The sequence below is a fragment of the Rhinoderma darwinii genome, chromosome 4 (assembly GCF_050947455.1).
Source record: "Rhinoderma darwinii isolate aRhiDar2 chromosome 4, aRhiDar2.hap1, whole genome shotgun sequence".
Taxonomy (NCBI): domain Eukaryota; kingdom Metazoa; phylum Chordata; class Amphibia; order Anura; family Rhinodermatidae; genus Rhinoderma; species Rhinoderma darwinii.
In genome coordinates, this window is record NC_134690.1 from 395,395,359 (window position 1) to 396,512,602 (window position 1,117,244).

Sequence of the window (1,117,244 nt, forward strand, 5' to 3'; positions counted from 1 at the left end):
GGCGGATGGTCACTGCTCCTATGTAACAAAGGTGCAGCGGGGAAAAAAGGTTTCAATTTGCACGGCAGTGTCGGGTTTGGACCACCGATGATTAACAAAGGGTTGTCTTCTCCGATGAGACACATTTTCTTCTTCATGGAACGGATGGACGTTGGCGTGTCAGGCGCGAAACATCAGAGAACCAACACCCGGCAACCATTGCTGGAAGAACACAAGCCGGTGGCGGCAGCATTATGGTCTGGGGGATTTTTTCATGGCATCGCTGGGCCACTCATCCATGTGGACGGCTCCGAACCGATTTGGGTATGAATCCATGGTTGCAGATCACGTCCCCCCCCCCCCCTACATACGGATAGTCTTCCCCGGGGCAGATGGAATCTTCCGGCAAGACAACGCGACATGTCACACGGCTAGAAACATTCGACAAAGGATGGAAGAGCACGACCAAGACTACCACGTGCTTCCCTGGCTCCCTAATTAGTCAGACTTGAACCCAACTGAGTATCTGGGGGACTCCCTCGCTGGTCTTGTTCGCTCTATGGATCTTCCCCCAGGTACCCAAATGTGGGATGCTCTGCAGTCAGCACGGCTCCAACAAAAACTACACCACAAAGTAGCCGAATATCTGGAATACAATGAGAACCGGAGGGCACGTCCAGCACGTCACCTCCTGTATGTCAGTAATCTGGAGCACACTTGTATCTATAAGGCTATGTTCAGACGCTTAACAAAAAACTGCAGAAAATACGGAGCTGTTTTCAAGGGAAATCAGCCTCTGATTTTCAGTTGTTTTTTGAGCCGGTTTTCTATTGAGTCCATGGAAAACAGCTCCAAAAACGGCTCAAGAAGTGATATGCACTTCTTTTTACGCGGACGTTTTTAAAAACGGCCACGTAAAAAACGCCCCGTGGGAAAGAAACGCTATTTTTCCCATCGAAATCAATGAGCAGATGTTTGTAGGCGTTTAGCCCCGCATTTTTAGCAGTTTTTCCGGGGCGTTTACGGCTTGAAAAACGGCTGAAAATAGCCCTAACAGGTCAGGCCTCTTACAACTAGATGGATCGGAGATGCAGGAAGGAGCACGTAGAACTCTACGCAGCTTGTTTTCATTATACAAATTGCTCTTAGGCCTCATTCACACGGCAGGGTTTCCCAGCCGGGTGCCGGCCGTTCATAAATCGGCCGGCACCCGGCTGCATTAGGAATAATAGACCCCTAATGGGGCTATTCACATGACCGATTTTTTGACGGCCGGAAAAACCAGCCGTCAAAAAATAGGACATGCTCTATCTTCGCCCGGGTACCCGGCCGCCCGGCTCCCATAGAAGTCTATGGGGCCGGGTAATACACGGCCATCACCGGGATGTGTCCCGAGTGATGGCCGGGTTTTCCGGAGCCTGCGCTCTATCTCCTCCTCCTCACAGCGCAGAGTGCATGTGAGGAGGAGGAGTTGATGCCATTCTGACAAATGGCATCGCTGTACACGGTGTGGCACCTTCGATGGCGCCGCTAGCAGCTGCAGCTGCGGCTGCTACTACTGCAGCGACGCCACTATAGCAGAGCAGGGAGGTATCTCCCCGCTCTGCTATGTGCTAGTCGCACTTTAGCTCCTTGAAGGAGCGGAATCCCCGTGTTTTCGGGGATTCCGCTCCTGGACAGAGCGCTTGATGTCTCTGTCCATATCTGGGCAGTGACATCAGGGGAAACTCCTGAAGCGGAATCCCCGAACACATGGGGATTCCCCTTCAGGAGTTGCCGCTGATGTCACTGTCCGGATCTGCCCGGCCCGGCACGGATGCAAAACTTAATGCAAACCGGCCGGGCAAAATGGCCGATTTTACCGGCCGACACCCGGGCTCGGGAACGACCCGGTCGTGTGAATCCCGCCTTATGGTTATTTTAGATTTAACCCCTTAACGACCAGGCCTATTTTGGCCTTAATGACTAAGTATTCTTTTTCATATGTCATGCCACCGATCCGGCACTGCAGCAACAGATGTGAACAGAGCCTTACCTCGAGAGGTTCGACGTGCTCATTAAACATGGACACCACTCAGTAATTGACACAACTTTTGTCTTTATTATATATGGCATTTATAATCACGGATACAGGATCGGTCTAACACACCAGAAGAAGGGCCACAAAAGCAACAGATACAGCACTTCCAGGGGCTTCTACTCAGCTTTCCACAGACCCTGAAAGGCATATATATTTGCATTGCTATGTGGACATAAGTCCCCCTCTGATCCCTCTTCTACTTCTCTGCCTGCGTTCCAGTCTTCACTGAGGTTTTAGAATTCTATTTGTGAAGTAGCGCGAGAAAAGTCATCAGCGTTAATGTTAATAAGCGTAATCATTGTAAATGAAATGTTCTTCAACTTTGTAACATACGTTATGTTTCAATTCCTCGCCGTTTCAAGATTCCTGCTTGCTGTCAGTGAATAGGAATATTCTTGACTACGTTCCAAGCCCAAAAAAACCGCACTTACAAAATATGTCTCAGAGCTGAGGGTCTGCTACAATTCTGGACAATCCTCTGAACTAAAGAGCTGGGACTGCAGGCCGCTGAACTGTATTAGTGACGGCAGAAATATAAAACTATCAGGACCGGAGAGAGATTTGTGCTGCTGGAATATTTATCGCACAGAGGGTTGTGTAGACTGGGTACAACTGTAGAAAATACTCAGCTGCGAGTAGTAGAAGGGCAAAAATGTTTCCATTCACTGATTGAAGGCAGAGATCTTGAAAATGATGAGGAAATGCAACAAAGTATATTAAAAAGTTGTTTGTTCTTTTATATTTAACCAGTTTATGGTCCTTAAAGTGATAACGCTCAATGCCTTTTATTGGGATTTTCGCAAAATCGCTGCGATTTGCGACAATGCTGGTGAAAACCGCAACGGGCCAATATATTGTAACCCCAATAATACAAAATAAATGCCATTTCTGAAAATATAAAACTGAACCCTACAAATAGGCTCAAAACGAGATCCTTCACATATAACTGAAAGGGCTTAAAGTGGAGCAGCCACTAACGCACACCGGAGGCAGCCATTTTTATGGACCATGATTCAATGCGGCAGGAACCTGTAACTCACACACAAGTCATCCCACTAGGAATTACCTGTAATGTCACCGGATCCTAAGCAAACCAATAGGACGCCTGCTTAATCAGCCCAAAGTGGCTGCCTCCCCTACGCCATGTTCCCTGGTGATTGGATATTAAACTTCTTGATAAACTTCTTCATATGATTTAAGGTCGTCTTCTGTTCCTTTTTCCCAAATGCATAGACCCAGGTAAAATAGACACAAGCTACAAGAGAGAGAGATGGGAACAGTTAAGATCTAGACAAGAATCTGTATAAAAGCAAAAACAGAAGGAACGCATAGTCACAGATGCAGCAGAGCTGGACTCCTAATTTAAAGAAAAACTCCCATTGTAATTATATATTCATGATCCCTTTAAGAACCTTATTATTTACCTGTTTAAGGGTGTTTTGTTTGTGCACCGTGATAATTTAAGGAGTTAAAATCATGCCGTAGGGTTACTTGCAGTCCTATGTAAAACTACAGAGCACACATTGCAATATCCCCATGAGATGTCAAAATGACAATCTCGGCTCTGCTACTCCAGTATTGCACCCGCTACAAAGCCCCCCAAAGAGTAATAAGAGGGGGATGAAAATAATGCGCTTTGTGGTTCTGTAGGGTGCCATGGTGTATCACATGATCCCTTTTAGCCAGAAGCTCTGAAAACGATCATGTGATGCAGCCTGACTTCTGCTTTATGAAGTCTATGTCATATGATCCTTTTCAGAGCTGCTGACTGGTTAAGAGGGCTCATGGGATACGCCATGTGACTTCACAGAACCAGGAAGTGCTTTCTTCTGTTTGCCATTTTGGAGGCTGTTTAGTGGATTTAATAAAATTGAATAATATTTGGGTATATTATTTCAATACTCCTGCCACAGTGAATCTCTCTTTAATAAAACAAAAAACAACAACATTTTGTGACGGGTGCCCTTTATGAAAACACGCCATGGGGTGACTTACCCGCTCCCTGCAACAGCCCAGCTACTAAAGCCTTTTTCTTGTAAAGTTCTGCACTCTCCTGACAGTCCTTCATGGCGTGAAGCTTTGTGAAGTGGTACGATGGCCACCAGCTCTTCCTGGGCTGCCAGGCCTCCAATACCCAAGCGTTATGATCACTGGCAAGAAAACAGAGATTTAACATTTGAACACTCATCGAAAGGGAGAGAGAAAGGGAGAGAGAAAGGGAGAGAGAAAGGGAGAGAGAGAAAGGGAGAGAAAGAGAAAGAGAGAGAAAGGGAGAGAAAGAGAAAGAGAGAGAAAGGGAGAGAAAGAGAGAGAGAGAAAGAGAGAGAGAGAGAAAGAGAGAGAGAGAAAGAGAGAGAGAGAAAGAGAGAGAGAGAAAGAAAGAGAGAGAAAGAAAGAGAGAGAAAGAAAGAGAGAGAAAGAAAGAGAGAGAAAGAAAGAGAGAGAAAGAAAGAGAGAGAAAGAAAGAGAGAGAAAGAAAGAGAGAAAGAAAGAGAGAAAGAAAGGAGAGAAAGAAAGGAGAGAAAGAGAGAGAGAGAAAGAGATAGGAAAGAAAAAGAAAGAAATCACTGGGTCCAAAGTCTGAATTCAAAATAAGGTCTCCCCATATTTACATCAATTTCCTCCCCCTTAGAATAACTATATGATAAAAGTTGTATGAAATTAGAAAAATGGCTCTTTATTTGTGTGTCCAGAAACAGCGCCACTCTTGTCCATGGCCGTGTCTGGTATTGCGACATTCACTTGCTGAGCTGTGATGCCAGACTAAGCCAGTGTACAGGAGTGGTACTGTTTTTTCTAATCTTATAAACCCTCTCACTGGTCTCCATTCTCTTCCTCACATCACGACACCAACTATGCGACATACTCTCCTGTCCTTAATCACATGGGTGCACAGGATACTGCTTTTCACAAGATAACACTTCTCCTAAAATACTCTGTGCTTTTGCAGAATTCTTCCTACAACTTTCACTTGTTGCATATGTTCATTCTCCTCCCCCATCACGATAGACTGCAGTCCTATTCTCACGGACATGATCACATGAGTAGACAGGTCACTGCATGGGACATGAACACTTGAGGCCGGGTTCCCCCACAGATTTCAGCTGATCACTGGGGTCCCAGTAACAGGAGACCCTGTGCTCAACTTGTCAGGGCACCTTTTTACCTAGAAGTTAACTATCCTGTGGATATTCAAGTGGATGGGTCACTGCCTCCTACAAAATCAAGAAACTCCTCCTCTGCTGCGGTCATCATACCGGAGATATAACTGGCTAATATAGTTTTCTCACCACAATAACTTACGGCCCTGCCCCAGTCAGCCCTGTTTTCATTAACATACATGAGAAGACAAGTCACTGCCTCCTAGAAGTTTAGCACACTCATCTCCTGAAACACTATGTGCTGCTGAAGGACTATTTGAGGCGCTCAACATTTTCCCCTTACACATGGGAATTAGCAGTGAAAGAACAGCAAGGGGTGAAACAAAAAACCACCAGGTCGGCAACCGTAAATATTTCTACATCAGAAAAAAAAACCAGCACAAAATGCCTTTAATTCCCGTTTTATTATTTTAAAAGGCCAATTATACACATTATAGAGAGGCTGTAAAAAGTAAACTGCTGTGATTTTCACAACAACAAAGGATTATGGGCCATGTGTGCCCCAAACCTTCAGAGATGAACTCATTGATCCTCATTTCATGCCTCCTGATTTATTGACAGTTTTTGGACTAAAGACAAAGAAAAAGTTTGTTTAAGAGCAAATGCACGTGACCTTGTAAAATAACGAACTAAATGCCATGAAACTCCTCTCCTCCTTTACATAAAGCTCCAACGTGGAGCAACGTTCAAGGATAGATTATGGAACTGCATACACTACAATTCCCTGTGTAAGGCCTCATTTACACGAACGTGATATACGTCCGTGCGACTCGCGTGCTTTTCACGCGGGTCGAACGGACCTATACAAGTCTATGGGGGCATGCAGACAGTCCGTGAGTTTTGCTCAGCGTGAGTGCGCTGAAAAAAAACACACGACATGTTCTAAAAGTCTGCGTTTTTCGCGCATCACGCACCCATTGAAGTCAATGGGTGCGTGAAAACCACGAAGGTCGCACGGAAGCACTTCCGTGCGAACTGCGTGATTCGCGTAAGAGCTGTCAAACTGAATGTAAACAGAAAAGCACCACGTGCTTTTCTGTTTACAAACATCCGAACGGAGTGTCTTAGAGATGAGCGAACCGAACTTCACCGGGTTCGGCCGAACTCGTTTTAACCGAACCCGGCAGGAGACAGTCACTGTCCAGGGTGCTGAAAGAGTTAAACTGGTTCAGCACCCTGGACAGTGACTTCCGATTCCAATATACGTGAACGTGTAAAAAAAAAAAAAAAAAAAGTTCGGACTTACCGATAACTCCCGGGTTCTTCCTTCAGACTGACCTCCCAGGATGACAATTCAGTCCAAGTGACAGCTCCAGCCAAGCACAGGCTGCAGCGGTCACATGGACTGCCGCGTCATCCAGGGAGGTGGGGCCAGATGTCAAGAGAGGCGCGTCACCAAGGACGCGTCACCAAGGCAACGGCCGGGAAGTTCTCGGTAAGTACGAACCTCTTTTTTTTTAAACAGGTTACTCGATATGGTGATCGGAATGCACTGTCGAGGGTGCTGAAAGAGTTACTGCCGATCAGTTAACTCTTTCAGCACCCTGGACAGTGACTGATGTCGACTAGCCTCATCTCTATGATGGCGGCTGCGCGAAAATCACGCAGCCGCGCATCATGCACGGATGACACACGGAGCTGTCAAGTGCATTTTGCGCACGTCAAACGCTGCGTTTTTTGGCGTGCGCAAAACGCACACGCTCGTGTAAATGAGGCCTTAGAGACAGATTTTGACCTTTTAGCCATGGAAGTGCTTCAGTCTTAAAGGGGTGCTCCACTTTGGACAATTGCTACTTGTTAGGGTATGTTCACACGGAGTGACCAGAAACAACTCGCGTTTTTCACGGCCGTTTTTGGAGCGGTTTTCAATGGGGTCAATGAAAAACGCCTCCAAAAACGTCTTAAGTGTCCTGCACTTCTTTTGACGAGCCGTAATTTTACGCGCCGTATTTTGACAGCGACGAGTAAAATAAAAGCTCGTGGGAACAGAACATCATAATTCCCATTGAAAGCAATGGGCAGATGTTTGTAGGCATATTAGGGGCGCTTTTTCAGGCGTAATTCGAGGCGTAAAACGCCCGAATTACGTCTAAAAACCACTGCGTGTGAACATACCCTTAGAAGGGTCCCTTGACAATAAGTTGACCACAAAGTATTTCCCTGCTGGGAACCCCAGCGATCAACAGTAATCGGTGGGGAAACTGGTCAGTAAGTGATCAATGTCCCTGCAGTGCCTCCACAGGAGAATTGAGGTATTACACAGTGCACATTCATATTAATGTGTTGTCTGTGAAATATTTATGACTAAAAACATCGGCACTCCATGGAATCTTCCAAAATATAAAAGGTTACTTTATCACTCCGAATTCTGAGTGCAAAAACATAATAATTTTGTATCAAAATGTATAGAACAAAAAAAAAACAAAAAAAAACGGACACAATCTGTGCCCAACGGAACCCATTGACTTTAATTGGTTTTGTCAGGCTTCTGCCATGGTGTCGGTCATCGTACTGGACAAAATATTGCAGCATGCTGCGCCATTTTATCCAACATTTTTGACTGGCCCTGTGACGGAGGCCCCTGATGGAGCCGCCAGCGAAAATGTGAACGAAGCCTTACGTGTTATGAGGATTTTGAGTCATATCATCAACAAAGAAGACTGTGCAACTAGACTTCCGGTCCCCCGGCAGCGCTATAAAAATCTCAGAATCAGCGCGACCGTGGATCGGAATGTATATTAGCGCATGTACTCACATACTGCAGCTCCTTTTAACCCCTTCCCGCTTTGGCCACTTTTGACCTTCCTAACAGCCCAATTTTTCAAATCTGACATGTTTCACTATATGTGGTAATAATTTCAGAATGCTTTTACCTATCCAAGCGACTCTGAGGCAGTTTTCTCGTGACATGTTGTACTTTGTATCGGGCAAATTTGCCATTATCACATTCAGTATTTAATTGTGAAAATCACAAAAATTGCAAAAAAATTGCAAAAATTAGCATTTTTCAAAATTTTCACGTATCTCTGGCTAACACGGTACTACACAATTTTTCACGTATCTGTTTGTAAGACAGACATACCACACATAATAGTCGCTAATTAACATCCCCCACACGTCTACTTTAGTTTGGCATCATTTTTTTTAACATTCTTTTATTTTTCTAGGACGTCACGAGACTTAGAACTTTAGCAGCAATTTCTCACATTGTCAAGAAAATTTCAAAATGCTATTTTTACATGGGCAGTTCAGTTGCGAAGTGGCTTTGAGGGACTTATATATTAGAAACCCCCAATAAATCAGCCCATTTTAAATACCTCACCCCTCAAAGTATTCAAAACAGCATTTAGAAAGTTTCTTAACCCTTTAGATGTTTCACAGGAATTAAAGGAAAGTAGAGGTGAAATTTACAAATGTCATTTTTTTTGCCAGAAATTCATTTTTAATAAAAAAAAAAATTGTAACAAAAGATTTTACCAGAGAAACACAACTCAATATTTATTGCCCAGAAATATCCCACGTGGCCCGTGTGTGGTAATGGACTGAAGCACTGGCATCAGAAGCACCTAGTGGATTTTGGGGCCTCCTTTTTATTAGGATATATTTTAGGCACCATGTCGGGTTTGAAGAGGTCTTGTGGGGCCAAAACAGTGGAAATCCCGCAAAAGTGACACGGTTTTGGAAACTACACACCTCAAGGAAATCATCTATGGGTATAGTGAGCATTTTGACCGCACAGGTTTTTTGCAGAAATTATTGGAAGTAGGCCGTAGGTTTAGCAAATTTTTACTCTTATTTCCACAAGGACTAAAAGGAGAAAAAGCATCGCAACATTTGTAAAGCAATTTCTCCCGAGTAAAACAATACCCCACATGTGATCATAAACGGATGTTTGGACACAAGGCAGGGCTTAGAAGAGAAGGAGCACCATTTGGCTTTTGGAGCTCAAATTTAGCAGGAATGGCTTGAAGAGGCCATTTGCAAAGCCCCTGAGGGGTGGAAACCCCTCCACAAGTGGCCCCATTTTGGAAACTACGCCCATTGAGGAATTCATCTAGGGGTGTAGTGAGCATTTTGACCCCACAGGTGTGAAGACGACGTAGATTTAGTTCAAAATTTTCTCAACAAATAAAGGAAAAAAAGAACCCCAACATTTCTAAAGCAACTTCTCTGGAGTACAGCAATACCCCATATGTGGTCATAAACTGCTGTTTAGGCACACAGTAGGGCTCAGAAGGGAAGGAGCGCCATTTGGAGTGCAGATTTCACTGGATTGGTTTCTGGTCGCTATGTCACATTTGCAAAGCCCCTGTGGGGGCAAAACAGTAGAAACCCCCAGAAGTGACGCCATTTTGGAAGCTACACCCCTCAAGGTATTCACTTAGGGGTATAGTGAGCATGTTAACCACGCAGGTGTTTTGTAGAAATTAGTGTGCACTCGATGTTAGAGTGAAAATGAGTGATATGCCAATATGTGGTGCCCAGCTTGTGCCACCTTAAGACCACTAATTATTATGCGATGTTTCCCTGTTTTAGAAACACCCTACATGTGGCCGTAATCTTTTGCCTGGACATTCGGCCAGGCTCAGGAGAGAAAGATTACCATGCGAAATTGAGGCCTAATTTGGCGATTTACAAAAGTATTGGTTCACAATTGCAGAGGCTCTGATGTGAAATAATAAACGAAACCCCTGAGAAGTGACCCCATTTTAGAAACTACACCCCTCAAGGCATTTATGAAGGGGTGTAGTGCGCAATTTCACCCCACAGGTCTTTTCCATAAAATTATTGCGCTACGGAGGGTGCAAAGTAAAAATTTACATTTTTCCCTAGATATGCCGTTTCAGTGGCAAATATGTCGTGCCCATTTTGTGCCACTGGGGGGAGACACTGCAAAAGTTGTTAAAAGGGTTCTCCCGGATATGGCGATGCCATATATGTGCAAGTAAACAGCTGTTTGGGCACACTGTAGGGCTCAGAAGGGAGGGAGCGCCTTTTGGCGCGTTTTGCTTGGAGTTTTACTGGTATTTCAGTTTATAATGTGGGGGTACATGTAAGCTGGGCAGAGTACATCAGGGGCATAGTCTGGTGGTATAATAATGGGGTAAAAGCGCAACAAATATCTATGGCTCCAATCGTCCAACAGAGGCCAAAAGAGTGTCCGCTAGGCCTCCGTCGGGCTGGTATAACTTTTTTATTTTGGAGGATGAAATAATGTAATAGACTACGCTATTCCCCACCGAGGAATCCCGTAAAAAAAAATATATACCGCGCGATATGCCTTGGGAAGCCCCTGATGTCACTGTCCATATATGAATAGGGATGTCAGGGGCTCTCGACTATGGAGTCCCCGGCCAGAGCATCGGTAGCACTGGATAATGTCGTCAGGGGTTCACCAACTCCAGAGTCCCCAGCCAGAGGGCTTCCGATGCTCTGGCTGGGCACTCCGTAGTTTAAAAGCCCTGACATCACTGTCCATATATGGACAGTGACGTCAATTGCTTCCGTCTCAGTGCTTTAAAGCTTCGCTGTGCCCGGGGAGTTCGGGTGACGTATCCTACTGTATGCGTCACTACCTTCTGTCAGAGGTATATGTCAGGACGACTCCTGACTTATACCTCCGACGGAAGCAAAATAACATGATGTAAAGCAGGCCTAAAAGTATATTAAGAAATTAATTAGCGCAATATTTAAACTCATCAAAAAATAAATAAAAAAATTATATATATTATATATATATATATATATATATATATATATATATATATATATATATATATATATATATACAGATTTACTCTAGGAAGGGATTATCACATTACAAATGATTAGTTTACCCCTCAAAAATGTGTATGCCAATGTGAACTTCGTCAACCAAATAAAAATAGTAGTCATGCCAACCATGTATGTCGATACCAAGCACTTTGTTTTTTTATGAGAGATTTTTTTGGGCTGGATCCTCCCTGGAAATGACCTGTTACACTTGGCTCCTATTCCTGAGGTATTTTAACCAGATATTTGAGAAGAAAGTCATTATACCAGGAGTTAACAATTCACAGTTCATATTCCCTGTGGTCGAAAGAGAGAGTATGACTGCAGAATCAGACTGTACAGGGGGTGTTTATAGTATGTAACCATGGAGACACAATTCTGCATAGGAGCTGAATACACAAAACGGTAGAAGATTTTTTTATTCAAGACTATTTATTAAGTTGAATATTTTTTTAATGGTTTTACTTTGCATTGCAGAAAAAAAAATTGTTGCAGAGGTGGCCCTTCCCTTTCTAGGGGTTAACTTACAAAGACAACCCCTGTTCATATGGCCAATTAGGGCAAATAGATGTCAGAGCGGGGTCCCCAACTTGGGGAAAGAAGCAAGAACGGGGAGCCGTTTTGTAAATTCTCGCAGAATCGAGCTGTCCATGTATTGCATGGACGGCCACCCAACAGAATAATCGCCATGTAATACTACATTGCCCATGCAGCAGCCAGGGGGTGAGGGGTCCTGGTAGACAGACCCGCAGCCATCATCTGATCACCGTGCAATATGTAGTCTCTGATGACAATCCCTTTAATTCACAATTTTCTTACAATCATATAAGGCCCCATGCACACGACCGTAAAAAACGGAGCCATTCACTTTCATTGAACACCGACACCTTTCCGTAGCACTACGGAAGGGTGTCCGTGACGTGGAAATGAACCGGGAATTATGGAACATGTCCGTTCTTTCGCATTTTGCGGGCCGTGCTCCCATACTTTGTATGGGAGCACGGCTCGAAAATGCGGCTGTCAGTCAGCGGCCGCCCGTGCCCGCAATCGCGGGCCGTGATTGCGGGCACGGTCGTGTGCATGGGGCCTAACTTGTGATATTTAGAATTTCTGGGATGGTCGGATTGGTGGAGTGTTTTGGTTTCTTGCTAACATACTGCACCCTGCTAGTCACAGTCCGAGGTTTTCTAATACCCATAATATCTGATACTGCTGTACCACTATCTGAACATAGCGAGAGGGCTCAATAACCACATTTTCCTTAGTGTCTCTATTGCTCTGTAAAGTTCAGGAATAAATGTGGAAATAAAAGGTAATAAAAAAAACGCCACAAAGACGCCATGAGCGACTCCAGCCTCGCAACTCTGATAATTATCACTTACTGGCGAACAGTATTCTTCAATTGCTTTCCCAAGTAACTCCAAGCTGTTACATCCTTCTTCCAACCGGAAAAATCCAAGAGGTTGAACAGGACGTGCAGTGCAAGTTTCTTATCTTCTACAGAATCTGTCAATACATCAAAAGTAGAAGTCATAATCTGACCGGAGCAGCTCTCAGTCTTATCAGATTTAGGACCTAGTTTTCACTTTATTCACCAAATGTAGAACCGTGTGATGTAGTATAGAGGAGCTGTCAGCTCTCCTGTGTGGTGTAGTATAGAGGAGCTGTCAGTTCTCCTGTGTGATGTAGTATAGAGGATCTGTCAGCTCTCCTGTGTGGTGTAGTATAGAGGATCTGTCAGTTCTCCTGTGTGGTGCAGTATAGAGGATCGGTCAGTTCTCCTGTGTGGTGTAGTATAGAGGAGCTGTCAGCGCTCCTGTGTGGTGTAGTATAGAGGAGCTGTCAGCTCTCCTGTGTGGTGTAGTATAGAGGAGCTGTCAGCTCTCCTATGTGGTGTAGTATAGAGGAGCTGTCAGCTCTCCTGTGTGGTGCAGTATAGAGGATCTGTCAGCTCTCCTGTGTGGTGTAGTATAGAGGAGCTGTCGGCTCCCCTGTGTGGTGTAGTATAGAGGATCCGTCAGCTCTCCTGTGTGGTGTAGTATAGAGGAGCCGTCAGCTCTCCTGTGTGGTGTAGTATAGAGGAGCCGTCAGCTCTCCTGTGTGGTGTAGTATAGAGGAGCCGTCAGCTCTCCTGTGTGGTGTAGTATAGAGGAGCCGTCAGCTCTCCTGTGTGGTGTAGTATAGAGGAGCCGTCAGCTCTCCTGTGTGGTGTAGTATAGAGGAGCCGTCAGCTCTCCTGTGTGGTGTAGTATAGAGGAGCCGTCAGCTCTCCTGTGTGGTGTAGTATAGAGGATCTGTCGGCTCTCCTGTGTAGTGTAGTATAGAGGATCTGTCAGCTCTCCTGTGTAGTGTAGTATAGAGGATCTGTCAGTTCTCCTGTGTGGTGTAGTATAGAGGATCTGTCAGTTCTCCTGTGTGGTGTAGTATAGAGGAGCCGTCAGCTCTCCTGTGTGGTGTAGTATAGAGGAGCTGTCAGCTCTCCTTTGTGGTGTAGTATAGAGGAGCTGTCAGCTCTCCTGTGTGGTGTTGTATAGAGGATCTGTCATCTCTCCTGTGTGATGTAGTATAGAGCAGGGGTCACAAACTCGGCCGGGTAAGTGGGCCGCATATAGAAAAAATGGGAAGTTGACGGGCCGCATTACTTTCAAATTTGATACAATACAAAATTATTGTTAATCAATTAGTTATTTGAACTACTATAACACTATATTACTATAATATTACCACTAGGTTTAAAATTTGAGATATTTCTCCACGTGCTTATTTCAACAATCCAGCTTTCCAGTTTAAGTGTTGCTAAATGCAGTCCGGCGGCTCAGTTAGCAGACATGTCAAGATTGGGCAGCCCCTTTTTAGATAGTGCCGCAGTGCCCTCTGTGGATGCTGCCGCAGTGCCCTCTGTGGATAATACAACACACCCCTAGATAAGGCCACAGTGCCCTCTGTAGATAAGGCCACAGTGCCCTCTGTAGATAAGGCCACAGTGCCCTCTGTAGATAAGGCCACAGTGCCCTCTGTAGATAAGGCCACAGTGCCCTCTGTAGATAAGGCCACAGTGCCCTCTGTAGATAAGGCCACAGTGCCCTCTGTAGATAAGGCCACAGTGCCCTCTGTAGATAAGGCCACAGTGCCCTCTGTAGATAAGGCCACAGTGCCCTCTGTAGATAAGGCCACAGTGCCCTCTGTAGATAAGGCCACAGTGCCCTCTGTAGATAAGGCCACAGTGCCCTCTGTAGATAAGGCCACAGTGCCCTCTGTAGATAAGGCCACAGTGCCCTCTGTAGATAAGGCCACAGTGCCCTCTGTAGATAAGGCCACAGTGCCCTCTGTAGATAAGGCCACAGTGCCCTCTGTAGATAAGGCCACAGTGCGCTCTGTAGATAAGGCCACAGTGCGCTCTGTAGATAAGGCCACAGTGCCCTCTGTAGATAAGGCCACAGTGCCCTCTGTAGATAAGGCCACAGTGCCCTCTGTAGATAAGGCCACAGTGCCCTCTGTAGATAAGGCCACAGTGCCCTCTGTAGATAAGGCCACAGTGCCCTCTGTAGATAAGGCCACAGTGCCCTCTGTAGATAAGGCCACAGTGCCCTCTGTAGATAAGGCCACAGTGCCCTCTGTAGATAAGGCCACAGTGCCCTCTGTAGATAAGGCCACAGTGCCCTCTGTAGATAAGGCCACAGTGCCCTCTGTAGATAAGGCCACAGTGCCCTCTGTAGATAAGGCTGCCCCAGTGCCCTCTGTAGAGGCTGCCCCAGTGCCCTCTGTAGAGGCTGCCCCAGTGCCCTCTGTAGAGGCTGCCCCAGTGCCCTCTGTAGAGGCTGCCCCAGTGCCCTCTGTAGAGGCTGCCCCAGTGCCCTCTGTAGAGGCTGCCCCAGTGCCCTCTGTAGAGGCTGCCCCAGTGCCCTCTGTAGAGGCTGCCCCAGTGCCCTCTGTAGAGGCTGCCCCAGTGCCCTCTGTAGAGGCTGCCCCAGTGCCCTCTGTAGAGGCTGCCCCAGTGCCCTCTGTAGAGGCTGCCCCAGTGCCCTCTGTAGAGGCTGCCCCAGTGCTGTCAGGGGCTTGCCCAGAGCTGGAGTCCCAGGCAGAGCGCTAGTAGGCTCTTCCTGGGACTCCAGCTGTGCTCCTGACATCACTGGGACTCCTGCTCTGGGGAAGCCCCTGACATCATTGTCGATGTATGGACAGCATGTCAGAGGCTTCCCCAGAGTCCCGGAGCAGAGCCGATAATAGCGCTCTGCCCGGGACTCCGCTCTGGGGAAGACCCTGACACACTGTCCATATATGGGCAGCGATGTCAGGGGATTCCACAGAGTCCCGGAGCAGAGCCGACACCAGCGCTCTGCTCGGGACTCCGGCTCTGGGGAAGCCCCAGACATCTCTGTTCATATATGGGCAGCGATGTCAGGGAATTCCACAGAGTCCCGGAGCAGAGCCGACACCAGCGCTCTGCTCGGGACTCCGGCTCTGGGGAAGCCCCAGACATCGCTGTTCATATATGGGCAGCGAGGTCAGGGAATTCCACAGAGTCCCGGAGCAGAGCCGACACCAGCGCTCTGCTCGGGACTCCGGCTCTGGGGAAGCCCCAGACATCGCTGTTCATATATGGGCAGCGAGGTCAGAGAATTCCACAGAGTCCCGGAGCAGAGCCGACACCAGCGCTCTGCTCGGGACTCCGGCTCTGGGGAAGCCCCAGACATCGCTGTTCATATGTGGACAGCGATGTCAGGGAATTCCAGAGTCTCGGAGCAGAGCCGATACTAGCGGCTCTGTGTCCCGCAGGCCGCAGATGACAGCCCCAGGGGCCACATGCGGCCCGCGGGCCACGTGCTTGAGACCCCTGGTATAGAGGATCTGTCAGCTCTCCTGTATGGTGTAGTATAGAGGAGCTGTCAGTTCTCCTGTGTGGTGTAGTATAGAGGATCCGTCAGCTCTCCTGTGTGGTGTAGTATAGAGGATCTGTCAGCTCTCCTGTGTGGTGTAGTATAGAGGATCTGTCAGCTCTCCTGTGTGGTGTAGTATAGAGGATCTGTCAGTTTTCCTGTGTGGTGTAGTATAGAGGAGCTGTCAGTTCTCCTGTGTGGTGTAGTATAGAGGATCTGTCAGTTTTCCTGTGTGGTGTAGTATAGAGGAGCTGTCAGCTCTCCTGTGTGGTGTAGTATAGAGGAGCTGTCAGCTCTCCTGTGTGGTGTAGTATAGAGGAGCTGTCAGCTCTCCTGTGTGGTGTAGTATAGAGGAGCTGTCAGCTCTCCTGTGTGGTGTAGTATAGAGGATCTGTCAGCTCTCCTGTGTGGTGTAGTATAGAGGAGCTGTCAGCTCTCCTTTGTGGTGTAGTATAGAGGATCTGTCAGTTCTCCTGTGTGGTGTAGTATAGAGGATCTGTCAGTTCTCCTGTGTGGTGTAGTATAGAGGAGCTGTCAGCTCTCCTATGTGGTGTAGTATAGAGGAGCTGTCAGCTCTCCTATGTGGTGTAGTATAGAGGAGCTGTCAGCTCTCCTATGTGGTGTAGTATAGAGGAGCTGTCAGCTCTCCTGTGTGGTGTAGTATAGAGGAGCTGTCAGTTCTCCTGTGTGGTGTAGTATAGAGGAGCTGTCAGCTCTCCTATGTGATGTAGTATAGAGGAGCTGTCAGTTCTCCTGTGTGGTGTAGTATAGAGGAGCTGTCAGCTCTCCTTTGTGGTGTAGTATAGAGGAGCGGTCAGCTCTCCTGTGTGGTGTTGTATAGAGGATCTGTCATCTCTCCTGTGTGATGTAGTATAGAGCAGGGGTCACAAACTCGGCCGGGTAAGTGGGCCGCATATAGAAAAAATGGGAAGTTGACGGGCCGCATTACTTTCAAATTTGATACAATACAAAATTATTGTTAATCAATTAGTTATTTGAACTACTATAACACTATATTACTATAATATTACCACTAGGTTTAAAATTTGAGATATTTCTCCACGTGCTTATTTCAACAATCCAGCTTTCCAGTTTAAGTGTTGCTAAATGCAGTCCGGCGGCTCAGTTAGCAGACATGTCAAGATTGGGCAGCCCCTTTTTAGATAGTGCCGCAGTGCCCTCTGTGGATGCTGCCGCAGTGCCCTCTGTGGATAATACAACACACCCCTAGATAAAGCCACAGTGCCCTCTGTAGATAAGGCCACAGTGCCCTCTGTAGATAAGGCCACAGTGCCCTCTGTAGATAAGGCCACAGTGCCCTCTGTAGATAAGGCCACAGTGCCCTCTGTAGATAAGGCCACAGTGCCCTCTGTAGATAAGGCCACAGTGCCCTCTGTAGATAAGGCCACAGTGCCCTCTGTAGATAAGGCCACAGTGCCCTCTGTAGATAAGGCCACAGTGCCCTCTGTAGATAAGGCCACAGTGCCCTCTGTAGATAAGGCCACAGTGCCCTCTGTAGATAAGGCCACAGTGCCCTCTGTAGAGGCTGCCCCAGTGCCCTCTGTAGAGGCTGCCCCAGTGCCCTCTGTAGAGGCTGCCCCAGTGCCCTCTGTAGAGGCTGCCCCAGTGCCCTCTGTAGAGGCTGCCCCAGTGCCCTCTGTAGAGGCTGCCCCAGTGCCCTCTGTAGAGGCTGCCCCAGTGCCCTCTGTAGAGGCTGCCCCAGTGCCCTCTGTAGAGGCTGCCCCAGTGCCCTCTGTAGAGGCTGCCCCAGTGCCCTCTGTAGAGGCTGCCCCAGTGCTGTCAGGGGCTTGCCCAGAGCTGGAGTCCCAGGCAGAGCGCTAGTAGGCTCTTCCTGGGACTCCAGCTGTGCTCCTGACATCACTGGGACTCCTGCTCTGGGGAAGCCCCTGACATCATTGTCGATGTATGGACAGCATGTCAGAGGCTTCCCCAGAGTCCCGGAGCAGAGCCGATAATAGCGCTCTGCCCGGGACTCCGCTCTGGGGAAGACCCTGACACACTGTCCATATATGGGCAGCGATGTCAGGGGATTCCACAGAGTCCCGGAGCAGAGCCGACACCAGCGCTCTGCTCGGGACTCCGGCTCTGGGGAAGCCCCAGACATCTCTGTTCATATATGGGCAGCGATGTCAGGGAATTCCACAGAGTCCCGGAGCAGAGCCGACACCAGCGCTCTGCTCGGGACTCCGGCTCTGGGGAAGCCCCAGACATCGCTGTTCATATATGGGCAGCAAGGTCAGGGAATTCCACAGAGTCCCGGAGCAGAGCCGACACCAGCGCTCTGCTCGGGACTCCGGCTCTGGGGAAGCCCCAGACATCGCTGTTCATATATGGGCAGCGAGGTCAGAGAATTCCACAGAGTCCCGGAGCAGAGCCGACACCAGCGCTCTGCTCGGGACTCCGGCTCTGGGGAAGCCCCAGACATCGCTGTTCATATGTGGACAGCGATGTCAGGGAATTCCAGAGTCTCGGAGCAGAGCCGATACTAGCGGCTCTGTGTCCCGCAGGCCGCAGATGACAGCCCCAGGGGCCACATGCGGCCCGCGGGCCACTTGCTTGAGACCCCTGGTATAGAGGATCTGTCAGCTCTCCTGTATGGTGTAGTATAGAGGAGCTGTCAGTTCTCCTGTGTGGTGTAGTATAGAGGAGCTGTCAGTTCTCCTGTGTGGTGTAGTATAGAGGAGCTGTCAGTTCTCCTGTGTGGTGTAGTATAGAGGATCTGTCAGCTCTCCTGTGTGGTGTAGTATAGAGGATCTGTCAGCTCTCCTGTGTGGTGTAGTATAGAGGATCTGTCAGCTCTCCTGTGTGGTGTAGTATAGAGGATCTGTCAGCTCTCCTTGTGGTGTAGAATAGAGGATATGTCAGCTCTCCTGTGTGGTGTAGTATAGAGGATCTGTCAGTTTTCCTGTGTGGTGTAGTATAGAGGAGCTGTCAGTTCTCCTGTGTGGTGTAGTATAGAGGATCTGTCAGTTTTCCTGTGTGGTGTAGTATAGAGGAGCTGTCAGCTCTGCTGTGTGGTGTAGTATAGAGGAGCGGTCGGCTCTCCTGTGTGGTGTAGTAAAGAGGATCTGTCAGCTCTCCTGTGTGGTGTAGTATAGAGGATCTGTCAGCTCTCCTGTGTGGTGTAGTATAGAGGAGCTGTCAGCTCTCCTGTGTGGTGTAGTATAGAGGATCTGTCAGCTCTCCTGTGTGGTGTAGTATAGAGGAGCTGTCAGTTCTCCTGTGTGGTGTAGTATAGAGGAGCTGTCAGCTCTCCTGTGTGGTGTAGTATAGAGGATCTGTCAGCTCTCCTGTGTGGTGTAGTATAGAGGATCGGTCAGTTCTCCTGTGTGGTGTAGTATAGAGGATCTGTCAGTTCTCCTGTGTGGTGTAGTATAGAGGATCTGTCAGCTCTCCTGTGTGGTGTAGTATAGAGGATCGGTCAGTTCTCCTGTGTGGTGTAGTATAGAGGATCTGTCAGTTCTCCTGTGTGGTGTAGTATAGAGGATCTGTCAGTGCTCCTGTGTGGTGTAGTATAGAGGAGCTGTCAGCTCTCCTGTGAGGTGTAGTATAGAGGATTGGTCAGTTCTCCTGTGTGGTGTAGTATAGAGGAGGGGTCAGCTCTCCTGTGTGGTGTAGTATAGAGGATCGGTCAGTTCTCCTTTGTGGTGTAGTATAGAGGAGCTGTCAGCTCTCCTGTGTGGTGTAGTATAGAGGAGCTGTCGGCTCTGCTGTGTGGTGTAGTATAGAGGATCGGTCAGTTCTCCTTTGTGGTGTAGTATAGAGGAGCTGTCAGCTCTCCTGTGAGGTGTAGTATAGAGGATTGGTCAGTTCTCCTGTGTGGTGTAGTATAGAGGAGGGGTCAGCTCTCCTGTGTGGTGTAGTATAGAGGATCGGTCAGTTCTCCTTTGTGGTGTAGTATAGAGGAGCTGTCAGCTCTCCTGTGTGGTGTAGTATAGAGGAGCTGTCGGCTCTGCTGTGTGGTGTAGTATAGAGGATCGGTCAGTTCTCCTTTGTGGTGTAGTATAGAGGAGCTGTCAGCTCTCCTGTGTGGTGTAGTATAGAGGAGCTGTCAGTTCTCCTGTGTGGTGTAGTATAGAGGAGCTGTCAGCTCTCCTGTGTGGTGTAGTATAGAGGAGCTGTCAGCTCTCCTGTGTGGTGTAGTATAGAGGAGCTGTCAGTTCTCCTGTGTGGTGTAGTATAGAGGAGCTGTCAGCTCCCCTGTGTTCTCTAGCGCGATCCTGCACGTTACTCTTAAGTGTCGGCTGTAATATACAGCCGGCACCGTATGAAGCGGGTTTACTCCGTGAGCCCGTTCCATACTTCCGCTACCCGACTTTGGCTATTTAACTTTTTTTTATTTTTACAGTGTACGGTCATATCTATATGCATGTTGACAGGCATTTGTTCGGGTAAACCTAAGGTTTGCCATAACAGCCACTAACACAAGACAGCCCTAGGGCACTTTATTAGAGGCAGCACCGTCACTACTGAACCGACAGATTCGGCAATCACCATGCTGGGCTGACGGTGACATGACAAGGGGAGCACCCTTCCTTTGTCAGGACCGCAATCTACATGGATTTGTGGTGCTTTAGGGGTTAAACAGTTCAACAAGCCTGGCTGATAATACAGGAGGGCAGCTGTCAATCATAGATACTCTCCCACGGACGTACATGTTTGTCACAATGTGGGAAGGGATTAGCACTCTCCTGAAGAATCTTCTGGTCACAAAAAGGCTCAAAAACAATACAAAATGTTTTTATTTTCAGGCTATTCATGTTATTATTTTTTTACATTGAACATGCACTGTAAGGATGGAGCCCCTGGAGACATCGCAGGGATAGACCAGTGAGCTATTTGACCATCGTCATCTCCCGGCAGCGGCAGAACGTTATCTCCCTCCACCACTAATCTCTTTCAATTAGTGCAAAGCATGGGAATTTCAAGCGTTGTCAGAGCCCTGTACCCAAAATTCTGCTTACAAATGATATTCCATTGGAAATAAAATATTCCTCAGGCAGCTGGTGTTTTCTGGTTCAAAAAGATGTAACAGCAACAAGAGATCAGACGAGTCCACAAAGAGAAGCAGATTTTTTTTGCAGACGTTGGGTAAATCCTCAAAAATCGAGTCTGGTCACAGTCTGCCACCTTGTGGCAGGATATAGCGCTACAGCCTTGAGGCATAAGTAAATCATAGGGGTTTTCCAGCCCGTAAAAATCTATGGCCTATCCTCAGGACAGGCCACCAATAGCTGATGGGTCGGGATCAGACTCCCGGGACCCCCACCGATCACCTGTTTCGAAGAGGGTGAAGCGCTCGTACGAGCGCCGTTTCCCCTTCATTTGTACTAGCTCAACGTGAATCGTCGACACGGGGGAAGCGGAGATTCACAGGTATTGCCGCATTTTATCCTATTAAAGTGAATGGGAGAAGAAGGCTGCAATACCTGTGAATCGCCGCTACATCCGTGTTGACTATTCACATTGAGCAAGTAGAAATTAAGGGGAAACGGCGCTCGTACAAGCGCTGCACCCCTTTCAAAACAGCTGATCGGCGGCGGGTCCCAGGAGTCGGACCCCGACCCATCAGCTATTGATGGCCTGTCCTGACGATAGGCCATCAGTTTTTACTGGCTGGAAAACCCCTTTAAAAAGCTAAAAGAATAAAACAGTTTTTTTCCCCCCTCACCAACAAACTATATTCTAAACTATTCTTTTTTTCTGACCGGTCCGTATTTTCTAATTTTAGGGTTTTCTGTACAGAACTACGGGGGCGGCCATCTTGCCTGAGCTGTAATAATAATAATAATAATAATAATAAGAATAAAATTGGATACTTACCAGAATTATCAAGGAGTTTGCTAAATATCAGCATGAGTTTGTGGGATGGAGTCACGTCATGCAAAACCTGAAAACAAATAAAAAATAAATAAATAAAAATCTTATATGAACAGTGAGGCTTGTTTAACCCTTTCGCTGCTGCTACAATTTCAACACTCATGACATACACAAAGAAAAGATAAATGATATTTTAAAAAAAACAACCATATTACATTCCCATACCCACATATTTTATGAACGGAGACACTTCACACGTTGTTAAAACGCTACCCGACACATTAAATTCATGGGCGCCTTCATGCGACATTGCATCAAAGCGTTACACGGTGTAAAAAACACAGAGAAATTCCGGTTTGTGGCTAATAGTTTGCCCCCAGCAGAGTCTGAGACGCACAAGACCTCCTAGATATAAAAGTATACGATGTGCGGAGTTCATACAGGTCACTAATCTCTAGATCTAAGCTCCTATATTGCTCCGATTCATTTTGGTGCTGGTGAAAATCACTGATCACTTCTCAGGGATACATAAAGTTTTTGCGCAGGAATTTCAGCGCCAAACTACAGAGATCTAGAGAGTGTAGCGCTGTAGCCTAATCCGAAATGGTAAAGCGCCGGGGAATATGCAGGTGATACATGTAGCATAATAATATCACTCACTCGGAGCACTTTTATAAGCTTCTCATCCGACGCCTGGTTCCGCTTCATGAACTCGTACAGGTACACGTGGGCATTAGGATTGGCCGGGTTCCTCACATTAGAAGCGTATGCTGTCAAGACCTTTTCCGCCTCCTGTTTCTCTCCAGAGAATTCAAGAAGCTGAAACAAGAAAAAAAAAAAAAAATGCAATTGTATGAAAATAAAGCTTAAAGGGGTTTTCCAGGTTTTTGATATTGATGATCTATCCTTAGGACAGTCTATCAATATCAGATTAGTGGGTGACCGACTCCCAGCACCTCCACTGATCAGCCGATCGAAGGAGCCGTGATCGCTGCATCGTCTTCATTGTTTATCAGGCACAGCGCCGTACATTCGGTAGTGGCTGTGCCTGGTATTGCAGCTCAGTCCCATTCACTTGAAAGGGACTGAACAGCAGTGGGCTGCAGTACCAGGCACAGCCACTACCGGATGTCTGGAGTGGTGTCTAGTAAACAATGCAGGGGGACACAGTGCTTGCTAGAGAACTGTGGCCCCCTTAAAGAGGATTTGTCACTAGTTTAGTAATGCCCGAACTCCTCGCTAATCTAATAGGCGCCGTCACACTGATAATAATAGTGAAAATTGTGTCCCAAAAAGTTTATTATTTAAAAAGTTGTGAGCTTTTTCTAAATATGCAGATGTCACCTGCCACGTTTGAACCCCTTCAGACATAAATTACAAGATTTCTCATATAACATAAGGGCCAGTTCACACAGAGTTTTTGAGCGCTGATTGAGGCGGAAATCACGTGTCCCTTCTTGCCGCGGTCTCTACCTCTAAAATTAATGCAAGGTATAAAAAACCAGTGGCCCTTGTTTGAGCGTTTTTCACTGTTATTTTTGCCTGCAGTCCTTGTATTAGCTTCAATGGCCGCGGGCATAAAACGGCACGAAGAAAACGCGGAACAATACATGCAGGTAGTTTAAGATCTGCCTCAAAATTCCTGAAAGAACTGAATAAATCAGTTTACAGTTAGCTCCCTCTAGAGGTGGCTGCAGGCAGACAGAAATGTGTAATTTAAAAGGATCTCTCATCTCGGACATTTATGGTTATATCCACAGGATATGCCATACATGTCCGATAGATGCGTGTCCCAGTTGTGGGACCCGCACCTAGCTCTAGAATGGGGACCACCTGACTACCGTACAACCTTGTCCCGCTGTTGCTGCTCTTGGGCCACTAAGTAACACGATCGCCCGGAGTACGGAAACAGCTGAGCTACGGGAGTTACGAAAACTGCGTAAAACATCGCTCAGCTGTTTCCATACTCCAGGCCACCTTGTATCTCAATAGCTGGACATCAGCGACCGCGGGAATAAGTAGGACCAGGGTCAAGAGACATATTCTAGAGATAGGTGTGGGTCCTGGAGGTAGGACCGCATCTATTGGACACATATGGCACAGCCTGTGGGTAGAACATAAATGTTGCAGATGAAAATACCACTGTGTCTATGGCTGTGTAACGAGAACATTAACAGAGAAGACCAATGTAATAACCCGTACTCTGTACTGACGTTCTGTGCTCTGACCCACAACTATGATTTTTACTGAAGGGGGATGGGGGATGGGGGGGGGTAATAAACACAATAATTATAGCTTACATCCACATAACTGAGAACGAAGGGATCCCACACTCCAGGGGACTTAATGATCTCATGAAACGTGACGGTGGCTTGTCTGTAGTAACTGTCCATAGACTGAAAAGCAGAAGTCTGACACGAATAATCCAGCTCTGGGGGAAAATACATTTATATAAATGTTTCATCATAGAACGAGACTGGCAGATGTACAAAAAAAAATAATAAGAAATACACACACATTATATGTATATATCTCACATTATGCATTGAGTTACCATTTTGAGTTATTGTGGATCCGATATCCACCCAGGACCTGTGGTTTAGGACGGCTTTATAAGCTTCGATCAGCTTTTGCAGCTTTCTCTGTTTGATGGAGTGTTGTCCATTCCTCCAGCTTTCAGCTACAGAGAGAACCCTGTAACCTTCATCAGTCTCCCCATTACACAGGTTGTGATAGACCTGCTCCAGAGAGATCTGCAATGTACACCACAGAACAGCAAGGTTATACCCAGGAACGGACACCAGGGAGGATATTAATAGTAGTTATATTCCTGTATATAGGAGCAGTATTATAGTAGTTATATTCTTGTACAGAAGGAGCAGTATTATAGTAGTTATATTCTTGTACATAGGAGCAGTATTATAGTAGTTATATTCTTGTATACAGGGAGCAGTATTATAGTAGTTATATTCTTGTATACAGGGAGCAGTATTATAGTAGTTATATTCTTGTATATAGGGAGCAGTATTATAGTAGTTATATTCTTGTATATAGGAGCAGTATTATAGTAGTTATATTCTTGTATATAGGAGCAGTATTATAGTAGTTATATTCTTGTATATAGGAGCAGTATTATAGTAGTTATATTCTTGTATATAGGAGCAGTATTATAGTAGTTATAGTCTTGTATATAGGGGGCAGTATTATAGTAGTTATAGTCTTGTATATAGGGGGCAGTATTATAGCAGTTATATTCTTGTATATAGGGGCAGTATTATAGTAGTTATATTCTTGTATATAAAGGGCAGTATTATAGTAATTATATTCTTGTATATAGGGCCAGTATTATAGTAGTTATATTCTTGTATATAGGGGCAGTATTATAGTAGTTATATTCTTGTATATAGGAGCAGTATTATAGTAGTTATATTCTTGTATATAGGGGGCAGTATTATAGTAGTTATATTCTTGTATATAGGGGGCAGTATTATAGTAGTTATATTCTTGTATATAGGGGGCAGTATTATAGTAGTTATATTCTTGTATATAGGGGGCAGTATTATAGTAGTTATATTCTTGTATATAGGGGAAGTATTATAGTAGTTATATTCTTGTATATAGGAGCAGTATTATAGTAGTTATATTCTTGTATATAGGGGCAGTATTATAGTAGTTATATTCTTGTACATAGGGGGCAGTATTATAGTAGTTATATTCTTGTATATAGGAGCAGTATTATAGTAGTTATATTCTTGTATATAGGGGCAGTATTATAGTAGTTATATTCTTGTATATAGGGGCAGTATTATAGTAGTTATATCCTTGTATATAGAGGGCAGTATTATAGTAGTTATATCCTTGTATATAAGGGGCAGTATTATAGTAGTTCTATTCTTGTATATAAGGGGCAGTATTATAGTAGTTATATTCTTGTATATAGGAGGCAGTATTATAGCAGTTATATTCTTGTATATAGGGGGTAGTATTATAGTAGTTATATTCTTGTATATAGGGGGCAGTATTATAGTAGTTCTATTCTTGTATATAGGAGCAGTATTATAGTAGTTCTATTCTTGTATATAGGAGGCAGTATTATAGTAGTTCTATTCTTGTATATAGGAGGCAGTATTATAGTAGTTCTATTCTTGTATATAGGAGGCAGTATTATAGTAGTTCTATTCTTGTATATAGGGGCAGTATTACAGTAGTTCTATTCTTGTATATAGGGGGCAGTATTATAGTAGTTATATTCTTGTATATAGGGGGCAGTATTATAGTAGTTATATTCTTGTATATAGGGGGCAGTATTATAGTAGTTATATTCTTGTATATAGGGGGCAGTATTATAGTAGTTATATCCTTGTATATAGGGGCAGTATTATAGTAGTTATATTCTTGTATATAGGAGCAGTATTATAGTAGTTCTATTCTTGTATATAAGGGGCAGTATTATAGTAGTTCTATTCTTGTATATAGGAGGCAGTATTATAGTAGTTCTATTCTTGTATATAGGGGCAGTATTATAGTAGTTATATTCTTGTATATAGGGGGCAGTATTATAGTAGTTATATTCTTGTATATAGGGGCAGTATTATAGTAGTTATATTCTTGTATGTAGGAGCAGTATTATAGTAGTTATATTCTTGTATATAGGGGGCAGTATTATAGTAGTTATATTCTTGCATATAGAGGGCAGTATTATAGTAGTTATATTCTTGTATATAGGGGGCAGTATTATAGTAGTTATATTCTTGTATATAGGGGGCAGTATTATAGTAGTTATATTCTTCTATATAGGAGGCAGTATTATAGTAGTTATATTCTTGTATATAGGGGGCAGTATTATAGTGGTTATATTCTTGTATATAGGGGGCAGTATTATAGTAGTTATATTCTTGTATATAGGGGCAGTATTATAGTAGTTATATTCTTCTATATAGGAGGCAGTATTATAGTAGTTATATTCTTGTATATAGGGGGCAGTATTATAGTGGTTATATTCTTGTATATAGGGGACAGTATTATAGTAGTTATATTCTTGTATATAGGGGGAAGTATTATAGTAGTTATATTCTTGTATATAGGAGCAGTATTATAGCAGTTATATTCTTGTATTAGGAGCAGTATTATAGTAGTTATATTCTTGTACATAGGGGGCAGTATTATAGTAGTTATATTCTTGTATATAGGAGCAGTATTATAGTAGTTATATTCTTGTACATAGGGTGAAGTATTATAGTAGTTATATTCTTGTATATAGGAGCAGTATTATAGTAGTTATATTCTTGTACATAGGGGGCAGTATTATAGTAGTTATATTCTTGTACATAGGGGGCAGTATTATAGTAGTTATATTCTTGCATATAGAGGGCAGTATTATAGTAGTTATATTCTTGCATATAGAGGGCAGTATTATAGTAGTTATATTCTTGTATATGGGGGGCAGTATTATAGTAGTTATATTCTTGTACATAGGGGGCAGTATTATAGTAGTTATATTCTTGTATATAGGAGCAGTATTATAGTAGTTATATTCTTGTATATAGGGGGCAGTATTATAGTAGTTATATTCTTGCATATAGAGGGCAGTATTATAGTAGTTATATTCTTGTATATAGGGGGCAGTATTATAGTAGTTATATTCTTGTATATAGGAGGCAGTATTATAGTAGTTATATTCTTGCATATAGAAGGCAGTATTATAGTAGTTATATTCTTGCATATAGAAGGCAGTATTATAGTAGTTATATTCTTGTATATAGGGGGCAGTATTATAGTAGTTATATTCTTGTATATTGGGGGCAGTATTATAGTAGTTATATTCTTGTATATAGAGGGCAGTATTATAGTAGTTATATTCTTGCATATAGAGGGCAGTATTATAGTAGTTATATTCTTGCATATAGAGGGCAGTATTATAGTAGTTATATTCTTGTATATAGGAGGCAGTATTATAGTAGTTATATTCTTGCATATAGAGGGCAGTATTATAGTAGTTATATTCTTGCATATAGAGGGCAGTATTATAGTAATTATATTCTTGTATATAGGGAGCAGTATTATAGTAGTTATATTCTTGCATATAGAGGGCAGTATTATAGTAGTTATATTCAACTACAGAAAAGATTTGTAGAAATGCTGTTGCCCAGATATTCAGTTTCTAACCTTCAGTCTTTTAGATTAGTTTATGCCCCTGCAGCTGCTACAATACAGTAAACTGGTGCATGTGAACATAGCAGAATACAGCATGAGAGCCCTATGCACATTAGATCAGCAAATAGGAACCTAAGCATGGCAAAGGATGGCTTTTGCATTGTAAACCATACACAGTATCAGTGCTTATACACGTGTCATAGATCACCTAAACTAATTATTAAATATACAAAAAAGTTTGAACAGGAGAAAAAAAGTGGGTCAGGTAGAAATGTATCTGCAAGAAGAAAACACGTATAACCACATGAAGTCAGGCTATTAGGAGTCTCCCACAAGGGACGTAGCCTGGGCAGTGCCAGCAGAGAGCGATGGGTGTGCGCTCATTACAAAGCCAGAAAATACAGGATCTCAGGAACGTGTATCCTGGACAAACAATATAATCTCTGAGAACATAGAAATCCAGGTACAGGCATTAATTATAAACTCAACCTGCTCCGGCAACAAAACCAACATCATACATCTACAGGATGGAAATTATTACAAATATAGGGGCAAGAAGGACAATGCTGGGCAGTAACACTTTTTTTTTTTTTCTTAAGAGGCAGCACAGATCCTCTGGGGATTAACATTGTTCTTTACACCAGACATTGTAGTCATCTGATAAGTAAGCTTTCAACAGTTTGTGGACTGTTTTCAATAGTAACTGCATAATTATGACTGCAGCTCTGGAGCATAATTCAGGCTGTAACTCAGGAACAGCACAGGATAAATAATGTAATGTATGTACACAGTGACTCCACCAGCAGAATAGTGAGTGCAGCTCTGGAGTATAATACTGGATGTAACTCAGGGTCAGTACAGGATAAGTAATGTAATGTATGTACACAGTGACTCCACCAGCAGAATAGTGAGTGCAGCTCTGGAGCATAATACAGGATGTAACTCAGGATCAGTACAGGATAAGTAATGTAATGTATGTACACAGTGACTCCACCAGCAGAATAGTGAGTGCAGCTCTGGAGTATAATACTGGATGTAACTCAGGGTCAGTACAGGATAAGTAATGTAATGTATGTACACAGTGACTCCACCAGCAGAATAGTGAGTGCAGCTCTGGAGTATAATACAGGCTGTAACTCAGGATCAGTACAGGATAAGTAATGTAATGTATGTACACAGTGACTCCACCAGCAGAATAGTGAGTGCAGCTCTGGGGTATAATACAGGATGTAACTCAGGATCAGTACAGGATAAGTAATGTCATGTATGTACACAGTGACTCCACCAGCAGAATAGTGAGTGCAGCTCTGGAGTATAATACAGGCTGTAACTGAGGATCAGTACAGGATAAGTAATGTCATGTATGTACACAGTGACTCCACCAGCAGAATAGTGAGTGCAGCTCTGGAGTATAATACAGGATGTAACTCAGGATCAGTACAGGATAAGTAATGTATGTACACAGTGACTCCACCAGAAGAATAGTGAGTGTTGTTGTAACGTATTTACAAAGTGACAAATTTTCATTTAGACTATGTATACATGAACTGTAAAATGGTATTTAAAGGTGGACACATCCTTTAAAAAAGCCTTGTGGCGAGGCATTAGTGATCGTCTCATGAATGCATTCCAATCAACGTAAATGGTAGATGACAGTTTTGTGACATTTACTCCTATTGGAGTGTGAATCACGCTGGAGAAAAACCCTCTGACAGTCGCTTTATGGTACCGGACCGTGGACGAGATTAAAGTCGCCTGTCCTTACCCGGATATGCAAACAAAGTCTTGACACTATTCCAGTTATTACAGAGAATAGGGAACTTGTATTTCTAAGACTTCCACAGACGCAGCACACTCACCGAGAGATAGTTAGTCAGCCCGATGTTCTTCATGGTTTCGTGGAATACGTTGATGTCTTTATTTGTGCTTTTGGGGTGATTTAATAGGATCTCACTTCCTAACCTCCAAATTATCTGTGAACAGAGAGAACCAATACACAGTCAATATATAGTCAACATATGAAGGGTTAATAACTATATTTCTTGCCATTTACATGGAAATGTTTCTGTATTACCCCCTTTGCGCACCATGACGTACATGCACATGGCTAGGGGCGATGAGAAATTTGTAGTGGGCTCACGGACTAATTGAAGTTACCTCCGTTTAACCACTTAGATGCCGTGGTCAATATCAACAGTACCACTCAATATCAACAGTAGTATCTAAGCTATTAGATAGAAGTAGGAGACTCCTCTGTCATCCCATCGCCATCCCCCACTTCGATGCAATCGCGTGGTGCCGATGTGTGGTCATGGCGGTCGGAGTCCGACTGGAGGCTAATACTCCTATTAAGAAGTAGACCATTAGAAGTATTACATTAGTAATACAGTAAATAATTGTATCGGCCCAGGGATCTAACAATCGCATGTTCACGTCCCCCAGTGGCACTAAAAAAAGTTTTAAAACAATTTTTTCCGCAAAATAACAGATAGTAATTTAAAAAAAAAAAACAAAAAACACAATTGGTATTGCCGCCTGCTCTATTACAATATAGCTTTATTTTTATCAAATAAAAATTTTAAAAAAAGTGATCAAAAAGTCACAGGCACCCCAAAACAGTACCGTTAAAAATTACAGCTCGTCCCTCAAAAAAACAAGAACTCACATCGCTCGATCGATGGAAAAATAAAAAAAAAGTCATGGGTCATCATGGTTATCAGCTCCTGCCAATGGAGATTTGTTCTATTGGTTGACACTGATGAAGTGCTGGCATCATAAGGTTTAAAGGGGTACTCCTTATTAATAACATTATGGCATTAGTGGTGGACTGACCTCTGGGGCCTTTAACTAGCACTTTAACCCCTTTAGTTTTAAGAATCTGTCAAAATCGTTCCCAAAAGACAGCACCCTTTATATGTAAAGTACTCACATGCCGGCATCAGCGGCTGTACTGCTATAAAGCAAGAAGCCGCCATATGATCGATCGCGCCAAAGAAACCAAGAGGGACTAAGAAGTTTACAGATAGCGCTCGCTTCTATCTGCGGGAGTTTGGGGTGACTTATTGTCACTCATCCCTATGAAGAACACTACAGTCAGCATCTCCCCTGCCTGAAATGGCTGATAACAGGGAACAACAGATTGCACTTACCTGCACAGCAAACGTAGAGAAGACTTATTGCAAATTTACGGTCACTATGAAAGTATTAATGGGGTTGTCCAGGATTAGAAAAACATGACTTTTTTTCCTTCTCTAAAACAGCGCCACACCTGTAGATGGGTTGTACGTGGTACTGCAGCTCAACACCGTTGAAGCGAACAGGTGTGGCGCTGTTTTTGGCAGAGCGGGGCAATGTTTTTTTGATCCTGTACAACCCATTTAACCCAATAATAAAATAATTTGCCAGTCACCTCTGGAGCTCTCCTCTGTCTAGTGGTGCCCCGATCCTCAAGCGTCTGGAGGTAATCGATGAGGAGTCCTGCCGCTTTCTCCCACTGATTCTTATACATGGTTTGGTGTATGAGCTGGAGACACAGATCGGAGGTCACATGGCAGCTCTTCAGCCGATTTGTGCACGCTTCCAAACACGGGAGGAAATCAAACACGTAATGAACAGGCGCATTATAAGATGGACACAGATTTTCTTATACTCTTCAAGGGGCTATCCAAGATTATAAAACAGTGTGTTTTGGGTCTCAAAGGGGTTGTATCACGAAGACAACCCCTCTCTATATGCCGTATAGAATGTATGGACGTCATAGAAGGCATGGAGGGGTGTCCCCTGCTCGGTACCCCCTCTATTAACCAGTACGTAGCCCAGTCAGAAAGAGAAGCTCCCGATCTAGTGGTCTCGAGCCGTCCATGTATTACGTGGACATCCATTCATCTGAAGGGCCACCATGTGATACCATATTCCGCCTGTAGTGGCCGCTGTATTGAAAAGGTCAACTGGCCCCGGCTTCCTCCAGCAAAATCAACTGTCTGCCGGGGCTGTCGGGAGGCGGACCCGCGGCTTCCACATAAAAGAGGTAGAATGTGGGGATAAGTTTGATAATGACCAGAAACTTAATAGATTTCATGTATTTTTTAATCATATAATGAAACTCTTAAATCAGAATTTATATTTACATCTGCCATTTAATAAGATACATAATATGCCCTACTTAAGAATCGGGGCTATGGTTTGTTACACAATTGACGGGGGGGGGGGGGGACTACAGAAAAGATCTGCGTAAGACAAAAGTCCAAATCCCCTGTATGGCTATAGAATTAAAGAAGGTGGTCTAATCAGCTCTGCACTTCTATTATGTATATTGCCCTCACTTCCCTGCAATCCGTAATCCTCTCTGCTTCTGATCAGACACCATCGTGATATTTCGATTTCTTTCTGCTTTCCCTTCCTCTGTTCTATGCTCTCAATCCCATGATGCCTCAGCGCAGCGTCACATGTGCAGTTATAGCCAGTAATATCTCTGCCTGCTTGGGAGGGCAGTGTGATTTTCTTTCATTCTGTTACATAATTAGTACGGTTGACAAAAAAAGACATGTCCATCAAGTTCAACCAAGAGATGGTAGAAAGGGAAGGGGTAAACTATAGAACTTTGTTTTACCCCTATTGATTCTATACATGGACATAGGCGCTGATATTTTCCTAAACAAAAGGATAACACTATAGAGCCAGGGAGGATCAACTGTGATCATCTCCATTATAACTGTGTGACAGGAGCCCAGCTAACCATCAACAGTAACTGCGATAGGAGATTCTGTCCCCCCTGTAGAGAACTTGTGTGGAACAGTCCATGTCATTGAATCGCACAGGAAGTTCTGGTGCCTGTATGAGTGACACACTGATCCCCATAGATTAAAGTAAACAAAGTCTCTCACCGAAGCCTGATTCAGACTATTGTTATGCAGTGGCCCCAGTGTATTTAGTGATTGAAGCAGCAAGAAAAAGAACAGGTAAGAGACGGACATATGAAATTGCTTAATGCAATATATGGTAAACTTTAGTTTTGGGTGGATTGTCCCTTTAAATTATAAAAGTATTTTTGCCTGCAGCCACCACTAGAGGGAGCTTAGAGCTTACTGCATACAGATTTATTATGAAGGTCAATGCACAAATGTATGTAGTGAGCTCCCTCTAGTGGCAACTGCAGGCAGACAGAATCACAATAGTATTTAAGGCAGCACATTCACAAGGAGATACTTTTTATAACACCAACAATCAATCAATGGCTTAATAAGAAATGTCCAAAGATCTGATGGACAATTCCTTCAGGAAAACCCTCCAAGTCATACAGGAGCTTCCTCTCTACCGGACGAGAAGCGTCACCGCCGTCTAGTGACAACTACAAGGGGAGCAGCACGCTGGACACAAGCGAATCATATCTATTATTTTCCATTTAAATAGGATTTCACCATCTACCACCCCAGCCTAATATTAGAGGCTATATACTGAGAGAGTAGCATTATGATTTACACTTAATTTTGCGCGTCCTTGGAAGATTGATCCCATAATCTTCATCCTCTTCAGTGGCAATATCAATTTCTGGATCTGGAGAAAAAATAAAAATAAACGTTATATTTATTGCATCTAAAATAGACAATAAAGCAACTTGACAAATAGTATTGTGTGTATACAGCTCCTATGCAGACCTATACTTCGCCATGGTTACAGACTACAAACAAACCCTGTGTAGTCTGTCCCCTTCTGTTTGTATTTTATCAAGAAGAGGGATAACTGGGGAATCAGACTACACTTTGTTTGTTAGTAGTCTGTTACCATGGAGACCCATGCCAGTGAATATTTCCTAAACACAATAGAGCCAGGGAGGATCAGCTGTGATCATCTCCATTATAACTGTGTGACAGGAGCCCAGCTAACCATCAGCAGTAACTGCGATAGGAGATTCTGTCCCCAGTGTAGAGAACTTGTGTGGAACAGTCCATGTCATTGAATCACACAGGAAGTTCTGGTGCCTGTATGAGTGACACACTGATCCCCATAGATTAACCCCTTCTCTCCGCAGCCATTTTTCGGATTTTCACTTTTGTTTTTACCTCCCCACCTTCCAAAAGCCATAACTGTTTTATTTTTCCATCAATATTGCCGTATGAGGGCTTGTTTTTTGCGGGACGAGTTGTAGATTTTCACAGCACCAATTTTTTGCCATATAATGTAGTGGGAAACGAGAAAAAAAAATATATGTGGGGTGGAATAGGAAAAAAAACAGCGATTCCTCAACTCTTTGGGTTGTTTTGTTTTTACGGCGTTCACTGTACGGTAAAAACGGCATGTTAACTTTATTCTGCGGGTCAATACGATTACAGCGATACCAAATTTATATCGTTTTCTTTATGTTTTACTACTTTTACAAGGAAAAAACTGATTGTTAAAAATAAAACTTTAGTTTTGTCGCCGCATTCGGAGAGCCATAACTTTTTTCTTTTTCTGTCGATTTAGCCGTGTGAGGGCTTATTTTTTGCGGGGCGAGCAGTTTATATTGGTACCATTTTGGGGTACGTGAGACTTTTGATTTCATTTTTTGTGGGAGAAGAAGGGACCAAAAACAGCAATTCTGCTGTTTTAAATTTTTTATGGCGTTTACCATGCGGACTAAATAATGATATATTGTAACAGTTCAGACTTTTACGGACGCGTCGATACCAGTTATGTTAGCTTTTTATTTTTTTTACGTTGTGCTTGAGGGAAAATGGGAAAAGGTTTTTTTTTTAGCTTTTAATTTTTTCTTAATTTGTTAAAGAAAAAAAAACTTTATTCTACTGTTTTTTACTTTTTTTTTTTTTTTTTACTTGTGCCCCGATCGTTAGATCGCTTGCACGATATACTGCCATACTAATGTATTGCAGTATATCGCGATTCTGACAGTCTCCTCAGAAGCCCTGCCGGAGGCAGAGCTTCATAGGAGTACAAAGATGGCGGACCTGGGGGACCTAGTCAGGCCCCCAGGCAGCCGTGCCAACCAACGGCACCCCTCGATCTCGCCGCGGTGGGTCGTTGGGACGTTACAAGGGGTCGCCCCCCTGTTTTTAGTAATTTAAATGCCGCGTTCGCTATTGAACGCAGCATTTAACTGGTTAAACAAGCGGGATCGCGCTCGAACGGGATCCCACTCGTTACCCGGAAGTGTAACTGTAACACACAGCCGACACACTTGCTCTATGGAGCAGTCTCAGCCCGCTCCATATTCCCCCACCTGGCATGTGCCGTATATATATATACACGGCAGATGTCGGAAAGGGGTTAAAGTAAACAAAGTCTCTCACCGAAGCCTGATTCAGACTATTGTTATGCAGTGGCCCCAGTGTATTTAGTGATTGAAGCAGCAAGAAAAAGAACAGGTAAGAGACGGACATATGAAATTGCTTAATGCAATATATGGTAAACTTTCGTATTGGGTCGATTGTCCCTTTAAATTATAATAGTCTTTCTGCCTGCAGCCACCACTAGAGGGAGCTTAGAGCTTACTGCATACAGATTTATTATGAAGTTCAATGTATAAATGTATGTAGTGAGCTCCCTCTAGTGGAAACTGCTGGAAGACCGTATCACAATAGTATTTAAGGCAGCACATTCACAGGGAGATACTTTTTAAATCACCAAAAATCAATCAATCAATGGCTTAATCAGAAATTTCCAAAGATCTGATGAACAATTCCTTCAGGAAAACCATCGAAGTCAGACAGGAGCTTCCTCCCCGCCGGACGAGAAGCGTCACCTCCGCCTAGTGACAACTACAAGGGGAGCAGCACGCTGGACACAAGCGAATATCGATTATTGGCCAGTTTAAATAGGATTTCACCATCTACCACCCCAGCCTAATATTAGAGGCTATATACTGAGAGAGTAGCATTATCATTTACAATTAGTTTTGTGCGTACTTGGAAGACTGGTCCCACAATCGTCATTCTCTTCAGTGGCCATATTAATTTCCGGATCTGGAGGAAAAAAAAATAAAAAATCAAAGTTATTTTTATTGCATCTAAAATAGACACTAAAGCAACTTGACAAATCGTATTATGTGTATACAGCTCCTATGCAGACCTATACTTCGCCATGGTTACAGACTACAAACAAGCCCTGTGTAGTCTGTCCCCTTCTGTCTGTATTTTATCAAGAAGAGGGATAACTGGGGGATCAGACTACACTTTGTTTGTTAGTAGTCTGTTACCATGGAGACCCATGCCAGTGAATAAACATACAGTTCCCTCTATGATATGATCGGGCAAATCGCTTTATGAGCGCTCTGCTAATCATTAATGGGGTCTTCCAGGATATTACTTTGATGGCCAATCTTAAGGCTAGGCCATAAATGTATGATTGGTGGGGGGGGCGGTCCGAGACCGAGAACCCAACTGATAAAAAAAGGACGAAGAGACAGCAGTACCCGGCAATGCGACATCTATATGAATGCGGTGGTGTCTGGTACCTCAGGGAAGTCCCCACAGACCATACAGTGATGGCCTATCCTAATGAAATAAAGAATTAGCATTTTGTTTTAAATTAAATTCATATTTTAAGTGTTTTCTGATTTTTTTTTAATTAACTTTTAATTAAAAAAAAGTTGCTCGTTTTTCAATGCAGCTTCTATGTGTCCTTCATACATAGAAGCTGTATCGTTCGTTATCAGCTGTTGCTGTCAGTGAAGTGTACTGACGGCTGGGCGTGGGTCCGGTGCGTGTCTCACATACAGGACCACCATAATATCCATCACATCTAAGTTCATCAACTTAAATGTCTCGATGAAACGGTGCGAGGGCTTGGTTTTTTGGGGGCGAACTGTGGTTTTTATTGGTACATGCAACTTTTTATTAATTTTTTTTTGGTGAAGCGAGGTGACCAAATCCCTGCAATGTTTTCATTGTGATTTTTTTTCCCCCCTACGGTTAAATAACGTGATATTTTAATGGCTCGGACTTTTTTAAACGCGGTGATACCAAGTAGGTTTACGTTATTGCTTACATAATTGACTTTCCAAAAAAAAATTATTTTTTTTAAAAAAAATTAAACATTAAAAGTTTTTTTTTATATGTCTTAGGCCTAATTCACACAGCCGCTATAGAAAACTATGACGCTAGGAGTCCGGCTCCCTGGAATGGAGGCCGGTCCAGGAAATACGGTCCATATATCACAGACTGAACCTCGGCGTGTGAATCCAGTTTTATGGCTCACGCGCGCTTCAGTGACTTTCTTCAGTGTGCTATCCGTTTTTTATCAGACAGCACACCGATCCATTCATTTCTATGGGTCCATGAACAGCCTTTTTTTGCGTATCCGTGAGTGCGTTCCGTTGTGGATCGGTCACGCCCATTCTAGTCTGTGGGTTAGTCAAAAAAAACTAGAGCGCACACAGAAGACAACTGTGTGCGGTCTGTTTTTTTGCGGACCGGTTGCCAGGCAATGTCAGGGCAGGCCGATTTTCCCTCCTTCCGTTTTTTATTTGCGGTCTGTGAAATGCGGAATACAGACACAAAATACGGAGAAACGGAAGGGATGTGGAATAAACACGGAACCCATACGGACACCCAGATCACTGTTTATACGGCCATAAAAAAAAAAGGGAAGTATGCGTGCATAAGATCTAAGCAAGGTCTGCAACAAATCTGCCGCACGTGAACATACCCTTAGGCCCGATGCACATGAAGGTGCTTTTGCGGCCACAATTCCCCCAAAAATCCACAGGAGAATTGCGGCCCCATTCATTCCTATGGGGCCATGCACACGACCGTGGTTTCCATGGTCCGTGCATGGCCCAGGAGTCCGGACCGCAGAAAGAACGGGCAAGTCTTATTACGGCCGTGTCCTGCGGTCCGGGCTCATTGAAAATAATGGCCGCGGCCATGTGCACAACCCGCGATTTGCGTAACGCTCGCAGCTGTCACTCCGTGGCCGGCCGACCCAGAAATCACGGCCGTGCACATGGCTACGGTTGTGTGCATGAGGCCTTAGGCTGGTTTCACACTCAGCGTTTACTCGTGTTTTGGTGGCGATTTTTCTTCTTTTTTTTTTTTATTAAATTTTAAAAAACCGCTTTAGCCATCAAAGTGATTAGTAAAATATGACACATCCAAGGTGTTTTGGTTTGTGGAGTTTTTTCAAAAAGCAGCGTCTGCTAGTTATGGCTTTTTTGTTTTCATAGGCTTCTCCGTAGCACTTCAGAAAACACAGGTAATACGTCTGCGCAAAACGTCAATATAAAAACAGCTTCCAATAATGCACGCAAAAACGCCCAAAAAACAAAACACATGACATGGATTGCATTTTAAAACACTGAAAAAAAAAATAAAAAACGTGCAGAACTTATTGCGACAGCTCCGGACCGAACAAAAGCATTTACTTCTATCATTTCTACGAGATAACGCATCAAAAACGCCACGTGTGAACAGTTGCCTATGTATTCTACATGCACAAGATAGAACACATTACTATACATAGGTAATTCAATGCATTAGAAAATAAAATAATGAAAAGTTCCCTGGTGGCAGAAAATAAAAAAAATTACGTTTAATAACCTGCGAATGAGCCCGGCGTCAGACTATACAGAGAGGATTCCTGGCAGAACAACACATAATATCTAATGTAGGAGTCTGTGTATATGCCATATACTATATATTACTGTATACCATATACGCACTTCATACAAGATCTACTCCATATCCTGACCCCAGCAGCCTATGTAATAATCACATCTCACCCATGTTGATCAACAGCTTGGAGACGACTAAGCCATGCTACTTCCGGTCTATTTCGCCATCTTGTGGTTGGTAGGAGCCAGGAAGCTGTGACCTCTCTGTGAACCTATGTTGAACTGTTACAGCGCGGATAAGAGACCTACTTCCGGTCTACTGAGTCATGCAGCAGAAAGGCATTTTGGGAATTGAAGTTTTCCTTGTCTCGTTCATAGCATTGACGTTTCCATAGATACTCATTTATATAAATGACGAATGAATGACCAATAAGATAATGGTGTATTTACATAGATATATATATATTTATGTATTCACACACACATATTTTTATATCTATATATATATATATACATATACTTACATGCATAGAAAAAAATTATAAATACATATATATACACATTATTATATATTTTTATATACACACTATGGTAAGTTACCCATAGTGACCAATCAGATCGCTGCTTACATTTTCAAAACCCCAATAGTAAAATAAAAGCTGAAGTATGATTGGTTACTATGTGAATGCCACCACTTTTTTCTTTATATATTTATTTATTTGTACTTTTACTTTGCTGTAGTTTTGTGTAACTTATTACTTCGTTATATATAATACCATTCACACATCCATTAAGAACTGTTCATTATTTCATACTGCCTTTAATGGGAATAAATGGGACTGTAGTATCAGGCGCAGCCTCCCCTGCAGGGACGAGCCGCTGCGCCAGTGTAAACAATAAAGGGAACGCACCCCTCCCTTCATTCTGCTGATTAATGGGGTCCCTGAGGGTTGGACCACCACAATTGATGGCCTATATGGATGTCATTGAGGGGGTCCGCCGCTCGGAAACCCTTTTTATCAGCAAGAAAAGAGATTCGCTCTGGCAGACTTGAGCCGTCTGTGTAATACATGGACGGCCATTCATCAGAAAAAATGGCGTGCAACATTACTTTCCACTGCAGCTGATCTGATAGGGGTTGTCTCTGATGAGACACGACCCCCCCCTCCCCCTTTTTAGGCTGGATTTACACACAGCGTCGGTTTGCGTTTTCTTGTGACTTTTTTTAATGTCTTTTTTTTTTTTGCATTTTTTTTGCGCCCGTATGTTACATTAAAGTCTATAGCGAAGTATAAAATGCACTACATACACGATTTTGTTTGTCTCGTTTTTGTGGTCAGTGGAGTATTATTACATTTAAAAAAAAAGCCTCTAAAAACGCTGTTACTTTTAAAATAAATACTGATCAGCTTTTTCACGAATTTCAAAATGCCAGAACGAGGAAGCCTTAGGCCGGATTCACACAGGTCAGATAAGCTGCGTAAAACTATGCATCGTATCCAACCTAGAATCCGCAGCACCTTCCGTCAAAAAATCCACACCATGTTGTGGTTCAGTTTTTCAGGGGGAATTTCCGCTGTGGAAAGCAGCGCTAGAAAACAACCAATAACGTTGATATCTACCCCGGGCGTGACCATGGCGACGCGTCTCTCTGATGTCCTGCAGCCCGGCCTCCTGAGTTGATGTTTCATCCCAAGTGATCGCTACAGCCTGTGAAACGTCATCCCTGGAGGCCGCGCTGGATGCAAGAGCAGAGCACACCTCACAACTTTTAAGTATCGCAAAGAGGGACAATGCCTCTAAGCCTGCCCAATCCGCACCCATACACACCCAGTTCAGCCCACACCGTATCATGCTCCGATAGTGCCTTCTACACAGTATAATGCCAAATAGCTGCCCCCACAAGGTATAATGCCCCCATAGCTGCCACCCTACAGTATAATGCCCCCATACCTGCCACCATACAGTAAAAAGCCAACACAGATGCCCCCATGCAGTATAATGGCCAAACAAATTTCCCCATACAGCATAATTACCCCATACCTCCCCCACACAGTATAATGCCCCCATAGATGCCCCATACAGTATAATGCCCACATAGCTGCCCTCATACAGTATAATGCCCCCATACAGTATGATGCCCCCTTCAGCTACCCCATACAGTATAATGTCCCTATAGATTCCCCCATACAGTATAATGCCCCCTTAGCTGCCCCCAGGGCTGCCATCAGGAATTTCTGGGCCCCATACTGCCAATGAGTCTGGGCCCCCGCCCCCCTCGTTATTAGGAGGGGGGGGGTGAAATGTAAAGGGGCGGGAGGTAGGGCACATTAAAAATAAAACTCTTTGGAGGAGCAGGGCAGAGACAGGAGGTGGGTGTCGGAGGGCAAAGGGGAGAAACTAAGTCCCAGGGCTGGGAGAACTGAAGGTAGCAGTGGTAGCCAGGGGGGAGACGCAACCTCACAGGGGCTCTGTGGAGTGACAAGGAAGAGACAAGAGACAGCGGCTCTGTGGGGGGCAAAAAGGGAAAGTGAGTGTGTGTGTATGTGTGTGTGTGTGTATGTAGAATCTGTCAGGGTGTAGGAGGGCAATATAAACAAAAATCATTGCACTGAAGCCCTATACACAGCAGAGTCACTCACCAAAATGTAGTCCCTAAGATCTCCCACCGCCACGGGCATGTCTGGATGATGCTTTTGCATTCTCTTCACACGCTGCACACACGTTATCTGTGTGTAGCGCTATCTACAGGGGGCTGTGTGTGGCGCTATCTGCAGGGGTGGGTGAGGCGCTATCTACAGGGGGGGTGTGTGGCGCTATCTACAGGGTGGGTGTGGCGCTATCTACATGGGATTGTGTGGCGCTATCTACATGGGATTGTGTGGTGCTATCTACAGGGGGCAGTGTGTGACACTATCTACAGGGGTGTGTGTGTGTGGCGCTATCTACAGGGGGTATGTTCGGCGCTGACTACAGGGGAGTGTGTGGCACTCTCTACAGGGGATTCCAGTCCAGGAGGAGACCCTGACCTCACTGTCCATATATGGACAGTGACCTCAGGGGCTACCTCTAGGAGAGGAATCCCCGACCAGAGTGTCGGCAACTCTCTGGCCGGGGATTTCGCTCCTGGATGGGTGAATGGCAGAGCAGGAAGCTGATACTTTCCTGCTCTGCCATAGTATTCAATTGTATCTGCATCCTGTGGACGCAGATACAATTGAATATGGCAGTGGCTGAGACACGTCTGGGACAGTAATTTGCCGGGACTGCCTCTTTAGATTCAGGACAGTCCCTGCAAATTCAGGACTGTTGCTAACTATGCCTCCGGTATAAGCTTTCTCCCCCTACCCAGGTATACTCTCTCCTTCCTCTACCCCTCCCCATGTATAATTTCTCCCCTCCCTTCAGATATCATCACTTTTCACCCAATTATTACCCCCCCCCCCATTGTATAATGCCTCCTCCAGTGGAGGGATGTCACGATACCAGAATTTGGACTTCGGTACCGATGCTTTGTGTAGTATTGCGATTTCGATAACAAAGCGATACTTTGCCAACAGTAATAAAAAAACAAAACAGTTCTTCCATTTCTTATGTGAGGCGCGAGGTGTGATGGTAAATTTAACCTCCATGTGCCTCACATTAATAGTAATTAACCCCATCATGTTCCTCAATTATAAAGGGTTAATGTGTAAGGTACATGATGGGGTTAATTACTATTAATGTGAGGCACATGGAGGTTCAAAATTCATAATACCTCGTGCCTCACATTAATAAGTGAAAGAAGTTTTTATTTTATTTTTTACAACGTACACATCATAAATGATGCAAAAAAATTGTTGTGCCGGTTATTACAGCCGCGCCAATACTGAATGTGTATATTTTATGTATTGAGACTTATTTTAATGTGTTTTGTAAAAAAGGTGTATGTGTATTTTTTTTAAATTTAACATTACTTTATGTTTTTACTTTCTTTTTGAAACTTTAATGTACTGGTATATATCTATATACGCATAGTACACAGGCAGTTGTTAGGACAGACCTGAGTATGCCCTAACAGGAAATATGGTAAGACAGCCCTGGGGTCCTTCATTGTGACGTGATCCAAGGGGCATCCCCCCTTCTTATTTTCCCCTGAATGCTGCAGTCAGCTTTGATCGCAGCATTCAGGGGAATAGCGGCGGAGATGAGAGGTTTCTTTGATCTCTGCCTTTATAGAGTGGGACTGCGGCTGTGTAATACAACCATTGCCCCGCCCCGCACGCGGTCAGCACGAGGTGATGCGGTTGGCGCTGCACTAATGAGCGGCGGTTCAGGCACTGAAGACAGAACATGTGGGGGTGTTTTGTAGTGCGCCCGCCATGTTCTGTTTTCAGTGCCGCCGCTCATTAGTGCAGCGCTGGCCGCATCACATAATCCTGGCGGCGCGCACATGTCAGGACTCCGGAGCAGGGCCGTGACTGTGTTACACAGCCGCAGCTCCGCTCTCATACATTCATGTATTACAATATTGAGCTGTGCGGCCGCACAGCTCAGTATCGAAATACATGAAATAACGGTATTGAACCGTTTGGGGGTGCACGGTATCGAAACCGTATCGAAGTTTTGATGCATCGTGCATCCCTACTCAAGTGCCATCCTCCCTCCATTATTATCTCCTTCCCACTCTAGCATCATTTCCCTCCTTACCCAATGCCATCTCACTGCCCCATTATCATCTCGCTGCCCCCATTATCATCTCCCTGCCCCCATTATCATCTCCCTGCCCCCATTATCATCTCCCTGCCCCCATTATCATCTCCCTGCCCCCATTATCATCTCCCTGCCCCATTATCATCTCCCTGCCCCATTATCATCTCCCTGCCCCCATTATCATCTCCCTGCCCCCATTATCATCTCCCTGCCCCCATTATCATCTCCCTGCCCCCATTATCATCTCCCTGCCCAATTATCATCTCCCTGCCCCCATTATCATCTCCCTGCCCCATTATCATCTCCCTGCCCAATTATCATCTCCCTGCCCCCATTATCATCTCCCTGCCCCCATTATCATCTATCTGCCCCCATTATCATCTCGCTGCCCCCATTATCATCTCCCTGCCCCCATTATCATCTCCCTGCCCCCATTATCATCTCCCTGCCCCCATTATCATCTCCCTGCCCCCATTATCATCTCGCTGCCCCCATTATCATCTCCCTGCCCCCATTATCATCTCCCTGCCCCCATTATCATCTCCCTGCCCCCATTATCATCTCCCTGCCCCCATTATCATCTCCCTGCCCCCATTATCATCTCCCTGCCCCATTATCATCTCCCTGCCGCCATTATCATCTCCCTGCCCCCATTATCATCTCCCTCTACCCCCTCCCCATAGAAAGCATAAATCTTCCCCACGTCTGTATTAGTTCACACTGCAGCATAGGATTGTATCACTATCAGCTCCACGACGGCTCTTTTCTCCTGTCCTGTGTAAACAGAGGGAGAAGACAGGTTTATTGTCACATGTTACACAGGACGGGAGATAAGAGCCGCAGAGCTGATACAATCCTATGCTGCAGTGTTAACATAATACAGAGGTGGGTAAGATATTTACTTTCTATGGGGGCAGGAGGAGATCTTTTCAGGAGGCTCCGGGCAGCAGCCTGACACAGACATAACTCAGTACTCACTGTGTCTGAAGAAGAAGACGACGACTGCTGCTGCTGCTGGACGTATCCTCCGAGGCTGAGCTCATAACTCCCGCTGCTGTGATGTCTCCACCCCTTGTCTCCTCCCCACACGCTGTCAGCTGTTGCGGAGGAGGAGGGGCAGGCACATGTCACTCTCCAGCGGGCCCTTACGGTTTTATTCTGATGTAATGAACGGGCCCCTGCTTCGTGATGGGACCTGTTCCTTTCACCGAAATGAAATCGTAAGAGTCACACTGCCGTGAGTATATTAATTCCAGCGGCAGAGTGCGGGCCCCTTTTTTTAAAATTTATGCCCGGGCCCCTCACTGCAGTACCCCCAGTCCCCCCCTGATGGCGGCCCTGGCTGCCCCATACAGTATAATGCCCCTTATCTGCCACCATGCACTATAATGCCCCACAGCTGCCCCATACAGTATAATGCCCATATAGTATACATTATACCTCATACAGTATAATGCCCCCATAGCTGCCCCATACAGTATAATGCCCCTTTAGCTGCCACCATACAGTATAATGCCCCCTTAGCTGCCCCATTCAGTATAATGCCCCATAGCTGCCCCCATACAGTATACTGCCGCCTTAGCTTCCCAAAAACAGTATAATGCCCCCTTAGCTGCCCCTAGTGCCAGTGCCCACATATAAAGTGCCAGTGCACACGTAGATAGTGCCACACACAGTGCCCATGAAGATAAGGGCAGAATCCCTGGCCAGAGCGTCGGCAATGCTCTGGCTGAGGATTCCACTCCAGGAGGAGCCTCTGACGTCACGGTCTCTCAGTACTTAAAGAGGCTCTGTCACCAGATTTTGCAACCCCTATCTCCTATTGCAGCAGATGCAATGTAGATTACAGTAACGTTTTTATTTTTAAAAAACGAGCATTTTTGACCAAGTTATGACAATTTTTTATTTATGCAAATGAGGCTTGCAAAAGTCCAAGTGGGCGTGTTTAAAGTAAAAGTCCAACTGGGCGTGTATTATGTGTGTGTAACATCGGGGCGTTTTTACTACTTTTACTAGCTGGGCGTTCTGACGAGAAGTATCATCCACTTCTCTACACAACGCCCAGCTTCTGGCAGTGCAGACACAGCGTGTTCTCGAGAGATCACGCTGTGACGTCACTCACTTCCTGCCCCAGGTCCTGCATCGTGTCGGACGAGCGAGGACACATCGGCACCAGAGGCTACAGTTGATTCTACAGCAGCATCAGCGTTTGCAGGTAACGCCGATGCTGCTGCAGAATCAACTGTAGCCTCTGGTGCCGATGTGTCCTCGCTCGTCCGACACGATGCAGGACCTGGGGCAGGAAGTGAGTGACGTCACAGCGTGATCTCTCGAGAACACGCTGTGTGTCTGCACTGCCAGAAGCTGGGTGTTGTGTAGAGAAGTGGATGATACTGATTCGTCAGAACGCCCAGCTAGTAAACACGCCCCGATGTCCGCACATAATACACGCCCACTTGGACTTTTACTTTAAACACGCCCAGTTGGACTTTTGCAAGCCTCATTTGCATAAATACAAAAATGGTCATAACTTGGCCAAAAATGCTCGTTTTTAAAAAATAAAAACGTTACTGTAATCTACATTGCAGCGCCGATCTGCTGCAATAGCAGATAAGCGTTGCAAAATCTGGTGACAGAGCCTCTTTAAGGTAGCGCTATGCTCGGGGAGTCCTCCGTACTAATGCTGGAGCAGGGAGCTAAAGGTTCCCTGCTTCAGCATCGGGTTGAACCGTCCCATTGGGACGGTTGGGAGGTATGTCTGAGAGTTCTGGGTAAGTATGAGATTTTTTTTTTTTCTGAGTTGCGATACTTGCGGCGTAATTGCAGCTATAAAAAGTCACATCTGTTTTTTTGCGTGATTTACCTCCCATTAAATTCAATGGGGAAAACCTGCAACAGAAAAGCAGCGATTCCGCAACATAAATTCACATGCTGAGGATTAAACAACTGCACCGCAGGTCAATTTATGAATGTTTTTTTGGCAGTATTTACAGTACAAGTGACTAAAGAAATTGCATAACTAGCAACTTTCTAATATGTTAAATCTGGAAGCGCTTCTTTTTTTTTCCGTTGAGTGCACTGAGAATAACCTACAGGGGTGAGGAGGATTTTGAGTTCCCCGGCGTGATTGCCCCACAGGCCCATGAATCTGCTGATGGAGTTTATGAGAACGGTCTGCCTGGAGGTCACTGAAACAATACAGATCTGCAGGGCAAGAATCCAGAAAGTTACATTCTCTGTCTCTTATCAGATTGTTCCAGCCACTAAAGGAAGAGATTCCAATAGTATAATTATATTAGAAAATTGCTTCCTTAAAAGGGCATTCCCAAAATCATCAATTATCACCTATGCACGGGATAGCTGATCATTTTATGATCGCTGGGACCCCCACGGATCGGGAGTACAAGGGTCCCAAACCCCCAGATCCTCCTCGCTGCTCGACCGCAGTAAGGAGGAGCTTGAATGGAGCGGCGGGAAACTTGCACGCTGCTGCTCCATTTAATATCTATGGTAATGACGGAAACAGCCGAGTACAGCACTCGGCTGTTTCCGTCATTCTCATAGACAGCGAATGGAGCGGTGGTGTCATGCTCGATCGCTGCTCCATTCAAGCTCCTCCTCACTGCGGGAAGTGCTGTGAGGTGGATCTGGGTGTTTGGGACCCATGTTCTCAGGATCGGTGGGGGTCCCAGTGATGGTACCCCAAGCGATCATAAAATTATCAATTGTCCTGTAGATAGGTGATCATTTATGATTTCAGGAATAGCCCTTTAAATATTAATCTACTCAATGAACTTAGAATAGAAAGTTTTATGACGCATTGTGATCGGAGCCCGGAGTTTACAATGGCTGCAGCTTGCAGGGGTAAAGAGAGAATCATACATGATGTCAGACCATGCGGAGTCTTCTAGTTCTACACCACATTCAGAACGCATGCAGCTCCCAAAAGTCCAAGAGCCAATAGGAGAGAACACAATGAGAACTGTCAGATGAACAACAGCCATCTACTAAACTCATAGTCCAATCATGTATGTTTATCGCAATACTGAGAAGGGGATAAGCTGCTGCCGGATACCACTGGCGCTGCTTATCATGTGTCGGGAAGGAAGGGGGAGAATATGTGGGGGGGGGGGCAAAGGATATGTAGTCTGATTCTGCAGTCACATCACTCTCTGTTGATGGGATCTGTCGACAGCCTCACGTGTTTGGTGGCCTCCCGTCTGTCAGGGAGAAAGAACATTGGGAATATTTGATTTCAACATGGCCGATCCTTTGTTCTGTGGGGGAGGATAAGCAGCTGCCAGAAGTTCTTGGCAACGACTTGTCTCACTCTCCCCATTGAAATAAACATGCATGCTCTGCCGAACCAAGCGTGGATGTTTATAGGGAGGTTGATGGAGATGCATATCGGAAGTATAGTCAGCTTGACACATGACTGCAGGATCAGACAACACAGGGTTTGTTTGTAGTCTGTTACTATGGAGACATAGGCCGGCGTAGGAGCTGTAGACAAAATTAAGAGATTTTTAATCTTTTAATAACTGTTTGCAAAATTGTAAGGTCCCATACACACGACCGTAGAATTTGTCTGTAATTACGGACCAGTTTGTTTCTATTGACCCCGGACACCTTCCTGTATATTTGCGGGCAGGTGTCGCGTTTGTTGCGGGTTTTACCTCCCCATTGAATTCAACAAATAAGCAGCGATTACCCAAATTCAATGGATATGCTGCGGATTAAAAAGCCGCCACGCATGTCAATTTCTGAGCGTTTTTTCCGCTCACTATTTACGCAGCGTGTGGATGACATTTGTTTAATTCTCATCCGCTCCGCCGTGGATTTTCCGCAGTGAAATCCATTGAGGAAAATCCGCAGTGTTTACGCTACGTGTGAACTTACACTTAGGCCTGATTGAGATGAGCGTGTCCGTTTTTCGTCCGCCAAAAACGGACCGTATTTGAAGCATTTCAGTTCCGTGTGCCACCATGTCCGTGTTGGTGCACAATTTTTTATGTATTTATTTTGTTTCTCAGCATTTTTCTAGCAACTGGTGTGTGAAACACAGATGACGTCCGTGTGCTGTCCGTGATTTTCACGCCCCCATAGACTTCAATGGGCGACGCGGTCTGCAAGAACGGACCAGAATAGGACATGCAGTGAGTTTCACACAACGGAAATACGCTGCGAGAAAACTCACGTATGTCTGAATACCCCCTTTGAATTGTATGGGTCCGTGTTCTGTGCGTATTTTTGGCGGACAGTACACGGACGTACACAACGCTCGTCTGAATAAGGCCTTATAGTTATTAGAACGCTTGCTTCTAAAGTCACATTGATGTGGTGACGGGTGCAGGCTGCAGAGTGTTGCTTCTAGTGCTACAACAAATGCCCCTCAACCTGTAATCACTACATGAAGCTCCAGCGTAGCCGGAGTCACACCTGCAGCGTCTTTCTTTTTTATCTAGGGCTGAGCGGTCTCAAAAAGGAGGAAATTATAAAGGAAAGACTCGCACTCCTCTCTTTTGTATCCACTCCTGTGTTTGGCTAAAAAAAAAACTGCATCAAAAACTGCATGTGTGAATCCAGCCTAAAACAGTACTGCAACAAGAAATGAGCTGATAGGATATGCTGGGACTTTTAGTTCTACAAGCCCTGTACTATAATAGTCATCATCATACACAAAACTCCCAGCATGCCCTGCCACTCATTAAAACCTGTAGTACTACATGTAATGGAGCTGGTAGAACATGCTGGGTGCTATAGTACTACATGTAATGGAGCTGGTAGGACATGCTGGGTGTTGTAGTACTACATGTAATGGAGCTGGTAGGACATGCTGGGTGCTATAGTACTACATGTAATGGAGCTGGTAGGACATGCTGGGTGTTGTAGTACTACAAGTAATGGAGCTGGTAGGACATGCTGGGTGTTGTAGTACTACATGTAATGGAGCTGGTAGGACATGCTGGGTGCTATAGTACTACATGTAATGGAGCTGGTAGGACATGCTGGGTGCTATAGTACTACATGTAATGGAGCTGGTAGGACATGCTGGGTGTTGTAGTACTACAAGTAATGGAGCTGGTAGGACATGCTGGGTGTTGTAGTACTACATGTAATGGAGGTGGTAGGACATGCTGGGTGTTGTAGTACTACATGTAATGGAGGTGGTAGGACATGATGGGTGTTGTATTACTACATGTAATGGAGCTGGTAGGACATGCTGGGTGTTGTAGTACTACATGTAATGGAGCTGGTAGGACATGCTGGGTGTTGTAGTACTACATGTAATGGAGCTGGTAGGACATGCTGGGTGTTGTAGTACTACATGTAATAGATCTGGTAGGACATGCTGGGTGCTATAGTACTACATGTAATGGAGCTGGTAGGACATGCTGGGTGTTGTAGTTCTACATGCAATGGAGCTGGTAGGACATGCTGGGTGTTGTAGTTCTACATGCAATGGAGCTGGTAGGACATGCTGGGTGTTGTAGTACTACATGCAATGGAGCTGGTAGGACATGCTGGGTGTTGTAGTACTACATGTAATGGAGCTGGTAGGACATGCTGGGTGTTGTAGTACTACATGTAATGAAGCTGGTAGGACATGCTGGGTGTTGTAGTACTACATGAAATGGAGCTGCTAGGACATGCTGGGTGTTATAGTTCTACACGTAATGTAACTGGTAGGACATGCTGGGTCTTGTAGTGCTACATGTAATGAAGCTGGTAGGACATGCTGGGTCTTGTAGTTCTTCCCCCTCTGCACTCTACATGAAGCTCCAGCATGCCCTGCCAATCAGCACATGGAATTGAGAATGCTGGGACTTGTAGTTCTACAACCCTGAACAATACATGAAGCTCCAGCATGCCGGCACAATAGATAAAGCATGCTGGGACTTGTAGTTCTCCATCTGCATGTCGCTCCCCGGCTCCTTCCTCTCTCCTGCAGTCTCCTCCTTCTTGCCGTGCTGTCTCCTGCTGACGTGTCTGCCTCCCTCTGCTCATGCTCTGTCCTCCTCCCCTCCATGTACAGGACACTGCTATCCTGCTGCTGACATGGCTGCAGCCAGAGGCCACATCTACCTCCTGCTCCTGCTATGGCAGCCCCTTCTCAGCAGCAGCACGGCCCAGGACAGGAGGTTCTCTGACACCAAGCGCTGTGCTGACCCGGAATGTAGCAGTGAGTAGCAGCGAATCGTTACAATGTATCTCTGTGGTGAAGGGGGGCTGGGAGGCGATCAGAGGGTCCTGGAGGGTCACATTCAACTCCCACCCCCAAAACATCCCCCTGATGACTCCGTCCTGAGACTTATGGGAGTTGTTGTGTTGCTCTTTGATGTGTTTATTACTGTAGATAACACTCCTGGCACACTTGGATAACACTTCTTGGACACTATGAACTGTTGCACTGGATGACATCACCGCAGATCACTCCAGTTATTTATCTGGGCTCTGTCATTGTTCTTGTCATTATTGGAGCGCTTCTTCCTGGAGGTGCGTTGATTATTGGGTCAACACCACCGGTAATCACATCTCATGCTGATAACCGGTGCGTCCATGGCGACAAAACCGGCCTTTGGAGGCGATAATCAGTACGGATATTCATCACGGCAATTATCGCTACTATTGGGACATTCAACAACAGATGGTTAGGAATGACACGGAGGGAACGCAAACAATCACTGAACGGATATTTTTTTTTATAATTCGTTTTTCCTATTAGTGTAGCTATGACTTTAACTTGGCTTTGTCCCATATTTGTATAATTGCGCCAAACATTGACCGTCAACCCTCAATTGTTGCCATATGTACTCATTTCCGGAACTTTCGTCCATAAAACCTAAATATACCGATAAAATGCAGCATTTCAACCACAGCAATGATAACGTACTAATATTTCCATGACCCCAGTGCTATGATGGTGACCGAGAATGTTTTTGAAGTTTTCGGGTAGCGTTGGGTTTATCAATGAAAAAACCCAATAAAATTGCCCCCCCCACTGAAAAATAATCCCGTTTGTAATAAATGTACCCATTAAATTCTCTTTTGTGCCTCCGCCACTTTGTGTTACGATTGTGATGAAAGGTTGTAGTGACCAAAGTGCCCAATTGGGACCCTCGCTGTGACATTTTGCCAATAATATTGCCATATCGGACGGCAGCACTTGACCGCCGCGGGGATGTGATGTCATAACATAGAGGAGCGGGGATGCACAAAGACAAAAATTGCAAAGTTTATTATTTTATGGGGCAACTTATGAAATTGTCTAAGTACCCCTTAAAAATGTCAGTCCTAGTCGCCAACGCCCCTGTGCGAACAACCTGCCCACCATAATGTGTGGTCCATGGTGACATGTCGTCTAATGGTTTTAAAGGGTCACATATCGGTCCAAGTCAATTGTTTTGTCACCAGGTATTGATTATGGGCACAAACGTGAATTATCGATGGTATCACCGCGGTAACGGGAAGTTTTTTTTTTTTTTTTGGTTACCATTGCTGAAAACGCACTTGGCTGGGGGGGTTCACGGTACAGTAGGGGGTGATAAGGGTCCTGCCTTGTTTACACTTGTTGGTTCTTTGTCCTTGCAAGGAGTGAAAGTGCGTTTAGCGACCGTCACAATCTCCTTGATCGGGAAGGTCACGGGATTCACGTTCTTAGGTAAATTACTATTGCACTTATAGATTGTGTACAGGGATAACTGAACTGTCAAAGTGCACGTCCAAGATAAGCGCCATTTCCCATGTAGCCGGTGTGTAGAAATGGCGGAGGTGACACAAAGCATTGATACCGTGGGGACACTTGTCAGTAAAGGGGCTTTACAGTGAAAGGTAATTGAAATGATGGGAATGATTGTCCACGTAGAAGATTTTCCTACTGTCGTTCCTAATATAATTTCCGTTCTTTGCTGCGAATGTCATTTGTCATCCGATTTAAAGGCGTTCCTTAGGGTAGGCCGTCGTTTGTTTGATCTGTGGGGGTAAAACCTCCGGGACCGCCACGATCCCACAAAAACGGCTTATCAAAGTTCTAGAGACCTCTTTAATGTTATTATCAAATAGATCTGTGGCCATCGTAACTCAGAACCAGACATTTTTACTTTTAGGGCCATGAAAGTGTGGGGGTCCGATTAATACTGTCCTCAAAAACAGTGTGGGGGTCCGATAACTACCGTCCTCAAAAACAGTGTGGGGGTCCTAGGGTCAACCGAATAGATAGCCGTGCATGGAATGAACGGGTCTACGGAAACAGCTGGGTGACCGTATTCATTAGAAGATTAAATTCTGGAAGTTGGGCAATTGTTTTTGTCAGATTTGTTTGTCCCTCTTGTCATTATTTGATATATTGGGGGAGAATTGTAAGAACTGGGCAAAGTGGAGTAGTTGCCCATAGCAACCAATTAGCTTCTGGCTCTCATTTTTCAAAGACCCTATTTTAAAATGAAAGGTGCAACCTGATTGGTTGCTACGTGGAAGCCCTATTTCGGCTCCATACAATATAGTGGCGTAATATGGCCGTGTGTACGAACCCCTACAGTGAGTATCTGATGTAAAGACCAAATAAAACATTCATGTACGTTACTTATTACTTATTTCTATTCCTTTTTATTTTTCTCCCCTCAGAATTGATGTGCAGGGGTAAAGCCACGCAAGATTTCACAGGGCCGGACTGTCGTTTTGTGAATTTTAAAAAGGATGAAATAATATATGTTTACCACAAGTTAACGGGGAGATCGACGGACCTTTGGGCAGGAAGTGTAAGTAAATATCTGTGTAATCCCGCCATAGTGCTGTTTAGGTTATTAGTGGTTTCCATAGAAACGAGGCCTAGTTTGATGATGAGCCCTGTGCTTGGTCTCCAGTGATAGAGACATGGCTGATTGATCTGATTTGCCATTCTAGAGTTTGGGAAAGCTGGATGACAAAATTTTGTGGTACTGGAGGTTAAATTGGGTGTCCTCCAGCTTTACCAGGATATAAGTGGTGCCCGTCGTGGTGGTGGTGCACCTGCAAGCATTACTATGAGGCTTTACCAAGGTTTAAGTGCAGGTGGCAAGACTTTTTTTCTTATTATTTGTGCCATTTTACACTTTCTGGGTTTTCTCCCATGATGTCTCGGGAGATCATAATGGATGTTACGATCACAATGCCACAGAAGTGACTTTATACGCCGTTGTTAGTACGTCACAACACGCAGGCATCTGTTTTAGACTGGCGTATGACACGCCAATCTTTGTAATCCTTGTGCTTCAATTCCTCACCGTTATCAAAATATTTGTTTGCTGTCAGTGAATGCGAACATTCTTGTTTACATTCACATAGCTAGTCCTGTGCTGAGCTGAGGGTCCGTTACGATTGTGTCATGTCATTGTGGCCCTAGAAAACCATTGAGCTTCGTGCCTAGAAATGTCTCTATTGGAACCAATGGCATGTCTTGTGAACCAACCCCAAAGGGTAGGTCCACCTTTGCAACCATTTTGTTATTGCTCCAATGCATCTAAAATCTTTGATAACAAAAATCTCCTACCGTTTTGTGTATACAGCTGCTTTGCAGACCTATGTGTGCCCTACTTCTTGCTAACCTACCGAATGTACGTTAAAAGTAGGAAATAGATGGAAGGGAGTATGACTGCAGGATCTGACTACACAAGGCTTCTTTGTAGTCTGTAACCATGGAGACAGATGTCTTAATAGAAGCTGTCTACTAATAATAATAATAGGAGCTCTATACATAAAACGTAGGAGATTTTTAATCTATTTCCTAAAAGCCCTATTGCACAGGCCAATGATCGGGCAAATGAGCGTTCATATGAATGCTTGTTCCAGATCATTGTCCTGTGTAATAAGGGCAACGATCTGGGTCAAATGCTCGTTCATCGGCTAATCTCTTTTATGCAGAATCAAAATTTTTTGTTGTCGGCAGCACATTTCCCTGTGTAATCAGGAAGATGCGCTGCAGACAAGACATAGAAACGAGTGCTCTTCCCTATACATAAGCAATCATTGCTCCGTGTGATAGGAGCAAACGAGCGCCGATCAACGATGATCAACGCTGTCTCATTGATCGGAGCTCGTTTACACGGCCCATGTCGGGCCGTGTAGTAGTACCTGGAGGGTATGTTCACATGCTTAATAAAAACGTCTAAAAATACGGAGCTGTTTTCAAGGTAAAACAGCTCCTGATTTTCAGCCGTTTTTTTTAAATCAAACTAGCGTTTTTTACGGCCGTTCTTGGAGCTGTTTTTCTATAGAGTCAATGAAAAACGGCTCAAGAAGTGAAATGCACGTCTTTTTACGCTCCGTTTTTTAAAATGAGGCGTTAAAAAAACGCCCCGTCGGAACAGAATGCCGTATTTCCTATTGAAATCAATGGGCAGATGTTTGTAGGCGTTCTGCTTCCGATTTCTCAGCCGTTTTTCGGGACGTTTACGGCCCGAAAAACGGCCAAAAATAAGCCGTGTGAACTTACCCTGAGTCTAGACTGGAAAAATGGACATATCCTTTAAGTAGGACAATGAATCCAAATGTAGTACACTTGTGTCTGTCACGGCAAGCAATGACATTTTTGCACCAGATTTAAAGTTGTAAAAAAATGATTGTTGTGTTTTTTTTTTTGTGTGTTTTTGTGTGTAAATGAATTCTATATAAATATACCGGGCACACCGGTCCCAATGCAGTTAGAAGTTTGTCATCGTTATATCAATACGGGCACACACAGGACAGAGTAAACGGACCGAAATGTTGGCATCTATAAAAATCGACTTTTAATTGCAATATTTGTGCCAAGATGCTTTTGTTTGCTAAGTATTTGGAGCGTCACCGCTGCCCTTTACATTGAGGTCGTGGCACAGACGTGTAAATAATTCACATGGGAAATTCTTCAGGGTGTATTGACACAGCGATAAAGCTACAGCAGAGAGAGCCGCACCAAAACGGCGTGTCAAAATAAATATATATATATATATATATAATTTTTTTTTTAAATTTATTTAAAATCATATCTTTATTCGATTTTGTGATCATACAAAAGACAAACCCCATTTCCAAACGTTTCTTGCACCCCTCAACCTAAGGCCGAATTCAGACGAACGTAGGGAAACTCTGAGGTGAAAACCGGCCATTTTACACGTCCGAGTTTCACCCATGTGGGACCCGTTTTCACGGATCCCTCATAGACTTGAGTCTATGGAGGGATCTGTGAAAACGGAACAAAATAGGACATGTTCTATTTTTCAACGGACTCTTCACACGGTCCGTTGAAACAACGGTCGTGCGAACGGCCCCATTGAATTACATGCGTCCGTGTGATGGCCGTTGTTTTAATGGCCGTCACATGGCTGTATACTACGGTCGTCTCAATTCGGCCTAAGGGACCGTTCAGATTCCAGCAGTACAAAATACATACAAAATACAGATGTAAACTCTAGTTCATATGTTCTTTGCCACGATTTTAATGCGATCGCGATTTTTACACCCCATTACCGCTCCGAGGGAATACAATCTTAGGCCTCAAGCACACGGCCGTAGTTTTTATCCGCAATCACGGATCCGTAATTGCGGATAAAATAACTGACACATTCATTTCTAGCGGCCATGGACACCTTCCCGTCTATTTACAGATTTGCATCCGGGCCGCACTTCTATACTTACTACTGTGAGCGCGGTCCGTAAATTGATAAAATGACACTCTGCGGCCGTCCGTGCAGTGTTTACTGAGCGTAAATACTGCGCAGTGGTGTGCATGGGGCCTACAACAGGCTGGTTAGGATTTATAATGGATGGTACTTCATTACTCTGAAGGTAAACAGTGGCGTTGACATTTTCTGGTATCCATCCCCGGACTGGTACTTTTTGATAACCTGCTCATTGAGGTTTTTTCTAGTGTTATTTTTTTCTATAGTGGTAGATGACTGTAGTGGCCACATGTTATAGTGTATTGAATGGAGTTTTGGGGACTGCAGTATGGACTGTGTCGTATAACGTGCTGCCCTGCGGCCTACCTGGGTCACTGCTCGATTAGGCGTCTGGTCAGAAGACAAACCGCAAAAAATAAAAACATGGCGCAGAAGGCCGCTGGACTAATACCTGGGACCGTACCCTGACAACCAGTCGTGGCACAGTATTGGGCGTGATTCATTGTTATTTTGCGCTTATAGGGATATTCCGGTCGTGGCAAGTGACAGCGTATCGCTAGGAAATGCTGTCACCTGCTGATTGATGGGGATCCAATCCTTGGGACCCCAATCGGTCACGAGATCAAAGGGGCCTTGGCCTCTTTAGTGTTTTCCCTGCACAGCGCCACATGATCTGTGTCGGACCCCTACAGATCAGCAAGTGATGGCATATCCTAGTGATGCGCTGTCACTCGCCACAGCCGCATTACCCCTGAATATCAGAAATGGATGTAGATCGCTCTATAGAGATTTTTGATGTTCACATTAAAAAGTGCAAAACTTCTATCAAATCCGATTGTGAGTGGAGGTTTCTCCTTCACTGGGAACTGTCCATATGTTGGGTCTTGATAATATGAAGGTCACTACTGATGTGTAAGGCGCTAATCATGCCACAGGTAGGGCTGGGCAATTATAGCCTAAATAAAAAAATCACGATTAATTGAACATGTGACCTTGATTACGATTATTTAGGCCACACCCCTATTTGCCTGCTGCGCCATTGAAATAATATTTATCCCCTGAGCCTTCTGTATACTACTGTATATAATATACACACTGACACTATAATGCCCCTATAACTGCCTTCACAGTATAATGCCCCTATATCTGCCCTCCACAGAACATAATGCCCCCATAGCAGCCCCCACACAGTGTATTGCCCCCATAGTGCTCCCCACACAGTATAATGCCCCCACAGCTACCCCCACACAGTATAATGCCCCCACAGCTGCCACCAATAGTGCCTTATAAAAATAATAATATACATACTCACCTAACCCCGTTTCAAAGACGAGTGGAATCGATCCCTCTTCTCCTCCGGTCTGTGCGGCTCGGCGCAGACAGGCGCGATGACGTCACTGCGTTGCGTTTGGCGATATAAAGTGAATGGTGGGGCAGGGACATTACGGTTCCCTGCTCTACCATTGGATACAGCTGTATCTGCATCCTGAAGATGCAGATACAGTTTAAACCGGGAGAAAATAATTGATGGAACCAAAATTTGCAGGACGACATTGATTAATTGCGCTAAATTATATGTATATGGCGTGGCGCGCTATTATTAGGGATATAATGTGGTGTGTGGCACGCAGAGCTGGTTTCCGGTCTGATCGCAGTATTTTTGTGAAGCTTCTCCAGAGAGGTTTATATATAGCCCTGTGTTTTTCTGCCCGTTGGCACAGTGTCGTGCATGGCAGCATTTTATACTGTAACTGTCAGATACCCATGTATGTGTTTTTCATTGATATGGACAATTCCGCCGCCATATGCCGCAGCTTCTGAAGGTCTTCAGCACGAAGGGCCCGTGTTATATTGTACATTTATAATACGGTAAAAATCCTTTTAATCCGGAATCGCTGGGACTTAATTGGTTCCAGATTATCAAATATATTCTGGATTATGAGATAGTCATAGATAACATTTGAGGAATTTGCTAATCTGCCTCCTGGTGAGGTGAACTTCCGCAGAAGCCTCTGTTCGTGTCCTGTTAGGGACATATATTCTGTGTTTACGTTTTAAGTGCGCCTGTAAACGTATCTGCTCGACGTATGTAACTGTCCGCCATTGAAAAATAAACCGTACACCCCACACGCAAAAAGTTCTACAACTTTCTAATAGACTGAGGGAGATTTAGGCCCAGTTCACACAGAGTTTTTTTGACGCGGAAACTGCGTCGGAATCAGTGGCAAAAAGCGTCCAAAACTAGAAGTTTTTTGTCCCTGGCGGTTATTAGACGCTCACGGTAATAAAAAGTGGTATGCTCTTTCTTGTCGCGGTTCCGCTTCTGACCTCCCATTAAAATCAAGGAGGGCAGAGAAAGTGTTTTTCGCCGCGGTTTTTGCCTGCGGAGCTCAATGGGCGCGGTCAAAAAACGCAGTGAAAATCGTGGGAAGAATTTGCTGGCCGGTCAAAATCTGCCTCAAAATTCCTGAAGGAAATTTGAGGCAGATTTTTCTGCCTGCAAAAAAAGTCTGTGTGAACAGCGCCTTACTGTATTAAGTGATTTGTGTACGTTTTCTGGTGGAAAAAAAGTCGCAAGTTTTGTTGTACGCCTATTTATCTATTTTTTTTAAAAGTGTGACTTCTTTCAATTTTTACGCCGCTCTCACCGCTTTACAAAAAAGTGGGTGGGGCTTAGCATGAGGGGCGGGGCCACCAGTGGCCCTCAAAATTACACTGGCGTATGACAGGCCAGTCAGTTTTTGTAAATTCCCCCCTTTGTGTTTCCATTCTTCACCATTTTCAATATATTTGCTGTCAGTGAATAAAAACATTCTTGTACATAGCTAGTCCTGCGCTCAGCTGAGGGTTTGCTACAATTGTCTCCAGTCTAGACAATGCTCTGTGAAGTAAATACATCAGCAGCAGCTGTCAGTTTGCTACAATGTATCAGTCTGGAGACCAGAACATTGTCTAGACTGGATACAAATGTATCCACTTCTCTGCTGAGAGCAGGACTGGGGTGTAAAGATTTGCAAACTCTGAATGTAAACAAGAATGTTCTCATTCACTGACAGCAAGCTAATATCTTGAAAATAGTGAGGAATTGGAACACAAAGTCTATTAGAAAGTTGTAGAACTTTTTGTTTATTCAGTGATTAGATTTATTATCCTAAAAATAAAAAAACCCCCATTAAAGCCCCTTGGACAGTTCTCCTGACGTATACGCCTATAAAGCGTGGTGTGAACAGAGCCTTATACTGGATTTAAGTGCCGGATTATCAATCTTTCTGGATTATTGGATGACAGATTAGAGGTCTGTCCTGTCTCTTTTAGTTCTATACAGCCGTCTCTTAGACCTTATTCACACCAGCGTATTTCACGTCCGTGTAATGCGCGTTAAAACAACGGATGTCGCACGGACCTACGCAATTCAATGGGGGCCATTCAGGCATTGCGGTTTCTCACGCAGCGTGAAACTCACTGCATGTCCTATTCTTGTGCGTTTTTTGCGCATCACGCACCCATTGAAGTCAATGGGTGCGTGAAAAAAAACGGACCGTACACAGATGTCATCCGTGTGCTGTCCGTGATTCACGCACCAGTGGCTAAAGAAGTGATGAGGAAAAAAGAATAAAACACCTTCAGTTTTTTTGCTGACGTAAAAAACGTGTGACATACAGATAACATACGCGTGTAAAAAAAAAAACGCAGATGCGCACCGTACACAGATGCCACAAGGCGCTGCAACGCAGGAAAAACGCTGCGTTTTTTACGCGCGCAAAACGGACACATTCGTGTGAATAAGGCCTTACGTATATATATGTTGGGGCAAAAAATAAACTAAAAATGGCCGCCATTAAAGCTCCATTGAGACGTCACTGCTTGTCCTGTCCTGTAATCAGCGATGGTGATGGTTTTGCTCTTGTGGGACTTTGCGGCCTCCATAAAAATGTTGATGTCTTTTTAATATTGAGATAAAAGGGTCACGCTGACATTCAAACTTCTACAGAATCTTTCAATTTTTAGAATTTATTTTTTGATTTCTTCTCGGCACAACAAAACAGACATAAAATATGAGGTTTTATTACAGCGTTTATTGACCCGGCGATGAGTAAATGGATTGTCTGTGAGACATGATTCATAAATCTATGAGAATGTTTTCAGATCCGGCAAATGGCAGAAATGACTCACTGAGCGATGTACTTGTGCCTATCCACCCCCCCCTCCAAAATATATGAATATCCACCCCCCCCTCAAAATATATGAATATCCACCCCCCCCTCCAAAATATATGAATATCCACCCCCCTCCAAAATATATGAATATCCACCCCCCCTCCAAAATATATTAATATCCACCCCCCCTCCAAAATATATGAATATCCACCCTCTTTAAAGCTCCTCTACCATCATCCGCCAAGTCCGCGCTCCATATAGCGGATTAAAGGTCACAAATGCGACCACATTTTTGCCTTTTTTTATTTGGGCTCCTACATTTTTAGACATGTGATTTCTTCAGCTGGAGTCCTGTATATTAATTCGGATATGGCTGCTTTTTTGTCACACGGTCATCCAAAGGTCAATCACCCCCTGCCCTCTACGCTACCTGCACACGTTGCGGAATTTGGTGCAGAAAATCCACATTAAGGGCTTGTCCACACACACAACGGAATTGCTGCCGAAAATTTCTGCAGCAATTCTGTTGAAAAACACAGATATCCCGTTGTGGCAAAAACCGCACCATTTCCTGTGGTTTTTACGGCAGATAATGGTGCGTATTTTGCTGCGTTTTTCCCAATGTTGGGGGACGGTGACGTCTCCTCTGAAAAACGCAGCAATTCAGGCCACTTTCCGCGGCAGGAATTGCCATGTTGCTGTCCAAACGCACCGCAGGTCAATTTCTGCTCGGCATTTTTACGCGGCGTGTGGATGAGTGCGTTTTTCCTGCTCATATTGCGTTTTTTTAATGTGTTTTTAGCTGCAGTTTTTACATTTTGATGCGGAAATGGGTACGTTTTTATGCTGCGGATTTTGGTCCGTTTTTTAAAAAACTAGTCCGATGCAATTTGCAAGCGGAAACGCAAGATAAGTTGACCTGCTACAGATTTTAAAATACACACTGATACAATCTGCAACGTGTAGATGAGATTTCTTGATATCTCATTTACTTTGCTGGTACTTTATTATTATGCTGCGGATTTGGCGCACGAAAATACACGCGGCAAATCCACAAGTAATTCACATCTTGTGCATTTGGCCTAAACGTGCAGATGGATGTGTCAGACCAGACAGAACGACCACCCCAATTCTAGCTTCTACGGCAGGGTCCCCTGTCAGGGCATGCGGAGACTGAACCACAGGTTGGGGATCATATTATAGGGTTACCGGGTTGTTTGTTAAAAAACAAGGAATGCTGGGAAGTGCTGCTCAATGGTGACATCAGGGACGGATACAGCAGCTTCTCCTCCTACATGGGTGTAAATGAGAATCAATATAGCTGCAACCCAGGACATAATTGCATGGATAGAAGGATACGTCATGGGATTTCGACAAAAATGTTGCAATTTTGTTATTTATCCTGTGACATAAACAAAATTAAAAAAATCTGGAAATACCCTCTAAGGCTATGTTCACACGGTGTATTTTGGGGGAGGAATATCTGCCTCAAAATTCCGTTTGGAACTTTGAGGCAGATATTCCTCTCCCTGCACGCCGATTTTCGCAGCAATTATCGCGCCGTTTTTCGCCCGCGGCCATTGAGCGCCGCGGGCATAAAACAGCGAGAAATACGCTTTCTCCTGCCTCCCATTGAAGTCAATGGAAGGTCGGAGGCGGAAGCGCCCGAAGATAGGGCATGTCGCTTCTTTTTCCCGCGAGGCAGTTTTACTGCTCGCGGGAAAAAGACGCCGACGCCTCCCATTGAAATCAATGGGAGGCGTTCTCGGGCCGTTTCTGCCGAGTTTTGCGACGCGGCTTCCGCGTCAAAAAACTCGGCAAAATACCCCGTGTGAACATAGCCTTAAGGGGATCTGTCGTCTCTCCTGACATTTCTGTTTTAGCAAATACTTGTATTCCCCATGACATACCAATTCTGGAGCATCTTTTCTTAGAACTCTATGTTTTGACGTTCCTCTGTTATTCCTCCTAGAAATTTATAACCAGTTGGGGGTATTTTCCCAAATAGACTGACTATGTCCAATCAGCGCTGACAGGGTGACACTTTGTAGGGACACGCCCCTTTGACAAGGGGAATGGTAACACCCAGTTGTTCTTTTTTTTTTTCATAAATTTTTAGGAGGAATAACAGAGGAAAGGCACTACGCAAAGTTCTAAGAAAATATGTTCCAGAATTTTTGTTTTATGGGAAATACAAATATTTACTAAAATAGACATGTCAGGAGAGGTGAGGGGTCCTCTTTAAGGCCCCAGGCACACGACTATAAAACCATTCGGTTCTATTGGCCACGGACACGTTTCCGTATCGCTACTGATGGGTGTCCGTGCCGTAGAACAGTGCGGGAATTATGGAGCATGTCCTATTTTTGGTATTTTACGGGCCGTGCTCCCATACTTTGTATGGGAAAATTACGGGCATGGCCGTGTGCATGGGGTCTTATGGGTAACTAAACATTCGACAAACTTCTGACATGTCATAGTGACATGTCAGAAGTATTTATTGGTGGGGGTCCGAGCACTGAGACCCCCACCAATCGCTAAAATTAAGCAGCAGAACGCTCAGGTGAGCAATACGTACTCCGATACACTGATTTCCGGAAAAAGCCGAACATAAACGAAGCACTCGGCTTTCACACAAGTTCTTCTGCCGCTTCATTTTAGCGATTGGTGGGTGTCTCAGTGCTCGGACACCCACCAATCAGAACTTCTGACATGTCACTATGACACGTCAGAAGTTTGTCAAACATTTAGTTACACTTTAAAGATACTTATTTATATGGTCATTTATTCAATTGCAGCACTTTAATGGCGTTGTGTTTTTGCTTTTTTTCAGGTGGGCACTTACTTTGGTTTTTTTCCAAAGGATCTTGTAGATATAAAACAAGTTTACACAACCGATGAGCTGGAGATGCCGACAGATGTAAGTTTTTGTGCATCTCTGATGATTGATTTACCCATTATACATTACAGGAGACTTGCCCATGGCAGCCAATCAGATTCCAGCTCTCTTTTTACAAAGGCTCTTTGAAATTTGGAAGCAGCTACCTGATTGGTTGTCACAAACTTAGTGATTTTAATGGTACTGATGTTCTCTAATGGTGGAAGGATTGCATATACATTGATTCTATTATTGTGAAGACGTGTTGGTATAAAAATAGCTATTTTTTTCTATTTATCAAGATGTTATATGTTAGGCTTCGTTCAGATCTGCGTCAGGACTCCGTTCACGAGTTCCGTCGGAGCTTTCCGCCAGGGGAACCCATGAACAGAATCCAAACTGACGCAAATGGAAACCATAGGTTTCCGTTTGCATCACCATTGATTTCAATGGTGACGGATCCGGTGCAAATGGTTTCCGTTTGTCACCGTTGCTTAAGGGTTCCGTCGTTTTGATGAAATGAATAGCGCAGTCAACTTCGGTATTAATTCTGTCAAAACTATAGAACCCTTACGCAACCGTGAAAAATGGAAACCATTTTGTACCGTATCCGTCACCATTGAAATCAATAGTAATGCAAACAAAAACCTATGGTTTCAGTTTGGATTCCGTTCATGGCTTCCTCTGAACGGAGCCGAGATGCTTATGTGAACGAAGCCTTAGTGGTGGATTCTGGGACTTTCTCTGTTTTAGTTTGCAAAAATATACCCAAAACAGCATACGACAAATCTTAAAGGGACACTCCGGCCAAAACAAAACTTTCCCATGTGTACTATTATGGTATTCCATGTGTCCGTCTCTCACCTGTTATTTATCTCTATATATCAGACTGGGATGGTTGCTTAGCAGCAGTGACTCCGGCTTGGTGACTACTTTCTCTACTTGAGTCTATGGAGATCTATGTGTCACCCATCACAGGCTTCAGCAGTTTCTCTACCACACTAGTATTACACAGGGGGGGGGGACAGAAACTTCTATCATCAGCTGCCACTGATACTCAGACAAATTCCTGTTACACAGGTGTAGAAGGATATAGTGCAGCCTCCCTGTCTGTATACTTATGGTTTCTCAGCGTATTTAGTAGAATATAGAGAGATTAATAATCACAGTGTCCCCCAGCATGCAGAAATGGTATGGTTTTTAGCTGGTCATGTGATTCTGTGCTGAAGCATCATGGGATTGATAGCAAAGCAGAGCCGAAAAGAAAGCTGGGGAAATCTAAGAATCAAGATGGAAGCTTTCTTTAAATCACAGACAAGGCAGAAGTTCAAAAAGTAAGTACAGTATATATAAAAGTGTAGAGCGTGGTATACAGTCAGGTGGGGTGCAGACATGGAAAGTTGTGTTTCCGCTGGAGGTGTTCTTTAATACTGTCTTAATGTAATCTAAAAATGATTATGTACAAAGTGAAAGGAACACAGCCAAAAAAACATGCACTGTTACCTAGTGCAGGACTTTAGGGGGCGGAGCATGACACAAAAAATGACAGATCACCAAAGAAAGAAGTGCCTCACATCAGAAAACGGAATAACATTTTTGTGGGTTTTTTATTGTAGGCAAAGTATTGTTTTGGTATTGAGTATCGCAATATTACACGAGGTATCGGTATCGAAGTCCAAATTCTGGTATCGTGACAACCCTAGATCCAGAATTCACAATAGACTGACCCTTCCTGTTCCGTAGAGATCACTTCTCAGCATTCATCTTATTATCATCACAGGCAGAAATACACTGACAGGGGACACCTGTATATAAATAACACCGGATCCTTTATTGACAATGGATATTGGACACCGCTCCCCTCCTACCCCTCCCTGCACAATGACCATTGCACAGGTCACAGAGCATGCCCACTACACTCTCCCATAGAAGTCAATGGATCCCCTCCTCTTCACAAGTTCCTATGGTCCATGTGGCTGCTGTAAAGCTGATCTCTAAATGCTGTAAACAGCAGCTCAGGCAAGATGGTTGTCCCCTAATCTGCTACAGAAAATAGAACAAAACCAAAATAGAACAAAAAAAATCTCCATAAAAAAAATAAAAACAGATGTAAAGGATCTGCCAGACACAGCTTCTGTGTCGACGCCCGTGGGTAATCAGTCTGCACCTGCTCCTAAGTCTGAGAGAGTGACACGATCTTCTACCAGTCAGGATGGCAGGCTTAGGAGTGGGAGAGCCTATCACAGCCTGGCCAGATGGAGCTAGCTCCCGCCCTCTGTCTATTTATACCTTCATTTCCTGCTCCTCCTTTGCCTGTGATTCTGTCTGTGTCCTGGCTCTGCTGCTGCTTGAACATTTTGTCCTCTGCTTCATTTTGACCCTGGCTTTACTGACAATTCTCCTGCTCTACGTTTGGTACCTCGTACACTCCTGGTTTGACTCGGCTCGTTCACTACTCTCCTGCTCTGTGTTTTGTACTTCCTTACACTCCTGGTTTGACTCGGCTCGTTCACTACTCTCGTTGCTCACGGTGCCGCCGTGGGCAACTGCCCCTTTTCCCTTGCTTCTGTGTCCCCTTGTCTGTTTGTCTGTCGTGCACTTATTGAGCGTAGGGACCGTCGCCCAGTTGTACGCCGTCGCCTAGGACGGGAAGGCCTAAGTCGCCGATTGTGAAATTTGTGCTAGGTCCAAGACTCCCAGGTTCCGACCAGCGGGCTTACTATGTTCTTTGCCCATTCCCCAGAGACCTTGGACCCATATCTCCATGGATTTTATCACCGATTTGCCTCCATCTCAAGGCAAGTCGGTGGTGTGGGTTGTAGTAGACCGTTTCAGTAAGATGTGACACTTTGTGCCCCTCAAGAAACTACCCAATGCTAAGATGTTAGCTACCTTCTTTGTCAAACACATCCTGCGTCTCCATGGGGTTCCTGTCAATATTGTTTCTGACAGAGGGGTACAATTTGTTTCATTGTTTTGGAGAGCCTTCTGTAAAAAGTTGAAGATTGATCTGTCCTTCTCAGCCTTCCATCCTGAAACTAATGGCCAAACTGAGAGGACTAATCAGTCTCTAGAACAATATTTAAAGTGTTTTATCTCCGACTGTCAATATGATTGGGTCTCCTTCATTCCCCTGGCCAAATTTTCCCTTAATAACCGGGTCAGTAACTCGTCAGGGGTCTCCCCCTTTTTCTGTAATTTTGGGTTTAATCCACGGTTCTCCTCCGTTTCACCTGGTAGTTCCAACAATCCCGAGGTAGATGTCGTTCATCAGGATGGGCACAGTCTGGGCCCAGGTTCAGAAGAATCTAGAGGCGTCCCAGAGCATACAAAAGACTCGGGCAGATAGACGTTCTGCTAACCCCTTGTTTGTGGTCGGGGATCTGGTGTGGCTATCTTCTAAAAATTTGCACCTTAAAGTCCCGTCCAAAAAATTTGCTCCCCGATATATAGGGCCGTACAAGGTTATTGAAGTCCTTAACCCTGTCTCCTTCCGACTGGAGTTACCCCCGTCTTTTCGAGTACACTACGTGTTTCATGCCTCCCTCCTTAAACGCTGCTCCCCGTCCTTGGTTCCCTCGAGGAAACCTCCAGTCCCTGTTCTCACCCCTGAAGGGGTAGAATTCGAGGTGGCCAAGATTGTGGACAGCAGGATGGTCCAAGGCTCCCTCCAGTACCTGGTCCATTGGAGAGGATACGGGCCTGAGGAGAGGACTTGGGTACCCGCCCGGGATGTTCACGCTGGGGTATTGCTCAGGAGGTTCCATCTTCGCTTCCCCAATAAGCCAGGTCCACCTAGAAAGGGTCCAGTGGCCCCTCTTAAAAGGGGGGGGGGTACTGTAAAGGATCTGCCAGACACAGCTTCTGTGTCGACGCCCGTGGGTAATCAGTCTGCACCTGCTCCTAAGTCTGAGAGAGTGACACGATCTTCTACCAGTCAGGCTGGGAGGCTGAGGAGTGGGAGAGCCTATCACAGCCTGGCCAGACGGAGCTAGCTCCCGCCATCTGTCTATTTATACCTTCATTTCCTGCTCCTCCTTTGCCTGTGATTCTGTCTGTGTCCTGGCTCTGCTGCTGCTTGAACATTTTGTCCTCTGCTTCATTTTGACCCTGGCTTTACTAACAATTCTCCTGCTCTACCTCGTACACTCCTGGTTTGACTCGGCTCGTTCACTACTCTCCTGCTCTGTGTTTTGTACTTCCTTACACTCCTGGTTTGACTCGGCTCGTTCACTACTCTCGTTGCTCACGGTGCTGCCGTGGGCAACTGCCCCATTTCCCTAACTTCTGTGTACCCTTGTCTGTTTGTCTGTCGTGCACTTATTGAGCGTAGGGACCGTCGCCCAGTTGTACGCCGTCGGCTAGGACGGGCCGTTGCAAGTAGGCAGGGACTGAGTGGCGGGTAGATTAGGGCTCACCTGTCTGTCTCCCTACCCCGTCATTACAACAGATCAGAAAAAAAAGATTGTTTACGATCTTGTTTTAATTATAAAAAACATATATAGATAATACATTCCCTTTAACATTCTTTGTGTCCTATTACAGACGGAGTAGCCCAGAATTTGGGATTTATTTAGATTTCAAAAAACAAAAAGCAACAAAATAGTGTAGAAGGACGGACATTCATATTAAGGCTAACCAGATCAAATCAGATTTGGCAGCGGTGTCAGTCATGACATGTAGCATTTTTGTCCTGGCCATATAAATGTACATTCTGCTCAGCTGATTTGGTCCTATAAAGGTCATGATCCCCCAGAATGGACGGTTCTGATATATATATATTTTTTTAAGTTTAACTAGTCATTTGTTTGCTGCAAACTATTTTTCTTTTGTTTCTGCGCGCGTAATTCTTGTTTTTTTCCATTTTCAGGAAACAGATTTTGTTTGTTCTGAGGATGGAAGCGATACCTTCGATAGCTACAATGTGGTTGAACTTTTAAAAAACCAAAAAAGAAGCACAACCGATAGTGAAGCATCACCAGGGGGATCACCTGCACCAGAGACGGAAACACCACCTGTGGAGGCATCGTCTACAGTTTCTGAATCGCCATCAGAAAAACAACCCGTTACAGAGGATAACGCATTAGAAGAGGATCCTAAGACAGCAGAAGGTGAACTGTCTCCATCAAAGTCTGGAGTAACCTGGAAAGAGTCTGGAAAAACATCAGAGGTGGGGAAACTACCAAATGATCCTATTGCTTCAGAACTTGGGAAACCAAATGAGGACACACCTGGTATAAAATCAGAAACCATACCGGAGGATCCAATTGCTTCAGAATCAGAAACGGTAGCTGAGGATTTGTCTCCATCCAAATATGCATCATCTGCTTTATCGTCTTTAGAATCTGGAACACCATCGGAAAAGCCATTAACTTTGGAGTCTAGAGAAGAGCCAGGGGGGGTTTTAGAATCTAGAAAACCAACAGAAGTGCCACCCTCTTTAGATTCTGGTTCAGGACCCCCTTCTGTTTCAGAATCGGCATCAGAATCAGGAGACCGACCGACTTCCGAATCCCAAGAAAAAGATGAACAACCACCTGAAAACCCAGAAGACGACTATGAGTTGAGCAAACGGGCAGGGACAGATCCAACTAAAAGTGTCATTTCCCAAAAAAATAAAAATGTACATAGCCACATTGTAAATAGTCACTCAGAAAAATCTCAGGAAGACCATGTTGCACAAGATGCATTAAACATAAAAAGCAACTCACAAGTGCCAAATGGTGAACAAGCCAAAAATGATAGCATTTCTCAGGGAGAAGCTAACGAATCCGAAGAGAAGACCAAGAACTTTGACTCCTATACCCTTATCGACCGAGAAGTCATTGAGAAATTAAAGACAGAAATTGGCGCAACAGGCGATGCTATTGTGTCTGATGATGAGGAGACTAGAAGTGTAACATTGGATGGTAAATATCTTGATGAAGACCAGGATATAGAAGATGAACCCTATGAAACAGAATTTGAAGAGGACCTTCGTGAAGAGTCCATGGAACCTCTTTTGTTATCTTTTGAAAAATCTGATGTAACGTTTTTTGATCAGGCGACTTTTGAAAATGATTCTACCTCCAACACCCCATCGGAGGCAAAAACAACACCTCCTGAAGATGAGGTGAAGGTTCCTGTAGATGTAGGTCATGCGACACCACTAAAGCAAGAAACCAACATACTGACATCGTGGGGAGACACCTTCTTTGCAATTGTCAGTGGTGGGGAACACACACGTGACGTTACTGATCCAGATGGAATAGATTCAGAAGAAGAAGAAGACGATGAAGAACTAGTTGAAGAGCTGGATGAAGACAAAAACTTATATTTACTTGGAATGGAGAAAAATACTGTGAGGCATGAAAACGCCGAGCCACTTTTTGATGAAGACCTATATATTTTAGAAGAAGAACTGGAAGAGGAAACGTTGTCTGCTGTTGAGGGTGATCAAAACTTGCAAACGGAACCAAAGCTCAATATCCCTTCTAACAGCTCATCTGAAAATGGAGTTCAGCTGTCTTCTGGTGATGAAACTCCTCTCAAAAGTGATGCTGATATAGAATCAATAAATGAAGAACTAGAAGTTGTGGATCAAGTTGGTAATGTAGATCTGGAAGGGACAAGAGTACTCCCAATTGAGGATAATATAAGTAAAGATAATGGTTCTGGGATACCATCTAAAGATAAGATTGTATCTTCACAGGAGATGACCAAGGCAGTGGAGGATCTTAAGGCAACACGCCCAGAAAGCAACAATAAAGAAACATCAGAAGTTCCGGGCCAAGTTGGTAATGTGGATCTGGAAGGAACAAGAGAATCCCCAATTGAGACACAGGAAAATTCAAGCAATAATAATGGTTTAGAAGATATCCAGCTACCTTCTGAAGATAAGAATATGTCTACGCAAGAGATGACCAAGTCAGCGGAGGCAACACACCCAGAAACCAATAATGGAGAAGCACCAGAAGATGCAAGCATGAGTCTTAAAGAAAACAAAGACACAAAAAATGACATTCTAGATCAGGCAACCCCGGACGATAATGAAGCTATGAATAAACACCAACCATTATCAGAAGAGCCCAAGCTTGAAAAACCCAAAACCCAAGAAGACCAAGTTGGAGAAATACAATCAAATAAAAGTGATCCAGAGTCATTGGATAAAGCGGACTTGAATGATTCCAAACCTACAAGTGATTCAGTCTTAGTTAAGCTCCCAAAAGAAGAGGAAGAAACAAAGCCACCAGTTCCCATACCGCAAAATAAAGAAAATGAAGGACAAAGCTCGGATATAATGAAAGATTCTGCAGGTAAGGAAGTAGTAGATGGTATACCTGTTGAAAATCCTTTTGGCCACTCCAAAAAAGAGGATGATGGTTTTACTAAACAAGAAAAAAGTACAAAAAATTCAGAGCTTCCAAGTGAGACGGACACAAAACCAGAACTGAAGTCCGATAATCCTGATGTAGGACACAAAGGAGAAGACACTAAGCAATCAGACCATGCAAACAGTACCATACAAGATGTTCTGGAGAAAAAGGATAGTTTGAAAGAGAAGACCTCATTAGAGGTGGATGAGGAAGAGACAGATGAGGAAGACGAGGATGGATTCTTAGAAGATGAAAACGCAGTAAATGCCACACGATCTGGGCAACTGAAAACCGACAGTGATAGTGACAATCTAGATGTATCTGGAGAAAATGAGATTGTCCAAGAAACCACATCCAAAAATGATGGGCCAGGACATGAAGGAGGCACATTGGCCACACGAGCTTCCAATGTAGAACATATCGAGGAGGAAAATAATACTGTAACTAAGCCAAATAAGGAGGATATAGCAGCAGCAAAAGATGGTGATGACCATCTCATAAAGAACACCGTTCAGTCAGATATTTCAAATGTTGACAAAGAAGCTCGTCACAAAGACAAGGAAACAACTAGGGAAGACATTCTGGAGAAAACCTCCGCCAATGACAAGATGGTCAATGTAGAAGACCATGAAAGAGCAACTGAGGCATTTGATGATGACGACTCCATGTCTTCAGTGAATGATACACTAGAGGAGCCATCTTATCTTGAAGGCATTACAGCCCTTTCTATAATGAGGGAGTATCTGGATGAATCCCGCATTGCACTGTTCACGAAGTATCTTGGCCTTGAGAACGTCCTGAGACTGGAAGCCATGTTTCACGACATGGACTCTGAATTAAAGCTTGCACGAAAAAACAATGTACGTCTGGATTATATCGACAAAGCTCTGGACCAGATCTTCGAAGTATCTGAAAGCAATATACTTTACTTTGTTGAGAGTGTCTTAGATTCGAGAGAGGCAAACCATGACCAGATACTTGCAGCAGAGGAGACGGTTGACGAGGAGTCCGCTTTGCTGGATGACGTCCAAGAGATCTCGTATAGTCTCAGACAGAAACATTGGACTCTAAGTGACAGCTCTGTGCTTGCTCCAGAAGCTCAGGATCCAGATGTGATGGAAAACGGAGGTGAGGAGAGTTTTCTTCTTTCGTACAAGGATTGGGGTATTTATTGATACTGCAAGAGTTTGAATGTAATATTGCAGCTTGTGGTGAACACTCGAAATTCATACCATCATGGACAATAGACTTGACTTCCATTAGTCATGTGCTTTTGGTACCCAGCATAGCCATAGGGCCCTTTCTCTACCCACATGCTTGGATATGTATACAGATGGATATATATTCGTGTCCAGTGAGTTCTTTAAAGACCTCGCTGGCAAAGAGGATGTGGGTAGGGATCCCTTTCAAAGCACAATGGTCTTCACGATGAGTCAGTAGAACTTGTTTTCTCTACTTTGAATGCCGTACGTCTTACAATTCTTTCAACAGGTGAGCTGTCCATGGTCAGACTTATGTTGGCCATGGATATAAAATGTGGCCTTGATGCAATGGGCATGCTTCATGTGTGTTTCTCCCAGAGGGTAGTAAACTAAACAATACAATGATCGCATTTAACAGTAACAACAGAGACAAATTTTTAAGCATGAACGATAAGTGTTCGGACCAAAGGAGTAGAGTTCCAGATTTTTTTTTTGTACTTGTGATGTAACGTTTATCATTAACGATCGTAAAATCGTTCAGATTGAGCGGTGATCGTTACCGACATGCATTTTATACTGACATAATAGCCTTATTATGGCCTATGGATGTCATAGAGGGGCTAACGCTCAACACAACCATGTATTATTATGTGATTTGAATGGACACTATGTAATACCACATTTCTCCAGCAGTGGCCGCTACAGGAGATATGTTGCCACTCTGGCAATCACAGCTGATCGCCAATGGGTCCTGACTTAGAAATAGGGTTGTCCAGATGGGATAACCCCTCTAACCCTTTCAATCCAACGACATAATACGTCATGACTAGAATATAAGAGCTAGAGCTTAGACCTTGGTGCCGGTGTCTACTTTCATTAAATATGATTATAGGGGTATAATATGTTTTTTATTTTTTAAAATTTTATAGTTCAGGTTTAATGTGTGTTTAGCAAAAGTGTGAATTTTTTTTTGCTGCAGCAAAAGGGTTAAATGAAAAAAAGTGTTTAGAATTTTCATTTAATTCTGAATTTAGATGTCCTAATAAATAATCTCTATCTCCAGTATTTGAAAAGCTTTCGTCCAAATATACCGCGGGTGCCCTGCAAATCTTGTGCCACTTGTATTAGTTTTTCCAGTCTGGAGGCATCTCGCTGTAGTGTCCTGTACTGTGACCATGGGCAGAAAGTCAGCCGTGTGAAGGAAACTAAGAATCCTAGTTCTGAAAATTGTTTAAATTGCATATCTGCCAACTCTCCCAAAATGTCTGGGAGGCTCCTGGAGGAGAGGGCACATGTCCCGGCCGCTAAATATTCTCGCCTTTCCCCGTTCCTGCACTCAAAACTCTGCTGCAAATTTCCTTTCGCTGGCCCTAGTCTGAGGACATTTCTGTGGCAGTGCCCGGAAGTGAAGAGGAGTGCAGGAACGGGGAATTATTTCAGGTGCTCTTGAGGGTCTCTTAGGGGGTTTGGTTTGAGGTCTGTAATAGTTTAGGGGCTCCCTTATTTACAGGGTCTGGGGTCTATATTTACCTAGGTGGTCTGGTCTGGAGTCTGTAATAGTTTAGGCGTGATGAAGGGGATCATGTGCATTATTTGGGATTTAAAGGCTGTAGGTTGGGGGCATGTCCTTTATACTTGGGCAGGGCATGAAGCAAAAAAATGTTAGCCCTGAATATAGCTTTTCTGCCCCTGACACTTCAAAATTGGGGTGGTTGCAAGAAAATCTAAAAAAGGAACAATACAGTAGGTTGTATGTAGGGAAGCAGCCGGTCTTATAGTTGTCCTATAGGTACAGTTCGATCATATGATAAAATTATATTGATTTGATGGTTTACTTTCTACAGACAAGACCATGGGAGATGTGAAAAAAGAGGTGGACACACCCGAAGCTGAACAGAGCTCAATGGAGGAACCCACCGCACCAGAACCACAAGTGGATGAGACCGTAAAACCTAGAACAAGGGAGGAACCCACTATACTGGAACCACAGGTGGAGGAGACCACAGTACAACCACAGGTGGAGGAGACCACGGTGGAACAACCGGTGGAGGAGACCACAGTGGAACAACCGGTGAAGGAGACCACTGTGGAACAACCTGTGGAGGAGACCCCAGTGGGACAACCTGTGGAGGAGATCCCAGTGGGACAACCTGTGGAGGAGATCCCCGTGGAACAAACTGTGGAGGAGATCCCAGTGGAACAAACTGTGGAGGAGATCCCAGTGGAACAAACTGTGGAGGAGATCCCAGTGGAACAAACTGTGGAGGAGATCCCAGTGGAACAAACTGTGGAGGAGATCCCAGTGGAACAACCTGTGGAGGAGATCCCAGTGGAACAACCTGTGGGGGAGATCCCAGTGGAACAAACTGTGGAGGAGATCCCAGTGGAACAACCTGTGGGGGAGATCCCAGTGGAACCACAGGTGGAGAGGACCACAGTACAACCACCAGAGCTCCACAACAAGGAACCAGAACTTGTCCCTACCACTGAAGAAGCTGTGATTTCAAGCACAACTCAACCAGATGTGAATCTATCTCAGAATGGGGAGAGACCTGGACCAGGTGAGAGACACGAGCTTTTATGCGTTTCTCCCAATACAATGTTCTTACTACCAATTATTCAGATCATATCAGGCCTGTAAGTTTTCAATTAAACAAAAATGGTTTCCTTATGTAAAATTCAGGATCATTACAAGTAATATAATAGATGAAATTTGCATATTCGACCTATTAGCCGAGGGTCGTCTCATTTAGGCCTCTTATGGGATTGTGAGAACACTTATAACTCCCAGTACCATTTTGGGTAAAGTTTTGCTAATATAATAAAAATACAACATTTTATTAATGCTTAGAGTTTTGGGTGGAGTTGTCCTTTTAAAAGCTAAATCCACATCAAAACATAATTCCTAAATATTGTTAATTTAAACTTTATTACACTATTACCCATGGCATCACATCCAAGAAGGAGGTCAACCTCTACCACCTATATAGAATTATTATACCAGCTGCTCATATATAATTATATACTGAAGATACCCAGGTAATACCAGCATGCTCCATATCACTATATACAAGAAGATGTATAACTTATACCAGCTGTACATATATAATTATATACAGAAGATACCCAGGTTATACCAGCATGCACCATATCACTATATACAGGAAGATGTATAACTTATACCAGCTGTACATATATAATTATATACAGAAGATGCCCAGGTTATACCAGCATGCTCCATATCACTATATACAAGAAGATGTATAACTTATACCAGCTGTACATATATAATTATATACAGGAGATACCCAGGTTATACCAGCATGCTCCATATCACTATATACAGGAAGATGTATAACTTATACCAGCTGTACATATATAATTATATACAGAAGATACCCAGGTTATACCAGCATGCACCATATCACTATATACAAGAAGATGTATAACTTATACCAGCTGTACATATATAATTATATACAGAAGATACCCAGGTTATACCAGCATGCTCCATATCTCTATATACAAGAAGATGTATAACTTATACCAGCTGTACATATATAATTATATACAGAAGATACCCAGGTTATACCAGCATGCACCATATCACTATATACAAGAAGATGTATAACTTATACCAGCTGTACATATATAATTATATACAGAAGATACCCAGGTTATACCAGCATGCTCCATATCACTATATACAAGAAGATGTATAACTTATACCAGCTGTACATATATAATTATATACAGAAGATACCCAGGTTATACCAGCGTGCTCCATATCACTATATACAAGAAGATGTATAACTTATACCAGCTGTACATATATAATTATATACAGAAGATACCCAGGTTATACCAGCATGCTCCATATCACTATATACAGGAAGATGTATAACTTATACCAGCTGTACATATATAATTATATACAGAAGATACCCAGGTTATACCAGCATGCACCATATCACTATATACAAGAAGATGTATAACTTATACCAGCTGTACATATATAATTATATACAGAAGACACCCAGGTTATACCAGCATGCTCCATATCTCTATATACAAGAAGATGTATAACTTATACCAGCTGTACATATATAATTATATACAGAAGATGCCCAGGTTATACCAGCATGCTCCATATCACTATATACAAGAAGATGTATAACTTATACCAGCTGTACATATATAATTATACACAGAAGATACCCAGGTTATACCAGCATGCTCCATATCACTATATACAAGAAGATGTATAACTTATACCAGCTGTACATATATAATTATATACAGGAGATACCCAGGTTATACCAGCATGCTCCATATCACTATATACAAGAAGATGTATAACTTATACCAGCTGTACATATATAATTATATACAGAAGATGCCCAGGTTATACCAGCATGCTCCATATCACTATATACAAGAAGATGTATAACTTATACCAGCTGTACATATATAATTATACACAGAAGATACCCAGGTTATACCAGCATGCTCCATATCACTATATACAGGAAGATATATAACTTATACCAGCTGTACATATATAATTATATACAGAAGATACCCAGGTTATACCAGCATGCTCCATATCACTATATACAAGAAGATGTATAACTTATACCAGCTGTATATATATAATTATATACAGAAGATACCTAGGTTATACCAGCATGCTCCATATCACTATATACAGGAAGATATATAACTTATACCAGCTGTACATATATAATTATATACAGAAGATACCCAGGTTATAGCAGCATGCTCCATATCACTATATACAAGATGTATAACTTATACCAGCTGTACATATATAATTATATACTGAAGATACCCAGGTAATACCAGCATGCTCCATATCATTATATACAAGAAGATGTGTAACTTATACCAGCTGTACATATATAATTATATACAGAAGATACCTAGGTTATACCAGCATGCTCCATATCACTATATACAGGAAGATATATAACTTATACCAGCTGTACATATATAATTATATACAGAAGATACCCAGGTTATAGCAGCATGCTCCATATCACTATATACAAGATGTATAACTTATACCAGCTGTACATATATAATTATATACAGAGGATACCCAGGTTATACCAGCACGCTCCATATCACTATATACAGGAAGATGTATAACTTATACCAGCTGTACATATATAATTATATACAGAAGATACCCAGGTTATACCAGCATGCACCATATCACTATATACAGGAAGATGTATAACTTATACCAGCTGTACATATATAATTATATACAGGAGATACCCAGGTTATACCAGCATGCTCCATATCACTATATACAGGAAGATGTATAACTTATACCAGCTGTACATATATAATTATATACAGAAGATACCCAGGTTATACCAGCATGCACCATATCACTATATACAAGAAGATGTATAACTTATACCAGCTGTACATATATAATTATATACAGAAGATACCCAGGTTATACCAGCATGCTCCATATCACTATATACAAGAAGATGTATAACTTATACCAGCTGTACATATATAATTATATACAGAAGATACCCAGGTTATACCAGCGTGCTCCATATCACTATATACAAGAAGATGTATAACTTATACCAGCTGTACATATATAATTATATACAGAAGATACCCAGGTTATACCAGCATGCTCCATATCACTATATACAGGAAGATGTATAACTTATACCAGCTGTACATATATAATTATATACAGAAGATACCCAGGTTATACCAGCATGCACCATATCACTATATACAAGAAGATGTATAACTTATACCAGCTGTACATATATAATTATATACAGAAGACACCCAGGTTATACCAGCATGCTCCATATCTCTATATACAAGAAGATGTATAACTTATACCAGCTGTACATATATAATTATATACAGAAGATGCCCAGGTTATACCAGCATGCTCCATATCACTATATACAAGAAGATGTATAACTTATACCAGCTGTACATATATAATTATACACAGAAGATACCCAGGTTATACCAGCATGCTCCATATCACTATATACAAGAAGATGTATAACTTATACCAGCTGTACATATATAATTATATACAGGAGATACCCAGGTTATACCAGCATGCTCCATATCACTATATACAAGAAGATGTATAACTTATACCAGCTGTACATATATAATTATATACAGAAGATGCCCAGGTTATACCAGCATGCTCCATATCACTATATACAAGAAGATGTATAACTTATACCAGCTGTACATATATAATTATACACAGAAGATACCCAGGTTATACCAGCATGCTCCATATCACTATATACAGGAAGATATATAACTTATACCAGCTGTACATATATAATTATATACAGAAGATACCCAGGTTATACCAGCATGCTCCATATCACTATATACAAGAAGATGTATAACTTATACCAGCTGTATATATATAATTATATACAGAAGATACCTAGGTTATACCAGCATGCTCCATATCACTATATACAGGAAGATATATAACTTATACCAGCTGTACATATATAATTATATACAGAAGATACCCAGGTTATAGCAGCATGCTCCATATCACTATATACAAGATGTATAACTTATACCAGCTGTACATATATAATTATATACTGAAGATACCCAGGTAATACCAGCATGCTCCATATCATTATATACAAGAAGATGTGTAACTTATACCAGCTGTACATATATAATTATATACAGAAGATACCTAGGTTATACCAGCATGCTCCATATCACTATATACAGGAAGATATATAACTTATACCAGCTGTACATATATAATTATATACAGAAGATACCCAGGTTATAGCAGCATGCTCCATATCACTATATACAAGATGTATAACTTATACCAGCTGTACATATATAATTATATACAGAGGATACCCAGGTTATACCAGCACGCTCCATATCACTATATACAGGAAGATGTATAACTTATACCAGCTGTACATATATAATTATATACAGAAGATACCCAGGTTATACCAGCATGCACCATATCACTATATACAGGAAGATGTATAACTTATACCAGCTGTACATATATAATTATATACAGGAGATACCCAGGTTATACCAGCATGCTCCATATCACTATATACAGGAAGATGTATAACTTATACCAGCTGTACATATATAATTATATACAGAAGATACCCAGGTTATACCAGCATGCACCATATCACTATATACAAGAAGATGTATAACTTATACCAGCTGTACATATATAATTATATACAGAAGATACCCAGGTTATACCAGCATGCTCCATATCTCTATATACAAGAAGATGTATAACTTATACCAGCAGTACATATATAATTATATACAGAAGATACCCAGGTTATACCAGCATGCACCATATCACTATATACAAGAAGATGTATAACTTATACCAGCTGTACATATATAATTATATACAGAAGATACCCAGGTTATACCAGCATGCTCCATATCACTATATACAAGAAGATGTATAACTTATACCAGCTGTACATATATAATTATATACAGAAGATACCCAGGTTATACCAGCGTGCTCCATATCACTATATACAAGAAGATGTATAACTTATACCAGCTGTACATATATAATTATATACAGAAGATACCCAGGTTATACCAGCATGCTCCATATCACTATATACAGGAAGATGTATAACTTATACCAGCTGTACATATATAATTATATACAGAAGATACCCAGGTTATACCAGCATGCACCATATCACTATATACAAGAAGATGTATAACTTATACCAGCTGTACATATATAATTATATACAGAAGACACCCAGGTTATACCAGCATGCTCCATATCTCTATATACAAGAAGATGTATAACTTATACCAGCTGTACATATATAATTATATACAGAAGATACCCAGGTTATACCAGCATGCACCATATCACTATATACAAGAAGATGTATAACTTATACCAGCTGTACATATATAATTTATATACAGAAGATGCCCAGGTTATACCAGCATGCTCCATATCACTATATACAAGAAGATGTATAACTTATACCAGCTGTACATATATAATTATATACAAATGATACCCAGGTTATACCAGCATGCTCCATATCACTATATATAGGATGTATAACTTATACCAGCTGTACATATATAATTATATATAGAAGATACCCAGGTTATACCAGCATGCTCCAAATCACTGTATACAAGAAGATGTATAACTTATACCAGCTGCACATATATAATTATATACAGAAGATGCCCAGGTTATACCAGCATGCTCCATATCACTATATACAGGAAGATGTATAACTTATACCAGCTGTACATATATAATTATATACAGAAGATACCCAGGTTATACCAGCATGCACCATATCACTATATACAAGAAGATGTATAACTTATACCAGCTGTACATATATAATTATATACAGAAGATACCCAGGTTATACCAGCATGCTCCATATCACTATATACAAGAAGATGTATAACTTATACCAGCTGTACATATATAATTATATACAGAAGATACCCAGGTTATACCAGCGTGCTCCATATCACTATATACAAGAAGATGTATAACTTATACCAGCTGTACATATATAATTATATACAGAAGATACCCAGGTTATACCAGCATGCTCCATATCACTATATACAAGAAGATGTATAACTTATACCAGCTGTACATACATAATTATATACAGAAGATACCCAGGTTATACCAGCATGATCCATATCACTAGATACAAGAAGATGTATAACTTATACCAGCTGTACATGTATAATTATATACAGAAGATACCCAGGTTATACCAGCGTGCCCCATATCACTATATACAAGAAGATGTATAACTAATAGCAGCTGTACATATATAATTATATACAGAAGATACCCGGGTTATACCAGCATGCTCCATATCACTATATACAAGAAGATGTATAACTTATACCAGCTGTACATATATAATTATATACAGAAGATACCCAGGTTATACCAGCGTGTTCCATATCACTATATACAAGAAGATGTATAACTTATACCAGCTGTACATATATAATTATATACAGGAGATACCCAGGTTATAGCAGCATGCTCCATATCACTATATACAAGAAGATGTATAACTTATACCAGCTGTACATATATAATTATATACAGAAGATACCCAGGTTATACCAGCATGCTCCATATCACTATATACAAGAAGATGTATAACTTATACCAGCTGTACATATATAATTATATACAGAAGATACCCAGATTATACCAGCATGCTCCATATCACTATATACAAGAAGATGTATAACTTATACCAGCTGTACATATATAATTATATACAGAAGATACCCAGGTTATACCAGCATGCTCCATATCACTATATACAAGTACTATTGGCTGTGTAATATACATGTACAATGTGTAACACTCTGTTTTTCTTCCTTGCAGTTACTGCTGTTGAAGAAGATATAGAGACAGGTGAACCAGAATCCGTGTCGTCTGTGTTCTCCTCAATGGTCAGCGCTCTCTTTGCTGCCAAGAGAAGTTTAGCTCCAGTTGCCAGCCTGGTAAGTCAAAAACATGCGGGTCAAGTGTTTGTCTTAGGTCTAAATTTAAAGGTCTTGTCCAGGATTAGAAAAAAAGGTCTGGTTTTTTTTTCCCCCAAAGAAACTGCGCCACTCTTGTTTGTGGGCTGGGTCTGGTATTGCAGCATAGACCAATTCAAGTAAATAATTTATCCGAGTGCCGCTTGTTTCTGGGAAAAAAAACAGCCACGTTTTTCTTATCTCATATAATCCCCTTTAATATTGATGGCTCACTGAGATGTCCATGTTGTCTAATCTGGGAGAGTCTGACTGCTGGGACCAATGCCTACAGGGCACCTTTCGTTTTATGCCAAAATGATATAAGGGCATTTCCTATCTTTGACAATTATAGTGGATAGGTCATTAATGCATCATGGATTACAGTCCCATATGTGGCACCTGCATGTATCGAGAAAACGGTGGTCCAGTAATCCCAGTTTACTGATTCTGTGCGGCCGCAGTCTCCATAGAGTTCAGTGGAGAGGTGGCCGCAGGCAGCGCTTGGCTCTTTTCCTTCATTGAACTCTATAGGGACTGCTCGGCCACAGAATCCGTAAATGGGGGTCATTGGACCTCCATAGGTGACAGTCCCAGAAATGGGACTCGCACCTTTCATTCATTTATGGCATAGCCTGTGGCATAAACGAATGGTTTCACTGTATTGGTTTGCAATGTGTAGATACCCAACCTATTAGGTGGATCATATCTTCCTAAAAGAGGGGATCCTGAGCAGGGGGACTCCTCCATCTATGATGTCATGTCCATATACCCTATGGCCTGTGACGCTCTGTAATGCACCCAAGCCTTTGTGGTGCTTATTGTATATTATGCAACTCCATATCCAAGACTAAGCATCATTGATTTAAAGGGTAATTAAACTTTTAAAAAACTTTTCACATGTCACAGTGATATGTGAGAAGTTTGGATCGGTGGAGGTACAAGCACGGAGATCCCCACCGATCGCTAAAACTAAGCAGCAGGAACGCTCGGGTGAGCGCTGTCCCTCTCGGTTTCTGATCTGCTTTCCTGGGAAAGCCAAACGAGCGGTTTACAGGCCCAAAGACTTTCTATTGAGCGCCGAAGAAAGCCGAGCAGAAACGAAACTCGACAATGCTCACCATAGCGCTTCTGCCACTTTGTTTTAGTGATTGGTGGAGTTCTCCGTGCTCGATCCCCCACCGATCAAAACTTCTGACATGTTAAAAGTTTTTAAAAGTTTAGTTACCCTTTAATGGTATCTTATTGCATATACTCGTCCTCCTCAGTGAATTATATATGTATATACACTCGTCCTCCTCAGTGAATTAGAAGATCATCAAAAAGTTCATTTATTTCAGTAATTCAATTCAAAAAGTGTCTCTCATATTCTATAGATTCACTACACAGAGAGGGATCTATTTCCAGCATTTTTTTCTTTTAATGTTGATGATTATGGGAACAGTTAAACGTTTGACAAACTTCTGAAATGTCATAGTGACATGTCAGAAGTTTGGATCTCTAGTACGAAGCAGCTGAAGCGCTCGTGTGAGCGCTCAGCCGCTTCGTGTCTGTTCGGCTTTTTCTGGAAAGCCGATGTATCGGGGTACAGGCTCATAGACTTTCTATTAAGTCCGTTCACCGATACGTTTATTTCCGGAAAAAGCTGCACTTAATGAAAACCCAAAATTTAGTATCTCAGAAAATTGTAATATTATATAAGCCCAATTTCAAAAATTATTTTTAATACCGAATTGTTGGCCTCCTGGAAAGTCTGTACAGTATCTGCCCTCAATACTTGGTCAGGGCTCCTTTTGCATGAATTACTGCATCAATGCGGCGTGGCATGGAGGTGATCAGCCTGTGGCACTGCTGAGGTGTTATTAATGCGGAGTGGCATGGAGGCGATCAGCCTGTGGCACTGCTGAGGTGTTATCAATGCGGCGTGGCATGGAGGCGATCAGCCTGTGGCACTGCTGAGGTGTTATCAATGCGTCGTGGCATGGAGGCGATCAGCCTGTGGCACAGCTGAGGTGTTATCAATGCGTCGTGGCATGGAGGCGATCAGCCTGTGGCACTGCTGAGGTGTTATCAATGCGGCGTGGCATGGAGGCGATCAGCCTGTGGCACTGCTGAGGTGTTATCAATGCAGCATGGCATGGGGGCGATCAGCCTGTGGCACTGCTGAGGTGTTATCCATGCGGCGTGGCATGAAGGCGATCAGCCTGTGGCACTGCTGAGGTGTTCTGGAAGCCCAGGTTGCTTTGATTTTGGCCTTCAGCTCATCTGCATTGTTGGGTCTGGTGTTTCTCATCTTCCTCTTGACAATACCCTATAGATTCTCTATGGGGTTTAGGTCGGGTGAGTTTGCCGGCCAATCAGGCGCCAGGTATTGGCACTTTTGGCAGTGTAGGCAGTTGCCAAGTCCTGCTGGAAAATGAAATCCGCATCTCCATAGCGGTCAGCAGAGGGAAGCATGAAGTGCCGGGAAATGTCCTGCTAGACGCTGCGCTGACTCTGGACTTGCTATAACACAGTGACCAACACCAGCAGATGACACGACCCCCAAACCATCACTGACTGTGGAAACTTCACACTGGACCACAAGCAACTTGGACTGATTCCTCTCCAGACTCTGGGACCGAGATTTCCGAATGAAATGCAAAATTAACTTTCCTCTGATAACAGGACTGTGGACACTGAGCAGCAGACCCGTCATTGTAAAGCCTTAGGAAACCTTTGCAGGTGTTTTGTGTTGATTGGCTGATTAGAGTGTCACACCAGGAGACGACAATCTGCAACTTTTACCCAATTTTCTCATTTTCTGAGACACTAAATTTTGGGTTTTCATTAACGGTTACCATAATCATCAACATTAAATTAAAAAAATGCTGGAAATAGATCCCTCTGTATGTAATGAATCTTTATAATATAGGAGAGACACTTTTTGAATTGAATTACTGAAATAAAATAACTTTTGATGATATTCTAATTTACTGAGAAGGACTAATATATGACACCGCTTCAATGAAATCCGTGGTGATTCCAGACTGCAGAAATCTCAGACCCTGCCTCTAGGTTTGCGGTGATGCCGTCTTCTGACCTATCGTCACTAAAAGTGGAATTCCCCTCGAAAAGGGAAATCAATGAAAACAAGTGTTGGAGACAGACGATGATGTTTAGTAGATTCCACTTCCAATTAAAACAGTAGAAGTGATTTCCTCTGACATTAACCACATGTGATAGTGACTGGATTATGAAATGTTCTGGACTATCAGATGGCTGCAGTAAAGTATATAACAGAGTTTAAAGAGGCTCTGTCACCAGATTTTACAACCCTTATCTGCTATTGCAGCAGATAGGCGCTGCAATGTAGATTACAGTAACGTTTTTATTTTTAAAAAACGAGCATTTTTGGCCAAGTTATGACCATTTTCGTATTTATGCAAATGAGGCTTGCAAAAGTACAACTGGGCGTGTTGAAAAGTAAAAGTCCAAGTGGGCGTGTATTATGTGCGTACATCGGGGCGTGTTTACTACTTTTACTAGCTGGGCGTTGTGTATAGAAGTATCATCCACTTCTCTTCAGAACGCCCAGCTTCTGGCAGTGCAGATCTGTGACGTCACTCACAGGTCCTGCATCGTGTTGGCCACATCGGCACCAGAGGCTACAGCTGATTCTGCAGCAGCATCAGCATTTGCAGGTAAGTAGCTACATCGACTTACCTGCAAACGCTGATGCTGCTGCAGAATCATCTGTAGCCTCTGGTGCCGATGTGTCCTCGCTCGTCTGACACGATGCAGGACCTGTGAGTGACGTCACAGCGTGATCTGCCAGAAGCTGGGCGTTCTGAAGAGAAGTGGATGATACTTCTCATCAGAACGCCCAGCTAGTAAAAGTAGTAAACACGCCCCGATGTACGCACATAATACACGCCCACTTGGACTTTTACTTTTCAACACGCCCAGTTGTACTTTTGCAAGCCTCATTTACATAACTACAAAAATGGTCATAACTTGGCCAAAAAATGCTCGTTTTTTAAAAATAAAAACGTTACTGTAATCTACATTGCAGCGCCGATCTGCTGCAATAGCAGATAGGGGTTGCAAAATCTGGTGACAGAGCCTCTTTAATTATAGGTTGTGATCCGAGTTTGTGGATTATTAAATTCTGTATTAAAGGAAGTTTCCTGTATATGATGTGTTCCCCATCAAACACTGATCTTGGAGGGGGGGGGCTCAGCTGTTGGCGGAGTTGGTCTCCCGCAAGGGGTAGCTTGGTAACGTGAGCTCCCCCTAGTGGTGGCTGTGGGCAGTCGGAAACTTATCATGTAACTCTCTGGCTGTGTGAAGGCTCCATATAAAGCAGTGCCAGTGGTGTTTTTGAGAGGGCCCCTTGCTGGTGTTATTGATTATTAGGGACACTGCTGACACCGTTTTGTCTTTAGGAGGGGAGGGGCACTCTGGTGCTGGTTATTGGGGGCACTGATGGCACTTTTCTGGGAGGCACTGCTGTTACTGTTTCTGGGGGCTCTCTGTTAGCTCAGTTTTAGGGGAACTCTGATGGCACTGTTTATGGGTGGGGGGATACTCTGCTGGTAATAGAAGCTTTTTTTTATTTTTCATATTGGAGCAGGTTGCATCTCAATTCTCCCTGAAAATGATACTTAAAGGGGTTGTAAAAACTTAGAAAAAACAGCGCCACCCTTGTCCATAGGTTTTGTCTGCTATTGCAGCTCGGCTCCACTGAAGCTAGTGGGGCTAAGCTGCACTACCACTCACAACCTGTAGACAGGAGTGACACTATTTTTGGAAGAAAGCAGCCATGTTTTTCTAATCCTGTACAAACACCTGAAAAGTTGTCGAGAATGATATTGATGGGATATATACATGCTGCTTTGTATGGGTGACATATATGTAAATGTTCCTGATTGTTTGTGTGGGTGAAATATCTGGGATATTCTGTAATCCTCAAATTATAAAATATTTGCTGCTGACAGTCACCACTAGGGGGAGCGTACTAAAGATGGATTCATTGTAGAGATCAATGGGAGCTGTATAAATCCCTATGCAGTGAGCTCCCCCTAGTGGTGACTGCCGGCAGCTAGAAATTCATCATGTAACTGTACGGCTGTGTAAAGGGGAGCAGAGGATTTGGAGCTCTGTATCAGAAAGGCAGAGCTCTGGCCCCCTATAAAGATATTCACCTATACACATCCGACAGGTACAATCCACATCCAGCAGACTCACCGGAGGCTTTTCATGTCTTTCATTACACAGTTCCCGTGGTTCTGCTCAATCAAGGCTGCTCCACCAGTATTACAGCGAGTGCTGGCCGCCATCTGTCATCTTATTTAACTAACATGAAATTAGTACATTTTTAGTTTCAGTCAACAGGAAAGTAAATCTGGATTATTAATCCTCGCATTGTCTGCAGATGGCGGGTAAACATTGGGCAGGGAGGACTCTTCATTCATAACTAGCTCCGGGCCTCAGGTTCTAGGACGACCGCAGACGTAACATTATTCATGATCCGACCGTGAGCGCCAGTCAATGAATGTCTATGGTTATGTCTGCCGTACTAAAACGACTGCTTCTGATTGGTGGAAAAGTGTTTCATTGGTTATCAGAGCCGAGTGGCGCCGCAGAGAACCTATATCACTACATGAGCGCCAATTATATTCAATAGGTGGTATTTTAAAAAATATATTTTTAAAAAAAAAATGCACCGGAGCTGTCACAAATTGCGCCCCAAAAATTTGTGGACATGTGTCATTTATTATGTGTTTTTTACGCTTAGGCCCTGTTCACATCATGTTTTTTTAGCCTAGGTTTAGTGTATACACCAGGACGTAACAGTGGCGTCCGTCACCCATAGACTAATATGGGATATGTTACACGTCTACATCTTGGACACTTTAGACCCTTTTCATGACGTAGACGTTAAATAGATATCATTATAGTCTACGGGTGACGGATGCCGCTGTTAGGCACTCGCCACCCAGACTATAATGGGATCTATTTTACGTATACGTCATGAAATGCTATTCAAAAGTCCATGATGTAAACATTTAAGTGATGCCGGTGACGTGCGCCATACAGCAACATCCATCAACTATAGATTCCATGTTAAAAACCCGTATACTGCGCGATGGTCATACCTTCTGTATGGAATAGCGTAGTCTACTCCATCCTATAAAGAAAAGGTGTATCGACGTATACCAGCCCGACGGTGTCCAAAAGAACACTCCTTTTGGCCTCCGTCGGTCTAATGGAGCCCTATGGACCCGATTAGCGTGTGTGCCTGGAGCTATACCGACACGCTAAACGTAGGGCAAAAACGTCATGTGAATGTGGCCTTACCTGGAAGGTTGTAGAAAGGCGGTGTGGCTAAGACAAACTGAAAATTGTGCCAGATTAGCTAAAGATGTGCGCCATTTTTTTTGGTTGTATTTATACGCCAGCCACGCGGTGTCTTATAAGTCCCTGTTTACACGGCAGAATTTTTGGGGCAGAACCCGCCGCGGATTTCCACTGCAAAGTTCCGCCTCCCATTCATTTCAATGGGAGTCGGACATTTCTTTTTCCCGCTAGCTGATTTTTTTTTCAGTTGACGGAAAATAGAAGCGTCCTGCACGATCTTTGGGCGAATTTCACCCGAACTTCCCATTGAAGTGAATGGGAGGAATCTTCCTGCTGACGGCAGGAATAATTAAACGGCGGATTTTGCGGCGGGATCCGCTAAGCAAAATCCGTAGTGTGAACTGACGCTTAAAAAAAAATGGGAATGCGCTTTTGAAAACGAAAATAAAAGAATAAAAAATAAAAAAAATAAAAATGGGGCAGATTTTTAACTGTTTCTACCGGTTTTCTAGTGTCAATATACTAAAAAAAAATATGCATTTTGGCTGAAGAAAGAATTTATTACCTCTATGCGCCACTTTTTCTAATAGGTTTGAATGGCAGAGAAGTGGGCGGGGCCTCAGAATCGCACTCCAGGCGACATATCAAGATTTTCCGACACTGATTAGAAGTGTCGTCGTCCGTCCTGATTATAGCGCCCGCCACAGGGAGGAGTGTGACGCAGCGCCCGTACGGTGCTCCGCCATTTGTAAATCCCCTCCAGAGGGGGAGATGTATCATCACTGGTGCAAAGGCGAAGTGGAGCCATTACCCATAGCAACCAATCAGGTTGCTGCTTTCATCTACCGCTGAAAAATGAAAGCTGGAATCTGGTTGGTTGCTATGGGTAACGGCTCCATTTTTCTTTTGCTCCAGTTTTGATAAATCTCCCACTCCGTGTCTGGCAAGTTGCGCCGAGTTTATCAAGCCAAACGTGCTGCTTTGATAACTTTGCCGCGGTTTTCACCATCGTGTCCGAGCGTTACGTATGCGCGGAGTCATGGCTATGTCATGTGACCATATGGTTGTGGCATAATTATGTTATCTGTCGTTCTGTTTATTAAAGGGGACCTCCTGTATTCTTGGAAGTCCCCTTTAATTGAAATGGGTTTCTAAAGTGGACAGACCCTTTAAGGAGTTAATAGAGTAGAAACGGTGGAGTAAGATTTCTAGGAGTAGACTGATACTGTTATTTCAATCAAATTTTACTTTTATTTTTTTCGAAATGTATTATTTATAACTTGAATACAAATAAATAAATAAATAAAAATCCTCTCGTTTACGATGTCCGGCTGTACGGAGGTGTGCAGGTGTCCTGTGCGGTCACTGGCTGCACGCCGACATAAAACTACAAGTTCCAACGTGCACTGCGGGAAACTTACGTATAAGGACGCAGCGCTGACCATAGAGCGGCCTGTACAGCTAGAGAGGCAGCTACCGTGTCTGGGCTGATAGGGGTTAATCAGCTGGACTGTTGGGCGATAACAGTCAATCTACGCGCCTACCAACTTCCGGGTTGTCGCCGACTATTGACGTCACCTCATCCGGGTTCTGCCGGGACTGTCAGTGGTGACGTGTTATTATGACAGGAGGCGAAGTTCAGAGCAGCTGAGGAAGCGGCAGGTGAGACAACAGCATGTGTGTGATATACAGAGGAGTGCGCCTCATACACCGCGCAGGGAAGACTGCATTATACACACCGCAGGGGGGACTGTGCCTTATTATACACAGCGCAAGGGAGACTGTACATTATACACAGCGCAGGGGGCTGTACATTATACACAGCGCAGGAGAGGGGACTGTACATTATACACAGCGCAGGAGGGGGGGGGGGGACTGTACATTATACACAGCGCAGGAGAGGGGACTGTACATTATACACAGCGCAGGAGGGGAGACTGTACATTATACACAGCGCAGGAGAGGAGACTGTACATTATACACAGCGCAGGAGGGGGGAGACTGTACGTTATACACAGCGCAGGAGGGGGGACTGTACATTATACACAGCGCAGGGGGGGGACTGTACATTATACACAGCGCAGGAGGGGGGAGACTGTACATTATACACAGCGCAGGAGGGGGGAGACTGTACATTATACACAGCGCAGGAGGGGGGACTGTACATTATACACAGCGCAGGAGAGGAGACTGTACATTATACACAGCGCAGGAGGGGGGGGGGACTGTACATTATACACAGCGCAGGAGAGGAGACTGTACATTATACACAGCGCAGGGGGCTGTACATTATACACAGCGCAGGAGAGGGGACTGTACATTATACACAGCGCAGGAGGGGGGGGGGGACTGTACATTATACACAGCGCAGGAGAGGAGACTGTACATTATACACAGCGCAGGAGAGGAGACTGTACATTATACACAGCGCAGGAGGGGAGACTGTACATTATACACAGCGCAGGAGAGGAGACTGTACATTATACACAGCGCAGGAGGGGAGACTGTACATTATACACAGCGCAGGAGGGGGGGGGGACTGTACATTATACACAGCGCAGGAGAGGGGACTGTACATTATACACAGCGCAGGAGAGGAGACTGTACATTATACACAGCGCAGGAGGGGGGAGACTGTACATTATACACAGCGCAGGAGAGGAGACTGTACGTTATACACAGCGCAGGAGGGGAGACTGTACATTATACACAGCGCAGGAGGGGGGAGACTGTACATTATACACAGCGCAGGAGGGGGGAGACTGTACGTTATACACAGCGCAGGAGGGGGGGGGGGACTGTACATTATACACAGCGCAGGAGAGGAGACTGTACATTATACACAGCGCAGGAGAGGAGACTGTACATTATACACAGCGCAGGGGGCTGTACATTATACACAGCGCAGGAGAGGGGACTGTACATTATACACAGCGCAGGAGGGGGGGGGGGACTGTACATTATACACAGCGCAGGAGAGGAGACTGTACATTATACACAGCGCAGGAGAGGAGACTGTACATTATACACAGCGCAGGAGGGGAGACTGTACATTATACACAGCGCAGGAGAGGAGACTGTACGTTATACACAGCGCAGGAGGGGAGACTGTACATTATACACAGCGCAGGGGGGGGACTGTACATTATACACAGCGCAGGAGGGGAGACTGTACATTATACACAGCGCAGGAGGGGGGGGGGACTGTACATTATACACAGCGCAGGAGAGGGGACTGTACATTATACACAGCGCAGGAGGGGAGACTGTACATTATACACAGCGCAGGAGAGGAGACTGTACATTATACACAGCGCAGGAGGGGGGACTGTACATTATACACAGCGCAGGAGGGGGGACTGTACATTATACACAGCGCAGGAGGGGGGACTGTACATTATACACAGCGCAGGAGAGGAGACTGTACGTTATACACAGCGCAGGAGGGGAGACTGTACGTTATACACAGCGCAGGAGGGGAGACTGTACGTTATACACAGCGCAGGAGGGGGGAGACTGTACATTATACACAGCGCAGGAGGGGGGACTGTACATTATACACAGCGCAGGAGGGGGGAGACTGTACATTATACACAGCGCAGGAGGGGGGACTGTACATTATACACAGCGCAGGAGGGGGGACTGTACATTATACACAGCGCAGGAGGGGGGACTGTACATTATACACAGCGCAGGAGGGGAGACTGTACGTTATACACAGCGCAGGAGGGGGGACTGTACATTATACACAGCGCAGGAGGGGGGACTGTACATTATACACAGCGCAGGAGAGGAGACTGTACATTATACACAGCGCAGGAGGGGAGACTGTACGTTATACACAGCGCAGGAGGGGAGACTGTACATTATACACAGTGCAGGAGGGGAGACTGTACATTATACACAGCGCAGGAGGGGGGACTGTACATTATACACAGCGCAGGAGAGGAGACTGTACGTTATACACAGCGCAGGAGAGGAGACTGTACATTATACACAGCGCAGGAGGGGAGACTGTACGTTATACACAGCGCAGGAGGGGAGACTGTACGTTATACACAGCGCAGGAGAGGAGACTGTACATTATACACAGCGCAGGAGAGGAGACTGTACATTATACACAGCGCAGGAGGGGAGACTGTACGTTATACACAGCGCAGGAGGGGAGACTGTACGTTATACACAGCGCAGGAGGGGAGACTGTACGTTATACACAGCGCAGGAGGGGAGACTGTACGTTATACACAGCGCAGGAGGGGAGACTGTACGTTATACACTGCGCAGGAGGGGGGACTGTACGTTATACACTGCGCAGGAGGGGAGACTGTACGTTATACACAGCGCAGGAGAGGAGACTGTACGTTATACACAGCGCAGGAGGGGAGACTGTACGTTATACACAGCGCAGGAGGGGAGACTGTACGTTATACACAGCGCAGGAGGGGAGACTGTACGTTATACACAGCGCAGGAGGGGAGACTGTACCTTATACACAGCGCAGGAGGGGAGACTGTACGTTATACACAGCGCAGGAGGGGAGACTGTACGTTATACACAGCGCAGGAGGGGAGACTGTACGTTATACACAGCGCAGGAGGGGAGACTGTACGTTATACACAGCGCAGGAGGGGAGACTACGTTATACACAGCGCAGGAGGGGAGACTGTACGTTATACACAGCGCAGGAGGGGAGACTGTACGTTATACACAGCGCAGGAGAGGAGACTGTACGTTATACACAGCGCAGGAGGGGAGACTGTACGTTATACACAGCGCAGGAGGGGAGACTGTACGTTATACACAGCGCAGGAGGGGAGACTGTACGTTATACACAGCGCAGGAGGGGGGACTGTACGTTATACACAGCGCAGGAGGGGAGACTGTACGTTATACACAGCGCAGGAGGGGAGACTGTACGTTATACACAGCGCAGGAGGGGAGACTGTACGTTATACACAGCGCAGGAGGGGAGACTGTACGTTATACACAGCGCAGGAGGGGAGACTGTACGTTATACACAGCGCAGGAGGGGAGACTGTACGTTATACACAGCGCAGGAGGGGAGACTGTACGTTATACACAGCGCAGGAGGGGGGACTGTACGTTATACACAGCGCAGGAGGGGAGACTGTACGTTATACACTGCGCAGGAGGGGAGACTGTACGTTATACACAGCGCAGGAGGGGGGACTGTACGTTATACACAGCGCAGGAGGGGGGACTGTACATTATACACAGCGCAGGAGGGGAGACTGTACATTATACACTGCGCAGGAGGGGAGACTGTACATTATACACTGCGCAGGAGGGGAGACTGTACATTATACACAGCGCAGGAGGGGGGACTGTACATTATACACAGCGCAGGAGGGGGGACTGTACATTATACACAGCGCAGGAGGGGGGACTGTACATTATACACAGCGCAGGAGGGGAGACTGTACGTTATACACAGCGCAGGAGGGGAGACTGTACATTATACACAGCGCAGGAGAGGAGACTGTACATTATACACAGCGCAGGAGGGGAGACTGTACGTTATACACAGCGCAGGAGGGGAGACTGTACATTATACACAGCGCAGGAGGGGAGACTGTACGTTATACACAGCGCAGGAGGGGAGACTGTACGTTATACACAGCGCAGGAGGGGAGACTACATTATACACTGCGCAGGAGGGGAGACTGTACATTATACACAGCGCAGGAGGGGAGACTGTACATTATACACAGCGCAGGAGGGGGGACTGTACATTATACACAGCGCAGGAGGGGGGACTGTACATTATACACAGCGCAGGAGGGGAGACTGTACATTATACACAGCGCAGGAGGGGAGACTGTACGTTATACACAGCGCAGGAGAGGAGACTGTACGTTATACACAGCGCAGGAGGGGGGACTGTACGTTATACACAGCGCAGGAGGGGGGACTGTACATTATACACAGCGCAGGAGGGGAGACTGTACGTTATACACAGCGCAGGAGAGGAGACTGTACGTTATACACAGCGCAGGAGAGGAGACTGTACATTATACACAGCGCAGGAGAGGAGACTGTACATTATACACAGCGCAGGAGGGGAGACTGTACATTATACACAGCGCAGGAGAGGAGACTGTACATTATACACAGCGCAGGAGGGGAGACTGTACATTATACACAGCGCAGGAGGGGAGACTGTACATTATACACGGCGCAGGAGGGGAGACTGTACATTATACACGGCGCAGGAGGGGAGACTGTACATTATACACAGCGCAGGAGGGGAGACTGTACGTTATACACAGCGCAGGAGGGGAGACTGTACGTTATACACAGCGCAGGAGGGGGGAGACTGTACATTATACACAGCGCAGACAGTATAATATAGAGGTGGTGATGGTCAGTCCTGTTTTGTATGATTGTGGGGTTATCGGGGTGCGTGTCTCGTTAGTGGGGGGGCCCCATCCCCTCCTAGTTAATAACACTACATTGGTCTCTGTGGAGACCATTACCAGGTGCCCTGAACTTATTGCTGCCCCTCCTATTATGGATGAGATGGAACAAGAAGACCCCACATCATCCTCCCTCTCCCCATCACTGGATGCTGGACAAGACCTGGGCGTCCTGGGGACCCTCCCCACATTATATCCCCTCTTGGTGACCAGAATTCTCCAGGTCAGTATATCTATTTATCAGTTTATATAGGGCAGTCCCATAATAATATAATAATATAATACACCGCACAAGGGATTATGGGGCAGACGGCGGGGTCACTGTGTTGTACTCCACGCGGTGATCCTTCCTCAGTGGGTAGAGAATAATATAATTATGTATCCGCTCTAATACATCATGGCCGCTGCACCCGAACCGTGCTGAGTACATAACGTCCTGCAGGGCTCCGTACAAATTTTTTTTTTCTTATTGATCTCTATGAAGATTTTTATCGCGGGTCACTAAAAATGTCAGATGGGCTCCAGGAGTGGCGTAAAGCTGGTCATAAGCATTCGATTTTTTTTTTTTTTATCAAAAGATATTGATTGAATATCCCAACCATCTCATGTCTGTGAGGACAGCCCCACTGTTCCCATGATGTCTGAGATGTATTTGTGGGGGAGCCCGGGAAAATAGTTGTCAGCTGAAGGATTATGTGTCCACCCGACCGCTTTAGTGTATTCTTGTAATTGGTTGTTTACAAAGCTGCATTCTGTATTAATCCTATGGACACGAGTCCTGATGTGGCGTATTACTGATCAGGCGCCGACTTGATGACAACTTTGTTGGTGGTCCTAGACTTAGAAATGCTGGCGTATGACGTTGGCACAATCGTTTGCAACCATATATGTAGCGGTATGCCCCGCGGGGGGCTTGTGACAATGCACAGACCATCGTGACTTTATTCCCCATAAGGACAATTTCTGCGACAGCCGTGGAGGGCAGGTGGTCATTACCACTGACTATTAATGTAAAGGTGTGACTGAGAAAGTGACCGGGGCAGAGCCGCGTATCTGCCTGCCGGAGCCTTGATCTGTATGTAAGTAGCGCTGACTTGCATATTAAAGGTGTCCAAAACAATATATGCCCAGAAAACCCTTTTTTAAAGGGGTTGTCCAGTCCCTAAAAATTGATGGCCTATCCTCAGGATTGGCCATCAATAGCTGATGGGTCGAGGTCCGACTCCTGGGACCCCCACTGATGAGATGTTTTGAAGGGGGTGCAGCTATCGTACGAGCGCTGCTTCCCGTTCATTTCTTCTTGCTCACTGTGAATCGTCGACACGGATGTAGTGGTGATTCGCTGGTATTGCAGCCTCTACTATTCACTTCAGTGGGGGAAGAAGGCTCCAGTACTGTGAATCGCTGCTAAATCCGTGTCTACAATTCATAGTGAGCACGAAGAAATGAAGGGGAAGCTGCGAGCGTACGAGCGCTGCGGCCCTCTCAAAACAGCTGATCGGCGGGGGTCCCGGGAGTCGGACCCCGACACATCAGCTATTGATGACCTGTCCTGAGGATAGGCCAAGAATATTTAGGGACTGGACAACCCCTTTTTAAGTCTCTTTATTTCCGTTAGTTTGGCATGTTTGATATTCCAGCACAATTCCGGATTATCGAATGTTACCGCATAATCCATTACAGATAAACGGCTGGAGCGGTTTTCTATATTGTGGAACGTGTCATCCGGTGCGATGTTTTTTTTTTTTATATATATATTTTTTTGCCACACTTTGGCTAGTTATACAGCACGTCTGCTCCTCTGACTCCTGACACGATGGTGTGGGGGGGGGGGGGGGGGGTTGACTACGTGGTTTTGTTACAATGTGCCGCCGGTGTAGCTGCGTGACTGTTGTGTGGACTTCAGTGCAGCCCATGGATCAGCCCAGAGTAAGCTAGAACTGTGTCTTCACTCTAAATCCCCTGTAATATCTAATAAGCCTCTGTAATTCGGGGGTCATGTGGATGTCAGCGGGGGTGGGGGGCTTATGACCCCCTTCTTTTAACCATTGTGAGGAGCTGCTAACGTGTCCCTTCCTCTGTATGACTGTGCGTCCATCTAATACATGAATACACAATGTAATGCTTCGTTTCTTACTTTCTGAGACTGATGTTATCAGGAATAACGTCATTATAGAACAGTGGTCTCCAAGCCGTGGCTCTGCAGCTGCTGTCAGACTACAACCCCCAGTATGGTTCACTGATCTGCTCCACCTGGCTGCGTTATGTACAGTCATTGCGCTGCCTTCACATTCAGTAGGAGGGGGAATAGTTTGGGATATAACTGGGATTCCTTGTATTAAATTTGAATGCCAAAGAGGCAGCGCTGGATATTCGAGAAGATACATGTCAATCACTGTGTGTGGGTGGAGAAGCGGGACTCACAGGCTTTCTCTCTGAGTAGGTGAGGGGAGCAGGACTCACAGGCTTTCTCTGAGTAGGTGAGGGGAGCAGGACTCTCAGGCTTTCTCTGAGTGGTTGAGGGGAGCAGGACTCTCAGGCTTTCTCTGAGTGGGTGAGGGGAGCAGGACTCTCAGGCTTTCTCTGAGTGGGTGAGGGGAGCAGGACTCTCAGGCTTTCTCTGAGTGGGTGAGGGGAGCAGGACTCTCAGGCTTTCTCTGAGTGGGTGAGGGGAGCAGGACTCTCAGGCTTTCTCTGAGTGGGTGAGGGGAGCAGGACTCTCAGGCTTTCTCTGAGTGGGTGAGGGGAGCAGGACTCTCAGGCTTTCTCTGAGTGGGTGAGGGGAGCAGGACTCTCAGGCTTTCTCTGAGTGGGTGAGGGGAGCAGGACTCTCAGGCTTTCTCTGAGTGGGTGAGGGGAGCAGGACTCACAGGCTTTCTCTGAGTAGGTGAGGGGAGCAGGACTCTCAGGCTTTCTCTGAGTGGTTGAGGGGAGCAGGACTCTCAGGCTTTCTCTGAGTGGGTGAGGGGAGCAGGACTCTCAGGCTTTCTCTGAGTGGGTGAGGGGAGCAGGACTCTCAGGCTTTCTCTGAGTGGGTGAGGGGAGCCGGACTCTCAGGCTTTCTCTGAGTGGGTGAGGGGAGCAGGACTCTCAGGCTTTCTCTGAGTCGGTGAGGGGAGCAGGACTCACAGGCTTTCTCTATGAGTTGGTGTAATCTAGGCCACAAAGAGGCACCACATTTATCATGCAGCGTGCACCACTATAATAAATTTTGGCACATTTTCTGACTGTCTATAATTTAGTGTTAGTAAATCTGCCTCGATGTGTTTTATGCTGTAATCTGTTTTCACCTGTTTTAACCCCTTAGTGTCTAAGCCTGTTTTGGCCTTCAGGACCAGCCCCATTTTTGCAAATCTGACATGTGTCACTTTATGTGGTAATAACTCCGGAATGCTTTTACCTATCCAAGCGATTCTGGGATTGTTTTCTCGTGACATGTTGTACTTTATGATACTGAAAAAATTTCGTCGTTAAATTCAATATTTATTTGTAAGAAACGCCAAGATTTAGCGAAAATTAGCAAAAATTAGCATTTTTCTAAATTTTAATGTATTTACTTGTAAAACAGATAGTAATACCACACAAAATACATACTAGTTTATATTTCCCATATGTCTACTTTATGTTTGCGTCGTTTTTTGAACATTCTTTTAATTTTCTAGGACGTTACAAGGCTTAGAACTTTAGCAGCAATTTCTCATATTTTTAAGAAAATTTCAAAAGGCTATTTTTTCAGGGACGAGTTCAGTTCTGAAATGGCTTTGAGGGCCTTATATATTAGAAAGTCCCCAGAAGTCACCCCATTTTGAAAACTGCACCCCTCAAAGTATTCAAAACAGCATTCACAAAGTGTTTTAGCCCTTTAGGCGTTTCACAGGAATTAAAGCAAAGTAGAGGTGAAATTTACAAATTTCATATTTTTCTTCAAAAATTCATTTCTAATACATTTTTTCTGTACCACAGAAGGTTTTACCCAAGAAATGCAACTCAATATTTATTGCCCAGATTCTGCAGTTTTTAGAAATACCCCACATGTGGCCCTAGCGCGGTCATGGACTGAAACACAGGCCTCAGAAGCAAAGGAGCACCTAGTGGATTTTGGGCCTCCTTTTTTTAGAATATATTTTAGGCACCATGTCAGGTTTGAGGAGGTCTTGTGCTGCCAAAACAGTGGAAACCCCCCAAAAGTGACCCCATTTTGGAAACTATACCCCTCAATGAATTTATCTATGGGTATAGTTAGCATTTTGAACCCACAGTTTTTTTGCTAAATTTATTTGAATTAGTATGTGAAGGTGAAAATCTACTTTTTTTGTGAAAAAACGTAGAAATGTTAAATTTTTACAAGGAATAAAGTAGAAAAAACACCCCAACATATGTAAAGCAATTTCTTCCGATTATAGCAATACCCCATATGTGGTAATAAACTGCTGTTTGGACCCACAGCAGGCCTCAGAAGAGAAGGAGCACCATTTGGATTTTGGATTTCTGATTTTGCTGGAATAGTTTTCAGTGCCGTGTCGCGTTTGCAATGCACTGGAGGGAAGAAAACCGTGGAAACCCCCCAATAGTGACCCCATTTTGGAAGCTACACCCCTCAGGGCATTTTTCTAGGCGTAAAGTTAGCATTTTGACCCCACAGTTGTTTTGCTGAATTCATTGGAATTAGTCTGTAAAGGTAAAAATCTACTTTTTTTTCTGAAAAAAGGTAGCCATTTTTAATTTTTACAAGGAATAAAGGAGAAAAAGCACCGCAACATTTGTAAAACAATTTCTCCCGATTACGTAAATACCCCATATGTGGTAATAAACTGCTGTTTGGACCCACACCGGGGCTTAGAAGGGAAGGAGCGCTATTTGGCTTTTGGAGCTCAAATTTAGCTGGAATAGTTTTTGGGTGTCATGTCGAATTTGCAAAGCCCCTGAGAGACCGAAACAGTGGAAGCCCCCCAAAAGTAACCCCATTTGGGAAACTACACCACTTAAGGAATCTATCTAGGGGTATAGTGAGCATTTAGGCCCCACACGTCTTTTGCAGAATTTATTAGAATTAGGCCGTGAAAATTAATATCAACATTATTTCCACTAAAATGTTGATTTTTTTCAATTTCACAAAGGATAAAGGAGAAAATGCACCCCAACATTTGTAAAGCAATTTCTCCCAAGTACGGCTATACCCCACATGTGGTCATAAAAGTTTTTTCATTCGAAAGTAATTAACCCTTTACGAACTGATTCATGTTTTGCTTTTTCGTTTTTCCTCCCCGCTTTCCGAGAGCCACTACTTTTTTATTTTTCTGTCAATAGAGCCGTGTGAGGGCATATTTTTTGCGGGACGAGCTGTCGTTTTTATTGGTACCATTTTGGGGTACATGAGATTTTGTTGATCACTTTTTATTCAATTTTTCGGCAAGCCAGGTGACCAAAAACCATCAATTCTGACAATGATTTTTATTTATTTTTGACGGCGTTTACCCTGGGCTATAAATGATTATTATACTTTATTCTGCGGGTCGGTACGATTACGGCGATACCAGATGTATATACGTTTTTTTATGTTTTGCAGCGTTTGCGCAATAAAATAACTTATTTAGAAAATAATTTATTTTCTGCGTCACCATATTCTGAGAGCCGTAACTTTTTTATTTTTCAGTCAAAAAAGCTGTGTAAGGGCTTGTTTTTTGCGGGACGGGTTGTAGTTTTTATCGGTACTATTTTGGCGTACATGCGACTTTTTGATCACTTTTTATTGTATATTTTGGGAGGGGTGGTGACCAAAAAATTGTGATTCGGGCACTGTTTTTCGTTTATTTTTTTTGCGGTGTTTACCGTGCGGGAAAAATAATATTATAGTTTTATAGTTGGGGTCGTTACGAACGCGGTGATACCAAATATGTGTACTTTTTTTTTACGTGTTCATTTTTTTTCCTATAATGAAAGACTTATTATAGGAAAAAAAGCAGTTCTTGTTTATGTCACTTATAACTTTTATTTTTACACTTTTTTTTAAAACATTTTTATCCTTTTTTTTACTTTTTTCACTTGTCCCACTAGGGGACACTTAGACTTGCAGCTCTGATCGCTGCTGGAATACATTACACTACACACGTAGTGTAATGCATTTCAACTGTCATTGTGACGTGACAGTCACACTGACAGGAAGCCTACGACGACCACCCTCGGGGTGGTCCTCATAGGCTTCTGTACATGGCAACCCGGAAGCCATTGTCTGGCGTCCGGTTGCCATGGGTACCATCGCCAGCCCCCGTGATTTCACATGGGGGCTGCCGATCGGCGCTAAAGACCTTAATTGTGGCGTTCAAAATCGAGCGCCGCAATTAAGGGGTTAACTGCCGATATCAGCGGCGACAGGCCGCTGATCGGCAACGGGGAGAGCAGGGCTGACACCCTGCACAGTTAACCGCCGCTGCGGTTAACTGTCAAAGCACTGACGTAACTGTACGTCAAGGTGCGCGAACTCACTGCTCACCTTGACGTACAGTTACGTCATGGTGCGTTAAGGGGTTAAAGTTCACATTTGTGGCGATTTGATACAAAACCTTTCACACCACATTCCCAGAGATCCAAATATTGTAAACATCAAAGATAGAAGAGCATTTAAAAAAATTCAACTCCACAACTGCTTGTAGCTCGTATGCTGCTCTCTTCCCTGCCAACCGTGGTCTCTGATCTGTGGCTCTCCAGCTTTTACAAAACTACAACTCCCAGCATGCTCTGACAGCAACAGACTGTAGTTTTGCCAAACCTGGAGAGTCCCAACTTGGGGGGGGGGGGGGGGGCATGGATGATGCTGTCTTCGTGTCTGTGTATTGGATATTAACCCTTATGTTCCCATATAACTCTGATTTATGTCGGATCTCTTGATGTTGCAGCTCGTGTCGGCTCTGCCAGAAGATTTACAGCCCGGGTCAGATTTCTACGGCATACACTGGGAGTCTGTCATCATCACCGTCTCGGTGGGACTTCTCTCTTTCTTGATTTTCTTCTGGAGAACATGTCTCTCGGTGAGTAGAGTTGTCACGATACCAGAATTTGGGCTTCGATACCGATGCTTGGAGTAGTATTACGATACTGGATACCAAAACGATACTTTGCCAACAATAAATAAACCTCAAAAATATTTGAGATACAAAGTCCTTCCGTTTTCTGATGAGAGGCACAGAATGTTATCAACTTTGAACCTCCATGTGCCTCACATTAATGGTAATTAACCCCATCATGTACCTCACATTAACCCAATGTTGCCCATTACAACTGTGAGCGAGGTAGTGATGGGATCACTTACTATAATGATTATAATGGGCACCATTGGGTTAATGTGTGCGGTACATGATGGGGTTAATCACTATTAATGTGAGGCACATGGAGGTACTAAATTCATAACACCCTGTGCCTCACATTGACTTCATCATTTCCCTCACATAATGGCAACATTGGGGTTAATGTGGGTCACATTAACCCCAATGTTCCTCAATGCCGGCTGCCTTTATTTGTAGCTTGTGCTCTGTTATAAAGCCGGCCTGGGGCCGATCTGTCACTACACCGCAGCGCGGGCGACACAGGCACGTCATCCGGAAAGTGTGCGGCTCGCCACAGTCCCCTCCCTGCCCCCTTCTCATATTCTCATTGGTGGCAGTAGAGGAAGGAAGAAGGAGCGTTCCTCCCACCCACTGTGACTCAACCGGCGCTAATGACGAGTGTGACGTCACAGAAGGATGGGGGGGGAACGCTCCTCCTTTCTCTACTGCCACCAATGATAATCTGAGTGTGAGAAAGTGGCAGGGAAAGGGTCACTGTAAGAAGAGAACATCGTGTGTGCGTTACACTGCTGCGCTATTGTTTCTGGTCAAATCACGGCCACTCAGACGGAAAGCCGACTGAACCCTTTAAAGTCAACGGGGTCTGTCGGCGGTGTCTGTTGTGCAACGGAACGGTTGCTTTTGTTTTTCCCTTGGTCTGATCCTCAGACGGAGCAGAAAAATGGAACACACCGACGCGGGTGTGAACATAGCCTTACACGTTTATGACATATCCACATGATAAGCCAAAAAAGCCTGATCGTTTCAGGGGTCACCTCTTGGGAGAATAGGGGTCCTGTGACCCACGTTTATCGATTTTTCAAATCGGCTGTGAAAACTATTGAATCTAGTGGAGAGTTGGCAGCGCTTCGCTCTTTCCTCAAAGTGCAACTAAACTTTTTAAATACTTTTGACGCGTCCAGCAAGTTTTGATCGGGTCCGAGCACTGAGAACCCCACTGATCACTACAGCGAAGTGGCAGAAACACTCGGGTCAGCGCTATGCCGCTTCGTTTCTGATGGGTTTTCCTTGGAAAGCCGAGTGAGCGGTGTACGGGGTCGATAGATCGTCTATGGGTCCGTACGCCGCGTTCTTGGCTTTTAGAGGAAGGCGATCAGGAACGAAACGGTACAGCGCTCACCGAAGCGATTCCGCCGCTTCGTTTTAGTGATTGGTGGGGGTCTCAGTGCTCGGACCCCCCACCGATCAAAACATATGACATGTCAAAAACGTTTTTAAAAGTTTAGTTATCCTTTAAAGGGATATTCCCATCATAGACATTTGACGGTATATGCCATAAATGTGTGACCCCCCCCCCCCCACCCTCCCGCAGACAGTCACGGAAACAGTGGCGCACACTTGCTCTGTTGTGGCTTAATCTTTGCCTAGATGCGGTGGATACGCAATAAATGTCTATGATCGGAAAACCCCTTTAAAGCTTTATTCAGACGAACGTATAAATCGTCCGTGCGGCGGCTGTTTTTTCTACCGGCCGTCACACGGCTGCATGTATTTCTATGGGGCTATTCACACGGCCGCTGTCTTAACGGAGCGTTGAAGACCCCTTGAAAAAATGTGACCGGTCCTATTTTGGTCCGTTTTTCATGGATCCCTCAATAGACTCAAGTCTATGACGGATCTGGTAAAATAGGTCCCGCGCGGGTGCAGATCGTCTTTCACGGCTGATTTCACACACACTCGTCTGAATAAAGCCGAACTTCCATAGACTTCAACTGAGAAAGCGGCCACTCGGAATCAGCGAGACCCCCGCCTATCAGACATTTGTGGCCTGTCCTGTGGATGGGAATAAGACGCCTGTAGACTGGGGACATTGTGTCATTTTCCTTTATTTCATAAGACTGCTTTATTACTGACAGCCGCGGTCTGCAGGGTTTCCTGCAGTCAGACACACGGAGGCTTTTATTAGCTGCCCACTAATCTTATTTGCAGTGTCCCCTTTCACTGCCCGGCCGCCTCTCAGACCCTGACCTTTGAATATTGTGATTGTAGACGCATGTAAGAGGGACATGGACTAGTAACACGTGTGATCTGTTCTCTTGCAGGTGAAGAGCAGAATGTATCAAGGTAATACATGACCTGTAGATATTCTGTGTGTTCCGTGATCTGTAGATATTCTGTGTGTGTTCCGTGACCTGTAGATATTCTGTGTGTTCCGTGATCTGTAGATATTCTGTGTGTGTTCCGTGACCTGTAGATATTCTGTGTGTGTTCCGTGACCTGTAGATATTCTGTGTGTGTTCCGTGATCTGTAGATATTCTGTGTGTGTTCCGTGATCTGTAGATATTCTGTGTGTGTTCCGTGATCTGTAGATATTCTGTGTGTGTTCCGTGATCTGTAGATATTCTGTGTGTTCCGTGATCTGTAGATATTCTGTGTGTTCCGTGATCTGTAGATATTCTGTGTGTTCCGTGATCTGTAGATATTCTGTGTGTGTTCCGTGATCTGTAGATATTCTGTGTGTTCCGTGATCTGTAGATATTCTGTGTGTGTTCCGTGATCTGTAGATATTCTGTGTGTGTTCCGTGACCTGTAGATGTTCTGTAGATATTCTGTGTGTGTTCCGTGACCTGTAGATGTTCTGTAGATATTCTGTGTGTTCCGTGATCTGTAGATATTCTGTGTGTGTTCCGTGATCTGTAGATATTCTGTGTGTGTTCCGTGATCTGTAGATATTCTGTGTGTGTTCCGTGATCTGTAGATATTCTGTGTGTGTTCCGTGATCTGTAGATATTCTGTGTGTGTTCCGTGATCTGTAGATATTCTGTGTGTGTTCCGTGATCTGTAGATATTCTGTGTGTGTTCCGTGATCTGTAGATATTCTGTGTGTGTTCCGTGATCTGTAGATATTCTGTGTGTTCCGTGATCTGTAGATATTCTGTGTGTTCCGTGATCTGTAGACATTCTGTGTGTGTTCCGTGACCTGTAGACATTCTGTGTGTGTTCCGTGACCTGTAGATATTCTGTGTGTGTTCCGTGATCTGTAGATATTCTGTGTGTGTTCCGTGATCTGTAGATATTCTGTGTGTGTTCCGTGATCTGTAGATATTCTGTGTGTGTTCCGTGATCTGTAGATATTCTGTGTGTGTTCCGTGATCTGTAGATATTCTGTGTTCCGTGATCTGTAGATATTCTGTGTGTGTTCCGTGATCTGTAGATATTCTGTGTGTGTTCCGTGACCTGTAGATATTCTGTGTGTGTTCCGTGACCTGTAGATATTCTGTGTGTGTTCCGTGACCTGTAGATATTCTGTGTGTGTTCCGTGACCTGTAGATATTCTGTGTGTGTTCCGTGACCTGTAGATATTCTGTGTGTGTTCCGTGACCTGTAGATATTCTGTGTGTGTTCCGTGACCTGTAGATATTCTGTGTGTGTTCCGTGACCTGTAGATATTCTGTGTGTGTTCCGTGACCTGTAGATATTCTGTGTGTGTTCCGTGACCTGTAGATATTCTGTGTGTGTTCCGTGACCTGTAGATATTCTGTGTGTGTTCCGTGACCTGTAGATATTCTGTGTGTGTTCCGTGACCTGTAGATATTCTGTGTGTGTTCCGTGTTCTGTAGATATTCTGTGTGTGTTCCGTGACCTGTAGATATTCTGTGTGTGTTCCGTGACCTGTAGATATTCTGTGTGTTCTGCACTTTTGACCTCGAGTCGTACAGTATTACAATGCCGCATCAGCAAAAGGACCGTACGAAACCCTGTCCCTATGACTAAGCAAATCTGAAGGCTATTTGCATTTATTTTTTTTTTTTTTAAATCTCTGATAGTTTTCTGTATTGTTTGCCGTCTGGAACAACTTCATAAGAGCTGTATACACAAAACGACAGGATATTACCCAATCAAAACTCTTTGCAAAGTCGCTCTTTTATTTTAGATACAGACTTTCTAGATCAGTAATTATTCATTATTTGCCGTAGTCGGCATTGACGGCTCTCAAACGGCCAATTGGGTGGAGGGCGCCACGTCACAGCACCTTATATGGGAATGGTCATATGTTGGTCACAGAACAGCTTCCGGGCAGCTAATCCTACACTTTTATAACTACTTAATCCGCATTTCCTTAGTATATTGTTACAATGATCCAATGAGGTCACAGCGCAGCAGATCCATCCGCACAACGCGTGCTGGCCTTAACGGCAGTCTGTATTCTTTCTAAAGAGCAGCAGATTCTGGCTGTCATTAACCCCTTAAGGTCTGAGCCATTTTTTGATTTTTGTTTTTCCCTCCCCGCTTTCCAAGAGTCATAACTACTTTTATTTTTCCGTCAATAGAGCGGCGTGAGGGCTTATATTTTGCGGGAGGAGTAGTAGTTTCGATTGGTAGCATTTAAAGTACCATATAACGTCATGGGAAACTGAAAAAAAAAAATATTTGCGGGCAGAAATGGGAAGAAAAATGCATTTCATTTTTACGGTTTTCACTTGGCGGTAACGACAAGTTAACTTTATTATGTGGCTCAATAAGATTACGATGATACCAAATTTATGTGGTTGTTTTTATGTTTTACTACTTTAAAGGGGCTCTGTCACCAGATTATAAGTGCCCTATCTTGTACATGATGTGATCGGCGCTGTAATGTAGATTACACCAGTGGTTTTTATTTAGAGAAACAATCATTTTTGACGGAGTTATGACCTATATTAGCTTTATGCTAATGAGTTTCTCAATGGACAAATGGGCGTGTTTTACTATATGACCAAGTGGGCGTTGTGGAGAGAAGTGTATGACGCTGACCAATCAGTGACCAATCAGCGTCATACACTTCTCTCCATTCATTTACACTGCCGATAGTGTTCTTACTAGATCACTATGTGCAGCCACATACACCCACATTAACGTTACTGAAGTGTCCTGACAGTGAATAGACATCACTACCAGTCAGGACGTGATGTCTATTCAGAATCCTGACACTTCGCTAACGTTTGTGTGAGATTTACAGAACTTCAAGCGTAATCTCGTGAGATTACCCTATAAATGACAGCCCAGCGTGATCTCGATATGCTGTGCTGTAAATCACACACAAACGTTAGCGAAGTATCAGGAGTCTGAATAGACATCACGTCCTGGTTGGCAGTGATGTCTATTAAGTGTCACGACACTTGAGAAACGTTATAGTGTGTGTATGTGGCTGCACATAGTGATCTAGTAAGAACACTACTGTGTAAATGAATGGAGAGAAGTGTATGACGCTGATTGGTCACTGATTGGTCAGCGTCATACACTTCTATTCACAACGCCCACTTGGTCATATAGTAAAACACGCCCAGTTGGTCATTAAGAAAGTCATTAGCATAAAGTTAATATAGGTCATAACTCCGTCAAAAATGATCGTTTTTCTAAATAAAAAACACTGCTGTGATCTACATTACAGCGCCGATCACATCATGTACAAGATAGGGCACATATAATGTGGTGACAGAGACTCTTTAAAAAAAACAAAAAACTTTTTTGTTAAAAAAAAATTATGAGCCCTAACTTTTTTATTTTTCCATAGGCTGCACTACTGAGACATTCTGATTTCTGTCCGGTGCAGTGTTGTCATGGGTACCTTTTTCGGCTTCAAATCACCATCTACATCAATATCTACATCTTGTACAGGGTCAAATATGTCTGGACATTTATGTGAATGGTGATTTGAATCCAGACCTCACCTGACAGTAAAAAAAAGTAGGGAACACTTTGTCAGAATCTCTCAGTAGTGCAGCCTCTGGCTACTGGGCCTCTAACTTCAAACGATTATATCTCGGCATAAAAGTAAGATATTAAAAAGCTGTTGTCACGTTTTAAGGGTGAGTTCACCGCGCCGCCAATGACCACCAATTTGCAAATGACAAAAACCATATGTTGGTGCGGTTTTTAGCTTTTATGTGTGATCTCACCCTAAATGTACATGAAAGGGTCCTGCAGAGTTTTCCTGTTTCATGACCACATGCAGCATTTTCTTACGTTCTCTTCCAGTGAATGAAAAGCAGCTTGCTGAGAAAATTGCGTTACTGATGAAAGAGAAAAGCGAAGCTCTGGAGAAAATCTCAGAGTTTGAAAAAAAGGTAAATTGATCAAACTGCGTGATGTGATGTTTGGTGCTTTGATATCCACTGCTGTTATTTCTCTGGTTGTTGCTCCGCAGATAAAAGAGGCCAAAGAGTCTGAGGGCATGACGCAGCAGAAGAACACGCACCTGCAGGAAGAGACTGCTGCACTCAAGGTAACCGCAGCCATTTAGATTTCTCCTAGACTGGACCCAGAACACGAAATATAAAGTGGATATCCACCTTTTCACACTATGTTGGTTTAGGGTATAACATTCTGTACTGATTCACTTTTTAGGGAGTCAGGGCTCCAATTATCTGATATGGAGTTAAATGAGAAAATTCTGGTTGCCTGCAGCCTCCACTAGAGGGAGCTGAATCCGTATTTTTTATATTGAGCTGTATGCATTTACCCACTAAGCTCCCTCTAGTGGTGCTTATAGGCAATCAGCAATGTATCATGTAACTTTATAGCAATGCAGCGTATTTGGAGCTCCGACTGCTATAAAAATATATTATAAATTAATCACCACAGAATTGTAAACATATTAGTAATACAATTTTTTTTTTTAAAAATAGGTGCTCAAGGGTGGAAATTCACTTTAAGCCTAATATCCTGGGTTTGTTCCTTCATAATACATCGGGAAATCAACAATTTTTTATTTTTATTTTTTTGTAAAAACATTACTGGGGCATTGGTGATGCTTTAGGGCAAGTTCACACCTGAGTTGGTATTTCCTTTGTTCTGCTTCTCTGACGGAGCAGAACAAAAGAAATACCAGAAGTGCCAGTTCTGTTGCACAACGGACACCATCGGAGCCTTGACTGTACCCATTGACTTTAATGGGCTACGTCAAGGTGCCCATGGTTTTACTGGAAACAATAGCGCAGCATGCTGTGCTATTTTTTTTCCGGTATTTTGGGCCAACTTTGTGATGGAAGCCCCTAACGGAGACTCCAATGCAGACTTGAATAGGTCTTTAAAGAGTTTGTCTGGTTTAGAAATCTGATTACATACTTATTAGAGTGTTTTGAGTTACTATATGGGACCTCCAGCAATTAACAGAAAAGGGAGCAGCTACAAAAAGCTCTGGATCACCCAGCATGTCTGTGCATAACGTGAACAACCCATTGATTTCAACGGGCATCTTGTAATGCTTCGCTTTCCCTCTGGTGGCGCTGCAGGGAAATGAAACACTTCCTTACAGGTTCCCCAACAGATTGCAACTGATCGCTAGGATTCCCAGCAGCAGCGCAACTTGTGACCCACTTCATTTTAAGGAACCCTTCTAACAAAAAAGAACTGTCGAAAGCTGAAAACCCATTTATTCATAGTCTTTGTGTATAGTGGGCTGTTCAGACCATAGAAAGGAGAGGTTTGTGCTGATCTTGTGGGAATCCGAAATCGGTGTTTAACTTCAGTAGATTGGTAAATGAGAAGACTGATGTAAAAACTCGTGCCTTCTTTTTTTTAACAGGTGACTATTAAGGAGATGAAGAACAGTAACAAGCAGTTAGATGCTCGAATGAGGAACTTGCTGCAAGAATCGGAATCTCAGAAAGAACAGAATAAGAGAAAACAGGAAATGGTGGGTAGTAAATGGGCTGCAAACGTTATTTCCGAGGTCAGGCTTGGCCTAGATGTAGGTAAATGATCTCCATATTTACTGCACTATTTCATGGTAAACGGTTTGGTTCCCTATGAAGTACAATCGATGTGGAGATAGTAAACCTATATCTGAAATTACTAAAGCAACTCAGGGAATCTGTCACGGTGACAACCCCATTTAACTTGGGGCATAACTAGTGTGAGACTTCTTTTTGGGGCTCCTTTAGGCAATATTAATCACTAGTGTACCCAAAAATGGTACCAAAAAAAAGTCAAACTAGTGCCACAAAAAAGGCTGATCACAAGCACCGCCAGCCTAACATTAGAAACCTTATGACCGTCGAAAAGCAGAGAAGCAAAGACAAAAAAAATGTTGGTCCTGAAAGGGGTATTCCCAACTCACACATTTATAGCATATGCACCGGACATGCCATGAAGGTGTGATGGGTGCGGGTCCCACCACCGAGACAGACACCCATGTACAGAACATTAATTCCCCTACCCCCGTCATGCCTGGTGAGGTGGCCGCTTGCTTTTCTGTTTTTTTTTTTTAACTCCCATAGAACGGAATGGAGAAAGCCGGGCGCAGGTGTTCTCCGTTCTCCACATAGGTGCGGCCTGCGCTATCACACATTTATGGGAAATCAATCATGTGGAGGCCAAAAATGGCCTGTTCTTCAAAGGGTTAATGTAATTGTCGAATAATATGTGATCAAATTATTTACAACAATTAGTCGAGAACTAAAACACTCCTTTTTTTTAAAAAAAAAAATTCTTTTTTTTTTTTCCAGATTTATGAAGGGCAGAAATCCGTAGAGATACTCAAAGAGCAGTTTGTGCAGAACTCGGCGGAACTTTCTGAGGCAAGTTCAAGTTTCCATTATTGGAAATCATTCGTTAATCCACTAGATTGATGATTTCTCACTTTGTTCAAACCACTACCAGGCAGCCGGATCTTTCCATTTAAGATCTTCTACATGCCAGAGCAGAAACCTGCTGACCAGTAGCGGCTCTCGCTCTGGCGGTCCTGGTCTGGCCATGTATTACATGGTCGGCCATTGATTTGAATGGTCACATTTCCCTTGTTTCAGCTGACTGCACATTTATCAGGGATCTTGGAAGACGGACCGACAGCAATCGGCTTATGGCCATGGTAGTTCTCCTATTAAAGTAGTTGTCTGCGATGATCAGCGGTTCTACCAAACACCAAAGTCAATGCTTTTATTTTTCCTGACTCATTTGGCCTAAAATCTTTATTCATTGTTTCAGCTGCAAATTGCTTTAAATGAAGCAAAAATGAAAGAGCAGAAGGTGCGCAGTGATCTCCGCATTATGCAGGAGGAGAATACCCGGCTGAAGGACAGGAAGCAGCAGGTACATTTGGAATGTCTCATTCATTATCTTCAGTGTCAGGATATTTGGCCTGAACAATTTTACATCTTCTTAAGAATTGAGGAATCTTTCACGTGGGTATTAATAGCTGAACTGCAGGATTTAACATCAGCAATGAAACTCGGCAGCACTAGGAAGTACCTGACCAAGTATGGATGACGGTATAGCTGACTCATAAATGGAATCTAACTTGGGGCGAAACAGGTGACGTGGTCTATGAAGCATATCTAGTAATGTACATAATACAAGGCACGTCATATAACGGGCGTTCAACATATAAATACAATAATCAAGAGGTATAAAAGGTCAAAGAAAGACGAAGAACGGGAAGAACGGGAAGATTGCAGCTCCGGTATTCTCATATACACTCACCCCAATATTCTCCTATATATCACATAGACCTCTGCGTTGGGGGCTCTGTTAGGGGCCTCCATCGCAGATCCGTCCAAAAATACTGGAAACAATAGTGCGGCGTGCTGCGATTTATTGTTTTTGGTAAAACTACAGGCACGGTTATAGTCAATGGGTTCTGTTGGCCGTCGGTGTTGTCCATGGTGCAACGGAAACGGCGCTTCCGTTTTTTCCCTTGTTCTGCTCTGATGGAGCAGAACGAGGGAATGGCGAGCGCAGGTGTGAACCGACCCTAAATGACCTCTCCCTACAATAACATTTCCTTCTTCAGCAGATCATCGGTATAATGTTTGTGTTGGCGTCCTGATTTGCAGCCTGTTATGCCATTTACACGTCCTCTAGTCAGTGAAATACATCGCGGCATCTGCAAGTTGGTTTCCTTTCAGGGCGTCTTGTGAAGCATCGTCCTCTCAAGATGAAGCGATACTTATTTACATGTTTTTGTTTTTTAGCTTCTGAAAGAAGCCGATGGATGGAGTGAGAGGCAGCGGGAACTTGATGAGCAAATCCAGCTCCAGCAGAAATCTCACAAAGATCTGGAGGAAGCGCTGGCCTACAAAGAGAATGAGATCGAGGTAAAGTGTTTTCTTTAGTTCTTTTTAGTTCTCACTTCACCAACGATCCTTCTAGTCAGGGGCAGACATACCACATGTACGACCTGTGCAGTCGCACAGGTGCCCAGTAGGTAAGGAGCTTCACACATAAATAGCGCTCTCCTATTAGAAAAATATTGTGCTGTTTTTGCTTATAGGAGCTATCAAGGAATAAAGCCGACTCCTACTTCTAAATAGTGTATTTATGAGGTCCCCCCCCCCCCCCATCCCTCTCAGCAGTCACTGACGGGCTGCAGTGTGTCTGCATGTATTTACAATTCGTTGATCACTACGGACAGGAGTGGAGGGAGCCGTTGGGGCTAATAGGAGAGCGGACCTGTCCCCATACTATGAACACAATCTGCTAACAGATCCACTGAAAAGTAGCTTCCTACTGTCTATATAAATATATAAGAAACTGAGCTAATGCCTTGAATGGCTCACAATGGATGGTGGATTGTTTGAGACAATTATGGGGGATCCTCTATGCTAAGCTATTAAGAGTAAGGGGCCCATATATTATTCTTGCATCGGGGTCTCTGGTATCTGTGTCCGCCCCTGCGGTTATATACAACCAGGGTAACCTTTGTGTGGGGTTTGTCTACTCGCTCCATGGTTGTGTGGGTGTCCTACACTCCAGCAGATGTTTTGTGGTTTATTGATATGAAATGGAGCCTACTGTGTGTGTGTGTGTGTGTGTGTCCGTGTGTGTCCGTGTGTGTGTGTGTGTGTCCGTGTCCGTCCCCTACTGGGACAGTGAATCTGATCCGTGTAAAGCGCTGGGGGATAGGTCACAGCACATTCACTTTTCAATGAACGCCAGTGCACGCCACAGGTTATTACCACTTAAAGAGACTGTTGCCAGTTTTATCATTTCCCTATCCCCTACTTAATCTAATAGGCGCTTTGATGCTGATAACTCCTGTGTAACTTGTTTTTTTTTTTTTTTAAACGTTTATTTCCAAAGTTATGTTCTTTTTTTAGACTTAGGCCCGATGCACACGAAAGTGCTTTTGCGGCCGCAATTCCCCCAAAAATCCACGGGAGAATTGCGGCCCCATTCATTCCTATGGGGCCATGCACACGACCGTGGTTTCCACAGCAGCCTGGACCGCCGAAAGAACGGACAAGCCTTATTACGGCCGTGTTCTGCGGTCCAGGCTCATAGCAAATAATGGCCGCGGTCACGTGCACATAGCTACAGTTGACTGCATGAGGCCTTATGCTAATTTTGTCTTAATGGCCAACTGGGCGGTAATTTTCTTTTTACCATGCCATGTATGGTCCGTCTTCCGTCGCTCTGGTGAAGGAACTGCGGCAGGAAGTGACATCACAGCGTGATCTTTCGATTCTAGCTGAGATCACGCTTGGCTGGACTGCAGAGAAGTGTATGGCAATGATTGGTCAGCGTCATACAGTTTTCTATACAACGCCCACATGGTAAAAGGAAAATAACTGCCCATTTGGCTATTAAGACAAAATTAGCATAAGTCTAAAAAAAGAACATAACGTTGGAAAAAATAAACTTATTTGAAAAAACAAGTTACCCGGGAGTTATCGGCATCAAAGCTCCTATTGGATTAGGTAGGAGATAGAGAGGAGATAAACTGGTGACCGGGTCTCTAAGTACATGCATTGGAAAAGAGAAATGAGCCACGCTTTGCCGTTCTGTATAGACGTGATCTAACCTGATGTCTGATGTCCGCAGGTCCTGACTAACTGCATCATGCAGCTGAAGCAGCTCGAAGAGGATTCTGGTGCAGGAGACGACGGCAGCTGGAAGCCGGCGGGAGAAGTGGAGCTGGAAAATGGAGAAGTACCAGGTGATTGATGGCTCAGTATATACAGCGTGCTATATATATCTATAGATGTTATGTCAGTGATTTGTGTGCCTGCAATAAGCTCAGCGTTCACCTGTATTTCCAGAAAAACGCAAAGAAAACATGAAGATGCAAATAAAACAAATGATGGACGTTTCAAGGGTAATGCTGTTTTTCGGCACTTTTCTTTGATTATGTTTTCTTCATTGTATTATGTTTACTGCAAACTAGATTCAACCTGTGTATTGTTTCAGAAAAGAAGTGATCACAAGGTACAGATTTGATTTTAGTTTAATTCATGACGTCTCAAACAGATAAACCCTCGTCGATGGGGGGGGGGGTCGCAACATAGTGTAATGCTCTTTACAGCAGCTCTTGCTAATAGCGGGTGTCCTAATTGGTCGACCCTTGTCTATGAGGGCCATATGCGCTTATAGGCTATATGAGAAGGTTGCTTATTTTGGATGACCTGTTTAAATTGAACCTGGCAGATCTCCCGACATTTTAGTAAATACTTGTATTCCCTATGATACAGTAGCTCTGCGTTGTGCCATTTCTCTGTTATTCCTCCGGGAAATGTATGAATACACTTTTATAAATTGGTTGTTCTCATTTTCCTTGTCAATTGTGTATATCCCTACACAGTCTGACATTATCTGCACTGACTGGATAGTGTCATATTGTGTAGAGACTCAACCCGTTGTCAGGGGGAATGGTAACACCAAATTATTTCATGAAGAATTCAAGTGTTTATTAAAACAGACATATCAGGAGAGTGGACAGCTCCTCTATACTACACCACACAGGAGAGCTGAGAAATCCTCTATACTACACCACACAGGAGAGCTGACAGCTCCTCTATACTACACCACACAGGAGAGCTGACAGCTCCTCTATACTACACCACACAGGAGAGCTGAGAAATCCTCTATACTACACCACACAGGAGAGCTGACAGCTCCTCTATACTACACCACACAGGAGAGCTGACAGATCCTCTATACTACACCACACAGGAGAGCTGACAGATCCTCTATACTACACCACACAGGAGAGCTGACAGCTCCTCTATACTACACCACACAGGAGTGCTGACAGATCCTCTATACTACACCACACAGGAGAGCTGACAGCTCCTCTGTACTACACCACACAGGAGAGCTGACAGCTCCTCTGTACTACACCACACAGGAGAGCTGACAGCTCCTCTATACTACACCACACAGGAGTGCTGACAGATCCTCTATACTACACCACACAGGAGAGCTGACAGCTCCTCTGTACTACACCACACAGGAGAGCTGACAGCTCCTCTGTACTACACCACACAGGAGAGCTGACAGCTCCTCTATACTACACCACACAGGAGTGCTGACAGATCCTCTATACTACACCACACTGGAGAACTGACAGCTCCTCTATACTACACCACACAGGAGAGCTGACAGATCCTCTATACTACACCACACAGGAGAGCTGACAGCTCCTCTATACTACACCACACAGGAGAGCTGACAGATCCTCTATACTACACCACACAGGAGAGCTGACAGATCCTCTATACTACACCACACAGGAGAGCCGACAGATCCTCTATACTACACCACACAGGAGAGCTGACAGCTCCTCTATACTACACCACACAGGAGAGCTGACAGATCCTCTATACTACACCACACAGGAGAGCTGACAGATCCTCTATACTACACCACACAGGAGAGCTGACAGCTCCTCTATACTACACCACACAGGAGAGCTGACAGCTCCTCTATACTACACCACACAGGAGAGCTGAGAAATCCTCTATACTACACCACACAGGAGAGCTGACAGCTCCTCTATACTACACCACACAGGAGAGCTGACAGCTCCTCTATACTACACCACACAGGAGAGCTGACAGCTCCTCTATACTACACCACACAGGAGAGCTGACAGCTCCTCTATACTACATCACACAGGAGAGCTGACAGATCCTCTATACTACACCACACAGGAGAGCTGACAGCTCCTCTATACTACATCACACAGGAGAGCTGACAGCTCCTCTGTACTACACCACACAGGAGAGCTGACAGATCCTCTATACTACACCACACAGGAGAGCTGACAGATCCTCTATACAACACCACACAGGAGAGCTGACAGCTCCTCTATACTACACCACACAGGAGAGCTGACAGCTCCTCTATACTACACCACACAGGAGAGCTGAGAAATCCTCTATACTACACCACACAGGAGAGCTGACAGCTCCTCTATACTACACCACACAGGAGAGCTGACAGCTCCTCTATACTACACCACACAGGAGAGCTGAGAAATCCTCTATACTACACCACACAGGAGAGCTGACAGCTCCTCTATACTACACCACACAGGAGAGCTGACAGCTCCTCTATACTACACCACACAGGAGAGCTGACAGCTCCTCTATACTACACCACACAGGAGAGCTGACAGCTCCTCTATACTACATCACACAGGAGAGCTGACAGATCATCTATACTACACCACACAGGAGAGCTGACAGCTCCTCTATACTACATCACACAGGAGAGCTGACAGCTCCTCTGTACTACACCACACAGGAGAGCTGACAGCTCCTCTATACTACACCACACAGGAGAGCTGACAGCTCCTCTATACTACACCACACAGGAGAGCTGACAGCTCCTCTATACTACACCACACAGGAGAGCTGACAGCTCCTCTATACTACACCACACAGGAGAGCTGACAGATCCTCTATACTACACCACACAGGAGAGCTGACAGCTCCTCTATACTACACCACATAGGAGAGCTGACAGCTGCTCTATACTACACCACACAGGAGAGCTGACAGCTCCTCTATACTATACCACACAGGAGAGCTGACAGCTGCTCTATACTACACCACACAGGAGAGCTGACAGCTCCTCTATACTACACCACACAGGAGAGCTGACAGCTCCTCTATACTACACCACACAGGAGAGCTGACAGCTCCTCTATACTACACCACACAGGAGAGCTGACAGATCCTCTATACTACACCACACAGGAGAACTGACAGCTCCTCTATACTACACCACACAGGAGAACTGACAGCTCCTCTATACTACACCACACAGGAGAGCTGACAGCTCCTCTATACTACACCACACAGGAGAGCTGACAGCTCCTCTATACTACACCACACAGGAGAGCTGACAGCTCCTCTATACTACACCACACAGGAGAGCTGACAGCTCCTCTATACTACACCACACAGGAGAGCTGACAGCTCCTCTATACTACACCACACAGGAGAGCTTGCAGATCCTTTATACTACACCACACAGGAGAGCTGACAGCTCCTCTATACTACACCACACAGGAGAGCTGACAGCTCCTCTATACTACACCACACAGGAGAGCTGACAGCTCCTCTATACTACACCACATAGGAGAGCGGACAGCTGCTCTATACTACACCACACAGGAGAGCTGACAGACCCTCTATACTACATCACACAGGAGAACTGACCGCTCCTCTATACAACACCACACAGGAGAGCTGACAGCTCCTCTATACTACACCACACAGGAGAGCTGACAGCTCCTCTATACTACACCACACAGGAGAACTGACAGCTCCTCTATACTACACCACACAGGAGAGCTGACAGCTCCTCTATACTACACCACACAGGAGAGCTGACAGCTCCTCTATACTACACCACACAGGAGAGCTGACAGCTCCTCTATACTACACCACACAGGAGAGCTGACAGCTCCTCTATACTACACCACACAGGAGAACTGACAGCTCCTCTATACTACACCACACAGGAGAACTGACAGCTCCTCTATACTACACCACACAGGAGAGCTGACAGCTCCTCTATACTACACCACACAGGAGAGCTGACAGCTCCTCTATACTACACCACACAGGAGAGCTGACAGCTCCTCTGTACTACACCACACAGGAGAGCTGACAGATCCTCTGTACTACACCACACAGGAGAGCTGACAGATCCTCTGTACTACACCACACAGGAGAGCTGACAGATCCTCTGTACTACACCACACAGGAGAGCTGACAGATCCTCTGTACTACACCACACAGGAGAGCTGACAGATCCTCTGTACTACACCACACAGGAGAGCTGACAGATCCTCTGTACTACACCACACAGGAGAGCTGACAGCTCCTCTGTACTACACCACACAGGAGAGCTGACATCTCCTCTGTACTACACCACACAGGAGAGCTGACAGCTCCTCTGTACTACACCACATAGGAGAGCTGACAGCTGCTCTATACTACACCACACAGGAGAGCTGACAGCTGCTCTATACTACACCACACAGGAGAGCTGACAGCTCCTCTATACTACACCACACAGGAGAGCTGACAGCTCCTCTGTACTACACCACACAGGAGAGCTGACAGCTCCTCTGTACTACACCACACAGGAGAGCTGACGGATCCTCTATACTACACCACACAGGAGAGCTGACAGATCCTCTATACTACACCACATAGGAGAGCTGACAGCTGCTCTATACTACACCACACAGGAGAGCTGACAGCTCCTCTATACTACACCACACAGGAGAGCTGACAGCTGCTCTATACTACACCACACAGGAGAGCTGACAGCTCCTCTATACTACACCACACAGGAGAGCTGACAGCTCCTCTATACTACACCACACAGGAGAGCTGACAGCTCCTCTATACTACACCACACAGGAGAGCTGACAGCTCCTCTATACTACACCACACAGGAGAGCTGACAGCTCCTCTATACTACACCACACAGGAGAGCTGACAGATCCTCTATACTACACCACACCACACAGGAGAGCTGACAGCTCCTCTATACTACACCACACAGGAGAGCTGACAGCTCCTCTATACTACACCACACAGGAGAGCTGAGAGCTCCTCTATACTACACCACATAGGAGAGCTGACAGATCCTCTATACTACACCACACAGGACACCTGACAGATCCTCTATACTACACCACACAGGAGAGCTTGCAGATCCTTTATACTACACCACACAGGAGAACTGACAGATCCTCTATACTACACCACACAGGAGAGCTGACAGCTCCTCTATACTACACCACACAGGAGAACTGACAGATCCTCTATACTACACCACACAGGAGAGCTGACAGCTCCTCTATACTACACCACACAGGAGAGGTGACATATCCTCTATACTACACCACACAGGAGAGCTGACAGATCCTCTATACTACACCACACAGGAGAGCTGACAGATCCTCTATACTACACCACACCACACAGGAGAGCTGACAGCTCCTCTATACTACACCACACAGGAGAGCTGACAGCTCCTCTATACTACACCACACAGGAGAGCTGAGAGCTCCTCTATACTACACCACATAGGAGAGCTGACAGATCCTCTATACTACACCACACAGGACACCTGACAGATCCTCTATACTACACCACACAGGAGAGCTTGCAGATCCTTTATACTACACCACACAGGAGAACTGACAGATCCTCTATACTACACCACACAGGAGAGCTGACAGCTCCTCTATACTACACCACACAGGAGAACTGACAGATCCTCTATACTACACCACACAGGAGAGCTGACAGCTCCTCTATACTACACCACACAGGAGAGCTGACAGCTCCTCTATACTACACCACACAGGAGAACTGACAGATCCTCTATGCTACACCACACAGGAGAACTGACCGATCCTCTATACTACACCACACAGGAGAGCTGACAGATCCTCTATACTACACCACACAGGAGAGCTGACAGATCCTCTTTACTACACCACACAGGAGAGCTGACCGCTCCTCTATACTACACCACACAGGAGAGCTGACAGATCCTCTATACTACACCACACAGGAGAGCTGACAGCTCCTCTATACTACACCACACAGGAGAGCTGACAGATCCTCTATACTACACCACACAGGAGAGCTGACAGATCCTCTTTACTACACCACACAGGAGAGCTGACCGCTCCTCTATACTACACCTAGTCAATGACTTAGCTGATATTTGTGTTTGATGTTTCCCTTGAATTTTTCTGTTAGGTAAAAACAACACTGTCGATCATCGAGGAAGAGAAAGATTTGTATCAGAGGAAACTTACAGATGAGGTTTCTGCACGGCATGACCTGGAAGGTACGATGGAAAAGTGAAAAACATAAATCATAATGGTAAATTAAGAACTTACTAGTGATCCAAAGAGATGCCATGTTCACAGTCTAAAGAAACCCCTAGAACCGTAGTTCCCAACTAGGCATCCCTTAAACCTGATGAGGTTCCTCAGAACACAGCAGCAAGACCTGTCACTTAACAGTAGAGATGCTTCAACGGTTTTTCTGGGAGTGTAATATTAATGGCCTATCTTTTAGTATAAGCCATCAATATCAGATCTGTCTGGGTCCGGCTCTCGGCACCTCCACCGATCAGTTGTACATTTGGTAGTGGCTGTGCCTGGGACTGTTCATAGTAGTTCAGTCTTACTCAAGTAAATGGGACTAAGCTGCAATACCAGGCGCAGACACTACCAAATGAATGGCGCTGTGCCTGGGGTAAACAATAAAGATGACATGGCGCTCATTGGTTCCTCACCGACCTCTCAACTTTTTTTGGGGTGTAAAAGAAAAAAATAACAGCAATTTCTCCACTTTTTTTGCGTCTTTACTTTACGCCGTTTACCGTGTGGTATAAATAACAACATAATAACTTTATTCAGCGGGTCGTTACGATTGCGTCAATACCAAATTTATATACTTTTCTTATGTTTTACTACTTTTACACAGCAAAAACACACTTTGTTTTCAAAATTCCGTTTTTGTTTCTCCATATTTGAGGAGCCATAACTTTTTTTTTTTATTTTTCCGCCGATGCAGCTGTATGAAGGCTTTTTTTTTTTGTGGGATGACTTGTACTTTCTATCGGTACCATTTTGGAGTACATGTGACTTTGTTTGATCACTTTTTATCACATTTTTTTGAATGTAGGATGAACAGAAAGCAGCACTTCTGGCAGTGGTTTTTATAAAAAATTTTTACAGCGTTCTCCGAGTGGTCTAAATAGCTTTATAGTTTGGGTCGTTACGGACGCGGCGATACCAAATATGTGTAACTTTTTTTTAATCAAGTATTTTGTAAGGGGGAAAAGTGGGTTTTTCTTCTTTTTTTTTTTCACTTAATTATTTCTGAATAACTTTTACTAGTCCCAGTGTCAGGGTCATGCCCTAGCAGGCATCCTCTACAGGCAGACCTGGGGGCCTTTATTAGGCCCCCGGCTGCTATAGAAGACACTGGCACCCTGAGATCCCATAGCATAGCAGGGTGCCAGTGTGGTGAGAGAGGCAGCTCCCCCCCCCCCTCCAAAACCACTTTTGAGCGCTGCATCTAAGGGGTTAAACGGGTGGATTTTGATCCGACCGCTCGAGCAGCGATTCCCCAAGTTGTCGGCTACAGGGAGTTTTAACTGCTCCCGGCGCTGTAGATTAATTCTGATGCAGCTCCGTGAAAAGGCGTATGCATCAGAATAAAGCTCATTAGTGGCCGCCGTGAAAAAGCGTATTGGCGGTCACTAACGGGTTTAAGATGGTTTAGCAAAACCGTCATCACATCTAAGCCAAAATACGGTGCAAAGCAAGAATTGTAGAATGCTTTACTCTCCTGTACACCAAATTCATCACGTTTTGTGTTGAATTTTGGAGATCTTCAACTAATTGGCGCACAGTGACCACCAGAACCAGTTGGTACTAGTAATGTTATATTTTTTGATTTGCAATAATTCCCAACAGAACATTTTTCTAGAATATTTAAAAAAAAATATATATATATTAACACTTTATTTTGTTTTTAGAAGTTCAACCTAACTACTTACCCACACTTGACATAAATGTACGTCATAATCAGGGGGGTGGGATCATGGCGTGGGCTTCTGGGCAAAAAAATAAATAAAAGCTCTAGTGCGGCTATGTCGTCGGAAAAATTCTATGGCTTTTGGAAAGCCGGAAGGAAAAAAGTAAAATGATGAAAATGAAAAATGGGTGCAGCAGCAGCAAGGGTTTAAGGCAGTACTCTGCTTTGAACAATCTCTGTTTGTTAAAAGGATTCTCAGATCATAAGCTGATCGCAGGATGTCCTGATGCTGGAACCCTTACCGATCAGCTGTAAACTGTGGATGAACCAGGCAGCAGGTGTTCAGTTTCCCTGCAGCGCCACCACAGGTGAAATGACGCATTACATAGTTCTTGTTGAAATCAGTGAACTGTCTATGTAATACGCAGCTGTACAGGTCCTTCACAGAAAAAGAAACTCTGTTTGTAGCCGCTATCCACTGGCTAATAGTTGACAGTCCTAAAGCCGGGGGATTAACTCCGAATTCCCTCAGAGTATTTTAAAATTGTTTTTCTAAACTAGCGCCCTCCAATAAGCAAGTTTAAGTTAAAAGTTTCTTCATGAAGTTTACAGCCTATCCTCAGGAAGCGATTCACAGTCTGGTTCTTCTGGATAGAATAATCTGTTCACTTGTTGGAAAATTCTCACGTGTTGCCCCAATTTTCTAGTATTGCCATAGAAAGGGTAAGGGTCACACCTCTATGTACCGTCAGCGAGATGTATTTCTGGAGCTGACGGTGTACGGCTGCAGGAAAAGGATGGCTTACTACAGCCGGTGTAGGATCATTTCCTCTTCAGCCTCCCACAACTTCTCCAGACCAAACCCTGGTGGTGCGTGGAGCATCTTTCCTCTGTTCCCATGTTAATAAGCTAGTACTGCCCTAGTCAATGAGAGGGGGAGGGGCGGGGGCTATTAACTGTTTACAGCTTTTTCCCCTGAGAAAATAACTAAAATCTAAATTTCTCTATTTCTTATCCAGAGCAAATTAAGCAACTCCAGCACAACACCAGCTCTCTGCACTCTGAGAAGACACGACTGGACAACGAATGCAAAACCCTGCGCCAGAAAGTGGAAATCCTCACTGAGCTTTATCAGCAGAAGGAGATGGCGCTGCAGAAGTAAGTACTATGATTGCGCCGCCCGTATCTCTACTAGAGACCTTCTATTATTATAATTCTAGGAACGTCCAGATTCATTTACAGCATCGGACGGGTTTCAGGGATCGTGTTTTCATCCCCCCCCCCCCACGCAAAATAACCCACAAAAGCTTTTCAACCTAATGCTTTGTCTTTTTGGCTGCGGTTTCGAAAAGTGCATAAACGTATGTGGTTCCATCTTTGTTCCATTTTTATTCTGATTTCGTATTTGATTTTCTTACACCACGGTTTCTCAAACTTTTTCTACTGGGCCCTCACCAGCCTGAAAATAGTGACGCTTGGCCCTCTCCCAAAATTAAAATGTTGCGCAATTTACCATTCACTTGTTTTCTAAACCCAGTAAAAAATAAAATAAGCACTAAGAGTCCATTATGTTTAGAGAGGAGAAAGGACTGTGTGTAAATGGCCAATTCACCTCCCTTACGGTACTTCTTTATAACCGCGACAATCCTATAACTGTGTGATACTTCAGCTCCGCCCATTACGTGAACGGAGCTGCAGTACCAGACACTGCGGCACCGACATTTGTGTCCGTAATGCAATAAAGGGCCACAGTGCTCCACAGGAGACTGCTGCACACGTGTCACATTGATCGCCGATCCTAAGGGTCGGCCATCAATTTTTCCATAATTGTCTTCAATCAATTTTCTGTAGGGCCCTTTTACTCCGCACAATTATTGGGCAAACGAGCGTTTACGAAACGCTCGTTCCCAATAATTGCCCTGCGTAAACAGGGCAATGATCAGCTGATGAACGAGCGAAGCTGATTGTATCGTTTACGCAGCCTCGCATATTATCGTTGTCAGCAGCGCATCACCTTGTGTAAATATGTGCTGCAGACATGATGGAAATGTATGGGGACGAGCGATCCTGAGATCCATAATTGATTGTTGTCTTATTTCCCTCATCCAGAAAACTGACCCAGGAGGAGTATGAGAGGCAAGAAAAGGAGCAGAAGTTATCGGTAGCGGATGAAAAAGCCATCATTGCCAGCGACGAAGTAAAAATCTACAAGTACGTTCTTCCACCTCCTCACTGGTAGAGGACGGGTTCTGTCTATTAGCTGCCCACATTATAACGTCCGTCCATGTTGCTGCATGTATGGCCCAGAAAATGAGCCCAATTATTCACCTCAGTCATGCGGAGTTTGCTGGAGATATTGGGCGCTTCAGATAAATGGGAACATTCAATATCGAACACACAGATTTATTCTACACGTGCGAGGATCTCTGAACAATTAGTAGGAAATGATGAGATATGGGCACATAATTGGTCTGATGTTGGGCCGGCCTGTATAGAAGATCTTCCCAGGGATTATTTACTGCCACATATAAGAGCAATGATATGAGATGATATTTGTATGGCAAAGGCTCCGTTCTCGTAGAATCCTATGAATCTTGTATTAGATGGAAATGTATGTTTTACTTCATGTTCCTGTCATACTTGAGCTGAACACGTTCACATTCACTCAGCTGGTGAGGGATCATGATGTGCGCTGATCTTTTATAATATATCTGCTCATATAACAGGCAGCGCATTCAAGAAATGGAAGAGGAGCTGCAAAAAACCGAGAGATCCTTTAAGAATCAGGTAACGTGATCTATACAAGTCATGAATCTCTTATTTATGGATTATCTGTCTTTATAAAGCACCGCCGTGCATAGACCGGATTACCAGATATTTTTTATTTTTTTTTGTTCCCTTATAAGATTGCAAGTCATGAAAAAAAGGCGCATGAAAACTGGGTGAGTACGAAAAAGGAGACCTTTTTAATCAACACTTATTGCTAAACACTATTTAAACCAGTTGAGGACCGCGCACCTTATTTAATGTCACATGGTTCTGGGCTTTAAACCTGCGCCATTGTAACTTTATGGCACGAGTTTAAAGCTCCTGCAATGTAGCTGGAGCAGGTCAGGTGTCCAGCGGTCAGACTCTGTTGGTTCTGTTTTTGGCTCAATGCCGCTGCTTATATCGGACCCATCGATCACTTGAAAGCCGGGTGCCCCCCCCGGGTACAACAAAGCTGCTGGGTTGTAGCAGGAAGTGATCAGCTACGTGTGTGTGCGGTCTTCATGAGATCTCCACGAAAAAACACCATCGCCATAGCCTCCGCTTTCACCTGAGATAATACATATTATATGTCAAAACAACCTAGACTAAGGGAACCCGTATCCTGCCATATGTGGGTATAGGCGTTGTACGATAATTTGTCATTGTTATGTTCACCAGCTCACGGCTCGTACGGCAGAAAGGACCCTGGCGGAAGAGAAGCGAGAGTGTGCAAATCTAAGGCAGAAGTGAGTGTTTTTACTGACAACTTTTTCTCTTCATAAAATTGGTACAAGACTAGTTTGATAGAAGCACAAAACTTGTTTTTGTTGGATTGTGATTTTATAACAAAAAATTATAATAAAAAATATGCTGAATGCTGTTTATGTTGGATGCTCTGCGGATCAGGGGGAAGGAATAATCCGATCTATGAGATATTTCTCTCTACAGTCTCTGTTACCGCTGTGTTGTTGATCAGGGGAAGAATATCAATGGTGACGACAATCCCCAACAGATCATAGGTACAGGGACCGCTAGGGACAGGATTTGGACAAGCAGCAGATCTCAGCTTTACCTCACGCAGAGTTTTTTGGCGCTGTTTTTGACGCAGAAACCGTGACGGAAACCACGCAAGAAAATGTCCGAAATTGCCTCCCATTGATTTCAATGAGAGGCGGAGGAGTTTTTTTTGCCTACGAGCATAAAAAATACAGCGACAGAGAAAGCGTTTTACGCTGTGTTTTTTGCTCGCGGCGCTCAGCGGCCCTGCCTGAAAAATTCCTGAAAGGTTTGAGACAGATTTTTCTGCCTGCAAAAGACTCTGAACTACAAAATTCAAAAGACGAGGCAGCACATCCAAAATAACAGGAATTTATTTACCCACCAATGTGACGTTTCAGTCCAACACAACACAGGGTGGAGGAAGGTCCTGTTGGACTGAAACGTCGCATTTGTGGGTAAATAAATTCCTGTTATTTTGGATGTGCTGCCTCGCCTTTTGAATTTTGCGGTCTCCATTCATGGGACCTTGGATCAGGTTCCTGTAAGGCTTGCACCCATTATACTACATTGTATTTTTCTCCGGTGCTGTGGTCATTCCTTTTTCCAGCTATCTGTGTGAACTAGGCCTTAGGCTGGATTTACACGGGACGGAAATACTGCAGACGCTCCGCGTGGAGATTACAATCCCAACTATGTGGATGAGATTTGAACAAATCTCATCCACATGCTGCTTAACATTTTCTGGATGATTTCCTAATCCTCAGCGTGCCCCTTCTGTTCTGTATGTTTCCACAGAAATCCACCACAAAATCCACATGTAACACGTGCAGATTTTGTCGTGGACACTCTGCAGAAAATCCGCAGCATTTTCATCCGGTGTGAATCCAGCCCAATTCTCAGGTTTTGAGTGGAGATATTTTTGGTTTGTGTCCTGTCCGTTCATGCTTCAATTCTGAGATTCCAGAAGACAGTCATTCTATAACCATCTTCTATAACCATGATCTCCAGTTGTTGCGAAACTATAACTCCCAGCATGCCTTGACTGCTTGTCAGGGTATGCTGGGAGTTGTAGTTTTGCAACAGCTGAAGACCAGTGCTGTATATTCAGCCTATAGTTTGTAGAGCTTTAGGAAACCTTACAATATGAAGTACTTTGGATATCTGAAGATGTAAATCTTACTGCAATTGTATCTATATTCCCGTTACAGATTCATTGAAGTAAACCAAAGGATTGTGGCTCTCCAGAGGCCGTCCATAGTCAAACCAACTCCAGGAAGACCTGAACACCAGCCCCCACCAAGGAGAGGTACGATCCGTCCCTCTGACAACTCCTTATTTTCTGTTCTGATTAAAGGGCTTTTGCTCTTTGGACTTGCTAGTAGGGTCCCATGGCAATAAGCCGATCACAAAGTGTCCTCCTGCTGGGACCCCGAACGATCAGCTGTGATCTGTGGTTAAACCTGACAGTAAGTGTTGAATTTCTCTGCAGCGCCATCACAGGGGAAACTAAGCATTACAGTGCACATTAATATCAATGTGTTGTCTTTGTAATTACAGGACAGGTCCTCCAGAGAGAGACGCTCTATGTAACCGCTCTCCACTCTGGCCAAGAGATGAGGATCCCAAACAGAGGACCCCCCTCTATTAACTCAAAATTCCTAATATGGGTGTTTTTCTAAACTGGGCAACCCCTTTTAGTTTCAAAATACATATTTTATGTGAATAAGAGCTTAGTTTTTCTAGTCCAGAGCTCCAAGTCACCCGCATAGACATAGTCACGTGATAAAATTCTGCCTGCCTTCAGCCTCCACTAGGGGGAGTTTAGGAGCCTACCCCATGCTGCTTAGTTGCATTTATTGTACAAATAAATGCAAAAGGCTCTCAAGGCGCCCCTAGTGGTGGTTGTAGGCAGCCATCATTTTATCGGCCATGTTACTACAAATAAATTCACTTGCTACTTTAATTTAATTAAAATATCTGCTCCCTTTACATTATGGGAGCGCCCCCCCCCCCTCGCTAGCTGTGGCCGCATGCAGCAGCGGCTCAGCCTGTACATGGCCCCCTCTCGTTGTATGAAGCACGGCTGTGCGAATATAATCGCAAGGTATAATTTATCACATACACTGTTATGTACCAGCATTTCACTAGTCACAATTCTTTCATATTTCACTTTTTCTCCATTTTAATTGCAGGTACCCTGAGTAGAGACGGCTCTTTTGGCCCTTCACCAGTAAGTGGGGGGGCACCTTCCCCTCCGATAATGATGGATGTGTCCGTACGATCCGCTTCAGCCAACCTTAGCCGATCAGAGGACTTGAAAGGTTAGTTCCCCACGAATACACAGAAAATATGCAGTTATGTGCAAGGCGCTGTACAATAATCTGTTGTAAAAAACAAACCTTTGTATTGATCCCGACTTGTAGTCTGTATTATATATCCGTATTCTGCTTGCTCGTATTGAAAACTGTCAACAAGCTTGTCGACAGACACACCCCTAACGGTTGAGCTCCTTTATTGCAAAGCGACTGTTGTGTCTTTTGTGTTAGATTAAGATTACAATTAACAGAATGCAAATGGCCAGAGTAAACTCTAGGCAGACACTGCACCAGAAGAGGATGCTGAGAGATTTCCAACCTGAAGCTTGCAGAATTGTGAATGCAGCTCTGGAGTATCATACAGGCTGTAACTCCGAATCGGTAGAAGTTAATTAATGTCATGTATTTACGAAGTGACCCAACTACTCATATTGAGCCGATATATGTATTTATGAACTAAAGAAGCTGTACACTTATCGGAGGGATCGTGTTTTCCGTATGAGGCGTGGGAACGAGAATCAGTCCAAATTCATTAACCCATTGAATCTCACAGCAACTGCTGATCTGGGGGGAGACATCTGACACGTCTTGGCTTTGCTGGAGTTTGTATTTTGTTTGATACTCCTTCATGACCTCACCCACAAAGCTTGTTGATCGATGATGCGGTCGTGTTGACTCTGCAGCGAACCGTCTGGCAGGAAAGAAACCGGGGGGGGGGGGGGGGGGGGGGATGTTGGCAGAACAAATATAGAACTAAACCTCTGTCCCAAATTACTTTCCTAAATTACAGTCACTCCTTCAGTTCAGTAAAGGGTCACATGTCCCAGGATCTCATGAAATAAATCATCTGTTTTTCCAGATTTAGATCTTGTGTCTGCTGCCCATTTAAAATTAAGACCACAAAGATGTCGTATCCACCCCCGACTATTACAGGGGCTGAACCGAGGTCGTATACGCTAATTGTTTATAAAAAAAAATATTATTTTATTTTGGGTGGAGATTAATAAGTTGGTATAAATATTTATAGTCCTAAACTGAATGTCCACCCTTTAATACCATGTTATATATATTTTTAATAGGTTAAATACTCACTATATCTTTATTAACAGTCGGAGCTCTGTTTTCCTGATTCACAGCCGGCTGCCTGCAATTACCACTAGGGGGAGCTAGGGAACATAATACACACTGTTTGTACAATTGGTTTTCCAGTCCCTAAAAATTGATGGCTTATTCTCAGCATTGGCCATCAGTAGCTGATGGGTCGGGGTCCGACTCCCGATACCCCCACCGATCAGCTGTTTTGAGGGGGTGCACCGCTCGTACAAGCGCTGCTTCTTCATTTCTACTGCTCACTGTGAATTGTCGACACGGATGTAGTGGTGATTCGCTGGTATTGCAGCCTTCTACTATTCACTTCAATGGGACAAGAAGGCTCCAATACTGTGAATCGCTGCTACATCTGTGGTGACGATTCACAGTGAGCAAGTACAAAAGAAGGGGGAAGCAGCGCTCGTATGAGCACTGCACACCCTTCAAAACAGCTGATCGGTGGGGCTACCGGGAGTCGATAGGCCATCAATTTTTAGGGACTGGAAAACCCCTTTAAAACCAATAACACAGTGTGCAGTAGACTACCCCTAGTGGTGACTGCAGGTAGCCAGAATTGGTGTTGTCTTTTTAAATCTGTCTATACAAAGGATTTGGATCTCTGTATCAGAAAAACTAACCTCCGACCACTACAAAGATATATTAAAAAATTAATCCGCACAGAATTTTGGACCTAAAAACAAGTGACGTTCCTCTGCCACCACTGTTGGGTCCCCCGGTGCTGAGTCCGCAATAGGGCACATTCATGCAACATTATGTGACTACGGTGTTCAATGACCAGTGTGACATTGTATCCACCGCGGTGTGTGCCGTTATTGTACGAGCGTGTCATGCAGTAGGTTTTTAACCCCTTAGTGACCACCAATACGCCTTTTCACGTGAGCCTAGTCTAAGTCCTGCACGGGTCTCCCGTGTAGGCTGGGGCCGGGGCTCTGCTGTCTGATGACAGCTGAGCTCCTGCTCCAACACCTGTGATCGAAGTTTACTTAGATCGCGGCCGTTTAACCTGTTAAATGCTGCCGTCAATAGCGACCGCGGCGTTTAACTTTGTTTACAGAGGGAGTGCGCTCCCTCTGTCACCCATCGGCGGCCCACAAATGCAATCGCGGGTCTCCGATGGGTTGTCATGACAGCCGGGGGCTTGATAAAAGCCCCCAGGTCTGCCCTGGACATATGCCTGTTAGGACTCGCCGGAGGCACGTCCTAATAGATTGCCTGTCAGATTTACACTGACAGGCAATAATGCTCTGGTATACGAAGTATACCAAAGCATTATAGCAGCGATCGGAACATCGCACAGTAAAGTCCCCAAGTGGGACTAATAAAATCAGTCATCAAAGTGAAATAAAGATTATTAATAAAAAGTACAGTAAAAAAATCCATTTTTTTTTCCATAAAAAGTGGTTTTATTTAGTAAAAAATAAATAAAAGTACACATATGTGGTATCGCCGCGACCGTAATGACTCCATTAATAAAGTTAATATGTCATTTAAACCGCAAGGTGAACACCGTAAAAAAAAAAACTATGGCGAAATTGCAATTTTTTTTCCATTACCCCCCAAAAAAGTCATAATAAAAATGAATCAATAAGTCCCATGCACCCCAAAACAGGACCAATCAAAACTACGTCTCGTCCCGCAAAAAACAAGTCGAAAAAATCACTACATTGATGGAAAAATAATAAAGTTACGGCTCTTGGAAAGCAACGATGCAAAAACAAATAATTTTAGTTCAAAAGTGTTTTTATTGTGCAAAAGTCGTAAAACATAAAAAACCTCTACATATGTGGTATCGCCGTAATCGTACCGACCCATAGAATAAAGGTCACATGTTAATTACATCGCACAGTGAACGGCGTCAATTTAAAAACGCATAGAACAATGGTGGAATTTCAGGTTTTTTTTTATAATCGCCCCCAAAAAAGTTAATAAAAAAATTATATGTACCCTAAAATGGTGCTATTAAAAAGTACAACTAATCCCGCAAAAAACAAGTCCTCATACAGCTATGTAGACGAAAAAATAAAAAAGTTATAGCTCTTTGAATGCGACTATAGAAAAACGAATAAAATAGCTTGGTCATTAGGGCCTAAAATGGGCTGGTCACTAAGGGGTTAAAGGTGTTTTTCGGTACTGTAATATGGATGGCCTATCCATTGTGGTCCTTTGTGGTGGCTACGCCTGGTACTGCAGCTCAGGCCCTACTCACTTCAATGCTCTTAGGTCAGAGGTGTAGCTGGGCTCTCCTGCACCCGGGGCAAAGATTCAGATTGGCGCCCCCCCCCCCCAACTTATTTCCCGACATGTCCTTCCCCCCGCCATGTTTTCTTTCCCTACCAATCAATGAGGTGTAATTTTTTTCACAATATTTTTTAATATAACGCGAGTATAAAAGCATTTCTACATTTTACAAGCGATATAGTTCTATAATGTAATTAACATAAAAATAAATTAGAGGCCACACACAGCCCCCTGTTAATGGCGCCACACACAGCCCGCTTCCCCCCCTTGTAGATAGCGGCACACTCCCCCCCCCCCCCCCCCCCCCTCCTTGTAGATAGTGCCACACACAGCCCCCTGTTAATGGCGCCACACACAGCCCGCTTCCCCCCCTTGTAGATGGCGGCACACTCCCCCCCCCCCCCTCCTTGTAGATAGTGCCACACACAGCCCGCTGCGCCTTTGTAAATAGCGCCACACTCTCCCCCCCCCCTTGTAAATAGCGCCACATTCCCCCTCTTTTAAATAGCGCCACACTCCCCACCCCCCTTGTACTTGGCGCCACACTGTGAACAGACCGGTGAGCGGTAGCCTACCTCTACCACTCTCCGCTCTGCCTGGTGTGACTTACCGGAGGAGCCGAGGAGGTCATTCGGCGCAGGCAGCGGCGGAGTTCCTTCTGACTAGGGTCGGTGACAGCCAGGGCCGGCCTTACCTTGGATGGCGCCCTGTGCGGGACTCTCTATTGCTGCCCCCTACACAAACCAAAACGTAACCACATATATGGACACGCTGGAACATATATACTGTACATACATAGACAGATATTTAGACATACAGGCAAATATACATACACACATCTGGAATATATACATACAGGTAAATATATAGATGTACAAACACATATACACAGACACCGGCAGATAAATACACAGACAAGGACATATACAAATACATAAAAGGCACAAATATACAAGCACAAAGACACATTCACAAACAGACCCATATATACGCACACAGGCACATATGTACACAACACAGATAATGTAGTAGTGTTACCTGCAGTCCTATGTAACACCACAGATAACATAGTGAGAACTCTCTGAGTACTGATAATGTAGTTGTGTCCCCTGCAGTCCTTTGTAACACCACAGATAAAACATTGTGCTAAATTACAATCTCAGCTCTGCTACACAGTACAGATAATGTAGTAGATGTTACCTGTGGTCCTATGTAACACCACAGATAACACAGTGATAAAACTCTGAGTACAGATAATGTAGTAGATATAAGACACACACACACACACACACACACACACACACACACACACACACACACACACTCTGTAACATATACACACACATATACACAGAGACACTCACCAGGTCTCCTTGCTGACAGGTCAGGACGGGCTGTGGGCGGAGCTTCCTCTCTGCTTCTCGGCAGAGCACAGAGTAGAGGCAGATGCAGGGAGGCTGCAGCACGGGAGTGGACCTGTCCCCTAACCTGAGTCATCTGACCTCCTGTCACTGACGTGTGGTCAGGTGACTGGACTAGTCCACTCCCTGGCCGTCACAGACCCCAGTCAGAACGCCCTAATTTCCTGGCTCTTCCTAAGCTGCTGCAGGTGTCTGACATACGGGGCGCCTATCAGCAGCGATCAGCTGCTCTTCGGCGCCCCCCCCTTCCCTTACGCCCGGGGCACATGCCCCGCCTGCCCCCCCCCCCCTAGATATGCCCCTGCTTAGGTGCAGTACCAGGCACAGCCACAACCAGATGTATGGCACTATGCCTGGGTAAACCATAGAAAGTATATGGTTCTCCTCATGCAGCTGATCGGTGGGATTGAATCGGACCCCCACCATTCAGATATTAATAGCCTTTCCTATGGGTAAGTCATCATTATTACAGTCACGGAAAACCCTTTTAATGCTACTGATATATTACGCTTTTTAACTTACATTTTATTTCTGCTCTCTGAAGGTGGAGCAGATACTTCTGGACACCGGCGCATCCACCCTGAGATATCTGGAAGAACTTCTGCACCTGGTAGGTTAACACTGCACATACATGAGAGGGGGTCGATCTGATATAGTGACATATGGCACTATTCACATTTAAAGCTTCATTAATATTGTATAATATTATATTCCAGGATTAATCTATCACAATTTTAGAAACTGTCTTTGGCGGACCTATTAAAATATGGACAACAGTGTGATGCCCTAATATGAGGGTGGGTACAATTACACCCACTAAACAGAACCCCTAAAGTGTCTAAAGGGGTCTGGAAAAAAAAGAGCATCCCGGTTCTGTGGATTTTTCGTGACTCCTTTTGGCCAATCAGCAGCTCTGAAAATCATCATGTGATGCAGTCCATGGTTCCTGTTTCTGAGCAGCTATAGTGTATGTCACACTTTTCAAAACTGCTGATTGGTTGAGACAGATCATGTGATCATTTATTGTACACAGATCCAGGAAGTCCCTGATTGACAATGTGTGGGGTATCCTTAGGCTGGGTTCACACAACCTATTTTCAGGCGTAAACGAGGCGTTTTACGCCTCGAATTACGCCTGAAAACACGGCTCCAATACGTCGGCAAACATCTGCCCAGTCATTTCAATGGGTTTGCCGACGTACTGTGCAGACGACCTGTTATTATACGCGTCGCTGTCAAACAGCCTCGTCAAAGAAGTGCAGGACACTTCTTGGGATGTAATTTGAGCCGTTTTTCATTGACTTCAATGAAGAACAGCTCCAAATTACGTCCGTAATTGACGCCTCGCAAAACGCGAGTATGATCAATTGCGTCTGAAATTCAGGAGCTGTTTTCTTCTGAAAACAGCTCCATAAAGTCAGCCGTATTTGACGTTATCGTGTGCACATACCCTTAGTGTAACTCCTAGGTTATCACACTGGTGTTACACTCTTATACACAGATAACTGCCTCTTTTCAAGTAATATATTGACGTCTTTATTGATTGGACACATGTAGCCTCTGACAACACTGCACCTGAAAAAAATAGGAACGCAAAATGTCATCAGTGATGTGCAGCCTCAGGCATTGGGCCTGTAACTTCAAACCATAATATCTCAGCATAGACGTTAGACATTCAAAAGATGGATTTCAAGAAGATAACTATAATACTGCCCCCAATATATATATAAGAATATAACTACTATAATCCTTCCCCCTATGTACAAAAATATAACTACTATAATACTGCCCCCTATATACAAGAATATAACTACTATAATACTGCCCCCTATATACAAGAATATAACTACTATAATACTTCCCCTATATACAAGAATATAACTACTATAATACTGCTTCTATATACAAGAATATAACTACTATAATACTGCTCCTATATACAAGAATATAACTACTATAATACTGCCCCCTATATACAAGAATATAACTACTATAATACTACCCCTATATACAAGATACAACTACTATAATACTGCCCCCTATATACAAGAATATAACTACTATAATACTGCCTCCTATATACAAGAATATAACTACTATAATACAGCCCCCTATATACAAGAATATAACTACTATAATACTGCCTCCTATATACAAGAATATAACTACTATAATACTGCTCCTATATACAAGAATATAACTACTATAATACTGCTCCTATATACAAGAATATAACTACTACAATACTGCCCCCTATATATGAGAATATACCTACTATAATACTGGCCTCCTATATACAAGAATATAACTACTATAATACTGCCACTATATACAAGAATATAACTACTATAATACTGCCCCCTATATACAAGAATATAACTACTATAATACTGCTCCCTATATACAAGAATATAACTACTATAATACTGCTCCTATATACAGGAATATAACTACTATAATACTGCCCCCTATATACAAGAATATAACTACTTTAATACTGCCCCCTATATACAAGAATATAACTTCTATAATACTGCCCCCTATATGCAAGAATATAACTACTATAATACTGCTCCTATGTACAAGAATATAACTACTACAATACTGCCCCCTATATATGAGAATATACCTACTATAATACTGGCCTCCTATATACAAGAATATAACTACTATAATACTGCCACTATATACAAGAATATAACTACTATAATACTGCCCCCTATATACAAGAATATAACTACTATAATACTGCTCCCTATATACAAGAATATAACTACTATAATACTGCTCCTATATACAGGAATATAACTACTATAATACTGCCACTATATACAAGAATATAACTACTATAATACTGCCCCCTATATACAAGAATATAACTACTATAATACTGCCCCTATATACAAGAATATAACTACTATAATACTGCCCCCTATATACAAGAATATAACCACTATAATAGTGCTCCTATATACAGGAATATAACTACTATAATACTGCTCCTATATACAAGAATATAACTACTACAAAACTGCCCCCTATATACAAGAATATAACTACTATAATACTGCCCCCTATATACAAGAATATAACTACTGTAATACTGCCCCCTATATACAAGAATATAACTACTATAATACTGCTCCTATATACAAGAATATAACTACTATAATACTGCTCCTATATACAAGAATATAACGACTATAATACTGCCCCTATATGCAAGAATATATCTACTATAATACTGCCCCCCTATATACAAGAATATAACTACTATAATACTGCCCCTATATACAAGAATATAACTACTATAATACTGCTCCCTATATACAAGAATATAACTACTATAATACTGCCCCCTATATACAAGAATATAACTACTACAATAATGTCTCCTATATACAGCAATATAACTACTATAATACTGCCCCCTATATACAAGAATATAACTTCTATAATACTGCTCCTATGTACAAGAATATAACTACTATAATACTGCTCCTATATACAAGAATATAACTACTATAATACTGCCCCTATATACAAGAATATAACTACTATAATACTGCCCCTATGTACAAGAATATAACTACTATAATACTGCCCCTATATACAAGACTATAACTACTATAATACTGCTCCTATATACAAGAATATAACGACTATAATACTGTCCCTATATACAAGAGTATAACTACTATAATACTGCACCCTATATACAAGAATATAACTACTATAATACTGCCTCTATATACAAGAATATAACTACTATAATACTACTCCTATATACAGGAATATAACTACTATAATACTGCCCCCTATATACAAGAATATAACTACTATAATACTGCCCCCTATATACAAGAATATAACTTCTATAATACTGCCCCCTATATGCAAGAATATAACTACTATAATACTGCTCCTATGTACAAGAATATAACTACTATAATACTGCTCCTATGTACAAGAATATAACTACTATAATACTGCCCCCTATATACAAGAATATAACTACTATAATACTGCTCCCATATACAGGAATATAACTACTATAATACTGCCCCTATATACAAGAATATAACTACTATAATACTGCTCCTATATACAAGAATATAACTACTATAATACTGCTCCCTATATTCAAGAATATAACTACTATAATACTGCCCCCTATATACAAGAAAATAACTACTACAATAATGTCTCCTATATACAGGAATATAACTACTATAATACTGCCCCCTATATACAAGAATATAACTTCTATAATACTGCTCCTATGTACAAGAATATAACTATTATAATACTGCTCCTATATACAAGAATATAACTACTATAATACTGCCCCTATATACAAGAATATAACTACTATAATACTGCTCCATATATACAAGAATATAACTACTATAATACTGCCCCTATGTACAAGAATATAACTACTATAATACTGCCCCTATGTACAAGAATATAACTACTATAATACTGCCCCTGTATACAAGAATATAACTACTATAATACTGCTCCTATATACAAGAATATAACGACTATAATACTGCCCCTATATACAAGAATATAACTACTATAATACTGCCCCCTATATACAAGAATATAACTACTATAATACTGCTCCTATATACAAGAATATAACTACTATAATACTGCCCCTATATACAAGAATATAACTACTATAATACTGCCCCCTACATACAAGAATATAACTACTATAACACTGCCCCTATATACAAGAATATAACTACTATAATAATGCCCCTATATACAAGAATATAACTACTATAATAATGTCTCCTATATACCGGAATATAACTACTATAATACTGCCCCCTATATAAAAGAATATAACGACTATAATACTGCCCCCTATATAAAGGAATATAACTACTATAATACTGCCCCCTATATAAAGGAATATAACTACTATAATACTGCTCCTATGTACAAGAATATAACTACCATAATACTGCCCCTATATACAAGAATATAACTACTATAATACTGCTCCTATATACAAGAATATAACTACTATAATACTGGCCCTATATACAAGAATATAACTACTATAATACAGCCTCCTATATACAAGAATATAACTACTATAATACTGCTCCTATATACACGAATATAACTACTATAATAATGCCCCTATATACAAGAATATAACTACTAGAATACTGCCTCCTATATACAGGAATATAACTACTATAATACTGCCCCTATATACAAGAATATAACTACTATAATACTGCCCCCTATATACAAGAATATAACTACTATAATACTGCCCCTACATACAAGAATATAACTACTATAATACTGCCTCTATATACAAGAATATAACTACTATAATACTGCCCCCTATATACAAGAATATATCTACCATAATACTGCTCCCTATATACAAGAATATAACTACTATAATACTGCCCCCTATATACAAGAATATATCTACTATAATACTGCCCTCTATATACAAGAATATAACTACTATAATACTGCCCCCTATATACAAGAATATAACTACTATAATACTGCCCCCTATATACAAGAATATAACTACTATAATACTGCCCCTATATACAATAATATAACTACTATAATACTGTCCCTATATACAAGAATATAACTACTATAATACTGCCACCTATCTACAAGAATATAACTACTATAATACTGCCCCCTATATACAAGAATATAACTACTATAATACTGCTCCTTATATACAAGAATATAACTACTATAATACTGCCCCTATATACAGGAATATAACTACTATAATACTGCCTCCTATATACAAGATTATAACTACTATAATACTGCCCCCTATATACAAGAATATAACTACTATAATACTGCTCCTATATACAAGAATATAACTACTATAATACTGCTCCCATATAAAAGAATATAACTACTGTAATACTGCTCCCTATATACAAGAATATAACTACTATAATACTGCTCCTATATACAAGAATATAACTACTATAATACTGCCCCCTATATACAAGAATATAACTACTATAATACTGCCTCTATATACAAGAATATAACTACTATAATACTGCCCCCTATATACAAGAATATAACTACTATAATACTGCTCCTATATACAGGAATATAACTACTATAATACTGCCCCTATATACAAGAATATAACTACTATAATACAGCCCCTATATACAAGAATATAACTACTATAATACTGCCCCCTATATACAAGAATATAACTACTATAATACTGTCCCTATATACAAGAATATAACTACTATAATACTGCCCCCTATATACAAGAATATAACTACTATAATACTGCCCCCTATATACAAGAATATAACTACTATAATACTGCCCCCTATATACAAGAATATAACTACTATAATACTGCCCCCTATATACAAGAATATAACTACTATAATACTGCTCCCTATGTACAAGAATATTACTACTATAATACTACCCCCTATGTACAAGAATATAACTACTATAATACTGCCCCTATATACAAGAATATAACTACTATAATACTGCCCCCTATATACAAGAATATAACTACTATAATACTGCTACCTATATACAAGAATATAACTACTATAATACTGCCCCTATGTACAAGAATATAACTACTATAATACTGCCCCCTATATACAAGAATATAACTACTATAATACTGCCCCCTATATACAAGAATATAATGAATACGGATCAGAATGGTTAGAAGAATATTCATATCTTATGAGATTTGCTTTTTACTATTCAGCAGTAAGAAATATAATAGTAAATAAGTAATAATGTTTTTTCCCCCTCCAGTGGATCTTGGTCCCTCCAATGCAGTGTTAAACAGCGGTCCCAGAACATCGTCGCCCTCTATGGGTGTGGATGGGTTGGTGAGTACTGGAGCATAGCCCCCTCCCTGTCCTCTGTATTACTTTTAATCGTGTTCCTCTTTGTATGTTTTCTTCTTTCTAAATTCATTTCTTTTTGCAAAACAAAAAGCCAACCCCATCTAATGAGTCTGCGGTGTCCAGTTTGCCCGCCAGTTCTTCCCATTCCGAGGAACTGGTTCCCGTGAGTATTTATCGGAAGTGCATGGGGTTGGTGTTCGCTCGTTGCTTCTAACCTTGCATGTGTGCGTCCCTCTGCAGGGAGGACCGAGCTTCTCTCTCCTGCAGCTGCTGTACCACACATCTCGTGGTCATTACCGGAGAGCTCAGGGCAATGTAACATTTTAACATTGTATTTGAACTTTTCTGGTTTTGACAGATCCTCTTTAACAACAACTCAATGAAAATTAAGTAATTATTTGTCACTAGTTTATTCATTTCCTAACTAATCTAATAGGCGCTGTCATGCTGATAACTACAGTGTGTTTTTTTGTTTTTTTTTAAACTTTTATTATTTGCCAAGTTATGAGCATTTTTCTAAATATGGTAATTTGGTTACACTTGCCAAATGGGAGGTGACTTTCTTTTCACTCTGGGCGATGTAATATTTTCTGTATGACACTGTCCAATCAGCATACCAGCTTCTCCTCCTTCCCTGCCCAGCAACACAGGAATCTAAGCTGTATACTACATGATCACACTGACTGTTTTCAACTGGTGATATCTCCGGTTGTTTCACAGCACATCTCCTCTTTCATATGACACCAGAACCGCTGTTCTAGGTGGTCCACAGCCGGAGATATGGCTATTTGTAGTGATCCCCCTTCCCTCCAGCCTCAGTCTCTCACACTGTGTGAAGCAGCTTCATGCGGATAGGACAGTGTCAGAGGCTGTGAGGAGGCTCCACCTCCGGAGAATCGCTGCTGTTGACGCCCTTTTGTCAAGTATAGGGTCATTTGCATATTTAAAGATATCCTTTTAAAATAATAAACTTTTTTGGACACAATTTTCACTATTCTTGTCACTGTGGCCGCGCCTATTAGATTAGCTGGGAGATGGGGAATTACTAAACTAGTGACAGATCCCCTTTTAGTATGACCATCAAAAGGCCGACAAATAAATAAACTGGCAACAGTAGATTATAGAAATTCTGCTTCTGATTTCTATCCCAGCCTGACATGGGGGATGACCTGATGCGAGGGATGTGACACGTATAGCGGCTTTGGTCGTGGCTTCTGCTTTTCCTGTGTTTCCCGTGTCTCGCTGCTTTTTCTCTCCATCTTCCGGTGATGTATTGAGGCGCGAGGTTCTGGAGTTTGGAGCTCGGTAAAACGTTGCTGGGAAGAAGAACTTGATTTTCAGATATAATTCACACACGTGTCTCCTCATCCATCATATGGGGATAAAGTTTTTGACGCCACCAGAAATTTTATCTGAAAAGTCATAAAACAGAATGATTGAGAATCTGCAGATGTGGAGTCGCACTTTCTCCTGCTCTGAATCATACAGGGGTGGAAGTGACGACCATATACCCTGATAAGACATATGGAGATAAGTGGGCGGTGCCCCGATCAGGATCGCCTCGATCAACCAGAGCAGAGACCTGCGGCTTAAGCTTTAAAGGACCACTGCTTGTCCCAGCTGCTGGATCCCCCGTGGGGAACCTGCAGTGCCACCGTCCCTTTAAACGACCGCATCCGTTGCGTATTTGTTTAGGTACCCACTGATACATTCATCAGAATTCACTGCATGTCGCCCGTGCCATGCATTACATAGATAATAACGGAGATGCCGCAGGATACTTGTGGGTTATTGCACCACGTGACAGATTCATTGGATAGAAAGGCTGAAAAACTAAATAATTGGGGGAGGGAAATCCATTCCCTTTCATTGAGGGCCGCACCGTTCTGCCTTGTGCATGTGAGGTGCCTTCTCTGCAGTGTATGGGGCGCGCTCCTCACCCTAATGTCGCCCTGATCACGAATACCTAGAAACACTGACACTGATTCTCTCTCTGCAGGTAATGCCAGTAGCCAAAGGTCCGCCATCATTTCCTGGCACTCCAGTAATGAACTCGCCCGCTGCCGCTCCCATGATGCCTCCTGCTCGATTGATTGGTCACCCACCACCCCGAGGAGCCTTCAGTCAACGATCATTACCGCAAAGTAGGACCAATGTGTTGTGTTGAGGTTACACCCCCTACCCCCCAATATGTTCTGTGGATGTGGATATCTTGTGCTACACCTTAGGCAGACGCCAGAGCACGGATGGGTCACCCTGAGCTTCGTGGAGGGGCAGCTACTTGGGACTCCCGGCTCAGAGGGTTAGGAAATAAGTCGGGAGCCCTTTTAGAGGCGACTTGTGATGGATCGCCGCATCCTATTGCAGTATTTTTTTTGTATTCACATCACTACATTCATTCTCTGCCTGGCAAAGTTGGGGTTAAGGGACTCTTCATACTCCTGATATTTGGGGGTCACAGATGGAGGTCCCCATCTATGAAACTTTTATATATCCTGTTGAAGATGTATTACCCCTTAAACATGGCTGCTTTCTACGGGTTGTGTTTGGTATTGCAGCTCGGCTCTAGTGTATGGGGCTGAGCTGCAATACCACACACAACCTGTGGACAGGCGTGGCGCTGGTTTTTAAAGTCGATTTTTTTTTTTTTTTTTTTTTTTTTTCTTTTTTTTTTTTTTTTTCTTTCTAGTCCTGGACAACTTTAATGTTGGATTCAGACTTTGCATATGACGCAGATATTTTTTTGTCTTAACCTGTTAGTGACCGCCAATACGGCTTTTCACAGGGGCCACTAACGGGCTTTATTCTGATGCATATTCCTTTTTACGGCGCTGCATCAGAATAAGTAAACAGAGCAGGGAGCCGTCAAACCTCCCTGCTCTCAGCTGCTATCAGCAGCTGAGGGCTGGGAGCGTCCCTGCTCGAACAGGTGAGATCGATATTAGTATCGCTCTCACCCGTTTAACCCGTCATATGCGACGCTTAATAGCGGCCGCCGCATCTGAGTGGTTTTGGAGAGAGGGAGGGAGCTCCCTCTCATCCCACTGACACCCGGCGATACGATCGCCGAGTGTCTGTGTCTCCGATGGCAGCCGGGGAACTAATAAAGGCCCCCAGGACTGCCTGTAATGAATGCCTGCTAGATCATGCCGGAGGCATGACCTAGCAGATGCCTGTCCGTTTTAAAGGGACAGGCAATAATACACTGCAATACAAAAGTATTGCAGTGTATTATAATAGCGATCGCAGAATCGCATATTAAAGTCCCCTAGTGGGACTAGTAAAAAAGTTTCATAAAGTTAAGAAAAAAAAATAAAAAAACCACTTTTTCCCCTTACAAACTGCTTTACTATTAAAAAAATAAAGTAAAAAAGTTACACATATTTGGTATCGCCGCGTCCGTAACGACCCCGACTATAAATCTATTACATCATTTAACCCGCACGGTGAACGCCGTAAAATTTTTAATAAACTGTGGAAAAATTGCAGTTTTCTGTGAATCCTGACTTTAAAAAAAAACCCTCATACAACTGCATCGGCGGAACAATTAAAAAAAAGTTCCGGCTCTTCAAATATGAAGGCACAAACACAAATAAGTTTGACGAAAAAAAAAAAGCGTTTTTACTGTGTAAAAGTAGTAAAACATACAAAAACTATACAAATTTGGTATCGTTGCAATCGTAACAACCCGCTGAATAAAGTTATTGTGTTATTTATATCACACGGTAAACGGCGTAGACACGAAAAAGAGTGGCAAAATTTCTGGGGTTTTTTTTCTACCCCCCCCAAAAAAAAGTTAATCAATAAATATGTACCTCAAAATGGGGCTGTTGAAAAATACAACTGGTCCCGCAAAAAACAAGACCTTATACCGCTATGTCGACGCAAAAATAAAAAGGTTATAGCTCTTGGAATGCGACGATGGAAAAAACGTAAAAAATACCTTGGTCATTAAGGTTTAAAATAGGCTGGTCATTAAGGGGTTAAGGAAACCGTACTAGGGAATGTTTATGCACAAAAACGTAGCTTTAAAACGGCAGCAAAAAGCAAAGTCTAAACCCGGCCTAATAATCACGAGATTCACACGGCTTATAAAACCTCGGACGTGAAAAACAATCCGTGCTGCGCCCCTGTGGGACGCCATGTCCTGCATCCCCCATACACTAGAGTCTATGGCGTGACCGGCCCCATTGAAGTACATAGGGACGTGGGACGGCTGCTGTTTTAACGGCCGTCACGAGGACGTAATCAATGTTCATGTGGAACATTGTTGATGAGGGAGAATGAACAGTCAGGGGGGTGGGGGCACGGAGATCTTTTTACATGGTCCATCGTTACCTTATATCCCACAAGAAAAGTCAAGATAAAGGCGGCTAAATCTGTAGCTAAGGCGATGAAGTCTTTTCAGGGCTCTGGGAAAGCTGGGTGTTGCCAACTGTGGGGCATTGATAGAAATATATAGTTTGTTTCAATTCTTCAACACTTTTGGGATCTCTGCTTGCAGTTACTAGATAACCTAGTCTTTCTTACATAGCTGAGGGTTTGTTACAATGTATCAGTCTAGACATAATACTATGTGCGACTAGAAGCTGCACAAATCTACCTCCTGCCCTGGACTATCGCCTGATGGCACCTACACTGGTACATTGTAACAAACTGCAGTTGTGTGAGCTGGAGGACTAGGTCAGGACGGTTTTCCAGCCTGTGAAGAACTACTGTTTACATTCACTGACAGGAAGTAGAGATGTTGACATTGATCAGAAATTGAAACCATATTAAGTTATTTTGTACAAGGACAGGACGACTCTACTCACGTTCTACAGGGACTGAGCGGCTGTTTAGGAAATATATTTGTTACATTTTTCTATATATTTTTTATTTCAGTGCACGGTCCCCCACCGGGTGTTAGAGACTTTCCACCAAGATCTATGATCCCACCTGGTGCAATGCCCCTACCAGATCCAAGGGGTCTCATGCGTGGACCGTTCCCACCGGGCCCTATTCATGGTCCTAGAGATTATTCAGTACCACATCCTGGAACAAGAGATTTCCCACCAGGACTTCCACCTCCTGGACTGAGAGATTTTCCTCCAGGAGCCCGGGACTTCCCACCAGGTCCACTTCCACCAGGAGCCCGGGACTTTCCACCAGGAGCCCGAGACTTCCCACCAGGTCCACTTCCACCAGGAGCCCGGGACTTCCCTCCAGGAGCCCGGGACTTCCCTCCAGGAGCCCGGGACTTCCCTCCAGGAGCCCGGGACTTCCCTCCAGGAGCCCGGGACTTCCCTCCAGGAGCCCGGGACTTCCCTCCAGGAGCCCTTCCTCATGGTTTGAGAGATTTTCCACCTGGACACCTACCACCTAGCGCCAGGGATATTCCACCAGGGCTCCCTCCTCCTGGATCTAGAGAGTTTATACGAGGAGTCCCCCCACCTGGAGCCAGGGATTTCCTACCAGGACTACCACCTGGTTCTAGAGAATTTCCGGCAGGGCATCCGCCAGGAGTCAGAGACTTCCCACCACACGGTCCTCCTCCAACAGGAGTCAGAGACTTCCCCCCAGGATCTCACCCCGGAGTCCCTGCTGGGCCCTCATTAGCGGAGCAGCGAGCTCTTCCCCCAGGACAGAGTCAACCGGCTCAGACAAATCACAAACTTTTTCAAGGTCAAAAATCTTAGAAATGAAGTCTAGACTAACAGGACACAATCTCCGGCGCAGTTCACACCCCACTGGTTTACATAAACGTCTGATATAATTTCACGTCTTCTATTTGCAATAAATATTCAATTCTCGTCAATCTTCTGAGGATTTTTTAATGGTTTAAAAATTCTGCATTAAATTTTTTTTTTATTTTTTATAACATTCTGAATCCGGATAATTCTTCACCGGTATTTCAGAATGTGCAATACAAGAATCAACGGTGGTGTTTTTTCTTAATTGAATGTCCCGTATGTAACATCGTGGAAAATAATGAATGTCTAAAATCTTTGAAAACATTTCCTGTGGAAATACATTTTATAAGAATATTATTCGGAAAGCTTTTCCGCGCTCGCTACTTCATTCTGTTATTATCCACCACTCGTCTACATGGGAGAAATCATTGTTTTTAACATCTGGCGCCAAAAAAACAGAAATGCATAAATAACGGTGTAAGATGGAAATAATAAAGATGTGAAAATAGATTTTGTGTTTTTTTTTTATTAGACTTTTTTTTTTCTTTGAACTAATTTCATTTTAGACTAAGGTTAACTTCGACTTCCTAGGGTACGTTCACACGCAAAACGGCTGTAAAATACGGAGCTGAGCCTCTGATTTTCAGCCGTTTTTCTACTGACACAATGAAAAACGGCTCAAGGAGTGACACGCACTTCTCTTTACGGGGTGTTTTTTTTTGTGCACCGTCTTTTTAAATGGCCATGTAAAAAAAAAAGCCCAATCGGAGCGAAATGCTGCCTTTCCCATTGAAATCAATGGGCAGATGTTTGGAGGCGTTCAGCTTCTGTTTTTCGGGGCGTTTACAGATGAAAATAAGCCGTGTGAACATCCCCTTAGTGATCGACAACTCTATATACAGACTTGTACAGGGGAAAGGTGAGTGGCTGTGTGGGCTGGAGAAGCAGGACTCGCAGGCTTTCTCTACGAGTGGGTGGGGGGGGGGAGCAGGACTCACAGGCTCTCTCTACGAGTGGGTGGGGGGGGGAAGCAGGACTCACAGGCTCTCTACGAGTGGGTGGGGGGAGCAGGACTCACATGCTTTCTCTACGAGTGGGTGGCGGGGGAGCAGGACTCACAGGCTCTCTCTACGAGTGGGTGGGGGGGGAAGCAGGACTCACAGGCTTTCTCTACGAGTGGGTGCGGGGGAGCAGGACTCACAGGCTCTCTCTACGAGTGGGTGGGGGGGGAAGCAGGACTCACAGGCTTTCTCTACGAGTGGGTGGGGGGGAGCAGGACTCACAGGCTCTCTACGAGTGGGTGGGGGGGGAGCAGGACTCAGGCTTTCTCTACGAGTGGGGGGGGAAGCAGGACTCACAGGCTCTCTACGAGTGGGTGGGGCGGGGGGAAGCAGGACTCACAGGCTTTCTCTACGAGTGGGTGGGTGGGGGGGAGCAGGACTCAGGCTTTCTCTACGAGTGGGTGGGGGGGGGAGCAGGACTCACAGGCTCTCTACACGAGTGGGTGGGGGGGAAGCAGGACTCACAGGCTTTCTCTACGAGTGGGTGGGGGGGGGGGGAAGCAGGACTCACAGGCTACGAACATCACTGGTTTGTAAGGTAGGCTTACCCATTAGGTTGAAGGTATGTGTTCCCCTGAGGGAGCCAGTTTGGCGAAACGCGCGTCGGGGCGCTATCACTGCAGGCTGCAGTGTGGGAACACATACCTTCAACCTAATGGGTAAGCCTACCTTACAAACCAGTGATGTTCGTATTGGATCCCTTGTGGACCTACGTGTATCTTTAAACTTCTACTTAATTTCTTTCTCTTGGCTAGTTGCATCTTCTTATGACGGTCTCCTTTTGCACTCATTTTTCACCTGGGCAGCATAGGATTCAGAACCCTATGACCCCGGACACTTGTCTTACACCTATTATATGATGCACCAAATGTGCCTGTATATTACTACATTCAGTGTAATCTTGATGGACTGTTTTATATAAGCTTTTTATATTACTTAGATTCCTTTGATATAACTATGTGCATTTGCCATGTACAACCATGCTATGGTAGAATATTATTGTAGGACACCTTCCATCTACTGGTGCCATATCCCACACTGTTCCTTTTTAGATCTCCTTGTATTTTAAATTGCAATTCTTGTGTTGTATGTCCCAATAAACTATATTTTCTCATTGTTAAAGGGATTATCCAGGTTTCTAAAATCGATGGACTATCCTTAGGATAGTCAATCAATAAAAGATCAGTGGGGGTCTGACTCTTGGCACCCCGACAATAAGTGGTTTGAATGGACCGCATCACTTGCACGAACACCGCAGCCTCTTCATTGTTTACATGGTTCTCTCTCGTTCGTTCGTACGTGCGCGCGCGCGCCGTTACATTTGTAGCCACTGTCGGGTATTTCACCGCTGATTTTTATTTTTATTTTTTAAACTAAATCTGATGACTCCGGTGTTAACATTATTTTGTTTAGGAAAAGTTGACCCTTTTTAATGGCACTTCTATATTTTGTGGCAAAAACAAAAGCAACAACTCTTCACCATGTTCAGCATCCTCCGACACCGCTGCCGAACTGCTTATTAATGGTAAAACTGCTGGTTTAAAACAAGATTAGGTTTAGAAAACCATACCCAATAGAAAACCCAAAAATGAATGTGATATCAATATCACACGGTGCCAATTCTGAAAATTATATATGTAAAACAAAAAAGAAAAACTATATCAGAAATATAACCAGGCACTCTTGGGTCATTGAAAAATTATGAAAATTTATTTTATTATTAAAACTCCAATTATTTGGAAAATATAATTGTATTCACACAAATTAAGGCCTCATGCACACAACCGTATTTTTTCCCACCCGTAAATACTGGCGTAAATACGGGTCCGGTGTCACACGTATTCCACCCGTTTTGCACCAGTATTTACGAACCCGTGCCCGTAAATATGGGTCCGGTGTCACACGTATTCCAGCACGTTTTTGGCGGCAAAATAGCACTGCACTAATCGGCAGCCCCTTCTCTCTATCAGTGCAGGATAGAGAGAAGGGACAGCCTTTTCTGTAATAAAAGTTAAAGAAATTCATACTTACCCGGCCGTTGTCTTGGTGACGCGTCCCTCTCTTCACATCCAGCCCGACATCCCTGGATGACGCGGCAGTCCATGTGACCGCTGCAGCCTGTGATTGACCTGTGATTGGCTGCAGCGGTCACATGGGCTGAAACGTCATCCAGGGGTGTCGGGCCGGATGTCGAGAGGGACGTGTCACCAAGGCAACGGGCGGGAGACCGGACTGGAGGAAGCAGGAAGTTGTCGGTAAGTATGAACGTCTTTTATTTTTATTTTTTACAGGTTTATTCTGATCGGTAGTCACTGTCCAGGGTGCTGAAACAGTTACTGCCGATCAGTTAACTCTTTCAGCTCCCTGGACAGTGACTATTTACTGACGTCGCTTAGCAACGCTGCCGTAATGACGGGTGCACACATGTAGCCACCCGTCATTACGAGAGCTCCATAGACTTCTATGGACTGTCCGTGCCGTTATTACGGCCTGAAATAGGACATGTTCTATCTTTTTCAACGGCACGGGCACCTTCCCGTGAGAAAACGGGAAGGCACCCGTCGCCAATAGAAGTCTATGAGCCCGTTATTACGGGTCGTGATTACGACCCGTAATAACGGGCGTTTTTACGGTCGTGTGCATGAGGCCTTAACATTTTTATCTCCTGGCCAGGAAAAGGTTACATACAGATACAAATGACCTCCTATACAAAATATACTACTAATAAGTAGAAAGCATTGATGTACACCTTGTTTTCCCCACAAATCGGGGTAAATAGCATAGATCCAAGAAAAATCGCTAGGTTGAATTCACACCTGCGGTTTTTCCCTGCACATACTTGTGTATTTCCTCCAAAAATGACAGCAGTTCTTGTCAAAGGAACGTGTAGTAGATTTATGAGGAAGGCCTTCCCATATATGAAAGAAGCATTCCCTTATAGAAATAAAGCTGTCATTCAGTGAGGGGCAAAATCATGTGGCCATAAAGGGTGTTTTTTTTTTTTTATTAATGGCCGCATGACTTTGCAGGTGCGGCTGGCGGCCGTTCCGTGGGGACTTGCCCTAAGGCAATAAGGTTACCAGGTTTCCGCTGCAGCATTTAGTTGAATGATCAAAGTGCGTTAGTCATTTAACGTGCTATTGTTTTTCTAGATGTCTGCATGTAACCAAATGCAGTAAGGGGTTAAAAAAAATTGTTCACACGCTGCAGCGTACCGCAGCACAACTGATCTTCTGCCCCTACTGCCTGACAACCACTTTAAAGGGACACATCAATGCCCAATCAACAGAAAGATACTTGACACTGCGCCACTCAGGTCTATGTGGCTGTGTCTGGTACTGCAGCTCTGCCCAACTCACTTGAATAGGGCTGAGGTTACTGCACAGGACACAGCCGTGTTAGATGCAGTAAAGGGACGATGTTGCTTTAGCGTGGGGTGTGAACATCACCGAATAGTACCACTATGATCCCAGTGTATCAAATAAAGGTTTGTGTAGGGGGAAAATGTCTTAGGGCAGAATTTCCCTGGACCGCTCCCAGCTGCCCCGCAAAATGCAGCAAAAAACTGGCGAACAGGTCGTGCGCCAAAATCATTAGGGGAACTAATTAAGACTGGTGTTTCAGAGACCAATCTTAATATAAAGAGCTGGCGTAAGATGCGCCAAATTCCATCGCTGGCCATCCGCGTGATAAAATCAACTTCCTCTACAAGCTGGGGTAGATTTGTGCTTGAAGTTAAATGCCAATTTCTGGCATAAATGATTACATTTGTCAGACTGCAGAAGGCCCGGCGCCCTACTACTATGCGTAGCGTGAGCGGCGCAACTTTTCTACACCGGAAAATAATTACCTCAATATGTGTTTGACACTTTACTCTTCAGTAGTTTTAAAAATTGTCAAAAAAATACAAGTGTGGCTAAAAGGAGCCATAAAATGCGCCAGATTTTTTTTAACGTCGTACACCATTATTTTGTCGCAAAATATGTCTAACATGAACAGCGTGCGCCTTGGTGATAAATGTAGCAGTTTTTGATCGCTTTATCCTGTCAAACTTTAAGACGGTATTAATATATCTCCCCCAATATTTTACGATTGTAACAATTCACGCGGGCGCTACCAATTGGATCATCTGCAACGTTGCATCTTTTTTTTTTTTTTTCACTGCAACCACATCAAAAAACACACCAAATCGCAAGTAAAAATGCAGCTTTTTTTTTTTTTTTTCATGCTGCTTTTACCGCACCTCATCGTCTGAATACAACCAGAGACCTGAGCGCCACTTTTATTTCGGATTGGTTGCTACAGGACAGTGTTGATAAATTACCACATTTATTTTCCCCCAGGTGTCTCCCTGCCTGTGGCACCTAACGCTTCCCTACACTTGTGGTGTGGAACATGCAGGATCCGTCAGCAGCATTTACTGACGGCTCTTGTGCTTTGTAACATGTGAGGAGAATCCAGTCTCTGCTTATACAGCGCAGGAGCGGTCCGATCCGTATACATGTATGTGTATGGGGGAGTCGTCGGCCAAACCAGTGCTGAGAAGTGGAGTCAACCATCAGGGATAACAAGGAGCGCTGCTCACCACAACCTCCTCACCCATCATAGAGGCCAATATAAAATGTTTCACAGGTTTGTTTTTAAGTATCACCAATAATTTAAAAAAAAATATTCTACATTTGCATATCACATAAAAACTAACAAAATAAGAATCACTTACAAATCACTTTATAAGGGGAAGGTGATCAGATACAAATTATAAATGGTTGTAAAAACAAAATTTTAAAAAAAAATTTACAAACCGGAAATTTTCATTAAGTCAATAAAATATAATTATTTTTAACTTTTTGAAGAATGTCTGAAGTCTGTAAAAAATTCAGGTTTGCTTTTTTTTTTTTTTTTTGCATGAGGCAATTATTTTAGTTATTGATGTAAATACATAATTTTAGGACAGGTTTAAGAAAAAAAAACAAAAAAAAAAAAACATTGTTAATAATCCATGCTTCTGGTCGTAGATGGCGGTAAGTTATGTACAGAAGTGAACCGGTCACTAAAGTTCTATGTGGGCGGATGGCGCTCGTCACTTATTGCTGTGGGACATAAGCCATCACGCTGCAGTGTGGGCACCAGTACAGCCTGGGTGGCACAGGCCACGAGAGACGTTTCTATAGGGAGACGTGGTAGACGTGGCAGACGGCAGAGCGGTCAGTCCTTGTGCAGCGTCTGCTGTAAGTGGAGATACAGCGGCTTCTTGGTTAGCAGCTGCAATTTCTTCCGTTTAAAGTCGGTCGGTTTCTTGTAGCTGCGGTCAAGAGGAAAAACAAAAATAGGTTATAAACCGAGCGGTCAAGTACCAATCACCATGGCTCATCCTGGTACAGTGCAACAGCGGCACCACGACTACTCTGATAAACCATGGAACTGCTTTTATGTTATTAGTATCATAGGATGCATGAATTTAGTAATTTAATGTATGTACACAGTGACTCCACCAGCAGAATAGTGAGTGCAGCTCTGGAGTCACTGTGTACATACATTACATTACTTATCCTGTACTGATCCGGAGTTATATCCTGTATTATACTCCAGAGCTGCACTCACTATTCTACTGGTAGTCACTGTGTACATACATTACATTACTTATCCTGTACTGATCCTGAGTTATATACTGTATTATACTCCAGAGCTGCACTCACTATTCTGCTGGTGGAGTCACTGTGTACATACATTACTTGACCGGAGTTACATCCTGTATTATACTCCAGAGCTGTAACTCAGGATCAGTACAGGATAAGTAATGTAATGTATGTACACAGTGACTCCAGCCGGAAGAATAGTGAGTGCAGCTCTGGAGTATAATACAGGATATAACTCAGGATCAGTACAGGATAAGTAATGTAATGTATGTACACAGTGACTCCACCAGCAGAATAGTGAGCGCAGCTCTGGAGTATAATACAGGATATAACTCAGGATCAGTACAGGATAAGTAATATAATGTATGTACACAGTGACTCACCAGCAGAATAGTAAGCGCAGCTCTGGAGTATAATACAGGATGTAATTCGGGATCGGTACAGGATAAGTAATGTATGTACACGACAACTTTTTATGTAGATTAGATCTATATATAAAAAGTGTGAAATGCTGCTGTAGGGTGGATAATCCACAGGTGACTGGGAATGACCGGGTGTCTGTGCTGCCATACAGTACCCATATATCCAGCGGACACTACAATATCAGCTCTTTGCAGTTTTCCGGCTCTGCTTACACGTCACTTCTGTGTATATACACACACAGTGAAGGAAATAAGTATTTGATCCCTTGCGGATTTTGTAAGTTTGCCCACTGTCAAAGTCATGAACAGTCTAGAATTTTTAGGCTAGGTTAATTTTACCAGTAAGAGATAGATTATATTAAAAAAAAACAACAAAAAAAACAGAAAATCACATAGTCAAAATGAATCAGTCTGACTCTAACCTCTACAACATGGGCAAGACCAAAGAGATTTCTAAGGATGTCAGGGACAAGATCATAGACCTGCACAAGGCTGGAATGGGCTACAAAACCATAAGTAAGACGCTGGGTGAGAAGGAGACAACTGTTGGTGCAATAGTAAGAAAATGGAAGACATAAAAAATGACTGTCAATCGACATCGATCTCGGGCTCCATGCAAAATCTCACCTCGTGGGGTATCCTTGATCCTGAGGAATGTGAGAGCTCAGCCGAAAACTACACGGGGGGAACTTGTTAATGATCTCAAGGCAGCTGGGACCACAGTCACCAAGAAAACCATTGGTAACACATTACGCCGTAATGGATTAAAATCCTGCAGTGCCCGCAAGGTCCCCCTGCTCAAGAAGGCACATGTACAGGCCCGTCTGAAGTTTGCAAATGAACATCTGGATGATTCTGAGAGTGATTGGGAGAAGGTGCTGTGGTCAGATGAGACTAAAATTGAGCTCTTTGGCATTAACTCAACTCGCCGTGTTTGGAGGAAGAGAAATGCTGCCTATGACCCAAAGAACACCGTCCCCACTGTCAAGCATGGAGGTGGAAACATTATGTTTTGGGGGTGTTTCTCTGCTAAGGGCACAGGACTACTTCACCGCATCAATGGGAGAATGGATGGAGCCATGTACCGTCAAATCCTGAGTGACAACCTCCTTCCCTCCACCAGGACATTAAAAATGGCTCGTGGCTGGGTCTTCCAGCACGACAATGACCCGAAACATACAGCCAAGGCAACAAAGGAGTGGCTCAAAAAGAAGCCCATTAAGGTCATGGAGTGGCCTAGCCAGTCTCCAGACCGTAATCCCATCGAAAACTTATGGAGGGAGCTGAAGATCCGAGTTGCCAAGCGACAGCCTCGAAATCTTAATGATTTACAGATGATCTGCAAAGAGGAGTGGGCCAAAATTCCATCTAACATGTGTGCAAACCTCATCATCAACTACAAAAAACGTCTGACTGCTGTGCTTGCCAACAAGGGTTTTGCCACCAAGTATTAAGTCTTGTTTGCCAAAGGGATCAAATACTTATTTCTCTGTGCACAATGCAAATAAATATATATCATTTTGACAATGTGATTTTCTGTTTTTTTTTTATATATAATCTATCTCTCACTGGTAAAATTAACCTAGCCTAAAAATTCTAGACTGTTCATGTCTTTGACAGTGGGCAAACTTACAAAATCAGCAAGGGATCAAATACTTATTTCCTTCACTGTATATAATGGGATGATGTCAGGTATCGGGGTCACTCACAGCTCTACAACTATCTGGCCTTGTTTGATTTCATCCAACTCCATGAAGGCAAAACACTTTGTGCTTGTAAAACGCTTCTTCGGCTTGTAGTGCTTGAACTCGAAAAAAATAGCTGCCCCTGGAAGCCAAAACACAAGGAGTTAATGAAATGATCACCCCAGATATTCAGACTATTAGGAGCCAATCAGAAGCGAGCTTTCCTTGATCTACTGTTAACTCTTTACTCGTAGCACTAGTTTCTGAGGTCCGTAGTGTTATGTGGGCAGCTCAGAGAACAGGAATTGCCCACTGTTCGCAGACATGTCCATTATAGCAACGTGGCGCCTCCTATAGGTGAGGACTTTCTGTGATATTTTCAATTGAAAGTCACCCAGAGCTGGTAACATGACAAAGTTGCATGAAGGCGCGTCCTTATTTTCATGATCCAACTCATTGTAGCACGAAGTTTACACGACAAGAAACCTACATAAATTAATATTCCATATGTACTTCTATTTATACACGCGCAATCTAAAATTTCTAGAGGCCAATTGTTGTAATCGTATTTGTGTATTGCTCCAATGAACCAACTATAAAAATGAAGCAGCTTTGCAAATAGTCGTGATAAAAAAAATCTTACCGTTTAGCGTATACAGCCCCAATGCAGACTTTTACGTATCCATGGTTACAACCCAGTGTGTAATCTGATCTTGCAGTCATGTCTTCCATCTTAAAGGGGTTATGTGGGGACCAAAAACTATTAGTAGTGTAGTCTCTGTGGTATGAGAGTGCACTCGCTAATATACATTCCGGTTATAGCGCTGCCGGGGGACCGGAAGTCGTGAGACCGTTTTCTTCTATGACAATACGACTCTTCGGCACGTGACCGGCCCCGCTGTACTCTATGTACTCGTTGTATTACGGTTACCGCTTGTACACAGAATACAGAAGGGGGGCCGGTCACATGATGAAGAGTCGTATCGTCATCAAAGACGACTGTGCAACTAGACTTCCGGTCCCCCGACTGCGCCATAAAAATCTATGAAAATCTCAGAATCAGCGCGATGGGGACCGGAATGTATATTAGCGAGTGTATCACATACTGCAGGAACTACACGGATAAATTTGTGGTCCCCACATAAAGCCTTTATGGCCCTTTTACACGGGCCAACGATCGTTCATAGGAAGGGTTGTTCCCGATCACTGCCCTGTGTAAACAGGGCAACGATCAGCCGATAAACGAGCGTCCATCGGCTGGTCAGCCGAAAATATCATCGTTGTTGGCAGCACATCTCCCTGTGTAGATAGAGACGTGCTGCCGACATAATAGAAATGCGCGGGGACGAGCGATCGTAGTAACAATCGCTCGTCCCCATACGTCACTGATCGTAGCTCCTTGTGAAAGCAGCAAATGAACGCCGATCACTTGTTTTTCCGCCCAGATTGGCTGGTATACAGGGACCCTTACTCATCTTCTCTGGTCTGTAGAAGAGAAGTCAGCGGGAAAGGAGGAACACATGACCGTGGGATCAGACTACACAGGCTTTTTCTGTAGTCTGTTACCATGGAGACATATAGCACTGCATAGAAGTTGTATACACAAAACGGTAGGAGATTTTTTTAATTAAGAATATGTGCGAAATTGCTTTATTTTTTTTAATTTCAGATGTGCTGGAGCAAATACCACCTCCTGATCACAGTCCGTCAGTCCCGCCCCCCCCCCCCCCCCCGCTTCTGCTCGTATAGGAGGCGCAGCTTGAGGACACACTCACCCTTTGTCAGTTTTTCAACATGTTTCTGGATTTCAATTTCAACAGTAAAATGAACGTATGTGTCCTCCTTCCTGGACGCCATGGGCGTGTCCTGAACGGGCGTCAAATCAATGCCGTTTATATCTGCAAAATCAACAAGGGAAAAATCAATTAATAAAAGTATAGAAGTAAAAGCTCGAGAAGAATCCAGCAGGTTTGTGATATTTCTAAATCACCAATTCGGCTCGTCTCATTTATTTTCCTGTTGAACTCTCCTGCGGCTGTTGACGGATCTATTATTCTTACTATCTGTATATTGTGCATGGAGCACTATATAGTGCTCCGCTGTTAATGGCCTCAGACTGCTCATTAACACCTCCCTATCCTCTGCAGATCGGCTCATTAACCTACAAAAGCCCAAAGGAAGCCTTAGAAAGTCATACAATGATCAGTCTATGTGAGTGTTTAATGAGCCGCCCCGGGCTAAACCAGCCATAATTAGATCAACAAATAAAGCTGTAAAACAATCCAATGGTATCAGCTAGCCTACTTGTTGACAGTTTCCAGGCTACAACAGAAAAATAAGCAAAATGGATAATTTACCCCTTTCTGCAGAATGACGTAAGTGACATAGCGAGCCGGGGGGAGGGGATACGGAGCGCTCCATATGCTGGGGGTGTTAGCGGTGTATTACAGCCGACACCTCGCTCCAACGGCTGGGATTAGACATTACTCCAATCTGGGCTGTTTATATGCCGTGGTCAAGAGCGTTAAAAGCAAAACTCAATACAATTCCAGTAATCAAACTAATGGGACTAATAAAAAAATAATAATAATTAAATCCATTTTATCACATTTTTTACAGTATTAAAATAAATAATAAAAAGTAAAACCTATTCCCATAAAAAAAAAAGAAAAAAAAAAAAGGGTGAATAAAAAAAAACAAAAAAAAAAAAACACACAACAAAAAACAACCAGTGGTACATACATTGGGGGCTCCCTCTAGGGGGGACATCACCTGCCAGAGCGCTCTGACTGGGGATTCCGCTCCTAGAGGGAGCTTAGGTAGCACTACCTGCAGGCGGGTTTATGTGTGGTGCTATCTATGGGGGGGTTATATTCCAGGGATCCCAAAGCCCCGGCAGACCGAAGAGTGCAGCGCTGCATCCATTAAACCACGTTCCGGGCTGCCAACGTTTATATACGCGACAACTGCACGGGGTCGGTCGTATGGCTGCCGTGAAGGGGTTAAAGAGTGACATTAATAAAAAATGCAACTGGTCCAACAAAAAGTTATAGCATTTGGAAGGTGGGGTGGGAGGGGCCGAAAATGAAAAAAAATAACCTGTCCTTAAAGGGTTAATAGAGATTCCAAAGATGCATATAAAACATCGGGCACTTGTCACGGTGTATACGGACCCGTCACCTCCAGGCCGGGACTGTACAAAAATACATCAAGAATTTCTCCAAAAAAAACAAAAACATCTCACAAAGACGGAGCGTAAATTGTATGTAATGGGCTTACAAGACGCTACCGTCTCCCACAATGCACTGCGCCAGCGGCCCGCGGTGTAAGTCTGGATACAGAGGTGTGGGGAGCAGCGAGCGCGCCAGATGACAACATCGACAGAGAATCTTCTGACAGCAGCTGTGGATCTTGGACCGGGAGAGCAGGAGTCCCAGAAAGGGGCAGCCGCAATATACAGCTCCCGGGAGGATGGAGTATATATATATAAAACCTGCATAGACTAGACACGAGATACAGCACAGGGCGGGCACTGCCATAACTGCAGTACCACAGACTTCCTGGTGGGATCTGCAGTTGGCGTATACTGTAAGGAGATCACTACAGATGTAGCAGAGCTGAATTTTTCCATTAACCAATGTGAGAACTCTGCAGGCTAAACACATCAGTGCCAAAGGACAAACTCAACCCTGCTGCACCTGTACAGGGTGTCACCACGTTGAGTGGCTGAAGTCACTGCTTATGCTATAGCCTGGGTCAGACGATTACCAATCCTTCCACTTCATGGCTTTGGTGATACTTTGATCGAGCTCTGCAGTATGACGGATTCAGTTTGACACATTGGCTCCCTTGGCTGGAAACAAATCTAAATGTCATATTTAAAAGGGATTGTTCAGGATTAGAAAACAAGGCTGCTCTTTTCCAAAAACAGCGCCACACCTGCCTGTGGGTTGTGTCTGGTATTGCGGCTCAGCTGTATTGAAGTAAATGGAACGGAGCTGCAATACCACACACAACCTGTGGACCGGTGTGGCGCTGTTTTTGGAAGAAAGCAGCCAAGTTATTCTAATCCTGGACAACAGCTTTATGAAAAATAGCTCTAAAAATTTCCATAAAAATAATGGCGGCAGCAGCTATGACTTGTGGAGAGCGGATATATATATATATATATATATGCACAATATCCCATATGTCATAGTCCCCTATATAGTCCCAGTCCGCGCAGCACTCCGCTCTCCTGTAGCTCCATCTCATTACATCCAGCTCCCATAGGTTTACATGTGAACCCCCGACACTTACCCTTCACACTGACCGTCATGTAGGGGTCAATACACTGACCAGCATCCTTCAAACCAATCTTCTCAATTCTGATGGTGAGGAGGGTCATGCCAGGCTCGGAGGGCAGTCTGGGTAGGAGAGTTCCTGGGACCAAGGGAGAATTTTTATATTTTTTTTAATATAGGAAATATAGATGAAGTGGCAGCGTATAGGGAGTTTACAGTCGTCGCTGCTCGGAGCCGACGATCAAATATCCCAGACAATTAAAGAGGAGCATCGATGGTCTGTCCGAAGAATAAGTCATCAATGTACATTCCTGAAAAACCAGTTCAAAGGCTAATTCCACCACAAGAAAAGGACCGATCTAACTAAACCCCGTGCTTTATGTACAGCACCAGATTTTTTTATTTTTTTCTACTGCAGTCACTGAGACAAGAAGTGATGTCATTTGATTGACAGATACAAACAGGATGACATCATTTTGGGGAGAGGGAAGCGCCGTAAAGTGGAACTACTGCAAACACGCCACATGGGATATTGTATCTCCAACGCCAAGTTTTGTCGCAACGTCTGAGCCAAGATAAGCTGCTGTCACACTGAAGAGCAAACAGCTGACACAGAGCAGATGGTTATCTAAAATGATCAAAGTTCTTGCTGCCTGTAATCACCACTAGGTGGAGCTCACCATGAATTTATAAAATTTCCATTAAAGGGTAACTAAACGTTCAGCAAACTTCTGATATGTCAGTGACCTGTGAAAAGTTTTGATTGGTGGGGGTCCGAGCACTGAGACACCCACCGATCGCTAAAACTAAGCCCACCAATCAAAACTTCTCACATGTCACTATGACATGTCAGAAGGTTGCTTAACGTTTAGTTACCCTTTAAACTTCAACTATGGCCGTGTGAAGGGAAGCAGGGAATTTCGGGTGTCAGAAAAAAAACAACCTCCAACCCTTATAAAAATATAAAATAAAACCAAACCAAATTTTTGACATAAAAATAAATGATGTCCACATGCGACAAGGAAGGGGCGGGTGACGGGGGGTAGAGAATTAAACAAGCAAAATAAAATAAAGCGTAACGCGAGAATATGTTCATACCTTGGATGGCTCCTGTAATGGGCAGGCACGGGGACGGGACACATGCAGATAAGGAGGCCATGCATGGGTGACAGCCGGCGCCAAGCGCAACCACAGACACGAGCGGGGCACAAACAGGGAGGGAAATACATTCATCAGAACAGGCGGCTCTCGTCCCCGTGCATGTCAGTAATACATTGTATTGTTCTACGCGGACCAACCAATGGGAGCTGCGAAACTTCTAAACAAGGCCAACCGTGGTTACACCTATAATATCCCACCCGTGAGCAGATAACAGGGGGGGGGGGTGCACTTCACAGATCACGTAAATACTTTGCTTCGCTCATTTTGTACTGGTCTTCAGTTATAACACATCTTGTACTCCAGTCACATCCAGAGCTGCATTCACAATTTTGCAAGACTACTGTTTATCTGCACACCACGGACAGTCATGTGAGTCAACAGTGCTACTACCATCAGAAGAAGAGATCGCAGATCACCTTACCAGTGGGAGTCTGACCTTTACGACTCCCTCCGATTATCTAAATGAAGCCCCCTTGGATTTTTTGGATTTCCCTTTACAGCGGCACGTTTGACCACCCGCTGTGTTGCCGTTTCCTGCACAACAAGTAGATGGTAAAGTGGCCGCGTCTCATTCATGCTGAGGATAGGTGTGGGTTCCTATCAATCAGAATGTGGTATAACCCGTCAACACAGGTAAGAAAAGAAAGCCCCTTTAATCCTAACTAAGCATCCTAGTCCCCACTATGAACTGCAACTGGTGACCAGTAAGAAACAGGATTTTAAATGCAGCTTTGGATGTGACTGGAGTATAGGACAGGATGTTACAGATTTAAACCGTGGAACATGAATGGGGTTTTCTATTTAAGATCAAAAACATAAATTAGAGGGACGGCCTCACTCAACAATCTCTTTCCATATGCAGATATTACGGCTTGGGGATGGCATAGAGGGGGGGTCTGTTTGGGAGGGGTCTAGAGAGGTGGCCCTGCAGAGGTCAGCTGATTGCGGCTCTTATATTAATCAGGAGGAGAACCGTCACCCGTTCTTACCGGGAACCCGAGCTGGGAAGGAGTCGGGTGAGCTGACCCCAGCGCCTCCGTCCTCTTCCTCCTCTTCCACTTCTAAATTCTCTTCTTCTCCTGGAGCCAAAATCCTCCTATACAAAAAATAATAATAATAATAATAATAATAATATATATATCCCAGTGGTCGTACAGCGATGGTCTAACATTTCCTGTAGGCCTCGGGTGCACTAATCTTTAGTCATTTTCTCCCAGGTTGTACCATGCACGGATAGGAATAGAGAAGTTGAGGCGTTTACATTGCTCGCTCCCAGGCTGCATGTGGGCTGACATGCGGCATGTCGGTCTCCGTATAGCAGTGCCCTCCCTTAGAGCATGACCCCAAGTAGCCACAGAGACGTCACTATGGGCAGAACACATCATGACCGTCATAGAGGAATAGATGAGAAGAGAGAGCAGGAAAGAGTCCGCGTGTGCTGGTGGGTGACCCAGTGACTACAGACCGTTCTCCAGTTACCAAAATGGCCGACCATGGCTGCAACCTCCTGTCCTTTAGAGTAAGGAGAGCAGCTGTGCAGCGCAGACAGTTACTCCAACAAGTGTAATACCGTGCAGACCCAGAGAAGAGGAAACCTGTGCACTGTATGAGTAAAGCTATACTAGCTGCGGGGGGCGGCCTAAAACCAGGACTATGAAGCAGATTCTCATGCATTTTTGCCTCTGTCACAACACTGCAGCGGGCAACACTTATGCAATTCTGTAGTAATATTTAAAAATAAGATTTCCAGTTTTGATATGCAGCTCCTATGCAGACCAATGTGTTTCCATGGTAACCGACTATAAACAAATGCTAAATCATACACTGCATTCTTCCATCTGACTCCTACGGCCATGCAGTGTCTCCCCCATTCCCTCCAGGTTTCTTCTCTCCCAGGCACCCCCCCCCCCACTCAATTCCCTAACCCCCCTCCACTACAGAGCCCTGCCCCCGTGTCACCCCCTCCCCAGAGCCTCTGACCATCTGTCTTTCCTCTGCTAAGCCGCCCCTCCTCCCCGATAATAAAGGATTCCGGATGGTGGCCTTAAAGGAGAACCATAGGAGCTGCGTACATAAAACGGTAATTTCTAATCACGACCATTCACAACGTCGCCTGTTTTAATATTTGACGTGACGTTTCCTTTCATTCTTTTGTATGGGATCATCGTCTCTATGGATGCGTCGCACGTGACGTCCGCTCCGGGGATAATAGTGATCACTTACATGTCGCAACTTAATCAGCGGAGGAGGAAAAACTAAAAACACACGGAGAATGTGATCCCCAGACAGATGTTCTGCTGTAATCCACGCTGCAGTATAAATAGGTCACCGAGGGCTCTGTATACTGGCTGTGGACGTACGGGTCTGGGGTCCTCAGGGATTATCCCGTCACTGGTTATATACCAGGGCTCAGATACCTTCTGCACTCCAGCTGCTGTGAAACTACAACTCCCAGCAAGTCCTGATCAGCTTTGGCTGGAATAATACGGTCAGTGCATGCTGGTAGTCGTAGTTTCACAACAGCTTGAGAGCCGAAGGTCGCTGAGCCCTATACACAATGCAGGTCAGCGGAGACCATGCGAAAACCTGCACGACGGGGGGCAGCGGGCCGACCGTCCGGCACAGCGCTCCACCCCCGTTATACTATACCGTCTCTTCTAGAACTCCTACCTGTACTTCTTCCTTTATACACCCACACAGAACAGTGTAACACCGGCAAGAAGCATCTTCCCAAATCTGGCACACTGTACCCGCTGCTGCAGAACATCTTTGTGAAAAGAAGGGAAAGCTTCATGGTAATGGGTGACTGACAGGAAGTTTCATCTTTTCTTCACAAAGAAGTTGTGCAGCAGATTTGTTTATGGTATGAGGTTTGGCAGCAACTGAGGCACTGAAGTGTGTAATCTACGCAGTACCTGCAGAATCTCATAACACATCTGCTGCAGAACCTCTTTGTGAAGAGGAAACCTCAGGACAGTTACTTTTACAGGTAACCATGAATGTTCTTCTGCTAGTCTGAACAGCACACTTGTTAGAACAGTCACTTGTAGCCGGAGCTGCGCTTCCTTCTGTAACTGGGGAATGAAAGTTGAAACCATAGACAGCCATTTTGGAAGCTACGGGAAGCTAAATATCGTCACTCGGTCACAGAAGCTACATGCAGGATGCAGGTATACCAGGACTCAGCCCGGATCTCTCCTCCTCACCTCTTTCCAGATCGGTAAGCCTTGTGAATACATATTAAGCCACTAGTCACACCTGTAGTTACTCTAACATAGGGCAGGAATACTGGAAATACTCCTGAAGGGCTGGAGATGCAAATCACTCCTCTTAGGGTTTCCATTCATTGCAATGGAGGACATGGCGTGGGAGAACATAACATAAAAAAATATAAGAGTGTGAGTGCTGCCAATATTTCCTGTAATGAAAATGACGACCTGGTAAGCTTGTTTATACACAGCAGCCGAACCGAACTGTACAAGCAAAGCTGTAGTGTAAAGCAAAGGGGATGGACAGAGTCAGGAGGTGGATTGGCATGTAATACGGATGCACTTATGTCTATCTTTTTTTTTTTATAAGTGCTGTGTTTCCTCATCTATATTTTCATCCACATTTTCTCCCATATCAAACGGATATCCAATATGGATCTACACATAAAGGAATAACTGATGACCCCCCCCCCTCCCCAAAACAAAAAGTACGGTCCCACATTACAGCTCATACTCAGCGATATCATGAGTCTTCCTCACTTACCTTAAAGGAACAGGCTGAACATCAAAGGGGAATTCTTTGTGAAAGGTCAGAAGGTTGTCTAGGACTGGAATGTGAGGGAACAGCAAGAGTTAATAACAAATAAATATCTGAGCGATTTTAAAAAACGGCGACAACGTAAAGGAAAAACGATAAAAACACTGCGTTAAAGGGGTCGTCTGGGCCAGATAATGACCCCTTGCAAGTTCATCTATGAGGCCAATTTGAGGTAACGGGGAGTTTCCTGGTGGCGCCGGCTAAAAGACGGGGGTCCCAAAGAACCTCTTAGTATTTACAGCATCTGGAGTGGGTGGAGCTTAATCATACTGAGGGCGGAGCTATGTCAGCACTGGTCAAAAGAAATCAGTTATGTAATCACTACAATGTAATAGGAACTCGTGTGACATCAGCAAGTGTGACACAGGAGCGGGAGAGCGGCATGAGCCCGGCGCGTGAGCGGCATGAGCCCGGCGCGTGAGCGGCATGTATCCAATGTGTGGGTGATCATCGTGCATTATTTTATTCACATATCTTTGGAAGGGGACCCAAAAACATTTCTGCACCGGGGCCCTATACTGTGTGTCCGCCCTGTGACAACCAATGCACCTTTTACTCTGCAACTGAAATTGGAAGGGGGTCCCCAGGAGCAGGGTATCTAGTTCACAGGATCGGTGGGCGCACGTTCCCGGCTCTGCTGCATCACCCCTCAGTGACGACTTGTAAACTGAACTCAGGAGAAGAAACTTACTTGGTTCTAATTTCTTGAGATCTTCCATCTTGAATCCTTCTTGAGACTGTGAGGACTGCCGGGAGGAGAGAGGAAGGTTTAGTGGATGTGATGACGTATGAGGACAGCCGCCTCCGCCAAACCCCCCGCTGCCCTCAGACAATCACCACGTAAACCTCCCGGCGCCACCTTCACCTCAGGCGTTATTCACACGCTCAGGATTTACCTGGGAAACGCTGCGATGTATTGCACAAAGAATCTGCGGCAGAAATCGGAGGCTGACACTTGAGGTAATCTGCGGCGTTTCACGCTGAATCCACGCGAATATTTAACATGCTCATTATTCTCGTGGATTTTTTTTCCCCCGCAACGCAGGCAAAAATCCACACAGATTTTTTCCGCAGAACGTATAAAATACCCGATTCAGCATTGAATGTCCGCGCATTTGGGATGGGATCTAGGAGCGGAATCAGAGCCTAATCCTCATATGGGACCAATACTAATGCTTCTATTGTTCCCTGTTATCAGCCATTTCAGGCTGGGCAGAGGCTGACGTTGTTCTTTAAAAGGATGAGTGATAGTAAGTCCAGACAAATCCCTGCCCCCATGGTCCCTACTTTATGTCACATATCTCCAGTGCGGAGACCCTCCATACGTGTGACTGATATCATCCGCTCCTCTTATAAGCTGCCGGCTTTAGGTCTAGCTCTCCTTTAGTTCGGGGTCACTATGGGATGTCCCGTTCTATGGATATAATGTTACATCAGCGATCAGTTATAATGCTAGAATAATAATATAGTCGCGGGTCCACGCCCTTCATGCTGGGACTGAGGTTACACTGGGGGCGATTCATTCAGGCCGGTTCTGTTGTGGGGGTGGCACGCTGCCAGGCATCTCACAGCTGTCAATGAATAGAGGCGGACGGCCAGGAATTTACCGCTCAGTCAATGTACACAAGACCGAGCTCCACTGATCACTGCACCCCTGCCAGCTCATGACACGTCACTATGGAGAAGTCACCGTGGCCTCACCGCTACAGAGCTCCAAATCACATGCATAGAGTTTAATAACATTTTAGCTGCCAACAGCCACCACTAGGGGGAGCTCAGTGCATGAGATTTAAACAGCGCCCCTTGAAATCAATACCAGCTGTATAAATCTATATGCGGTGAGCTCCCCCTAGTGGTGGCTGCAGGCAGCTAAAATGCTATTAAACTATGATGGGAAGCACAAATGGGGCACGGACTCTGGAAAGTTTGGGGCCCAGCTTAGCTCCGGGCTCTAAAGCTAGTATAGACTTTATACTGGGACATCAATCGGCTTCTATAACAAAAATAAAAAAGTTCTAGCTATTACTTCAAATAGCAACAGATTGTGTAGACATAACACCTACCTGCAGGGCGGCGCTGCGTAGCTCTAGGCATGTTGCAATTTTTCCAATCGTTTTCTACGAGAGGGAAAAAACCAAACACAAGACTTTAGCTATATTTGGAGAACATAATTCACTATATATGGACTAGACACTTTTATACATATATACATGCTTTCTGCGCTATATTGTACATTTGTTTTTTCTACATTACATTGCAGTATATAATCAGAACCGGACATCTCCCACAGCAAACCAGTGACGGGCTGCTGACAGATAATTGGAAAGCAGAAGTTTAAATACAGCTCTGGATGTGACTGGAGGAAGACATAACATAACTCAAGGTCAGTACAGGAGAAGTAAAGCTCTCAACATTATGAGACTTGTCAAAAGAAACAACTTTAATAGCATTCCACTGCATTCTATTGTATGGGTTCCATTATGTCATCTCCACAAGGGGGAGATAAGCGGCTGCCAGACACTATGTGGCCACTTATCACCAGGACATTGAAACGTGGACATTATCTAGAGAGGTTTTCCCACTTTCTTCTACATCCAGTTTTTGGTGACAGCATAAAGAACAATTGTAATGTCACAAATTTATTTTCACGCTCCTCAGCTCTGCTACTCCGTTTAGTCTGGTTAGGGCACGCAGTCATCTCTAACAACATTAACCCTTTATGTCCCCAATGTGGCTCACAATCTGATCTCCCTTGTACGTGTGTGTGTGTATTCTTGGCAGCGGACTGGGGTCAGTATTGGCCCTCTGTCCGGTCTGCAGCTACGCAGCCCCGTATACAGCGAGCTGCGATGCTCTGCGTGTTCGGACATCTTTCTAGCATCGCCAGCAGTGACTTTTTCAGCACTTTATACTACAGTCGTTTTTCTGTGGGATCGGAGCAGATTTTCTAGCCTTCACTCCCCACATGCATCAGTGAGCTTCGGGGGCCCATGATCCTGTCGCCAGGTCACCGGTTTTCCTTTTTTGCCAACCACTACATAATCGGGAACACCCCACAAGATCGGCCGATTTGGACACGTTCTGACCCTGTCATCTGGACATCACATTTTGTCCCTGGTCACAGTCCCTCAGGTCCTTACACTTGACCATTTTATCTGCTTCCAAAATCAACTTCAAGAACGGACTGATCACTTGCTGCCTAATCCACCAACCCCCCTTATCAGGCGCCATTGTAACCAGATCATCAATGTTATTCACTTCACCTGTCAGTGGTTTTATGTTATGGCTGAACCATGTACTCCAAGAGCTGCATTCACAATTTTGCAGACTTCATAGATTAAATATAATACAATTCTGGTTTGTTCAGGGACTGCACAAAGCTTACTCTGGTGAATTGCATTCTGGGAAATGTCCTCTTAACAAAAGGGTAATGCACAGGTAATCTGATGTAGGAAAAACTAACTGTCCACCTGCATTATAAAATCTTAGTTTATTGTTTGTCAACACGTTTGCTGACTAGTTCCAATGATGACCAGGAAAACGGAGAATGAAGCCCTGGAGCATAATACAGGCTGTAATTCAAAATCAGTAATGTAATGTATGTACACAGTGACTCCACCAGCAGAATAGTGAGTGCAGCTCTGGAGTATAATACAGGATGTAACTCAGGATCAGTACAGGATAAGTAATGTAATGTATGTACACAGTGACTCCACCAGCAGAATAGTGAGTGCAGCTCTGGAGTATAATACAGGATGTAACTCCGGATCAGTACAGGATAAGTAATGTAATGTATGTACACAGTGACTCCACCAGCAGAATAGTGAGTGCAGCTCTGGAGTATAATACAGGATGTAACTCAGGATCAGTACAAGATACAGAAATGTAATGTATGTACACAGTGACTCCACCAGCAGAATAGTGAGTGCAGCTCTGGAGTATAATACAGGATGTAACTCAGGATCAGTACAGGATAAGTAATGTAATGTATGTACACAGTGACTCCACCAGCAGAATAGTGAGTGCAGCTCTAGAGTATAATACAGGATCTAACTCAGGATCAGTACAGGATAAGTAATGTACGTACACAGTGACTCCACCAGCAGAATAGTGAGTGCAGCTCTGGAGTATAATACAGGATGTAACTCAGGATCAGTACAGGATAAGTAATGTAATGTATGTACACAGTGATTCCACCAGCAGAATAGTGAGTGCAGCTCTAGAGTATAATACAGGATGTAACTCAGGATCAGTACAGGATAAGTAATGTATGTACACAGTGACTCCACCAGCAGAATAGTGAGTGCAGCTCTGGAGTATAATACAGGATGTAACTCAGGATCAGTACAGGATAAGTAATGTAATGTATGTGCACAGTGATTCCACCAGCAGTATAGTGAGTGCAGCTCTGGAGTATAATACAGGATATAACTCAGGATCAGTACAGGATAAGTCATGTAATGTATGTACACAGTGACTCCACCAGCAGAATAGTGAGTGCAGCTCTGGAGTATAAGGGCTTATTCAGACGAACGTGAGGAGAACTCGGACGTGAAAAAGGGCCTGATCTCTGTCATGTGCAAGAAGTGTTTGGGTAAAGCAAAAGAAACCCTACAGATGAAATACAACCGGTGTGCGAACCTACAAATAAACAACTAAAAATACCAGCATCTCTAGGCAGTATCTCTTCCTAACCTGATGGCTGATAACAGTGAACAATAGATAGCAATCAACTGTATAGAAAATATAGACTATAGGCCAAACAATATCAACAAAATGTATCGGTGTTTCTTCAGTATGATTTGAACGGTCCGTGGAAAGTAAACGGTGTCATGTACCAGATGACCGGGGGGGGGGGGTGTCCTGCAAGCGACTGGAACACGGATCGGTCCTCGTACAGACATACTTTGCGTCCATGGTCATAAGTGAGCCGTCATCTCCACATTTAAAGCTGGGTGCGGCTGCTTTTCAGAGCACTGATGAATAATACCTACTGGGGGATTGCCAAGATGTGATCCACTTTCCATATACTTTCAAACCTCCAAATCCCAGAAAAGTCATAAAGGCTCCGAGCTTTTGTAGTGTTTGGAGTATTAACTTTTTACAAAAGTTCATGAGACCCGTGACCGTGTTTAGAAAGTGAGAGTGCGAGTGTTTAATAACTCCTGAACGCTGCAAATAAGAACGAAAGGACGGAGAAAAAAAAACGGCAACTTAAAGGGGTTGTCCATTTTTGGACAGACAGGGAGTAAAGGCTCTTTCTAGTCTGTCCAGCTCATCATTAGAGCGGAAATAAAAAAATATCAGTGTTAATTAGGAGTCAACGTTAAGAAAAGGGGACACTAGTATGTCCAATTACCCGTTTTCACACTGGTAAATGAGCATGCACAATAGGCCTGTTTTGTAGAGATCACTTTTCAGCGTGTGCTGTGTACAAGGCAGAGACAGCAGTCATCTCATTACCATCAGAGGCAGGATTACATAAGTAACACCTGTATATAGAGAACACAGGATCCACCATTGACAAAAGTTCAGCTCCTACTCTATGAACATGTCACAGAGCATGCCCACTACACTCTCACATATAAAAGTCAATCGAGGTGATAGATTAGATTAAGAATTCTAGTTATATCCCTTGAAATTCATATAGAAATTAAACTATACAGGAGAAACTGAGCTGGAGAAGTTGACATGAGGGATTGTGGGAAAAGGAATCTTATCACTCTTCTTACCAGAGACGTGGGCGGCGGGATGAGACGAGGATAACCGGTGATATAAATGTCACACATCCTCAGGTTTCCTATGAACGACTGCATCTTACATAGGAAACCAGAACCCCGTGTCTCGGACACACAATTCGCAGGTGTCAGTCAAGTCCTGGCCTGCTGACAAAGCATCTATCACAAGCTCTGCAAGGGCCCGACCCCCGGGGCCATCATAGCCCTTAGAGGAATTATTACTTGATGTGTCTTTCCTGTTTAAGCCTTTTCAGGGTCTGAGATAATCTTTCAAGAATGTTAAATGGTCTTCTCGTTCTATAAACTCCAAGAAGAGAACCTAAATGAGATGCACATTTTAAGCCTTGATATTAGTAATGTCTTGGCGGAGAAGATACCCCTCCCCCTCCAACATTGTTCTCTACCTAGCCTCGTATACGTGGAAGAAGATGACCATCCCCGGGAGATAAAACAGGAAATGTTTGACCCGCAGGGCAGTGAAAATCTGATTTACACCATATGAGTATAGAGGAGGAACGTCCCCCTGCAAGACTACACCGAGGGCGAAATATTACTACTTATAACAGCACAGAAATGTTATTACTGACAGGGAACTATTATAATATATTATCCTAGGGGGCAGTATTATAGTAGTTATATTCTTGTATATTGGGACAGTATTATAGTAGTTATATTCTTGTATATAGGAGCAGTATTATAGTAGTTATATTCTTGTATATAGTGGCAGTATTATAGTAGTTATATTCTTGTATATAGGAGCAGTATTATAGTAGTTATATTCTTGTATATAGGAGGCAGTATTATAGTAGTTATATTCTTGTATATAGTGGCAGTATTATAGTAGTTATATTCTTGTATATAGGAGCAGTATTATAGTAGTTATATTCTTGTATATAGGGGCAGTATTATAGTAGTTCTATTCTTGTATATAGGGGCAGTATTATAGTAGTTATATTCTTGTATATAGGAGCAGTATTATAGTAGTTATATTCTTGTACATAGGAGCAGTATTATAGTAGTTATATTCTTGTACATAGGGGCAGTATTATAGTAGTTATATTCTTGTATATAGGAGCAGTATTATAGTAGTTATATTCTTGTATATAGGAGCAGTATTATAGTAGTTATATTCTTGTATATAGGAGCAGTATTATAGTAGTTATATTCTTGTACATAGGGGGGCAGTATTATAGTAGTTATATTCTTGTATATAGGGAGCAGTATTATAGTAGTTATATTCTTGTATATAGGAGCAGTATTATAGTAGTTATATTCTTGTATATAGGAGCAGTATTATAGTAGTTATATTCTTGTATATAGGTAGCAGTATTATAGTAGTTATATTCTTGTATATAGGAGCAGTATTATAGTAGTTATATTCTTGTATATAGGGGGCAGTATTATAGTAGTTATATTCTTGTATATAGGAGCAGTATTATAGTAGTTATATTCTTGTATATAGGGGGCAGTATTATAGTAGTTATATTCTTGTATATAAGGGGCAGTATTATAGTAGTTATATTCTTGTACATAGGGGGCAGTATTATAGTAGTTATATTCTTGTATATAGGGGCAGTATTATAGTAGTTATATTCCTGTATATAGGGGCAGTATTATAGTAGTAATATTCTTGTATATAGGGAGCAGTATTATAGTAGTTATATTCTTGTATATAGGTAGCAGTATTATAGTAGTTATATTCTTGTATATAGGAGCAGTATTATAGTAGTTATATTCTTGTATATAGGGGGCAGTATTATAGTAGTTATATTCTTGTATATAAGGGGCAGTATTATAGTAGTTATATTCTTGTACATAGGGGGCAGTATTATAGTAGTTATATTCTTGTATATAGGGGCAGTATTATAGTAGTTATATTCTTGTATATAGGGGGGCAGTATTATAGTAGCTATATTCTTGTACATAGGGGGCAGTATTATAGTAGTTATATTCTTGTATATAGGGGCAGTATTATAGTAGTTATATTATTGTATATAGGGGGCAGTATTATAGTAGTTATATTCTTGTATATAGGGGCAGTATTATAGTAGTTATATTGTTGTATATAGGGGGCAGTATTATAGTAGTTATATTCTTGTATATCGGGGCAGTATTATAGTAGTTATATTCTTGTATATAGGAGCAGTATTATAGTAGTTATATTCTTGTATATAGGGGGCAGTATTATAGTAGTTATATTCCTGTATATAGGGGTAGTATTATAGTAGTTATATTCTTGTATATAGGGGCAGTATTATAGTAGTTATATTCTTGTATATAGGGGGCAGTATTATAGTAGTTATATTCTTGTATATAGGGGCAGTATTATAGTAGTTATATTCTTGTATATAGGGGCAGTATTATAGTAGTTATATTCTTGTATATAGGAGCAGTATTATAGTAGTTATATTCTTGTATATAGGAGCAGTATTATAGTAGTTATATTCTTGTATATAGGAGCAGTATTATAGTAGTTATATTCTTGTACATAGGAGCAGTATTATAGTAGTTATATTCTTGTACATAGGGGCAGTATTATAGTAGTTATATTCTTGTATATAGGAGCAGTATTATAGTAGTTATATTCTTGTATATAGGAGCAGTATTATAGTAGTTATATTCTTGTATATAGGAGCAGTATTATAGTAGTTATATTCTTGTACATAGGGGGGCAGTATTATAGTAGTTATATTCTTGTATATAGGGAGCAGTATTATAGTAGTTATATTCTTGTATATAGGAGCAGTATTATAGTAGTTATATTCTTGTATATAGGAGCAGTATTATAGTAGTTATATTCTTGTATATAGGTAGCAGTATTATAGTAGTTATATTCTTGTATATAGGAGCAGTATTATAGTAGTTATATTCTTGTATATAGGGGGCAGTATTATAGTAGTTATATTCTTGTATATAGGAGCAGTATTATAGTAGTTATATTCTTGTATATAGGGGGCAGTATTATAGTAGTTATATTCTTGTATATAAGGGGCAGTATTATAGTAGTTATATTCTTGTACATAGGGGGCAGTATTATAGTAGTTATATTCTTGTATATAGGGGCAGTATTATAGTAGTTATATTCCTGTATATAGGGGCAGTATTATAGTAGTAATATTCTTGTATATAGGGAGCAGTATTATAGTAGTTATATTCTTGTATATAGGTAGCAGTATTATAGTAGTTATATTCTTGTATATAGGAGCAGTATTATAGTAGTTATATTCTTGTATATAGGGGGCAGTATTATAGTAGTTATATTCTTGTATATAAGGGGCAGTATTATAGTAGTTATATTCTTGTACATAGGGGGCAGTATTATAGTAGTTATATTCTTGTATATAGGGGCAGTATTATAGTAGTTATATTCTTGTATATAGGGGGGCAGTATTATAGTAGCTATATTCTTGTACATAGGGGGCAGTATTATAGTAGTTATATTCTTGTATATAGGGGCAGTATTATAGTAGTTATATTATTGTATATAGGGGGCAGTATTATAGTAGTTATATTCTTGTATATAGGGGCAGTATTATAGTAGTTATATTCTTGTATATAGGGGCAGTATTATAGTAGTTATATTCTTGTATATAGGGGGCAGTATTATAGTAGTTATATTCTTGTATATAGGGGCAGTATTATAGTAGTTATATTCTTGTATATAGGAGCAGTATTATAGTAGTTATATGCTTGTATATAGGAGCAGTATTATAGTAGTTATATTCTTGTATATAGAGGCAGTATTATAGTAGTTATATTCCTGTATATAGGGGCAGTATTATAGTAGTTATATTCTTGTATATAGGAGCAGTATTATAGTAGTTATATTCTTGTATATAGGAGCAGTATTATAGTAGTTATATTCTTGTACATAGGGGGCAGTATTATAGTAGTTATATTCCTGTATATAGGGGCAGTATTATAGTAGTTATATTCTTGTATATAGGGGCAGTATTATAGTAGTTATATTCTTGTATATAGGAGCAGTATTATAGTAGTTATATGCTTGTATATAGGAGCAGTATTATAGTAGTTATATTCTTGTATATAGGGGCAGTATTATAGTAGTTCTAGTCTTGTATATAGGGAGTAGTATTATAGTAGTTATATTCTTGTATATATGGGCAGTATTATAGTAGTTATATTCTTGTATATAGGAGGCAGTATTATAGTAGTTATATTACTGTATATAGGGGTAGTATTATAGTAGTTATATTCTTGTATATAGGGGCAGTATTATAGTAGTTATATTCTTGTATATAGGGGGCGGTATTATAGTAGTTATATGCTTGTATATAGGGGCAGTATTATAGTAGATATATTCTTGTATATAAGAGCAGTATTGTAGTAGTTATATTCTTGTATATAGGGGGCGGTATTATAGTAGCTATATTCTTGTATATAGGAGCAGTATTATAGTAGTTATATTCTTGCATATTGGGGGCAGTATTATAGTAGTTATATTCTTGTATATAGGGGCAGTATTATAGTAGTTATATTCTTGTATATAGGAGGCAGTATTATAGCAGTTATATTCTTGTATATAGGAGGCAGTATTATAGTAGTTATATTCTTGTATATAGGAGGCAGTATTATAGTAGTTATATTCTTGCATATTGGGGGCAGTATTATAGTAGTTATATTCTTGTATATAGTGGCAGTATTATAGTAGTTATATTCCTGTATATAGGGGCAGTATTATAGTAGTTATATTCTTGTATATAAGGAGCAGTATTATAGTAGTTATATTCTTGTATATAGGGCCAGTATTATAGTAGTTATATTCTTGTATATAAGGAGCAGTATTATAGTAGTTATATTCTTGTATATAGGGGCAGTATTATAGTAGTTATACTCTTGTATATAGGGGCAGTATTATAGTAGTTATATTATTGTATATAGGGGGCAGTATTATAGTAGTTATATTCTTGTATATAGGGGCAGTATTATAGTAGTTATATTCTTGTATATAGGGGCAGTATTATAGTAGTTATATTCTTGTATATAGGGGGCAGTATTATAGTAGTTATATTCTTGTATATAGGGGCAGTATTATAGTAGTTATATTCTTGTATATAGGAGCAGTATTATAGTAGTTATATGCTTGTATATAGGAGCAGTATTATAGTAGTTATATTCTTGTATATAGGAGCAGTATTATAGTAGTTATATTCTTGTACATAGGGGGCAGTATTATAGTAGTTATATTCTTGTATATAGGGGCAGTATTATAGTAGTTCTAGTCTTGTATATAGGGAGTAGTATTATAGTAGTTATATTCTTGTATATATGGGCAGTATTATAGTAGTTATATTCTTGTATATAGGAGGCAGTATTATAGTAGTTATATTACTGTATATAGGGGTAGTATTATAGTAGTTATATTCTTGTATATAGGGGCAGTATTATAGTAGTTATATTCTTGTATATAGGGGGCAGTATTATAGTAGTTATATGCTTGTATATAGGGGCAGTATTATAGTAGATATATTCTTGTATATAAGAGCAGTATTGTAGTAGTTATATTCTTGTATATAGGGGGCGGTATTATAGTAGCTATATTCTTGTATATAGGAGCAGTATTATAGTAGTTATATTCTTGCATATTGGGGGCAGTATTATAGTAGTTATATTCTTGTATATAGGGGCAGTATTATAGTAGTTATATTCTTGTATATAGGAGGCAGTATTATAGCAGTTATATTCTTGTATATAGGAGGCAGTATTATAGTAGTTATATTCTTGTATATAGGAGGCAGTATTATAGTAGTTATATTCTTGCATATTGGGGGCAGTATTATAGTAGTTATATTCTTGTATATAGTGGCAGTATTATAGTAGTTATATTCCTGTATATAGGGGCAGTATTATAGTAGTTATATTCTTGTATATAAGGAGCAGTATTATAGTAGTTATATTCTTGTATATAGGGCCAGTATTATAGTAGTTATATTCTTGTATATAAGGAGCAGTATTATAGTAGTTATATTCTTGTATATAGGGGCAGTATTATAGTAGTTATACTCTTGTATATAGGGGGCAGTATTATAGTAGTTATATTCTTGTATATAGGGGGCAGTATAATAGTAGTTATATTCTTGTATATAGGGGGCAGTATTATAGTAGTTATATTCTTGTATATAGGGAGCAGTATTATATTCTTGTATATAGGAGCAGTATTATAGTAGTTATATTCTTGTATATAGGGGGCAGTATTATAGTAGTTATATTCTTGTATATAGGAGGCAGTATTATAGTAGTTATATTCTTGTATATAGGGGGCAGTATTATAGTAGTTATATTCTTGTATATAGGGGCAGTATTATAGTAGTTATATTCTTGTATATAGGGGCAGTATTATAGTAGTTATATTCTTGTATATAGGGGCAGTATTATAGTAGTTATATTCTTGTATATAGGGGGCAGTATTATAGTAGTTATATTCTTGTATATAGGGAGCAGTATTATAGTAGTTATATTCTTGTATATAGGGAGCAGTATTATAGTAGTTATATTCTTGTATATAGGGGGCAGTATTATAGTAGTTATATTCTTGTATATAGGGGGCAGTATTATAGTAGTTATATTCTTGTATATAGGGGCAGTATTATAGTAGTTATATTCTTGTATATAGGGGGCAGTATTATAGTAGTTATATTCTTGTATATAGGGGACAGTATTATATTAGTTATAATCTTGTATATAGGGGACAGTATTATAGTAGTTATATTCTTGTATATAGGGGGCAGTATTATATTAGTTATAATCTTGTATATAGGGGACAGTATTATAGTAGTTATATTCTTGTATATAGGGGACAGTATTATATTAGTTATAATCTTGTATATAGGAGGCAGTATTATAGTAGTTATATTCTTGTATATAGGGGGCAGTATTATAGTAGTTATATTCTTGTATATAGGGGGCAGTATTATAGTAGGTATATTCTTGTATATAGGGGACAGTATTATATTAGTTAAGTTATATTCTTGTATATAGGGGGCAGTATTATAGTAGTTATATTCTTGTATATAGGGGGCTGTATTATAGCAGTTATATTCTTCTATATAGGGAGCAGTATTATAGTAGTTATATTCTTGTATATAGGAGCAGTATTATAGTAGTTATATTCTTGTATATAGGGGCAGTATTATAGTAGTTATATTCTTGTATATAGGAGCAGTATTATAGTAGTTATACTCTTGTATATAGGGAGCAGTATTATAGTAGTTATATTCTTGTATATAGGAGGCAGTATTATAGTAGTTATATTCTTGTAAATAGGGGGCAGTATTATAGTAGTTATATTCTTGTATATAGGAGCAGTATTATAGTAGTTATATTCTTGTATATAGGGGCAGTATTATAGTAGTTATATTCTTGTATATAGGAGCAGTATTATAGTAGTTATACTCTTGTATATAGGGAGCAGTATTATAGTAGTTATATTCTTGTATATAGGAGGCAGTATTATAGTAGTTATATTCTTGTAAATAGGGGGCAGTATTATAGTAGTTATATTCTTGTATATAGGAGCAGTATTATAGTAGTTATATTCTTGTATATAGGGGCAGTATTATAGTAGTTATATTCTTGTATATAGGAGCAGTATTATAGTAGTTATACTCTTGTATATAGGGAGCAGTATTATAGTAGTTATATTCTTGTATATAGGAGGCAGTATTATAGTAGTTATATTCTTGTAAATAGGGGGCAGTATTATAGTACATATATCCTTCTACTTTACAATATTTTTGCTTTCTGACCCCATGTGACCACTACTATAGAGACTGTAGGACTAAGATGTAGATATTTCTGTACTTGGTAACTTGGATTTTCATGACAACACTGCAACTGACAAATCAGAACGTGAATTGTTGTCATCAGAATCTCTCAGTAGTGCAGCCACAGACTTGAGGCCTGCAACCTCAATCAATCATAATTCATTATAGAAGTAATATATTAAAGAATTATCAAAGTTTTACTTAAAAAATAGAATTTAACTATTAATTTGGGGATGGGGGGCTTGGAGTGGAATCGTCTGTTAACAATATCCATGACAGAAATAATACCACTTGCCTTATGGTCCTCTGTGAAGTCGGACGAGTTGGCCGGTGACTGCGCTTCCTTCTGTAACTGCCGAGCTAATCTGTAAAGACAGAAAGTAATTCATTATTAAATATTCAGCAAGATGGCACCCCATTCACCGCCCTAAAGGGCCACCCCCACTGAGCTCTGCACCCCAAAGAATGACTAAAAAATTACCTTTGGGCCTCATCTACCAAACCTGTCTAATAGAAAAATTGGCCTAGCTGCCCATAGCAACCAATCACAGCGCAGCTTTCATTTTCCCAGAACAGTTTAAGAAATGAAAGCTGAGCTCTGATTGGTTGCTATGGGTAACAATGCCAATTTTTCTGCTTTGGTAAATGAGGAACTATGGGGGAGATTTATCAATATCAACCCCCCATAAGGCCGACGCACGTCCGGTTGATGAATCAAGGACCTGGTGTGGTTTTCCGCCATTTTTTTAGTCAGAAAAGCTGGGAAATCTTTGTACTTGGCTAGTCTGAAGCCCCGTCCGCTTTTTTCGGTACTTTCGGAGGCATCACGGAATGGATGTCATATTTTCCATGTATTTACATCAGGAAACTGAGGTAAATTTATTGTTAAATCTGCCCCACTTCGTCGCCTTCTTCAGTCAAGTAGTTATGCAGCTCTTAGTAATAACCATCGGCAGAAAGCTGGGTGACAACCAATATGCCGGTCCATCAGGGGTTACCTCCACAATTCTGCCTCACCACCCAGCTTTCCCAGTAACATCTGTAACTATAAAGGGTTTAATACAGGATCCCCCCTCCCTCTTTTATAGCCCGCTGCAGTAATAAGATTTCACCTATTTTTGTTTGCGTATAAGACGTTTTATTATATCCTTTATATCTGTGTGCGCTGTCCCTTTAAGAGTGATTCAGCTGTGGATAGTAGCTGCATAGCAGGGAGGTAGTGTGAATACATGTACAGAGCCGGCTGCCCATCTGTGTATGGATTTCATCTCTTATTCACATCCTGTTGAAAGTCTCCACCCAAAAACAGCCAGAGAGCCTGGGTGGGAACCGGAGCAAATAATCCTGCAACTGACAGAGTCTCCAGGAAATCACTGCGCAGATAGAGTGTTACTGTGTGCAACATGCTCTTTTATATGCCGCAACACGGAGATGAGGCCGCTGCCAGCAAAACAACGGATCTAAGTCTGCCAATGCAATAGCAGCATGTTTCTGACTGTATAACTAGACGGATTTGCCATTCAGAAGTCTGGGAGAGCTGGGTGGGAGAATTTGGATAATAATTCTGGGAAAGACGGGTTACAAAATAAATAATAATAGCCATCACTTACATGAGGGGTGGGTGAACAACAAGGCAGAATTGCCATTCAGACCTCCAGGAAAGATGGGTGACTACCCTCGTGGTAGTTGTAATAGCCGCCATATTGGAAGTCACCCAGCTTTACCAGAAAGAAGACATATGCTTAACCCTTACATGGTTCTCTGGACCAGGTTTTGTTTGCCTTGTAAGATCGATTAGTAATGTCTGTCCTGTACAGGGGATACAAACATAATGAATAATGGCTACTGTACATATCCGAACAGACAAGACCAATCAATAGAGTAGTGTCCCTTTAAGAACTTTTACTTAAAGAGACAGTAGCGGTATGTATACATGTCATCTATGGTTGGAAAACCCCTTTAATTACTACACAGTCCGAGTGACTACTACAACAAGGGCGAGCGTGTCTGAGAGGCCATGACATCTACATTACAGTATCAAAGCTTCATGTCAGCGGGGAGCAGAATTACCCACAAGAAATGTAGCCGGGAGATGCACTGACACATACAGATCTGTAGAATACACAGGTCTTCACTAATATCATCCTTATGGGTTGTCCCTTCTTATATACTTTGCATTTCCACACCATTCTCAAGATCTCAGCTTGCTGTCAGTGATTTTTCTTTAGTCAGAGGCTGAATACCCTTACGGACCTAGTCCTGCTCACACAGGTGACAAGAGAGCTCTGATACACTAACGAGGCCAGCACCTGCTTCAGTTGGGCATCATCAAGACGGAATCTTAGCCTCTGGATGCGTAACGTAATAAACACTTCCATTCACTGACAGCAAGTAGACCTATGGCTTAGTAACTCTCCTCACATGTCTGTCTCTAGTAAATACTTATATTCCCCATAAAAAAACAATTAGCATCTTGCTGTTCCTCTGTTATTCCTCCTGGAAATGGATTAATAAATGTTTAACTGGGTTACCAGTTGGGGGTGTGTCCCTACATAGACTGACATTGTCCAATCAGTGTTCACAGTATGACACTACAGGGGCACGCCCCTTTTATGAGAATTACAACACCCAGTTGTCAACGTATTCATAAATTTCTAGGAGGAATAACAGAGGAACGGCACAACGTAGAGTTCTAAGAAGATATGTGCCAGAATTGTTATTTAATGGGGAACACAAGTATTTACTAAAATAAACGTATCAGATTCTCTAATGAACAGGGAACATAAAAAGGGGCAAGAGAATGACCTCCACCTGGGGGCGCTGCGGCCCATAGACTGGCAATGAGTTGTACTGTCGGTTGGACAGCTTTAGCGCGATCCTACATACGCTACACGATTAAACGCCATGCGAGGACACACAACGGTTTCTATTATTTTCTTCTGAGGCGCCGGCTGCCACAGCAAACACCCCAGGATTAATAACCGCATAAATAGAAACTCCCTAAATATCCCATAACGAGGCGGTGGAGGGGAATTTACAGCTGCGATGTCAGTACTCACAGCCGATCGATTCATAGGGCTTCCCCTGCAGTTCTAGGAGCGGGTGGATCGATTATTACTGTCTGGGAGATTCATACATTATATAAGCAATTCCCTATAAACTTCTATGGGTAGAATTAAAGGTAGGGAAGAAATGGGTGGGGTTGGAGTAACCCCATAACTGAGGGGCAGCCGTTGACCCTATATGCCCATTAAATACTGAGACTATGGGACAGGTAACCCACCAATCATACCTGTATAAATACAGAATTGGAAAGAGGGGAAATTAACTTGTACCCCAAAAGTTGGGGTTGGGGACCCAATATACACAATGGTTATTAGATACTGGGGATGTAGGACTGAACACCCCAAAATTAATGTCAGACAATTGGGGGGGGGGGGGAGTGCAGGTAGCCCAACCCCCACACCTGTGAGACAGACAACTATATACATATTGGGGGGCAAATAACCAGTGTACCTCAGAAATGACAGCATAAAGTCAGAACTGAGGGGCGGGGGATCCCACACACGTATATTAGGTATCTGGAACAGGTAACGCACCTGTATAGGAGATCATTTTGGGGGGCATGCACCCCAACAGAATACAACCAGGGGACCCCATATCTCAGGGTATATAGGACTGGAGACCCCCATGTAACCAGCAGCTGCACCTGTAGAGGGGGAGGGGGTATCCACATGTCTGCAGTCACACCTGTATACAGAGGGGGCGCCCAGCACCACTGCTCCCACTTACATCTGATATTCATCTATGGCCTCCACCAGTTGCCCCCACGAGTCGAAGTCCGTGCCCTTCTTGAAGCTTGCGTTCCATTTCTGCAGGGTCTTGGCCTGATCATTCATGGCTGGGGCAGGACACACCCAGTCCCCTAGGGACTAGCTCCGCCACCACTCAACTGTGCATCCTCCGGTAAGCTATAGACGTCCCGGGACCGGTCCCGCTGCCTGCCGCTGCTGCTGATGCTGTTGCTGCCCCTCCCCCGCGGCCAAGCCCATCACATCACATCGAGGGAATGGAAGCACAGCCGCCCATCACCAGGCCCCACCCTAACCCAAGCCTCGCTGTCATAACTAGCCCCGCCTCTTTTAACTTTTCTGACATTCTTATTGGCTAGACGAAACAACACTCCCACCAGCTATAGAACATTTCAGCACGCCGCGTCGTTACCCGGACAACTGCTTCACCTCGGTCATCTGCGCATGCTTAATTCTTCGCCGACTGGAGCATGACGTCATTGGACCGCAGAGGGGCGGTGCTTTTCGAATGATTGACAGAAAGGTGTGTGGTCTGAGAATACCGCCCACAGCTATGTAATATGCGGTGGGAGAGGTGGTGTTGCCAGTGCGCATGCGTAGAGGCAAGCCCTTTCTATGTTTACCTATGTGACAGCATTAATCATATGTCTCCTCCTCTCACAGCGGTCACCAGGTCTGCAGGGTGGAGACTTCTCATGTCACAACCAGGAAGAGAGATCCTGATTTTTATAGTTCTATATAAATGCTGAGGATATTGGGGGCCACAGACTGACAGAAGGGCCACACGGTGCTGTCCCGAGGGTGTAGAGACTCCTCAGCCTCCAGTGGTGAGTGGTTATTACTTCACGACTGCGCTTTACTTCATATAGCCACAGCAGACAAATACTTGTTGCTTGTTTTAGCTGCAGTGGAACTACAAGTCCCAGAATGCCTGTGTTCATGCCTTCCTGCATACAGCTGTCTGCAGTGGTCAGAGAATTCTGGGAGTTGTAGTTTTATGACAGACATAGAGGTGATAAGATGTCCCAGAAATTGTTAGCCTGTATGTTCGTAATCGCGATGGCGATCTAAGACCAATTTATACTGTTCCAATAAATGACTTCTAAGGAATCGGATCCCACGGCTTTGGATCAACAATGATTGTTGTTAGGAAGGGGTTAATGTAGTCACATCCTTAAAGGGGCTCTGTCACCACATTATAAGTGCCCTGTCTTGTACATGATGTGATCGGCGCTGTAATGTAGATTACAGCAGTGTTTTTTATTTAGAAAAACGATAATTTTTGACGGAGTTATGACCTATATTAGATGAATGCTAATGAGTTTCTCTATGGACAACTGGGCGTGTTTTACTGTATGACCAAGTGGGCGTTGTGGAGAGGAGTGTATGACGCTGACCAATCAGTGACCGATCAGCGTCATACACTTCTCTCCATTCATTTACACAGCACATAGTGATATAGCTATATCACTGTGTGCAGCCACATAAACACACTATAACATTACTGCAGTGTCCTGACAATGAATATACATTACCTCCAGCCAGGACGTGAAGTGTATTCAGAATCCTGACACTTCTGTAGCGTCTGGGTGATATTCACAGCAAGGCACGTGTAATCTCGTTTTAAATGACAGATTACATCGTAATCTCGCGAGCCTGCGCCTGCTGTAAATCAGAGAAGTGACAGGAGTCTGAATACACTTCACGTCCTGGCTGGAGGTAATGTATATTCATTGTCAGGACACTGCAGTAATGTTATAGTGTGTATATGTGGCTGCACATAGTGATATAGCTATATCACTATCTGCAGTGTAAATGAATGGAGAGAAGTGTATGACGCTGATTGGTCACTGATTGGTCAGCGTCATACACTCCTCTCCACAACGCCCACTTGGTCATATAGTAAAACACGCCCAGTTGTCCATTAAGAAACTCATTAGCATAAAGCTAATATAGGTCATAACTCCGTCAAAAATGATCGTTTTTCTAAATAAAAAACACTGCTGTAATCTACATTACAGCGCCGATCATATTATGTACAAGAGAGGCCACTTATAATGTGGTGACAGAGACTCTATAACATGTCGTGCGACCGTAGTGGCAAACCGCTGTCCACGAAGCCGACTTTTCATACGTACCGATGTCACCGCTGCAGGCAGGGATTGGCTGCCACGGTCACATGCCCTCCAGTGTGACACATCAGCGCCAAAGTACGGACACAAATCAATGAACGGTTCTATGGGAAACCACCGCACAAACGTCAGGGATGGGGCTACTGTGGATCAGATACATATAGACATGCTGGGAATTGTAGTTTCACCACAACTGGAGAGTCACAGAATGGAGACCCCTGTCCTGGATAATACAAGGACTGAAGACTGATCATCATCGTGTCATCTGTGTCCTCAAGACGATCTCTCTACATATTCTTCAGTTCATTGAATGCTGAAACTTCTATTGTAGCCTGATGGGAAACCAATAAAATGCTGATCTGAAGGTGGATGGTAGTGGCGGTCTGGTGCTTTGTTGGCCCATTCCTTGGTGTTAGCGCTTTGTTGGCCCGTTCCTTGGTGTTCAGGTGCTTTGTTGGCCCATTCCTTGGTGTTCAGCGCTTTATTGGCCCGTTCCTTGGTGTTCAGGTGTTTTGTTGGCCCGTTCCTTGGTGCTCAGCGCTTTGTTGGCCCGTTCCTTGGCGTTCAGGTGCTTTGTTGGCCCGTTCCTTGGCGTTCAGGTGCTTTGTTGGCCCGTTCCTTGGCGTTCAGGTGCTTTGTTGGCCCGTTCCTTGGCGTTCAGGTGTTTTGTTGGCCCGTTCCTTGGTGCTCAGCGCTTTGTTGGCCCGTTCCTTGGCGTTCAGGTGCTTTGTTGGCCCGTTCCTTGGCGTTCAGGTGCTTTGTTGGCCCGTTCCTTGGCGTTCAGGTGCTTTGTTGGCCCGTTCCTTGGCGTTCAGGTGCTTTGTTGGCCCGTTCCTTGGCGTTCAGGTGCTTTGTTGGCCCGTTCCTTGGCGTTCAGGTGCTTTGTTGGCCCGTTCCTTGGCGTTCAGGTGCTTTGTTGGCCCGTTCCTTGGCGTTCAGGTGCTTTGTTGGCCCGTTCCTTGGCGTTCAGGTGCTTTGTTGTCCCGTTCCTTGGCGTTCAGGTGCTTTGTTGGCCCGTTCCTTGGCGTTCAGGTGCTTTTTTGGCCCGTTCCTTGGCGTTCAGGTGCTTTGTTGGCCCGTTCCTTGGTGTTCAGAGCTTTGTTGGCCCGTTCCTTGGTGTTCAGCGCTTTGTTGGCCCGTTCCTTGGTGTTCAGCGCTTTGTTGGCCCGTTCCTTGGCGTTCAGCGCTTTGTTGGCCCGTTCCTTGGCGTTCAGGTGCTTTGTTGGCCCGTTTCTTGGCGTTCAGGTGCTTTGTTGGCCCGTTCCTTGGTGTTCAGGTGTTTTGTTGGCCCGTTCCTTGGCGTTCAGGTGCTTTGTTGGCCCGTTCCTTGGCGTTCAGGTGCTTTGTTGGCCCGTTCCTTGGCGTTCAGGTGCTTTGTTGGCCCGTTCCTTGGTGTTCAGGTGCTTTGTTGGCCCGTTCCTTGGCGTTCAGGTGCTTTGTTGGCCCGTTCCTTGGCGTTCAGGTGCTTTGTTGGCCCGTTCCTTGGCGTTCAGGTGCTTTGTTGGCCCGTTCCTTGGCGTTCAGAGCTTTGTTGGCCCGTTCCTTGGCGTTCAGGTGCTTTGTTGGCCCGTTCCTTGGTGTTCAGGTGCTTTGTTGGCCCGTTCCTTGGTGTTCAGAGCTTTGTTGGCCCGTTCCTTGGCGTTCAGAGCTTTGTTGGCCCGTTCCTTGGCGTTCAGAGCTTTGTTGGCCCGTTCCTTGGCGTTCAGCGCTTTTGTTGGCCCGTTCCTTGGTGTTCAGCGCTTTTGTTGGCTCGTTCCTTGGTGTTCAGCGCTTTGTTGGCCCGTTCCTTGGTGTTCAGCGCTTTGTTGGCCCGTTCCTTGGTGTTCAGGTGCAGTCGTCTGATCGGGTTTGTTTTATTATGTTTGTCACATTAGTTATTATTAGGGCTTATTTACACGAACCGTGCAGACAGTCCGTGTTTTTTGCGCAGTGTGAGTCCGTTGCGAAAAACTCACGACATGTCCTATATTTGTGCGTTGTTTGCGCATCACGCACCCATTAAAGTCAATGGGTGCGTGAAAATCACGCATGCCACACGGAAGCTCTGTGATTGTGATGATTGTGATTGTGATTCGCGCAACAGCTGTCAAACTATGAATGTAAACAGAAAAGCACCACCTGCTTTTCTGTTTACAAACATCCAAACGGAGTTTCATAATGATGGCGGCTGCGCGAAAATCACGCAGCCGCGCATCATACGCTGATGACACACGGAGCTGTTAAGTGCCTTTTGCGCACGCAAAACGCACACGCTCGTGTAAATCCGGCCTTACATTGAGTTTGTATCTATTGTAGAATTGTCGCCAATACAAAGACTACAGGCTGCCATAAACCGCACCCTACATTCTGCTCAACCTGCAGAATTGTGTGGTCTGATCAATGGTCAAATGCTGGGGGTTCTCAATCTGTGACTGTCCGGCTGTAGAACTACAGCTCCCGGCATGCGCCGTTGAGACTTGCTGGGAGTTGTTGTTACAACAGCTGGGTGAAGTGGTCTGGGGACTATCGGACCACCTCAGGCCTCCATACTCCGTAGACTCACATATCGAGCTGAATACACATGATTATAATGGGGTGATCGCTGCTACCAGCAGGGATTGATTATGTAAGGGCTCATGCACATGGTAAAGAAATGTGCATAGAGCCTTTATGGCGGCACATGTAGTACCTACGGTTGTGTATTACGGCGCAGTCCTTATTGTCCATAGCAACCAATCACAGCGCATCTTTCCTTTTTCCAAAGCAGGTTAAGAAATGAAAGCTGAGCTCTGATTGGTTGCTATAGGCAACAAGGACAGTTTTACTATTAGACATTTTTGATAAATCTGCCTATGTTAATACATCCGTAACACGGCATGCGATAGGCAATCAATATCTGATCAGTGAAGGTCCACCACTCAGCACCGCCATCAATCCAGCTGACACCGCGTCTTCTTCATTATAAGGCCATGGTCACGTTTGTGACGTCTGTTTAGCGCGTCAGGAAAGTTACCGGCGTACACGCTTCACGTGTCCGTAGGGCTCCGTTAGCCCGATGGAGGCCAAAAGAGTGTCCTTTTTTTTTTTTTTCTCTTTAAAGGGTAACTAAGCGTTCAACAAACTTAGAAGTTTTGATTGGTGGGGGTCCGAGCACTGAGACCCCCACAAATCGCTAAAACAAAGCGATGAGCCGCTTAGTTTCTGTCTGGCTTTTTACGGAAATTGATGTAGCGGTGTACAGACTCAATAGAACGTCTGAGCCCGTACACGGAAACCGGCTTTCCGGAAAAAGCCGAACAGAAGCGAAGCCGCTCAGCGCTCAAACGAGTGCTTCTGCCGCTTCATTTTAGCGATTGGTGGGGGTCTAAGTGCTCGGACCCCCACCAATCAAAACTTCTGACATGTCAAAAGTTTGAACGTTTAGTTACCCTTTAAATATATACGTATTTTTAACAAGGGGTCTATATGGGTGACGTATACCACTGTGTTGCATATGTCATAGGCTTTTCAATAACTTACATGATCTATGTACATTAAACAGATACCATTATAGTCTATGGGTGATAGATGCGTTAAATGGGTGCCTAACGATGGCATCCGTTACCCATAGACTATAATGGTATCCGTTTAACATATAAGTCATGAACCGGGTCATAAGAGTTCATCACGTATACGCTTGACATCTACCAATAAAGTCCATGGTGACCGACGCCACTGTTGGGCAATCGTCACAGCCTTTGTTTAACGTATATGTCAGACATAGACCATAAACGTGGTGTGAACAAGCCCTAGAATCGCAATAGCTCAAACAGTCCCATAGAAGTGTCACTGTTTCTGGAAGAAAACACTTATGTTTTTCTCATCCCTTCTCCCCCCCCCCCCCTTATAAAGGGTTAATGGGTCATGGCGCCCATTTCTTGAATTACTATATTTGCCAAAGTGTTTTATAACGATCCCTTATATATTGTGTCAGCTGCTAAGTGGTGGACTTGAAGACCTAGAAATGATTTGTTTCGCGTTACAACATCCGACTGAAATGTATAATTAACAAGCGATGACATCACATGTTGCAGACTGCACCTGGAGACCTACTGGGGCTCCGCATCTGACAGGTGTATTAGATGTAGTGGAGCCAGAAATGTTGTGTGTGACCTGCAGATTTTGGGTATTTTTCCTCCTACTCTGCAGATTTGTATAAATGTTCATGTCCATGCTTGCTGAGTGGGCGGCTCTACCTGGTAATGTAAAAGTTGTACTGTGCTCTCAACCAATCATGTATCTCCCCCTCCCCTCTCACAGCATGCAGAGGGAAATAAACTGCAGCTGCATCCCCCTTCTCTCCCATCTTCTATTTGTTTTACACTAGAAGGATTTTCTGGGGGGACTGAGATTTCTGAATAATTACAGAGAGTCTGTAGATAGGGAAAGTACAGGCTGCTCTCATCCACATTGTAGTCGTTGTCACAGCAGCCCCCCTCCTCATTAGTTACAATAACCTTCCCCCATCGCAGCAATACTTCAATCCCCCCATGTACCCACCTGCAGTACACTCCCGCGATGCGCCCTCTGCTGGCAGGAAGGTACATACAAACATCATTTGGTCTCTGCCAATAGAGATCGATGTAGAGATGTGCTGTTATTTGTGTGTACTCTGCCCACTCGGAGCGGTCTGAAGCACCCAGCTACCGATTTAATGACCGGAAGCAATATCCATTCGCTAGGGCCAATTTTCTAGTAGCCATGGCGACCGGTTTTGTACAGCCCTGAGTTATGGCATATCACTATGATATGCCATAAGTTTTTGACTAGTAGGTGACCGTCCACTGGGATAACCACAATCCCTGACACAAGGGGTGCCACAACATTAGGGGTGCCACCACCCACAACTCCATTCAAGTGGTGGTTCGAAATTTAAAACTCAATGGGGTGTTGCGCCAGTGGCCCCTTCGTTCTAGGGAGAGGTCTCGTTGCAAAGAATGCAATCCTGAGACATGGCGTCATGCTGCATCCCGTCACCCATCAGAAGACGCCATCCGGTCTTACAGCTGGGTAATGAAGGAGCCTTGGAGCTTTTGTTATTGTCAGAGATTGGTTTTATATATCACAGGGGAACATACAATTACATTCTATTTTTGTATATGTGTCATGTCTGATCTTCCCATTTGCATCCAGAGCTGCATTCAGAATTCTGCTGACTGACCAACTTCTATAATGTACTTAGATCTACAATCTGGGAAACGTGTGCTGATACTAAAGCATGTTCTGAGCAGATAATGAGGCAGCAGGGGAGATCAGAGATATTTTTTTTATTAAACCATATCAATGGATTATATTTAAAATAAAATAAAATGTAAATATAAATTGTCCTCATTGCAATGTAAAAACAATAGAAATGACACCAGAGAGCGATCCCCGTGTCACGGGTGTGTAGATGGCACGGATACTATTTTAGTATTTCCTCTTTAGGTTACCGCAGTGATTACATCATTAGTCCAGAATTGACCTGATTTTCAGGTTTGACTACACTGTTTCCTTTTACAACAATAACCAGATTTTTTTGATGCCCCAGAACCCCCACATACCCAACTATTTAATTAATTTTGCTCCCTTCGGCAAATGCCATTGCATTGTTACCACATTTGCCCACTTGACAACTCTTTTCCACCAACATCTTAAACCAGGGGTCTCAAACACGCAGCCCCTGAAACTGCCATCTGCAGCCCGCGGGGCACCGTAACTCCCTCGGGAGAGAGCAGTCTGAAGGAGCGCGCCGGAGCTCCTTCATGCCGTCACACAGCCCTCTGTACTGTAGATAGTGCACCCCCCAGTACATAGCACCCCACACACCTCACCCTGTTGACAGCGCTACACACTCCCTCCCTGGGGATAGCTCTATTGGGGCTCGCTCTAGGAGTGGAATCCCCAGCCAGAGCATTGCCGACTCTTTGGCCAGGGTTTCCTCTGCTGGAGGAGCCCCTGAGGTCATATATGGACAGTGATGTCAGGGGTTTCTCCAGGAGTTCCGGAGCAGAGCCTATACTAGTACTCTGCTCTGGGACTCCAACTCTGGGGTTTCCCCCGACATCTCGGTCCATATATGGACCGTGATGTCAGGAGCAGAGCTGGAGTCCCAGGCAGAGTGCTAGTAGCACTCTGCCCGGGGCTCCTGCTCTGGGGTTGCCCCTGACATCACATTCAGGATGATCCCCCGACTTCACTTTCTTCGGACAGTGACGTCAGGGGCCGCTTTAGCAGAGGAATCCCTGGCCAAGGCAATGCTCTGGCTGGGTATTCCACTCCTAGAGGGGACCCCAATGGAGCTATCTACAGAGGGCACTGTGGCATTATCTAGGGGAGTTGTGGCACTATCTACGAGGGCACTGTGGCACTATCTAAGAAGGGGCTGCCAAATCTTGACATTCCTGTGGCTGGCAATTGAGCCGCCGGACTGCATTTAGCGACATTTAAACTGGATTGTTAAAATACACGTGGAGTAAACTCACAAGTTTCCGGTAAGTTTAAACCGAACTGTATTACGATAGTAATGTAGTATTGTTATAGTATTTCAGATAACTAATTGATTAACAATAATTTTTATTATTTATAATGCGGCCCGTCAACTTCACATTTTTTCTATGTGCAGCTCATTTACCCAGCCGAGTTTGAGACCCCTGTCTTAAACCATATTCCCATCTCAGACTTTTATGCCATATCCACCGGATATGCCATAAATGTCTGATGGATGCAGGTCCCACTTTAGGGACCGGCACCTATCATGTAAAGGGGTTATCTAACCCCGTTCCGTCTTGGATTCTGCCTGCCCATGAACTGCTGGGACTACCCTCTATTAGCGGTCATATAGAGCTGCTACAAACACAGACAGGACTCAGTCCGGCCATACATTACATGGTCATGTGAACGGTCATCTTATTTCCCCTGTAGTGGCCGATGCAGAGGAGATGTGCCGCTCCGTCACCTTCCCCTTTCTATATCAGTTTATTGCTAGTGGATCTGCATTTGGAAAAATCAGGACAACCCTTTAATGTATATGTATATATATATATATATATATGTGTGTGTGTGTGGCTGGTCGTATGGCCACAATGAGGAGAACCCACCTGACCTCACTGGGGAAACCCCAGTGACATCATCACTCTGTTTTTCTAACCCAGGGTCCTAGAGAGACCCATCTAGCTACATGATCATAGTGTGAGTTTTTGTCTTATTTGCCTTCTCCTGAATCACGTGATATTCAGGGCAGAACAGATATTTCCACAGAGATAAGTGATTGACCAGAACCTTGCCAATATTTTATGTTGCCGGCTACTCATGGATATGAACAAGCCTGTATGACGTGTACAGTAATGTATTGATAAGGATAATCAGGATATACAGGTCTGTGCTTCTCAGATTACTCCAGGTACAGTCATTGTGTAATCACGTGAAGGAGACATAACGTCATACACATAGCTCTCCGTTGACCTGGGTGTATGTATCTTAAAGTGGCAGCTCCATCATTTATTCCAGGGCAGAGATCGGCTGTTATTTTTGTAATCATACATTTTAATAAGAATACAAAATAAGGAAAACTTGTCTGCATAGTAGACATGAACCTCAGATGAAGCTCTTTGGAGACACCCCTACTTTATTATGTACTTCCTTTGACTCAAAGGGGACCTACACTATACATTGATGCAGAATTTGAGACATGGAGACATATATATTTTTTTTTTTTAAATATACACCCATCACAAATCTGTATACCTCCATTGCTGGCAGATGCATGGCCTAGAAATTTCCATGGTCCAAAAATACATTGAGAAGTGCTGTCCTATAATATAGGTGGACGTAGGAGAGCACATCGTGGACAAGACGAATAGGATGCACTCTTCTACAGTCCCACCACTGCCTCCCCTCAAGCCCTGTGATTGGGCTACAGAATGAAAATCGGGACTGGATATAATAGTAGCATCTCATGTAGAATCTCTTAATCTGGTCTTCTGGCGTGAAACCTCTCTAGAAGACCACCATTTTTAGAAGAACACCTGGAATTTTTAATTCCCTTATATCCTATGTATATTGGCCTCTTTGAGGGGACCTCACCCTCTAGAAGACCATTTTCACTGGGCTTCTCCAAGAGCTTTCACTTATCATTTTGTCCAACCCAGTAGCCATGGTGACTATAAAATCTGCCCTTCTTGACTGGGTTTCTTTTTCTGCTATTAATGCATATGGCGGCTGGTTGCTTCCACCTGATATGGAATATATGGAGCTGGGAGAGGCAGAAGCGGTCACACACCACTCTTTCCGAGCATGGAAAGCACACTGACTGGTTTGTCCTGCCAGCAGAGGGCGCATTGTAGGAGTACATGGGGGAAAAGGAAGGCACTGCTGTGACTACTGGGGGGATGGTGGGCAAGGGGTAGCCCTGCTGTGATTACCTGCTCAGGAAAGGGGGAGAGGATGACCCTGTTGTGAATACTAGTCGAAGGGGAGGGGGGGTGAAGTCGAAGTATGTGAAAACTGGGTTGGGCTTGCTGTGACTACTAGGGAGGCATACCTCCCAACCGTCCCGGATTCTGGACGGTGTCCCGGATGTCAACTGTATCTGCGTTTGCAGATACAGTTGAACCCAATGCTGAAGCAGGGAACCGTCAGCTCCTTGCTTCAGCATTAGTACAGAGCGGAGGACTCCCCGGTCACAGTGCTACTTTAGGCGCTGAGCTCAGGGATTCCTTTGACACTATCCATATGGACAGTGATGTCAGTGGCTCCTCCATGAGCTGGAATCCCCTGCCAGAGTATTGCCAACACTTTGGCTGGGGATTCCTCTCCTATAGGGAAACCCTGACATCACTGTCCAAATATGGATAGTGACGTTAGGTGCTACTCCTGGAGCGTAATCTCCTGCCAGAGAGTTGACGTTGCTTCTAGAGGGTACCCCTGATGTCACTATTCATATACGGATAGTGACTTCAGTGGCTCCTCCAAGAGTGGAATCCCCGGCCTGAGTGTTGCCGATCTGGCCAGGCAGCCCCAATGGCGCTATCTACATGGGGTGTGCCACTATCTAAATGAGCACTGTGTGGCACTATCTACATGGGCACTGGAACTAGGGGCAGCTATGGGGGCATTATGCTGTATGGGGCAGCTATGGGGGCATTATGCTGTATGAGGGCAGCTATGGGGGCATTATGCTGTATGGGGGCATCTATGGGGCATTATACTATTTGGGGGCAGCTAGGGGGCATTATACTGTTTGGGGGCAGCTAGAGGGCATTATACTGTTTGGGGGCAGCTAGAGGGCATTCTACTGTGTGGAAGGCACCATGATACTGCGTGTGCTGAACCGGGTGTGTATGGGTGGTGATTATAGGCGTGACTTAAAAGGAAAAAAATATGCTCCTCTTTGCGATACTTGAAGGTTTGGAGGGGGTGGCTTCTCTGACTACTGAGGAAATGTGGAGGGGGGCCTGCTGTGACTACTGAGGAAGTGGAAAGGGCCTTCTCAACCAGGTTGTGTTGACCCAGCTCTACAGCCTTATATTGCTGGCTCTTAACTTGCTCCTAGATGTGATGTGCAGACTATAGGCTGCCATAAACTTCTGTCTGCGGCTTACTAATGGACTATGAGTGTAATGTGGATGGGGACTAATGTCTGTTTTTACGGCTCACACATCCTTACTGTGTTCTCTGTACAGACATTGCAACATGAAGCATATGCTCTGTGGCAGCTGCAAAGAGAGTACGTGAAGAAATGGAAGTGAGAGTACGACAGCCTTATACAGTCTGTAGAACGAAGAGGAAAGCGGGAAGTTGTAACATTATACAGTCTGCCATTGTCAGTGGTAATCCTGCCTATCTAGTCTCCAGCAGTACAATAGACCCCCTCTGCTGATAATGGGACGTTCCTTCCTGGTTGCGTATATTCAAAATGTTATGGTCAATTGCCTGTAATTCAGAAAGAACATTTGACAGTGATGACTTGTATAACGGGGTCCTCTGTGCCCTGCAAGAATTGTGGAATTGATCGTTTGTCTATTTAATATTTTATAATACGACCTCTGAATAATCTTTCTATAAAATCGGTGACCTTCCCAGTCCCATAATACAAGGCCCAGTGTATTGCAGCCGAGCAAGCAAAGTGGCTTTGTGCCGAATCCTGGAATAATTCATCCAGGAAAAAGAAAAGGGGAAGACTACAGTAATGAGATTGTCTGCGTGTACCCAGGACCTCAGCACCGTCATGTTTCCTGCCCACTGTAATAACTAGCGCCCCCCCCGCAGACAATGGCGTCATTCACATCTACGTAATGGAGTTTCTGATGGACTAAATGTGAGGGGGATATTACTGTCTTCTAATATACTTGAGAGATTTTAGGCCTCATTTATCAAAACTGTCTAACAGTTAAACTGTCCATGTTGCCCCTAGCAACCAATCAGAGCTTAGCTTTCATTTCTGAAAAGCATTTTAAGGAATGAAAGCTGAGCTCTGATTGGTTGCTATGGGCAACAAGGACAGATTTGATATACTTTCGATGTGTCCCTCGTGGTATTGGGTTTATTTGTCTGGGAAACTAAATGACAACAAATATGGCTGCCACAAGGGGTGTCATCCAGCTTTCTAGTCTTCATAATGACGAGCCTGCCCGGTTTTATATAGGAGCTGACTGAGGCCATATTGGCTGGCAGCCAGCTTAACGTAACGGCTTACCGTATTTGCCAGACGGGCCGATGTGGCCACAATTTCATGCCACTTTAATATGTAAGGTACCATTCATCTGATCACGTAGTCCCACATAACCAATAACCTGTTCAATTCGCATAATGTCGCTCTTTCTGCTGACACCCTAAATGTATGTTTGAGGGGCACTGAGCAGATACAGGTGCACCCTGTCACATACCATAAAACCACGCTCATGGTGCCGGCACAAAGAGTGCCCACTATGCTAATTGAACAGCTTATTGGCGCTGTGGGGCCACGTGATCAGATGTATTGCACCTTAAATATTAAAGTGGCATGAAATTGCAGCCACGTCGTTCCATCTGGACCAACAGCTGAGTGGGATGCGGCGTTCGCATTGAGGGTGTGCTATATTGCGGAACACTGAATGAGTTTAAGGGGCACTCATTAGCAGCCCCTGCCGTTCCTCCAGCCGAAAGATGCGACACATTTATTAAAGAGGCTCTGTCACCACATTAGAAGTGCCCTGTCTCCTACATAAGGAGTTCGGCGCTATAATGTAGGTGACAGTAATGCTTTTTATTTAGAAAAACAATCTATTTTTACCACTTTCAGCGATTTTTAGCTTTATGCTAATGAGTTTCTTAATGCCCAAGTGGGCGTGTTTTACTTTAGACCAAGTGGGCGTTGTACAGAGGCGTGTATGACGCTGACCAATCAGCGTCATACACTTCTCTCCATTCATTTATACAGCACTAGTGATATAGCTATATCGCTATGTGCAGCCACATAAACACACTATAACATTACTCATGTGTCCTGACAATGAATAGACATTACCTCCAGCCAGGACAGGATGTGTATTCAGAATCCTGTCACTTCTGTAGCGTCTCTGTGAGATTTACAGCAAGGCAAGTGTAATCTCGCGAGATTACGATGTAAACTGTCATTTAAAACGAGATTACGTTTGCCTTGCTGGAAATCTCACAGACAAGATTCAGAAGTATCAGGATTCTGAATAGACATCACGTCCTGGCTGGAGGTAATGTATATTCACTGTCCGGACACTGCAGTAATGTTAGTCTTTGTGTATGTGGCTGCACATAGTGATATAACTATATCGCTATCTGCAGTGTAAATGAATGGAGAGAAGTGCATGACGCTGATTGGTCAGCGTCATACACTCCTCTCCACAACGCCCACTTGGTCGAAAGTAAAAATACGCCCACTTGGGCATTAAGAAACTAATTAGCATAAAGCTAAAAATCGCTCAGTGGTAAAAAGAGATTGTTTTTCTTAATAAAAAGCACTGCTGTCACCTACATTATAGCGCCCATCTCCTTATGTAGGAGATACGGCACTTATGTGGTGACAGAGCCTCTTTAAGCGGCATCTTACTCCAACGAATGTTTATAAAGACTGGCGTATGAAACGCCAGTCGTAATAAATCTCCCCCATTGTTTACTTCCCTCAACACGAGTATCAGGGCGCCCGCACATCTCATTATGTTTCATCTGTACAAGCCGCAAGGCCAAAACCGTGGCAATTGGTGGTAAAACTGTGTGCAGTATTGCCGCATGGGTTACTACCGCCTCTTGGCCGCTACCTGTACAGGGACCCTTACCATGTGCATTGCTGAACCAACTTAAGAGTTTTTCTTCTTTCTAACACAGGAATTCTTCCTTCAGGAGACTCCTTTTTGGTAAAGGAAAAATCTTCCCAAAATGACCCACTGGTTTCATCGTAACCCACTCAAGGCCACAGCGCCAGTCTCCTTTAATTTCTATGGTGTCGCCTCCACCCCAGCAGCGTCAAAGATGTGCAGGTAAAATGTATTGATTTCTATTGCTTTTTCTCGGTTCCCTGTGGCTCTGTTATACATCCAGTGATGGGGGCCCTCAGCACAAGTCATAGTGGGGCCACTACAGGCTCCCAGTCCTGATCCACACATCATTGTGTGTTCATTCACTTAGTGCTGATTCATTTCTTAATATATCTTTATAGGGGTTAGAGTTTTTCTGATACAGAGCTCCAAATCCACAGGACATGTCATAAATGTCAGATAGATGCGGGTCCCACCTCTGGGACCTTCTCCAATCTCTAGAATGGGGCCCCCTAAACCCTGTTATACTGCTCTGTGTTCCCGCTGACGTTTGTGATTCCCGAACATGTAAGATGAAAACCACGCAGCTCGCTGAGCTACGCTCTTTCAGTAAGTCCCATAGAAGTAAATGGCAGTTACGGAAACAGCGTAGCTCGCATGCTACGCTGTTTCCGTAACTGCCATTCGCTATTATGGGAGTTACGGAAACAGCAAGCTGCACTGTTTTCTTCTTACATGGTCGGGGAACACAGAAGCAGTAGAACAGGGTTTAGGGAGCCCCGTTCTAGAGATAGGTGTGGGACCTGCATCTATCTGACATTTATGACATATCCTGTGGATATCCTCAAGAAGTATAGTTGAACAGCTGCACACGTCTCCAAAGCTTCAATCAATGATTCTTGGATTATATCCTGTGTGATGTCATAAATATCCCTGATGGGAAAACCCCTTTAAATTATAAAAATCGGACTTCCTGTAGTCACCACTAGAGGGAGCTCACTGCACACAATTTATACAGTCAACTCAAATCTGTATGCGGATTTCTGCCGCTGTTTGTCAGTTTACAGACGTGTTTTCCGCGCGCAGATTATCCACAATTAATGGGGTTAATCTGCTTGTGGCTTCTGAAGCTGTTTTCGTGGTGGAACACGCTGCGGAGACCGCATCAAGAAGTGAAATGCCACTTTTTTTTTTTCAGCGAGGCGGTTTGCTATTCTGTCTGCGGAAAATTGAAATCAATGAGAGCCTTGTTACCGACGTGCGAAAACATGTCGGAATCCGCATAAAAATTCCATTGTGTGAACAAGGCGACTTTGGGCAGGTCATTTAGATGTGTCTTCTGGTCTCAACATACGACCGAATCATGTCCCGGACACCCCAGCATGATGATCCTATATAGATACTGCACTCTGTGCAAGTACAATGTTGCCCATTACAACCAGTCAGCTTATACTGGTTTCTATAGGGGACGCCTGCACCCTTCGATCTCTGTATTGCTGGATTATATTATTTACATTTCTTTCATTTAACTTTCAAGTGATTTACGAATGTCAAGAGCGCGACTCCTGGAACTCTTCACGGACTCCACCTGTAACTCGGAGATGATGAAGAATGCCTCAGACGCTTACTTCTCCCTGCTACTGGGTGAGTGGAGTAACGGAGGGATTGTCGTTTTCTATTCCGGTTTACATTCTGTAACGCACACGAAAAAAAACAAAACATAAAAACACAAAGTGCAGACAGCCGGACGTCTTGATCTGGTAGGATTATATGTTTCCTTTCTCCCGGCATTAGGATTCATTGACTCATTGGATGGAGGAACTCAAGACAACAAGCTGCGGTACATCCAGAACTTTAAATGGACGGACACCCTACAGGGCAATGTGCCAAGGTACAGTATGATTGCGTGTGGACCCAGGCATCAGACCCGACATAGCTAGAGGATGGCACGAGGCCATGTGAGATGAGGATCAGCCTCCACCGTTATATAAGGGTTTGAATGTAGTGCTATGTATCTGGCGGAGTTCACACGGCGCAGATTTTTCCGAGGATCTCATCCATTGCAACGGGTGAAAATCTACAACAAATCCGTAAAATAATTGACACGCCACGTCATGCTCTTAAAAAGTATACCCTAAAAGTATATATACCCTCTTCAGTGAACACTGTTTTTTTTTTTTTTGTTCCAAAATTGTGAGCTGATTAATTTTGTAATATATCTCTATAGAGGTCGGAGCTTCCAATCCCTAGAGTAATCGTCATTTCAACTTTTTTTTCCATTAATCAATAGTGGGTGACGGAGAAGTGTGCTAAGTGGAGAAAGGTATTTTGGTATAACAACATATATTACAGGTATGTAATACAAAGATAGAATAATAACTTTGTAATTTATCTTATTATAGAAAAATACCTTTCGCCACTTATCAGACTCCTCCTTCCCCCTCATGCATGGATCACTCTCACTCTTAACACAGGCACTGATGAAGACGGATTATTAGCTCACTGTTACAGCTGCTGCCAATAGAAGTCTATGGAGAGAGGAGGAGGGAGCTGCTGCAGAGACCGAGATACAAAGACACGCTGCTGATTTTTTTAGCAAATCTCCTGTCTCATCCCAGTGCTGTATCCACGGTAAGGCCGGATTCACACGAGCATGTTACGTCCGTAAAGTACGGAACGTATTTCGGCCGCAAGTCCCGTCCCGGACCGAACACACTGCAGGGAGCCGGGCTCCTAGCATCATAGTTATGTACGACGCTAGGAGTCCCTGCCTCTTCGTGGAACTACTGTCCCGTACTGTAATCCTGTTTTCAGTACGGGACAGTAGTTCCACGGAGAGGCAGGGACTCCTAGCATCGTACATAACTATGATGCTAGGAGCCCGGCTCCCTGCAGTGTGTTCGGTCCGGGACTTGCGGCCGAAATACGTTACGTCCTTTACGGACCGAACATGCACGTGTGAATCCAGCCTTACACTACTGCAATATATGGAGTATATAGTCCTCCATGCAGTTGCTTCTGTGTGTGAGAATGATAGGGGAGCAGGATCTCCTCTTCTATGTGCTGTATTTGGGAGACATCATAGCAGCTAGTCTCCTCCCTGCAGAGGGGTAAACTGATGAAAAAAGCAGATACAAGTTATATAATGGTTAGAAAGAAGTGTTAATCCTCATATACGCACGCACGCACACAGCTTGTTCTGAAAAGTCACCTAAAACAAATGACTAAAATTCTGCTTGCAATCACCACTAGGGGGAGCTTACTCCATACAATTCAATGGTAGTTGTCTAAATACATCTTCTGTAAGTGCCCCCTAGTGGTAGATGCAGGCAGCCAGTTTTATCAATGAAATCTATAGCTGTGTGAAGGGGAGCAGAGGATTTGGAGCTCTGTTTTAGAAAAATGGAGCTTTGATCCCCTATAAAGATATAATCAACTAATCAGCACAGAATTAGGATCTAACAACGACCTGATCTTCATCGTTCGAGGTTTTTCACGTTATTCTCTATATCCTCAGGCTAATATTCTCAGGTCCTGCCATTGTGAACCATTGTTTTCTGTCCTCTTTGCAGCGCTCAACAAGACGCCGTTTTTGAGTTGATCTCGATGGGTTTTAACCTGGGTCTTTGGTACAGTAAATATTCTTCACGGCTGGCTGGGAAGGAAGAGTGAGTATTGACTATCCTTTATGTGATCAGAATAGATGGAACATCCGGTACTTTCATGAATTCTAAATGTGAACAGTTTTTCCAATAAAATTTACCACTAAAACGAATCCACTAATTGTCTCAAGTGTAACGATACTAAATATGTGCACGTTATCTGATGTCTGGCGCAGCCGTTACACCCCAGAGCACGTCCACCATTATTATTGATTCTTCCATTGCATCTAAAATGAAGCAACTTTGCTAATATAATTAATTAAAAATCGATTGTTTTGTGTATACAGCTCCGGTGCAGAGCTATGTGTCTCCATGCGTACAGACTACAAACAAACCCTGTGTAGTCTGATCTTGCAGTCATGTGTTAAGTTGGCCCTACACATTCGATAAATGTCAGACGAATTTAAGACATTTCTCAACTGACAATCCAGTCGTCTGTATTGGTGTAGCCCTAGTGGATTCCAGCTTACATGATCAGTTTGCCAGGAAGTGTTGCCAGAGGGATCAAGCACTGGGTAATTTACCTCTACTTTTTAAATAAACACACCTGCTCAGCTGATCTGAATGGGCATGCTTTTAGTGGAGACGGGAGAGATAGTAGTGCTTTTGGCCAATAGCCATCTCATGTGTATGGCTGACTTTACTCCCTTCAGTCTGCACCTTCTTTTTGATAATCTACTGTCCGTGTAGTAGGGGACCCGTCTATAACATCCATATACACTAATAGAGAATGGCTAGCTCCCCCGACATGTCTGTTTTAGTTATAGAATAACTATTCAGGAGCTTCTTTTCTTTGAACTCTGCATTGTAACATTCCTCTGTTATTCCTCCTGGAAATGTATCAATAAATTGACACCTGAGGGTTGTGGTAAAATTCAAAGTGCATATTTTACCGGGGAGCATTGTCTAAAGTACCTACTTTCTAGCCAAATCTGATGCACTGTCATGTCTAGCCCAGGGTCAGAGGGGGCGGTGCATGACACAGAAATCGCTGTCATGCTCCGCCTCCTCAGGCCCTGCACTAGGCATTACACAGTGTATCAGTCTTGCCCACAGTGCTCCTAGAGAAGGCTCTATAAGGTCTCACAGCTGACCTGATATCCCCCCCTATGCTGATGAGTGCTAAAAGGTAGAAACAGACCTGCCCACAGATTACCTAACACCCCCAGGTGATGATTAAAAATTTTTAAGTAATATCTTCCATGTTGCCGTGTCATTCATTACATAATATGTCTGATTGGACATTGCAGCATTACAGAAACCGAGGCCAAGGAAGTTCACAAGAGTCTTAAGATTGCGAGCGGCATTTTCAGCCATTTGAAGGTAAGGCTCTCCCTGGGTTGTGGGTTACTGATCATAAGAAAACCAACATGTCCGAACCTCCTATCCCACCCAACATCGGGGGTCACTCTAGAGGCCCCCCCCCCATACACAGCGTATCAGGGAGATCCCTCGACATTGATCTTATGTGTATGGACAGCTTTAGAGTGTGTGTTTATTTAGCCATTGCATAATGAAAAGTTCTGCAAACATTTTTGTTTCATTTCTATAATATTTTCAAGATCTCTGCTTGCTGTCTGTGAATGGGAACATTCTTGTTTTCATCCACCGCCTAAAAACTTGTATAACCTAACACTTCTCCTCGCTGAGGGCTTTGTACAGCTGTATTAGAACGGAAACACTCATTATAGTAGAAAGTTGTAGAATGTTTTTATTACACATTAATTTAATAAAACTGGAAAATTCCTTTAAATTAGAGAATCAGATGTCCCAACGTCGCTAAGAGAAAACGTGCAGCAGCCACTCAATGTCCTCCTGCTGTGTGTAGTAGTCCAAATACCCCAGAGGATGAGTACAGTAGTTTAGTATATAACACGTCCTCCTCTTACAGGCTCCATCCTGAATACTGAGGTCACTCATCATTTTATCTTTATTATTTCAGGAGAGTCACATTCCAAAACTCATCACCCCGGTGGAGAAAGGACGAGATTTAGAAAGTCGAGTGATTGATGCTTATATCATCCAGTGCCAGGCGGAGGCGCAGGAGGGTACGGTGGTCCGCAGCCCGCTTTGATGCTTTGTATATAATACTCAGTCTTAGACCTCAATGAATGGTCCCTCATCAATATCTGGAATAATGTCCCCTCCCCCCACTGTAAATGATAAGTTTATTAAGTCGCCAAGGGGTACCGCGACTATATAATAGCGGAAGGCCGAGAACGTTTATACATGTCATGAAATGTAATGTTCTGCAGCACCTGAGGTGTGTGCAATGAGGTTCTGCAGTGTGTGTTGTGATGTCCTACGGCAGCTGAGGAGTGTGCAATGAGGTTCTGCAGCATCTGCGGTGTCATGATGTGCTGCAGCATTTGAGATCATATGTTCTGCAGCAGCTCAGGTGTGTATTGTGATGTTCTGCAGCAGCTCATGTGTGTATTGTGATGTTCTGCAGCTGCTCAGGTGTGTATTGTGATGATCTGCAGCAGCTCAGGTGTGTATTGTGATGATCTGCAGCAGCTCAGGTGTGTATTGTGATGTTCTGCAGCTGCTCAGGTGTGTATTGTGATGATCTGCAGCAGCTCAGGTGTGTATTGTGGTGATCTGCAGCAGCTCAGGTGTGTATTGTGATGTTCTGCAGCAGCTCAGGTGTGTATTGTGATGTTCTGCAGCAGCTCAGGTGTGTATTGTGATGTTCTGCAGCAGCTCAGGTGTGTATTGTGATGTTCTGCAGCAGCTCAGGTGTGTATTGTGATGTTCTGCAGCAGCTCAGGTGTGTATTGTGATGATCTGCAGCAGCTCAGGTGTGTATTGTGGTGATCTGCAGCAGCTCAGGTGTGTATTGTGATGATCTGCAGCAGCTCAGATGTGTATTGTGATGTTCTGCAGCAGCTCAGGTGTGTATTGTGATGTTCTGCAGCAGCTCAGGTGTGTATTGTGATGTTCTGCAGCAGCTCAGGTGTGTATTGATCTGCAGCAGCTCAGGTGTGTATTGTGATGTTCTGCAGCAGCTGAGGTGTTTTATGAAGTCCACCGCTCTGGTGTGTATTGAGGTTGTGCAGTATCTGGGACTCAAAACCGTATAGTGCACACTGCAGCTGCTGAAGAACCTCTTTTTGAAGGATGACGGACTACATATCAGTCACTAAGTGGTTGCCACAGAACTGATCAGTGACAGACTCCTTCTGTATGAAGAGATAAGCAGTGTCTATGTAGCGCCGCTGGTCTGTTATTTTAATGTAAATGACAGAGATTGAACGTCTAGATTATTATATGTAGGTGAGAAGTGATGACGCGTCCGCTTGTTTCTCTCGTGTGCAGTGACCATCGCTCGCGCTATTGAACTGAAGCACAATCCTGGTTTGATAGCCGCCTTGGCCTACGAAACCGCAAATTACTACCAGAGAGTAGGTAAGTGTTGTACATTGTGCTCCCCGCCTCTGTGCTGTCCCAGCGTCACCCTTGTGTAAAGGTAAAAATGGCGACATCCCCACCAAGTCCTGTCTATGGGTGGCTCCAGTGACTACATCCATTCCCAGAGTGTCCACCAGGGGGCAATAGTCAACAAAACATCTCAACCTTACCAAGCAGGACAATTCACTGCCCCGCATAGTACATCACCAGTAGCGGTGCTACATCTCGCAGCCATCTCTATGGCCGTGCACTGTGGGGGTCACAGGTCAGCCCCCCCCCCCTATAATATTTTTATAACCTGTCTAATTTTTTTTTTTTATAGATCACACGCTCTCCAGCCTGGATCCAGTGTACATAGCAAAGTGGAGAAGCTACATCCAGCTGAAAATGTGTTTTTATATGGCCTACGTAAGTTCTGTCAGCAAAGTGAAGTGAAATTCCAACAGTCCGGAAATCTTACTGGTCTGGACAAAATTGTTATAAAAATCCTGCTGATCTGGCAGGGAGCTGAATACTTAAAGGATTTTTCCAGCCCTAAGACATTGATGACCTATCCCCAGGATAGTCCATCAATACCTGATCAGTGGGGGTCCGACTTCCGGAAACCCACGCTGATCAGCTGTGTTGAAGGGGCTGTGGCGCTCATACGACCGCTACTTCACCTTCATCGACGACACGCCTGTAGTGGCGGTTTACAGTATTACAGCCTCTCCCATAAACTTGAATAGAAGTCTGTAATAAAAATACTGTGAACCGCCGCTACAAGTGTTGGCGATTCACAGTACGGAGAAGGTAAGGAATGAAGGTGAAGTAGAGGTCAAATGGGCATCGTGGCCCCTTCAAAACAGCCGATCGGCGGGTGTGCCGAACGTTAGACCCCCCCACGATCAGGTATTGACTTCCTATCCTGAGGATAGGCCATCAATTTCTTAGGACTGGAAAAACCCCCTTTAAAGGGGTATTACGGTTTCAGCAAGTAAAGCTTCTTCATTGTATGACAAAGTTATACAGTTTTCAAATACACTTTATGTATATATTTCTTCATTTTCAAGATCTCTGCTAGCAGTCATTAAATAGGAACCTTTATTGATTACTTCCAGGGGATATAAATGGCGACATCCCCACCAAGTCCTGTCTATGGGTCATGTGATGGGCAAACAGATGTGCGTCTTGTTTCTGAGCTCTGATTACTGTAACGAACAATGCACCGGTGTGTCCATCACATGACCGGGTCAGATTTATATCCCCTGGAAGTAATCAATAAAGGTTCCCATTTAATGACTGCTAGCAGAGATCTTGAAAACTGTAAAACAAAAAAAAGATAGTGGAAGTATATTGAAAAACAATGAATAAGCTTTACTTGCTGAAACCGTAATACCCCTTTAAGAGTTACTGCCCTTTACCTCTCCTGAAAGGGAGGGTTTTAAGAAAAAAAAACCCATGCTTGCCATCATTCTGCGATACTCGGAGCAGTCACGTCCACCCACAGACAGAGGGGAAATTTATGAAGACTGGAGTTTCATATGCCAGATTTAATACATAGTTCGCTGGAGTAAAATGCTTAAAATTTTATCAAGAGGCAAAAATATAAAGCCATGGACGCTCACCCCGGATGTCCTCAGGCTCTCACAGCAGACCATGGCGCATACAAGGTCATGGCACAAAGCAGCGTAAGGGCCGTTTCTGCACGGCGGCCTCCTGCGAGAGCCTGAAGAGATCCAGGCGGGACAAATAATGAGGGGAGTACATCATTTTATTGTCTGATCGGGGAAGATACGGGGCCTGGCATGAGCCTCTACCTTATTACGCCACACAGAATAAAATCTGTGCCCGCTAGGAGCTGGCGTAGATTTCTGTTATTTACACCATTTTCTGGTGTAAATCTGATGGGCCGCCCCTTTCCACTAAGCCCCGCCTACTTTAAAAAAAACAAAAAAAAAACCGCTGTAAACTGTCCAAAAGTCGCAATTTTTCTCTCAAATGGAGACTTTTGGGCCTTTTTTCTCCGCATATAAATGTTAATAACTTGAACCATCGCTGCTCCCCCCTCACAGGCCTTCTGCTATCACGGTCAGACTCTACTGTCCAGCGACAAGTGCGGAGAAGCAATAAGGTCCCTGCAGGAATCTGAGAAATGTGAGTCATGGTTTGAATAGGTTACAGGTCTCTACGGGGCCCCCCAGCCCATTCTTTCTTGAATCTGGTGTTGATATCATAGACTCCACCGATATTATCTGAGACGTTAGAAAATAACTTAAAGGGGTTGTCTGGCATAAGAAAAAAGTGTCTGCTTTCTCTACCCAGAAACAGCGCCACTTTTTCCATATGGTTGCACCTGGTATTGCAGCTCTGCCCCATTCAATTGAATAATAGACACCGACCATTTTTCTCCCATCTCCGACAACCCCTTTAAGTCCGTTACATCTATCATTTTATATTCCAGATCATACAGTAAATCTGTACTTTCTTCAGCATTGAAGGAATATTTCAGTTTCAGCAAATTAATGTCTTGCTTTGTATGATGAAAAGTTACACAATTTTCCAGTATACTTTCTGTGTCAGTTCCTCAATTTCAAGATCTCTGCTTGCTGTCATTCAATAGGAACCTTCATTGGTTACTTCCAGAAGATAACAATCTGTTCTAGTCACGAGATGAACACACAGGCGCACGGCTCGTTACAAGACGGAGCTCTAATAACTGTACTGTGACAAGCCCTGCAGCTGTGTAAGCACCACATGACCAGGACAGATTGTTATCCTCTCTGAATGCAGTGTGAACACACCCTTATTGTCAGTGTTCGATATGCAAACGCCCTATGTAACCACAGGACCCCATTTACCCAGCGGATGACATGAGAATGTTCTGGTCGGGCCAGTATACGTCAGTCTAGTTTATATGGTACGGAGATATTTATGGCATATCCCCAGGTCGGACCCTCCAGAGAGAATGAGATGAGGTGGAGACCACACATGCATGCTGTTATTTCCATTGTGGGAGTTGCGAAGCACCCCCCAAATGAGACCCTCACCGGCCAGATATTTATGACAAAAATGGCTCAGATGGAGATACAACTTTTGCGTTTTATTGCAGCCCTTGGGGGCAGTCTAATCTGATGAGCCCCTCGGACCAGAAACGTTTTGGCACCCATGGTGTAGACCCTAAACAATGAAGGTTCCTATTGAATGACAGCAAGCAGAGATCTTGAAAACCTTGAGGAATTGATACAGAAAGTATATCGGAAAATTGTATAACTTTCCACGATACCATGAATAAGTTTTTTTATTTTCTGAACCGGAATACTCCTAATAAATATAAAGGATTTTATTTATTTTATATTTCTCCCCTCCTTAAAGTTTATGGCAAGGCTGAGGCTTTGTGCAAGGAATATGGTCAGACCAAAGGTCCTGGAACCACAGCGAAGCCCTCCGGACACCTCTTCTTCAGGAAGCTGGGAACTCAGGTTAAGAACACGATAGAGAAGTGTCAGCGGGAGAACGGATTCATGTAAGTCCGAGCCTTCGTAGGGGATCGATCCGAGAATCAGGAGATCTGCTGGTATTTGTGGTTGAGCTCTTGATCCGAGGATCTTCCATGTCCGGTGATGTAATCGTTCTCCATGGTTCAGTCGGTTTTCATTGTATATTTCAGCTACTTCCAGAAGGTTCCTCCGGAGGCGCCAGAATTGGAGCTGAAGGCAAGTTATGGTCTGGTGCAGCCCGTGCCCTTTGAGTTCCCAGCTATGAGCCCGCAATGGACCCCTGAGACGCAAGCCGGGTTTGACCTTACAAAGAGGCCAAAGGACGACAGTGTAAGACGCGGCTTCTTTTTCAACTCTGTTGTTTAACATTGACGACATTTTGTTTCAACTGGACAAACCGCTGTAAATTAGGGTAGATGACCTAGCTATAGGGTGTGTACACTTTTGCAACCTTTTTTAAATTATTGCTGCATTGCATCTAAGAAAAAAGAATGAAGCAACCTTGCAAATAGCCTTTATTTAAAAAAAAAAAAAAACTCCTGCTGTTTTGTGTTTACAGCTCCTATGCAGAGCTATGTGTCTCCGTGGTTACAGACTACACAACATGTGTGTAGTGTGATGCTTTAGTCACGTGTTATGCCACTTCCTCTGCCACCTCTTAGGTTAGAAAGAAGAGGGAAGGGAGTGACACAACTTTAGAATCAGACTACAGTTTGTTTATAGTCTGTAACCATGGAGACACAGGTCCGCGCAGGAGCTGTATACACAGGTTTTTAATCCAGACTATATGAAAAGTTGCTGAATTTTAGATATATTGGAGCAATAAAAACAATGGTTGCAAAAGTATACATACCCTTTATACTATTCAACCGTTTCTACAGTGCCAGACGTGGGTCCAAAATGAAAATTGCCCTATTTGACCCAGAGAGAGAGCCCACGAGCCCATCATTTGTTAGGAGAACTTCCTACTTGACACACGAATACTGAAATGATTACAATCGGGAAAGTCTTGGCTACTCTTCAGTGAGTTCCGTCAAAGGCACGGAGAGATTTCATGGGTTTTGTGCAAGTTGAATTGGCAGAGAAATGCTGGCATATGAGCCATCTCGTCGCTGAGGGGGAAGGGTACATATAAAAAATTAATCATGTGTGTTTTTTTTATAAGTTTCCCCCTGCAGGCTCCATCTGAAGTTGTTCCAGAAGGGGGGGCACTACCTGCTATGATGCTCTCCCACGCTCAGGAGCACTGCACCCGGTCTCCCAGCCCACAATTCTGTGGCTGCTTCTAATGAACCAGTAGAGGGTCCTGATCAATGTCCTGGACAAGCTTCCCATGTTTTCCTAGTCTCTATAATGTGAACAATCATCTAATCTCCTCCTGTCCCACAGGCCAAGGAGGAGAAGTGTTTAAGACATTCTATCTGAAAAGACTGAGCTGCTCCAAATCCAGCTCTGGTCTGAGACAGTCTAAGGGTATGTTCACACGAGGTCATTACGTCCGTATTTCGGCCGCAAGTACCGGACCGAACACCGTGCAGGGAGCCGGGCTCCTAGCATCATACTTATGTACGACGCTAGGAGTCCCTGCCTCGCTGCGGGACAACTGTCCCGTACTGAAAACATGATTACAGTACGGGACAGTTGTCCTGCAGCGAGGCAGGGACTCCTAGCGTCGTACATAAGTATGATGCTAGGAGCACGGCTCCCTGCAGTGTGTTCAGTCCGGGACTTGTGGCCGAAATACGTCCGTCAATTACGGACGTAATGACCTCATGTGAACATACCCTAAGGCTTCCTCCACACTAGTGTTGGTATACGTTTACCTCTCTTTGTGTCAGAGGAAGAGAGGATTGGAAAGCAACGTTTCCATTAGAATTACCATTCCGCTTTATTTTTTCCCCGGAAACAAAAGTTCTGCAGACTGCACTTTTTCTTCTGTCAAAAAAACCGGAAAGCAACTGAAACAAAAGAATTACCATTGATTTCAATGGTAATTCTAACGGAACCGTTGCTTTCCGTTTAATCTTTCGACCCTCTTCCTCTGATGGAAGAGGTAAACGTATACGAACGGCAGTGTGAACTTAGCCGAATGCTTACTAGGGGAAGATCTGTTCAGCAGGAGATTGTACACACATCTCTGGTCTCTGATCCCTCAGTAAGAAGCTCCAACACATTTCATGCCTCAGTCATCGTGGTTTTTCAGTGAGTGCAGAGTCTCTGAGCAGCGACCGTACAGTGGCCGGGTATAGGGGGAAATTCTCTAACAAAATATACGAGGGTTAATTATCTTTGCATATATTATGGATTTAAACAATAGGGACACTTTAAGGTTGGATACACCTCAGTACTGACTTTTTCATACGTTTTATTTCTTGTAAATTAATCTCCAGGCCAAACCTAAGAAAGAAGAGGAGGTGAAGCCTATGAAGGAACCCGACATAAAGCCCCAGAAGGACAGCGGCTGTCAGATCTCCTAACACCAGAGGATCCGTTGCCATCACTTAACCCTAAAATCCAGGAACCCTAATGACTCCGTCCCTGGAGAGACGCCTCAGCCGTTACACCTAGAGGTCCTAATGTCCCGGGTATAGATAAGCACCTTATCTAATATATGGGTGTTCCTCTCGTCGCCCATTGGGGGGGGGGGGGAAATAAACCTCTTATTCAGAACTTACATGTCTACGGACTTAACCCTTCTTTAACCTCATTCTGTATTTTAAACAGGACATTCTGTGTAATCACAATCCATTGTAAATGAGAGGAGACTGTGTGTATATAGTAGTTATATTACTAAACCATAGACTGGTGGATCTGTCAGATCTCCTCACATGTCTGTTTTAGTAAATCCTTTGCATTCCCCACAAAGTAATAATTTTGGACCATCTCTTTCTTAGATTTCTGCATTGTCATTCCTCTGTTACTCCTCCTGGAAATGTAGGTCACCATTTGCTTGGCAAGTGAGCGTGCCTGACACTGTCCAATCAGTGCTAATAGTGCCCAGCCCATTCACAAGTAATACATAGTAATGGCAAGTTGTCAATTTAGTCATACATTTCCAGGAGGAAGAACAGAGGAATGGCACTAAGAAAAGATTCTGCAGAATTGTTATTTTATGGCAATTTGCAACTATTTACTAAAACAGACAAGTCAGTAGAGCCCCAGCACCCCCACCAAAAAAATAATCCTTGAGTTGTCCTCTTCTGTCACGTTGTTAATTTTTGTTGTAAAATTGTATTCAGTTGATTCTTAGTGATATGCTTCAGAGAAAGGTGGGTGACAACCAACAGGGCCACCATTTCAGCTACAAAGACCCAAGGGCCGGCTAGATTTCTCAGATACCTGAAAATTTTTTTGCCTAGTGATACATCCTTCCCTCCTATATCACTGTGTGAATTGACAGATTTAAAGAGGCTCTGTCACCAGATTCTCAAATCCCTATCTCCTATTGCATGTGATCGGCGCTGCAATGTAGATAACAGTAAGGTTTTGTTTTAAAACGTTCATTTTTGGCCAAGTTATGAGCTATTTTATATATATATATGCAAATGACCTTTGAAATGGACAATTGGGCGTTTTTTTTTTTCGTTATGTCCAACTGGGCGTGTTTACGTGTATGACGCTGACCAATCAGTGACCAGTCAGCGTCATACACTCATCTCCATTCATTTACACAGCACATAATGTTCTTACTAGAACGATGAGCAGCCACATACACAAGTGTCCTGATAATGAATACACATGATCTCCAGCCTGGACGTCATGTGTACTCAGAATCCTGACACTTCTGAATCTTTTCTGTGAGATTCCCGCAAGGGAAACTAAATCTCGCGAGATTACGAGTGGCTTGCTGGAATCTCACAGAAAAGATTCAGAAGTGTCCGGATTCTGAATACACATACAAATGAACTTTTTTAAAAAAAAACGTTACTGTTATCTACATTGCAGCGCCGATCACATGCAATAAGAGAAAGGGATTAGAGAATCTGGTGACAGAGCCTCTTTAAAGGAACACTCCAGACAGAACTGGTACATTGTGTTCTGCCTAGTGCAAGGCCTGAGGGTCGGAGCGTGACACAGGAAATCTCTGCAGTGGTCTTTGCATCTTTTACTCATGTATCGCCCCCTCAGGCCCTGCTCTTAACATTTCACAGTGCACCGGTTTTGTCTGGAGTGTTCCTTTAACCCTGGATAACTGGGTGACAACCGTTGTATTAGTAGGAGCTGTAAAGGTGGCCATATCGGTTGTCACCCCCTGTCCTAGAATCAGACATTCACTACTACACAGAAGACAATTATAGGACTTATTTAAAAAAAATTAAATACATTTGGAGGGGGTGGGTCGGTGGTCCTGAAGATATCCTATTGAACCATATCTACAACCATAGAGGATGTCCTCATCCAGTGGTCTGCCACCTGTGACTGTCAGGACATGCTGGGAGTTGTAGTGTCACAACGTTGCTGGACTGATCTATACATAAAGACAATGGATGTGAAAATCGATGGTGCAGTCTCCGTTTTTATTGCTATGTAATGCCTTGTGTATATAGAGAGTATGTATGTACAGCAGTAAACCCAAGTATCCCATGTACAGTGTATATACATCACTACACATGCCGTTTAATGTCACGTGTGAGTGTATATATATATATATATATGGGCTGTTTTTACAGGAATAATGAATAGAACATCATATAAATAATAAATCTTTACTTGCAACTAATGTCATGTAATGAATGTGAGGGTAATGGGAACAATGGGTAATACTGCAACCATGCCTTATCCTCTTAGCTCTCATGCTTTATTCCCCCCCCCCTGCTGGGTCATGCAGTTATTCATTGTGAGAAACGCATAATGCAAAAGATTATCCCACAATGCAGAATGTTATAGGCTAAACGTGGTGTTTTCAATGTTAGTATTGTAAACTAATTCTAAGTTGCAGCCAGCAGAATTGTGAATGCAGCTCTGGATGTGATCATGCTGAAATTGATTATAAACTTCCACCTCGGTGGACATTGGTCTGTATTGCGTTATTTGCTGCTGTACCGTGTTAACCATGCCGTTTGGAGAAAAAAACAAACCATGATATCACCGCAACGTGTGAACACGGATTGAGGGTACATTCACATTTATCAGGGAGCACTTCACTTAAAGGAGTTGTCCGGGCACAGGCCGGTTTTTTTTATACTGATGACCAATCCACACGATAGGTCATCAGTATATGATCGATGGGGGAGTCTGACACCTGGACCCTGCTTCTGGGCACCGGATATCCATGTCCGGAAGAAGATGGTTCCCGTCACAGTATAAGAGCCGTGCTGGGTTACTGAAGATCTGCTCCTATTCAAGTCAACAGGAGCAGTGTTGCAGCATGGCCGATATACTATGAACAGAGAGATCTGCTTCCGACACTGACCACTGCATAACATCCGGTTCCCGGAAGCAGCTGATCGGTGCGGGCCCCCACCGATCATATACTGATGACCTATCCTGTGGATAGATCATCTGGTTTTTGCCCAGAGTCCAGGCAAAGCTCCAATTTAAATTTTTGCTTTGAATAATCTTTGTTACCAACCCAAAAAAATGTGGGTGCGTTAAATAATTCTTTATTATGACCTCTGCAGCCACTCGCTTTTAGTAAACAAGTGCGTCAATACCTGTGTAGGGAATAGTGTAATACACGTGTGTCTCCTCCGTATGGATGCACCTGCATAGAATAAATAGCGGACAGCACTGGAAACCACCATAGTGACAGGTGCCTGGAAGTCCTGTTTAAGCTCGGGGTCCAACAGCATTGCCTGCAAGATCGCAGTATTACAGACCAAGACCCAGTGTTTCCCTAAATCAAATAAAACTTGCAACATGTTTTACCATAAGGCAACACTGAAGTTGTGGTCAGCCCCAGCCTTAAAGGAGCATTCCCATCTTGGACGTTTATGGCGTATCCTGTAAATAACAGATAGATGCGGGTCCCACCTCTAAAAACCGGATACTTGACCTCTGTCGCAGGGCTCAGGCTAATGAGTTACGAGGGAGGTGGCCGGGTTTTCTCCTGATCAGCTGATTGCGTTTTTGCTATGAACACATAAGTGAGGAGCTCTAGAGGGAAAACGGGGAAGGCCGGCATCCTTTAGGGCGATCAACACACATTTAGCTCCTCCAGGGAGGCTGCGGCAGAACACATCTGCATGATCCCCCCTACAGAATTATTGCTTTATGAAGGAAGCAAGCCACCCATCCAGTTCATCACGGGCAGGATCTACCCCCCCCCCATCCTGTATACCTATCCTCAAAGAACAAGAAACAAGGGGGGGGGTAGATGATGTCGATTGTTGGCTGAAAGCCACAATAATGACTTATTCGTCAGGATGTGATGCAGGGCCGGACTTCCCCTGCTCCTGGACCTTCTCTCTCTAGGTCCCCACTTTCAGTTGATAGTACATTATTTCTCACCGGCAAAGAGACAAAAAAACATTATTACCGGGTACAGATTCTGGCAAGATTGAAACCTTCCTTTAAATGTACCAGGTACCTGTCAACTGATACACATTTCTCGGGGGCAAATTTGGCGCTGAAATGCTCTACGAGGGACCTAATCTTAACTAAACGGTCAAAACTGGGGTCATCTTGGGGTGGGCACTGCACAGTATCCAGCGGCGTAGGTAGTGGGGTCAGGCAGGGCATGTAATGTGAATGTATGTGTAACCAGGGCCGGCCTTTGGTTGGATGGCACCCTGTGCGGGACTCTCTATTGTCGCCCCCTACACAAACCAAAAATTAACCACATATATACTGTACATACATAGAGACAGATATTTAGACATACAGGCAAATATACATACACACATCTGGAATATATACATACAGGTAAATATATAGACGTACAGACACATACACACCGGCAGATAAATACACAGACAAGGACATATACAAATACATAAAAGGCACATATATACAAGCACAAATACACATTCACAAACAGACCCATATATACCCAGTACAGATAATGTTGTAGATTTCATGTACAGCCCTATATAACACCAGATAACACACAGTAATAACTGAGTACAGATAATGTAGTAGATGTTACCTGCAGTCCTATGTAACATATCACAGATAACACATTGATAACTCTCTGAATACAGATAATGTTGTAGATGATAACTATACCCAAAGACACATATAAAGACACACACACACACACACACACACACACACAGAGGCATATATATATATATATATATATATATATGGGGCAGCAGGGTATATAGGAGGCAGCAGGGTATAGTATAAAGGGCAGCAGGGAATATAGGGGGCAGCTAGGTATATAGGAGGCAGCACAGATATCTTTGTTTTATCTGTTCTACTTTAATATTGAACACACACTTTTACAAAGAGACATAACAACATGCAGACGGAGACACACACTAACATATACACATACAAAGACATACACATACAAACAGAGACACACACACACACACACACACACACACACACAGAGAGACATGCGCACACACACTAACATATACACACATATACACTACCGTTCAAAAGTTTAGGGTCACTTAGAAATGTCTCTATTTTTGCAAGAAAAGCACAGTTTTTTTCAATGATGATAACATTAAATTAATCAGAAATACACTCTATACATTGTTAATGTGCTAAATGACTATTCTAGCTGCAAACATCTGGTTTTTAATGCAATATCTACATAGGTGTATAGAGGCCCATTTCCAGCAACCATCACTCCAGTGTTCTAATGGTACATTGTGTTTGCTAACTGTGTTAGAAGGCTAATGGATGATTAGAAAACACTTGAAAACCCTTGTGCAATTATGTTAGCACCGCTGTAAACAGTTTTGCTATTTAGAGGAGCTATAAAACTGACCTGCCTTTGAGCTAGTTGAGAATCTGGAGCATTACATTTGTGGGTTCGATTAAACTCTCAAAATGGCTAGAAAAAGAGAGCTTTCATATGAAACTCGACAGTCTATTCTTGTTCTTAGAAATTAAGGCTATTCCATGCGAGAAATTGCCAAGAAACTGAAGATTTCCTACAACGGTGTGTACTACTCCCTTCAGAGGACAGCACACACAGGCTCTAACCAGAGTAGAAAGAGAAGTGGGAGGCCCCGCTGCACAACTGAGCAACAAGACAAGTACATTAGAGTCTCTAGTTTGAGAAATAGACGCCTCACAGGTCCTCAACTGGCAGCTTCATTAAATAGTACCCGCAAAACGCCAGTGTCAACGTCTACAGTGAAGAGGCGACTCCGGGATGCTGGCCTTCAGGGCAGAGTGGCAAAGAAAAAGCCATATCTGAGACTGGCTAATAGAATGAAAAGATTAATATGGGCAAAAGCACACATTGGACCGAGGAAGATTGGAAAAAAGTGTTATGGACAGACGAATCGAAGTTTGAGGTGTTTGGATCACACAGAAGAACATTTGTGAGATGCAGAACAACTGAAAAGATGCTGGAAGAGTGCCTGACGCCATCTGTCAAGCATAGTGGAGGTCATGTGATGGTCTGGGGTTGCTTTGGTGCTGGTAAAGTGGGAGATTTGTACAAGGCAAAAGGGATTTTGAATAAGGAAGGCTATCACTCCATTTTGCAACGCCATGCCATACCCTGTGGACAGCGCTTGATTTGAGCCAATTTCATCCTACAACAGGACAATGACCCAAAGCACACCTCCAAATGATGCAAGAACTATTTAGGGAAGAAGCCGGCAGCTGGTATTCTATCTGTAATGGAGTGGCCAGCGCAGTCACCAGATCTCAACCCCATAGAGCTGTTGTGGGAGCAGCTTGACCGTATGGTACGCAAGAAGAGCCCATCAAGCCAATCCAACTTGTGGGAGGGGCTTCTGGAAGCATGGGGTGACATTTCTCCCGATTACCTCAGCAAATTAACAGCTAGAATGCCAAAGGTCTGCAATGCTGGAATTGCTGCAAATGGAGTATTCTTTGACGAAAGCAAAGTTTGAAGGAGAAAATTATTATTTCAAATAAAAATCATTATTTCTAACCTTGTCAATGTCTTGACTATATTTTCTAGTCATTTTGCAACTCATTTGATAAATATAAGTGTGAGTTTTCATGGAAAACACAAAATTGTCTGGGTGACCCCAAACTTTTGAACGGTAGTGTATACACAGACACTCACCATCTCTCCATGCTGACAGGATCACAGGCTTCGTGCAGGACGGGCTGAGGGCGGAGCTTCCTCCTTTGCTCCTTGGCTGTTATTTACTCTGTGTGTGTAACTAAGAACAGATTAGAGGCAGAGCCCAGTGGCGCCCCCTACATGATTGGAGGGGCCAGCGCCCTGTGCACTCGCACAACCCTAAGGCCGGCCCTGTGTGTAACGTGTGTGTATTGTGTATATGTAATGTCTCCATATATGTATTTATCATATAGCAGTACTATAAATGTGTGCGAAACAGTGGTACTATTATTGGCTGTGGTAAAATTGTTAGTTTGTTAGGCCCCATGCACACGACCGTAGATTACGGAACCATTCATTTCTATGGGCCACGTACACCTTTCCGAATATTTATGAATGGGTGTCCGTGCCGTGGAAATGATCTCCAAATTATAGAACATGTCCTATTTTTGTCCACAATTGAAGCACGGACTCCCCCATAGAAGTCTATGGGGGAGTTGAAATTGTGGATGGCTACGGAGGTGCATCCCTAATTACAGAAGTGTTGCTATGTGACGGCAGGGGATTTTACAGGTTGTTTTTTGGGGCCTTGCCCTGAGGGCATCCCTGGAGAGTGTCGTGAGTGCCAAAATGTCTCTCAGCAAAAGGCAGCTTATACAAGCCATCCAGGACCGCCCAGTCATATGAGACAAAAGGCCGGAAGACTACAAGGACACATGACTTTAAGGACAGAAGATTGACACCCGTCTCAAACATGGCCCCACCTTTCCCTCCAATAAAGACTCCACTACCGTTATTGGTGTAAGGCCATAGCAGCCATATTTATTAACAAAATTCTCATAAATAACTTTACATAAAATACAATGTAAAATGACAAACAATCAACAAAACATCCTAGAAGATATTACCCTGTTCTATCTTCTCCATTTTGGGGGCAAAACGATCCTTAGAGGCAGTCTCCATTTTTTAACCCCTACTCTCCAAGTAAGGTAAAACCCCTTACCCTTAGCCGTCCACACCTGGCCTAAGGGCACCAAAGTACAACTATCCAACTATTCCTGGGGGACTCCTTCCCCCCAGAACTCCATTAATTGTATTAGACCTTCAGATGCACGGCCCATTTTCGTGCACCTTACCATAAAATTTCTGCCTTCAAGGACCCCTTCTCCCCGCCACAGACGGACCACAGTGAAACCTTACTGGAGGCCGTCCAGCCAAACCCTAAGGGCTGATTTCAAACCGTCCTACAGGCCCGAACACCACATATCTATGCCAACCGGGCTAAGGTGAACCCCATCGCTGCGCCGAAATCCCAGGGACAGTATCTCCAGTTCTTTGTGTCGCACTGCAAAACCCCCATTACGGCGGACAAAACGTAACACCTCTTTATTAATTTTTGCCCTGGCCCTGTTCAACCCCTCAACACTCCTAGCATTCCGCCACGCCTGTCTGGCCACGATATCCGACCAGATCACAATCAAATTAGGAAACGATGACCAGAACCTTAACAAGGTCTAATTTGATGAACCGCACAATCTCTCTAGAGGGGCGGATCCCCAAAACGTTACTCCCGACGTGTAGCAACAAGATATCCGGAGGCCTATCCATACCTGCATAGAACTGGACCTCCGACAACACCCTGTTCCAAAGCATACCCCGGAGCCCTAACCAGCGAACCTGCATATCTGACCTGTGAAAGCCCAATTGCCGACCATCAGGTCGAACATCGGCTCGCAGTGCACCCCAGTACACGTATGAATGGCCAACAATCCACGCCATACACGCCACCGCTCATGAAAATAGAAATAACAACATTGCAGACAAAACACCACCACAACACCCCCAGCATTTTCAAGCAAGAACACCAGCACTTATAACAACAGAGGACGGACATACCCCTTGAACCTAGCAGATTCCCAACGCCCAATCTTCAATCACTGCATCCCCCAGACCCCACCTGGATGCCTCCGTAGCTGCCCCAATCCAAAAGGAATGCGAACAGAACTCCCTAGCATCCAAACCCAGGGCCACCAAACACTTTCGGAAAACCGCAATAAACTGAAACCGAGACAATGACTTACCGTTCCCATGCATTAAGAAAGAGCCACCACCCGTCTTCCGAATATTAAAGAAACGCTCCACACACCCCACCGGGCACCATGGGGAGCCCTCCAAACGTGAAAGCACCACGCTCACCCCTTTTCCTATCTGGTCCGTTTTAGACCGCCTAATCAAACAAGAAACAATGTCACCCAGTACCGCTACGTCATTCAACAGCAAACCCCAAACCACCAAGCCACTCCGTGCAACCAACTCTGAAATCCTGAAAGCCCCAAAAAACGCCAAGGAAAACGCTGCCTGGAACAAACACACCTCATACTGTGAAGTACACACACCGCCCAAACTGACACACAACTCTCCCAATAACTCAAATGATACGGGGGCGCCTAACATCCCGCCGAGCCCCGCCTTTTCGGTAGCCCTTAAATGGAATGTGTCGCTAGAAAAATATATATATATTTTTTTAGTTAAACTGTTAGTATATAAATGATTACACATAGTTCAAATTTTTTCACAAGTCAGGAGATATTATAAATTAGATTCTAATTTATAACATTTCCATGTGCTGGTCACTAGAGGGAGCAATTCCCAAAATTGCAGCATTGGCATGTGGTAAAGCAACCTTATTGCTTTTTGCTGCAAAATTGGAGAAGACACACACGCTATAGTGTCCTAGAGGGGGTTGAATGCTCAAACCTCCTACACTGTGTGCCGCCATTTTTTGAGCAAATGCACAGTGTAGGAGGATTAGATACAGTAGTAATCACACAGTATAACACGAACATACACACACATCACATACACAACTTACCTGCTCCTGCCTCTGCTCCCTCATATAGCATATATCGTGACACCTTCCCTTTAAGCGTCTGTCGCACCAAAAAAGACTTAGACGCATCAAGTACCCCGTGCAACTTACACCAAAATGCCACCGCAGCCACTCTCTGCGACACCACTGAAAAAGATGCCCCCTCGCTAAACGACAAACCAATAAAATATAACAACAAAGTTTCCAAGGAATCATCCGCCACCAGCACACCTACTTGTCGCATCAAGCCTTCCCAACGTGACCACACCCTGGAATAAGCTGTCTAATCAGCGCCGCCGATACCCCTAGACCACGTCCCACAGCCAGGGAGGGCAGGACTTCCCATGTTGCTCCGCTCCCGGCGCCAACCTGCGAAACCTGTCCCACTGAAACCGAGAGAGAATCAGCGATATCATTAACAATACACGGAACATGAACAGCTACAAAACACACATTCAAACTGAGACAACGCAGCACTAGTTGACGCAGCAGTTTTACCACCGGGGGAGAACTGGCAGTCTGTTTGTTAATGGCCTGGACCACCCCCAAATTATCACAGCAAAAACTTACCCTCTTATTCCTCAGCTGCTCGCCCCATATCTCAGCTGCCAAAACGATAGGGAACAATTCCAACAAAGCCAAATGAGCCACCAGCCCCTCCTCCCTCCAAGAGGCCGGCCACGTCCCTGCACACCACTCTCCTTGAAAAAGTGCCCCAAATCCGTGTGCTCCCGATGCATCTCAAGATCAACATTGGACACTACCGCCTCCATCCACACAAACCTTCCACTGTAGCACCCAAGAAACTGCTGCCAGATTGCTAAATTTGCCCGCACGTCAGCCAACAAGTCAATGAAATGATGGGGTCCCGCCACCCCCGCTGGTGGCAGAACACCCTTCCCATAGGCAAAATCCTACAGGCAAAATTCAATTTACCTAACAAGGACTGAAGCGCCCGCAGCTGCACTTTTCGCATCCCCGCCATGCTAGCTATTGTATCGCGCAAATCTACCACTTTATCAACCAGCAACCTGCACTCTATCCGTACAGTATCAATTATGATTCCTAAAAACGTCACCTGAGTCGCTGGATCTTCCGTTTTCTCAGGCGCCAACGGGACACCAAACAAACCCGCTACACACTCCATGGTATGCAAGACAATTGAACAGATCCTCGAATCCGGGGGGCCCACAAACAAAAAGTAATCGAGATAATGCAACACCGACATCCAGCCCGCCTCCTGTTGCACTACCCACTCCAAAAAGGAACTGAACGCCTCAAATATGCGCACGAGATCGAACAGCCCATTGGAAGACAACAATCTACGTAAAAGGCTCCTTCTCAGCAAAAACCCAGCAATGGCAAGCTATCGGGATGTACCGGCAGCAACCTAAAAGCCGTCTCAATGTCAGTTTTTGCTAGCAAGGACCCCCTGCCAAATTTCCGAACCCACGAAACGGCGGTGTCAAAAGACGTATAAGACACAGAACATAAGCCGGGATCAATGCTATCATTCACCGACCCACCCGCAGGGTACGACAGGTGATGAATGAGGCGAAATTTGTTAGGCCACGGAGGATCGCAAAAGGGGCCTGCGATCCGACCCAGCCGAACTTCCTTCTCAATTTTTTCCAAAACTATCCCCGGTTGTTCGAACGCCGAATGCAAATTCTTATAAACCCGCCCCAAACAGTCCAAACGACAAGGGATATGAAAACCATCCGAAAACCCCGCCCGCAATATTTCTGCTGCCGTCTTATCTGGATACCTCCCGAGGAACCGCAGCATCTCTGCCACCCTCACTGGCGTCACCCCTCTTTTGTCCAGCCTCCGCGCCTTTTCCCCGCTTGAAACATTGCGACAAGCTGTGCCCTCTACCGCAACCAGAGCACTCGTGCTTGTAGCGGCATTCCGACAAGAACTTGCAGTGTCCCTCATTGAACGGCCAACAACAGCCCTTGCGCGAACCAGCCGAGGACCCCGCTGCTGAGGAACCCCCGGCTGCTCCGGGAAAGGACAAGAGCTACGGAGGTAGTCCAAGAGCTACATGCAGAGGAGTGGGAAACTGTCAAGAAAGCAGCGGGCCAAGTTATATAAGTTGACACCCTGCCCCAAACTTTTTAAATTAAACCCCCCCCAACACCATCCTCGTTTTTTTCATACTTTTAATTTTTTTTTACACAGGCAGTGACGCGAAACCGCGTTGGAATATGTGCCACGATAAATATAGGAGGGAGCTGAATGCAAAGGGGAAAAGCCGTGATGGTAGTAGGAAAAAAGAAACATCTGAGGTTCCTCAGCGATGTGATGGACATTGGGCTGTAAGTATACAATTTGTAATTTTCTTTTATTTATTTTTACATTTTTGAAGCATCGGCCTATGCTGTCGCACAGGTACATACCCCTATCCGTTACATAGGCGTAGCTAAGTGTGTCACTAGGGCTAGCTAATTTTTTTTGCAGTTGGTAGGGCATAGTGATAACATATTTTCTCTGTATTCAATCGTAGAACTCAAGATGGTCTACAGGATGAGGACTCCGATGAGAACCAGATAGTCTCAAGTTGCCGGACCCTGCCACCCAGATCCAGAGGCCGCAAGCAGGGTTGCAGACAGCAGGAGACGAGGGACCTAATCGATGCCCAGGTGCTGGCACACCTGTCCAGAAGATCAGAGGAGGCGGTGGAGGACACTTTTGGACAAGTAATGGCCATGCACTTGAAGCAGGTGTCCCGTGACCAGCTATTTCATTGTGAGTCAGCCATAGTTGCGGTCCTGCAGGTCTTCACCTCCAGTACTGCGCCAATGGAACTCTATAATGCCAAAGCTTCATCGGAGAAGGCTGGGTGGGCAAAACCCGTCCTCAAACCTGCAGACTCCACCACCACCGATGCCACCGCAGTACAAGGGTTACTACCATCCTTCTCAGCCCTTGTACTCCCAGGATAGGCTCATTTTCAGATCCCCCAGCTCCTCTTATTCAGGTGGTCAATTTTCTAATTATCCCCACTCAACACAAGGCCAGGGTGGTGACCAGCATGGACCTAGTGCTCCTGGTGCAGGATCACAGGATCTTTTTGAATTGTAATATTTAAATTTTATTTTTGGTTATTTATTTCTGAAAAACTTTTTTTATGAATTTAAAAAAAATATTTTTCTGTTATTTGTATACTACAATGTTTGTTTATATGTACGCTGTACGTGGAATGTATGGGTACAGGTTCTGTATGTATAATGTATGGGTATGTGTACTGTATGTAGAATTTATACAGACCATAAAGGTGTTTATCCATCTTGGACATTTGTCGATATGCCACAATTGTCCAAGATGGAAAAACCCAATTCAACACCACACTTTTTTATTAAGCATATAAATTTTTTATTTTATTTTAAATGTCTTCTTTTGAACTTTTTTTTAAACCTTTCCCCTCGGTTGCTTTTTTTTTTTTTTAATTTTTTCTTCCACACATCACTATACATTTGATATAATCAACATCCATGAGGTATTGGTTTGTATTTCTGAGCACAATACCTTTTACCCTTAATTTATTTTTTGGGTAAAGATGATAATTGAAAAATATATGAAACATTTTTAAATATGACAACAAAAAAAATATTGTGAAATCTAAAGAAAAATTATTTTTTTTAATTTTTAAAAATTGAAAAAGGGGAAAACAAGGATTGTGCAGAAATACTTAAGCTCGCAACCCACGTCAAGGGTCCCCATTCTCTTGCGAGTCCCTAACTAATACCTAAAACCGGGAACAACGAACTATCTAAACAAAACATAAAGTCCAGAACCAACACAGGAATGACAACAGTACATATCCAACTATCTACTGCATCCATCTGCCAAGGAACTGCCGCAGCAGAGGAACAAAGTGGTCCACATAGAATTTTGAAGTCAAAAGTCCCGCTGCTCAAGGTCTTCGATGCTAGAAGTTGGAGGAAACCGCTCCAGGTCAATGTCAAGCATAGACTCATGAATCCTGCAGAAATTATGGAGAGTGAGCATCACATTCTGTAGATCCATGTGAATAGGGCTCTGGAATAACCGCCATTTGCTGCTGAGAATTCTGAAGGCGCACTCCACATACCGTCTCGCCCAGGTGAGAAGGTAACTAAAAATATGCCTCCTTTCATCCAATCCACGCCAGGGGAATGACTGCAACACATGGGGGGAAAGTCCAAATCCTTCATCTGCACGATGACAAATGGGGCTTGAGATGCAGTAGATCCAGGCAGTCGTCTTGGTTCTGGAAGGGCGAGCTGGTTGGACTGAAACCGTTCACCCATTCTGGAAGCCCTGAAGATGCCAGAATCCGAAGAGCTCCCATAGGCCTGTATATCAACAATAACACACCGGTAGTCGCTGTTAGCCAAGGCCAACAGCACCACCGAGAAATACTGTTTGTAATTGAAATATAGGGACCCTGAGTGAGGCGGCTTCCTCACACAAATGTTTTTTTTGCCAGCCAGCGCGCCCACAGTTGGGAAACTGCTCGTTGGTAGAATCCCTCAGTAATTGGAAGCCAGTCTTGTGCCTTGGGCTATGGTATCACCGCCGCTCTCAGATGGCTTTGCAGGTCAGACGTATTATCTGAGAAATTGTGGAGAACCTCAGCAAAAACTCAAAATGCAGTGATGCAAATGAGTTTCCTGTTGCCAGGAATCTGTAAAAAAACAAAAGATAAAAAATAAATTAGTGCTAGCAGTACCAGGGTAACATTGCGGCAATAGGCACACAAATACACACACATATATGTGTGTTTGTATATATACCAGGGGCATTGCTAGGGTCTTAAAAGTTTAATGGCACAAGCCCCAAGACATGTTCGCCCCCCCACCAGATGAAATTTTATATATATATATATATATATATTGGATAAACCGTGAGGAAAGCCGAGCAGAAACAAAGCGGCACTGCGCTCACCTGAGCGCTTCTGCTGCTTCATTTTAACAATCGGTGGGGGTCTCAGAGCTCGGATCCCCACCAATCAAAACTTTTGACATATCACTATAACATGTCAAGTTTATTGAAATGATAAGGGCACTTCAAATGTAGATATCTGGTAGCTCCCAACATCACTGCCCATATATGGGCAGTGACGTCAGCAGCAGTGCTAGGATCCCCAGGTAGAGCGCTAGTAGAGGCACTGCCCAGGACTGTGCCAGGATAATCTCCTGACGCCGAGTCCCGGGCAGGGCCTCTTCTAGCGTTCTGTCTGGGGACCCTAGCACTGCTGCTGACGTCACTGTCCATATATGGGCAGGGATTCCGGCACTGGGGAAGCCCCTGCCGTCACTGCCCACCTATGTGGGCAGTGACATCAGCAGCACTGCTAGGGTCCCCATGCAGAGTGCTAGAAGAGGATCTGCCCAGGGCTCAGCACCAGGGAAACCTCCTGACGTCACTGCCCATATATGGACAGTGACGTCAGGGGCCTCCTCAGTGCCGGAATACCTGGGCATAGCGCTAGTAGAGGCTCTGCCCGGGATTCCGGACCTGGGAATCCTCCCGACGTCACTGCCCATATATGGCCAGGGACGTCAGGAGGTTTCCTTGGTGCCGAGTTCTGGGCAGAGCCTCTTTTAGCGCTCTGCCTGGGGACCCTAGTAGTGCTGCTGACGTCACTGCCCATATATGGGAAGTGACGTCAGGGGCTTCCCCAGTGCCGGAATCCCTAGGCAGAGTGCTAGCAGAAGCTCTGCCCGGGACTCCGCGCCTGGGAATTCTGACATCACTGCCCATCAGAAGGATTCCCAGGTCCGGAGTCCCGGGCAGAGCCTCTACTAGCGCTGCGCCTCGGGATTTCAGCAGTGAAGTACATTGTGAAAAACAGCTAGAAACAGCGGCAAGCAGTGACAGCTATTCTGTATCAGATGGCTGAGAATCGGGAGCTCTCCTCCCTCTCAGCCATTGTTCTTCATGGAATCGGTAGCCAGCATCTGATGTTGGCTACAGATTCCAAATGACAACGAGCAGGGACTGCAGCTGTAACAGCAACGGAGTAGCAGGAAGAGAGGGAACAAAGCTGCAGTATAGCGGGCTAACGCTTGCAGTAATGTAAATATAATATTTTGAAAAGTTTTTATTATCTTAAAAGGAACACATATGTAACAGTTTTTTATCTTTACAGGTACACTTTAAAAAAAACTCGGGAGAACCCCTTTAAATTACATTATATGTGGGGTGGGGGGCAAAGAAATGTAGTAAGTTCTAGGTGTGTGTGTGGGGGGGGGGGGGGGGGGGCACACTAAATATTTTCCCCAGGTGAAGAAGTGCATAGCTACAACTGCATTATTATAACGGAGGACCCAAAGTATTGTCTCAAAATTTGTTTGCAATGTGGTATGTAGGCCCTGATAAATGGCTTCTACAATAGCCCCATATTCAATCAAAAAACGTTGAATTTAACCATCTCCGCGGGTCCACATCTGGGGCTCGGCCTATATGGACAATTGGTTTTGAGTAAAACAATTATGGGCATACAAGTTTGTTTTGGCCACCATCAACTCAATAAAATCATCAGAAAAATTGATTTTGAAAAAGTCTCTGTCTCTGAGCCCTTCCTGTGTCAAACTTGATCCCTGAAACGCCCATAAACTTCGGAATCCGGTGCTAATAATTCTTGGGTGGATGGTCCATGTGGGGGTCACTTGTCTCAGGGACTGCTTGTGTGGTTCTCCTGTAGTAACATCTGTAGGGTTCCTACTCCTCACTGGATGAGGATGATGAATGGGGTGTCATGTCGGAGGCACGAAAGGCAGATGCCTCCTCAGCAGAAAAAGACCTGATGGACAATTGAATTATCTATTTATTGTGCTTTAACACATGTACGTTTTTTTACAAATATACAAAGTTGTACAAAAAAAGTAGCAAAAATGTAGTTTAATTTTGTATATATAGTACAAAAAGAATTAGATATGTATAAATCTATATATACAGCTGTATGAAGCTATATAAAAACTAAACAAAAACTAGAATTTTCCTAACTTCCATGAGAACTAACTCTTATGACGTTATTTTACGCTAATTTCCGAGGCTAAACCTAACTACGACATTTGACACTCACTTACCTGATGCAGAACCCGACGCTAATCCTAACTACACTGAATACCTAAACTAACAAAAAATAAATACATTTATTCAATATTTTTTCCTAAAAAAAAACAAAAACAAGTAAAATGTTTAGTGTGAATGTATGTGCATATCCGTGTAAGTATATTTGTGTAATGCGTATGGCATATATGAATGAAGGGTTTTGAGCGAGAAACTGATGCGCATATAAGTTTGTCTGGGCCGCCATCAACTCAACAAAATCATCACAGAAATAGATTTACATCTATTTCTCTGAGCCCTACATGTCAAACTTAATTCCTGAACTGCCCATAAACCCAGGAATCTGGTGCTCATAATCATGGCCGGCCTTAGCTATGTGCGACACGTGCGGTCGCACAGGGCACCGGCCGCCATGCTGTAAGGGGGGCGCCAGCGGGTACGAGCCGCACATCAGAGAGGAGAAATGTTCCTTCCTCTCCACTGCTGTGTGAAGTGAGCGCTGATTGGAGGAGCAGCAGGTGCTTCTGTCTGCTCCACCAATCGGCACAGCCTGTACTGCAGTGTCACACAGACTGAGTGCCTCCCGCAGCTCCTTCCTGCTGTGCTGCTGCCACAGTGAAGACTCCTCCACGGAGCTCCGGAGTCAGGTAAAAGCAGCAGCTTTAGCTTAATCTATGTTTATTTATGTGCTGTGTGAGGGAGGGGGAGAGGGGGCTTTATGTGATGTGTAACAGGATGTTTTTGTTTTTTGCAAAGATCGATTTTGTGGGGGAGGGGAGACTAGGTTATAGGTACTTTGTGTGTGTGTATTTTTTTACAGATCGATTTTGAAGGTGAGGGGACATTGCCCTAAATGCTATAGGAGTGTGTGTGGGGGGGGGGGGGGATTCTTTATAAATGTATTTTGTGGGGAGGGGGACTTCTGTATAGTTTATTTTGTGGTGTAGGAGCTTATTATGAATCATGGGGGAGGGGAACTTGGTGTTATGTATGGGGAGAAAGGATTCTTTAGGGTACGGCCACACGGAGAGGTCCTCACACTGTCGCAACGCGGCCAACAACCGCGCCGGCACTATGTAGGAGCGGCTGTCAAATACCTCGTCAAGGGGTATTCCGGTTACATTCGCATGCGCACTGCCTCCATTCATTCTCTATGGGAGCACCGGAGATAGCCGAGTACAGTGTTCTGCTTTTTCCGGCGCTCCCATAGAGAATGGATAGGGGGTAAGCTGTTGTAATTTGCAAAATCGTGCGGCCATAAAGGGTGCATTAATTCATGGCCGCATGATTTTGCAGATAAAGGGACGGTTTACCCGCGTTAACGCCGGTTTTGCAACAAGAAATACAGATGGTTGGCAATAATATACGTGAAATTGATAATACTTTCAAATCCAGTATCGAAGATCAGGAGTATATCAATTTTTCTGACAACCTGAACTCACAGGTTAAAAGATTGCAGACGGAATTGGAAGAAACCAAACGAAGGAAATGGAGTAGGGATGCGGATGATTACGGCAAAGGCAAGATCTACAATTGGCAGAATGTAGACACCAATGATGGGTCCAGTTATAGAGATAACAGGAGACGAAGAAAATCTACCACACAAGGGGGTCTGACGAATGTGGACTCCTCCTGTTTTTTAGGGGAAACCCGGTGACTTCCACACCAGCTGGAAGCGCACTAGAAGAGGGGGAAGACGGCACCGCTGGCGGCCTAGCACACAGGAATTACAAACCGAGGCAAATGATGAAGAGAGGAGCGATGGCGTTGAGGAAACGCTAGTGTTCATTATTTCCTCTAAGGTACTGTATGAACCTCAAAAAATGCTTTTGAATAAGGGACTCTCATTTTGTCCTTCCTCTTTGACGGACTGATTGCCGATTTATTCCGGTTCTTTAGAGCGATTAAATTGAAGTTTTGGTTTTCAGATAAAACTGCACCTGTATGTAATGTTGAATCTGAATTGAGTCTTAGACAATTGGGTCTTTCTAAAGGGATCAAATTTGTACCCCCGGTTAACATGGCGGTTATTGAGGCTTTTATTGCAGCAGTTAAAGGTGAAATTGATTTGCTCAAAACGGAGTGCATGCAAGGTGTTACGTTTAAACGTCCTAATCTAACGTTAGCTGAATCTAGAGCACTGAATGAATTAGCTAGGGATACTACCATTACTATCAAACCTGCCGATATAGGTGGAGCAGTGGTGGTAATGGATACCTCATCGTATCTTAGGGAAATCAGGAGGCAACTCGATGACACAGAGATATACAAATGTATTAATTATGACCCAAAATTTGAGATTGGGAGGGAGATTAAAAGCATTCTGGTTGAAGCCACGATTGGTGGAATTATTGATGAGAACCTGGCCGATTATTTGTACTTTGAGCAACCTAGAACTCCGGTTCTTTATACTCTCCCAAAAATACACAAGTCCCTTGTGGACCCACCTGGGCGACCTATCGTCTCAGGGACGGATTAAATTTTTTGTCATATCGCTATTTTTTTGGATAAGGTTTTGCGCTCTTATGCCACTGAGGCCACTTCCTATATAAGGCACACATCAGATTTCCTTAATAAACTGAGTGAAGTCACTATAACACCAGACAAAAATATTATATTGGTGTCATTTGACGTCACCAATCTGTATACGGTAATTGATCACACTGGGGGTATACAGGCTGTTAAAAAGTTTTTGGATGTCTCTGACTTTACACCAGAATGTTGCAATTTTCTTCTACAATTATTATCTATTATCTTGAGAAGAAACTATTTTCTCTTTGGAGATAGTTTTTATCTCCAATTACAAGGCACCGCGATGGGGTCGAATATTGCCCCCACCTATGCCAACATATACATGCGTACGTTGGAGGATTTGTTCATCTATGTGTCCCACCATTTTGAATACGTTATCAGATGGTGGCGATACATAGATGATATTTTTGTTATCTGGTCAGGTGATTGTGAGTCACTATATGAATTTTACAACAACTTAAATTCTTTTGATGATAAGGTTAAATTTACGATGGTACATTCAGACACTGACATCCAATTTTTGGATGTCTTGGTTAAACTGGATGGGGACATTTTCACCACTGAATTATATACTAAACCCACGGATTGCAATAATTTGCTCATGTTTAACAGCAATCATCCACGGAGGATGATTGAAAGTCTGCCCACGAGTCAACTAATGAGGGTTAAGAGAATCGTTAGTGACCCAGATACTGTTTATAGAACTTTGGATACTATGGTTAGACGATTTCGTACCCCCAGGTCTGCCTGGAGCGAATGCCTGCTAGATCATGCCGGAGGCCTAGCAGATGCCTGTCCGTGTTAAACGGCCAGGCAGTAATACACTGCAATACAAAAGTATTGCAGTGTATTATAAATGCGATCGCAGAATCGCATATTATAGTCCCCTAATGGGACTAGTAAAAAAGTGAAAAAAAAGTTTAAAAAAGTTAATTTTAAAAAAAACTGTGAAAAAAAATGAAAAATCCAGCTTTTCCCCATACATAATGCTTTACTATTAAAAAAACAAAATAAAGTTAAAAAGTTACACATATTTGGTATCGCCGTGTCCATAACGACCCCGACTATAAATCTATTACATTATTTAACCCGCACGGTGAACGGCGTAAAAAATGTAATAAAAAACTATGGAAAAATTGCTGTTTTCTGTGAATACTGACTTTAAAAAAATGTGATAAAAAGTGATCAAAAAGTCGCATCTACTCCAAAATGGTACCAATAAAAACTACAAGTCGTCCCGCAAAAAAAAAAGCCCTCATACAACCGCATCGGCGAAAAAATAAAAACTTTACGGCTCTTCAAATATTGACACAAAAACAAAGAATTTTGAAAAAAAAAGCGTTTTTACTGTGTAAAAGTAGTAAAACATACAAAAACTATACAAATTTGGTATCGTTGCAATCGTAAGAACCCGCTGAATAAAGTTATTGTGTTATTTATACCACACGGTAAACGGCGTAGATTTAGGACGCAAAAAAGAGGGGCGAAATTTCTGTTTTTTTTCTATTCCCCCCCAAAAAAAAGTTCATAAAAGTTAATCAATAAATAATATGTACCTAAAAATGGTGCTATTAAAAAATACAACTTGTCCCGCAAAAAACAAGACCTTATACAGCGATGTCGACGCAAAAATAAAAACATTATAGCTCTTGGAATGCGACGATTGAAAAACGTAAAAAATAGCTTCATCATTAAGGTCCAAAATAGGCTGGTCATTAAGGGGTTAATTGGATTGCTGATTGACACTAAGATTTATACACTGTATCACACACATGTTTGTTGCTTGAGAAAGGCTCCAGTGGAAGGAGCTGAAACGTTGCTGTCTATGGGACAATAAAGTACCCTCTTTTTTCACCTTTACTTGAACGGAGTGCTGCCTATTTTTTGTACCGTATACAATTGGGATCTTGGTCTGCTCTCGTTGGCTTGCACCCACACTATACCGGTGCTGCAGGATCCATTTGTTCATCTTTCTATCTATCTATCTATCTATCTATCTATCTATCTCATATCTATCTATCTATCTATCTATCTCATATCTATCTATCTATCTATCTCATATCTATCTATCTATCTATCTATCTATCTATCTATCTATCTATCTATCTATCTATCTATCTATCTATCTATCTATCTATCTATCTATCTATCTCATATCTATCTATCTATCTATCTATCTATCTCATATCTATCTATCTATCTATCTATCTATCTATCTCATATCTATCTATCTATCTCATATCTATCTATCTATCTATCTATCTATCTATCTATCTATCTATCTATCTATCTATCTATCTATCTATCTATCTATCTCTCTCATATCTATCTATCTATCTATCTATCTATCTATCTATCTATCTATCTATCTATCTATCTATCTATCTCTCTCATATCTATCTATCTCATATCTATCTATCTATCTATCTATCTATCTATCTATCTATCTATCTATCTATCTATCTATCTATCTATCTATCTATCTATCTATCTATCTATCTATCTATCTCATATCTATCTATCTCATATCTATCTCTCTCTCTCTCTCTCTCTCTCTCTCTCTCTCTCTCTATCTATCTATCTCATGTCTGTCTGTCTCATATATATTGATATATATTTGGGGTTCTCTGCACGCCAGTCTGACTCCCCCAAACATTTTACATGGGTACGTTTTTCCAGGAGTGGAAGAGATGAGTGGTTTATTTAGGTCTTAGACCTTTAATATGTTTACTGTTAGCATTTGACTCACACGTGTATATTAGGTCTTGTGCAGCATAGGTTCCCACCTTACAGAGGTCGCCTTGTCGTGGCAGGTGGGCTAACACTTTTTGATCAAAATGTGCACTAAGAACCTCCCTATTTGTAAGTAGATTTAGCTTTAGTGCATATTTATTTATATTTAGTGGTTTAGGTGGCATTCGTGTCGCAGGGTGCTGTCGCCATTTTATGTCTGCTATATTAGGTCTTAGGCTGGGTTCACACGTGGCGGAATTTCACTTGAATTCCAGCCGTTTCTCCATTGACTTCCACTTTAATTTAGCAGTGTTCGTTTAGACGATGCGTAAAATTCCGCTGCGGAGCATAGGCTGCGGAGCGGAATTTGGTGTCCGCAGCATGCTCTGTCTGTTGCGGAGCAGTGGCGGACTGGTTGCGGACTCATTGCGGAAGTTCTCCATTCACTTCAATGGAGATTCTAACTTCCGCAATGAAGTCCGCAGATGTTATGTGTGGTGCGGATTTCGTGTCTGTTGCGGTGCGTATTTCCTGCCGGAGCAGGATATGACATCATCATTCAGTATAGAAAAGGAAGACGCCATTTTCGGCTTGCAGCCTGACAGGGATTTTTTCAAAAAGAAAACTGACAACTCTGAACCCAGGCTGCAATGTCCAGATATAGACGCATGGACATGTAGGTTTCGTCCCTCATAAATCTGGTAAGTACATGTATATGTTTGTGTCATGTTGTTTCAAGAGGTCTACTATGTATGGTTTAACACTAGCAGCACCTGCAGAATGTCCATATTCTAAGGCAGATCACCATGTAACAGCTCCACCGTGATTCCAGAGTACCAAGCAAACTGCAATATGCACTGTGTTTTTTTTTTCTAGGTGCATAGTAGGCCCGAAATATGGGACACATCTATAGCTGCCTATAGCGACCGCAACGCACGTGACGAGGGATGGACGTTCGTGTGCCGCGGTCTGTACCCCGAGTGGGACGGGATGCTGGAGAGGGAGCAGGGAGTGATTGGTAAGTTTGCATTTAGTTTGTAATGCAGAGAGGTAAAAACACTGTTTGCTTAGGTTGTTTAGCATCATTAGCATGCTGCAAAATATCTGCACTAATTTTGCCTTTCCTGCCTAGCTAAACCATACCCCAACTTCTGTCATGTCACTATGGCACGTGCGCAGTTGTTGATCACATGGCCTATTGACGGCACTAAATCCTGCGTTAGACACTCCATTTAACGACATAAAGTACGTTTTGCAAGCGTGGCCAACCATATGCACATTTAAATGCATAGGCAGATGTTTGCCAGCGTATTGGCGGCGTCGCGGCATGCGGCGTAAAATAGGCCTGAAATGCCTACTTTTGGCATGGCAAGAGGTCGTGGGAACCCAGCCGTAGCCATAACCACTGGCTACTCAAGTTCTGCCCCAATGATGTGGTTGCATTGATGATATCTCCTCACAACAGGCCATAGGAAGCGATTGATCTGTATACACCTGACTTCATCCCCTATGCCCTAATTTAAAAAACATCCTTCCTTTTACAGAAAATGATGTGCGCAACAGGTGGCGGACAGTCCGCGACCGATTCAGGAAGCAGGTGTCGAAAACACCAGCAAGTGGCTCCTCTCCATCACGGGGCGCAGGGATCGCCTACTACGATGAACTTGCTTTTCTCATTCCCTGCAGGGAGCTAAGAAGGTGAGTCTCTTTGCGCACACACACCTGTGTTAAAAGGGAGCGCATGAACCACGTGATTCCAATTGAAAGGATTTCTATTTCCCTTCTTTGACGATTACAGTGGACATGTTTGGTTTGCTTTGGCCAGTGTCGTCACGAAAATGTCCCTTAACCTTACACATTATCACCTATCACTCTGCGTTGCTTATGTAACTCATTCTCTTCATGAAGAGAAAGCCTCTTTAGATTCCCCCCCAAGCTTGGTGTCAGTTCGTGTGTGTGTAGAATGTCCAAAGCCTATGTAAATGAGATTAGCGACTGACAAACAGTCCGCAAAATGTCTTCTCAATCACCAAAGTCAGTGCCTTCTTTTTTCCTTGCAGAACTCAAGGCAATATTCCACCGCGGACGCCGCGCGTGAGTGCCCGTGCCCAGGTGCAGGAGCAGTCCGTCGGAGCCTCGTCTGCAAATGTGCCTGAGGATGATGTCCCCCACGAGGCAACCCCGGCCCCAGCTGTTCCTCCTGCCCACACCTCTCCAGCCCCCCCCGGCCGAAAGGTCCCGTCGTCGGCAACGAGTGGGTGGCCGAAAGCGTGTTGCCCCTGAGGATACAAGCGACACCGTCGTGGGCCAAGCGATCAGCATGATTCGGAGGGTGGAGGCGGAGGATGAATATCAGAGCTTTGGCAATGCCATCGGTGGGCGCTGTCGCGGGATGGAATCGAGTCGCCGGGCAGCATATATGACTTGTGTGTTTGCACTGGCGGATATTTTTGAGGCCCCACAGCCCCTACCCGATGTCGCAGATCTTATTTTTCATATGCGCACCTTAACTGGCCGTAGGCCTGACCCCTCTGCCGCTGTGCCGCACGCCCCACCTCCTGCCTCTGCACCCTCATTGCAGGCCGAAACATATTTTTCGCCATGGTCACATGGACATCCATCAGGTTCCTCCTACCGTCCCTACCCCAATGTCCCAAACCCTTTGCCCACCCCATACTCTTCCGCTCTCCCACCTCTTCAGATTAATCGTCCCACCTCTGCGGCATACATGCCTTCGACCTCCTCCTCTGCCCCCTCCTCGTATCCCCCATTGAGCCCCCTTCGCTACCAGACCTTGCATTAGGTTTGGGGTTTGTTTGGTTAGCCATTGGACCAGTGAGCGTATTTATGGTCAAAGTTGTTCCCTGAATGTTCTCAGGCAGTCTAATTGAGAGTTGGAGATGTGGCATTAAAGTTAAGTTACATTTATGACTCTGCCTTGTGTCTTTGTTTTTTTTTATGTGTGGGCGCCAAAATGGGGAAGGGCATAATGGGAACATCCAACTCACGTTTCCAACATGTGTTTTCGCTAATACACACACTTAAGGGCCAATCACAATAATGTTTTTTTTAGGGCCAACGGAAGCACATCCAACAGCCAATTTGGCAATCCATAGAAGTATCATTGCCAGAATAGCCTACTGTGTGGACATGAGACGGATTACTGCTGGGTAGCCTGCACACCAGCAACCAAGGAGTATTGCTAAGGCACGGCCCCTTCCTAAGTCACGAAAATATAAGAGAACATATCTGGAACTGCTACACCACGCCTGGCCTACCCAACCGAACCTCAGGGGCAGTGACCAAGAAATATTCTGTCCCAAATATATACCTTTTTAGTTCCCGAAAAATAAGGGCGAAATTACCTTTGGTTGCTCTTACACCAACCAAAGGGTCAACCCACAGTCGGACACGGCCTCTTTATTTAATCTGCGTGAACAAAAGGAGCAGAAAATTCCTTACTATCTCATTCGCATACAAAAACATATACTTTGTCCTTGGACGTGTATAGGTGCCCAAATATTACTTACACATTGGCATTGCCAACGAAGGACAATGCTCACTATGGTGCGCAGCCCCCTATTCAAATTTTGCAGACGTCATTGAACTGGTCGCTCCTGAAGTTAAGCCATTGTCCAACACTTCGGACTAGTAGACTTCGCCAGGCAGATTCACTTCTCCTTCGGGCCATGCCCTTATACATGCCATGGGTGTGTCCAGCACGTGCTCCAAGGAAATGACCTCACAAATGAGGTCAGTGCCTAATTGGGAAGACTTGTTTTGTAAATCCGCAACGCAATCCGCAACGCAATCCGCAGCACTTTGTCAAAAACCGCACCGTAATCCGCAATGCGGATTATGTGCGGCATTGATGCGGACACTTGCGGAGAAAATCCGCCACGTGGGGCCATGCCCTTAGACTCATTGCCTGTCTGCTACTAGCATCTCACTTTATGCTTATACATCTATATGTATTTGTCTGTATGAATACCATGGCATGGTCTCTAGTGCTTAAAGGGAATGTGTTGTTAGCAAAAAATGTTTTGTTTTTTTTTGTTAAACAATTAGTGTGTGGGTGATTAAACATTGTTCTAATTTTTTTTATTTTTTTCACGAGTCAGGAAATATTACAAATTGGATTCTAATTTATAATATTTCCCATTGCTGGTCACTAGATGGAGCAATTCCCAAAATTGCAGCATTGCATGTGGTAAAGCAACCACATTGCTTTATGCTGCAAAATTTAGTAAAAATCCCTCGCTCTAGTGAGCTCTCAGAATCCCCCCTTCCTTTATCCTGGCTAGTGCCGGGAGAAACGAGGGGATTGAACGGTCTAACCTCCTACACTGTGTGTCGCTATTTTTTGAGCTAACACACAGTGTAGTAGGTTTACATACAGTAGTAAACACACACTGAAACACGAACATACATAGAAATCACTTACCTGCTCCAGTCGCCGCCGCTCCCTCCGGTCCATCCGCTCCGTCTGCTGCCGCTGCTCCATGTGCACAAGTCCGGAAGCCGCGACCGGAAGTAGTAATCTTACTGTCCGGCCGCGACTTCCGGTCCACAGGAAAATGGCGCAGGACGGCGCGCATTTCAAATTGGACTGTGTGGGAGCGGCGCATGTGCCGTTCCCACACAGACGGCGTACACCATAGTGGATGGAACGGGCCCCGTTCGCATTCCCTATGGGACTGGAGCTGCCGTATTCCATGTCTGTATGTGTCGTTAATCAACACATACAGAAATGGAAAAAAAAATGGCAGCTCCCATAGAGAAGAAAAAGTGTAAAAATAAAAAAAAGTAACACACAAACACACAAATAAATACAAACGTTTTTAATAAAACACTAACATCAAACTGATATATAAAAATTTTTTGGGGTGACACTGTTCCTTTAAAGAGGCTCTGTCACCAGATTTTGCAACCCCTATCTCCTATTGCAGCAGATCGGCGCTGCAATGTAGATTACAGTAACGTTTTTATTTTTAAAAAACGAGCATTTTTGGCCAAGTTATGACCATTTTTGTATTTATGCAAATGAGGCTTGCAAAAGTCCAAGTGGGCGTGTTTAAAGTAAAAGTCCAAGTGGGCGTGTATTATGTGTGTACATCTGGGCGTGTTTACTACTTTTACTAGCTGGGCGTTCTGACGAGAAGTATCATCCACTTCTCTTCAGAACGCCCAGCTTCTGGCAGTGCAGACACAGCCGTGTTCTCGAGAGATCACGCTGTGTCGTCACTCACAGGTCCTGCATCGTGTCAGACGAGCGAGGACACATCGGCACCAGAGGCTACAGTTGATTCTGCAGCAGCATCAGCGTTTGCAGGTAAGTAGCTACATCGACTTACCTGCAAACGCCGAATCAACTGTAGCCTCTGGTGCCGATGTGTCCTCGCTCGTCTGACACGATGCAGGACCTGGGGAAGTGACGTCACAGCGTGATCTGCCAGAAGCTGGGCGTTGTGAAGAGAAGTGGATGATACTTCTCGTCAGAACGCCCAGCTAGTAAAAGTAGTAAAAACGCCCCGATGTACGCACATAATACACGCCCACTTGGACTTTTGCAAGCCTCATTTGCATAAATACAAAAATGGTCATAACTTGGCCAAAAATGCTCGTTTTTTAAAAATAAAAACGTTACTCTTATCTACATTGCAGCGCCGATCTGCTGCAATAGCAGACAGGGGTTGCAAAATCTGGTGACAGAGCCTCTTTAATACATTTACTACTAATACATTTATCACTCATACCTTATACCCATCTCCTTGATCACCCTGTACCATCTCCTGTATATTATAGGGAGTCTCTCTAGTCGTGTTTACACTGGAATTTCACAGTGTCCTCCTGTCCTGTATTGTACCTTTTTAACGCTTTCTATGTATGTATTTACGTGTTCAATAAAGCTATTTATTTTTATTCATGGCCTTTATGCTCCTCTTCTTTCTTGTGTATATAAATTGATATATAGTTAGTACTAGGCTGGGGCTACACGACGACTTTGGGCACGACACAGGTCCCATTGGCAAAAATCGCTTTGTCCAGTAGCCTACATCGCAAGTTAATGACTGCTGCCATATTCACGGTCATTACTTGCCATGTAGGCTATGGAACATAGTGATCTTTGGCTGTGCGACCTGTGTCGTGGCCAAAGTCGTCGTGTAGCCCCAGCCTAGTACTAACTATATATCAATATATATGAGAGGGACAGACAGACATGAGATAGATAGATAGATAGATATGAGATAGATAGATATGAGATAGATAGATATGAGATAGATAGATATGAGATAGATAGATAGATAGATAGATATGAGATAGATAGATATGAGATAGATAGATAGATAGATAGATAGATAGATAGATAGATAGATAGATAGATAGATAGATAGATAGATAGGTAGATAAATAGATAGATAGATAGATAGATAGATAGATAGATAGATAGATAGATATGAGATAGATAGATAGATAGATAGATAGATAGATAGATAGATAGATATGAGATAGATAGATATGAGATAGATAGATAGATAGATAAATAGATAGATAGATAGATAGATATGAGATAGATAGATAGATACACAAAAAATGTCAACCGCACAGTCCAGGTCTCATAAAAATGAGGGTGCAAGCCCGCCAGGGATACGGACATAGTCTCCCAAGGTATATATTTTTCAAAAAACAGGCAGCACTCAAAAAGTTGTAGCAAAATTAGAAAAGGTGCTTTATTCCATCAATCCAATACAGTAACGTTTCAGCTCTTCAATAGCGGAGCCTTTTTCAAGCTAGTGAATGCACACTCAAACAGCATATATATATATATATATAGGGGAAATACAATCAAGTGGGAGGTGCTTGCATCACATGGCAATCCACCATGTGACCACACATGAGGTGAATAGTGAATGAGCAATCATAAAGAGTGAACAGCACATGCAATGTTATGAGCTGCCAGTCTGCAGGTTCCAATTCACAAGTGACACAATAAAATTCAGTGAATCTTCGTGATTGTACATAATCGGTTACAGAAATCACCTGTGAAAATAATATGAGGAAAACACTCACCATGATGTAATCGGCCATAATGTTTCAAATGCTGCCGCACTAATCGCGGCACCCCTAGTGCGCTACTGCGCATGTCCGGGAAGTAAAATGTCAGGAGTGTGCTATTACATTGCGCATGCCCGCGCATGCCCAGTCGCACCGACTACCTCAGGATCGCCATTTTTATTGTGGGAAAAGACGATATCCATCCATATCGTTAGATATTAGGACGGAGGAGAGCCCCAAAGATACAGAAGGCAAAGGTGTGGCACAAGGTATATAGTGTGAACAGCACCTTAAATGCAAGAGTCCACTAATTAAACTAAATTAGTAGTGCCACTACCTCCAATGTTCAATACATATATATAATTATAACATGTAGGAAGACAGCCTATTTTTTAATTATGGATTCGCGCAACCTAGGTTATATCTTTTTGGTAAAAGAATATATAGGAGCACCCACAGGAGCGCACTCAAGGCTCAACCATCATTTAAGGCAAAAAAGCCAATAAGCGCACGGGTATGGAAAACGCACACTAGCCACATTTGTAGTGTGAATAGGTGCCTATAAACCTCCCCACTCAATCCTGTATAGGGTATCTCATAAGCACTGATTATTCAGTCCCACACTATAAATACAGTCATGTGCAGGATAAGAGGAGTGGTACACAGACTGGCAAAGAGGTTTAAAATACTTGGTCACCATTCCCTGAGATGGTATAATTATCTCTAGCTTGAATAGTGGCTGGGATGATGAGAACTCTCGGTTGCTATGGGCGACGGACACAGTCCAATATTATGGAATCTACCGAGGGTAGTGCCTTCACTGCTTGGCTCACTGTGGATGGTTTCTTGAGAGGCTTTTACTCACGGTTTGGCGCTGGCACGATACCCTCTTGTGGAACGTATAGCAAAACGGATCTCGACTTGATAGTGCGCACGCTGGCGGAACCATTAACCCGTTAGTGACCGGCCCATCGTGTTTCTACGTCGGTCACTAACGGGCCTTATTCCGATGCCATAGACTTTTTACGTCGCGGCATCGGAATAAGTTTACAGAGCAGGGAACTGTCAGATCTCCCTGCTCTCAGCAGCTGAGGGCTGGGGGCGTCCCTGCTCTGCCGTGTGAGATCGATATTAGTATCGATCTCACCCGTTTAACCCCTCAGATGCGGTGCTCAATAGCGAGCACCGCATCTGAGTGGTTTTGGAGAGAGGGAGGGAGCTCCCTCTCTCTCCCACCGACACCCGGTGATACGATCGCCGAGTGTCTGTGTCTCTAATGGCAGCCGGGGGTCTAATAAAGGCCCCCAGGTCTGCCTGGAGCGACTGCCTGCTAGATCATGCCACAGGCATGACCTAGCAGATGCCTGTCCGTGTTAAACGGCCAGGCAGTAATACACTGCAATACAAAAGTATTGCAGTGTATTACAATAGCGATCGGAGAATCGCATATTATAGTCCCCTAGTGGGACTAGTAAAAAAGTGAAAAAAAAGTTTAATAAAGTTAATTTAAAAAAAAATGTGAAAAAAAATGAAAAACCCAGCTTTTCCCCTTACAAACTGCTTTGCTATTAAAAAAACAAAATAAAGTTAAAAAGTTAGACATATTTGGTATCGCCGCGTCCATAACGACCCCGACTATAAATCTATAACATTATTTAACCCGCACGGTGAACGCCGTAAAAAAAATAATAAAAAACTATGGAAAAATTGCTGTTTTCTGTGAATACTGACTTTAAAAAAATGTAATAAAAAGTGATCAAGAAGTCGCATCTACTCCAAAATGGTACCAATAAAAACTTCAAGTCGCCCCGCAAAAAAAAAGCCCTCATACAACCGCATCGGCGAAAAAATAAAAACGTTACGGCTCTTCAAATATGGAGACACAAAAACAAATCATTTTGAAAAAAAAGTGTTTTTACTGTGTAAAAGTAGTAAAACATACAAAAACTATACAAATTTGGTATCGTTGCAATCGTAACAACCCGCTGAATAAAGTTATTGTGTTATTTATACCACACGGTAAACGGCGTAGATTTAGGACGCAAAAAAGAGTGGCGAAATTTCAGATTTTTTTCTATTCCCCCCCAAAAAAAAGTTAATAAAAGTTAATCAATAAATTATATGTACCTAAAAATGGTGCTATTAAAAAATACAACTTGTCCCGCAAAAAACAAGACCTTATACAGATATGTCGATGCAAAAATAAGAAGGTTATAGCTCTTGGAATGCGACGATTGAAAAACGTAAAAAATAGCTTGGTCATTAAGGTCCAAAATAGGCTGGTCATTAAGGGGTTAAAGGCGTAATGCGTTGTAGAGAAGCCCTTGTACAGCGTTATCTTCTCTGGCAGATAGACCATTACCAAAAGGTGCCCTCCTGGTGCGGACTGGAACAGCTTTGGATTAGTCTTATTACTTCACGGCACCGTGGACGCGCTAAAGCTGGAAAACGGATGACGGTCCCGGCAACCGGATACTGGTGAGTTCACTGGCAGCGCCAGGCTTAGAATCTTGCTTTTAGATGGGGAACTGGACATGTGTGGCCTACTCTAGCCTGAGCTAAAGTTGGCTGAATCAACAGACAGCATGTCTGTCTGCTTCACCTCATGGCTGACCAAACATGTCTCTCTAAGGCCTCATGCACACGACCGTAGCCATGTGCACGGCCGGCAGCGGACTGTCAGCCACAAGCCGCCTGCAAATCGCGGGCAATGCACATGGCCGCGGCCATTATTTTTAATGAGCCCGGACCGTAGAAGACGGCCGTAATAAGACAGGTCCGTTGTTTCTGCGGTGCGGGCTCCCGGGCCATGCACAGACCGTAAAAACTACGGTCATGTGCATGGCCCCATAGAAATGAGTGGGACCGCAATTCTACCGTGGATTTTCGGGGGAATTGCGGCCGCAAAAGCACGTTCGTGTGCATAGGGCCTTACTCTGAACTGGTTTCTACTGGTTCTGCCCTCTGGAACTTCTAACTCCTCCCACAGAGCTAGCTGATTGGCTTCAAGTAGAAGCATGTGACCATATATTTTGCTCCTGTACAAAGTGAGAATATATTAACCCTTGCACGACATCACATTTAGGTATACATGAGATTTGCAGCAGATAAAAGGAAATGCACATGTACTATGAGTACACATGGAACTCATGGTATCCAGCAAATACACAGGGATTACATAGAGAGAACTCCTCAGCCACCCGACAACTTATATACAGCAGCTGGGAGACTGTACTGGGACACTGCATGTGTATATCTGCGTAATTGTATGAACATGTGTGTTATGTGCAAGTATATCTGTGTAATGCGTATGGCACATGTAACGTCCAATGGGGTTGTGGAACCACTGGGCTACTCCGACGTAACGGAGTAGCTGCTGGCCAAACAGTTGGGTGAGTCACTGGTAGATGAAAACATAATGGCAGCTGGACACCGTGATGGAGAGAATAGGAACCAGCAACGGATGTCGGTTCACCGAAGCCACCGATAGAGGTTTTCTTAGAAGGGTCGTGGGTAAATGGAGACGGTCTGCTAAGCCCTGGTGTATGAAGTTCCCTGCCACTCCAGAATACAGATATGCTGATACAGAATGGGATGCTTCACCCGTGAAAATAGAGACTGTAATCGAGAGTCTAGGAGAGAATTTTGTGGTTGTTTTTAGTACACCTAGGTTAGTCTCTCCTATCAACCCTAGGTGCTGGAGTTTCCCAACTTCTGAGGACACAGATGCACAAAATGACCCTTTCTCCCACAGTACATACACAGGTTAGCAGAACGTCTATGCTGCCGCTCTTAGTCCGATCGTCTGACCTGGTTAACCAGCATAGGCTCTTCAAAGGTAGTAGTAGTAAAAGGTAGCAGGGGTCTTTGAAAAGTTAGGCGCCAGTCTAGGAGACTTTTCCTCTTGGAGTGCTTCTTGAGAGCATTCCTGGAACCTCAGGTCTATGCGGGTAGCCAACAGAATTAGGGCATCCAGAGTAGAAGGGAGATCATGACCGGCCAGCTCATCCTTGATCCTACTGGCTAATCCTTGCCAGAAGGTTGCCACCAGGGCCTCATTATTCCAGGTAAGGTCTGCTGCGAGGGTATGGAATTGAATGGCATATTCTCCAACAGTCGAACTCTCTTGACATAGTGACAGAAGCGAAGCATGGCCAGGTTCCTCGAAGACAGTGCGAAGTGTCTATAAAAAAATCTGTAGATTAGAGGACGCCAGACCCTCACACTCTCAGATAGGATTCGCTCATGTCAGGGCCTTGCCAGTCAACAGGGAGACAATGAAGGCTACTTTGGTCTGATCTGCCGGAAATAGATGAGCATGTAACTTGAAATATATTTTGCATTGGTTGAGAAAAATGATAGGTTTTCACTTTTCCATCATAATGAAGTGGAAAGGAAATTCCGGCTCCGGAGCTGTGTGGAGCGAGTTAGTTGAGGAGTTGACGGAGCCAATGCTTGTGGATCTCCCGGGATAGGAACAGGAGCAACGTCCAGGCGATTTGTGAAGGTTAACAACTTAGCTGATCTTTACGTAATCGGAGGTCTCGCATATCGTCTTGCATGACTTGAACAGAGTTTGCCAGTGGGGTCCATAGTCTGAGCAAACTGTAACGTCCAATGGGGTTGTGGAACCACTGGGCTACTCCGTCGTAACGAAGTAGCTGCTGACCAGACAGATAAGATACAGTCACTGGTAGATGGTACCTTGATGGCAGCTGGACACAGTCAGACTGCAGGTAGCAGATACAGGCTGGTGCCGGATTAGTGGAAGCAGACTGGTCACGGACACAGAACTCAGGATACAGGACTGGTCATGGACAAAGGATATAGGACTCAGGACTAGTCAGACACAGGATTCAGGATACGGAACCTGAGCAGGCTAACACTGGGCTAGTAACAACATTGCTTAGGCAGTGGGAAAGTGGGCAGAGTTCCTTATATAGTCTAGGGTATGTAGGGATAGGCTGGGGGAAATATTCCTGGTGCACGCGCACTCTACGGATCCCGAAGGCAGGGAGCAGAGCGCGGCCTGTGTCCTAGACAAAATGGAGCTGGCCACATGGCTCGAGGTGCCAGCTAGTCTAGGGGCGATAAAGGAACAATTGGGGAGGGGTAGGTGTAAGATAATGGATTAAAGTTAGGCTTCGTTCTCATCTGTGTTGGGGTCCCGTTCTGATGTTCCGTCTGAGCTTCCCGTCAGAACGGGACCCTGAACAGACACAAACTGACACTTTCTATCCCCATTGATTTCAATGGTGACGGATCTGGTGCCCATGGTTTCCGTTTGTCTCTGTTGTGCACTAGACCTGTCCTTTTGACAGAAGCAATAGCGTAGTCGACTTCTGGCAAAACGACAGGTCTGGTGAACAACAGAGACGAACGGAAACCATGGGCACCAGATCCGTCACCATTGAAATCAATGGTGATGGAAACGGAAACCTCTGGTTTCCGTCTGTGTTAGATTGTGTCTGTTCAGGGTCCAGTTCTGTCGGGAAGCTCAGACGGAACATCAGAACAGAACCCCAACGCAGACGTGAATGAAGCATAAAATTGAGTAAGGAGATTAGGGTGGAGAAGTGTAGGGGTATTTAAGGCAGGTCATGTAAGATAAAGCAGGATAATTCTGTTTCTGCTTACAGGGAAAAGCAAGACCCACCTCCCCAGCCCTTATTATAAGTTTTGTTGTGATGTTCTGTGTTGTAAGGCGGGATTGCGGCACTTCACACACATGGAGTCGTTATGGGCCACGGCGAGATAACCACAAGCGAGATAACCACAAGCTACACGGCAGGGTTTCTCGCCTGTGGGGGGGCACAAGCTGGACGGCTGGTCCCCGGTTCGTACGGACTTAGACAACTACAAGGTTGGTCGCGGTTGCTCGGGGGGAGCCAGTGCAGGTGCGCATGCTGGCTCCTAGTCCTTGAGAGGGCAGGGCCAGGCGGGCCCTGGCATGACGGGAGGTGCTACAATCGGTCGGGTTCACCCAACTGAGCCGTATAATGTGTTGTAAATAAAGAATGGCTAGTGCCACAAATTGATTTGCTATAATATTGTTGTTGTGTGGTTATTTGTGTTAGATGTTTGGGGGTTTAACATGTGCACTCCTTAAAGGGAATGTGTTGCCAGCAAAACATGTTTTTTTTTTTTTAGTTAAACAATTAGTGTGTAGGTGATTAAACATTGTTCTAATTTTATTTTTTTCACGAGTCAGGAAATATTATAAATTGGATTCAATTTATAATATTTCCCAGCACTGGTCACTAGATGGAGCAATTCCCAAAATTGCAGCATTGCATGTGGTAAAGCAACCACATTGCTTTATGCTGCAAAATTGGGAAAAAATCCCTCGCTCTAGTGAGCTCTCAGAATCCCCCCTCCTTTATCCTGGCTAGTGCCGGGAGAAACGAGGGGTTTGAACGGTCTAACCTCCTACACTGTGTGTCGCCATTTTTTGAGCTAACACACAGTGTAGAAGGTTTACATACACTAGTAAACACACACTAAAAAACGTACATACACAGAAATCACCTACCTGCTCCAGTCGCCGCCGCTCCCTCGGGTCCGTCCGCTGCCGCTGCTCCATGTGCACAAGTCCGGAAGCCGCGACCGGTCACAGGAAAATGGCGCCGGACAGCGCGCATTTCAAATTGGACTGTGTGGTAGCGGCGCATACGCCGTTCCCACACACACGGCGTACACCAAAGTGTATGGAACGGGCCCCGTTCGCATTCCCTATGGGACTGGAGCTGCCGTATTCCATGTCTGTATGTGTCGTTAATCGACACATACAGAAATGGAAAAAAAAATGGCAGCCCCCATAGGGAAGAAAAAGTGTAAAAATAGAAAAAAGTAACACACAAACACACAAATAAATCTAAACGTTTTTAATAAAACACTAACATAAAACTGATATAAAAAAACAATTTTTGGTGACACTGTTCCTTTAAGCAATAAACCTAAAAAACCACACGAAATAAAGGTGTGGCAAAAGTCAGATTCTCCGAAGCCTAAAATAGTTGATAACAGGAAACAATAGAGCTGCCTAGCTAGTGCTGAATACAAATAAAGTCTAGTGGCCTTAACAATGATTCAGCGTTGTTATAGAGTTACATTACTGAGCTGTGTAAGCCGAGCCTGTGTGTACTGTATGTGTATAACACCCTTGTCCCTGGGCCAGGACTGTGATCTGATATAAAGAGAATCATGGATCTACCCTAAAACCAAACAAGTGACGGAGCCAGGACTTCGTACAAGGCAGACTGGTTGCACGCTGACAGTCCACATCCTGCAATCAAGAGCCTCCTGCTTCATGCATTTCCTGATACATCGCAGGTGAAGACCGCGGCACAATTCCCATAACATTGTCACAGAAGTCCTTCACATTCTCATCATCTGGCTCTTGACACCCAGGTAAGCAGCTAACATTGCCGGAGGAAGCCTTGGACAGCATTTAGAACGGCTCTTTGTATAGATGTTCAAATAGCACTAGTTTTCTCAGGTGCTCAGAATAGGGTCCCAACCCAGATGAAGGAATGGAAAAAATGTATTCGGCACACTCATAGAAAGGTAAAGTGAATTTTTATTTTGGATTCGTTTTATTCGTGATGCCAGTGGCTATATTTGCAACGTTTCGGTCGTTAGACCTTCATCGGGTACTGAGCCGTACTGGGGACTGATTTCACGAAGCTGGCGCTCTGTAAATAATGGACCCCCGGCAGTGAGGAGGAGAGCCATTCAATGCCTATGGGATTATTGGAAAAACCCGAGCGCTATACTCAACGGTTTCCATCATTCCGATAGACTTTAAATGCTCGACCACTGCTCGCTCCATCCAAAGTCTTCCTCACTGCAGTCAAGACTTGGGACCCCGTTCTAGTAATCGGAAGGAAGAAGTTCTGGATACTCATGATCGATGGGGACCCCCACTGATCAAATAGTTATCACCTATCCTGTGGATATGTGAAAATTGTCTATTCTGGGAATACCCATTTAATGATTACCTTTCACACAGCACTAATCTCTACTCCTCATGTAGCAAGTACATGTCAGCAGCCAATCACATGTAACTTCCTGGTTAGAGCGATCAGTCACAGATCACTTCTGCATGGAGAGATAAGTGTTGTCGCTCTTCTCTGTATAATTACAACATGATGACTTTCATAGTCCTTTGAAGAGTTATAAATGGACATCACACCAGACAAACACACACACTAAGAACTTGTTCATGTTATACAGAGAATGCCGCTGCAGCGTAATTACCACAACTGTTCCTTGTCACCTTAAACTCTGCTGTTTCCTAAAAGCTGGCTGACAACTCTCATTTCCATTACATTTCCCACTTGGGTTGTCACCCAACCTTCCTACACTTTATATAACTGCGTATTTGGGCAAATGTGCCTTTCTAGAGTTTGTGTATCTTCTAGTCCAGGATCACACACAGTTTTGATGCAGTTTTTTGAGCAAAACACTGGAGTGGACACAAAACAAACGAGATGAATCAGTCTTTTCTTTATACCTTTCTTTCCTTTTGGATCCACCTCTGGGTTTGGCTCAAAAAAACAACCAAAAACTGGCCCAAAACGGTGTGTGTGATCCTGGCCTTTAGGAAAGTTTTACGGGCAGATTTTATGACCGCTAACAAGTGTCAATCGATTAGAACACCAGGAATTCAATTGCAAAATCTTCGTAATGTATGCGAGCGAACGATCATTGTTCGTCCCCATGCAGCTTGCCGGCAGCACGTCCCCTACTTACACAAAGAATGTGCTGCCGTCAAACAATTTTTTGGGGCGGAATAAACAATGTTACTTTGACGACGTTCACTGTGCAGTAAAAATGACATGTTGACTTTATTCTGTGGGTCAATATGATTACGGCAATACCAAATTTATAGTTTTATTTTTTTTTTACTACTTTTACAAAGAAAAAACAAATTGTTGAAAAAAATTTGGCGCCATATTCGGAGAGCCACTTTTTGATCACATTTTACTCCATTTTTGTGGGATGCAAGGTGACCAAAAACAGCAATTCTGGCGATTTGAGTTTGTTTAACTAACAGCGTTCATTATGCGGGTTAAATAATGTTAAATTGGAATAGTTCGGATGCAGCGATACAAGTTATGTTTATTTTTTTACATAACTTTAGGGGAAAATGGAAACAGTTGTTTTTTTTGTACTTTCAATATTTTATTTTGTATATAATAAAAAACTTTAGTTGACCATTTTTTACTTAGTTGTATTCGTTTCCTAGGGGAATTGAACCAGCAATCATTGGATCGATTGAACAATATACAGCAATACTAATGTATTCCATTATATTGTGTTTTTTACCGGCTGCTATGAAAGGGCTTGTCCTATCCACCGGATATGTCATCAGTACATGATCTGTGGGGGTCCGACACCTGGACCCCGCTCCGGCTGCCTGCGGGCACCGGACTTCCATGCCCGAAGCAGTTGGCTCCAGTCATGGAATAGCGGCCGAGCTGCTCCTATTCAAGTGAATAGGAGCAGAGTTGCAGTTCGGCAGCACGGCCGCTATGCAATGTACGGAGCCAACTGCTTCCGGCTCCGTATATTGCATACTATGCAATGACATCCGGTGACGCAGGCAACCGGGGCAGCTGATCAGTGCGGGGTGCGTGTGTCGGACGCGCACCTATCATATACTTATGACCTATCTGGTGGATAGTTCATCAGTTGTCCGGTAGTGGACAACCCCTTTAAGCCCAGTCCTGGGACCTTCTGTAGGTTCCCAGGCTGCCATCACAACTATCTTCCCCAAGTGATTGCCCCTTTCTTCTAATGTCTCAGATGTTGCGGTCGTTATTGACTGCAGCATCTAAGTGGTTAAATGGCCAGGATCAGAGTTATCCCCACTCCTGGCCATAAGGGCTTATTCACACGAACGTGGGGAAACTCGGACGTGAAAAATTGCAGTTATTCACGTCTGAGTTTCACCCGTGACGTAACTGTTTTCACGGATCCCCATAGACTTGAGTCTATTGTGGGATCCATGAAAACGGAAGAAAATAGGACATGTTCGATTTTTCAACGGACCCTTCACACGATCCGTTGAAACAATGGCTGTGTGAACGGCCCCAATGAAATACATGCGTGGGTCTGACGGCCTTTGTTTTAACGGCCGTCACACGGACGAGTGAATAAGCCCTAACAGTGAGGTGCTGGCCATAACATACAGCCAACACCTGCTGAGTATGGAGCGGCCTCAGCACGTGACCATCCTCTATTTCTGGGGAATCTATCATTTATGCCAGTGGGATGTAGCATTTTTCAGTCGTTGTCAATGTACCTGTGTGGACCTGGCCCTTTAAAAGGACACAACCAAGTTCTGCACCCTGTGTGTCTCCACTAGGCTAAGCTTAATAACTTGTATTCTAGTCTTGTCATATTTACCAAGCAGCAGCCTAGTCCTGGGCTAATAGAATCCTGTTCCCACCCCCCGGGAGGACGGCACAGGAACTATGTGACTTGTAAATCTTGCATCTTGATTTTCTTGTTTTTCAGAAAGGTGACAGGACATGGCAGAAGGGGACACGGCAGAAGGGGACATGGCAGAAGGGGACATGGCAGAAGGGGACATGGCAGAAGGGGACACGGCAGAAGGGGACATGGCACTGGTGAGTTAGACAGACCTCTATGTTATGTTAATAACTTGTGCAGAGTGAGGGGACATGTTATAGGCACATGGGTACAACGTGCACTTGTCATAAGAATGGTAATGCCACAATAGAGACGGGAGCTGGTTATCTTGAGTTACCCTCAGTAAATCTACACAGATATTTATTAGGGAACTGCTTAAATAAAAAATCCCATATAGACATTAAACTTTCCTGTGAAGAGATACGCTGGTGGTTGTTAAAAAAAAAAAGACATGAATCTGCTGATCGGAAACCTTTGGGAATTTGGATTCGCAAAACTGTCCTCGCTATTAGGCCGAGTCCCGATTTTTGGTCCCGATTTGCAGACGGAAAATACACAGCGGAGTACAGTATCAGCCATGTAGATGAGATTTGAACAAATCTTATTTACATGATGTGGAATATTCACGCACGAAAATTAAACTGCGTATTTTAAAATCTGCAGTACGTCAATTTCTGTTGCAGATTTTTAATGCGGATTTCACCCCTTTCAATGTAGAGGTGTGAAATCTGCAGCAAAATCTACATGTTAGACACGCAGACTCATTTTCCGTCCCGCGTGGACTTAAGGCCCTCTTACACCGGCCAATTATCGGGATAACTTTGTAAATAGGGCAACGATCAGCCGATGAACAACAAGCAAACGTTCGTTCATCGGCTGATCGTATCAAATCTGCAGCAGAAAATATAGTTGTCGGCAGCACATCTCCGTGTAAACAGGAAGACGCGCTGCCGACATAATAGAAATGTACGAGGACGAGCGATCGTAGTTCAATCGTTTATCCCTGTACATAACTGATAATAGCTTATTGTGAAAGGAGCAAATGAACGCGGAGCAAACGAACGCCGATCAACGGGCTGTCTCATCGATCGGCGCTCATTGTTACAGCCAACATGGACCGGACCGGTGTAAAAGGAACCTTAGGGTGGGCTCTGTAAACGAGCGCCGGTCAACGGGACAGTTCGTTGATCAGCGCTCGTTTGCGCCTTTTACAAGGAGCAATGATTGCTTGTGCGGGGACGAGCGCATACATTTTCATCATCTCGGCAGCACGTCTCCCTATCCACACAAGGAGATGTGCATGTGCTGCTGACAATTGACATTGGCCCGTGTAATAGGGCCTTTACGCAACAAATTTCTTGCAGGAATTTCTGCCACTGAAAATCAGTTCTATTCATCTGAATGGGTTTGTTTCTGCAGCGTGTGCATAGATTTCTGAAACAAATGTCTGCAACAATTATGCCACGTGTGCCCCCATAAAATCTCAAGCAATAAGTACTTAATGATTTTATGTAATATCGCAATGCAGAAAATTATGTGTAAAAAGTTCATTTGAAATGCAACGATATAGCCCCATAACCGGTTATAGCTGCCATATTACCGCTCTGTACAACTCATGTATGTGTATACTCAATCCTGGGCAGCGGTTTTCCTACAGGTGATTATAGATTTAGATCCTAGTGTCCCCATGATAAGGTTGAACTGTCAGTAAAGTGACAGGAGGTGTTGTAATAGGGATAGAGCAGAGGAGTTACAAGCACTGATAACATTCTTACAATTCTCAACACTCGTTAGTTCTCCTTTAGTTGGTAACCGTCTATTGTAAATTGAATACTCATCCCATTGGGGGTTAATTCTGCTTATCTGATCATTAATTGTTTGTCTTGTTTGGGTGTTCAATGAGGTTTTTTTTTATCCCCGGACAGATAAGTTAAGCTGAGTTCACACATTGTATAAATACTGCGGTTTTTCCGCAATGGAATTCGTGAAACATCATCCAAGGAGGTCGGCCTGGATAATGTTAGAGGGCCGGCCTCCCGGGATGACCCTTCATCCCATGTGACCGCCGCTGCAGCAAATCAGTCTTCTGAGATGAAACGTCATCCCAAGGGGTCAGCCGGCTGGCTAGGTGCTGCAGTTTACCGCAGCGGACATTCCGGGCGAAAAACTGCTCCAGTTTGGTGCCCGGAATTCCCTGCGGCGCACAGGGCAGATACGCTGAATATCCACCATCACCCCATTCAATGTTCACTCCTCTGCTGATGTGCAGGTAATAGGGTTGGAATGTAATACACAAGAGATGGCAGCAGATCTCATACTGCCGGTTATATATCTAGGAACAATCTTGCTAATTTATGAAAACAAGTGCAAAAAAAAGAAAGATTGTGGCGCTGCCCATAGCTGCCATATGAAGGCCATGGACAACATCTGCCATCTCTTCTGCTCTAGATATCATGTAGGAGGACCAACATAATGTAACGGTTCTGAACATGTTCATCTTCTCTCCAGAAAGAAGTTGAACTTGGCGATAGTGAGAAGAGGGTTCCCAGAAAGATAATACACTTTGCAAGTGGAGAAACGATGGAGGAGTACAGTACAGAAGAGGAGAACGACGAAGAAGATCAGAGGATTGATTTTCATAATGTAGACACGGTATGAAGCTTTTTCGTATGGGGTGGAAGCCTGGTGAACATAATTAATAAAGAGGGTCCCCCATTCATAACTCTCATCTATTAGACAGAGTGGCTATAAAGAGCATCTCTCGCTCTGGAGGACCCAGGATGTTCACAATACATGGAAGCCCATTAGATGAACATTTGCTACCAGTTCCTCCAGATTATGGGTGTCCCAACATTGAGACACTCTCGGCTTATTATCAATTGACCCTTCTAACAAAAAATAATTGCGAAAGTGGAGAACCCCTTTATCCATGATAAATTTTTGCAATAGGAGATCAGCCATAAGTTTTAGCCCATACCACCATTCAGCTGGCTTGCCCACTCACTTAGTAAGTGACTTGTCCACATCCGGCACATCCCATCCTACAGATTAGATTTCGAAAGTAACTTCTTTATTGAAGATTAACACGTTTCATACCTAATATTAACTTTATGAATGAACCATCAGAAACCTCTGCAATAGTAGCTCAGCCATAAGAGCACATACCAACTTCCAGGTAGCTTGTCCACTCAGTGAGTGACGTACTCCATCCGCACACGTCCTGCGCTCCACCATTCAAAAACCACTAGAGTAAAGTTCATTTTCCGTTTCGCAGTACATGGTGACATGAAATGCTACAAATCGTCCCGCAATAAACAAGCCCTCATAAGGCTATATTGAAAGAAAAACAAAAAAGTTATTGCTTTTGGAAGGTGGGAAAAGAAAAAAATGAAAATATCAGAAAAATGGCTGCGGTGGGAAGGGGTTTACAGTGCAGATTTTATTCACTTTGACCAAAACAAGGTCACAGATTCAGCTGCGCCAGTCATTATACTATAATATCATCTTGCTCTTGAAGTCACTGTTGTGTTTGTTTACAGAAGCAGATGAGCTGGAGAACATATGTGCAGTTTTGGATTCTCCGAATAGCTACAACCGCCTTTTTTAGTAAGTTACAGCATGCTACATTTCTGGTATAAAAGTTATCATCAAGCTATGACGTTGACTGACAGGTGGCGAGTCTATGATCATAACAATTACATAAGGAAAATTATTTTATTTGTATAGATCCCATAGAAGACCAACATCCCAATTGGATTATTACTAATTGTCCTGTCTGTGGCCAGGTTAGAGCTTGTCTGGGTTACAAAACCAATTCCTAAATACTGTTAGGGAATTTTTGAGGTGCCCTTTTCAGAATCCACATCTGTTTGCCACACAGAATATCTCTCTCTGGATAACCTGGCACGTCCGGGCATTATGCACTCAGTCCACTGATTTCAATGGAAACTGTAACGCTTCATTTTCCCAGTAGTGGTCTTGTAGTACACAGCTTTTCCCAGCAGAGTACATCTGATAGCTGGGTGGTCTCAACATTGGGAGAAGATGCGATAATGCCTGTTCTATAAAATTCCATGAAAGTGTGGCTGTTTTTGGGTTTGCATTATTTTTAACATATCGATCATTTGAGAATGTATTTCTAGACTGCCTCGAATCTTCTCATTCCAGCTTGTGACTACCTCGGTGGGCAGCTGGCAACCCTGTTTGGTCTTAATGTTCCTAAATACCAGTATGCCATAGATGAATACCAAAGGGCACAGGAAGAGGTAAGAATATCAATGATTTTGGGTACAGTAACTAAGGCTGCCATTGGCCAATTTAGAGCGCAAGCCACAAAAAGGAAAAAATAGACAAAAGCAATACTTTTGATAAATGCTATTTCAATAAATAATGCACGTCGATGGAGCAGTGTGAGGGCTTGTTTGTTGCGGGGCAAGCTGTAGTTTTTATTGGTACCATTTTGAGGTACACATGGCTTTTTGATCACTTTTTATTCCATTTTTTGAGGGAAGCGAGATGACCAAAAAACAGCAGTGCTAGCATTGTGAATCTTTTTTTTTCCCTACAACATTGACCCAGTGGGTTAAATAATGTGGTATTTTACCAGTTCAAACTTTTACAGATGCGGCAATACCAATTAGTGAAACTTAGTTTTATGATTTATTTTTTAATTAAAAAAAATAAATAATAATAATTCTTCCCTAGAGGACTTTACCATGCAATGGTTAGATCACTCATGCAATAGTCTATTGCCTTTATCTAAAGGCTAACCCTTCAATATTCTTCCGGTAGCCATGACAACCAATCAGCACCTTGCGATTTTGTTGCGGGGGGGGGGGGGCGATCAGGAGCTTCCTCCCTCGGTGTAACTGCTCAGATGCTGTGGTCGATATATTAGGGTTTATTAAACAGTCGGGATCGGAGTTATCTACGATCCTGGCTGTTACCAGCTGTTTAAAACAACCAGCACCAGCCACATATAGCGCGGGCTGTTTCTGACCCTGCGCCATCATGGGTCATCTCACATCCCACGTAACTGTACGTCAGATGTTACTTAAGAGTTAAAATACTACTAGTGAATTGTGCAACTTACATTTATATATTAAGTTATTATCAGAACTACTCCCTGTGAGTGACCTGATAAAAACATTTGGGGATGATGGGGATTTCAAATTCTTCACACTTGCCCTGTGGGAAATGGCCCACCAGCATGGAGCACGTGGGGAGAGTTCTTCCCACATTATTTATATGGAGATCTGACCAAACGTTCGCTCTAAACTCAAATTCCACTTATCTCGTAGGACAGTGATGATGAAAATATCATTGAAAACGTGACGGAAATAGGAGACAAAAATTCTTCAAATGAAAGTTATCACCTACAGGTGCAGAGCATGGAATATGGAACCATTCAGGTCCCGGACAATATCCCGGAATCAGGGGATAAGTATGAAATGGACTCTGAGATCCTTCAACCAGACGCCAGATAATTGACTCGATCTTTATATTCTTGTATCACAAGCTGCTCCAATATCCTGAAAAGAATCCTGACAAAAGGAAACAAACTCCGAGAAGATTGGAGCTGGTCCCTTCATGGGTTTCTTCTGTACCAAGTCTTAAAAAAAGAGGAAAATTTGGACAGAGGAAAATTTAGACAGAGAAACCATTTCTACTGGGTAAAAATAAGGTGCCATTCAGCAGCACATGGAGTGGTATTGCTTTGTACATGAACCCTGAGCGTTTATCTACGGCCCGTGTTTTACTCTTAGGGTATGTTCACACACAGTATTTTCAGGCGTAATTCGGGCGTATTACGCCTCGAAATTACGCCTGAAAAAACGCCCTTATACGCCTACAAACATCTGCCCATTGCTTTCAATGGGAATTACGATGTTCTGTTCCCACTAGCCTTTGTTTTACGCGTCGCTGTCAAAATACAGCGCGTAAAATGACGCCTCGTCAAAAGAAGTGCAGGACACTTCTTGGGACGTTTTTGGAAGCGTTTTTCATTGACTCCAAAAACGGCCGTAAAAACGCTAGTTGTTAAAAAAACGTCTGAAAATCAGGAGCTGTTTTCGCCCGAAAACAACTCTGTATTTTCAGACGTTTTTGCTCACTGCGTGTGAACATACCCTTATACGTCTTAATTGCAGTTTTGTTTTATTTGCTTGTGTTTGATCACATATTGCTTGAGTTCACCACAGCAGGAGACGTTCAGTGGCTCTCCGCTCTGGTCGCCCCACCTAAATAGACATGACTAATTTGGATGCAGATTTTTAATGGGCATTTACATGGCACTGGAATTGTTGGGCGACTGTCCTGATAAGACAGGTAGAAGCAAGTCAGAGAATCCATTTTTGTTATTCATGCTTTATATGAGTTGTAAATTTTGAGTTTAGTTATAGTTTTATTAATTTAATAAACGTCAGGCTCAATGTTCTTAGAAACTGGTGTTCGTGTATGTTATGTAAAGTGGGCACAGTGGGTTTCGGCAGCTTCAGTATCTTTATTATGTTGCTCTATTAAAACTTTAGTCAAGATTTGCTAATCTGCTAATCCTCTAAAGGCATTTTTTTTTTTTTTTTAACTAAAACAATATTATAGCGTTTAGTGCAACTTTGTAATTGGTTTTTATTTAAAAATGTTTTTCTTTTTTGAGATACAGCTTCTATGTATGCTAGATACATAGAAGCTGTATCTCGTGCTGAAAGCCGAAGATGTGATCCATAACAGGTGTATCCTGCTGACCAGACAGATTCGGGGTTCTCGAAGCGAAAAAAGGCCAGTATTCTGCTCGACCAGTGAAACATCACTCCTATTTAAAACTTAGAAGCCTAGTATCCCCACCATAAAATTAAAGAGACAGAGAACATCAGGGGCAACCACAGAGCATAAAGGAAAATCAGAGTGAGGCTTCGTCGGGTAGCGTGAGTGACTTAAATAATAATATTTTAGTATTGATGTTAAATGGTGTGGAATAATTCTATCATAAGGCCCTGTTCAGTTATTTTTACGCTTTTTCCCGTAAAAAAATGCTCACGGGAAAAAGAAGCGCCATGCCCTATCTTGAAATCAAATGGAGACTGGAAAAAAAACGTTGCGTATAGCCGCAGCATTTTTTGGACGTATTTTATGGAAACGCTTGTGGTGCAAAACCACTTAAAAAAAACCGAGCTGATTTTTCCAGGCAGAGTTCTCTGCCTGCAAAAAACTCATGAACAGGGCCTAAGACTAACATTTATTCTACAGTTGGCTTGTTATTGGAGACTGATATAGTCAATACGCAGAAAAGTATTGCCCCACCCCCACTTAATCATTGAATTCAGGTGTTTCATTCAGTCCCAGCCACAGCTTTATAAAATCCAGCACTCGCCATGCAGTCGCATTTACAAACATTAGTGATAGAATGGGTCATTGTAAAGAGATCACAGAATTCCAGCATGGTAATGGGACGCCACCGGAGCAACAAGTCAGATTGTGAAATGTCTTCCCTCCCAGATATTCCATGATCAACTATGCTGCCAATGCCTATTCCTCCAATATTAAATTAATTTGCTCCGCTACCCCTAAACTATCTGCCGCCAATGATGACCTTGCCATCCATTTTGATGACTGCCGCCCATCATGATGACTTTGCCACTTGGAGTGACCCTGCCGACAATCATGATGACTGCCACTTGTAGCACTGCTGTAAATTTTACTGCATAGTCAACAGATCCAGCATTGTGAACATCTAGTAAGAAAATGCTAAATTAACGGATCACCAAACATGGGGGTTCCAGATCAAAATATTCCCAAACATGACTTCAAAGATTCTAGACAAGAGAAGAGAAAAGCTATCAATAAAGGATGCCATTGCTTTTGAGTTTTTTGACGATCAAATCTAAAAATGGTGAAATCCGTAAAGTGGATTGGTTGCTATATTCCTCCTCTACCGGCAACATTTTTTGCTTTATTTTTGTTTACTTTTTGGAGACCAGAAAGATAAATTTTCTACAGGCTACTGTGATTGAGAACATGGACGATTATCCTCCTCAGCAGCAGTCCTGGCCCGGCTGGAGGCGGTCTGGTCATTCTCCTGTCGCTCCGGTGAAGGAACTGCGGGAGCACGCGAGATCACGCTGTGCTGTGAATAAAGCTGGGCATGAATGGAGAGAAGTGTATGACGCTGATTGGTCAGCGTCATATACTTTTCTTTACAATGCCTACTTGCGTTTATTAGATTAGGTGGGAGATAGAGAAGTATTAAACCGGTGACAGAGCCTCTTTAATTGTGAATATGAAAAACAGAGACAATAATGGAAGTTTTGAGAAGGGTGGTTGAAACTTTAAAATTGCTTTTTTTCCTTCCTAATTTTCTGGCATCACTTGAGTATCTGTCGAAAATTTGATCCATTCCTTGCCCATTACTTAAAAACTTTTGCAAATCAGCGAAAAGGTCATATGTCCTACTTATCGTCTACGTTTATGAAGATATAATTGTGCTAATAAGTAGAAAATAACGCAATAACCGAAGAGGTAAAAAACGCAAAATATTTGAGTTCGATTATTGAGTCTGCGCGAGATTCAACCAATTCGGATCAACTAGCGCTAATTTTGAGATACGTTTCTACTGATAGAGGTTCCACAGAGCTTTATTTCTTTCCAAGTATCCGTTGGTCATAAAGGAAGGGAGATTGCCTTGGCAGTTCTGAATCAATTGAAAACTCCGAACATTGATGTCAGAAATGCACGTGGCCAGTCCTATGGAAATGCATCAAACATGTCGGGTAAATTTGAGGGCTTACAAGCTATTTTGAAAAGGGAATCCAGATTTATTGATTATTGTACGGACTTGTAGGGCACTTTTAGTAAATCAAGTTGGAAATAATACAGTCGAAAAAGCGGCTGAATTTTTCAATTTTTTTAAGTTGATGTACAATTTTTGCGGGATTAGAAATAGCATAGCCAGATATCCCATAGATATACCATAAATGTATGAGAAGATGTGTACGTCTGAGTTACGAACAGTGTAGCTCGCTGTGCTATCCTGTGGATATGCTATAAATGTATGAGATGTGAAAACACCTTTAATTATTCATATTTTATATATAATATACATGTTACATTTGGTCAGAGTAGCTCCTGGTGTCTCGGTGACCTCTAGAATAGGGTGTCCTTTTTTAAGACCCCTGGTTTAAACATGCTCACGTTTCATGGAGAGCAACCGGCCTAGCCAACACGGGGCGTAATGGGATCGTCATTTCTTTTGATCACAAAGAAAGCAAAGACGATCACAAAGAGAGCAAAGACGAACACACATTCATTACATGTCACCCACCATCTACGGGTTCAGAGCGAAGAATGATGGACATCAAATGTAAGTCACCGCTTTTAATGTTTAACTTTGTAGACTTTGTTTCTAATATCCCAAGCACTCAGGCTTCTATTTTGTGGGGCAGTTTTTAATACGTTGTACTAGCATTGTCAGGGAGGGCCCTGTGTTAGTTGCCGGCGTCGGGGGGGGGGGGGGGGGGGATCCACCATAAATAACAGCTCCATACTGCCGGCGGCCTTAATCTGGCCCTGTTGAAGGTGTAACAAAACCTTAATCTGGCCCTGTTGAAGGTGTAACGAAACCATGGTGTTAGGTGCGTGGCATTTCAAAACATCTAGTTGAAAGATTTTTATTGCCATTCCAGTTTTATGGATAACTTGAAAAAAAAAAACATAATAAAAAAACAGTGGAAGTAACAATTGTAGAACTAAAAAGAAGATTTTAAGTTATGATTGGGAAAGACTAGGAAAGTAGAATAAAAGGTTCAGACATCATCTGGCGTTCCTTTATCTTCTGTCATGATTCTTGTCACGATGACATCATCACCTATGGAGAGGAGGAGATTGACCCTCTAATAAAATGATCTCAAAACATCTTGTTGAAGTTCGGCTGGGATTAGAGGAAGTCCAAAGTAAGTGGAAATTGCTAAAATATATTATCAACGGCCATTATGTAGACATGTACTGGGAGGTCATCCTGACAAAAGAGCCGTATTCTACCGACTATAGGAATGTCTCATGCTTATATTACCAATATCAGCTGCACAGTGTGAACGAGGTTAATCTCAGGGATGCAATGTTCAAAGTTGTAAGAAGCAGAACAAGAGGAATCAGAGAGAAGCTGAACACTGCACACAGTAAGTTTTTTTTTAATTAGAACATTAAAAAATTTGGTAAAAAAAAATAATATTTGGCTCCTAAATTTTCCAGTTTAGCTGACAATGGCTTCTAGGTAATTTTTTTTATGCCTAACAAAAAAATAAAAAATAAAAATACTGCACAGGCCTTGCTAAACCTTTCCTCCCCGAGGCTGGGATCATTATGGGAAGAGCTCACCGCTTATTTATTGAGCTCTCCCAGGTGAGACCTAACACCCCAAGGCATGGACTGTCTGGATGGAGCGGGAGCCCACCGATCTCTCCCTCTACTCCAGCAGGGCCTATTCTGGGTTTTGTACTCAACCCAAATCTCAGAAAAATGCCATTCTCTGCTGTACACACCCAAGTTGCTTGAAATTCGCTTCTTTAGGCTGGGTTCACGGTTAAAATGCATTTACAGAAATATGGCGCAGACATTTTTTTTTTTAGCCCAGGAGGCATACGCGATGTTATGCTCTGATACAGACTCGAGGATGCCAGCGAGGATGAAATGCAGTTTGTGCTGACATAATCTTCATCTAGCGAGTCTAATGACCTGCCCAATACAAGTAAGGCGATATGAACGCCTGCTGACAATTATACACTCTAGGTTCTTAACTTCATCACAGCTTTGGAAATCCAAGTGGGGCCAATGGGTTTCGGAGAATTTGATCTTTGGAAATAATTATTTACCATTGATTATATAAATTCATTAGTTGAACAGACCAGTTTATATGCGGAGCAATTTCTCTTCTCGCAATCCCACGAGGAGCTATGCCAATTTTGGGATCTGTTACTATATATGGGCCTCATAAAAAAAAAACTACCATTAGGGAGTACTGCTCCTCTGATGTCCTATATAATACCTCCTTTACTGCACCATTATGAGCAGAAAAACGTTTGAGGCCATCCTCAAAGTCCTGCATTATACTGATAATACCCGCTCCCCCCCCCGCCACCACCCCATGATCCAAATTATGTCAGTTTATAAAAGTTCCGCCTGTCTTTGAACACTTTAATCTTAAATTCGCCTAAATTTATACCCCACAACAGGTTCCTGGTAAGTTTCAACGGTAGGCATCACTTTTGTCAGTGCCACCCGAACAAAAGGGCCCAGTATGGAATATAACTGTACAAGGTGTGTCAAAGTACCCCCGAGTACACACATTGTTTTACAATTTATAATGGAAAGAATTCCAAAATTACTCCCCCAGAGTGCCCCCTGATCTTGGGTGTCAACGGAAAAATTGTCTGGGAACTTGTACATCCACTACTTGGCCAGATATATCATGTCTACATAGACATCTTTTATAATAGCATTTCTCTCCAGAAGTGCCTTTTAGCAAGATCGACAGTGGCCTGTGGTACAATAAGAAAATATCAAAAGAGCCTCCCCAAAAGCCTGCTAGGTCCGGCAGTACCAAAAGGAAAGAGTAGAGCAAAAATATGCTGCTAGTCAAGACGTCCATATTTTGTGTAGCATTCATAAGGACAGCCGCATCCACGTTTCAGTTCGTGGCTCCAGCACCACAACTGCCGAGCCTGCCTGTGTACTGGATTATAACAGGTTCATGGGTGGGATGGATCTATCTGATCAGGTTATAAAGCCCCATAGTGCCATGTGGAAAAGTAAGACCTGGTATAAGAAGCTGGTAGTCCGCCCCACCCAAATGGAATTGTTAAGTCCCTTTTATTTAGCAACCCGGAAGGAGAGGGCACTTCTTCGCTGCTGAATAATCCCAGGCTAGCACTTTCCCTGGGAAACACCCCAGACTAAGAGGAAAGGAAGACCCCGGAAATGATGCGGGTGTGTTCAAAAAGAGGCATCAGAAGTGACACCATCCACCAAGACGAGGCGTGCCCCACAAAGCCAGGCCTATGCATCAATGAATGCTTTAAAATTTGCCGTACCTCCAGAGTTTTAGATTACTTTAATTATACACCCATTCATTTCACAAATTGACCTGTGGATAGGTCATCAGTTGGCCGTACCTGGACAACCCCATTAATGACCGCAAAATTATCATCTTTGAGAGCTGCCTGGATTTACTATGTGTAAACACATGAGAAAAACGGAGACATGCACTATTTGATGTAATTATGAAAAATATCAAATCTTTATTAATACAAAATATACTAGATAAAATCACATACTGAGGAGGATCCCATAAATACAGAGCTATACAAAGGCTAGACTATCAGTATCAAAGTTACATGCAAGACAGCGGTGTATTCCCCGTCAGCAAAAATTGGGTACAAGCTGAAGTTAGCCATTTATAATTTACATCCACATAAGGAGAATGGCAGTCAATGGTTTCAGTATCAAGGCAGCACACTTGCGCTGCTATAGTTTAGTGTCCGATAAGACAGACAAATATAAGCAATACGTGACATGAAGAGGTGAATTGCACCATTACTTCAAAGAACCAGATACAATTCATCCTATTGATATAGCTTACCCATATGCACTGAGATGTAACGTGAGCCCAGGTATAGCGCCCCGACACGCGTTTCGCGTTTAATCGCTTTCTCAAGGGGTACTGAAAATAATGTTCAAGTGTGTGTCTTTTAAACAACGCTAAGGATGTCATGTGATGACAGTTTGGCCAATAACCATCCTGGTCAACGGCGCGTGCGCGAGATCAAACGGGATATCACGAGACAGCCACCCTAAGTCGTCCGGGCACTAACTGCGCAAGCGCCACCAAGGAGATGGAGCATGCGCACATGGGAACGTGATATATGTACTGTTAAATCAAAAAAATTTCAGAGAGATAATAATGACCTACAACAGAATCGAATATACAGATGGCGAAAAATTAGAACACACTCTGTATCCCGCTTAAGATCTGGATCTGTATCCTCTCAAACCTCGAATGAAGAACAACTGAGAATTAGGAGACCAGGGGAAGCCACTGGAAATAACTATGAACAAACATTCCCACGTAGGAATAGGGAGAGACAGGTGGCAAAATGTAAAACTAAACCACCATATCAGCAAGGAAAAAAATCCAAGAACTCTCTGGAGGTAATTAATTTGTCCTCACATACTCTTACAGATATACAACTTGAAATCTTGAATAAGGGTTTAACTTTTTCCCCAAGTAACCAATTTGACTTCTTCACAGCAAAATTGCAAAAACGAGACAAAATGACAATCTGACGGCAGCCCAACGTGGTGTCCTAAGGGAGTCAGTCTTATGATGACGTGGTCTTTAAGGCCGCAGACAAGGGCGGGAATGTCGTGGTCTGGCCATAAACAAAATATGAAAAAGAGGCTTTTCGCCAATTGAGAGATAAAGAAACCCACAATTAATTAATGTATAATCCCATTAGTACCTTTTCAATGGAATTACATAAGATTTTAAATGTAGCACATGATCAGGGAATAATTCCTAAGAATGTCCTTCACGGCCTGATAGTTAATTACCCAAAAATTCCCACAATATACTTTCTCCCTAAAGTACATAAAAACGTATTAGATCTCCCAGGTCGCCCGATTGTGTCAGGAATAGGTGGGTTATGTGATCCAATCTGTCGATTTATCGACCACTATTTGAAACCACTTGTCGAATGCCTACCTTCTTTTGTAAAGAACACAACTGACGTGTTAACTAGAGTAGATGGGGTTAGTCTTGACCCTGACGTTATTCTAGTCACAGCAGATGTAGAAACTCTCTACACCTGTATCCGCCACAAGGATGGGATTGATGCCGGTTCGCATCTTCCTGGGGATGAGCAACTGGGACAGCCAAATCAGTAAGCCCAACGTAATGTAGGCGCAGCCGTAATGAAGGGAGCGCATGACTAGGTGTTTGGGGTTTTAGGCTACCACGTTTGAGGCTATTTTATAGAGATTAGAGGGTTAAGTGAAAGGGGCATGGGGCAAATGTATCTATATGTGGTGGGTGGAGTGTAATGTATATAAGTCCATAGGCAGCCCTCGTTCCCGCTGGACAACAGGAGAAAATAATTGTCCTGTTACTATAACTGTAAAAAAAAACAAAAAAAAAAAACAACAGCTTTACACTTACCTGTAATGGATGCGGCGATGGAGCTCACGATGGCCAGGATGAGGCGATGCAGCACGGTGCTGGCTGGCTTGATCAGCTGTTTGCCGGGGCTCTTCCTCCGGTTCCAGCGGCTGGAGTGGAGAGCGAGGGACGCAGCAGGGGCCTCCGGAGAGGCCTTCCCCAGAGGTAACGCCTCAGTTCGTCGGCGCCGAGGGAGCCTCTCCAGGGACCCTCCTCCTCCTGCTGGTCCGGAGCTGCATCCTGGCGACGGTCCGCGGAGGTCTGGGAGGAATCCCATTAGGCGGGCGAGACTGGAGGTGACAGGAGGGGGGGGGCCGCGGCGGCCATCTTCCCCCTTCCTGTCTTCAACAACAAGACCGGAAGTGGAGGCGGGACCGGATGCGCGCGCAAGACTGGATATGCGCGCGCAAGACCGGATGTGCGCGCAGGACCGGAAGTGACGGCTTTCTCCGGCGCCGATGTTCCAGGTGCCGGAGGGGCTCTGCTAAAAGACGTCCGGACACCAGGCCCGACCCGCAGGAAGAGGCGGGCGGGCTCCAGATGGGGAGCGAGATCGCCTCCTGCCGGAGCAGGGAGGCGTGCGGCGGCAGCGACCGGAAGTACCCGGGCAGCTTCTGGGAGTGACGCCGGGCCCCATCCGGACGGGGGGGGGGGGCAGCGGTCAGCTGTCCATGCAGCACCAGGAAGGAGGTTCATTTTTGACAGCCCTGCAGAAGGTCTGGGACGGCAGGGCTGTCATTCTGATTATGACACGCCCGCAGCGGGTGGCAGGACCGGGGACGGGCTGCGTTCCGCTGGGCCTAGGACGTCAGCTACTGGAAGTTCGGGGAGCTACGGGGAGAGTGGGGTGCAGGAGCACCACTCCCCAGGACCGTCAAGACCGATGCCGTGCTCATCCGGAGTGGTGGACGCGTCCGCTGGGAGGTCACCTCAGGGACGGCCGGGTGAGTCTACCACGGATGTGGTGCCAGGGATGTGTGGGGGGAATGTTGTCTATGTCACAAATGCATTTATTGTTTAGAGGGATGCAGGAATATTTTGCGAGAGTTTTGCCTGGTGTAGAGCAGTCGCCAGCGAGGGTATGGGGCGCTGCTAGCAAGGCGAGTGCTAGTGCGGCAGGGAGTGCAATTGCTAGCGAGGCGAGTTCTAGTGCAGCTGCGGCAGGGATTGCGGTTGTTAGTGAAGTGGCGCCGGTTGTGGGTGCTGTAGTGGCGGTGGAAAAAGTGGTTGATGCGGCGGCTAGTACAGCTAAGAAAGTGGGAGGATGTGCGTCTGGCTGACGCTGCAAAAGGGGAAGTATATGTGTGTTTTGAGGGCCCGCTGGGGGCGCATTTGAAGGTTGAGATTAGGGAAAAGATCTGGAAAGATGAATATGTGGAGATTTTTTCTTTATTGCCTTTGGAGAAGTTTAATTTGGACCGGTGGAAACCGGATGAAAGTAAGGAGGAGGAGCGGCGGGGTTATCGCTTGATTCCTCTGACTTTTGCGAATTGGCTGCAGGGTCAGCAGCGGGTCGGTTAGGTTCCTCAGGAAAGGGGTGTTGCTGGCAGTATAATGAGGGGCATTGCAAGTTTGGCCCAGACTGCAGATATAAGCACGAGTGCTCCGGTTGCGGAAGCGCCCATGGTTTGTCCAGATGCTTCAAGAAGCATAAGGGCAGGCAGGGAGATGCTGAGCAGAAGAGGGGCGGCGCCGGTGAGGGTGGAAAGGATGCTCCCGTTTTTAAGGGGGTATCCAAATAAGAAAGTGGCAGAGTTGTTGTTTTTAGGTTTTACAGATGGTTTTCGGATTCCTTGTACGTCGGCTCGACGTGATGGGGTAGTCCGTAATTTGTCGTCTGCTTTGGCGCGGCCTGATCTGGTTACGGATAAGCTGCTGAAGGAGGTGGCTTTGGGCCGCATGGCGGGTCCGTTTGCCTCCTCGCATGTTCCTAGTTTACGGGTTTCCCCGTTAGGTTTGGTTCCTAAAAAGGAGGTGAATAAATTCCGCCTTATTCATCACTTGTCTTATCCGGAAGGCGAGTCGGTAAATGACGGCATTGATTCGGCCTTGTGCGCGGTCAGTTACACTTCCTTTGATGTGGCGGTTGTTTGGGTTCGCAAGTACGGGAAGGGCTCACTGTTAGCGAAAACTGACATTGAGGCCGCTTTTCGTTTATTGCCGGTGCATCCGGATAGTTTTTGTTTGCTGGGATGTTATTGGCAGGAGGAATATTTTGTAGATTGTTGCCTCCCGATGGGCTGCTCCATTTTATGCGCTTATTTTGAGATGTTTAGCACGTTTTTGGAGTGGGTGGTCCGTCGGGAGGCGCAGGTGCAATCTGCCCTGCATTATCTGGATGATTTCCTGTTTATCGTGCCGCCGGGTACCTATGTGTGTGCAGGATTGCTACATACTATGGAGCGAGTGGCAAAGGATTTTGGGGTACCTCTGGCGCCTGACAAAACTGAGGGACCCACGACGGTCATTAAGTTTTTGGGGATCATGATTGATTCAGATAACATGGAGTGTCGCTTGGCTGATGATAAGTTGCTGGAGCTGAGAGAGTTGGTGGCGAGTGCGCTGCGCAGGAAGAAGATCCAGTTGCGGGACTTGCAATCCTTGTTGGGTCATTTGAATTTCGCTTGTAGGATTATGCCCATGGGGCGGGTGTTTTGCAGGCGATTGGCAAGTGCTACCGCAGGGGTTCATTCTCCCCATCATTTTATTAGGCTGTCGGCGGAGTTGAAAGCTGATTTGTTGGTGTGGGGGGAGTTTTTGCAGAGCTACAATGGGCGGTCGGTGCTCATGTATCAGCCGGTGTCTAGTGTGGATTTGGAGCTGTATACTGATGCATCAGGTGCATGTGGATTTGGGGCTTTTTTCCAGGGGCAGTGATGTGCAGGAGTTTGGCCAAATGCATGGCATGAATGCGGTTTCGTCAGAAACTTGGCTCTGCTGGAACTGTTCCCGAATGTGGTGGCTGCGGAGTTGTGGGGGGATTGTCTGCGGGACCGGAGAGTTCGTTTTGTATGTGACAATCTGGGTGTAGTTCAGGCCGTTAATGCGCAGACGGCTAATTCTCCACCAGTCGTGCGACTATTGCGACATTTAGTTTTGAGAGGTTTGATGTTGAATGCGCATTTTGTGGCAGTGCATATTCCTGGGGTGCTTAATTCTGTGGCTGATTCCCTTTCTCGTCAACAGTGGGACAGGTTTCGTCTGCTGGCGCCGGGGGCGGAGTCTCATGGCCTGCCTTGTCCAGAGCATCTGTGGAAGGTGGTGTGACAATGCCGATGTCGCTAGTGGAAAGGTCTGTTAGTGCGGTTACGTGGCAGAGGTACAGTGCGGTATGGCAGGTATGGGAGGCTTTGTTAGAAAATGCGCAGGCAGGTATTTCAGATCGGTCGGCGTGTTTGTTGTATTATATAGGAAATGCGTACAGTGAGGGGGCGTCTGCAGCAGCGGTTGCTCTGAGTTTGTCGGCCTTGGCGTTTTGGTTCAAGAAAAATGGTGAAGAGTACGTGACTAAGTCCTTTTTGGTTCGGCAGGCAATGAAGGGTTTCAGGAGGGGCTCCGCAGTTAGGGACCATAGGAAGCCGGTGTCATTTGAGATTTTGGTAGCAATTTGTGATTTATTGCGGGATGTTTGTGTTTCGGCGTTTGAAGCGCGGTTATTTACACTGGCCTTTTCTTTGGCGTTCTCTGGGGCATTCCGGATATCGGAGTTGGTGTCGGCCAGTAAGAGTGTGGCAGGGGGTTTATTGTACGCGGACGTTGAATTGGATGGCTCCTGCCTATCTTGTTTGCTTCGTAGATCAAAGACAGATCAGGAGGGGAGAGGTTTTGTGGTGCGTTTGTATGAGTTACCAGGGTCGCGGGTGTGCCCGGTTCACTGTTTTCGGGAGTTTGTTGCAGTGAGGCCTGAGGGGCCGGCATCCTTGTTGGTTCATTCAGATGGTTTGTCTTTGTCAAAATTCCAGTTTTCACAGGTGTTCAAAAAATGTATCCTGTTGTCTGGCAGAGGTGGAGCAGGTTTTAGCTCTCACTCTTTTAGAATTGGCGCAGCTACGGAAGCAGCTCGGTGGGGTTTATCCCTGGCAATGGTTAAGAAGATCGGTAGTTGGGAGTCAGACCGATATAGGTTGTATGTGCGGCCTCACTTGCTTTGAGGCGGTGGTGATAAGATGTGCTGGAGGTGGATATGGAGTTGTTACATTGCTGTCTTGTGTTGTTTTAGGTGCAGGTCCTTGCTTGATATGGATCATTGGGCACTCCTACATGCACTGGGGAGGTGTGCATGCTGATGTTCGTCCGGCTGGACGGCAGTTGGGCCTGGATCATTCAGAGGTTCAGGTCAGATGGTTGGGTCTGCGGGGCATGCTGTGGTGTAGATTGTTGCCAGAGCTCCAGTTTTATGCAGGTTTGGACAGGGCGCCAGATATTCTGGTGGTGCACCTTGGTGGCAACGATTTACGCATACGGTCGTCCAGGGATTTGGTGCGGGATGTAAAGATAGATCTATTGCGGTTGTGGTCGTCTTTTCCGGTATTGCTGATCGTCTGGTCGGATATTGTGGCTCGCAAGGTGTGGCGCCAGGCCCGTTCAGTTCATAGTCTAAATAAAGCGAGAGCGAAGGTGAACAAGGTGGTTGGCAGATTTGTGGCACGCAATGGTGGTGTTGTGGTGCGGCATAAAGAGTTGGAGAGCAGAGAGGTCGGTTTCCTTAGGGAGGATGGCGTTCATTTGAACGAGGTGGGTCTAGATATGTGGACCCTGGACATCAAGGAAGGCATGGAGAAAGCCCTGCAGTTGTGGAGGGACAATCATGTGTAAGGGGTCACACATGATTGTCGTGGCGGTAGGAGGGGTCTTTGGAGGCACGTAATGGCAAGAAGGAGAATCAACAATGGAGATTGTTGAAAGAGAACTCGGGGCGTTTAACCCTGGATAGTATTGGAGGGGCTGGGGAGTGGTTACCCAGCTGATATTGCATATATTCCTGATGGGCAGGGTCCCCAGGAAGGGAGAGAGAGGTCTTGGAGGTGGGTGGTGCCCTCGGGTCAGGTGCAGCACGGCTGTAGGGCAATAAGTCCAGACCTAACAAGGAAAGGATGGAGTTTTTTATTTAATGCCTGAAGTGCCTTCAAGGATCCTTTATCTGGAGAATGTTGGAAATAGAGCAGGATGTTTATTATGGAGTGTTTATGATGTTTTATGGTTATGCTAAGTCATGTGACCTCATATTACAACTGTTGCAATATGTCTTGACTCACATTTTTTTTGTGTTTAAAGACATATTTTACCTTCAAAAACGCGGCACTGCCATGGGGGCGGCGTGTGCGCAATCGTATGCAAACCTGTTTCTGGGCTATTGGGAGAGGCAGGTTTTCCATTGTGGTGGCGTCCACACTGTCGACTATGTGCAGTGTTGGCTGAGATATATCGACGATCTCCTGATTATTTGACAGGGGACCGAATCTGAACTAATACAATTTATGCAGCAGCTAAATATTAATGACTTTAACATCAGATTAACATACAACTATGATAAACAGAGAATAGACTTCCTAGACGTTACTATCGAGGCAGACGAAGCGAGACAATTACAAACGGATGTCTTTCGCAAGAAAACATCTGTAAATTCGTTGCTGCATGCTACAGCAGCACATATTCAATCTACGATTAGCGCTGTCCCAGTTGGTCAATTCCTTAGGATGAGGCAAATCTGCTCATCCGATGTAAAATTTGAAAGACAGTCAAGTGACTTAAAAACTAGATTTCTTGAGAGAGGCTATAGATATAAAAAATATTAAACGTGGCTATAGACGAGCCAAAGCTACAGAACGTAGAACATTATTACATCCAAGCAAATGCAAGGAAAATGGATACAACACAATCAGATTTATTTCCACGTTCAACAATCAGTGGCAGGCGATGAGGTCTGTACTAACAAGACATTGGCCCATCCTACAAACGGAACCGACCTTGGTGACAAGTTTATCCCAAACTCCTTTAATGACAGCCAGAAGAAGTAGGAACTTAAAGGACATACTTGAGAAAAGCCATTACTTGGCCAAACAACAGAATCCCTTCAAGTCAAGTGGCCGAATGTGGAGAAGTTACCCATGTGGGGAGTGTATGGCATGTGCTAACATAGTCCTCACAACCTCGTTCGAATCAGTGGGAGGTGGGAGACTATTTTAAATTAGACATTACATATCTTGCAGCACCACAGGTGTCATATTATGCCACCTGTGGTTGTGGCAAGATATACATTGGCTTAACTTCACGCCAACTACGTGTTTCTGACTCGTGAACATGTGCGAGATATTATTGTTGCAGAAGAAGTCAAAGACCTGACCCTTTTCAAAACCATACCAGAACATTTCAAACTATGGCATGGATGCGACCCGAGAGCTTTTAAAGTCCGAGGGATCGATAAAATAAATTATGGTATTAGAGGAGGAGATGTGAGGAATTTGCTTGCCCGAAGAGAGTGTAGATGGATAATAACTCTAGGTACAATGGTACCTTTTGGTCTCAATGAGAAGTTACGTTTTGCCGCTTATTTGTAGTCCCTCTCTGTCATTTTTTATCTGTTTCACTAATTTCTGTTTTTATGTTCAGTTTTATTGCACAAGTATTGTCTGAATGAAAATGAGCTAGGATGTCAAAGAAAAAAATATTCTTTGGTCAAAAACCTCATGAACATGTCACACCTCAGGGGAATTCACCCATGAGACTTATGATATTGACGAATAATATGGTGAAATGTCTTTTTTCGGCACTTTGTACATCATCTTGTATATCTTACTTTATCACTACTGTGAGCTGCTTTTTATGCTTGCCTTTATGAATGCATTAATATGCAATTAATCATTGTATGACACATGTTAATAATCAGATATGGTATAACACGTATTATTATTATTTTTCTCTTTTGAATGAAATATTTTTTACACGGTTTATTTGTGTTGTATATTTTTCACTTGAATTACTGTGTTTGTTTCTTTAACTTAAGCTACACTGTCTATTGTATAAAGTTATGACTTTCACTTTGTGTATTACAAAAGTTTGAATCTATGTCTTATTTTGGTATTCCATTATCTCTGGAGAAAACGGTTTATCCTTGTACTACCTTAGAGTTTTTGAGTATTACAGTAGATACGGTTGCTATGGAATTTAGATTACCTATTGATAAAATTCAGAAAATGTGTGCCATGTTATTGCGTATGTTATCTTTGCGTAATGTTTTATTAAAGGACATGCAGTCGCTGTTGAGTAATTTCGTTTTTGCTTCTAGGGTGATCCCCATGTGGCGTATTTTTTCCAGACATTTATATATGTCCACTAGGGGGTCTAATGTCCCCTTTTGCTCATATTAGGCTTACTAGCGTTTTGAAGGAGGATTTAACCATGTGGTTGTCTTTCCTTCAAAATTGTTATAGTCATTCTTTGCGGCAGAAAGAGTTTGTTGATTCTGAAGCGTTAGGCCGTTATACTGACACTTCTGGATCTACTGGCTTCGGTGCCGTTTGGAATGATCATTGGTGTGAAGAACCATGGAATGAAGCCTGGATCTTTCATGGTGTCACAAAAAACATAGTTTTATTGGAATTATTCCCTGTGGTGGTCGCCATTGTCATTTGGGGCCAGTTTTTTATGAATAAACATATTATTTTGAACTCTGATAATATGGGTGTAGTATTTGCTATCAATTGCTTATCCTCTAAATGTGACATGGTGGTTAAGCTCATCTAGTGTTGTTATGCTTGAAGTTTAACATTTGGTTGAAGGCGAGACATTTTAGTGGTATTCACAATGTAATAGCGGATTCTCTCTCACGTTGCCAGCTGGAAAAATTCTGTTCCTTGGTCCCCTCAGCCAACATGGAAGGAATAGTGTCCGAAGCATCTCTGGGATCTGATATGGGAGTAATTTTTGATTCCTTGCAAGGTTCGGTCTCTCATAAAACATGGGTCTGTATACGTGCATGAATGGGGCAGCTGGTGCTCCTTCTGTGATAAACATGGTTCTGATTCATATGTTTGTGAAGTGGATTTAGCCTTATCTTTTGGTCGGTCGTTTGTTCTTGAATCAGTTTTCACGGAATTATGTTTCCAGTAATTTGTCAGCGATTTCCTTTTTTCAAAAGTGGTTTAATGTTAGGCCAATTCTCTTTTTCTTTAATTCTCTTTTTCAGGTTAAGCAGGTTTGAAGGGTTATAGGAGATCTACAGTTGTTAGGAATAATAGACGTCCTATTACATTGAAATTGTTGCAGCAATTGGTCGCTTCATGTAATTCTGTTTGTTTCTCCTCATATGAAGATATTATGATGAAAGCTTTATTTTTGACAGCTTTCTTTGGAGCCTTCCGGGTTAGCGAGCTGGGGTCTATCAATAGGGCCAGCTTGGCTAGTTCATGTTTTACAGATATACAGGTGGATCATAGCTCAATCTTACTTTTTCTAAGACAATCAAAAACGGATCAGCGTGGTAAGGGGGTTCATTGGTTCGGATTAATTGTCTTACAGATGTCAGGTTTTATGCTGTTTGTAGTATTAAGCAGTTTTTAGCGGTGTTGTAGTTCGGTTTCTTTATTTTCACGTTGATGGTTTACCGGTTGGTTACTGTGTATCAGTTTAATAGCGTTTTGAAGAAATGTTTATTGTTTTTACACCTTGATGACTTTAAATTCTCTTCTCATTCTTTTAGAATTGGTGCCGCTACTGAAGCGGCGGGTTTGGGTCTTTCAGACTCAAGTCATTAAGCGGATTGGTAGATGGCACTAAGGTAGATTTAAATTATATGTCCGACCCAATTTAATGCTTTCTTGATTATTTTATAGATTCAAAGATGTTAGTGGTCTGGATTTTAGGCCATTCCTTAATATTCTGGGCCCATAGACGTGCAGTTTCCAGGACATACAGTGAGCAAATATATAGAGGAAGGGATAGTGTATAGAATATAACTTTTAATTATTTATCCATATATAATGGGATAACAATGTGTTAAGATTGTGCTATAAAACAAGTAGCATATGCAGCACTATAGTCTTCAATTTGCCAAGTGCTTTTTAAATGTCCAGATTCATATTCAGCAGGGTTACTCTGGATCAGTTAAGTAACACAATGGTTTTCTATCTGTCCCTTGAGTCTAAGATTACCCTCACTGTAACAACAGAACGGACACTCGTTCTAAAAAGAACGACCCGGTTGTTTCTGGAACCTGTCCCTATGATAGACTGTATTCTAACTCAGTTCATGCTCCTACGCGTTTCACCAGTTGTACTGGCTTCGTCAGGGAGATAGAGAGCCTCACGGCTTGACAGATAGTGTGGCAATGGCAGCGAACGCCTGTATCGACGCTCTTTTTGTATGTGCATAAGCTCCGCCCACTGTGGAGGCTCGGTCATCGGACATCCAATCCGGTGAGAGCGCTCCTGCGTCTTCACCCTCCCCTCGATACTGCGTCCTACGTTACCTACACAGTGAGTTAATAATATGATATCGTATAGGGAATTCATTCAGCCATTACCCTATATGGCTAAACAGCTTTCCTACCTTAAAGTTACGCAGATCGATTAGTTGTTGTCCCAGAATAGATAGTTCAGTGGCATAGTGAAAGACGGGAGGAGAGAGATTCGCGATCAGGGTATTAGTGGTTGTCTAGGAGATTTGGTCAGTTCCATTCATTAAAGGTTCGTACTGTCAGTAACAATATGATCATTAGGACCCTATATAAATGTGTCTACTTTAGATGTAAATCGTATATCTTATATCTCCTATAATTTATTTGCAGCATTGAGTTATAGTTATAATTAATAACCTCCAGATACAGAAATATTACTGGGCTAGGTATTGTTCCAAAGAACATCCCCCCTTATATATTGTTTAGGCAACTCTATAATTAATTCATTACTACAGAGAAAACAGAGTCTAGAGCCAGTTTATGTCAAAGAAGTATCAAAAACCTTTATTTAAATATACAATACAAAAAACACATTTAAAAAGATATGACAGGAGAAAAACTCTAAGTAAGATCACCATAGAGACACATCAGGAGAGCCAGAGCAATAAATCTCAAACCCCATTAAATGGGCTACTATGAATTTTGAGGTTAATGAAGAGTGTTCTTATTTCCTATCTATACACTTGTAGATACATAATCAGGACATAGAAAAAGTCCAAGCATAAGTGTAATAGAGGGAAAAAAGTGAGCAGGTGCCCTAAATCTTCATAAAGTAAGCCACTTGTTCTTACCCATAAGGTATTCTCTGGTGTTTCCAGTGGTCTCAGTGTGCGCCCCGACGCGCGTTTCGCAGTGTCTGCTTCCTCAAGGGGGTATAATATGTCCCTCTTCTAAGCTCCCTATATATAGTATATATCAGTGTAGTCCAAGTGTGTTGTGAATAAAGAATCTGCCGCGTCCAAGGGTTGCGTGGCGCATATCCAGCGGCGTAGCCGGAAGTGTGGCAGGCCCCACTTCCGCCCCCAGTGCCGCGGCGCACATCCGGATTCTCGACGCGTACAGAGAATTCCGGACATGCGCACCACACCGTAGGAGGATCGGGCAGGGCCAGTCCCGGCCGCGCACGCATGGAGCGCGCACCCCATTGGACAACGCAGACCAGATGTGTATAGGTGGTAAGTCAATTAAAAAAGATGAAATGTGATATCGAGTGACCTTCTTGTATTTTAGTTTACAGCGAACCACAAGAAAAAAACTTCAATTTGGCAACATTACAAACAGTAACTCAGAGGTTTTTCCATATACAGTTAGGTAATCATTTCTATACAAGATCGGTAATAATTATCGGTACCCTGGTGATACATTATTTTCCCATAAAACAATTAAGATGGCAGTTACGCCAAAATCCAATATGCATTGTGCAATGTACTTAAAATTGTGTGCAATTTATACAATCATTTAATAAGTGAACAAACATTATATAATATATTGTATGGGCACGATAATACCACAGACATATATTATTTATAAAACATAAATAAGGGGGATACCTAAATCTCCACATAAAGCATCGAGACCAACAACATAAATAAATAATTAAACAAAGTGAAAAAAAGAGAACAAAAGGAAGAGGTTGTCACTGCTAGGTGACAAACATTTACGGTCGTCTGAACAAGCCAGGCGACATGGAGTGCTCAAAAACACATATACAGAGTAAAATCACATAACTAATATCCCACATATATACTGTTCACATCTGGATCCAAAACATAAACGGTCATCACACTTAGAGGAATTTGTTTGAAATTACACGGGTGCTTCATTTGAAGTGAGCTGATATGTCACGAACCTATTAAAAAGATAGTAATTAAAAACTAGACATATAAACAATGCACACTGTTAAAAGTATAAAAATATATATTATATGCTGGTAGTGAAATGGTTACAGCGATCCTACAGAAAGGGTGCGAAGCTCAATTTTTCGTTGAGTCCGGCCGGTGCCATTGTCCCCAATTGTACGATCCATCGGCACTCCTTTTGTACAAGGACTTTCTTCACATTACCCCCCCTGATGCCACAACGTATGCGTTCAATACCGCAAATTTGTAATGATCTCGGGTTACACCCATAGAACATTTTAAAATGTCTGGGTATGGTTTTAAGTTCCATAGGATCTTCAATAGCCCCTGCTCCAATGATGTCCCGCACATGTTCTCTTGTGCGTATACGTAGTTCCCTTGATGTCAAGCCTATGTATATCTTTGAACATCCACATACGGCATAGTACACCACATGTGTAGTGCTACACGATATGTAGTCTCTAATGTCAAAGGCTTTAGTGCCATCCGCTGTTTCACATTGATTAACTCTGCTGATATTTGGGCACGCAACACAGCTACCGCATGGATAACATCCTTTTCTTTGTCCCTGAGATCCGAAAATATTTACTTTTTTAGGGATATAGTGGCTTTTGACTAAGATGTCACAGAGATTTCTGCTCCTCTTGGCCGTCATTGTTGGTTTCTCGCCAAGACAGAGAGCCAACGTTGGTTCGGACCTTAAAATGGACCAGTGTCGCCCCAGGATTGTTCGCAATTCATCCCACCTACTGTTGTAGGTGGTGATGAACCTGATGGCATTGAGTTATAGTTGTAGCATGCTATCTAGTTACTATAAAAGTCGGGTAGCATTATTGAGCACCAGATATTTACATATGTCATAGTTGCAGCATGCTTACCAATTCCCACGAAATCTGGACATTTAAAAAGCACTTGGCAAATTGAAGACTATAGTGCTGCATATGCTACTTGTTTTATAGCACAATCTGAACACACATTATCCCATTTTATACGGATAAATAATTAAAATTATATTTTATACACTATCCCTTCCTCTATATATTTGCTTGAAGTGGGAAGGTTTAACGGGAAACAGCCCGTCGTTTAGCAACTGGGAATAAACAATTAATAATACAATCAGCCACAATGGCAGGCTTCCTATCGGGGGCATTGAACACAGAGAATTGGGTCTCAGAAGCCAAGGAAGTATTCTCAGATAGAGAATACAGTCAAAGTTCACCATCTATGAGTATCAAGGGTATTTTTAAAGAATTAACTAAGGCCTATAAAGACTACATTACTTCATGGTGGGAAATTCAGTCCCTTGAAAACTACATTAGAAATAACATTGTACCAAGGGGACTACACATTACCCTATCACCTGCAGAAAGAACTAGAAGCAATAAATTAATGAGCAGATGGGAACAAGAAGCCACAGCTAGCTCCCTTAGGTTTACGAACATCTTATTAGAAGAAGAAAAAGCTTCCTGGGAGTCGAAAGTAAGCAGACTTAATGAATTGAGAGAACAAGCCCTGAAATTAAAAACCGATATACAATTTGACAAAAAGGGATCCTACAAGGAGTGATAGAGCGCTTCCAATACCAAATAAGAGAAAGAAAACACTCCCAATTCATTAAAGACTCGCAAGAATTTAAAGAAAACCGTGCATATAGCTTCCCAAAGAGTAAGTTACCAGAGGGATACTGAAACAGAACTTTCATCCTCATAAGCGAGAGATGCACTACATGGTGAAAGAGGGGGAAGAGCAAACAGGATTCCCAGAAATTACCAAAGAGGATATAATAATAGGACTGGTGGGAGGGGAAGGAATTATCAAGGAACCCAACAGGATTTTTTTATCCAGGCCCACATCAGCAGGACAATACCTACTACGAAACAGAAAGTAATGTTATGTAAAAACAGGCCTGTGATTATCAAAAATGAAATCATTAATCTATCCAAATATATACTCAATAAATCAGATATCAGTTCCGGAGAGGGGCCTGTATTTTGTCCCGACGAGCAAATGTGACTCATTCGTCTGGACAAAGGACATAGCCTTATTCTCTAGAAAACTTCACTGGTATAAGTTTTTCAAAGATAAAGAAAAAAAAATTGTCATGAATACAACCTTCAAATGGAAGATCTGGCAACGGCTAGAGATCTTTAGGATCTATTGGAGGATAATATTAGAGATAGAGCGAAGGGCCCCTTCACAAATCTCAAACCAACTAGTTAATCCCAATATCGAAATCTTAAAAAAAATTGGTTGAAAAAGACTTGAGAAAACTTGAGAATCACAAAAATGATCATATCAATCTATCAACAGTAGAGAGGCACCCTACAAGCACTGTCCAATAATAGAGAAATTACAATTAAACCATCCGATAAAGGGGGAAATGTGGTTGTGATGGACACAGACAATTATCTAGAAATGTGTAAAAAGGTACTAGATGATCTGGACACATATCATCGCTTAAGAGGAAACCCCATCAAAACTTTTAAGGGTCAACTGAAGTCGATTGTAGATAGGGCTCTACTGAGGGGGTTGACAAATAAAGCAGAATATCAATTCTTGTTCCCAGAAATGGCAAAAATGGCAACCTTTTACACTACCCCAAAGATACACAAGGGGGCTGACCCAGTGAAAGGGAGACCAATTGTCTCAGGAATTGATAGCCACAACCAAAATATAGGGGTATACATTTATCAAATCCTGAGCCCTTTAATTCTTAGTCTCCCATCCTACATTAGAGACACAACTGATCTCTTAAAATTGGAAGGCATTATAATGGAACCTAATATGATCTTTGCCTCAATAGATGTTGAAGCTTTATATAGCTCAATACAACATAATATAGGAATAGAGGCAACATCCCACTACCTAAAAACAAGAGGTAATCATCTGAATGAACAGAACTCATTTATTGTGGAACTATTGGAGTTTAATTTAACGAAAAATGTCTATGTTTGGTGGGCATTATTACCACCAATTCAGGGGCGTGGGCATTATTACCACCAACTCGGGGGCATGGCCATGGAGAGCCCCTGTGCCCCCGCATATGCTAACCTACTCCTGGGCTGGTGGGAATAGAATGTGTTTTTTTCAGAGACAAATAGCAAATGGCAAGACTCCATTAGCTTGTGGTTGAGATTCATAGATGACGTGTTCATCTTGTGGACAGGGACCCAGACCAACTTTGAACAATTTGTGTCAGAACGAAATACAAATCAGATGGGCCTGAGCTTCACTTCAGCGAGCGATCCAAATAGTCCTTCATTTCTTGATGTCAGGCTTTCAAGAGGAAATGGTGGAAAAATTTATAGTGAAGTCTATCGAAAGCCTACAGCAACGAACAGTCTTCTGTGATGGGAGAGTGCCCACCCGTATTCCCTCAAAAAAGGTATACCAAAGGGACAGTACTTCCGTCTCAGGAGAAACTGCTCAAACACTAAGGTTTTCCTAACACAAGCGGCGGGATCTGCGTGAGAGATTCCACCAAAGAGGCTATCCAGACTATACCCTTAGAGGTGCATTCTCTAATGCGATTAAGAGCAAAAGAAGTGATCTACTCTTGTCTAAATTAAAAATTTCAGACAAAAACAAGATGCGCATTATAGGGACATACGATGGGGCTCATGTGCAAGTCAGAGAGGTTCTCCAGAAGCACTGGGGGATCCTCATGGAGGACTCTGAGCTAAGGGAAGTTTTAGGTGATAGACCCCTGATTACTTACAGACGAAATAAAAGCATAAGAGATAATCTGGTACAAAGTCACTTCAAACCAGTTCCCCCTGATGACTGCTGGCTCAATAGAAGACCAATAGGGTCCTACAAATGTGGTAACTGTCGGCCTGTGATTCGGTATTAATATCTAAGACATTTACAAGTACATCTACTGGCAGAGTATATACTAACAGAGAATTCATTAATTGCCTAACAAAAGGGGGCATCTACATGGCCAAATTTCCATGCCCTATGGACTATATAGGCAAAACCAAACGCAAATTTAGGTGACGCATAAGGGACCACTATAATGACATTCTAAATAAAAGAGACATGCCCATTGGCAGACATATATGGGCCATGCACGTCAATATCTCCACACATGTATTAACCACCATTGAAATGTCTGTACTTAACAAGGGCTTGTCATTCTGTCCAACCCCTCAGGTTGATTGGCTGCATCTAGATATAGACCTATATAACTTCTTTAGAACTATAAGGTTAAAAACATGGTTCTCACATAGAGACCTACCTCAGATCATATCGGATGATACAGCTAGAATTTAATTAACCTTAAAAGAATGGGGTCTGCATAATAGAAGCAACACCCAGCCTCTGAGCAATATGAATGTGGTTGAGACATTTGTCTCCAGTGTAAAAAAAAGACATAGAAGAAATGAAAGGGGAATGGTCTAGAAATCACCATCCTGTGAAAACTAAAAATATATCATTTGAACAGTCTTGTGCCCTTAAGGGACTGATCCATAACGACGACATTGTGATCAAACCCGCCGATAAAGGGGGTGCAGTCGTCGTTATGGATCGAACCCTATATATTGGAGAGATCAGACGTCAGTTAAGTGATGAATTAGTATATGTGTGTTGAGGTAGACCCTAAGACACAGATCCTTAAACGGATGAAGATTGCCATTGACGTGATAGATAGGGATTTACACACATACCTATACCGTGCCACCCTGTGACCCCCTTTACTTTATATTCTGCCTAAAATTCATAAAAATTTAGTCACCCCCTGGTAGACCTATTGTTTCAGGGAGAGATTCCCTCCTTAGTCCAATAGCCATCTTTTTGGATAAGGTCCTGAGAATGTTTGCGACAGATTCCAAATCTTACATCAGAGATGAATCAGATTTCTTGACAAAAATCAATGAGGTTTCAGTTCCCCCGAATATAATACTTATGTCTTTCGATGTAACAAGTCTGTATACATCTATTAATCATGATAGGGGTTTGACTAGTGTTAAGAAAGCTCTTGATTCAACATCTTACTCAGACAACTGCAGGGAATTTATCATAGCCCTCTTGGATATTGTCCTAACGAATAATCATTTTGTGTTTGACGATAAATTTGATCTTCAGTTGAGAGGAACAGCCATGGGGGCCAACACGGCACCCTCATACGCCAACATTGTCATGGCAGACCTGGAAGAAAAGTTTGTCTATGTGTCCCACCACTTCTCTAAGGTACTGAGGTGGAGGCGATACATAGACGACGTGTTTGCCATTTGGACAGGTGATCTTCCATCTTTGGAGGATTTCTTTATTTTCCTTAATGATATGGACCAAGACAAAGTTTACAATGGTCCATTCTGTTGAAGCCATTCAGTTTTTGGATACCACTGTTTACATGGTAGGGGGACAAACTAAACACAGACCTATACGTTAAGTCTACAGATTGCAACAACCTCTTGTTATATGAAAGTTTTCACCCAAGAAAATGGTTGACTCGCTGCCCTTGAGTCAGCTACTTCGGGTGAAAAGAATTGTCGCAGACCCAGAGAATCTAGATTTGAGACTGAGGGATATGTCAAACAAGTTTATCAGGAGAGGTTATCCAAAGAAAATAATTAGGAGACATATGGACAGGACTGCAGTGATGAACAGAGATGCATTACTGATACCTAAAGATAGAGCTGAGAAAAGTAGCAGGATTGCCATGGTCAGTTCTTTCAGCCAATATAGTGCCAGTGTGAGGAAAATTATCCATAAACACTGGACTATATTAGGCAATTTCTACAAAAACATACCAGAATTTTCTTTACCTCCCTTGTTCTCTTATAAAAGACCAAGTAACTTGAGAGACAGAATAGTCAAGTCTGAGATACGGTCCTCTAGAATAGAGGGTCTGGGCATACAATCCAATAGGAAAGGTAGTTACCAGTGTTTGTCATGTGATAATTGTCCCCTTTTGATTAAGGGCAATAATTTTATACATCCTGCTACTTCAGAGAAATTTGACATCAGATTTATGCTAACATGTAGACATGAATATGTAATCTATGTTCTTGTATGTCCGTGTCATCTAGTTTATGTTGGCGAGACGACTACAGAATGGCGCCTAAGACTTAAAGAGGCTCTGTCACCACATTATAAGTGCCCTATCTCCTACATAAGGAGATGGGCGCTATAATGTAGGTGACAGTAATGCTTTTTATTTAAAAAAACGATCTTTTTTCACAACGTTAGGAGCGATTTTGGTTTATGCTAATGAGCTTTCTTAATGCCCAAGTGGGCGTACTTTTACTTTCGACCAAGTGGGCGTTGTACAGAGGAGTGTATGACGCTGACCAATCGGCATCATGCACTCCTCTCCATTCATTTACACTGCACTAGCGATATAGCTAGATCACTATGTCCAGCCTCATACACAAACCCTAACATTACTACAGTGTCCTGATAATGAATACACATGACCATTCAGCCTGGACGTCATGTGTACTCAGAATCCTGACACTTCTGACTCTTTTCTGTGAGATTCCGGCAAGTGAAACCAAATCTCGTTTAGCTCCGTAATCTCGCGATTTGGTTTCACTTGCCGGAATCTCACAAAGAAAGAGTCAGAAGTGTCAGGATTCTGAGTACACATGACGTCCAGGCTGGATTTCATGTGTATTCATTATCAGGACACTGTAGTAATGTTAGGGCTTGTGTATGTAGCTGCACATAGTGATATAACTATATCGCTAGTGCAGTGTAAATGAATGGAGAGGAGTGCATGATGCCGATTGGTCAGCGTCATGCACTCCTCTGTACAATGCCCACTTGGTCGAAAGTAAAAGTACGGCCACTTGAGCATTAAGAAAGCTCATTAGCATAAACCAAAATCGCTCCTAACGTTGTGAAAAAAGATCGTTTTTTTAAATAAAAAGCATTACTGTCACCTACATTACAGCGCCCATCTCCTTATGTAGGAGATAGGGCACTTATAATGTGGTGACAGAGCCTCTTTAATAACCGTAAGTCAAGCATACGTACCGGTAAGAGTGAGTTACCTGTTGCTAGACATTTTATGGAAGCAGGACACTGTTAATAGTCTTAGGTTTATGATCATAGACCATGTCCCACCATTGAAACTGGGGGGCAACAGAGAACTTCTACTAAAACAACGGGAAGTTAGATGGATTCATTGTCTGAATACATTGGTTCCACATCGTTTAAATGTGGACTATCCATTGAATGTGTTCAGAAAATAATTTTTTTAACAAAGCAACTATATGTTGGGATCTTATATAGTATCTGAAAACACTTCAGTAAGGATCATTTGCTCAAATCCCCTAGATTATGTTTAGTTGTCAGTTATTTAGTTATAGGCAGAATGTGATATATATTTATTTCATATCTTTTTAGTATATCGAGCCAAATTGGGTAATCTTCACTGTATTTACATTTATTTATCTTCTTTTCAGATTATTGTCGGAAGTTGGCTGTGCATTCAGTGGTCGAGATGAACACGACTGCTTTGAAAATATTTATAGTAACAATGAGTCATGACGGTCATTTTAACTTTATATAACCCCGTTTATGCATGTTCTCACATCATCTATATCTTGTTTGAATTTAGTTTTCCCCCCTATGTATCATGGTTATACTTGAGCATTCATTGGTCGTAAGAACCCGTTGGGTCGTCCTTCTCTGAGAACCTAAAGAGAATGCTTCTTTTTTTAAATGATAGTATACGGTTTTTGTCTCTGGTTTCAAGGTATAAACTGGAATAGTCAATCCTGTCTAACACGCTATCAGTTGCGGTAGCAATATGTTTTAGAACTCAATTTATTACAGTACAAGGGATGGATACTTTGGGATAAACGTACCTTTTCCAAGATGGTGATGAAGGTCTCAGTCTAACTAGTAAGCATGCGTGCGTGACGCGCTGTATAAGATGACCCCTTTTCCACAGTTTTTCCAATCTATCATGATTGGTTAATAGTGGAACCCGGAAATGAGGATTTGAGCATGAGCGGTGGATTCTTATGAACGCCGAGATCGTCATGAGGGTAATATTGTATTACCTTTAAACTTTAAAACCTGAACAGGTGTGTTGTTCGTAGCGACTTGGTGTGAGTGCCAGCTGTAACTCGTAATATGATGATTGCCACTTTATTGTACATGCATGTATTTTTTGTGATTATTGCGATTTATGCCTATTTTTTATTGAACTACTGTTTCACACATCTTTCACATGATTGTTTTATTAATTACAGTATTTGTATGTTGTATTACTGCATTGCACTTTAAATTTAATCATGTCGTATTATCATACATTGCCAATTTGTACACTATTTAAATGCTTGAAGCACACACATTCATAGCTTGAAAATGCCTTCAATGGGAAGGTGAAACGTTGCCTGTATGTTGGGTGAATACATTTTGGATATTTATACCACTGGAGTGATGCCTCTTCTTTTGGATTGTGCATGGATGCAATGAAATGTTGTGACTTCAGAGGGGAATACTAATATTTTTGGTTTATTTACGGAAACACGTTTCGTGTATAGTTACAATTTACTGAAATGAAAGTGAACTGAAATAAGACGAAGAAGGCACGTAGTGAAAGCAACCAAATGACATGTCAACCCAGTGATACAATATAGACCAATAAATCAATGTTGTACTGGTATTGTCTGTTCAGTTTTTACTTTTTATTCACAGGTCGACTACACAAGTGTGTAGAAGAAACCACGATAAACAGTCTTATTGCCGAAGGTTTTTTTTTTAATTTATTTAATTCCGTAATTTTTTCATGTAAGCTTTAGCCTTGAAAGTATCTAAATCAAATAATTTTTAAAGATTTTTTTTTATCAATGCCAATAAAGATTTTACAAAAAAACGCAGTTCTTCAAGTTGAGCATGCCAAGACTGTTGCTATTGACACCAAAATAACAAAATGAATATTGCCGAAAGGGTAGTAGAGGTGGTTAGTAAAAAATAATATTTGAACCAATAAGTATTCAACATACTGAGCAAATCCTATGTGACTGCCTCCGAATTGCACAGGGTGATCTAGATCACAATTAAATAAAGTAGAGCTCCAAGATCAATGTTAGTTTGTTGTTCTAACTTCATTCTCTGTCAGAGATAGAAGTAGCTGAAGACCTTACGATGACTCAAAAAAATATATACAAACTTGCAGACCATCTAATGCTAAGTGACAAAAGAGCGCCTGATTCTGTGGCGACGGTTATAGCCGCAAATTTTCGTGGAGCCTCTAGTACAATCGTCTGTCCTATCATTAAAGCGTAACTAAACGTTCAATCAACTTTTTATTTTCTAGCATGTGTAATATAAATGATTTTTTTTAATATACTTTATTAACGAATTTGGGCTCCTTTTTGTGTTATATGTGTTTTAAATGGCCACTCTGACACTTTTCTACCACATATTATTTCATGTATTTCTCCTGTTGCTAGCAGAAATCCGTACACCATTTGAATGTATCAGTGTACGAATTCTGCTGCCTATGAGTACGGGTGGGTGGTGGCCCCATCGTGACGTCAGGAAGGTCTCTCTGCCTCTATACACTACACAGTTCTCTAGCAGCAAAGCGCATGGAAGAGACTGTGTGCACTGGTCTCTGTGCCTGCATGATTCTCCCCCCTTCTCTCCGGCAAAGACTGTCAGGACACTGTAATCTGAGCTGCTAATTAGCATCAGGTAAGACTAGGACTGCTCCATCCGTCCGTCCCCCTCCGCCCCCCAATCACCCTGCCGTCCTGTCTTATCTTCCCTGCACTTGCCAGGGAAAGTGAAAAGAAAAACTCTGATTGCTTTCTTCTGGAGTGTGCAGAGATATTTCCATCTCTGTATATAATGTGTTATGTTGTGCTGTGCATAGATCAGTGCTCGCTCACAGTATTGTAGTGATCACCTCAGAGTTCACTGCCCATGAAAGATACAGACAGATCGTAACATCACACACAGCAAGACACGCCCCTAGCAAATGGCCAGAATCAGGAAGTGTGAGAAAATAGATGTGGACGGTTTCACAAGAAAAAAATCTGCAAAAAAGGTACTTTGAAGTGAAAAATATTGCTAGGAGTAATGAAGACACATAGAGGGACATAATAGCAGTTTAAATATATATTTTTTTCAAACGTTTAGCTACGCTTTAAGGGTCAGAAGGACGGGTACTTCTGGAAAACCATCCTTATGATGCTAGATGCTGCATTATAAAACCCAAAATTATGGGATGAAGTCAAGCAGGGATTCCTCATGTCCTTTTTATTCGCCTCCCTTCAGAATCAAGGAACAGTGCTCGGGACGATTGGAAAAGAATGGGGAACACCCATAGCACAGATCACTGGAAATACAGTACATGGGGAGTTGGCTTCAAATTCTGACATTGCTCAGACTGTTGTAGAACTCATTGGTTATGACCACAAGGGTACAGGCTCTGGACTTCTAGAGAATAACATAGTAATTGCAGCTGCGGAGAAATTACCAGAAATAGGATACTTAACAGTGTTAACTCACATTATTATGATAGCGTCTAAGGCTGTCTCAGCGCCAAACAAATGCGTAGAGAATGCCAGGAGGAGAATGGAAGCTCTCAAGTCCATGATTGCCATCGATTGGCCAGCACAGCCAAACCCCCAAAAATCGGGGCGGGACTCCAGCAAAGACCTATTGGCTGAAGACGACAGTGACCACATGAGGAGGGTACTCGGTCTTTAAAAGACAGAACATTTTGCCGCTCACAGCGGCTAGCAATCATGTCCACGCTATGATCACAGAATCAATACATTGCTTACACAGACCTCTGGAATGCCAGAGGGTCTAATTTATCAACTCTGCGAGCCCCTGACGAATTACTGCAGAGTAATTTATGAGTGAAGAAACGCGTAGGGCTAGTTGATTACAGATAGGCAGGGAGTGTGTTTTGCTAACACGAGAGTTGCATAGAGGAATCCACTGCAGCAGCTGCTGATGCTATATCAGTTCCTGAAACACACTGTGCTTGGTAACAGCAGCTGATTTGACAGTTAAAACCCAATGTTAGGCTTGTGACAAGGGCGTACCGGTCCCAACTTGGAACTAAAATATTAAAATATAATAGTATGAAAAGTCAAGGAAAAATATATAATTTAAAATAAAATACAAATACTAGAGTGTGATGGTATTAACCATTAAAATCGCATAACGCATCCTTGTCCTATCCGAATTTATTGCATGTGTCAATGTAAAGTGCATAAACACTAGTGAATGAATTTTATGGATACAATTTTATCACTATCATAAATTGCTAAAAAGTGGAATAAATCTCACATTAACGGTTAGGTTCTAACCAAATTAAATTCCCATTGGTATCTATCCAGTGAAACATATATATAACCCAAGGGAAAACCACGTATATTTATTATTGCACAGTGAATAATTTCAGAAGACGATGTTATCTGAAGAATCTGCGGATGATATAGCTCATAAGATCAGAGAGTATGTCCCAATTAGGAGAGTGATAGTAGATTTGACACTTGCGTGTGAGCATACAAGTAGTAATGCATCAGGACTAGCCGCTGCAATTGCACACGCCGGAACTTATCTAAAGTTGACAGGGCTTACAGGTTTCCAGATGGTCTGTGAGTTTGTGGTACAAGCTAGATCCCCCTTGATGGCAATTAATACTTGCCGAGCTCAGGTCAATTATTTCTACAAGTTAATGGCATATTATGAAAAATTAGGAGAAGATGCTCCTTATCTCAAATTCTTAGGGAACCCAGGATCCAGTAAGTTCAACCCTCAAAACTTTGAATTCCTCTATACCTACGCAGTTGGATTTGATTCTGTGGCAGTTCCTTCTATGTCAGGCTACACAATCGGAGATGTCGGGTCCCACAGCTCATATAATGCCCTAGGAGCCAAAGCTGCAGCAAACTCAGTTGGACAAAGCAATAAGGAATTTTGCAAGGATCTCGGATTAGACCCACAAATTGTCGCTGCATTTGCTTTACTACACAAGCAAATAACAACCCTCAGAACGGGTAACAGATCTGCACTACTATAAAAAGTCATTGCATTACAAAAGGGGTGATGTGGAACACACAACATAATGCCAAGAAACCCCATCCAAACGGCTGTTTGTATTGGAATTTTCTCATCAAGATTATTAACTAGTTGCTGTACGCTCAACATTTATTTTTTCGTTGTCCAAACAAGAAGACTGGTTCTTTTATTTTTTATAAAAAAACAAACAAAAAATAAGTAGAGTTCCAACGCTTCCACCAAACGCCAATTCCAAAAGACCTAATAAGAGTCAAGTTGTGGAAGAGCATTGGTCTCGTTTTGCTAAGGAATAGAATACAGTGATAGTTGATATTTTGTAAATTGTTTAAAAATCTTTTGTCTAACCATTTCTCTTTCGTCAAGATATTAGTCTATTTCAAGTTATGTTTTTTAGATTGCAATCTTTATGAGGTTGAATTGTAGAATCAAAACATCCCTTGACAATAGATGTCTTCGGTGTGCACGGGTACAATATTTTGGGGTAACTTTTGTCCAGTGGGACTTCTATGCTTGACGATGTTACACGATTTCTTTTCCCTCCACAGGTCCCTGTCTGACTGCTGGGTGTGTAGTGTGTCCATCCATGGACGCAATGAAATGTTGTGACTTCAAAGGGGAATACTAATATTTTTGGTTTATTTACGGAAACACGTTTCGTGTATAGTTACAATTTACTGAAATGAAAGTGAACTGAAATAAGACGACGAAGGCACGTAGTGAAAGCAACCAAATGACATGTCAACCCAGTGATACAATATAGACCAATAAATCAATGTTGTACTGGTATTGTCTGTTCACAGTTGTATACGAATAGTAACCTTTTCATTTGACTTTTTATTCACAGGTCCAGACTACACAAGTGTGTAGAAGAAACCACGATAAACAGTCTTATTGCCGAAGTTTTTTTTTAAATTTATTTAATTCTGTCATTTTTTTGTTTAAGCTTTAGCCTTGAAAGTATCTAAATCAAATATTTTTTAAATAATTTTTTTTAATCAAAGCCAATAAAGATTTTGATCGAAAAACCAAAAAATATTATTGATAATTGTTAGTGAGAAACAAACGGCTTTACAAGTGTGAGGAATGGCAAAGGCTGAGGGTATTTGGAGGAGGCCTATTTTTTTTTTAGACATTTAGGAAGCTTATAGTGTATGCAAATTTTTCAAATGTAATACTATGTTATGATAAAATTTTAAAAATAGTCTATTTGAAAACTGTGTTTAATTGTGCTTTTGGGAAAAACTATAGCAGTGTAGCATGTCCTATGACACCTAAATACTCGATACAACTGCTGTAGTGAGACCACATATGGATGTATCGCCTGCTACTGATATACTATAGTGAATAAAGTTGCATTGTTACACCGATGATGCTGCAACTCCGACTAATAGTCCCCCAGAAAAGTCATGTTTGCAACATCCTCATAACTGACATGGGACTCGATGTTTGTTTGCGTGACAGCAGTTGCCGTGAGATCATCTAGTAGAGCCTACATAAACTGTACAACTGGTGTATTTCAATTCTTGCCATGTCTACATGGCATTCAGTAGGTACAAAGTCACAAGCTACACGTTTTGTAGCAATAACAAAAAAATCTATGTTAATTATTGTAGGACGATATATGAAAATTATAGGGAAGTGTAAACGTCAAAGTCCTTATTCAGAAGGTGTATATATCCAAGGGGAGAAAGAAAACCTGGATCGCACATCCTACTTGATCTATTGCGGCTCAGCAAAATAAAATGTACGAACATGCGGTTCTTAGTAAACATTTTGATCACTGTATGAGCCGCTTGCCACTTCACGACGACCTCTTTTCAGTGAGTCCCTATTCTACCAAGCGTAATATCGCATGGCATCCATTGCCGCTGCAACACAGAACCTGTAGAGGGAGCAACACAGAACCTGTAGAGGGAGCAACACAGGAAACCAACAGCACCCATGCTGCCGGTCTAAGCCACCTTGGTTCTGGACCACATCCCCCCAAGGATACAGCACCACAGCAGCAACAGATTACCATACAACACCACAAAAAAATTAACAGATGGAAAAAGCTCACCTTTCCTTGTGGATCAGCTATGACCGTTTTATCCAAAACATCTTGCCGAGTGACACATATAAAATTTATGCTTGGTCAGATTTTTTTACATTTTTTTATTACTATGTTGATTTGTGCAGGATTCTTAATGAAAACTTTTACCCATGTGACTCTTAGGGTATGTGCACACGATGACTGCAAATACGTCCGTAAATTACGGAGCTGTTTTGTGAAAAACAGTCTCAGAATTTGAGGCGTGTTCTAGGCGTATTTTGGAGCGTTTTCATGTTGAGGCGTATTTTGGAGCGTTTTTTGACATGTAAATGAGTTGGTATCCAAGTAGTTTTACAGACGTATTTTCAGCTGTTTTTTGAGGCGTTAACAGGCGTAATTTGGGGCGTTAAGAGGCGTTTCAAGAACGAGCCCACTAGGGGCTGTACTTCTGACCCAGGCGTACAAAAAGCCTGGACGAAACCTGCAATTTCCCTTTTTGACATAGCACTAGTTACTGAGGCAGTTCTGCATTGGAAATGAGTTCCCACAGTACAGCAGGCCCATCCCAGCAGGAGCAGCAGGGACAACATGTGGTGCAAAGGCGCATCAAAGTGCGGCGACGCCACATCGCCGCCCTAATGCAAATCGTCCACAATGTCATTAGATGTAAAAGAATTTGTGAAGTGAATACATTTATGGAGTATGTTGTCAATTTTTGTATTTGTTGCCATGATCCTTATAATGGACATTTGGTCACACTTTGTTTGACAGGAACATGAACGTGGCCGCAGGTTGGGTGCACCCCATAAATGTTCTTCGAAATGAAAGGGGTCACATTGGCCACCTTTATCAGGAATTAAGACGGTGAGTTTTTGTTTGGATGCTTGAAGCTAACGTACCGCACTGTGTGTTGCATCAGCCTACAAATGTTGCATCACACAGTGTGTTTTAGTTTCTCCTGTGAAATGTGTAACTAATTAGCGTAAATTTGTTGACTAACAACTGTCTTGATTGCAACCTCTGGTTTTATGTGTGTAACCTCAATTGACAATGCAACGTTAAATTCAGAAGACATATTGACGTTACAAATTGGGGTTACATCGTGTTCATTTGGGGAGCATTAATGTATGTATGTTGCACATGCTATGTTAGTCCATGTGGCTTTTAATGGGCCTTTTGTAAACCTCATTTGGTCGGAAACTTTATACCTTTTGGGTCTGTGGATGACTTATAATGTGTATGCCTCTACAGGTTTCCCCCAAAATTTTATGATTTTTGTCGGATGACAATACCGCCATTTGACACTTTGGAGGAGATTCTGTCCGTCCATCTGAGGAGGCAGGATACGGTTATGCACACGGCCATTAGTCCTGTGGAGAGGCAGCTGATCACGTTGCGGTGTGTTAGGAATTCTTAAAAGTCTTTTGTAAAACATTTTGCAGTATGGTGGATGTAAATCGAATGCTAAGTCATTAATGGTTTTCCTATCTCAATGTCCAAGTTATGCTGGTGTTCCATTATGATTACTTTTTCCTAATTCTAGTTTTCTTTTCTTAACAGATTTCTTGCAACAGGGGAGAGTTATTCATTCCTGCACCTGCAATTCCGGGTTGGAAAATCAACTATTTCTGGAATTGTCAGGTTCACATGCCAGGTGATCTGGCAGTATTTGCAGCCCATCGTGATGCCCAGTCCGACTCGAGAGATTTGGTTGCAGGTGGCAGCAGGCATTCAATCTGTGGCCAATTTCCCAAATTGCATAGGCGCCGTCGACGGTAAGCACGTACGTGTGCAGCAGCCACCGTGGTCAGGATCACATTACTTCAACTACAAGAAGTATTTTTCTGTGGTCCTGATGGCGGTGGCTGATGCCTCGTACAAGTTTGTTGTTATTGACGTCGGCGCATATGGAAGCACTGGTGACTCCCGGGCGCTACTGACTTCGGATTTAGGGAAGCAAATCCTGCTAGATCAGGTAACTCTACCTCCACCCCAACCTCTTCCGGGTACCACGCATCCAGTTCCCTTCGTGATGGTATCGGACAAGGCCTTTCCACTGATGCCCAACCTGCTGCGCCCATACCCACGGAGTAGACTAGATGCCCGGAGGAGGGTCTTCAATGAGAGGCTGAGCCGGGCACGACACTTCGTGGAGCGCACCTTTGGGATCATGGTTAGTAAGTGGAGGGTATTCACCTGTGCCCTTCAGTTGGATGCCTCCACAGTTGATGGGGTCATTAAAGCTGCCTGTGTTCTCCACAACTATGTTAGGGATCACGAGCGAGGTGAAGTGGAGGTGGAGACACAGACAGCTTTCCGTGACACCCATATCAACTGGGGCTTAGGAAGACCATCCAACCGTGGCGTACAGGTGAGAGATTCCTTCACAGACTACTTCATGAGTCCCGAAGGTGCAGTGCCCCGGCAGGATTCCAGCCAGAGTGTTCAGCAGCCGATCCAAGTCGATATGTTGGTTCCAGGAGGAATTAGTGCCAAAAATGCAAAATGTACATCCTTCCCCCCTTTGTATGCACTATGTGTGATAGTTAGTTTGCCATGTCTTGTGTTGGTGTGGAAAAAAAAAATTTTTGGTTGTCACGTTGTACACTTTGACCACAAACTAAAAAGAACATTCACACCCAAAAATGTATGTGTTGTCTCAATTTTTCCTTGGACGTTACTTTGTAGTGTTTCTTCTAGGCTCCCTTTTTTGAGAACAAAACACATGTGACATGTTTCAGAGGGTATCAAGTAAATGGCAAATAACAAAGGTAACACGTTACCACAAACACCATCTCCTGTTTGAAAGGCAGGGATGTTCCGTGTCAATATGAACAAGAGTCTTCAAACAGATATTAACATAACCTCCACCCAGATAAAAGGTCTATTACATGTGGGTAAATCGGGGAGGAGAATCATAGGTTGAGGCAGGGGGAAAAGGTGGGGGTAAGTTTGCTGATAAGCAGTTGTGCTGTATTGGGAGGGTGGGTAAGGGTAGAAGGATTGGACAAAGTGGGAACCAGCAGAGGGATTGGAATGGGAGGGCGGGGAGTTTGGTGGCTCGATTTGGGTGGAGGCATTTTGCCAGGTGGGGCTGTGGGCCATATGTGGACGCCCCTGTCTACGGCCCGCTGACCTATTGAGGGTCCTCAACCGGGGGCATGTTGACAGCAAACTCGAAGACTGCAATCGCCGCTTGAAAATAGGTCATGACGTCCTGGCCTACTTCGGGTGGCAGCCGACGGCAACGAGAGGCTATGCCATAGCCAAAAAAATCAAACTTGTCATCCCCGTCGACCCTCCGGATAAAGGACATGGCGTCTGACTCGACCTTGAGTTGCCTGTCCATTGTCCGGAGGGTTCCTCAAGTTCGCTGTCGGGTGGAAGGTGGGCGGGTGCGGGGAGCCGGACATGTTGCGGTTGCCACTGGCAAAGGGGCAGCAGCAGGTGTTTCCAAGGTGTCGTCCGACACGTCAGCTGCTGTGCCCAGCCATGAAGGACCAGCGTCATCGTCTGAGGGGCCCTCCGCTTCTCCAGATAGCTGATGTGAGGTAGATGGAGTGGGTTCCCTCTCCCTCTGTTGCTGTTCCTCGTGTTCATCAGGGTGCCCTTCCATTGGAGCTGCTACGTTTCCAGCGGATCTAGGGTAAAGTAACAAAAAAATAATAATGGCTGTTGTGACCGCAACTAACATGTGTATTTGCGTGGGAACTATTTGCCAACAACAACATATCCAAAAATCGCACATATAATATGAAACACATTCCTTCAACAAACACCTAGGGGAGAAGTACCTGCTAATTCTACTTTGCGAGCATGACAACTTGCATGACACATGTAGTTGTCCAATAAATATTGGTTGCAATGGTTAGCAACCCACAATCCTCCCCTCCTTCATGACACTGGCAGGGTTGTGGTACAATGTAAACAGGGGGAACCTGAGTTTTTTGGAATCACGTCAATGCGTAGGTTACAGTGAGCATGCCATTTAGGGGGTCACATGAACATGTATGCTCTCTAAAATGTAGCAACTTATCTGGACATCTCCACACCCACCCACATTGCATATTAGGAAGAGGAAGTTCCAACGTCGCCATCATGAGGAAACCATAAAATGACAAACAACAGTTGTCTTTGGGATTAGGAAGTCCACATTCCAAAATGGTCTGGCATGATTTAACCTGGCCAAAATGACAGCAATATGTATTCTGTAAAGTTATGCGTACAAATGAGCAGCATGTGTTGTTAGTGAAGGAAATGTACCCAAACTTACTGGCGTAGTGCCCTGTTGGGCAGGAGGAACAGCAGCTGCTGATGGTAAGGACACTGCGATACTTGTGAGGGAGAGGATCCACTCCTCTCAGCCTTACGAATCTGCCTCTGGAACCGGTCCCGCACACTCTTCCACCGATTCTGAAGATCTTTTTCTGTGAAATAATAGGAAAAAAAACACTCAATACCAAAACATGATAGTATACCTTTCTGGAAGTGGAACTTGATTTGGGTGTTTGTTTTGAAACACAAATGTGCCAGAAACACCACACTGCTAAGATTCGTTTGTATGCATGTACATTTTGGTTGCACCTCATAGGTGTCCCAGACTGTCATCACTAAAACATTGTTCCGTACATACACAGCATTTGCCGATCAAACGCCACAACCTCATTAACCCCTAGGCGCACCAGGACGCAACTGTACGTCCCTGCTGCCAGTGTCTTGGCGCACAAGGACGTACAGTTACTGAGTGGGTCCCGCTGCACACTGTGGCAGTGTGCACCGGGAACCGCAGGGACAGCTGTCCCCAAGAGCTGACACTCCCCAGTCACCGGCATTGGACCCGTAAAAGCGGTCCATTGTCGGCGATCGATGTAATCGGTGGATCTGTACAGATTCACTGATTACATTTCTGCACATAAAGTATAAGAAAACGTTCCGGGACATGTAATAAGTCCCGAAACGGTTACTATAGATACTCACCCTCCCTACCCGATGCCTCATGTCACCGGCAATGGACCAATAGCAGTGGCTATTGCCGGCGATTGCATTGATAGGTGGGTCTGAACAGACCCACCTATCATAGTTCATTCTCACACGGGGGCGGATAAAGGGGCGGGTAAAACCCCCTCCCCTGACAACTAACACTTCCTAGTTACCGGCATTAGACCCGTAAAAGCGGTCCAATGTCGGCGATCGATATAATCGGTGGATCTGTACAGATTCACAGATTACATCATTTCTGCACATAAAGTTTTAAAAACTGTTTCTGGACTTGAAATTAGTCCAGAAACAGTTACTATGGGACCCCCCCCCTTGTCCCATGTGACCCCCCTCCTGTCCCATGCCCCATGTGACCCCCCCTCCTGTCCCATGCCCCATGTGACCCCCCCTCCTGTCCCATGTGACCAGCAGGGAACCAATAGAAGAGGTGATTGGTGAGTCTGTTCAGACCCACCAATCACAGTGCGTTTTTCACCCAGGGTGGGTGAAAAATACCGGACACAGACTCTGATCTCTTAGTAGGTGAAGAGAAGTTGGAGAAATCAGAGCCTGTGTCGTGTGGTGTGCCCCACACAAAGTGAAAAAAAGAATCAACCCCTAATTTCCCTCTTCCCTGTTCCTAGTGTGTGACCACAACACCTCCCAGTGTATAAGGGAGATTTTCTTTTTTTCATCCAATTTGTTAGCGTCAATCTGTAGCGCTATAGCGTTAGTGTCAATCCGTATCGTCAGTTAGCATCAATCCGTAGCGTCATTTTGGCAGTTAGTGTCAACCCGTCACTGTTAGTCGCGTCACTTGTCAGCGTCAATCGTCACTGTTAGTCACGTCACTTATCAGTTAGTGTCAATCCGTCACTGTCAGTCTCGTCACTTGTTAGTTAGTGTCAGTCAGTTAGTGTCAATCCGTCACTGTCAGTCTCGTCACTTGTCAGTTAGTCAGCGTTCGTGTCAGTTAGTAAGTGGTACTAAGTGTTATAAAAAAAACAAAACCCCAAAAAAACTATTTGTGTTTAGTTTTGTGAAAAAAACAAAAAAATCTAAAAAAAAAATCTTACCGTATATATCGGCGTACAAGACGACGTTTTAAAACCTTAAAAAAATGTCAAAAGTAGGGGGTCGTCTTATATGCCGGATATTGTCTTATACACAGGTTGTGTGTTACCTTGTGAGCCTGCAGTCCGGTACACAGGCTCCCGGGATGCACGGAATCCGCCACGGATCTGAGGGAAGCCGGTATTAGCCGCCAGGGAACATCTCTGTAAGATCCTGTAAGCCTCCGTAGATCTCTCTGGCCCGCCCTTTCCTCTCATTCCCTGCCTCTCAGATCTCGCGCGATGAAGCAGCCTATCTTCGCATGCGCGAGTTCAAAGAGACAGAGAGTCCTGGGTCCTGCCGCCGGTGGATGAGTATGGTACTACAGTATACAATGGCCATAGTGAAGCGCTCCTGCACGAAAGGGGGACGACGACATTTGGGTTTGAAGACAGCTAATAATGGAGTCGGGAAGGTTTTAGTATTGATACAGGGTATATGGAGGGGCAATGATGCGCTACTGCTATGAAGCGCTCACACATGCTTGGGGGGTGGGGTTTGCAGTGTTAAGAGGGGTATAAGGGCAGGCCAGATGGATGCACTAATGCTCCAAAGTGCTATTACAGTACCGTAGTTACAGTATAAGAAAGAGGGCTGGGCAAGCAGGGAGAGCTGACCAATCTAAACAGGATTTGTACAACAAGCACTCCAATCACTGGTATGGCACTGTACATACCGTACCATAGCTTGCAGTGATTGGCTGGTTGTTGTACAAATCCTGTTTAGATTGGTCAGCTCTCCCTGCTTGCCCAGCCCTCTTTCTTATACTGTAACTACAGTAATAGCACTGGGTACACCACATACAGTAATATTACAGTACCAGTATTTCTGTGCCTGTTCACACAGTAGCAACAGTACGGTACATACAGTACAGTATAAAAATGTCCAACAGTCAAACCCCCATCATGGCTCAACAAGCAAGAAGAAAGAAATATGAAGCCAGTTTCAAACTTAAAGTTATAAATTTTGCCAGGGAGCATAATAACTGTGCTGCTGCAAGACAGTATGGAGTAACAGAAAAGATGGTTCGGGACTGGAAAGTAAATGAAAAAGCATTAAACAATATGCCAAGGGGTAAGTGTGCATTAAGAAAAGGCACCCCACACTGGCCAGAACTCGAAAAACATGTAGCAGATATGGTGAATAAGCATCGCCAAAACGGTTATGTAGTGACACGAAATCAAATACGCCTGTTTGCACTTCAGTGGGCCAAATCTAACCCAGATCAGAGCAACAGATTTAAGGCCACTGCATCCTGGTGTACTAGATTCATGACAAGGCATAATCTGGTACTGAGGCAAAAGACGAAAATTGCCCAAAAATTACCTGCAGACCTTGATAACAAAATAAATAGTTTCCATCGATACATAATAAAACAGCGCACTAAACACAACTATCCGTTAAGTAGTATTGGAAACATGGATGAAACTCCAATGAATTTTGATATGGTTGGAAATAAAACTGTCCATCAAAAAGGTGAAAAAACAATTTTAATTAAAACAACAGGGCATGAGAAGTCCAGTTTTACAGTGGTATTAGCATGCACAGCTGATGGCGCCAAACTGAGACCAATGATCATTTTTAAAAGAAAAACAATGCCAAAACTCAAGTTCCCTCCTGGTTGTTTTGTGCATGTGAATGAAAAAGGCTGGATGGATGAAGAAGGGGTAAAGCTATGGCTTGAGAATGTGTGGAGCAGGCGACCAGGTGGACTAATTCAAAAATCTAGTCTACTAGTGTGGGATATGTTCAGGGCTCATTTAACTCCTAGCACAAAGCAGAGGCTTGCAAGATTAAACACCCATGCTGCAGTTATTCCTGCAGGATTAACATCGCTGGTACAGCCGCTGGATGTGTGCTTAAACAAGCCATTTAAGGATCGCATTCGAGAACTTTGGAATGAATGGATGGTTAGCGGCGAAAAGTCATTCACAAAAGGAGGAAACATGCGTGCTCCACAGCTGGATGTTTTGTGCCAGTTTGTCATTAAAGCCTGGAATGATATTGATGAAGAAACAGTCATCAAGTCTTTCAAGAAGTGCGGCATATCGAATTCATTAGATGGTATGGAGGACGACTACTTGTGGCAAGATGAAGAGGAAGTAGAGGAAGCTGAAAGCGCACCATCTGACACGGAATTCGATCCATACGATGACTGCCTTACGAATGTATCACAAGATGTCATTGATGTAATTATGATATCAGATGACGAACAGGAGGATTTTGAAGGCTTTTAAAGGGAAACTGTCACGCCAGCAAGACCTGTTAAAATACCGCAGCTTACAGTTATGATCACCAGGGACTTGTCCGGCACTTACTTTCTTATTTGTTTTGCAAAGTTTTAGCTTTACCGTACATGTTTGAAACAGCCTTATGTTTATAAGTGACAGTTTTGCTGCTAAATACAGTACATGTATGTCATACGCATTTGAATTAAAATTATCATGTTGAAATTAAATCTGACTTTTTTTCATTTGGGAGAGGGGTAGTCTTATATGGCGAGTATATCTTAAATTCTATATTTTAAGGGTAAAAGTTGGGGGTCGTCTTATACGCCGCCATATACGGTAGTGTTTCAGCGTAAGTTAGTGTTTTAGTGTGAAAAAAATAAATAAAATCTTTGTTATACAACGTAACGTTGTTACAGCTACGTGTGTATAAACTACATATATACACACACAAATTAATAAAATGGCTGCGAAGCGTCACACCGCTGAAGAGGCGTATGCCATGATCGCATCCGATACGGACTCAGCGAGTGGTGAGGAACCAGAGTTCTTTCTCTCGTCCTCCTCCTCTAGTGACAGCGATGAACCTCCTCGTAGTCGCAGGAGGGTTAGTGCCCAAGTTCTGCCTGACCCTAAAACTGCCGTTCTGCCTGACCCTGGTACTGCCAGCAGTGATTGGTCACCCCCAACCAATTACACACCCCAAATCCCAGAATTTACTGCTGCAGCAGGAATTAATGTGCAGACGGAAGGACTGCCTGTAATTGAATATTTCAAATTGTTCTTTACCGACAATTTGATAGAGCTTATGGTGGACCAAACAAACATCTACGCCCACCAATTTATAGCCGAACACCCAAACTCATTTTATGCCCAGCCCAATCGTTGGCAACCAACTAATTGTGCAGAAATGCAAAAATATTGGGGGTTAGTTCTCAACATGGGTCTCACTAAAAAGCCCAAAGTAAGATCCTACTGGTCTACGGACATTTTATATCATTGTCCGTTGTACCGCAATACAATGACCAGACCCCGCTTTAAGGCCCTCCAAAAATTTCTGCACTTCAGTGACAACTCCCTATCCCCCCCCCCCAGTATGACCCCAATTTCGACAGACTTTTTAAAATTAGGCCCCTCCTAAACTTTTTTTCCCGAAAGTTTCCTGAAATCTACACCCCCGACAAAGAGATTTCAGTTGATGAACCCCTGGTGCACTTTAAGGGTAGGCTGAAGTTTCGCCAATATTTGCCCAATAAGCGCGCCAGGTACGGGATCAAGGTCTACAAGCTGTGTGAGTCTGAGACCGGATACACATATGCTTTCCGGATCTATGAGGGGAAGGACAGGACAATACAGCCCCCAAATTGTCCCCCCGTCCTGTGTAACAAAACTAAAAACCCTCATTATACCCCTAGATGAATACCTAATACTATAACATATGTGTATGATCTGCACAATTTTTTAGGCCTATGCTTGTGTCTAAAAATCATCCAAGTAAAAATAAGGCCTCAAAATCCTTGTGGTGCTTCTTCACTTCCAGGCACTGCTATGTGTCCAGACAACATATTTAGACCACTTTGGGGGTATTTCTAAAGTCAGAAGAAATACCCCAATAAATATTGAGGCACTTTACTTCACTTATATGTTGTGTCTGAAAAATCTGCCAAAAAAAATGGGGCATTTGAAAAAAATGTAACATTTTATTTTGCAAGCCAGAAAAACTATGGGGGTCATAAAAGTGATCACAACCCTACATAAATTCTTTGAGGGGTGCAGTTTCCAAAATGGGGTCACTTCACTGTACTGGAGCTCTGCAAACAGAACATGACACCTGAAGACCATTCCAGCAAAATCTGTGCTACAAATTGCGCTCCTCCATTTCTGAGCCCTGCCGTGGGTCCTAACTGTAGTTTATAATCACATATGGGGCATTACCGTAATCTGAAGAAATTGCTTTACAAATGTTGTGGTGCTTTTTCTCTGTCATTCCTTGTAAAAAATAAAAAATTCTATGTTTTTTCCGAAAAAAAGTAGATTTTCATCTTCAGTCTATTTCCACTAAATTCTGCAAAAAAAACTGTGGGGTCAAAATGCTAACTATACCACTAGAAAAATTCCTAAAGCTAGTGATTTAGAATCCTTACACCACAAACACTTTAAGAACATGTACCTACTAAGGTTAGTTCGTGTTGTAAAGTGCGTAATGGTATCCGCGAGGATTGTACATGCAAGGATACGCAAGGAAGGAGCAATTGTGTGGGGTTTACACGATACTGTGCTCCAAACACACAACAAACAAATGCGCATCATTTAATATAATCACAACCAGAGTGGACATTTGTGACACACTTTAACACACCATAAAGTAGTCCCAAATATGCAGGCAAAAATCCACCTAAAATGTACATACACAGTTAACATAAGGCAATACAGGTATAGTGTTGAAATACATACAATCACCACATTGAAACACAGTGTCACGTTATTAACTGCAGCACATACGCCGTGAGTTCTGAGTGTGCAAAATGACATCTGTACATCTTGCAAACAACATGCATGCTTCCAAAGCGTTGCAAACATTGGATACATTGCATTGTGGCAGGTAAATTGGAATAACGTATAGGAATACACGCACATGTAAGGAACACATTACCTAACATTAATAAAATTGTCTAGACACACGTTTGCTCTAGTATACAGTCTGCAGCTTTACCCAAACAGTTTTAGCCCTAAAAACATGGATACTCCAAAACAAACTGCATTATTGCAGTGAACGCTTATCAGGGCATCCACATCGATGTGCATCCTGTTGTACGCTCTGGGTGGCATGTTGAACGTCCTGCTTCTTCCCTTTTTAAACACCTTGCTTCACCCCTAAACTGGCCTTTCAAAATGGCTGGTTAGGCAACACCCCTTACGCTCCAAATGTGTGCCAAACGCCTGGAAACTCTTTTTTCCAACTTCCATTGACTTCAATGGGATTTCGCTCCATTAAATATGCCTGAAGAAGTGCCCTGCACTTCTTTTTACGAGGCGTAATTTTACACGCCGTAATTGCAGAACGACGCGTAAAATTACGCCTCGTGGGAACAGTACACCGTAAAACCCATTGAAAGTAATGGACAGATGTTTGCCGACGTATTGGAGCCGTCTTTTCAGGCGTAATTCGAGGCGTAAAACGCCTCCATTACGTCTGAAAATAGGTCGTGTGAACCCAGCCTTATGGTGTAATTTCAAATGTTTGGGTATTGTTTTTAATTTAGAAAGATCATCTTCAACCTCTGCAATGATGATGCCCAGTTCATGTTCCCTAACCCTTCTGCGTAACTCGCGAGATGTTAAGCCAAGATATATCAGGTTACATGGACAGGTGGCAAAGTATATTACCCCTATAGTATTGCAGGAAACGCGATGAGTGATTTAATATTCTTTATTGTGATTAGAGTAACAAAAGATAGCGGCTGTGTCGATGTTAGAACAGACAACACATCTAGCACAGGATCTACAGCCCCATTTTGGCCCTCTTGATCCGAACAGCCTCTCGGCTTTGCCGATAGTGGCTTTGTACCAATGTATTACGCAGATTTTTTGCTCTGCGATACGTGATCGGCGGTCTATTGGGTAGATATATATGTATAGTAGGTTCACTTGTAAGTATGTCCCAGGACTTACTTAAAACCTTGGGCATTCCCTGTGATCTAGAATTAAAATGAGCAATGAACCTTAACTAAATGTCGTTCTCCTTTGATTTTGAGGATAGCAGGTCACTTCCTCTGGAGTTCTTAGTTCTTTCGTAGCCCTTCCGTATCCATCTTTCTTGATATTACCTCTCTTTGAAACGAGATCTTATTTCCAGAGTTTCAAAGAATTCCTCCATGTGCATAGTTTCAGAAATTGGCCAATGATGATACTTTGTATAAGTTTCTTGTGGTGCGATGAGTATGCATGTAATAATGAATTAACAACTGTGTCTTTTCTCTGTAGATCCTAATGAATGATCCGATCTCATCCACCTAAAAATTTATATCCGAGAAGTCAATGTTTGTCTTACTCCACTTATGTGTGAGTCTGATATTCTTCCCATTGGTGCTCAAAGACTCCATGAAAGTGGTTAATTCTTCCACCAATCCCTGTCATATCATGATGATATCATCAATGTATCTGCCCCAAAATTAGACCTTGTCAATCAATGGCAGAGGATCGGTTAGGAGGATATGTCTCTCCCACAGGCACAGGAACTGGTTGGCATATGAGGGCGCACATGTAGCTCCCATAGCTGTGCCTTGGAGCTGTAAGTAGACCGGAATACAAAAAGTGTTGAGTGGGAACAAACTGAAGTAATGTAATCACAAACTCACACATTTCGGCCTCCAAATTGGATGTGTAAAAAGAACTTTGCCGCTTCCAAGTCGTCGACATGTCTAATGTACAGTATGTATATAATTATTAGACATCACACGTTACCAGGATCATATTGGGTTCTAGTGGGATGCCATCAATTTTCTGTAATATATCAATCAAGTCCTTAATGTATGAAGGTAATGTTTCTACTATAGTGAAAAAATGTTGAGAAAATCCTCAGCACATGCAAGTTGAAAATTAAAAAAAGAGCTTTATTAGGACATACGTTTAAAAGTCCAAGATACAGGTAGGGCGTGTTACCACGAACGCGTCTCAAACAAAGTGTTCTTACTACTAGCAAGTGTTTCTACTGACGGTTGCAAAATGTGGTCAATGAACTTACATGCTAGTTCACTTAAATTGTTATTCCCGGAAATTATAGGACGACCTGGTGGTAAAGTTGCATGTTTGTGGATCTTCGGTACCTGCTCACTAAACACAGACTTGCGGAAACAGCAATCTTTTATATGGAAAATGCAGTAAAGAGGCGGCTTTTTTTTGTGCTCCTATCGTCCAAAGAAAGTTGACTCCACAGAGTTGTAATGACCAAGGCAGCAAGGAAACTGATAAGCCCAACCAATCAGTGACAAGCATGGAATCCCTTCCTCAGGTATAACCGTCTGGCGTGGAGAATGGGTCATGCAGAATAGAAGTAAATAGTGACTCTACATCTCTACTCGCAACCCATGGATCCAGACAAATTTCCTTTCTTTAGCACATCTATAGGTTCTCTAACTAAATGAATGAGACTTCTAAGAATATAGTCAATATAGGATTTTACTGCAAGTTATGCATTGTTGTCCATTAATACCATATTGCCACCCTTATCAAAAAGTTTAATGACCATTGATTTATCCTCTACTAGGTATGCTGTGACAACTCCTGAGTAACAACCTGAACAACAATACTGATATTACTATCAGTATGAGCAGTAATCAGTATTAATGAAACATATGAACAATTGCTATCAAACTACTAAATTGTTAAAAAATAAAATTGCAACAAAAATGTTTACAACTAACAGTCTATAAATAAATTCACACAACCAGTAAAATATTGTCCTCAGAAAGCTTCAAACAGCATTAAAACCATGACCTCAGGTAATATCTTAAGAAAATCAGACTCAGCAGGTTTGACAATTTTATATAGTTAATAAATTAAAGTTGTTAAAATCACTTTATTCCTAATTTCCTTTATTTGGAGATATTCTAAGTGTCTTTTTTTTCAGGAAAGTTGCTTTAATATTGATAAATAAAATTAAAATGATTACTCAAAGCCTTCTCAAGTTTCAGCACACAGTTTTGACCTTAACATTATTCATTAGTGTCCAAAACGACAACATTTCCACCCTTATCAGAAAGTTTCATGACTATTTATTTATATCTACAAGACTTACTACTGACTGCATCTCGGAGGTGAGGTTGGATAATGAGCTAAGCTGTGACATCCCATAGCCCTTTAAAAATAACTTTGTCTTGATGTCAAATATAGAATTAAAATGTCTAAATTTATGTAAATGCTCAACAGGATATATACAAATTCGAAGCGGTTAGAAGATCAGAGAATTATCAGGTGTCTTCCAACCGGCACGGGAAGAGGTTAGCATACATGAGTTCACATGGTCTTCCCATCACAGTACCCAAGGTGTTGGAAGGAATTGGAATAAAAAAGTAATTTTGGGTGAACACTAATTGAAAAATGTACCAATAAAAGTACCAATTGTGGCTAAGAGACCCACTGTGGTCAGAATGATTGAAGATGGCAGAAGATTGGTGAGGAAGATATGTCTCTCCCACAGGCCCAGGTTGGCATATGAGGGCGCACATGCAGCTCCCATAGCTGTGCCCTGGAGCTGTAAGTAGACCGGAATACAAAAAAGTTGAGTGAGAACAAATTGAAGTAATGTAATCACAAACTCACACATTTTGTCCTCCAAATTGGATGTGTAAAAAGAACTTTGCCGCTTCCAAGCCGTCTACATGTCTAATGTATGTATATAATTATTCGACATCACACGTTACCAGGATCATATTGGGTTCTAGTTGGATGCCATCAATTTTCTGTAAAATATCAATCAAGTCCTTGATGTATAAAGGTAATGTTTTTACTATAGTGAAAAAAATTTGAGAAAATCCTCAGCACGTCCAATTTGAAAATGTTAAAAAAGAGCTTTATTAGGACATACGTTTAAAAGTCCAGAAGGACACAGGTAGGGCATGTTACCGCTAACGCATTTCAAACAGTGTTCTTACTCATAGCAAGTGTTTCTTAAATGCTAGTTCACTTAAATTGTTGTTCCCTGAAATGATAGGACGACCTGGTGGTAAAGTTGCTTGTTTGTGGATCTTTGGTACCTGCTCACTAAACACAGACTTGCGGAAACAGCAACATTTTATATGGTAAATGCAGTAAAAAGGAGTTTTTTGTGTGCTCCTATCGTCCAAAGAAAGTTGACTCCAGAGTTGTAATGTGCAAGGTTGCAAGGAAACTGATAAGCCCTACCAATCAGTGACAAGCATGGAATCCCTTCCTCAGGTATAACCGTCTGGCATGGAGAATGGGTCATGCAGAATAGAAGTATATAGTGACTCCACATCTCTACTCGCAACCCATGGATCCAGACAAATTTCCTTTCTTGAGCCCATCTATAGGAGCACTAACTAAATGAATGAGACTGCTGGCAAACGTTCTGAGAATATAGTCAATATAAAATTTTACTCAAAGTTATGCATTGTTGCCTATTATAACCATATTGCCACCCTTATCAAAAAGTTTAATGGCCATTGATTTATCCTCTACTAGGTATGCTGTGACAACTCCTGAGTAACAACCTGAACAACAATATTGATATTACTATCAGTATGAGCCGTAATCAGTATTAATGAAACATATGAACAATTGCTATCAAACTACTAAATTGTTAAAAAATAAAATATTAACAAAAATGTTTACAACAGTCTATAAATAAATTCACGCAACCAGTAAAATATTGTCCTCCGATAAATAGCTTCTTTGTCAGTCTCATCCCCATATGGACTTTGTGTAGGCCAAAAAAAGTGAATTTTCTTTTTAAACATTAACCCCTTAAGGAAGCAGCCTTGTTTTGGCCTTAAGACTCAGACAGAGCCCATTTTTCAAATCTGACATATTTCAGTTTATGTGGTAATAACGTCGGAATGCTTAAACCTAGCCAAGCGATTCTGAGTTTGTTTTCTCGTGACACATTGGGCTTTATGTTAGTGGTAAAATTTGGATGATATATTCAGTGTTTATTGGTGAAAAATTGCAAAATTTAGAGAACATTTATAAAAAATAGCATTTTTCAGAATTTAAATGCATCTGCTTGTAAAACAGACGGTTATACCACCCAAAATAGTTACTAGTTCACATTTCCCATATGTCTACTTTAGATTGGCATCGTTTTTTGAACATTCTTTTATTCTTCTTGGACGTTACAAGGTTTAGAACATAAACCGCAATTTCTCATATTTTTAAGAAAATTTCAAAAGCCTTTTTTTAAGGTACCTGTTCAGCTGTATTAGAAACCCCCATAAAACACCCCATTTTAAAAACTAGACCCCTCAAAGTATTCAAAACAGCATTTAGACAGTTTTTTAGTCCTTCAGGCGTTTCACAGGAATTAAAGCAAAGTGGAGGTGAAATGTACAAATTTCATTTTTCTTGCTGAATTTCTATTTTTTTCTGTAACAGAAAGTTTTACAAGAGAAATACTACTAAGTATGTATTGTCCAGATTCTGCAGTTTTTAGAAATGTCCCACATGTGACTCTAGTGTTCTCGTGGACTAAAACACAAGCCCTAGAAGCAAAGAAGCACCTAGCGCATTTTGAGACCACTTTTTTATTAGAATATATTTTAGGCAGAATGCCAGGTTTGAAGAGGTGTTGAGGTATCAAAGCAATGGAAACCCACCAGAAGTGACCCCATTTTGGAAACTACACCCCTCAAGGAATTCATTTATGGTTATCATTTTGACGGCACAGTTTTTTCACAGCACCTATTTGAATTGGGCTGTGAAATTTTAAAAAATGAAATTTTTTCCAATAAGATGTAATTTTTTATCAAAATTTCTTATTTTCACAGGGAACAAAATACCCCATTTTGTTGTCCAATTTGTCCTTAGTGCGGCAATACCCCATTTGTGGTGATAAACTGCCGTTTAGGCCCATGGCAGGGCTCAGACGGAAAGGACCACCATTTGGCCTACTGGAGCTTTTCTGGTGCTAAGTCATGTATGCAGAAGCCCCTGAGGTACGAGTACAGTTGAAACCCCCGAGAAGTGACCACATTTTAAAAACTACACCCCTTAAGACATTCATCTAGAGGTGTAGTGAGCATTTTGACCCCACAGGTACTGTGTAAAAGATAATGCGCAGCAGATGGTGCAGAGTGAGATTTGCAATTTTCTATATATATATATGGCATGTCAGTGTCCGATATAGTGTGCCCAGCATGCGCCACCGGAGATGTACACCCCATAAGCTGTAATGTGGGTTCTCCCGGGTACGGCAATACCCTACATGTGGCTGCTATCAGCTGCCTGGGCACACGGCAGGGCTCAGAAGGGAAAGATGAGGGGGATAAGCTGTGCGGAGTGCATCAGGGTTAATTAAAAATTAAGGGATGTATGATAAATTCAAAAACAATCTTTCATACAGAGCCCTGGTTTTTCGGGACACGTGTCACATTGGTATATTGTTTCCCTCCTTATCCCCCTCTTTCAGCAGACTGCACCTCTTTTGACTTTTTCCCTTCTTGCCAGTTTGGGGAACTTCTCCTGGAAAGTGTTGCCCTGGTACGATGCATGTGGCCTCGCTTCCAGAAGTACTGGGTGCCCCCTCTTCTTGGTCCCTAAAGATTAGGTTCTTGATAACCACCTCTTGAAATTCCTGGAAAGTTCCCCTCTGGCCTGCACATCGATGTAGCACGTACGCATTGTACAATGCCATCTGTATGATGTGAACGGCCAGCTTCTTATACCACACCCTCGATTTCCGCATGGCGCTGTAGGGCTTCAGGACTTGATCTGACAAGTCCACCCCTCCCATGTACCTATTGTAGTCCAGGATGCAGTCTGGTTTGGGGGTCTCTGTACTGGTACCTCATACAGGTACATGGGTACTGGTGTGGCCATGTATTATTGTCAATACAAGGACATCTCTCTTGTACTTGACACACAATATGTTGCTGCTAGAATGTGCCCTGCTCTCACCCCTTCTTGTTTGCCCAAGCAGAGTCTTAGGGAGGCCTCTCAGATTTCTTCTAGCAGTGCCGCATGCCGCAGGACTTCTGGAAGCGAGGCACTTGAAGAGTGGGACGCTGGTATAACAATTATCCAGGTAGAGGTGGTAACCCTGGTCCAGCAGTGGGTGCACCAAATCCCACACAATTTTTGCATTAATTCTCAGTAAGGGGGGGCATTCTGGAGGCTGAATACTGCTGTCCTTCCCTTCATATATCCTAAATTTATATGTATACCCTGATGCACTCTCACAGCTTATACATCTTCACGCCATTCCTTGCCCTCTTACTCGGCAGGTACTGGCGGAATTGAAGCCTCCCTTTAAAATGTACCAGGGACTCATCAATAAAAATACAATTCTCGGGAGTGTATGCTTGGGCAAACCGGGCACTGAAATGGTCTAATAGGGGTCTCAGTTTGTACAAACGGTCAAAACTGGGGTCATCTCGGGGTGGGCACTGCTCATCAGCATAATATAGGAAGCGAAGAATTGCCTCATAACGCATCCTGGACATGGCCATACGGTACATCGGGGTGTGGTATAAGATGTCTGTGCTCCAGTAGGTCCTAATGGATGGCTTTTTCAGAATCCCCATGTTCAAATGAAGTCCCAAGAACTTGCCCAACTCTGCTGCATCTACAGGGGTCCACCTGTGTGATTGGGCATAAAATGATGTGTGGTTCTTAGTAATATACTGTTGGGCATATAAATTAGTCTGGGAGACCATAAGATCTATAAAGTCATCAGTGAAGAAGAACTTGAAAAAGTCCATTTCACTGAGCTCTGCCGTATTAAATTTTATCCCTGAGCTGCCCGTGTACTCTGGGATTTGGGGCTCATAATTGTCTGGTGTGGGGGTCCAAATGGGGTCATTTCGCTCGGGGGCTTCAACTGCAGTGGTGGTCCTGGTGCGTTTCCTAGGGGGTTCCTCTTCTTCATCACTGGATGAGGAGGTGGATAAGTAAAACAGAGTCTCACCACCCGACGACTCTGTGTCGGAGGCAAGAAATGAATATGCCTCTTCGGCACTAAATGTCCGTTGGGACATGTTTGCTTCCTTCCTTAACTTGGAACAATAGGCTGCTACCTAAACCAGCCAAAAATATTGATGTTTTTATAGAACGAGTGGGCTTCCCTGACATTAAACCTGACTAGGGCGAGGGTTCCTAACACTAAACCTAACTAGATTTTATTTGAACTTCCCTGGGACTAAATCTAACTACGGCGACTATTCCCTGACACTAAACCCAACTAGATTATTCCGAGCTTCCCGAACACTAAACCTAACTACGTTGACGGGTACCTGACACTAAACCTATCTAGATTATTCCGAGCTTCCCTGACGCTAAACTTAACTACGGTGATGGACCACTAATGCTAGATCTAACTACGGTGATGGATTACTGACGCTAAATTCCCTGACGCTATACCTAACTACGCTTTCTGACGGTTCCCTGACACTAACTAACCCTAATACTAAACTAACCAGTTAAATTGTCTAAATTAAGTTTTTTGTTTTTTTTTTACATTTTTAGATTTTTTGGGGTTTTATATGTTTTATAAAGAAAAAAAATAATCCCCAGGGACCAAGAAATTGGTCCTGAAGCCTAAGAAGTGGTCAGTGATAGGAGATCACTGACCAAAACATGGGGGGAACACAAAGAGGAAGGGTACAGGACTGGGTAGTGGATTGGGGAGGTGGGAAGCAGAAAAAAGTTGTTTTTTAACTTCTTATTTCACTTTTTCTCTTCTTTCTCACAACCGCTCTGAACGTCAGGGCGGATGTGAGGTCAGGGAGAGGAAGTGAAGCGACTGATCGCCACTATTGGACAGTTACTCACTAACTGACCAATAGTGGCGATCGTGGAGGCGGGACCATCGCGGCAGGTCCCGGCGTATTGAGCTGTGATAGCCTGCTGTCGGAAACAGCAGCTGTCACAGCTCGGGCACGCGCCGGGGGAAAATGGCGATGCATTTTCCCCGCGACGTAATAGTCCGTCGCTGAGCGCTAACGATACACTTAGCATGACGGATTATTACGCCGCTGAGCACGAAGGGGTTAAGGAAAACTTATTTATATAAATGAACTTATTACTTAGAACCTTCTCATGTATTGACAAAGCTACTGAGATGGTTTTTTTCTCCAAATATAACTAGCCTTGTACACAGTTTTATATTTATTATCCATTATTACCAAATTTCCACCCTTATCAGAGAGTTTGATGTCTATTTATTTAGATCTACAAGATTTACTACTGACTGCATCTCGGAGGTGAGGTTGGATAATGAGCTAAGCTGTGACATCTCCTCCAGTTCCTTAGTAATAACCTGAACATTAGTATCACTAACTAAGGGCATTTATTAAACATATATGTATCATTTCTACAAAACTACCAAACTGTCATAAAATCATAACCAAAACTATATACATTATCCCATAGCCCTTTAAAAATAACTTTGCCTTGATGCCAAATATAGAACTATAATGTCTAAATCTATGTATATGCCCAACAGGATATATACAAATTCTAAGCTGTTAGAAGATCAGAGAATTATGAGGTGTCTTCCAACCGGCACAGGAAGAGGTTAGCATACATGAGTTCACATGGGGTTCCCATCATAGTCCCCAAGGTGTTGGTAGGAATCGGAATAATTTTGGGTCAACACAAATTGAAAAATGTCCCAATAAAAGTACCAATTGTGGCTAAGAGACCCACTGTGGTCAGAATGATTGAAGATTGCAGAAGATTGGTGAGGAAGATATGTCTCTCCCACAGGCCCAGGTTGGTATATGAGGGCGCACATGCAGCTCCCATAGCTGTGCCCTGGAGCTGTAAGTAGACCGGAATACAAAAAAGTTGAGTGAGAACAAATTGAAGTAATGTAATCAGAAACACAAACATTTCATCCTCTAAATTGGATGTGTAAAAAGAACTTTGCCGTTCCAAGTCGTCGATATGTTTTATGTATGTATAGAATTATTCGACATCACACGTTACCAGGATCATATTGGGTTCTAGTTAGATGCCATCAATTTTCTATAAAATATTAGTCGAGTCCTTAATGTATGAAGGTAATGTTTCTACTATAGTGAAAAAATTTAGAGAAAATCCTCAGCACATTCAATTTGAAAATGTAAAAAAGAGCTTTATTAGGACATATGTTTAAAAGTCCAGAAGGACACAGGTAGGGCATGTTACCGCTAACGCGTTTCGAACAAACTGTTCTTACTCATAGCAAGTGTTTGATGACGGTCGCAAAATGTGGTCAATGAACTTACATGCTAGTTCACTTAAATTGTTGTTCCCTGAAATAATAAGACAACCTGGTGGTAAAGTTGCTTGTTTGTGGATCTTTGGTACCTGCTCACTAAACACAGATTTGCGGAAACAACAACATTTTACATGGTAAATGCAGTAAAAAGAGGCGTTATTTTTATGTGCTCCTATCGTCCAAAGAAAGTTGACTCCAGAGTTGTAATGTGCAAGGTTGCAAGGAAACTGATAAGCCCAACCAATCAGTGATAAGCCCAACCAATCAGTGACAAGCACGGAATCCCTTCCTCAGGTAGAACCGTCTGGCGTGGAGAATGGGACATGCAGAATAGAAGTATATAGTGACTCCACATCTCTACTCGCAACCCATGGCTCCAAACAAATTTCCTTCCTTGAGCACATCTATAGGTTCTCTATCTAAATGAATGAGACCGCTGACAAAAGTTCTGAGAATAGTCAATATAGGATTTTACTTAAAGTTATGCATTGTTGCCTATTATTACCATATTGCCCCCCTTATCAAAAAGTTTAATGGCCATTGATTTATCCTCTACTAGGTATGCTGTGACAACTTCTGAGTAACAACCTGAACAACAGTATTGATATTACTATCAGTATGAGCAGTAATCAGTATTAATCAACCATATGCACAATTGCTATCAAACTACTAAATTGTTAAAATATTAACAAAAACGTTTACAACAGTCTATAAATAAATTCACGCAACCAGTAAAATATTGTCCTCCGAAAGCGTCATCAAACAGCATTAAAACCATGACGTCAGGTAATATCTTAATAAATCAGACTCCGCAGGTTTGACAATTTTTTATAGGTAATAAACTAAAGTTGTTAAAATCTCATTATTCCTAATTTCCTTTATTTGGAGATAGTCTAAGTGTCTTTTTTTTTTTTGCTGGAAAGTTGCTTTAATAATGATAAATAAAATTAAAATGATCACTCAAAGACTTCTCAAGTTTCAGCACACGGTTTTGTTAGTAACATTATCCATTAGTGTCCAAAACGACAACATTTCCACCCTTGTCAGAAAGTTTCATGACTATTGATTTATCTTCTGCGAGATCTACTAGTGACTGCTTCACTGCAGTTAGATTAGTATTATCTGCGCTGTGACAACTACATTAGTTCCTGAATAACAACCTGAACTTTACTACAAAACTGCCAAATTGTCATAAAATAAAGCATCAATCAAAAACATATACACCCAACAGTCTGTAAAAATAATTCCTTCATGATGCCAAATACAGATCTAAAATGTCTATGTATCTACACAATAGGATATCCAAGCTGTCAGATTTCCTATCAGCACAGGAAGAATTTGGCAATATCTGGGAGCGCATGCGCTTCCCATTGCAGTCCCTAAGCTGTTGGATTTAGAATCAAAAAGTAATTTTGGGTGGATTCAAATTGAAAAACCTCAGAAACCAATAAATTATGGGTACACAAGCAGTTCCCTCCAAGTGACGTCTGGAACCATGTTTATGGGGAATATTAGTATATAGAAACTCCAGCGACGTTCTGACACAATATAGTAGCAGGGTCTTTGTCAGTCTCATCCCCATATGGACTTTGTGTAGGCCAAAAAAGGTGCATTTTCTTTTTAAACATTAAGGAAAACTAATTTATATAAATGAACTTATTACTTAGAACCTTCTCATGTATTGACAAGCTACTGAGATGGGTTTTTTTCTCCAAATATAACTAGCCTTGTACACAGTTTTATACTTATTATCCATTATTACCACATTACCACCCTTATCAGAGAGTTTGATGACTATTTATTTATATCTACAAGACTTACTACTGACTGCATCTTGGAGGTGAGGTTGGATAATGAGCTAAGCTTTGACATCCCATAGCCCTTTAAATATAACTTTGTCTTGATGCCAAATATAGAATTCAGATGTCTAAATCGATGTATATGCCCAACAGGATATATACAAATTCTAAGCTGTTAGAAGATCAGAGAATTATCAGGTGTCTTCCAACCGGCACAAGAAGAGGTTAGCATACATGAGTTCACACGGGCTTCCCATCACAGTACCCAAGGTGTTGGTAGGAATCGGAATAATTTTGGGTCAACACAAATTGAAAAATGTACCAATAAAAGTACCAATTGTGGCTAAGAGACCCACTGTGGTCAGAATGATTGAAGATGGCATTGGATTGGTGAGGAAGATATGTCTCTCCCACAGGCCCAGGTTGGCATATGAGGGCGCATATGCAGCTCCCATAGCTGTGCCCTGGAGCTGTAAGTAGACTGGAATACAAAAAAGTTGAGTGAGAACAAATTGAAGTAATGTAATCACAAACTCACACATTTCGTCCTCCAAATTGGGTGTGTAAAAAGAGCTTTGCCGCTTCCAAGCCGTTGACATGTCTAATGGATGCATATAATTATTCGACATCACACGTTACCAGGATCATATTGGGTTCTAGTTGGATGCCATCAATTTTCTGTAAAATACCATGTATGAAGGTAATGTATGAAGGTAATGTTTCTACTATAGTGAAAAAGTGTTGGGAAAATCCTCAGCACATGCAAGTTGAAAATGTAAAAAAAGAGCTTTATTAGGACATACGTTTAAAAGTCCAGGACATAGGTAGGGCGTGTTACCACTAACGCGTTTTGAACAAAGTGTTCTTACTAATAGCAAGTGTTTCTAGAAGAAAGGAGAAGAGATGATCCAGCGCTGTATAAAGTTTAAAAGGGAAGTTGTGTTCCCACTTTTATTGGCAAAAATGATTAAAAATAGAACAGAGACGCAGTCTCAAGACGAAGAGTAGTGCGGGTTAGTACCCGAGCTTACGCGTTTCGAACACATGCAGTGTTCTTATTCATGGTTAAAGAATGTGAAAGCCCTATGTGTCTGTCTCATTTATATGCATCGTTGTTGGCTGAAAGGAGTTAATGATTGGATGTCAGTAATTGGTGAAAATTACTGACGGAGTGGTCCCGGATAATTCGGACGTGAGTAAAGTTCGTTGTTATTATCTAATTAGTTTAAGATTGTAGTAATGAAAATTTGTCCAAAATGGAGAGAAATATGTATGGAATAAATATTTGAACTATAAATGATAATTTCCTGTTAAAGCTGATGTAATATCCGATTATATAATCCTTCACCAACGAAGCAGAAAAAGGAGACAAGAACACATAGCCATGGAGACACTTCTTAAATATACAACAGACAACTGCATTGCAAAAAACACAGAAATAGGTACAAAACAGACTATAATGCAATACTATGTTACATTCAGGTTCTTTCAGATATATATATACAATGCACAATTGAAAGGATGTGTGGTAAATTTGGTTATATGTGTAACAATCGAATGTAATGCATTGTCTGAAAAATTTAAATAGAAAGAAAAACACTTTCTAATATAAAAAGACACGAGATCGGAGACTCGCTTATCATCTGAACGACAAATAAGGAATATTATCATCATTTTAGTGCACTAAGTTATATAGCAATATATCTTTGATGTAATAATAATAACATTTGTAATACGATTAAGAAGAAAATAAACTAATTTAGTATTACAAGTCGGAGACAATTTAACGCAAGGGGTTTGTGGTGTGAATTTAGTCCTGCTTGTGAAGCAACTTTGTTTTGTCCTACATAGATATTCAGGAAAAGCTTCCGCAGAACAAGATTAAGGGTTGAAACCAGGCTAAAGAACTCTCCGTCTGTATGGTAAGTCAAACTATATTTTACTTTATTTTATGTACTAACAGCACATCTCATGATTTGATAATATTTGATAGTTTATAGGGTATTTATTTGTATATCCCTGAAAATAACTGATGACTAAACTTGATAGGTCAGGATGCATTTAGGATTAAAAAAAATATAAAGTAGATATATTATGAATTTTTATATATATATATATATATATATGTATATATATATATATATATATATATATATATGGTCATATTTCCACTTATTTTATTTAGGAGGACATAGTTTAAGTTGTTCATGTTTATTATAAAGTAGATATATTATGAACTTTTTATTTTTTTCTTATATATATATGGTCATATTCCCCTTGTTTTATTTTGGGGGAAATAGTTTTAATTGTTCATATTTGTTGTAGAGAGGAAACAGTAAATAAACTGACATTTAGTAGTGAAACATCAATTCTTTTTTAATATTTAGACCGAGTGGGAATCGAGTTTCTAGATTATAAATCCAGAATGCTTCTCTGGTTAGAAGATGTTTGAGATCTCCTCCTCTAGTTGTCCCCCTAATTTTCTCGATTGCATAGGTGCAAAAAGAGTTGACGCACCTATTGTGACAGGTAATGAAGTGTCTGGCTGCGTTAGAGATGTTTACAATGGCTGGATTCCTTATATACCCTAAATGCTCCAAAATACGAGTTTTAAATTTCCTGGTTGTGCAACCCACGTATTTTAAATTGCAGCTTGTACATTCAATAATATAAACTATGTAATCACTATTGCAGTTTATATAGGATTTGATTGGAAAATTTGTAGTTTCTGTAGAATTGGAAAATTGTTTTGTGGCTTTGGAAAAGGTACATACCTTGCATGGGTGGGTACCACACTTGAAATAACCTTTATGTAATAACCATGTTGGTTTTGGATTGTTTAATGTTAGGAGTGAGGGAGACAACATATTGCCTAGGGTTGGTGCTCTCCGTGACACCACTCTGCAGCCGTTTTCTAGAACATTTTCCAATTTAATATCCTCATAAAGAAGAGGAATGTATTTAAGAACCATGTTTTTGATGATCTCAAATTGGTTGCTAAATTGCAAGACTAGAGTGGGTATATTGGAATTCGTAATTTGAGTTTTATCTGTTTCACTATCTTTTTCAATGGACAAAAGGGAGTCCCTATTTTTGGTTCTGACGATTGTTTTAGCCCTTTCCAGTGTCCATTTTTTATATCCACGTTCTTTTAACCTTTGGCATATATTACTCTTCTTTAGTAAATCCTGTTTTTAGACTACAGTTCCTCTTGGCCCGTGTCAGCTCACCTATTGGTATTGCAGAAATGGTATGTTTAGGGTGACAGCTGGCAGCGTGCAAGATGGTATTACCGGAAATTGGTTTGTGGAAAATTTCTGAACATATTGTGTGCCCGGTTTTAGATGTTAATCTAAGGTCGAGAAAGTTAATGGAAGTAGAATCATGATTGAAAGTAAATCTGAGATTCAGATCATTATTGTTCAAGAAGGTCAGAAAGGTTGGTATGGCAGACACATCGCCCTCCCATATGAAAAGGAGGTCATCGATGTATCTGCCATACCAATGTATGGATTGTGCACAAAAATTACTGGTGGAAAATAAAATTGGCCATGGAAGGGGAGAACTTGGCCCCCATGGACACTCCTCTTTTTTGTAGATAGTAGGTTCCTGCAAAGTTTAAATAATTATGCATCATGAGGAAATTAGTCACCTCCACCAAGAAAGTTTGAAGTGTTTGGTCATATGCACTATACTTGGAAAGATGATAAATGAGAGCCTTTATGACAACTGAGTGAGGGATGAAAGTATATAGGGAAACTACATCGCAGCTAAGCCACGTGTAGTTCTTGTTCCAGATTTTGTTATGAAAAATCCTTTGTCTCTCAGATGCCCAGGTACTCTAGAAACAAGTGGCTGGAGAAATGAGTCCAGCCACTCAGATGTTCTCTCAGTCAGAGATCCTATTCCCGAGACTATGGGTCGCATGGGAGGAGGGTTGATTCCCTTATGCGTTTTGGGTAAAGCGTGCAAGATAGGGACTACTGGATATTCCACTAACAAGTAATTATACTGTTTATTTGAAAGTAAGCCCTTATCAAGGCCTTTATCTAATAAATTTTTTAATGTAGTGAGAAAATTATTTGTTGGGTTTTGGTGTAATTTAGTATATGTATCCGTATCATTTAACAATTTCATGACCTGGCTAATATACATATCCTTGTCCATAATGGTAATACTGCCTCCTTTATCCGCCATTCGTATGACGATATCTGCGTTGTCACGTAAGGATTTCACTGCTTGCTTCTCTGCCATCGTAAGATTGTGTATGCATTTGCTTTTTTTCGTCAGTTCCTTGATTTTGTGTAGCTCCCTTTCAATAACTTGTTGAAATTTGTTCATTGATTCAGTTCGGGACTGTATAGGATAATATCCCGGATTTTTTGTTTCAAACTTCGATGCTTGGTTGGAAGTGTAATTCTGATGTTGTCCAGCTAAGTTTCTACGAACGGTTGCAAAATGTGGTCTTACATGGTAGTTCACTTAAATTGTTGTTCCCTGAAATGATAGGACGACCTTGTGGTAAAGTTGCATGTTTGTGGATCTTCGGTACCTGCTCACTAAACACAGACTTACGGAAACAGCAACCTTTTATATGGTAAATGCAGTAAAGAGGGACTTTTTTTTGTGCTCCTATCGTCCAAAGAAAGTTGAATCCACTGAGTTCTAATGAACAAGGCAGCAAGGAAACTGATATGTCCTACCAATCAGTGACAAGCATGGAATCCCTTCCTCAGGTATAACCGTCTGGCGTGGAGAATGGGTCATGCAGAATAGAAGTAAATAGTGACTCTACATCTCTACTCACAACCCATGGATCTAGACAAATTTCCTTCCTTGAGCACATCTATAGGTTCTCTATCTAAATGAATGAGACCGCTGACAAAAGTTCTGAGAATATAGTCAATATAGGATTTTACTGAAAGTTATGCATTGTTGCCTATTATAACCATATTGCCCCCCTTATCAAAAAGTTTAATGGCCATTGATTTATCCTCTACTAGGTATGCTGTGACAACTCCTGAGTAACAACCTGAACAACAATATTGATATTACTATCAGTATGAGCCGTAATCAGTATTAATGAAACATATGAACAATTGCTATCAAACTACTAAATTGTTAAAAAATTAAATATTAACAAAAATGTTTACAACTAACAGTCTATAAATAAATTCACACAACCAGTAAAATATTGTCCTCAGAAAGCGTCAAACAGCATTAAAACCATGACGTCAGGTAATATCTTAATAAATCAGACTCCGCAGATTTGACAATTTGATATAGTTAATAAACTAAAGTTGTCAAAATCACTTTATTCCTAATTTCCTTTATTTGGAGATATTCTAAGTGTCTTTTTTTTGCTGGAAAGTTGCTTTAATAATGATAAATAAAATTAAAATGATTACTCAAGGCCTTCTCAAGTTTCAGCACACAGTTCTGTCAGTAACATTATCCATTAGTGTCCGGCCTTGCTTCATAGAAATCTCTTTATTTTGCCCAAAAACGCTTAGCGGAAAACCAGCGACGTTCTGACACAATATAGTAGCAGGGTCTTTGTTATTCTCATCCTCATATGGACTTTGTGTAGGCCAAAAAAGGTGCATTTTGTTTTTAAACATTAAGGAAAACTAATTTATATAAATGAACTTATTACTTAGAACCTTCTCATGTATTGACAAGCTACTTTTTTTTCTCCAAATATAACTAGCCTTGTACACAGTTTTATATTTATTATCCATTATTACCAAATTTCCACCCTTATCAGAGAGTTTGATGACTATTTATTTATATCTACAAGACTTACTACTGACTGCATCTCGGAGGTGAGGTTGGATAATGAGCTAAGCTGTGACATCCCATAGCCCTTTAAACATAACTTTGTCTTGATGCCAAATATAGAATTCAAATGTCTATCTATGTATATGCCCAACAGGATATATACAAATTCTAAGCTGTTAGAAGATCAGAGAATTATCAGGTGTCTTCCAACCGGCACAGGAAGAGGTTAGCATACATGAGTTCACACGGGCTTCACATCAGTCCCCAAGGTGTTGCTAGGAATCGGAATCAAAAAGTAATTTTGGGTCAACACAAATTGAAAAATGTACCAATTAAAGTACCAATTGTGGCTAAGAGACCCACTGTGCTACTCAACCGGTTTGACTTCTCGGTCACCTCTAAGGGCATTGTCTAGGTGGCCTCCTCAGTCTTCAGCATTTAACCCACGTACAGGGATCTGGACTTCGCAGCCGGGAGACTACCAGGTCGCTACCTCTTGAGGTAGTCCCGATGTGTGTAGCAGCCGGCCAAATGGTTTAGGAGACAACGGTGAAGTACATGCAGATACCAAGGCAATCACCAAGTACAACTGATATCTTGGGTAGTCAGACACTCGTTCACCTTCATTGGTGCAACCCCGCGATACCAGGCTGCGGTAGAGAGTGACCTCAGAGACCTATAGCAGCATTGTAATTCAGGCTGTAAGACTTTTGCGTAATGGGACGGGCCCTTAGTATGTATCTGTGTCGTTTTGGGGAGCCCATCATATAGGCAACCATGTATTTGTATGTTACCGTTCTTGGTCTACAACTGCAAACTGAGATCTTGACAGCATACCATCAAGAAATAAATCATATTAGACTGATGTTGCAAAAAATGTCGTTTGTTGTCCTCATTCGCTTTCTATTCAAGTCATTAAACAATCAACCACTCCCATCATCTTTCTTTAAATTTGCTCAGTGCTTCATCCACAATTTTGAGCAGATTCCCATCAATGAATAGGAAGTAACCAGAACTTTTTCAAGATCATTGATTCTCCATCACGTCGGCTATGACCATTTTTTCCAATGGATTTTGCCAAATGCCACATATCAAATTGATGCGCAAGGTTGCCAGTTTCTCCCTGAGGCTCAGGGGGGGGGGGGGGGGTGTTTGGGAAGGGATTTGTGTTTTCCTTTTCTTAGCTCAGAATTTTTGTAACTTTGTGATTTTTCATCATTTGAAAATGAGAAAAATAAACTAGGACAAAACCCCATGTGACGGTCAATTAGATTTCAAATCATTTTTAAAGGGCAATAAAGGACACATCTGGTGTTAACTGGTTTGTTTAACCCCTTCAGGACTGAGCCTGTTTTGGCCTTGTGGACAGAGGATTTTTTTCAAATCTGACGTGTCACTTTATGTAGTTATTGGACTGCTTTTACCTATTCAAGCGATTGAGATTGTTTTCTCATGACACATTGTACTTTATGTTAGTGAAAAAATGTGGTCGATAAATTCAGTAATCTGTATACGTGCAGCACTCAGCCGCCGTTGTATATGTGGGGCACTGAGCAGCCGTTGTATATGTGGGGCACTGAGCAGCCATTGTATATGTGGGGCACTCAGCCGCCGTTGTATATGTGGGGCACTGAGCAGCCGTTGTATATGTGGGGCACTGAGCAGCCATTGTATATGTGGGGCACTCAGCTGCGGCTGTATATGTGGGGCGCTGAGCAGCCGTTGTATATGTGGGGCGCTGAGCCGCCATAGTATATGTGGGGCGCTCAGCCGCCATTGTATATGTGGGGCACTCAGCCGCCGCTGTATATGTGGGGCACTGAGCCGCCACTGCATACGTGAAGCACTCTGCCGCCGTTGTATATGTGGGGCACTGAGCCGCCGCTGTATATGTGGGGCACTGAGCCGCCATAGTATATGTGGGGCGCTCAGCCGGCATTGTATATGTGGGGCGCTCAGCCGGCATTGTATATGTGGGGCGCTCAGCCGGCATTGTATATGTGGGGCGCTCAGCCGGCATTGTATATGTGGGGCACTCAGCCGCCGCTGTATATGAGGCACTGAGCCTCCGTTGTATATGTGCGGCACTGAGCCTCCGTTGTATATGTGCGGCACTCAGCCGCCGTTGTATATGTGGGGCACCGAGCCGCCGCTGTATATGTGCTGAGCCTCCGCTGTATATGTGCTGAGCCTCCGCTGTATATGTGCTGAGCCTCCGCTGTATATGTGCTGAGCCTCCGCTGTATATGTGCTAAGCCTCCGCTGTATGTGCTGAGCCTCCGCTGTATATGTGGGGCACTCAGCAGCCGCTGTATATGTGGGGCACTCTGCAGCCGTTGTATATGTGGGGCACTCTGCAGCCGTTGTATATGTGGGGCACTCTGCAGCCGTTGTATATGTGGGGCACTCTGCAGCCGTTGTATATGTGGGGCACTCTGCAGCCGTTGTATATGTGGGGCACTCTGCAGCCGTTGTATATGTGCGGCACTCTGCAGCCATTGTATATGTGGGGCACTCTGCAGCCGTTGTATATGTGGGGCACTCTGCAGCCGTTGTATGTGTGCGGCACTGAGCCTCCGTTGTATATGTGGGGCACTCAGCAGCCGTTGTATATGTGGGCCACTCTGCTGCCATTGTATATGTGGGGCACTCAGCAGCCGTTGTATATGTGGGGCACTCTGCAGCCGTTGTATATGTGGGGCACTCTGCAGCCGTTGTATATGTGGGGCACTCAGCCGCCGTTGTATATGTGGGGCACTCAGCCGCCGCTGTATATCTATTGTACTCTGCTATCATTGTATATGTGGGGCACTGAGCCGCCGTTGTATATGTGCTGAGCCTCCGCTCTATATGTGAAGCACTGAGCCGCCGCTGTATATGTATTGTACTCTGCTATCATTGTATATGTGAAGCACTGAGCCTCCGCTGTATATGTGAGGCACTCAGCCGCCGTTGTATATGTGGGGCACTGAGCCGCCGTTGTATATGTGGGGCACTGAGCCGCCGTTGTATATGTGGGGCACTCAGCCGCCGTTGTATATGTGGGGCACTGAGCCGCCGTTGTATATGTGGGGCACTCAGCCGCCGTTGTATATGTGGGGCACTCAGCCGCCGTTGTATATGTGGGGCACTCAGCCGCCGTTGTATATGTGGGGCACTCAGCCGCCGTTGTATATGTGGGGCACTCAGCCGCCGTTGTATATGTGGGGCACTCAGCCGCCGTTGTATATGTGGGGCACTCAGCCGCCGTTGTATATGTGGGGCACTCAGCCGCCGTTGTATATGTGGGGCACTCAGCCGCCGTTGTATATGTGGGGCACTCAGCCGCCGTTGTATATGTGGGGCACTGAGCCGCCGTTGTATATGTGGGGCACTCAGCCGCCGTTGTATATGTGGGGCACTCAGCCGCCGTTGTATATGTGGGGCACTCAGCCGCCGTTGTATATGTGGGGCACTCAGCCGCCGTTGTATATGTGGGGCACTCAGCCGCCGTTGTATATGTGGGGCACTCAGCCGCCGTTGTATATGTGGGGCACTGAGCCTCCGCTGTATATGTGGGGCACTGAGCCTCCGCTCTATATGTGCGTTGCGGCCGCTGTATACGTGGGGCACTCTGCTGCCTTTGTTTATTATGACGTATAACACGTAAATTCACTTTAATAGGAGATTTACTGAGAAAAATGAGCCAGTTTTGTGTCAGAAATTGTAAAAAGACAACGCGTGGTGCATTACATGTTATCGAGACACTGTTTTGTGCCACCAACAGTTCTGGGATCTTGAAAAACTGGCGGGGCGTAATACACACCAAATGTATCTGACGTGCGCTATTTTAAGCGTATTACGCACAGGCGCTATTTACATGTAATACTTAATTGCGCAAATTTCCCTAAACTAACACGAGGTATTACTGATGTTATAGCGCTGTACAAAGCCATTGCTGTTATTATACATGGCTGCCGAGCTCTCTCCATGTACAGGCTCAGTCATACATGACAGCGCAGCTCTCCTCACGAACCTTCCCGCCATGTACAGGATCAGTACGTAACATGGCCACACAGCTGGACTCGCATATTTTCCCGCCATAAATAACACGGCCGCACAGCTCTCCTCACATACACTGCCCTCTCCTCCATTACTCTCCTGCACTCTCCCCCATTATTATCATGTAACACGGCTGCACTGCGCTCTCCTCCATAACACACTGTCCACCCTGCGCTACAGCACAAGTCTTTCTGACTGACGAGAGAGTGGCAAAGCATGATGGGAGAGGGAGGAGTAAGACGCAGAGCATGACGGGTGACGCCAGAGAGGAGTGGTTTGAAGGTCACATGATCGGTGAGGAGGGGGAGGAGCTTATCCTCAATGTTATCCTATGGACAGATGGTAAGACGACTGACTCATGGAAACGCCAAAAGCTGATGGCGTGCAGCCACCACTAGAGGGAGCGGCATACATCGAGATTTGTACAGCCAGTGTAAGAACTTTAATGCAGTCAGCTCCCCCTAGTGGCTGCTGCAGCATACAATTTTGGACTTCATTGAAAAACATGTACAATGTCACCCACTGTCCCAAACCACAACTAATTACCCCTTCACCATACTAACCCCCCCAGAGTTACTGAGATGTTAGATATTCAACAGACCAGCCTGGGGCAAATAGGGACACTCCATTGTAGTCAACTATTGGTAAAGTATGAAATAAAGTGACGTTTCTTCGGATATCTGCATCTGGTCGGGGTCATTTATACCTAGACCACCATTGATAATACAGGATAATCACGGCAGTCTCTCAAGCAGTTACATAATTCACGGTAATATATTGGTTACACGATAAAACATGCGGTTTCCATAATGTGCAGAAACAATCCGTGTAAAGCGACAAACATAAGGATGGAGGTTTCGGTTCACCCCGACCTTACTCTCCGAGTGGCAATTTGCAAAAAGTAGTCTGTGAGATAAGCGGCGCCAGATGAAAAGGGGTTGCCCAGATGTCCAGAAGTGTAATCTGCATGATGCGTATGCGACCACACTGCCCCATGACCCCTCCACCCACCTGCTGTACGGGGTCTGGAGTTTATATAGCACGAAGGTGTCATTGTACAAAAATATAAGTGCCGATCCAAAGTTGGAAAATCTCATTTATGGTGAATTTGTATTCGGTCGCTGATACAGGTCACTGTAAGGCTGAGTTCACACGGGTGGTGCAGTTTGTCGCCCGGGAATGTGCGCTGTGGAAAACTGCAGCACTTAGCCGGCCTACTAACAGGCCGGCCTCCCGGGATGACGTTTTATCCCATGTGACCGCCGCTATGAGCCCGTACTCCGCTTCATCGGCTGTCCGGAAAAAAATGAACAGAAACTAATCGGCTGAGCGCTCACACGAGCGCTTCTGATGCTTTATTTTAGCGATTGGTGGGGGTCTCTGTGCTAGGACCTCCACCAATCAAAACTTCTGACATCTCACTATGACATGTCAGAAGTTTGTTGAACGTTTAGTTACACTTTAATTCCCAATATCTCCATTTAGGAGCGGGTATGACTTGAATTCATTTTAAAGAGGACCTGACATGTCTATTTTAGTAAATACTTGTATTCTCCATAAAATAACAATTCTGGACCATATTTTGTTAGAACTCTGCGTTGTGCCGTTCCTCTATTATTCCTCCTAGAAATGTATGAATAATTTAAAAACTGGGTGTTACAATTCCCCTTGTCAAAAGGGGCGTGACACCATCATTGTCAGTCTGTGTAGGGACACACCCCCAACTGGTGGTACCCAGTTGTTAATTTATTCATACATTTCTAGGAGGAATAACAGAGGTACGGCACAACGTTAAGTTCCAAAAAAAAGAGATGCTCCAGAATTGTTATTTCATGGGCAATGAAATTATAAACTAAAACAGACATGTCAGAAGAGGTTACAGGTCCTCATTAAGAACAGGAGTCCTCCTTTTTATTTAAAGGGATATTTCAAACAAACTCATTTATGGACTATGATATGGCGTAATGTCTGATACATTAGTTGGCGGTCCAGTGACCCCCCCGTTTTGCAGAACGTCAGCCGCCTTGAATTGCAGAAATAAACATGGGGCAGAGCTGCAGAGATGTTAAAGTACATCTCCAAAAATACCTAAAAATGCCCTAAATAACCGCATAATCATGATATTAATATGTATGGCAAGTTTCTGTGCATATGCCATAAATGCTGAAGGTTGGAATACCCCTTTAACTCTTTATTGCTATCTAACATGTACTGTCTTCTCTCACAACAAGATGGCGCTATATCTCTAAGTTCAATTCATAATAAGGTATTTATTACTATAGCCGTCCAGAGACGATAAGGTTCCCCCATAAGATGAGCGCTACGGTTTCTTCTGCAAATGAAATACTCATCAGGAAACAGATACTTTCCATGTTAGGAACGATTGTTCGCATTGTAAATCATTTGTATCATGTGAAATATTGGGGGGAATTTATCCAACGATCTGCGCCAGTTTTCCGGCATAGAAAAGTCCCAATTTGTGCAAATCTCGGGATTTCCACATGTGGATTTCTACTTTCCGAATCCTCGGCACATAAACTGAAAATACGCGTCAAATATCTGCGTGTGATTTTTTTTCACCACCTGAATTCATTGTGTGAACACACCCTTAGGGTACACTGCTGAGAAATTCTGATGACAACATGTCCCCTGTCATGTGCACCGTTGTCATGGAGAAGCCTATTAATGACAGGCAAATTGATAGGCAGCCTGGGGGACTTTCTTAGGCCCCCGGCTGCTATGGTAACCCATTGGCACAAAGTGATCGCTTCATGGGGTTCCTGATGGGCTGACAGAGAGTCCCCTCCCTCAGTCAAACTCCTAAGGTGCCACGGTCACTACGGACCGCAGCGTATAAGAAGTTAAACAGTCGGGATCAGATGTTATAGAGGGAGCTCGGCTGTCAATCACGTTCTGTTACGTCCCAGTGCGGTTAGAGGAGCGCAATTTACACGTAATAGTAAATCCTATACATCTTTCATGTCTTACGTCACTACTTTGAAGGGGTTGAACCCCTTTTTAAAAGTCAAGCCGACTGATCTTCGCAAGTCTGGCTCCTCTACCCCCCCGGCGATCAATCTGCGCCCAGTCCCCCGGCCGCTGCAAGGAATATGTAGCGTGCTGGATATTCACCTGAAGGACTGACCATGTACCGCATGAATGGGCCAGGTCCTCCAGAGCCGCTACCACTATTACAGAGCAGCTTTAGCTCATAGATGGGGCTCCCGAGCGGGGGACCCCTGTCTATGACATCCATATGCCCTGAAAGAGAATATGGACAGGGGTTTTCCTTATGGCACAACCCCTTCAAGTTTACCTAGGAGTCGAATAAATGAAGCTGACGGATTGTGACGAGCTGCAATATATCCTCATTATAAAATCCAGACGGCTTTCTTCTACCACTGTCCGCCCTGGTAATCTGCAGTGATAGGTTATCTGCATGACATACAGGACCAGTCTATATTTATAATGTTTTATACCGGAAATATTTTCGGCATATTTTTTACGCAGCGTGTGGATGATATTTGTTCATATCTCACCCACTCTGCTTCTACTGTATTGTGCTGTGGATTTTCCAAAGTTAAATCCATTGCGGAAAATCCGGCAGTGTTTACGCTACGTGTGTTCGTACCCTTAGGGTGTGTTCAGATGTTGCGGTTGAGGTCCGGTTAAAACCGTATCCGAAAACCGCATGCGTTTTTACAGTGATTTGATGCATTTTTCCTTTCGGTTGCGTTTTTTACCGCAGCCGCATCAACAATGGATCAAATCACAGTATGCGGCTTTCGCATCATCTGAATACACCCTTAGCAACTTCAACAATTAAACTTGCTCCTGCAAAAAAAGGCGTAAAGCAGAGTAACATAATAACAACGAAATGTCCACACATATTACAACACTATGTGCAATTCAGCCCTTTTGTTCCTCAATCATACACAGGAAGTCCTGTTATGTAATACATTATTTCCCTGTGACTGGTGCGTGGCTCGTTACATGGTCATTTGTTGCCCCCCCCCCCAGTGCGCGGCTCATTACAGGGTCACGCGATAGACACATAGGTGCTGTTAGAAGACACAACTCTGATACCACCTGTGTGTACATCACAAGACCAGGACAGAATTGTATCCACTGGAAGTAAACAATGAATGTTCGTACTGAATGACAACAAGCAGAGATCTTGAAAACCATGAGGAATTAATACAGAAAGTATTTTGGAAAATGTTATGGCACTTAATTATACATAAAATAAATTTACTGTTAACTGACAACCCCTTTAAAGTAAAACTCCTCTTAATATAGTAACCTCTGATCTCTGCCGTTAGCCCTTTGAATGCTGTGGTCAAATCTGATCACGGCATTCAAAGGCAAAATGGGAAGGGAACCCCTCTTTGATCGCACCACAGGGAATCCCTGTGAGGCGTTTGAGGGACATTCCTTATATGGACAGACAGCTCAGGGTCCATTGAAATACATAAATCAGGGCTGTCTGACCATATTCCCGTTGTTAGGGCATACTTAGGTATGCTATTATAACTGCCTGTGTACTATTAGTACACGGACTAATGTACTGGCTTATAGATAGATATATGCCAGTACATTAAAGTAAAAAAAAAAAAATCGAAATGAAAAATCCCAGCATGGGATTAAAAAAAAGGTAAAATTAATTTAAAAAAAAAAGTCATGTTAAATAAAAAAAATCTGACATTTTTACAATAAATAAACTTTATTAAATATAAGTCCCAAAACATAAATGAATAGACACATACAGTATTTGGTATCCTCATGACCGTAACAACCTGAAACAACAAATTTATAGTGTTATTTACGATGATCGGTGTATGCTGTAAAAAAATATAAATGAACACTGCAGCGGAACTGTTTTTTTTTTGTTTGTTTTTTAATTTCTGACAAAATAAAAACGTATATAAACTAAACGATAATGTAAATGTACAAAAAAACGACACCTACATAAAGTAGAACTCATCCTGCAAAAAACACAGTCCCATACAGCTACGTAGAACAAAAAAACAAAAAACTTTACCGCAGTAGATTTTAATTTCACTATGGATCGTGTGTTGAGCTCTTCCTCGGACAGGTCCCCCATTGCTGCCTCTCAAATATTAGCTCTCAAATCTAAACTCTTTGCCCTGCAGCTGGTGGATATTTGGCGAGTCCTTAACTCTCACGTTCGGGATTACACCTTGTATTCTCCGGTCCATGACATATATAGCAGGATAGATTTGTTCCTCATCAGCCATAACTTACTCTCTTGGTCCACGGAATCTCGGATTGGCTCTATGATTTGGGCAGACCACGCGCCTGTCTTTCTTTCACTCATCCTCCCAGACAACAACCTGTGAAAGTGGCACTGGAGAATGAAACCCTTATGTTTAAAGGAATTCGGTTTTCCAGGCTGCTATTAATCGCTCTATTTCCGAGTTCCTAGACTATCATGCTTTGGATCCTACTCCCCTCCCTGTCCAGTGGGAGGACTTAAAGGGAAGGTGTCATGAATTTTTATTTTTTTTGATCATATTGCTTTTAATGTAATATTTTAAAAAATTGTATTTAATTGTGTTCTCATGTTTCCTGACTTTTACTTCTCTATGGGGGCTGCCATTTTTTTTCATCTCTGTAAGTGTCGATTAACGACACATACAGAGATCGAATACGGCACATACAACCCCATAGAGAATGCGAACGGGAGCCGTTCCATTCTCAGTTGTGTGCGCCGTCTGTGTGGGAACGGCGCATGCGCCGCTCCCACACAGACCAAAACGAAGCTCGTTCGTAGAGCGAAATCCGGCTCCATTTTCATGTGGACCGGAAGCCGCTGCCGTACAGTAAGATGACGACGTCCGGCCATATGTTCAACGAAGGGAAGGCGCAAGGAAGAGGAGCGTAGACCAGCGGACGCGGCAGGAGCAGGTAATTTATGTTCGTGTATGATGTGTGTATTATGTTCATGTTATATTGTCTGCTGAGCCCTGTATCTAATCCTCCTACACTGTGCAGTCACTCAGAAAATGGCGGCACACAGTGTAGGAGGTTTGAATACATTCAAACCCCTCCTTCTCCTGGCACTAACCAGAAGAAGGGAGGGGGGATTGTGTGGGGACACTAGAGGAGAGTGTGTCCACCCCAAATTTGCAGCATACATCAATGAGGTTGCTTTACCACAGTGACCATGCTGCAATTTTGGGAACTGCTCCCTCTAGTGGCCAGCACATGGAAATGTTATAAATTAGAATCTAATTTATAATATTTCCTGACTTAACTGAAAAAAAAAAAAATTCCCTTTAAAGAGCGTACTGCGCGGCACTTTCATACAACAGGGACCGAGACTGAAAAACGAAAGGGCCTTTGCAATTAAGAATCTATTGTCTTGAATACAGATTCTAGAATCAAATCATAAACAGACCCAACATCCCCAGACACTGGCTGACTTAATGGAAGCTAGGAATCCCTTGAAAAACTTAATTGACCAGGCACATGCGTTTTTTCTTCGTGACCATATTCGTTGTTACTCATACGAACACTTGAATAAATGCAGTTCGAGAGCTCCTCAATTGTTTATTCCAGTGATCAAAACAGCGTATGGCGAGCTCCGACATAAACCAGAGGAACTTGCACACACCTTTAGAGACTACTACCATTCCCTATACAACCTTAAAGGCCCATTAGCAGACATGTCACCTAATGAACTCCAGCAGAAAATCTACTTATACGTTGCGAACACAGCCTTACCGGTACTAGATAAGTCTGAGACATCTCGAGGGGGGGCGTCTTTCTCGGAATCGGAAGTGCACAGGGTAATTAAGTCTTCCCCAGCTGGTAAAAGCCCGGGTCCAGTTGGATTCCCGACTTCCTTCTACAAGGCCTTTCTTCCTCAGCTTCTCTCTTTTATGCCCAGGGTTTACAACTCTGTCTCAACTATGACACCTTTCACCCCACAAACATTATGGGCAACTATTACTGTTATTCCAAAACCAGGGAAAGACCCCTCTACTGACCAAATTAGCGCTCGATCTCACTGATAAATGTAGATGTTAAACATTACTCAAAAGCTATTGCGAATAGGTTAGCCCCACTCCTTCCACGGATTATACACTCAGACCAAGCAGCTTTTGTCCTCCATAGAGATGCGCGAGACAACACTAATAAAACAATTCTATTAATGTCGTATGTCAAGAAAATGTCAATACCCACGTGTCTATTGTCCGTGGACACGGAAAAAGCTTTTCACGAGTCCATTGGATGTTTTTAAGGTCGGCCTTGCACCACATATGAGTTGGACCCACAATGTTAGAAAGGATCCTCTCTCTCGACCAGAAACCTACAACTAGAGTGAGGGCCAATGGAATACTCTCTCCACCCTTACCGATTGCGAACTGTACTAGACAGGGATGTCCCCTGTCCCCATTACTCTATTTTATCACAGTGGAGAACTTGGCGATGGCTTTCCCAACTCTCCAGATATCTCTGGGATTAGGATAGGTCGGGGTCGGGATCATCATAAATTGGATTTGTATGCAGATGACATTTTATTCTTTGTTACGAATCCTATGATCTCCTTTTCGGTGCTTATACGCGAGTTTGAGAAATTTGGTCCGGTAACTAATTTCAAAGTAAACTATTCCAAAACAGAAGCTCTAAATATCTCCCTACCTATTGATTTGCTGGATCGCCTACAATGATCCTGCTCTTTTAAATGGCAACTGAGGTGCATTAAATACTTGGGGGTACAGATTCCTGGGGATCTGGCAGATCTATATTTCCTTAACTTTCCTCCACTACTCCAACTTACCCTCAAGACCCTAAAATCAATCGATAGAGCCCAACTGTCCTGGTTTGGTAGTATTAATGCTATCAAATGGAAATTGTACCCCGCTTCCTGTTCTTATTCCATGCCAGTCCTATCCTGGTCCCAAGGGCTTTTTTTTAAAAACCTTCAGGATGCATTTAGAAAATTTGTCTGGGGCAACATGACACCACGCCTCAATCGGAGGGTACTGTTTCGTCCAAAGCTGAAAGGGGGAGCTGGACTCCCTGACCTTTCTGTATATCACCAAGCCATTATCCTCGCAAGAGCCGTGGATTTGTTCCACAATAACATCAATAAACAGTGGGTTTTGATTGAGAGGTCCATTGTCACTTTCTCGCTCAGATCCTTGCCGTGGATTCTGCCCAATCATAGACCAGCTCTCTCAACCTTCCCTGTACTTACCCAACATTTCCTCACTCTCTGGGATAGACTTTTAGTCCGAAAGGGCCTTTCGTGTAGACTTGAGCTTCTTAGCCCCCTCTTTGACAACCCAGCGTTTCCACCAGCTGTGAACAAAAAAAGCTTTTTGATCTAGCCCTCCTCTGCTGACACATGGTTATGCCAGGTGATGTGAAACAATGGTCAACTTCCTCCCTTTTCTGAGCTGCGTAGGACCTGCCCTGGGAAGACTTTTTCTTGGCTCGAGTATGCCCAATTATCTACCTTCCTGCATTCGGCCCTACCGGGAGGGTTTCATATAACCACAACTACCCATAATACTTCAATCAGCTATCCCGGCTCGAGTAATATCTACATTATATGCCCTCCTCCTGGAGGTCTAAGCAGACCAGCATCCTGCGTACATTAGTGCCTGGGAGCGAGAACTTGCATCTAGCCTGTCAACATCGGACTGGGATCTCATTTTATTCTTGTCTCATAAAATGCCTACAGCTTGCCATGCCCAGGAGAAAAATTACACAGGATGTACCTTGATGTGTCTGATGCATGTTGGCGTTGTGGTATTGCGACCGGGACGATGTTACATATTTGGTGGTCATGCCCAGTGTTGTAGATTTTTTGGACAGCTATTTTTTACATTTATGCGTTAGTCGAGAGATCTCCTATCATACCCACTCCTCAGGTAGCTCTTTTATCTCTGATCCCTGACCGTCTGCCAAGCATAAAGAAGGGTCTCCTGAGACACATCTTGACTACGGCCCGAACTGTCATCCCTAGACACTGGAAGTCCACTGAAACTCCCATGATTGGTGAATGGGTGGTCGAGATAGACCTTCTATATCGAATGAAATCTCTCATGGCAGAGGACCGGGACCACTATGATCGAGTTATGTCACTCTGGCTCACATGGTCCTCCTTCGAATCCGGTCCACACTTTGCTGAATGGCTGAGCTAAACACCAACTCCACTTTAGTCTAGTTTACGCGACCCAACTGGGGCCACACCTTCCATCTGGTAACGGGGATGACCTTTCTTCCCTTAGTCCATTCTTTCTTTCCCTTTCCATATATCTAACACTGCATGCAGTTCTCCGCTTTATTCTCTATTTTACTCCTTAATTCTACGTCTACTCTCTCAAGTCTTCTTCCCCTCCCTTTCTTTCTTTTCTCATAGATTTACGTGTAACTCACGCACGTTCTTATTACCGTGACGTTCTGGTTTAATGATGCTTGTTTCACATCTTATGAATCACATGATGTATGCCTGATTTTGTTTGGCTACTGGATGTTGGAAACGTGTATCTGTTTATTTGTACTCCCGGTATTTGTAATGCCACTGTTATTGTTTGGTATATATCTTGATATGTACATTTTGCTTGTATCTTTTGTATTTGAGAAAACTTTTACAATAAAAATCAGATTGTAACAAAAAAAAAGCTAAAAAAGAAAATATAAAAAAATTGTTTTGTCCTTAAGACCAAAATTTGCCGTGTCCTTAATGGGGTTGTCCGGGCTTGGGCCATCAATGTTAAAGGGGTTGTCTCATGAAGACAACCCCTTTAAAATAAGAAGATGATCACCGAGTGTCCAGCTTCTCCACACCCCAGCAAAACCAAGTGTGTTACCATTTTTATATGTTTTTCATCTGTCATTTTCGTGTCTCCTCCAGGTCTGCCTCTAGTGATTGCCTGTTTTTTACACTGATACACAGTTTTACAGACAGGCATAATACACTGCAATACAGAAGTATTGCAGTGTATTATAAAAGCGATCAAATGATCACATAGTAAAGTCCCCTAGTGGAACTAAAAAATAAATTAATTAATAAAGTTAATAATAAATAAAAAAAATTGAAAACCCACTTTTTCCCCTTACAAAATGCTTTATTATGAAAAAAAAATAAATACACATATTTGGTACTGCCGCATCCGTAACGACCCCAACTATAAAGCTATTACTTAACCCACGCTGCGAATACCGTAAAGAATAAACTAAAAAACACTACCAGAATTGCTGTTTGCTGTTCATCCTGCCTTCAGAAAAATTTGATAAAAGTGATCAAAAAGTCGCATGTACTCCAAAATAGTAGCAATAAAAACTACAAGTCGTCCCGAAAAAAAAAAGCGCTCATACAGCTGCATTGGTGAAGAAATAAAACAGTTATGACTCACAAAAACAATCGTTGTAATTGTAACGACCCGCTGAATAAAGTTATTACGTTACTGATACCACACGGTAAACAGAGTAAATTTAGGACGCACAAAAGAGTGGTGAAATTGCTTGTTTTTATCCATTCCCCCCCAAAAAAGTAAAGAAAAGTTAATCAATAAATTATATATACCGCAAAATGGTGCTATTAAAAAAACAGGACCTTATACAGCGGTCGACGCAAAAATAAAAAAGTTATAGCTCTTTGAATGAGACGATGGAAAAAACTTGAAAAAAATAGCTTGGTCGTTGCAACCTAAAATAGGCTGGTCACTAAGTGGTTAAGCAATGTTTTAAAAAAAAAAAAATAACATACAGATGCGGCAATCCTTATCTTGACTCTGTTAACTTGCTGCAGCGTGATAACGTATCACTTTTCTTGCCAATGCGTATCGAATGCATTAAAAGTCAAGTTAGGGGTTGTACCAGAATGTTCTAATCGCTGGGACCCCCACAAATCGTTAGAACAGGGCTCCCGAACCCTCCGTTCCTCCTCACTGCTCAACCGCAGTGAGGAGGACACTAAATAGAGCGGTGATTGCTGCTGCTCCAACTAAGTCTATGGGAATGACGGAAACTGCCTAGTACAGCACTCGGCTCTTTCAGTCATTCTCATAGTCAATGAATAGAGCGGCGGGTGCATGCTCAACTGCCACTCCATTAAAGCTCCTCACTGCGATCGGATAGTTAAGAACTTTTTATTCTGGGAATACCCCTTTAAAGATCGCTACATAAGATACTTAGAATTAATTTTGATCAAACTATATCAGCCTACTTGGAACTTCAGTGTCTTCATTCAAGTGAGTCCCTACTCTAACCTTGAAGAAGTTGTACAGGGTTAACAAAAATGGCTGTTCTCTTCCATAAACAGCACCACACCTGTCCATTGGTTGTGTCTGGTATTGCAACTCAGCTACATTGAAATGAATCGGATTGAGCTGCAATACCACACACAACCTGTGGACAGTTGTGGCACTTGTTGGAGGTATTTTGAAGAAGGCAGCCATGTCTTTATAACCTTATACAACCCCTCTGGCAACAGCCCAGCAGCACAATAGCACCACTGCTAGTGGCATAGCTAGTAGTGCCATAGCTAGTAGTGGCATAACTAGTAGAGGCATAACTAAAGAGGATACAGACGCAGCACAGCAGAAAAAAATGATCAAAAAAGTTCTCTCTGTGTGGGTTTAGGGTATGTGCACACACACTAATTACGTCCGGAATTGACGGACGTATTTCGGCCGCAAGTCCCGAACCGAACACAGTGCAGGGAGCCGGGCTCCTAGCATCATACTTATGTACGATGCTAGGAGTCCCTGCCTCGCTGCAGGACAACTATCCCGTACTGTAATCATGATTTCAGTACGGGACAGTAGTTCCACGGAGAGGCAGGGACTCCTAGCATCGTACATAAGTATGATGCTAGGAGCCCGGCTCCCTGCACTGTGTTCGGTCCACTACTTGCGGCCGAAATACGTCCGTCAATTACGGACGTAATTAGTGTGTGTGCACATACCCTTATTCTGCACACCTAGGGTAGAGGAACCCTTTATGTAGACACCTACAAGTGGGCTATACAGTTCACCTATAGTGTGTACAATGAAGTTCTTGTTCATTTTCCTAAACCGTCACTTAGCAGATTTGAGTAATGTTATTAATGGATGTGTAGACCAAATCTTTTTCCCTTCCGAGATACAATACTTCCTCATTGTCCTTCCTCCAGGCCATTGCTGATGGTTTCTGCCTAGAAATCAGGTTTGTTCTTCTTTTAAGTGAGTCCGAGATACAACAGGAATGAATAAAACAAAGGTCGACTGTCATACAACTGTGCTACACAATGGATTTGTTTTGGAAGTCTAGCTCTACATTTGTGGATCTTCATTAAATTGAGGAACTATTACAGAGCTCTGCGCCAGTGGAGATGTGGGACCTGGCACCGGGTCAACTAGAATTATTTCTAGTCCTGCAGTTCATTGCTGGTGATGTGTACTACAGGTCCTAGGACAAACCTCACTCCTTTGCTATAGAGGGTGCTGAGGTAGAAGTCACGACAGGATCATAGTGCCTGAGGGGGTCCAAAGGTTCCATTACCACATAACAAGACTCCAACTGTAAAGGATCTGCCAGGCACAACTTCTGTGGATACTCCCATAGGTAATCAGTCTGCACCTGAGTCTGTGTCTCTGAGACTGACTCCATCTTCCACCACTCAGGATGGCAGGCTTAGGAGTGGGAGAGCCTATCGCAGCCTGGCCAGACGGAGCTAGCTCCCGCCCTCTGTCTATTTATACCTGCCTTTCCTGTTCCTCCTTTGCTTGTGATTCTTCTCGTGTGGTTTCCTGGCCCAGCTACAGCTTCTTACTATTTGATCCTGCTCCATACTGACCCTGGCTTACTGACTACTCTCCTGCTCTGCGTTTGGTACCTCGTGCACTTCTGGTTTTGACTCGGCTCGTTCACCATTCTTGTTGCTCACGGTTTGCCGTGGGCAACTGCCCCTTTCCCTTTGCTTTGTGTTTCCTTGTCTGTTTGTCTCGTGCACTTACTGAGCGTAGGGACCGCCGCCAAGTTGTACCCCGTCGCCTAGGGCGGGTCGTTGCAAATAGGCAGGGACAGAGTGGCGGGTAGATTAGGGCTCACTTGTCCGTTTCCCTACCCCCGTCATTACACCAACATTATAAATAAAGCATTGTGGTTGTGGCCAGCAGGGCTCTGGTTCAGACGTGTTTCCGCTGAGCGCCGAACCCAACTTGGACTTTTTGCTTTTAAGCCTATGTTTTTTGCTAATGGATACCACCCAACTCTACACTGACAGGGACTTGCCAATGGCAACTACCTGGATAGTTTCCCAGTTAACCGAGAAAGCCTACAGGTCCCATTATAACCCTGTGCGTCGGGACGCATAAATATAGCTTAGTTTGCAGCTTTGTCTCTTCTACAGTCTATAAATGTGTCAATCTTGTTCGTGGCTTCGTTGGTCCGCTAAGTATCGTTGTACCCACTATTTCACCCTATCACAGTATTGTGCTTTTCTGATGCTTCTTTATTCTACTGTGCCGGCTTTATCTTATCTGATTTATACATGTCCCTGTATGTTGCTTTTGTTTGCTATATATTCTTATATACAGTATGTATGCCGATTGTATTTTGCTTATGGATGACATCGTGTACAGATTTTGCTAACCTTTCAAAAACCCAATAAAAATAGAATGAAATAAATAAATGGCACAGGGTTGGTGGGGGCCCTTTTACATATTTAGCAGTGGGCCCAGGAGCTTTAAGTTACCTCAAGGGGTATAAAAAAGACGAGGAGATGAATTTGATCAACCAATTCCAGCAGCCCCTTCCAACTTGATCTAAAAGGACTAACAACAGATGGATATGAACATCTTACATGCAGTGAAACCTCTTTGAGACGACCGTTGCATTGAAAAATGGTCTTCTAGAGAAGATGGCCATAGTATATGATGAACTTCTAATATGTTGCAGTAAATCTGGTCTAGATAAAGGGTGGTCTTTTGCAAAACTTTAACTGTATATATAATAAATCTAAAAAAGTTATTTTTGTTATGTTCCACATATTTGGTAGATGTTTCCCAAACGTCCACCTTCATTTAACCCCCTAAGGACCGAGCCATTTTTCATTTTTTTTGTTTTCGTTTTTCACTCCCCGCATTCCAAGAGCCATAACTTTTTATTTTTCCATTAATAGAGTGATGTGAGGGCTTATTATTTGCCGGAGGGGATGTAGTTTCTAATGGCACCATTTAAAGTACCATATAATGCACTGGGAAACTGAAAAAAAATTCTGATTCCTACATTGTTTTTTTGGTTTTCGTTTTTACGACTTTCACCGTTTGGTAAAAATGACAACTGAACTTTATTCTGCGGGTCAATACGATTACGGTGATGCAAAATTCATATAGTTTTTTATTTATATATATATATTACTACTTTTAAAAAGAAAAAACCTTTTTGTCAAAAAAAAAATAGTTTTGTTTCACCACATTCTGAGAGCCAAAACTTTTTTTTATTTTTCCGTGGATTGAACGGTGGGAGGGCTTATTTTTTGCGGGACGAGTTGTAGTTTTTATTTGTACAATTTTTTGGTACGTACAACTTTTTGATCACTTTTTATAAAAAAAAATGTTGCAAGGAAAAGTAACCAAAATAAGCGATTTTGGTGGTTTAAATTTTTTTGTTTTTTTTACTGCGTTCAACGTGCGCATTAAATAATGGTATATTGTAATAGTTCAGACTTTTACGGTCGTAGCGATACCAATTTTGTTTATTTTTTTTATTTTTTACATCCCTTTAGAGGAAAAATGGCAAAAGGGTCTTTTTTTGAACTTTTAATATTGATTAATTTTTTTCACTACTAATAACTTTATTAAACTTTTTTTTAGAAAACATTTACTAGTCCCCCTAGGAGACTTAACCAGCGATCTTTAGAACGCTGGTACAATATACTTCAATACTAAAATCGTTATTTTCACAGGCTTTTGTTAAGCTGTGCCAGAGACACGGCTTAACAGAGGCAGACAAAAGGCAGCCCTGAAGGCCTTCATTAGGCCCCCGGGCTGGCATGACAACCACTGGCGCCCCCCGATCACGGTCTGGGAGCGCCGATGAGTTGTCGGAGGGGACCGACCCCTTTCTATAACGCCTCAGATGCTACTGTGGCGATTGACAGCAGCATTTGAGGGGTTAAACGGCCAGGAACAGTGCGACCGCTGATCCCGGTCGTTAGTCTGCACTGTCAGCTGTAAAACACAGCTGACACACGCAGCGTTTGGAGGGCGCTCAGTCCGTGAGCGCCCTCCATACTTCCCTATGACACTTATCACGTGCATATACGTGATAATGCATCAAGCGGTTAAAGATGATCATAGCCATAGACCGATTATATTAGGACATCTACTAAATGACAGATCATCTTTAGGCTTTGTTTACATTTGCGTTTTTAGAAATCAGTTAGGGTGCAAGATTACAGTAGTCTTCAGCTTTGTCAAAAATAGCGGAAACCCAATGGCATACCTGACAGTCAGATCAGGTTCATACAGGCCCACCAGAGTACCAGAGGATGTTTCAGTTCAGACACAATAATGGCCTCTAAAGAATCAGCAGAAGACAACTCCATACAAGCCCAAAAAACCCAAAACAATCCGACACTGGGCCAAAGTATAAAGAAATTGTGGTTCTTGTTATGTGGGATGCGACCTTTACATAGGGGTATCGGGGCAAGTAACCTATTCTATTATTTTTTGACTGTACTTCATTTTATTTTTTTCAAAAATACATATGTCCCATCTCAGAAAAGTTCTTTAAATTCCAAACAAGTGGCGGAAAACTGGCCGGAAAAACTTTTTCAAAAGATAATCTACGAGCCTCGTAGCGAGTGCCCAGCCCTTCTTGATTTTTTTCCTGCAGAGGAGTTAATATATGCAGCTTCAGTCTAAGCCCTTGTACTGTACGTAATTCCATCTAACCCCAGGGAGATCGTGCAGCACTAAACAGACGCCATTCCTTCCCAGCCTACTTCCAGGCAAGTTCAATCCAAACTCGAAATGCCAAACTAATACAACAATGAAGTGAACTCACGTGTGCGTCTTTGACATAAGTGTAAAGTTAACTAACATCCTGCAGGTCACTAGTGCACAGTGCCCATGCTGAGAGGAATGACGGGAAGGAATGAGGTTTCCTGGGGAGGAGACTGAAACTCATTCTACAAACCTTTCGCAAGATTAAGCAAGACATGAGATGTTATGTGAAGGAGCCTGCGCCACAAGTACTGCTATGCCAGCAGCTGGGTTTATGCCAGTAGAGCGGAATCACATCTGTGCCCTGAAGTACTGGGCATAAGGTGAGTAGAGAGTGGAAACATTGCTGGGCGGGGGAGTAGGGGGTAAACGCCAAGTTCCTTTAAGGTTTCTAAAAACCAGTTTAGGGTTATGTAATCTATGCTCAAATACTTGCTGAAACAGTATGGCATGTTAACAAAGCTGGCCAAACACAGAAGGATTTAGGATCACGCTAGACATACCGTACGCTGGATACTATAACCTTGATCTAACAGTTATTCCATAAAGTTTTTCCAAAAAGTTAGATTTTTTGATAGATTTTTGCCCTGAATAAATTTGATTGTGTATCGGTAGAGCATTTCAACAGATATGTGATGCTTTGATTGATTGAAAACATTTATTTCTACCATTTCAAGTAGGCTAATTTTGCAAATTTTTGTATCCCAAAATTTTTGGAAATTTAGAAAAAAAATGTCCATCTTAAGATTCATAGAAATGTGTTTTTAATGTGACACTTGGTTTCCCTTGTATCAGGTCATTTATGTCGTGTACTCCTATTTATATTATATTGCGTTAGACCGTACTGTACAGTTACGTTTCTTTCCAATGCCTCACGCGGCAAATTTGTTGCAGAATTTTGTGTGACTGTCCCATTCATCTTAATGGGGCTTGCGGAAATAGGGTATAATAGAGCATATGGAAAATGGTTGTCATATGAACAACCCCTTTAAAAAAAAAATGTTCAACTCAAAAGTAAAAGTTCCTAGTTGGACAAAAAACAGTTAAATAAAGTTTAGTAAAGGTAACATAAAAAAAAAGTTGCCAAAGGAAAAAAAAAAGAATAAACACAATTCTTTTCACAAAAGTTTCTATTGAATAAAAGTAAAAAAATATGAATGATATATATTTCCCCAAATCATGGCAGCAATAAAGTTAACATGTTATTTATAGGGCTTGAAAAACAAAAAATAAATATAAGTTAAACGCTAAATTATATGTACTTTAAAATGGTCAACCCACATAGTTCAACTCGTCCAAAACATGTGGCACAGTAAAAACCCCAAAATTTCTGTCGGTCCTAAAAGACGAAAAATGGCTTGGTCCTTAAGGGGTTAATGCTATGTTTTTTATTCATTACTGTTATTATTGAGATACATAAAAAAAATTATACATTGCTGTGGCCTTAAGTAACCATAAATAGCGTCTAGGAAACCAGAACTACCACCCATTAGTGGCGTCGCGGTCCTGCTCATAGATAACATGTATAAACAATAAATCTCCACGGAAGTCTTGTTTATGTAGGATAGATACTCGAGTTCTGGAAAAAATTTCAGAGGCTATGAGTATGTCGGGTTTCATTCATCCAAGTCATACTCACCACTAATAAAAGAAACAAAATACATATAAGTAGGGAAAATACAAAAATATATTTTTTATTTGCTGTTCTTTATATAGTGATAACGTGTTCTGTAGCGCGGTACACAGATGGAGTCTCTCATATCAGTTATTGCCCCCTATAGGGCTTACAGTGTCATTTTCCTATCTCTCATACACATAGGAATCTAGTTGACCTAATTGTATGTTTTTGATGTTTTTGAAGTTTGAGAAAAATATATATTTCTGCCAATATTAGTCGACCTCTCAGACATTTGAGAAAACTTTTTAGATATGGATGTCATAGAGGAAGTCCCCCTAATCGAGACCCCCCCCCCTTTAGCCACAGCGGAGAGCCATTAACGAAGATCTGCAATGAATGACGGCCACTGAACAACTTGGTCGTCTATGTTTCACAGGGGTTACCATTCATTTCAATGGCCGTAATGTAATAATATAGCAGGAGAAATGTATGGCTTCCAGATTCCCCCGGAGATAGCTGATTGTTAAGGGTTTCTGGAGCGGGACCCGTGGCATTCAGCTGATTGGCAGGCCAGAGGGCCATCCATATCCCATAATGGGGCAGAAGAACAGTGGCTGTCCCACAGAAACAAGTGACTATGCATTGGTTAAAAGGGTTTCCTGAAAATACACATTGATGGCCTATCCTTAGATAAGGGCGTGACTCACGGCCCCTTCGTTCTGCTGATCCCAAGGGTCGTTCCCCCACTGAACACACATTGATGGCCTATCCTAAGTATAAACCATCAATATATAGTATTCCCTTTCAATCTCTTTAACCTTAATAGTTAAATTTCTTCCAGGATTACAAATAGCATATTATGCATCACCTTTGGGTTGAATATACGCAGGGAATTTTTTTTTCTTTTCAAGCTATGCAGGAATAAATGTAAATGGCAGGAGTTCTAAGTACCGTATGGACCCGTCACCCGGGCAGCAGGTGTTTTCCACTGTTCTAGTGCAGAGTTTCATTGAAGAGTTGCTGTTATCTCACGTTCTTAGAATTCCTATAGCTTTGCCCCTGCAGTTTATGATGAATCAGCTCTGACACAACACTGTTTACTGACATTAACTAATTTCCAAATACTTGTATTCTGGGACTCTTATTCATGTCTCCCAACTTTCATGTATGGCAAAGAGGAACAAACACGCACATTTTTTTTTTCTTAAGCCGTGCCTCTAATCCCACCCAATCTGCGCCCATACACACTCGGTTCAGCCTATACAGTATCATGCTCCCATAGAACCCCCCACAGTATAATGCCCCTATAGTTGCCCCCACACAGTATAATACCCCATAGTTCCTCCCGCACAGTATAATGGCAAATATTTTCCGCCACACAGTATAATGCCCCATGGCTGCCCCCACACAGTATAATGCCAAATAGCTGCCCCCACACACAGAGTTCCCGCAGCCGCGCACCTTCCACAGTCCGCCCGCTCTCTAAAGTTTAAAGCCTGCACACTGTCACGGGCGGCGGGCGGATGCAGTGGCGTCGCTAGCACCGGAGGGGGCTCCGGTGCTAGCAGCAGCCACATTCACTTGTATGTGCGTCCACAGGACGCACACACAAATGAATACTATAGGCTGCAGACCACGTTAAGCCTGCAGCCTATAAGGTGCTGGGAGTCGCGCAAGTCGGTGTGATGATGTCACATCATGCTTGTCTGCGCATGCGTCCTGCCGGAGAGGCAGTGTAGCGCTCCGTCTGTCGCGGGAATGGGGCAAGGTAAGTATAATCTTTTTATTTTTTAAAGAGCAGTGGGGGAGGGGGCTGTGTAGCGCTACATACAAGGGGAGGAGTGGGGCTGTGTAGTGCTATATACAAGGGGAGGAGTGGGGCTGTGTAGCGCTGTATACACAAGGGGAGGATGGGGACTGTGTAGCACTATATACAAGGGGAGAGGGGGGCTGTGTAGCACTATATACATGGGGAGGGGGTGGGTGTGTAGCACGATATACAAGGGGAGGGGGGCTGTGTAGCACGATATACAAGGGGAGAGGAGGCTGTGTAGCACTATATACAAGGGGAGAGGTGTCTGTGTGGCACTATCTACAGGGGGGCTGTGTGACACTGTCTACATGGGGGCTGTGTGGCACTATCTACAGCGGGGGCTGTGTGGCACTATCTACAGCGGTGGCTGTGTGGCACTATATACAGGGGGGCTGTGTGCCACTATATACAGGGGGAATTGCTGTGTAGCACTATATACAAGGGGGCTGTGTGGCACTATATATGAGGGGGCTGTGCGGCACTATCTACAGGGGGGGTCTGTGTGGCAGGATATACAGGGGCTGTGTGGCGCTATCTATAGGGGCAGTGGTGTAATGAGGGATTCTTGCATTGATACCTATAATTGGTGTTTATAATTGTCGTCTATTTTACTCGTGGACTTGTCAAATTAAAGTATTTAAAAAAGTAATTAAAACTAATTTAAAATAAGTTTTCTTATTCTCTTATTTAGTCACTATATTAGCGTTTATTGGGGGTATTACTGTTGATCATCAGATTGCCCACCATTGATGGAGACCTAACAGCTCCCTAACTGCCCCACTCAGGAGCTGCCAAGACCTAGAGGGAACATTGCCCACACAGTATAATGCCCCTATAGATGCACCAATACAGTATAATGCCCACACAGATGCCCCATACAGTATAATGCCCACACACATTCCCCCATAAATTAAAATGCCCCATAGCTGCCCCCTTACAGCAGAATGTCCCCATACAGCATAATGCCCCCATTGCTGCCTCCATACAGTATAATGCCCACACAGATGCCCCCATACAGTATAATGCCCACACAGATGCCACCATACAGTATAATGCCCCCATAGCTGCCCCTAAAAGTATAATGCCCACACAGATGCCCCCATACAGTATAATACCCATACAGATGCCCCATACAGTATAATTCCCTATAGTTGCCCCATTCAGTATAATGCCCCTATAGTTGGTCCATACAGTATAATGCCCCCATAGCTGCCCCCATACAGTATACTGCCCACACAGATGCCCCCATTCAGTGTAATACCCATACAGATGCTCCCATACATTATAATGCCCCCATACAGTATAATGCTTCCATAGCTGCCCCATACAGTAAAATGCCTACACTTCTGCCCCATACAGTAAAATGCCCCTACTTCTGCCCCATACAGTATAATTCCCCTATAGCTGCCCCATACAGTAAAATGCCCACACTTCTGCCCCATACAGTAAAATGCCCCTACTTCTGCCCCATACAGTATAATTCCCCTATAGCTGCCCCATACAGCATAATTCCCACTTAGCTGCCCCCATACAGTATAACGTCTCCTTAGCTGCTATCATCATGTGTAAAAATGTCAGTCAGTGTTTGGTGCCACTTTCAAATTAGTTTTTATTAACAAATTTTTTTTCGTTTTTGAGATATGTTTGCTGAAACCTGTATCCGTCAGCGGGACTGACGGGTTCAGTAACAGCAGGTCTTGCCTGTTTCTGACATGCGGGATCCACCTGTTATGTATCACATCTAAGTTCATAACATAGATGTGATAGATTATAGGTGGATACACACGCAGGACCCGCTGACACTGAACCCGTCAGTCCCGCTGACCTCATGGATTCAGGTCTTAACGTACGATACAGCTGCTCTATATACAGGATACAAAGCAGCTGCATCTGAAAAAGTACAAATATTTTTTATCAAAAATTAATTTGAAAGTTGCACCAAACACACTGATAGACAAAGGTGCACTTGTAGATTTGCCTGCTCTACTGTGAGTCCGGAAGGTCTCGTCTTTTTCCGGGAGTCTCCTGGAATATCCAGGAGAGTTGGCAAGTATATGTATACTACTCCATTCATGTAAACAAGTCCTCTGCACCCCTATTGATATGCACCTGAGATGTGGTTATAGTCTTTCCTATAGTTCTTCACAAGTCAAAGTAAATGCCCCCTGCCCCCGCATTACAATCAGGTTCGACTATCTTTATTAAGGTTATGCTCACACAGGCAAATTGCAGCTGTATTTCGGCACGTAATACGCCTTGTAATACACCTTGAATTCACGTACAATACGCCTATAAAACAGCTATTTCATTCAATGGGAAATTACGCTGTGTAGCTCAGACGAGGTGTATTTCTACACCGCTGAATTCAAACACACAGCGTAAAAATACGCCACATAAAAAGAAGTGGCATGTCAATTCCTGAGGGGTTTTTGAGGCAAATTTTTAACATTTCCAAAGGACTTAAAAAAACGTTGCAAATTTTCCTAAAAAACGCCCGGTTTATGGGGGTTGTTTCCAGACGTATTATGTGCCGAAATTTGTCTGCAACTTGCCTGTGTGAACATAACGAAGAGGGATGTAAATAAATACTCTGAAATCTAGCAAACCAATGTTATTGTAGGGGCCTTAGGAGGTTGCATGTCATGTCCTTGATGCATTTACACATGGAGTTCATATAGGGATGCTGAATTGAACTCCTTATTTCCCTAGTCCAACAGGGAAACTGACATTAACCCCTTTTACACACTAGGGCACCAGAGACGCTTACATTAACCCTCTCCCTGCCGTAGACCACCAGGGTGCTTACATTAAACCCTTCATTGCCCTAGACCACTAGGGATTTTGGCACTGAGATCTTTAATACACTACACCACGGGCCCTTTCAGTACCTAGAGCAAGAAGAAAGCTGGCATTAAGTCCTTAAAGTGTAGCTAAATGTTTGACAAACTTCTGACATGTCATAATGACATGTCAGAAGTTTGGATTGGTGGGGGTCCGACCACTGAGACCCCCACCAATCTCAAGAACGTAGCTGCTGAAGAGCTCGTGTGAGCGCACAGCCACCTCGTGCCTGTTTGGCTTTTTCCGGAAATAAATGTATCGGTGTACGGACTCAATAGAAAGTCTATGAGCCCATACTCCGATACATCGGCTTTCTGGAAAAAGCCGAACAGACACGAAGCAGCGGGCTTCAGTTGTTGCGTTCTAGCGATTGGTGGGGGTCTCAGTGCTCTCACTCCCACCAATCCAAACTTCTGACATGTCACTATGACATGCCAGAAGTTTGTCAATCGTTTAGCTACACTTTAACTACCCTAGACCACCCTAGACAACCAGGGATATTAGATGTTAAAAGGACGAGAAGCTCCTCTTAAAAATCGCACACCTTTTTTATCCAGTTGGTATTTTTTGGTAGTAATGGGGGCCGTCTAGTGCCAAGACCCCACTGATTGCCGGAACGAAGGGGCAGAAGTGCTTAGCTGAGAGCTGTGCCCCTTCGGCTGTGATCGGCTTAGTCCAGCTTATCCTGGGAGAGGTGGTTTAGCGATGTACTGGCAATAGACTTTAGATGAGCCACGTACAACACTTGACTCCCCCAGAAGAGCTGAGCAAAGCCGGTCACTGCAGAACCCATTGTAATAAATTATTATTGCAGTAGACAAAAATCCACCATAAACACTGGTTCCTTGATACCATGAAATATGTTTATACAAGGCTAAAAAAAAGTTTCGTTTAAAAGGGCATTATAGTGTTTATTGCACGTTACACGGTTAGAAGAATGGACTAGTTTTGTTACCAGTGACCGCGGCGAGTATGACGCACATGGCTAATTAATATTCCAAAAAAATTATTTGAAAGAAAAATTCTACCTTAGAAAATAGTCAATGTTTCTTGTGCTGTCTGATCATGAATGTGTCCCATCACAGATCATCTAATATAACAATGCGTCTGCATGTCCTGTCTGATACAGATGTGATCGTTTAGGTGAAAGATGTATAAGCGGCCACCAAACATCCCTACTCATGACTAAGGGAATTGCCAGGTCATTCCGACTATGAATTCTACCTACCACCCCCTCCTCCCCTTCCCCATAACCACCAACCTTTATAAAATAATAGACAGACTCGCTGAGTGACAATGGAAAAATTATGGCCACAACAGCCTCTTTATTTAAAATTACAACCATTAATGAAATAACCGTATTATAAACTTTAATTTATATATATATATATATATATATATATATATATATACACACGAAACAAATATATATATAGAGAGAGAGAGAGAGCAATAATAACTACTTCTAGGGAGGTCTATTAGGGTACCTTGTTGCGTAGTACCCAAAATTATCCCCCCAGCCGCAACGCGCCGACTCTGGAGATTATCAAATACGTTGCAGGTCCTGCATGCTTTTTAACCCCCAGTTCCCCAGGAGCTATCCCTGTGGGGAAGACCACCGTTCCGTTCCGTTACAATCCCAATCCACCAGCATGGCGTGCCATACCTCAGACGGCCCCCTTTCCAATAAGCGGTTCTTTGAAAGTGCCCTGAAAGACCTCCCTACTGCCCGCTGTCGTTACAGGAAGATGGAGAGAAACCCTCACCCAGACACCAAAATTCTGGACCTCAGGGCAGGCGGGCGGGCGGGCTGTTGCTAGTCCAGACAGAATGAGCTGCTTCTTCTTTCTCCTTAATATGAAAAGGTAACAAAACACAAACAGAGAGAGAAAAGGGGCCAGGTTCTTATCTCTTTATCCAACCCCTTCTGGCTTGCTCCCCCTCCTGCTACCCCTCCCTGACCTGACCTTTCCCTGACTTAGTGACCTAAAATTGACCTGACTTGAGCCTCTATGCGCTGCTAACCCAGTCATGCCGGGCCTGCACTAATGCTGCGCTTGTTTCGTACCCTCTCTTTTTGGGGAAAACAATAGGATTAGATGTGCTGAAATCCAACCTTTTTAAAAACCCTGTTTAACTTTTCAGGATAGTCTGCCAGGCATGTAAGACATGAGATTTTCTCAAAAGTCGCATGTGTATGGCCAGCTTTGGTCCGGTGGGACTGGTAGATCCATACAGCCTCGGGGGTTGAGACCCACAACAGACAAAATATATGTCCCTAGAAAATATTCTTTATCAAACTTCAGCAACATTTCATGATAAGGAATTGGTGGCCTCATGTGTAAAATATGGTGCTGGTTGCCCATAAAAGTAGAGTACTTGCCCATAGTAACAATGACAGCATAAAACAAGTTTTCGGGGATATTGATGACCTATCCATATCTGTAGTCACTGTGCCTGGTACTAGAGCTCAGTCCCATTCACTTAAATGGGACTGAGCTTAAGTACCAGGCACAGCAACTACCGAATCTACAGCACTGTGCCTAATAAGCACCGAAGAGGACGCAGCACTCACCGAAAATCCGCTGACCCTTCAATCAGCTGATCGGTGGGGGTACCGGGAGTAGGAAGATGGGTCGTCAATATCAAACTCCCTGACAACCCTTTTAATTTTCTTGCCTGTAGTGAACAAGATATAATCTGAATTGGTAGCCATGAGTACCAGCAGGGCCGCCATCAGGGCAGTACAGGTAGTACTGCTGTCAGGGGCCAAGAAAATAAGAGGCCTAAACTAAATATCCTAACACTAATGAACACTTTCATTCCTTGGTTGAACTTAATGGACATGTGTCTTTTTTCAACCGTACTAACTATGTAATGCTGGTAAAATGTGGATAATATCATGGTTTATGTTTCTGTAACAGTCGCTTTTTCTTCCTTTAACCACAGTAACTTCTGACTAGTGACAATGTCTGCAGCCATAGCTACGCTTACTGTGATGAAGGGCATCAGGTAAGTTTCTATTACACTTTTTTATATCTTTGTGTCGTAGAGTGTCCTACTGCTTGGACTCTTAGAGATGACTTGTAATCTGTGGGGGAACCTCGCATGTATTCAATTCCCCTGCAATGCCCCCAGAGGAAACAAGAAGCATTGCACAGTCGTTCAGAGAGAGACACTCTTTGTAGCCACTCTCCACTCCAATAAATGAGAGCCCTAAATGGGGGACACCCTTAGAATACTCCAATAGAATATTTAAAAATGGGTTTTCTAACACAGACATCCCATTTTTATAAGAAATTTAATATCACTATTGTTAACGATGACAATATAACAAGAAAACAAACATCAGAATTGAAGAATAGAAGGCCAGAGGACGACTCAACGACTGTAAATCATGGTAATTTTATTATATTATAGGGGTTGTCTCATGACAGGTTGTAATGTTCTCGTTCCTGCAATACCTGGGAAAAGAACCAGTCCGCGCGGCACAATTTACCTATAGGACCCCCTTTTTCCATGATTGCAGTTTGGGTCGAGGAACACAGCTGGCCCCAGGACTTCAGTGTCCTAAGTTAGTCCGGTGTTTGATGCCCTGGATAATGTCTAGTACACTTTGAACCAGAATACAAGGGGATAGAGGAACAATTGCTAGTGACAATGAACCATAATCGTAAATAATAATAGTAATCTAAGTCAGATTAGCTGAGGTCGGTAATGGTGATCAGACAGATAAGGAATGTAGTACCATAGTGTAGCCAGAAGGGTAGCTAGAGTAGTTGATGAAGGTCAGGCAGAACTAGAACGTAGTACAGTGGAGTAGCCAAAAGCGAGGTCAAACAACGGAGGTCAGACAGAACTAGTATGTGGTACTGTGGAGCAGCCAGAAGCGAGGTCATACAACGGAGGTCAGATAGAACTGGTATACGGTATGTGGAGTAGCCAGAAGCGAGGTCAGACAACTGAGGTCAGACAGAACTAGTATGTAATACTGTGGAGTGACCAGAAGCGAGGTCAGACAACGGAAGACAGATAGAACTGGTATACAGAGTAGCCAGAAGCGAGGTCAGACAACTGAAGTCAGGCAGAACTGGTATGTAGTACTGTGAATTAGCCAAAAGCGAGGTCAGGCAGAACGGGTATGCGATATCGTGGAGTAGCCAGGCGCGTAGCCAGAAAGACCAGGGTCAGGTAATAAATGTTTAGGCAGAACTGGTATGCGGCACCATGGAGTAGTCAGAAGCGAGGTCAGACAAGGTGTCAAGGCAGGTCCCTTCAGTTTACAGACAGCAAAAAACAAAAGTACACAAGTATCAAAATGGCAGTAAAACCAGTATAACTGGCACAAATATCCTAGCGATATGCCACAGATGTATTTTCATGGAGGCAGCACAGTTGGCCCATTGTGAGCTATTCAAGTGCCGCTGCAACTTCATTCTAGAGATCGTGGTGGTCAAGGCAGTCGGACTTCTACCAATCAGACATTGATAGCATATCTCTAGGATATGCTATCAATGTCTAAAACAGTAGTAGAAGCAACAGAATCCAATTTGATAGTCAAAAAATGTATTGTGCCCAAGTAGTGATAAAGAAGAAAAAAACAGGAGTTTCGACCCGTGGTATTGAGCTAGAAAGACCCAATCACTACTTACAGGTCAAAACGTTGCTGTTTTTCCTTCTGTGTGGCTACTTCGGCACAATAACTTTTTGACTACCGAATTGGACGCTGTTGCTTCCACTACTATTTTGGATATCGTTTTAGAGTGAAGGCCTTCCCAGTTTTTGCATACCTGCATCCTTCTATTGCTTGGGTCTGCTGCTGTCCTACCATATGGGTTGCTGTATGCAATCGATGTCTGTCATGCGATAACCCCTATAAATATAAAAGGTAAGTTCTCTTTAATTGTTTTGTCGTATTTTTACTGTAATGTTTCCCTGTAAACAGTAAGCGTCCAACTATTCATTTATAAATCTTAAAAACTATGTAAACCTTTGAAAGGGATTTTTAAAAAAAAAATAAACAGGTCAGTCAGTGTTATTGGTGCAACTTTATAATTAGTTTTTATTAAAAATAGTGTGTACTTCTGGAGATACAGCTGCTCTGTATTCTCTATGCAGAGAAGCTGTATCGTTCGCTAAATCCTGTTCCTGTCAGGTCCACGGGACTGACGGGTTCAGTGAAAGCGGGTCCTGTTCATAACTTAGATGTGATAGATTACAGATGGATCCTATGTGTCAGAGACACGCAGGACCCGCTGACACATTCAGGTCTTAGCGAATTATACATCTGTATACAGAATACAAAGCAACTGTATCTCAAAAAGTTAAAATAATTTTTAATAAAAACTAATTATAAAGTTTTACCAAACACACTGACTGACCTTTTTATAAAAAAAAAAAAAAAAGAAAATCCCTTTCAAAGATTTACATAGTCTTTAATACAAATAGGGGGAAATTGTTCAGAGACGTAGTCTACACGTGCAGGAGATTTATCTGAAAGCTCATTACTATTGTAAATATAATGGAAGTGCAGTGTAAGCAACTGGAAAGGCCAAGAAGTCCTCACCAGATGGGATACCTACTATTTGCCCCGAAAGACAATGTTCCAATTGTGTTTGAGCACGGGGTGTGTTGCTTAATAGACCGGAGAACCACAATTGTGCAATCCAGAAATATGCAAATATAATGTTAGCTATTGTACAAGTCTCAGGGGTTTATGTGACAGTGTTCTCAGAATCTTCACAACTTACAGCTCTTCATGCTCCTAATGTGTAGAGTGATATGCCTTAAAGAGGACCTGTCACGAGGTCATATAAGTTGAACTGGTTAAATGACCTGAATAGCACTGTCTACCTGATTCCAGCGCTGTTTTTCTTTTTTCATAAACCCCCCCCCCCCCCCTGTCCCAGAGATATGGCCCACTATTCTATTGGCTCCCTACTCATTAATTTGCAGAAGTTAGCCAACAGGGTGGAGCTAGCTTTCCTGCTTTTGATGCTGACCAATCAGCACGAGGCAGCTTGAGGGTAGTTCATACCCTGTTGGGGGGGGTCAAGGACAAAAAAAGAAATATATCGCTGAAATGAGGTAGACTGCGCTATTCAGGTCAGTTATCTAGTTTAACTTATATGACCTAGTGACAGGTCCTCTTTAAACATGGGCATCCACAAGATGTTTATTGAAGGTGCTGTCCCAGCCCCTTCTCTAAACAAAAAGCTGCCCTGATGATCAGCTGGTAGATACTCCACGGTACAGCTCTTTAACCTCGGCAGCTGCCGCTCCAGGGCAAATGTAGCATTACATGGAGCTCATTCAAATGAATGGGCAACCATATGACACATGACTGGGCCGAGTCAACCAGAGCGTGATACTTTTTCTTAGCGGCGCTCTGCCTGACTAATAAATGGGGACCCCTTCTCTGATATCCTTATTCCCTAATAAGACATTTTATAGATGTTGTCTTGATAAAAAAAGGTTGACCTAATGAGCTCTAAAAGCCCCGACTATACAGCCCGTTGAAATAGTAATTTGGGGTGCTGTATACTAATTGAGGGATTTCCTATCTTTGGCCAAGAGCTGCTGACAAACAGGGCTTTCCACTACACTAATTTCCCTAGGCCAGTGATTTCCAAACTTACTACCATAGGGGAACCCCTGAAAAATATTTTCACTTCTAGGGACGCCTTACTCCTATTTCTAACTAAGAAGCTTTGTACAGGCGGTGGTGGGGGGGGGGGGGCATTCTATAATTTTATATTTTGGCTGATGTTTGTTGGCCTGAACCATTTTTTACCATTCCTGCTATAAAAGTGTCAGCTCTTGCTACTGACTACTAGGTAACCCCTGATCAGGTTCCAAGGCACGCTAGGACTTGAGGAAACTGTGGTAGGGAATCACTGGCCTAGGCAACCAATACAGGTGACTAGTGAATCCATCCGGAATTCCTGTGCTCTTAAGTCTATAACCCTATGAATTCTTGTAGATAACCTTAATACCTAGTCGCTTTGTAAATCCATTGCATTACCTATTTTGTAGTGATCCTGAGTTACAGCCTGTATTATACTTCAGAGCTGCATTCCTAATTCTGATGGTCATCATAGAAAATAGACAACAAGCTTGTTGACAGACACACCCCTAACAGGTTAGCTGAACTCCTATAATGCAGAAGGACCGTTCGTATTTTAGATGGCTGTACGGTGCCTGGTTAAAGACTACTATACCCAGATAGACGTTGAACCTGCAAGAAATTTTGGGAGATTTCAGCTGTGAGGCCAGTAGAATTGTGAATACAGCTCTGGAATATAGTACAGAATGTAACTCAGATAAGTAGTGTAATGTATCTAGACAGTGACTCAACTTGTTATGTAGAATAATTCTATATGTGGACTGTAAAGGGTGTTCAAAGGTGAACATGTGCGTCTATTCTCTCTAAGAATGTTGTAGGAATGATGTATCCGATGGTTAGATGACTACTTTATTGTCAGACATCTGTCACTTACTTTAAAACATGAAGGACAATACGAACAGTGATGGTTCCCTTCTCTGGATGTTTGACAAAGTAAATTGGCAAGATTTGTAGGTAACTGGAAATTGAGACAGAGAATCTGATGACACAAAGCGGGTGGTGAAATGTTACTGACTTGTGATGAAAGGCAGGGCACATCTAAGGCATCATCAATGTCAGGACTCTGCAAACGTGCTAAAGCAACCGGATGACTGATTCTTGGCTGTATGTTGTTTTATTCCAGTGTTTTCTACAGTACATTAGGACAATGACTACTTCTTTTTCTGTCCTGTTCTGTACACGGTATTGCTTAAAGGAAATCATTACAAAGGGGCAATAAAGAGGACGAGTCATTTTTTACTTTAATACATACACTTTTTCACCCAATTCTTTTTTTATTGTTCCAAAGCATCCGAAATAAAAAATGAGACCTATGTGTCTCCATGGTTACAGACTACAAATAAAGTCTCTGTAGTCTGATCCTGCAGTCATGTGTACTCTACTCCCTCTGCATTATCCTCTTGATAACCTACAGACAGTAGAAGAGGGAGCAGGTGAAAGAACGTAATACATGACTGTAGGATCAGACTACACAGGGTTTATTTGTAGTCTGTAACTATAGAGACACCTGGCTCTGCATTAGAAATGTATGCACGAATACAATTTTGTGGTTACTGAAGCTATTAGGGTGTTAGGGTACACATATGGACTATATACAGCTAAGGATGAACCCAAAAAAAAAGTGATCGACTGAAGCACAACAAATTGATAGAAAAAAATACAAAATTTTATTAACATGAAACAATGACAAAGGTTAAAACTGGAACAGGGAATGAGTCACTCAATAAAAAGACATCAAAAGCAATCATGCACCAGATGTAGATGTAACGTAAATCTATACAAAACTGTTTGTTTGTTAGTACAGCAAAGGAGAATAGTATATATGCCTGTGCAGGCCTGTAGCTGATAGAGCCAAAAAGGGTAATGACAGAGAAAGAGATCTACATAGGATGAGATACCTGTATATAATGCCTAGGTCACCACTATGAGAGTATAGCACTGGTTTTCCACGTCTCCATCATGTCCACCGGTATGTTTCACAGCTATTACTGAGTTTTTGTTTTTTTTTCCTGCTACTGGCCTGATACTTTTCTTTTGAGCCCATGCACAGTGTTGGATGTTATCTTAAACAGTGATCCCGTAATACACACCATGGCTTGCATTAGTCTACCATACATATGCAGATAATCACTGCATTTGAGTATCTACATGTAACCAGTGCTATACTCTCATAGTGGTGACCTAGGCATTATATACAGGTATCTCATCCTATGTAGATCTCTTTCTCTGTCATTACCCTTTTTGGCTCTATCAGCTACAGGCCTGCACAGGCATATATACTATTCTCCTTTGCTGTACTAACAAACAAACAGTTTTGTATAGATTTACGTTACATCTACATCTGGTGCATGATTGCTTTTGATGTCTTTTTATTGAGTGACTCATTCCCTGTTCCAGTTTTAACCTTTGTCATTGTTTCATGTTAATAAAATTTTGTATTTTTTTCTATCAATTTGTTGTGCTTCAGTCGATCACTTTCTTTTTTGGGTTCATCAATTGTTGATCGATGCACCAAGTTTATCTTGGTCATTACCTGGGATGCAAACACAGTAGATCTCATAGTGTTCAGCAACGCTGCTTTATATTGAACATTACTCTGTGTCTGTGCCCCGTTCTGGTGGTATTGTATTGGTATATATATACAGCTAAGCTGTGGTGCAATGTATGCAAAATGTAAAACATAACTTAAGGCATATATAGACTGGCACGGCAGGTAAAACAGAGGTCAATAACATCTTCATACTTAAAGGTTTTCCACCCTCTGACAACTGATGACCTATCCACCGGATAGGTCATCAGTACATGATCTGTGGGGGTCCGACACCCGAGCCCCACACAGATAAGCTGGTCCGGTGCCTCCGTGCACCGGACGTACATGCCAGAAGCAGTTGGCTCCGGCCACGGAATAGTGGCCGAGCTGCAGTATTCAAGTGAATAGGAGCGGACCTGCAGTTCTGCAGCACAGCCGCTATGCTATGTACGGAGCCAACTGCTTTCGCTCCGTACCTAGCATTATGTGCCATAAGATCCGGTGCCCGCAGGCCACCGGAGTGGCTTATTGGTGCGGGGTCCGGGTGTCAGACCCGCACCGATGATGGACAACCCCTTTAACATTTGCATCCCCGTTCGCAGGAAACTTGTTATCCCAACCTTGATCCATCTGGGAACGCCTACAAAACATCCTGAGAACGCAGACTTTTATGCTAATACACATAAGCCTGCACACTTTGTGACCTGTTTGCGGGACAATCCTGGAAAAACAGACCGGTTGGGTGGTATGCATCTGCGGCACGTAAATTTGAGGCAGGTGAAAAGCAACTTACTTTAACCCATTAAAGAGGTATTGCCATCTTAAGCATTTATGGCATATCTACAGGGTATCACGGACATGCATCATGCATCCTATTAGGCCCTGCCTTAGGCTTACAGACATGATAGACACCCCTGCCATGGCAACCCATCGGCCCCCTCCCGATGTAAAATACTTATGTGTCGCGGTCGCTATTGACCGCAGCATCTATGGGGTTAAACGGTTGGGTTGGGAGTTTTCTCCGTTCTCTGCCTTTGCAGCAGGGTGTTCCCGTGCTATCCCTGTGCCGTACATGTAAGGCATGCGTAGAAAGGGGTTAACAGAACAAATTGGACATAAAATATAACTCCATGGACATTACCACTTATATCATAGATGCTGAAGGTTTACCACAATCCAATGAACATTGCAGTAATAAAGACGACAGGCTCGAGCCCCACTGGGGAGAGTGAGTGATGACAACTTCTGTACAGCGATGCAGAATATGTTGGCGCTATATAAGTAACAGAAATTAATAAATACATATAAATCATATTATATAAAAAGGTTCGCAACCTAATTTAAATATCACAACATTCCTGGACATATCCAGCACACATTGATATGTGTGCTGGATATGTCCGGGAATGTTGTTTTCCTTTTTTTTTTTTAAATCATATTATGTCCCCGTACCCATATATTTTCTGAAAGTAGACAACGGGCATGGTGAAAATGCCATCCAGCCCTTTACACTCATGGGTGCACTTATGCATAGTTGCCAACATTTGAAACATTTTTCCATGGACACTTTTGTTATGAAGACAGATCGGTGGGTGTGCCTTATAGGGCGTGGCTTATCGGGTGGATGCAGCTAATGGGGCGTGGCTTCACAGAATTTCTGGATACAAATAAATTAACAAAAATGTCTGCACTAGTTTGGCTGACAACTACTATGGTGGGCACTTCTTTACCTCCATATTGTCCGCTTTCTGGCAGCAAACTGTACACCGGGGAATGCAGCGGTCTATTTTACATTTTGCCCTGCCCCGATTGGCCGTTACACCGAAAGACTCGTCACTGTAGTCTGCCCTAGTAACTGTTCCCTAACCAGGGGCAAACACAGGATTTTTATAGGGAGTTTCCAAATGATACTTTTCAAACCAAGTTATTTTTGCCACGCTCTCACTGCCTTCTAGTTTGTATGCTACGACTATTGGGCTGCACATGTCCACCAGCCGTGCCCTTTATATTACAAGCTCTACTAAAGCTAAACGATATGTGCTGACCACTACTAATAGCGTAAAAAACAGCGTAGATAGTGCCACACTTAGTGTTCCTTGTAGATGGTGCCCCACACTGCCCATGTAGATAGGGCCACAGTGCCCCCAGTAGAAAGTGCCTCACACTGCTCCCTGTCGATATTACCACACACTACTTCCTGTAAATAATGCCACAGTGCGCCCTGTAGATAATGCCACACACAGCCCCCTGTAAATAGTGCCACACACTGCGCCCTGTAGATAGTGCCACAAAACCCCCTGTAAATAGTGCCATTCACAGCCCCCTGTAAATAGTGCCACACAGCCCCCATTAGCTAATAGAACACAGTCCCCTGTAGATAGTGCCACACAGACCCCTATAAATAGTGCCACACACCCTTTTTTAGATAGTGCCACACTTCCCCCTTATTCATAGTGCCACTCTTGTAGATAGTGCCACACACTCCCTCCTTTATAGATAGTGCCACACAGCCCCCCTAGTCGGTAATGCCACACTTACCCCTTGTAGATAGTGGCACACACTCTCCTCTTTGTAGATAGTGCCACACAGCTCTCCTGTAGATAGTGCCACAAAGCCACCATGTAGATCGTGCCACGCCCCCTTCAACAGATAGTGCCCAGGTGCCCCCCAAACAAATAGAAAAAACCATACTCACCTATCCCCGTTCCTAGACCTGCAGCCTATGAGGCGACGAGACAGGATCCGTAGGCTAGCGCGATCCAGTTACGTCAGCGCACCGGCATGTGCAGGGTTCCTATCCCAATTTCTTATAGGGTGCAGGCCTGACGTAGCCTGTAGTCTAGCGAATGATAGAGTAGGGAGCTGAGGACACAGATACAATTTAATATACGGGTTGCCGGGATACGTCCGGACAGTAATTTGCTGGGAATGTCTCCGTAAATTCGTGGCAGTTCCGGCAAATTCAGGACTGTTGGCAACTATGCTTATGCCTAGTAAGAAAAAAGACAACCCCAAAACGTTCCAACTATGCTGCAAGCGTCCTCCTCAGAATTCACTAAAAGAGAAAACCTGCCGTCACGCAGACAAACTCCACTTGTTACAACATAGTTATAATTGCTATTTAGTTAATAAGCGACTGAAGATTTATATTGCCTGGAAGGCTGCTGGATTCCTTTTGGACTTTTAACCTCTAACTTATATAGTACGGTTTGGTGTAGCACAAAGGATCATTGATTGTGTTTAGTGTATATATATATATATATATATATATATACACACACATAGGAGATGGTGATTTCGCTTAGCAAAACTGATGATTCATTCAATTGGTCAATAAGCCTGTCTTGTCTGAGCTGAAACTCAATAACAGTCTTGACATGAAAGACACTCAAATCTAATATACATAGGACATTGCATTAGTCACCGGTCAACCAGCAGTATTCAAGTGTCTCTATGTCTGGAAGAATTGGAGCCTATTTGCATCAATATAGAAGAGCTGGATAGAATATATTGGCACTACATTCTATCAAGAGCCCTGTCAGTCCTGCTAGGATGATAACCACTAGTGTTCTTGAAACTGTTTGTAACCTTGGTTGTGTTATGCAAGGTCAGACATACTGACAGACAGGGGCTTTAAATGAGAGGGAGGTCTTGGCTGCTGGGGCTCCCAAACTTATCTGACCTGTGGGGCCTCTGTTTATTTCAATGACTTCTGCAGTGGGAACCTGGGAACTATCAGCTGAGATTTCTATCTATCTATCTATCTATCTATCTATCTATCTATCTATCTATCTATCTATCTATCTATCATCTATCTATCTATCTATCTATCTATCTATCTATCTATCTATCTATCTATCTATCTATCTATCTATCTATCTATCTATCTATCTATCTATCTATCTATCTATCTATCTACTCTCATATCTATCTATCTATCTATCTATCTATCTATCTATCTATCTATCTATCTATCTATCTATCTATCTATCTATCTATCTATCTATCTATCTATCTATCTATCTATCTATCTATCTATCTATCTATCTATCTACTCTCATATCTATCTATCTGTCTGTCTGTCTGTCTGTCTGTCTGTCTGTCTGTCTGTCTGTCTGTCTGTCTGTCTGTCTATCTCTATTTCATATCTATCTAGGAATCAATGTATAAGTATATATGAATTTTCAAAATATGTTTATATTTTGTACATGTAAATTAATATTTTTTTGTTTGCGTGTATGTACAGTATATTTGATTTAGGGTATGTGCACACGTAGTGTTTTCAGATGTATTTTGGGGCATTTTACGCCTCGAAAAACGCCTGAAAAAACAGAAGCAGAACGCCTACAAACATCTGCACATTGATTTCAATGGGAAATATGGCGTAAAAGGACGCCGCGAAAAAGAAGTGCATGTCACTTGTTGAGCCGTTTTTCATTGATGCTATAGAAAAACAGCTCCAAAATCGGCTGTAAAAAACGCAGTGAAAAACGCGAGTGGCTTAAAAAACCTCTGAAAATCAGGAGCTGTTTTCCCTCGAAAACAGCTCCGTATTTTTAGAAGTTTTTTATTCTGTGTGTGCACATATCCTTATAGTGTATAAGAATATACTGTATATGTATGCGCTGTACATATATAGTTTGTATACATGTAAGTACAGTGAAACCTCTTTGAGACGAGCACCCAAGATTTTATTGAAAAGTGGTCTTCCAGGGGGTGGTCTTCTCAAAGAAGATGGAAAGTTTGCATTGTATATAATGGAATTGAAAATCTGCTGCAGGAAATCTGCTCTGAATAAGGGTGGTCTTCTCAGGGGGGGGGGGGTGTTTTGGAGAGGTTTCATTGTATATTTTTCAGTGCAGTTAATACTTCTGAAGAAGTGCAACTATTATCTATGTAGGAAATCTTGTTTTACAATATAATTACAGATTTATTACAATGATAAACGCAATATTTATGTACATTATTTTTCTTTATGATATATAATGTTCATCTACAATGTGATAACGATCTTTTTTCATGTGTTTAGGAACGTTGTTCTTTATCTCATGATGGTTCTTTTTGTTGGTGGCCCTTTCCTCCTGGAGACGAGTGAACACAAGTGCAGGACTATTGAGCGTATCGCCTTGTTTCAGTTTTGTGAATTGACTGAAATTCCTTGGGTACCAATGGACACTCTATATCTGGACTTGGATAGTAACTACATTTCGGAAGTGAACTCTACATCATTTCCAGCACTGCTGTACTTATTTAAGCTAAATCTGGCTGCCCAAAATACTAAAAGGTTAATAGTACATAAGGATAGTTTCAAAAATTTGCCAAACCTGATTGAACTGGATATGTCCCACAATAAAAACCTGGTACTCGATCAAGACGCCTTTGTCGGCTTATCACGGCTTGAAAATCTTGTGTTATACGACAATGGATTAAATGGCTCCTTTTTGGAAAACAATTATTTTAAGGATTTGTCCAATTTGGAATTTTTAGACCTTTCATTTAACACTATCACATATCTCAAACCCCATCCCAAATTTTATCATTTATACAGATTTAAATTGTTAACTTTAAAGGGAAATCAAATATCCAGAATTTGCGGCGGAGATTTACAAAGTTTCCAACATAAAAAAATTACAGTTATGGATATTTCAAATAATTTTTTTTTTCGCTTGAATGTCACTGATTGGGAACATTGTGGGAATCCTTTTCGAAATATTGAGTTTGATACACTAAATCTGGGGGGAAATTCATTCACTGAAGGAACCACAAAAGCATTGTGCAACGTCTTGAATGGGACCAAAATTTTCCAACTTAAACTAAGTCCTCACAACATGGGACATGACTTTAATTACTACAGATTTAAAGATCCAGATAATTCAACATTTGCCGGACTCGAGAATAGTGACCTTGGAATCCTTGACATATCACAAGGATCAATTTTTATTTTGCAGTCGTACATATTTGAAAAACTCTCTAAGCTGTTACTTCTTAATCTCGCCAAAAACACGATAAATCGCATTCAGACTAATGCTTTCCATGGCCTTCAAAGCTTGCAATTCCTCAATTTGTCCTTTAATCTGCTGGGTGAGTTATATAATGATGCTTTTGAAGGACTCCCCAATTTGAGAAAGATTTTTCTGCAAAACAATCATATTGGACCAATCCAGATGTATGCCTTTAAGAACCTTTGGAAATTGGAGTATGTAGACTTAACTAATAACGCCATTGTAAACCTTAGATTCTGCGAGGCTTTGTTATTTGTACAGTTTGTGAGTTTAAAGCAAAATAAACTGAATTCTATTAAGGTCGCCAAAGTGAAGACATCAACTATTGATTTTTCAGAAAACCAATTAGCAAATCTTGCTGATTCCTTTGAATTCCTCAAATATGCGGTGATTGAAAATATCTCCCTTCGAAGGAATCGAATAAGCGACTGTACTTACCAAATTAGTATTCCTAAAAACAATTCATTCCTTTACTTAGATCTATCCGATAACATGATTCAGCTGATTTGGGAAAACGGTAAATGTTTCGACATGTTTCGGAATCTTAGTGTTCTTCAAGAACTACGCCTGTCAAACAACCATCTTCGATTCTTTCCTTATGGAATTTTTAGTGGCTTGATGTCCTTGGAAATTCTTAATTTGTCATCCAACTTTCTCACAGATGTCGGGCGAGACATTTTACCCATCAGTCTTCACACTTTGGATATATCTAGGAACCAACTGTTTTCACCCAACCCAGATGTGTTTCTTAATCTGAAAACCATTGACATAAGACATAACCAGTACATCTGTCTCTGTCCCCTTGTCGATTTTTTAATATGGTTGAATGAAACGAATACTACTACACTGGGTGACCCATGGGACATTTACTGTGCATTTCCCGATGACTTAAGGTTTCAACCACTTAATACTATTACATTTTCTGTATGTGATGAACTTACTGTATTAGGACCACTCATGTTTGCTTTATTTGTCTTCACGTCGGTTGTCATTGTGACTTTTATGACAACGGTGATTGTATATACCCATTTCCGAGGGGTTTTCTTTGGAATCTACAAGAGGCTGATACGGTCTGTACTTGAGGAAGAGCATCAAGAGGAAAAAACTTTCAAATATGATGCTTATTTGTGTTACGCCAGAAAGGATTTCACTTGGGTTGAAAATGTCTTTATCAAAAACTTAGATTCCGAGTACGGTGACCAAAACCGCTTCACTCTATGTTTTGAGGAAAGAAATTTCATTCCAGGAGAAGATCATATTGGAAATATTCGAGACGCCATTTGGAATAGTAAGAAAACCATTTGTGTTGTGACAAAGAATTTTCTGCAGGATGGATGGTGCGTGGAGGCCTTCAATTATGCTCAAAGTCGATACTTTACGGAACTCAAAAATGTCCTTATAATGGTCGTGGTAGGGTCTCTTTCTCAGTACCAGCTGAGGAAATATAAACCCATCCGGGCATATATACAAAGGTGCGAGTACTTAACGTGGCCAGAAGACTACCAGGATGTAGAATGGTTTCTAAGCAGAATTTCCTATAAAATACTACGGGAGGAAAAAGTTGAAAACAAGAGCGTAAAAGTCAAAACTATAAGTTCCACTTTAGAATTACAACAAATGGATGTTTCTTGAGTGGTTATGATTTGACATACCTGGAAATGTTGAAACATTTTGAAGCAGACTTTCCGATCATTGAGTGACATACCTCTCTGCATGATCACATCTAGATTACCACCACCTGGACCATGCTGCCATATATGAATTATTTGCACAGTATGGCCACGGTTTAGACGAGAGGTCCATCACATGAAAACTGGAGGCATTTTCCAATGATATCACGGTTGCGTTTCTAGGAGTGAAACACTTTGCCAAATGTGAATTTGTGTATAAATTATATATCATAAAGTCTCCTCCCAGGAAAGAGGTTATTGAAGTATTATATATTCCGGGATATATATGTGTATTTTTCATTTTAGACATTTGTGGCATATCTACGAGATATGCCATAACTGTCTAATAGATGCAAGTCACCCGACCCCTGTCCCACCTGGTGAGGTGGCTGCAGGTTACCGCATCCAGGTGGAGAATGAATGGAGAACTGACCACACATGTGCGCGACTCTCTCCATTCTGTTACACAAACAGCAGAACAAGCGTGTAGGGCTGTTTCTGTTGCTCCCAAAGAAGCGGAATGGGCATCGGGTGGCCCCATTCTGAAGATAGGTGCAGATCGGGTGACCTCTTTTCTGGAGATAGGCCCTGGTCCCAGAGTTCGAATTTGCATCTATCATACAGTACATTTATGGCATATCCACAGGATATGCCATACATTTCTAAGTTGGGATTACCCCTTTATTATACCCTGTTACATGTAGCATGTAAATTATATTTATATTTAATAAAATGAATGTGGAATGTTAAGGAGAAACTGTTGCCATCTACTGGATGCCCTTATAACAGTAAGTTAGTGAGTATCGATACTACTACAGGATGGCCACCTGAACTTACATGAACAATATCATGGACCTGGTCATAGCACCATTTTCTTCCAATGAGTCGAGCGGAATATGCTCAATAACATAGCATCTGCTCTTTTACGGCCCCCGTTTCGGAATTCGGAGACTGTTCAATGGGTACAATACCACACACTAGCCTGCAGTTATTGGGAAATATGGTTATTGTGTGTAGTATGCACTGGGTTTCATTTATCAACATGGTATAAATGGCAATAATATGTCATGTACAGTAATTTAAAAGAATACTCAAAATTGATACACTGTGTTAGGCATAGTGCAGGGCGGGATGGGTGGTGCTTGACACACCTCATTAGTGTTCTTTGAATCCCTGTGTCATGCACCGCCCCCTTCAGGCCCTGCACTAGACATAGCACAGTGTGTGTATTTAGCCTGGAGTGTTTCATTAAGTGGGTTATGTGGGGCCCGAAAATTATTAGCAGTGTACTCACTGCAGTATGGGACTACTCTAGCTAATATACATTCTGGTCCCCCGTCTCGCTGATTATGAGATTTTCATCAATTTTTATTGCGCTGCCGGAGGACCAGAAGTCTAGTTGCACAGTCTTCCTTGATGACGATACGACTCTTCGTCATGTGACCGGCCCCGCTGTACTTTATGTAATCGATGTCGCAGTAGTACAGCTAGTACAATAATAGATTACAGCGGGGCCGGTCACATGACGAAGAGTCATATCATCATCAAAGAAGGATGTGCGACTAGACTTCCGGTTTCCTCGGCAGCGCTATAAAAATCTCATAATCAGTGCGACGGGAGACCGGAATATATATTAGTGAGTGTACTCACATACTGCAGTGCTAATAATTTTCGGTCCCCACATAACCCCTTTAAGTATGTTTATTTTAGATCATAAAGCTGTGACCCCGGTGTGTTATTCATAGTTTCATCAGTCTAGTTGTATCGCACTATTCCATGACGGTATTTGTTTGGTTGCTTTAGGTTACAAATTTACATCATGTTACTGAATCATCTTTTAGACACCCCATAAGGATTGATCCTGGTTACAATTGCACTCACTAATATCTCCAATGTCACTAAGCAGAAGATCAGTTCCATGTTACACCACACCTTCTATGTTCCTGTTTCAGGCTTGAAACAAGAGAAGTCATGGAGTTGATGAGACGTCTTACAAGACCTAGGTACTTGGTACTCCCGCTCTTCTGACCAGAAATACCGGTGCACCCCCATGAGGGGCCCCTAGCCACAGCCTAGACTTGGTCTTATACATGCATCAGATCTCAGCAGTTGTGTGGGGTTACAACATCCAGATTAGATCTTTGGGGGACAACTAGTGAGAACAATTGTAGCTACGAGAAAAAAACAATTTGGGAATCTGGAAGATGCAGTAATCTTAAACTGGCCATTCACTTGAGATAGCGAACGATCATTCGGCCAACAGATATTATTCTCGACTCCCTCATACACATGTACGCTTGGCTCGGCCGAGTGTGCATGTGTTTTTAACAGGGAGAAGCGAGAAAGTCTGACATTGACTTAACTATTTGCAAACTAAAGGATCGGGCATGTTGAAATTCAACATGTCCGACTCTTCCGTCCCCAGACATCTGCAGTCGGGGAAGAGTCGGTACATCGCCATACACTTTAGATGGTCGGCCAGTCCCGCCAACATTGGTTCTGTCGACATACATCTAATATGTATGGCCAGCCTTAGGCCTGTTCTGGTTTCCTATGACAAAGCACTCCATAGATCCAAAGGGTATTTAATGTGATTGTTTTTTTTTATTGTGCTATTCAATACCTCATTTTTTATCTCGCTTTTTATGTGTTGTATGTGTTAGTCAATATGTACCTGTCATGTCCCTCAAGAGAGGCAGCTATATTTACTGAACTGCAGAGTCGGAATTTATTAGGAACATGTGACATTACTAGGGGGCAATTTACTACCAGTGGTGGACAGATAAGTCTCTGCCACGGACTAAGCAACAGCTCGGTATAAATATAGTCACTGAATAGATCTAAAACTTAAAGGGCTCATCTAGTTTGGAAAAATCATTTAAAGAAATCCTATTATGGATTGAGAATGGGTGGGGTCTCTTATTTAGGAACTTCATTTATTAGCTAAAGCAGAGGGTGGCTATAAAAGAGCATATCTCTCTCTAGAGGACCCGACATGTCCATGCATTACATGGACAGGCTATTAATTTCAATGGGAACTACGTAATTCTATATTTCCCCTGTGGTGGCGCTGAAGGTGAATTGAACACTTGCTGCAGGGTTTCTCCACAGAATACAGCTGACCACTAAGAGACTGAGTAGCGGGACAACCTGTGATCAGCCTATCTTTGTAGGACTCTTCTAACAAAAAGGGATCGTCTCAAGCGGATAACTCCTTTACCTTTTATTTCAAAGGTTGAAGGGGTTGTCTTTTTTGGACAACCCCTTTTTCTTAAATGGGTTCCTTGACAAAAGGGTGATGAAAAAGTTTCTCGCATCTAGTTCCCTTAGTGATCAGCTGCAATCTGTAGGGGAAGCCATCAGCAAGTGTTGAATTTCCCTGCAGTGCCACCCCAGGTGAAATAAAGCATTACATGTTGTACACTGAGGTCCTCCAGAGAGTCACTATTTGTAGCTGCTCTCTGCTCTGGCGAATTAATGGAGGTCCTGAATGAAGGAATGAGACTGCCCTAATGGGAAATTTGATAATTAGTCTTCTAAACCTAAAAAAACCCCCTATATAACATGTTTAGGTAGTGAAAAGTGTATGTAGCTGTTCTGGGTGTATACTTGTAGGGATATGACCTGTGTAATGTAAGCAGTACAGTAATTACGCTATAGTATTTGATAAGAGTTAAGTGTTCAGCCAGGCTATGAAAAGTCTGTAACTAGTATATCCCTACAAGTTCAAGGGGATAGAAAGAAAACTAGCCCCCACCCCCCCGCCCTGTGGGCAGCATGTTGAGTCCATAGGGTGAAGTTTTAGCTATTGAGTCCATTGAGTGAATATATAACTAAGGATCAAATTAAATTCACAATATTTATCACGTCAATGATACAGAATTACGGATGTTGGTTCAGTAAATACAATGGCTGCTTCCTCTATGGACAGATAAAAATATGTACAAAATGTAAAATTTTTAAAAAAATATGTTAAAACCTATTTTATAGTATAGACCAAAGAAATCCAACTTTTTATTTTTTCAGCTGTTTAATGGCAAATAAAAGCTATTTGTAAAGAAGTTCATTTCATTTTTACTTTATGTTATACTTCTATCTGTATACTTGGAAATTGTATTCAGAGTAAGATTTCATCCATCAGATGTGTCCCCCTAGTGGCTAAATAATCGAGAAAAGTAACAAAGTTTACTTATTGTTATATGATACATTTTCTTGATTACCTGGAAAGAATTAGTCCAAAATAATGAACATGGTTTAGGTTGTATGTGCCTACCCCTTGATCCGGCCCTGATTGAAGGTGACGCGTGGACCTATGATGCCATAAAGGGCCATATTTGAGGTCCCACAATAGATAGATAGATAGATAGATAAGAAATAGATATAGTTGCTGTATCATATCCAGTTGTTTTTCTGGGCCGCCATTTGGGCATCACTGTATTAAAGCTACATACTTTACACAATCATCCCATTTATGCAAGGTAATGTTCAAACCAACTTTCCAAAAATATTCCTCTATACTGTAGATTACATTCAATTTATAATATACGCGCTCTCCGCACTTTATCTGGCAATGGGCGGATAGCGTGAAACGGCTGTAGCCTTTTCTCTATATTGTATCCAACGCGCTATCCCTTTTTTTAATGATACAAATAAAGTGAAGTGCTTTTAAGAAATTCCTGGAGAGTGTTGCAACTTTATTTTTCTCTATTTTCCCAATTATGGCACATACGCAAACAGTTAATAGAAAACCAGTAGAAAATATGTCAGAGCTCTCCCAGTGGGGTGCGTTCTAAGTTTTGGTATGAGGCCCCATGATTTCTGTGAACGCCCCTGCACATAAACGTTAGTCTCCTACAATACCTTACTTTTAACTTGTGGATTCTATAACAATTTCTGGATTTCCAATTTACAGTTAGGTCCGGAATTATTTGGACAGTGACACAAGTTTTGGCATTTTAGCTGTTTACCAAAACATATTGAATATACAGTTATATAATGTCTATGGGCTTAAAGTGCAGACTCTCAGCTTTAATTTGAGGGTGTTCACATCCTAATTTGAGGAATGGTTTAGGAATTACAGCTCTTAAATATGTAGCTGCCTCTTTTTCAAGGGACCAAAAGTAATTGGACAATTATCTCAAAAGCTATTTAATGGGCTGCATGGGCTATTCCCTCGTTAATCCATCATCAATTAAGCAGGTAAAAGGTCTGGAGTTGATTCCAGGTGTGGCATCTGCATTTGGAAGTTGTTGCTGTGAACCCACAACATGAGGTCAAAGCAGCTCTCAATGCAAGTGAAACAGACCATCGTTAGGCTGAAAAATATTAAGAAATCCATCAGAGAGAAGCACAAATGTTAGGAGTGGCCAAATCAACAGTTTGGGACATTCTTGAAAAAAAAGAGCGCACTGGTGATCTCAGGAACTCCAAAAGGCCTGGACGTTCACGGAAGACAACAGTGGTGGATGATCGCAGAATCCTTTCCATGGTGAAGAAAAACCCCTTCACAACATCTACCCAAGTGAAGAACACTGTCCTGGAAGTAGGTGGATCAGTATCTAAGTCTACCATAAAGAGAAGACTTCATGAGAGCAAATACAGAGGGTTCACCACAAGGTGCAAACCATTAATCAGCCTCAAAAATAGAAAGGTCGGAATAGACTTTGCCAAACAACATGTAAAGAAGCCGCCCAGTTCTGGAACAGATGAAACTAAGATCAACCTGTACCAGAATGATGGGAGGAAGAAAGTATGGAGAAGGCTTGGAACGGCTCATGATCCAAAGTCACCACATCCTCTGTAAAACATGGTGGAGGCCGTGTGATGGCATGGTTGAGGCAGTGTGATGGCATGGTGGGGGCAGTGTGATGGCATGGTGGTGGCAGTGTGATGGCATGGTGGGGGCAGTGTGATGGCATGGTGGAGGCAGTGTGATGGCATGGTGGGGGCAGTGTGATGGCATGGTGGGGGCAGTGTGATGGCATGGTGGGGGCAGTGTGATGGCATGGTGGAGGCAGTGTGATGGCATGGTGGAGGCAGTGTGATGGCATGCTGGGGGCAGTGTGATGGTAGTGTGATGGCATGGTGGGGGCAGTGTGATGGCATGGTGGAGGCAGTGTGATGGCATGGTGGGGGCAGTGTGATGGCATGGTGGAGGCAGTGTGATGGCATGGTGGAGGCAGTGTGATGGCATGGTGGGGGCAGTGTGATGCCATGGTGAAGGCAGTGTGATGGCATGGTGGAGGCAGTGTGATGCCATGGTGGAGGCATTGTGATGGCATGGTGGGGGCAGTGTGATGGCATGGTGGAGGCAGTGTGATGGCATGGTGGAGGCAGTGTGATGGCATGGTGGGGGCAGTGTGATGGCATGGGCATGCATGGCTGTCTGGCACTGGGTCACTAGTGTTTATTGATGATGTGACTGAAGACAGAAGCAGCCGGATGAATTCTGAAGTGTTCAGAGATTTACTTTCTGCTCAGATTCAACCACATGCAGCAGGTTGATTGGACGTCGCTTCACAGGACAGCTGGACAATGACCCAAAACATAATGCGAAAGCAACCCAGGAGTTTATAAGGCAAAGAAGTGGAATATTCTGCAATGGCCGAGTCAATCACCGGATCTCAACCCGATCGAGCTGCATTTCACTTGCTTAAAGGAACAGTGTCATCACAAATTATTTTTTTATATGTTAAAGATGTTAGTGCTTTATTAAAAAAGTTTATATTTATTTTTGTGTTTGTGTTTTACTTTTTCTTATTTTTACACTTTTTCTTCCCTATGGGGGCTGCCATTTTTTGTTCCATTTCTGTATGTGTCGATTAACGACACATACAGACATGGAATACGGCAGCCACAGTTCCATAGGGACTGCGAACGGCTCCCGTCCCATTGACTTCTGTGTACGGCGTCTGTGTGGGAACTGCGCATGCGCCGCTCCCACACAGTCCAATTCGAAATTGGCGCCGTCCGGCGCCATTTTCCTGTGGACCGGAAGTCGCGGCCGGACAGTAATATTACTACTTCCGGTCGCGGCTTCCGGATTTGTGCACTTGGACCAGCGGCAGCAGACGGAGCGGACGGGCCGGAGGGAGCCGCGGCGGCAGGAGCAGGTAAGAGATTTCAATGTATGTTCGTGTTTGTGTGTGTTTACTACTGTATGTAAACCTACTACACTGTGTGTTAGCTCAAAAAATGGCGACACACAGTGTAGGAGGTTACACCGTTCAAACCCCTCGTTTATCCCGGCACTAGCCAGGATAAAGGAGGGGGGGATGCTGAGAGCTCACTAGAGCGAGGGCTTTTTACCCAATTTTGCAATGCTGCAATTTTGGGAATAGCTCCATCTAGTGACCAGAAATGGGAAATATTATAAATTAGAATTAATTTATAATATTTCCTGACTCGTGAAAAAAATAAAAAAAATTTGAACAATGTTTAATCACCCACACACTAAACGTTTAATTTAAAAAAAAAAATACATGTTTTTCTGGCAACACATTACCTTTAAGACAAAACGACCCACAAACAAGTGAAGACGCTGCAGTAAAGGCCAGGCAAAGCATCACAAAGGAGAAAACCAGGCGTCTGGTGATGGCCATGGCTTCCAGACTTCAGGCCATCATTGTCTGCAAAGGATTCTCTACAAAGTATTAAAAAAAAACATTTTATTTATGGTAATGTTAATTTGTCCAATGACTTTTAAGCCCCTGAAATGAGGCGGCTGTGTAGAAAAATGGTGGCAATTCCTAAACGTTTCACAGGATATTTTTGTTCAACCCCTTGAATTAAACCTGAAAGTCTAAACTTCAATTGTATCTCAGATGTTTCATTTCAAATCCAATGTGGTGGCAGCAGAGCCCAAATCATGAAGATTGTGTCACTGTCCGAATAATTCTGGACCTAACTGTACATGAGGATGACAACCTAGAACAGTTTTGCAATACATTAAGAGTTAATATACCCAGGACAGACATTTGTTTTCCAAGGGAAGTCAAGTGAGCTGGAAATCAATATCCTTAGACTAGGTCATTAATATCAGAACGGTGGGAGTACGACTCTTTGCAGCTCAGTCTCTAGAAGTAAATGGGACGCGGCTGCAGTACTAGGCTTAGCCACTACCAAAAGTACGGCGCTGTCCCTGGTAAGCAATGAAGTGGCTGCAAGGCTCACCGGAGCGCCGCCGCCTCTTCAATTGGCTGATCGTGGGGGAGCCGGTAGTCATATCCCCACCTATTTAATTCTGATGACTTATCCTTAGGAAAAGGTAATTAATATCAAGCCCCTTTAATATTTCCACAACTCTAGCTTTTTCCTAAAGGGGTTGTACAGAATTAGAAAAGTCTGGCTGCTTTCTTCCAAAAATGGTGCCATACCTGTCCACAAGTTGTGTGTGGTATTGCAGCTCAGCCCCATTAAAGTGAATGAGACTGAGCTGCAATACTACACACAACCTGTGGACAGGTATGGCGCTGTTATTGGAAAAAAGCAGTCATGTTTTTCTAATCCTATACAACCCATTTAAATTAACTTGAGGAACTTCTAAGAACAATGACTACAGCACAAGCTGACATTCCCGGGAAGAGGAGGAACATCATGTAAGTTTTTGTTTAAGTTTTTTTCTCCAAGGGACCCAGTCGACGGCCACAATAGCTTCCAATAACTCTGTCTAAGAAAATACTACTCGGGAAGTTTAGCCTTAAAGTGAATCTCAACCTTTTATCATCATGTTGCTAATATCCATAATTCTGAGTTGATTCAATTATTAAAATATCTATTATACTTTTCTGATACAAAGCTCCAAATCCCCTCATAGACATAGATTCAAAAAGATAACATTCTGGCTGCCTGTAGCTACCACTAGGGGTAGCTCAAGTGCCTACTGTGTTATTATTGAGTTCAAAGTATACAGTTAGCTCCCCCTAGTGGTGACTGCTGGTAGCCAGAATGTTATCCTATAAATCTATGTTTATGCAGGGGATTTGGAGCTCAATATTAGAAAAATGGAATACAGATATATTAAAAGATCAATCAGCACAGTATTTTTAACCTATTTAGAAAAAAAAAAGAAGTATTCAAGGGTGAACATTCACTGTAGTGCAAAATATCCCTCAAACCCCAATTAGCCATTTATAATAATTCTGACCCCCCCCCCCCTTATGGGGCAAAGCGAAATTTGTCTGCCCAGCTCTGAACCCGGTGTAGCCTCTGGTTGCCTTTCCAGTAAACTGAGAATTTTTCTCCCTATTTTGCAACGTTGATTCCTGCCATATTGTTTTCATTCAGGCTGAACCAGTCCATGTCCCTTCTCACCGCCAATAATGACATTGTTATACCTTTTGCTTCAATGTGTCCTAGTCCGCTCTAAGTTATTGTCAGGGTTCAGGTTAATAGAAATAATAATAGAATGGATTTGATTTTACAGTTGTCTCCTATATCCCGATGAAGGGGTAAATGTCCACTTATTTATAGACCTTCTGGAAAGGCTCCAAAACACAATATTCTGAAAGTGTTTGAGCACGGGGTGTGTTGCTTAATAGACCGGAGAACCACAATTGTGCAATCCAGAAATCTGCAAATATAATGTCACTTAGACATCTATGTAACAAACTCGGGATCCCAGTGTTTGTACAATCAAATACGAATGGAATATCCTAACAATATACCATCAATCACTATTAGTCCGGAACCCCATCTAAGTCGTAAGATTTTTATTGACTATGTGGCGATTATATTAGAAGTCTATGTGACGGGGCCATGTCATGAAGTGAGGATGGGAATGGAGAACATGGATATACTAAGAGTTAAAATTAGAGTTAAAATGCGGAAGAAGCAGAATCACCCGCAGCGCAAAGTTATTAAAGGGGTATTCCCATTTTACAACATTATCTTGCTAGTATATACCATCAATTTATCTCAATGTCAAGCAGCAGCTGCAAAAGCAAATAGGATTTTAGGGTGTATAAAAAAAAAAGAGATTAAAAACCTGTGATTCAAATGTATGGAACATGACCTCTTTATAAATCCCTTGTAAGGCCACATCTTGAATATGGAATTCAATTTTGGGCTCCACATTGTAAAAAGGACATAGGAGAACTGGAGAGGGTTCAAAGGCGGGCGATTAGATTATTAAATGGAATGGGAGTTTTCTCTTACAATGAAATGCTAGAGAAATTGGACTTGTTCAGCTTGGAAAAAAGACGTCTTAGAGGTGATCGTATTAACATGTATAAGTATATGTGTGGTCAATACAGAGAACTAGCACATGATCTGTTCCTTCCAAGGACTCTACATAGTACCAGGAGACATTCATTGCGTGTGGAAGAAAGATGTTTTAGATATCAATATAGGAAAGGGTTCTTTACAGTTAGAGCAGTCAAACTATGCAATGTCCTACCCCAAGAGGTAGTAATGACAGATAATATGTCAGCATTTAAAGAAGGGCTAAATGTTTATTTACGGACGAATGGCATTGAGAGTTATAACTAATCTAGCAATGGATGACGTGTAATTGATTGAGAAAGGTTGGACTTGATGGACCGATGTCTTTTTTCAACCTAACTATGTAACTTTATGATCATGGTGGTCCTACCTCTGGGACTCCCACCGATCCTGAAAATAAAGGAGACTCAGCACTAAAAACCTTTCACTGTTTTTGGCCACTCTGTAGTGCAGGGAACTGCTGCCCGCCCTTTTCACTTGAATGGGGGTGGCCTGGGTGCCGCTGTGCATGGAAATACAGTGAAGGGGGTCACAATATTAAATTAGTGCTGCGACGACTCCACTCTTACGATTAGTGGGGCTTCCAAAAGTCAGACCACACGATCATATAGTGATAGCATGTCCTAGCGAATTTATAAGCAGACAATGACCTGGACACTTGTGATTATGTTGGTGAAGACAGTGTCATAGTCACTAGGTGTTCATAGACTTAGAGTACAAGAAGCAGAGCACACTCCTTCATGCAGCAGAGCTGAGTAAGTAATATAGGGATGATGTGATTCCTTTGCTCAGATCCGTAATATTTCACTAGGAATTGTTACAAGAACAATCTCCACATACGTAGTGTCTTGTAAAATATTTTCCCTAGTCTATTGCACTTTGTGTGTAACGTTACGGGCGATCCCGATCTCCACGTAATAGATAGTGTTACGCCTCTATTCAGCATGGTGTCGAGTGGTGTTATCTCAGTCCTATTTACCAAGATCAAGATGATCTTTTTTTGTCCGTCACTGGGATTACGTCTTCACAGCCAATTATTTGTTCTCAAGAGAAAAAAGTGGAACACACTGACCCTCTGTGATATCATCCCGGCATTGAATGAAGGCTTTAATTCACATACACGGATACACTGACGGCACTTCTGCTCTTACAAGACTATTTGTTTTATAATGTCAGTTGTAGACACCATATTGTATTTCATTGTCTTCCCAAATTCTGCAGAATCTCAGCAAGTCAGTCTATGGGGAAACATTTTGCAATGGGATGAATACCCAGAAATTGTATGTAGCTTGTATGTTTTCGGCATGTGTTTTACCAGCATACAATATGCATAGATGCCAGTAATACAACACATGAGCGCTGAGCCCTCTGATTGGCTGCGCTCATAAGCTTCGTGCCTGTAAACAATCACTGGGAGTGTCGCCGGAGCATCAGCGATGGATCTTCGAAGGGAAGGATAGGTGAGTTCTCCTTGTTTTGTTAATTTATCTAATTTAAACCATTAGCAAAAAATCTTCAGAACCTGGATAACCCCTTTAAGGCGTTATGCACACAACCGTAGTTTTGCAGCCGTATATTGCGGATAGTATAAAACTCATGCTTTCCTATGGACCAATGCACGCGACTGTGGATTCCATGGTCCGTGCATTGCCTGGGCTCATTCAAATGGATGCACATCTCGTGAGTGCATGGTCCGTGATTTCAGATGGCCCTCGGATGACATTCCGCGGCCCTTCCACGGACCGTAGACACAGCTACGACCGTGTAAAGGAGGCCTAAGGCTTTCCTGCTGGATTTGCGGGCAAAAGAGCCGCAATGTTTTACAGTGGCAGCAAGGTAGATTGGATTTTAACAAATCTCATCCACACACAGCGGAAACATTTGGTGGAGTAATTTACCTGCGGTGCAGCTTTTTTAAATTGCAGCATGTCAGATTATGTAGCGATGCCCCAATGCTCCCCTAGTTGTTCTCTGCTCCACAGGCTGCAGTAGTCACAGAAGACGCAATGTCATCCCAGTAGTCCGGCTGCAGAGAGACGAGCTGGGAGAGCAGGGACATGTCACTATGGGGACGCCAAGAAAGGTGAGTAAGGTCTTTTTTTATTCCCTCTGCTTTCCGTAGTTGCAAATTTGGACGAAGATCAACACCAAATGAAACACAATTTGGTGCAGACTTTTGGCAAGAATTACCTGCGGAATCAGGAACGGATTTGCTGCAGAGTTTTTCACAACATATCAGACCCATGTGAAAATATCCTAAATCTGATCTGTCATTATACTATGCCCTCCTGTTTAAGTCCATCATCGTATAAGGACAGGTCTGCGCTAATATTAGTCAAAACAGCACAAAAAATATTATGTTGTTTGGCTAATCGAGCTTAATAAAGAATACAGTGCACCCTCTCACCAGTGATTAACAAGCTGCTCTGTGTACATGAAGATACATGGCAGCCTGTCAATAAATGGTAAGAAGGTCAGAGAGACATGGGAAGAGAAAAATAGGTGCGATCCCCTCATGTATACAGCAGGCTTATAATTCCATTAGCCAAACGGCACAAATAGGGCAGGATAGCATAATGACAAGTCCTCTTTGAAGTTGACCTGGGGGGTCGTCTGTATGGTATAGTATAGAGGATTGGTCAGTTCTCCTGTGTGGTGTAGTATAGAGGAGGGGTCAGCTCTCCTGTGTGGCGTAGTATAGAGGATTGGTCAGTTCTCCTGTGTGGTGTAGAATAGAGGAGCTGTCAGCTCTCCTGTGTGGTGTAGTATAGAGGAGCTGTCAGCTCTCCTGTGTGGTGTAGTATAGAGGAGCTGTCGGCTCCCCTGTGTGGTGTAGTATAAAGGATCTGTCAGCTCTCGTGTGTGGTGTAGTATAGAGGAGCTGTCAGCTCTCCTGTGTGGTGTAGTATAGAGGAGCTGTCAGCTCTCCTGTGTGGTGTAGTATAGAGGATCTGTCTGCTCTCCTGTGTGGTGTAGTATAGAGGAGCTGTCAGCTCTCCTGTGTGGTGTAGTATAGAGGAGCTGTCAGCTCTCCTGTGTGGTGTAGTATAGAGGAGCTGTCAGCTCTCCTGTGTGGTGTAGTATAGAGGATTGGTCAGTTCTCCTGTGTGGTGTAGTATAGAGGAGGGGTCAGCTCTCCTGTGTGGCGTAGTATAGAGGATTGGTCAGTTCTCCTGTGTGGTGTAGAATAGAGGAGCTGTCAGCTCTCCTGTGTGGTGTAGTATAGAGGAGCTGTCAGCTCTCCTGTGTGGTGTAGTATAGAGGAGCTGTCGGCTCCCCTGTGTGGTGTAGTATAAAGGATCTGTCAGCTCTCGTGTGTGGTGTAGTATAGAGGAGCTGTCAGCTCTCCTGTGTGGTGTAGTATAGAGGAGCTGTCAGCTCTCCTGTGTGGTGTAGTATAGAGGATCTGTCAGTTCTCCTGTGTGGTGTAGTATAGAGGATCTGTCAGTTCTCCTGTGTGGTGTAGTATAGAGGAGCTGTCAGCTGTCCTGTGTGGTGTAGTATAGAGGAGCTGTCAGCTCTCCTGTGTGGTGTAGTATAGAGGATCTGTCAGCTCTCCTGTGTGGTGTAGTATAGAGGATCTGTCAGCTCTGCTGTGTGGTGTAGTATAGAGGATCTGTCAGCTCTCGTGTGTGGTGTAGTATAGAGGATCTGTCAGCTCTCCTGTGTGGTGTAGTATAGAGGATCTGTCAGCTCTCGTGTGTGGTGTAGTATAGAGGAGCTGTCAGCTCTCCTGTGTGGTGTAGTATAGAGGAGCTGTCAGTTCTCCTGTGTGGTGTAGTATAGAGGAGCTGTCAGTTCTCCTGTGTGGTGTAGTATAGAGGAGCTGTCAGTTCTCCTGTGTGGTGTAGTATAGAGGATCTGTCAGCTCTCCTGTGTGGTGTAGTATAGAGGAGCTGTCAGTTCTCCTGTGTGGTGTAGTATAGAGGAGCTGTTAGTTCTCCTGTGTGGTGTAGTATAGAGGATCTGTCAGCTCTCCTGTGTGGTGTAGTATAGAGGATCTGTCAGCTCTCGTGTGTGGTGTAGTATAGAGGAGCTGTTAGCTCTCCTGTGTGGTGTAGTATAGAGGATCTGTCAGTTCTCCTGTGTGGTGTAGTATAGAGGAGCTGTCGGCTCTCCTGTGTGGTGTAGTATAGAGGAGTGTCAGTTCTCTTGTGTGATGTAGTATAGAGGAGCTGTCGGCTCTCCTGTGCGGTTTAGTATAGAGGAGCTGTCGGCTCTCCTGTGTGGTGTAGTATAGAGGAGTGTCAGTTCTCCTGTGTGATTTAGTATAGAGGATGTCCGCTCTCCTGCGTGTTATAGTATAGGGGATCGGTCAGCTCTCCTGTGTGGTGTAGTATAGAGGAGCTGTTAGCTCTCCTGTGTGGTGTAGTATAGAGGAGCTGTCAGTTCTCTGTGTGGAGTAGTATAGAGGAGCTGTCAGTTCTCCTGTGTGGTGTAGTAGAGAGGATCTGTCAGTTCTCTGTGTGGTGTAGTATAGAGGAGCTGTCAGTTCTCCTGTGTAGTGTAGTATAGAGGATCTTTCAGCTATCCTGTGTGGTGTAGTATAGAGGAGCTGTCAGCTCTCATGTGTGGTGTAGTATAGAGGATCTGTCAGCTCTCCTGTGTGGTGTAGTATAGAGGATTTGTCAGCTCTCCTGTGTGGTGTGGTGTGGTGTGGTGTGGTATAGAGGAGCTGTCACTTCTCCTGTGTGGTGTAGTATAGATGAGCTGTCAGTTCTCCTGTGTTGTGTAGTATAGAGGATCTGTCAGCTCTGCTGTGTGGTGTAGTATAGAGGAGCTGTCAGTTCTCCTGTGTGGTGTATGTAGCATAGAGGATCTGTCAGCTCTCCTGTGTGGTGTAGTATAGAGGATCTGTCAGCTCTCCTGTGTGGTGTGGTGTGGTATAGAAGAGCTGTCACTTCTCCTGTGTGGTGTAGTATAGATGAGCTGTCGGTTCTCCTGTGTTGTGTAGTATAGAGGACCTGTCAGCTCTGCTGTGTGGTGTAGTATAGAGGAGCTGTCAGTTCTCCTGTGTGGTGTAGTATAGAGGATCTGTCAGTTCTCCTGTGTGGTGTAGTATAGAGGAGCTGTCAGCTCTGCTGTGTGGTGTAGTATAGAGGAGCTGTCAGTTCTCCTGTGTGGTGTAGTATAGAGGATCTGTCAGCTCTCCTGTGTGGTGTAGTATAGAGGAGCTGTCAGCTCTCCTCTGTGGTGTATGTAGCATAGAGGATCTGTCAGCTCTCCTGTGTGGTGTAGAATAGAGGATCTGTTAGCTCTCCTGTGTGGTGTAGTATAGAAGATCTGTCAGCACTCCTGTGTGGTGTAGTATAGAGAATATGTCAGCTCTCCTTTGTGGTGTAGCATAGAGGATCTGTCAGCTCTCCTGTGTGGTGTAGTATAGAGGATCTGTCAGTTCTCCTGTGTGGTGTAGTATAGAGGAGCTGTCAGCTCTCCTGTGTGGTGTAGTATAGAGGAGCTGTCAGCTCTCCTGTGTGGTGTATGTAGCATAGAGGATCTGTCAGCTCTCCTGTGTGGTGTAGTATAGAGGATCTGTCAGCTCTCCTGTGTGGTGTGGTGTGGTATAGAGGAGCTGTCACTTCTCCTGTGTGGTGTAGTATAGATGAGCTGTCGGTTCTCCTGTGTTGTGTAGTATAGAGGACCTGTCAGCTCTGCTGTGTGGTGTAGTATAGAGGAGCTGTCAGTTCTCCAGTGTGGTGTAGTATAGAGGATCTGTCAGCTCTCCTGTGTGGTGTAGTATAGAGGAGCTGTCAGCTCTCCTGTGTGGTGTATGTAGCATAGAGGATCTGTCAGCTCTCCTGTGTGGTGTAGAATAGAGGATCTGTCAGCTCTCCTGTGTGGTGTAGTATAGAAGATCTCTCAGCACTCCTGTGTGGTGTAGTATAGAGAATATGTCAGCTCTCCTTTGTGGTGTAGCATAGAGGATCTGTCAGCTCTCCTGTGTGGTGTAGTATAGAGGATCTGTCAGTAATCCTGTGTGGTGTAGTATAGAGGAGCTGTCAGCTCTCCTGTGTGGTGTAGTCATGGCCGGCCTTAGCTATGTTCGACCAGTGCGGTCGCACAGGGCGCCAGCCGCCACACGGCCAGAGGGGCGCCAGCGGGTGTGTGTATCCCCGCGCCGTTGCAACTACCAGCGGGGATACACACACTAACTGCAGTCGCACCCGGGCGCTTCTTCACTTAGTGGCTACCGCTGTAGCTGCCATAGCGGCTGATAGCGGTGACACCGGACATGAGGACGGTGGCGCCGCTAGCAGCTGCTGTGGCTGCTATAGCGGTATCGACGGCACTATAGCAGAGCAGGGCGATATCTCCCTGCTCTGCTGTCTACTAGCGCAACTGTAGCTTCCTTCAGCTACAGCGGCGCTAGTAGACAGCAGAGCAGGGAGATACCTCCCTTGTTCTGCTATAGTGCCCCCCTGTAGATATCAAACCCCCCCTTCCAGGATAGCGCCACCGTAGCTCCCTGAAGGAGCGGAATCCCCATGTGGCCGGGGATTCCGGTCCTGGAGCGCTGCTTGATGCCTCTGTCCATATATGGACAGTGACATCAGGGAAAACTCCTGAAGCGGAATTCCCGGTCACAGCATTGCAGACTCTATGATCGGGGATTCCACTCCAGGAGAAGCCAATGACGTAATGGACACAGACGTCAGAAGCTTCTCTTGGAGTGGAATCGACGGTCATAGCGTCTGCAATGCTGTGACCCCCGGGGATTCCGCTTCAGGAGTTTTCCCTGATGTCACTGTCCATATATGGACAGAGGCATCAAGCAGCGCTCCAGGACCGGAATCCCCGGCCATACGGGGATTCTGCTTCTTCAGGGAGCTACAGTGGCGCTATCTATACTGGAAGGGGGGGTTGCTATCTACAGGGGGGCACTATAGCAGAGCAGGGAGGTATCTCCCTGCTCTGCTGTCTACTAGCGCCACAGTAGCTCCCTGAAGGAGCGGAAACCCCGTGTGGCCGGGGATTCCGCTCCTGGAGCGCTGCTTGATGTTTCTGTCCATATATGGACAGTGACATCAGGGGAAACTCCTGAAGCGGAATCCCCGGTCACAGCATTGCAGACTCTATGACCGGGGATTCCACTCCAGGAGAAGCCAATGATGTCATGGACATAGACGACAGGAGCTTGTCCTGGAGTGGAATCGACGGTCATAGCATCTGCAATGCTGTGGACGGGGATTCCGCCTCAGGAGTTTTCCCTGATGTCACTGTCCATATATGGACAGAGGTATCAAGCAGCGCTCCAGGAGCGGAATCCCCGGGCACACGGGGATTCCGCTCCTTCAGGGAGCTACAGTGGCGCTATCTTTACTGGAAGGAGGGGGGTTGCTATCTACAGGGGGGCTGTGGGCTGTGTGGCACTACCTACAAAGGACAACTGTGCAGGAGCACACAAAATACCCAGCTTTCCGGGTATAAAAAAAAAAAGTGTGGAAATAAACTAAGATATAACTTTTATTGAATCTAGCTAAAAGGATTAATCCTTTACTCAGTTATAACTTAGTTCATTTCCACAGATTTATTTGATAGCTGGGAAAGCTGGGTATTTTGTGTGCTCCTGCACAGTTGTCCTTTTTTGAATGCCTATTGCCGGCCAGCTATCGGTCATTTCGTAGTCCTTGCACTACCTACAAGGGGGCTGTGGGCTGTGTGGCACTACCTACCAGGGGGCTGTGTGGCACTACCTACTAGGGGGCTGTGTGGCACTACCTACCAGGGGACTGTGGGGCACTACCAACCAGGGGGCTGTGGGCACTACCAACCAGGGGGCTGTGTGGCACTCCCTACCAGGGGGCTGTGTGGCACTCCCTACAGGGGGCTGTGTGGCACACTCTACAGGGGGCTGTGTGACTCTATCTACAAGGGGGCTTTGTGGCGCTTTCTACAAGGGGGCTGTGTGGCGCTATCTACAAGGGGGCTGTGTGGTGCTACCTACAAGGGGGCTGTCTGGCGCTACCCACAAGGGGGCTGTGTGGTGCTACCCACAATGGGCTGTGTGGCGCTACCTACAGGGGGAATCTGTGAGTGGGGGTCTGATGGTCATTTTACTGAGTGGTGGGCTGATGGTCATTTTGCTGTGAGTGGGGGGCTGATGGTCATTTTACTGTGAGTGGGGGGTTGATGGTCATTTTTCTGTGAGTGGGGGGCTGATGGTCTTCAAGTGGTTTTCACCTCTGACCGCCAATTGAAATTAATAGGAGGCAGAAGATACCTGCTGCGCTCGTTTGGAGCTTTTTTCCTGCGTCTTTTGCATTAGTTTCAACAGCTTAAGAAAAAACACAAAAAAAGGTCACCCAACGCTGTCAGTTGCTGAAGGAATTTTGAGGCAGATTTTTTATGCCTTACAAAAAATGTGTGTGAACATGCCCTACGAGTGGAGTGCTTGTTCTTAGATTTTTTCTGTCTTTCTCAAAACAATTTTTGGTAGGGGGGCCCTGAGGACATTTTGGGAAACTCTGTACTAGGGTCCCGTCATGGAGCAGCTCAGTTCGTCATGGGAACGGGGCCTAGGTGAGTACAATTTTTGTTTTTGTTTGGTGGCACTGTCTACAAGGGGGAGGTGCGGGGACTGTATGGCACGATCTACAAGGGGGAGGTGGGGGACTGTATCACACTGTCTACAAGGGGGAGGTGTGGGGGGCTGTATGGCACGATCTACAAAAAGGAGGTGGGGGATTATGGCGCTGTCTACAGGTAGGCTATATGGCAAAATCTACAGGGGGGCATTATACTGTGTGGGGGCCACTAAGCGGACATTATACTGTGTAGGGGTACTACAGGGGGCACAATACTGTGGGCACAATTAGAGGACAAAATACTGTATGCTTGAAGGGGTTGTAATATATTATATTATTAAATATTATTATTATACTGTATGGGGGCACCAAAGGGGCATTATAATTTTTTTATGGGGCATTTTTTTTTAATGATGGGGTGGGGCGCCGAAAGATCATTTCGCACAGGGCGCCATCTATCCTAGGGCCGGCACTGGGTGTAGTATAGAGGATCTGTCAGCTCTCCTGTGTAGTGTAGTATAGAGGAGCTGTCAGCTCTCATGTGTGGTGTAGTATAGAGGAGCTGTCAGCTCTCCTGTGTGGTGTAGTATAGAGGATCGGTCAGTTCTCCTGTGTGGTGTAGTATAGAGAGAGGATCTGTCAGCTCTCCTGTGTGGTGTAGTATAGAGGAGCTGTCAGGTCTCCTGTGTGGTGTAGTATAGAGGATCGGTCAGTTCTCCTGTGTGGTGTAGTATAGAGGATCTGTCAGCTCTCCTGTGTGGTGTAGTATAGAGGATCTGTCAGCTCTCCTGTGTGGTGTAGTATAGATGATCTGTCAGCTCTCCTGTGTGGTGTAGTATAGAGGATCTGTCAGCTCTCCTGTGTGGTGTAGTATAGAGGATCTGTCAGCTCTCCTGTGTGGTGTAGTATAGAAGATCTGTCAGTTCTCCTGTGTGGTGTAGTATAGAGGATCTGTCAGCTCTCCTGTGTGGTGTAGTATAGAAGATCTGTCAGTTCTCCTGTGTGGTGTAGTATGGAGGAGCTGTCAGCTCTCCTGTGTGGTGTAGTATAGAGGAGCTGTCAGCTCTCCTGTGTGGTGTAGTATAGAGGAGCTGTCAGCTCTCCTGTGTGGTGTAGTATAGAGGAGCTGTCAGCTCTCCTGTGTGGTGTAGTATAGAGGAGCTGTCAGCTCTCCTGTGTGGTGTAGTATAGAGGATCTGTCAGCTCTCCTGTGTAGTGTAGTGTAGTATAGAGGATCTGTCAGCTCTCCTGTGTGGTGTAGTATAGAGGAGCTGTCAGCTCTCCTGTGTGGTGTAGTATAGAGGAGCTGTCAGCTCTCCTGTGTGGTGTAGTATAGAGGATCTGTCAGTTCTCCTGTGTGGTGTAGTATAGAGGATCTGTCAGCTCTCCTGTGTGGTGTAGTATAGAGGAGCTGTCAGCTCTCCTGTGTGGTGTAGTATAGAGGAGCTGTCAGCTCTCCTGTGTGATGTAGTATAGAGGAGCTGTCAGTTCTCCTGTGTGGTGTAGTATAGAGGATCTGTCAGTTCTCCTGTGTGGTGTAGTATAGAGGACCGGTCAGCTCTGCTGTGTGGTGTAGTATAGAGTTGCTGTCAGCTCTCCTGTGTGGTGTAGTATGGCGGAACATCATAATATACACTTCAGATGCTGCAGAACTTTTGGGAAAAAGGGATGCGGATGTTTCATATCAATCAATGGTGGACAGAAAGCCCCTTCTTACGCTTCAAAAAAAAGTACTGCAGCAGTTGATTGTCCCTTCTATTATAAATTATACCTCATATTTCGACCTGTATACATATAATGAGAGGGCCCTCCACTAGCGTTGATCTGGAACGGCGCTACATATTACCCAACAGATGTGAGTCATGGGTATACACAGCAAGATACACTGTAAGGGTATGTTCACACGGCGGGGGTCCGTAACGGCTGAAATTACGGGGATGTTTCAGCCTGAAAACATCCCCGTAATTTCAGCCGTACCGGCATGTGCAGGCGCTTGAACGCCGCGTCAATTACGGCCGTAATTAGCGCTGCTATTCATTGGAGTCAATGAATAGCGGCTCCAATTACGGCCAAAGAAGTGACAGGTCACTTCTTTGACGCGGGCGTCTAGTTACGCGCCGTCATTTGACAGCGGCGCGTAAATATACGCCTCGTGTGAACAGACAAACGTCTGCCCGTTGCTTTCAATGGGCAGATGTTTGTCAGCGCTATTGAGGCGCTATTTTCAGACGTAATTCGGGGCCAAAACGCCCGAATTACGTCCGTAAATAGGCCGTGTGAACATACCCTTATACTTCTCTGCTTTATTCCAGTATTAGTAAATATGCCGGATTATCCAATTCATTGGTTTTCTACAAGGTTGTGACCTTGGATGCTGAACATCTTTGCGCACCCAAACTTCCTAAGGGTGTGTTCACACGGCAGCGTCCGTAACGGCTGAAATTATGGGGCTGTTTTCAGGAGAAAACAGCCCCGTCATTTCAGCCGTAACGGCATGTGCAGGCGCTTGAACGCCGCGTCCATTACAGACGTAACTGGAGCTGGTTTTCCATGGAAAACGGCTCCATTTACCTCTGAAGAAGTGACATGACACTTCTTTGGCGCGGGCGTCTATTTACGCGCCGTCTTTTGACAGCGACGCGTAAATATACGCCTCGTGTGAACAGACAAACGTCAGCCCATTGCTTTCAATGGGTAGATGATTGTCAACGCTTTCAAGCCGTAATTTCGGACGTAATTCCAGGCGTAAAACGCCCGAATTACGTCCGTAATTTGGCCGTGTGAACAAACCCTAAAAAAGTGGTAAATTCTATTCGCTACCACTAGATGTCACTAGAGTCAAGCTCCCAGCACTAGACTCCTCACTTCTTGTATACAGCACATAATAATGATAATAGATGATTGCTGTTTGTAGATCCTACAGATATTATGTCATCAATGTACCCAAATCTGTGCACTGGTGACACTGGGGCACAATAATCCCCATCTCACTACAAGTCCCCAAGCAGTCAGAGCCTTGCCCATCCCTGCCCCAGGGGTTAATGTCATTCATCTCCATATATTGTGCATTGCAGGGAGTCTGTGTGAGCTGAGCCCCAGTCCCAGTGCAGTGGGGAGGGGGTGCAGAGGAGCAGCAGGGGCACTGTGCATGTCCTCAGGCTGCAGGCTAATACAGGGATTATGTCAGTGACACAGGAAGCACTCTCTCTCCATAGCTTCCTGTGCTGGGATCAGAGGAGGAGCTGGGCGGCTGTGGTAGTTGCACACTGACTGCTGCAGACCTGGTGCAATGTATCCACACAGCTGCATGGGAAGTGGATGTGGGGGAGAAGGATGTGAGCAGACAGCAGCATGAACATACAGGACACAGCAGGTATGGAGGGCTCAGGAGCTTGTCATAACCAGGTGCCTGTGGAACCACAAGTGCCAGCAGTTGTGGCTGCACACAATCTGCCCCTGGCACAGGCTGGTACATAATTGGATCATTAAAAACTTTTTTTTTTTGTCCCAGAGTAGAGAAGAAGTTTGTTGTCACTGAGGAAGTAAGATCAGATACATTGTTGCAACATGGAATGTAAATCGTGGGGACAATTCACAAATATTATTGGTTTGTGGGATGACAATGTTTAGTTCTGCTGCTTGTAGCTCTCCAGTTGCTGTAGAACTACAACTCCCAACATTCCATGTTAGTCTTCAGCTGGGACGTGTAACTTCACAGCAGCTGGAGGGTCGCAATTCCTAAAGATTTCTTGTATCTGACAGTCAGGAGTCTGGGAGAGTGGGGGCGACAACTTTGCCGTCTGTTTTGGCTTTGAATTGTCACCCAACTTTCTCATGCTCTTTTCTGATCTGCCAATCGGTGGTATGGAGGATCTGGGTGGCAGCTGTTCTGGCGGTTGAATTGGTTGTCACTCAGCTTTCCCAGAAAAGGATATCATGTCTGGATAGGATATAAACCCCTTAACGACCAGAGTGTTTGGGATTTGGTGCACGAGGTGGTTTAGCGACGCTTTATTGGACTACCCAAAAAACTTTTGCATTATTTTTCTTTTTGACACATAGAGCTGTTTTATTTTCATAATATATATACTGTTATAGATTTTTTATATATATATGTGTGTCATTTTATTTCTTTTTTGCTTTTAGTTTTTATCAAATAATGATTCTTTAATTTTATAGTTATTTTTTAAATAAGCAGATTCAGACAAAAATAAAGTGTAGAATGTGTTTCCTATTCTGTTTCGGTATTTTTGACATATAGTAGGTATAATTGTGGCACGTGCCAACCCACCTCGCAATCTGTTTTTTATTATTTTACTTATTTTTGTGTATATATATATATATATATTTCCTAGTTGAAATCCCAGGACTACGTGTCATACGTTTACAGCGTGTGGTTAACAATTGCGCCATTTAATGATATTAGAGGGAAATGTTTATTGCTTGACACGTACATAAAATATTTTGTATTGTTTTCAAATGTACAAAAGTGTTGTAAATTTGTGATCTGTATAATCTATAATGACAATACGTTGCGGTCTGTGTAATCTATAATGACAATACGCTGCGGTCTGTGTAATCTATAATGACAATACGCTGCGGTCTGTGTAATCTATAATGACAATACGTTGCGGTCTGTGTAATCTATAATGACAATACGCTGCGGTCTGTGTAATCTATAATGACAATACGTTGCGGTCTGTGTAATCCATAATGACAATACGTTGCGGTCTGTGTAATCTATAATGACAATACGTTGCGGTCTGTGTAATCTATAATGACAATACGCTGCGGTCTGTGTAATCTATAATGACAATACGTTGCGGTCTGTGTAATCTATAATGACAATACGCTGCGGTCTGTGTAATCTATAATGACAATACGTTGCGGTCTGTGTAATCTATAATGACAATACGCTGCGGTCTGTGTAATCTATAATGACAATACGTTGCGGTCTGTGTAATCCATAATGACAATACGTTGCGGTCTGTGTAATCTATAATGACAATACGTTGCGGTCTGTGTAATCTATAATGACAATACGCTGCGGTCTGTGTAATCTATAATGACAATACGTTGCGGTCTGTGTAATCTATAATGACAATACGCTGCGGTCTGTGTAATCTATAATGACAATACGTTGCGGTCTGTGTAATCCATAATGACTATACGTTGCGGTCTGTGTAATCCATAATGACAATACGTTGCGGTCTGTGTAATCCATAATGACAATACGTTGCGGTCTGTGTAATCTATAATGACAATATGTTGCGGTCTGTGTAATCGATAATGACCATACGTTGCGGTCTGTGTAATCTATAATGACAATACGTTGCGGTCTGTGTAATCCATAATGACAATACGTTGCGGTCTGTGTAATCCATAATGACCATACGTTGCGGTCTGTGTAATCCATAATGACAATACGTTGCGGTCTGTGTAATCTATAATGACAATACGTTGCGGTCTGTGTAATCCATAATGACCATACGTTGCGGTCTGTGTAATCTATAATGACAATACGTTGCGGTCTGTGTAATCCATAATGACAATACGTTGCGGTCTGTGTAATCTATAATGACAATACGTTGCGGTCTGTGTAATCTATAATGACAATACGCTGCGGTCTGTGTAATCTATAATGACAATACGTTGCGGTCTGTGTAATCTATAATGACAATACGCTGCGGTCTGTGTAATCTATAATGACAATACGCTGCGGTCTGTGTAATCTATAATGACAATACGTTGCGGTCTGTGTAATCTATAATGACAATACGCTGCGGTCTGTGTAATCTATAATGACAATACGTTGCGGTCTGTGTAATCCATAATGACTATACGTTGCGGTCTGTGTAATCCATAATGACAATACGTTGCGGTCTGTGTAATCCATAATGACAATACGTTGCGGTCTGTGTAATCTATAATGACAATATGTTGCGGTCTGTGTAATCGATAATGACCATACGTTGCGGTCTGTGTAATCTATAATGACAATACGTTGCGGTCTGTGTAATCCATAATGACCATACGTTGCGGTCTGTGTAATCTATAATGACAATACGTTGCGGTCTGTGTAATCCATAATGACAATACATTGCGGTCTGTGTAATCCATAATGACCATACGTTGCGGTCTGTGTAATCCATAATGACCATACGTTGCGGTCTGTGTAATCTATAATGACAATACGTTGCGCTGGTTTATCAATCTCTCTATGAGGCTATGTTCACACACAAACTCAAAAACGTCTGAAAATATGGAGCTGTTTTCAAGGTCATTTTTGCAGCGTTTTTTTACGGACGTTTTTGGAGCTGTTTTCAATAGTCTATGAAATATAGCTCCAAAAACGTCCCAAGAAGTGTCCTGCACTTCTTTTTCGAGGCCGTTTTTGTACGCGGCCGTTTTTAATAAGGATATGTTCACACACAAACTCAAAAACGTCTGAAAATACAGAGCTGTTTTCAAGCGAAAATAGCTCCTGATTTTCAGACGTTTTTGTAACAACTCGCGTTTATCGTGTGAACATACACCAAGGCCCAACTTCTGAAACCTGTCTAACAGAAAGACTGGCTTTGTTGCCTATAGCAACCAATTTAGAGCTCATCTTTCACTTCTGAAAGATGGCCTGTGATTGGTAATACCTTTTTTCTCTAAGTAGTGTTTTTTTTTAATCAACTTTATTTATAAATGAACTGAAAACATTTGTAAAATGTCCTCTCCTTTTTTTTTTTTTTTTTTAATATATTGAACTTAGCGGAGTCGACTTCGCTATTGATTCCGTCGGAAAACCGGAAACCTGCCGGAATGCACGTCATAAATGCGACGTGCAGAATGCCTTAGGGCCTGTTCACATCACCGTTCGCTTTCCGTTCCGGGGTTCCGTCGGAGGTTTCCGTCGGGTGAACCCCGCAACGGAAAGTGAACGGAAAGCATTAGCGATGTTTCCGTCACCATTGAGATCAATGGTGACTGAAACGGAAGCTGTGCTTTCACTTTCACTTTCGTGATGTGAACAGGCCCTAAGGCATTCTGCACGTCGCATTTATGAACTACATTTAGGGGTTATTGTCGGCGTAAACTCTAACACTGTCCATAGGGTTCCGTTAAGCTCCGTTCACATCTGCGTCGGAGGCTCGGAAAGGTCACAAACGCCGACGGAACCTATCAAAGTCAATGGGTTCCGTCGGCAACCGGCGGTGTCCGTTGTGCAAGTAGTGAAGTAGACCATGCGGTATATGTTTTTTAACATCGGAAATTATGGGGGGACATACCACCAGTCACCGGTATATGCTAAATATATACATTGGAGAGCGCTTGGGCGGGGACTTGATGCTTTGCGCGGGGACTCGACGCTTTGGGCGGGGACTCCGGCATTGTAGAGCGCCTCACGTCACTGTCCATATATGATGTCGAGAAGCTCACACTTCAGGTAGCGCTCTGCCCGCGGGGTTCGGATGACGTAACCCTCTGTATGCCTAGATAGAGGGATACGTTGCAGTCTTCGGTCGTAGCTAGACCTCAGACAGAAGAAAAAAATGTGATTATGGCCGTGTTCACACAACGTTTGGTCCGTAAACCCCTACAGGCTGTCGAGTGTCTTTTTGGCATCCGCCAGACCGGTATATGTTATCTGTTTGTTTTTTGATGTATAGAAAGCCTGCTGGGCTCTTATATACAGTTGGCCACCATAAAAAAACGTATACTGTGCGTTTTATGGGAGCCCCTGTTTAACTTAGGGAGATTTTCGCCAAATGTAAAGTATTAATATAATGTTAACAAAGCCTAACACCGAATTCTAAAAAATAGTGATGCCAAGCAGACACACGCCGCCATCTTTGACATATGTTTTACACATTGAATGCAGTGGGATACTCTGCCGCATGTTTGTATAATAAATTAATTGTTCCATAAAATGTGCATTAGCAAAATGGAGCGCCGGATGTGCGCCATATTTTGGAAAGACGGCAATTTTAATCTTGTTCTGAGACATGTTTGACAGACGTGGAAAAAAAAGATGCATAAAAGTCGCAATATTAAATGACTTAGGACATTTGCGCCAAATTTATTATGCCCAATTTTTTATGAGCATTGTGAAGTGGCGTAAGCCTGTCTAGTATACTTGACGTATTATCTAGTGTGCGCCATCTTAATATATCTGGAGTAATTGCCCCAAATTAAACATTTCATCTTTCCCTTGTACATTGCCCGATTTATGCCAGTTATTTGGACCAAGCCATGGTCTACGTGAACGCCAGGCTGGATGGTTGGTAATACATACGATATTTACTCCATGTCGACTGACTGACTCCATGTTATATTGAGAAGAGCTGTCCAGTTTCTGCTTGTGCCGTGTTGAGCCACCAGTATTTTCTGAAATCCCACATGATCTGGACATAATTTTCGGGTACTTTAGGTTAGTTTTTTTTTTTTTTGTCCTGAGAAGTCTAGGTACGGGTTGGGGCTGCGTCGGTTCTAAACTGGAAATTATGCTGGGGCCAGTTGACTAATTATTAAAAAAATAACGGGTTTTTCAAATAAATTCTCTGTAAACCTGTCAGTAGACTGTAGGTTTCCCAAGGCCGGAGATATCCCCCCAGGAGCCAACTTTTTAGGCCGTTACCTACTGAGTTCTTACTGCCAGGCCACTAAATCTATCAGATTGGCTACCTGGTATCTAAAGTCTACAGCCCTCTGTCCATCCCTATTAATATGAAGCTGCACTAATGTAGTAAAGGGGTTTTCTGTGGTCTAAGATATGAATGTGGGATCTGTGTGGATACGACCCCTGGGACCTCCACCAAACAGAAGAACGAGGGGCCCACGGTTAAAGGCTATGTACACCTTTTTAGTAAATAATGTTTTTAGTTCTTTTGAGCACTTTTTGAATTGACTTTTATTTTTTTTTTAAATGTACGATATCGATCACATCTAAGTTAATCAACTTAGATGTGATCAATTAGATGTGATCGATATCAGGTGGATCCACTTTTGTATGTGTTTGGGTACAAAACCCCTTTAACACTTAGGCCTTATTCACACGAACGTGTATTACGTCCGTGATACGCACGTGAAAATCACGCACGTCTCACGGTCCTATGTTAGTCAATGGGGCCGTTCAGACAGTCCATGATTTTCACACAGCGTGTGTCCGCTGCGTAAAACTCACTACATGTCCTATACTTAGCCGTGTTTCTTGCATCACGCACCCATTGTAGTCAATGGGTGTGTGAAAATCGTGCACGGCACACGGAAGCACTTCCGTGTGCCGCGCGTGATTCGCGCTACAGTTGTAAAATAAATGGATGAAGACCTAAAAGCACCGCCTGCTGTTGTTTTGTAAGGCTGGGTTCACACTACCTATTTTCAGACGTAAACGAGGCGTATTATGCCTCGTTTTACGCCTGAAAATAGGGCTACAATACGTCGGCAAACATCTGCCCATTCATTTGAATGGGTTTGCCGACGTATTGTGCAGACAACCTGTCATTTACGCGTCGTCGTTTGACAGCTGTCAAACGACGACGCGTAAATTGACTGCCTCGGCAAAGAAGTGCAGGACACTTATATACATTATATGCGGGACACTTATATACATTATATGCAGGACACTTATATACATTATATGCGGGACACTTATATACATTATATGCGGGACACTTATATACATTATATGCGGGACACTTATATACATTATATGCGGGACACTTATATACATTATATGCGGGACACTTATATACATTATATGCGGGACACTTATATACATTATATGCGGGACACTTATATACATTATATGCGGGACACTTATATACATTATATGCGGGACACTTATATACATTATATGAGGGGCACTTATATACATTATATGCGGGACACTTATATACATTATATGCAGGACACTTATATACATTATATGCAGGACACTTATATACATTATATGCAGGAGACTTCTATACATTATATGCGGGACACTTATATACATTATATGAGGGGCACTTATATACATTATATGCGGGACACTTGTATACATTATATGCGGGACACTTGTATACATTATATGCGGGACACTTATATACATTATATGCGGGACACTTATATACATTATATGCGGGACACTTATATACATTATATGTGGGACACTTATATACATTATATGCGGGACACTTATATACATTATATGCGGGACACTTATATACATTATATGCGGGACACTTATATACATTATATGCGGGACACTTATATACATTATATGCGGGACACTTATATACATTATATGCGGGACACTTGTATACATTATATGCGGGACACTTGTATACATTATATGCGGGACACTTGTATACATTATATGCGGGACACTTGTATACATTATATGCGGGACACTTGTATACATTATATGCGGGACACTTATATACATTATATGCGGGACACTTATATACATTATATGCGGGACACTTATATACATTATATGCGGGACACTTATATACATTATATGCGGGACACTTATATACATTATATGCGGGACACTTATATACATTATATGCGGGACACTTGTATACATTATATGCGGGACACTTGTATACATTATATGCGGGACACTTGTATACATTATATGCGGGACACTTGTATACATTATATGCGGGACACTTATATACATTATATGCGGGACACTTATATACATTATATGCGGGACACTTATATACATTATATGCGGGACACTTGTATACATTATATGCGGGACACTTGTATACATTATATGCGGGACACTTGTATACATTATATGCGGGACACTTGTATACATTATATGCGGGACACTTGTATACATTATATGCGGGACACTTATATACATTATATGCGGGACACTTATATACATTATATGCGGGACACTTATATACATTATATGCGGGACACTTATATACATTATATGCGGGACACTTATATACATTATATGCGGGACACTTATATACATTATATGCGGGACACTTATATACATTATATGCGGGACACTTATATACATTATATGCGGGACACTTGTATACATTATATGCGGGGCACTTGTATACATTATATGCGGGACACTTGTATACATTATATGCGGGACACTTGTATACATTATATGCGGGACACTTGTATACATTATATGCGGGACACTTGTATACATTATATGCGGGACACTTATATACATTATATGCGGGACACTTGTATACATTATATGCGGGACACTTGTATACATTATATGCGGGACACTTGTATACATTATATGCGGGACACTTGTATACATTATATGCGGGACACTTGTATACATTATATGCGGGACACTTGTATACATTATATGCGGGACACTTGTATACATTATATGCGGGACACTTGTATACATTATATGCGGGACACTTGTATACATTATATGCGGGACACTTGTATACATTATATGCGGGACACTTGTATACATTATATGCGGGACACTTGTATACATTATATGCGGGACACTTGTATACATTATATGCGGGACACTTGTATACATTATATGCGGGACACTTGTATACATTATATGCGGGACACTTGTATACATTATATGCGGGACACTTATATACATTATATGCGGGACACTTATATACATTATATGCGGGACACTTATATACATTATATGCGGGACACTTATATACATTATATGCGGGACACTTATATACATTATATGCGGGACACTTATATACATTATATGCGGGACACTTCTATACATTATATGCGGGACACTTCTATACATTATATGCGGGACACTTATATACATTATATGCGGGACACTTATATACATTATATGCGGGACACTTATATACATTATATGCGGGACACTTATATACATTATATGCGGGACACTTATATACATTATATGCGGGACACTTATATACATTATATGCGGGACACTTCTATACATTATATGCGGGACACTTATATACATTATATGCAGGACACATATACATTATATGCGGGACACTTATATACATTATATGCAGGACACATATACATTATACGCGGGACACTTCTTTGCAACGTAATTTGAGCTGTTTTTCATTGAACTCAATGAAGAGCAGCTCAAGATTTACGAGCGTCTCAGACACCTCGCATAATGCGAGGAGGAGCTTTTACGGCTGAAACGAGGCAGCTGTTTTCTCCTGAAAACAGTCTGTCATTTCAGCCGTAAAAGCCAGCTAGCGTGTGAACATACCCTCATCATAAAAACAGTGTCATAAAGCATTGCATATGCGTGAAAATCACGCAGCCACACAGCACATACTGATGACACACGGAACAAAACCGCACTGTCCATGCTTGTGTGTCTGGCATTGAGCTATTCAAGTGAATGAGGCTAAACTGCACTACCAGATAAAGCCACATGGATGAGAGCGGCGCTGTGTTGGGTAAAAAAAAGGTTTTTTTTCCGGGATTTTTATATTGATGACGTATCCTTTAGGATAGGAAATCAATTTTTGATTGGTGGGGGTCCAACTCCTAGCACCGCACCTATCAGCTGAGTAAAGGGGTCGTGCAGCTGCAGAACCAGGCACAGCATCAACCGTATGTATGGTGCTTTGCATGGGTAAACAATGAATGAGACCTTCCTTCAGCTAATCGGCAGGGGTGCCGAGAGTCGGAAGCCCCACCTATTGAATATTGCTAAAGATAGACCTTCAATATTAGGCTTCGTACACACGTAGTGGACTTGCGGATTTTTGCAGCAAATCCACTATGGAAAATCTGCACCAAATTGTGTGGAATTCACTGCAGAAAAACAAGTGTCTGCAAAAAAAAAACAAAACTTGGCGCTCCCATGGCAACACTTCCATGGGTCTCTGTACACCCGGTCTCTAGCGACCATGTTTCGTCACATGGGACTACTGTAGACAATCACATGTGTTCGTCGGATCGTGGGTGTATGGAGACCGAGGGAAGCGGTGACGGAGGAGCGCCAGGGAGGTGAGTATAGTGGTTTCTTTAAACTTTCTGGATTTGCAGATTTTGCTGCGGAACCACAGGTAAAGGGTCACTCCGACTCTTCAAGGGAGTGATTCCGACACCAGGCAAATATTAGGGAATTGCCGTCTAGCAGTTTTGGGTTTAGTTAACTTCACTTTACCTACATTTTAAATTCTGCTCGTTCACTGACTAACAAATCGATGAAGTTCTTTGCCGCTATCTACAAAACTCCCATCGACACCGATACCGTTGTGTTCATAGTCCACGCCTCGTCCTCTTGATGACATCACAGAACTGGTTCTACCCTGAATTTGCAGAAAAATATTATTGCCCCCCCTCCCAGTGTTAAATATTGAACCTTGTGTTTTGCAGGAGCCCTCTCTATGTGGTGTTGGCTGAAGACTGATCTGCTCTGAGCTTCTGTGCGGACTCTCACATATCTGCGAATACGCCCCAGACATTCCTCGCAGGTACGGAATGCATTCTGTGATATGAATTACAAACACAGCGTGTGGGTGATGCGCCCATTGTCTGCAGTATTTGCTGATCCCTATTCTGCCTATGAAATGCTTCCAGTATTTTTCTGCGGAGGTCAGTCCACGCCTCATTCCAGCCTTATCGCCCCGCAATCTTTGCCTATGCTGCTTATTATCGGACAGTAATACATTAGGATCAGATGTTATATGGGAAAATCATGTAAAGAGCATTTCATGGCTAATGACCTAAATCCCTACGGCCCATATGAACCGCACAAGTAGCGAAATTTAGATTTCTGCACCAGTGGGATTTTGAAAGAAGAGAAGCAAGTAGAAATCCCAAATTATTCCAGAAGGCCGCTCTTCGATCCCAAATAAAATGTACTTTTTGTGTCTTGTCCCAATTACTTGCCTTGCGCCAGTCCCCAATCTGGAACAGGCCAATAATACTGTTCATCCTGAGCCTCCTGGTTCATTAACCTAATGCAGAACTGCTATGACACCGATAGATCCTGAGGATAGATGTAAATCTGCAAGAATAGAGATTTATTTGCCATTTAGGGTCTCTGAAAAAGTGGGTGACAACCTCTACAGGCAGTGTAAGGGTATGTTCACACAGGCTATTTTCAGCCGTTTTTTGGGCTGTAAACGTCCCGAAAAACGGCTGAAAAATCGGAAGCAGAACGCCTACAAACATCTGCCCATTGATTTCAATGGGAAATACGGCGCTTTGTTCCGACGGGGCGGTTTTTTACACCTCGTTTTCCAAAAACAGCACGTAAAAAGACGCCCGCGATAAAGAAGTGCATGTCACTTCTTGGGACGTTTTTGGAGCCGCTTTTCATTGACTATAGAAAAACAGCTTAAAAAACGGCCGTAAAAAATGCGAGTTGCTAAAAAAACGGCTGAAAATCAGACCTTTTTTTAGTAATCGTGTGAACATACCCTAGTGGTTGTCATTAGTGATTGTCACCTTTGGAAAACTCAGCTGTGTAGGAGATCAAGATAACCCAAGAACAGCTGGGGGCAAGTCAGATTTTGTCAATTGGTGATGTATGTAAAGGGGTTGTTCCGCTTTACTTTTATAACCTGTCCAATTAGAATCGAAGCATATAATAGGTTTGGGTCGTACTTTTGGGATACCCGTCGTTACAGAGAGTGTGGGGCCCTAAACTGTTTCCCCACTTTGTTTCTGCACGGAGCGTGGCTGTGCACATGCGGCCAACACTCTTTTCAGGACAGAGACCTGAAGCCCCACGTTCTCATTCTGGGGTCCCCACCTATCGTATTTTATGACCTGTCTAATTGTAGGGAGCGGGGCTGTCGTGGGTCAACCTGGTTGTTCTAGATCTGCTGATGTTCTGGTTCCCGATGTTTAGTTGTGACTAACAGACCTAGAAAGTTGCCTTTTTAGTCCTATTTGGGGTTTGGGTAATAGTATTGACTATTTTTGAAAAATGTTTTTTAAAGCCTCAGTGATCTGACATTTTTGCCATCTCCCTTTCTGGGTCCACTCATACCTTTCCACAATCCCTATATCGCTCTACAGAACTCTACTCAGTTTTGCTACGTTGGGATTATCGCTTCACAATTTTGGGGCTCAGGTTGTGGACTTGTCGGGGGGCAGTGGAGGACATGATTGGGTTAGCGACTTTCTGTGAGATGTTTGTCTGTGCTCTGCCAGCACCGTAATGGGGGTACCAATCCTTCCCTATTTTTTATTTTTTTAAAGGAAGGATCCTTTACATTACCCAGAGATGTACACATCCAGATTTTTGTGCACGTTCCTCTTCATGAGTCTCGGCTTGTGACCCCCGTATGGGACGTGGGATCATCTGGTTTCTGTCTTTCCTGCCTCTTGTACAGGATGGGTTGTGATTTCCTGATCTCATGGGAAGCAATCTAGGAGTCTGGGATTAGGGGAAGCTTGAGTTATATATATTGGATGGGGAGATAACGGGAGGAGGTCTGTCTATTCGCAGTTGTCTGTAAGTGTCGGAATGTGGAGGACTTGTCTGTAATCGGGAGAATTTACCTATTATTTCTCCATTTATTTATATATTTTTTTCAAAATGGTCACTAATACCCAATATTCTTGAATGATATATTGCAGTGGTCTCCTACCTGTGGCTTGCTCTCCAGCTGTTGTTTTAAAACGGCAGCTCCCAGCATGCCCCTACACATGCCAAGCTTGCTGGAGGGCTACATCCCCTACCCTACAGTAACTGACATAGCGCCATCTATATTTACTCATTTAGGCTCATTTACATATTCAGCTGAGCTGCAGTACCACACACAACCACATGAACAAGAGTGGCGCTGTGCAAGGTATTACAGTATTAACGCAGTCGCTGACCTTCTTTCTGCTAAACGGTGGTGGTACCAGGAGTTGTATCACCACCAATAACTGATTGAATGCCTATTCTTGGGTTTTGCCACCAATTCTATATACTGGTAAACCCCTGTAAGAGAGTTTTTCTGGGATATATCATTGGAGACAATCAATGTGTGATCTATGGGCGTCCAATTTTTTCCCCCCAGTACAGCCACTGATCTGCAAAACAAAGCACTGCCCCTTTACTTCAGTAACTAACACAGCGCCGTCCATGTGGCTGTGGCTGGTACTGCGGTTCAGCCCTATTCAAGTGAATGGGATGTGATGCATTACCGGACATAATCACATGGAGTAGAGTGGAGCTGGGTTGTGTACTACAGTAAAGAGGGCATAGACCCTTATTTCTGCAGATCGATGGCTGTCCTATGGGTATGGACTCCCACCAATAATACCTTCCTGGACTATTCTAGGAATAGACCACAAGTGTTTGAGACCATTAATGAGTAATCTGTGAGGAACCAACCCTCAGGATTCACGCTCTTCACTACAGTTATTGACATCGCACCGTCCATGCGGCTGTGTTATCTACTGCAGCATAGCCGAATTCAAGTCATTGGGTCTGAGCTGCAGTACCAATCACAGCCACAAGGACAGGAGTGGCGCTGTCTGGTAATGCAATAAAGTGGTTGTGGCCCCTTCTTTTGACTGATCGGTGATCATAGTGATGGTGCGACCAGATCACACCTTGATGGTCTCCGTTACATCTCAGAAAAAGCCCTTTTATAAGTCTTGGATACAACTCTTGACATCAGCCGATACACAAGTGACTTTGTCTCTTTAGAAACCACCAAGAGACAAATGTCTGTAAATTTTTTCCATATCTTCCGCTTTCGGCACCATGAATAGATGCTTTGGACATGGAGTTTTTAGTGTGTGCTCAATTTTTTTTGTTTCTCTAGTTTGCTGTAAGGCAAAAGGATTAAGTTACAAAAAATGGGAACTTTTTCTGCCTCCTTTGTTATGAATTCCTTGCACTGAATGGTTGTCATAATAAAAATGAAAAAAAATTGAAGTCCCTTCGATTAGATACGGTACAATGTGCGATGCTGGAACATGTTGCATTTGTGCCGAACACTGAAACGCGTCTCATGTCTGCGTCTGTCAAGTCATTGTTCTTTTGTGTCTCTGATAAGTCTAATAAATAAGCCCGCGTTGATTTTCCAGGGCCGTGATGTGCTGTATAATGGCTCTGAGGATTTGGCAGGCTCTCCGTATTACCCACTTAAATCTCTCTCCAGCAGAGCCGCACATTACTGAGAAAATGCTGTTTGGAACCGTTACAAATTTCTGTTTGTCTAACGCTAATCGTCTGCAAATGTTACAATTTGTGCCGGCAAAATAATATTCTTAACTAATTTATAAAATTGTCTCCGAGAAGTGGATGAAAGTCAAATAATTTTTTTTCTTATAGTCCTTTCTTATATATCGATTTCACCTTATAAGATGGCTGCTGTTTTTATGGGGAGCACTAACTTGGACTCTTTTAGAAGTTTTTATAGTTACTATGGCATCTAAATACGCCTTTGCCTACTTTTCATGGTGACTCTTTCGGCTAGGAGTGATGATTACGTCTCCTACTTGGTCTAGGGTTGACGTTGCAGTCCGCAATCTCTTACCTGGGGTTCTGTGATGAATAGATGTCAGTGGTTCTCCTCGCTGGGCTCCTCAGGGGCGTGAACATTGTATAATCTGCATAAAGTGGTCACATGATACTCCTCAGTATTAATATAGCCCTTGCATGACACCACTAATGATGTTGATAATTTCATACTCTTTAGGAGGACAGCCAGGTGAACTGCTAAGGACTACTTACCCATGGTTAGACTACATTTATACTTCTGTATTAAAGAGGTGGTATGAGTTAAAAAAAATAATAATGGCTGCTTCTGGAAAAACAGCGTCACACGTATCTTTGGATTGTCTCTGGTATTTAAGAGAGAGGGGCTAAGCTGCAATACCAGGGGCAGCCTTTAGACAAGAGTGGCGCTGATTCTGGAAGAAAGCCGCCATATTTTTCTAATCAACCACTATAACTTGATAAAATGGTAGGGGATTACTTTTTTTTTTCCAAGAAGCATACATTCCTCTAGTGGACTGTTAATGGGCTTGTCCGGGGTTAGTAAACCATGTCTGCCTTCTTCCAAAAACAGCGCCACACTTGTCCACAGGTTAGGTGGGGTATTGCAGCTCAGCCTCATTCACGTCAATGGAGCGAAGCTGCAAAACTAGACGCAACCCATAGACAGCTGTCACATTTTTTTAAGAGCAGCCATGTTTTTCTAATCCTGGGCCACGCCTTTAATACATTAGTATGTATGTGCAGTCTAAGTAAGATTATAGGTCTTACTTATTTACATGTTACTTATAGGCTATCCATTTTATCTCATTAGTCTTCGAAACTCCAGGAAAAGCCTTCCTTCACTACTATGGCTGCAGTGCAGACCAAGCCAGCTAAGCCATATAGGTCATCAGTGTATAATCGGGGCTTGCACCGATCAGCTGCTTTGGGCACTAGACGTCCATTGCGGAAGCAGATGGCTCCTGTCACGGAAATCAATGGGGAAAACTCGCAACAAATTAGAGCGATTACGCAAATGCAATTGACACACAGCGGATTAAAAAAATACACCGCAGGTCAGTTCTTGGGCGTTTTTTCCGCTAAGCGTTTATGCAGCGTGTGGATGAGATTTCAAATCTCCACTTTCTCCTACTATATTATGCTGCGGATTTTCCGCAATTAAATCTGTTGCGGAAAATCCTCAGTATTTACGCTACGTGTGAACTTACCCCAAAGTTGTAGCCCATCGCAGACAAACCCTTTTATAGGGGAGCCGGTGGGACGATCAACAGATCACTTCAGGACCGTCTCCCGCGATCCCTGGCTGATTTTGCCCGGGAAAGCCTCAGCTAGCCAGACGTTTCCCCTGTAGCGGCCACTTCAGGGGAAATGTAGTATTACATGGTGGCCATACGGAGCAGCTCTCCCCTCTATGATGTCCATATGCTATAATGGGGAATATCGACAAGGTTTGTCTTCATGAGACAGCCCTTTAAGGCCCATTCAGTTTAGACGCTTGGAAGTATTGTAGGTTGACAAATAAGGCCTCATGCACACGAACATGCTTTTGAGGCCGCAATTCCCCCGAACATCCACAGGAGAATTGTGGCCCCATTCATTTCTATGGGCCCATGCACACGACCGTGGTTTAAATAGTCTGTGCATGGCCCAGGAGCCTGGACTGCAGAAATAACGGACATGTCTTATTACGGCCGTGTCCTGCGGTCCAGGCTCATAGAAAATAATGGACACGGCCATGTGCACGGCCCGTGGGTTACACTCCGCGGCAGGCCAACCCGAAAATCACGGCCGTGCACATGGCTATGGTCGTGTGCATGAGGCCTAAGTAAATGTTATCTGTCTCTGGTCTTTCCCTCATTTATGTTTAAGTTTAGCGATCCTTTAAAGGGAAAAAGGCCTAAGACACGAAAGCAATGGCGAGTAGTAGACAACACGCAGATGGATTGTGTCTTTGGTTTGTTCTTCTTCCGGCAGCGGGTGAACATACTTAACCTATTATGTATGGCTTATACTTGTGAGTAAGGTCAATGTGGCATTGAAGTGAATGCTAATGAAATACACTGGACTGAATGTTGCAGAGCATTTCACTACCCCCCCCCCCCTCCTTTCCTCTTACTTGCCCATTGGGATGGTTACGGAAAAGTTGCAAGCTGTAAATAATTGAGAATAAAGTAAAAATTCCCAATAAGAGATTTCTTGGCTCACAGCTGTGTATAATTTCATGGTATTCGCTTTATGCATATGGTTTACCAGCAATTGAAGACAGCTTTTGGATCGAGGAAATGGGGGCAAGTCGCTGCCCTCACAATTGTACTACATAAATATGGGGTTCATTATGTCTGTCCATAAAGAATTCGCATCATGTGACCAATCACCTTGGCATTTCAATTTTAGTTTTGTGCATGCATAATTTGTGTATGTAGGTATGTATATATATATATGTGTGTGTGTGTGTGTATATATATATATATCTACGGCTTTATACTTGTATCTTGTAAAAGGGTGAGAGCAATCATAGAAATTTATTAAAACCAAATATAATGTTCTTCGACAACCGCAGTGCATTTCCTAGAGATGCTTTTATTCTGAAGTTACTGAATTATGAATCAGATCAAAGGCATGATGTAAGTGGGGGCGCTGTTCCATTGGTGTCTACAGAAAGTTTTTGAATTTTCCACTGGTGAAAAGCGGTACTGCAGGTTAGAAATTGTAGGAAGATTTGTCTATAATGCGTCTTCCACGCCTGAAACGGCATGAATGTCGCTTGTAAAAATCTCCTCTTTTAATGAGAAACTGCCTTGTTGTATATAAGGGGGAACATTTTTACCAGTCGGAAGTGCAAACCGCCTTGAAGGGGGAAAAAAAAGGACGTCTCTTCTTGATGTGGTTTCTGTGGCGTATTCCACTGCAAAAACTGGGTCTGGTAGCCACACGCATTTTATCCCCAATGGCATGGGGCTAATCTGCGTGAAGAAACGTGGCTTTTTTTTAATGCAAAAATTAGGCAGAAATCCAAGCATCGGCTTCCAACGGATTCTTGGCCAAATCCGCGTCCAACTTTTTTTCCCAAGTGAAATCCTTTGTCCATGGGGCACAAGTGTACTATGATTGATGTTGTTATGGTATTCAGGGCAGTGCCAGGGATCCTGGACTGTCTCACACTTAGAAAAAGTCCCCTAAACTATAGAGGTCATCTCCCCCTGATGTCATGTTTTTATAGGAGGTGATAGGTTCCCTTTTAAGAAGACGAATTTTAAAGTAATTTTATAAGATTTATCATGGGCCCTTTCAGCATAGTTGTCATAGTCCCATCATCCTAGCATTCGGAGACTAATCCTATGATGGATCTTATCACGGCTTTGTGCTCTATAACTCATCCTGCAGCGGTTTTTCCCATCCCATCCCCCCCCCCCCCCCTCTCTTATTGTGGTTCACAATTATTGCAGGGGCCATTATATGTTCTGTTCTTTTGAAATTCAGAGAATGTAGTAAAGTAGGATCGTTTGGTCGAGTCACCGGGTTTGCAGAGCGCGCTGATTTTGATGTTGGATGTCATCTTTTTCCCTTCTTGTCTTATCCTGCTCCTGAGCTACTACAGCAGAATTCTAAATGCAGCTTTGGATGTGACTGGAGTTGTAACTCAAGATCAGTATATGTCTATATTCACATCCCCTTTTTTTAATTTTATTTTTTTATTTTTTAACTATATGCTTTGGATGATTAGGCTTTAATTGACTGGACGTATGCCAAAAGAGTGTCCTAGATTCATGCCATGACCGTTACATTCTGTAAAGTCTGTCTGTCTCTGTCTGTCTCTGTCTGTCTCTGTCTGTCTCTGTCTGTCTCTGTCTCTGTCTGTCTCTGTCTGTCTCTGTCTGTCTGTCTGTCTGTCTATCGCTGTTGTATTAAATGGACCATTTATAAAGAACGACCTTCACTAAAACTGAAGGAAAAGGGTTGCGGTTGCCCATAGCAACCAACCAGAATGCTTCTTTCATTTTCAAAAGTGCCTCTGAAAGAGCTGAAATCTGATTGGCTGCTATGAGGAAGTGCTTTTCCTAGCACTGGTTTTATAGAGAGCGTCCTCTCCGCCGTGCAGCGCACTGACCTGACCTTGTTCTCTGACACTTTTCAAAGTAAAGTGTTAATAAATGAGTTGCGCTCGGTGGGGCTGTGGAGGTGCAATGACCGCAAGTATGGAGATGAAGATAGGTAAACCTCCCAACCGTCCCATATCCGGCGGGACAGTCCCGGTTTCTCACCGCTGTTCCGCCGTCCCGGGCGGTCTGCAAAATGTCCCGCTGGGCGCTGCATCAAAACAGCTAATCGCTGCTAACTGCAGCAGCGATCAGAAGAAGGCAGGAGTCTTGCGGCGGTGTTCTCACTGGTGTCGATGCCGGCCCGGGAGTGGACCAGTCCAGTCACCTGACCTGTCATCCTACCCCACCGGTCAGGTGACTGGACTGGTCCACTCCCGGGCCGTCATCGACACCAGTGAGAACGCCGCCGCAAGATTCCTGCCTTCTTCTGACGGTGAGTGACGTTAAAGCAGAGCGGAGAGTGGCAGCAGTAGGGCCGGCTACCTCTACCGCTCTCCGCTCCGGCGGCAATGTGGCACAAAGTATAAGGGGGTTGTGTTACGCTACCTACAGGGGGGCTGTGTGTGGCGCTATCTACAGGGGGCTGTGTCTGGCGCTATGTACAGGGGGGCTTTTTGCAGCTATCTACAGGGGGCTGTGTGTGGAGCTATGTACAGGGGGCTGTATCTGGCGGTATGTACAGGGGGGCTGTGTGTGGAGCTATATACAGGGGGGCTGTGTGTGGAGCTATGTACAGGGGGGCTGTGTCTGGCGGTATGTACAGGGGGGCTGTGTCTGGCGGTATGTACAGGGGGGCTGTGTCTGGTGGTATGTACAGGGGGGCTGTGTCTGGCGGTATGTACAGGGGGGCTGTGTCTGGCGCTATATACAGGGGGGCTGTGTGTGGAGCTATATACAGGGGGGCTGTGTGTGGAGCTATGTACAGGGGGGCTGTGTGTGGAGCTATGTACAGGGGGGCTGTGTGTGGAGCTATGTACAGGGGGGCTGTGTGTGGAGCTATGTACAGGGGGGCTGTGTGTGGAGCTATGTACAGGGGGGCTGTGTGTGGCGCTATGTACAGGGGGGCTGTGTGTGGCGCTATGTACAGGGGGGCTGCGTGTGGCGCTATGTACAGGGGGGCTGCGTGTGGCGCTATGTACAGGGGGGCTGCGTGTGGCGCTATGTACAGGGGGGCTGCGTGTGGCGCTATGTACAGGGGGGCTGCGTGTGGCGCTATGTACAGGGGGGCTGTGTGTGGCGCTATGTACAGGGGGGCTGCGTGTGGCGCTATGTACAGGGGGGCTGCGTGTGGCGCTATGTACAGGGGGCTGCGTGTGGCGCTATGTACAGGGGGGGCTGTGTGTGGCGCTATGTACAGGGGGGGCTGTGTGGAGCTATGTACAGGGGGGCTGTGTGTGGAGCTATGTACAGGGGGGCTGTGTGTGGAGCTATGTACAGGGGGGCTGTGTGTGGAGCTATGTACAGGGGGGGCTGTGTGTGTAGCTATGTATAGTCGGGGCTGTGTGTGGAGCTATGTACAGGGGGGGCTGTGTGTGGAGCTATGTACAGGGGGGCTGTGTCTGGCGCTATGTACAGGGGGCAGGGCCGCCATCAGGAATTTCAAGGCCCCATACAGCTACATTTTCTGGGCCCCCCTACCGTGGCACCGCCTATCAACGGTACTCCGTCCAGCACTATATCATGCTACCCAGGGCCGCCATCAGGGGGTTATTAGGGGTACTGATGTGAGGGGCCCGGCCAAACCTAATTGAAAGGGGAGCTCGGCAACTGCCGCGACTTGCCTTTGGTAGAAAAAAAACAGGCCCCTTCAATGGGGCCCGTTTTTTTCACCAAAAGAATGTCGTGAGCTGCGGGCCCTCCCTCTCGTCATGGGGGCCGCCAAACACCGATCGCGCTTACCCGCAAACTCCCGCGCGCACCTGCGACTGCCTGGAACCGCGCACCAAATTTTGAGGAAGATTTTGACCTGCCCACACTATCTTGCCGCGTTTTTTGCCCGCGGCGATTGAGGACAGCAAACAAAAAACACAGTGAAAAATGCATTTTCTGCCTCCCATTGATTTCGATGGGAGGTCAGAGGCGGAACCGTGGCAAGAAAGGACGTGCTGCTTTTTCTTTTTTCCGCGACTGGCTCCCATTGATTTCAGATGAAATCAATGGGAGGCGGTTTTGTAAGTTTTTTTGGTGCTGATTCTGACGCAGTGTCCGAGTCAATATCAAGGCCCAAAACCTCTGTGAACTGGGCCTTATTGTTAGGGCTTATTCAGACGAACGTGTAATACATCCGTGCAACGCGCGTGATTTTCACACGCCTCGCACGGACCTGTGTTACTCTATGGGGCCGTGCAGACTGTCCGTGATTTTCACGCAGCGTGTGTCCGTGTGTCCGCTGCATAAAACTCACGACATGTCCGATATTTGTGCATTGTTCGAGCATCACGCACCCGTTGAAGTCAATGGGTGGGTGAAAATCACGCCCAGCACTGCCGCAGCCGTATAAACTATGAATGAAAACAGAAAAGCACCGCGTGCTACAAACATACAAACAGAGTGTCATAATGATGGCGGCTGCGCGAAAATCACACAGCCGCGCATCATACGCTGCTGCCACACGGAGCGATTATGGACCTTTTGCATGCGCAAAATGCCACGTTTTTTGCGCGCGCAAAAAGCACACGCTCGTGTAAATCCGGCTTTAGGGTAGGAACACACTAGGCATGAACACTGCGGATTTTATGCAACACATTTTATTGTGGAAAATCCGCAACGTATTAGGGTATGTTCACACGCACTAATTACGGACGTAATTCGGGCATTTTTGCCCCGAATTACGTCCGAAAAATGCGCCTCGATAGCGTTGACAAACATCTGCCCATTGAAAGCAATGGGCTGACGTTTGTCTGTTCACACGAGGCGTATATTTACGCGCCGCTGTCAAATGACGGCGCGTAAATTGACGCCCGCGTCAAAGAAGTGACCTGTCACTTCTTTGGGCGGAATTGGAGCCGTTATTCATTGACTCCAATGAAAAGCAGCGCCAATTACGTCCATAATGGACGCGGCGTTCAAGCGCCTGCACATGCCGTTACGGCTGAAATTACGGGGATGTTTCCTCCTGAAAACATCCCCGTAATTTCAGCCGTTACGGACGCTGCCGTGTGAACATACCCTTACAGTCGCAGCAGAGCGGGTGAGATTTGAACAAATCTCATCCACACGCTGCAAAAAAAATGGACCTGCAGTGCGGCTTTTGGCTTTTTAAGCCGCAGCATGTCAATGTATTCTGTGGGATCGCCGCTCCTCTGTTGCGGTTCTGCCGCAAAAATCACAAATGAGAAAAAAAAAAAGGTACTTTTCTAAATTTATAAAAAAGTTTAGACTTGCCCCGGCCGTAGTCCTGGCGACGCGATCCTCTATTCTTAGCGCAGCTCGGCCTCCTGTCATGACATTTCATCCCATGTGACTGCTTTCGCGGGTGCGCGCGCGGGCGGTTTGCGAGTGCGGGCGTTCGCGGGTGCGCGCTCGCGAGTGCGCACACGCAGGAGTTTGCGGGTGCGCGCGATCGGTCGCGCGCGGTGTTTGACGGCCCCCATGACGAGAGGGGGGGGCCCTCAGCTCACGACATTCTTTTGGTGAAAAAAACGGGCCCCATTGCAGGGGCCTGTTTTTTTCTACCAAAGGCAAGTCGCGGCAGTTGCCGGGCCCCCCTTTCAATTAGGTTTGGCCGGGCCCCGCACATCAGTACCCCTAATACCCCCCTGATGGCGGCCCTGACAGGGGGGCTGTGTCTGGCGCTATGTACAGGGGGGGCTGTGTGTGGAGTAATCTACAGGGGGGGCTCTGGTGGATGATTTTTCCATTGACCGGTAGCAGAGTTACACTACTGGAAAAAAAAAATCCCCATCATGTAACTCTGCTACCTGTCAATTGAAAAGTCCATTTTATTTTTTCCTTATGATGACCTGTATACGTTCTTCACAACATTTATTTTATTTACCTTTCTTTTATTATCCATATTATTTTGAATCCCATTTTCTCAAAATGTTAAAACTCATAGGAATTAACAATTTAATTATTATTTGAGACTTTAACTATTTACTTCTACCTGCGAGTAGAACTGTTCACATATATTTTCTGACGTCTCAACTGTTTATTAAAGACATATTGAAACAGAAAAGTCATCCACCACAGGGTCTCCCTCTTGACTTTCATTGTTCTCAGCCCTTTGGTTTGTCCTGCAGCCGCTGCCGCCGTGATGAGCAAATGTTATACCCAAGATAGGAAAAGTAACATAAAGACGATATAACCGGATCCATAATATCTGTGATATCCAGACAGTCCAGAGATCCGCAGTGAGAATGTGCGCGCGTTATTTGCAGAAGGATCTGGCCGTGATTTGATGTGTTTATGCGGGATATTGGGCGTGGTTAGGGGCGTGGCTTAAAATGTCCCTCTTTTCCGAATTCAAAAGTTGGGAGGTATGGGTAATACGATCGTTCGTCTCCATACATTTGCACCTTGTCGGCAGCACTTCCTGTTTACACGTGGTGTTGTACTCCCGACAAGCGACCATTTTTTACGCATAAAAGATGCGATCAGCCGAGAATGGCGCTCCGAATGGCTTCTTACCTCAGTTTGCAGTGGGTTTTTTGGCCGTGTTTGTCTGTTTGTGAAACGCATTAACTGTGCGGACTCTACTGGCCCATATCCATAGACCCAAGGGGTATATTCACGTGGTGCGGTCAAATAGCGGTTTATTACCACGATTACCACAAAATCATGGTAAAATGCTGCAGTTTTACCGCAATTTAGCAAAAAATATGCTACTTTGTGGTAATTGCTGTAATAAATTGCAATTTGACCACTCTGTGTGAATATACTCTGAGGCCCCATACCCCAATTCTGACCCGTACTTAAGGGCATGGCCGACCGCGGGCAGCCGTCCACATTTACAGGCCGTGCTACCGTTCTAAAGTATGGGAGCACGGTCCATATAATAAAATAATAGGACATGTCTTATTTTTTTCTGAAAGTACTTTATACTGGAAAGGCGGAGGCCAAAAGGACACACTTTTCTGTATGCCGGAAGGTTTCTTTACGCATACGCTAAATGTAAACAAAAACATGATGTGAACAGGGCCTAAGGAAATTCGCTAATATAAGTGAATTCAAGAGGATCCCTCGGCTTTCCTGACATGTTTGTTTTAGTAAATACCTGTATTCCATATAAAATAAATGTCAAGCTAATTTTTTTTTTTTTAGAACTGTACTGTTCCTCTGATATTCCTCCTGGAACTGTATTAATGCAATGACAACTGGTGATTTGACCGTGTCAGACTGTGTAGGGATGCTCTCTACTGACAAGGGGAATGGTAACAACCAGTGGTCAATTTATTCTTACATTTCCAGGAGGAGTAACAGAGGGACGGCACAACACATTTTTAAGAAAATGCTCCAGATTTATTATTTTTTTGGGAGTTGCAAATATTTATTAAAACCGTCATGTCAGGAGTCCTCATCTCTGAGTCGTCCTTTGTTCTATCGTAATTTATTTATATTCTTGAAGGGGGGGTGTCCCATTTGAAACCTGCTGAAGCCGTGTGACTACTTGTCAACTAACAAATGTCTCCGGGAATCCACACTACAAAGGAATGTCTTGTGAGTTTGTGATCCGGGTGGATAAATATTTACCAGTGACGCAACAATGGCGGAAGAGGGAGGAATGTCATGTTTCCTTTAACCCTCCTGACACCTGTAATCGTCCCTTACAAGATGTGGATGTGAGCGCCGGCCCTCCCTGTTGTCATTTATGTCTCTTTGTATGTGTTTGGAGTAGACAGTGATAGATGGGGCTTGTGGTGTAAATGACTGTGTACATGAAACAGATGAAAAATAAAATCAGACATTTCCGTTGGTACGAAGTGTAACGGGGTCTCCAGCGTAATTATATATAATATATAGGACCAGCTTACCATTCAAGGGGTTTACAGTTTTATGCAAATTATGTTTAAAAACTGTATAATGTAAAGTTCTGCAACTTTCTAATATACATTGTGTTTTAATTCTTCACCATTTTCAAGATCTCTGTTTGCTGTCAAGGAATGGGAACATTTTGTATTACTCTCCGAGTCTGAAGAACTGTACAGATCTGACACTTCTCACAGGGTTTGTTACAATTGTATCCAGTTTAGACAATCCTCTGTGAGCTAAAATTGCTGGACTCGAGACTGAGTCAATTGTAACAAACCCTCAGCTCTTGTCTGTAATGACTGTCTCCTACTAAAATCCGGATTGTTTTCACTATCTATTGGCTCAATCACGCGGCCGTATCACGAATCCGTGTTTCTATGAATCCATAATACGTGACCTTACCCCTCCCCGCCCCATTTGTCTTTGATGTCTTACTTCAATTGTCACATATACTGAATAGTAAGAATCCGTGTCCCGGGGCCCTGCTGCCTCTTTACTACAGTGCAGCGTCATCCATGTGGCTGTGTCTGGTACTACAACTCATCACCATTTAAGTGAATGAGAATTAGCTGCAGTACCCAACACAGCCATGAGGTGAGAGTGACGCTGTGTCAGGTACTGCAATGAAGGGGTCCGTTCTTTCTGCTGATCGGTGGAATTATTGGGGTTAAATACGCCATCAGTTTTATATCCTGGAAAAACCATAAACAAATTAAAGAGAAATCCTGCTTGGTGCCCATCCCCGGTCTCTCCAGAGGGTACATTAGTCATCATGTCACAGGGCGGGTTCCTCTCCGCTGGTATTGTGGGGGCAGATGTCTGGTCCATGAAATGTCACCATTATAAGGAGCGGACGCTTCTGTTGGAATCCCTTGGCGATCGCCCGAGGTTTCATGTTTTCATGTTGTTGGTTTTCCTGCGGACTAAACATCACCTCCCAAGTCGAGCTCTGGGTAAAGTAACGTTCCTGAGCTCCATCCAGCTTAATTGCTGCTAATTGGAAACTGACACTCCCTGCCAGGTGGAACGTTTCACTGCGGAGTCCAGCGTCATTCAGTGCCCTGCCGGGAGCGGCAAAGTGGGATTGACACATAGACATGAAAAAATCCTGAACAATTGTGACTTTGTGTTTTTGTATTCTGTGGATTGTATCAAGTGTCCGGAGATAGCATGACTCTGTGTGTGACTGGAATAACATGGAGAAGTGTCCGCGCCCAAAAAAGAGACCATAAGATACACACTAAATATGCATGTAACACAGTGACACTTCCCACATTCTACATGCTGGATGTCATTCTTATATACAGTGACACTTCTCACGTTCTACATGCTGGATGTCATTCTTATATACAGTGACACTTCTCACGTTCTACATGCTGGATGTCATTCTTATATACAGTGACACTTCCCACCTTCTACATGCTGGATGTCATTCTTATATACAGTGACACTTCTCACATTCTACATGCTGGATGTCATTCTTATATACAGTGACACTTCCCACATTCTACATGCTGGATGTCATTCTTATATACAGTGACACTTCTCACATTCTACATGCTGGATGTCATTCTTATATACAGTGACACTTCTCACATTCTACATGCTGGATGTCATTCTTATATACAGTGACACTTCTCACATTCTACATGCTGGATGTCATTCTTATATACAGTGACACTTCTCACATTCTACATGCTGGATGTCATTCTTCTTATATACAGTGACACTTCTCACATTCTACATGCTGGATGTCATTCTTATATACAGTGACACTTCTCACATTCTACATGCTGGATGTCATTCTTATATACAGTGACACTTCTCACGTTCTACATGCTGGATGTCATTCTTCTTATATACAGTGACACTTCTCACATTCTACATGCTGGATGTCATTCTTATATACAGTGACACTTCTCACATTCTACATGCTGGATGTCATTCTTATATACAGTGACACTTCCCACATTCTACATGCTGGATGTCATTCTTATATACAGTGACACTTCTCACATTCTACATGCTGGATGTCATTCTTCTTATATACAGTGACACTTCTCACATTCTACATGCTGGATGTCATTCTTGTATACAGTGACACTTCTCACGTTCTACATGCTGGATGTCATTCTTATATACAGTGACACTTCTCACATTCTACATGCTGGATGTCATTCTTATATACAGTGACACTTCTCACATTCTACATGCTGGATGTCATTCTTATATACAGTGACACTTCTCACATTCTACATGCTGGATGTCATTCTTCTTATATACAGTGACACTTCTCACATTCTACATGCTGGATGTCATTCTTATATACAGTGACACTTCTCACATTCTACATGCTGGATGTCATTCTTATATACAGTGACACTTCTCACGTTCTACATGCTGGATGTCATTCTTCTTATATACAGTGACACTTCTCACATTCTACATGCTGGATGTCATTCTTATATACAGTGACACTTCTCACATTCTACATGCTGGATGTCATTCTTATATACAGTGACACTTCCCACATTCTACATGCTGGATGTCATTCTTATATACAGTGACACTTCTCACATTCTACATGCTGGATGTCATTCTTGTATACAGTGACACTTCTCACATTCTACATGCTGGATGTCATTCTTATATACAGTGACACTTCTCACATTCTACATGCTGGATGTCATTCTTATATACAGTGACACTTCTCACATTCTACATGCTGGATGTCATTCTTATATACAGTGACACTTCTCACATTCTACATGCTGGATGTCATTCTTATATACAGTGACACTTCTCACATTCTACATGCTGGATGTCATTCTTATATACAGTGACACTTCTCACATTCTACATGCTGGATGTCATTCTTCTTATATACAGTGACACTTCTCACATTCTACATGCTGGATGTCATTCTTCTTATATACAGTGACACTTCTCACATTCTACATGCTGGATGTCATTCTTCTTATATACAGTGACACTTCTCACATTCTACATGCTGGATGTCATTCTTCTTATATACAGTGACACTTCTCACATTCTACATGCTGGATGTCATTCTTATATACAGTGACACTTCTCATGTTCTATATCCAGATGCCGGCATCCATTATATTGTGCCGCAAGAAATAAAAATTTTAAAAGGTATATATTTTGGAATAAATATATATAAAAAATGGATATAGGAAGGCGCTACTCAAAGGAAGGATAGGCAGAGTAATAATAATGGGTGGATTTATATTGCAAAGAAGGGCAACGCGTTTCAATACAGAACCTGCGTCTTCATCAGGCCGAAAATAGGTAAAAACATAACAGAACAAACCTCTTAAATACACGTGTGGATAAGGGGGAGGAGATCAAAGGAAAAAAGCGCCAAACACCAGCAATCCATTACACTGCCCACAACTGATATAAATGACGTCATCAGGGACACAATCAAAATTGAAACCGGAAAACATCAGTAAACAAAAGATATGTAAGAAATGATGGAGGATCAAACGATGAAATACAAAACATAAATACAATGTAACAAGTTAAGGTGGTATAAAATAAACACATATTCAGAGCGTAAGATCTAAAAATAGAGACATCGGCAAACAAAACAAAAGGCTACAGAAAACCTTGCAGATGGAGTCGGGATGAGACGTATTTACCGGTATTCCGAACAATCGTGCTCAGCAAAGACGTGGAAAAGCCAGATGTAGCGGCACAGGGGAAAGTAGGAGCGAGAAAACGGGCCGCCGGCATCAGCGTAGTCAAGGAAACCTGAGGAACTACGGTGGCCGTGGAGGTAAAAAAAAAAAAAAAAGTAGCAAAAGCGAAAACAGATCCGTCATTCTACCGGAGGAGAAGGAGATGCGTATGCAGGGAGCATGTAGAATGTGAGGAGGGCGAGATGAGAGAGGTTTGTTACAGCTTGGAACTGTTGTTTGTCTGGAAATTGGTGAAAAAAGAATAGGGAAAAAAATATATATTTTTGGAAGGGAATATATGTATATGTAAAATAAAAATAATGATCATACTATGCTCATTATCACTTTCCTAACTGACAAATATCTAATATGAGTGAATGTGCATATATATATATACACATACACAGACTAGATACCAAAAATGCGTCACCCGTTGTTATGACAACCAGGGAGCTAAGGAGGCCAAAGGACAGAAGGGTTGAGAGTGAGAAAAATGTAAAAGAGGTATATAGGTGTTCGGAAGCACAGTAATAAACACATATATGTATAGAAAATGAAGGAGAGCAGGATGATATTTCATTGAGCTGCATGATGTCATTAGATGCATAAGACCAGACAGACAATATATCCAAGAAAATATGGAATTTCATAAGACTATAACATACAGAAGAATAAATATGACTCTAAGGCTATGTTCACACAGAGTTTTTTTGCAGGCGGAAATTCTGCCTCAAAATTCGGTTTGGAAGTATAAGGCAGATTTTCCTCTCCCTGCACGCCGATTTTCACTGCGTTTCTCGCAGCATTTTTCTGCCGCGGCCATTGAACGCTGCAGGCATAAAACGCAGCGAAATACGCTTTCTCTGCCTCCCATTGATGTCAATGGGAGGTCAGAGGTGTAAACGCCCAAAGATAGGGCATGGCCCGTCTTTTACCGCTCGCGGGGAAAAGACGCCTTTGCCTCCCATTGAAATCATTTGCGGCTCGGTTTCCGCGTAAAAAAAACTCGTTCAAAAAACTCTGTGTGACCATAGCCTAAAGGGAATATCAAGGAGTGAGCACATAAATATAAGGCATGGTAGAACAATATTTAAAACGGGCATAAATATTCGATAGGGGTGACAAGAATATTTCCAAATTTATTATTACGGACAGTAGAAAAATGTCATGAAACACTATGTTTTAGAAAAGCATTCTTCACATTGTTGGGCGCTTCTCCCCCCATACTGGAGGTTAATAAATATATAACATGGTTATTGCTGCAACTCATGTAGGTTTTAATCGGAAAAGACTCATTTGTTACAGAAGAAGTGAAGGAGATGCGGCCATGTGTGATGTTACTACAACATAATCTGATGGCCACATCTATAGGAACCGATGACAGGTGGTAATGGATTCCGCATTTTCATCTCCAAAGTCTTAGTCTGCTGGGTGCTATGTGGTTGCGTTTGGCTTGTGATCTCCTATAGGTTATCCTAGGTTTTTCGGGCAGGATCTCTTTAAAGGGAATGTGTCGCTAGAAATTATTATTTATTTTTTTCAGTTAAACAATTAGTATTTAAGTGATTACACGTTGTTTTAATTTTTTCACAAGTCAGGAAATATTATAAATTAGATTCTAATTTATAACATTTCCATGTGCTGGCCACTAGAGGGAGCAGATCCAAAAATTGCAGCATGGTCACTGTGGTAAAGCAACCTCATTGATGTATGCTGCAAATTTGGGGTGGACACACTTTCCTCTAGTGTCCTCACACAATCCCCCCTCCCTTATTTTGGCTAGTGCCAGGAGAAGGAGGGGTTTGAATGTCTACACTGTGTGCCGCCATTTTCTGAGCGACTGCACAGTGCTAGGAGGATTAGATACAGTGCTCAGCAGACAGTATCACACAAACATAATACACACATCACATACACGAACATAAATTACCTGCCATCTACGCTTCTCTGCCTTGCGCCTCGCTTCGATGAACATATGGCCGGAAGCCGGGGCCGGAAGTCTTCATCTTACTGTCCGGCAGCGGCTTCTGGTCCACATGAAAATGGTGCCGGATTTCGTTCTACGAACGAGCTTTGTTTTGGTCTGTGTGGGAGCGGCGCATGCGCCGTTCCCACACAGACGGCGCCCGCAACTGAGAATGGAACGGCTCCCGTTCGCATTCTCCATGGGGTTGTATGTGTCGTATTCCATCTCTGTATGTGTCGTTAATCGACACATACAGAGATGAAAAAAAAATGGCAGCCCCCATAGAGAAGTAAAAGTAAGAAAACATAAAAAAGTAAAACATGAGAACAAAATTTAATACAATTTTTGAAAATATTACATTAAAAGCAATATGATAAAAAAAATAATAATTCATGACACCTTCCCTTTAAGGTAGGGATCACTTTTAAGTATATGGCAGTGTTTGTTTTTTTTATAATATTCATGCATTACTGCCAGAGCTGAATGTGGTGATGAAATTGTGATTTTGTTTTACAAGGGTATGTTCACACGTCTTAACAAATGACGTCTGAAATTACGGAGCTGTTTTCAGGCGAAAGCAGCTCCTGAATTTCAGACGTTTTTGCAAGCACTCGTGTTTTTCGCGGCGTCCAATGAAGTCAATGAAAAACGGCTCCAAAAACGTCCCAAGAATTGACATGCACTTCTTTGACGCGGGCGTCTTTTTACGCGCCGTCTTTTGACAGCGACGCGTAAAATTACACCTCGTCTGAACAGAACATCGTAAGACCCATTAAAAGCAATGGGCAGATGTTTGCAGGCGTAATGGAGCCGTTTTTTCAGGCGTAATTCGAGGCGTAAAATGCCCGAATTACGTCTGAAAATAGTGCGTGTGAACATACCCTTAGGGTATGTGCACACACACTAATTACGTCCGTAATTGACGGACGTATTTCGGCCGCAAGTCCCGGACCGAACACAGTGCAGGGAGCCGGGCTCCTAGCATCATACTTATGTACGACGCTAGGAGTCCCTGCCTCTCCGTGGAACTACTGTCCCGTACTGAAAACATGATTATAGTACGGGACAGTTGTCCTGCAGAGAGGCAGGGACTCCTAGCATCGTATATAACTATGATGCTAGGAGCCCGGCTCCCTGCACTGTGTTCGGTCCGGTACTTGCGGCCGAAATACGTCCGTAGATTACGGACGTAATTAGTGTGTGTGCACATACCCTTACAGTGAAGTGAAGTGAAATGCAAGAATCTTGAGTCAATACGGTGGCTTTAGAGATGGCTCCTTGTATAAGACTTGTAGGGAAGTGCTGATCTTTAAAACTTTATTTATTTATTTTTTTAAACTGTGCATTCCAATTTAAATTGGCAATTCAGGCGTATCGGAAAAAATTGCTCGAGCACCAAGCAATTTAAATTGGAATGCACCGTTTTAAAAAAACATTTTAAAGATCAGAAACCTAATCACGCCAGTGTGAACAGAGACTTATATGGCCCACGTTACAGTTCACACTGGGGCTGTTACTTGGGCAAATCAATTTGTGACCATGGGATTTATAATCTCTTATCCAGGCAGATCTGCCATTCAGGGTTGTGGAAAAGCTCGGTGACCGTCCTCTAGCGCGTCACATTCATTCTCAGATTCCCAGCAGCAGATATTACTAAAAATGGCTGAATATAATTTTTTTTAACCATCTCAAGAAGTGATAATTGTTCAGGTTTGAGGGAATTGCTCTTTAAATGTTAGACTTTCGGGATCAGAATTGAATTAAATGTTCTAGAGAAATAGATCAAAGGCGGAAAGTAACACAAACCAGCTCTGCGGACCCCCCCCCCCCCTGGACGCAGGAAGAGACTAGAAATGACATGTCACCTTCATATCCTGACTTAGTGACCCTGTGTTCTCAGGGGGCTCTTCCCATCCCAGCTGTTACCACTAAACACATAGCCCGCGGGGTCACACAGGGAAGGAGGCCTGGCCCTGCGTCCCTATTGGCTGCATCCGCCTGGAGTTCTCCATCCCTTCATGACCAGCCTGTGGATTCAACATGTGCTTGTCAGTCCGGCTCCAGCTGCAGCGGTGGTAGGACTTCTCCAGACTTCTCCCTCATCCATGTGCCATAGAGACAATCGTTCTGTAATGCAAACTATGGGACACCTGTGGAGGACGGGCCCGTGACTGCCCACAGCTGGGGCTTTGGAAGGTACAGCCATTATACAGCTGATTGTTTGTTTCACTGGATTAGCTGTAAGCAGATCCCAGGTTCCTTGCAGACAGGGGGGAAAGATTTCAGGAATGTACTTGGTGCTGGTGCTGCGAGGCTGGAGCTGCACTTCTTATTACACGGCGAATGCAGAAACGGGAGAATATATAGATTTCTTATTTATTTATTTTATTTTTCGGTTTTAACTTGTTTGTTCTCCTTTTACTGAATGCAAAATTCTACATCTATCTATCTATCTATCTATCTATCTCATATCTATCTATCTCATATCTATCTATCTATCTATCTATCTATCTATCTATCTATCTATCTATCTATCTATCTATCTATCTATCTATCTATCTATCTCATATCTAACTATCTCATATCTATCTATCTCATTATCTATCTATCTATCTATCTATCTATCTATTACGGTGCTGTTTTCAGGAGAAAACAGCACCGTAATTTCAGCCGTAATGGCATGTGCAGGCGTCTTTCGCTTCGTCCGTTACGGACGTAAATGGAGCTGTTTTTCCATGGAGTCAATGGAAAACGGCTCTATTTACGTCTGAAGAATTGACAGGCACTTCTTTGACGCGGGCGTCTTTTTTTACGCCCTGCCTTTTGACAGCGGGGCGTAAAAAAAATGACCGTCTGCACAGAACATCGTAAGACCCATTCTAATGAATGGGCAGATGTTTGGCGACGCTTTGGAGCCGCTATTTCGGACGTAATTCGGGCCAAAAACTCGCGTAAATAAGCTGTGTGAACATACCCTTAGACGCAGGGACTTTTTAACTGCATCTATCATCTATTTTAAAAATTCCGTTAATCCGGCATTATTAAGAGCTACAGATTTCGGATTATCAAATAATCTATCTTGAATGTTGATGGATAAGTATTTATTTAACGTTTGGGTTCGCTTAAAATGTAAATTTTGTAATATACTTGTATTAGTTGTATGGTCTGGAGCAGCCGTTCATTGCCTCATTACAGCTGTGAGGGGCTCGAATTCCGCATTGCCTTGCCCGTTTTTTAGCAGCTTAAATGGCGGCTTCCATTGATTTCCGGCGCCGTTTCTCCGGGTCTGCAGCATTTTCTTGTCCATTCTATATTAGATAATGTAATGGAGGGTTTTGTCACTCAGGTTCTGCAGCTTAACCGTGTGTAACAACCGTCTCCACAATCCCCTCTGGCAACAACAGACATTTGATGTCCCTGTTGATCTGAAAACATTCATGACCATCCAACTCTAAAAACGTCTCTCTGCTTGCTGTTCGTGAATGGAAACATTCTTGTTTACATCCAGACACTGAAAACCTAATTCTTCCCCCAGCTGTGGGGTTGCTATTTCATGTAGGCAGGGGCGGACGTACAGGTGAGGTATTCTACAGCAAACCTTAAAATCAGCCCCTGTCCCCTTCTCGTGCTGGTTAACGCCATATCTCTAACCACCTGGAACAGGAGCACTCATCTTCCCAGGATCCATGGATTGATTCCCACACCCTTGTTTGCTTGCATTGCAGGGCCCGTGGAGAGCGGATCCCTGCACAGATTCTTGCCACTCATTAAAAAAAAGGGGACCCCATACCACCTAAATTGGCTGCCTCTCTGCTACGTATGTCCTTGGGTGTAGGCAATCCTCTGAGAAAATCAGGACAACCCCCAAAGTGAGAATGTGGAGGCTAAAAAATGGGTCGTCACGTGCCTGTCGTCTCTCTGAGCTCCCTCCCGCCATTCAGCAGAGCTTTATAGGGTTAATATGACAAAGTACCCCTGTGCCCCCTTATTCTGCTGTCCTAAATAACATGTCAAGTGTACCAATACGCTCACTAGTGCCTACTTCATAGGACATGACCTACATGTCCTAATCTCTTGCGGTGATAATTTGCCTTTAGGCAAGGGCTACAAGGCGAAACGCGCTAGCTTTAACATCGCGGCACTACCACAACCTCAACGTCTCCCTATCCCAATATTAAATGAGTGGTTTTACCAAAATTGTTGGCCAATTTGCTGGTGACCATATGTTACTCTGTAACCCGAGTCTTAGAGGTAAGCGTTACCCAAAACTTGTGTGCCACCAACCTGCTGCTGCACAAGACTTAGTATATTTTTGTAAGAAAATGTCGTCATCTATGTAGGTGCAAGAACAGTCGTGGTCCACCCTGAATATGAAATGGTTTTTGTGATATATTTAAGGTGCTTTGCTCCAGTGAGTTGGAGACGTGCTGCCAGGTTTTTCATTTCTGCGGAAAACTCTGCGTCATAGGTTTTGGCTTTTTCTTCTGGCTGCCAGTGAAGGAAATTAAATCATTTTAAAGTGCTAGACGCGCTGGCACGGTGCCAGGCAGAGATGTAAGGTTTAAGGTAACTTTTATATAAGTCTGCTCAGGCCTACGACTGTGCGGAGATTTTCCGACTTACAAGAGGCCAGACGTGTACCCAGAGATCACTCGTACGTTTCCTTACAGAAACCCCATTCATTTCTGAGACAGGAATGTGTTCAAGTCTTGTGCGCAGAACAAACACGCGGTCCCCAGACAAACACGTATCGTCCTGAGGAACAACTTAACACTTCCCCGCATTCATTATCACCGTGTTACATTCATGATACATCAGCAGCGAAAACATCAACCCTCTGTATTACAATCTGCTGCGTTTCCGAGTCTCGTGTTCTCCCGGCTCTGCGCTACTTTATTTAGGGAACGCTCATTGACTTTTTATTATATGCAAATTAGGCTAAAATGTGGGACAATCACGAAGTGTCGATCTCAAGTAAATTTTTTAAATTGATTCTATATGTTTAAGTAGGCGAAATATAAGATCATTGCCAGCCAAAAGTTGTCTTGGTAGATATAACCCATGATTCCCAACCTAAAGGGTTGCATGAGACTTGCAAAAAATTATTCGTTTGTTTTCCAAAAACAGCGCCACTCTTTTCTACAGGCTATTTCTGGTATTGCGGGCCGAAAAGATTTGCTTAAAAAAAGCCAAAAGGCTCCTATATACACATCCGATTGGTAGTGGCCCAGTGAAAGACAGCAGCATTGACAACTGAGCCACCCTGCTTCCCGCCTCATTAGTCCCACAACCTCCATAGTCGAATCAAAGTGGCTATCAGCGCCCACTTTTCCCCATTTGAAATCAATGAAATGCGGCCACCTCCCCATTGATTTCATTTGAGAAAAGAGGCTGCTGGCGAACAGAGGTCATGGGATCCCCGTTCTACCGGTAGGTGGGAGCCGCGTCTATCGGGCCTTAATTGCTTATGCTGTGGATTAGCCATAAGTGCGGAAGATGGGAATATCTCTTTAAATTGAATGCCAGTAGCCACTGCGCCAAGAAATTTGCCACCAGCCCTAAACATTTTTGTTTATTTTTCTATTGCTGTCTCTTAAAGCTCTTCTTTGGCTACTAAAAACTCAGCCTGGCTCCTGGAGTGGTCTAACTGACCCCTTAAGTCTTCAAGTAATTTGTCCGTCCAGTTTAGGGAATCTGAAGGTTTCTTGGATTTTTTTTTTTTTACTGTAATTTTGCTGAACTTCTTAAAGAGAACCTGTCACCTCTCCTGCTATGTCTGTTTTAGTAAATAATTGTATACCCCATGAGATTACAATTCTGGAACATCTTTTCTTCGAACTCTGCGTTGTGCCGTTCCTCTGTTATTCCACCTAGAAATGTATGAATAAATTGACAACTGGGTGTTACCAGTTGGGGGTGTGTCCTTACACAGTCTCTCCAATCAGGGCTGACCGAGTCAGATTGTGTAGGGACACGCCCTATTGACAAGGGGATTTAGAACACCCAGTTGTCAGTCTATTCATGCATTTCTAGGAGGAATAACAGAGGAACGACCCAATGTAGAGAGTATACTGTATGTAATTACTCACATGGACATGTCCGGCGAGGTGTCAGGTCCTCTTTAAGGACTTTATAGTGGAGGATACATTATGCTCTGTATAATCTAATCCGGGAAACACATAAGTGTATTCACCGGAATTCCCATTTGGCTTCAAAATCGGTCTGCCTGGCTTCTGAATTATTACAGATTTTAAGGAAATTCTCTCACCCACACGTCTGGGAGACTTGTCATGTCTGAATTTTTACGCCTACAGGGACATCGTAATCTCAGGGAGGTGTCCACATCTTATCCTAAAATAACTCTTTCCGGAAAGAGAATCTAAATGACTGTTCAATGCTGGAAGAGCGGCTATCAATATTATATACACTAGTTCGGCAGCTATTTCTCCTGACCCCTCCCCCATAATTATCAGATTGGTCGGGCATTCATGTTTAATTCAGTGCGGGGAGGGGAATAAGCAGCTGTCAGACACTTCTTGGGCTGCTTATCTCCCATGGCTCCACGAATCGGTCATATTGAAATCCGACGACCTTCTATACCAACAAATTTGCATAAAATGTCACTCCCATCATGCTTTAGGATAGAGCGCAAATTTCATATTTTTATTACTCAGGGAGGATCTTTCTTCTGTGCTCATTGTCGCCCCCTGCTGTATAATACACTTTATATGACCTGCCAAGAGGAGTGGGGGAAGGGAAGTGACCACTGCTTTCATTGTATTTCCAGTTTAGGGAAATAGTTGTCAGTTTTTTTAGTTTATTTAACCATTGAAAAGACCAAGTAGGATATCAATACTACACCAGCCCAAACTTCGATAATACTGCCCCCTATGGGCGGTAGTTTGTAGAAGTGGCGACTTCTAAAATCTTTTTCTTTGTCTTCGCCTTCTCCGTTGATAGGATTTTCCATCTTTGTTCCGGCTGTGATGAGTCGTCTTCTTACCACAGAATCGTGGGATAGTTGCGTTTCCTTAATTTCTTTTTGTGTTGCGAAGGTTCACAGGATAACACGTGGCGCCAGGTGTTGGGTGCGGGCGTATTGGGAGAAAGCCTAATGATCCATCAAGATGGCATTTTTGAGGAATGTGGGATGTTCCGATGCTTTGTTTCTCTATTTGCCCTTAAAGTCGACATAATTGGCATTCCCCGAAACCCACTCTGTCTATTACGTTGCATCTGGGTTATGTTTTCAATTTTTTGGCATGCATATCTGAACACCATCTTATATTTAAAATGGTTTGTTGTCTGGCAGACAAAATGTCATTATATATCGTCCGTGCTACAAGGGTGAGGCAAGACGTGTTGGAAAAAAAATCTGCACGCGGACTTTGCTGTGGATTTGCAGCAGATTTTGCTGTGGATTTGCAGCAGATTTTTGCTGTGGATTTGCAGCAGATTTTTGCTGCGGATTTGAAGCAGATTTTTGCTGCGGATTTGCAGCAGTTTTTTGCTGCGGATTTGCAGCAGATTTTTGCTGCGGATTTGCCCCAGATTTTTGCTGCGGATTTGCCCCAGATTTTTGCTGCGGATTTGCCCCAGATTTTTGCTGTAGATTTGCCCCAGATTTTTGCTGCGGATTTGCCCCAGATTTTTGCTGCGGATTTGCCCCAGATTTTTGCTGCGGATTTGCCCCAGATTTTGTTGCGGATTTCAATCCAAAGGGTGAAATCCGCCATAAAAATCAGTGACTAACACGCAGCCGAATTGACATGCTGCAGATTTAAAACCCTGCAGCATGCCCCGAATTCCATGGAGAATTTTTTACACCACATTTTCAAAACGCTATGCACATGTGTTGTTCTGTAAAATCCGAAAAAATTTTGAAAATCTGCAATTTGCTTTGTTTTGGGGCTTTGTGAATAGGATGTTGAAAAAAGGTATTAATGGGATTGGAGGGGGTGGGGGGTTAAAGGGATTTTTTTTTTTAGGAATATAAATTGATTAGTGGGTTTCTGATCCCCTGAACCTCCACATCAGCAGAATGGAGAGGCCCGGCACCCAGAATGTTTATCCAGGTACAGCAGCTGGTCTGTACACATGGCTGTGCCTGCTAATGCGGATTAGCGCCATTTAAATGGGTATGACCATTAAAGGGGCCACAATGCCACGAATAACGAAGGATAGTTAAAATGTGCCCCTTCTTTTGAGCATCATTTTTCAGTTTAATCATCTTATTACATTTAATAACTTTGCACATAACATTTTCTTGTCTTGTTATATCATGCCCTTTACTCCAGTCACTGCCCAAGCAGCATTCAAAATTCTTCTAAATTGCTGTTAGCTCTGTCTGCAGCACCTCCATATGTTACCTGGTTTAGCATACTGAGCTGTCTGTATTAGACACTGTATGTTGCTCTAATGTATAAAAGCTACATCTACCAGAATGCAATGCATCGCAGCCCAATATTGCTCATGTCTTCTTTTTCTCCGTAGACTCTTCCATGATTGTAAGGCGTTGAGAAGATGGCAGTGAACAGCAGGAACAGTGATTGTGTGACTCACAGCAATGGTAGCCTTCCATCCAAAACGCATTGTACAGGGCAAACCACAACCGGCGATGGAGACCAAACGCCTCCGACCACGGAGGAACCAAGACTTAAAGCGAGTCCCAATGGATGCATTTCCCACAATGGTGCAGCCAAAACTTGCTCTATGTTTCTAGAGCACCAGAGACCAACGATTGTCCCCCAGTGCTGCCACCACTGCTCCTATCATCCTCCTTTGACCAGCCTGCAGGACTGTGTTCCCCGTAATGGAGGGACTGCACCTTGTGCACTGAATTCTGGGTGTTCCCAGCAGCATTCTCCAAACTCTGTCTGTCCAAACCATCCACCTGTGTATCACCCTGTCTGCTGCGTGCAGCCCCCCACGTCATTCTGTCTCCACCAATGGCGCGACCATTTTCAGCACCAGCAAGTGCCGCCTCATTTAGTGAACATCAGGTCAGTGAATTGTACTTTTATATTGTTTATGACCATATTCATCCTCTGTGTCTTTACAGCGGTGTCCCTCTCTGGGTAATAAAGGGTATCCCAGGAAGGGGGACTATCCTTCTATAATGTTGCTATATTGACAAGGGATGTCCTGATGGTAAAACCCATTTAAATGGATTGTCCACTTTAAAAAAAAAAACTTATTCATAGACCCTTATTATGAGATAATGGAGGGGTGTCCTCTGTTTAGGATCCACATCCCTTGGCCAGAGCGGAAAGCGGTTACAAAGAGCATCTTTCGTTTTGGAGGACCTGTCCTGTTTGGCATTACACAGATGATAAATTGATATGAATGGACACTGTAATGCTTCACTTCTCCTGTGGTGGCACTGCAGGGAAATTGAACACTTACTGTCATGTTTCAAGGATGAATGGATTGTCCAAAGCGGTGAACCAGTCAGTCTAGCCCCATCCTAAGAAAATGAATGTAGACACCAGAAGGTTCCTAAATACAAACATAACCTTTTCTACTGTCTCTCGAGAAAATAATTTTCATTACAAACCTCTGCTGTCATGTCTTCTACAGTAGATGAGAATAACAGCACTTGAGGCACTGGCTTCCTTCACCTCCCCCTCCTATCTTAGATGAAACTCGGGCCAAGACTTTCTGTTGGATAATTACATGTTAAAATCCGATTTCACTTCATTCTAGCTGAACAAAACATAATATAACTTGATCCCGCTGAGCTCTTCCGCGGGGCTTTGAGGTGACTTATTTCGACCCTTTTTGGGTGAGGCCTTTTTTGACTTTTGTTGGGTTTGTGTCCTTCTTCTGCTATGGGAATTCTCAGGACAATTTGTAATGGGGTATTGTGAAAAAGCAAAAAGGTACAATCCCATTTGTCTCCGGTTACAGTACACAAAATATGTTGACAGATTCTTTGTGTAGTAAATATCTCCTCGCTGGTGACCCGGGGGAACTGTCTGCCGAATAATCTTCCCAGGAGTAAATTACAAGAACATGATCATTCCTCGGTGACATACACTAAATAGAGCCGTCCATTCATTGTCAGAGATGAAAACCTGATTTATCTGAATTCATGAGGCCCAAACCTAACCATCAGTATTTACCAAAAATAGTGATCACCATAGACTATCTGTCCTTGAGTTGTCCTCTTCTGTCCCTACGAAAACTGGGTGACAACCAATATGACCACTATTTAGATGTCACCTATCTTTTCCAAGCTCCTAAATGGCAAGAGGGCACAGTTGTGCAGTGATACATCCTTTGCTTCCTTAGTGCCATTTTTCACGAGCCTCGAATGAACCATTATAATTCCAAAAACGCCAATGTTCTACAAGGAGGATTATTTATCTTTTTTGTGGAGGGAGATGCTTTGCATCCTTTTGGGAATGTTCTAATCTTTCCAGAACATAATCCGTTGGGTACACGAGAAGAAAAAGGAAAAAAAAGTTCTCCACCTCTAGGGGATGGCTTATCCCAGGCAGTAGATCTCCATTTATCTCCTCAGGGCCTGGAGCACAGCAGATGACACCACGCCTGGGATAATGTTCCCCTGATATTTCTAGGAACCTAATATGGTAGAAGATCTCAGTTTCTCCATCTGCTCCAACAGAATCATTTTTCTGGGTAATGTCCAGACCTTGTACTGCAATTATATTGGCAGACAAATAACAGACGGTACAGAAGTAATAAGGAGGAGACCCGGCTACGACGTCAAGTACTGTAGTTTATCCTCCCAAAGATGAGATATTATTGACTCGACTCATGTAGCATTACAATAATTGTGACCTCATTATAGGAATGATTTGATTTTAAAGAAATTTTCTAGGTACAAGTAATTTATACAATAACTGATCGTCCAGAACTGCTGATAATCCAGAACTCAACATAGAATAGGTCTTTTGGGATGACATCCTGGGTCAAATTGTACAACTGCCTAATGATCTACACTCATGGCTTAAACTCTTCAAGACTAGTCATATGCTTGAGCTGGCTGTCTCTCCCGACTTCCCTATAGACATGCATGCTCGGATCAGCCAAGCATGCAAGTTTGTTTAGAGAAGTAGCGTAGGATACCAGACGCCCCATGACACTTATCTCTAAGGGAAACACATGATCGCTGTGAAATCCAGCATAGCCGATCCTTCTTGCCTCTTGACGACAGGCATCAAGGAACGCTTTGGTTGCCCCCATACACATTACATCCTTAGTCAACATAAAGAGGCTAAAATAAGGGCCAGCTTAAAAGAATTTGTATCCCTTACATCCTCCTATGGCCCAAAGTTGTTTCCGCCAACAAATGTCACAGATCGTTCTCCACATTGATATTAATAATCAATACCTACAAAGAAGAGGCAGCAGATGCCTGGCATTCTTGGGGTGGAAAAAGGGACAATATGATTGACTTTGAAGATCAAACATCTCATGTCTCCCTCATAGTGGACGCTGGATGGGTATTAAAGTGGCCCATGGAGAGTAGTTTTTTGTTGGCCCTCTTGAGATAACGCCCGTGATCAACTAAGCCGGACATGCACATTAATGGAGGAATCAAATTTATTTTTTGCCAGGTGTAATCCGACTACAGAATGCCTAGATTTGGCGAGACAGCCAGGAACATCGATCATATTGCACTGGTTGCTAAAGGCCTCTAAATATGCAATGACTTTTTCAACCACCGATTTGTTCATCGTTGTTGACCAGGATCTGATGGGAATTTCCATCAGGATGATCCTCGATGCTGATGGGGAGGAAACTCCTCCCTGCCGAGCAAGGAGCGCCTTTGCTGCCTACGGAATGGTCTCGCGAGGCTTTGTTTTAGATCAGTTCAGTTCTTAATAGCAAGTAGCCTTCAAGATGAAAAAAGTTGAATAAGGTTGGTGGACATGGAAGGTAAATGCAATCACTCTCCGATACAGCTCAATCTAGGCTGTAGGTCACTGGGGTTTAAGTTCTGCTTTATTTTTGTTCTTTTTATATAGTTGTATAATTTGTTATATTGAACCGTCGGTCTAACCATCACACATCAAACGTGACCGTGGACACATTTTGGCCTCCTCTTGGTATTCTTCAGTAGGACGTGTGCAGGACTTTCTCTTGAGAATATCCAGTTGCGATTTGCAGCTGTTCTTAAACAAATGTGTTGCACAGACGGAGCACCTTTTAATGTAGGATTTTATTTCTCGTGGATAAGTCCGATATAGAGAAAGTTATTTTGATGATAAATTATAAAAGATTCCTCTAGTGCTGCGCTGCCCTCTGTTCCGATTTTTTTGGCTTCTTTTCAAAACGTGACTCATGGAGGCATTTTAAAAAGCCTTTTTATTGTTCCTTCAAAAGCTTTTATTTGACTTCCAGAGCAGTAGGCATCTATCCCGATGAAATCAAAGTGTTTTAGAAGAGAAACATTCCCGTGCGGACTTACAGCCGATGACGTCTGGGTTTGAAAAGTGACATGAAGCAAATGTCGGTTTCCTTAATCTTTTGCACTTTGTTTTATCAGTTTCCTCAGAGGCTACTTGTGATTTGTTCTGGTGGGAACACAATGAGCGAGTTGTAACATTATTTTACTTTTTTGTATTCTTTTTTTTTTTTTTTTTTTTTAGGGTGAAAATTATCATTTATTGGACAGTATTATAGTAGTTATATTCTTGTATATAGGAGCAGTATTATAGTAGTTATATTCTTGTATATAGGAGCAGTATTATAGTAGTTATAGTCTCGTATATAAGGGGCAGTATTATAGTAGTTATATTCTTGTATATAGGGGACAGTATTATAGTAGTTATATTCTTGTATATAGGGGGCAGTATTATAGTAGTTATATTCTTCTATATAGGGGGCAGTATTATAGTAGTTATATTCTTGTACATAGGAGCAGTATTATAGTAGTTATATTCTTGTATATAGGGGCAGTATTATAGTAGTTATATTCTTGTATATAGGAGCAGTATTATAGTAGTTATATTCTTGCATATAGGGGCAGTATTATAGTAGTTATATTCTTGTATATAGGGGGCAGTATTATAGTAGTTATATTCTTGTATATAGGTGGCAGTATTATAGTAGTGATATTCTTGTATATAGAGGGCAGTATTATAGTAGTTATATTCTTGTATATAGGAGCAGTATTATAGTAGTTATATTCTTGTATTTAGGGGCAGTATTATAGTAGTTATATTCTTGTATATAGGAGCAGTATTATAGTAGTTATATTCTTGTACATAGTGGGCAGTGTTATAGTAGTTATATTCTTGTATATAGGGGGCAGTATTATAGTAGTTATATTCTTGTACATATGGGGCAGTATTAGTTATATTCTTGTATATAGGAGCAGTATTATAGTAGTTATATTCTTGTATATAGGGGGCAGTATTATAGTAGTTATATTCTTGTATATAGGAGCAGTATTATAGTAGTTATATTCTTGTATATAGGAGCAGTATTATAGTAGTTATATTCTTGTATATAGGGGACAGTATTATATTAGTTATATTCTTGTATATAGGGGGCAGTATTATAGTAGTTATATTCCTGTACATAGGGGCAGTATTATAGTAGTTATATTTTTATATATAGGAGTATAGGAGGCAGTATTATAGTAGTTATATTCTTGTATATAGGAGCAGTATTATAGTAGTTATATTCTTGTATATAGGAGCAGTATTATAGTAGTTCTATTCTTGTATATAGGGGGCAGTATTATAGTAGTTATATTCTTGTATATACGAGGCAGTATTATAGTAGTTATATTCTCGTATATAGGAGCAGTATTATAGTAGTTATATTCTTGTATATAGGAGCAGTATTATAGTAGTTATATTCTTGTACATAGTGGGCAGTGTTATAGTAGTTATATTCTTGCATATAGGGGCAGTATTATAGTAGTTATATTCTTGTATATAGGGGGCAGTATTATAGTAGTTATATTCTTGTATATAGGGGCAGTATTATAGTAGATATATTCTTGTATATAGGAGCAGTACTATAGTAGTTATATTCTTGTATATAGGGGGCAGTATTATAGTAGATGTATTCTTGTACATAGGGGCAGTATTATAGTAGTTATATTCTTGTATTAGGAGCAGTATTATAGTAGTTATATTCTTGTATTTAGGCGCAGTATTATAGTAGTTATATTCTTGTATATAGGGGGCAGTATTATAGTAGTTATATTCTTGTATATAGGAGCAGTATTATAGTAGTTATATATATTCTTGTATATAGGAGGCAGTATTATAGTAGTTATATTCTTGTATATGGTGGCAGTATTATAGTAGTTATATTCTTGTATATAGGGGCAGTATTATAGTAGTTATATTCTTGTACATAGGGGGCAGTATTCTAGTAGTTATATTCCTGTATATAGGAGGCAGTATTATAGTAGTTATATTCTTGTACATAGGAGGCAGTATTATAGTAGTTATATTCTTGTATATAGGGGCATTATTATTGTAGTTATATTCTTGTATATAGGAGCAGTATTATAGTAGTTATATTCTTGTATATAGGAGGCAGTATTATAGTAGTTCTATTCTTGTATATAGGAGGCAGTATTATAGCAGTTATATTCTTGTATATAGGGGGCAGTATTATAGTAGTTCTATTCTTGTGCATAGGGGTCAGTATTATTGTAGTTATATTCTTGTATATAGGGAGCAGTATTATTGTAGTTATATTCTTGTATATAGGGGCAGTATTATAGTAGTTATATTCTTGTATATAGGGGCAGTATTATAGTAGTTATATTCTTGTATATAGGGACAGTATTATAGTAGTTATATTCTTGTACATAGGGGTCAGTATTATTGTAGTTATATTCTTGTATATAGGGAGCAGTATTATAGTAGTTATATTCTTGTATATAGGGGCATTATTATTGTAGTTATATTCTTGTATATAGGAGGCAGTATTATAGTAGTTATATTCTTGTATATAGGGGCAGTATTATAGCAGTTATATTCTTGTATATAGGGGGCAGTATTATAGTAGTTCTATTCTTGTGCATAGGGGTCAGTATTATAGTAGCTATATACTTGTATATAGAGGCAGTATTATAGTAGTTATATTCTTGTATATAGGGACAGTATTATAGTAGTTATATTCTTGTATATAGGGGACAGTATTATAGTAGTTATATTCTTGTATATAGGGGGCAGTATTATAGTAGTTATATTCTTGTATATAGGGACAGTATTATAGTAGTTATATTCTTGTACATAGGGGTCAGTATTATTGTAGTTATATTCTTGTATATAGGGAGCAGTATTATAGTAGTTATATTCTTGTATATAGGGGGCAGTATTATAGTAGTTATATTCTTGTATATAGGGAGCAGTATTATAGTAGTTATATTCTTGTATATAGGGGGCAGTATTATAGTAGTTATATTCTTGTATATAGGGGCAGTATTATACTAGTTATATTCTTGTATATAGGGGGTAGTATTATAGTAGTTATATTCTTGTATATAGGGAGCAGTATTATAGTAGTTATATTCTTGTATATAGGGGCAGTATTATAGTATTTATATTCTTGTATATAGGGGGCAGTATTATAGTATTTATATTCTTGTATATAGGGGGCAGTATTATAGTAGTTATATTCTTGTATATAGGGAGCAGTATTATAGTATTTATATTCTTGTATACAGGGGGCGGTATTATAGTAGTTATATTCTTGTATATAGGGGTCAGTATTATTGTAGTTATATTCTTGTATATAGGGAGCAGTATTATAGTAGTTATATTCTGGTACATAGTGGGCAGTATTACAGCAGTTATATCCTTGTTCATTTTTTGGGGGTGGCAGTGGATGTGGAACCTGTTTTCTATAAACCTAGAACATTTATTAATACGAATAGAAATCGTTTAACGCCCTAAACCATGTGATTAGAAACTTTTTCTAACTATAATAAAAAGCCTTTAATCTGGGAGATAACAGTATGGGAAATATGGTTCCATGGTGCAGAATATTCAGGAAGCCTGGTTTTTATTACAGTAAACTCCCGCTGGTCTGACAGATACTGGGCTAATGAATTTTTACAGTATAGATAGTTTAAATATATCTTTAAATAAAGTATAAAATCATAATGTAGGGCTCCTGAGCATATTCTATATGAATCTGGCATCTCGTTCGGTTTAGTTATTCCCGGTGTGTTGTCGTTCTGTCCTTGTCTGAACACTCACTTGCTGCATTGCAGGGGATTTTCGCACGTTTGTCTCTTTTTGTGCACTCACTTAAATTGGACAATTTCAGATAAAGCCAAAAAGTTGCCTCCTGAGCAGCTTGTCCGTTCTGCTCGCTGTAACATTAATGCACAGTATCCGTTTTCAGCCGTGTCCAACATTAATGATTTATGGAAATATGAAACTGATTCCTCTATGCAGAAAAATGTAATGATCAGCAATAATTCTTATATTGGTGGGGGATAGGTGGAGCAGACAGTTAATGGGTTAATGTGGGCTGAAATATTGTCCCTATCAATATATCCATAAAAGGGTTTGAACACTTTTCCAACTAATGTCTTTTGTATTGTTTCGTAACATCTTAATTAAAAAAAATTAAACAACTTTGCAAATACTCTTGATTAAAAATCTACCGTTTTGTGTATACAGCTCCTATGCAAACCTATGTGTTTGCACTACATATCTCCCCCAGTCCTCCAATCAGAGAGCTTAATGCTGAAAGTGTGTTTTCATGACACTAATGAAGGAACTTAAGTAAAATTAGATCATATTTCACTACTCCCCCCATTCTCTATCTATCTAATCAATCTCGATCTATTCTATCCTGTCTATCCATCTATTTATTAAAATTCCTTCAATCAGGAATCAATGAGACCAGTTGCAGGATTATTGGACGGTCATAGAAAAGTATAAAAAAAACTAACTTGTAAGGGTGGAGAACTTTCTGGAAACAGACCAAAATAACATGTGATCATAAGATCTTCTACGATCACTTAGGGTTTTAATCAGAGAAATTGTTTCAAATTTTTAGCAGGAAACAAGTGCCAAATTATCAAATTTTCTGAATTGTCAGATGCCGGAATAAAGGATTTTGTTATATTATTTGTTTACCTGTGCTTCCTGTATGAACCCGCTGCGTATAGGGAAGTTTATGGTTTTATCATCTATAGCTCTATGAAAAATATTCATATAAATATATGCCCCCCCTTCCTTTAGCTTCAGTGCTCCCCCGATTCAGCACTCGAGATCTAGTTTATAACAAATATCAGGATCTTTTGGCACAAAAAGTTTCACGCTAGATCTTGGGAAATTGTTGTTGCTGTTCACCGGCCCTAAAACAACCCAGATGATGAGATGAGAAGATTGCGTCCCGCATGCCCTGATATTTCTAATACTGTGAGTAAACCCAAAATATAACCAAATGAAAACCATGTGATGATCCAAGGACACACATAATCCCCGGAATGATCCCGCATTGTGTAATCCCATCCCTTCTGCTGTTCTCGCTGTGACCATTCAACCTGTAAACAAAAGTTTATGGTCGCCTCAGGCCCGCTGCTCGCGAGGAATTTAATTTAAAAAGTCAAACTTCTGTTTCTGTAATTTAGCTTGAGCTCTTTGATGCCAAAGGGGTAGGAGAGGCCGAGTGTTTAGGGACACGGAGAGGAATGTGTGACGGCTGACTGTCCACAATAGGAAAATCTATACACAAACAGCTAAGACATTTTTTGACTTTTTTTGTGTCCTCGTTGAGTGGATTACCATAGTAGACGGGTCACTGGTCTGTAAGTGTGTGAAATATATTGTTTTCAGGATATTTTGGATGTTCTAACTTACTCAGGACATCAGGTAGCTCAGTACAACCCTACCCTGTGCTGATGAGACCGAAAGGTGAAACAGATCAGTACCAACTAACCAATTAATGGGCCAAAGTCATGAACTGACAGGTTGACTTACAGGGTAGACTTGCAAATAAAATTTTAGAGGTCGTTTTTCTGATATAAAAATATAAAGAACTGCTCTGTATGTGTTGGGTAATTGACAGGATATGGCTACCGGGGGAGAGACCATTGAAATCTTGGATTTTTATCCATAATTCTTTATAGTCATTCCTCGTATTGTCACGGCCGTGGTCGAGGACCGCCGCCGTTCCTTACCTGGCGACGCCGGTGACCACAGTCCGTTGTCTTCCTGCCGGCGTCTCGCTCCTAGGAGACGGCAGCTCTTGCGGCCGGCTGGTCCTGCTCTCACAGGTAAGGTGCGCGCACGGCCCGGCCTTAAAGAACCAGCGCGTGCACATGTTTAAAGTTCCCTAATAAACCCCTGCCGATCCTGGACTATAAGAAGGACTCAGCTCTTCCACTCCCTGCCTGAGCGTTGTTGTAGTTTTCCCATATTTGTATTGAAAATGGTCCCTTAGTGTGTTCCTGCTCCCAGTGTTCCCTTGTCCTGCCTCCTATATCCTGTATCCCATGCTGTGCCTTGTTCCGAGCCTGCTGGAATACTCCACGTCGGCTGTCGCCTATCATTCTGGATACCATCCGCCACGTCTGGCGCAACCCACCAGCTCCAGCCCCATCTGTGCTAGAGCTCTTGCCGCCATCTGGACTATCCCAGGTACCCATGTGCTACACTCCTACCATAGACTATGTGCGTAGTCTGTGAGTTGGTCCGCTGCCTCTCCGCTACGGCGGAGCGGCCTAGTGGGTCCACATACCCCTAGATCATGACACGTATTCGAGAAGTCTCAGCGTAACCCTTTGTCCTAACATCATGACCATGTTAGATACAGCCCTGTTCTCCTCCTCGCATGAGTGGACAGGTCACTGCCTGCCTCAAGATCAACACCGTCCTCTCCTGCTGCTGTCACCATTATTATAATGTGATTGGTTACAATATGCCCACTTAATAACTATGTCCAGGTCACCATGAGCCTTGTAATCACAATCTGCCTTTCTCACAAGATCGCCATTCTCCTGAAATACTCTGTTATGCTTTGGACACTCTGATAACAGATTGGCTAGATGGTGTTTTGCTCACTGTGTTTACCTGGCAAGAAAGAGATGAAGAATGGATGTCTTTACTGCCAACAGCTTTAGGGAACATTCGACAAGGGTAGTCCCACCGCATGTCTCACTGCAATGCCACCAAGAAGAGAGAAGATTTGCCATCATTTAAAGACCTTTTTCTGTATGCCCGTCTACACATATGGACCACATGCAAGGGAGGGCAGTCCCCCACTCTTGACACCCCTCCCTTAGTAGCTAGAGCACAGCCGTGATGGACCCGGCCGTTTCTGTATTACGGGGTCCGTCATCCATTTGGGATGGAGTCTGTGGTGGTGCAGGGAAAATAAGAACAGGTCCCCTGGCTGATTTTCGTGGGTCTCAACGGCAAGAATTCAAATATCAGCTCATCATTGCCAAAGGATGTTTTGAAGAAGAGAGGAGTTGCCTAAACTGGATATCCCCTTTAAGTTTTTTTTCTTGTCACCACATGAGGGTCTATAAAGCTTGCTCTGTAGAAGATTTCTTAAAGGGGTTGTCCAGGGTTTAAAAATGATGTCTGCCTTCTTCCAGAGCAGCGCCACATCTGTCCCTGGGTTGTGTTTGGTATTGCAGTTCAGCTTCAATTAAGTGAATAGGACTGAACTGCAATTCCACACATAACCTGTAGACCGATGTGGCGCTTTTTTATTTTTTTTGAAAGAACGCATCTGTTTTTTGTTTTTTTTTCCCAAACAGCCTCTTTAGGACTACAGATTAGGAACATGGAGGGAGACGGCTTTCCCACCAGATGTAATAAGGGTCCTGACAGGTGGAGATTTTGAGAAGCCTCCAGTTTCTGGGACTATGTCATGTTATGTGAGATGCTAAAACCTGGTTTATGTGGCCTGTTCACAGCTCATAAAAATGTGTGAGATGTCGCAATGCAATCTTTTCACATGAGGTACCAGAGACTTGGCATTAGCGCCCTGTATGATGTCATGCTTGCTTAGCAGCTATACATTAAGTTCTATTAAATCATTACACTATTTTTCCCTTCAATTTGCATTTGAAAAGTCTCATTTATTGATTTTTTTTTAAAAATAAAAAAAATTCTAAATCAAATCGCAATGGTGAAATAAACCTTCCAATGTTAACCAGCGATATTGTAATGTACAGTATGATCCATCACCGATCGCTCAGGCTCCCCCTTCTGCCTTCAATGGTACAATAAGCCTTCTATGTTACATGGTAACAATTATTTTATTTTTGAGAATTCTTGAAGGTCACTCCCATTCTGCCTCCCTCGTTATGAAGAACAGATTAGTCTCCACTCCACTGGTTTACTTTCTCCTGTGCGCATGATCCCCCTCTTGCTACGTAAGGCAATTTGTGTGACCAAAGAGGAAGCGGGGGTGGGGGAGTGACAACTGTTCTGTGCACATTTTATGGTGTAAATGTAGTTGTCACTTTTTTGTCTTGGTAAAGCGAAGCTGAATATCTTTATCTGACAAGCATAATCTACAGTAGGACATGGCTTGTAACGTGGAGTCCCTCACTCCGTGTACCGCTATATACGGCATCCGACGGAACATGGCACAACTTTTTATTTTCTCGTGGATTCATACAAAAATATTCTGTTTGTCTTCATATGGAATAATTATTCTTTCAATTAGTTTTCCCATTTATTTTAATTCTGGACGTATAATTTAGACATCATGCACACAGGCGTATTACGGATCCATGATGTATAGATCTGTAATTTGGTACCCATAGATATATATGCGCCCATACTATACCTTTTATTCACCTCTGATTTCATACGCATGGCATATTGCATAGGTGTTCTCCCTAGAAGCTTTGCGTCCAGGGGAGAATACGGTACCATACAGCGGCACATGGTGTAAAGCAGAACTGTAGGGAGACGTGGCGCTGTACATGCCCTGTGCCAACACTCCGTAAACTGCTGGTGGTTTTGTGACTATGAAGTTGTGCTCGCATGCTGTGGTTATATGCGGTCAAACCCACGATATGACCTCAACGTGTAAATACACTCTCGATGTCCACACATGACGGTACATATATCATTGACTGGAGCGATGGTGGCCACGATTGCCCTCTAGGTGTATATGTAACCCAGGTCTGGAGGTCCAGCCGTTTACTGAGTGTCCGGGACCTCTTCACATCATCGTTGGAGTTCCTGCTCCTAAACTCCCACACATTTAACCTTCCGATATGTCTAAAAAAAAAAGTGGTAAACCCTATTACATGCTTTATTGGTTCTGGTCAAAAAGTGGCATTCAAAAATGTATTCTGGTGGTGTGCCCTATAATCTAGTCATTCGCTAACACGTCTACCATATCATTTATCTGGTATCCCTCCCTTCTACTTCCAGCCTCTATTATGTCTGAAATAGATCTGTAATGAGCGAGGACTCACCAAAGCGCTAATTCCAAAATTACAGATCTGAAGTCAAATTGCCGGGTGCCGTACATCTTCTTAACCCTATAGTGACTCTGGAAATTCCTCCGCTGAGCGGGGGGAGGAGATGGACGTCGCTCTGCATTTCTCAACAGAAGAGCATAGCAAAATAATTTCTAGAGATGGTTTAAGGGGATAATATTCCTTATTGACCGGCACCATAAAGACCCCATGATAACAGCTGCAGGGTATTGGGTTCTCCGGTGGAATGCCTTTGGTGCGCACATATTGTTATGCATCCTTTTTAGAAGCAATTTTTTTTAATGATAGCAGGTGTGACCTCTGACCCCGCGCTTAGTGTCAGGGCTTGTTTTACTGAATAACATGTACAGGTTAGAGCCCTGAAATACGTTAGTCTTGTAGACCGTGTGCTCTTCACAACATGTCAATGAGGTTCACTAGACCGAACATCCACAATATAGCCGTTATCTTTTTTTTATGTGGGCCAGGGGGCGAAAAATTATTTTTAAAGACCTGCACGGAATCTGTTCTCAATGATTGAGCAGGAAAGCTGATTAGAAACGTACAATCATGTGTCATTAAGAGTGTGTCTCCGCGTTGGACAAGCTCATGTCAAAAGTTTTACATTGGTGGGGGTCCCGGCTCTCTAGGGTGAAGAGCCCCTCAGTACATTTAGAAAAACTTGCACCCTTTGGCTTTTGAATCAAGAGTACTTTGAATCTCCCAATTAATGTTGATGGAATGAACACATTGAACATGCATGTACGTTTTGAGTTACATCCAGAGCTGTATTCATAATTCTGCTCGATGCCACTCTGATTGGAACCAATCAATATTGTGCTTGACACACTTTTTATTGGCTAACTTGAGCTACTATAATACACTAAACATGGAAATAACAAATTTCCATGGACTGTAGGTACCTCTAAGATCATTTGAGGAGTCCGTTTAGCGTTTTTTAGTAGCCAGGAAATAAAAATGTCTTTAGAAATCTGTAGAAAACAATCCAAATATGTGTGTGCCAGTTGGCTACCTGGCTCCTGGGATTTGACCAGTCCTTCACTAAACAATGGAGGATTCAGGAATCAGAACAATTCCTACACTAGAACACTATGTAAAACTGCATCTCCAAGAATCCAAGATGCAGAGATTTGAGGTCCGGAGTAAAAAGTCCATATAGTTTTGAATCCAGTTTTGGACGTGAATGGTCCATATGACCTGAATTAACTAAAGATCAATATTGCTTTAGCCTCTATACTTTAGATGACATACGAGACTTTCTTTGAAACCAGTGGTTGGTCAGTCCTGCAGATGTGTAGAGTAGTGTTGGTGGAGCCTGGTGCACTGGAGGTGCTCAACTTGTTGTAAGTCAACTGTTGCCAATATGAGTCCGCTATACTTCAGATGTTAAAGGGGTTTTTCTCGGATATGAGAAGGTTTTATTAATCTTGATCCCAGGACTGGAATCCTCAATGATGTCTGGAAAAAATAGGTCCCCGAATTGGGAGAAGTGGCTGGTACCAATGGTGGAAAATTACTATCAATTTGGGAGCCAGTTGGAGAACTTTTTAAGTGCCAGGCAATTAAATTGCCATAGACATTAAAAGAAATCAATCCAAAAAGTTAGATGCCAACAGCGATATACTTGGCGCACTGACCACCTGGCTCCTGGGATCTCTCAAGTTCTGCCTAGAACCTTGTGTTATAATGCATACAACGACAAGTTTTTGTGACACGAAAGACCTTGGCAGATATCTATGGAGAAGTCAATCTGCTGTCTTGGATTTTTCCGGTCTTTTTGGGTGTAGCTGTTCGCATACTTTAGAAAGTCATTTTTGACAGATGTGCACTATGGCCATGCTCTAATATGAGGTGGGATGGGTCTACAACCTCCGACCCCCATCAGTAGAAGTGGTCACAGATCAAGGCAGACGTCGATCTCTTTTAACATATCGCTCTGTGATCCAGAAAGACAACCATTGCAGATCAACCATGAACGACAAGTTGCTCAGAAAATAACAGTCTGGATTCTGTAGTTTATGGCCGGCTTAAAAGTTATGGAGACCTATGCATCTAAGCTGAGAAAGTGCTGGGACCCCTTTTATTCTAAACATCTTTGGGGTCCTAGCTACTGCCCCTTCACCACTCGTGACCTATTGACATGTCTAAATGGAATCTAAAGTTGAAAAACCCCTTATTAAAAAGTATTATATGGTATTGGTATGTATTATTGATAGTCCTGAAACCAAACTACCGCTAACCATATGAGTGTAAGAATTCCAGCCACTCCACCACTTGGATCCCGTCCAGCAGTCGGATATTGATGGTCTGAGCTCCCGTTGTTTTGAGCTCTCGTTGTTACAGTAAAGGGATTGTGTTCTGGAGATTGTAGGACTCGACATTGACTTTTCTTCTCTCCCACTTCTCCTCGAAATAAACTGCGATGAAAAAAAAAAGCCCGTAAATCAAAAGCTCTGATTAAAAGTATAGCAAAAAAGTATTTATCTCTCAGAGGTTCTTCTTAGCATTTCACGGGTGGTTTCATAGATTTGTATCTTGGTTACTCTCCGGGAGCCGCTCTGAGCTCTGTAATTTGGTTTGAAGGAAATGGTGGCGTCTGTATAATTTGCTTTTATGATATGTTTTGTATGATGTAAAATGCAGAAATGGCGCATTTACTGTTCATCGGCCACCCGTGGCTCTCCGAGATGTTTGGAAATTACAACTTTGTCAAAAAAATACCTCCTAGATGCACTTTTTTATGGTGCCAAATCCCAGAGGAGGTAAAGTACAGTAGAATAAGCCATGACAAATTTATGGACCTATTGGAAGGAGCCTCGATTTTAAAGGGAACCTGTCATGTTAAACAAATTGTCTGATCTGTAGACAGCATGTTATAGTGCAGAAGGAGCCGAACAGATTGATATATAGTTTCCTAGGAAAAGATTCAATATAACTTTTATATTTTATTCATTTAAATCTCCTGCTCAATCTGGGCATGGGAGTCCAGGGGGCGGACCTACTCAGGGCGGGGAAGTCTGTCAATCATTGTCACTCCGCCCACTGGACTTATAAACTCAGAATTAGCAGGGAATCAAACGAATAAATCAGAAGTTATACTGAATATATTCCCACAAAACTATATATCAATCCGCTCAGCTTCTCCTGCTCTATAACATTCTGCCTACAGTTAAGAAAATTTTTTAAACATTGTAAGTTCCCATTGAGATCTTATGGCAGTATTTAAGGCCCATATTCCAATTTTTGAATTATTATTTTTTTACAAAATCGGAATTTGACCCTAACAGGTGGAAGAAGAAAAACAATGGCCCATATACCTGTCTAGTTTGGATTTCCTTCTTCCCTCTGATGGGATCTAATTTTTATTCCGGGTAAAAAAATAAATAAAAAAAAACACTAAATCCAGGATATGTTTGGCCATGTGAATAGGGGCTCTTGCACATGACCGTTGCCGTTTTGGGGACCACAAAACACGGATCCTAGTGGCTTCCGTGTTCTATCGTTTTTTGTTTTGTTTTTGTGTACCCATACATACTATAATGTGTGGAACGGACACACGGATCTGCAAAAAAACAAAACGGATGTGTGCATGGCCCCATAGAAATGAATGGTAAAGTATGCTATTCGCAAAAAAAAAACGGATAGGACACTGAAGAAAAGTGCGTAAGTCCTTATTCTGAATTTGATACCCATTGGTCATTTAAAAAATCGTTCTGAGTTTCGACAACCCCCAAGATTGTACAGATTTCGATGGATCAATTATACACCGCAATTTAGATTAATATTCGTCCGATAATTGAATCTCGATTCCCCGTGGGCTGCTCTACTTGTTTTAGTTGATGTTCAATCCCCTCTTGTTTTGTTGCTCTTGGTACATCAGGATTTGCCGCATTAGTTTTCCCTTTGCCGTTTTTTGGCTTTTGGGTGTCACCGTAAAGGAGTATTCTGATGCAGCAGAGCTGAGTTTGTAATTTGTTGATCTCATGATGTGTTGTCTGTGGATTTACATGGGACTGCAGGTAAATCTTTTTATACATGTTCATCTTAGACTTAGTGTTACTGGCCTGAAGCCGTTTGATGACGATCTGACCGTTCTACGCGGATGGAAGAGCCGCCCGCTGAGTTCCAGAACTAATAGTATAAGCTGCAGACAAGTAGCCATTTGGATCTGCAATAAAGTATTTAAGTTTGGAAATTTAAATGATTAGAAGAAACGAGATCCTCCAGTTCCACCTAAAGCTGTATAACATCTGTTGGCGCGTTCCCTGGAAGCTTCAAAGGGATTTGTGGTCTCCGCAGGGTTATTCTGTAGGGTTATGATTCTCATATGTGCTGTCTGTTTTATTACCTGTGTCACGAGTGGTCGCCATTGATCTGGTGCCCACGCAGATTAGTATTATGGCACGTGATGGCGAATGTTCATTTTTTCCATTGACTTAGTACAGTGTTTTTTGTTTGTATTGAAGTTTCAGGGACGGAGGGGGGGGGGGGGGTGTCACATAATTACACAATGTCTTTCCCAAGCTGTGACCTTCCATTTGTTGCTGAGAACACAACAGGTTTGTGACATTGAAAGCAGCTGGGATTTATTAGTGACTGGTACCATGAAACACAAATGGCCAAGGCAGGGCAAGGCCGCGGTGTGTACGAAGACCCATACGGATAAGCAGGTTTTATTCATATTAGTGCAGTTTTTTTCAACTTTATTGCTAATGCCGGTCCGGTTTTACAGGTAAACAATAGTTTTAGGCTGTGTTCACACATAGCGGTCGAAACGCACATTTTTGCAGCAATTTTTTTAAAAAAAAACGTTAATTGACCGCTTTGTGTGAACATGGCCTTACTGGCAAAACCTTGCAGCCATTAACAATCCGTTTGAAAACCGTATGTTGGTGTGCTTTTTGGCCCCATCCCAATTTCGCATATTGTGCCTATTGAATGTTAAGGGTTATAGTCCCATAATGCAGCCGTTTTATGACCACTGTTCATTTATGTTAGAGTTTGTACTATGGATGAGATATGAGGAATATATATATATATATATATATATATATATATATATAGAGACCGCCAGCATTATAGGGTGGGTACTAGGGCACGTACCCAGGGGTCTTTACCACCTCACCGGGTTGGGAGATCCGGTAGACCTGGGCCGGAAGAAGCTAATGGCCTGCACCACTGAATGCTGATGTTGGAATGGGGACTGGTAAATATAGTACTGGCTTTTATTTTTTTATTTTTTTTTAGGTCTCCTTGACTCCGGTGGAGAGGGCACATACATGCCATATGTGGCTGTGATAGGTCAGTTGGGGCTCCCTGAGGTGGGATTGCGGCCCCCAACAAATATTTTGCCCTTGCCCTCTCCATCCCTGCAGTCTGTGATGTTAATTTAATATTACGGTTTCCCTTTTTATCTTTTGTGATTAATCTTTATCATATATTGTGTATTTTTCCATATTTTATCGGTTTGTTTCAATTTTTTTTGTTTTTCTTCACAGAACCGCAAAACCATTCCAGCTTCCCAAAAGGTAAATGAATATTTAAGTTCACAATGTTTTATATTTCCCTCGAGTAGCAGCTACTTCACCTGCGTGGGGTGACATTCATTCAGAATATTGGTTGTCACATCTCCACCCAGAATATCAGCATCCCTTCCCTTTGGTCCCCTAACCCCCACTAAATCCAGAGCTCCTGTCCCGGCCGCCACCTTCTACTCTTTACCAGCTGGTGCCAGTTCTGTGAATTTGTGCCACCAGCCTTTCTACTTGAAGGGGTTGTCTCACCAAGACAACCTGTTTTTAAAAAGAAGCCTCCAGAAAAGTGGCGTAATATGCGTTACAAAAATGAGGCAAGTGACTTGTACCCCATTTGTGAAAGAAGTGCGCCACTTTTAATATTGTTCTGCAATATGTATGACAAATTTGCAAAAGGGGCCAATCAACTCACGACGGCTGCGCAAAATGTAGAAACTTGTTCAAATTTTTTTTTTTTTCATTTTGCCCCAGAGTATTTTTGAAGTCGTGTAAGGTAAAAAAGTATTTATTGGTAAATCTCCTTGTACAATGTTGAGCGTTTTTAGTTTTTCCAGAATTCTTGCCCATTTGGGTAATTATTTCCAAAATAATGTCCAGTTTTGGCCCTCCATAGCGCAGATTCTGCAGCGCCTCTTGTCTGTAGGTGGTGATGCCTATCCTCTACACTGCCTGTCATTTGTGCTAGTTTTTTGAGCATCATTTATATCACTGGTCTCCAGCTGTTGCGAAACTACAACCCCCAGCATGGCCTGACAGCCGCAGGCATTCCTATGTGATGCTTTCCACTCAATCATACAAAGATATTTTCTATTTCTTATGCGAGAGTCAAGCTAATATTTACTTAGAGCTATTCAGGGCTATGTTTTTCCTGCCGCTGATCTGTGACTAACATAACGTGACCAGCGTAGCCTGTAAATGTCAGCTGAGAGTATTCTACATGAGTGGGCGTCACAGCTGAGCGTTTTATGTGGGAACTGGTAATGTCCCGCCGGAATTCACACTTGACTGTGTCATTACACCACTGACTTGTAATGTTATTTCAACATTTGTCATAGTTTTCCAACATGGATCTAACTTATCTCTTCAGGTTGTCACTGAGATACGATTTTTCGGTTTAAAAGACCCAGGCGACGGCCTTTAATTATCGTGAAATCCTTCAGGGTCTGCAATGGGTTTGTCTGGTTTTGTAAACCCATATTAAAATATCCTATTCCCGAATTCAGAGTCTGTAGAGAGGAGCTTAAAGTGGCTGCAAAGAGCGTTTCTCTCAGGAGGACCCATCATGTCTGTGCATTTCAGAAACAGCCCATTAATAGCAGTGGGAACCATGTAATACTTATTTTCCCCTGTGGTGGCACTGCAGGGAAATTGAGCGCTGATTACTGATCTCACGCAGGTTACAGCTAATTTTTAGGGCTCCCAGTACAACCTGTGATCAGCTCATTTTCAGGGCACCCTTCTAACAAAAAGGGTTCTTAAAAAATTGGACAACTCCTTTAAATCCATCTGTATAAATAAAGTTTATTGATGCCGTACATGCTCACACATTGTTATATATGGAACATACACCTATAGCACAGTTTTCAGCTTTCGAGAAAAGCATATATGCAGCTCTATTCTTGCGGTCAAAACGATGGAAACCATGACAGAACCCTGGCGAACCCCATTGGGATGTGTAATGCAACGGATCCGGCATTGCGTCCTGACTTCCGTTATAAATGGATAAATAAAGTGAATGATATTTCAGATTAATACCACTATGCTTAGAATCTACTATAAAAATCTGAAAAAAGGAAGTACAATAATAATGTGAATTCATATATGGAATCGCCGCTGTGTCTAATACAGCAGTAAAGGGGCCGCAGTGCCCCAGCAAGCATTGAAGCCCCTTACTACTGTAACGTCCATGGTCGCTGACCACGAACTCCTCTCATCGTGCCGACGCCTTTCTCTCCAGAGATTCCAGCACATGCAGCTGTCCTGTTCCGCAGTGACCCCTAGGGTGCGCACACGAGCTCAGTCCAGCTTTAAAGAGCCAGAGCGCACACATGTGTGAGATTGAGCTGATTGATCCCAGATCACCCTGGACTGTAAGAAGGGCCCTGCCCCTTCCTACATTGCCTGAGAGTTGTTTGTACCTACCCGTGTCAGTCTCTGCAAATGGTCCCTTGAGTGTTCTCCAGTTCCCAGTGTTCCCGTTCCTGCTACCTGTATCCTGTATCCCGTGCTTCCGTGTTCCTGTGCTGTACATAGTTGGAGTCGTGTTGTGTCGCCTGCTACACCCGCTGTGTTTCACCGCACCTGTTGTCTGCCTGCTGCCAGAGTTCCATCCGAGCCTACATCGCTACTGTCTGTATTGCCACAGGTACCTTTATCCGAACTATAGACATTGACTTTGTACCCTGTTTGGCCAGCTGCTATACCGCTAAGGCGGTACGGCCCAGTGGGTCCACATGCCCACAGATCGTGACAACTACTGATCATCGAGATCCTGGGGGTCGGACCCCACAGATCACCAATTAATGAAATAGACCATCAATTTAAAGTCCTGAAAAACCCCCATTTATAGGGAACCTCCTGTTATGTTGCATCTTCTGTCAGAAGATTAAAAATTATGGCGGGAGACACGGCCGGAAGAGCAGTTCGTCTGGTTTTCTAGTCATCGTTATGACGCGGAAAGCTCCTCTTGCAAAAGAGCTTATATGTGGCTACCTTGTCAATATCATCCCTTCAAAGGGGTTGAACGAGATTAGAACAAGGGTCTACTTTTCCCAGAAACCGCGCCACACTTGTCGATTGGCTGTGGCTAGTATTTGGCACTGTTGAGTGGCGCTGGCAACCAAAGACCCCCATCTATAGGCCGTATAATATAAGTATCGAGATACGCATCCGCATGGAATATACGTATCTGAGTAGGGCTTGGTAACACTACACAAACACTGTGGGGGTCATTAAGTGGAGGCGAGAGTAAGAATCGGCGCTAGGACTGGGTCCCCATTTTAATTAGCTTTTGCCCCCTCCTTCTCTTTGTATTTCTCTGGTTGGTTATGCTATGGGTTTTGGTTCCCCCAGTGCAGTCACTTGTTGGAGATTTGAGTAGTTTCATGCCATGTTTGTAGACCTTTTCTAGCACCATTTTATTTATAGACTTGAATTAATGTGACTTCCTGATGGAAATTGTTGTATTTGAAGAGAAGAAATAGATTAAAAACCATGACTGCTGGGTCTGTTCTTGTAGCTCGGTGTGTGGGTTCAGATCGGGAAGCTTGTGGCCTATATAAAACAAAGACCCCTATGTAGAGATGACTGAAATCTACTGACGGAAGGGTTATCGAAGTTTGTAGGACTAAACAAGCTTCTTAAACTTTAAAGGAAAAGTAATGTAAACACATAAACAGGGTTCTTCACTTTGAACAATCCCTTCTTATTAGAAGGGTCCCCTCACAATAAGCAGATCATAGTGTTCCCCTGCTGGGCCCACAGTGATCAGCTGTAATCTGTGGGGAAACTTTGCAGTAAGTGTTAATTTTCCCTGCAGCGCCACCACAGGGGAAGTTAAACATTACACCGTGCCCATTCACATCAGTAAGTTGTATGGGTAATACAGGACAGGTCCTGAAGAGAGAGATCTTCTTTGTAACTGTTCTCCACTTTGGCCAAGAGATGAGGATCCCGAATGAACATAGGACCCTCCTATATATCGGTCATAATGAGGTGTTTCTCTCCGTGACTCAGGAGTTCCGCATTTAACTCAAGTTCCTCGTGGTTGTCCTTGAAGCCCATCACCAGGGCCAGCTTTAGGGGTGTGCAACCTGTGCCATTGCACAGGGCGCATCACTCCAGCAGGAGGAAGGGTGACGCTGCACTGGCTGCCTTCCCCTGCTTGTTTCAGAAGCGCCCGGGCGGAAAGGCGGCTGCTGTAGCAGCCAAGGCGGCTGCTAGCAACGACACTGGGCATGAGGGTGCCCATGTCACCCCCCCTAGCGGTAGCGATGTTACTATAGCAGAGCAGGGAGGTATCTCCCTGCGCTGTGATCTACTAGCGCCACTGTAGCTCCCTGAAAGAGCGGAGTCCCCGTGTGGCCGGGGATTCCACTCCTGGATGGAGCCCTTGATGTCTCTGTCCATATATGGACAGTGGCAACTCCAGCAGCAGAATTCCCATCCACAGCATTGCACACTCTGTGACCGGGGGCTTCCACAAAAATGGACAGATGTCAGGGGCCTCTCCTGGAGTGGAATTTCCGACACTGTGACCAGGGACTCCACTCCAGGAGAAGCCAGTGACAAGACTGTCCATAAATGGACACAGACGACAGGGACTTCTCCTAGAGTGGAAGCCCCGGTCACAGCGTCGGCAACGTTGTGGACGGGGATTCCGCTTCAGGAGTTGCCCCTGATGTCACGGTCCATATATGGACAGAGACATCAAACGGAGCACTCCAGGAGCGGAATCCGCGGCCACAGGGGAACTCCGCTCCTTTAGGGAGCTACAGTGGCGCTATCTACAGGAAGGTGGGGTGCTATCTACTATTGGGCTGTGGGCTATGTGGAACTACCTACAAGGGGGCTGTGTGGCACTACCTACAAGGGGGCTGTGTGGCACTACCTACTAGGGGGCTGTGTGGCACTACCTACTAGGGGGCTGTGTGGCACTACCTACTAGGGGGCTGTGTGGCACTACCTACTAGGGGGCTGTGTGGCACTACCTACAAGAGGGCTGTGTGGCACTACCTACTAGGGGGCTGTGTGGCACTACCTGCCAGGGGGCGGGGTGGCCCTACCTGCCAGGGGGCGGGGTGGCCCTACCTGCCAGGGGGCGGGGTGGCCCTACCTGCCAGGGGGCGGCGTGGCCCTACCTGCCAGGGGGCGGCGTGGCCCTACCTGCCAGGGGGCGGGGTGGCCCTACCTGCCAGGGGGCGGGGTGGCCCTACCTGCCAGGGGGCGGGGTGGCCCTACCTGCCAGGGGGAATCTGTGAGTGGCAGGCTGATGGTCATTTTAGTGAGAGTGGCGGGCTGATGGTCATTTTACTGTGAGTGGGAGGCTGATTTGCGTTCGCTTCAATGGCTTGAAAAAAAAAAAACGCAAAACAAAAAGCAAAAAGATCAAACAACGCTGTTAATTTAAAATCTGCTTCAAAATTCCTGAAGGAATTTTGAGTCAGATTTTTTTTGCCTTCCAAAAAGCGCTTTGTGAACATACCCTAAGAGCGTGGTGCTTGTTTTTAGCCGTTTTCTATCTTTCTCGAAAAAAATTTGGTAGGGGTGCTATGAAGAAATTTTATTTTTCCAATGGTGCCTCGTGTTCGAAAAGGTAGGGAAACTCTGTACTAGGCTACAGGATCACACCGGCCTACGCAAGGATCCCATGGAGCACCTCAGTTCGTCGTGGGAACGGGGCCAAGGTGAGTACAATCTTTTTTTGTTTTGTTTGGGAGCACGGTCTACAAGGAGGAGGTGGGGGGGCTGTATGGCACTGTCTACAGGGGGGCACTATCTACAAGGGGGGGCTGTGTGTGGCAGCCAGGGGAGGAGGGCATTATACTGTGTGGGGGCCGCTAAGCAGACATTCTACTGTGTAGTGGCAATATACTGTGTGTGGAACTTATGGAGCATAATACTGTGTGGGCATTTTTATAATGGGGGTGGGGCGCCGAAAGATAATTTTGCACGGGTCGCCATCTATCCTAAGGCCGGCCCTGCCCATCGCTATCTATCTAACTATCTATCTCTTCTAGAGTATGTCGCTATCCCATCCATCCATATTGTATAACCTTATATATACTGCAGAACTTATAATAAGATTAATCCAAACTGCATCCAGAGTTATTAGTTATTCAATTTGTCTATATTTGGGTCTCATACAGTGGTTTGAGTTGTACTTTGGCTGCTCCGTCCTTACATTTCAATCATCTGGAATTTGTAGCTTACACCTCTGTCTACTTCATAAATGTCTGTATTGGAACACTGCGCTATAAAGACAATCCCTTGGATGAGATCACCGGCGACAATAGAATGCCAAGTTATAGCAGAGCCCCCAGCTCATGCTCTGTTTTTAAAATTGGGCCGACAGGAGACAAATACCTGCTTAAAGGTCACTTCCGCATTTGGAAAACCCATCACATACACCTAAAACTCCACTTATTTCTTCTACTTTCACCACATACTGCACTTTTTATTGTTACACGATGTAAGCTGGGCTCTTATGGCAAATTTATAGGGGCTGTCTGGTTTACAATAACTTTTTCCATGCACCCTTTTAGGGAGTTCTGAGTTAATAGAGGAGGGGGAGGTCTCCCCTTCAGGATCCTCATCTCTTAATGAGAGTGGAGAGCAGCTTCAAAGAGCTTCACTCATTCTAAAAGACCCAGAATGCATTACACGACTAGCCTATTGATTTAATTCTGAACTGTGTAATACCTAATTTCTCCTGTAGTCCTGCTGCAGGGAAGTTAAACCTTTGCTTCCAGATTCCCCTACAGAACACAACTGATTGTTGGGGGTCCGAGAAGCAGGATACCTTGTGATCCACTTGTTGTCAGAGAACCCTTCTAACAAACAGAGATTGTATGAAGCAGAGAATCCCTTTAATTTTGGTCATGTATTGCAATTGTTTCTTAGTAAAAAAAAATAAAAGAAAAAGAAAAGCCAGAGTAGATTCCAGTGAAGAGACAAGGATTAAGGGTTTTTCTTGGAGTTGTGTCCTTCTCTTTTCTCTGGGGTCTATTCCCGATTTATCACAATGGAGGAAAATTCTGGCGTCTGAAGTCAAGCAAGGAGAATTATACTTGGGTTGGACGTAAAGACGAGGGTGTGACTCTATTTGTTGTTTATGTTCGTTTTATGTTAATCTCTCTAAAATTGACAAAAATGTGGGAACATGCAATATTGAGGCCTTCCAATAGTCGGAAGAACATGTTCTGTTCCTTGGCTCTCACTATATTGGGCTTTAGAGCAAGGTTGCTTATGTCTCGCTAAAAGGGAAAGCTCGCCTACAATCATAGAAACATGTCCTAAGATCACTTACCTGATGGCCCTAAATTCGGACCTCTGCCGATTTCCGAAAACTCACGAGCACCAAACCCTTTTTCTTTTTAACATTTCATGCTTGATTTGACCACATACGTAGCATAGCGTCCTAGACAAATACTATGCCCTAAATTACTTCGCAAAATATTATGTTACTGATACTTGGGACTGGAATTACCTGAAATTATCTGTTGAAGACCCAGAATGATAGTTTTGCAGTTACAGGACAGTGGAGTTTGTTGGACCACTGACAATTTGCTGACTGCTAAGGCCCCCATACCAATAACAATATGACCGTACAATATGTTCCGACCGATGCAAATCTCCACTTCTTGGAACGCTGGTTTGATTGGGGGCACATGCTAACAAGAACGGCCAGCTTCTCTTACAGAAATTTAAAGCGGTATTTAAAGGCGTTGTCCTATCTGAGCAACTCCTTCTTATAATGAAGCCGCCAAAGCAATTATCCAATAACCATGGGTCTGGCTTTTCTTATTCGCAACGTTCAACTGATATCTTAAGGGGAAGCTATTTTAAAGCCACTCATTACATAGCGCCAACTGAATGGAATGGGTGACCATGTGATATATGGTCATACTGAGTCCACCAGATCGGGAGCAGCTCTCTTTAGCTCCTTTTTGCTCTTGCTTTCCTCTAGGATATCCATAAGCCCTAATAGGACATATGGACAGGAGATGTTGAAATTGGACAACCCCTTTTATGTAAAGGTTTTAATTTGCCATGATTTAATTTCAAGCAGATTTAAAGTTTGATAACATCATCTTTTATCTTCTAGTTATGCTGCTTTAATCGCAGATTGGCCCGTGGTGGTTCTAGGAATGTGTACCGTACTGATAGTGGTCTGTGCCCTGATTGGCATCTTAGTCCCTGACCTCCCAGACTTTTCTGATCCGCTCCTGGTATGTATATATGTATGTATGTGTATATATTACTGTTGACTGCACTGTTATTCATAATCCAAATGACCTGTATTTAATGGAGTATCAAAACCTTTTCAAATGATTATTCTAATTTTTGAAAAAAAACACACCCTGTGTTACATACTATAATACATAGAAAATCCAATTTATACTTCCCATAAACTGCTAATTTGCATCATGTAGAACAATATGAGTTTATGCAGAGGTGTAAATGTGCCTCAATGCAACATTTGTAATAGAGACCCCCCCCCCCCCCCCCGACCCCACCGACCATGTCTTCTCCTTGGGACCTCTTGCCCCTCTGGGTACCAGGGCCTTGGGTGCTACTGCTACCTCTGCACTCTCTATAGCTACACCCCTGATCAGAGGAGAAATCAGGTGTTTGGTTTATCTGGTCAAAGAAAAGTTTAATTAAAAAGTTTTAAAAAATAATAGAAATGAAAGTTTTTTTTTTTGTTTTTTTTTGCTATCACAAATTGGAAGCACGCAATCATTCTTAGAAAAATATGTCGAGCTGAAAGCTTATTATTGGAATTGTATTATTTTCTTAGTATTTTGTAACAGAAGATGTTTTATATAAAATTTCACTAAGCTAGATTTATCAGGATACCATTTGTAAAGTTTGGCTATAAACAAACCGTTTTGGCCAATGGTCTCATAATCTTTTTGGAATAATAATTGTTCCAACACCCAACAGATATCAGATTCTCGGTCTCTTCTTTGGTGATGATCGGATATTCTTCAGCTTGTTGGCCGATGATGAATGACAGCGCTTTTCAATGGGAGCTTTGTGGGTGAACTTCATGTAGGGCTCCAGGGGCTGACTTCAGATGATGGTGAAGTTTTCTATGTCCTTGAGGGGTAATGACTGAATGAATAGCCGGCTGTGAGTCGGCTTACTGAGCATGTTCGATGATCAGCAAGTGGCAGTTGTAGTCCCAGGCATTTAATATACTGGAGTCATCAGTTGTCATCCACCTGTTAGGAGGCAATAACCCCTGACCTGTCGGATCTGACCTCTTTCTGCACATTAACTTGTTTGTGGTTCCTTTGTTGTCATCAGTGACGTTCCTTTTATCTTATCTTGCAGGGGTTTGAGCCCAGAGGGACTGCCATCGGCCAAAGACTAGTGACATGGAACAACATGGTGGAGAACACCGGATACAAGGCAACGCTGGCCAATTATCCATTTAAATATGCCGATGAGCAAGCAAAAAAATAGTTACGTCGTTTTAATTTATCTTCTCCGTCAATGCTTGTTCCCGTTACATTTTTATAAAAATTTCATATTTGGCATTGGATCATTTTAATATATTTTACTTGACGGAATCGTTTTTTAATATAGCGAATCGTCAAGATCGAGTAAAATACGTAGTCACGTTTTTGAGACCATTGAAGCAGCTGTAAGGTACTAAAATGTTAAGGCATTCGGATCTAGTCTTATGTCGTCACGGTGTCCCTTATTTCATAGTTCTACTACCTTCTTAGGAATATAAACCAAATATGGCTGCTTCTTCTGTGTGTTGAACGTACTAAATTGAGCCAAGGAAGTACAGGTTAATATAGGGTACCCCTAATATTGCTGGTGTTGGCTTCGCTCACCAGAAGTTAAAATTTGATGGTGGGAGAGGCAGCCGGCTGGTTTCTCGGTACTGTTTCCGAGCTTTGCAGGGGAGTTTTCGGGTGCTGTACACTTGCCTTGGCGACGGTACTGCCCAAATTGATGGTGCAGCCTCCCGCCATCCGATTCAAGCTTCTGGTCAGGTACCCTGTAACTTGAAAGTTTATTTTTGTCTGGCTTGGGGTCATCCCCTTTGCCATCACATTGCTAAAATCTTAACTGGGGTATCACCACCCCATCTTTAGGTTCATCTAGCCCGCTTTCTCTGGATTATTTGACTGATACCACTGACAGCAAGCGGTTATACCGATAATCCATACAACATGAAAAAATGATAAATGACGCACACCATTGGTGAAGGCCATACACAGATTATACTCAATCTCATTTTTGGAGGATATCTATTGGGAACCGTAAAATATTTCCAAACAGCCATTGGATGGAGTAGTCAAATTTGGCCATTATATATACTTCTATCTATTGTGTATGGGTAGTTAAGGTCTGACATTAGAAGTATTGGCTACTTGACTCCTGAGATTTGTCTGGCATGAGATACAAAGTAAATTCATAATGATGATTTCCTCTTGTATAGTTCATGCTCAGTCATATCAATGATTTTGCAGTGCCTTTAGGTACATGCTGAGTCTTGCAATAAGAGACGTTTGTAAGTAACAGCAGGGGGGAAGCTTCTCCGAACAAGGAGGACGCTGCCTAAGAACAAACAAAAGCTTCTACCCAAAACAAAGAACAAAGATGTCAACTGTTCCCATCTCCAGGGTATACAAAGGTTTACAAATGCAAGAAAAAAAATCCCAAATCCCCCCCCCCCCCCTGGTGCCTGCTTGGAAACATTTTTAACTTTCCTTCTTGATTCAAGCTCAGAGGTCCCAGTGAGCAATTTCCCCTGAAAAATCCTGGGTAGATCTCCTTATTGCCACAACAAATAAACCAAAGGATAGTTGTATAGGTTGATGTTGACGACTTGTTTTTCTAATATATAATTGTATTTATCATCTTGTCTCCAGTCACCAGGCCGACAGATGGTCAGAAGATCACTATGAAAGGGAAAAAAGACAGGTTGACTGGGACTTCCATAAGGACAGCTTTTTCTGTGCGGTTCCGAGTAAGTCTATCCTCCATGTTGCCATGTTTGTATGTTTTACACAAGCACTCCATTTTTTTTTCTATCATTAGGTACCTGTTCCCTCAATATATATACTCAGCAAGTATTCAATTATTTTGTTCTTCCTTTCTATCTGAAGTTGCTCTTTTACAGCTGTATAACATAACATTGGGCCAAATTTACCTAAATTTGCATTGCTCTTAGTCTCATCTAAACACCATCCGAGACCATCAAGATGAGAGCAGTGACTGTAGATATTGTCCATTTCAAGCCAATTATTTTTGATCGACCTGAAGATCAACTACAATTTAAGCTTTTTCCTAAGAAACCCCTGACCGAGTTCCACAAAACCCTGGTTGGGTAACAATTGACATACAGTAGATGAAGCATTTCCAGTATGGATCATCGGGACAATACCCTTTGGCGTCATGGCCAGGAACACTGTTTAGAGTGATTGTATGAACACTTAGTTTAATAAAGCTAAGGAGAAGAAAAAATGGAAACTCTTTACACTGGAGTAACACATAAAGAGGCACTCCGGGTATTTTTATCTTCTCTCATTAGACACCTATCCCCCTATATATATATACTCAAAAAGTATTACCTTATTTAGTTACTTATTTTTTTTCAAGTAGGCGGTTACCCTTTATCAAGTGACTGGTGTTACCCGCCCACTTGACTGTCAAAGGCCTCATTTGCATATCGGGCACCAAAATTAACGGCACCGATATCTCAGCAACGGTGGGTGCTAGAAGAAAAAAAATAATAAGCGGCAGAATCTGTGAGACACCTGCAATCTGAGATGTCAGCTGCAGTTTTTTGGAGCTGTTTTCAATAGAGTCTATGAGTAAACGTCTCCAAAAACGTCCCAAGAAGTGCCCTGCACTTCTTTTGATGAGGCTGTAATTTTGACATAATGACAGGTCGTCGGCACAGTACATCGGCAAACCCATTGAAAGCAATGGGCAGATGTTTGCCGACGTATTGGAGCCGTCTTTTCAGGCGTAATTTGAGGAGTAAAACGCCTCCATTACGCCTGAAAATAGGTCGTGTGAACCCAGCCTAAAAGAGCGACTATAAGTGCATGTGACTGATTTATGTTCGTTGGGCTTCCTCAGGGTAGAAAATTGGCAAAAAGGTTGGAATTCATTGGTCTACGGGATAATCAACAGAGGGAGTGTTTCTTATACAGACTGGCCACTTGAGAATCATATCCTGAATTTTTTTCTCTTTTAACTCCAAATTCCACTTGCAATATTCTGTTATCAGGTGGCGCTGTATTATATTTAAGCTGTTGTGAGCCCCGTATCGCTGACGTTTGAAGCTGTATTCATATGTGAAGTTAAATCAATATGAAATTCGTAATTTATCTTTTTTCCTCCTTTCTAATTTTCAGATGACCACTATTCCCGAATTGTATTTACCTCAGTGAATGGGCAGAATCTATGGAATTTGCAAGCCATCAAGTCCATGTGCAATATAGACAATACAAGGGTTAGTACAAAAATGTCAAATATTTCATGCATTCCTGAAATTCTCTAAATAAAGTTTTTGGATTCTAAAACAAACACTCAGGTCCCACTACATCCTGGTTATATTATTTTCTTTCAATGGATGTCTAGGGGTTGGGATATTTGGATAGTCTCTGTTATTTGTATGGCTCACATGGATAATGTTTGAGGGTAAATAGGGGGGAGGGGTGGTGGCAGCTTCCTTTACAAATCTTTCTATATGTCTCCAGGGCAGAAAAGTAGCTGAGTGACCAAAGTGCCGTTCCCACTGTGATTTGGAGAATCCCATTAAGTTGCTAAAATCCTACACATTCACACTATGATGCGGAATTCCACAATGATTCCCTAGAGCAAAGTTGTTGACTGGGCAAAAGAAGAATAAGATGAAATTCTTACAAAAATTTTTCGAGGAGAAAAAAAGTTTGTTACATGTAGAAACTAATAAGATTACAGATAACCCAAAGGTTCATTGGAAAAGAGTGATAATCTGGAATGTTTCCTAATCCAGCACCTGGTTCCATGGATAGATTAAAGGAGAATATATTCAGCTCCAAATTTCAACCCAAAAAAACCCCCAAAATTTACATTCTCCCCAATTTTTTTTATGTATTTTTTTTTTTTCATTTAAAGGGACAGTAAACCTAAAGTTGGCAGTTTATAGAAGTGGGCAGTATTATAAGATGAGCTGCTAATATCAGTCACACACTTCTATTAATATGTCGGAAGGATCTTACCGCCGGAGATGTTAAATATTTCTGGAATCCCGGTTTTCTAGTCACTACACTCAGTCTCTACCCAGCCTGAAATGGCTGATAACATTGAACAATAGATAGTGTTCACTTACACAGGGGATTATCATAGACCTGAGTTTAATTTGGACTTAGTTTTGTCCCGTTTTGCGCCTAGAATATTTAAAGTGGCAGGGGTTAATTTCAGCATGAGGAAACGGCTCACTTACCAGGGTAATTATGGTCAAGTCGCTAATGAAATTCAGATGCCGAACATTCCTAATTTAACTTTTTTTAATCACTGTAGGACACACAGGCAATTAAACATGAAATACAAACTGTTCAAGCCCTTTAGTTATGGTTCACGCCACGCAGTTAAAACAGCCTCATTACAGAGGGCGCTGGGGCTGGAAGACATTGCGTTTAACCCACTGATATGTATAGATATCAGCGTACAGGGAGTGCCTGAGTACAGGGCATATATAAAAACGTTTTCTGGTAAAAAAAAAAATTATGGCGGATCAATTCAGATTTGTTAATGATAATTGAAGGGCTACATCTTGTTTTTATACCTGCGCAGTTTTTCCAGAATACAAAACCTCATGGAATTAAACGAGAATTCAAAAAACCACACCGATGTGCGGTAAAATGGGTGCCACCCTAAGGATGTATACATACGTGGTTGTATCTGGGTTTTTGCCGTGATTTTCAATAAATCGTAGCAAAAACCCTATATGACTGAGAGTCGAGGAATCTTACTATCCCAGTAGTATCGCAGAAAGTTTAAGTCCAATCAATTGTTTTATCTTTATTATTTTAGGGTTTTTTTTCATAAATTTTTTTTTTGGACATCAAAAACTTTAAAATTTTGCTAAAACCGAACCTTATCTGTGTAATAATCACGGGTCCTACTAGGCCAGTCGGGCTTCGTTTTCTAGATGCCAGCAACTTTAGTTTATTGCACTTTCTTCTGCCTGGACTGTGAAAATATAGTACGCCCTTTATTGAAATTGTAATAAAAACTTTTGTTTAGAAAAAAGAAAACGAAATGGCCCAATTTGTTCTTTGAAAATAGCCCAAGCCTTACATTCGAAATGTATTTATGCTATGATGTTATCAAAAAGGAGTATAAAATGTGTCCAAATGTTCCTGTTTTCCTTTAGACATTGATAAACTCTTTTATTCCTCCGTAGAGTAGGTCGCCTGGTTTACAGAGTTGTAATATGATATATAACCAGTATTAAGACTGAGTCTTCTATATTTCATCTCATCCTTCTATCTTCTGCCCTACAGATCAGATCCCACTTGCAGTTTTCAGACCTGTGCCAGAGAACCACCGCAGATTCATGTTGCCCCAGCTGGACCTTAGGAAACTACATTGCCATTCTTAACAACAGATCGTCATGCCATAAAATTGTAGAACGGGACGTGTCTCACACGCTAAAATTAATTCGTACTTGTGCCAAATATTACCATAACGGAACATTGGGACCAGACTGCTGGGATATGGCGGCCAAGAGGAAGGACCAGCTGAAGTGTACAAATGTGCCTCGAAAATGTACCAAGTATAATGCGGTCTACCAGATTCTCCATTACCTGGTTGATAAAGACTTCTTCAATCCAAAGAATGTGGATTACTCCAATCCAGTTTTAAGGCACAGTATGCTTTTCTCCCCAACCGAAAAAGGGGAGTCGATGATGAACATTTATCTGGATCATTTTGAGAACTGGAATTGTTCCGATGGTGTAACGTCCGTCACGGGAATCGAGTTTGGAATCAAACATAGCTTATTTCAAGACTATCTCCTAATGGATACTGTGTATCCGGCAATTGCCATTTTAATAGTTCTCTTGGTCATGTGTGTATACACGAGATCAATGTTTATCACACTGATGACCATGTTCGCCATAATTAGTTCACTGATTGTATCTTATTTCCTCTATCGTGTCGTATTTAACTTTGAGTTTTTCCCCTTCATGAACCTCACTGCACTGATCATTCTCGTTGGAATTGGGGCAGATGATGCTTTTGTCTTGTGTGACGTCTGGAATTACACAAAATTTGACAAACCTCACGCGGAGACCTCCGAGACTGTTAGCATCACCCTGCAACATGCTGCTCTTTCTATGTTTGTCACCAGCTTTACCACCGCTGCGGCCTTCTACGCAAACTACGTCAGCAATATTACCGCTATAAGGTGTTTCGGAGTGTATGCTGGCACGGCCATATTGGTTAACTATCTTCTCATGGTCACGTGGCTACCTGCCGTAGTTGTCCTACATGAACGTTACCTTCTTAACATTTTTACCTGTTTTAAAGGTCCTCAACAACGACCTTATAATAAGCAAAACTGTTGGAATGTAATGTGCCAGAAAGTACAGGAGCTGCTCTTCTCCGCTTCGGAAGCATCAAGGATTTTCTTCGAGAAAGTATTGCCGTGTATTGTTATTAAATTCAGATATGTTTGGATGTTTTGTTTTCTGGCCATAACTATTGGTGGAGCATATATCGTATGTGTTAATCCAAAGATGAAACTCCCATCGTTAGAACTTTCGGAATTCCAAGTGTTTAGGTCTTCCCATCCATTTGAGCGATACGATGCCGAGTACAAAAAGTTGTTTATTTTTGAGCGGGTCCATCATGGGGAGGAGCTCCATATGCCCATTACAATTGTCTGGGGGATCTCCCCAGAAGACAATGGAGATCCTTTGAATCCAAAAAGCAAGGGCAAGCTCAAACTGGACAGTAGCTTTAATATTGCCAGCCCTGCCTCACAACAGTGGATTTTGAATTTTTGCCAAAAGTTGAAAAACCAAACTTTTTACTATCAAACAGATGAACAGGACTTTACCAGCTGTTTCATTGAGACCTTTAAACAGTGGATGGAAAATCGGGACTGTGATGAACCTTCACTGTACCCATGTTGCAGCCAGTCGGGGTTTCCATATAAGCAGGAGGTGTTTGAGCTCTGTATCAAAAGGGCTATAATGGAGCTTGAAAGAAGCACCGGTTACCATTTAGACAGCAAGACTCCCGGCCCAAGGTTTGACATCAATGACACTATCAGAGCTGTAGTTTTAGAGTTTAAAAGTGCTTACCTTTTCACCTTTGCATATGAAAAGATGCACCACTTCTACAAGGAGGTTGATGCTTGGATTTCGAAGGAGCTCCAGTCTGCTCCCGTTGGTCTCAGCAATGGATGGTTTGTCAGCAACCTTGAATTTTACGATCTACAAGACAGCCTTTCAGATGGAACCTTGATTGCCATGGGATTATCTGTTGCTGTAGCTTTTAGCGTCATGCTCCTTACTACCTGGAACATAATTATAAGTCTGTATGCTATAGTTTCCATAGCAGGCACTATATTTGTTACTGTCGGGTCCCTGGTCCTTCTCGGATGGGAACTCAACGTTTTGGAATCTGTCACTATATCCGTTGCTGTGGGTCTATCAGTGGATTTTGCCGTACATTATGGCGTCGCCTACCGTCTTGCTCCAGATCCAGATCGAGAAGGGAAAGTGGTCTTCTCTCTAAGCCGCATGGGTTCTGCTATAGCCATGGCTGCACTGACGACCTTCGTGGCAGGAGCAATGATGATGCCTTCAACTGTTCTGGCCTACACCCAGTTGGGTACCTTCATGATGTTAATTATGTGCATTAGCTGGGCATTTGCAACATTCTTTTTTCAATGTATGTGCCGTTGTCTAGGTCCACAAGGGAGCTGTGGGCAGATTCCTTTGCCAAAAAAGTTACAGTTTAAAGCCTTTTCACAAGCATTGTCATCGGGCACAACAGAACGAGGACCGAACAAAGCGAATCACAGTAATAAGTATCCGCTAGACACACGAGGTACAAAGACTGAAGTGGAACATGAACATTATGAATTAGAACCTTTAGCATCACATAACAGTAACACATCTTGAAGGACAATTTGCAGAAAACACTTTTTATCGAGATATTGTTTGCGCGCACAATTTTTCGTCTTCACCACCCTTTAAAAATTGTAAGCGTTGACGTATGTTTCTTCACAGACTATATGTACTGGGACCATCAAACTAGTGCATTAATGCATATGCCTGTATGATTCATTGCTTGCCACATACACCTCAATGTTTTATGAATGTTTCCAGTTCTTTAGCCATTAGTTGACTCACTATGGAACTGACTGGTCATACCTAATCACCGTTAATATGATGCTCTGCACCCTCCGTCTGAGCTGAGTGAATGCATTATGACACGTGGCATGTTCTGTGAGGTTCCTATGTAATCACATCAAATGCCCATGGGCTGTACTTGGCAAATAATACTACCATGCTATTCGGCCAACCTGTGGATCCAGTGTTTTTGTTGTTTTTTGCAATTCTTATGCCAACACTAGAAGTACAGTTTTAAGGTCCAAGCTTGGAAGGACCCCAACCCTTCTACAGAGGGCGAATAAACCAGTACCTCAATGTGTGTGTGGTCAGAGGTGGGAAGAGTTATTTAACTAGGTTCTGCCCATGATAAGACCATGGTTCCGTTTTGTAAAGTAGACGGCTAAATATGTTTTTGGCCAGATAGTCTATTACTGACTTGTTAGAAGAACGCTCTGGGCAAAATTAATTATGCCTAGTTCAGTGACTGAGGGGGGCGGTTCCCCTTTTTTTTTTTTTTTTAATCCTTGTGTCATGCTCCCCCTCCCTGCACCAGGCATAGCAGAGTGGATCAGACTTTACCAGAGAGCTATTGGCATTTGAATTGATCTGTGCCAGCAAGACAAAGTGACATTAGGGTGCCAGCATAACAAAGTGACATCAAGGTGGCTTTTTCATTTTTATTTTTTTTTCAGAATTCTACATTTAATAATTTTGATTTTGCCAGTTGAGCCCATAAAAGCATTGTTAAAATCTAGAAAGATGTGAATAAAGGGAGAGAGACGTATTTATGAGTAAAACAAATAGCACTTCAGAGCAACAGTAATGTACATTGTCCCTCGCATTTCAATTTTGAATGTCAGGTTTAGACCAAAATGTCGGGAACCTAACACTAAGGGTATGTGCACACACACTAATTACGTCCGTAATTGACGGACGTATTTCGGCCGCAAGTAGTGGACCGAACACAGTGCAGGGAGCCGGGCTCCTAGTATCATAGTTATGTACGACGCTAGGAGTCCCTGCCTCTCCGTGGAACTACTGTCCCGTACTGAAAACATGATTACAGTACGGGACAGTTGTCCTGCAGAGAGGCAGGGACTCCTAGCATCGTACATAAGTATGATGCTAGGAGCCCGGCTCCCTGCACTGTGTTCGGTCCGGGACTTGCGGCCGAAATACGTCCGTCAATTACGGACGTAATTAGTGTGTGTGCACATACCCTTAATCTGTACAACCCACAAAGTGATGTAAATCTGTCATGGTCAAGTGCAATTCTTTTGATTGTCTTCTGCCAAACATTGATACCAACGTGCCTGCTGTATTAAGAGAGATATCAAACTTTGTCAATAAAATCATATAGAGTATTCTGTATTTCCTGTATTATTATTATTTTTTTGTCTTATTCTTCTTTTTCCCTTAGAGATATAGATCCAATTTCTTTCTTTCTGGAGCATAATGAAAGTTTTACATTAAGCAACTGTTTAACTTGTTGTTTTGTTTTTTTGTGAATCTCTGATTTCTTTACAAGGCACCAGCACAACAAAGTGACATTAAAGGGGTTATGCACTATAGATAATGATCACATTTCATTAGGGATCGACGGGGTTCCCAGAGGTCGGAGTCCCACTGATCAGAATCTTATGGCATATCCTAGTGATATGCCATAACCTAACATGGGAATAATCCTTTAAGGCACTGGCATAATAACAAAGTGACCGTAAGGTGCCGCATAACGGTTAGGTTGGCACCTTAAGGTCACCGTTGACCGCCATGTGCAGAGCCTTTCCATTTTTATGCTTTCCTCAGAGAGTCATACAAACAACCAAAGGGATACAACACTCGGCAGAGCACGTCTACCCCTTTTCTTTAATAATGTGAAATTTCCACTTTTTTTTTTTACGCAGGTCCATGTTCTTCAAGAATTTTTCATTTACACTAAACTTCAAAAATCGCTTTAATACATTAACGCATCTTGACAAAATACACGTCACACGTGGGGTTAGTTCCTGCACTGTGATGCAAAGTAAAAGAGGTTCCTTAAATGGGTTAAGGCTCATACAATATTGGGCCCAATAGGTTCAGCAGAAGACAACGCCATTTGGAGATTACTTTGGAGCCAACCACTTACCACTAGGGTCTATTTCTTATGGGATGATTCACATGTAACCTGTAAATTTATGGTGCAATTAAATGTGGTTCTATATAGATGGAGGATGGGCCCCAGGGGTGTTGTAAGACTCTGAAGGTATATGGGGAACTCCCAGAGTGGGCAGACACCGATCCCATTGAATATGGCGATTGCTGGCACCACGAGGCACTGGGCAAAAAACCCTGTCATGAGGACACAGGCAGAAATCTTTCCACAGAAGGCTTTAGACGCTGAAACTCCGCACAGAGCCTCTCACTTGCTTCTATGACAATAAATACTGTTCTTTATAAACTTCATTGTGTGACCACGAGAGGAAACCTCCTTATCACGTGTTTGGTTTCTATTTATACCATATCCCTGTTTCCTCTTGAAGGCAAATTTTGTAGATATCTTAATCCTGCACCGGCGTCCATGTGACCACGCTTTCCTAGCAAACACATTTAACTTCATTCTGGACTCTTCCTTCCGATGCCATTGTCTGATTACCGGCTCTAGGAGACAAGATATGTCCTAACAACAGGAAATAATATTTCATATGACGTGACTTTGTAAGTGGACTTACACTGTCATCTCAATACAAGGGCTGAAGGACATACCACCGATGTCATCGTTACATATAGACTGGGACTTTGGAACGGTGCTGTAGTTCTGATTATAAAAGGTTCTGAAAACTGGAGACATGTGACCTAAATTAGTAATCATGGGGCAGAGTATTTTCTATCAGTCATTTCTTTAAAGCCCATTGCATTCTGCTTGTGTCTAACCTGAAAGGGCTGATAACAGGTAGCAGTAGATCATATTAAACTGGCTGTCCCCCTGCAGGCACTGCCTTGGCTGGGCAGGGATACCCTTCTGACAGCAAGGACACATCCGACGATAGGACCCTCACTGGCAGTTGCGTCAAAGGTCTTTCCCCGGAATGAGATCTCCCCTTCCCCCTTGTTTCCAGTCTTGGGTAACCCGGCGTTTCCTCCAGGGCGGGAGGGGGGTCCATTTAGGAGCTGGTTGCAGGCAGGTAGAGGCCCCGCCTCTCATTACCTGCACGGGGAGTCATGGATGACTGGCCCGCAGCTGATGTCTTTGATGGATCCTCTCCCCCTCACTCCCTGGCAGGTTACTCAGTTGAGACACTTCCTGGTGTCCTTGCCTAACCCTGCGGAACATGCTCGGGACAAAACTCCGTATGAACTCCTCTGCTTATGCAGACTATACTCCCTATTGATCTCCCCATCTACCCTATCCACACCAACATATTTGCTACGGTGGGAAAGGGACTTAGGAATCACACTCTCGGTGGAGCAACAAGATAGGGTATACACGATGACACACAAATCGTCCATGGCCAGCAGGTATCAGGAAGCGGGATTTAAAATTTTAACGCGCTGGTATAGGGTGCCTTCCAGATTACATGCCATGATTCCGGCGGTCTCCCCGCTGTGTTGGAGATGTGGTGACCAGGTGGGAACGATTCTACACGTCTTTTGGGAGTGCCCGAGGCTGTCTGACTTTTGGTAAGAAGTGTGGCGTATCACCTCTAAATTCACGGACTTCCTGCTCCCGTGCACACCGGCCTTCTTCTTGCTCCATCTGTGCGAGGTTCCGCTGTCCTCATATCGTCGCTCTGTGGTCCGCCATCTGGTTAATGCTGCCAGGGCCTACATACCAGCGCTGTGGAGACAATCTTGTGCGCCATAGCTCAGCATGTGGTTCGATAAGATTCAGGAGATCATGAGGATGGAGGATCTCACGGCATCCATGAGAGGTACTCACGCCAAGTTCATCAAGACCTGGTATCATTGGGTCAGGTTTCAATCATCATTGGAGTTCAGGAACATCATAGCATCTTGATTTGTACTTTCTGCATGACATATAACATCGGAACTCGTCCCTTCCTTTCCCTCCCCCTTCTAAGATATGCTTCACTGTGGGCCTTAGTGCATGTCTGCATGTTCGGGATGCATGGGCCTAGCCCCAATGAATGTTTGACAGTACTCTGTTTGTACATATACCATACAGGATGACCACATATGCCGGCCTGCGTGCCGAAGTACTATATGGTTGCACATTCTTTTTGCATTAACGTGTTATGTTTGAAAAATTAATAAATAAAATAATTTATAAAAAAAAACTATGATAATACTGCCCCTATATACAAGAATATAACTACTATAATACTGCTCCTATATACAAGAATATAACTACTATAATACTGCTCCTATATACAAGAATATAACTACTATAAGGCTATGTTCACACGGAGTATTTTGGGGGAGGAATATCTGCCTCAAAGTTCCAAACGGAATTTTGAGGCAGATATTCCTCCCCCAAAATACTCCGTGTGAACAGCAATTATCGCGCCGTTTTTCGCCCGCGGCCTTTGAGCGCCGCGGGCATAAAACACGCTTTCTCCTGCCTCCCATTGAAGTCAATGGGAGGTCGGAGGCGGAAGCGCCCGAAGATTACGGCATGTCGCTTCTTTTTCCCGCGAGGCAGTTTTACTGCTCGCGGGAAAAAGACGCCGACGCCTCCCATTGAAATCAATGGGAGGCGTTCTCGGGCCGTTTCTGCCGAGTTTTGCGACGCAGTTTCCGCGTCAAAAAACTCGGCAAAAGATCCCGTGTGAACATAGCCTAATACTGCCCCCTATATATAAGAATATAACTACTATAATACTGCCCCCTATATACAAGAATATAACTACTATAATACTGCCCCCTACATACAAGAATATAACTACTATAATACTGCCCCCTATATACAAGAATATAACTACTATAATACTGCCCCCTACATACAAGAATATAACTACTATAATACTGCCCCTATATACAGGAATACAACTACTATAATACTGCCCCTATATACAAGAATATAACTACTATAATACTGCCCCTATATACAAGAATATAACTACTATAATACTGCCCCCTATATACCAGAATATAACTACTATAATACTGCCCCCTACATACAAGAATATAACTACTATAATACTGCCCCTATATACAGGAATATAACTACTATAACACTGCCCCTATATACAAGAATATAACTACTATAATACTGCCCCTATATACAAGAATATAACTACTATAATACTGCTCCTATATACAAGAATATAACTACTATAATACTGCTCCTATATACAGGAATATAACTACTATAATACTACCCCTATGTACTAGAATATAACTACTATAATACTACCCCTATATACAAGAATATAACTACTATAATACTGCCCCCTATATACAAGAATATAACTACTATAATACTGCCTCCTATATACAAGAATATAACTACTATAATACTGCCCCCTATATACAAGAATATAACTACTATAATACTGCCCCTATATGCAAGAATATAACTACTATGATATTGCCCCTATATGCAAGAATATAACTACTATGATACTGTCCCTATATACAAGAATATAACTACTATAATACTGCCCCTATATACAAGAATATAACTACTATAATACTGCTCCTATATATGAGAATATAACTACTATAATACTGCCCCCTATATACAAGAATATAACTACTATAATACTGCCCCTACATACAAGAATATAACTACTATAATACTGCCCCCTATATACAAGAATATAACTACTATAATACTGCCCCCTATATACAAGAATATAACTACTATAATGCTGCCCCCTACATACAAGAATATAACTACTATAATACTGCCCCTATATACAGGAATATAACTACTATAATACTGCCCCTATATACAAGAATATAACTACTTTAATACTGCCCCTATATACAAGAATATAACTACTATAATACTGCCTCCTATATACAAGAATATAACTACTATAATACTGCCCCCTATATACAAGAATATAACTACTATAATACTGCTCCTATATACAGGAATATAACTACTATAATACTGCCCCTATATACAAGAATATAACTACTATAATACTGCTCCTATATACAAGAATATAACTACTATAATACTGCTCCTATATACAAGAATATAACTACTATAATACTGCCCCCTATATACAAGAATATAACTACTATAATACTGCCCCTATATACAAGAATATAACTACTATAATACTGCTCCTATATACAAGAATATAACTACTATAATACTGCCCCCTATATACAAAAATATAACTACTATAATACTGCTCCTATATACAAGAATATAACTACTATAATACTGCCCCTATATACAAGAATATAACTACTATAATACTGCCTCCTATATACAAGAATATAACTACTATAATACTGCCCCCTATATACAAGAATATAACTACTATAATACTGCCCCCTACATACAAGAATATAACTACTATAATACTACCCCTATATACAGGAATATAACTACTATAATACTGCCCCTATATACAAGAATACAACTACTATAATACTGCCCCTATATACAAGAATATAACTACTATAATACTGCCTCCTATATACAAGAATATAACTACTATAATACTGCCCCCTATATACAATAATATAACTACTATAATACTGACCCCTATATACAAGAATATAACTACTATAATACTGCCCCCTATATACAAGAATATAACTACTATAATACTGCCTCCTATATACAAGAATATAACTACTATAATACTGCCCCCTATATACAAGAATATAACTACTATGATACTGTCCCTATATATAAGAATATAACTACTATAATACTGCCCCTATATACAAGAAAATAACTGCTATAATACTGCTCCTATATATGAGAATATAACTACTATAATACTGCCCCCTATATACAAGAATATAACTACTATAATACTGCCCCCTATATACAAGAATATAACTACTATAATACTGCCCCTACATACAAGAATATAACTACTATAATACTGCCCCCTATATACAAGAATATAACTACTATAATACTGCCCCCTATATACAAGAATATAACTACTATAATACTGCCCCCTACATACAAGAATATAACTACTATAATACTGCCCCTATATACAGGAATATAACTACTATAACACTGCCCCTATATACAAGAATATAACTACTATAATACTGCCCCTATATACAAGAATATAACTACTATAATACTGCTCCTATATACAAGAATATAACTACTATAATACTGCTCCTATATACAGGAATATAACTACTATAATACTACCCCTATGTACTAGAATATAACTACTATAATACTACCCCTATATACAAGAATATAACTACTATAATACTGCCCCCTATATACAAGAATATAACTACTATAATACTGCCTCCTATATACAAGAATATAACTACTATAATACTGCCCCCTATATACAAGAATATAACTACTATAATACTGCCCCTATATGCAAGAATATAACTACTATGATATTGCCCCTATATGCAAGAATATAACTACTATGATACTGTCCCTATATACAAGAATATAACTACTATAATACTGCCCCTATATACAAGAATATAACTACTATAATACTGCTCCTATATATGAGAATATAACTACTATAATACTGCCCCTATATACAAGAATATAACTACTATAATACTGCCCCTACATACAAGAATATAACTACTATAATACTGCCCCCTATATACAAGAATATAACTACTATAATACTGCCCCCTATATACAAGAATATAACTACTATAATACTGCCCCCTACATACAAGAATATAACTACTATAATACTGCCCCTATATACAGGAATATAACTACTATAATACTGCCCCTATATACAAGAATATAACTACTATAATACTGCTCCTATATACAAGAATATAACTACTATAATACTGCCCCCTATATACAAGAATATAACTACTATAATACTGCCCCTATATACAAGAATATAACTACTATAATACTGCCTCCTATATACAAGAATATAACTACTATAATACTGCCCCCTATATACAAGAATATAACTACTATAATACTGTTCCTATATACAGGAATATAACTACTATAATACTGCCCCTATATACAAGAATATAACTACTATAATACTGCTCCTATATACAAGAATATAACTACTATAATACTGCTCCTATATACAAGAATATAACTACTATAATACTGCCCCCTATATACAAGAATATAACTACTATAATACTGCCCCTATATACAAGAATATAACTACTATAATACTGCTCCTATATACAAGAATATAACTACTATAATACTGCCCCCTATATACAAGAATATAACTACTATAATACTGCTCCTATATACAAGAATATAACTACTATAAGGGCGGGTTCACACATGGCGGATTTTCACTTAAATTCCGCTGCGGACACTCCGCAGCGTTAATCCGCAGCGGAGCCGTTTCTCCATTGACTTTCACTTTAATTTCGCAGTGTTCGTTTACACGATGCGTACAATTCCGCTGCGGAGCATAGGCTGCGGAGCGGAATGTGGTGTCCGCAGCATGCTCTGTCTGTTGCGGAGCAGTGGCGGACTGGTTGCGGACTCATGGCGGAATTTCTCCATTGACTTCAATGGAGATTCTAAGTTCCGCAATGAAGTCCGCAGCTGTCATGCACATGTTATGTGTGGTGCGGAGCGTATTGGTTTTTTAACATGACATTTCTTCATTCTGGCTGGACCTATGTATTTCTAGGTCTACAGCCAGACTGAGGAAGTCAATGGGGCTCCCGTAATGACGGGAGCGTTGCTAGGAGACGTCAGTAAATAGTCACTGTCCAGGGTGCTGAAAGAGTTAAGCGATCGGCAGTAACTGTTTCTGCACCCGGGACAGTGACTACCGATCCCAATATACATGTATCTGTAAAAAAACATATAAGTTCATACTTACCGAGAACTCCCTGTTTCTGTCTCCAGTCCGGCCTCCCAGGATGACGTTTCAGTGTAAGTGACGGCTGCAGCCAATCACAGGCCAAGCACAGGCTGCAGCGGTCACATGGACTGGCGCGTCATCCAGGGAGGTCGGGCTGGATGCCGAAGGAGGGACGCGTCATCAAGACAACGGGCGGTAAGTATGAATTTCTTTTACTTTCACTAGGGAAAGTGCTGTCCCTTCTCTCTATCCTGCACTGATAGGGAGAAGGGAAGCACTTTTCCTGCAGTCCGCAGCGGCCAGTCCGCATCAATTTTCTGCACATTTTGTGCAGATCCGCAGCCGTAATCCGCAACCCGGATTAGGTGCGGCATTGATGCGGACAGTTGCGGAGGAATTCCGCCATGTGTGGTCATGCCCTAATACTGCTCCTATATACAGGAATATAACTACTATAATACTGCCCCTATGTACAAGAATATAACTACTATAATACTGCCCCTATATACAAGAATATAACTACTATAATACTGCTCCTATATATGAGAATATAACTACTATAATACTGCCCCCTATATACAAGAATATAACTACTATAATACTGCCCCTACATACAAGAATATAACTACTATAATACTGCCCCCTATATACAAGAATATAACTACTATAATACTGCCCCCTATATACAAGAATATAACTACTATAATACTGCCCCCTACATACAAGAATATAAATACTACAATACTGCCCCTATATACAGGAATATAACTACTATAATACTGCCCCTATATACAAGAATATAACTACTATAATACTGCCCCTATATACAAGAATATAACTACTATAATACTGCCTCCTATATACAAGAATATAACTACTATAATACTGCCCCCTATATACAAGAATATAAATACTATAATACTGCTCCTATATACAGGAATATAACTACTATAATACTGCCCCTATATACAAGAATATAACTACTATAATACTGCTCCTATATACAAGAATATAACTACTATAATACTGCCCCTATATACAAGAATATAACTACTATAATACTGCCCCTATATACAAGAATATAACTACTATAATACTGCTCCTATATACAAGAATATAACTACTATAATACTGCCCCCTATATACAAGAATATAACTACTATAATACTGCTCCTATATACAAGAATATAACTACTATAATACTGCTCCTATATACAGGAATATAACTACTATAATACTGCCCCTATGTACAAGAATATAACTACTATAATACTGCCCCTATATACAAGAATATAACTACTATAATACTGCCCCTATATACAAGAATATAACTACTATAATACTGCCGATATATACAAGAATATAACTGCTATAATACTGCCCCCTATGTACAAGAATATAACTACTATAATACTGCTCCCTATATACAAGAATATAACTACTATAATACTGCCCCCTATATACAAGAATATAACTACTATAATACTGCCCCTACATACAAGAATATAACTACTATAATACTGCCCCCTATATACAAGAATATAACTACTATAATACTGCCCCCTATATACAAGAATATAACTACTATAATACTGCCCCCTACATACAAGAATATAACTACTATAATACTGCCCCTATATACAGGAATATAACTACTATAACACTGCCCCTATATACAAGAATATAACTACTATAATACTGCCCCTATATACAAGAATATAACTACTATAATACTGCTCCTATATACAAGAATATAACTACTATAATACTGCTCCTATATACAGGAATATAACTACTATAATACTACCCCTATGTACTAGAATATAACTACTATAATACTACCCCTATATACAAGAATATAACTACTATAATACTGCCCCCTATATACAAGAATATAACTACTATAATACTGCCTCCTATATACAAGAATATAACTACTATAATACTGCCCCCTATATACAAGAATATAACTACTATAATACTGCCCCTATATGCAAGAATATAACTACTATGATATTGCCCCTATATGCAAGAATATAACTACTATGATACTGTCCCTATATACAAGAATATAACTACTATAATACTGCCCCTATATACAAGAATATAACTACTATAATACTGCTCCTATATATGAGAATATAACTACTATAATACTGCCCCTATATACAAGAATATAACTACTATAATACTGCCCCTACATACAAGAATATAACTACTATAATACTGCCCCCTATATACAAGAATATAACTACTATAATACTGCCCCCTATATACAAGAATATAACTACTATAATACTGCTCCTATATACAAGAATATAACTACTATAATACTGCCCCTATATACAAGAATATAACTACTATAATACTGCCCCTATATACAAGAATATAACTACTATAATACTGCCCCCTACATACAAGAATATAACTACTATAATACTGCCCCTATATACAGGAATATAACTACTATAATACTGCCCCTATATACAAGAATATAACTACTATAATACTGCTCCTATATACAAGAATATAACTACTATAATACTGCCCCCTATATACAAGAATATAACTACTATAATACTGCCCCTATATACAAGAATATAACTACTATAATACTGCCTCCTATATACAAGAATATAACTACTATAATACTGCCCCCTATATACAAGAATATAACTACTATAATACTGCTCCTATATACAGGAATATAACTACTATAATACTGCCCCTATATACAAGAATATAACTACTATAATACTGCCCCTATATACAGGAATATAACTACTATAATACTGCCCCTATATACAAGAATATAACTACTATAATACTGCCCCTATATACAAGAATATAACTACTATAATACTGCCTCCTATATACAAGAATATAACTACTATAATACTGCCCCCTATATACAAGAATATAACTACTATAATACTGCTCCTATATACAGGAATATAACTACTATAATACTGCCCCTATATACAAGAATATAACTACTATAATACTGCTCCTATATACAAGAATATAACTACTATAATACTGCCCCTATATACAAGAATATAACTACTATAATACTGCCCCTATATACAAGAATATAACTACTATAATACTGCTCCTATATACAAGAATATAACTGCTATAATACTGCCCCCTATATACAAGAATATAACTACTATAATACTGCTCCTATATACAAGAATATAACTACTATAATACTGCTCCTATATACAGGAATATAACTACTATAATACTGCCCCTATGTACAAGAATATAACTACTATAATACTGCCCCTATATACAAGAATATAACTACTATAATACTGCCCCTATATACAAGAATATAACTACTATAATACTGCCGATATATACAAGAATATAACTACTATAATACTGCCCCCTATATACAAGAATATAACTACTATAATACTGCTCCCTATATACAAGAATATAACTACTATAATACTGCCCCCTATATACAAGAATATAACTACTATAATACTGCCCCTATATACAAGAATATAACTGCTATAATACTGCCCGCTGTGTGCAAGATAATTGAAAGATAAAGATATAATTTAGAGATAAACAAGAAGCAATTTAAATAATATCCACATTTTCATATCCGACTACTGTTTCTCTTTCAGTCTCACTAGTTAACATTTTTTACACTTTTTACTACAATTTTGTTTGTGATTATTTTTAGTACTATTGGTAATTTTTATAAATTGTTAGAAAAATTAGTAATCTTGTTAGAGTTGACAATATCTGCATATCGCTGTGGAATATGTTGACGCTGTATAGGCCATGAGAATACATAATTTGGCTTCCATTACAACTTTACAGTCATCATATCGTAGTGTGCTTTAGTATTATGTCCAGTAAGGCTATGTTCACACGCTTAACATAAAGCGTTTGAAAATACGGAGCTGTTTTCAAGGGAACACAGCTCTTGATTTTCAGACATTTTTTAATTTACTCGTGTTTTTCTTGGCTTTTTTTATGGCCAAAAACGGCTCAAGTAGTGACATGCACTTCTTTTTCGCGGGCGTTTTAAAAAAAAGGCCACTTCGGAACAGAACGCTGTTTTTCCCATTGAAATCAATAGGCAAATGTTTGGAGTCATTCTGTGCACGATCTTTCGGCCGTTTAAGGAAAATAAGCCGTTTGAACATACCCTAAAGGTTTATTGTTAGGGTATGTTCACACGGCCTATTTTCTGCCGTTTTTCGGGCCCTAAACGCCCAAAAAATTGGAAGCAGAGCGGCTCCAAACATCTGCCCATTTATCGCAATGGAAAAAGCGGCGTTCTGTTCCGATCGGCCGTTTTTTTACTTCGCCGTTTTGAAAAACGGCCGCGTAAGAAAACGACCGCGAAAAAGAAGTGCAGGTCACTGTCACTGAACCTGCCAGTCCTGCGGACCAGATGGTAACAGGATTTAGCGAACAATACAGCTGTATCTCAAAAAGTAAATTTTTTTTTTAATAAAAACTAATTATAAAGTTGCACTAATCACACTGACTGAGAATGAGGAGGAGCTTGAATGGAGCGGCAATCGAGCATGCGCCCACCGCTCCATTTAATATCTATGAGGACGAAAGAGAACAGCTGAGCGATGTACTCAACTGTTTTCGTCATTCCCATTGGACTGTAAATGGAGCGGCAGCGCGTATGCTGGACTGCCGCTCCATTCATTGTCCTCTAATCGCGGTTCCAGCGGTGGGGCTTTAAGAGATCAGTCAAATATCACCTACACTATGGATAGGTGATAATTTTGGATTCAGGTACAACCCCTTTAAAGGGTATTTGCCAACTTTTTTTTTCTTCCAGAATAAGGCTGGGTTCACACGACAATGTTACGTCCGTAATGTACGGAACGTATTTCGGCCGGAAGACCCGGACCGAGCTCAGTGCAGGGAGCCGGGCTCCTAGCATCATAGTTATGTACGACGCTAGGAGTGCCTGCCTCTGCGTGGAACTACTGTCCCGTACTGAAAACATGATTACAGTACGGGACAGTTGTCCTGCAGCGAGACAGGGACTCCTAGCATCGTACATCACTATGATGCTAGGAGCCCGGCTCCCTGCACTGTGTTCGGTCCGGGTCTTCCGGCCGAAATACGTTCCGTACTTTACGGACGTAACATGGTCGTGTGAACCCAGCCTTAGTGAGAAAAAAATATCAGTGTAATATCAGAGGTGCAGTATGGGCCCATAAAATTCTATGGGTACATATTCCAGAACTGTAATATAACTGTGTCAATGAGGCCTAACGTGCAATAGGATTAATGGAAAGAGTTTCATGAGAATCTAAGGGGATTCCACCGAAATGTATCCCGTATAGATATGTCATATGAGATCCTTACAGATTCTCCAAGAAGATGCAAAGGTCTGGAGATCACCCGAACTTCCTTGTCCCTACTTGTTAGTTACCGCCATTTGATTTGTCATCATTGTTAGAGTGCCTGTAATAGGTTTCCATTGCCAGGGTCGGTTTTAAGGGTGGCAAACTGGGCAATTACCTATTTTCCTAGGGACCCACATTCCACTATCAGTTTCAGTAGTCACGCAGAGAGTTCATTTAGGCCAGATTCACATGAGCGAGTGCAAACTTGGATGTGAAAAACTGCTGTTTTTTTATGTCCGAGTTGCACCTGTTTGGGTCCCGTTTTCACAGATCCCCATAGATTTGAGTCTATCGAGGGAACCGTGAAAACGGAAGAAAATAGAACATGTTCTATGTTTCAAGGGACCCTTCACACGGTCTGTTGAAACAAGGGCCATGTAAACGGCCGAATTGAAATGCATAGACGTATACCACACTCGTCTGAATTTGGCCTCATACTAAGGCCTTATTTACACGAGCGTAGTTTATGTCCGTGATACGGGCGCGAAAATCACGCATGTCGCACGGACCTATGCTAGTCAATGGGGCCGTTCAGACATTGCGTGTTTTTCACGCAGCGTGTGTCCGCTGCGTGAAACTCACAGCACGTCCTATATTTTAGCGTTTTTCACGCATCACGCGATGTCAATGGGTGCGTGAAAATCGCGCACGGCACACGGACGCACTTCCGTGTGCCGCGCGTGATTCGCGCTACAGTTGTTGCCGAAATGAAGGGAATGATAAAACTACCTCCTTCATTTCTGTTTCTAAACATCAAAACCACATGTCATAACGAGGCCATATGCGCAAAAAACACGCAGCCACGCACCAAACACTGATGCCACATGGAACTGCAATGCGCAAAAAAACGCAGCGTTTTTTGCGCGCGCAAAACGCACACGCTTGTGTGAATTTCGACTAAGGGTATGTTCACACGGCCTATTTACAGACGTAAATCGGGCGTTTTTGCCCCGAAATACGTCCGAAAATAGCGCCTCAATAGCGCTGACAAACATCTGCCCATTGAAAGCAATGGGCAGACGTTTGTCTGTTCACACGAGGCGTAATTTACGCGCCGCTGTCAAATGACGGCGCGTAAATAGACGCCCGCGTCAAAGAAGTGACCTGTCACTTCTTTGGCCGTAATTGGAGCCGTTATTCATTGACTCCAATGAATAGCAGCGCCAATTACGTCCGTAATGGATGCGGCGTTCAAGCGCCTGCACATGCCGTTACGGCTGAAATTACGGGGATGTTTTCAGGCGGAAACATCCCCGTAATTTCAGCCGTAACGGACGCCCTCGTGTGAACATATCCTGAGAGCTCTGCCCGACTGTACGGCTGTTAAATCACATGTATAATCAGTGCAGGGGAGGAAGGGGAAACTGAATGAGATTAGTCCTAGACCACTAAGGACTTTACCATTAACCCTTCACACTTTGGGCAAGGTATGGCGGTATTATTTGGACACTGCATGTCCGTATTGTGTGGGTAATATATAGTAGTATAATCTGGATACTGTATGAAGTATTCTTTAAGCATTGTGTGGCGGTATTATTTAGGCCTTTAATGGCAGTGTTGTGTGGTAATATATGGTAGTATAATCTGGATACTGTTTTGAGGTATTATTTAAGCATTCTGTGGGGCCATTATGTGGGCACGGAATCGTAGTATTTTGTAGGAAATTTATAGTAATATTATATGATAAGCTTATGGAGTTAATATTTTAACATTATGTGGCGGCATTATTTGGGCACTGAATAACAGTATTGTGTGGGAAATATTCGTTAATATTATCTGGATACTGTATGGAGTATTATGGCAGCATTACTTGGGCACGGAATGGCAGTATTTTGTGGGAAATATAGGGTATGATCTGCATACCGTATGGAGTTATTACTTAAGCATTGTGTGGCGGTATTACTTTGGCACTGAATGTCTGTATTGTTTGAGTTTTGTATGGAAGTATTATTTGGCATCGAGTGGCAGTATTTAGGTTTAAAATTTCAGTCAAATGTGAAATGACTAGTAGACCTGTCATAACGAAGGGTATTGGGGACTCCACAGAATGTGTTGGGTCATAACGGCTCATACACCTCCTCCTACCATGTCTTATAATTTCACCTGTCTATTTGACGTCTCAGAGGATGGGTTTTATTGGAATTCCCCTTTAAATCAGGCAGATTGGTACCGTGGTTTTGGAAAAGCCGCTGTGGTCACTGCCCTGTTTACCTGTAGCCTAGAAAATATTGCCCTTTATAAACGTTTCTCCCACGTCCTGTTTACAGCATTTTATAGAACCGGGATATTTTCGTGCCCCTTCTATTCGGCCTTCGGTCTTGGGCTCTGTGAAGGAGTGTTGTGTACTGACCTTTGTGCGTGGCACTGAGGACTTTTGTGCTGGAACATTTGGCTCTTCTTCTCTTCTCTACTAACACAAGAGATTCCAGTCTGTAAGTGATGACTTTAGAGATCCGCGGCGGCCGATTAATGGTCCTGTGTGGTCAACAGCGACCTTCAAAGGCAGCAATTAGTGACAGTGCGCGTCTATGGCAAGTGTAAGTAGAACTTGTGCTTTATGGAAATGTTGGGACGATATTGCAAAAAGAAATGAAACCAGCCTTGTCTTTATGTGTCTGATATATCATTTCTACACCGGGTACTAGCGCCACCCTGACTTTCCAATTTAATCTCTCAAAATAAACCTAAAGGGATTGTCCACAATTAGAAAAACATAACTGCTTTCTACCAAACATAGTGCCACACCTGTTCACAGGTTGTGTGTGGTATTGCAGCTTAGCCACATTCACCTCTATGGAGCTGAGCAGCAATACCAGACACAACCTATGGACAGGTATGGCGCTGGTTTTTGAAGAAAGCAGTCATGTTTTTAAAAACCTGGGCAACCCCTTCAATACCTAACCCCCAATTACGTCATATGACGCAATATGTGATGACATCACACTGTCTGGGATCTATATATTCTTCATCTTCATCATCCAAAAGAAATTGTTCCGGTTTGTTTATTATCTCTGTTTCTAGGAAAGCTGGTTGACTGCTAGCGGGGTCGCCGGATTGGTTGTGATCCCGTCCAGAATCCTGCCCAGTTATACATTAATGCAGGTGTGGAGAATATGGCAGATTTGCCAGTTGTATATTGATGGACTATCCTTAGGATAGGTCATCAATATGAGATCGGTGGGGATCCAATTCCCAAAACCCCCATTGATCAGCTGACTGAAGGGGCCGCAGCGTTCAACGCCGCAGCCTTTTCCCAGTTTACAGGCACGGCACTGTACACCTCCGTAGCGGCTGTGCTTGGGATTGCAGTTCCAGTCCCATTCAAGTGAATGGGACTCAGCTGTAATCCTAGGCACAACCGCTACGGAAGTGTACGGCGCTGTACCTGGTAAATGCTGAAGAGGCTGCGGCGACAAACGCCATGGCCCCTTCAGTCAGCTGATCAATGGGGGTTTTGGGAATTGGATCCCCCCGATCTCATATTGATGACCTATCCTAAGGATAGGTCCTGGAAGTCCTGGAAAACCCCTTTTAATATATCTTTCTAAAGTGAGAATACCCCTTTAACAACTGGGCTGCAGAGAACAACTGTGTCCATTACATGACCATGTAACGATCCCAGCACCTGTGTGTCCATCACATGACCATGGACAGGATTGTATCTACTGGAGGTGAACACTGAATGTTCCTACTGAAGAACTTCAAGCAGAGATCTTGAAAACGGTGAGGAATTAATACAGAAAGTATATTGGAATTTTTTTAAACTTTTAATTATACAAAAAAGTAACAAAACCCCGAAGACAGTGCTCCAAAATGGGGGCAGCAGGTTTAACGGTTATGCCAAACTTTTCTCCTTTGATGGTGTGTTCTTAAACCAGCCGGGCCCTAATTTTGATAAATGCTATGGCTCCATCATATGTGTGCCCTGAGGGGACACGCTACTGAATCTGGGCCCTCTGGTCCCACGTTAGGGATATGTGGTGGTGTGAATCGACAGGGGGAGCATACCTCCCAACTTTCCCGGATTCAGCGGGACAGTCCCGATTCTGGCCAGTGTCCCGCTGTCCCAGGCGGCCGGCGGTATGTCCCGGTTTCAACTGTATCTGCGTCCTCAGGACGCAGATACAGTTGAATTCAATGGTGAAGCAGGGAGCTCCCTGCTTCACCATTCGCTATATGATGGCAGCCATGGACGGCTCAGCACAGACAGGCGGGATGCAGTGATGTCATCGCGTCTGCCTGCGCCGAGCCACTCATCGCACAGAGCGGAGTAGCAGAGGCATCTCCTCTACTCGTCGTGGGAATAGGGCTAGGTAAGTATTTATTTTATTATTTTTTGATTAGGCACTATTGGGGCATTATACTGTATGGGGCAGCTGTGGGGGGCATTACCTATATGAGGGCATTATACTGTATGGTGGCATTAAACTGTATGGGGGCAGCTGTGGGGGTCATTACAGTGTATGGGGGCATTATACTGTATGGTGGCAGCTATGGGGGCATTAAACTGTATGGGGCAGCTATGGGGCATTATACTGCATGGGGGCATCTGTAGGGGCATTATACTGTATGGGGCGTCTATAGCATCATTAAACTGTATGGGGGGCATTTGTGGAGGAATTATACTGTGTGGGGGCATCTGTGTGGGCATTATACTGTATAGGGGTATCTATGGAGACATTATACTGTATGGGGGCATTATACTGTGTGGTGGCAGCTATTTGGCATTATACTGTGTGGGAGGCACTATGGGGAATTATACAGAAGAAAGTGAGGCAGCACTACCAAATATTTGGAAAAAGATCCTTTTATTCCACGTGCGACGTTTCAGCTCAGTGTGAGCCTTTCTCAAGCATAACTTATTTTTGGACTGTGACCCAGGAGACGTGCACCCGACTTGAGTTTTTTGGATCCTGTGCTGCTGATCTGTATTTATCTATGGGGAATTATACTTTGTCGGGGCACTTTGGTGGCATTATACTCTGGGGGCACTATGGGAGCATGATACTGCGTGGGCTGAACTGGGTGTGTATGGGCGGGGTTAGAGGCGTGTCTTAACAGAAAAATTTGCCATGGCACACGCAACGGTGTTGTCCCTCTTTGTAAGGGGAGATTCACACGAACGTTGCGTTTTTGCGCGCGCAAACAACGCAGCGTTTTGCGAGCGCAAAAACCATTTGACAGCTGCGTGTGTCATGCGTGTCTGATGCGCGGCTGCGTGATTTTCGCGCAGCCGGCATCATAGAGATGAGGCTTGTCGACGCCCGTCACTGTCCAAGGTGCTGAAAGAGCTAAATCTTTCAGCACCCTCGACAGTGAATGCCGAACACAACAGCGAAAAACCTGTAACAAAAAAAGATAAAGTTCCTACTTACCGAGAACTTCCCGGCCGTTGCCTTGGTGACGCGTCCTTGGTGACGCGTCCTTGGTGACGCGCCTCTCTTGACATCGGGCCCCACCTCCCTGGATGACGCAGCAGTCCAAGTGACCGCTGCAGCCTGTGATTGGCTGCAGCCTGTGCTTGGCCTGTGATTGGCTGGAGCTGTCACTTGAACTGAAGTGTCATCCCGGGAGGTCGGACTGCAGGAAGGAGACAGGAGTAATCGGTAAGTTAGAACTTCGGTTTTTTTTTACAGGTTAATGTATTTTGGGATCGCAAGTCACTGTCCATGGTGCTGAAACAGTTTAACTCTTTCAGCACCATGGACAGTGACTATCTCCTGACGTCGCGTACCGATAATTTTTTTGCCGGGATCGGCCAAAACGAGTTTGGCCGAACCCGGTGAAGTTCGGTACGCTTGTCCGGCTTCGCTCATCGCAAAGACACTCCGTTTGGATGTTCGGAAACAGAAAAGCACGTGGTGCTTTTCGGTTTTCATTCATCCTTTTCACTGCTGTTGCGCGAATCACGCTCGTCCCATGGAAGTGCTTCCGTGTGGTGCGCGTGATTTTCACGCACCCATTGACTTCAATGGGTGCGTGATGCGTGAAATACGCAGAGTTTTTGAACCGGTCGCGTATAGTACGCAGCGAACAAACGCTGCGCAAGAATCACGCACTGTTTGAACTGCCTCATTGACTTCTATAGTGCTGTGCGTGATGCGCAGAAAATACGCGGCCTGCACGCGCGCAAATCGCGCTCGTCTGAATCCCCCCTTATACCTGAAAGTTGGGAGGTATGGGGTGGGGGGTGGGCATTTTCTTATGGGCCCAAATCTCTTCCGTGTCTTCCTCAGTTATCTTTAATCGTGCAGCATCATTTTTCATTTCTGACTAGATGTATTCAGTACATTGGTCTGGTGATAAGGGGTGACGGACCCGCTCGAGAAGCCTTGCACCAGCAGCTGCACCTACGTTAGTCAGGAAATCTCGAGCTTCTGGGAGTGAAGATGTCTTATTCCCTGTTTATTCTCCTCACATTCCTTTCAGACTGATGTTACCCAGCATGAGATGATAAATTCCTCCCAGAAGCTCCGCACGTGGGGCCGGTCTATTAACACAGTTATACTCAACTATAAGTGACCCGAATCCCTGTGGCGTGACGAAAATATACAGTATATAGATATCGCAGGAGCAAGAAAAATGAAAGACAACTGTGTCATCAAGAAGATAAAACTCTGCGGGAAATAAAAGGTTAAATAAAGGTGCAGCATATCAGGGCTCGTTCCAGCTCACTGCATTGTATATACTGAGTGCAGCTGATTTACATTATTATTATTGGGATTTTTGGGTCCTGTCCCTATGTCACGCACTGTAAAATGTCCTTTACTGGGCGGGGCTTATACAACTTCTCATCCAACGCTTCCTGGTTCAGGAAGAGAATGCCAGAATTGTGGTGAAGACTGACACACAGGAAGAATAAAATAATCCGGGGGGAGAAAATGTGACTCTTGATAACAATGTTGATTTTATTTGATATTTAAAGTGAATGTCCAACTTTTAACATGATTATATTGAGGTTTCTCTTCGGCTCCAGGGGCCGGCAGATACTGGATGTTTTCCATGCTGCCTCACATTATGTCCTGATGCTGGATGGTGTAAAGTGGCGCCTGGAGATGAAGAGGAAACCAGGATCGAGAGGGTATTATCAACTATTATCTATTGGATACCTGCCAGTAAGTGTTCAATTTCCCTGCAGCGCCGCCACTGGGGAAATGAAGTATTACACAGTGTCTATTCATATCAATGCATTCTCTGTGTAATACAGGACAGGACAGGTCCTCCAGAGAGAGCGAGAGACGCTCTATGTAACCGCTCCCCACTCTGACCAAGAGATGAAGATCCTGAATATAGGAGGACCCCCACTATTAACTCAGAATTCCCTAATAGGGTGTATGATAATGAGTTTTCTAAACTGGACGGCCCCTTTTAACCCTTTCTGAGTTACCTTGTTCATCCTGGTCTTCCTGGTTCATGAATAAAATGCAAGCACTGCCCCCAGTGTCTTTTAGGCCGGTTTCAAACAGCCGCATTTTAACGTTTGTATTATGGCCGCAATACCTCCTGTGGTTATACGGGACCGAACTGAGATCAACATAGAAGGTCGGGATATATAGCGCTCGTAATATGGACGCTAAAAATGCAGTTATATTTATCTCACACCTGACTAACAGATGCTGGGCGTAATTCTTGCATTTTATACATGAACCAGCCAGATCAGGATGAACATAATGTTGTTTGGAGCTGCCGCAGTGCATGGAATTGTGTCAAGAAGCGATGAGGTGAATATATTTTTTACGTCATGAAGCCGCCTGATGTCTTATGGACACCGCTGTGAATCTGGACTCTTCCCGCTCCACTCTTTGGTTCCCCCATCTTTGGACGTTGGCTTCCAGCGTTTGCTTGGCTCATAGTTCACATTGTCACATCCTTCTGTACTGATGCGGAGGAATGTTCTGCGTCTGTCCCGGATCTGCTCTCACCATCTTTTGGCCGTTCACCTCATTACAGATGGATTTCAGTCCTTCAGTTGCGGCAACCACCAGACAAATCCTCCCTGTTCCTGGTATTACTGATAAGAGTGGTCAGACTGACATAAAACAGTCCTCTCCCAGCCGGCCGCCTGTCCACAGGATGGATTATGTTTTTACATTAGTGTTAACCCTTTGCCGACATCTGCCGCTGGAAGCGAATGGTTAGGGGATGTTCACACGGAAACGCCAAATACGTCTGAAATTACGGAGCTGTTTTCAGGCGAAAACGGCTCCTAAATTTCAGAAGTTTTTACAAGTGCACGCGTTTTTCGCGGCGTCCAATACGGACGTAATTGGAGCTGGTTTTCAATGGAGTCAATGAAAACGGCTCCAATTACGTCCCAAGAAGTGTCCTGCACTTCTTTGACGTGGGCGTAATTTTACGCGCCGTCTTTTGACAATGACGCGTAAAATTACAGCTCGTCTGCACAGAACATCGTAAGACCCATTGCAAGCAATGGGCAGATGTTTGCCGACGTATTGGAGCCGTCTTTTCAGGCGTAATTCGAGGCGTAAAAACAACGCCTCCATTACACCTGAAAATAGGTCGTGTGCACATACCCTAAAGGTATGTTCACACACAGACTCAAAAACGTCTCAAAATACGGAGCTGTTTTCAAGAGAAAATAGCTCCTGATTTTCTGACGTTTTTTGTGCCACTCGCGATTTTCGCGGCGTTTTTCACTGCGGTTTTTACGGACGTTTTTGGAGCTTTTTTCAATATAGTCTATGGAAAACGGCTCCAAAAACGTCCCAAGAAGTGTCCTGCACTTCTTTTTCCGCAGCCGTTTTTTTACGCTTAAAAAACGCCGCGAAAAGCGCTCCGTCGGAACAGAGCGCCGTTTTCCCATTGAAATCAATGGGCAGATGTTTGGAGTCCCGAAAAATGGCCGAAAATAGGCCGTCTGAACATACCCTTAGGTGTTGTAGTCAAAACCAAGTGATGTAAACAAAGGGTGGAGTCTCTCGTTGTCTTACGATCACAACCCCAATGACACGATTGTGGGGGCCAATGGTTAAATATGGCAGCCGGGGTCCTAACAAAGGACTGTGATATGTGGACGTCTATTGTTTTTTACTGACAGACAATAATACATTGGAAAACAGAGGCAATTCAAACGTTAAGTAAAGTTTAATAAAGTTATAAAAAAAGTCACACAAATACAAAAATAATAAACACATGACAATCGCTTGTATGAAAGCGATCAAACAGAAAAATCCCCATAATCTAATTAAGTTTAAGTATTATTTACACTGCATTGATATATAATATATATATATATACATAAGTTTAAAAAAAAACAAGTCCTCAGACAGCAACGTCAATGGAAAAATATACACAATATTATCATTAACTGCATCCTCAAGGGGTTAATAACAGCAAAGATACTTCAAAAATGTTCCATTAAAGGAATTCTCCACCCAAATGTCATTTTACTAGATATATAGTAAACATAAGAGACCGAATTCTGCATCTGTTTTCAACTTAGTGAAAATTCTGTTTTGTATAAAAAAAAAGTTTAACCATTATATAAGGAAAAGTTCTGCAACTTTCTATATATTGTTTGTATCAACTTCTCATCCTCATCAAGATCTCTGCTTGCTATCAGCAAAACTTGGCTTTCTGTTGTGAGATTTGCATCCCCATTGAATTCATTGACATACTGCGGAATTAAATTCCGCACCGCGGGTCCATTTATTAACGTTTACCCCGCAGGTTTTTTTTCGCAGCACGGGCGTGACATTTTCTAAATCTCATCCGCTTTGCTGCTACTGTAAATTCTGCGGAATTTCCGGACAGAATTTAGTCTCGGAAATTCCGCAGCATTTACGCTACGTGGGAACCCGGCCTTAACGCCTATATAAATGGAATAGCTGGGTGCGTGGAGCCTGTGCGGCGGCACGCGGAGTCCCTACGGATCTGTGTTACGGAGCAGTAAGCACTCCGTGTGCCAAACGGTGTCTTTGTGGGGCCCCTTATTCTAGGGCAGAATACCTCCATAATACGGCATGCACGGTACAGTCTATGGCTACCGTAACACTGATCTGTAATATGGCTGTGTGTATGGGCCCTAACATTGCACTTTTGGGTCACATTTAGCCCCGTCTTCAATTGACCCAAGTTTTTTTGACAACTGAAATAAAAAATCCTGGAAAAAAAAAAAACATTGACAAGATCCTAGAACTATTTCAGGAGTTGAGAAAATCTGCTTTGTTGGTCATAGGTAAGAAACAGCAAATGTTTTCCACATGTGCGAGATTCGCGTCCCGCTAAAGACCCAGATGGTATATAAGAGGTTTCAATTAAGCGTTATCCTTAAACACAAACATCAGACTTGTTAAAGTATCCGGGGGGGGCTTAAAATAAATCACGACAGCAAAATTATTATGATATCCAATTATTGGAGTTGATTCTGGAAAGGTTCCAGGAAGGTCACGTGACTGTTACTCCAAGGATTTCATGATAAAAGTCTCCATAATGTTCAATGAACCCTACAATAAATGGATGACATTAGTAGTATTTAGCATTCAGGAGTTATGTCCCCCCTATCCGTCCTTAAAGGGGTTGTCCCCCTAATTACAGGATAGGTGATAACATGCTGATCGGTGGGGATCCGACCGCTGGGACCGCCACCGATCACAAGAAGTGGGGTCCTGTTCCCTTGGATGAAAGGAGCGGCAGGTCGCACATGAGCACTGCCGCTATATTCACTGTCTATGGGACTATCGGCGATAGTCGATGTACAGCGCTTGGCTATCTCTGGCAGCACCATAGAGAATAAATGAAGCAACAGGGTGCATGTGCAACCTGCCGCTCCATTCATTTTCAAGAAACGGGACCCCGTTCTTGTGATCGGTGGGGGGGCCCAGTGGTCGGATACCAACCGATCACCATGTTATCACCTGTCCTGTGGTTAGGGGGGTAACATTTAATCTTGGCACAACCCCTTTAAAGTGAATGGCCACTTTTAAACACAAGTTTATTTTTTTAATCTCATTAGGTTCCAAAGACTGTGCTTATGAATTTCTTAATACATCTTTATAGCGGATGTAGCTCCGTTTTTCTGATACAGCGCTCCAAATCCTCTGTATAGTCATATACTAGTTAAATGATAAAATGTAAGCTACCTGCAGCCACCACTAGAGGGAGCTCAGGAGCTTACTGCATAATGTAATGCATGGAACTCAATGATAACACAGTATACAGTCATCTCCAAAGCTCCCCCTAGTGGTGGCTGAAGGAGAATGTTATCATTTAATAATGGACTTTTTACAGCTTTAAAAAAAATATTGAGAAACTAATCAGCACAGAAATTTGAATCTATTTAGAAAAAAAAACAAAAAAAACAAATGGGAGCAGGGATAGGCTTAGTAAATCTTTAAAAATGGGGTTTCCAAAACACATGCGTGTATACAGTTTACTATAGAGTTGTTTACATGGCAACATATGTCCCCTTGCTGTGATTTATTTGGGGACTATGTAATACACTGTCTGCCCTGTAGGGGCGCCGCAGGGAAATTCAATACTTGCTGCTGGGTTCCCCCACATATTACAGCTGATTCCTGTGATCGACTTATCAGCGAGAGACCATTCTAATAAAAAAAGATTGTGCAGTGGTCAACCCCTTTAACGACCAAGAGACCTGACCCCAGTGATGGGACTTTCTGTCCTGGGATGGGTGGTTATGCGTGGAACGTCAGGAGGGAGGTCTCATTTTTAAATTTTCACTGGAGCCCCTTCTACTGGGAACTGGAACCCACAATTTAGATATGAAATCTAATTTCTTGATGGGACAGTCATATCCTTGGGACCTGAAAGAAATAGCGTTTTTATATCTGTATATATCGGCATGATCTCCAACTTCAGGGATTTATTAAATAGATCACAAAAAATAGATCACATAAATAATCAGGACCACCATGTCTACATCGTCATCTTCAATCATCATCAATGATCAATCATAGGATGACTAGATCTTACTTTCTGCATGAAATCTGAGGAGGAACCTAAGGGTTCATCCACGCATAACGGAATTGCTGCGTATTTTCCATTCAGAATTGCGGTCGGAATATACGCAGCAGAATACATTAGTAGCAGAGTGGATGAGATTTTAAAAATCTCATCCGCACGCTGCGTAAAAATTCTGAGCAGAAATTGACCTGCGGTGCATATTTTTCAGACCGCAGCATGTCAATTCCTGCTGCGGAAAGTGGCCTGAATTGCTGCGTTTTTTTAGAGGAGACGTCACCGTCTCCCAACATTGTGAAAAACGCAGCAAAATACGCACCATTATCTGCCGTAAAAAAGACAGGAAATGGTGCGGTTTTCCACACTGGAGTTTCTGCGGAAATTACCTATGGACAAGACCTAATTGTGAGACTACGTCCTAAAGTAAGGTGCAAGTTCTACTGAGTCATATAACTCCAATGGTTGCAAATTCTCCACCAATGATAGATAGATAGATAGATAGATAGATAGATAGATAGATAGATAGATAGATAGATAGATAGATAGATAGATAGATAGATAGATAGATAGATAGATAGATAGATAGATAGATAGATAGATAGATATGAGAGTAGATAGATAGATAGATAGATAGATAGATAGATAGATAGATAGATAGATAGATAGATAGATAGATAGATAGATAGATAGATAGATAGATAGATAGATAGATAGATAGATAGATAGATAGATATTAGATAGATAGATAGATAGATATGAGATAGATAGATATGAGATAGATAGATAGATAGATAGATAGATAGATAGATAGATAGATAGATAGATAGATAGATAGATAGATAGATAGATAGATAGATAGATAGATATTAGATAGATAGATAGATAGATATTAGATAGATAGATAGATAGATAGATAGATACTTTTTTCCTCTCCCCATATAATAACATACATTTGTAGACTCTGCTTTCCTGTATATCTATATCACTTATCCGACAGTCTTCAGACCGTCACCTCTTCCTGTAACATTCTTCTCTGTAAAATTCCTAGCCCCGATGTCATCTGGTTTTAATAAATATAAAGAATATCTGAATGTAGGGGAGACTTTATTTTCCTTTCCAGGGCACCAGGTACCTCGTACAAAGCAGTGGAAGGATCCTGTATGTTGGCAGTCCCCCAATATTACTATTCTTGTTTATTCTTATTCTTATTATTGTTATAAGAGACTGTCAGTTATTACAAATATGTATGTAATTACAGATGTAGCAGAGCTGAAATTGTGAGCTTTTCATTTGGCATAACATGGTGAAATGACAATGTATTATCTATAGTTCTTAGCTTCTAAGTTATCATGGTGCACAGAAGAAGCGATTAGATATAAATTCAGCTCTGCTACATCTGCATATTATTACGTAAAGTGTATTAATTGAGTACAGGATATGTCATTGATTCAGCATTAACACATAACTTCAATTCATTGTTGTTGTTTTTTTTAAGTCTGGAATCTCTCTAGGTTGGGGGATGGGGAGCTAAGGTGAAGGGAACAAATGGAAGTGAGCATAGTGAAGAAGGACCAGAGCACATGACCAGGAGATAGTACTGGAGCAAGTTTTCAGTACTAGACCAAAATCCATTCAGTATTCCCTGCTGGTTCAATGTCTGCACTATTGATTTGCATTCTGGGAAGTGGCCCTTTTGCACTGTGCAGTAATCTAATGTCGAAATTAGCAAAGCCCCTACCTACATTATGGAAAGGCAGCTGTGAAATATAATACATACTACACTCAGCATCAGTATAGGATAAGTAATGTAATGTATGTACACAGTGACTCCACCAGCAGAATAGCGAGTGCAGCTCTGGAGTATAATACAGGATGTAACTCAGGATCAGTACAGGATAAGTAATGTAATGTATGTACACAGTGACTCCACCAGCAGAATAGCGAGTGCAGCTCTGGAGTATAATACAGGATATAACTCAGGATCAGTGCAGGATAAGTAATGTAATGTATGTACACAGTGACTCCACCAGCAGAATTGTGAGTGCAGCTCTGGAGTATAATATAGGATATAACTCAGGATCAGTACAGGATAAGTAATGTAATGTATGTACACAGTGACTCCACCAGCAGAATAGTGACTGCAGCTCTGGAGTATAATACAGGATGTAACTCAGGATCAATACAGGATAAGTAATGTAATGTAATGTATGTACACAGTGACTCCACCAGCAGAATAGTGACTGCAGCTCTGGGGTATAATACAGGATATAACTCAGGATCAGTGCAGGATAAGTAATGTAATGTATGTACACGGTGACTCCACCAGCAGAATAGTGACTGCAGCTCTGGGGTATAATACAGGATATAACTCAGGATCAGTGCAGGATAAGTAATGTAATGTATGTACACGGTGACTCCACCAGCAGAATAGTGACTGCAGCTCTGGAGTATAATACCGGATGTTACTTAGGATCACTACAGAATAAGTAATGTAATGCGTGTACACAGTGACTCCAGCAGCAAAATAGTGAGTGCAGCTCTGGAGTATAATACAGGATGTTACTCAGGATCACTACAGGATAAGTAATGTAATGCATGTACACAGTGACGCCACCAGCAGAATAGTGAGTGCAGCTCTGGAGTATAATACAGGATGTGTCAGGATCAGTACGGGATAAGTAATGTAATGTATGTACACAGTGACTCCACCAGCAGAATAGTGAGTGCAGCTCTGGAGTATAAAACAGGATGCAACTCAGGATCAGTACAGGATAAGTAATGTATGTACACAGTGACTCCAGCAGCAGAATAGTGAGTGCTGCTCTGGAGTATAATACAGGGTGTAACTCAGGATTTGTACAGGATAAGCAATGTTATGTATGTACACAGTGACTCCACCAGCAGAATAGGGAGTGCAGCTCTGAAGTATAATACAGGATGCAACTCAGGATCAGTACAGGATAAGTAATGTATGTACACAGTGACTCCAGCAGCAGAATAGTGAGTGCTGCTCTGGAGTATAATACAGGATGTAACTCAGGATCAGTACACGATAAGTAATGTAATGTATGTACACAGTGACTCCACCAGCAGAATAGTGAGTGCAGCTCTGGAGTATAATACAGGATGTAACTCAGGATCAGTACAGGATAAGTAATTTAATGTATGTGCACAGTGACTCCACCAACAGAATAATACGTACAGCTCTGGAGCATAATACAGACTGTAACTCAGGATCAGTACAGGATAAGTAATGTAATATATGTACACAGTGACTCCAGCAGCAGAATAGTGAGTGCTGCTCTGGAGTATAATACAGGATGTAACCCAGGATCAGTACAGGATAGGTAATGTAATGTATTTACACTATGTATTAGGATCTCCCAGGGCATACGCTGAATGTACACACCAAATGTAGTGTGAACAGAGCATAAATGACATGTTAGTATCACAAAATGAAATTATGCAACATCTAATCATTTCTGTGTCAGAGTTGTAGTATCTGTTAAAGTGGTTTATTCTGTTTCACAAAATAATATTCCTGTATGTCCTTGTCATGTGATGAAGTATCTGATAGGTGGCAGTGGAACATTTTCATTAATTCACTACAGCTGGTCCGTCCTCTTGGCCACCATATTGGAGCAATGTTCACATCTAGTGATATCTGGTACATATGTGAATACATTGTATAGTGTGGGAAACATCTTGTTCTACTGACATGATCATAGAACCAGCCATGTAGTTCCCTTGAGTCCGGCAACTTGAGTCCTCAACCGTCCGCTGGCACATGTCTGCAATCTACGTGTGGGATCTCATTTGCAAGAAGAGATTAATAAAAAACTTGGAAGAAGTATTTTCTTTGTTTTATCTCCCATCTATGAAGAAATTAAAACCAGTTGAGGAAAACATGGCAACAACAGAGCTATTAAAATTATTGGAGCCTGAAAGCAGAGCAGATATGTATTTTCTGATATTTATCTATAGTCAGCAGCCATATGCAGAATCTATCCACTGACATGGGCCCGGTCACCAGTGGGGTTCATCCTTCTTCCCTTTTTCTGAATCCCCATTTGCGGGACAGTTTTATGCCCTGCCCCATACCACCCAGGAACAGGGACGATTCTAGCTTTTCTGCTGCCTGAGGCAAAAATTTAAATTGCGTCCCCCAGATCTAGATTGACATCTACTACATCACTAGCAGACTCAAAATATAAATAAATCATACCACTCATTATTTCGCTGCAGATCATACAGTGACTACAGTGCTGATTAGAGACAGAAAAATTAGAGACAGAAGAAACATTTACATTAAGTGACTCACAGGTGACATCTTCTCAGATTCTAGTTGTTATTTTTCTCTTTTCTTCTCCATCCCGTCCAGACCTCTATGATGACTTCTCCCAGACAAAGCACATTTCTGCAGTTTTCCACTCAGATGTCTTTAGCTTCTCATTTTTTAAACAATCCTGCACCCTAAGAATGAAGATAAAATTCTCATGGTGCCACACACTATGCCTCTAAATATAATAGTCCCATACACTGCACCTCCAATTATAATAGAACCATACACTGTGTCCCTGATTCTAATAGCACCATACACTGTGTCCCCCCCACACAGTGCCCCCCATAGAGCCCCCTGTATACAATGCTGCACATAGATCCCCCTGTAGACAGTGCCCCACATACAAACTGCACCCTATAGAGCCTCCTGTAGATAGTGCCCCATAGATAGTGCCCTACATAGATCCCCCTGTAGATAGTAGCCCCCATAGATCCCCTGTAGATAGTAGCCCCTGTAGATAGTGCCCCACATACAGCCCCCTGTAGATAGTGCCCCACATGTAGCCCCCTGTAGATAGTGCCCCACATATAGCCGCCTGTAGATAGTAGCCCACATATAGCCCCCGGTAGATAGTGCCCCCATATAGCCCTCCCCTGTAGATAGTTCCCCACATATAGCCCCCTGTAGATAGTGTCCCACATATAGCCCCACTATAGATAGTGGCCCACATATAGCCCCCTTTTAGATAATGCCCCACATATAGCCCCCCTGTAGATAGTGCCCTGCATAGAGCCCCCTGTAGACAGTGCCCCACATACATAGTGCACCCTATAGAGCCTCCTGTAGATACTGCCCCCAAGGAGCCCCTGTAGATAGTGCCCCCATAGATCCCCCTGTAGATAGTAGCCCCTATAGATCCCCTAAAGATAGTAGCCCCTGTAGATAGTGCCCCACATACAGCCCCCTGTAGATAGTGCCCCACATATAGCTGCCCTTGTATATAATGCCCCACATATAGCCCCCTGTAGATAGTGCCCCACATACAGCCCCCTGTAGATAGTGCCCCACGTATAGCCCTCCCCTGTAGATAGTTCCCCACATATAGCCCTCCCCTGTAGCTAGTTCCCCAAATATAGCACCCCTGTAGATAATGCCCCACATATAGCCCCCTTGTATATAGTGCCCCACATATAGTCCCCCTGTAGATAGTGCACCACATGGAGACCCCCTGTAGATAGTGCTCCACATATAGCCCCCACATACAGCCCCCCTGTAGATAGTGGTCGACATATAGCCCCTCACACTTTTAACAAAAAAAAAAACATTTTAGCCATCTTTATCTTGACTCTGATATCTTGCTGCAGCGTGATATCACACAACACAAGCCATTGAAAAGTAATTGAAAAAGTCAAGATAAAGATTCTTGCCTCTGTGTATTTAATCCGTTAAAAGTTAAGATAAAGACGGCTACATCTGTACTCACCTAAACCCGTAACCGCGCCATCCTCTTGAAATGCAGGCCTGCTCTCTTCTGAGAGATGATTGGCAGGATGCATTGACTTGTCCACGAGTGGCGTGATGACATCATCGGGACGATTACGTAATTGAAAGGCGATGAATAGCGGGGCACATGTACTTCGCCATTCAGCGCTTAAGCATCTAATTGTATCTGCGTCCTAAAAACGCAGGTAAAATGATGGAGGGGGTGGCGCCGGCTGTTTTCAGCGGCACCACCGTCCCCTCAGAGAGGCAGCAGGCCACTGCCTGAGGTGAAATCCTCATCTCGCCTTATGGTAGGCCCACAAAACCGCCAGAAACTCACTTTTCGGTCATATTTGCATAAACCCCACCCCTTTGAGGTCCGTTTTGAAGGACAATCCTGCAAAAAATGGGACGTCAGGGTATATGCGTTTACAGTCTTCAGGACCAATGTCACAGGACCCTTCTAGAGAACATGCAAACCCGTTGTTGCCCTGGCTTACCATGATTCCCAATAGCTCAAGGCAGAATTGCCGGATTTAGTGGGAATGGTTCATGAATGTTATTTTAATTTCATGAATAACATATAAGTCTATAGAAGAGATTGTGGTTGTTCATTTATTACAAGTTGTAGCTATTTTATTTATTTTTTTAACTTCCTGGAAGCGGCCATATTGGAACACCCACTTCCTTCCTGTGTTACCTGTATAGAACGTGATGCAGGATGTTTGCGCTTTAACTGACAAATGAGCTGCAGAAAAGAGGAAATATCATTTTTGAATAGTCACATAAAAAACATAAAATTTTATAAGAAAAAGTTAAATACTTTAAATAATATGGCTTCATCTGAAAATACATTCCCCTTTACCTAGATCACGGTACTGCAGAATTATTATATAGAGGCCCTTTATTTCACATGTTATAAGTTACAGGTCTTTTTTGCTCAAGATTCCATTTTTCATAAATGAGACAAAGGACAGGAAGTGTTACTATGGGGACACGGAGCAAGCGAGATGCAAACATTTGGCCCGGTAACATTATTAAGCAATGATAAAGCAGAAAAGAAGTAAGCTATTAAAAAATATGTCAAATATTTTATTTAAGATTTTATAGATTTTGTACTTTTGAATGTTCTTCTCTAAATTCATGTGTTAAAGGGGTTTGACGATTGGACAATGCTTTTTGTTAGAAGGTTCCACTGACAATAAGCTGATCATAGGGCCTCCCACTGCTGCCACCCACCACGATTAGCTGTAAACTCTGTGCGAAACTGTCAACAATTGTTCAATTTATCTGCAGCGCCACCACAGGCGAAATGTAGTATGGACGTCCCAGGTCCTCCACAGCAAGGGACGCTCTTTGTAGTTGCTCACTGCTCTGGTTAATAGATCTGAGTCGTAAACATGAGACCCCCCCCCCCCAGTATTAACTCAGAATTATCTAATAGGGTATATAAAAATGGGTTTAACACATCAGATAGCCCCTTTAATGAATCTTTACTAAAAGATACATAATAAATGCCACCCAAAGACTGCTCTGTACCTGGAATAACTTTTTCCTTTTTGTGCCAGTAGGTAAAAATAGTTGTGAAGATTTGCTGTAAAACACTCAAGTATTATAAGACAGGATCAATAAGCTGTGAACATCAAACGCAGGAAGAAAGGATTCAGGTCTGCGAGGAACACATTGTATGTAGTGTATCATATCTGTCCAAACATCCGGACTTCTGATGCTCCTAATCCATTATAGATGATAATAGGCAGCCCATGCCAAGGATACATCAAAGTATCTGTAAATCCGGAAATAATGCTGTATCCGTCACTCCGGTATGTTCTTCATCTAACAATATCAAATCACAACAAAAAGTTCACGGTTTAAATCTTCATGAAATATTAAATAACATTTCAGACACTTTGCTTTACGTTCTTTGCGCTGATTCTGATTTACATCGTGTCTTATACATCAGTCACATCCAGAGCTGCATTCAAAATTCTGCTAGTTGCCCCTGGAAACAGTCAGCAATTGATCTGCACTCTGCCGTCGCTCATGTGACCTCTGTAATAAGGCGCTCTTAGACTGCTACGGACCCAAGTTGAACCTCTGAATGCCTGTGAGATAGAGACACACATATGGAATTCATAAGAAAAGAATGGAGGCATGCTCTATTGAATACTTTATTACACAGGTATTATCCCTTAGGCCCCCTGCACGCGGCCGTTGCCATAATCACGACCCGTGATTATGGGCACGACCGGCCATCACCCGCATTTGCGGGCCGTGTTCCCATTATAAAGTATAAAGACATGTCCTATTTTTTACGGATCATTTCTACGGCCCGGACACCTTCCGGTAAATATACGGAAGGTGTCCTTGCACCATAGAAATTACTGGAGCAATATTTTGTTCTGCAATTACGGACCAAAACTACGGTCAACTGCATGGGGCCTTAGAGTCTTCTGCTTTTAAGGAAATATATGGAGCCTCACTGAGCAATTTATGGTGGCATATAAACATACTTTCCAAAAAAGGCGCACCCCCCCGAACTACCAGAATGGCAGGCAAATTTCCTGGGTGCCTCACATCTCCCTTAAAATATACTCCCCTCTCCCCGTACCTGCAGTATGTCTTCACTCATGGGCACCACCGCAGACAATGTCTTCAGGCCGGGGCTGGCATCAGCACGTTGTCTGCAGCGGAAATCCTCACCAGGAACGAGGAGAGGTGAGAATCTGCACTTCTGGTCTGAAATCTGTATTTAGGGGCTGTGGTGTCTGTGTTTAGGGGGTTTGTATTTGGGGGGGGGGGGGTCTGTATTTAAGGGGCCTGTATGTATTTAAGGGGTCTGGTCTGGGGTCTGTATTAAGATGGCCTGGTTTGGTGGTCTGTATTTATTTATGGGGTCCTGTCCAGAGCCCTTATATATTTAGGGGGTCAGGTATTTATTTAGGAGGTCTGGTCTACAGTCTGTATTAGTTTAGGGGCTCTATATTCATTTTTGGGTGGGATTTAGGCTCTGTTCACATCGTTGGGGTCCTGTTCTGACGTTCCGTCTGAGCTTTCCGTCAGAACGGGACCCTGAACAGACACAAACGGAAACCTCCATCCTGCTATTGCTTCCGGCAAAACGACGGATATGGTGCACAACAGAGACAAACGGAAACCATGGGCACCGGATCCGTCATCATTGAAATCAATGGTGATGGAAATGGAAACCTCTGGTTTCCGTCGGTGTCAGTTTGTGTCTGTTCAGGATCCCGTTCTGATGGAAAGCTCCGACGGAATGTCAGAACGGGACCCCAACGCAGATGTGAACAGAGCCTAAGTGAGGTTATGTGCACTATTTGTGATTCAAATGCTATAGTTTGGTGACGTGTCCTATATAAATGGACAGGGCAAAACGGAAAAAATTATGTGTACCGCTCGGACAATGCTTTTTGAAAATTCCCTGATATATTTTTCTTAAAAGTTGGCAAGAATGCATATAAAATGTCTATAGAACCATAATATGGACCAGTAGGGACCCCGGGTGCTGAAGTATAAGTGGCGATCCATCAGAACTCTCATTTTAATTCCCACAATGCACTGCACCTTGGGAACAAGAAACCGTCAGAAGTCGAAATGATGCTCTGGATGCAAATAAAATAATTCTCAGAAGCCTTACAAAATAAATACAGCAATTTACAATAAAATTCCTTTAATTCTCTATCAAATATTGATATTGGATTACCTAAAAAATTATTTGTGATGGTGAAGTGCCTCCTGGATGACAGCCCAAAATAAAGTCCTTCTACAAAGTATGTCACTATTAGGCCTCATGCACACGGCCGTGCCCGTAGTCACGGCCCGCTATTGAGGGGATGGCCGCTGACAGCCGCGGACCGCATTTTTGGACCATGCTCCCATACAAAGTATGGGAGTACGACCCGTGAAAAACGAAATGTAGGACATGTTCCATAATTCCCGGCACAGTTCTACGGCACGGACACCTATCTGTGACTCCACCAGCAGAATAGTAAGTGCAGCTCTGGAGTATAATAGAGGGTGTAACTCAGGGTCAGTACTTGATAAGTCATGCCATGTATGTACACAGTGACTCCACCAGCAGAATAGTGAGTGCAGCTCTGGAGTATAATACAGGATGTAACTCAGGGTCAGTACAGGATAAGTAATGTAATGTATGTACACAGTGACTCCACCAGCAGAATAGTGAGTGCAGCTCTGGAGTATAATACAGGATGTAACTCAGGATCAGTACAAGATAAGTAATGTAATGTATGTACACAGTGACTCCACCAGCAGAATAGTGAGTGCAGCTCTAGAGTATAACACAGGATGTAACTCAGGGTCAGTACTTGATAAGTCATGCCATATATGTACACAGTGACTCCACCAGCAGAATAGTGAGTGCAGCTCTGGAGTATAATACAGGATGTAACTCAGGGTCAGTACAGGATAAGTAATGTAATGTATGTACACAGTGACTCCACCAGCAGAATAGTGAGTGCAGCTCTGGAGTATAATACAGGATGTAACTCAGGGTCAGTACTTGATAAGTCATGCCATATATGTACACAGTGACTCAACTGTTCATGTAGAGTCATTCTATATATAAACCAGTAGTGAAGATTTGCTGTGACCACCACTATATTACAAGGATTGAACCACTTATAGATATAAGGCTAAAGCGTTGCTTGTGTAAATCATTATTTTTCTATAAACAGATTACATCTCCAGCGCCCTCTATAATGAGGCTTTTTTCTTTTACGGCTTAACGTGAACCATAACTAAAGGGCTTGAACAGTTTGTATTTCATGTTTAATTGCCTGTGTGTCCTACAGTGATTAAAAAGTAACCGCAAAATGCTGCGCATCTGTATTTCATTAGGGAATGGTCAACAATTATCCTTTATACAACACTAATAAAGAGATATTTTCCCAACCTTCAGCAGAACTGCGAGGAGAGCGGAGGAGGAACCAATTATATGGGTTTGTTTTGCTTTAAAGAAAGAAGAAGGTTAAACATCAAGATTAAATGTATTTGCTGGTAAAGACTAATAGTATAAGGTTTTACAGTGAAGCCCCAGTCACAATTCATGAACCACAGCATCTGATACATAGAAGGAATGACAAAAAGAAAATGACTAAATACAACAATACTGCCCCCTATGTACAAGAATATAACCATTACAGTACATTACTGCCCCCTGTGGATAACAAATCAGGGAACATACATTCATTGGGGACATATGTTTAGTAGTTATATTCTTGTATATAGGGGGGCAGTATTATAGTAGTTATATTCTTGTATATAGGAGTAGTATTATAGTAGTTATATTCTTGTATATAGGAGCAGTATTATAGTAGTTATATTCTTGTATATAGGGGGCAGTATTATAGTAGTTATATTCTTGTATATAGGAGCAGTATTATAGTAGTTATATTCTTGTACTGAGGGGCAGTATTATAGTAGTTATATTCTTGTATATGGGGCAGTATTATAGTAGTTATATTCTTGTATATAGGGGGCAGTATTATAGTAGTTATATTCTTGTATATAGGAGCAGTATTATAGTAGTTATATTCTTGTATATAGGGGGCAGTATTATAGTAGTTATATACTTGTATATAGGCAGCAGTATTATAGTAGTTAACATCTTGTATATAGGAGCAGTATTATAGTAGTTATATTCTTGTATATAGGGGCAGTATTATAGTAGGTATATTCTTGTATATAGGGGCAGTATTATAGTAGTTATAATCTTGTATATAGGGGGCAGTATTATAGTAGTTATATTCTTGTATATAGGGGGCAGTATTATAGTAGTTATATTCTTGTATATAGGGGCAGTATAATAGTAGTTATATTCTTGTATATAGGGGCAGTATTATAGTAGTTAACTTCTTGTATGTAGGAGGAGTATTATAGTAGTTATATTCTTGTATATAGGGAGCAGTATTATAGTAGTTAACTTCTTGTATATAGGGGCAGTATTATAGTAGTTATATTCTTGTATATAGGGAGCAGTATTATAGTAGTTATATTCTTGTATATAGGAGGCAGTATTATAGTAGTTATATTCTTGTATATAGGAGCAGTATTATAGTAGTTATATTCTTGTATATAGGGAGCAGTATTAAAGTAGTTATATTCTTGTATATAGGGGCAGTATTATAGTAGTTATATTCTTGTATATAGGGAGCAGTATTATAGTAATTATATTCTTGTATATAGGGGGCAGTATTATAGTAGTTATATTCTTGTATATAGGGGCAGTATTATAGTAGTTCTATTCTTGTATATAGGAGCAGTATTATAGTAGTTATATTCTTGTATATAGAAGGCAGTATAATAGTAGTTATATACTTGTACATAGGGGCAAATTAAAAGTAAACTAAAATGCAAAGTGTATTATATTTTGTATTTGCATGGACATTACAAAACTGAACTACAGTGTATACACAGCTCTGTCTTAAGCTGCTATTCAGTGGGACACACTAATTGTTAACTTTTTAAACCTATAAAAACCTCATTAAAGTTTAGGACACGTTACACAAAATACTTTGCTGTGTATTACAACGCACAGTAATGTTCAGATAAGCATGCCACATTTTCTTGCCATGATACCTTTCCTTTTGTGACCGCTACAGTCCTGGCAATTTCTTATTTAGTATTACAGTATTATACATCGCGTGACCTATTCAGACTCAATAACCAGCATTGCCCTAAGGAATCATTGAGGAATGCCACATCCTACTGTGAATGTGCAGGGTTTTCACGATTTTTAGGAGATTTCCCCAAAAACACAGTGGAAATAACACTTTTGTCTCTCAGCTTAGTTTCTGCCCTGAAGATATATAGACTGATGTTACCCCTTTCCCATTGTATTCTTTAATGGGACACTAAATTAGAGGAACAGACAAAAATATATATATAATATTCACCTCTTTATTTTTTACCTTGTTTAGTATATACTTACAGTCTGAGGGTGAACAATAAGTTTGGGAAAAAGAATGAAACATAGACTTTGTCATCCCTGGCTGGGAGGCAGCTTGCAGCAGGAGAAACCTTCCCCACAATGGGCAGACCAAGGAAGGTTAAATCCTGCCCCTAGACTAAGCTCTATCCCTTCTAATAATTAAGATCGTTATAGGGAGGGCCAGGAGTTTGAGGAACCAATTATTTTTCAGATTTCTACAAGACTGTGCGGTGATGGAGTTGGTCATATAGTAACTAAAGTTTTCCAGGATTGAGAGAACATATATATATATGCACAGGCAGTTTATCTTGGGTGAGAACATTCTATATAATATATTACAGTCTTTCTCAAACTGGTAAGGTGCCTTGTATCTTACATTGTGCTGATCGGGCGCACTGTATGTGTTACTGAGGGCACTGTAGCTAGTATGGGGGAACTGTGGATGGTAATAACTGCACTGAGGTTAGTATTGGGGCACTGTTGCTGGTAATGGGGCTCATGTAGCTAGAATGGGTGAACTTTGACTGGAAAAAAGGCAATGGGGATGGTATTGGGGGCACTGTTCCTGGCTCTGGGCCACCTTGGCCCGCACTGGGGTCATTGCAGTTAGCACTGTGGTTTAGCGGTACTATGGGACCTAAGTAATTTGCCGCAGCACACTATCCAAACCTCATCTACGTGACCCTCTATTGGCAAGCATGTAAACACCTGGCCCAGGCCTCACTATGGTTTTTGACAAGAGTTCTTGGCAGTGTTTACAGTCTGCAAGATTTGGGACTGCACGGAATAGAACTCTGATTTCTTTAATGGAGTGGAATCCTTAGAGAAACAAAGAGAGAGAATTTACAGTATTTTGAATATATTTTCAAAGGTGTAAACTTTTTGAAAATATAAAAAAATAGCTTGTTCTCTTTAAAAAAAGAGAATTCCCAAAATCCTTCAGCACACCCTCTATTCACTACGTTCATTGTAGGGTGTAAAATGAAAGGGAATAAAATAGGATTCCACTGTCTGCCCCTATAAAAATATGATTTTCCTTTTTTTTTCTCACTTTTGTGACTTTTTTATTGTTTTTTTTGTTTAATTCTTAACTTTATTAAACCTTCTTAAAAAAATGTTTCTTCCATCGGTGGGACTTTTTATTATTATATTGGGATACCTATCTATTCCTTTACATTATAATTACACCTAAGATATGCCCTAACAAGCGTTCTTACATTAAAGCTATAGGGGCCCTGGACTATTACTATAAAACGGTCAGCCCCGGAGGTGGCAATGTCGGGGCTGACTTGAGATAACAGGCTTTGTGCTGTTTCTTTTTCCTAATCCTGGACAACCCCTTTAATTTTTTCTCCTCTATGGGTTACTTGGTCCTACTTATCTTTGTTTCATGTCACTTGTCCCTGGCTGTCCCTCTAGGCTCAAACCCCTGCAATGAAGATAAAGGAATGTCATTGATCCCTATTCCCTGGCGATCCAGGACTACAACAAAAGAACTGCAAACAATCTAATATGCAGAAAGAGGTCAGACCAGACAGGTTAGGGGTTATTGCCTCCTAACAGGTGGATGACAACTGATGACTCCAGGCTGGAGATGAAATGCTCAACCCGTAAATGCCTGGATCTGCAACCACCACCGGCTGATCACCTGACATGCTTATTAAAAGAGACCTCCGGCATCGGTTACTGTCCCTCCTGCTCAAAGATATAAGGTGAAGCTCCTGGGTCCCAATGCACAATCTGTAACCAATTATAATATGGGTGTCTTCCTAGACCTGCTACCTCTACACCCAGGGGCGTAAAAAATGAAAAAAATTTGTTCATTTTTTTTTGGGGCGTTTTTTAGAGCCAAGATGTTTGCTATTAGCTTATAGCAGTGGTCTCCATCTGTGGTGAAGCCTGCCCTGACAGTAGGCTGGGAGCCGTACTTTCACCACAGATGAAGAGCCACAGACTGGAGACCACTGGTCTATTGGAACATATGAATATCTCCTCACACATAGGGGGCGATGTATAAAGACTGCGCCAATCCTAATAAAAATCAAGTTGGAGTAAGACGCGACAATTTTATTAAGGGGCACACGTCTCTTAATTAATTTGTCGCATATTCGGCTCTCCGCGCGCGTCTGAATAAAATCTACGACAACCTGGAGCTCGTGAAGATATCCGCTATTATTTACACCAGTTTCTGGCGTACATTATAGTAAATGTGTTGGGACGTTGATGGCGACCCCCCCCCTTTTTCTAAGCTCTGCAGACTTTTAAAAAGTGCCAAGAGTGGGAAAAACGGACCAAAAGTTGCAACTTTTTGGCTATTTGCGACATTTGTACGACAGAAAACCGTAGAAACATTTGTACAGCAGAAAGCTGCAGAAACCGCAGAAACATTGCTACAGTCCCCCCATAGCGTTTTGGTTTGTGGAGTTTTTTGGGGGTGCTTTAGTAGTCAGTGGCTTTTGAAAACCTTGAAAACTCACATAAACCAAGGAATATACACAACGTCATTATTTGAAAACCGCCATTAAAAAACCTCCACAAATCTAGAAAACAGAAGCGTTTTTTGATGCGATTTTAAACCAAGAAAAACAAGGTGTGTATTAGGCCATACAATCTGGTCTTTATTTTGCCAACACTGATACATTGTAACAATCCATGAGGACAGGAGAGAGATTTGCGCTAGTAATATCTAAGGCTCTGTTTACGTTGTCGCTTCTATTCATAATGGAAGCCACAAAACTACCGGATCTGTCGTACAATGAATCCCGATGGACTCCATGGACTGATAATGGAGTCTGTCAGGATTCTGTCAAGCTTTCCGCCGTTTTGTCAGCAAGAATAGCGCTGAATGCTTGGTTATTCTTGCTATCAAATCTGACAAACCTGGCATACAGCGGCTCCAGATGGCATAGTGTGAACATACCCTTACAGAATTAATTGCTTTGTTTCCCATAGCAACCAATCACAGTGCAGCTTCCGTACTTCCAGAGCAGCTTGAGAAATCAAAGCTGAGCTCTGATTGGTTGCTATGGGTAACAAGGCAAGATTTACTGTTTGATAAATCAGGCTCATTATCTCAGTAAAATTATTGATTACATTTAGATTAAATATTTCTCAAGCCTCTGTGGACATCCCATGTGTGAACTATATTAGGCGCATGCGCCTGCAAATCTCCCTGCACGTATGCTGAACGTATCCATAGGGCTCCATGTACCCACCGTATGCCAAAATTGTGTCCTTCTGGCATTCGACGTATACGTTGGCATACCTTTTTTCTCACAGATTTTGTATGAAATCAAATGCACATGGAGGAACGCTATAGGCTCATTGCAGACATTTGGCGCTATTTTACGGATCCTTACAGCACTGATGTCTGAACCATAATACGGCCGTCTGCCTGGTTCCTGAAAATGAATGTGTCCACCACAACTATAACATGTAGCGTGAAATTCCTTTAATCCGTCATCCTATAATGCAGAAATTCCGATAATCCGGCACTTGTTTACAGCATCCTATTTTGGACTGTTCTGCTCAAGCCTGCCTCACATGTCAATATTATATCCTTTTCTATAAACACCCAATAATCCAAAAAATGTAATAATCCAGCACTCGTCAGGTACCGTTGATGCCGGATTAAAGGAATTTTCTGTACTACAAGCGATTTCTTTCATATTCAACAAACATTACACAATGAAACGATATCACACAATGGGGGACATTTCTTTAGGGTAGATAAGAGGCAATATTTATCAAGGAATGCTTGTGAGGAGATTATTGAGGAGGACGCGCTGCTGTGAAACTAATCGGTAGTTATGAAGGGGGATATCCACTCCTTCAGTGACTTCTTTCCCAGGGTAGGTGATATACGGGGGGAGGGTTATAGCCTCAGGGGTTTTATAATCCACTCAGAAGAAATGAACAAGCTGTCACAACTACCTGAGAGCGACGGAAGGAGCCTGCGGCGCTAGTATTAACAATAAACGGTCATGTGGTCAGACAGACGTCCACCGTCACCCCTCCGCCATCATAATAGATCATAGTTATAATGAACGCTGTACCAGATAGCGAGAATAATAACGGATATAATATATCTGCACAACACACATAATATCGGGCACACAAATGGAGGTTCTCATCACTGGGGATATGTGGCGTAAGGCAGCGGTCCCCAACTTTTTTTTAAACCAAGGACCAGTTTAATGCAGGACATTTTTTCACGGACCGGCGGGTGGGTTGGGGGGTTTAGGCTGGTGTGTTTCGGGGGTTTAGGGTCAGTTCACACATTGCGTAAATACTGCGGATTTTCCGAAACGGAATTCATTGTGGAAAATCCGCAGAATTATACAGTAGCAGCAAAGTGGATAAGATAGAACAAATCTCATCCACACGCTGCGTAAATGATAAGCGGAAAAAACGCTCAGAAACTGACATGCGGCGCAAAGTTTTATTCCGCAGAATGTCAATAGTATTTGTGGAAACGCTAATTATTTGTTGCGGGTTTTCCCTGTTAAATTCAATGGGGAGGTATAACCCGCAACAAATAGCAGTTGTTGCGTTTATTGCGGTGGAATCGCAGCGATTCCGGCACAAAAAAAGCAACTCAGAGAAAAAAAATATCTTATACTTACCCAGAAGTCTGTTTCTTCCTCCAGGCCGGCCTCCTGGGATGACACTTCATTCCATGTGACCGCAGCTGCAGCCAATCACAGGCTGCAGCAGTCTCCTGAGATAAAACGTCAGCAGTGAGTGCTAAGCAGTTTTCCGCAGCGGACATTCCGGTCGAAAAACTACACCACGATTTGGTGCGGTTTTTCACGCAGAATTCCCTGCGGCCACCGGGGCAGATACCAGATACCGTGGCCCAGTACCAAATGATCCATGGCCTGTTATTGGTCCACGGCCCAGTGGTTGGGGATCACTGATATAAAGTACTGATCATGGGGCAGGGATTTGTCTCAGTTATTCAATTAAAGAACACTACAGTCAGCCTCACTACAGGCTGACAACAGGGAGCAATAGAGTTAATTCAAGTACAAACACAACAACTGGAGGGCAGTCATATTTTAGTGCTGTTTAAATTTCAGGTCATATATTTGCAGTTTGTTGTGTTTGTGAATGTTAAACTTATCTCTTTTATATTCTTGTATATAATAGCAGTATTATAGTAGTTATATTCTTGTATATAGGAGCAGTATTATAGTAGTTATATTCTTGTACATAGTGGGCAGTATTATAGTAGTTATATTCTAGTACATAGGGGTAGTATTATAGTAGTTATAGTCCTGTATATAGGAGCAGTATTATAGTAGTTATATTCTTGTATATAGGAGCAGTATTATAGTAGTTATATTCTTGTACATAGTGGGCAGTATTATAGTAGTTATATTCTTGTATATAGGGGCAGTATTATAGTAGTTATATTCTTGTATATAGGGGCAGTATTATAGTAGTTATATTCTTGTATATAGGGGGCAGTATTATAGTAATCTCTTGCATATAGGGGGCAGTATTATAGTAGTTATATTCTTGTATATAGGGGGCAGTATTATAGTAGTTATATTCTTGTATATAGGAGCAGTATTATAGTAGTTATATTCTTGTATATAGGGGGCAGTATTATAGTAGTTATATTCTTGTATATAGGAGCAGTATTATAGTAGTTATATTCTTGTATATAGGGGGCAGTATTATAGTAGTTATATTCTTGTATATAGGAGCAGTATTATAGTAGTTATATTCTTGTATATAGGGGGCAGTATTATAGTAGTTATATTCTTGTATATAGGAGCAGTATTATAGTAGTTATAATCTTGTATATAGGGGCAGTATTATAGTAGTTATATTCTTGCATATATAGGGGACAGTATTATAATGGTTATATTCTTGTATATAGGAGCAGTATTATAGTAGTTATATTCTTGTATATAGGGGCAGTATTATAGTAGTTATATTCTTGTATATAGGGGCAGTATTATAGTAGTTATATTCTTGTATATAGGGGCAGTAGTAAAGTAGTTATATTCTTGTATATAGGGGCAGTATTATAGTAGTTATATTCTTGTATATAGGAGCAGTATTATAGTAGTTATATTCTTGTATATAGGGGCAGTATTATAGTAGTTATATTCTTGTACATAGGGGGCAGTGTAATATTCTTCTCTGGTGCCTTAAAAATATTTAACTTTGTCCAATGCGCTTGGAAAGTGACAGTCAGCTCTGTGAAGTCTCCTGTCTGAGAGCAGAATATAATAGAGGGAGAGAAGGTAAGCTTAGTCATATATAGTTTGCTACGATTTGATTTATTTTCATGTAAAAACATATTTAATCTAGAGAAAGCCTGTGAGTCCTGGTTTCCCCACCCACACTCTGCTAATTGACAGCTTTTCCTGTATAAGATTGTGTACATGTAGACACCAGCCTGTGTGGACTGGAATCAGGAGTCCTGGCAGTATTAAAGGGGGTTATCTGTGCTTTATAAAAATGGTAATTTTACCTGCAAATGGCCTTATTTACCAAAACAGTTAAAACCCACTTTCTAACCCCTGCCGCTCCAGCACCCCCCAGTTCACTGTCCACTTCCGGTCTCTGTTTACATTGGCTGGAGCGGGCTACCGACATGTAACTGCTCCAGCCAGTCACTGGCTGCAGCGGTCATGTGTCATACCCACTGGGATCACTTTGGCGGCCAGTGATTGGCTGGAGTGGTCACATCCTGGTATGTTATGTTACAGCGCAAGTCAATGTGGAGACCAATTGGGGACCGTAGACTGACTTTGAAGCCTGGATAACCCCTTCAAATACTGCCAGAACTCAAGGAGAAAGTCTGAGTCATGCTTCCGGGCCGTGTTATAGAAAAAGCCTGTGAGTCATGCTTCCGTGCCCATTTATAGAAAAAGCCTGTGAGTCCGTCTTCCCCGCCAATTTATAGAAAAATCCTGTGAGTTTTGCTTCCCCCGACCATTTACTGGAGGAATCACTAGAGGGCAAAACCACTGGACATCAGTCAGCTGGACACACAAAGTTGTATGAGGGTAGAAAACGTGTACATCCCATCACTGGGCTCATAGAATGGAAATTTTATAATAGAATACAGGTAACCGGGCCAAGATTATCATATGGTACAGGTACCCTGAGTCATTACACAACCCCTGTCCATAGGCTTTATTAAGACACATGGACATTATAGAGGGGGTCCCCTGCTTGGGTCCCCTCTATAAGCCTAAGTGTAGAGCTTATCTGTAAGAGTGGCTCCTGCACTGGCAGACGTTCCTATCCATGCTTTACATGTATGCCATTAAATTGTAATTCTAAAAGTCTTACGCAGCGGCCACTGAAAAAGTGGTTGTCACCTGAGGTGGCGTGGCTCAAGTTTACAAAATGACTGAAGATGCACTGTACATCTGGTCATTTTTAGAGGCAATAAAGATCCTGCTACTAACATATTTATAGAGATATCTGTAGCACTGCATATATTTAACTTTAGACAGGGAATACAATTCTGAAAACATCACCCTTGGGTCTATGAAGTATAATTGAGAAAAGTTATCTATGAGATCTGCCATTTTTATTTCGGTCTTATCGGCTCGTTGCACCCTCCTACGACTTTTACAAATGATTAAATGTCTGGTTTGTATGGAAAGAATTTATTTGGAATTAAAGTGAGTATCAAACCAGAGTTCACGAGGGAAATAAAAATCTAAATAGTCTTATCTTGAATATCTGAGGACTGGCAGAATCCCAGACATTTGGTTTTACATTAGCCAATATGAAATGATAATGGTCCAACTAGGTTCTGCCAGAAAAAACTTTTGATGAAGGAAAGGGGTGTAATAATTTAGTAGTTGCCAGTGTTCTCTCTAAGCGAAATAATCCAGACAGCAAGGAGTATATCAAGTCAACACTGCATACTCATTGTTTTAATTTATTTTTTCATACATCAGTAGTACATGTGGATACTATATACTTTCTAATATATGTTATTAGATGAAAGCGGCATCTTCCCCACCTTCCAGCAACCTGTAACCATTTCCCTGCCTGCATGCTCTATGTAAATGTTCACAAATCTGCTCAGTCACCCAAAAAGGTTTAATCTGAAACACAGTGTGTATGCAGCTCCTATGCAGATCTATGAGTTTCCAAGGTTACAGATTTCAAACCATGGGTGTGTAGTCTGAACCTGTAGTCGCACGTTATTCCAATCTTCCCCCTCTTCTTGCTAACCTACAGACAGTTAAAGAGGGGACAGATGGAGGACAAAAAAATTTGTAATTATTTGACCCCAGAGATCAAACTTCACACAGTCAATGGCTTCTACAAGAGAACTTGGATATATGCCATCACGTGCCATAATACTAATCTGCGTGGGCACCAGATCAATGACAACCACTCGTTACACAGGTACTAAAACAGACAGCACATATGAGAATCATAACCGTACAGAATAACCCTGCGGAGACCACAAATCCCTTTGAAGCTTCCAGGGAATGCGCCAACAGATGTTAAACAGCTTTAGGTGGAACTGGAGGATCTCGTTTCTCCTAATCATTTTAGTTTCTCATAGTGGAGTCTTAGTTGTGGAAATAATGGGAAAGTGGTCATGACAGATTTGCTTCGTTATGTTGACATTTGGACAGCAGGCGTTAAAAAAATGGAAGAAAACAAGTGAGTGATCGGATTAATGGAGAAGGAACTATAAAGTAGAAGACGGCATCAATTGAAAGGGGGTTACGGTAGAATCATTATATGCTGACATTTTACAGACCGTCTTTCATTACAGATGACCCTGCACTGTACCTGAAACTTAGATGCAGCTTCTTTTAGTGTCATTACTGACTTCTCAGTAATGGACTTAATAAAATAAAAAGATTTTCAAGATAAAAATAAGCTGAAGAGAGAGAGAGAGAGAGAGAGAGAGAGAGAGGGAGAAGCAAGAGAGAGAGAAAAAAGAGAGAGAAGAAAGAGAGAGAGTGAAGAAAGAGAGAGAGAAGAGAGAGATGAGAGAGAGAAGAGAGAGATGAGAGAGAAGAAAGTGAGAGGGAAGAAAGTGAGAGGGAAGAAAGAGAGAAGAAAGAGAGAAGAATGAGAGAGAGAGAAATAGAAGCGAGAGAAGAGAGAGAGAAATAGAAGAAAGAGAGAGAAGAAATAAGAAAGAGAAGAAAGAGAGAGAGAAGAAAGCAAGAAAGAGTAGAAAGAGAGAGAAGAAAGTGACAGAAGAAATAGAGAGAAAGAGAAGAAAGAGAGAGAAGAAAGAGAGAAAGAGTGAGGAAGAGAGGAAAGAGTGAGAAGAAAGAGAGAAGAAAGAGAGAGAAGCAAAAGAGAGAAGAAAGAGAGAGAGAAGAAAGAGAGAGAAGAAAGAGAGAGAGAGAAGAGAGAGAGAGAGAAGAAAGAGTGAGGAAGAGTGAGGAAGAGAGGAAAGAGTGAGAAGAAAGAGAGAGAAGAAAGAGAGAGAAGCAAAAGAGAGAAGAAAGAGAGAGAGAGAGAAGAAAGAGAGAGAAGAAAGAGAGAGAGAGAGAGAGAAGAGAGAGAGAAAAGAAAGAGTGAGGAAGAGAGGAAAGAGTGAGAAGAAAGAGAGAGAAGAAAGATAGAGAAGCAAAAGAGAGAAGAGAGAGAGAGAAGAAAGAGAGAGAAGAAATAGAGAGAAGCAAAAGATAGAAGAGAGAGAGAGAGAGAAGAAAGAGAGAGTAAAAAGAGAGAGAAGAAAGAGAGAGAAGAAAGAAAGAGAGAGAAAAGAAAGATAGAGGGAATATAGAGAGAACGAAAGAAAAGAGAGAGAAGAGAGAGAAAAGAGAGAGAAGAAAGAGAGAGAGAGAGAAAAGAAAGAGCGAGAGCAAATACTGTAATTGTCTACAAGGCAGGTGCAATCCATAACTAAACACCAAGGGTAGTAAACACATGTCTAGGACAATGCTACACCAAGCAAGTCCCTCTCTAGCAGGGCCGTCAAGGCTGCAAAGCATGACTGGTGAGTCCAGAGTTCAAGTCCAGGAAGTTGTTACTGACAGAAGGTATCGTGAGATGTTCCATGGAGTGTGGGATAGGATGCTTCAATCTGTTGCTGAGCAGACTACAACAGAACATGAAGTATAAAATTGGTGAAAGATTAATTACAAGACCATAGGGAACATGTTTATGGCACACATGGCTACTAGTCATTGACTGTATGTGTCTCTGGAGGAGGATCTCAGACTCCAACGTGCAATGCATCTAAGCTGAAACCACTGATATCTGTTTCCCTAATAGAAGAGGAATAAAAAAGACAACTAACACTGAAGAAAACAAATAGCCATAGTTGTATATGTATATGTGTATGTGTATATATATATATATATATATATATATATATATATATAAACTGTCCATAGCTGGACAATGATATAAAAATGGGTTTTTGCATTACAGACAACCTCTTTTATATGGGCTGCCAATTGCAACTTCTAATTTTGCCTGGAGTCTTGGGAGCTGCACATTTCCCCTGTAGTGGCCACTACAGGGCAAATGTAGTATTACATGCGGACAATCAAATTATTTACAATGCATGCAATACATGGATGTACATATATAGTAACTATCTGCTCTCCGCTCTGATTCAAAGAGAAGGAACCCAAAAGTGGGGGACAGTCTCTATGAAGTCCATATGACCTAAAAGGACATACGGTGAGGGGTTGTGAAGACGACACAGCCCCTTTAATGATAACTGTAGCTGTAGAAGCCGAATTACAGATAGCAATAATTTATATATAATCATTGCCGTTTATTTTGGAGAGAATAACAGAAGTGGGAGAGAAGGAAAGTGAACGTCGAGTCCTACAATCTCCAGAACACAATCGCTTTACTGTAACAACGAGAGTTGAAAACAACAAGAGCTCAGACCATCAATATCCGACTGCTGGACGGGATCCAAGTGGTGGAGCGGCTGGAATTCTTACACTGATATTCCCAGCGATTCCTGCAGAGAGAGCGAGTAATAGCCAAGTGATGGACTAGGGGGGTCATACTGCAGAGATAATTATACTAACCTGGTACAACACTGTGAATGTTAAAGGGGGGACACCACGTTCATTTGCTTTTATATAAGGATAATATTTTTGCTTCCAGTATGGCCGTGCTCTACTGATTTTCTGAAAAACACAAAGAGAGTGGCGTCGCTAATTATAATATCTATAACATGCAGGCACTTCACGGCGAAGGTGCTCCAGCTTAGGTTGGCCTTACCCCTGATACCCATGGACAGTGTCAAACTAGTGAATAAGTGAGAGGTGAACTGGCCAAAGGGGCATCCACCATTTTTTCTTGCGAGGGATGGGGAGGATGAGTAGACACCAGTTAGTGGGAGAGTGGAGTAAAAAAAAAAATATTTTGAGATTTGCTATGAGCGTCCCTCTCTATGATGAATGCCTCTGGGTCAATTGCAGGCCCAAAAAAAGTTATGTTTTTGTATGCAAATTTTTGTGAATTTACCATTTTACTGAAATATCTGACAGCTGATTTTTTTTAACAACATATTCCGTGGGAATGTGTGAGAAAAAGATTGTAGTATGGTCAAACATATTCCATATTTCGGACGTATTGTCCCGTGGAAGCTTTGCTCACAGGGTAGAAAACGGAGCCGTCTACAATAGAGGAAGCACCAAGCACAGCTCTGATTGCGACATTGATTATTTGTCAGGGAAAATATGTGGTTAAAAAAATATATATAAAAAATAATAATTTAGCCCAAAGGTCTTTTCTCACATTTTGGGGGCAAATGTAATAAAAAAATCGTAATTAAAATATATAAAAAAATATATTAATAAAAATTTACTGTAAAAAAAAAACAAACTATCATTAATCCTTCTGCCAACCAATGAAATTCACTAGGGCTTGTTATAAATCCAAGTAAAGGGTGAATAATGGTGAACACAAATATCATTTATATTCCACTGTTTCTTTATATTATTTAATAAAAGGTTTGGACTATTTTTCACACCCTAAAAGTCTAGTAATTCTAACATTTCAAATTCTCAGAAAATACAAAAAATCCCTATCTGCAAAACCCCCCCCCCCCCAAAAAAAATAATCCATGTAACTTTCACTTTTTACCCATTTACCCGGGATTAAATGCCACCTATCAGCTACCTCATAGTATATGTTCCCATGTGGCATTTACATCCAGAATTTTGTTCTGAAACTTTTTAGCCATTTTTGTAAAAATGGTAGCAAATATTATCCTGCTATTTTCACACCACTGTAACTTATTTTTAGGGCTTTAACCCTTACGTGTTATTCAGTAAAACAAGCCCCGACACTAAGCGCGGGGTCAGAGGTCACACCTGCTATCATTAAAAAAAAATTGCTTCTAAAAGGATGCATAACAATATGTGCGCACCAAAGGCATTCCACCGGAGAACCCAATACCCTGCAGCTGTTATCATGGGGTCTTTATGGTGCCGGTCAATAAGGAATATTATCCCCTGAAACCATCTCTAGAAATTATTTTGTTATGCTCTTATGTTGAGAAATGCAGAGCGACGTCCATCTCCTCCCCCCGCACAGCGGGGGATTTCCAGAGTCACTATAGGGTTAAGAAGATGTACGGCACCCGGCAATTTGACTTCAGATCTGTAATTTTGGAATTAGCGCTTTTGTGAGTCCTCGCTCATTACAGATCTATTTCAGACATAATAGAGGCTGGAAGTAGAAGGGAGTAAAGGGGATTAAAGGGCTGTTCCCAGATAATAATGTAATGGCCCATTACTAGGTTATGCCATCACTTTCAGATCGTCGGGGATCAGACCTTTGGGGCCCCCATCGATCCTGAGAATAAAGGGGCCACATTGGCTGTGCAGAGACCTGCAGCACGGCCACATTCACTTGAACACTGTGAAGAGTCTGCAGCGCCCCTTTCAATATGCCACCCCTAGCAATATGCCATCACTTTATGAGACGGGAATAACCCTTAAAAGGGATACTAATAAAATAATAAACCAGTCAGTAGTACACTATTTTAACGGATGATGATTTTAAAAATTTGCACAAAAATATTCAGTACTAAGTATATCGTGTTACCTTTACCTTGTGGACATTTTGTGGCCTGATCAGATGCCCCATTATGCCTTAGGCTGGGTTCACACCACCTATTTTCAGACGTAATGGAGGCGTTTTACGCCTCGAATTACGTCTGAAAAAACGACTCCAATACGTAGGGAAAACATCTGCCCATTAGTTTCAATGGGTCTCACGATGTTCTGTGCCGACGACCTGTCATTTTACGCGTCGCTGTCAAAAGACGGCGCGTAAAATTACAGCCTCGTCAAAAGCAGTTCAGGACACTTCTTGGGACGTAATTGGAGTCATTTTTCATTGACTCCAATGAAGAACAGCTCCAAATTACGTCCGTAAAAGACGCCGCACAAAACGCCAGTACATGCAATTACGTCTGAAAATCAGGAGCTGTTTCCTCCTGAAAACAGCTCTGTAATTTCAGACGTAATTGCAGTTATCGTGTGCACATACCCTTATGCACACGGCTGTTTTATGACTCCGTACGGCCTCTAAGTTGTACAGAGCCATAATATCGCACCCATAGAAGTCTATGAGGCCCTACTGTACCTCCGATTTCACTTGGTAACACGCTCCATCTGGGTAAATTAGATTGTGACCCCCTAGGGACTGATGTGCATGATGGCAGTCACTGTGGTATATGAATGACCACTTTAGTTCCGCCACATATAATAGAAAGGGTCCATATTTTACTAATGAATAGAAACAGACCCTATGAACCCTCAGCAGAGTGACAGGTCCCTCTGCCCTTCGCTTGTCGCACATTGAGGGGAGATATATTAAAAAATTGTGCAAAGGAAAAGCAGTGCAGTTACCCATACCAACCAATCAGATTCCAGCTCTCAGTTCTCAGAGGCCCTCAGGAAACATGAAGGCAAGAATCTGATTGGTTGCTACGGTCAACTGCTCCAATTTTCTTTTGCACTATCTTTGAAAAATATCCCCTCCTTTTGGTGGGACGTAAAAGTACATTCAGTAATTAGTTTCACAAGGTATTTTATACAGAGAGTATACTGTATACTAGCGTTTTAGGTTATAATGTATCTTGGTAGGGTCGTAGCTATAGGGGTGCAGAGGTAACAGTTGCACTTAAGGGGGTCCAAAGAACCCTATGGCACAGAATAAGAAACCATTATTATACAAGGCATTTGGTAGGTAACAGATTTTGCATTGGGTCCCTGGAGCTTAAAGTTACACCTCTGGTGTTTGGGATGTTTAGTTTATTATTTTGGGCTTTTTTACATGTAGAGCTAAGGCTTTGTTCACATCTGCGTCAGGGCTCCGTTCCGACGTTCCGTCTGAGCTTTCCGTCGGAATGGAGCCCTGACGCAGATGTGAACAAAGCCTAACCAAGAAGTCGGTAAACACAAGGTGATAATGGAAAATATATAAATTTTCTTAGATTTCAAAAACAACAATAAAGGCAAAAACAACCAAATGGGTCCTGAACACCAAATAATATCGTATATTTTCGTTTTTTTTAGTAAAGTCTATAAATATTGAAGCGCTGGAGACATTTCCACAGTCTCCAGCAAATTACAGGACAACGTTTTACTGAAGTCGACAAGCAAGTGTGAGCGAAGAAAGATTTAATGGAATGATTTAATTTAAGATAAGAGGACATATAACTGCTAAGCAAGCATGACATCATACAGGGCGCTAATGCCAAGTCTCTGGTACCTCATGTGAAAAGATTGCATTGCGACATCTCACACATTTTTATGAGCTGTGAACAGGCCACATAAACCAGGTTTTAGCATCTCACATAACATGACATAGTCCCAGAAACTGGAGGCTTCTCAAAATCTCCACCTGTCAGGACCCTTATTAAATCAAAGGGATTGTCTGAGCTCCCTAACACTTACCGCGGCTGGAAACAATATCTTGAGCTGACCTTCCATTCATTTTCCAGAAATCCTTGATGATTGGTAAGAGGCCCAATGGCTGCTACCTTGTGTCTACTTAAAGCCAACCTGTTATTTAAAAAACTAAAATAAAAAAACTTCTCATACATTATGTCATGGAGAAGTTTTGATCGATGGAGGTCCGGGAGATGAGACCCCACTAATCACTAGACTTATGGCATAGAAGCGCTGAGCATGGTGCCCCTAGAATGTCTATAGTCCGTAAACGGCTAATGTTCTGTCCATATCACGTCTAAGCCTTCCATCAGATCTATACGTTGGGAGTGTTGCCTGACATATATGTTAAATGGAAAGCTCTGAAGTTTGCCGCTGTACAGGCATGCAGTGGCATATGTTGCCCATAGGCTCCTATGTTAAAAATCTGTAGACTTTTTTTTTTTTTGCTTATGGCTACACTTTTATATACAGAAAAAAAGGTATATCTACTTAATCAAACTGACGGAGACCAAAGGGACACTTTATTGGCTCTCTCGGATGAATGTAGTCCTATACATATGGTGTATACGCCAAACGTAGGGCTCAAAGGCAGTGTGTACAGAGCCTGACCCAACCTCTAAGGAGAGCTGAAAACTGTAGATCGGAGCCAAAGGCGGACATCACTTCTGTCACTGTGTTCTAAAGATTAGTGGGCCCTCAGTACCTCTGCTTTCTTCCAGTGCCCTGGTTCTGTTTTTTGTTTTTGAGGCCAAATTCTTCTGGTTTGAATTTAGTATTGCATTTGCACTTATTAGTTTCTTACGCTTGCTCTTTGACTTCCAGGGACAGACTTGCCCACCAAAACAGGATATTCTGGTGGGCCCAAACTATGACTCAAAATTGGGGCCCAAATGTCCAGAAAAAACAACACCATTTAGTGCTGACTTTGGGGCCAATCACTTACCAGAAGGGTCTATTTATTATGAGTTGATACACAAATAACCTATTAGACCTTATTGATGATATGTCCTGAGGGCACAAGGATAACGTTTGGACCAGTGGCGTAGCTATAGGGGTCGCAGCGGTCGCAACTGCGGCCGGGCCCTCAGCTAGGGGGGGCCCGCAGGCCCCCTCACCACAGTAGCACAGTAGTGCTACAATGATTCCTCTGCATTGCTGGGTCCCTGCTGAGGTACAAAAGAGACCCAGTAATGTATTTTAAAGCATTGGTGGTAGCTCGACGTGAAATAGTCATTGCACGGAGGGGGAAGACTCTTGCCCGCCCACTGTGCTGTCCAGCCAATCAGCTCGCTTCTAGCTGTTTCCCTCTTCCTCGTAGCCTGTGCAGAGGGAAAGGAACGGCTCTATCTATCTATCTATCTATCTATCTATCTATCTATCTATCTATCTATCTATCTATCTATCTATCTATCATCTATCTCATATCTATCTATCTATCTATCTATCTATCTATCTATCTATCTATCTATCTATCTATCTATCTATCTATCTATCTATCTATCTATCTGTCTGTCTGTCTGTCTGTCTGTCTGTCTATCTATCTCTCATATCTATCTCTCATCCAATCTCGGTGTGTCGGCGATTCACAGAGTGAACAAGTGACCGGAATGAAGGGGAAGCAATGCTCGTACGAGCACTGCTCCCCCTTCAAAATAGCTGATTAGCCGGGGTCCCGGCGGGTGTCTGCTAGGCACTGTATCTAAGCCAAACACATGGTAGGCTTAGATACATGGCCCATGTGTGATCCTGTCTGCTGGACCCTGTATCTAAGCCTAGCTCATGTTAGGCTTAAGCACAGTACAACAGACGTGGGCCCTGTAGCCTACAATGTGTGTTACTAATGTTTTTTTTGTTTGCTTGTGTTTTTTTGCAGGTTCGGTCATTGGACTACGTCGGATTCGAGGACTACTTCGATGACAGCTTTTTTTATTTTGGATAAAATGGTCAATAAGGGTTGTGTGGGGCCGACAATTACGAAGGCGGTAGTAATAAAGTTTAAAAAAAATACAAATATACAGAAAAAATATTTTATTGAAATTAAAAAAAAACACAGAACCCTCATTAACCATTTTATTGAGAATAAAAAAACGGCGCCATCAAAGTAGTCCAACATCTAAAGTAGTCCAACATCCGAACCTGTAAAAACACACAAACCCAAAAAGAATTTGTAACACATAAAAAAGCAAAACAATTCTTATACTTACGTTTCCGGGGTCCAGCGCTGGAGCCGCAATGTCAGCGAATGGGCCCTGTATCTAAGCCTATCATGTGTGATACTGTCTACTGAGCCAATGTATCTAATCCTATCAATATCTATAGGGTCGTAGTGCTATAGATATGCTGTCTCTATATATATATATATATATATATATATATTGCCCCTCATATTTTAAGACCTTAGTGACGCCCCTGGCTGCTAGTGTTGCATCATTGAGTCACTTAGGAGACCCATTGATGCAGCTGAAAGCTGCGGACCGTCGACCATGAGAAGAAATTTGGGGGGGCCCAAGAAGAACTTTTGCACCCGGTCCCATGAGCCTTTAGCTACGCCCCTGGTTTGGACGTTTACATGTTCTGTGTGTAATGACGCCGGATGGCCACGAAGCTGCAGATCTAGGCTTCACCTATAGTAATCCCTTTTCCTGGGACTTACACTGTCTCCTGGTACTCAGTTATGCCCAGGACTACAGTAGGGCTGAAATGTGAGCCAACCGGATTGTCGAAGAAAAGGAAAATATGGAGCACGTATCACAATACCAGCAGGAAACAGGAAAAAATGAAAACAGGAACTCACCGACTGAAGACATTGCAGAAAAATAGGCTGAACGGGATGGACACATCATTAATAAGGTCTAATAGGTTATTTGTGAATCGACCCATGTCTTTTTTCGAGCTTACAACTATGATAAAATTATACCATGTCAGGGATGGTGATGTCAGACAAATGATGATGTCAGACAGATGATGGTAATGGATGATTAGTAATAATTACAGTCGAATGATGATTACAAACGGATGATGAGTGAAGGTAACAAGCTGTCCCTAACTCAAGCTCGCCCTATATCTATCCCTGGATGTATCCCTAAGTCCTTCCCCTACACCAGACACCATAAACCCTCATTGTTCCAAACACTGTCCCTAATGGAGTTGCTGTTCTGCAGAACCAAAACCCAGCGATATAAGACAAGCAGAACAGGGAACAATTGAGACAGGATAAAACTGAACAACTAATTTAGAACAAACACTGTTGCAAACAAGGACTGGGGAAATACAAGACAGAGCTGGAAAACACAAGACTAGGCTGGTAACACACAATCTTGCACAAAGAAGCACAAGCAAAATGACATAGCATACGCTTTCACCGACACCCTAATGCCGAGGCCAGGGATTCTTAGGGAGAGGCAGACCAATCAGGTCGCTCCCTCCAAACGAGCAGCAGTGGCCCACATTAGTGTGATCATCTGACCTGCACTGAATGATTGGCTGTGCAGCAGTAGACTTAGAAACTAACCAAGCTGCTGATTGATAGCTAGGAGATGAAGACCGGCTGCTCGTAACACTGTGTAGATAGAGGTGACCCTCAGAATCATGTCATGAAGGAACCCCATTTGAATGCTCTTGGCTTATCTATGGTTATTTTCCTGACCTTCTGGTTCTTTACTTTTGCCAAAAAGCTATTATTTAATATTTTATTTCTTTTACTATTTTTTTTTTAATTTTCAAGATCTTGCCATGCTGTATTTTGAAGCGTTTCAGCCCGTTCTCCAGTTTCATACTTCTTAAATGAATCAATCTGTGTAATGTAATTTGCAATATTATACTTCCATTTCCAAATTCATTATGTTCCAGAACAATAGGTCTTTAGCCTGTATTTCATAATTACAGATATGGCAAAACATGTCTCACTGGGACCGAGGCTTTACAGAGGGAAACAGATACTCTAATATAGGAACGGAGACATGGTGAGAAAATACATTTTGGCTCAGTGTTAAAAATGTCCAATTTAAGTGAGTGCACAAAAAGAAAGTCTAATGTGCCAAAAAAAAACCTGCAATGCGGCAAGTGAGTGTTCAGACAAGGACAGAATGACAACGCATTGTGAACGACTAAACCGAATGAGACGTCACATTAAAATAGAAAATTCTACATTAGCCCTGCATTCCAAACACAACCAGACAAGCCTAAGATATACTCAAATGATAAACTGGACTGAACGGAAAGAGGAACCCTAACCACAAAAACAAAGTCAATAGGGCTACACCTTTGGAGCCGCTTCTATGCATTAAATATTAAGAGTTTCAATATGAAAAATTCCCTAATATAAAGTCTATATTGATATACAGTATAAAGTCTGATAATGGAGTGAAGAATTGTTGAAGGAACAATAAATATAGAAAATACCAATGACCTGAAATTTCCCCTTAAAGGGGTTGTCCAGACACGGGGTGGTTTTTCATGCTGATGACCTACCCACAGAATCGGTCATCAGTATCTGATCGTGGAGGACGGACAACCTGATCTTGCACTGATCATCTGTTCCGGCTGCCTCTGGGCACCGTATGTCCGTGCTGGGAGCAGACGACTGCAGTTACAGTTTATCGGCCAAGTTGCAGTACTACAGCTCTGCTCCTATTCAAGTGAATAGGAGCGGAGTTGCAGTACTGCAGCATGGCCGCTTCACAGTGGTTGGAGCCATCTGCTACCGCCACCGGCCACTGCATAACATCCGGAGGCAGCTGGAATAGCTGATCTGTGCGGGGTCTGGTTGTCGTACCCCCACTGATCATACACTGATGACCTATCTCGTGGGGGTGAAGGGTGCGTGAGAGTGAAATTTGACAAAAGACAGTCAGGGAGGTGTACCACTCAGTGGCCAGAATTAGGGAAATACTCGGGGTTGAGAGTCGGTCCATTTTAAGGTTTGCAGAGACTTTATAGAGCAGGCAGCAGCAACCATCTCGGGGGTCACTTTGCCTAAAGTAACACAGTTAGCAGCCACCATCCTGAGGCCTAAAAAGTCAAAATAATATTGCCCTTGTATCAAGGATGGGTGCCCTTGAACCTATGTCTGCCAATCCTACAGAACAAATCAGCCATTTTGCCAGCATGTGTGTTATACTTTAATTCCATTAGAGTCGGTGTATAGGAAATTGACTTCACATTATAGAGCCGGAAATAGTTTTGGACTATTGGCTGCAACAAAAACAGCATCTATACATTCAATGTCAGAACGACCGATTTACAGAATTTGTCATAGTCTTTCTCATGTGAATGGACCCTGTACGGGTATGGAGCTCCGTGAAGGTCTGTATTCTCTCCTAGATGCAATATTTCTTGGGAATCCTGCCATGATTTTTTTTACCACGAATTTGAATTAAATCTGTTAAGAAAAAACACCTTTGTGTGTCACATAAAATTAGAGGAATATGAACATACTGTATTGACCTAAAGAATACTATAAGCACTCTATTAAGGATCCATATTGCATGGATCTGTAATATGGTCATGTGCATGAGGTCCGAATATCAGAATAAAACTCCTGGATCAATATAAATATTGCAGAGTTGTTATGGACACCATGCATGAAAAACTATTCAATGTGAGACATGACATAGATAAATAAATACAGATATGAGATAGATAGATAGATAGATAGATATGAGGTAGAGATAGATAGATAGATAGATAGATAGATAGATAGATAGATAGATAGATAGATAGATAGATAGATAGATAGATAGATAGATAGATAGATAGATAGATATGAGATAGATAGATAGATAGATAGATAGATAGATAGATAGATAGATAGATAGATAGATAGATAGATAGATAGATAGATAGATAGATGATAGATAGATAGATAGATAGATAGATAGATAGATAGATAGATAGATAGATAGATAGATAGATAGATAGATAGATAGATAGATATGAGATAGATAGATAGATAGATAGATATGAGATAGATAGATAGATAGATAGATAGATAGATAGATAGATAGATAGATAGATAGATAGATAGATAGATAGATAGATAGATAGATAGATAGATAGATACAGGGGTGGGATTCAAATTTTTAACAACAGGTTCCCTGTTTTTCTGACAAACACATACGTGCCGCCGGGGAGGGGGTGCGGGGTCACTGTTTTTTGCGTTGTATCGCGCCATTGAAAATGATTATGATAATAAAATAAAACAATTACGATATTCCAAATGTCCCCTACATTAAAGTGGACTCTAAATAAAGAAATTCCCTGTCCAGAATGCTTTAGTGTGGAATGCCACGCTATGTATATAATTACATAAGCGTACAGACCTACCCACACATTATATTAAACTCACCCATTACGTATAGGCCTATATGCGCACATTCAATATCCTAAGCGTGCTTAGACCATTTAGTTAGGCCCCATGCACACGACCGTGCCTGCAATCACAGCCTGCGCTTGCGGGCACGGCCGGTCGCTGACTGACAGCCACATTTTCGGGCCGTGCTCCCATACAAAGTATGGGAGCACGGCCCGCAAAATGCGAAAGAACGGACATGTTCCATAATTCCCGGAACATTTCCACGGCACTGACACCCTTCCGTAGTGCTACGGAAAGGTGTCAGTGTTCAATGAAAGTGAATGGCTCCGTTTTTGTGGACCGCAATTGCGGTCCGCAAAAACGGAGGTTTTTTGCTGTCGTGTGCATGGGGCCTAAGGCTGTGCACATGAGAAGGGTGGAGGACAGAGCGGAGTGCGCAGTATGCCGCAACAACTCTCACGGCTAATGCACAGATACGGTGCCAGGAACAAGCTCAGTACATAAGTACAACACCAGAACAAAGCTCAGTACATAAATACAGCACCAGAACCAAGCTCAGTACATAAATACAACACTAGAACCAAGCTCAGTGCATAAATAAAGCACCAGAACTAAGCTAAGTACATAAATACAGCACCAGAACAAAGCTCAGTACATAAATACAGCACCAGAACCAAGATTTGTACATATATACAGCATCAGAACCAAGCTCAGTACATATATACAACACCAGAACAAAGCTCAGTATATATACTAGTCCTTCTCAATGAATTAGAATATCATCAAAAGTTAATTGATTTCAGTAATTCAATTCAAAACGTGTCTCTCATATGTTATATAGATTCATTACACACAGAGGGATCTATTTCCAGCATTTTTTTCTTGTAATATTGATGATTATGGTAACAGTTAATGAAAACCCCAAATTTAAGTCACTCAGAAAATTAGAATAATATATAAGCACAATTTCAATTATTTTTTTTTATCATGTTGTCCTACTAAAAATTATGTCCAGTATCTGCCCTCAATTCTTGGTCAGGGCTCCTTTTGCATGAATTACTGCATCAATGCGGCGTGGCATGGAGGCGATCAGCCTGTGGCACAGCTGAGGTGTTATGGAAGCCCAGGTTGCTTTGATATCGGCCTTCAGCTCATCTGCATTGTTGGGTCTGGTGTCTCATCTACTTCTTGACAATACTCTATAGATTCTCTATGGGTTTTAGGTCAGACGAGTTTGCTGGCCAATCAAGCGCAGTGATACTGTGGTTATTACACCAGGTATTGTTTTGTTTTTTTGGCAGTGTGGGCAATCCTGAAATCCGCATCGCCATAAAGCATGTCAGCAAAGGGAAGCTTGAAGTGCTGGGAAATGTCCTGCTAGATGGTTGTGCTGGCTCTGGACTTGATATAACACAATGGACCAACACCAGCAGATGACACGGCCCCCAAACCATCACTGACTGTGGAAACTTCGCACTGGACCTCAAGACACTTGGATTGATGCCTCTCCACTCTTCCTCTAGACTCCGGGACCGAGATTTCCAAATGAAATGCAAAATTTACTTTGTGAAGTTTCCACAGTCAGTGATGAAGCATGCTGGGCTTCCATAACAGCTCAGCAGTGCCACAGGCTGATCGCCTCCATGCCACGCGGCATTGATAACACCTCAGCAGTGCCACAGGCTGATCGCCCCCATGCCACACCGCATTGATAACACCTCAGCAGTGTCACAGGCTGATTGCCTCCATGCCACGCCGCATGGAGGCATCAATGCAGTAATTCATGCCCGACCAAGTATTGAGTGCATATACTGGACATACTTTCAGTAGGATGAAATTTTGGTATTAAAAATTATTTTTAAAATTGGGCTTATGGGGCGTGGCTTGGCAGCCGAGAGACATGGCAGCTTGATCCCGGAGCTCCGGCAACAGACAAAGCTAATTATAACGCACGGCTCTTCTAATACTCTCTTAGAGACCCAAAAGTAGACAGAACTACTCATGATGACGAGAGGCAGGAAAGGCCTGAAACAACAGGGCAAATTGGACTTTTATTTCGAGAAGGACCGAGAGGGAGAGGACGAGGCTGCAGGCCTCACCACTTATCCTCTCACTTTAAGCCCGGGAAAAGCAGCATCGTCACTTTCCTCTGCTTCTCACCAAAGCGCAAAAAGATCTCCGCTTACCATAGCAGACTCCCGGGGAGTTGCGCAGCAGATAATTTCGGGATCCCGATACAGCCCTCTGGCTGCGGAGTCCCTGGAAGAAACCGGAGATGAAGACACCATGCGGTCGACGCCATCTTCCCCTTCACACAGTCCGGAAGTGCGGCAGCATAGGACAAAGGAGCAAGCTCGACGAGGCTCAGAGGTAAGAGAGAGAGAATCTCAATCCCGGGGGCCGTCTTTAATGATAACAGCATTTAGAGACATACCTACTACTGATGGCCCGGCCTCGGGCACTTTGATGAAAGAGATGCTGACGGTGTTTAGTACCTCTATACATACTGAATTCACTGCCTTGCTGGCTCCTATTACAGCTACACTACAAGGCCTGGGGCAACGGATACATCATATTGAGCACAAGATGGGAGAGTTCGCTGCCTCACATAATAATCTAGTGGATACACACTCTGACTTATCCGTAGAGATTGAAAAGTTACAAGCTAAGGTCATAGACCTGGAAGATAGGTCTAGACGGAACAATGTGAAAATTAGAGGTATCTCAGAGGATATTCTGCCTGCTGATCTTACTAAATATGTGCAAGAGCTTATGATGGCTATTCTACCGAAGAGTTCAGATACAGATATCATAATCGATAGGGCACATAGAGTGCCGCGTCCGAAACACCTACCAGACACTTTACCCCGAGATGTTCTGATCAGGATCCACTACTACCACGTTAAGGAAGCTTTGCTGGCAGCGATTAGGACACTGGGGGATATACCGACACCATATCAGCATATCAAGTTATATGCGGATCTATCAGCAGCCACACTTCGGATGAGAAAAAACCTATCACCTATTACTGCAATTCTGAGAGAGCACAACATCGCCTACAGGTGGGGATTCCCTGTAAAAATTCTGGTACGCCAGAATGGAACACTACAAGTTATTTCTACATTGGGGGAAGGAAGAAAGTTCCTGCAATCTAAAAAGCTTCCAATTCCGGAGATCACAGAAGAACGGGGGGGGGGGATACCCCTCTCGATTGGAGCAAGAGTGGCAAAAGGTGCCTACAAAAAAGGGACCACATCGCTGAAGAGCCAATAACATAATAGAAGGTATCACAGTTGCCGTTTGGAGTTCTGGACTGTCTCTGGGATTCGAGCCCTGAGAATTTGTCCCACTATTTTTCAACAGCTTATTCAGCTGTATATGTGTTTATGTTTGTGTGGTTGGTGTGACTCTATTTTATGGGTCAATAGACACCTAAATGTGTTTATATGTGTACGATATATCGTGTCTAGTACAGTGATGAAATGTGAAGTTAACATACCGGATATAGGGTCACTTGTATGGATATATGCAATATTATGTTTGGTAAGGTTAGAGTGCTTTATATTATCCTTCCATATACTTCAATATACAAAGTTTGAGGGACTAATGGAATACAAGAAGACACCGCTTACACACATTTTTGAGATCCTAATACATTACGATGATTAAGTTTGTCTCTCTAAATGTAAAAGGTTTAAATAGTCCACATAAGAGAGCGTTTATGTGGAGAGAAGCTCTTTCCTTGAAATGCGACATATTATGTACACAGGAGACCCATTTACTAGAAAAAGATGCACATAGAGTAAAACATCCTCAATTCTCCAAGGTTATTCTTTCTCACCACACCAAGAAACAGAGAGGGGTACTTCTAGCAATTCGAAATACAGTCGCATTTAATCCTATCGAGACTTTTCTAGACCCGGGAGGGAGATATATCATCCAGATAGGAGAATTGAACAATGTGGTATTCACCATAGTAGTTGTATATGCCCCAAACGCACACCAAATCCGTTTTCTAAATAAATTATTTCGTAAAATCAACAAAGTTAAGAGGGGGGAATTGGTAATTTGTGGGGATTTCAACACCATACATGACCCATCAATAGATTCCACGAGTGAACATAGAACACACTCCCAATCTCTAGCCCCTGTCTTGCTAAGGGAAGATATGTATGATATTTGGCGCATTCAACACGACTCGGAAAGAGACTACTCCTTTTTTTCATCGGTACATAAGTCCTATTCTCGCATAGACTTATTTCTGGTAGGGCGTTCGCTATTACAAAAAGTGGACAAATCCTCTATTGAGCTGATTAAATGGTCAGATCATGCAGCTATTACCATATGTGTAAAGGATACCCATAACTCACAAACACAGTCCCTATGGAGAAACAATGCGTATCTGATGTCACATCCTAAATATAAGGAGGAACTGAGCAAAGGCCTAGAGGAATATTTTCTATGGAATGTAAACTCTGTTCAGGATCCATTTGTTCTGTGGAATGCACACAAAGCATACATGAGAGGCCTCTTTATAAAATGGGGGCATAGAGCAAAGAAAGAGAGGGATCGGCAGTTCGAGGATACAATGACACAAATACGTAATATAGAGGCCCTGAATAAAACTGACACCTCCCCAGCTAACACTGAGAAACTGCGACACCTCCGAATTAAATTGAAGGATTGTTTGATGTACAAATATGAAAAAAACTTACAATCTGTCAAAGCTCAATACTACTCACAGGACAACAAAGCCAGTAAACTCTTGGCACACAGAATAAAAGCCAGGAATATCAAGAGTAAGATAGCTTTTCTTAAAGATCCAATTAGAAACACTAAAATATACTCACCTGGAGACATAGCACAAAAGTTCAAAGAATACTATGAATCCCTTTATAATTTGCAATCACACACGACAAATCCACAACCGACCCGACAGGCTGTCAGAGATTTCTTAAGAGATCTAAAACTTCCACGTTTATCTTCCCAACAGCTGGCAGATTTAAACCTCCCTATATCGGAGGGGGAAATATCCAAAATAATTCGTTCCCTACCGCTACACAAGGCCCCTGGACCAGATGGGCTATCTGGTATCTACTATAAAACTTTTGAAAAAACTCTCCTCCCGCATCTGTTTGAAACCCTAAAGCATGCCATTTCGGAGGGGAATTTCCCAAAGGAAATGCTGAGTGCAGTGATAGTGACACTCCCCAAATCAGGCAAAACACCGGACTCACCACAAAACTTTAGGCCCATTTCCCTCCTTAACTCGGATGTAAAAATTTATGCCAAGGTATTGGCAAACCGCTTGTCGGAGGTAATTCCAATACTAGTTAATAGAGACCAAGTCGGATTCGTTAAAGGAAGACAGGCTCCGGAAAACACTAGGAGAGTTCTCAATATTTTAGATTATGTAAATAGGAAAAAAACTAAAGCTGTTATGGTTACTCTAGATGCTGAAAAAGCCTTTGATAGGGTTAAATGGTCATTTGTATTCACGGTTTTAGAAGAAATGGGATTTGAAGGATCTATTACAACGGCAATTCAAGCTTTATATTCCAGTCCATCGGCAAAAGTGTTTGTTAATGGTGCGCTTTCGGAGGATTTTGGGATAACGAATGGGACAAGACAAGGGTGTCCACTATCGCCTTTAATTTTTGTCCTGTCTATAGAACCATTGGCACAGGCTTTTAGACAACATCAGGACATTCACGGGATAAAAATAGGAGATAGATCCCACTGCATTTCCCTTTATGCAGACGACATAATATTAACCCTAGAACAGCCGGAAAAGTCGTTAGCAACTGCATTTGAGGTTATCCAGGAATTCGGTCAAATAGCATTTTATAAAGTGAACATGGGAAAATCACAAGCTATACCCCTAAATTGCTCATTGTTGGACCTGGAATATATGCGGGAGAAATTTCCGTTAGATTGGCAACAATCACATATTAAATACTTGGGGATAAACATCACTCCCAAAGTCTCACAGCTGTACCAAGTCAACTATTGTTCTATGTTAGCGCAAATAGAAGTAGATTTGAAACAATTGGAGTTACATGAAGTTTCGTGGATAGGTCGTATCGCGGCATTTAAAATGTTGGTACTTCCAAAGTTACTATATCTGTTTCGGACTTTACCGATTAAAATGCCCTTGTCCTTTTTTAATAAAGCACACAGGTTGGTAAGCTCCTATGTCTGGCAAAAAAGTAGACCACGCATAGCCGCTCGTTTATTGAATAAAGGGAAAAAACAAGGGGGCTTAAGTTTACCTAATATCCATCACTATTATTTGTCCACTCAGATATCGCAACTGAAATACTGGTGGGAAGGAGATACCTCCCAACATTGGGTACAAATTGAAATGTCAACATCACCTATACATAATCTAAAGGCCCTTTTAATTGTAAAATTACACCCAAAATCTCCAAAGATATCTCTGCCATATTTTCTATCCACTTCTATACAAAACTGGGTAAAATTCCATTCGCTGTGTAACACATCTTCATTATCTCTACTCCCCAATTCGCCGATAGAAACTCTAGAGTTTCTTCTCACTGATTTGGACCTCCGAATATGGAAAGGGGGGGGTCTGACACAGATGACAGCATTTTTCGAAAATAACCAAGTGGTACAGTTTAGCTGCTTACACGATAAGTTTGGTATCCCAAACACTGAGTTTTATAAATTCCTTAGAATCAGACATCTGTTGCAAACGGACTGCCCATTTGAGGTCACAGCAAACAAAGAGATATTCCAAATATGGGCTCAAACGGGGACGCGTCTTAAAGGACTACGTCCTATTTATGACCTTTTGGGATCTAAGAGTATATTTGAAAAATCTTCCCCTTTCTTGGCCTGGGAAAAGGAACTTACAAAAGAATACTCAGCACAAAAGTGGTCTTATGCACTTACATTTATAGCGAAACATTTGAAATGTACTCTTCATGATGAGTCGGTAATGAAGACAATACTTCGCTGGTATTACACTCCAGATAAACTCCAGCGCATATACCCGACCGCCTCTCACCATTGTTGGAGGAATTGTGGGGGTAGGGGGACGCTATTGCATATTTTATGGACCTGTCCGTCTCTCAAAAATCTATGGAAGGCTGCATTTAAGTTGCTATATGATATTACAGGAATTACAGTTGACCCTTCATCATCGTTAGCATTGCTCTTTCTGAATCTTGAGGACATTCCGGGAGACTACAGAGTAGTCGCAGCGCATATATTTATTGAGACCAAATTAGCAATAACCAGGTATTGGAAAAGTCAGACTATCCCTCCCTTAACGGAGATTATTGCCCATATTAATAGTACATGCTCATATGAGAAAATGATGGCACATAGGGGGCACTCTATTCTTAAATATGAGAAAGATTGGGGTCCATGGTTGGACAGCGTCTATAATTTTGCTAACTAAAAGATTTAAGGTAGAGGTATGCCATAGAATATGAGACACAGGGGGGGGCTAAGACACTGGATGAGAGACTTGGTTCTAATTCATGTATATACTGCATTATCTCTCTGTATGATATGACTTCTTTTGTCTTATATCTGTAAGAGAATACAAGTATTGCTCACTGTTAGCTTTGGAATGCAATTTGTATGTTATTTTGTTATTCTGTATGTTGGAAAAATGTTCAATAAAAATCTATTGATTTAAAAAAAAAATTGGGCTTATATAATCCAATTTTCTGAGACACTAAATTTTGGGTTTTCATTAATCGTTCCCATAATCATCAACATAATATATGAGTTTCACTTTTTGAATTTAATTATATATGTTTTGAGCTTGGTTGTTCTGATATATATGTACTGAGCTTGGTTCTGGTGCTGTATATATGTACTGAGCTTTGTTCTGGTGCTGTATTTATGTACTAAGCTTGGTTCTGGTGGGTATATATGTACTGAGCTTGGTTCTGGTGGGTATATATGTACTGAGCTTGGTTCTGATGCTGTATTTATGTACTGAGCTTGTTCTGGTGTTGTGTTTATGTACTGAGCTTGGTTCTGGAGTTGTATATATGTACTGCGTTTGGTTATTGTGTTGTATATGTGTCTGAGCTTGGTTCTGTTGCTGTATATATGTACTGAGTTTGGTTCTGGTGTTGTATACGTGTAGAAGCTTGGTTCTGATGTTGTATATATGTACTAAGCTTTGTTCTGGTGTTGTATATATGTACTAAGCTTGGTTCTAGTGCTGTATTAATGTACTAAGCTTTATTGTGGTGTTGAAAAAGGCTCAGGTTGTGTGAGCCGAAATGTCGCACTTTTGGGGTCAATAAAGCACCCTCTTTTTTCACTAGAAGCCTTTGTGAGTGCTGCCTATTTACTGCTTTTTGTCCAGAGGGACAGTGGTCAGTTCCCTAAGGCTTGCACCCCCTTTCATTTAAGCCTGTGCTGCTGGATCCTATTTTTGTAGATAGATAGATAGATAGATAGATAGATAGATAGATAGATAGATAGATAGATAGATAGATAGATAGATAGATAGATAGATAGATAGATAGATAGATAGATAGATAGATAGATAGATAGATAGATAGATAGATATATATAGATAGATAGATAGATAGATAGATAGATAGATAGATAGATAGATAGATAGATAGATAGATAGATAGATAGATAGATAGATAGATAGATAGATAGATAGATAGATAGATCAAAACTAGGTCTAAATTTTCGATTTTGTATAAAAGATTTCATAAACCAGGTTTTGCAGGTTTTCAGTAAGACATTTGAAATTTATCTATCTATACAGAGCAGCAAACAACAAGTAACATACAAGAAAATTAATCACATATTCATAGTGACGGGCGGCACGAAATAAATAATTCTCTATCACAAACTAAACACGGTGATAATGAATGCGGGGAAGTGTTAAGTTGTTCCTCAGGACGATACGTGTTTGTCTGGGGACCGCGTGTTTGTTCTGCGCACAAGACTTGAACACATTCCTGTCTCAGAAATGAATGGGGTTTCTGTAAGGAAACGTACGACTGATCTCTGGGTACACGTCTGGCCTCTTGTAAGTCGGAAAATCTCCGCGCAGTCGTAGGCCTGAGCAGACTTATATAAAAGTTACCTTAAACCTTACATCTCTGCCTGGCACCGTGCCAGCGCGTCTAGCACTTTAAAATGATTTAATTTCCTTCACTGGCAGCCAGAAGAAAAAGCCAAAACCTATGACGCGGAGTTTTCCGCAGAAATGAAAAACCTGGCAGCACGTCTCCAACTCACTGGAGCAAAGCACCTTAAATATATCACAAAAAAAAACCAAAACATTTAATTCATTACATAGATTATGCAGCTTTATATGTTTTATATATTTTATATACAGATTATGCACTTTATATACTTTATAAATTACTGGATGACTCCATGCCAGAAACACGTCCAGAAAAACCACATAGTTTATTACACGGCCACAAGACCTAAAGCAAACCCTTCCTCAAAGAGCAGTCAGACACCCGGCTGCTTCAGATTCATATTCTTGTACATAGGGGGCAGTATTATAGTAGTTATATTCTTGTATATTGGAGCAGTATTATAGTAGTTATATTCTTGTATATAGGAGCAGTATTATAGTAGTTATATTCTTGTACATAGAGGCAGTATTATAGTAGTTATATTCTTGTATATAGGGGGCAGTATTATAGTAGTTATATTCTTGTATATAGGGGTAGTATTATAGTAGTTATATTCTTGTATATAGAGGCAGTATTATAGTAGTTATATTCTTGTATATAGGGAGCAGTATTATAGTAGTTATATTCTTGTATATAGGGGGCAGTATTATAGTAGTTATATTCTTGTATATAGGGGGCAGTATTATGGTAGTTATATTCTTGTATATAGGCGGCAATATTATAGTAGTTATATTATTGTATATAGGGGGCAGTATTATTGTAGTTATATTCTTGTATATAGGGAGCAGTATTATAGTAGTTATATTCTTGTACATAGGGGGGCAGTATTATAGTAGTTATAGTCTTGTATATAGGGGCAGTATTATAGTAGTTATATTCTTATATATAGGAGCAGTATTATAGTAGTTATATTCTTGTATATAGGGGCAGTATTATAGTAGTTATATTCTTGTATATAGGTAGCAGTATTATAGTAGTTATATTCTTGTATATAGGGAGCAGTATTATAGTAGTTATATTCTTGTATATAGGGTCAGTATTATAGTAGTTATAGTCTTGTATATAGGAGCAGTACTATAGTAGTTATATTCTTGTATATAGAGGTCAGTATTATAGTAGTTATATTCTTGTATATAGGGAGCAGTATTATAGTAGTTATATTCTTGTACATAAGGGGCAGTATTATAGTAGTTATATTCCTGTATATAGGGGGCATTATTATAGTAGTTATATTATTGTATATAGGGGGGAGTATTATAGTAGTTATATTCTTGTATATAGGCGGCAGTATTATAGTAGTTATATTATTGTATATAGGGGGCAGTATTATAGTAGTTATATTCTTGTATATAGGGGGCAGTATTATAGTAGTTATATTCTTGTATATAGGGAGCAGTATTATAGTAGTTATATTCTTGTACATAGGGGGGCAGTATTATAGTAGTTATAGTCTTGTATATAGGGGCAGTATTATAGTAGTTATATTCTTGTATATAGGAGCAGTATTATAGTAGTTATATTCTTGTATATAGGGGCAGTATTATAGTAGTTATATTCTTGTATATAGGAGGCAGTATTATAGTAGTTATATTCTTGTATATAGGGGGCAGTATTATAGTAGTTATATTCTTGTGTATAGGCGGCAGTATTATAGTAGTTATATTATTGTATATAGGGGCAGTATTATAGTAGTTATATTCTTGTATATAGGAACTGTATTATAGTAGTTATATTCTTGTACATAGGGGGCAGTATTATAGTAGTTATATTCTTGTATATAGGGACAGTATTATAGTAGTTATATTCTTGTATATAGGAGGCAGCATTATAGTAGTTATATTATTGTATATAGGGGGCAGTATTATAGTAGTTATATTCTTGTATATAGGGGGCAGTATTATAGTAGTTATATTCTTGTATATAGGGAGCAGTATTATAGTAGTTATATTCTTGTACATAGGGGGGCAGTATTATAGTAGTTATAGTCTTGTATATAGGGGCAGTATTATAGTAGTTATATTCTTGTATATAGGAGCAGTATTATAGTAGTTATATTCTTGTATATAGGGGCAGTATTATAGTAGTTATATTCTTGTATATAGGAGGCAGTATTATAGTAGTTATATTATTGTATATAGGGGCAGTATTATAGTAGTTATATTCTTGTATATAGGAACTGTATTATAGTAGTTATATTCTTGTACATAGGGGGCAGTATTAAAGTAGTTATATTCTTGTATATAGGGACAGTATTATAGTAGTTATATTCTTGTATATAGGAGGCAGCATTATAGTAGTTATATTCTTGTATATAGGGGCAGTATTATGGTAGTTATATTCTTGTATATAGGGAGCAGTATTATAGTAGTTATATTCTTGTATATAGGAGCAGTATTATAGTAGTTATATTCTTGTACATAGGGGGCAGTAGTATAGTAGTTATATTCTTTTATATAGGGGGCAGTATTATAGTAGTTATATTCCTGTATATAGGGGGCATTATTATAGTAGTTATATTATTGTATATAGGGGGCAGTATTATGGTAGTTATATTCTTGTATATAGGCGGCAATATTATAGTAGTTATATTATTGTATATAGGGGGCAGTATTATTGTAGTTATATTCTTGTATATAGGGAGCAGTATTATAGTAGTTATATTCTTGTACATAGGGGGGCAGTATTATAGTAGTTATAGTCTTGTATATAGGGGCAGTATTATAGTAGTTATATTCTTATATATAGGAGCAGTATTATAGTAGTTATATTCTTGTATATAGGGGCAGTATTATAGTAGTTATATTCTTGTATATAGGTAGCAGTATTATAGTAGTTATATTCTTGTATATAGGGAGCAGTATTATAGTAGTTATATTCTTGTATATAGGGTCAGTATTATAGTAGTTATAGTCTTGTATATAGGGAGCAGTATTATAGTAGTTATATTCTTGTATATAGGAGCAGTATTATAGTAGTTATATTCTTGTATATAGGGGCAGTATTATAGTAGTTATATTCTTGTATATAGGAGGCAGTATTATAGTAGTTATATTCTTGTATATAGGAGCAGTATTATAGTAGTTATATTCTTGTATATAGGGGCAGTATTATAGTAGTTATATTCTTGTATATAGGAGCAGTATTATAGTAGTTATATTCTTGTATATAGGGGGCAGTATTATAGTAGTTATATTCTTGTACATAGGGGGTAGTATTATAGTAGTTATATTCTTGTATATAGGAGCAGTATTATAGTAGTTATATTCTTGTATATAGGGGCAGTATTATAGTAGTTATATTCTTGTATATAGGAGGCAGTATTATAGTAGTTATATTCTTGTATATAGGGGGCAGTATTATAGTAGTTATATTCTTGTGTATAGGCGGCAGTATTATAGTAGTTATATTATTGTATATAGGGGCAGTATTATAGTAGTTATATTCTTGTATATAGGAACTGTATTATAGTAGTTATATTCTTGTACATAGGGGGCAGTATTATAGTAGTTATATTCTTGTATATAGGGACAGTATTATAGTAGTTATATTCTTGTATATAGGAGGCAGCATTATAGTAGTTATATTCTTGTATATAGGGGCAGTATTATGGTAGTTATATTCTTGTATATAGGGAGCAGTATTATAGTAGTTATATTCTTGTATATAGGAGCAGTATTATAGTAGTTATATTCTTGTATATAGGGGCAGTATTATAGTAGTTATATTCTTATATATAGGAGCAGTATTATAGTAGTTATATTCTTGTATATAGGGGCAGTATTATAGTAGTTATATTCTTGTATATAGGTAGCAGTATTATAGTAGTTATATTCTTGTATATAGGGAGCAGTATTATAGTAGTTATATTCTTGTATATAGGGTCTGTATTATAGTAGTTATAGTCTTGTATATAGGAGCAGTTTTATAGTAGTTATATTCTTGTATATAGAGATCAGTATTATAGCAGTTATATTCTTGTATATAGGGGCAGTATTATAGTAGTTATATTCTTGTACATAAGGGGCAGTATTATAGTAGTTATATTCTTGAACATAGGGGGGTAGTATTATAGTAATTATATTCTTGTACACAGGGGGCAGTATTATAGTAGTTATATTCTTGTATATAGGGGGCAGTATTATAGTACTTATATTCTTGTATATAGGGGGCAGTATTATAGTACTTATATTCTTGTATATAGGTGGTAGTATTATAGTACTTATATTCTTATATATAGGGGCAGTATTATAGTAGTTATAGTCTTGTATATAGAGGGCAGTATTATAGTAGTTATATTCTTGCATATAGGGGCAGTATTATAGTAGTTATATTCTTGTTTATAGGGTCAGTATTATAGTAGTTATATTCCTGTATATAGGGTCAGTATTATAGTAGTTGTATTCTTGTATATAGCGAGCAGTATTATAGTAGTTATATTCTTGTATATAGGGGGCAGTATTATAGTAGTTATATTCTTGTATATAGGGTCAGTATTATAGTAGTTATAGTCTTGTATATAGGAGCAGTATTATAGTATTTATATTCTTGTATATAGAGGTCAGTATTATAGTAGTTATATTCTTGTATATAGGGGCAGTATTATAGTAGTTATATTCTTGTACATAAGGGGCAGTATTATAGTAGTTCTATTCTTGAACATAGGGGGGTAGTATTATAGTAATTATATTCTTGTACACAGGGGGCAGTATTATAGTAGTTATATTCTTGTATATAGGGGGCAGTATTATAGTACTTATATTCTTGTATATAGGGGGCAGTATTATAGTACTTATATTCTTGTATATAGGTGGTAGTAATATAGTAGTTATATTCTTGTATATAGGGGCAGTATTAAAGTGGTTATAGTCTTGTATATAGAGGGCAGTATTATAGTAGTTATATTCTTGCATATAGGGGCAGTATTATAGTAGTTATATTCTTGTTTATAGGGTCAGTATTATAGTAGTTATATTCCTGTATATAGGGTCAGTATTATAGTAGTTGTATTCTTGTATATAGCGAGCAGTATTATAGTAGTTATATTCTTGTATATAGGGGGCAGTATTATAGTAGTTATATTCTTGTATATAGGGGGCAGTGTTATAGTAGTTATATTCTTGTATATAGGGGCAGTATTATAGTAGTTATATTCTTGTATATAGGGGGCAGTATTATAGTAGTTATATTCTTGTATATAGGGGGCAGTATTATAGTAGTTATATTCTTGTATATAGGGACAGTATTATAGTAGTTACATTTTTATTTATAGGGGGCGGTATTATGGTAGTTGTATTCTTTAATATATGAGGTAGTATTACAGTAGTTATATTTTAATTCATACATTTATTTTTTTTAAATATGACATTTTTGCAATTGGGTTATTAAAAAAAAGTTGTTTTTTTTTAAGTGGACCCAGTTTGTGTATTAAAGGGGACATATTTGGTTAATAATTTTTTTTAGCAATAAGGTCTCATGCACACGAATGTAACTGTGTGCACAGACCGTGATTGTGGCATGGACGAATGACACCCTACGGGCCGTCCGCAAATCACGGACCGTGCACACATTGATTTCATTTAGCCTGGACCATAAACTTGGACCGTAGAATGACTTGTCTTATCTTTCTGCGGTCCGGGTTATCGGCCAATGCATGGACCATGGAAATGAATGGGTCTGCAATTTACCCGCAGGCTTGCGGGTGAATTGCGTCCTGAAAAACATGTTCGTGTGCATGGGGCCTTAGTATTCATCAATTAATATAAAGTTATTGTTTTACAAAGTTTCCATAATGTAAATATTGTTTTTTTTTTAAATCAGCAGCGAAACGTTCCACCTGGCAGGGAGTGTCAGTTTCCAATTAGCAGCAATTAAGCTGGACGGAGCTCAGAAACGTTACTTTACCCAGAGCTCGACTTGGGAGGTGATATTTAGTCCGCAGGAAAACCAACAACATGAAAACATGAAACCTCTGGTGATCGCCAAGGGATTCCAGTAGAGGTGCCCAAACATTTCTTGGCTAAATAACCTGTTTTCCTACAACTAAAATCACTACTTTTCCAGTCTTGAAAACTCATTTAAACTTGAATTTCAAATAAATTAGTCAAAGAAAAATTAGGGCATGACCACACGTGGCGGATTTCCTCCGCAACTGTCCGCATCAATGCCGCACAGAATCTGCGTTGCAGATTCTGCTGCGGATCTGCACAAAATGTGCAGTACATTGATGCGGACTAGCTGCTGCGGACTGCGGGAAAAGTGCTTCCCTTCTCCCTATCAGTGCAGGATAGAGAGAAGGGACAGCACTTTCCCTAGTGAAAGTAAACGATTTTCATACTTACCGGCCGTTGTCTTGGTGACGCGTCCCTCTTTCGGCATCCAGCCCGACCTCCCTGGATGACGCGCCAGTCCATGTGACCGCTGCAGCCTGTGCTTGGCCTGTGATTGGCTGCAGCCGTCACTTAGACTGAAACGTCATCCTGGGAGGCCGGACTGGAGACAGACGCAGGGAGTTCTCGGTAAGTATGAACTTATATATTTTTTTACAGATACATGTATATTGAGATCGGTAGTCACTGTCCCGGGTGCAGAAACAGTTACTGCCGATCGCTTAACTCTTTCAGCACCCTGGACAGTGACTATTTACAGACGTCTCCTAGCAACGCTCCCGTCATTACGGGAGCCCCATTGACTTCCTCAGTCTGGCTGTAGACCTAGAAATACATAGGTCCAGCCAGAATGAAGAAATGTCATGGTAGTAAAACCAATACGCTCCGCAGCACACATAAGATCTGCGGACTTCATTGCGGAATTTTGACTCTCCATTGAAGTCAATGGAGAAATTCCGCCATGAGTCCGCCACTGCTCCGCAACAGACAGAGCATGCTGCGGACACCAAATTCCGCTCCGCAGCCTATGCTCCGCAGCGGAATTTTACGCCTCGTCTAAACGAACACTGCTAAATTAAAGTGTAAGTCAATGGACAAACGGCTCCGCTGCGGATTAACGCTGCGGAGTGTCCGCAGCGGAATTTAAGTGAAATTCCGCCACGTGTGAACCCAGCCTTAAAATTGTATTTGATCTGTGTTCAAACAACTGAAACTGGAGCAGACACTACTGTTATTTGTGCACAATATTAGAAGTCTCTATATTGTCATTTTAATTATAATATTTTAGCTGCTTGTAACCACCACTAGGGAGAGTTTACTAAAGACAGATTTCTTAATGAGTTCACTAGGCACTGTAAGGCTGGGTTCACACGTGGCGGAATTGCACTTGAATTCCGCTGCGGACACTCCGCAGCGTTAATCCGCAGTGGACTCGTTTCTCCATTGCCTTCCACTTCTATTTAGCAGTGTTCGTTTAGACGATGCGTAAAATTCCGCTGCGGAGCATAGGCTGCGGAGCGGAATTTGCTGTCCGCAGCATGCTCTGTCTGTTGCGGACCAGTGGCGGACTGGTTGCGGACTCATGGCAGAATTTCTCCATTGACTACAATGGAGATTCTAAATTCCGCAATGAAGTCCGCAGATGTCATGCACATGTTATGTGTGCTGCGGATGCGTCTTGCTTTTTTGACATGACATTTCTTCATTCTGGCTGGACCTATGTATTTCTAGGTCTACAGCCAGTTTGAGGAAGTCAATGGGGCTCCCATAATTACGGGAGCGTTGCTAGGAGATGTCAGTAAATAGTCACTGTCCAGGGTGCTGAAAGAGTTAAGAGATCGGCAGTAACTGTTTCTGCCCCCTGGACAGTGACTACCGATCCCAATATACAGCAACCTGTAAAAAAATAGAAGTTCATACTTACCGAGAACTCCCTGCTTCTGTCTCCAGTCTGGCTTCCCAGGATGACGTTTCAGTCTAAGTGACGGCTGCAGCCAATCACAGGCTGCAGCGGTCACATGGACTGCCGCGTCATCCAGGGAGGTCGGGCTGGATGCCGAAAGAGGGACGCGTCACCAAGACAACGGCCGGTAAGTATGAAATTCGTTTACTTTCACTAGGGAAAGTGCTGTCCCTTCTCTCTATCCTGCACTGATAGAGAGAAGGAAAGCACTTTTACCGCAGTCCGCAGCAGCCAGTCCACATCAATTTACTGCACATTTTGGGCAGATCCGCCGCAGAATCTGCAACGCAGATTCTGTGCGGCATTGATGCGGACAGTTGCGGAGGAAAACCGCCACGTGGGGGCATGCCCTATAAATCCATAGGCAGTAATTTCCCCCTAGTGGCAGATTAAGGCAGACAAAATTTTAGCAAACAAATTGATAATCCAGGCAAAAACTGAAAATTTAGGCACTCATTTCACTATTTAAAGGGGTTATCCAACAAATAATATTATTAATAAATGCACGAAAACATGTTAAAATAAGTAATTTAGTAATTGAAATGTATTAAAAATAGTTTGTCTTTGTTGAGGTAATTTATATAGCAGTTATATTCTTGTATATAGGGGCAGTATTATAGTAGTTATATTCTTGTATATAGGGGCAGTATTATAGTAGTTATATTCTTGTATATAGGAGGCAGTATTATAGTAGTTATATTCTTGTATATAGGGGCAGTATTATAGTAGTTATATTCTTGTATATAGGGGGCAGTATTATAGTAGTTATATTCTTGTATATAGGGGCAGTATTATAGTAGTTATATTCTTGTATATAGGGGGCAGTATTATAGTAGTTATATTCTTGTACATTGGGGCAGTATTATAGTAGTTATATTCTTGTATATAGGAACAGTATTATAGTAGTTATATTCTTGTAAATAGGAGTAGTATTATAGTAGTTATATTCTTGTATATAGGGGCAGTATTATAGTAGTTATAGTCTTATATATAGGGGCAGTATTATAGTAGTTATATTCCTGTATATAGGAGGCAGTATTATAGTAGTTATATTCTTGTATATAGAGGCAGTATTATAGTAGTTATATTCTTGTATATAGGGGGCAGTAGTATAGTAGTTATATTCTTGTATATAGGGGCAGTATTATGGTAGTTATATTCTTGTATATAGGGGGCAGTATTATAGTACTTATAGTCTTGTATATAGGGGCAGTATTATAGTAGTTATATTCTTGTATATAGGGGGCAGTATTATAGTAGTTATATTCTTGTACATTGGGGCAGTATTATAGTAGTTATATTCTTGTATATAGAGACAGTATTATAGTAGTTATATTCTTGTGCATAGGGGCAGTAAAATAGTAGTTATATTCTTGTACATAGGAGGCAGTATTATAGTAGTTATTTTCTTGTATATAGGGGGCAGTATTATAGTAAATGTATTCTTGTATATAGGGGCAATATTATAGTAAAAATATTCTTGTAAATAAGGGGCAGTATTATAATAATTATATTCTTGTACATAGGCTCAGTATTATAGTAGTTATTTTTTTGTACATAAGTTAGTTTCTTGTATCAGCTCCTCTGTTTGGTGTAGTATAGAGGAGGTCAACTCTCCTGTGTGGTGTAGTATGGAGGATCTATTCGTTTTCCTGTGTGGTATAGTATAGAGGAGCTGACAGCTCTCCAGTGTGGTGTAGTATAGAGGATCTGTCAGTTCTCCTGTGTGGTGTAGTATAGGGGATGTGTCAGTTCTCCTGTGTGGTGTAGTATAGAGAATCTGTCAGCTCTCCTGTGTGGTGTAGTATAGAGAATCTGTCAGCTCTCTTGTGTGGTGTAGTATAGAGGATCTGTCAGCTCTCCTTTGTGGTGCAGTATAGAGGATCTGTCAGCTCTCCTATGTGGTGTAGTATAGAGGATCTGTCAGTTCTCCTGTGTGGTGTAGTATAGAGGATCTGTCAGCTCTCCTGTGTGGTGTAGTATAGAGGATCTGTCAGCTCAACTGTGTGGTGTAGTATAGAGGAGCTGTCCGCTCTCCTGTGTGGTGTAGTATAGAGGATCTGTCAGTTCTCCTGTGTGGTGTAGTATAGAGGAGCTGTCAGCTCTCCTGTGTTGTGTAGTATAGAGGATCTGTCAGCTCTCCTGTGTGGTGTAGTATAGAGGATCTGTCAGCTTTCCTGTGTGGTGTAGTATAGAGGATCTGTCAGTTCTCCTGTGTGGTGTAGTATAGAGGATCTGTCAGTTCTCCTGTGTGGTGTAGTATAGAGGATCCATCAGTTCTCTTGTGTGGTGTAGTATAGAGGACATGTCAGCTCTCCTGTGTGGTCTAGTATAGAGGATCTGTCAGTTCTCCTGTGTGGTGTAGTATAGAGGAGGTCAACTCTCCTGTGTGGTGTAGTATGGAGGATCTATTCGTTTTCCTGTGTGGTATAGTATAGAGGAGCTGACAGCTCTCCAGTGTGGTGTAGTATAGAGGATCTGTCAGTTCTCCTGTGTGGTGTAGTATAGGGGATGTGTCAGTTCTCCTGTGTGGTGTAGTAGAGAATCTGTCAGCTCTCCTGTGTGGTGTAGTATAGAGGATCTGTCAGCTCTCCTGTGTGGTGTAGTATAGAGGATTTGTCAGTTCTCCTGTGTGGTGTAGTATAGAGGATCTGTCAGTTCTCCTGTGTGGTGTAGTATAGAGGATCTATCAGTTCTCTTGTGTGGTGTAGTATAGAGGACATGTCAGCTCTCCTGTGTGGTATAGTATAGAGCATCTGTCAGCTCTCCTGTGTGGTGTAGTATAGAGGATCTGTCAGTTCTCCTGTGTGGTGTAGTATAGAGGAGGTCAACTCTCCTGTGTGGTGTAGTATGGAGGATCTATTCGTTTTCCTGTGTGGTATAGTATAGAGTAGCTGACAGCTCTCCAGTGTGGTGTAGTATAGAGGATCTGTCAGTTCTCCTGTGTGGTGTAGCATAGGGGATGTGTCAGTTCTCCTGTGTGGTGTAGTATAGAGAATCTGTCAGCTCTCCTGTGTGGTGTAGTATAGAGAATCTGTCAGCTATCTTGTGTGGTGTAGTATAGAGGAGCTGACAGCTCTCCAGTGTGGTGTAGTAAAGAGGATCTGTCAGTTCTCCTGTGTGGTGTAGCATAGGGGATGTGTCAGTTCTCCTGTGTGGTGTAGTATAGAGAATCTGTCAGCTCTCCTGTGTGGTGTAGTATAGAGAATCTGTCAGTTCTCCTGTGTGGTGTAGTATAGAGGAGCTGTCAGCTCTCCTGTGTGGTGTAGTATAGAGGATCTGTCAGCTCTCGTGTGTGGTGTAGTATAGAGGAGCTGTCCGCTCTCCTGTGTGGTGTAGTATAGAGGATCTGTCAGTTCTCCTGTGTGGTGTAGTATAGAGGAGCTGTCAGCTCTCCTGTGTGGTGTAGTATAGAGGAGCTGTCAGCTCTCCTGTGTGGTGTAGTATAGAGGAGCTGTCAGCTCTCCTGTGTTGTGTAGTATAGAGGAGCTGTCAGCTCTCCTGTGTGGTGTAGTATAGAGGAGCTGTCAGTTCTCCTTTGTGGTGTATTATAGAGGAGCTGTCAGCTCTCCTGTGTGGTGTAGTATAGAGGATCTGTGAGCTCTCCTGTGTGGTGTAGTATAGAGGATCTGTCAGCTCTCCTGTGTGGTGTAGTGTAGATGATCTGTCAGCTCTCCTGTGTGGTGTAGTATAGAGGAGCTGTCAGCTCTCCTGTGTTATGTAGTATAGAAGATCTGTCAGTTCTCCAGTGTCGCGTAGTATAGAGTATCAGTCAGTACTCCTGTGTGGTGTAGTATAGAGGATCTGTCAGCTCACCTCTGTGGTGTAGTATAGAGGATCTGTCAGCTCTCCTGTGTGGTGTAGTATAGAGGATCTGTCAGTTCTCCTGTGTGGTGTAGTATAGAGGATCTGTCAGTTCTCCTGTGTGGTGTAGTATAGAGGAGCGGTCAGCTCTCCTGTGTGGTGTAGTATAGAGGATCTGTCAGCTCTCCTGTGTGGTGTAGTATAGAGGATCTGTCAGTTCTCCTGTGTGGTGTAGTATAGAGGATCTGTCAGTTCTCTTGTGTGGTGTAGTATAGAGGACATGTCAGCTCTCCTGTATGGTATAGTATAGAGCATTTGTCAGCTCCCCTGTGTGGTGTAGTATAGAGGATCTGTCAGCTCTCCTGTGTGGTGTAGTATAGAGGATCTGTCAGTGCTCCTGTGTGGTGTAGTATAGAGGATGTGTCAGTTCTCCTGTGTGGTGTAGTATAGATGATCTGTCAGTTCTCCTGTGTGGTGTAGTATAGAGGACATGTCAGCTCTCCTGGGTGGTATAGTATAGAGCATCTGTCAGCTCTTCTGTGTGGTGTAGTATAGAGGATCTGTCAGCTCTCCTGTGTGGTGTGGTGTAGTATAGAGGATCTGTCAGTGCTCCTGTGTGGTGTAGTATAGAGGATGTGTCAGTTCTCCTGTGTGGTGTAGTATAGATGATCTGTCAGTTCTCCTGTGTGGTGTAGTATAGAGGACATGTCAGCTCTCCTGTATGGTATAGTATAGAGCATCTGTCAGCTCTTCTGTGTGGTGTAGTATAGAGGATCTGTCAGCTCTCCTGTGTGGTGTAGTATAGAGGATCTGTCAGCTCTCCTGTGTGGTGTAGTATAGAGGATCTGTCAGTTCTCCTGTGTGGTGTTGTATAGAGGACATGTCAGCTCTCCTGTGTGGTATAGTATAGAGCATCTGTCAGCTCTTCTGTGTGGTGTAGTATAGAAGATCTGTCAACTCTCCTGTGTGGTGTAGTATAGAGGATCTGTCAGTTCTCTTGTGTGGTGTAGTATAGAGGACATGTCAGCTCTCCTGTATGGTATAGTATAGAGCATTTGTCAGCTCCCCTGTGTGGTGTAGTATAGAGGATCGTTCAGCTCTCCTGTGTGGTGTAGTATAGGGGATCTGTCAGTGCTCCTGTGTGGTGTAGTATAGAGGATGTGTCAGTTCTCCTGTGTGGTGTAGTATAGATGATCTGTCAGTTCTCCTGTGTGGTGTAGTATAGAGGATCTGTCAGTGCTCCTGTGTGGTGTAGTATAGAGGATGTGTCAGTTCTCCTGTGTGGTGTAGTATAGATGATCTGTCAGTTCTCCTGTGTGGTGTAGTATAGAGGACATGTCAGCTCTCCTGTGTGGTATAGTATAGAGCATCTGTCAGCTCTTCTGTGTGGTTTAGTATAGAGGATCTGTCAGCTCTCCTGTGTGGTGTAGTATAGAGGATCTGTCAGTTCTTCTGTGTGGTGTAGCATAGAGGACATGTCAGCTCTCCTGTATGGTATAGTATAGAGCATTTGTCAGCTCCCCTTTGTGGTGTAGTATAGAGGATCTGTCAGCTCTCCTGTGTGGTGTTGTATAGATGATCTGTCAGTTCTCCTGTGTGGTGTAGTATAGAGGACATGTCAGCTCTCCTTTGTGGTATAGTATAGAGAATCTGTCAGCTCTTCTGTGTGGTGTAGTATAGAGGATCTGTCAGCTCTCCTGTGTGGTGTAGTATAGAGGATCTGTCAGTTTTCCTGTGTGGTGTAGTATAGAGGACATGTCAGCTCTCCTGTATGGTATAGTATAGAGCATTTGTCAGCTCCCCTGTGTGGTATAGTATAGAGGATCTGTCAGCTCTCCTGTGTTGTGTAGTATAGAGGAGCTGTCAGCTCTCCTGTGTGGTGTAGTATAGAGGACCTCTCCAGTCTGGTGTAGTATAGAGGAGCGGTCGGCTCTCCTGTGTGGTGTAGTATAGAGGAGCTGTCGGCTCTCCTGTGTGGTGCAGTATAGAGGAGCTGTCAGCTCACCTGTGTGGTGTAGTATAGAGGATCTGTCAGCTCTCCTGTGTGGTGTAGTATAGAGGAGCTGTCTGCTCTCCTGTGTGGTGTAGTATAGAAGAGCTGTCAGCTCTCCTGTGTGGTGTAGTATAGAGGAGCTGTCAGCTCCCCTGTGTGGTGTAGTATAGAGGATCTGTCAGTGCTCCTGTGAGGTGTAGTATAGAGGATCTGTCAGTTCTCCTGTGTGGTGTAGTATAGAGGATATGTCAGCTCTCCTGTGTGATTTCCTTAAAGCGGATTTGTCAGCTCTCCTGTGTGGTGTGGTGTAGTAAAGAGGATTTGTCAGCTCTCCTGCGTGGTGTGGTGTAGTAAAGAGGGTTTGTCAGCTCTCCTGTGTGGTGTAGTAAAGAGGGTTTGTCAGCTCTCCTGTGTGGTGTAGTAAAGAGGATTTGTAAGCTGTCCTGTCATGTCTGTTATAGTAAATACTTATATTCCACATGAGATTAGATTTCTAGTGCATCTTGTCCTCGGCAGATTACTGGAGTTTCCCTTGTTAATAGGTTGTGTCTCTATACATCTTTACACTGTCCGCACTTATTGGATCGTATCAGATTGGGCAGGGACCTTATTTTGTCAAATGCATCATTTAATGAGATGGCTAATCTGGAGAAAGTTGTGTCTCATTTATCAAAATGGAGCACTTGGAATGATTTTTTTTTTGGTGGGGGGACTTACTTTTCAGCTTTGCTGGGTAGACTGAGAAAGTGTCATCTTATAATGATTTGAGGGTGGGGTCAGCAGAGTCATCTCGTTATCAACGGAGGGCGGACTTTTTTGGAGACCTAGACAAGACTTGATGGCAACACTATATGCACAGATAAGGCTTTGTTTTCAGCTCCCTGTCAGTCCTCGGTCTCTGGGCGAGGGGACTATACTCCATTATATCGTAGAGGCCGTAATATGCTATAACATGTCTCTCTTAATTGACACCCATTGCAGCTACCATAAAGCACAGCCCTCTGCCGGACTATCTATACAAACAATACAAGAAGGTTATTGCCTACAATATGGCTGCCCCAGGGAAGTTTCTACAATGAAAAAAATAAACAATAGCTAAAACATTTAAAAAACAGAACAAACCCATTATTTCTCTTATACAGATGGAAATTTAACCAATGGAACAAAACTATATATAATAGACATTCCCTTTAATGTCCTGCACATGCTGACTGCATGTTACTCATGTCTATAGTTATTTTTTTATACTTATTTTTTAGGGTCAGTCATCATTTTTTTCCAGGATATATAAATGGGGATTTGAAAAATACCGGATACAAAGAACATTGTCTGTAAAAAGAAATTGCATCCATGTGTTTTACTATAAACAGATTTATAAAGAAGGAAATATTTGCCTTTGAAGTTGTTTAATTTTAAAAAGATGAGTCTCGAGGATATAATAGGATGGTCAATCTGACCGGTTTGGGTAAAATATTGGCCCCTTCTGTGATGAATGCAAGAGGTAAAGAGAAACATTCGGTGACGTAACTATAGGGGGTGTAGAGGTTCTAGTCACACCCGGGCCTTGGATCCTGAGGGGGGCCAAATGTCACTCTTCCCATATGAGACCAGTACTATAAATGGTGTTTATTAGTTGGGAGCCCTTTTGCAGATTTTTTATTGAGGCCTAGGAGCTTTAAATTACCCTCCTAGGAACATTTATGAAGCATTAAAAGGGTTCTATACATAAATTAATCTTATGTCATATTGAAGACAGGGCCTTATATAGAGGTGAGGGGGGGCTTTGTGGGAAAGATAAAAAATAGGACCCCCTTCTGGCACTGGTTGACACCACCATACCCCTAACTACCCGGAAAAGGATCTTGTTCTTGTTTGTCCCCATCTTTCTTTCAGGATCCCTGGGTTGTCTCTATGCCCTTATTTGTAACGTTGTAGGAACCTTAGAGAATAGATGCCACCCATTAAAATGTATGCAGCCATCTTGGGCTTTCCGTTACTCTACATTAGCAGTCTCTACTTTATGTTTTACCGCAATTTAATATAAAATTGGTTAATGAAGATAACACTGATTAATTTCATAATATATATTTATAAGACTTGACAGCCTGCAGCCACCACTAGGGGGAGCCTGTGAGCTTACTGCATACTGTGAGATGTAGAAATCCGTACGCAATGAGCTCCCCCTAGTGTCCTGATTTTAGATGTTCTGTTAAAGTGCCAGAACCCAAGAGAAGATTATAGTTCCCATATATAAGACATTAACCAAATGCATCGGTTATGCCCCATTCAACGAGTATGAAATTCCCATTCACTACAATAGCACGCTTGTCCAATGTAGTAAATTTCCTCAGGGGCCAAAATGTGGCAAAAATGCCCTTAACCTTTTCCTATTGATCAGTCTCCAAAAAGCCTCCTTAAAATCTAAAGAAAATGAAAAGGTCCAAGGGGCAAATACTATTTATAGGCACTGTACACTGACTACAAAGAGGGACAATGTTATATTGTGTCACAAAAATGAAAAGCATGATTAAACCAAGATGAATTGGTCCTCTGTAAATAGAACCTGACATTCGCTTGTGTTTTTGGAATGCGACAAACCACATGAATCAGCTCATCCTTTGTAATCATCGGTTTCCTGCTTTCTCTGCTTTTGTTACATATTTACTCACCCGGATCACAAGGGATTTCTTTGAATTGCGCATTTCAGGACTGTATTGATTCTTTACATATAGTCCTCCACCTTTCAGGGAAAGCCCTTTTGGTAAGATAACAATGAATTGGGCCGGGGCTATTTGTAACTTGGCTAGAGCTACAGCTGCAGTCCAGAAGAATACATCGAGTTGCATGCAACCAAACGCACTCCTGTGGCCTGCAGCTATCACTCAATATTTAAAACATACCTGTCATCTTTTGAGAAGAGACATCATGAAAGTTTCAAGAAGTGATGCATAGCGCGGCATGCAGAAGTTTTTACTATATGCCCCGCCCATTTTTATAGGGCACACCCTCAACCTAAGGCATTTAATCACTAAGGATTATGACCCCCTTCATCACACCCCAAAATAAATACAGGCCCTAGGCAGACCCCCAAAACAAACACAGACCCCAAACCAGACCCCTTAAAGAGGCTCTGTCACAACAATATAAGTGCCCTATCTCCTACATAATGTGATCGGCGCTATAATGTAGATAACAGTGTTTTTTATTTTGAAAAACGATCATTTTTGAGCAAGTTATGAGCAATTTTAGATTTATGCTAATGACTTTCTTAATGCCCAACTGGGCGTTTTTTAACTTTTGACCAAGTGGGCGTTGTACAGAGGAGTGTATGGCTGACCAATCAGCGTCATACACTTCTCTCCATTCATACTCAGCACAACGTGATCTGGCGAGATCATGCTGTGCTGTCACATACACCCACATTAACTTTACTGAAGTATCTTGACAGTGAATAGACATTGCCTCCCGCCAGGACGCGGTCTATTCACAATCCCGACATTTCGGTAAAGTTTGTTTGGGACTTAATCGCTGCACAGCTTGAATGACAGCAGTAGCGTGATCTCGCTCGATCACGCTGTGCAGCGATTAAGTCCCACACAAACTTTACCGAAATGTCGGGATTGTGAATAGACATCGCGTCCTGGCTGGAGGCAATGTCTATTCACTGTCAAGACACTTCAGTAAAGTTAATGTGGGTGTATGTTACAGCACAGCATGATCTCGCTAGATCACGCTGTTCTGAGTATGAATGGAGAGAAGTGTATGACGCTGATTGGTCACTGATTGGTCAGCGTCATACACTTCTCTTTACAACGCCCACTTGGTCAAAAGTTAAAAATGCCCAGTTTGGCATTAAGAAAGTCATAAGCATAAATCTAAAATTGCTCATAACTTGCTCAAAAATGATTGTTTTTCAAAATAAAAAACAGTGTTGTTATCTACATTACAGCGCCGATCACATTATGCAGGAGTTGGGGCACTTATAATGTGGTGACAGAGCCTCTTTAAACAAATATTGCATATGTCTGCGCATTCGGACACATCAGATTGGTTGGGAAGGGCAGACGACAGAGAATGGGCAATGTAAACAACCAAATTGCAATATAATATACATAGATACCAATGTGTTAAAGACAATCAATCAATTTGATGCCTGCGCATGCGACGACATATTTAACTCCACTCGGTCTCTGTATTATGGCAACGGCGCGCTGACATCATGCGCTATTCGGGACGTCTGACCCTGGGAGACGCAGTTGTCTGGTACAGGCAGATGGCCAGCAGTGCGGCTCATGACGTCATGTAAGTTCTCTGATATGTTGCGGGAAGGACGGAAGACCTTTTGATTGGTCAATGTAGAAAGTATCATGGCACCCGTGAGGAGATGACGCCACCCCCAGATGAAGGCTGTGCCGAAAGGCTCGTCGGGGTTGGCGCCATACTGGTTTGCACTACACAGATGGGTATGTAATGAGGCATTGTACACTATTTTATGTATTTATCCCTTAATGTACGTTATTTGCACTATGCCTTTTAATGATACCCCTTTATATTTTAGAATTTTATGTGATTTTTTTACTATATTTGACATATGTTCTTATGCAACTCTGCAGCTTCCAGCACGTTGCACTTTATTTATGATGTCCATTTATGACACATATACTAGTTGCCTTGAACATATGCTGTTTTATTACAATGATGTCACTTTATCCATTGTTGGATTCCATTTTAAAATGTGTTGTACATGTCAATAAAGATTTTTGATACTTTCTCTAGTACTTTGTCCCATTGTTCTGTAAATGTATACATTTTGGTTAGATGGATGCACCCTCTACTGGTCCTCATGTAGTTTCATGAGTTGATTTATAACTGTTGTTATACTTGTATACTATTGCATGCTTTCTTGTTATCTATATGTCTGCAGAATAGTGAATGCAGCTCTGGAGTATAATACAGGATGTAAATCAGGATCAGTACAAGATAAGTAACTTAGGTAATGTAAAAATGCATTCACATGCTTCAGAGCTGAAATCTCCCATTATTTCCTGTTTTTCCCTGTTTATTGTTTGCACAGAGCTTGATGTAGTGATTTACATTTTGGGAAGTATCCTCTTTACACCAGATAATCTGAATCAATATGATATAGGGAAAACTACCTACCGCCCTGCATTATAGAAGCTAAGCTGGCTTGTGTGACTGCAAGCTTACTGTCTGTTTCCATTACCAATCAGCAGTATTATGACTGCAGCTGCAGGCTGTAACTCAGGATCAGTACAGGATAAGTAAAGTAATGTATGTACACAGTGACCCCACCAGCAGAATAGTGAGTGCAGCTCTGGAGTATATTACAGGATGTAACTCGGGATCAATACAGGATAAGTAATGTAATGTATATACACAGTGACTCCACCAGCAGAATAGTGAGTGCAGCTCTGGAGTATAATACAGGATATAACTCAGGATCAGTACAGGATAAGTAATGTATTGTATGTATACAGTGACTCCACCAGCAGAATAGTGAGTGCAGCTCTGGAGTATAATACAGGATGTAACTCAGGATCAGTACAGGATAAGTAATGTAATGTATATACACAGTGACTCCACCAGCAGAATAGTGAGTGCAGCTCTGGAGTATAATACAGGATGTAACTCCTGATCAGTACAGGATAAGTAATGTATTGTATGTACACAGTGACTATCCTGGTCAAGTACCGTATTGGGTTAGAGTCGTGCTGCGCTGAGTATTACGCCTGTCTTGCTACACCACGCTTGGTGCCTGCCTGCTGCCTAGTCCCAGCCGAGCCTGTCTTGCTACTGTCAGAGCTACCACAGTAGCCGGGATTCTCTCTTTGGTGTTCTTTGAATTCCTGTGTAATGCTTTTCTCCCTCAGGCCGTAGACTAAGTCTATGTTCACATGGCTTATTTTCAGCCGTTTTTCAGGCCGTAAACCACCCAGAAAAGCAGCTGAACAGACGGAAGCTGAACGCCTGCAAACATCTGCCCATTGATTTTAATGGGAAAAGTGGCGTTTCGTTCCTATGGGGCGTTCTTTGTATGCGGCCGTTTGAAAAAACGGTGCGTAAAAAAACGCCCCCGCAAAAAAAGGTGTATGACGGCCGCAAAAAACGCATAAAAAAAAAACTTTGATGCTTAAAAAAAGTCTGAAAATCTCTTCAAAACAGCTGCGTATTTTACAGCCGTCTTTTGTTTAGCATGTGAACAGTGGCATAACTACCACTGTAGCAGCCATAGCGGCTGCTACGGGGCCTGCGGCCTGGCCGCTATGGCTGCTACAGCGGTAGCGACGCCACTGTGAACACTATGGCAGAGCAGGAAGGTATCTCCCTGGAAGTCCGAGGTTTCTCACGGAGCATTTCGGGGGACTTTCGGTCCCCCGTTCTCCTTATTGCTGTGGGTCCCAGCGGTCGGACCCCCAGCGATCACACATATATCCCCCAACCTGTGGATAGGGGATACATGTGTTTTGTGGGACAACCCATAGGCTACAAGCCGGTTGTTTTTTTATTTTGTTTTTTTTGGGGGGGGGGGGCTGTATGGCACTATCTACAGGGGGGCTGTATGGCGCTATCTACAGGGGGCTGTATGGCACTAACTACAGAGGGGGCTGTATGGCACTATCTACAGGGGGGCTGTATGGCTTTATCTACAGGGGGGGGCTGTATGGCGCTATCTACAGGGGGCTGTATGGCACTAAATACAGAGGGGGCTGTATGGCACTATCTACAGGGGGGCTGTATGGTGCTATCTACAGGGGGGCTGTATGGTGCTATCTACAGGGGGGCTGTATGGTGCTATCTACAGGGGGGGCTGTATGGCGCTATCTACAGTGGGCTGTATGACGCTATCTACATGGGGGGCTGTATGGTGCTATCTGCAGGGGGGGCTGTATGGCGTTATCTACAGGGGGCAGTGGCGTAACTACCGCGGTAGCAGCAGTAGCGGCTGCTACGGGGCCCGGGGCTTGAGGGGGCCCGTGCCGCCAGCCGACACGCCCACCCAAATGCCCGGTGGCGCCGCTAGCAGCCGTTATGGCTGCTACAGCGGTAGCGCCGCTACTGTGGGGCCCGCGACGCCGAGCCTTACACAGGCCCTCTCATGCCTGTAGGTGTCGCTAGCATCGGAGGGGGCCCCAGTGCTAGCGGCAGCCAAATACATGTATTAGCACTGAATGGCCGGGCATGTTCCGTGCCTGACCATCCAGTGCCTTACAATGACACTGATTGGCTAGCGGCGCAATGACATCATCGCGCCGCTTCCATGCTATGAAGGTGCTGATTGGCGGGGCAAGTCATTCTGCCCCGCCAATCAGCGTCATTGGAGGATGCTCGTTCAGCTCCTGCAGACATGCTCAGAAGAGAGCATGTCTGCATCACCAGTGAACAGCGTGGGAACGGGATCATGTGAGTATGTCAATTTTTTATTTTTTTCCCTCATAAAAATGTGAATGGCATTATCTATAGTGGGGGGGGGGTCTATCTACAGGGGGGGGGTCGTCTTTATGTGGGCTATTATATATATAGGGGGTCTATATGTGGGGCAGTAGCTACAGGGGGGTCTATATGTGGGGCAGTAGCTACAGGGGGGTCTATATGTGGGGGTGTGGGCCATTATATACAGGGGGCTCTATATGTGGGCCATTATATACAGGGGGGTCTATATGTGGGGGTGTGGGCCACTATATACAGGGGGCTCTATATGTGGGCCATTATATACAGGGGGCTCTATATGTGGGCCATTATATACAGGGGGGTCTATATGTGGGCCACTATATACAGGGGGGTCTATATGTGGGGCACTATATACAGGGGGGCTATATGTAGAGCACTATCTATAGGGGAGCTATTTTTAGGGTACTTTCTATAGGGGTGGGCTATGTGTGGGACACTATATACAGGGGTGGGTTACCTGTGGGGCACTAGCAACCAACAGGGTGGCTATATGTAGTGCACAGTCTAAAGGGGTGGGCTATATGTGGGACACTATATACAGAGGTTGGCTATACGTGGAGCACTAACTATAGGGGAAGCTATATGTAGGGCAGCACGGTGGCTCAGTGATTAGCACTATTGCCTTGCAGCTCTGGAGTCCATATGTGGGCACTATCTACAGAGCTTCTATGTAGGTCACTATCTACAGGGGGCACGGTGTGTGTGTGTGTTTGTGTGTGTGTGTGTGTGTGTGTGTGACAGTTATATTTAGATGTGTTGAGAATTTTTACTTTGTTTATAGGTGCAGAAATGAAAAGCTGAAGACATCTAAACGGAAAACTGCAGAAATGGGTCATGGCCGGGAGAAATCCATCATAGATGTCTGAACCGGAGGGAGAAGAAAAGAACTAGAATCTGAGACGTCACCGGTGAGTCACTTAATGTAAATGTTTATTCTGCCTCTAATCAGTATTGTAGTCACTGTATGATCTGCAGCGAGATGATGGTGATAGGATTTTTTTTGTGAAACCGCATCTCCCAGCATATCCTTACCATTGTTCCGGCCATGCTGGGAGCTGTAGTTTTACGCCGTACAAACCTATACGCAGTGGCGTAACTACCGCTATAGCAGCCGTAGCGACTTCTACAGGGCCTGCAGCATGAGGGGGCCCGTGGCACCCGCCGGCACGTCCCCCTCCCATGGCCGCAGGCTCCGCTAGCAGCCGCTATGGCTGCTACAGCGCGACGCCACTGAAGGGGTTGTTCCTACAAAAGACATGCATCCCCTATCCACAGGATAGGGGATACATGTGGGATCGGTGGGACGCCCAGCGATGAGGAGAACGGGGGACCGAAAGTCCCCCCTAAGTTCTCCATGACAAACCTCGGACTTCCGGGGTCTGTGTCGGCAGCTCCGTAGAAATGAATGGAGCGCCGGTCGTGCTTGTGTGCATGCGTGACCAGCGCTCCTTTCATTTTTATTGAACTGCGCAGACGCCGGAAGTCCGAGGTTAGTCATGGAGAACTTCGGGGGACTTTCGGTCCCCCGTTCTCCTTATCGCTGCCAGCGATCACACATGTATCCCCTATCCTGTGGATAGGGGATGCATGTCTTTTGTAGGACAAACTATAGGCCGTTTTTTTTTGGGGGGGGGGGGCTATATGGCGTTATCTACAGAGGGGTTCTGTATGCCGTTATCTACAGAGGGGGTCTGTATGGCGTTATCTACAGGGTGGACTGTATGGCGTTATCTACAGGTGGGCTGTATGGCGTCATCTACAGGGGGCTGTGTATGGTGCTATCTATAGGGGGCGCTGTGTGGTGGAATCTCTAGGGAGGCACTATCTACAAGGGGGGGGGGGGGTTGTGTGATACCCAGGAGAGGGGGTGCCCTCTCAAAAGTCAAAAGTTTGCTATGGGGCCCAGTCTTTCCTAGTTACGCCCCTGACAGGGGGGGCTGTATGGCACTATCTACAGGGGGGCTGTATGGCACTATCTACAGGGGGGCTGTATGGCACTATCTACAGGGGGGCTGCATGGCACTATCTACAGGGGGGGGCTGTATGGTGCTATCTACAGGGGGGCTGTATGGTGCTATCTACAGGGGGGCTGTATGGCGCTATCTACAGGGGGGCTGTACGGTCTATCTACAAGGGGGGCTGTATGGCGCAATCTACAGGGGGGGCTGTATGGTGCTATCTACAAGGGGGGCTGTATTGTGCTATCTACAGGGGGGGCTGTATGGCGCTATCTACAGGGGGCTGTATGGCGCTATCTACAGGGGGCGCTGTGTGGCAGAATCTACAGGGAGGCACTATCTACAAGGGGGGGTTGTGTGGCACGCAGGGGGGCCCTGTCAAAAGTTTGCTATGGGGCCCCTTCTTTCTTAGTTATGCCCCTGCGTGTGAACATACACTAAGCATCACACAGTACTAGTAGTTTTGCCTAGAGTTTACCTTTAAGTCCAAAATTTCTATCCTGGATAAATAACCCAGTAGCAAATAGTTAAAACCGACAAAAAAATGATGAATTATTGGAACGTGCATCTGATAGTGGATGATTATTAAATTTCTAATTCAAGCCAGAAAAAAGTAAAAATAATAGGAACGGAGCGGTTCAGTAGGAGAGAAACCCTCTGGTTATAACGAGGTGCTGCCAGACATAAATCCTTAGGCTGTGAGATCAAACATTGACCTGTGACCCTGCAGATCAGATATTGCTCTATGATACTTAGCACCTATTTCCCAGCTGCTCATTAGTAGGCGCCGCTTCTCTTCACAAACCCGTAACGGATTTAGACTTTTTTTGGGGGGGGGGGGATTTTGTGGAAATAGATTTTCATTACAATAATCTTTCCATTTTTATTATTTTCCTAAACTGATAGCAGATGTTGCGTGAGGCATTCCGGGTGTGTGAATACTGCCACTGAGCAATTTTTCATACACCCCGAGAGTGGCCCAAACGTAGAGCAGCTCTGAGGCACTATTAACCCTGTGTTGTCAGGGTACGACTCCCATGTTATTAAGGCCAGCAAAGACCATTGGATATAATGTGAATATAATACGAAGACGCTACACAAAATGGAAGTTTAAGATGGATAGTTTACACCAATGTAGTGAAGTTGCGGTTTGGACACCATCATCAGAAAGTTACATATTTTATTTATTTTTTGGCAATTTTTTTCATGTCTATCCACGAAAACATAAATCGTGAAATATTTAAGTTTTCAGATCTGCTGACACCTAGTGGCCAAACAGGCTACACTGCAGACTGGTCTAAAAAGCAGCTGCTCATTTTACAGCCGACAGTAAAATTTTATGTTATCACTTCAGGATCACTAGTAGGCAGAGGATGATCAAGGAAATTAGGAGAGCTCTATTGTAATGGCTCAGATAAAACACCAAAGGAAAAGTGTGGACAGCTCTCTGGTTGTCTCACGAGGGCTGGTGATGTCACAGAGTAAGGGTATGTGCACACGATAAGTGGCTTTTACATCTGAAAAGACAGAATGTTTTCAGGAGAAAACAGCTGCCTCGTTTCAGACGTAAAAGCTCCTCCTCGTATTATGCGAGGCGTCATTGACGCCCGTAATCTTGAGCTGTGCTTCATTGACTTCAATGAAGAACGGCTCAAATTACGTTTCAAAGAAGTGTCCTGCATATAATGTATATAAGTGTCCCGCATATAATGTATATAAGTGTCCCGCATATAATGTATATAAGTGTCCCGCATATAGTGTATATAAGTGTCCTGCATATAATGTATATAAGTGTCCTGCATATAATGTATATAAGTGTCCCGCATATAATGTATATAAGTGTCCCGCATATAGTGTATATAAGTGTCCTGCATATAATGTATATAAGTGTCCTGCATATAATGTATATGTGTCCTGCATATAATGTATATAAGTGTCCTGCATATAATGTATAGAAGTGTCCCGCATATAATGTATAGAAGTGTCCCGCATATAATGTATATAAGTGTCCTGCATATAATGTATATAAGTGTCCCGCATATAATGTATATAAGTGTCCCGCATATAATGTATATAAGTGTCCCGCATATAATGTATATAAGTGTCCCGCATATAATGTATATAAGTGTCCCGCATATAATGTATATAAGTGTCCCGCATATAATGTATAGAAGTGTCCCGCATATAATGTATATAAGTGTCCCGCATATAATGTATATAAGTGTCCCGCATATAATGTATATAAGTGTCCCGCATATAATGTATATGTGTCCTGCATATAATGTATATAAGTGTCCTGCATATAATGTATATGTGTCCTGCATATAATGTATATAAGTGTCCTGCATATAATGTATAGAAGTGTCCCGCATATAATGTATATAAGTGTCCCGCATATAATGTATATAAGTGTCCTGCATATAATGTATATAAGTGTCCCGCATATAGTGTATATAAGTGTCCTGCATATAATGTATATAAGTGTCCTGCATATAATGTATATAAGTGTCCCGCATATAATGTATATAAGTGTCCCGCATATAGTGTATATAAGTGTCCTGCATATAATGTATATAAGTGTCCTGCATATAATGTATATGTGTCCTGCATATAATGTATATAAGTGTCCTGCATATAATGTATAGAAGTGTCCCGCATATAATGTATATAAGTGTCCCGCATATAATGTATATAAGTGTCCCGCATATAATGTATATAAGTGTCCCGCATATAATGTATATAAGTGTCCCGCATATAATGTATATAAGTGTCCCGCATATAATGTATATAAGTGTCCCGCATATAATGTATATAAGTGTCCCGCATATAATGTATATAAGTGTCCCGCATATAATGTATAGAAGTGTCCCGCATATAATGTATATAAGTGTCCCGCATATAATGTATATAAGTGTCCCGCATATAATGTATATAAGTGTCCCGCATATAATGTATATGTGTCCTGCATATAATGTATATAAGTGTCCTGCATATAATGTATATGTGTCCTGCATATAATGTATATAAGTGTCCCGCATATAATGTATATAAGTGTCCCTCATATAATGTATAGAAGTGTCCTGCATATAATGTATATAAGTGACCTGCATATAATGTATATAAGTGTCCTGCATATGATGTATATAAGTGTCCTGCATATAATGTATATAAGTGTCCCGCATATAATGTATATAAGTGTCCCGCATATAATGTATATAAGTGTCCTGCATATAATGTATATAAGTGTCCTGCATATAATGTATATAAGTGTCCTGCATATAATGTATATAAGTGTCCTGCATATAATGTATATAAGTGTCCCGCATATAATGTATATAAGTGTCCTGCATATAATGTATATAAGTGTCCCGCATATAATGTATATAAGTGTCCTGCATATAATGTATATAAGTGTCCTGCATATAATGTATATATGTGTCACGCATATAATGTATATAAGTGTCCTGCATATAATGTATATAAGTGTCCTGCATATAATGTATATAAGTGTCCCGCATATAATGTATATAAGTGTCCTGCATATAATGAATATAAGTGTCCTGCATATAATGTATATAAGTGTCCCGCATATAATGTATATAAGTGTCCTGCATATAATGTATATAAGTGTCCCGCACATAATGTATAGAAGTGTCCCGCATATAATGTATATAAGTGTCCCGGATATAATGTATATAAGTGTCCCGCATATAATGTATATAAGTGTCCCGCATATAATGTATATAAGTGTCCCGCATATAATGTATAGAAGTGTCCCGCATATAATGTATAGAAGTGTCCCGCATATAATGTATAGAAGTGTCCCGCATATAATGTATATAAGTGTCCCGCATATAATGTATATAAGTGTCCCGCATATAATGAATATAAGTGTCCCGCATATAATGTATATAAGTGTCCCGCATATAATGTATATAAGTGTCCCGCATATAATGTATATAAGTGTCCCGCATATAATGTATAGAAGTGTCCCGCATATAATGTATAGAAGTGTCCCGCATATAATGTATATAAGTGTCCCGCATATAATGTATATAAGTGTCCCGCATATAATGTATATAAGTGTCCCGCATATAATGTATAGAAGTGTCCCGCATATAATGTATAGAAGTGTCCCGCATATAATGTATATAAGTGTCCCGCATATAATGTATATAAGTGTCCCGCATATAATGTATATAAGTGTCCCGCATATAATGTATATAAGTGTCCCGCATATAATGTATATAAGTGTCCCGCATATAATGTATATAAGTGTCCTGCATATAATGAATATAAGTGTCCTGCATATAATGTATATAAGTGTCCCGTATATAATGTATATAAGTGTCCCGCATATAATGTATATAAGTGTCCTGCATATAATGTATATAAGTGTCCCGCATATAATGTATAGAAGTGTCCCGCATATAATGTATATAAGTGTCCTGGATATAATGTATATAAGTGTCCCGCATATAATGTATAGAAGTGTCCTGCATATAATGTATATAATGTCCCGCATATAATGTATATAAGTGTCCTGCATATAATGTATATAATGTCCCGCATATAATGTATATAAGTGTCCCGCATATAATGTATATAAGTGTCTCGCATATAATGTATATAAGTGTCCCGCATATAATGTATATAAGTGTCCCGCATATAGTGTATATAAGTGTCCTGCATATAATGTATATAAGTGTCCCGCATATAATGTATATAAGTGTCCTGCATATAATGTATATAAGTGTCCTGCATATAATGTATATAAAAGTGTCCCGCATATAATGTATACAAGTGTCCCGCATATAATGTATATAAGTGTCCTGCATATAATGTATATAAGTGTCCTGCATATAATGTATATAAGTGTCCCGCATATAATGTATACAAGTGTCCCGCATATAATGTATACAAGTGTCCCGCATATAATGTATATAAGTGTCCCGCATATAATGTATATAAGTGTCCCGCATATAATGTATATAAGTGTCCCGCATATAATGTATATAAGTGTCCCGCATATAATGTATATAAGTGTCCCGCATATAATGTATATAAGTGTCCCGCATATAATGTATATAAGTGTCCCGCATATAATGTATAGAAGTGTCCCGCATATAATGTATATAAGTGTCCCGCATATAATGTATATAAGTGTCCCGCGTATAATGTATATAAGTGTCCCGCATATAATGTATATAAGTGTCCCGCGTATAATGTATATAAGTGTCCCGCGTATAATGTATATAAGTGTCCTGCACTTCTTTGCCGAGGCAGTCAATTTACGCGTCGTCGTTTGACAGCTGTCAAACGACGACGCGTAAATTACAGGTCGTCTGCACAATACGTCGGCAAACCCATTCAAATGAATGGGCAGATGTTTGCCGACGTATTGTAGCCGTATTTTCAGGCGTAAATCGAGACATAATACGCCTCGTTTACGCCTGAAAATAGGTCGTGTGAACCCAGCCTTAGTGCTTATTCAGACGAACAGGATATACGTCCATGCAACGTGCGTGATTTTCACGCGAGTCGCACGGACCTATATTAGTCTATGGGGCTGTGCAGACATGTGCGTGATTTTTACGCAGCGTTGGTCCGCTGTGTAAAAGTCACGACATGTCCGTTCTTTGAGCGTTTTTCGCGCATCACGCACCCATTGAAGTCAATGGGTGTGTGAAAACCACGCATGCCACACGGAAGCACTTCCGTGCGACCAGCGTGATTCGCGCAACAGCTGTGAAAAGTATGAATGAAAACAGAAAAGCACCACGTGCTTTATGTTTACAAACATCCAAACGGAGTGTCATAATTATGGCGGCAGCACGAAAATCACACAGCCGCGCATCATATGCTGCTGCCACACGGAGCTGTTAAGTGCCTTTTGCGCAAAAAGCACACGCTCGTGTGAATCCAGCCTAAGGGTATGTGCACACGACAATGCCAAATACATCTGAAATTACGGAGCTGTTTTCAGGAGAAAACAGCTCCTGAATTTCAGACATTTTTGCAAGTACTCGCGTTTTTCGCTGAGTCTTTTACGGACGTAATTGGAGCTGCAATTACTTCCCAAGAAGCGTCCTGCACTTCTTTGCCGCGGCCGTAATTTTACGCGCCGTCTTTTGACAGCGACGCGCAAAATTACTCCTCGTCTGCACAGAACATTGTTAGACCCATTGCAAGCAATGGGCAGATGTTTGCCGACGTATTGGAGCCATCTTTTCAGGTGTAATTCGAGGTGTAGAACGCCTCCATTACATCTGAAAAGAGGTTGTGAGCACATACCCTGAGGGTATGTTCACACGGCAGCCTCCGTTACGGCTGAAATAAAGGAGCTGTTTTCAGGAGAAAACAGCTCCGGAATTTCAGACGTAATGGCATGTGCAGGCGCTTTTCGCTGCGTCCATTACGGACGTAATTGGAGTCAATGGAATTTCTATGGAGTCAATGGAAAACGGCTCCATTCAAGTCTCAAGATGTGACATGCACTTCTTTGACGCGGGCGTCTTTTTTACGCGCCGCATTTTGACAGCGGCGCGTAAAAAAAATAACCGTCGGCACAGAACATCGTAAAACCCATTCAAATGAATGGGCAGATGTTTGCTGCCGCTTTGGAGCCGTATTTTCGGACGTAATTCGGGGCTAAAACGCCCGAATTACATCCGTAAATAGGCGTTTTACGCCTCGAATTACGCCTGAAAAAACGGCTCCATTACGCCTACAAACATCTGCCCATTGCTTGCAATGGGATTTACGATGTCCTGTTCCCACGAAGTGTTATTTTACGCGTCGCTGTCAAAATACGGCGAGTAAAAAGACGCCGCGTCAAAGAAGTGCATGTCACTTCTTGGGACGTTTTTGGAGCCGTTTTTCATTGACACCATTGAAAAACAGCTCCAATAACGTCCGTAAAATACGCCGCAAAAAACGCGAGTAGTTACAAAAACGTCTGAAAATCAGGAGCTGTTTTCGCCTGAAAACAGCTCCGTATTTTCAGATGTATTTTGCTAAACCGTGTGAACATACTCTCAAATTGGGAGGGCTGGTGATGTCACAGAGTGATGGGGCACTGCTAAATTGGGAGGGCTGGTGATGTCACAGAGTGAGAGGGCAGAATTATCTGGGGAGGACTGGTGATGTCACAGAGTGAGAAGGCAGGATTATCTGGGGAGGACTGGTGATGTCACAGAGTGAGGGGGCAGGATTATCTGGGGGAGGACTGGTGATGTCACAGAGTGAGGGGGCAGGATTATCTGGGGAGGACTGGTGATGTCACAGAGTGAAGGGGCAGGATTATCTGGGGAGGACTGGTGATGTCACAGAGTGAGGGGGCAGGATTATCTGGGGAGGACTGGTGATGTCACAGAGTGAGAGGGCAGGATTATCTGGGGAGGACTGGTGATGTCACAGAGTGAGAGGGCAGGATTATCTGGGGAGGACTGGTGATGTCACAGAGTGAGAGGGCAGGATTATCTGGGGAGGACTGGTGATGTCACAGAGTGAGGGGGCAGGATTATCTGGGGAGGACTGGTGATGTCACAGAGTGAGGGGGCAGGATTATCTGGGGAGGACTGGTGTCCATCTAAAAATTCAAGACTCAGTTGACACAACTGTAAAACATCATTCTGATGTAAAGAGAGGGTGGGGATGGGCAGTTCAATAAATTGCCTCCAGGAAGTAATAGATTCTCTATGCGCTAGAAATAATTAATTCTTATAGCTAAACTAAAATAATTTTGACCCTAAACTCTGTAGCCATTATATTAGGAAATTGCAGTTGTGTGACAGGTGTCCCTCAGTAGTAACACCGGCTTAGTCTGGGGATTATTCAGTTATTTACACTTCATTGCTTATTTATATATTAAAAAAATGGTGCATTAGAGCCCTGTTCACACAGCAGAATTTTTGCAGCAGAAATTCCATCTCCCGTTGATTTCAATGGGGGGTGGATGCTTCTTTTTCCCGTTGGCTGATTTTTTCAGCTTGCGGACAAAAGAAACATCCTGTCTGATCTTCGGGCGGATTCCACCAAAACCTCATTAAAGTGAATGGGAGTAGGAATAATTCCGCGGCGGGTTTTGCGGCGGGACTCGCCAAGTGAACATATGTGAACATAGCCTGAGGCCCACCAAAGTCAAACGATACAATGAGCCATCATTAGAGCCACGTGAATAACTTTTTGTACCCGGCCTGCTGGACTATCAGGCTAAGGGCAGATACACACGAACGTTGCGTTTTTGCGCGCGCAAACAACGCTGCGTTTTGCGCGCGCAAAAACCATTTGACAGCTGCGTGTGTCATCCGTGTCTGATGCGCGGCTACGTGATTTTCGCGCAGCCGCCATCATAGAGATGAGGCTAGTCGACGCCCGTCACTGTCCAAGGTGCTGAAAGAGCTAACTCTTTCAGCACCCTCGACAGTGAATGCCGAACACAATATCGCAAAACCTGTAGAAAAAAAAGAAAAAGTTCGTACTTACCGAGAACTTCCCGGCCGTTGCCTTGGTGACGCGCCTCTCTTGACATCGGGCCCCACCTCCCTGGATGACGCGCCAGTCCATGTGACCGCTGCAGCCTGTGCTTGGCCTGTGATTGGCTGGAGCTGTCACTTGGACTTAATTGTCATCCCGGGAGGTCAGACTGGAGGAAGAAGCCGGGAGTTATCGGTAAGTCAGAACTTCGTTTTTTTTTCTACAGGTTCATGTATATTGGGATCGGAAGTCACGGTCCATGGTGCTGAAACAGTTTAACTCTTTCAGCACCATGGACAGTGACTATCTCCTGACGTCGCGTACCGATAATTTTTTTGCCGGGTTCGGCCAAAGCGAGTTCGGCCGAACCCGGTGAAGTTCGGTTCGCTTGTCCGGCTTCGCTCATCGCAAAGACACTCCGTTTGGATGTTCGGAAACAGAAAAGCACGTGGTGCTTTTCTGTTTTCATTCATCCTTTTCACTGCTGTTGCGCGAATCACGCTCGTCCCACGGAAGTGCTTCCGTGTGGTGCGCGTGATTTTCACGCACCCATTGACTTCAATGGGTGCGTGATGCGCGAAATACGCAGAGTTATTGAACCTGTTGCGCTTTTTGCGCAGCAGACAAACGCTGCGCAAAAAGCACGGACTGTCTGTACTGCCCCATAGACTTGTATTGGTCCATGCGTGCCGCGTGAAAACCACGCGGCCCGCACGGACCGAATACACGCTCGTGTGAATCCCCCCTAATACTATGAACCCATGCCCAATTAGTTCATTGGCACTTGGTAATCGAGATTGGTGACATTGGTACTCCATCTTCAATCCCAAGGAGTGCGGGTCTCTTTTTTTTTTTTTTTTTGCAATGGAAACCCCTTCCTCTAACTAATATCATTATCTGGGCTTCAAACCTAATTTCTTACACACATCCACAACATTTGGAAATACTTCCAGTGATTTCTTTGTATATGACAATCTCTTAATAAATGGAATCCATAACAAATGAGCTCCATGCACCCGATACAGATGTTCTTCTCTGCAAGATATTATTTGGTTAATACGTGACAGTCCCAGGGGTGTTGTGGGTGGAGAGGTACGAGGCGTACGAGGACAATCACTAAGATAGGGTTCAATGTCAGGCAATCTTAGTTCATACCGCATGTATGGAAGAACCAGTTATTTTGTAACGGACTATTTTGGTTTCAGCCAATTAATATTATTCTTTGTAAAAGGAAAAGTTATACAATGTTCCAATATACTTTCTTGATCAATTCCTTACGGTCTTCAAGATCTCTGCTTGCTGTCAGTCAATAGGAGCCTTTTATTATTTACTACCAGTAGATACAAATCTGTCCTGGTCATGGGATGATCTCACAGCTGATGGGCTCGTTACAGTGCAGTTATCAGAGCTGTGTCTTGTAACGAGCTGTGCACCTGTGTGTCCATCACATGACCAGGGCACATTTTATCCACTGGAAGTAAACAATGAATTCCAAGACCCATAATAATTAGATTTTTCCATCTCTGGAGCTTTGTAAGGACTTGGGTTTTTTTCAGGACGCCTTGTTTTTTTCATTGATACCATTTTGGGGTACAGACGATATTTATTCCTTTTTTTTTTTTTTTAGTTGACTATGCGGGATAAATAATGTGATATGTTTATAAATTTTGTCGTTAGATGCAGCAATATGTGTTGATATAATAAATTGTGTTTTATTATTACGTTTTTAACCATTTTAGATAAGAAAAAAACGCTTTTCTACATGGGATTTTTTTTTTCTTTTTAAAAACTATTGATTTTTTACCATTTTTTTATTCCTACAATAGGACTTGCCGATGCAATCAGTTTGATCGCTTCTATAATACATTGCAATACTTCTGTACTGCAGTGTATTATGCCAGTCCGTGAAAATAGACTGTATGTTACAACGTAAACCCACAGTTTATGGCACAGCTCCTGAGCCTGCGCCACCCTCGCACTGCACATTAACAGCGATTCACGCTAAGGCTCAGTCGCCAGTACCGCAAGAGTCAGTTCACACCTTGCATAAATACTGTGGTTTTTCCGCAATGGAATTCGTTGAGGAAAACCGGCAGCAAATACAGTAGCAACAAAGTGGATGAGATAAAAACAAATCTCATCCACGCACTGCGTAAATACTAAGCGGAATAAATGCTCAGAAATTTACCTGCGGTGCGGAGTTTTATTCCACAGCATGTCAATTGTATTTGCGTAAACTCTGCTTATTTATTGCGTATTTTCCCTATTGAATTCAATCCAGGTAAATCATACCTCCCAACCGTCCCGGATTCAGCGGGACAGTCCCGGATTCTGGGCGCTGTCCCGCGTGGCCGGGGGTATGTCCCGCTGTCAAAAAAATTCTGAACCAGGGAACCATCAGCTCCCTGCTTCAGAATTAGTTCAGAGCGGAAGAGCAGAGGGAGCTCCTCCGCTCGCCGAGGACTCCGCTGTAAGCGCTGTGCTCGGGGAAAAGCCCTTGATGTTGCTGCCCATATATGAACAGTGACGTCAGTGGCTACTCTTGGAGTGGAATCTCCGGCCAGAGTCGGCAACGGGGATTCCGCTCAAGGAGTAGCCACTGATGTCACTGTTCATATATGAACAGTACTGTCAAGGACTTCCCCGAGTACAGCGCTTACAGTAGCGCTGTGCCTGCGGAGTCCTCGGCGAGCGGAGGAGCTCTCTCTGCTTCTCCTCTCTAAACTAATTCTGAAGCAGGGAGCTGATGGTTCCCTGCTTCAGAATTACTGGCTACTCCTTGAGCGGAATTCCCATTGCCGATGATTTGGCCGGGGATTCCGCTCCTAGAGGAAACCCCTGAGGTCACTATCTATATATGGACATTGACGTCAAAGGCTCCTCCTGGAGCGGAATCGCTGGCCAGAGTCGGCAATGGGGATTCCGGTAAAGGAGTAGCCACTGACGATACTGTCCATATATGAACAGTAACCTCAGGGCTTCCCTCTAGGAGTGGAATCCCAGGCCTATGCTCTGGCTGGGGATTCAGCTCCTAGAGAGAGTTCCAAAGGCACTATCTACAGGGGGGCTGGCGCTATCTTCATGGGGGTGCGGCACTATCTACATGGACATTGTGGCACCATATAGGGGCACTATCTATAGAGGACACTGGCGCTTGCTACATGGGCACTATATACTTTGGCACTGTGTCACTATCTGCAAGGGCACCGGCCCTAGGGGCAGCTGAGGGGGCATTATACTGTATTGGGCAGCTAGGGGGCCATTATGCTGTATGGGGAATTTGGGCATTATACCGCATGGGGGCATCTGTATGGGCATTATACTGCATGGGAGAATATGTGTGGGCATTATACTGTATGGGGGCATCTGTGTTGGCTTTATACTGTATGGTGGCAGCTATGGGGGCATTATACTGTATGGTGGCAGCTATGGGGGCATTATACTGTGTGGGGACAGCTATTTGGTATTATACTGTGTGGGAGGCACTATGGGAGCATGATACTGTGTGGACTGAATCGGGTGTGTATGGGCGGAGATTGGGTGGGATTAGAGGGGTGGCTTAAAAGAAAAAAAAATTGTCCCTCTTTGTGATTCTTGAAAGTTTGGAGGTATGGGTAAATCCCGCAACAAATAGCAGTTGTTGCCTTTTTTTGCAGCGGGTTCGCAACGATTCCACCGCAAAAAAACACAACACTGAAGAAAAAAAAAATCTCATACTAACCCAGAAGTCTGCGTTCCTCCCTCCAGCACGGCCTCCTGGGATGAAATTTCACCCATGTGACAGGTGCAGCCAATCACATGAAACATCATCCCAGGAGGCCGACCTCCTGGGATGACGCTTTATCCCATGTGACCCCCGCTGCAGCCAATCAGAGGCTGCAGCGGTCTTCTGGGATGAAACATCATGCCAAGAGGCCGGCTTGCTAGCAGGCCGGCTAAGTGCTGCAGTTTTCTGCAACGGATACTCCAGCCCAAAAACTGCACCACAGTTTGGTACGCTTTTTCAATCGTAATTCCCTGCAGCGCATCCGCCCCGTGTGAACTCAGCCTAAATGTACCGTGCAGGACGAGAATAGGTTAAAACCCAATAAAAATAGGATAGAAAAAAAAGAATTCTGCTTAACTAAAGCTCTCCCATGTGCAGACAATCCGTCATGTCTTAAGATACGAGTTCAGCTACATGTGGGAAGGAGGACGGGGAGATCTGTCTCTGGATGTCGTTTTGTTTTCTTCTTCTCACTCATATTCTTTGTTGAGACTCACTGACATCTTCCCGAGGGATCAAGAGGAGACGGCCCATTCTCGAGACAGAAAACAGACGACCCATCTAAAAATAAGACTCGCACTGTTCAGAAGAACTGTCTGGATTCCTCCTCAGCCGAATATGTCTTGAGCCGCGAGGATAGATTTCTACATCCCGAAAAACCCCTTTAAAGGAGTCTTTCTAGTAAAAAAAAGTATCCAATCAAATTGGGAACCTGTGAACATCAGGAACGGGGTGCAGAGGTAGCAGCCGCATCCGGGCCCTGGTGGTTCAGGGGGCACAAAGGCCCCTCTGCCTCATGAGAAAACACCGTTATTACAAATGCCAGTTGACAGATTTTTTATTGCAGCCCGAGATCTTACACCTCTGGTGATAAAAAAAAAAACCAACATATTATATCCATCAATTCACCATGGATATTAATATCTACCTCCTTGTATATGTGGAGACATTGATGTCTTTGGTGATTTAAATCCACACAAGGTCCCCATAACAACACTGTACAGGACAGAAATCAGAAGAAGACATGATGTCATTAGAATCCCTCAGTAGTGCAGCCCCAGGCTTTGGGCCTTTAACATCAAGTCATCATATCGTAGCATACAGTTTAATAATGTTTTCATATATTTCTTGTGGAGAGAAGCATCAAATGCTAGTAAAGCTTTACCATTGGTCTGCATCGGAGCTGTATACACAAAAATACACATACCCTTTAAGACTTTACCCTTTACATAGATAAACACTATATAAGTAAGAAGTAATATTGCGGTTATGACGCATGTACATGGGGTACAATAATCTTAGATATGTTATTATCCTCCTCAGAATACACAGATCATTATTGGAGGGTCGCAGGTATAGAAGCGGATAATGGGGCCCAGCGACAAAGGGGCCCCAGCTCCATGCAGAGACGAGGAGCAGTCAGTTATGACTATGGATGATGAGGAGGGTGAAGAACTGAATCCACGTGTCTGGGAGACGTGTGGCACGCGGCATGGAGTTAAGACCAAAATAATAACATGCTTTTCATGTTATGAGCTCAGTCCTTGCGGATGAAATAATATAAGTGCATTGATGACAGCAGCTTGTACTATGCACATGGGACATAAACTGGAGATCTGGTGACTGGACCCTGCAAATAATTTCATCTGTATTTCCCTGTATGACACTGCACTTCTGCTTCTAACTTTCTGGAATAGGAATGGGGTCTGTTCACACTTGCGTCCTGGTTTCAGCTTATGATGGATACCACCAGCGCCCGATGGAACGGATAGACATATTGGTGTCTGTCTTGGTGTCCTTCGTTTTGAAGTGAAGAATAGCTCTGCGACACAGATGTGAACGGAGTCTAAAAAGGTGCATTATTACATTGTGTTCCTTTACCGCCATCTAGTGATGGACAGGGGTCATAAACTTTAGCTGGTGAGTGGACCCTTAAAATATTTTCTTCTGAAATACCCGATGTCTGACACAAGCTGAATAAAAAGGTGAATTATAGTATTGTTTCCCTGTACCGGCATCTAGTGTTACAAAATGCACTAATGATAGATAGATAGATAGATAGATAGATAGATAGATAGATAGATAGATAGATAGATAGATAGATAGATAGATAGATAGATAGATAGATAGATAGATAGATAGATAGATAGATATGAGATAGATAGATAGATAGATAGATAGATAGATAGATAGATAGATAGATAGATAGATAGATAGATAGATAGATAGATAGATAGATAGATAGATAGATATGAGATAGATAGATAGATAGATAGATAGATAGATAGATAGATAGATAGCTAGCTGCTACATGGTGACTATGTTGCTATTATTTGAGCAATGTATGGCGGTATTGTTCGGTATATTGTTTTTGGTGGTGGTGACATTGTATAATATTGTTGTTCGGACATTATACTACATTGTATGGTATTTATAATTAGGTAACGTCTGATATGGTTATTTGTACACTGTGTAACCCAACACTATATTGGGAAGGGAGGTGTCAACAGAAGGTACCACACAGTACAACATCCAACATAAGGCTGGCGCTGGCTGGGTACCACTATGCCTGCTAGCCATTATCCTGGTAACTAGCAAGAATAAAGGAACAATCCCCAGGAAAAAACAAACCCTGTAAATCAGCAGTAAATACGAACTCTGGAGTTGTCCGTTTAGATATCAGACACGGGAACACTGGGTAACAACCAATATGGCCGCAGCTGTCTGACTCCTGAAGGGCGAATCTGGATCATTGTTTGGCCCTATTCACAGTGCGTTTGCAGTATACAGTATATATGTAAGTTGGACGTATTCACCGAACATATCCATAGGACCCCATTGACCCGACATATGTCAATTGTGTCCTTCTAGTATTGTTTTTTTTATATACAGGGAAATATAAGACAGTGATTTTCCTTTGGGAGTTTTTATTCTACATTAGGCAACTTGCTGTGGTCAGTAGAGAAAACCTGCGGCTGTGTACACAATGCCAGGAAGTGTGTGTACAAGCAATGTTAATCTCAGCAGTATGTCTGTGAACAAGCTGCAAGGGGGAGGAGTAACAGCTGACGAGGTGGCCGAGTGGTTAAGGCGATGGACTGCTAATCCATTGTGCTCTGCACGCGTGGGTTCGAATCCCATCCTCGTCGCATGTGCCTTTTATCCTGACAGAATACCTAAATTAATTTATGCAACCCTTCTCCCACTGTCCGTAAAATAAAGAAAATAGGAGATGTCTGATTTTTTACAGAAGGTTTCTACGGCACGGACACCCTCCCGTAAATATACGGGAAGGTGTCCGTCGGCCATAGAAATGAATGGGTCCATAATTACGGACCGTAATTTCGAACAAAATCTACCGTTATGTGCATGGGGCCTAATAGTGTATATATTCTATAGAACATTGACATTTACAGTGTATATATATATATATGTTTATTTTATTTATATATATATTTAATATTTATACTGTTTTTACTATCATTTTGCCTTTGCAGGGATAAAAGGATGGATATAATATGGTCAGGTAGATGCAGCCTACAAAAGTTACTGGACTACAGAGGAACATCTATATGGAGTCACCTGAAGATTAGGGGGAAGGGGTCTGGGGTTTGTTGCCATGCCCCCATCCTGCTTTTTCTACTTTTCTGCTTACTATTTATTTTCAGTTTTCTTGTTTTTTTTCAAAATGTTGCCTTTTCCCCCCTCTCAATTATGAATCTTTTTCTTAAAATTTCGAAATTCTCAAAATTCCGGGTTTTTTTTCTTGGGCTTTTATTTTCATAACTATTTTTTTGGACATTTTTTATCCTGATAGTAATTTTTTTCCCTGAAAATGTTGACTTTTTCCCTCATAATTTGTCTTTTAATTATAACTTTATCTTAAAATAATGTTGTTTTTTTTTCTCTAATTTATTTTTACATTTTGACTTTTCCTTATAATGATTAATTTTTATGTAGGACTTTCCCCTAATTATGACTTTACTTTCTATAATAATGATTTATTTTTTACCTTATAATTATTTGAGCCCGAGAGCTTTTCCTTAATTATTTATTATAGCATGTGAGGCATGGGATGAGACCAACCCTAATAATCCCCAAGGAATTCATTGGTTTCAAAAGAAATAGAGACTTGAAGAATAAGCAATGAAAATATCCATAAGGGGAGGGTATCAAGGCGTAATATAAATAAAATACCTATATAGCAAATAGAATGATGCGGGACCATCTATGAGGCGCATCTATAATGCATTAGATATGATGGGTGATACCATGGAAATAATGAGCAGAACTGTATATATAACGTCGCATATTTATGTAATACTATATAACAAGAAGAAGAACCTATTAATAAAATGGGTAAAAATACAGGAAGACACTAAGATGCTTTATCCAGAGATCTGACTGATCTGGAGAATAAATAAACCACGATAGCCCTATGAGGAAGCGAGTAAAAATACTGTACGGGTTAAGAGACAAAAGAAAACAAAATAAAATAAAACAGAGACTATACAATAAACCTTAAATACTAAACTAGGGAAGGACGCAAATACAAGAATGAACTGTCTGATCGCTGACTAAGAAGCCCATAGTAGAATGATGTATATTGAATAAGGATACATATTATATCTGTAAATAGTGCATACCATGATTGACATATGAAAGGAGCCAACAGGGGAAATGCTTTAAAAAATCCCTGTGTGGATACCGAAAACCCAACCCTCTGTAGGAGGCGATGGAGGGCGAGCTACATGGAAAGACTAGAGATGACGTAATGTTGCTCTCCAAGGATCGGCCGTGTGACGACCAAGCCACCAGAAGGAGTGGGACTCGCTCACATATAAAAGATGCGAGATTTAGACGCTCGCTGCCACTGCCAGACTAATTGTTATGCCGCTATGCTACATGTCTCCCCATAGAGCCAGGAATGATACTGGCGAAACGCGTAGGAGCCAGGAATGATACTGGTGAAACGCGTAGGATCCACAAGCTAGATGATAAATGAATAGGGAAACAATTTAGAAAGATCTAGGAACAGGTTTCAGCGATAACAGGGTCGTTCCTTCCAGAATGGGTGCCGGGAGGGTTACCAACAGCTAAGGCAATTGCAGATTAGCTATAGGGAACAAGACTGAGCACCACGGTGAGATCGAAATAGAACCAATGCTATTGCCGTTACAATATGGAACCTAACACCTAGTCCTCATTCATTTGAGTGTTTATGTTTTGTATGTCAGTGTGTTTATTACCATTAAAAATACAAATAAAAATCGAAAAAAGAAGCTAAATAATCTATTTTTATGGTCTTAAATAAAAGCTAAGTTTTACTTACAAATCCTTCTTTTCTAAAAAGAAATTTTTGATACGGGAAGGAATGCCGGGAACAAGCTCGTTGCAATCTGAGAATTTAAACTTTTCCTTAAAGGGAATGTGTCGCAAATTAAACCTTTTTTTTTAAAGTAAGTTACTTATTTCTATTATATTTTTTACGTTTTTTGCTGTATTTTTTTTTTCTTCCACATGGTGGAAAGTATTAAAAATGAAATAATAATTTGACATGTTTTCCTATGTTGGCCACCAGAGGGAGCACTTCCCAGAATTACAGCAAGGTGAATAAGGCAAAGCAACCTGACTCACAGCTGCCGTAAATGTGGGAGGGAATCTCAACCCCCCCTCCTACAAGCCAGGAAAAGGTGTCTTCAAATTGCTAAGCAGTGTCCGGCTGCCATTTTGGGTGTGATTCTGCTGCTGGCAGAAGCTATAGAACACACCAAAAGGCTAAGTGTATGTTCACACGCTTACAAAACAAAGGGAAAACAGCTCCTGATTTTCAGCCATTTTTTAATCAAACTCGCGTTTTTGGCAGCATTTTTTACGGCTGTTTTTGGAGCTATTTTTCTACAGAGTCAATGAAAAACTGCTCCAAAAACGTCCCAAGAAGTGATATGCACTACTTTTGGGCAGTCGTCTTTTTACGTGCCGTTTTTGGAAAACGGGCACGTAAAAAAACCCTGTCGGAACAGAACGCCGTATTTCCCATTGAAACTAATGGGCAGATGTTTGTAGGCGTACTGCTTCTGATTTTTCAGCCGTTTTTCGGGACGTTTACGGGCCGAAAAACGGCTGAAAACATTGCGTGTGAACATTGCGTGTGAACATACCCTTAGAATGATGAAAGTGAAGTGAATGACTTTTCAGTTGACAGGTTCACACGGCGTGTATTTACGCAAGCCTTTTTAAAAAAATGTGTTGCGTAAAAAAGAACAGTGGGTGGGGTTGTGTGTGGCGTAGTTGCATGTTTAGGGGGAAATGTGTGTATGGGGGGGGGGTGTTCACCGCTGATTCTTCAAAACAGCTGATAGGCGGCTATGAAAGATCAGCGGCGCCCGTGCATACGCCGCTCCACAAAAATAGGACACAGCTCTGCTGCGAACACTACACACACACACACACACACACACACACAGCTCTGCTGCATGAGTGCACACAAAGCTCTGCTGCGTGAGCGCACATTCTCAGCTTTGCTACTCAGACAGACTCAGCTCTGCAACACAGACACACACACTCAGCTCTACTACACAAACACACACTCAGCTCTACTACCTAGACACACATACTCAGCTCTACTACACAGACACACACATTCAGCTCTACTACACAGACACGCACATTCAGCTCTACTACAGACACACACACTCAGCTCTACTACACAGACAACACACACTCAGCTCTACTACACAGACACACACTCCGCTCTACAGACACACACTCAACTCTACTACACAGACACTCAGCTCTACTACAGAGACACACACACTTAGTCTACTACATCTGACAAGCTTAGCTCCGCACACTGTCCACACTGACAATACATCTAGCGTGGGAGGGGGGGGGCGTCGAGGGGTCACAAGAGTGGGGGTCTGTGAGAGAGAGAGAGGGACAGACAGAGACACACACATCTTACCTGCAGTGCAGCCGGTCTTCATAATGGCACCTGCTATCTCCCTACAAACCAGCTTCTCTGCTGTGTGACTCTGACCTGCGTCTGCGCAGTACAGAGCCAGATAGCAGAAGTAACGAACGCCTCCCGTTCATTGTGCCCTATGCATTGTGCTGCCGTATTCCATCTCTGTATGTGTTGTTAATCGACACATACAGAGTTGAAAAAAAAATGGCAGCCCCCATAAAGAAGTAAAAGTATGAATACATTAAAAAGTAGAAAGTGACAACACAAATAAATAAATTTTTTGTTTACATTATATTAAAAGCAATATAAATAATAAAAAATCATGACACCTGCCCTTTAATTGAATGATTACTTTTTATTTAGTTTTTGGCTGTAGATACATTTTTGCCATGTTTTTCGCTTCCCAATTCATTGGTGTTGACATGTGAATAACATAAGACCATGAGTAGAAGATTGGCATTTGTGTCCATGGTGTTCATGTATCTCATGTCTTCTATGTAGGCCGAGACATCAAGCTTAAAGAGGCTCTGTCACCAGATTACCAAACCCCTATCTCCTACTGCATGTGATCGGCGCTGCAATGTAGATAACAGTAACGTTGTTTTTTTTTTTAAAAACTATCATTTTTGGCCAAGTTATGAGCAATTTTATATTTATGCAAATGAGCTTTGAAATGGACAACTGGGCGTGTTTTTTTTTCGTATTTCCAACTGGGCGTGTATTGTGTTTTTAACAACTGGGCGTGTTTACTTGTTTTACTAACTGGGCGTTGTGAATAGAAGTGTATGATGCTGACAAATCAGCATCATACACTTCTCATCGTTCCCACCCAGCTTCTTTCACTAAAGACACACAGCGTGACGTCACCCGTAGGTCCTTCAACCTTGTCGTCGAACAAAGAAGATACATCGGCTGAAAGGCGTCCAAAAGGTTAATATGCTCGTCTCTAGGGAGTTTACTATGCTTACCTGCACATGGTGATGCTGCTGCAAATGCAACTGTACGCCTGGAGCTGTGGTGTCTTCTCTCTTCCGACGCCAAGGTTGAAGGACCTGTGGGTGACGTCATCACTCCCAGCCTGCTTCTTTCAGTCCAGACACAGCATGACGTCACCCACAGTGATGCATCTCCAGTGCGGCCCAGTAGGATTATGTCATAGACCATGAGCTGGGAAGATTTTTATTTGAATTAGGATGTTATATTAAAAGTCTGAAAAAACTTTGAAAAACGAAATTTTGTTTTATTATTTTTGTTTATTTTTAAGTCGTATTCAGTGGTCTACACAAATATCACAGGTCTCCAAAGAGTGTCTGAATTTCCATGCCCCCATATAATAAGAAAAAATCCATCTTCTATTTCTTCTGTATTGACCAATCAGAATGCCCACCGGCCACAGAAACCCGAGGGGAATTTGTTGATTTTTATGATTTCCTTTTGTATTTTATTTGCACTGCTTTACCCTATATATCTGTAAGATCATTTGGAATTTCACAAGATCTGAAACAGAAGACGGTTCAGAGAGTACCAGTAATGAGACAGCCCAGAATATTAGCAATAGTAGGGAAAGTAACGTATGTTTTTGGATTTTATTCCTGGGGCTGTTCAGCTTTTACAGTATATACTTTATATAGTTCTTATGTCCAATAATGTCCATGAATCCAGAATATTTAATAATTGAGACCTGACATGTCCTGTTTATGCAGAATTAAAGGAATTTTACTGTTCTTTACTGCTGGGTTTTTTGTAGCTTGATGTCAGGATTGTTAGTGTGTGTGCGTGCAAACCCCTAACTCAGCTGTGCGTTCTGCCTTCACCTGTCATGTTGGACTCTTCCAGGAACTTTCATTGTATAGGGAACTAAGGACAGTTAATCCATAGACTACTGATATGATAGCTGAGCCACAGAGGGATTACCCTACGGCTTCTGAGTTATAACTGGCTCCCCAGAGACTGTCACTATCACCAAATCTTCTCGGAAAGGGAATATAATCTGTTACCGATTATATCTGACATATTCGGTAACGTGGTACATTGAATGTACTCACACACATCGGTCCATAATCTAAGTTTACTACCATGATCTATTAAAATTGGATGTTGATGAAATCTCATCGCTTTGTTACCATTACAAGAGATCATGATTGGTTGTATCGCTCATAAATTATTTACGTCTATGACCAGCTCAACTTCCATGGCTGTAAACCGACCCTAATCATAACAATCCAACTGTTCATTTACTGGATATGCTGTAAAGTATTTATTTATTGTTACTATCCAATAGAAATTGTAATTGTTTCCACTAGGGGGAGTTTAGGAATTCACAACATACTGTTTTATTTATATCAATGTATGCGTTAAGTGCCTGAGCTCCCCCTAGTGGCTACTGCCTTGCAGCTAGAATTTTATAATGTATCTCGAAGGCAGAGGAGTAGCTAGGTTCTCCAGCACCCGGGTCAAAGATTCAGTTTGGTGTCCCCCCCAAACTCTTTCCCGACATGTCCTTCCCCCACGCCGTGTTTGTTTTCTCTACCAATCAATGACGTGTCATTTCTTTTCCACATTTCTTTTTATGTAACTCGAGCATATAAACATTTGTACATTTTACAAGCAACATAGTTCTATACACAACACCAGAACCAAGCTCAGTACATAAATACAACACCTAGAATAAATATTGGGATGCACTCCTCGAAAGTAAGTCGTGGTGCAAACGTGGTTTGGAGGAACTCCCAAGATATGCAGTTCAGGTACCCCAGCACTCAAAGAAACAAGTAAATTTTGAATGCAAAAAATGTTTTTATTATTGTATAGCATCAATAAGGTATGACATTTCGACTTGATATTGACATTTCGGTCAATCCACGGCCTTTGTCACTGTCGCTGTAGAAAGGAAAGGTGATTTAACATTAATATAATACAAAAATAATAGGATAAATTTAAAAACAAAAATTAAAGATAAAATAAAATAAAACAGCAGCAGTAGATGACGTCTCTGGTTTAAATATTGAGGCAACTAGAATATACTTATAAACTTGTTATACGTAATGGACAGTAGCATTTTGAGTAATAAATGAGATAGAATGGCTATATGGTTGACAATATGATTCAGTATCTAAACTAATCACATTAAGCAATATATAACAGACAACATCGCATGATGGTAAATAAAGAGGGAGTAGTTGAGCCCTCTAAACAATAGACCATACCATAAAATACCGGGAGGAACAAAACAGTATGTATATAAATAAGCCAAGTGGTATAAATGCAAATCGTTACCTGTAGGTGTGTTGAGAAGGGTAAGTGGATGTCTGCCAGACCTGCCAATATGTGTGGGACATGAGCGTATTGCGCTCTTATGTATATGCAGAAACCGGAAGTGCGTCAGTCCCGAAAAGCGAAAGTGACGTCACGGAGTGTGTACTCCGTAATTGAATATGGGAAAGAGCAGGTGAGATAACCAGAAGGAAAGGGGGTTGGATGAGAAATAGTATGAATAGCTCTCGGTATGAAATCTAGTTGGAGTAAATGTAAAGGATGTAATCTAAGAATGGTGGAAGTGACATAAATTTAAATATGCGATGTGAGGGGTGTAGTAAGATGGAGAATCCGGACACCAGAAGTGATGTATCAAACCAATATATGTTGTCATGGCAACCCGTTTGATGTCAGGATGAAAAAAGAAGAAAAAAGGGGGGGGGGAGGATAGTGTGATAAAGCAGTATGTCCGGTTTTATGGTATTGTTACCTGGTCCAGGGTAGAGCATAATTCTAGCGTGTCTGAAAACAGTAAAGTCAATCTGAATTATAATCCAATGACATAACAATAATCAGTATAGACAATAAGATATGTTAGATAGATAAAGTAATTTACATATTCAGCAAATGGCAATGAGTCACAATCAAAGTAAATATTTTAGATCAAACATATCATTAAATCAAATTCCCTATTGAGTCCCTTAGGAGTCAAAGCTTGAAGTGTTTGTATCCAATAGGATTCTCGTTCCTTTAAGCGGCGGATGTGATTGCCACCTCTACGTGGTCTAGAAACCTGTTCAATAATCTGAAATTGAAACTGAGATAGATTATGGTTGGCCTTATGAATATGTTCTGGTATGGGTAACCAGGTTTTGTTGCAACGAATAGTAGATTTATGACTGGCTATACGGTCCCTTATATGTTGTGTGGCTTCTCCAATGTATACAAGTCCAGATGGACATTTGATTAAATATACAACCAAATTGGTGTCACAGGTGAAACAACCCTTAAAGGGAATGTGTCGCTAGAATTTTATTTATTTTTTACTTTAAAGAGGCTCTGTCACCAGATTTTGCAACCCCTATCTCCTATTGCAGCAGATAGGCGCTGCAATGTAGATTACAGTAAGGTTGTTTTTTTTAAAAAAACGAGCATTTTTGGCCAAGTTATGACAATTTTATATTTATGAAAATGAGGCTTTCTAAAGTACAACTGGGCGTGTTTAAGGTAAAAGTACAACTGGGCGTGTATTATGTGTGTACATCTGGGCGTGTTTACTTGTTTTTCTAGCTGGGCGTTGTGAATGGGAGTGTATGATGCTGACGAATCAGCATCATCCACTTCTCTTCGTTAACACCCAGCTTCTGGCAGTGCACAGACACAGCGTGTTCTCGAGAGATCACGCTGTGACGTCACTCACTTCCTGCCCCAGGTCCTGCATCGTGTCGGACGAGCGAGGACACATCGGCACCAGAGGCTACATTTGATTCTGCAGTAGCATCGGCGTTTGCAGGTAAGTAGCTACATCGACTTACCTGCAAACGCCGATGCTGCTGCAGAATCAACTGTAGCCTCTGGTGCCGATGTGTCCTCGCTCGTCCGACACGATGCAGGACCTGGGGCAGGAAGTGAGTGACGTCACAGCGTGATCTCTCGAGAACACGCTGTGTCTGTGCACTGCTAGAAGCTGGGTGTTAACGAACAGAAGTGGATGATGCTGATTCGTCAGCATCATACACTCCCATTCACAACGCCCAGCTAGTAAAAGAAGTAAAAACGCCCAGATGTACACACATAATACACGCCCAGTTGTACTTTTACTTTAAACACGCCCAGTTGTACTTTAGAAAGCCTCATTTGCATAAATATAAAAATGGTCATAACTTGGCCAAAAATGCTCGTTTTTAAAAAAAAACAAAACACGTTACTCTTATCTACATTGCAGCGCCGATCTGCTGCAATAGGAGATAGGGGTTGCAAAATCTGGTGACAGAGCCTCTTTAACAATTAGTATCTGAGTGATTACACATTGTTTTAATCTTTTTTATTTTTTCACAAGTCAGGAAATATTATAAATTCGATTCTAATTTATAACATTTCCATGTGCTGGTCACTAGAGGGAGCAGTTCCCAAAATTGCAGCATTGGCAATGTGGTAAAGCAACCGCTTTATGCTGCAAATTTGGGGTAGACACACTCGCTCTAGTGTCCTCACACAATCCCCCTACCTTATTCTGGCTAGTTCCAGGAGAAGGAGGGGGTTGAGTCTTCAAATCTCCTACACGGTGTGCCGCCATTTTCTGAGCGAATGCACATTGTAGGAGGATTAGATACAGTGCTAAGCAGAAAGTATAACACTAACATACACGAACATAATACACACATCACATACATAACTTACCTGCTCCTGCCGCCGCCGCCTCCGCTCCTATTCCTTGCGCCTTCGGATAAGGCCGGAAGCCGCGGCCGGAAGTCGTCATCTTACTGTCCGGCAGCGGCTTCCATTCCGCAAGAAAATGGCGCAGGATTTCGCTCTGCTAACAAGCTTCATTTTGGTCTGTGTCTGAGCGGCGCATGCGCCGTTCCCACACAGACAGCGTACGCTGCAGTGAATGGAACGGCTCCTGTTCGCATTCTCTATGGGGATGTATGTGCCGTATTCCATCTCTGTATGTGTCGTTAATCGACACATACAGAGATGGAAAAAAAATGGCAGCCCCCATAGAGAAGTAAAAATAAAAAAAAAGTAAAAAGTAGAACACACGAGCACAAATAAATATTATTTTTTTTATCACACTAAAAGCAATATGATAAAAAAAAAAAAAAAATCATGACACCTTCCCTTTAATGGGGGAAGGTTTTGTTGGTGTGTGGGTGTTGGAATCTATCACCCTTGATCACATTGGAACAACTGGAACAGTGAAGACCTGGGAACATGCCATTACGTCTAGACTTGATAAAGGATTGTGTAGGTAACTTTGTACTGCTACCTATATCTGCTCTAATAAGCCTGTCTCTGAAATTGGGAGGATGTTTAAGACACATCATGGCAGGGAGAGTGTATTCCTCTATCATTGGATAGGCCGTGTTTTTTGATTACCTGTTGAAGTTTCGGTGCAAGTGGATGATATGTGTGGATAAATGGAATCCTATTGGGTTTAGTATTAATGATGCGTGGTGTGTGATCTTCCTGTAGCATTTTAGTCAGTTCCCGTTTAAGTATTCATGGTGGATAGCCTCTCTCTTGAAATTTGGCCGTCATCTCTTTAAATCTGGTGTCTCGTATGGTAGTATCTGTCACTATTCTCGTAATACGTTTGTATTGCGATTTAGGTAAGGAGGTTTTGGTTTTTAAAGGATGATTGCTCTGAAAATGTAAAAGACCATTTCTTTCAGTAGGCTTGGTGTATAAATCAATGGATAAGAGGCCCATGTCGTTCATTTTAACTAACGTATCCAGAAAACAAATTTCATGACGATCAGTATTGAGTGTAAATTGTAGTCCCTCTCTTACTGTGTTAATTTAATTGAAGAATTCTATCAGAGAGTTCTCAGTTCCTCTCCATATACAGAAAATGTCGTCTATATAGCGGAACCAACATGTTGCATGTTCCCTGAATCTTACATTGGGATATATGTAGGTGTCTTCGAATGCTTCCATATAGGCATTAGCATAAGGAGGGGCTAAGTTAGAACCCATTGCAGTTCCTCGAATCTGTCTGTAGAAATCATCTCCAAAAAGAAAATAGTTCTCATTGAGTAAACACCCTAAATGATAATTTGCCATTGATTGGAGAACATGACAGAGTCACCTCTATCTGATAGATTAGAAGCCTAGATCAGTGGTGGTCAACCTAAAACATTATGGGAGCCCTAAATGTGACCCGTGATCAGAGGACTGAACATCACTATCAGTCTGGACTAGGTTAAGGTGTTCGCATAGACACAAATAATAGAGATCGCTCACATGTTCATATTTGCAGTCAGTTTTCCCCCTTTGACCGAATATGGGATTGAATCCTAGTCGCTTCCCGTAACCAAAATCTTTTCTAGTTTTTGGCTACATTTTTGGAGGCCTCTGCTGTTTCAATCTGTGAGAGAATAATCCATGAGAAAGGGACCAGCACCCCATTTGACTGTCTTTCCTTGAACCCCAGGCCACACTGCAGAGACATGCTGGTCATATATGACCCCTGGACCTCCAGTCACGGCAGGTTTTATAGAATAGGGTCCTGGATGACAAATAAAGTACGGTCTTCTGCTTGCTACTTATAATATCAAACCGCATAATACCACCATATACTGCCCTAATAATTTATAGTATGTAAGTAATACTCCCTAAAAGAACCCACCTAATACTGCCCTATATTTCCCTTATAATACTGCAGTTCCTAAATAATACCACCATACACCCCTAACTAATAATAGGCGGGTTTTTAGTTTTCGGGAGCCCCATAGTTAAAGGCCTAGGGAAATTGCCCAGTTTGCCCCCCTCCATAAATCTAACCCTGCTACAAGTTGGGCATCACTGGCCTAATTCCTGCTGATCAGAACAGTAAGGGCGGGTTCACACATGGCGGAATTGCACTTAAATTCCGCTGCGGACACTCCGCAGCGTTAATCCGCAGCGGAGCCGTTTCTACATTGACTTTCACTTTAATTTAGCAGTGTTCGTTTACACGATGCGTACAATTCCGCTGCGGAGCATAGGCTGCGGAGCGGAATTTGGTGTCCGCAGCATGCTCTGTCTGTTGCGGAGCAGTGGCGGACTCATGGCGGAATTTCTCCATTGACTTCAATGGAGATTCAAAGTTCCGCAATGAAGTCCGCAGCTGTCATGCACATGTCATGTGTGCTGCGGATGCGTCTTGCTTTTTTTACTTGACATTTCTTCATTCTGGCTGGACCTATGTATTTCTAGGTCTACAGCCAGACTGAGGAAGTCAATGGGGCTCCCGTAATGACGGGAGCGTTGCTAGGAGACGTCAGTAAATAGTCACTGTCCAGGGTGCTGAAAGAGTTAAGCGATCGGCAGTAACTGTTTCTGCACCCGGGACAGTGACTACCGATCCCAATATACATGTATCTGTAAAAAAAAATGAAGTTCGTACTTACCGAGAACTCCCTGTTTCTGTCTCCAGTCCGGCCTCCCAGGATGACGTTTCAGTGTAAGTGACGGCTGCAGCCAATCACAGGCCAAGCACAGGCTGCAGCGGTCACATGGACTGGCGCGTCATCCAGGGAGGTCGGGCTGGATGCCGAAGGAGGGACGCGTCATAAAGACAACGGGCGGTAAGTATGAATTTCTTTTACTTTCACTAGGGAAAGTGCTGTCCCTTCTCTCTATCCTGCACTGATAGGGAGAAGGGAAGCACTTTTCCCGCAGTCCGCAGCAGCTAGTCCGCATCAATTTTCTGCACATTTTGTGCAGATCCGCAGCCGTAATCCGCAACCCGGATTAGGTGCGGCATTGATGCGGACAGTTGCGGAGGAATTCCGCCATGTGTGGTCATGCCCTAACTACTGTAGGTGATTAGACTTCTTTGGTCATCACTTGAGCACATTAAGGAAAACAGATTCTAATAGGGTGATACAGATAATATTCAGGGTGATACATATAATATTTAGAGTGATACAGATAATATTCAGGGTGATACAGATAATATTCAGATGGCAATATTTGTGATTAATATGAAACATGAACTTCCAGTTACCATTACACCCTACAAGTATACAGAGAAAGTTTATAGAAAGCAATGGAATAACTAAAAGAGGTGCAGAGGGTGCCCAACAGATTCTCTGCTACGTAGGAGGACATCAGCAATATAAATGCTATTGGTCTTTTGGGGGACACATTTTTCGTTGGGGCCCAAGAGTTTCCCTTTACACCTCTCAGTGTATAGAAAGCTTCTTAAAGGAAATGTACAGGTTAAAAAACCCATTTCCACATACCCTATTAGGGAATTCTGAGTTAATAGAGGGGGGTCCTCTTTTTGGGATCCTCATTTTTGAGAGCAGTTAGCTAGAGCATCCCTCTCTCTGGAGGACCTGTCCTGTATTACACAGACAACACATTGATATGAATGGGCATAGTGTAATGCTTAATATCACCTGTGGTGGCACTGCAGGGAAACTGAACACATACTCTCAGGATTCCCCACAGAATACAGCTGATCGCTAGGGGTCCTAACAGGAGGACACATTGTGATTAACTTATTGTCAGGGGACTCTTCTAACAAGTAAAGATTGTTTGAAGCGCATAACCCCTTTAAAGTGAACAATCACTTTTTGTGGGTCTTCACAGGATTATACTGTACATGTCTCCGACAACCAATTTACTGTACAGGGGGAGCACCGTCGTGTAGAATATAACAGATTCAAACTGCCCTCCATCCATTAAATATGCTGAAAAGTGTTCACTATTGGACTGAATTCTTATTGTGGGGTCATAGTGGTCTGCCAGGACTATATGGCAAAGACTCCGGACAGTTCAGGGGTCCTGGTCCGGACAGATTTACGGTCTCCTTTTTGTGTATATTTTTATTGCGTTTTCTAGAAGCGTCTGTCTCCGTACCTGCAGTGATGGTGATTTTCTTTCCACCCCGTTGTCTTGTGCACATATTTACTCTCTTGTGATAAGCTCTGAGATTTTCTGTCTCCTCCCTGCACTACAGAAGCTTTGCTGACCGGCACCTGGCCCCTTATTTATACCTCTGTCTGCCTGCTAACCAGCAAGTCATATTCTATAGACTGACACTCCAGAGTCCAGGCATTATGTCAGGGGCTGCAGCCAAAGTTGCCAAAGACAGGGCTGTAGCTGAGGGTCTTGGTACAAACAAGGACCCGGTGAAGTATTTAAATCAGGACTTTGAAGAACTGCGGGCACAGTGCCTGGCATCCAAGACTCTCTTCAAAGACGACCAGTTTCCTGCATGTGCATCTGCCCTGGGCTACAAAGACTTAGGACCAAACTCCGCAAAAACTCAAGGAATTGTGTGGAAGAGACCCTCGGTAAGAAAGCCAGCACTGGTATTATTTATACACCGTCTATCGGCACCAGTGGCCATATATGTCTGTGGTGGGAAAACCATTGGGATCGACCATTAACACGTGTATTTTGGGTTGGTTTTTTTTAACACCTTTTTTCTGCGCATTTTTTTATGTTTATTTTTTGAATGCTGTGCCTAAATACCTGCACCATTTTCAGGTGTGTTTAAAAATGTACTGGCCTAAAAAAAAGTGTTACATATTTCGCACGCATTTACGCATGTAAAAAGGATCAAAATTGTAAGCAAGGCTTTTTTTTTGGCAGCAAGTCAAAGCCTCCCATTTATATAAATAGAAAAATTTGGTGCGTTTTATGCGCACGCCGAGAATTTTACATGGTGATTTTTTTTACGCAGCGTGTAATTTAATGACTCCCGTGTAACAAAAACATCACTTATGGACTAACCCTGCATATTCCCATTGAAGTCAATTGTAAGCTTTAGGGTATGCTCACACTGCTTATTTTCTGCCGTTTTTCAAGCCGTAAACGGTCGAAAAATCGGAAGCAGAACGCCTGCAAACATCTGCCCATTGATTTCAATGGGAAAAACAGTGTTCTGTTCCGACGAGACGTTTTTTTACGCGGCCGTTTTGAAAAACAGCCGCGTAAAAAAACGCCCGCGAAAAAGTGCATGTCACTTCTTGAGAGGTTTTTTGGAGACGTTTTTCATTGACTCTATAGAAAAACAGCTCCAAAAACGGCCGTAAAAACGCAAGTTTGCTTAAAAAACTTCTGAAAATCAGAAGCTGTTTTCCCTTGAAAACAGCTCCGTATTTTCAGATGTTTTTTATTAAGCGTGTGAACATAGCCTTAAACATGGAAATGCCAAAATGCATGTCAGAAAACATGTGTTATGTCTATGGCAGGGACAGATATAAACAGCAGAGGGTCCATCGTGCAATAACAGTTTATGGGACCATTGTTTTAGCACATCATAAAATAATTCTCCCTATATCCAGGAGCAGATTTGGCATTTCTGGGACCCGTTATCTGGGGGCCGTAACCAGAAAAATTAGTTTTTTTTTAATAGCAAAATACAATATATACCTGCCTTGTACAATCTTTACCTCTCTTCTTACTGAGGTCAGTAATAATGCACAGTTATAATGCCCCTCAGCGCCCCCTCACAGTAATAATGTCCCCTGAGTGCCCCCTTCACAGTAAGGGTATGTGCACACACACTAATTACGTCCGTAATTGACGGACGTATTTCGGCCGCAAGTCCCGGACCGAACACAGTGCAGGGAGCCGGGCTCCTAGCATCATACTTATGTACGATGCTAGGAGTCCCTGCCTCGCTGCAGGACAACTGTCCCATACTGTAATCATGTTTTCAGTACGGGACAGTTGTCCTGCAGCGAGGCAGGGACTCCTAGCATCGTACATAAGTATGATGCTAGGAGCCCGGCTCCCTGCACTGTGTTCGGTCCGGGACTTGCGGCCGAAATACGTCCGTCAATTACGGACGTAATTAGTGTGTGTGCACATACCCTAAGGGTATGTGCACACGTAGTGACCAAAAACGTCTGAAAATACGGAGCTGTTTTCAAGGGAAAACAGCTCCTGATTTTAAGAAGTTTTTTGAGCAACTTGCGTTTTTCGCTGCGTTTTCGCAGCGTTTTTTACGGCCGTTTTTGGAGCTGTTTTCATTGGAGTCTATGAGAAAACGGTTCAAAAAACGTCCAAAGAAGTGTCCTGCACTTCTTTGACGAGGCAGTCATTTTACGCGTCGTCGTTTGACAGCTGTCAAACAACGACGCATAAATTACAGGTCGTCGGCACAGTACGTCGGCAAACCCATTCAAATGAATGGGCAGATGTTTGCCGACGTATTGGAGCTGTATTTTCAGGAGTAAATCGAGGCATAATACGCCTCGTTTATGCCTGAAAATAGGTTGTGTGAACCCAGCCTAATGAATCCCCATAGCTGACGGATAACTGCTCCACCATTGTATTCAATTGTATCCATGTCCTGCTTATGCAGATACAGTTCAAAGTGGTGTCGGCGTTCCAGGCTGCTACGGCGGTAGTTACGCCACTGTCCACAACTGTGTCTGCGTCCTGAGGATGCAGATAAAGATAACAGTTGTGGAGCTGTCAGGGCATTTAAGGTGATTGCGTGGTGGTGGTGGTAAAGACCGCCACTGCCTATATCCACCAATAATTGTGACCTAAGAAATTAGGTGAGATAATGTAAATTTATGAGACTGCAAAAATAGTGAAAATTGTGCAAAATTTTACAAAATGGTGCACACAGAGTGATAACTTCTTTTCTTCCTCATGGTTAATGTTCATACACACCAATATTTTACCCAAAAAATTTCACATTTCTGATATACTTGGTGTATTTTACGACTGTTTTCTAGACACTTATTTGTGGAGGTACTGTAGATACAAAGAGTTGTTCTTATAGAAAATGGTTCCTGTCATTGGCAGTATTATGGCCCGTGGACCCATTCCAATAAGAAAAAAAGGGAAGTAAAAAAATTCTAAAAAAAAAAAAGTGCATCACAAACTGCATCAAACGTCCCTGTGCAAACATGGCCCTTCAGTAGAATTATAGGCAAAAATGAAAACTTCTCTTGTGTTCCCACAACCAGAGATGTAAGGGTATGTTCACACGCACTATTTTCAGACGTTTGTAATTCGTGCGTTTTACACCTCGAATTACGCCTGAAAAGACGGCTCCATTACGCCTACAAACATCTGCCCATTGCTTTCAATGGGTTTTACGATGTTCTGCTCACACGAAGTGTAATTTTACCCGTTTTTGTCAAAAGACGGCGCGTAAAAAGAAGCCCGCGTCAAAGAAGTGCATGTCACTTCTTGGGAAGTTTTTGGAGCCGTTTTTTATTGACTCCATTGAAAAACAGCTCCAATTACGGCCGTAATGGACGCAGCGAAAAACGCGAGTGGCTACAAAAACGTCTGAAATTCAGGAGCTGTTTTCGCCTGAAAACAGCTCCATAATTTCAGACGTATTTTGTTAAGACGTGTGAACATACCCTAACTTAAAGATCCTGGGCCCCAACGCAAAACCTGTAACAGGACCCCCCCCCCCAAACCACTTTGCCTCATGGTTTCTGGTGCCTGACGGACCCCACCTGGCAGTAAGTGGTAAATTCCCCTACAGCACCACCACAGGGAAAAATGTAGCATTACACAGTGCCCATTCAAATCAATGGACGGTCCATATAGTGCATGAACGTGCCCGGTCCTCCAAAGACACAGAGAGATGCTCTATTCTTTTCGTTCTGGACTCTGACTAATAGGTGAGGGTGAATGACTGATCCACCTCTATTAACTCTGCATTCCCTAATAGGGTGTTTAAAAAATAGGTTTCTAAACCAGACAATCCCTTTAAGCTGTGTAAACCATGCTTCTAATCCTGTTGTCCTAATCATTGTCCTCCATACATATTCATACCTCTAATATGCTGTTATTTTAGAGGGCCGATACTGGGATCACCAGCGATCAGATGTAATCTGTGGGGAAAACATGCAGCAAGTGTTCAGTTTTTTTGCAGCGCCACCACAGGGGAAATAAAGTATTACATTGTGTTTATTGAAATCTGTTTGTCAGAGAGAGACTCTCTTTGTAGCCGGTCTCCACCCTGGCTAATTGATGAAGGTCACAGAGCCCCCCTCTATTAAATCGGACTGCCCTAATAGGGTATTTAACAATGAGTTTTGTAAGGCCTTGTTCACACAGTGCAGATTTTGCATGTATTGTTTAAGCCAAAACCTGGAACTGGACCTAAACAAAAGAAATATATTAAGAATGGCTCTAAAGTGTCTCCTCTTTTGGATCCAATTCTGGTTTTGGCTTAAAAAATGCATGCAAACTCTGCATCAAATCTGCACTGTGTGAAAAAGGCCTAAGCCAAACAACCCCTATAGAGGTGTTTTCCCATCTTTATGACATATTCACAAGATATATGCATTATAGGTGTGGCTCTTGCCTCTAGGACCCTCACCTTTCAGGAGAATAGGCGTCTGAGAACCCATGAAGAGAATTATGTTGGGGGGGCTAATGGAAGATGACAGTGTTTGTTTACACATTCTCAACCATAGACATGTAATACATACAGAAGGTCCTATGTACACATCCATCCCATACAGAAAAGCAGATATAAATACACATCAGCCAATCTGAACAAGCAGAGCTGAAGTGTAAAGCATGGAACAGGGACACAGCAGTAGTTTAAGTTTATGACAAGACATGAGGTGGATTTCAGACTACCTCAGACCCTCAATAGACAATATAGCTAAATTGTAGTCACTGATCATACTTTTGCCTTAAAATATTAGTACTAAAAAGCTGGTAAGTATTTTAAACTGGCAACTGGACGTAGTGAGACAACATTGTATTCCATTATTGGGGTTTCGGGCTCTGTCTGCCGTAATAATGCGCTAGGTAACGTATGCAGATAATCGTGCTCTCATTGTGAGGGTGAACTATTGGCCAATTTAGGAGTGTGGTTGGTAGAGCAAGACTTCTGCACCCAGTGGCTTGATAAGCAATGCCTGCTTGGCGGGAGCAATGGAAAAATTCTGTAAACTTCTTTAGTTGGCATGTCACAAGTTTGGTAAAGGACAGAGCTGGATCCAGATTCTTAAAATGACAGGACAGAGGTGCTCAACAATGGGGCTCAACCCTTAGGCCGGGTTCCCACTTAGCGTAAACGCTGCAGAATTTCCGCAACGGAATTCTGAGCGGAAATTCCGTAGCATTTATGGTAGCAGCAAAGTGGATGAGATTTAGTAAATCTCATGCCCACGCTGCGGAAAAAAAAAGTTTTAGTTGATTTTCCATAGTCGGTATTCTCCATTAAATTCAATGGGGATGCAAATCCCGCAACAAAAAGCCAAGTTGCGAGTTTTGCGGTGTATTCGCAGCGATTATGCCGCAAAAATTGCAACTACGGAAAAAGAAAAAAATTAATCATCCAGTCCCGCCTCCTGGGATGACGTTGCATCCCAATGGAATGCTGCAGCCAATCACAGGCTGTAGCGGCGGTCACATGGGATGAAAAGTCATCCCAGGAAGCCGACCTGGATGACGTAATAGGGCCGGCCCCCTAGGAGGACGTTACATCCCATGTGACTGCCGCTGCAGCCAATCAATCACAGGCTGCAGCGGTCACATGGGCTGCAGAGTCATCCAGGGAGGCCGAACCAGACTGCACAGGGAGGAGTCGCAATAACAACGTCCTAGGTTTTTTACCGCTGCTTTCCGCAGCGGAAAATCCGTCCAACAAAATGCACCACAATGTGGTGTGGTTTTTCAGGCGGAATGTATGGTACCATGTCGAGTACACTGCACAGTTTTTATGCAGCCTATCCATCCCATGAGAACCCAGTCTTAGGGACTAGTTAGAGACTATTATAAATTATTTGCTTTGCAAGGGCCACCGATTTATTCGGGTCCTCTTCAGCCCTACTGAAATCAATGATGCTTCCAAAGAAGATGGATGATGGAGTGTCCATGACATTAGAATCTCTTATCACCTCTTAAGGTGTTTGGATATATTCCCAAGTGCCGCAGCCTGGGCATCGGTGGGGATCCAAGTTCATAGACCCCCTCCAATCTTATTAGGAATATGACTACAAGTGGAAAAACCCTCTAAATAGAAAGACATGTTCCTGAATCTTAGGCCAGTACCATAATTACTGTTGTCTGATTGTCTGGGTCAGTCCTGGGTTTTAAGGAATTGTCTATTTTGGCCAACTCCTTTTTGTTAGAACGATCCCCCCGACGATAATCTGTTTAAAGATTGTGCCGATACTGCAAGTGTTCAAATCTTCTGCAGCGCCACCACAGGACGAATTAAGCATTACATAGTTGTCATAGATGTCAGGGCCCACTTTGGGGGCCTATAGTGATCTGGGTAAACATGTTCTAGCTTGTCAAGCCTATGTGAGGGGTAGACAAAGGGCTCGTTGTGACTCTAGGGGTAGGGAGGGCATTGCCTTCCCATCCCCTACAGCTGTGGCCCTGGTCTGGGTTCAGGGACGCTACAACAACATGCTTTATAATTCCAGAGATCCCCTTTAAGTGTCTGTATGCTATATACTATTGAAAACATACATGTCAGGGGATACAAGAGTTCTAGTCATAAAAAAATGACCGTTCATGTCCCTTTAAATTGGGAAATGTTCTCATTCATCCAATATCTATATATACCAAGCATAACATTCTCAAAATGGACATGGGATATATGGCTGCTCTATGTATAGTCGTTTTACGGCCAGTTATTTCAAGCATGGTACATGGGACATTTTTATTGGTATGGTATAGCCCTGTAATAGCCTCCTGTGCCCCCTCCCCCAGTCAGTGCCCAGTATATTACAGGATACAGTGAAAGTATGCTCGAATGAGCGATCAAAGACAGTCTATATATAAACCAAGGGGAAATTTGCAGTAAAGGTAACAATTACTGGTGGTATCACTATCAAAGGGGAAATGCCTGGGGACAAATGGTGGGACGACTATTGTCTGCACATAGAAATGTACCTAATGTCATGGTTTTCCAATGTAATCTGGCAATCATAGAGTTAACTACACTAAATCTTGCTGTTATTCAATGCAGCCCTTTAAGATGATGTTTTCATTTGATTTCCAGATTGCGAGAACGTTGCGTCAAACCAAATCCATGATCAATTCTTATCTGATATTGACTTTCTTCATTGTCGGCTGATTTTTAGCTCCTGACACAGATATGATCAGTGACTGACGAGTAGTTACAGGGTAGTCTTAGCTAGAGAAAGTCTGAAGTAGTCCGAAACACACAAGCCTATCTGATCAGTGGCTCAGGCTGAAGTTCTCTCCCTCCACCATGCTTTATACTGCAGCTCTGTGTGCTTAGGCTAACTTCTTTATATAAGCACCAGCCCAGCGATAGTCTACCAGGGCAATGTTGTGAGATTATTTCCCTTATAATGAAGGCGGTATGGCATGACCGCAATATAGATGCATTTTAGTGTTCTGAGTGGCGTAGCTATAGGTGTTGCAGCAGATTCAGTTGCGACTGCAAGCAAAAGCCTAGGGGGTCCCTTCAGTCATCGGGGGGGCTGGGTCAAGAGCTTGTGCATGGCTGTGCCTGGAGGTAAAGAGATGCAGGGAGTGAGGGGTCTTGTCTGGGGTCTATTCTGGGGTTTGATGCCTCCTACCTGCATTATCTACTTATGTGGCTGGTAGTGTGTGTGGTACCATTGCCCCACCTCTGATCATTTATCAGGTCATGTTGGGAGTTGTAGTTTCACAGAAGTTGTGTTTTGCCCTCACCTTTTCACATGGATCCCGCTTTATAGTGACGCCCCTGATTGTCTATATTATAGATGTAACACTTGAAACCCCACATTTCTACTGAACTAAACTTGTCCGGGTGTTAACCCTTTAATGTCACTGTGTTTTGACGAAGAGCGGTGCGGGTCCTCACTTTACAGCGACGTCTTTTGGTTTCTCTGTAGAAGAGGATAATGAGCGCTCTTTCTCTAAGGACGAGCTGTTACTAACAGCTCCTGTACTTAGAGCAGCCTCCTGAGTACGGCCGGGATCGGAGGATCCTCCGATCCAGCCATTTAATCCTTTGATCGGCAAGGTCCATGACCGCTTCATGGTCAAAGGGGACTCCCGCCTTTGTTATCCTCACAAGGTTCCCTGGTGACGTGATCGGAGACTGGGGAACCTCTCTGCAGTCAGACGTAGGCTGGACCCTAGGGCTGTCTGTTCAGTAAGCCTCTGTTGGGGTGCATTAAATGTTGCCCTAACAGCAGCCGGTGTCATAGTGACACAGAAGATAACGTATTAGCATACAGGAGAATGCTTCTACATTATAAGTATAAAAAAAGTTGAAAAATAGTAATCCCTTCATGGGATTAAAAAAATATATTACAAACTTAAAAAAAAAAAAAAAGTCTGCAAAAATAATAAATTAAAAAAGTCATTATTTTGTATAAAATACATTTCCTTGTAAATACCCTACATAAAAAAAAACTAAAGAAACCTACACATATTAGGTATCCACATGATCGAAATAACCCCAGGAATTCATTTACCTGTTTATTTAGTGTGAAAAATGAACAGAGTAAAAAATAAACAAAAAACAATTGCCGGATCTCTATTTTTTCTATGTTCACGCTGAAAAATTAATTATATTAATTACCCAGTAATTTATATGTACGCGTAAACTGTGCAGAATTTTTTTTAAATGACTCCTGCATAAAAAAAAAGCCTTATACAGCCACGTCAATGAGAAAATGTATGACTCCTGAAATGCAAAGAGGCAAAAATGAAAAAATATAGCTGGTCATTAAGAGGTTAAAATGCGGCTGTATTATGGGCATCTGAAGCCGCCCTCAGGATGGAATGGTTACACATTTTTATAGAAACTTTGACCCGGGCTTCTATTGTCAAAACCTCCACAGCCATAAACAGGCGCAGCTGAAGTGCTCTCCAATGTGACGTCATATCTAGTGGTCACATGACACAGTCTGTGTATGTGTACATTGTCCAGGTCATGTGACTGCAGGACGCGACGTCACACAGTAATGACACATCATCCGTGGCTGTATTGTTCCCTGTATAGTTATTAAAATAAAGGCAACTAATCCTGGAAAACCCCTTTAATCCATTGCCCTGCCTCCTCCAGCTCTGAAAATGTGGCAATTACCTGTTTACCTGACATCATCTCGTGTCTCGTCTTGAGTCTCCTCATTACCCCTAATTGTGTCTTAACCGTACTGTCTCTCTAAGGCAGGGGTCTCAAACTCGGCCGGGTAAGTGGGCCACATATAGAAAAAATGTGAAGTTGACGGGCCGCATTACTTTCAAATTTGATACAATACAAAATTATTGTTAATCAATTAGTTATTTGATCTACTATAACACTACATTACTATAACACTACATTACTATAATACTACATTACTATAACGTGCTTATTTCAACAATCCAGTTTAACTTCCAGTTTAAGTGTCGCTAAATGCAGTCCGGCGGCTCAGTTGGCAGTGTTTGGCAGACACACATGTCAAGATTGGGCAGCCCCTTTTTAGATAGTGCCACAGTGCCCTCTGTGGATGCTGCCATAGTGCCCTCTGTAGATGCTGCCACAGTGCCCTCTGTAGATGCTGCCACAGTGCCCTCTGTAGATGCTGCCACAGTGCCCTCTGTAGATGCTGCCACAGTGCCCTCCGTAGATGCTGCCACAGTGCCCTCTGTAGATAATGCCACAGTGCCCTCTGTAGATAATGCCACAGTGCCCTGTGTAGATAATGCCACAGTGCCCTCCGTAGATGCTGCCACAGTGCCCTCCGCAGATGCTGTCACAGTGCCCTCCGTAGATGCTGCCACAGTGCCCTCTGCAGATAGTGCCACACACACACACCAAGTTGATAGCTCCATTGGGGCTCCCTCTAGGAGTGGAATCCCCAGCCAGAGCGTTGCCGACGCTTTGGCTGGGGATTTCTCTACTGTTGGAGCCCCTGACGTCACTGTCCATACACAGTGACATCAAGGGATCCTCCTGGACTGGAATATGATATCAAGGGCAACCCGAGAGCCGGAGCAGATCACTAGTATAGACTCTGCGCCGGAACTCTGGGGAAGCCATTAACATCAGTGTCCATATATGGACAGTGATGTCAGGGGCTTGCCCAGAGCTGGAGTCCCAGAGCAGAGCCGCTTCTAGCACTCTGACTGGGATTCCAGCTCTGCTCCTGACATCACTGTCCATATATGGACATGGATGTCAGGGGCAACCCCAGAGCTGGAGTCCCGGGCAGAGCACTAGAAGGCTCTTCCTGGGACTCCAGCTGTGCTCCTGACATCACTGGGACTCGATGCATGGACAGCGATGTCAGAGGTTTCCCCAGAGTCCCAGAGCAGAGCCTATAATAGCGCTCTGCCTGGGACTCCGCTCTGGGGAAGACCCGGACACACAGTCCATATATGGACAGCGATGTCAGGGAATTCCACAGAGTCCTGGAGCAGAGCCTATACTAGAGCTCTGCCTGGGACTCCGCTCTGGGGAAGACCCTGACACACTGTCCGTATATGGACAGCGATGTCAGGGAATTCCACAGAGTCCCGGAGCAGAGCCTATACTAGCGCTCTGCCCGGGACTCTGCTCTGGGGAAGACTCTGACACACTGTCCATATATGGACAGCGATGTCAGGGAATTCCACAGAGACCCGGAGCAGAGCGGATACTAGCACTCTGGTCTCCTGCTCTGGGGAAGCCCGTAGCTATTGATTCCATTAAAACGACGGAACCCTTACAACGGAGGCAAACGGAAATCCATTGGCACCGGGTCCATCACCATTGAAATAGTAATGCAAACGGAAGCTATGGTTTCCGTTTGGCTTTCCGTTCAGCGCTTCCTCATAGGAAAGGAGTCAAGGGACAGAGTAAAGACCATAAAAACCACAAACTGTTAATTTCATAAATTCACTTACTGCTAAGATGGTCATGGAATGGGGCCCCATTATAAACTTTGCTATGGGGCCCATGGATACTGGTTAAGCATCTAAGGGGCAGATTTATTATAAACTACAAGCAACTAAACCTCAATGCCCAGCATGCAAATGCCATCCGATGACAGGCCAATAGTGGAAAATGACATTACGCAGATGTTACATGGCTAGACTATATACATCCCAGTATAGTAGAGGAGATATATGTCCACATTGCTATGTATGGTGTTTTGCAGCTACTCCCATCCACCATAGATATTAGATATGTGCGGACAGATCCTGCAGGTTTCAGTGTGAGGGGTTTCCCCTTAAAATATTTCTGTTCAGCTTTATAATGTACAGCGGTTATTACGTCCTTACTAACAGACCATTTACTTCATCATTTTATAGGACATTTGTGCAAACCCCCAGTTTATTGTAGATGGAGCAACACGTGGAGATATCCGTCAGGGGGCTCTCGGTAAGTAAGCAGTTCATGTGTTTGATATAATTGATATATTTTGCTTATTATTATCTCTACATTATTTACCCCCTGATCCTACTTAAAGAGGACTTGCCACCTCTCCTGACACGTCTGTTTTAGTAAATACTTGTATTCCCTATGAAATAACAATTCTGGAACAGCTTTCCTTAGATCTCTGTGTTGTGCCATTCCTCTGTTATTCCTCTTAGAAATGTATTAATAAATTGACAGCTGGGTGTTACCATTCCCCTTGTCAAAGAGGCGTGTCTCTCAATCTGTCAGCTTTGATTGGACATTAGCAGTCTGTGTAGGGACACACTTTCAACTGGTAACACCCAATTGTCAGTTTATCCATACATTTCTAGGAGGAACAACAGTGGAACAGCAAAACGCAGAGTGCTAAGAAAAGACGCTCCTTAATTGTTATTTCATGGGGAATGTGTTTTAGTAAATACTTGTATTCCCCATTAAATCAACGCTAAGACATATATTCTTAGAACTTTGCGTTGTGCCATTCCTCTGTTATTCCTCCTAGAAGTTTATGAATAAATTGACAATTGGGTGTTACCAGTTGGAGGTGTGTCCCTACACAGTCTGACAATGTCCAATCAGTGCTGACAGAGTGTGACTGTGTAGGGACACACCCCTTTTTCCAAGGTCAATGGTAACACCCAGGCGTCAATAATTTCTAGGAAGAAAAACAGAGGAATGGCACAACACAGAGTCCTAGGAAAAGATGCTCCAGAATTGTTATTTCATGTGGGAAAAAAAGTATTTACTAAATCAGACATGACAGGAGAGGCGACGGGTCCACTTTAATTTCATCTGCATTTTCTCCTTTAACCCCTTCCCGCCATTTCACGTACAGTTACGTGATGGGAGATGGCCTTTTCCCGCATCTCCACGTAACTGTACGTGATGGAGATGAAGCTGGCTCAGGAGCTGAGCCAGCGACATCACCGCCGGGTGACAGCTGTATGTTACAGCTGGCACCCTGAGGTATCGGCCAGGACCGGAGCTAGCGTCCGATCCGACCGATTAACCCCTCACATGCTGCGTTCAATAGAGATCGCAGCATGTGAGGAGTTTATAGCCACCGGCGCCCCAGCAACGTGATCGCTGGGTTGCCGGTGGCTGCAAATGCGATCGGAGGGCTAATACTTACCTCCCGGTCCACCAGTAACGGAATCCTCCTATGCCCCGTCGTCGGCGGGGCCCAGGAGGCTTCCGGTACCATCGGCAAGATGGCGCCGGCTCAGCTTCCGGCTCAGAAGCTGAGTCGGCGTCATCAGCAGTGGGTGTCCGCTGTATGTTACAGCGGACACCCCGATCTAACGCCAGGAACCGGAGCTAGCTCCGATTCCTGGCATTAACCCCTTAAATGCAGCGATTCAATGCAATCGCTGCATCAAAGTGGTTTGTATGCAATCGGCAGCCTTGCCATGCGATGGCAAGGCTGGCGACTGCTACTATGGCAACAGGATGCCTAACAATGGCTTCCTATCTGCCATTACGTTAGCCGATTAGGCCCCGCCCGGAGGCGGAGCCTGATCGGCTTGCTGTCAGTGAACAACTGACAGTTCTAATACATTGCACTACATAGGTAGTGCAATGTATTAGAACATCAAAAAAACAGTTGGACCTTCAAGTCCCCTAGTAGGACTAAAGAAAAGTGTAAAAAAAAGTGTAAAAAAAGTAAAAATAAAAGTTGTAAAAAATACAATAAAAGTTTCAAATAATAACACAAAACACAATCGCCCTTTTTCCCTTATCAAGTCATTTATTATTGAAAAAAATAATAAAGCCATACATATTTGGTATCGCTGCGACCGTAACGACCTGAACTATTAAAATATTATGTTATTTATTCCGCACAGTGAACGCCGTAAAAAAAATAACTAAAAAATACTGACTTAATTGCTATTTTTTGGTCACTTTGTCTTCCAAAAATTGAAATAAAAAGTGATCAAAAAGTCGCATGTACCCAAAAATGGTACCTATAAAAACTATAACTCGTCTCGCTAAAAACAAGCCCTCATACAGCTCCGTCGACGAAAAATTTAAAACCGTTATGGCTCTCACAACTTGGCGACAGAAAAAATCCATTCTCTTTACAAAAGTTATTTTATTGTGCAAAAAGTTGTAAAACATAAAAAGTGCTATAAATTAGGTATCACCGAATCATACTGACCCGCAGAATAAAGGTAACGTGTAATTTATAACGCGTACTGAACGCTGTATAAAAAGAACTAAAAAAATATGCCAGAATTGCTGTTTTTTGGTCACCTTGCCTCCCAAAAAAAAAAAGGATAACAAGTGATCAAAAAGTCGCATGTACCCCAAAATGGTACCAATAAAAGCTACAGCTCGTCACACAAAAAAAAAACAGCCCTCATACCACTACGTCTATGAAAAAATAAAATTAGTCAAGGCACCAATAAGCCAGGAAATAAAAATATGCAGTTGTGCCCGAGGGGAACATTTCTTCTGTTTCAAGTGGCGAATTATCAAGGCCCCTAAAATTAGGGAACCAGGAAGGGGAGGGTCCAAACATATCCGCTGGAAGTGAGGGCGCCCGTATTATACCAGGACAACACTTTCCTGCAAAATTCCCCAAACTGCAAAGGCGCGGAGTGTGGACCAAAAGGGGGATAAGTAAAGACCATTTATTAGTGCGACACCGGCCTGTGCAGAAAGGATTGTGTCACAGCATAACACACATCTATGGATTATTTTATTGTTTTTTTTTTACCCCACTATACCACCTGACTATGCCCCTTATATACTCCGCCCGCCTTACATGTACCCCCACATTATAAACGGAAACACCAGTAAGACTCCAAACAAAACTACTACAAGCAAAATCCACGCTCCAAAAGCCAAATGGCGCTACCTCCCTTCTGAACCCTACAGTTTGCCCAAACAGCAGTTTACTTCCACATATATGGCATCGCCATACCCGGGAGAACCCTTTTAACAATTTTTGGGGTGTGTCTCTCCAGTGGCACAAGCTGGGCGCCACATATTGGCATATCTATTGAAAAACCATTTTCACTCTGCAACATCGCGTGCACACCAATTTCTGCCAATCACCTGTGGGGTTAATATGCTCACTACACCCCTAGGTGAATACCTTGAGGGGTGTAGTTTCCAAAATGGGGTCACTTCTGGGGGGGATCCACTGTTTTGGTCCCACAGGGACTTTGCAAATGCGAAATAGCGACCAGAAACCAATCCAGAAAAATCTGTACTCCAAAAGCCAAATGGCGCTCCTTCCCTTCTGAGCCCTACTCTGTGCCTAATCAGCAGTTTATTACCACATATGTGGTATTGCCGTACACAGGAGAAGTTGCTTTACAAGTGTTGGGGTGCTTTTTTTCATTTATTTGTTGAGAATATGAAACATTTTCAGCTAAAACTACGTCTTATTGAAGAAAAAGGATTTTTTTTATTTTCACTGCCCAATTCTAATAAAATCTATGAAACACCTGTGGGGTCAAAATGCTCACTACACCCCTAGATGAATTCCTCAAGGGGTGTAGTTTCGTGAATCGAGTCATTTTTGGGGAGTTTCCACTGTACTGGTACCTTAGGAGCTTTGCAAATGTGACATGGTGTCAAGAAACCAATCCAGCAAAATCTGTGCTCCAAAAGCCAAACGGCACTCCTTCTCTTCTGATCCTTGCCGTATGCCCAAACAGCAGTTTATGACCACAAATGGGGTATTGCCGTACTCCAGAGAAGTTGCTTTACAAATGTTGGGGTTCTTTTATTCCTTTATTTGTTGAGAAAATAAAAAATGTTGAGCTAAAGCTACGTCTTATTGGAAAAAAAGGATTTTTTTTATCTTCACTGCCCAATTCTAATAAAATCTATGAAACCCCTGTGGGTTCAAAATGCTCACTACACCCCTAGATGGATTCTTCAAGGGGTGTAGTTTCCTAAATGGAGTAACTTTTTTGGTGTGTTCACTGTTTTGGTCCCTCAGGGGCTTTGCAAATGCGACGGGGTCTCCGCAAACCATTCCTGCTAAATTTGAGCTCCAAAAGCCAAATGGCGCTCTTTCCCTTCTAAGCTCCGCCGTGTGTCCAAACAGCCGTTTATGACCACATGCAGGGTATTTTTTTACTCGGGAGAAATTGCTTTACAAAAGTAGTGGTGCATTTTCTCTTTTTAGTCCTTGTGGAAATTAGAAAAAATAAGCTAAACCTACATTTTCTTTGAAAGAATGTAGATTTTCATTTTCACGGCCTACTTCCAATAATTTCTGCAAAAAACCTGCGGGGTCAAAATGCTCACTATACCCCTAGATAATTTCCTCAAGGGGTATAGTTTCCAAAATGGGGTTACTTTTGGGGGATTTCCACTGTTTTGGTGCCGCAAGAGCCTTTCAAACCCGACATGGAGCCTAAAATATTTTCTAATAAAAAGGAGGCCCCAAAATCCTCTAGGTGCTCCTTTGTTTCTGAGGCCTGTGCTGCAGTCAATAAGTGCACTAGGGCCACATGTGGGGTATTTCTAAAAACTGCAGAATCTGGGCAATAGATATTGAGTTGCGTTTCTCTGGTAAAACTTTCTGTGTTACAAAAAAAATAGATGAAAAATGAATTTCTGCAAAAAAAAAAAAGAAATTTGAACATTTCACATCTACTTTGCCTTAATTCCTGTGAAACATCTAAAGGGTTAAGAAATTTCTAAATGCTGTTTTGAATACTTTGAGGGGTGAAGTTTTTAAAATGGGGTGAGTTATCGAGGGTTTCTAATATATAAGGCCCTAAAATCCACTTCACAACTGAACTGGTCCTTGTAAAAATAGCCTTTTGAAATCTTCTTGAAAATGTGAGAAATTGCTGCTAAAGTTCAAAGCCTTGTGATGTCATAGAAAAATAAAAGGATGTTCAAAAAACGATGCCAATCTAAAGTAGACATATGGGGGATGTTAATTAGCAACAATTTTGTGTGGTATTACTATCTGTCTTACAAGCAGATACATATAAATTTAGAAAAATGCTAATTTTTGCAATTTTTCGCTAAATTTTGGTGTTTTTCACAATTAAATACTTAATGTATCGAGCAAATTTTGCCAGTAACATAAAGTCCAATGTGTCACGAGAAAACAATCTCAGAATCGCTTGGATAGGTAAAAGCATTCCGGAGTTATTACCACATAAAGTGAAACATGTCAGATTTGAAAAAATTGGCTGTGTCCTGAAGGCCAAAACAGGCTGTGTCTTGAAGGGGTTAAAAAAAACGTCGCTCATGAATATTCATTTAACTCCTGTGGTTTATTAATTGCCAACATATTCTGCATTGCTGTACAGAGATAATCAACACAGCATTAAACTCCAAGCTTCAGTAGCATCCCTGACCTGTCCTCGCACATTACATAATTATGCAGCTTTCTCTGTATTCTGACAGCAGACTGACCTCACATCTACGTCTGAGCAGCTATTGGGTATGGACGGCGTAACTTGAGATATATAATGCTAATAACCTCTGTTTCCACTTTCCTGCCCGACATTGTAGGATCAGTGAAAAAGAACAAGGGCCGAGTTAGTCACAAATCAAACACGGGTAAAGTAAGGTGGAGAATCTCCTCTTGTTTATTAAAGGTGTATATCCAGAATATAGTTCAAGAGATTAGCTGCCGCGCAATTCTAACCTGATGATCAGTGACACAGAGAACATATATGTACAGTCGCTATGGCTAATAGATTATTCTAAGATTATTATGAGGCATTAGCCGCCATATTTTTATATAACAATGGACATCTGTTCCTATGGTGGAAGTCATTACACTGGGTTTATCCCAAAAATCTACTATTTCCCATAATCCTGTTTAAAACTGACCATAGATATTGTAAAGTGGCGCTATATAAATAAAGATTATTGTTATCGGTTTTTTAGGGTATCCGGTCATCTTAAAGGGGACAAAATTGGAAGGAAATTCAGATTATAAACCCCATAATGGACTGATGTGAATGATGTAAATTTTTGTACAACACCGCAGAATATGTTGGCACTATATAAGCAATGGGAAATAATCACATGGTCATGCCCTTACGTGACACCATTTAATACTAGATTTCCCCAATCTTGACAATTTTTCTGGTTCATACCAACATTCCCCACCATTTGGGAAAAGAAGGTCTCATGGTGCGCTTGTTCTTCTGCACCCCCCTTTGTATCTGATATAGTAAAGGGTGACCGTTGAGTGGGTAATGTTGTGGTCTTTTTCGAAAAGGGCCCTTTGCGGGCTAACACCACTCATGGTCGAGATGGGACCAACGTGAGATATGGCCCACTCTTCACGGACCCCATTCACTGACCCTGGTACAAAAGGGGTCCTTAAAGAGGCTCTGTCACCAGATTTTGCAACCCCTATCTGCTATTGCAGCAGATAGGCGCTGCAATGTAGATTACAGTAACGTTTTTATTTTTAAAAAACGAGCATTTTTGGCCAAGTTATGACCATTTTTGAAATTATGCAAATGAGGCTTGCAAAAGTCCAAGTGGGTGTGTTTAAAAGTAAAAGTCCAAGTGGGCGTGTATTCGGTGCGTACATCGGGGCGTTTTTAATACTTTCACTAGCTGGGCGCTCTGAAGAGAAGTATCATCCTCTTCTCTTCAGAACGCCCAGCTTCTGACAGTGCAGATCTGTGACGTCACTCACAGGTCCTGCATCGTGACGGCCACATCGGCACCAGAGGCTACAGTTGATTCTGCAGCAGCATCGGCATTTGCAGGTAAGTCGATCTTATAGTATAAAATCTTACCTGCAAACGCTGATGCTGCTGCAGAATCAACTGTAGCCTCTGGTGCCGATGTGGCCGTCACGATGCAGGACCTGTGAGTGACGTCACAGATCTGCACTGTCAGAAGCTGGGCGTTCTGAAGAGAAGAGGATGTTACTTCTCTTCAGAGCGCCCAGCTAGTGAAAGTATTAAAAACGCCCCGATGTACGCACATAATACACGCCCACTTGGACTTTTACTTTTAAACACACCCACTTGGATTTTTGCAAGCCTCATTTGCATAAATACAAAAACGGTCATAACTTGGCCAAAAATGCTCGTTTTTTAAAAATAAAAACGTTACTGTAATCTACATTGCAGCGCCTATCTGCTGCAATAGCAGATAGGGGTTGCAAAATCTGGTGACAGAGCCTCTTTAAGGCATGTCTTCCACATAAGAAAACACCAGTAGGTGGGGGCCCGTTACAGATTTTGAATTGGTGCCCAGGAGTTACCCTCTAGGTGCAGTCTCAATGTTACATAGGCTATTCTAGGCCACAGCTTCTATAAGGGTAAGTTCACACAAGGCAGATTCACTGCATAAAGGTACACAGCGTATCAGCCCTTTTGCCCACAGGGAATTCCAGCCGAAAAACTGCACCAAATTGTGCTGCCGTTTTTCACCCGCAATGTCCGCTGCGGAAATCCTGCAATGAAAAAAAAACGGCTATACTTTCCATAGCGACACGTTCCTCTGACGTCCTGTAGCCCTGGGATGGCGATTCATCTTATGTGACCCGTGGCAGCTAATCACAGGCTTCAGCGGTCACATGGGATGAAACGTCATGCCAGGAGGCCGGCCTGGACGAAGAAGCATAGAATTCTGGGTAAGTATAAGTTGTTGTTTTTTTCCTGAGTTGCGTTTTTTGCGGTTGAATCTCAGCTTTTCCGCCAAAAAAAATCGCAACATCTGCGATTTGTTGCGGATTTTACCTCCCCATTGAATTCAACAGGAAAATCCTGCAACACAAAAGCAGCGATTACGCAAATACAATTGACATACTGCGGACTAAAAAACCGCACCGCAGGTTAAGGCGACTTAAAAAGCAGAGTAACTTAATAAATTGTCGCTGTACTTATGTTGCTTTGCTTTTTAACGACATGGTGGCTGTTCACACAATGGTAAATCCCGAATGCTGCTGAATTTTTGCTACTGATGAGCAGTGCATTGTGGGAGTTCAGATGATACACTTACAAGTAAGCCTTTTACATGGGCCAGTGATCGGGCAGACTAGCCTTCATGTAAACGCTCGTTCACGATCATTGACCTGTGTAAACAGAGCAACGATTAGTCAAAGAACGAGCTCCAAATCCCCTACATAAATATAGAGTTAACCCATTGGCAACATGCCACGTACATGTACGTGGCAGTCGCCAAGGGGAAGTATGGAGCGGGCTCACGGACTGAGTGCGCTCCAAACTGAGCGGGTGTCGGCTGCATGTTACACTGCAAAGGGCAAAACCGAAGATATCTCATATCAGAATCACGATATACTGTCCCTAGGGGGATTGATAAAAAAAAAGTAAATCACAGTTAAATTGTTTTTAATGTACAAAAAAATATTAACCGTTTTTTTTAAAAAAAAAACTACACATTTTTCCCTAAAGTAATGTTAAAAAACAAAACCTAACTTGTATTGCCATGTCCGTAAAAGTCCAAATTATTACAAAATAACATGATTTAACCCACATTGGTGAACCGGTGAAAAATAAATAAATTGCCAGAATTGCTGTTTATTGGTCCACTTAGCGCTCCACAAAAATGAAATAAAAAGTGATCAAAAAGTCGCATGTATTCCAAAATTGTACCAATAAAAACTACAGCTCGTCTCGCAAAAAACAAGCCCTTACACCACTCAATCGCCGAAAATATAATAAAACATTATTAACACAAAACGTTTTTTCTTTGTAAAAGTGGTAAAACATAAAAAACGATAGAAATTTGGTATCGCCGTCAGCTTATCAACTCGTAGAATAAAGTTAACATGTTGATTTTACCGCATGGTGAATGCTGTAAATACGAAACCCAAAAAACAATGGCGTAACCGCGTTTTTTTCCCGTTTTTTTTTTGTTTCCCAGTACATTATATAGTACATTAAATGGTACCATTAAAAACTACAACTCATCCCGTAAAAAACAAGCCCTCCTACGGCTATGTCGACGGAAAAATAAAAAAGTTATGGTTACATCTCCAAAGGGTTAAATGTAAAAATTCGGGCTGCCTGTAGCCACCACTAGAGGGAGCTCACTGCATACTGTTTATACACCGAACTCAATAATAAAACCGTATACAGTACACTCCCCCTAGTGGTGGCTGCCAGCATATTCTGTCTATGCAAGGTATCTGGGTGTCAAAAAACAGAGCTCTGACAGCTATAAATTTATATTAGGACATTAATTAGCACAGAATGTTGGACCGAAAAACGACATGATGTGGATATTTAAAACGCCAAACCGAATTTAAAAAATAAGAAAATTGGAATTTCCAGACTGTTTACCTCTGTAAAAACTCTGGGCAATTAGAATACAAGTATAAATTCCAGAGATACCCCCATCCCCCAAATGCCTTCAGTCCCTGGGCTTTCTCCTGAGTATTTGGGCGGAGTACTCCTTAATGTTAATGAATGACTAAAGTAAAATCTATTACATTATCTTTCCATATAGTAATGTCACCCCCTTCTACTGCATTGCTGGGGTCATCTGATCACTGACTATAAAGTTTAAGCTTATGGAGGGTAATTGAAAAATATAAGATGTTTCCGTAATACATTTTTGTGGCTTTTTGCACCTGTCTGGCATTGGTAAATGTGTCTTCACGTTATAATACAGTAAATGCAATATCCACACTACACAGGGGACTGCTGGCTCCTCGCTGCCATTGCATCTCTCACATTGGACCCGAACATCTTGGCCCAAGTTGTTCCAGAGAACCAGAGTTTTCAAAAGGGCTATGCCGGAATCTTCCACTTCCAGGTAACAGGATCACGTTCAGTCCCTGTTAATATTACAGAACATACAGTCCTTTTCTAGCACTGATTTTGCTTTGCATCGTGTCTTGTTCTCCATGATGATGTTGATGATGATTTCAGGATTCTGCTGACTACTACTTGCAATGAGAAAACCCCAAATCTGCATAACCCTGTGTATTCTGCTGTTGTCACTAAATCTCTTTCAGGCGGCTTCTTGTTTTCTGTAGATGTGAAGCTATTGTCTACAATCATGTCTGCCCCTCCCTGCAGTGGGCTAGAGATTGCTCACTGCCTGTGACATGCATGCTGCTGCATAGGGCAAAGTCTGCTGCCTCTCCTGTGCCTTAAATCTGTGTCTTTCTGGCATCCTTCTCATAATTTGGAATGATCTATATAACTATAGCTACTGATAGATCTGGATACACCTCCTTAATTGATGCCTACGCAAGGCATTATGGGACATGCAGTTACCACAGCTAATGACTGCAGTGATTCTACAATCAAGTTGGCAGACAATGGCTGGACTATTCTATTTTAAAGAGAGGTTGCACAGAGGAAAGTAGAAGAACTCTGTAATAATGTGGGCAAGGTTAGGAGATTGTGGGTATGACTTCATGTTTCCAAGGCCTGGACAAGGTATTTTGGTGCCCCACGAAGATTTGGCAAATTGTACCCCATCACACACTATGCCCCCTGAATACAATCGTGTCACGCACAATGCCCCCTAAATACAATCGTGTCACACACAGTGCCCCCTGAAAATAATGCTGTAGGCTGTGCACCAGTTAAATAAAGCGCCCAACACACAGTGACGGCTTAAAAAGGGCTACATGCTATGTCCTCTGCGAATAGTGCCGCAAGCTGTGCCCCATACAAACAAATCACCCCATGCACAATCTGTGCCCCAAACAATAGAGCACCACATGCACACGCTGTTCCCCATACAAATTAAGCACAACACACACACACTGTGCCCCCTGTAGACAACGCCACACCCGATGCCCCTGTAGATAGTGCCACACAGTGTATCCTGTAGACTGTGATACATAGATAGTGGCTCCAGATTATTTTTGCTCCTCTTCTGCTCAGGTCGTTGATTCCAGTGTGCTTTGTGTTCCACTGCTCTTGGTCCTGATGCTATCCAGCGTAAGAACGTAGTGTGTGACGGTGTCAGGACATTGTGCGTGCTGCCTCACACTACATCCTGGCGCTGAATGGCGACAAGTCCCTGTGTGCAGTGCTGGTGCTCAGAGCAGAAGAAGACCAGGTAGCCGTGAGTTAACCGCCAACCACACTCATCTCTCCCTGACCTTCTGTACCAATGAGTGCCTCCATCACAGTGTGGCAAGGTGGCTCCCTAGGCGGGTACATGCGTCTTCCAGAGTTAATCATTAATAGCTTAGCTGAGCTCCTATCTGCACTGTTGCATTGTATTGTCGAAGATGTAGTGTCTTTTCCAGCACTGTAAGTACAGCTCTGTAACAAAACATGTGCCGCATACACTGAACCAGCAGGTGTCAGTAGAGTTGTGGGAACCTCGTGCACGGGATTTTACCAAGGGGAAATAAAAAATTCATTATTAAGCTTTGGCAGAACTTGGAGTGTTGTTCACAGCACACTCCCCCTTCTTCTGGAGAGGAGTCTGGGATCCTTTCTTCCCAAAAACCGGCAGCAAATTCTGCTGTACTGCCGCTGTGCTAGTAAAAAACGGTAGTAACAGTAGTCGTAGTCAGCCAGTGTTCTCTCCCGGTGCTAGGACAGGCAGGCTGTGTACAATACAGCAGACTTTATGGGCCGAGTATGTCTCTTTCTGTGTTCGGGGAGTAAGGCAGCTGCATCCTCCGCTCAGCAGAGTCTTCTGTACTGTATAAAGCCTGTAAATAATAGTTATACTGTAAATGATCTGCCAGGCACAGCTTCTGTGTCAACGCCCATAGGTAATCAGTCTGCACCTGCTTCTATGTCTGTGAGACTGACTCCATCTTCCACCACTAAGGATGGCAGGCTTAGGAGTGGGAGAGCCTATCACAGCCTGGCCAGACGGAGCTAGCTCCCGCCCTCTGTCTATTTATACCTGCCTTTCCTGTTCCTCCTGGCTTGTGATTATGTAATATCGGGGTAGGGAAACAGACAAGTGAGCCCTAATCTACCCGCCACTCAGTCCCTGCCTACTTGCAATGACCCGCCATAGGCGACGGGGTACAACTGGGCGACGGTCCCTACACTCAATAGGTGCACGACAGACAAACAGACAAGGGTACAAAGAAGCCAGGGAAATGGGGAAGTTGCCCATGGGAACACCGTGAGCAACAAGCGAGGTGAACGAGCCGAGTCAAAACAGGAGATGAGCGAGGTACAAAAACGCAGAGCAGAAGAGTGGTCAGAAAAGCCAAGGTCAATCACAAGCAGAGGATCAGTAGTTCAAGAAGCTGCAGCAGGGCCAGGAAACCAACAGAGAAGAATCACAAGCAAAGGAGGAACAGGAAAGGCAGGTATAAATAGACAGAGGGCGGGAGCTAGCTCCGTCTGGCCAGGCTGTGATAGGCTCTCCCACTCCTAAGCCTGCCATCCTGAGTGGTGGAAGATGGAGTCAGTCTCACAGACATAGAAGCAGGTGCAGACTGATTACCTATGGGCGTTGACACAGAAGCTGTGCCTGGCAGATCCTTTACATATACAGTAACCACTATACTGGAGCTAAATATTACCACCACATCATGACCACACATTACCACCCCATAGTGACTGAATAATACCACCACACTTTTACTGAATGAAAACCACTATACAAAGACCAATAATAATGCAATATAGTGACCATATAATGGTAGATGCCAGTTTTACACAGGCGCTCTGCAAATCATATAAGTGATTGCAATACAGTTACATCTAGTGACTCACAGGTTATGTCTTCCCTAATTGGTGTCGTTCACTTTTCCTTTTCTTCTTCATTCGGCCCAGACCGCCATGACGACTTCTCCCGGCTACAACTCGTCTCTGCAGAGTTTGCTGCTCAAACATCTGTCTCCTCGCTTTTCCAGCACCCTCACTACCTATTCCCCACCCTCTACACAAACTTCTCATCCTGTTGCCCTGTTAGCAGTACCATCCTGCTTCCCCCTGGACCTGCTGCTGCCCCACATGCCCCCATATCTATAGTTGGCCCCTCAAAAGAGTGCCCTAGTTGGTAATAGTGCCCTGCCCGTTTTGCCCTATACAGTAATAGTGCATCCCTTTGTGCCCCACACAGTAATAGTGCCCCCTTAACAAAATAATAATGCCCCCCTATGTGTCCGCACACAGTAATAGTGCTCACACACAATAAAATGCACCCAAAAAATAATAAGATTACCCTAATACCATGATGAACGGAGCAGCTCAGGCTATAGGTCTCTTTTGGGCTGTGCTGTCCGCGGCATGGTGCATGATGACTTCACTGCATTACGCCGGCCTGCGTAGATTTCCCGCTTAATTTGTAGGCTGCAGACCAGATGTGGCTTCAATCTACAAGTGTGTATAGCGGGGCAGGGAGTGGACACAGTTATGAGAGGCGCAAGCGGACAGTTTTAACCGTGTAACTTCCCCCTGGATCCTGCAGCCAGAAAGCTGACTTCAAACCAGCAGAGTTCTTAATGTAGCTGTGGGTGTGAATGGAGCATAAGACATGATGCAGCTAATAAAGCAAAATATAAGCAAAGTTATTTAGCATTATATGAAGATTTAAGATTATGTTCATTATATTGTAACGTCCTTTCCCATTTTCAGTTCTGGCAATATGGTGAGTGGGTGGATGTTGTCGTGGATGATCGGCTGCCAACAAAAAATGGACACCTGGTGTTTGTCCATTCAGCAGAAGGTGACGAGTTCTGGAGTGCACTGCTGGAGAAGGCCTATGCCAAGTAAATAATATTTATATCTCTATTTGACAAGCCGACACACCCTATAGATTTACATAATTGCATAATTTACATAATGGCTGTTATCACACAGGTAAAATGCATTTTAAGTGAAACTCCAAATATCTGCAACATTTGATATTCAGATCCAAAATTCTGTTTTGAATAATTTTATTATATATTTATATGCTGGGTGAGCTGGAGAAAAAGAGTCTGCAAGGGCGCTGCTGCACACGGATGAGACCGAAGTGAAAACTTCGGAATGATGATAATAATATTCGATGAAAATATTCAATGATATTCAATGACCTGATGAAGATGCCGGTACGGCATTGAAACGCGTAGTCATATTACCATTAAATTTTATTATTTATTACCTTCAATTATCATTGAATATCATTGAATATTTTCATCGAATATTTTCACTTCGGTCTCATCCGTGTGCAGCAGCGCCCTTGCAGACTCTTTTTCTCCAGCTCACCCAGCATAGTATCTGCGGTCGTTCATCTTGAATCACCGGCCTCGAGTCCTGGCAGCAGCAGCACCTTTCTCTCCATCGCTCGATTTTCATTGCTTCAAGGTAAGCATCACTCTTCTCATATTATCCATTCCCACTTGGGTAATCTGCACCATGTGGCGCCGTGTTTCGCTTTCTCTCACCATTATATATTTATAGGGATCAGAGCTGTATCTTTCTGATATAGAGCTCCAAATTTCCTTTTTCACATTACACTCTTCTTAGCTTTTCTGTGTAGACTGGGACAGAAAGAGACAAGTCATTTCATTACCATTACAGTGGGGCCAAGTTAATGACAGCTTGTACTGCTGGAGGCCTATATAAGCCAGGATAGTAACACTATATATGAAGTAATTGGTCACAACTATTCTAGTGACTTACTCCTTCTATTAATAGGGACCAATTACGTTTGCCTTTGATTCTAAGAATAAAACCCATCTGATTAAAAAATAATTTTTAGGATGGGTTGTAAGTGCTCATTATATGCAGTGGCGGATTAAGTAGACGATGGGCCCTGGGCTGTTACCCAAACTTGGGCCCCCCTTGCGCACCGCCGCCCTGCCGCGCCATAACTATTTTTAACACTACCTTTTTGGGCAAGCATTAACAAATGGGTGTTACGGATTCCCCTTGTCACAGGGCTGTGTCCCTACATACTGACAGTATCACACTGTGCAGGGACACATTCTCCTGATAAGGGGAATTGTCTATCAGTCCTGGACCGCAGAAAGACTTTTTGTGAAATACAAGGATTTCCTATAAAAAAAATGTCAGGAGAGGGGACAGATTCTCTATAAATCTAGTGACTCACAGGTGACGATGTCTCAGATTCTAGTAGTTTTTTTCCTCTTTTCTTCTCCATCCGGTCCAGAGCGCATGACGACTTCTCCCGGCCATGACCCATTTCTGCAGAATTTGCCACTCAGACGTCTCCTCACTTTTCCAACATTTCCACACCTATAAATGAAAATAAAGTTATCATGGTGCCACATACTGTACCCCTAAATATAATAGCACCAAACACTGCGCGCCTGAATATAATAATACCACACACTGTAAAATACCACATACATGCAGACCCCTGTACATAGTGCCACACACAGCCCCCTGTACATAGTGCCACACACAGCCCCCTGTACATAGTGCCACACACAGCCCCTGTAGATATTACACACCTCTCATAGATAGTGCCACACACAGCCCCTGTAGATATTACACACCCCCCATAGATAGCGCCACACACAGCCCCCTGTACATAGTGCCATACACAGCCCCCTGTACATAGTGCCACACACAGCCCCTGTAGATATTACACACCTCTCATAGATAGTGCCACACACAGCCCCTGTAGATATTACACACCTCTCATAGACAGTGCCACACACAGCCCCCAATAATCAATGACACTTATTTGTCAATGGAATCTCATTCATTTGAGCTGCCATAAAGCACACGCACCCTGCAGCACTGTCTACACAGACAATATAGGAAGGAAGTTTATGGCGGGATTCACACGACCGGGTCGGGTCCGAGCCCGAGTGCCGGCCGGTAAAATCGGCCATTCTGCCCGGCCGGTTTGCATAAAGTTATGCATCCGTGCCGGGCCGGGCAGATCCGGACAGTGACATCAGCGGCAGCTCCTGAAGGGGAATCCCCATGTGTTCGGGGATTCCGCTTCAGGAGTTTCCCCTGATGTCACTGCCCAGATATGGACAGAGACATCAAGCGCTCTGTCCAGGAGCGGAATCCCCGAACACACGGGGATTCCGCTCCTTCAAGGAGCTAAAGTGCGGCTAGCACATAGCAGAGCGGGGAGATACCTCCCCGCTCTGCTATAGTGGCGTCGCTGCAGTAGTAGCAGCCGCAGCAGCTGCTGCTACTAGCGGCGCCATCTAAGGTGTCGCCGAGCCAGGGTGCTTTTAACAAGCAGGGGAAGGGAGCCAGCGCAGCGCTCCCTCCACCTGCTGCACACCCCGGCCCTGCAACACAGTGTGCAGCGATGCCATTCGTCAGAATGGCATCAACTCCTCCTCCTCACATGCACTCTGCGCTGTGAGGAGGAGGAGATAGAGCGCAAGCCACGGGAAACCCGGCCATCACTCGGAACACATTCCGGTGATGGCCGTGTAATACCCGGCCCCATAGACTTCTATGGGAGCCGGGCGGCCGGGTGCCCGGGCAAAGATAGAGCATGTCCTATTTTTTGACGGCCGGATTTTCCGGCCGTCAAAAAATCGGTCGTGTGAATAGCCCCATTAGGGGTCTATCATTCCTAATGCAGCCGGGTGCCGGCCGATTTATGAACGGCCGGCACCCGGACGGGAAACCCTGCCGTGTGAATGAGGCCTATGTCTCCAAAATGTTAGATTTCCCAGGGAAGTTTAAAAAAACAAGACAAAAAAAACCCATTATTTTTCTACTACAGAATTACAAATAATTTATGAAACTAAAATGAATATGTGAGTCTTTCTGTTTAAAGGAAACCTGTGGCAAAGTCATGGTAAAAACTGGGTGTACTTACCATAGAACTTATCTGACATCTAGTGGTGGGTTAAAGGTACTGCAGTCTATAGATAAATCACAGTGCAAGGACTAAAGAACAGGAGAGAAATATTGGAGAATATTAAACAAAATATATTGCACCTCCATTAATCTCATCCATGTCTTGTGCTGACAGGTTGAACGGATCATATGAAGCTCTGACAGGGGGAAGCACAATTGAAGGTTTTGAAGACTTCACTGGAGGAATCTCTGAGCTATATCACTTGGATAAGGCGCCGGCCGATCTATACCAGATTATACAGAAAGCCCTGAAGGCGGAATCATTGCTCGGATGCTCAATTGATGTAAAGCATTGTCTAATAATAATAATAATAAATAATAATAATAATAACAATAATAATAAGAGGTTATTAACACCTTAATGACCGCCGATACGCCTTTTTACGGCGGTCATTAGTGGGCTTTATTCTAGAGCGCCGCTATTCTACGTCGCTGCTGTAGAATAAAGTAAACAGAGCAGGGAACCGTGAAATCTCCCTGCTCTCAGCTGCCAGAGGCAGCTGAGGGCTGGGGGCGTCCCTGCTCTGCCGGGTGAGATCGATATTAGTATCGATCTCACCCGTTTAACCCTTCAGATGCGGTGCACAATAGCGAGCACCGCATCTGAGTGGTTTTAGAGAGAGGGAGGGAGCTCCCTCTCATCTCACTGACACCCGGCGATAAAATCGCCGAGTGTCTGTGTCTTCTATGGCAGCTGGACTAGTAAAAAAGTAAAAAAGTTTAATAAAGTTAATTTTAAAAAAAAAGTGAAACAAAAAAAATGAAAACCCCACTTTTTCCCCTTACAAACTGCTTTACTATTAAAAAAAACTACAATAAAGCAAAAAAGTTACACATATTTGGTATCGCCGCGTCCGTAACGACCCCGACTATAAATCTATTGCATTATTTAACCAGCACTGTGAACGGCGTAAAAAATAAAATAAAAAACAATGGAAAAATTGCTGTTTTCTGTTAATCCTGACTTAAAAAAAATGTGATAAAAAGTGATCAAAAAGTCGCATCTACTCTCAAATGGTACCAATAAAAACTGCAAGTCGTCCCGCAAAAAACAAGACCTTATACAGCTATGCCGACGCAAAAATAAAAAAGTTACAGCACTTCGAATGTGACAATGGAAAAATGTAAAAAATGGCTTGGACATTAGGGCCCAGAATGCAAGCAGGGGGAAGGGGTTAAGTTATTATATGTACAGATGTTCACAAGGGCAGGAGATCCACTGTCGCCCAGCAGCTGAGTTAGTTGCATATCTCCCAACCTGTTCTCATTGTCTCCCTCAAGTGGTCAAACTATAAACTGCAGCTACAAAATAGGTATATGTAGGTATTCCAAATGTGCGTTTCACTGTCGCCCTCAAGTGGTTAAGCATAAACTACAGCTATGATATTAAAATTGCTAATGAAATAGCCATTACAAATGTAAGGTCATTGTCTCCCTCCTGTGGAAAAGCTGTGAACTACAGCCTTGATATAGTCGTTGCAAATTTGGTTCTTTGGCTTCCTCAAGTGGACAAACTATAAACTATAAACTGAAATTATGATATAATTATTACACTGGCTTTCTAAAGTAGGAAAAACTATTATTCTACAGCCAATAGACTCTTATTTCTTGAAATTTGCTAATTTTATTCCAAATAGATTGCAAATGCCTATGACACTGAAGCCATCACAAGCCGGAAGCTGGTGAAAGGACATGCGTATTCAGTCACTGGAGCTGAAGAGGTAAAGAGAAAATGTACCATAGAAAACAGGTCCCTGTTCGGAGGCACATGAAGTTCCTATGGGTCCCTATTACATAGTGACATCGTAGAGACAGTGGCTTTAGCTACATGGATGTGGGATTATCAGATATCACATTAAGGGCTCATTCAGACGCGCGGAATAATCGTCCGTGTGAGGCGTGTTGAATTCACTGACAGCACACGGACCCATTCATTTCAATGGGGCCATTCACACATGCGTTGCTTTTTACGCGGCTTGTGTCCATTGCGTGGAACTCACTGCATGTCCTATATTGGTTCGTTTTCATGCACCTAGCGCCCATTGAAGTCTATGGGTGCGTGAAAACACGGACAATTCCGTGTGCTGTTCGTGTTTCACGCATCAAATACATTGAAAAGCAGATTTTTTTAAAATGATACGATCAGCAGATGATCCAGCATTTGCTCGTTCATCTGCTGATCGCTGCCCTGTATACACAGGTCAATTATCAGCAACGAGCGTTATGTGAACATTGTCTGCCCAATAATCGTCCCGTGTAAAACCCCCTTAACTCTCATATATTTTTTGCTGTTTCTATTCCAGGTTCTCTACCGAGGTAAAAATGTGCAGCTGATTAGAGTGAGGAACCCCTGGGGCGAAGTGGAATGGGACGGACCCTGGAGTGATGAGTAAATACTGAACTCCTATATAGTTCATATCTCACTGCACAACTTGCAATGCAAATAGAAAATAATATGAGGTGTGACTGACACCTAGTGGTTCATTGCGGGTACTGCAGACTTTACCGATTTGGGTTTGAGAAAATTCCAAGCTGCTATTAAACCATATCAGTTACTTGTAATAGTCACACACATTAGTAAGCTGTAGGCTGAGTATTCGCTCTGCTGACAGTTATTTCTCCCACAAATCCCCTATAAACATGCTCGCTTGGCTCGGCTATCATACATGTGTATTTCAATGGAGAGAGGGGGAAAAGCAGCTGCAAAACACTTCTGGTGCTACTTATCTTCTGGGGGAACAGGCATATTGAAATTCACCAATACTGTCGGCTGCCCCCTTACACATTAGATCCAATGGGTTGGCCCACTTTTTTCTAATGTTTACGGTCAAGTTAACTTCTTGAAGTGTCCACAGCTGGTCATACAGATAAGATGCTAGAGGGCAGAAACCGATGATTTTGTCAGGATTGCCTGACAATCTAAAGTGTATGGTGGCAGATCGACAGTCACCTTGTAGAGATAAGCGGCGCCAAATTTGATTGGCAGCTGCTAATTCCATTCTCTCCATTGAAATAATCATATTTATCAATAATGTGTATGAGCGGCTTTAATCCAGCAGAACCTAACCATAAAGACAGCACTGTAAAAGGATGATGTTCACAGATGTAGAACCAGGTACCATGTGTCGCCATCTAAGGAATTAAACAATGTAGGCTGCAGTATATAGGAATATGACAAAAAAAATTTAGAACACTATATATACATCTGATGAATTGGGGCGTAATTACATAGAGGCAGACCATGCAGATGCCTTGTGGCCCTTGGAGAGACGGGGCCCATCTCCTTTGCTATTACATGGCGAGAACCTGTGCAGGATTCCCCCCCCCCCCCCCCCCCCCCCTCCAGAGACATTGCATTAAAACCAACCCAAGGAGGTGGGGAATTAGCCCAAGAGTCAAGGCAAAGGGGTGGAGGGGGAAAGAAACTTCAAGCCCTTCTGTCCTTGGTAGCAAAACCTGGCACCATAATGGGGTGCCCGGTTCCGGTTGACTCTTTGCTATGGGACCCCTTTATTCTGTGTACGACACTGATCCAATAATTACACATTTCTGCTTTTCTCTATTTTAGGGCCCCAGAGTGGAATTATGTTGATCCGAAAGTAAGGGCAGCGCTGGACAAGAAGTCTGAAGATGGAGAATTTTGGTGAGAAGATTGATATGAATTGTGGACTGTAGTGGTAATAAAATGTGCTGGGACTGATCGGTGATATCTATAAGAGGACAGTTACGGCCACCGGAGGCTGAACATGAGCAACCACAACATTGACTTGAACCAGTCTACATAGTAATTTAACCCCTTCCCTCTTTAGCCACTTTTGACCTTCCTGACCGAGCCTCATTTTTCAAATCTGACATGTGTCACTTTATGTGGTAATAACTCCGGAATGCTTTCACCTATCCAAGCGATTCTGAGATTGTTTTCTCGTGACACATTGGACTTTATGTTACTGGCAAAATTTGCTCGATATGTTCAGTATTTAATTGTGAAAAACACCAAAATTTAGCGAAAAATTGCAAAAATTAGCATTTTTCTCAATTTAAATGTATCTGCTTGTAAGACAGGCAGTTATACCACCCAAAATTGTTGCTAATTAACATCACCCATATGTCTACTTTAGATTGGCATCGTTTTTTGAACATCCTTTTATTTTTCTATGACCTCACAAGGCTTAGAACTTTAGCAGCAATTTCTCACATTTTCAAGAAAATTTCAAAAGGCCATTTTTACAGGGGCCAGTTCAGTTGTGAAGTGGCTTTGAGGGCCTTATATATTAGAAACCCCCAAAAAGTCACCCCATTTTAAAAACTTCACCCCTCAAAGTATTCAAAACAGCATTTAGAAAATGTCTTAACCCTTTACACATGTCACAGGAATTAAAGCAATGTAGAGGTGAATTTTACAAATTTCATATTTTTTTGCAGAAATAAATTTTTAGTACAATTTTTTTTATAACACAGAAGGTTTTACCAGAGAAATGCAACTCCATATTTGTTGCCCAGTTTCTGCAGTTTTAGGAAATATCCCACATGTGGCCGTAGCGTGCTACTGGACTGAAGCACTGGCCTCAGAAGCAAAGGAGCACCTGGTGGATTTTGGGGCCTTATTTTTGTTAGAATAAATTTTAGGCACCATGTCAGGTTTGAAGGGCTCTTGCGGTGCCAAAACAGTCAAAATCCCCCAAAAGTGACCCCATCTGGGAAACTACACACCTCAAGGAAATTATCTAGGGGTACAGTGAGCATTTTGACCGCACAGCTTTTTTACAGAAATTATTAGAAGTAGGCCGTGAAAATTAAAATCAACATTTCTTCAAAGAAAATGTAGGTTTAGCGATTTTTTTTCTCATTTTCACAAAGACTAAAGGAGAAAAAGCACCGTAAAATTTGTAAAGCAATTTCTCCCGAGTAAAACAATACCCCACATGTGGTAATAACCGGTTGTTTGGAGACACGGCGAGGCTGAGAAGGGAAAGAGCGCTATTTGGCTTTTGGAGCTCAAGTTTAGCAGGAATGGTTTGTGGAGGCCATGTCACATTTACAAAGCCCCTGAGGGGACAAAACAGTGGAAACCCCCCACAGGTGACCCCATTTTGGAAACTACGCCCATTGAGGAAATTATCTAGGGGTATAGTGAGCGTTTTGACCCAACAGGTTTTTTGCATAAATTATTGGAAATAGGCCCTGAAAATGACAATCTAAATTTTTTCAAAGAAAATGTAGGTTTAGCTAATTTTTTCTCATTTCCACAAGGACTGAAGGAGAAAAAGCACTGTAAAATTTGTAAACCAATCTCTCCCGAGTAAAACAATACCCCACATGTGGTAATAAACGGTTGTTTGGACACACGGCAGGGCTGAGAAGGGAAAGAGCGCTATTTGGCTTTTGGAGCTCAAGTTTAGCAGGAATGGTTTGCGGAGGCCAGGTCACATTTACGAAGTCCCTGAGGAGACAAAACAGTGGAAACCCCCCACAAGTGACCCCATTTTGGAGACTACACCCATTGAGGAAATTATCTAGGGGTATAGTGAGCTCTTTGACCCCACAGGTTTTTTGCAGAAATTATTGGAAGTAGGCCCTGAAAATAAAAATCAACATTTTTTCAAAGAAAATGTAGGTTTAGCTTATTTTTACTCATTTCCACAAGGACTGAAGGAGAAAAAGCACCACAAAATTTGTAAAGCAATTTCTCCCGAGTAAAACAATACCCCACATGTGGTAATAAACGGCTGTTTGGAGACACGGCTTGGCTTAGAAGGGAAAGAGCGCTATTTGGCTTTTGGAGATCACATTGAGCAGGAATGGTTTGCGGAGGACATGTCACATTTGCAAAGCCCCTGAGGGGAAAAAACAATGAAAACGCCCAAAAAGTGACACCATTTAGGAAACTACACCTCTTGAGGAATTCATCTAGGGGCGTAGTGAGCATTTTGACCCCACAGATGTTTCATAGAATTTATTAGAATTGGGCAGTGAAAATAAAAACAATCCTTTTTCTTCAATAAGACGTAGCTTTAGCGCAAATTTTTTCATTTTCACAACAAATAAAGGAAAAAAAGAACCCAACATTTGTAAAGCAATTTCTACCGAGTACGGCAATACCCCATATGTGGTCATAAACTGCTGTTTGGGCACACGGCAGGGCTCAGAAGGGAAGGACCGCCATTTGGAGTGCAGATGTTTCTGGATTGGTTTCTGGGCGCCTGTGGGCCCAAAACAGTGGAAACCCCCCAGAAGTGACCCCATTTTGGAAACTACACCCCTCAATGCATTTACCTACGGGTGTAGTGAGCATGTTAACCCTGCAGGTGTTTTGTAGAAATTAGTGTGAACTCGATGTTGCAGAGTGAAAATGGGATTTTTTCCACAGATATGTGGACAATCTGTGGTGCCCGGCTTGTGCCACCATAACGAGACAGCTCTCTAATTATTATGCTGGGTTTCCTGGTTTTAGAAACACCCTACATGTGGCCCTAATCTCTTGCCTGGACAGTCGACCAGGCTCAGGAGTGAAAGGGTACCATGTAAAATTGAGGCCTAATTTGGCGATTTACAAAGTATTTGGTTCACAACTGCAGAGGCTCAGATGTGAAATAATAAAAATAAACCCCTGGGAAGTGACCCCATTATGGAAACTGCACCCCTCAAGGCATTTATTAAGGCGTGTAGTGAGCATTTTCACCCCACAGATCTTTTCCATAAATGAATGCGCTGTGGATGGTGCAAATTAAAAATTTATATTTTTCCCTAGATATGCCATTCAGTGGCAAATATGTCGTGCCCAGCTTATGCCACTGGAGACACACACCCCAAAAATTGCTAAAAGGGTTCTCCCGGGTATGACGATGCCATATATGTGGAAGGAAACTGCTGTTTGGGCACGCTGTAGGGTTCAGATGGGAGGAAATGCCATTTGGCTTTTGGAGCGTGGATTTTGCTTGGTAGTAGTTTTGTTTGGAGTCTTACTGGTGTTTCCGTTTATAATGTAGGGCATATGTAAGCCGGGCGGAGTGTATATAAGGGGCATAGTCAGGTGGTATAATAATGGGGTAAAAAAAAAACAATAAAATAATCCATAGATGTGTGTTACACTGTGAAGCAATCCTTTCTGCACAGGCCGGTGTCGCACTGATAAATGGTGTCATTTCTTATCCCCCTTTTGATCCACACTCCGCGCCTTTGTAGTTTGGGGAATTTTGCTGGGAAAGTGTTGTCCTGGTATAATACGGGCACCGTCGCTTCCAGCGGATATGTTTGGGCCCTCCCTTTCCTGGTTCCCTAATTTTAGGTCCTTGAAAAATCGCCTCTTCAAACAGAAGAAATGTTCCCCTCGGGCACAACTGCATATTTTTTGATTTCCTGACTTATTGGAGCCATAACTAATTTTATTTTTCATAGACGTAGCGGTATGAGGGCTGGTTTGTTGCGGGACGAGCTGTAGCGATTATTGGTACCATTTTGGGGTACATGTGACTTTTTGATCACCTTTTATCCTATTTTTTGGGATGCCAGGTAAACAAAAAAACGCAATTCTGGCACAGCTTTTTTAGGTTTTTTTATACAGTGTTCACCATGCGTTATAAACTACATGTTACCTTTATTCTGTGGGTCAGTACGATTCTGGCGATACCTAATTTATAGCACTTTTTTATGTTTTACAACTTTTTGCACAATAAAATTACTTTTGTAAAAAGAATGTATTTTTTCTGTCGCCAAGTTGTGAGAACCATAACTTTTTAATTTTTTTGTCGACGGAGGTGTATGAGGGCTTGTTTTTTGCAAGACGAGCTATAGTTTTTATAGGTACCATTTTTGGATACGTGCAACTTTTTGATCACTTTTTATTCTAATATTTGTAGGGCAAAGTGACCAAAAAACAGAAACTCTGGTAACGTTTTTTACGGTTTTTTTTACGCTGTTCACCGCGTGCAATAAATAATATAATATTTTGATACCTCCGGTCGTTACGGTCGTGGCGATACCAAATACATATGGTTTATTATTATTTTTCAATAATAAAGGACTTGATAAGAGTAAAAGGGGGATTGTGTTTTATTTGATTACTTGAAACTTTTACTGTTTTCAAACTTTTATTTTGTGCACTTTTTTTTACACTTTTTTATACTTTTTTTACACTTTTTCTCAAGTCCCACTAGGGGACTTGAAGTTCCAACGGTCAGATTTTTTTTTTTCTAATACATTGCACTACCTATGTAGTGCAATGTATTAGATCTGTCAGTCATTCACTGACAGCAAGCCGATTAGGCTTCGCCTCCCGGCGGGGCCTAAATCGGCTTCCGTAATGGCAGAGCAGGAGACCATTGTGTCTCCTGTTGCCATAACAGCAGTCGCCAGTCCCGATTGCCTGTCAGGGCTGGCGATCTGCTAGTAACCGCTACGATGCAGCAATCGCTTTCGATTGCTGCATCGAAGGGGTTAATGGCAGGGATCGGAGCTAGCTCCGGTTCCTGCCGTTACAGGTGGATGTCAGCTGTACAGTACAGCTGACTTCCACCGCTGATGACGCCGGATCAGCTCCTGACCCGGCGCCATCTTGCCGGCAGCTACGGAAGCCGATCAGGCTCCGCCGCCGGGCGGATCTTGACCGGCTTCGGTGCTAGGCAGACCAGGAGGCCAGTATTAGGCCTCCGGTTGCCATTGCAGCCACCGGAACCCCGGCAATTTCATTACTGGGGTTACGATGAGCTGCAAACACCTTAAGTGCAGCGATCGCGTTTGAGCGCTGCACTTAAGGGGTTAATGGCGGGGATCGAAGCTAATTTCGGTCCCCGCCGTTACAGCCGGATGTCAGCTGTAAGATACAGCTGAGATCCGGTGATGATGGCACCGGCTCAGCTTCTGAGCCGGTCCCAAACATTTGGCGTACATGTACGGCAAGATGCGGGAAGTCAGTACTTTCCATGACGTACATGTACGGCAAATGTCGGGAAGGGGTTAATACAGTATCTGATAGCAAAGACGAGTGCAGGCCCTTTGATTAGGATGCGCCCCAGTGTAATGGCGACTGACACCATATAGCGCGCAGCACAACGTGGCAGATTTGAGAGATATGAGATAGATAGATAGATAGATAGATAGATAGATAGATAGATAGATAGATAGATAGATAGATAGATAGATATGAGATAGATATGAGATAGATAGATAGATAGATAGATAGATAGATAGATAGATAGATAGATAGATAGATAGATAGATAGATAGATATGAGATAGATATGAGATGGATGGATGGATGGATGGATGGATAGATGGATAGATGGATAGATGGATATGAGATAGATAGATAATAGATAGATATGAGATAGAGAGGTAGGTAGATAGATAGATATGAGATAGATAGATAATAGATAGATATGAGATAGAGAGGTAGGTAGATAGAGAGGTAGGTAGATAGATAGATAGATAGATAGATAGATAGATAGATAGATAGATATGAGATATAGATAGATATGAGATAGATAGATAGATAGATAGATAGATAGATAGATAGATAGATAGATAGATAGATAGATAGATAGATAGATAGATAGATAGATAGATAGATAGATAGATAGATAGATATGAGATATAGATAGATATGAGATATAGATAGATAGATAGATAGATAGATATGAGATATATATAGATATGAGATAGATATAGATAGATAGATAGATAGATAGATAGATAGATAGATAGATAGATAGATAGATAGATAGATAGATAGATAGATAGATAGATAGATAGATAGATAGATAGATATGAGATATAGATAGATAGATATGAGATAGAGAGGTAGGTAGATAGATAGATAGATAGATAGATAGATAGATAGATAGATAGATAGATAGATAGATAGATAGATAGATAGATAGATAGATAGATAGATAGATAGATAGATAGATAGATAGATATGAGATATAGATAGATATGAGATAGATAGATAGATAGATAGATAGATAGATAGATAGATAGATAGATAGATAGATAGATAGATATGAGATCATTTGCACTCTACAAAGCTGAGACGCACTGTTACAGTGTAACAAACTATCAGGACAGGATAGAGAGATTTTTGCTGCTGATGACTGGATACAATTGTAGAACATGGTCAGTTGCACGAAGTATTATACCCATTGCCCACGACCGAGTGGCACTGTGGCTGTTTTTCACGGCATTCGAGTGGTAGTTTTCATGGACCCATTCACTTTTTTCGGGGGAATCGGGTCCCTGAAAATGGACCCGACTTTTCGATCCGTGGAGAGATAGGACATGTTCTATCTTTTCACGGATCACGGACGGGACTCTGGTGGCACACATGGTCGTGGGCACGAGGCATTCAATTTGTAGAGGATTTTTCAACCTCTGGATTTAAACAAGACTGTTTCCATTCAGTGGCAGCAAGCAGAGATGACACATTAGAAGAAGCCGGTTGGGATAACTGTATATCTGTGTGTAACTGTAATGATGTGATGGTTGCAGGATGACATTTTCAGACTGGATAAAGGAATATTCTCAGCTGGAGATCTGTAACTTGAGCCCTGACACGCTGATGAGTAATGAGCAGCATAAGTGGAATATAACTCTGTTTAATGGCATCTGGAGCCGTGGGTCTACAGCAGGAGGATGTCAGAATTACCCAGGTAACATATATACCATAAGTCATACTGAGATGTCAGTATACTGAGGCAAAGTTAAAATGAATTCACACGCTTCAGAGCTGAAATCTATTGTTCCCTGTTTCTTTCTGTTTCTTGATGTAGTGGTTTACATTTAAGTATCCTCCTTACACCAGATAATGTACAGCAATCTGATATAGGAAAAACTAACTACCACCCTGCTTAGAGAAGCTAAGCTGGCTTGTGTGACTGCAAGCTTACTGACTGTTTACAATAACAATCAGCAGTATGCAGGCTGTAACAGTACAGGATAAGTAATGTAATATATGTACACAGTGACTAGACCAGCAGAATAGTGAGTGCAGCTCTGGAGTATAATACAGGATGTAACTCAGGATCAGTACAGGATAAGTAATGTCATGTATGTACACAGTGCCTCCACCAGCAGAATAGTGAGTGCAGCTCTGGAGTATAATACAGGATGTAACTAAGGATCAGTACAGGATAAGTAATGTATGTACACAGTGACTCCACCAGCAGAATAGTGAGTGCAGCTCTGGAGTATAATACAGGATGTAACTCAGGATCAGTACAGGATAAGTAATGTAATGTATGTACACAGTGACTCCACCAGCAGAATAGTGAGTGCAGCTCTGGAGTATAATACAGGATGTAACTCAGGATCAGTACAGGATAAGTAATGTAATGTATGTACACAGTGATACCACCAGCAGAATAGTGTGTGCAGCTCTGGAGTATAATACAGGATGTAACTCAGGATCAGTACAGGATAAGTAATGTAATGTACGTACACAGTGACTCCACCAGCAGAATAGTGAGTGCAGCTCTGGAGTATAATACAGGATGTAACTCAGGATCAGTGCAGGATCAGTAATGTAATGTATGTACACAGTGACTCCACCAGCAGAATAGTGACTGCAGCTCTGGAGTATAATACAGGATATAACTCAGGATCAGTACAGGATAAGTAATGTAATGTATGTACACAGTGACTCCACCAGCAGAATAGTGAGTGCAGCTCTGGAGTATAATACAGGATGTAACTCAGGATCAGTACAGGATAAGTAATGTCATGTATGTACACAGTGCCTCCACCAGCAGAATAGTGAGTGCAGCTCTGGAGTATAATACAGGATGTAACTAAGGATCAGTACAGGATAAGTAATGTATGTACACAGTGACTCCACCAGCAGAATAGTGAGTGCAGCTCTGGAGTATAATACAGGATGTAACTCAGGATCAGTACAGGATAAGTAATGTAATGTATGTACACAGTGACTCCACCAGCAGAATAGTGAGTGCAGCTCTGGAGTATAATACAGGATGTAACTCAGGATCAGTACAGGATAAGTAATGTAATGTATGTACACAGTGATACCACCAGCAGAATAGTGTGTGCAGCTCTGGAGTATAATACAGGATGTAACTCAGGATCAGTACAGGATAAGTAATGTAGTGTACGTACACAGTGACTCCACCAGCAGAATAGTGAGTGCAGCTCTGGAGTATAATACAGGATGTAACTCAGGATCAGTACAGGATAAGTAATGTAATGTACGTACACAGTGACTCCACCAGCAGAATAGTGTGTGCAGCTCTGGAGTATAATACAGGATGTAACTCAGGATCAGTACAGGATAAGTAATGTAATGTACGTACACAGTGACTCCACCAGCAGAATAGTGAGTGCAGCTCTGGAATATAATACAGGATGTAACTCAGGATCAGTACAGGATAAGTAATGTATGTACAGTGACTCCACCAGCAGAATAGTGAGTGCAGCTCTGGAATATAATACAGGATGTAACTCAGGATCAGTACAGGATAAGTAATGTAATGTATGTACACAGTGACTCCACCAGCAGAATAGTGAGTACAGCTCTGGAGTATAATACAGGATGTAACTCAGGATCAGTACAGGATAAGTAATATAATGTATGTACAGTGACTCCACCAGCAGAATAGTGAGTGCAGCTCTGGCATATAATACAGGATGTAACTCAGGATCAGTACAGGATAAGTATGTACACAGTGACTCAACTTTTAGTCTAGATTATTTTTAGATTTATTCTATGTGTAAACTATACATAGGTGGATATACCCTTTAAGTATTCATATTTGACACTTCAAAAATTCGAATTCATACTTTTTTTTTTTATATACAGCTACATTTTGGACAAACCCACAGTTTCGGATCAAGCTAGAAGAACCAGATGATGACCACGATGGATCCTCTCATGATCCTTGTTGTACAGTCATTGTGGGTCTAATGCAGAAGAATCGGAGGCGACAGAGAAAATTAGGAGAGGACTTGCTGACTATCGGATATGCCTTGTACCCAGTAAGTAGACAGTAGCATATTTATTTCTAAATATATTCAGTTATACCCTCACTCTAAAACTGTCCATTATTATTGTAATAATCAGTACACTGAAATTCTCATTATACATTACATCATATCATATTGTACAGGCTAGCTGAATGTGAAGTTAAACTGGCTCTGTCAGGTCCCTTTTTTGAGGGCAGAATTGTATAGAGGGGGTACACTGAGCATGGAGATATATAGTTTTCTTTGACAAGTCAGTATATTCATGTAAAAAGCTGTATAACTGCTGCCAGGACTCATAGAGAAAGCCTGGGAGTCCTGCTTCCCCTAACCACTCATAGAGAAAGCCTGTGGGTCCTGCATTCCCTCCCACTGATAGAGAAAGCCTGTGAGTCCTGCTTCCCCCGCCCACTCATACAGAAAGCCTGGAAGTCCTGCTTCCCCTAACCACTCATAGAGAAAGCCTGTGGGTCCTGCATTCCCTCCCACTGATAGAGAAAGCCTGTGAGTCCTGCTTCTCCACCCACTCATACAGAAAGCCTGTGAGTCTTGCTTCGCCCAACCACTTATAGCGAAAGCCTGTGAGTCCTGCTTCCCCCGCCCACTCATAAAGAAAGTCTGTGAGTCCTGCTTCCTCCGCCCACTCCTAGAGAAAGCCTATGAGTCCTGCTTCCCCCGCTCACTCATACAGAAAGACTGTGAGTCCTGCTTCTCCCAACCACTCATAGGGAAAGACTGTGGGTCCTGCATTCCCTCCCACTGATAGAGAAAGCCTTTGAGTCCTGCTTCCCCACCCACTCATGGAGAGCCTGTGAGTCCTGGTTCTCCATCCACTCATAGAGAAAGCCTGTGAGTCCTGCTTCTCCACCCACTCATAGGGAAAGACTGTGGGTCCTGCATTCCCTCCCACTGATAGAGAAAGCCTTTGAGTCCTGCTTCCCCACCCACTCATGGAGAGCCTGTGAGTCCTGGTTCTCCATCCACTCATAGAGAAAGCCTGTGAGTCCTGCTTCTCCACCCACTCATACAGAAAGCCTGTGAGTCCTGCTTCCCCCAACCACTCATAGAGAAAGCCTGTAAGTCCTGCTTCCTCCACCCACTCATAAAGAAAGCCTGGGAGTCATGCTTCCTCCGCCCACTCATAGAGAAAGCCTGTGAGTCCTTTTTCCCTCAACCACTCATACAAAAAGCCTGTGAGTCCTGCTTCCCCCAACCATTCATAGAGAAAGCCTGTGAGTCCTGCTTCCCCACCCACTCATAGAGAAGCCTGTGAATCCTGCCTCCCCCTCCCACTCATAGAGAAAGCCTGTGGGTTCTGCATTCCCTCCCACTGATAGAGAAAGCCTGTGAGTCCTGCTTCTCCGCCCACTCATAGAGAAAGCCTGTGAGTCCTGCTTCCCCTGCCCACTAATAAAGAAAGCCTGTGAGTCCTGCTTCCTCCGCCCACTGCTAGAGAAAGCCTATGAGTCCTGCTTCCCCTGCCCACTCATAAAGAAAGCCTGGAAGTCCTGCTTCCCCCGCCCACTCATACAGAAAGACTGTGAGTCCTGCTTCCCCCAACCACTCATAGAGAAAGCCTGTGAGTCCTGCTTCCTCCGCCCACTTATGGAGAGCCTGTGAGTCCTGGTTCTCCATCCACTCATAGAGAAAGCCTGTGAGTCCTGCTTCTCCACCCACTCATACAGAAAGCCTGTGAGTCCTGCTTCCCCCAACCACTCATATAGAAAGCCTGTAAGTCCTGCTTCCCCGTACACTCATAGAGAAAGCCTGTGAGTCCTGCTTCCCCACCCACTCATAGAGAAAGCCTGTGAGTCCTGCTTCCCCACCCACTCATAGAGAAGCCTGTGAATCCTGCCTCCCCCTCCCACTCAGAGAGAAAGCCTGTGAGTCCGTTTTTTCTGCCCACTTTCAGAGCCGGTGATGGAATAGGGGAGTTGTATACCATTCCTGGCATCCGGCTGAAAAGGACATTAACCATGAAATACAGGCAGAGCACTGGGGATTGGCTGAGGACATCTCTCTTACACACAACAGTTCACAATGCTCCTCCCAAGTGTCCTTTTCAGCTGGATACAAAAAACAAGATACAACCCCCAATCTTTGGTTTTGGGAACTGTATAGTGGAAGTTTTTAGTGCCTACTAGTTTATTCCTTTATGGGCATCTTCTAGATTACTTTCTTTAAAGCGACTCTTTCTCAAGACAGTAGAGCTTTAAAATACACATGTAAACAATGTTAACAAATGTCATATGAATTTTCTAAAAAAAAGTATATTTCTGTTTTGCAGGTTCCTAAAGAGGTATGATGATTTCCATCACTTTAGTTTTGACGCTGGGTCATTTCTGGTAACTCACTGGTGACAGACTTTTACGTTATTTTTTTTTACTACGTCACTAATAAAATGTGTTTTAATGGATGAACATTATTCAGTTTGTCAGAATTCTACCTAGATACAATCCGATTAGTTTGAGAGATAGTCCATGTCCATACTCTAGCAGTATATCTCCAACTATAAACATTATTAGTTCTCTACATGCAAACATCTGTGCTGAATAGTACATCTTTATAGGGGTAGAAGCTCAATTTTTCTGATACAGAGCTCCAAATCTACTGCTTACCTTCATGTAGAGTTAAATGATAAAATTCTGTCTGTCCTCAGCCACCACAAGGATTTATACAACTTTCATTGAACTCAATAATAAATCCGTCTTCAGTGAGCCCCTCAGCTCCCCCAAGTGGTGGCTGCGGGCAGTCAGATATTTATCACATAGTTTTAGAGCTGTGTAAAGGAAAGTAGGGAATACTGGGATTTTTAGATTGAAAAATGGGGGTCCGACCTCTATAAATATATAGACTGGCAAGCTTTTTGTCTGTCCCTGCAGTTGCAGAACCAAACAGACGTCCATCTCAACAAAGAGTTTTTCCAGAAGACGCCATCGGCTGGTCGCTCCGACACTTTCATTAACATGCGGGAAGTGTCTAAACGGATGAAGTTACCGGTTGGAGATTATCTGATTGTACCGTGCACTTTTGAGCCCTTTAAAGCTGGAGACTTCTGTCTGCGCATCTTCTCTGAGAAAGCTGCCAAATCTCTGTACGTATGGAGACTGCACGAGGCCTGTTACTTTCCAGGTTCACATTAGAAACATTTTTTGTTTGCAAATATGGAGTTTCAAAACTTTTTTATTTTATATAGGGAAAAACATTTCCGGCAATAATTCAATTTTATTTCTCCTATTTGGTTCTCTATTATTAACACATTTATATAACTAGACTCTTAGGCCCTCCGTACGCATTGGACAGAAATCTCTTCTTCCACTGCCATAAAGGATGCACTCTTGGATTTTCTGATTATGCAGGTTTATTTCAATAAGGAGAGAAGGATAAGCAGCTGCCATACACATACAGTGCCACTTATCTACTGGGGCATATTTAATTCCATCATAGCCGATTCCTCTCTCTCTCCTGATGACAGATATCGGGACTATCGGCCTGCATCCACACAGATCCTCCAAACCTCAGTGGATCCAGCAAACTTTAAACTAATGTTTACAGCCAGCTTTAAAGAGTAATTCCATCCAAAGCTGAAAACTTTGTTTTGACTATGGCTCCCTATGACCACCCAACCTAATTTTATTCTCATGGTCTAAGGGTTAAATTAATTTTTATCTGTTATCCTAAATTACAGTTTTCCAATAGAGACAAGAGGATTATTGCCCCTGGTCCTCCAGGTCAGGACCTAATCATAGCTTATAAAGGCAGAGTTGGTGTAGTTTTCTCCATTAATGTGCATATCATGTAAGGCTGGATTCACGCATGCAGTTTTTCTGCATTTTTTCGTGCTAAACTCCGGAGTTTTCAAAAAAAGCTGGACATAGGAGTCTATCCCTAATGGATGATCAGGATCTCACTGGAGACCATTGTGTGTCTACAGGATACTAAATTGGTACTGAGATTTGTATTGGACAAAGCAATGAACAAACTTCATTATTTTATATTTTGTTACTACCAGGGAAGTTGGTGACGTGGCGAAAGCCGATCCCTATGAGGTAAGATATTAAATTATTCGTCAATAACAGAGTGGGTTGCTGATTGTGGGACTCCCCCTCCATTACCTTAATGTGGGCATATGAGAAGGTCTTGACTGAACCAGACAATGCCTTTAAAGAGGACATGTCAGCTCTCCTGCGTGGTATAGTATAGAAGAGCTGTCATCTCTCCTGTGTGGTGTAGTATAGAGGATCTGTCAGCTCTCCTGCGTGGTATAGTATAGAAGAGCTGTCATCTCTCCTGTGCGGTGTAGTATAGAGGATCTGTAAGTTCTCCTGTGTGGAGTAGTATAGAGGATCTGTCATCTCTCCTGTGTGGTGTAGTATAGAGGATCTGTCAGTTCTCCTGTGTGGTGTAGTATAGAGAATCTGTCAGTTCTCCTGTGTGGTATAGTATAGAGGAGCTGTCAGCTCTCCTGTGTGGTGTAGTATAGAGGAGCTGTCAGCTCTCCTGTGTGGTGTAGTATAGAGGAGCTGTCAGCTCTCCTGTGTGGTGTAGTATAGAGGATCTGTCAGCTCTCCTGTGTGTTGTAGTATAGAGGATATGTCAGTTCTCCTGTGTGGTGTAGTATAGAGGATCTGTAAGTTCTCCTGTGTGGTGTAGTATAGAGGATCTGTCAGCTCTCCTGTGTGATGTAGTATAGAGAATCTGTCAGCTCTCCTGTGTGGTGTAGTATAGAGGATCTGTCAGCTCTCCTGTGTGATGTAGTATAGAGGATATGTCAGTTCTCCTGTGTGGTGTAGTATAGAGGATCTGTAAGTTCTCCTGTGTGGTGTAGTATAGAGGATCTGTCAGCTCTCCTGTGTGATGTAGTATAGAGGAGCTGTCAGCTCTCCTGTGTGGTGTAGTATAGAGGATCTGTCAGCTCTCCTGTGTGATGTAGTATAGAGGGTCTGTCAGCTCTCCTGTGTGGTGTAGTATAGAGGATCTGTCAGCTCTCCTGTGTGGTGTAGTATAGAGGAGCTGTCAGCTCTCCTGTGTGGTGTAGTATAGAGGATCTGTCAGCTCTCCTGTGTGGTGTAGTATAGAGGAGCTGTCAGGTCTCCTGTGTGGTGTAGTATAGAGGATCTGTCAACTCTCCTGTGTGGTGTAGTATAGAGGATCTGTCAGCTCTCCTGTGTGGTGTAGTATAGAGGAGCTGTCAGCTCTCCTGTGTGGTGTAGTATAGAGGACCTGTCAGCTCTCCTGTGTGGTGTAGTATAGAGGATCTGTCAGCTCTCCTGTGTGGTGTAGTATAGAGGAGCTGTCAGTTCTCCTGTGTTGTGTAGTATAGAGGATATGTCAGTTCTCCTGTGTGGTGTAGTATAGAGGATCTGTAAGTTCTCCTGTGTGGTGTAGTATAGAGGATCTGTCAGCTCTCCTGTGTGATGTAGTATAGAGGAGCTGTCAGCTCTCCTGTGTGGTGTAGTATAGAGGATCTGTCAGCTCTCCTGTGTGATGTAGTATAGAGGGTCTGTCAGCTCTCCTGTGTGATGTAGTATAGAGAATCTGTCAGCTCTCCTGTGTGGTGTAGTATAGAGGATCTGTCAGCTCTCCTGTGTGATGTAGTATAGAGGATATGTCAGTTCTCCTGTGTGGTGTAGTATAGAGGATCTGTAAGTTCTCCTGTGTGGTGTAGTATAGAGGATCTGTCAGCTCTCCTGTGTGATGTAGTATAGAGGAGCTGTCAGCTCTCCTGTGTGGTGTAGTATAGAGGATCTGTCAGCTCTCCTGTGTGATGTAGTATAGAGGGTCTGTCAGCTCTCCTGTGTGGTGTAGTATAGAGGATCTGTCAGCTCTCCTGTGTGGTGTAGTATAGAGGAGCTGTCAGCTCTCCTGTGTGGTGTAGTATAGAGGATCTGTCAGCTCTCCTGTGTGGTGTAGTATAGAGGAGCTGTCAGGTCTCCTGTGTGGTGTAGTATAGAGGATCTGTCAACTCTCCTGTGTGGTGTAGTATAGAGGATCTGTCAGCTCTCCTGTGTGGTGTAGTATAGAGGAGCTGTCAGCTCTCCTGTGTGGTGTAGTATAGAGGACCTGTCAGCTCTCCTGTGTGGTGTAGTATAGAGGATCTGTCAGCTCTCCTGTGTGGTGTAGTATAGAGGAGCTGTCAGTTCTCCTGTGTTGTGTAGTATAGAGGATCTGTCAGCTCTCCTGTGTGGTGTAGTATAGAGGATCTGTCAGTTCTCCTGTGTGATGTAGTATAGGGGATCTGTCAGCTCTCCTGTGTGGTGTAGTATAGAGGATTTCTCATCTCTCCTGTGTTGTGTAGTATAGAGGATCTGTCAGCTCTCCTGTGTGGTGTAGTATAGAGGAGCTGTCAGTTCTCCTGTGTTGTGTAGTATAGAGGATCTGTCAGCTCTCCTGTGTGATGTAGTATAGGGGATCTGTCAGCTCTCCTGTGTGGTGTAGTATAGAGGAGCTGTCAGCTCTCCTGTGTGGTGTAGTATAGAGCAGCTGTCAGCTCTCCTGTGTGGTGTAGTATAGAGGATCTGTCAGCTCTCCTGTGTGGTGTAGTATAGAGGAGCTGTCAGCTCTCCTGTGTGGTGTAGTATAGAGGATCTGTCAGTTCTCCTGTGTGATGTAGTATAGAGGAGCTGTCAGCTCTCCTGTGTGGTGTAGTATAGAGGAGCTGTCAGCTCTCCTGTGTGGTGTAGTATAGAGGATCTGTCAGTTCTCCTGTGTGGTGTAGTATAGAGGAGCTGTCAGCTCTCCTGTGTGGTGTAGTATAGAGGAGCTGTCGGCTCTCCTGTGTGGTGTAGTATAGAGGAGCTGTCAGCTCTCCTGTGTGGTGTAGTATAGAGGAGCTGTCCGTTTTCCTGAAATGTCTATTTTAGTAATTACTGGTATTCCACATGAAATAACAATTCTGGAACCCCTTTTTTTTTTTTAGCTACTCTGTTATTCTTGCTTGAAATGTTTGAGTAAATTAACAACTGGGAATTACCATTTCCCTTGTCAATGGGGTGTGACCCTACATAGTCTGACACTGTCGGATCAGTGCTGACGGTTTCAGGCAGTGTAGGGATACACCCTTTAGAAAAAATAAATAATGGTACTAATGGCTTTGACGTATATGTGGGTTTTTAACAATATCGCTATTTGGTGATCAGTTTTTCTGTTCTGTTTTCAGCCTCAGGTGTCAGAAAAGGACTTGACCAATGACTTCAAGAACATCTTCCATAAACTGGCAGGAGACGTAAGAAAATGTCCACAATTCCACTAATGTATAAGTAGTCCCTTTATGTTTGCAGATGCCTCTAGTCTATGATATTATTATTTGTCATTGCTACCTGTTAGTTGCCATTTTAAACTGTGGAGGGACTGATCGTAGTATTCTTTAATGGGAAGATTAACAGGAAGTCCATAAAACTTCCTGCTCCCATGATCACATCATTATCTCCAGTGCCGAGACCATTTTCCTCAATATTTGTTGTAAATGATATCAGCCACGTCTTATAATGCCACTGCACGATTCTAAGTTTCTGACTTTAAATTTACTGGCCCTTTAAGAGTTTACTTTTTTTAATACGTTGAATTTTTTTACTACGGAACGACAATTTTATGTTCTTCGGTTATTACTTATTTAGTGTATTATATATTCAGCAACTTTTATTTGCAGAAAGGTGAAATCACAGCAAAGGATCTTCAGACTATCCTAAACAAACTTTTAACAAAGAGTAAGTAAGGTTTTCAGTATTACAAATAACCTGGGCAGGGGCCGACTTGGGTAAATGGGGCATAAGGGCGATTTTTTTTTTCTAAATCACAAGTTATATATTGAAGTTGGCTCAGAACTCTATTGTCTTGTATGGTCTGCAGCGTAGTGATACTCTGCAGACCACCCATGTAGAACTGGTATCTGACCACTATATGGTATGGCGGTATTTTTGGTTATATTGCTCTATGTATAGTATATATCTACGTACACTTGTCCCAAACTAGTGGAGCGAGTATACGCCTGTCCCTGAATATGTTATTAGGTGTTTCTGTGTTTCGCTTCTATTTGCCTTCTTGTATTGAGGGTGTGGCTTATATATTCAAGGGAGTGGTACACAAAAATGTTCTCCCCTCCCCCTAAATCTTGATTCTTGCCCCAAAATCAAAGTCATGGTGTAATATGATTTTTACGAAGGTCACAGTCACATCATGTAAAGTAAAAGTGCATGGTGCTATATTTAATCTTGTCCATCATTCCAAGAGGTGTGGCCATACTTTCCGTGAACGGGTTTTGCACATCTTATATTAAGGGAGCTCTCAGTTTTGAGGGTGTTGTCAGGAGGAAGGGGAGCAGGACCTTAAAGAGGCTCTGTCACCACATTATAAGGGGCCTGTCTCCTTCTGACTCTTTTTTTGTGAGATTCCGGCAAGTGAAACCAAATCTCGTTTAGCTCCGTAATCTCGCGAGATTTGGTTTCACTTGCCGGAATCTCACAGAAAAGATTCAGAAGTGTCAGGATTCTGAGTACACATGACGTCCAGGCTGGATTTCATGTGTATTCATTATTAGGACACTGTAGTAATGTTAGGGCTTGTGTATTTAGCTGCACATAGTGATATATCTATATCGCTAGTGCAGTGTAAATGAATGGAGAGGAGTGCATGATGCCGATTGGTCAGCGTCATACACTCCTCTGTACAACGCCCACTTGGTCGAAAGTAAAAGTACGCCCACTTGGGCATTAAGAAAGCTCATTAGCATAAACCAAAATCGCTCCTAACGTTGTGAAAAAAGATCGTTTTTTTTAAATAAAAAGCATTACTGTCACCTACATTACAGCGCCCATCTCCTTATATAGGAGACAGGACACTTATAATGTGGTGACAGAGCCTCTATAAAATGTGGGTAAGTAGAGAGAATTATCTACAAGCATCAAGTATGAAGTCTTTTTTTTTGCTCTCTTTTAGGAACAGACTTGAAATCCAATGGGTTTAGCCTGGCTACATGCAGAGAAATGGTCTCCCTTATGGATGTATCCTTTAAATTACAGAAAATGGCAAAGCATATTGGAACTTCAAATATAGTGGTACACACACAGCAGGAGATAACCTTCAATATTGATAAAAGACAAACATAAGGAAAAGCAAAGTTTTTTTTTTATATTGTTCCAAATAAAAAAATCCACCAATCTATTGATTTGTGTATACAGCTCTTATGCAGACCAATGTGTCTAAATACAGACTACACATATGTGTAGTCTGATCCTGCAGTTATGTGTTACTCGTCTCTCTATCTCCTGTTCTTGAGAACCTACAGAAAGTAGACAAGGAGGCAGATGGAAGAAACAAACACATAACACATGCAGGTTCAGACTACATACAGGGTTTATTCGTAGTCTGTATCTATGGAAACACATAGGTTTACATCATAGCTGTATATACAGAACGGTAGGAAGATTTTAATCAAGACAATTGTTGATTTCTTTTTATCTTGGATGCACTTGAACAATGAAACATTTTTTTGCAAAAGTGTATGTACCCTTTAAATGTATGGCGATTTAATTTATTTGTTTTCAATATAAAGATCCAGATATACACAGTATGTGTGTGTATATATATATATATATATATATATATATATATATATATATTTATATAATTTATGCACTCTCCTGATAGTTATCATTACAACATGAAGCAAAATCGGGTAGTATGGGGACAATTGTACGCACCAGATAGCAGTAGGAAGGTTGTCAGGCAGTCGCAGCTTCCCGGCTCTCAAGGTAATATATGTATTATTTGTGTAAACCATTTATGATAAAATTCTATCTACTCCGCAAAAACTAATAAAAATATTAATATTAAAAAAAATTAATATATTCTTAACTAAAATCTGCCCAGATGGATGGGACCGGGACTCTGAGTCTTGTACAATTCAAAACACTCTGGATGAAGATACAAAAATATATGGTACAGTGAAGATGAACTCATCCATGGTTTATATAGAATGTAGGCAGCCATAGATATGTATACATATATATATATTTTTAATTTAGATTTTAATTAGAATTTTGTAAATGACAAAATATGGAATAAAATTACCAGTACAACTAGGAACAAGGATGCGCGCAAACATTCACACAGAATGCAAAAATACTGGTGATACATACTGACTGGCATAAAGAGAAAAGAAAAAAGAAGAAAGGAAAATATAGACTATGCCTATAGAAACAATAAGGCCCTGTTGATGAGTCCCCCAGCACTAGAGCCATAGGACGATGCAAAGATGTGACAATGTCATCTGACCCATGTACTAGATGTATAGGCCTTGGGTTTACCATTGTGGTATTAACCATGGACTCCCGTGGATAAACTAAGTCCTCACCTTTATATAGTAGGTTACCAGGCCTTTCTATGTATTACATCCCAGCCATAATTTCATTGGCCGGCATTTAATACTACATTTGGCCCTCCGCACCCATCAGCTGTTATTGTTTGGTGTTTCTGAAGCTTATCAATGATCAGCTGGTCACTGGGCTGCAATCTAGTAAAAGGGTTGGCGTTCCTGGGCATCTAAAAAGGTCCTGCGAATGGGGATTCAAATGTAGGGAGGTATGGTTTCACTAATTTTAAATTTCTACCTCCAATAGGAAATTTTCTTGAAAGCAGACAAGGATAAATCAGGAACCATGGACGCCCATGAAATGAGGGCAGCTTTGCAGAATGCAGGTGATTTTTTTTTTCTACTAATTTTATATTATAAAATTCCTTTAACCTGGCATCCCATACTGTGGCACAGAACTGATAATTTGCAGTGTTGCAATATTAGGAGTAGAAGAGGGCCACTTAGATGACCCCTGAATGAAAAGGGCTAAAAAATCTTATTGACCTCTAATTATTTTATCATCAAAGATGTTCGAGGCAATTCGGGTTAGGGTTCGTGTACGTTTTACAATTTGGAACATATTGGTTCCAGTTCAATACATTTTGTTCTTGCTCCAATGCATCTACAGCAAATAATCAAGCAACTTTGCAAATAGTCTTGAGTGAAGATTTCCTACTATTTTATGTCTATTGTTTCTACGCAGATCTATATGAAATTTCCACCTGTTTTTTATCTGTTATTTCTACGCAGGTCTATATGAAATTTCCACCTGTTTTTTATCTGTTATTTCTACTCAGGTCTATATGTCTCCATGGTTACAGACTACAAACAACCCTGTGTAGTCTGATCCAGCAGCCATGTGTAACTCCACTCCCTACGAAAGAACTGATGAAAGAAAGTAACACATGACTGCAGGATCAAACTACATAGCGTTTGTAGTTTGTAACTATGAAGACACATAGGTCTGCTTTCAAGCTGTAGACACAAAGCTATAATTTGTAGAGAAATCAGGAAGTAGGTTTTTAATTTCCCTGCAGCGTCACCACAGGGGAAGTTAAGCTTTACACAGTTCATTCAAATCAATAGGTTATCTGTGTAATACGGGACAGGGAAGGTTCTCTAGAGCGAGAGATGCTCTATGTAAAAGCTCTCCACTCTGACCAAGAGATGAGGATCCTGAACAGAAGACAACACCTTTAAAGGGGTTGGGATTGTCTCATCTCAACAACCCCTTTCCATATGGACATCATATGGGGGGGACCTGCCTATAGGAGACACAGCAGAGAACCGCTAAGAAGCAGCAGTTCTGGCACACCAATCACTTGAATGGCCACGTGTAGTGCTACATTTGACCTGTAGTAGCCGTTGCTGGAAAATGAGCAGCTAATGGAAAGTTTCCCTCCCGAACTGATGTCTCGGGTGGCTCTGATGAAACAACCCCTTTAATATGAGTATTCAATGTTAGCAAGTGGAACAGCAGCCACGGAGTGACATTACTGTACTTCAAATACAGAGATGTGTACAGTATTTGAGTTACTCAGGTTAAAACAGATTATGATTTGGTTTCCCTTTGTTATGACCAGCAGGTTGTCGACCCACTGGGCTACTCCACCGGTTTGGCTTTAGGCCACCTCTAAGGGCGTTATCTATGTGGCCTTCTTGGTCTTCACCCTTTAACCCCCCTTCAGGGTCCTGGTCTTCACTGCGGGGAGGCTACCAGGTCGCTAGCTCTTGAGGTGGTCCTGATGGAGTAGCTGCTGTTCCAGCGGACCAGGACACTACGGTGTAGCACATCGAGGGTACAGGCACTGGGAGGAGGTACTTTGGCAGATGGATGCAGACCACAGGATACAGTTCTTAATTGATAGGAAGCTTTAGGTTTGTTACAGACAGTTGGGTGGAGACTGGCAGCAGAAGACAGCGGGATGCAGACTGAAGGCAGACAACAGAACACAAACTGGTGGTTGGCTGCTGGAGACAAACTGGCAGCGGGCAGCTGGACGCAGTACAACAGTGAATATCTGGATACTGGCTGATAACAGAAAGCTGGGCACAGGCTGATAAAAGATAGATGGAAACTGGCTAATGACAGATAGCTGGATATAGGCTGATAACAGATAACTGGATACAAACTGATAACATATAACATATGGCAATAGTGCACTGGAATCAAAGGCACACAGGAAATTTTGCAGGACACAAATAGGTTGTTCCAATGTTGCTCAAGCACCCAGTGGATTGTGGAGGTGCCTTAAAAAGTCCTGGGGCAACAGGGACTAGATATGGGATTTTTGAATGGTGCGCGCTGGCCCTTAGAGAGGCGGCTAGAGCGTGCACATTAGAAACACATGGCCACGGGGCAGGAGAACAGCCGGCAGGGATTTCTGGCGGTACCGGAACCCGCAGCAAGGTATGCAGTTTCCTATAACTGCATACTATATATCTATAGAATGTTGTATTTACCTTATCTTACCTTCTATCCATCCAGGCTTCAGTCTGAACAACACTATCCAACAAAACATTGCCCAGCGCTACACAGACAGTGACCTCACTATCAACTTTGACTCTTTCATTTCGTGTATGATACGTTTGGAGACCTTATTCAGTAAGTACACTTCTACTACTCTACCACTTTTTTTTACATCTCGGGAGCCGATCAGTACAGATTATCTGACGCCTTAGACTCTGCCCATGAAGTAGGCCCCACCTTACGTTTGTAATTGCTATGTTTGTCTTCTGTAACAAACTAATGCAGGACAATGTGCACGTCTTACACATGTAGCACCCTCTGCAGCCTTGGCCATGTCTCTCCCTGGGTGTCCATCTCTGATTCCCACAGCACTGTGAGGGTCTTATTAAGGGGGTATTACCATTTTATAAAGTGTTGGCATATCGCTGGGATATTCCATCATTTTATTATCTAGGAACCGACGGATCCTGATATAGCGATTATGGCACTTAAGGGTGTAATAAAGTGTAGAGACCTCCTTTGACCCTATATTGGTGGCCCCTACAACGCAATCACAGGGTGAAAAGTTTCTGTGGCAGCTGAGGTTCGAACAAAGGCCCCTAGGGCTGCCATCAGTAAGTGCCTATCATTAAGTAAAAGTTCCTAAGTGAAGCAAAACCAAAAAATAAAGTTTAATAAAGTGAAGAAAAAAAATAATTCTACAGTGCTGCATGGTGAAAAGCGTAAAAAAAACCCTATGATGGAATTGTTTTGGTTTTTTTATGCACCATCCCTTTCAAAATTTAATAAGTTATATGTAGCCCAGATTGGTGCTATGTCAATGGAAAAAAAATAATTATGACTGTCCAAATGTGAGTAGTTAAAAACAAAAATTTTTTTAATGGGTTAAGAAGGCTCAAAAATGTGGTTTTATTGAAGGCAAATGTTGAGAATAATATAGGAAAATATTTACCTGTATTTATTTCTTAATTTTTTTAATGAATGAGTTTTTCATTAGTTAATGAATTTATTTCTTAACAGAAATGTTTAAACTTTTGGACAAGGATAACAGTGGAAAAATTGATTTCTCCTTACCAGAGGTACATCGATGATTTATTTTCTTAACAAAACCATCATAGCTCTAAACATGAATTTGTTCAGTACTGATCTGTATTGTTCTGTTCTTTTCAGTGGCTTTGTGCTACGCTGATCTAGAAGAGACGGCCACCAATCAGACTCATCATGAAATATTTCTCTAATTATATTAAATATTTTATTCTTTAAATATGAAAACCCTTTATAGGGTTATTCTGTTATATTAATGTTATTGCTATTAGTGCTGTGCTAAGAACTAATCAGGAGCTAAGCTTTTAGGAAAATTTCAGATAATTTAATATTTGGATAGTTCATGGGAGAAATGTTCAGGTTGAAATAAATAAAGATTTTAAAATAAAGTAGCCAAATGTCAATTATAATAATTCTGGCTGCCTGCAGCCACCACTAGGGGGAGCTTAGGTGCTTACTGAAGACAAATTTATTATTGAGTCCGATGGAATCTGTATGGAGAGAGCTCCCCAAGTGCTAACTTTAGGCGGCTAGTATTTCACTGTGTCAGTCTATGACTGTGTGAAGGAACACAAGGAATTTGGACTAAAATAGAACTCTGACACATTAAAATGGATTATGACATTTGTCCCCACAGAACTTCAGTCCTAAAAACAAAATAGCATTCCTAGCTGGAGGTACACTTTAAAAGGGGTTGTCCAGGCTTAGAAAACATGACTTATTTCTCAAAAAAACAGCTCCATATCGGTTTGTGGGTTGTATCTGGTATTGCAGATTAGCGCCATTGAAGAGAATGGGGCCAAGATGCAATACCATGCACAACCTGTGGACAAGTGTGGAGCTTTTTTTGGAAGAAAGCAACCATGTTTTTTTTAATTCTGGACAACTTTTTTAAGGCCACACTGCAGATCTCTCTCTGAGGCTTTATTGCCAGTATTTATGGCTCTAGTAGCCCCTGTAGGTATAGTGCTGTAGAACAACAGTTTTACCACTAAGGGGAGCTGTTTCATCAGATCTATTCTGAACACCACCGTTAAGGGGACACTTAATAATTTGGCCTTAAAAAAGTTAGTGAACAGGACAAAAGAAAAATAATGCTAGATACTGTGGTGCAAAATTTTAACCTGTAAGTATCACACCTACATCTGTGTCTGACTAATATATTCAGATTGTATATAATTAGATTGTAATCTCTATGGAGCAAGGATCACCCTGCTAATCAAGTAGTTAAAGGGGTTATCCAGGATTAGACAGAAGGTTCTACTTTTTTCCAGAAACAGTGCCACTCTTGTCAATGGTCAATAACTAGTATTGCAGCTCAGCCCTACTCACTTAAAACAGAACCTTTTTTCTCCTTCTGGATAACCCCTTTAAGTGCAGTGTGTCAATTGAGTTTATTTACCAGGGCAATGTTGTAGAGCACAGCACCAGTGTAACCCAAAAATAAGAGTAGCTATAACCCCACATACACTCAAAGCAAACCCATGCTCTTTATAGTGGAATATAATTGTGTGTTTCACATCATCATTATGAGGCAAAACTTAAAATGCTAAAAAAAAATCATGTAACTTAAGTAAAAAGTAAATTAAAGAAGTTTTTATTCACCGTCATAGTTTTCTTTATGTCTTCTCTTACTCAAGTTCCTTTGTCTTCAGTGTTTTTTCACGACAATATTGGCTATTCAATGGGTTGTCCCATCTATATGACTCGTTCTCTAAATGAGGTCCTGTCCATGATCTGTTTATCACCATACTGTAGGTCTGCAGCTACTGTGCCGTGCTGGAGATGTGCTGCCGATAACAATAAGAATTTCTACTGCAGAAACGATACGATCAGCTGATGAACGAGCTGATCTTTGCCCAGTTTACACAGAGCAATGGTTGGGAAAGAGCGAACATATGAACACTCTTTTGTCCGATCATCGGCCTGTGTATAAGGGCCTTTAAAGAGGCTCTGTCACCACATTATAAGTGCCCTATCTCCTACATAATGTGATTGGCGCTTTAATGTAGATAATAACACTGTTTTTTATTTTGAAAAACTATCATTTTTGAGGAAGTTATGAGAAATTTTAGATTTATGCTAATTAATTTCTTAATGCCCAACTGGGCGTTTTTTAACTTTTGAGCAAGTGGGCGTTGTAAAGAGAAGTGTATGACACTGACCAATCAGTGACCAATCAGTGACCAATGAGCGTCATACACTTCTCTCCATTCATACTCAGCACAGCGTGATCTTGCGAGATCACTGCTGTGCTGTCACATACACCCACAATAACTTTACTGAAGTGTCTTGACAGTAAATAGACATCACCTCCAGCCAGGACGCGATGTCTATTAACACTCCCGACACTTCGGTAAAGATTTTGTGGGCCTTAATCGCTGCACAGCAGTGATCTCGCGACATCACGCTATGAATGACAGCAGTAGCGTGATCTCGCGAGATCACGCTGTGCAGCGATTAAGTCCTACACAAACTTTACCGAAGTGTCGGGAGTGTGAATAGACATCGCGCCCTGGCTGGAGGTGATGTCTATTCACTGTCAAGACACTTCAGTAAAGTTAATGTAGGTGTATGTGACAGCACAGCTTGATCTCGCTAGAGCAGGCTGTGCTGAGTATGAATGGAGAGAAGTGTATGACGCTCATTGGTCACTGATTGGTCAGCGTCATACACTTCTCTTTACAACGCCCACCTGGTCAAAAGTTAAAAAACGTCCAGTTGGGCATTAAGAAAGTAATTAGCATAAATCTAAAATTGCTCATAACTTCCTCAAAAATTATAGTTTTTCAAAATAAAAAACACTGTTGTTCTCTACATTACAGCGCCGATCAGATTATGTAGGAGATAATAATAATAATCATATAATGTGGTGACAGAACCTCTTTACGTATATAAAATGAGAATGTTGGGACTGGGGTAAAATGTGTGTAAGTGGGTAAATAACTGGCTCTGTGATAGAAAACAGAGGGTGGTTATTAATGGAATATGATTGTGGAGGGTATTGAAAGTAAAGTATCAGCTTTTGCTTATAATACAAACTTTGTAGGTGAGAGATAAGGCAAACAAGATTTAATGTTGATAAATGTCCAATAATTCACCTAAGCCCAAGTAATAGTATTACTGGTTGGAGAGGAGAATCAAGGACCGCATATCCACAATATTAATCAAGGAAAATTAACATGAGGTTCTTAGTTAACATTTTGATCAAATTATATAAGCCCACTTGCCACTTCACGGCGACCTCCAATAAGTAGGCCCCTACTCTATTGGTTGCAACATCGCATGGCGGCCACCACAATACCGCACCCGCAGAGGGAGCAACCTAGAGTCCCAGCAGCACCGCCACTACCAGGCCAAGCCGCCTTGGCCCTGAGCTATGTGCCCTCACAAGTACAGCACCACCGCAACAGACACCACCATACAGCACGACAACAAGTAAACAGATGGAATGAACTCACCTTTAGATGTGCCCCCAGTAGCCAACTGAGAGTACAAGAGCAGAAACACGTATGAGGTCATTCCTTATTTAAAATCAACTGGGTTAAAAGCATGCAGTGCTGGTACCAGAAATTGCAAAAAAAGGGAAAGAATTATTAAATAAGCTGTAATAGTATTATTGGATATACATTAAATGGAATACAACTGGGGACAATGGAATTGGAATTTTGTTACAAGTTAAGCAGCAGTACTCAATATCAAGTAGCAGCTGCAAAGGCAAATGCAATTTAAAGTTGTATAAAAAAATAAAAACACATCCCAATGTAATATTGCTGCTTTATAAATCCACTGTAAGACCACATCTCGAAAATGGGATTCAGTTTTGGGTTACACATTGTAAAAAGTATATAGTTGAGCTTGAGGGGGTCGACAACATTGTTGATGGGATGGGAGGTCTATCTTACAATGTGGAGCTTGAACAGTTTGGAAAAAAGAAGTTTTAGAGGTGATCTTATTAATATGTATAAGTATTTGTTTAGTCAATACAAACACCTGGCACACTAGTTATTCCAAGAACTATACAAAGGACCAGAGGACATTATTTAAAGAGTCTCTGTCACCAGAGTAAAAATGCCCTATCTCCTACATCATTTTATCGGCGCTGGAATGTAGTTAACAACAGTGTTTTTTTTATTTTGAGAAACTACATTTATGCAAATTTGTTTCTTAATGCCCAAGTGGGCGTGTTTTAACTTTTAACCAAGTGGGCATATTACAAAGAAGTGTATGACGCTGACCAATCAGCATCATACACTTCTCTCCATTACACCCAAGCTTGTTTCACTGAACAGCGTGATCTCGCGAGACCACGCTGTGACGTCACTTCCGCCCACAGGTCCTTTATCCCTGCGTCTGAAGACTGAACATAGATCGTCTCTAGGCGTATAAGAAGTTACAGTCGTCGGATCTGCAGCAGCAGCGGAGGAGGCAGCATCACACAGTGCAGGTACGCATATAGAACTCCCTAGAGATGAAGGACCAGTGGGCGGAAGTGACGTCACACGAGATCACGCTGTTCAGTGAAACAAAATAATTTTTCTGTCTTTGTATTTTTTTAAACTTTATTACTACTGCCATAGTAATGGCCGCTGGCTGATTGACAGTGTCCATTACTAAGGCGGGGCTTAATGTTAGCCGGTGAAAAGGTCAATACTAACCCCCATTATTACCCCGGTATCCTTCGTCACCTGGCTTCAGGGCCCAGTCTCAATTGCGACCGCTGCGACCCCTATAGCTACGCCACTGTCTGTACTGATACCTCGTACAGGTACATGGGTACTGGTGTGGCCATGTATTGTTGTCAATACAAGGACATCTCTCTTGTCCTTGTACTTGACACACAATATGTTGCTGCTAGAATGTGCCCTGCTCTCACCCCTTCTTGTTTGCCCAAGCAGAGTCCTAGTGAGGCCTCTCATATTTCTTCTAGCAGTGCCGCATGCCGCAGGACTTCTGGAAGCGAGGCACTTGAAGAGTGGGACGCTGCTGGTATAACAATTATCCAGGTAGAGGTGGTAACCCTGGTCCAGCAGTGGGTGCACCAAATCCCACACAGTTTTTTGCATTAACTCCCAGTAAGGGGGGGGGGGGCATTCTGGGGGCTGAATACTGGTGTCCTTCCCTTCATATATCCTAAATTTGTAGGTATACCCTGATGCAATATAAATACAATTCTCGGGGGTGTATGCTTGGGAAAACTGGGCACTGAAACGGTCTAATAGGCGTCTCCATTTATACAAACTGTCAAAACTGGGGTCATCTCGGGGTGGGCACGGCTCATTATCAGTATAATGTAAGAAGCAAAGTATTTCCTTATTTATTTAGGTTCCAGTTCAGTTCTGAAGTTGCTTTGAGGGGCCCATATATTAGAAACCCCTATCAAACACCACATTTTAGAAACTAGACCCCTCAAAGTATTCACAACAGCATTTAGAAAGTTTATGAACCCTTTAGGTGTTTCACTGGAATTTAGAGCAAAGTAGAGGTGAAATTTACATTTTTTTTTTGCCAGAAAATCCTTTTTATACCATTTTTTTTATAACACAAAAGGTTTTACCAGAGAAACGCAACTTAATACTTATTGCCCAGATTCTGCAGTTTTGATAAATATCCCACATGTGGCCCTAGTGTGGTAATGGACTGAAGCCCCGGCCTCCGAAGCAAAGGAGCCCCTAGTGGATTTTGAGCCCTCCTTTTTATTAGGCACCATGTCCGGTTTGAAGAGGTCTTGTGGTGCCAAAACAGTGGAAACCCCCCAAAAGTGACCCCATTTTGGAAACTAGACCCCTTGAGGAATTCATTGTAGTTTTCTTGGGGTGCATGCAGCTTTTTGATCAGTTTTTATTCTATTTTTAAGTGGCGTCGTGACTAAAAAACAGCAATTCTACTATTGTTTTTTTTATTCTATTTTTTTTACAGCATTCACCGTGCGCTATAAATGACATATTCACTTTATTCTGCGGAGCGATACGATTACGGCAATACCATATGTTTAGAGTTTTTTTATGTCTTATGGCGTTTGCACAATAAAATACTTTTTGTAAAAAATAATTTACTTTTTGTGTTACCTTATTCTAAGGCCGGGTTTATACGAGCGTGTGCGTTTTGCGCACGCAAAAAATGCGGCATTTTGCGTGCGCCAAAGGCACTTAAAAGCTCCGTGTGTCATGAGCGTATGATGTGCGGCTGCGTGATTTTCGCCATCATTATGACACTCCGTTTGGATGTTTGTAAACAGAAAAGCACGTGGTGCTTTTCTGTTTTCATTCATCCTTTTACTGCTGTTGCGCGAATCACGCTTGTCCCACGGAAGTGCTTCCATGTGACATGCGTGGTTTTCACGCACCCATTGACTTCAAAGGGTGCGTGATGCGCGAACAGCGCACAAATATAGGACATGTCATGCGTTTCACGTAACGGACATACGCTGCGTGAAAATCACGCACCTGTCTGCACGGCCCCATAGACTAATATAGGTCTGTTCGGACGTATAACACGCTCGTGTAAATGAGCCCTAAGAGCCATAACTTTTTTATACTTTGTTTTGCGTAACGAACTGTAGTTTCGATCAGTACCATTTTTAGGTACATGCGATGTTTTGATCTCTTTTTATTCCATTTTTTGGGAGGAGTGACCAAACAATTGTGATTGTGGTACGGTTTATTATTATTATCTTTTACGGCGTTCACCACGCGGGATAAATAATGAAATAATTTTGTAGTTCAGGCCGTTACGGACGCGGCGATACCAATTATGTATACTTTGTTTGTTTATATTGTTTTATTAATAATAAAGGACTGATAAGGGAAAAAGGGGGATTTTTACTTTTATCACTTTTAAAACTTTTATTTTCTTATATTTACACATCTTTTTTAACTTTTTTTTTTACTCTATTACATTGTCCCACTAGGGGACTTGAGGGCAGGAGGCCCTGATTGCAATTCTAATACACTGCACTACACGCGTAGTGCAGTGTATTAGAGCTGTCAGCTACTCACTAACCACTAGGTTTCCGTCGATGGCATAGCCGGACGCCATTGTTAGGTGTCCGGTTGCCATAGTCACCATCGCAAGCCGCTATCATGTAGCAGGCCGGCGATGGTAGCTTAACCCCTAAAAAGCCGCGATCGCTATTGAACGCGGCTTTTAAGGGGTTAATCAGCGGGGACACAGCGATCGGTCCCCGCTACAGGAGCTGCGGCAACTGCTGTACGAGACAGCAGCTGTCACAGCTTCTGCATGTGTCGGGAAGACGGCCGAAATGGCCGTTACTCCCGCGACTTACTATTCCGGCATGTAGCTTGAACGGGATGGTTTCCATGACGGAATAGTACGTCACTGAGCGTTAAGGGGTTAATACCTCATTAAAAAAAGGCATACTACTACCCATGATAAATGTTCCCTTTTTAATCACCTTGTTTAACTTATACTTCTCAGCGTCCCTGATATTACCCCCCCCCCCCCAACAGACTGCACCATAAAAAAGAACACTCGCCACCTCAGAATTATAAAACATTACCAACATTTTGTTGCACACATTAAAGGAGCGCGAATTACGTAAAAAATACCACCGGCTCACTGCCTTTTTGTACACCTTTTCAGTGGTCTCAATCCGATCAAAATTTTGATCCAAATATATACAACATTTTGATTGGATTGAGAACACTGTTCATAATATTCTGAGATTCTCTAGTGACTGGTATAGTGCCAGGAAACAGGAGCAGGGCAAATGTGGTGCCCTTTTAAAAAAGTGCTCTAGGTCTTTCCCCGGTAATTACAGACCAGTAAGCTTAACATCCATTGTAATAAAAAATGCTTGAGGGGCTCTTAAGGGACTATGTATAGGAGTATGTAACAATTGTATTATAAGTGACTGCCAACACAGATTTACTAAGGACAGAACTTGTCAAACCAACCTGATCGTGTGATCGCTGGGATGTAGGTTACAGAAGGCCTGATCGTCTGATCGCTGGGATGTAGGTTGCAGAAGGCCGCTGCTGGGAGTAACTAGACCCAGCACAGTCCTAATAATGACAGTTGTCACTGAAACAGGGCAGTCCCACCTACAGTGCAAAAGTATAAGTGCAAAATTAACAGTACACAATAACAACTATGAAAAATAAAAACAATATTTCAGGGTAACAATTTAATTACCAGAAAAAATTACTAGAATGTGAAGAAGTATTTATTCTGTTTTGCTATTTTCTCAACTCATGAAGAGTAAAAATTCTAAAAAGAACTGAAAGTTATTTTTATAAAAATGATAAAAAACCTCTATTAGGCATGAAAAAAAAAACATTGCAAAAATCATGTTGATCACCCAAGTTAAAAGCTGTTAAACTAATGCACACTAAAAACCCCTAAAGAGAGTCCGGTCCTAAAGACCCAAAATACCCTGAACCTGAACAGGTTAATATAACCGCGTGATATTAGAACATTTCTTACCATGCATCTGCTTTAAGCTATTTTCCAAAACTCCTAAATATTTACTTCTACCTTAAGCCCATCACGAGTGTTTGCTAAAATGATGCCGTCTTCACCAGCTCCAGGTCAGGGCCTCGGGCACATTTATGACAGTTCCCAAACAAGCCGTTATACAAGTCAGTAAATGTTTTATAAGGCTTCGCATATAGACAGAAAATGTGATGTTATTACTAGAATAATTCTATAGACGCCAATATTTAGATGTCTTGGCACCCTATATTAAATGTCATTTGTGTTCCTTATGGATTTAACCCTTGACAGCCCATTCCGCAGAACTCAATTGTGGATGAAGAGAATACATGGACACAACCATATTACAAATCTTACAGTTCTGTATGGTAGGTATCTGTAATTTGGTGTTAATGTCCTATGGAGGTTTCCGTACCCCCATGGCATGCCATATTTTCACACAGAAGTTTTAGTACACAGTTTGTGGATGGAATGCTCCATTTGATTCTGTATAGAGCAATTTTTTCTCCATAAATTTAATCAAAATAGAGATATCCCGAGTGACTGCAAAGGGACACCATGTGAAGGTAGGCCTAGCTAGGGGTTTTCTTTAAGGGAATATGTCGCCATTTTGTATTTTTTTTTAATGGAGTTACTTATTTTTATTATGTTTTTTAAAAAATTTTGGGTGTATTTTTTATTTCTTCCACAAGGTAGAAAATATTATAAATGAAATAATAATTTTTAATGTTTCCCTATGTTGGCCACCACAGGGAGCACTTCCCATAGTTACAGCAAGGTGAATTAGGCAAAGAAAACAGATTCACGGTTGCTGGAAATTTGGGAGGGACACTGTCCCTACTAGTGACCACACTCACCACTCCTCCCTATTTTTAGCTACATGCCAGGAGAGGGTGTCTTCAAATTGCCAGCACTGTGCAGCACCAATTTGTGAGTGACTGCAAAGTGGTAGGACGTTCTGATCATGGCAGCAGCAACAGGCACCAAGAGGCTGAGAACGAAGAAAGTCAAAAGGTTAGTGGATAATTTTTCAGTTGACAGGTAGCAGAGTTACATGATGGGGAATTATTTCTCCCTGGCATGTCTAATTACATAGATACACAGTTACATAGTACGGTTGAACAAAGACATGCGTCCAACAAGTTCAACCAAGGGATGGGAAAAAGGGAAGGGATGAAACAAAAATTCTACACATGGACATAGGAGCTTATATTTTTTCGTTCTAGAAAATTATCTTTGCCTTTTGGTAAGCCATTTCCTGTTCCTGCTGTGACGGCTCCTGCGGTAGGCTATTCCATAGATTCACAGTTCTCACGGTAAAGAAGACTTGTTACATCTGGCGATTGAACCTTTTTTTCTCCAGACGGAGGGAGTGCACCCTTGTCTTTTGCTGGGGTTTTACAAGGAACAGGATTTCACCATATTTTTTGTATGGGCCATTCATATATTTATAGAAGTTAATCATGTCCCCCCTTAGTCGGCTCTTTTGAAGGCTAAATAGGTTTAATTCTTTTAATCTTTCCTCATAACTTAGATTCTCTGCACCCCTTATTAGCTTCGTTGCTCTTCTTTGTATTTTTTATCCATTCTATGAACTGGTGCCCAGAACTGAATTGCATATTCTAGATGAGGCCCCACTAATGCTTTGTAAAGTGGCAATATTACATCCCTGTCCCGCGAGTCCATGCCTCTTTTAATACACGACAATATCTTGCTGGCTTTTGAAGCAGCTGATTGACATTGTGCTGTTATTTAGTCTATGATCTACAAGTACATCCAGATCCTTTTCAACAAGTGACTCTCCCAGTATAGCGCTCTCTGGGACTTACAATGCTTTCAGAAAGTCTTCAGACCCTTTCAACATTTTGTTATGTTGAGGCCGTGTGCTAAAATAAGAAAAAATTTAATTTTTTCCCCATCATCCTGCATACCCCATAATGACAAAGTGAAAGCAGAATGTTAGTAATCTTTGCTAGTCTATTGAAAAGAAAAAACTAAAATATTGCACTGACATAAAGTGTTATGGCCGCGGTCATGGACCGCGACCTCTACTTACGTGCCTGCCACAGATCTTCTTCCTCTTGCCGGCGTCTCCGGGGAGTCCACTCTGTCCCATAGTGCTCACTAGAGGGCGCACGTGCTGGTTCCCGGCCTTAAAGGGCCAGCGCATATGTAAATCATTTATTAATTTTCTCATATTAGACAATATTTACCTCATATCCTGAGTCTTCAAGAAACACATTTGACGTTGGAATCGGCTAGATGGCTGAATAAGCCGTGGGTTCAGTGGTCTGCACATTCGTTCCATACATGTTATTCTAGAGGGGTGTCCCTATTGGTTCACAAATCGCTACGCTGGGAGGCTAAGGCTACTCGTAGAGACTCAGAGGGGAGGTTTATTTTTACCTATGCTGAGATTGACTCTAAGGGCTACATCATTATATGTATTTATAACCCACCTTCGGCCTCTTTTGAAATTTTACATTGGGCGGTTAGTTTTGCCCTTGACTACCCAGACGCTTCTGTTATTTGCATGGGGGACTTCAATCTCTTAATGGATAGTAATTTAGATAGATTTCGTGACTCCATACCGTCTAGTGTGGGCAGCGTGACAAATACCACTTTATATACATTCATAACTGGGATTGGATGGGTTGACCTATGGCGCTTTAAATGTCCTGATTTGTTAGAATATACTTGTCATTCCTCAACAAGACATATACTATCACACTTGGATTATATATTTTGGACACCTGATTTGGTATTGCGCATGGCCTCTATAACACATGGTCCCCGGGGAATATCGCATCACAATCCAGTTATTCTCACTCTCCGGACTCTGTCCAGTAGAAGTAGGCCCCTGTGGAGGGTGAGCCCCTTCTGGTTATCTTTAATCGGCCCATCAGATAGGATCCCGGATCAATTAGATTGTTTTATGTCCACTAATGATATACAGACGGATGCCTCTAATTTTTTGGATACCCTCAAAGCATACTTGCGAGGCTGTTTATCCTCTACTATTTCTTATATTAAACGCACGTCTGCCCAGGATGAGGAGATTCTGACAAATAGGCTGACATTAGCTGAACGGTCCTATGTCTCTGACTCTACTGATGCACCCAGGTCTGAATGGTTGAGCTTTCAGAGATTATACGCCCAACAACAACACGTTAAATCTAAACGGATGTTATTTTTTTCTAGACAGTCATATTTTGAACTGGGGAATCAGTCTAGCAAACTATTAACATTTATGGTGAAGCAAAACTCTGTCTCGAATGCGGTTTTGAAGCTAAGGGTATGTTCACACGATGAGAGGCATTTACGTGTGAAAAGACAGACTGTTTGCAGCTGCCTCGTTTCACACGTAAATGCTCCTCCTCGTAATTTACGAGGCGTCTGAGACGCTCTGAGACGCTCGTAAATCTTGAGCTGTGCTTCATTGAGTTCAATGAAGAACAGCTCAAATTACGTGGCAAAGAAGTGCCCTGCACTTCTTTGCCGAGGCAGTCCACGTAAATTACAGGTTGTCTGCACAGTACGTCGGCAAACCCATTCAAATGAATGGGCAGATGTTTGCCAATGTATTGCAGCCCTATTTTCAGACGTAAAACGAGGCATAATACGCCTCGTTTACGTCTGAAAATAGGTCGTGTGAACCCAGCCTTAGGGCCCCCTCTGGGGATATACTTGTGGAAGCAGAACTTTTGACTCAATGCTTTCAGGATTATTATACTTCCCTTTATAAGACTACGCTGGCTATAACTGATATGGATATATCTGCTTAACTCTCAGATTTATCTTTTCCGCAGCTCACAGACACTCAACGGGCATTTTTGGATGCTGATATCACAATAGACGAAATTACCCTGGCCATCAAAGCTATGGCTAAAGGTAAAGCCCCTGGTCCAGATGGCCTGCCTATAGAGATTTATATTAAATACAGTGACCATTTAACACCCCAGTTACAGAAGGTATTGCCCGGAAAGGACCCCTTGGACTGTAGTTCATACTGCCCCATATCGCTGGTAAATGCCGATTATAAGATCCTGACTAAAATCCTTGCTCAAAGACCATAATATTAGCAGAAGACCCTGAATCCACGAAGGCACTGCCAGTAGCAGACCTACCACCAAAAGAGACCTGAAAGGGAAGCAAGATTTTATTAGGTTTCATCTTTACGGGAAATACCTGTGCGCCCAAGTGACCTCCCCGATGATCACTTAGGCGCGGAAGTTTTCCGGCTGCTTATTTTTACACCTAGGACAGTTATTCACTTGATGCTTGTCATCCCCACAGTAGAAGCAGAGACCATTCTTCCTGCGGAACTCTCTACGCTGTTGGGGAGACACGGAGGCCCCGAGTTGCATAGGTTCATCCGAGTTCCGTGGAAGAACGAAGCAACGGAACCTCGGGAGCCATGATGGGGGGCGTCAGAGGAGAAGGCACCAAAACGTTCAAGTCGTCGTTCCCTGAGACGTCGGTCAAGACGTACCGCTAAAGCCATAACCTGATCTAGGGAGTCAGAAGAGGGATAGCTAACTAACAGGTCTTTCAGGGCGTTCGACAGACCCAATCTAAACTGGCACCTCAAGGCAGGGTCATTCCACCGAGAAGCTACACACCACTTCCTAAAATCAGAACAGTACTCCTCAACGGGTCTCTTACCCTGACGTAAGGTCACCAGCTGACTCTCGGCAAAGGCAGTCTTGTCAGTCTCGTCATATATGAGCCCGAGAGCAGAAAAAAAAAGATCAACAGAGGAAAGTTCAGGGGCGTCAGGAGCCAAGGAGAAGGCCCATTCTTGGGGCCCGTCCTGGAGCCGGGACATAATTATACCCACTCGCTGGCTCTCAGAACACCTGAGGAGTGGGGCTTTAAACGGAAATAGAGCCTACAAGTCTCCCGAAAGGAGAAAAAGGTCTTCCGGTCCCCTGAGAACCGGTCAGGCAACTTGAGGTGGGGTTCAAGAGGTGAGGTGGGGGGCACTACCAGGGTAGCATCATGCTGGTTGCCCCTCTGAGCCAGGGCTTGGACCTGTAGGGAGAGGCCCTGCATTTGCTGAGCCAGGGTCTCAAGGGGGTCCATAGTTGTGTCAGGGACCAGGGTAGAAAAGGTATATGGGCCTGTGATTATGTAATGATGGGGAAGGGAGACAGACAGGTGAGCCCTAATCTACCCACCACTCAGTCCCTGCCTACTTGCAACAGCCCGTCCTAGTCAACGGCGTACAACTGGGCGATGGTCCCTATGCTCAATAAGTGCACGACAGACAAACAGACAAGGGTACACAGAAGCTAAGGGAAATGGGGCAGTTGCCCACGGCAACACCGTGAGCAACAAGAGTAGTGAACGAGCCGAGTCAAACCAGGAGTGTACGAGGTACCAATTGCAGAGCAGGAGAGTAGTGAACGAGCCGAATCAAACCAGGAGTGTACGAGGTACCAAACGCAGAGCAGGAGAGTAGTCAGTAAGCCAGGGTCAATATGAAGCAGGGACAAATAGTTCAAGCAGCAGCAGCAGCAGAGCCAGGAAACAGGAGAATCACAGGCAAAGGAGGAGCAGGAAATGCAGGTATAAATAGACAGAGTGCGGGAGCTAGCTCCGTCTGGCCAGGCTGTGATAGGCTCTCCCACTCCTAAGCCTGCCAGCCTGAGTGGTAGAAGATGGAGTCACTCTCTCAGACTTAGGAGCAGGTGCAGACAAATTATCCACGGGCGTCGACACAGAAGCTGTGTCTGGCAGATCCTTTACAATGGTAAGCTTAGATACATGGCCCATGTGTGATCCTGTCTGATGAGCCCTTTAGATACAGGGCCCCAGCACACAGTCATCTTATACTGTATAAGATTACTGTCTGCTGGACCCTGTATCTAAACCTACATTGTGGTAGGCTTAGATACAGGGTCCCACAGACAGTATCACACATGGGCCCTGTATCTAAGCCTAACACATGTGTCACTAATCATTTTATGTGTGTTTTCTTACAGGTTCGGTCGTTGGACTACATCGGATTCAAGGACTACTTCGATGACGGCTTTTTTTTATTATCAATAAAATGGTTAATGAGGGTTGTGTGCTTTTTTTTATATTTCAATAAAATATTTTTTCAATGTCTTCGTGGTTTTTTAAAACTATATTACTACCGCCTTAGTAATGGCCGCCGGGTGTTTGACAGCATCCATTGCTAAGGCGGGGCTTAGTGTTAGCCAGTGCAGAGGTGAACACTAACCCCCATTATTACCTCGGTACCCACCGCCACCAGGGGTGCTGGGAAGAGCTGGGTACGATCCAGTACCTGACCATCTGTAGTGATGGTCGGCCACCGGGGTGGCCGCAGGTTGGTATTATCAGGCAGGGACAGGCCAGAAACAATGGCCTTTCCCACCCTGGTGATGAGCCTACTGCTGCTTTATTGTATCTGGCTGGTTATGAAAAATGGGGGGGAACCCACGACATTTAAAAAAAAAAAAAAAATAATAATTGGAAAGAACGATGTGGGGTCCACCCCAATTTTCATATCCAGCCAGATACAACACAGCAGCAGCAGGCATTACCAGGGTGGGAAAGGCCACTGTTTTTGGCCTTCCCCAGCCTAATACTACAAGCCTGCGGGCGCCCCTGTGCCTGACCGTCACTACAGATGGTCAGGTACTGGTTCGTACCCAGCTCTTCCCGGCACCACTGGTGGTGGTGGGTACTGGGGTAATAATGGGGGTTAGTGTTAGCCTCTGCACCTGCTAACATTAAGCCCCACCTTAGTAATGGAGGTTGTCAATCAGCCAGCGGCCATTACTAAGGCGGTAATAATAAAGTTTAAAAAAATACAAGCACATAGCAAAAAATATTTAATTGAAATAAAAAAACACAGCCCCCATTAACCATTTTATTGAGAATAAAAAAAAGCTGTCATTGAAGTAGTCCTCGAATCCAAAGTAGTCCAACAACCGAACTTGTAAAAAAAACACAAACACACAAAAATAATTAGTAACACATAAAGAAGCAAAATTATTATTCTTACCTTTCCTGGATCCAGCGTTGAAGCCGCAATGTCAGCGAACTGGGCCCTATATCTAATACAATCATGTGTGATACTGTCTGCTGAGCCAATGTATCTAATCCAATCATGTGTGATACTGTCTGCTGGGCCCTATCTCTAATCCTATCATGTGTAATACTGACTGCTGAGCCACTGTATCTAATCCTATAATGTGTGATACTGTCTGCTAAACTGTGTATCTAATCCCATCATGTGTGAAACTGTTTGCTGGGCCTTATATCTAATCCTATCATGTGTGTTACTGTCTGGTGAGCCGCTGTATCTAATCCAATCATGTGTGATACTCTCTGCTGGGCCTTATATCTAATCCTATCATGTGTGATACTATCTGCTGGGCCTTATATCTAATCCTATCATGTGTGATACTGTCTGCTGATCTTTATATCTAATCCTATCATGTGTGATACTGTCTGCTGAGCCGTTGTATCTAATCCTATCATGTGTGATAATGTCTGCTGAGCTGTGTATCTAATCCCATCATGTGTGATACTGTCTGCTGGGCCTTATATCTAATCCTATCATGTGTGATACTGCCTGCTGTGCCAGTGTATCTAATCCTATCATGTGTGATACTGTCTGCTGGGCCACTGTATCTAATCCTATCATGTGTGATACTGTCTGCTGAGCCAATGTATCTAATCCTATCCATAGTTGATAGGGTCATAGTGCTATAGATATGCTGTCTCCTATACACACATACATTTATTTTGGGCGGACACATATGTATTCAGGCTATTTCCCCTGACATTTTAAATCCTTAGTGACGTCCCTGCCTGCTAGTGCTGCATTGTTAGGTCACTTAGGAGACCCAGCGATGCAGCTGAAAGCTGCGGACCGTCGGCCATGAGACGTTTGCGGGGGGGGGGGGGCGATAAGAACTTTTGCATCGGGCCCATGAGCCTTTAGCTACGCCCCTGCACTCAACTTCATATCACTTCTCACATACAGACATACACCATCGCCTTCATATCACTTTTCACATACAGACATACACCACCACCTTCATATCACTTCTCACATATAGACATACACCACCGCCTTCATATCACTTCTCACATACAGACATACACCACCGCCTTCATATCACTTCTTACATACAGACATACACCACCGCTTTCATATCACTTCTCACATACAGAAATACACTGCCGCCTTTCCTATTTGTCCTGTCTTTCCGAAATAGTGTAAAACCCTGTATATTTACAGCCCAGTCATGAGAAGAGTCCGGCCAAGTTTTAGCAACACGAACTATATCAATATCTTTCTCCGGTACCAAGGCCTCCAGCTCCCCCATTTTGCTTGCTAGACTTCTGGCATTTGTGAACATACACTTACACTTGCCTTTCAATTTTTCACTTTCAGTATCAGAAATGTAATTATTTGACATTATTTGGGTATTTTTATCTCTAATGTTGTTTTGTAACAAGAGAATCTCCTTATCCTATTGTCTAGTCCTCTCCCCACAGTCTATTTCTCCCCCCACCAATATAGTCTGACCCCTTTCTAACCTAACTACCCCTTTATTTTCTACATTGACCTCCCTCTTCAGCCCTAGTTTAAATACTCCACCACCCCAGCTAGAATTCTCTCCCCAGCACAGCGGACCCCCTTCCATTTGGGTGCAAATCATCTGCAGAATACAGTTTGTACCCCAATGAAAAGTCAGCCCAGTGCTCTAGGAACCCAAAGCCTTCTCCTCTACACCAAGACTTCAGCCATGCATTTAACTCCCTGAGCTCCCGCTGTCTTTCCTGTGATGCGCATGGCACAGGCAGTATTCCTGAGAACACTACCTTGGAGGTCCTTCCCTTCAGCTTGTAGCCTAGATTTTTAAAATTATTCTTAAGGCTCCACCTACCATGTATTCTGTCGTTGATTCCCACATGGACCACGACAGCTGGATCATCACCAGCCCCTCAAAGTAATTTTTCCACCTGTTCCACCACATGCCGAACCCTGGCACCAGGGAAACAGCAAACCATTCAGTTGAGGCGGTCTTGGGGATAAATTATTCTATCCATCTTCCTAATTATAGAATCCCCTACAACTACTAATTGTCTTGCCTTACCTGCATTACCATTCCGCCGACTACTAGCTGGGCTGTTCTCCCGGCTGTTAGGGAGATCAGTATCCACTAGGCTGCCATTTCTGAGACTGACACCCTCGCATCATCACCCAATTTAGCAATTTTGTTTTGAATATCAGAAACAAGATTGGCCTCCATTTTCTTGGACCCCTTTCTATTGCCCCTAACTACATTAACCCAGCTACTTGCCTGGTCCTGCTGACCCGTGTCTTCAGGGCCGCCATCAGGGGGGTATAAGGGGTACTGGTGTGAGGGGCCCGGCCAAACCTAATTGAAAGGGGGGCCCGGCAACTGCTGCGACTTGCCATTGGTAGAAAAAAACGGGCCCCTGCAATGGGGCCCGTTTTTTTCACCACAGAATGTCGTGAGCTGCGGGCCCCCCTCTCGTCATGGGGGCCGTTGAACCACGCGCGCGCGAGCGACCGATCGCGCGCACAAGGAAACTCCCGCGCGTGCGCACTCGCGAGCGTCCGCGAGCACGCACCCACGAAAGCCCGCACTCGAGACCGCCCGCGCGCGCACCCGCAAAAGCCCGGTAGCGCGCACCCGCGGAAGCGCGCACCCGCGATCGCCAGCGCGCGCACCCGCGAACGAAGCGCGCGCAGCCGCGGACACACACATGGACACAACTTACCTGGAGCCTGGCTGGAGGTGAAGGACTGGACGTCTGGACCGGAGACATCTCCCGAAGAGGACTGGAGTGGGAGCCAGCAGCTCTTCAGACACAGTGAGTAAAGTGTCTGAAAGTGCTGTTTATGTATGGCCCTGTTCACACAGAGTATTTTGCAGGCAGAAAAAAATCTGCCTCAAAATTCCTTACAGAATTTTGAGGCAGATTTTGACCTGCCCACACTATCTTGCCGCGTTTTTCTGCCTCCCATTGATTTCGATGGGAGGTCAGAGGCGGAACCGCGGCAAGAAAGGACGTGCTGCTTTTTCTTTTTTCCGCGACTGGCTCCCATTGATTTCAGATGAAATCAATGGGAGGCGGTTTTGGAAGTTGTTTGGTGCTGATTCTTACGCAGTGTCCGAGTCAATATCAAGGCCCAAAAACTCTGTGAACTGGGCCTTATTGTTAGGGCTTATTCAGACGAACGTGTAATACGTCCGTGCAACGCGCGTGATTTTCACGCGCCTCGCACGGACCTATGTTACTCTATGGGGCCGTGCGGACTGTCAGTGATTTTCATGCAGCGTGTGTCCGCTGCGTAAAACTCACGACATGTCCAATATTTGTGCATTGTTCGCGCATCACGCACCCATTGAAGTCAATGGGTGGGTGAAAATCACGCCCAGCACTTCCGCAGCCGTATAAACTATGAATGAAGACAGAAAAGCACCACGTGCTACAAACATACAAACAGAGTGTCATAATGATGGCGGCTGCGCGAAACTCACGCAGCCGCGCATCATTCGCTGCTGACACACGGAGCTGTTATGGACCTTTTGCATGCGCAAAACGCCACGTTTTTGCGCGCGCAAAAAGCACACGCTCGTGTAAATCCGGCCTTAGGGTAGGAACACACAAGGCATGAACACTGCGGATTTTATGCAACACATTTTATTGTGGAAAATCCGCAACGTATTAGGGTATGTTCACACGGCCAAATTTCAGACGTATACGAGGCGTATTATGCCTCGTTTTACGTCTGAAAATACGGCTCCAATACGTCGGCAAACATCTGCCCATTCATTTGAATGGGTTTGCCGACGTACTGTGCAGACGACCTGTTATTTACGCGTCGTCGTTTGACAGCTGTCAAACGACGACTCGTAAAAATACAGCCTCGTCAAAAGAAGTGCAGGACACTTCTTTCAGACGTTTTTGGAGCTGTTTTCTCATAGACTCCAATGAAAACAGCTCCAAAAACGAGTTGGTAAAAAAATGAGTTGGTAAAAATGCGAGTTGGTAAAAAAACGTCTGAAAAGCAGGGTCTGTTTTCCCTTGAAAACAGCTCTGGATTTTCAGACGTTTTGGTTGACTACGTGTGAACATACCCTTACAGTCGCAGCAGAGTGGATGAGATTAGAACAAATCTCATCCACACGCTGCAAAAAAAATTGACCTGCAGTATGGCTTTTTAAGCCGCAGCGTGTCAATGTATTCTGTGGAATCGCCGCTCCTCTGTTGCGGAAATGCTGCGGTTCTGCCGCAAAAATCACAAATGAGAAAAAAAAAAGGCACTTTTTTAAATTTATAAAAAAGTTTAGACTTGCCCCGGCCGTAGTCCTGGTGACGCGATCCTCTATTCTTAGCGCAGCTCGGCCTCCTGTCATGACGTTTCATCCCATGTGACTGCTGCAGCAGTCACATGGTCTACAGCGTCATCCCAGGAGGCGGGGCTACGTTCAGAAGAGAGAGATGCGTCACCAGGACTACGGCCGGGGCAAGTCTAAACTTTTTTTTCGCTGCAGGATTCCCGCAGCGGACACGCCTCACGAAACCTGCGCCACTATTTGGTGCGGTTTTGCTGGCGGAATTCCCTGCGGCTACCGGGGCGGATAAGCTGTGTAGTTTTACTCAGCGTATTCGCCTAGTGTGTTCCTACCCTTATGATGTCGCTCCTGGAGCTGCTGCCGGTCTCTAAATAGGACATATAAACTATAAACATCTGGTGTCAGCGTAAGGCCGGGTTTACACGAGCGTGTGCGTTTTGCGTCATTATGACACTCCGTTTGGATGTTTGTAAACAGAAAAGAACGTGGTGCTTTTCTGTTTTCATTCATCCTTTACAGTGCTGTTGCGCGAACCACACTTGTCCCACAGAACTGCTTCCGTGCGACATGCGTGGTTTTCACACACCCATTGACTTCAATGGGTGCGTGATGCGCGAACAGCGCACAAATATAGGACGTCGTGCGTTTCACGGAGCGGACATACGCTGTGTGAAAATCACGCACCTGTCTGCACGGCCCCATAGACGAACATAGGTCCCTGCGACGCGCGTTGCACGGACGTATAACACGCTCGTGTAAATGAGCCCTAATCGTATCGCCCCGCAGAATAAAGTGAATATGTCATTTATAGCGCACAGTGAACGCTGTAACAAAAATAGAATAAAAAAACAATAGTAGAATTGCTGTTTTTTAGTCACCACGTCACTTAAAAATAGAATAAAAACTGATCAAAAAGCTGCATGCACCCCAAGAAAACTACAATGAATTCCTCAAGGGGTCTAGTTTCCAAAATGGGGTCACCTTTTGGGGGTTTCCACTGTTTTGGTACCATAAGACCTCTTCAAACCGTTTAACCCCTTAATGACAAGGCCATTTTGCGCGTTAATGACCTTTGGATTATTTTTTGTTTTTTCACGGTCGCATTCCAAGAGTCGTAACTTTTTTTTTATTCCGTCGACATAGCCGTATAAGGGCTTGTTTTTTGGGGGACGAGTTGTATTTTGTAATTGTACCAGTTTTAGATGCTTATAATATATTGATTAACTTTTATTAACTTTATTTTCGGAGAGTATTGAAAATAAGCAGCTATTCCAGCATTAATTTTCACGTTATAAATTTACGCCGTTTACTATGCAGCGTAAATAACATGTTAACTTTATTCTATGGGTCGGCACGATTATGGGGATACCAAATATGTAAAGGTTTTATGTTTTCCTACGTTTGCACAATAAAAAGCCTTTTAGAATAAAATTACTGCATCGCCGCATTCCAAGAGCCGTAACGTTTTTATTTTTCCGTCGATGTGGCCGTATGTGGGCTTGATTTTTGCGGGCCAATGTGTAGTTTTCATTAGTACTATTTTGGGGTACATAGGACTTATAGATTAATTTTTATTTATTGCGTTTTTTTTGGACGCCGTTCATTCAGCGGTTTAATTAATGTGTTAATTTTATTGTTCAAGTTGTTACGATCGCGGGGATACCATATATGTGTATTGTTTTGACACTTTTACTTTTGTTTTTCACTGTAATTTTTTATTTTTTTTTCACCAACTTTATTTAACGGATTGACATTTTTTTTTTTAGTCCCACCAGGGGACTTCACTATGCGATGTGCCGATCGCATATATAATGCTTTGGTATACTTAGTATACCAAAGCATTATTGCCTGTCAGTGTAAAACTGACAGGCAATCTGTTAGGTCATGCCTCTGGCATCGCCTAACAGGCAGATGCTGAAGACAGACCTGGGGGTCTTTGTTAGACCCCCGCTGCCATGGAAATCCGACGGCGACCCGCGACCCGCGGGGGCGCCGATGGGGTGACAGAAGGAGCTCCCTCCCTCTGTCAAACACATTAGATGCCCCTGTCACTATTGACAGCGGCATTTAATGGGTTAAACTGCCGGAATTGGAGCGCGCTTCGATTCCGGCAGTTGCAGCAGGAGCCAGGCTGTGTATAACAGCCGTGCTCCTGCCGCTGATCGCGTGGGTACAGTGACAGTACCCGCACGATTACAGGACGGATATATCCGTCCTCCTACGCGAACTAGCAGCTGCAGAGGACTGATATATCCGTTCTTCGGCATTAAGAGGTTAAAAACGCAGATATCCAGTGATCTCAGCTTGTGCTATCAGTAATAGAATGAGAGCACCAAAATGAAGACTGAGATTGCAGAAGTTAGTACAGCTGGGTGTAGTAGGCGGAGCAAGTGCACTGCTGCATGCACATTGCCTGCTGGGACTAGAGCAGTGCATGCAGGGAGGAGAAACACAGGAAGAGAAGAGGAATGAACTTACTGAGCAAAACAAACCTCTCAAGGTAAACAATAGGGAGTAATGTTACTAAAACCATTTATTATCAAGAAAAAGATAGTCAGAGTGCACTAATATATTAATAGAGGAACATTGCATTGATTTAAAAAAAAAAAAAAGGATTGGAAAACCCCTTTAAGTTCAAAGTAGGGAGTTTCAAATGCGACTTTATTGAGCCGAGTGCCTTTTTTACCAGGTTTTTGTTTTTTCTTTTCCTCACATTTCCATGTCTGGTTGGCACCGTATATATATATATATATATATATTTACATATACTGAGCTCTTTAGTCCAGAGATCATTGGTTTTTTTTTTTTTTTTTTTTTTTGTTTATATGTGGCACACCTAGTTGCCTATGCTGTCACACTAACCAGAGGCGTAGCTAGGCTCTCCAGCACCCGGGGCAAAGATTCCGTTTGGCGCCCCCCCCCCAACCTCTTTCCCGACATCTCCTTCCCCCTCGCCGTGTTTGTTTTCTCTACCAATCGACGTGTCATTTCTTTTTATGTAACGCGAGCATAAAATTATTTGTACATTTCACAAGCAATATGGTTCTATACACAACACCAGAACCAAGCTCACTACATATATACAACACCAGCACAAATACAGCTCAATTTAGTGCAACCCCTGCCGTATAGGTGTGTACGGCGTAAAACGACAGCTCCCAGCATAGCCCGAACAATGATAAGGATATGCTGGGAGATGCCGTTTCACAAAAAATAAATCCTATCATAATCACACAACCCATCATCTCACTGCAGATCATACAGTGACTACATTACTGATTAGAGGCAGAATAAACATTTACATTAAGTGACTCACCGGTGACGTCTCAGATTCTAGTTCTTTTTCTCCATTTGGTCCAGACCTCTATGATGACTTCTCCCGGTCACAGACCATTTCTGCAGTTTGCCGCTCACATGTCTTCAGCTTCTCACTTTTCCAACATTTCCGCTCCTATAAATAAATATAAAGTTATCATTATACCACACACTAGCCACCTAAATATAATAGCGCCATACACTGCATTCTAATTATAATAGCACCATACACCGTGTCACACACACACACACACACACACACACCGTGCCCCCTGTAGATAGTGCCTGCCATAGAGCCCCCTGTAGATAGTGCCCCCATATAGACCACCCCTGTATATACAGGGGTGGGCTATCTGTGGAGCACTATATACAGGGGTGGACTATATGTACAAGGGGGCTATATACAGGGGTGGGCTTTCTGTGGAGCACTATAGGGGGAGCTATTTGTGGGATACTATATACAGGGGTGGGCTATATCTACAGGGGGACTATATACAGGGGTGGGCTATATCTACAGGGGGACTATATCTACAGGGGGCCATATCTATAGGGGGACCATATCTACAGGGGGACCATATCTACAGGGCTGGGCTATACACAGGGCTGGGATATACACAGGGGGCTATATCTACAGGGGTGGGCTATACACAGGGGGGCTATATACAGGAGGAATATATATACAGGGGGCTATATCTACAGGGCTGGGCTATATACAGGGCGACTATCTCTACAGGGGGGCTATATACTGGGGTGGGCTATCTATGGGGCACCATATACAGGGGTGGGCTATATCTACAGGGGGCTATATACTATATAGCCCACCCCTGTATATGGTGCTCTATAGACAGCCCACTCCAGTATATAGCCCCCCTGTAGATATAGTCCCCCTGTATATAGCCCCCCTGTAGATATAGTCCCCCTGTATATAGCCCAGCAGATATAGTACCCCTGTATATAGCCCAGCCCTGTAGCTATAGTCCCCCTGTATATAGTCCCCCTGTATATAGCCCCCCTGTAGATATAGTCCCCCTGTATATAGCCCACCCCTGTAGATATAGTCCCCCTGTATATAGTCCCCCTGTATATAGCCCCCCTGTAGATATAGTCCCCCTGTATATAGCCCCCCTGTATATAGCCCAGCAGATATAGTCCCCCTGTATATAGCCCAGCCCTGTAGATATAGTCCCCCTGTAGATAGATACCTCCCGCAGATAAAGTCCCCCGTGTAGACAAAGTCCCCCCCCCCCCCCGCAGATACAGCCACGCACTTCTATTACAATTTAAAAAAAATAAAAAATGTCAAACTCACCTTATTCCCGCTCCCACGCCATCCGGCAGCCATGGAGACCTGCTCTCTTCTGCGCAGGTCTCCTGGGGGTTGAACGCGGCGTCTATGAAAGGCGCTGATTGGCTGGGCAGGATGACTTTCCCTGCCAGTCAGTCAGCGCCTTTCATCGATGGAAGCGTCACTGGTACAAAAGGTACCAGTCGCTTCATTCGTGGAGAGGCGCTGAATGGCCGGGCACGGAACGTGCCCGGTCATTCATTGCTTCTAATTGTACCTGTGTCCTTGCGACACAGGTACAATTATAGTGCAGGAGGAGGGGGCTCTGGCGCCCCCCTCTGAACTGCGCCCGGGGCACGTGCCCCGCTTGCCCCCCCCCCCCTAGCCCTGACACTAACAAAGACAATACCACCACCTTTTGTTCAAATCACAAAGGGAATACATTTAACATAAAGTCGCAGATCTTCATACGCTCCGCCTCCTCACTGTCCATAGCGGACCATAGAAGATGTGCGGGCCGCGCAGCTGCGAACCTTATAGGGAACAATGTCTGGCGGATGATTTTTCAGTTGACAGGTAGCCAAGTTACATGAAATTGAATTATTTTTAAATTGACCTCTAGTTTTTATTGCGGCGCAGGGAAGAAGAAACAAGACAGAAAACTGCTGTTGGTGAGTATAAGTTTACCGTTGTTATTTAAAGAAAACCTTTCACCTCCCCATACATGTGCAGCTGAGTGCAGCATGTAATGGGGAGGGCTGCACAAACCCTGCGTCCCCTTGCCTGTTCGGGTGAAAAGACTGCAATCACACACTCTCTCATGCTGTGGCCCTGTTCATATCTAATTGGACAGTGTCACAGCCATAGTAACACGCCCCCTTGACAGTACACGCCCCGTTGACTGTTCAGGGGGTTATTTAAATATCAGGCGACAAATATAACAGAACCGATATCTAAATAACGGTGGGAGGTAGAAAAAAAATGTAAAGTGCCCCAGGGTTTTTGCAGCCCTCCTTACATGCTGCACTCAGCTGCACAAGTATGGGGAGGTGAAAGGTTCTCTTTAAACAATTAAATAATTGAAAAAACAACGTAAGGGGTCCCCCACATTTTTCGTAATCAGCCAGATACAATAAAGCTGCCGCAGCCTAGCGTTGCCAGGGTGGGAAGGGCCACATTTCTTGTCCCTTTCCAGGCTGATAATACCAGCCTGCGTCTGCCCCGGTGCCCGGCCATTGCTTTAGATGATTCTTCCCAGTACCCCAGCAGGCGGCCCTGCACTGAATTGCCGGGCGGTCCTGCACTGACAACAGGAAGGGCCTGGAAATGCATTTGAGTTGCTGGCAGCTCCTGCGATGACTGTAGGGGCCGTCGCTCTTTAATAATATGGCGCCGGCATGGGCGGATTGAGATTTTAAAGTGGCACTGAAAAAAATAAAGTGGCCCCATATTGTGGGCAGGGCCAACACAAGTAGGCAGAGCCAGGAAACCGTTAGCTGTAGCCACATTGGTGGTAGATCTAATAACGCAGCCTTATTATTATTATTATTGTCAGCATTGGGCTGTGTTCACATCTGCATTGGACGCTCTTAGGCGCATTCACACCACAGTATTTCTATCAATGTAATGTATGTGCTGATAAAGCTCCCGGCAGATGCAATAAACTGTTTAGAAAAACGTATGCCTCTGAGTGACATCCGTCCTCCAAAGGTGCCCATGTTATGATAGAAATACCTTGGTGTGAAAGATGCCTTCCATTGCAGGCAAAATAAATCTTGACAAAAATAGTGCAGCATGCTTCGCTATTTTGTCCGGTAAAATGCAAAGCTCCCTATGCTACACACCCCTCCATATTTTACACATGATGGCTTACTTCCATACAGTACTGTGCACCATCCATATATACAGAACAAGAGCAGATACTGATTATTACACCCAGCATACAGGACACGAGAAGTGGTACTGTGCACTGTCCATATATACAGAACAAGAGCAGATACTGATTATTACACCCAGCATACAGGACACGAGAAGTGGTACTGTGCACTGTCCATACAGTATATACAGAATAATACAGATACTGAGAATTACACCCAGTATACAGGACAGGAGGAGCGGGTGTGTGCTGTCTGTGTGTTGGAGGAAGATCTTTCCGGGTGTCGGATCTTTCCTCTCCAGGGAGAGAGTTTGGTGCTTGGGATGAGAGGAAGTTCTTCACAGCCAAGTGCTTCTCAGCCTCCTGTTACCCGGTCTAGGCCGGCGGGTAGCGGGAGCATTCAGCAACCGACCGAAGTGGTGGGGGTGAGAATATCTAGTCGTGGTCACAGCGATGTGGCCCCGATCCTGCCCCCGCCTGAAACCAGGTCAGAAAGCCAGGAAAGCCACAAGGTTCCTGGTGTTGCAGCCAGCAGGAGTGTTCCTGGAGCTGTGCAGCAGAGCACCCATGATGGGGTGGAGGCGGATTGGGGTGAACTACATGCCTTGGAGTCAACAATCACCTTTAGCTCCCTGGTTGCGGAGTGCCTCCGTGAGTATGAGTACACCGGGAAGGCCATTCAGAAGCTCCAGGAGGAGCTGAAAGCAGCCCATGTTCGGTCGCATGCCACTTCTGGATCTAAGAGGTTGGTAGTACTTGCTACTATCAGGGAACTCAAATCTGAGATGGTTGCCCTGAAAGAAAAACTAAAGTTTATTTTGGGCAATAGTGGACCTTTCAAGGAATAACTCCTTAATGATGATCGGTTCCGGGCAATGAAGAGTGTCTGTGACCCTGGAAAGCAGACGGATGATGAGGGTGAGGAGGAGGAAATGTGTCTGGGTACGTCTGGTCAGCTGAGGAGTACGTGTAGCGAGCTGCCTGCAGAGCAAGTGGCTTTACCCACGGACTCTAGCTCAGCCGGTGAGGGGGATACCTGTGGACAGGACTTCAGCAGCAGCAATTCGGGTGGGAGGCTGATGGCGGAAATAAGGCACCTTTAGTCTCTGGTGCGCCTCCAGCATTTTTCTTTTGGCGCGGACTTGGGTTCGGAGGAGAAAGTTAATGTCAAGCGCAGAGCAAAGCGCAAAGCCCGGTGGCGACTAAAATCCAGAAAGGCCTGGAAAATCGTGGAGGAGGTCAGTCTAAAGTTTGTTCCCCACCCAATGCTACCCCAGCCGGTTGCAGGGTCAGCTCGCTGCACAAGGCCCGTGATCCAGCCTAGCCCGGGCCCTGAAGTGGGTCCGGTGCAGGAAGGCGGGGAGATTAATGATGGCATGATCATGAAGGCTGTTGTCCCTGCTTGTTGTAGCAGCGGTGGCGTTTTTAAGGCGTCAAGAGCGCCAGATAATGTTGGTGGCCCAGCATTGGGGGCAGAACAAAGCTCTGGTGCTCAGGTTTCCTCCTCAGTAATGGGGGGGGGGGGGCTCGACACCAGAGCAGGCAGCGAATATTCCAGTGTCCCTGGAACCCGTTGTTGCTACTGAGCGGTGGCAGCATGTAGGGGTTGCTGGGACTGACGGCACAGTTGAATGTCCCCCCAAGCTTGCGGTCATTGGATCTGGTGGCGCAGTCACTAGTGTTACTATGGTGGCTGCGTCACATGAATCCCCAGCCTGGGAGCCAGCTTTGCCAGGGGTGAGAACGAGTCCGGGCATTGCTGGCTCTAAGAAGGAAGGTTTGTCTCAACTAAAGAAAGGTCACGTCAATGAGGTGGAGGGGAAACCTGATGACACCGAGGCGATAACATCCGGCCCAGAAACACTTTCTACTGCTGTTCCAGAGGGTGGGGATATGAATAGTGCCGGTACAAGTGCTATTAATAATGTTTCCTCTACTTTGTCTGAGGCGAGTGTTGAGAATGGAGGTGGTGGGAATGTTACTGCTAGTGGTATAAGGTCTAGTGATGCCGGTCCATCTGCCCCCCCCACGGGTGACTACTCGCAGTTATGCCAGTGTCACTGCTGGGGCATCCGCCTCATCTTCAGGCTCTGGGGACGGTATTTTACAGTGGCGTTTCCTGGAGGCCCTTAAAAAGGGTGAGAGAACAATAATGGTAGAGGGCCGAGCGGTTGATTTATCCTTCTGGATAGACAGCCATGGCCTGACAGCTTTCCAAGAAGAAAGGGAAGGGGAAACTGTGTGGACCGTTCCGACAGTCGGGCCTGGGGAGGCTCGTAGGAATGTTGTTCGTCTTCGTTGGAGAGGCAATGATACGTGCCCATCTAGGGCAAAAGTAGTTGAGCTTCTCTTGAAGATGAATTTCAGGGCGATAGACATCTTTGCCATGATACATTCCTATGGCACCCCAGTATTTGACATCAGCTTTGTTCGGCCGGAGGGCCTGGAGCTCTTTTGATCAAATTATGAGTTGGTGAAGAATGAGCCCGGCTGGTGAGACTTCGCTGTACAAGCGTCTCGTCAGAGCGAAATCAAGAAGGTGACCGTCCTAACTTGTAATGAGTGTCTTTCTTGTATGGACATTATGACCTGGCTCAGCAGGTAGGGGTGTCACGAGGCGGGTCATTGGACCCACTAGGCCGTACCACCGTAGCGGGGAGGCAGCTGGCCAAACAACAGGAAACCCTAGAAATGCAAAGGGTCCCTGGGTAGTCCAAACAGTGGCCGCAGCTCTGGCACCGATGGAGAAGGGCGCAGCAGGTAACGCCAGACGTGGCGGATGACACAGGTGCCCCAGGTTGCGCCAGACGTGGCGAGTTCCTCCGGACGTGAAAGATAACACAGGATGTGGTGGATTCCTCCGGACGTGGCAGATGACACAGGACGTGGCAGATGACACAGGACGTGACACGACTCCGACACTAGATGGCACAGAAACAAGAACAACACGGGATACAGGAGCAGGTAACAAGGCACGGGTAACAACTGGAACGGGAAACACTAAAGGACCATTTGCAAGACAGACTGGGAAAACTAACAATGCTCTGGCAAGGGTCATAAGGCCTGGGGCCTTCTTATAGACCAGGAAATCATGGCAGTTGATGATGATGACTATTTCCTTTGTGCGCGCGCTGGCCCTTTAAGGCCGGCACGAGCGCGCGCGCGCACCCTACGGGACACAGCAGAACGGAGCAGATGTGAGCGCTGGCGTCTCCTAGGAAAGAGATGGGGACCAGCGCTCACGGAGCCATGGATGCTGCAACGGGGAGGTAACGGAGGTCCCCCAAAAAAACAGGGATGAATTTGGTCAGGGGCCTGGAGCTTTATGGTTAAATTAAAGTGTTCAGGAAGTGCTGTCACCCACATCCCTTCCTCAGCCTTTTTAGGAAGGGATTGAATCCTGGCTTTTTACCAGGGGCAGCCGATGCTCTGCCACAGGTGTGGTGACCCCACGCTCTTCAGTGCCCACTGCAGAGTGCAGAAGTGTGCTTTGTGCGGGGGAATAGGTAATCTTGCCGCATCCTGTGGGGATATTCGGTGTCACCTGTGTGGGGATCTAGGTTACCCATTCAGTCGCTGCCCTCGTTCCTTTGCCAATGCCATGGCGGGCCCAGCGGGAGAAAGCCGAGAGGTTGCTCCTGCCGTGGTTGGCACTGGTGGAGGTGAAGGGGCTCAGGGGCCAGGGAAGAAAGGCAAGTCACCCTCTAAGTTAAGGCGATTGGAGAACTGTCTAAGGAGTAGGGAGCTCGGGGAGCCCCAGGCAACTGGGGTAACCCTTGGCCCTGCTCCGGGGGCGAGTGTCATTGCTACTAAGGCCCTGGGGGAACAGGACTTGAATGAAGAGGTCAGGAGGTTGGAGAGGGAGGAGTAAGCCACTTTTTCATGTTCCTATGTGAAAGTATGGATGAGGACAATAGACGGTGGCTAGATGAAAAGCGCAAGCAGGGTGCTAAAAAGAAGGGAGATAGAAAATCTTCTCCCACCCTTGTCCAGGTGCCTAAGGAAAGCCTAACTGGCTCACCTCTTGTTGTTCTCTCAAACCGCTTTCAAACCCTCAGGGACATCTCCTCTTCAGATGAGGAGTATGGGGGTGAGGATGTGGGGAAGGTGACGAGGGGGTCTGTGGGGGGCGTCAAGCTTCTTGCCTCAGGGGGTGCAGAACCCTCAGGGAGAAGCGCTGGAGGTGAGATTGATAGTGGTGCTGGCGGGGAGGTTGAGGAAGGGAGGGATATGGACACATCAGCATCCGTCAAAAGGGCCCTTGGCTCTTCGTCAGATGGTGATAAAAACCAGGAGAAGGAGAAAAAGGTCATCTAATTTAATCACCCAGGATGGCGGCACCCACCCCGTTGACGCTGGCATCTATTAATGTTGGCAGCATTAAATCTGACATGGCAAGATTTGCGGCCTTTGATTTTCTTGGCCGAATTGAGGCCGAAATTTTATTTTTGCAAGAGACCAGGCTGACAGACTTGGCAGCCATACATAAAGTGAAAAAGGAGTGGAGGCGTGGACCATCTTATTGGTCTCTTGCGGCCGAGCCGTGTAGCGGGGTGGCGGTTCTTTTCACCCCATCGGTAGAATGCAGACGGGTTATTGAATTAGAAATGGGGAGGTGCCTGATCTTGGATGTCTTTATGAAGGGACAGGAGCTCAGGCTCATTAACATCTATGGTCCGCAAACTAGATGGGACCGGAAAAGTCTCTTTATGAGGATCAAGCCCTATCTTTTTACAAGTCGGCAGCTGTTCTTTGGAGGGGACTTCAATGCTGTCACGAGGTCCCAAGATAGGGGAGGTCCCAGAGACAGGCTGGCTTATGACAGTGTGGCCCTAAATAGGATAGTTAGTGAGGCTCGCCTGGTGGATGTCCACATCCGGCACACGCCAGGCCACGCGGGATTCACCTTTTATCGAGGTAGTTGTAGGTCTAGAATAGATAGGTTTTATTTAAAGGAGGATGCCATTTCTTCGGCAGTGTCCGTCATTGAGGTGGAGTTCTCCGACCACTGTTTAATTTTATTTTCTGTGAATGTTGCAGAGACCCCCCGGATGGGAAGAGGCTTTTGGAAGCTCAATTAGTCTCTCTTGGAAGAAGCGGAGATAAGACGGTCCTTTGAGGATTTTTTTCAGAGCCAGGTACCGTTACTGGATCTTTGTAGCAGTAAGTCGGAGTGGTGGGAGATGTTCAAAAAAAGGGTGGCGAGTTTTTTCCGCCAGCTCTCGAGCCTCAGGAGCCTGGACAGGTACCGCTTGTATCAGGGCCTGAGGAGGAAACTCGAGCATCTTGTCTCGACTGGAGGTAGAGTGAAATCTTTGCTTAAGAGTTGTCAGTATGATAGACATGCATCTTTAGTTTTTGAGAGGGATTTTGGGAAGTACCGCTCGTCCGACCCCTACAAGAACTGCAAGATGTCAGTAAATCGTAAAGTGGTTTCAGGACTGATGGACTGTACAGGATCCCTGAAAAGGTCCAGATCAGGGATCTTGGAGGTCGTCAGATCCTTTTACTCGCACCTCTTGGGAAAGATGGATCTAGATCGGGATGCGATGTCGGCTTTCCTGGCTGAAACTGTCCCTGAACCAGGAGTAGACCCCTCTCTTGGTGTCTTGGCAGAGACGATCAGGGAAGAGGAAGTGAGACTGGAGATTGAAGGGCTTGTCCTCAAGAAGTCACCGGGTCCAGATGGCTTAATGTCTGAATTTTACAAGACCTTTAAGGACATTTTAGTTCCCCTCTTGACTGAGGTGTTGAATCAGTGTCTTTCCTTGGGCACTTTGCCGAAGTCAATGAGGAGGTCGGCCCTGATCATCCTGTCAAAGGGTAAAGACCCATCGCACATTGAGAATTGGCATCCCATAGCGCTACTCAATGTGGACAGAAAAGTTCTGGCAAAGGTGCTGTTTAATCGGCTGGTGAAATTTTCACCCCGGCTCCTTTCGGGGGCTCAGCATTGCTCTGTTCCAGGCCACAGCACATTTAGCGCTGTACTCGGTATCCGAGAGGCAGTGGAGCAGAGTAGGGCGGGCTGTTGGAAGGGGTACTTGCTGTCCTTGGATCAGGCAAAAGCGTTTGATCGGGTTGATCATGAGTATCTCTGGTCGGTCCTTCTGAGGTATGATCTGCCGGGAGGGTTTGTTAATTGGCTTAAGATCTTGTATGCAGGGGCAGAGAGTATTCCGCTTGTGAACGGTTGGATTGGCCGCTCTTTTGAGGTTGGGTCTGGGGTTCGCCAGGGTTGCCCGCTGAGCCCGCTTTTATACGTGTTCGCGATTGACCCCTTCCTTAGGAGGGTAGATCATGGACTGTTGGTGGGTGTCAGCATGGACTTAGCAGCCTCGGAAGCAACTCTGAGAGTTATGGCATATGCAGATGATGTCACCGTCTTTGTGTCCTCGAGAGGGGAGGCAGAGTGGGTGATGTCAGAAATTGACCGCTACTCGGAGGCATCCGGGTCCATGATTAACCAGGATAAGTGTAAGAGTCTCTGGCTGGGGGGGGGGGATCCTAACTTTGATCTCTCGGACACGCTTACAGGGCCTCAGGAGTTTGTAAAAATTCTCTGCATTGAATTTGGCCAGGGGGATTACCCCAAACAAAATTGGGACAGCAGGCTAAAGATCGCCGCTCAGAAGGTCGACCAGTGGAAGGGTTGGTCTTTGACCCTCAGAGAAAGGGTAAACTTGATCAAAACTTACCTGCTCCCTTTGTTAATCTATTTGGGCAATGTCTGCATCTTGCCAGAACCTCTCTGGACTCGGGTCTACAGCTTGTTCTTCCAGATGCTATGGGGGAATAGGCTAAACCTAGTCAAGAGGGAGGTGACATACCGTATGAGGAGACTAGGGGGGTTGTGTATGGTCAACCCTGTGGTATTCCTTGTTAATACCTTTGTAAAGATCAACATGTCAAACCTCTGGCAAGATAGGGCTCCTCCGTAGGTAGTCTCCTGCAGGGGGTGGTTTCGGCCTTTCATTCAGGAATGGGAGACAGGAGGACAAGTGACGGACCTTCGCACGCCACATGGGCATCTTCCGGCTTATGCTACCTTGGTTCTGAAAACTATTCGCTGGTTGGGTCTGGGGATGTGGGAGATCAGGACTCTGTCAAGGAGGCTCCTTGACAACAGGATTCTGTTGACCGATTTCCAGAAGCCCCTGGCGCTCAGGGACTGCCCAAGTCGGGATCTGGAGGTTGGTTTGAGGGTTTTAAATTCCAGTAGGATCCCTTTAAAGTTTTGGGACGACTTGGCTTGGCATTGCTTCCATGGGAAACTGTATGTGAGGGACAACTTCAAACACAGGAACTCTGAGGAAAGGGGTTGTCCCCGGGAGGAGTGTGGCGGCGTTCTGGAAAGCATGGAGCACTTCCTGCTTCATTGTCCCTTCAATACAGGGGTCTACAGCAGGGTGGGTGCCTCCATTGGTTGGCCTGGTCTGACCGGTCTCTCCTATGTGGAATGAGCCTATGGAACATTCAGACACCTGGGTGGTCGAGATCGGGGCACTTTATTCTTAGTCAGCTTAATAAAAAATTAAAAAAGGAAAATAAATAATAATTAACAAAAAAAGAAAAAAAAAATATAGAAAAAAAAGGGGGGGTTATTTGCCGATTAGGCTCATGTTGTGTTTTCTCATGTAGGAATTTCTCATTTTCCTTGGTTAATATATTTTGATGGGCAAATGGACCAGTTAGGGTCAGTTTTTGGTTGTATTGTGGTTTAACTATTTTATTTTTTAGACTGTTACTGATTTTGTTTTTTTGAGGCGTCTGGATTGATGTTGTGATTATGAGTTTTGTGTATTTGTATTTATACTGATGTAAATGATGTGTGGATGATGTGTGGATGATGTGAGTGATGTGAGTTATATTACAGAAGACTGAGTGGTTGTAAAGGATCTGCCAGACACAGCTTCTGTGTCGACGCCCGTGGGTAATCAGTCTGCACCTGCTCCTATGGCTGTGAGACTGACTCCATCTTCCACCACTCAGGATGGCAGGCTTAGGAGTGGGAGAGCCTATCACAGCCTGGCCAGACGGAGCTAGCTCCCGCCCACTGTCTATTTATACCTGCCTTTCCTGTTCCTCCTTTGCCTGTGATTCTGCTCTGCTTGTTTCCTAGCTCTGCTGCTGCTGCTTGAACTACTGATCCTCTGCTTGTTATTGACCTTGGTTTTCTGACCACTCTCCTGCTCAGCGTTTTGTACCTCGTGCACTCCTGGTTTGACTCGGCTCGTTCACTACTCTCGTTGCTCACGGTGTCTCCGTGGGCAGCTGCCCCGTTTCCCTAGCTTCTGTGTACCCTTGTCTATTTGTCTGTCGTGCACTTACTGAGCGTGGGGACCGTCGCCCAGTTGTACCCCGTCGCCTAGGACGGGTCGTTGCAAGTAGGCAGGGACTGAGTGGCGGGTAGATTAGGGCTCACCTGTCTGTCTCCCTACCCAGTCATTACATAATCACAGGCCCATATACCTAGTTTACCCTGGTCCCTGACACAACTATGGACCCCCTTGAGACCCTGGCTCAGCAAATGCAGGGCCTCTCCCTACAGGTCCAAGCCCTGGCTCAGAGGGACAACCTGCATGATGCTACCCTGGTAGTGCCCCCCACCTCACCTCTTGAACCCCACCTCAAGTTGCCTGACCGGTTCTCAGGAGACCGGAAGACTTTTTTCTCCTTTTGGGAGAGTTGTAGGCTCCATTTTCGCTTAAAGCCCCACTCCTCAGGTTCTGAGAGCCAGCGAGTGGGTATAATTATGTCCCGGCTCCAGGACGGGCCCCAAGAATGGGCCTTCTCTTTGGCTCCTGACGCCCCTGAACTTTCCTCCGTTGATCTTTTATTTTCTGCTCTCGGGCTCATTTATGATGAGACTGACAAGACTGCCTTTGCCGAGAGTCAGCTGGTGACCTTATGTCAGGGTAAGAGACCTGTTGAGGAGTATTGTTCTGACTTTAGGAAGTGGTGTGTAGCTTCTCGGTGGAATGACCCTGCCTTGAGGTGCCAGTTTAGATTGGGTCTGTCGAACGCCCTGAAAGATCTGCTAGTTAGCTATCCCTCTTCTGACTCCCTAGATCAGGTTATGGCTTTAGCAGTACGACTTGACCGACGTCTCAGGGAACGACGACTTGAACGTTTTTGTGCCTTCTCCTCTGACTCCCCCATGATGCCTCCCGAGGTTTCGTTGCTTCGTTCTTCCACGGAAAACTCTGAGGTACCTATGCAACTCGGGGCCTCCGTGTCCCCCCAACAACGTAGAGAGTTCCGCAGGAAGAATGGTCTCTGCTTCTACTGTGGGGATGACAAGCATCAAGTGAACAACTGTCCTAGGCGTAAGAATAAGCAGCCGGAAAACTTCCGCGCCTAAGTGATCATCGGGGAGGTCACTTGGGCGCACAGGTATTTCCCGTAAAGATGAAACCTAATAAAATCTTGCTTCCCTTTCAGGTCTCTTTTGGAGGTAGGTCTGCTACCGGCAGTGCAGGGTCGTCTGCTAATATTATGTCTGTGGAATTTGCTATGTCTCTAGCTATGCCATTGATTGGTTTGCCTAAACCTGTCCCGGAAGTAGGTATCGACTCCACTCCTCTTGCTAATGGTTATTTTACACAGCATACCCCTTTTTTTGAACTCCTTGTTGGCTCCATGCATTTGGAGCAGTGCTCTGTACTGGTGATGCAGGGATTATCGTCCGATTTGGTTTTAGGCCTTCCCTGGTTGCAGTTGCATAATCCCACGTTTAACTGGAATACTGGGGATCTCACCAAATGGGGTAATGAATGCATGACGTCATGGTTTTTCTGTTAATTCTATTTCTCTCCCTGAGGAGGTGAACACTCTACCTGAGTTTGTTCAGGACTTCGCTGATGTTTTCTCTAAAGAGGCCTCCGAAGTGTTACCTCCTCATAGAGAATACGATTGTGCAATCGATTTGGTACCAGGAGCTAAGCTCCCTAAGTGTAGGATATTTAATCTCTCTTGTCCCGAACGTGAAGCCATGAGAGAGTATATTCAGGAATGCCTGGCCAAGGGTTACATTCGCCCCTCTACTTCTCCGGTAGGTGCTGGCTTCTTCTTCGTAGGGAAGAAGGATGGTGGTCTTAGGCCGTGCATTGACTACCGGAACTTGAATAAGGTCACTGTAAGGAACCAGTACCCCCTTCCTTTGATTCCTGATCTCTTCAATCGGGTTCAGGGGGCCCAATGGTTCTCTAAGTTTGATCTACGGGGGGCTTCTAACCTTATCCGCATCAAAGAGGGGGATGAGTGGAAGACTGTGTTTAACACGCCCAAATGTCATTTCGAATACCTTGCCATGCCCTTTGGGTTGTGTAATGCTCCTGCGGTCTTCCAGAATTTCATAAATGAGATTTTAAGAGACTACCTGGGGGTATTTCTTGTAGTGTACCTTGATGACATACTTGTGTTTTCGAAGGACTGGTCCTCCCACATTGAGCATGTCAGGAAGGTGCTCCAGTTCCTTCGGGAAAACAAACTGTTTGCTAAGACCGAAAAATGTGTGTTTGGGGTGCAGGAGATACCATTTTTGGGTCTAATCCTCACTCCTCATGAATTCCGCATGGACCCCGCCAAGGTCCAGGCTGTGGCGGAATGGGTCCAACCTGCCTCCCTGAAGGTGTTACAGTGCTTCCTGGGGTTCGCGAATTATTACAGGAGATTTATTGCTAACTTCTCGGTCATCGCTAAACCTCTTACGGATCTCACTCGCAAAGGTGCTGATCTCCTCCACTGGAATCCTGAGGCTGTCCAGGCTTTTGAGGTCCTTAAGAAGTGCTTTATCTCGGCCCCAGTGCTGGTTCAGCCCAACCAAAAGGAGCCATTCATCGTGGAGGTTGACGCCTCCGAGGTGGGAGTGGGTGCTGTCTTGTCCCAGGGTACCAGGTCCCTCACCCATCTCCGTCCCTGTGCCTACTTCTCCAGGAAGTTTTCGCCCACTGAGAGTAACTATGATATTGGCAACCGCGAACTCTTAGACATTAAATGGGCATTTGAAGAGTGGCGCCACTTCCTGGAGGGGGCTAGGCACCAGGTAACGGTCCTTACCGACCACAAGAATCTGGTTTTCTTAGAATCTGCCCGGAAGCTAAACCCGAGACAAGCTCGATGGGCGTTATTTTTTACCAGATTCAACTTTTTGGTCACCTATAGGGCTAGGTCTAAAAATATTAATGCTGATGCACTGTCGCATAGCTTCATGGCCAACCGTCCTTCGGAGGAAGATCCTGCTTGTGTTTTGCCTCCAGGTATAATAATTTCCTCTATTGATTTTGATTTGTCTCCGAAATTGCGGCTGATTAAGGTTCAGCTCCCGGGAACCTTCCTGAGAACAAGCTGTTTGTTCCCCTGCAATTCCGGCTAAGGGTACTTAGGGAAAATCATGACTCTGCACTATCTGGCCATCCAGGCATCTTGGGTACCAAGCACCTCATTGCCAGAAACTACTGGTGGCCTGGGTTGCTTAAAGACGTTAAGGCCTACGTCGCCGCTTGTGAGGTTTGTGCTAGTTCCAAGACTCCCAGGTCCCAACCAGCGGGCTTACTATGTTCTTTGCCCATTCCCCAGAGACCTTGGACCCATATCTCCATGGATTTTATCACCGATTTGCCTCCATCTCAAGGCAAGTCGGTGGTGTGGGTTGTAGTAGACCGCTTCAGTAAGATGTGCCACTTTGTGCCCCTCAAGAAACTACCCAATGCTAAGACGTTAGCTACCTTGTTTGTCAAACACATCCTTCGTCTTCATGGGGTTCCTGTCAATATTGTTTCTGACAGAGGGGTACAATTTGTTTCATTGTTTTGGAGAGCCTTCTGTAAAAAGTTGGAGATTGATCTGTCCTTCTCCTCGGCTTTCCATCCTGAAACTAATGGCCAAACGGAGAGGACTAATCAGTCTCTAGAACAATATTTAAGGTGTTTTATCTCTGACTGTCAACATGATTGGGTCTCATTCATTCCCCTCGCCAAATTTTCCCTTAATAACCGGGTCAGCAACTCGTCAGGGGTCTCTCCCTTTTTCTGTGGATTTGGGTTTAATCCACAGTTCTCCTCCGTTTCACCTGGTAGTTCCAACAATCCCGAGGTAGATGTCGTTCATCAGGAACTGTGCACAGTCTGGGCCCAGGTTCAGAAGAACCTAGAGGCGTCCCAGAGCATACAAAAGACTCAGGCAGATAGAAGACGTTCTGCTAACCCCTTGTTTGTGGTCGGGGATCAGGTGTGGCTATCTTCAAAAAATTTGCGCCTTAAAGTCCCGTCCAAGAAGTTTGCTCCCCGGTTTATAGGGTCGTACAAGGTCATTGAAGTCCTTAACCCTGTCTCCTTCCGACTGGAGTTGCCCCCGTCTTTTGGAGTACACAACGTGTTTTAAACGCTGCTCCCCGTCCTTGGCTCCCTCGAGGAAGCCTCCGGTCCCTGTTCTCAACCCTGAGGGGGTAGAATTCGAGGTGGCCAAGATTGTGGACAGCAGGATGGTCCAAGGCTCCATCCAGTACCTGGTCCATTGGAGAGGATACGGGCCTGAGGAGAGGACTTGGGTACCCGCCCGGGATGTTCACGCTGGGGCATTGCTCAGGAGGTTCCACCTTCGTTTCCCCAATAAACCAGGTCCACCTAGAAAGGGTCCGGTGGCCCTTCATAAAAGGGAGGGTACTGTAAAGGATCTGCCAGACACAGCTTCTGTGTCGACGCCCGTGGGTAATCAGTCTGCACCTGCTCCTATGTCTGTGAGACTGACTCCATCTTCCACCACTCAGGATGGCAGGCTTAAGAGTGGGAGAGCCTATCACAGCCTGGCCAGACGGAGCTAGCTCCCGCCCACTGTCTATTTATACCTGCCTTTCCTGTTCCTCCTTTGCCTGTGATTCTGCTCTGCTTGTTTCCTGGCTCTGCTGCTGCTGCTGCTTGAACTACTCATCCTCTGCTTGTTATTGACCTTAGCTTTCTGACCACTCTCCTGCTCAGCGTTTTGTACCTCGTGCACTCCTGGTTTGACTCGGCTCGTTCACTACTCTCGTTGCTCACGGTGTCTCCGTGGGCAGCTGCCCCGTTTCCCTAGCTTCTGTGTACCCTTGTCTGTTTGTCTGTCGTGCACTTACTGAGCGTAGGGATCGTCGCCCAGTTGTTCCCCTGTGGCCTAGGATGGGTCGTTGCAAGTAGGCAGGGACTGAGTGGCGGGTAGATTAGGGCTCACCTGTCTCCCTACCCCATCATTACAGTGGTGGTAGGAATGTGATCTGGACCAGAGAGGAGACGGCCGAGACTCATAATGTTTATAACTTGTTCATTTTGTGTTGGTTTATGACCCGTGTATCGTATGTGCGGATTTATGGCATGTGTATGTTTAACATTTATTAAGAGCAGATACTGAGAATTACACCCAGGTGCTGTGAAGTGTCAATACACAGGACAAGAGAAGTGCTGCTTTGCAGTGTCTATACATAGAGCAAGATAAATATTACTGTGCAGTGTATATATACAGGCAAGATAGGTGGTACTGTGCAGTGTATACATACAGGCAAGAGAGGTGGTACTGTGCAGTGTATATATACAGGCAAGAGAAGTTTTACTATGCAGTGAATATATACAGGCAAGAGAGTTGGTACTGTGCAGTGTGTATATACAGGCAATATAAGTGATATTGTGCAGTATCTATGTACAGGACAAGGGCAGATACTGATAATTACACCCAGAATACATCATACCAGAGACATAGCTAGGCTTTCCTGCACTCAAGGCAAAGATTAGTTTGGCGCACCCGCCTCTCCCCAAATCTGAAGCCTTAGGCCTCATGCACACGACTGTATTGGTTTTGCAGAACGCAATTCCAATTACTAAAGATAAAACATAAATTCAGAATGAAACCATTTCTCTTTGGTGATATTCTGTTACATAAATCTCACTGTAAAGGGGTAATTTCACTATGTTATAAACACTTGAGCTTAGGCTCCAAAAATAAATAAAAATATAGAATATTAATAAAAGTAAGTGGATAAGGGATTTGGAACCAATTAGCGAATCCCAATGGGGATCGATTCACAATAATTTGGAATATGTTTCTCTTAATATGACAAATAGATTCTCTTACTTTATGGTAATCAATAGATTATATTACATACCTAAGAAGTTAGCAAAAAAGGGGTACAGATCAGTCGATACCTGCCCGAATTGTGGCTCTGCAAATGCAGATTGGATTCATCTACTTTGAAGATGTCCAAAATGACATCAATATTGGTCTCAGATACTGAAATATATTAAGGGGATTGTGCCCTTTCAGACAGCTCAGGATGAGACTTTGATTTTGTTGGGCGACTCTTCTGGGATTGATTCCCTATACAATAAAACACGGGTTCACTTAATTCTTCTGTTATTATTTTAAGCACTCTTAGAAATTCTTAAAAAATTGATATCTGTTAATCCTCCTATTTCTTGTGTATGGAAACATCAAATCTATAAGACCACACTTCATGAAAAACCTCAGTATTCTGGGGAATACAGAAGTGCCTACTTCAAATCTAAATGGAAGCCATGTATTGATTTGATGGATTGATCTGATAAAACTTATGTTCTAGAGGATATGTAAAAAATATTGTTTGTTATGTATATGTGTTTTGTGTGTTTTTGTTGGTTTTTTTTTGTGTGTGTTATCTTTCTGGTTAGGGAATTGGAGGAAGATATAAAACAGGAGGGCGTTGTTTATACTATGTTTGTAACATAGTTATCTTTTGTATATTTACCTGTGATATTATTCACATTTTTTTTCTCTCTCTCTTTTGTTTAAAAAAAACCTTAATAAATGTATAAATTTAAAATGCTAAAAACAAGGCTGGAATAGCTGCTTTTTCAATGCCCTCCCAAGAAATGTTAATAAAAGTTAAACAATATAATATATGCACCCATGCCAATGAAAAATACCACTTGTCCAGAAAAAAAACCAAAGTCATGACTCTTGGAATGTGAATATGAAAAAACTAAAAAGAATGCCTGGTCATTAAGGCCAACATTGGCTTTATCATTAAGGGGTTAATAACATATTTTTTCAAGTAGAATCAAGAAGAGGATTACAAAATCACAAAAAAATATATATATTTAGCTCAGTTCCTGATTATTTGTTATTGTTATTTCGGCTGTATCTGATCTGATCTGATCTGATCTGACCTTGGCTTGTTCCTCACTAAGCACCTGCCTTGCTCTTCTGCATTTTCTGCCTGTTCTCTCCTGCTGATCACCTCTAGCTCCATACCTGACCACCCACTGTCTTTTCAGCGCTGCCACTACCAATCCACGACTATTCTGATAATTGTAACCTGGGGATCGTCCTGCAGTAAAGTCCACACCACTTTACGGGGTATGAAGAATAAAGACCAGGTGATCCCTGAGACTTCGCACCCCAGTCCAGCCTGCATCAAACTTCTTAGGAAACCTTCAATATCAGATCGACGGGTGATTGACCCTCTGCACCACTGCCAATCACCTGTGAGAAGTTGCCTCAGAAGATGGATGAGCGCTGCGGCCTCTTCATATTTTGTATTGCTCCATACACCTGCACACCGTTCATTTTGTAGCGCCTATGATTGGTATTGCAACTTTGGTCCATTTACTTGCTACCACTTTAAACAGCTGATCAGCGGGGTGTAGAGTAAGACATCTGACATTGATGGCCTATCTCAAGGCTAGTACATCAATAATGTTATGCCTGAAAAATACATTTAATGAATTGCAGTTAAAGGTCTGATTTAGAAAACCCATCTTTAAATACCCTATTAGGAAATTCTGTGTTATTAGAGCGAAATTTCTTATTTGGGACCATAAATAGCTGGAGTTGACAATGGCTACAGAGAGAGGGTCTCGCTCTGAAGGCTCCAGTATTTCCATACATTACATGGACGTCTCGGCAATGTTAATGGGCACCATGTAATACTTCATTTCCCTTGTGGTTGCGCTGCACAGGAAGTGTTACCAGGTTCCCCTCAGATTACAGCTGATCTCTGGAGGTCCCATTACCCTGTGAACTGCTTATTTTTGGGTCCCTTCTAACAAACAGGACTGAACAGAGCAGATAATCCGTTTAAATCATTAACATATTAGTGTAAGTTCCCAAAGATGAACTTTTTAATATGCATTATTCCATATGTACATAACCATGTAAACACGGCTAGGCTTTACCTCACTATTGTCCTAAAGACCTCCAGGGTATTATTACGCATATAACTGTGTATAAAATCCTCAGTGCCGTTCTCTTCCATCATCCAGTCCAGTACAGAGAGCTTTAACACAATGTCAGGAGTTGCTTCTAAGATCGCCCAAGAAAGGGCCGTGGCTGCCGGTGTTGGGTCCATCGACAACCCAGTGAAATTTGCCAATCAAGACTTTGAGAAACTGAAGGCAGAACACTCGGCGCCTGACAATTTATTTGAAGATCCTCAGTTTCCCCCGTCTCAGGGGTCTGTTTGGAAGAGACCCTCGGTAAGAACCAGTTAGAGACTTGTAGATCGAATTTAAAATGTTCTTTATTTAGAAGTGACCTCAAGTAAGAAGACCTTAAATATCTGATAACTTTCTTTAGGTACATTCAGAGCCGGCCTCCCCACACTTTTAATATCCGCTGTGTTGATGAATGAACATCTAGTGTTTGTCCACATTTTATGAAATGGAATCCATTTTTATTATCTACAATTGGTAACTTTTAAATTGAAAGTTATGGATGAACTTCCAGGGTGATTTTACACGGTGTGCAGCACGACACAAGACTGCATGCATTCTTTTTAATGGAGAATTTTGCTGTTTTTAGATGTGGTTATTATGATTCCTAAACCGCATCTAAATCCAGTGACATTTTTCTTAAAACTGCATTTAGCTTTGTGGTGCGGCTCTTGACCTTGTATTTTATTGGCCCAGCAAAAAGCACCTTATAAAAGCTCCCCCACTGAAGCTGTTCCGATCTGAATATTACAACCAACTTCTAGTTTTATTATAGATATTTAGAGTTTTATTGATTGTGTCTTTTTGTATATTTAAGTGTATAAAATATCAGCTGGAATATAATGTGTGTGTTTATATATATATATATATATATATATATATACACACACACACACAAGCATTTATACACACACAAAAACTTACAGTATATACACACACAGAGACATATATACACTTATACAGTCTCACAAACACAGACACACATATACACCTTTAAACGCGCACAGACACATAGACATACGCAGAGCACATACATACAGAAAAATATATACTCATGGTATCACAGAATAGTAACTCTACATAAAACATAAACTTTATTAATTATAGGACTAAAATACTCAAGGTAAATTCATTGATATACAAATACCCCCGACACCACCAGGGCTGATTCAATAAACAATTCACAATTATCACCTGGAGTATCCAGAACAAATGTGTCTCTAGGTGGCATAGTACCATATGCCATCTATGGATATACTCCAGGGATAGAAAAAATAATGACCCCCCCCCCCCCACACACACACACACACACACACACACTTGTGTAGCCAGTAAGCACCAAAAAAATATTATCTATTTTCTTTTTTTGCATACAACAATAACAACACTAATACTTTTTGTCCCAACACTATTCCCCAACTTAGTTCGTTCATCACGGGACAATACTGGGCAATTTGTGTATATTTGAAAACCTGTGATACAGGTACAGATACATAAACAATAAACTTGCTTATGTTGGCACATTTGTGCCAGATTACAACTCCTGAGAGAAAGGATGATAATTGGCTGAGGAAGGAACAGACAGATGGAGATAGCCCATTTTACAAAACATGCTCGTTTGTATCCCTGGAGTATATCCATAGATGGCATATAGTACTACGCCACCAGGAGACACATTTGTCCTGGATACTCCAGGTGATAATTGTGGATTGATTATTGAATGTGCCCTGGCGTTGTCAGGGGTATTTATATATCAATTGATTTGCCAGTATTTTAGTCCTAGAATTAATAAAGGTTATGTTTTAGAGGAACCCACATCTTGAACTCAGTAATAAAATACACACACACACACACACACTCTCACACACACACACACACACTCTCTCTCTCTCTCTCTCTCTCTCTCTCTCTCTCTCTCTCTCTCTCTCTCTCTCTCTCTCTCTCTCACACACACACACACGCACACACACACGCGCGTGCACGCACACACACACACACAAAGACAGAGGCGAAGGTAGACTTCTCTGCACCCGGGGGAAAGATTTAGTTTTCAATATTTTAAATATACCATATGTTAATGTGAACTCTCAATAAATATTTTTGTATGTATCAGTATGCTAGAAACTTTACGAACTTGTGTGACTCTGTCCAGAATGTTCAACTACATTTGCACACTATATATATATTAACAGACGAATACATACCTACCTGTAGTACCACATTTTAAGCTTACCAATTATTTATAGACCCATAAGTGCACATTCAGTACCATAAGTGTGCAAAGGCCATTTAGTTAGGCTGTGCACTCTGAGAAGGGCAGAGAGTGGCGCGGGGTGCGTAGAACGCCGCAGCAGATGAAACCCAAATACAGAAGTTTAATGTACAAATAAAATACCAGAATCAAGCTCAATACATGCATGCAGCACCAGAACAAAGCTCATTATATATATACAGCCACAGAGCTAAGCTCAGTACATATATACAGAACCAAATCCAAGCTCAGTAAATAACTACAGCACCAGAACTAAGCATACTACATATATACAGCACCAGAACAAAGCTCAGTACATATATACAGCACCAGAACAAAGCTCAGTAAATATATACAGCACTAGAACAAAGCTCAGTACATATATACAGAACCAAATCCAAGCTCAGTAAATAACTACAGCACCAGAACTAAGCATACTACATATATACAGCACCAGAACAAAGCTCAGTACATATATACAGCACCAGAACAAAGCTCAGTACATATATACAGCACCAGAAGCAAGCTCAGTACATATATACAGCACCGGAACCAAGCTCAGTACATAAATACAGCACCAGTACTAAGCTCAGTATATAAATACAGCAGCAGAACCAAGCTCAGTACATATATACAGTACCAGAACCAAGCTAAGTACATATATAGAGCACCAGAAATTATCTCAGTACATACATACAGCACCAAAACCAAGCTTAGAACATAAATATGGCACCAGAACCAAACATAGTGCATAAATACAGCAAAAGAACCACACTCAGTACATATATATATATAAACAGATCAGAAACAGTCTAATGCCAAATAATGTGAAAGAATAACAAATCTTTATTGAATACATATAAAAACATACATGTTAAAAAGGTAAATGAGGGGAGAGACTCTACATAATACACACAGATAAGTACCAGATCCAGGTATATGATATATATTTATCTAGAGACCCTATATTAGGGGCATATAACTAGGGTAAAGGGCTATCAATTGTAACATAGGTGGTTGAGTACAAGCTGAAATGTTAAGAACGGATAACAAGAGTAAGTTCCTTCTGTGGGCAAAAACCCAAACAGTTAGTGACTCAGATAGTCTTACCCATAATGGTCGTCCTGATAGTCTGGATGTCTGTGTGTGGACCCCGGACCCCGACGTGCGTTTCGCGATGATCGCTTCCTCAAGGGGTACATATATACAGCATATATACAGTACATATATACAGCACCAAAACCAAGCACGGTACATATGTACAGTACCAGAACTAAACTCAGCACATACATACAGCACCAGAACAACGCTCAGAACATATATACGGCACAAGAACTAACCATAGTACAAATATACAGCACCAGAACCAAGCTCAGTACACAAATACAGCAACAAAACCATGCTCAGCACATATGTACAGCACCAGAACCAAGCTCAGTACACATATACAGCACCAGAACAAAGCTCAGCGCATATATACAGCAACAGAACAACACTCAGTAGATAAATACAGCACCAGAAATAAGCATAGTACATATATAAAGCAGCAGAACCAAGCTCAGTACAAAAATACAGCACCAGAACTAAACTCGATACATATATACAGTAGCAGAACCTAGCTCAGTACATATATACAGCACCAGAACAAAGCTCAGTACATAAATACTGCACCAGAACCAAACTCGCTACATATATACAGCACCAAAACCAAGCAAAGTACATAAATACGACACCAGAACCAAGCATAGTATATAAATACAGCACCAGAACAAAATTCAGTACATATATACAGCACCAAAACCAAGCTCAGAACATATGTACAGTACCAGAACTAAGCTCAGTACATACATACAGCATCAGAACCACGCTCAGTACATATATACGGCACAAGAACAAAGTATAGTGCATATATACAGCACCGCAACCAAACCAGGTACACAAATACAGCAAGAGAACCAAGCTCAGCACATATATACAGCACCATAACAAAGCTCGGTACATACATACAGCACCAGAACAAGCCTTAGTACATATATACAGAACTAAGCAAAGTACATATGTACAGCACCAAAACAAAACTCAGTACATATATATGCAGCACCAGAACAAAGATCAGTATGTAATTACAGCACCAGAACAAAGCATAGTACATAAATACAGTAGCAGAACCAAGCTCACTACAAATATAGAGCACTAGATCCAAGCTCAGTGCATATCTACAGCAGCAGAACCAAGCTCAGAACATATATACAGCACCAGAACAAAGCTGAGTACATATATACAGCACACGACACAGCTCAGTACATATTTAAAGCAGCAGAACCAAACTCAGTACATAAATACAGTAACATAACCAAGCTTAGTACATGCATACAGCACTAGAACCAATCTTAGTATGTATATATAGCAACAGAACTAAGCAAAGTACATATATACAGCACCAGAACAAAATTCAGTACATATATACAGCACCAGAACAAAGCTCAGTAAATAATTACAGCACAAGAACTAAGCTCAGTACATAAATACAGCACCAAAACAAAGCTCAGTAAATATATACAGCACCAGAATAAAGCTCAGTACATATATATACAGCACCAGAACAAAGCACAGTACACATATACAACACCAGAACCAAGTTCAGTACATAAATACGACACCAGAACAAAGCTCAGTACATACAAAGAGCAAGAGAACCAAACTCAGTACATAAATAAGGTATTAGAACCAAGCTCAGTACATATATACAGAACCAGAACAAAGCTCAGTACATATATATACAGCAATGGAACCAAGTTCAGTACATATATACAGTAGCAGAACCAATCTCAGTACATAAATACAGAAGCAGAACCAAGCTAAGTACATATATACAGCACCAGAATAAAAGCTCAGAACATATATACAGTACCAGCACAAAGCTCAGTACATAAGTACAGCACCAGAACAAAACTCACTACATATATACAGCACCAAATCCAAGCTTAGTACTTATATACGGTACCAGAACAAAGCACAGTACATAAATACAGCACCAGAACAAAACTCAGTACATATATACAGAACCAAAACCAAGCTCAGAAGATATGTACAGTCCTAGAACTAAGCTCAGTACAAACATACAGCACTAGAACCATGCTCATTACATATATACGGCACAAGAACTAAGCATAGTACATATATACAGCAGCAGAATAAAGCTCAAAACACAAATACAGCAACATAACCAAGCTCAGTACATATGTATAGCACTGGAACCAAGCTCAGTACATATATACAGCACCAGGACAAAGCTCAGCATGTATATATAGCGCCAGAACCATGTTCAGTACATAAATACGGCACCCTAGAACTAAGCATAGTACATATATACAGAACAAGAACTAAGCAGAGTACAAGCTCGGTACATACATACAGGACCAGAACAAGCCTTAGTACATATATACAGAACAAGAACTAAGCAAAGTACATATATATATATATATATATATATATATATATATATAAAAGCTAAGTGCATAATTACTGCACCAGAACTAAGCATAGAACATAAATACAGTAGCAAAACCTAGTCCAGTACAAATATAGAGCACTAGATCCAAGCTTAGTACATATATACAACAGCAGATCCTAGTGCAGTACATAAAAACAGCACCAAAACAAAGCTCAGTACATCAATAGAGCAGGAAAACCAAGCTCAGTACATACATACAGCAGCAGGACAAAGCTCAGTACATATATACAGCACCAGAACCAAACTCAGTACGTACATACAGCACCAGAACTAAGCATAGTACATATATAAAGCAGCAGAACCAAACTTAGTACATAAATACAGGTCCAGAACAGGCCTTAGTACATATATACAGAACCAGAACTAAGCAAAGTACATATATATAGCACCAGAACAAAAGTCAGTAGATATATATATAAACATATGTCTCAACAGGAAAATGGTTATAAGGGCTAGGTCACCAGCATGTGCGGATTTAAACCTCCCTTTGTCAGAATAGAAACTCCAAAATAATTATGGAAAACACTAGGAACAGAAGGAGTCATGCACTATTGTAATAAAGTTTGCCAATGGCATAGAAAAATAATTTTTATTGGACAATACAAAATACATAGAGTTAAAAAAGACTACAAATCTGAAGACCGTACACCTCCCAAGTGGTGAGGATGAACCTAAAGGAACCACTCCTTATATTGGCAGTTGCAGGAAGAAAAAGCTAATCTGACAGATAGTAAAAAACTAACTAGGACTAGGGCAGAAAATACAATAAAGTAGTACTAGGCATAGGAGTCAGGGTATGTAAATTTAAGTAAGTAACATCATACATACAGCCAGAGTCACAAAGCTAACGAAGGTAAACATTGTGAGTGGATTCCAATCAGAGCAAAAAGTGCTCACAGAGAATCCCCACAAAGCAGCCAAGTCTTCCCAGAGTATTATCGCCACAAGAAAGGAGCAAGTAAAATATGTAAAGCACAGCATAAAGTGTTACTAACCCATGTGGTTCCTGCAGTTCAGTATCTTCCCGAGTACGGAGAGACCCCGACGCGCGTTTCGCGTGGATGGCTTTTTCAAAAGGGGTATACTGATATATATGCAGCACTAGAACAAAGCACAGTACATAATTACAGCACCAGAACTAAGCATAGACCATAAATACAGTAGCGAAACCCAGCCCAATACAAATATGGAGCACTGGATCCAAGCTTAGTACATATATACAGCAGCAGAACCTAGCGCAGCACATAAATACAGCACCAAAACAAAGCTCAGTACATAAATACAGCACTAGAGCAATTCTCAGTACGCATATACAGCTTAAGATCCAAGCTTAGTACATATATGCAGTACCAGATCTAAGCTTAGTACATAAATACAGCACCAGAACCAAGATCAGTACATATATACAACACCAGAACAAAGTCCAGTACATAAATACAGCTTAAGAGTCAAGCTTAGTACATAACCACAGAACCAGAACCAAGCTCAGTACATGAATACAGCACCAGAACAAAGCGCAGTACATATATACAACTCCAGAACCAAGCTCAGTACATATATACACAGCACTAGAACCAAGCTCAGTACATCAATACAGCACTAGAACCAAGCTCAGCACATCAATATAGCACCAGAACCATGCTCACTACATATATACAGCATCATAACCAAGCTCAGTACATATATACAGCACCAGAACCAAGATCAGTACATATATACAGCTTAAAGGAACAGTGTCATCACAAATAATTTTTTTATATGTTAAAGATGTTAGTGCTTTAATAAAAACGTTTATTTTCATTTGTGTGTTTGTGTTTTACTGTTTCTTATTTTTACACTTTTTCTTCCCTATGGGGGCTGCCATTTTTTGTTCCATTTCTGTGTGTGTCGATTAACGACACACACAGACATGGAATACGGCAGCCACAGTCCCATAGGGACTGCGAACGGCTCCCGTCCCATTGACTGCCGTGTACGGCGTCTGAGTGGGAACTGCGCATGCGCCGCTCCCACACAGTCCTATTCGAAATTGGCGCCGTCCGGCGCCATTTTCCTGTGGACCGGAAGTCGCGGCCGGACAGTAATATTACTACTTCCGGTCGCGGCTTCCGGACTTGTGCACATGGAACAGCGGCAGCAAAGGGAGCGGACGGGCCGGAGGGAGCCGCGGCGGTAGGAGCAGGTAAGAGATTTCAATGTATGTTAGTGTTTGTGTGTGTTTACTACTGTATGTAAACCTACTACACTGTGGGTTACCTCAAAAAATGGCGACACACAGTGTAGGAGGTTAAACCTTTCAAACCCCTCGTTTATCCCGGCACTAGCCAGGATAAAGGAGGGGGGGATGCTGAGAGCTCACTAGAGCGAGGGCTTTTAACCCAATGTTGCAATGCTGCAATTTTGGGAACTAGCTCCATCTAGTGACCAAAAATGGGTAGTATTATAAATTAGAAAAAATTTATAATATTTCCTGACTCGCGAAAAAAATAAAAAAAATTTGAACAATGTTTAATCACCCACACACTAAATGTTTAATTTTTAAAAAAAAAACATGTTTTTCTGGCAACACATTCCCTCCACGGAATATATAATTTTGACTATGTGATTTTCTGTTTTTTTTTAAAATATAATCTATCTCTCACTGGTAAAATTAACCTAGCCTAAAAATTCTAGACTGTTTATGTCTTTGACAGTGGGCAAACTTACAAAATCAGCAAGGGATCAAATACTTATTTCCTTCACTGTATACAACTCCAGAACCCAGCTCAGTACATAAATACAGCACCAGTACCAAGCACAGTACAAATATATACAGCACACGACCAAGTTCAGTACATAGATAAAGCAGCAGAACCAAGCTCAGTACATAAATACAGCACCAGAACAAAGCTCAGTATATATATGTACAGATCCAGAACAAAATTCAGTACATATATATATAGCACCAGACCAAAGTTTAGTACATATATATACAGCACCAGAACAAAGCGTAGTACATATATACAATTCCAGAACGAAGCTCAGTACATAAATATAGCACCAGAACAAAGCATCGTACATATATACACAGCACTAGAACCAAGCTCAGTACATAAATACAGCACCAGAACAAAGCTCAGTACATACATAGAGCAAGGGAACCAAGCTCAGTACATAAATACAGTATTAGAACCAAGCTCAGTACATACAGCATCAGAACCCAGCTCAGTACATATATACAGCACCAGAACAAAGCACAGTACAAATATATACAGCACACAACCAAGTTCAGTGCATATATAAAGCAGCAGAACCAAGCTCAGTACATAAATACAGCACCAGAACAAAGCTTAGTACATGCATACGGCACCAGAATAAACCTCAGTACATATATACAGCACTAGAACGAAGCAAAGTACATATATATACAGCACCAGAACAAAATTCAGTACATATATATAGCACCAGACCAAAGTTCAGTAAATAAATACAGCACCAGAACTAAGCTTTTGAACAAAGTGACTATAGTGTGATGATCTAGTCTGATAAACATGGATCCACCCACTATCTCAGAGACAACTGAGAGTTAGAAATAAAGCCTGCAGAGGGGAAAACGTCTGAAAAATGCGCAATATAAGTCATATAATGTCCAGAAATAGTGATATTCCTCATGTACACACACATATTCTGAAAAGTCACCTGAAAAGTTAGATACACTTTAAGATTGACAAAAAGCAAACAATAAAGAGCAGCTATGTAGAAAATTGTAACTGACAGAATTGTTAAATGTTACAGGAAATACAGAAGAATCCCGTGTTTATTGTAGAAGGAGCCGATCGTGATGATATCTGTCAGGGGTCTATAAGTGAGTGGAGCTGAAATCAATGAAATATGGAAACGTATAGATGTATTTAATAAATATAGATAGGAACACTATACACACAGGTAATGCTCTATATGCAGCTCCCCTGCCACTCCCTGGTTTTTGGGGGAGGGGCTGTACTTCCATGTCTTTCTGTCTATTAAAAAAGTTTTCCAGTGACACTTAATTTTGGGGGCGAGCAGCGCATGAGCACTGAGGAATTTTATTAACACGAACAAAATGGGGCGGGCATTGAGGCGTAAGCAAAGAATTGAACGGGGCGGGCATTGAGGAGGCTGTGGACCAACAGGAAGCATCAAACCCAGGTGTACGTCAGAAGTCCCGGGTTTGAGGCTTCCTATTGGTCCACAGCCTCCTCAATGCCTGCCCCGTTCATTCTCTGCTTATGTTTCAATACCGCCATAATTTTCTTCAATTTCATGGAATTCCTCAGTGCTCGTGCGATACCCGCCCCGAAAAAAATATTGGAGTGAGAAGCGCACAAACCTTGAGAAATAGCATGAACTTGAAGAAAATTATGCCGGCAATGAAGCATAAGCAAAGAATGAACGGGGCGGGCATTGAGGAGGCAGTGGGCTAATAGGTAGCCTCAAACCAGGGTTTACGTCAGAAGTCACGTGTTTGAGGCTTCCTATTGGTCCACAGCCTCAATGCCCACTCCGTTCATTCTCTGCTTTTGCTTCAATGTCAGCACAATTTTCTTCAAGTTCATGGTATTCCTCAGTGCTCGTGCGCTGCCTGCCCCGAAAAAAATATTGGGCGAGCAGTGCACGAACATTTAAAAATAGCATGAACTTGAAGAAAGTTATGCCGACATTGAATCATAAGCATAGAATGAACGGCGCGGACATTGAGGCTGTGGACCAATAGGAAGCCTCAAACCCTGGTGTACATCAGAAGTCCCAGGTTTGAGACATCTTATTGGTCCACAGCCTCCTCAATGCCCGCGCCGTTCATTCTCTGCTTATGCTTCAATGACAGACCTGTGTCGATACTCAGTGGGGTATCCACACAGGTCTGTCTGCATAATAACGCTCGTGTGTCGAAGAAAAAATCCAGTATGATGAAAAGCAGAACTTCCGGCTGACCAGAGGTAGGGTGAATAGGAACAAATGCATTCCAATTTTTGACAGAATGTATATTAGGAAGTGTAATTAATTTGGACATAGAGTATTAGAACCAAAATTTTGTATCCCTGGAAATCCCCTTTAAAGAGGCTCTGTCACCAGATTCTCAAATCCCTATCTCCTATTGCATGTGATCGGTGCTGCAATGTACATAACAGTAACGTTTTTTTTTTTTTTTTAAAACGTTCATTTTTGGCCAAGTTATGAGCTATTTTATATATATGCAAATGAGCTCTGAAATGGACAATTGGGCGTTTTTCTTTCGTTATGTCCAACTGGGCGTGTATTGTGTTTTTAACTGGGCGTGTTTACGTGTATGACGCTGACCAATCAATGACCAGTCAGCGTCATACACTCATCTCCATTGATTTACACAGCAGCGATGTGCAGCCACATACACAGAGATTAACGTTAATCAAGTGTCCTGATAATGAATACACATGAAATCCAGCCTGGACGTCATGTGTATTCAGAATCCTGACACTTCTGAATCTTTTCTGTGAGATTCCCGCAAGGGAAACGAAATCTCGTTTACCTCCGTAATCTCGCGAGATTACGAGTGGCTTGCGGGAATCTCACAGAAAAGATTCAGAAGTGTCAGGATTCTGAATACACATGACGTCCAGGCTGTAATTCTGACATATTTTGGTTTATGTTTTTTATGGCATTCACTGTGTGAGATAAATTTCATATTGCAATCATTTTTTATTTACAGATGTAGCAATAGCAATTATGTTTATTTATATTGGTTTACATTAATTTACGAAAACAAATGAGAAAAGGCTGTTTTTTTACTTTTATTTTGTCTAATGTTGAAAACTTTATTAAACTTATTTAAAAAATGTTTTTAGTCCAGTCAGGGACTTGATGAAGTGACCATTTGATCGTTGGTACAATATACTGCAATACTTCTGTATTGCAGTGAATTGTACTTTTAACTGTCTACTAATTAGTCCTGCCACTGCCAGGGTTTAATATGAAGAGTAACATGTCAGACTTGGGGGCTTTCATTAGGCTCCCCATATTCGCCATGCAGGTGGGACAATGAGATGATAGTGGTGCCTCTGACTAACAGTTTAGATGCCACAGTTGTTTTTGCCCACGGTATCTAAGCGGTTAACTGCCAGGATCGGAGTAATCACCAATCTCGGCTGTTAAATCGAGGTGTCAGCTATAATAAACAGCTGATACCCTCTCCATACTACTACACATCCGCCAGAATGTACATGTACGTCATTGTTGGTAAACAGGTTAAAAAAAAAAGAACACATTATTTCTCTAAGGCCTTATTCAGACGAACGTAGAAAACCTCTGTGTGACAGCCCTTAAAATAAAGGCTGTCACACGGACGCATGTATTTCAATGGGGCCGTTCACACGGCCGTCTTTTCAACGGACCATGTGAAGAGTCCGTTGAAAAATAGAACATATCCTATTTTCTTCCGTTTTCACGGATTCCTCCATAGACTTAAAGGGAATGTGTTGCCAGCAAAACATGTTTTTTTTTTTTAGTTAAACAATTAGTGTGTAGGTGATTAAACATTGTTCTAATTTTTTTTATTTTTATCACGAGTCAGGAAATATTATAAATTGGATTCAATTTATAATATTTCCCAGCACTGGTCACTAGATGGAGCAATTCCCAAAATTGCAGCATTGTATGTGGTAAAGCAACCACATTGCTTTATGCTGCAAATTTGGGAAAAATCCCTCGCTCTAGTGAGCTCTCAGAATCCCCCCCTCCTTTATCCTGGCTAGTGCCGGGAGAAACGAGGGGTTTGAACGGTCTAACCTCCTACACTGTGTGTCGCCATTTTTTGAGCTAACACACAGTGTAGAAGGTTTACATACACTAGTAAACACACACTGAAACACGAACATACATAGAAATCACTTACCTGCTCCAGTCGCCGCCGCTCCCTCCGGTCCGTCCGCTCCGTCTGCTGCCGCTGCTCCATGTGCACAAGTCCGGAAGCCGCGACCGGGAGAAGTAATCTTACTGTCCGGCCGCGACTTCCGGTCCACAGGAAAATGGCGCCGGACGGCGCGCATTTCAAATTGGACTATGTGGTAGCGGCGCATGCGCCGTTCCCACACACACGGCATACACCATAGTGGATGGAACGGGCCCCGTTCGCATTCCCTATGGGACTGGAGCTGCCGTATTCCATGTCTGTATGTGTCGTTAATCGACACATACAGAAATGGAAAAAAAAATGGCAGCCCCCATAGGGAAGAAAAAGTGTAAAAATAGAAAAAAGTAACACACAAACACACAAATAAATATAAACGTTTTTAATAAAACCCTAACATAAAACTGATATAAAAAAAAAAATTTTGGTGACACTGTTCCTTTAAGTCTATGGGGATCCGTCAAAACCGGACCCGCACGGAGGCAACTCGGACGTAAAAAACTGCCATTTTTCGCGTCCGAGTTTCCCCACGTTCGTCTGCATAAGGCCTTATACAGACAGAAATCTACTTGATAAACCTAAAATGACATATAGGAGATATTCCTTTTAACCATTGCTGTTCTTGTACACAGATGATTGTTGGCTCATGTCCTCCATCGCTTGTCTCACAATGAATAAAGATTCCCTGAGCCATGTAATTCCAGCAGACCAATCCTTTGACAAGAACTATTCAGGGATCTTTCATTTCAAGGTAACTTAATTTATGTTTTTAATACTTGTATGGAAACAAACTAAGCAATATACAAACCCCTTCACCACTCGTAAATATAAACTAGTGCACACAAAAAGTAGAACAGTTGCCAAAATGCGACCAATGAGATAAACTCTAGTCTCAGGATAGGCCACATCAATGTTTGATTGATGGGGGATCAACCTCTGGTTCCCCCACTGATCAGCACAATGAAGGTGATGCAGATGGCAGTGCCTGGTACTTAAACTCAAACTCATTCACTTGAGTGCCATGGCCCATTCATTGTGCTGATCGCCTGGGGTCTTGAAGATTGGAGACCCACCGAACATTGATAGGCCATCCCAGCACTAGAAACTGAACCCTAGGATTTGATTGATTACTGATGGGCAACCACTCCACTATTTGTCTTTACTACAGTAGTTTGTGTTTTAAATGTATATTCAGTCATTTGTGTTTACAGGGATTTATGTAGTATTTGTAGTCTGGATATAACACAGTGTAACTAAATCTCAAAATTATAATCTCAAGCAGCAAATAAAAACATAATTTAAGTAAAAAATAAGTAGCCATACAGAAGCCCCAGGCAAGCCTGTGGTACTAAACGTATTAAACTTAGTAGGGTAAGTTTACAAGTGCCGTTTTTATGCATTTTCGTGTTTCTTGCTGATTTTTTTATAGATTTTTTTCTTTAAAAAAAAATGTTGAGAAACTATTACAAAAAATGTTAACAAGAAAAGCCAAAATATGTTAAAGACAAATCATAGCAAAATGCATAAAAAGTGTCAGATGTGAACTTAACCATATAGACCGGCAAAGGCCATGCAATGCAATTTTCAGGGACTTCATTCAACTAAAAATTTCACACCTTATATTCAAAATAGCTGTAATCACCATGTAACGTAAATGTTATGTCATTAAAAAGTTATGTTTTTTTGCAGTTCTGGCAATATGGACAATGGGTGGATGTAGTTGTAGATGACAGGCTGCCCACCAAGGATAATAAGCTCATTTTTGTAAAGTCCAAAACTGTTAATGAGTTCTGGAGCACCCTTCTGGAGAAAGCCTATGCTAAGTAAGTGCAGTTAAAAGAAATAAATGATGTGGTATGAAAAAAATTTTTTTTACTTCAATTCAATTTGCTAATAAAAAGTGCAGTGGATGTTTCAGCTTAGAGACTCTGTCACCACATTATAAGTGCCCTATTTACTACACAAGGAGATGGGCGCTATAATGTAGGTGACAGCCGTGCTTTTTATTTAGAAAAATGATCTATTTTTACCACGTTATGAGCGATTTTAGTTTTATGCTAATTAGCTTCTCAATGCCCAAGTGGGCGTGTTTTTACTTTAGACCAAGTGGGCGTTGTACAGAGGAGTGTATGACGCTGACCAATCAGTGACCAATCAGCGTCATGCACTCCTCTCCATTCAGACAGCGCATAGTGACTCTGCGTTGTTCGCTATGTGCTGTCTTATACTGACACATTAACGTTACTATCTAACAGTGACTAAACATTTCTTCCAGCCAGGACGCGATGTCTATTCACAATCCCGGCACTTCGTTAACGTTTCTGTGGTACTTACAGTAGAGCAAGCGTAATATCGCGAGATCACGCTGTAAATGACAGGTTACAGCGAGATTACGATTTGCTCTGCTGTAAGTACCAAACAAACGTTAACAAAGTGCCGTAATTGTGAATAGACATCGCGTCCTGGCTGGAAGGAATGTTTAGTCACTGTCTAAACACTTCAGTAACGTTAATGTGTCAGTATAAGACAGCACATAGCGAACAACGCAGTATCACTATGCGCTGTCTGAATGGAGAGAAGTGCATGACGCTGATTGGTCACTGATTGGTCAGTGTCATACACTCCTCTGTACAACGCCCACTTGGTCTAAAGCAAAAACACGCCCACTTTGGCATTAAGAAACGAATTGGCATAAAGCTAAAATCGCTCCTAACGTGGTAAAAATAGATATTTTTTTCTAAATAAAAAGCACTGCTGTCACCTACATTACAGCGCCCATCTCCTTGTGTAGTAGATAGGGCACTTATAATGTGGTGATAGAGCCTCTGTAATTATCAAATATTACAGAAAGACCTAAAAAAGACATGGCATATAAAATAAATGGAATAAAACTGGTAATAAGGGAACATGTAGGACCTAGGTATTCTGGTTCCGAATAAGTAGCAGTGCTCAATGTCAGGCAGCAGCTGCAAAAGCAAATACGATTTTAGGGCGTATAAAAAGAGTGATAAAAACCTGTGATTCAAATATAATATTACCCCTCTATAACTCCCTTGTAAGGCCACATCTTGAATATGGAGTTCAGTTTTAGGCTCCTAAATGTAAAAAGGAATTAGAAGAGCTGGAGGCGGATTAAAGGCTGGCGATTAGGTTATTAAAAGGGATGGGAGTTTTCTCTTACAATGAAACGCTCGAACAATTGGGCTTGTACAGCTTGGAACAAAAGAAGCCTTAGAGGTGATCTTATTAACATTTATAAGTATATGTGTGGTCAATACAAAGAACCGGAACATGATCTGTTCTTTCCATGGGCTTTATAGAGGACCAGGTGACATTCATTGCGTGTGGAAGAAAGAAGTTTCAGACGTGAATATAGGAAAGGATTCTTTGTCAAAAACGGCTGAAAATTACGGAACTGTTTTTTCAGGCGTTTTTTGGTGCCGTTCTTCTATTGACACAATAAAAAACAGCTCCAAAAACAGCTCAAGAAGTGACATGCTACTTGTTTTTAGGGGGACAGATTTACATGCCATTTTTTAAAACGCCGGTGTAAAAAAATGCCCCGTCTGAGCGAAATGCTGTTTTTCCCATTGAATTCAATGGGCAGATGTTTGTAGGCGTTCAGCTACCGTTTTTTTCTGACGTATTTCGGGGCCTTTACACACCGAAATACACTCGAAAACACAGCGTGTGAACATACCCTTAGAGTAGTCAAATTATGGAATGCCCTACCCCAATATGTAGCAATGGAAGATACTATGTCAGCAATTATAAAAGGGCTAGATGATTATTTACTGAGGGTTAGAACTAATCTAACAATGAAAAGTGTAGAATTGAGTGAGAAAAGTTGAACTTGATGGACCTTTGTCTTTTTTCAACCTATGTAACTATAATTGAGTCATGTTACTCCTTAAAGAAGCACTCCGGGTTTTTTGTTTCCACCCCGCCCCCTTACCCACATTTGCAAATGTAATGTAGTGTAACGTAGTGATGTGTATTGACTTACCGTGCTTTATTTTGCTGGCCGCTGCTCCATTCCGGGCCACCGTGGGGTCATGTGATCTTTATTCTGTCTTTCTCTATCCTACAACATTTGCTGTAGGGACCGGAAGTCAGGCTCTCAATACAAGTCTATGAGAACCTCGATGTGAGTCTCATAGACTTACATTGGGAGACTAACATCCAGTTTCTAGAGTAGACGCTGTAGGATTTAAGTTATCAGAGTACAGATCACGTGACCCCCACGGCGGCAACGATGGAAAAAAAATAGCCCTGTCCTAAAAGCCCAAAGTAGGCTGGTACTTAAGGGGTTAACAACGATTTTTAACTAGTTAAATATATATAGAGGTTATACCATATTTTTGTCAGACTTCTGTTAGGCTATATCTAAAGGGTTACACATTTTTATTTCCTTGCTGCAGTATCATTTAGTAAAATAGGTGATAACCCATAAAATTTTCTGTTGTCACTTTGAAAATCACAGGAAAAATAAACAGTTGTAAGGCCTGGTTCACACAGCACAATTTATTGCATTTTTTAATGTGGTTTTTGTTTTTTTGTGTAAAGACAAAGCCAGGTGTAGATCGCCTAAAATCTTTCATTTTAACCCAACAGTAACTGAAGTTTATCTTCCACAGGATCAATGGTTCTTATAGCGCCCTTAACTACGGTTATTCTCAGGAATCACTCGAGGATTTTACTGGTGGGGTTTGTGAGTTATATGTAACAAATCCTGCTCCGGTAGGCTTGTTCCAGAGAGTCCGAGGAGCACTGATAGAGAGCAGCTTGGTGACCTGCACCTCAGTAAGTTATTGAAAGCTTTCCTTTGCATCAATGTTCTTCTGATATAAGAAGGATTAAGACATGGGTGATTCATTTTGGGGTCTAATTAATTTAGGGGTTTGACCTGGCGTCTAAATAAATTTTAGAGTTTTGTCCGGGGTCTGATTAATTTAGGGGTCTGGTCTGGGGTGTAAATAAATTTTGGAGTATTATCTGGGGTCTAAATTAATTTAGGGGTCTGATCTGGGGTCTGATTTAGGGGTCTGGTCTGGGGTCTGATTTAGGGGTCTGGTCTGGGTTCTGGAATAATTAGGGGTTTGGTCTGGGTTCTGAAATAATTCAGGGGCCTGAGGTTTAATTTAATTTAGGGGTCTCATCTAGGGTCTGAATTAAACTTGTATTCTGATAAATTTATTGGTCTAAATACATTTAGGGGTCTGATCTGGGTTATGATTTAGGGGTTTGGTCTTGGGTCTGAAATAATTTAGGGCTCTGATTAATTCAGAGGTCTGATCTGGGGTCTAATTTACCGGTCTGGTCTGGGGTTTGAATTAACTTAGGGGTCTGGACTGTGAAGTGGATTAATTTTGGGTATGATCTGGGGTTTACATAATTCAGGGCTCTATGGTTTGAAAATAATTAAGGGATCTGCTATGAGTTATTTTAGGGGTCTGATCTCTCTGGAGCTGGTGGCTGGTGAATGCTTCCGGGGGGGGGGGGGGGGGGCACATTATATCTTTGGTATGGGGCCCAGTACCTCCTAGTTACACCCGTGATGGTCCCTTTAAATATGGATGATATCGATTTTTTGGGTGTCTATATCATGCATTAGTCAACCACCTTTTTGTTGTGTTAACAGATTGTGATGATGCGTTTTAAAGATATTTTTACCAATTTTTCTCTGCAGGTTTCAAAAAACAGTTCAAAAGATGATATTTTCGGTGAAAGTATTATTAAAAATCATATCTACTCTATAACCGGAGCAGAGGAGGTAAGAAAACACAAACATATAAGGCCCTATTACACGGGCCCATGATCAGGCAAACAAGTCATTGCCCTTTGTGAACAGCCGATTTACTTGTTTATGCAGCATTAAAAATTAACGTTGTCGGCAGCACATCCTGCTGTGTAAACAGGGAGATCTGCTGCCGACATGATGAAAATTTATAGTAACAATCGCTCGTCCCCCATACATAAGCAATCATTGTTTCTTGTGAAAGGAACAAACGAGCGCCAATCAACGAGCTGTCTCGTTGTCGGCACTCGTTTTCGCGGCCCATAATAGAACCTATACAGTACATCTTGACTAGCCCTTTAGATAATCTGAGCACTTTATGTTTACTCTTACATGGTTCTTTGTACTTTGAAGGTCAATTGCGGTGAAAATGTGGTACAGATTATCAGAGTGAGGAATCCCTGGGGACATAAAGAATGGAGCGGACCCTGGAGTGATAAGTATGGTCTAGATTTTGATTTTATTATAATCCTTAATAGATATTCTTGTTAGAGTGCATTTATACGCTTCAGTAATCTAATTGCTGTTTTGACCATCGAAAGTGGCCACCTACAAGTATTTACACATTAAAAAGTTTGTAGTCGATGATTAAAATTAGTCAAATTGTTTCCATTATCGAAGCGTAAAAGGGCACCTTTAGATATAAATATAGAACTTGTAATAGAATCATAAAAAAGATCAGTGTCTTTCACTCACTATTGGTATCCTGTAGTGTTTAAAGCAGTGCTCACACGTGTGGCCAACTCTCCGCATTGAATATTTGACTGGGCACTGCTCACACCCCCTCCAATAAGGCAAATTGATAAGTCATAAATGTTTATTGTGTGTAAGAACCCTTTGAGATCTGCATTGAAATCAGGCTGTTCAGCATTATTCTGGCACCTTGTATAGAATGGTAAAGAGCTCAGGAGCTCAGTCAATAGGGTGGATTACTGGTTCGAGGATACATATAAGGGGTATTCCCATTATCAATCTTTATGGCATATGAATTAAACATGCATAAACGTGTGATCAGATTCTGGCCAGGGCCGACATCAGCACCCAGCAAGTTTAGGCTGATGCCTGGCCACTATCAATGGGGGAGGGGCTGCAATAATTTTCTCTCTCAAACTAGTGAACTTGCATATGGAAAACAGAAATACTACCATAGACATAATGTCCTGGAATATGGTTTATATTTATATATGCCATTATGTTATAGTTTATAAAAAGATAAAAAGTATAAGATGGAATTTTTAATTTTTAAAAAAAAATAATGGCACAAAAACATAAATACAATAAACAAATTGATAGTAAATAACATAGTCATATTTGGTATCCTCAGTCCCAAGAAAACTCAAAGTTATTACTTTATTTTTAGTGAACAATAAATAATGTAAAAAAAAAAAAATGACAGAATTATTTTTTTTTCTACATTTCCACCATATCTTCTGTGTATACCAAAATAGTGCCTGAAAAAACCTTACAGCTCGTAACGAAAAAATCGAAACCTCATACAGCTGTATCAATGTAAAAAGTTAACGCTGTTGGAATTTGGAAATTCAAAAACAAAAATTTCTTCCGGGCAGTGAAAGGGTTAAATTACAATCTTTTGACCACTTCTAAGGGTACGGCCACACGGAGCAGACCTGACATAGTCGCAACCCGGCCAACAACCGCTCTGGCACCATGTAGGAGCGGCTGACAAATACCTCGTTAAGAGGTATTCCGGTGACATGCGCATGCGCACTGCTGCTCCATTCATTCTCTATGGGAGCGCCGGAGATAGCTGAGTGCAGTGTTTGGCTTTTTCCGGCGCTGCCATAGAGAATGAATAGGAGGTAAGTTGTTGTAATTTGCAAAATCGTGCGCCCATAAAGGGTGTATTAATTCATGGCCACACGATTTCGCAGATAAAGGGCCGCGTTGTGACCGTGTCAGGGCCGCTCCGTGTGGCCTTACCCTTACACTACCAGTATTGTTGGCAGCATTATTGGTGTACAATATACTGGGCGATGTATAAAAATGTGTCATAGGGGGTTCCGCAGTGGCACTACCACTTAAGTGTCCACATGAATCTGGAGCCGACTCTGGGTCTGAAATTCAGCCCGGCATTTGAAACCACACAGTCTCGCTTGTTACATTTTCCACCCAAAAGCATTGGTCGGGGTGAATTAAGGGTATGGTTTTGTTGATATGGCTTCACATGGAGGATGATTTACCACTTATATCTGATTTATCATTGTTGTCAAGACGAGTGTCCTCTCAGTCACGTGATGTTAGAAATTAGTTCTATTCAGCCATGACCTCCTACCTCTGGGACCCACACCAATCTCCTGCATCTATCAGACTTTTATGGCATATAATATGGGAATACCCCCTTAATCTCGATCCCTACTCTCAGACTACTGCTTCCCCACAGTGGAAACACCCATGGTGGAAGTGGTAGTCTGAGACTTTCCCTACGCTGTGCTGATGTCTGTAATTTGACGTCAGTACAGTGTGAGTGAATGGAGGCGCAGTGGGTGATGTCCTTGGTGTGTCCATCTACTAAATTTTTGCAAATAAACCTAGAAAATAATTATGACAGACTGGAACCCTGAGGCTCTACAAGTACCACTATACCCTACAAACACATTATATACTGGCACATGGAGGCAATACAAGTCCCAGCATAACCTAGAGCTAAATAGCTACACAGTGGAGCATTGAGGCACTACAAGTCCCAGCATAACCAACTAATAAATACACAGTGGAGTAGAACAGCAGGGCTCACCAACAGTATCCTAGGGCTGATGTGTGTTCACTTGGGCAGGCTGTGCAGGAGAACAGACCTCAGGATTCCTCAGCTGCTTGTCGGTGCTAGGGTTAATCTTATGCCACTCACAATACTATACACATGCTGCACATGTGCCACCCACATGCCTTTCACACTCTGCACTCATGTCAACCATATGCTGGACACCCACCAGACATGCAGCTCTGATAAGATGCACCAATTCTGCAAATGTATTACTCACGCACTGAATACATGTGTCATCCACATCCTGGACCCATGCCGCACATGTGCCACTTACACATAAGATACATAAAGCACAATCACCAATCACCAAGCCACACACAAATGGGACACATGTCACATCTACACCGCTTACACAACGTAGGACACATCACACAGATGCACCACTCACACAACATACGTAGGAGACATCATGCACCACTCACGCAACATAAGACACAACACACATGCATCGCTCATACAACGTAAGACAGATCACACACATTTACCACTCACACATAGGACGCACAAGCGCCATTCATGCATAACCCACACATTAGACACAAGCCACATACATGTAGGACATGTGCCACTCACACACAGCACACATGACGCATAAGCACCATTTACACACCACACACACAAAGTATACATACCACATACTAACTTCTTGCACTACACTTCAATCAATCACACATAAGAGTTCTCTTTCTTCCAATTGCTGAACCGTTAGAATCCCTACAAGTTGCAACAAATGCCCGCCCTCAAGTCTGGTAAGCTCCACCCACCTTATAATTAAGCCATGCCTACTCAGGACATCACCGCTTTCTAAAAAAATCCTGCCAAGACTCAAGTCCCTTGCCCACAGCTTCAGCTCCCTAGTTTTACTGTGGCAGCATCCAGAGACAGGTCAAAGGGGAAGGGGAGCAGCTACAGGAGCCTGCCTAGGATTAAGAGGAAAGTGGCCCACTGCAAACACTGGCCCATCTGGCATTTGCCAGATGGGCAGTCAAGCCATGGTCAGATCCCTGTATTTAGCAGAATGCTGGCCACTTATAGGTGAGGTTGACCTCCGCCATTTCCCCAGGTTGGTAATGGGCAGGTCTGATCAATGTACAGGGCTGCTGAGGAGTCTGTTTTAGGCATGGCATTTACCACACTGAAGCGCCCATGCACATTATATTAATGCGGGCGGATCCCACTAATTTTATGGTGCACTCGGACTGTCTGCCGATGGAAAACGTCAGGAAAAGGACAATCAGACAAGTTGTGACAAGTATAATATTTCTAGTCTCCTACCTACTTGACATACCAGAAGGGTCTATTCACACTTGCAATTTTTGAAACATCGAGGCCAAACGCTGCAGTTTTGTGATATGACCGCACCGTATGAATATACCTATCTATATTAATATTTTATTAATGAATACATGACATTACATTGTTGCTTTTTAGGTGTGTCAGGAGTTGCCCATTAGTTGTACCTTCACCTTTGCAAATTAATGTAAAAAAGTGAATTTCTTGATTTTAAGAATTTCTCTTGTCATCTCAGATCTGAAGAGTGGAACAAGGTGGATCCCGAAGTAAAAGCAAAGCTCAACATTCAGGAGGATGATGGAGAGGTTTGGTGAGTTGTCATCTTCTTCAGTCTAAGTGGTTACTAAAAACGTTGATGGACCCCCCCCCCCCCCCGTACTAGACCAAAAGAAGGAGATATTGACACTGTTGACACGTGAATATTTATATTTTGACTTCTCATGTACTGCCAATCATATCATTTTAACTTTTAGTGGAAATTATAAAGGCTACTTAGAATGTTCACAATTAATTAGAATAGAGGCCTAATTTTAACACACCTCCCCCCCCAAAGTCTAAATTGGCATAATCTGTTTTAACACTGGATTATTTAAATAATCTAGGCAAGGCAACACAAATTAAGACATCATTTCCCCACTGACACATGATATTATTTATCCTTCTTACAACTGGTTCGACTGCCATTCAAGTCATAAGTGACGACAATTCTATTAATTTCATAGGTAAACATTCAGTAACTAAATAATACCACCATACTGTGAATATGAAATACCACAATGCAGTGACTGAAAAATATCATTATTCTGACTGAATATTATTATCATACAGCAAGTGAGTAATACCACCAGTACCAGAATAATACCACCATAGAGTGACAAAAAATTACCGCCATACAGTGACTGAATAATAGTGCCATACAGTAAATGAATAATACCTCCATACAGTGACTGAATAATAGCGCCATACAGTGGCTGAATAATACCTCCATACAGTGACTGAATAATAGCGCCATACAGTGACTGAATAATACCTCCATACAGTGACTGAATAATAGCGCCATACCGTGGCTGAATAATACCACCATACAGTGACTGAATAATACCACCATACAGTGACTGAATAATACCTCCATACAGTGACTGAATAATACCACTATACAGTGACTGAATAATAGCGCCATACAGTGGCTGAATAATACCACCATACAGTGACTGAATAATATCACCATACAGTGATTGAATAATACCACTATACAGTGACTGAATAATACCTTCATACAGTGACTGAATAATAGCGCCATACAGTGACTGAATAATATCACCATACAGTGACTGAATAATAGCGCCATACAGTGACTGAATAATATCACCATACAGTGACTGAATAATACCACCATAGACTGACTGCATAATACCACCATATAGTGACTGAATAATACCACCATACAGTGACCGAATAATACCACCATACAGTGATTGAATAATACCACCATACAGTGACTGAATAATACCACCATACAGTGACTGAATAATACCTCCATACAGTGACTGAATAATACCTCCATACAGTGACTGAATAATACCACCATACAGGGACTGAATAATACCACCATACATTGACTGAATAATACCTCCATACAGTGACTGAATAATACCTTCATACAATGACTGAATAATACCTTCATACAGTGACTGAATAATAGCGCCATACAGTGACTGAATAATATCACCATACAGTGACTGAATAATAGCACCATACTGTGACTGAATAATATCACCATACAGTGACTGAATAATAGCACCATACAGTGACTGAATAATATCACCATACAGTGACTGAATAATACCACCATACAGGGACTGAATAATACCACCATACATTGACTGAATAATATCTCCATACAGTGACTGAATAATACCTTCATACAATGACTGAATAATACCTTCATACAGTGACTGAATAATAGCGCCATACAGTGACTGAATAATATCACCATACAGTGACTGAATAATAGCACCATACAGTGACTGAATAATATCACCATACAGTGACTGAATAATACCACCATACAGTGACTGAATAATACTTCCATACAGTGACTGAATAATACCACCATACAGGGACTGAAAAACAGCACCATAGAGTGACTGAATAATACATCCATACAGTGACTGAATAATACATCCATACAGTGACTGAATAATACCTCCATACAGTGACTGAATAATACATACAGTGACTGAATAATACCACTATATAGTAAATTAATATATTACCAAACAGTGACTGAATAATTTTCACATCAGGGACATGTTTGGCTTTACTCATTGCAGCACATCTCTTCTTCTCTGTGACAACACAAGCCCCCACTCTCTAGCAGTGAACACACCAAAATATACAAGGGTCTATTCAAATGACAACTGAAGTCCCCCATAACAGACACAGTGTTCCAAGAGCAATGATTATCATAAAAAGTGCCTGCCCGCTGCTCCTCTAAACAGTGTCTCACTGGGTACATCCACGAACAGTTTCTTTTCAACTTCACCCTTATACAGTGTCTTGCCAGGCACCTCTCCAAACAGTGACTGCCCTTTGCCCCCTTATACAGTGTCTCATTGACTGCCTCCATAAACAGTTCCCGTAAGCTACCCGTTTATACAGTGCCTCGCATGGCACCTCCATAAACAGAATCTGCCCACAGCCCCGTTATACAGTGTCTCACCAGGTGCCTCCATAAACACTTTCTGTCAGATACCCCCTTATACGGTTCTCTCGCCAGGCACCTCCATGAACAACATCTGCTCGTGGCCCCCTTATACAATGTCTCACCAGGTGCCTCCATAAACCGTTCCTGTCAGCTGCCCATTTATACAGTGTCTTACCAGGTGCCTATATAAACAGTTCCTGTCAGTTGCCCCCTTATACAGTGTCTCACCAGGCACCTCCATAAACATTGCACGCCAGCTGCTCCCTTAAAGAGTACCTAATGTTGCCACAATATCCTAACTTTTATCACATATGTTTTTATTGCTTAAAAAGTGCTTGGGAAATATGTCAAAATATATGTTTGGTTATTTGCAGGATGCCCTACACTGACTTTCTGACACAGTATCGACTCGTGGAGATATGCAACATCAGCCTGAGTGAGGTGTGCTGTGGTGACCACTATAATTGGTGCATGGCAGAATTCAATGGAAACTGGAAAAAGGGAGTCACTTCTGGAGGGAAAAATGATAAGGGTAAGAATGTGTTAGAACTATTGGAACATACGTGTCACCATCAAACATTATACAGATATCTCCATTCCCACAATCCTTACTCAGTAACCCCAAACTCTTTCTGTACCACACAACAAGAACCAAGATGCATAATGGCTAAAAATGAAGCAACTTTACAAATGGCCATGATTAAAAATATTGGACTGTTTTGTGCATACAGCTCCTATGCAGCAGGTTAGCAAAAGAGGAGGCATGTGAAAGGGAGTAACACATGAATGCAGGATCAGACTACACACTGGATTTGTTTGTAGTCTGTAACCATGAAGACACATAGGTCTGCGTAGGAGTTGTATACACAAAACGTCAGTTTTTTAAACCTAAACTTTGATGACTTTTCAGAATAATCTCTCATATGTGTTCACAAGCGGAAAAACACAATTTCTGGCCATTATATGACTTCTATACTGCATTTTTTTTTTAGCAGGCTCTATCTCTAATTCTCAGTTTTGCCTCAGCTAGTGGTTGGACCGTGACTGCTATCATCTATTATATACTGCATATATTCAGCACTGGGGTGAGATATAACACGTGTCACGGCTGTGGGGTATGTGGACCCACTGTGCCGCTCCACCGTAGCGGTGTAGCAGCTGGTCAAACTGAAAGTCTATAACAGACACTAGGGCAAGAGTACCTGGGTAGCTGGCTTGTGCCGAACTATCGAAAGCAGGCTTGTGCCGAACTATAGGATTCCGGCTTGTGCCGAAGTATCGGAAGCAGGCTTGTGCCAAACTATCGGAAGCAGGCTTGTGCCAAACTATCGGAAGCAGGCTTGTGGCAAACTATTGGAAGCAGGCTTGTGGCAAACTATCGGAAGCAGGCTTGTGGCAAACTATTGGAAGCAGGCTTGTGCTGGATATCCGGACTTAAACACTGAAGTCGTCTCGGACACGTAACTTGACACGGATAGTGCAGTCGTCTCGGACACTGGACTTGGCTCGGACACCAGACACAGATACTGTATATGGGAAAACACGATACGGGATACAGGATGCAGCTAGGGGACCTTTGCAGACAAACACTTGAGAAACACACAACATTGCTCAGGCAAAGAGGTAGTGCGTAGGGTTCCTTTTAAAATCCAGGGTGTGCTGGGATAGGTTGGGGGTCAATATTCCTGGTGCGAGCGCTGGCACTTTAAGAACGGGAACAGGGTGGTGGAGAGAGCAGAGTGCGCCGGCGTCCAGGAGCAGAGAGAAGCCGGCGCAGAGGACAAAGAGGCTGGCGGCTGCTGGGGTGAGTGATACCAGCAACACCGTACTAGAAGCTGCAGCAGCGTCTGTGTGTCTCTGCCTCTTACGCTGCTCTCTCCTCTCCCCCTCCATAGACTTCTATGGGCAGCTGTAGCCTGATCCCTCAGTGAGCTGACAGTTTGTTTTGTTTGAGGAGTTGATTTTTGCAGTAAATTTAGAGGGCGTAAACAGTTAGAAGAGGGTGGAGGTGGATGAAAGCCTAAAAAAATGGCGACAGCAGAATTTTTCTCTAATACGATACAGTATATTACAAAGTTTCTTACACTCGCTTGTTCTGCTGGTTTTTGCAAATTGTTCAAAGTGTGATGCCTGTTCCAGACTATTTGCTGCATTGTTTTATTTTACGGGCATTTCAACATTACTGATTATTTTCAGGTTACGCTTCTAAAAAACAGAGATTGTCCAAAGTGTATAAACGCATTAATTCATAAAGTACAGATATAAAAGAGGAAGAGGCAAACAATCCCTCACTAATATTAATACCGTCCTCCCACTACTACTAATATAATACTAATATACTATTCATCTATTATCATCCTTTACTTCTACATTCCTTTATTCATAGACACATTTTGGATCAATCCTCAGTACAGAATCACGCTGGAAGCTCCAGATGGTGATACCAGCAAGAAGTGTCCTATCGTTGTGTCTCTGATACAAAAGGACCGAAGAAAGAAAAAACAAGAGGGAATAAATTACCTTCGTATTGGCTTCTATATATATAAGGTGATTGTGAAATTTTTTTCATTAATGTTATTCGTTTTCTGATTCTTAAAAGAACACTATAGGTAAAATGTATACTGTATGTTATGCCCAGTGCAAGTCCTCAGGGGCAGTAAATGACACACTTTGCCCCCTCATGCCCTTTATTAGTTGTATTACAATGTAACCGTTTTGCCTGGGCTTTAATTTTCATTTCCCATTGTCTATACTCAGAAAGACATACATTATAGATTAGAAAATAGTAATGGGCAATGCAAGTCAAGTTTTAGGGTCTGTTCACATTGGTGTCATGGCTTCCATTTATAACTGAGCAATTACAGCTATATCAGATTCGACTTTCATGGGGTCCTATCACGGTTCTGTTAGGATTTCACTATTTTTTACGACAAGAAAAGCTCTGCAGACTACACTATTCTTGCCGTCACAAATACCAGAAAGGCTGACAGAACCGCCAAACAGATTTTAACAGAACCGAATAATTATATGATTTTCAAAGATGTTTTTGTTGCTTATTGATGGTCAAATATCATAGCATGCTGCTCTATTCTATGCAGGGGAAAAAATAAGTAACTAAATGACCTATTATAAGTCAATGCAGGTAAAATGGTCTGTGATGGTGCATTATGCGTTGTTTATTGTGAACTCTCATCAGAGAGGAATGCATTCTGTAATCAGGTATCTCAGGTCCTGTCTCCAGCATATGGACAACCAGATGAGTCAGAGGTGCAGCCACAAGACATAAAGTGTCCTCATTGTCCAGTTTCCACAGGGGATCAGGAATTTCGGGGCCCCATACAGCTACATTTTCTGGGCCCCCCTACCATGGCACCACCTGTTAACGGTACTCCATCCAGCACTATATCATGCTACCCAGGGCCGTCATCAGGGGGGTATAAGGGGTACTGATGTGAGGGGCCCGGCCAAACCTAATTGAAAGGGGGGCCCGGCAACTGCCGTGACTTGCCTTTGGTAGAAAAAAAACAGGCCCCTGCAATGGGGCCCGTTTTTTTCACCAAAAGAATGTCGTGAGCTGCGGGCCCCCCTCTCGTCATGGGGGCCGTCAAACAACGCCTGCACGACCGATCGCGAGCACCCGCAAACTCCCACGCGTGCGCACTCGCAAACTCCGTCAGCGAGCGCGCACCCGCGACCGCACGCACCCGCGACCGGCCTCGCATGTGTCCGCGAGCACACACCCGCGATCGCACGTAGCCCCGCCCGCGCACCCGCGACCGCCTGGAACCGTGCACCGAATTTTGAGGTAGATTTTGATCTGCCCACACTATCTTGCCGCGTTTTTTGCCCGCGGCGATTGAGGACAGCAGACAAAAAATGCAGCGAAAAATGCATTTTCTGCCTCCCATTGAAAAACTCTGTGAACTGGGCCTTATTGTTAGGGCTTATTCAGACGAACGTGTAATATATCCGTGCAACGCACGTGATTTTCACGCACCTCACACGGACCTATGTTACTCTATGGGGCCGTGCAGACTGTCAGTGATTTTCACGCAGCGTGTGTCCGCTGCGTAAAACTCACGACATGTCCTATATTTGTGCATTCTTCGCGCATCACCGTTTGCTTCCGTTCCGGGGTTCCGTCTGAGGTTTCCGTCGGGTGAACCCCGCAACAGAAAGTGAAAGCGAACGGTGATGTGAACAGGCCCTAACACAAAAGTTTTGTCTTTTTTTAAGGCTGGTTCACAAAAAAAAATAATTCCAAATTCTACTGGACCAATTGCCTATTTAGAGACAGGCAGCAGCTCCAGGAGCGACATTTTGTCTGCTGTCCTCAATCGCCGCGGGCAAAAAACGCAGCAAAAAAACGCGGCAAGATAGTGTGGGCAGGTCAAAATCTGCCTCAAAATTCTTTAAGGAATTTTGAGGCAGATTTTTTTCTGCCTGCAAAATACTCTGTGTGAACAGGGCCATACTTAAACAGCACTTTGAGACACTTTACTCACTGTGTCAGAAGAGCTGCTGGCTCCCACTCCAGTCCTCGTCAGGCGATGTCTTCGCTCCAGACGTTCAGTCCTTCACCTCCAGCCAGGCTCCAGGTAAGTTGTGTCCATGTGTGTCCGCAGCTGCGCGCGTTTCGTTCGCGGGTGCGCACGCGCTGTCGCGGCTGCGAGCGCCCGGGCTGTCGCGGGCGCGCGCTTCTGGGCTTTCGCGGGTGCGCGCTCGCGAGTGCGCACGCGCGGGAGTTTCCTTGTGCGCACAATCGGTCGCGCGGGCGGGCGGTTTGACGGCCCCCATGACGAGAGGGGAGGCCCGCAGCTCACGACATTCTTTTGGTGAAAAAAACGGGCCCCATTGCAGGGGCCCGTTTTTTTCTACCAAAGGCAAGTCGCGGCAGTTGCCGGGCCCCCCTTTCAATTAGGTTTGGCCGGGCCCCTCACACCAGTACCCCTAATACCCCCCTGATGGCGGCCCTGCAGGGGATCATCAGGAGGCACCACCATCACTCAGCTAGAGTGCAGACCAGCAAACCAAGCAGATCCAATTATTTCCCTCCCCCTTCTCATCCTGGCTGTGGCAGACAATAGTTGGGCAATGCACATAATAGTACAAAAGACACAACTCACATACAGACAGTAGAAATACAAACTAAATTCAATATTATAATAAATCATGGTGACTAGAAACTGCCAAGATATTCCTCCCAACTGAGGGGTATATAAGGGCTTGTCTTGGGGAGGATGAGGGTTCTGGATTTAGACCTTCAGGAGAGCTGAAGCTGAGGCCGGCGCTCTGAGGAGTTTCCTGTGATTACCTGATCTTGTGGACTGTGTGCTGTCCATGCGTGGAAGGCGACCTGGTCTGTCCACATTGGATGCAATAAATCCTGTTGGAGTTGCCCTGTCTTCACTGGCTCTGTTGATCGTGTATTAACCTAACAAAGCCCATGACATTGTCAAACTAATTATGATGGAACACAGGGCTGGACTGGCCATCTGGCAGTTCTGGCAAATGCCAGATGGGCCGGTGAACAGTGGGCTGCCTGCTGGCCACCCAAACAATCAGTGTAGGACAGTGTCAGCGGCCTGGTGCCTCTCTGAGGGGGCAACAGGGGTTGCGCTAAATTGAGCTGTATTTGTGCTGGTGCTGTATTTATATACTGAGCTTGGTTGTGGTGTTGTATATATGTACTGAGCTTTGTTTTGGTTCTGTATATATGTACTGAGCTTTGTTCTGGAGCTGTATATATGTACTGAGCTTGGTTCTAGTGCTGTATATATGTTTTAGCTTTGTTCCGGTGCTGTATATATGTACTGAGTTTGTTCTGGTGATGTATATATGTACTAAGCTTGGTTCTGGTGTTGTATATATGTACTGAGCTTTGTTCTGGTGTTGTATACATGTACTGAGCTTTGTTCTGGTGTTGTATACATGTACTGAGCTTGGTTCTGGTGTTTTATATATGTGCTGAGCTTTGTTCTGGTTCTGTATGTATGTACTGAGTTTGTTCTGGTGCTGTATCTATGTACTGAACTTGGTTCTTGTACTGTATATATGTCAGAGCTTGGTTCTGGAGCTGTAATTATATAGAATATATTTATAATAACAAAATTGCAGAGCAGATGGAATTGTTTTCAATTCATTGTATATTTAATGGACACCTGTCAGGTAGTTTTAACCCCTTGAATCGCCACCATGGAGTAATACATGACCAGACAATATTTCCAAACAATCTCCTGTATGTTGTTTTCAGATGCAGAAAAATCTATAAAATCATCTTTTAAACCGGCACACACTATATGCTAATTAATCATTAAAGGGTCATGGGGCGGTGAAGGGTCAAATAATCCTGCCTCCAAACCCACCTTTTCATGCCTGATTGACATCCCTATAGTGGTGCAGTGTGAGTGGTGCATGTACCTCATATGCCCCAGGTGTGAGTGGGAGATGTGTTCTAGTGGTGTGCGTGCGCATGTGTCCTTAGGTGGGAGTAGTGTGTGTGCGCATGTGTCCTAGATGTGAGTGGGGTGCATGGGCATGTGTTCTAGCTGTGAGTGGCACGAATGCAGCATGTGTCCAGCTTGTGGGTTGCATCTGTGCGTCATGTGTCCAGCATGTGAGGGTGTGTGTGTATATGGCTGAATCTAAAATTGAAATCATACTATTTAGTTACAGTATGGTGATATTTTAGCATTGCATACTGGTAAAATTTGCAATCTTTATACGTCAGTATTAAGCCATGATAACGCAATCAGGATTTGATTAGGACTAAGTCCCTGATTCCACCCCTAAATACCTTTCAAATCCACTAACATTCTGCATCCATTACAAGTGAATGGGCTATTTTATACCCCATTCACATGCAGCGGAAATAGGTCTGCGTGAATTTTTTTCCGCTCCGCAAATCAAAATCCTCTAGAATAATGAGCGTGTTAATTATTCTCGTGGAAAAGCAGTGGATTCGTTGGAGTTGGAGCTATTAGAACTATTCCTCTTTTCATTTACACCTGTTTTAATAAATCTCCCCATGTCTTGTATAGCTGAAAGGTGGTCCCATGTACTCCAGCCGAACACTGGTGGCTGCGTATGGCCTGCGGTGGGCCTGTGTGCTTAGAAATGCCAGGGCTGATTTTAAGTCCCAGTCCGGCCCTGATGGAACATAACTGATTCGTCATGTCCTTAAGGAATCCTGAAAAAAAAAAAAAGTCCATAATGCCACAGTGAACAGAGCCTTAAAGGGATTGCCTCATCTTGACAACCCCATTCCATATGCCCTGATAGGCCCCTTCTATGAGCCAGAGTGTGGTGGAGGCGCTAACAACCAGAGGCTTTCATGGACTTAATCCATCCAAGTATTACATGGACAACCATTCATTTGAATGGCCACATGTAATATTACATTTGACCTGTAGAGGCCGCTGCTGGGAAAATATATAGCCTGCAGCATCTTCCCCATGCAAAATCATCCGGGCACACGGCGGTCAGCAGATCGCTGCAGATTAAAGGGGTTTTCCATGATGAGACAACAAGATGATATGTTGTAGACAAGTTCTTTTGTTGGAAGCCCCTGTTCTTGCATACAGACTATAGACAGCATGAACAGAGCTTCAGGGTGGTATTCAATGCTTATACTCTGCTGTGAGGGACTTGGGGAGCTGCTAATGGTGCTCAGAGAACTATAAAGGTTACGTCCATCTTTGTAATTTCATGTTGGGAGTTGTAGTTTTAGCATTATATGTAACACCCATTAAATAATGGACCTTTTTTTACTATACCAAACAATTGTTATATTTTTGTCCTCTGCTCTTTTATTCCTGCACTTTATATAGAGATAATTATATTTTTGATACTAATGTTACTTTGTTACTCTATGGTCACCATTTTATCTCTATACTACAGATTAACCCTGAAGACAAAGTTCCTCTGGGGCAGAAGTTTTTCAAGGACAATAAATGGGCTGCAACTGTAAACACGTTTTTTTCTTTCCGTGAGGTATCAGATCGATTTGAGCTTCTTCCAGGCGATTACGTCATTGTGGCAGCGACTGGTAGTGAGTCTGAAGAAGGTGATTTTTACCTCCGTGTTTTCACTAAGAAACCAGCCGGAGTAGAGTAAGTATTGTATACAGTAATCATTTCCATTATTTTGGGATTCCTCCTGTGAACTCAAATTCTTTTTTGTGCATAGGGATGCTATTATCGAAAATTTAAAGGGGATTTCTAACCAAAATTTCAAAGTGGCCATATAATAGTAAATCAGTAGTAAATAGTCATGTTTTTTCCACTTAGACATATTGCCATTTTTCCATCTCAGAAACTGATATTAAAACTGTATTATATTATATTTATTTTAGAACAACAGTTTATCATCCCTAGCTAAGAATCTAAATAAAATTGACAACCAATAAGACTGCACTTCCTGTTGTCACTTTTGCAAAAATGGCCGTCGCAACAAAACTCTGACTACTCCTGTAACTTTTGATTTACCCATATTTTGTAATTTTACATTCTGGGTCAAAATGCTGAGGGACCTTAGAAGACATTAGTGGGTCATGGTGGATAGCATCGCTGACGTTACCTAAACACACTGCGGGAGAACTATCAAAATGTGTGCAAGGGAAAAGTAAAGCAGTTTCAAACCAGTTCAATTATGAATTGGACTAGTTTGTTTAAATCTCCACCATTGTGCTGCCTCAGTTTCCCTCTAGGGGCGCTACATCTCATCTTCAGCATGGTTGAGGTGAGTCCTCCACTCTTTGCTGTGCCTCTTCACTATCGCTAATAGAAGGAAATTCTGAATGGGGACCCCCTGTATGAGGCCGATATATGTCTTAATAGACTATATAGACAGGACTTGTCCTGAGTGAACATTCCCATTAAAAATATATATATATATATTACAGACGCCTTCTTGAAAATCATTCTCAATATCTGTTTATACGTTTGCTTTGTCCTAGGGTACCTGTCGTACAAGCGACTCCATTTGAGGTAAAATGGTAATTTTCTTTTTGAGTCACACTCCGTACACTACAGAGATACATATATAACTATATACACACACACACACACACACACACACACACACCACAGTTATACACATACAGCACATTGCTTTATTTCCAGAATTAGCACCACTTTTATTCATGGGCCATGACTGCTATTGCAGCTTTTTCCCATTACTGAAATACTGCAATACATGACACAGTCCACGGACAGAGTGGAGCCATTTCTGGACAAAAGCAGACCCTTCTTTCTAAACTCAGACTTCCCCTTTAAGGTTGTACGTAAAACTTTTAGTTCCTTTGCTTAGGGTATTGCATAGAAAATGTTCCCTATGTAATGACAGGGTAGGGAGACAGACAGGTAAGCCCTAATCTACCCGCCACTCAGTCCCTGCCTACTTGCAACGACCCGTCCTAAGCGACGGGGTACAACTGGGCGACGGTCCCTACGCTCAGTAAGTGCAAGACAGACAAAACAGACAGGGGTACACAGAAGCAGGGAAACGGGGCAGCTGCCCACGGAGACACCGTGAGCAACAAGAGTGGTGAACGAGCCGAGTCAAACCAGGAGAGAGCGAGGTACAAAACGCTGACCAGGAGAGTGGTCAGAAAGCCAAGGTCAATAACAAGCAGAGGATCAGTAGTACAAGCAGCAGCAGCAAGCCAGGAAACAAGCATAGAAGAATCACAGGCAAAGGAGGAACAGGAAAGGCAGGTATAAATAGACAGTGGGCGGGAACTAGCTCCATCTGGCGCCACGGGCGACGACACAGAACCTGTGTCTGGCAAATCCTTTACACCCTACATTTGTGTTTAGATTGTACTATAACTATAATTTACCATATGTTATATAATCATCAGTAAATTACATACAGAAACACAGAATAGATATCTTTTGTCTCAATGGTGAGCATTAACCTGCAGCACTGGGGTCCTGAATTCAGATCCAACTAGCGCAGCGTCTACATGGAGTCTGTATGTTGTCCTCTTGCTATAGTAGTTTCTCTCCTCCACAATGTGATTCTATTGGCTTTGTGTAGAATGGTCGTAGTGTGCGTATTATGTACATCTATGAGGGAGGGAGGATAGATAGTGTGCCTCCTGAGGCCAGGGGAGTAATTACAATAATATACAATAATATACAACTATATGAAGAATGGTAATTCACTAACATTTTTTTGTTCTAATATATTCCCAGCCGATCCTTACTCCAGATGTAGAAGCTGAGTTTGACGTTGTGAGAAATGAGGTAAGACATCTACTGTATACTATCTATCTATCTATCTACCTCATACCTATCTCATATCTAATATCTATCTCATATCTGTCTATGGCTGGTTTAGGGGAACAATATAAGGACAACTATATTTATTCTTTAATTTCTTTCTTAAGGCCTCCTGAGTGTCATCCGCGGGCCGTCCGCAATCACGGACCATGCACACACAAGATGTGCATTCATTTTAATGAGTCCAAATAATACAGACAGTATAATGATGTCCTATTATTTTTGCGATCTGGGCTTTGGGCAATGCACCGACCATGGAAACCACGGTCGTGTGCATTGGCCCATAGGAAAGCATATGTTCTATACTATCCACAAATTCGGTTCCACAAGTGCGGATAGTATACAGCCGCAAAACTACGGTCGTGTACATGACGCATAAATGTTTTTTTTCCAGTAAACAACTTTCTAGTCAGATATATCAGTGAAGTCTGATTGATCAGGGTCAGTGAATATTGATCCATTCTGAAAAAATCTGAGTTGTTAAAGGTTATAACTTTACCTGCTTGGCATTTCTGATTATTTAGTTATTAATTATTAGACAGACAGACAGACAGACAAATAGATACACACATGCGGTTGATTTGCTACAGGGACCAGTATTATCTAGTTACTCCCCTGCTTTCAACGTGGTAGGGATAGGCTACAGAAACAAGGCGACATGGATGTCTGTGCAGCAAACTCTTATGGCAGTCTGGAGAAGGAAAGAGAAGATCTACAATTAGAGAAGACGTCACCTGTGAGTCTAAGGATTTAATAGTTATGGATTCTGCATCTGATCAGTAGTATATACAGATTTCGCCGTCTATTGACTTTACGCATTAAATACACAGTGGCAAGATCCTTTATTTTGACTTTTTCAATGACTTTTGTTTTGTGATATCACGCTGCAGCAAGTGATCGGAGCCAAGATAAAGATGGCTACATCCGTAGCTTTGTATAGTCTGCAACGTCATGATACCCTGCAGACTACCTACGTTAGAACTGGTCTTTCACCACTATGGTCATTGAATGGCGGTATTATTGGTTATATAAGTCTTTGTATAGTAATAGATAGATATGAGATAGATAGACAGACAGACAGACAGACAGACAGACAGATAGATAGATAGATAGATAGATAGATAGATAGATAGATAGATAGATAGATAGATAGATAGATAGATGATAGATAGATAGATAGATAGATGATAGATAGATAGATAGATAGATAGATAGATAGATAGATAGATAGATAGATAGATAGATAGATAGATAGATAGATATGAGATAGATAGATATTAGATAGATAGATAGATGGATGGATAGATAGATGGATGGATAGATAGATAGATAGATAGATAGATAGACAGACAGACAGACAGATAGATAGATAGATAGATATTATGTGTTTACTCTGCTTATGTGTTTTATAGTTACAGAAAGGCGAATTCAATGAGGATGAAGTAAAGAATTTGCTGAAAAAAATGTTAGCAAAATGTAAGTTGCTGATACCAGGCAGTTCTGTACATTTAAAGATGAAAATAATGTGAGAAATTGTGTTAAACCTTCTCTATTCACTTTAGAAAAATTATATACTGTGTATGTGTCTATATATATATATATAACGTACTAAAAAACTATGATGTGACTGAAACCTCTCCATCCCCAATGATTATGAGACTTAACTTGAATTGTATATTTTTTTCATTCATTATCCTTATATAATGATTTTGGATGCAGCTCATACAATTTGGACTTAACTGAAACCTGTAACTGCAGCCCAAACACATTGACAATTCTTAATTTAATTTTCAAACTACCGATCGTACAATATGTGTAAAGGGTCCTTTACTTTATTTTACCCCCAAGGTAAGGATTCAGTATGCGCCTTTTAAACCATAGACTTTCTATTGAGCCCGTACACCAATTGCTCGACGTTCCGAGAAAAGCCGGTCTGAAACCAAGCGGCTCAGTGCTCACCCAAGCGCTTCTGCTGCTTCATTTTAGCGATTGGTCAGGGTCTCAGTGCTCGGAAAGTTTAGTTACCCTTTAAGGCAGAGCAGTTTTTATTTTTTAATCCATAAATTGCAGCAACCTCCCATTGGTGTCCTACTGGTGACCACCTACTCTGCCTATCCCTCGTCCTGGCTTTTTACATACACACATTTTGCGTGATCACTGTCTGTTTTCTCCAGCAGGCTTTGGTTGTAATAGGGCATCATTTATCCTCTACATCCTCTGTTGTCTTGTAGCCATACTCATCTTATTTTCATCAAATGTTTAAATTCTACAGATAAAATATTTTATTAAGAAAGACACAAATGATCTCAATGTATAATGTAAGTGAAGTGTAACAATATTTCTCTCTGTACAGATCCTGATTACAAATTAAATGAATTCAGTACGAAAACAGTCCGACAGATGATAAAGCTGATGGACGTATCCTTTACAGCAGCAGAAACGACACATAAGGATGATTGATGGTGGCCATAACCTGGGGTGTAAATACAGGTGGTGCAAAGGCAGAAAGACTAAAACATCTAGTGTACACCTGTCTGTGAATGTACGATCAGGTGTTTCTGTTTTCCACTTTTATTTTTCTTCTTGTTTCATGTATATTTAAGGGATTAATGAGGGGTCTGACCAAACAAGGCCAAATCTGCAATGGTATACGCTGAGCAACGTTTTTCTCTGCCCTCCCTCCTGGATCTTTCCCTGCCCTACTCTGTACTGATGTGGAGCAACAACACTGAAAGATTCCAGCCTACAGATGGGTATCTCTGGTTTGGCTGATAAGTGTAGTCATGTTGCATAGCTATAGGGGGTCACAGCAATTGCAGCTGCCACGGGCCCCCTCACCACACAAGGGCTGACTGTACCCTTACTTCTTTTATGCTATCCCTCTTGCACAGCATGGCATGTGTCATCCTGTGAATCCTGATTTCCCCTTCCCTGTCTCTTCTCCAGTACACTGGGGGGAGTATTTAGTAAGAACAGGCTGCCGCATGGCGCGCAGGGGGGAGAGCATAAAAAAAGTACGGGTACAGTAGGAAATAACGGTGTGTGGCTGCGTACCCCACAGTGTCTGAACAGACTGTAGGTGTTGTTATTACCATGAGGGGCACAGAGGGGGCAGTATTATTTTTGTTGGGGACACAATGGGGAATTATTACTTTTTACAATGGGGACACAAAGAAGGGCACAATTACTGTAGGACAAAAGAGGTCATTATTACTTTGTGAGGGACACAATGGGGGAATTATTACTGTGTGGGGCACAAAAAGATGGCACTAGTACTGTGTGGGACACAAAGGGGGCACTAATACTGTGTAGGAGGCACTGAGGCAGCAGGATGATGAGTTAGTGTGCAAAGATGAGTCAGGGCTTGGAGACAGCGTCATGTCATTCTGAGCTGGATAGAGAAGAAAAGAGATATTGAATGACTCCAATCAAGAAGACATCACCTGTGAGGCACCAGATGTTGCTGTAGTGACTTTTCTCTGTGTAAAACTGGTATCTAAATTTTTAGAGCTACAATATCATACATAGAGCTGAGCTGCTGTATCTAAGCTTGCGTGTTATAAAGTATGTCTTGGGGCTTTTTTCCTTGATCTTTTAATACGCTAGCAAGGCCCCTGGCTGCTAGTGCTGTATCGATTGGTCACTTAAGAGACCCAGGGATGCAACTGAAATTATAGATGGGCCACAGACGGTGGCCGTAAAGAGGGGTTGCGCGGAGGGGATGACCCAGGCTGAACATTTTCACCAGGGCCCATGTGCCTTTACCTACGCCACTAGGCCTATCTTGTAGATAGATTGGAAATTTGGCATAATTAGGCGCTATGTGGTGCAGCTGGGCAGAAGCGGGAGCGGGACAGTCCAATGGCGCACATACCTATAATTTTCCTGTTCATTCAATGCTCCTTTTACATGTCCAACACTGACTATTTTTGATCACCTTCTGCTGAAAAATCCTCTTGAAAGAACCTTAACTGCACCATATACAGGTGGACAATACAGGGACACTGAGCACAGACGAATTCCAAAAACTTTGGTTGAAGGTGAAAAACTACTTGGTAATTATGCACATTTCTTTATTATATAATGGCCTCATCACTTACTAGATGATATTCACAGTGTAAAGAAGACAATTTCTACCAGGGGCAAATGCTGGATTTTTAGGGATGTTTCCAACTATGTTCGTACCCATGACAGAAACATCAAAATTCCCCTTCAATACCCATTAGGCCAGATTCACACGAACTCGGACATGAAAACTGGCAGTTTTTCACGTCCAAGTTTCCCCCTTTTGGGACCCGTTTCACAGATCGCCATAGACTTGAGTGAAAATAGAAGAAAATAGGACATGTTCTATATTTCAACGGACCCTTCACACGGTCTGTTAAAACAAGTGCCGTATGAACGGCCCCATTGAAATATATGTGTCCATGTGATGGCCGTTATTTTAATGGCCGTCACACGGACATATTCTATGATTGTGTATTAGCCATTAATTCCTAGTATCTCTGATGGTTTAGGGGAATGAAAAGGTTAATATTGATATACATTATCCACGGTGGTCTAGGATGGTTATGGGTTAATATCTAATATCCCTGGATGTCTATTGGGTGTTAGTGGTTAACACCTTATATTATATAATAATAAATTATATTGTGTACCTATAATTAAGTTTTATTTAATCTAAATAGATCCATAATTCTTATAGGGGTCGAAGCTCTATTTTTCTGATACAAATTTCCAACTTCCTTTCACACAACCATTGTCAGGTTGGGTACGTGGACCCACTGGGCCATACCGCCCTAACAGTATGGCAGCTGACCAACAGGACACAGGTCACAGTCTATAGTTAGTATAGGGTACCTGTGGTAGCTCAGACAGTAGCAAGACAGGCTCGGCTGGGACTAGGCAGCAGGCAGGCACCAGGCGTGGTGTAGCAGGACAGGCGTGGTACTCAGCGCAGCACGACTCCAACTCAATACGGCACTTGGACCAGGATAGCACGGGATACAGTTTACAGGTAGCAGGAGCGGGAAACACTGGGAACTGGAAAACACTTAGGAGACCATTTGCAAAGACAGACTAGGGTAGCGACAGCAAAGCTCAGGCAATGCAGGGAGGGGCAGAGCCCTTCTTATAGTCCAGGGTGATCTGGGAGCAATCAGCTCAATCTCACACATTTGTGCGCTCTGGCTCCTTAAGACTGGAGTGAGCTCGCAAGCGCACCCTAGTGGTGGCTGCGGAACAGGATGGCCGCATGTGCAGACATCTCTGGAGAGAAGGGCATCGACACAATGGAAGGAGTTTGTGGTCAGCGACCACGGACGTTACAACCATGCAGCTAAATGTTAAAGTTCTGTCTGCCAGCAGCCACCACTAGAGGGAGCTCACTGCATAGGGATTATTTCATAAACCACAATGTTTTCTCCTGAACTACTTAGAGAGATATTAGGAAACCCCATTTAAGCTTGTCCATGATAATGGTGTATATCATTTTTCTGTTCTTTCCTATCTAGAACATTTTCCAGTCGGTGGACACTGATAATTCAGGAACCATTAATGCTTCTGAGTACCGAAACGGGTTAATACAAGCAGGTACCTTGCAATTTTTTTGTTATTGAATTGGTAATATTATCTGAATTTAACATTCAACATCTACACTTATAAAATAGGCTTCTATGCAATCTAGTGTCCTAGCCATTGAATTTAAATTTTTCAAAGGGATCCTCCAGTTATATTGCTTAGCCCTTTAATCCAATCTTTTTAGTCAAGAGTTAAAGGGAACCTGTCACCAGCATTTGACCTATTAAACCAGCACTACCGAGTGGTAGTGGGTGAAAAATCATTTCTATATAACCTATAATTGTCTTCTTAGTCGGCTCTGTAGCTTTAGTATTCAGCTTTTTAGTGTTCCACACTGTATGCAAATGAGCATAAAAGAGTCATATCTTCATTTGAAAAGAGTCAGATCTTCGTTTGAAAAGAGTCAAATCTTCATTCCTCAAGTCTTTCCGAGTTTTTCCCGCCTCCTTACTTTTGATGGACAGCTCCTCGCCTTTACCCAGCACACAAAATACTGCGCCTGTGCATTGATGTCCTCTTCTGGTGTGTACGCACAACGGGACACCGGATTATTACGATAAAAGGTGCAAAATGTTTGCAGGCCGTTATTTACAGTCTGAGGAGGAGTTTAGGAGAGAGGATAATGGCAATGAACTTTTGATAGCAGCGGCCTGCGAGAGATATGTAAAGCTCAATAGGTGAAATTCTGGTGACAGGTTCCCTTTAAGCACCTTCTTCACCAAATACTAGGATGTGACATCCCTTTGGATCCATTATCGTATTGACTTAATATTCCATCTGTCCCAGTAGTGCAGCGTTCCTCCAGGCTGCTCCTGTATATTCTAACAGTGGCCCGATGTTTGATAGCTGGGCAATAGAAACAGATTCCCCCCCCCACTCTATGGTTCAGAACTGTACGCTAGAATTAAAGATGTTCGAAGTTTAGAATATCGCTCAGCCCTTATACAGGACTAGGTTGACAATTTTGAATATATTTGGGATCCTTTAGACATTTACTGGATCACTCAGATCAGCTGTAAATCTTTACTATCACCATAGCTTACGTCTCGATTGTCAGGCTCAATTTACCCCCCTTGTGTTCCTGTATCTTGACTGCGTTTTGTCTTGTGTTATTACTTGATCTGTAATAAAGAAAGTTCAAGGGTGATCTTATGCTTAGGCGACGCAAAATGATTGTAAACATAGCAGTACTTGGGCACTGCGGTGAATTTTTCCCAATGTGTAGCTGCCAATTTTTCGTTCTAGTGGAATTGTTATATCTAGATGTTATGTGTTTTATAGTCTTTACATTGCCAAAATAACCTTAATTAAAACACAGTTAAATAAAAGTGATGGTGGGAGAAGCAGCCAGGAGATCGGGAAGCAAGGAAGCCTAAATAACTGGACCGCCTGCTCTCCCGGTTGTGTCTCCCTTCAATATTCCTTATGTTCTGTACGGAGAAGCCTCCTCTCAATCAGTAGATCTATCTTGAAGTACATAGGAAGGTGTTGTTGGTTATTCTGGTGTGTCACTAAATTATGGTCCATACCATATGGGTATCAATTTTGGTGAGATACTTTGGAGAATATACCACCAACAAGCACTGGGTCTGTCATGGTGACCATTCATGAATGTGTTAAAAATAATAAAATCACAGAAGGCATCATATGAATGTCTAAAACAATTAGGATCCAATCACGTGCCTAGTGGATTGATACCCATAGCTATAATAATAAATATAAAACAGGTGAAACCAGAGCCAACCCTTTATCTCCACATAAGACCTAGTGGGTAACAAGCACAAGTAAAGTTGCATTGATTTTTATTTATTCCTTGGATATTGTGTTTTACTCTTGGTACCTATAGATGCCTTTTACTAATATCACATTTTATTTTACAGGTTTTCCTCTTGAAAACAACACCGTAGGGCTCGTTGTTGACAGAATGATCAATGTTGATGGGATCACGCTCTTAGATCAGGTTGTTGGAAACATGATGCAGCTGGAGACCGCGCTCAGTGAGTGTAAACTTATTGCCATTTTATGACACATGTGGTGAATTCAAACTCGGCCGGGTAAGTGGGCCACATATAGAAAAAAATGTGAAGTTGACGGGCCGCATTACTTTCAAATTTGATACATTACAAAATTATTGTTAATCAATTCGTTATTTGAACTACTATAACACTATATTACTATAATATTACATTACTATAATACTACATTACTATAATACTACATTACTATAATAATACGACATTAAAATAACATTACTACATTACTATAAAAATACTACATTACTATAACAATACTACATTACTATAATTCTACATTAGTATAACAATACATTACTAGAACAATACTACATTACTATAATAATAACGCTAGGTTTAAACTTAACGGAAATTTGCGAGATTTCTTCACGTGCTTATTTCAACAATTCAGTTTTACAGTTTGTTTCGCTAAATGCAGTCCGGCGGCTCAGTTGGCAGCGTTTGGCAGACACACAAATAACAAGATTAGGCAGCCCCTTTTTAGATACTGCCACAGTGCCCTCTGTAGATGCTGCCACAGTGCCCTCTGTAGATGCTGCCACAGTGCCCTTTGTAGATAATGCCACAGTGCCCTCTGTAGATAATGCCACAGTGCCCTCTGTAGATAATGCCACAGTGCCCTCTGTAGATAATGCCACAGTGCCCTCTATAGATAATTCCACAGTGCCCTCTGTAGATGCTGCCACAGTAGCCTCTGTAGATGCTGCCACAGTGGCCTCTGTAGATGCTGCCACAGTGGCCTCTGTAGATGCTACCACAGTGCCCTCTCTAGATGCTGCCACAGTGCCCTCTGTAGATGCTGCCACAGTGCTTTCTGCAGATAATGCCACACACACCCCTTGTAGATAGTGCCACAGACACCCTCAGTAGATAGCGCCACAGACACCCTCAGTAGATAGCTCCATTAAGGCTCCCTCTAGGAGTGAAATCTCCAGCAAGAGCATTGCCGACGCTTTGGCCAGGGATTCCTCTGCTGGAGGAGCCCCTGATGTCATTGTCCATACACAGTGACTTCAGGGGATCCTCCTGGATCAGAATGTGAGGAAGCAACTGACCTCAGTGTCCATATATGGACAGTGATGTCAGGGGCTTGCCCAGAGCTGGAGTCCCGGAGCAGAGCCGCTTCTAGCACCCTGCCTGGGATTCCAACTCTGCTCCTGACATCACTGTTCATATATGGACAAAGATGTCAGAGGCAACCCCAGAGCTGGAATCCCAGGCAGAGCGCTACTAGCACTCCTACTGGGACTCCAGCTGTGCTCCTGACATCACTGTCCAGCTCTGGGGAAGCCCTAGACATCGCTTTTCCACAGAGTCCCGGAGCACCGCCTATACTAGCGCTCTGCCCGGTACTCAGGCTCTGAGGATACCTCAGACATTGCGTGTCCATATATGGACAGCGATGTCAGGGAATTCCACAGAGTCCCGGAGCAGAGCCTATACTAGCGCTCTGCCCGGGACTCCGCTCTGGGGAAGCCCTAGACATCGCGTGTCCATTCATGGACAGCGATGTCAGTGGATTCCACAGAGTCCCGGAGCAGTGCCTATGCTAGCGCTCTGCCCACGACTCCGCTCTAGGGAAGACCGTGAAAAAACTGTCCCTGAGCCTTTACTAGCAGCTCTGTGTCCCGCGGGCCGCAGATGATAGCCTCACGGGCCGCATGCGGCCGGCGGGCCACGTGCTTGAGACACCTGATTTAACATATCTAGCAAGCTTCCATTGATTCATTTGAACGTTTATCAATTCTATACACATGTATTATGACACAATCAGGACCTTCATATACGTCTTCACCGGCTGATATTTCTATAGCTATGAACAGCTTTTATTGACAGCCACACTCCCAAGGCAGGTGTCAAAAATACTTCATATATTGACAGTTCGAGGCCTCCAGGGATGTCCTGTAACAATCCCTTATAGCACATACTTTGTTCAGCGGTACATAGTGTCCCAACTAGTTTTAGTACTTAAAGAGAACCTTTCACTAGCCCAGACCTATGCAGTCTTGTCATCACTGTCTTACAAGACACCGTCGCCGTCATACTGGATGTAAATTCTCTCCACTTCTGTTCTGTGGCAGCGGAGCTGCGCGTGCGTGTGTAGTGTCCCAGTACACTCCCTACTTCCATAATAGGAGTAGTTGTCGTATGGTATTAGGTTTGTCATAATGTAATAGTACTGTTTGTCAGTATGCCTCTGTTTTGTCATGTATTTCCTGTGCATACACTGTGTATATTATCATTTGCTGCCATCTATGGTTGACCCACTGTAAGTGCATGTGAGTGTAGGATTTCAATCACTGCTAAGTCATAACCAGTTTTCCCTCCAGAAACTTCTAGTATTCTGTGGGTGGAGACTGTAGCCCAGCCTACCTCTTAGCAGAGGGCAGGAAAACCAGTGCAGACGAGTTCTGGGAAGTCTAGTGTGAGGTGCCAGCAACCCATGCTGTGCAAGAGATGGCAGGGAATCTACAGCTACCTACCTGCCACGCCTAGGAGCTGCATGGTGAATCTCACGGCCCATGAAAAGCACAGATATTCCTAGGACCCTTCACCAGTCCATACAGAGGGGATAACATATACATTTCTACCGCCTCCGAGAAGGAGAGAATCTATCTGCCAGAAAGGAGCAGTTTCAAGAGGAGCCTTTCTGCAATCCTGGACCTTAAAGCAGGCCTCCGGTCAAGTCCAGTGCTCCGTGGTTTCCAAGCCACGTGTCTTAGGTCCGCGTCCGGCTGTCGGATACCGCGGCCCAGTAACCGTGAGTAACTACATTTCCCTCAAGTTAGTCACCCGCCGGGAGCCAACCGGTGTAGATCCCTTCTGTAGCCATAATAAGGACTGTGTCTCCCCCAAAACCATAAACTGCATAATCTGAGGAAAGTACTGTGTCAGCATCACCCCTCACAAGCATATCCCTGCAAGTCAGCTAACAAGGGGTCCTCCTCACATCCACACTCCACTATACTTGTAATGAGAGACTGCATTGCTGTGAATTATTGCTGCACTTTCTGGAAGTTCTCCTCAGTAAAGAGACTTTTGGTTAGCAGAGAACTGTGTCTGATTTTGCTTTCCATTTTTGACAATTGACTTGCTGCGTGTCCTAAGAGAGGTGCCCAGGGTAGGACCCCACTGCAGCGACCGTGACATCACCAATAAACCAGCAATTAGGGGGACTACTACCCCCATCACGTCCTCTCATAACATCTGCATACTCTGGGATACCACACGTGCACTTGCGCACACTCTCCTTCTCTCTCCAGCTCTATTAGGACAGTGATGACAAGACTATGTGATCTCGCGAGAGAGATTACACAGCACAAACCGCTCTGACACAGTCAATAACTGATTGGACAGTATCAAAGGGCTAAGTATCACGCCCCCTGCCCTTTCCATGAAAAGAAACACCCCACTGACAGTAGAGAGGGTAATTTACATATCGGGCGCCAATAATAACAGCACCGATATCTCAAATAAGGAGGAGGCTTGACAGGTAGTTTAAAGTGCCCCAGGGTCTGTACAGCAGTGCCTATAAGGGTATGTTCACACGGCGGGGGTCCGTAACGGCTGAAATTACGGGGATGTTTCAGCCTGAAAACATCCCCGTAATTTCAGCCGTACCGGCATGTGCAGGCGCTTGAACGCCGCGTCAATTACGGCCGTAATTAGCGCTGCTATTCATTGGAGTCAATGAATAGCGGCTCCAATTACGGCCAAAGAAGTGACAGGTCACTTCTTCTACGCGGGCGTCTATTTACGCGCCGTCTTTTGACAGCGGCGCGTAAATATACGCCTCGTGTGAACAGACAAACGTCTGCCCATTGCTTTCAATGGGCAGATGTTTGTCAGCGCTATTGAGGCGCTATTTTCAGACGTAATTCGGGGCAAAAACGCCCGATTTACGTCCGTAAATAGGCCGTGTGAACATACCCTAACATGGTGCACTCAGCTGCACAGGTCTGGGGTAGTGAAAAGTTCTCTTTAACTAGTTTTAGTAAAGGTCTGCTTACCTGGGTCTGATTTCAGATGAAGGTCCGAGCTAAGCACCAACAGTAAAGATGTCATCTTGGTAATGTTTCTCGAAATTTGTAGAACTATTTAAATCCAGATTTAGTATTGTTTGTTAGTGGGAAAACGGGCATCTTTTCTTTTTCACCAGCCCTTTGATATTAAGTACAAATGGGGTGGCTGCCATTTGAACAGAGTGATGCTAATGCTCCTCTATGATCCGAGTGTTTCTGTTCTTTAGATTTATAGTGGAGACTGCAGAGTCACAATTATATGTAGAACCAGGGGCGTATCTAAAGGCTCATGGGCCCCGATGCAAAAGTTCTTATTGGGCCCCCCTGCAAACTTCTCATGGCCGACAGTCCGCAGCTTTCAGCTGCATCACTGGGTCTCCTAAGTGACCCAACAATGCAGCACTAGCAGCCAGGGGCGTCATTAAGGACATCAAATGTCAGAGGAAATAGCCCCAATACATATGTGTCCACCCAAAAAAATGTGTGTGTGTATAGGAGACAGCAAAGCATATCTATAGCACTACGACCCTATAAACTATGGATAGGATTAGATACATTGGCTCAGCAGACAGTATCACACATGATAGGATTAGATACAGTGGCCCAGCAGACAGTATCACACATGATAGGATTAGATACAGTGGCTCAGAAGACAGTATCACACATGATAGGATTAGATACAGTGGCTCAGCAGACAGTATCACACATGATAGGATTAGAGATAGTAGCTCAGCAGACAGTATCACACATGATAGGATTAGATACAGTTGCTCAGCAGATAGTATCACACATGATAGGATTAGATATAAGGCCCAGCAGACAGTTTCACACATGATGGGATTAGATACACAGCTCAGCAGACAGTATCACACATGATATGATTAGATACAGTAGCTCAGCAGACTATCACACATGATAGGATTAGATACAGTGGCTCAGTAGACAGTATCACACATGATAGGATTAGATATAGCACTCTACTCGCTGACATTGCGGCTCCAGCGCTGGACCCAGGAAAGGTAAGAATAATAATTGTTTTGCTTTTTTATGTTACTAATTATTTTTGTGTGTTTGTGGTTTTTCACAAGTTCGGTTGTTGGACTACTTCGGATTCGAGAACTTCAATGACAGCGTTTTTTTTATTCTCAATAAAATGGTTAATGGGGGTTGTGTTTTTTTATTTCAATAAAATATTTTTTCTGTGCTTGTATTTTTTTAAACTTTATTATTATTGCCTTAGTAAAGGCCGCTGGCTGATTGACAACCTCCATTACTAAGGAGGGGCTTAATGTTAGCAGGTGCAGAGGCTAACACTAACCCCCATTATTACCCCGGTACCCCCCGCCACCTGAGGTACTGGGAAGAGCCGGGTACGAACCAGTACCCGACCATCGGTAGTGACAGTCAGGCACCGGGACGGCCGCAGGCTGGGGAAGACTAAAAACAGTGGCCCTTCCCACCCTGGTAATGCTGCCTGCTGCTGCTGTGTTGTATCTTGCTGGTTATGAAAATTGGGGGGGACCCCACATCGTTCTTTCCAATTATTTCTTATTTTATTTTTTAAAAATGACGTGGGGTCCCCCTCATTTTTCATAACCAGCCAGATAAAGCAGCAGCAGGTAGCATTACCGGGATGGGAAGGGCCGCTGTTTCTGGCCTTTCCCAGCCTGATAATACCAGCCTGAGGCCGCCCCATTGACCTACCATCACTACAGATGGTCAAGTACTGGATCGTACCCGGCTCTTCCCAGCACCCCTGGTGGCGGTGGGTACCGGGGTAATAAAGGGGGTTAGTGTTAGCCTCTGCACCTGCTAACACTAAGCCCCGCCTTAGTAATGGATGCTGTCAATCAGCCGGCGGCCATTACTAAGGCGGTAGTAATATAGTTTAAAAAAAAACCACAAAGACATAGAAAAAATATTTTATTGAAATGAAAAAAAAAAACACACAAACCTCATTAACCATTTTATTGATAATTAAAAAAGCCGTCATCGAAGTAGTCCTGGAATCCGACGTAGTCCAATGACCGAACCTGTAATAAAACACACAAAAAACGATTAGTAACACGTGTGTTAGGCATAGATACAGGGCCCATGTATGATCCTGTCTGATGGGCCCTGTATATAAGCCTACCACAAGGTAGGCTTAGATACAGGGTCCAGCAGACAGTACTCTTATACAGTATAAGATTACTGTGTGCTGGGGCCCTGTATCTAAACCTACCATGTGGTAGGCTTAAATACAGGGCTCATCAGACAGGATCACACATGGGCCATGTATCTAAGCCTACCATGTGATTGGCTTAGATACAGGGCCCAGCAGACAGCATCACACAATCTGTGATCCTGTCTCATGGGCCCTCTAAGCCTGCTACATCATAGGCTTAAAGGGGTTGTCCAGTCCCTAAACATTGATGGCCTATTCCAGCAGGTTTCCGTTTTAACAACGGAATCAATAGCGGAGTCGACTGCGCTATTGATTCCGTCGGAAAACCGGAAACCTGCCAGAATGGTGACAAACTGAAACCATTAGCAATGTTTCCGTCACCATTGATATCAGTGGTGACGGAAACGGAAGCTGTGGTTTCAGTTTCACTTTCCGTTATGGGCTTCAACCAACGGAAACCTCCGATGGAACCCCGGAACGGAAAGCGAACGGTGATGTGAACAGGCCCTAACTCTGAAGTATGCAGTCCTTGACTACATTGCCACAGTGCTTGTGCCCCTTTTCTCTGACTTTACCTCCCCTTCCCCCCAGCTCCCTCCCTTCCTTCCTTGATCTGTTGGTTATTCGTATAACAGAGAAGGGGCGTTCCCCCTCCTTCACGACTCAGTCTGCCTCTTATCCCAGTCGGACGAGGATAAGATGCCATGGCCTCATGGCCGTCCAGCTAAAAGACACCAATGCCCCACTCCTGGTCCACCAGTTGAGTGCATCAACTTGTGGTTTGTGAACCTCAGGGTAAGTACCTCTAGTGCCCTCAGACTATCTTCTAGTCACGGACTTCTACTGTAGATTGGCACTTTGGGGCAGTGTGATTGCTTCTATTATGATGGTGGGGGATTGTGTCAAGGCATGCACAGCTTATGATTTCAATTAAGTAATTTGTTCAACATCTTGACTGATCATAGTCTTAGGGGCACTTAGTCACAAAAACCCATATAATAAAGTTAATATATTGTTTATGGTATTCAGTGACTAACTATATATGATATTCGTGCATGTCCTAGGCTAAGTATTAAACATTCATAATAAGAAACCGGAGAGAGAATAACTTTTAATTGTGGGTTGACTCGGGTCGGCCACAGTTACTTATTTAAATATAAAATCATTAACAACGCAAAAAAAACATGACCACTAAAACTCAGTCTATAAATACCGTACGCCAAGAAGTCTTTTGCGGAGCATGTAGGTAGACTGCTTATAATGTAAACCCACCATGCATTGAATGTTTTATTTATTTATTTTTTTATCATATTTTTTTTTTTTTTTTTTTTTTAAATACCAGTAAACAAAATAAATTAACAATACACCAAAAACAATAAAAACAAGGGAGGGGAAAAAATGTCTCCTCACATTGAGAGGAGAGATGAAGGGTGTATGCCTATATAAGTCCCCTGCCATTAGCATAATTACAACCACCACCCCTATCAGCACTGCAGAATAATTCAACCAATGGACGGTCAGATAAAAAACTTCCTAGGCTTTTCATATTCAACAACATTATATTTAACCCCTTACCACTTACTCAGTCAAAGGCCCTGAGTCTAAATGCCTATGGGCCTACTAAAACAGTGATAAATAAAAAGTAATTCAGCCTTTGGGCCTCCCCTCCTTAATGTCTGCAGCTTTATGTAAACATTAAGGCCACAACTCAACCCATACATTACCTTCCCCCATACATTTACAGAGGATTGTATATTGTTTTTACTTAAAGGGGTTTTACAGGATTACACCACAGCTGCCCATATGTTGTGTCTGATATTGCAGCTCAGTTTCATTGCAAAACATGGGATTGAACTGCAATACTGCACACAACCTGTTGACAGTTGTGGCACTGTTTTAAAAAAAGAAAGCAGCCATAGATTTTTTTACTTCCGTACAATCCCTTTAAGATGAGCAGTGTTTAGCAGCTTCTCCTTTTCCGTCATTACTTGGTAACATGTATAATCCATAAATTATTATTATTTTCTCACCACAGACATGTTTAAAACCCTGGATCCCACTCAAAAGGGAACAATCAATTTGTCTATGTCTGAGGTGAGTGTTTAATGTACTGGTATATTGCAATACACTTTATTTATTTTGTATATGTGACTATTGTCAGTAGCTGTTGGTTCAGTCGAAAGCTATTTCCTCCCAACTTCCACATACACATGCACGCTCGGCTCGGTGGGGAGAGGGGAATAAGCCGCTGCTAGACTCCTCTGTGAGCAGCTAGTCTCCCTTAGGAACAAAGGATCGGGCATGTTGAAACCCCCCTCTATTAACTCAGATTACCCTAAATGGGTGTTTATAAATGGGTTTTTTTCTCAACCAGACAACTTTTTTACATTTTAGGGACCTGCATATGCAGCAATTTCCAAATATACTGTTATGAATTTCTCCAGGAGTAGTCACGGTTATCCTGATTCCCGACCTGCCGTCTATTGATCCACCTTTTTTGTTAGACATTTCCCAATAGTATAAAGTCTATAACCTGCTGACAGAAAGGTGGTGCACGTAGAGGCCCTGACAGTTGGGATTTATCAAGCCAAAAGATTTCTCATGGTGGCCCTGCCATACATTACCCATGTAATTGGGTTTCTATACCTAAATCTAATGCAGATTAGGAAGAAAAAGCTGCTCCTCTGAACGGGCGCTCAGGTGTGGATTGTACTGGTATCTTCACAAAATCGTCAGGGTATATTTTCAACGATTTTATTATTAAAAAAGAACAATATAAAATTCGATTGCTGCAACGCGTTTCAACCACGCACTGTGGTCTTCATCAGGCACATACCTGAATCTGTCAATGCTGATGCAGCAAGAAAATGTAGAGCTGTCAATATGGTCGAAGCTTTGGGCATTTGCTTTTTTTACCCCTCTTATAATCCGGCCTTGATAAGTACCAGGCTACTCAGCCCTTATACTAACTTACATCTTGTAATGTCATGGATCAAAAGACCACAAGTCAGCTTTGTTTTATGTAGATATGTTCAAAAATATTTTTATACTGTATGTGACCAGTGCCAGACTAAGGTCCCTTGGGTCCACCAGAAGAGATGATTCTGGGGGCCCAACCTCCATCTATAAATTGTATGTGAATCCACCCATAAAAAAACAGACCCAAGTGTCAAGTGATTGTCTCCAAAGTCACCTCCATATGCGGTTGTCTTCAGCTGGAACTTTGGGACCCATTATTGTGTCAGAACCTGGGCCCACCAGAAGATCATCTGGAATTCTGATGGGCGAATACAACCATGTATACTACAGAATAAAAAGTCAGAGAGATATATGTGTAGCTCTTATACAATACATTATGCAACAATGGTGAATGCCATTTAAAAGCAGAACTGTTGAACTTGATGATCTTTGATGATCTTTTTTAACCTTTGTAACTGTAATATATGACCTGTAACTCTCCAGCTGTTGTAAAACTATAACATGTCCTGACCGCCATAATCACATTTTTAAAACAATTTAAAAGGGTTTTCCCATAATCCATTTTTTTTTTTTTTACCTATCCACATGATAGGTAATAAATATCCTATCAGGGGGGGGGGTCCTAGTAGTCAGACCCCCACGTATCCCAAAAATGGGCTTACCTGGCCGTTCCTGTGCACCCCATATGAATGGAGCAGTACAGCGCATTCTCGTCCACTGCTTTATTAACTTAGTATGAGGCTGTTGGAAATAGCGCTAAGTTATTCATATGGGGCGCACAGGGAGAGCCACATAAGCCCATTCTTGGGATTGGTGGGGGTTCCAGCGGTCGGACCCCCACCGAGCTGTTATTGATCGCCTATCCTGTGTATAGGTGATAAATATAAATTATGGGAAAACCCCTTTAATGACTTAATAATTTAGTTTAATAATTTATTGATTTATATAATTTTTTTTTCTTCACATTTACAGTGGCTCCGCTCAGCATTGGCCTAAGAATGAATACAAGGTTATAAGAACATGATAAACATTCTTGACCTCCGTCTTCAATGAAGTAGATTCCTATAGTACTGCCATATGCATGAAAGTTGATTATTTCAATAAAATATTCTCAGCAATTCAGAATATTCTCTTGTGTTATGTGAACTCAACATCTCCTCATAATTTGGGGCCAGATTTGGGGCAAACTATATATATTTTTAAGAATTATTTCACACAATCACACAAAATTCTGGTAATATATAATAAGACTACAGTCCTGGTCAAAAGTTTTGAGACTGACACAAATTTTGGTTTTCACAAAGTTTGCTGCTTCAGTGTTTTTAGATCTTTTAGTCAGATGATTAGTCAGATGTTTCTATGGTATACTGAAGTACAATTATAAGCATTTCATATGTTTTCAAACTTTTATTAACAAATACATCAAGTTTGTGCAAAGACTCAATATTTATAGTGTTAACCCTTCTTTTTCAAGACTTCTGCAATTCGCCCTGGCATGCTGGATATCAGCTTTTGGGCCAAAAGGCTGACTGATGACAACCCATTTTTGCCTAATCAGTGCTTGGAGTTTATCACAATTGCTGTGTTTTTGTTTGTCCACCGGCTTTTTGAGGATTGACCACAGGTTCTCAATGGGATTGAAACCTGGGGAGTTTCCTGGCCATGGACCCAAAATGTCAATGTTTTGTTCTCCGAGCCAGTTAGTTATCACTTTTGCCTTGTAACATGGTCCATCATGCTGAAAACAGCATTATCATCACTAAAGTGCTTTTGGATCGTTGGGAGAACTTGATCTTGAAGGATGTTTAGATACCATTCTTTATTCATGGAAGTGTTCTCAGGCAAAATTGTGAGTGAGCCCACTCCCTTGGATTAAAAACAACCCCACTCATGAATGGTCTCAGGATGCTTTGCTTTTGGCATGACACAGGACTCATGGTAGCGCTCACCTTTTCTTCTCCGGACAATCATTCTTCCAGATGTCCCAAACGGTCTGTAGGGGGCCTCATCAGAGAAAATAACATTACCTCAGTCCTCTGAAGTCCAGTCCCTGTAGTTCCTGCAGAATGTCAGTCTGTCCTTGATGTTTTTCTTGGAGAGAAGTGGTTTCTTTGCTGCCCTTCTTGACACCAGGCCAGCCTCCAAAATCATTCGACTCACTGTGCAGATGCATTTACACCTGCCTGCTGCCATTCCTGAGCAAGCTCTGCACTGGTGTTGAACTGATTTCATAAACGGTCCTGGCACTTTCTAGACTTTATTGGGCAACCTGAAGCCTTCTTTACAGCAGTTGAACCTCTCTCCTTGAAGTTCTTGATGAGCCGATCAATGGTTGATTTAGGGGTAATTTTACCAGCAGCAATGTCCTTGCCTGTAAAGCCCTTTTTATTCAAAGCAATGATGACTGCATGTGTTTCCTTGGCGGTAACCATGGTTAACAGAAGAAGACAATGATTTCAAGCACCATCCCATTTTTAAAGCAACCAGTCTGCTTTTATAATTCAATCAGCATGACATCAGCTGAATTCTTCTCATTAGCTCAGGAGAAAGCGTTAATGAGGACATCACTGAAATTATGTTAGCAGGTCATTTTGTGGCAGGGGCGCTGAAATGCAATGGAAATGTTTTTTTTGTGACTAACTTAATTTTCATGGCAAGGAATGACTTTGCAATTAATTGACATTCATCTGATCACTCTTCATAACAATCTAGAGTTAATGCAAATTGCCACTATAAAAACTGAAGCAGCAAACTTTGTGAAAACCCAAATTTATGTCAGTCTCAAAACTTTTTGCCAGGAGTGTATTATGGAGCTCTAGACATAATCACACAAGAGGGATAGGCGGAGGGGAATTTGTTTGCTTATTCATGATTCATGTCGCTATAATTATATTTTCTTATTACAGAAATGTACAATATTTTGATGTCTACCTCCCTCCAGAAAGTGGCGCCATTCTTCAAACGCCCACTTAATAGCAAGAAGCTCATGATTACCTATATCATAATTTTTCTCAGTGGCAGAAAATTTGCGAGAAAAAAATGCACAGGGACACAAATTAGTTAGTACAGAAGATCCTTGAGACAACACAGCCCCCACGCCTATTTCTTAGGCATCAACCTCAACAATAAAGGGGCTAGAAATGTCAGGTTGAACTAGTGCAGGCGCTTTTTTATTAAAAAAAACATTTCAAGTTTTCAAATCGGAGACCGCACCAGGTTTCCAATTTACCAAGTCTGATCCTTTTTTCATAAGATTCATCAAAGGTTTAGCAACGGTGGAAAAATGATGAATACATTTTCGGAAATAATTAGCAAAATCCAGGAACCTCTGCAGAGCCTTTAGTGAAGTTGGTTGAACCCAATCAAGAACCTGTCATGATCTAGGGGTATGTGGATCCACTAGGCTGCTCTGTCATAGCGGAGAGGCAGCTAGCCAAGTCACAGTCTACACAAAAGCCCATACGAGTTTGTTGCACAAGGGTACCTGAAATAGTCCAGATGGTGGCAGTGGCTCTGGCACGGATGGTAGTAGGTGTAGCAGGTTGCGCCAGACATGGCGGGTGACAGCAGGTGCAGTATGATGCGCCATACGTGGCGGATTAAAGCAGGTGCAGTAGATTGCGTCAGACGTGGCGGTTGACAATGGGTGTAGTAGGACACGACTCCAATCACTAAACAGGCTCAGGAGCAATAACACAGCACAGGATACAGGTAGCAGGGCACGAGAAACAACGGGAACAGGATAACACTAAGGAACCATTTGCAAAGACTAACATGGGATTGACTAACAATGCTCAGGCAAGGATCAGAAGGGGAGGGCCCTTTTTATAGCTCAGGTTGATCAGGGAATAATTAATTAATTATTTACATATGCGCACGCTGGCCCTTTAAGGCCGGGAACCAGCACGCGCGCTCCCACTAGTAAGCACTACGGGACAGAGCGGACGCATGTGCCAACGTCTCCGGGGAAGGAGACGACGGCAGGAAGAGGAAGATCTGCGGGAGGCAGGTACGTGGAGGTCGTGGTTCATGACCGCAGCCGTAACAGTACCCCTCCTTATGGTAGGGGCATTGAGGTTCTCCTCTGGCTCCCAGGGTCTCTCCTCAGGACCAAACCCTCTCCAGTCCACCAAATAGAAAGTCCTTCCTCCTACCCTCTTGCAGTCTGGGATCTCCTTCACCTCAAACACATCAGATGAACCACTGGGAGCCACCACACAGGGGCGGACATACCGCATGTGCAGCCGGTGCAGCTGCACAAGGGCCCCGCGTGGGAAGGGGGCCCGTTCCTCTGCTGGCCGACTCAGTTCTCAGCTGCGCGATGCTGAGGACTGAGACAGAGGCCCGTGGACCACTGGCGTAGCTATAGGGGTCGCAGCGGTCGCAATTGCGACCGGGCCCCGAAGCCAGGGGGGCCCACGGCCCCCCGCACCACATCAATAAAAAGTTACTATAGTAACTCGGGCCGCGGGCCCCTGTTACTATAGTAACATACTTTACTTACCTTCCTGGTTCCGGATCGCAGCGGAGGTCCTGACGTCAGGCGCTGTGCGCAGCACATGACGTCACAGCGCTATGCGCCGCGCACAGCATCGAGACGACAGAACTCCCGCCGCGGCCGAAGAGGAAGGTAAGATAGCCCTGACTGGCGGGGTCCGACTCCTGGGACCCGCCAATCAGCTGTTTTGAAGGGGCCGCAGCACTCGTACGAGAGCTGCTCCCCTTCATTCCTGTCACTTCATTCCGGTCACACTGTGAATCGGTTTCGGCGATTCACAGTGTGGGCGAGTAGTGAAATGAAGGGGAAGCAGCTCTCGTACGAGTGCTGCGGCCCCTTCAAAACAGCTGATTTGCGGGTCCCGGGCGACACATCAGCTATTGATGGCCTATCCTGAGGATAGGCCATCAATGTTTAGGGACTGCACAACCCCTAAGCCTACGATGTAGCAGGCTTAGGGGGCCCATGAGACAGGATCACAGATTGTGTGATGCTGTCTGCTGGGCCCTGTATCTAAGCCAATCACATGGTAGGCTTAGATACATGGCCCATGCGTGATCCTGTCTGCTGGGCCCTGTATCTAAGCCTACCACACTGTAGGTTTAGATACAGGGCCCCAGCACACAGTAATCTTATACTGTATAAGATTACTGTCTGCTGGACCCTGTATCTAAGCCTACCTTGTGGTAGGCTTAGATACAGGGTCCCACAGACAGTATCACACATGGGCCCTGTATCTAAGCCTTAGGGTATGTGCACAGACACTAATTACGTCCGTAAGTGACGGATGTATTTCGGCCGCAAGTACCGGACCGAACACACTGCAGGGAGCCGGGCTCCTAGCATCATAGTTATGTACGACGCTAGGAGTCCCTGCCTCGCTGTGGGACAACTGTCCTGTACTGTAATCATGTTTTCAGTACCGGACAGTTGTCCGGCAGCGAGGCAGGGACTCCTAGCGTCGTACATAACTATGATGCTAGGAGCCCGGCTCCCTGCAGTGTGTTCGGTCCGGTACTTGCGGCCGAAATACGTCCGTCAATTCCGGACGTAATTAGTGTGTGTGCACATACCCTAACACATGTGTTACTAATCATTTTTTGTGTGTTTTCTTACAGGTTCGGTCGTTGGACTACGGCGGATTCCAGGACTACTTCGATGACAGCTTTTTTTTTTATTAATAAAATGGTTAATGAGGGTTGTGTTTTTTTTTTTTATTTCAATAAAATATTTTTTCTATGTCTTTGTGGTTTTTTTTAAACTATATTACTACCGCCTTAGTAATGGCCGCCGGCTGATTGACAGCATCCATTGCTAAGGCAGGGCTTAGTGTTAGCCGGTGCAGAGGCTAACACTAACCCCCTTTATTACCCCGGTACCCACCGCCACCAGGGGTGCTGGGAAGAGCCGGGTACGATCCAGTACCTGACCATCTGTAGTGATGGTCGGCCACTGGGGTGGCCGCAGGCTGGTATTATCAGGAGGGGAAAGGCCAGATACAGTGGCCCTTCCTACCCTGGTGATGCTAGGCTGCTGCTGCTTTATTGTATCTGGCTGGTTATGAAAATGGGGGGGACGCCACGTCATTTAAAAAATAATTGGAAAGAACGATGTCGGGTCCCCCCCAATTTTCATAACCAGCCAGATACAACACAGCAGCAGCAGGCAGCATTACAAGGGTGGGAAGGGCCACTGTTTTTGGCCTTCCCCAGCCTAATACTACCAGCCTGCGGCCACCCCGGTGCCTGCCCGTCACTACAGCTGGTCGGGTACTGGTTTGTACCCGGCTCTTCCCAGTACCCCTGGTGGCGGTGGGTACCGGGGTAATAATGGGGGTTAGTGTAGACTCTGCACCGGCTAACATTAAGCCTCGCCTTAGTAATGGAGGTTGTCAATCAGCCAGCGGCCATTACTAAGGCGGTGATAATAAAGTTTAAAAAGATACAAGCACATAGAAATTTTTTTTATTGAAATAAAAACACAACCCTCATTAACCATTTTATTGAGAATAAAAAAAACGCCGTCATTGAAGTCCTCGTATCCGAAGTCCAACAACCGAACCTGTAAAAAAAACACAAACACACAAAAATAATCAGTAACACATAAAGAAGCAAAATTATTATTCTTACCTTTCCTGGGTCCAGCGCTGGAGCCGCAATGTCAGCGAGCTGGGCCCTGTATCTAATCCTATCATGTGTGATACAGTCTGCTGAGCTGTGTATCTAATCCAATCATGTATGATACTGTGCTGGGCCCTATATCTAATCCGATCATGTGTGATACTGTCTGCTGAGCCACTGTATCTAATCCTATCATGTGTGATACTGTCTGCTGAGCCACTGTATCTAATCCTATAATGTGTGGTACTGTCTGCTGAGCCACTGTATCTAATCCTATCATGTGTGATACTGTCTGCTGAGCCACTGTATCTAATCCTATCATGTGTGGTACTGTCTGCTGAGCCACTGTATCTAATCCTATCATGTGTGGTACTGTCTGCTGAGCCACTGTATCTAATCCTATCATGTGTGATACTGTCTGCTGGGCCACTGTATCTAATCCTATCATGTGTGATACTGTCTGCTGAGCTGTGTATCTAATCCTATCATGTGTGATACTGCCTTCTGAGCCACTGTATCTAATCCTATCATGTGTGATACTGTCTGCTCAGCCACTGTATCTAATCCTATCCATAGTTTATAGGGTCGTAGTGCTATAGATATGCTATGCTGTCTCCTATACACACACTTTTTTTTGGGGCGGACACATATGTATTGGGGCTATTTCCCGGACATTTTAAGCCCTGAGGGTATGTTCACACGGCAGCGTCTGTTACGGCTGAAATTACTGTGCTGTTTTCAGGAGAAAACAGCACCGTAATTTCAGCCGTAATGGCATGTGCAGGCGTCTTTTGCTGCGTCCACTACGGAAGTAATTGAAGCTGGTTTTCCATGGAGTCCATGGAAAACGGCTCCATTTACATCTGAAGAAGTGACAGGCAGTTTTTTACGCGCCGCCTTTCGACAGCGGCGCGTAAAAAAAAATGACCATCGGCACAGAACATCGTAAGACCCATTCAAATGAATGGGCAGATGTTTTCCGACGCTTTTGAGCCGCATTTTCGGATGTAATTCAATGCTAAAACGCCCAAATTACGTCCGTAAATAGTGTGTGTGTGAACCCAGCCTTAGTGACGCCCCGGCTGCTAGTGCTGCATTGTTGGGTCACTTAGGAGACCCAGCGATGCAGCTGAAAGCGGACCGTCGGCCATGAGAAGTTTGCGGGGTGGGGGGGGGGGGGCCCTGGCACATTATCTGCACAGGGGCCTTTTGCAGTCTGTGTCCGCCACTGCCACCACAGGACTAGGAGTTTTACTGTAACGGTTCAGGACTGCCGGTTTAAGGTGGACACGTGGAAAGAGTTGAGAATCTTGAGCGTAGGAGGCAACCGAAGTTTATAGGATACAGGGTTTATCCTTTGCAGGACTTCGAAAGGACCGAGGAACCTGTGAGCGAATTTGTGAGAAGGCATCTTGAATCTAATGTTTCTCGAGGACAGTCAGACTTTGACTCCAGGAGAGAATTGAGGGGGAACTTCTCTTTTTTTGTCAGCCTGAATTTTCATGCGGGATTGGAGAATGGCAGCCTTCGTTTGCTGCCAGATGTGAACAAAAGTCCCAAATGAAGAGTTAGCTGCCGATGCTTGAGTCATGGCTGGCACTGGAAGAGGAACTCGAGGATGCTGACTGTACACAATGTAGAAGGGACACAAAGTAGTAGATTCACTAGTATAATTGTTGTATGGGAATTCCGCCCAGGGAAGAAGTTTTATCCAATTGTCATGTTGGGCGGAAACAAAGTGACGAATATAGTTCTCCAAAATTTGATCGGTCCTATCCACCTGACCATTGGATTGTGGGTGGTGGGCCGTGGAGAAGTCCCGCTTAACATCTAGCAGGTTGCACAGGGCTCTCAAGAACTAGGACGTGAACTGTACACCCCGATCCGAGACAATTTGCAGAGGAAGGCCGTGCAGACGGAAAATGTGAAGAATAAACAGATTTGCCAGGCAAGGAGCAGACGGAAGACCAAAATGTGCCATTTTGGAGAAAGGATCCACTACCACCCAGACCACAGTACATCCAGCTGATGGGGGAATGTCCAATATGCTGCCAAGGGGCATCAGAGACAGGTAGGGATAGTAGCAGACCAGCAGGTTTGGAGCGGGTTTGCTTGTTCGAGGCACAGTTTGTACATGAAGAGACGTAATCCGCAACATCTCTAGGCAGCGTGGGCCACCAGTAATGATCAGCTACAAGGTCTTGAGTCTTTCGAACACCACAGTGCCCTGCCAGTTTGGAGATGTGTCCCCAGCTGAGAATTCTGTCTGCAAGCCGAACAAAAGTCTTTCCGGGCGGAATGTCTCTAATTTGCAGAGGGTTAGCGGTAATAATCCTAGAAGGATCTATAATATATTGAGGGATCACCGCAGAGTCACTAGTCTAGTGATTCTTATCAGCAGGACGGAAGTAAAGTAAGAATTTAAATCGGGCGAAGAACAACGACCACCTGGCTTGGCGAGGATTTAGTCATTATGCTGACTGTAGGTACATGAGGTTCTTGTGATCAGTATAAATGGTAATAGGGTGAACCGCATCCTCTAGCAAGGGTCTCCACTCCTCTGATGCCAACTTGACGACTAGCAAATCCCGATCCCCGATGGAGTAATTACGTTCAGCCGGGGAGAATAGTTTTGAAAAGAAGCCACAAGCCACCATCTTGCCCTTGGAGTTTTTTTGACATAGTAGTGCTCCAGCACCAACGGAGGATGTGTCCCCCTCCAGAAAGAACTGCCGAGATGCGTCAGGGTGATGAAGAATGGAGGCTGAGGGGAAAACGTTCTTGAGGTTTATAAATGCTGACTCTGCCTCCAGAGGCCAAATCTTGGTGTTCACCCGCTTCATGGTGAGGGCGGAGATTGGGGCAGTCAAAGACGAGAAGTTCGGGATAAATTGCTGACAGAAATGTGCAAATCCTATAAATCGTTGTATGGACCGAAGCCCCTGCGGACGTGGCCACTCTAAGACGAATCTCACCTTCTTTGGATCCATCTTGAGTCCACGGTCGGACACTATGTAACCCAGCAAGGGCAGAGAGTTCCGCTTGAATACACACTTGTCGAGGTTAGCATACAGAAGATTCCCCCTTAATCGAGACAGAACTTGGCGAACATGCCTCCAGTGTGTCGTCAAATCAGGTGAATAGATCAGGGTGTCATCCAGATAGACCACCACACAGAAATACAGTAGATCCCAGAAGATGTCATTCACGAACTCCTGGAACACAGCTGGAGCGTTACACAGTCCAAAGGGCATTACGAGAAATTCGTAGTGATCATCTCGGGTGTTGAATGCGGTTTTCCACTCGTCACCTTTGCGGATACGGATCAAGTTATAGGCCCCGCGTAGATCCAGTTTAGTTAACACCTTGTCCCCGCGAATTCTATAGAAGAGTTCTGAAATGAGCGGCAAGGGGTACTTATTCTTGACCGTGATTTGGTTCAAACCACGGTAGTCGATACAAGGACGAAGAGATCCATCTTTCTTTTTCACAAAGAAGTATCCAGCTCCGGCCGGGGAGGAAGACTTCTGGATGGACCCTTTCTCCAGATTCTCCTTGACGTAGGCAGACTTGGCTAGTTTCTCTGGTAGAGAGAGTAGATAGACTTGCCCACGGGGTGGTGAGGCATCAGGAAGCAACTCGACTGGGCAATCGTAGCTGTGATGGGGAGGAAGAGTCTCTGCCTCTTTTTTACTGAAAATGTCTGAAAACTCGCATAGTGTGAGGGTAGATCGGAGAGTGACTGAGGCAGTGGAGGCAGAACTGGATGAACTTGTAACAGGCAGCAGTTAAGACATTTGGGGCCCCATTGGAGGACTTCTCCGGAACTCCAGTCGAGAACCGGAGCAAGTAGACGAAGCCATGGCAGGCACAGCAGAATGTGGTTGATAGCTTTAGGCAATACAAGAAAGGCGATCTGTTCTGAGTGAAGAACTCCGACTTGTAGTGTCAATGGTCCTGTGATGAACACAATTGGATCAGACAATGGTTCACAGAGGCAACAGCCAGAGGTCTCTTCAGATGTACTGTGGGTAGATGTTAGCTATTCACTATATCCTGCTGGATAAAATTTGCAGCTGCTCCGGAATAAAGATAGGCAGAGGAGGAATGTGATGTCTCTCCAGATATGATGGTCACAGGAATAGATAGTTTGGAAGAGGTTTTGACATTTGGGGACGTCCCCCCTAGAGTTGCATCTCCAACCGATCCCTAGGTGCTGGAGTTTCCCGGCTTCTGTGGACAAAATACAGACATAACCCAGAAGAGCGTCTGCGCTGTTTCTCCTGTTTGGACAGCCGGACTCTGTCTACCTGCATAGGTTCTTCATCTAGCCCACTAGGAGAAGGCAATAGTGGTCTCTGGACCGAGGGTGCTAGTCTGTGAAACCGGCTCTCCCGTTGAAACTCCTGAGTGTCAACCCGAGTAGCCAACAGGATGAGGGCATCCAAGGTAGAAGGAAGGTCGCGGGCTGCAAGCCCTTCCTTGATGTGTGAAGACAGTCCATGCCAAAAGGTCGCCCCCAATGCCTCACTGTTCAACGCCAATTCTGCTGCCAGGCTATGGAAGGAGATAGCATACACTCCTACTGTGGAACCCCCTTGCTTGAGGGTTAGCAGAGTCGCTGCGGCAGAAGATGTTTGACCCGGCTCTTCGACCACACGGCACGGAAAGACTGCAGAAACAAGGCAAGGTCCGAGGATTCAGGTCCCTGTTGTTCCAAGATGGGATTCGCCCATGCCAAGTCCTTGCTAGCAAGGAGGGAGATGATAAACGCTACTATGGCCTCCTCAGAGGGGAAGAGATGAGCTTGTAGCCTAAAATGAATCGTGCATTGGTTGATGAACCTTCTTCAGGCTCTGGGATCACTGTCATAGCGAGGAGCGAGAGGCAGTGACACTGTGGATCTGGAACAAACAGGGGGAGCAACGGGCAGTGGAACAGCAACCGTCCCTGGAGGAAGAACCGGAGGTGGAACAGTCAGTTGATCCAGACGGGCCATGATGGAATTTACAGCATCAAAGAGTTGATCCTGACGTGTCCATAGATCATGCATCTCCATCTGTATCCTTTGAACTGCGGTCTTTGACTGGCCAGCAGGTTCCATGGCCTGAGCGTACTGTCACGATCTAGGGGTATGTGGACCCAATAGGCTGCTCTGCCATAGCGGAGAAGCAGCTGGCCAAGTCACAGTTTACGCAAAAGTCTATACGAGTTTGTAGCACAAGGGTACCTGAAATAGTCCAGAAGGTGGCACGGGCTCTTGCACGGATGGTAGTAGGTACAGCAGGTTACGCCAGACGTGGCAGTTGACAGCAGGTGCAGTAGGTTGCACCAGGCGTGGCGGATGACAACGGGTACAGTAGGTTGCGCCAGATGACAACGTGTGCAGTAGGTTGCACCAGACGTGGCGGATGACAACGGGTGTAGAAGGACACGACTCCAATTACTAAACAGGCTCAGGAACAATAACACAGCACGGGATACAGGCTACAGGTAACGGGGCACGGGAAACAACGGGAACAAGATAACACTAAGGAACCATTTGCAAAGACTATGGGATTTACTAACAATGCTCAGGCAAGGTTCAGAAGGGCAAGGCCCTTCTTATAGTGAAGAGTGATCAGGGAATAATTAATTAATTATTTACATATGCGTGCGTTGACCCTTTAAGGCCGGGAACGAGCGCGCACGTCCTCTAGTGAGCACTATGGGACAGAGCGGAGGCATGTGCCGACGTCTCCAGGGAGCGAGACGCCGGCAGGAAGACTAAGATCTGCTGGAGGCCGGTAAGTGGAGGTCGCGGTCCGTGACCGTGGCCGTAATAGAACCGCCTGAACCATAGCGGAGTCCATACGAAAATCATGAGGAGACAGAACATACCTGAACTCCAAAAATACTCTTTTTAAATTTCGCGTAAAGGCAGTTTATCACCACAAATGGGGTATTGCCGACAAATTGGGCAAAAAAATGGGGTATTTTATTTTTTGTGAAAATAAGACATTTTGAGCTAAAACTACATATTATTGGAAAAAAAATATATATTTTTTTAATTCCCAGCCCAATTCAAATAAGTTCTGTGAAGAAACTATGGGGTCTAAATGCTCACATTACCCATAAATGAATTCCTTGAGGGGTGTAGTTTCCAAAATGGGGTCACTTCTGTTGGGTTTCCATTGCTTTGATACCTCTGGGGCTCTGCAAATGCGACATGGCACCCGAAAACCAATCCAGCAAAATCTGGACTCCAACAAACACATAGCGCTCCTTTCATTCTGAGCCCTCCCATGGGCCCAAATGGCAGTTTATCACCACAAATGGGGTATTGCCGCACTAAGGACAAATTGGGCAACAAAATGGGGTATTTTGTTCCCTGTGAAAATAAGAAATTTTGATCACAAATGACATCTTATTGGAAAAAATGTAATTTTTTTAATTTCACAGCCCAATTCAAATAGGTGCTGTGAAAAAACTGTGCGGTCAAAATGGTAACAACAACCATAAATGAATTCCTTGAGGGGTGTAGTTTCCAAAATGGGGTCACTATTCGGGGATTCCTACTGTTTTGGCACCTCAACACCTCTTCAAACCTGGCATGCTGCCTAAAATGTATTCTAATAAAAAAGAGGCCTCAAAATGCACTAGGAGCTTCTTTGCTTCTAGGGCTTGTGTTTTATTCCACGAGCGCACTAGAGCCACATGTGGGACATTTCTAAAAACTGCAGAATCTGGACAATACATATTTAGTAGTATTTCTCTGGTAAAACCTTCTGTGTTACAGAAAAAAAATTGAATAAAATAGAAATTCAGCAAGAAAAATGAAATTTACTAATTTCACCTCCACTTTGCTTTAATTCTTGTGAAATGCCTAAAGGGTTAAAAAACTTTCTAAATGCTGTTTTGAATACTTTGAGGGGTCTAGTTTTTAAAATGGGATGTTTTATCAGGGTTTCTAATACATAGGCTCCTCAAAGCCACTTCAGAACTGAACATGTACCTTAAAAAAAAGGCTTTTGAAATTTTCTTAAAAATATGAGAAATTGCTGTTTATGTTCTAAGCCTTGTAACGTCCAAGAAAAATAAAATAAATGTTCAAAAAACGATGCCAATCTAAAGTAGACATATTGGAAATGTGAACTAGTAACTATTTTGGGTGGTATAACCGTCTGTTTTACAAGCAGATACATTTAAATTCTGAAAAATGCATTTTTTTCAAAATTTTCTCTAAATTTTGCAATTTTTCACCAATAAACACTGAATATATCGACCAAATTTTACCACGAACATGAAGCCCAATGTGTCACGAGAAAACAATCTCAGAATCGCTTGGATAGGTTTAAGCATTCCGACGTTATTACCACATAAAGTGAAATATGTCAGATTTGAAAAATGGGCTCTGAGCCTTAAGGCCCAAACTAGGCTGCGTCCTAATATCTGAGCTAGTCGCAGGCAGGGCTGAATTTAGAGTTGATGCTGCCCTAGGCACTTTTATTGATGATGCCCCCTATAACTCCAGAAGTTACGAAAACAGCGTAGCTTGCTGATATTGCGGATCCAGACCCGGACCCAGGAAGGGTAAGTTTAATAATTGCTTTGCTTTTATATTGGTTACACATTTTTTTTTTTGTGTTTGTGTGTTTTTTTACAGATTTCTTTGCAGGACTACTTCGGATTCGAGGACTACTTCAATGACAGCGCTTTTTTTTTTTATTCTCAATAAAATGTTAACAAGGGTTGTGCACCGGGTTTTATTCCATTAAAATATTATTTCTATATCTCTGTGTTTTGATGATGAGGTTTGCACACATGTTAGATGGAATTTTGGCCCACTCCTCTTTGCAGATCATCTGTAAATCATTAAGATTTCGAGGTTGTCGCTTGGCAACTCAGATCTTCAGCTCCCTCCATAAGTTTTCGATGGGATTAAGGTCTGGAGACTGGCTAGGCCACTCCATGACCTTAATGTGCTTCTTTTTGAGCCACTCCTTTGTTGCCTTGGCTGTATGTTTCGGGTAATTGTCGTGCTGGAAGACCCAGCCACGAGCCATTTTTAATGTCCTGGTGGAGGGAAGGAGGTTGTCACTCAGGATTTGACGGTACATGGCTCCATCCATTCTCCCATTGATGCGGTGAAGTAGTCCTGTGCCCTTAGCAGAGAAACACCCCCAAAACATAATGTTTCCACCTCCATGCTTGACAATGGGGACGGTGTTCTTTGGGTCATAGGCAGCATTTCTCTTCATCCAAACACGGCGAGTTGAGTTAATGCCAAAGAGCTCAATTTTAGTCTCATCTGACCACAGCACCTTCTCCCAATCACTCTCAGAATCATCCAGATGTTCATTTGCAAACTTAAGACGGGCCTGTACTTGTGCCTTCTTGAGCAGGGGGACCTTGCGGGCACTGCAGGATTTTAATCCATTACGGCGTAATGTGTTACCAATGGTTTTCTTGGTGACTGTGGTCCCAGCTGCCTTGAGATCATTAACAAGTTCCCCCCGTGTAGTTTTCGGCTGAGCTCCCACCTTCCTCAGGATCAAGGATACCCCACGAGGTGCGATTTTGCATGGAGCCCCAGATCGATGTCGATTGACAGTCATTTTGTATGTCTTCCATTTTCTTACTATTGCACCAACAGTTGTCTCCTTCTCACCCAGCGTCTTACTTATGGTTTTGTAGCCCATTCCAGCCTTGTGCAGGTCTATGATCTTGTCCCTGACATCCTTAGAAAGCTCTTTGGTCTTGCCCATGTTGTAGAGGTTAGAGTCAGACTGATTCATTGAGTCTGTGGACAGGAGTCTTTTATACAGGTGACCATGTAAGACAGCTGTCTATAATGCAGGCACCAAGTTGATTTGGAGCGTGTAACTGGTCTGGAGGAGGCTGAACTCTTAATGGTTGGTAGGGGATCAAATACTTATTTCTCTGTGCACAATGCAAATAAATATATATAATTACTATAATCACTATGTAATTTTCTTTTTTTTTTTTTTAGATATATAATCTATTTCTCACTGGTAAAATTAACCTAGCCTAAAAATTCTAGACTGTTCATGACTTTGACAGTGGGCAAACTTACAAAATCAGCAAGGGATCAAATACTTATTTCCTTCACTGTAGGTGTGTTATAGTAGCGGGCATGAATATTTATGCATTCCATTGTTTTATGTTGTTTAATATTTGTTCATAATAATTTTGTGGATTGGTGTCAGCTAATTCCATTGTCTTCTTCGAGTCATCTCTGGGCTTTAGGACCAAATAATTTTTTTTTTATTTCTTTTCATCTTGGCATTTCGCTACTAATTAGTTTTTTATTTATGCAGTAATGCAGCAGTATTGTTTTTTGCAGGACAAGTTGTAGTTTCTACACGTACCATTTTGGGGTACGCATATATTAGTGCATAATTTTTATTAATTTAATTTGGGGGGACAAGCAAAAGCAAAACACCATTGACAACCCACAGGGACTTTATTACTCACCAGGTTTCACCATCGTCACACTCAATTTTAAAATCGGCTTTCACACTAGGGTCAACTTCATCCCATTCTGGAGCACTGCAAGGTAGGAGAAAAAAATCAATCAGTTTATAGCAAAATGGTACATCGTTGATTACGTAGTTTGCGCAATATGAGTACATTTAATTGCTTTTAGGCTAGACATCGACAACATTTTTTTGCTCAATAAGGGTCCTATTACACGCCCCTTCGTGGGCCGTGTAAATGAGTGCCGATTAACGAGACAGTTTGTTGATCGGCGCTCGTTGAAAGGAGCTATGTATGGGGACGAGCGCTCGTTACTCCGATCGCTCGTCCCCATACATTTCTATCATGTCGGCAGCGCGTCTCCCTGTTTACACACCAAGATGTGCTGCCGTCAACGATAATATTTTATGCTGCCTAAACGATACAATCAGCCGATGAACGAGCATTTGCTCGTTCATCGGCTGATCATTGCACTGCTTACACAGGGCAATTATCGGGAACGAGCATTTTGTGAACGCTCGTTTGTCCGATAATTGGCCGGTATAAAAGCGCCCTTAGACGAACACCCAAAAATTTTCAATAATTGTATAATTGACGCAAACAGGATTACTGCCATGTTAGTAGATGATGAAAAACAAAAATGTTCAAATCATGGGAAACAAAAATTATAGTGTTTAGAGTGGATCTCACTGTCTAGTTTGATAGAAATCTAATTGTGCTCCCACAATATGAGTAAATTATATTATATGGTTCACTGAAGTAACAATAAAGTAAAAAATACCTTTTATTTAGTAACTAGTTAAAAACAGGGGTAACACACCACTGTAAACATAAGCCCCACCGTGATTATTAAAAAACGTATTAAACAGAAAACACCGAGTCATTATAATACATCTGACTCGGTGTTTTTAGATATTTTGTCTGAAACCAGCATATATCCAGGGCACATCAATAGTACACTCCCCAAATGAAGCACAGGTGTCCGATAGAATCGGATCTCCTAGTGCTGGGTGTAACTCAATATGACTATCCCCAATGCAAACATTCCATAAACAGTACAACGACCCTACGCGTTTCAGGTACTCATCCTCAGGGGTCCGTATAATGGTAACTCTGGCCTTCACACCAGCGATAGAATCCTTTGAACAGCAGGTATTCTGCTGTGAGTCACGGCAAAGATGCGCGTATCGATGTCAACGGCATACTTCATTGCAGGCGCTACGTTACTATAAGCGCTAAACTACACCCCTCGTGTTCTAGCGGCAAACATGAACTGACCAATCCCCGCACCCTCACGATTAGTGACACCTGCCCATGTGACCCCTCGCCGTCAGCTGACAACCAGGGGTCATCATCGGCCGCATCAGGCCGCTCGCGCAGGCGCAGTAGAAGTCAAGGACAATTCGCCCAAACTGCCATAGTGAGAGAAGGTAAGCGCTGCACGATGATAGAATATAAGTAAATCTCGCGGGACAGTTAAACACCGCAAGTAGGCTGCCTGACATAGCAACTATAAAGTATTAATCACATATAGGGTGGAAAGAAAAATACGATCCCTCATCGATATGGGGGACCGAGAGACGGTCGCCGTTGAAAAGCGGCAGACCAGAAAAGCCATCTCAAAACTACGTATGTTGATCAATTATAAACTCACCCACCCCAAGGATCCCAAGGAGATAGGTCGTTCATAAAATGTTAGATGAAACATGTATAATTTGTCTGCTCATTTAAACCTGCTGGATGTATGCATTCCAGTCTGTGGATCCATTGTGCTTCTTTGCGTAAAATCAGGTTATCCCAATCACCTCCTCTTTTGGGGGGTCTGACAAGTTCAATAGCTTGAAATTTTAAACATGCTGCCTGGCCTTGGTGTTTGACATGCACATGTTTAGATATTGGGGTATCCCTCTCATGGACAATGTCTCCAACATGCTCCCTAATACGGCGACGGAATTGTCGTGCTGTTTTTCCCACATAATTTAGGGGGCATGGACATGTGATTAGGTAGACCACTCCCGCAGTCTTACAATTGACATAATCCCGAATAGTGTATTGTTTCTGTGTGGTTACGCTAGTGAAGCTATTGCCTTTAAAAATGAAATCACAGGCTTTACAACTGCCGCACCTAAAGGTACCTGGTATTTGTCTGTCCAGCCACGTGCCCCTAGGTGAAATGGGGTCAAAACAGCTATGCATTACTCTGTCCCTTATATTTTTCCCTCTCCGATACGTGACAGACGGCCTCTGTGTGATCTGATCTACCAGATCTGCATCAGAACTGAGAATACGCCAGTATCTATTCAAAATCTGCATAATATCATTTTGTTTGGAATCATAGGTACCTATGAGTCTTGTGACCTGTACTTCTTTCCGTTTTTTAGGGATCAGAAGACATTGCCTATCAGCATCCCTTGCTCCCTCATAGGCCTTCCTGATGACCCTCTCTGGGAAACCTCTGTCCTTCAATCTCATTTTGAGCTCCTTTGCCTGGAACTCAAAGTCACCCATAGAACTACAATTCCTACGTACTCTCATAAATTGGCCTTTTGGTATGCCACTTTTGAGGGACTGAGGATGACAGCTATTCCATTGCAGGAAACTATTTGTTGCTGTTTCTTTCCTATGTACCTTGGTGTGGATAGTGCCATCTGGTGTTTTGGTGATTTTCAAATCTAAGAAAGACAATTCTTTCTCACTGATCTCACATGTGAATTTAAGTCCTACATCGTTCATGTTGAGGGCTGCTACAAAATTATGGAACTCATCCGCTGTAGAGTTCCAGAGGATCAACACGTCATCAATATATCTTATCCATAAACCAACAGATGAAGTCCAATTGACAAATTTGTCCCCAAAGACAATTGTCTCCTCCCACCAGCCAAGAAATAAATTTGCATAGGTGGGAGCAGTAGGACTCCCCATTGCAGTACCACATTTCTGATGGTAAATTTTGTCTTCAAAAATAAAAATGTTTCTTTCAAGGACAAACTGTAATAACTGCATGACAAACTGGTTATGAGCTGCAAACTGGGTACCTCTAGATCCCAAATAGTACTCGACTGCTTTATAACCACATTTGTGCGGTATGGATGAATACAACGCCTCGACATCCAGACTAGCCAAAAATGTATCTTTCTCCAAGGAAATGCCATCAATCTGTTTCAGGACATCCATAGTGTCACGTACATATGATGTAAGACTCAAAACAAAAGGGCGCAACACTTGGTCAACATATGTACTTACATTTTGAGTTAGATTATTTATCCCTGAAACAGAGTGGATCAAATCAGTTCACCAGGACAAATTTATAGTCTCAAATGTTTTTGCAAAAATACTTAAAGGGATATTCTCACAGGATATGTCATAAATGTCTGATAGTTGCAGGTCCCACCTCTGGAACATACACCTATGTTGAGACAGGCAGAGAATAAATGGAAAGGTGGCCGAGCATGTGCGCCACTCTCTTCATTCACTTCTATGAGAGTTATGGCAACAGTGTAGCACAGCGAGCTCGGCTGTTTCCGTAATCCGGGCCGCCTTTCCATTCGTCCTCCGTCTGGATGGACCCGCATCTATCAGACATTTATAGCATATCCTGTGGATATGCCATATATGTCTAGAATGGGAATACCCTTTGACCCCTGAGGGTATGTGCACTGAAGTGAAAACGGCTCCTGATTTTCAGACGTTTTTTGAGCAACTTGGGTTTTTCGCTGCGTTTTTTATGGCCGTTTTTGGAGCTGTTTTTCTATGGTGTCAATGAAAAACGGCTCCAAAAACGGCTCAAGAAGTGACATGCACTTCTTTTTCGTGGGCGTTTTTTAATGCGGCCATTTTTCAAAACGGCCGCGTAAAAAAACGCCCCATCGGAAGAGAGCGCCATTTTCCCCATAGAAATCAATGGGCAGATGTTTGGAGGCGTTCTGCATCAGACTTTTCAGCCATTTTTCGGCCGTTTACGGCCCGAAAAACGGCTGAAAATAAGCCATGTGAACATACCCTTAATGAAGAGGCCTGAAAGGGCTTTATTGACCAGCTACATTTTTCAGTTTTTGCTTCTCTGCATTTCAGCAGCCACAACTTTTTCTTTTTTTCATTGACGCTGCTGTATGAGGCCGTGGTTTATGTGGGATAAATTGCTGTGTAATTTCTGTCATTTTTTTTGCGGCGTAAATATAGAAAAGTTGAGATTTTTCTCATCGTTTTTTAAAATCTTTTTATACATTTTCGCACTAAATAACTTGTTCAATTATTTCTTCATGTCAATACGGTCGTAGAGATATCTAATATGTAGAGGTTTTTTGTTTTTATGTATTGTATGAGCAATACTAAACCACTTTTTTGTGGACATTTCTTTATTATTATTATTTTTTATTAAAAAAAATTTCATTCCATTAACATATTTTTTTTACAATTAATGTTTTATACTTATAATACATTAGCATTCGCCTGTATTCTATTACATTATACTGTGTCACTATGAATCAGTCTGCTGTTAGGACAACACATACTATGCCCTAACATCAGGCTTACAGAACAGACAGCCCTGGGGTCCTTTATAGGTCCCCAGGACAGACTGCAGAAAGGTTCCCCAGTCTCTGTTCGGGTAACTGATGATCTGTACAAAGGGGGTAGCCCCCTTTGATCATTCCGTAGTCATGGACCGCGGCAATCAAAGGGATAAATAGCCAGGATCGGAGATTCCTCCGATCCCGTTTGTATTCTGGAGTACAAGAGCTGTTAGTAACAGCTGCTGCTTAGCGCATGAGCGCTCACTGTAGCGTTCATTAGATTTTTCTAGAGCGATGCCAAAAGACGCAGCTGTAGACTCGGAACCTGCACCGCCCGCCGTCAAAAGACAGTGGCCGTCATTAAAGGGTTAATGATCCACTTCTCACTTTGACTGAACTGCATCAAAAACGGCTTCAGACTTCCCTGTGTGAACCCGGGCCTAATGGAACTCCCACCAAAAACAGGGATCCAGGATAATGGCCGCATCTTAATGTCTATGGTCAGTTTTGGGTGATATAGCTTTCTCTTTGGATTTCGGAGCTGGAAAGTCATGCCCATGTGAAGTATGTCCGACTTACCTATCGCTCCAGGCTCCGTTCCATTCTTTATAACCCCATGGATTCCTCGCCCTCACAATCTGGACTGTATTACCACGATAGCGGATCTGTTCAAGACAATTGTCAATTTGTTAAATATTTGACTACTTGTGTTCAATCGTGACAACTACGTCCTGTATATATCTGTTTACCTCTTCTGCCCCGGTCAGTGAATACGTATGGTTCTTGACCACATTGGTGCTGACAACTATCTCTCCTGTTCCAGAGTCAGATTTCTGTGATAAATTAAAAACATCTCAATGACTAAATTCAGGTTTTTTCATAAGTTTATACAATATTGTCATCCAATGCAAGGACAAAGACTGGATTTTTAAAGGGGAGTTTACAGGAGCATTGGTAACCGAGAAAGAAACAGAAATATTCCCCTCTTTCCACCTCCACCCCCGATTATACTCACTGTACTACATTACACATTTTTAGATAAAGTGATTTAGGTGTAAGTGAAAGTATTCCTGTAATATCCCTGGGGGTCTAGAGTGGTTTAGCAGTTATAGGGTTTGTCTAGGACTTGTCTGGTATTGCATTTATTTGAATGGGTATGAGCTGCAATACCAAGTACAGCCCATGGAGAAGAGTGGTGCTGTTTCTAGGGAAAAAAGTAGACCATTTTTTAAAGGGTGCCAGGCCCCAAAAGCCGGCCTTGTCTAGAATAGATATTAAAATTGATGCCCTTTCAATGAAGATTTCTTAAGGAGAATTTTCATGTCTTGGTAATTTTAGAAAGAGGAAGACCAGTGAGACTTACTGTGCTACATGTGAGCAGTGATCTCTGTCTCAGGGCTCTTTGGATAATCTGAAACAAATTTTGTGGAGCATTATCAAAATAATACAGTTCACCAATCCCACCGGTGAAGTCCTCCAGAGCTTCTAATGGTAAACCTCCTATGAGTGCTTCATATGATCCATTTAACCTGGAAAGAGAAAACCTGACATAAGAATATACACATAGAATAGCTCAGCATATTTGAGATGTAGCAACGGATAGTACTGCCTTTCCCTGTAAATTATGTAGGTAAAGCTAGCACTGTCTTCCTGACCCTCCCTATAAATGTTGTAGACACAGAAAGTACTGCCGTCCTGTGAATGATGTAGGTAGCACAGCCACCTGTCTTACCCTATAAATAATGTAACCACAGATAGTACTCACTCCCTGTCTTCCACTATAAATAATGTATCCAGAGATATTACTCACTCCCTGTCTTCCACTATAAATTATGTATCCACAGATAGTACTGCCTCCATGGCTTCCACTATAAATTATGCATTCACAGACAGTACTGTCTCCCTGTCTTCCCCTGTAAATTATGTGAGTACAGATAGTACTGCTTCTATTTCTTCCACTATAAATTATGTATCCACAGATAGTACTGCCTTCCTGTCTTCCCATGTAAATAATTTAGATACAGATTGTACTGCCTCCCTGTCTTCCCCTATAAATTATGTATGAACAGATAGTACTGCTCTATGTTCCACTATAAATTATGTATCCACAGACAGTACTGTCTCCCTGTCTTCCCCTGTAAATGATGTGAGTACAGATAGTAGTGCTTTCATTTCTTCCACTATAAATTATGTATCCACAGATAGTACTGCCTTCCTGTCTTCCCATGTAAAAAATTTAGATACAGATAGTACTGCCTCCCTGTCTTCCCCTATAAATTATGTATCCACAGATAGTACTGCCTTCCTGTCTTCCCATGTAAATAATTTAGATACAGATTGTACTGCCTCCCTGTCTTCCCCTATAAATTATGTATCCACAGATAGTACTGCCTTCCTGTCTTCCCATGTAAATAATTTAGATACAGATTGTACTGACTCCCTGTCTTCCCCTATAAATTATGTATGAACAGATAGTACTGCCTCTATGTCTTCCACTATAAATTATGTATCCACAGACAGTACTGTCTCCGTCTTCCCCTGTAAATGATGTGAGTACAGATAGTAGTGCTTTCATTTCTTCCACTATAAATTATGTATCCACAGATAGTATTGCCTTCCTGTCTTCCCATGTAAATAATTTAGATACAGATAGTACTGCCTCCCCCTATAAATTATGTACCCACAGATAGTACTGCCGCCCTGTCTTACACTATAAATGATGTATTTAAAGATAGTGCTGCCTCCCTGTCTTCTACTGTACAATAAATGATGTATCCACAGATTAGTAAGGCCTCCCTGACTTACACTATAAATTATGTATACACAGATAGTGCTGCCTCCCTTTCTTCTACTGCACTATGAATGATGTATCCACATATAGTACTGCCTTAATAACTCTTTATTTTGGTATATAAATTATGTGGGTACATATAGTACTGCCTCAATGATGTACAGTAGGTACACATAGTACTCTGTCTCTCCATATAAACTAAGTAGCTACAGATAGTACTACCTCCATGACTCTGCCTTTAAATGATGTAGGAAAATACAGTATGTCCTCTATATCTCTACCTGTAGTTGATGTATTTATAGACAGTGCTACCTCTCTATCTATCTATCTATCTCTGTAAATGATGTAGGTACCGACAGTACTGCCTCCCTGTTTCTTTGTGTAAATGATATTGGTACAGATAGTACTGTCTCTCCAGGTAAATTATGTATGTACAGATAGTACTGTCTCCCTGTCTCTCTCTGTAAATGATGTTGGGTCAGATAGTACTGTCTCTCCAGGTAAATTATGTATGTACAGATAGTACTTACACCCTGTCTCTCTCTGTAAATGATGTGGGGTCAGATAGTACTGCTCTCCCATTGCTTCCTGTAAATTATTATGGCCTAATTCACACGAATATGTAATACGTCCGAGTGACGGTCGTTGAAACAACGGCCGTCACACGGACCTATATAATTCAATGTGGCAGTTCACACGGCCACTGTTTCAAAGGAGTGTGTGAAGGGTTCAGGAGAAAATAGGATATGTCCTATTTTTTTGCGCTTCACGCATTGCTCCATAGACTCTAGTCTATGGGGAATGCGTGATAATGCGACCTGCAGCGTATAGCACGGATGCACCTCGGACATGAAAAGCTGACGTTTTTTACGTCCGAGGTTTGCAACGTTCGTGTGAATCCGGCCTTAATCACAGACTGTGCTGTCTCCATGTAAACTATGTAAGCATTACTGCTCCTTTGTCTCCCCATATCTGGTGAATCATCCTTCAGCCTGGATTTTGTGTACTGCTAACGTTGGTTATTTATTTCAACTGTAACCTAAATACTTTTAATGTGAGTTAAATCCTTTATAATGCATCGGTTCGTCGATACTGGGGTTGACACCAGCAGCAGTAAATTTAATAAGATCGTGCAAGACTTTACAGTAGCTGATCTGCCAAGAACCAGTTGTAATTCATAAAGCACAAACTTTAAAGCTCCCTCATATCTTTCTTACATATTCATCTGGCCAGTAAAGCTTCATGGGTGACACGGGCCGGCAGGGGACGAGGAGCTTTAAACAAATTAACCGCACCTTTTTGTTTATGGGGGATTCGGCAGCGATAGCATTTGGATGACGGCTATCTAATGGGTATGGTTGGCTTTGGCTTTAGTACTTATCATAGGTGATGTGGATAAAAATATGTAAAGATGGGCCCTAATGGGAATATATGAATATTAACTAAAAAGAGCCAAACATATAAATCCAATAATTAACTCCTTAAAGACCCGGCCATTTTTGAACTACATGACCATAATTTTTTTGTATATGTCTCTGGCCATTCCAGCTGCCTTGTTTTTTGCAGGACTAGTTGTACTTTCTTTCGGAACCATTTTTGGGTGCATATATATTAGTGATTCATTTATATTAATGTATATCTTGACGGAAATGTAGAAAAAAGTGATTTCTCCTTACTTTTTATTTAATTTTATTACGCCATTCACCTAAAATAATGTTATAGATTTATATAGGTTGTGATGGTTATGTAATTTTGTTTTTAAAGCTTTGTAATAACTTTTTTTTAAGCCTATAATGTGATTTTTATTAAAAAAATAATTTTATATATATATATATATATATATATATATATAATGTACTTGTATATACACACATATGCAAGTATACAGACTGTTGTTAGGACCCTGGGCTGCCTATTTATGTACGATATGGGTAGAGAACATGTCACAGAGCATCCCTATATCGCATCAAAGGGGAACCCCCTCTGCTTTTTCCCCTTGTATGCTGCGATTAACGTTGACCACAGCATACAAGGGGTTAAGAGCAGAAAAGGGGGCTGTGTAACACATCCACGGTCCTGCTCCTGATGATGCGGGCACACTGGCAGTTTTGGAGCGCCGTAATAATGCAGCAGACTGCTGCTTGCGCCATACTTTTAAGGCGCCAGATGTTAAGGGATTAAGCATTCCCAATGCAGAGAAGCAGGGAATTAAGTGGCAGTTTTTGTCTAGAAGAACCATGTTCAATATCTATTAAAAGACCCTCGATATGAACACCTTCCCCAAAAAGGACAACCTCACTGTATAATGACTACGTCATATCTGCCACTAATATACTTAATAATTGGATTAATACCATTGCCTCCTTTTCCTTGGACCATTGGAGTGTGGATATGAATTAGGAGGCCATATAATTCTATGTAACACCAAGAGGACAAGTGAGATCCAACTAATATCGTCTATTGGATTCCTGGTTTTCTTATGCATGAAGTCGTTATCTATTTTTGGACATTGTTTTGGATTTTACGTCGCTGTGACTTATGCAAAGTATAAACTATTGCCTGTATACATTGTAGGCTGCCAAAGCGCCATATTTTGCATACGGACCAAATATCCAGTGAATTATTTTATTAATTTGTCTGGATATTTTTGCATACATATTCTTTTAGCTGGCCATACAGCTGTTTTTGATAACTCTATCATAGGGAGAGGGCGATAAGCGGCAACCAGACCCTTATGACAGCAGCTTATCTCCCATGGGAAGAAAAGTTCATGTTTAAATCCAACATGCCCGATCCCTCATTACCCTAACATCTGGCTTGGGGGGAACAGTTAGCAAGCCCCCATACACATTAGATCTGCCAATATCTGTGTGTATGGCCAGCTTCAGATTTGATCTTGTTATTTTAGGTACTTACTTGGCATAGGCCTTTTCTAGAAGGGCGCTCCAGAACTCATTAGCAGTCGTAGACTTGACAAACATCAGCTTCTTATTCTTCGTAGGCAGTCGGTCATCCACAACAACATCCAACCACTCACCGTACTGCCAGAACTGTGGGAAACAGGTTATAGGTTTATACAGAAGAGAATGTGGAATTGTTGCACCTGATATATGAGTCATAGATCTCGTCAAGCTGCAAAGATTTCCGTTTCAATATTAATCTTATATTTTTTCTTGTTGTAGTAACAGATATTGTTTCTTTTTTTCTTTTTTTCTATGACCAATAATTAATCTGCTTGTTGATCCAACTAATGTCACGTTTTTTTAGGTCCCACGTTCTGCGCTGCTTCATTTCTTAATACATCTTTATAGCAGTCGTGGGTTCATTTTCCTGATAGAGAGCTCCAAATCCTCTGCAAAGACATATGGTAGAGTTAAATGATAAAATTCTTTCAGCCACCACTAGGGGGAGCTCACTGAATATTGTTTATTGAACTGAATAAATGAATGTATGCAGTAAGCTTCTCAGCTCCCTCTAGTGGTGGCATTTAACTTAATGACTATGCAGGGGATTTGTGAGAAAAACAGAGCTCAGACTATAGATAAATATTAAGAAATTCACCAGCACATCACTTTGGACCTGAGATTTAGATTAGATTAAAAAAACAAAATAGTGCTCAAGGCTGGACATTTACTTTAAGTAAATTCTGGTTCAATCACCATTTACAGGATTTGTTCTCAGTAACTACACGGAAAAATTAAAGGTCCTGTTTTCATTGGTTAGAAATGATCAATTTGTTACTACAGACAAATAGAATATGTGGGTATACTTATTATTGGAGCGATTATCAGTCAGCCTAGTGTAACTTTAGGAATATAAACACTTTAAATACCTATTGTTACAAAAAATATAACAATCCCTACTTGCAGATGTGTATTAGATGTGATACATCCAGAAGTGCAGAATTTAACCAGAAGATTTTTGCTCTTTCGTTTCCTCTGCATCATTTCTGTAAAGAATACTTTATCTCTGCAACTGGGCAGAGTGGACAGGCACTTCCAGGTGTGATGTCAGAGTTCCGCTTTGTGCTATCCACTAGATAGGTCATCAGTATATGATCAGTGCGTGTCCGACATCCGGACCGCGCACCAATCCGCAACTCCTGCTGCCTCCGTGCACCGGATGTTTGGAACGGGATGCAGTAGTTGGAGCTGGAAACAGATGGCTCCGACCACTGCATAGCGGCCGTTCGGAAGATTTGCTGCTCTGCTCCTATTCACTTGAATGCAGTACTGCAGCTCGTGCTGCTGTTCTTTGACCGGAGCCATCTGCTTCCAGCAACATCCTCTGGCGGAAGATCTGTGCGGGGTCCGGGTGTTGGACACGCACCGATCATATACTGATGATCAATCCAGTGGATAGGTCATCCATGGCAGAAAGTGGAAAACCTCTTTAATCCTCTTATAATTTTTAGATTCTCTCTTTTGACATACCTTAGGCTATTGTGTCTTTGCAGGATTCTCTCATCGGCTGACGTTACTTTACATTCCTAACATTTGTACATTAAACTAAATAGTGTAACCTGCTTGTCTTGGCTTGTTCTAGTTAGCCGATCACTAATGATTGTCAGCTAGATCACGATGACATCATTGCTGTCATTCAAATAGATACACTCTTTTACAAATGAATACAGGTATGAATGGGACTACCTTAACCCAGTCCTGATTCATCTGTTTGATTAGTGACTTTAGGTGGAAAGGAACATGTACTTTTCAGACAATACATTTCAGTTGATTTTTTTTTGTAGTAGTTTGATTTGTATGGCTAGGGACAGGATTTTTCGTGATCAATGCAGGTTTCTTTTCTTATAATTTTTATACACATGGTTTTTGCTTTACGAAATTTCAGGCCTATAGTTTGAAAAAATAGTAAAAAAAAATATGCTTTTTTTACTTTTTAGCAATTCTTTTTTAGTAATAGTATAGTGTTACCATAAAATATAATTTTTATTTGTGATTATCATTGTGTACCGTACATTTTGATATATTACATGTCTAATTTAGGGTAATTCGGTCAGGTCTAGCGTTAGCACAATTATTGGCAGGGGGGGCGTTTTTTTTGGCAAGATATTTTGTGTTCTTTTTCTTTTTAGTGACTATTGTCACTGTTAGGGCTGTGCTGGGTTTAGTTAGACCCAGTAGCAGACTCCTAGTACCGGCATTAAGGCTTTTGGCACCCCTGCCGATCAGTTATTTGAAGGGGTCGCAACGCTCGTGCGAGTGCTACTTCCCCTTCATCGATCATGCTGCTTCATCGCTGAGCCTGACAGACCATGGCCAAATGGCTGCCATCAGTAATAACATAGATGCCATTATTTTCTTCTAAGATAGGTAATAGCAAAGCTGATGCTTATCTTCTGAGCAATACATCTGGCTTGCAAAGGTCAGAAAAAATATATTTGTGTGTACTATTAGGGAATATGGATGTCATAGTTGGGGTTCCCTGCTTTAAGAAGAGTGTTTTTGCACTGGCAAACTTTAATCGACCGTGTTGAGTGGTCACCTATTTCTTTGTATGAGAAATAAAGGACCATCAGCAGCTTTGTGTTATCACCGGGGTTAGAAAAGTCAGACCCACAGCGATCAGCTGATCACTGGCTTCATTCTTAAAAGCGTCCAAATTGGTGTTCACCCTTTAGGTGTTTGAAGTGAACAAGAATTAACTATAACGGTTCCTGCTCCCAAAATTGAGCCTAAAGTCAAGGAAATGTATAAAAACAGGTCAAAAACAGATAAAGATAATTTAGAGGGACACTTGCTTGACTGTTTCTGTAACCTCCATAGAACGGAATAGATAGAGTTGCGCACATGTGCTGCAGGAGGGTCAGGGGACCCCCTTTCTCCAGAAAGGTGCAGGTCCCAGAGGTTAGACCCGCACTTATCATACATTCATCCTGTCCATATGCCATAAATATGTGAGTTGGAAATAGCCATTAAATACCAAGTCCAAATATCATTCTCTGATATTGTGCGTTACCTTGAAGTGAAAGATTCCCGCATAGTTGGTATCAAAGCTCTGGTCCATGGGGACAACATGGCAGAGACAGTCTTCATTCAAAGTCAGAGATGCGATAGAACATAGAAACCAGCAGTCACCTGTAGAAAATATAACCTATTGTGATTGGGCACTCACTATATATGATCAGAACTTCAGAGACATCAGATATATGGGACATTGTAAGATTCAGAGACTTTAGGTGAATGTGATGATGCATTTGGTCAAATCAATCCAAACTTTTCCTTTGAAGCACAGTTTACCAGACTGAAGCTTTTTCTTATACTGGACATATAATGAGAGGACAGATAATTAGGCCTGGCAGAGTTAAAAAAGGAAAAGTGGATGAGGATGATCGACAACAAGATGGATGGAGACAACCACAAAGATCATGTGTGTACCACCAAGGAGTCTGAAGACTCAATCAGAAGTCTGAGTCATTCTAAATAATCCCTATGGATGGCATCTTGATATGAAACAATGGTCAACTATATATATTATGAGCATTTTCATCCTTTCAGATGATAACTCTATGGGGTCACATTACACCTGTATAGTCACCCATCACATCTACTAGTGGAGAAGATGTTTTCCAATATTATGGTGAGTACTTGGGAAGGAGGTTGGTTGGTTTATTGATTTGTTGGTTGATTGGCTGGTTAGTTGTTTGATTGGTTCATATGTTGTTTGGCCAACGGCGGATGTCAGGGTAAAGAGGAATTGATTGGGCATGTTGGATTCAAACATGTCCGATCCTTTGTTCCCACGGATGATAAGCTGCTGCCATAAAGGTTTGGAAGTGTCTTTTCCTTTCCTCATTGAAATAATATGCCAAGCGTGCATGTAAATAATGGAGTCAGGAGAAATAGCTGTTAGCTGAACAAGCTTTTAGCCAACAGCTATATCAGGTGTATGGCCGGCTTTAGTTGGTCAGTTCCTTTGTTAGTTTATGCCAAATGCAATGTTTACAATAAAGTTTGAAGACATATAAAGGAAATTGTAAACCCATACAACCACATCTCATAAACACAATAAGACATCCATAAAACGTTGGGCTAGGTGCAGAGAGTAAAAGTTAGCTTTTGAGTATGTCTTTAATGTGATTTACACCACTTACCTAGCGATCCTTGCCGGACATCTGCGCGACTTGCTCCTTCATTAATAAACTGGGGGTTGGGTTTTATTCCCTGGCAGAGATTAACGAGAACAGATAACATTATTACATTTGGAGTTGTGACCAGCCCATTTTCAAGAGGATCTGCCACTAATTTATTAATGCCCTATCTCCTAACTAATCTAATAGGCGCTGTGATGCTGATAACTACAGTGTCATTTTATTTAAAAAATGTTTATTTGCAAAGTTATGTGTATTTTTCTAAATATGCTAGTTTGGCTACACTTGCCAAATGGGAGGTGACTCTTTTCACTCTGGGCGGTGTAATGTTTTCTGTATGATGCTTTCCAAACAGCATCATACAGTTCTCCTTAAAGGGCCAGTGCACACACATGAGGAAAATCTGTAATTAGCCCATGATCACCCTGGACTATAAAAAAGGCTCTGTCCTTTCATTCATTGCCTGAGCGTTGTTGTGTTTACCCATGTTAGTCTTAGCAAATGGTCCCTTAGTGTTCTGCTGTTCCTGTTGTTCCCGTGCCCTGATACCTGTATCCTGTATCCCATGCTATGTCTGTTCCTGTGCCTTAACCTGTTGGAGTCGTGTTGTGCCACCGGTCACGCCTGCTGATATACACCACGTCTGATGTCTACAAGTTCATCTGTGCCGAGCCTCCATTACTGTCTAGACTATTAAAGGTACTTTTGTACTAGGACTGCTGTTTAGCCAGCCGCTACTCCGCTACGGCGGAGCAGCCCAGTGGGTCCACATACCCACAGATCGTGACAGACACCCACTTGTCTAGTATAGCCTGATTTGCATATTTAGAAATAAGCTCATAACTTTTAGAATAAACTTTCTGAGACACAATTTTCACTAGCATTATCAGTGTGACAGCGCCATTTAGAATAGCTAGGAGATAGGGCATTACTAAACTAGTGACAGATACTCTTTAAAGGGCCTTTCCAGCCAAAAAAAATTGATGGTCTATCCTCAGGATAGGTCATCAATAGCTGATGGGTCGGGGTCTGACTCCCAGGACCCCCGCCGATCAGCTGTTTTGAGGGGCTGAAGCGCTCGTACGAGCTGTCTCGTTGATCGGCGCTCGTTTACAAAGCCCACGTTAGGCCGTGTAAAAGTACCTTAAGTAAAGGTAATATTGAAGAACATTCCAAATGACTTTTCCCCAGATTTAAGAAACAATAGAAACAATATACAGCATAAAATAAGTAGAGGTTCATTTAATAGAATAAAACATAGTAAGAGCTAAAAAAAAAAAAGAGGTATGTAAAACTTATCTAGTAAATATTGACTCACCGAGGGTTTTATCCAGACAAGTTCTTGAACTTTATTGGAGTTCGGACCCAGGTCTTTGATTCCAAGAGACAGTTGGGCAGCAGGAAATGTGGGATCTTCAAATAACGTTCTAGAGGCCAAGCACTGTGCCCTTAGCCCCTCAAAGTCTTGGTTTAAGTATTTTCTCGGGTTCTTATTGGCGCCAATACCCGAAGCTGTGGCCCAATCCTTGGCCAGCTGAGCAGCTACACTTGCCATAGTATTGTGCTTCTTTGTGCAGAGGCTGAAGACTACAGAGTAGCAGTGAGAAGCCCTAAATATATAGATAGTCAGTAAAGCAGATGTACAGAAATACCCGAGGACATATGAGAGGAGGGAACAGCTGGAGGAATTTCTGAGTAGGAGAGTATAGCGTGTGTAATTGCGGTTGTTACCGGTAAACGTTGCTTGTTGTCACATACCTGCATGAAGGTTGGGTCACCATGATAAAAGTAAAAAATAAGAAGAGGAAAACTACCCGTCACTGGTTCTTCTGACAAAGAAAGACGACGTTTCTTTCTTTATCTGTTGGAGAGATCTTCAGAAATGAAAGTGTTAGACCTGCCAGACGTGGTAACATGCTATCTCCAAACAGTGGTTCTTTAGCTGTCGTGGAACTACAAATCCTCTCATATTTAACAGTCTGCAGAAACTGAACCGCTAGTGAAAATTACCAGGCAACAACCGCACACAGGGGCGTACATAGAGAAGTGTCGATTTCTAACGTTAATCTGTTTTCCCTTAGTCCTAACAGCAGCAAAATAATGGGGGGTAATTCTGCCCCTGTGGACAGATGAAATGTTTAATTTAATTTATTCTCCCCCCACTATATGTTTATTATAAAGTAGTAGCATTAATTAGGGCGGGAAACTGGTGCTGCTGTTAGGACTAAGGAAAACAGGTTAAGGCCTTATGCCCACTTCAGTGTTTTTCTTCAGGGTGCTAGCCGTTTTTCTGATGGCTAGCACCCTCACCCATTCATTTCAATGGGGCCATGCACACTTCAGTTTTTTTGACGGTCCCGTTGCGCCGTTCCGATGCAAAGTAGAGCATGTCCTACTTTGGTCCGAGATTCCGTGACAGTGAGGCCCATGCAAGTCAATGGGGCCGTCAAAAAAACTGGCATCCGTGTGCCATCCGTGTGTGACGGAGCCGTTGCAACGGCCGGGCGGGCAGAAATACATTACAGATATATTACACTAATCGGCAGCTACTTGTCTCTATCAATCACTGATAGAGAAAAGAGGCTGCTGATTAAAAATAAAATAAAAAGCAGTTCATACGTCGTTGTCTTGGTGACGAGCCCCTCTTCTTCCTCCAGTCCGACCTTCCTGTATGACTCGGCAGCTTGTGATTGGCTGCAGAGGCCACTGCAGCCTGTGATTGGCTGCAGAGGCGGTCACGTGGGATGAAGCGTCATCCCCGGAGGCCGGCCTTCTGACGTCATCCTGATGTGCGTGACCGCCACTACAGCCTGTGATTGGCTGCAGCGGCGACATGGATGAAACATCATCGCTGGAGACCGGACAGGAGGAAAGTAAGTATGAACTTATTTATTTTATTTCGTTAAAATTGTATTTCCCGAGCGCCGAGCATGGTACTGTCCAGAGTGCTGAAAGAGTTACCGCTGATCAGTGCAGCCCATTAACTCTTTCAGCACCCTGGACAGTACCATGCTCGGCGCTCGGAAACGGAAACACAGAGTGCACACGGGTGTGCACACGCCCGCTAAAACAGGCAATCCTTCAAAAACGTCCGTGAAAACGGTGTCGGAAGTGTGCACGAGGCCTAAGGTTCGAAACCAACGCTTCCCTTATGTCCTACCAGCATCAGAATAATGGGGATTTAGCGAGAATTAACCCCATAACGAGGGCCCTCTTGTCTGGTGGAACTCCAAGTTGACCACTCAAGAGCCATCTCCTCGGAGAACCAAAAATTCAGCCTATAATGGTTGATAAATATTAAGTGCGAGCTCCAAGCTGCACAGCAAATCTGAGCCAGCCCAAGAGGTGGACACTGCTCTAGTAGAGTGGGCTCTGAAAAAATTAGGTAGATCAGAGATATAACAATGTAAGCCAGTCTAATGGCCTCTTCACTCCATCTACCCATGGTAGGTTTGGTGGATTTTCAGTCTTTGATTCTTTCAGGAAAAAATTTATAAATTCTCAACCTTCCTAAACTTTTGTAGCCAGACATGTAATCCATTGCGCAAATGGCCCTGCTCAGCAGAGTAGGCCCTTCAAAGCGCACACTTGAAGATTTGACCTGACCTCAGCAGATACAATAGTACGCCTGGACAATCTTGGCAGTAACCTTATAAGTCTTTGGAGGAGGACCCCACTGCTTAAGTGTACCCCATCCATAGGAAACATGGATTCTACGCAGAATTCTAAAACATTCAATAGCAGGCTGCACATATAGAGTTAAGAAACACCTTTATAAACCTCCCAGTCCAGCATAATAAATTAAAGCAGAAACACAATGCAAAGCAAACAAGCAGAGTAAAGGCTCATTCAGACGAACATGAATAACGTCCGTGTGCTGCGCAGGAAAATCACGAGCAGCAGACGGACCCATTTATTTCAATGGGGCCGTTCACACATGAAGGAGTTTTCACGCAGCGTGTGTCCGTTGCGTAAAACTCACTGCATGTCCTCTATTGGTGCATTTTTCACGCAACTATCGGCCATTGAGGTCAATGGGTGCGTGAAAATTACGCACAGCAACACGGATGCACATCCGTGTGCTGTTCGTGATTTATGCATCAATTCAATTGCAAATAATAATAAAATAAAATAAAAAACTTTAATTTAGCTTTAATTCCCAACAGTGTATTCACTGGTGATATCTCCGGTTGTTTCACAGCTAGAACTTTCATATGCCACCAGAACGACTGTTCTAGGTGGTCCACAGCCGGAGATATGGCCATTTGAAGTGATCCCCCTTCCCTCCAGCCTCAGTCTCTCCCACTGTGTGAAGCAGCTTCATGCTGATTGGACAGCGTCAGAGGCTGTGAGGTGGCTCCACCTTAGGAGAATCGCTGGTGTTGACGCCCATTTGTCAAGTATAGGCTAATTTGCATATTTAGAAAAAAGCTCATACGTTTTTAAATAATAAACTTTTTGGGACACAATTTTCACTATTATCAGTGTGACGGCGCCTATTAGATTAGCGAGGAGATTGGGAATTACTAAACTAGTGACAGATCCTCTTCAACAAGGGGTTACTAGAGTTGTTTATTTCATGGTAAAAATGGGATCTAGATTGAGCTCTGATATCTACATCTGCTTCATACCTTGAATAATATCTATAAATGTTATTCTATGGTAATAAGCTCGGATTTTTGTAGACTTATTTGTTTTAAATATAGGTTGCAGGATACAGGATCAACATGCAGAAAGTATGCTGTTCCAGCTTGTCTAGTTTAGAAAACCCATTGTTATTCACCCTATTAGGTAACTCTGAGATAATAGGGTGTCCCCTGTTTAGGATCCTTATTTCTTGGCCAGAGTGGAGAGCGGTTACATAGAGCATCTCTCGCTTTGGAGGACCCATTCTGTATTTCACAGACAACACATTGATTTAAATGGGCACTGTGTAATTCTTCATTTCCCATGAGGTGGCGCCAGGGCCGGCCCTAGGATAGATGGCGCACTGTGCGAAATGATCTTTCGGCGCCCCACCCCATCATTAAAAAAAAATGCCCCATAAAGAAATTATAATGCCCCTTTAGTGCCCCCATACAGTATAATAATATTTTATAATATAATATATTACAACCCCATCAAGGACACAGTATTTTGTCTTCTAATTGTGCCCACAGTATTATGCCATCTGTAGTAGCCCTACACAGTATAATGTCCGCTTAGTGGCCCCCACACAGTATAGTACCCCCCTGTAGATTTTGCCATACAGCCTCCCTGTAGACAGTGCAATAATTCCCCACCTCCTTTTTGTAGATCGTGCCATACAGCCCCCCACCTCCCCCTTGTAGACATTGCCATACAGTCCTCCACCTCACCCTTGTAGACAGTGCCATACAGTCCCCGCACCTCCCCCTTGTAGATCGTGCCATACAGTCCCCGCACCTCCCCCTTGTAGATCGTGCCATACAGTCCCCGCACCTCCCCCTTGTAGACAGTGCCATACAGTCCCCACCTCCCCCTTGTAGATCGTGCCATACAGCCCCCCACACCTCACCCTTGTAAATCGTGCCATACAGTCCCCGCACCTCCCCCTTGTAGACAGTGCCCCCAAACAAAAACAAAAATTCTACTCACCTAGGCCCCGTTCCCATGACGAACTGATCTGCTCCATGATGGTACCCTGTAGCCTAGTACAGAGTTTCCCAACCTTTTCGGACTCGAGGCAGCACTGGAAAAACAAAATTTCCTCAGGGCACCCCTACCAAAAATTGTTTTGAGAAAGACAGAAAACGGCTAAGAACTCGTAGGGCATGTTCACACACGTTTTTTGTAAGGCAAAAAAAATCTGCCTCAAAATTCCTTCAGCAACAAACAGCGTTGGATGACCTTTTTTTTGTGTTTTTTCTTAAGCTGTTGAAGCGAATGCAAAAGACGCAGGAAAAAAAAAGCTCCAAACGGGCACCGCAGGTATTTTCTGCCTCCTATTAATTTCAATAGGAGGTCAGAGGTGGAAACCACTTGAAGACCATCAGCCCCCCACTCACAGTAAAATGACCATCAACCCCCCACTCACAGTAAAATGACCATCAGCCCACCACTCACAGTAAAATGACCATCAGCCCCCCACTCACAGATTCCCCCTGTATGTAGCGCCACACAGCCCCTTGTAGGTAGCGCCACACAGCCCCCTTGTGGGTAGCGCCACACAGCCCCCTTGTGGGTAGCACCACACAGCCCCCTTGTGGGTAGCACCACATAGCCCCTTGTAGGTAGCACCACACAGCCCCCTTGTAGGTAGCGCCACACAGCCCCCTAGTAGGTAGCGCCACACAGCCCCCTTGTAGATAGCGCCACACAGCCCTCTTGTAGATAGCGCCACACAGCCCCCTGTAGAGTGTGCCACACAGCCCCTTGGTAGGAAGAGTCGCAAAGACCCCTGGTAGGGAGCACCACACAGCCCACAGCCCCCTGGTAGGGAGTGCCACACAGCCCCCTGGTTGCTAGTGCCACACAGCCCCCTGGTTGGTAGTGCCACACAGCCCCCTGGTTGGTAGTGGAACACAGCCCCCTGGTTGGTAGTGCCACACAGCCCCCTGGTTGCCATGACCGTCGATTCCACTCCAGGAGAAGCTGCTGTCGTCTGTGTCCATGACGTCATTGGCTTCTCCTGGAGTGGAATCCCCGGTCATAGAGTCTGCAAGGTTGTGACCGGGGATTCCGCTTCAGGAGTTTCCCCTGATGTCACTGTCCATATATGGACAGAGACATCAAGCAACGCTCCAGGAGCGGAATCCCCGGCCACACGGGGATTTTGCTCCTTCAGGACTGCAAGGACCCATTATCCACTTTACCTGCCCAGGACCTTAACCATCCTTCTTTGAATCAACACACCAACACCTTCTTTATGGAAATGTGGAAGTGGCCACAGCTTTATTCTTATTTACAAACATCGGCATGAAGACATATATATATATATTTATTTCTCTCTCCTCCTGAAATGCCGATGCTCCCTGTCTCCATCAGGCATGTAGGGTGCTACCTCCGTCTTCATCTGCCGTACTTTCCGCCAGCTGTGACATCTACGAAAAAAACAGAAAAACGCCAGAACAAGAATATCACCGTAGAAAAATCTTTCAAAAACAAAAACAAAAACAAAACCAAAACCACCAGGGGAGGGAGGGCGGGTGTTTCTTCCACTGCAGCTTGAGGTAAGAGGGGTTTCTGCTCCAAACCCCTGCCTTATATCTTCTTAACCACGCCCCTCTTACTCCTTGTTAACCAATCCTGGTCCTGGGCATTATTTTAAACCGTTCCATCCTTTCTTAACCCCTTGCAGTCCCTGACACTCTCCCTAGGCGCTTCAGTGTCTGCAAGACTGCAAGGACCCATTATCCACTTTACCTGCCCAGGACCTTAACCATCCTTCTTTGAATCAACACACCAACACCTTCTTTATGGAAATGTGGAAGTGGCCACAGCTTTATTCTTATTTACAAACATCGGCATGAAGACATATATATATATATTTATTTCTCTCTCCTCCTGAAATGCAGATGCTCCCTGTCTCCATCAGGCATGTAGGGTGCTACCTCCGTCTTCATCTGCCGTACTTTCCGCCAGCTGTGACATCTACGAAAAAAACAGAAAAACGCCAGAACAAGAATATCACCGTAGAAAAATCTTTCAAAAACAAAAACAAAAACAAAACCAAAACCACCAGGGGAGGGAGGGCGGGTGTTTCTTCCACTGCAGCTTGAGGTAAGAGGGGTTTCTGCTCCAAACCCCTGCCTTATATCTTCTTAACCACGCCCCTCTTACTCCTTGTTAACCAATCCTGGTCCTGGGCATTATTTTAAACCGTTCCATCCTTTCTTAACCCCTTGCAGTCCCTGACACTCTCCCTAGGCGCTTCAGTGTCTGCAAGACTGCAAGGACCCATTATCCACTTTACCTGCCCAGGACCTTAACCATCCTTCTTTGAATCAACACACCAACACCTTCTTTATGGAAATGTGGAAGTGGCCACAGCTTTATTCTTATTTACAAACATCGGCATGAAGACATATATATATATATTTATTTCTCTCTCCTCCTGAAATGCCGATGCTCCCTGTCTCCATCAGGCATGTAGGGTGCTACCTCCGTCTTCATCTGCCGTACTTTCCGCCAAGAAGGGGAACTGAGAAACCTACTCAGTCCCCCGACTACCCCCACCAAGCAACGCCAACCCTCTCTCGGCACCATCCAAGAGGTCCAATAAAAAGATATCGAGCCCGATATCATTCAGATGCACTCCATCCGGCGCCAGCAAATCTGCATTATCCCCCTCCAGGGACTGGTGTCGCAACCCGATCCCCCCTATAGAGCGAATGAACCGCGACACCCGCTCATTAATTAGCTTGCGCACTCTCTCCAACGCTGCCATGTTCCTCGCTCCTCGCCACACTGTGCGCGCCACTATCTCAGACCAAACTACCACGCAACGGGTGAACAGGTCCTGAAAACGCGCCAAATCCGTCCGTATAAATGACAATAACTCGGCCATTTTTACTTGGCCGATATCATTTCCACCAGCATGTATTATCAGGACAACAGGTCCGTACGTGTGCCTTGTAACTGCCACTACTTCTGGCAGTAACTGCACCCACCGTAATCCCCGGACACCTCTCCAATGGACGTCGGCCTGTGAGAGGCCCAAATTCGGACCTAACGGCCTCCGTCCCGCTCGAACCGCTGCCCAATGCACGTACGAATGCCCCAAGATCCACACTTGGGGGCGCCGCGACCCTAACAAAGAAATTAAGCTACATTCCGGTCAAATGAAGATACAGGCAGGATTAACATAACACTCCATATAAAACAAGGAAGGAAAAGAGGGGTGGGGGGGGGGAGGGGGAGGGGGGTGGGGGGTGAAGGGGGCGACATTTTTACTATAAAAATTTCCAGCTTACACACTCTTTAAAACCAAATCCGGTCGCACATATGACTTATAGCTATTAGACCGCCATCTACCCAGACTCATGATAGCCGCCGAATCCAAGCCCAAGGCATCCGCCTCAGTTGCCGCCCCTATCCTAAACGAATGTGTACCAAACTCGCCCGGTGGCAAACCCAGGTACCTCAGACCGGCCTTAAAAATCGCCTCAAATTGAAAACGCGACATTGCGGATCCATCCTGATGGATCAAGAATTGAGCCCCGGGCACTCGGACCAACACAAATTCCTGGACCCATTTTACCGGGCAATTCTGCCCCCCAATCCTCCCAATCGACAGCCAAGCCCCCCTCCCTACCATGTCAGTCTTTGACCTCCGCACACAGACCCTGAGAGAATCTCCCAACGTCACTACATCCGATCCGAGAAGACCACCGCTTGCCCCCACGCTGTGCGGAACCAGCTCACTAACCCGTAATGCGGCAAAGAAAGCCAAAGAAAACGCCGCGCCAAACAAGGACACTTCATATTCATCCCGACACACAAAACATAAAACGGCTAGAAGCCGACCCAAAAGCGAAAAAGATACTGGCCGCCTCGTGTCCCTGGAACACGCCTCTTTTTTCCACCCTTTTAAAGACTGCCGAACTACAAATTCTTTTGTAACATCTCTGCATCCCCACAATTTTAACATAAAGGCCACCCCTGCTAAAAACTTGCTCGCCGTGGCCGCACTACCCCCTTCCTGACGTATTTGTACCAAACTTGCTAACGTGACGTCCAGGTGACACCCATCCTGTGATGGGAAGTTACTCCCCGCAATCTCCAACCACCGATCCCACGCTCTGCAATGACTCTTCCAAGTCGCCGGTACCACCGAACCCCTCAACAGCCTCATAAGTTGTCCTCGACCAGGGCCCATAAGTGCAGGGGGGGGGACACCCCTTCTGCCAAAGCTGCCGGGTGCAATTCCCGAAACCGGGACATCTGTGAACGAGACAAAGCATCAGCCATCACATTACGGACTCCCGGAACATGTTTCGCACGAAACCACACATTCAAACGCAAACACTTCAAAACCAACCGTCTTAATAAAGCTAATACCGGCAATGAACTAGACGACAACCCGTTCACCGCATGCACCACCGCCATGTTGTCTGTCCAAAATACAATCCTCTTATTCACCATCACGCTACCCCACAACTCTATTGCAACTATAATAGGAAACAATTCCAACAGCGTCAAATTACGTAAAACTCCCAAATCACTCCAATGCAAGGGCCAAGGGGACCTACACCAACTTCGGCCCAAAATTGCTCCAAAACCATCACTTCCGGCTGCATCCGTAAACAATTCCAAGTCTACATTAGACAACTCCGCGTCCTGACACACCGACCTCCCATTAAACGAACTCAAAAACGAATGCCAGACAAACAAATCCTTCTTCATCCAAGAGGTTACCCGGATAAAATGATTTGGCTTCGAGATACCTCTAGTGGCTAAAGACAAACCCCTAGAGAAAACACGACCCATTGGAATTATACGACAAGCAAACACCAGCAATCCCATTAACGACTGTAACTGTTTTAACGTCACTTTTTTCGACCCCATGACCTGGTCAACTTGCGTCACTAGCCTTGCCAATTTATCATCGGGCAAGCGAAAAATCATCCGCTCGCTATCTATTTCGATACCCAAAAATGACAAAACAGTTAAAGGACCTTCCGTCTTATCTTCGGAAATAGGTACACCGAAACGCGACATCACCTGTCGAAACACTCTCAGCAACGTGCTGCACAACTCAGAGCCCCCCGGGCCTACAAAAAGAAAATCATCCAGATAATGAATGACCGAGTCACAACCTGACTCCAAACGAACTACCCATTCTAAAAATGACGCAAACATTTCAAAGTAACTGCATGATATTGAACAACCCATTGGAAGGCACATATCCACGTAAAACCCTTTATCTAAACAACAACCCAGCAGGTGAAAACACTCCGGATGAACCGGCAGCAAACGAAAGGCCGCTTCAATATCAGATTTAGCTAACAACGCCCCCTGTCCAGCCGCCTGTACCAGCCTTACTGCAACATCGAAAGACGTATACGAAAGCGCCGCCTCCGCCCTAGAAATACCGTCGTTAACAGAACCACCGTGAGGAAAGGAAAGGTGATGAATCAGCCTAAACTTTCCTCGTTCCTTCTTTGGAACTAAACCAAGGGGGGAAACTCGCAGATTCGTATACGGCGGCTCGCTGAATGGACCTGCCATTCTCCCTAATTCCACTTCTTTCGCCAATTTTAGCTGCGCAATGCCCACATTCTCATTGATCGACTTCAAATTGTCAGCCAATGACAATGTCGCAGAATATTCAAAAGGAATCTCAAAACCAAACGAAAACCCGCTAGTGAGCACCTCTGCTTCCCGCCTCCTGTGGTACCGCTGTAACCATGGGCCCATCTCGAGAACGTTCACCGGCGTTCTCCGCTGCGCCGGAAGGAGGTGCCTTAACCGGCTGCTTACCTCTCCGGAAACACCGGAGCGCCGCATGAGCGCCCCCACAGATGGAGCATTCATGTCGGAATTTGCACGTGGCAAAGAAACGACAGTGGCCCTCGTTGTAGAGCCAACAGGCACCCGTGGGCCTAGCGGCCGCAACTCCAGGGGCGGGGCCCAGAGCTGCGGCCGCACTGGGAAAGGGGCGTTGTTGCCTGCTCCCTTGCGCTAAGATAAGCTGCAACCACACGTCCGTTGCCTTCGTCGCCCAACTAATATCAGGCGACAAAGCCAAACGACGCCGAAATTCTTCATCATATCGCCACCAGGCCGCACCACCGTGCAGCCTGTGGGCGCTGAAAATTGTGTCAAAATAGACAAACAACTCGGCCCCTTTCCCAGGATAGCGTTGGCAAATAACATGAGCCAGTGTAGCGTAACACTGTACCCAGTTGCCAAATGTTTTCGCGACTTTCGCTTTCCTATCTGAACCTTTCTCAAAACCCCGATCCTTGTCGACAGTCACCTGCTCCACCGAGACCAAGGACCAAATATCCACAAATTCATTCCTCCAAATCTTGTTCTTGATCTCAGCTGACAAATGAGTCCCGAGAGGAGCGACTCCACAAAACAATGAATCTCTAAACGTCAAACTAGCTAAAGCATTCTCTTTCTCAGACGGGGGCATAGCTCCCTCTGGTGGCACCGAGGGACACAACGTTCCCTCATTCACTTTTAACCCAGCCACCACGGCTTTTAAAACAGAAATCAAATCCGCACCCGATGCAATAGATTTATTAAGCCATGCGTCACCGCAGGCCGACTCACCGCTCCCAGAGGTCCCACCGACTCCAGAGGGTCCTTCAGCCACTTGCCGCGGCACTGGAACCACGGCCTGCACCTCCTCCACCGGCCCAGCGGGAGGGACAACCTGGGACAGCTGCTCCTGATCCACCGACAAGCGCTGCACCTCCCGGCGTCGACTGCGTCTCTGCGGCCGTGATGATCTCCGCGACGACCTCCTCCACGATCCTGACGATGCAGACGTCGTCGCCGACGAGGAGGAGAATCCATCGCTGGAAGACGAGGAATACCGCCGACCACGCCTCTTCACGTCACCCGATCTGCGACGTCTATGATGGCCGTGCCGGCGATGTCCTCCAGCCCGGCGTTTCCTCCCTCGCCTGGAACGCTCCCTTCTTGGACCTGCAGGAGAAAAAGATGACAAGGCAGGAGAAGGGCAAATCGAGTCCAAAACACCCTCGACCCCATCTTTCCTAGCACACTCCCCCCCTGGCCTTAACCCATGCTGACAGGGGCCCGGGGGGGACCGGGGTGGAGAAGCGACAGGCACCGCAGAAGCCCCCGCCCCCTGGCTGGGCTGTTTGCTCACCGCCCGCTTCCCCGAACCCGCCGCCATCTTCTTTTTATGTGAGCCGCCATCTTGTTTCCTGGCCGCACTGCGCCTGCCAGGACGTCCCGCCCCTGTTCTCCCCGCCGCCAATTCTGGCTGCGCAGAGAACAGCACGGGGAAAGATGGCGCCGACCCCGGCTGCACACAGGCACCGGAAGGAAGTCCCAGCTCCTGTGAACATGCCGCATGGTAAGCAACCATGTCGGACCAATCACCTGTGTCCGCCATATTCACCCCACTGTCACGAAAATCGACCACTGCCTCCGCGCCCGCATCAGCAGCTCGAGGCGGGTTGTACCGAGCCCGTGCCGGTTTAACAGCCGCCCTCTTACCGCCATTGGGAAGGACGCCAGCGCGACGAGTGGGCGGGGGGGAGGGGGGCACTATGTCGACCGACGAAGCACCCGTCGACATAGGCCTAGGGGACCTGCTGGGACCACCGCATGACTGTGCAGCAGTCACAGCACCCCTCATAGCAACGGGGCTAGGGCTCAGTCGAAATGGAGGGCGTGTAACGCGCTGCGGCCTACCTCGAGTAGCCGCTCCCGAATGCTCCGTGCCGCGCTCTGAACCTCGCTTCTCTCCTTCCTCCAACACGGATTCCAGCCAGGCAGGTCCCTCCGACGCTACCCGCTGTGCCACCTTCCGCAACAGTTCTTCTGCCATCTTCTTGAAAGAACACGCTCTGAATCTCCACAGCAGCAGCAAAGGTGTTTCTTCCACTGCAGCTTGAGGTAAGAGGGGTTTCTGCTCCAAACCCCTGCCTTATATCTTCTTAACCACGCCCCTCTTACTCCTTGTTAACCAATCCTGGTCCTGGGCATTATTTTAAACCGTTCCATCCTTTCTTAACCCCTTGCAGTCCCTGACACTCTCCCTAGGCGCTTCAGTGTCTGCAAGGAGCTACAGTGGCGCTAGTAGACAGCAAAGCAGGGATATACCTCCCTGCTCTGCTATAGTGCCGTCGCTACCGCTATAGCAGCCACAGCAGCTGCTAGCGGCGCTACCGCCCTCATGCCCGGTGTCACCGCTAGCAGCTGCTATGGCTGCTACAGCGGTAGCGACGGCCACTAATTGAAGAAGCGCCTGGGTGGAAAGTCGACTGCAGTTAGTGTGTGTATCCCCGCTGGTAGTTGCAACAGCGCGGGGAGACACACACCCGCTGGCGCCCCTCTTGCAGTGTGGCGTCTGGCACCCTGTGCGACCGCACTGGTCGTACATAGCTAAGGCCGGCCATGGGTGGCGCTACAAGGAAACTGAACACTTACTGACTGGTTTCCCCACAGATTACAGTTGATCGCTGTGGGTCCCAGCAGGGGAACATTTTGTAAACAGCTTACTCTAAAGGGACCCTATTAACAAGTACGGATTGCCCAAAACATACAACCCCTTTATGAGACTATGGTGGGCTTACATACTATAAACCTGTGAAATGTTTACTTTAGATTTGATCATTGAGAATACAAGAAGTGTTTACATGTAGCAATTTTTTGATGGGATGCAAGTCCTTTATAACACTGGTCGTAGTCTGGCATTGAGTAAACAATCTTATAGTGTATGTCAACTTCTAAACCTATCTATTTTACAATTAACATACAGTATAGAATTAATCTACGTACAAAAACATTACATTACTTATCCCGTACTGATCCTGATTTACATCCTGTATTATACTTCAGAGCTGCACTCACTCTTCTGCTGGTGGAGTCACTGTGTATATACATTACATTACTTATCCTGTGCTGATCCTGAGTTAGATCCTGTATTATACTCCAAAGCCGCACTCACTATTCTGCTGGTGGAGTCACTGTGCACATACATTACATTTAATCCTGAGTTACAGCCTGTATTATACTCCAGAGCTGTACTCACTATTCTGCTGGTAGAGTCACTGTGTAAATATATTACATTACTTATCCTGTGCTGATCTTGAGTTACATCCTGTATTATACTCCAGAGCTGCACTCACTATTCTGCTGGTGGAGTCACTGTGTAAATACATTACATTACTTATCCTGTACTGATCCTGTGTTACATCCTGTATTATACTCCAGAGCTGCACTCACTATTCTGCTGGTAGAGTCACTGTGTACATACATTACATTACTTATCCTGTACTGATCCTGAGTTACAGCCTGTATTAAACTCCAGAGCTTCACACACTATTCTGCTGGTGGAGTCACTGTGTACATACATTACATTACTTATCCTGTACTGATCCTCAGTTACATCCTGTATTATACTCCAGAGCTGCACTCACTATTCTGCTGGTGGAGTCACTGTGTACATACATTACATTACTTATCCTGTACTGATCCTGAGTTATATCCTGTATTATACTCCAGAGCTGCACTCACTATTCTGCTGGTGGAGTCACTGTGTACATACATTACATTACTTATCCTGTACTGATCCTGAGTTACAGCCTGTATTAAACTCCAGAGCTTCACACACTATTCTGCTGGTGGAGACACTGTGCACATACATTAAATTACTTATCCTGCACTGATCCTGAGTTACATCCTGTATTATACTCCAGAGCTGCACTTACTATTCTGCTGGTCGAATTATTGAATACATACATCACATTACTTTACTTATTCTGTACTGATTCTGAGTTACAGCCTATATTATACTCCAGAGCTGCATTCACAATACGGCAGCCTTCAGATCTGAAATCTCCCAGTATTCCTTGTTGGCTCAATGTCTATCCAAAGCTTGTTCTGGTCATTTACATTCTGGGAAGTGTAATCTTTACACCAGGTCTTATATAATCATCTAATGTAGGAAAACAAACTTCCCCATTACATTATAGGAGCTCAGCTATGCTGTTAGGGATTTATTGGTAATATAGTATGAAATGGCAACCATTGAATTCATTGCTCACACTAAGTACACGTAAGGGAGGGTCCTGGTTACTAGAGGGTTGGGTTTGTCAAGTGGCACAAACTCTAACCTCTTTGATGTATGATGTACCCTAAAAAGTGAGTAACCTACACAGATAATACATTGTTATATCGATGATAATATTTAGGATTTATGTGCTGATTTTGGGAAGGTTTGAGACGGTCTTTCAAGATTTCACAATTTTTTTGTTAACCTTCTTTATCTGGTAGAGCAGTCAAACCACAGAAAAGGGAAGGAGAAGCTAAGTGATTATATGAGCTCAGGAGGTTGGGGACGAGAGGTGACTGGAGTGACTATATAACATTTTATGGAGCCGGCGGTCACGTAAAAAAAGGTCATTACAATAGTGGGTGGGGGAGGTGTGGGTTCCCTTTTCCATTGGTCAGTTGGGGAAAATTTCTCAAGGTGTCGTAAGTTAAAGCAGACAATCCTTTTCTATTTGCTTTATTAGGGCATATGCATGCTAAAAAGGGGGGTCCCCCACCCAGGGGAACCAAGAGCCTTTTGGGTGCTCTGGAGGAACCAACATATGCCTGCATTACAAGATTAGCCTATTAAAGTCAATGGATATTATGTAATGATTAATTTCCCCGGAAATGTTGAGCTAAACAGAGACATAAGATCTTAACTGGCCGACAGAGGACTGGGCGAAAAAAAATAATTCAACTAATGGGTGAGATAAATCAAAATGACAGAATATCGAGACATTGCTTGCCAGCATATTGTAAGTAAAAAAAAAAAATTGGAAAGTGAAAGTCTATCTATAGGAATGAAAAAAAAAAGTGACGTCAGGGGCAATAAACTACAGAGTCCCCAGGTCGAGCATCACAAGCGTTCTGGCAAGTGATTCAGGGACTGGAGGAGCCCCTGACATCATGGTCTATATATGGACGTTAGGGGCTTTGTAATATGAGTATCCCTGGACAGAGTGTCGGCATTGCTCTGGCCGGCGTTCTGCTCCTAGAGGACAGTAATGTCAAGGCTTCTCCAGTTCTGGAGTCCCAGGCCAGAGCGCTACCGATGCTCTGACCTGGGACGCAGTTGAAAGCATCCGGACGTCACTGTCCATACATATACGTTTCTTTTTGCAGGAACCCACAGGATGTAACAGCGTAGTACACTACGTTATTCCATCATCAAAAAAAAAAGGTATACCGACCTATACCAGCCCAACAGAGGCTAAAATGACACTATTTTAGTCTCCGTCAGGCTAATAGAGCCCTATTGCCATGTTAGAGTGTACAGAAGGAGCTTTTCTAATGTAACGTGATGTGAACCAGGTCACACGGACTCATGTACTTCAATGGAGCCGTTCACACATTGTTTCAACAGAGCGTGTGAAGGGTCCGTGAAAAAATAGGACATGTCCTAGTTTTTTGCTCTTCACGCATCCCTCTAGGACTCTAGTCTATGGGGGATGCGTGATAACACGACCCGCACGGGTGCACCTCGGACGTCAAAAACTGCCGTTTGGAACCTCAAGTTGTTCTCTTGGCACAGTGGTGTCTTTGTTTTATTTTCCCTGTCATTTCTTGAATTTAGTGTACTGTTGTTTTCTGTCAGCTGCTGGGTGTTAGAAGTTATTAACCTAAATGCCTAACCTTAGGAATAGGCTGGCATGCAGGTTTCGTTGACCTCTGGTTCAGGTCATTATTTTATTAAAGAAGTTATTTATATTATGAAAAGTTATTTATATAATAAAGTTATTTAAATATTTTGTAAACAAATAAAGCTGTGGTCGACCCCAGGTCAACCCCGCGTTCAAAGATTTAAGTGTTGGTAGTCATTCACTACTATGGGAGTTACGGAAACAGCGCAGCTCAGCAAGCTACGCTGTTTCCTTCTTTATGGTCGGAAATCACAAGCTTCGGCACAACACAGAGCGGTAGAACGGGGTTTAGGGGGCCCCGTTCTAGAGATAGGTGCAGGTCCCAGAAGTGGGACCCTCATCTATCTGACATTTATGACATTTCCTGTGGATGTGTCATAAATGTCCCTGATGGCAAAACCCCTTTAAGTAAGTCGGACGAACTTTCTGTTGCGAGCAGTTCTTTTCAAAACTTACCATTGCAAAGAGTCTACTGCGCTCCAGACTCACCGACGCAACATCATCATCAATACCGGTGAACATCACACGCCTCACCAAAGAGAAGCAGTTCCAGCCATCACATTAGGGGTGAGTTAATTAAATGTTTGATCAAATATAGCAGGGTAATTTTTAAGTTGATAATTTCGTATGGCCCTCAAATAATGTTATAAATATCCAAATGGTCCTTGGCAGAAAAACGGTTCCCCACCCCTGCCTTAGAGCATCCAGCAGAGGGCGCAGGTTGACGATGTTTTCATTCTGACGCTTTAGGTGTAGTTCCCATTGAGAATCCACCAGAGAGCGCAGGTTGACAATGTTTTCATTCTGACGCTTTAGTTGCAGTTCCCATAGAGCATCCAGCAGAAGGCGCAGGTTTACACGTTTTAAATCTGACACTTTAGGTGTAGGTGTCACAAAGCATCCAGCAGATGGCGCAGGTTTACAATGTTTTCATTCTAAAGCTTTAGCTGCAGTTTCCATAGTGCATCCAGCAGAGCGCGCAGGTTTACAATGTTTTTATGCTGACGCTTTAGTTGTAGTTCTCATAAAGCATCCAGCAGAGGACGCAGGTTTACCATTTTTTCATTTTGACACTTTAGTTGTAGTTCCAATAGAGCATCCAGCAGAGGGCGCATGTTTACAATATTTGTATCCGGACGTTTTGTTGTGTTCCGGTAGAGCATCCAGCAGAGAGCGCAGTTTTACCATTTTAATTCTGACACTTTAGTTGTAGTTCCCATAGAGCATCCAGCAGAGGGCGCAAGTTTACAATGTTTTCATTCTGATACTTTAGGTGTAGTTCCCATAGAGAATCCACCAGAGGACGACAATGAATGTGTTCATTCTGACCCTTTAGTTGTAGTCCCCATAGAGCATCCAGCAGAGGGCGCAGGTTTACACGTTTTAAATCTGACACTTAGGTCTCACAAAGCATCCAGCAGATGGCGCAGGTTTTCATTCTAAAGCTTTAGCTGCAGTTTCCGCAGAGGGCGCAGGTTTATCATGTTTTTATTCTGACGCTTTAGTTGTAGTTCTCATAAAATATCCATCAGAGGACGCAGGTTTACAATTTTTTCATTTTGACGCTTTAGCTGTAGTTCAGACAGAGCACCCAGCAGAGGGCGCAGGTTTACCCTTTTTAATTCTGACTCTTTAATTGTAGTTCCCATAGAGCATCCAGCAGAGGGCGCAGTTTTACAATTTTTATTCTGACACTTTAGGTGTAGGTCTCCCAAAGCATCCAGCAGATGGCGCAGGTTTACAATGTTTTCATTTAAAAGCTTTAGCTGCAGTTTCCATAGAGCATCCAGCAGAGGGCGCAGGTTTATCATGTTTGTAGTCTCACGTTTTGGTTGTAGTTCCCATAGAGCATCCAGCAGATGGCGCAAGTTTACAATGTTTTCATTCTGACGCTTTAGGTGTAGTTCCGACAGAGCACCCAGCAGAGGGCGCAGGTTTACCATTTTTATTTCCCACACTTTAGGCGTAGTTCCCATAGATCATCCAGCAGAGGGCGCAAGTTTACAATGTTTTCATTCTGACGCTTTAGGTGTAGTTCCGACAGAGCACCCAGCAGAGGGCGCAGGTTTACCATTTTTAATTCCCACACTTTAGGTGTATTTCCCATAGAGCATCCAGCAGGTGGCGCAGAGGGCAGTGAACTTTGCAATGATCTCATTCTATTGAATAAGTTGAGGCTTCAGGTCTCATTCAGTGTTGTTGGCTGCTGGGTGGAAGGAGGCGACGTGTGAAGCATGAGGGAGCAGCTTGTGCTCTATGTGGAGCTCTCTATGTACTTCCCCCTGGAGATTAAGCTGTGTGCTGCCTCCCTTGTGTAACTCTCTGCCCCCCTGCCAGCATGGATGGGCTACTTGTTGTCTTCCTCATATCCCTGGGCATGTTCCTGGGCTGCTTTCTTTTGGGGTTGATCCCTTTAGCAGTAAAACTTTCTGAGGTGAGTGTGTTGGTTTCTGCAGGGTGTTGGCAGGGAAGGGGTTTATAACTAGTTCAGAGTTTATGGAATGTTACAATGTATCTATGTGAAGTTTCAGTTACAATGTATCTGTATTATTGTAAATAGTTACAATGGGGGAGATTTACTACGACTGTGCAGTGTGCCAGTCTGTGGCATATTCCCTGGCAAGTTGTACCCACCATTATTATTATTCACTTGTCTAATGGAAAAAGTGGCAGAGAATGTTAATGAGTTTCAGTGAAGCTCCGCCCACTTTCACCCATAATGTACAGATAAGGTGCGTGCCATAAAAAGTGGCGCATTGGCTTCCCAAATATGGCGTGCGATGGGTACGACGCCGCCGACATTTTCAATGCAATGATTTGCACATTTATTTATTTTTTAATTTATTTGCACTATACCACTCTCTTAACCCCTTAATGACCAGGCCTGACCTGCTAAATGTTTTTGTTCTTGCCTCCCTGACGTGGCTGTACGACACCTTTGCTTTATGCAAGAGAAATTATTTTTTTTTCCTGCGCAGTTTGTGTACAAATAAATTAGTCATTTTATTTTTGGCGATACCTTATACTGTGTCCCTATGAATCAGTCTGCTGGACAGCACATAGTGTCCCCTAACGGCAGGATTACTAAACACACTGCCCTGGGGTCCTTTCTTGGTCCCCAGTTCTGACTGCAGAGGGTCCCCCCAGTTTGCTATTGGGTCGCTGGGAAACCCATTACACGATCAAAGAGGGGAGTCTCCTTTAATCATGCAGGGTTCACGGACTGTGCCGATCAGAGGGTTAAACGCCGGGATCGGGGGTTCCTCCGATTCCGCTCATATTCAGAAGGCTTAGTAACCGCTCGTTCTTTGAGAATCAGCTCTCACTTTAAGCCTTTTTTACATCAATGCTGAAAGACGTTACTGTAGATTTGGGACCTGCACCACCCGTGTCTAAAAGATAGTGTGCGGTCGGGAAGGAGTTATATTAGTAATCATGCAGACAATTGTATTACAGTCCCTTCTGGTCCCACAATGAAGCATCGCTTCTAGAGCCGAACACGACACCTGACTGAGGCACCGAACGACAGGACACAGGGTGCCCACGACTCTGTAATATCAACCCATAGGGACATCCAGGGTCTGTGCACGTGGCATTGCCATGTACATAAACCATAAATCTAACTCAGAGGTCGACCGATTTCATGCCATTGGTGTGATCGGGGTCAGTGGAAATATTGGACAAAGTTGCATGAGGGTTGTGTTAGTGCAACGTCGTCTTGACTTCCATGAACTGTAAAGTGATGAAGGCCACTACCCCCTGCAATAAGAGAGGAACATACGGGGGCTCGCATTGGGACCCCCCACATTCAGCTTATCATTCGGGAACGGTTCAAATGGACAGGGTTGTCTGAACCAGACAGTGATCTTCTCACGACGACAACCCCATATGCCATAATAAGGGATATGGACGCCAAAGAGGGTGGGGGGGGGGGGTCACTAAAATAAGCCATAGTGGCTTCTGCTGTGATGTAACTAGCTACTATAGTTTAGGATTTTACAAGACACAGATCTGTTAGGGTATGTTCACACTCACTAATTACGGACGTAATTCGGGCGTTTTTGCCCCGAATTACGTCCGAAAATAGCGCCTCAATAGCGTTGACAAACATCTGCCCATTGAAAGCAATGGGCAGATGTTTGTCTGTTCACACGAGGCGTATATTTACGCGCCGCTGTCAAATGACGGTGCGTAAATAGATGCCCGCGTCAAAGAAGTGACCTGTCACTTCTTTGGGCGTAATTGGAGCCGTTACTCATTGACTCCAATGAATAGCAGCGCCAATTACGTCCGTAATGGACGCGGCGTTCAAGCGCTTGCCCAAGCCATTACGGCTGAAATTACGGGGATGTTTTCAGGCTGAAACATTGCCGTAATTTCAGCCGTTACGGACGCCCTCGTGTGAACATACCCTCAACGGTAACGAGCCATACAGCTGTGAGATCGTCACATTACCAGGACAAATTCTCATCCTCTGGAAGTAAAGCATGAAGGATTCCATTTACTGACAGCAAGCAGAAATCTTAAAATCTGAGAAACTTCTCTGAAACATGTCATTATACAATGAATACATAAAACCTGCTGTATATCCCTTCAAGTAAAAGCTTCTGTTAGATGCTCTATAGGATATACATCAGTGGGTGCTATTGCACCCCATGAATGGCTGCTTAGTCACTTTTGGGGTGCCGATTTAAAGCATACACACACTATGTAAATTGATGCACCTCCCAGTCTGATGGTCAGGCCAGAAGGAGCTATGACCACGTAACGTCTCTTGACCAATCAGACTATCAGGGCAGAATGTTTATACTGTGTTATGCATACTACTGGGCCTGAGGGGGCGGAGCATGACAAAGGGATTCTCTCTGTAGTGTTGAATCCCTGTGTCATGCACCACCCCCTCAGGACCTGTACTAGGCTTAATGCAGTGTATCAGTTTTTCATGGAATGTTCCTTTAAATTATTTTACTGTATAACATAAATCTGTTCGCAATTATAATCCGATCACAAGATGGATCTTCACAAAGCGTATAATAAACCCATCCTTAGAGCGCTGTGGCCTGTATCCAGTCATCCGCCTGTGTGTATCTTTACATAAGGTGATCAGGGAGTTGGGTAGCATCTGTATACGGATGATAAGTAGGGGATTACTATAACGAGCAGCCATGGTGACGAGCGTTATAGGGAATAATCCACTAAACCGTATAGAACAGGTGATGTGCAAGGACTTCATACATAGGTTGTCTTCTAGCCTGGTGCTCAGGGGAATATTTTACCACCAGGGACCAAATGCAAGATCCAGGTGAAATGTTTGTTTCACATTAGAGCAGATACACTCGTCTGTTGTGGAGTTAAAGGGTTACATATATTTCTACAAACAATTTATTTTATTGTTCAAATGCTTCTTAAGTTTTAAATCAAGCAAATAGTCATGATTTAAAATCTATCATTTTGTGTATACGGTTCCTATGCAGACTTATCTATCGCCATAGTTACAGACTACAAGCAAACACTGTGTAGTCTGATCCTGCAGACTTGTAGGAGGCAGAGGGACTAGCGTTAAGTCCCTTTTACGTAGGCCAATTATCAGTCAAACCAGCATTCACAGAGCGCTCGTTCCCGATTATTGCCCTGTATAAACAAAACGAGCAAACGCTCGTTCATTGGCTGATTGTATTGTTTTCAGCTGCCTAAAATATTGTCGGCAGCACTTCTCCCGGTGTAACCAGAGAGGGGGACGTGCTGCCAACAGGATAAAAATGTATGGAGACAAGCGATCGTAGTAATGAGCGCTCGTCCCCATACATAGCTTCTTGTGAAACGAGCAAACAAGTGCAGATCAACGAGCTGTCTCTTTGATCGGCCCTCGTTTACACGTCCCACGTCGGCGCCGTGTACGAGGACCTTTACACATGCCTGCAAGATTACACTATACAAGGTTTCTTTGTTGTCTATAACCATGGAGACTCCTAGGTCTTCATAGGAGCTGTGGGCACAAAACGGTAGGAGATACATAATACATACATTTTATTTATATATATATATATACACACATACACACTACCGTTCAAAAGTTTTGAGTCACCCCGACCATTTTGTGTTTTCCATGAAAACTCACACTTATATTTATGAAATGAGTTGCAAAATGACTAGAAAATATAGTCAAGACATTGACAAGGTTAGAAATAATGATTTTTATTTGAAATAATAATTTTCTCCTTCAGACTTTGCTTTGGTCTTGGAATGCTCCATTTGCAGCAATTCCAGCATTGCAGACCTTTGGCATTCTAGCTGTTAATTTGCTGAGGTAATCGGGAGAAATTTCACCCCATGCTTCCAGAAGCCCCTCCCACAAGTTGGATTGGCTTGATGGGCACTTCTTGCGTACCATACGGTCAAGCTGCTCCCACAACCGCTCTATGGGGTTGAGATCTGGTGACTGCGCTGGCCACTCCATTACAGATAGAATACCAGCTGCCGGCTTCTTCCCTAAATAGTTTTTGTATAATTTGGAGGTGTGCTTTGGGTCATTGTCCTGTTGTAGGATGAAATTGGCTCCAATCAAGCGCAGTCCACAGGGTATGGCATGGCGTTGCAAAATGGAGTGATAGCCTTCCTTATTCAAAATCCCTTTTACCTTGTACAAATCTCCCACTTTACCAGCACCAAAGCAACCCCAGACCATCACATTACCTCCACCATGCTTGACAGATGGCGCCAGGCACTCTTCCAGCATCTTTTCAGTTGTTCTGCGTCTCACAAATGTTCTTCTGTGTGATCCAAACACCTCAAACTTCGATTCGTCTCTCCATAACACTTTTTTCCAATCTTCCTCTGTCCAATGTCTGTGTGCTTTTGCCCATATTAATCTTTTCCTTTTATTAGCCAGTCTCAGATATGGCTTTTTCTTTGCCACTCTGCCCTGAAGGCCAGCATCCCGGAGTCGCCTCTTCACTGTAGACGTTGAAACTGGTGTTTTGTGGGTACCATTTAATGAAGCTGCCAGTTGAGGACATGTGAGGCGTCTATTTCTCAAACTAGAGACTCTAATGTACTTGTCTTGTTGCTCAGTTGTGCAGCGGGGCCTCCCACTTCTCTTTCTACTCTAGTTAGAGCCTGTTTGTGCTGTCCTCTGAAGGGAGTAGTACACACCGTTGTAGGAAATCTTCAGTTTCTTGGCAATTTCTCGCATGGAATAGCCTTAATTTCTAAGAACAAGAATAGACTGTCGAGTTTCACATGAAAGCTCTCTCTTTCTAGCCATTTTGAGAGTTTAATCGAACCCACAAATGTAATGCTCCAGATTCTCAACTAGCTCAAAGGCAGGTCAGTTTTATAGCTCCTCTAAACAGCAAAACTGTTTACAGCGGTGCTAACATAATTGCACAAGGGTTTTCAAGTGTTTTCTAATCATCCATTAGCCTTCTAACACAGTTAGCAAACACAATGTACCATTAGAACACTGGAGTGATGGTTGCTGGAAATGGGCCTCTATACACCTATGTAGATATTGCATTAAAAACCAGACGTTTGCAGCTAGAATAGTCATTTAGCACATTAACAATGTATAGTGTATTTCTGATTAATTTAATGTTATCTTCATTGAAAAAAACTGTACTTTTCTTTCAAAAATAAGGACATTTCTAAGTGACCCTAAACTTTTGAACGGTTGTGTGTATTACCATCATTTTGTGACCGTAATTCCTGGTAGATCTACAATTATTGCATTCTATTCCTGAACCAGGATTTCAGGATGAACAATGCTATAGGTCCCTCACAGATAGGGCAGTATTGTAGTGAATGGAATAATAAACGAAGCAACTCTGCAAACAGTCTTGAATAAAAATCTCCTAGTGTGTGTGTGTGTGTGTGTATGTATGTATGTATGTATATATATATATATATATATATGCACAAAGCTGGGTCGGAATCCCTATAGGTTCTGGCTTCCATTAGTTTGTCACCGTTGGAAATCCAGCATCTGTTACATCTCTAAGATGATGTAGAGGCTGAATAAAATCTTAAAAAAAACTCAGGGATCAGACGTTAATGGTGTTCTCTACTTTTGAAAATACCTTACAATAAGCTGATCACAGGGCGTCCTGCTGCTGGGGTTTCGATCAGCTGTAATCTGTGGGGAGTGTTAGTTTTCCCTGCAGTGCCACCACAGGAGAAATGAAGTATTACACAATTCTCATATAAATCAATGGGCTGCCGGGATTTGGGTGAGGTTGCACCTCCAGTATGATAGAACACCCCTCATTCATGTATGAAAGACATCGCATCTGGATTCTGTAACGTCCGTATAAATATAACCTGAGGAACTTTTCTGCAGTGACAACATGGTGATATTTGCTTCTGTATTAGTGGCGTGTGCCAGGATGGATTAATGGGTTTGTGTACAGTAATCAGTGGTACAGGGCAATGACGCCCTACTACATACACAAACTGCGTGTTTGCCAGGGCATGACATGTTGCCGGATGCCAGCTCTTCTGTGTCAAGAAAGAGAACTGAAAGACAGTACGGCCCTGTTCACACAGAGATTTTTGCCAATTTCAATGGGAGGCGGAGGCAATTTTTTCCCGGGAGTGACAAAAACGCTCACGGGAAAAAAGCCACATGCCCTTCTCTAACCTCCCAGTGACATCAATGGGAGGCAGAGAAAGCGTATTTTCGCTGCGTTTTTTGCCCGTGGCGCTCAATGCCCGTGGCCGACAAATGCAGAGAAAACCGTGGCAAATGGCGTGCAGGCAGGTCAAAATCTGCCTCAAAATCCCAGACGGAATTTTGAGGCAGATTTTTCCGCCTGCAAAAAACTCTGTGTAAACAGGGCCTTAAAGAGACAGAAGACACATACCCACAGGTTCAGGCTACACAGGGTTTGTTTGACGACTTTAACCATAAAGACACATAGGTCTGCATAGGAGCTGTGTACACAAAATGGTAAAAGATTTTTAATCAAGACTAGTTGCAAAATTGTTTTTATTTTAAATGCATTGGATCAATGAATAACATTGTTGAAAAAGTATACATACCCGTTAACGCCTTAATGACCGCCCACCGTCTTTTGACGGCAGGCGGTGCATGTCCTAAGTCTACAGCGACGTCTTTTGGTGTCGCTGTAGATCAGGCTGATGAGCGCTCCTGTGAGCTCATCCTCTAAGCAGGAACTGTAACTAACATCTCCTGATCTTAGAGGAGCCTCCTGAATACAGCTGGGGTCGGAAAACATTCGCACCCCAGCTGTTTAACCCTTTGATCGCCGTGGTCAGTGACCGCGGCATGATCAAAGGGAACTTCCCGGTGATGTGATCAAACACCAGGGAATCCCTCTGCAGCTACAAAGGACCCCAGGGCTGTCTGTTCCGTTTGCCTGCTGTTCGGGCACACTATGTGCTGCCCTAACAGCAGCCTGTGTCATAATGACACAGTATGATGTATTAGCATACAGTAGTATGCTGATACATTATAAGTAAAAAATAAAGTTATGAATAAAGTGAATAACCGGTCATTTACAGCGAGATCACGCTTCCTCTGCTGTAACTACCACAGACAGAGTAACGAAGTGCAGAGATTGTGAATAGACATCCCGTGGAATGTCTATTCACTGTCTAAACATTTCAGTATTGTTAATGTGTAAGTATAAGACAGCACATAAGGATCTAGCAGGATCCCTATGCGCTGAGTAAATGAATGGAGAGGAGTGCATGATGCTGATTGGTCAGCGTCATACACTCCCCTGTACAACGCCCACTTGGTCTAAAGTAAAAATACGCCCACTTGGGCATTAAGCAACTCATTAGCATAAATCTAAAATCTCTAATAAAGTGGTGAAAACAGATCGTTTTATTAAGTAAAAAGCATTACTGTCACCTACATTACAGCGCCGATCCCCTTATGTAGGAGACAGGGCACTTATAATGTGGTGACAGAGCCTCTTTAAGGCCTTTTCAGGCCCGGTCATTAAGGGGTTAATAGTTTATTATGGAACGTGAAGAAATTGAGAGAATCCTGTTGGTTCCCGGGTGACATAATGACTAGTGTTAGTAAATGCCCTCCTTCTAATCAGTTTGCAGTTTCCTCCACTCCCTTGTTTAGATCCTGGAGACTAGGATCATTAAATTTACTTCTGAATACAATAATTATAATAAACTGGTTGTACCACTGCACCCAACATCCTGGACCAGTATAGTGTTATACATAGAATTATAGTAAATCCCTTTCATTGTGGACTATGTAGTGGGATGTTGGACTTCATACCAACATTCATGGCCATAGTCCTCAAATGTACCTAATTTCCTGAGATTATCGCTGGAAATGCTGGAAGTCCTGCTGTTTGCTGAATACTCTGCACAAGAGGTCCCTTGTACACCCTTCAGTCCATATTTAAAGGGACACTAACAAACAAATGCTTCTTTATTGTGGCCTGCAGGCACAGGACTCTGCATTGTTGCTTTGCCATCTATAGCGTGAACAGAGTCATAGTGTGTATGAGGAAGAGGAATAAGGGGGCCGCACCTGATGTCATTCTAAGCCAACCTCCTGTCCCAAATAAAATCTACAGTCAGACAGAACCGAGTAAATATGCCAAGTAGATCATATTATGAATGGTACCTATTACATTTCATAGTGTGCTAATCTGTAGCATAATCTAATAAGTATAATATATCAGTATAAGAAGCCAGAAGACACTGATGAAGTAAACGAGTTCTGCCTGACTATGAACTTTAGTTAATGAGGTTCTTGGCTTTGGACAGTCTCTACTTGTTAGAAGGGTCCCTTGACGATCATCTGATCACAAAGTGTCCTCCTGCAGGGACCCCCAGTGATCAACTGTAGTCTGTGGGGAACCTGTTAGTAAGTGTTCAATTTCCCTGCAGCACCACCACAGGAGAAGTTAAGTATTAGACAGTGTACATTCAAATCCAAGGGTACAGATCCTCCGGGGTCAGAGACGCTCTTTGTTACCGTTCTCCAATCTACCCAAGGGATCAGTTGCACTAATTATTGAAAAATCCCAGTGAAGTGGATCCACCAACAGTAATTGTATGGGCGGGATCCTGGTGATATCCGTTTATCAACTAACACCCTAATAGGGTGTATGTTTTTTCAAACTGGTCAACTGCCTATTTAAAGGGAGCAACGCCCGCAATAAGTTGGTCATTACTGGGGGAAGCTGGGTGTAAGGCCACAATATTAAAGGGGTTGTCTAGTTTAGAAATGAAGTCCTAATGGGGTACATGGACAGAGGTTGTCTTATCGGGACAAGCTGACCTCTCTGGCAGCTTAAACCCCCGGTGTTCAGGGTTTCTCTGCTCTAGCTTATGGAAAGGGGTCTCGAGCAGGGGTGCGCTCTTCTATGATATCCCTATGCCTTCATAAGTGTGTGAGATGGGGAGATTCGATTGTGAGCTCCTGAGAACAGGAATTGAGCAATGAGACTCTTTGCACAGTGGTGGAATATGGTGGTGATCTACAAACAGTAGGAAATATAACTGGACACGAAATACGTTGCGATTTTATTTGGTGGCTAAATCCAAATATGCAATTGGAACTTTTAATGGCAGATTATCCTTGTCCAGTAGTATAATATAATACAGTGGCGTAACTACCACTGTAGCAGCCGTAGCGGCTGCTATGGGGCCCACGGCATGAGGGGGCCCGTGCCGCCTGACGACACCCCCCCCCCCCCAGGGAGGTATCTTCCCGCACTGCCATTAAAGGGGTTGTTCATGAGAAACCTCGGACTTCCGGGGTCTGTGTCGGCAGCTCCGTAGAAATGAATGGAGCGCCGGTCGTGCTTGTGCGCATGCGTGACCAGCGCTCCTTTCATTTTTATTGAGCTGCGCAGATGCCGGAAGTCCGAGGTTTGTCATGGAGAACTTCGGGGGACTTTCGGTCCCCCGCTCTCCCTATCGCTGCCAGCGATCACACATGTATCCCCTATCCTGTGGATAGGGGATACATGTCTTTTGTAGGACACACTATAGGCCGGATTTTTTGGGGGGGGGGGGGTTGGGGCTGTATGGCGTTATCTACAGGGGGGGGGTCTGTATGGCTTTATCTACAGGCGGGGGCTGTATGGCGTTATCTACAAGGTGGGCTGTATAACGCTATTTACAGGGGGCTGTATGGCTATCTACAGGCGGGGGCTGTATGGCGTTATCTACAAGGTGGGCTGTATAACGCTATTTACAGGGGGCTGTATAACGCTATTTACAGGGGGCTGTATGGCTCTATCTACAGGGAGGGGGCTGTATTGTGCTTTATACAGGGAGGAGGCTGTATGGCGCTATCTACAGGGGGCGCTGTGCAGCAGAATCTACAGGGAGGCACTATCTACAAGGGGGGGGGGTTGTGTGACACCCAGGGGAGGGGGGGGCCCCAGTCAAAAGTTTGCTATGGGGCCCAGTCTGTCTTAGTTACGCCCCTGATATAATCCATATAGTGTATAATCTTTACCTTTCAGATTCCAGTTTAGTAATGTCAGGCAGCTGCTGAAAGGCTGATGTGAAATATTGTTCTTTTAACTGAAGTTGACATCTACTCACTCATAAATGTGAGCTACGTCCTGGTAGATTGTGTGATATGTTCGTGTCAGTGTTACAGGAAGTGGAGGCCCCGGATTTACCTCTATAGCATGTACAATATATATATTTTTGTCTTTCCTGTTACTTGCCTCCAACATATTATGTAGCGCTGTATATGAGTGAGTCCATCAAAGGGCTGTACGTGCTTTTTAACACCGTTGTATTGGTGGCCATTGTTTTCTCCATATATTTCATTTTGCTAAAAAAAAAACATTTGAATGAAGAGAAATAAGTACTTTCCAAAACAGGTCTTCCTAGATCTTTTCGTATTTATGGCAAAATACATATAAAGGGAACACAGATCACATGCATATAAAAAGACCATACATAGACCCATATACATAATAACATAACCTACAATAGTGTCCCCATAACAGAGGTTGGTCTGAGCACTCAATGTCCAGGAGCGCTCCTGCCTGATCATTATCCCTGGGAATGTAGCTGCATTATATGAATTTGCCTTCACCTGGAGCCATACATCAGCCATACAAGGGTCACCAGTTGCACTGGTCATTGAAAAGGCCTAGCGAAGAGGATCCACCAACAGTAATTGTATATTTATGGCCAGGTTAAAGGGATTGCCACATGATTTGTAGATAAAGCTTAAAGAGGCTCTGTCACCAGATTTTGCAGCCCCTATCTGCTATTGCAGCAGATCGGCGCTGCAATGTAGATTACAGTAACGTTTTTATTTTTAAAAAACGAGCATTTTTGGCCAAGTTATGACCATTTTTGTAGTTATGCAAATGAGGCTTGCAAAAGTCCAAGTGGGTGTGTTTAAAAGTAAAAGTCCAAGTGGGCGTGTATTATGTGCGTACATCGGGGCGTTTTTAATACTTTTACTAGCTGGCCGTTCTGATGAGAAGTATCATCCACTTCTCTTCAGAACGCCCAGCTTCTGGCAGTGCAGACACAGCCGTGTTCTCGAGAGATCACGCTGTGTCGTCACTCACAGGTCCTGCATCGTGTCAGACGAGCGAGGACACATCGGCACCAGAGGCTACAGATGATTCTGCAGCAGCATCGGCGTTTGCAGGTAAGTCGATGTAGCTACTTACCTGCAAACGCTGATGCTGCTGCAGAATCAACTGAAGCCTCTGGTGCCGATGTGGCCGACACGATGCAGGACCTGTGAGTGACGTCACAGATCTGCACTGCCAGAAGCTGGGCGTTCTGAAGAGAAGTGGATGATACTTCTATACACAACGCCCAGCTAGTAAAAGTAGTAAACACGCCCCGATGTACACACATAATACACGCCCAGTTGGACTTTTACTTTTAAACACACCCACTTGGACTTTTGCAAGCCTCATTTGCATAACTACAAAAATGGTCATAACTTGGCCAAAAATGCTCGTTTTTTAAAAATAAAAACGTTACTGTAATCTACATTGCAGCGCCTATCTGCTGCAATAGCAGATAGGGGCTGCAAAATCTGGTGACAGAGCCTCTTTATAGAGGCTCTGTCACCACATTATAAGTGGCCTATCTTGTACATGATGTGATCGGCGCTGTAATGTAGATTACAGCAGTGTTTTTTTATTTAGAAAAACAATCATTTTTGACGGAGTTATGACCTATATTAGCTTTATGCTAATGAGTTTCTCAATGGACAACTGGGCATGTTTTACTGTATGACCAAGTGGGCGTTGTACAGAAGAGTGTATGACGCTGACCAATCAGTCACCAATCAGCGTCATACACTTCTCTCCATTCATTTACACAGCACATAGTGATATAGCTATATCACTGTGTGCAGCCACATAAACACTATAACATTACTGCAGTGTCATGATAATGAATATACATTACCTCCAGCCAGGACGTGACGTGTATTCAGAATCCTGACACTTCTGTAGCGTCTCTGTGAGTTACAACACAGCACAGCGAGATCTCACTGTGAATGGCAGTTTACAGAGAGATCTCGCGAGACCTTGCCTGCTGTGCTGTAAATCACAGAGACGCTACAGAAGTGGTCAGGAGAATTTGGCACACAGACATGTTGGTTTCTCGCATTTCCAGCACCCACCACACCTATACCCCATCCTCTAAACAAACTCATAATCCAGAGTGCCCCAGATGATAAAGATCCCTCAGTGCTCGATACAATAAAAGTGCCCCATCAATAATCATGCCCCCTTTGTGCCCCCACAGTAATAATGCACAATTTGTGCAGCCCCCTGTAGATCGCGCCACGCACAGCCCCAAGTAGATAGCGCCACACAGCCCAGCTTAGTAGATAACGCCACACAGCCCTCCCTTGTGTATAGTGCCACACAGCGCTCCCCCTTTGTGTTTAGTGCCACGCAGCGTGCACACCCCCCCCCCCGTATAGTGCCACATAGCCCCCCATGTATATACTGCCACACAGCCACCCCCTTGTATATAGTGCCAAACCGCACACACATACCCCCGGTATATTGGCACATAGCCCCCCCCCCCCCCCCAAAAAAAAATATTGTACTTACCTTGCCCCGTTCCCTCGACAGACGGAGCGCTGCTCTGGTCGGGACGCGTGCGCACACCAGCGTGATGCAGTGACGTCATCACGCCGGCCTGCGCAGGGAGTCTTCCTAGCGCCTTATAGGCTGCAGGCCTAACGTGTCTTGCAGCCTATAGTATTCATTTGTATCTGCGTCCTGAGGATGCAGATACAAGTCAATGTGGCTGTCACTGGCACAGGGGGCCCCTTCCGGTGCTAGCGACGCCATTGGGCATGAGGGGGTTCGGGTGGTCATGGACCCCTGGAGCCTTGGGCCCTGGGTGGCTACCCGTACCGCCCTAATGATGGTCCGCCACTGCCTCGGACCAGTCTATAGTAGGACACACTTGAAGGAGGCTGAGCTGTAGTACCAGGGACAAAAACACTCATATGTACAGTACCTCACTGTGCCTTGATGAACAATAGATGAGCCGCAACACTCCAGCGAGCCCCACAGCCCCTTCAGTCTGCAGATTGGTGGAAGTCCAGGGGATCTAAGCAACAAATCCTACACTTTTTTAAGATGGGCTTTTCCCAGATTCTGAGACCTACAGGAATCTATCAGAGAATCAATGGGCTTCCTCCATGCTTTAGCGGATGTGTCAGATGGGTGGGGCTTAACTAAATGAGAGTGGCCTGCTTTTCCTTTTGTGTCAATGCAGTTAAACACAATGCAAGTAGAGAAAAAAAAGCCGCACTCACCCGGTCTGACGTAGAAAATTCTTTAATTCCTGTAAAAAGGTGTGGGGGGAAGACGAAGACCGTGTCAGACAACAGCCGTTTCACGTACAACGCTTTCGCAGTTAAAGCAGTAGCTGGAAAGTTTTGAAAACTTAAAAAAAAGAGGGGCAAAGCGCCTAAGCCATGCCCCTTTCCTGAAATTTTTTTTCTCGTAGTCAAAGCTCAAAAGGGGGAGATAAAATGAAGCCCTCTAGGAGAATATAGAAGGAGACTCAACATAATTAATGGACACGATGGTTCAAAATCTTTTTAAACATGGAGACGCGATGATAATATAAAATGGCCCAGAGTGTAATCCCTATGAAAAGCGTCAAGGCTTCATTGTAGAATCCGCTTTGATGGATCAGACTGTAAAAGCAACAACTGAGGAAATTATTATAATATAAAAGCAACTTCTGTAGAACAAAGATCAAACCTGGGCTCCTCTGTTCTGTGCAGAAATACCCGCGCCGCATGGAACTACGAGATCTGTCACTTGTGCATCCTAAATAAGTGGTTCTGAAAGCTTTATGGCTCCCTTGGTTATGATTTATCATATGCTTCTCCCCTCCCCCACTGCATATTAGTATTGCTCATGGCCAAATTGTGGGAAGCAGAAATTGGATATTTTATAATTCTACCTACAAGGCAGCTTTAAATATCCCATTTAAATATCTTTCTGGCTCAAAGAAGGGTTCCCGAGTAGGGCATATGGACAGGGGTTATCCTGATAAGGCAATGTATGTATGGGCATGGGCATCTTAAAGGGTATGCATGCTTTTGACACAAATTTTTTATGTATTGCTACACTGCATCTAAAATCTAAATATGCATTTGGCTGACCACTATCCTCACCAACTTCAGAAACAGGGATGGAGATAAGCAGCTACCAGACTATCTGGCACCACTTCTCTCCAACAGGTATATTACAACCTCATAAGGAGATGTTGGAGGATTGTGTGACATCCTCATAGACATATTTTTGATAAATCCCATATAGATAAGAAATCATTACTGACATCTGCCCTTCTTTCTTACAGCAAAAGCTGCAGTTTGTGAGTGTCCTGGGAGCTGGATTACTATGTGGGACTGCACTGGCCATAATTATACCAGAAGGGATTGAACTGCTTAACGGCTCCTCCAAAGGTTAGAAAAACTCCCAATGCTTTACAATACGACTCCTTTCTCGTTTCTGGGCAGAATGTTTTAGACTCCACTTGGCTGGATCCAACCACTAATCTTCCAAAATGTCGGAGCACAAACTGTCCCCGGGGACATTCAGACTTGGAACCTAAAACGATGAGTAGTTATGTTAGTTTTATATATACAGTACAGTGCAAAAGTTTTAGGCAGTTGTGGAGAAATGCTGCATGGTAAGGCTGGATTCACACGAGCATGTTCGGTCCGTAAAGGACGGAACGTATTTCGGCCGCAAGTCCCGGACCGAACACACTGCAGGGAGCCGGGATCCTGGCATCATAGTTATGTACGACGCTAGGAGTCCCTGCTTCGCTGCGGGCCAACTGTCCTGTACTGTAATCATGTTTTCAGTACGGGACAGTAGTTCCACGGAGAGGCAGGGACTCCTAGCGTCGTACATAACTATGATGCTAGGAGCCGGCTCCCTGCAGTGTGTTCGGTCCGGGACTTGCGGCCGAAATACGTTCCATCCTTTACGGACAGAACATGCTCGTATGAATCCAGCCTAAGAATGCTTTCAAACATAGAAGTGTTAATAGTTTGTTGTTTTTTATCAATTAACAAAATACAAAGTGAATTAAGAGAAATCTAAATCAAATCAATATTTGGTGTGACCACCCTTTGCCCTAAAAATAGCATCAATTCTAAGTACACTTGCAAAAAGTCATGAATTTTGTTGGATTATAATAAAGTATATGATGAACCAATTATACCAAACAGGTGATAATAATCATCATTTTCATATGTTGGTTGAAACAGTCATTAACTGTAACAGAAACAGCTGTGTAAGAGGCTTAAAACTGGGTGAGGAACAGCCAAACTCTGAAACAAAGGTGAGGTTGTGGAAGTTTGTTTTATGGCACAGGTTCACCATGGCAAGACTGAGCACAGCAACTATACACAATGTAGTTATACTTCATCAGCAAGGTCTCCCCCAGGCAAAGATTTCACGGCAGACTGGGGTTTCAAGATGTGCTGTTCAAGCTCTTTTGAAGCGCAAGGAAACAGGCAATGTTGAGGACCGTAGACGCAGTGGCGGCCAAGGAAATTTAGTGCAGCAGATCAGACACATCATGCTTACGTACCTTTGAAATCGAAAGATGTCCAGCAGTGCCCACAGCTCAGAACTGGCAGAAACCAGTGGGACCCAGGTACACCCATCTACTGTTCAGAGAAGTCTGGCCAGAAGTGGTCTTCATGGAAGAATTGCGACCAAAAAGTCGTACCTTCTACGTGGAAACTAGGCCAAGTGACCAACTATGCACGAAAACATAGAAACTGGGGTGCAGAAATATGGCAGCAGGTGCTCTGGACTGAGGAGTCACGATGTGCAATATTTGGCTGTAACAGAAGGTAGTTTTGCTGAAGGGCTGGAGAGCTGTACAATAATGTGTGTGCAGACCCCAGTGAAGCATGGTGGAGGGTCCTTGCAAGTTTGGGGCTGAATTTCAGCAAATGGAGTTGGGGATTTGGTCAGGATTAATGGTATCCTTAATGCTGAGAAATACAGGCAGATACTTATCGATCATGCAATACCATCAAAGAGAACAAAGCAAACCACGCATGGCGCCACATAGTGCAGATCACCAAAGCTAATCGAATAAAACAAAGGAAGGTCAATTCATCTCACCTCTTGGGGTTGTGCTAGCACAGGCACAACGCTGTTGTAGACTTATAATTAAATAGGTATCATTAGACCGCTGCAGCCAGGTCCCATCCGGTAACTGGAGGTGGTTACCGCCGTAAAGTATTTGCAGGGAAAAAAAAATTGGTGTATTATATACGGCGCTGCTGGTAATAAAGGTAGAAACCGTTCCAGTGTTCTTGAAATACAAAAATAAATAATTATTTAATTGTTTTTACCTTTATTACCAGCAGCGCCGTATATGGTCCACCAATTTTTTCTTCCGGCAAATACCATCAAGGAGGCATCTGATTTGGCTTCAAATGTATTCTGCAGCAGGACAACGACCCCAAACAAATAGCCAATGTCATAAAGAACCATCTTCAGCGTAAAGAAGAACAAGGAGCCCTGGGAGTGATGATCTGTCCCCTACAATGTCCTGATCTCAGCATCATCTAGTCTGTCTGGGATTACATGAAGAGACAGAAGAATTTGAGGAAGCGACATCCACAGAAGATCTGTGGTTAGTTCTCCAAGATGTTTGGAACAACCTCCCTGCTGAATTCCTTCAAAAACTGTGTGCAAGTGTACCTAGAAGAATTTATGCTGTTTTGAAGGCAAAGGGTGGTCACACCAAATATTTATTTGATTTAGATTGCTCTTCTGTTCATTTACTTTGTATTTTAATTGATAATTATTTTTTTTTAACACTCCTATATTGAAAGCATTCTAACTTACAGCTTTTTTTCCACAACTGCCTAAAACTTTTGTATAGTACTGGATTAGAAAAGGGGTTGTCTGGAACTCATTTTCATACACCCGATTAGGGAACTCTGAATTAATAGAAGGGGGTCCTCTGTTCAGGATCTTCATCTCTTGAGCAAGGTGGGGAGCCGTTACATAGAGCGTCACTTTCTCTGGAGGACGTAAGACTAGGGGATTGGCTTAGTTAGAGAATTGAGTAATAGTACCAGCCCCATGTGTACACGTAGTCCGGTGTCAGGGGCTGGAAATATTACTCGATTCTCTAACTAACCTAGCCCATTGCCCTACCCACCAGTTTGTGTCACAGCGTCATCAATTATGTGACCGCAAAAGGCTGTCAATCATAAATTGCTAACGTGATCGATAATGAGCCGAGACAAACTGGAGGGGGAGTTGTTACTCAGTCACGTGGCAGAACTTTCTTTACCATGTTACTGAGGAGAAGGGGTCTAGTAAGTATATTCCTTTTTCACATTATAAATTAAATGGTTATTCATTTTATACCCTTGGGTAACCCCTTTAAAGGAAGACTAAACCCAGGTATGAATGATCAATTGTGAGGACAAAAAGCAAACCCTTTTAGAAATATGGTAGGTTTATTTGCTGGGTGTCTCAATGTTTCAGTAAATGTGAAGAAAGGGGGCAGAGCTTAGCTAAGGAGTCTTGCTTGGTCTCCATTGCAGGCAGAGCAGCGGATAGACCTGCTCTAAAGGAAGGGAGGAAGGAGGAGGAGGAGATAAAGTAGGTAGCTTTTTTTTTATTGTAATTTCAACAGAACATAAAGGATGAGGATATAATGGTAAGTGTAATTTTTTAAGCGGGTGCTGTTTTAACCATGGATTAAAGGGGTTTTCTTATTTGAGCGTGTACGTGGACCACGTCTTTTAGCCATTAGTCGCTCCTGCTCTGGATGGCACAGTACCTGATATTTCCGACGTCAATAGGATACATGGTTTCATGGGTTGTGCCTGATATTACAACTAAGCTTTATTAAAGTAAATGGGGCTGACCTGCAATCCCAGAAACAGCCTGTGGACAAGAGTGGCGCTGTTTTAGGACAAAAGCAGAGCCTTCCTTGTTTTCTCATACAACACCTTTAACAGTGAATGAAGCATTTTAATATATGGCAACCAATAAGCAGAGCTAGAAGAAAAGGAACCGTGGCTATATAGGGGCCAGGCAAGCTCCAGATTTATGTGAGCTTTTTCTGTGAGCGAGTCACAGTGGGCCTCCCTGTCTACCCCACCCTTGGCTTGACATTTAAAGGGCATGGTTACCCTGATCACAGTGAGCCCTGGCATCTACCTAGGCTTGCCTGGTGCTGATGCGAGGCTTGTATGAGTGGTCTCTTAGTCTTATAGGCAGTGGTGGATCATCGTTCATGCGGCCGCCTGGGGCCCAAGGCTCCCAGGGGGTCCATGGCCGCCCGAACCGCACATGACCGCACGCGCCCCCTCATGCCTGGTGGTGTCGCTAGCACCGGAGGGGGCCCCGGTGTTAGCGACCGCCACATTCACTTGTATTTGTGTCCCGCGGGATGCAAATACAAATGAATATTATAGGCTGCAGGCCATGTTAGGCCTGCAGCCTATAAAGCGCTGGGAAGACTCCCTGCACAGGCCGGCGTGATGACATCACTGCATCACACTGGTCTGCATGTGTGTCCCTCCCGGAGAATGTGTAGCGATCCGTCCGTCGTGAGAATGGGGCAAGGTAAGTAAAATATTTTTTATTTTATTCGGTTTTTTTTTTAGGGGGGGGGGGAGAACAATGTGTGACACTACATACAAGAAGGGGTGGTAGCGCTGTGTGGCACCATATACAAGGGGGGCGCTGTGTGGCACTATATACAAGAACGGGGAGCGCTGTGTAGCACACTATATGTACAAGGGGGGTGTTAGCGCTGTGAGACACTACATACAAGAAGAGGGGGTAGCGCTGTGTGACCCCATATACAAGGGTGGCTCTGTGTGGCACCATATACAAGGGGGCGAGCGCTGTATGGCACTATATACAAGGGGGAGGTGCTGTGGCACTATATACAGGGGGGGTGTGATGCTATCTGCAGGGGGCTGTGTGTGTGTGTGGCGCTATCTGCAGGGGGCTGTGTGTGTGTGTGTGGCGCTATCTGCAGGGGGCTGTGTGTGTGTGTGGCGCTATCTGCAGGGGGCTGTGTGTGTGTGTGGCGCTATCTGCAGGGGGCTGTGTGTGTGTGGCGCTATCTACAGGAGGCTGTGTGTGTGCGTGGCGCTATCTACAGGAGGCTGTGTGTGTGTGTGTGTGGCGCTATCTACAGGAGGCTGTGTGTGGCGCTATCTACAGGAGGCTGTGTGTGTGTGTGTGGCGCTATCTACAGGGGGCTGTGTGTGTGGCACCATGATAATTTTATCTTTGCTTATAGGTGTGGAAATGTTGGAAAATTGAGGTGCTCAAACATCTGAGTGGCAAATTCTGCAGAAATGGGTCATGGTCGGGAGAAGTCGTCATGAAGTCTGGACTGGATGGAGAAGAAAAAGAGGAAAAAAAACTACTAGAATCTGAGACGTCGCCACCTGTGAGTCACTAGATTTACAGAGTATGTCACCTCTCCTGATATGTTTATTATGTCAAAACCTTGTATTTCACAAAAAGTTTTTGTGCATTGCAGGACTGATAGGGGTGTTACCATTCCCCTTGTCAGGAGGATGTGTCCCTGCACAGTGTGATACTGTCAGTATGTAGGGACACAGCCCTGTGACAAGGGGAATTGTAACACCCATTTGTTAATGATTGCACAAAAAGATAGTGTTAAAGATGGTTATGGCGCGGCAGGTCGGCTGCGGCGAAGGAGGGCCCAAGTATGGGTAACAGCCCAGGGCCTATGGTTTACTTAATCCGCCACTGCTTATAGGGTTTTATTGTTTCTCTTGGCAGCTCCTACAAAGCAGCAGGGGGCACCACTGAGCACAGGAGGAAGCTCCACCAGACTAAAGGGAATATGAACTTTGTTTTTTGTTTTTTCTAGCCAAACCTATTATTTTCAGTATCCTTACAATTGTTCCACTTTTGGAACTGGATAATAACAAGTTTTAGGTAATTCCCATGGAAAATAGAACACCAGACTCTCATTTCTGGCAATTCTCGTATAAGTGATATCTGTGCCCTATGATTCTCTGTCTGATCCTTCTGCTTTGTTTGTATTTTGCAGGGTCTCCGGTGAAATGTCTGAATGTTGTACAGAATATGAACATGACGGAGACTGTTGTGGAGGAGGCGGTAGCTGAGATCAGTTCTGTCCCCCCGCACTTCTTCATTGGAGTCTTCCTTGTTACTGGATTTGTCCTCATGTTTATTGTAGATCAGATCAGCAGCTACTGCTCATATAATGGTGAGATTATTAAAGTGGATTTTGTGGACCCCCTAGATGTGGGGGTCTCTTTTCATAGTCCTTGGTGGAGGGTGCGCTCCTTCTTCTTTTTTTTTTTTTTTTTTTTTTTTTTATGAATGGCAGATATGGAAACAACTATGTGAATTCTATGTCTCCGCGCTCAGGTTTATTGCTTGTATCTTGGCCCCTCACCGCTTTGTGCTTAAACTCTTTTTTTTTTGTTTGTTTTATTGTTGCAGATCCCCGGACGGGAATGTCAGCGGGCACAAGTATAACAGCCACGCTGGGCCTGGTAATCCACGCTGCAGGTAATATATTGCGGGCACAAGGCAGATAGCAAATTAATTTTTAGAACATTTATTATGATATTTGTAACCTGTAATATGTGAATGCATAAAACTTCTGTAAAGAAGAACACGGCTCAAATGAGTGTAAAATCTGAAGAAAGGATGTAATATCCAATCTCTTCATGAAAGTGTGCTTAGCCTAGTGTGCCTAGCCTAGTGTGCCTAGCCTAGTGTGCCTAGCCTAGTGTGCCTAGCCTAGTGTGCCTAGCCTAGTGTGCCTAGCCTAGTGTGCCTAGCCTAGTGTGCCTAGCCTAGTGTGCCTAGTCTGGTCTAGCTCATACTTGCCTCCTTTTAAAGGTGTAACATCAGGGAAATTCTGAGAAGTGATGTGATTACTTTTTTTAACATGTGCCCATCCCATATATATAGGTCATGTCCCCAAAACACCACCAAATTAATACATATGAATCACAAATAGTGCATGTAGCCCCTTCATCACAACCCAAAATGAAATCCAACCACAGACTCTCAAACCCCCAAATAAATTCAGCCCTCATCTACAGTAATATATATTTAATACTAGATATTTGTCATCTATCTCCATATAATCCATACATAATACTGTACATGATCGGTATAGCTGCTTTTACAGCTTCCATATGAGTTTGTCAACCAAATTTCCCAGATTTCTGAATGTGCCATTTGTTTTTGTTTTCCCCACGTCGCTGAATAGCTAGACAGACCTGACATTTTCGACTCTAGGAAATCTGTGAGGCCGCGCTTCTAAGCTAAAGAGGAGGCCATATACTGTAGGCTGTCAGCGTAGCTGTAGGGGGTTGCACTGGTAGCAATTGCCGCTATTGTCTTAAGGAGGGCACATGGTAGGTAGGGACCCTGTTAAAGATTTTTCATTGGGGTCCAGGAGCTTTCTTTTATGTTTTTGGTTGTCAATTAACTTCCCCAAAAACAAGTGTAAGTGAGAAAATATTAGGTGTGAAATGCTTCTTCGTATTACCACATGACATATTAACTAAATATACTTTTTTTTTAACATTTTAGGAAAAATGTATATATTATCTTTACGTATTGACTGAAAAAATACTTTATTCAATTAAATGGTTTCTCCGATACCTAAGAATTGCTGTATTGTCTTATAAAATAAAGGACGTCCTGTCTCTGCGGAGACGACTTCTCTGTATTGATGTCATCCTGTATGATTTAAAGAAGTGACCTCTTTTTTTAGAAAAACTTGTGACCGCTTTTTTTTCACAATAAATGTCTCCACTTCTCTATTTCTACAGTTGTCTCGTATGGTTGAACGGCCTATTTTGGTGCTTTCAGGACGTGCACATTTTATTTTGCATTCAAATTTAATTTTCCCGTCACCATAGCTGTATAAGGGCTTGTTTTCTTTTGCGGGGCTGGTTGTAGATTTCACTGGCATTGTTTTGGGATACATAAAATGTATGGTTTTACGTTTTTTTTTATGGGGGGTTTAATGAAGGGGTTTATTTGTTTTTTTTCAGGGTGGGAGACTTTTTAAAAAAAAATATTATACGTTACTAATTTTAATTAGAAAAAAAATAGTTTTGTCCCACTAGGGGACTTGAAGCTGCGATCGTTGGATCGCTTGTATAATGCTTTTGAAAACGTAGAATTCAAAAGCATTATTGCTTGTCAGTGTATCACACTTTTGGCATGGCCTCATAAGTGCAGACTTTTGTTAGGCCCCCAGCTGCCATGGTTAGACATTGGTACCCTGTTGACATTGGTGGGGCACCAATCGGCTGACAGAGTAAGCACTCTTCTTCTGTCAAACTCCTTAGGTGCGTGGTCTCTGTTGACTGCAGGATCTAGGGGGTTAAACGGCCCTCTTTCCAATGTCGGCCGTTACCTCAAGTGCCTGACTGTCAATCACAGCCACACTCCGCGAGTAAACCCACGGACGGCTCAGCTATGTCCGCAGGAGCATTTTTACGTACCTGTATGTCCAAATGTGCTAAGAGGTTAAAGAGAACTTGTCTCCTCAGTAACAGGACGTCATTTATTTTATGGGTTTGGAAACCGGACGATAATTTTCCATTCATCCTGTTTACTCCCAGAGGGCTGGAAGGGTTTTTTAGGAATTTTTTCCCAAGTACATGTTAAATAAATACAAACTGTTTTTGCTTAGAGTTCACGTGAACAGCATTTCACCTTATAAAAAGAAAAAAAACTTGAATAGATTGACTGTTCCCATTTCCAAATACCTTATTAGTGAATTCGGAGGTAATAGAGGGTTGACCTATTCAGGATCTCCATCAATTAACCAAAGCGAAGAGCAGCTACAAAGAGCGTCATTCACCTTGGAGGACCTGCCTCGTCCATGCATTACACAAATAGTCAATTGATTAAAACAGGAATGTGAAATTCTTTGGTTCTCCTGTGGTGGCGCTGCAGAGAACACTTATTGAGAGGTTTACAGCTGATCGCTGGGGCACTCTGTGATCAGCTTATTTTTGGGGGACCCTCTAACACAGTGATTGTCTAAAGCACCCCTTGAAGTTGTCTTCTTTCTTAGTTATATCATCATTCTTAGAAACAGATATGTCAACTCCCACAGGGGTTGTCATCCAGCATCCCCAGATGCCTTGTTAAGTAGCAGTTCAGTCTGGTTGATGTATGACTACGTAACTTTAAGGGGTTGTCAATCCTCTTTTGTTTGAAGGGTTCCCCAAAAATAAGCTGATAACAGGGTATCCCACTGCTGGGATCCCCAGCTATCAGCTGTAATGTTTGGGGGAACTTAACAGCAAACTATCAATTCCCCTATAGCACCACCATGGAGAAAATGAAGCATTGCATGGTGCCTATTGAATTAAATAGGCTGCCTGTGTAAAACACCAACGTATCAGGTCCTCCAGAGTGAGAGACACTTTGTAGGAAGATCTCAAATGATGGACACTTTGTTCAGAATGCCTTTGCGCCTAAAAACCAGACAACCCCTTTAAGTAAGTTTCATTGCCTCTTGGTTTAGAAATGTGATGATTTCAAGCACGATGATCGTTAAACCACAGTTATAGGGGAAATCCAGGTAGAATGGTCTAAAATGTCATACATACATGTGAGATGACCCCATTGATGAAATCTGATCTGGGACCATCACTGATTGCCAAAATGAGAGGGTCTAAATAGATTAAAGGCTATGTACACCCCTTGAAATCGCTTTTATATATATATAGTGTGTGTGTGTGTGTGTATATATATATATATATATATATATCTCTGTGTGTTCGGTGCAACTTTTGACATACATTTTATAAAAAATTTACCTGACAGATTCAGGTTTCAGCGCTAGATAGAGCTGCTCTGCATACAGAATACAAAGCAGCTGTATCTCAAAGTAAAAATCATTTTTAATAAAAAATAATTAGAAAGTTAGACCAAACACACTGATAGACATTTTTATTTAAAAACCAAAAACAAACAAAATATTTCAAAGGGGAACATAACCTTTAAACCCTTTTCCACTGCTCAGAGATTTTTATTACTGAAAATCTCACGCAAGGTTCCATACAAATGAATGACCGTGTGCTTCTACACCATAAAGTCAAAAGAACACTTCAGGCAACTCTGTAAAGTACAAGTCAAGGGATGAAAACAAGAAACCATTTACTTCTAGGGATATTTAGAGACGTGAAGTCATTTAAAAATGGAAAAAATTAGGCACCGCTGTAAGGCCTCATGCAAACGGCATGGAGATCGTACAGCAACCCGCAGAATCCTGTACACCTCCGTACTGCAGAACGTGTCTCCGTGTGCCGCCGTGCAATTCTCCATCAGATGCCATACGTACAGAGCTATTTGGTATCCAATGGAGCATGCCATGAAATCGGGCACCCATAAAAGGATCCATACACTTTTATGGGTGCCATATTATGGCTCCGTACAAAACGGAGGTGTAATAAGGACATGTGAATGAGCCTTTAATTTGTCTAGAAGAGGCCATCTTCAAAAAGAAGTGACTGTGCTAGGATGCTAGTGAGGAAGACCACTAAGGTTCTGTGCACATCACATTTTTGGCCTGTCTAGCGTGTACATCGGGAAGCCTTTCCTGGCGTATATATTAACCCCTTGAGTACCCAGCTCATTTTGGCCTTGAGGACCAGACCCATTTTTTCAAATCTGACATGTGTCACTTTATGTGGTAATAACTCCGGAATGCTTTTACCTATCAAATTGATTCTGAGATAGTTTTCTCGTGACATATTGTACTTTAGTTTAGTGCAAAAATTTGGTCGATAAATTCATTGCTTATTTGTGAAAAACACCAACATTTAGCGAAAATATGAAGAAATTATGATTTTTCCAATTTTAAATGTATCTGCTTGTAAAACAGATGGTAGTACCACACAAAATAGTTACCAATTAACATCTCCCATATGTCTACTTTATGTTTGCATCGTTTTTTGAACATCCTTTTATTTTTCTATGACCTCACAAGGCTTAGAACTTTAGCAGCAATTTCTCATATTTTTAAGAAAATTTCAAAAAGCGATTTTTTTTCAGGGACCAGTTCAGTTCTGAAGTGGTTTTGAGTGCCCTATATATTAGAAACCCCCATAAAACACCCCATTTTGAAAACTGCACCCCTCAAATTATCCAAAACAGCATTCAGAAAGTGTTTCAACCCTTTAGGCGTTTTACAGGAATTGAAGGAATGTAGAGCTGAAATTTTCAAATTTCATTTTTTTTTACAAAATTCACATGTAATACATTTTTTTCTGTACCACAGAAGGTTTTACCTGAGAAACGCAACTCAATATTTATTGCCCAGATTCTGCAGTTTTTAGAAATATCCCACATGTGGCCCTAGTGCGCTAATGGACTGAAACACAGGCCTCAGAAGCAAAGGAGCACCTCTTGGATTTTGGGGCCTCCTTTTTTCAGAATATATTTTAGGCACCGCGTCAGGTTTGAAGAGGTCTTGTGGTGCCAAAACAGTGGAAACCCCCAAAAGTGACCCCCATTTTTTAAACTACACCCCTCAGGGAATTTATCTAGGGGTATAGTTAGCATTTTGACCCCACAGGTATTTTGCTATATTTTCTGGAGTTAGTCTGTGAAAATGAAAATCTACTTTTTTTTTCTAGAAAAACGTAAAAATTTATAATTTTTGCAAGAAATAAAGGAGAGAAAGCACCCCAACATTTGTAAAGCAATTTCTCGCGATTACGGAAATACCCCATATGTGGTAATAAACTGCTGTTTGGACCCACAGCAGGGCTCAGAAGGGAATAACCCCCATTTGGATTTTGGAGCTCTGATTTTATTGGAATGGTTTTCAGTGCCGTGTCACGTTTGCAACGCCCTGGAGGGACCTAAACAGTGGAATCCCCCCAAAAGTGACCCCATTTTGGAAACTATACCCCTCAAGGAATTTTTCTAGTGGTATAGTTATCATTTTGACCCCACAGGTTTTTTGCTGAATTTATTGGAATTAGTCTGTGAAGATGAAAAGAGACTTTTTTTTGGAAAAAACACAGAATTTTCTAATTTTTATAAGGAATAAAGGAGAAAAAGCACCTCAACATTTGTAAAGCAATTTCTCCTGATTACGGAAATACCCCATATGTGGTAATAAACTGCTGTTTGGACCCATGGCAGGGCTCAGAAGGGAAGGAGCACCATTTGGATTTTGCAGCTCAGATTTTACTGAATTGGTTTCTGGGGGCCATGTCGCATTTGCAGAGTCCCTGAAGTACCAGTACAGTAGAAATTCCCCAGATGTGATCCCAATTTGGAGACTATACCCCTGAAAGAATTAAATTAGAGGTGTAGTGAGCATTTTGAGCCCTCAGGTGTTTTATAGATTTTATTAGAATTGGTCCGTGAAAATGAAAACATTTTTTTTCCAATAACCTGTAGCTTTAGCTCAGAATTTTTCATTTCCACAAGGAATACAGGAGAAAAGACACCCCAAAATGTGTTACACAATTTCTCCTGATTACGGAAATACCCCATATGTAGTTGTAAACGGCTATTTGGACATACGGCAAGGGTCTAAACGGAAAAAGTGCAATTTCGTTTTTGGAGTGGAGATTTTACAAAATTTGGTTTTTGGTGCCATGTTGCATTGCGCTGAGGTACCAGTACAGTGAAAACTCCCGAGAAGTGACCCCATTTAGGAAACGACACCCCTCAAGGAATTCATCTAGAAGTGTAGTGAGCATTTTTTAACCCCCAAAGGTTTCGCAGAAATTAGTGCACAGTGGATGTTGCAGATTGAAAATTGACATTTTCCACATATATGCTATTTCAGTGCCCAATGCGTTGGGCCCAGCTTGTACCACTGGAGACATACGCCCCATAAATTGTTAAGCGGTTCTCCAGAGTACGGTAATACCCCATATGTGGTCATAAACTGGTGTTTGGGCACACTGCCAGGCCCAGAAGAACCGCCATTTGGCTTTTGGAGCGCAGATTTTGCTTGGTAGTAGTTTTGTTTAGTGTTTTACTGGTGTTTCAGTTTATAATGTGGGGGCATATGTTATCTGTGCGGAGTATATACATTTTTTGCGTGACACACTGCCGTTTTTATTGGTACCATGTTTGGCTACGCGCGACTTTTTGATCACTTTTTATTGAATTTTTTTGGAAACAACGTGACCAAAAAAGGAAATTCTGCCATTGTTTTTTATGGGATTTTTTTTACGGTGTTCACCGTGCGGGATAAATAATATGATATTTTTTTAGGTCAGGCCGATACGAACGCGGCGCTACCTATTATGTCTAGTTTTTTGTCTTTTTTTTCATTTTTTTTCTAATTATAAAGGGCTTGATCAGGGAAACAAGGCGATTATTGTTTTTATTACGTAAAACTTGTATTTATTTATTTATCTAAAACTTTTTTTTAACTTTTTTTTCACTTTTTATTTTACACATACTAGGGGACTGGAAGATCTGATCTTCTGATCCCCTGCACAATACACTGCACTACTTCTGTATGTACTGATGTAGTGCAGTGTATTGTAACTGTCACTTTACAACTGACAGTTGAGCCTATTACGTCCTGCCTTGGGCAGGACCTAATAGGCTCCCGTACCTGGCAACCAGGAAGCCGTTGCTAGGCTTCCTGGTTGCCATCGCAACCATCAGAACCCCGCGATTTTTCGCGGGGGGGGGCAATGGGGTGCAGAGGGAGCCCCCTCCCTCTGTATCAATCACTTAAATGCCGCTGTCGCTATTGACAGCGGCATTTAAGGGGTTAAACTACAGCGATCGGAGAGGACAGTGATCGCTGTAGTTGCAGTGAGATGTCGGCTGTATATTACAGCCGACATCCGATGAAGATGGAGCGAGCACAGCTCCTGTGCCCGCTTCATCCTCAGGGCGTTACTATACGCCCATTTTCGGGAAGGGGTTAATAAAAATAGTGTTTGTTCTTTTTACACAGCTTTCTCTGATCTCCTCACGTATCTCACAGAAGTGAGGAGATCAGAGAAAGTGACAGGAGCTTTCTCCTGCAAACGACGTCACAGACGGCTGTGATTGGTCAGTCTTCAGAGACTGACTAATCACAGCAATCGCCGGCATTGGGGACTGCTAATTGGTCCCCAGGCCGGTAGCAGAGACGGTTAGCTGTCAATGACAGCTGCCGCCGCTGTTCTGTCACTATGTGGTTTCACATAGTGACAGTTTATTCCTGCGCCGTAATAGTACGTCGAAGGTACGCAAGGGGTTTTTAAGCATAGGCCAAAAACGTGATGTGCACATAGCCTAAGAGATCTGAGACAATTACAAGCTAGAGGTAGGAGATGCTGTGTGAGGGTGGTAAAGGGAAAACAACTGTTTTAGGCTCTATTCACATTGCGTTTGAGCTTCTTCTTGGAAGGCTCCCGCGTATTCAACTGTATAGTGTCTAATTCCCAGCCCTGTGTGCAACAACTAATGTACCCAATCAAACCATAATCTAAAAATTATAGGAATGGCCTGTACTTTATATTTTAGGGACAATTACACCATTAAAAATCCCTCATCTGGGCCAGATACTGATAAATGGATTCATAAAGAGTAGATTAATTCTGTAATGACTGCACTACTGTTATCCCGGGGCCAGATCTCCTATCTTCTTACAGCCGCTAGTGTTCTGCACCATAAATCTGTCATATTTATATCCCTCACACCTGGTGAATGTACAGGGCTCCTGTGTTGTCCTCAGTGTTTACCGACTTGTGCGTCACATACAAAATCTAATTCCTGAATGAGCGGATTATTTTTATATTACTTAGATATCATTTACAGGAAAAGATAGATAAGATCTGGAGAAAAGAAAGTCTATAATTATAAGATTTCTTTTAAAACGCCTAGTTATGATTCTAAAGATAGCAGTTATATTCTTGTATATAGGGGGCAGTATTATAGCAGTTATATTCTTGTATATAGGAGCAGTATTATAGTAGTTATATTCTTGTATATAGGGGGCAGTATTATAGTAGTCATATTCTTGTATATAGGGGGGCAGTATTATAGTAGTTATATTCTTGTATATAGGAGCAGTATTATAGTAGTTATATTCTTGTATATAGGGGCAGTATTATAGTAGTTATATTCTTGTACACAGGAGGCAGTATTATAGTAGTTATATTCTTGTATATAGGGGCAGTATTATAGTAGTTATATTCTTGTATATAGGAGCAGTATTATAGTAGTTCTATTCTTGTATATAGGAGCTCTATTATAGTAGTTATATTCTTGTATATAGGGGCAGTATTATAGTAGTTATATTGTTGTATATAGGGGCAGTATTATAGTAGTTATATTCTTGTATATAGGAGCAGTATTATAGTAGTTATATTCTTGTATATAGGGCCAGTATTATAGTAGTTATATTCTTGTATATAGGAAGCAGTATTATAGTAGTTATATTCTTATACATAGGGAGCAGTATTATATGAGTTATATTCCTGTATATAGGGGCAGTATTATATTAGTTATATTCTTGTATATAGGGGGCAGTATTATAGTAGTTATATTCTTGTATATAGGGGCAGTATTATAGTAGTTATACTCTTGTCTATAGGGGCAGTAGTATATTAGTTATATTCTTTTATATAGGGGCAGTATTATAGTAGTTATATTCTTGTATATAGGAGGCAGTATTATAGTAGTTATATTCTTGTATATAGGGGCAGTATTATAGTAGTTATATTCTTGTATATAGGGGCAGTATTATAGCAGTTATATTCTTGTATATAGGGGGCAGTATTATAGTAGTTATATTCTTGTATATAGGGGGCAGTATTATAGTAGTTATATTCTTGTATATAGGGAGCAGTATTATAGTAGTTATATTCTTGTATATAGGAGCAGTATTATAGTAGTTATATTCTTGTATATAGGAGCAGTATTATAGTAGTTATATTCTTGTATATAGGGGGCAGTATTATAGTAGTTATATTCTTGTATATAGGGGGCAGTATTATAGTAGTTATATTCTTGTATATAGGGGGGCAGTATTATAGTAGTTATATTCTTGTATATAGGGGCAGTATTATAGTAGTTATATTCTTGTATATAGGAGCAGTATTATAGTAGTTATATTCTTGTATATAGGGGGCAGTATTATAGTAGTTATATTGTATATAGGGGGCAGTATTATAGTAGTTATATTCTTGTATATAGGGGCAGTATTATAGTAGTTATATTTTTGTATATAGGGGGCAGTATTATAGTAGTTATATTCTTGTATATAGGGGGGCAGTATTATAGTAGTTATATTCTTGTATATAGGGGCAGTATTATAGTAATATTCTTGTATATAGGAGCAGTATTATAGTAGTTATATTCTTGTATATAGGGGCAGTATTATAGTAGTTATATTCTTGTATATAGGGGGCAGTATTATAGTAGTTATATTCTTGTATATACGAGCAGTGTTATTGTAGTTATATTCTTGTATATAGGGGGCAGTATTATAGTAATTATATTCTTGTATATAGGAGGCAGTATTATAGTAGTTATATTCTTGTATATAGGGGGCAGTATTATAGTAGTTATATTCTTGTATATAGGGGGTAGTATTATAGTAGTTCTTGTATATAGGAGCAGTATTATAGTAGTTATATTCTTGTATATAGGAGCAGTATCATAGTAGTTATATTCTTGTATATAGGGGGCAGTATTATAGTAGTTATATTCTTGTATATAGGAGCAGTATTATAGTAGTTATATTCTTGTACATAGGGAGCAGTATTATAATAGTTATATTCTTTTTATATAGGGGCAGTATTATAGTAGTTATATTCTTGTATATAGGGGCAGTATTATAGTAGTTATATTCTTGTATATAGGGGGCAGTGTTGTAGTAGTTATATTCTTGTGTATATAGGGGGCAGTATTATAGTAGTTATATTCTTGTACATAGGGGGCAGTATTATAGTGGTTATATTCTTGTATATAGGGGGCAGTATTAGTAGTTATATTCTTGTATATTGGAGCAGTATTATAGTAGTTATATAGTTATATTCTTGTATATAGGGAGTAGTATAGTAGTTATATTCTTGTATATAGGGGGCAGTATTATAATGGTTATATTCTTGTACATAGGGGGCAGTATTATAGTAGATATATTGTATATGGGGAGCAGTGTTATAGTAGTTATATTCTTGTATATAGGAGCAGTATTATAGTAGTTATATTCTTGTATATAGGGGGCAGTATTATAGTAGTTATATTCTTGTATATTGGAGCAGTATTATAGTAGTAATAATCTTGTATATAGAGCGCAGTATTATAGTAGTTATATTCTTGTATATAGGGAGCAGTATTATAGTAGTTATATTCTTGTACATAGGGGGCAGTATTATAGTAGTTATATTCTTGTATATAGGAGCAGTATTATAGTAGTTATATTCTTGTATATAGGGGACATTATTATAGTAGTTATATTCTTGTACATAGGGGGCAGTATTATAGTAGTTATATTCCTGTATATAGGGGCAGTATGATAGTAGTTATATTGTTGTGTATATAGGAGCAGTATTATAGTAGTTATAGTCTTGTGTATATAGGGGCAGTATTATAGTAGTTATATTCTTGTACATAGGGGCAGTATTATAGTAGTTATATTCTTGTATATAGGAGCAGTATTATAGTAGTTATATTCTTGTATATAGGGAGCAGTATTATAGTAGTTATATTCTTATACATAGGAGGCAGTATTGTAATTGTTCTATTTTTCTACATTGGAAGCAGTAAATTGCTATACAATTATAATACTGCCGTATGTACATGAATGTAAATACTATAATACTGCTCCTATATACAAGAATATAACTACTATAATACTGCCCAGTATATACAAGAATATAAATACTATAATACTGCTCCTATGTATAAGAATATAACTACTATAATACTGCCCCTATATACAAGAATATAACTACTATAATACTGCCCCCTATGTATAAGAATATAACTATTGTAATACTGCCCCATACATTTTCATTTATTTGTGTATGAATAGTGATATCACTAGGGTGAGGTGGGCACAACACCTAATGCTTCAGATTTGGCCTTTGTGTGGAGTCAATTTTATAGGATTAATTTTGATTTATTCAATAGAAGGGCTGCCTCTACTGTTTATATAAAAAAAACATTTTAAAGGAAAATTTTCTACCTAATGCTTCCCGTAAATGTCCAGAAGATCTGTAGGTTCATTGTAGAAATTATGTTAAATAACTTTAATATAGTCAAGTCCTAATGTTTACTGTATGAGGGAGATGGTCAAAAAGAAAAACGCCCAGTTGTCCATTAAAGAAACTCATTAGCATAAAGCTAATATAGGTCATAACTTCGTAAAAAATGATCGTTTTTCTAAATAAAAAACACGGCTTTAATCTACATTACAGCGCTGATCACATCATGTACAAGATAGGCCACTTATAATGTGGTGACAGAGACTCTTTAAGGTTCCCAAAAATCAAATGCACTGGGTTACACATTCAGGGATTTTTTGGACCTGTTTGAATATCTGTTCAATGTATCTGATTCTGGTGGACTTGCTGTAGACCTTAAGAAGGTAGGATGTTCCTGAACAACACAAGATAGTGACCATGCCAAGCCTCTCCCAGCCTTCATCCGCCATTACCCATTTTCCCATCACCACTTGAACTTTTGGTGCAACATTAGGGTTCCTTGGTACCCAGTTTGAGAAACATGCTCATCTGATGTAGCTAACTTCCTTTCCTTTCTTCTCCACAGCTGATGGAGTTGCCCTCGGAGCAGCGGTTGCATCCTCCCAGGTGTCGGTACAAGTCATTGTTTTCTTTGCAGTAATATTACACAAGGTAACAAAGATTTCATTCTAAAAGTGGATTATAAATTTCTACTGGGGGCAATAATTCATGTCTATGTCCCTTTCTTCATTATATTATATTGTATGTTGTGTATACCCTGCTTATCTTGACCCCACCCTTTGTCTCAAATTGTTACCTGTTTGCTTTGCACTAGTTCTGATGTAGTATAGGGGTTCTGAGTGGTAGGCGGATACATGTACACTTTGTGATATGTCCAATCCATTCATTGTAATGGATGGAGTTTACTTTATGGCCTAAAACCAAAGCATATATGTTGTCCTGTTCTTCATCTACATCACCCAATGAATAGGATGACAATTGTTTAAAAAAAGGTGACCATGCAGTTACAGCTTCATCCAGGATAGTGCCGCCTGTTTTTCCCCACTGTATTGTTGCACAGACGAAAGGTTAAGATTCTGTACTGCCTGAACCAAGATAAGCAGCTTTCACTTTAATAACAAAATGGAAAGTACAGTTAGCAATAATGCAGAGATCATAGGTCTGCGTTATCTGTGGTGAGCTGCTGATGTCACTACCTATATCCAGTTTCATATTATTCACGGCATACTTTGTAACAGTCAATAAAGTGTGGAGCAGTTCCTTTAAGGATTTTCTCCATGAAGTAAATGCAGAAAAATACAGAATAAAGTATTGAAAAATCACCTTGTAGGTGGGGGAGGGGGCGGGGTTAAGGACTATTTTACTGCCTGAACCAAGATAAGCAGCATTACTCTGAAAACAGCAAAGGGATGAGTGTGGGGACAGGGTTATCTGGGGAGAGTTGCTGTGAAGCACACAGTCTCATGCTGTGAACAGAGTGGGGAGCAGTTCCATAAATGACTGCCCCCCCCCCCCCCCCCCCCCCCCCCCCGGAAGTAAATACAGCAAAATACATGTATGAAAACCTATTAATCTGCCCCTATATCGAATTGAATTAGGGATGCGTAATACAACTTTGTGGCTCCTCTTCTGCAGGCACCGGCAGCTTTTGGTCTGGTCTCATTTCTCATGCATGCGGGATTAGAGAAAAAACAAATTCAGAAGCATCTCTTTGCGTTCTCCGTCGCTGCTCCGCTCCTCACAATAACAACCTATTTAATTCTTAGTATGGTAAGTACAATATAGAGACCTGGAACTGAAGACTGAGCATAGACTGTAGTAGTAGCAGCAGAGTTTTTGTTAGTATTTTACTTATGACTATTACAAGTTACATTTTTCTACCTTTTTCTGTGACCATTCAATAATCCACAACTCTTGATATTCTGTCGTTTTAAGGGTCCTGTTAATCATAGATTTCCTAGATATGTTCCCCAGATGTTAATGGGGTACTTCAGACATAGCACGTCATGGCAAATCGCTAGGATATGTTGTCACTTGCTGATTGGTGGCATCTGACCGATTCAGTCCCCATGCAGAGAACTGCGGCTCAGCCCCATTAAAGCAAATGGGTCTGAGTTACAGTACCTACAAAGCACTTGGACAGCCGTGGAGGTGAACTACTGACTCCATGTTTTGCTGTGTGTTCTTTTCTGTCCCTTTTTACACTTTAGAAGTTTTAGTGACTACCAACGCAATTGAGTCACATCACCCAATGAGTACGATAATTATTGTTTAAAAAAAGGGGACACTGCATCTTCACCTAGGAGAGGGCCACCTGTTATTACCCCCACTGTACTGTTGCAGGAGAAAGGTTAAGAACAGCTCTATTGTACTGCCTGAACCAAGATAAGCAGATTTCACTTCAAATGTGATGATGCGCTGGGAAAAATTCAGATGGTGCTTTATAGACTCTTTTATTCTAGTAAGCGATTGGATTCCCAGTGTCTGACCCTTAACCGTTAGCAAGAGGTGGCTTTTCCTAGCAATATGCCATTACTAACTAGGACTGGAATATCCCTATAAGCAGGTATATGTTCTATATAGATGAATCCGTACCTGCACATAGAGGTGATTAATAGAAATTGGAGACAGAAGTAACACCAATATTCAGGTATGGACTGATCTACATAGGATAAATATCAAGGAGACCTGATCACGGGGCATAATACAGGACAATCCTCTAATGTTAACCCCCGAGAACACAGGGATGATATTATTATTATTATTATTATACAGTTGGACCTCTAGGAATGGGACAACATGCCAAATTTCTAATACAATGGTTGATCAGGGTATATAAATGGATAACAGGTTTATCTTGCGCCTCATCCACACACACACGCAGCAGTTTTTGGAAAAACTTTGGATTACTGATTTTTGTTTTTCTCCTTTATGTCACAGACAGGGGGCTCACTTGAGCACAAACTAAGTGCAACAGGAAATGGGATGCTGTTCTCTGCTGGGACTTTCCTATACGTGGCAACCGTTCATGTGTTACCAGAGATTAGCGGCAGGGGGCACCATCAACAACATGGAACCTCAGAATACAGATCTCAAGGCCTAGGACTATTGGAGAGCATGACTCTGGTGGTGGGAGCCTTCCTCCCGGTGCTGCTTTCCTTAGGACTTCATGACGGCTGAAAATGTCTGCGCCTTTAGTAATGTCTCTAGAAGATACTGCAGTTGATCTGTTTCACAATAACGACCAGTAAATGAATATTCAGTCCAGTGGGATAAACTCTTTGGACATCGGATTTCTCAGCTGCACATGTTGGGACTTGTAGTTTATTAACAACATAAGCACCGCAGTATACTTGAGCCTGACTTAATGGGATATCCTGAACGTGGGAACACTGGGCGAGGAACGATTTTGTTATTTTTATCCATTATTTCTTATCTTATGTTTTTAGGCTCAAAAAAATTGAGGAGTTGCCCAGAGCAACCAATCAGAATCCTGCTCTCATTTTTGTAAAACGCTTTGTAAAATAAGAGCAGCAACTTGATTGGTCGAAGTGGGAAGCTCCTCCTTTTTTCTCTTGTACTACTTTGATAAAAATCTCTCTCGATGACATTTTAATAATTTTAGCAACAAATATGTTGTGCGGGGGGACTTCAATTTGATTAACCCCTTGTCGGTGCCACATGACCTGATCTAGTTAGAGCGACAGCCAAAGTTTGGTCATTGTGTTTTATGTTCTTGAAGAGACAATGGCATTTTCCTGTTCTGTATGGTGGCCATTTTTGAAAAACTGACAAAAGGAAGTGCAGCCATATTGGTTGAATTCACTTCTCGGGAAATAACCACCAGCTTTTATTTTGTCACGTCCGTTTCTGATTGGCTGATTCAAAAGTGACAACCAATATGGCTGCACTTCCTGTTGTCACATTAAAAATGGCTGCCACAACAAAACAGAAAAATTACCATCTTTAAGGAAATATTACATAATAACGAAACTATGACCGCTGCTCTAACATCTGGTTAACTGATATATGGCCAATTGCACGTTTTGGGTGTAAAATACTCTTTAACTGTATAGTCCTCTTTACGTTGGAAGCTAGAGAAATGACAAGTTGTAATGGGTTGGTATGCCTCCTAACAAAGGGATATACCAATACTAATAGAGATTGAGTTTATAGGGGGGTCCCTGATCAGGATCCTCATCTCTTGGCCAAAGTGAAGAGCATCTACGGCTGTGGAGGACCTATCGGGCATTACACAGACAACCTATTGATATGAATCGGCAATGTGTAATACTTAATTTCCCCTGTGGTGGAGCTGCAGGGAAATTGAACTGCTGCAGTGATCGCAGCAGTGGGACACTTTGTGGTCGGATTATTGTCAAGGGACCCTCTAACAAGTAGGCATTGTCCGAAACAGCCAGCACTGGTAGAGCTTAAAGGAGTTGTCTAAGAAAACTTATTTCTGATGTTTTATAGGAGAGAGACCAATAAAATGCCTTTTCTTGTGAATTTTCATAGTAAATTGCATAACCTTTAAGGTAAAAACCCTTCACAGAATTACAGTAACTTCTTTGTTTGTGGTCTATACAGGCTGGATCAGGGGCGTAGCTAGAGGCTCATGGGCCCCGATGCATAAATTCTTACTGGGCCCCCCCCCCCCCCCCGCAAACTTCTCATGGCCGACGGTCCACAGCTTTCAGCTGCATCGCTGGGTCTCCTAAGTGACCCAACAATGCAGCACTAGCAGTCGGGGGCGTCACTAAGGCTGGGTTCACACACCCTATTTACGGACGTAATTCGGGCGTTTTAGCATTGAATTACGTCCGAAAATGCGGCTCAAAAGCGTTGGCAAACATCTGCCCAATCATTTGAATGGGCTTTACGATGTTCTGTGCCGACTGTCATTTTTTTTTACGCACCGCTGTCAAAAGGCGGGGCGTAAAAAAGACGCCCGCGTCAAAGAAGTGCCTGTCACTTCTTCAGACGTAAATGGAGCCGTTTTCCATGGACTCCATGGAAAAACAGCTCCAATTACGTCCGTAATGGACGCAGGAAAAGACGCCTGCACATGCCTTTACGGCTGAAATTACGGTGCTGCTTTCTCCTGAAAACAGCACCGTAATTTCAGCCGTAACAGACGCTGCCGTGTGAACATACCCTCAGGGCTTAAAATGTCAGGGAAATAGCCCCAATACATATGTGTCCGCCCAAAAAAAAGTGTGTATAGGAGACAGCATAGCATATCTATAGCACTACGACCCTATAAACTATGGATAGGATTAGATACAGTGGCTCAGCAGACAGTATCACACAGGATAGGATTAGATACAGTGGCCCAGCAGACAGTATCACACATGATAGGATTAGATACAGTGGCTCAGCAGACAGTATCACACATGATAGGATTAGATACAGTGGCTGAGCAGACAGTATCACACATGATAGGATTAGATACAGTGGCTGAGGAGACAGTATCACACATGATAGGATTAGATACAGTGGCCCAGCAGACAGTATCACACATGATAGGATTAGATACAGTGGCTCAGCAGACAGTACCACACATGATAGGATTAGATACAGTGGCTCAGCAGACAGTATCACACATGATCGGATTAGATATAGGGCCCAGCAGACAGTATCACACATGATAAGATTAGATACAGGGTCCAGCAGACAGTATCACACATGATAGGATTAGATACAGGGTCCAGCAGACAGTATCACACATGATTGGATTAGATACACAGCTCAGCAGACAGTATCACACATGATTGGATTAGATATAGGACCCAGCAGACAGTATCACACATGATCGGATTAGATACAGGGCCCAGCTCGCTGACATTGCAGCTCCAGCGCTGGACCCAGGATAGGTAAGAATAATAATTTTGCTTCTTTATGTGTTACTGATTCTTTTTGTGTTTTTTTTACAGGTTCGGTTGTTGGACTTCGGATTCGAGGACTTCAATGACGGCGTTTTTTTTTATTCTCAAAATTGTTAATGAGGGTTGTTTTTTTATTTCAATGAAATATTTTTTCTATGTGCTTGTATCTTTTTAAAATTTATTATCACCGCCTTAGTAATGGCCGCTGGCTGATTGACAACCTCCATTACTAAGGCGGGGCTTAATGTTAGCCTGTGCAGAGGCTACACTAACCCCCATTATTACCCCGGTACCCACCGCCACCAGGAGCACTGGGAAGAGCCGGGTACGAACCAGTACCCGACCATCTGTAGTGACGGGCAGGCAACGGGGTGGCCGCAGGCTGGTAGTATTAGGCTGGGAAAGGCCAAAAACAGTGGCCCTTCCCACCCTGGTAATGCTGCCTGCTGCTGCTGTGTTGCATCTGGCTGGTTATGAAAATTGGGGGGGACCCCACATCGTTCTTTCCAATTATTTTATTTTTTTTAAATGACGTGGGGTCCCCCCCATTTTTCATAACCAGCCAGATACAATAAAGCAGCAGCAGCAGCCCAGCATCACCAGGGTGGGAAGGGCCACTGTTTTTGGCCTTTCCCCTCCTGATAATACCAGCCTGCGGCCACCCCAGTGGCCGACCATCACTACAGATGGTCAAGTACTGGATCGTACCCGGCTCTTCCCAGCACCCCTAGTGGCGGTAGGTACCGGGGTAATAAAGGGGGTTAGTGTTAGCATCTGCATCGGCTAACACTAAGCCCCGCCTTAGCAATGGACGCTGTCAATCAGCCGGCGGCCATTACTAAGGCGGTAGTAATATAGTTTAAAAAAAAACACAAAGACATAGAAAAAATATTTTATTGAAATTAAAAAAAAACCCACACAACCCTCATTAACCATTTTATTGATAACAAAAAAAAAAGCCGTCATCGAAGTAGTCCTGGAATCCGACGTAGTCCAACGACCGAACTAGTAAGAAAACACACAAAAAATGATTAGTAACACGTGTGTTAGGCTTAGATACAGGGCCCATGTGTGATACTGTCTGTGGGACCCTGTATCTAAGCCTACCACAACGTAGGCTTAGATACAGGGTCCAGCAGACAGTAATCTTATACAGTATAAGAACCGAGTATAAGCTGGGCGTTCTGAAGAGAAGTGGATGATACTTCTCATCAGAACGCCCAGCTAGTAAAAGTAGTAAAAACGCCCCGATGTACGCACATAATACACGCCCAGTTGTACTTTTACTTTTCAACACGCCCAGTTGTACTTTTGCAAGCCTCATTTGCATAAATACAAAAATGGCCATAACTTGGCCAAAAATGCTTGTTTTTTAAAAATAAAAACGTTACTGTGATCTACATTGCAGCGCCGATCTGCTGCAATAGCAGATAGGGGTTGCAAAATCTGGTGATAGAGCCTCTTTAAACATTGATGGCCTTTCCTCAGGATAGGCCATGAATAGCTGATGTGTCTGGGTCCGACTTCCGGGACTTTCCTGGTTCCAGATCGCAGCGGAGGTCCTGACGTCACAGCGCTATGGGCCGTGCACAACATCGAGAGGACAGAACTTCCGCCGCGGCTGAAGAGGAAGGTAAGATTAGTTGCCCTGACTGGCGGGGTCCGACTCCCGGGACCCGCCAATCAGCTGTTTTGAAGGGGCCGCAGCACTCGTACGAGAGCTGCTTCCCCTTCATTTCACTACTCGCTCACACTGTGAATCGCCGACACCGATTCACAGTGTGACCGGAATGAAGGGGAGCAGCTCTCGTACGAGTGCTGCGGCCCCTTCAAAACAGCTGATTGGCGGGTCCTGGGAGTCGGACCCCGCCAGTCAGGGCAACTAATCTTACCTTCCTCTTCAGCCGTGGCAGAAGTTCTGTCCTCTCGATGTTGTGAGCGGTACATAGCGCTGTGACGTCAGGACCTCCGCTGCGATCCGGAACCAGGAAGGTAAGGTCAGTCTGTTACTATAGTAACAGGGGCCCGCGGCCCGAGTTACTATAGTAACTTTTTATTGATGTGGTGCGGGGGGCTGTGGGCCCCCCTGGCTTCGGGGCCAGGTCGCAATTGCGACCCCTATAGCTACGCCAGTGTAGATATGAGATAGATAGATAGATAGATAGATAGATAGATAGATATGAGATAGATAGATAGATGATAGATAGATAGATAGATAGATAGATAGATATGAGATAGATAGATAGATAGATATGAGATAGATAGATAGATGATAGATAGATAGATAGATAGATAGATCGATAGATAGATAGATAGATAGATAGATAGATAGATAGATAGATAGATAGATAGATATGAGATAGATAGATATGAGATAGATAGATAGATAGATAGATAGATATGAGATAGATAGATAGATATGAGATAGATAGATAGATATGAGATAGATAGATAGATATGAGATAGATAGATAGATATGAGATAGATAGATAGATATGAGATAGATAGATAGATATGAGATAGATAGATAGATATGAGATAGAGAGATAGATAGATAGATATGAGATAGAGAGATAGATAGATAGATAGATAGATAGATATGAGATAGATATGAGATAGATATTAGATAGATAGATAGATATGAGATAGATAGATAGATATGAGATAGATAGATAGATATGAGATAGATAGATAGATAGATAGATAGATAGATAGATAGATAGATAGATAGATAGATAGATAGATAGATAGATAGATAGATAGATAGATATGAGATAGATAGATAGATAGATAGATAGATAGATAGATAGATATGAAATAGATAGATAGATAGATAGATAGATATGAGATAGATAGATAGATAGATAGATAGATAGATAGATAGATAGATAGATAGATAGATAGATAGATAGATATGAGATAGATAGATATGAGATAGATAGATATGAGATAGATAGATATGAGATAGATAGATATGAGATAGATAGATATGAGATAGATAGATAGATAGATAGATAGATAGATATGAGATAGATAGATAGATATGAGATAGATAGATAGATATGAGATAGATAGATAGATATGAGATAGATAGATATGAGATAGATAGATAGATATGAGATAGATAGATAGATAGATAGATAGATATGAGATAGATAGATAGATATGAGATAGATAGATAGATAGATAGATAGATAGATAGATAGATAGATACTTTGTCTGTTATGCTAAACGGTCAGCCCTGAGGTGTGACTGCTCAGCATGACAGACATACACACACACAGTGAAGGGGTTAAGAGCTGGATTACTAGTTGCTACTTACATCTGCTGTGGGGTCAGAGAGCAGCTCGTACTGCAGGGGAGCAGCAGACACGCACACCATCTTCTTGCTGTAGCCATTCCTTTCCCTCTGAACAGGTCACGAGGAAGAGGGAAACAGCAAGAAGTGAGCTGATTGGGTGGACAGTACAGTGGGCGGGGCTGGGTCTCGTAAGATGAGTGGATTCATCTATCATTCATTTTCCATCCTCTTGTTCCCCCTCCACGCAATGACTCTCTGACAGCTGAGCTGCCACCAATGCTTTAAGCTACATTACTGGGTCTCTTTTGTACCACAGCAGAGACCCAGCAATGTAGAGCAATCATTGCAGCGCTAGTGTGGTGAGGGGGGCCTGCGGGCCTCCCTAGCTACGGGGCCCGGTCGCAATTGCGACCGCTGCGACCCCTATAGCTACGCCACTGGGCTGGATAATAAGAGTCCTGGGGTAGAATGTCACATGATTGTCCCAACCAATCCTAGGTGGCCTTCTTTGGCCAAATAAAGCATCTGCAATTCCAGACAGAAGTTTCTATCCCTGTTAATTATGGAAATGAGTCTCAGGGGTAAATGCACTTTACATGTTTTCTACAGTAGAATTTTAGGTTCCATTTTGTGCTGTACTTGGCATGTCTGTTTTTAGGTGATGTTTTGATACTATATTCTAGAATAAGTCAAGCCTATGGCTTATTAACTCTGCCTAACGCCTGTGCATTGACTTCATGTCCTACAACTAGTATTACATCTCTTTGCAGGTCCCCTTTTAGTGTACTCGGGTTGCCTTCACTTCCTGTGTGGGCGACCAGTGACCACCATCTGAGTGGAGGTAATGTTACTATCCATACAATACATTCCCTCTCCATGCTATATTGATTATTTTAGGTCACCACCAGTAAGTAAGATAGGTGGAAATTGTGCAACAGCGAAGAAATGTGTATGTTCTATTCTGTGTACTGAAGGGAAAGGGTTAGACTTTATGAAGCAAATAGAAATAGATAGTGAGGGGTCCTCCTGTTCAGGACCCTCCTCTATTAGTGTGATGAGAGAGGCTTCAAAGAGCATGTCTCGCTCTGAAGGTCCCAACTTATCCATGCATTATATGGGCCATTGTAATGCCTTATTTCCCCTGTGGAGGCACTGCAGAGGAATTGTACCCTTGCTGCCAGGTTAGAGCTGATCGCTGAGCTTCCAACAGTGGGATACCCTGTGATTAGTTTACTGTCGAGGGGCCCTTCTACCAAAAATAGTCAAAAACGGTCGACCCCTTTAAATAATTATAGCAACAAACCAATAATTGCTACTATTCTGTTGAAATCTGCACAGGTAGTTTACTGCTCTTGATAATTGCATAATCTGTAATACGTAGGAATATGGGTCACATTTAATACAAGCAAGCAATAATATAGAGCCTGCATTAGCGCCCAGCCCTCCTCCGTCATGGTATAAAGTCGATGCCGAAACGAACATTGAAGTAATATCACAACTTAGATGTAATAATATTTTGACATTTAGCAAATATTTCTAATCCTTGTTATAAATTCGAATGATTTTTTTAAGAAAAAGAAATGTAATTACAATCATTCTCCGACTCCCACATTAACATGCCAGTCCAGCTCGGCCAAAGCTGTGATTACAAAGTGTCATATCTCAGAAATATCAGTTGGGGTAAGGCCAAAATGTCTGAGGGGGTTTAACTCTTAGGGTATGTTCACACGCAGTGGTTTCAGGCGTAATTCGGGCGTTTTACGCCTCGAATTACGCCTGAAAAAAATGGCTCTATTACGGCTACAAACATCTGCCCATTGCTTGCAATGGGATTTATGATGTTCTGTTCCCACGAGCCTTTATTTTACGCGGCGCTGTCAAAATATGGCGTGTAAAATGACGGCTCGTCAAAAGAAATGCAGGAAACTTCTTGGGACGTTTTTGGAGGCGGTTTTCATTGACTCCATTGAAAAACAGCTCCAAAAACGGCCATGAAAAATGCGAGTTGTTAAAAAAAAACTTCTGAAAATCAGGAGCTGTTTTCGCCTGAAAACAGCTCTGAATTTTCAGACGTTTTTACTCCCTGCGTGTGAACATACCCTGACATAAATGTGCATTACTTTTTAAAGTTGTACTTGTCTTGTGGGCATCTTGACGTAGAGGTAAGATTGTGGTTGGTATAGTCTCCCCAAGAGTAGCTGGGACTTGGAGCCCATGGCTTTTAGGGATAAGGATTCTAGAAGTCAGAATTCCACCAATCTGGACAACCCCTTTAAGAGCCTCTGATGGGAAAAAACAAAAATAAGCCAAAAAAAAAATCAAACTCCTCTAAGGCTGATCTTTTGGGGTGGTCTGTTATCATCCATTGACAGTCAACCAATACTGACAAAATTGCTCAATTACCCAACCATTTTATCAGTGGACTAACAGACAGACGAGGCACAAAGTTCTTATTGATGTCCTTAGTTCCTGGTAACACCAGTTCTGAGCCATCTCCAACCCACAATATAGGTGCTTCACCCGTAAATGCAATATCAGTAGATTATAACTGTGAAGGGGGGGGGGGGTTATATACTTTTTTAGAATATAGATTTTTGTCTGCGCTTTCTAGATCTTCGGCTGGGATCAGAAAACTCCCATGTTTCTCAATGGGAGTTCATCAACCAAAACAAAAAAACGCATGCTAAAAATGCAACAAAAACGCACCGTGTGAACCCAGCCTTAAAGTCAAACCCCAATTAAAACCTAAAAATTCAGGTGGCGGCACTGCAATCAGTATTCCTCTTCTCCTAAAGACACAATTTAAATGGGTCCAGAAAGCTGGGATAGGAAGAGCTAAATACGTGATAGAGCTGTCGCCGTTCTGTCACAGCAGCATCGTAAAATTTCATGGGTTCATGGTGTGCGGTATGGCATAAATTGGGTTTAAGTTGGCCGTACACCTGAGATTACTCATCTGAAATAACAGTTGTTTTGTTTTTTTTCAAAATGAATACAAACTATGGCGGATGGCAGACTTCTGTCTGCTGAAAATGTGATCGACCAGGTTAGAACGTTTCGCCGTGGTCACACCTGAATTTTTATCTTTCTAATAGTCTGGCTATAACATTCCAATTTTGTTTGTTGCCTTTTGACTGTAGTTTTATCATTCCGACACTAATTGTAAGCTGTGTGACGGTGCGTATCTGTGTTGTATTTCGCAATCTATACATTTTTGAAATCTCTCAGAATTGGCATTAAACTGACTGATGTTTTTATGATTTTTTTTTTTAAATGTATTTTTCTAATAAAACTTATGGTAACCCCTTCTCTGTTGTCACAGATTATATAGAAATACATCTTTGTAGGCAGACGGTTAAAGTGTAGCTAAACGTTGGACAAACTTCTGACATGTCATAGTGACATGTCAGAAGTTTGGATTGGTGGAGGTCCGAGCACTGAGACACCCCCACCAATCACTAGAACGAAGCAGCTGAAGCTCTCGTGATCGCTCAGCCGCTTCGTGTCGGTTCGGCTTTTTCTGGAAATAAATGTATCGGTGTACGGACTCAATAGAAAGTCTATGAGCCCGTACTCCGATATATCGGCTTTCCAGAAAAAGCCGAACAGACACGAAGTGGCTCAGCACTCACACAAGCGCTTCAGCTGCTTCATTCTAGTGATCGGTGGGGGTCTCAGTGCTCGGACCCCCACCAATCCAAACTTCTGACATGTCACTACAACATGTCAGAAGTTTGTCAAACGTTTAGCTACACTTTAACAAACCTAGCAGCCCCTGCTTTGAATGTCTGAACCAAGATGGGTCCTATAGGCTTCCCTGCTCTTTTTACCTCCTTTTTTTTTGGAATGTCCCTCCCCATCAACTACTTGAGGACTATGAAGTAGTTGTCACCAGTGGTTGCAAAATCGTAGAACTATAGCAGAGGGGCAGTAACATTTTTGCATTTTATTTTTGGACCAGTTCTAATATATTGAAGGTTTGTCTATCCATGCAGTGTTTTTCGTCTGATATGAGAGGTGCGAATTCCAGAGGCTGGGACTTTGTAGACCGTTATACTCCTATAACACTCTGGTGTCTGCCGTCACTGGGACTTGTCTGTTATTACAGCTGAACATCTGCTCTGTGGTCACATAACACTGAGATGTGAGATTCAGCACTAGTGTGCGGTATGCCTTTAAATAATGGAGTCGGGGAACCACAAGATGTTTTTACCGTGCCCCAAACTAAGACACATGTGACAGAAGGGGAATACAGGGATATTTTCTCACATCAAGGGGTGTCCGATGTATATAAAAAAAAGTTTCTATAAGTAAAAATAAATAAAAAGTATCATAAGTTTACAGTTATCGGTCTTCAGTTCTCCGCCATCGGCCCGGTGTGATCAGATCTGAGAGGTATTGTCTATAGTCACATAACCGTGACCGCATTATCCAATGGCTTCGGGCCAGAGTATCATTAAGTTCATAGTAATGGAAGGTCCTTTAGCAGCCAGTCGATAATATGGACGCAACTAATCATCATACAGGGTGGAGGAATGGGGAAAGTATATTAAAAAGTTTTGTAATTTTCTATTTTTACAGATTTCAAGGGGCTCTAAAAAAAAAAAAAAGTCTGAATCCAGAACACATCCCTTTAGCCTCTTAAAGGCTTATTCCCATCTCTGACGTTTATGGCTCATCCACCAGATATGCCACAAATATCTGATAGATGCGGGTCTCCGCTCTGGTTTGCTTTTTTTTTTTATTAGTAAAACTGAAATTTTATTTAACATTTTTATTAGTTACACCTGCCCTGGTAATCCATCTGCACCCCGAATGGCTCCTGTGCCCATCACTGTGTCGTATTAGTATTCTGGTTAGTACGGGAACCTGCAAAGCGCTATTATGGTGCCGGGTGGAAATGGGTTACTGTCCGTTTATGACATGATTACAGACGAGATAAACAATATCAGATTATTCCGGGAGGGGATGAACCAGGGCAAAGATGCCCCATGACACCGTTCTATATGTGGTGAATGCTGGTCATTGTCTTTTGACTTTATGAATGTCCGTACCAGTCTCATTAGATTTATCATGTAAACATACAGCTGCTCAAAACGCTCTACAACCAATCCAGGGGAATTCTGGTTAAATTCAGAGATTAAACCAACACTAAAGAAAAACAAACAAAAAAACATCCCAGCATTTCCTCCCTTAATATCCTGCGAACAAAACTTTGATAAATATAAAAAGTTCTCCTACTCACAAACCTCCGATCAGACCGGTCTCTGGCTGTAAGGCAACTGGCTGCAGCAGGAGCTCTCTGCCCTCTGCTCGGTCTGTTTCACAAACTGCAGAAAAACCCACAGACTGAAAAACACAAATTTCTAGGTTTAGTGTTCATTTAATATCCCCCCCCCCCCCTCAACACAGATTGGTGAGGAACCTGTTCTGGAGCCTCTGTTTCTCTAACTGAAGTCGACCCCCCCCACGAATTTGTACTGCTTTTGATTCTTCATGTTTTTTTCCCCATAAATTGCTATTGGGCCCATGAATAGGCCAATCACTGGATTCAACAGCCAATCACCGTACTTATTGAGATCACTGCTGTGATTGGCTGGAGTGGTCATGTTCTGGTATCACAGCACCAGCTGATGTAAACAGGGACATGCGGGGGACTATGGACTAGCAGTGTTCCAGCAGGTGGGGTATTAAAAGGTAAATATGATCTCCTTTTTTTTTTTCCCCCCACTTTTAATTATGCCATATGCAGGTAAAAGTACATTTTTTCTAAAGTCTTAAAAACCCCTTTTAATTTTATATTCGTTTCTGCCCCATGTTTGATGAAATATATATGTAGCGATCTTAAAGGGGGTTGTCATATTTAGACCTTAATAGGGTACATTTAGCTAAATGACATCAATGGTGGCAGTAAATGCCTACTGAACACTATGGGTTTCTGTCTTGCATTCTTCTTCTGTGTTGTGTTGCAGGGAAAACAACCATTTACATTGCAAGTCCCCAAAAGCAAAACCTCCAGTGTCTGAGGATGACCCACAACATGAGGGATTGTCAACAGCCTAAGGTCTCAACAGATCAGTGGGGTTAGGGTCTGTGCTTTAAATGATGGAAGAAAAAACCCCAATGTTTTTTGAATGGTTAAAGGGTAACTAAACGTTCAACAAACTTCTGACGTCAGAAGTTTGGATTGGTGCTGAGACCCCCACCAATCGCTAAAACGAAGCGGCAGAAGTGCTCGTGTGAGCGCTCAGCCACTTAAGTTTCTGTTCGGCTTTTTGCGGAAAGCCAATGTATCGGAGTACGGGCTCATAGACTTTCTATTGAGTCCGTACTCCGATTTCCAGAAAAAGCCATACAGACACGAAGCGGCTGAGCGATAACACGAGCACTTCTGCCGCTTAATTTTAGCGTTTGGTGGGGGTCTCAGCGCTCGGACCACCACCAATCCAAACTTCTGACATGTCACTATGATGTCAGCAGTTTGTGAAACGTTTAGTTACCCTTTAAGTCAGTTTGTTGCATAGCCTCATCCGCTACACATTTCATGGTGGCAGGAACAAAGTGACATGTGGTAATCACCGACTGTTATGACACGTGTTTTTAGATGTAATACCTCACCCCTGAGTACTCTTGTTACTCTAAACCACTCCTGCTCATACCGTTTAAGAAGCTCCCCACTTCTTAGAAGGGTCCTGTAAAAATAAACTGATCACAAAGTGTCCACCTGCAAAGTATGGGAGCACGGCTCGTAAAACACGAAAAATAGGACATGCTCCATAATTCCGGGCACGGTTTTCCGGCACGGACACCCATTCATAGCAATACGAAAAGGTGCCCGCGTCCAATAGTACTGAATGGGTCCGTAATTGCGGACCATATTACGGTCCGCAATAACATAATTTTTAGGGTCGTGTGCATGGGGCCTAAAAGTGAATATAAAACGGTCAGCCTCATTGTAGTGCCCAAAGTGCCAATGTAAAGGGCAACTTACCACTTTCACACTCCCACTGGACTTGCAGGTATCTTAATTTGCCCATGCTGGTCTCTTAATTGGCATAGGATGTCTGAATGGCAGGGGCACCTTCTTGTTACAGCACAGGGCTTCTTGCTGAAAGATCCTGTGAGCTGGAGACCCATCGGGACTTGGGAAACTACAATTTTCTCTCTGTAGGTGACGGCTTCACTTGGTGATTCTGCCTCCTGCTTCTGACAAACTGGAGGAGACCAACGCAGGCGAATATTCTACATGGAGAAAGGGCTGTAGTTGTGGTTAGAACTTATGGCGGGCATGTGGCTGCACTGTATATAGGGGGCATGAGTCTTTCCTTGGTCTGTCTTCAAAGTTGGGAGCTATGGTCACCCCCCACAGACAGGGAAATGGTACTGCCATAGGTGAAGTGTTTGCCCTTCCTCATAGATGGTGCATAACCTGCATGGTGGACTCCATTATTCAATGATTTTAATGATTTCTATTGTTTGGTTTAGAAAAATCACCGGTGACCACAATGCTTCCCATGTCACAGGCAGCACAGGATAACTAAAGCAACATAGCACATAAAGGATCTTTCCAGCCGGTGTAAGTATGTGACCCTGTGGTCCCGCGCCGGTCCCTGTTTACATCGCTGCAGCAATGACGTGCTGTACATACACCTGAGCGCTGTTCCTCTGTGCTGCTGAGCAGACCTTGTATAATAAAGTACCATGGAGGTAAATTGAAAAAGTTTCCAGATCCTGAGTCTATTCCGCTTACTATAAGGCTATGTTCACACGGAGTATTTTGGGGGAGGAATATCTGCCTCAAAATTCCGTTTGGAACTTTGAGGCAGATATTCCTCTCCCTGCACGCCGATTTTCGCGGCGATTATCGTGCCGTTTTTCGCCCGCGGCCATAAAACAGCGAGAAATACGCTTTCTCCTGCCTCCCATTGAAGTCAATGTGAGGCCAGAGGCGGAAGCGCCCGAAGATAGGGCATGTCGCTTCTTTTTCCCGCGAGGCAGTTTTACTGCTCGCGGGAAAAAAACGCCGACGCCTCCCATTGAAATCAATGGGATGCGTTCTCGGGCCGTTTTTGCCGAGGTTTGCGACGCGGTTTCCGCGTCAAAAAACTCGGCAAAATACCCCGTGTGAACATCTTAATTGTTATTGTCATGTCTATAAATGCATTTAGTGGATAGCATTTGTTACCTTCATTCTGTCCGCCGTCTGTTATTAAGAATGATATGCAATATCTCCAGAAGATGGCAGTAAAGCTTTAAAATGTACTCAACTATAGAAAATAAACACATCAAACCGCATAAAGAACAATTTGCAATAGAAATTTTGAAGAAAATAAAATGGTACAAAAATACCCCAACTATGATGTACTGATGTAGCAGAACTAAGTGTCCCACAGTGTATTATCTGTGCAGGTAAACTCATTTACCTTTAAGGGCCCATGGATGTCCGAGCAGAGGACTTAGTATGACCATGACCAATGAGTTCAGTCGGTCTGGTTTAAAGACAACACTTCCCAGAATGCAACTCACAAGGGCAAACACTGTGTAGAAAATGAAGTCGCAAGGAATGCTGGGAGATTTCAGCTTTGAAGCCTGCAGAACACTGAGTGCAGCTCTGGAGTATAATACAGGATGTAATTCAGGATCAGTACAGGATAAGTAATGTAGTGTATGTACACAGTGACTCCACCAGCAGAATAGTGAGTGCAGCTCTGGAGTATAATACAGGATGTAACTCAGGATCAGTACAGGATAAGTAATGTAGTGTATGTACACAGTGACTCCACCAGCAGAATAGTGAGTGCAGCTCTGGAGTATAATACAGGATGTAACTCAGGATCAGTACAGGATAAGTAATGTAGTGTATGTACACAGTGACTCCACCAGCAGAATAGTGAGTGCAGCTCTGGAGTATAATACAGGATATAACTCAGGATCAGTACAGGATAAGTAATGTAATGTATGTACACAGTGACTCCACCAGCAGAATAGTGAGTGCAGCTCTGGAGTATAATACAGGATGTAATTCAGGATCAGTACAGGATAAGTAATGTAGTGTATGTACACAGTGACTCCACCAGCAGAACACTGAGTGCAGCTCTGGAGTATAATACAGGATATAACTCAGGATTAGTACAGGATAAGTAATGTATATACACAGTGACTACACCAGCAGAATAGTGAGTGCAGCTCTGGAGTATAATACAGGATGTAACTCAGGATCAGTACAGGATAAGTAATGTAATGTATGTACACAGTGACTCCACCAGCAGAATAGTGAGCGCAGCTCTGGAGTATAATACAGGATGTAACTCAGGATCAGTACAGGATAAGTAATGTAATGTATGTACACAGTGACTCCACTAGCAGAATAGTGAGCGCAGCTCTGGAGTATAATACAGGATGTAACTCAGGATCAGTACAGGATAAGTAATGTAATGTATGTACACCGTGACTCCACCAGCAGAATAGTGAGTGCAGCTCTGGAGTATTTACAATATTACACGTGAAGTAGATTAATTCTATATGTAAATGGTGTCCAAAGGTGGACATACCCTTTTAAAGGGGTTATTTAGGACTGTAATATTGATGGCCACCAGATTGGTGGGGTCCGATTTCAGTCATCCCCGCCGTTCAGCTGCACAAATGGGCTGCGACCTTTCAAGTGTTCCCTTCGCTGTTTACTAAGGCACACTTGGTTGTGGCTGTAACTGGTACTGCAGCTCAGTCCTATTAAAGTAAGCTGCAGTACCAGACACAGCCACAACCCAATGTGCTGCGATGTGATTGGGTAAAAAGGGGACCCTCCATGCAGCTGATCGGAAGGGGTGCTTGGAGTTGGATTCCCACCAATCCGATATTGATAGGCCATCAATATTACAGTCCTGGAAAATCCCTTTAGACCGCGTCCACACGGGACGGAAATGCTGCAGATGTTCTGCTGCATATCCGCAGCATTTCTGAAGCAAAACCGTAAGTGTTAGGTGTACATTTTTCTGCGGATTTAACCCTTTTTACAATAAAAATGGGTGAAATCCGCAGTGAACATCCAGAACAAAATGAGCATGCTGTTGATGTGAAAATACGGAAATTGACCGAAGTGCCGCAGTATTTACGCTATGTGTGAACTTAGCCTATAGGTTAGAAGCAGCGATGGTGTTGGAGGTGTGGCCGATGTAACTGGTTCCTCTTAGGGAAGGATTTCATGTTGGTTACTTCATTACTGTGATGAGAAGCCACTCCAGATACACTCCTTTTAGCGCTCGCTACAATTTCACACCACCAGTATAGCTACATAACATTTATTAGTCGGTCACGTATGAAACATACAAAAATAAACATCTAAAATAATCTCTCTTAAAATCTTCTAAAAAAATAGAAATCACAATTCACAAACGTGTATCAAAGTCCATAACATAATAAATCACACGTTTAATCCAAACCCTAGAGGGACGATCACTTGGTTCACTGGTTTTGTCTGACTCCACACCAAACCTAAACGTTTAGGCGTGACCCCAGTTAACCCCAACACCCCCATTCTCCACGCCAAACTCACAGGAGTGCCGGATGGTGAGATATGGGGGGCTGTTTGATGGGGTCTTCATACTGTAGAGCTGCTTTAGCTATCCTGTGCTGCCTGTGACATGGAGGGAACGCTGTGGTCACCGGGGGCTTTTTTGCTTCCTGACTAATGAAATAAAGTCTCTGAAGGGACAAGTAAACATCCTTGACCCTGCAGAGCCCCTATATTTTATTAGTCATAGGTAGAAAAATCACAGGCCATGTCATAGACAGCTTTACAGTGTGAGAACGCACCAAACGCTCCCCATATCTTAGGCTACATTCACATATCGTGTAGTCGGAAAAGCTCGTGACGTACACAACAATTTGTTCATAGGGCTCCATTATCCCGGCGGAGACCAAAGGTGTGTATTTTCAGTCTGTGTTGGGTTGGTATTCGGAATCCCCTTCCAGAACTTTGCCGATGCACTGGCCGGGGACGCCGGCTCTGCAAGGCTCCTGACGTCAGTACAGGTGCCGGAGTCGCTGGGCAGAGCATTAGCTGATGCTTTGCCCGGAGACTCTGGTGCTAGGGAGCTCCTGAAGTACCTCTCCATATATGGACAGTGACGTCAGGAGCTGCCACAGCATAGGAGTCCCCGGGCAGATCGTTGGTAGATGCGCTGCCCCGGGAAAGCTGCTGACGTTACTGTCTATATATAGACAGTGACTTCAGAAGTTTTCCCAAGGCCAATCCCCGGATGACGTACCCCAATGTATGCCATACAGTGGGATATGTTTGCGCCCTTCCTCGGAGGTATATGTTGGGAGTCTTCCTAACGTATACCTCCGACGGAAGGCCAAACGTGATGTGAATAAGTCCTTAGCTTCCTGGACCTCTGTGAGTATTAAATGGACGGTGTGGGATATTGGGGTTAATTGAAGTCAGAGAAGTTAGCGAATTGTATTACTGTGAAATGGAAATACTGATAATTTTATTTATCTTTTATAATATATATGTTTAGCTAATTTCTTATATAGTATTCCATACACAATACAAAAAAAACGTTCAATCTTGTTTTGTGCTATAGTTTGTAAATATATATATATATAATATTCTTTTATTCATATACGTCACATTATTGTAGTGTTCATCATTGACCACTAGATGTCAGTATATTAGGCGACGGACTGCTAAAACAGAACCATCTCGCTTTACAGCCTGCAGTAAAATTGGATATTATCACCTTATTATCACTAGTAGGAGATGAATGACAGCTCGTTACAACGAAGGAGTTTGGATAAGAAGGTTTTCACGCTGAGTGTGATCCATCGGTACAACGCGGAAGCAGAAGTGGCTCCTGTTATACTGGAGATTATTGTAAAGATCAATGCTCAGGAAATAATATGACCATACTGGACTGTGTATCGCTTTACATACACTGCTTGTCAATATGTTTGGCTCCAGCTCGCAATAATCGCTGTTGTTATTTATAAGATATTGCTTGTGCTGAATATGGCTCAATACAAATCAATGGCAATGATGAATTTTACAGTAAATAACAACATAAAAGCCATTATAATACAACACGGCTTTGATGAAGCCGCATTATAATGCATTATGTATATAGAGGGAGACAGTTCTAGAATAGATCTCGGATATACCATCAATCCAACGAGATTTGACTGTATAAATAAAATGAATAATTGCGATAAAACATAACAATAATCTACAGGTTAATGCAACTTGCACCTACAACTCCCAGAATGCCTTTCTAAGGCCTCATTCACACGACCGTAAGGGTTTTTACTGTGCGTAAATACGGTTGCAATGGCTACGGATATACATCCGTAGCCGTCCGCAATTCCAGAAGCACCCATAGAGATAACGCCGCGATTGCGGACAAAAATAGGACGTGTTCTATATTTTTCAAATCATTTCTACAGCACGGACACACATCCGTAAATATACGGAAAGCTGTGCGTGGCCAATAGAAATACATGGGTCCGCAATTTCATCCGTAATTACGAATAAAAACTACGGTTGTGTGCATGGCGCCTAAGACTGGGACTTGTAGTTCCACATCCACTAACATGACTATAAAAAGCACCACAAGGAATTTCAGGCCTTAGTGTGTAGTCACATATTGCGGTCAATTTGCATTTTTTGCCACGATTTTTCCAAAATCATGGAAAGAAAGTGAAAATCCACTGCGACATGTGAAGACACCCTTCTTTAGAGGGGTTTTCATGGATATAAGATTGATGGCCTATCCTTGGATATGCGTGTGATTTGTAAAATATGGCCCCTGGGACCCCCCACCGATCAGTAGAAAGAAGGAACAGCAGAAATTAACTGCGGTACCTGGCACAGCGCTGCTCTTGTCCATCTGGCTGTGTCTGATACTACAGCATAGAACCATTCACTGGAATAAAACGGAGCTGTAGTAACAGATCCAGCCACAAGGACATGGATGGCGCTGTGTCCAGTACGGCAATGAAGAGGCTGCGGTACTCCGGCTCCATGGTAATATATGGCAACTATCTTTAAAGAGTTATTTCCAGGATGTAAGATTGATGGCCTTTTCTCACCATGGTCCATGAATGTGTGATACGTAGGGGTTCGGCAGAACCCAACAGATGACACGTTACCGACCTATCCTAAGAAAAGGCCATCAATCTTACATCCTCGAAAAAAAAACATCGAACACTCTATATAAACATAATCTATATATAAAGAGCAAACACCACAGCAAAATATAACCGGATTTGGCCATCTCAAAAACACCACATGGTCCAGGGCTAATCCTAAAAGTCATATAGTCGATTTATCTGAGATTTTGACACTGGGGATAATAATGTTTTTTGTTCTTCCATGTCTATGGAAGTTTTTTGGCCCGGCTACCAAAAAGTGAAATTGGCTTCTGAAGAGTTCTAACTGGCTCTTAATAGTCTACAGTGTTTCATCCATTCCTGGACCTGGTCACCGATCTCAGTTCCAAAAAACACGTCATAAACATAATGACCGTATTTTATTGCATCCCACGGAGAGTCTGCTTTGGCTTTTCCTTTAAGGGATGGTTTTTAGAAGGCTTGCACTAAGTTGGGCCTGCAGGGCCATCTGGTCGAACGTTCTGCTCTTGGTCTGTTCTCTGATTTTATCTCGGATGTGAAACGAAGCCCTGGCGATCTTCTTCCCCTCCTCGATGGTGGCTTCTTTTTCCTTGAGGACCTGGTCACTTTTCCGATCTTTGATTCTGATAAGATGTCCTATATGTTTCCTGTAGCTTTCTTCTTCTTCCTCAAGTTTTTGTTTTAAAAGTTGGTGGGCTTTCTCCTTGACAAAGTTCAGTTCTCGCATCCGCTCGGCTTTACTCTGTTTACTTTTTCCTAAAGAGTCTTCAGCCTGGAGAAGTTTTTGGTTGGTCACTTGAACCAGCATTTTTTTGTGTTTTCTTTGCTCTTTCTCCTGCTGTTCTGCTCGGATTTTCGCCATGACGATCATCCCTTCTTCTCGTGATGCCTTCTCTTGTATTTCCTTGTTGCGTTCCTCCTGGACCTGCTCATACATCTCCTGGGACCTTCGCTCTTTCTGCTGCATGGACTTCCTCTTGGAGTACTCCTCAGCTTTGACCAGGTTGTCCACCTCCTCTTTGAGCCTGGAATGTCTTCGCTTCTCATATTCATTCTTGGTTTGGATGTTTTTCTTGTTCTGTAAGTCTTTGATCATCTTCGCTTTGATGGCTTGCAGCATCCGTTCCTCAAGAAGACGACCACCCATCTCTCTGGTGTTTTTATCTAAACCGTCTTTCTCTTCCAACATCCGCTCTTGGAATTGCTTCTTTGACTGTAGATCTTTTTGGACTTTTTTCATGCCGTCTTTCAAAAGGACCCTCTGCTCAGGAGTCAATGTCTTCCACTCCTTGTTATTCTGTACAGTCAGGTAACGGATGGCATCAAGTTGCCACTCAAGTTTGGAGGTTCTGGGACTTTGTCTTTGGTTTTGCACTCGGTCAGTCCAGTCGTGCTTGCTCAGAGCTTCTCGGATTACCTTCTCCTTACTCCGGAGATCTTCCCAGGCTTGTTGGGCTTGCAGCTTCCTTTGTTTGGACATCTCCTCCTCTTGGTGTTTGAGTAACATCAGGGCAGCAATCTTCTTATCTCTCTCAGGCACGGACACCTTGATTTCTTTTTCCACCTGTCGGGCAAGATGATGGATTTGCACTTCTGGGTCAATCAGGGTTCCTTGACTTAGGCTTCTTCTCAGCATTTCTCCTTCACCTCGGTGGCCCTTAGTTGTAATGCAGTGAGAGCCCAAACAGTTTGGTGATGCAGCAGTGTTATGGGGGTCCCAGCGGGTTGGTGATGTAGCGGTGTTATGGGGGTCCCAGCGGGTTGGTAATGCAGCGGTCTTATGGGCACCCCAGCGGGTTGGTGATGCAGCAGTCTTATGGGGGTCCCAGCGAATTGGTGATGCAGTGGTCTTACGGGGGTCCCAGCAGTTTGGAGATGTTGTGACATCCAAGTAGTCCCAGTGATTAGAGGAGATTGCGGGTTCTCGCTGGGAGGTTGTGGCGTCTCGCTGGGAGGTTGTGGCGTCTCGCTGGGAGGTTGTGGCGTCTCGCTGGGAGGTTGTGGCGTCTCGGTGGGAGCTTGGGGCGTCTCGGTGGGAGCTTGGGGCGTCTCGGTGGGAGCTTGGGGCGTCTCGAGGTTCCCAGTGGTATGTGGCTACGTCCCGGGTCTTTTTGGAGGTAGTGTAGGTCCTAGAGTGGTCCTGCTGGAGGTTGGATGAGGTGGAGCGGGGACGACCAGGGTCACAGTCACTATCCAGCAGTTTCTTCCTCAGATCCCTGCACAGCCTCACCTTCCTCAGCCTCTCCAGCTCATAGGTCTCATAAATGTCACTGACCTCCTGGCTGGAAACCCCGGGGTTCTCGTTCCTCACATCTCCATAAGACTTGTATAGTAAATCCACAGGCCGCACTGCTAGGCGAGCACAGGCTTCCAGGGAGCGGGGGCTGGTGAGTACATACCGGCTGTCACCATCATCCTCGAAATTAGTCAAGTCTAGATGCAGAGAGGGAGACCGTCTGCCGTCCTCCATTACTGTACTGCTCGTTGTTACTGCGACGCTTGTCTCGGTTGCCCAGGGTGATTAGATGACATGGGGAGGCGTTACGGACGCATGCTGGGGACAGGACTGTACAGCAGCGTGCGCCCTCTAGTAACCGCGGGCAAGAGAGCGTAACACTGTGTCGCTCCTTATTACGCATGCGTGAAACTTGGTTATCGGACACTAGAGGGAGAAGTTTTATAAAATTTCTTCTGACTGATGTCTTCTGTTATGTGAGATAAAGCTCCGCCATGTTACAGGTCTCGTTGCCGGATAACAATGTATTATTTGAAGTATTTGCAAACTTGGTCAAACGTGGCTATATGGGCCCAGTGGTACTGTTAATTGTAACACCCTCTGGCTGGAAATGTTTATGTGGGCACCCTCTGGCTGACAATGTTTATTGGCATTGTTAATGGGGTTACTTTCTTGCACTGTTTATGGGGACACTCTTGCTTTTACAGAGATTTTAGGTTCCGTGAGCAAAGCTTTTTCTACATAAGCCCCACAACTAAATACTGAGCGTGGCTCATAAGGACAGTCGGGGAACCCCCATTAACAGCCCCAGAGTGTCCCCATAAAGTAACAACGCAAGAGAGTACCCCCATAACCAGTACCAGTATGACCCAGTGCCAGCCAAAGAGTGAACCCCCCCAAAATACTAACACAGGGCTCCCATAAAAAGTACAAGCAATAGTTATCCCATATTAACAGTGCTCCCATTAACAATGCAAGCCGGAGCGTGTCCATCATTATAGTGACAGCCAGAGAGTGTCCATCATTATAGTGACAGCCAGAGAGTGTCCATCATTATAGTGACAGCCAGAGAGTGTCCATCATTATAGTGACAGCCAGAGAGTGTCCATCATTATAGTGACAGCCAGAGAGTGTCCAACATTATAGTGACAGCCAGAGAGTGTCCAACATTATAGTGACAGCCAGTGAGTGTCCATCATTATAGTGACAGCCAGAGAGTGTCCAACATTATAGTGACAGCCAGTGAGTGTCCATCATTATAGTGACAGCCAGAGAGTGTCCATCATTATAGTGACAGCCAGAGAGTGTCCATCATTATAGTGACAGCCAGAGAGTGTCCATCATTATAGTGACAGCCAGAGAGTGTCCAACATTATAGTGACAGCCAGTGAGTGTCCATCATTATAGTGACAGCCAGAGAGTGTCCAACATTATAGTGACAGCCAGTGAGTGTCCATCATTATAGTGACAGCCAGAGAGTGTCCATCATTATAGTGACAGCCAGAGAGTGTCCATCATTATAGTGACAGCCAGAGAGTGTCCATCATTATAGTGACAGCCAGAGAGTGTCCATCATTATAGTGACAGCCAGAGAGTGTCCATCATTATAGTGACAGCCAGAGAGTGTCCATCATTATAGTGACAGCCAGAGAGTGTCCATCATTATAGTGACAGCCAGAGAGTGTCCATCATTATAATGACAACCAGAGAGTGTCCATCATTATAGTGAGAGCCAGAGAGTGTCCATCATTATGGTGACAGCCAGAGAGTGTCCATCATTATAGTGACAGCCAGAGAGTGTCCATCATTATAGTGACAGCCAGAGAGTGTCCAACATTATAGTGACAGCCAGTGAGTGTCCATCATTATAGTGACAGCCAGAGAGTGTCCAACATTATAGTGACAGCCAGTGAGTGTCCATCATTATAGTGACAGCCAGAGAGTGTCCATCATTATAGTGACAGCCAGAGAGTGTCCATCATTATAGTGACAGCCAGAGAGTGTCCATCATTATAGTGACAGCCAGAGAGTGTCCATCATTATAGTGACAGCCAGAGAGTGTCCATCATTATAGTGACAGCCAGAGAGTGTCCATCATTATAGTGACAGCCAGAGAGTGTCCATCATTATAGTGACAGCCAGAGAGTGTCCATCATTATAATGACAACCAGAGAGTGTCCATCATTATAGTGAGAGCCAGAGAGTGTCCATCATTATGGTGACAGCCAGAGAGTGTCCATCATTATAGTGACAGCCAGAGAGTGTCCATCATATAGTGACAGCCAGAGAGTGTCCATCATTATAGTGACAGCCAGAGAGTGTCCATCATTATAGTGACAGCCAGAGAGTGTCCATCATTATAGTGACAGCCAGAGAGTGTCCAACATTATAGTGACAGCCAGAGAGTGTCCAACATTATAGTGACAGCCAGAGAGTGTCCATCATTATAGTGACAGCCAGAGAGTGTCCATCATTATAGTGACAGCCAGAGAGTGTCCATCATTATAGTGACAGCCAGAGAGTGTCCATCATTATAGTGACAGCCAGAGAGTGTCCATCATTATAGTGACAGCCAGAGAGTGTCCATCATTATAGTGACAGCCAGAGAGTGTCCATCATTATAGTGACAGCCAGAGAGTGTCCAACATTATAGTGACAGCCAGAGAGTGTCCATCATTATAGTGACAGCCAGAGAGTGTCCATCATTATAGTGACAGCCAGGGAGTGTCCATCATTATAGTGACAGCCAGAGAGTGTCCATCATTATAGTGACAGCCAGAGAGTGTCCATCATTATAGTGACAGCCAGAGAGTGTCCATCATTATAGTGACAGCCAGAGAGTGTCCATCATTATAGTGACAGCCAGAGAGTGTCCAACATTATAGTGACAGCCAGAGAGTGTCCATCATTATAGTGACAGCCAGAGAGTGTCCATCATTATAGTGACAGCCAGGGAGTGTCCATCATTATAGTGACAGCCAGAGAGTGTCCAACATTATAGTGACAGCCAGAGAGTGTCCAACATTATAGTGACAGCCAGAGAGTGTCCAACATTATAGTGACAGCCAGAGAGTGTCCAACATTATAGTGACAGCCAGAGAGTGTCCAACATTATAGTGACAGCCAGAGAGTGTCCATCATTATAGTGACAGCCAGAGTGTCCATCATTATAGTGACAGCCAGAGAGTGTCCATCATTATGGTGACAGCCAGAGAGTGTCCAACATTATAGTGACAGCCAGAGAGTGTCCATCATTATAGTGACAGCCAGAGAGTGTCCATCATTATAGTGACAGCCAGAGAGTGTCCATCATTATAGTGACAGCCAGAGAGTGTCCATCATTATAGTGACAGCCAGAGAGTGTCCATCATTATAGTGACAGCCAGAGAGTGTCCATTATTATAGTGACAGCCAGAGAGTGCCCATCATTATAGTGACAGCCAGAGAGTGTCCAACATTATAGTGACAGCCAGAGTGTCCATCATTATAGTGACATCCAGAGTGTCCATCATTATAGTGACAGCCAGAGAGTGTCCAACATTATAGTGACAGCCAGAGAGTGTCCATCATTATAGTGACAGCCAGAGTGTCCATCATTATAGTGACAGCCAGAGAGTGTCCATCATTATAGTGACAGCCAGAGAGTGTCCATCATTATAGTGACAGCCAGAGAGTGTCCAACATTATAGTGACAGCCAGAGAGTGTCCAACATTATAGTGACAGCCAGAGAGTGTCCAACATTATAGTGACAGCCAGAGAGTGTCCATCATTATAGTGACAGCCAGAGTGTCCAACATTATAGTGACAGCCAGAGTGTCCATCATTATAGTGACAGCCAGGGAGTGTCCATCATTATAGTGACAGCCAGATAGTGTCCATCATTATAGTGACAGCCAGAGAGTGTCCATCATTATAGTGACAGCCAGAGAGTGTCCATCATTATGGTGACAGCCAGAGAGTGTCCATCATTATAGTGACAGCCAGAGAGTGTCCATCATTATAGTAACAGCCAGAGAGTGTCCAACATTATAGTGACAGCCAGAGAGTGTCCAACATTATAGTGACAGCCAGAGAGTGTCCATCATTATAGTGACAGCCAGAGAGTGTCCATCATTCTAGTGACAGCCAGAGAGTGTCCATCATTATAGTGACAGCCAGAGAGTGTCCATCATTATGGTGACAGCCAGAGAGTGTCCATCATTATGGTGACAGCCAGAGAGTGTCCAACATTATAGTGACAGCCAGAGAGTGTCCAACATTATAGTGACAGCCAGAGAGTGTCCAACATTATAGTGACAGCCAGAGAGTGTCCATCATTATAGTGACAGCCAGAGAGTGTCCAACATTATAGTGACAGCCAAAGAGTGTCCATCATTATGGTGACAGCCAGTGAGTGTCCATCATTATAGTGACAGCCAGTGAGTGTCCAACATTATAGTGACAGCCAGAGAGTGTCCATCATTATAGTGACAGCCAGAGAGTGTCCATCATTATAGTGACAGCCAGAGAGTGTCCATCATTATAGTGACAGCCAGTGAGTGTCCAACATTATAGTGACAGCCAGTGAGTGTCCAACATTATAGTGACAGCCAGTGAGTGTCCAACATTATAGTGACAGCCAGTGTCCAACATTATAGTGACAGCTAGTGTCCATCATTATAGTGACAGCCAGAGAGTGTCCAACATTATAGTGACAGCCAGTGTCCATCATTATAGTGACAGCCAGTGAGTGTCCAACATTATAGTGACAGCCAGTGTCCAAAGTTATACTGACAACCAGAGAGTGTCCAACATTATAGTGACAGCCAGAGTGTCCATCATTATAGTGACAGCCATGGAGTGTCCATCATTATTGTGACAGCCAGAGAGTGTCCATCATTATAGTGACTGCCAGAGTGTCCAACATTATAGTGACAGCCAGTGAGTGTCCAACATTATAGTGACAGCCAGAGAGTGTCCAACATTATAGTGACAGCCAGAGAGTGTCCATCATTATAGTGACAGCCAGTGTCCATCATTATAGTGACAGCCAGAGAGTGTCCATCATTATAGTGACAGCCAGAGAGTGTCCATCATTATAGTGACAGCCAGAGAGTGTCCAACATTATAGTGAGAGCCAGAGAGTGTCCATCATTATAGTGACAGCCAGTGTCCAACATTATAGTGACAGCCAGTGTCCAACGTTATACTGACAACCAGAGAGTGTCCAACATTATAGTGACAGCCAGAGAGTGTCCAACATTATAGTGAGAGCCAGAGAGTGTCCATCATTATAGTGACAGCCAGAGAGTGTCCAACATTATAGTGACAGCCAGAGAGTGTCCAACATTATAGTGACAGCCAGAGAGTGTCCAACATTATAGTGAGAGCCAGAGAGTGTCCATCATTATAGTGACAGCCATGGAGTGTCCATCATTATAGTGACAGCTAGTGTCCAACGTTATACTGAAAACCAGAGAGTCTCCATTATTATAGTGACAACCAGAGAGTGTCCATCATTATAGTGACAACCAGAGAGTGTCCATCATTATAGTGACAGCCAGGGAGTGTCCATCATTATAGTGACAACCAGAGAGTGCCCATCATTATAGTGACAACCAGAGAGTGTCCATCATTATAGTGACAACCAGAGAGTGTCCATCATTATAGTGACAACCAGAGAGTGCCCATCATTATAATGACAACCAGAGAGTGCCCTATTAAGTGTCAGCGATAGAGTGCCGTTGAGATACAGTGTCATCCAGAAAGAGCCCGAAAACAGTGTCAAGCAATATCTTCAAGTAATAAAAAAATAAAAAGTGTATGTATTTTTTTACCCCTGAGGGTAATAAAGTATCCACACTTTTTTCACTTGCTCTACGGAGTGCTGCCTATTTTTTGCTGTATGTGTGTATATATATATATATATATATGGCAATATTTAGAGGAAAAAGACATGGACCGCACAATCCACAATATATACGTTGATCTGAGCCGCTAGGCATAATTTAGAAATATGAACATGAGGTTCTTTGTAAACATTTTGATCAAACTGTATAAGCCCACTTGCCACTTCACGGCGACCTCTCTAAAGTGGGTCCCTACTCTAGCGGTTGCAGCACCGCATGGCGGCCCCCGCCACCGCATCACCGCTCCTGCAGAGGGAGCAACCCAGGTGCCTAAAAGCACCCATGTCTTCACACCGTGCCAAGCCTCCCTGGCTCTGGGCCATGTCCCCCCACAAATGCAGCATTACAGAAACAGACACCACCACACAGCACCACAACATGTGAACAGATGGAATAAGCTCACCTTACCATGCGCCCCCAGTGGCCGACTGAGAGCACAAGCAAGAGCAGGAACACTTATGAGGTCATTCCTGGATTAAAATCAGCTGTTTTTTTTTTCAAATGTGTGGAGTGCTGGTACCAAGTAAAACAAATAAACGGAACAGGGTAGATTATATATATATGGCAATATTTAGAGGAAAAAGACATGGACCGCACAATCCACAATATATACGTTCATCTGAGCCAAGAGCCAAGGAGGCTTGACACGGTCTGTTAGCATGGGTGCTTTTGGACCACTGGGTTGCTCCCTCTGCAGGAGCGGTGCTGCGGTGGCGGGGGCCGCCATGTGGTGCTGCAGCCAATAGAGTAGGGACCCACTTTAAAGAGGTCGCCGTGAAGTGGCAAGTGGGCTTATACAGTTTGATCAAACTGTTTACAAAGAACCTCATGTTCATGTTTCTAAATTATGCCTAGCGGCTCAGATCAACGTATATATTGTGGATTGTGCGGTCCAGGTCTAGTTTCTCACAATGCTGATATATATATATATATACACACATATATACAGGACTGGCCTTAGGATAGATGGTGCCCGCGCAAAATGATCTTTCGGCACCCGACCCCATTACACAGTATAATGCCCTATATAGTGCCCCCACACAGTATTATGCCGCTTTAGTGCCCCCATACAGTATAATAATAATATTTAATAATATAATATATTATAACCCCTTCAAGGACACAGTATTTTGTCCTCTAATTGTGCCCACACAGTATTATGCCCCCTAAGTACCACACTTAGTATATTGCCCCTGTAGTGCCCCTAAACAGTATAATGTCCGCTTAGTGGCATCCACATAGTATAATGCCCCCCTCCCCTGGCTGCCACACAGAGCCCCCCCTTGTAGATAGTCCCCCCCTGTCCATTGTGCCATATAGCCGCAGTGTTGACAGTGCCATAATAACCCACCTCCTCCTTGTAGGCAGTGCCATACATCCCCCCCATTTAACCCTTGCAGATCGTACCATACAACCCCCCACCTCCCTCATGTAGACAGTGCCATACGGCCCCCCCACCTCCCCGTTGTAGACAGTGCACCCAAAAAAAAAAAAATTCTACTCACCTAGGCCCCGTTCCCAGGACGAACTGAGCTGCTCCACAACGGGTTCCCTGCGTAGGCTGGTCTGATCCTGTAGCCTAGTATAGAGTTTCCCATCCTTTTCGGACTCGATGCACACCTGGAAAAAAAAAATGTCCTCAGGGCACCCCTATCAAAAATAGTTTCGCGAGAGACAAAAATCGCCTCACACACGTTTTTTGTAAGGCAGACTTTGAATTGACAGCGTTGTTTGATTTATTTTTTTTTCGTTTTTTTTAAGCTGTTGAAGCTAATGCAAAAGATGCAGGAAAAAAAGCACTTCAAACGAGCGCCGCAGGTATTATCTGCCTCCTATTAATTTCAATTCGAGGTCAGAGGTGGAAACCACTTGAAGACCATCAGCCCCCCATTCACAGTAAAATTACCAACAACCCCCCCCACCCACTCTCACTAAAATGACCATCCCCCCGCCACTCACAGTAAAATTACCATCAGCCCCCCATTTACAGTAAAATGACCATCAGCCCCCCATTTACAGTAAAATGACCATCAGCCCCCCACTCACAGTAAAATGACCATCAGCCCCCCACTCACAGTAAAATTACCATCAGCCCCTCACTCTCACTAAAATGACCATCCGCCCGCCACTCACACATTCCCCCTGAAGATGCTGCCACACAGCCCCCTTGTAGGTAGTGCCCCACCGCCCCCTTGTAGATAGTGCCACACAGCCCCCTGTAGGTAGTGCCACACAGCCCCCTTGTAGGTAGTGCCACACAGCCCCCTTGTAGGTAGCGCCACACAGCCCCCTTGTAGGTAGTGCCCCACCGCCCCCTTGTAGATAGTGCCACACAGCCCCCTGTAGGTAGTGCCACACAGCCCCCTTGTAGGTAGTGCCACACAGCCCCCTTGTAGGTAGTGCCAAGCAGCCCCCTTATAGGTAGTGCCACGCAGCCCCCTTGTAGGTAGTGCCACGCAGCCCCCTTGTAGGTAGTGCCACGCAGCCCCCTTGTAGGTAGTGCCACGCAGCCCCCTGTAGGTAGCGCCACACAGCCCCCTTGTGGGTAGCGCCACACTGCCACCTTATAGGTAGTGCCACGCAGCCCCTTGTAGGTAGTGCCACGCAGCCCCCTTGTAGGTAGTGCCACACAGCCCCCTTGTAGTGCCACACAGCCGGGGATTCTGCTCCTTCAGGGAGCTACAGTGGCACTGTCAGGGTTCATTACCATGTATATTGTTTGCAAAAATATTATCCTCACATATACACTACCGTTCAAAAGTTTGGGGTCACCCAGACAATTTTGTGTTTTGCATGAAAACTCACACTTATATTTATCAAATGAGTTGCAAAATGACTAGAAAATATAGTCAAGACATTGACAAGGTTAGAAATAATGATTTTTATTTGAAATAATAATTTTCTCCTTCAGACTTTGCTTTGGTCTTGGAATTCTCCATTTGCAGCAATTCCAGCATTGCAGACCTTTGGCATTCTAGCTGTTAATTTGCTGAGGTAATCGGGAGAAATTTCACCCCATGCTTCCAGAAGGCCCTCCCACAAGTTGGATTGGCTTGATGGGCACTTCTTGCGTACCATACGGTCAAGCTGCTCCCACCACAGCTCTATGGGGTTGAGATCTGGTGACTGCGCTGGCCACTCCATTACAGATAGAATACCAGCTGCCGGCTTCTTCCCTAAATAGTTCTTGCATCATTTGGAAGTGTAATAATTCACTGTATTTCTTCGATATATATTAACTTGTGCTCCCACAAAGTATAGGAAATTGTAATTCACTGAAGTGATATATGAGTAAAACGTATAAATTTTATTTCATAACTCTCTAAAAACAGGGGTATAGTGACCACTGTGAAAAGCCCCACCGTGTGCATTAAAAACGTATTAAACACATATGCCAAGTCCTGGTTCGTTTGTGAACCCTCTCTGACTGGGTATACTTGAAAGATACAAAATATGGGATCAACGTTTCAACATTGGTGTAACAGTGGATCCACCAATGTTGAAACGTTGATCCCATATTTTGTATCTTTCAAGTATACCCAGTCAGAGAGGGTTCACAAACGAACCAGGACTTGGCGTATGTGTTTAATAAGTTTTTAATGCACACGGTGGGGCTTTTCACAGTGGTGACCATACCCCTGTTTTTAGAGAGTTATGAAATAAAATGTATACGTTTTACTCATATATCACTTCAGTGAATTATCATTTGGAGGTGTGCTTTGGGTCATTGTCCTGTTGTAGGATGAAATTGGCTCCAATCAAGCGCTGTCCACAGGGTATGGCATGGCGTTGCAAAATGGAGTGATAGCCTTCCTTATTCAAAATCCCTTTTACCTTGTACAAATCTCCCACTTTACCAGCAGCAAAGCAACCCCAGACCATCACATTACCTCCACCATGCTTGACAGATGGCGTCAGGCACTCTTTCAGCATCTTTTTAGTTGTTCTGCGTCTCACAAATGTTCTTCTGTGTGATCCAAACACCTCAAACTTTGATTCGTCTGTCCATAACACTTTTTTCCAATCTTCCTCTGTCCAATGTCTGTGTGCTTTTGCCCATATTAATCTTTTCCTTTTATTAGCCAGTCTCAGATATGGCTTTTTCTTTGCCACTCTGCCCTGAAGGCCAGCATCCCGGAGTCGCCACTTCACTGTAGATGTTGACACTGGCGTTTTGCGGGTACTATTTAATGAAGCTGCCAGTTGAGGACCTGTGATGCGTCTATTTCTCAAACTAGAGACTCTAATGTACTTGTCTTGTTGCTCAGTTGTGCAGCGGGGCCTCCCACTTCTCTTTCTACTCTGGTTAGAGCCTGTTTGTGCTGTCCTCTGAAGGGAGTAGTACACACCATTGTAGGAAATCTTCAGTTTCTTGGCAATTTCTCGCATTGAATAACCTTCATTTCTAAGAACAAGAATAGACTGTCGAGTTTCACATGAAAGCTCCCTTTTTCTAGCCATTTTGAGAGTTTAATCGAACCCACAAATGTAATGCTCCAGATTCTCAACTAGCTCAAAGGAAGGTCAGTTTTATAGCTCCTCTAAACAGCAAAACTGTTTACAGCGGTGCTAACATAATTGCACAAGGGTTTTCAAGTGTTTTCTAATCATCCATTAGACTTCTAACACAGTTAGCAAACACAATGTACCATTAGAACACTGGAGTAATGGTTGCTGGAAATGGGCCCCTATACACCTATGTAGATATTGCATTAAAAAACAGATGTTTGCAGCTACAATAGTCATTTAGCACATTAACAATGTATAGAGTGGATTTCTGATTAATTTAATGTTATCTTCATTGAAAAAAAAACTGTGCTTTTCTTTCAAAAATAAGGAAACTTCTAAGTGACCCTAAACTTTTGAACGGTAGTGTATGTATATATATATCAGTATATTACACAAAAAACTGGAATAATTATGACACAAGAAGAAAATAGAGCTTTTGACGCCAGTATGTCAATATATAAAAGTTATAAATTTATTTGAACAGACAACATATACATTTAAAATTAATACAAAAAGTATGACTCTAGAAAATTACGGAGACCGTACTCACAAGCTGCTACACAAAATGGTCTATGGGCAAGTAAATACCCAGCACTGTATGGACCACCGCACATTTTTGAGTCAAAGACAATGCATAACATAGGGTTTAAATGGTCAAATCTAGGGACTTACCCATGTGTAAAACAGAGAGTAAAGGAGTGTCTGCTCCGCCGTATACCCCGACGCGCGTTTCACTTCGAAAAGCTTCCTCAAGGGGATGTGCCCCCGGTATGGTATGGCTCACGGAATTTTACTGCCAAAATTAGTACAGTTGGCAAGCACGCACTTTAAATAAATATACTTCAGGCTTTGCAGGACTCATGCCTGTTATGCTTCGCTTGATTAAGATGCTTTGCCAATACAAACACCATTTATTGTTTGTGCATGTTAAAAAGTTATGCCCGAATAAGACATTTATGCCATATCCGGCTGTTTGGGTAACTTCCATAGAAGTAAATAGAAAGAGTCACGCTGCCAATTCTCTATTCATTCTCCGGCTGAATATTGGTGGCCGCCTCATCGAACTGGACGAGGGTCTGAGACCCTTATCTGTCAGACATGTATTGCATATCCCGTAGATATGCCATAAATGTCTGAGTTGGAATACCCCTTTAAAGTGGCCTGTACTATATTCCTCCTCAACACTTGTGTGGTTTGTTGTAAGATATGGATTCCTATTTACTAGATAACTAGTGTAATGACAGGGGGGTAGGGAAACAGACAGTGAGCCCTAATCTACCCACCACTCAGTCCCTGCCTACTTGCAACGACCCGCCCTAGGTGACGGGGTACAACTGGGCGACGGTCCCTACGCTCAGTAGGTGCACGACAGAGAAACGGACAAGGGGACACAAGCAAAGGGAAATGGGGCAGTTGCCCACGGCAACACCGTGAGCAACAAGAGAGGTGAACGAGCCGAGTCAAACCAGGAATGTACGAGGTACCAAACGCAAAGCAGGAGAGTAGTCAGAAAGCCGGGGTCAGTATGAAGTAAGGTCAAATAGCTAGGAGCTGCAGCAAGGCCAGGAAACCACACGAGAAGAATCACAAGCAAAGGAGGAACAGGAAAGGCAGGTATAAATAGACAGAGGGCGGAACTAGCTCCGTCTGGCCAGGCTGCGATAGGCTCTCCCACTCCTAAGCCTGCCATCCTGAGTGGTGGAAGATGGAGTCAGTCTCAGAGACATAGAACCAGGTGCAGACTGATTACCCATGGGCGTATACACAGAAGTGCCTGGCAGATCCTTTACAGTACCCCCCCTTTTATGAGGGGTCACCGGACCCTTTCTAAGTGGACCTGGTTTATTGGGGAAACGAAGGTGGAACTTCCTGACCAATACCCCAGCGTGAACATCCCGGGCGGGTACCCAAGTCCTCTCCTCAGGCCCGTATCCTCTCCAATGGACCAGGTACTGGAGGGAGCCTTGGACCATCTTGCTGTCCACAATCTTGGCCACCTCGAATTCCACCCCCTCAGGGGTGAGAACGGCAACAGGAGGTTTCCTCGAGGGAGCCCAGGATGGGGAGCAGCGTTTAAGGAGGGAGGCATGAAACACGTCGTGTATACGAAAAGATGGGGGCAACTCCAGTCGGAAGGAGACAGGATTGAGGACTTCGATGACCTTATACGGCCCTATAAACCGGGGAGCAAACTTCTTGGACGGGACCTTAAGGCGCAAGTTCTTAGATGATAACCACACCAGATCCCCGACCATAAACAAGGGGTTAGCAGAACGTCTTCTATCAGCCTGAGTTTTTTGTATACTCTGGGACGCCTCTAGGTTCTTCTGAAGCTGGGCCCAGACTGTGCACAGTTCCCGATGAACGACCTCTACCTCGGGATTGTTGGAACTACCAGGTGAAACGGAGGAGAACCATGGATTAAACCCAAAATTACAGAAAAAGGGGGAGACCCCTGACGAGTTACTGACCCGGTATGAAGGGAAAATTCGGCGAGGGGAATGAATGAGACCCAATCATATTGACAGTCAGAGATAAAACACCTTAAATATTGTTCTAGAGACTGATTAGTCCTCTCAGTTTGGCCATTAGTTTCAGGATGGAAGGCAGAGGAGAAGGACAGATCAATCTCCAACTTTTTACAGAAGGCTCTCCAAAACAATGAAACAAATTGTACCCCTCTGTCCGAAACAATATTGACAGGGACCCCATGGAGACGCAGGATGTGTTTAACAAACAAGGTAGCTAACGTCTTAGCATTGGGTAGTTTCTTAAGGGGCACAAAGTGGCACATCTTACTGAAGCGGTCTACTACCACCCACACCACCAACTTGCCTTGAGATTGAGGCAAATCGGTGATAAAATCCATGGAGATATGGGTCCAAGGTCTCTGGGGAATGGGCAAAGAACGTAGTAAGCACGCTGGTCGGGACCTGGGAGTCTTGGACCTGGCACAAACCTCACAAGCGGCGACGTAGGCCTTAACGTCTTTAGGCAACCCAGGCCACCAATAGTTTCTGACAATGAGGTGTTTGGTACCCAGGATGCCTGGATGACCAGATAGTGCGGAGTCATGATTTTCCCTAAGTACCCTTAGCCGGAGTTGCAGGGGAAAAAACAGCTTGTTCTCAGGAAGGTTCCCGGGAGCTGAACCTTGATCAGCCGCAATTTCAGAGACTAAATTAGAATCAATAGAAGAAACGACTATACCAGGAGGCAAAATACAAGCAGGATCTTCCTCCGAAGGAGGGCTGGCCATGAAGCTACGCGACAGTGCATCGGCCTTAATATTTTTAGACCCAGCCCTATAGGTAACCAAAAAGTTGAATCTGGTAAAAAATAGCGCCCATCGAGCTTGTCTCGGGTTTAGCCTCCGGGCAGATTCTAGGAAAACCAGATTCTTGTGGTCGGTAAGGACCGTTACCTGGTGCCTAGCCCCCTCCAGGAAGTGGCGCCACTCTTCAAATGCCCATTTAATGGCTAAGAGTTCGCGGTTGCCAATATCATAGTTACACTCAGTGGCGAAAACTTCCTGGAGAAGTAGGCACAGGGACGGAGATGGGTGAGGGACCTGGTACCCTGGGACAAGACAGCCCCCACTCCCACCTCGGATGCGTCAACCTCCACGATAAATGGCTCCATTTGGTTGGGCTGGACCAGCACCGGGGCCGAGATAAAGCACTTCTTAAGGACCTCAAAAACCTGGACAGCCTCAGGAGGCCAGTGGAGGAGATCAGCACCTTTGCGAGTGAGGTCCGTAAGAGGCTTAGCGATGACCGAGAAGTTAGCAATAAATCTCCTGTAATAATTAGCGAACCCCAAGAAACACTGTAACGCCTTCAGGGAGGCAGGTTGGACCCATTCCGCCACAGCCTGGACCTTGGCGGGGTCCATGCGGAATTCATGAGGAGTGAGGATTTGACCCAAAAATGGTATCTCTTGCACCCCAAACACACATTTTTCGGTCTTAGCAAACAGTTTGTTTTCTCGAAGGACCTGGAGCACCTTCCTGACATGCTCAATGTGGGAGGACAAGTCCTTGGAAAACACCAGTATGTCATCAAGGTACACTACAAGAAATAAATACCCCCAGGTAATCTCTTAAAATCTCATTTATGAAATTCTGGAAGACCGCGGGGGCATTACACAACCCAAAGGGCATGACGAGGTATTCGAAATGACCTTCGGGCGTGTTAAACGCAGTCTTCCACTCATCCCCCTCTTTGATGTGGATGAGGTTATACGCCCCCCGTAGATCAAACTTAGAGAACCATTGGGCCCCCTGGACTTGATTAAAGAGATCAGGAATCAAAGGAAGGGGATACTGGTTCCTTACAGTGACCTTATTCAAGTTACGGTAGTCAATGCATGGCCTAAGACCACCATCCTTCTTCCCTACGAAGAAGAAGCCAGCACCTACCGGAGAAGTAGAGGGGCGAATGTAACCCTTGGCCAGGCATTCCTGGATATACTCTCTCATGGCTTCATGTTCGGGACAAGAAAGGTTAAATATCCTACCCTTAGGGAGCTTAGCTCCTGGTACCAAATCGATAGCGCAATCGTATTCTCTATGAGGAGGTAACACTTCCGAGGCCTCCCTAGAGAAAACATTGGCGAAGTCCTGAACAAACTCAGGTAGCGTGTTCACCTCCTCAGGGGGAGAAATAGAATTAACAGAAAAACGTGACATCAAGCATTCATTACCCCATTTGGTAAGCTCCCCAGTATTCCAGTCAAACGTGGGATTATGCAACTGCAACCAGGGAAGGCCTAAAACCAAATCGGACGATAATCCCGGCATCAACAGTACAGAGCACTGCTCCAAATGCATGGAGCCAACAAGGAGTTCAAAAACAGGGGTATGCTGAGTAAAATAACCATTAGCAAGGGGAGTTGAGTCGATACCCACTACCGGGACAGGTTTAAGCAAATCAATCAAAGGCATAGCTAGAGACATAGCAAATTCCACAGACATGATATTAGCAGAAGACCCTGAATCCACGAAGGCACTGCCGGTAGCAGACCTACCACCAAAAGAGACCTGAAAGGGAAGCAAGATTTTATTACGTTTCATATTTACGGGAAATACCTGTGCGCCCAAGTGACCTCCCCGATGATCACTTAGGCGCGGAAGTTTTCCGGCTGCTTATTCTTACGCCTAGGACAGGTGTTCACTTGATGTTTGTCATCCCCACAATAGAAGCAGAGACCATTCTTCCTGCGGAACTCTCTACGTTGACGGGGGGACACAGAGGCCCCGAGTTGCATAGGTATCTCCGAGTCTTCTGTGGAAGAGCGAGGCAACGGGACCTCGGGAGGCATCATGGGGGAGTCAGAGGGGAAAACACAAAACCGTTCAAGTTGTCGTTCCCTGAGACGTCGGTCAAGTCGTACCGCTAAAGCCATAACCTTGTCTAAGGAGTCAGAACAGGGATAGCTAACTAGCAGGTCTTTCAGGGCGTTCGACAGACCCAACCTAAACTGGCACCTTAAGGCAGGGTCATTCCACCGAGAAGCTACGCACCACTTCCTAAAGTCAGAGCAATACTCCTCCACAGGTCTCTTACCCTGACGTAAGGTCACCAGCTGACTCTCGGCAAAGGCAGTCCTGTCAGTCTCGTCATAAATGAGTCCGAGAGCAGAAAAGAAACGGTCAACAGAGGAAAGTTCAGGGGCGTCAGGGGCCAGGGAGAAGGCCCATTCTTGGGGCCCTTCCTGGAGCCGGGACATAATTATACCCACCCGCTGGCTCTCAGAACCTGAGGAGTGGGGCTTTAAGCGAAAGTAGAGCTTACAACTCTCCCGAAAGGAGAGAAAAGTCCTCCGGTCCCCTGAGAACCGGTCAGGCAACTTGAGGTGGGGTTCAAGAGGTGAGGTGAGAGGTACAACCATGGCAGCGTCAGGCTGGTTGACCCTCTGAGCCAGGGCCTGGACCTGTAGAGAGAGAACCTGCATTTGCTGAGCCAGGGTCTCAAGGGGGTCCATAATAGAGTGAGGGACCAGGGTAGCCTAGGTATATGGGCTTGTGATTATGTAATGACAGGGGGGTAGGGAAACAGACAGTGAGCCCTAATCTACACACCACTCAGTCCCTGCCTACTTGCAACGACCCGCCCTAGGCGACGGGGTACAACTGGGCGACAGACCCTACGCTCAGTAGGTGCACGACAGACAAACGGACAAGGGGACACAAGCAAAGGGAAATGGGGCAGTTGCCCACGGCAACACCGTGAGCAACAAGAGAGGTGAACGAGCCGAGTCAAACCAGGAATGTACGAGGTACCAAACGCAAAGCAGGAGAGTAGTCAGAAAGCCGGGGTCAGTATGAAGTAAGGTCAAATAGCTAGGAGCTGCAGCAAGGCCAGGAAACCACACGAGAAGAATCACAAGCAAAGGAGGAACAGGAAAGGCAGGTATAAATAGACAGAGGGCGGAACTAGCTCCGTCGGGCCAGGCTGCGATAGGCTCTCCCACTCCTAAGCCTGCCATCCTGAGTGGTGGAAGATGGAGTCAGTCTCAGAGACATAGAACCAGGTGCAGACTGATTACCCATGGGCGTATACACAGAAGTGCCTGGCAGATCCTTTACAACTAGACTTGCAATATTTCTGGTTTTGGTGACTTGGATCCACATAAAGCCTCCGTGAAAACACGTGACAGGAAATCAGATCAGGAATATAGTCATCAGAATCTCTCAGTAGTGTAGCCTCAGGCTTTGGGCCTCTAACTTCAACAGATCCGTGAACAGCAGCCTGCTTGTTGATGATTTCCAGCTACATGGGAATTGTTTCTACACTGCGTAGTAAAAAGGAACTAAAAATTAGCAAACACAACAATATGGAAATACAGATAAGTGACAACGATGCCTTTATTCATAGCTGGAAATAAATCCCATCCCCACATAATACCATATGTATATAATTAGTAGTGTCTACAATTTTACAATCATGTAAGTGTATTACAAAGCAGGCATATACTGGACAGTAAAATACAAAGAGTTTTAGGCCAAGAGACGTCTATATGCCTCGGCCGTTGTAAAGCACTTTCATCTAGAATATCCAGACCAATAATATAGATAAAGATATATTTCTAGAACTCATATTCAGTATTTATACATGGATACTGGTTGTATATATTTAGGGTGGGTTCACATATTGTAGAAATCTGCAGCAGAGCCCTGAAAATGACGCACCTAAATCTGTATGTATCTATAAGCGGATTTTCATGTTGACTATTTGCTTCCATGTTCTTCCAGAGTAATTGACAGGTCTACATATTGTCTATATGTAGACCTGTCAATTACTCTGGAAGAACTTGGAAAGTGGGCGGAGGAAACAGGACTCACAGGCTTTCTCTATGAGTGGTCGGGGAAGCAGGACTCACAGGCTTTCTCTATTAGTGGGTGGGGAAGCAGGACTCACAGGCTTTTTCTATTAGTGGGCGGGGAAACAGGACTCACAGGATTTCTCTGAGTGGGTGGGAGAAGCAGGACTCACAGGCTTTCTCTATGGGTGGGCAGGGTAGGCAGGACTCACATGCCTTTTCTATGAGTATGTGGAGGAACAGGACCCACAGGCTTTCTCTATGAGTGGGGGCGGGGGAAGCAGGACTCACAGGCTCTCTCTATGAGTGGGGGGGAGCAGGACTCACAGGCTTTCTCTGAGTGGGTGTATGAAGCAGGACTCATAGGCTTTCTCTATGAGCGGGCAGGGTAGGCAGGACTCACAGGCTCTCTCTATGAGTGGGGGGGAGCAGGACTCACAGGCTTTCTCTGAGTGGGTGTATGAAGCAGGACTCATAGGCTTTCTCTATGAGCGGGCAGGGTAGGCAGGACTCACAGGCTTTCTCTATGAGTGGGGGGAGCAGGATTCACAGGCTTTCTCTATGAGTGGGGGGGCAGGATTCACAGGCTTTCTCTATGAGTGGGGGGAGCAGGATTCACAGGCTTTCTCTATGAGTGGGGGGGCAGGATTCACAGGCTTTCTATGAGTGGGTGGGGGAAACAGGACTCACAGGCTTTCTCTATAAGTCCTTACAACATTTAACCCCCTAACACACTAATTATTTTGCGCCTTAATGACAACAACAATTTTTGTGATTTTTCGCATGTACTAGTGTAATTACTATTTTAGAACTATTGAATAAAAAGTGAAAATATAATTTTTTTTTAAATTCAATTATTTTTTTTGTAATCGCAAAAAGGTCGGAAAAGACCTTTGGGGGACATGAATTTTTTTTTCTGACACTACTTCTTTCCACTGTTCCACAGTACCGATACTTTATATGAGCGCTGTGTATACAGCGGTGAGGAAAGCAGAAACTGTAAACTAATCTGGCAGTCAGGCACTTGACCCACGGCTAGACGATATTCCCTGCAGGTGCTATTTTTGAATAACCCTTAATGACCGCCATATAGATATTAGAATCGAATTAAAATGTGAAATAATTAAAAATGCTAAAACTCGAGTAGGTCCATAACCTAAAGCAAATATATTGATAATAAATGGGGCTGCTCACAGCACAGGACCGTGCACTATGTGATTAGTATAATTAAACTATACATCCTCATACATTCTTCATTACATAATGCTGCCCGGCTTTGTATATATTTGCATAAACTCGGCCCTCTTTGCGGGATGTGTGGCTAATAGACCCTCATCTCATCTTTCCTCTAAAAACATCAATCATATGCATTAGGGACCACACGTGAGCCACATCAAGGTTTCTTTGTGACCAGGTTTGGGAGGAAGACCTGCAGCATGAGAAGGGTTGTCCAATCCCCACATCACATTTAAAGGGTGTGTAGACTTTTGCAACCAGATTTATTGTTCTAATCCATTTAAAATAAAAACTAAAGCAGCTTTGCAAAAAGTTTTTGCTTCAAAATCTCTACTTTTTTGTGTATACAGCTCCTATGCAAATCTATGTGTCTACACGGTTACAGACTCCAAACAAATCCTGTGTAAATCATGTGTTACTCTCTTCCATCTGCCCCCTCTTTTAGCGTCTGTAGGTTAACAAGATGATGGTGCAGAGAGAATAGAGTAACACATGACGGCAGGATCAGACTACACACAGGATTTACTTGTAGTCTGTTACTATGGAGACTCTGCGTAGGAGTTGTATTCACAAAACGGAAGGTTTTATTCAATCAAGACTATTTGAAAAGTTGCATCACTTTTAATTTTAGATGCATTGGAGCAATAAAAACCAAGGTTACAAAATATTACATACCCTTTAATTTTAGCAACATACTCCACTTTCTATGCTGCCCCATCATCTGGCTTGTCGTATCTAAGCTTCCGGTTTGTCACTGGGACACGTCACCTCGTCATTGCGTCCCCATCCATGCCACATCATGCGATCCTTATTTGTTTCCATGGAAAGGTTGTGATAATGTTCTATCTAATTGCGGCACTGAGACGAGCAACTTGAGCTCAATACCGCACTCGGTAGGCGCCGCTCTATCTGTTGATCTCTCCCTGCTGAGCGTTTCATACTGAGTCAGTGTTTTTCATTATATACAAAGCTCAGAACTTCAATCACTTATATAATATTGTATCTACAGGGAGAATGGATCCTTGTCTATGCGATAAAGTCAGTTTGTATTAAACCAAATTTTACCCCACAATGTATATGTTTCCAGGCGCTCTCCAGCATGTTGGGTGTTGTAGTTTTACACAGATTTCCATCCACTGCTGTATATAATCGTATCATCATACCAGCAAATTACTCCGGGGGCCCTGGTGCAATAGATCAGCTTGGGGCCCCCTTTTCATCATCCTCACCTATGACCAAACTAAAATCCATTTTTACATATTAATCCTACAAATCAGTGGTGTGTATAGAAGATAGAGTGCCCCATAGCAAAGACAAAAAAGGAGCCCTGCACCCTGGTGGTAGGTTTTTTCCACCCTTTTTTCCACCCAGGACATAAGGGCTGGTGTTTGCTTCCCCCTTTCTATGACCCTTGGGACAATTCTCCAAGCCTTTATTTGATAACACTCAGCTCCTTTAAAAAGGGGAGTCCTGCAAAGGTTCTTACCATTCAATACCAAAGGGGTTAGGACCAACCAGGGCTGGGCCCCCTACCTCCAAGGGCCCCATAGCAGCTATATGATCTGCCTCTATAGTATGTACACTTGTGCACAGACAGAAACCCATCTAACATACACACACAGACAGCACCCCCGCCTCACACACATACTATTCGATAGCACCTCCACCTCACATATACACACTAGACACCTCACACAAACACAGCTCAATATACTGATGTGGTGGGGGGCCTGTAGGGCCCACTAGGCTTTTGGGGCCCAGCCGCATTTGTGCCTGCTGCAACCTTCAAAGTTACGCCACCGCATGAAATGTTTTTTGCACAATCATCTTCATGCTCACGATATTGCTATTTACATAATCTTGGGTTGATGCCATTAATTCATTAATTCTGCCGCCAGGATCGGGACAAGCTCACATAGTGCGCACCGCAGGGGTTTCAGAATGTGCCTCAGTCCCTCAGTCCCGGAAGTTGAGTATGATAGCTGTCTGAGGGATAATAATTCATTATCAATTCATTATCAATGATTAATTGCTTATGTCACCCTCCACTTACCCACCCCATTCTTATTTATAATACATACTCCCCTGCCCCATGTCTTTTTTTTATACATATATATTTATATATTGCTGCCCAGCATTGTTTATTTCAATTCATAAATTGTGCCCCCCCCCCTTACTCAATGGCACCCTAGACAGCTGCCTACACCACCTACCCCTTGTCTTGTCTGCTGCGGAAAGAACTGTGCCGCTATCAGAAGACCCCAGTATGTAATCATCTCTGACACACTTCTAATAATGAAATGTTGGGATGTCTGAATTCGACAGCAGAGAAGAGGTTAGCGGGCGGAGGAGTCAGTAATATCATGTCATTCTCCTATTCTCCCCCACACTCACTTATATGTGTTCAGAAAGCTTTTATATCCACCACTTGCAGGGTCTGAACAGTCATTAAATTTGCATGTAATGGAGCAGCATGGCGTATAATGCATCTTACTACACATCTAAATAGCTGTATGACGAAGCTCAGCCTGAGACATGAGTAATCCGAAGACAGCACCCAAGTCATGAGAAAACTATTTCATGCTGGAATCATCTGGGGTGAACACCTCCGACCCTCTCGCTACAGTATCACATAACATCTATGTCTAATATCTAATATCTTATACAGGGGAGCAAACGGAAATCATTGGATTACATAGAAAAACTCTGAATGGGTCCCACCTCCCATTCAGAGCTCCAACAAATGTTCACAATTCTTTTTATTAGGTCCATAATTCTGCATTAATTAATTTCCTATATATCTGTATAGGAGAGCCCTGCTTTTCTGACTTGATAAATGGTAAAATTCTGGCTGCCTTTAGCCACCACTAGGGGGAGCTATATGGATATGGATTTATACAGCTAGTACTGAACTCATTGGGAGTGTTATAAATCTGTATGCAGTGTTATGATATAGCCCTGTCAGTACCAGAGACACCCAGAGAAAGAACCCAACCAGATTGCACAAGTCAGATGTATATTATATACACCGATCAGCCATAAAATTAAAACCACTGACAGGTGAAGTGAATAATATTGGGCAGGTGGATTTAATGTTATGACAGTGTGTGTGTGTGTGCATGTGTGTGTGTGCGTGTGTGTGTGTGTGTGTGTGTGTGTGTGTGTGTGTGTGTGTGTGTGTTTTTATTTGTAGATTTGTTTTTGGGACACAAAGTTAAAAAATAACATTACGGCTGCCTCCCTCTACCACTAGGGGGAGCTAGCTGCATATAGATTTATACTACTTCGATGATTCTTCATGCCTGAGCTCCCCCTAGTGGCAGTTGCCGGTAAACAGTATTGTATCATTCATAATGTTGCACAGTTCAGTACCAGACACCCTCTCACCACAGACTTATAGGTTTTGCATAGTTTATCTGTATGGTTGGAACACTACTCCATTAGTATGCACACTGTGGTTTTGGTGGTCCTCAGTTTCATATGACCCTGAACATAACAAATGTTACATGGTGAGGGGCTGCAAGTCCATTACATAACTTCACCTCATCCTGCCATTCTCCATGCGCCAACAATCCCTGCTATAGCTCTGCTACATCTGCACAGATATACAATGTAGTCCACAAACTTCATGGTGTGGATTTCTATATAACCTTTCCAGCTACTATGTAACCTGCTGTCTAGACCTGCCCAAACCTCAGCCACATCCCTGCAACCAGCAGCAATGAATGTAATAGCAATGCTCTGCAAAATAATGTACACATCACATTGTATAGAAACATAACACTGAATAACAACAGCAGTCCATGTATTTCTATGTCCATTACAGACCTTCAGCTCTCTTCTCTTCAGGACCCTGGAGAGCGACCTGCCTGCGCGCCCCCGAGCTGACAAGAGTCCCGGGGGCGCGCCTGACAGGTGAACCATAGCAGAGTATGAGGCTGCTGTAGAGGAGGGGAGTGTGAGGAGGACTCACTTCTCAGGGGAGCCCCAGTCCTGTGTCTGCTGCAGGTAATAGAGGGGGTGGGGGGGGGGTTAACCCTATTAATGCTGCATGCAATGCAGAAGACTCCTCTCTGATGATGTCCTAGTATCCCCAGCCTTCCCCTTGACCTTATCAGGATGCAATATCCATACAGAGGAGGGTACAGCCATGCATGCCTGAGCAGGCAAGAGGAGGATCATCATCATCATCATCATCATCATCATCATCATCCTCATCATCTCATATATAGAGGGGGAGCTTGCCTGCATTGTGACACTAGGAGATGAGCTGGGAGCAATGCACTTCTCTTCTTTTATTCTGGAGGCTCATTGACAAGTGGGTGTCCAGTGCCATCACTCATGTACATGCTGGAGGATTGTGCACGTGTGTGGGGTTGTGTGGGGTGTTGTTGAGGGGTCATCATGCAGCAATGCAGAAGATGAGCTGCTAATACCCCTGTGTGCTCTGCAGGTCTCTGCCTGGATGCCTCAGCTCCATGAAAGATGTGTTATGGAATGAGAGGAGGAAGGAGAGCAGCAGATCCATTGCTGGGTCATCAGCAACCACAGACTGTGCTGGTTCTTCTCCTCTGGGTCCAGGTCTCCCTCAGCTTTGGCCCAGTGCAGCTGTCAGTGGGTAAGTGAAGAAGCAGCTTCTTATTTGGCTCATAAATGGTTAATGTAACTTTAAAACACCCCCCAATACCTCCAGCTGCGGATATCAGTCACACGGATGTATCTGGGGGTTCCCAGCGCTGGAGATTTGGGAGATAAAGTTGTGATTATGGGGAGCAGGAATTTTCCTGAACTTCCTGTCAGTCATTCTATTGAGGGCTGCAGTTGGGATGATAACAGGGAGCAATAGATTGAATTGAACTGCACAGGACATGGAGAGGAGGAGGACTGCAGGCAAGCGAAATTGGTGATCGATTCTATAGATTAACTATACGGCTTCCCTTCCATTGTCTGCTGGGGACTATAGAGGTGTGGAGTGTCAAAATATCAGCAATCCAATCAGATGTTTATATTATCCTTAACTAAAGTGACTGGTAACAGTTCTAATGATTGAAATGATATTTGTATCTGTATATTATATATTCTACATTCCTTATAATGTAACGATATCCAGCCTCACTAGTCTCAGGTATCACACATATATCTACTGCGTGACGTTGTTTGTCTCAGTGAGTAACATCATATCTATCTATCTATCTATCTATCTATCTATCTATCTATCTATCTATCTATCTATCTATCTATCTATCTATCTATCTCATATCTATCTCATATCTATTTCATATCTATCTATCTATCTATCTATCTATCTATCTATCTATCTATCTATCTATCTATCTATCTATCTATCTATCTATCTATCTATCTATATCTATCTATCTATCTATCTATCTATCTATCTATCTATCTATCTATCTATCTATCTATCTATCTATCTATCTATCTATCTATCTATCTATCTATCTCATATCTATCTATCTATCTATCTATCTATCTATCTATCTATCTATCTATCTATCTATCTATCTATCTCATATCGTTCTATCTATCTACCTATATATAGTTTCTAAAGTTGGCCTCACAAATAACATAGCTGTCGGTCGGACACTCGTTTGGCTGACAGTTATCTCCCCCATTTTCCCCATTAACATGCATGCTTGGCTTGAACGAACATGCATGTTTATCTCTGGGGAGAGAGAGACGGGCACTGACAGAAACATCTGACCGCGGCTTATCTCCCACCACAACAAGGATCAGACTATTGAAATCCAACATATCCGTTTTGCTATTGGGAAAATAAACCATTATGTGGAGCCCATTAAAATCAGTGGGCATCTTATGGTAGATCAGTAGACGCTGATGATCCCCCAGATGCTTGATGTGGTTCTCTAACTAGTAAAATGGGCTGCTGATTTGGGGGTTAAATGGGGGTTGGTAAGCCTAATACCTAGTAGTCCTAGAAGCTTGCAATCAAATTATGCTCAGTCACCCAGTAAAAGTCCTCACTATTGGTGGGATATTTAATATTGAATAGAGGCTTTCAGCATAAGAGTAGGGACACAATACTGTGCTTAACCAATATATATGGGGCCAATAATTAATATAAAGTACAAATGTAGCATAGCCCAAGGCGTAACTTGAAGTCCTGTGGCCCCTGTTCAAAATTTACACAAGCGTCCCCCACACTTGATACTTGTTTTAGTGGTTTCCACCTATATGATAGAGGAAACATTGGGCCCCCTCCGGCACCAGGGCCCAGTGCATCTGCCACCTCTGCACATCCTATAGTAGCATCCTACAGTAACGCCCGAGTAGAGCTGAGTTTGTCATTTTTTGTGTCAGGATGGGTGTTGCTGTCTTCATTTTTTCCCCCAGAAACATCGCCACTTTTGTCCATGGGCTGCGTTTGGTATTACATCTCAGCCTCCATCGCTTAAATGGGCTTAAGCTGCAATACCGGACACAACCAATGGATAATAGTGGCGCTGTTTATGGGGGAAAAACAATCAGACCTTGTTTTCTGACATCAAATAACCCCAGTTGCTGGTGTTTCATACTTAAATTATTCTTGCCGTAAAATGTGCACAGTTCCTGTGTTTTCTTGCGTGAACATTTTCCTGGGATTTTCCTTGTAACACATTATGAAAATGAGTAAATGATTTATTAAGTCACTAATTAAAAAACAGTGTGAGGGATGTCACCCGTCTGCGACGAATTTCCTTGGATTGGTGTATAATGTATAGAGTATGGCTGCCTGTCGACTAACAGTTGTGATTTCAATGAGAAAATGCTCCTGTAGTGTCCGGAATATTTAACAATAACCGGTTGTCTCATAACCCGGATTATTATTAAGAAATGTGCAAATGGTTCTGACAATGCTGGATCAATGACAAATCAATCACCAGTATATCCAATGTGGCAGAGAAACATCTTTAAGGGCATGTTCATACAGGGAGGATACGCTGCGTAAATGTACACAGCGTATCCGCCGTGGTACCTGCAGGGAATTCCGTCCCAAAAACTTCAACAAATTATTCTTCAGCTGGAATGTCCGCTGCGGAAAACAGGTAAAAATAATAAATCCGTAGTCATGGCAACACGTCCCGCTGACGTCCTGCAGCCCGGCCTCCTGGTATGACATTTCATCCCATGTGACCGCTGCAGCCTGTGATTGGCTACAGCAGTCACAAGAAACGTTATCCCTGGACAGAAAACCATTTTACGCAATGAAATCCGTTGCGAAAAATCTGCAGTGTTTACGCTATGTGTGGACTTACGCTTAAGGGGTAGTCCAGCTACAAACATACCTACTGGATAGGTGATAATTGTCGGACCCCCACTAATTGCTAGAACAGGGGACCCGCTTCCCCGTCACAATTAACTGCATAAGGAATTTGTATCCAGCGGTGGTTGAGCATGTGCGATGTCTGGCGATTGCTGGGGGTCCTATACATGCCGCCGCCACCACCATACACTGCAAAAATAATGTACAGTACAATTTCTAAGTAGCAATGCCCCACGATACCACCATTCAGTGCCCAAATAACATCATCATACAGTGGCCTAATAATAGCTCTATACATAAGGTCATCTATTAACAGTGCTATGCAATGTGCGAATAATAATGCCATGTAATAAATATTAATGGTGGTCGCAGTCCAGCACTACCATGGACAGGCAGAGAAAAGTATGACAGATCACCGATTGAATGGATTTGGTCCTCTAGCGCTGGGTGCAACTTTTGACTGTAATGGAAACCCCGTTATCTAAATATGCCCAAAAAGAGCAAGAAACAAATATTATTAAACTATAAAATGATAAATTTCTATATTAGGTGATATGAAAAAGAGAGAAACAAAACATTGACAGTCCCTCTGGGCCCTATTTCTCTTCCGTCACACAGAACTGAAGGGAAAATGATCCTTTCTAGTCTAGGTGGACGACCGTCTTAGGCTGGCAAGTGTTTGGATGGGTTTTTGCATCTGATAAAGTGATGTCATATCACTAGGATACGCCAACACTTTCTGATCGGTGGGGGTCTGACCTCTGGGACCCCCACGATCCTGAAAAGTAAGGGAACACAGCACTTGTATCCCCTTCAAAGTTTTGCCAACACAGTGACGCCATTGGCTGTGCAGGGAAATGCAGCTCGGTCCCATTCACTTGAATGGGACTGTGCTGCCGTTTCCTGCAACGGGGTGGCCGGGAAAATGCTGCACAGGAAAAAACAGTGAAGACATTAAACCAGTGCTGTGGCCCTTTCTTTCAAGATCAACGGGGTTCCGGCAGTTAATGCATAATATTACGGTCCTGAATTTTGGAAGTATGAAACCTTTTGGGAGGACTGGTTGTCCTTGCAGAGATCCAGCTGGTGTCGGGTGTCTTACAGGCAATGCTTTCTGGGGAAAAATATGTAAATTAGCTCTTCTCCAGAGGGAAGGAAACTGTCCCTCGAGTGCCACATATAGGTAGCTACCCTGTAAGTTAATGTAGACTGCTGTTTCTGAGTTCTTGCTCCTCGTCAATGAAAAGAAAAAAATATTTGCGGGCAATTTGTTTTTTAGATTGCTCGTAATGCTATATTTCTACATGGCTGCTGATTGTTTCCATGTAAATCTATGAATGGAGTTACCCTTTAGTTTGAGCACCTTTCCATTCTATGGCCTTGTGTGGATTTGTCCTATTGTAGAAATAGATTTTGATAAAGAGGTTTGTGTGGCCGGTTGCGCAGCATTCCCCAGCAGCTTGTCTGTATCCAGTTGAGCGTGGGCTCGGCGGCTTCATCTCTCCTACGTGAACGGGCTTTGCTCCTGCTGATGTTTGCTTCTCATGCGACGCCACAGCCTGATAACGCGACGCGCTCACAAGCTTTATTTTTGATAATTAACAGGAGGGGAGCTCATTGTTGCGCTAATGTTCATAGAATTAATTTGGAAAGGAAAAAATTCTTCTTCTGCCTCAGAACTGTTGCTGCAGAGCAGATTGGTGCCAATTAGTTCCCGGACCAAAAACCTAATGATGAAAAACTGCCAAATTCTGCAGAGGTTGAAGGATCAGCAAAATTATAAGAAGCAACTGTGGAGGAAAAAGCATCCGCAAGCTTCCTTCTGAATTATCTATGGTGTAGGGCTAGGGGGCACTTACTTTACGTGGTGTGAATGCTGCAATACCAAGAGTGGTGCAGTCACAGATACGAGACATGGGGGAGAAATATTGACATACAAGTTGTAATTGAAGCTGTCGTGTGACAAACGTCTGTACGGAGAACATAGAATTTGGGCTAGGAGTATTACATGGTGGTGCGTCCGTTGTAGTACAATGGCAGGATTACCGCAACCTCAGTGTTTCCCTATGAAAAAAAGGGGCTCAAGTCACCTTATGACCAACATAAAAAATGTGATACGACTTTTTCTAAATGGAAACACAGAGGTTGTGTTGTGGTTATAATACAATTTTACTATGACTTTTGCTATGGAGCCCCATGGTTACTTCTTGCATCCCTGCTATTTGCATTATCCCTTATTTTTTTTCATTATTCCTCCTGTGCTGTGACATCACTGTGTGCATTATAGTTACATCATTATGTGTTTTTCTCTTATTCTGTGATGTCACCATGTGCATGATGACATTTTTTTGTGCATTATTCTTGCGCTATGATGTCATGGGCATTATTTCTGTAATGTGACATCATTGTATGCATTATTTTTGTTCTGTGACTTCACTTTTCTCATGACTTCTAAGCTGTAACTTTACTGAGCGGCTAATTCTTGCACTGTGACATCGCTGTGTGCATTTTCCTTGTACTGTGACCTAATTCCTGTGCACTTGATTCCTGTTCCGTAACTTGAATTAACAATCCCTTTACTGTGACATTACCATGTGTATATCTCTATGCTATGACTTTGTGTATTATACCTATACTGTGACTCCGCAATACACAGGGATAATGTGCATAGTGATGAGACGCAGAGTGGAGATGAAAATGTTCATGTCCTGTACTTGCTGCTAAAAGAAAACATGGTGGAGTGGGGCCCCATTTTGAGTTTTGCTATTGGGCCCCATGGTCTCTTGATACGTGCCTGACAGGAGATAAACTTGGCCACAATGTTTGTCAGTCTGCAGGTCCTTCTGCATGTTCCTGTTACAAACAGATCCTGCAGAGAACAAAAGGGTTAATTTCTTGCAGACCTCTTTCCTTTTTGACAGGTGAATAGCTAAGCGGAGTGGCTTAGAAAAGGTTCATGGCTTGCTTATATGTGTGACCTACTACAGACAGGGCACAGAGGGGAGTTTCCTGCCGCAGCCAGTTGTCTTAGGCCTAGTTCACACAGTTTTTTGCAGGCAGAAAATGAGGCAGGAAAATGTTGACTTGCCTGCACTCTTTTTGCTGCGTTTTTTGCAATGCTTTTCACTGTTTTTTTTGCCGCGTTTTTCGGCCGCGGTTATTGAGCACTGCGGGGGAAAAAAAACTCTGCGAAAACCACTTTTTCTGCCTCCCATTGATGTCAATGGGAGGTCAGAGATGGAAACACCAGAAGAAAGAGCATGATGCTTTTTTTTCCCGCAAGCGTTTTTTTCCGCTCGTGGGGAAAAAAAAGCGTCCGCCTCCCATTGAAATCAATGGAAGGCGTTTTCTGACAATTTTTGGCGCAGTCTCTGACGCGGTTTCCGTGTCAAAAACAGCGCCAAAAAACTTAGTGTCAAATCAGACACAGGATAGTGCGGAGGAAGAGGAGGGGGGGGGGAATGGCTGAGCTCCTAGAACACACAGAGAAGATTTCTTTATATCTTTTCTATGTTTAATGTTCATTTATAGAAGCCACAACTGTGTAACACTGCTGAACCGATCTTAATTCACGAAGGGTTCTATGGTATATCGAAGTTCATTTTAGGACCACAGAGATACCATCAGTTGAAGGCCAAATGTATTTAAGGTACCTCACATGATTTGGCAGAGGTTTGGTTGGTCACCGTCATTTGGGCATTTTCAGACGGTGCGTTTAAAGAGGCTCTGTCACCACATTATAAGTGCCCTATGTCCTACATAACGTGATCGGCGCTGTAATGTAGATAAAAACACTTTTTTATTTTGAAAAACTATCATTTTTGAGCAAGTTATTCACAATTTTAAATTGATGCTAATAACTTTCTTAATAGACAACCGGGCGTGTTTTTACTTTTTTACCAACTGGGCGTTGTAAAGAGAAGTGTGTGATGCTGACCAATCAGTGACCAATCAGCCTCATACACTTCTCTCCATTCATTTTTAGCAGTACTCGCAAAACAGCGTGATCTCGCGAGATCACGCTGTGCAGTCACATACTCCCACATTAACTTTACAGAAGTGTCTTGATAGTGAATATACATCGCGTCCAGCCAGGATGCGATGTCTATTCACACTCCCGACACTTCGGTAAAGTTTCTGTGATCACGCCGTGCTGTGTGAGTAAGTCCCCAAGAAACTTTACCGATGTGTTGGGAGTGTTTCAAAATAAAAAACACTGTTGTTATCTACATTACAGCGCCGATCACATTATGTAGGAGATAGGTCACTTATAATCTGGTGACCGAGCCTCTTTAATTCAAGTTTTTTACTGCAAAAACAACATCAAAATACTGAATTTTTTCCTATGCCGATTCATTTTGACACTTTTTGGGGTAAAAAATATGTGACTTGACTGCACCATCTGAATAAACCCTAACACTGCCCGCTGTAGTTATGCTATTTTATCACCTAATGTTTCCTAACGAAACAGCGATGCTGATTAATAACGTGACAGTAAGGCCGTTGGATGAAGATAAGTGGCACGTCTGAGACCACATAATGCGGTGGTTTGACCCCTTATATACAGATGTGTCCTTTCTTACATTTGCTCTTATCTCAACATATCCTGATAATTGCGGCGCCAGATGACCAGCTTTGAAAAAAACATGATTTTGCGATACTCTGAGATTTCTTTGCTATAAATATCTTTGTGCAGCCACCCTGTGGTTGTGATGTGCATTGCAGCCTGTCAAGGACTTTGTTAGCATGTCGCGATATTGTATTGAACTGGTTTCATGAGAAATTTAATTCCTTAACCAAATTCAAGCAAATGTAAGGGTGGACACATCTGTAGATTGACATAGCATTTAGCTAATTCAGTTAGTGCAAGGTCCTGTGCAGACCTGGCCAGATGTCACTTTGACGTAAATGGGATATAAAATCAATCCTGTTTGTGATATGAGTCACCAGGTTTGTATGGCTTGTCGTGGATTTTAGGACTGCAGTGTTCCCTATTCACTGTGTTCTATGCCATTTCCCTATAAATCTTGCCCTCTATGTGTAGCGGGAATCATTTAGCTCTTGGTATCAATGTATCACAATGGGGCCTGCATTGCTCATTCATTTTGATGACTATACCTTAAGTTCTTTCTTGGGAAAACCCTTTGTGAAGAATGAAAGGTCTATACAGATACAAGACTGGAAATGTGCTGTTTAAACAGAACCGGGTCATGCATAATGCAAGAAACAGACATGGCCCTGGGCTGGGATTTTGCTTGTACGGTTTCCTGATCAGCAATTTATATTATGTTTTTAAAAGTTATGTTCACCTACGGCAACATTGTAAATATAATGCATTACTTATCTTGTACTGATCCCGCGGCTGTCAGGACATGCTGGGAGTAGTAGTTTCACTACAGCTGGAAAACCACAGGTTGGATATTCACCTCCCAAAATATTGGAGATCTTCTGGACTTCTGACAGAGCAGGCAAGTCTCCAGCAAAAGACTGCTGTCCGCCGCCACTAGGAGGAGCTTGCTGCATATATTTGTATTGCTTCCAATGACTTGATTAAAGGGGTTTGCCCATCAGGGACATTTATGGCATATCCACAGGATATGCCATAAATGACAGATAGATACAGATCCCACCTCTGAATGGGCCCCCTAAGCTCCGTTCTACTTTTCTCGGTTCATGCTGCCTCCCAGGCCACTTCGTAATATCCAACCATATAAACAGGAAAACAGCGTAGCCCCCTGACATTTATGGCATATCCTGTGGATATGTCATAAATATCCCTGATTGGCAAACCCCTTTAATATGCATAAAAATATATGCAGTGAGCTCCCCCTTGTGGCTGCTGCAGGTAGATCAAATGTTATAATTTAACTGTTCACCGACGCAGGTCGAGTATGCTCGTCGTGAGTGGCAGGACGTTGCCGCATCTGTTATCGATCACATCTAAGTTCATAACTTAGATGCGATCAATAACAGGTGGATTCAAACCGGAGCCGCTGTCACTGAACCCGTCAGTCCTGCTTACCTGACGGATTCAGGTCTAAGCGCTAGATACAGCTCCCGTCTATCCAGGAAACAAAGCAGCTGTATCTGAAAAAGTAAAAATAATTTTTAATAAAAACTTGCACCAAACACACTGATACACTGTTTTAAAAGAAAAGAAAAAAGAAAAAAATTGTTTTCAAAAGTGTGGCTGGTAATTTTGGGCAGGCTTTATATTCTCTCACTCAGTCAATGATCCTTGAAAGTCGTTGGCAAGTATGGCTTTAAGACTTTGACACAACCAGGTGACTTAGTGACTGCTATGAGCAGGGCCGGCCTTTGGGGAGTGCGACCTGTGCCATCGCACCGGGCACATCACTCCAGCAGGTGGAAGGAAGCGCTGTGCTGGTTCCCTTCACCTGCTTGTGTTTGTGAAGCTCCCGTGCCCGGCGACTGCAGCTGCCTTTCCGCCCGGGCGCTCCTTCTCTGCTCAGTGGCATACCTACCACTGCAGCAGCCATAGCGGCTGCTAGCGGGCATGAGGGTGCTCATGCCGCCCGCTGGGACGGGCGGGAGGTGGGGGACTCTTTGACAGTATCTACAAAGGGGAGGTGGGGGGCTGTATATGGCAGAATCTACAGGCGGGTTGTATGGCACAATCTACAGGGGGGCTGTAAGGCACAATCTACAGGGGGCACTATCTACAAGGGGGTCTGTGTGTGGCACCCAGGGGAGGGGAGGGGGGACATTATACTGTTGGGGGGCCACTAAGGGGGCATTATACGGTGTGGGGGCCACTAAGGGAACATTATATACTGTATAGGGGCACTACAGGGGGCAATGTACTCTGTGTGGCACTTAGGGGACATTATACTGTGTGGGGGCACTAAAAAGGGCATTATACTGTGGGGGTCATTATACTTTTTTATGGGGCATTTTTGTTATGATGGGGTTGGGCACCGAAAGAAAATTTTGGACAGGGTGCCATCTAGCCTAAGGCCGGCCCTTGCTATAAGCTTCCTTTTAGAGCATTCGTCAGTGTAACTCGTTTGGTACTTCTCCGCGTCTTCTTGTTTCTACGTCTGTTGGGTTCTGTGTTATGACAAGGATTGTTCACGACATACTCATCTAAGTGGGTTAAGTGCAGATTACTATGATTTCCGTATATGAGATAAATCCGCAGTGTAGGGGGATGCATAATGCTGCATTATAAAATATATATCTACATCATTCTCATGAACCTCCGCTGGTTTAATAAAGTTCAGCTTTCCCTAACAAATATGATCTTATCTCTAAAGTTTGGGATGAAATTTCCCTCTGTCCTGCAGAATTATGTATGCTGATTACATCACTATGTGGCTAGTGGGGCATAGCGAGGGTAGAATCAATACACCACAGGGAAAACCACTGCAAGCACTCTGGGGGCCATCCGTGGCATCAATCTTGAGGGCATCTGTGGCAGGCAATCTAGGGGACATCTATGGCAGCAATCTGGGGGGCAACTGTGGTAGGCACTTTGGGGCACATCAGTGGCTGCAATCTGGGCAGCATCTGTGGCAGGCACTCTGGGGCACATGAGTGGCAGGTACACTGGGGGACATCTGTGGCAAGAACCTGGGAGCATCTGTGGCAGGTACACTGGGGGGAATCTGTGGAAAGAAATACTCTTGGGGACATCTGTGGGAGGCATTCTGGGGCACATCTGTGGGAGGTCCTTTGCGCAGTCACTCTGGGAGACATCTGTGGCAGCACTCTGGGGGCATCTTCAGCATGCACTCCTGGGAACATCTGTGGCAGGTACTCTGGTGGGCATCCATGGCAGCCACTCTTGAGGACATCTGTGGCAGGCTCTCTGGGGAACATCTGTTACTGGCACTCTGGGTGACCTCTATGGCAGGCACTCTGGGGGACATCTGTGGCAGCAATCTAGTTGGCATCTGTGGCAGGCACTCTGGGGGACATTTGTGGCAGGTACTCTGGTAGACATCTTGGCAGACACTCTTGGGGACATCTGTGGCAACAATCTGGGACACATCTGTGGCAGGCACTCGGGAGGCATTTGTGGCAGGTACTCTGGGAGACATGTATTGCTGTGGCAGCATTCTGGGATGCATCAGCGGCAGGCACTCTGGGGCACATCAGTAGCAGGCATGTTAAGAAACATCGGTAACATGCATTTTTGGGCACATCAGTGGCATGTACTCTGGAGCACATCTGTCTGTGACAGGCACTCTGTGAAGCATCTGTGGCAGGCACTCTATGGGACATCATTGGCAAGCACTTTGGGGCACATCTATGGCCGGCACTCTGGGGCACATCATCGGCAGGCACACTGAGAAGGCATCATGGCAGACACTCAGGGGCACATCTGTGGCAGCAATTTGGGGCACATCTATGGCAGGCATTTTGGGAACATCTGTAGCAGGTACTCTGGGGCATATCTCTGGATCTCTGGCAGGTGCTCTGGATTACATCATTGGCAGGCATCTGGTGCACATCTAAACCAGGCACTCAAGGGCACATCTGTGGCAGGTATTTTGGGTGCTCATCTGTGGCAGGCACTGAGGGGACATCTGTGGCAGATATTTTGGGTGCTCATCTGTGGCAGGCATTCTGGTTTTAGTTTTATGCAGGAATGGGCAGTAAAATAAAAACGTGCAAATTTGCACATTTTTCCTAAACAATATTTTAGCATTTTCCTACCAATTCCTCTTTTGTCGGTAGAATCTATACTCGGGCTTGCATGTGGAGGACACCGGAGCAGGCCCCATGAACACAGAATTCTATAATAGGGAAAGAAAAGCTGATATAAAGCTTCGCTGTCACTATTCAGTCTTGTAGGCATTAGAGGTATTGCAGAAAGGAAGGTCAATGGGGACAACTAATGAATGACACAACTGCAGTCAAGCATGAACTCCAGGCCGTTGTTACGTTTCAGGCCAGGAAAGATCACAATGAACAGTGAAATCAGGAAGACAGTGTGACCCATATCCACTAAACAGTGTGCGAGTAGTGTAGGATCCTGTCATCTGAGAGTATGGTTTAAAAAGACACGTGTCCATCAAGGTCAACCCGAAAAAATACTGAACAAAACGGAATCCTTTTTAACCAGGTCAGAACTATAGGGGGTGCATGGGGTAACAGTCCCACCCAGGTGCTAATTAGTCCAGAGAAGGCAAAAACCCTAATAATTCCTGCTGCAATTTGCCGCTAAAAGGCTTGTCCCACAACAATCCCTTATCTACCTCATGAGGTCATAAAGTAAGTTAGGGGGTCGGATTTCTGTGTCCCCCACTATTGCCAAGAACAAGAGGTCTTTTCTCCGTTTTATTGACAATTTTAATCTTAAATGTAAAATAAAAATAGAAAACAATTGTTCTAATATTATGCTTTGCTGTTTTTGGAATTGTTCATATCCAGAGCTGCTAGTTGCTCTTGGAAACAGACATTACCCCCCCCCTCTTGCTGTCAGACATGTGACCTAACAGCTTAGCTCGACCTGAATAACTGCCACCTAGGCTCCCTCTGCCACCCTATCGGTGCCCTGCAACCCGATCGTGGAGCGCCGATGGATTGCCATGGCCTATTAGGCCGTGCCAAATGCATGGATCGTCTGTCAGTTTTACACTGACAGGCAGGAGTGCTTTAGTATACTAAGTATTATATAAGTGATCAGATGATCCCCTAATGGAACAAAAAATATTGTTAATACGCAGTTTAATAAAGTTTATTCGAAAAAAAAAAGTGTACAACAAAAATAAAACAATTTTTTTCCCATAAAAAGTGGCTTTATTTTACAAAAGTGTTAATACACATATATGGTATCGTCACGATCGTAAAATAAAGTTAACACGTTATTTAAACCACACTATGAATGCGTAAAAAAAAAAAAATCCCACCAAAAAATCAGCAAAATTGCTTTTTCTTTTACATTTACCCTCCCTAAAAAAAATAATAAAAGTTAATCAATATCTTATATGTTTCCCAAAATGGTTCTATTAAAAAATATGACTCGTCCTGCAAAAACAAGCCCACATACAGCCGCATCGACATAGAAATAAAAATGTTATGGCTCCTGGAATGCAGCGACATAAAAATGATTTATTTTTTTTATAAAATCTGCTATTAATGTGAAAAAGTAGTAAAAAAAAGTATATATATTTGGTATCGCCGTAATTGTACCGATGTATAGAATAAAAGTAACATGTTATTTATGCAGAACTGCATACAGTGTCTATTTCAAATACAAAAAACAATGGCGGAATTGCTGTTTCGTTTTTTTGTTTTTTTCTCCCCAAAAAAAGTTCATAAAAGTTCATCAATAAGTTTCATATACCGCAAAATGGTTCTATTGAAAAATACAACTCGTCCTGCAAAAAACAAGCCCTCATGTGGCTATATATCCACGGAAAAATTAAAACGTTATGGCCCTTGGAACACAGGGATAAAGAAACGGAAAAAAAAAAACCTGCTTCATCCTCAAGACCCAAAATATCGGTAAAGGTAACTTCATGACAGGTGCTCTTTAAATCCTGTCTACTGATCTGCTGATTGGTTGATGTGGATCCGTGACAATTGTGCACCTGTAATGAGGTCGTAATCCGTTTCGCTAAGATATCTTCTGAGTAAGCCGTAAACTCTACTACAGAATTGCCAAATTAAAGGGTCTCAGCTGGCAAACTATTTGCTTTTCCTTGTCAGAGCGCGGGCCTCCAGCATCTTAGCAAACACATCACTAAAGAAAGAAATGAAAGCCTACAGTCTCCAAGTATGGATAGGTTTCGCGTGCAGACGCCTGGCGGGAATATTTGCTTCTTACTCACTATCAAATTGTTTAATACATAGCAGGGAACCGCTGCCCCATGGGCCATACTTTGTAGGGGAAGGAATCAAGAAAAGGCATCAGATCTAACATCCGTGCTGACATCCATTATAAAACCCAATACACACTACGCATGTACAGTATGTAAAAGAATCTTCTGGCTTTAACCTGTTGCCGACACAGGACGAGAATGCTCCTCCTGAGCGGCGGGTACTTGGCGCATTAGGACGAGCATTCTCGTCCTGTGTGACAGCCGTGCTGCGCACGATCGAGAGCAGGGCAACGGTTGTAATACACAGCCACGGCCCCGCTCTGACAGCGGAGAGAAGAGAAACATCCTCTCTCCGCCGTTAACCCCTTGAATGCCGTGATAAAAGCTGATCGCGGCGTTCAAGGAGGGGGATTGCACTTTGATCGCGTCACAGAAAATAACTGTGATGCGATCAAAGCCCACAACTCATATGGCCAGACAGCCCAGGGTCCATTGAAGGACCCCAGGGCTGTCTGAACATATTTCCTGTTGTTAGGGCATACTGAGGTATGCCCTAACAACTGCCTGTGTACAATCAGTAACAGGCTAATGTACTGGTATATAGATCTATGCCAGTACATTACAGTTAAAAATTAAAAATCAAAATGAAAAATCCCTTTATGGGATTAAAAAAAAAGTTAATTGAATGTAAAAAAAAAAAATGAATGATAAATAAATAAATAAAAAGTAAAAAAAATACACAAACACACATTTTTTTGGTAATAAATAAACTTTTTAAAATATAATTCCCAAAACATGAAATAATATAGACATATTTGGTAACCGTAACAACCTGTACAACAAATGTATAACATTATTTATGATGATTGGTGTATAGTGTAAAAAAAAAAAAATATTAAAACAGCGGAACTGCTTTTTTTCTGCATTTTGGCCAAAATAAAAATTTATATAAATTAAACGATAATGTATTTGTACCAAAAAATGGTACCTACATAAAGTACAACTCGTCCCGCAAAAAACAAAGCCTCATACAACTATGTCGTACAAAAAATAAAAAAGTTATGGTCATCGGGATGCAAAGAGGGAAATATAAAAAAATTGTTCTGTCCTCAAGTCCATAATTGGCCGTGTCCTTAAGGAGTTAAAGAGAAAATATCACTACTTAGGCAGTTTCTTCATGACTGCTAAGTAGGCGGGCTCTTCCTGATGTGGTGTCAGGGCTGTGCTGAGTGCTTTGAGCCAATCAGAATTCTCCCCCTCCTTTTCTGCCCCAATGCTGTTTCACTGGAACACTAGGTATGAAACTGCAGCTGCATCCCCCTCCTCCCTGTCTTCTACTTATAGAAATCCTGCAGACAGGGAAAGGGGAACTACAAGTTTCTGGAAGATGACCCTTTCCCCTAAAATGATATATTTCAAAGTTTCATATAGTCACACGTACTACTGATTTATGCAAAAGAAAATTGTAATGATACGGTATATGTTAAAGAGGCTCTGTCACCAGATTTTCAAACCCCTATCTCGTATTGCAGCAGATCGGCGCTGCAATGTAGATTACAGTAACGTTTTTTTTTTTCAAAGACAAGCATTTTTGGCCAAGTTATGACCATTTTTATATTTATGCAAATGAGCCTTTCTTATGTACGTGTTTAAAGTTATGTCCAAGTGGGCGTGTATTATGTGCGTACATCTGGGCGTTTTTACTTGTTTTACTAGCTGGGCGTTGTGAATAGAAGTGTATGATGCTGACGAATAAGCATCATCCACTTCTCTACGTTACCACCCAGCTTCTGGCAGTGCAGACACACAGCGTGTTCTCGCTCATCCGACGCGATGAAGTTCCTGTGGGAGGAAGTGAGTGACGTCACAGCGTGATCTCGCGAGGACTGTGTGTTTTTTGCGTGACAAGTTGTAATTTTTAATAGCACCATTTTGGGGTACATAGAATTTATTGATTAACTTTTATTAACTTTTTTTTGGGGGGCATAGAAAAAAAACATAAATTTCGCTACACTTTTTTGCGTCCTAAATTTACGCCGTTTACCGTGTGGTATAAATAACACAATAACTTTGTTCAGTGGGTTGTTGCGATTGCAACAATACCACATTTGTATAGTTTTTGTATGTTTTACTACTTTTACACAGTGAAAACACTTTTTTTTCAAAATTTTTTTTTTTTGTGTCTCCATATTTGAAGAGCCGTAACGTTTTTATTTTTTTGCCGATACAATTGTAGGAGGGATTTTTTTTTTGCGGGACGACTTGTAGTTTTTATCGGTACCAATTTGGAGTAGATGCGACTTTTTGATCACTTTTTATCACATTTTTTTTTTAAGGCTGGATTCAAAGAAAACAGCAATTTTTGCATGTTTTTTTATTTAATTTTTTTACGATGTTCACGGTGCGGGTTAAATGATGTAATAAGTTTATAGTTGGGGTCGTTACGTACGTGGCGATAGCAAATATGTGTACATTTTTTTACTTTATTTTGTTTTGTTAATAATAAAGCAGTGGAATGGGGAAAAGTGGGTTTTTCATTTTTTTTTTTTTTCACTTTTTATGAAACTTCTTTTTTAAACTTTTTTACTAGTCCCACTAGGGGACTTAACTATGCGATTATCCGATCACATTTATAATACACTGCAATACTTCTGTATTGCAGTGTATTATGCCTGTCCATGTAAAACAGACAGGCATCTGCTAGGTCATGCCTCTGGCATAGCCTAGCAGGCATTCACTACAGGCAGACCTGGGGCCTTTATAAGGCCCCCGGCTGCCATCGGAGACACAGACACTCGGTGATCTTATCACCGGGTGTCAGTGGGATGAGAGGGAGCTCCCTCCCTCTCTCCAAAACCACTTAGATGCGGCGCTCGCTATTGAGTGCCGCATCTGAGGGGTAAAATGGGTGAGATCGATACTAATATCGATCTCACACAGTCGAGCAGGGACGCCCCCAGCCCTCAGCCAGGGGTGAACCTAGCCCCTCTGCTGCCTGAGGCGAACTATAAAAAGGCGCCCCCCCCCCAATCTATCGGAGTTTTCTCATTACTACCTTTACACATCAAACACGCAATATATAAAAATAAAAAAAATAGGAAAACATTTGTTGTTTATTTGTAAAGTGCTGTTTAATGTATAGAGAAGATTTAAAGAACTCTTTTTACTGTATTACTTTAGTATCACAGATCAGCAACGCAGCATTAACACTGAAAATGGTTTAACATCTTCTATGCCCCCTTTTTATTACCTAATTGACTTATGATTTTTAACCGAGGTCAGTGGCCCGGCGTGGACGGCATGATGCAGTGACGTCATCGTGCCGGGCAGTTGACGTCATCAGCGTGCTCCCGATCTCTTGTAGGCCTCAGGCCTAAACCAGGCTGTGGCCTACAAGAGCAAACGGCGGAGCAGTGGTTTCTATTGTGGCAAATTATTTTTTTTTTTACATTTCATACTGCTAACTTTTCTTTGGTAGGTTCCGCTGGACCGTTTGGACTACGTCGTAGATTCATTGGACTACTTCAATGATCTACTTTAAAAAAAAAAAATTGTGAAAGAGGGTTGCATGGGGGAGTTTTGATTTCAATAAAAAAAAATTATTATGTCTGTTTTTTTTAAATACTTTATTATGGCCTTAGTAATGGCAGCTGTCTGATTGACAGCGTTCAATTACTAAGGCTGGGGCTTAGCATTAGCCAGTAAAAAGGCTATCACTAACCCCTATTATTACCCCGGTTCCCACTGCCGCCAGGGATACCGGGAAGAGTCGAGTACGATTCAGTACCTGGCCATCTGAAACGACTGTTAGGCCGCAGGCTGGTATTATCAGGCTGGGAAGGGCCAAAAAAGTGGCCCTTCCCACCCTGGGGATGCTAGGCTGCAGCTGCTTTATTGTATCTGGCTGGTTATGAAAAATTGGGGAAACCCCTCGTCATTTTTTTTAAATAAATTGAAAAAAAATTACGTGAGATCCCCTCCATTTTTCATAGCCAGCCAGATACAATAAAGCAGCAGCAGCAGCCTAGCATCACCAGGGTGGGAAGGGCCATGGTTTTTGTCCCTTCCTAGCCTGATAGTACCACCCTGCGGCCACCCAAGTACCCTTCACTTCAGATGGTCGGGTGCTGGATCGTACCCAGCTCTTCCCGGTACTCCTGGTGGCGGTGGGTACCGGGGTAATAATAGGGGTTAGTGATGGCCTTATTACTGGCTAACACTAAGCCCCTTCTTAGTAATGGACGCTCTCGATCAGACAGCAGCCATTACTAAGGCGGTAATGAAGTATTAAAAAACAGAGACATAAAGTAATTTATTTGATTGAAATGACAACTCTTCCACAGAATCCACTTTAACCATTTTATTAAAAAAAAAAGAAAAAAAGCTTACATCAGAGAAGTAGTCCAACGAATCTACGACGTAGTTCAAATGGTCCAGCGGAACCTGCAAAACAAAAATAAAGTTGGCTGCCCCCACAGTCATATGAATAAATAGCTACCTTCGGGAACATATTAAAATAATTAGAAAAATTAGGCCCATAAAATAAAACATATCAAATAAAAAATATATAATTATAACACCTTTCTTTTAAAGAGAACCTTTCACCTCCCCATACATGTACAGCGGAGTGCAGCAGGTAATGGGGAGGGCCGCACAAACTCTGGGGCACTTTACATATTTTTCCTAGCCTCCTTCGTTATTTAGATATCGGTGCTGTAATATTTGGTGCCCGATATTTAAATAACCCCCTGAACTGTCAATGGGGAGGTAATTGGCAAGGGGGCGTGTAACATCGCTGTGACACAGTCCAATCAGCTACGGTCAGCGTTACAGCAAGAGCTGGAGAGAGAGCGCGTGCGCGCAGCTCCGCCACCACTAAGGAACACAAGAGGAGAAGAAGAGTGTGAATTCTTCTTCTTCTGTTTCATGGCATCGGAGCTGTGCGCGCACGCACGCTCTCTCTTTAGCTCTCGGCAGACAAGGACGATAAGACTGATCTCTCACCTGAGATCACAGTCTTGTACTTGCCTGCCGAGAGCTGAAGAGTGAGAGCGTGCGTGCGCACATGCTCTCCTCTCTCCAGCTCTTGCTGTTGACATTGTCCGTAGCTGAATGGACAGTGTCACAGCGATGTTACACGCCCCCTTGCCGATTACCGCCCCATTGGCAGTTCATGGGGTTATTTAAATATCGGCGCCAAATATTAGAGCACAGATATCTAAGTAAGGAAAGAGGGTAGGATTTTTTTTTTTAAAGTGCCCCAGAGTTTGTGCAGCCCTGACCATTACATGCTGCACTCAAATTCTCTTCAAAGTGTAACAACTTTTTAAAAAACTTTTGACATGTCAGAAGTTTTGATCAGTGGGGTCCGAACACTAAGACCCCCCACTAGTCGCTAAAACGAAGCAACAGAAGTGCTCGGGTGAGCGGTGTGCTGCTTCAATTCTGTTTGGCTTTCCTTGGAGCAATGTACGGGCTCAATAGAAAGTCTAGGAGTCCGTACACCGCTCACTCGGCTGAAAGTCGATCATAAATGAAGCGGCACAGCGCTCACCCGAGCACTTCTGCTGCTTCGTTTTAGCGATCGGTGGGGGCCTCAGTGCTCGGTCCCCCACCGATGAAAACTTCGGACATGTCACTATGATATATAAAGATATCTATTACTGCGATTGGTGCAAGTTTTTGAGATACAGCTGCTTTGTATCCTGTATACAGAGCAGCTGTATATAGCGCTGAGACCTGAATCCATTAGGTCGCCTATTACCGATCACATCTAAGTTATGAACTTAGATGTGATTGGTAGCAGCTCGATCCTGCAGGACCCGCTGACCTGACGGATACAGGATACAGCGCTATATACATTATATAATATATTTATTTTAATTAGCGGGGGCAGGTTTATGGGGAAGGATTAGGGCCTGTTAACATCAGCGTTGGCTTTCCGTTCCGGGGTTCCGTGGGAGGTTTCCGTCGGGTGAACCCTGCAACGGAAAGTCAAACTGAAACCACAGCTTCCGTTTCAGTCACCATTGAAATCAATGGTGATGGAAACATTGCTAATGGTTTCCGTTCGTCACCATTCCGGCAGGTTTCCGTTTTTGTGACGGAATCAATAGCGCAGTCGATTGCGCTAATGGTGACGGAAACGGAAGCTGTGGTTTCAGTTTGACTTTCCGTTGCGGGGTTACCTCCAATGGAACCCCAGAACGGAAAGCCAACGCTGATGTGAACAGCCCCTAAGGCTTCTTTCACACTAGCATTAATATACGTTTACCTCTCTTCCGTCAGAGGAAGAGAGGATCGATACGTTAAACGGAAAGCAACGGTTCCATTAGAATTACCATTGCTTTCAATGGTAATTCTTTTGTATCAGTTGCTTTCCGTTTGTCTCCGTTCGCTAAGTTTCAGTTTTTTTTAAAGGAAACAAAAGTGCAGTCTGCAGAACTTTTTCCCCTTGCAGTATACTCACGTCACGGGTCCCGGTCCCAGCAAGGCAGGAACTTACCTCTGCTGCTCGTCGCTCCTCCTGCAGACTTGCTCCTCTCTCTCTGCCTGCATGTGCTGTGTGCAGCGTCAGAGAGGAGGAGGAGTATTACAGACGTTCGGCACGTCTCTCCCCGGTCCAGTCCGTCCCGGGCTGAAAATGCCGCCCCCCCCCGTTTGGGTAGGTGGTGCCGCCTGAGGCCGTCGGCTCACCTGGCCTCATGGCAGATGCGGCACTGCCCTCAGCTACCTCTGGCAGCTGAGAGCAGGGAGATTTGACAGTTCCCGGCTCTGTTTATTTATTCCGATGCAGCGCCGTAAAAAGTTTATTGCATCGGAATAAAGCCCGTTAGTGACCGGCGTAAAAACACTATGGAGCGGTCACTAACGGGTTAAAGAATAGGGACCGAGCTACACAATGTTGATGCACCTTGTGCCTACTATGTGGGCACTTTAAAGGGTCAGACATTGATTTACAGGGCAGTCAACTGCAGGTAGCACTGTAGAGAGAGTTGTCTTCTTTCTGAAGGAGAACTTGTTTTTATCTCTGTTCACATCCAAAGCATAAGGGTATGTGCACACGATAAGTGGCTTTTACGTCTGAAAAGACAGAATGTTTTCAGGAGAAAACAGCTGCGTCGTTTCAGACGTAAAAGCTCCTCCTCGCATTATGCGAGGCGTCTTGGACGGCCGATCATTTGAGCTGTTCTTCATTGAATTCAATGAAGAACGGCTCAAATTACGTTTCAAAGAAGTGTCCTGCATATAATGTATAGAAGTGTCCTGCATATAATGTATAGAAGTGTCCTGCATATAATGTATAGAAGTGTCCTGCATATAATGTATAGAAGTGTCCTGCATATAATGTATAGAAGTGTCCTGCATATAATGTATATAAGTGTCCTGCATATAATGTATATAAGTGTCCCGCATATAATGTATATAAGTGTCCCGCATATAATGTATAGAAGTGTCCCGCATATAATGTATAGAAGTGTCCTGCATATAATGTATATAAGTCTCCTGCATATAATGTATAGAAGTGTCCCGCATATAATGTATAGAAGTGTCCCGCATATAATGTATATAAGTGTCCCGCATATAATGTATATAAGTGTCCCGCATATAATGTATATAAGTGTCCCGCATATAATGTATATAAGTGTCCTGCATATAATGTATATAAGTGTCCCGCATATAATGTATATAAGTGTCCTGCATATAATGTATATAAGTGTCCCGCATATAATGTATAGAAGTGTCCCGCATATAATGTATATAAGTGTCCTGCATATAATGTATAGAAGTGTCCTGCATATAATGTATAGAAGTGTCCTGCATATAATGTATATAAGTGTCCCGCATATAATGTATAGAAGTGTCCTGCATATAATGTATATAAGTGTCCTGCATATAATGTATAGAAGTGTCCTGCATATAATGTATAGAAGTGTCCTGCATATAATGTATAGAAGTGTCCTGCATATAATGTATATAAGTGTCCCGCATATAATGTATAGAAGTGTCCCGCATATAATGTATAGAAGTGTCCCGCATGTAATGTATATAAGTGTCCCGCATATAATGTATATAAGTGTCCTGCATATAATGTATATAAGTGTCCCGCATATAATGTATATAAGTGCCCTGCATATAATGTATAGAAGTGTCCTGCATGTAATGTATATAAGTGTCCCGCGTATAATGTATATAAGTGTCCTGCATATAATGTATATAAGTGTCCCGCATATAATGTATATAAGTGTCCCGCATATAATGTATAGAAGTGTCCCGCATATAATGTATATAAGTGTCCCGCATATAATGTATATAAGTGTCCCGCATATAATGTATAGAAGTGTCCTGCATGTAATGTATATAAGTGTCCCGCGTATAATGTATATAAGTGTCCCGCATATAATGTATATAAGTGTCCCGCATATAATGTATAGAAGTGTCCCGCATGTAATGTATATAAGTGTCCCGCGTATAATGTATATAAGTGTCCTGCACTTCTTTGACGAGGCAGTCATAAATTACTGGTCGTCGGCACAGTACGTCGGCAAACCCATTCAAATGAATGGGCAGATGTTTGCCGACGTATTGTAGCCGTATTTTCAGGCGTAAATCGAGGCATAATACGCCTCATTTACGCCTGAAAATAGGTCGTGTGAACCCAGCCTAATCCACAAACCTGCTGGATTATTGTTTGCTAAAAAAAAAGTTAAAGGGGTATTCCCTTGCTCGGCTGTTTCCAGAACTCCCATAGGAATGAATAGAAGCAGTTCAGTGCCAGGCCCCATCCCACTACAATCCCCATAGCAGTTGCATTCCTTGCCTAGGTGGTGGATACGCCACTGAATCCTTACTGAATCCTGACAATGCACAACACCATCATAAAGCTTATAATAGACCGCCAACTGTGTCAAAAGTTGTACAAAAATGATGCCCCTCTTGCCATACTGTACCTTTCCTCATTATTGGCCACCAGCTGTCAACACGGGCATATCTGTGCGCACATTGCTGAACCATCTGAGCCTCGGCACTGGAAGACGTGGCATAATAATATGCTCATTAATTTATTTTTCGTCTCACTTTCTGCCATCTCCATTCATCTCACACACCAGACACCCAGGTGACACTACTGATTGTGTTCATCATTTATATGATGGCCTTGCAGCACGAGCTGAACAGTAATGGGCTTTGCTGGGAAGATAATAAGCACTACATCCTAGAAGAGAAGTTTTCATTAAATCACATCTCTACTTTACAGCATTTCACATTGAGTAACTTTTATAATACTTTACAGATTTTTTGCTGTTTTTGAATTATTTTGTGTTTTCTTCTCTGTTGACATCCAAAGTGACAGTACTATTAATACTATTCAGAGATATTTGGATTGCTTTCCATTTGTCTCCACCCCTTTTTCAGACATGTGACCTAACAGCACAGCTTTAACTATGAGACTGTCCTCTGAGCTCCCATAATTCACTGCTCTTAGGTAACAGGAAGCCAACAGGATTGTGGATTGAGCTTTGGTTGTGAATGGATAGTAAAATCCTGTAACAAAGTTTAAAGAAGACACACAACTTTCCATGTCTGCAGCCCCCACCTGACTATATACCACACTCTACACTTCTTTTATGTATTATGGAATTACTTTTTGTGCTTTAAAAATGCCTCCATCTTGATTCTTAGATTTCACCTGCTTTCTCTTCCTCTCTGCTTTGTTATCAAACCCATGATGCTTCAGCACAGCATCCACTGGCGTAGCTATAGGGGTCGCAGCGGTCGCAATTGCGACCGGGCCCCGAAGCCCCCCTGCACCACATCAATAAAAAGTTACTATAGTAACTCGGGCCAAGGGCCCCTGTTACTATAGTAACAGACTGTACATACCTTCCTGGTTCCGGATCGCAGCGGAGGTCCTGACGTCAAGCGCTATGCATCGAGACGAAAGAACTACCGCCGCAGCTTAAGAGGAAGCTAAGATTAGCCCTGACTGGCGGGGTCTGACTCCCGGGACCCACCAATCAGCTGTTTTGAAGGGGCCGCAGCACTCGTACGAGAGCTGCTCCCCTTCATTCCGGTCACTTCATTCCAGTCACACTGTGAATCGGTGTCGGCGATTCACAGTGTGAGCGAGTAGTGCAATGAAGGGGAAGCAGCTCTCGTATGAGTGCTGCGGCCCCTTCAAAACAGCTGATTGGCGGGTCCCTGGAGACACATCAGCTATTGATGGCCTATCCTGTGGATAGGCCATCAATGTTTAGGGACTGCACAACCCCTAAGCCTACGATGTAGCAGGCTTAGGGGGCCCATGAGACAGGATCACAGATTGTGTGATCCAGTCTGCTGGGCCCTGTATCTAAGCCAATCACATGGTAGGCTTAGATACATGGTCCATGCGTGATCCTGTCTGCTGGGCCCTGTATCTAAGCCAATCACATGGTAGGCTTAGATACATGGCCCATGCGTGATCCTGTCTGCTGGGCCCTGTATCTAAGCCAATCACATGGTAGGCTTAGATACATGGCCCATGTGTGATCCTGTCTGATGGGCCCTGTATCTAAGCCTACCACACTGTAGGTTTAGATACAGGGACAAAAACACCGAAAAAGGCCATACTTACAATTGGACACAGCCAGGTCAGAAACGCTGATGAAGACGAGTGAGCAGGTGCCTTAAATAATAATAGCCACTCCCACTAGTCTTGAGGGGAGTGGTGTGTGGTGCATGGGATGTGTAGTAAGAAATAATAAATGAATAGTGTATGTGCAAGTGTAATAATGTAAGTGAAATATAGGGGGCAGTAATGAGTAAAGTGCCTAAAAAATAAATGAATAATGGGATGCAAGTGTGTGAAACATGGAGGAATAGTGTGTACGTCATGAGGCGCAACGTGACTAGCCAGGTAGAAGCCTATTTGTGACGCCTTGATGATTCATAGAGCGGGCTACCCTGCTTGCTACGCCAAACAACAACACACCATGCTCTCCCAGCATCAAAGACCTGGCTGTGTCCAAAAGAAGCGAATATAAGTAATAATGAAAAATACATGGGGTATTAGTGATCATTTTGGCCAAAAAGACGCAAGCTCGCAATCCAGAGAGCTGGGAGAGCATGGTGTGTTGTTGTTTGGCGTAGCAAGCAGGGTAGCCCGCTCTATGAATTATCAAGGCGTCACAAATAGGCTTCTACCTGGCTAGTTACGTTGCGCCTCATGACTTACACACTATTCCTCCATGTTTCACACACTTGCATCCCATTATTCATTTATTTTTTAGGCACTTCACTCATTACTGCCCCCTATATTTCACTCACATTATTACACTTGCACATACACTATTCATTTATTATTTCTTACTACACATCCCATGCACCACATACCACTCCCCTCAAGACTAGTGGGAGTGGCTATTATTATTTAAGGCACCTGCTCACTCGTCTTCATCAGCGTTTCTGACCTGGCTGTGTCCAATTGTAAGTATGGCCTTTTTCGGTGTTTTTGCATAAATGTCCTTGTTTTTATCTGTTTTGTCTGTACATCAGGAGCTTTTCGCTCCAGTTAGGGACTCGCAAGTCTGGGGATCCTTGTCGTGGATTGCGAGCTTGCGTCTTTTTGGCCAAAATGATCACTAATACCCCATGTATTTTTCATTATTACTTATATTCGCTTCTTTTGGACACAGCCAGGTCTTTGATGCTGGGAGAGCATGGTGTGTTGTTGTTTGGCGTAGCAAGCAGGGTAGCCCGCTCTATGAATCATCAAGGCGTCACAAATAGGCTTCTACCTGGCTAGTCACGTTGCGCCTCATGACGTACACACTATTCCTCCATGTTTCACACACTTGCATCCCATTATTCATTTATTTTTTAGGCACTTTACTCATTACTGCCCCCTATATTTCACTTACATTATTACACTTGCACATACACTATTCATTTATTATTTCTTACTACACATCCCATGCACCACATACCACTCCCCTCAAGACTAGTGGGAGTGGCTATTATTATTTAAGGCACCTGCTCACTCGTCTTCATCAGCGTTTCTGACCTGGCTGTGTCCAATTGTAAGTATGGCCTTTTTCGGTGTTTTTGCATAAATGTCCTTGTTTTTATCTGTTTTGTAGATACAGGGACCCAGCACACAGTAATCTTATACTGTGTAAGATTACTGTCTGCTGGACCCTGTATCTAAGCCTACGTTGTGGTAGGCTTAGATACAGGGTCCCACAGACAGTATCACACATGGGCCCTGTATCTAAGCCTAACACATGTGTTACTAATCGTTTTTTTTGTGTGTTTTCTTACAGGTTCGGTCGTTGGACTACGTCGGATTCCAGGACTACTTCGATGACGGCTTTTTTTTTATTATCAATAAAATGGTTAATGAGGGCTGTGTGGGTTTTTTATTTTATTTCAATAAAATATGTTTTCTATGTCTTTGTGGTTTTTTTTTAAACTATATTACTACCGCCTTAGTAATGGCCGCCGGCTGATTGACAGTATCCATTGCTAAGGCGGGGCTTAGTGTTAGCCGGTGCAGAGGCTAACACTAACCCCCTTTATTACCCCGGTACCCACCGCCACCAGGGGTGCTGGGAAGAGCCGGGTACGATCCAGTACCTGACCATCTGTAGGGATGGTCGGGCACTGGGGTGGCCGCAGGCTGGTATTATCAGGAGGGGAAAGGCCAGATACAGTGGCCCTTCCCACCCTGGTAATGCTAGGCTGCTGCTGCTTTATTGTATCTGGCTGGTTATAAAAAATGGAGGGGACCCCACGTCATTTTAAAAAAAATTAAATAAAAAATAATTGGAAAAAACGATGTGGGGTCCCCCCCCCAATTTTCATAACCAGCCAGATACAACACAGCAGCAGCAGTGGTAGGTGCCACTGTTTTTGGCCTTCCCCAGCCTAATACTACCAGCCTGCGGCCACCCCGGTGCCTGCCCGTCTGGTTCGTACCCGGCTCTTCCCAGTACCCCTGGTGGCGGTGGGTACCGGGGTAATAATGGGTGTTAGTGTTGGCCTTGCACCTGCTAACATTAAGCCCCGCCTTAGTAATGGAGGTTGTCAATCAGCCGGCGGCCATTACTAAGGCGGTGATAATAAAGTTTAAAAAGATACAAGCACATAGAAAAAATATTTTATTGAAATAAAAAAACAACCCTCATTAACCATTTTATTGAGAATAAAAAAAACGCCGTCATTGAAGTCCTCAAATCCGAAGTCCAACAACTGAACCTGTAAAAAAAACAAACACACAAAAATAATCAGTAACACATAAAGAAGCAAAATTATTATTCTTACCTTTCCTGGGTCCAGCGCTGGAGCCGCAATGTCAGCGAGCTGAGTCCTGTATCTAATCCAATCATGTGTGATACTGTCTGCTGAGCCAATGTATCTAATCCTATCATGTGTGATACTGTCTGCTGAGCCAATGTATCTAATCCTATCATGTGTGATACTGTCTGCTGAGCCAATGTATCTAATCCTATCATGTGTGATACTGTCTGCTGAGCCAATGTATCTAATCCTATCATGTGTGATACTGTCTGCTGAGCCAATGTATCTGATCCAGTGGGGGTCACCACCTATCAAATATTGATGGCCTACCCTAAGGATTGGTCATCAATATTAAACTCACGGAAAAAGTCCTTTAACTCCCTCACCTGGGTCATCAGTGAGTGATGGTTGCCATCAGAACACATTGTGGCTGCCTGATAAGCACAGAGCGCTGGGATAGAGACGTACAAAGCGGTGCTGAAGCTGTGATGGGTGAATTTCACTTTCTTTCCAGTTCACGTCCGAAGAATGAGAAAAAATTGTAGCAGCCATTAAATGCTATAATCTCGTATGACTAACCTTCTCCCAAGAGTTCCCACAATGCAGTTCTGCTCCCTTGTAATAGAGATACTGAGTGTCGTGATGGGCTACATCTCCTTTATTAATTGCTTTGGAACGTAATGTATTGTTTCTGTCTTATGGTGGCCTCCTCCAAGGAACTGGCAATGTAATTACATGCATGGAACATAAAGATATAACCCTATGGGCTGTGCCAGTTGCCTTGGCGTTAATGGGGAGTCCTTGTTACGAGACCTTCATTAACTAGCTGGTATGGAGAGTGGCTACAAAGAGTGTCTCTCACTCTGGAGGACCCAGCATATCTGTGAATTATATGGACAGCTAATTGATTTAAGTAAGAACTTTGTAATGCTTCATTTAAAGCTGTGGTGGCGCTGTTAGAGAATTGAACGCTTACTGTCCCGTTTCCCGAAGATTACTGCTGATCGTTTTAGGGGACCTTTGTAAAAAAAAAAGGGATTGTCCGAAGTGGTCAACGTCTTTAAAATGTGTTTGTCATTGTGTTATGCTTATTTTGATATACTAAATGAATAGTTCACAGTATTTATGTCCATGTTTTTGTTCCAGATATTATTACTCATTGATCATGTGATGAGTCAGGAAAATGTTGTGAAAAGTACAAGAAGCAGCACAATCACTTGTTGTGTTGTACATGAATCTATTTTTCATTATCTATACCAATGGTCCATCACATGAGGCTCTGCAGCCAGTGCGAAACTACATCTCCCAGCATGCTAGGAGTTGTACTTCTGCAACAGCTGTACAGCCACAAGTTGGAGATCACTGGTCTATAGAACAATGGAGAAGGGGTTAAAATGACTTCTGTCTTCTCTCTTGGGTGTCTGACAGTAAGGGACAGCCATGCACTTAACGTACAACTAGACAACCATTTAGGGTGAGTTCACACTACCCTCAAAAATGACTGATTGCCAGATCCATTGTACAGCAGACACCAATAGCATCCAACAGACCCAGCCCGATTGATTGTGATGGGGTCTGTTGGGTTCCGTCATCGTGGACATTTTTTTGACAGGAAGAATAGCGCTGCATTATGTGCTATTCTTCCCATCAAATACGACGGAACTGGCAACAGGAATTGTGAACAATTCCTTATTTAGCCATGTTTCTCTAACAAAGTCAATAGTCAGTGGAGTGGGAGGGGTCGCTAATACTTCAAGATACAGTTCCACCTTTGGATTCATAGTTCAAAAATGTAAAATCTTTGTATTGCACCTTCTTTACAGTTTGTAATGACGGAATAAGGAGACAGACAGGTGAGCCCTAATCTACCCGCCACTCAGTCCCTGCTCACTTGCACGACCCGTCCTAGGCGACGGCGTACATCTGGGCGACGGTCCCTACGCTCAATACGTGCACGAGAGACAAACAGACAAGAGTACACAGAAGCTAAGGGAAATGGGGCAGTTGCCCACGGCAACACCGTGAGCAACAAGAGTAGTGAACGAGCCCAGTCAAACCAGGAGTGTACGAGGTACCAAACGCAGAGCAGGAGCGTAGTCAGTAAAGCCAGGGTCAAAATGAAGCTGAGGTCAATAGTAATAGCTGGAACAGCAGAGCCAGGAAACAAGAGAGAATCACAGGCAAAGACAAGAAGCAAATGAAGGTATACATAGACCGAGGGCGGGAGCTAGAACCGTCTGGCCAGGCTGTGATAGGTTCTCCCACTCCTCAGCCTACCAGCCTGAGTGGTAGCAGATCGAGTCACTCTAACAGACCTAGGAGCAGATGCAGACTGATTAACCACGGGCGTCGACACAGAAGCTGTGTCTGGCAAATCCTTTACACAGTTTTACACTGATTTTCCAGTTAGGTTTAACCTGGAAACTGTCAGCAATTGGTTATTGATGGATCTCAGTGTTCATGTGATCAATGTCTCTGGAAACCATCAGCAAGCTGGTATTGATGGATGCCCATGTTCATACTATTTGTCTCTCTGTAGTACTTTCTGTGAGAAATAGTGTCCTGATGTGCTGTCACCTTCCAGTTTCTTTCAAGAGGCCCCCCAGCAGGCCTGAAGAATATTTCTAAACCTTAGATACTCTTGCCAGGTTGAGCAGTCTCATCTCTAACAGGTGAGAGATACCTCTTTAATTTGAGTCCACTACTGAGCTTTGTATTAAGACATTGATGTCATTTCTTACTCTGAAAGTTATGACAAAGCCCGTCCTTGTGGATCAATGAATCACGGCTTTGTGGCTCCAACGTAGGGGAAAATTTAATTTGTGGGGGGGGGGGGGGGGTTGTGTGCAGAAAGTACAAAGACTAATCCATTGCCCCCTGTAGATCATTGACTGAAATGCTGGGATTTGTGCTCTATGCCTCTCCTGCGGCCTTTCCAGTCGTATTCTATTCAAATATTGTACATTACTGTTTAATAACCTGAAGAGCGGAGCAGGTAATATAGAAGAGCAGATTTATGACCCGGGCAGGGTGCTCGAAATGAGAATCTTTTATTTAGTGCACTGTTCACTTCCATTACTTAAGGAAAACTGCTGAGATATGTCAAAAAAGCGTCTACGATTTCAACATAATTATTCGTGACTATATTCGTCATAAACTCAATGGCAGAGTCACCTTGCGCGTTTCGACGTGTTCTATTAATAATGGTGCTATAAGAATATGCTCGCTTGTTTATTGCATTGTATTCACTTTAAATGGTAAAAACGTTAAATTCTGTATATTTCAGGGTTTTTTCAACTCCGTTGTAAGTTGGTCATTACAGTGGCAAAGATAAAAATACTACAGATGTCTGAGCATGTATATACTGGAGCAATGACGTTCTTGAGTACACGGCCACCCGGGCAACATGCGTGATGGATCTCGACGTCTACACACTCAGCGCTATCTTGGTTTTCTGGTCACGTGTGTGCGAAGTCCAGGGCACGAAGTCTCCACACTTGGCATACGATTTTGTACAGCACAGATGATCCTTATTGGTTTTAGCTGTAGATGGGGGTTTCTGGTTTGACTGATATCCCTAGTCACGTTTCAAGGCTCTTTAATGGGCCAGTCTGACCCTTCTCAGGGTCAGACTGGCCCACAGAATACCAAAGGATCCAGGCTCCACCAGAATAATGGGCCCCAAAGGTCCAGCAGTGGAAATCTCTGAGCAGTGACATAGGTGTTTAAAGAATATGTCCACCATTTCCAATCATTTTTGGATTCTTCCAATGCAGCTAAAATAAAAAAGGAAGCTACATCTCAAATAGTTTTTATTAAAAATGTCATACCGTTTTTGGTATACAGCTTCTATGCAGACATATGTCTCCTTGGTTACAGATCACAAACAAACTCTATGTAGCTGGTTCCTGCATCGCATATTTCAGACACACGCTTCCTTCCTGTATTGTTTGTATAAACAGTACATCAGGGTGTGTGCTTTATGGCAGCTGAATAAAAATGGGAGTGAATTGACGGAGAAATGTCATAGGTTATTACAGTCTCCAGGAAGTGATGGAAGTACAGCCCCTCCCCCAAAGAGTGACAGGGGAGCTGTGTACAAAGCCATATCTGTGTATATAATGTTGCTGTCTTGCTTTTATCTAGGCCTCCAGGAGTACATCAGAGCCGTCAATAAAACACCCACCCTCTGCTGACCTTGTCCCAGTCTACACAGCAAAGCTCACAAATCAGCTGCAAAATGTCAGCCTATTGTGACAGCTTAAGTGGCCAACATGAAATTTGTAATATTATAAGATTTTTTTTATATGAATATAATAGGACATATGGACAGGAATTGTCTTTATGAGACAACCCCTTTTAACTATGGGAATGAAGTATATCAAATTACAGAGACACAGCAAGAACATTAAAGGGGTTTTCCCATCTTGGACATTTATGGCATATCCACTCGCTGTGCTACTCTGTTTCAGTAACTCCCATTCACTTCTATTGGAGTTACGGAAACAGCGTAACTCAGCGAGCATTCAACCAGGAAGTGGCCGGTACGCAGCAGGAGCCGAGTAAGCTAGAACGGGATTTAGGGGGCCCCGTTCTGGAGATAGGTGTAGGCCCCAGAGGTGGGACCCGCATCTATCAAACATTTATGGCATATCCTGTGGATATGCCATAAATGTCCAAGATGGGAAAACCCCTTTAAGTGCCCCGAAGAAAAATCTGTACCAGGATATCCCAACCTTCATTTGTATTTTGAGCAATTCTGTCTTCTTATGTAGCCTCTTGGCCCCTCAGTCACCAAGACTGGCACCCGCTATGGCTACTCCGTTGCTTGACTTGGCTACTAGTATGTTCTCTTATAGGATAAACTTCTGGACACTCAGATAAAGGGACCCGGCTGAGACTGCAACTTCTGGGACAATGACTTCAATGGAGTCTCTCATTCTAATAGGGTCATAGTTTCTTCTTGGCTTGAGGAGCACTATGGAGTTGGGTCTAGGTTCAGCCTGCAGGGACCCTCTTCATTATATGCTCATCCGACTACTGCAAAATTCTATTTGCTCTCCTCCAGAACTCACAAGATTACAACGTTACGCCACTAATATGCCAGACACCAAGCTTCCAGCCAATTTAAAACTGCATGGGACATTCCTGGTGCCAGTTACATAAGATTTCATGCTGTGGCGTTGGCATTGATTAAGGGATATTGTCTATTAAGCAGGCGTAAGCAGGGCCCCACTGATTTCCCATTACTTGGCCTCAACCAGCTGATATCTAGCTTACCTTGCAGAATTTCTTTCTTAAGTGTCCTGTTTCTGCAACACATAAATCATTTGTGGATACAGAATGTTATGAACGAATAAGCAGAAGAGACGGACTATCTGCTATAGAATTGGGAAAATATTTATTTTTTGATATTTGAATTCTACATTATTTGACCCAATGAACAATCTGATTATGGAGAATTTACGTTAAAGGGGTTGTCTGGTTTAGAAAACCCATTCTTAAATACCCTATTAGGGAATTCTGAGTTAATAGGATCACGACCCTCCTCTATTAGCCAGAGAATAGAGCGGCTACAAGTGTCTCTTCATCTGGGGGACCCGAGATGTCTATCAATAACACAGTTAATTTATTGATGTTAATGAGAACTGTGTAATGCTTCAGTTCTCCTGGGGTGGCGCTGCAGGAAAATTGTGGATTTGCTGCCGGGATCCCCCACATATTACAGATTATTTCTGTGAGATCCAGCAGCAGGACACCATGTGTTCAGTTTATTGTTGTGGGATCTTCCTAACAAAAAGGGATTGTCCAAAGCGAAGAACCACTTTAACAGGAATCATTTATGGAGTATGAACGTTCGTTACTGTTAACACCTGCCTTATTTTGCACAAATTCATCTAGTTTTACAGACTGCAAGGACATTCACCACCTTAAATCCAACTTGCCATGTACCTATTACCCTTTTATCTTGTCTGTAAATAAAAACCAGAGACACCTTGTATGGTAAAGTGGAAGTGGCCACAGCTTTATTATTTAACAACATAATTTTAAACTTTCTTGAAGGCTTATCTGTTTTCCCCTTTTGTCCAGACCTGATATGCAAAGAACCACTGTTACCACGGGCATGTAGGTTGCTGTTTTGCCTTCAAAGCCATAAACCCAGCCAAGGAGGGTGACCGATATACCTAATCGGTCCCCCGACCACCCCCACCCAAAAGTGCCAAACCACGCTCAGCCCCGCCGAGCAAATCCAGTAGAAAAATGTCCATCCCTATGTCGTTGAGATGAACACCGTCAGGAGCCAATAGATCCACCGTGTCCCTTTCTAGGAAATTATGGTGCAGCCCGATTCCACCCATCGCTCCTACGAAACGCGATATCCTTATATTGACCAATCTCCACACCCGTTCCAGCACTGCCATGTCCCTGGCCCCACGCCAAACCGTCCTGGCTACGATTTCCGACCACACTACCACGCAGCCTGGAAGTTACTGCCGGAAACGATCCATATCAGTCCGGATCAGTGACAGCAGGTCAGCCAATTTCACCTGGCCAATATCATTTCCCACCACGTGAATGATAAGCACCACAGGGGCCGTAGTATCCCTACTCAGTGACACAATTTTAGGAAGCAATTCAATCCATAGGCCGCTGAACCCATGCCATCGCACATCCGCTTGCGCCAGCCCCAAGTCACTGCCCAAAGGCCGATGCACCGCACGAATAGCTTCCCAGTGCACATATGAGTGACCCACTATCCAGACTTGAGGCCTGCATCCACCTGCTGAAAAAAGGACAACAACGCCCATAAGTAACGCTCCACGAAAACAACTTAACACATGAACGTAACTACTCATGAATCCAATTAAACAGGTATTAACGACCAAATCAGGACGAACATACAACTTAAAACTACCCGAACACCATCTACCCAAACGCATAATGACATTATCGTCTAGGCCTAGAGCGTTAGCCTCTCTAGCTGCTCCAATCCTAAAAGAATGTGTCCCAAACTCTCGAGTTCGCAAAGCTAAATGCCGCAAACAGGACTTAAAGACAGCAGTAAACCGCAACTCAAGGAATTCAGCTACTAAAGACACCGGGCAACATTGGCCCCCAATCTTACCAATATACAACCAAGAACCTCTCCCTAAGTGGTCCGTCTTTGATTTACGCACACACACTCTCAAGCAATCCATACTTACAACCACATCCGAAAATAACAGGTCACCCAGTCTGTTGGCACTAGGCGTCACAAGCTCATCAATTCGTAGTGCTGCAAAAAACGCTGAGGAAAAAGCTGCGCGGAACAGGGCAACTTCATACACATCGCGGCAAACACTCCCAACTACCGATAAAATCTTATCCAACAACACGAACGAAACCGGCCGTCTGATGTCCCTCGTGGCCTTCTCTCTTTTTGCAGCCCTTGAGTGCCTGCCTAACCACAAAACTTTTAGTCACATCTGCAACCCCCCATAACTTTAACATGAACGCAACTCCTGCCAAATACTTACAAACCGTTGCCGAACTACTACCGATTTTTCGCAAATGCACCATGAAATCCAACGTGACATCCAAATGCCAGTTGTCATCCACAGGGAAGCTATTATTACTAATTTGTAACCATAAGCACCACGCCTTGCAGTAGCTCTTCCACGTAGCAGGGACAATCGGACGCATCAAAAGTCTTACAAGTTGGCTTCTACTACCTCCTATAAGTGATGGGGGGGAGACCCCCACTCCAAATGCCTGCGAACGAGACAAACCATCAGCCATTTTATTTCATACCCCTGGAACATGTTTAGCACGAAACCAGACATTAAAATGGAGACATTTCAAAACCAAATAACGCAACAATGCCAACACCGGCAACGAACTGGATGACAAGCCGTTCACGGCGTGTACCACAGACATATTATCTGTCCAAATAGGAATTCTTCTATTGACCATCTCTTGACCCCACAAGTCAACCACCACAACTATAGGAAACAGTTCCAACAAAGTCAAATTTTTTGTCAATCCCAGAGTATACCAATGAGCTGGCCAGGGAGACCTGCACCAGCTGCGACCCAAGATTGCACCAAAACCATCACTACCAGCTGCATCTGTAAACAACTGCAGCTCCCCATTGGAGACTTCCATCACTTGACAAACCGCCCGGCCATTAAAGGAAGCTAAAAACGATTGCCACACAAACAAGTCCTTCCGCATGCTGGCAGTTACTGAAATAAAATGATCAGGACGATGAACCCCCCTGGTCGCCAGCGACAACCGCCTAGAAAAAACCCGCCCCATGGGCATAATGCGACATGCAAATACCAACAGACAAAGTAAAAATTGCAGCTGACGCAACGTCACCTTCTTTGACCCGATCACCTGGTCAATCTGCGACAGTCCCTACTTGTTAGAAGACAATAAGCTGATCACAATGTGCCCCCCTGCTGGGACCCCCACCGATCAGCTGTTATATGTAGAGAAGCCAGGCAGTAAGTGTTCAATTTACCTGCAGCGCCACCACAGGGGAAATTAAGTATTACACAGTGTCCATTCAAATTAATGGGTTGTCTGCGTAATGTAGGAAAGGACAGGTCCACTAGAGTGAGAGACGCTCTCCACTCTGGCCAAGAGATGAGGATCCTGAACAGAGGACCCCCCCCCCCTCTTTTAACTCAGAATTCCCCGATAGGCTGTATGAAAATGGATTTTCTAACTGGACATCCCCATTAGGCCTCATGCACACGGACGTAGCCATGTGCACGGCCTGTGATTACGGGCACAGACGGACGCGGAGTGTCATTCAAAGGCTGTCCACAATCACGGACCGTGCACATACGAGATGTGCATTGACTCTAAGTAGCCTGAACCACAAATGTGGCCCATACAATGACTTGTCCTATTTTTTTGCAGTCCGGGCTCCCGGCCAATGCACGGACCATAGAATAGAATGGGTCCTATACCACCCGCATGCAGCTCCGCAATTGTGGATAGTAAGCAGACCGTAATGCACGGTGGTGTGCATGCGGCCTTAGCTTCTTCTATAAGAGATCCCATTTGTTTGTGTCATGAGGCATCAACAGAGCAGTTTGTTCTTCGGATAAATTATTTATTTTTATCTACTTGTAGCTATTTATTATGAGGACTTGGAGGGACGGAGCGTGTTCTCAGAGCGGGTCAATACTCTGTTATTGAAAATGCCTCTCTTCTTAGTCAACAAAATGTTCTCATTGGGGAAATCTCACTTTTCATGCTGCGCTTTCTACACAACTCGATGATTGTCCCTGCAAACACACTGGCAGCAAAGCATCAGGGAATTCATCTGTAAATACCACTCCGGAGGTTTAATGAAACCACACGATGTCTCTTAAAGGGCAACTCCAATTATGTGTTTATGGAATTGACCTGTAAATATCAAATATAAGCTGCATGTAGACCAAGGGCAATAGGAAAAAAAGTGAAACTACAGCCCTTACCATTACTGAAGCATATTGGGGTTCCTGACAATCTTCTTTTTTCTCAATGGTGGTTACTAGTAGTTTATAATCATTCTGACCTTTCTATAATGGAAACCAGCTCTTCATACACTAACTTCCTGGTGAGCTTGTGTACAGCGCTGGCGGCTGCCGTTCGCCGCTATCCGTCTTCCCTTGGCGGCTGGCAGCTTAACTTACCTCTATGCCAGCATTCTCCTCCCCGGAGACACCGGCAAGTACTGCTTCTCCCTGTTGCTCGTTCCCATATGGTGCTCGCGCGCCCTGGTCTCCTCTTAGAGGGCCAGCGCGCGCACTACTATTTCATTCCCTAACCTATCCCTGTCCACCATGCCCTACTTTAGTCCTCCCTGCCCACCTTCCTGTGCCTGAGCGTTGTTCTTGTATTCCCATGTTAGTCTAAGCAAATGGTTCCTTAGTTGTATCCTGCTCCCACTGTTCCCGTATCCTGCTTCCCGTATCCTGTAATCCTGTATCCTGTTGCTGTATTTGCTCCTGAGCCGAAGTCTATTGTCGGAGTCGTGTGTGTCTCATCTGCCACGACCAGTGTCATCTGCCACGCCAAGCATCATCTGTGCCAAGTGTCTGCTACACTACGTGTATGCTACTCCGAGAATCTGCCAGATCATCTTCTCAGGTACTCTTACCCCAGAGACTGTTATTGACTGTCGTTTGGCCAACTGCTACTCCCCTACGGCGGAGTGGCCTAGTGGGTCCACATATCCCACAGGCGTGACAGTGTAATTATATACAGCAGCCAATCAACAGAGGGAGGGACAGAGCAGCAACCTGAGCCAATGATCTTACATGAGACTACCTCAGTCTCCCATTAGACAGTGCAGCTAAGTTGGAGTCACTGATTATGGCAATGTCCTAATAGAGCAAAACCAACCGAATAGTCAATAATGAAAAAAGAAATAGCAGATCAGCATTACTTATGAGGTAGAGGCGTAAATAAAATTTACTTAACTTGAATTCCTTTCTACTGAGGTACGGCAATCCTTTTTTTTTTTACTGTTTAGCTAGTAACGTATCTACAATACAGGCAAACTATCGCTTCCTACCTTTGCTTCAAGATCTGCAGAGCTGATCTGGGGGTGAATGAAGTGTTGTTTGCTTGGGGGCTTCCAAATGAGGGCACCAAGAGAAGGGATCATGATTTTCATTATGAGCCTCTGAATTCTCCTAACATAGTATCAAACCTTGTCTCCCCTAACCATAAGTTGCCACTGCCAGAGTCATCTATTTGATGAGAGGCTATTTGGTGCCTCCCTCACACCTCACGTCCCAAGATCGGGAGTACTCCAAGTACTAGGTAGCACTGTAAAGCTTCCACAGCACTGTCAATGTGGGGGAAGGTAGAACAGAGATCTTCCACCCACCTGTTACTTGTCCCTGTATTTTCTTACTCCTCTCCCGTTATTCCTGGCTAATCGTTCACCCCCCCCCCCCTCACCACTGGTCACCATTAACTGCCGGTTGTTGCCCTTGGACCCATTTCCTCTTCAACTTGACGTCATACAAGGAATTAATCACCAGACCAGCCTTTGGGCACTTAAATCCTGGGGCCAGCTGGATAGGTAGTCCTATAGGTCCTATAGTTAATTGTGCCATCCGGTTGACTTTTATACCTAGATATTCAAGGGGTCAGACCATTACACATGCAATACAAGATCAGTAATGTCCTGAGCTGGTTATTATTATGAACATGCAGTACATGGAGAGTTTAGTGGTCACTCAGAGACAGTCCTGGTCCCGGTGTTAGCTGGAGCGCCTACGGTGGACCAGGACCAATTGGAACTCACACCAAAAAACTAAAGTCTTTTTAGTCGAATAAATATTTGACTACATGGATTTGTTATAACATCTCTACTGAACGGCCAAATCCGATGTGCAAGTATTTTTGCTTTCGTCAGTCCCCAATCCCGTCCACCCTCCAGTCATAGCACAAATGATGTGATCCCCTTGCAGCAGCTCAATATACTGGAGCTAATGATGTTTTACAGCTTTGTGTCCCCGGAAAGGATCATTGCAGCTGGCATTCGCATGGCCTTTAGAACATCTAATCAGGCATCTTCTCGCTCCTGTGTCCATGCCGCTGTATATTGAAAATTGCACGCGATGTAGAAGGGTAAATAGGGTTCATTTCATAAATCATGGACAGACCGGATTACAGCCTCATTACAGCTGCTGCTTCCTGCGCAGTCAGTGTTTTCTGCTGGTCTGATCATTGTTTCAGTGGAGCAGACGAAAATAAAAACATGTTTTATGGGAAGAGGAAGAAGCTGAGTGATGTTATTGATCAAATTATATTGTATGACGATCAAATGCTAACAGTAAGGTGTATTGATCCGGCTTTATCCGCGGCAGTCAAACCTCCTAATTTCAGCGAAGACGATGAAAAATTCTTAATACGTTTTTGTTTTGTCCCAGAGGTACGAGCTTAGGCAGTGACCATGTTAGGCCGAGCAATTCTAGAGAAATATTCTGGTGCTCCAGCCTAACCTGACGCATTAATTCTGATATCAGGATCAGAAACCCAAATGTTCAGACCACGTTGGGTTGCAATTATAAATGGGATGTTTAAAAATGCCAAAATCTTACCTTCTAACATTCCGATTTTTACTCTGGACTGTTCTGTGAACTGAGCTGCGAAGACGAGCCTGGTGCCGATGTGTCCTCGCTCGTCCGACAAGATGCAGGACCTGGGGCAGGAAGTGACGTCACACCGTGATCTCTCGAGAACACGCTGTGTGTCTGCAGTGCCAGAAGCTGGGTGGTAACGAAGAGAAGTGGATGATGCTGATTCGTCAGCATCATACACTTCTAGTCACAACGCCCAGCTAGTAAAAGAAGTAAAAACGCCCAGATGTACATACACAATACACGCCCAGTTGTACATAACTTTAAACACGCCCAGTTGTACTTTAGAAAGCCTCATTTGCATAAATATAAAAATGGTCATAACTTGGCCAAAAATGCTAGATTAAAAAAAAAACAACACGTTACTGTTATCTACATTGCAGCGCCGATCTGCTGCAATAGGAGATAGGGGTTGCAAAATCTGGTGACAGAGCCTCTTTAAGGTGGTGTATTTACATTATTTGCTCCTGATTAATAACTGGTCTCATGCTCTAACATTTCATGTATATATTTTTTCTTGTATTAGGATTCGATGACATCAGCGCGTGTCCTGTTTTGGAAGTTCCAGAATATGGATACCGTACTCAGATCAAGAGTGTCTCTGAAATTGCCATTGTTCGGTTCCACTGTCAGAGTGGATATAGACTCAAGGGTCCTTTAAAGAAGACGTGTGTGTTGCTCAATAACGGATCTCTGTCATGGCGGCCGAGCGACACACAAGTGTGCCTAGAACAAGGTGAGACACAAAATATATATATGTAATATAAAATGACCGATGTATTCCGTATCCCACCTTTTCTGCATTCCCATCCCTGAAACCCGGACCCCACTCGACCCCCTATCACAGTCACATATACGCATGGGTGTGGCCACCTCCACTGAAGTCCCGTATGGACATTTCCGAGCTAGTGATTCCCTTAGACTTGCAAAGCGAGCCACATGCAACTTCATCTCTTAGGAAAGGATTGCAGAACGGCCATCAGTGGATCCCCTGAGAGGTGGGGGGGCCCAGAGGAGAGCAAAGTATAAACTAGGTCCCTTGGAACCCCCCCTTTTAAATTTCGAGGCTTATTTATGTTTTACCACAGGACTTTCCTCCTCAGTGTAGTTCCATGGGTCATAAATACCTCCTTAAATTGTCATTGAATGTAATAAATATATAGATAAATAGATTCAAGCAACATCTCCGACACTGGCGGTTTTTGTTATGAATTTTTTCTTATCTTTGTATCACTTTAAAATGCAAAACAAAAATAAGTACATATTAAAAATCAGGGTTTTATTATAAAGGTATTTTTAATTATTTAATTTCACATTTTTATGTGAATATACATAATTCACACTCGCCGCTAGAGCAGCACAATAGGCTGACAATTCTTGTTTTCTGTAGTTCAACATCTGGCTTTTTTGTGTAGACTGTGATAGGATGAGCTGAGTTACCTCATTATCATTAGATGGTGGGCGAGTTAATCACAGCTCTATTGTAGTGCTGAAGGCTTAGTTAAAGAGGCTCTGTCACCAGATTTTGCAACCCCTATCTCCTATGGTGACAGAGCCTCTTCAAAGCTGGATAATAACACTATAGACACAGATCAGGCTCTGTTTGCAGCTCCTCTGACACTTCCTGGTCTCTGGGGTAGGGACTGTACTCCGTCACTTCCTGAAGACTGTAACAATTTATAACATTTCTCGGTCAGCTTACTCCTATTCATTGCAGCTGCCACAAAGCACGCACACTCTGATGCACTGTCTATACAGAAAATATGGCCGCCCCCAGGAAAGCTTTTAAACATAAAAAATAAATAAGTACAACATTTAAAAAAAGAAGAAACACATTATTTCTCTACTACAGACTTACATCTAATTCATTAAACTAAAATTATACACATGAGATTTCCCCTTTCAATTTTTTTTTTTTTTGTCTTTCACTTTAATGGGAAGCAAAAAATAAAGGGTAAAACATTTTTGGGAGTGATGGTCTATCTCTCAGCCGCACCAGTATAAACTTTGATGGCCCATAAGTGACCAAAGCCTAACACTGGAGTGCACCAGATATAAAACATTAAAAAACATTGAACAATATAATGGAGAATATTAAGCTTAGCCTTGCGTATTATTGTGTCTTGCCGCCTCCAGGCAGAGAATAGTGGAATTGAATGTGCTAGAGGGGACTCCAAATAGCTTGAAAGCAATGAAATAAAAATACAGTAACCGGATAAGATGTTCTGACCTTGTCTACATGTGGTGACAGGCGGAATAAATGACTAACTGGGTTGATTCTTTATCTGAAGAAATGATAGAAACCGTAGTTGTCCTTGTGTTAATGTGGTCCTATTACTAGAGATGAGTGCTCAAAACCCTGATATGCATCAATATAGAAGCGGGGGAGGTATCAATGTAGAAATAAGCAGAGCTGACCTTCGGGACGGCCATATTGGTTGTCACCCAACTTTTCTTGGAAAGATGTATTATTAGAATATTTAACAACTTGATGTAAGAACAGAACTCAATGAGAATATTTGTTATGGCATGCAGCATTTTAAAGGTTAAAGGGGTTGTCCAGGATGGGGGCTGTTTTTATACTGATGACCTATCTACAGGATAGGTCATCAGTATATGATCTGTGGGGGTCCAACACCCGGATCCCGCACTGATCATCTGCGGAAAAGCTACGCAGATGGCTTCAACCACTATATAGTGGCCGTGCTGCAGCACTGCTCCTATTCAAGTAAATAGGTGCAGGGCTGCAGTACGGCCTCTATACAGTGGTCGAAGCCATCTGCTTCCGGCACTGACCACTGCATAACTTCCGGTGCCTCGAGGCAGCCGGTACAGCTGATCAGTGTGGGGTCCGGGTGTTGGACCCCCACTGATTCTATACAGATGACCTGTGGATAGGTCATCAGTATAAAAAACAGCTTGCAGCCTGGACAACTTTTTTAACACCTGGATCCTCTGGTCAATGGGCCGAGCAGTTGGAAAGTCCTGATGTGCTTTAGTCTCCACAATATTAAGCTTAAACTGAATATCCACTTTTTATCATCACATCGATCTTGGGTCCAAGATTTTGAGAGGATTCATTTCCTAATATATCTTTATAGCAGTCAGAGATCCTCTTGATACAGAGTTCCAAATCCCAAATTGCCTGCAGTCACCACTAGAGGGAGCTCAGGAGCTTACGGCATACTGTCTTATTATTGAGTTCAATGTATAACAGTTATCTCCCTCTAGTGGTGGCTGCAAGCAGTCAGAATATTATTGTTTTAAATCTTTATCTCTGCTGGGGATTTGGAGCTTCGTTTCAGAAACACAAATTACTGACCCGCATAAAGATGTGTTAAGGAATTTATTAGTACAAAATGTTGCACCTATTTAGATACATACAAAACGGGTATTCAAGAGTAAATGTTTGCCGATGCCTGAAAATAACTGATGGTGGGAGCCCATTGGTTAGTAGGACACATTTGCATGCACCTTACGTTTAACTGTTTGATTGCACTTACCCGTATCATGGCTGGAGTTTCAGGCTTGACAAGATGAAGAGAAAATCTTTTATTCCATATGGAAGGTTATTCCATAATTAGATATATTAATTTTTTCTTACTGGGTCTGTCACCTGTTGTGTATTATTGGCAGAACTGTATAGATATGGGGTCCATTATGGTCACTTAACCCACTAAATATGGGGAAATGTGGAACCATCAGGTTTCTTCTGTTTTCCCGGCTTCTCCTCCTCGAAAGCCATCTTTGAGGGGGAATCTTTGGTGGAATTGGTGGTGGAGGACTTCTCTTACAGGTACCTTCTGGCCCAGAGGGTTGAGGAATTGAATGTCTTTCCCCATTTTTGAGATTTTTTCTTTTCGTCTTTCCGATTCTGACAATTGGATTGGATGTTACGGTTGCATCACCTTTTCCTTTTTTTTTATTCGCGCCAGACGTCACAGATACTGCTCTATATAAAGCTTTGCAAACAAAAAAACTCTTAACAAACTCCTAACATTTTAATTGGTGGCCTCAAAATGTTCTACAGCCGTTAATGGACGAGTTCTGGTGAATTAATCTTAATTAGTTTTAAGTAGATTTTAATTATAAGCATTTATTATCTTTGCTGTGATCTTGTACAAAATCCAAATTAAATTTCCATTCTATTATGTTGTGAGGAAAATAATGTGTTCCTTGTGCCGAGGAAGAAAAATAGGTTTTATTGATCACAGAAAAATGTTAAACAATGGAGTAGCCTGAGCTCGGGATTCAGAAAATTTCCATACACGCAAACAGAAATCTAATAGTTAGATAGATAGATAGATAGATAGATAGATAGATAGATAGATAGATAGATAGATAGATAGATAGATAGATAGATAGATAGATAGATAGATAGATAGATAGATAGATATGAGAGATAGATATAGATAGATAGATAGATAGATAGATAGATAGATAGATAGATAGATAGATAGATAGATAGATAGATAGATAGATAGATAGATAGATAGATAGATAGATAGATAGATATGAGAGATAGATAGATAGATAGATAGATAGATAGATAGATAGATAGATAGATAGATAGATAGATAGATAGATAGATAGATAGATAGATAGATAGATAGATAGATAGATAGATAGATAGATAGATAGATAGATAGATATGAGATAGATAGATATGAGAGATAGATAGATAGATAGATAGATAGATAGATAGATAGATAGATAGATAGATAGATAGATAGATAGATAGATAGATAGATAGATAGATAGATAGATAGATAGATAGATAGATAGATAGATAGATAGATATGAGATAGATAGATATGAGAGATAGATAGATAGATAGATAGATAGATAGATAGATAGATAGATAGATAGATAGATAGATAGATAGATAGATAGATAGATAGATAGATAGATTGATAGATAGATAGATAGATAGATAGATAGATAGATAGATAGATAGATAGATAGATAGATAGATAGATAGATAGATAGATAGATAGATATGAGATAGATAGATATGAGAGATAGATAGATAGATAGATAGATAGATAGATAGATAGATAGATAGATAGATAGATAGATAGATAGATAGATAGATAGATAGATAGATAGATAGATAGATTGATAGATAGATAGATAGATAGATAGATAGATAGATAGATAGATAGATAGATAGATAGATAGATAGATAGATAGATAGATAGATATGAGATAGATAGATAGATAGATAGATAGATAGATAGATAGATAGATAGATAGATAGATAGATAGATAGATAGATAGATAGATAGATAGATAGATATGAGATAGATAGATATGAGAGATAGATAGATAGATAGATAGATAGATAGATAGATAGATAGATAGATAGATAGATAGATAGATAGATAGATAGATAGATAGATAGATAGATAGATAGATAGATTGATAGATAGATATATCCAACGCTTCAAAAGGAAATTCTTCCAACTTTATTAGAAATGCACTTTAAAATACAGTGAACAAGAAGTGGGGGACGCAGCAAGCCTGAGGTTCTCCTGAAGAAACTTGCGTTGGTCAGGAATGTGGCGCCAGGGGTAAAACTATTAGGATCTTGTTCACATGCAGCCAACTCTCCACTGGGAACGGCGGACCGGAGGGAAACATATATAGGGGTGAGGGGCGAGAAAACAACATGGATACGGAAAGAATTATCCGAAAAAAAATGACAGCAATGTTTCAAGAGTTGCGCAGTTGACTGCTAACCCTCATGGCTTTACATGTACCCACTGGCATGTGCACTGGCACGTACATAGAAATCACAGGCCCGTTTGGAATAGTCGGTTTATCCCCCAAACCTGAATAAAATAAGGAATTGTTATACAGTATCCGTAGTTCTGGCCACATAGTTCATAGGGTAGAAGGAGGGCACATTAGGGAGCAGATGGGTCTCGAAAAAAAATGAAAAACAAGACTTGTGTGACCAATAAGCACATTGAGCTTTTTAATGACATTAGATGGCAGTCAATGGGGGCAGGGCAGATTATCGGCATCGGGCCTCATAGTAGTCACATGGTTTTCCTCCATTGGAAATAGGCCAATTAGATATTACACCAGACAAACGCCCTGCAGGTACCAGCATAGAATATTTCTTATACAATGTATACTGCTTTTATGCTGATTCTTCTGTCACATTGCCCGGCACAAACCCTACGCAGATAATTATGTAAAGTCGAGATTACAGAAGAGCGGTTTATAAATAATAATTGAGAAAGGGGAACCAATCCAATTAAATTCCAGTTGGACACATAACCTGCGTGACTGAGCCGAGGATCACATCTGAGAACGGAGGGAACTTTCTGCAGATGATATTATCATGTTATCCACGCGCTCCGGCAGCAAACGGCCCTTTAGTTACCAAAAGCAAAGCCTTAAAATATCAGCAAAAATAACAAAAAAATCTCTGCAGAGCTCGTGTGCGAGATATGAAACCATAGTGGTCTATACGCTGTCATCAGTTATACGAGGCTCCAGGCTGCCTCCACTTTTATGTTCTTTTTTCCCTATACATGTAAAGAGATATATATATAGATATACAAACCTATGAAAAAATATTCACCCCCTTCAACTTTTTTTATGTTTTATTCTGTAACAGCAATGAATGGCGGTGCAGTACACCGTTCACACGGAGCAATGTCAAAGTAATAATAATACTCTGCAAAGTAATCTACATTATTAAGCAGGTAGAAAGTCAATGCATAAGTATTCACCCCCTTTACAATAAAGCATCTAAATAATTACTGAAAGAGTCAGTTTGTTTTAAAAAATTTGTACACGTTTTAAAAGCGATTTATTTTTTCTAACAAAAACCTCAATCAGTGTGTTTTGTGCAACTTTATAATTTGTTTTTATTAAAAATTCTTTATATTTTTTGAGATACAGCTGCTTTGTATCCTGTATACAGAGCAGCTGTATCGTGCACTAAGACCTGAATCCGTCACAGCGGGACTGACTGGTTCAGTGACAGGGGGTCCTGCATGTCTCTGACACGCAGCATCCACCTGTAATCGATCACATCTAAGTTATTAACTTAGATGTGATCAATAGCGGCTGTCACTGAATCCGTCAGTCCCGCTGACCTGACGGATTCAGGTTTTAGTGCACGATACAGCTGCTCTGTATACAGGATACAAAGCAGCTGTATCTCAAAAAGTAAAAATAATTTTTAATAAAAACTAATTATAAAGTTGCACAAAAAACACTGATTGACCTTTTTATATAAAAAATATATGTCTTTAGAAGGTTTATATAGCCTTTAAAGTCACATATTTGGTCTGATGAGCAAGGTTCCTGACTAAAATAAGCCATGAGGAACAAAAGAACATCCGAAACAGCTTAGGCTACATTCAGACGAGCTTCGGTAACAGAAGTCTTTCACGTCCGAGGTGAATCCGTGTGGGACGCGTTGTCACGGATCTCCCATAGACTAGAGTCTATGGAGGGATGCGTGACACGCAGTAAGATAGGACATGTCCTTTTTTTCCCGGTCGTGTGAACGGCCCTATTGAAATACATGAGTCCGTGTGAAAACAATCTGCTTGGCGTATGCTATCCCCAAAAAGTGACCGTTCAATACGTGAAGGAGGCCACCAGGAGAGAGATGAATGGAATCCATAAAGGAGTTAAAAGATTTTGGGGCTGATGGAAAAGACAATGGATACAATAAGGCTGGATTTACACGAGCACGTTACGTCCGTAATGGACGGAACGTATTTCGGCCGCAAGTCCCGGACCGAACACACTGCAGGGAGCCGGGCTCCTAGCATCATAGTTATGTACGATGCTAGGAGTCCCTGCCTCTCTGCGGGACAACTGTCCCGTACTGTAATCATGTTTTCAGTACGGGACAGTAGTTCCACGGAGAGGCAGGGACTCCTAGCGTCGTACATAACTATGATACTAGGAGCCCGGCTCCCTGCAGTGTGTTCGGTCCGGGACTTGCGGCCAAAATACGTTCCGTCCATTATGGACCAAACATGCTCGTGTGAATCCAGCCTAACCGTTGCCTCGGTACTTTGCCAGTTACATGGAGAAAGCCACTGTTAGAGAAACTCATATAACATCTAAGGCCTTATTCACACGGACGTGTCCGTTTTGCGCGCGCAAAAAACGCTGCGTTTTGCGCGCGCAAAAGGTCCATGTGACATCAGCATATGGTGCGTTGCTGCGTGATTTTCGCGCAGCCGGCATCATTATAACACTCTGTTTTTATGTTTACAAGCAGAAAAGAACGAGGTTCTTTTCTGTTTTCATTCATTTATTTTACTTCTGTAGCACGCATGGCACCCGGAAGTGCTTCCGTGTGCCGTGCGCGATTTTCACGCACCCATTGACTTCAATGGGTGCGTGCTGCGTGAAACACGGGCAAGTATAGGACATGTTGTGAGTTTCACGCAGCGGACGTACGCTGCGTGAAATTCACTGACAGTCTGAACGGCCCCATTCACTAACATAGGTCCATGCGTAGCACGGACGTATAACATGTTCGTGTGAATAAGGCCTTAGCTACAGTTTCCCAAAAGGCATGTGAGAGACTATGAGGCCACGTTCAGACGTTTTTTTCATTTCTTTCTTTACATTTTTAGGAAACTTAGTTCAGACATTGCGGAAAATAACTGTTCAGAAATCAGTCTGCGGTGCAGAATTTCTCCTCCGCAGCAGCTCATGACATTGCGGAGGAGAAGCGGAATTTCACTGCGGATTTCAGCCTTTGCAATGCAAAAACTGAAATCTGTGGCAAGTCCGCTGTGATATCTGCAATGTCTGAATTACCTGCCAAATATGCAAATGTTGCTGCAGATTCGTTGCGTAATTACCCCGAATCTGTACCAACGTTTTTCAATGGAAAAATACTGCCACGTCTGAACGTGCCCTAATCTAGTGCAAAAAAATTCTATGGTCCCAAGAGACCGAAATTGAGCATCTTTGCCACTAAAAAATGGCAAATACCGCACACCGCCCAAACGTAGGATCCAAGTGGTGGTAAGATAGTTGCAGCGTCATGCTGTGGGAGGCTTATGAAGATAAAAGGTAAAATGAATACAAGAAAACCTGCTGCAGTCTGCAAGAGGACTGCAACTTGTGAGAAGATTCCAACAAGACAACGTTTCCAGATATGCAGCCAAAGCGACATAAGAATGGATCAAAACAATAATGGTAAAGTGCCGGAGTGGCCAAGTCGTAGACCAGAACTGGAACAGTTCTTAAAAGATGATTGACGGGAACAACTGCATACTGAAGAGGTTCACAGAAGTGAAAGCCCTGAATTTGACGTGGCTCAGATGTACACAGAGCAGACAGCTTATTAATGTAAAGGGGTCTTATTTAAAATAAAACTCTCTGCAGCCATTACGTCGAGCTGCCCAATTTCAGGATGAATCAAATTACCATCAAATTATTTTCTAATTGGATTTAATCTATGGACTGGCTCTTAGAAAAATCAACAGTTCGATAAGTCTAATTTATTTTACTCTACCGGGAATAGCAAAACAGGGCCGGCATTACTTTAGATGATGTCCTGTGTGATACCTCCTATTGGTGCCACCCCAGCCCAAATGTTGTAGTGTCAGACAGTGTACATATAAGCACACCAAACCGGGCCTAATGATTAGTGCCCCACAGTATGGTGCCCCTGTAAGGGTATGTTCACACACAAACTCAAAAACGTCTGAAAATACGAAGCTGTTTTCAAGGAAAAACAGCTCCTGATTTTCAGACGTTTTTTAAGCCACTCGCGATTTTTGCTGCGTTTTTCGCAGCGTTTTTTACGGCTGTTTATGGAGCTGTGTTCAATAGAGTCTATGAAAGACAGATCCAAAAACGTCCCAAGTAGTGACATGCATGTCTTTTTCGCGGCCGTGTTTTTACGTGGCCGTTTTTCATAACAGCCGCGTAAAAAAACGGCCGGTCGGAACGGAACGCCGTTTTTCCCATTGAAATCAATGGGCAGATCTTTGGAGGCGTTCTGCTTCCTATTTTTCGGCCGTTTTTCGGGCGTCTACGGCCCGAAAAACAGACGAAAATAGGCCGTGTGAACATACCGTAATAGTATCATATATTGACCAAACAAGTCCCAACCCCTCCATACATTACAAAAATAATTGCATGAACTCGCTGGGTCCTCCAGAATGAGATGTTCTGGGGGGCGCATGCGCGCAGCTGAACATGGTGGACGCGTTCTAACCAGGCTCCGCACCTCGTGAAGGCATTCCAGCATATATATCGCTAACAGCAGACATCGAGACCCATAAAAGAAAGGAGAGGTACCTTAGAGGTTCGGGCATCCACCTATGGCCAGAGGGAGTGGAAGAAGGGGTAAGCAAACCCAGGCTCAGAGGTCCGTGGCAGATATGCTGATGGCGGCGCCGAACATGGCGGAGCAAGGCCTGCTGCAGCAGCAGCAGGGGACACAGATAGAATCCAGTTCGGCGGTGTTATCACAGGATTATCCTGTGCTCCTGCGGGAAAATAGCAGCACATCACTATTGCAGGCACAGGAGGATTTACAAGAAGAGGGCCCGATCCCAGACCTGGGACTGCCGCAATTAGCGCCCGTTCACGTCTCACAGCACTCGCCCATGCAGCCGGCCATTACTTCCGGGTTGACAGAGGACGCCATCTTTTCCTGCATATCAAGAGCCATGCAAGCTCAGATGGGGGAAATAAGCTCCAAGATAGCCGCGGTACATCAAGATTTACACAAAGTGGGGGCGCATATGCAGGCTATTGAGACCAAAATGACCTCAGTCACTGCAAGAGTTAACCAGAATACTAGATTTATGGAGGATCTGCAGGAGCAATTGGAGGAAGCGAACACCAGAATTGAGGACCTGGAAAATCGTTCTCGACGCTATAACTTCAGGATCAGAGGGGTCCCGGAATCTCAGACAGAGGTACCGGGGGTGGTTCGCCTGCTACTCACTACCTTGATACCTGATATATCGGAATCACATATGGAAATTGACCGGGCCCATAGAGCTTTGACGGCCATGAGGAGGGATGGACTTCCCAGAGATATTATAGTGAAACTCCACTATTATTCGATTAAGGAGAAGGTGATGGAAAGAGCTAGGAAGCTTCCGGTGATCACCATTTATAATACAGCGGTTCAGATATATGCTGATTTGGCTCCCCAAACCATTCAAAAAAGGCGGATGCTTCGCCCTGTTCTGCAGACCCTCAAACACCATGCGATTCCATACCGGTGGGCATTCCCATTTCGTCTCCTCTTCATGCGCAATAATAGGCAATATGGCTTCTCTACGCTACAGGAGGGAGAGGACCTGCTGAGGGACTTACATATTCTACCACCCCAGGATAAAGCCAGTTCCTCCCGACTCCCCATACGGGATCCCCCGTTGTCACCAATATGGCGTACCCAAGGAGGCCGTCCAGAGTTTCCTCGGGAACAGAGGGTGGAATCTCGTCGGCAACAATTGAATCCGACATGACGGAAAGGAGGTCGATTATAGAAGCAGATAGTTTATTTTTCTTTCTCTTTCTTTATTCTTCATATCGGCCGGAGATGTCTTCAAGCAGCATGGAGGCTGAATTTCAGCCGGATACCGCCATTTGCAGTTCTCAGCGGACTGGGAGCTGGGGATCCATACGTTGGGGGGGATGTGGGGATTTCTTTTGCTTCTCTGGACTCCCACTTATAGTAATGGAAATTGGTTTATAAGCTGACCCGAAAAAGGCGAGGAAGGGTTTGGATGGGTCAAGTTCGCAGTGAGTTGGTACTCTGGCTATAGATATGTTTGTTTTGTTTTTTTTAAAAAAAAAAAAAAAATATGAAAGTTTGCTTTAACTTATATTTAACATGTGAATGCCTATTATGCTCAGGGTTGATATAGGTTAAGGGGTTGAATGTCTGGATATATATTTTCGGAAATGCTGTGCCTTCACGACGGTCTGCTGTCCCCCTGTTAGCAGTCTTCCTTGACTGCCTAGTCGGTAGACTATGTTCGGTACTATGGGTACCTTGTGTATGTCTTATTTTTGTTCTGTCTTTTACCCCCTTCCCTTTCCTTTCTTTCCTATTTCTGACCTTTGTCTCTATGGCGGGATCCTAATACGCACATGGTTCTACCTCCTGCTCTATGATGGCGGCCATGGAATCTGCTAAAACCTTTAGCTTACTCACACATAATGTGCAGGGCCTTAATTCCCCGATCAAGCGTCGAAAAGCTTTCTTGTATTATAAATCCTCTCATGTTGATATACTATTTTTACAGGAAACGCATTTTTCTACCTCCTCTGCTCCATCGTACTTTCATAAACACTACTCACAAAAATTTTTGGCTAGTGCCTCTACTAAGCACAGGGGAGTGGGCATATGGTTGTCTCGGTCGGTCCCGTTTACACCTCACAACACGATCTCTGACCCGGATGGCAGGTACATCCTGGTCTCGGGTCTGTTACATGAATCTCCAATAACCTTTATTAACTACTATGCCCCGAACTCCAACCAACCGGCGTTCTTCCAGGGTATGTGGCGCAAGATCCATTCATCGATAGAGGGCCCGATAATCATGGGTGGGGATTCTAATATCGCCTTGGACGCGTCCATGGATAAATCCCACGCATTCAGGGTGCGACTTATACCTCCTACGTCAACCAGCATACAAGTAGCACGTTTCTTCCATTCAGTGGACGTCATAGATGTCTGGCGGGATTTTAACCCCACAGCAAGGGATTATACTTATTTCTCCTCAGCCCATAATATCCACACCCGTATTGATCATGTTATGATGTCAACTAGCTTACTCCCTAAGGTCACGGATGCTAGGATTTTAGCTACACCCTGGTCTGATCATGACCCGATTGTGGTTCGGTTGTCAGATTTATGTGGGAGACCGCCTATCTCCTCTTGGAGATTGAATGAGTCATTACTATCGGATCAGGAGATAGTTAAAGAAATCCAAAGGGAATTGGACACATATTTTCTACTTAATAAGGCACCAGACACCTCAATTATGTCCAATTGGGCGGCTCACAAAGCAGTGATTAGGGGGAAATTCATCCAGATAGCCTCGCGTAATAAGAAACGGTTGAAGGAGGTTCTGGCGTTAAAGGAGAGGAACTTTGCGGACCTGTCTAAGAAATTTAAAACAGACCCCTCAGCAGTTATTAAAGCAAAATTAGCAGAAGCTAGAACAGAATTAAACTTATGTCTGACAAGTTGGGCGGAAAAAAGTCTGCGTTGGTCACAACATAAGTTTTTTACACAAGGGGATAAACCGGGAACATTACTCTCTAGACGCCTCACGCCCCGATTTAACACCTCAACACCACCGAAACTGCGATTGGCGGATGGATCTTTATCACAGAATCCCACAAAAGTTGTAAAGGCCTTTCAGGATTTTTATTCAGCGTTGTACTCAGCTCCACCTCAGTTTGATAAAAATAAGGCTAGGGTCTTGTTGGAAAAAACATTCCCTACTAAACTTTCCCAAGGGGATAGAGAAACACTGGATGCTGAATTTAGATTGGAGGAGGTATTGGATGTTATTAAAAATCTGAAGGCTCACAAAGCCCCGGGGCCAGATGGGTTTTCCTCAGGTTATTACAAACACTTTAGGGAGGTCCTGGCCCCGCACATGGTTGAATTGTTCAATGCTTATCGGGAGGGTAACAATTTGCCCCCTTTTTCGAATCTAGCCTATATACATCTTATCCCCAAGCCTCATAAGGATCATACGGATCAGGCTAACTATCGCCCGATATCCCTTCTTGATGTGGATCTTAAGATTATGACAAAAATTCTGGCGGTTAGATTGAATTCATTCCTAGCCACATATATACATAAGGATCAGGCGGGATTTATACCCCTCCGCCAAGCGGAAGACCAGACGAGACGGGCTGTGGACATTATCTCAGCTGTTCGTTCGGGGTGGGATGGCACTTCCGGACGCCAAAGTATGTTATTAAGCCTTGACCTCCAGAAAGCCTTTGACTCGCTATCCTGGGACTATTTGTTTTATGTCCTTGAGAGAATGGGCTTCGGTACGGGATTTTTGTCTATTCTTAAGATCTTATATTGTCTTCCTACAGCAAAAATAAATTCTAGGGGATTTATGTCGGGAGCTTTTCCAATATGCAGAGGAACGCGACAGGGGTGCCCGCTATCGCCTTCCCTGTTTGCGCTGGCTATTGAGCCATTGGCCAACCTCATACGAGATTCTCCCGACATTAGGGGGGTGAAGGTGGGAGGAGTAGAACACAAATGTGCCTTGTTCGCGGATGACATACTGCTTTTCATATCGACACCTCTCACATCATTGCCGAATCTCTTTCATATTCTTGATCAGTTTGGCAAGCTGTCTGGGCTTAAGGTCAATCATTCCAAGTCGGTGGCAATGAACCTTACATTGCCAATAGGGGTAGTGAAGCTCCTAAAACTTAACTTTGATTTTCATTGGGATGCACGTAGATTGACGTATTTGGGTATTAAATTGACACCTACCATAGAGTCCCTTTACGAGGACAATTTCCCTCCACTTTTTCAACAAATAGCTACGGATCTCACTAGATGGTCCCCTCTTAATCTTTCATGGTTTGGCCGCATTGCCTCCATCAAAATGACGATATTGCCCAGATTGCTATATTATTTTCGCACGCTCCCTATTGTGGTCCCTCAGAAGGCGCTTAGACAAATCCAAGGGCTCATCATGGGGTTTATTTGGGGTTCTAAAAGACCGAGAATACAGAGACAAACTTTATTCACCCCTAAAACAGCGGGGGGTCTGGGGGTTCCCAATATCCAACAATACTATCACGCAGCACGTCTGGCGCAATTTACAGATATGTATGCGAGACCATACTGTCCCCAGTGGACGCAAATTGAGACGGCCGCATGTACCAGTTTCCCGCTGGAAACGCTACTGTGGATGGAGTCCTCGGACAGGCCTCCGGTTCTCTCCCCTGTGCTTTCTCAGATGTTACAGCTGTGGGACTCGCTTAGAAAGAGATTCCATATTAAATCGCCCCATAATCCGCTCATGACCATCACGGGTAATTCTGCCTTTCCCCCGGGTCTGCGTAGAATGGAATTCCGGTGGTGGCTCAATAAGGGGTTTTACAGGATTAAGGACTTTTTTGTAGGGGGGGACATCAGAACTCTGGATTACTTTAAGGACTCACACTCGATGCCCCCATCGGAGCATTTTAGATATATCCAGATACACCACTTCTTGTTGAACTGGAAATCCAGGAGGGGGGACATCAGCACATTGACCACTTTTGAACGGCTGTGTTGGCTTTCTGGCTTACGACATAAAATTTCCACGATATATTCCGATCTGGTTACTCCGGAAGGTAAACTCCCTTACATGACACGATGGGAACATGATCTAGGTACGGGAGTGGAATTGGAGCAGTGGCGGGAGATGGCATGTACGACCTCAAAACTATCTATCAATACATCCTTGGTGGAAGCGGGTTATAAAGTATTAATGAGATGGTATATGGTCCCTACTCGTATAGCTCGCTTTAACCCATTGGTGGATAAGCACTGCTTTAGACAATGTGGTGCGGAGGGTACACTAATGCATATTCTATGGGAGTGTCCAGTGGTTGCCACATTTTGGAACCAGGTATACCAGCTTATTAACACAGTGATCCAAGTCAAACCCCCCAGGGATGTGATTACGGCTCTGCTATGCGGTCCTATTCCCGAGGTTCGGGCCCCCGCATGTAAATTTCTCCGATATGTGTTTCTGGCAGCTAAAATAACTATTGCTAGGGCCTGGCGAACACCCACGTTGTCTATGGATATGTTGATCGCTAAGATCTCATGGATAATGGTTAATGACCGCCTAACACATCAGCTGGCGGGTACATTAGACAAATTTGATGCCATTTGGGACCCATGGAGGAACCACACATTTTCGTGAATACATAGAGATGGTTAGGAGACCCTTCTACCCTACACCTTTCCTTCCCCCCCTCCTTATCCTTCTTTTGTTTATTGTGTGTGTTTTGTTTTTCTCTCTTATATTTTTTCCTTAGAGGCCATGTTAAGGTACTCTATAAAGCAATGTGATGTCAAGATTGGTTACCTATGTTAGTAATGAAGGCATTTATATACTATATATTTGGCAGAAGTGTTGACATCATGAATGATATATAATGTGAGATTTATTGGAGACCATGTTGGTCTAATACTTTGTTTAATTGTATTATTGATATGCAAAAGTTGAGACTCTGCGAGTCTGTGTTATTATTATATTACAAAAAACTGTTTAATAAAAAACTATTGAAAACAGAATGAGATGTTCTTTGTAACCACTTTCTGCTCCGGCTAATAGATAAGATCCTGAATGAGAGGACCCCTTCTAGTTACTCAGAATTACCTGATAGAGTTTCTGAAAATAGTTTTTCTAAACCAGATAACTCCTTCAGGCCCTGTTCACACAGAGTTTTTTGCCGCAGTGTTTGGCACAGAAACCGCGGCAAAAACTTCCAAAATTGCCTCCTATTGATTTTAATAGGAGGTGGAGGCTTTTTTCCCGCGAGCGGAAAAAAACGCTCACAGGACAAAGGGAAAAAGAGGCGACATACTCTATCTTGAGAGGTGTTTTCCGCCTCAAAATCCCCATTGAACTCAATAGGAAACGGAAAAAAACGCCACAAACGGCTGCAATGTTTTTTGATGCGTCTTATGGCAAAAAAACGCTCGCGGTTTTTTCCTCTGCCTGTTGAAGAAAGAGGTAAAAAAAAAAGCATCAAAAAACGCCTGTGGTGGAAAACCAATTAAAAAAACAGAGCTGATTTTTCCAGGGAGAATGTTCTGCCTGCAAAAAACTCAGTGTGAACAGGTCCTTAAAGTGTCACCCCAGTGTTAGCAATATCTAGATTTACAGTACATAGGGTAAGTTCACACGGGTTATTTTCAGCCATTTTTCGGGCCGTAAGCGTCCCGAAAAATGGCTGAAAAATCGGAAGCAGAACGCCTACAAACATCTGCCCATTGATTTCAATGGGAAATACGGTGTTCTGTTCCGACGGGGCGTTATTTCTGTAAAAAGAAGTGCATGTCACTTCTTGGGCCGTTTTTGGAGCCGTTTTTCATTGACTCAATAGAAAAACAGCTCTAAAAACGGCTGTAAAAAACGCAGCGAAAAAACGCCTGAAAATCAGGAGCTGTTTTCCACATGTTTTTTGTTAAGGGTATGTTCACACGCAGTGGTTTTTGACGTAATTCGGGCGTTTTACGCCTTGAATTACGCCTGAAGAAACGGCTACATTACGCCTACAAACATCTGCCCATTGCTTTCAATGGGAATTACGATGTTCTGTTCCTCTGTGTGAACTGGGCCTACAATGACTTAAAAGAAGCATATCAATTGGGCTATATGCATTTTTCATCCCTGCCTTCAAAGCAAATTTCGGACTCCTTCAGCTATGCTGGTGAGCCTAGACTAGGAGATTAACAATTGTAACGTTCTCCTGGGACTAAAGATACATCCGACTCTTAGCGCAATGAGATTCACACTATTGTATCTGGGAATTAGTGAAAGTCGTCTTCGGCCGCACAGTCATCTGATAGAGGGATTACCATCAGCTGAATATTATTAGTCTGTAATTATTATGTAAAGTATCCGAGCAATCTCTAATCAGTTCCTGTTAATCTGAGATTTTAATTCCGGGAAAGCTTCAAGACATGATGTGACATAGAAACAATGCGGTGAATAAATACATTCATTTAATTTCGTGATTCAGTAAATAACAAAGTGGGCGGCCGTGACTTGAAAGTGCTTTTAACCCCTTCCCACTTCTTGATGCAATAGTACGTGAAGTACTTGAGTATTTTTATGTCAAGGTGATCGGGCATACCCATGCAATCAATGGCGGGAGCATAGCTGTAATTCACAGACCCTTTAATAAAATGTTAAGAAAAAGTCTACAGATTGGGTCAGTCTTTCAGCAGCAGGTCGTCAAGTCCATTAAAAAAATCATAAAGTCAAATTTGTGATGGATTCCATTAGAGTTAAACCAATCATAGGTGATGGTAAATAGCACTGCACACAGTATGGCACACTATGGGGACTCTATGACAACAATTTATTTTTCAGTCAATTATTTTTGCCCCATATTTAGAACTGTTATTGGATATCATTAATGCGGTAATAGCGTGGAACGGAAATACCAAACGGAAGATGAGTTAATATATGTCATCGACAATCTTGTGAACCTCTATTTTACTTACTATATTTGTAACAAATCCATGGAATTATATTTATATGCAAATTTATTCTCAAGGTAGAGAAAATAATTGAAGTCACTTTGGTCAATTTCCAGGCCAGTAGGAAAAGTTATCAAAGCCAACACACAATAACTTAGAAATGAGATTTTTAGAAATGTTACCGGTTGACCTACGGGATTTCTACAGAAAAGTTATATGAGATTCTGTCCTAAAGTCGAGGAAAGAGAAATAATTGCTTCCAAACAGAAAATATTCATTAAACTTTACTGCATTTTTAATTTACATTTAGAAATGTGCCCAAATAAATATTACAGAATTGCAATAAAAATCATCCCAAGACTAAATTTAAGCCTTTATATTTAGTGCATATAGTGCTCAGATAAATTGTGTGTAAAGCAATCAGTGTGTGCCATACAGTGACCACATAGTGTCATACAGTCTATAGTTCCAATAAGGGTACCTGTGAAATTTCAGACAGTAGCGATGGTTAGGCTCGGATGGGACCTTGGCAGCAGGCAGAAATCTAGCGCGGTGTAACACAACAGGCGTAGTATACAGCACAACACGACTCCAACTCTCAATGGCACAAGAACAAGGTAGCACGGGGTACAGGTAGCAGGTACAGGAACACTGGGAACTGAAAAACACTAAGGGACCATTTGCAAAGACTAATACGGGTAAACACAACAACGCTCAGGCAATGAAGGAAGGGGCAGGGCCCTTCTTATAGTCCAGGGTGATCATGGGCTAATTTCACATACTTTTCAGGTGCACGCACGCTCGTGCCCGGCGTGCGCACCTTACGGGACACAGCAGAGTGAAGCGGAAGTGAGCACTGGCTTCGGCTGAGGAGGAGATGCGCGCCAGCGCTCACAGATCCATGGCTGCGGCCGTCAGGAAGTGAGTAATCCCGACGGTCCGTGGCCATGGGCGCTGCACTACTTCATCTGGCTACAGACTTGTGCAATGATTTTACGCTAGGCACTGGCACTAGACTTTCTAATATTTCAGGGTCTTTAGCTGATAATTGTAATACATTGTTGAAGTCTCTGTAGTGGTAGTTCCAGCCATATAAATAAATACGTTTAAGGGCCCAGTCACACGAACGTGAATCTCGTCGGTGTGCTGTGCGTGATTTGCGCATCGATTGCAATAAAAAAAAAGTGCTTTGCTAGTGCGTGAGAAACACATGCCACTCGCAAAGCAGATCAGTGGGTCTTAAAAAAAAAAAAGTGTAATGAAAGTGCTTAGTGGAAAACCCCTTTAATATCTTCCTAGTCATATGTTTTCATTTTTGGCAGAAATATAAATTAAAGCGACGCCATCTACCAATATATGTCCCATCTGTTTTTTTATCCATATGGAGACTGCCATCTCCGTGCATAAATTATCCAGGATACGGGTTTCTTTAAAGGGAATGTGACGCTAGAAAAAAATGTTTGATTTTTTTTAGTTAAACAATTAGTGTATAAGTGATTAAACATTGTTCTAATTTTTTTTATTTTTTTCACGAGTCAGGAAATATTATAAATTAGATTCTAATTTATAATATTTCCCAGTGCTGGTCACTAGATGGAGCAATTCCCAAAATGGCAGCATTGCATGTGGTAAAGCAACCACATTGCTTTATGCTGCAAAATTTGAGAAAACTCACTCGCTCTAGTGAGCTCTCAGAATCCCCCCTCCTTTATCCTGGCTAGTGCCGGGAGAAACGAGGGGTTTGAACGGTCAAACCTCCTACACTGTGTGTCGCCATTTTTTGAGCTAACACACGGTGTAGAAGGTTTACATACACTAGTAAACACACACTGAAACACGAACATACATAGAAATCACTTACCTGCCCCAGTCGCCGCCGCTCCCTCCGGTCCGTCCGCTCCGTCTGCTATCGCCGCTCCAAGTGCACAAGTCCGGAAGCCGCAACCGGAAGTAGTAATCTTACTGTCCGGCCGCGACTTCCGGTCTACAGGAAAATGGCGCCGGACGGCGCACAGTTCAACTTGGACTGTGTGGGAGCGGCGCATGCGCCGTTCCCACACAGACGGCGTACAGCATAGTGGATGGAACGGGCCCCTATGGGACTGTTGCTGCCGTATTCCATGTCTGTATGTGTCGTTAATCGACACATACAGAAATCGAAAAAAAAATGGCAGCCCCCATAGGGAAGAAAAAGTGAAAAAATAAAAAAAAGTAAAACACAAACACACAAATATAAACGTTTTTAATAAAACACTAAAATCAAACTGATGTAAAAAAAATTTTTTTCGTGACACTGTTCCTTTAATAATAAAAATAGGTTTGATATGAAAGAAATTATTATTTGCAAATTGAGAGGTTTTGTGATCTGTCGGCTGCAATAACCAAACAGAATATATTTTATCATCAAGACTATTAGAGGAATGAAAATAATCGAGTGGAGAAACTTTGTCAATACTTAGAATTTTAAAGAGATCACTGAAAATATTACTTTGAGGGAACAGCATTCAGACGAGTGTGTAACTTGTCCGTGTGACAGCCTTTAAAACAACGGCCGTCACATGGGCTCATGTAGTTCAATAGGGCCGTTCACACCGCTGTTGTTTCAACGGAGCGTGTGAAGAAGGGTCCATGGAAATATAGGACATGTCCTATTTTCTTGCGTTGTCACGAATCCCTCCTCTAGTCTGTGAGGGATCCCTGATAACACGTCTCACGCGGGTGCACCTCGGATGTGAAAAACTTTAGTTTTTCATGTCCGAGGTTGCAGACGCTCGTATGAATGTAGCCTAAGTGGTGGGGCAGGGAGCCAATGGCTCTCTGCTCTGTCACAGTAAGCGGGAATTGCGCTCTCCCACTGCTTTTCTCTGTGTTTTGTGAGGCTGCCGCAGCAATTAGTTGTTCTGGTTTCTATTAGTGGAAGCAGTTGATCGATGCAGGGAGCAGGGGGGATTAACCAGCTTCCCAGTGGGCCAGTTCGAGTCTGATGTCACAGATCAAGAATAATAAACACAGTGATGTCACAATAGAGGGATAATAAATACAAGGACATCACTGTACAGTATTAAGGATCACAGCGATGTCACTGTACAGTAATAATAAACACAGTGATGTCACAGTACAGCGATAATAAACACAGTAATTTCACAGTACAGAGATAATAGACACAGTGATGTCACAGTACAGGGATAATAAACACAGTGATGTCACAGTACAGGGATAATAAACACAGTAACGTCACAGTACAGAGATAATAGACACAGTGATGTCACAGTACAGCGATAATAGACACAGTGATGTCATAGTACAGGTAACATAAACACAGTGATGGCACAATACAGGGATAATGTATACAGTGATCATAGTACAGGGATTATGCATACAGTGATGTCACAGTACAGGTATAATACGCACAGTGATGTCACCATCCAGGGATAATAAACACAGTAAGGGTATGTTCACATGCTTAGCAAAAAACGTCTGAAAATACGGAGCTGTTTTCAAGGGAAAACAGCTCCTGATTTTCAGCCGTTTTTTAAGCAATCTCACGTATTTTGCGGCGTTTTTTACGGCCGTTTTGGGAGCTGCTTTTCTATAGAGTCAATGAAAAACGGCTCCAAAAACATCTCAAGAAGTGACATGCACTTCTTTTTACGGGGCGTCTTTTTTTCCAAACGGCCGCGTAAAATTGCCCGTCGGAACAGAACGCAGTTTTTCCCATTGAAATCAATGGGCAGATGTTTGGAGGCGTTCTGCTTCAGATTTTTCGGCTGTTTTTCAGCCGTTTTTCAGCCGTTTACGGCCCAAAAAACGCCCGAAAATAAGCTGTGTGAACATACCCTCACTGTTACCCAGCATGTTACTCCTATAGAGGCCGAGATCATTCAGAAACAAATGGATAGACTATTAAAAGACTAATTCAGGGCACCTATATTTTTTTTATTGTGGGTTTATGCACTTCAGCCGAGTCTAACAAAAATACATTGGTTCAAATGTGTTGGGTTTTATTTTATGACCTTTTTTTCTACTGCCCAGTAGAGCACATCAGGCCACCTCTCAGGTTTGGTCATTCATTTAGATGTCCGCAGGTCTGCACTGTTTGACTCTACATGAAAAGCTGCATTAGGGAAAGATATTGACAAGAAAATTTTGTTCCATTTGTTCATTTTGCCGAGTGCAGCAGCAGGACTCCACGGCCTTTCATTAGCCGCCGGAGATTGACTCTGTGCACTTACAGGCGGCCTGAGAGTGAATTATTGTAAAGCTGATTTATTGTAAAAAGTTCCAGGATAATTGACAACTGTAGGGCGCAGCAGAAAAGAAGCTCAATTGTGAAAGTGCTTTTAGCCCAATAAAACTACCCCTAGTTAATAAATCAGTTTTCTTCTTATGTCAAGTTGCAAAAATCCTGTTCAGCCGTTACTTATATTTATTTCTGGAACACTACGTTCCAACCAATATGGTGCCAGCCACCATTCATTTCCTGCGCTGGCATTAGGTTTTCAAGGCCAAGCACAGCTATGCCCATACCATCCGCAGCTACATGGTACGGCTGCCACACTGCTGCAACAGCTGCCAGGTAACTCCGATCCCGCCCGTTTAATCCCTTCAGATGCCTCAATCAATAGTGACCACGGCAGCAGGTATAGAGGGAAGGGGCTCCATCTGTCACCCCATCGTCGCCCCCACAACGTGAGTGGGACTAAGAAAAAATGACAAAAAATGTTAAATGAATTGTTCCAAGAAATGTAAAAAAAAAAAACTACACAAAAACGCCTTTTTATCATAAAAAAAAAAGCTGTATTATGTAAATAAAAAAGTAAAACTATTTTGTATCGCCACAAACATAACGACCTGTACTATAAAACGAACATGTTATTTATTCTGCATGGTAAAAAGGATAAAGCAACAATGCCAGAATAACAGTTTTGTCTTTATCGCCATTCCCAGAAAAATAGAATAAAAAGTGATGTACCCCAAAATGGCACCAATAAAAACTTCAGCTCGTTCTGCAAAAGTCCTCACATAGCTCTTGTCAACGGAAAAATAAAAAAAGTTATGGCTCTTAGAGCATGGCGACACAAAAACAATTTAAATTAAAAAAAAGTGTTTTAATTGTGTAAAAGTAGTAAGACAAAAAAAAAAAAATACATTTGTAAGTTCCGCCATCGTATCGACCCACAGAATAAAGTTAACATGTCAATAATACCGCATGATGAATACCGTACAAACAAAACCCAAAAACAATTGTGGAATTGCTGTTTTTTTCCTTTCTCCCATTACAAACTTTTTTTCAATATATTATATGAACTCCAAAATGGCGCAGATAAAATTACAACTCATCCCAAAAAAAAACAATCCCTAATATGGCTATGTTAACTGTAAAATGAATACGTTATAGCTCTCGGAACGCAGTGAGGAAAAAAAAAAAAATGATGTTGCCTCAAGGCCAAAAATTGCTGCATTCTAAAGGGGCTGAAATTTATTTCTGGGAGACTTCGAATTCTTTTTGGAATCCTTGTCCGCAAGTACAGGCCATGCCCCCATAATGAGAGCCAAAGTGCCACCTTTAACAGTGCCATCAAGGTCACCCTTTTAAAGGGGTATTCACATTTCATAAAGCGATGGCATATCACTAAGATATGTCATCACTTTCTGATCGGTGGGAGTCCCGCTGGAAGGCCCATTAATCCTGTGGATGTAGTGGGTCACTGTGCTGGTTTTGGGCTATCCGGAATAATCAGCAAGTATGTCCTAAAGACTATAAATACTTTTTAAAAAAATGGTATTGCTCTAATGCATTTACAAAAGAAAGAAAGCAACTTTACAACTTGATTAAAAATCTCCTATTATTTTGTGTATACAGCTTTTTGCTGCATGTTACTGGGCTGTGCAGCAGAAGTTGCCAAAATGACGCCCCATTCTCTGACATCACTTCCTGCTCTTCAGCTATTGGCTGAAGCTGCACCACATAGACTTCCTCCTCTGCCTTCCCCCAGCATGTACTTTGGACATATTATTAGTTATAGTTACCTCTCCTTTTTAGCTACTTTCTCTTCATTTCGACCAGAAATCCAGAATGGCCACAATATATTAATAGAAAATAAACAACTTTTACTAATTTTTAGATTTATTGTTGATCTTTCATGCATTTCAATTGGGCAAATCCCCTCTTTATGTCTGGCGGAGTCTCAAAGGCTCCGGCAGCTAGGAGAAAATTTGGGACTGCTGTAGAGGTAAACTAGATAGACATGAGTTTTGGTGACTAAGACAAGCTGAGGGCAGAAAGGAGGAGGAGGAGGTAAGTGGTATCTGCTTTGTTACGGGAGGACTATAGGCATAATATGGGAAATATCGAAGTAGTTCCATATTTGCAAGGTATTGCACTCTCTGGGTACTATATGACTCTATGTTGGCAAAGTATGGTACTTCCTGGGCACGGTAAAGCACGAAGTGAACATAATTTTGCGAAATGTGGGCACTATGGGGCTCTATGTGGGTAAGGTTTGGCACTATATGGATACTGTTTGGTTTTATGTGAGCACTGCATTACACTATCTTGGCAAAGTAGAACATTCTGGGCAATGCAGAATTCACTATGTATCAAGGCAATGAATGGCACTAACTGGCAGTGTATGTACTATCTGCAAACTGTATGTAGTAAATGGGCTCTGTATGGCACTGCCTGTTCACTGCATGGCTCTCTCTATATTTATTCTGGCACTGTATGTACAGAAAGACTACTCCATTGGTGTCGCATATTCAATTGCATGTCATAGATTTTCTAATAGAAGTATTGCCTCTAGGAGATAATACATTACCATAGTGTGGATATATGACCCCCTTAGAATTACATAATCAGCAAATAATTTAATTAACAAATTTAACAAAAAACTTTAAAAAAGTGCAATGGAAAGTATACTTTTCTTAAGATTCTAAGGCTGCGTCCATACAAATCTGCAGAAAGCCGCAGGGAAATCCGCAGCAGCATATTCACACCACATCGTGCAGATTTTCGTGCGCCTTTCCCTGTGGAAAACAATCAAGTGTCTAAAAAAAATACCATATTCACCTCCCCCTGATACCCCGCCAGTCCCTTTTTTAAATTTTATTTAAGGGTATGGACACACACAGCGTGTTCAGGGCGGATACGCTGCATCAAGTTGCGTAGTGTATCCGCCCTGAACACCGCAGGGAATACCGTATGAAAAATCGCACCACATTGTGGTGTGTTTTTCCAGTGGAATTTCCGCTGCGTAAAGCAGCGCCAGAAAAATATAAAAAAACTTTCATACTTACCCCCTCCCTCTTCTCTGCGCGTAGTCCGGCCTCCTGGGATGACGTTGCAGGCCATGTGACTGCTGCAGCCTGTGATTGGCTGCAGCGTTCACATGGGATTAAACGTTATTCCAGGAGGCCGGACTGGAGAAGAAGCAGAGAACTCTGGGTAAGTATAACTTTATATATTTTTTTCTCACTTGCGATCGCCGTGATTCTGCTGCAATTGTTACAACACACACTACTTTGTTGCGGGTTTAAGCGAGATTAGTTGAACTCTCGCCTACACTGCTGCTACTGTAATACGCTGCGGATTTTCGGCAATGAATCCATTGCCGAAAATCCACAGTTTATGCCGTGTGTATTCGTACCCTTAATTTATCTGGATTTGCGGATTTTGCTGCAAATGCGCAGGTAATCGGCAGAAAAATCCACTATAGGATTTGCTCATGGATTTCTTCTTCCCCATTAAATTCAATGGGGAAAATCTGAAAACAATTCCGTGGATTCTCCGCAGCAGAAAATGACAAGCTGCGGATTAAAAAAATCTGCACCGCAGGTCAATTTCTGCAATGAAAAATGTCTGCATCATCTTTATGAGATGTGTTCCAATGTCATCCACTTTGCTCCCGATTTCAGCTGCAGATTGTCCATCTGCAAATCCGGACGTAGAATCTGCAGCGAATCTGCTACGTGTGAACAAAGCCTAAGTATAAAAAGAAAAACAATATTTACAAATATTAACAAAATTATTTTTAAAAAATCTGATTTACAGAAGAACATTTAACTTGAAGTTGTTAATGTCTATCCTGTGGTGACGCTCAGCATTACAATACTGTGGGCGGACAAGAAAAGCCTCCGTATGTTAGAATGACAGCTTCCTATTTTTTTCTTTAAAAAAAATTCTAATTTTAATTCCATAAGCAGCAGTAACTCCGGTGCTTGTTCCGTTGCTGCTTGCAGAGCGACATAAATAAAAGTACAACTTCTATAGAAATTCAGCAATTATAAACTTAGTATTGATTTAATTTTCATTTGTTTGGCCGTTGCTGCTCTGCTCTATTTATGTAACAATCCGTTTTACGCTCACCTAGAACTGGAGACACAAAGTTCCTTTCCTGTAATCATTGTGCCAATTTATTCGGCTCAAATTGGTCCATTCTGCAGGAGTCCTTCAATCAAAGGGAAAAACAAAAGAATAAAATCATCACTTGGAGTCCATTGTGGGGCCGGTATTTTCACAACGAGGGTCTAATTTGTTAAACTAAAAATAAAAATAGATATATTTAAAGGGGTATTCCCAGAATTAACATTCATCGCCTTTCCACAGGATTGTATCTGATCGCTGGAACCCCCACTGATCAATAGACCGGGGGTCCTGGTCTCCACGTTTCTCCTTATTTCACCCCCACAGTGAGGAAGAGTTTAAATGGAGCAGCGGTCTAGAATCCACAATATCTATTCTCCATTATTCCCAAGACTCTGAATGGGGCAGCAGCGTGCATGATAGATCGATGCACCATTCAGAAATGTATGGCCTCGGGACCCCCGTTCTAGTGATCAGCGAGGCCCCCAGTGATCCTGTGGATAGGTGATAAATGTTGATTCTGGGAAAACCTCATTATGTAAAAGAATAATAAATGTAGAAAATCATATAAAATACTCAGACAATACCTCCCCTAATATATTTTAGCCATTTTCTTCCTTTCTGTTCACAAATGTCAAATCAGACCTGCCACTGTCTGTAAGGCAACTGGCTGCAGCAGGAGCCCTCCCCCACTGCTCTGTCTGTAATATGACACCAGACGTTCTAAGCCCCAACCTTCGATGAAGCAGCACCCCTTTAGCGTTCTACCAGACAAAAATGTAAATGGAGAAAGTTAACAGCTAATACCTAAACTCTCTACAAGATTAAATGGGTTCTCCACAGAGGTGTACATAGAGCAGATATGGTGCCATAGAAGTACCCAAAATGCGGTCTCTGCTGGAGCTCCTTCAAAAACTGTTCAAGAAGTGACATGCACTTCTTTTTCACAGGCGTTTTTTTTTTACGTGGCCGTTTTCCAAAACGGCTGCGTAAAAAAATGCCCCGTCGGAACAGAATGCCGTTTTTCCCATTGAAATCAATGGGCAGATGTTTGGAGGCGTTCTGCTACCGATTTTTCGGCCGTCTACGGCACGAAAAACGGCCGAAAATAAGCCTTGTGAACATACCCTTATAATTCATCTTTCTTCAGTAGTACATGTGAATATATGAAACTGTAATATAATTAGAATGGATTGGTAATGGAAAATTGGGCCCACGGCAACAAGCACAGTAGCCCCTCCCTTGCCATTATTAGACAGTTTTTCTTATAATTTTTGCCTTAATAATGCCACCATACTAAGGCAAGACAATAATGCTATAAACTGCCTACATAATACCACCATATAGTTATAAAATGATATGCAGCATCCAATTACATGGGTTTGGGGAGGGGGATTGCTTAAACTCAGCCCATTTTTCCCTGCAGGTCTTCTTGTAGTTGTTCAGAAACCTCTACAGTCCCCCCCCAAAAAAATCTGTCTGTAGTAATCTGGTAAATAGTAGACAGGAAGGAGGGGAGAGGAGGGGGATGCAGCTGCTGTTTCCCCATCTGTTCCTGTGACTGCAGGCTGTGAGAGGGGAGGGGGAGCAGAAGTGGGGAGAAATCTGTGCTAAGTACAGCAGCAGCAAGACACCAGAAAGAAACCGTCCACTTATCAGGGATTGAGAGATAATACATGCAGGTAAAGGGATGGAAAAAATACCATTTTTTTTTTTTTTACATTTTACCCTTTAATTTATATTTATATTAATACATTTGTTTCTAGGATGACGGCCAGAGTATTATAAAGTCTGAATGAGTATTGAAATGATTGTTATATATGATAGGAATGAACATGTCAGTAGGGGGCTGCGTCTTGGATATAGAGAACTTAGAATAATAGCGTTCTCTTTCTTCTCCACAGTCACAGATTGCCTTGCTCCTTATATTGAAGATGCTGATGTTCTGAACAAGACTTATAAGACTGGAGACAAGTTACTAATGAGCTGTCGAGAAGGGTTCCAGACACGATATCCTGATTTTGACAACATGGCTTCAATTTGTCAGGATGACGGAACCTGGGAAAATCTTCCTATGTGTCAAGGTGTGGTAATGTACCCTATGATGTATATAAATGGTGCCTTCAACACAAGTGATACTAAGGGTATGTTCACACGCACTATTTACGGACGTAATTCAGGCGTTTTACGCCTGGAACTACGGCCGAAAATACTGCTTGAAAGCGTCGGCAAACATCTGCCCATTCATTTGAATGGGTTTTACGATGTTCTGTGCTGACGGTCATTTTTGTTACGCTCTGCTGTCAAAAGATGGCGCGTAAAAAAGATGCCCGCGTCAAAGAAGTGCATGTCACTTCTTGGGACGTAATTGGAGCCGTTTTCCATTGACTCCATAGAAAAACAGCTCCAATTACGTCCGTAATGGACGCTGCGAAAAACGCCTGCACATGCCATTACGTCTGAAATTCAGGAGCTGTTTTCGCCTGAAAACAGCTCCGTAATTTCAGCCGTAACGGACGTGCACCTGTGAACATACCCTTAAAGGGGTAGTCCAGGATTAGAAAAATATGTCTGCTTTAGGCTGGGTTCACACGACCTATTTTCAGACGTATACGAGGCGTTTTTTGCCTCGTTTTACGTCTGAAAATACGTCTCAAATACGTTGTCAAACATCTGCCCATTACTTTCTATGGGTATAACGCTGTATTGTTCCCACGACGCGTAATTTTACGCGTCGTACGGCAATTACGACGCGTAAAATTACGCCTCGTAAAAAGAAGTGCAGGACACTTCTTTGGACGTTTTTGGAGCTGTTTTCTCATAGACTCCAATGAAAACAGCTCCAAAAACGGACGTAAAAAAGCTGCGAAAACGGCGCGAAAAATGCAGCGAAAAACGCGAGTTGCTCAAAAAACGTCTGAAAAGCAGGGTCTGTTTTCCCTTGATAACAGCTCTGGATTTTCAGACGTTTTGGTTGACTACGTGTGAACATACCCTTATTCCATAAACAGCACCACAGGTTGTGTGTGGTATTGCAGCTCAGCCCCATTCGCTTCAATTGAGCTGAGCTACAATATTAGAGACAATCCAGCAGTTGGCTGTGTTCCCTTGAAAACAGCTCTGGATTTTCAGACGTTTTTGGTCACTACGTGTGCACATACCCAAAGAAGTGTCCTGCACTTCTTTTGACGAGGCTGTATTTTTACGCGTCGTCGTTTGAGGGTATGTTCACACGACCAAATTTCAGACGTATACGAGGCGTATTATGCCTCGTTTTACGTCTGAAAATACGGCTCCAATACGTCGGCAAACATCTGCCCATTCATTTGAATGGGTTTGCCGACGTACTGTGCAGACGACCTGTTATTTACGCGTCGTCGTTTGACAGCTGTCAAACGACGACGCGTAAAAATACAGCCTCGTCAAAAGAAGTGCAGGACACTTCTTTGGACGTTTTTGGAGCTGTTTTCTCATAGGCTCCAATGAAAACAGCTCCAAAAACGGACGTAAAAAACGCCGCGAAAACGGAGCGAAAAACGCCGCGAAAAATGCGAGTTGGTAAAAAAACGTCTGAAAAGCAGGGTCTGTTTTCCCTTGATAACAGCTCTGGATTTTCAGACGTTTTGGTTGACTACGTGTGAACATACCCTTATTCCATAAACAGCACCACAGGTTGTGTGTGGTATTGCAGCTCAGCCCCATTCGCTTCAATTGAGCTGAGCTACAATATTAGAGACAATCCAGCAGTTGGACCCCCACTGATTGCACAATGATGGTATATCCTAAAAATATAAAGGGGTTGTCTCAGATTAGAAAAAATAGTGCCACTTTTGTCCATAGGCTGTGTCTGGTATTGCAGCCTTGTCCCATTCACTTGAATGGAGCAGGGCTGCAATACCAAACACAGCCTACAAAACAAGAGTGGCGCTGTTTGTTTAAAAAAGAAGAGCAGACCTTTTTTCTAATCTCAGACAGTATTCCGTATGCAGGTTCCTTGGTATAAGTGACAGATACATTTTACCAGACATAGCGGTAATTTCAGCTTTTATAAGCCGCTCATTGTTATTTTCTTCCATTTGGAACAGTAATAAATCCAGAATATGAGGCAGTTACTGGCACACAGGTATTTGACGACACAGTGAATGATCACAACTGGCTTATTGTGCACGCAGCAATCCTGCCAACCGATGTTCCCATGAAAAACATTACATTAATATGCAGTTCTGAAAATGACATCTTACTAATATACAAAAATACAGCGATTTATCCAAATTAACATTCAGAGGAGAAAGAAAATGGAAATTCTGTAATTAGATTGCAGAAAATGATGTATGAAGGGTATGAATACTTTTGCAACTATGTGTTTCTCTTCTCCAGTGCCCCTAAAATATAAAAAATCAACTTCCCAAATAGTCTTGATTGAAAATCTCCTACCGTTTGGTGCATACAGCTCCTACGCAGACCTATGTTTCTCCACGGTTACGGACTACAAACAAACCCTGTATGTATTCTGATCCTGTGTTCGTTTCTTCCGCCTATGCCCTCTTCTACTGTCTTTAGGGCACATCGCGTGGAGTAACACATGACTGCGGGATCTGACTACACAGGGTTTGCAACCATGGAGATACATAAGTCTGCATAGGAGCTGTATACAAAAAATGATGAGATTTTTCTTATCAAGATTACGTGCAGTTGCTTCATTTTTTATTTTAGAATTTTGGGATCAATACAAGTGTTTACAAAAGTATACATACCCTTTCTTATTCAATGGTTTCTCCCTCTTAAAGGGGCACTTTTGGATTATATAATTGGGAGAATCAAATCTCCAGACATTGATTGGCCAATCTGCTTTGTATTGATTACGTACCAAGAAAAATTATTTTGTATAAAAATGTTGTAAAATGTGCAAACTATGCAGAGCTGGAATGTCTTTTTTACTTATTTTGTGTCATCATAAATCTTTTTGTCAATAAACGAATGCCGTATTGAGTTCAAAATGTACAGGTGTATACAGGAGAAGATAGATGGTGGAAGGATTATTGATCCAGACATTACTCTGCCAGGAATTTATTGTATTTGTCTTACTTTGGTATTTGGTTTTTCTTTGGATCAATATTAGATTATAACTATGGCTGCGTGTACGGTATAGTGGCGTGTACGGTATAGTGGTGTGTACGGTATAGTGGTGTGTACGGTATAGTGACGTGTACGGTATAGTGTCGTGTACGGTATAGTGGCGTGTACGGTATAGTGACGTGTACGGTATAGTGGTGTGTACGGTATAGTGGCGTGTACGGTATAGTGGCGTGTACGGTATAGTGTCGTGTACGGTATAGTGGCGTGTACGGTATAGTGGCGTGTACGGTATAGTGACGTGTACGGTATAGTGGTGTGTACGGTATAGTGGCGTGTACGGTATAGTGGTGTGTACGGTATAGTGGCGTGTACGGTATAGTGACGTGTACGGTATAGTGGCGTGTACGGTATAATGACGTGTACGGTATAGTGGCGTGTACGGTATAGTGCCGTGTACGGTATAGTGGCGTGTACGGTATAGTGGCGTGTACGGTATAGTGGCGTGTACGGTATAGTGGCGTGTACGATATAGTGACGTGTACGGTATAGTGACATGTACGGTATAGTGGTGTGTACGGTATAGTGGCGTGTACGGTATAGTGGTGTGTACGGTATAGTGGTGTGTACGGTATAGTGTCGTGTACGGTATAGTGGTGTGTACGGTATAGTGTCGTGTACGGTACAGTGGCGTGTACGGTACAGTGACGTGTACGGTATAGTGGCGTGTACGGTATAATGACGTGTACGGTATAGTGACGTGTACGGTATAGTGCCTTGTACGGTATAGTGACGTGTACGGTATAGTGGCGTGTACGGTATGTGACGTGTACGGTATAGTGACGTGTACGGTATAGTGACGTGTACGGTATAGTGGCGTGTACGGTATAGTGGCGTGTACGGTATAGTGGCGTGTACGGTATAGTGACGTGTACAGTATAGGGGCGTGTATATGGGAGAACCAACAAATAAGTATTCTGCTCCATGTACAGTAGCTGCTGCCAACCATCTGGTCTTTAAGAAAAACTCAATTTGTATCTATATGCAAATGAAATGTAAATTAGTCGGAGTCTTAACAAGTCTATGTGGTGGAACTTGTAGATTGTTTTATTCATCCATTTCGAGTTTGTGATTCTCCAGCATTGTACAAATCGATTTGTCGGGTTTGAGATAATTGGAGAATCAATTCGCCCATGGTATTCTATAGACTGATGAAAGAGGAGAATCAGGATGATCATACTCGTCCTGCTGATCGCACGGGCACAGCCAGAGTGCCTGTGCAATCAGGATCGGGGTAACAACTTTAATACGCAGCCGCAGCGCCGCTCTAATGGCGGACATCAGAGAAACTTCTGATCTGCACCGTTTAACAGTCTGCATTCCGCGATCAACGCTGATCACAGCATTCAATGGGAGAAAGTGAGGGGGGGGGGGAATCCGCGGTCCATTGAAGGACCCCAGGGCTGTCTGACCACATTTCCTGTTGTTAGGACATATTTAGTACACATGCCATTAGTACACAGGCCAATGTACTGGCATATAGATATCTGCCAGTATATTATAAATTTTAAAAAAAACGTAAAGATCAAAATTAAAAATAGCGGAATTACTGTGTTTTTTCTGTCCGGAATTGTGGACGGAAAAAACGCAGCAGAATACAGTAGCAGCAAAGTGGGTGAGATTGAACAAATTTCATCCACACGCGGCATAAATATTGAGCGGAAAAAACGCTCGGAAATGGACCTGAGGTGCGGAATTTTATTCCGCAGCATGTCAATTGTATTTACGTAATCGCTGCATATTTACTGCGGGTTTTCCCCATTGAATTCAATGGGGCGGTAAAACCCGCAACAAATAGCAGATGTTGCATTTTTTGCGGCGGGTTCGCAGCGATTCCGCAGCAAAAAAACGCATCTCTGAATAAAAAGATAAACCTCATACTTACCAAGGAGTCTGTGTTTCTTCCTCCAAGCCGGCCTCCTGGGATGACGCTTCATCCCATGTGACCGCTGCTGCAGCCAATCACAGGCTTAAGCGGTGTCCTGGGATGAAACGTCATCCCAGGAGGCCGGCCGGCTAGCAGGCCAGTTAATACAGCAGTTTTTGGTAGCGGACATTCCGGGCAAAAAACTTCTCCACAGTTTGGTGTGCTTTTTCTCCCGGAATTCCCTGCGGCGCACAGGGCAGATACGCTGCATGCTTTTACGCAGCGTATCCACCGCCTATGGGTTAAAGAAAAAAAGAAGATAAATTGAACATTAAAAAAAGTTATGTTAAATTAAAAAGTAGAAAAAAATTCAAATTTTTTCCAATTAATACATTTTATTAAATATCAGTCCCAAAACATAAAATAATATTCACATATTTGCTCTCGTCACGACTGTAACAACCTGCACAATAAAATTATGATGATCGGTATATGCTGTTAAAAACAATAACTAAAAACTGCAGTTGAAGTGCCTTTTTTCTGCATTTTTGCCAAAATAAAGATTAATATAAATTCAACGCTAATGTACCAAAATCTGTCACCTACATAAAGTACAACTCGTCTCGTAAAAAACAAAGCCTCAAACAGTTACAAGCAATAAAATAGTTATGACCGATGGAATGCAAATAAAAAAAATAAAATGATTGTTCTTGTCCTTAAGGCCAAAAATGGCCCGGTCTTCAATGGGTTAATCTTCTAAATCTGTTTACAGATGTTGGTAGATGTTAAATTGTATTAAATCCTACGATATCTCGCTGCAGTGGCTTTTCTCTCTTTGATCTTTTATTTCTCGGTTTCGCCCCCTCTAGGTTGCTTGAGGCCTTTGGTTCTTCCTCATAGTTATGTGAACATCTCAGACTTTGACTCCTCGTTTCCGGTGGGACGGGTGGTCTCTTATCAGTGTTTTCCTGGGTATAAACTGGAGGGAGTCGAATATCTGGAGTGCATGTACAACCTCATCTGGTCTGATGAACCTCCCAGGTGCCTTGATGTGGAAGGTAAAAGTCATTCATTTAATAGTTTCATTGAATAGCCATAAGTCCTGCCCTAGTCCACTTGGGAATGACCCCAAAAACTCTTTTGAGACACTTATTTTTATTCAATTCTACATAAACCTCTTTGTGGTCCCATTTTCAGGACAATCCTGTTAAAATCAGGACTGTTGGCAATAGAAAATATAGGTATTCCCAATACAGCCAATTCAAGAAAAGAGAACATATATCCAAACTCCTTCAATAGCTGCATTACCTTCCTTTACATAATCTATATCTGCTGTATTTCTGTTCTTCACCATGGTGTATTCGGCCGGCTGTTACTTTGAGTTGCCTAGCAACCGCTTGATTTCCTTTCCGAGTGACCACCATTTGGATACATATAGCTGAACATATTGTTGTTAAGTGGTCATAGACATATTACCTCTCCATGTTAGGACATTTTCAGATGGCCGTAAGGTGGACGCTTTTTAGTGGACGCAACACCAAAACTCCCTGCGATTCTTCTGAATTGACCTCAGATGATGTTAGGGTTCTCTAGAGATCTAAGTTTGGTTAATTTGAACCTTGGAAGGTCTGGATGTTGTGGGTGTAATACGGATGCTAAAATGCAGCCCCAGAACGGCCATCTAAAAGCCACCATACATTGACTGTGTTAAGTCCTTCTTACCTATAGAAGAAAGAAAGGTAGGATCCAGCGAAGTGTAGTAGTAAAAGGAAAACTTGGCTTCCACTTTTCTGTGTTCTTATTCACGGCTAATTTTAAGACTAGAATTAGCCATGAATAAGAACACAGACCGTGTTCGAAACGCGTAGGCTCTCTCATTTTGAAATCTAGACCACCTTGTAGTGCATTCCTTCTCCAGTGTTCGTCATTTGATGTTTATATTTCAATAAAGCAAGTTTTCCTTTTACTACTACACTTCGCTGGATCCTACCTTTCTTTCTTCTACGCTGTTTTCCGTGTGCCGTCGCGGAGATCCGGGCGAAGCCTGAACACAGAATGCAAAGCTGGTGAGCTGAAGGTTTCCTCCTTCCCCTCCTGTCCTCAAGTTTATACTCCTTCTTACCTATGTTGCAGGTGGATGTGGCTACTTACGTCATCATTTTTTAACAAATATGACTCACCCCTTAACATATATGTCATACCTCCAAAAGGCCCCAATCACCCCTGAATCATGAGTAGAATACATGAATTGTACCAAAAGACATGTCTAAGTTATGCCTTTATGTATGGCACAAAACCTAAGATACCAAACGCCAGCATCCAGATTTCACCAGCACCAAGATGATGGCCCCGGCCTCCTCTGAAAGTCTGCGCTACAGACCCCTCCTTCTATAATATAAACTTGGCATGGAGTAGTCTATGTGGAGAGAAGGCCTCAGTGCAGGAGATTTGCCCACTCTTCTGGTAGTCCAGGAGCTCTCCAATTTTTCCAGGAGATACCCCAACATTGTGGGAGACCAGGCACCACTGGCTTGTGTTACGTCCATATTACTCGCCAGGTTGTCTGTATGAAATGTAACCAAAGCGTTAATTGATAAATGAGTGAATCTCTCGTAGAGCTTAGTGCTCACTTCTAATGAAGTTAATGAATTTCTGAGAGGTCTACAAATGACTAATTGCATGTAAATGAGATCATTAGGATTCAGCACCTGCTGTACAGTCAGATAGGAATACTTTACATTCTAGGGGCTCATCGGCCTAATCCGAGTATTGATGGAAGAATAGATACATCAGTGCAAACCTCAAATCAATGTTCTTTAATAAAAAATAGTTTCTGATGGTACGTCCAATATCCAGTTGCATATTTTCCAAAGAAAACCTTAACATAAAAGGCCGGTTTTAGGTAGTTTAATATTTTTCAAAAACTTTGTCACCTTTAAGACACCTTCTGTTTTTCAAAATGAGTGTAAGGCAGAATTCAGACGACCTTAGTATACGTCCATGTATTTCATTGGGGCAGTTCAAACGGCTGTTGTTTCAAGGGTCCTTTGAAAAATAGAACATGTCTCAAGTCTATGGGGATCCGTGAAAACTGGACCAGCACGGGTGCAACTCGGATGTGAAAAACTAACGTTTTTCACGTCTGAGTTTGCACTCGTTCGTGTGAATCTGGCCTTAGTCTTAAAGGAGTTTATAAACAAGTGATAAAAAGACAGCAGCAAAAGCCACAAATGTGCTCACCCAATGTTTCGTCCTGAGATCTGTAGTTCCTCAATGGAGTGCAATTGGATATTATAATATTTCGGGAAAAAAAGAAGATATTCCTCAGCACATCCACAATGTGTATTATAAAAAGAGCTTTATTTGGTCATTTTTAAAACTCCATAGACAGGGCGTGTTACCGCTTACGCGTTTCGAACAGAAGTGTTCTTACTCATAGCATAACGTAACAGATTCATACATGTGTTTTAAAATCACAGTTAGCCAATCCTGACACATCCAATTAAGAAACAGTTCTACACTCAATTTTTAGAAACAGATTAAATGTATAACAAAGTTAAAGGAGTTTACCCACCATGGACAATTATGGCACATACATAGGAGGTGACTGCTTACCTGGTGGAACAGGGATTGGGGAGCCCTCATCCTTTCAATGGGACCCCCAACCTATCTGACATTTATGGCATTTTATGTGAAATGGTAGGAAATCCCCTTTAATTATATAACATTTCAATGTGTAATGATCAAAAACGGAGCGCAGTATGTCTACCTCTATGCAATATTTCACAGTTTACATATAGAATTAATCTACATATAAACTTGAGTCACATTGTAAATACATAACATTACTTGTCTTCTACTGCTCCTGAGTTACATATTGTACTATTCTCCAGAGCTGCACTCACTCTTCTGCTGGTGGAGTCACTGTGTACATACATTACATTACTTATCCTGTACTGATCCTGAGTTACATCCTGTATTATACTCCAGAGCTGCACTCACTATTCTGCTGGTGGAGTCACTGTGTACACACATTACATTACTTATCCTGTACTGATCCTGAGTTACATCCTGCATTATACTCCAGGGCTGCACTCACTATTCTGCTGGTGGAGTCACTGTGTACATACATTACATTACTTATCCTGTACTGATCCTGAGTTACATCCTGTTTTATGCACCAGAGCTGTACTCACTATTCTGCTGGTGGGGTCACTGTGTACATACATTACATTACTTATCCTGTACTGATCCTGAGTTACATCCTGTACTATTCTCCAGAGCTGCACTCACTCTTCTGCTGGTGGAGTCACTGTGTACATACATTACATTACTTATCCTGTACTGATCCTGAGTTACATCCTGTATTATACTCCAGAGCTGCACTCACTATTCTGCTGGTGGAGTCACTGTGTACACACATTACATTACTTATCCTGTACTGATCCTGAGTTACATCCTGCATTATACTCCAGGGCTGCACTCACTATTCTGCTGGTGGAGTCACTGTGTACATACATTACATTACTTATCCTGTACTGATCCTGAGTTACATCCTGTTTTATGCACCAGAGCTGTACTCACTATTCTGCTGGTGGGGTCACTGTGTACATACATTACATTACTTATCCTGTACTGATCCTGAGTTACATCCTGTATTATACTCCAGAGCTGCACTCACTATTCTACTGGTGGAGTCACTGTGCACCTACATTACATTACTTATCCTGTACTGATCCTGAGTTATATCCTGTATTATACTCCAGAGCTGCACTCACTATTCTGCTGGTGGAGTCACTGTGTGCATACATTACATTACTTATCCTGTACTGATCTTGAGTTACATCCTGTATTATACTCCAGAGCTGCACCCACTATTCTGCTGGTGGAGTCAATGTGTACATACATTACATTACTTATCCTGTACTGATCCTGAGTTACATCCTGTTTTATACACCAGAGCTGTACTCACTATTCTGCTGGTGGGGTCACTGTGTACATACATTACATTACTTATCCTGTACTGATCCTGAGTTACATCCTGTATTATACTCCAGAGCTGCATTCACAATAATACTAACTCCAGAGCTAAAATATCACAGCATCCCTTGATGTACAGTGTCTGCACAGAGCTTACTCAGGTGACTTGAATTCTAGGATACTTTACATGAGGCACTCCACAGTAACCTGATATAGGAAAGCTCAGCTCCGCTGTTAGGAGTGTGTCTGTTCACAAGCTTGCTGAATGTTTCCAGTAGTGGTAGGCAGAATTGTGAATGCAGCTCTGGAGTAATATACAGGCTGTAATAATAACTGCAATGTGTTTATAAAGTGACTCATCTTTTTATGTCAATTAATCAATGTATTTGTAAAATGAAGAATAGTGTTCTGTGGTCAAAAGTAGACGTACACTTTAAGAAACGGCAGAGCCTGTGCCCGTTTTTAAATCACCACAGGGGGCACTAGACCATACTACAACACTTGAAATTCTACTTTGCCTTATGAATATTTGCAGAGTTAATGTTACAGCAAATACAAATCACATACACATTTTTCCATATGGCCATTTAATAAACAACTTGTCATTGAAGCCGCGGTATTTAAGAATAAACAAATGTAGTGCGACAATCTTACAAACAACAGCATCTGCGGCTACACATTGTGAGGAGGCTTTATGAGGGCAGTGGTAGAAATACTGGCGGAGATTTACCAAATAAGATGTAGGAGAATTCGCCCATAATGCATCCTGAACTGGATTGCAGGATGAAAACGGAATTATGTTTTTGACATTTTTAAAAAGACCCATAAAATGTGACAAATTTATTAAAGTTTAGAGCAATATTATGATGCAAATTATGTACGTGTACTGAGGTGGTGTAAGGTAGAGAAACATTTGCGCACATTTGCTGACATGTATTTGCACTTATGACACTGGCAGCCACCACTAGGGGGAGCTATCTGCATATGCATTTTTATTGCTCCCTTCCTCTCTTGGTTTCCAGTAGGAACTGTATAAAGATTTCTGCGGTGACCACCCCCTAGTGGTGGCTGCAGACAGCAAAAATCGTCTGGTAGTATGTAATATTAGGGCACTCTGATGGCACTGCTGTTTATAGGGAGCCCTCTGCTGGAACTGTTTATAGAGATCATTCTGCTGGCTCTGTTTATAGGGGGACACTCTGATGGCATAGTTAATGGGGGCGCTCTGACAGCTATATTAATGGAGATACTTTGGCTATTATTATTGAGGTGTGGCTTGTATTTGTGGGCGGGTTTACATGAAAAATCATGTGATGTAATAACATAGCTCTAAATCTGCCCATAGATACATTTATCAAAATTGCAGTCAGTATAGTAGCTGTGTACACAAAACGGTGGGATATTTTTAATTAACACTGAGGGTATGTTCACACAGGCTATTTTCAGCCGTTTTTCAGGTCGTAAACTCCCTGAAAAACGGCTAAAATTGCCGGGGCTGAACGCCTCCAAACATCTGCCTATTGATTTCAATGGGACAAAACTGCATTTCATTCCCACGGGTCGTTTTTTACGCCGCCGTTTTTAAAAACGGCCACGTAAAAAAAAACGCCTCGTAAAAAGCAGTGCATGTCACTTCTTGAGCCGTTTTTGGAGCTGTTTTTCATTGAGTCAATAGACAAACAGCTCCAAAAACGGCCGTAAAAAACGCTGCAAAAAAACGCCAGTTGCTTAAAAAACGTCTGAAAATCAGAGGCTGTTTTCCCTTGAAAACAGCTCCATATTTTCAGACGTTTTTTGATAAGCGTGTGAACATACCCTAACTGTAAAGTATTGGGGCTGCATACCCTTTAAATTCCCTGCCAACACTGAATTTCTATTTCCACAATGTGAAATCAGACACAGTGTTCTTGTTGTGTAGGGATCAGGCCTGAATTGATGTCATCCTCCATCTGACGTCTCCATGAGCTTAGACCACATTTGTATAATAAACATATGGAAAGCTCCCTCGCGAAAATCAATTTTGGGTACGACATTTATATAATTATGCAGCTAAAACCAGAGCTCCGGCATCAGATTTGATCTGTTTACACTTTTTACTTCTCCTATGTTACCATAGTAATTTGATGTCATGGTTAAGCCGCAATAAAAAAAAAAAAATGACCAAGTATAGGATGGAAGATGGAAGAATCTAAATAGAGGAATAGGAACATTTTATTTTATCAAAATAAAAATCAAACTTTACATTTTTCTTACTGTTGTCTATAACTAATTACGCAAAAATATATACAGTGAAATTCCTTTAAATTGACATAGATGGGACAGGATTATCAAATATTCTGGATTATCGCACTGTCATAGAACTCGTACGAATAGAGAGCATCCAAAAATATATATTTTTTAATCAGATTCTGGACTTGCAGAATTCAATGTTATCTTGTCGTTAAACATGTGCCAGATTATCAGACTTTCTGGATTTTTAAATACCAGATTCATGGAATTTTTCTGTATATGACTGTAAACACTAGAAAAACAACAGCGCTACACCCAGGATGTCAGCAGATAAACACAAGCATAAATTAGTAGTACATGCAGATACATGAATCATTGTCTATATATTCTTAAAAGGGAGGCATCTACTTCACCGGCCTGTAGTAGACCTTTCTCTGCCTGCAGGATCTCTATAAATATTCAGAAACCTACTCAGTCATCCAAAAAATCCATCTAGAGTAATATAGTAAACAGAAGAGAGTGAGGAGGGGGATGCAGCTGCAGTTTCTCTCTCTCTGTGTCTGAAAGGGGTAGGAGGAGCAGGAGGGGAGACATCTGATTGGCTCAGAGTGCTCCTCAGATCTCTAAGGTCACACCAGGAGGAGCCCATCCACTCAGCATGCATGGAGAGAGAAAATATGTATCTTCAAAAGGAAAAGGAATAAAAAAACATTTTCTGGCTGTGATTGCAGTGGTCTTGGTGCTTGGCTGGATACCAAGACCAACACTTTCATCCCTGTATTATTAGTAACATCTCATGTAATTATATATTGTTACCGCTTGCCATTTGCTGTGCCATCTGTATAGGGCATTGTCTGTAGCTTTCCAAGTCACCATCCTCTGCTTGGCAGAAGCAGCCGGTATTAGAAGCAGAATAAACAGAGTAATTATATCATGTATGCCAGGTACTTCACATCTGCTGCATCTGACGAGGTTCCAAAAGTTTCCAGGTAAGCGGTCAGCAGATTTCTCCTGCCTTCCTGGCTCCCGGGCTGCAGATTTTTACACTCTTTTATGACGGGGTCGATGTGCTAATGATAATTTTTGCATTTTTCTAAAATTTGCATATTTGTTACACTGAATGGTATGGGATTTTAGACTAAATAAACACATAAATATCCAAACTACATATCACAGTTTAAAAAAGTAACTCCCCTTTTATTTTTTTTAATTTAAATAGATCCAAAATCATCTGTTTATTCATTTCATAATATATCTTAATAGGTCCGAGCTCCAAATCTCCTGGTTCCCGTCACATAGCCATAAAGTTGAAATATAAAATACCGGCAGCCACCACTAGGGGAAGTTAAGCAATTATTATTGGGTTCAATATAAATCTGCATGCAGTGAGCTCCCCATAGTGGTGGCTAGGAAATTTTATGGAAGAAATGGAAGAAATGATCCAGCGCTGAGTCGTGCTTCGAGTTTAAAAAGGAAACGATATTCCCACCTTTATTGGGGTGTAGAGGATTAAAAATGTAGGGAGACGCAGTCCCAAAACAAGTGTGAATAGTAGGCAGTTTTTGCCTTAGCCTACGCGTTTCGAGCACGTCCTGTGCTCTTACTCATGGCAAAATTTCTGTCATGTTCCCGTGCAGAATACATCTGATCACTGGGGGGGGGTCACAGCAGTGACGAATTAAGTATGGATAAATACTGAGGCCACCAGAGCCATTCACCAACAGTGTAGGACATAACTAATGCTGGTTTGGTTTTACACATAATTAATGTGGGCTTGGTCCATGGACATTGTCAGATAGCCATGGCCTTGGAAATATCTTAATTCATTTGGCACCTGCGGTCTCGTGGACTGTTTGCTGCTAGGCCGGTTTCACACAGCTCTAATACGGCTGCATTTTAGTGTCCATATCACAGCCCCAACACCTGGACCCCTTGGTTCCACTGGAGCACACATGAGGTTCTAGGGTGATCTAAGTTCCGTTAAGTTGAACCCCAGGAGCCGCTAAAATGCAGTCGTGTTAGAACTGTGTAAAACTGGTATAACAGCAAGAATGAGACCACAGGTGCCAAATGAATGGAGCCATTTCCAAGCCCATGGCTCGGTGACTATGTCCATGGACTAGAAATGTGTGGACAGTGCTGCTGCTGCAGCACCACATAAACCTACTCATAGTGACTAGCTGTATCATCTGTAATATTGTGTGGCATCGCACAGCATTAAAGGAGTTGTCTTATCTCGCCATGGGTCTGGCTAGCGAAAAACCCTGAAAAGCTGATATCAATGCGGGAAGCTGCGGCTCCTGCAGGAGAAATGTATTATTACATGTCAGCCATTCAGATAAATAGATAATTATGTAATAGGTGGCTGTGCCGAATACGCCAGAGCGAGAGCCACTCTTTATTAGCCAAAGTGAAGAGCAGCTAACAGAGGGGGGGGGGTCCCAAGTCAGGGACCAATATTCAATAACAACCATGCCCTAATCGGTCAAATGAAAAAGCGTTGTCTTATTGAGACAATCTCTTTATCTCATTATATTGCACCAATTTGCAGATGGAGGGTGCATTTCGGTCCATCGTGCTGCGTGTTTTCATTCAGCCTGGCCTCTACCCTTCCGATAGAAATCTACCACACGCTGAATGATAAAATATCTGCACTTTCTTAAAGGTATATCATTTACATATAAATACGTTTCATACTCGGTGTCACCCGCTTGTATGTAAAATACGATAATGGTCTCGAATAGCAGCTATTGAAGACATCTCGCAGAACGGCATCAATCTGTGACACAATCGTATCTTCCGACATCCCATGATTGGTTCCCATTTTCACAGCTTGTCATTGGACGTGTCCTGTGGCTTTTGCAACGTGCTGTAAAGATTTACAAAGCAAATGTTTCATCTCGCCACTTTCTAAATCTCGTCTCGATGCCGCTTGTTTAACAGAGCGAGGAGGCTCATCTGTGTTTATTGCGGAGAACAGATGCCTATTTTCCTATCGGAGCGTGTCCTCATTTTACACACAGTAAAATCTTTGGCCATGCGTAGCTACTTTTTGTTTTTTTTCCTAATCACGAGAATCTTTGTGCTGCCTCTTCAGCCTTCTTGCTAATCTATGGCAATAATCCAATTGGCCAGGGGAAGAAGTCAATTTGGCAGGGGTACGAGGCACTCAGTGCAGATACCTCCGGATGAGTCTCAGACTTCGAGTTGCCTCTCACGCCATTGCGGCAGGCACATTATATTAGTAGCAGATGCTTCTTGTCCGAAACCAGTCGGTAGAGGAATCCCTCGTGTGTGATGCCCATGTAGCCTGGGTACCGCACCAGTTAAACATTTCCAGTTTGTGGTATGCCAGCTGACTGGTGTCCAGGATATTTACAGCACACCAAGGAAATGTGCATTTCTGTAGTGTCTTTGTGTTTTACAAGGACTCATTATTGAACTGCTGCAGAGAGTAGATTAATGGTCTGCCATGAGCCATATTAATGGTGTCAGATGAAAAACACAACATGCCAGCGACAGCATAATTCATGGGGGAAGCTGAACTTTTTACATCTATAGCATCGGAACATTTTACCATGAGATTTGTGAAAAAAGAAATTCCAGCAAGCTCCACCTGTTCAAACTCCATTATAGCCACAGTATAGCTTTCTTAGAACAAGCCTTAAACAGTGCACCTATAACAGAGCCAGCCTAAAACAGTGCACCTATAACAGAGCCAGCCTGAAACACTGCACCTATAACAGAGCCAGCCTAAAACAGTGCACCTATAACAGAGCCAGCCTGAAACACTGCACCTATAACAGAGCCAGCCTTAAACAGTGCACCTATAATAGAGCCAGCCTTAAACAGTGCACCTATAACAGAGCCAGCCTTAAACAGTGCACCTATAATAGAGCCAGCCTTAAACAGTGCACCTATAACAGAGCCAGCCTAAAACAGTGCACCTATAACAGAGCCAGCCTGAAACACTGCACCTATAACAGAGCCAGCCTTAAACAGTACACTTATAACAGAGCCAGCCTGAAACAATACACCTACAACAAAACCAGCCTCAAACAGTGCACCTATAATAGAGCCAGTCTGAAACAGTGCACCTATAACAGAGCCAGCCTTAAACAGTACACCTATAATAGAGCCAGCCTTAAACAGTGCACCTATAACAGAGCCAGCCTTAAACAGTGCACCTATAACAGAGCCAGCCTAAAACAGTGCACCTATAACAGAGCCAGCCTGAAACACTGCACCTATAACAGAGCCAGCCTTAAACAGTCCACCTATAATAGAGCCAGCCTTAAACAGTGCACCTATAATAGAGCCAGCCTTAAACAGTACACTTATAACAGAGCCAGCCTGAAACAATACACCTACAACAAAACCAGCCTCAAACAGTGCACCTATAATAGAGCCAGTCTGAAACAGTGCACCTATAACAGAGCCAGCCCGAAACAGTGCACCTATAACAGAGCCAGCCCGAAACAGTGCACCTATAACAGAGCCAGCCCGAAACAGTGCACCTATAACAGAGCCAGCCCAAAACAGTGCACCTATAACAGAGCCAGCCCGAAACAGTGCACCTATAACAGAGCCAGCCTGAAACAGTGCACCTATAACAGAGCTAGCCTAAAACAGTGTACCTATAACAGAGCCAGCCTAAAACAGTGCATCTATAACAGCCAGCCTGAAACAGTGCACCTATAATAGAGCCAGCCTAAAACAGTGCATCTATAACAGCCAGCCTGAAACAGTGCACCTATAACAGAGCTAGCCTGAAACAGTGCACCTATAACAGAGCCAGCCTGAAACAGTGCACCTATAACAGAGCTAGCCTAAAACAGTGTACCTATAATAGAGCCAGCCTAAAACAGTGCATCTATAACAGCCAGCCTGAAACAGTGCACCTATAACAGAGCTAGCCTGAAACAGTGCACCTATAACAGAGCCAGCTTGAAACAGTGCACCTATAACAGAGCTAGCCTAAAACAGTGTACCTATAACAGAGCCAGCCTAAAACAGTTCACCTATAACAGTGCCAGCCTGAAATTGTGCACCTATAATAGAGCCAGCCTAAAACAGTGCATCTATAACAGCCAGCCTGAAACAGTGCACCTATAACAGAGCTAGCCTAAAACAGTGCACCTATAACAGAGCCAGCCTAAAACAGTGCACCTATAACAGTGCCAGCCTGAAATTGTGCACCTATAATAGAGCCAGCCTAAAACAGTGCATCTATAACAGAGCCAGCCTGAAACAGTGCACCTATAACAGAGCCAGCCTGAAATTGTGCACCTATAATAGAGCCAGCCTAAAACAGTGCACCTATAACAGAGCCAGCCGGAAACAGTGCACCTATAACAGAGCCAGCCTTAAACAGTGCACCTATAATAGAGCCAGCCTTAAACAGTGCACTTATAACAGAGCCAGCCTGAAACAATACACCTACAACAAAACCAGCCTCAAACAGTGCACCTATAATAGAGCCAGTCTGAAACAGTGCACCTATAACAGAGCCAGCCCGAAACAGTGCACCTATAACAGAGCGAGCCTGAAAAAGTGCACCTATAACAGAGCTAGCCTAAAACAGTGCACCTATAACAGAGCCAGCCTAAAACAGTGCACCTATAACAGTGCCAGCCTGAAATTGTGCACCTATAATAGAGCCAGCCTAAAACAGTGCATCTATAACAGAGCCAGCCCGAAACAGTGCACCTATAACAGAGCTAGCCTAAAACAGTGTACCTATAACAGCCAGCCTTAAACAGTTCACCTATAACAGCGCCAGCCTGAAATTGTGCACCTATAATAGAGCCAGCCTAAAACAGTGCATCTATAACAGCCAGCCTGAAACAGTGCACCTATAACAGAGCCAGCCTGAAATTGTGCACCTATAATAGAGCCAGCCTAAAACAGTGCACCTATAACAGAGCCAGCCTGAAACAGTGCACCTATAACAGAGCCAGCCTGAAACAGTACATTTATAATAGAGCCAGCTTGCAACAGGGCACCTATAACAGCAATCCTTATAGCGTGCGCTTATAATAGAGCCACTTTGTAGCACTGCACCTATAACCACATGTACCCCCAACACCTGTGCCACATAACCCCAGGATACATATACTTGTTAACATCTTGACAGAAGAGGGCGACTCAAGGACTTTACTGGTGATTATTTCTATCTTAGGGAATGCAAATCTCCCAGTGACATAGAAATCTTTCTGTGCAGAATACAATACATGCGGCTTGTGTTTCATGATCTTTTTTTCTCCTTCCCCGTAGATTATTTATAGGATAATTAGTATAATAGAGCGGCCTATTAGTCACATCACAGTGTTCTGGCAGATAACACCTTGGTGCAGAGCAGGGAACGTTCTCTACTTCACAGGTTCTCACTTTGGGATACAAAACATTTTCATGTTATGGGATCGGGCCGGCGCACACATTAGAGCACAGCGGTGGCGAATGTGCTGCAGGAGACCGGCTCTGCTCACCTCGCTGTTACTAATCTGAAGATCATTTCAACACAGCGAGATGCATTATTTTTGCTTGTGATGCAGGAAAAATGGGAAATCGCTAAATATTTTATTTAGGGAATGTTTATAGAAAACAAGAACTTCTCTGGTGGTCATTCAATCAATTTGGTGTAATTCTCCGGAGGCAAATACATACATAATATAATAATTGTATGTCGAATTTACCTATAGGCACAGTAGACCTGTCGCTATAGGTGGCATCAGAGGGAGGGCGCCAGCTAAAGATAAAATTTACATAAGGATATACCGAACCATGTGTATTCATATTTAAATTATGTGTATGGATATGCTAATTAGGTTTATACAGTGCTGTGATGCTCGATCCCGATAATTGCCCTGTGTAAACGGAGCAGCAATCAGCATATGAACGAGCTCGTTCATCAGCTGATCGTATCGTTTTAAAAGTGAAAAATATTATCGTTGTCGGCTGGACATCTTCCATGCTCACGTGCTGCCGACATGATACAACTGTATGGGGATGAGCGCTCGTCCCCATACTAGCTCCTCGTGAAAGGAGCAAACGAGCGCCGATCAACGAGCGGTCTCGTTGATCGGTGCTCGTTGCACTGGCCAAAGTTGGCTGGTGTAAAAGTACCTTAAAGAGGCTCTGTCACCAGATTCTCAAATCCCTATCTCCTATAGCATGTGATCGGCGCTGCAATGTAGAGAACAGTAACGTTTTTTGTTTTTTTTGAAAAGCGTTCATTTTTGGCCAAGTTATGAGCTATTTTATATATATGCAAATGAGCTTTGAAATGGACAACTGGGCGTGTTTTTATTCGTATGTCCAACTGGGCGTGTATTGTGTTTTTAAAAAGACATGTAATGGGGGCATTTGTAAAGTTTCTCCTAGAGAGGAGGCAGTGAAATAGAATGATCTGCCCATACAAGCTATGACAAGGAAGGGGAGGAGCTGCAGCAGAAAGGACACGCCCCCTGAGCTGCCAGCCTGAAGAAGATCTAGCAGAGCAATGAATAGGGAGATCTCTAGATCCATGTAAGGCGGGATTCACACGACCGGGTCGTTCCCGAGCCCGAGTGTCGGCCGGTAAAATCGGCCATTTTGCCCGGCCGGTTTGCATTAAGTTTTGCATCCGTGCCGGGCCGGGCAGATCCGGACAGTGACATCAGCGGCAACTCCTGAAGGGGAATCCCCATGTGTTCGGGGATTCCACTTCAGGAGTTTCCCCTGATGTCACTGCCCAGATATGGACAGAGACATCAAGCGCTCTGTCCAGGAGCGGAATCCCCGAAAACACGGGGATTCCGCTCCTTCAAGGAGCTAAAGTGCGGCTAGCACATAGCAGAGCGGGGAGATACCTCCCCGCTCTGCTATAGTGGCGTCGCTACAGTAGTAGCAGCCGCAGCAGCAGCCGCTGCAGCTGCTAGCGGCGCCATCGAAGGTGTCGCTGAGCCAGGGTGCTTTTAACAAGCAGGGGAAGGGAGCCAGCGCAGCGCTCCCTCCACCTGCTGTACACCCCGGCCCTGCCACACAGTGTGCAGCGATGCCATTCGTCCGAATGGCATCAACTCCTCCTCCTCACATGCACTCTGCGCTGTGAGGAGGAGGAGATAGAGCGCAAGCGCCGGGAAACCCGGCCATCACTCGGAACACATTCCGGTGATGGCCGTGTAATACCCGGCCCCATAGACTTCTATGGGAGCCCGGCGGCCAGGTACCCGGGCGAAGATAGAGCATGTCCTATTTTTTGACGGCCGGATTTCCCGGCCGTCAAAAAATCGGTCGTGTGAATAGCCCCATTAGGGGTCTATTATTCCTAATGCAGCCGGGAAACCCTGCCGTGTGAATAAGGCCTTAGATACAGCGCTGGTTCTATCCTTGTTAGAAAGAGATTGTCATACACTATGTTTTGTCTGGTTTTTTTCATTATTTCTGGTTTAACCCCTTTAAGAGAAGACACTTACTTTATGGACAGCAATCACCAGCTACTATGTGGGGTGGAAGGCAATAGGGCCTAGGTCAGCATGCTGGCAGCAATAATTAACCATAGAAAGTCTGATTTCCCGTTGTTCTAGGGCATCACTATGGGAGACTATAAACTCTTCATGTTTTACAGAACGGACATTTATGAAAGAGTCAGCCAGAGTTTGCCCCATTGGCAGGTCGTAAGACTAAGAATAGTTGCTAGATTATATAAATAGGATATATACTGAAGATATATAGACATAGCGTGGGATATCACATTGTGCAAGGCAACATAATGTGGTGCTACCTAGGTAAAGGATATAGCATTTCTGTCACCTCTACTCTTTTCTAATAAGTTACTTATTCAAGTTATTTTTTTATTGGTCCAATGAATCTACCGTTTTGTATACAGCACCTATGCAGACCTATGTGTTTCCATGATTACAGACTACAAACAACCCCTATGCAGTCAGCTGTTACTCTCTTCTATCTGCTCCCTCTTCGACTGCTTGAATGTTACCAAGAAAAGGGGACAGTGGGAGTAAAGTAATATATGTCTGCAGGATCAGACGAAAAAGGGTTTGTAACCTAGGAGACACATAGGTTTGCATAAGAGCAGTAGACATAAAACGGTAAAAAAGATTTGATCAAGACTTTTTGAAAAGTTGCCTAATTTTTTTTATTTTCGATGCTTTGGAGCATGAAAAAATGGTTGCAAAAGTTTACATACCCTTTAAATGGAAAGTCCAAATTTAGATACCTTTGTGAGCAAAAATGGTCACTGATTTTCATAATGAGCAGTACTCAATAACTTCCCTGAATCTCTAGTAAAGGGGTTCTGCTGCTTTACTGACCACCACCCTCCTTTCATTTTAGGAATCGTGGGTTGGTCCGAGCTCACCGGGCCCCCATCTTCTGACATCACAACTGACACAGTAGGGGGCCCCTTAAGACTGAATTAAGGGGGTTGTCTGGTTCTTTTTTCAATAGGAACTGTGTAATGCTTTATTTAACCTATGGTGGCGCTGTAGGGATATTAAAAACTTGCTGACACGTTTCCTTACAGATCCCAGCTGATCACTGGGGGTCTGAGTACCATAACCCTGTTATCTAACAAAAAGGGATTGAAAATAGACTAACCCTTTAATTATCTAAACTCAAGGACCCTTCCTGGGCTTATTCAGTGGATAATTTCCGCAAGTTTATTGTAGATAGAAATAAGCTGCAATCTGCTCTGTGAGGGAAAGATACATCATGATTTAGGGAATGCAGTGCCATCTCTTTATGTATGGCAGTCAGCTCGTCAGAGGTCATTTCAAGGTTCCCCTCTCGTTTTCGCTCCCTGGAATTGCTTCTTGGAAAATCAGTTTGCACATAAAGCGGCTGAACGGGTCCACTCCAAAGAGCAAGTAGTGGAAAGTGTGAATTACTCCAGGATATGTTACCGCCTGTGCCAGACCTACGATCCTATTTACATTCCTGCGGTAGATGTATTTGCACAGTGAAGAGACCCGGTTATCTGCCATTTACATGCATGAAATCCGCCCATGAAATATATTCATTTCCAGGAGGTTTTAACTGATGCTGGAGATTTGGAGCCAAGAAACCCTCAGAATAAAGATTCGTCTATTTGCAGTAGTAAATTTTGAGCATTTTATTTTTTTCAATCTTTCATTGTCACATTCCAAGAGCCAGAACTTTTTTTTATTATTTTTTATGGATGTAGCTGTATAAGGGCTTGGTGGTTTTTTTTTGCGGGCCAAGCTTTATTTTTTAACGGCACCATTTTGGGGTATAGATAATTTATTGGTACTTTTCTGGAGAAAAAAAATCTTAGTGGAATGCAGAAAAAAAACAATAATTCTGCCTCTGTTTTTTGAGGTTTTTATTAGTATTTATTTATCTATTTTTTACCATGCAGGAAAAATAACTGGTTAACTTTATGTTACTCGTCATTGCAATTGCAGCAGTGTATTTGAAAATGAAGTACACAGTCAAGCACTGTACTCCGCTGTTTCGGTCATTCCCATAGACTTTGAATGGAGCAGCAGCGGGCATGCTCGACCTCCTTTTAGTGGTCGAACAGTGAGGAGAATCTGGGGGTCTGGGACTCCCGTTCTCACAATGAGTAGGGGTCCCAGCGATGAAAAAATGATCACCAATCCTGTGGATAGTGGTTAATTTCTGATTGCGCAAAAAACGATAAGGGGTTATTGAATATTAATTCATTTTTAAACCGGTTGTTCACTTTAGTCCCCTTTTTGTTAGAAGAGTCCCCCACTGATAAGCTGATCACAGGGAGTCTCACTACAGGGACTCCCAGCGATCAAATTTTACTCTGTGATCATATTCAGCAACAAGTGTTCAATTCCCTGCAGTGCCTCCAAAGGTGAAATAAAGCATTACACAGTTCAATAGGAATGACTGGACTCTGTGAAATGCCGGGTCCTCCAGAGGGAGACACTCTTTTTTGCCACTCTCTTTTCTGGCTAATAGATGAGGGTCCTGAACAAGGGACTCCCTCTCTATTAAAGTGATCCTCCGGTAAAAATCTGACAATGCTCATTTTTCCCAGAGAGAACACGCCTATACTCAACGTTTCACTTACCTAGCCTGCCGTTTTGGAGATTCATGGGGGTCTTCTTGGAGCAAACTCCCTTATCGTGAATGCCTGTGCAAATACCGAGCAGCGGTGGCCATGAGTGAACTGCCCGAGTACCTGTGCAGGAAATATCTCTCTGTTCACCTTTCTAGCCACGGGCCCCAGGTACTGCCCTAATACCTGAAAGGCCAGTCCACCACTGACATGGAGTCATTCTAGTCCTGATGTTCACACGACTGTCCTGTAAACATTACCACAAAAGCTGTGAGGTTTATTCTAATTTGCATTAGAAAAACAAAACATTTCAATGACATTTGGGGATGTTCCCTAGCTAAATGGGGAGTGGCCTAAAATGTGGCAGTCAAATGTATATAGCACAGTTCTTGTTATCTGGCAGTATCAGTTCAGTAATGTTCATGTTTATGGATTCGATGACTGGTAGCTCTACTATATCCAACAATTTTTTAAGCTGGAAAATAAGAAACTAAAAGGAATTGATCTAGTTAGCAATGTGCCACTTCTGAGTCGCCAGATGGCGCTGCATTATGTTAAGACATCACCACCTAGTGTCAGAGTACAGAAATGCAATAGAAATGTAACGGAAATATGTAAATCTAGGACACAACATTACTTAGTATTTATGAAGCACCAATATGTCATATACACACACTTATTCTCTTATCTACAGCCAATTCAGAGGAAGCCAAATATCCCAAGAAAGCTGAATTTATTAGATTCAAACACAAGAGCCCAGTGGAGGAAGGCAGCAGCACTAACCAATAAGTCTATTGCAAGCTGAAAATTTTGCCCCCTCCCCCAGATTAGAGGATCGGGGATCGTTCAGTGGGTACAAATGAGCCATGAACCCATTAACATTTGTTTGTCAGGGCATCCTATAATCTAATGTGAATGGGTCTGTTTGTTGACACAGTCCTTTGAGGTTGGGTTTTAGGTTTATGGAGGTATATCGTATGTTATTGAGATTTATGTTGTACCTGTTTTTTGTTTTTTTTTAGTTTGCCCCCTTCCGCCGATGGTGGCGCATGGAGATTACATTTGTCACCCTCAGCCCTGTGAACGTTACATACATGGGACTGTGATTGAGTTTTACTGTGACCCTGGCTACATGCTCTCCAATGATTACAAGTATTTCACTTGCCAGTCTGGAGAGTGGTTCCCATCATCTCCGCTCTACTGTATCAAGACAGGTAAGTTGTCACTAAAAGTAACAACAAGTATTTGTATATATATATATATATATATATATATATATATATATATATATACATACTTCTTCTAACAGGCTCATATCCACAATCCTGATCAATGTTCCATGTATTATAATTTGGCTATCAACCTCTGACTCAACTAGCATTTTAGTGTTTAGTGAAGTACGCATTAAATGTAGATCACAATAAACCTGTTTCCATTCCCACAGCCATGGTGTTAAATATTACAATTCTAGTTGCCTGCACCCACCACTAGGGGGAGCTCTTTGAAGATGGATTTATACAGCTCTCATTGAACTACATAATAAGCCTGTCTTCAGTAAGTTCCTCAGCTCACCCTAGTGGTGATTGCAGTATGTTATCAATTAGCTATATGGCTATGTGAAGGTGAACAGGAGATTTGGAGCTCTGAATAAAAAAAACAATGGAGCACTGTCCCTAATAAAAAAAAAGATTACTTTAATAAGCGCAGAATTTGGACCTATTTAGATGAAGCAATAGGTACATAAGTGTTGAAAGTAGTGAATGGTGTCCTAGAATAGTGAAGGGGTATGTGTGGCACTATAGGGGCTCCCTTGACACCTAGGTCCCACAATGAGTGTCTTCTCAGTCATTTGGAGTGAAACACTTAGCAATGTATTTGCTTTCTATAAATGAGGGTCTTGTTTGAATGGTATATTAGCTAGATCATAACATGAACTGTAAATTTCAGATTTAAAGAGCTCTACAATGTATATTATTATATCCTAACCTACGGTATTAAGTGGGACTATCCGCAGTAGTAAGACTCTAAGGCTCTTATTTCTATTATTTTTTCTTTCCAAAAACAAGCTGTATCCCAGACTTAATCCCATTTTTAGAAAAAAAGGGACAGGAACATGGACCAGAAACATGAACATGTAAGCTGGAAAGTAGATTCATAAGATGATGTGCCTCCTGATTGACTCACATGAGATAGCCTTTGTGAGTGCTGCCTATTTACTGTAGATAGATAGATAGATAGATAGATAGATAGAGAGAGAGAGAGAGAGAGAGAGAGAGAGAGAGAGAGAGAGAGAGAGATAGATAGATAGATAGATAGATAGATAGATAGATAGATAGATAGATAGATAGATAGATAGATAGATAGATAGATATGAGATAGATATGAGATAGATATGAGATAGATAGATATGAGATAGATAGATATAGATAGATAGATAGATAGATAGATAGATAGATAGATAGATAGATAGATAGATAGATAGATAGATAGATAGATAGATAGATAGATAGATAGATATGAGATAGATATGAGATAGAAAGATATGAGATATGAGATAGATAGATAGATAGATAGATAGATAGATAGATAGATAGATAGATAGATAGATAGATAGATAGATAGATTGATAGATAGATGATAGATAGATAGATAGATAGATAGATAGATAGATAGATAGATAGATAGATAGATAGATAGATAGATAGATAGATCGATAGATATGAGATAGATAGATAGATAGATAGATAGATAGATAGATAGATAGATAGATAGATAGATAGATAGATAGATAGATAGATATGAGATAGATAGATAGATAGATAGATAGATAGATAGATAGATAGATAGATAGATAGATAGATAGATAGATAGATAGATAGATAGATAGATAGATAGATAGATAGATAGATAGATAGATCGATCGATAGATATGAGATAGATAGATAGATAGATAGATAGATAGATAGATAGATAGATTTGAGATAGATAGATATGAGATAGATAGATAGATAGATAGATAGATAGATAGATAGATCCATATTCCTGAAACTGCTGGAGAGCGGAATAGGAGGTAAAACCTATGACGTCATCAGAAGCTCCTACACAGAGAACAGATGCAGCGTGAAGGTGAACGGGAGAAGAACGGCTGATTTCCAGCAGAGCCGAGGAGTCAGACAAGGCTGCAGCCTCAGTCCAACGCTCTTCAACATCTACATCAATGAACTGGCCACAGCTCTGGAATCCTCCTCAGCACCAGGTCTCGCCCTCCATGACACCCAGGTGAAATTCCTGCTGTATGCAGATGACCTTCTGTTACTATCACCAACCGAGAAAGGTCTCCAAGACAACCTGCAAATCCTAGAAAAATTCAGCTCCACGTGGGCACTACCCATCAATGCCAAGAAAACCAACATCATGGTGTTCCAGAAGAGAAACTCAAAATCCCCCAGGCACCCGACCTTCACACTAAATAACGCCACAATCACAGCGACCGACAGGTACACTTACCTGGGCCTAGAAATCAACCAATCAGGAAGCTTTAAACAAGCCATAGAGATTCTGAAAGACAAGGCGTGCAAAACCTTCTATGCCATCAGAAGAAAACTCTATCATCTCAAACCACCAGTGACGGTCTGGCTGAAAATCTTTGACTCCATCATCTCCCCAATCCTCCTGTATGCCAGTGAAGTCTGGGGTCCGGACACATACCCAGACTGGTCAAGGTGGGATTCCAGCCCAACAGAAATCTTCCACCTAGAATTCTGCAAACACCTTCTCCAAGTCCATCGGAGCACCTCAAATAGTGCCTGTCGGGCAGAACTGGGCAGATTCCCACTACACCTCACAATCCAGAAGAGGGCGCTATCATTCTGGGCCCATCTACACAGCAGCAGGCAAAGTTCCTATCACCATAAAGCCCTGTTACACCAAGGGGTCCCAGGTAAACCAGGCCCCCCAGAACATCTCACCCTGACCCGGCCTGAAGAAAATGTCACTCAGCGCGGCCTCACAAAAGCCGAAATCAAGAAGACAATAAACAAAGGCCAAGAGGAATATATCAGTGACTGGAGGAACGACATAAAGACATCCCAGAAACTGACAATATACCGGAGTCTACAGCGGGAATATAAACTGGCGCCATATCTGGAGAAACTGCCAAACCCCAGAGACAGACAGATCCTGAGCCGCTACAGACTGAGCGCCCACAACCTGCTCATCGAATCCGGGCGCCACAGACAGACCTACAAGCCCAGGGAGAGCCGACTGTGCCAACAGTGCGACCAGGAGGCCGTGGAGGATGAGGCCCACTTCCTGCTACACTGCTCCAAATACTCAGCAGTAAGGGACACTCACTTCAGGAGACTCTCTGATCTCTTACCGGACTTCAGCTCCATGGAAGAGCAAGAGAAACTCTACATCCTGCTGGGTGAAGAGGAAACCACAGTGGGCACAGCGGCACAATATGTCACTGCATGCCATAAACTGAGAGAGACATGATATGCCATGGACTTGTATAACCCCGACCCTAGATATGTCCCTATCCCCAAGCCCTCAGTCCCTATCCCTCATTCCCTTACTTCTTACTTGCTTTGGCAATGCTAATATGTATTTGGTCCTGCCAATAAAGCTTCTTTGAATTGAATTGAATTGAATTGATAGATAGATAGATAGATAGATAGATAGATAGATAGATAGATAGATAGATAGATAGATAGATAGATAGATAGATAGATAGATAGATAGATAGATAGATAGATAGATATGAGATAGATATGAGATAGAAAGATATGAGATAGATAGATAGATAGATAGATAGATAGATAGATAGATAGATAGATAGATAGATAGATAGATAGATAGATAGATAGATAGATAGATAGATAGATAGATAGATAGATCGATAGATCGATAGATATGAGATAGATAGATAGATAGATTTGAGATAGATAGATATGAGATAGATAGATAGATAGATAGATAGATAGATAGATAGATAGATAGATAGATAGATAGATAGATAGATAGATAGATAGATAGATAGATAGATAGATAGATAGATATGAGATAGATAGATAGATAGATAGATAGATAGATAGATAGATAGATAGATAGATAGATAGATAGATAGATAGATAGATAGATAGATAGATAGATAGATAGATATGAGATAGATAGATAGATAGATAGATAGATAGATAGATAGATAGATAGATAGATAGATAGATAGATAGATAGATAGATTTGAGATAGATAGATATGAGATAGATAGATAGATAGATAGATAGATAGATAGATAGATAGATAGATAGATAGATAGATAGATATGAGATAGATAGATATGAGATAGATAGATATGAGATAGATAGATATGAGATAGATAGATAGATAGATAGATAGATAGATAGATAGATAGATAGATAGATAGATAGATAGATAGAGATAATAGACACATTGTGCAATGTAATTCAATGGGGCCGCTCACACGACCGTTGTTCCAACGGAGCGTGTGAATGGTCCATGAAAAATAGGACCTGTCCTATTTTACTGCGTGTCACGCATCCCTCAATAAACGCTAGTCTATAGGGGATCCGTGACAACACGGCCCCACGGGTGCACCTCGGACGTGGTTGCCGACGCTTGTCTGAATGTAGCCTTAGTTTTTCTGGATAGCCAATAAAGGGATCATTCCTACAATACTATTATCTTTTTTGACACAAAAGTATTTAACATTGCACACTACATACTATGAATTCTAGCATTGAAGGATCTATATCATCATTATTATAATAATTGTTGTATTGTTCTTTTATCTTTTGTTGTCTTTGAGTAGAAAAATCCTGGCCCAACAGCCAAGAGACAATGCTGACAACATGGAAGATTGTGGCGTTCACAGCGAGCAGCGTCCTCCTGGTCCTTCTGTTGGTCATTATTGCCAGAAGTTTTCAGACTAAGTTTAAGACCCATTTTCTTCCAAGGTGTGTGCCTGCTCTGTTCTGCAATAAGAAATGTATATATCGCATACAATAAGACATTTGGGGTGTAAGGAGTGATGGATACTCCAGGCTGGACTATAGCAATTAGATCAATGACGCACACTTACTTCATTTCAGCACCCCCTGCTGGTTCAGTGTCCATACACAACCTGCTCTAATGTGGTGCATTGTGCAAAATGCCAGGGTGTGTGATACAATAATAGATAGATTAGATATAGATAGATAAATATGAGAGATAGATAGATAGATAGATAGATTAGATATAGATAGATAAATATGAGAGATAGATAGATAGATAGATAGATAGATAGATAGATAGATAGATAGATAGATAGATAGATAGATAGATAGATAGATAGATAGATAGATAGATAGATATGAGAATTATATCCTAACCTACGGCATTAAGTGGGACTATCCGCAGTAGTTAGAATCTAAGGCTCTTATTTCTATTATTTTTTTCTTTCCAAAAACAAGATGTATCCCAGATTTAATCCCATTTTTAGAAAAAAAAATGGTCAGGAACATGGAACACAAACATGAACATGTAAGCTGGGCACTGGGCGTGTTTTTACTTTTGACCAAGTGGGTGTTGTAAAGAAGTGTATGAGGCCGACCAATCAGTGACCAATCAGTGACCAATCAGTGACCAATCAGCTTCATACACTTCTCATTGTTCCAGCCCAGCATGATCCACAGCACAGTGTGATTGTGCAGCGAAAGAAGCTGGGCTGGAACAATGAGAAGTGTATGAAGCTGATTGGTCACTGATTGGTCACTGATTGGTCGGCCTCATACACTTCTTTACAACACCCACTTGGTGAAAAGTAAAAACACGCCCAGTTGGTCATTAAGAAACTAAATCTAAAATTGCTCATAACTTGCTCAAAAATGATAGTTTTTAAAAATAAAAACCACTGCTGTTATCCACATTACAGCGCCGATCAGACTACGTAGGAGATAGGACACTTATAATCTGGTGACAGAGTCTCTTTAACTATAGAATATAAATTTAACAGGATTTTTTCATTTTCTCCTCTAGAAGTCCACAGGACAGCTCAGCGGAGCCAGACTTTGTGGTGGTGGATGGCGTCTTGGTTATGTTACCTTCCTATGATGAAGCGGTCAGCAGTGGTGTCAATGTCACCCCACCGGGCTATATGTCCTCTGCGGGCCAGAGGAGTCCATCCCCCACAGAAGAATCCCACCCTCCCGCTTATCCTGGGAACCCTAACACAGACAGTTTATGTGAAGAATCAGAGACCTTTGACAGCTTGTTGGAATCTTCTGACCTTCATCATACGTTACATTCTTCTTCAATGACACACATGAGGACCCCGGGCACACAGAATATGAACAGTGAAACAGCGACTACAAGTCCGAGCATCGACATTGCAGATGGTAAGGAAAACTTAAGTGTGATATAACCTCGGAGACACAGCAGGAATATGCATATGGGCCAGAGCCGTAACGTGAAGCTCCTGGGCCCCAATGCAAAAGCTGTAACACTGCCCCCCACCTACCATGTGTCCTATCCAAAAAGATAGGGTATGTAGATTGTGAACCCCACTGGTGACAGTGAGTGAGGACAATTTCCGTACAGCGCTGCGGAATATGATGTCGCTATATAAGTAACAAAAATAAATGTGTCATTTATAATACTGATGTGTAGCAGAGGCCCAATAGCCACCCAGGTTCCAACTATGCACCATCTAGGGTGCTTTCACTCCAGAGCTGAACTTCTCTTAATGGAACCCTCATCAAACTGTATGAACCGGGTTATGTCTACTGAAGGGCGTAAAGGGGGTGGAGCATGACACAGGGATTAAAACGACGCCAGATACAGAATTTCTATGTCATGCACCGATCCTGCACTTGGCATAAAACAGAATATCAGTTTTGCCTGGAGAGTTTCTTTAAGAGAACAGCACTTTCTGACAGTCCCTGGCCCAGCACTAGTGGGTCTACGATTACTGATGAATGCCTCGCATAATCTGAACTTCAGTTCTAACCCACTGTATGCTTTCTACTCTTCAATAAAGTTAAACATTTTCCTTAAAGGAAAACTCTGGTGGAAACCATAGTTTCCCATGTGACTTACTCGCAGTAATGATGACATTGCTGTCCCTTGTAGAGCCCTGAGTAATAAAATATCAAAAAGCATGTGCCTGGGCCGCTGCACAGCAACAGGCCAGGAATGCCTGGCGGTCAAATGTAAATCTGCATAGCCCTGTGTATTCTGCTGTTGTCACTGAATCTCCTCCAGGCTGACTCCTGTAGATAATGTAAGGTTATGACCAACCAATCATTTTTGCTCCCCTCTGTAGTGGGTTGCAGTTTGCACGCTGCCTGTGACATGCATGCTGCTGCATAGGACACAGTCTGTCACCTCTCCTGTGCATTAGACCTCTCCAGCTTTCTTCTCACAGTTTTGCATGATCTACACAACACAGCTTCTGATAGATGTGACCTGTCCACATCATAGGACATGTAGTTACTGGAGCTACTGCCTGCAGACAGTGATTTCTATAAGCAGGATGGCGGACAGAAACTGGAGGGAAAATAGATAAACAACTGTCTTAATGTGGGCTAGCTTAGGGAGTGGTAGGAATGATTTTGTATGTCCCTTTAAAATATAATAATTCATATTAAATATAATTGGGATCCTATCCTCTTAATAACAATATTTGTTTTCTTCCTAATAGAAATCCCACTGATGGATGAAGAGGAGGTTGAAACATAAGGACAGTACTAAGGACAGTACTAAATCTTTACTAAGACTCTTATTTTCTGTCATGTTGAGTTCACCTAAACTAAGCTCAGATATTTTGGTAACTATTTCTTCCATTAAATCTGCTACAATGCGGGACAAGTACATGAACAGGAACGTTGGACATTGAGGAACTTTTTGGGTCCAAAGCTGGATGGGCAGAAGATGGTGAAGGAACGCATGCCCAACACGGACAGTTTTCTACTTGCATTTCACCAAGGAACTTATGTAGTGACTGTGATGTTCATCGAGATAAAGGCAATAAGGATCTGTCTGAACCCGACCTCGTTCTTTCCCCTTATGGTTCTTGGAGGCAGATACAGGAATTTCTATCCTGTAGATCCATTTAAAGTGGTGGAGACCTTGATATAGTCCACAGGTACCTGTAACTACATATGTGCCTCCCCCCCCCTGCAAATCACCTGCAGCTAAATCATGAAATCTCCTGCTCAATTTTGCGGTTGTCACTTTGCAAATAAACACTGCAATCTGATGATTCCTGGTGACCTCACCTACATGTTATGTGGTGCCAGGTGGATTGGTTTCTTTTATCTGGCCGCAGACGGCAACAGGTTGGGAAGTTATACCAAGGCAACACTTGACATACATCAGAGTTGTGCTTAAAGAGACTCTGTCACCAGATTATAAGTGCCCTGTCTCCTCCATAGTCTGATCGGCACTGTAATGTAGATAACAGCAGTGGTTTTTATTTTGAAAAACGATCATTTTTGAGCAAGTCATGAGCAATTTTAGATTTATGCTATTTAGTTTCTTAATGGACAACTGGGCGTGTTTTTAATTTTTACCAACTGAGCGTTGTACAGAGGAGTGTATGACGCTGACCAATCAGTGACCAATCAGCGTCATACACTTCTCATTGTTACAGCCCATTGTTACAGTGTGATTGTGCAGTGAGAGAAGCTGGTGTATGACGCTGATTGGTCACTTATTGGTCAGTGTCATACACTCCTCTGTACAACGCTCAGTTGGTAAAAATTAAAAACACGCCCAGTTGGTCATTAAGAAACTAATTAGCATAAATCTAAAATTGCTCATAACTTGCTCAAAAATGATTGTTTTTCAAAATAACAACCACTGCTGTTATCCACATTACAGCGCCGATCAGATTATGTAGGAGACAGGGCACTTATAATCTGGTGACAGAACCTCTTTCCTTTAGGCCCCAAGATGTATCATTTTAGTCCCCAGGAGTTGTTGTTACAGGACTCGTGGGACAGGGATGTAATATTACCACTTTACAAAGCATTAGTGAGGCCTCATCTAGAATATGCAGTCCAGTTCTGGGCTCCAGTTCATAGAAAGGATGCCCTGGAGTTGGAAAAAATACAAAGAAGAGCGACGAAGCTAATAAGGGGCATGGAGAATCTAAGTTATGAGGAAAGATTAAAAGAATTAAACCTATTTAGCCTTAGAAAAGACGACTAAGGGGGGACATGATTAACTTATATAAATATATGAATGGCACATACAAAAAATATGGTGAAATCCTGTTCCTTGTAAAACCCCCTCAAAAAACAAGGGGGCGCTCCCTCCGTCTGGAGAAAAAAAGGTTCAAGCTGCAGAGGCGACAAGCCTTCTTTACTGTGAAAACTGTGAATCTATGGAATAGCCTACCGCAGGAGCTGGTCACAGCAGGGACAGTAGATGCTGCAAAAAAGGGTTAGATAATTTCCTAGAACAAAAAAATATTAGCTCCTATGTGTAGAAATTTTTTCCTTCCCTTTTCCCTTCCCTTGGTTGAACTTGATGGACATGTGTCTTTTTTCAGCCGTACTAACTATGTAACTATGTAACTATGAGTCCACAAGGGGATGTCCTGGGTCTCGCTTAAGTGTAGGCCTTGTAAGTTTCTCCAGTCAGCTTGTTGCCCAAGCTGTAGGGTACTGTAGTCATCATGCAGTTTGATGGGCCGAGGTGGTGGTTTGTGAGGAAAGGCTGGCATCTCCATATCTAGGGACTGGATCTAGGACCAAGCCTGGTCAACACCTTAGGTATGCATGTTATCCCGGGAGTATTTTGCTCTTGTGCCCCCCACGACACTTGTGGCTGTCACTGACCTTCCTGCTGGCCACCAAGTCTCCATACTGCTCCAGTCTGCCTTTGTCGCCTGCCATCTTCAGGTTCATCCCACAATAATTAAGTGCTACCATCCACCTTAAGGCATGGGACAGGCAGCTGCTGATTGCACCGTCTTGTCTCTTCTCATAGCCTATGAGGCTGCTGGCCATGATATGGCGGCAGTAGAATGAACCCACCTGCCACCTATAAAGGGAAGTCCACAGACTGTGCAATGTATTTATTTCTTGTCCATGGTCATCTTTTCCTGGCACCACCATTGAGATACCTGCTATAGCTCATGTATGTATAGATATGAGAATGGAAACGGTAGAGAAATTCTGTGACGAGCTTACAAAATAACTTCAGGTACAGATTGGGGCATAACCAGATATCGTTGGTGTGTTTATGGGCAAACTCAACATAGGTACTAGGAGCTACACAATGACGCCAGTTGGGTGCTCAGATAATAAAAGTCCAGCTTCATGTTACTGGGCCCAAAGAGAAAAAGTCAAAGAAAGCGCCATAGAGTTGGGTTGGACATCCGCTGTATTTTACCGTTTTTGCCTTCTCGATCCTTTCATAAACATCGTTCATATAAGCGCCGTGAATACAATGAAGACAGAGGTAGTAGCGTCACCTCTGTTTGTTCCAGATGTCAAATGATCGACGGCACAGATGTCACGTGACAAAGCGCAGTGTCTAACTAAACCCAGCGTGGCGGCACTGCTTGTGGAAACTGTCAGGACTGGTTTCTTCTGGGGGTGTTATGGCTGCTTCAATTACGAAAAATATGGAGTGTAAAAAAAACCGAAAACATAATATTCCAGAGGGTACATGACATGTCTCTAGGCGGTACCTTCACTGTCCTAATGGCGTGTTTTTAATCTGCGGCGCAGTGTATGATCATAGCCTTGTGGGTACTTTGATGCAATTTAGTTTAGTTAGTGGGTATGTACTAAATATGTTTTAAAAGGGGCATATACGGAGCATTTTTCAGGTAGAATGGGACAAGGGTTGAAATGTCTTGAGATTTGGAATTCAAATTATGGTAAGTGTGCAATATAGCGCTGAGCAGTGCCATGCATGAGGCCAAATCCAGATGTAAACAGCAGGGTCAGACTTACCTACTGGGGGGCCCAGGATATAACACAATAATGGGCTCCAAGGGTCCAGCCGACAACAAACCCAAATTAGAGCTGATTTGGAGCCTATTACTTATGGGATGATCACAAATAACTTATTAGATCTTATAGCTGATGTGTCCTGTGTGTACCAAGATTACAATGTGATTAAAAGTGGACGCGCAAATGTTCTTTATAGATGGAGGGTGTTCCTCAGAATCATCTCCTTTGGTGGGCCAAGGAACCCCAGTCCAACACTAGTAATCTAAAAGCAAAAGACAAAAGATCAAACCTGGGATTTCCGGTTCTGTGCAAAATCATATCCCCCCCCCCCCCCATAGCATATTGTTATTAGTCATGGTCCAATTGACTTATGTGGAGACAATACATTAAGAGAAGTAACACTAGTTCATGGGGCCCCATAGCATAGTCAGATATGGACCCCACCTTGTTGACAGTACACTGAAATATAGTAATGCACACATCATTGGATGGATAGTAATGCCTCATCTTCTGCACAAGGCATAACTCATAGGCTGGGTTCACACGAGCATGTTACGTCCGTAATGGACGGACGTATTTCGGCCGCAAGTCCCAGACCGAACACACTGCAGAGATCCGGGCTCCTAGCATCATACTTATGTACGATCCTGGGAGTCCCTGCCTCGCTGCCGGACAACTGTCCCGTACTGAAAACATGATTACAGTACGGGACAGTTGTCCGGCAGCGAGGCAGGGACTCCCAGCATCGTACATAAGTATGATGCTAGGAGCCCGGCTCCCTGCACTGTGTTCGGTCCGGGACTTCTGGCCGAAATACGTCCGTCCATTACGGACGTAATGTGCTCGTGTGAATCCAGCCATATAGTAAATCGAGATAGCAGAATGACACCACTTTATTTTTGAGTTATCCCAGTTGTACACGCTCCAGCTTCAAAAATTGGATAAAATAATATAATTTTCCATAATCCAGCACATTATAAATTACAAGGATGCCAGATTATACTGTAACTGCTAATTCATTTAATAATATATCTTTAACAGGACTGCGGCTTTTATTTTCTGTTACAGATCTCCAAATTCCCTACTTGCCTTCACAGAGAGTTAAATGATAAACTTCTGGCTGCCTCCAGCTACCACTAGGGGGAGCTAACTGCATATAAATTTATACAATTCTAATTGAACTAAGTTGGAGATGTATGGATCTGTGTGCAGCAAGCTCCCCTTGGTGGCCGCTGCACTTATCCAGAATTTTATAATTTAACTCAGGGGTGGGGAAAGTCCAGCCCATGGGCTGTATAAGGCCGGCAAGATCATTTGGTCCGGCCCGACCTCACTCAGACCGCGCTGCCGCTGCGTCATTCACTACTTGGCTCCGTTCCACCCTACTCACTCCTATTTAGGAGCAGAAGGGAGGAGCCAAGTATGGCAGCGGCAGGCTGAGTGAGGTCGGTCGTGCCGGCCCAAGAGTGGACCAGTCCGGTCACCTGACCTGAGTTGGTGATGTGAGATCAGGTGACCGTACTGGTCCACTCCCGGGCCGGCGCAGTTCAGTCACCTCACGTCAGTGACGTGAGGTGACTAGTCCACTCCCGTCACAGCACGCCCCAACCTCACTCTGACCGCCGCCGTGTCATTCCCTTCTTGGCTCAGTCCACACCCTACTCACTCACATTTAGGAGCAGGAGGAGGGCGGCAATCTGAGTGAGGATGTCAGTGCGTGCCGGCCAGGGAGTGGTCCAGTCATCTGACCTGAGTCACCTGACGTGAGGTCAGGTGACTGGACTGGTCCACTCCCGGCACGCACTGACATCCTCACTCAGACCGCCGCATCCTTATTCACTAGTATTGAATGACAGTGAATGACAGTACTTGGCTTCATCTGCCCTCCTCCTGCTCCTGACCTAAAATTAAGAAACTTAGCTGAGGCCTAAGTGTAGAAATTTAGCTGTAGTGTAGACATAGGACCTGTCCTAAACGCATGAAGTGAAGTCAGGTGACTTATCCGCAGGATATGTCATAAATGTCAGATAGGTGCGGGTCCCATCTCTGGGTCCCAGATCTATCTCTAGAACGGGGCCCCCTAAACCCTGTTCTACCTTTGTGTTACGGCTGATTTCCGACCATGAAGAAGAAAACAGCGTAGCTCGCTGATTCCGTAAGACCCATAGAACTGAATAGTTGTTTTGAAAAAAGCGTAACTCACATGCTGCGCTGCTTCCGTAACTGCCATTCACTACTATGGGACTCACGGACACAGTGCAGCTTAGCGAGCTACGCTCTTTTTATCTTCATGGTCGGTGTTTAGGGGGCCCCGTTCTAGGGATAGGTGCGGGTCACAGAGGTGGGACCCGCATCTATCGGACATTTATGGCAAATCTTGTGGATACGTCATAATTGTCCCCGATGGGAGAACCCCTTTAAGTAAGTCGGAACAACTTACTGCTGCGAGCAGTTCTTTTCAAAACTTACTGTTAACATTAGCGGGCACATTTTTAAGTTGATAATTCTGTACGGCCCGCGAATGATGTTATAAATATCCAAATGGCCCTTGGCAGAAAAAAGGTTCCCCACCCCTGATTTAACTCTATGAGGGAACTTTTTTATGCGAGTTCCGTCAGTTTTTTTTTTACAGTAAAAAGTTGCAAATGTGGGTGCCCGTCATATCTGTGCTAAAATGTACAACTTTTCACTTCCCTCAACGCTTTTGAAAATAGGCTGAAAAAGTGGGCAGGGTTAGGTGTGAAGGGATAGCTACCAACTGTCCCGCAGACTTAGGCGCCATGCACACAACCGTAAAATCACCAGTAATTACGGACAGTAATTACAGTCCGTAACTACGGGCCCATTCATTTCTATGGCCGACGGACACCTTCCCATATGCCTACGGGAGGGTAGCCACGCCGTAGAAACCGGCCGAAAAAAATAGGACATGCCCTATTTACTTATTTTACGGACCGTGCTCCTATACTTTATAATGGGAGCACGACCCGTAAAAAAGGCCGGCTGCCCGCCATGCCCGTAATTACAGGCACGGTCGTGTGCATGGAGCCTTACTTTAATTTATACCAGATATTCCATACATTTGTGCACACATTGCATCAGTGGAATAAAGACTTTTTGTTCCCTGTTATCAGCCATTTTAAGCTTAGGAGAGTCTGACTGTGGGGTTTGTCAATGGGATGAGTGATAGGAAGTCTAGACAAATCCCTGGCACCCATGATGACGATGTTATATCATATATCTCCAGTGCAGAGAACCTCCAGCGACATAACATTTCCATACATATATATGTACCTGCCATCAGCCGCAGACTTTAGGTTCATTGGCTCCTTTAAATCTCACTTTCCCTGCAATCACGATAAATAATTGATATTCTTTTAGCAGCTGAAAGTTCCTGAGCGCTGCACTGCTTGAACACTACTTACGCCAGTCTTTCTCAATAGGGGTGACCCGAAACCTGCTCATCCATGGAACATGGTCAGGTAATCCAAGGAAGACAGTGGTGGCAGGAACTGTCACTTTTATATTAAGGATGGCAACCTGATTACTGTCTGCTCAAAGACACAGCATGGAGGCGAGAAAAGCAGTCCACAAACCTCATCCAGAACACGACGCTGATCACACACCAAGCTCCTTTATATAGCGTGATCCCAAGAAGTAAACAAGTTATAAATGGCTTGTATATGTCCACCTTTATATAGATATAATCTAACATAAACAGTGGAGTCACTGTGTACATACATTACATTACTTATCCTGTACTGATCCTGAGTTACATCCTGTATTATACTCCAGAGCTGCACTCACTATTCTGCTGGTGGAGTCACTGTGTACATACATTACATTACTTATCCTGTACTGATCCTGAGTTACATCCTGTATTATACTCCAGAGCTGCACTCACTATTCTGCTGGTGGAGTCACTGTGTACATACATTACATTACTTATCCTGTACTGATCCCGAGTTACATCCTGTATTATACTCCAGAGCTGCACTCTCTATTCTGCTGGTGGAGTCACTGTGTACATACATTACATTACTTATCTTGTACTGATCCGGAGTTACATCCTGTATTATACTCCAGAGCTGCACTCACTATTCTGCTGGTGGAGTCACTGTGTACATACATTACATTACTTATCTTGAACTGATCCTGAGTTACATCCTGTATTATACTCCAGAGCTGCACTCACTATTCTGCTGTTGGAGTGACTGTGTACATACATTACATTACTTATCCTGTACTGATCCGGAGTTACATCCTGTATTATACTCCAGAGCTGCACTCTCTATTCTGCTGGTGGAGTCACTGTGTACATACATTACATTACTTATCTTGTACTGATCCTGAGTTACATCCTGTATTATACTCCAGAGCTGCACTCACTATTCTGCTGGTGGAGTGACTGTGTACATACATTACATTACTTATCCTGTACTGATCCGGAGTTACATCCTGTATTATACTCCAGAGCTGCAGTCTCTATTCTGCTGGTGGAGTCACTGTGTACGTACATTACTTATCCTGTACTGATCCTGAGTTACATCCTGTATTATACTCCAGAGCTGCACTCACTATTCTGCTGGTGGAGTCGCTGTGTACATACATTACATTACTTATCCTGTACTGATCCTGAGTTACATCCTGTATTATACTCCAGAGCTGCACTCACTATTCTGCTGGTGGAGTCACTGTGTACATACATTACATTACTTATCCTGTACTGATCCTGAGTTACATCCTGTATTATACTCCAGAGCTGCACTCACTATTCTGCTGGTGGAGTCACTGTGTACATACATTACATTACTTATCCTGTACTGATCCCGAGTTACATCCTGTATTATACTCCAGAGCTGCACTCTCTATTCTGCTGGTGGAGTCACTGTGTACATACATTACATTACTTATCTTGTACTGATCCGGAGTTACATCCTGTATTATACTCCAGAGCTGCACTCACTATTCTGCTGGTGGAGTCACTGTGTACATACATTACATTACTTATCTTGAACTGATCCTGAGTTACATCCTGTATTATACTCCAGAGCTGCACTCACTATTCTGCTGTTGGAGTGACTGTGTACATACATTACATTACTTATCCTGTACTGATCCGGAGTTACATCCTGTATTATACTCCAGAGCTGCACTCTCTATTCTGCTGGTGGAGTCACTGTGTACATACATTACATTACTTATCTTGTACTGATCCTGAGTTACATCCTGTATTATACTCCAGAGCTGCACTCACTATTCTGCTGGTGGAGTGACTGTGTACATACATTACATTACTTATCCTGTACTGATCCGGAGTTACATCCTGTATTATACTCCAGAGCTGCAGTCACTATTCTGCTGGTGGAGTCACTGTGTACATACATTACTTATCTACTGATCCTGAGTTACATCCTGTATTATACTCCAGAGCAGCACTCACTATTCTGCTGGTGGAGTCACTGTGTACGTACATTACTTATCCTGTACTGATCCTGAGTTACATCCTGTATTATACTCCAGAACTGCACTCACTATTGGATTCATATAACAATTCATTTTATACCCTTGTACTTACTATAATTAATTTTTGGAGTTCTGCTGCCATCTGGTGGTATATTTATATAATGCAGTAGACTACACTTACACTGATTTTCTTTCATCTGTTTAGTACGGTCACTCTTCCTACATGATATATAACATACTCTCCAACTCTCCCAGAAAAAGGGGAGACCTCCCTAACACCCGGAAAGCAGGCAAGTCTCCCAGGTGCCCACGTCCTCTCTAAATACTTCCCTCTCATTGTTCCTGCAGTCCACCTAACTCTTGGGCTCCTCCACAATTGTCCTGATATGCGGGGCCAGTGTCAGGACATCTGCAGCGGCACCCGGGAGTGAAGGAGATTGTACGCTGCAGGAAGGAGAGGTGAGTATCTGCAGAGTCTGGGGTCTGTATTTATTTAGGCGGTCTGGAGTCTGAGTACATTTTAAGGGGTTTGATCTGGGGTCTGTATTCGTAGGCGGTCTTATATTCATTAAAAAAGGTCTGTATTTGGGGTGTTTAGTCTGGGGTCTGTATTTGTTTTGAGGTGTGAAGGTGTTTCAAATGGAGTAGGTTGGGGACATGTCCTATATAAATGGCTGGGGCATTAGGTAAAAAGTTTTGCACGCTGCTTAATACGTCACTTTTCAGAATTTCACTTATCTAAAGTTGGCAAGTCTGCGCTGCATATGTTTTGTATTATTCATTAATGTTACGTGACCATAGTTGCCACCAGTCCCGAATTCACAGAGACAGTCCCGGCAACTGCCTTACTCAATTGTATCTGCCTCCTCAGGACGCAGATACAATTGAATAATATACAGTGAAGGAAATAAGTATTTGATCCCTTGCTGATTCTGTAAGTTTGCCCACTGTCAAAGACATGAACAGTCTAGAATTTTTAGGCTAGGTTAATTTTACCAGTGAGAGATAGATTATATTAAAAAAAAAAAAAAAAAAACAGAAAATCACATTGTCAAAATGATATATATTTATTTGCATTGTGCACAGAGAAATAAGTATTTGATCCCTTTGGCAAACAAAACTTAATACTTGGTGGCAAAACCCTTGTTGGCAAGCACAGCAGTCAGACGTTTTTTGTAGTTGATGATGAGGTTTGCACACATGTTAGATGGAATTTTGGCCCACTCCTCTTTGCAGATCATCTGTAAATCATTAAGATTTCGAGGCTGTCACTTGGCAACTCGGATCTTCAGCTCCCTCCATAAGTTTTCGATGGGATTAAGGTCTGGAGACTGGCTAGGCCACTCCATTACCTTAATGTGCTTCTTTTTGAGCCACTCCTTTGTTGCCTTGGCTGTATGTTTCGGGTCATTGTCGTGCTGGAAGACCCAGCCATGAGCCATTTTTAATGTCCTGGTGGAGGGAAGGAGGTTGTCACTCAGGATTTGACGGTACATGGCTCCATCCATTCTCCCATTGATGCGGTGAAGTAGTCCTGTGCCCTTAGCAGAGAAGCACCCCCAAAACATAATGTTTCCACCTCCATGCTTGACAGTGGGGACGGTGTTCTTTGGGTCATAGGCAGCATTTCTCTTCCTCCAAACACGGCGAGTTGAGTTAATGCCAAAAAGCTCAATTTTAGTCTCATCTGACCACAGCACCTTCTCCCAATCACTCTCAGAATCATCCAGATGTTCATTTGCAAACTTCAGACGGGCCTGTAAATGTGCCTTCTTGAGCAGGGGGACCTTGCGGGCACTGCAGGATTTTAATCCATTACGGCGTAATGTGTTACCAATGGTTTTCTTGGTGACTGTGGTCCCAGCTGCCTTGAGATCATTAACAAGTTCCCCCCGTGTAGTTTTCGGCTGAGCTCTCACCTTCCTCAGGATCAAGGGTACCCCACGAGGTGAGATTTTGCATGGAGCCCCAGATCGATGTCGATTGACAGTCATTTTGTATGTCTTCCATTTTCTTACTATTGCACCAACAGTTGTCTCCTTCTCACCCAGCGTCTTACTTATGGTTTTGTAGCCCATTCCAGCCTTGTGCAGGTCTATGATCTTGTCCCTGACATCCTTAGAAAGCTCTTTGGTCTTGCCCATGTTGTAGAGGTTAGAGTCAGACTGATCATTGAGTCTGTGGACAGGAGTCTTTTATACAGGTGACCATGCAAGAGCTGTCTATAATGCAGGCACCAAGTTGATTTGGAGCGTGTAACTGGTCTGGAGGAGGCTGAACTCTTAATGGTTGGTAGGGGATCAAATACTTATTTCTCTGTGCACAATGCAAATAAATATATATAATATTGACTATGTGATTTTCTGTTTTTTTTTAAATATAATCTATCTCTCACTGGTAAAATTAACCTAGCCTAAAAATTCTAGACTGCTCATGACTTTGACAGTGGGCAAACTTACAAAATCAGCAAGGGATCAAATACTTATTTCCTTCACTGTATATATTATGGCAGTGCGGGAGACTATCTGATCCCTGCCCTGCCATTCACTCCTCCAGGAGCAGAATCCCCATTCAGAGAGTTGCCAACACTCTGGCCGGGCATTCTGCAACTAGAGGCAGCCCCTCGCATCACTGTCCATATATGGACAGTGATGTCAGGTGCTCCTCCTGGCCCGGAAGCACCTGTAGTGAGAGCAACACTCCCCCCGTAGATAGTGTCACACAGCCCCTGTAGAAAGTGCCGCGCACTCCGTTGTTGATAGAGCAACCCCCTCTGTAGATAGCACCCCACCCTGTCGACACCGCTACCACCCCCTCCCTGTAGATAGCTCTATTGGGCCTCCTTCTAGGAGTCGAATCCCCGGGCCAAAGCGTCGGCAGTATATATGGACAGTGACGTCAGGGGCTCCTCCAGGAGAAGAATCCCCAGCCAAAGTGGTGCCGACGCTCTGGCCAGAGATTCCACTCCTAGAGGGAGGCCCAATAGAGCTATCTACAGGCTGGGAGTGTGGCGCTATCTATAGGGGGGGGGGGTGATGCTATTTACAAGGGGGTGTGTGTGGCACTATTGCATTATCTAGAGCAGGGGTCTCAAGCACGCGGCCCGCATGCGGCCCCTGGGGCTGTCATCTGCTGCCCGCGGGACACAGAGCCGCTAGTATCGGCTCTGCTCCGAGACTCTGGAATTCCCTGACATCGCTGTCCACATATGAACAGCGATGTCTGGGGCTTCCCCAGAGCCGGAGTCCCGAGCAGAGCGCTGGTGTCGGCTCTGCTCCGGGACTCTGTGGAATTCCCTGACATCGCTGCCCATATATGGACAGTGTGTCAGGGTCTTGCCCAGAGCGGAGCAGAGCGCTGGTGTCGGCTCTGCTCCTGGACTCTGTGGAATTCCCTGACATCGCTGTCCACATATGAACAGTGATGTCTGGGGCTTCCCCAGAGCCGGAGTCCCGAGCAGAGCGCTGGTGTCGGCTCTGCTCCGGGACTCTGTGGAATTCCCTGACATCGCTGCCCATATATGGACAGTGTGTCAGGGTCTTGCCCAGAGCGGAGCAGAGCGCTGGTGTCAGCTCTGCTCCTGGACTCTGTGGAATTCCCTTACATCGCTGTCCACATATGAACAGCGATGTCTGGGGCTTCCCCAGAGCCGGAGTCCCGAGCAGAGCCCTGGTGTCGGCTCTGCTCCGGGACTCTGTGGAATTCCCTGACATCGCTGCCTATATATGGACAGTGTGTCAGCGTCTTCCCCAGAGCGGAGTCCCGGGCAGAGCGCTATTATCGCCTCTGCTCCGGGACTCTGGGGAAGCCTCAGACATCGCTGTCCATACATCGGCAATGATGTCAAGGGCTTCCCCAGAGCAGGAGTCCCAGTGATGTCAGGAGCACAGCTGGAGTCCCAGGAAGAGCCTACTAGCGCTCTGCCTGGGACTCCAGCTCTGGGCAAGCCCCTGACATCACTGGGGCAGCCTCTACAGAGTGCACTGGGGCAGCTTCTACAGAGGGCACTGGGGCAGCCTCTACAGAGGGCACTGGGGCAGCCTCTACAGAGGGCACTTTGGCAGCCTCTACAGAGGGCACTGTGGCAGCCTCTACAGAGGGCACTGTGGCGTTATCTACAAGTGGGTGTGTGACGGTATCTGAAGAGGACACTGGCATTATCTAGGGGTGTGTTGCATTATCTACAGAGGGCACTTTGGCCTTATCTACAGAGGGCACTGTGGCCTTATCTACAGAGGGCACTGTGGCCTTATCTACAGAGGGCACTGTGGCCTTATCTACAGAGGGCACTGTGGCCTTATCCACAGAGGGCACTGCGGCAGCATCCACAGAGGGCACTGCGGCACTATCTAAAAAGGGGCTGCCCAATCTTGACATGTGTGCTAACTGAGCCGCCGGACTGCATTTAGCGACAATTAAACTGGAAAGCTGGATTGTTGAAATAAGCACATGGAGAAATATCTCAAATTTTAAACCTAGCGCTATTATTCTAGTAATGTAGTATTATTATTCTAGTAATATAGTGTTATATTAGTTCAAATAACTAATTGATTAACAATAATTTTGTATTGTATCAAATTTGAAAGTAATGCGGCCCGTCAACTTCCCATTTTTTCTATATGCGGCCCACTTACCCGGCCGAGTTTCAGACCCCTGATCTAGAGGGCACTGTGGCACTATCTACAGAGGGCACTGTGGCATTATCTATGGGGTGTGTGTGGCACTACCTACAGAGGGCACTGTGGCAATACCTACGGGAAACAGTGTGTGGCACCATCTACAAGGGGCACTGAGTGTGGCACTATCTACGCTGGTTTTTACGCTACCAGTAGTGGTCATCACATATCACCTAGCCCTAGTGACAAAGTGAGACATCACCTGCCTGTAACAACCAGATAACCAGAGAGATACCGGCCGCCATAGTAGTTGTCAGACAAACTAGTGCAGACATTTTTCTTACAGTTTATTTGTATGCAGAAATTCTGGGACTAAAGCCACGCCTCATCAGCCACTCCCACAATCTAAGCCACACCCACCAAAGAAGCCACACCCTAATTGCCCCTGCAATTTTTTTTCGAATGTTGGCAACTTTGCGGGACTTGTATACATGGAAACCTTGATGTAGATGATGATTTTGAGCCACCCCAGAACTCCGATACAACATTGCCCCTGATAGAAATCAGAAGGGGACATGTCATCAGAATCTTTCAGTAGTGCAGCCTCAGGCCTTGGAAATATAATTACAGAGGAGTATACGACAATATTGATTTTTTTTTTTATATATATCTCATTTTTTGCAGGACATGGCCACAATTTACCATAGTTTTTTTTTTTTATACACCGTCCACGAATCATCAGACTTACTGTAATACATTTATTGTACAGATTGTTATGGGGATATACTTGGGTGTCTTCAAATTAATATTTAATAAAATGTATCACAAAAAAACAACTAGACCTGACCAGCGACATACTATTACGGGTGGGTTAATAAATGGGGGCTTATATTTTTGGTATCCTATGGAAATAATTATTTTTTGAAAAAAAGAAATTCGCCAATCCAAGACACGAAAAAAACGGCGGACGGTAAGAGAAGGTGGGGATTGTTTGATCCTCGTCTCTCCGCACGCTCGGGATCTGCTAATTTGCACGCACTTCTCCCCGTTCCGCACGTCTTTTCGGAAATGTTTTCCCGCAGCGTTTGGATGAGATTTGTTCAGATGTCATCCGCTCTGTTGCTACTGTAATACGCTGCAGAATTTCTGCACACCAATTCTGTATGGAAACTCTGCAGTGTTTACGGTACCTGTGGACTTAGCCCAACACCTTGTTCAGATAGTGCAGATTTGCTGCAGCTCTTGAATTTATTTTTCAAGCCAAAATCAGGAACAGAACCTAAACAGAAGAAATATATAAAAGGAAGAACTTATAAGTCTGCTCTCCTGGATCCAATTCTGGTTTCAGCTTAAAATTGCAGGCAAAATCTGCAGCAAATCTGCACTGTGTGAACAAGGCCTTAGACCTCCATAGCATGCATAGGTCTGTGCGGTCTTCTATCTGAAAGATCTTTGGGGTCTGAAGTCTGATATCTGATGAAGGGGTCTATGTAATGTTTTGAATCACAAAATGAATATAAAGGGGCAGGGCATATGTCTGTGCAAATTGTGACCTGTCCGTCACTGCTCCCTGTAAACTCAGAAGTTCCCACGCACTCTTGCGTCGCCCCCTTAATAATCCGGCAGATCGCTCCCGAAACACTCTACCTGATCACAGAGACAACGGTGCGGCTGTGCTGTAAGGGTGCAGTCACACACGGCAGATTTTTTTTTACAGACATTTCGGCATGTATGGTACGGATTTTCAGTCGTAGAAATTTCTGCAACAAAATGAGTCCGTCCTTCCAGCCGCTCCATTCTCTGCCCGAGGAAACCTAAAATTAACCTATTCATTGCCTTACGCCACCAGGTATACCGGACATTAATCCCGTCACTGTCCTAGACCACTAGGAACACAGTCATTAGCCCCGTCACTGCCAGACCACCAGCGATGAGGACATTAACGCCTTCACTGACCTAGACACTGTATAATACTATTCACCTTGATGCTTTGTGGCCCGTTGTGTGTCTGGCTGCTGGATGGCTCATTATTACAGCAGTGTACTGTAATATTTTTTTGATGCCATTCCCGATCACCTAGCTTAAAGGGAACAAAGAGCCCACATCCCTAAATATTAGGCAAGAGAGACCTATTGACATTGCAATCCATGATAACCCATATTTAAATATTAAAAATGTAATAATTCATTTCACCTGTGGTGGCGCTGCAGCAAAATAGAACACTTGTTGCCAGGATCCCCCACAGATCACAGCAGCCGAGCACCATGTGATCATCTCATCGTCAGGGAATGATAATCAAGATTTTAAAAAGTGAACAACCCTTTTAAATACATTACATGTTACCACGGTAACAACCGATACTCAATTCAGACTATTTCACGTATTTGCCCGTAGTAATACGCAATTGTTTGAAACCATCCCCTTAGACTGTGGTTTTATACCACTAGATTACTACTAAACAGTCGGCAGACCCATAGACGTCATTTTCCACCGCAGGGCACAATGTACGGTAGATTATTATTTTTTTCTTTAGTTGACAACGTGTCGGGCCCATCAAGTGCAGAACATAAACGAATCTCCAGTTGCGGAGCCGGAGGTCACGTTTAATCCAAACTCAGAAGGTGTAGAATATACAGAAGTGCGGATATTAGGATCATCCTACAGGTTTAGACATTCCTCTTCATCCTGGAAATGCGCCAAACTCGCGGCCTGGGTCACGGATTACGTTATAGGGGAAATATACTGTGTAGAATTAGCCGCACGTTCTTCCTTAAATGGTTGTCAGAAAATTCTGCTCTTCAACGACAGAAATGTTCAGGGATGAAGTCATTTTTAGAGATATGAACATTTATTAGCGGCCTAGGATTTCTAGCTGAACACCAGCCTAACCTGCACTGGGCTTAGAGATCACATACACAAGCAAATTGTAGACCCATAGCAGTTCCCAGTGGTTTGGATCTCAAATATTGTGCGAATGTTACCCTATAGAGTTATACATTTTTACATAAACCTGTCTCTGGAACAGAGGCCTACCGACGCTCGTCCCGTGAGGTGAGGCGGCCACCAGCTAGAAAGCGGGCTAGGCGGTTTTTGATTACGCCCATAGAAATTAATAGAGAGGGTCGCGGTCACTTCTCCATTCAATACCCCCCTACATGGAACGGCTGGTGGATGCCGAGTATGGAAGGGTTGGGGGGTCCCCCATTCTGCAGGGACCTGCAGCTATCAGGTACTTATGGGACAAAATATCTATGACTGGAATACCCATGTAACTGATCAAAAGGTGTTCTGCTAATAGAGCTTATAGTGATCGTCTGGTGGGGAGAACCTGGCAGCATGTGTTCAATTTCCCTGCAGCGCCACCCCAGGAGAAATTAAGCATTACATGGTGTTTATTGAAAAACAATGGGTTCTTTGTGTATTGCACAGATGTGTTAAGTCCTCCAGAATGAGAGAGAGACACTTTTTGAAGCTACTCTGGCTACGTGATGGAGGTCTCGAACGAGGGACCCTTACCTATAAAGTCTGAACGTCCCTATGTTTATAAAAAAAAAAAATCTCTATTAATCACAGAAAACCAATCAGCAGTTATTTTATGCCTGTCTAGTGCAAATTTAGCAATAAAAGCTGGCATCTGATTGGTTGATAGAAGTCTCAAAATTATTACGACTAAAGAAGCCTCTTCGCAGTCATATTTCTGATCGCTGAAATAAGGAATTTGTCACAACCGTATGAGATTTTATTAGTAATATGACATATATAGAAAACTAATATTGATATTTGCAAAAAGATTAAATCGTTCTGGATACACAAAATCAGCAAAAATAAAATCATGTGATTATAAGGCACCATGAGTAAGTATTCAGTTCACATAAAAATGTTAGAATTCTGGAAAAACATAAGAGGAATGTACGTGCGCACCAACGGACAAATTTCCTATTCCGGCACGGTATTTGCCTTGGATAAGACAATGGCGGCTGAACTACGATTCTGTACTGAGTATTTCAACCACGCTTATCTAATATAAAGGAAATATAGCCCCATTATTCAAAACTTCCCATCAGCGTAATATGCCAGCGAGTCAAATTTTACAGATTCGGTCATCAGAAATTGCAAAATGGGAGTAGTTGTCCACGATCAGCTGCAGTATTAGTGTTTGGTCAGTAATTGGTGATTAGCAGAAATCACCACTAGAGGGCGCACTTTACTAGGTAAACTTCTCTATTACTTATGTGCAGCTCTTCAGTCAACCAACTGTTCTATAACGGAGGAAGTCAAACTACAACTCCCAACATGCCTTGTAGGCTAAAAGTCCTAGTCGCTAATACAGGGTCGCACCAGGTAGTGTCTATCGAACCGTCCCCATGTAACACTTCTACCTAAAATGTCATTTTATACTTGGTCAGTGCAGATCATACACAATACACGTGGGAAATATATTAACACGAATGGAATGTTTTCAGCCATTTCCTCCTCTTTGAAATGGGATTTTCATACCGAACCCCCAGAAGGGTCCCAGATTCAGTCCCTTCGTCATTCCCGCTGAGTCTTGATATAGCTGAACGGTGCTGCCAGCAGGTGGCAGTATCACTCAGTAAAGCAGCCGTCTACCTGCAGTCATGAGGGGGGGGGGGGAAGGGGCTATTGCGTCACGGTTTATGGAGGCATGTAAATGGCAATTTGAATGGGGAGGCATGTAGCTTGCACGGCTTATGGGGGTACGTGGCTTACAATTTGTATGGTAGGACATATGGCGAGCACCGTATATAGGGGTATATGACTGGCTATTTGCATTGTAGGGCATGTAGCTTGCACTGTATGTGGGAGCACATGATTGGCAATTTGTATTATAGGGTATGCCACATACCCTGTAATACAAATTGCCAGTCACGTGCCGAATTGCCAACCATATAAAATAAAAACACCCGCCTGCGGCAGTGTGTCACTGCTGCCGGCGGGTGTTTTTATTTGAGATATTCTTAAGTTGGGAGGTATGGATTTTGTGGACACCTTCCGCATGGTACTGAGTGGGTCGGCCAGCAAACCTGAAAATCATATTAATACTTACGCATAAACGTATCCAATTCTATAAATTCTACAAATGTCGACAAAAATACACTGACGTACGTATGAATGTATCATAAAGAGAATATCCCATCTGAGGTAAGACATACGTTCTCACCCCGCAGCAGGGGTGACGCTGAAGATACATTCGGTCTCCGTCATCTGGTATGGAGGACACGGTTACTTCTGTTCCACTTTCCCTACAAACTGCTGTATATCTTTAGCCAGAAGCTCCGGCTCCTCAAAGGCTGCAAAATGGCCCCCGCGGGGCATGTAATTAAAGGAGACTATGTTGATAAATTTCTGCTTGGCCCAGAGGAGAGGACAATGCAGCAGCTCATTGGGGAAGGAAGCGACTCCAGTAGGAACCTTGACAGGTAACCTGGAAGATACAAGAAGGGAAACAATAAAACAAAGCAGACAGCAAATAGTCCGTCCCCCCCTTGTAAAAAAGAAACATTTCTGGCAGAGCTGTCTTATACCTAGTGCAAAGCCTGCGGGGCGGAGCATGACAGATTCTAGTGTCATGCTCCGCCTACTTAGGCCCTGCTCTAGGAATAACACAAGGTATCAGGTTTGCAGTTGCGTTAAAAACCCCTTTGGTGACCCTTTGCTTATGTAAGTGAATTGTATTTACAACATTTTATATAAGTAGGTCCTTTATGAATGGAAGCAATTCTGATAATTGGGTAAAGCGGCGGTATGTATGCTGGATGTGGTGTAGGACTCCACGAGTACGAACACAAAAAGTAAATTTTGGCAGCACACTCAGTTTGCATGTTGGAGGGGTGCCAGGGCCACCACCCAGTAGTAGCAGCGCCAGTGAAGGCCAAGGATTAGGCCATTAAACTACAGATCCATGTATGCACATCAGCATACTGATATTTGTATGTATTACTATGTGGGGGAGGGGCACCAGCGGATTCCTTGCCCTGGGTGAAAAAAAAAACAGTTTCATCCCAGCTAAACCCTACATACTTGGTCTACTGGAACGGTTCAGGACGGCTCCCACTCAAAGAGAGATCCTGATAACACATATATATTAAGAAATGGGTGTTCATTCAAATCCTTAATGTTGGTAAATGCTTTAATGCTCTACAATTTGTAGCCTAAGAAAAAACAACAAAACTGGCACGTTCAGGTCTCCTATCTACGGGCAGCATAGGATAGAGGGGGAGACGCTGAGCTCGGGGATATATTGTTTTCTATGATTTGATTTCATGTTTAACTGCAGCCAATCCTAGACAAAGCCTGTTGAGTCCTGCTTGCTCCGCCCACTCCGAGCCTGTGAGTCCTGCTTGCCCCGCCCACATATAGTAAGTGACAGCTCTTCCTGTTTATACACTCAGAAAACGTAGATCCAGAGTCTTGTATGTAAAATATAGCTTTTACTGTATTCTCATAAAATTTCTTAGAAAAAAAACAACCATGTACAATTAGTATATATATATATATATATATATATATATATATAAATAAATATGATCTAATGGATTTTCAGCATTTGTTCTGGACACGTATCCAATATAGTTAAATAGTCAGATTAGACAGCAATTTATACATATTTTGATGGATACAGAGTTCATCAAGGTTTAATTTGAGATCTTTCTTTTGGTTTCTCATATATAAATACCCAACAAGTATTTAAAGAGCAGGGCTCAATGCCCCCCTACCCATTTAGATGCTGAACGATTGTACAGCTTTATTGACGTGAACATAAAAAAAAGTATGACTGTTGGGGAAAAAAAAATGAATACCGACCATAATTTTTCTTTGCATAAATCAGTAGTACAAGTCAATATATGAAACTTTGTAATATATCCTATCAGGGAAAAGGGACCCATTCCCTGCCTGCAGGCTCTCTGTAAACGTTCAGAAACCTCCTCAGTCTCCAAGATATCCATCTAGTATAATACAGTAAATAGAAGACAGGGCGGAGGGGAGAGGAGGGGGATGCAGCTGCAGTTTCTCACTCAGTGTTTCTGTAGAACTGCATGAGGATGAGAGGGCAGGAGGAGCAGCAGAGGGAGACCTCTAATACACATCTAGAGTGGTCTACAGAGTGAACGGAAATTTTTTATAATGAAAGATACATTTTATGAGTTTAAAACTCGCTTAAGAAGTAAAGCCCCTTCACTGTAATATTCTTTTCTTGTTGTTCATAAATGCATTGAGATTGGACCAATCACAGCACAGGTTACTTACTTGTCGTGTTTGGCCACGCCAATTCCTTTGCCCACATTTTCCTTGTAGAACCTCATGGAAGACACAATGGAGCCGGTCAGCCAGTAAATCATGATGTTGGTTAGAAGTTCATCCAATGTGAATTTTCTGGCAGAGACCAAGAACTCAGTATCAGCGAGGCATGAAAGACCATTAAAGAGACTTGTCTTTATGTATTAATGAGTGACGTGCAATATATGAAACCGGGCGAGCTGGAATAAACACGGCTACTACTGCGATATATAAAAAGAAGTGCAGCGCAACATGGCCCAGCTTTATGGTTGTGCTGCACCACTACTGGGCACTGAAGCCCACCCATTCCCTTCTCTGTACCCGCTCCAGTACAGCTTTAATTTTCTTACACACTGGTGCCCAAAACCATACACAATATTTCCTGTGTGGTCTTAGTGTAATATAAAACGGTGTTCTCATTATTTGACTCTATGCCACTTGATTTATCCTATTATTTTATTTGCCTTAGCAGCAGCTGCCTGACACTGGTTGCTAAAGAGGAGTTTATTATTCACGAATATCCTTAAGTCCCTTTACCCACCATTTTAGCATTTGATGTAATTGTAAAATTTGTTTTCTCATCTCAAATTTATAAGCTAACCTGACAACAAAAATGCTTTTATACGGATATGAATATTAGGACAGTCTTCTTGGCTTGATATGGCAATGCAGTGTGGGGTAAAAAAAAAAATTGCACTGTTAAAGAGGATCTGTCACCTCTCCTGACATCTATTTTGAGTTGATACTTTTATTCCCAAAAAAAAGGCACCAGGATATATATTTTTTTTTAACTGTGCATTGTAACGTTCCTCTGTTATTCCTCCTACAAATTTATGAATACATTGACAACTGGTGATACCAGTCAAATCAAAACTCAGTAGACAGGCCCCTATAACAAGGGAATGGTAACACCCAGTTGTCAATTTATTCAGAAATTTCAAGGAGTAATAATAGAGGAATGGCAAAACACAGTTATAACAAAAGATGCTTCAGAATAGTTATTTTATGGGGAGGACAAATATTTACTAAAACAGACATGTAAGGAGAGGTGAGAGGCCTGCTATAAAGGCAGCACGTCTATAGGTAATATCCAGCATTCTCTAGCAGGTGCGAATAAGCTCGTGTGGCACCTTCTTAGCCAATGAGCACCGTACCATCGTGATTCTCAATATAGCATAGCCAGTCATTGCACTCGCTCCACTCTGACATCACGCAATTAATCACTGCCCCCAGGAGATATATAGATTAGATATATAGATTAGTTACCTCTCCAGGCCTCCGTCCTCGTAATCAGAGAAGTTTCTGTCTGTCCATGTAGAAAACTTCTCCAGAATATAAGCAGCAAGTCCCACAGGAGAATTGTTTAAGCCACATCCTGCAAAAGATGAACAGATTTTAAGGGTTAACACAAGTATCCCCGTACCAGGGGCAGAACTACAGCGGTGGGGACGATGAAGCTGTATCCTGGCCCAATGTCTAAAGTCCAACTGGACGCACGGCCACATAAGACGACAGCAGTTCCCTAAATGGCATGTGATTGTTGGGGTCCCAAGACCTTTAGGTTAAAGGTTTTTTTTAAAGAAAAATAAATAAATTGGCTAGGTAGGGAATGTGATAAAATAAAAGAAACATTACTCATCTAGTATTTCCCTCGACTACGCAGTGGTCGCACCGGTCATTGTAGGCTGCCCTGCAGTGGTGGCATGCAGACTACCCGCACGTGACCGCTGCATAACCGCGGAGGGCAACAGCAGTCATGTGCGGGTAGGGGGCTGGTCACCACTGCAGGACAGAGAACAAAGACTTGTGGGACCCCCAGAGCAGAGACGCTGTAGGATATACTGTAACAGGTAAGCAATGCTTCTTTAGTTTGTTTTCTTACCTGCCTTTAGCAAATGTTTTATTTGGTCTGGGGTATTGGGCAGAGATTTAAAGGGGTTTTCCAAGTTACTGCCAACTAGATTTTCAGGTCCTCTGCCATTTGTAGAATCAGAATTCGTGCTGCACATGGTCATGGTAAGAAGTCTTCCGCGGTGACATCATGTACATGTGATCACATGACCTCACTTTTCTTAGGCTAGCACTAAATATACATATGGGCGTGAGCATAGACTTTAGCTGCCATGCATCTATTAAACGTGAGGTCATGTGATCTTATTTATCTGATGCCACTGAAGACATGTCACCACAGCCGGGATTTCTGTACCAATAAAATCACCCCCGTCCAAACAAAAATCGAAGTAAAGGAACACAGTAAATAGAATACAGGGAGGAGGGGGATGCAGCTGCAGCTTCTCTCCATTTGTGTCAGTGAGATGAGATGGAACAAAAAGTGTGTAGACATCTTATTGGTTCGGAGTGTACCAGGTAGAGCCCGCTCACCCAGAAGGCATGGCTGCCACACAGGAACGAAAAAGGACTCCCCTTGAGTACAAGAACCAATGTATCAGTCACTTTCCTTTGCTGGTGGACCTCACGGATAACAGTAAGTGGAACACGTAATCGTCTCAGTCATTTTGTTTGTGGCGTTTTCTGGAGCAGATTATGAGTAGGCACATGATTCACATTAAGACTCTATATATACCGGCGGCAGCAGCCAGCGAGGGACTTGGCTTATTGCCCTGTTATTTCATTAATAATTGGCTCTAAACAGGAGCAGATGCCGTTTGAGTAAGAGATCAAAGTCTAATTTAGCAACATATCTGCAATTAGGTGAAAGAGTCGCGTCTAAGATCTCGGATCAATGGTCTTTATTCATGAAAGTGACAAACACGTGTCTGGTTATATATGGCGCTGGCGTCACTTAGCGAGCACATTCTGCCCGTCATCCGCAGTGAATACGTAAAATGTTTTTAGAAGAATTATCCACTTATGAGAATTTTTTTTTTCTTCATTAAAATGAACCTGTCACTGCAGCCTCCAAACCGTGGCCCTCCAGCTGTTATAACAGAAGTCACAGCATGCCCCATGGCTCTCCAGCTGAGGTAAAACTACAATTCCCAGCATGCCCCAACCTCGTGGCCTTCAAGCTATTGTCACGCTGACTCCTAGCAGGCACATAGACGCATCATTTCGCTTTCCAGCTGTTGTGAATTTACAACTCCCAGCATGCACCGATGCCGCACCTTGTGGCTCTCAAGCGGATGTCAAACGTACCCATAAACTCCCATAATATGGACGGAGGCTAAAAAATAGTGTTCTTGACGCCTCAGACGTGCAACATACGTTGTGTATACCGTTTGCTTTTTTTAATAGAATAGTAGACTAAAAGTGGTATCAGTCACACAGACTATCATGGCGTCCGTTTAACGGATAGATCATGAAAAGTGTCATAAGGGTTCATGACGTGTACGCTAAACGTATGCCATTATATTCTATGGTGACGGATGCCACGGTTATACGCTAAACTGAGTCTGTGACGCAAGCCTGAGTCGGGAGAATGTCCCAATGTATACCTCAAACAGAGACCACTTAACTGCACCATGTGGCTCTCCAGCTTTTACGAAACTACAACTCCCAGCATGCCCTGACAGCCGAAACTTGTAACTCTCCAACTGTTGTGTGTGAAACTATGACATGCTGGGTGTAGTAGTTTGACAACAGGTTGGGGACCACTGCTGTATTATGTTCAATGAATGTCTCCCCTCCACATAATGTAATCTTGGAGACAAAAAAAACGGAGCAGTGTGAGATATGTGAATATTTGGCGCTACCGATTTACCACAGCAAGCTGACCCCTATAAAATATACTGCGGGAGATCTATCAAAACTAGTGCAAAGGAAAAGTGAAACCGTTTCCCATAGCAACCAACCAGATTCCAGCTCTCATTTAAAAAAAGGCCTCTAAGAAATGAAAGCTGGAATCTGATTGGTTGCTATGGGAAACGGCTTCACTTTTCCTTTGCACCAGTTTTGCTACATCTCCATCACTTTACATAGGAGATGTAGTAAAATGGAGAGCGATGCGTTTCACACTACACCTCAGAGTGAACATATGTCGCATTAAAATGTCTTCCCACACAGGAGGGTTGAGGTGGGATGCAAGGAACACAAGCGCCAGATAATGTGTAGGATGTTTTACCATCTCCAATGGGACAGATGGCGCCAGGATAAGCTGGACAGCCAGATGTATGAAGTGTGATGGAAAATATATTTATCCCTTAAGCGCAAAAAGGTTTTATTTCCCCTCAAATAAAAATAAAAGCACATGGATATCATTTATCTATGTCTCCGTAGAAGTTTATATATCTGGGGACCTTCATGGGATCAACAGATGTACAGAGGAAGGCATTACGACAACAGAAAACGTACGACCTCACGTATAAAGAGGCGATGCCCATAGCAACCAGTCAGATCAGTTTTCAGTCACGTAACGAGGGCCATTATTAAGATTTCTATTGCTTTAAGAATGTTAATCCCATTATCCCAGGATATGACTGGCAGGCACATACACTAATGAGCGCGGCGCCGTGGAATGAGCTTACGGTATACAATCACCATAGTATACATAAAACACGTCAGACAGGATTCAGCAAATACGTAACAACTTCTCTCCTCTTTCTGTATAAAATGCATTTACTAGCAGATCAAGAATTGCTCCAACCAGTGGCGCAGATTTTAATTGATTGAAACCGATCGTATTTGGTCCCAGAGACCTAGGAGAGCTGATGATCTTAAAATTGTGCGGATCGTTATAGCTACTGCCAGTTTTGTCTTGTTTTTAACCTAAAATAGGTCCAAAATTCTGTACTGATTTCTTATTATACCTTTATAGCCTACTGAGCTCCAAATCCCCTACATAGACAGATAAATTAGAAAAAAAAAATCCTGTCTACCTGCAGCCACCACTAGAGGGAGCTTACTGCATACTGTGTTATTGTTGTGTTCAAGGTATACATTGTATGGAGTAAGCTCCCTCTAGTGGTGGCTGCAGGTAGACAGGATTTTATCATTTATCTCTATCTATGTAGGGGATTTGGAGCTCTGTATCAGAAAAACAGTGCTCTGAATGCTATAAAAGACATATTATGAAAATTAACCATCACAGAATTTGACCGAAGAACGACATGATAATAAAAGGTTAAGATTCAGTTTAACGCCGGCCACATTACATTACATGGCAGTTGACCACTAAATTGGCTTCATGTTGTTTTGTATCTATTCAGGGTGGGGGGACCGCAAACGGTTAATTATTAGTCCAAAATTTACACGAGTCCTCTATGGAGGGGACATTACGAGGTTCCGGATGATATATGGAGGACAATATATTCTCTATTTTAGTCTCCTGAATAATTTCACCTGCGAACGAGCATAAATGTGAATTACCCATAATCTCTGATGTCATTCTTTGATCCTTCCTCTCCTTCAATAACATTGTAACACACATCAGGATTTCAGACGTTCACCGCTCATTTACGTTTATTAGAAACATAACTGCCTGGATAAGAAAAATCCTAGCACTACATGTACCCTGCATATTGGTAGGTCTGTATGAAACAGCGCCACTCTTGCCCATGGACATTGGTGGTATTGCAGCTGTCCTACTCAAGTCATTGGGCTGAGCTGCAATGCCAGAACTTAGCCTACGGACAAGAGTGGCGCTGTTTCTGGAAGAAAGTAGCCATGTTTTTCGAATCTCTTACAAGACCTTCAAGGCCTCACGTCCCTGCCTTCATTAGATCCTGTATATTGACTAGTAATAGGGAAAATGGTAACAAGTCACCTGCTGTATCGGGCTTAGTGGCCTGGAGGTGCATGTAGCCACTCTCCTTTACAGTATGATTGACAACCTTCTTCATAAAGGGAAACATCCTTCTTACGTCCTCCTCCTCAAAGCCAAAAAGCCCAGGGAACCGCTGACCAAGCAATATGGAGAGCACCACCGACAGCTTAGGGCTCATCACCGCAACCATGTTCAGATGCAAACCCTTGACGTTGCTATAAATAAAAATAATAATTAATAAAATATACTATATTCTATTTTTTACTTTACATTTTTCTTTTTTTATTTGTAATTAGTTACATGATAAAATTCTGGCTGCCTGCAGCCACCACCAGGGGGAGGTAACTGCATACTGTGTTAAAGAGGCTCTGTCACCAGATTATAAGTGCCCTGTCTCCTACATAATCTGATCGGCGCTGTAATGTAGATAACAGCAGCGTTTTTTATTTAGAAAAACGTCATTTTTGACAGAGTTATGAGCAATTTTAGCTTTATGCTAATGAGTTTCTTAATAGACAACTGGGCGTGTTTTACTTTTTGACCAAGTGGGTGTTGTGGAGAGAAGTGTATGACGCTGACCAATCAGCGTCATAAACTTCTCCCCATTCATTTACACAGCAGATAAGTAGATCACTATGTGCAGCCACATACACACACACACACACACAAAAACACACACACACACAAACACGTTACTCAAGTGTCCTGACAATGAATAGACATCACTTCCAGCCGGGATGGGATGTGTATTCAGAATCCTGACCACTTCTCTGTGATTTACAGCACAGCAGGTGTAGTCTCGCTATATGACAGTTTACAGCGTAATCTCGCGAGACTACGCCTGCTGTGCTGTAAATCAACCACAAACGTTAGCGAAGTGTCAGAATAGTGAATAAACAACACGTCCCGGCTGGTAGTGATGTCTATTAACTCTCAGGACACTTCAGTAACGTTAATGTGTGTGTATGTGGCTGCACATAGTGATCTAGTAAGATCACTATGCGCTGTGTAAATGAATGGAGAGAAGTGTATGACGCGGATTGGTCACTGATTGGTCAGCGTCATACACTCCTCTCCACAACGCCCACTTGGTCAAAAAGTAACACACGCCCAGTTGGGCATTAAGAAACTCATTATCATAAAGCTAATATAGGTCATAACTCCGTCACAAATTATCGTTTTTCTAAATAACAAAAACACTGCTGTAATCTACATTACAGCGCCGATCACATCATGTACAAGACAGGCCACTTATAATGTGGTGACAGAGACTCTTTAAGTTGAATGCATAAAAGTCTACAGTTCTAAGCTCCCCCTAGTGGTGGCTTCAGACAGCCAGAATTTTAGGGTTTAACACTAGCTATGCAGTGGATTTGGAGATCTGTATCTGGAAAAACACAACATTTTGAACTTTACTTAAAAAACAAAATGTTGTATAATGAAAAAGACTATAACAGTATTCACTTTGTTCCTTCACCTGGGAGCAATCTGTGCAAGGATTGTGCAGATCATGGATCCCCAGTCCCCTCCCTGTGCGTAGAACTCCTGGAAGCCCAATCTCCGCATCAACTTGTAAAAGATCCGAGCAACAGCGACAGAGTCACATCCTGAAAAAATGACACACAGGAAACTTTACACAAGTAACGGGTGACCATAGCGAGACTTTAAAGGAGATGTCTGGTTTAAATCAAGTGTGGATAGATGGGACTAGTCACATTAGGAGAACATTTTTGGGGGGGGGGGGGGGGGGGGAGAATCAGTCCTCTTTAGGCAAAATACCAGTAAATCAGAAGTTAGCCATTTTGTCTGTCACCTTTGAATGGGCTTCTCGGAAACGGATGGTAAAACGGTGACTTTGTCCTTTAGTTGGCATTTTCTATAAGTAACAGTTTTAGGCCTCATGCACACGACCATGCTCGTAATTACGAGCACAGCCGGGCACGGACAGCCGGCCGCTTTTGCGAGCCGTGCTCCCATTATAAAGCATAGCAGCACGGCCCGTAAAATGAAAAAATAGAACATGTTCTATTTTTTTTTAACGGCACGGGCACCTTCCCGTGAGAAAACGGGAAGGTACCCGTGACTAACAGAAGTCTATGGGCCTGTTATTGCGGAATTCCAGAGTCTCGGAGCAGAGCCGATACTAGCGGCTCTGTGTCCCGCGGGCCGCAGATGACAGCCCCCTGCCTTAGAGCTTACCCATATGGGCGTGACCATAATCACGGTCCGCGATTGCAGGCACGGCCGGCCGCATTTTAGTGTCGTGCTCCCAAACAAAGCATGGGAGAACGGCCGGTAAAACGGAGCATGTCCTACTTTTCAGATTATACCCGGCACAGTTCTGCAGCACAGGCACCTATCCGTCGAGATACCGAAACTTGTCCGCGGCCAATAGTAATTGCCTTAGGCCCCATGCACATGACCGTAAAAAAAACTAATTGCGGACCGCAATACTGTCCACAATTACGGACCCGCCCGGTTCTAATGGCCGCGGACACCTTTCCACATCACTACGGATAGGTGTCCGTGCCATAGAACCGTGCCGGGAATTATGGAGCATGTCCTTACTTCACAGATTTTACGGGCCGTGCTCCCATACTTTGTACGGCACAAAAATGCGGCCCGCGGCCGTGTGCATGAGGTCTTATAGTTTACGTGTTTTCAGTGAGTGCAGAGATCCTGAAAAGTTACAGTGTAATATCCGGGTCTTGTGCCCGCACAGACAACACATATACACATTTTTTTTTGGTGGGGGCATCTTCATATGTATTCGATATAGAGGCAATAATCATGGTGAAGAGCCATATACAATCAAGTCTGATTGGGACTTCAGCTCGGGCAAATTTACCTGCTATACCTGCAGTACAGTGGATGGAGATGAGCGCCGTCAGGATGTCGCTTATCACACGGGGAAACCATATTATCGGCCGGAAAATAAAACATGTCAGACTTGTATTTCCCCCAGCAGTAGATGATATTGAGAGGGTTCGGGGAGGGGGGGGGGGGGGTCAAGCAGTCCATATAGACAGTACATTGCTTGCTATATACACTGTACCTTGCTTGTGAGAGGCCTCGGAGAATCCATATCCAGGAATAGATGGACAGATAACCTCAAAGATATGCTCGTCGCTGAGACCGTGGCTGGTGGGGTCCGTCAGGAGGGGGATGATTTTGTAGAATTCATAGAACGATCCGGGCCAGCCGTGAACCATGATAAGAGGCTTGGCTCTCCGGCCAGCGGGAAGGTTTGTTGGCTTCACATGGAGAAAGTGGATGTTGATGCCTGGAGGGACCCACAAGAAGTCCATTTATGGTTTACATTAGATCTCAATTCTTGATATTCTCAGCAATGAGTTGAGAATCTTGAAAAACATTGTCAATTTCTCAATTTATTAGTCAGGCCTCGACTAACTCGAAGGAAATAGAGGGATTATTTTCATGCATGGGCAATGGCCCCAGGAAGGCGTTAGGAGAGGGGACAGGTCCTCTCTAAGAAAACATGCTCCAAAATGGAATACAATGCTTTACCTGTCTGCGTTGTGCCGTTCCTCTGTTCTTCTTCCTGGAAATGTATGAATAAATGGACAACTGGGTCTTACCAGTTGGGTGGGTGTCCCTACACGGACAGACACTGTCCAATCATTGCTGACAGAGTGAGACTTAGGTAGGGACACGCCCCTTTGACAAGGTGAATGGTAACATCCAGTTGTCAATTTATACATTTCCAGTAGGAATAACAGAGGAATGGCACAGCGCAAAGTTCTAAGAAAATAATTATCCAGAATTGTTATTTCATAGGGAACACAAGAATTTCATAAAATAGACATGTCAGTCGATGGGACAGGTCCTCTTTACAAGTAATATAAACTGGGGGTCCTTGGGGTATGTATTAAACCAACGACCCTCAGTAACCAATCGTTGACAGATCCACCAAACATGGAGCACATCTTTTCTTGGTCCCAAACATCGCCTTGTTAGAGGTGGCCTTGAAGCAATACAACGTCTCTTCTGATTGGTGGGTTTCGGACCTCTGCCGATCCAGATAACGAAGAAGGGACGTGTTGCAGTTCTCTACGTAGGAGGCAGCCAGGAACATTGCTGTGCAGGGAAACCCTGAGAAGGAGCCGCAATGCTTAGCAAGTGCTGCAGACCCTTCATTCTAAGGAGCCTGGGGTCCCAGCAGTCGGACCCCCACTGATCAGAAAGTAATAGCATATCACCCACGCTATGAAGGGAAAACCCCTCTAATATTAGATTCATAAAAAAATATTTTTTTCCCTTTGATTTTCTAAAGACAGAAAAAGTATGTGAGAAATATACACATCAAAGGAGGCGACAGGGAATATGCATATTTTTGTATTAATTACATCTGGTCTATTTCTAGGAGTTCAGTCCTTCTCGAATTCTGGGGAAATCATATTTAATTAAAAACCTACACATTTCCCATATGTAATATTCCCGCTGGACGAAGGGATGAAACTAGGGCAGAAATGACAGATAATTATGGAGCGGGCTGATTATACTGCACTCATTACCCGCAGCGTGGAAGACGAGCGCAGAGATAATGGATCTGTCGACATGATAGAACGTGTATAAAGATATCAGCGTTTAAAGGGCCAGGCTGTCATTGCAGAGTTAGTAGTGGGGGAGCCACGCAGCAGTGACTGGCACCATGTGGTGCCATGACATAAACCAGTTGTGGTACTACAAAAAAAAAAAAACAGGAAGTGGAAGTGTTTTGGTTCACTTCGGTATGTAAAATAGGATTTTTATCCGTGTAATACCCCTTTAAGAAACTACAGTGTCGGGGGGAGGGTGGGTTATCCATACTGGACAAGAAGGCCTAAAACAAATATTAGTAATAGAACTCACTTATAGCAAATACACAAAAATATAACTGTTGGGTCACAGCGGGTGCAATATCCACCCGAATCCATCTCCAATAAGAGAAACAGCACCACTCTTGGCCGTAGGCTGTGTCTGGTATTGCAACTCAGAAAACTGCGGTTGTCCGCTGTGAAATCAGTGACCTTAAGGTTTGTCTATGGGGAGAAAAGTTCTGTGACCATAGGGAGACAGTGAGGTTACTAGCGAGTCGCAGGAAGGGCTCATTCACACGAACGTGAATCTCGTCCGCGTGACGGCCGTTAATACAACGGCCGTCACACGGACCCATGTATTTAAATGGGGCCGTTCACACACCGTCGTTTCAACGGAGATTGTGAACAGTACGTTGAAAAATAGGACATCCCTCCATAGACTGTAGTCTGTGGGGGATCCGTGACAACGTGTCCTGCGCGGTTGCACCTCGGACATGGAAAACGGCAGTCTTTAACGTCCGAGGTGGGCGACGTTAGTGTGAACGTAGCCTAATGCTATGATTTTGTGCGTCACGTGTGACTGTGGAGCCTAAATCCTTGCACATATTTATGAAGATCAGGTCAACCCCAGAAGGAGGTACCTTCAATTTTGGTCTTGAAATGTGGGTACTGGTTTAGGATTTCCAGTTGCTTCTTCCAGTTAAAGCCTTCCTTCCAGTAAGACACCACTTTCTTGAGATGGCTGGAGTTGAAGCCATAGTTAAAGCGGCTGCCCTCAAGAGGCTCGGAGTAGCGGGTGTTATCAATACGGCTAAATAAATCCTGTGAAGAAACAAATGAATTAGATGAGACGAAACAATATATGCCCACATATAAACTCCCAGAAGGGGGTAAAATATTCAGATGTGACTCGTCTTACAGCGAATGTTCACTTTTTATCATCCGGTTGTTTTTAGGTCCAACATTATATACGGATTAATTTCTTAATATATCTTTATAGCGATCAGAGTTCCATTTTTCTGATACAGAGCTCCAAATCCCCTGCATAATCAGAGTTTAAAGATACAATTCTGTCTACCTGCAGCCACCACTAGGGGGAGCTTAGGAGATTACTGCATACTGTGTTAGTATGGAGTTTAAAGGGAATGTGTTGCCAGCAAAACATGATTTTTTATTTTTTTTGTTAAACAATTAGTGTATAGGTGATTAAACATTGTTCTAATTTTTTATTTTTTTTCACGAGTCAGGAAATATTATAAATTGGATTCAATTGGATTCTAATTTATAATATTTCCCATTGCTGGTCACTAGATGGAGCCATTCCCAAAATTGCAGCATTGCATGTGGTAAAGCAACCACATTGCTTTATGCTGCAAAATTGGGTAAAAAGCCCTCGCTCTAGTGAGCTCTCAGAATCCCCCCCTCCTTTATCCTGGCTAGTGCCGGGAGAAACGAGGGGATTGAATGGTCTAACCTCCTACACTGTGTGTCGCCATTTTTTGAGCTAACACACAGTGTAGTAGGTTTACATACACTAGTAAACACACACTGAAACACAAACATACATAGAAATAACTTACCTGCTCCAGTCGCCGCCGCTCCCTCCGGTCCATCCGCTCCGTCTGCTGCCGCTGCTCCATGTGCACAAGTCCGGAAGCCGCGACCGGAAGTAGTAATCTTACTGTCCGGCCGCGACTTCCGGTCCACAGGAAAATGGCGCACATTTCAAATTGAACTGTGTGGGAGCGGTGCATGCGCCGTTCCCACACAGCGGCGTACATGTTAGTGGATGGAACGGGCCCCGTTCGCAGTCCCTATAGGACTGGAGCTGCCGTATTCCATGTCTGTATGTGTCGTTAATCGACACATACAGAAATGGAAAAAAAAATGGCAGCCCCCATAGAGAAGGAAAAGTAACACACAAATTAATCCAAACTTTTTAATAAAGCACTAACATCTTTAACATATTAAAAAAAATTTGGGTGGTAACACTGTTCCTTTAAGGTATAAATATATGCAGTGAGCTCCCTCTAGTGGTGGCTGCAGGTAGACAGAATCATTTAACCCTTTCAGGACCAGACCAATTTTAGTTTTTAAGCTTTTCTTTTTTCCTCCCCGCCTTCAAAAAGTCATAACTTTTTTATTTTTTCGTTGACGTAGCCATGTGAGGGCTTAATTTTTACAGGACAAGTTGTACTTTCTAATGGTACTATTTAATATTACATTTAATGTGTGTATTGTACTGGGAAGCTGGGGAGAAATTCAGAATGGGGTTGGATTGGAAAAAAACAGCAGTTCCACCATTTTCTAATGGGTTTAGTTTTTACGATGTTCACTGGACGGTGAAAATGACACATTATCTTTATTCTGCGGGTCAGTACGACCACGGTGATACAAAATTTATATCGTTTTTGTTATGTTTGTTTAAAAAAATTCAAGTTTGAACGAAAAAAAAATTTGCATCGCCATAATGTGACAGAAAAGGGTTAACTATATCTATGCGGGGGATTTGGAGCTCTGTAAGGCTGGATTCACACGAGCATGTTCGGTCCGTAAAGGACGGAACGTATTTCGGCCGCAAGTCCCGGACCGAACACAGTGCAGGGAGCCGGGCTCCTAGCATCATAGCTATGTACGACGCTAGGAGTCCCTGCCTCTCTGCAGGACAACTGTCCCGTACTGTAATCATGTTTTCAGTACGGGACAGTAGTTCCACGGTGAGGCAGGGACTCCTAGCGTCGTACATAACTATGATGCTAGGAGCCCGGCTCCCTGCACTGTCTGGGAAATGCGGCCGAAATACGTTCCGTATTTACGGACCGAACATGCTCGTGTGAATCCAGCATAACAGAAAAAATTCACGATAGGACTGAATTTCTGCTACAGCAATCTGGACCCGTAAAAACCAAGTCAGATACTCAAACGACTCCATCCAACAACCCCAGTCTGCCATTGATTACTTATATTAGCAGTGAATGGACAGGTACGATCAATCAGTAATTTAAGTAGGGTGGCAATTTGGGAGTTAATATAAAAAAGGACCGCTGGCTTCTTAAGGAAAGAAGATAAAAAAACATCAAAACCGTCTTACCCTCAATTCTTCATCTGACGTTTCGATTTTGAAAGGGTGAATTTCTTCATTGTCATCGTCTTGTCTCTGCCCGGCGCCCCACCAGCCGTCCCCCATGGACAAGGTCTCATCTTTTTTTTTAAACAAATAATGGTAAAGGATCGCTCCAACTACGAGGGTCGCCAGGATCTCAAGGAGCATTATCGCTGCAAGATAAGACCAAAAATACTGTAAATGGAACCTGAAGGGGACATTCACATAACACAGTTTCTAGGGGTTTTTCCAAAAAATCGTGGAAGAAAAGTGTCTGTCTTCATAATAGAACTCCTTTAAAATTCGCCCCTCGCCGCCCCTTCATTGTTTAGGTTTTATTGCTAGGACACGCCATCATTATGACGTCAACTGACCGTGGGCGCCAATCATTGCGGGCCACAGTGGCACCTTGTCATGACACTGCCGCGGTCATGTGAGGTCATTAAGAGTAGGAACACACACGGCGTAAACACTGCAGATTTTCTGCAACGGATTAATTGTGGAAAATCCGCAGCACATTACAGTAGCAGCAGTGTGGGTGAGATTTCAACAAAACTCGTCCCCACACTGCGGAAAAAAGCCGCCGAAAAAACCCCACACATAAATTGACCTGCGGTGCAGATTCCACCACTGCAGCATGTCAATTAATGCTGCGGAATCGCAGCTCTTCTGTTTCGGGTTTTCCCCACTGAATTCAATGGGGTGCTTAAACCCGCAACAAAGCAGTGTGTGTTGCGACATTTTCGGCAGAATCACCGATTCCACCGCAAAAAAAAGCAACAATTTTTTTTAAAGTTATACTTACCCAGAGTTCTTATTCTCCAGTCCGGCTTCCTGGGATGACATCATCCCCTGTGACCGCTGCAGCCAATCACAAGCTGCAGCTCACATGGCTTGCAATGTCATCCCAGGGGGCCGGACTGTGTGCAGAGAAGAATGAGGGGGCAAGTATGAAAGCTTTTTTTTAAAAAATCCGGCGCTGCTTTACGCAGCGAAAATTTTGGCGAAAAAGCGCACCACAGTGTGGTGCGATTTTTCGGACGGCATTCACTGCGCTGTTCAGGACGGATACGCTGCACAGGTTGACGCAGCGTATCCGCCCTGAATACGCTGTGTGTTCGTACCGTGACACGTCATCACTCTGGAACATGAACATCAGCGCGACAGGAACCAGAGCAGGATTTAAAAAGGCGGGTGCGGTGCGGATTTCAAAGTTTGTCGCATGTTCACTTATCTTGTGTTTCCGTCTCAGAAAAGCGTATCACATGTTTATATTAAAAAAAAAATGTAAAAAAAAACGCACCAAAATGTGCAGCATAAAATCTGCACCTGCACCTAAAAAACGCATAAACCCCCCCCCCCCCTGCAATATTAAGCGTTAATCCACAAGTAGCGTAGATATTGCTTATTTTCCGCAACGGATTTCATTGCGGAAAATCCGCAGCGTAGATGAGGTTTGAACAAAAACAACGTTCAGAACTTGACCTGCGGTGCGTTTTTTTAATCCGCAGCATCTTGCAGAATCGCTGATTTTCTGTTGCGGCTTTTCCCCGTTGAATTCAATGGGGAGGTAAAACCCGTAACAAATAATGAATGTCGCTATTTTTGCGGCGGAAAAGCGGCAGCAAAAATCGCAACTCAGAGAAAAAAAAAAAGAGGACGGCTCCAGGGATGACGTTTCATCCCATGTGACTGCTGCCGCCAATCATCGGATAAAACGTCATCCCAGCAGGTCGGGCTGCAGGACGTTAAAAAGGACGCGTCGTCATGACCACAGGCAAGCATGGGCTTTTTTTTTTTTTTTACCTGCGGTTTTCCAGAGAGGACATTCCAAAAAACGGCACCACAATTTGGTGCGGTTTATCGGCTGGAATTCCCTGCGTTGACCAGGGCGGATACTCGGTGTACTTTTACGCAGCATATCCCCCTGTGTGAACATACTCTAAGTGTAAATTTTACCTGCGGTATTGATGCAGATTTTTAGCATCAAACCACGCAGCGTGCGCATGTATTCTTTAAAAGGTCTACGAAATGGAAAGTAACTGCAAATGTATGACCCCCTCCCTATTGAGGTCAGGACTAGGGTCCCACTGATCCAACTTTTACAATCACCAGTCTATTTTAGGACAGTCATTTTAAGGCGACATACACACGTTGCATTTGATGCAGAAAATCTGCACTCAATATTGTATTGTTTATGCATTTTTAAATGCGGTTTTTATGCTGCGGATTTTGGCGTTTTTGTTTTGTTTGTTTTTTTATAAACGGATCACATACAATTCTTAGACGGAAACGCAAGATAAATTGACACGATGACTATTCTAAAATCTTTTTTGCCTCCCGTCAGCCATAAAATTTGAGGCCTTATTTCTTGGCATCATTTTGATAGAGATGCCATGAGACAATGGCCGTCAAATTACAGTCGCTCTCCTGCGGCAAGGCTTGTGTACCCGTGAGCCCACAATCATATACGTTACACATAGCCATAGGGCCGCATGTACATGGTGTATGCCAAAATTGTCCTTTGTGTATAAGAATAGAGTAGACGACTGCGCTTTCCTATACAGAGGTATACAAAAACAACTTATACCACGGAGTATTTTATTTATTTTTTAATGGGAGCCTAGGCCGCAGCCTTCTGCCGGAGGCATACGCCAGGGAATCCTCCCGACATGTACCTCCGACGGAAAGCAAAAATGAATCGTGGAGGAGTGAATACAAGGGATTGGATTTGTTATCCAGATTTTTATTTTTCATTTTAGTAACTATACATTGATATTTACAGGCTTGACTGTAGGCAGTTATGGGTGTATACGTGGAAACGGTGATGTAGATGGTGATTTGGTCACCATGACAATAATACAACTGCCAAAAATCAGAAGGAGAAATGTTGTCATCAGAACCTCTCAGTAGTGCAGCCTCAGGCATTGGGCCTGTAAATCATGTATCAGCCGGTCAGTAAGATATTAGAAGACGGTTTTCACATTGTGATTATACATTTCTTCTAGTAAGTCTCCTTTAAGGATGGCTGGCAACCAGGAAAGTCAATAAAACGCATAACGAGGTGATGCCGGTCTCAATGCTCCATAACAAGCAGAAATTATAATCAGAAGCAAACACCACACCAGAGAAAATGGCGGCCCGCTGCTTCTGTTTATAGTTCATGTTACAAAGGAAACATCCAGGAAATCGCGCGCTCAACGTGAAGGAAAGAAATTAGAAGCCGCTTTACCGAAAAGACTACAAAGGGCTGTCAGTGACTTCACACGAAAAATTATTTATGAAGAAAAAGAAAACACACCCTCTAATTTCCAAAAAACGCATCAATCATGTCAGGTATTATTATTGGACGTCACATGCTTCACAATTCCCGGCACGGACACCTATCCGTAGCGGTATGGAAAGGTGTCCGCGGCAAATAGAACCGGACGGGTCGGTAATTGCGGACCACAATTACGGCGTTTTTTTACAGTCGTGTGCATGGGGCCTTAGATCTCTGCTTGCTGTAATTCAGTATGAACCTTTATTCGTTACTTCCAGTGGATACAATTCTGTCCTAGTCATGTGATCGCACAGGTGGACGGCTCGTTACAGTACAGTTATTAGGGTATGTTCCCACACACAGGATACGCCGCAGATTTTCTGCAACAGAAAATCTGCAGCAGAAGGTCTAGAAAAACGCTGGTGAGGCTGCGTTCACATCGGCATCCGGGCTCCGTTCCAACATTCTGTCTGAATTTTCCGTCGGAACGGAGCCCTGACTGACACAAACGGAAACCAGAGGTTTTCGTTTCCATCACCATTCATTACAATGGTGATGGATACGATTCAAACGGTTTCCATTCGTCTCCGTTGTGCAGGGGTTCCGTCATTTTGGCGGAATGAATACCGTAGTCGACTGCGCTATTCATTCCGTCAAAACGACGGAACCCCTGCACAATGGAGACAAACGGAAACCATTTACACCGGATCCGTCACCATTGAAATCAATGGTAATGGAAACCTCAGTTCTGTTTGTGTCAGTCAGGGCTCCGTTCCAACGGAAAATTCAGACGGAACGTCAAAACGGAGACCTGACACAAAATAGTGCGTTTTTTCTGCTCATATTGCTCCTCATTGAAGTCTTAGGAACAAACACGCAGCATCTCCGCACAGAACACGCAGCATGAACGGACATGCTGCAGAATTGAAAAACGCACCGCAGAATACTTTCCGCTCGATTTTTGTGCGTTTTTTTTCCACAGCGTGGGCGCGCGATTTTCTAAATCTCATTCACTTTGCTGCTACTGTAAATTTCTGCACAGAATTCCGTTGCGGAAATTCCGCAGTGTTTACGCTACTTGGGAACCCAGCCTAAGGTTGGGTTCCCACAGTGCAGATTTTGCATGCGTTTTTTGTTTTTTTTTCCAAAACCAGGAACGGAATCTAAACATAAGAAATACGTAAAGAAAGGCCTTATAGGTCTCCTCTCCTGGATCCAATTCTGGCTTCCGTCATGGCGTCCATTGTTTTAGCAGAAAAAGAAATAGTGCAGCACGCTGCGCCACTTTCTCCGGATCTGCGACGAAGTCTCCAACACAGATCTGAACACAACCCTAGATCACACGTGAAGCGGATTTTATCCACAGCAAAACCCGATCCTGTCCCGTCCCCCCCCCCCCTTCTACAACCGAAAAGGTGAAAACCCGCAGCCAGCGCAGATTTCCACGCAGAAAACATTCAGCAGCTGGTGGATGAGATTATTGCCTGTAACTTCTGCAGCAGATTTTCTGCCCACAAATCTGCAACGTTTGCAGGATTTTTGGGGGGCTTTTTTGCAAAAAATTGCAGAATACAACACCAGAAATATACGCTATCCCTTTTATATATATATATATACACATATATATAGCAGTCGGCTGTCCTGTATACTACGAGCGACATAGCATACAGATCATCATTCTAGCTGATAACTTGTACAAAGCTATATCGGCCGATAATCTATCGTCCATGGGGTGCCCAACTGCTCCCGATGTCTAGCGACGTGGGAACAACAGTCGGACATGATCCTTCCGCTCTCCTCATATATAAGCGGCTGCCGTAGGTATCTGGCATCTGCTTATCCCTCCCGTCTGCCTATTGCAATACCCTACGTGATCGGTCGATCCGATCATGCATGTGAGGAGATAGACGTAATACAATGTAAGACGCTGTGCAGAGGACACTATCATGTATATCGTATTAGTTGTGGATGATGGGGAGTGTAGTCACCTGTATGAGCAGTGTCCTCCCCAAGATCGGCAGGGTGCAGGCAGGACCTCGAGGTGATCGGTTCTCCAGCAGCGATCACAGATCACTCCTCTCTATGTACCGCGTCCACACAGCACGCCAGAAACAGGCAGAAACGGTGCATGTCGGGACTTGTAGTCCAGGTAGGGTCACATACTGTGGCTGTGTACAAAGGTTATATACACAGCAGTGTGGAGGTGCTGAGCTCTGGGGGCAACGTCTGCAGGCGAGAGGACAAAGTGTGTGCACAACAGGGCAGAAGATATGATATCATATTTCTATATGACATACAGAACAATGTTTATGTAAAGTGTAATCATTGTTCAAGTTCTTTTTTCATGTTATTTTAATAAATTTTGCAATAAAAAAAAAACCTGAAACAAACTATGCAGCTCTCAAGATCTCTGCTTGCTGTCAGTAAATAAAAACATGGTGCACTGTTCACTCTGTCTGTTAGATCCCAGCAGAAAAAGTTTTCTTGTGTCCTGGTAATAAGGGGGCAGGGAGAATCCAGGGTAGAGGGGTAGTCGCTCTCCTTGTGTCTTTATTATCACCAGTCACCGTTGAGGGGAGAAGAACTGTCATCATGGCTGCCAGCACATTACAACAGCCCCTCCGCCCTCTCTCCATGGACGCATCGACCGCTGGGAGCATAAAGGTTCCCAAAATTGACATTTATCACCTATTCACAGGATGTGTCTGACCACTGGGGCCCCACGATGAGCAGAAAGGGGGTACCGGGTACCCTGATCCTCCTCATTGCAAAACCGCAGTGAGGGGGACATTGAACAGAGTGGCGGTCGAGCATGCGCACTGACGCTTTTTTTCAAAGTCTATGGAAATGACGGAAACAGTCGAGCACAGCGCTCGGCTGTTTTCATCCGTCCAATAGACTTTGGGGGTTCAGGACCCCTGTTCTAGTGATCGTTGGGGTCCTAGCAATCAGATACTTATCACATATCCTGGGGATAGGTGATAAATGTTAATTCTGGGAATACTCCCTTTAAGGGCATGTTCACACGCTAAAGTAAAAACTGCTGTAAAATGCAGAGCTGCTTTCAAGGGGAAACAAACTCAGATTTTCAGCCGTTTTTAAAGCATCAAAAGCTTTTTGATGAGTTTTTTGGACACAATGAAAAACGGCTCCAAAAACAGCTGAAGTGACTTGCACTTCTTTTGACGGGGTGTTTTTTTACGCACCATATTTTTGAAACGGCCACGTAAAGGGGTCAGAGCTCCAAATCCCCTGTATACATAGCCGCCGGTCATCGATGCAGAGAGAGGCGGGGGGAGCACCCCCTTAATAAATACACAGAACTCAAACTATGGGTCCGCTTTATTTTCTCATATAATTGGACGGTCCCCAGCACTCAGTGTCTAAGGGCTTGTCCACACACAATGGAATTGCTGCGGAACATTTTTCCTGCAGAAAATGGTGCGTATTTTGCTGCGTTTTTCTCAGCGTTGGGAGGTGGTGACCTCTCCTCTGAAAAACGCAGCAATTCAGTCCACTCTCCGCAGCAGGAATTGACACGCTGCAGTACAAAAAACACACCGCAGGTCAATTTCTACTTTGAATTTTTACGCAGCGTGTGGATGCGATTTGTTACATCTCATCCACTCTGCTGCGGTTTTTATGTCTGCAATTCTGCCGCTTGTGGACAAGCCCTAAGACTGAGATTGACAGGACACAGAAACTAACGGGCGCCGATTGCAGCGCAGATTTTGGACCTGTATTGGGGTATTTCAGTGAAAAACATTTACCTAGAGCTGGAGATCCCTGTCTACGTGACCGCGGTGAGGAGATTGTATGGAGCAGCGGGCATGTCCACACAACTCTATGACAGTTACCGAAACAGTGAAGTTGGGAGTGACAGACTGGGGTCGTCAGGTGCAGCAATCGGTTGGGGTCCGGTGATAGGCGATACATCTTTTCCACTGGAGTACCCCTTTAAGATCAGAATACATGTATTACCATGTAATTAAAAGCTGTTTATCCAGCGCGGGGGGGGGGGGGGGTGGGGGTTGCAGCTGATTCAGCAAATTTCACATACCTGACACTGTGCCAGTCCTGGTCCACCTCGAGGCCTGCGGGACGATGCCACGTTGACGAGCCTAACATGAGTTCACTATCAGTGCCCATACACATTACATACAAATGAACCCAAATAACGGATTTCCACCATATCGTAATAATTGTATGATAATTTTACACAATTAGCGACATCAGACTGCGGTCTACTGAAATGGTGATCAGCCATGTTGGATTTTTTTCGCTGTAAGGGCGGATTTACACCAACGTGTAATACGTCCGTGCAACGTGCGTGCTTTTCACGCGCGTCGCACGGACCTATGTTAGTCTACGGGGCCGTGCAGACAGTCCGTGATTTTCACGCAGCGTGAGTCCGCTGCGTAAAACACACGACATGTCCTATATTTGTGTCTTTTTCGCACATCACGCACCCATTGAAGTCAATGGGTGCGTGAAAATCACGCGCACCACACGGAAGCACTTCCGTGTGACGCGCGTGATTCGCGCAACAGCAGTAAAAAGTATGAATGAAAACAGAAAAGCACCACGTGCTTTTTTGTTTAAAAACTTACAGAGTGTCATAATGATGGCTGCGCGAAAATCACACAGCCACGCATCATATGGTGGTGACACACGGAGCTGTTAAGTGCCTTTTACACTGCGTTTTTTGCGTGCGCAGAACGCACACGCTCGTGTAAATCCGCCCTTAGACATGAACAGTCTACTCATTCTCATTAGTTATTTATTACACGTGATTGGCTTAGATACACCATCTCAGCAGACAGTATGACACATTATAGGATTAGATACACTGGTTTAGGAGACAGTATCTGACCATAGGATTAGATACACTAGCTCAGCAGATAGTATGACACATTATAGGATCAGGGTATGTTCACACGGCAGCGTCCGTAACGGCTGAAATTACGGGGCTGTTTTCAGGAGAAAACAGCTCCGTAATTTCAGCCGTAATGGCATGTGCAGGCGCTATTTCGCTGCGTCCATTACGGACGTAATTGGAGCTGCTTTTCCATCGAGTCCATGGAAAACGGCTCCATTTACGTCTGAAGAAGTGACAGGCACTTCTTTGACGCGGGCGTCTTTTTTACGTGCCGCCTTTTGACAGCGGCGCGTAAAAAAAATGACCGTCGGCACAGAACATCGTAAGACCCATTCTAATGAATGGGCAGATGTTTGCCAACACTATCGAGGCGCATTTTCGGACGTAAATCGAGGCGTAAAACGCCCGAATTACGTCCGTAAATAAACCGTGTGAACATACCCTTAGATACACTGGCTTATAAAACAGTATCACACTATAGGATTAGATACACTAGCTCAGCAGACAGTATCACACGCCAGCACAGCAGCATAGTATTAGGATATGTTCACACGCAGTAGCAAAATACGTCTGAAATTACGGAGCTGTTTTCAGGCGAAAACAGCTCCTGAATTTCAGACGTTTTTGCAAGTACTCGCGTTTTTCGCAGCATCTTTTACCGACGTTTTTGGAGCTGTTTTTCAATGGAGTCAATGAGAAACGGCTCCAAAAACGTCCCAAGAAGTGTCCTGCACTTCTTTGACGTGGGTGTCTTTATAGGCGCCGTCTTTTGACAGCGACGCGTAAAATGACAGCTCGTCTGCACAGAACATCGTAAAACACATTGCAAGCAATGGGCAGATGTTTGTAGGCGTAATGGAGCCGTTTTTCAGGCGTAATTCGAGGCGTAAAACGTCCGAATTACGTCTGAAAATAGCGCGTGTGAACATACCCTTATACACAACAGGCTTAGATACACTGGCTCAGAAGACAGGGTCACAGCGGAAAGTATCACACATGATAGTATTAGGGTATGTTCACACGGCCTATTTACGGACGTAATTCGGGCGTTTTTGCCCCGAATTACGTCTGAAAATAGCGCCTCAATAGCGCTGACAAACATCTGCCCATTGAAAGCAATGGGCAGACGTTTGTCTGTTCACACGAGGCTTATATTTACGCGCCGCTGTCAAATGACGGCGCGTAAATAGACGCCCGCGTAGAAGAAGTGACCTGTCACTTCTTTGGCCGTAATTGGAGCCGCTATTCATTGACTCCAATGAATAGCAGCGCTAATTACGGCCGTAATTGACGCGGCGTTCAAGCGCCTGCACATGCCGGTACGGCTGAAATTACGGGGATGTTTTCAGGCTGAAACATCCCCGTAATTTCAGCCGTTACGGACCCCCGCCGTGTGAACATATCCTTAGGGTATGTTCATACGGGCTATTTTCAGCCGTTTTTCAGGCCCTAAACATCCCGAAAAACGGCTGAAAAATCGGAAGTTCCAACGGGGTGTTTTTTTACGCATCGTAACGGCAACGGCACGTAAAAAGACACCACGTAAAAAGAAGTGCATATCACTGAGCCATTTTTGGAGCCGTTTTTCATTGACTCAATAGAAAAACAGCTCCAAAAACGGCCATAAAAAAACGCAGTAAAAAAAACGCAAGTTTCTTAAAAAATGGTTGAAAATCAGAGGTTGTTTTCCCTTGAAAACAACTCCGTATTTTCAGCCGTTCTTTGTTAAGCGTGTGAACATACCCTACTTATTTTTATGGAGCGTCTTTTTACGCTCCGTTTTTTTAAAACAGCTGCGTAAAAAAACGCCCTGTATGAACTAAATGCTGTTTTTCCCATTGATTCCAATGGGCAGATGTTTGTCGGAGTTCATCTTCCCTTTTTTCAGCCGTTTTTAGAGGCATAAATGCCCCGAAATACGCCTGAAAACACTGCGTGTGAAGACACCCTGAGATACAATGTCTCAGACATTCCAGGATTAGATACACCATCTCAGCAGACAGTATCATACATGATGGGCTTAGATACACTGTCCTGTCCTGTGTATGGCTATGCCAGCAGACTCTCATTAGTGCATGGGGCACGTCTGGGGGAGGGGTATACATTTCCTCTTTCCTGGGTGCGGGATTTGTGTTGGTTGGCATTGCTGCCATCTCTCCTCTGCCAGACGCTGTTTATCCCCATGCAGTAACATTTCATGTCTGGGTGCAGCTCGCAGTCTCCTGGGGTGTCTTCTATCAACAAGTATATTATTCCGCAGGAGGATATCCCATCCCATGTGCAGCATGTCCTGATCTGATGAGTGTTTCTGGAGCCAGTACACGTGCGGGATTTGTGCAGGTTTTTTTTTATGCAGTTTTTTTAAGCTAAAATCAGGTGTGGTTTATAAAGGGAGAGAAAGTATAAAGACAAAACAACTCTCAAACAATGTAAAAGGGACAATCTAGGTGGTAAATGTTTTACGATAAGCCATGGCTCGAACCCCGCCCAATCATTGCCTGTGCATGCCCAATTCTGCCAGTCTAGAGTCACTATGCAAGGAAAGACTGTGAAGAGGCCGCACTAAAACTGCGCTGCAGACCATTTATTTTTAAGATTAAAGTCACACAGAGGTTTTTTTTTGTTTTTTTATATAATAGTGGTAAACAGATAGTGCCCCACACTGTAATAGTGCCCTACAGAGTAAGAGACCAACACTGTGCCACACATAGTAATACTGCCCCCTATACAGTAATAACCCCACCACACAGGAATAATGGTCCTTTTTTCCCCCACACACTTTCATAATTCCCTTGTTGTGTGGCACACAGTAACATTGCCCCTTCATAATAATGGTTTCTCCCCTAGTGCCCCCTCACAGTAATGATGCCCTATTAGCACACCCTCACAGTACGGATGCCCCCTTTGTACTCCCAACAGTTTCAATGCCCCTTAGTGCCCACCACAGTACTGATGCCCCCTTAGTGCCCACCACAGTACTGATGCCCCCTTAGTGCTCCCCCAAGACAGAAACAGTGCCCTTTAAATAATAAAAGTATTACTTACCTAACCTCGTCCCCAGAACAAGCAGATCAACCTCATGCTTCCTCTGGCCTGTGCAGCATACGGCTGGGCACAGGCAAGTGCAATGACATCAACGCAACCTGTGCCGAGCTGCAGATGGAAGGGGACAGGGAGTAAGGCCTCGTGCACACGACCGTAGCCATGTGCACAAGGCCGCGTGAATTCATTTCTATGAGCCTGGACCGCAGAACACGGCCGTAATAAGACATGTCCGTTCTTTCTGCAGTCCAGGCTCCTGGGCCGTGCACGGACCGTGGAAACCACGGTCGTGTGCATGGGCCCATAGAAATGAATGGGGCCGCAATTCTCCCGTGGATTTTCGGGGGACTTGTGGCCGCAAAAGCACGTTCATGAGCATGGGGCCTTAATAGTAGAGCAGGGAGCTAGCAGCTTCCTGCTCTACCATTGTATTCAACTGTATCTGCGTCTACACAATTTTGCAAGTAATAATCGGCAAAATCGTGCGGCCATTGGCTACTGCAATTGAGCCGGGGTTCGGCGGCATGGGGACGGTACCTTAAGTCAGACAGGCTTCATATCAGAAGGTCCATGTTGTTAATCACCTCTCTAATTATTGATCAGCTATAGTTCATATAATACACAATCCCTAATAACAAAGAAGGTTTTTCATGGATAACGATTAGAGGATTTAAACCCCTTCGCAACCACTTTTTATTGCCCCAATGCATCTAAAATAAATAATTAAGTCTAGTTTGCAAATAGTCTCGATTAAAATCTACTACAAATTTGTGTATACAGCTACTCTGCAAACCTATGTGGCTCCATGGTTACAGACTACAAACAAACTCTGTGTAGTCTGATCCTGCAGTCACGTATTACTCCATTTTTTCGGATAACCTACAGTCAGTATAAGAGGAGGCAGATGGAAGAGAGGAACACATGCAGGATCAGACTACACATGACTTGTTTGTAGTCTGCAAGGGCAGATTGAGAATTGTCTGAACCCAGGGTAATAGGCCCCTTACCTTTCACAATACAGGATTTTTACCAGAAATCACACCAACCTACAAATAAATTATTCGGTAATATTCTTTCAAAATTCGTAGCCGATGTTCTGACACCGGTTTTCTATGTTTCGAGGATCGGCTGCAGTGGCGATGTGTCTCTCACGTCACATAGCTCCAAATCCACGTCTTCCCTTCACACAGCTCTAGAACTGCTGGCTGCCTGCAGCCACCACTAGGGGGAGCTCATTGTATATGAAGAAATACAGCTATTATTGAACTCAACAGGAGATGTATACATTTGTATGAAGTGCGCTTCGTATAAGGCGTCAATCAGACATTTATTTTTTTTAGCCTTCTTATTAGGGCACAAGATGGTTCAAGTGTACCAAACTTAGGGTGCTAGGGCGATCTAAGATCACTTTACTTAACCTGAAGGATTTCGGGTCTTGCTTCCAGAATATAAACACTAAAATGCAGCTGCATTACGGCTGTATGAACGAGGCCTACAAAAAAACAGAGATGCAAGCCCCTGGAGGGCTCTTTGTTTGGCGCTGGGCCTTGTAATCATGGAGACAACTTTGGCTTGCATGGGAGCTGTATACTCAAAACGGTATATATTTTTTTTTAATCAAGACTATTTGCAAAGTTGCTTTATTTTTCAGATTCATTTCAAATTCATTAAAAACACTGGTTGCAAAAGTGTACATACCCTTTCATATACACTTTTTTTTTTTTTATGCAACACTTTTTCCCCCCCGGTAATAAAGTACTATGGGAAGATCCTGCTCTAAACTTAATCCTTTTCCTCGTATCGGATTCTTGGCACGGAGCCGGAGAAGGTGTCACTTACCCCCTGATTATCAAATAGCTAAGATCCAGGTGACCCGGTCACATTTTCTCTCCAGGTCGCATTGTCGACTGTATAAAACCTGCAGCTTCTCGGTTACACAGGGCCGGATTATAGAAACTCTCCACAATATAACACCAACCCCAGAGGACACAGCGGCAGATTGTAGGCACTTTCGCTACCGCAAACCGACTGTTCTGTGGGAAACGTGAATGTAAAACCGACACCAGCAAATTCCAGAGAATCTGGCAGGCAGTGAATAGAACAAGTGAAATCAATCAGTGTGTGTGCGGAGCGTCGCCTCTTCCCACGAATCCATCGCTGCAGTAAGTGACCCCAGTCACCTACACAGAAGTGATCACTGAGGAGACTTACGATTACTAGAAAATATATATAATCATAAAAACAAAAATAGTAAAAACAAAAACAAACCTGAAAAGGAAAAACTATATATAATAAAATGCAGTTCTCCGTGCTGAGCACCCTCACAATAGACATTCCCAGTCACTTTTCAGCTTGTGCTGCGTACACTGGGGGCAGGATCAGCAGTCATCTCATTATCGGGCAGGATTACAATGAAAAGTAACCACTGATAATAGGTAAAGGGGACAGCTCAGCTCCTGCTACCTGCACATGGCACAGAGCATGCCCACAACACTCTCCCATACAAGTCAATGTTTTTTGGGTTTTTTTTAGGCCTCATGCACACAAACATGTTTTTTGCATCTGCAACTCATCTGCAAAAATGCAGCTGAATTGCGGGCCCAAATGGACTCAAAATTTTCATGGTCCGTGAATTGCGGCTACGGTCGTGTGCATGGAGTTGATGTGCTGGAAGCAGGAAAATGTAAGGCCGGGTTCCCACGTAGCGTAAACGTTGCAGAATTTTCACAACGGAATTATGTGCGGAAATTCCGCAGCGTTCACAGTAGCAGCAAAGTAGGTGAAATTTACTAAGTCTCGTGCCCACGCTGCAGGGAAAAAAACCGCAGCGTAAACGTTAACTTCACCTGCAGTGTGGAATTTAATTCCGCAGCATATCAATTTATGCTGTTTTTGTTGATCTGTTGCAAATTTACCCCGTTGAGTTCATCCATCAGACCAGGCGCCTTCTTCCATTGCTCCAGTTCTGATGCGCACGTGCCCATTGTAGGTGCTTTTGGTGGTGGACAGGGGTCACGGGCACTCTGGTCTGTGGCTACGCAGCCCCATATAGAGGAAGCTGCGATGCTCTGCGTTTCTGACATCTTTCTTTCAATCACCAGCAGTACGTTTTCCAGCAATCTGTGCTCCGGTATCTCTTCTGTGGGATCGGAGCAGACGGCCTAGCCTTCCATCTCCCGCTCACATCATTGAGGGTTGGGCAACCAAGAAACGGCTGCCAACGTCCTGGTGCCAGATACCACAGGACACCTTCAGAGGTCTTGTAGAGTCCGAGCCACGATGGGTCAGAGCGGTTTTGATGGTACGAGGGCGACCTACACAATATTACGCAGGAGGTTTTTATGAATTTGCTGATCAGCGCGCATCTCTGCGTTTCGTCCTCTGAATTTCGCTGAGGAGTCGGAGTATTATTTGCTGCCCTGTAGTGCGGACACGTCAGGCCACAAGCGGCTGTGTATCTGGCTGGGAGGCAGCTCCGTGTACTAAAAACTTCCCACCTTCCACTGCTCCGTGCACGATGGAGACCAAGCAAGGCTATACCCCGCCCGTTGTGCCGAGCCACTCTATTGCTCTAGCTAAACATATACGCCAATACATGAAAACATCAACTAGTTCAGATTCACATTTATTGAAAACAATAAAAATATTCCAAACTTTCCAGTCAACACTGGCTGGAAAAAAAACCTAGTTTACAGAGGGTCCGAGTCTGATCACCCCATAGTTGTGCCCGACGTGGCAAATACAGATGATAAACGTGTATAGTTAGGAGCCATCTCCATAAATATTCTGGTAGGAGACTGTACACACAGGGAAAGAAAAAAATACATGAATTAGGTATTACTTTAATGTTTTGGAAAATCACCCTGGAAACAAACTTTGTAAGGCATTTCCTGCTAATGAAAAACTAAAATTTCAAAAATTTTCTACCATTTTTTACACGTTTTTTAATTCTAATTGTGGGGATGAAACGTCCACAGGAGAATTTCCATATCCGGATCTATTTCCAAAAAATAAATAGAAGCTTTCCAATGAAAGCAAAAGAACTTGCGGCTTTCTACCATCTCGGATAAACAGGAGATCATTTATTTTTTATAAATAAGTTTTTTACTCGTTTGTTCCTTTTTATTACACATCAGTCATTTTCTTCTTCCCGGTGGACCACAGGAAAAAAAAAAAATTATAATAAATGTTGATGACTGATTAATTTTTTTCTTCTTCTCCAAGTTGGAGACGCTCAATCGGTTTCCATGGCCGAGCTGCGGGATTCCCTGGCAACCATTAGTCGCATCAGCTGACTGTGGAATTTCTCGATCTTCTTCACGTCCTGAGCTTGGTCCGTGCTGTAGAGTAAACACTGGAAGAGACAGAAAATCCAGCGATCACTCATCTATAGAGTTAACATTGAAGGGTCTCAGGTCTGAGGACAGGCGGTAACATCCAAGGCTACGTTCACACCGGCGTGACAGATTTCCGCATGTAACTCTGGTCCGTGTGTTGCTGCATCAGCCTGCGTTGCGAGTGCCATAAGTTTTTCACGCGCTCGCAAAGCACTTTTTTTTTTCCAATGGAATGGATGCACAAATCACGCACAGCACACGGATGTGCAGCCGTGTGCTGTGCGTAGTTTTCATGCACCCATTGACTTCAATGGCGGCGTAAGGGAGTGAAAACGGCACCAATACAGGACATGCAGTGAGTTTTCACGCAACGAACTCTCACTGCGTGAAAACTCCTGCATGTGTGAGCGGCCCCATTGAAGTCAATGGGTCTGTGTGCGGTGAGTGATTTCCATGCACAGCACACGGACAAGTTTTACGCTCGTCTGAATGAGACCTAAGACCTTATGCACACAAGACGCACGGGGGCGAGAAATACAATTATTGACATGTATGCGTCAGTGCCATGTCCGTTGTTAAACATATATTAGTGTGCATAAAGACATTATCTGTCTGTCCTCAGATGTGTGAATAGCCCCCTATTCACACATCCGGTTTTTTTTCCAACAGAGTATGTGTCCTTGGCGAGAATCTCTTAGCATGCCCTAATCTTGTCTCTTTTTGCGGACCAGACACACCCATTGAAGTCTTTGGGTGCAAGTGAAAAAAAGCCAAAAAAAAACTGACAGCACAGGATGACACCCGCGTGCGGTCCATTTTTTTACATCAGTTGCTACAGAAAAGCAGAATAAAAGCAAAGAGTGACCAGAAAAATGGATGACACACGGAAACCAAACTGGCGCAACTGAACATTCATAGGGAAGAAAAACGGTCAGTTTTTTTTTGAGGACGCAAATCAGACACGCTCGTGTGAATGAGGCCTAAGTGTACGCCCACACGTAGCGGAAAAAAATATGCCGCAAATCTGCAACACAATTTGCGCATGTGCTGTGGCTTTCACCCCATACATTGAATGGATATTTCACCCAACATACGTGACATGATGCTGAAAAGTCGCAGCAGAATCTCAATGACAAGCAGATTTATTCTTTTTTTTGCTACATGTGGGTGCGGCTTAGAAAACCTCATCTAGATGTACTGTACTTTGCGGCGCTTCTTGTTTTACTGGAGTGATAATATAATACAATGGTTGCAATAGTATAAATAACACATCAAGTCCAATGACGTCTGTGGTAGATACGGAGATGCCTCGCAGAACGTGGGGCAGGGATAAGCATGTGCACCCCATTGAGACGAAGAGCTAACAAACAATGGAAAAGAACGCCTCCCATACCGAAGATCACAGCACTCACTAGGAGAGCGAGGGTATGTGCACACAAAGTGTTTTCAGCCGTTTTTCGGGCCGTAATAGTCCCGAAAAACGGCGGAAAAATCGGAAGCAGAACGCCTCCAAACTTCTGCCCATTGATTTCAATGGGAAAAACCGCATTCTGTTCCAACGGGCCATTTTTTTCGAGGCCGTTTTTCAAAACGGCCGCGAAAAAGGAGTGCAGGTTACTTCTTCAGCCGTTTTTCATAAGACTATTGTAAACCGCTTCGAAAAACGCGAGTGGCTTAAAAAACGTCTGAAAATCAGGAGCGGTGTTCCCTTGAAAACAGCCCCGTATGTTCAGACGAATTTTAGTAAGCGTGTGAACATACCTTTACGGAAAATGTGCAGCACAGCAAGTTATGATGTTCTCATAAGCCCGGCCACCCCTCTACACAGTCACGGCCTGGGTCGCAGCCAGGGCTACCACTGATCTCGAGACAAGTGTGGCTCCAATTGCGTGGATTTGCCGAGAAATCGTTCATAGTTTAATCTACGGTGCGTTTTTTTTCGATAAGCAACATGTCGATTAAGGCACCGTGCACACGACCGTGCCTGTAATCAATGTCTGTGATTACGGGCAGAGCTGGCCACGGACAGCCATATAAAGTATGGCAGCGCGGTCCGTAAAAAGCAAAAAATAGGACATGTCCCATCTTTAGCGGATCCTTTCTACGGCACGCACACCTTCTGGTAAATATACGGGAAAATGTCCATCGGCCATAGAAATGAATGGGTCCGTAATTACGGACGAAATCTACGGTCGTGTGCATGGGGCCTTATGCTGCGGAATCGCTGCTCTTCCGTTGCAGTTTTCCCCAATTGAATTCAATGTGAAGGTAAAACCCGAAGCACATAGGCAAATATTACAATTTTTGCGGTGGAAAATTTGTGATTCCGCAAGAAAGAAAAAAAACGGGGAGGGGGGGCTTCTTTTTTTTTTTTGTTTAAAAATAAAAAACGGTTCATACTTAACCCCAGGCGCCGTCATAGTCACACGTCCCTCTGCCCCGGTTGCAGCTCGACCTCTTGGGATGACGTTTAATAAAAGGCTGCAGCGTCACCCCAGCAGGCCGGGCAATCCTCAGAACAGAGGGAGGCATCGCTATGACAACAGAGAACAGGGTAAGTTGGAACTTTTTTTTTTCCTAGCGCTATTTCCGCAACAGAGAATCCACCCAAAAAAATGACACCAAAACTTGGCGTGGCTTTTTGGCTTCCAGGACAGATACGCGGTGTACTTATACGCAGCATATCCACCCTGTGTGCACTTACCCTTAAAAAATAACCATGGAGATTAGCGGGTTACAGACACCACCGATTCCTTGGACTCGCTCTCTGGCTTTCTTACTAGAGAAGAGGAGCTGCGGCCACAGGTCGTCAAACATAAACCAAATCCTTTCCTCAATTCAAGTAAGTTCAGTTTTTAGTAGCAAATAAACCTCTGGTTCTGCGGGAGTCCGGGCTCTGTAATCCACAGTAACATCTACTTACCACTACATCATCTGTGACTTTAATACGTAAACTCCCATCGCAGTGTCTATACTTCAGCATCACTCGAACCTGTGGGGAAAGAGGAGTCGTTGATTGTAGTATTATTCCTGAAACCGTATACAACGAGCTCCAACTAGGTCTGTGGAGTTAACATAGTCACAAAGTCACCCAGGCTACATAGAAATGCATAGCCCCCGCTAGCTCCTGGATTCAATTAAATGCAGTATGTAGGAATCCTGGGAATTGAAAGCTAGAAACACTTGAAATATAAGTCACTGGAGATCCACTTTAACGGAGCAAAAAATACATAATGGTTCTGAGGGAAACATCTCTTGCACGAACTTGTAAGAACACCCCGGGCCAATCTGATACACAGTGTTATGCCTCTTGCACGGCATGAGGGGGCGGAGCATGACACAGGGAGTCTCTTTCTTAAAGGGGTTGTCCAGATATGGGGGAAAAAAAATATGTCTGCTTTCGTTTTCTTCCAAAAAGAGCGCCACACATTTTCATTGGTTGTGTATGGTACTGCAGGTCAGCTCCATTGAGGTTAAAGCGGCTTAGCTCCCTTACCATGCACAACTTGTGGACAGGTACGGCGGCTGTTTGTGGAAGAAAGCTGCCATGATTTATTTTTAAATCCTGGACAAACCCTTTATATAAAAAAAAAAAAAAAAAAAAAAATGGATCTGTCACTAGTTTATTAATTCCCCATCTAACTAATCGAATAGGCGCTTTGCTGCTGATAAAGTCTCATTTTTTTCCCAATTTTTTTTTATTATTTGCAAAGTTACGTGCTTTTTTTTTTTTTATAAATATGCTAATATGGCTCTATAGCCAAATGGGAGGCGACTTTCTTTTCACTCTGGTCAATGTAATGTTTTCTGTATGACGCTGTCCAATCAGCATACCAGCTTCTCACCCTTCCCAGCAACACAGTGTGATCATATAGTATAGGAGAGGCTGTGAGGAGGCTCCACCTCAGGTGGCGACGCCCACTTGTCTAGTATAGCCTCATTTACATATTTAGAGAAAAATCTCAAACTTTAAAATAAACTTTTTGGGACAGAATTTTCACTATTATCAGTGTGACAGATTAGCTAGGAGATAGGGCATTACTAAACTAGTGACAGATCCCCTTTAAAAGCGGCTCTGTCACCACATTATAAGAGTCCTCTCTCCTACATAGTCTGATCGGCGCTGGAATGTAGATAACAGCAGTGGTTTTTATTTAGAAAAACAATCTATTTTCACCAAGTTATGAGCAATTTTAGATTTATGCTAATGACTTTCTTAATGCCCAACTGGGCATGTTTTTACTTTTGACCAAGTGGGCGTTGTGGAGAGAAGTGTATGACGCTGACCAATCAGTCTTCTTCAGCAGACACAATTTGGTGCGGTTTTTCGCCCGTAATTCCCTGCGGCCACCGGGGCAGATACCGGATACCGCGGCCCGGTACCAAATGATCCACGGCCTGGTATTGATCCGCGACCCGGTGGTTGGGGACAACTGTCCTATGGAACCAATAAACTAAACTGTATCCAATCGTGTTGTGCTGTTCGATGAAGAGATATTGCGGTCTTTAATCTGCTCTGACAGTGGGTGAGTGCGGCCATTGCCCGAGTGAGAATTCCTCTCTTGGTTCTCTAGCAAATCATTTACCAGTTTGCAAATATCTCTGCTGGATCGCAGACCACAAGTCATGGGAATTATTAAAGGGGTTATCCAGAACTTGTAAAAATCTGCAGAAGGTCCGGTTCTCTGCCAGTCTGGTATCGGAACCCCCTGCAACGGTCACGTGCCATTCATTGCAGCCAATCGCTGGCCTCATTGTGATGGTGCCTTACATGCAGCCTAATAGAAAGTAGATAGAGCTGATATTTTCTTCTTAAAGGGGTTTTCCACTTTGACAATAAGATGATCACAGTGTCCCCTGCTGGCAACCTCAGTGATCAGCTGTAATCTGTGGGGAACCAGGTTAGGAAGTGTTCAATTTCCCTGCAGCGCCACCACAGGGGAAATTAAGTATTACACAGTGTCCAGTAATACCAATGTGTTGCGTGTGTAACACAGGACTGGTCCTCCAGAGAGAGACGCTCTATGTAACCGCTCTCTATTCTGCCCAAGAGATGAAGATAGGGAACTCAGAATTCCCCAATAGGGTGTATGGAAATGGGTTTTCTAAACTGAACATCCCGACATGTGTCGCTTTATGTGGTAATAACTTTGGAATGCTTTTACCTATCCAAGCGATTTGGAGACTGTTTTCTCGTGACATATTGTACTTTAGATTAGTGAAAAAATTTGGCCGATAAATTCAATATTTATTTGTGAAAAACTTCAAATGTTAGAAAAATGCAAATATTTGCAAAATTTCTCTAACTTTAAATGTATCTGCTTGCAAAACGGATCGTAATACCACACAAAATAGTTACTATTTCACAACCCCCATAGGTCTACTTTAGGTTTGCATCGTTTTTTTCACGACCTTTTATTTTTCTAGGACGTTACAACGTTTAGGCGGGATTCACACGACCGGGTCGTTCCCGAGCCCGAGTGTCGGCCGGTAAAATCGGCCATTTTGCCCGGCCGGTTTGCATTAAGTTTTGCATCCGTGCCGGGCAGATCCGGACAGTGACATCAGCGGCAACTCCTGAAGGGGAATCCCCATGTGTTCAGGGATTCTGCTTCAGGAGTTTCCCCTGATGTCACTGCCCAGATATGGACAGAGACATCAAGCGCTCTGTCCAGGAGCGGAATCCCCGAAAACACGGGGATTCCGCTCCTTCAAGGAGCTAAAGTGCGGCTAGCACATAGCAGAGCGGGGAGATACCTCCCTGCTCTGCTATAGTGGCGTCGCTACAGTAGTAGCTGCAGCTGCTAGCGGCGCCATCGAAGGTGTCGCCGGGCCAGGGTGCTTTTAAAACAAGCAGGGGAAGGGAGCCAGCGCAGCGCTCCCTTCCACCTGCTGTACACCCCGGCCCTGCCACACAGTGTACAGCGTACAGCCATTCGTCCGAATGGCATCAACTCCTCCTCCTCACATGCACTCTGCACTGTGAGGAGGAGGAGATAGAGCGCAAGCGCCGGGAAACCCGGCCATCACTCGGGACACATCCCGGTGATGGCCGGGTATTACACGGCCCCATAGACTTCTATGGGAGCCGGGCACCCGGGCGAAGGTAGAGCATGTCCTATTTTTTGACGGCCGGTTTTCCCGGCCGTCAAAAAATCGGTCGTGTGAATAGCCCCATTAGGGGTCTATTATTCCTAATGCAGCCGGGTGCCGGCCGATTTATGAACGGCCGGCACCCGGCCGGGAAACCCTGCCGTGTGAATGAGGCCTTAGAACTTTAGCAGCGATTTCTCATATTTTCAATAACATTTCAAAAGACCATTTTTTCAGGGACCAGTTCAGTTCTGAGGTGGCTTTGAGGGCCTTATAAATTAGAAAGTCCCCATAAATCACCCCATTTTGAAAACTGCACCCCTCAAAGTATTCAAAACAGCATTCAGAAAGTGATTTAACCCCTTTTGGCTAAATTAAGGCACAGGAATTAAGGCAAAGTAGAGGTGAAATTTACAAATTAATTTTTTTTTGCTGAAATTCATTTCTAATATTTTATTTTCTATACCACAGAAGGTTTTACCAGAGAAACGCAACTCAATATTTATTGCCCCGATTCTGCAGTTTAGAAATATCCCAAGTGTGATAATGGACTGAAGCATCAGCCTACAAGCAAAGGAGCACCTAATGGATTTTGGGCCCTCCTTTTTTTTTTTTAGACTATATATTTTAGGCACTATGTCAAGTTTGAAGAGGTCTTTTGGTACCTAAACAGTCGAAACCCCCCAAAAGTGACCCCATTTTGGAGACTACACCCCTCAAGGCGTTTTCCTAGGGGTATAGTGAGCATTTTGACCCCACAGTTTAATGAAACTAAATTCTGCAAAGTCTGTGAAGCTGAAACTAACCTTTTTTTCTGCTAAAACATCATTTTTACAAGGAATAATGGAGAAAAATGCACCCCAACGTTTGTAATAAACTGATGTTTGGACTCACAGCAGGGCTCAGAAGGGAAGGAGCGCCTTTTGGAGCGCAGATTTTGCTGGATTGGTTTTCAGTCCCATGTCGCATTTGCAACACCCCTGGAGGGACCAAAACAGTGGAAACACCCCAAAAGTGTCCCCATTTTGGAAACTACACCCTCAATGAATTTGTCTAGGGCTATAGTTAGCATTTTGACCCCACAGGTTTTTTGTAGAATTTAGTGGAATTAGGCCGTGAAAATTAACATCAACATTTTTGTCCACTAAAGATTTAGAATTTTTTCATTTTCACAAGGGATAAAAGAGAAAAAAAGCACGCCAACATTTGTAAAGCAATTTCTCCCGAGTACGGCTATACCCCACATGTGGTCATAAATTGTCTTTTATTAGAAATTATTTAACCCTTTCAGGACTGATCCTTTTTTTGCTTTTTCATTTTTGACTCCCCGCCTTCCAAGAGCCATAACTTTTTCCGTCAGTAGAGCGGTGCGAGGGCTTATTTCTTGCGGGAGAAGTTGTCGTTTTTATCGACACCGTTTAAAGTACCATAAAATTTACGGGGAAACTGAACAAAAATTATTTGGGGGCTGAAATTGGAAAAAGACGATTCCTCCATTGTTTTTGAGGTTTTGTTTTCAAGTCTTTCACCGTGCGGTAAAAACGACAACTTAGTTTTATTCTGCGCCTCACTACGATTACGGAGATACCAAATTGATAGTTTTTTTTCATATTTCACAAAGAAAAGACTTAAAATAAAAATTGTTTTGTATCATCACATTCTGAGAGACGTAACTTTTATTTTTTCGTCGATTGAGCGCTGTGGGGGCTTATTTTTGGCGGGACGAGCTGTAGCTTTTATTGGTACCATTTTGTGGTAAATACAACTTCTTGATCACATATTTTTTTTAGCGCTAATGTGACCAAAAAAACAGCGATTTTGCCGTTTTAAATTCTTTATTTCTTACTAAATTAAGTTTGACTTTATTCCGCGGGTCGGTACGATTACGGCGATACCAGATGTATATAGTTTTTTTTTTATGTTTGCACAATAAAATTACTTTTCTATAAAAATAATTTTTTTTCTGTCACCATATTCTGAATTTTTTAGTCAAAAAAGCGATGTAAGGGCTTGTTTTTTGCGGGACGGGTTGTAGTTTTTATCTGTATTATTTTAGGGTACACGCGACTTTTTGATCACTTTTTATTCTATTCCTTCGGAGGGGTGGTGACCAAAAAAACAGCGATGCTAGAATAGTTTTTCATTTATTTTTTTGCGGTGTTCACCGTGCGGGAAAAATAACATTATAGTTTTATAGTTTGGGTCGTTCCGAACGCGGTGATACAAAAATGTGTATTTTTTTGTGTTCATTTTTTTCCTATAATAAAAGACTTATTATAGGAAAAAAAAATGTAACACTTTTATTAACTTTTTTTTTTTACTTTTTACACTTTTTTTGACCTGCAGCTCTGATCGCTGCTAGAATACATTACACTACCTAGGTAGTGTAATGTATTCCAACTGTCAGTGTGACGTCACAGTCACTGACAGTAAGTCTACGAGGACCAGCTGGTCCTTATAGCCTTCCATACATGGAGGACCCGGAGGCCGTTGCCTGGCCTCCGGATGTCATCACAAGCATCGGCAACCCCCACCATTGCATGGGGGCTGCCGATGTTCTACAAACCCCATTTAAGGGGTTAATTGCCAAAGTCAGCAGCGATGAAACGCTGATCGGCAACACTGGAGTCGCCAACAGTGTGCATCGGGAACGACACCGTGACTTCCTGTCACTGACAGGAAGCCTATTAGGACCAGCCGGAAGTTGGTCCTGATTGACTTCCGTTCATGGCAGACACGGAGGCCATTGTTTGCCTTTGCTATGCTAACTATCGGCAAACCCTGCGATTTCAGACCGGGGTCTGCCGATATGCTAGAAATACCTAAAATGCCGCGATTAGTTGCGGTTAAGGGGTTAATTGCCGAAATCAGCAGCAAAGGACGGCTGGAAAGCAAGAGTGGAGTGACAGCTGACCTCCCAGTTCCCGCGACAGCGTGCACCGGAAACAATTCAGTAACTATACGTCCTGGTGCGGGAAGTAACCTCCCGCAACAACGTATAGTTACTGACTCGTGCGGATAGGGGTTAAGGCTGATTAGATCTATGGCCGACTTTATACAAGACCCTTCAAACCCACATAAGGAGAACGAGAGAGCTGCAGAAAACCCCCCACCCCTGTTCAATAACAGCAACCGCTAATGCCAGGCTAAAAACCCTTCCGGTTCATGTCCAACTCACACAGGGGTTTGCTACAGAGTATCAGCGCTCCCTCAGGTAAGAAGCCACGCACCGATGAAATTTGAACATGAACAAAACGGGGTTTCAGCCTCTGAACGTAAACAAGAAATGTTTCCATTCGTCAACAGCAAGCAGAGATCTTAAAAGGGTGAGAAAGAGATAGACAAATTCACTAGAAACTTGTAGAGCGTTTCACTATACAATAATAAAGCTTAGTTTACATAAAACCTGACAAGCCGGACCACCAGAAGCAGCGCTGGCATATCGCTAGGATATGAATTAACTTTCTGATCGACAGGGTCAGATTGCCGGGGCCGCCACCCAATCCTGAGAATGAAGTGGCAGCATTCAAGTAAAGAGGGCTCAATACTAGAGTTGCGCTGCAGCCCCTTCATTCTCAGGATGTCCCGGCAGTCGGGTTTTCACCGATCAAAAAGCGATGTCATCTCCTAGCGTGGCGCCGTAATATTACAAGAGGGGAAAATCCCTCCGAAGTGCACCCCATGATTGCCGGCCAGACCTAACATGGGGAGAGCTTCCTGCATGCTAGGCGGCACAGTTACCATGACAACCATATGGCACCCTGAGAGTTTCCTACACGGCTCTGGGTGTCGAACGTAAACTGTACCACCCAGGGCGTAGGTGCGTCTCAGGTTAGGTCTGGCGGGCGATCACGAGGGGAACGTTAAGAGGTCGTTCCCCATAGAAACAAAACTTGACCAATCACTGCCTGCCGAGTGTCACAGGGTCGTTGCTATGGACAAAACATCCCCAAGGCGGACACAACCGGCTGTGGTGTGAGGGGGAGAGGCATCAGGACCTCCACATAACCTGTAGTATCAGGGACTCTCACAGCACCCCCCCCATCACGAGGTTAGGGACCACTGCACCCACTTAAAGGACGCTTGTATTAGACACCCCAATGTACACAGATCTGTCAGGTGAATTCCCCTCAATACATATCCCTCTTAAGAGAACATTCACACCAAATCCTATTCACACATCTGTACAATAAGCAGTGACCACCATAGTAACCCGAGGATGGTGCACGTGCAGAGTCCCCCACCATAGTAGTCCTGTATCCCCGGCCTCACCTTCATGGGGTCGGCCTGGTAGAGCTTCTCAGCGGCCCGGCTGAACTCCTCCCAGGTGCGGTAGTAAGGCATGATGAGGCCGCGCTCGGACTATGGAGCCTTACACTAGAAAGCAGGGAAGCCGGGAGCACACATCAGCATTCCCCAGCCGCACGATCCGGGCATCTGATTGGCTGCAGATTTGACCTCCAACCAATCACAGACGAACACTTCCGGGGCGCTGAAGACTCTATGGTATTGGTATAGTCTGTCTTTCATCAGTGACTCTATGATAAGGAAGCTTTTCGCTCTCTAGTGGTAGATAGGGGCAAAGCGGAGACACATGTATAAGGGAGTCAATAGAAGGCTGCAGACTGTTCTCCACACTATCTGCAGCTCCAGTTGTGGGATTAAACAGTTTAAGGAGCAAAGCATATTTTGCGATATTAAATAAACATTTTTATATATATATACTTATATATATATATATATCAGGCTGAGATCTCATTCAGACCGTCATAATGTGGTCGCATTTCAGTGCCCATATTAAAGCCGCAAGATCTGGACCCCATTGCGGTGAACAAAGTTCGGTTCATTTAACTGCTGGGTGTCCTTGTCATGTGGGCATAAAACAGGCGCTAAAATGCGTCAACATTGCCGCTGTCTGAATGAGGTCTAATGCGCTAGGCCTCATGCACACTTCCGTGTGCCGTGGAACGGCCGCTAATGACGGTTCCGTGAATCACGGACCGCACATGAATGGCTTCCGTGTGCAGCCTGTTGTTTCACGGACCAAATCAATACAAAGGACCTGCACTACTTTTGACGGAACGGCCGCACGGTTCCGTTAAAACAACAGAAGCGTGCATGGCCCCATTGACATGAATGTGTCAGGGTGCTATCCGTTAAAAAAACGGATAGCACCCTGACGAAAAAAACTGAAGTGGGCCTGAGGCCTTATATACATGGCCATATTATATATCCATGTTGTACAGATTCATTAGATCATGCCCATGCACTGCTATGAGAATATACAGAGTCCGTGAAAAAAAATATTGTGACGTGCCGTTATGCCTTTGGCTTTTTTTTACATCTGGGCGAGCCGGGCAGAGCGGTGTATGAGCTCATAGATAGTTTATAGCCCGTACAACACTAACCCTGCCACTTCTACGCCTCTGCCCCTTTGTTCCAGTGATTGGTGGGGGTCTCAGCACACGGACCCCCAACGGATCAAAAATTTCTGACATGTCACTGTGACATTTCAAAAGTTTTACAAAATGATAGTGACCCTTTAACTAATAACAAAAATCCAAAATAAATAAAGACTGATAACTAATATAAATTCCCGGCCAGCGACGCAGCGATCCGGTGTTTTATGAGTCCGGTTTTAGTGTGCCAGCGCTGTCGATAAGAATGTTTTTGTCTTTTGCTTCCAGTATTTGTATTAAATATGTATTAAGACATTTACCTTTAATAATTGATCTGGTTAGAGTCCTGCCTGCTCCTCCCAGATGCTGACCTTGTCCGTTTTTAGAAAGTCTGATATTTGTATATCCTCCTCTATTATTAGTCTGGAGGGCCGAGCAGTAATCTGATGACTCCTTGACTCTTATGATTCAACTCCTTTTCCTCCATCACTTCTATTAAAACATCTTTAAATAGATTAGAGACATGACTTCGATGTATTTGCTATCATTTATTATTCTCTTCTTCCTTTTCTCCATTAATGGGTTATTCCAGGGAAAAATCTAAGCCTGGTGTTCTCTAATTTGACATTTTTCATGTATATTTTACTCCTGGACAGCCAGTTTAATTAACCCGTTAGTGACCGGCCCATCGTGTTTCTACGTCGGTCACTAACGGGCCTTATTCCGATGCCATAGACTTTTTACGTCGCGGCATCGGAATTTGGGTATGTTCACACGGCATATTTACGGACGTAATTCGGGCGTTTTTGCCCCGATTTACGTCTGAAAATAGCGCCTCAATAGCGCTGACAAACATCTGCCCATTGAAAGCAATGGGCAGACGTTTGTCTGTTCACACGAGGCGTAATTTACGCGCCGCTGTCAAAAGACGGCGCGTAAATAGACGCCCGCGTCAAAGAAGTGTCCTGTCACTTCTTTGGCCGTAATTGGAGCCGTTATTCATTGACTCCAATGAATAGCAGCGCCAATTACGTCCGTAATGGACGCGGCGTTCAAGCGCCTGCACATGCCGTTATGGCTGAAATTACGGGGATGTTTTCAGGCTGAAACATCCCCGTAATTTCAGCTGTAACGGACGCCCTCGTGTGAACATACCCTAAGTTTACAGAGCAGGGAGATGTCAGATCTCCCTGCTCTCAGCTGCTAGAGGCAGCTGAGGGCTGGGGGCCTCCCTGCTCTGCCGTGTGAGATCGATATTAGTATCGATCTCACACGTTTAACCCCTCAGATGCGGTGCTCAATAGCGAGCACCGCATCTGAGTGGTTTTGGGGAGAGGGAGGGAGCTCCCTCTCTCCCCCACCGACACCCGGCGATACGATCGCCGAGTGTCTGTGTCTCTAATGGCAGCCGGGGGTCTAATAAAGGCCCCCAGGTCTGCCTGGAGTGAATGCCTGCTAGATCATGCCGCAGGCATTACCTAGCAGATGCCTGTCCGTGTTAAACGGACAGGCAGTAATACACTGCAATACAAAAGTATTGCAGTGTATTACAATAGCGATCGGAGAATCGCATATTAAAGTCCCCTAATGGGACTAGTAAAAAAGTGAAAAAAAAGTTTAATAAAGTTAATTTTAAAAAAAATGTGAAAAAAAATGAAAAACCCACCTTTTCCCCTTACAAAATGCTTTACTATTAAAAAAACAAAATAAAGTTAAAAAGTTACACATATTTGATATCGCCGCGTCCGTAACGACCCCGACTATAAATCTATTACATTATTTAACCCGCACGGTGAACGCCGTAAAAAAATAAATAAAAAACTATGGAAAAATTGCTGTTTTCTGTGAATCCTGACTTTAAAAAAATGTGATAAAAAGTGATCAAAAAGTCGCATCTACTCCAAAATGGTACCAATAAAAACTACAAGTTGTCCCGCAAAAAAAAAGCCCTCATACAACTGCATCGGCGAAAAAATAAAAACGTTACGGCTCTTCAAATATGGAGACACAAAAACAAATAATTTAGAAAAAAAAGCGTTTTTACTGCGTAAAAGTAGTAAAACATACAAAAACTATACAAATTTGGTATCGTTGCAATCGTAACAACCCGCTGAATAAAGATATTGTGTTATTTATACCACACGGTAAACGGCGTAGATTTAGGATGCAAAAAAGAGTGGCAAAATTTCAGATTTTTTTCTATTCCCCCCCCCAAAAAAAAGTTAATAAAAGTTAATCAATAAATAATATGTCCCCCAAAATGGTGCTATTAAAAAATACAACTTGTCCCGCAAAAAACAAGACCTTATACAGCTACGTCGACGCAAAAATAAAAAGGTTATAGCTCTTGGAATGCGACGATTGAAAAACGTAAAAAATGGCCTGGTCATTAAGGTCCAAAATAGGCTGGTCATTAGGGTCTTTGAGAGCAAAACTTAAAATCCTAAGGCCCTTTTACACGGGCTAATTATTGGGTAAATGAGCGTTCACAGAACGCTCTTTCCCCATCACTGCCCTGTGTAAACAGGGCAGCGATCAGCCAATGAACGAGCGTTTGCCTGTGTCCCGCTACTCTCACCCACTAATAGGGAGAGCTGTGAGTCCTGTTTCCCCCGTTCACTGATAGAGAAAGCCTGGGAGTCCTGCTTCCCTCTCCCACTCATAGAGAAAGTCTGTGAGTCTTGTTTCCCCGACCTACTCATAAAGAAAGCCTGTGAGTCCTGCCCCCCCCAAATAAAGAAAGCCTGTGAGTCCTGCCCCCCCCCCCCCATACAGAAAGCCTGTGTTTACCAAGACACCGCATCATACATTTGGTTGTGGCTGTTCCTGGTACTGCAGCTCAGTCCCATTCGCTTGAATTGGACAGAACTGTAATAACAAGGAACAGCCATAACCAAATGTATGACGCAGTAAAACGGAAGCGGTGCTGAATTTAGCGCTACTGCCCGTTCATTTAGCTGATTGGCGGGGGTTCCGAGAGTCAGATAGGCCATCAATATTATAGTATAGTTAATTTTAAAGGGTTAAAGGAATAGTGTCACGACAAAATTTTTTTTAACATCAGTTTGATTTTAGTGTTTTATTAAAAACGTTTATATTTATTTGTGTGTTTGTGTTTTACTTTTTTTGTTTTTACACTTTTTCTTCCCTATGGGGGCTGCCATTTTTTACTCCATTTCTGTATGTGTCGATTAAAGACACATACAGACATGGAATACGGCAGCTACAGTCCCATAGTGAATGCGAACGGGGCCCGTTCCATCCACTATGGTGTACGCCGTCTGTGTGGGAACGGCGCATGCGCCGCTCCCACACAGTCCAAGTTGAACTGCGCGCCGTCCGGCGCCATTTTCCTGTGTACCGGAAGTCGCGGCCGGACAGTAAGATTACTACTTCCGGTTGCGGCTTCCGGACTTGTGCACTTGGAGCAGCGGCAGCAGACGGAGCGGACGGACCGGAGGGAGCGGCGGCGACTGGAGCAGGTAAGTGATTTCTATGTATGTTCGTGTTTTAGTGTGTGATTACTAGTGTATGTAAACCTTCTACACTGTGTGTTAGCTCAAAACATGGCGACACACAGTGTAGGAGGTTAGACCGTTCAATCCCCTCGTTTCTCCCGGCACTAGCCAGGATAAAGGAGGGGGGGATTCTGAGAGCTCACTAGAGCGAGGGATTTTTCAGCATAAAGCAATGTGGTTGCTTTACCACATGCAATGCTGCAATTTTGGGAATAGCTCCATCTAGTGACCAGCAATGGGAAATATTATAAATTAGAATCTAATTTATAATATTTCCTGACTCGTGAAAAAAATAAAAAAAATTAGAACAATGTTTAATCACCTATACACTAAATGTTTAACTAAAAAAAAAATACATTTTTTGCTAACAACACATTCCCTTTAATTGCACCCTATTTTCACACTCACACTGGCCATCCTACACGACCAGATCATGCCGTATGAATGTTATCCATGCAGCATTTCCTTCACTTTAGCACATGCATCATAGATTCAATATTTTTGTATGGATTATGTAAAATTGCGCTTTAGGCCACTCATTCGAGACCTTCATCAATTAGCCAGAGCAGAGAGAAGCTGCACAGCGAAGAACTGTGGAGGATCCAGCACGTAATGCGTCACACAGACAGCCCATTGATTCAAAAATTATGTAATACTGCACTTCCCCTGTGGAGGTGCTGCAGGAGAAATTAACACTTGCTGCCAGGTCCTTCTACAGATTACAGTTGATCACTGTGGGTTATAGCAGCATGATACGAGTGATCGGCTTACTTTCTAACTAAAAGAATTGGTTAAAAGTGGACAACCCCTTTAAAAAAGGTTCAGTAACTGGTTTGATCTATATTCCTGGAATATATAAGCAAAAATCTGTTCTGTTCCCAAAATAGGTTCCTCTCTAGGACACAAACAGTAAAGTTATTTTATTCTTCCCCGTCCTCCGCATTCTTTTCATCCCAGCCCCTCATGTACCACATCAACCCCATGCCAAATGGCACTTTCCTCCTGCTCAGTCGCTCCGTCTTTGTTGGGGCATTGCACAAGAACAAAGCGCAAATAAACATCCCTCTGGAAATAGCTACCTAAGGGAAGGCTCTTAACCCGCTCAGGAGTCCCAGAGCCCTGACTCACAAAGGGAGCTGTTGTTTCAGATTAGTTCTTGTGAGCTGAACATTCCTAAGTCACGTCACGTTGGAAAGTAAAAATTCTGGGACCAGAGCCAAATCCGGGAGTCCAGAGTCACTGGAACAGCACCCAGCGGATCGGGAATTTTCTGCTTTACTTTAAATATTTCCTCTTCCAGAGGGAATCAATTAGAGGCACAGAGGTAAAAGGGTTAATATAGAAAGACAGTTTTACGTGACCCTAATATAGACGTATTTAAAAGTTATTTATATTACGCCCGCAACATCCAGATGCCTTGCGGCTGCCACAATATGGACATAGCGCGCTGAACATATACAATAAAATGCAGCCATTTATATTACGCAAATAACATTATGGCAATTCCAAAGGGAATGCATCTAAAATAAATAAAAAGGAACCAACTTTGTAAATAATGTAAAGCCCTGTTCACATCAGCGTTGCCCTTCCGTTGAGGGGTTTCGTCGAAGGTTTCCATCGGGTTAACCCCTCAACGGAAAGGCAAACGTAAACCTAAGTTTCCGTTTGCATCACCATTGATCCCAATGGTGATGGAAACTTTGCTAATGGTTTCCGTTTGTCACCGTTGTGAACGGGTTCCGTTTTGACGGAATGAATAGCGTAGTCGACAGCGCTATTGATTCCGTCAAAACAACGGAACCTGTTCACAACGGTGACAAACGGAAACCATTAGCAAAGTTTCCATCACCATTGCAATCAATGGTGATGCAAACGGAAACTAAGGTTTACGTTTGCCTGTCCGTTGAGGGGTTAACCCGATGGAAACCTCAGATGGAACCCCTCAATTGAAGTGCAACGCTGATGTGAACAGGGCCTTAATCAAATATTTTCCTGCAGTTTTGTGTCTACAGCTTCTATGCAAACTTATATGTCATCATGGTTACAGACAGCAAGCAAACGCTCTGTTCACATCTGCATGGGATGCTCCATTCTGCATACAGCGCTATTCTTCCCATCAAAAAGTCACGACGGATCCCTTTATAAGTCAATGGGGTCCGTGGAACGCCACTGGTATCCATCTTATGACCATCTAGAACTGCATTGTGGTACCGGAATAAACAAAAAACAATAATACAGAAATGAACAGAGCCTTATTTCACTCCCTCTGCCCTTTTCTTGATAAACCTACAGACAATAAAGGAGGAGGCACTGGAGACATTTAATAATCAAGATTATTTATAAAGTTGCTGATTATTTTTTGTTATTTCAGATGCATTAGAGCAATAAAAACTTTGGATGCAAAAGTATTGCCTCAATTGGCTCAATGTTCTTTTTATGCAATAACAATGGCTGCATTTTATCGTATACATTCACTGTGTTATGGTACATTTTGGCAGTTCTGTGGCGAACAAGAATATAACTAATATAATACTGCCCCCTATGTAAAAGGATAAAACTACTATAACACTGTCCCTATATACAAGAATATAACTACTATAATACTGCCCCCTATGTAAAAGGATAAAACTACTATAACACTGTCCCTATATACAAGAATATAACTACTATAATACTGCTCCTATATACAAGAATATAACTACTATAATACTGCCTCCTATATACAAGAATATAACTACTATAATACTTCCCCCTATATACAAGAATATAATTACTATAATACTGTCCCTATATACAAGAATATAACTACTATAATACTGCCTCCTATATACAAGAATATAACTACTATAATACTGCCCCCTATATACAATAATATAACTACTATAATACTGCTCCTATATACAAGAATATAACTACTATAATACTGCTCCTATATACAAGAATATAACTACTATAATACTGCCCCCTATATACAAGAATATAACTACTATAATACTGCTCCTATATACAAGAATATAACTACTATAATACTGCTCCTATATACAAGAATATAACTACTATAATACTGCCTCCTATATACAAGAATATAACTACTATAATACTGCCCCCTATATACAATAATATAACTACTATAATACTGCTCCTATATACAAGAATATAACTACTATAATACTGCTCCTATATACAAGAATATAACTACTATAATACTGCTCCTATATACAAGAATATAACTACTATAATACTGCCTCCTATATACAAGAATATAACGACTATAATACTGCCCCTATATACAAGAATATAACTACTATAATACTGCCCCCTATGTACAAGAATATAACTACTATAATACTGCCCACTATATACAGGAATATAACTTCTATAATACTGCTCCTATATACAAGAATATAGCTACTATAATACTGCTCCTATATACAAGAATATAACTACTATAATACTGCCCCTATATACAAGAATATAACTACTATAATACTGCCCCTATATACAAGAATATAACTACTATAATACTACCCCTATATACAAGAATATAACTACTATAATACTACTCCTATATACAAGAATATAACTACTATAATACTGCCCCCTATATACAAGAATATAACTACTATAATACTGCCCCCTATATACAGGAATATAACTACTATAATACTGCCCCCTATATACAAGAATATAACTACTATTATACTGCCCCCTATATACAAGAATATAATTACTATAATACTGCTCCTTATATACAAGAATATAACTACTATAATACTGCCCCCTATATACAAGAATATAACTACTATAATACTGCCCCCTATATACGAGAATATAATTACTATAATACTGCCCCTATATACAAGAATATAACTACTATAATACTGCCCCCTATGTACAAGAATATAACTACTATAATACTGTTCCTATATACAAGAATATAACTACTATAATACTGCCTCCTATATACAAGAATATAACTACTATAATACTGCCCCCTACGTACTAGATACACTCACCCCACCTGTTAGCTGTCACTTCCACTTCCTGGCAACTAAAAGGTTAAGTCATTACTCAATGTTGATTTCAAGCTATTTCAGAGGGAACAAAAGAAAAATGTTGCGTTTTTCTTTGTTGCTAATAAAAGTTTCTACAGATCTTTGTGTCCAGTTGTGTTAATCTTTCTGTCTATTTTCGGTTCTGCTTCCTACACACTGAGCCTTTCCAGATATCTCCTGTCATTAGTAGAAACATTTAGTTTGTAAGTGACATATGTGAACAGTGAGATACGGTGAGCGTGACCCTTAATCTAATCCATGTCAGGGTATTTACGGTTATCTGTTTCCATTGCTTCACCTACTGTATATTGCCAATGTGTAAAGGAAATGTATTATAAAATTCACTCTCTAAGCAAATATTTTATAATAAGATTTAGATTTTTGCACAAGTAAGAAATTCTGAAAAATGGCCTGTAGCCTAGTAAATAGAGATATCTCCCTGCTCTGCCATAGGATTCAATGGTATCTGCGTCCTACCACTGTAGCAGCTATAGCGGCTGCTAGCAGTGCCACCGGGCATGGTAGCTGCGCCACTGAGCAGAGAAGGAGCGCCCGGGCGGAAAGGCAGCTGCAGAGTCGCCGGGCCCGGGCACTTCACAAGCAGGATAAGGGAGCCAGCACAATGTACCCTTCCACCTGCTGGAGTGATGCGCCCGGTGCGATGGCACAGGTCGCACAGCCCAAACGCCGTACCTGATTATAGCTTGTACAGGGTTAGAGACAGGCAGACAAGCAGCTGACCCTCCTGCAGGCTGAAAAAAGCAGCTACAGTAGGGAGTAGCAGTGTGCATGCTCCACCACCACTCCATGCAAACTCTTCTACACTGTGGTTGTGCTGGTGAGGAGAAATAAGGTACTTGGGATCCCCGTACTAGTGATCAATTGGGGTCCCTGCGGTAGGGCCTCCAGTGATCTCACATTTATCACCTAAACTGTGGGTAGATGATAAATGTGGCTTGTATGGAAACCCCTTTAATCAGTAGGCCAGCCGTGCTTCTAGTACTATGTATAGTGAATAGATAATATGTTGAACCATAATGTATAGAAGCCGTAACATATCAGTCATAATGCATAGGGACGGTGATCATACCAAAAATAATTCATAGATACTGTAAGGTTCTGTTCACATCTGTGCTTATAATGGGGTCAACCAGGGTTCTCTTAAAGGAGTTTTAATTTAAAGTGTTGCTAAACGTTTGACAAACTTCTGACATGTCATAGAGACATGTCAGAAGTTTGGATTGGTGGGGGTCCGAGCACTGAGACCCCCACCGATCGCTAGAACGAAGCAGCTGAATCGCTCGTGTGAGCGCTCAGCCGCCTCGTGTCTGTTCGACTTTTTCCGGAAATAAATGTATTGGTGTATGGACTCAATAGACAGGCTATGAGCCCGTACTCCAATACATCGGCTTTCTGGAAAAAGCCGAACAGACACGAAGAGCGATTCAGCTGCTTCGTTCTAGTGATCGGTGGGGGTCTCAGTGCTCGGACCCCCACCAATCCAAACTTCTGACATGTCACTATGATATGTGAGAAGTTTTTCACACATTTAGCTATACTTTAATCTATATTTAACCCCTATCCTTGGGATACGTGATAAATATCTGATAAGTGGGGGTCTGACAGATGGGACCCCCACCGATCACAGGAACGGGTTTACGTTGCCATGAGCCCCATATGAATTAGGTGTTACTGCACATGTTCGGCCACCGCTCCATTCATTTCTATGGGGCTGCCAAAGATAGAAAAGATAGTTATTGATCATGGTAAATCATTTTGCGGCAGTAATAGGGCAGTCTGCTGCAATATGGAAACCTTGGTGAAACCCCTAAAGCATAGCTTTATGTAATATATAGCCCAAATAATACCACCATCTAATAAGACTGTCATACATTGCTCAAATTAGGTGCATATGGTGCTCTGAAAGGGTCATACAGTGCTCCGATAACACATCAAAACATTCCACCATTACACTTGCCCATGCAGACCGGTGCGCTTGTTCTAAGGTATGGTGTGATGACATCATTGCTCCATAAGTGGCACAGGCCAGGTTTATTCTGATAGTATTGGTAAGGGGCAATGCAATATGAGAAAGAGTTTAATCAAACCTTTATGTACTAGATATCAATGTAAATGTAACAACCCCTCAGTTGTGAGAAGTATTAGGTCTATATGGGTTTTCATCCGCTGGATACAAACAAGAGTGTTTCTATTCACTGACAGCAAACAAGAGATCTTAAAAAAAAAATGGTGGCAAATTTAAAAACAAAGTATATTAGAAAGTTGCAGAACTCTGCATTATACAGCGATTAAGCAATACAATACATAAGTCATACACAGGAGATATCACTGGTGGGGGACTGAAGATGAACTTGCCCTTTAAAGGAAAGGAGTCGTGGAAAGTTCTTGGAAAGTTTCAGAAGGAATTAGGAAAGTCTGTGTTTGATAAGATCCTTGTAACAAGGGGAGTAACAACTATATAAGTCATGTATCTACAACATTCTTCTATGACGGGTCATGGCTGCCTCTCTGAGGAATTCCTGGTGACTGGATTTATTTTCTGCATTCCCATTTATTGGCTGGATTATATTATTAACCCCTTAATGACTGCCCCATACGCCTTTTCACAGCGGTCATTAAGGGTACTTATGTCACAGTGCCGCCTTTTCACGATGCTGTGTCATAAGCCCCGGCACGGCTGTCCTGTGTTGGCTAGAGCGGATGTTGGACTATCTAGAGACAGCCAGGCATCTGCTCTAACAGCCAGGATCGGAGTTACCTCCGATCCCGGCCCTTTAACTCCTTAAATGGCGTGGTCAATAGAAACCGCAGCATCTAAGTGGCTGCAAAGGTAGGGAGCTCCCTTGGTCACCACATGGACTCCCCAGCAACAAGATGGTTTCCATGGCAATCAGGGGACTAACAAGGTCTACCATAAGTGTATGGCTATTAGGCCCTGCCAAAGGCTTTATACACTGACAGAAGTATTGCCGTGAATAATAAAAGTGATCAAACAATCGCATAGTGAAGTCCCCTAGTGTGACTAGAAAATAAAAGTAAAAAATAGTTTCATAAAGTTAAAAAGGGGTTGGCCGGGCATGGGATGGTTTTTCACACTGATGACCTATCCACAGGGTAGGCCATCAATATATGACCGGTGGGGGTCCAATAGACGGACCCCGCTCGATCAGCTGCTCCGGCTGCCTCTGACCACTGGATGTTATGCAGAGTTCAGTGCCGGAAGTAGATGGCTCCGACCACTATATAGCGGACGTGCCACCGATCATATACATTTAAAATAAAAAGTTAAAAAGTCCCAAGTAAAAAAATTGAAAAAACAAAAACACTTTTTCCCTTTATAAAATGCTTTATTATGGAAAAAAATAATAATACCGCTACGACGACAGAAAAAACAAAACAGAAAGAGCTATGGCTCTCAGAAAATACCGACACAAAGACAAATACTTTTTTTTAAGTGTTTTTAATGTGCAAACGTAGTAAAACATAAAAAAATTCTATAAACTTGGTATTTCCATAATCGTAATGAGCGACAAAATAAAGACTCAAAAGAAGCTGGTTACTAAATGGTTAATATTTATGTAAATGTGAACATCTAATTAATCTTCAGAATATTTAATATGTTGTTAAAAGGGTTTCTCGGGGACTTTCCTTAGGATAGACCATAAATGTTTGATCGGTGAGGGAAGGAACAGAGGTATAAGGATATGTTCACACGCTAGACTAGCTGTTTTTCTATTGAGTCAATGAAAAACGGCTCCAAGAACGGCTCAAAAAGTGACACGCACTTCTTTTTTACAGGGCGTTTTTAAAAAAACCTCCCTGTGGGAACGGGACGCTTTTTTTCCCATTGAAATCAATGGGCAGATGTTTGGAGGCGTTCAGCCCCAGTATTTTCAAAAGTTTTTCGGGGAGTTTACGGCCAGAAAAACGGCTGAAAATAGGCCGTGTGGACATACCTTCATACAACCTTCAGCCATAACATTAAATTACCTGCCTAATATTGTGTAGTGGCCCTCGTGATGCCAAAACAGCTCTGACCCGTCGAGGCACGGACGCCACAAGACCTCTGAAGGTTCCTGTGATATCTGGCACCAAGACGTCAGCATAAGATCCTTTAAAGAGGCTCTGTCACTAGTTTATTAATTCCCTATCTCCTAACTAATCTAATAGGCTGTCATGCTGATAACTACAGTGTTTTTTTGTTTTTTTCAAAAACGTTTATTATTTGCAAAGTTATGAGCATTTTTCTAAATATGCTAATTTGACTATACTTGCCAAATGGGAGGCGACTTTTTCTTTTCTCTCTGGGCGGTGTAATGTCTTCTGTATGATGCTGTCCAATCATCATACAGCTTCTCCCCCTTCCCTGCCCAGCAACACAGCATGATCATATAGTATACCGCTTCCATTCCTGACTGTGTATTCAACTAGTGATATCTCCGGTTGTTTCACAGCTAGAACTGGTGGCATATGAAAGATTATAATCTCCTCTTGAAAGATTATAATCTCCTCTTTCATATGACACCAGAACCGCTGTTCTAGGTGGTCCACAGCCGGAGATATGGCCATTTGAAATGATCCCCCTTCCCTCCAGCCTCAGTCTCTCACACTGTGTGAAGCAGCTTCATGCTGATAGGACAGATCAGAGGCTGTGAGGAGGCTCCACCTCAGGAGAATCGCTGGTGTTGACGCCCACTTGTCAAGCATGGCCTCATTTGCATATTTTGAAAAAAGCTCATAACTTTTAAAATAATAAACTTTTCGTGACATTGCGTATTAGATTAGCTAGGAGATAGGGCATTACAAAAAAAATGTAGGCAGGTCAAAATCTGCCTTAAAACTCCTGAAGGAATTCTGAGGCAGATATTTTTCTGCCTCCAAAAAACTAAGTGTGAACAGGGCCTTACAGTTCACTCTGCCCTAGGCTCCAAGACTGAACTTGACCCCCCTTTAATGAGAACCTCCAGATTAACCGTGCTTGGCGCTGCCATCTGAGATTTAAATGAGCCCCCAAGAAATCCTGCATGGACAATACTCAGTCCTGTATTCTAGATCACCGTATCACGCCGGCGACCTGCAAAGATCCTATAGATTCCGGGTGGCACATGTACAGGAGCGCAGAATGTTATAACTGGAGGTACACTATAGGTCAATGTATGATATTAAATACAAATAAAACCATAGAAGGCTCACAGAATAATGCCATATAATACCCACACTACATGCCCTCATAATACAACACACACAGTGGCATAACTAAAGTTCTATGGGCGCTGCAGCAAATATTGTTCCTGGGTCGGGGGGGATCACCATGCAAATGATGCGCCTATCAGACGCTCTATTTTTGGGTTTTAACGCATGGTAGACCCCAGATTAAGACACCCACATTAATTCAGACCCCAGACTCAGAATTCCCCCAAAAATAAACACCTATACTCAGACCCCCAAAATAATACAGACCCCAGATTCAGACACCCAAAATGAATTTAGACCCCAGACTCAGACCCCTAAAATTAATTCAGACACCTTAAACTCAGACCCCCAAAAAAATTCGGACCCCATAATTAATTCAACCAGTTTCAAACCCCCAAAATGAATTCAGAACCCAGACTCAGACCCCCAAAATTGATACAGATCCCCAAAATTAAATTAGATCCCCGATTCAGATGACACAGCAAATCTCCTCACTCTCATCTCAAGCAAGTGGTGATAAGTGGAGTAAGGGTCCTCTTACACGGCCCGAGCTGTCTCTTTGATTGGCGCTCACTTGCTCCTTTCATAAGGCGCTAGTATTTGGACAAGTGATTGTTACTCCGATCACTCGTCCCCGTACATTTCTATCATGTTGGCAGCGCGTCTCCCTATTTACATGGGGCGATGTGCTGCCGACAACAATAATATTTTAGCCAATGAACGAGTGTTTGCTTGTTCATCGGATGATTGTTGCCATGTTTACACCGGACAATGATCGGGTACGAGCGCTCTGTCAACGCTCATTTTCCCAATAATTGGCCCATGTAAATGGCAGGGGCTGCTACTTCTATTAGCTGGCAGGGACTCAGGAAAGGAGCCCTGGTCCTTCGCATCATCACCCCCTTCCCAAAAAGTCATCGGATTTCATAGGAAGACTGATGGGAGTTGGGGGAAGGTAAAACAATAATAATAAAAATATGTATATAAGGTGTGAGGTGCGGCCTCCATGGATCGGACTTGTTTTTCCAGCACATCCCACAGATGATCGATCAGATTGAGATCTGGGGAATTTGGAGATAAGTCAAAGCTTGTTCGCGTGTTCGGACATCTTTCTGTCATCGCCAGCAGTAACTTTTTCAGCAGTTGGTTCTACAGTAGCTATTCTGTGGGATCGGACCAGGCGGGCTACCCTTCACGTCCCACGTCATCAATCCGACTTGGACGCTGATGAACCGGTCACCGGTCACCGATTGTCTTTCCTTGGATTTTTGGTTGGCACTAAACATTGTATACCGGGAACACCCCACAAGACCGGCCGTTTTGGAGATGTTCTGACCCAGTCATCTAGACATCAGTCCTTGTCACAGTCCCTCAGATCCTGACACTTGCCCATTTTTCCTGCTTCCAACATCAACTTCAAGAACTGACTGATCACTTGCTGCCAAATATATACCCCCCCCCCCCTCCATTGTCAGGCGCCATTGAAACCAGATCATCAATGTTATTCACTTCACCTGACAGTGGTTTTAATGTTATGGCTGATCAGTGTATTGTAATTAAGAGTTATGCGACTTTCTAATAAATTTTGTTTCAAATAAAGATCTTTGCTTGCTGTCAGTAAATTAAAACATTCCTGCTCATATCTGGACGTTGAAAACCAGTAAATACCTAATACTTTTCACAGCTGAAGAGTTTGTTACAATTGTATTTAGTCTAAATAATCCTCGGTGAGCTAAATAACCTGGACTCCATACTGATACATTTTACCTGCACTGATACATTGTAACAAACTATTCGGACAAAAAAATAAATTTGTGCTGCTGATGTGTCTTTGTCTAGATTGGATACAATTGTAGCAAAACCTCCGCTGTATAGTTAGGTCTGTACAGGTTTTCCAGCTCTGAATGTATACAATGAATGTTTTCATTCATTGACAGCAGGCAGTAGTGATGTCACCGATCTACAGTCTATCTGTGAAAAATATCAGTGGTTCTTGAAGTAGCCCCTTCTGTTGTAGATAGGGATCTTACTGTGGGCCCCGTCATATCATTTTTGTCCCTTGCAACTCCTAGGGCTTTCGGGCAATGAGTATTTCACTTATATGCACCCGCTGATATACACCTAAACTTTACCGCTTATAATAGCGCAGCAGCGCTATAAGAGGGGCGGCTGATATCAGTCACATATGGAGATTCTCAGCACTAGAGATATGTGACATAAAGCAGTGATCATGGGGACAGGGATTTCTCAGGACTTCCGGACAGTAATCACATTGAACACTAGAGTCGGCCTCTCCCCACTGCTGATAACAGGGAACAATAGATGCTTTTGAACTATACAGGACATGGAGATAAGATAAACTTTAGGTTTAGTGTCCCTGTCCATATAACTGATGCTATTTCCCCCACCCCCCAAATCTCCATATAATGCATTTTATGGAAAATCTGAACTCGTACCAGCTCTAGTATTCTGACGAAATATCTCGTCAGTCTGTCATTCATCCCCAGCTTGAAATAGCTGACAACAGGGAGCAATGGATAGCTCTCAACTGCCCAGCAAATGGAGTAAAGCTGGACAACAGCTAGTGAAGTCAAACTCCAAATTTGAGTAGCATTGCATTATACTCCAGAGCTGCATTCAAAATTCTGCAGGTTCCAGAGCTGAAATATCCAAGCATCCCCTGCTGGTTCGGTGTCTGCACAGAGCTTGCACTGATGATTTGTATTCTAGTCAGAGTTGCCTTTACACCAGATACTGTACAGTAATCGGATGAAGGATAAACTAATTTACCCCCCCCCCCCCCATATTGGAGCTCAGCTAAGATGTTAGAAGAATGTCTGACAACAAGCTTCTTGACTGTTTCCAGTAACAACCAGCAGAATAGTGAGTTCAGCTCTGAAGTATAATACAGGCTGTAACTCAGGATCAGTACAAGATAAGTAATGTAATGTATGTACACAGTGACTCCACCAGCAGAATAGTGAGTGCCACTCTGGAGTATAATACAGGATGTAATTCAGGATCAGTACAGGATACGTAATGTAATGTATGTACACAGTGACTCCACCAGCAGAATAGTGAGTACAGCTCTGGAGTATAATACAGCCTGTAACTCAGGATCAGTACAGGATAAGTAATGTAATGTATGTACACAGTGACTCCACCAGCAGAATAGTGAGTGCAGCTCTGGAGTATAATACAGCCTGTAACTCAGGATCAGTACAGGATAAGTAATGTAATGTATGTACACAGTGACTCCACCAGCAGAATAGTGTGTGCAGCTCTGGAGTATAATACAGGATGCAACTCAGGATCAGTACAGGATAAGTAATGTAATGTATGTACACAGTGTCTCCACCAGCAGAATAGTGAGTGCAGCTCTGGAGTATAATACAGGATGTAACTCAGGATCAGTACAGGATAAGTAATGTAATGTATGTACACAGTGTCTCCACCAGCAGAATAGTGAGTGCAGCTCTGGAGTATAATACAGGATGTAACTCAGGATCAGTACAGGATAAGTAATGTATGTACACAGTGACTCCACCAGCAGAATAGTGAGTGCAGCTCTGGAGTATAATACAGGCGGCTGTAACTCAGGATCAGTACAGCATAAGTAATGTAATGTATGTACACAGTGACTTCACCAGCAGAATAGTGAGTGCAGCTCTGGAGTATAATACAGGATTTAACTCGGGATCAGTACAGGAGAAGTAATGTAATGTATGTACACAGTGACTCCACTAGCAGAATAGTGAGTGCGGCTCTGGAGTATAATACAGGATGTAACTCAGGATCAGTACAGGATAAGCAATGTAATGTATGTACACAGTGTCTCCACCAGCAGAATAGTGAGTGCAGCTCTGGAGTGGGTGGAGTAGGACGTGTGGAGAGAGCTGCTGAGACTTCCGTGCAGGCCTTGGATCCAGGGACTTTCCTTATCCTATCTGCCCAGGCCTCATACCATCTGCCTGGGCTTGGAAAGTACCCTGAGGGGGGTTCCATCCTAGGATGGAGCCTCAGACCTCTACCTCCCGGAGCATGCCAGCGGGGGGTAGAGGGTCATCCCAGCTGGCTGGGAATATGCAAACGGTCGCGGGGGTGAGGAGATCATCTCGGGGCAAGGCTGTCCTGGCTCCCCCTGAGGCTGGAACCCTGGATAAGGGTATGGAGACGCGGTCCGGCAGGGTGATCGAGGTGTTGTCATCTGGAGAAGGACCAGCGCCGTCCGGACATTTGGATGACGGTCGTGTGGAGGAATGGGGACAGCTGAGGACCGGAGAGACGGTGGAGAACTTCAGCTCCCGTCTGGCTATGCGGTTGGAGGAGTATCGGGACCTCAGGAAGTCGCTGCAACGGCTCCGTGCGGACTTGGCGGTCGCCAGAGGAAGAGCTGCAAAAGCCTCAGGAGGTAAGAGGTCCCGATACCTTTTAAATGTGAAATCCTTGTTGGAGGAAATAAAAGAAGTGGAAGAGAGACGTGAGGAGATTTTGGCAGGCGGAGGGGTGTTTGGTGAAAAATTAAAAAATGAAGAGAGGTTTGCCGAGATGGCAGAACCTATAAAAATAGAATGTGTGGAGGAAGACAGCAGAGCCCCAGACACAACAAAGGAAATTGTGGGGGAGAAAATGGAGCATGAGAATGCAAAGTCCAGAGAAGGCTCAGATTCTGAGGCACCCAGGAGCAGTGAGGAGGAGGAGGGTGGACTCACAGCTGGGAGAAATCAGGAGAGTTTTGATACTGACAGTGAGCGGCCTCCAGGATTACTTACACAGATCCGTAATGTGGAGTCGCCGGTATCCTTCCAGGGATTTTGTTTCGGTGCAGAGTTACCCGCAGAGGAGGAAAAGCAAAAGAAAAAAAAATTTAAGAAGAAAAAAAAGACAAAGGAAAAAAAATCTGCTGAATGTTCATTTAAAATGGTGTACACAGCAAGATCCTTCCTGTGCTCTGAGCCAGATGAAAGTCAGGATCAGAGCGCAGGTCCCGCAAGACCCCCAGCTCAAGCCTCTGCAGTGGGGCTGGAGCGGGAATGCGGGGAGAGTGTTACGGGTCCGGCATTAGAACACGTGGTGGTCAAAATGGCGCCGGACGCCAACCCCTGCAAAGGGGGCGGTACTGGTGGCCTGGTGACGCCAGGGGGTGTGTCCCCGTGTCCGGTTAATGGCGAGCCCGGGAAACTGGTCTCTGATGCGAGTCAGCGGTCTGGAGAACGGGTAAACCAGAAACCGGATGTGGTGTCTGAAAGCCGGAAGTCTGTCGGTGTCAAGCCGTCAGACGTTCCGGACAAGGGCGGTCACAGAGGGGGCTCCGGCTCTGTTGGCCACTCCTCTGTGGGAGGGGGGAGTGGTCCGGCGCCGGAGGCGGCTCCAGTGACGTCAGTGGCTCCTTCGTCCGCATCACTGAAAAGTGGTGTAGGCGAGAAGGGGGCTGCTGGCGTCGGGGGCGGCGGTGGCCCCTTTCCCAAAAATTTTCCGCACATAGAAAAGATGGAGGTTAATGAGGCAGAGGGCACAGCGGGGACACCGCTTATAACATCTGGTGGCGTCCCTGCAAAGGTGCCTGATGATGCGGAGACTGAAGCAGTGTCTACCCACACAAAATGCACAGAAAAAATACATAACATAGAACCAGGCCTGGCCAGAAGGATGACTGCAGGGGGACCTGGTGGGTTAAATAAAAAAGTTGCGGCTGTGGATGTGGGAACTGCTGGGGGTATGCAGGTGTCTGTAAATAAAGATGCTGGAGTGTCTGCTGGTAATGGGGTGTTGAGTGCTGTGTCTGTAGGTGGTGAGGTGGTGGGTGGTGGGGATGGGGTATCAACCAAGGGCAATGGGCCTGGCGCTCCTCTTGCTGTGACATCCGGCAGGTCTTATGCTGGTGTGGCAGCGGGGGGACAGCGGGCCCACCCATCTTCATCCTCAAGGTCCGGGGACGGTAACTTGCAACAACGTCTCTTGGACGCTTTAAGAGAGGGAAAGCAAACCCTAACCATAGGGGGAGTGCAGAAGGACCTGTCTTTCTGGATAGACAGATATGGTCTAAATGCCTTCCGAGAGCAACGAGGAGATCAGTGGTCGCTCCCAACAGCCGGGCAGGCTGTAGCCAGGAGGAATGTGGTCCGTCTCCGGTGGCGTGGCAATGATGCGTGCCCTCCCAGAAAGAGGGTGGTGGAGCTGCTGCTGGGGATGGGCTTCAAGGCGAGTGACATCTTTGCCTTGATACATCCTCATGGCTCGGTCGAGTTTGACATCAGCTTTGTTCACCTAGGGGGCCTTGAGGTCTTCTGGGGGAACTACGAGCTGATGAAGGACGAGCCTGGCTGGCGAGACTTTGCTGCACAAGCAATTTCTCGCCAAAGTGGTCCCAAGAGAGTGACCGTTCTTACCCGTAACGAGTCACTCTCTTGTATTGATATCATGACCTGGTTGGGAAGGTACGGAGAGGTAGTAGAGATGCCACGGAAGAACATGGATGAGTTTGGCATCTGGTCAGGGGCCTGGACGTTCATGGTTAAACTAAAGCGTCTGGGACAGACGGTGTCCCACATACCATCGTCTGCTTTCCTGGGAAGAGATCGGATCCTTGTCTTCTACCAGGGGCAGCCGAAGTTGTGTCACCGGTGTGGCGACCCCTCACATTTGAGTGCAGGCTGCAAGGTGCAGAAGTGTGCTCATTGTGGGGGGATTGGTCATCTAGCCGCATCGTGTGACCGTATTCGCTGCAACCTGTGTGGTGACTTAGGTCACCCGTTCAGTCGGTGTCCTCGCTCTGTTGTCAATGCCTGTTCCAAACCTGCGGAGGATGAAAGGAGGGAGGCCTCCGTGGGTGAGGGTGCGGGCAGGGACGATGGGGCACAGGGGCAAGGGAAGAATGCAAAGAAGGGTCCCCCTTCTCGCCAGAGAAGGGCGGAGAAGCGAAGGAAGGAGAGGATTTGGAGGGCGCTCCAGGAAACTGGGACGACCTCTGATTCGGATCTGGATGCCCCCCCTGAAGCTGATGCCCCTGGGGAGGCCGAATTGAACGAGGAGATGAGGAGGATCCAAAGGGAGCAGAGGGCTGAGGACTCTCAGTCCTCCCACTATGAAAGTGTGGGAGAGGAAGAGAGGACTCAGCCTACAGCAAAAGGGACACCGGGCAAAACCCAAGGGCCAAATACATCTGGCCCCGCCCTGGCCCAGGAAGGTAAATCCTGTACCCCCCTGGTGCGCTCTACTGATCGATACCATGCTCTCGTGGACATTCCAGCCTCTCATACTAAGAGGGAGGGCATGGTAGGGCACCCTAGAGTCGTTGAGCCTCCCCTGCTGCAGGGGCCGTTGCCCCCAGAGGGGGAGGTTGACCCGGAACTTGGGGATGAAGATGGGAATAGGGTGGTGAGTATGGACTCCTCAGTTTGCAAGAAGCGAGGCAAAGAAGGGGGGTCCTCATCAGATAGAGGAGGGGGTGGGAAGAAGAAAGCCGTCTAACTCAAACATCCATGATGGCGGCACCCACTCCGTTGACGCTGGCATCAATTAACGTTGCCAGCATTAAGTCAGATAGGGCGAGATTTGCAGCCTTTGATTTTCTTGGCCGAGTTGAAGCCGACATTTTGTTTTTGCAGGAGACCAGGCTGTCACTTTTGGCAGACGTCGTTAAATCTAGGAGGGAGTGGCGACGCGGGCCCTCCTACTGGTCTCTTGCGGCTGAGCCCTATAGCGGAGTGGCGGTCCTTTTCACCGCACCGGTAACATGCCGACGGATGATTGAGTTAGAAATGGGGAGGTGCTTGATCTTAGATGTCCTCATGAGGGGACAGGAATTAAGACTAATCAATATATACGGACCCCAGAGCAAATGGGACCGTAAAAGTCTCTTCATGAGGATTAAGCCTTTCCTTTTTTCAGGTCGACAAGTTATCTTTGGAGGGGACTTCAATACTGTCGTGAGGCCCCGAGATAGAGGAGGTTCCGGAGATAAAAAATTGACCTATGATAGTGTAGCATTAAAAAATATAGTTAGCGATGCTCGCCTGGTGGATATCCACATCAGGCATACCCCAGGCCACTCGGGTTTCACCTATCGTAGAGGTAGTTGTAGGTCTAGGATAGACAGGTTTTTTTTGAAGGAGGAAGCCATCTCTTCACCAGTGTCCGTTGTTGAGGTGGAGTTCTCCGATCACTGTATGATTATTTTCTCTTTGAACATTGCAGAGTCCCTCCAGATGGGAAGAGGTATATGGAGGCTGAATTCTACTCTCTTGGAAGAAGCGGAGATAAGACAGGCCTTTGAGGATTTTCTTCAGAGCCAGGTACCTTTGTTGGATCTCAGTGGTACTAAGTCTGAGTGGTGGGAGTTGTTTAAAGTCCGGGTGGCAGGATTTTTCCGCAGGCTCTCGAGCCTCAGGTCCATGAGTAGGTACCGCCTATATCAGGAACTGAGGAGGAAACTCGAACATCTGGTCTCAACCGGGGGTAGTGGGGAGGAGATCTCCGTGGTGAAAGCTTTGCTCAGGAGGTGTCAGTATGATAGGCACACATCTTTAGTTCTTGAGAGGGATTTCGGGAGGTACCGCTCGCCCGACCCCTACAGGAACTGTAAGATGTCAGTGAGTCGTAAGGTTGTGACAGGACTGATTGATAGTACAGGATCTCTGAAGAGATCCAAATCAGGGATCTTGGAGGTCGTCAGATCCTTCTACTCGCACCTCTTGGGGAAGCAAGATCCAAACCGAGACGAGATGTCGGCTTTCCTGGCTGAAACCATCCCTGAGCCAGGGGTAGACCCCTCTCTCGGTGTTTTGATAGACTCGATCAAGGAAGAGGAAGTGGGATTGGCGATTGATGGGCTTGCCCTCAAAAAATCGCCAGGGCCGGATGGCTTAACATCCGAGTTTTATAAGACTTTTAAAGGAACCCTAGTTCCCCTCTTGACTGAGGTGTTTAATGAGTGCCTTTCCTCGGGTACTTTGCCAATGTCAATGAGGAGGTCGGCCTTGATCGTTTTATCGAAGGGTAAAGACTCGACCCGTATTGAGAATTGGCGTCCCATAGCGCTGCTCAATACGGACAGAAAGGTTCTCGCAAAGGTGCTGTTTAATCGGCTGGTGAAGTTTGCATCCCGGCTCCTTTCGCCGGTCCAGCATTGCTCTGTTCCAGGCCGCAGCACATTTAGTGCTGTCCTCAGTGTCAGAGAGGCAGTGGAGCAGGGAAATTCTGGTCGGTGGGAGGGGTACATCCTGTCCTTGGACCAGGCCAAGGCTTTTGACCGGGTGGACCACGAGTACCTCTGGTCGGTCCTTCTGAGGTACGGCCTACCGGGGGGGTTTGTCAATTGGCTACAGACCTTATACACTGGGGCTGAGACTTTTGCGCTGGTGAACGGTTGGGTTGGAACCCCCTTTGAGGTTGGGTCTGGTGTCCGCCAGGGTTGTCCCTTGAGCCCTTTGCTATATGCGTTCGCAATTGATCCTTTTCTTAAAAGGATCGATCGTGGGCCATTGGCAGGAGTCGGGGCCGGCCTGGAGAGGCAGGAGGCCACTCAGAGGGTGGTTGCGTACGCAGACGACGTCTCCATTTTTGTCTCCTCGAGAGGGGAGGCAGAGTGGGTGATGTCGGAAGTGGAGCGTTACTCATTGGCATCTGGGTCCAAGATCAACCGGGATAAGTGCAAAAGTCTCTGGCTGGGAGGAGGAGATCCTGGTTTTGATCTCCCGGACACCCTTCCAGAGCCTCAGGGGTCTGCTAAGATCTTAGGAGTCGAATTTGGCCCAGGTGATTACCCCAAGAAGAACTGGGAGGATAGGCTGAATCTAGTTGCCCAGAAGGTCGACCAATGGAAGGGTTGGTCCTTAACCCTGAGGGAAAGGGTTCACTTGGCCAAGGCCTACCTGGTGCCCATGTTGCTTTACCTGGGCAGTGTGTGCATCTTGCCAGAACCTCTATGGACTCGGGTCTATAGCCTGTTCTTCCAGCTATTATGGGGGAACAGGCTCAACCTAATCAAGAGGGAGGTTACTTACCTACCAAGGACACTAGGCGGGTTAGGTATGGTTAACCCGGTGGTGTTCCTAGTGAACACCTTTGTTAAGATCAACCTGGCAAACCTCTGGCAAGAGAGGGCTCCTTGGTGGATATCCTCCTGCAGGGGGTGGTTTCGGCCTTTCTTCCAGGAATGGGAGAGAGGAGGGCAAGTGAAAGACCTGCGTACACCTCACGGACATCTCCCGGCTTATGCCACCCTGGCGCTGAAGATTGTTCGCCGGTGGGGTCTGGAGGTGTGGGAGATCAGGACCATGTCGAGAAAATTTCTTGACAAGAGGGTCCTGATGACCCACTTCCAGAAGCCCCTGGCGCTCAAAGACTGCCCAAGTAGTGACCTCGGGGTGGGATTAAAACTTTTAAATTCAGCGAGGATTCCCCAGAAGTTTTGGGATCTGGCTTGGCGTTGCTTCCATGGGAGACTGTATGTGAGGGACAATCTAAAGTGCAGAAGCTCTGATGATCGGGATTGCCCCCGGGAGGAGTGTGGCGGAGTGCTGGAAAGCATGGAGCATTTCCTGCTTCATTGCCCTTTCAATACAGAGGTATACAAAAGGGTGGGAGCCTCCATTGGTTGGCCAGGCCTAACCAGCCTCTCCTATGCTGGGTGGGCCTATGGAGTGTTCGGAGACCTCGGTGGTAGGGACCATGGCACCTTGTTTCTAGTCAGTATAGTGGTCAGGCACTTTATGTGGAATGCACGATGTTTAGTTTCTACCCAGAAGAAAATCCTCCTAGTGGATGAGGTTGTTAGCAATATCATGGGTGACCTGGTGAAGGTGCATTCTTTGGAGGTCGGCAGATTGGGAGCATCCAAAGCCTCTCGTCTTTGGAGGGGCTTTTCCTTTAGGGTGCCTTAATGTGTCTGCCTTCATGAGGGAGGGGGGGGGTCGTCACCGGTGCTCAACTGGAGGTGGGGGTCTGCGTTCCGCTGAGGCACCAAAAAAAAATATAGCGATAGGGCTCGGAATAAGGGAAAGGTGAGGGTCAGCATAGGGTCAGCTTTCAATAGGGTCAAGAAAGGGCTAGTAATAGGGTAAGGAGATAGGGCAAGCGATAGGGAGGGTGCAGCGGTGGACGTGGTACCTTGGCCTCTGGGGAGGTGCTGGGGGGGGGCTTTCCCTTCTCTCTATCTGGTGATGGGCTAGGTAAGCACTGGAAGATTTTTGTTTTGTTTAGGATTGAAATGGCAGGAAAAAGGTTTACAAGTGACCGAACTTGGTGCTTTCGGGTACGGTGTATTTTGTATATGGTTTGGTATTTGGACAAGTTGGTGACGTGTATTGTATTATATTGTAGAAATGTTGTTAGAATAGGGATAGACTTAAGGGGGTTAATAGATAGGTTGGGAGGGGGGTTTGCCTGACCCAGCCCCGGACTATGCGGACATGGGAGGACATGGGGCGGGGGGCTGGGCTGGGGTGTTGGGTGTGGTGGTTGGGGCCAGCATCTGGACTATGCGGACGTGAGAGGACATGAGGCGAGATGCTGGCTGAGGTGGTGGAGTTTAGGTAAGAAGGGTAAGGTTAGGGAAAGTCAGGATGTGTATAGTGTGTTTAAAAAAAAAAAAAAAAAAAAAAAATATTATAAAAATAAAAAATTAGGAAAAAAATATAAAAATATTTGGATTAGTATTATTATATTTTGGATTTTTTGGGTTATTATTATTATTATATTATTATTATTATTATTATCATCATTATTATGTTGTTTCTTTAGGCCCTTGGTTGACGCGGGTCGGGGGATTTTCTGTTAGTACTTTGGATGACGTTTATATGATGTTTGTATATATTCTAGTTATTGTTTAGCTTCGGATGAAGTGTAGATGTAAGTATATAAGAGTGGGGTGTATGTGGCCGGGTCTGGTATAGTTTTCTCTTCTCATATACAATGATGTATATAAGAAAATTTGTTTATAAGAATTGGGTTGTGACTTTTTGGTTATATGGAATTAGTTATGTATTTGTTTTTCCGTTTATGTTTTGTAAATTTATATAAAATAAAGAGATACAGGATGTAACTCAGGATCAGTACAGGATAAGTAATGTAATGTATGTACACAGTGTCTCCACCAGCAGAATAGTGAGTGCAGCTCTGGAGTATAATACAGGATGTAACTCAGGATCAGTACAGGATAAGTAATGTATGTACACAGTGACTCCACCAGCAGAATAGTGAGTGCAGCTCTGGAGTATAATACAGGCGGCTGTAACTCAGGATCAGTACAGCATAAGTAATGTAATGTATGTACACAGTGACTTCACCAGCAGAATAGTGAGTGCAGCTCTGGAGTATAATACAGGATTTAACTCGGGATCAGTACAGGAGAAGTAATGTAATGTATGTACACAGTGACTCCACTAGCAGAATAGTGAGTGCGGCTCTGGAGTATAATACAGACTGTATTTTTTAGAAACATGCTTTATATAATAGAGGCTGTATATAAATTTTCTTCAAAGGCAGTCATACCCTTTAAAGTGAATCTTTTTGAACAATGTGTTATTTAGGTGTGATTACTTTCTTAATATATCTTTATAGCAGTTTGTGCTGCGTCCTTTTGATACAGAGCTCCAAAACCTCTGCATAGACAGTTACATTATAAAATTCTAAATGCCAGCAGATACCACTAGAGGGAGCTTAAGAGCTTATCGCAGAATGTCTAGTGGTGGCGGCAGGCAGAAAGAATTGTATCATTTACCTCAATGTCCATGCTGGGGATTTGGTGCTCTGTATCAGAAATATGCAGCTCCATCCATTACAATGATATGTTAAGAAATGAATCAGCGCCAAGATTTGGACATATTTAGATTAAGAAAAACCAAAATAGTGAACATTCACTTCAGGGATATCACTATTGCATAAGTAAAAAAAAAAGGCCCTATGGATATCCCATATAAAATATAAAATGTCTGCCTCCTTGGTGTATATATGATGAGTACACGGTAAGTTTTCTCTCAAATCCCCAGAAGTCATTGTCTCCCCGTCGGCAGGAGGTTTATTTCTGTCATTACAGTCACCCCGGAGGATAATTCTTTATGATTATTCTGAACATTTATAATCTTCACAGCATCAAATGACAACTCCATTTTTGAACAATTCTGACACAATCCGTTGTTTTCATGGAATATGTAAAACGGTTGGCTCCATAGTCTTTATGTTAGCGGCAGCATGGTTGTGGTACAGGGTCTCAGCATGGCGGTTGTACAGGGTCTCAGCATGGCGGTGGTACAGGGTCTCAGCATGGCGGTGGTACAGGGTCTCAGCATGGCGGTGGTACACGGTCTCAGCATGGCGGTGGTACAGGGTCTCAGCATGGCGCTGGTACAGGGTCTCAGCATGGCGGTGGTACAGGGTCTCAGCATGGCGGTGGTACAGGGTCTCAGCATGGCGCTGGTACAGGGTCTCAGCATGGCGGTGGTACAGGGTCTCAGCATGGCGGTAGTACAGGGTCTCAGCATGGCGGTGGTACAGGGTCTCAGCATGGCGGTGGTACAGGGTCTCAGCATGGCGATGGTACAGGGTCTCAGCATGGCGGTGGTACTGGGTCTCAGCATGGCGGTGGTACAGGGTCGCAGCATGGCAGTGGTACATTGTCGCAGCATGGCAGTGGTACATTGTCGAAGCATGGCGGTGGTACAGGGTCTCAGCATGGCGGTGGTACAGGGTCTCAGCATGGCAGTGGTACAGGGTTGCAGCATGGTTGTGGTACAGGGTCGCAGCACGGTGGTGGTACAGGGTCTCAGCATGGCGGTGGTACAGGGTCTCAGCATGGCGGTGGTACAGGGTCTCAGCATGGCGGTGGTACAGGGTCACAGCATGGCGCTTGTACAGGGTCGCACAATGGCGGTAGTACAGGGTCTCAGCATGGCGGTGGTACAGGGTCGCAGCATGGCAGTGGTACAGGGTCGCAGCATGGCGCTTGTACAGGGTCGCACAATGGCGGTGGTACAGGGTCTCAGCATGGCGGTTGTACAGGGTCTCAGCATGGCGGTGGTACAGGGTCGCAGCATGGCAGTGGTACAGGGTTGCAGCATGGTTGTGGTACAGGGTCGCAGCATGGTGGTGGTACAGGGTCTCAGCATGGCGGTGGTACAGGGTCTCAGCATGGCGGTGGTACAGGGTCTCAGCATGGCGGTGGTACAGGGTCACAGCATGGCGCTTGTACAGGGTCGCACAATGGCGGTAGTACAGGGTCTCAGCATGGCGGTGGTACAGGGTCGCAGCATGGCAGTGGTACAGGGTCGCAGCATGGCGCTTGTACAGGGTCGCACAATGGCGGTGGTACAGGGTCTCAGCATGGCGGTTGTACAGGGTCTCAGCATGGCGGTGGTACAGGGTCGCAGCATGGCAGTGGTACAGGGTCACAGCATGGCGGTGGTACAGGGTCACAGCATGGCGCTTGTACAGGGTCGCACCATGGCAGTGGTACAGGGTCACAGCATGGCGCTTGTACAGGGTCGCACCATGGCGGTGGTACAGGGTCGCAGCATGGCGGTGGTACAGGGTCACAGCATGGCGCTTGCACAGGGTCGCACCATGGCGGTGGTACAGAGTCGCAGCATGGCAGTGGTACAGGGTCGCAGGATGGCGGTGGTATAGGGTCGCAGGATGGCGGTGGTACAAGGTCGCAGGAGGGCGGTGGTACAGGTTCACAGCATGGCGGTGGTACAGAGTCACAGCACGGTGGTGGTACAGGGTCGCAGCATGGCGGTCGTACAAAGTCGCATCATACAGGCTCGCAGCAGGGTCTTGTCTGTCATTCTTTCCAGATTAAATGTTTCTCTACAAATGTTTTCTAATAATGTCCAAATACTTAAATGTAGAAACCTATAGCTGTTCTGTTTTGTCGCTCCTCCGGCTGGGAGCTGTAGTCCTAAAGTCTTTATTAAGCTTTACAATAAACTATGAACAACAAATCTGTAGATTTCTGCCTTCAGAAGTGCAACATGAAGCTCCAGGGCCCTAATGCTAAATTGATGCCCCCACATAACGTGCCATTTATAATACTGGTGGTCTTCTTATGTGGCAGAGCGGCTTTTACATGAACTTTAAACATTTGTCCTAAAATAAAATATTATTGTACTGAAAAAAGTCAGAATAAACACTATCTGTAAGGCCTCATTCACACGACAGGGTTTCCCGGCCGGGTGCCGGCCGTTCATAAATCGGCCGGCACCCGGCTGCATTAGGAATAATAGACCCCTAATGGGGCTATTCACACGACCGATTTTTTTGACGGCCGGGAAAACCGGCCGTCAAAAAATAGGACATGCTCTATCTTTGCCCGGGCACCCGGCCGCCCGGCTCCCATAGAAGTCTATGTGGCCGGGTAATACACGGCCATCACCGGAATGTGTCCCAAGTGATGGCCGGGTTTTCCGGCGCTTGCGCTCTATCTCCTCCTCCTCACAGCGCAGAGTGCATGGGAGGAGGAGGAGTTGATGCCATTCGGACGAATGGCTGTACGCTGTACACTGTGTGGCAGGGCCGGGGTGTACAGCAGGTGGAAGGGAGCGCTGCGCTGGCTCCCTTCCCCTGCTTGTTAAAAGCGCCCTGGCCCGGCGACACCTTCCATGGCACTGCTAGCAGCTGCTGCTGCGGCTGCTACTACTGTAGCGACACCACTATAGCAGAGCGGGGAGGTATCTCCCCGCTCTGCTATGTGCTAGCCCCACTTTAGCTCCCTGAAGGAGCGGAATCCCCGTGTTTTCGGGGATTCCGCTCCTGGACAGAGCGCTTGATGTCTCTGTCCATATCTGGGCAGTGACATCAGGGGAAACTCCTGAAGCGGAATCCCCGAACACATGTTCACTTGTCACTGTCCAGATCTGCCCGGCCCGGAACGGATGCAAAACTTTATGCAAACCGGCCGGGCAAAATGGCCGATTTTACCTGCCGACACTTGGGCTCGGGCGGGACCCGGTCGTGTGAATCCCGCCTAAACCTGGAAAAACATAGTTCTGCATAGGAGCTGTGTACGCAAAATGGTGGATTTTTTTTTTATTAATGATGACTATTTGCAATGTACCTCATTTTGTTGATTAGATGCATTGGAGCAATAAAAATAGGTTGCAAAAGCGTTCTTATCCTTCAAACATTAACACCCATTGTTATACCTATCATAAAGCCAGACCCTGGTAAAAGAGGGTCCGGCACTCAACTGCCTGCCCTGCTTCCCATCATCCATAGTGCTTGCCTGCAGCCACCACAGGGGGAACACACTGCAAACAGTTTTCTACAGCTCCCATTGAGATCAATATTAGCTCCCCCTAGTGGTAACTGCAGGCGGTCAGAATTTTATTATTTTAGTCTATGGGTGTTTTTCACAGTGGGCTTTGCTGCTTTGGGTCATTATCCCGTTGGAGCACCCATGACGTGTTACTGAGACCTGTCTGATACTGACTTTGGGTGCCCAGTTTCCCGGTAGGCATGGTCTTCTTTTCATTGGCAGCTTCATTTTGTTTTCTGTCAACATTGAGTTGGTGGGAAATTTCATCCGTCCACGTGACATTCTTCCAGGGCTGTGGTGACTTATAAGCATTTGGGCAAACAAGTGAGGCTTTTTTGTGGGGTCTTTGACCATGGTTCCAATTCATCCAGACAATGATTATTGGCAGGGTTACAACTGTGAAAACTATAAAAAAGACCTAATGTGTCTGGGGGACCACCATCACATACAGGCACGTTGGGATTGGGAAGGGGACCCCTCCAGTGATGTATATGACCGTGATCATGCGGGAAGGGGTTGAAGTGGTATTTCTATTTTATAAAGTGATGGCATATCGCTAGGACATGCCATCAATGACGATCGGTGGGGATCCTGACAATGAAGTGGCAGCAGTGCTGCTTTAGCACTGATGCCCCTTTATTGTTTTTCCCTGCACAGCGGTGCCCCAGACATCTACTGTGCAGGGACAACCAATCTGGGAGCCCCGCTGTGCAGGGGAAAAAACCTAGAAGGGGTTGCATCGCTAAATCAGCGCCACAGCCCCTTCATTTTCAGGATCGGTAATAGAATTAAAGGCTTTGTACAGTACACCTTTGAAAACGTGTTTTTTTTATTATATTTTTTAAATAAAACAGTGTATCAGTGTGATTGGTGCAACTTTGTAATCACATTTTTATTAAAAATATTTTTTGCTATTTGAGATACAGCTGCATTATATCCTCTATACAGAGCAGCTGTATCCTGCGCCGAGACGTGTTTCCGTCAGGTCAGCGGCACTGACGGGTTCAGTGTCAGCGAGCTGCTATCGATCACATCTAAAATCATAACTAAGATGTGACCGATAACAGGTGGATGCTGCGTATCAGAGACACGCAGGACCCGCTGTCCCTGAACCCGTCAGTCCCGCTGACCTGATGGATTCAGGTCTCAGCGCAAGATACAGCTGCTCTGTATACAAAGCAGCTGTGTCTCAAAAAGTAAAAATATTTTTTAATAAAATGTAATTACAAAGTTGCACCAATTACACTGATAGACATTTTTATAAAAAAAAAACACAAAAAAACATTTTCAAAGGTGGGCATAGCCTTTAACAAAATGATATATCACACAGAGAAACTGCGAACAAGTAATATAGTGGTGCCAAGATTTCTCGGCATAAGCCACTGAGGTTTCCTTAACAGTGTGAGACAGTTCAGATGTCCTATAGGTACCTAAGCCTCAGGTGCTACCAGAGTGCCAACCAAAAATGACCCCATTCTATTTAGGAACTCTGGGGAGATCTATATTACAGATGCCCCCATTTCAGCCCAGTGTGCCAGCCACAGACATGTCCCTTTTATTCATCGATCCCCCACAGAGTGCCAACCACAAATACCCCCATTGCAGCCACCAATGCCCCCCAACACCCAGCTAGCTGTTACCTCCTGTGCTGGGCTCGACTTCTCTCCGTATCTGGCATGTGGTGCTCATGTCCACACATCAGATCCAATAACGGACGCCGGCGCCAATGTTACACTGAATGGACCAGTGAATCAGGGTGAGATCATTGAGATTGATTCGGATGAAATGAAATCAATTGTAAACCGCGGCACCAATGTTTTTGTTGTCATGGACCAAAGAAATCCTGTACTATTCCGACACAATATGAGGGTCAGATCATCGCTGCGTACAGAAGGCTGCGGCCATGTTTGGTTATGAATCAGTATAAGTTATTTTCCTGCATGAATGAAATCCTCAGTTTTATGTTCCTTGGCACAAATTTCTCCACCGCACAGAAACCTGAAACACAATTACAGCCGTCACCGTCCGGCCACAGACAGAAACCTCCTCAATTTACTTCAGAGCTCGGGACAGAATAAAAATAGACGATCGTAAAGTAGCGTCTCCTCAGACAGACCACTGTCTGAACGCAGCACAAGACGGTTATATTTAAGTATTATTATTAACCCTTCACCAGTATGGACATTTTTGGAAGGAACGTAGAAGGATACTAGAAGGGGGTCTCCGCTTTAGAAGGGTTCCTTGACAATAGGCTGATCACAAAGTGTCCCCCTGCTGGGACCCCTCAGCGATCAGCTGTGATCTGTGGGGAAACCTGGCAGTAAATGGGGGTGTCTAGGGGAAGGGGGCTTAGTCCTCAAGGTGCCGGCGCGGTTGTTCGCCGCATTGCGACCGTGTCAGGGCCACTCCATGTGGCCCTACACTTAATGTGCAGTGATGAATATGTGGTACAAAAAATAGTAATGGTACATGACCCCCAACAAAACTTAACAGGAACATATAATACCATGGGTTTAATTTTTTGGGGAGCTCTTGATGAAAAAAGGAATTTTTCTGTGCATAAATTGAGAAAAAATCAGCTCCGGACCATTTGTAATGTTACTAAAACACAGGGAGATCAGAGAGATGATAATATTTAGAGGATACTGGGTCATGTGAAAGTCAACGAAAGCTCGATGAGTGACGGATTAATATGACATCTCATCAGACTTGTACCAGACATAGTGTACATGATATAGACCTAGAGACTATACTGTCAGTAACCGATGACTTCACATCAGGAACAAGTGATGTCATAACACATCAAATAATGAACTTGATTAATAAAAGGTCATCTGAATAAAGTGTGCATGGCCTGACTCCAGCTGCGGGGGTTTATAAAGTAAAAACCTATACATAGACATATATATCTACTAGTCCTTTTCAATTAATTAGAATATCATCAAAAAGTTCATTTATTTCAGTAATTCAAAAAGTGTCTCTCATATATTCTATAGATTCATCACACACAGAGGGATCTATTTCCAGCATTTTTTTATTTTCATGTTGATGATTATGGGAACAGTAACTGAAAGCCCCAAATTTAGTGTCTCAGAAAACTAGAATATTATATAAGCCCAATTTCCAAAATGTTTTTTTTTTTATTTTTTTTTTAAAAGGCTTTATTTTCAAAACTTTTTTCTGTACAAACATGAACAAATATACAAGTTAGGCCTCATGCACACGACCGTATTTTTTCCCACCCGTAAATACTGGCGTAAATACGGGTCCGGTGTCACACGTATTCCACCCGTTTTGCACCAGTATTTACGAACCCGTGCCCGTAAATATGGGTCCGGTGTCACCCGTATTCCACCCGTATTTACAGGCACGTTTTTGGCGGCAAAATAGCGCTGCACTAATCGGCAGCCCCTTCTCTCTATCAGTGCAGGATAGAGAGAAGGGACAGCCTTTTCTGTAATAAAAGTTAAAGAAATTCTTACTTACCGGCCGTTGTCTTGGTGACGCGTCCCTCTCTTCACATCCAGCCCGACATCCCTGGATGACGCGGCAGTCCATGTGACCGCTGCAGCCTGTGATTGACCTGTGATTGGCTGCAGCGGTCACATGGCCTGAAACGTCATCCAGGACGTCGCACCGGATGTCGAGAGGGACGCGTCACCAAGGCAACGGGCGGGAGACCGGACTGGAGGAAGCAGGAAGTTGTCGGTAAGTATGAAAGTCTTTTATTTTTATTTTTTACAGGTTTATACTGATCGGTAGTCACTGTCCAGGGTGCTGAAAGAGTTACTGCCGATCAGTTAACTCTTTCAGCTCCCTGGACAGTGACTATTTACTGACGTCGCTTAGCAACGCTGCCGTAATGACGGGTGCACACATGTAGCCACCCGTCATTACGAGAGCTCCATAGACTTCTATGGACTGTCCGTGCCGTTATTATGGCCTGAAATAGGACATGTTCTATCTTTTTCAACGGCACGGGCACCTTCCCGTGAGAAAACGGGAAGGCACCCGTCGCCAATAGAAGTCTATGAGCCCGTTATTACGGGTCGTAATTACGACCCTTAATAACGGGAGTTTTTACGGTCGTGTGCATGAGGCCTTAGACAAACTATGAGACATTAAGATAGGCAGCATTAGGCTGGGTTCACACAACCTATTTTCAGGCGTAAACGAGGCGTTTTACGCCTCGAATTACGCCTGAAAACACAGCTCCAATACGTCGGCAAACATCTGCCCATTCATTTCAATGGGTTTGCCGACGTACTGTGCCGACGACCTGTCATTTTATGCGTCGCTGTCAAAAGACGGCGCGTAAAATGACAGCCTCGTCAAAGAAGTGCAGGACACTTCTTGGGACGTAATTGGAGCCGTTTTTCATTGAATCCAATGAAGAACAGCTCCAAATTACAACCGTAATTGACGGCTCGCAAAACGCGAGTACGAGCAATTATGTCTGAAATGCAGGAGCTGTTTTCTCCTGAAAACAGCTCTGTAATTTCAGCCGTAATTGACGTTATCGTGTGCACATACCCTTACAGTGAATACAGAGTCAATTCAGAGCAGATACATTGCACATATAGGATTTACAAAATTCCCATGCCTCAATGCCCCAACCCAGTCCAACCTTACATACACACACATTCATCCTAGTGCCCCAAACCTCCCACCCCCAAGAACCTCCGCCACTCGTGAAAATTGTGGCTAAACCGTAGTCTCCAGTCTCTAACCACCTTGACCAAATTTTACCAAATTTAACTCGACATCGTCTGCTTAGATATCATTTTTGATACATAGGTATATATTTATTCACCAATTGCTTCCAGTGTATCAAACTCGGACCCTCTGGATTCTTCCAAGCCATAATCACAAGCTTCCTAGCACAGAAAAGTATGAATCGAAAAAATATCTTATCATAATGATTTGGTATGACTTCATTCATAATACCCAAGAGACACATCTGAGGTGTAAGAAACTCCACTACTTCCGACCAAAAGGGGGCCACTCTGGGACATACCCATACACAGTGTAAATAAGTACCCATATCCAACTGGCAGCGAAGACAGCTATCCGAGGTCAATGCGCCCATCCTGTGGAGTCTAACGGGTGTGTAATAGATCCTATGTAAAAACCGAGACTGTATCAGAAAATCCCTTGCACTTACAACTGAGTCAAAAAAAGAAAGTTCCACCTCCCTCCAATCCTCCTCCACCAAATCAGGGATATCTCCCCTCCATCACGTAAATGCCTTATCAAAGGGTCTTTGTCCCAGGGAGGACAACAAGGTGTAGACCTGGGTAAGGACCTTGGAAAGAGCTGGAACTCCAGGAAGGTCCTCCAGCCTAGAGAAACCCACCTGAGGTGACATAGCCAAATTGGGCACACCAAGCATGACGCAGCTGGAAATAATGGAAAAAGGCCGTCTCAAAAATTATTTTTAATACCGAAATGTCGTCCTACTGAAAAGTATGTCCAGTATCTTCCCTAAATACTTGGTCGGGGCTCCGACTCTGCATGAATTACTGCATCAATGTGGCGTGGCATGCAGGTGATCAGCCTGTGGCACTGCTGAGGTGTTATCAATGCGGCGTAGCATGGAGGCGATCAGCCTGTGGCACTGCTGAGGTGTTATCAATGCGGCGTGGCATGAAGGCGATCAGCCTGTGGCACTGCTGAGGTGTTATCAATGCGGCGTAGCATGGAGGCGATCAGCCTGTGGCACTGCTGAGGTGTTATCAATGCGGCGTGGCATGAAGGCGATCAGCCTGTGGCACTGCTGAGGTGTTATCAATGCGGCGTGGCATGGAGGCGATCAGCCTGTGGCACTGCTGAGGTGTTATCAATGCGACGTGGCATGGAGGCGATCAGCCTGTGGCACTGCTGAGGTGTTATCAATGCGGCGTGGCATGAAGGCGATCAGCCTGTGGCATTTCTGAGGTGTTATCAATGCGGCGTGACATGGAGGTGATCAGCCTGTGGCACTGCTGAGGTGTTATCAATGCGGCGTGGCATGAAGGCGATCAGCCTGTGGCATTTCTGAGGTGTTATCAATGCGGTGTGACATGGAGGCGATCAGCCTGTGGCACTGCTGAGGTGTTATGAATGCGGCGTGGCATGGAGGCGATCAGCCTGTGGCACTGCTGAGGTGTTATCAATGCGGCGTGGCATGAAGGCGATCAGCCTGTGGCATTTCTGAGGTGTTATCAATGCGGCATGGCATGGAGGAGATCAGCCTGTGGCATTTCTGAGGTGTTATCAATGCGGCGTGACATGGAGGCGATCAGCCTGTGGCACTGCTGAAGTGTTATCAATGCGGCGTGGCATGAAGGCGATCAGCCTGTGGCATTTCTGAGGTGTTATCAATGCGGCGTGACATGGAGGCGATCAGCCTGTGGCACTGCTGAAGTGTTATCAATGCGGCGTGGCATGAAGGCGATCAGCCTGTGGCATTTCTGAAGTGTTATCAATGCGGCGTGGCATGAAGGCGATCAGCCTGTGGCACTGCTGAGGTGTTATGAATGTGGCGTGGCATGGAGGCGATCAGCCTGTGGCACTGCTGAGGTGAAAATGTGACTGAACAACGAGAGCAAACTAAGACTCCCCATATTCACCATTTTTAGACAGTTTTTTCTCAACATTTCAAAAGCTGCATTAATAAGATAAAACTTCCAATTCCGCTTCAACTTCATGTTTCTTCGAAGGGTCCTGTACTCGGAGGTCCTAAGAAACTGTGGCCTTGGCCATTTGCCCTGTTCGCTAGCCCCTAAAACCGGCTCTGATGGAGATGGAGGGAAATGGAGAAGTTAAATTGATTCTCATACACCTGACAGCTATCATAATAAATGTCAGGGACTGAGACTGAGGGTGATGAAGGGCCAGGAGAGCGAACCAAACCAAACCCCAAAGGTCGATTCAAATAGCAGAAATAAGACCTCATTATACTGTGCAAAATTGTGGGAGTGAGATCTGCTGCCGATGGTCTGACCTGCTCTCCAGATATAACATTGATGGCCTATCCAACTCTTTAATGGGACTGAGGGGCGCTGCGGCACCCCCACCAATCACACATTAATGGACTATTCTAAGGTTGGGCTATCGGTGTTGAAATCTGGAAAAACCTTTTAATCCTCTTTACTTTGACCTCAGCCCTCCAATGGGCACCTCTGACTAATCTTTGCAAGTTTTTAGACCCCATTCACACGACAGGGATACGCAGCTGTGTGACGGACATTTATTTAACGGTCGTCACACAGCCGCAGTAAGAACAATAGACCCCAAATGGGGCTATTCACATGGACGATTTTTTTGGCGGCCGTCAAAAAATGGAACGTGCCCTATTTTGGGCCGTTCTCCAGGCCGCACGACTACCATGGAAGCCTATGGGGCCGTATAAAGCACGGCTGTCACTTGGATGTGATCCGAGTGACAGCTGTGCTTTCTGCTGCTCGCTCACTCTCTCCTCTTCCTTACAGCGCGAAGTGCATGTGAGGAGGAGGAAGAGATTTTTTTGCTTTAGGTAATGCCACAGCCCCCTTGTAGATGGCACCCACCGTAGATGGCACTCACCCCTCGTCCGTAGATAGCGCCACTGTAGCTCCCCGTAGGAGCAGAATCCGTCTAATCACCGGCCAGAGTGTTGCCGAAGCTGTAGCCGGGGATTCCGCTCCTGGAGAAGTCCCTGACGTCACAATCCATATATGGACAGTGACATCAGGGGCAACTCCTGAAGCGGAGATTCCTGGCCAGAGGGATTCCGCTCCTACAGGGAGCTACAGTGGTGCTATCTACAGGGGAGTGCCTTCTACAGGGGGGGTGCCATCCACAAGGGGGCTATGTAGCACTACCTACAGGGGGCACTGTGGCAGTATCTACAGGGGGCTGTGTGTGGCATTATCTACAGAGGGCAGTGTGTGCCATTATCTACAGAGGGCAGTGTGTGGCATTAGCTACAGAGGGCAGTGTGCGGCATTATCTACAGAGGGCAGTGTGTGGCATTAGCTACAGAGGGCAGTGTGTGGCATTAGCTACAGAGGGCAGTGTGTGGCAGTATCTACAGAGGGCAGTGTGTGGCATTATCTACAGAGGGCAGTGTGTGGCATTAGCTACAGAGGGCAGTGTGTGGCAGTATCTACAGAGGGCAGTGTGTGGCATTATCTACAGAGGGCAGTGTGTGGCATTATCTACAGAGGGCAGTGTGTGGCATTATCTACAGAGGGCAGTGTGTGGCATTAGCTACAGAGGGCAGTGTGTGGCATTAGCTACAGAGGGCAGTGTGTGGCAAAAAAACTGACGGATGCAAAACGGGCCAAAATCAGCCATTAAAACGGAAACACGTTGCAAACACATGCAAAACGGCAGAGAAAAAAGGACCAAAATGGCTGTTTTTATTGGCCGATACTCGGACCCTGTCGTGTGAATAGAACCTTATCTAAAAAGAGAAAAGCCCCCAGACTCAGAAGGTGCTTTAGACACAGGATCTTCTTTAGAGATGGATACATTAGGCCTTGTTCACATCTGTGTTGGAGGCTCCGTTAGGGGCCTCCGTCACAGATCCAGCAGAGTTTACCAGAGATTACTGGGGACAATAGCGCAGTATTGTTCTGCGCTATTGTCTCCGGTAAAACGGCGGACACTCGACAGATCTTATTACAGTTAATGGGTTCTGTCGGCCGCTGGTGGTGTCCGTCGTGCAACGGACCCGTTGCTTCCATCATCCCCTTGTTCTGCTCCTCTAACAGAGCAGAACAACAGAATAGCCAAACGCAGGTGTGAACATAGCCTAAGGCATCCATCACTTATATGCTATTAACCCCTTAGTGACCACCAATACGCCTTTTCACGTGAGTCACTAAGGGCCTTAGGCTAGGCTGACGCCTTTTCACGTGAGCCTAGTCTAAGTCCTGCACGGGTCTCCCGTGTAGGCTGGGGCCGGGGCTCTGCTGTCTGATGACAGCTGAGCTCCTGCTCCAACACCCGTGATCGAAGTTTACTTAGATCGCGGCCGTTTAACCCGTTAAATGCCGCCGTCAATAGCGACCGCGGCATTTAACTTTGTTTACAGAGGGAGTGAGCTCTCTCTGTCACCCATCGGCGGCCCGCAAATGCAATAGCGGGTCTCCGATGGGGTGTCATGGCAGCTGGGGGCTTGATAAAAGCCCCCAGGTCTGCCCTGGACATATGCCTGTTAGGACGCGCCGGAGGCATGTCCTAATAGATTGCCTGTCAGATTTACACTGACAGGCAATAATGCTCTGGTATACGAAGTATACCAGAGCATTATAGCAGCGATCTGAAGATCGCACAGTAAAGTCCCCTAGTGGGACTAATGAAATAAATAATAAATGTGAAATAAAGATTAATAATAAAAATTACAGTAAAAAAATAATTAAAACAATTTTTTTCCCTAAAAAGTGGTTTTATTTAGTAAAAGTGTAAAAAATAAATAAAAGTACACATATGTGGTATCGCCGCGACCATAATGACTCCATTAATAAAGTTAATACGTAATTTAAACCGCAAGGTGAACACCGTAAAAAAAAACGCAAAAAACAATGGCGAAATTGCAATTTTTTTCCATTGCCCCCCAAAAAAGTCATAATAAAAATGAATCAATAAGTGCCATGCACCCCAAAACAGTACCAATCAAAACTACGTCTCGTCCCGCAAAAAACAAGCCCAAAAAATCACTACATTGATGGAAAAATAAAAAAATTACGGCTCTTGGAAAGCAACGATGCAAAAACAAATAATTTTAGTTCAAAAGTGTTTTTATTGTGCAAAAGTCGTAAAACATAAAAAACCTCTACATATGTGGTATCGCCGTAATCGTACCGACCCATAGAATAAAGGTAACATGTTATTTACGCATAGAACAATGGTGGAATTTCAGGTTTTTTTTATAATCCCCCCCCAAAAAAGTTAATAAAAGTTAATAAAAAAATTATATGTACCCAAAAATGGTGCTATTAAAAAGTACAACTAATCCCGCAAAAAACAAGTCCTCATACAGCTGTGTAGACGAAAAAATAAAAAAGTTATAGCTCTTTGAATGCGACTATAGAAAAACGAATAAAATAGCTTGGTCATTAGGGCCTAAAATGGGCTGGTCACTAAGGGGTTAAGGCATCTTTTTAACGTATAGGCCATGAAAACCTATTGAAAAGCCCCTGACGTAAACGTGTAACGATCCCTATGACATATGCCATACAGTGGAATACATCACCCACCATCTCCCATGTTAAAAAAAATGTATACTGCACGTTATACGTTTTTCTGTGGGATCCCATTGTATGCTACGCTATTCCATACCACCATAAAAATGTACCGACGTATACCAGCCTGACGGAGCCTAAAGGGACACACTTTCGGCCTCAGTCGAGCTAATAGAGCCCTATGGATACAGTCTGCGCGTACGTCAGTAGCTTTCCCAATGTACGCGCTAATCATAGGGCAAAAACATGGTGTGAACAGGGCCTTAGAATGACTAAATACCAGGTACAGGGACACATGGTACAGGGTTGGTTTTTCTAGTCTTTTTTTATAACCTTTAACCCTTTGTCCCAATGGAAATATGATTATTTTTCTATGATCAGCACTGATGAGATTTCACGTCCATATGAGGGATAGAAAAACATGAGGAATGAATGTAAGAGACCCCCAGCTGCCGCGCTCTTATGTAAGAATGTGGATGAGCTCATGTATGAAGCTGCCGCTCGTGTGCAGGATGGTTTTAATTTTACATGTCTTCATATGAGTGGGAAGAGCTGACTCACCGGCACATTGTTTTTTTTTATAGCTTGCAGCATTAAAATAGCAATGTTAGCTTCAGTTTATATTTTCAAATGAGTTGAACCCGGTCCAATTTCCACTTCTCCCTTCTTGATCTGAACCTACAGCTGAGATTATGCCCCACATGATATGGGATGGATTGGAATTAAAGGGGTTTTCCAGGTTTTATGTAAATAAAGTTTAATCATTGTAATGAAAAGGCCTACAACTTTCTAATATATTTAGCATTTTTGATTCCTCACCATTTTCAAGATCTATGCTTGCTGTCAGTGAATGGGATCACTCTTGTTTACATCCAAAGGTTGCAAACCCTTTCATACATAGTCCTGCTGTCAGCTACGGAGAGGACGCTGTTATATGATTTACATGGCACAGATGCCCAGTGAAGAATAAGGTAGATTCACATCTTTAGCTCCACTCAAGACTGGATCTTGTAGTGCCCTATGCAGTACCCTCTGTACGCTATATATTATACTGTCATACAGTTTACCAATAACCATACCAAATGTTGCCTAATTATAAGTGCCATAAAGTATGGTGCCCAAATAGCAGAGCATGACTGGTAATGCTGTAAAGTGCCACCACCACCTGCAAAACTAAGATACTGTCCTGTGCCCTGGTAACAGTGCCACACAATATCGCCATATAGTGCTAAGATCATACCAACATACTGTGCCCAAATAACAGCCCCATACATAATCTAATAACAATGCTATACAATGTCTAATTCACAATGGTGATAGGCGCCCCCTTGTGTTCCAATGTGAAACCGCACTGGTCGCACACCCCTGACGTTACGTCCCTCTCTAGTGTTCCAAACAGAGCACAGTTGGCTCAGAAAACAGCTGGCGGTGGAATCAGACTTATTTATTTATTATTTTTGTACAATAAAGTTTTTTTCCCGAATTTCACCAAAATTTCTGTATGCAATGTTAAATACCTTTGTGTCAAAAAAGACAAAAGTATAATAGGTATGATACCTTTATTGGCTAACCATAAAAGTTCTATATGCGGCTTTCAGAGCACAGAGGCCCCTTCTTTAGGCAGTTTACAAATTAATGACTTCGAAAAAAGCACAACATTTAGATGTTACACAAAGACAATTAGTACATGAGGTGATACATCATTAAGATAAGCCGGGGCAATAAAACTGAGGTTATAGGGGTGATGTCTTAGGAGTTAAGGATCTGGAGTCAGTCTGATGGGGGACGTGACGTGTGTCCATGTAGTGGCTCATAAATCCTGGTGTTAGATTGAGGCCTTGTGTCAATGACTGGAATTTTATCATCATCTTGAATTCCCAAATTTTTCTTTCTCTGTTGTTTTTAAAATGACCCTTTAGTATTAGGACTTTTAAATCTGCCAAACTGTGGTCTGGTCCAGAGAAGTGTTTTCCCACGGGTGTATCCAGCTCCTGTTTTATTGTATGTCTGTGAAGATTCATCCTGGTTTGTAGTTTTTGTATTGTTTCTCCAATGTAGATTCCTTTATTGATGCACCTTGTACACAGGATCATGTACACTACATTGGAGGATGTACAGGAGAACGTGCCAGTGATTTTATAGTCCTGCTGCGTGTTTGGTATCTGGATGGTGTTTGATGACAAGATGTTGGTGCAGGTCTTGCATTTTCTACTGTTGCAAGGAAAAGTGCCAGTCTCTGATGGTGGTGAGAGGCAGGGCCGCCATCAGGAATTTCAGGGCCCCCTACAGCTACATTTTCTGGGCCCCCCTACCGTGGCACCGCCTGTTAACGGTACTCCGTCCAGTACTATATCATGGTACCCAGGGCCGCCATCAGGGGGGGTATTATGGGTACTGATGTGAGAGGCCCGGCCAAACCTAATTGAAAGGGGGGCCCGGCAAACTGCCGCGACTTGCCTTTGGTAGAAAAAAAACAGGCCCCTGCAATGGGGCCCGTTTTTTTCACCAAAAGAATGTCATGAGCTGCGGGCCCCCCTTTCAATTAGGTTTGGCCGGGCCTCTCACATCAGTACCCCTAATACCCCCTTGATGGCGGCCCTGGGTAGCATGGGGGCCGTCAAACACCGCCGCCCGTGCGACCGATCACGCGCACCCGCAAACTCCCGCGCATGCGCACCAGCGACCGCCTGGAACCGCGCACCGAATTTTGAGGCAGATTTTGACCTGCCCACACTATCTTGCCGCGTTTTTTGCCTGCGGCGATTGAGGACAGCAGACAGAAAACGCAGCGAAAAATGCATTTTCTGCCTCCCATTGATTTCGATGGGAGGTCAGAGGCAGAACCGCGGCAAGAAAGGACGTGCTGCTTTTTCTTTTTTCCGCGACTGGCTCCCATTGATTTCAGATTAAATCAATGGGAGGCGGTTTTGGAAGTTTTTTGGTGCTGATTCTGACGCAGTGTCCGAGTCAATATCAAGGCCCAAAAACTCTGAACTGGGCCTTATTGTTAGGGCTTATTTAGACGAACGTGTAATACGTCCGTGAAACGTGTGTGATTTTCACGCGCCTTGCACGGACCTATGTTACTCTATGGTGCCGTGCAGACTGTCAGTGATTTTCACGCAGCGTGAGTCCGTGTGTCCGCTGCGTAAAACTCACGACATGTCCGATATTTGTGCATTGTTCGCGCATCACGCACCCATTGAAGTCAATGGGTGGGTGAAAATCCCGCCCAGCACTTCCGCAGCCGTATAAACTATGAATGAAAACAGAAAAGCACCACGTGCTACAAACATACAAACAGAGTGTCATAATGATGGCGGCTGCGCAAAAATCACGCAACCACGCATCATACGCTGCTGTCACACGGAGCTGTTATGGACCTTTTGCAAGCGCAAAACGCCACGTTTTTGCGCGCGCAAAAAGCACACGCTTGTGTAAATCCGGCCTTAGGGTAGGAACACACTAGGCATGAACGCTGCAGATTTTATGCAACACATTTTATTGTGGAAAATCCGCAGCGTATTACAGTCGCAGCCGAGGGGGTCAGATATGAACAAATCTCATTCACACGCTGCAAAAATAATGGACCTGCAGTGTGGCTTTTTAAGCCGCAGCGTGTCAATGTATTCTGTGGGATCGCCGCTCCTCTGTTGTGGAAATGCTGCGGTTCTGCCGCAAAAATCACACAAGAGAAAAAAAAAAAAAGGCACTTTTTAAAATTTATAAAAAAGTTTAGACTTGCCCCGGCCGTAGTCCTGGTGACGCGATCCTCTATTCTTAGCGCAGCCCCGCCTCCTGTCATGACGTTTCATCCCATGTGACCGCTGCAGCGGTCACATGGTCTACAGCGTCATCCCAGGAGGCGGGGCTACGTTCAGAAGAGAGAGATGCGTCACTTAAACTACGGCCGGGGCAAGTCTAAACTTTTTTTTCCCTGCAGGATTCCCGCAGCGGACACGCCTTACGAAACCTGCGCCACTATTTGGTGCGGTTTTGCTGGCGGAATTCCCTGCGGCTCCCGGGGGCGGATAAGCTGTGTCGTTTTACTCAGCATATCCGCCTAGTGTGTCCCTTATGATGTCGCTCCTGGAGCTGCTGCCGGTCTCTAAATAGGCAGTTGGTCCAGTAGAATTTGGAATTATTTTTTTTTGTGAACCAGCTTAAAAAAATACAAAACTTTTGTGTTAGGGCCTGTTCACATCACCGTTCGCTTCCGCTCCGGGGTTCCTTCTGAGGTTTCTGTCGGGTGAACCCCGCAACGGAAAGTGAAAGTGATAGCACAGCTTCCGTTTCCATCACCATTAGCGCAGTCGACTGCGCTATTAATTCCGTCCGAAAACCAGCCGGAATGGTGACGAACGGAAACCATTAGCGATGTTTCCGTCACCATTGAGATCAATGGTGACTGAAACGGAAGCTGTGCTGTCACTTTCACTTTCCGTTGCGGGGTTCACCCGACGGAAACCTCAGATGGAACCCCGGAGCGGTGGTTCGTCACCATTCCGGCTGGTTTTCGGACGGAATTAATAGCGCAGTCGACTGCGCTAATGGTGACGGAAACGGAAGCTGTGCTATCACTTTCACTTTCCATTGCGGGGTTCACCCGACAGAAACCTCAGACGGAACCCCGGAGCGCAAGCGAACAGTGATGTGAACAGGCCCTAACACAAAAGTTTTGTATTTTTTTAAGCTGGTTCACAAAAAAAAATAATTCCAAATTCTACTGGACCAACTGCCTATTTAGAGACCGGCAGCAGCTCCAGGAGCGACATCATAAGGGACACACTAGGCGGATATGCTGAGTAAAACTACACAGCTTATCCCGGGAGCCGCAGGGAATTCTGCCAGCAAAACCGCACCAAATAGCGGCGCAGGTTTCGTGAGGCGTGTCCGCTGCGGGAATCCTGCAGGGAAAAAAAAGTTTCGACTTGCCAGGGCCGTAGTCCTGGTGACGCATCTCTCTCTTCTGAACGTAGCCCCGCCTCCTGGGATGACGCTGTAGACCATGTGACCGCTGCATCAGTCACATGGGATGAAACGTCATGACAGGAGGCCGGGCTGCGCTAAGAATAGAGGATCGCGTCACCAGGACTACGGCCGGGGTAAGTCTAAACTTTATCAATTTAAAAAAGTACCTTTTTTTTCTTCTCTTGTGTGATTTTTGCGGCAGAACCGCAGCATTTCCGCAACAGAGGAGCGGCGATTCCACAGAATACATTGACATGCTGCGGCTTAAAAAGCGAAAGTCACACAGCAGGTCCATTTTTTTTGCAGCGTGTGAATGAGATTTGTTCATATCTCATCCACTCTGCTGCGACTGTAATACGCTGCGGATTTTCCACAATAAAATGTGTTGCATAAAATCCGCAGCGTTCATGCCTAGTGTGTTCCTACCCTAAGGCCGGATTTACACAAGCGTGTGCTTTTTGCGCGCGCAAAAACGTGGCGTTTTGCGCTTGCAAAAGGTCCATAACAGCTCCGTGTGACAGCAGCGTATGATGCGCGGTTGCGTGATTTTCGCGCAGCCGCCATCATTATGACACTCTGTTTGTATGTTTGTAGCACGTGGTGCTTTTCTGTTTTCATTCATAGTTTATACGGCTGCGGAAGTGCTGGGCGTGATTTTCACGCACCCATTGACTTCAATGTGTGCGTGATGCGCGAACAATGCACAAATATCGGACATGTCGTGAGTTTTACGCAGCGGACACACGCTGCGTGAAAATCACTGACAGTCCGCACGGCACCATAGAGTAACATAGGTCCGTGCGAGGCGCGTGAAAATCACGCGCGTTGCACGGACGTATTACACGTTCGTCTGAATAAGCCCTAACAATAAGGCCCAGTTCACAGAGTTTTTGGGCCTTGATATTGACTCGGACACTGCGTCAGAATCAGCACCAAAGAACTTCCAAAACCGCCTCCCATTGATTTAATCTGAAATCAATGGGAGCCAGTCGCGGAAAAAAGAAAAAGCAGCGCGTCCTTTCTTGCCGCGGTTCCGCCTCTGACCTCCCATCGAAATCAATGGGAGGCAGAAAATGCATTTTTCGCTGCGTTTTTTGTCTGCTGTCCTCAATCGCCGCGAGCAAAAAACGCAGCAAAAAAACGCGGCAAGATAGTGTGGGCAGGGCAAAATCTGCCTCAAAATTCTTTAAGGAATTTTGAGGCAGATTTTTTTTTGCCTGCAAAATACTGTGTGAACAGGGCCATACATAAACAACACTTTGAGATAATTTACTCACTGTCAGAAGAGCTGCTGCTCCCACTCCAGTCCTCTTCCGGCGATGTCTTCCAGGGGAGGTCTTCGGTCCAGACGTCCAGTCCTTCACCTCCAGCCAGGCTCCAGGTAAGTTTTGTCCATGTGGGTCCGCGGCTGCGCGCGCTTCGTTCGCGGGTGCACGGGCGGCCGGTCGCGGGTACGCGCGCGGTCGATCGCGGGTGCGCGCGCGGGCGGTCTCCAGTGCGGGCGTTCGTGGATGCGCGCTCGCGAGTGCGCACGCGCGGGAGTTTCATTGTGCGCGCGATCGGGTGCGCGCGGGCGGACGGTTTGACGGCCCCCCATGACGAGGGGAGGGGGCCCGCAGCAGCAGCAGCAGCAGCAGCTCACGACATTCTTTTGGTGAAAAAAACGGGCCCCATTGCAGGGGCCCGTTTTTTCCTACCAAAAGAATGTCGAGGCAGTTGCCGGGCCCCCCTTTCAATTAGGTTTGGCCGGGCCCCTCACACCACTACCCCTAATACCCCCCTGATGGCGGCCCTGGTGAGAGGGACTTCTGACCAGGAGATTCCTTAGGTTTGGTGGCTGTTTGTAGGCAAGGAGTGGTAAATCTGGGAATATTTCCATCAGTTTATTGTCTTTGTTGAATATAGGTTGGAGATCAGCAGCAATTTTCCTCAAGATGTTCATTTTTGGGTTGTATATGACCACTAGGGGCACCCTGCTGTTGTCTTCCTTCTTTTTGTGCTCCTTGGAATTCTTGTTGCTCTGTAGATCTGATCATCTATAATCCTTGGATGGTATCCCTGTTGTAAGAATGTATTCCTCAGTGATAGCAGGTGTTGTTTTGTGTCTTCACAGTCTGAACAGATCCGTATGTACCGCAGAGCCCGGCTGTAGATTATGGATTTCTTTGTGTGTCTCGGATGGAAGCTGTTCCATCTCAGATATGCTGGACGGTCTGTAGGTTTATGGTAGATAGTTGGTTGTTTGTATGGTATGGTTTCTCATGTATATGGTCATGGTCCAGGAAATGTATTTGAGATGTAGAGTGAGTTTGATGGTAGGATGGAACTTGTTGAAGTTTTTATGGAAAGAAAGCAGTTCATGTTCAGAGCCTGTCCAGATTATCAGCAGGTCATCAATGTACCGGAAATATGCTAGAGGTTTAGTTGCGCAGGTTGATAAAAACTCCTCCTCTAGTTTGGCCATGAACAGGTTAGCATATTGTGGTGACATTTTGCTACCCATAGCGCTTCCCATACATTGCAGATATATGTCTTTGTCAAATAAAAAATAATTGTGATGGAGTACGAACCTGATGACCAAATTTCTGAAAAGCCCTTTAATGTTTGAACTAGAACTCGCTAGCAGTGGAGGGGGCCCGGGTGCTAGCGACAGCCACATTCACTTATATCTGCGTCGCAGATACAATTGATCACTATAGGCTGCAGGCCACGTTAGACCTGCAGCCTATAAGGCGCAGAGAAGACCACCTCCGCAGGCCGGCGTGATGACGTCACTGCATCTCGCTGGTCTGAGCACGTGTCCTGACCGGAGCATGTGTAGCACTATATTCAAGGGGGGCCTTGTGGCACTATATACAAGGAGGGGCTGTGTGGCACTATACACAAGGTAGTTTGTGTGGCACTATACACAAGGGGAGCGCTGTGTGGCGCAATCTACAGGGGTCTGAGTGTGGCACTATCTACTAAGGGGGGCTGTGTGGCACTATATACAAGGGAGGGGGGCTATGTGACACTATATACAGGGGGAGCTGCATGGCGCTATCTACAGGGTGGCTGTATGGCACTATCTACAAGGGGGAGGTGGGGGGCGCTATCTACAAGTGGGGTGTAGCACTGTCTACAGGTGGGCTATATGTCACAATCTACATAGGAAACTATCTATAAGAGGGGCTGCATGTGCCACCTAGGGGAGGGGGGCCAGTCAAAAGTTTGCTATGGGGCCCAGTCTTTCCTAGTTACTCCCGTGGCTACAATATATGGGGAACTGCTACTTCAGAGCCGTCTCCAGGGCCATAAATGGATAGAAAAACCCGTAATTCCCAAGACTCATAAAGCAGCCGTGAATCTGCCAGAACGACTTACGACTGAGCGAACAAGTCTCTGTACCGGCAGTAAACATCCGATTTCCCTGATTACGCGACTTTCTGAATCCAGAAAATCATATTGCGCATAAACGGCTCTAATCAAGAGAATGGGAGACCAGAACTTAACGGCAATCCCTTATCAGGAGAGCGGACGCAACCAGAATTGGGGGAGGGGTGGGGGTGCAGCTGTGATGGTTTGTGCATTTTTGTAAGTCACCGTGTCTCCTTCCTTTCTCATTATTGTATTTTGATTTATCCAGTGAATTTGTAAAACTCTTCATCTGAGTAAATGACATCGGAGAAGCTGGAAATCTTATAATTCACTCAGCGGCTCAAGTTGCTGCTTTGAAACTCCCCCATGATTTACACTGCAGCTATCCTTGTTGAGATAGTTCAGCAGAAGTTTACCCAAAAGTCATTGCACGTTGAGATGATTTTCATTACAGCAAGGACTGAATTATTATAAATTACAAGTTTCGGATTAGTCAGTAAAAAAAAGATGATTATTGGGTAGTTGCTTTATGAGGGGAACCATAAGAGCAGAGCCTAGTAGAGGGTTAGGGCTCGTCCACACGTAGCGGAATTGCTGCATATCTTTCGTCCATAATTGCGGACGGAAAATACGCAGCAGAATACAGTAGCAGAAAAGTGGGTGAGATTTCTAAAATCTCATCCACTCGCTGCGTAAAATTTCCGACCAGAAATTCACCTGTGGTGCGTATTTTTCGTACCTCAGCATGTCAATTCCTGCTGCGGAAAGTGGACTGAATTGCTGCGTTTTTCTGAGGAGACGTCACCATCTCTCAACATTGAAAAAATGCCACAAAATCTGCACCATTTTCTGCAGTAAAAAAACGCAGGAAATGGTGCGGTTTTTCCGCAGCAAATTTTCTGCTATTTTTTGCAGAACTGCTGCAGAAATTTTCTGCAGCAATTCCGTTACGTGTGGACAAGCCGTTAGGCAGAGTGATTTCCTGCCTAGGGTGCCCCTGGGGGAGGGGAGTACAACCAATTAGATGTCGTGTCCAAGCTGTTGATAATTCTGGAGGTGTCCGGGTCTGATGAGCCCTTTATATTGGTGAGGGAGTGCTGTCTGTCACACAGGGTAGGACATAACTATAGGTGGTGCAAAGGTTGCAGTTCATAGTTGTCAACAGTTCCGAATTTGCCGAAATGGCGACTGCCGTATTCAATTGTATTTGCGTCCTCAGGATACAATTGAATACAATGGCAGAGAGAGCCTGCTCCCTGATCTGCTATTCACTAGTTTACAGGCCACGTTAGGTCTGCCGCCTATAAAACACCGGCACAGGATCCATGCGCATGCCGGCGCGATGACATCAATGGATAGCGCCGACCTACGCAAGGGTCCTATCTCAGCGCATCATAAGCTGCAGGACGGTACAAGGGCAACAAGGGGCCATACAAACACCCTCCTATCTCATAAATACACATTGACACAGATAAGTAACATTGGAAGGTGCTTGTCACAGCTTTATTAAGTGTTCTCTTTTTTCTTTTAACATAACCTGTAAGAAATATAAAAACAAGGATAAACATAGTATAACATAGTTAACCTATTAACAATAAGTGGCTAAGTCCTTGACAATGTCCAATATAAATAAAGCAATACCCTTAAACCACTAGCCGTGACCATATAGGTTACAGTGGCGTCCCCACGGATATGCTAAAGCACCACGCTTCCCTGGGTCCGCCCCTCCGAGAAGCCCAAATCCACCGCCATCATAACTAAATAAAACCAACATATTGTGTCCAAGACAGCAATATATGAGCATAAAATACTGTTGCCAAGAACCCGCCACACCTGAAAACCCAGCTCCAGGCCCTCCTTGAGGCCAAAATTGAAGACATCAAGGCCCACCTCTGTCAAGTGAACCCCATCCTTACCAATATAGGACGCCTTAGTCTCCAACAGCCGGAGACCAACAACTAAACCCCCATATTTACTGGACAAACTTAGCCGCCATCTTGTTAATTTGATCCTGGTCCTATTCAGCGCCGATGCAGAAAGCGCATGCCTCCATTTTACTCTCTGAAAGATTTCGGACCAAATGAATAATAAGTCAGAATGAGCGTCCAAAAAAATTATATTTTCAATGTTCCGCATAGGATAACTCCCAATATCATTCCCCCTAGCGTGCACAACTAATATACAAGATAAGACCCCAAGACCGGACTGCATCCTGGAACAAAGGCCTTACCTGATCCCATATCAGCCCATGCACACCAAACCAAAGCAAATCCACCGCATCCCTGTCCAAACCCAATACCTACCATCTGGACGCACGAGGGCCCGCAGTTTTGCCCATTAAATATAAGAATGGGCAATAATCCAGACCACACATTTCGCTGAACACGAAAATAAAGAAAAAGTAAGCAACAGAAAAACAATTAAACAACCTCTCGAGACATCCACGCCCCTCTAACTAATCCATTAACACCCCAAGAAGTGCGGCCGAACATACGACCGGAAATGACCCGACTCCCCACAACCAATCTTCTCAACTGATGCAACGTCCAGACCGAAACGAGCGGGTTTTTTAGCAGCTCCAATGTGAAAAGAATGGGAGCTGTAGTCCAGGTGTGAAAGGCCTAACCCCGGAACACATTTTTTTAAAAACAGCAATAAATTGAAATATGGACAAGGCTGAAACCCGTGAGGACGCACCCCCAAAAAATTCAATAAACAACCCACTGGACACGACATCCCATCCCTAATACCGCGCAAACAAATTTCAAATCCCTTGCCTTTTTGTCTGTTTTTTGAATGGTGTAGTATAATTCCCAACACTCCCTCGCGGAAAACTACATCTCCCAACTGAATACCGCCCTGTACCGTCTGGAGGGACTAACTAACTCCCCCACCCGAAAAGCAGCATAAAAGGCCCAAGAAAACGCAAGTCTAAATAAAATCCGCTTATAATCAGAATAGGATACCCCATCCAATTGACAAAAATCATTGCATACGATACAGTCCCCCGCCTGTCCTGCCCGACTGACCCCTTCTGGAAACCTTGAATCGCCTTTTTAATCAAATGTTTCGTAACATCAACCCTATTAACCATTTGAAACAAAAACTAAAGAGCCGCCGCTGCTGACTAGATAAGAGATGAAGCCGAAGACCCAAGAGACAAAATATAAAGAACCGCACTGATCCCGCCAGTCATCCTCCAGTTGAAACCATCTCACCCTCACCCTGGTATAAGCAGTCCACGTAGCTGGGACCAGAGAGCGCTTTGCCCACCATATCATGTGATTGAAACTACCCTCCACTGATGGTCGAGGGCAAGGCACAGGTTCCCGCTCCGCTTCTGGAGCCAGCGAACGAAAAACGCCCCCTCTGTAGGTGAAACAAAGAAGCAGCAATGTCATAGCTAATACCCGGCACATGACGGGCCCTAAAAAGAATGTTTCGCTGCAAACACAAAAGAACCAAACGACGCAACACCGTAATTCCAGGAGGAGAAGTAGCCGGCAGACTATTTATAGCATTAACCACCGCCATATTATCACAGGGAAAAACCACCATTCCCTCCATGTGCTGTAATGTCCCCAAGGCATTACTTGTGAGATAATGTGTTGTAAATGTATTTTATTACATTTTTGCACTATTAGGTACTGTCACTTTAAAATAACAAATGTGAAGTTACAATGCCCTGTGTTACAGCCTATGAAGGAGGGGCTTAGACTGGGAAGTTTCCAGAAGGTGGGAGGAGCTTAGGACATAGAGGGGGGTCCAGTGGCAGTTGGTGTCAGTTTCAGTCAGAGCTTGAATGTGAGTGGCAGTTGGAGTCGGTTGGTAGAGGAGGAGAGTGGTACCTGGGTCCATCCATCTTGGATCCAGAGGCTGGCTGCCTTCATAATCAGTAGGAAGCCACAACGAAAGCAGAGAGAGAGAGGGTCACGTCCCCGTCCCCCCCCCCCCGCTCCTGCATCTGCCGCTTCCTCGTATTATAATTATTGAGTTTAATGTAAGAGATGTGTCTCCATGTCATATGGAAGAATGTAATCGCCATTTTATATGGAAAACTTAAAGAGTCTCTGTCACCACATTATAAGTGGCCTCTCTTGTACATGATGTGATCGGCGCTGTAATGTAGATTTACAGCAGTTTTTTATTTAGAAAAACTATCATTTTTGTCGGGGTTATGACCTATATTAGCTTTATGTTAATGAGTTTCTTAATGACCAACCGGGCGTGTTTTACGATATGACCAAGTGGGCGTTGTGGAGAGAAGTGTATGACGCTGACCAATCAGTGACCAATCAGCGTCATACACATCTCTCCATTCATTTACACTGCAGCATCGTGGACTGTGTGCATGACAAACCTTTTATATCCCGCTAGGTTGGACTATGACTCTTTAATTACAAATAAATTGACCAACTACCAATGAACTTTTGAACGTGGGTTGACACGAAGGGTCGGCCACGCTTTATTTATTTATTATTTGGATATTTATCAACATAACCGTAAACCAATACACATTTTTTTATGTACCCGTATGCCAGCCCGCCTAAGGAAGGGCATGTAGGTCGTACCTTTCCACAAATACCGCCTGCTGTGGCATAAAATTAACAAACATCCCGATAAAATATTAAAAGTATGATAACCAAATGGCCAACAACAACTGAATTACCATCCAACATTGGAGTGCAGTGAATAAGCATAAAATGTAAAATTGTTTGCAGTTTTCCTTTTTTTTTAATTATATATATATATATACACACGAAACCGTTCTTTTCTGATGATTTATTTTTTTTTTTTAACAAGCAACCACAATAGGGAGGGAAGGTGGGGCAATCAGGTAAGTGTTCACACAATTTTTTAGCAATACAAATCCCTGAGTGGTAACGGCCAAAAGAGGAAGATGGCTACCCTTCCTGCCCTTATAAACCCTAGCATGGGGAGGGTGTGTAAGACTGCCCTATATCCCCCCCAAAAAACGCCCTGTAGGCGGGTATCTCATCCCTATAGGCAGTGGCGTAACTACCACGGTAGCAGCCGGAGCGGCTGCTACGGGGCCCGGGGCTTGAGGGGGCCCGTGCCGCCAGCCGACACGCCCCCCCATATGCCCGGTGGCGCCGCTAGCAGCCTTTATGGGCTGGGTGACACAGGCCCTCCCATGCCTGTAGGCGTCGCTAGCCCCGGAGGGGGCCCCGGTGCTAGCGACAGCCAAATACATGCATTAGCACTGAATGGCAGGGCATGTTGCCCGACCATCCAGTGCCTTACAATGACGCTGATTGGCTAGCGGCGCAATGACATCATCGTGCGCTTCCATGCTTGGAAGGTGCTGATTGACGGGGCAAGTCATTCTGCCCTGCCAATCAGCGTCATTGGACGACGCTCGTTCAGTTCCAGCATACATGCTCAGAAGAGAGCATGTCTGCATCGCCAGTGAACAGCGTGGGAATGGGATCATGTGAGTATGTCAAGTTTATATATTTTTTCTTATAAAAATGTGAGTGGCATTATCTATAGTGGGGGCTCTATCTACAGGGGGGGTCATCTATATGTGGGCCATTATATACAGGGGGGTCTATATGTGGGCCACTATATAGAGGGGGGTCTATATGTGGGGCGCTAGCTACAGGGGAGGTCTGTATGTGGGGCAAAATCTACAGGGGGGGTCTATATGTGGTCCACTATATACAGGGGGCTCTATATGTGGGCCACTATATGCAGGGGGCTCTATATGTGGGCCACTATCTACAGGGGGGTCTATATGTGAGACACTATACAGAGGTGGGCTATATGTAGAGCACTCTCTATAGGGGAGCTATTTTTTAGGGTACTTTCTATAGGGGTGGGCTATATTTGGGACACTATTTACAGGGGTGGTTTACCTGTGGGGCACTAGCAACAGGGTGGCTATATGTAGTGCACAGTCTACAGGGGTGGGCTATATGTGGGACACTATATACAGGGGGAGCTATATGTGAGATACTATCTACAGAGGTGGGCTATACGTGGAGCACTATCTATAGGGGAAGCTATATGTAGGGCAGCACGGTGGCTCAGTGGTTACCACTATTGCCTTGCAGCTCTGGAGTCCATATGTGGGCACTATCTAAAGTGGCTTCTAAGTAGGACACTATCTACAGGGGCTTCTATGTAGGACACTATCTACAGGGGCTTCTATGTAGGTCACTATCTACAGAGGCTCTATGGGGGTCACTATCTACAGGGGCTATGGGGGCACTATCTACAGGTGGCACGGTGTGTGTGTGTGTGTGTGTGTGACAGTGTATGGTACTATTATAATCAGGGACACAGTGTATGGCGCTATTATAGTTATAGGTGCAGTGTATGGTGCTTTATTATATTTAGAGGTGTTGAGAATTTTAACTTTGTTTATAGGTGCATAAATGTTTTAAAAGTGAGAAGCTGAAGACATCTGAGCGGAAAACTGTAGAAATGGGTCATGGCCGGTAGAAATCCATCGTAGATGTCTGGACCGGAGGGAGAAGAAAAGAACTAGAATCTGAGACGTCACCGGTGAGTCACTTAATGTAAATGTTTATTCTGCCTCTAATCAGTATTGTAGTCACTGTGTGATCTGCAGCGAGATAATGATGGTATGATATTTTTTTGTGAAACAGCATCTCCCAGCATATCCTTACCATTGTTCGGGCCATGCTGGGAGCTGTAGTTTTACGCCATACAAACCTATACGGCAGAGGTTGCACTGGTGCTGTATACACGTATGAGATTGGTTTTGGTAATGTGTATATATGTAATGAGTTTTGTTCTGGTGCTTTATATATGTACTGAGCTTGGTTCTAGTGCTGTAGTTATGTACTGAGGTTGGTTCTGGTGCTGTATTTATGTACTGAGGTTGGTTCTGGTGCTGTATATATGTATGGGCTTGGTTCTAGAGCCATATATATGTACTGAGCTTTGTTCTGGTGCTGTATATATGTCAGAACTTGGTTCTAGCGCTGTATTTATGTACTGAGCTTGGTTCTTGTACTGTATATATGTCAGAGCTTTGTGCTGGTGCTGTATATATGTACTGAGCTTTGTTCTAGTGCTGTATGTATGTACTGAGCTTTGTTCTAGTGCTGTATATATGTACTGAGCTTGGTTGTGGTACTGTATATATATATATGAGCTTGGTTGTGGTACTATATATATATGTCAGAGCTTGGTTCTGTAATTATATAGAATATATTTATAATAACAAAATTGCAGCGCAGATAGAATTGTTTTCAGTTCATTGTATATTTAATGGGAATCTGTCAGGTAGTTTTAACCCCTTGAACCGCCACCATGCGGTAATACATGACCTGACAATATTCCCCAGTATGTTTTTTTCAGATGCAGCAAAATCCTTAAAATCCACTTTTAAAACGACGCAAACTATATGCTAATTACTCATTAGAGGGTCATGCCGCTATCCTGAAGAGTCACATAGTCCTGCCTCCAAACCCACCATTCCATGTTTGAGTGACATCTCCCTGACTGATACAACATTCTCGGATGCGCCATTGCCTTGTGGCACTATACACAAGGGGGGGCTGTGTGGCACTATACACAAGGGGGGGCTGTGTGGCACTATACACAAAGGGGGTCTGTGTGGCACTATACACAAGGGGGAGCTGCATGGCACTATATACAAGGGGGAGCTGTGTGGCACTATTTCCAAGGGGGCTGAGTATGGCGCAATCTACAGGGGTCTGTGTGCTGCACTTTCTACTAAGGGGGGCTGTGAGCACTGTATACAAGGGAGTGGGGCTGTTTGGCACTATATACAGTGGGAGCTGTACAGTGCTATATACAGTGGGGGCTTTATGGCGATATCTACAGGGGGGCTGTATGGCACTATCTACAAGGGGGAGGTGGAGGCGCTCTCTACAAATGGGGTGTTACACTGTCTATAGGCGGGGCTATATAGCACTGTCTACAGGGGGGCTGTATGGCACATTCCACAGGGGGCACTATTTATAAGGGGGGCTGCTTGTGGCACCTGGGGGGGGGGCCCGGTCAAGAGTTTGCTATGGGGCCCAGTCTTTCCTCGTTACGCCCCTGACTATGAGGGCACTGTGTCATACTCTACTATGAGGGCACTGTGTCTTACTCTACTATGAGGGCACTGTGTCTTCCACTCCTATGAGGGCACTGTGTCCTACTCTCCTATGTGGACACTGTGTCTTACTATCCTATGAGGGCACTGTCTCTTACTGTACTACGACGGCGTTATGTCTTACTCTACTATGAGGGTACTGTGTCTTACTATCCTATGAGGGCACTGTGTCTTACTCTACTATGAGGGCACTGTGTCTTACTATCCTATGAGGGCACTGTGTCTTACTCTATTATGAGGGCACTGTGTCTTACTCACCTATGAGGGCACTGTGTCTTACTCACCTACGAGGGCACTTTGTCTTACTCTACTATGAGGGCACTTTGTCTTACTCTACTATGAGGGCACTGTGTCTTACTTTACTATGAGGGAACTGTGTCTTACACTACTATGAGGGCACTGTGTCTTACTCTACTATGGGGCGCTGTGTCTTACTATCCTATGAGGACACTGTGTCTAACTCCACTATGAGGGCACTGTGTCTTACTCTACTATAGGGGCACTGTGTCTTACTATCCTACGAGGGCACTGTGTCTTACTCTACTATGCAGGCACTGTGTCTTACTCTACTATGGGGCCCTGTGTCTTACTATCCTATGAGGGCACTGTGTCTTACTCTACTATAGGGGCACTGTGTCTTACTATCCTACGAGGGCACTGTGTCTTACTCTACTATGCAGGCACTGTGTCTTACTCTACTATGGGGCCCTGTGTCTTACTATCCTATGAGGACACTGTGTCTTACTCCACTATGAGGACACTGTGCCTTACTCTACTATGGGGCACTGTGTCTTACTATCCTACGAGGGCACTGTGTCTTACTATCCTACGAGGGCACTGTGTCTTACTCTACTATGGGGGCACTGTGTCTTACTCTACTATGGGGGGCACTGTGCTTTACTCTACTATGGGGGCACTGTGCTTTGGATGTGGAAACTGCCACTATCTGCATGTAAATATATCATTTGGAGTGGGGAGTGTTAAGAGGTTAGGAAGGGGGGGTTCCTATTTTTTCCCCTCAGTATGTCGGAGGTAATGCTATAATTACAGTGTTTTTGCCTCTCCTCCTCCCTCTTCTTGAGCAGGATATAATTAGAATTGTTTAGTATATGAAGATGTACTGAACAGCGGATGTCTGTATATATTAAACACTCGCAGGTCTTATCCGTGCTTGCCAAGTGCTGTACAATTCAGAAATGTTTAGTGTTGTTTTCTTTCTTTCTTTTATCGCTTTTATGTGGTTCTACATCCACATCCACACTTTTTTCTGTGCATCATCTAGCGCATTAACATTGATTTTACCCCTTACAATACAATGGTTAAAATCTGAGGGTCCCAGCAGCAGGACCCCCTAAAATCAGCTTATCATCAGGTGACAAAAAGGGATTGTCCAAATCGGAGAACCCCTTTAACCATGTATAGCTAGACCAAAATTGCAAAATTATTATCAATTTTCATATAGATTAATAAGAGCTGCAGTACCACCTGTGTCCATCAGGTGTCAGTATTCCTTCATTCAGTTTTACATGCACTGTACAATTTTGTTTGTGTACTATACTAGGGCAGGATGTGCAGGCATTTGTGTTTGGAAGGTAAGCAATGGATTGGGATCTCTTTAGGAATTATGATTCACTTGTACTGCCCCAGTGCGAGGCCCCAGTACATCAGCCACTCCAGAAATGGATTCCACACAGTCAGAGGCCCCTGCAGAATATTTATTATACGCAGAATAAACAGTGTGGAGTGCAGCCATATCTCAGGATGTAACTTTCCTCTGTCAGGTAATTGCTTTACTTTTTTAAATACATTATAAGTGCACAGACTTGATTCATTAATGGAAGGAGAAGAAGGTGACATATTTGTGTCGTTGCTTTACTCTATGCAAAATTATGAAACTGAGATATATGAAAAATAAATCTCAAATCACTGGCCATTGGAAGCAGTTTGTTTTTATCTACATCAGATGACTGTACAGTGCCTGGTGAATGCAAATCCTAAGCACAAGCTTGGGGAAGACAGTAAGACAGCAAAGAATGCTGGGAGATTTTCGCTCTAAAGCCTGCAGAATTGTGAATGCAGCTCTGGAGTATAATACAGGATGTAACTCAGGATCAGTACAGGATAAGTAATGTAATGTATGTACACAGTGACTCCACCAGCAGAATAGTGAGTGCAGCTCTGGAGTATAATACAGGATATAACTCAGGATCAGTACAGGATAAGTAATGTAATGTATGTACACAGTGACTGCACAAGAAGAATAGTGAGTGCAGCTCTGGAGTACAATACAGGATGTAACTCAGGATCAGTACAGGATAAGTAATGTAATGTATGTACACAGTGACTCCACCAGCAGAATAGTGAGTGCAGCTCTGGAGTATAATACAGGATATAACTCAGGATCAGTACAGGATAAGTAATGTAATGTATGTACACAGTGACTGCACAAGAAGAATAGTGAGTGCAGCTCTGGAGTACAATACAGGATGTAACTCAGGATCAGTACAGGATAAGCAATGTAATGTATGTACACAGTGACTCCACCAGCAGAATAGTGAGTGCAGCTCTGGAGTATAATACAGGATATAACTCAGGATCAGTACAGGATAAGTAATGTAATGTATGTACACAGTGACTCCACCAGAAGAATAGTGAGTGCAGCTCTGGAGTACAATACAGGATGTAACTCAGGATCAGTACAGGATAAGCAATGTAATATATGTACACGGTGATTCAACTTTCTAAGTAGATTAATTTTATATGTAAACTCTACCTAAACTCTACAGTAAACTTGTAAATACTTTGCTTTTCTTAGATTCAGTTACTTTATGTCTTTTTCCCCATATCCATAGCTGCTTTTACTATGTTCACACGGGGTATTTTGCAGGAGGAATATCTGCCTCAAAATTCCGTTTGGAAGTTTGAGGCAGATATTCCTCTCCCTGCACGCCGATTTTCGCGGCGATTTTTGCACCGTTTTTCGCCCGTGGCCATTGAGCGCCGCGAGCATAAAACAGCGCGAAATACGCTTTCTCTGCCTCCCATTGAAGTCAATGGGAGGTCAGAGGCGGAAGCGCCCGAAGATAGGGCATGTCGCTTCTTTTTCCCGCGAGGCAGTTTTACTGCTCGCGGGAAAAAGACGCCGACGCCTCCCATTGAAATCAATGGGAGGCGTTCTCGGGCCGTTTTTGCCGAGTTTTGCGACGCGGTTTCCGCGTCAAAAAACTCGGCAAAATACTCCGTGTGAACATAGCCAGTTCACACAGAGTTTTTTGCAGGAGGAAAATCTGCCTCAAAATTCCATTTGGAATTTTGATGCAGATTTTCCTCTGCCTGCACGCCGATTTTCGCGGCGTTTTTCGCCCACGGCCATTGAGCGCTGCGGGCATAAAATGCCGCAAAATACACTTTCTCTGACTCCCATTGATGTCAATGGTAGGTCAGAAGCGCTAGGGCATGTCTCTTCTTTTTCCCGCGACCCGGTTTTTCCGCTCGCGGGAAAAAAACGTCTCCGCCTCCCATTGAAATCAATGGGAGGCATTTTCGGCCGTTTTTTGGCGCATTTTTTGGCACGTCTTGCGGCGCGCTTTACGCGTCAAAAAACTTGTCAAAAAACTCAGTGTGAACTTCCCCTTAAATTCCTGAGGATTGTCCCTGGAAACAGACAGCAGTTTAGCTCCACCCTGCTGTCAGACATGTGACATGCTAAGGGCATGTTCACACGCTTAACAAAAAACGTCTGAAAATACGGAGCTGTTTTCAGGGGAAAACAGCTCCGGATTTTCAGACGTTTTTTGAGCAACTCACGTTTTCGCTGCGTTTTCGCAGTGTTTTCAATAGAGTCTATGAGAATACGGACCCAAAAAAGTCCCAAGAAGTGTCCTGCACTTCTTTTGACGAGCCATCATTTTACGCGCCGTATTTTGACAGTGACGCGTAAAATGACAGGTCATCTGCACAGAACATCATAGACCCATTGCAAGCAATGGGCAGATGTTTGCCGACGTATTGGAGCCGTCTTTTCAGGCGTAATTCGAGGCGTAAAACGCCTCCATTACGTCTGAAAAGTGGTCGTGTGAACCCAGCCTAACCTCTAAGGTTCCACTCACACATTTTGGTTGAGGTGCGGTTAGAACCATATCGAAACTTCCCGAATATCAGGGGCTGAAACGTGGCGTGTCTTTTTCGTCATGTAGTAGATTGGCTTCACGAAACGAGCCATTATTCCAACATAGATCTGGAAGGGGAGTATGCCTCACCCTGGAACATGAAGGCTTTGCTACATTGTAGAGTTGCTTTTCTTCCGTGCCGTCTCAAAACCTCCATTGTATTGAGAGATACAGTCCTAGCTTGGAAAGTGGCACGTAAGCATTTTGATCTACCTCACCTGGTATCGAAATATATGCCGTTGAGCGGACACCCGGAATTTTTACCGGGAGTAGGCAAGGGAGACAGATTTGTCTCTTGGGGGACGGTAGGCATTAATAACGCAGGGGATCTTATGCATATAGAGGAAAGGAGATGGTTAACCGGGGCGGAAATCACCACTAAACTCAGACCCCTAGAAGGTAGGGTTCATTTTTTACAAATTCTTCAGGCACGAGCATTTTGCACCTCTAGGCTCAGGGATTTGAATAAGGAAGCGACCTCGCACACTCTGGATGAGGTCATAGGTCCAACAACTGGGCGTGCGACTATTTCAGGGTTGTATAGAGCACTGGGAGATGGTTTTGTTCGTCCACAATCAAGGGTTAGTTTCAAAGTCTGGGAACGGTGGACCCAAGATCCAGGTATAGGTGAGATCATATTGGGGGGTTGGGACACGGTACGGAAGAGTGTTATAAACAAGAGCTGGAGGGAAACCTATTTTAAATTGATGCATTCAGCTATATATGGCTTTAATATTTTGCCTTCACAATCCTTCCCCGACCGCATTACGTGTTGTCCCAAATGCAACACACCCTTGACGAATTTATGGCATGGAGTATGGGGGTGTGTTCATACGAAGCGATTTTGGGGGATGGTACACAAATATATTGCGGATCATTGGAAAACGAACCTCCCAATGACGCCTCAAGCGCTATTGTTCCATCAGGTGCGGCCACCGGAGGAAGAGGGTGCTCGAGGGGTGAGATCACCTCCCCTGCTGGTGCACACGATTTTACTGGTGGCCTTGAGATGCCTCCTGAGTAAATGGCTGGAAACAGACACGCCGGGGTTAGACCTGATTGTGTCTCGTCTGAAACAGTTATTAGTTCTTGAGAGGGTGGAGGTGGAAAGACGGAAGGAAACGGGAACCAAGAAGCTATTTGATAAGTGGCAAATATTCATAGAATCGCAGTGCACAGCAGCCGAGGTAGTGGAAATTGTTAGGCCTTTCAGGCACACAAAGTGGTATTACACGCAGCTCTTGGCAGGCACTTTAGGGGGTCTGCAACTTTGATCTAGTCGGGGGGATAAATGATAAGTAGATACTCATTGATGACCTAAGTCGTGTCAGGGATAGGGGAAGTCATGTTTTCGGTCTATATGAAGATCGACACTTATGCCATGTTTGTATGTTATGTTATGTTGTATTTAATTCAAGGTTAATTTAATGATAGTTGAGTGCTGCGCACTGATGATGCAACCTTTGCGTGAAATGTTTGTAAGAAAATGTGAAAACTGTTAATAAAAATGATGTTTTTTAAAAAAAAGAACCATATTGAAAAACCGCATCAGAAAACCATATGCATTTTTACCTCTATTTGGTAATTTTGTTTTAATCAAATAAGAATCAAAGATATTTTTTTATCTTGTGGGAAGATCTTTATAACACAAGTTTCACTGGCCCTTTAATTTTTTTTGCAGCTGACTGCACTGCTATTTTTATGCAGAGCTCCTGTGTATACCACAAGATGACAAGGTGAGGCCATACTTAACCATTGACATAGCAGACATAGCTGGACATTCCTAACCTCTAAACACATGGGCTCCTGAGGCTCGCAGGGGTAGGAGCAGGAGACGTGAGGAAGAGCCCGAGTGTCACACCTAGTACAGCCATATCCGACCCCCTGCTATATATGACATGATCACTTCTGTCCTGTCTTCAGCTTTGACATAAACAAGATCAATATCTACAAGATAGTTTTGCATTCACTTATTACAAGGTTTCCATTGCCCACATGTAGTGGAAGCCAGGGGTGTAACAACATTGCAATTCCTCCTGGGCCCTGGTATCTGAGGGGCCCCTGTGTAACATGAGAAGACGTGACCAGTACTATAGATGGTTGGGGGACCCTGGTACACATTTTGCATCGGGGTCCAGGAGCTTCAAGTTACGTATTGGGTGGAAGTTAATTTGTTTTCTGGACCTGAACTTTTCTTTTTCATTTTAAGTTTTTGCCCCTCAACATTAAAGTGGTATTCCCTAAATCATCATTTATTACCTATCCAAAGGACCGCTGGGACCCCCACTGATCGTGGGTACGGAGGCCCTGAACCCCCAGATCCTCCTCACTGCATCCCTCGCTGCGTTTTTCGCGGCGTTTTTTACGTCCGTTTTTGGAGCTGTTTTCATTGAAGTCTATGAGAAAACGGCTCCAAAAACGTCCAAAGAAGTGTCCTGCATATAATGTATATAAGTGCCCTGCACTTCTTTGACGAGGCCGTCATTTTACACGTCGTCGTTTGACAGCTGTCAAACGACGACGCGTAAATAACAGGTCGTCGGCACAGTACGTCGGCAAACCCATTCAAATGAATGGGCAGATGTTTGGCAACGTATTGGAGCCGTATTTTCAGGCGTAAATCGAGGCATAATACGCCTCGTTTACGCCTGAAAATAGGTCGTGTGAACCCAGCCTTAAAGGGAAAGTGTCGCTAGTTAAACAGTTAGTGTATAGGTGATTAAACATTGTTCTAATTTTTTTAATTTTTTTCACGAGTCAGGAAATATTATAAATTAGATTCTAATTTATAATATTTCCCAGCGCTGGTCACTAGATGGAGCAATTCCCAAAATTGCAGCATTGCATGTGGTAAAGCAACCACATTGCTTTATGCTGCAAAATTTGAGAAAACTCACTCGCTCTAGTGAGCTCTCAGAATCCCCCCCTCCTTTATCCTGGCTAGTGCCAGGAGAAACGAGGGGATTGAACGGTGTAACCTCCTACACTGTGTGTCGCCATTTTTTGAGCTAACACACAGTGTAGAAGGTTTACATACAGTAGTAATCACACACTAAAACACGAACATACATAGAAATAACTTACCTGCTCCTCCCGCCGCTCCCTCCGGTCCGTCCGCTCCATCTGCTACCGCCGCTCCAAGTGCACAAGTCCGGAAGCCGCGACCGGAAGTAGTAATCTTACTGTCCGGCCGCGACTTCCGGTCCACAGGAAAATGGCGCCGGACGTCGCACAGTTCAACTTGGACTGCGTACAAGCATAGTGGATGGAACGGGCCCCGTTCGCAGTCTCTATGGGGTTGTATGTGCCGTATGCCATGTCTGTATGTGTCGTTAATCGACACATACAGAGATGGAAAAAAAATGGCAGCCCCCATAGGGAAGAAAAAGTGAAAAAATAAAAAAAAGTAAAACACAAACACACAAATAAATAAAAAAATGTTTAATAAAACACTAAAATCAAATTGATCTAAAAAATATTTTTTTCGTGACACTGGTCCTTTAAAGGATCCCTATGCGTTGTCTAAATGAATGGAGAGGAGTGCATGACGCTGATTGGTCAGCATCATACACTCCCCTGTACAACGCCCACTTGGTCTAAAGTAAAAACACGCCCACTTGGCCATTAAGCAACTCATTAGCATAAATTTAAAATCGCTAATAAAGTGGTGGAAACAGATCGTTTTATTAAATAAAAAGCATTACTGTCACTTACATTACAGCGCCGATCCCCTTATGTAGGAGACAGGGCACTTATAATGTGGTGACAGAGCTGCTTTAATTGTATCAAATCCAGACAATCCTCTGTGAGATAAACAGTCTGGACTCCAGATTGATACATTTTACCTGCACTGATACATTGTAACAAACAAAGGACAGGAGAGAGATTTATTCTGCTGGTGTGTTTAGCTCTTAGGGATTTTCTATACTGAGAACAATTGTAACAAACCGTCAGCTGTGAGAAGTATTAGGTCTGTACAGGTTTTCAGCCTCTGGATGTAGACAAAAATGTTCCCATTTACTTTCAGCGAGCAGATAGCTTGAAAATTGTAAGGAATTGAAACACAAAGTTTATTGGAAAGTTGCTGAACTTTATGATATGATTCATCTATATTTATATAAAACCGAAAAGCCCCTTTAATGATGACATCACCAGTGCAAAATGAATGGATGCTGCACATCTTCTGAATTACACTACCCTGGATGTAACACAATTTAAAGGGATTGTACAGGATTAAAAAAAAAAATTTAAAAAAATGGCTGCCTTCTTCCAGAACAGCGCCACACCTGTCCATTGATTGTGTCTGGTATTCCATCTTAGCTTCATTGACATGACTGGCACCAAGCTGCAATACCATACACAACCTGCAGACAAGTGTGGCACTGTTTTAGGAAGAAAGTAGCCATGTTTTTCTAATACTTTAAAACCCCTTTAAATTTAAATTTGTGACACTAAAATAGTATTTCAATATGAATGAGATATGACAATTGCAAAGCGTCGCTACTATCATGCCCCTTATAGCTCAAGAAACGGATATCATATCACGTAGCTCATTCTCGCAGATTTCTAAGGCCGGGTGTCTCGTGGTCAAGTAGCCGCAGCCTTTATGTGTCAATGGGCAGGCCAGTCACATGTACGAAATACAGTCTGTGAATATAAAACGAAGGCACTAAAAAAAAACAGATCACAAGTTCTGTTTCCAAATTTGGGAATTCAGAAGATAAAGACGAGGTGTGTGGTCATATCCCCGGAAATGTTCCCTTCTAATTCCTGATACTAACAAAGAGACCACATCAGACACGATGAAGCAATTCACATCACCTCCGTATATAGAAGGCAATGGATTACACACAGGAAAGGAATCCCTGGCTGAGTGCACACAACAGGCCACTGCCGAGCGGACATGGGCCTGCCAGCTTTTTCCATGTTTATCTAATCTACCCCCCTGACTCCATCACACATTCCATTTCTTAGTACTAAGTTTAAAAATACAGAATCCACCTCCCCCTACAGAGTCCCATGTCTTCTGTTGCACTGAAGGATGTCAGGACCGTATTCGAGAACCCGGCAAGACACATCAGTCACTAATTCCTCGTACAATGCGGTCTTTCATGAGGAGTCCCCTTTAAATGGGATGACACATTTACTATATTGACCTATATGGTGTCAATACGTTCTGCGTGTGCCAGGCACATTGGTTCTGGTCCAGCGAAGTTTATGAGGCATGAAGAAGACCATGACAACCCCTTTCCATACGTCCTATTAGCACCCCCTACTTCGGACCCCCCTCTATTAGTCAGAGCGGAGAGATGCTAACAAAAGACTCTCTCTTTGGCAGACCATAACCATCTATGTAATATATGTTTAGCCTTTTTTTCTCAATAACCTGCATGTAATCCTACATTTCTCCTGCAGTGGCCGCTACAGGGGACATGTGTGGCCAGCCGTACCTTCCAGTTTAATGATGTAAGTGTTGTACTGTTTAGACTATACAGAACCGGGGTAAACATTGATGTCGTTCATCTTCCATTTATATAGAAGGATAATAAATATTTCTAATGGAATTGTTTTAATGAAAATCTAAATGTGGAATTTGCCCAGGATCAACCACAACCATGATATCCAAAGATAGAGTCTCCTTCCTAGAAATAGTCATGAAATTAATGTGTTGTCTGCCTTTTTAAAAATGTTTTTAGAAGAAGAGTCCCCCTAAAAAAAGAGGATTTGCTTGTCCTGTTGCTGGAACCCCCAGTGATCAGCTGTAATCTGCAGCAAGTGTTCAGTTTCCCTGCAGTGCCACCACTGGGGAAATGAAGCATTACATGGTACCCTTTGAAATCAGTTGGTCCCTGTAATTGATGGATGTTATAGGTCCTCCAGAGTAATTTCACTCTTTGTAGCTGATCTCCATCCTAACTAATAGAGGAAGGTCCCACGAGGTGGACTCCCAGCACATTTGGATTTGCAGAAAACTGGCCACAAGTATGATTTATTATTATCCTTTTTTTATATAACTCCTGCCAAGGTCACAGTGGACAGAGAGTGGCGCTCGTGTATGAAAAGGATGAAACATATGAGATCAAATATGTTTATATATTTCATAAGGACAAGTTGTAAATTTACAAATATAGCAAATATTAAAACGTGGACCCTTTGGGGGCTGACAAACACCACCACACCCCTAACCACGTGAGACAGGAGGACTTGGTGTTTTGTTTTTTTGCCCCATCTCCTGTCCATTCTCCACACTGTAATTTGTCAGATCTGTGGATAGAGGATCCCTGCATAGGTTCTCGCCACCCATTATAATAACCAAACTGGTTTGCGCCCCCCTCCTCTCTCCAGGAGCCCCATAGCAGCCACATCATGGTCTGCCTCCATGGTATGTATGTCCTTGATGACTGCCTTAGAGACTGTGCTCTTTAATCTGGCCAGAGGAACCCAACCTTTCTAGCTCACATGCCACTTTTACATATGACACGTTTCAGTACCACCATGACATTCCTGGTACCACTAGGACACAATAGTACTTAGGGTTACTTCCAGCTGGGGGCCTAAGAGCCACACGTGGCTCCCGAGCCACTGATTGGGGACACTGGTCTAAGAGATTATCTGTTCCTCATACTAAAACCCCCCGCAAGGAGGAATAAACTTTCGCAGAGGGAATGCCCAGGTTGCTATCCCGTAATAGTCCCTGTTAGCCAAGGCTTACATACAAGTAGGCTGGAAATGAGAAGTGCTGTACTAGGACAGTACCGGGGTCAGTGCAGGCAGAATTCTTTGAAAAACTGGCAACCAGGCACATGCTCAGGGCAGGCAGCGTACATAAAGCGAATGAGTTGAACTAGATAATGAACAGAGAACACCTTCACAGATCACAGGAATTGATAGAAGCTATTGGAAGTGATGTCACAGGCAGCGTTAAATATACAAAGAAGCTCAACTGTTGATTGAAAATTATTACAATTCGGCACGCTGGCCCTTTAAGAGGCTGGACGCAGCTGGAGCTGATGGGGGGGGACAATGCAGCTGCAGCAGCAGCAGCAGCACAACTTTAGATGCAACAAGCAGTTGAGTAGCAGGCATTGGGCCATAAACAGATCTGTCAACAGCAGCTTGTTGACAGTTTCCAGGTAGAAACTGTAATTTATTTGACACTAAGTAAAGTCAAACTGTAAAATAAATGAAAACAATACAGAGATGAGGGAAGAAAGATGCTATGGAGATGTCAGGATATCCATCTTATCTAGCAGCTTACAGATCATTTATACAAAGAAGAGAAGTTCTATAATATCAACCAGATGTTCGAGACCAACAGATTATTGATCTCGTGTGTTCAGAAGGTTTACGCGTTACCAAGAGAATACCATGGCACATTATCTCATCCAGTCGTGACACCTAAATAGCGCTACGCCTCCTAGCTGTTTAGTCCTCAGGCACATGGCAAAGCTGCACGGGCCCTGTACAGAGGCACAAAGATCCCGTATTACAGATCCGTGGGCACTCCATGTGCCACCATATGGTGCCACTGTGCAGCACCGTATTCTCCTCTTAGCGCAATTCTCTAGTGGAGAATTGGAGAGCAAATGTTTTCTTATCGATTTCCTCTAAGGCGGCGTTCACACTGAGTTTTGTGGCGCGAATTTTGATGCGGAAACCGCGTCGGATTCAGCGCCAAACAATGGCCAAAATCTTTCCCCTTTGATATGAATGGGTATTTAGCCCCTTGCGGGGAAAATAACCGGCATGTCCTTGCCGAAATTTCCGACTGTGACCTCCCATTGAAATCAATGGGAGGCAGAAAAAACCTGCAGCATTCGTTTTTTCCCCGTGGTCCTTGCAGTAGCTTGAATGACGCCACGAAAACCGAGGAAAAAAAAGCGCAGCCGATTAAAATCTGCAACAAAATTCCTGAAGGAAGTCTGAGGCAGATTTTTTCTGCCGGCAAAAAGCTCTGTGTGAACAGTGCCTGAGTCTGAATTCTGTGTGGTTTGAAAAACCGCATTCCCATGTAGTGGAACAAATCCGTACAGAATTCAGGGCATGCTGCAAATTTTAAAATTCTCAGCATTCCCGTTCTGTTGCAGAAAATTCTGAGGATTTTTCCTTTTGCAAATCTGGGGTAAAAACCATAAGAAAATCCCCCTGGCCTTAGCCTTATGTTCACACACTGCAGATATTTTGGAGAAATTTCTGCTACTATTTATTCCATATATCTGAATAGGTTTTGTAAATATCCATGCACATGCCGCAGCAACAACCTCATTCAGATGTATGGAACCGACTTTACAACAATCTGCCACCACCTTACAATATTCCTAAGGCCCCATGCACACGTACGTGTTTTTGCGGCCGCAATTCACTCGCAAATCTGCGGGTGAATTGCGGTCCCTTTCATTCCTATGGGCCCATGCACACGACCATGATAGGACAAGTCTTATTACGGCCGTGTTTTGCGGTCCAGGCTCATAGAAATGAATTCACGCGGCCATGTGCACGGGCCGCGATTTGTGGCCGGCCCGCGGGTGACACTCCGCGGCCGTCCGACTCGAAAATCACGGCCGTGCACACCACTACGGTCGTGTGCATGAGGCCTTGGGGTATGTTCACACGGCTTATTTTCTGCTGTTTTTTGGGCCGTAAACGGACGAAAAACGGACGAAAAATCGGAAGCAGAATGCCTCCAAACATCTGCCCATTGATTTCAATGGGAAAATTGGCGTTCTGTTCCGACGGGGCGTTTTTTTTAATGGCGTGTAAAAAAAACGCCCGCGAAAAATAAGTGCATGTCACTTCTTAAAAAGTTTTTGGAGCTATTTTTCATTGACTATAAAAAAAACATCTCCAAAAACGACCGTAAAAAAACAAAATCGCCGCGAAAAACGCCAGTTTGATTAAAAAACGCCAAAACCCTTGAAAACAGCTCTGTAATTTCAGATGTTTTTTTATTAAGCGTGTGAACATACCCGTAGTCTTGAGATGCGTGAAAATGGACCAACTGGAACAAGAAAGGGTGAATTAGTAACAAGGACAAGTCCAAGGGCATTTAAACAGGATTCTAAACCCCGTCCCGTTCCGGAAACCTAGAGACGCCCCTTTTTATGAAAATCTGCATAAGCCCCACCTCTTTGTGGGCCTGCTTATGGGATAGTCTCGCAAAAAACAGGAATGTTGGAAGGCATGGGATGGCAAGGGTTACCACCAAGCTAATGAACCATGGGCCCAGTTGGTATTTGCCCTGAAAGGCCAGAGCTACTAAACTTTTTACCGGCAATAGCAAGTGGCTGTATTTTTGCATGATATGAATGGATTTTTGCGGAATGGAATGGATAGTCCTTGTTTGCCAGACTTGTTTGGCCCTAGGAGGGTCCACAGCATCAGGACTGGGTCAAGTGCAGGATTGACTCTGGTGGGAGATTGAGCAGCAGGACACGTGCACGCCGCCGCCGGCCCGCGCAGCCTCGTAAGTCAAGAGCAGAGGAGGAGGAGGAGGAGGATTCTGGCAGATCACGCTCAGTTTGGAGTCACGTCCCCGCACTATACCCGCTTTTTACTCATGTTAAGGTGTATTTTCAAGAAGAGTTTTGCGCCGCGACTTGCGCAAAGTCACAGAAAAAAAAAAACCACCAAAACCGGCGCTCAAACAAAACCGACATGCAAAACACGTATAACATGTTAGCATTTTTGCAAAGCGCTTTTTAAAGTACAGGCGTTTTTGACGCGTGTTTTGACGTATTTTTGGCGAGTTTTTGGGCGCGTTATTAGGACTCCCGTTGACTATGGGAATTAGGCATGTTTTCGGCGCGTCTTACGTACCAAGAATTGACCTGACTGAGTTTTTTTAAACACGCGAGATGAGAGGAACATGTTTTGGGTTCTGCATTAGGTCACCACTTTGGACGATCTGCGTCAGATGCTTGTACAACATAGTTTTAGGATTACTGATGTTCTCTGGACCTGCCAGGATTGTAACGTCGTCTGTCTGAGGCCAACACATCCTTTCTTAAAACAAAATGCTGGCAGACACGCGAGAAGTCCCATGCCAGACCCCTCCCCCGTCCCCATCCATCAGCTCAATGATAAACACATAAGTCAACACCCCTCTACTTACCTTATTCCAGTGATGCGGAGCAGCGGCCATCTTGGTGCTGGAGCGGGGGTGCTGATGACATGATAATATCTTCCATAAATGTAGGTGACAGAAGTATTAAAAACCAACTATTTATATATCTATATAGCACCCGCAAAGTCCGCAGCACTGCACATATTATACCACAATCTCATTTTCCTATCTCACAATTACCTACACTAGGACCAAATTCTTGGTTATCTGGAGAAAAACAAGCATAGATATTGTCCACAAAGGTGCAGCGCAGCCCTTTCTTCCCGTGGAGATAAGCGGCGCTAGATATGTTTGCCACCAGCATAACCCCCTCTCACTATGGCAGTATGTGATCGGCCAAGTTTCTATTGTATTTGGGGGCAGCCAAATTGTTCCCCAATGTCAACGATCGGGCATGTTGGATTTCAACATACCCAATAATTCCCCTTGGAGATAAGTGGTGCCAGATATGTATGGCAGCAGCTTATCTCCGTCTCCCTATATGGCAGTAAACATGTATGAATGGCCGATCCAATGGTGACTGGGGAGTAAGGAGAGCAAATGTGTATGCCCGCAATGCAGGTGCCGTATCAATGTATAATTGCATCTACTAAACACCACGCAAAGTGCCCGTCAGCGCGGGGTGAATGGACGCTGCGTATGCTGATGAGTATGTGTGATAACCGCTTTATATTAACATTCCCCTGCTGATAATGTCCAGTGCTGATGCTACCGCAGGCACTAATCAAATTCATACAATCATCAGGTCAACAATCTACAGGGACCCACTTAGTCAGTGTTTCACAGTCCATTCCTCAAGGAACCCCCGAGGGTTAGAAGTAACCGCCATTTTGAACCCCGTTGACAAGTATTGTACTGTACTTTGTTGCAAATTTTTAGTGCATAATGTGCATTCACAATTCTGCAGGCTTCAGAGCGGAAATCTCCCAGCATTCTGTGCTTGCAGAGAAGGATTTTGCATTTTTGGGGCCCCAAGCAAAGTAATGTCTGCGGCCCTAAGCAAAGACACCTGTAGAGAGTGTCACACACAGTGCCCCCTACTTATATTGCCACACAGTGCCCCTGTAGATAGTGCGCCACACAGTGCCCGTGGTAGATATTGCCACACACAGTGTTTCCTGCAGATAGTGTCCCACACACATTGCCCCTGTAGATAGTGCGCCACACAGTGCCCGTGGTAGATATTGTCACACACAGTGTTTCCTGCAGATAGTGTCCCACACACATTGCCCCTGTAGATAGTGCGCCACACAGTGCCCGTGGTAGATATTGTCACACACAGTGTTTCCTGCAGATAGTGTCCCACACACAGTGCCCCTGTAGATAGTGCCCTACAAAACAAATAATAAAATTTATACTCACCTAACCACAATCCTGCGATGAACAGAGCGGCACAGCAGGCATGCAGCCTGTGAGACACAGGGACGGTACCCTTGCATAGGCTGGCGCTATGCAGTGACGTCATAACTTTTTTTAGGCTGCAGACTTAATGTAGACTGTAGCCTAGTGAATGGTATTAAATTGTATCTGGTGATCCGGATGCCCAATGCTAGCAACCCCACTGGCCGACAACTGGATCTGTGTCCTGAGGAGACAGACATATTTAAAAGTTGTGGCACTGGCAGGTGGCCTGGCAGGGGCCCCACACAATTGTGTGGTTTGTGTGGTGGTAAAAACCTCCACTGCCTTGTTCAGTGTCTGCAGAGAGCTTGATCTGATAAAGTGTCAGATATATCTGATGTAGGAAAAATGAACTGCCCTCTCAATTATAGAAGCTCAGCTAAGCTCTTAAGGGTGTGTCTGTCAACAAGCTTGCTGACTGTTTCTAATAGCAACTGGCAGAATTTTGAATGCAGCTCTGAAGTATAATACAGGTTATAAATCAGGATCAGTACAAAATAAGTAAGGTATAAGGTATATACAGAGTGATTCATATTTTTATGTAACCGGTAACATGGTGCTCATAGGTGGACGTTCTGTAAATCCTCTTAATTATTAAGACATGAACGTTTCGGGTTCCCAGCTAAGATTATGAGCTCTGGAATGTGATACACTAATTGTTCCGCACACATATGAAGCTCGGCCAAGTCAGCCTGTGACCCCCTATTTTTAAGCTTACAAGAGATTAACATTTACTGTCTCGATAGCTTATAGCAATTTAGTGTCTTTACCTAATTACGATGTCTCAGGGCAGATGCATTACCTTATGTGTTATTCTGACTGAACGCATATTATGAAACATTAAATTACATGAATCTCAGCTTCTACCACACATTGTATAGGAAAAACAAGGTAAGACGTTGAGCAATGACATCTGTGCAGACAAGACATGCAAAACAGTGTAAGTGCCGGTCTGGGAACGCTGCATAGAGAAAGCTGGAGATAGATGGAAGTATAGGCTAGTATTGGTATCTGGGAGACCATAACAACACATAGTTCCGAGACACTGAGCAGTTTTATGATGGGTTCACACGCACTATTTCTGCAATGAAATTTGGAAAGCTGGGTGACAATCCTGTAGTAGATGTAAATGTACAATATCACTTGTTATCCTGCTTTTCCAGATGTAACTAAGAAACGACTGGATGGAATATAAGGAATTGACAGCAGACGGTCACTCAAGGACTTTACTGTTGCATCACTAATTGTATTCTCCCTATACTGTGACATCACTGTGATTATTATCTCTATACTGTGACATCACTGTGATTATTATCTCTATACTGTGACATCACTGTGTTTATTATTCATGTACTGTGACATCACTGGGTTTATTATCCCTGTACTGTGACATCACTATGTTTATTATCCCTGTACTGTGACATCACTGTTTAGTATCCCACTACTATGACATCACTCTGTGCTGTATCCCGCTGCTATGATATCACTGTTTTTATCCCTGTACTGTGACATCACTGTGTTTATTATCCCTGTTCTGTGACATCATTGTGAGCATTATCCCTCTATCTTGACATTATTGTATGAATAACTTGACACTGGGACATCAGTGTTTGCATTACACTAGATCAGGTGTCAGCAACATTCCACACTCCAACTGTTGTGAAACTACAACTCCCAGCTTGCACTGACAGACAAAAGCTTTATTATTTCAGCCGTAGACTGTCAGGGCATGCTGGGAATTGTAGTTTCACAACAGCTGGAGTGTCGAAGGTTGCTGACACCTGCACTAGAACATTGACAAAACGATGTGCATTATCCATATTGGTGTTTTTTTGTTTAATATTTAGCGGTATATGCGCTTCAAATGTTTTGCATTATTAGGCAGGGTTCACACTGAGTTTTTTGCAGGCAGAAAATCTGCCTCAAAATTCCGTTTGGAATTTTGAGGCATATTTTGTTCTCCATGCAAGTCGTTTTTCGCAGCGATTTTCGCCCGCGGCCATTGTGCACCGATGGGCAAAAATGCAGCGAAATACGCTTTCTCTGCCTCCCATTGATGTCAATGGGTGGTCAGAGACGTAAACTCCCGAAGATAGAGCATGTTGCTGCTTTTTCCCTCAGCCGTTTTTTCTGCTCGCGGGAAAAAAACGCCTCAGATTTTGGGCAGTTTTTTGGCATGGTTTCTGCGTCAAAAAACGTGTAAAAAAAAACTCTGTGTGAACTGGGCCTAAGACTTCTCTTTGACACAAAAATACAGTATAGAACTGCGGGGCATATAGGAAAATACATCTACTGAGCAGATAAGGCTGGGTTCACACGAGCATGTTACGTCCGTAATTGACGGACGTATTTCGGCCGCAAGTACCGGACCGGACACACTGCAGGGAGCCGGGCTCCTAGTATCATAGTTATGTACGACGCTAAGAGTCCCTGCCTCACTGCAGGACAACTGTCCCGGACTGTAATCATGTTTTCAGTACAGGACAGTAGTTCCACGGAGCGGCAGGGACTCCTAGCGTCGTACATAACTATGATGCTAGGAGCCCGGCTCCCTGCACTGTGTTCGGTCCGGGACTTGCGGCCGAAATACGTTCTGTCCATTACGGACGTAACATGGTGGTGTGAACCCAGCCTAATACATAACACATCAGCTGAGCAGCAGGATCTGCCTGTATTTTCCTTCTTTGTCACATATTTGAGCAGATATCATTCTATGAGGCAATTGTCACCTCAACACAATCATGTTTAAGCACTTCATACAGCGTTTATACGGGTGGCAATTAAGAAATACCCAACCCATAAAATCCCTCAGTGAAAGTTAATTCCTGCTATAAGCCCCGGGATTCTCATTATGTGACGATGAAAATTACCTGGTAAAGCGAGTTGTCAGCACATTAAATCTGAGCTCCACAGAGGGCAGGGTGCGGTGCCCTAAATCAGGAAAATGTCACCGAAGATCAGGAACCTGCAAGTCTTATAGAAAAATAAGTGAGTTATAAACATTTGTTTTTCTCACTTGAGTCGACTTTCACAAAATCAGCAGACTCCTCTGTGCTGCTGTGGACATTGCCCCTTCAACTATTTGTGTGTGACCTCCCACTTGTCCCCATTCCCCATCTCAAATTATGATACTCCCCCTATCACATACAGCCCAATTCTCAATAATATAATCACAAGTAGATAGGTCCCTGCCTTCCGCAAGATCAGCACACTCCTGTCCTGAAATACTCTGTGCTGCTAGGAACGCTGCTGTTTTGTCTATTAGTTTGTGACCTCTCACTTAACTTCATTCCCCTCCTCACTTTATTCCTTTCACATGCAGCATAACATCCAACAGTCCTAATTTTGGGGGACTGTTTAATGCTCCAGGCCACAAAGGAGTAGTACATATGTATATTTGCATATAAAAGGTGTTGTTGGGTGATCCTTGGTGGAGTAAGGATTTAAAATATTTTGCAATTTGGGGTTCATATGTTGGGAGCTCTATCCCCACTTTCATTAACATCATGAAATGAGTGGAAAGGTCACTGCATCCTACACCACAACATGAGTACACTCCTCTCCTGTAATACTCTGTGCTGCAAGTTTTCTTAAACCACAGCAAACTTTGGGTTTACCCTTTTCCCCATTGATTTAAAAAGGGAAAATCCCAATATTGAATACCACACATATACGGTTCTCAGCAGGAACATTTCCTATATAGCCTCTATCAAGGGTCCATGTTCCATGTCTATTCAAATTCAGCTTGACAAACATAGAACAAATTTATCCACACATCAAGGGCCGCCCATACCCTTTTGGCCCTGATATCTGCCCAAAAACCATTTCCCGTCATTTCAGTCATCTAGGTTCATGTCGTCACACTTTGAATAATTCACCCATTTTATTGTCACAGTGATTGATGTGATTTATTAAAGGGCGTGTATACTTTTGGAACCAAAAAGTTTTCATTATTAATCTTTTACTCTTTTGTGTATACAGCTTTGTTGCAGACCTATATGTCTCCATGGTTACAGACTACAAACAAACCCTGTGTAGTCTGATCCTGCAGTCGTGTGTTATTTACTCCACTCCGACTCTTGGCTTTTCAGCCAATCACTGCATGTCATTGTTTTACTAGTGCTTCTGTGAATCCAACCTTCTCCTATAGGGTCAGATTATGTTTTGTTCATCATTTATGCCGATCAGCAATAAAATACTTCATAATCCAGACTTAGCTCGTAATAATATTCATATTGATGATACAATTCCCATCACATACTGCAATTTTATATTGTAAAAGGTGCAACCAATTCTTCATAAGGGTATGTGCACACACACTAATTACGTCCGTAATTGACGGACGTATTTCGGCCGCAAGTACCGGACCGAACACACTGCAGGGAGCCGGGCTCCTAGCATCATAGTTATATACGATGCTAGGAGTCCCTGCCGCTCTGCAGGACAACTGTCTCGTACTGTAATCATGTTTTCAGTACGGGACAGTAGTTCCACGGAGAGGCAGGGACTCCTAGCATCGTACATATGTATGATGCTAGGAGCCCGGCTTCCTGCACTGAGTTCGGTCCACTACTTGCGGCCGAAATACGTCCGTAAATTACGGACGTAATTAGTGTGTGTGCACATACCCTAAGCTTTCCTAAAGATGAACAAGGACATCACTTCAGATTTTGTGCTCTTTTATGTAGTCATCCACGTGGTTTAGGGTCCACAAGGGGTTGTCCAGATGGAATAGAGGTATTCCCCACTTGTTAGTGAAAGTTGTAAGCCACATCACCACTAGAGATGTGGGGTATTTCTAGAAAACAATGGCCACCATGGATGTTAATCCCTTCATACATCAACATATTGGTTCTTTTACCACAAACAGGATTGGTGGACCCACTATGAAATGAGAATTTACTGTGTAACCCCTTTTCTTTTCCCTGACGGTGGGCTGGAGTCCAGTTAAACCTCATCGGAGTAGTAGTATTATATTGCGTCCATCAAAACCGATGGGTGACCATGTAAAACATGGTTGCGTTAACTCCTCCAGATTTGGGCATTGGCATTGGCTCTGCCTAATAGACGTCCAGATATTCTAATGGAGGATATGGACTGGGTTTGTCTTGGTGGGAGAACCTAAAAAATGGAGAATTGTTCCATTGTTGGTTGGTTTAACCATTTATAAAGAACAAGCGCTGTAATTTGGTGGTGGTAGAGTTGTCTTATGATTCCTTTTCGATATCACCCTGATTAGATAATACACATCAGAAATGATAGTGGAAGGTATTTGGGCCACGGTCTTGTCACTGTTTTTCTTTTTTCGTTTCTCAAGGTTACACAGCCAAAATAATGACTGTCTGCGATTCAGAGCGTGTGACTCATCGGTAAATGCATTAAAGGCTAATAACATGACACGGCTCGTATCTCAGCAAAACACAGCCAGGGACAAGGATCTTCCAGTAAAGAGCAAAGATTTCATGAAAAACAAAAAGTTTTTACACCTCTGTCTCAAAGATGACACTGGTGCAAGTAGTTCATAAAAGATGCAGAAAAACAGCGGCACGGTATAGCAGTTGCCAATAGTAGGATGTGCAGGTCAGTCTTCAGGACCGAGTCCCACAGCACTTGATGAAGCCGAAACAAATGTGACATTGCACTCAAGTTCGACCCAAGTCACTTAGACCTTCCAAAGACTATTCAACAATGGCGTAAGAAGGTGGAGCGGCTCTAGAGGTTCAAAGAAGTGTTGGCTTGGGATAATAATTCTAGACCTAAATTAGAAAAATTCTAGACCTAACCTAGCAACATGGAACCCATGTTTCTCTGACAGTAAGGGTATGACCAGTCGTGGCGTATTTCTTCCGCCACTGTCCGCATCAATGCCGCACATAATCTGCGTTGCAGATTCTGTTGCGGCTCTGCCTAAAATGGGCATTAAATTGATGCGGACTAGCCATTGCGTATTGAGGGGAAGAGGGCTTCCCTTCTCTATCAGTGCAGGATAGAGAGAAGGGACAGCCCTTTACCTAGTAAAAGTAAAAGAAATTCTTACTTACCCTGCCGTTGTCTTGGTGACGCGTCCCTCTCTTGACATCCAGCCCGACCTCCCAGGATGACGCGGCAGTCCATGTGACCGCTGCAGCCTGTGATTGGCCAGTGATTGGCTGTAGCCGTCACTTGGACTGAAACGTCATCCCGGGAGGCCGGACTGGAGACAGAAGCAGGGAGTTCTCGGTAAGTATGAACTTCTATTTTTTTTACAGGTTGATGTATATTGGGATCGGTAGTCACTGTCCAGGGTGCAGAAACAGTTACTGCCGATCGCTTAACTCTTTCATCACCCTGGACAGTAACTATTTACTGACGTCGCCTAGCAACGCTCCTGTAATTATGGGAGCCCCATTGACTTCCTCAGTCTGGCTGTAGACCTATAAATACATAGGTCCAGCCAGAATGAAGAAATGTCATGTTAGTAAAACCAATACGCTCCACGGCACACATAACATGTACATAACATCTGCGGACTTCACTGCGTAATTTTGACTCTCCATTGAAGTCAATGGAGAAATTCCACAATGAGTCCGCAACAAGTCCGCTACACGTCCGCAACAGTCATTGTATGCTGCGGACACCAAATTCCGCACCGCAGCCTATGCTCCGCAGCGGAATTGTCCGCAACGTGTAAACGAACCTCACTAAAAAGCTGTGGAAAGCAATGGAGAAACGTGTACGCTGCGGATTTCCGCAGCAGACTGTCCTCAGCGGAATTCCAGAGCAATTCCGCCACGTCTGGTCATGCCCTAAGGGTTGTCATACTAGTACCTAACCCCCACGACATAAAAGTTTTATAGTACCTTTTACTGAACACAATTTTGACTTACCCATAAGATTCCCATAATTTGCGTCCTAACTGGAAGAGTTGTCCTCTCTATTATTCCAGTTTGCTATTTATGGTTTTTCCATTACCTGTGGATGCGGTTCCTCTTACTCATGGAGACCTGTGTGTCCGCTATTTTGCCTTTTTCATAAGTTACCTGTTTTCTTCTTGTATTTTTCTTTGCACATGTTATACTGTTGTAAAGTGCTGAAAACAAACTAAACTTTAAAAAAAAATAAAAAAAAAAAATTGGAAAAAAAGTGTCTCAAGTTTTAGGAGTTACACAGAGGAGGAGATTAGGATAAATTTAGCCACACTCAAAAAAAACTAAAATCCTTTTGCTAGGCTATATCTACTAGACTCTATTCATTTCTGGTAGCAGGGGTTGATCATTGTGGTACTTTGCTGTACAGCAATGGGAATGTTGATGTTCACCCTACTGTCACAGGGCCTGTGGCAAATAAAACTGTCGCAGGTCCTGCAGAGGGTGGTGTGAACCCACTGTGTAAGGATTTGATGTAGGGCTAAACCGGGGGAGGAGTGTGAGGGGGGCCCCTATAAAGAGATCTGGACTTCGCTGCTGGGGAATTCCAGGTCACTACCCCCAGAGTAGTATCACTGGGCAAAGGCCAATGTAAAAAGGTGAAGTACAAAATCAGCAGACAGAATGCAAGGTCAGGTATAGCAAAAGGTCAGGGCAGGCAGCAGGGGCTCCTCATGGATCACAAGAAAGAGGTCAGGACAGGCGGCAGGCAAGGATAGTCAAAGCTACAGGAAGAGGTCAATCACAGGAAATCCAACAAAGTATAGCGCAGGGAAACACTAGACTAAGCTAGGATGAAGCTAATTCCTCAGGCATTGGAGCAGAGCGAGTGCAACCCTTTAATAGCCTGGGAAAGCTGGGTGGAGTATTGGCGCATGCTGGCCCTTTAAGAGAAGAAAAGCCGCGCGCACGTGCGCTAGCAGCAATGGGAGGCGGTTTTGGAAGTTGTTTGGTGCTGATTCTGACGCAGTGTCCGAGTCAATATCAAGGCCCAAAAACTCTGTGAACTGGGCCTTATTGTTAGGGCTTATTCAGACGAACGAGTAATACATCCGTGCAACGCGCGTGATTTTCACGCGGCTCGCACGGACCTATGTTACTCTATGGGGCCGTTCAGACGGTCAGTGATTTTCATGCAGCGTGTGTCCGTGTGTCCGCTGCGTAAAACTCACGACATGTCCGATATTTGTGCATTGTTCGCGCATCACGCACCCATTGAAGTCAATGGGTGCGTGAAAATCACGCCCAGCACTTCCGCAGCCGTATAAACTATGAATGAAAACAGAAAAGCACCACGTGCTACAAACATACAAACAGAGTGTCATAATGATGGCGGCTGCGCGAAAATCACGCAGCCGCGCATCATACGCTGCTGACACACGGAGCGGTTATGACCTTTTGCATGCACAAAACGCCACGTTTTGGCGCACACAAACAGCACACGCTCGTGTAAATCCAGCCTTAGGGTAGGAACACACTAGGCATGAACACTGCGGATTTTATGCAACACATTTTATTGTGGATAATCCGCAGCGTATTACAGTCGCAGCAGAGTGGATGAGATGTGAACAAATCTCATCCACACGCTGCAAAAAATAATGGACCTGCAGTGTGGCTTTTGGCTTTTTAAGCCGCAGCATGTCAATGTATTCTGTGGAATCGCCGCTCCTCTGTTGCGGAAATGCTGCGTTTCTGCCGCAAAAATCACAAATGAGAAAAAATAAAAAAGGCACTTTTTTAAATTTATAAAAAGTTTAGACTTACCCCGGCCGTAGTCCTGGTGACGCGATCCTCTATTCTTAGCGTAGCCCTGCCTCCTGTCATGACGTTTCATCCCATGTGACCGCTGCAGGTCACATGGTCTACAGCGTCGTCCCAGGAGGCGGGGCTACGTTCAGAAGAGAGAGATGCGTCGCCCTAAACTACGGCCGGGGCAAGTCGAAACTTTTTTTTCCCTGCAGGATTCCCGCAGCGGACACGCCTCACGAAACCTGCGCCACTATTTGGTGCGGTTTTGCTGGCGGAATTCCCTGCGGCTACCGGGGCGGATAAGCTGTGTAGTTTTACTCAGCATATCCGCCTAGTGTGTCCCTTATGATGTCGCTCCTGGAGTTGCTGCCGGTCTCTAAATAGGCAGTTGGTCCAGTGGAATTTGGAATTATTTTTTTTGTGAACCAGCTTAAAAAAATACAAAACTTTTGTGTTAGGGCCTGTTCACATCACCGTTCGCTTCTGTTCCGTCTGAGGTTTCCGTCGGGTGAACCCCGCAACAGAAAGTGAAAGCTTCCGTTTCCGTCACCATTAGCGCAGTTGACTACGCTATTGATTCCGTCCGAAAACCTGCCGGAACGGTGACGAACGGAAACCATTAGCGATGTTTTTCCGTCACCATTGAGATCAATGGTGACTGAAACGGAAGCTGTGCTGTCACTTTCACTTTCCGTTGCGGGGTTCACCCGACAGAAACCTCAGACGGAACCTCGGAGCGGAAGCGAACGGTGATGTGAACAGGCCCTAACACAAAAGTTTTGTGTTTTTTTAAGCTGGTTCACAAAAAAAAATAATTCCAAATTCCACTGGACCAACTGCCTATTTAGAGACCGGCAGCAGCTCCAGGAGCGACATCATAAGGGACACACTAGGCGGATATGCTGAGTAAAACTCCACAGCTTATCCGCCCCGGTAGCCGCAGGGAATTCTGCCAGCAAAACCGCACCAAATAGTGGCGCAGGTTTGGTGAGGCGTGTCCGCTGCGGGAATCCTGCAGGGAAAAAAAAGTTTAGACTTGCCCTGGCCGTAGTTTAGGTGACGCATCTCTCTCTTCTGAACGTAGCCCCGCCTCCTGGGATGACGCTGTAGACCATGTGACCGCTGCAGCAGTCACATGGGATGAAACGTCATGACAGGAGGCGGGGCTGCGCTAAGAATAGAGGATCGCGTCACCAGGACTACGGCCGGGGCAAGTCTAAACTTTTTTATAAATGTAAAAAAGTACCTTTTTTTTTTCTCATGTGTGATTTTTGCGGCAGAACCGCAGCATTTCCGCAACAGAGGAGCAGCGATCCCACAGAATACATTGACAGGCTGCGGCTTAAAAAGCCAAAAGCCGCACTGCAGGTCCATTATTTTTGCAGCGTGTGGATGAGATTTGTTCATATCTCATCCCCTCTGCTGCGACTGTGATACGCTGCGGATTTTCCACAATAAAATGTGTTGCATAAAATCCGCAGCGTTCATGCCTAGTGTGTTCCTACCCTAAGGCTGGATTTACACGAGCGTGTGCTTTTTGTGTGCGCAAAAACGTGGCGTTTTGTGCATGCAAAAGGTCATAACCGCTCCATGTGGCAGCAGCGTATGATGCGCGGCTGCGTGATTTTCGCGCAGCCGCCATCATTATGACACTCCGTTTGTATCACGTGGTGCTTTTCTGTTTTCATTCATAGTTTATACGGCTGCGGAAGTGCTGGGCGTGATTTTCACGCACCCATTGACTTCAATGGGTGCGTGATGCGCGAACAATGCACAAATATCGGACATGTCGTGAGTTTTACGCAGCGGACACACGGACACACGCTGCGTGAAAATCACTGACCGTCGGCACGGCCCCATAGAGTAACACAGGTCCGTGCGAGGCGCGTGAAAATCACGGACAGTCTGCACGGCCCCATAGAGTAACACAGGTCCGTGCGAGGCGCGTGAAAATCACGCGCGTTGCACAGATGTATTACACGTTCGTCTGAATAAGCCCTAACAATAAGGCCCAGTTCACAGAGTTTTTGGGCCTTGATATTGACTCGGACACTGCGTCAGAATCAGCACCAAAAAACTTCCAAAACCGCCTCCCATTGATTTAATCTGAAATCAATGGGAGCCAGTCGCGGAAAAAAGAAAGAGCAGCACGTCCTTTCTTGCCGCGGTTCCGCCTCTGACCTCCCATCGAAATCAATGGGAGGCAGAAAATGCATTTTTCGCTGCATTTTTTGTCTGCTGTCCTCAAGCGCAGCGGGCAAAAAACGCAGCAAAGAACGTGGCAAGATAGTGTGGGCAGGTCAAAATCTGCCTCAAAATTCTTTAAGGAATTTTGAGGCAGATTTTTTCGGCCTGCAAAATACTCTGTGTGAACAGGGCCATACATAAACAGCACTTTCAACATTTTACTCACCATGTCAGAAGAGCTGCTCCCACTCCAGTCCTCTTCAGGCGATGTCTTCGGTCCAGATGTCGTCCTTCACCTTCACCTCCAGGCTTCAGAAAATGGCAGGGATCGTAGAACTGCCGCCGCGCAACAACTAGACTCCTCCCCCTCTCCTTACGCAGCCACGCTCTGGAGAAGGAGGAGGAGTCGGACGAGGAGGCGGAGTCGGACGAGGAGGAGGACGAGGAGGACGAGTCGGAGGCGGGCCAGCAGGTAAGTAGACTGCGCCGCTGTCCAGTGTGGCTGTGCTGTCCTGTCCTTCCCCCTGGATCTTGTGTTGCGGGCGCACCGCCTCCCTCTCGGCGGCGCGCCTGGACGCGCGCGCTTGCGGTCGTTCGCGCGCTCGCTCGTACGCGCGCAAGCGGGCGGTGTTTCGCGGCGGTGATAAGAGGGGGGCCCGCAGCTCACGGCGGGGTTAAACGAGAGGGGGGCCCGCAGCTCACGACATTGTTTTGGTGAAAAAAACAGGCCCCATTGCAGGGGCCTGTTTTTTTCTACCAAAGGCAAGTCGCGGCAGTTGCCGGGCCCCCCTTTCAATTAAGTTTGGCCGGGCCCCCTACACTACTACCCCTAATACCCCCCTGATGGCGGCCCTGGGAGAAGTAGTCAGGAGGGTCGACAGGCAATCCAGGGTTCGGTAACGGAGATGTAGTAGAGCTGGGTGAGTAGTACAGGAGCAGTATTTAGGGCAGAAAACAGATCACAATATAAAGTTTAAGTTCCTGTAGCAAAACTAGGTTAGGCAAATGAATCACTATACTGTCACTGAGGTTAGTGTGTATGGAATTTAAATAGCGCTCTGATTGGTCAGACCGCCGTGCTCTGCGCACGCGCCACCCAACGTTCGTGCCAGCCTGATTGCGGTAGAGGCAGACTGTCGAGGTGCGTATGTTACACCTTTAAATTTTAGGGGCATCTCCTGAGATATTTGAATTGATCCTGAGCGCACTCCCATACCAGTGTCTTACTGATGTCTTAAGAACAGAATCCCTTTGTCTTTTCCTTACGTCACACTTACAGGTTATGTCTCATCATTTGATTTGAGTCCCATTTTTGCTTAGTTATTGCTGGATCTTGCCATATGGAAGAGATCAGTGTGGAAAGCGCCCTCCTGAGTCAGAGGTGAGGTAACTGAGTGATATATATATATTCTAGCCGCAGGATCTGTGTTCCATTCTCCCCAGCGTGTATCCTCCTCATCTGACTGTAAACTCATCGGATGGTTTCTGGGTCATGACTCACATATATGAAGACTTCAGCGGTCACCGTCGTCACATTCATCACTTATCTCATATAGGCTGGGTCTACACGGCGACTTTGGCCATGACACATGTTCGCTGGGTGCCCCTGTGTGCATCGCACGTATTGAAAGTCAATGTGGCCGAGTTGCGATGTGCGGACTGTCGGGTCGCGACAACCTGACGTCTATGACGCTTTATACCTTTATTTTACAATGGGAGCCTATTAAGGATGTATCCCACTGTATGCCCTTAAGGGTATGTTCACACGGCCTATTTACGAACGTAATTCGGGCGTTTTTGCCCCGAATAACGTCTGAAAATAGCGCCTCAATAGCGCTGACAAACATCTGCCCATTGAAAGCAATGGGCAGACGTTTGTCTGTTCACACGAGGCGTATATTTACGCGCCGCTGTCAAATGACGGCGCGTAAATAGACGCCCGCGTAGAAGAAGTGACCTGTCACTTCTTTGGCCATAATTGGAGCCGTTATTCATTGACTCCAATGAATAGCAGCGCTAATTACGGCCGTAATTGACGCGGCGTTCAAGCGCCTGCACATGCCGGTACGGCTGAAATTACGGGGATGTTTTCAGGCTGAAACATCCCCGTAATTTCAGCCGTTACGGACCCCCGCCGTGTGAACATACCCTAAGGGTTTACTCACTTTGCATTTTATACATTTTATCATGATGGACGCAGAACTGTGTCGGTTTTTAATGGTCTTTGTTTGGAATAAATATTATCTTTGATTATATGCCACAATAAAGATTGAGTGCCTTCTGATACAATGTCCACCTCTTTCTATAGAACTTTTATTTTTCCTGAGCTCATCAATGATATGTTCTCCCACACTCAGGAGCACTGCGCCGTGTCCCCCAGCCCACAATTACATGCCTGGGTCTAATAAATTAGCAGAGGATCCTGGGTGAGCGTCCCATCGTCTCCCAGCTCCAATACTGACAACTCTGACAACTCTGACAACTTTCATGCCTTATAGCTGATGATGTGTTTCAGTGAGTGCAGAGATTCTGAATAGTTACAAACAGTGCAAGATCCATGTAAAGGGATAACAAAGTTTATTATCTTGGCATGCGCCATTCACTTATGGGGAAAAAACATTCACGAGATAGGAATGCTTTAATTTTTAAGATTTCATTTATTTATATTGCCCCGACGTTCTGGATAAAAGGAATGTACTATAAGAAATTCCGGACCATTGGATACTGGAATAAAGGAATTCTACAGTAATTTAGAAGGATTTAACATACTGGTGTGAAATATTTGTGGGCTGGTTATTGAACATACAAGTATATGTCCTGTCACAGATTGTGTAGATATGGAGACTGTGGCCCCAAGCTGCTGCACCCCGATTATTTCCTAATGTCAGCTCAGACTACCATGAACATCACTAATTTGCTGTAAGTTACCCTCACAAGTTTTATTCCATTCTGTCAAGGTTATTATCCCTCAAAAAGACTTTTATCATATATCAATCATGAAGGTCTTATTTGTGGTGGTCCAGCAGCTGCGACCCCACTGATCCCGAGAATTGGCCTGTCATGGTCACAGCCATCAATGGAGAATTGTGTTGCACATTGAAATTAATAGGAGTTGTATAAAACCTCAAATTTAAAACACGTGGGGGTCTCTCCTAATTCTTTCTAATGAGAGTTATGGACCCCAATCTGGAAATAGGTGCTGGGACCTGCATCTATCCCACATTTATGGAATAACCCATAATGCTAAATACAGTGACCATTTAACACCCCAGTTACAGCAGGTCTTTGAGTTTGCCATTGCTTCTGGGGCATTGCCAACTACATTTTATGATGCCACCAGAGTGGTTTTGCTTAAACCCGGAAAGGACCCCTTGGACTGTAGTTCATACCGCCCCATATCATTGGTAAATGCCGATTATAAGATCCTGACTAAAATCCTTGCTCAAAGACTGAATACGGTCATCTTGGATTTGATACGCCCGGATCAAACCGGCTTTATGCCGGGAAAAGCACATCTATAAGTATTAGGAGGGTTCAGACGATAGTCCAATATAGTGCATTGCAGGACAACACTTGGGCTTTGGCGTCTTTGGACGCAAAAAAGGCTTTTGATTCCATTGAATGGCCCTTTTTATTTGCTTGCCTGGAAAACTTTGGTTTCGGTCCCGTTTTTTGTAAATGGATACAGATAATATATGCTTCACCCCGGGCTAATGTCTTGGTGAATAATATACTATCCCCGTCATTTGCTCTTCAAAGGGGTACACGTCAGGGATGCCCCTATCGCCCGCTTTATTTAGTCTGGCAATTGAGGCCTTAGCATTGCGGATACGCTCCTCTCCACTCATTACAGGTATAACCATAGCAGATCGTACGGATACCATTGGTCTCTATGCAGATGATATGGTGCTTTTTATGGATAGAGTGCAGGATACCCTTCCCTCGGTAATTAATATAATTGAACGTTTTGGACAATATTCCGGTCTTTCTATTAATTGGGGGAAATCATCTCTTATGTCCCTGTCCAAAGCACAGCCCCCGGGCCTGTCTGAGCTGTCGTCGTTGCCTCTAGTAGATAATTTCAAATATCTGGGCATATTTATAACTAAACTTCCAAATGATGACCTTTCCTTAAATATGTTGCCGCTATTGGGCCTCACACGGTCTAAATTTCATGCATGGGGTAAACTGCCTTTATCGGTATCGGGCCGTATAAACCTGGTTAAAATGATTTTGTTGCCTAAATTTCTATATCTCCTTCAGCACAGTCCGGTTGTCGTACCTAAGTCCTTTTTTAAACAGCTCAACTCCTTGTTATCACCGTTTATATGGGGGAATTCTAGACATAAACTCAGGTTGTCCACGCTCCAAAGGCCTAAGGCACGGGCAGGGACGGCTCTACCGGATTTCTTTTTATATTATTTAGCGGGTCAACTGAAAACTTGAAGTTCCCGGATGCCTGAAAAGGATCTTCCCAACTCAGAGCACCATTTGGCCCATGTACTAGGGAGTCAATGTTTGCTTGGCTCCTTTGAAGTAAATTCCCTCCCTGCCCATATTAAACCCCTGCCCTTACACAAGCTGCCCGTGTGGTTTGGAGACAAGCGAAAAGGCAGCTGGGTTACAATGATATTGTGTCTGAAATGCCTCTATGGAACAATGCTTCTTACTTTCCTGTAATGCCCCCACGGTTATCTCCAGCTATAGGAACTATAGGGGACCTATATGAGGATAATGTCCTACTTTCATTCACTCAGTTGCAGACTAAGTATGACATACCACGCACCCATTTTCATAGGTATCTACAGACCCGACATATTCTACAAACCCAATTCCATTACTTGAGAAACAACTTAACAATCTCTTCCTCCCCACTGATAGGGATTCTTAACTCCCAGGGTCCACAAGGCCTGATATCCGCCCTCTATACCCATTTGTTATCCGTCACGGTGAATTCCACACCACATGCTATAGAGAGTAGATGGAAACGGTGGATTCCTACCATTCAGACAGATGAGTGGGATGATATTTTGGAGTCTCATCTTCATGTTTCCCCATCCGCAAACAATAAAATGATCCAGTTATATATAATACACCAGACATACCTGACCCCGGTTAGGATATTCAAAATGGGACGTTTGCCTTCTTCAGACTACCTGAGATGCCGTGTTCCGGAGGCAGATTTTTGGCATATGATATGGTCATGCACTGCCATTAGGGACTTCTGGAACGACATACTATCCCTGTTATCGTCCTTATTACATGTAGGCATCCCTTTATGTCCTAAGATATGTTTGTTTGGTATGCTGGATGGGGAGACATGGAATCACCACACTAGAATTTTTTTGAAAGAAACTCTGTTTCTAGCACGGAAAACTATAGCACAACATTGGATGAATGATCGACTTCCATCCATTGGTCATTGGAAGGGATTGGTAAATTCTGTAATACCTTTCGAGAAGGTTGTATTTCTGAATCGTGGTTGTAGTACTACGTTTTCTAAGGTCTGGGATATTTGGAATAACTCCCCTCTGACAGTCAACCCCTCCGCTGGTTCACCAGATACCGTGAGATAGTAATATGGGTGGCCCAAATTTTATTATGTATCTCCAAGAACTTGCTGTGCCGGATTTATCAGATGCTCGTGGGTGGCAGGGGTCCTAGGCTGTTTTGTGTTCTTTTATATCTGTTCTTGGTTTTTGTCTTTTTATTACAATTGTCATACATACGTTCAAGCAAATCAGTCTAAGCGCCATTGTTTATGACATATCATCTTTTTGTAATGCTTTATATGTACTCATTACTTGACTTGCTATTTGTACATCTCCTTGATCCAATGTGCCATATATTGTAATTAGTGATGTGTGACTGATTTTATACTTGTTACTGTAACAGTTCTTAATAAAACGAGTTAAAAAATAAATAAAAAATAACCCATAATGCTGTCATATTCCATAAATGTTTCAGTTGGGGGATACCACTTTAAACTTTATTTACGTAAATCAGGGCATTTCGTTTTTCTGACACTTGGCCGCCATAGTTGCATTGCCTAGAACGCTCCCTGTTCCTTAAAGGGGTTATGTGGGGACCAGAAATAATTATCAGTGTAGTCCCTGCAGTATGTGATACGCTCGCTAATATATATTCCGGTCCCCTGTCGCGCTGATTCTGAGGTTTTCATAGATTTTTATAGCGCTGCCGGGGGACCGGAAGTCTAGTTGCACAGTCTTCATTGATGACAATACGACTCTTCGTTGCGTGACTGGCCCCGCTGTATTCTGTGTACAAGCAGGAGCAGTAGTACAGCGATTACATAGAATACAGCGGCGTCGGTCATGTGCCGAAGAGTCGTATCGTCACCAGAGAAGACTGTGCCACTAGACTTCCCGTCCCCCGGCAGCGCTCTAAAAATCGATAAAAACCTCAGAATCAGCGAGACGGGGGACCGGAATATATATTAGCGAGCGTATCACATACTGCAGGGACTACACTGATAATACTTTTTTGGTCCCCACATAACCCCTTTAAAGTGTAGCTAAACGTTTGACAAACTTCTGACATGTCATAGTCACATGTCAGAAGTTTGTATTTGTGGGGGTCCGAGCACTGAGACCCCCACCAATCGCTAGAACGAAGCAGCTGAATCACTCGTGTGAGCGCTCAGCCGCTTCGTGTCTGTTCGGCTTTCCGGAAAATTAAGTGCATGCTGCAGAAACATCACCATTAAATATCGTCAACAAATCTGCCGCGTGTGAATATACCCTTACATTAAACCCTGCAGAGTGTGGGGATAGTCTTCCCGTCAGCTGCCCATGTGAATAAGATGGGGGGGGGGGGATACTATGACGCTGCTTTCTGGGACAGCGCAGGGATTTCAGATTGTATTCTGAATTAAGCCTTGATCTCTCCGGGCTGCTGATGAAGGATGAGAGAATCACTGCACGCTGCCTGCATTTCCCTGACAGCTCCTACATACAAGACTGAGCCGTCACCATGACGATTGTATACAACACAGAGATGGGGGTGACGAGGGCTTCACAATGACCACCAAGGGGATAACCCCATCCCTGCCGGAGCCTCATGTCCTTGAGAGGCACCGCGCCGGCTGACACTGTGTTCACGTCTATACGGATTTCAGGGTTCTATATGGATATAACATATAAGACTCGTTCTTTTATATCAGAGGATAATAATAGAAGGACAACTCTGTATGTGATGGAAGAACAGGCATCTTCTGTACAAGCCGCTGAACAGTATTCATGTATCCATATGACTATGGGGTGGGGGGTATGTTTTTTTGTTTTAAAAGATGTGTAAACTTTTGCAACAATGTTTTTCTTTTCATAAAAATGTAACAACTTTGCAAATAGTCTTAATTTGAAATCTACCGTGTTGTGTATGCAGCTCCCTTGCAGACCTTTGTTTCTCCCTAGTTACAGACTACAGACTACTCCTGTGTAGTCTGATGTGCTGCAGTCATGTGTTTTTCCACTCCCTACAAAAGAAGAGGGGGCAGAGGGTAGGCTGTAATATATGACTGCAGGATGTAGGTCTGCATAGTAGCTGTAGACACAAAATGGTAGGAAACATACTAATGTTTGACTGCTCTATATATACAAACTCCTATAAAAAAAAACTGTCAGTCACTCTATGAGTGGGCGGGGGAAGCAGGACTCACAGGCTTTCTCTATAAGTGGGCGGAGAAGCAGGACTCACAGGCTTTCGCTATGAGTGGGCGGGGAAGCAGGACTCACAGGCTTTCGCTATGAGTGGGCGGGGAAGCAGGACTCACAGGCTTTCGCTATGAGTGGGCAGGGGAAGCAGGACTCACAGGCTTTCTCTATGAGTGGGCGGAGAAGCAGGACTCACAGGCTTTCTCTAAGTGGGTGGGAGAAACAGGACTCACAGGCTTTCGCTGAGTGGGCAGGGGAAGCAGGACTCACAGGCTTTCCCTATAAGTGGGCAGGGGAAGCAGGACTCACAGGCTTTCTCTATGAGTGGGCGGGGGAAGCAGGACTCACAGGAATTCTCTATGAGTGGGCCCGGGAAGCAGGACTCGCAGGATTTCTCTATGAGTGGGCGGGAGACGCAGGACTCACAGGCTTTCTCTATGAGTGGGCGGGGGAAGCAGGACTCACAGGCTTTCTCTATAAGTTGGCGGGGGAAGCAGGACTCACAGGCTTTCTCTATGAGTGGGCGGGGGTAGCAGGACTCACAGGCTTTCTCTATAAGTTGGCGGGGGAAGCAGGACTCACAGGCTTTCTCTATAAGTTGGCGGGGGAAGCTGGCTAGATTTCCTCTGTAGTTTACGCCAGTTTCTGCTGTGAATTATAGTAAATGCGTCGGGCTGTGAGTGGCCCCGCCCCTTTTACTAAACTCCGCCTGCTTTTTATAAAAAAGTTCAGAGCAGTAGAAATGACACAAAAGTCGCAAGTTTTGTGACTTTTGGTTCGTTTCTGACATTTCTACGTCAGAAAACTGGAGTAGAAACTTTATTAAATTCCTCTGTGTCTCCATTACGTACCATTTCCAAGATCTCTGCTTGCTGTCAGTGAATGGACACATTCTTGTTTACGTTTAGTGACTGAAAACCTGTCCTGGCCTAACACTTGAGAGCAGAGAGTGCTAAAATTGTATCACACCGATACCTAGGCCTTTACGAGTTTCTCCTGAGCCGGATCTAGGTTAGCGGGGAAGTCCGAGTATTGGGCTGTAATATGGAGGCATATATGGGGCAGCATTATGGCCGTCTGATATCAACTCGATCAGATTTTTATCAACTTGACAGAAGAGGACGACTCAAGGATTTATTGATTTTATGGGAAAAAGTTCAGCCCCCAAAAATGGCCACCTGAGCTCATCATGGCCGCTTTGAGTTAATAGATCGGATGAGTTTTATAAAAACTTAGAAGAAAAACCTAGCACTGTGGAGGAGTTTGTCATGATTTATGGCAGGTCAGGCCATTCCTAATTCTCTTCCGCTCCTCCAGCCAAATGTCCCATTAGAGAAATATTTTCCCTCAGGTAGACATCGAGTAATGGAAAATCTAATCCTGCGACCCGGAGACGGAGCCATCTTTAATGAAGAAATCTATTACAATTCATCATTTTTCAGACAGAGCTTGTCATTGCTGTTTGTCGTTTGTCCCATCGACGCAAATTTATAAAAACGTAACCAAATCACAGGTTTACAACCCACGAGACCTGTACATATTTAGCCTATAAATTCTTCTGCGGTCCCCCCGCGCAGTCCCTATCAGTCTACGTATTCACTAAGTCTCAGTGACACTGCGTCCATAATGACGTAACATCATGTGACCAAGACATCTAATGGCCGCTAAGGGAAGTTACATCACTATGGACGCTGGGTCGCGGTTGGGGCAGGCAATGAAGGTGCAGCCACACAAGTTATATCATTTCCGTCCAGCGCTGCATGTGCTTCTGCCAGAGTCGCCCGTCTGTCGTGAACAAGTCTGATCAACTTTACCGACCAGCACGATCCCTGCGTCTGTCAATACACCCAATGTAAGAAAACGGAAAGATAGTGACACATTAACATCAAGTGTATCGTGACTACAGTGGGTGGTGAGGGTCCCAAGGGTAAACTGGATGGTGAGGGGCCCAAGGGTAAACTGGGTGGTGAGGGGCCCAAGGGTAAACTGGGTGGTGAGGGGCCCAAGGGTAAACTTGCCAACTGAGAAGTGACGTCGGGAAGATTCTGAGATGTGATGGACTAAACGGCGAGTGAAGTTGAATAATATTGTTTAATATGCCCCGCCCATTTATAATAATAAATATAGACCCAGAGCAGCCCCATAAACAAATACAGACCCCCAACTCCCTAAATACAGACTCAGAACCCCATAAAAAATACAGACCTCAGACCAGCCCCCTAAATTCAGATTCAGACCCCTATAAACAAATACAGACCCCAGAGCAAATAAATACAAATCCAAGACCAGTCCCATAAACAAACACAGACCCCAGGCCCCCTAAATACACAAACTTACACCTCCTAAATAAATATAGACTACAAACCAGACCCCATAAACAAATTCAGACACCAGACCAGACCCCATAAATAAATATAGACCCCAGACCAGACCCCATAAATAAATATAGACCCCAGTCCAGACCCCATAAATAAATATAGACCCAAGACCAGACCCCATAAATAAATACAGACACCCAGACCAGTCCATAAACAAATACAGACCCCCAGGCCCCTAAATACACACTCTTATACCTCCTAAATAAACACAGACCCCAAAAAAGTAATACAGACCCCAGACAAGTCCCATAAACAAATACAGACCCCAGACCAGCTCCATACACAAATACAGACCCCAGAGCAGTCCCATAAACAAATACAGACCCCAGACCAGTCCCATAAACAAATACAGACCCCAGGCAGCATAAATAAGTACAGACCCCAAGCCAGCCCTATAAACAAATACACACCCTGACTCCTTAAAGAGGCTCTGTCACCACATTATAAGTGGCCTATCTTGTACATGATGTGATCGGCGCTGTAATGTAGATTACAGCAGTGTTTTTTATTTAGAAAAACAATCATTTTTGACGGAGTTATGACCTATATTAGCTTTATGCTAATGAGTTTGTTAATGAACAACTGGGCATGTTTTACTTTTTGACCAAGTGGGTGCTATATGCAGTGTAAATGAATGGAGAGAAGTGTATGACGCTGATTGGTCACTGATTGGTCAGCGTCATACACTTCTCTCCACAACGCCCACTTGGCCACATCATGTATAATATAGGCCACTTATAATGTGGTGACAGAGGCAGACCCCTTAAATAAAGACCCCAGAACAGCCACATAAACAAATACAGGCCTTAGACCCCCTAAATACAGACTCAGATCCCCTTAAACAAATACAAACTCCAGACCAGACTCTGCAGACACCCACCTCTCCCCGCTTCTGTAGCTTATTGTCCTCTTCTCTCCCGGCTGCTGCCGCAGTTAACATACTAGCACTGGGGTCAGCGTCAGGACGCTTTCTGCAGTGGCACCTGAGAACGGAAAGGACTCAGAGGCGTAGCTAGGGGTTTAGCACCAGGGGAGTAAAACAAACCTGAGTGGGCCCCCCCCAACACATCTTTACAACTGAAGAGGGGCATTCTAATTATATACCAGCCATCATCCCTGTATATAACCCCCATCATCCCTGTATATACCAGTCATCATCCCTGTATACACCAGCCATCATCCCTGCATTTAACAGCCATCATATAACCCTCATCATCCCTGTATATACCAGCAATCATCCCTGTATATAACCCCTATCATATCTGTATATACCAGCCATCATCCCTGTATATAACCCCCATCATCCCTGTATATAACAGCCTGGCTGTAAAGACGGAGTTAGGGAAACGGACAAGTGAGCCCTAGTCTACCTGCCACTCTGTCCCTGCCTACTTGCAACGACCCGCCCTAGGCGACGGGGTACAACTGGGCGGCGGTCCCTGCGCTCAGTAAGTGCACGACAAACATACAAGGGAATACAAGCAAGGGAAAGGGGCAGTTGCCCACGGCAACACCGTGAGCAACCAGAGTGGTGAACGAGCCGAGTCAAGCCAGGAGTGTGCGAGGTACCAAACGAAGAGCAGAAGAGTAGTCAGTAAGCCAGGGTCTGTATGGAGCAGGATCAAAATAGAAGGAGCTGTAGCTGGGCCAGGAAACCACACGAAAAGAATCACAAGCACCGAGGGACAGGAAGTGCAGGCTTAAATAGACCGAGGGCGGGAGCTAGCTGAGTCTGGCCAGGTTGCGATAGGCTCTCCCACTCCTAAGCCTGCCAGCCTGAGTGGTGGAAGCTGGAGTCAGTCTCAGGGATGTAGATTCAGGTGCTGACTGATTAATTATGGGAGTTAACCCCGAAGCTGTGCCTGGCAGATCCTTTACAGTACCCCCCCTTTTATGAGGGGCCACCGGACCCTTTCTAAGTGGACCTGGCTTACTGGGGAAACGCAGGTGGAACCTCCTGACCAATACCCCAGCGTGAACATCCCGGGCGGGTACCCAAGTCCTCTCCTCGGGCCCGTATCCTCTCCAATGGACCAGGTACTGGAGGGAGCCTTGGACCATCTTGCTGTCCACAATCTTGGCCACCTCGAATTCCACCCCCTCAGGGGTGAGGACGGGAACAGGAGGTCTCCTCGAGGGAGCCAAGGACGGGGAGCAGTGTTTAAGGAGGGAGGCATGAAACACGTCGTGTATACGAAAAGACGGGGGTAACTCCAGCCGGAAGGAGACAGGATTGAGGACCTCAATGACCTTATACGGCCCAATAAACCGGGGAGCAAACTTCTTGGACGGAACCTTGAGACGCAAGTTCCTAGACGACAACCACACCAGATCCCCGACCATAAACAGGGGGTTACCAGAACGTTTTCTATCAGCCTGAGTTTTTTGTACGCTCTGGGACGCCTCTAGGTTCTTCTGAACCTGGGCCCAGACTGTGCACAGTTCCCGATGAACTACCTCTACCTCGGGATTGTTGGAACTACCAGGTGAAACGGAGGAGAACCGTGGATTAAACCCAAAATTACAGAAAAAGGGGGAGACCCCTGACGAGTTACTGACCCGGTTATTAAGGGAAAATTCGGCGAGGGGAATGAATGAGACCCAATCATATTGACAGTCAGAGACAAAACACCTTAAATATTGTTCTAGAGATTGATTAGGACAGATCAATCTCCAACTTCATATAGAAGGCTCTCCAAAACAATTAAACAAATTGTACCCCTCTGTCCGAAACAATATTGACAGGGACCCCATGGAGACGCAGGATGTGTTTGACAAACAAGGTAGCCAACGACTTGGCGTTGGGTAGTTTCTTGAGGGGCACAAAGTGGCACATCTTACTGAAGCGGTCTACTACCACCCACACCACCGACTTGCCTTGGGATGGAGGCAAATCGGTGATAAAATCCATGGAGATATGTGTCCAAGGTCTCGGGGGAATGGGCAACGAACGCAGTAAGCCCGCTGGTCGGGACCTGGGAGTCTTGGACCTAGCACAAACCTCACAAGCGGCGACGTAGGCCTTAACGTCTTTAGGCAACCCAGGCCACCAATAGTTTCTAGTAATGAGGTGTTTGGTACCCAGGATGCCTGGATGACCAGATAGTGCGGAGTCATGATTTTCCCTAAGTACCCTTAGCCGGAATTGCAGGGGAACAAACAGCTTGTTCTCAGGAAGGTTCCCGGGAGCTGAAGCTTGATCAGCAGCGATTTCAGAGACTAAATCAGAATCGATCGAGGAAATGATTATACCTGGAGGCAAAATACAAGCAGGATCTTCCTCCGAAGGAGGGCTGGCCATGAAGCTACGCAACAGTGCATCAGCCTTAATATTTTTAGACCCAGCCCTATAGGTAACCAAAAAATTGAATCTGGTAAAAAATAACGCCCATCGAGCTTGTCTCGGGTTTAGCCTCCGGGCAGATTCTAGGAAAACCAGATTCTTGTGGTCGGTAAGGACCGTTACCTGGTGCCTAGCCCCCTCCAGGAAGTGGCGCCACTCTTCAAATGCCCATTTAATGGCTAAGAGTTCGCGGTTGCCAATATCATAGTTACTCTCAGTTGGCGAAAACTTCCTGGAGAAGTAGGCACAGGGGCGGAGATGGGTGAGGGACCTGGTACCCTGGGACAAGACAGCCCCCACTCCCACCTCAGATGCGTCAACTTCCACGATAAATGGCTCCATTTGGTTGGGCTGAACCAGCACCGGGGCCGAGATAAAGCACTTCTTAAGGACCTCAAAAGCCTGGACAGCCTCAGGAGGCCAGTGGAGGAGATCAGCTCCTTTGCGAGTGAGGTCCGTAAGAGGCTTAGCGATGACCGAGAAGTTAGCAATAAATCTCCTGTAATAATTAGCGAACCCCAAAAAACACTGTAACGCCTTCAGGGAGGCAGGTTGGACCCATTCCGCCACAGCCTGAACCTTGGCGGGGTCCATGCGGAATTCATGAGGAGTGAGGATTTGACCCAAAAATGGTATTTCCTGTACCCCAAACACACATTTTTCGGTTTTGGCAAACAGTTTGTTTTACCGAAGGACCTGTAGCACCTTCCTGACATGCTCAATGTGGGAGGACCAGTCCTTGGAAAACACCAGTATGTCATCAATGTACACTACAAGAAATATCCCCAGGTAATTTCTCAAAATCTCATTTATGAAATTCTGGAAGACCGCAGGGGCATTACACAACCCAAAGGGCATGACGAGGTATTCGAAATGGCCTTCGAGCGTGTTAAACGCAGTCTTCCTCTCATCCCCCTCTTTGATGCGGATAAGGTTATACGCCCCCCGTAGATCCAACTTAGAGAACCATTGGGCCCCCTGAACCTGATTGAAGAGATCAGGAATCAAAGGAAAGGGATACTGGTTCCTTACCGTGACCTTATTCAGGCCACGGTAGTCAATGCATGGCCTAAGACCACCATCCTTCTTCCCTACGAAGAAGAAGCCAGCACCTACCGGAGAAGTAGAGGGACGAATGTAACCCTTGGCCAGGCATTCCTGGATATACTCTCTCATGGCTTCACGTTCGAGACAAGAAAGATTAAATATCCTAGCCTTAGGAAGCTTAGCTCCTGGTACCAATTCGATAGCGCAATCGTATTCTCTATGAGGAGGTAACACTTCGGAGGCCTCCTTAGAGAAAACATTAGCGAAGTCCTGAATAAACTCGGGTAGCATGTTCACCTCCTCAGGGGGAGAAATAGAATTAACAGAAAAACATGACGTACAACATTCATTACCCCATTTGGTTAGCTCCCCAGTATTCCAGTCAAACGTGGGATTATGCAACTGCAACCAGGGAAGGCCTAGAACCAAATCGTACGATAATCCCTGCATCAACAGTACAGAGCACTGCTCCAAATGCATGGAGCCAACAAGGAGTTCAAAAACAGGGGTATGCTGTGTAAAATAACCATTAGCAAGAGGAGTGGAGTCGATACCCACTACCAGGACAGGTTTAGGCAAATCAATCAGAGGCATAGCAAGAGACATAGCAAATTCCACAGACATGATATTAGTAGAGGACCCTGAATCCACGAAGGCACTGCCGGTAGCAGACCTACCACCAAAAGAGACCTGAAAGGGAAGCAAGATCTTAGTACGTTTCCTATTTACGGGAAATACCTGTGCGCCCAAGTGACCTCCCCGATGATCACTTAGGCGCGGAAGTTCTCTGGCTGCATTCTTACGCTTAGGACAGTTGTTCACTTGATGCTTGTCATCCCCACAGTAGAAGCAGAGACAATTCTTCCTGCGGAATTCTCTACGTTGTTGGGGGGACACGGAGGCCCCGAGTTGCATAGGTATCTCTGAGTCTTTTGGGGAGGAACGAAGCAACGGAACTTCGGGAGGCATCATGGGGGAGTCGGAGGAGAAAACACATAAACGTTCACGTTGTCGTTCCCTGAGACGTCGGTCAAGTCGTACCGCTAAAGCCATAACCTGGTCTAGGGAGTCAGAAGAGGGATAGCTAACTAGCAGGTCTTTCAGGGCATTCGACAGACCCAACCTAAACTGGCACCTTAAGGCAGGGTCATTCCACCGAGAAGCTACGCACCACTTCCTAAAGTCAGAACAATACTCCTCAACAGGTCTCTTACCCTGACGTAAGGTCACCAGCTGACTCTCGGCAAAGGCAGTCCTGTCAGTCTCGTCATAAATAAGTCCGAGAGCAGAAAAGAAACAATCAACGGAGGAAAGTTCAGGGGCGTCAGGAGCCAAGGAGAAGGCCCACTCTTGGGGCCCTTCCTGGAGCCGGGACATAATTATACCCACCCGCTGGCTCTCAGAACCTGAGGAATGAGGCTTTAAACGAAAGTAAAGCCTACAACTCTCCCGAAAGGAGAGAAAAGCCCTCCGGTCCCCTGAGAACCGGTCAGGCAACTTGAGGTGGGGTTCAAGAGGTGAGGTGAGGGGAACTACCAGGGTAGCATCAGGCTGGTTGACCCTCTGAGCCAGGGCCTGGACCTGTAGGGAGAGACCCTGCATTTGCTGAGCCAGGGTCTCACAGGGGTCCATAGTGGTGTCAGGGACCAGGGTAGACTAGGTATGGGCTTCTGATTATGTAATGACGGGGGGTAGGGAAACGGACAAGTGAGCCCTAGTCTACCCGCCACTCTGTCCCTGCCTACTTGCAACGACCCGCCCTAGGCGGGTACAACTGGGCGGCGGTCCCTGCGCTCAGTAAGTGCACGACAAACACGACAAACATACAAGGGAATACAAGCAAGGGAAAGGGGCAGTTGCCCACGGCAACACCGTGAGCAACCAGAGTGGTGAAAGAGCCGAGTCAAGCCAGGAGTGTGCGAGGTACCAAACGAAGAGCAGAAGAGTAGTCAGTAAGCCAGGGTCTGTATGGAGCAGGATCAAAATAGAAGGAGCTGTAGCTGGGCCAGGAAACCACACGAAAAGAATCACAAGCACCGAGGGACAGGAAGGGCAGGCTTAAATAGACCAAGGGCGGGAGCTAGCTGAGTCTGGCCAGTCTGCGATAGGCTCTCCTACTCCTAAGCCTGCCAGCCTGAGTGGTGGAAGCTGGAGTCAGTCTCAGGGATGTAGATTCAGGTGCTGACTGATTAATTATGGGAGTTAACCCCGAAGCTGTGCCTGGCAGATCCTTTACACTGGCTGGTATATTCAGGTAAGGTGGGGGTTATAAACAGGAATGATGGCTAGTATATACAGGGATGATGGGGGTTATATACAGGGATGATAGGGATTACATACATGGATGATGGCTGGTATATATAGAGATGATGGGGTTGTAAACAGGGATCATGGGGGTTATATATGGATGGCTGGTCCAGCCATGCTCACTGTATATAACCTATAACCACCATCATCCCTGTTTATACCAGCCATCATCCCCGTAATTAACCTCTATCATCCCTGTATATACCAGCCATCATCCCTGTTTATAACCCCCATCATCCCTGTAAATACCAGCCTGGCTGTATATACAGGGATGATGGGGTTTATATACAGAAATGATGGCTGGTCTATAAAGGGATTGAGGGGGTTATCTACAGGGATGGTGGGGGTTATATACATGGATGATGGCTGGTCCAGACATGATCACTGTATATAACCACCATCATCCCTGTTTAAACCAGCCATCATCCCCGTATATAACCTCTATCATCCCTTTATATACCAGCCTGGTTGGTAAAGACAGGGATGATGGGTTTTATATACAGGAATGATGGGGGTTATATGCAAGGATGATGGATAGTCCAGCCATCATCCATGCATTAATCCCCATCATCCCTGTATATATCAGACATCATCCCTGCATACAAAACCCATCATCACTGTATCCATTCACTATTGTGGTGGGGGGGGGGGGTGCTTGCTCACCCTCTCTTCTAACACGCAGGCTTCTTCTGCTCCTCTCTGGTGGGCAGTGTCAGAGGTGTGCTCTGCTCTAGAAGATGTGCCTAGCGTGCGGCACATCTGCTAGATTGAAGAGTATTGTGGCGTGGCCGCAGCGGTCATGGCGGAGGCGGCGGTGGTCATGGTGGGGGTGGCGGTGGTCATGGCGGGGGTGGCGGTGGTCATGGCGGGGGTGGCGGTGGTCGTGGCGGCGGTGGGCCCCATCCGCCCCCCCTGCCCCCCCGCTAGCTACGCCACTGAGAAGACTGTTATGCCTCATGCACACGACAGTGTGCGCTGGCCGAGTCCTGCCAGTGATCCGTGGAAAGATAGGACATGTCCATTAAGGCCTTGTACACACAACGGAATATTCACGCTGATTTTCTGCATCTAAGTCTGCGTGAAGTCAAGGCTCTCATGGATGTCGATGGGAAACCGCCCCGTTGTTCTGACGCTAAAAGGAGGAGGGGCATGTCATTTGGAGGCCACCATTGAATGGGGATAATCTGCGTGCCGAAAACCTGGCTGAAACTGCCATTGAAATATGTTGTGTGAACAAGGTCTAAGAACGAGTATTTAGTTTGGACGCCGCAGACGGGAGACTTGACCGCTCTTCCAGGAGGTCTCCCCTTTTTGCAGGAGTCTCCCAGACCCCTATCATGTTAAGCATTGGTGAGCTACAGAAGCCAATGGTGAACCGACGAAAACTTCAGTATGGGATTTTGTATATAATGTCGGGTTTACATATTTTTGTGTTCTGCAACTGATGTCAAATCAGATCAGATGAGGGGGGATAAGCAGCTGCCTATGACACCACTTATCACCCAGTGAACAAAGGAATAGCATATTGAAATCAAACATGGTCCATCCTGGTTCCCCCTCTCTGCCCTTGAGTGTCTATTATTACAGAATAACGTACTAGTGTGTACAATATAATGCGTTTATCAGAACTCATCACTATAGGAGCAGTCACA

The 1,117,244-nt window shown here is 43.3% G+C and overlaps 15 protein-coding genes, 1 long non-coding RNA gene, 1 other non-coding gene and 1 pseudogene across 28 annotated transcripts; 11 read left to right on the plus strand and 7 right to left on the minus strand.

The window, feature by feature from the left end:
• Positions 1 to 2,060: 2,060 nt before the first annotated feature.
• On the minus strand, positions 2,061 to 473,776 carry TAF1A (TATA-box binding protein associated factor, RNA polymerase I subunit A). 6 transcript variants are annotated; one of them, XM_075863376.1, is made up of 12 exons: positions 473,616 to 473,776; positions 35,765 to 35,821; positions 33,342 to 33,416; positions 31,273 to 31,439; positions 29,723 to 29,836; positions 24,265 to 24,463; positions 24,011 to 24,141; positions 22,371 to 22,529; positions 21,714 to 21,780; positions 12,375 to 12,498; positions 4,055 to 4,209; positions 2,061 to 3,314 (listed from the first exon to the last, which is right to left on the minus strand). In XM_075863376.1, exons 2-12 carry the CDS (start codon positions 35,805 to 35,807, stop codon positions 3,196 to 3,198), a joined length of 1,353 nt encoding a protein of 450 aa, XP_075719491.1. In that variant the 5' UTR covers positions 35,808 to 35,821; positions 473,616 to 473,776; the 3' UTR covers positions 2,061 to 3,195. The 6 variants fall into 6 exon arrangements, with proteins under 6 accessions (XP_075719491.1, XP_075719489.1, XP_075719486.1 ...); XM_075863374.1 differs by having other exon boundaries at positions 35,747 to 35,821; XM_075863371.1 differs by lacking the exon at positions 473,616 to 473,776 and adding an exon at positions 38,578 to 38,695 and having other exon boundaries at positions 35,747 to 35,821.
• Positions 50,115 to 144,741, plus strand: MIA3 (MIA SH3 domain ER export factor 3). 3 transcript variants are annotated; one of them, XM_075863366.1, is made up of 29 exons: positions 50,115 to 50,284; positions 52,726 to 52,859; positions 62,727 to 62,813; positions 67,642 to 71,254; positions 73,173 to 73,889; positions 80,819 to 80,937; positions 100,625 to 100,756; positions 103,114 to 103,135; positions 107,031 to 107,119; positions 107,200 to 107,277; positions 108,580 to 108,690; positions 109,502 to 109,573; positions 109,980 to 110,084; positions 110,966 to 111,088; positions 112,815 to 112,929; positions 113,033 to 113,088; positions 119,009 to 119,099; positions 121,822 to 121,960; positions 122,912 to 123,013; positions 123,529 to 123,589; positions 123,709 to 123,744; positions 124,232 to 124,299; positions 125,761 to 125,858; positions 126,745 to 126,873; positions 132,181 to 132,246; positions 138,465 to 138,541; positions 138,651 to 138,722; positions 140,559 to 140,703; positions 143,444 to 144,741. In XM_075863366.1, the coding sequence occupies exons 1-29, from the start codon at positions 50,161 to 50,163 to the stop codon at positions 144,235 to 144,237; spliced, it is 7,575 nt and encodes a 2,524-aa protein (XP_075719481.1). In that variant the 5' UTR covers positions 50,115 to 50,160; the 3' UTR covers positions 144,238 to 144,741. The 3 variants fall into 3 exon arrangements, with proteins under 3 accessions (XP_075719481.1, XP_075719478.1, XP_075719480.1); XM_075863365.1 differs by lacking the exon at positions 50,115 to 50,284 and adding an exon at positions 52,579 to 52,638; XM_075863363.1 differs by lacking the exon at positions 138,651 to 138,722 and having other exon boundaries at positions 50,116 to 50,284.
• On the minus strand, positions 150,021 to 179,865 carry AIDA (axin interactor, dorsalization associated). Its single transcript, XM_075863367.1, has 10 exons — positions 179,601 to 179,865; positions 176,104 to 176,173; positions 164,350 to 164,403; positions 162,978 to 163,032; positions 162,233 to 162,296; positions 159,469 to 159,575; positions 157,335 to 157,457; positions 154,811 to 154,933; positions 153,060 to 153,177; positions 150,021 to 150,594 (listed from the first exon to the last, which is right to left on the minus strand). Exons 1-10 carry the CDS (start codon positions 179,705 to 179,707, stop codon positions 150,498 to 150,500), a joined length of 918 nt encoding a protein of 305 aa, XP_075719482.1. The 5' UTR covers positions 179,708 to 179,865; the 3' UTR covers positions 150,021 to 150,497.
• On the plus strand, positions 180,047 to 207,216 carry BROX (BRO1 domain and CAAX motif containing). 2 transcript variants are annotated; one of them, XM_075863369.1, is made up of 14 exons: positions 180,047 to 180,143; positions 180,284 to 180,447; positions 194,089 to 194,240; positions 195,556 to 195,662; positions 195,813 to 195,909; positions 197,591 to 197,686; positions 198,931 to 199,003; positions 199,623 to 199,728; positions 200,999 to 201,088; positions 201,414 to 201,499; positions 203,146 to 203,227; positions 204,446 to 204,596; positions 204,741 to 204,900; positions 206,961 to 207,216. In XM_075863369.1, the coding sequence occupies exons 3-14, from the start codon at positions 194,140 to 194,142 to the stop codon at positions 207,045 to 207,047; spliced, it is 1,236 nt and encodes a 411-aa protein (XP_075719484.1). In that variant the 5' UTR covers positions 180,047 to 180,143; positions 180,284 to 180,447; positions 194,089 to 194,139; the 3' UTR covers positions 207,048 to 207,216. The 2 variants fall into 2 exon arrangements, with proteins under 2 accessions (XP_075719484.1, XP_075719483.1); XM_075863368.1 differs by lacking the exon at positions 180,047 to 180,143 and having other exon boundaries at positions 180,197 to 180,447.
• On the plus strand, positions 246,538 to 251,917 carry FAM177B (family with sequence similarity 177 member B). Its single transcript, XM_075863763.1, has 5 exons — positions 246,538 to 246,628; positions 248,940 to 249,083; positions 249,971 to 250,037; positions 250,599 to 250,696; positions 251,732 to 251,917. The coding sequence occupies exons 1-5, from the start codon at positions 246,560 to 246,562 to the stop codon at positions 251,915 to 251,917; spliced, it is 564 nt and encodes a 187-aa protein (XP_075719878.1). The 5' UTR covers positions 246,538 to 246,559.
• Positions 292,981 to 294,312, plus strand: POGK (pogo transposable element derived with KRAB domain). The gene has a single exon (XM_075863764.1). The coding sequence runs from the start codon at positions 292,981 to 292,983 to the stop codon at positions 294,310 to 294,312; it is 1,332 nt and encodes a 443-aa protein (XP_075719879.1).
• Positions 344,050 to 358,126, plus strand: TLR5 (toll like receptor 5). Of its 2 annotated transcripts, none has more exons than XM_075864605.1 (2): positions 344,050 to 344,116; positions 355,289 to 358,126. In XM_075864605.1, the coding sequence occupies exons 1-2, from the start codon at positions 344,073 to 344,075 to the stop codon at positions 357,891 to 357,893; spliced, it is 2,649 nt and encodes an 882-aa protein (XP_075720720.1). In that variant the 5' UTR covers positions 344,050 to 344,072; the 3' UTR covers positions 357,894 to 358,126. The 2 variants fall into 2 exon arrangements, with proteins under 2 accessions (XP_075720720.1, XP_075720721.1); XM_075864606.1 differs by lacking the exon at positions 344,050 to 344,116 and adding an exon at positions 345,921 to 345,992.
• On the plus strand, positions 379,909 to 454,829 carry DISP1 (dispatched RND transporter family member 1). The gene is made up of 8 exons (XM_075863370.1): positions 379,909 to 380,050; positions 418,330 to 418,838; positions 436,765 to 436,794; positions 444,626 to 444,749; positions 445,861 to 445,991; positions 447,417 to 447,514; positions 448,911 to 449,008; positions 451,047 to 454,829. The coding sequence occupies exons 2-8, from the start codon at positions 418,360 to 418,362 to the stop codon at positions 453,675 to 453,677; spliced, it is 3,591 nt and encodes a 1,196-aa protein (XP_075719485.1). The 5' UTR covers positions 379,909 to 380,050; positions 418,330 to 418,359; the 3' UTR covers positions 453,678 to 454,829.
• A 29,790-nt stretch (positions 473,777 to 503,566) lies between the features above and the next one.
• On the minus strand, positions 503,567 to 506,696 carry LOC142761418 (uncharacterized). The gene is made up of 3 exons (XR_012883640.1): positions 506,505 to 506,696; positions 503,933 to 504,034; positions 503,567 to 503,862 (listed from the first exon to the last, which is right to left on the minus strand). It is a non-coding gene; the product is annotated as an uncharacterized LOC142761418 (long non-coding RNA).
• Positions 506,697 to 561,672: 54,976 nt separating this feature from the next.
• On the plus strand, positions 561,673 to 561,754 carry TRNAS-GCU (transfer RNA serine (anticodon GCU)). The gene has a single exon. It is a non-coding gene; the product is annotated as a tRNA-Ser (tRNA).
• Positions 561,755 to 575,600: 13,846 nt separating this feature from the next.
• Positions 575,601 to 631,985, plus strand: LOC142760277 (calpain-8-like). The gene is made up of 21 exons (XM_075863378.1): positions 575,601 to 575,837; positions 586,741 to 586,810; positions 596,463 to 596,581; positions 600,343 to 600,476; positions 603,668 to 603,836; positions 605,190 to 605,273; positions 605,856 to 605,941; positions 607,121 to 607,195; positions 614,034 to 614,194; positions 616,357 to 616,532; positions 618,805 to 618,816; positions 619,400 to 619,611; positions 620,530 to 620,566; positions 623,677 to 623,742; positions 624,166 to 624,223; positions 625,452 to 625,516; positions 626,385 to 626,453; positions 627,134 to 627,212; positions 629,357 to 629,473; positions 630,359 to 630,417; positions 630,509 to 631,985. Exons 1-21 carry the CDS (start codon positions 575,601 to 575,603, stop codon positions 630,530 to 630,532), a joined length of 2,109 nt encoding a protein of 702 aa, XP_075719493.1. The 3' UTR covers positions 630,533 to 631,985.
• Positions 631,986 to 652,635: 20,650 nt separating this feature from the next.
• LOC142760278 (calpain-2 catalytic subunit-like) lies at positions 652,636 to 726,323 on the plus strand (annotated as a pseudogene).
• Positions 726,324 to 741,289: 14,966 nt separating this feature from the next.
• LOC142761419 (calpain-8-like) lies at positions 741,290 to 757,261 on the minus strand. The gene is made up of 8 exons (XM_075864607.1): positions 757,025 to 757,261; positions 755,710 to 755,779; positions 754,575 to 754,693; positions 751,515 to 751,648; positions 747,171 to 747,336; positions 746,557 to 746,640; positions 746,387 to 746,472; positions 741,290 to 741,368 (listed from the first exon to the last, which is right to left on the minus strand). Exons 1-8 carry the CDS (start codon positions 757,259 to 757,261, stop codon positions 741,290 to 741,292), a joined length of 975 nt encoding a protein of 324 aa, XP_075720722.1.
• A 17,968-nt stretch (positions 757,262 to 775,229) lies between these two features.
• On the plus strand, positions 775,230 to 812,274 carry LOC142761420 (zinc transporter ZIP9-like). Its single transcript, XM_075864608.1, has 7 exons — positions 775,230 to 775,485; positions 789,885 to 789,990; positions 795,621 to 795,800; positions 796,040 to 796,108; positions 808,331 to 808,416; positions 809,401 to 809,535; positions 810,706 to 812,274. Exons 1-7 carry the CDS (start codon positions 775,390 to 775,392, stop codon positions 810,943 to 810,945), a joined length of 912 nt encoding a protein of 303 aa, XP_075720723.1. The 5' UTR covers positions 775,230 to 775,389; the 3' UTR covers positions 810,946 to 812,274.
• A 17,980-nt stretch (positions 812,275 to 830,254) lies between these two features.
• Positions 830,255 to 832,676, minus strand: CCDC185 (coiled-coil domain containing 185). The gene has a single exon (XM_075863379.1). The coding sequence runs from the start codon at positions 832,553 to 832,555 to the stop codon at positions 830,522 to 830,524; it is 2,034 nt and encodes a 677-aa protein (XP_075719494.1). The 5' UTR covers positions 832,556 to 832,676; the 3' UTR covers positions 830,255 to 830,521.
• Positions 832,677 to 855,182: 22,506 nt separating this feature from the next.
• Positions 855,183 to 955,865, plus strand: SUSD4 (sushi domain containing 4). Of its 3 annotated transcripts, none has more exons than XM_075864610.1 (9): positions 855,183 to 855,286; positions 855,732 to 855,896; positions 895,292 to 895,501; positions 923,252 to 923,431; positions 929,217 to 929,405; positions 947,632 to 947,823; positions 952,440 to 952,584; positions 953,645 to 954,003; positions 955,308 to 955,865. In XM_075864610.1, the coding sequence occupies exons 2-9, from the start codon at positions 855,764 to 855,766 to the stop codon at positions 955,343 to 955,345; spliced, it is 1,446 nt and encodes a 481-aa protein (XP_075720725.1). In that variant the 5' UTR covers positions 855,183 to 855,286; positions 855,732 to 855,763; the 3' UTR covers positions 955,346 to 955,865. The 3 variants fall into 3 exon arrangements, with proteins under 3 accessions (XP_075720725.1, XP_075720727.1, XP_075720726.1); XM_075864612.1 differs by lacking the exon at positions 855,183 to 855,286 and adding an exon at positions 855,535 to 855,596; XM_075864611.1 differs by lacking the exon at positions 855,183 to 855,286 and having other exon boundaries at positions 855,607 to 855,896.
• Positions 955,866 to 972,564: 16,699 nt separating this feature from the next.
• On the minus strand, positions 972,565 to 994,993 carry EPHX1 (epoxide hydrolase 1). Its single transcript, XM_075863380.1, has 9 exons — positions 994,852 to 994,993; positions 989,590 to 989,774; positions 987,140 to 987,320; positions 984,734 to 984,961; positions 983,156 to 983,285; positions 981,679 to 981,893; positions 977,223 to 977,331; positions 975,927 to 976,052; positions 972,565 to 974,103 (listed from the first exon to the last, which is right to left on the minus strand). The coding sequence occupies exons 2-9, from the start codon at positions 989,767 to 989,769 to the stop codon at positions 973,902 to 973,904; spliced, it is 1,371 nt and encodes a 456-aa protein (XP_075719495.1). The 5' UTR covers positions 989,770 to 989,774; positions 994,852 to 994,993; the 3' UTR covers positions 972,565 to 973,901.
• Positions 994,994 to 1,004,388: 9,395 nt separating this feature from the next.
• Positions 1,004,389 to 1,017,417, minus strand: SRP9 (signal recognition particle 9). Its single transcript, XM_075864613.1, has 4 exons — positions 1,016,934 to 1,017,417; positions 1,015,487 to 1,015,777; positions 1,008,045 to 1,008,113; positions 1,004,389 to 1,005,138 (listed from the first exon to the last, which is right to left on the minus strand). Exons 2-4 carry the CDS (start codon positions 1,015,556 to 1,015,558, stop codon positions 1,005,019 to 1,005,021), a joined length of 261 nt encoding a protein of 86 aa, XP_075720728.1. The 5' UTR covers positions 1,015,559 to 1,015,777; positions 1,016,934 to 1,017,417; the 3' UTR covers positions 1,004,389 to 1,005,018.
• Positions 1,017,418 to 1,117,244: the final 99,827 nt, after the last annotated feature.

Excerpts from the sequence above, each read along its gene's own strand:
- TAF1A (XM_075863371.1), bottom strand. Across the intron at positions 31,440-33,341 it reads AAGGACGCGCAAAATTAAGT|CGTGCACAAATCGGCTGAAG; the intron begins GTAAATCATAAT and ends CGTGTTTGGAAG. Across the intron at positions 4,210-12,374 it reads TTGAAGAATACTGTTCGCCA|TGATCATAACGCTTGGGTAT; the intron begins GTAAGTGATAAT and ends TTTTCTTGCCAG.
- MIA3 (XM_075863366.1), top strand. The coding sequence starts at position 50,161 with ATGGCTGCAGCCAGAGGCCACATCTACCTCCTGCTCCTGCTATGGCAG. Across the intron at positions 62,814-67,641 it reads AGCTGGAGATGCCGACAGAT|GAAACAGATTTTGTTTGTTC; the intron begins GTAAGTTTTTGT and ends TTCCATTTTCAG. Across the intron at positions 113,089-119,008 it reads AAATGATGGACGTTTCAAGG|GTAAAAACAACACTGTCGAT; the intron begins GTAATGCTGTTT and ends TTTTTCTGTTAG.
- AIDA (XM_075863367.1), bottom strand. The coding sequence starts at position 179,707 with ATGAATGATCAGGCCAAGACCCTGCAGAAATGGAACGCAAGCTTCAAG. Across the intron at positions 176,174-179,600 it reads GCCATAGATGAATATCAGAT|ATTAGCTCGGCAGTTACAGA; the intron begins GTAAGTGGGAGC and ends CTGTCTTTACAG. Across the intron at positions 150,595-153,059 it reads GGCCAGATAGTTGTAGAGCT|CTACAAGAAACCGACCGACT; the intron begins GTGAGTGACCCC and ends TCTTGACCGCAG.
- BROX (XM_075863369.1), top strand. The coding sequence starts at position 194,140 with ATGACCCACTGGTTTCATCGTAACCCACTCAAGGCCACAGCGCCAGTC. Across the intron at positions 199,004-199,622 it reads GCATTTTCAGCCATTTGAAG|GAGAGTCACATTCCAAAACT; the intron begins GTAAGGCTCTCC and ends TTATTATTTCAG. Across the intron at positions 201,089-201,413 it reads AAATTACTACCAGAGAGTAG|ATCACACGCTCTCCAGCCTG; the intron begins GTAAGTGTTGTA and ends TTTTTTTTATAG.
- FAM177B (XM_075863763.1), top strand. The coding sequence starts at position 246,560 with ATGGCAGAAGGGGACATGGCAGAAGGGGACATGGCAGAAGGGGACACG. Across the intron at positions 249,084-249,970 it reads ATTTTCATAATGTAGACACG|AAGCAGATGAGCTGGAGAAC; the intron begins GTATGAAGCTTT and ends GTTTGTTTACAG. Across the intron at positions 250,038-250,598 it reads AGCTACAACCGCCTTTTTTA|CTTGTGACTACCTCGGTGGG; the intron begins GTAAGTTACAGC and ends TTCTCATTCCAG.
- POGK (XM_075863764.1), top strand. The coding sequence starts at position 292,981 with ATGGCTCAACAAGCAAGAAGAAAGAAATATGAAGCCAGTTTCAAACTT.
- TLR5 (XM_075864605.1), top strand. The coding sequence starts at position 344,073 with ATGTCTGCAGCCATAGCTACGCTTACTGTGATGAAGGGCATCAG. Across the intron at positions 344,117-355,288 it reads ACTGTGATGAAGGGCATCAG|GAACGTTGTTCTTTATCTCA; the intron begins GTAAGTTTCTAT and ends TCATGTGTTTAG.
- DISP1 (XM_075863370.1), top strand. The coding sequence starts at position 418,360 with ATGGCAGTGAACAGCAGGAACAGTGATTGTGTGACTCACAGCAATGGT. Across the intron at positions 436,795-444,625 it reads CCATTCCAGCTTCCCAAAAG|TTATGCTGCTTTAATCGCAG; the intron begins GTAAATGAATAT and ends TTTATCTTCTAG. Across the intron at positions 445,992-447,416 it reads GATGAGCAAGCAAAAAAATA|TCACCAGGCCGACAGATGGT; the intron begins GTTACGTCGTTT and ends TCTTGTCTCCAG.
- LOC142760277 (XM_075863378.1), top strand. The coding sequence starts at position 575,601 with ATGTCAGGGGCTGCAGCCAAAGTTGCCAAAGACAGGGCTGTAGCTGAG. Across the intron at positions 620,567-623,676 it reads CGAAAGCCGATCCCTATGAG|CCTCAGGTGTCAGAAAAGGA; the intron begins GTAAGATATTAA and ends TTCTGTTTTCAG. Across the intron at positions 623,743-624,165 it reads TCCATAAACTGGCAGGAGAC|AAAGGTGAAATCACAGCAAA; the intron begins GTAAGAAAATGT and ends TTTTATTTGCAG.
- LOC142761419 (XM_075864607.1), bottom strand. The coding sequence starts at position 757,261 with ATGGCAAGTGTAGCTGCTCAGCTGGCCAAGGATTGGGCCACAGCTTCG. Across the intron at positions 746,641-747,170 it reads CACTGCTCACATGTAGCACA|AAATCTGACTCTGGAACAGG; the intron begins GTAAGTCTCACT and ends AATTTATCACAG. Across the intron at positions 746,473-746,556 it reads CACTGACCGGGGCAGAAGAG|ATCCGCTATCGTGGTAATAC; the intron begins GTAAACAGATAT and ends TGTCTTGAACAG.
- LOC142761420 (XM_075864608.1), top strand. The coding sequence starts at position 775,390 with ATGGATGGGCTACTTGTTGTCTTCCTCATATCCCTGGGCATGTTCCTG. Across the intron at positions 789,991-795,620 it reads GCTTAACGGCTCCTCCAAAG|GGTCTCCGGTGAAATGTCTG; the intron begins GTTAGAAAAACT and ends TGTATTTTGCAG. Across the intron at positions 809,536-810,705 it reads CCTATTTAATTCTTAGTATG|ACAGGGGGCTCACTTGAGCA; the intron begins GTAAGTACAATA and ends TTTATGTCACAG.
- CCDC185 (XM_075863379.1), bottom strand. The coding sequence starts at position 832,555 with ATGGAGGACGGCAGACGGTCTCCCTCTCTGCATCTAGACTTGACTAAT.
- SUSD4 (XM_075864610.1), top strand. The coding sequence starts at position 855,764 with ATGTGTTATGGAATGAGAGGAGGAAGGAGAGCAGCAGATCCATTGCTG. Across the intron at positions 855,897-895,291 it reads CCCAGTGCAGCTGTCAGTGG|GATTCGATGACATCAGCGCG; the intron begins GTAAGTGAAGAA and ends TTCTTGTATTAG. Across the intron at positions 895,502-923,251 it reads ACAAGTGTGCCTAGAACAAG|TCACAGATTGCCTTGCTCCT; the intron begins GTGAGACACAAA and ends TCTTCTCCACAG.
- EPHX1 (XM_075863380.1), bottom strand. The coding sequence starts at position 989,769 with ATGCTCCTTGAGATCCTGGCGACCCTCGTAGTTGGAGCGATCCTTTAC. Across the intron at positions 987,321-989,589 it reads CGTCAGATGAAGAATTGAGG|GATTTATTTAGCCGTATTGA; the intron begins GTAAGACGGTTT and ends GTTTCTTCACAG. Across the intron at positions 977,332-981,678 it reads CACTAAGCCCGATACAGCAG|GATGTGGCTTAAACAATTCT; the intron begins GTGACTTGTTAC and ends CATCTTTTGCAG.
- SRP9 (XM_075864613.1), bottom strand. The coding sequence starts at position 1,015,558 with ATGCCTTACTACCGCACCTGGGAGGAGTTCAGCCGGGCCGCTGAGAAG. Across the intron at positions 1,008,114-1,015,486 it reads ACCAGGCCGACCCCATGAAG|GTTCGAGTGATGCTGAAGTA; the intron begins GTGAGGCCGGGG and ends CTTTCCCCACAG. Across the intron at positions 1,005,139-1,008,044 it reads AAGTCACAGATGATGTAGTG|TGTTTACTCTACAGCACGGA; the intron begins GTAAGTAGATGT and ends TGTCTCTTCCAG.